We start from the raw sequence: 1,041,345 nt of genomic DNA, 5'->3' as shown, positions 1-1,041,345 counted from the left end.
CTTTATATAAAGATAGGACGCCAAGAAAAAAGGGTTTTCCTTTGCTTTTTTTTCAAGTATTGGACTTGAAGTGTTCCCTAACTTATTGGACTGATAGAATATCGACCAAAAACTCCGGCATTATCAAGACCGCCGAGCAACAATTTAAGACGGACCCCCGGTGCTGTATCCTCGCGAGGTTCTTGGAGAGAATTCAACATGGATCGATTTGTAAAATTTCTATCTTCCCCCACACCAACCTTGGAGCTCGCGTGTAGTTGTCCAAGGTTACCTCGTGCCACATTTACCCGTGCCGGGTATATGAAGATACTTAGAGTAACCAGTGCAGCATGTCGAGTCGACTATTCGAAACTCCCATTCGATTTGCATCTTCCTGCCTCAGCAGGCGTTTCGCAGCTTCCATTGTCAGAGACGTAATCGCCACCTGCTGATTTGCATCCATCGTCATTCGTGCACCTCGACCCATACTCTCCCGGAAGAACCAAGGTACGTATTCTCTTGGAAAGACTGTATAAATAAGTGGTGCAAATGAAATCGGAGCGATACGCCTGACAAATCGCATCGTCATCGCATGAATCGGGTGGGCCACCAGGGGCCGCAGCGCATCTTCCACCCACACAGCTCTTGTCGTAGCATTCTTCATTTCGAGAACTTTGTTCCTCATACACACGGTAGTGTGAACATTTTTGGCATCCTCACCGCAGAAAAGGTTACTGTCGCAAGGACTATCCTACGAACAATCTTGATTCTCTTGCCGGAAGCCTTCAATACAGGTACGCGATATCAGATCGCACCTATCCGTGAGACACTGATGGTTGTATGTACACGTTGCGTCTTCTTAAACCTAGCTCACACATTTGTCGGTGCTTTTATCTAGAACCAATTCTTTGGACATGCGGGATATATTACCCCGAGGAATTCAAAGGCGCATTGGCTTCCGATAGCAGGGGTTCGCGATCGTACGGGTAATACGGGTAACTTAGATGGCCTTGTGCTAGAATAGAAGAGGTTAAGAACAGAAGAGAATTTCCGAAGTGTAAAAAGCGCATATCGGCGTCTTCCAAAGGTTTGCCGTGGTATTGAGACCTGATAGAAAGCGCCGAAGGTTAAGAACCGAGATATTGCTTGTTGTGAAAAGAAAAGAGATAAAGGAGACTTGCATAGCTTTATATGCTTTCATAAATAAAGGTGATAACCACGGGGTAACATCAATTGAAAGATCAATCGACAGAATTTTATGAAAATTAGAAGCGAATATCTGTGTAGAGTAGTACAATGTCCAAGGTTTTGATATTTCAACATAGGCCCATCGACCTACTTGTCCCAATCTACACCGGGGTCAGTACTAAAGAGAAGATCTGGGTGTCGTGATTCAGGCCTCGACGCTCGATCAAACCATCCTACAGGAGCCACCGACTCCACTACGAAATCTTGCGATGTTATATGCTGATCTCCTCTGACCCACAGGGGGAAATATGACCCGACCAATAGGGCTGTATCTTTTCTTTTTAGGCGATACGAGGACCGAGCACTTGAGGTATTCATTCACAGAAGATCGCGCAAGTCCATAGCTATATAGAGCGGCTTTTACATACTAGCTTATTAGTAAGAAATGGCCAGGAGTCAGAACTGAAAAGTGGTCGCCGATCAATGAATCAAGTTTCCTGATCATATCGAGTTTTCTCGGCGAAGTGATACATAGACAGCAGTAAGGGAATACACATTGGGTTTGCGAAGATTCCAGTAAGCTCTCTCAAATATTCTCACAGTAGCCCTCACTTTTATCTTAATTGATATCTGCGGACTCTTCATCCGCAACCCGCCCTCGGCCACATTTAAATCTCATAATGACTGCTTGAACACAACGCTTTGCCCTCAGTATTACCCATTTATACGATTTGCCGACCAACAAAAATACGAACTTAGTTCGCGTGGTACAGACACCCAACATTACCTCTACATATCGGTCGGGAATAAGCTTCAATACCGCCGCCCAAGGAACACAAAATATTGCGAACCCGAGTGAGACACCCCATTGCCAACCTGAAAGCCTTGTCACGCCAAATGCTGTGCCACCGACAAAGATGATCAGTATCTGACCGCCAACCATAATTAGATTGATCACGAAGAACCATCTGTTTTTGTGTATACCCTCGAAGATGTTGAATTTGTTATCAAGCCGTCTACAGTTGAATTCGTTGAAGATCTGCATCCAAACGAAAGTGTTGAAAATAATCGTGTCTCGTTGCAGCATTTCAGCATGATTGGATCTATCAAAGTTGAATATCGAATGTCCAGCAAAGTAGAGCGCGAAGCAGATTGCAAGCTTATAGATCGATTGGCCCAGTATCATTTTCCACATTATAACTGTGAAAAGGGGGGCATTGCGGGGTGTTGGGGGGCGTTGGAGGATATCTGATGTCGGAGGATCGGTTGCTCTTGTTCAATTAGTTTCCAAAAATATCATACGAAGTTGGTACGAGCGTACAGAGCTAGCGCGGCGAAGGTGTCCATGATAAGATTCAGCCAGAGCAACTGAACGGCTTTGAATACGCTCTCATTTTTGCTGCTGTAAATCGCCGTTATCACTGTAAGGATGACTGCCGTAATGTTGACGGTAATTTGGAACTACTATGTCAATTTATAGCTTAAAATCAAATTGTTCCTGGAGGCCTACCTGTAAAAACCTGGCCACAGCATCATTCACAGCCCTTCCCCATGCAATCGCTGTCACGATAGACTTGAAGTTATCATCCAAAAGAACTATCGAGCTCGCCTCTTTAGCAACCTCAGTTCCACTTAACCCCATGGAAAATCCAACATCCGCGGCTTTCAATGCTGGCCCATCATTCGTCCCGTCCCCTGTCACAGCGACAATCCCTCCAAGGCGCTTGAGCTGTTTTACCAGGAGCTCCTTGTCATCCGGTGATGAGCGCGCAAGTACTTGTAATTTGGGAATAATCAAGGCTAGCTCATCCATTCCCAGCCTCCGTAGTTCGGGCCCCTCCATCGCGATCCCATCATCTGTCTTGATGCCGCATGATTTGGCGACTGCGAGCGCAGTATTTATGTTGTCGCCTGTGGTTTTTTTAGTAGGTTTACATGTTTGGCATCCACAAAACAGAGAGCAAAACAAACCTGTAACCATTTTGACCTGAACTCCGGCCGAATTGCATTTATGGATCGCTTCCGAAACCTCAGGTCTTAGTGGATCGTGGATCCCGAATGCTCCAATCCACGTCAGTCCCCTGAAGACCTCATCAAAGCTACATCGGCGATCATGGCTCGCCGCTGACCAATTTGTTAAATCCTTGTACGCAATTCCTATTGTCCGTAGTGAGGCTCGCGCATAATTGTCTATTCTTTCCGATATCAAGCGGCGGTCATTGGGTGACATCAGAACAGTAGCTAATGCCTCTTTCTCTGGACCTGGCGAGATCATATGAGAGGCAGCAGTGAGGAGAAACTCCGGTGCGCCCTTAACAAGAAATCGATATCCTGACTGTTGTGGTTGGCCATATATAACGGCCATTGTCTTGCGTGCTGAGTCGAAGGGATAGACTTGCACGATATGGCTAGTTGCTTGAATTTCAGAAAGGTCCATTCCAAGATCCCGATGTGCTAGCTGGAGAAGAGCAACTTCAGTCTTGTTGCCAATGAACTTCTTGTCGTTACCTTGTTGCTCTTCGAAGGCGGTTGTATTCAGTGCAAGGCTGTGGACTAGTATTTCTTTGAATGAAGACGAGAAATTGCTCAAGGTCTTTGATATCGAGACGGATGTATCAGTGTTCTCTAACGGCATCTTTCCAAATGTCTGGTTTGAGCCAAAGAGCCCCGCCACGACAGCCATCTTGTTCTGGGTAAGGGTTCCGGTTTTATCAGAACATATCACAGTTGCATTTCCCATTGTCTCACAGGCCCTTAATAGTCGAACAAGATTATTCTCTTTTAACATTCGGCCAGTGGCAAATGCCAATGCTAGTGTTACAGCAAGTGGTAGACCCTCTAGTCATTTATCAGTAAGATCATTCAAAAGGCACGGAGAGTATGGGGCATTACAGACCAGGGATCGCCACTACAATCACCGTGACAGCAACAATCAAGATATCCATGAAGTGCTGGCCTTTCATCGCCGGTGTCTCATCGTTCCCAGAGAGTTGCGCCAGGAAGCGAATAAATAAGACAGTGAATAACAACAGAGCCGATCTATTTCATGAGGGACACCGCTATTATCATATCATTCACCAACAGAGGAGAGGGGATGGGAGGAAATACCCGAGTCCAAACCACCCAATCCAGTTTGCCAACCGCGAAAGCTTCACTTGTAATGGCGTTGGATCTGTCTCGGTTCCTAATGAGACCATGATCCGGCCATATGATGAATGGGCCCCGACGCTTGTAACCAGATATTTCCCTAACCCCTCGAGAACCTTGGTACCTGATATAATGAAAGGGTCTAGGTCTTCTCTTGACCCAGCAGCATCCCAAGCTTTAAACCCAGTACACTTCTCGACGTGGTCGGACTCGCCGGTCGCAAGGGACTCATCGCATTTAATCTGATGACTCGTAATAACAACTCCATCGGCCGGAGCTGCATCACCCAGCTCGAGACAAACTACATCGCCAACAGTGAGGTCACTGATATTCATCTGAATCGTCCTCCCGGATCGAATGACCTTCACTTCGCGATCGAGTTGCTACAAAGTATCGTCAGCAACTCATATATCAACCTCGTATCGGAGATGAAGAGGATACGCACGCGTTTATTTAATCTCCCAAATTGCCTCTGCTTCTGCCAATCGTTCCCGGCAGTTACAGAAACAACAAGAAATATAGCGACGCAGACTGCCACACCCTCGATCCAGTCCACCTGAGATTGCCCAGACGCAGCCTCGTATATACCAAGGGAGAGCGAGACAATCGCAGCGATTGTAAGTAGGATAATGATTTTATCATTGTAAGCATCCCAGAGAAGTTTAACGAACGTCTTCTTCTTGGCTTCAGGGAGTGCATTCGTGCCAAAGACTCGGTGTCGATCCGCAAATAGAGTCGCCGTTCCGCTGGGTTCAACTGTCCTATTTGGACGTTGTAGTGATTTAGACGATGTTCCCGTTGTTCTGGAGTATGCAGCCTGTCTCGCCTCTTGTATTGTTGCATAGCGGGGCAGAACCGTTTCGTTCGCTGGTAATCCAGCAATGAGATCAGTCTGGAGTCCATATTCTAGACCATGCGGTCCACCCAAGGCAAAAAACACCTCAAGGGACTTTGGATTGAGTAATTTATTCAGCTGCCCGGGGGAGAACGCAAATTTGTTGTCGCGAACGTGGAAGTCCTCTTCAAAGTGGGGATCCGGGGCGAGAGCCTCAAGCCAAGCTTCCTTTTCGTCTTTTTCTGACATTGACACTGCGATGTGGCTTCATAAGGGAAGTTGCCAATATGCCTCCAACAGTTTGTCTCTGGCACAATAGGACTTTAATTATCAAGTAACTTGAATCCTACATTTACATCATCAAGTCGTTGTCATCAATATCGTGGCTGTGTTATAATCTAGAAACTTTAAGTTGTGCTTCACTTTAGGGGCGACCCATATTTCTAGGCAGTATTGGAGCTATTGACATTGATAGCAAGAAAGCTAGCATGTCACCAGGTGATCCCATATTGGTCGAGCAGTTGACTCTGACGACACGATCGTATAATTTATTGTCGGGTGGTGCATTGCCTCGCTCAACCAGGGGCCGAAGTTCCATGGTTCGGTTGACACCTTGAACTTAAGGCACGAAGGGTCTTTTTTGAAGCCATTATACAGCCCTGTAGATAATTCCAAAAACTCTGCGATCATATATTAAGATAAGGTCAGCCGGGGGATTTCGATATATGAAGCTGTGTAGTTTCATTTTTTTTAATTATGGTGAGTAGTAATAATATTGTTCCTTTGTTATACCTCAGCTCATAGGAGTCAAGAATGTACAATTCACCAGTACAGTTTATTGGCTTAATATCACGTGTATAATATTACTTTAGGGATTCCTAGAAGTACTACTTGGATGATCCCTGAGGCTTTTTTTTGGGCCTATAGGGACGATAGATCTTACTCTCTCGAAAATGACATAACGTTGAGTCCCAAAAAGATCTGAGTACGTGGTTGTAGAACAAACCGCAGATGTTTTGGGAGATCTACAAAATGGCCAGCATAGCAAAAGATTATCCTTACTCGAGGACTGTCAGTCGATCACATTTAATTAATAAATCTCTGAAATCTTGCTAATGTATTACGGAAAATGAGGAATGCTTCAAGGAGCTTGAATAATCTAGTATGAAGAAAATTGACCAATAGCACCATGACAATTGTTACTAGGCATATCTCGCTTGCAAAGAGGAACAACGCAGATTCAGGGGCGACCAACACTTTCCTAGTGAATAAAGATATTATCTGAAGGGTGGGAGGAGGAATATAAATGGCACAAGAACCAAGTATTCAAACGAGCGAGTCCTCGGGGTCAGGTTCGGTGAGCGGATCAGGTGATTCAAGAATATTCATTGGCGAGCGCAGCCGGCGTAGAGGTATACTCAATTCTACTCAGTGATCAAAATGCGGCAAAGGGTGAGCACGAGAATGGAAGGAGAATGCCAAGAGTTTGTCGGACGTAGGTAAATTTAGGTGTATCGAGGTTATGGATGGCGGACTTTGTCCGCCTCTTTCCCCGCTCTCTTATCAACTGCAATTCCGAGGTCTTTTGTTTATAAACGCCTATATAAAAACAACCACTTTAACCATGGCGAGTCTCGAAATATTTCGCACGACCTTGAAAAAGCCATTCTTGAGACCTCCACATTTAAAGGTCGCTGGGCCCGCGTTCCGACGCAGTCACATCAACCTCTTTTCGACTTCAAGATACCAAGCCATGCTGACCTCAGAACTGTCCGAAGCTGAGGTATCAGCATTAAGAGCCAACAAGCAACGTTTGTCTGAGGATTTGCATCATTCCTGCCAATGGGGATTTGGTATTCGATGGGGAGAGTACGTATATCGTCATCTCTGTAGAGACCCCTTATGAGAGCATAGACAATGGGAATTGACATTTCATTTTTTTGACAGGGGAGCGACTGACACTGGAATGCAGCGCCTCGCCTTATCGGACGAGGACAAGAGTGTCCGAGACTGGTTCATTCAGACGATGAAGAGCTTAAAATGTGAAGTGACTGTTGACGAGATGGGTAACATCTTCGCTGTTCGTCCAGGGAGGCGAAAGGATGTTCCCGCAACTTTTATTGGTAGCCATCTTGATACCCAACCCACCGGAGGACGATATGACGGCATTTTGGGTGTTTTGTCTGGAGTAGAAGCAATCAAGAGGATGGACGAGATGGGTCTAGAAACAGAGGGGGGTGTCGGCGTCGTAAATTGGACCAAGTATGAAGGAATTCCTCTCCTTTTTTTTGTACTATATTGGCTGATTATGACTGAACAGTGAAGAAGGCGCCCGGTTCCCCATAAGCATGGTATCCTCCGGCGTATGGGCTGAGTGTATCCCGCTATCCAAGGCCCATGGCCTCAAAGAGGTTCCAACGGTAGCATCACTTCCGACAGCTAGTTCGGCTCCAGAAACTATGCAGACCGCGTTGCAAAAGATTGGCTATTTGGGGAGTGTCCCTTGTTCGTACAAGTCATCTCCAATGGCAGCACATTTCGAGCTCCACATTGAACAAGGTCCTCATTTGATTTCAGCTGGCCAACGGGTTGGGGTAGTCACAGCTGTCCAGGCTTATCGCTGGTTCCGGATCAACATTATCGGACGGGATACACATACAGGAACAACAGCCTTCGAGCATCGAGCAGACGCATTGTATGCCTTTTCGTGTATGATGGTTAAAGCACGAGAAGTTGCGAAAGCTCGAGGATGTCTGGCCAGCGTGGGCATTATCGAAGTGAAGCCAGGTAGTGTGAATACTGTCCCTGGACAAGTCAGCTTCAGCTTGGACATCCGAGGTCCAGAGACGTCTCTAGTTGCTGAAGTAGAAAAAGAGCTCCGCAATGAATTTGACGCCATTGCTGCGGAAGAGGGCGCGGGTATTGGCAAACCGTGCCGTGTTGAGTGGACACTTGACTTTGACTCACCTGCTGTGAAGTTCCATGAGGACTGCATCGATTGTGTCCAAGAATCGGCCTACGCTGTGGTTGCAGATGCTCCGGTTACAGACACCAAGACATTAGTCCGACCTATCGTGAGCGGTGCTGGGCATGACAGCGTCTTCACTTCGAAGCGCGTTCCAACCAGTATGATTTTTGTGCCGTGCAAGGATGGCTTGAGCCACCACCCGGAGGAGTTCTGTTCGGCGGACGATTGCGCAACCGGTGCGTCCGTTATTCTGCAGGCGGTGGTGCGGTATGATCGGAAGAGATTCGCATAGGCTGTAGAGTGATATACATCAATGATGTCGATGTGCCTGAGTTGCATAGTACTAGAAAAATGAAATATAAAACCATCGCGTTGAACTACAATGGAGCTACGAGAAAAGGTCACAAATTGCACTGAGTCATGAGTTTGCCATTGAGCCTAGCTACATCATAAAGCCAGCGACATGATTTAAACTTTTTTGTTTTTCCCGTATCCCAAGTCTCAGTAACAAGGGGCGGTATGAAGATGTCCCAGATATCAGCCCCTTTCGGAGTCGCGTTTCCGGACACCTACTCGGGACCGAACAATGGTGACATCAGTCCCTAGGGAAGACCGAGCAATGGATGACAGGACACCAAGGCATCAAATCCCTTACTGGGGAGCGCCACGGCCACGGCCGAAGCCACCACGGAAGGAAGGAGCGAACTCGCCGGGGGCACTGCCCTCCTTGCCCTCCTGCTCGCGGCGGCGGTAGCCGCCCTCACGGGGAGCACGGGGACGGCGCTCACGGTCCTCACCGCCGAGCATGCCGCGGGGGGGGAGCGTGGGAGCGCTGCTGCTTGATGTGGGTGGCGGGGACAACCTCGGCGGGGAGGTGCAGCCACTCGCGCAGGTAGTCAAGACCCTCGGGGGTGAGGGTGTAGTAGTAGTACTGCCACGAGAAGCGGGTCTTGACGTAGCCGCGGGAGGTCAGGGACTGGCAAGCCTTGATGACCTATTTAGAAGAAAAACCGCATCCATTAGCCAAACACTCATGACAGTCGAGTCTCACTGGTTGGAGTCGCCTTACATAGAGGTTCTTGGTGTCGATGTCATTGTGCTTGGGAAGGTTGAAGTCCTTCTTGGCCACGAGCACACCCTCTAAAGGTCCAAGTCAGTCAAAGTGTCCAAAAGTGTTCGAATGGCGGCGAGCGCATCAATGAGAACCGCGCTTAGGCAGGCTTAAGCGTCGATGAGGTGCCGGTCACATACCGCGGAAGAGGTACTCGTGGATCTTCTTGCGGTCGTCCTTAGGGATAAGCCTACAGCATCATCAGTAACGTGATCGAATAGAACAAAGAGTCATAGCAGTAAATCTTACATTGTCGCGAGTTCCTGGTGCAATTCGTGGAATCGCTTTGACAAGGCCAGAGAAAGATGGGTGATTTAAGGATGGGAGGAAGAGTGGAGCTTCGCGGCGAGAAAAGTGCGATATTCCTTTTCGGGCCACTCGCTAGGGTTGATGCCCTAATCAAAGTTCTGGTACATACAAGTCACATGATCCATAGTCACATGGTACGTTTGACGCCGTGTGACTGAGTCATCATTACCTAGTCACATGACCCAATCATCGGCCCCATCGCCATCTTATCTTTGTGCTCGCCGTTCAGTAACAGTCTTGGTCAATCAACCTGCCAACACGTCATCCAAAATGTGTTCCCCGAACGTGAATGTCCTGCTCTCATCCTTCCCGGGTCTCGCACTGCCATCGACCCTTGCATTCTCGCTACCTTCCACATCCACTATTTCAGATCTGACGGACAAAGTCGCGACATATCTTCCATCGTCTCTCTCCCTCCAGCGCCTCATCCTCACCACAACCAACAACAAACAAGTCACACCCTCTACAGCTCCTCTCCGATCTCTCATTTCATACAACGATGAATCTTCCACCTCAGTCCTGTTGCCTCTACGCCTCTCGGTACCACTATGTGGAGGCAAAGGTGGTTTCGGATCCCAGCTTCGTGCTGCCGGTGGCCGAATGTCAAGCAAGCGAAAGCGCAACCAGGGTGATAACAATAGCTCAAGTCGCAATCTCGATGGCCGCCGTTTGCGCACGGTCCATGAAGCGAAGGCGCTCGCAGAATATCTTGCCGTCAAGCCGGAGATGGATAAAAAGGAGAAAGAGGAGCGCCGTCGCCGATGGCAAGCTGTAGTTGAGATGGCCGAGAAACGTCAGGACGAAATCAAGAATGGCGGCGGCAAGCAAAAAATCGACGGTCAGTGGATGGACGATAAAGAGGAAATGAATGAGAAGGCACGAGAGGCCGTTCTTGCTGCGATCAAGGATGGCGATTGGACGGATAGTCTCCGCGATGCGATTCTGGGAGGCTCGAGTACCAGCGCGAGTGAAGGCAGTGAGAACGCCTCTTCTTCTAGTTCCGATGAAGATGAAGATGATGAGGGTCAAGAGGCTGGAGCGTCTTCCAGTGCTGCCGGGCCTTCTGTGCCTGCACAAAAGCCTGCGCCCAGACGATTCATCGGTTTTGACGACGATGATGAATTTATGAGTGATTCAGAAGATGAGGAGGTTGAAGAGCCTGAAAGTAAAGGCAAGGGCAAAGCTCGTGCTTAAATAACAAAAATTGGGATTTTGATGGTTGATGACGGCGTTCATATCCCACGGAGTCTACTGGTGCATTCAATTCTCAGCGAGCGTTTCTTTTATTTTCAATAAGTTATTTCTACAATGGCCGCCTACTAGGTCTATGTCCTTTAATATCAATAACCTTACATATGCCAAGTCCGGCCTCAACCCTACTTTCTCGACATTCCAGTCAGTCTCTCTTCTGCATTGTCTTCTCAGGCATCGAAATATCATATCCTGCACCAAAAGGATATCATTTTTTCTAAGAATCGATCTCTTATATCACCCCATTCAGATAGGAGAATGTCACGTATTCTCGCCATGCAAGACTTGATCGAAAATTCATCACCACCAGCTGTGCCCATCTTAAAGCCATATTGGATTAAGGCCATCTAGATTACATGAGCTCCATTAAATATTCAGAGTTCGCTGGAAGTATCCCCACTGTATAAAGTAAATTTCAGTAAATTTCATTGCCCGAAGGATCTATACTCTATTTGAACACTTCTCATTATGTAGGCAGTAGTAGTATGGCCAAAATAGATAGGCGTTGTGGCCATCAACGATTTCAATGGCCAGCTGCACTGCTCCTTCCATCTTCTGGGTTATCCCCCCGGTCCGAGCTATTCAAGTGAGTGGGAACAGATGACCTAGATGATTCTGCCGGCCTTTCTTGAATCTCACTTTTTTTTCTTCACGCGCTGCGGCTGCTGCACGAGCAGCTAGCACCTTTTCATGAAAGCAGTCGAGGCAGCAGAGTAATGGCCACGCTTGCGGACCTCCGGACCATAATTATTGTATATGGAGCGGTTCAGAATGGCAGGAAGAGGAAAGAAGAGGAAATATAAGGATGAGAGTTCAAGAAAAGACTGTGAGTTAGCCATATTAATCGGTAATTTGATTTGGGGCCAGGGATCTGTAGCTTTTGCAGTCTGCGTAAATCCCTAAGTTGCGCGGCTGAAGGGTGAGTGGGTCTCGAAATTCCAAAAACAACCAGACATCCCGATCTACGATGTCGCGAGATCGACATATTGCACAAGTCGAAGAAGTTAGAGGTGGCAGGCATATCCTAATGCTGCACGACAAAGTCCTGGCCCGATGGGTCCATCTATGAGCGCTCAAAAGTACACAGTACAACTCTATCCTTCACACCGCTCGTCACTCGTACAATGCCCATTAGTATCCTCGGTTGCGCATGAGACACAGTCTATCAAGTCGGAGAAAGCATGTTCTGAAGGTGGAAGTATGCACGATGTTGGACCTGGGGATATATTAACAACAAGGGAAACTCGCGAAGACCCACTTTGACATTAGGCACAAGGTGTACGGCGGCGTAGAGGAACCAGCCACGCTATCGATAAGACGTCCAGCAAAAAAAAAGCCCCGAAACTCCGCAATCTACACGCCCAAATCATGTTGCCTCGCGCTCGGGGCGCATTGTCAAGGGCCCTGCGACTCAATGGGTTGCGGTCGCACCCGAAGTCTTGTCCACATGAGCTGGCATACACCCTGCATCCCCTGTTTAGCTTCACGCAATCACCCTGGCCCTCCGCCCTGAGGTATCCTGTACCAAGCTCGCGTCACCATTTCTCAACAACGCGTTTTCAAAGACAGCAATCGAAACCCGATAATCTAACAGATCTCCTGCCAATATGCTGTCCAGGGTGTGGTGCATTCTCACAGACGATCGAGCCTGATGAGCCTGGATACTATAGTACCAAGCGGAAAGAGACCCGAAAGCTTTTGGCCTCGAAGGATATGCTCGCATATACCACAGATCTAGCAGGCGCCGAGAATGTTAAGTCGAAAGCAAATGCCTCTGAGGGAGACGTGCACGATACAATTGAAGCTATCGAACCCCTGGAGCAAGCAGGAGCTCCTCGTCCGATTCAGAGTAGGTGGTCCAATATGCCTACCCAATCTAAAATGACATTCGCTAATTTGCTACAAAAGGTGGCGCCTTGCTAGATGATTCTACGGAGCCAAGTTGTCATGGTCTTCAGCCGCAGGCACGGGTTTCTCATGTCTGTGATCGATGTCATGACTTGATACACCACAACAGAGCAATCGCTGCTCCAAAGCCCTCGGTCCATTCGATCCGAGATTTTGTGAATGAGTCCCCCTATAAAGACAACCGTATATACCATATCCTAGATGCTGCCGATTTCCCCATGTCCCTCATCCCACGCATTCACTGGGCACTCTTCGCTCAAGAACAGCGTTCGAAAAACCGCCGAGCTGCGAACGAGAAATACTCCCGAGGAAGAAAGCTGCCTACGATAAGCTTCATCATCACGAGATCAGATCTACTGGCTGCTACAAAGGAGCAAGTAGATTCAAAGATGGAATACGTGCGTTCCGTTCTTCGGACGGCATTGGGCAAGGCTGGAAAAGACGTCCGCCTGGGAAATGTGCATATGATAAGTGCACACCGCGGCTGGTGGACCAAGCAACTTAAGGAAGAGATCAAGGATCATGGCGGTGGTATCTGGGTGGTTGGTAAGGCTAATGTAGGGAAAAGCAGCTTTATCGAGGCCTGTTTTCCCAAGGACTCCCGAAGGCTGGAGAACGTTGCCGAATGGATTGAGCAACGGTTGCAAAACAATGAACAGCAGACCCCCGTCTTTGACCCCGATAGTCTCCTTCCTCCGGCGCCTCGCGAAGATCAGTTCCCCATTCTTCCAGTCGTGTCATCGTTGCCAGGAACCACCGTCTCACCTATCCGCATTCCATTCGGTCGTGGAAAGGGAGAGATGATTGACTTGCCCGGCTTGGAACGGAGCGAACTCGAGGATTTTGTCTGTGATGAGCACAAACGTGATCTAATCATGACCAAGCGTATCAAGCCAAAGCGTTGTATCATCAAACCTGGCCAGTCTCTTCTTCTCGGCGGAGGCCTTGTCCGAATCACAGCCACCAACCCAACAGATACAATTCTAGCCGCATGCTTCATTCCCATCGAAACCCATGTGACAAAGACCGAAAAGGCGATTGAAATGCAAACCGAGCAGCGACCCTATCCTGGCACAATCCTCATGAGACAAGGAACCGGTTTCTCGATGGCCTCGGCGGGAAACTTTGACTTGGAATGGGATACCACAGCATCCAATCTCCCCGCTACTGTCGCAAAAGCTGTCAAGGACAAGGGTATTCCTATTCCCACACTGCCATACCGCGTAATGTCTGCAGACATTCTGATTGAGGGCTGTGGCTGGATTGAGATTAGCATTCAGATCCGCACGAAGCGTAACCCGAATGCTCACTCGCCACAGTTCCCCCAAGTTGAGGTGGTTTCACCCAATGGGAAATATGTTGGGATTAGACCACCGATTGAATGCTGGAATTTTATCGCAGAAAAGCTCAAGGCGGACAAGCGCAAGAGGCCGCGCTCAAGATTCCGTTATAGTTGAGCTCTTGCAGGAACGGCTGCTTGTTTGAAATATGGGAGTACTGTACAGTAAGGCACATAGCATAGCGATTGGCGTTCTAGTAGGGAACCATATATACGTAAATTAATCTCCATTTCTTTTTGCACCTGCCATATCCTGTGTCATCATCATGAAAATGTAAGCGCCTCCCAAATTCATCATGTGCTGGAGTCCCGACGGTCCCCGCAAGTGGGGAACCTCCACCCAGGCTGGCCCCCTGCCCTGGGAGAAACGTAGGTACCTTGCTTCTTCCCATCATAATCACACCATCTTTCAGAAGCAAGACACAATCACGTTAAAGGGTCGATGGGTCTTGCTTGAGCTTTTGCCTCAGTAGCTCAGTTTCTCATTCTTTTATCAATTTTCGAACTTACCAGTGGGAGGAACAAACAGGCCACTTCGGCTCTGGGGGTAGCGACACCGCTTCTTTGGAAAGGTAACCAGAGTTCAACAATTAAGGCACCTCACGGGGCTAGCCTCATTCACATAATGCTTTCTTCGAGAGGTCTCAAAAATGTCCAGGAGCTGGGACAGCCCTGGCGTTTTAGTCCTACGCCCGATTATGACCCAGAGACAAATCCCAGTGGACTCATCTCCTTTGGCATGGCGGAGAATGTATGTATAAATACGTCAAATGAATGGTCACGTCTTTCAACGCCTTTAACTCTTTAGTAGAGGCCAATGAGAGAATACATTGTCGACTACATCAATGAAAAGGTAGTGTTTCGATTCTATCATCTTTACAATATATATCTCAAGACGAGATCACGATCTGATATCAATGGCCAGGTTTCTTTCACTACAGACTCAGTCAGCTATCGATCCAGTGCAAAATCAAGTGGACGACTTCCCGCCGCGGCAACGGCTCATTTGAATAATATCCTCGCCCCATATGTCCCAATTCAGCCTGATCATGTCTTCATTGCTGATTCCCCAACTTCACTGGGTAATATGCTAGGGTACAATCTAGCGGAGCGCGGCGAGGGCATTCTCGTCAGTCGACCGGTATATGGCCGCTTCGAGCTTGACTACGGCGTTGAAGCAGGCGTCGAAATCATCTACGCCGATACTACGACCGAGGAGGCATTCACTCTCTGTTCAGTGATGAAGTATGAACAAGCCTTGGCTGCTGCTACGGAGAGAGGTGTAAAGATTCGAGCTGTGCTTCTTGTTAACCCGCACAACCCTGTTGGTCAGTCCATCGCATCCGTGTTACTGAGGCATGTGATGAGATAAGTGATTAAATGTTGAGTTTCTTTCCCTAGGCCGCTGTTATCCAAGAAAAACTCTGGAGGCAATCGCCCAATTCTGCAATAAACATAAGCTTCACCTCATCAGCGATGAAGTCTACGCTTCCTGTGTTTTTGATACTGTCGACCCAAGCGCCGTCCCATTTACGTCGATTCTTTCTTTGGATTTAGAGAAACTGATAGATATCGAGCTCGTTCATGTGCTTTACGGCTTTAGCAAGGTATGAACATATTTCCCAGAGGCAACATTTTATTGACATCAGTTCCTTGGTTAGGATTTTGCCTCTGGCGGTCTCCATCTTGGATTCCTAGTGACTCAGAACGAGAGGCTCCGTCAAGGCTGCAAGATGATCTTGTGGGTAGTCAATGGAAAGACACCAGTCTTGATCGATATCGACTAATAGCTGAACTATAGGAGACTTCATGGAGCCTCGCAAGCGGCTATCACTATTGGCACAACCATTCTAGAGGATCCAGCTTTCGTGTCAAGCTTTATAGCTAAGACAAGAAGAAGTTTGGCAACAGGATATCAGTTAGTCACATCTACTCTGGAGAAAGAGGGCATAAACTATGCCAAGGGCGGGTAAGTCAGCTAGTTCATATCTGGGGTTGGGATACCATATTGATCAATGTCTTAGAAATGCGGGATTCTTCATTTACATTGATCTATCGCCCTTTCTCCCCGCAAATGGTCTGTCAGTTCGAGAGCAGGAGTTTGCTCTAGCGCAGAAGCTTCTTGATGCAGGTGTTTTCTTCCATCCTGGCGAGGAACATTCGAAGGATGCTGGCTGGTTTCGCTTCGTATTTTCTCACGAGGAAGCTACTCTCGAGGAAGGACTGCGAAGGTGAGATGAGCCCTTCTTTGGTGTGTTGAATTGTGACTGACTCTAGCACTCCCTGAAATACAGACTGTTGAGCGTCTTGAAACCAACGCAGATATCTGGATAAGTATACATCTTTCGTCTTTGAAGCAATAGTTACCGGGCCTTCGATCTTTATCTTATGGAATTTTGATTGAATTCGAAAGGATTTCAGTGGTCACGCAAACCCGAATCTAGAACCGTAACAAATGCATTTATTTCTTTTCTCCTAGCATAGGCTCATAAAACATCACTCTTTAATTTGACAAATAGGAAACTTCCATCTTTGTATCCTAAAACACACCGGATGCAATTACTCGGCGACCTCGATGTTGGAGAACACAAAGGTAGGCTGGCCAGGGACAGCGTTCTCGGCGTTCAGACCCTCACGAACCTCGCCAGAACCAAGGACCTCACCGGTCTTACCACCCTCATTCACCGCGATAACCTCGACCTCCTTGTACCCGGAGATACGCTTCAGAGCAGAGACCATCTCCTGCAACACGGCAAACTCGTCGAAGGGCAACTTGCGGTCAAAGACGGTGTCTGGGGCCTCGCGGCTCTGGACCAGGCGGCGCTTGAGAGTTTGCACGAAGGGCATGGCCTTCTTCATTTCGCCAAGCTTGCCAACCTTGGCGTTGAGCTCCTTGTCATTGATGGTGACGGTCAGGGCGTCGAAGGCGTCACGGACCAGGTCGATGTACTTCTCCTGCCAGGAGGGATACTTCTTGGCGGCGAAAATGGTCAGCTTCTTGGCCTTGCGCGGGTCGAAGCTGACGCCCTTGCCCTTGGACTGGCGCTTGGCGAGCTGGGCCTCGGAGGACAGGATAGCTGAGGAGGTGCCACGGATGTAGTTCTGGGCGGCAGTGAGCTCAACCTTGGGCTCGGCGACCTCGGGGAACTTGGCGAAGTGGATAGACTCGGTCTAGTAGTGAGTTAGATTGAAAGCAATAAGAAGTATGGGCAATCGGGAGAAGCTGACCTTCTTCAGGATCTCGATCCACACGTACTCGGCCCAGTGGGGGGCGATGGGAGCGAGCATGAGAGCCTGCAACTCGATGTAACGCAGGACCATATCGCGGTGCATGCCAATGCCAGCGGCGGTGGCAGCCTCACGGTAGGTATCGCGAGCGGCAGTGAAGTCATACAGACCAGACTTCAGACCAAGCTTGAAGTCGGTGCTAGGGGAAATTGTTAGTGACGGGAGTGGATATCAATTATACAATGAAACTTACTCCTGGTAGTGCTTCTGGGTCTCACGAACAAGGCTGTTAAGGTCGTTCTCAAACAGCTTATCCTGGAAAGCATCGGCGGGACCAGTGCGCAGGGAAGCATCTTTGGAAACCTCCTCGACCCAGTCCTTCAGGGTGTGCAGACGCAGAATGTTGCTGTTGGCCACGCTCTCATCGAAGTTGGCATCCTCGATGCTGTCACCAGCATCGGCGAAAGCGATACGGGTGGCATCGGCACCAAACTTGTCGACAGAATCCTTCAGGGTGAGGAAGTTACCGGTACTCTTACTCATCTTCTCACCGTTCAGCAGCAGGTGGCCGTTGGCACGGACACCACGGGGCCAGTACTCTGGGGGGAAGAGAGCAATGTGGATGTACAGGAAGAAGGTCAGGTGGTTCTGGATCAGATCTTTACCAGATACACGAACATCCAGAGGGTACCAGTACTCGAACTCGCGGCGCATCTGGAACAGGTCATCCTTGCTGATGCCACTCTTGGAGACCAGCTCATCGCTGATCTCACGGCGAGTGAAGATGTAGTCCCAAACTTCATCGATCATCTGGTCGGGCTTGATTGCGAGGCGACCAGGGGTTTTGCCGTAACGGTCGCCATGCAGGAGGTGTGCAATGGTGTAGTAGGCCTGGTAGATAGTAGAATCACTCAGGGACTCGACCAGGAAATGCTTGTCCCAAGGCAGCTTGGAACCAAGGCCGTAGGTTCTGGCGCAAGCCCAGCGATTAAGCCAGGACAGGTTCTTCTCGAAACCGTGCTTGGTCTCCACGGCGTAGGTGTTCAGCTTGTTGACGACGTGGTCCAGGGTATCCTGCTGCCACTTGGCGTCATTCTCACCGTAGTTCAGGAACCACTGGCCGAGATATGCGACTACACAGTCGTCACCACTGCGAGAAACAACCTTACCCATGGGGTCGGCGAAGGGGAACGCATCTCCGCTCTGGTAGAGTGCCTGACGAATCTTATCTTTGACAGTGCTGACGGGCTCACCCTTGTATTCACCGACGAGCATAGTACCCTTGTAGAAGCCCTCGGAGTAGGCCAGCTCCTTGGCCTGGGCGAGCGGGGTGACATCCTTAGGAGAGTTGATCTTCAGCTGCTTAACGAGAGCAGGGGCAGTCAGGTTTCCGTAGGTCGGGGTTTCAATAACGGGATGGATCTCCTTTTCGGCCCACTCCTTCTTAATCCCATAATAGTCGGCCTTCTTGATCAGGTCCATCAGGGTAGCATAGTCATCAGGGCTGTCCGAGGGCACGGAGGTGACCACACCAGTACCCTTGGAGGCCGAGACGCCATCCATGGGCAGAATATAGACACCCTCGGTATGGAAGGACAGAGGGGCATTGACGAGAGTACCCACAAAGTCAGATCCGGGGGCCTCAAAAATGAGTGGCAGCTGGTCCTGGGTCTTAGGGAAGTTGTCACTAGAGAAGAAGTGACCCTGGAAAGCCATATTCCAGGCAGCACGCTTGGTAACAACAACGTACTCCTTCTCCTTCAGCTTGAACAGACCGTAGTTGATTTTAGGGCCAACAAAGCAGTTGGTCTGACCGTACATGGTCTCAGGACGAAGAGTTGCGGGAACGAAGTAAACCTTGGCATCGTCCTCAATCTTGCCCTTGACGAGCTCAGCCACAGCAGGAGACCACTCCTTCACCTGCAACTTCAGAGCAGTGTACTCCTGGGGACCAATGCCCTCGCCCTCAGTGCGGTCGTGGTCCATGCAAGGCTGGCCGTCCTTCGGCGAGTAGATGGTGTAGCGGCTACCGTACTGAATCTTGCCCAGCTCGTGAAGACGGTTCATCTGCCAACGCACAAAGGTATCGTAATAGGGGTTGGCATCGGTGGTGACAAACTGTCTGCGCCAGTCGATACGGGCACCCATACTATCGAGATCACGGATGGCGAGCGGGGGAAGTGGTGAAGCCAGTGGTTAGCATCGGCGAATTTGTGGATATCTTCAAGAGGTACACCAATTGCCAGCATGATCTGGAACTGGTACTTCATCTTCACGGTCTTGGCCGCGGCCTTGCTCTTCTTACCCGAGAACTTCTCAGCCTGGTCCTTGACCTCCGGCTTGGTCTCCTGGGTAGGCGCAGCAGGGGCGCTGGACTCCTCATCTTCCTTGTAACCCTCAAAGTTCTGGCCGAACATGTTCACCTCATCCCGGAGCTTATCAGCACAGGCCTTGATAGGCATACCAGTGCAGTGGAAACCGAGCGGGAACAAAGCCCGCTTGCCCTCCATGCGAGCGAATCCGGTCATGAACTCAACCTTGCTGGCAGTGAAACTGTGACCGGCATGCAAAGTACCGTTCATGTAGGGATAGGCCATCGTACCGAAGAACTTGGGGTGCTTCTCACGCATCTCCGAGGCGGACATGGAGCCCTGAGGGATCTCCTCGAAAGAGGGAGCGTCGACCTCGAAGACCTTGTCCTGCTTCCATTTCGCCTGGTATTTCTTCTCAATTGCAATGAGGGTATCACGTTTCTCGGTCTACAGAAAGAATGGCTGTGTTAGCAATCATCAACAAGAAGAGAAAAAAACTTCGGGGAACGGCCCGAAGGAGGAGGAGGGGTAAGTCCACATTTTCGAGTTTCAGGGTGTTTTTTGAGCTGTTGCTCGGGTCGAGCGCAGCAGCGGACGCAGCAGCGGCTGCCATGATTTTTTCAGCAGGATTGTCCCTGATTGCAAGAATCCTGAGGGGCAAGGAAACAAAGATCGCGGGGTTATATAAATTCGGATTGTGCCAGTGAGTCAAAGGCGGTAAACGATTTGGTGCCCGTAACTGGCTGTAATCTTTGGCACGTGCCTATGTTGTACAGCACTGACTGTGGTAGTGACTGCGTAGGTTGAGAAGTTAAATAGAGAGCTAGAAGATTGGCTCAGGGCTCTCATGAATGTATATTCTAAATGAGGCTCTGTTCCATACACTGAGTGGTGATGTGCCACAAAACCCGGAGAATCAGTAGATTTATCACGTGATACATTATCACGGAGCAACTTTCAAACCGCAACAGTTTCCGCAGTCAAATTTCCCCAGATCCACGACTCCGCGCCCCAAACTCCGTGTGAAGCCATTGAGGAAGCTGGCTCTCTTCAAAGATCAATTTTCTCATTTCTAGCGGCCTCAATTTACTACTCGCTGCAGGGCCAGCCCCTGTGCGACATAATCTGCCATCATGGTGAACCTGTTCAAGCGGATGCGCAAGCTGAAGACTGTAAGTTATCAGGGAAGAGGAATCGCCCTCCTCAATCCACCTCCAATTGATTCTATTAAGAACGCATGGCCGCTAACTCAAGCTTTTGTGTCTCTACAGAGGGTAAATTCTCCCATTGTTCCCCATTCCTCGTCTCTCCGAATCTTCCATCCCCAACATCAACTCCAAGCCCTTCAAACCTTACCCTAGAAAACTTCCGACACCTAAGCACCAACCAAACCCCCTTTGAACCTGCCACAGCATATTCTAACACCCTTGCCCAATTTCCAGATGCTCGACATCCGAGTCGGCACCGGCGCCGCCATCCTTCCCAGCGTGGTCTCGGCCTCGAAAGAATTCCCCGCCGTCACCCGGCTGCACCTCACATACGCACGCAAGATCTACGGCGGCCATCAAGGCGCGCGGCATTTCTGGCGGCACTGCCTCCCGCGCCTGAAGTACCACAACCCGGGGGTGCGGATGAGCGTTCAACAGACGGATGAGCAGGACGGGCCGGCCGCACTGACGATTTACTTCGCGGAGCGGGTGGCCGCGACAGCGACGGCGATCGCGGGTGCGAAGCAGATCACCGACAAGCACGCACCGGCGCCAGAGAGCGGCGAGAAGACCGCCGTCGTGAACATCAAAAACCTTAGTTACCAGGAGATCTGGAGCCGGGTGCAGGCGTCGACGGGTGCAGAGGAAGTCAAGGCGACGGCAGAGGAGCAGGAGGAGCTGAAGAAATTGGAGGAGATGAAGGTGAAGGCTGTGAAGGACCGGGAGCGTATACAGGCCATGCGGCAGGCCAAGAAGGACCAGGAGCGGATGCTGGCTCAAGCCCGGGGTGAAGTGGAGCAGCTGAAGTCGACATAAACGGCTGTGTCCACTGTTATTTTTGAGGAATTGGTGAAGTTGGATGGAGGTGGATGGACTGGCTGCCTTGTCTCCATCGGCCTGGCCTATTTGTTTCTGTCCTGCTTCGTTGCGGACGAGGACAGAGGGGTCACCTGTAGCATACTAGCATCATTTTGTGTTCTAACTTTTTTCTACCCTCGCGGTCATGTATTTCTTGGGAATATCATTTCTACAATCTTCGAGAAAAGTTCACGGGACTGGTTCGGGAAGCTTTCGATTGCAGCGCGCTCGCTTGCGGGTGGTATAGAGCTAAAGAGACACTCAACGGTAAGAAAGAAAGAGAAAAAAGAAACACCAATGTCGGACATGCTTTCATGAACGAAGAAAAAAAGAAAAGAGAAAATGCAGAACGTTATGAAGTCACAGATTGAACTAGTTCATGGAAACCACACGGAAAACCGAGATCCAGAACCAAGTATGGAAGAAGATTTGTGCAATATACATCATGAGAAGGAAAAGATAGCAGAACCAAGGGGACAAGTCGGCTCAGCATACCAACTGGTGTCCGTCGTATAGTAAAAAAAAAATACCGTCTGTCCAAATGGTCAAAAAGCGCTGACGCACACCTTTCATGCGTTCTCCGGATTATAGCTAGTTTCTCCTAGCATGCTGTGCCCAGTAGGAGCTGACGGGGTAGGTGTGGTTGGCCGCTGATGGGAAGACGTAGAGGGTTCGGCTAATGTGGATGGGCTGGCATTGACACGGCCCGCAGCTGCTGCCTGTAGTCGTTGATCCAAAGCCTTCAGCGCCAGAGCACGTCTCCGCTCTGCTTCCTCCCGCTTGCCGGAGCCTCTTGCGCCTCCTCCGCGTTGGCTAAGAAGAGTGGGCAATCCGGCCTCGCCTCTTGCCATCACTTGCTGGTTCCCAGATGCAATGTCGTCCTCGGAGAAGGGCTTCAAAATCCTGACTGTAACTAGGAGTGCATAGATCTGATCGGCGACAAAGGAGATAGGGGGTTGCATCACGTCGGGGAAAAGGCAGGCGAAGGCAAAGGTCTCGCTCGCATCGCCCTTGATGCCGAGGCCATTGGTCGAGGTGCCGGTAAGGTCGGGCTGCTGCTTGTAGAAGCGGAGGTATGTCCAGCTGGTCAGGAGCCCCAGCCAGGCCAAGACAGCGGCGGTATCGGTTCCAATCACAATGCCACTAAGCGTGTTGAGGAGCAAGAACAGAGCGGGGAAGTGTTTCACGCGCATCTTCACGAGACCCTTGAAGATGGCAACGGTGTGTTCAGGGACCAGTTGCTTAAAAGCGACTAGGAAAGAGGCTTGGATCGCTACGCCGCCGCATATTTGGGTCAGACTGGAGGACAAAGAATTAGAAGTCAGCTCACACCACCCGCCAATGGACAGGAACCCTCTCAGACCCGTCGCGAGGGGATCAAAAACTTACGCTCGACTGGAAGATCCCGTCACAGCTCCCCAGATCAGATAGATTGGGATAATGACGACATTGGGAATCAGGGCGACCGCAGCGACAAATTTGCTGAATTCACGGGACCCCCACGCGCGCTCGAGATACTTGCCGCCATAGAAGATGGTGGCCGCGTTCAGGAGAACGGTGAAGATGTTTTGCTCAACAAAGGTGGACGAGAGGAGAGTCCAGGGGTAGTAGTAGAAGAAGGACGGAACGAGAGTGAGGTAGGGCACAATCGGAGTGACTTGAATGCTGCCGGCGGAGGTGTCAAGTTGGCGCCATCTGGCAATGTTGTAGAGCAGGGAAAGGGCGAGCAGGCTGATGAGCACGGCGCGAGTAGCAGGGGGGATGTTGACGCGGACGGGCATTTTGGCTCGCGGCGTACGCGAGACCGCAGGCTTGTCGACCAGAAGCCTGGATGTTGGGGGAGAAGAGGGCTTCCTCGGGGGCGGAAGTGAAGGTCTTGGCTTTCCGCTTCTCCCAGGCGGAGTGTCGCTGCACAAGGCTGCGCACACGCAGAGTGGGCTACCGACCCGACAGTACCTCGGACGCTCTATTTTACTGTCTTTCTGCTATTGTTACATATCGCCTTTTTGTTTATTGGATCGGTAGCTAACCTAGTTATTTTGTGGTTGCTACCATGGCATACGGAGAGATGTTTGTTATTGCTGATCATTATTGACACTTATACAAATTGAGTGATAATGTACGTGTTTTGATAGGACAAGAATCTTGGTGGGTTTTTTTTGGTATCATGGGTTATCTTCATGGGTAAAATAAAGTCCGGATGAGACTCGATCGAAGACGTATACGAGATAATAAACGAGAGATATATATAGGCTCGCTGAGTTCTGGAACAGGGACTCGCCCCTGCCCAGGTTGGTACCGTTGAAGTGTGGTACAAATAGAATAAACTATGCATTTCGAGAATGATTGATCTATGAATGGTCACTGAAAATAACAGCCCAGTGACCTCTAACTTGACTCTCACTTGATTACGGCCTTCCCTAGATCTCTGCCTATGTGAATATCATCTGTGATGGGCGTGGGCCAGGGGCCTAGACAGAGTGCCGGTCGATGGGATCGGGGGATCGGGGAGATGGGAGAAACGGAAATAGAGGAGTTAGGCGCCTGGTCCCGACTTGGCCCAAGCGATCCACAAGAATTGTGGATTTTGCCGTTCTGCAGCAGCGTGTGGCTGGGGCTCGGGCGCGTACACAACACCCTCGGGAGCGGGAAGGGACAGCCGTAAAGTGGATGGGCTTATGCGGTTCCCTCAAATCTCGGAAACGACACATGAGGATGACGCTCGACACGACGGCGGGGAATACGACAATGAATTGTGCTGGGGGGGGGAGGGGGGAAGAGAGAGAGGGAGAGTCATGGCTGTGCGCTGTGGGCCATGACCAGATCTGGTGCTGCTGGAAGACGCCCCAACAGGGGAGTGGGGCGAGTCTGTCTTCCTGTGGCCCTCTTGTGACTTTGTGGATGATGTGCAGTCTCGAGTTTCCCCCCAATCAACGTGGGCGATCCACTCCGGCACTAAGGACGTTAGCTTTGGAGGAAAGGGGGAGGCCCCAGTGGTGGCCAGCCCTGGCAGAGGCTGAACAGGGGGCGCAAGCAAGAGAGGGTAATTCCGATGCGCGACCGGATGGGTGTCTGGATATTCTGATCCGAGTCACATTGATGCCTCCTCCGATGCAGTGATCCCAAGAGGATAGACTGTTGCGGGGTGGGACGCAGCAGGCCGAAATGAGCCCAGGATCGAATCTCAACCTCAGGCTCGTGACCGCTGACTAACCGCCATTTCTGGATCGCCCGAGAAACCAGGCATTAAGGCACCACGGCCGGGCCTGCCATCACCCTAGGCCCCGGTTGGCCCTGGTGGACTTTTGGACCTTTGGAGCTTTGGACTTTTGGCACTGTTTGTCATAATCAATTTGGCTAGCATGCCTGGCCACCGTAGTGCTACCCAGTCATCGTTCTTTTGGCGTGGAAGTTCCGGTGTCGAGGAGGACCAGCTGGGGATGTTCCTCTGAAGGCGCTTAAGTGGCTGGTGCGCTTAACGCTCGGCCTCGACGGGTTCATGGACTCGACACGCCGGCCTGGACCTCAGGACTTGACTTCCTGGACTCGCCAGCCATCGTAGCTGGCTCATGTTCTTGCACCACTCCAGGACCGCGATCCCATGGTTCCACGATCGATCTGACGAACCCCCCGGTCTCCCATCCTCTGCCAATTCCGATCCTGGTCGCCCGGGTGCTGCTGTCCTGGTGGTCGTGGATCTTCTCCCCCATTCGCGCTCTCCCCCAAACGAACCCCCAAACCCAAAATCCCCCTCCCCCCAAAAAAGGCCAAGCTCGCCGAAGCGCAAATCCCTGGCTCCAAACTTCCTGTCAACGACGCCTTCTCGACTCGCCTCCTTCTCGACTCCTTCTCGACTCCATCTCTTCTCTCCTTTCTCTCCCGCTCCCGCACCTGCTCTCCCCTTCTCATCTCGGACCTCTGACCTCTCGCCTCACTGGATCTCCACCCTCCAAAGCCCTCCAAACCCTTTCAACCCTTCCTTCAAACCCGTCAAACCCGCCAAACCCGAACCCGTCAAAACCCACCTGCACCTGCGACCTCTTGCTCCACCTTTCACCCACCATCTCGTTCGTCTCCTTCTCTCTTCCCTTTCCCCCCGGACATTCAATCCTGACGCATCGTCGGAGGATTGAAGATCCCTCTTTCCTTTTCATTTTTTTTTTGCTCTCGGCCTACTTCCCCCCCCCCTTCCGTTTGCTCCGTCGCCCGTCTCCCGTCTCCAATCTCCAGTGTCGAGTCTCGAATCGCCGGCGTCCCGCGATCTCGCCCGGCGCATCTTTCGTGTTCCTGAACCCCCAATCCTCCGTGCGCCACGAGCGTCCGACGGACTGGCCGACTTGCCGAAGTGCGGATTTGCACCCTTCACGGAAGCTTTCGCCCTTCCCTTCTGGCATGTCCGCTGCACCTTGAGTGGTCGCACATGCAGTCATGGCACAACCCGACCTTACTTCGCATCACGTCAACTACTTAATATGGCGGTTCGTCCTTCTTTCCCCCTTCCAGACTCCAGCTCCTCCGTCTCCCCCCCCCCCCCCCCCCTACCTGCCGCGCACGCGCCGTGTCGCCTCAAGCTAATCGTAGTTTTTTCCTTCCCCCCCTTCCAGATATCTTCAAGAATCAGGTAGGCAGCCACTGCTCGCAAAACCCCCCCCCCCAATCCTTGATTGTGGCCTGCTCTTTTTTCTTCTCCTTTCCTCTTTCGGTGTCTTCGACTTTTTTTTGAGACCAAAGAGGCCCCACTGCGGCGCCCCATCTCTAAGTGATTCGTGAGATCCTTTTCTAACCTCCCCCAAACAGGTCATGGCGACGCAGCCGTCTCACTGCAGCGCGCGTGGTACCCCGATCCGCAGAGCTTGCCCTTTGCGCGCCACATCAAAACCCACGCCCTGGTATCGCTCGTCCAGAAGGGACTGCAATATCATGAGCTCGAATCTTCTATTGACAAGGTATGTGTTTTTGCGCGCGCACGACTCGTGATCAGCATCACGTTGGCATCCGCCTCCCTTTTGGATCTGTCCATCTTTCCTAAGGCCCCGGGGATGACGGTCCCGGAAATCGTCCCGCAAATTTACTGGATGTCGACTCTAATCCTAATCTACAGGAGGGTAACCCGATCAACTTTACACCCTCGGAGTATTTTTTCGGCCCGGACCCCTTTGAAGTGAATGCCTTGAAAAATCAAGTGGAGGCAGACGCCGAGGAAGCGCCGGTGTCAGAGCCGGCGCGCGACCGGGTGACGAATGGACATCCGGCGGAGGTTGTTCCTGGAAAGAAGAGCCGCAAGCGCGAGGCCAATGGTGACGAGTCAATGGAGGTCGATGAGGCGGAGAGCAAAGGAGGCTCGCCGGCCCCAGATGTGGATGGCGACGGCGACGTGAGCATGGGCACGGCCGACGACGTGCCCCCGGAACCCACCGCGACAACCGGCAACAGCACCGGCGTCCAGATCCCCACCGCCAAGAGTGCCGATCTGGCGCCCGACACCGCCCTCGTCAAGGCCGATGGTCACGTGATGATCACCAGCTGGCGGCCTCGAGATCCCACCACGCTTGTGGTGGCAGGTGATATCTTCTGCAGCCTGTGGAAGCTATCACTGTCCTCCACGCCGGTACAGAAGACGTTCTTGGACCTCAAGGGTACCGGCGCGTATGTATCGTCGCTGGCGTGGGATGGCGCCGGCACCAAGTTGGCCGTGGCGACCACCCGGGATACCAAAGGCACGGTCACGATGTATAATTCTGATGGTAATGTAGTGGACCTGCTGCCCGATCTTCCTCGCGTGATCAATGGCCTCTATTGGGCGAAGGAGAGCCCACAGCTGGTCATTGTGGCCTCGGACGAGCAGACCACAGAACTCGCGCTATGGGATGATAGCCGACGCCCGGATGTGTACCCGCCACCCCAGGCGGTTGAGAACCCCATCTACGATCTCGCATGGTGTGGACGTAATCTGGTCTTCGCCTGTGGCGGTGGATCAGTGTATCAGTGCGAGGTGGACCAAAATATTCGCCTGACCAAAACCTATGCCTCTCCCGATCCCAATGCCACATGGACCTTCATCCGCGCTACCAGTGTCAACAACAATCCAGTTGCAGTAACAGCCAGCGACGTGAGCGCGACGATCTGGATTCCAACACACGACATGACGATTCAAGCCACCCAGCACGAAATCATCACAGCGATTGACATACGGGCTCCATCACCCACACAGGCGAAGAACTCGAACTCCATCACGATTTGCGCATACTCTGTGACCGGTACTGTGAAAGTGTGGCATGTGGATCTAGACTCTAAGCAACATACGCGTATCCATACCTTGAACTGCGGATCCGCCTCCTCTGCTCTCGTGGGTGGCTTTTCTCCTGACGGATATGCTCTCAGTGCCGTAAGTAAGGACCGGCTGTTCATCTGGAATGCTGAGAGGGGCGGGGAGCCGATGGCGACTTGGTCTGCGCCTAAATCCGAGCCGATAAAAGCGGAACCCGACCATCCGGCAAATGGACAGAATGGTCATGTTGCACCAAATCCCGAGCGGGCTCTTTCATGGGATCCGGATGGGAAAAAGCTGGCCTTTGGCTTTGGGAACCAGGTACGTCGGCACGCAGATGTAATGTATGATCTTCCATGCTAATCAACCCTTTCCAGATGGCAATCGTCAATTTGCAACGGTGACCAGCGAGCTGGCCCAGCCAGTCATTTTTTTTTTTTTTTGCAGAAGCTGGAGGAATATCAACCCCCCTACCCCTCCCTATGGACACACTCCTCTAATTCATCCCTACGCGATCTTCGAGTCGCTTCCACCTCCAGTCTAATGACTACATGGTTGTGTTTGAAATGATATATTCCATTTCCCCCGTCCTAGGCGGGGAGGGGGGTTGATTTAGGCTATTTTGCAAAGATTCCCGTTTAATTTTTCACACCTCCTGTGAAAAAAACTAAACATGCTGCCCCGGCACTTTCATACCGTGCCTCGAGGGCCTTTGTTTTCAGGACATACGTTAGGAGGGTGCCATAGCCCGGACTACATTTCGTCCAAAAAAAATCCCGCGGCTGATACGGGCATGTTTCATTTCTCTCCTCCGTTCTGTTATATTTCTCTATATATTTTCTCTGGACATACAGTTGACTTAGAAGATGCATTATGGCATTGCTTGGGACCAGGTTGGGGCACGGCGAACGATACGGACTCCTGGCGAGAGAGGTTTTTTGGTTTCCTTTCCTTTTGTTCTAACTCTGGGGGTTGGTGGTCTGTAGTTGGATCTTGATTCTTAATTTTCTCTTTTTTTAACCTCTTGTGAATCTTGGTTCTAAAAAATATGCATAATGAACTTGATCAACACTTTGTCTTTGAATTGTTGGAATGTTGTCAGAGTATTGAGGAATTCAAAACAGTCCAAGTGCTTACAGAGAGACTCAGGCTTTGCCTCTTCTTTTGTATTTCCTATTTACACCCTGGCTAGAAGCCGGAGAAATCGCTTGGAGCATTATTTTTCTAACCAGTCCCGTTTTCCTATGCTTGGGCTTGCTATCCTGACCTCGCCAACTGTTCTTGTCTTCGTTCCCTGCGGGTTTTCCGTGCCCGCGCTCGGACCTGGAAGCCCTCTTCCACATCTCTCCACCCACGCATCCATGCACTGAGACCTTCTAGCATCAATTCCCAATCTGTGTCAGCCGAGGTTTCATGCTCCTCTTCGCGCCTCCACCTCCGTCGAGATGTTTGGCGCGTCGTGTGTCGGGAAATTTGATTTATTTTCTGATTTTTGCAAACATTGTCTATCCAGTCATGCAGCCCGTGAACAGTTCCTTGAATTCCTTCCAGTTCAACAGCATCCTCGACCAAGTCTGCTTGTCTATATTGCGAAGAAAAAGATGTCAGCTCACCCTCACACAACTCGAAAGTATTCAGGCTTGAACTCACAGCTCGAGCATTTCGCCTTCTAGTTCAGCGACTGTTCGTGTTAACCCGCGACATTTCTCCTCGAAAAGATCCCGAATCTCAATGGATTCTTGGCGGCGTCGGTCTAACTCGCTATTCAATGCGGTCACCTCGCCCAAAAGTGTCGTGAGCTGAGCTAGGATTTGGTCATGGTTAAACCCGTCGTCGGGACCATGAGCTGATGATGTTGTCACAGTCGCATCCGATGCATCGGACGCAATTGACCTTGTATCGGAATTCCGCCGCCGATACTTTCCAATCTCTTGTGTCAGCTCCGGCCGCGGGTCGCGCAGCATGTTCTCTACCACGTCAAGATGCCGGTGAATAGTATCTTCTGTGTCGCGTTCCATATAAACAAGCCCAGGCGACGTCGCTGCGAACCGCGAAAGCTGTCGCAAGCGCTCCGGCAAGGATATCCGTGTTGATGTGGCCGGCGCGGTGAGACCAAGTCCATCTATGGCGGAACTGTTGACAAGCGGCTCCGCGGCCCAGATAGGCTCATCGGGTAGTGTCCCTCCATAGACTTCAAATGCAGACATGGAAATATATGTGCGTCAATGGCGATTTATGTCGTGTACTAACAGAAGAAGCCCTTCTTCACGGACCCAACAGGAAGAGTGTGCGCAGATCGCAAGGCGCAGAGAATCGTCGACTGGCGGAAGGGAAATGGCTGGAGTGGACCGCTATCGATAAGCGATGCACCCGATAACCGCTCCCCGCGCTAGTCCGCTTTGGGAGCCCAAATGCACTTGTGCTCTTTGCTTTGTCGCGGACTATTGACAATTCGGAAGCACACGATCGCCTTGTGCTCCGAAGGCTTATATCTCCTTCCTCTCCTTTTCTCCTTCCATTTCTCCTCGATATTAGCCGGTCTGGGTTGACAACTTCTTCACAGCGGAACCCGAAGTCCTAGGGCCCCACAGTTACTCGACTCATTTTCCCACCCGCCAAATCCCTTCGCCAACGCGGACAGAGACTCTACCTCGCTGCAGCCACTAAATAGGGACCCTAGCTGACAATGGCTCCTCCGGTAAGCACAATATTAAGCACAATATCCTCGGCGCAGCCATTGATCCAAATCTCTTCCGGTGAGTCTGCGTGCTAACATGCCTGGTCTCCGATGACTCAGATCGCCAATGTCCCGACGCTCGAGACGGCGCGAGAGGTTATCTCGCAGTCGAGGAACTCTCCATTCGCCCCGAACCTGCTGCCGGTGACAGCTTCAATCCCTGCCGATCTCCTGACGCCGACATTAGCGTACTTGAAGATTGCCGAGAGGTACGTGGTGAAATGGCTTCATGCGACAACCCCGCAGGGAGGTGGCGGGGGAGGAAATTCAAGGTTAGAGGACTAACTCAGGGGGTTGAATAGTTCGCGCATGTCATTTTTATACGAGAGTGCAGCAACTACCGAGACTATTGGACGGTACAGCTTCGTTGGCGCTGGTATGTGACCTCCGACGACCCTGGGCGAGGCATACGATACACTCTCTTACAAATCCACCTCTACAGACCCTAAAAAAGTTATCAAGACCGGCCCTGGCCATGGCCCCGCCGCTGACCCTCTCCCCATCCTCGAGGCCGAGCTTTCACAGTCCCGTGTCGCCTCTGTGCCCGGTCTTATCCTTCCGCCACTCACCGGTGGAGCTATCGGCTATGTAGGCTATGACTGCGTCCGATACTTCGAGCCGAAGACAGCCCGGGAGATGAAGGATGTGCTCGGCGTGCCAGAGTCCTTGTTCATGCTATTCGACACCATTGTTGCTTTCGACCATTTCTTCCAGACCGTCAAGGTCATCACCTACGTGCCGATCCCTGCCAATGACGCTGATATCGAGACTGAGTACCGCAAGGGCCAGGAGGTCCTCCAGAAAACCATCGACACGTTGCTTCAGGACCGCACACCTTTGCCCCCACAAGGGCCCATCATCCAGAACCAGGAGTACACCTCCAACATCGGCCAGGAGGGCTACGAAGGTCATGTCAACCGGCTGAAGGAGCACATCAAGAAGGGCGATATCTTCCAGACTGTGCCCTCCCAGCGACTCTCCCGGCCAACCTCTCTCCACCCCTTCAACCTCTTCCGCCACCTCCGCACCGTTAATCCCTCCCCATACCTTTTCTACATTGACTGCCAAGACTTCCAGCTCGTCGGCGCCAGCCCCGAGCTCCTCGTCAAGGAAGATCGCGGCCGCATTATCACCCACCCCATCGCCGGCACTGTCAAGCGCGGCAAGACCCCTGAGGAAGACACTGCGCTGGCCAACGAGCTGCGCAGCAGCCTCAAGGATCGTGCCGAGCATGTTATGCTGGTTGATCTGGCCCGTAACGACATTAATCGCGTTTGCGACCCGATGTCTACACAGGTCGACCGGCTGATGGTGGTCGAGAAGTTCTCGCACGTACAGCACCTGGTGTCGCAAGTATCAGGCGTGTTGCGGCCCGAAAAGACCCGCTTTGACGCCTTCCGCTCCATTTTCCCGGCTGGCACGGTGTCCGGTGCGCCCAAGGTGCGCGCTATGCAGCTCATCGCCGAGCTGGAGGGTGAGAAGCGCGGCGTCTATGCCGGCGCCGTTGGCTACTTCGGCTACAATAGTGCCAACGCGGACGGCTCGGCTGAGATGCCCGGGGCGATGGACACATGCATTGCGCTGCGGACGATGATGGTCAAAGAAGGGGTGGCGTACCTGCAGGCTGGTGGTGGTATTGTATTCGACTCGGATCCGTACGACGAGTATGTGGAAACGCTGAACAAGCTGGGCGCCAACATTGCGTGTATCCGTGGGGCGGAAGCGAAGTACCTGAGCATGGAGGCGAATGCTTCTATCTAAAACGCGAATAGCGTACCAGAACGAAGACAAGCCAAAAAAAAAGCGAGGGGAGAAAAACAATAACAATCTTTATTCAGCCCTACAAGCGGGGCTGGAGCCAATCTGATTCTGGGCATGTTCTTGCTATAGATATGTTCGGGTTTCGGTTTTCCACGCGGGCATTCTAGCGACTTCGGCGGGTTCAAGACTTCTATGATTCACGCATGCTTTTCTTTTCTGTTGTTAACCTGTCTCGGTGTTGTGTTGTCTTGTCTAGACCATCCAGTGTACAGCCTAGTCTAGTCAACTAGCATTTCCAGACTTCGATCTCTTTCTCTATCCAAGGAGTTCTTCTCTGAATACTGTAAACCGTATCGATCATTAGTGCTGCAAACCCTGTTGATACTCCTTTCTTACCACCCCAATTGCCGAGTAGTTTGAAACACAGCTATCACGAGTGGGTTGTGATGTTTATTGGTCTGGCTGTAGCACCCAACTATACAAAGTTTCTGTTTGAATAAAACTAATCCTCCTATCCCATATATTTTCTGTACCAAACAACCAAGCCGCGGGCAGTTGCAGGAAATAAAATCGGCACAGTAACCTACTACATGTCTGGTATAAGCTAAAATGGCCCCCACATGATAAACGCGTTTAGATAAGGAGACCCGGTTTCAGGGTTTGAAGACTGAACCCAACATAGAGAAAAGCACGGCTACACGATGAGCTGAAGTGCAAGGCTGAAAAGCAAGCTGAATATTAACCAGTCGCGGGTCGTGTATTTAAGGTCATCGACTCCCACGCAGGTACCCTTTATAGGGTTCACGAGGCGGAAAATAGCTGCTTGACCTGTCGAAAGCGTCGCAAGAAATGTGACGATGTTAAGCCTCGCTGTATTGGCTGCACTCGGAACAAATTACCCTGCCAATAGGCTGATGATGGCAACCCAGAAGATACCATAAGAAATAATGCTGTAAATGCAGGTCTCCCTGCTAAAGGAGATGGAGGATTGAATCCGGAGGCGTTCTTGGAAGTATTCAAGACAGCTTGCACACGACCCGCCGTACGTCAAAACCCAGCTCTCTCATTGGAAATATCGGAGATCCTCCACCACTATGTTGAACTCACGATTCCATCGGTTCAACCTCTGACGACCGAAGCTCTCCGGGGCGTATGGACAGAGGTTATCATGCCAGAATCTTAACGCTATGAATACATGTTCGGCACGGTCTATGGGTTTTCCGCATTTCATCTTGCCTACCTAGTCCCCTCAGATGCTGTCCGGTATGCAGGAATAGCCCATCGATATCATAAACGCACATTGAGGGTGTTCCACAGAGCTGTCACCATTATCACAAAAGAGAATGCATGCGCAGTTCTTTGCTTTGCATTCTTCCAGTTCATTATGAGCCTTGTCTCCCCATTTTCTTTCGGAGAACCCAGGCCCGAGGATGTACTTGACAGTATCCACGCATCTCTGCTCGCCGTGCAAGGGATTTATAGCGTTTCAGACGGTGCTCAGTCCACATATTGGAGAAAGTATAATCGTCTCTTGGCTTCGTATGGCGGAAAACTATCCCAAAATACTGCCCGAATCTACGACCATTATAGATCTGATCGATAATCTTGAGAGGGTGAATCAAGCATCTTTCTTCCCTCGACGCGAAAAGACCGTTTGTCTCAAAGGAATCAACCCTCTACGGACTTTCTTTTCCACCGTTACATTGAGCCCATTTGAATGGCAAGCCTTGTTCACCTGGCCCGCCGTACTTTTAGATGAATTTTTGGATCTGATTCGGGAACGACATCCGATCGCATTAATGACGCTTCTCCATTGGTTTCTACCGGCATGCTCAAAATCACACCAGCACTGGCTCTTGGGCAGATGGGAGTCCCCCTTACTGGCAGTGTTTTGCGGGCGATCGGTCCGATCTGGACCTTTGCTGTTGCTGACCTGCTATCGAAATAAGCAAAGTTGAGAATGAAAGACGTAACCTATTCGATCAGTGGTTCAAACGGCGACCTCGGAGCAGTGTCTCCAGGCTGCACCGGTGGATGAAAAAGATCTCGAAGTGCCCGAGGTACCAGTCTTCCTGGTACATCCGGACATCAAGAACTATATGAAGCAGATGAAAGACCCGAGCGAGGTGTGAACCTGAAGAAACCAATTATCGGCAACATAAAATTATATGTTCCAGTCAAGATTAGTTATGATAAATAGCGAGTAGCAATTTAGCACCGGAAAATCTCCCATTTGGGCGTAGTTGGTCCGCACAGAATTGGTTACATTCGCCCATGACACCTTACCATCCATCGCGACTCCGAACATGATTGGCCCCGCCAGTCTCCGCAACCCAAGGCCTCTGCAAGGGCCCTGCCGGGGTGTTCAAAACACGCACGGAAACTGGGTCTGGGGGCCGAAAAAAAGTGTTCACGACAATGGCTAGGACGGACCCTGCTATCCAAGCATTTCTGGAGCGCCTGAAGATCGACAGCGATAGACTGTATCGTCTCTCCCACCGCCTCTCGTTGACATATCGCGAGCTTGCGGCCAGTTCCTCGGAACAGTTCTTCCCCACTGCGACCACGCGACTGCCCACAGGATACGAAAAAGGCCGCTACTTGGCAGTCTATCTCGGTCTATATTATCTGCGAGTGGCATTTATTGATTTGCTGGGCGAAGAGCAGATCGGCAAGCATTCGCATGTCCGGCGCACGCTGGAGAAAGCATGGCCAATCGAGGATCGTTTGCGCCGAGACCAGGCCAACTCCCTGTTTGCATGGATTGGCGATTGCATCGCCGAAGTGATTCACGATGACCTGGCAAATTCCAAAGAAGATGCACCGACAGAATTAGCGATGGGCATATCGTTTTGTTTTCCTATTAAGTATCTGAATCCCCTCTGAGATCCCAATGCCGACCAAGCGGGACTAACCTCCTCGCAGACAAAAATTACTCAATGAGGCTATTTTAATGCCCACCGGCAAAGGCTTTGCCCTGGGTTCTTCTCTCAACCTTCACCAAGCCCTTCTCGATGGCTATGAATGCCACACCCGGCGCTCCGCGGACGACGAACCCGCCGGGATGCAGGTGAAACGGCAGAAGAAGTATTGCCTGCCGAAACTACGAATCACCGTCATGACTAACGATACCATTTCCACATTCGCCTCTTTGGCCTACTCAATCCGAGCGTTGCCCAATACTCGGGTCGTCATGGGCCTGATTGTCGGCGCTGGCTGCAACGCCGCCGTTCCTATGAAACTCGACGATCTCCAAGAGTCCAAAGTCCGTCACATCCGCGAGAAAGACCCAGATGCAGTAGAGACAGTCGTTTCGACCGAATGGACGCTACGAGGTGCCGCGGCACCCTTACAAGACCTCGATATTATGACAAAATGGGATACCCAGCTGGAAGCGCATTCCGATCGACCCGGATTCCAGCCATTTGAGTATATGGTTGGAGGTCGGTACATTGGCGAACTGGTCCGAATTATCTGCTATGACTGGTTTCATGGAACCAAGAAGGTCCCGCAAAGTTCATTACCGATAAAACTGGTCGAAGAATACAGTTTGACGACCGACTTTCTCTCACTGGTTGTGGCACCCAGCTACTCAGATGAGAAACTCGCAGAAGATCTCTCCAAAGAGCTCCCTGCTCCTTCACCCAGCGACTGGAAATGGAGTCCTGAGTATGCGGGCCAGCTTCGCTCCATTGCAGCCGCAGTGCAGGACCGATCGGCGGCCTTGATAGCTGCTGCCACAGTCGGACTTCTCTCCTGCAGCGGCGAGATTCATCTCCAGGATAAAGACGTTCCGAAATCCTCCACAAAGCAGGACTCGATTGAAACACAACAGAACTCAACGCAAGAATCCAAGCTCTTGGAATTTGGATCGTCAATACCTGGTTGGTTGAAGGGACCAGAGGAACTAGTTGTGGCGGTCTCCGGGGGTGTTATCCAACACTATCCACATTACAAGGAGACTGTTCAGCGATATATCGACCGCCTGGTCATCAGTGCTGGTCCCCAGAGTGAAGGCAAGAGCATTTTCATTCGGGAAGCGAGCGATGGCGGCATTATCGGCGTGGGGGTGCTAGCTGGCACAGTGGCTGGCCAGATTGATGGGATCATTGGCTCAACCTTTGAGGAGGAGCGCCAGTCGGACAGAAGCTCTTCGGGCGATTCCCCTGGTTTATAATTTAAAGTAAAGACCCTTCATGCATAAAGTTCGTATGGAGGTTCATTGAAAAAAAGTGCGGTCAATTAATCATGTTTATCTGACCACTATCTTTTTTTACAAAGTGAAGATACACAACCCCAGTCCTTTCTTCTTTTTCTAGCATCGCCTTACGACTACGACCATTATTACTGCCACTATTGCCGTCACTATCACCACTATCACCGAGTAGAATCGAGCACGCCCGAGCAGCCCGAGCCTGTGGTACTCCTAAGTAATTAACTTTGGACCAAGTTCGTAGCGATAATGACATGATCAAACTGATTCACAGCAGTTTCTTATTCGGCGATCTATCTCTCCCTTATACGTGCCGCAAATATACTGAAAATATGCATATCTAGAAATTTACAAATGAAATTATCAGTCAATAGTTGCTATATAGTCTTAATGGCAAAACGAGTCTCCACATCATGGCCCGGCTAGCTCAATTGGCCAGAGCGTGGCACTGTTAGTAAATCCGATTCCCGGAATTGCCACGGCCTTCACTAATGACGAGTAGTTTATCATCGAAATATAAATGCCAAGGCTGGCGGTTCGATCCCGCCGTCGGGCGCATCCAATTTTTTTTCTCCATGGCCAACAGTGACTGATCTAGTATTTATTGAATGAATGGTTTCCCCCCCTCTTATCGAGTTTGCCTTTTCTCTCTACCTTTTTTCACCCCTATATTGTAAAATTTTGTATATTTCATCGACAATAAGAGGTTTACTAGCTGCAGAACAAGATGGAGAGTCATAACATTGTCTCTAATTCTGTTCTGTAGGAAGCCCGTAATGGAACTTGGTCAACAGTTTTACTTGTCCTATCCTAATGACTCAATAAAATAGCCTGATTCGAGTGCAGATCTTCTAAATGGAAAGGAGTGTAATAGCGATCGATTTATTGAAAAACACGTCTAGAAGTAGCCCGAGGCCGCTATAACCCCAAGCACTTTCTAGCAGTAGATACTATTCAACATATATGAATAATATCATATGTATTACACGATAAGCTTGCTGAATTGAGTCTAGCTAGCGAAAGAGCAAGGCATTCGATATAGGCAATACGCAAGTCTAGTCTAAGAAATTAATCGAGACCAAAGGACATGACTGAAAACAGTTCATGAAATCTTCTGCTTTCTCTGCATATATAAAGAAAATTTATTGGAAGCACAGTCCAGGCAAAGAAAAAGGTCCATTCACTTTATCGTACAAACACCCTTTGATTAAACTCGCCTATTTTGATGACGGTGACTACATTTCGTCCAAAATACCAGCAGTAGACAGTAGAGTCACCATAATAGGAATTGACCAATGTACCGGAGCTTCATATCACCCAGCACCATCTAAGGGTCACTCTGGTCCTCATCGTATCATTAAATACAAGCTCAGGCCATGCCCTTTGGGGGTTCCATGCTCGAGCACGCCATAAGCTTCAAATATCTTGCAAGCTTCGACTATTTTTCTAGTTCTGCGAATTGGCTAATTCCCATTGGGCCGGAGTGTAGCATTTCGGGGTCCAGGCATGGATCTCATCGATATCTTCCTTCAAGATCTTGTTGACAGTTCGGTGTCGCTTGAGCAAGTTCATGCCTTCAAATTTTGTGCTCACGATTGTGGCCTGCCAAGCCTGTCCACAACCACCTATTTAAACCATGAATACAGTCAGTGAATGTGACAAGCAGACGGGTGTGGGGAGGGGGGCTCTAGTTCTTACCAGATAAATCCTGGAGATCAATATATGTCAGCCCTTGTTGCTCTGAGTCCAGCCCAGCATTCAGCTCAGCAATCAGCTTCGATCTTATCGAAGCCTCAGAGCCAAGCTTCATATCTCCAGCAGGTGCGCTGTTCATTGACGGTGCATCAGCCATAACAGTGTCGGCCATGGTTGGTGTCACAACGGAGAATGCGCGGGAAGTGATGGAGATGGGTGATGGCCGTGTCGGAAGAGGACGAGGACGGAGGAGATGGCGAGTGCCTCTGCTCAAGAAAGTGAGGGAGGAGGCGCGGGAGAACATTAAGCACAGTCGGAAGATCGCAATCGAACCTGACGGTGATATCGATGCCAAAGTCGGCGCATTACAAATTCGGGCGATGGGTGTGGCTAGTGCGCCGGGCACGTGAACTCGTGGCGTCGATAGCATCATCTAATCATCGTCCCGCCAAGTATTTACTTCTCTTCTCTTCTCAGCACGAATCCATGAATTTTCTACGCCTTGCTGTCCGTCGAAATTCTACAATGGCATCCGTAACCCCTTCATGTTCACCTTTTACTCGGGCTGTCGTCAGCTCAATGCGAAAGCTGTACGTTTTTTCGACAAGACGGCCCTGTGCAAATTCCACGGAGCTTGGATTGACCCGCCTGCAGATATCCAGAGGCATTGGCCGATAAGAGTTTTGATAATACTGGATGTTAGTATCTCAGTTCATTCCTTCGTTCTATTCTCTCATTGGTCTCAACTTCTCATTTACAAAGAGCGAGATCAGCTGAGCTAATCGTGGAACGTAGTGCTTCTTGAGGCGCCCTTCGAACCATCTCGGCGCCAGAAGAATTCAGTCCTGCTAGCAATTGACTTGACTACGGCGGTTGCTGATGAAGCTATCCGGCGCCAGGACTCTGTTGTTGTTGCCTACCGTAAGCTTTTACTCTTAAGTCCCTGCGATTGACATGGGTGCCCCTTTCGCTTTCAAGTGATTAGTGATTGGCTTTAGATTGCGTCATGTCTGCTACTTAAATCAACGTTTTGGTCTAACCATTCTTGTAGATCCTATCATTTTTCGCGGCTTGAAATCCATCACTCTTGGTGACACACAGCAGCGATCTTTACTCCGCCTGGCCCAGCATGGTATCAGCGTCTACTCGCCACACACCGCTGTTGATACCGTTCCTGGCGGAATGGCAGACTGGTTGTGTGATGTAGTTACTGGATCTTACCAGCAAGTTCTAGCTGAGCCCTCCTCAATCAAGGGATGTGCCTCGCGCTTGTACTCCGCACCTACCTACCCACAGTCGAAACTTGTTCCTACTACTCAATCAAATGGTGACCCTCAGCAAGTTCCTCACACACGGTCGACCATTCATCCGTCGCCCCCAAGCTCTATCCCTGAAGGATTTGAAGCTGCAGGAGCTGGCCGTCTGGTTACTTTTGAGGAGGCTCAGCCCCTGACGACGCTGATCGATCACATCGGCCGTGGCGTCGGTCTACCAGGTGGAATCCCAATTGCTCTCCCCCAGGGACAGTCAATTGACGATATTCGCATTCGCACAGTGGGAATGTGCCCTGGTTCAGGCTCTGGTGTGCTGCTCCGTGGCAGTGATGATATTCCTGATCTCCTATTCACTGGAGAAATGAGTCACCATGAAGCCCTCGCCGCTACGGAACGCGGATCAGTTGTCATCTCGCTTGCACACTCCAATTCGGAGCGAGGTTACCTGCGAGCAATCATGCAAAGCTTGCTCCAAAATGAAGTCTCACAGCAGTGGAAATCCGATCGGGATGCAGCTGTTAAAGCATTCCAAGACAATGCAAAGCAGGGCGGAGCTGCTCCTTCATCGTCTTGCGAGGAAATTTACAAGGATTCAACGGTGGAGGTCTCTGTTAGTGAGGCTGACCGTGATCCTTATGGAGTCATGATTTGGAAAGCTTGATACAAAACACTCTTAGATGAATTCTTCGTATCTAACTGGGTGGGTTGGCTATTCCATCTGGAACTGCGATTGATGCCATGTTATCCTTATTCCAGTCAAATTTGTTGAATAGAGAAGATAAGAGACTATCAATCAATCAACAGGAATAATATGGCTGTTGTATGCTTAGGTTGAAGAAAGGATTTAAACAAACACACCACGAAACTCATTCCAAGTGATGGTGAGATGCGGCAAAGTCCTATCTCTTCGTATGTGCAAAATACAATATAAAATGAATTTGGACGCGACTCCGGTAGGTAATTACTAGATCCACATGTGCTCCTTTTCTTTTTCTTTTTCTTTTCTTTCCAAAATGCGTGGCAGGCTATCAAGCAGACAATAGAGTCCATAAATGTATTTCATAACTGTGCTTGAAATTGTGGAATTCCTCCATGGTACCACATAGCTCAACTAACAATTTGGTCTAAAGTGGTCGCTCACTTCATCTAAATTTTTTTGGACATCAATCCGTTTAGAAAGATACTTGGTTGACAACGTTCTCCTCCGGGGCTTGGAAGATATAATAGTTCCTTGCTTCCCGGCAATTGGTTTCCATAGTAAGGGTCGCAAATTAAAGGTACTCCATCATAAGTGTCTACTAATAGCCCTCCAAATTGCAGTATAGAAGTGGGGCATTCGTGCTCTCATAACTTTGGCTTCGTATTCGTTCACCCGCTCCTCAAGATGCGGTAATTCTTGTATAATGTACATGATATCTTCAGTTTCTGTCCTCAGGCTCTCAAAATATTGATTTCATTTCAGCAAATTTATTTTAAGCCCTTTTTATGGAATGTGAAAGAATTCCGGTGAGAGCTTGATCAGATTGTTCCACCTACTTGAAAATGAGGTAGACAATAATTGTTGCCTCATGAACGCCACCAGTGGCAGCATAAAATTGCTGAGACAAGGAACAGTCACCTGATTGAGGCTTCAGCTCGAAGCGGGGCTGAGGCTGAGCATTCCTGAAAGAGTAGACGCATGCATGCCCAACACAACACCAAGACGTGATATTCCTTGGTTGACTGTGGAAACCAGAAATCTCAACGAACCTACAACTTTGGAATCTCCCGATGTGCATTTAAATACCTAGCGCTAAGACGGGCATTTATCAATATGGCACAAACTACCTTCACTGCGGAGCCAGAGTCCTTCGACGGCAGTCATGACACAGAGCATTCAAGCATCCAGATCCCTATAACCGCACAAATAGGGGGGCTGGAACCAGTGCAGCAGCAGCCATGGACTGAGGATATGTGGGCCAGCGGTATTCTGAAACGGTGAGACGATCCCTTGCAAAGAAGAAAGGCAACCATTAAACCACTTATAGAGACTGTATTCGGGACGCCACAACAAGACTCGACAAGCGTTTATTCGATTTCGTCGCCGTGGCTACCCCAGATGAGCGTGAGTTGCTCGACTACAGCCGTAGAAGAGTGCTAGATATTATTGAGATTGCGAAAAGCGAACATGAAAAGCACCTCGCCAATACGTCCTCCAGTATTACTCCTAGCCTTGCTGAGCGAGTTAAAAAAGGCTGGCAGGCAACCGCTGAGGTTGCATACGAGTACACTCAAATGCTTGATGTAATGGTGGGGCAAGCACCGGAGTATATTGCACTTGCCTACGGAGCCATCAAGATTTTGTTAGTTGTTCAGATCAACAACGAGGAACTCAAACGCAATGTCGAAGACTATATGGAGCAAATTTTGCTAAAATTCAAACTCGTCGACCACCTTACCTGTTATATCCCCGCGTCAAATATTGTTACCGGAGTTGCCCGAGCATATAGCCTCTTTTATCGCTTTTTAGCAAAAGCAGTCAAATACTATACCCAGAGTCGATTGAGTGCGTCAACTTTTCTACAAGATATGCTGCGCTGAATGGTAACAAGATTATTGCAGAAACTTACTTGAAAGCGTTCACCAAGCCGTGGAAGCGCTTCCAGGATCTTGTTGACAGTATTGAGCAGACACTCTCCAATATCAAAGATGCAGCCCAATACCACGGTCTTATTAAAAGCCATATGGGCATGGTGTTTGGCCAGAAGAACTTGGCTATTTCGCAAACTAACAGCATAAAACTTGAGCAGACGCTTGGACTGATACAGGATCTGCATTCGCAGATGCAGGCAATTTCAATCAGGTTCTCGAAAGAGAAGGACATCCGGCAAACAGCCGATGTCTTAATGCAACGTACTAAGGAAAAGCTCAACGAACCAACCGCTGAAATTACTGATTTACCTTCAGTTCCAGGTAAGGAAAGTGTAGTTGCTATGAATACACGATGCTAACATGGAACAGGAGTAGCTCCCGAAGTCACGTCTACGTCCAGCTCGTCGCCTCCCAACATACTCGATGACTTACACGGCACACTTTTCGCTGAGCTTCAACATTTCAACGACGATGCCGCCCGGAGGAAGCGTTCCATTGAGGAAATACCTGAAATGCGTGCTCAGCGCTCGGAAAACAGGAACTTCATGAAGTCTGAGAAAGCTTTGGCTTGGGCAGAGTCAAACAAGTCACAACTTCTCTGGGTTGACGGCAATAAAATTCTCAATAGAACGGAGTTCAATGCTTCGTTCGCATTTCCTTTGCTCCTCATTGGGGAAAGTAATCATGAATCGATCCTAATTCTCCGCCATTTTTGTGAAGGCAACTCCAATAGGTCTAACCAATACCTAGTGATGATGCAAGCTCTTCTCTTCGACTTGTTCATACAACATCCATTTGTTTATAAGAAAAAGAAAGAATATATCACCAGAGACCAGACTTGTAACACCAACAGCCTCTGGGATTTACTTCTAGCATGCCTTGACGAAATTCAAGCGCACTGTATCTTCATTGTCATTGGCAGCATCGATCATCTTACTGACACTAATACAATTGCCGAAGACGTGAGAGAGAGCGTTATAAGCCGATTCAAGGCTCTCATAAACGACAAAAACAGACTCGTCAAGATTCTCTTTTCTACGAGTCTCGCACAACCGTCTGAGGCAACAATTGAAGCCCTCTCCTCGCTTATAGGTTTCCGATCTTCGCAAAACCCAAAACGAACATTGTCACTAGATGCTATGCAGAATAACCTGCCGCTGATTTCTCATCAATTAATAGAGATCCAGGAGAAGAGTTGCAAAAGTGTCAAATTCACTGAAATACCAATGCTATATACCCCTGGGATCCTAATCTACGTCGGAGATGGGAATCAACGTCGAGCGTTTGTGGTATCTGAGCTAAGCGGGATGGACCCAAGGCCTTATGGTGCTTTTGGACCTCTGTGCATCCGTGCCTGGTCTGTTGATCACAATGGAGTATATTTCTGCAAGCAGTACCATGACTTTACAGTTCCTCAATTTCCTGGGCGGAGAGATATTGCACAGTTAAAGTATGTGCCTACTGGGTACTTACCTGATGAATCGGCACGACGCAAGGAAATAATGAAACGTGGACGTATATACTGGTCATTGGGCAGCCGTATGCATCACATGCAAGTGAAGGGAACGGTAACTTTTTCATTTCTTCCACCGTCAATAACATCTCAGGCTGATATAGCTAATTGATTTAGCGCCCAAGTCACGTCATTATTGACCAATGTCGCCGACCAATTGAACCTTCACAGCTAGAGCAATTTACCGAGCAATTTCTCTCATTATCCGAGACCAATTTGAAGCCTCGTTTCTTGATGCTGTGTCCCCCAGAAATATCCGTATATAGCCTCCAGGACATGAGGTGGAGTAAGTCAAAACATATGTCGCAGGAGGCAGGCACTAACGTCGTATTAGCAAAGACACATCTAGAGAGCATTTACCCTTTGGAACAAGCCCAAGATGCATTTGCAAATCTTGTAATTCCATCTGATCAGAAGGACATGTTACGGGCCTCCCTTGGCTCATTTAGTAAACAAATGAATCCCCTAGAAGTCTCAGAATTTGAGTCTCCGACAAATATAACCAGCCAAAATGGCCTCATTATCCTTCTACATGGTGCTCCTGGGACGGGAAAGTCCATGACTGCTCAGTGCCTAGCCGACATGGTGGGGCGACCATTATTGCCATTGAGTGCTGGAAGAATCGGGGCCACTGCTCTAGAGATCCAAGATAGCCTAACAGAGGCCTTTCAAATGGCGAACCAATGGGGCTGCATCGTTTTGATCGATGATGCAGACGTTTTTCTAGAACAAAGGGCATTATCGGATATGCAGAGGAATTCGGTCGTTGCAGGTACGTGCTAAGATGTTCTCTAATTAGCAAGAAACTAACCATATGATAGTTCTATTGCGAGCACTAGAATATTACGAAGGGAAGTTCAGCCGCTTAAATCTCTTCTTTTGTACGCGACTCATGGTCAATGCAGGTGTTCTCATCCTTACTACCAATAGAATCGGTACCCTCGACGAGGGGTTCAAATCACGAATCCAGCTTGCCCTTCACTTCGAGCCCCTTGACAGGTTACAGCGGAAGGCGATCTGGATAAACTCCTTCAAATATCTTAAGGACCTGAACATACAGCCTGTTGATTTTGAGGATTTAGATAACTACATTTACGAACTGGCAGATCAGCAAATGAACGGGCGGGAGATTCGCAATGCGATCAGGACCGCGCGGCAATTTGCTCAATTCAAAAGGGAAAAATTGAATTTTGCACATTTTCATCATGTCTTTCGGTTTACAGGCAACTTTGAAAAGTACATGAAGGAAATGAATGGGGGGTTTTCGGATGGTGAGCTGGCAAGGGATAGTATGCTCAGATGAGCACCCTGAAAACAGCATTCTTTATCAAGATCACTGTAATTCGATACCAATATTCAAATAGGGTAACATCGTAACTTTCGGGCAGTGAATCACCATTGATTGAGGAGGCTCCGAGGGGCTCAAAATGCGAGTGGCCAAGATAAAGGATGTGGAGGTTATATTCTAGGTTGGCTGTTGAAGTAGAACCTAAGGAATTCGAATAAAGTTCTGTAAAAAAAATACTATTTCAGGAGTTACTGACCTCAATTTTCTATTGATAATATCCAGACTGAGTCTTAGGATCTTTCTTGTCGATATATTTCATTTATTTGTATTTCATAATTGAGTTTCCCAAATGAACCGAGCTCCCACCAAAATAGAATAACCTGTGAATATTTTACCCTTTTCATTTACCTCTCCTTTGGTATGAGAATATATTCTTGTAGACATTTAGGCATAGGAATACCTTTCTAGGGATGAAGTAGCTCTGTTATGGGAACCGTTTGTTTCGCTACTGCGGCGATGAAGATCCCCAGGTTCATCATGTTAGTGTTGTGCCTGCCGATGGCATTGAATAGTCAGCCAGCCGGAATAGTTGACAGGTTCTGAAAATCTAGCAGCGTGTTTTGACCGAGAAAATATGCATCTATGCAGACTTGCAAATCCAAGGAACCAAATCAGAAAAAGCTCATATTAAAGCTTCCTGGCTGATACCGAGACTTTCCCTCCACATTCTACAATGACAATGAAAGAATGTCGCAACAGTCAACAAATATCGTTACTAGCTTCCTGCTCCAAAAGTCGGGCATTCTCTTTTTGCTGCGTTTTGGAAATTCCATCACGGCATCGGACTGCCCAGTATCATAAGTTCTAATGCCTGCTAGATAATGCTGCGTAAATACGAGAAAGACCTTTAATCTAGTGCTTTGAGAAGTTGCTTGGAATTATATTCGTTTCTTGCTCGTCGAGAAATTAGTGACACCAAGCTTGGACTCAAGGACGTTTCGTACATAAGAACAAATGATGAACTATAGACGGTTTCAATTAGAGTACATATGCAATATTTTGAGTCAAGATATTTCACTGTCTTTTGATTGAAAGGACCACTTCACACAACTGGTTAGATGTGAGGTACGGCAGACAGCCAATCAATGCCTTGGTATGATCCTTCTGGTAGAGCTCGTATAGAGATGAGGGAGAGGATTAAAATCCCCATTCGCGCCAGTGCATACAGAATCCAGAAACACCAGTATAAAAAGCTCTCGAATTGATTTCGAAGACTCATAGGATCAATGTATCCTTTCAATTTCTGCGAAAACGGCAGTAACCCCTTTGCAGCCAGCCATGATGCGGTTAGCGGCGCTTGGCATACAATAAAAACAGGCCAAGAAAATCCAAGTGACAGCAGCGATAACACTCTCCAGGATACTCTTTCGGCCGGGGTTGGAAATATAAAGTTCCATCTGTATTTTAATAATGGTCAGCGCGACTGTAAAACGTTTGCTGCGCAGATTGGGAATACTAAGTAAAGCAACATACGCCACAATATGGATGGCGCAAAATATCTGCACCGCAACCATCGCCCAAATTGTCAATCGAGTCTCTTCAGCATTTGACAATCGATCTAAAGTTCCATTGCTGCAAATCACGGACCATGGAATGTGCCTTCCTCTTATTTGCATTTCCCCTTCCGGCGGCACGGGGTTTTTTTTCTTTCTTTCGCCTGTTCGGTACCAACAATGTTTATCGGCATCCAGTATTTCGCGGACCTGGTGAGGCATACTCTCACTGTTTCTTGTATACGCGAGGTTGATCGTAATTGGAGTCTCCATATCTCTTGGTTTGGACCACCACAGTCCGTAAGTACACGCAGCACAGACGACATAAGCAATAGTTGAAATCTCAAGAGGAGAGATTGGTAGCTTATATGCTGCTCTAGCAAGGATATTCACGAGCGTCCATAAGCTTTGAAGTACGGTGATGAATTTCGCGAGCGCATCCGCTTTGGCACGGTCCTTAATCTCGTCCTTCGACAGATCTGAAGGTTGAATCAGTCCGGCTTCAATAAGAGGCGCAACATTCTTAGATCCAATATTATAAAACCAGTGGTCTTTTGTTCGTAGTCTGAATCCATCCATATGAATACAGAAGCCGTGCGCCATAGTCCAGGGCAGGCTTCTTTTGTTCGCATTCATCTCAGCTTCTGATATTTGCGCCTGTTCAATCTCCGTCTTTGGTATTCCAGTGTAATTACCTTCAGCCTCAAAGGCCTTGTTACATCGCTCTATAATTGCTCTGGCATAGTGAACATCTATAGCAGCAATGATTATCATCACCTCTGGAGCCAAAAGTGCCCCAAACCATGACAGGCCCTTCATAACGTAAGCAACGGCCGTTGTCATGTACTGATCACGACTATAAACATGGATGTGAAGAGCCGTCCAAGTGCAGGCAAAGATAGTAGAAAGACATGCCCATAAAATATCCCAGCTGGAGCGACTGTTATCATCAAATTGCCAACCCTCAAGGACTGGGTGAGATGAATGTTCAGCTAGGGATTTGACCGGAAAGAAAATAAGAAGCGACAGAAATTTAACCATTTCAAGATTCATGACGGGCATTCAATTCGTAAATGATTTGCAAATATATTGGATCAGGTCAGCATCATACTTGCTAAATTCGCTCCACAGGTTGGAATTCATTGCCATCAGGGGACGCGTGAGATTGTTTCCCATGAAGAAAAGGGTCTCAACCTAATCTAGTTTCGGACTAGTTCCAGCACTGAACATCTCGGCGGAACACGGTAGATCATGAAGGGCTAAAAGAACGAAGGATTAGGTCGAAAAGAGAGACTCTTTAATCTCAAATCCCAAGGGCGTAAGATATCTGACTCCAGCTATAGCCTTGTATGGGTGACCCGAGAGCCATCGTGAGGTCGATTTTCTAATACCCTTTCGAGCATTTATAGAGCTGCGATCTTACTGAAAAGGCAAACAAATTTCCTTTGTTTTCCCCTACGTATTTGCAACGCCGTATTTTTTCATAGATAGGAGTCTGATTTTGGGCTGAAATTGTAATTCTATCAAGACTTGAGCGATTTTTCGGAATGCCAAGAGTCTACTATTGCAGCTGATGTACTGTAGAAACGTGTTCAGAGTAGCTCAGGGGGCCTAACGAAGATCGCGTACAGTCAGGCTACAAAAGTCCTTTGTGGCCTCTCTGAACCCGTGTATTTCACCTTTACTGCTTCTTTCAAAAAACGCATAATTTAAACAGGGTATGGATAGTCAAAAGAGGGAATGAAATTATAGGAGTGAGAATAGCAGGATGGATATTAAGGGTACTTGGAGGGGATGTTGGCCGGTAGCCATAGATAAGGATCAGCAGGCCTGAGGCTAATTGAAGCAAGAGCCGTTATGAAATGTACCAACCAAGTCAGCAGTAGTCCAAATGCCGTATGTTAGACGGCCTTGCCTCTTAGTATGCTTTGCTGACAGATGATTCCGCCCCAACTAGTGTATTCAAGGAGTATTTAGGTTCCTTCTTCGTTTATCCATCATTCATTCATTATTAGCAATCCTCGTTAGCACAATTTCAGTTGTATCTCCATCTTAAACTTCGCATAGCTGGTATTTTTCAAACACATCTCCATTGAATGAACAAAGCTAAGTCTAAAGGCAAGAAATCCGATCATGTCAAAGAAATTGATCCCCTGCATTTTGGATGAACTGTCAACGCTGAACCCAGACAAACTATATGCCGAGGTACCAGTATCCCCCCGTGGATATGAACTTGGAACAAGAAACATCACATACAAAAATCTCGCCAATGCTGTTAATGGCCTTGCCAGGTGGCTCACATCAACTCTGGGCCCCGGCCAAAATTTTCAGACGATATCGTATATTGGTCCAAACGACCTTGGCCACAACATCGCTCTAATTGCCGCAGTCAAAGCTGGCTACAGGTTACTATTAACTTCTCCAAGATATGGCACTGTTGGACAGGTAAAATTGATGAAGCAAGTAAACTGCAATGATCTTTTGGTCTCGGCTGAAACTGAGTCAAAAATTCCGGGTGCTCTTTCAGCCGAGCATCAGAACCTGAGAAAATGGACGTTGCCCTCTCTAAATGAGCTCTTCGATACAGATCATCGTCGTTTTGAATACACCAAATCATACGAGGAGGCCAAAAGGATCCTTTGGTCGTCGTTCATACCTCAGGGACTTCGGGATTCCCTAAACCAATTGTCTGGACCCATGAATGGGCAGTGTCATTCGCTCAGCAGCGGTTCCTAAATCCCCAAGCAGGGTTTGAGTCTTTAGACTTGATGATGGCAGGCACTCGTATGCTGAGTCTCATGCCACCGTTTCATGCCGGACATTTATTCGTCAGCCTGCTGTATACCTTCTACTGCGAAAGCACCTGCATCTACCCACCTGCAGAAATGCCTCCAAGTGCGAAGACTGCTGTCCAAGTAGCCACCAACTCTCGAGTGGACACAATCTGGCTGACTCCTGCCCACGTCGATGAACTTGGCGATGATGATGAGATGATAAATTTACTAGCCGAGTCTAATGTTGAGACAGTATTCTGGGCAGGTGGCTCTATACTGCCTAGCTCCGGCGAAGCGATAGCAAAAAGGCTCAATATTTTCACTACTTGTGGTTCGACCGAGACAGGAATGTGGCCTTCTATTCGGCCTGCTGGGAAATGGAATCCTGATATTTGGCGTGCAATGTGCTTCAACCCCGAAGCCGGTATTCTCTTTCGGCATCAAACCGACGGACTATATGGTGCCGTGATGACAAGGAAATCCAACCCCGAAGAAACACAACCTGTATTCAGAGTTTTTGACACTCTCGATGAATTTGATACCAAGGATCTCTTCCAAAGGGTACCCGGAGCCACTTTGAGCGAATGTTGGGAGTACCATGGCCGAAGCGATGACCTCCAAGTATTTCAGACAGGATTTAAGTGGCATCCGGTCTTTTCAGAGCGTCGTCTCACTGCAGAAAACCGACAGTCAATTCAAGAAGCACTGCTGATTGTAACTGGATATCCAGAAGTGATTGCACTATTCGAGCCAACGGCGGATGTTCGTTCGCATTTTGAACACATACAAAAATCCATTGGCGAAGAAGCATTGAAGGCGGCACAAGGCAAAATTCTGGATAAGATTTGGCCTACTGTGGATGCCCTTAATCGATCGAATCCTGTTTACGCACAGATAGATCGGAAGCGTTGTTTGTTCACGAGCTTCGATCTGCCCATGACAAAAACAGCTAAAGGCAACGTGCAGCGACGTCAAACAGTTGAGAACTATTCAGAGCAGATCAAACGCGTTGTTTCAAGCACACATATTATACAAAATGCTTACTGAGGACACGATGAAGCTATACTGCTATATCTACCGCTACCTTCTTTACCTGTCAAATCATTCTAAGTCCAGGTTTCGAGGGCTTCAAAGGAGTTTGATTCCCTGAATCTCCCATCACCTTATTTATAATTCTGAGAAGAAGTTCTTCTCGTCGTCTTAAGTTGTTAAATATTTATAAAAATCCCTCGCACCAATGCGATTGCCGCAGATAATCTTGATAGTCTACCTCGGTACGAATGCTATATTGATCTACTGCAAATAAAACAGGTTACCTCTTGCCGTTAAAGATTATTTCTCAACCAGTCCTTTAGCGTTCTAAAAGACGTAACCAAAATTCAAGTTTCAAGATTCTTAGGCTTGAATCTCTGCATTTGGCATGACAGCAAATTATTTCCACCTCCAACAGTTAAACAGTCATCTGATATATGTCTACACACTACCACCTCAAAATAGCACTTCTCTTTTCGGATCTGCGGGCTTTTTATGTTGGGGAACCTGCCAAATTTGCAAGTGATTTGGCGGTATAAGAGTGACTTCCATGCGAGATGATTTTATGGACATGCATATATCGAACACACTTAATTGTTTACAAATTCGATCACTAGAGTAGAAGAAACTGTCTCTGTAGGCTTCAACAGTAAAGGTTACCGACAAGAATCGAACCCCGCGGACACTCCAGCGAGGGAAAGAATATTCATGATGAATATTGACCTAGGAAATTTCGAAAGATCCACACTACAGTATCTAGCAGTGAAACACAAATGTTGACGCGAAAAAAGATCTTAAGGCCAGTTGAAAAGTGAGAAGGATATCCTAAAGGCAAGAAGCAGACAAAAGAGAAGAGGAGCATCATCTTGAGAAAGAGAAGACAATCATAGATAGGGAAGGGGTGAACGACAAAGGAAGGGTCAGGGTCTGGGTGAAGGTCCAAGGGGCAAAGAAGAAAGAAGAAGGCGTAAGAACAAGAGCTGGACCTAGGAAGAAAGAAGGCAAGTATAGCGTGATGAAAGAAATCCCAAATATCGGGGCTTTGGCTTCGCAATGCAGCTGCGTTTAGTATCCATGTAGGTGATGAGCACATGGACGACGGGGATAGATTGAGTGAGGGAAGAGGAGCGAGGATAACGAAAACATCATGAACTCAAGCCAAGCCTCCGGGCAATGGAAAATCATCCAGCACCTGAACAAGGGTGAAGAGGAAGTGACGGAGAACCGTAACTACAGATCGATCAAGCTGCCGCCATGCTGCTGTGGCTGTTGCTGGCCACCCCAAGGGTTGCTGTTCGGCTGCTGCTGCACAAACCCTGTCTGTTGGGGCACGCCAGTGTACTGCTGACCGAAAAATGGGTTGTTTCCGGTCTGAGCGACGCGCAGACGTTCCAGGCCCTGACCAGCAGAGTTGACAAATGTGCCCGGTGCCGTGTGTTGCGCGGGGATTCGCAGGTCTCCAACGTTGCCGAAAGTATCCTGGCCCTCTCCCGATGCAAGGAGAGCATTCAGGCGAGCATGATGAGGGTCTGAAGGCTGCGGGGGAGTGCTCTTTGGTGGCTGTGGGGCCTGGAAATTGGCGATTGGGTTGGGCTGACTGGGCTGTTGGTTGAACTGGGATGTGTTCATCTGGCTATATTGGTTGTTGTTAAATTGGTTGGTAGCGCGATCTTCGGCCAGGGTGTTGAGGGATGGAGGTCCAGTCTTCGGGGGCGGGTTGGTGAACTGGGGCTGAGTGCGTTGAGCGAAGGGGTTGTTTGAGCCAGTTGGCATGGGCTTCAATGCATCCGCAGGCTGGTTAGCAGCCCAGGGGTTGTTGCTACCAGCGGACTGGTAGTTTTCCTGAGGCTGCTGTTGCTGCTGAGGTTGCTGTCCGAAGACATCCGGGGGTCCATATGGGTTGTTGGTGCTAAATGCGGTTTGCTGGGGTTGGAGAGTAGCCTGGGGCTGCAAAAAGTTGTTTTGAGGCTGTCCATAGGCACTCTGGTCAAAAACGCCGGGTTGCTGCTGCTGGAATCCATTTTGGTAAGGATTCATGCCTGTAGGCTGGCCTTGGAATCCAGTCGGCTGCGCATATTGGTTGTTCAAAAATCCAGTTGTCATGGGTTGCTGAACATTGATTGGGTTGCCAAACCAGTCCACGGCACCCTGCTGCTGGTATCCCTGGTTGTATCCAGTCGGTTGAACCTGTGCGGGGGTGTCGTCGAAGAGTGCGTGTGCGTTGTTTTCCTCCAACTCCCGCTTCCGTAGCTCTTCTTCTTCCCGGCTAAGCTTGATGGCTTTGGCCAGATCCTCATCTTCCTCATTGTTCGCATCCTTAGCCCGACGCCTGCGCTCCTCCTCGGCCTCGGCCTTGCTGGCTTCAATTGCTAGTCGGTATTCGGTATCGTCCTCATCGTCGTGACGCTTTCGACGTTCCCGGCGGGGCGGTTCGCTTCCAGATCCTCCATAGCCATCATCGAGGCCGTTCACACGAGTCTTCCAGAGCTTGCGATCCGATCGTTCGCTGCGCAATCGGTCCTCGTCCAGAACCAGTGCAGTGAGTTCTTTGGCCGCCACGCGCACTATCATACGTTATCAGCAACCGCTCGGCTGTCTATCTGAGAATAGCCACTCACCATTCTGTCCCACATCCCGGCCCTCTTCATCAACATATTGGAACTCGCGCAGGGTTTTGATAATGTAGACATTCTTGCGTGCCCATGTGACGACCAACTCCGATCCCTCATGCAGACAGTAGTCCAGTACCTTCAACGATTTAAGCACGTGGCGCCAGTTCTTGCCTTTATCGTTGAGACGCTTATCGATCATGTCCATGATCTCGTAGAACTCGTTCGGGCTATATGTGGATGTGGGATGTCAGGTCTCGATGCAACATTAGAGGAAACAGTCGGATTACTTCCTACCTCCCGAAAGTCATGGCCGCAATCTCGGACATGTCGGTGCCGGTTGGGCCCCAAGGATCATTGCTAGTAGCTACATGATGATGTCAGTCAGCCAAATGCTATCAGATTGCAGGTGCGTGACCATCGCATGGCCCTCATGACTGCTGACAGGATGCAAGGAGGCCATGGGCAAGGGGAGGACCAGGGTCAACGCCATTGTCGCGGGGAGGATTTGCCAAGATCCATGGTAGAAGGAGTATCACGCATACCATTTCGGACCTTGACCTGCACCGAGGAATATCCTTTTGTGACATTCTTGACACTCCGAACGACCTTCGACATGGTGCCGGATAAAGACGCGGAAGTCGCAGAAAGGGAGGAAAGGTAGTAGTCGCAGTCGCGAGGAGGAAACCGATCGGACGATTCGGTAGACTATAGCTGAGACGGTACTCCCAAGCTCTCACGGCCTGGCGTCTTGAGTCCGGATAGCGGCCCAAGGCGGTCGTGGCAGTAATACGTGCGGTGGTCGAGCCTCACCTGTGGCGCGATTGGAAAGACGAAGAGGCGGACCAGCCACTGAGAGGAAATGCAAAAGGATTGAGCACTAAGTTGAGCCTGCCGAGAAACTGGGTTGGGCCAGAAGGGGGGGTGGGAAGAAAGAGGGGACGATACAAAGGAAGAGAGGATAACAGTCCGCGAGAGTTGAGTTGGAGAGGGGAGAGACTGTGGCTGGAACGGGGGCACCGCCTTGGCAATGACGAAGCGGGAGCTGCGAGGCGCGCGGTTCGTTCAGGAGCGGTGGCCCGAGAGCCCAAACCCGGGTTCAATAGAGGTTAAGGACGCCTAAAAGCAGAAGCGATTGGATTTCTGTGGCCAAATCAATTATTTCCTGGTTCTCGATAACATATATAGGTTTTGATGCAGTTCGATACGTCTTAGGTAGAATCCCGGCCATCCGGGGATTACACCCCGGGAACCCTCATATGATTTCTACACCGGGTGTCAGAAATGACAGATTGCGATAGTTACCTAACTTAAACAAGTTAATCGAAATTGCCGAAAGCAAAGGCCGAAATGAACTGAGAAGGCTGAAAAAGATCTAGTTATAGTGACAATGGCTACATATATCGATCTAGCCTACACGACCGAGCAAGTGTCGTGAAGATTTTACAACTTGGCCCCGTGGCCGAACAGTGGATCTGCAGGGTTCAGTCTTCTGGAAGCCGTTGTCCTTTGTGGGCGGAGGACGTTTGGGTTTTTGCAACCGCCACAGTTGTGGCAAGGGCCGCGTCAGACTTAGGCACCCACCAATTCATTGATCTACAGTATTCTAGTCCGAGGAGGGGTTGGGGAAAAAAGAAAGTCCTAGTGGATGAATCCATGGATACATATATCTCTTGCTAGCATCATGTCGCAGACCATTATGGCATGAAATCATGGCCGTGTACAGGTATGAAATCAGAGCACTAATATATCTGGCTGCACCGCTCAACCAGGTGAACCGCGGCTATTTTAAGAGCTGCAGGCGACCCAGAATAGATGGATCATGGATCGATCACTATAACTATAAAACACCTATAACCCTTCCCTGTCTCTCTGCCTTACCCCTTTCTCTCTATTTGTATCTAGAATATTGTATTTTCTGGGGTATAAGATGCATAGTTTACATTTCTGCTATCTATGTCTAAGGTAACCCTCCTCAGATTGTCCAATTAATGGATTTAGGCGAGCACCTTCTCGGCAGCCGAGACTAATTCCTCTTGTTAGCAAGTACGAGATTTCCCCTAGAGCGCAGAATCCACTCACCGTTGACACCAGTGTTGTCGGGCTCCACAAATGCCTCCTTAACCTTGCCATTCTCAACCAGCAGGGCATAGCGCTTGCTCCGGTTGTTGCCAAAGATGGCAGCGCTGTCGAAGCTGAGGTCCAGGGCCTCGGTGAACTGGCCAGTCGGGTCACCCAGGAAGCGCACCTAAACGAAAAATTCCTCCCGTCAGCTTTCTCAATGATTCTCAATCCAGTAGACTACCAGAAGGTGATTACATACGCCACTCTTGCCATTAGGGTCCAATGAATCCGCCCAGGCCTTGGTCCTGTTATTGATATGTGGATTAGCAATTTGTCCCATTCGGCCTGCCGCCAATTCTGACCGCAACTCAATCGCGCCCGCGGGCGCGGAGGGTCTTGGCTTACACGAAGGGATCATTGACGGAGATGACGAAGACCTGACCAGCCTCCTTGAGCTTGGGGTGGCTGATGTAGCCCGGAACGTGGGTGCTAGAGCAGGCAGGGCCTAGGGAGATTAAACAGCTGCAGTTAGCAAGCGCGTCCGAGGTCGTTGGGTTTTGTGCTCTTGGTAATTGCGAGGAAGTTCGTACTAAAGGCGGCGGGAGTGCCAATGATGACACCCTTGCCCTTGATCTCCTTGGCAAGGTTAATCTTGTTGCCGGGAGAGTTCTCAACCAGGACATCCAGGTTGGGAATGGCATCGCCCTTCTGGACGAAGTTGCGCGGGGTGCTGTGGAAGGGTGCTACCCTCACGCGGGGGACATTGGTAGCGAATCGGCGAGCAGCGAACATGGTGCAGATCGAGCAATTGAATGTCCCAGTGTCAAAAGATGGAATTGAGCGAATGTAATGACTCGGGTGAGGGATAATTATGGTGGGAGGCAGGGGAAGGGAGGACGGGTAGAAAGAAGAAGTCAGTGTTGATGTTTTGCGCTGGAGCTACCGGGGGTATCGTGATTTCGTCATCGCCGTGGAAATTTGCGGGGCCGCCGTCCTCCCAGCCAAATGGAACACAAACAGAGTAGCGTTCCCCCAAGTACTAACCCCCAGATGTTCAAGATAGATTCCAGCTACTTACCACAATCAAGCATGCACAATTTCTGGATACGGCATCCGATTTGTGCAGTCCTAGAATCATTGCATTCAATTTGGCAAGCACTTCATGTTAGAAGCTCGTCTCAAGACTGGACCAAGACCCGATCAAATGCTTTTTTCATCTATCTGTAAATAGTCCTCTCTCACGCTCTCTCTCTCTTCCTCTCGTTAGTTTATAACCAATCATCTCAATTTTCTTCATCTCTCCGTCATCATCTGCAACGTCACTAAGCCACTGGTCGTACGGGACCGGTAGACCTTGTCATGGGTAGAGGAGAGTCCACTTGTAGCTTGGAAAAGAGGCTTCCCCTTGTGCTAGAGTTACATGCCCCCTCTCAGCTCGGGGAGCGAGAAGTCAGCGATTGAGTTTGCTTGTCGATAACAGAAATTGAGATGTCAGCCATGGACTGCTCCCCGAATCATGCGCTCTATGTAAATATGCAATAACGAAATAGGCCGAATCACAGGGTGCAAAAACTTCAGGATGATGGACTGCACAACTATGAGGCTTGACAAAGACTCTAGCTTCCAACAAGTTCCTTCACAGTAATGAATCCATGACCACAACGCTTCAGTGCCCCAGCTTCCCAAGCGTGGACTACTGTAGGTCGTAGGGTGAAGTCCCATGTTCCTCTCAAGGCTATTACAGCAGGCTGCCCTTCTCCATTAGCTATTGTATCTGAGCAGCATGTGCAATCCCTTTCACCCATCCCATATCTCCATTGCTCGAAGATTTGGCATTCTCATGGCTACTTCTGCCGTTGTCTGGAGCATGCTATGAATCTCGATGGGGCTCTCATCAGGCGTGAGGTGTTGCAAAATCAGCGCAAGTGAGATCAAGCTGGGTTACATCTAGGAAGGTCTGAAAACATGGAAGAAATAGCTGGTACCCGCAGTCATCGATGCTGAGAGGTGCTCAAGATTGAGACTGGCTATAGCGACCGCCCGGCTGATAGCAGGAGTCGGGATTCAAAAAACGGCAGGAAAGCTTGATCTGAGATGAAAATGGGTAACTGGGTAGATTGTCGGTGGTCAAAGACATGGCAATGAACACATACATGATAAAATAATAATGATTTTTTGCAACATCATTCACATTGATCTGCCCACTGCTGTCGAGTCTCATACCATTTCCTCCAAGGCTCAAAGTAAACTTTCAGGAGGTTTGGAAGACGAACAACGATTGGTACTCATACAGTCGATTTCCCTCGTCGACGGCTCTGGTGGCGTAGAAGAATTACTGTTACTACTGGGGCTAATGGCAGCTGCTGCCAACATGGTTTGCCTGTTTGTCATCATAAAACAAGCCCTGCATCCATGATGTCTATGATGAGATAATTGGAGATAAATTGAATCAGGGACCTAGTAAAAGCGGTAGTAAAGAGTAGGGAGTATCATCAGTCGAAGGTATTGAATAATAAGTTGTTGCAATTTATAGAGCAGTGTTCAGACTGAGCGGATCAGAGTGATCGAAAGAGCCGCTCCGAGTCGTGCTCAGATCTACAAAAAGCAAGAAGCGGCGCCCATTTGCGCACCAAAACGATAGAGCAGCGCCAAGAACTTGGATCGGATTTCCGGTAAGTAGTAACGTCTCTGCTTCATGACTCGGGTCTCATCCAATAATAACACCCTTCTAGTCCAAGTCCTGGCCTAACGGCTGAACCAACAAGAGCAACGCTCACTAATGCTACTAGTCTGGCACCGCAATGGCTCGAACAATGCAGGCTGCCCCCCCTCCATCTCGTGCGCACTGACATTACCGGCCAACGGATGCACCTCGTTCTACCAATGATGCTATCGCGTTGCAGCCCATCGAAAGGCAGTTTTGGCTGGTCTCGGAGTGATCAGACCAAACACATTTCTCCCAAGAGCAAGCATCTACCCACCCCGCCCCTCCCTTCGTTGTTAGCGACAAGCTAGACGAGCTAGACATCGTGTCTAGTCGGGTCTAGAGCCTTGCGACAAGACACGCAAAGCACCAGGGATATACATAAATACAATAGGGCTGGCAGAATGGAAATAGAAACAAGAGCCCTCTCCTTGCATTATTACATTATTGGATTATTCCGGATCTGGCTCAGGGACCGCAGCTGGATTTCTAGACCGAGACGATTTGAAACCCGGATGTTGTGAGCAGCGCGCGGGCAACAGATGGTCGACAGTAGACCATGATGCATCGGAGTACTCTAGTTGAGGTAAAGCATGCTGTTTAGCCTGCATGGTCTGCAGAACCCAGGAAAGTTAGTATGGGCTGTCCACTCGGTACCAACTTCGACTTCGCGTCTGCATACCGGAGGAGACCAGAGCCCCGAGGGAATGAGACATCCCGATGTCCGGACGGTACTCTTTCTTGGTGGACTGGAGCGTATGTAAACGGTGGATAAAACGGTGGAGATGGGGGGTTCAGTACCAGAGCGCAGTGTACTCGGATGTACCACGCCGTACCTGCGTAGTAACTTTGGTACTTGGCTCTACCGCCAACCCCGTCAAAGTCCACCCGTTCGGCTTCTTAGAATTCCCATTCTTTTTTTCTCAGACTTTCTCCCAACCCTCGTTCACGCGTGGACTGCCTTTCTTTTCTTTTTCTCCTCTGCGCCTTTCCTCCGGTGCTCTTGGGATCTTTCGGTTTGCATCGAATCCCCGCCATCCCGCCACCCCCGGCTCCAGCCTGCTGCTCGTTCGACCGGTCGCGACCCGTCTAGCCCAGCATGGACGGTGGCCAGACCTCTTCGAATCCCGCCCCCGCTGGGAACTCCAGCGATTTTGTGAGTCTCAAGATTATCTCCTCTAGACCCGTCAAGTGATGCTAACACCATGTTCAGGTGCGCAAGCTGTACAAGTGAGTCTGCTCGTCTCCTCGGGTCCAACGCATCTGGCCCTCTAACAATCGTCGCCAACACCTTCCCCTCTCCCCCTACCTGACCGCCAAACTGCCCGACCGCGACGCATATTGACTTTTACCGGATAGAATGCTGGAGGATCCCTCCTATGCCTCCATTGTACGCTGGGGAGACGAGGGGGATAGTTTTGTCGTCTTGGAGGTAATGCGACCCCTCGACCTGATTTTTTTTCCCCTTGCGATCGCTCACCACTGACTTGCTGCGGGAATCTAGTGCGAGAAGTTCACCAAGACCATCCTACCCAAACATTTCAAGCATAGCAACTTCGCCAGTTTCGTGCGCCAACTCAATAAGTATGATTTTCACAAGGTCCGACAGAACAACGAAGAGAGCGGCCAGTCGCCATATGGGCAAAATGTAGGTCTTCCCATTTTCTGTTCCATACTTCCCTCCTCCACAGGGCCGCCCCTGGTCTTTAGTCCTCCTCAGATGCATGTTTGGCCCTGGTTAATCCTCGATTGCTATAGGCCTGGGAGTTCAAGCACCCAGAATTTCGGGCGAACAGCAAGGAATCACTCGACAATATTCGCCGCAAAGCTCCTGCGCCCCGCAAGCCCACCCAAGCCACCGATGACTCCGTTCCAACCCAACAGATCGATTTACTCAATCAACAGATTGTTGCGCAACAGCAGCAGATTCAGCACCTCTCCGACCGCTATGCTCAGCTTACTGTGGACCACCAACTTATGCTGCAGGAGGTGATGAGGGTGCAGAAGACGGTATTGAATCATGAGAATGTGATCCACCAGGTGATGAACTACCTACTCTCCGTCGATCGTCAGCGAAGGGACAGCAAGGCTCTCTCCTTCCAGGGGCAGGCCGGTACCACCATGAGCCCCTCTCAAGTCGGGGCCGTGGATGATGAGCCCTCATCTCCCCTGCAGCAGGCCTCCAAGCTGTTGAATGACATGAATGCTGAGATCCAATTTAATCTTGCAGGCATGGATTCAGCCGCTGAGGCCCAAAAGGCTGGTGCGGTCCCTGGCGCGGTTCCTGGCACGGTGCCAGTGGCTGCAGCTGCGATGGATGCGGCCGCCCGAAATGGAGCAGCTCGTGCAGTGACCGCCGCACCCCCGAATCCAGCCCTTGTCTATCCTAAGATGGGCGGGGACTTGGAGCAAGTGGTTTATCCGGTTGGTGCCACTAATGGGATTGACCCAATGTATAGCGAACACGTCAATAACGTGCCGTATCCAATGCCAACAAAACAAGAGGTCGTCGAGCCTGCGGAGGCTCGGAGGCAGTATCCTGATAACCGGAAGAAGAGCACTAATGTCGACCCTGGTTGGGTACGTAGTCCACAGATTCTTTTGGTGGAAGACGACGCGACTTGCCGACAGATTGGCGGCAAGTTCTTATACTCTTTCTCTTGTGTGATTGATACTGCTGTATGTCTTGGCCCATGGCACATATTCCATCGATTTTGACTCACCACTAATCTGCTTTTTCCTAGTTTGATGGCTTGGAAGCTGTGAACAAAATGCAGGGCGGCTCAAAATACGATTTGATTCTGATGGACATCATTATGCCAAACTTGGACGGCGTGTCCGCCTGCCATCTCATCCGCCAATTCGACCGAACCCCCATCATCGCCATGACCTCCAATATTCGTAGCGACGACATTCAGCTCTATTTCCAACATGGTAAATTTGATTTCCGTCTTCTTATCTGATTCTAAGGCACTATATACTGATTTATTAAAGGGATGGATGATGTTCTGCCCAAACCTTTCACCCGGAAGAGCCTGCTCGACATGCTGGAGAAGCACTTGGTACACTTGAAGCCCATGCAACAAGGCATCGAGGCGGCGCCGCCTACCGTGGCGGCAGTGACCATGGCTGCCCAAACATCAGCCTCTCAATCGATCAAAGAAGACAGCTCACCCGGCCAATCCCCAGCCGGTTCTATGAACAACTGGCAATCACCGGGTCAATTCCAGGGCATGCCTCCAGTTCCACCGACCATGCCCGCGGTTCAAGGACAATATGTGGCCGCGGCCGCGGCTCCACCAGCTGCATATACGGTTGACCAGAATGGGGTTCAATTCCCGGCGCCACCCGCGGTTCCCGTTCCTTCCACGGGGGCTCCTGCGCGTCCACAACATCGACGGCAAATGTCTGAGATGTCCAGCGCCACTGAAAATCCGAATGTGAAACGGCAACGCATGTACCCCCAGCCGCCTCCGATGATGGCCGTACAGGCTGGGCGACCCGCCTAAACCCTTCTATCCCTCCTCACCTCATCCGACACCCCTCGCCTCTTCTCCGCCTGTCTATTACCTTACGATTCCCACTGTCTATAATGAAGTCCTCCAAATCGTATATTGCTCTTTTCCCTTCCCGCTTGTCTTTTTGCCTCAGTCGCGGTCTCCCTATTCCTCCTCCTCCTCCTCCTCCTCCTCTTCCTCCCCCCTTACAGGTCATGGCGTTGTTGTGGGTTTTCTTATTCTGGGTGGCGAATGCGATTGCAATTCTACGCGTCAGCTTTGATATATTCTGGGCTCTGATATATACTACTTGGTAAGGTTAGGTCACCTGAACGTTAAGGGAGTAGAGATTGTTTTCATTAAGTACATATATACCTTTTCACATATCTTTCCATCTTGCTCTCTCTTTCGCTCCCTCTCCTAGTGTTTGTTTGCCCCCAGAGATTTCACAATTCTCGTCCGGGACAAGCTGCGAGTTAGATCGGATTCAAAGTCGGTTCCACATAGTTTCCTTGGGATAGAATAGAGTGATTTTTCTTCCATGGCATGTAGGGGGGCTTGCGCAGGTGTACACATCATCATTATCAACAAATTCAATGGGCCCAGTGTTCGCTCGTGTGCCTTTTCCATATCTCACTCCACACACGAACCATCCCCACCGCGTCCACAATCTCAAAGCCGGGTCGGACGAACCCAAGATCTCAGGGCTATATTTGTCGACGCGTCTAGACCTCATTCCACGATTAACGCCCAAATAAAGGGAGTCTAGACGGGCCCAGGCCTTGCAAGGGGGCATGAGACGTTCTGGACCTTTTGCGGCTGCGGCACCTGTGGCTAGTGCGGCTGTGTCATGCGCCACCAGAATCATGTGACTCCGAGTGCGCTCTTGGCGGCAAGTGCAAACAGTGCAATGACTGCAAATGAGTCAACACAGTGGGAGTCACTCCGAGGCTTGGCGGGGTTTTTTGTGCCTTCCTTTGATAGTCGAGAGCGGTCTCTGAGAACCAGCGCGGGTTCCTTTGCAAATAGACCTGCGATTTAGCCTCGGTAGAGTCCCATTTGGTGATCCTTCGTGTTCCTCAGGTATGATGAGTCTTGTGACCCTCCTTCTAGCACTTCGACAATCTTCTATCAACCTGCCCGTTCGCCTTTTTCTCTCACACATGAGGTCACCCCGATTGACGCCTTCCAGGATCCGATAATTATGGGCGCCAAGCAAAAGGGCGGCTCTAAGCCGAAGAATACGGCAGAGGAGGTGGAGGAGACGTTACAAGCGGTTGTCCTTGCAGATACCTTCGAGACCAGATTCGAGCCCTTCACTCGGGACAAGCCTAGGGTAAGTCGAAAGTGCTCTACGGACGATGGATATAGCTACGAGGAATGAAGCTTTGTTTCATCAAGACTCCAGAACTGATTTTGATATTTCGGATAGTGTCTTTTACCGCTCGCTAATACCCCTCTCATCGAGTACACCCTTGAGTTCCTGGCCAATGCTGGCGTGGAGGAAGTGTTTCTGTACGGCGGAGCGCACTCGGATCAACTAGAGAAATATATCAAGTACGATCTCTTACCTCATGGCAAAGAATGAGCTAACCGGACGCATTCAGTGCTTCAAAATGGAGAGCCCCGTCCTCGCCGTTCACACAATTGACCTTCCTCAAGTCCACCTCTACCTCCGTCGGCGACGTGATGCGTGATCTCGACGGCAAGCACCTGATTACAGGCGACTTCATCGCCGTCACTGGCGATGTCATCAGCAACCTGCCCATCGAGGGTGCTTTGAACCAGCACCGCGCTCGCCGCGCGGCTGACAAGAACGCCATCATGACCATGGTCCTGCGCGAGGCAGGCCGCAACCACCGCACCAAATCCTCCTCCGTCTCCCCCGTCTTCGTCATCGACCCAACCAAGGACCGTTGCCTGCACTACGAAGAGATTGACCACCACTCCGACGAGCACCCGACCCGCTTGAACATCGATGCCGAAACCATCCTGTCGCACGGTGAGCTGGATATTCGGCAAGACCTGATCGACTGCAGCATCGATATCTGCACCCCGGATGTGTTGAGCTTGTGGTCCGACTCATTCGATTATCAGAGCCCCCGGAAAGATTATTTGTTCGGTGTTCTGAAGGACTACGATCTGAACGGCAAGACCATCCACACCCACATTATCAAAGAGGACTACGCTGCGCGCGTGCGCAATCTGAAGGCCTACGATGCCATCAGCAAGGACATTATCTCCCGCTGGACCTACCCCCTGTGCCCCGACACGAACCTGCTCCCTGGCCACACATACGACCTACGCAAGGGCAGCCTGTACCAAGAACAGGGTGTGACACTTGCCCGGTCGTGTGTCATCGGCCGGCGCACAGTCATCGGGAAGGGAACCAGCATCGGCGACCGGACCACTGTGAACAGCACTGTCCTGGGCCGCAACTGCAAAATTGGCAAGAATGTCAAGCTGGACGGCGCGTACATCTGGGATGGGGTGGTCATTGGGGATGGCACAGACGTCCGTGGCGCCATTATTGCGGACGGCGTAGTTGTGGGCAAGAACTGCACCATCGCAGCCGGTGCCCTCCTCTCGTACTCTGTTAAAATTGCCGACGGGGTGAGTGTTGAGAGCGGCAAGCGCATCACCCGATCGCGACCCGACGGCAGCGTGGGGACGAGCGACCCCGAGGTGGTCGGCGAGGGCGGCGAAGGCTATGAATTCATTCCGGGCGAGGACGAAGACGAGGACGAGGACGACGTGAGCGTGGCCTCGTCTGGGCTGGTATACCGTATGCCGGGGCTTTCGCTGTCCTCGGCGTCGATCTCGACGCTGTCCTCCGACGTGTCGGAGGGATCATGGCCGCGGTCTGGTCGAAGCAGTTTCTCCGACGGTGAGGAGCAGGACAACTTCCACCATGACGCGTCCGTCAGCGTGTTCGACAGTCTGCGCGAGGGCGTCAGCGCGGACGTGGTGCAGCTGGAGCTGGTCAGTCTGCGCATGACCGCCAACGCTTCAGATTTCCAGGTGCGGCGAGCCATCGTCTCGTCGTTCATGAAGTACGTCCAGCAGCTGATCGAGGGCGGCGCCGATGCCGGGAAGGCCGTTAAGGATGTTTTCACCAAGTACCGCGAGGTGGTCGACCGGACCCTGTATGACCGGGAGAAGGACGACAAGAAGGACCAGGTCGACTTGCTACTCCAGCTGCAGCAGGATCTCGTGCACCGCAGCCAGGGCGGTCGCATCCTGTTGTCCATCGCGACCACACTGTACCAGTTGGAGTTGGCAGAGGAGGAGGCCTACGAGCAGTGGTGGGCTGATGAACGATCTAGCAGCAGCGAGGAACTACGGGCAGTACGAACCGAGACCCGGAAGTTCATGGACTGGCTGGAGAGCGCCGAGTCGGAGGAGAGCAGTGACGAGGAGTCGGAGGAGGAGAGTGATGATGAGTAGATGTCTTTATTATTCTTTTAACCTGTCATATACCATGGCCCCGTCGGGAGTACGGGGGTGAGCCAAGAACTATATCCGAGCACTACATGCGATGACTCGATGCCGACACGGTTTCAGCGATTTGCCTTACGGGGGCCGGACCTGCCCGACCCTCATGTAATCACGCCCTGTGGAAACTAAGTTAGTGAACCTTTTGGCCGTAACTGGTGAGTAGTGCGGTCGTTCGACCACTAGTTCCACCGGCCAATAGCTTCATACCCCAATAGCTCGGATAGTTCAATAACCGAAGAGTCAAGGGTGACGCAGAGATTCCAGCCGTGAACGAGTTACGAGTTCCCATCCGCTATAGTTCGTGGTACGCCTCGCAACCCAGCAGTGTTCAATACTACATACACGACGGTACTAGTCACCAAATTAGTTCATAACCAACGAATTGCTTTTGCCTCGAGAAACAGGCTCCCCCGGCCCCTCGACTTCAGGGCTGAAAGGTTGAGACACTCCCTGCCAAGCCAGTCATCCCTCGGTGCCTCGTCTGGAGATTCTGTGGTTCCCTCTGTCATTCCAGATCGACTCGGCCCCGAGAACGTCCAGTATAGTGCCGTATACTCGAGCGTTGATTCTGGAGCGACACGGCGACACGGTACCGCTCGATCGCAGCCCCCTTCCCCACCCCCTCCGAACCACTCATCCGCAATTTTCCCAGTGACGTTGTGGCTCACGATCCCATCCCCCCCCCCTACCTCGTTTTCTCTTCCCCCCTCCCCCCATCTGAATTTCCCTCTGGTCTATCCTCGCCGGCTCCCTGCCGCCCCCGTGTTCACCACGCCTCCCTCCACGCGGAAGAGAAAGGCGGCCGAGGCGATTGCGGACGACGACCAGCCTCCCCCCAAAGCCAAAGCCGCCCCCCAGGCTGCCCACGCCCGGATCGCCACTGCCTCCGACGACCGGCTGCGCAATAAACCCTCCACCCTTCCTGTGGCCTCACAGGACGAACGAGGCAGCTCGACTAGTTCCGCCAGCCAGAAGAAGAGGGAGATCGCGACTCCCGCGACCACCGCGGGCAGCATGGACTCCGACGACGATTTCCTGAGTGATGTCTCCAGCCCGGACGACTTTCTCGACACTCAGGGAAGCGATGACGAGAGCTTAGGTGAAGGTAAGTTGGGCCAGGGAGTGCAAAAAATGCACTGCCCGGATGAGACTCCCCTTGCAACCAGGACGATGAACGCTGACTCGGCATCTCTTCGTTCCTTGCCAGACTTCGGAGACCTGGACGCCGGATTCTCCGACGATAAAGATCTCCTCAAGCAGAAACGAAAACCGTACGAAGTCGATTTTAAAATCCTAGACCCGCCCGACATCGAACGGGAGCAGAACGTGCAGATCGTCGAGGTCTCCGCGATCCTCGGGCTGCCGCCGGAGTCGGCTGCCATCCTGCTACGCTTTGGACGATGGAAGCAGGAGAAGCTCATCGAGGGCTATATGGAGCGCCCTGAGGCAACATTAGAAGATGCCGGACTAGGGACGAACTTCGAGGGCACCGCCAAGACGGAGACCATCAAGGGCTTCTCGTGTGAGATTTGCTGTGAGGACGGTGATGATCTCGAGACCTATGCGATGCGCTGTGGCCACCGATTCTGTGTCGACTGCTACCGCCATTACCTGGCGCAGAAGATCAAAGAAGAAGGCGAAGCGGCTCGTATTGAGTGCCCCGGTGATAACTGCCATCGTATTGTGGACTCGAAGTCGTTAGATCTCTTGGTGACGGACGACTTGAAGGATCGGTGAGTCACGCGACTAACGGTGTTCGAAATCAGTGATGGTGGATTATAAAGGCTAACATACTTTTTTCGACCATAGCTACCGAACACTCCTCATTCGGACGTATGTGGATGATAAGGATAATCTACGGTGGTGCCCGGCGCCCAACTGTGAGTATGCTGTCGATTGTGCTATCAAAGCTCGGGACCTCCGCCGGGTTGTGCCAACGGTGCGATGTGCTTGTAAGCATGAGTTCTGCTTTGGTTGCTCTCTGAACGACCACCAGCCCACTCCGTGTGCCCTGGTCAAGATGTGGTTGCAGAAGTGCGAGGACGACTCCGAAACTGCCAACTGGATTTCGGCGAATACCAAGGAGTGTTCTAAGTGTGGATCAACCATCGAAAAGAACGGCGGCTGCAACCATATGACCTGCCGCAAGTGCAAGCATGAGTTTTGCTGGATGTGCATGGGGCTTTGGTCAGAGCATGGCACCAGCTGGTACAACTGCAACCGGTATGAGGAGAAGTCCGGCTCGGACGCTCGTACCGCGCAAGCCAAGTCGCGCGCCTCGTTGGAGCGCTACCTTCATTATTATAACCGGTACGCGAATCACGAGCAGTCTGCCAAGCTGGATAAGGATTTGTACCTGAAGACCGAGAAGAAGATGAGTAGCCTGCAGTCGCAGTCTGGTCTCTCATGGATTGAGGTGCAATTTCTCGATACAGCCTCACAAGCCCTGCAGCAGTGTCGTCAGACACTCAAGTGGACGTATGCGTTTGCCTTCTATCTCGCCCGTAACAATCTCACCGAGATGTTCGAGGATAACCAGAAGGACCTGGAAATGGCGGTTGAGAGTCTCAGTGAGATGTTTGAAAAGCCGGTGCCTGAGCTAGCTGAGCTGAAGGTTGACATTTTGGATAAGACGGCCTACTGCAACAAGCGTCGGGTCATCCTGTTGAGCGATACCGCCGAGAATTTAAAGAATGGTGAGCAGTGCCCTGCGCGGGGAGTTGCAATGTGATTTCTTTCTAACAGTATCTTGAATAGGTGAATGGTCGTTTAATATTGAGTGGTGAAATGCATGTGGACTAGCCTTTTTCCCACTCTTGAAATCCTCCCTATAATCGACCGTCGATGTGACTTCCCACGATATGATGAACGAACTCCTTCCCTCCCTTTTCCCGACTTGTTTCTCTCCTATCCTCCTCCACCCCGCCGCCCCTCATACTTTGTCCTTTTTGGGATTTTTCAAGACCCAGCCGCCTCCGCAGTGGCCCCTGCACTGCTTGAAATGGCCTCATTGCTCCTCCTCTTGCTCTTCCCCTGACCCCCGAAATCACCTGCATACAATGTTTCAATTCCGAACTTCTCCCTCTTACTTTGCCCCTCTCTTTTTCTTTGATATGTTTGATCTTCTGGATTCTTCTCATGGTACCGGGAGGTTGCGGCGCAGAGGTGTTGAGATTACCATGGTCAGATAGCAGTGCACTATACGTTCATAGCCAGCCAGCGATTTGTTTCTCTTTCTTCTCGTGCATGATCTATATCTGGGGAGACAACAATAGAAATTCTCCTCTTAGCCCCGATCCTGGCTCGACTCCTTGCAGTCACGTAGTCCTCCACTCTTCTTCTTTCGTGCCTACTATATCCATGTAGCCGTAGACAGTAGATCATATCTAACTCGGGGAAGATGCAGACACTATTTATTTATACGGGATAAATTTCTGACGTCTCGTGGTGTTCCATTTCCCTTCTAGGAATCGCTGCTTTCTGACCACTTAGTAGAATCCACCTCGCTCTAGACCATGTTCCCGTGCCCTGAAAGGCCGAGGTAGTCATGTTGCAGTCTTTTGCAATGGCGTTGAAGTACTCCATTTAGGACAGCCTTGATCTGACTCAACCTCCCCACATGAAGTACTAGTTATTACGGATATTAGGGACGCGATTAAGACGTCAGCAATCCGTTAGGATCGACCATCGAGATATACGTGGGCCGCAGCAACAGAGGTAATTGCTGTAAGTACCCCATTCATTCAAGCCAATACCTGGGTTTCCTACATTTCAAACATGAATCATTCAATAATGATGATGGCCTAGAAATCAATATCGCCAAATAGAAGAGTAGCAGTTTACTTAAATGGCGCAACGGTGTAGAGTGTAGATCAAATAAAGTTGTCAGTGTCTTAAGGAGTTAAAATGGCAAGATGGATACGTTATAAGTAATACTTTGAGAAGATATACTATCATAGATTATTGAATTTATCCACATACCTCTGAAGGAAAAAGTGTTTGCTACTTCAATCATTGATGGATTCATCGAGAGTGATGATTGTGCCTAATTATGCTGTATCATTTCAAAATTGTTCACAAGATTTTTATCATGCAATATAAGTGACGGTAAAAGTGCCGCCTCGGGAAATTATCGGCTCCCGGAGCACAGAACAAGTTAATCCGCAGGTCCAAATCAACCACTAAGATCACTCCCATCACAATGTGTCTTACTCCTCCGTCCAACTGACTCTACCACTGCGGAACTGGCTCACTAGCCCGATGGGCAACAACCCTGGGTCGACTATATTGAACCCGCCAAATCGATCCACAATCTCCGGCCCATACAGCTGCGCCAGCCATTTCCAGTAGGACGACATCATCTCCCAATTCGACCGGATCCCAGATAGATTGAGCTGGCTCTGCAGCTGACCAAGACCCAAGGTAACGGGTCCAGAGACATCCTGGCGAATCTCCTCCTGCCGCGGCCGCTTCAAGAGTTGATCATAGACCCACACCAACTGGTGTTGGAAACCGTAGTTCACAGACCCCCGGTGACGGGTATATTCCTCGAATGACATGAAGTGGTCCGCATCTTCAGGGCGATAACGACGTTGGTATTCAAGGCTGTCTTTATCCTTTTCGTCGTATCGTCGCTTGAGGGCGGCGTATGCACTCTTCTCTGCTTCGAAGAAATCCTCGAGCAAGGAGTCGGGGTCGGACACGATCGAATCACGGAGGGCAACGAGATTGATGAATGGGCTAGATAGCTCTAGTCCTCCGAGATCGATCGGGAGGAAGAAGTATCCATCGGGGAGATTCTCCGTGCCAAAGCGTGATTGAATCTTGTCACGCAGGTAGGTAATCACGCTGCTGTCCCCTCTACCTCCTTCCGGACCCAAAGAGAATATCTTGCGTTGAATCCGCTCGTGCGTCTGTAACATCATGTCGACGTGTCGTTGACCGAAACAGTTCGCCGGCATCCCAAAGTTGTAAGTGAAGAACGTGGATGCGTAAGAGTTCCAAGCCTGTATCCACCCAAAAATGCTGCTTTGCTTGTCGTACAGCTGGCGCTGTAACTCCTTGATATGCTCGTCTACCATTTCTTGGTCGATCTCGAAATTGCCGGACTCGGCGTTGAGGTACAGCATTCCCCATCGAATTTTGCCCTTCGGTAGGACAGGGTGAAGGGTTGATTTCTGCTCCGTCTCTTTAGCGGTTATATGAGCACCGCCACTGGTGTCTGCGCTAATGGAAATGCCCATCGTCTCGTTGAAGCGCTGAATGGCCTTCCACGCGGTCACGCATGTTTCCTGGTCGCGGGACCAGAACCACATATCGTCGTTGACTCGCCAGAGTAGCTCGCCGTCGCATTCCTTATTAATCATCAAGTCGAGGCAGAAGAGTGTGGTCTCGCCAAATAGCTCACTCAATACATGCGACCCCGGGGTTCCTCGTCGGCGTGTTCGCGGCTCTGCATCGGGCTCATCCATAAACCTCAACGGCGCAGCGAGGAACTTCTCGAAAAAGCTCAGCCACTTCTCCGATACGCCGAGAAAGCTGAGGACTGCCAGAATTGTGGAGTGAGGCAGGCTCGGGTACAGGGATTGGTACTGAGCTCGGAAGCAAGTAATCTCCCCATAGAGCCGTTTGTTGATGATTGTGTCTGCGCTCAAGAGAAGTAAAAGGTTCTGTTTCGCCTGCGACTGGTTGGCGGGTGACTTCACGCTCGCGCCCCAGATATCATCGTAGGTGGCATCCGGGTCGTGAGAAGTGGCATCCTCGTCGTCGAACAGAGCAAACCCCATGTCCTCATCGGATTCTGCCATGTCCTCGTCTTCACCGGAATTGGCTGACTTGAGGAATCTCGCCACTCCCGCCGGTGATTGTACTCTGCGTGCGGACGGCTTTGATCGGGCTTTTTTGGCGTGACCCCAAGAGGAGGCCTCTTCTTCGCCTTCCTCATGCTTTCGGATTTGGAACTCGGTATCAAGCAGCTGCGAAACAAAATACGCCTTTCGATGAATGGATTCCTTGGTGATTTGCACATTGGGTTTATCACTGCATTTGTCGAGGAAGAACTCGCGACGCTTTTTATCGATAGCCGGGACCTGGGATCGCAGGGTTTTCCAGTAATGGCGCGTCTTTCGGAAGTCATGCAGGGCGCTTTTGAAAAATACGGACCACTTGACACCGAGGTAGTGCAAAAATATCGCCTGGATGAGGTCTTCATGCATGCGAATCTGGTATGTGCCATTCATCTGGCGTCTTTGCTCGACGTGGACAGCAGGTCCCCATGTCCACGCATGTAGGCCGGCCAGCCGCATGTTAAGCACGTCGGACAACTCAGTTAGGACGGTGTCATCCTTCTGGAACTCTCGCAAGGCCGCCCGTTGCTTGTCCGTCACCAGGTCGGAATTCAGCAGCCCATTGATCACCCATTTGAGAGTTCCAAACGTAATCTGTCCGAGGGAGAGTCTGTTTTCGAAGGCTGCAACTTTGTCCCGGAGGGCGCATAACGTCTTCTCCACGCTTCGTGCTTGGTCTGTCTCTCCCTCCTGCTCAGGGGGACCGATTCCAGAAAAGAGCTCTGTGAGGAAAGCAGTCATAGTCTCCGCTTTATGTCCAGCAGGAGTGAACACGACCTTCTCCCACGCCTGTCGACTTTCCATCTTGGCCGTACTCGCGAGCTTCTCAAAGTCATCCTGGGACGCCGTAAGGGGCTGTGAGCTTCGGTTTTTCTTGACCGACAACCACTCCATAGTGAGCTGTGCGAAGAGTGTCGCGTATTCGTATTTAAGCGTCTGGATGTCAAGATAGCGGAGTAGCGACTGATGCCAGCGCTCGGTCATATCTGGCGAAATTGCAGGATCATACTCGGCTTGTTTGAGGAATCGGTCGAGGTTGGTAAGGGCTATTTCGAGTTGTTGGTGATTGCTCGAACCTACCACCACGCGGCCGTCTTTGACGGTGATGTTGAAGCACGACTTGACTCCATCGGCGAGGGCACGTATCTTCGCGATCGGTGAGACTAGAGACTCCGCTGTTTGCAGGGCGGACGCTTTGCGCTCCAGGAATATCTGGCGCTTGAGGGAGAGCTCCTCGAGCTTTGCATCGGTGATGTGTTGCAGTGTTAGCGAGTACTCTGACGAAGCCATTTTGATGTTGGTCTCGATGTTTTGGAGAGAAAAGAAGGAGTGAATGTGAGATGGAGCAAGAAAGTGGTACCTGATAATTTAGTCCGGGTGGTGCCCTGCGGGGTGGGGATTATGGTTCTCCCTATGATGTGAGGCTCAGCGACGTATGGGACATTATTGGGTAACACCACTGTGACTCAACAACGATCGCGTGGGGGCCATTGACACTGTGCATTCGCTGATTGGTTTTTTGACTTAAAGACCCCTTCAGCTCCGCATCGAGTGGGTATAGTCCATCATAGTGTTGGCAATACTGCAAGCAGCAAGAAAGAGACGACCAAGAGCGTTCCAGGCACTTCAAACTGGCAATTTAAGATGGATTATGTAAAGCTATTGAGCGAAAAGATTAATTCCTATGTCTACGATGACACCGATGATGGAGGTACTGTAATAAGGGAGTGTGTATTCAACGGCTTTAATTGATTAGACTTGAGCCTTTTGCCTCATTCTAAGAATGTACGACAACCTATACGATATCTTGTTATAGAAGGATACAGTGGAGAAGCGGTATCGTCTGCAAGCTTAGGTCAGGCCTTGGCAATGGGTCTTAGGAAAGGAAGAGGCCATGTACGATACACAAAATGATGAAAGCTTGACCACAATGAGATTGGAAAGAACTAGCGTGAGCTTTAGAGGGCGATCTGAAATCAAGATCATCGCCTGAAATGTTTGCATCAGCCTTCATGAAAAAGCCGACAATCTAAATCGAAGAACAATCCACGACGAACAAGTGACGAGAAACGGGTAGCGATAAACGGCGAATCATCCTCTTTGACCAATCGATCACCAGCGGTTGGTCAACGAGGGGATGTAGAATCCGAAAACATAAGGTATAACAAACGGGCGTAAAGACTTAGTATCACGATTTCTATCAAGCAAATCTACAAGCCAGCACCTCGTAGGAGGTCTAGGATGTTATTATCTGTCTAATCTTTTGCCTATTTTCACGAAACGTTTGCTAATCTACGGCACATAGTAGATGAATAACTCAGGAAAATCTTATAGCGGTGTCGGGGGGTATATTTAGTCTTCTTTTGATCCGCATTATTGGCCATAATACTGGGGCTCCGCGGAACTCTATTAGTTCCCCACCGCTTCGGGAACGATCCGATTTACGACATCATTTGAAACCTTCCCCCTTTATCAAAAATGTCATTCTTTATGAAGGTTTCCTGTGACTGATTTCTCCTTCATGGAATGGTTTTCCCTCGAGAAGGATGATTCGGAAATGCTGCTGCCTAATTCAACACAATGTTAATTACATCATGTGTGTTTCCAATCTTGAGGACAAAAGTCTTCATTCTAGATAGCCTTGTAAGATCCTCAAGATTCAGTTGATGTGTGAATAATACAAAACCTTCTTCTTGATAATCGAGTCGCTATTCTAATTCTCCATTGATCACTCTACTAGTTTGTGGAAGCCATCTTCTCCATCTGACCTTCTGGGTCATTGTCAATTAGATCTCTACAATTGTTACTTTGACCTTGCGCTATTTTCTTACACTAGAGTAGATCTTCTTCTAATTTGTTACAGAACCTGTTCTTATTGGTCTTGATTCGATCTTGATTGTTAATCTTAGTATCACTTTATCTACTGCTGCTCAATTTGATTAATGTTATTCTTAGTACAAACGGCATGTTGCTTTTGTATGATGCCTTTCTCTAAGTATCGACGGCGTCGGCAATAATACTCGGCACTACGAGGTTGGCTTTTGCCCTTTAAGATTAGATCAGGAATATATATAGCCTTGAGAAGCGGTCTTTCTAAGTGGAGAGGAGAATAGTAGGGTATGAGAGGGAGAAATAATGTTAAGAGAAGGAACGAATAATAAAGGAAGCGGCAAAGGCCGAAGCCTAGAGAAAATATTGTATTGAAAGAGGTAACAAAATAGACTGCCTTTAGAGGAGGGGTGCAGTGAATAGAGCTACATTTGATAGGGGCAGCCCCTTAAATATTAAAGAGGATTTAAGTATGGCCTAGCGTATAATAGAAGGACCTTTTCCATTTTTTCGACTAGCGGCTATAATCGGATAAAAACAGATAGACATGACAACATACCTGACTACCTACCATAAGCATCCTGAGCATCCTAAGTGAAGAAAGAGCTGATCCCTGAGCAACCCTAAGCCACTATGAGTGCTCAGGGAGCAATTCATGATCACTCAGGGAGCACACGGAAATAGTCGGCGGAAATAAATCCTCAGTAACTAATATTGTGGTAAAACGAACTCTTAAAACAATGTCAAAATTAGCCGTTTTCGGCGTCGAATTTACCGTTACCTAGCATTGTGGTGTAAATACGTTTCCCACGTTCTCAGGATTGTAAAAATACTAATTTAGTATGTTTGACCGCCCATCATGTCTTGTGGGCCATTCAAAATCCCTTTTGTACCCTTTCACTATGCGAAGTCTAAGCCAGCCAGTCATCAAATTGAGGCCACGCTTGTTCACGTATCATTTTATGACGCCCGATGGAATGATGACCTCCTTATGACCACTTATCACCTCGTCCTAACATCTCCCATTCCTAATACACTGTCTGATAGATGGTGAAAGTCTGTCGTGAACAATCTCTGGAACCATTCATTTGACGGTGCACTTATGAGTTTAGTAATGCCAGCTCTCGTCGCCTCGCAATTTGCTTTTCCACCCCGACTTCACCTCTTATGAAAATATTTGTTATTGATCTAGACGGTATTCATGAGAGTCATATCGGCCCACCGGAGAGTGGTTTCTACTCCGGTTCTATCCCGGTTGTTAATCCGAATTAGTGCTCCCCATAGAAAGAAACAGCCACGGCTAACCTGTCTATAAAAATTTTTCCTTTCTTACCTCACTCTCCTTGCTGGTAAAGAGCCAGTCAGCTGCGACGAGGGGGGCCTCCAGACTATTGATATGATGGACAGCGGTTTACGTACAGGAAGGGATAAAGCGGCTGGATTTAGTCCGAGTTAATGCCCACTCCGGACCTCGGCAGGCCGAGCGGCAAAGTCGCGTGTTCAGGCTCAGCCCCCTCCACTTTAGGGGATGGGGGTGACGACAGGCTCGTATTCCACCACTTGGCTGACGAGCACATAGAGTTGGAAAGGGCTCTTTGCGTTTATGTCTTTGTTTTTTCTCGTGTTCTTTGTGTACGTGTGTAGGAGAGATGGGGCGATAAGAAGCAAAGCTAGTGGTGCATCGAGTACTACAAGAACTATTTGGGACTCGGCACTCCGGCCAGAGTATGGATGGGTCTAGGGATAAGTGTCGGGGATCAAATGGCGCCCGCCAACGTTCGCCAGCGGATCTTTTTAAACGATCTTCTCGAAGGGTGGAAAGGTTCGACGGGACTGCCAGTTTTTGCCAGTGGGCAATCCAGCAATTGACGCTCCACTCGACTCCAGGACGCCAATGCACACTAGTCCGATCGAAGAGGGGGTTGAATTAATTAATTCGTTTAGCCTGGGCCGGCTTATCAGATTGATAATTTGGTACCAAACCTGGTACCGCGAGAGTACCTGTATGGATGGGGCATAAAGCCTAATCGAGAAAGGTACCGCGACAGTATTTTGAGCGTACCGGGGCCCGGAGGCGTCCGCTTTAACCAGCCTGGCTGTGGCCCGGGGGTCTCAGGGAAGTACATGCCTAGCTCGGTTGCCCTTGGAGCAATGCAATTCCGCCGTGCCGGACCCAATCAAACAGAACGAACAGGCCCCGTTAGGTAAGCTCCGTCATCGGATCCTCGGGGTCGGGGCTCTGGGCGCTGGCTTCTGAGTAATCGGAGATACAGGCAACAAACCAGGCGTTGGTTCTCGGGGATCGAGATAGCGGAGATACGCAAAACAGAAGGCAAAGGGGGTATGAAGGTCGGTTATAACGGCCATAGCGATGTATGGGGTGTAGAGGTGTCGGGGTGTTGAAGCGAACAATTGCAGGTGTATAGAAGGCAGCGAGCGGATCTCGGGGGCAAGGGAGAGTGGAATCCGGCGACGGTCGGCCGTCAATAATTCGTGTTTTTTAGTGCCGAGGCGGGTTGGGTCCTGTTCCTCAACGCCAGCGATCTCCCTTTCTTTCTCCGGGTCCCCCGAAAAAAAAAAGGTTAGCTCCAGTGACAAAAAAAAGAAACCAACCCGCGGGATCTTCTTTTTGTTAGCGACCTCCCCTACTCTTCCCTTGTTCGGTGTGCTCGATCTGTTTTGGCCGGGCAAAGAAATCTTGTGCCTGCTTTTGCTCCACGGAGAACCCCGTTTACCTCATCCTTCTTCACGAGCACCCGCTTCCTCGCGACAACCACCTCGATCACGATCTCACACGATTCCTCCTTCCCAAAGACCTCCTCTCCACACCCGAATCCCTTCTCCCTGAATTGCGCTTGCAGCGCCTTGAGCTAGCAGAGCTCCATGGCGGCGACCGACCAGATCCCGGTTGAGGAATATGAGTACGTTCATGGTCCGCGGTGTGAACGGTGCCTCCGCGGGCAAGCCACCCCAATCATTTTATCCAGTCCAGTCGCCCCTTCGCTTGTCCTTCCATCATGAGCGATCCAGCGATTGAGCGATTGAGCTCTCCACGGGTGGTTCCATCGTGTTGAACTGGGGATTGGGGATGCTCCCCGACGGGATGAGGCTTCACGCTTTTTTTTCCCTGCAGCGGCTGTACCGCCCTCACCTCCTGAGATCACTCCAAGCTAATCGCATCTTATTTCTAGTTATGAAGCCCTCCCATCCAACTATGGCCTCGGCCGGAATATGCTTGCTGGTGCTTTTGCTGGTATCGCGGTATGGCGGTGGATGGACACCTAGACAGATGGATCTGGAGCTGATGGTCACATTTTAGGAGCACTCTGTGATGTATCCTGTGGACCTGCTCAAGGTATGTGGCCTTTGCTCTCTGAAGACATGACTATCCAACCAGTTGGGATGGACGCTGACCGGTTGCATTTTGGATGGTTCGCAGACTCGCATGCAAATCCTGAACCCCTCCACAGGCGGCCTTTACACTGGGTTGACCAATGCGGTCTCAACAATCTATCGGATCGAAGGCTGGCGGACACTTTGGAAAGGTGTTTCGAGCGTGATTGTCGGCGCTGGTGCGTTTTTTCTCGTTTCTTTTCTTTCTTTTTTTTTTTCGCAGACTTGGTGCACACTCGATTGGTCGCAGGGTGGCTGATGATTTTTTAGGTCCGGCACACGCGGTGTACTTCGGCACATATGAGATCGTGAAGGAGATGGCGGGTGGTAATGTGGATGATGGACACCATCCGTTGGCAGCTGGTAAGGCCTTGCTGGAGGAAGGATCAAGTGCTTTGAAGAGGTCGCGTGACTGACTGGGGAAAAAACAGCATTGAGCGGTGCCTCTGCCACTATTGCGAGCGACGCGCTGATGAACCCCTTTTGATGGTGAGTCGATCTGTTGCGAGGATTGGACCTAGTCCAGCGCTGATTTTGGACCAGTGATCAAGCAAAGGATGCAGGTCCACGGATCTGTCCACAAGTCTCTGATGCAATGCGCCAAAACTCTCTACCGCACCGAGGGACTCCAGGCCTTTTACGTCTCCTACCCAACCACCCTCTGCATGACCGTGCCCTTTACTGCCACCCAATTCGTTGCATATGAGTCCATCTCGAAGGTGATGAACCCATCTCAGGAATATGACCCGTTCACTCACTGTATGGCCGGTGGTCTTGCGGGTGCTTTTGCGGCCGGTATCACTACTCCTCTTGATGTTGTGAAGACCCTCCTTCAAACTCGTGGCCTTGCAGAGAGCGAGGAGATCCGCTCTGCCCGTGGTCTGTTCAATGCTGCCGCCATTATCAAGCGCCAGTTTGGTTGGTCTGGATTCCTTCGCGGCATGCGGCCTCGTATTATCTCCACTATGCCCAGCACAGCTATCTGTTGGTAGGTTTTCCACCTTTTTATCGCCTGCTTCGGCTATATTGGATCGTGTGAGAGTGTCTACTGACCCTTGGCTCCACCCATAGGACTTCGTACGAGATGGCCAAGGCCTACTTCAAGCAACTCCCTGAATAGAGCCTCTCGACGGCTTGTCACACCTGATCACCTCTTGCCGATTTAACCCACTGCCATCAATTCCGACCACTCTGTTCCGCCTTTTTTTTTGTTTCACACAACATGTTTTTGTGGACACCACATAATACTCTTGTTCTTTTTCTCCAATCTCTCTGATCTCTCGAGATGATATGAGCTTGTTCTAGGTCCATTTGCGAGGCTTTGATGACATGGGCAGTGCCCTCCAAAGCTTCTAATGTTGGCTGTTCATATTAGGGCTGGAGAAAGCCCAACTCGATCTTCTTGCATGTTTGGGGTCATTTCTTTTTCTTCATCCAAAAAAGCGATTCTGGCAATGTACAGTTTGAGGAACCAGGAATGGACTGAAATAGGCAGCTGGACACTGGCTGATGGATCGATCTCGATTCTTCACTTTTTCTCTTCTTTTCCGACGCTCTCCCGTCCGATGTGTGTTCTATCTCGTTACCGGCGTTGGAACGTGAAACCTCGGGTTTTGATTTATTATGCGGGCTGGGTTTCTCTTTGTTGCATCGATATACGTTTTTTATTGTTCGAGCTTCTTGCATGTACCGATAGACGTGCCATTACGAGGAATCTAGAAAGTGATATCCGAAAGCATACGGTCATTGGTGGCCTTCTTGACCATCTTCAAGTAGTATTTTAATCGCAGGTCTGGATTCGTAGTAGACCAGATCCCTCTCTTGGTCTCCTAATGCCCCTTTGTCCAACTAGGCGACGACTGAGACAATGTGTTAGAACGGAAGGCCGATATAGTCCGCATGCAGAAGTTGCCGAACCGACGACGTCACGCGAAAACTTCTCCCCTCACAAACGGCGGGAGATCATCGCTTCCAACTCTCCCCACCACAACCAAGCAGTGAAATGGGTGCGGGCCTGTGTTTTCCCAATGATGCGCCCACGGCCCGCGTCTTCTCTGCAGAAGACGTACGATGAATGCTATCTCGCGTGCTCGACTGCCGTCTACTTTGAGGGCCAGGTAGGTGTTCCGCCGGACGACCCCGATCACTCGAGTTCAAACCGCTCATGACATCAGAACAACGAAGAGGAAGCATTGAGGTCCTGGAGATCCGCCCTCGAGACCATTTATCATCACAATGCCCGCCGAGTACCGCCGAATTATACCCCGAAGTCCGAAACCGAGAAGGCGCTGCAGGATTCTATCCGGGCGCTTGAGGTCCAATGCCGCGAACGAGTCGACCTGCTCCAGGCCCTGCGTGACAGTCGGAAAGAGTCCGCTGAGGCTAATGGGACCAAAGAGCCTGCAACGCTAGTCAAGGGGAAATATGTGGCCGCCATGAACGCATCTGCCTCCTCGTCCAATAATCATCCCGGCTGGATCGGAGACGGTACTATCCCCGTCGTCGGCTACACGGATCTGTCGAAACCGGCTACCATCCCAGGTCGACCCCCAGCTTCCCCGATGGCGAGACATAATCTGGAGCCGTCCTCTCTGAACGATGAATTAGCTCCCCCTGGTCTGTCGCCGGCTGGGTCGCCTGCGCTGCGAGTCAATTCTAATTCCTCGGGCAAGACGAAATCCCGTGGTTCCAGTCCAGAACGTCGGAAAACGATGTTGACGACGCTGCGGAACACAGATGGGAAGAAGTCCGGGAAGAAATCCAAGATCAGCCCCAAGAAAAAGGAGAAGGAGTTGCGGCCGGCCGCCTCCAAGGCAGCAGGCCTCGCATGGGGCAATATTTATCGGTCTCCGTCAATCGAGAAGACGGCGAGCGAAGCGGCGCTGGCTTCGTCTCGGCATAGCGCTGCCAACGATCCCAGTCTCCGGCGTGATCCCGATCCAAGGACCAGCTCTGGAGATGAACCCTCTTCAGCGAGAAAGATCCGACCGAGAGTGGATTCGTCCGCGGACCGTATCCCGGCCACGAATTGGCGAGAGCCTCAGCCTTCTTCGCCAGTTCAGTCATCACATAGAACATCTGCACCACCCATCCCTCGTCCACCGCAGCCAGCATCAGAGAGTCGGAGGCCTCTCCCATCGGGGTCATTATCTATGCCAGATCCGAAAGACTTCGCCGCGCCCACCTCCTCACCTGGTCCTAAACCGTCTATCAAACCTAAGCCTGTGGGACTCCGGAATTCACTCCCGCCCCCTCCCCGTGTCACACAAGTGACCAAGTCAGAAGGAAGCTCCCGACCTACCACCCCCGGAAGGACCAAAAGGTGAATGCACCTACCAGCAAGTCCGCACCGCGGGCTTCTCAGATTAACCAGTCTTCCTACGGTTCGCCTTCGTCAGGCAGTGATGATATTCAGCGTGGGATCTATGGGATGTCGATTTCCGCCCCAAATGGCAGCAATTCCACTCGACGAAAGCCCACTCCACCCAAACGTCGGGAGACGCCCCCATCAAGCGACCAGGAATCTTGGGAGCAACACTCCTCAGAAGGTGAGGCAGAAGACGAGGATGAAGAGAACAACAATGATATTACGAAAATTCTCAGTAAGCTACCAAAGGGTGTAGACCTGCAATCAGCCCGACAAATCTTGAACGATATTGTGGTACGCGGCGATGAGGTACACTGGGACGACATCGCCGGCTTGGAGGGTGCCAAGAAAGCTCTCAAGGAAGCCGTCGTTTATCCTTTTCTTCGACCTGATTTGTTCTCTGGCCTTCGCGAACCTGCGCGTGGCATGCTTCTATTCGGCCCTCCAGGCACAGGAAAGACCATGCTCGCCCGTGCTGTAGCCACCGAGTCCAAATCCACCTTTTTCTCAGTGTCCTCATCCAGTTTGACGTCTAAATGGCACGGTGAGAGCGAAAAGCTTGTCCGCGCCTTATTCGGCCTTGCCAAAGTCCTGGCTCCCTCTATCATCTTTGTCGATGAAATCGATTCTTTACTCTCTGCGCGGTCTTCGGGCTCCGAGCACGAGGCTTCTCGTCGATCAAAGACGGAGTTCTTGATTCAATGGTCTGATCTCCAACGTGCCGCTGCTGGTCGCGAGCAGTCCGCCCGCGATAAGAAGGAGGGTGACGCGAGTCGGGTCCTTGTCCTTGCTGCCACCAACATGCCATGGGATATCGATGAGGCTGCGCGCCGTCGCTTTGTCCGGAGACAGTACATTCCGTTGCCTGAACACCATGTTCGTGAGCAGCAGCTGGCCAGACTGCTTAGCCATCAGCACCACGAACTCAGCGACGAGGACATCCAGGTTCTGGTTCATGTTACAGAAGGTAAGCCACCATCCTACATTCCTACTCGAAGTATTTCCCCTTGCTAAGCATTCCCTGCAGGTTTCTCTGGTTCCGATATTACAGCCCTCGCTAAAGATGCCGCCATGGGCCCGCTTCGCAACCTTGGCGAGGCCCTCCTCCACACCCCCATGGATCAAATCCGTGCAATAAAGTTCGAAGACTTTGAAGCCAGTCTCTACTCCATTCGACCCAGCGTCTCTCCAGACGGGTTACGGAAGTACGAAGAGTGGGCCCGCGAGTTTGGTGAGAGAGGCGGATAGGTAGCGTCAATGCTATCACTTCTTCCCTCCTCTCTACGACTTATCTCTTCCTGTTGAAATTTCGTCCTACAATACCGCACCCCAAGTTCAAATAAGAGAGGGCCATGGTTCTCGTACTGTCTTATGCTCTCTACTGTGTATAGGCGGGACCCGGCCGGTCCGATTCTGGTCCTGCCCCGCCCCGTACTATCCTACTATTTTTGATTATTTCCCCTCATTTTGCTCTCCTTTATCATTTCTTCGGCTCTTTCTAGGTGTTTGGGGAGGTACAAATCCTGTAGCGATCACTTGTGGGCGTCTTGATACCGGGACTTGGATTGTATTTAGGGGAGGCGGACTTTGGTGCATGGTATGCATTGGACGGTGTGGTCTACTTTCAGAGGGAGGCTTGGTGTTTTCTTTGTGTGGGATTATATGTGGCTGATGGTCACTGCTGTTGAGCTTTATATGATCTAGAAATGGACTTTTGTACAAAGGTTTTTATGAGTGTTAGTGCGTAACTACTTCATTGCTTTGAGGTGGAACACGTTCGAGTTGGCTTGGCATCTTTCTGTCCAACAAATGAAAAAGTTACAAGAAAATCGCTTGACAAAGAATACCCAGTATTGTCAAACATCTGTCGTCTATTGATCGCGAAAAAAAAAAATGGGGTTGCCTGTTGATAAATCAGGTCCTGTTGGCGTATATCGTTACTTGAAGTGGTCATATAGCACTAAAGTGAATTAAAATTCATCTGTCAGCAAGCTGGCGCATAGGAAGCGCGTCGGGCTCATAACCCGAAGGTACCAGGATCGAAACCTGGGTTTGCTATTTTTGCATCTTTTTTTTATGTTTCAGTATCTCTATTTCGTAATCTAGAATTTTATTGTGATTTTTCCATTACCTTGCTTAGTTAAGGCTCGCGCTGGCAAAATCGAAAATTTTAATCGCCGAATTTATTTTGATAAATTTTGATGTTACGAAACTTACTCCTCGTTGAGTCTTGTTGTTTGAATTGATGCTCATGTAACATTAATTTGAGGAAATTTGCATCTGTCAGCAAGCTGGCGCATAGGAAGCGCGTCGGGCTCATAACCCGAAGGTACCAGGATCGAAACCTGGGTTTGCTAATTTTTTTGGAATTCTTTTTCTCTCAATCTTTTTTTTAACATCCCTCTATCTCGTACCAAACTAAATCTTTATTATTAATTTGTGAGTAACTAGTTTGACTACTTAGTTGACCGCATGACCCGCGCTGGCGTAATTGAACCATTTCGACGGGGTTAGATTTGATTCTATCAAGCGGGATGGCTCCCAGGGCACCTTACTGACAGGCTTACAGGCTTCACTATCGGGCTGAAAAGCACTAGAAATAGCTTAGCATTCATAATCGCCTTTGGAAGATGCTATCTAGATACTTAGCTACCTACTACTGGTGATTAATTGCTTCTTTAGCTCCCTTGAAGCTTTGCGTGTCATATGCTACTTTGATAACTCGGAATAATCTTACTACACTTGTGACAGAGTCAGGAGATGTAAAGGTGATGCTATTGGTTCTGTCTAAGACTAGCTAAGAAGGAACTGCGGGTCACCTGACCCGGCTTGGAGGGTAACAACACTCATACTACTAAGTACTAGCAGTTCTCAGGTAATAATTTCATACCTAGCAAGCTCTTATATGAGCCAAGCTAGGTATAATTAGATAGCGCCGACCGAGTAATACTCATTGCATACGCTACAGTTTTGTCTTGGTTGCTATACCGCGGTGTAAAGCTCGCTGGTGGTCTAGCGGATACGCTGCACGGTCCAAAAATATAAGTGCCCTTAAGTGAGTCTGCGAAGAAGCATATTGTATCCTAATCATCTCGATATTAATGTCTATATCAGGTAGTTCGGTACATGGATCTCCTAAATGGAGCAGGCTATGCTTTGAAGGCTATATTACAAAACGCCGCGCTAATATTACACTGTTGGCTGCAGGGACTAATAATATACTAAAAAAAAAAATGACCCCATGGTACGGCTATTTTATTTTGATATTCACAAGTGAAATTATTCAAGAGTGCCACTGATCTTAAATACTAGCTCTATGTAGAAAGTGATGGTTGTTGATTGATCCCTGGAACTTTATTCATCCAGACTATTCACTCGGACTATTCACTCGGACTATTCACTCGGACTATTCACTCGGACTATTCACTCGGACCCTTAAATCTCTAGATCTTTTGGGAGTTAAGGGAATATGCCTAGACACGTGCTTCCTAGGTTAGGCCAAAAGACCATAATATCAACGCATGAGCGCATTTAAGGCCAAGGACCCAGATATAATGACGCACAGCAGGGTATTCCCCTATATGAAATTATTGTATGAGAAGGGCTTTGAATCTCCAGAATGTGTAGACTTCGCTTCCCCTATCAATTTCATGAATGACTAGATTCTCGTCAATTTGAAGAGGAGATGGGAAATGCCAAGATAGTAATAGCATAATTACTGGTAGTATATCGGAGGCACCGTGGGTGTTCAGAATCGAAAGGGATCCAGTAGGGCCGTACTTGATGATCGGCGAGGAGGGGCAATCGCCGTTCCATTCCCGTTGAACCGGCAGGATAGACGATTTCCTATAGTGATTTCGAGTGATCGCCTAAATAAAACATCTCTACCTAAGGCAAAGGTCCAAAATATTGATTTGAACTCCGTTCCCACTGATATTGGGGTGGTGGATAGTGAAAGTAGTCACTCCTTGGCTGAACAGAGACTCTGTCTCGAATTAAATATATCAAGATTGGGCAGCTTCCACATCATATATGATGACAAGATATATACCTCTCATAGCGACAAAGCGAGAGCACCTCCGTTTCTGCCCACATTGAACTAGTTTGAACAACTTAATCTAATTCAGGAATGCCGAGTCAGTCGGATACTGGCAGGTGGGAAGAAGCTGTAAGACGCTACCTGCCCTGAACCGTATGGCTTCTACCCGGGTCTATCACACTTTTCCTCTCGTTGGCAGATTTGAACGCAGTCATGGGAATTCTGGGCGGACTTAATAGGCCCTGTCTAATATAGAGAACAGTTCTTGACCATTCAAGCATATCTCAGCTATTAAATACAAAAGAATGAAATATATCGTGACCAAAATCTGTCATATAGCATAAATGGGAGAAATTTTCATCTGTCAGCAAGCTGGCGCATAGGAAGCGCGTCGGGCTCATAACCCGAAGGTACCAGGATCGAAACCTGGGTTTGCTATTTTTTTCTTTCTATTTTTTTCCAGATGACACTGAATCTCCCTCTGATTCGCGTTGGCTGAGTTTTTTTGTTCTGTAATTCATTTGCCACGTACTTAAGGCCTCTACTAGCATATTCGAACAATTTGGCTGAGGCAGATCTGATTCTGCAGCGGATAACTATCAGTGCTTACACCTACCCGCACCACTTCTTAAGCCTTTTTACTAGTAAATCTTCAGGTCATGGAAGATATATAAACCAAAGATATATTTCGGTCGTAGAGTTTATCGGCAAAATTTCCTAGACTATTTTCATTCTTATTAGCTATATTCCCTATATCAAAAGGATTGGTCTTCTATTATTAACTAGATTTTCAAACATTCGACAACCGATAACAGTACTAGCTCGATTCGTACTCGAACATCTGCAATCTGGGAGCTACCCAGATCGCTATCTATATATATACCACTAACGCTAGGATCACCTCGGCCGGTGATATAGCCGATGTGTTCTTTTTTCTTTTTTCTTTTTTGTTTTTGGAGGTTAGGTAATATCACGTGGGAAAGTGGCATGCGAGATAACACATTGTGATAGTAACTTAAGAAGATGAGTATGTACAAGAAAAGAGAATAAAGCGACTGTTAATTAGAAATCAAAACAACCTGACCCAGGAAATATATTCGCAGAGACACCACATATCTCAAATGCACGTGATTATTGGCAGAAGGGTCCTACCGAGCTTCTGCTAAAGCAGTGCGGTATTGGTATCACCAGGGCTAGTGCCTAGTGAAGAACTAGTGACGCATGCCCTAACAGGACTTTATCTTGTCTTGAAATTCAATAAAATGATCTTATACTGTTCACTGTGGATCTTAAACGGGATGGAGGTTGTGAAAGTGAGCAGTTGGTAGAAAAAATCAGGAATAGAATAGCATAGTTTCTCTGTACTTCCTAAATTTCCATACAATATAAGCTCTTGCGTTGGCTATTGGTTCTAACTATTGCATTTATATGACCTTTTCCTGCTGGCATATAGCTGACTTTCTTGGCACCACGCTAGTGGTGGCAGAATTTGATAAGCTCAGATCTCAGCTTGTCATATCTCCCGGGCATTGAACAAGGGAGTGTGTGTTTTCGATGTTAAATAGAGGAATGATTATGAGACCTGATGAAGCATTATTAGGATTGTTTTCGTCCAAGCAGCAAGCTGGCGCATAGGAAGCGCGTCGGGCTCATAACCCGAAGGTACCAGGATCGAAACCTGGGCTTGCTATTTTTTTCTTTTTTGCACTCCACTTCGCCAAGCCAAAGATTATCTATCTATTCAGATTTCTCAGTAATAGTAATTCCAGGTCCCTTTCAAAATTATGGCGTGCTATTATGTGTGGATCTTCTCAGCCCAGATAAATTACCCAAGTGGATCAGCGAGTGAACCTTCGGGGCAAACGCTTCATACAATCGATGATATATGACTTAGAATCAACTAGCATGGCTTATTTGAAACCTCAAACACACTCTACAGGCATGATTTGGCTCTGCATATATTAATATAACCAGTTTTGACCCTATTTAGCTTTACGAGGAGTTTCAACCTTCTTCGATAGGTGATGATGATGTGTGTATGATTGATGGCGTCTTATAGATTTAGCATATCCTGTTCCCTCCAAAATCAGAATTTATAATTTCGCTACAGATCAGCTGTATGTTCTATGTTTTGAAATGTCTAGAAGCAAGAAAAGAAAAGTGAAAAAAAAAAAAAAAACCTTTGAATATGCAAATTACAATATGTTCGAAAAGATTCTCTTGGTGGAGGGCCTAATGTTTGATTATTCATCGCTCTTTCTCGTCTTCATAACAACGCGATGGGCTGTGCTGTAGACTTGCTGATGTTCATTCCAAAAAGCTAGTGACTGTATTTTGATAAAGCTGTGAACACTGAAGTCAAAGTCAAGGAGCTATGGCCGGTCGGTTTGTTCATGAAGCTGCAAGGGAGTGTCGATAGTCGAAATGTCGATTGTTGGCCCCCCAAATAAGACCCAATGAAAGATAAGTCTTGCCGAAAAAGGAAAATGCGGCGGCATGCATGTCTAGCCTTAAGTCCCTCGAGTGTGTGACTCCGTTGGGCAGCGCCTCCTAGTCCTTGTTCGCCTTAAAATAAAACACCATAAGACATGATAGCTGATGCATTCTTCCTTCCAATGGCTATTCCATCACTTATTTACCCGGCCCAGAATATGCATCTTTTACCCCTTGTGTCCCTTGCCACTCTAGCCACCGTTGGCAGAGCCAGGACCTCCGGCTGTGGCAAGGATATCCCCTCTAAGTTCCCCAGCCCTGGCGAAAGCAAGATTCTGCATCTGCCAGGAACCGATCGCGAGTACAAGTTATTTATTCCCACTCACTATGACCAAAACAAGCCGACACCGGTATATTTTTCCTTTCACGGTGCCTCGCGAGATATGAACGAGGAGGAAGATCTGTCACAATTCTCGAACGCAGATTTCAACAAGGATGGCATTGCTGTCTATCCCAATAGCAGGAACGGCTACTGGCTGTCTCATCCTAAGGCCGACACTTCAAGACCGAATGACCTGGATTTCACCAACGATCTCCTCACCCATTTGGAAGAAGAGCTCTGCATAGATCCAAGCAAAATTTATTCCGCCGGCAAGTCTAACGGTGGTGGCTTCACCGGGGTAATTGCCTGCAATGCCACCGTCGGCGGCCGCTTCGCCGCTTTCGCTGCTGTTAGTGGTGCTTGGTACAACACTGACGGTATCCCTGGTGTTGGCCCTTGTGTGCCAGCCGAACGAGAAGAAGGATACCCGTTCCTCGAGTTCCATGGCACTACAGACACCACTGCACCCATTGATGGTAACGCCAAGAAGCCTCCTAAACTCCCTGTGATTGATATTCTCCAAGGTTGGGCTGAACGGAATGGTTGTAGAGCCAATGCCAAGTGGGCTCGAAATGCGACCATTTTCAAACAGCCACTCGTCAAGCACGTCACCTGGGATTGCGCCGGCAGGGTTGGTATCATACAGCACTATCGTGAAAGTGATAATGGTCATTGCTGGCCCTCTACGGTTCCCAACGATGACTACAAAAGGCTTTCCAAGCAGTGTAAACTGGGGAAATATGTCTTCAATGCAACTGAGTATATTTTTGACTTTTTCAGCAACTACCAATTGAGAAATTGAGGTATCTCACGAAGTTCCATAAAATTACTATAATGCTTTTAATTTTAAGAGGCGTACTATAAGTGATAGAGATGACGTCCCTTACCGAAAGCTTAAACATAACCGAAATATAGACATCCAAATAGAACCGTAATTAAAAAAGAGTTAATAATAACAATTGACAGGTATGGTAGCCCAGGATAATCTCTCATTGGGTCTGAAAACTATTCCGTGTTCTCTCTAAGCATTTTAGATATAGCGTAACAATAACGTAGACATGACGCCCAGCGGCCAACTCGTTCGATTTGACACCATATAAAACCGCGACTGGACAAGAAATTGACACTCGAACACAATTAATCATCCCCTAGATGCCAATCGACTGGAAATAATCATTTTTTAAATATTTGAATTTCGTTTCTTCTAAAATGTCGAAATCCGCCAAGCAACAAGCGGAAGCCCAGGGACAAGCTGATGTGTGGGATGAGGACGTCGATGAGGACCAATCTATGAGACCTGGTCCGCAATCCAGCTACCTGAATTCTTCTCAGAATGAGATTTGTTTGTCCTACAATCCCTCCCTACAACAGCTCCTTTCTGACCTGCTGTCTTAGCCGAATACGACATTGAGGGTATGGATCAGTCCAATATTCTGAAAGGCGATAAGTTGCGCCACGCGCAGCCACAGTCGGCCAACAGGTACAATGAGGGGCCGGATGAAGACGATCTGCCTGAAAGATAAACTTTGGACTACACTTTGCTGCCAATACTTGAGGGGACTCCTTCCTATCAGATAGTATCCAGAGCTTTCAATTTGACTTAAGATCAACCGAAGAAATAGTTGGACGGAGTTTACTTGGTTTCATGTACAGGGTCTAAGATATAGTATTCTAAGCAGGGCTGAGGTATACTTCAAGTTGCTCCCAAAAATACAGGTTGAAGTCCGACTTATAGTGTAATCAGCTCAACAAGACACGAATCTCCCCAGTGGTTCGAGGGAATAGCGAACGCAAGCTCCACTGCTCCTCTTTGCTGTCCCCTTCATCCCCATCCTTCGCACCAGTCTCTGGCCTTTGTGTCGATCTCCCACTTCGGCCACTAATAACACTACCACCGCTTGCTAGGCTAATCTGGGTCACGCCTCTTGCCTCGTCGGCGGCGATGATCATCCCCTCGACAAATTCAAAGTCTCGACAGAATGCTTCAACTGCATCCTCGGTAACACTTTGAACAAGGGATGCGCTCTGTACACGCTTCAAATTGTCGGTTGCGTCCATAAGAGCAGATGGAAGGAAATCATCCAGTTTCTGACTGGATGTGATCAGTGATTTGGGTTGAAAGGCGGGAAGAGTTGCCAAGTCTGCAAGCGAACGCTTTTGTTGTTCTGCAGTTTCAGCCTTTCCGTTCTCTGTTTCAGCTTCAGACCCATTCTCCTTGTTTGTCTTCGAGAATGGTTCCAAAGCATCCAGGAGAACCTCCAATCCGGAGCTTTCAAGCAAAAACTGGTGTTGGATATCAAGAAGATTTGTTTGAAGCGTAGACAAGGCCATGGATAGAGGAGCGTTGTGAGTGGCATTGGCGAAAGAGAACGGCACGACGGTGGCACGGGCTGCTAGGAGAATATTGGTTCTATATATAGCTTGCGCCGTGGTATCCTCGAGTTCATCTGAGGAGGATCGAGCCAGAGTCAAAAAGGGATCGAACGCGGCACGCATGACCGGAGTGAATGGATTGTCGCCATTCGAGTCACAACTTGGGTTCTCTGCTCCAACGGAGCCATCATAGGTTTTCATAAGTGATACCAAACCTTCCAAAGAATCCAGGAGGAACTCTGGAGGTGACAAATCTTCCGGTGGGGCAAGAGCCAGATGGTCACTTGAAAGCGTACTTGCTTGGTCACGCATCAAAGTCTCGAATTGGCCCAAAGTAAATTTTCCGAGGGTTTGCATCAGATCGACCAAGCTTGATTGTGAGCCCACCAGCTTAGTAAAAGTTGTGCGATAGAAAGAGAGGAGGTTAACCACTTTATAGCAGGTGATAGGATCATCATGCCCTTGGATTATCAGCTCTACTCTTTGTCGAAGCGATCGAGAAACGCCCGTAAGGTCACGGTTGACAAGGTCGCTGAGAGCCTTTCGGCCATCGAAAGCAACTTCTTCTTCCTCGTCAATTCGAGACCACGGCTCACTGTTAAGTCCAGCCTGGATTCCTCGTGCAAGTTCCTCGCCATCAGCAACGAATAGTGCCTCAAGAGCCTCTCTTTCTGATACAGTCGTTGAATGCACCCATGCAAGCATGTCGCCAATATATCGGAGCGGGTCATGAGCCGAAAATTCTATCGGTTTAACGGTACGATCGCCGCCAGTAGCGGCCCCGCTCGAGCCAGATATAGCATCTGTCAATGCATAATGGAATGCATCGGAGAGAACATAGTCGCGGGCCTCTGCGAAGAAATCCAAACAGCTGTGGAACAAACTTGGACGTTCCGCTAGCACCCGTAGAGCACGACGAATTGAACTGCTGATTCGGGGATCCTCGAGATTCAAGGACTGGAACTCCTTCTGAATCCACCGGTACAGTTTCTGGTATGCAGAGTTGAGGTTACGAGTGCATAGTTCCATGACCTCTAAGCCCAAGCGTTGGTTTTCGCCGCCAAGAAGATGTTCGCAGTCATGGTGCACTTGTTTGACGCGCGCGAGAATGTCGAAAAATCGCTCATTGATGGGTTCTTCGGCTGCAGTAAGAGACATCAAATCTTCCTCGGGCACAAGGAAATGTTTCGAGAATGCATCAAGTAGCCTTTGTTTTGTCTCCGTGTCTTTCTTTTGTGTCATCAATGCGGTAGCCTCCTCCAACACAGGCGTAGTATCTTGCTTCGCCTGGCCAATATGCCTGCGCATTTCATCGCATGTCTGGTTGAGGGTTGAAATCACGCTTCCGATCCTTTGGAGTTGCTGTTAAAAGCCATGAGATATTAGACAATTTGACCATTTCAATGTTCAAGCACATGCGAGGGATCTAACCTCCGCAACTTTTCCAAAGTCGCGCACGATCTCCGCATTGGAATCAACAACTTCCTTCTGTACATCCAAGCGCAGTTGCCTACGTGTTTCGGCAGTATTGTGAATGCCTCTTATACTCAGGGTTTCGAGAGCATCGCGGATATCGGAATCGGCATAGGATGCCGACAGCACGGAGGTCAGGCGATTGGATAGTGCGGTGGAGCGCTGTGATGCCGGAGGAGAGAGCGGCGAAGAGGCCGGCGACGAGCCATTGCTGGCAACGGCAGGGAAATAACTGGTCATGGTTGAGGGTTGATGTCCGTGTCGTCAAGTGGGGAGAAAGGACACGGAGCGCGGTAGACCGCCTTCGTATCTCTTATCGGCCGCAGAATAACCAGAACAACCACCCCAGCTCCAAGTATTACGATCTCCAATTTGCACACACAGAGATTTGCATAATGGATTCATTTGATGGCAGTCCATTGGTTTCTCCAACAAAGGCACGCCAAGCGGCCATTCAAGCCAAAGATTGGGCGTATGTGAACTCCTGGCTCACCCGACAATACGCGTCTAAACCAGTGCCCCAATTCGAACGCAACGAAGACACACTCCGTGCTCTCCTGACATTGGCAGCAGCCAATGACTCCGCCGATGAAGAAGTTACCTTACAGAACAATGCGCGCAAAGAATCCCTTCAAACCTACAAATTACAAAAGGAGGCCGAGAGAAACGATATACATGAACGGCAGAGAAACGAGATTCTGGATGAGTTAGAGATGTGCTTGGATGATAGAGGCAAGCACGATCTGAATGATCTCGCAAATTCCGCGGTCATTCTCGGCAACACCTTGGATCCAGAACCGGAAGGTCTCGGCCTGTCTATCGTGGAACTCACAGCTGAAGAGTTCGACATTCAAGATCAAGTGACAAAAGTGGACACGGTACATCGTTATTTGCAGCAGGAGCTTGCAAAGCTGCAAATAGACTTGGACAAATTGAAAACCGAGAAATCATTTGAGGCACCGGCCAACGCCCAAAGTTTGACCTCGGAGTGGGTGCGAGACACCAAAACGTTATCAACGAAGGTTGGGGAATACCGGGATCGTATTGCATCACTCGAGCGGAGTCAACCTCGTGGTCCCACAATTGACGAACTGATGGTCAAGGAGGAGGCTGTCATAAGACTACGCGAGACAGTCAAGTCTCTCGAGGCGCGCGTGAAGACTTTTCATGATCTACCCAAGGATATTGTCGGGGCCCGGGCAAAGTACAAGAGTCTAGAGCGAGAATTAGCACAGCTAACACAACAGCGGGATATGATGTTCGGCGACCTTGTTAACTGAAGTTGAGGTGCTAATTAAGATCATGATGTCTATACACGGTCTAATTCTACAAATCAAAAGTGCACATAACATTATGGTTGCCCCCATCAAGGAGTTGAAGGGTAGTAATAATATTGCATGATGGTTCGTAACTAAAGGACAAAAAGCAAATGGTATCGTCGACTCATCACTGAATCATGATAGCAACATAACTCCGAAAGGCAAGGTGAAGGCCTGGCTCTTCATTCGGTGAAAGCGACTTAGTTGTTCATTCCGAGAGCATTCTTAACCTTATCGCCACTATGTTAGGAAAAAAGTCAGCCGTGATCTTCTATTCTCTGCGGGAGGAGCTCAGGATAGCAAGCTGTGGGTGAGGGGGAGCTTGTTCTTACATGGAGTTGCTGGCACCGCCGTGAGCCTCATTGTCGTGAGTACGCTGAGTCTTGTCGAAAGCCTCCTGGGCACCACCCTTGCTGTCGTCGGACTGGAAGCCACGAGCAACACGGTCAGTGGTGTCAGTGACAGTCTCCTTGATCTTGTCCTGAGTGGACTTGGAGGAATCGGGAGTGATCTCCTCCTTAGCCTCTGTGAGGGAAGGGAGAAGGTTAGTATCAGCCATAACCTTTGTTGGTAGGATTGAGAATTACATACTGGTGGAGAAATCCTTGCGACCAGTGTCAGACATGTTGATGGTTGATTGAAGATTTGTTGGATGGAAATTTGTTGATCGAGAAGTTCTTTGTTTTGAATGTGGGAGAGGTTTGTATTGTAGAAGAAAACTGTGTAGAGCAAGAGAGGTTTAAATAGATACCTTTTTCACATGATGCCAAACTGAATGACGTCGTTTCCTCATTGTTTGCAGGTTTGCGAATGGCTTTACCCAAGTTTCACGGAAGCCGATGTCCAATTCTACAACCTTGGCCGAGCTCCAAACTACGGGACAACCTTGAATTGCGGCTGGTCGAACCGCGAATCAGCGTGGACCTCGACGTGACTTGCATGACGTTTGCTAGAATGTGAGGTCGTGGCGTTTCAGATGACGTCTGGATGACCAACGACGATCCGGCCGTGACTGTCACGTGACATACCAGCAACTTGATCCAGAGCTGAGTCATGAAATGAGGCCTGAGGCTTTAAAATGACGTATAGTCGACTCTATCCAGTATTAGAAAGCGGTCTAGAGGTGCAGAAACTCTCAAGAGTCACCGCCACCGTCGATTATGGGCTCATTGCTGCCCAGGTCTACCTAACTCACACTATGGTGGTTCATGCAGTCCTTCATGTACCTTCACGATATGGTCTGTGACATGTATCTTGATATTCTGCACTATCTGTTTCCTCCGATTCATATTTTATTCGTGTCTTCTCCAGTCTCCTCCCCCCTATCGCCTGTCTCGTCTCAACTCGTAACATAATCATCAATGCTCTCAACTGAGTCCACCGAGCGGGCCTCAAATTGGGACTTCTCCCCGGTGTTTGACCTGCTTAGGTCTCCTACCTATGAGGGGTCCTCATATCTCGCATCCACGTGTAACTCCGAACTACCGTCGTCTTCCGAAGAGAAATCCAGACATGTCAAACTTGCAGCCTGCAGCCCAGCCTTCAAGCCGAAACCTCAACGAAGCTACACTAGATTGGGAGATTTTGGTACTCTTTGGGATCTCCTCGGCCAAGAGCTGTCATCTACACAGTCTACAAAGGACACATTACCCGCTGAGGCTCCCAACACCAAACCGCATGATACCAAGCTGCCTCTTGGGCAATCTTCAGGGTTCACTATTCTCAAGCGACCTTCTCAAGATGAAACGGGAGAAGAGAAGCGTCAGCCCATACCCTCTACCTCTCGCACCAGCGCCATCTTTGCATCGGGAGATTCAAAACCGCAAATCTCCCAGACAACACTTAAAGAATGCTCCAACCCATCTTCATCTGCCAAAGTGATCACTCTTTTAAAACGAACCGCAGACACTTCATTACTTCATGGTGATCCTGCAATTACGTTACACCCACGATCGCCTCCAAGGCCTATTGGTGGCGTTAGTAGTTCTCCCATATACACTCCTAAAGCCAAAACCAAAGCTATTGCAAATGAAGCCAAGTCTACTTTGAAAGACGAACTTTTATTATCAGAATCAAGTGCAGGTGCAGAATCAGATTCGAGCGCTGTTATCTTTGACCAGCCCGTTAGCAAGAAGTCTGGTGTCCTGACGTTTGTTCCCGCGCAAGTTGGCACTCTTGACGCAAGGACAAATCATTGCGAGACCCCTTCTTCCTCATTTGACGAAAAGGATTCGACATTGACGTCGGATGCCTTCAAGAATGTCATTTCTACTTCAGCTGGCATTCGCGTCCTTCCTGCCACCTACTCGACGGCAACAGACCGCAGGATCGGGCTAATGACCCGTTTGCTCAAAGACTTTCCTGAGTATGCTCAGCTTGTGTCTCAAGTGGGACACTCTTCAAAATCCAACAAGAAGTGTGTCGAATCTCGCCCTATCCATGTTTTTGTCGACATGTCTAACGTGCGCATCGTTACATTCCCCTTTACCCTTTGGTCTAAGCTAACATGCGGTTAGATAATGGTGGGATTCCACGATTCGGTAAAAGTGTCGCGGAACATTCCTGTCACAACGCGGATTCGCCGTCTTCATATGTCCTTCTCGAATTTCTCCTTGATCATGGAACGTGGCCGTCCGGCCGCCAAGCGAGTCTTGGTCGGCTCCGACAGGTTACCCTCCATTGACGAAGCCGAAAAACTCGGCTACGAAGCTAATATCCTCGACCGTGTCCACAAAGTCAAGCACACGACACCACGTCCACCCAAGTTCAAGAAAGCTTCTGGCTTCGCCTCTCAAGCGGCGCTAGGACCTGAAATGGCCGGCGCCAGTGGAGAGCGATGGGTCGAACAGGGTGTGGACGAAATTTTGCACCTGAAGATCCTAGAAAGCTTGTTGGACACGGATGAGCCGGCGACGATTGTGCTGGCGACTGGCGACGCGGCGGAAGCTGAATACTCTGGTGGATTTATGCTCATGGTCGAACGCGCTCTACAGCGTGGCTGGGCTCTCGAGCTGGTGAGCTTCTCCCAGGTCACTAGCTATGCATACCGGAAGAAAGAGTTTCGGGCCAAATGGGGTCATCGCTTCCGGATGATCGAACTAGATTCTTACGTAGAGGAACTCTTTGATTGAATGATGTTCAGCTGTGATCCATGTGGATTGAGGTCCAATTTCGGCTTTGATATTTTTTGATGGTAGCACAGGTGCCTATTGGCCTACTTCATCTATTAATATATTGCTTAGACTGAAATAATCCCGAATGATCGGTTGCTGCTAGTTTTGAAGTCAATCGTAAATGAACTTGTCTGGGAATCGATTATTCCTTCGTAGCTGTTTAGTGATGCGGCTCCCGTGGAATCAACAGGCGGGTCGGCGCAACACGTCATTGGGTGGAGGACAACTTCCCGCAACTGCTGCCTCGCACGCACGCATATCAGCATAAATCAACTTAGGACCCTTCTGAAGAGTAACTTCTCTCGTTCTCTATTTCTGTTTCAACTGCTGTCACTGTCGGCTGTCTAGCCACAAGGTTGCGAAATCTGCGAATAGCCCAGAAAACATAAGCTCTTGTGCACCAACTTGACATCAAAATTCTATATTGGAGAGCTTGCACCGTCTTTTACGGCCCATTGGGACTTCGCCGACGTTACAAGCAGCGCAAAAACGGCGCAAGCCCTAGGACGCAATTTTACGTGTCTATCACGACTGGTCAATCCACTGACTGTCAATGGCGCAAGTTACAGAGCAGGAGTTTTTTGGCGGGGCGATCCGCGGGGTTGTGCCGCAAGGCTGGATTGATGCCAGGTGAGTTGAGCCTCAGTTTCAGCATCTAGATATCTTCCTACACTCCTCCGTCTATTGCATTTGATCTAATATACCAAATGTATACGCTCTCTTTAAACCACATGTTCCTTGAACTCCTATATTCCCGTGCATACCTTTATCAACGAGAAGGGAAAAAAATTTCCTGACCATGACGCTGACCTACGCAACAGCACTCTTCGTGAAATCCCAGACCACCAGGAACTCTTCCTATCGCCAGCTACGCTCTCGAATTTAATCATTGAAATCAATCAGCGCGTCTCCCAAGACAACGCCCTCGGTATCTTCGCCACCTACAGCCACCAGCACCCCACGCTTGCTGCTGGAGGCGGCAGCGCATCTAACGTCACATCCGAGACCGTTGATAAGGCTGCTGCGCTGTACCATCTCCATGATCTGTGCGACGAAGGCGATGCCATGCAGGTAGTCACCCCGCCGACGCGGGTCACGCTGACTCGTCTGAGCGATTCCGCATCGCCAGGCTCGCCAGTCACCGCGTACAAGGGCGTGGTAACATTCTCGTCTCCGTCGCGTCAACGGGGTGGTCATTTTCCTGGGTCATCTAATGGGATCCCGACCGCCGCGGCGGATTCAGCAGTCGCTGGTGCAACGGTCAACGGGACCTCCGGGCAAGCAATGTCGAAGATGACTTGTCATTATCTCCTGATGCGGTTGGAGGCGCAGGACACAGATTTGCTGGCTTTCTTCAATGTGCCGCATGAGGAGTTTGATAGGAGTGGAAACCCACGGGGGCTCTCAAGGGAGGAGGCTATTGCAGAGGAGACGATCGGTGGGTTGGCGAACCAATTGGAAATTCGGGACTGGGGGCTTTTTGTCTAAGCGTGAATCTTTGGAGAGCTCTGAGGCTGGATTTGTGATTGTGGTCAACATGTTGGATAAAAGTAAGGGTAGATGGCTGATCTGGCGGTATGTTGCGCTGCGAAGGGCGTTTGCTGAGCACGAGATGAATATAACTAGTTAAGTCTAATTAGGTAGTCAATTAAATCAATGAAATCGATGAAATAGTAGATTGAAATGGTATGTACAGAGATATTTGAGAATGGCAGTCGCTAGTATGAATATCTGCATGCGCAATCTGATGCAAAGAGTTGTAAAAAAAAAAATAAGGCTCAAGCGGGGACAACTAATCAAAAATCTGAAACAAAATCTTCAAACTCCCAAAATGCCGGCAAATAAACATCAAACAAAACTCAAATAAATCACAGGGTCAATTTCTCTAGATCGATCGACACCTCCTCCAACACTACCTTCGTGCCAGGAGTTGTGTTCTTCTTCGGCGACACATTCCGCGGCTTTGGCTTGATTTGCTCCAGAGTACCACGGCAAGTACTATTGCCGCAGCGGTGGTTAGAGGTGATACTCTTCGAGTGACGGCCATATTCCAGCCCGCATCCATTGCAGCTCCATACATATTTGTAATCGATCTTGTAGGTGTGCTTTGTTGTCACATGGAGTTGGCCGCCGTAAAGTGGATGGTCCTTCAATGCCTCCTCGCACTTTTTCCCCCATTGCTTGAAGCTAGCCCCATGAGGGTTATCATGGACATTAGAGACCATGTAGTTGGCAAGATGACAATACTCATGAGCTAAGGTGTTGATAAGTCGGTACTCATCAACAATGATACGCTCGGCGAGCTCAATAGTGGCATGGTGTCGAATTTTCCTCGGCCCTTCTGGCCGCCCATCAATGCTTCGTGACACCTGTCGTTCGCCTTTCCATTGGGCTCGTCCGGCAGTTTTCTGTAAGGTCTTGGACCAGACGATTTTCACACCTCCAGTAGGCTCAGCCAGCCGGGTGACTTGGCTTCCAGCTACCGCCTCATCTAACACACCAAGGAAGGTTAGGGCAAATTCAGCCTTCTTATTATCAAACGACAATCGACGGGCTTTGGCGGCTCTCTTTTTCTCTGCCTCCATTCTTTTCAACGCAGTTTTGCTGAGTGTCTTGGGCGTCTTATGGCGCACTTGCGACATGGGATCGGGCTCGCTGCTTGTGCCAGAATCGCGGCTACTGCCCTCGTTCTCGGAGTCATCAAAGTCCTGGAGAAGTTCAATCACAGTTCGTTTGGGTGACGTCTCCTTACGGGGGGAGTGCTCGTCAATCCAGTCAAAAGTGTCCCCCTGGCTCCAGAAGGCGTCGCTGCTCTCGCGATGGGGGGTTGGTGGAATGCGAATCTTCTTTTTCGTCGGAGATCGCAGACGGTTGCGCGATGGGCTGGCTGGGGGTGTCTTTAACTTCCGTTCCATTGGCTGTGGACCTGTAGGCAAATCTTCCAGGTCTATGGTAGAGCTAATTTTATTGTTAGCAAGGTGTTGACCAGCTATTAAAGGAAAGCACTGGGAGCTCATACCTTGTGGGGCTTGCACAAAATTGAGGGACTGGCTCACTAGTATTATCTAGATCCAATTTCCTCAATCTTGTAGGGACCTCAAAGTCATCCTGAAACAGGTGTTTAGGACTGTTTTTGGAGGATGGCAGTTTTACTGCGTCGGGAACTTTGGGATCCAGCTGAAGGGGAGTATTCCATGGTGCCTCAACTGAGGTCTTGCTTCCAACATCAAAACCAGGCCTTCTGCCTCTTAAAAGCCTCCTTCGCGTGCTTGGTGGCGGCGGAGGTGGTGTTGGTTCTTTTGCATGCTCGCCGTCTGTGTCAGAACCAGATGTCCCGTGGAAGCTGAGATCTTCATTGTCACTGACGATAAAGTCATCCAGTGAGTTAAAGCTATTGTCTCCACAACTGTCTTCTTGCTCGGATTCTAAACCCCGCTGGCTCAATGGGGTCCTAGCCCGTCGGTTTCTTGGAGTTCGCGGCATGTTTCGTCTCATTGTCGACCGTTGCGTGGTAGACGCCATGGTCGCTGCGTCCACTTCTGACCAATTGTCTGCAATATCGTTCTCCTTTTCATAGTCATCTGTTTCCACTTTGATACTGGGCCTTTGGCGCTGATGCGGTTGAAGGGGAAGTAGAAGCGAGTTTAGGTTCGTGGCTGTGAGAGCTCTGCTTCTATTCTGTTTCCTGGGAGAGCTAGATGTCTCTTGTTCCAGCTCAGCTTTTCCATTCTGAAGCGCAAAATCACCGTCGGCGAGAATATCGAAAACGGCACCTGACCCCCTGCTTTGTCTTTGTGACGAGCTTCTTGATTGTGTGCTTGGGCGATCTCTTAAAAATTCAGCACCGGTGCTGATCAATCTGACCTCTGAATTCTTCAGATGTGAATCAATTTGTTCTTTGAGGCCCTTCTTTCGTTGGGGGGCGTTGTTGGTCAACGGGTTGGCTGTGTTGATTCGTGCCATCGCTTTCGGGGTCCCCGGGAGGTTCGGGTCGGCAAGTGGTTCACCTGGAACACAGTAAAGTATGATGAAAGAAGATCTGTCAAAGAATTTTTGACTAGCAGAGCTTTTCTCTGGGCTTCGGATGTCCTTTGTCGGCCCTCTGCTCGTGACTGGTGGCTATGAGGCTTAGTGACAGGGTTCGACAGTGCATGAGTGACAGGCGGGGGGTGCTGTTGGAAGCCGTTGGCACGGCAACCATGATCTCTCTCACTTCACTTAATCATAACATCTATATATGAGAACGCACTACGTTTTCTTTAGCATGAATCCTCTACAATCACTTCAGCAGATGCTCTATAGCATTCTGTAAAATTTGGCTTAATTTCGGATAAGCTAGACTTGTAGTTTCTGCAACCCTATGGATGCTCAGAAGCTAGGCCTTCTAATGAGCCAAAATTGGAAGACTGAGATTGAGGCAACCAGTTTGGTTTTTGGAAAATTTTTCTTTAGACTGGGATGCTATTCCAGCTAATATTGAACATGAAAGGGGTAAATGTGGAAATAGACCTTTATATGTGAGCGGTCCCATGTGGCTATACTTTTGAGAAAAACAACGATGCGATGTATAATTGCGACCTAGGATGTAGCTAATTTACTCCTGCAAGATGTCAATACTAAAATTTAATCACATAAAGAAAGGCCAAGTTTAGGCTTATGAAGTTTTTTTATCAGTGATCAGTTCGTAAACTCCTTGTAGCTGTATCGGATGGATCTTTGGATTTCGTAATCTTAATCCTTTTGACTTCGCCTATGTTTTTTCTTGATAATTTTGATATAAATATTCCAATGTGCTAAAAATAGCTGTTATGGCAATCCAAAAAAATGAGTATCTTCGTTGTCGTCTATATCATCTATTTGTCTAATTTTTCACTATATTCCTAGAGTCTGTGAAATGGCATTACTGATTCTGGAGAAACTTCACAGCTAGCCGGGCTAAGAAAAGAGCACAAAATGGGTGCATAGTAAAAAAAAAAAGCACTTGCAAGGTCTTGCATTTTACAATAATTAATCATAACCCTTATGCATGTATTCTCCCTAGGTATAGTGGTCTGAACAGCGAACCTCTGCCACCCTTTTGTCTTATTTAAAACAAAACCTCAGTATATTGCTTAATTCAAGGAACCCATTTCCTTTTGCTGGAGACAAATCATCTTGCTTTGGCCCTAATCCAAGCCAAAGTTTGGTGAACGGGCTCTCTCTTAGGCGTAATAGCTGATTACACTGCATATAGACTGATGTGTATTCATTAGATGGCTGAGAAGCTGGACTCTATATGAGTTCAGTTTCATTGAACTCAGAATTACAAGAATATCGGAGCTCTAATACCGCATGTTGGATAAATTTAGAGACTTGAACGTTTATATTTACAGATTTCTCTCGGCTCGCAAGGCTGCCGTTCTCGGTCTTCTGATACGCTTTTCATCTTCATTGAATCTGTGGGGTTCAGTATTTTTTTAATAGCCTATATTAGCCTCAGTATGAATCTCTAGGAATATAGAGGGTTAAGATATCACTCATGTCACCCCCATCAAAGGAAAACTGGCAAAGACCGGTGTCCTCCAGCGGGCTCGGCTATCCGCCGTAGATTCACAGCTAAATCGGGGCTACTGTTATCCATGGCCCCAGCTCATAATTATTTATTTAAACCACTGAATTCTAGCCTGATGAGCAACTTGAAATAAACCATGGACAAGGTAAAGTTTGGGGCAGCAAATATACTTACCTCTTCCATGGAAACCAGAGATTCTCTCCGAAATCCTGCAAAGGTTTTCAACAACAATGTATAAAGAAATCGAACATCCATCTAAACAATCAAACCGTTGGCTTGAATTCTCCAATTAAGACTGCTAATGCCGCTAACTGAATCATTATAGCTCTACAAAAAAAACCCTAGATCGGGTTCAGGTCTGGCGAGTAAAGTAGTAGTAGATATAAGCTTAGTTCCGTTATCAGAACACTCTTGCTCAATTCACTCAGTGTCGTGAAAAAAATTAAATAAAACATGAGAGATTATTTGGACTCAGTGTATTACTATATGAAATCCTTGATCAAATTTTTAAGAAACGAGGCATTTGCAGAACTTCCTTGAAAGGCACGCGAAACTTAAGGTCATAGTTATTTACGCAACTATCAAGATGACGTGACTAGTCAATGAGATTTGCGCGGCTATTAATCGCTTTGCTTTTATCTCCTTCGCATTCTTTCCAATTTTGTAATTTGCACCGTGAACTTGTCTCCTAGTACATCATCTTTTGCTGGTATGTATAGCCTTCTCGGGGTATTCTGTGCCTCTTTTTAACCGCTTGTAAGTGCTGTCTATGCAAGGGAGAGAAACCTATCCTTAATAAAGGCTTTGCCCAACCCAACCCAACATACGTATAATCATGAATGGATCCACTGGTATCAAGTGTCTACGTAAGCGGTCAATTTTAGGCAGTGATTCTTACCAAGAACGGTTAGCCGCTAATGTGTCTCCAGCAAAAATATTATTAAGCGGCGTGATTGCCAGTTCTCATTGATTGCTACTAGATACCACTAACTCTTTTGGGAGCCCCTGTGGATAATTCCTGATCCGATATCCTTTAGCTTGCGACAAGCCAGAGAAGTCGGTGTTTATAACTTGGATTCAGAATAATCGGGAGGCTGGGCGAGCTGAAGGTCTTTTCTACAAATGGAATCATTTACTCTGTAGCTGTATTTAGTTTTATTCCATTCTCAAACTCAGTATCGACGAAGAGTCTATTTTGCAATATCTCATTCAATTTTTTTACCATTATAACCATTGCGGCCAAAATGCCGAGTTCTTCTAAATATGCAGCTGCAGTGCTAGCCGCACTCATTTCATTATCCTCTGCTCAATCACATACCAACTGCGATCCTATGGACAAGACTTGTCCAGCGGACGAGGGCTCAACGACTTCAACATTCAGTTACGACTTCACACAAAGCTCGGATCTCAGCCAGTGGAACACAACTTCTGGAACTGTGACCAGCAGTGAAAATGGTGCAGAGTTCACTATCAACGAGAAAGGCGATTCCCCAACCATTCAGACTGAATTCTATATCTTTTTTGGAGAAGTCACAGTCACCATGCAAGCTGCTCCTGGTACTGGCATTGTCAGTTCGGCGATTCTGGAGTCTGATGATCTTGATGAAGTTGACTGGGTGAGTTATTCCTAGTCAGACAAGCAGTCCAGTCTGCAATACTGATCATTCTTATAAAATTAGGAAATGCTAGGTGGCTACACAACCAAGATTCAAACGGATTATTATGGAAAGGGAGACAGTGGTGATTACGGTCGCTGGACCTGGGTGAATGTTTCAAATCCCCAGACCAACTTTTACACCTATAAATGGGTCTGGACTGAGGAACAGCTTACATGGTCTATTGACGGTACTGTCGTTCGCACCCTCAAATATGAAGACGCTGTCAACGGCACACGTTACCCACAAACCCCAATGACAGTTCGTCTTGGTATTTGGGCTGGTGGCGATTCTGATAATGCTGAAGGTACGATCGAGTGGGCTGGTGGTGAAACCGATTACTCAGATGGCCCATACACCATGTATGTCAAATCGGTCGATATTGTGAGCTATTACCCAGCCGAATCATACAACTACACGGATAAGTCAGGGTCAATGGACAGCATCGACATCATTGGTAGTGTTTCAGGGACCACATCTGTATCAAGCCCTAGCACATCATCTACCTCTTCAGCATCGTCACAGTCATCCGACTCGTTTATCACCTGGGCCTCAAGTGCTACCCCAACGGTCATCGCTCCGGCTGCCTCTTTGGGCTTTACTGGTAGCCTGGGCACCCTTTCCGTGATGATCATGGCCTTCATGATCATTTTGTCCTTCGTTTGAAGAGATATTTATTTTGAAGTATGCTGGGAGAGACATAGGTGCCAATGATGGATATTGATGGGTACCAAGCATGTACAGATAGCAAATGTTTTATAAAAAGATAGCCGAAGATAGAAGGGGACCCTACTGAACTAGGTAGTTCTGCGGCTCCTCGAAAGCATGACTTTAACGAATATGAAATGTATGAAATGTTGACATGAGCACTCGAGTTTTCAAGGTCTTTTCAAATTTCATGCCCATCAATAATATTCGACGTACGACCAGGAATCAATCGTCATCCCGAGATCTCGTCCCATGTTGAAAAAAGGCTTCCTAAAATGTGAGGGACTGAGCCAAGCTTAGTCCTATATTGTCAATAACTACATGGGGCCCGAGGGACAGAATAACCAGTAGACTTTTAATTCTTATCGGCAATAATGGATGTTCAGATAAAAGGTACCTGCTTTGAGAGTGGATGATTTTCTGGGGTTTCAATTAATAATCCATTGATTGATGTACTTTGCACAGCTGCTTACCAGTAGAATTCGATACATGGTATATATAAATATGTCACTACTTTCAGTGAATATGTATCAATACGTCAATACGGCAAGGATCACATAGCACCAGCATCGTATTTTCAACCCAGACATAGTATCTATTCCCTCTATTTCCCGAGAAGCAACACTATTATAAATACTATGATCTTGCTCAAGCCAGTAACATGAGGACCAGGAACGTCTCGAGTCTCTGTGCTGAGCTGAGCAGCCGAAGATTCATCTCACACGTCTTTGAATTATATCAAGCCATATAAAACTACGGATAAAGACAGAAAGGGTATTGATAGTTTCAATCATTTGAAGAAAACACCCGGGAAACTAAATATATATTTTCAGTGGTTTCGTTGTATGCCCGATGAGAATAACTCGACAATGTGCCTCTAGACCAAAACTAAACATTTAATGAATTCCTGCTATGTATTCAATACCTAGAACGACCCTTAAAGATGGGATCCCACAACTCGGATAGAAGAAGGAAATGTTTCGATTTGAGGTGCCACACGGAAGCTTTGGGATCAACCAAGGCACCAGGTCCGGGATCACATCGAAAATGAATCTGAAACTTACAGCATATAGCGGGACACCGAACGCGAGGATGGTGCATGGACCTGCAGCAGACCGCCAGCAGAGTCGCCAACAACGAAGATACCGGATCCAGTATGCCCGAGCCCGATTGCCATGCAGAACTCCGTGGAATGGAGGACCTTTCGAAATATGCCGATCCTTTCGCGAAGCTCTGCACTGAAGGAACCTTGGTTCCTAGATCTGCAAGCTCCATCCGGTCATGGACTGTTGACAACGGCGGATCTTTTCAGTCCATTCCTTTCCCATGTCGTGTCGGAGATCGACGTCCCCTTGCCTCCCGAAGCCGCAGAATAAGCACCAAGCCACCCGGGCGGGGGCTGGGCCGGGGAGGGAGGGGGGGGGTGGGCAGAGCGAGTCATGGAAATCGAGTCGGAAGAAAGACCGATTCCCTGGATATGTTGATGCGTACACATGATGTATAGCTTACAGGGTGAGATAATACGACAGCTGTTTATGATACCTCGACCAAGGATTATACTCCGTCGACTACGCTACATAGTCCCAACGTGGGCAGTCTCGCATGGGCAATAAGATTCAGAGTAATTCTTCTATTGCATATTAATTCAACAATGATGGTATACCGCACACAGAACATCATTGACAATGTGTTGCCTGGAATCCTTTTTCCGCGACTCCAGTCTTGTTGGTCCCACGATTGGCTCTTGATCACGTTGGTTCATGGCCCCTTCGGTGGAGAAAGGCGGCCCAGGCTGTGTATGTCTGTACATAGTATGTCCATTTTGGTGGCACTGCCCCCTGATGACTAAATCTGAATGTGCCAATGAGGACCAACTCCTGAGTATCAGATGCTGCAGTAGACTAGAACCAACTCTTCCTCCCAAGACCCATGCTAAAGAAAGAGACCCTCTCCCCCTGATTCAGGGGAAGGGAAGAAGCGGACCGGAGGGTGCCGTAATGCCGAACACGCCCAGTTGGCGCCATTGACGCCGGTGGCTCCTTAATTGCCATGACCTAGAAGAAATGGATGACTTCGCGAAGGATGATTCCAGCCACACCTAAGCCCAAAGAGGCCAAGAGGGATCTAAACATCGGGTATTGTAAGAGGAGCGGGTCAATACAATAAACTTGCAACACTAGAACCAGCCCTAGACCCTTCGAATGTCAAGTTATTTTTGGCCGGGTGATCAGCCAGAACCCCAGTCCCGATAGAAAATGGAGCCCGGCGAGACGACCCTGAGCGTGTGAAAAGGAGGATACTGACAGAGAGGAAGTTATAGTGTGGCCACGGATTAGTTGTCGTCTGGAATGACATGGAACAGGGGGAAGGCAAATTTGAGTGTTACGCGCCCCATGCAGTGGACGTATCGTTCCTGCGACCTGCAGCGGGCAAACGGGGGCTGCCTGCATGTCCAAGATTATGTGGTGCACTATAATTCCCTCCGGTCGCGCATCGGGCGTGTCTTGTCTAAATGGGGACTTCGTGAAGCGTCTTAACAAAATATGTCGTCTGTAATTAGGTCTGTGGTGTATCTCTGTCCGAGGACCAGAGTACCTAGAACTACCCTATATATTGTACTCGGTACAGTATCATGGCATGATCTCCTGATGGAGTGAGGATATACCGACAAGACCATTGGAGATAGAATTTGTGGCAGCCCTAAGCTTCTGGGGTGGCTGGTTGATGCATAGAGGATTCGCAGCGTATTGCGTATGCAGCCCCCCCCTCCCTCCGGCTGTCTTCTCGGCTGGACCGCGAGCCCCCAGTCGAGGCTCCGGATCAGAAAAATAAAAGCATTAGTGATCCACTTGAGTTGGTGAGAGAAAGAAAAAAAAGATGGGTCGGTAGTGGAGATTAGCTGCGACTCTTTCTGATACCGCATTACTGTACCTGGTGGGTTGGATACACCGTACGGGAGGTACCGTACATACAGCCGTGACTCGTCATCTGTTGGGTCAGAAGCCAGGTTGGTGTGCTGCATATCCAGAATCCAGATTTATAGCATCTGGGCATAGTCAGGTTTACGTGGAGATGTATTTGTGCAGGAAAAAATGATTGTTGAAATGATACTCGATAGTAGAAAATATTGGTTCTGCGAAGCGTGAGATATATATCGCAACCTCATTGGGTCTAATATGGCCTGTTGCACTACATAGAATATATATTAAGAAAGACTCTTATCACAGAAGCGGGACATATCCAACCGGCTTGCCAACCGAACAAGACATATATCCCATCTATATTATACAGATAGACTTTATTGATAGATATGACTAGAGTGAAGGATTTTTTATCATGACTTGTTCCCGGCTCACTACTCCGTACTCTGTCTGTCTTCTCTCCCCTGGAGGCAGATCCAAGAAAAAGGTGCCACAATGGTTTTCCACCGATAACCGGTTTTTGAGCGACGAGACCAAGGAGCGTGTAGTTGGTGGGGGGGTTAACTACATCCAGACCAGTGCAGGGCTATTAATGGCTATGCGCTGGTCTCAGTCCGGGATAGCGCAACGGTGGACGGAAAAAAAAGTCAAAAGCAGTACATTTCTGAAATGGTGTCGGACGCTAAGAATCGACTAAGGGTATTGAGTGTAATATTGCGGTGGCAAATTGAGTGTGTTAGCGTGGAAAATCCATGTCTGTCCACTAGTGAAGAGGAATGAACAGCCTCAAAAGCAATTTGAAGGACGATCATCATCCTAAGCGACTAAGAAAAGAAACAAGCCTAAAGTGTGGTAGGCAAATCGTAGGGGAGCAGTGTGTGCTCATCCCAGGGAAACCCGGTGGAAAGTGGTTCCTATCGCTTGCGCGCCATGGTTCGGTCGCGGTGGACGCGCCCGAGTCTTTGTCAACCAGTTCAACCGTATTGGGAATTCATTAAACCATGAGGGGCCTCATCGTTTGAACGATGAGATACTGTCGCCATCCCCCTCTGTCTCTCTGTTGGGAGGCGACGTGTTGGACAACGGGAAATACCGAATGGCGAGGCCCAGCCCCGTAGAAACGAGGAATGAAAAACAAGTACCGATGCAACGCCATCCCTGCATGCCGTGGGTGGTAACAACAACAAGGCACAGGCAAATCAGGGCCTCGCGGAAGCCCAGTTGCTGGTCCATCACAGGTATCCCCGATGAAAATACCCGCCCCGACCGCATAATTCGTTACCTGGAATACATGCTGGGCGACATGGTGGGGCATGTTTCAGGGGCCGTCGCAATTCCTTTGGAATCCGACGCTCATCGGGCATTGTCATTGGATGAAGTGCGCGGTGGAGAGACAGCTGCATTAGCGATGATTGGCCGATAGGAATCAGAGATGAGATTTGTCGATTTGTCGATTCGTAGGTACTGGTTGGACAACAACGGGTATTGGGAACGGGACCGAGCCGGGGCCAACGTGGAGAGTGTGTGCAGTGGAAGTTGTTCGTGGGAAGTTGAACAGGCCCCTGAACAGGGAAGGGGGAGTCACGACCCCCGTCCTGTCTCGTACGGCCTGTACGGCCTGTATGGGTTGTATTGTTTGTATGAGCTGTATCAATCCACAGTGTGTTCTGTCGACTGGGGAGCCCTCAGGTACCGGGTACTGTACGGACACTGTGTTTCTGCTCTGTACACGCGGTACTTGTGCAGCCACAGGGGCTACTCCGCTGGGCCACATACGTGTACACAGTACACGTCGGCCAGCCCATCCCTCTCTGTACGCTGATGACTGCTGTATGTGGATGACCGTAAATTAGCTCCAGCAATCCCCCCATCCCAAAATAACAGCACAGCCAATATTTTCCCTCCTTCCTCGCAATCTCCCTCCTCCTCTCAACGCCCCCCCCCTTCCCATTCCCTTCGCTTTCTTCTTCATCCATCCTTTCTTCGGTGACTCTCTTTTTTTGGACGGAAGGTCCGGAGTAGGAAGTGTTGCTACTGTTGCTCTCTGTTCGCGATTGCCGTGGGGATTCCCTGAACACCGACAGGTGATCCTGTTCGTTCGTTACACCTCCGATCGAGTTTGAGACTCGCGGATTCGGGATCTTCGTGTTAGCTCGGCTTCCCTTTTTCTTCGCCCTACGCCGTTACGGATTTCTACGCCATTCGTTCTTTGTCGATGCTGCCATAATTTCAATCCAACCACTCAACCCCTTTCAACTTCAATAGCTAATACTGTGACGGGTCGCGATTGAGGTAAGCACCTCCCTCCTGTCTTCCCACCCCCGACAACCCGGTTTCACTATCAGTTCCGTCGAAACGACAAATGCCGTGGAGGCTCTAGCCTCGCAGTGGACTGATTGGGCGTGCGTTTTCTTCCAGAGCTCGAATTCAGCGATCGATTGCGACTCTTTCGTCATGTCGGGCTACCAGCAAGGCCATTATGATGATGGCTACGGCCACCCGGCAGGTCATGGCGACTCCTACTATCAGGATGAGCACCAACAGGGGTACTATGACAACCAGGAATATGGCGATGGCTATTACGACCACGGCGGGTATGCACAAACTCCTGGAACTAGAAATCGTCGGGATACACCGCTGACAGTGAATCTTCAGGAACGCTCAAGGTCAACACTACGCCCAGGATGCCGGTGGTCATGGGTATGCCGATGGCGGATACTATGACGCCGGTCACCAGCAGGATGAGTACTACGCTGACCAGTACTATGATGCGGGCCAGGCCGGCTATGGCCGGGGACGACGTGGCCATGATTCCGAAGAGGATTCCGAGACCTTTAGCGATTTCACCATGAGGTCGGAAACGGCCCGTGCTGCTGATATGGACTATTATGGCCGCGGAGATGAGCGTTATAATAGCTACACCGACAGCCAGTATGGCCGTGGTGGCTATGGCTATCGCCCGCCCTCCTCCCAGGTCTCTTACGGTGGTAACCGGTCATCGGGTGCATCCACCCCGGTCTATGGTATGGACTATGGAAACGCGTTGCCGGCTGGCCAGCGTTCGCGGGAACCCTACCCTGCCTGGACCTCGGATGCCCAGATTCCACTATCCAAGGAGGAGCTAGAGGACATTTTCCTCGACCTGGTAAACAAGTTCGGTTTCCAGCGGGATAGCATGCGGAACATGTACGACCATATGATGACCCTGCTTGACTCGAGGGCGTCCCGTATGACTCCCAACCAGGCTTTGCTCTCCTTGCACGCTGACTACATTGGTGGCCACAATGCCAACTACCGCCGCTGGTACTTTGCGGCCCACCTTGACCTTGATGACGCAGTTGGATTTGCAAACATGAAGTTGGGCAAGGCGGATCGCAAGACCCGGAAGGCTCGCAAGGCTGCCAAGAAGGCTGCCCAGCAGAACCCCGAGAACGAGGAGGAGACTCTTGAGGCCCTGGAGGGTGACAACAGCCTGGAGGCTGCAGAATACCGATGGAAGTCTCGCATGAACCGCATGTCTCAGCATGATCGTGCGCGGCAAATCGCACTGTATCTGCTCATTTGGGGTGAAGCAAACCAGGTTCGCTTTTTGCCTGAGTGTATCTGTTTCATTTTCAAGTGCGCCGACGACTACTATGTCTCCCCCGAATGCCAAAATCGCACAGAGCCTGTTGAGGAATTCACTTACCTCAATGAAATCATCACCCCCTCTATCAGTTCTGCCGTGACCAAGGTTACGAGATCTCCGACGGCAAGTATGTCCGCCGCGAGCGTGACCACAACCAAATTATCGGTTATGACGACATGAACCAGCTCTTTTGGTACCCCGAAGGCATTGAGCGCATCAGCTTTGAGGATAAGACCCGGCTAGTAGATATTCCCCCTGCCCAGCGTTGGCCAAAGCTGAAGGATGTCCTGTGGAAGAAGGCGTTCTTCAAGACCTACAAAGAGACACGTTCTTGGTTCCACATGGTTACCAACTTCAACCGTATTTGGGTGATTCACTTGTGCTCTTTCTGGTTCTTCACTGCTTACAACGCCCCGACTCTGTATACTCCCAACTACCAGCAGCAATGGGACAACAAGCCCTCCACCGCCAAGTACTTGGCTGCTGTTGGTTTTGGTGGTGCACTTGCTGCCTTCATTCAAATCTTCGCGACCATTTGCGAGTGGTTGTATGTTCCACGTCGCTGGGCTGGTGCTCAGCATCTGCGCAAGCGTTTCTTCTTCCTTCTCGCCGTCTTCGTCGTCAACCTCGTTCCCGGTGTTATTATTTTCGGCTTTCTGTCTGACCTCGGAAGCGAGAGTGTTCAAAAGCCGGTTGGCCTTGCCCTTGGTATCGTTCACTTCGTCATTGCCCTTCTTACTGCCACATTCTTCGCAATTCAGCCTTTGGGTGCGCTGTTTGGTAGCTACATGAAGAAGAATGGTCGTCAGTATGTGGCCAGCCAGACTTTCACAGCAAGTTTCCCTCGTCTTCAGGGCAATGACATGTGGATGTCGTACGGCCTATGGGTTTGCGTTTTCGGTGCCAAGCTTGCAGAGTCTTACTTCTTCCTGACTCTGTCGTTCAAGGATCCTATCCGCATCTTGTCTCCCATGACAATCTACGAGTGCACTGGTGTTAAATACGTGGGCAACATTTTGTGCCACAAGCAACCTCAGATTCTCCTCGGTCTCATGTTTTTCATGGACTTGACGCTGTTCTTCCTTGACAGTTATCTGTGGTACATTATCTGCAACACCATCTTCTCGGTGGCCCGCTCGTTTTATCTTGGTGTCTCGATTTGGTCTCCGTGGAGAAACATCTTCTCCCGTCTTCCCAAGCGTATCTACTCCAAGGTCCTCGCAACCACCGACATGGAAATCAAGTACAAGCCTAAGGTCCTCATTTCTCAGGTGTGGAATGCCATCATCATTTCCATGTACCGTGAGCACCTGCTTGCCATCGACCATGTGCAGAAGCTCCTCTACCACCAGGTTCCCTCCGAGCAGGAAGGCAAGCGCACTTTACGTGCGCCTACTTTCTTCGTCTCACAAGAAGATCAGTCTTTCAAGACGGAGTTTTTCCCTGCTGGCAGCGAGGCTGAACGCCGTATCTCCTTCTTCGCCCAGTCTCTGTCCACTCCCATGCCTGAGCCTCTGCCGGTGGATAACATGCCCACTTTCAGTGTTCTGATTCCTCACTACGGTGAGAAGATTCTCCTGTCTCTTCGAGAAATCATTCGTGAGGACGAGCCCTACTCCCGTGTTACCCTGCTGGAATATCTGAAGCAACTCCACCCTCATGAGTGGGATTGTTTCGTCAAGGACACCAAGATTCTGGCGGACGAGACCTCTCAATTCAATGGCGAATATGGCGAGAAAGGAGAGAAGGATGCTGCCAAGAGCAAGATCGATGATCTTCCTTTCTACTGCATTGGTTTCAAGTCTGCTGCTCCCGAGTACACCCTCCGTACCCGTATCTGGGCTTCGCTTCGTTCCCAGACTCTTTACCGTACCGTCTCTGGCTTCATGAACTATAGTCGTGCCATCAAGCTTCTGTACCGTGTTGAGAACCCTGAAGTTGTTCAGATGTTTGGTGGAAACTCCGAAAAGCTCGAACGTGAGCTCGAACGCATGGCCCGCCGCAAGTTCCGTATTTGTGTCTCTATGCAGCGTTACGCGAAGTTCAACAAGGACGAGCGTGAGAACACTGAGTTCCTTCTCCGCGCCTACCCTGACCTCCAAATTGCGTATCTTGATGAGGAGGCCCCAGAGAACGAGGGTGATGAGCCTCGCCTATACTCTTCTTTGATTGACGGTCACTGTGAACTCCTGGAGAACGGCATGCGCAAGCCCAAGTTCCGCATTCAGCTGTCCGGTAACCCCATCCTCGGTGACGGAAAATCCGACAACCAGAACCACTCCATCATCTTCTACCGCGGTGAATACATTCAACTTATTGATGCCAACCAAGACAACTATCTCGAAGAGTGCTTGAAGATCCGCAGTGTATTGGCTGAGTTTGAAGAGCTGACCACTGACAATGTTTCGCCTTACACGCCTGGTATTCCCTCGCCTGAGTCCAATCCAGTTGCCATTCTCGGTGCCCGTGAATACATTTTCTCTGAGAACATTGGCATGCTCGGTGACGTTGCGGCCTCGAAGGAACAAACATTCGGTACTCTGTTCGCCCGTACTCTGGCTCAGATCGGCGGTAAGCTGCATTATGGTCACCCTGATTTCCTGAATGCTACCTTCATGACCACACGTGGTGGTGTGTCCAAGGCCCAGAAGGGTCTCCACCTGAACGAGGATATCTATGCCGGTATGAACGCTATTCTCCGAGGTGGTCGCATCAAGCACTGTGAATACTTCCAGTGTGGTAAGGGTCGTGATTTGGGTTTCGGTTCCATTTTGAACTTCACTACCAAGATTGGTACCGGTATGGGTGAGCAGATGCTTTCTCGTGAATACTATTACCTCGGTACCCAACTGCCTCTCGACCGCTTCTTGTCTTTCTACTACGCCCATCCCGGTTTCCACTTGAACAACATGTTCATTATGCTTTCTGTGCAGATGTTCATGATTGTGTTGATCAACTTGGGTGCTCTGAAGCACGAGACTATCATTTGTCGCTACAACTCTGACCTGCCCATCACGGATCCCCTCCTGCCAACCTACTGTGCTGATCTTCATCCAATCATTAACTGGGTCAACCGTTGTGTTATCTCGATTTTCATCGTGTTCTTCATCTCGTTGGTTCCCCTCGCCGTCCAGGAACTGACTGAGCGTGGTGTCTGGCGTATGGCCACCCGTCTGGCGAAGCACTTTGGTTCCTTCTCCTTCATGTTTGAGGTGTTCGTTTGCCAGATTTACGCCCACGCTGTGCACCAGAACCTGTCATTAGGTGGCGCCCGCTATATTGGTACTGGTCGTGGTTTCGCAACTGCCCGTATTCCCTTTGGTGTTCTGTATTCCCGTTTCGCCGCACCCTCGATCTATGCTGGTGCTCGTCTGCTTCTGATGCTGCTGTTCGCCACGAGTACTGTGTGGACTCCCGCTTTAATTTGGTTCTGGGTTTCCTTGCTTGCCCTGATCATCTCTCCCTTCCTCTTCAACCCCCACCAGTTCGCCTGGAATGACTTCTTCATTGACTACCGGGATTACCTCCGCTGGCTCTCGCGTGGTAACTCTCGGTCTCACGCCTCCTCTTGGATTGGATTCTGCCGTCTTTCTCGTACTCGCATCACTGGTTATAAGAAGAAGCTTCTCGGTGTTCCCTCAGAGAAGGGATCCGGAGATGTGCCCCGTGCTCGCATTACCAACATTTTCTTCAGTGAAATCGTCGCCCCTCTGGTTGTGGTCGCTGTGACTTTCATCCCGTACCTGTACATCAACTCTCGAACTATGTTCAGCAACGACGATAAGTATGCCGCGGACGCCATTGCGCGCATTGCCCTCGTCGCATTTGCACCGATTGGTATCAACGCTGGTGTCGCTGGTATGTTCTTCGGTATGGCTTGTTGTATGGGTCCTATCTTCAGCCTGTGCTGCAAGAAGTTCGGTGCAGTTCTGGCCGCCATCGCCCACGCCATTGCTGTTATTGTCCTCATTGTCTTCTTCGAGGTTCTGTTTGTCCTCGAGTCCTTCAACTGGGCTCGTACTGTGTCCGGCATGATTGCAATGATGGCTCTCCAGCGTTTTATCTACAAGCTCATCATCGCCTTGGCTCTGACTCGTGAATTCAAACATGATCAGTCCAACATCGCTTGGTGGACTGGAAAATGGTACAACATGGGCTGGCATTCGCTGTCCCAACCAGGTCGTGAGTTCCTTTGCAAGATCACCGAATTGGGATACTTCGCGGGCGACTTCGTTCTTGGCCACTTCATCCTCTTTTTCATGCTTCCTTTCCTCGCAGTTCCCTATGCCGACAAGTTCCACTCGGTTCTACTCTTCTGGCTCCGTCCCAGGTATGTGTTTTTGTTCTCCCCGTGACTTCTTTCGATACATTACTGACTTTGTCCTCTAGTCGTCAAATTCGTCCTCCGATCTACTCTCTCAAGCAGTCCAAGCTGCGCAAGAGACGTGTGATCCGTTTTGCCATTCTCTACTTCGTCATGCTCGTTCTTTTCATTGTACTGATCGCGGCACCGATCATCGTGCGCAACATGGATCTCGACGAGGGAATCCGGAAAACGCTCTACGATGCCATTGGTGTGAAGCAGGGCAACAGCATGTATCTTCTGCAACCCCTTGACCACGGCCTGAACGATACCAAGTCCTACTACACTGGTAGTCACTTGCCTCAAGGCTACTCAACTCATGCTGCTGTCACACCCACTGGCGGCTCATACAACTTCTTCCGTATGTTCTGAAGAGACTCAATCGACCCTGTATGAAAATGGCCTGTACAAAGCTTTTTGTTTGTTTCTTCTCTTTTCATCCCCATATTTCGTGTTTTTCTCCTTCAATTCGCTGCATTCTCTTGAAATCACTGGCGTACTTGTTGATCTTAATGGCTTGTGTGGAATGACTTGTATCTCGAGTGGTTCTCATCGCCCTGGTGGGTTTACCTTCGTTTACTACTCTCATAGCTTTTCTTCACCTTAAACACTCACGGAATACAATCTGCATTGCTTCATTATATAATAAGTGGACCTATTATCCTTTTCCATCCAACTCGTATCATTCCCTTTTCGAGGTGCTTGATCTGTAGACAAACCATTCACTGCTCTTGACTTGTCGCTCCTGGTCACAGTCACGTGGGAATCACGTGTCGGGGCCGTTTCACCTTGTCCGCGACCCCCCGAGGGTCTAATAAACCATTTCCTCGAATCTATCCTGCCAGTGGCCTTTCAATCCCTTCTGTTGCTGGAATTCCTCTGGTTGGTGTTCTTGCGCTACGAGCGCTCCTGATTATAAACGTCATGGATTTCCAGGAGACACAGCGTCTCCTGTCCGAGTACCTACACGAACTCGCGAACTTGTTTCATCGTGTCCCCGGATCCGCCATTTTTCTTCGCTACGTTAAATCGAGTTATCAGGATGATCCAATTCGGTCAGCTGTGGAGCTTTTTTTATTCTTGTTCGCCGTGCGCTACCTACTCGCCCCGAAATATTCGACGAAGCCCGGCGTCGTGCCCTTGTCCGAGGATGAGATCGATGACCTCGTGGATGAATGGACCCCTGAGCCTCTTGTTGCCAAGCCCAGTACTTTGGAAGAAATGGAAGTTGATAAAAGGACTGTGATCGTGGGGTAAGTCCATCTTCCTTTTTATACTTGGCTTTTATGCACACGGGGCTCTCTTTGTTTGCCAACCACCTTACTAAACGATCCTCGCGTGACACAGCCCTGTTGGTCCCAAATCCAAGCTCGCGAATGGCCGTACTGTCACAAACCTCGGCTCCTACAACTTCTATAACTTCAACACGAACGAAGCTCTCAAAGAAAAAGCCATTCAGACACTCCGGAACTATGGCGTTGGACCTTGTGGGCCTCGTGGTTTCTACGGCACCCAGGATGTCCATCTGAAGACTGAGGCCGATGTTGCTTCTTTCTTGGGAACGGCGGCTTGCATCATATACTCCCAGGCATTCTCGACTATCTCCAGTGTCATCCCGGCGTTCTCGAAGCGCGGAGACATTATTGTGGCCGATAAAGGCGTGAGCTTTGCTATCCGGAGGGGTATCCAAATTTCACGAAGTACTGTTCGGTGGTATGAGCACAATGATATGGAAGACCTGGAGCGGGTTCTCGCGAAGGTGACCAAGGAACAGGCGCGCAAGCCGTTGACTCGGAGATTTATCATCACCGAGGGTCTCTTTGAGTCCTATGGTGATATGGTGGACTTGCCCAAGATTGTGAGAACTACCCGGTTGCTGATGGTCTTGGAGCGACTGCGATACTAATTGATGGTGTAGATCGAGCTGCGCCTAAGATACAAATTTCGCCTGATTCTGGACGAGACATGGTCATTCGGTGTCCTTGGTCGCACTGGCCGCGGTATTACCGAGCACCAGAACGTTGACGCGGCTGAAGTTGACATGATTGTCGGGTCACTGGCTGGCCCACTTGTAGCAGGTGGTGGTTTCTGTGCTGGGTCTGAGGAGATCGTGCACCACCAACGTATCTCGGCTTCTGCATACACCTTCTCTGCTGCGCTTCCTGCTCTCCTTTCTACTACCGCTAGTGCTACGATAAACATCCTCCAGAACAGCCCTGAGACTGTGTCGCAGCTCCGAGAGTCTATTAAGGTTATGCGTGCTCAGCTGGATCCTCGCAGCGACTGGGTGTACTGCACCAGTGCTGTAGAGAACCCAGTACTCCTGCTGGTCATCAAGCCTGAAGTTGTGGCTTCGAAGAAACTCACCTACGTTGATCAACAATTCCTACTCCAGGATATTGTCGATGAGGTACGTATCGAATTCCGTCTCCCCTCAAATTCTCGTAGTTTGCTTACCCATGTTAATTCATCTAGTGCCTTGCCAACGGAGTCTTGATCACCCGTCTTAAGACTTTGGAGGATAACTTCCAGCCTAGTCAAGTTGTCCCTGCCGCACTCAAGGTTTGCGTTACGACCGGCTTGACCAAGAAAGAGCTCGAGAAAGCCGGCACCATCATCCGGCACGCCATCACAAAGGTGATGAGCAAGAAGAAATGAAGAACCAAAAGTTTCTTTTCAATGACTCCTCATGCTCAAATGACCCACACTTCTGGGATTTATCCCCACTCCACCACCTGGTTTCCTCTTCAACCCTCTACCCTACGCCCTAATGCCCTGACCCGACACTTCCTTCATTGTATTGCTAAGCTGCTTGTTGATATGCATCACTATTGCTACCTCGCTTTGTACAGCACTGCTCCCCATTGCTCCTATTATTTCTACCTTTTCGGGGACAGTATCATACTCTACCGGTGCATGGTCTAGATTGTTTAATACTATTTCTACTTTCGGTATAGCTTAGAGCTGTACTGAATTTCATTTCCCATACTTTCCTTTCACAAGTTTTATTCATGATTCATCACTGTTCTGAAATTTATTTAAGGGCTGTATTCTTCTATGGTTTGGAGGCGAGTCTTGATTCAAGAGGATTGAGACCTGGAACGTCCACTGATTCGGGCCTGGCAAGCTCCCTTGCCCCCTTCCAACTGGGCATAATGTGACATGCAACTAATGTTCTTCTATCGTACATTCTGCTTCGCTTACGTACCTTGGCGTTTGAGCTAACTTGAAGGGTACGAATCCCGGCGCAACAAGGCCGGAATGAACCTCGCATTCCATAGAGCCTATAGTCACCTTAGGAGCATTCCCCGCCAACTTTCGACAGGGATCTTGCCTCCTGGACTCCTTGACCGCGAGATCTTTTCGCAAGTTGATCCGCACAAATGAATACTCAGTGCCGACCTCTCAATATTCTTGGATTATGCTTCCAAGGGGCGAAACCGTGAAAGACCTGGGCCCTGATCTCATTCCCCATGTCACCCCACAGTGAATAGCTATGCCTGGATACCCCTTCATTTACCTACTATGGTGCCACGGCCTCTCATGGTGGCTCTGACCACGGGGATGAATATAATTCGGCTGATCTGCACCAGTGCCTGCTCCCTCGGTGTGCAGGGCGGAGTTTTGAGGTCTCTCCGAGTCGCGATTTACTAACCCTACTTTTTAGTTTCGAGGGTTTGGACGCGTTCACGCCCAGGGAGTCGATTTGCGATGAGGCGCCTTGCTCAGGCGCTCGTGGCCTTGTTTGTTGCATGCGGTGCTCACGCTGAGTTCCAGGGTGAGATACTTTTGATTGAGATGAATCAGACTTGCCAGACTGACTGCTTCGTAGGCCCTGACCATTGTCTCGGCGAGCTACATGACTCTTCCCAGGCGCGGTCTGTCGCAGAGGTTGTCGTCTGGGTGAATGAAGATGGAGACCTGCTTAGCACCGAAACTACCCACGCCACTGTGACACCGGCGCTGGTTGGCAATGTTAGTTGACAAAGTATCCTGTTCTATGGCCAAGGATGCCATTTTATGAGTGGTTGTTGATATAGCATATAAGTCCGCTACGACCATCCCCACTCACCTATCGAAATTGACCTCAGAATCGGCGATGTCTCTTGCTACTCCCATGCCTTCACAATCCGATTTACTAGAGGACAACACATCCCCGAACAAAAGTCCTTCCGCCGACAGATTACAGAAAAAACCGCAACCCAATGCTCATCATCCTCATCCAGATCAACCGCCACATCCTGACCATCATGAGGACCAGCAACGCCGATTTGGAATTTCATACTCGCCATATAACGCAGATAGAAGCTGCAAGACCCAAGCCGAAGTCAACAAAGACCTCGACAAGCTATCGGGGTATGCTTTTGTTCGAATCTACGGCACAGACTGCGATCAGACGAAGACTGTTGCCATCGCTGCCCGACAACACAAGATGCAGGTTTTTGCAGGAGTCTACGACCTAACAGATTTCCCTGCAAGCCTGAAGGCTTTCAATGAAGCGGCGACCCTCCCCGACGGAACAAAGGACTGGTCCGTGTTTCACACCATCGCCATTGGCAACGAGCTCGTCAATGGTGGTATCAGTTCGCCCGCGGAAGTGACTGGCGCTGTGAATCAAGCTCGAACTGCGTTGCGTGCACAGGGATATCGAGGACCCGTAGTCACCGTCGACACGTTTTCCGTCCTTCTCAAGCACCCAGAACTATGTCATGCATCAGATTACTGCGCTGCCAACTGCCACGCCTTTTTCGATGCCAATCAGCAGCCCCATGATGCAGGACCGTATGCACTTGAACAAGCCCACGCGGTCTCTCAAGTGGCAGGTGGGAAACGCACTATCATTACGGAATCTGGATGGCCGCACGCTGGCCAAGCGAATGGTGCTGCCGTTCCCTCGGAGGAGAACCAACGTGTTGCCATTGAGAGTATCCGGCGCAGTTTTGCGCATCGGGGGGACGATCTCGTGCTCTTTACTGCCTTTGATGACCTCTGGAAGCAGGACAATAGGTACACTTTCAGCGCTGAGCGATTCTGGGGTATCTACCAGCGATAAATTCACACTAGACACTCCAGGAAAGGTGAATCGGTCCTTCGGGGAGCGGGAGAAGAAGCGTGAGTTCGGTAGTGTACCACAATGTAGATATGGTTCTCTTTCAAGATACACGAATACAACGAGAAACTCGCATTCAGATGCAATAATACAAAAACAAAACACAATTTGCTTCATGTTTAATTAAGTTGCGATATTTCCAAAAAAAAAAAAAACGCTTTTGATGCAATGTGAAGAAAATTTATTATACAAGCGCACGCCAGCGCGCATCATTAAACGGGGTTTCTATTTTTACCGTCGAGCAGATGGAAGCTTCTGCTGACCTCGGGACTCTCGTGAACGGATCTGCAGTTTGTCCAGCCAACCGCCAGGACCAGAAAGCTCCTCAAATGCCTCTTTATTGGGTGCGAAATCCCAGAATGACTCTTTGCCCAGTTTGGACTGGCGCCGCGGATCGAGGTCCCGCTGGCGCCGGGTGGCAATTGATTGCAGTAGCTTTCGGGTTTTATAACTCGGAGTGAGACCGGTCACTTCCATTTCGCGAAGCAAAGAAACGACACCTGGAAGATCATTGCAGCCACGCCAGTAGAAATAGATCATCTCGTCATACAGAGCCCGTGATGATCCGAGAAATGCAGAGGTCTTTCCTTGTTCCTTGATCGTGGTTCGAAACTGGCCGATGAGCTGTGAGCTGGGAAAGTGCGTATTCAGCAAACGAAAAGCAACAAGCAGGGTCTTTGGGTAAAGGGTGGCAACCACTGGACCAATTGGCACTGTAGGTGGGACCCTGAGAGGCCCAGGTGAAGGAGTAGCGGTATCTGCCTTATTCCCTCCGGATTGACTTATGGAAAACTCCTCGCCAGACATGGTGATTGATGCCGACTGATCCAGATGCTTTAGTACTGAGAAAATGCGTTCCTTGCACACTTCCCACAGCCCTATATCACCTTTCCCTTCCTCAATTGCCTGGAACAGCGCAAACTCGATCTTTTCAGACTCTTTCTGGACAACAATGTCAATCGCTTCTTGTATAGAGATCTCTCGCTCGATGCTAGTGGCTGAAGCTGGCTCTGTGTAGCCGAGATCGCTTATACGAATTGTGACCTGGCCTGGAGAGTCATCTTCCTCATCAAACTCCTCAGGTATATCCGCGGAACTGTCCCATGCACCGGGTCTTTGATGTGATGCAAACTTGGGTTGCTTAGAAGTCTTCTTAGACTGTGCATCCTCAAGGATGGAACCAAAAATTGCAACCAACTCGCTTATATCATTCGGATCCCCCTCGTCCGATGAGCCGTGCGATTTCGCTGCCTTCGAATCTGCACTGCTGATTTCGTGGCTGATACCAAGTTGTCCCAATAGCTCTCCGAAAGCCTTTCGCTCCTGGCCAGTGACCTTGTTTATACGCCTTGACAAAGGTGGGCTTTTGTTCTCGGTTTTCAGAGGAGAAAGCGACGCAGCGCGATGCTGCAAATAGCTTCTCCGGGGTGACGAAGGGGGAGAATCGTTCAGACGGCTTGATGATCGACCTTCCTCGGATGAGTGACCCTGACTCGAATGATCGCTCTCATGCGAGTGGTCGCTCTCAGTTGCTTCAGTATCATTGGAGCCATTGTGTTGGCAGGTATAATGGTGATGGAAATGCGCCGGTAGCGCTCCGCGCAGTGAGTGGGATATCGGTGCAAGGGTGCGCGTTTGGTAGAGGAAAGGGGCCAAGGAACTGGAAGTCGCCGACAGAAAGAATGCGCGGGAAATATTGGTCGCCATTGCTCCCCGAGGCGTTGCGCCGGAACTGAAAGCAAAATGAGTTGACTCCGGCTCTTTTTCCATATGGCCCCACGTGACTTCGCGTTTTCATCGCACGCGTTCCTCGCGCAACTACTCAGAACTGAACAGCACTTGCGCTTGACATTCTTTTCCAATATTCTTTCCATCGACGAACTGTGACTGCAGGCGCCATGGATAGCCTTGAACAGCAGCGCTTGGCTAATATCGCCGAGCGCGATGCGCTCTTGAAGCAGATGTCGCTTGGAGTCCAATCGGCTAGTCTTTTCAACTCACCCAAGACTCCTGGCTCCAGTGCCACGAAGTCGAAGAAAAAGGCGGCTCCTAAGCGAATCAAGGAGGAAGAGGACTCGCCACTGCCTCGACGCCAGTCATCTCGTTTGAGAGGAATCGCGGCTGAGAGCGAAGTCGCAAAGCGCAAAGCCGAGGAACTGTACGAAGCTGCTAAAGAAGTTGAGCGAGCGAAGAAGCTGCGTCGCACAGACTCTTTTACTGCAAATGATATGTTTATCGCAGGCCAAAAAATTACTGATGAGGGCTTGATTGGTGTGGATGTGGTGAACAAGGGTGTGGCAGAGCCATATGTAAGAACTTTCGGCGACGACGAGATCCAGAAGACAACAGACAAGGACTTAAAGGCTCTGCGGGAGGAGATGAATGGCTTGAGTCTATGGGAAGAATGGGATCCTCAGAGTAAGAAGCCGATTTCAATTTCGAAACTCCTCATGGGCAAGAATTAACCGGGACCTGTAAAACCTAGGAATCAAGATTACCCCCGAGAGAGTGTACGCCATGACCTTCCATCCCTCCGAATCAAAGCCACTCATCTTTGCGGGTGATAAAATGGGACATCTTGGCGTTTTTGATGCCTCACAAAACAAGCCAGAAGTCGGTGAAGATGACGAGGAAGACGATCCAGACCCAGTTCTAACTACCCTCAAACCTCACACTCGCACGATTTCCGCTATGACTATTCATCCTTTGAACCCAACTCGCCTGTATACTGCAAGTTACGATAGCTCAATTCGTGAGTTGGATCTGGAGAAGACGAAATCGGTGGAAAAGTTCGCACCCAAATCGACCAAGATTGACGAAGCTTTGTCCGGTGTTGACATGGCGGCTGATGACCCGCATACATTGTACTGGACTACTTTGAACGGTGCCTTTGGTCGTTATGATATGCGCACTTCTCTGTCAGAGTCCACTGTTTCTCAATGGCAGCTTTCAGAGAAGAAAATCGGCGGATTTACACTGTGTCCGTCGCAGCCACATTACCTTGCTACTGCAAGCTTGGATCGTTTCATGCGTCTGTGGGATCTGCGGAAGCTCTCCTTTGACGACCCAGTGCCGGTTGCTGAACATGAGAGCCGCCTTTCTGTGTCACATGCAGCATTCAATGCTGCTGGCCATATCGCTACGTCTTCTTATGACGACACTTTGAAGATTTATGATGTTGGTGCCAAGGGCATGTCGTCCTGGAAACCAGGCCATAATCTATCGGATAAGGAGTTCCGACCTGATACTGTCGTTAGGCATAACTGCCAGACGGGCCGTTGGGTGACGATGTAAGTGGCTAGGACTTTGCCCGTCTTATTTCCATTTCAAATTACTTTGTTCTAACGATGGGGTTGTCTAGTCTTCGCCCGCAGTGGCAACTGAACCCTCAATCTCACATACAACGGTTCTGTATCGGAAACATGAACCGTTTTGTTGATATCTACAGTGCCTCTGGTGATCAGCTGGCCCAACTTGGCGGCGATGGCATTACTGCTGTTCCCGCCGTAGCCGTCTTCCATCGGAGCAAGAACTGGGTTGTAGGTGGAACAGCGAGTGGGAAAGTATGCCTCTGGTTGTAAATCCTGCGATTCTGCATTTCGGAATACGTTGTACGCATCAACCTGGATCGGCACCTGCGTTCTTTTGTGGACTGGCTTCATTGTCGTTAAGACCTCGGGTCCTGGCGTTTCAATGGAAGGGGAAACCTTCTGGTTTACAGTGGTGGTTAAGTAACACTTACTTGATTTTTGTTTGTAATGTACAGGACACACGTATGAATATGACATCTCTGAACGAGGTTGCTGAGTAGAATTTTTGATTTCAAATCATAGTGTACAGATCATGCTCATCGCATATGCCTCCAATGCCAACCATTCATATAGTTGTATTCGAGATCCCAGATTCTAGTAATAGCTTAGCATACTGCAAGTGGAGCCAAACCACAGGCCATGGCATCGGGGGCTGTCCGGTCTTGGTGTCGCCGGTATAAAAGAGGGACTTGAATCCGAATTCGATAGTCTGATCCTCTTTCATAACACTTGTCAACTCTAGAATGGCGTCCATTGGGCGCGTATCCCTTTTTGAGGGATGATCACCGCCTCGAATGACAATACGACCATCTGTCTTCTCCAGCACCTCGAATGAATCTGCCATTAGGGTCCCAGGCTCGTAGGTTGACGACATAAAATCCTCGCGAGTCCAAAGGTGTTTTTCATTGGAAGGATTCCGAGCTAGCGCATTCAAGAGAGTTCGTTGGAGAAAGAAGCCTGTAGATTCCCCAAATGAGACCAATGATTCTTTTTGCCTAACAATGAGATGACTAGGGAGTATTGATCTTACCCCAGTTACTCCATACGCCCGCACAAAACGCATCTGTCAGCTTGTCCGGTTGGTCTCGAAGTTCGGGGCGTATCTGGTTCAGCGGGACACGTCGGACGAAGAAGTCTTGAGTGAAGGGATTCCCATGAGGATTCCAGTTCTGCTCGCGGACAATTCTGAATATACGATCTGTTGGTTCGATTGGAACCAATTCATCTTTCCGTGTGTAAATAAAGAAGGAGCTCAGGCCAGCTGTGCCCCCGAGAGCAGCCACTTGGGCTGTTCGGGCGAGACGGTGAAGTATAGGACCCATAGCCGGAAGAATCTCTATGAGCATTATTAGCAAGAGGACGGAAAAATGTCCCGCCCAACCCAAGGGGCGCTACCTCCACGGTCACAGTAGGGTAGATGTTAACTGCGTTGTTTGATCGCGTCGGGTTAAACAATATAAGAGAGCCCCGATAATTTCAATACATCCAATGTCTAGAGGCCGCTCGAGATTTAAAGCAATGTGCAGATCCACCTAGATTGAAGCTATGCCAACTTGGTTCGGAGCCCTCGGTCTCGGTCTTTCGATTGCCTCCTTTCCGCGAACCTATCCGCTTACCAACCCAGTTCCCTCCACCTCCGAGTGGGGACCTGATACTTCAGATAGAATCGACTATATCGTAGAAAAGGCCAATCGAAGTATACTACAATACTCGAATCACTCTATAATTCACGTCGATAACGATATCGCGCCAGGATGAAGGGCTGAGATTTGACATAGGAGTTGGGTTTCATTTCTATTCAATTTGGCTCAAAAGACGTAAGATCCGACTCGAACCACTCCAGTGACGGCTGGCTATTAAACAAGTGCCACATAAGCTCATCAGCATGGAGTTGTGATGTACTGCCGAGAGGCTGTGTCTGCTGGGCATTCAATTCGACTGCAGGAGTCATATACGATTTTCCCATCTCAGGACCTGTGTCAGTCACAGTAATTGGTTCTAGCATTTCACCAGCTGTAATCGGGTACCACGGTGCAACGCTACTTTGCGGGCATAAATGCTGCTTAGCGTGAACCAAGGGCTCGCAAAGGTGCTGGAGGGAGTCCAGAAGTTTGAGCAACTTAACAATATAGGGACTGGCTGTGAATTGAGACAGGCTTTGCGTGATGTCTTGGATGAGGTTGTAGTCATCAATGTCTAGCTCACCGATGATGTTACAGAAGAGGACGAAAAAGGGACTTAGTGGATAGAGAAAGATTGTCCTTGGAAAATCAATCAAATTCGTTAGTGATACAAGGGTGAATCTTAAAGGAACCAGCTTACCATGTAAGAAATGTTGGGTACGGGTCCACAAAGCCCGGACTTTCCGTGAGATGGTTCAGCAGATATTGCAAGGCCTTCAAGGATTTTCGGGAATACGATACACACTCCCGATGCGTCAGGGGCGAAAACGCATATCTCAATCGTGATCGAAGAATGTCTACTAAAATAGCGAAATGACAAAATTCCATACCGATCCAGTCAGCACTGATCAAGTCAGGAGCAGCGCTTCGACTCTGTGTATTGATCCTGTTAGCGCAGAGAAGAGGACTGGGGGTTGTGTCGAAATCTACTTACAGATTGCAAATAAGAGTGTATTGCACTCATTCTGTCTTGCAGCTTTGAATGTCTGGACAGTAGTTCGCGAGTGTCTTTCAAATTTTTCAAGTTAAGAAGGTCGCCCTGCACCTGAGCTAGGTCTACAAGAATTCGAATTAATGGCATATGTGGCAGAGGTTTATCTTCTTCGCTGACGAGATCTCTTGGCGAAATATGAAGTTCGGGCAATGATAAAGGCCGATGGAGAAGGGAACTCAGCGTTCGATCAAGATAGAAGCACCAATATAAACAACTGTTGATCTCTTCATCGAAGTCTGAGTGTCGGTTCGGTGCTCGAATTTCATGGTAATTCAAGACTGTAATCAGGCGGGAGGCGTAAGAAGTATAAACCCAGGCTTGGCTCATATTACCTTGGTATTGCATCAAGAATGCCTATGCGATGTGAGGCTGTGTTAGCTTGTGTTATAGTGGTTAAAGAATCCTCCCCACCATAATGTACATACTGCAGATATTAAAGACTGGATAAAAGGAAGAGATGGGCTGTTTAGGAAATTGAGATTTCGAAGGGCGTGAAGTGCACAGGCTTCATATCTCCTCTTTGACTGAAGAAACTGTGCGTTCATCATCGGATCCCTATAGCCCCTGGGCATATGGTAGAGTCGAAAAATTGCCTTCACATAAACACAGATACAGTATTGGTAGAAGAGCTGATTCTGGTCTTTGCTTCTCAGAAAGAGTGAGACTATCATACGCAGAGTTTTCTCTGAAATATGGTCAGGCCATTGGATGTAATGGGGGCTTCCAGATGTTACAGTTGGCTCTGTATGATTTTTAGTGGAAAACTTCTATCAATTGATGAATACCACTGATTGTGTTCCTACCTCTCATGAGCATATAAAATAATTCCGGTGCTGGAGCGATAGATTCGATGATCTCTGAGCAATGATCTTGGGGGAAATCAACTGAGATATCATTCTCACTCAGATTCGACGCTTGTCCGTGTGTCATTGAGTTCACGAAATCTAATGCCGACTTCAGGATCGACTGTCGCTCCTGATTCATACGCTCGTTCCCATCAAGCTCGCTTTGTATGATGACCTTAGCATGTTCTGCATGGTGGGTAGACTCATCTGGCGTCACCACGGCGCAGCTACTATGAGGAGACATGGGAGTGTCATTTTGATAGACGACATTATCCAACTTTCTTCTCTTAGGAATATAATCCACATCCAATGAATGAGACCCGCTGGCTGGACTAGAAGTGGTGGTCGCGCTAGATAATGCAGTCAGTATGCTTCAACAAACCAATGAGGCTGATTTGGTAATATTTTTCATCTTACTCCTGTGTTTTAGAAATCGCTTTTTCCAATCTGACCAATCTTTCCCCGATTGTTGAGATGCTAGATATCTGGTCAACCGCGAATGTTGGGATCTCCTACTTTCTCTATACCTACACTGATGTCTTCTGCACGCGAGCCGGTCGCTCCGGCCGAGCACGGCGACACTCTACACCAGCATCGGCGCAATTCGAGCAATGCAGGCGTCTATCGCATCGCACCTTTCTGGAATGGCAAAGATCACACTAAGTATTATCAGCCTTTCTCTCATCTCAGCCATCGAAGGTCATGTGATCTGTAGCTTACAGCACGTAGAACATCGTCGCTCATCCTGTTTCCACTTCTCACATAATAATACAGGGTTTAAAAGAGGCCCGAGGACCTAGTAATTACGTGAATTGAACGTTCAGGAAGAATAGTCATAAGCATATAGCTTTTTGAAGTGACCGGAAGTAGCTTAGTCATGTCTTTCCTTTTTAGGTCGGGATTCCGAGAGAATGGGGAAGTTGGCAGGAGGATTCAGTTGAGCCCGACAGAATTGAGTGAGGCCTTCTTTGCTCACAAGCCGAGAAAGAAATATCTAGTAAAAAATCTAGTTATATATTGATAGACCAAGCTATTTGTGTATGAGACTTAGCTTTTTCTTGAACGTAATCTCAAAAATTAGTCCTAATGGTCTGCACGATATGACAGGAAGCCACACTATATGAGCCGAAGCTACTACAGCTTGACATTCAAATGCTACAGGAAGGAGAGGTCGGAATCAAATCACGTCAACATGGACACAAGTCCTTTCCGTCTATTCGGACAGCACGATCGTCAAAGTATATACACGCAGGCCAACCTCTCCGCGGATCCGCAGTTACACAGGCAGACAAACAGATTGCTCCAAAAAGCCAATTGAAAATCGGGATCTCAATCGCCCTCTGAGAAAGGGCCTTCTTAAATTTTGATGAAAAAAGACCACCCAAGACCATCTTATATGAATTTCTTTGTCTCTTTTTTTTTCTCACTTTTAGCGTCTCGTGTCCAATAGCAGAAACCATGAACTAGGTTGGATCGGTCGGGCATGTATAAGTGGAAGTGAGGAAGAACGGAGAGAAAAAGGGTTGAAGGTGAAAGGGGTGGCTGGAGAGTTCGAGATGAAACAGAATATAGAACCAAGGCCAAAAGAGGGGGAAGAAGGAAGGGTATCAACACCGTGACACATGCTGGGATGACATTGGGAACATGGACAGACCAGGAGGCACCGACAACCGAGCGGTTGTGAGCATAGAAGGAGAATGATGATAGAGACGGATAAAAAGGAAGTGAAGATAGAAAAGGGAAGCGTGGACTTCATGAACACATAGATAGGTGGAAGATACACGAGAGAAAGGAATAGGGCACAAGAGGTTGCCCATCAGAATTCATTCCTCAGGTCCTCATGTGAGTGATGCTGAGACTGATCTCGTTCCTTGTTCTTGCGGCGAGAGGGCGCGGGGACAAAGTCGAAGAAACGATATTTGCCGGAAGACTCCTTGGTGATGCTAGATCGACGGGCCTTGGCATTTTCTGAGTACTCAAGAGAGTAAGTAGATGAGTTTTTGGAGCTACCGGTGCTATCACGAGCATCAGACCACCGGGGAATCGAGAATGGCATACGGCTTTGGTCCCAGGTCGCCGATGACGAACTGGGTGGAGTATCATCCTCGTCGGGAGCACAATCAGTCGACCGGCGAGGCATAGCAGGCCGGGTTGTGAAGAAACCAACAGAACCGCGGTGACCGGGACTGGCTGCGACAGAGACATTGCTTGCGAATGTTCCATCCGGAGCTGGTGTGGTGGGCTTACTTGAGTTTTCGTCGTAAAAAGTCACGGCTCGCTCCATCGAGTCTACCAGCTCCTCCCATTTAATTTCGAGGTTACCACTTGGTCGCTCTGCTTGCTCGGCCTCGTCTAAGCATTCCTCGGTTCGTTGCTGAATTTGACGGGCCAGCTGGTGGAACTTGGACAGGAACGGATCCACATCCTCCAATTCCGATAGCCGATCAGGAACCACTTCCAGCCAGACACGAATCAAGTTTGCGAAGCAACGTGCAATATCGATCAGGAATGGAAGGCTCGGAAAACCTTCACGAGAAGTAGCGGGTAAACGCCCAAGGATTTGGAGAGGGGTGGTATACGAAGGTGTGATGATAGCAGCTGGGCGCTCTGCAGAGATGTTACAGATCTGGTCGACGAACTGTTTGAAATCGGCACGATTGCCGACCAAAAACTTGTTCATGGGCTCCATCCACGGCTCCTTGTTACCAAATGTGGTCATGTTAGCCAATCCTTGGAGAGCCTTGGCAATGAGAGTCAGAGTGCGTTGGGCACGAGGACGAGGATGATCTATAATCGGAGAATGAGGTTAGCATATTGATGACGGTACAGAAATATCAAGCACATATTACCTTTCAAGAGCCCGAACAGTTTGGGATTCAGAATGGCCGGACAAAAGAACCGCAGGAACAGGAAACCAGAGACACTGCTATAAGTCACAGAGCGCAAGAAGTCACCATAGCGATCTTCGGCGCAAGCCCGGACGTGTCGAAAGATGCGCCTCAATTCCGGAGGGCACCTTGCAGAGGACATTGCGATAGCCTTCCAAACCCCAGTTGTAAGCGTAATCAAGTTGCGCCAGTTTCGTTCGAGATCTTCGGTGCGAGGTACACGAGCCGGATCGACCTCACACTCTGGATCATTCTCATCGATATCCCGTAAGCGCTCCCCAATTGTCTCTTCGAGATACTCCTTGCCAAGTCGACGCATGTGAAGGTCAAGGGCTTTGGTGAGCAAAGAGTTTCCACGGAAGAGCAAATTGGCTTCAACAGTGGCAGTTCTCCCCATGTCTCTAACAAGAATTTCGCGATCTTGCCCGGAGTCACGAGAATCATTGGAATGAATTCGGGTTGTGTAGCGCAGACGATTTGCTGTCGACTCCTTGTGCACGCCGTCGATTTCATCTTCAACCAATGCAGAAATCCAATCTACCGTAGCTCCCGAGACCTGGTAGATGTTCAACAGCATTTCGGACAGCTGGGTTAACTCAGACGACATCACTTGAGCCATGTTGATCGTTAGGCCATTGGTGAATGAATGCAGAAGGTCGTGCATGGGTGCATATTCTTCGGACATCAAGACGACAGTTTCCTCCATACGAGCTCTCATGAACATCTCTCCAACCGCTTGGTCGTTATCGTCCAAAACCGGCCACCATTTCTCTGTATCTACTCCGGGCTCCAGTTCTTCGAGCCGGAGGTCTACCCTTCCGAAAATCGCGTCGTTGGTAGAGATTTCAATTTCATCCAGCATGTTCACCGCGTTCCCTTCCTGGCTGGATGAGTAGGTCCCATGTGCAATGAGTGTCCAATCCCTCTGTGTGGGGTTTAGCGTCTTGACTAGAATAGAGGCCTGGGATAGGACCGGGGGCAGGTCATTAAAGATAAAGTCTTCGCGCCAGAACGGGTTTGTAGTGCGGTATTTGACCGCAGTCTTGGCGCGAATTTCACCATCCAAGAGGACTTCGGTATAGTAATCACTGGCTTTGGGTGGGGAGGGAGCGGAAAAGCCGTGAGATCTGGACGGTTTGCGACTGCGTTGGGTTTCTTCTTCCTTGGGACGAAAAAGCTTCGCTTCTGTCACTCTCAAATTGAGAATCCTTTCAATTCGGAACATGTCCTGAAGGGCATGGTCGGGAGACTCGGCTTCCGGTGTCTTGTTCGGATCCTCAGGTTCGCGAGCGTCGACTTCGGGCCCATAGAGCTCTGGAATGGTGAATGCACGTAGAAGGACAAACCATACTTCAAAGAGAACACGGCTTTCCAGGGCAAGATATATAGGGCGCATCCCAGAATCAGGAACAGGGTGTGCAGTGTACTGTGGGAAGATAGCAATGCAAAACTCATCGTCCAAGACCGAGGAATCCAACTGCTGAATTGAACAGCGGGATAGTTGAGATAGCTGCACACATGCAACAAGGGTGACGTCGGACTCGGTATAGAGCTTAAAATAGCCATTCTCTTGTAACGTACAGCTCACTCGCTGCCAAGAGGATGACAAGGCGCGCGATTGTCGATATGTTGACACACGACGACCAGTCGCCGGGCGAGCCCCTGATGCAGAAGGCTTGTCCCAAAGAAGCATCTTTCCGACTTTGATAATAGCCGCATCTTTTTGTGCCGCACTCTCAGAGTTTCGCCGACGTTCGGGAATGCGTCGGTCTCCAATGACGACAGCCTGAGGTTTCGTCATCTTATTCTGCACGCCCTTCGGTCGAATAGGTTGCCAGCAGAGTAAAGCTGCGAGCCAGGAGTCGAAAGTCTCACTGACATGGGGTCGTAGTTGAATGCCAAGCCCGGCAGTAGAGGTGTGCACATTCAGGCAAGTCGTCTGTAAGTTGGGATCGAAGAGTGTTCGAATGCGACATCCTCGAAGGTCGGGAATCAACGTCTTTGCTAGTGCCGGCTCGCCTTTCGCCTGGTATATAAGACTGCCGGTTGCAACATTAATTGCGCAGTAGCCGGATGTCCAGGCACTCGATGACCAGGAGTTGTTCGTTGCAGTGCGAAAAGATAGGATTCCATGCATCCGTCCACATGTTGTTTTCATCAATTGTAGGATCTTGGCGGCGTCGGTATTCGACAAGGGCGAGGCGAAGGCTGCTTGGCTCTGTGCCACGGTGGCAGCCATGGAAGAGCTCTGCGATTTACTGAGTCGCTGTCGAGAGGCGCCCTGGCTGCCATAAGCAGGCGATTGAATGGACGGAAAACCGATCGAGCTGCCGGTTTCCTCGGCGACCTTGGCCTCCGCCATCTTGGCCTGCTGGGACGAGCTGGCTGCGTTGACTGATCCAATTCGTGCTCGGGTCTTGAAGGTATTCGATGGTCTGTCGTTTCGTTGTTCCTCCAGCGTCGTGGTGCGCGATCGTGTGCGCTGGGTCCTCCCTTCCGTGGGTGGTTCTTCCTCGTTGCGCTCGATGGTCCGCGATCGCATGGTGGTCCGTGGGGAGGGCGCGCTCGCACTGTTGCCGATCAAGTGATCCGCGTCGGGCCTGGAAGGATGGGACTCTGGTGTCACCGTTCGTATGCTTGTATCGCGAAAACTGTCTGGGTAGACCATGCCATGGCGATCTCTCGAGGAGGATTTCTTACTAGGACGCCGTTCCACGGGGCGGCTATAGATGGACTGGTGCATCGAGTTGCGTTTATTGCCATTGGGATTGTCGGACTCCATGTTGCCCGATAGTCCCTCTTTACCAGCCAACGAGGGCGTGATACAGAAGAGACCGGCTCGGGGAGAGAAAGGGTCACCACCCGACACGAAACTCCCTCCAAGGCAGTCGATCGAGGGGATTCCCCAAGTTGTGTATGTTGTTCAACTGCGCGTGAACAATTGAGTGTCGCTTTGGTCCAGAAATTGGCTAGAAGAACACATGGAGTCTTGGACGGAGAACCGGTTCTGAAGCGGACATTCGGGTCGAGGGGTGGGATGGGGTTACCGGGACAAAGGGAGGCGCGCGGGTCACCGTCGTTTGTCTGAGAGATGCAGCACCTAGTGGAGACAGTAAGCAATCGTCGCAGCCGGTCGCCTGCAACTAAATCCCTCTCGGTAGGGGGCAGTGGAAAGGAGAGCTCAGTGGTGGATCACGGAAACCTGGGGCAAAGGTCGTGACGGGCGGCGTGATATCATTATTATGGGGGAGAGGGGAGAGAAAGAAGAGAGAAGAGAGGAGGCGAACAGGAAGAAATTGGGGAGGGGAGGGGAGAAGAGCAGGTTGACGGGAGAAGCGAATGGCCCAGGAGGCTAGCAGAGGGGATTGCACACCTTCATCAGTCCCTTTTCAAATGGAGGGTTTGCGGGATGCCGGGAGGGCTGGGGGTTGTTTGAGGGGGGTTTGTGTGTGTGTGCGCGGTGTGCGTCGGCGTTTTGCAGGCCTCCTCGGCGAGAAGAGAACGGGCCACTTGAGAAACGGCCGAAAGAGAATCGTGTTCCAGGGAAGGATCGGGTCTCTGCTGTGGTGGTGGTAGGTGTGAAGCAGGAGGGGAGAGAAGTGGAGGAGGAGAAGAGGGAGGGGGAGGTGGATAACCAGCTTAGGTGAGTCTGTATAGCGGGAGAAATCAACCGCCCGCGACTCCCACCAATCTTTCGGAATCAACCTAGCAAAGAATACACGGGACAGGCACCGCGGTGGGCTGAGCGTGGATAATATAGTTTTGACGTTCGCTCCAGAAGAGATTGGTCGGGGCCTGCTTGTGGATAATGGTTGATTTCCATGACTCTATATATTTAATGCGTGCTCATAGATTATGTACAACAATCCTACTAGTTAAATATGCTCCGTATCATTATAAATCTAGAGTTCTGGTGATTGGGGCTCCCGGGAGCATAGCACCATCTATAGGATCCTCGCTGTCATGCGCTAGAGAGTGGCTGACAGGAGACTCTGACCAATGCATGTAGCTTGGACTGACCGCAATTCTCGGACGCGCACCCCCAATGGCGATGTGGTTGGATCAAGTCTGTCTGATGCGGTTCTCTTCCCCTGCTCGGCTCTCGTCCTCTCATACTCGCGTAATTGCCATCTCACCGGGCCCCAATCCTCCTCTTGTTCGCTCCATGATCAGGCGCGATCTCGCTCCTCCAAAGGATCCCCCTCAAATCTCCCCTCAATGGTGGGGATCCGAACACTTACAAATCTGCACCTGCACGGTACAAGGTTTCATGGAGGATTTCAGGGACCGACAGCCTCAGGTTCTTCCTCTCGCGCCGGTAGTTCGTAGTCTGTAGCCCGTAGCCGAGTACGGAGTAGACCGAGATTAGACACTGAAATGCCCTCTTGAGGCGTCGGCAAGTCTCAACGACACCTAATAAAATAAATGAAAAGTAACCCAATCAAAGCCCGAGGATAGCTACTTTGGTCCTCTCGAGCGCTCCTAATGATGAAATGGACCGTTCCACACCTCGGGCGAGTCTGGACTTTTCCTGCTTTTATACTTTGTTAATTTCTATTCCACATTTCCAAGCCACGAAAATACCAAATCCCGGAGTGGATGAGACGGTCACTGAGGTCGGAAGAACTAATGGCTGGCTAAGGCTGGCTCGGGGCTAGGGAGAGAACTATGTCGACGCTGGCTAAATGCTAAAGTGCTAAATTGCGTGGCTAGCGACTTCATGACGCTAGACGAGACAAGCGGCAACGATATCGGTCTGGAAACCTGAATCATGAGCCGATGCCCAAAGTGTGAAGGAAGCCGATCAGAAGCCCCTCCCCTGAAGCCCCAAATCATGGGACTTCAAAATGGACCACTCTGAAAGCCAGCAAACCAGCAAGCCGAAACATGTTTGGCCAAGATGGTGGTCTCCCGTCTTTCCCCAGTCAGGAGCCTCCCGGTGATCCGTACCCCCTGTTCCCTGTCCCCAGCCCCTGTCCCCCCATGCTTCTCTGCCCATCCGACGGCTGTCAAAAGTACTGTCAATGATGCGAGACGGATTCCACACCGTTCACACCCCCAGACTTCGGCCCCCTGGGAAGCGCTGGTGACAGGGGAGGGAGGGAAGACGCGATGGCGGCTGAGGGAGGAGAACACGGCATTGCAGAAAGACGGCAGGTACCGAGTACATTGTAAGGTGCAGGTGTGGCCCTATCAAAGCCCCGTCACCATTACTTCCCGAGGATAAACATGGGTCCTCATCGCCTTGGTCCTGATCGATCCGGTCGACCGTGACTCTTACTGGAAAAAAGGTCGATCGAGGGAAATCCCCGAAAGTGGAGCCGCTCGGGGCGCTGGAAAAGCTCTCATCCTAAGGATCAAGTTTCCGACTCCATCGGGTGGACGGTGGTCGTCCGAGTCATCTCATTTTTGAACACAACGGAACAGTCTGGCAAAGGAACCCGCCAGAGAGTTAAATTCAGTGGCAAGATACCACAGGCCATGCAGGGTACATCCTTCTGGGGTTTATCCGAGTCGAACGAGGTCGCCAAGGTATGCGGCGGAAAGAAGGGCGACGTTCTAGAAGTGCCTTGCCGCAGCTGGGGCTTCCGAAGGTACCAGGCAATCGGTTGGATATCTGAACCTCCTACCCTCATGGAGCGAGATAAGGTTTCTTCGGAAAACCGGAGACACGGAGCTGCCGTGAGAAATAGATCCAGGCCACCAAGCCAAGAAGATGGAGAGTACTGAGTACTCGGAGATTATTTTTTTTTTAAAAAAAAAATGCGTGATTGACTATGTCGACGACCCAATCGACCAAGAATCATGACGAAGTGGAGGCGCGCTTCACCTTGGCTTCATTTGGCTTCGTGGTCACGACCCCGCACGAACCCTCGATGACTCAGCTCCACATGACTCGTGTCGAAACAGGCAACGTCGCGGCCTATTGGCCTTAGTGCCTGTAATATCAGGCCACAAGGACCAGGCGGTCCTTATGTCATAATCGGCGGCTCTCTGGGGGCAGCGATCACGCTGAGCTCCATCAGGCTGCACGCTCTCACGCGGACATGATCAGATGCACTGGACCTGACCGTTTGCCCACTTTCTCATAAAGTTCCTCCAGGCCCGCTGCAAGCACCATCCTCTCCAACGGAGAGGTAAAGGGCGTCGTGGTACTCCATCGAGCTATATAGCGGGTCCCTCTTTCTCCGCGCTCCTTGTTGATGACAACAGCTAAACACGGTCAACCGCCCTTTGTCGTGGCGATGTCCCCTTAGAGTGCCCTGAAATATCAGCTTCAGTCTGATACAAGATGATGTCCTCCAATATTCTCTCCCGACTCCTGCCCCCTACAGATTCACCCTCGGTGTACGAAGCCATTCGTGAACACGATGCCACCTCCGATTCCTCCGACATTGAAGAGCGCGCGGGAATGATCCACGGGGAGCCTCTTCGGGATGAGTTCAGCGATGAAGAGCTGGAAGAGGCACTTGCAGATGCAGCACACAGCGAGGTTTCCAGCCCACATGCGGGCTTCCTGGGCCCCCAGTCATTGGGGAAGGCGGACGACCGTCAGGGTTCCCCATCCCAGGCTCGTCGCCGCAAATCGTCCAGACCACGGTGGATGGCGCAGGAATCCTCGCTGGGCTACGAACTGGACGATCGGGATGAGGATGTTCCTCTATCGTTGCTGGTGGAGGGACCCGACGATGAGGATCTGAAGTCCCGTCTTCCTCCCCCACCCCATAGAATGCCCAGTCGCTCCCGAACCCCGAGCCCGCAACCATCACCGCAACTTAGCCAGACTCGTTGGGAGGCGCGCCGGAATGCAACCCAATCCGAGACTGAGAATGGCAATCCGGTGGCACGGTGGTTCATCGCGCGACAACATCCGAGCTTACACAATTCCGACCCCAAGAAGAGAGCAATGTGGCGATGGGCGAACGTGGAGGATTTGGACAATTTCTTGAAAGATGTTTATACCTACTTCCTCGGGAATGGAATTTGGTCCATTTTGCTCACTCGAATATTGAATCTTCTGTACGGTCTCTCCGTTCATTCCCCAACTTCCCTCTCCCTCTCTCCTTGAAGATCTAGCCAGAATTGACCATATGTACAGAACCTCTGCCTTCGTCGTGGGATTCTCAACGTTTCTCACAAATTGCGTTGACTACCACAAAGTCCGAGATAGCAAGTCGCTTGACCAAATCCTCATTCCCCAATGCACATCCAAGATGTCCGGGTGGTCGACGGTCTTTCTTTGGTTATTCACGTTCTTTTGGATTGGCAAGCTCTTCGAATATCTGCTGGATATTCGCAGGCTTAAGCAATTACATGACTTTTATCACTACTTGCTAGGGGTTTCGGATGCGGAGGTTCAGACGATCTCGTGGCAAGAGGTGGTCAGCCGCCTGATGGCCCTACGCGATGCCAACCCAGTGACGGCGGACGCTGTCTCGGCAAAGCACCGCCGATATTTGGGCAGCCAGTCAAAGCAGCGGATGGATGCACACGATATCGCCAATCGTTTAATGCGCAAGGAAAACTACATGATCGCTCTGGTCAATAAAGACATCCTGGACCTGACTCTCCCAATCCCCTTTCTGCGAAATCGACAGTTATTTTCTTGGGCACTGGAATGGAATCTCAACCTGTGCATTATGGACTACGTGTTCAACGAGCAAGGTCAGCTTCGCACTCTATTCCTCAAGGATACACATCGGAGAGCCCTGAGTGATGGTCTCCGTCGACGTTTTGTCTTTGCTGGTATCATGAATATTTTTGTGGCTCCCTTCATTGTGGGATATTTCCTACTGCACTATTTTTTCCGGTATTTCAATGAGTTCAAGAAGAACCCGGCCCAGATCGGCTCCCGCCAATACACTCCGCTGGCGGAGTGGAAGTTCCGGGAATTCAATGAACTGTGGCATCTCTTTGACAAACGAGTCAATATGTCCTATCCATTTGCCAATCGTTATGTTGACCAATTTCCTAAGGACAAGACGGTTCAAGTCGCTCGCTTTGTTGCTTTCATCTCGGGTGCCTTGGCCTCTGTCCTTGCTCTGGCCTCGGTTATCGACCCGGAATTATTTCTTGGTTTTGAGATCACGCCTGACCGCACAGTTCTTTTTTATCTCGGCGTCTTTGGTACTGTCTGGGCTTTCGCCCGAGGTCTCGCGCCCGAAGAAATGGAAATCTTCGATCCGGAGTATGCTCTCCTGGAGCTGATTGATTTCACCCATTATTTTCCTGCAAGCTGGAAAGGCCGCCTGCATAGTGATGAGGTCCGGAAAGAGTTCACCGTTCTTTACCAGATGAAGATTGTGATCTTCTTGGAAGAGATCCTGAGCATGATCTTTACGCCGTTCGTGCTCTGGTTCAGTCTGCCCAAGTGCAGTGACCGACTCATCGACTTCTTCCGGGAGTTCACTGTCCATGTCGATGGCATGGGCTATCTCTGCTCGTTTGCGGTTTTCGACTTCAAGAAGGGAACCAATGTCATGTCTCAAGGCCGCCGGGATACCGGCCGTCATGACCTGCGGGCCGATTACTTCTCCACCAAAGATGGCAAGATGCTTGCTTCCTACTATGGTTTTCTAGACCACTACGGCACGAATCACCCACCCGCAGGGCGACGACCTTTCCACCCGCCCCCGAACTTGCCCACGCTCGGTTCCCCATCGGCGGCCGAGCTTGGCGCGCTCCCCGAACGACTGGAGCAATCGCATCGGCTCGGACCTGCCGGCGGGCCTTTCGGTCCGCAGTCTAACCTGGGCGCCTCTCGATTCCGACCCATGCCCCTGGGTGACCACCGTTCGCCCGTTCCCTCCATTCTCCTCGATCCGCATCACCAGCCATCTGCGTCTGGATTCCGACCCATCCCCCGAGGCTACGGTCTCTCGCAGCGTGCTCGTCTGGCACCGCCCCTGCAGGCTGCCAGCGACCCTCGCGAAGACGAGGAGCCACCATCTGAAGCCGTCCGAGACTCTGGACCACGACACTCTCGAACAGGCACATCGAGTGGCGGCGTCGGGACGGGCGAGAGCAGTCTTGGAGACTCTTGGCGGATGAATCCACTCGGACACGATGCCGAGGATTCCGACGGCCATGAGGGAGAAAACATCGATGCGATCGCTGGCGGGCCAGGCGTACTGGGTTTGATCCAGCAGTTCCAGAAAGCCAACACTGATGGCCGACGGACGACAATCGGAATCTAAGCCCTATACCTTTTACTCCTCCTTTTGCTCCCCCGAACTTGGGTAGTTGTATAGTTGTAACTGAGGATTGGGATTATCAGAGCTTGAGCGGAGGAGCATTCGGCAGCCGATTTATGCATGCTTAAGGACATGACGCACTTTTTTTTTCTTTCTTTTTATTAATGGTTATGGTTTATGGGCCTTTTGCATTATTCTTTGGCGTTAGCATAGCGAAACCGATAGAAGGGAAAACAATTTCCACATTTGTTTGTTGCCTGGTGGGACGCCTGGGGTTGATCCACCAGGCTTGCTACACGTGTAACTGTAACCCGCCTGCAGTGCTGCAGGGTCTGCGAAAAAGGGCACGAAGGGTCTTTAGGCTAAGGAACTGACCCGAGTGGCTTGCGCCCGCAGCGTTAGCGGTCGACTAGGTTTCCCTTGAGGTTCAGAAGACTCAGTCCTCCGGAAACACCAGGAGAATACAGGAGGACTACAAGAATACCAACGATCCGTAGACGCTAACGATGAGTTAGTCCTGTTGGCTCTACTTCCAATATTTTCTATTTTTTGCACCGGGCGATATTGCAGGGACTCTTCTTCGACATAGTTCCAATAGTGTCCTCTGGGCTGAGTACTGATTGCTGTGTCTGATCGGGAATGGTTGCTGTTCTCCCGTTCTCGCGTCTGTGGAACGTCCAGTGATAGGCCAATCCGCCGAACCCTTACTCCGTCGGACGGAGCACCGAGTACAGATCCCCCCTCCGCGATCCTTGGGGCTGAGGCCCGTCCTTGGGTGGTCCGAGAGCGAGCCGAGCGAGACCGCGGCGTCTCTTGGCTTGGGCGAGAAACCCACGGATGCCAGCCTGATGAATCATGACTTGCGGAGACTTGCGGAGACTTGCGAAGCTCGCGAGACAAAGAGACCCCCTGCCGAGCCTCTTATAGTGGGACTTGTAATCCAGGAGGCAGAGTAGATGTGATGGTCCCAGAGGAGATGCAAGGCTGACCCGGGCTCGGTTGCTGCTGGTTGCTGGTTGCTTGTTGCTGTGAGCTGTGAGAGCCTCCTGTTCATGGCCCCGGTGGGTATCGTCACGGCAGCCTTATTCCCGAGTCGTGCCCAAAGTCGTCAATAATAATATTATCAATTCATGCATGCTCCATAAACTAGCCCCCAACCGCCCTCAAAAAAAGAAACACGCGCCCCGAATCTGGGTCCTCACCAGGGGAGAAGTCCAGGAGAAGTGAACGTTGTTATTTCGGTCCCTGGACCCGCGACCCATCACATGTGGGACCTCCGCATTACCGGAGTCTCGTGACATCGAAACCCTCTTGGTCGGCCTTGGCCTCGCATTGTCGAAACTCAGACTTGATCTCCTCTCGTCGTCCGGAGTTTGCTACGAATCTGTTCTCTCCCTCGATCCCCAATTAGACCCCTCCCGACCCCTCGCCGAGAGGGAGGACGGTCCGCCATGTTTCGTGCCCGCCGATATCGCGTCCTGACCGTCTTCGCGGCGGTCTTTCTCCTGACCTTGCTGCATTTCTCCCGGTCGCGCGATTGGAGAGAGGCTGCAATCATCGAGCGCCCCGCAGAGGAACACTGGTCGGCCGATTCCAATGTACCGACTCAACAGAAGCCCCCGACGCCGGAGGGTAACCTGGAGTACGCGCCGCCCTCGGTGTACCAACCAGCCAAACCGGCGGCTGGATCGGGAACCTCTGGATCGGGAACCGCTTCTTCCTCCGAGAAGGTTGCTTCGCCCAAGGTTGATGCCCCGAAAACTGAGCCCTCAAAGGCCAATTCTCCCATCGCGCCAGAGTCCGATTCGAACGCAGACAAGCCAAACAAGGGAGCCGGCACGGGCTCGTCCAGCGATGCACCACTGACAATGCCCAGCGACACGGAGAAGACGGCGCCTTCCACCCCACAGACCGAGCTGTCTTTATCGGAGGAATACGACGCGTCCTACCCCCTCAATGAGGAGATCGATCACGGCGGCACTGGCCGCATGTCCGCTCAAGAGCACCCGGGCGGCGGTCCTCGGGCGTATTGGAAGAAAACCCCGGATCGATTCCCTGTGTCAGCTGCCCAATTGATCAAGTTGCCGAAGGAGCCAGCCAAGCAGATCCCTCGGATCCAGGCCAAGCCCAAGGATGAGTCGAGCGCCGACAAGCAGGAGCGGCTGCAGCAATTGAGCGCCATCAAGGCCGAGTTCAAGCATGCTTGGGACGGGTATAAGAAGGCAGCTATGGGCCACGACGAGGTCAAGCCGCTGACAGAAATGTTCGAGGACCCGTTCAATGGCTGGGGCGCCACGCTGGTGGACTCGCTGGACACACTCTGGATCATGGAAATGAAAGATGAGTTCGCCGAGGCAGTGGATGCGGTCAAAAAGATCGATTTCACGACGTCGCCCCGTGAGGATATTCCCATTTTTGAAACTGTTATCCGTTATTTGGGCGGTTTGTTGGGTGCGTATGATATCTCTGGTCAGAGATATTCGATTCTATTGGAGAAGGCCCAGGAGCTGGCTGAGATTCTTATCGGTGCCTTTGACACACCGAATCGTATGCCTGTCTTATATTACCGTTGGACCCCGTAAGTCTCCATCCCGCCCTGTCCAGCAGAGTTTCATTCTCGAGCTTTACTCGACGTCTGTGTACTAACATGCCTTTTCTCCCCTCCTTTTAGCGAACACACTGTTCGACCGCATCGGGCCTCAGCTAAAGCTGTACTGGCAGAGATTGGATCACTTTCTTTGGAGTTTACCCGGTTGGCCCAATTGACCAAGGAAGACAAGTACTATGATGCAATTGCACGCATCACCAATGAGCTTGAGAAGATTCAAGATAGCACAAACATCCCTGGCTTATGGCCCCTGCGAGTGAATGCACAGGGCTGCTCGAGGTATCACCCTACCCGCGAAGTTGGCACGCCTACCCAGGCAGTACTCGCTGGAAAACCTTCCCACAATGCCACCGAGGCTGCTAGCGCGACGACCACGACCTGGCCCCACAAGCGGTACGCTGCACCGACTGATTTGGAAAGCTATCTGCGCTTGATCGGCCGTGATGACGAGATTGATTTCGAGAGCGCCGAGGCCGAACCTGCTCCTTACTACCATGCCTCTACCCAGGATAAATCTTCAGCTGAAGGACAGGAACTTATTGCGGAAAAATGTGACGGAGGCCTGGAACTTCCTCTCTCGCTCCGGGATAATCGCTACGGCCTAGGAGGGCTGGCTGATTCCACCTATGAGTATCTACCGAAAGAGTATATGCTGCTGGGTGGCTTGAACGATCAGTACAAGAAGATGTACAAGAAAGCAATGGATGCAGCCCGGAGGACTCTCCTCTTCCAGCCGATGGTCAAGGGAAAGCATGACCTGCGGTTCATGGCAACGACTGGCTCCCTCGATCCTTCAAAGCCAGGCAACATTCCTTCCAGTAAGCTGGAGTACGAGGGCACCCACCTCACCTGCTTCCTTGGCGGCATGGTTGCCATGGGCGCGAAGGCCTTCAACATCGATGGTGACCTTGATCTCGCGACCAAGCTGACGGACGGCTGTGTGTGGGCATATGGAGCGACCAACACCGGCATCATGCCCGAGAAATTCCGCCTGTTGCCATGCAGCAAGGACACCTCTTGTGAATGGGACGAGAAGCTCTACCAAGCCGACGTGAAGCGCTATTCCCACGTTCGAGACAGCGAGGCCGAGGCCCGATTCCGCACAGGCGAGAGCGCTTATGGTCAGCGTGTGAGGCTGAATGCAGATAACAAACCACAAGGGTCTAGCGAGGATAGTATGGTCGTGCCTCTGCCCATGCCTGGATCCACGAACCCGCACGACTACGAGCCGGCGGTCTACAAGCGCGACAGCTTTGCGGTTGGACGCGCCGGTGCAGCCCCCAGCGCGACACCCCTGAGTAAGGTGGCCGATACAGAGACCATTGAGGACCGTGACAGCCCCCGCCCGCCATTCGTATCGCAGGCCGAGGGTAACGAGATCAACGACCGACTCCCGGCCGGCATGACCAGCATCTCAGCACCGGAGTACCTGCTCCGACCCGAAGCCATCGAGTCTGTCTTTATCATGTTCCGGGTGACCGGCGACGACGCCTGGCGGAAGAAGGGCTGGACAATGTTCCAGGCCATCGCGAAACATACACGCACCAACCTGGCGCACGCGGCTATTAAGGATGTCACGTCGCCCAAGCCATCGCAGAAGGATTCAATGGAGTCGTTCTGGACGGCCGAGACGCTGAAGTATTTCTACCTACTCTTCAGCGACCCAAGTGTTGTGGACCTGGACAAATATGTGCTGTAAGTGGATTCTAGACGCTGAAGATACTGGCATCGTGAGTGGTACTCGAGACAAGATACTGACTCTTTTATTTTATCTGCAGAAACACCGAAGCGCATCCTCTCCAGCGTCCGATTTCATGATAAGCCTTCCTTTCCCTCCTTTCTCTTTTCTTTTCTCTACTCTTTTTTTGGTGGTTTGTGTTTTTATTTACTTAGTTTTTGCGGATCTTTGTCCTGCATAGTGATACCAGCGGAAAATGTGCATATGTCCTTGTTAGTCTTTTTTATAAGATGAAATTCCTGATACTCAGACATCCCCTTGTAGCTTTGTAGTTAATCATAGCTGGAAGTAGGTTTCGTTGTATATTCTATGTGTCGTGGCTTGTTATGCTTGTTAGCATACCAAATAACTGGCAACTTGGAACCAGGCAACAGACAAGCCGACCGGGAGAGACTGGGCCACTTTTCTCCGCTTGAGGGTATGAAAGAGGTTTATCAATCTTGATCTAGATAATTCTAGGAAATATCTAATGAATTGGCATAAAGATTTTTAGAAAATTTTGTAAACTATAACCTACATCGAAGCCAATTTCAATCGTAATCACCAAACCAACCCCCCAGCTCAGACTATATTCCCATACACTTCCGCACTAGCCATCTGTCGCTCATGAAATAAAATAAAGAGGCTTAACTTTGAAAGAAATAGAAAGATGTATTTTTCATGACTATCTTGCAGGGACAGAGTACAGGGTATATCTGAGGGATTGCACAGCAGATCCACTCTACCAATCAGAGCCATTCCCCCCACAGCATTAAGACGAAAGTAGTTGGGGTAGGGTGGAAATGTCGATACAGAGGAAACAAATTTGATCAAGGTATTACAGGTTTATAGAATGATAAGTGTTGAAGTGGGGGAGTCACTGGGGAACTCAGGTTCCTTTTATCCTGATAAAAGTGGATCCTTGTGGTCAGGTTTGCGTATCTGGTCGGCGGACCTGTTGTCCACCTAATAAGTTCCCCACCTCCAAGACATTCCGCATCTCCAACCTCCCCCCGGCACAACAAGACGGGATGAGTGCTCTGACACGCCACCCCCGAAGACGCAGATCGAGCTCGGTGGGAAATGGAGCCCGAGGTCTCGGAGCCTGAGCAGTTCTGGACTGGTAAGTATTTTGTTCCCTCCGGTTCCTGAAGACCCCGGCTCGCGGGCACCAGCCACAAACCCGTGATGTCGACGATCCCTGCGAACGACCTCCATTAACACCAGTCAGAACTCCAAGCGATCCTCTCCAAGTCTTGCGATTCCGAAGACCGAATTGACGACGCCCTGCGAGAATATCTGGGCCTCACAACCCAGTACAAAGGTGACAACACCCAACGTCCTTCCAATCCCCCCCCCTCCCTACCACTGCCATTACGGAGAGGAGGGGTGGGGGGAACCTGCTCTGGAGAACCGTCTCTTGCCCGCGGGGCTTGCGTCCAGCTGAGACTGACAGGCTTTCTACCATGTGGCTCTGGGTGTAGATAGTTTCCTCCGCTCCGAATATGACATCTCGCGCTGCTCTTATAAACTCTTTGCCTCGAACATCTTCGCCGTACACGCGGACTACGTCCGGCGGCAGATTATCTACGGTCTTTTACAGGTAACTCTCAACCAACGCTGCGCTCCTCCGGTACCAGCGAACCGAAGCCTTTGCTGATCAGTTCCCGTTGCGTGTATCTGTAGGAAGATGACCCGAATACACTACATCTGATCGCTTCATTTCTTCTTTTTGACGGTCGGCAGAATGAAGCTGCCCTACATATGATGAACGAAGAGGGCGTCTTCGCGCGCCTTCTCGAGCTGATTCAAACGCTACGCAAGGAGGAAATGGATGACGGGGCTGGTCTCCACCGGTTATTGATGGATTTATTGTATGAGATGTCGAGGATTCAGCGGGTCAAAATCGAGGATTTGGGTATGTTGTGTGCCTGAGAAATCTAGGTACAATTGGCGAATTATGCTAATAAGCGGGTCTCTTCTGTTGGAATAGTGCTTGTGGATGACGAGTTCATTCGATGCCTCTTCGACATTATTGAAGATCTGTCTTACGATGTGACGGATCCCTACCACTATCCGGTAATTCGGGTTCTGGTATGTGTTTCTCTCACAGTCCTCATTGTGAGGCTAAAGCTGATCAATTCCACAGCTAGTTCTGAACGAGCAGTTCATGATCTCGGCTCATGATCCAGTGGATGAGGAGTCCTCATCTAGCCGGTTGACCAACAAGGTTATCAAGATCTTATCCATGTATGGAAGTTTGTATAAGACCTTTGGTGAGAATATTATTCTGTTAATCAACCGCGAAGGTATTTATTATCCACCCGCTCCAGCTGGAATCATATGAAGCTAAGAAACAACAGCCGAGACGTCGTTGCAGCTACTTACTCTGAAACTGCTGTATTTGATATTCACTACCCCCAGCACATACGAATATTTCTTCACAAATGATCTTCATGTGCTGGTAGATATCTTGATTCGAAACCTTCTGGACTTGCCTGAAGAGGCTTCTGCCCTACGGCACACTTATCTACGTGTCCTTTATCCATTGTTAGCACACACCCAGCTACAACAGCCGCCTCACTATAAGCGAGATGAGATCAGGAAGTTACTCAATATCCTCGTGCGGGGACAAGTATCTTACGGAAATGAAACCGAACAAGAGAAGATCCTCCATTTTGAGGATGTTGATGAGACTACGAGGCGACTTGTTGCGCGCTGTGCAACAGTGGACTGGCTTCGTAATGTCGAGCAGCCTCCCTCTGCGACTTCCGCGCAGGAGACACGGACTCAGATAGTCACCACTACGATTGACACTGTTCTTGACCAAGCCGCTCAGCGAGAATCACCTATAGACATTGAGCCAAATGATGTTACCCACACCCTTTTTGGTGCCAGCAGCGTTCCAGACTCCCCCGGTACCGCATCGCCAACCAGGATGGACTCAATTGACTCACGTGGCTCATCTGTGTCCCCAGAGTCTCGGCGCAAACTTAGTGCCGTCCATCGGCTAGGCATGAACCTCGATTCCGCAACCTCATCTTCGCTCAGCGTCCAAGCTGTCGCATCCCAACACGAAAAACCCGGTATCATCACTCCGAGCCGCAAAGATGGTCGTGCCGCGGCAGACCTCATCAGTGACGCATCCACCATCCGCCCTCCGAAGATCAAGCCTGAGCCCCCTAAATCTCGCCGTTGGCGCGGCCGGCGACAAGACTTCGACGATGAAGATCAGCAATCCCCCGGCACTAGCAGCGACCATAACACCATTCCCGAAGGTGTAGAAATCAACTCGAGATCTATTCACACAGCGCCACCCACACCAGCCCCATCATCCCTTGCAGGCCCAGAACCAGACTCTATCGACCGGCGCCACTCAACCACAACCTCTCAACTCGCACCCCCAGCGCCTAGTCATGCTCGGCGCTCGGTCTCGAATCCGCCGCCGGCCGTGCCTCCACCCCGACGTTCCGCCCAGAGTACTCCCTCATCCAGCCACCACCGACCCGCACCCACTGCGCCCGCTCCTGGAACAGGGGTTAGCAAGCATGGGCAAAAACCGCAGCCCCCGAAAACGCGGCGCTGGGGCCGTGGGAAGCCGCCGCAGTCGCAGCACGGGCAAACAGACTCTGTCGGAAGCGGGACCAGCAGCGGTAGCCAGCCGAAGGAGAATGAGGTTGAGGCCGAGGCTGTAGCGCTCAGCAGTGTACCTTATCCGACGATCGATACATCACAATGCCCAGATGAAGACGTAGGTGCGCAGCCTGATCCGTTCTCGCCGACATCGCCAACGTTGCTGGTTTCGCCGGCCGAGTCGCCGGACCCTGACGGGGCGGTCAAGACGCAGCCCTTGAGTGTGGAGGAGGCAGTGCAGAATGTATCCTTGCATTGAGAACCCGATCTTCATACTGCCGGCGATCTTTGAGGCGTAAGAATCATGGGTTGTGCTACGGGGTATTGTTTTTGTGCGAAGTGGAACCAAGGAGTGATATTTGACGGATTTAGTTACGCATAGCGTTGCGATTATCTTTATCTCTGAACATAGTGTCAGAAATCTATTTTCTGTACTCCCCCCAGTCGTCTTGTTTGAACCTTATACTCTAGAGTGAAGCCAATTCTAACGGATCAAGTTGCGTGCTGGCTTCTGATGGCAGGGGAAACCACCCCTGGGAGAACAGCCAGTCTTTATTGGGCATTATCCATGACGCTGGTTTACTAGGTTCGCAAGTGTCGAATGGCTGAAATAGTTGAACGCCCGGGTTGATCGGTTCCTTTTGATGGAGTAAGACTGAGTAGTCGTTCAGTGTTGCGAATCGAGTGTAGCTGAGATGGTGTAGGGTGGAAAGTACGTATATCTAACACCCGAGGTTGCCCGAGTGCTTAGGGGAGTCTTGCCAAGGGGTTTACTTTCTTTTTATCTGATTATTTCGAACCGTAAAGAATGGATTACACCGCAGAGGATAGAAAGGATATGTTGCTACTCAAGTAGGCGCCCTCATTATGAATGTCGATCATTAGTATAGCATTCCGTCAGGCAAGGCGTCTTCATTACAACCATGCACACTTCGTCAGCAAACAAAATAGTAGATTACATCAAAACGTAACGATTCGAGATGATCATGACTTTGGTCGGTAGAGCACCTTTTTTGAGAGGAGACGAGGCGTGTTGAAATCATGGCTCGGTAAAACAATGACATTGGATTCTCTCGCAAATTGTTTGATCATCTTCAAGATGTTCAATGCACGCATCGGGTTGTCATTGATACACCGTTTTGAAGCAAATATATTGTAGTAAGCTTCCCAAGCTAAAATATCTGGGTTCAATAATCACATGGTACTTAATAGTCATCTAGGAGTTATTCAAGTAGGCGGGTTATTTCTTTTCTAACGGCCGTCGATACGCAGTACATGCCGAGTTGGGAGCCCCACCCTAGGGCTAAAATTTTGATGCTCATTATGTACACGGTATTAATTCTAATTCCAAAAGCTGGGAGTTTATCATTAATTCTATGAATATGTAAATTGTTGAATACGACTTGGAGTTTTAGTTTTGATCTGCAACCCGGCCATTGCCCCAGTCAACTTACCATGAACTTACTACCTTTTGCGGTCTTTACGTCTAATAATCTCGAAGGTCTCTGTTCGGGATAAGTTTGTCATGGACTCCCCGTCCCAACGATTCTTCTTTCCACTTCCATGCCTCGTCACGATTGGCACCGTTACTAGTGCCGTTGAGAACGTTCACTACATACTGGCCGATTATGGGCAGGAACTTCCAGCAGTGAAACGAGCCTCCAGCTGCGAAGTACAGATTGGATAGCTGCGAGTGGGGGTGACGCGTGATAAGTGGGTGCTGATTTGGCGTGATTGCATCCCAGCAGAAGCGAAAATACTCTGCTTCACGACCGTCATCGAACAGTTGGGGTAAACGTCGTTTGAAATGACTTATACATTCTTTGCGTATAGATTCCGGGACATCATATTGATGAGTGGATGGAGGCACTGAGAGTGTATGCCCAGTGCTTGTTTGGATGGTGTTTTTAAAGGCGGTCGTGCTTGTGAATTTAAGCAAACCAGCAGCCGTGGGAGGCAAGACTTCACCTATATTGGTTTTTTATAGATTAGACCGGTTGAGAGCGTCACTAGGTCGTGAAAAGCCGACTCACCTTCTCCACCATACACGTAAACAGGCAGCAGATCATATAGCTCTCGTTCCTCTTGCGAGAGTTGAAAATGTGCAGAGCAGACCCCTGCGGCAGTGAGTTGATTTTCAATTCTGACACTTGTTGGCATCTGCAGATCATCTTCAACCGAAGCCATCAATTGGCTGGTCCACGCCCCAGTCGCCAGGAGTATCCTGCTCGCGGTGAAGCATTCGCCCGACGCAGTCTCGATTCCTGTGATTCCATGATCGCCCAACATAAGCCTTGTTGCCTCGCCAACCTGGTACTTGACTCCCATTTGAATTGTTGCTTCTGCCATGATCTTAAGGGCCTTTCCCGCATCGGCCCAGCCAGCAGACGGGTTGAAGTAATAAGAACCAAACAAACTGAGGTCTGCCTCTTTCAATACCTCCCTCCAGCTACGACGGACCTCGGCCTCGGTCATATCTTGCGTCCAGTCTGGATGCCCACAGTCTTGGAAATTCTTCCGGATACGCTGGGCGAGATCACTGTCACGCTCGTTCATCATGATCCAGCCAGTCTGGTGATAAACATCCGCATCCGTCCACAGCGGGTTGGTTTTCCAGGCCTCCATGGCCTCGAGTGCCAGATTCATATACAGCGGGCTTGAATAATCGCCCCGAATAATTTTATTGATATCGGTTGATGCAGCATTACCCGATGGTGGGGGGCGCGGTCTAAGATGGTGATGGTTGACGGGTTGGGTGATCGCTTAGCCAGATAATAGGCCGTGCTGATGCCAAACACTCCAGCGCCGACGATCAAAACCTCCGATTTCGTTGCCATGGAGAACTGGTGTAACATATAAGGGATTTGAATGTTTAATCTGACGGGGACGCTTGAATATCCCCAGGGTTGAGTACGATGGGAACGTTTGTTCCCCATTTCCGGCGTGAGAAAAGAGGAAACACCAATGAGTAAACCTGTTGGGTCAGGTGATTCAGTTTCTACTGGGCTGAGATGAGCAGATGAAAATTCCCAAAGCTCAGCGATCTTGTGAGTTCTAATAGTTTGCAAGGGCGAGCGTGATATTAATTGGCTCTGAGTCGGCTGTGAATAAATTGTAAAGATAAAATAAAAATAAAATAAAATAAAGGCAGGCTACATAGTTGTAGTGGGAAAAGGGCCTACGATGGGTGATCTCTGATTGGAAGATATATTTCATAGTACAGTCTTTCGAGATACTAGTTTCCCCTCTCCGATAGGGAGAAACATCCCTTTTACACTCGTTCGCTCAAACAGCATCTATGTAGTCTTTGGGAGGCTCTCCTCCATCGTGGTTTGTTGGCTTGTTTGTTGGCTTGTTTGTTGATCCATCTCTTGCCATTTCCCCTCATTCTTTCCCATGTGCACCTGCCTTCCTCCATCGCATTGAGGGTCCCGCACAACGCCCCATTTCACAAGTAATGAAGCTTCTCGCTCTGTTAAGGATAGAAGAGCCCCAAAAGGGGTCGAGAATAAATAAACTTGCATTTTGGGCACGCTCGGCACCCCGCGCTGAGAAATTGCTGTTGATATCCCATCTTGATCAGCCCCATGTTCTTGAGTTTGCCTTTTTAGAGTAACATTGATTATCGACCACAATACAATTGCATTCATGACCAACTCTGGGTTGGCCTATTCGTATCCCATCTGGATTAGCTTCTATACTGAACCCCCATCTGTTAGGGCTCATCGACCACTCGCTTCACTGAGTTCCTCTTGGGCCAGCCGAGAATTAAGCTCTTGGAGAGGGCCCACAGCCACCATGGTCGTAAACATGACCGTAAAGAGGATGGTAAAAATCTTCATATTTTGTCCAATTTTCAAGACGTAGGCGAATAATTAACCAGAGAACAGATGATTAGCTTTTTCAAAGAGCTGGGAGGAAGTACGTACTCTTTATACCTGGAGGCCTGCCACAGAGCCCATACTTTTAAGGTTATTTTCGGAACCCTTATCGACGATCATAGCTTGGTGGCATAGCTGAAACAGACAATAGCTTCTCATAACAGAATGCCGGTCACTCCTTGTACTTTGGCTTATGGATACTCGGAGGCCAACACCATCTCCATGGATCTTGCTTCAATGTTTACCAAAGCTTTGCGTTGGGGTGCGCCATACGCATAACGAGCAGGCACGTCGTGTGGGTTGACGAAAATATGTACTCTACAGAGCACTCGACTTAGGGCGGAGGTTAATGCTTGGTTAGTGGTCGACATAAAGATCGAGATGGTGATCAATATAGTAATCGATCCGATTGGAGCCTGTTTTCCAATGAATACTTTGACTATGGCAGAGATAGCAAGAGATAGAACATAGCGTTGATCACGAGAGCAAACCGACTCAAAATGAATTAGTCAAGTGGGGAAGCTCAAGGCAGCCTGGTCGGCCCGGGCAGGTCGAGACACGAGAGTAAAGGCGACAGGAGCATAGACAGAAAGAAATAACCAACAGAGAAGCAGTCTTAAGAGAGAATAAAATCCCGAGCATCCGCTTTAGATGTGAGCCTTTGTTCGACCATCCTTCTTCAGGGCAAGATGAATAGACCGCAATCAAACATTTTATGACTCCTTCAAGAGACGAGATACTTCCTTATACAGGGAAGAAATAGTGCACAAAAACAACAACCGCAGCACTTGATGGGAAAGAGATAGCTGAGATCACTTGTCTTTACGCGTCAGAGCTCAGGGACGTTTCAAGCCATCTTGATTTAGCGATAAGATTTGAAGTCCACGACAGGTGCAATCTACTTTCAAGATTGCAAAGTCTTTCATATACAGGCACTTTCCACGATTAATACAAAGACCACAATAATCCATCTGATAAGATTTGCTATCTTCCAAAATCCATCAGATGTACGGTATGCACAACATCCACCCCCTCTCAACCCACACTCTTCAACCACCACGTCAACTCCACCCCAAAGCTCTCTGGCTGATCATACATCACCAAGTGTCCAGCTCCCTCAATCAACACCATCTCCCGTGCTTGCACCTTCTCCTTCACCCTTGACGCTGTTTCCACTGGCAACCACTGGTCCTCAGCCCCCCAAATCACCATAACCGGCATCTTCTCCCCCACCTTCCCATACTGCTCCTCGACCTCTTCCACACTCCGCCGACTCGCCTGCACCATTTGTCTCAGAAATCCCATCCGCCCCTGATCATTCTGTATCCATGGCTTTTTCAACGCCTCCATAACCTCCGTTCCGATCTCCGCCCACGCTGCCTCCCGAATATACCCCTCCACAACGCCGGCAAACATAGGCCCCGGTAGCGCGCCAAACACACCCTCATGCGCCGCAATCAGCTTGAAAAGCGGTGTTTCAAACGGCCCTACCGCAACAACATCTACGAGACACAGACTCGCAAGCGCACATCCGTGCATCAGCACCGCCCGCAGCGCCAACAGCCCGCCGACATCGTGTGCAACTACGTGTGGCGCTGCGCCGCCCCATGCCCGGGCCCAGTGGGCGTACAGTGCAGCAAATACACGTGTCTGCTCGGCGAGGTCTGAGTCCAGTGCAGTTTCAGGCGTGATGCTGGTGTGCGGGAGGGGAGTGCCGGGCGGGCTGGTGCCGAAGCCGGGACAATCGAAGAGATGGATATGGAAATGGAGCGCGAGGGCGCGGGCGTGGGTGGCCCAGACGAAAGAGGACCATGGGGTGCCGTGAATGAAGATTAAAGGCGGGGAGGAGGGAGAGCCGAGAGTTGTATAGTGGACCTGATAGCTGTGTGTTGCGGTGGTGTGGGTGAAGGTTTGGGGGAGCGGGATGGAGGTGGTGAGGGGCATTGTTGGGCAGTGGTTTTGGTTATAGAAGGGATAAAGTCGTAGATGGGATAATTGAGTGATAGATCTTAAAAGAAAGCCTTAACAAAGATGAGAATATCTTGATAGAAGGAGGTGGAAGCGAGACGAGGGTTATGGCTTGATTTGATGAGTGCGAGTGCTTTCTTAAATATGCACAAGAGTATAGTTCCATCGGGGGCTATGATTGGACAGTTTGTGATCAACTTGATTGAGGTGGGGGCACTCCGGGTCGCCACCGCTTTGACGGAGGAGCCATGCTGAGCACCGCTGATGACGACAGTCTTTTGCACTAGCAGGAGGCATTGATTTCTGTGAATATGCTTGGACAGAATGAAGGCACAATACGACATCATTGAGGAGATCGGCAGACAATTAGCGAGGGTAAAAGGTGGAAGAGGAGGTGATCTAAGAGATACTAGGTAGGCCATAATCAAATAATAGCGCAATTTTCATAACCTATCAGAGCTTATAGACTCATGGAAGCAAAGCAAGAAGACTGGATTGATTGGAAACACTTAGATCAAACAAGGAAGAAGAACACTATCGAATAAAGGTGAAGGAAGCCTAATGAAAAATAAGCTATCACGCTAGTTCCAGAAACAACATCAATTTGTGGAAATTCAAACAAAAATGGACGAGCCGGTGCCAGTGCCAAATTACAGAGTAGATATTCATCGATATCTATCTATATTAGCCTTCTTCAATAAGCCTGACTCTTGGGTTAAGTACCTACTAGACTCCCTTGCCTAGCAACCGTCTGGAAAGAAGCTGTCCGAAATATCCTCACAATGCCAGCCATCATCGTCCGAAGATTCATCTGTGCACCAGATACTGACATTAATATCATAGCTATATATCATTAGCTTCAAAATGATCTCTATTAGCATAGTTTGTTCATCAATTACATACCAATCATTGTATCTACAGTATCTTCCCGGCAGTCGATGCTCGACGTAGTTGTTATCTTTAGTACTATACTTTTTCGCTTGCTGCTTCTTTGACCAATCATAATAGAAGGTATAGTTCTTATCATCGCACACTGAGCAGAAGCAGTCCAGTTAGCAAAATAGCCAAGTACTAAAACATTATATTTAGCATGGACGACATACTCCACTGGTCACCCTCCTTGGTCGCACCGAGCCATTTATTTTTCCCCTTGTTATCGCCGTGGCATACTTGAACACCATTGTCGACCAATGTGAGCGTGCCATATGCACCATCGACTTTATTTTCATAAATGCTGCCAGTCACCTTGAGGCATGCCAAAGCGGGAGACAGAAGGTTCATCGTGAGGATAACCGTAGCTAGAGATTTAGGACTGAAAGCGAGCATGGTAATGAGTAGAGAAGAAAAATCCTTCTAGCTGATATTGTTTGTTTAAGAGCTTTTGTGCTCGGCTGTTGTTTTCTTCATCTGGGAGCAGGAAGATGGCTCTTCTTATATGCATCGGGCCTCCCAGGCTTCTTACTGGAGATAATAAAAGAACAATATTATTAGTTGGATAATATGAGCCTCCTCACTAGTTCTAGAAGAAGATGTACGGCATTGGAAAGGATGCTTTCAGCCGCCACAGAATTAATTGACCGACATATACACAGAAGTGGTTTCGCGTCTACCTCGTCTTGCAAATAGTCACGAGCGATTTCAGCCGAAATACAGGTTAATTCACCAGCATATACATAGTAGTGGTTTCATATCTGCTCCACCAATAAAAGGAAATCAAGGCCAAAAGAAATCTCCTGTCATAAATTGATTAAATTGATAGGCAGGACGCTTGGCATAGTGATATTAATAGAGGGCGAATGGCTTGGAGTCTCCTCAATACACGTATTGCACTAATTTTCTGGTCGTAGCGTATCTGTTGATTGGTTTCTGTCAGGAATCTTCTAGATTTGGACAAGACTAGATATATCCAACAGTTGGTTGATCGCTTCCGCATCTGTTGGTTGGTCTGTTGGTTACTTGTCTCTTTCAGGCACTAAGTTCGACGGCTGGGCTTTATTAGCCACCGAGAAAGATCATTACTGTCTTGAACACATTTTTGGCATCAAGATTGAACTTATGTAGTTATCGCCATGTTTAAAGGGCCGGCCTGGTAGAGGGTTTGCTCATAATCAATGCCTCCATTGTGAGCTTCAAACAACCCAGAATCATCTACAAAGGCCTACAAGACAGGGAACAGCCATCCTAAAGAGCTGCGAATTCACGGTTTCTATGGCCTGGGGAACTTACACAGGAATTCAACAGACCCTAAAAACTTCACTTTGCTTCCTGGCCTTTGAGGATCCCACCTGTAATTACAAAGTACCATCACAACTTACAAAAGGAAAGAGAGAGAGAAAACAGAAGTACTTCGTAAGACGCTAACCAGTATTAAAAAATTGGGGGGATAGAAATACAAATGCCAGCTTCCCGGAACCAACTTCAGCGGCGCCGGGGCCCGGCAGAGGATGTGGAACAAAAATAGTTCGCTATCCAGCGAAGGATTCCTGTTCACAATAGAAATTCAGAACCGAAAATTTCTCTTGAAACAGTGGACTAGACGGAATTGGTAGCGCGCGCCAAATTGAAGGAGGTGCGGGGGGGGGATAAGGGACGAAGGATAGAGGGAGTAGGTGAAAATGTCACTTGCGTTCTGGAGGAGTTGACGCTGTGCGTTGGGTTCTTAGATTTTCAATCCCCAACTTCGTCCAGCTCCAACAGCTGTGCCACCCAGGAACCCAATCCACTCACTCACACCCTGCACCTTGGCCTTGACAACCTCTTTGTCCTCAAACCGCCGCGCCACGAATGTCTCCGTCTCCGCCAGGTCCGCGCTCGGGTCCCGCGTCATGACGACCTCCGCACTGGCATAGATGGCTGAGACCGCCAGCCGGCGCGAGTACCATGATGCATCAACCGCAGGGTCACCCGCCAGCGTTATAATATCATTCGCAAGGGCATGCAGCTCCGAGAGCGCGAGAGGGATATTGCCAAGAAGAGAAAGCTGTGCAAGCGCCTATGTCGGAGGATTTGTTATTCGGGGTGTATGATCATTTCCGGACTTGGTAAAGAAAGAGAGAGAGAGAGAGAGAGAAAAGGAATATGAGGAGTGGGGAAACTTACATCTTGCCACACGTGTTTGATATTCGCGTTCATCCGTAACCGCTGCATAACCAAAATGCGTACCTTGTCATCGACACTTAGGCTAGCGGCGTCGAGACCGCGCTCGGCCGCAACGCGCTGTAGCAGCGCACCCTCCTCAACTTGACCACGAAGTAAACCACGGCGACTGGCGAGCCAGAACAGGACGAGGTCGAATTCGCCGCGGGGAAGGAGGTGGACAGAGACATCGAGGAAGCCTGCATCGCGAGCGCCGGCAGCGAGGGCGGCCCGGGAGAAGCCGAGAGTTGGGAGATATGGCAGAGCAGCGGTTAGGATTGCCGTTTGACTATTGGTGTATGCGTGTGTTGGGGGCCGGGGGTGGAGGGTGGAGTGATAGCAACGTAATGGTTGATAGACGGGTTGTGTTGGCTGGTCTCGGCGGTGTTGCGGAAGGCGAACTTGAGTCCTGTGATGGAATTGGCGGGTTGAAAGGGAGCAGAAGGCGATTGAAGAGGGAGAAAATAAGGCCCTACGTGAGATGGGCAGGGCGAGAGATGCCATTGTTGGAGGGTGGTGGGTTGAAGCTCACTTTTTCGAGGCGGAGGTGGAGAGATTGGAAGTACGGAACTACGGAAATCTGGAAGGCCCACACTTGTCGGGCGGAGCGGGATCGGCACATGCGAACTACAAAGCACTGACATTTTCCATTCTCATTCTAAGCAGAGCAGATTGAAAGCACGCATGTTGGTGTGCGTAACATGATGGGAATAAGGGAATCATCGGCGAACGGAGAATCAGAAAAAGAAAGAGTGCGTGGTGAGAAGAAGAGAAGTGATAGAAGAGCATAGAAGCAACAAAACCAAAGAGCAGAGAAAGAAACAAGCCCCAGAACCCGAAGAAATAGCAGAACCGATTCTTTTATTTTACATGATCTGGTCCTGTGTAATGGCCGATGTGGGCTCGGTTTCTTCCATCATGTCACCGGTAGGAGCACCGCCGGCATTCAGGTACTTGACAAAAGTGATACCCAGGGGACGACCACCATACTGGTAGCCAGTGAACTTGGCTGTGAGACGTTAGCCAAAGGTCTTGGAAGGGAACAGAGAAAAAAAAAAACCAAAATACGGAGAAGTAACTGACCAATTGCAGTCTCAGCAGTGTCAGGGGTGTCGAACTCGACGACACCGGTTCCGCGGGAGCGGCCATTAGGTTCGTACTGGATCTCGGCCTTTTCAACCTTGCCAATGGTCGAGAACAAATCGATCAGATCCTCGTTACAGGTGGACCAGGGCAGCTATTGTCATATCAGCATCGACATAGTGACTTTGGACTCCCATTCCAGTGGCATATTACTTACGTTGCGCACATAGATTACAGCACTCTTCTCGCCGCCAGAGGTTGCGAAGTCGGTGAAGGCGTTCGGGGGAACCGAAGCCACAGGAGCAGGAGCTTGGTCGAAACCACCGGCGAAGCCGCCGGGAGCGCCCCCAAAGCCGCCACGGCCGTAGCCGCCGCCAAAGCCACCGCGACCCCCAAAGCCGCCGCGGCCACCAAAACCACCACGGCCGAGGCCACCGCCGTAGCCGCCGCGACCTCCGAAGCCAGGGCCAGAGCCAGCGAAGCGGTCCTCGCGAACTTCCAAGGGACGACCTTGCCACTCATATCCATTAAACTGAGCGATGGCGTTGCGTGCATCATCTGGAGATTCAAAGGCGACGATGCCGGAACCCTTAGGGCGACCGGTGGGATCAGTGTGCACATCAGCACGGATGACGCCGCCTTGCTGGGCTGAACACAATATTTCAAGTCAATTCACCAAGCGCTCGAAAAAAATGCAGGAAGGGAAAACAAAACCCCAAAAAAAAGAATAAGGGGATGAACTCAACCGTCTCCGGTCAGGTCATCATGCAGGTACTTACCGGCTTGGCGGAAAAGATCCTTCAAGTCTTGCCAACCAACGTTGAAAGGAAGCTAAAATGTGGTGTTATCTGTTAATATTCCACTGGCTCACACAAGGATACATCTAAGCATCATTAGGGGGTTGCAAGAGGGCTACAAACGTTCGACACATAAAGTTGACGACCACCACCGCCGCCGCCGCCGCCGCCAGCACCGCCGAACCCACCACCGAAGCCACCTCGGCCACCGCCGAAGTCGCCACGTGGAGGGCCACCGATGAAACGGGGCTCGGCCTCACGATCCTAAGAGAGTGTGGTATCTCGGTCAGCTGTGGGGGAAAGACCCAGGGAGAATTGGGGGGAAGGACTTGAAGCGGATTGACGTACCTCTCGAACATAGACAAGACGACCCATCAGGTTTTGGTTGCTAAGCGTGTTGACCGCATTTTGTGCTTGCTCCCTCGTGGCGTATTCCACAATCCTGTATACCCAAGGCACATTAGCGAAACATTCTCACATCAAGCATGCAATTCCAGATGGGAGAGAGATATGTGCTTACCCGCATCCCTACATTGTTCCGGACAGCCAGGCCCAGCCCGTCAACCCAACAGTCCATGCAAAGGGAAACCAAAAAAAAAACAAAGAAACCACGAGAAATCAGGGAGTAGAGTAAAGGAACCAGCCACTCTACGCATTGGCGCCCACCTTCGACATTCCATTCGGAAGAAGTAATACATCGGCAAAGAGAACCTCTCCAGCTGCAAAACGCAAGAAAAAAACAAGCCGGTTAGCCTGGACGTCGATCACGAAGAAATTGGAAAGGATTCGAGGGATCGGGGACGAGCATAGGCCAGATAAAAGTGCCACTCACCCTGTCGCATAAAATCTTTGAGATGATGCCACTTCACATCGTAGGACAGATTGCCCACATAGACCCGACGGTCTTGTTGGGACGAGTCGCGGACAGATTGCATCATGTTTTCTTTGGCGGCGAAACGATCCTCAGACGTTCTGCCCGGCGCGTAACTGCTGCGTCCACCGTAGGGGGAGCCCGACGGTCCAGCAGCACCAGAAGCACTCAATGGAGATCGAGAACGGCGATCGCTGCGACGGTAATCGTCACGGCTGCGAGAGCGACTGCGCGGTGAATAGGAGCGACGGCTACGTCGGGGACTGCGAGAAGAACGACGACGGGGTGAACGGGACCTCTCACGCTGTACGCGGTCAGAGTCGGGGAATCCGGCAGACATGGGTGGGCGAGGGTCGTAGGACATGGCGCGGGTGTTGTCTGAAATGTTGGAGGAAGAAAGAGAAAATGTGGGGTAGGGGGAATGGGAGGGGGAAAGAGAGGGAAGGAGAGAAGGGGCAATCGGGTGTCGCAAGGATGAGGAAGGTCGGGAGGGGTGGTCAAGAGAGGGTGATGAGAGACGAGGGACGGCCAGCGAGGACCGAGCAGCGCGCGCGAAGATCGGGGCGGAGGTTTCGGGGGGAGGGGATCAGTCAGGTGACCTGGGACCCGCTGGGGATCGAGGACCTTCCGGGGTGGCTTAAGGGCACTGCGTTTCGGGGATTGCGCACACGGCGCACAAAAGAGGGGGTGTTTTTGTTCGCGTTTGCCATTGAGAAGGGAATTGCCAGAAACGAAGGAAAGCCCAATTGCTGGAGTCTTCGCATCTACCCGGGCCAAGACGATGCGGCGCAAAGAGATGGATGGGCAGTTGTCCGCCCCCGCACTGACCATCAACGATAGCCACGACAGCGCAGAGCCCAGCGCATCACGATAGGGAATAACGGTCGCATAGGAAGAGCAGGGAGGAGTGGATGAAAACGAGCAAACTTACTTGATAGGGCCGATAGACGTCCGCTGTGAAGGGAGGGGACGTTAGTAGAGACAAGAGAATAAGGGGGAGGTTGTGGAGGGAAAGGGAAGAAGGGAAAGGAAGGGAGGAGGGGGAAGAAAGATGAAAGGATCAGGCGTCAAGTTGCGCGGCGGTGATTGGGTGAGGGGGGGAATTGGGGATTAGGGGGGGGAAAGTGATGGGCGACCTCAGAGAATGTACCAAGGAGTCACCATCTCAGTAAGCAGTGAGACCCGAGACATGCTCCCCCCGGGCACAGGCCATGTTATGCAGTAGACCGGCCGAACAGCTTAACAGCTCAGCAGCTTAGGAGCTTAGGAGCTTAGTAGACTGATAGCCTGGTAGCCTGATAGTCTGAGGGCTTGATGACTTGTGACTTCATGACTTGATAGCTTTTGATGGCTTGATAGCTTGATGGCTCGATAGCTCAATAGCTCAATAGCTCGATAGCTCGATAGCTTGATAGCTCCATCACTAAATAGCAGGGCCACCTTGCAAACATAGCAGAGCCAGAAGGGAGTCCGGGACATAGAAAGGATTGGAAAATTGGACCATCGGTGCATTGGACACGCAGCAGCTAAGACCAGAAGAGGACCAAGTCCAAGTGCCAGGTGCGAGCAGGTGCAGTAGGAGCAGCAGAACCCGGCCAGCTAGACCAGAGAGGGGGGTAAAAAATCGAACCTACCCATGATTTAGAACGGGGACGGACACAAGAATGAGGTGTGGTACAGAAGGTCGTGGAGAGGAGGAAAGTGGCGGAGAAAGGAAGAAGTGGTGGTTTGGGGTTGGGTTTGGTTTGGGGGTTTGGGGATTTCGTCGGATCGCGACGCTGCCAAACAGCTTTCCCTTTGGCCCCGTCTCCACCGCCTCGGGGACGCGTTCGGCTCTTTCCCCTTCTCTGGATATACTCCAATGGGGGTCACGGATAATACAGCAGGCCAACTCCAGTGAGACTCCTAATTTGGAGTACAAGATAGACCTCGAAAAACTTGACCAACCCTCAGCTGTACACTACTAGGATCTACTCCCCATACTAGGCGCAACTGAGGTAATCAAGTGATACAGGAGTATAGGACAAGAAAACATATATTCTATTATGTACATTACATCTCTACCCAGAACCCATTACATTTAAGGTCGATCTGCAATACAGCCAGACCCATCCATGTTAGGGGTTAGACCGAATCGAAATCCATCCGAATCCTGCTGTTAAGATATTCAGAGGAGATACTGAGGGAGGAAAAAAACAAATCAAATCAAGACTATCATCAAGATGAAAAAGAAAAAAAAGAAAAGAAAAAGAAGAGACTAATAACACATAGTCTGCACCTCCCGTCATCGAAGTCCCATGGATAAAATGCCGCCCTTGATGCGGTATCCTGCAGCATTCCCGGATCGCGCCCCTCGATCGTGTCACCGAACCCCCCCCCCCCCCCCCCACAAGGGCGAGACTCAGCCCAGGCCCCAGCCCGGCACCCTTATCAAAATGCCACGTCCCCCCGCCGCAGATCGCCGGGGGCCCGTCGACAAGCTTTCCACCCTCTCCCCTCCCCATGACATTCGAAAGAAGTCACTCGAGATGACCCCGATTTTTAGACTTTTTGAGACTGCATTTGATCACGGATTCCTGATCTCATGAGCCTTGTCAGCCTCATACAATATAGTCGCATTAGACTGCTTTCTGCCAATGCTGACCGAGGGTGACGGCTACGAACATTCAGACGTGTAAGGGCCAACTTCACGGAACTAAAGAGGGGGCGGCTCCAAGCTCGAAAGCTCGATATATCAAGACGTCCATTGCATAATTGACCAAACCAAGATCCAACACTGAGATCAGAACAACATCGTATTTCATTTCTTCACTCCAGAGACACAAACCAGGTACCGGCGGCGTACGTAACACACATGTAGGGAACCAAAAATACAGAGAAAAGGAAAAATGATAGGAAAAGGGACAAAAATGAAAAGATAATAGAGAGGAGGAGGAATGAAGAAAAACCCCAAAAAGTATATAACGAAAGCACGGGTGCTCAGCACCCAGGGAATCACAGGGAGAATCGAAAAGAAACCCGGTTGTGCGCCGCAAAACCCGGAACGAACGCCCGCGGCGGATCTAGCTGCCGCGCAGAGAAAAGGGGAAGGCGGGATTGAAATATGAAATGGGGAGTGGAGGAGGTATCCATCCGAACGAGAGGACCCGTACTCTTACAAAAACGCCTAGCAACAAGCTAGATCGTATTGTCGGGGGGAGAGAAATCTGGGAGTTGGAGAATGGCGGGTGAGAGATGATGGTGGTCATACATGTACAATGGACAAGACAGTCCAGGACAAAGAATAGGGAATTTGTAGTTGGGGGGAGGTGGGGGGGGAGGGAGGGATAGATAGAAAGACAAAAAAGGGGCCCAGCAAAAACAAAAGGCAATCAGAAGAAACGAATGGTTAATTGGGAAGAAGCAAATCAGGCCGCCACATTGGTGGGTGGGTACCGGCCGGGAATCTTCATGTCAATGGCCACGACGCTGTCCTGCTTCGGGCGGACAAGGTCGGCCCCAGATTTGGCGTGATCCCCAAGACCATCTTCCAGACCGTTAGTGGTGGGAATGGAGCTGGAGGCCACAGCTGCATTCTGACCCAGCTCGAGGCTCTCGTCGAGCGAGGTGGCTAGGGTGTTGTTGGTGTAGTCGGTGACGTTGGTGTTCGTGGGGGCCGTGGACACGCTTTCTCGACGGGCAACTTGCGGAGGCGCAGACGATTCTCGGCGGTTGCGGCCCTCGAGCACGCCGGACATGGCGACAACTGAGTTGTGGTCGCCATCGGATCGAACTTCCCGGTCATCCATATTGGCCGTCTCCGACAGCTGGCTCTTCTTTTGTTGCGCGACAATAGCGGCGGGGCTGATCCAATCGCCGTAGTAGCTGTCATGCCGACTCATCTGGGACCGGGAACGATCGGCAGAGCTGGCGTTCATGGCCTGTGGCGATCCATTGGCCGCGTCACCGCCATCATAGAACCGGGAGGCTCCAGTCGCCGCACCCGTGCCATCAGGAAGTGATCCTGCAGCCGCAATCATGTCACGCCCAGACGAACTGGCGCCGCTGGAGGGGGACAGGGGAGCTTGAAGGTGGCGGTCGATCTGAACATCACTCGGGAAGGCCCCGCCGGGCTGGCGGGTGGCTGAAGTGGGCCGCTCCTGGGCCAGAACCACGGACTCGGCGGAGTATGGAGTCTGGTCCGCCTCGTCGTCGTCCATGACTTCACTGTATGTGGACCGACCGCTCACACTCCGTACATGGCGGCGCACAAAGGCATTGCGAGCCTCACCCGTCTTGCTGATGAGACTCTCGATGTCCTCGTACCAAGATGTCATGGTTTCATGTGATTCGGCGCGGAAGACCCACGAGTGGCCGCGGTGCATAGCACCAGTCTGCCGACCCTTGAGCATGAATTTATGCGAGCTTGAATCCTCCTGGGAGTGGGAGCCAAGTTTCTGCTCCGGAAGGTATAGCGACATGACGGGCGTCTGCCATGCCACGCGATCGGCCGACTTGAACTCATGGAGGTGAGTCGGCGACAAGACGTACCAACCAGGCGTGTAGCTCTTGAGGTACTTGCTCTTGCGCTCCAGCATACCGGCACGAATTTCGGCCGCGGCCGGATGATCCTTGCCAGAGTAGGTGATGTTTTCAACGTTTCGTAGAGGAATCCGGGGATCGACCAGCTCATCGGTGCTGGAGACAAATGCATTCCACTCATGATCCTGGGGCATCGAAATGGGGCCAGCACGTAGCTTCTCCACGGTGTCGTATGCCTCGTCGGCTTCGCGCTTAAGAATACTGGCGTAGGCATTGTATGCCTTTTGGATCTCGCTGACCACAATCGATTCAAGTTCACGGCCTGAGTTCTCCAGATTCAGGTATGCCTGCGCCCTCAATATGTTAGCTGCTGCATCGGACCCTCAAGGCCGCTCATGCACGCGAGAAGAGGGAGGGGGAAACATGAAAGATTGGTGCAACGAACCCGATGTAAATAATTCTCCTCCTCAATCTGCTTCTCGACCTGTCGTTCCACATTGAGGCGCATCAGGAACGGATCTCCCTTGCCAGATGTTGCTGAGGGATCGGTATCCACCAGGCCAAGGGACTCGTGCAGGTTACGGACAGCCTTGCGCGTGCCGTCAATCTCCTTCTCAACCGTGTTCTTGAAATCTCCCGACAGGCTCTTGATCTCCTTCGTTTTCTTCTGCAGGTCGCTTCGGAGACCAGTCAATTGGCTGATGACTTCGATTTCGACCTCGACTGCCTTGTTGGCCTCGGTATATCCTTGGCGGTGGAAGTGCTGAAGGATCTCCGTCGCATCGGCCAGGCCACCTGACTGTAAGAAGGCCGGCGGAATCACCTGGTTGTTCATCACGTGGGAAGCGGATAAGAATAGTTTGGATCTTGTTTCGTAGGATTTCTGTACTTCCTTGAAGAACAGAATCAGGTCCTTTAAAATCTTGCGCCAGGCTGAGGGGCAGACAAGCCCGGTCAGCAAACAAAACTTTACGTATAGAGGAAATCAAATTAACAGACGGGGATCCTTACCTTGAAACCGATTTGCCAGCACCTCCGTCGGGTTCCCGGAGGTCGGGATCGGCGCCATAAAGGCACTGTTGACATCATCCACGCCCTCGGCATTGTACTTTTCCCGATCGCCCAAGCTTAGGCTTCGGACGCTACCAGCACGCAGGGAGCGACGGCTGCCATTGCGTCGCAAGCTTCCCTTCTTGCTCAGAGAGGCCTTTTTACGAAGGGTACTGGAGCGGGACGGTGTGGGCGAGCGGCCCTGGGACATGAGCGAGACGGAGCGCTGGATACCGGCGGCGGACCCGTCAAGCTGAAGGGAGCTGCGATGGCTGGCAGTTTCGAAGTCCTCTTTGAACCGGGTATTGTGGGAGATCTGAGGCTGATCGAGGGCGCCGTGACTGTAATGAAAGGCCGAGCCCGTGCCGGCGTAGGAACTCGGTCGCGAGGAGGTTCTCAAATTGCCGTATCCGCGATTAAGCACCCCCGGGTCGTTCGGGTGGGGGATCATGTAGCCGTCCTGCACGGGGGTCTGCGGCCGCGCGGCCATGGCCATGACTCCGGGAACGGGAGGGAAAAGAGGGGAGATTTGGTGGTGATGGTGGACGGCACGGCGATGGTCGACGGTCGGGAATATGCCGGAGGGATTCACAGCAAGGAGAGGGCTCCGGAGAGTTCAATGACAATGGGACTTGAGGAAGCAAAAAGAGAAGAGGAAAACACGAAGCAAGAGGGGCGATCAATGATGGCGCGGTCTCCGGTTACCCAGCGAACGGAGGCGCTGGGCTGGAACGGTTTGCGGGGGCGTCTTTCGAGACTTTAGGAGCGTCGGTTCACGAGGAGATCAGGTTGCCCCACACGACGGAACTATCGAGGAACCGCGCAAAAGGAGATCGAACGATGCGCTCGGGATAAAAGGGGGAGGGGGCTGATCGGGTGGCTTGGGAAATTCCAAACTCATGAATCAGAATCGGAATCTGAAGGATAAGAGAAAATCGGGAGACGGGAATTAAAGATTGATCTTGAAGAAGAGTGTTGTCGAGGTCAAGTTGGAGGTGAATGACGTCTACGATGCGATCGAGTGATGACGCTCAGCGTTCCTCCAACCAAGTTCAACCACCCAAGTACCAGGTACCACCGAAGACACTCAGGACCCCACGCCCACCAAGGGTATAGACTCCGTTGCGCCGTACCGAGTGACAAGCAACCACTCAAAGACTGCGTTCCCTTCGGGAGCCCCGGCACCGAAGAGAGGGGGAAAGGCACCTCAAAAGCTAATTTGCATGAATCACGATAGTTGACGTCGAGGACTCGGAGGTTTAGTCCGTCGCTGTGATTTGAGTGGGTTCAGGTTGAGCGGCTTGATCTTCTCATGCTGAAGATAGACTACGGATCCGATCGTCTTCCAAATGAAACCATTTTCTTCGAACCACTCAATCGCAGCCCAGGACTCCTGAAATAACCAAAAAGGGGCACAGGCAACTGCGGCAGAATCCTCCGAGGGGCAACTTGTCTGCCTAATAACGAACGTGGCTGACGACGGTGGCTCCGCCATGCCGCGGCGCGTTGGTCCTGCAGGCCTGCAGCCGAGAGGGGCCTCCTGAAGCGCGGGACCCCGAGCACTGGAGCCCGATGATGTCCTTGATTCAGCACCTGTGATCCACAAAGCCGATGTGGCTCAGCATCCAAAAAGAGGGCCATAAAAGGGGAGAGTTGGCACCCCCTCCCCGATTTGCCCCCTCTCCTGATCGATGATCAACCAGATGAACATGACGTCGGGACTGGGGCGGTGGACAAGAGGGGGGTGGGATAATGTTGAGCTCGTGGAAAAACGTCCTGCCCCCTTGCCGAGTACATCAGACATATGTATCCGATGACTCCGTTCATTTGGGCCATTTATGTAGAACGTGGTTCCCCCGCGGGTTTCCGATAGCGCCATGATGCACATCGTCGATCGACGTTTGGCGGCCCTGGAATATCCCAGGATAGGGGAGGATCATAACCCAGGCGTTTCAACATCCCGTCTTTTGTTTCTTTTTCTTTTGGTAGACCATAGTTTGCAGGCGACCGTTAAACTTGAGCAAGCTAAGAGACACGTGAGAAGTCCCAAAATTGTGACATAATTATTCATGATCCTGATGGGGCCTGATTCATGGCTGAGGTGAGGAAGCCAACGTCGGTCCTCGTCATTGCCGTCCATGGGAATCCAAATCGTGGAGTTGGAGGAGGAACTTGGCGAGGTGATCTCATTCCGAGGATTCCGGCAGGTCGCATGCAAGAGACACTTGCATCATAAATGCTATGTATCGGAGATTCTTGATGGGTTTACTCCATGAAGAGTGTATGAATGAACATGGAGCCGTGCGGACTGAGGGTTGGATATAGCCGCCCCGTCATTGGCCGCCGTGGACCAAGTTTCCCCTCCACGCGCATCTCGAACATCTTGGGCCACCACGTCTTATCAGACATATCAATCCCCGGCATTCCCATCAAGTGTTGTCGTAGAGCAGAGGGGTACGTGAACCCCGGGCAGCTCATGATAACTAGCTTTCATGCACGGCAATTGACCATATATCATTATTTTACTTGAGAGATTCCTTGTCCTAGAGTCACCCGCGGGGGATCCCAAATAGATCTACGTCACTCGGTGCTAACAGAAGAGAACTGATTTCGGATTGACGTGTCCGGCATGCTAGAGAGGCAACATGATGAAAAGGGGGTAATTTACACAACGCGACCAGGGAAATGAGGAAGGGTGGGATCAAGATATCGGAGGGACAACAGGACTGGCTTTTATGATGCAGAAACCGGGTATGTGGGAACTTCAATGCCATAGGCCTCCTTGATCCGCTCGCGGCGGCGTTCTGCGTAGTTAGGGCCGTAGATACCTGGAAACAATCACGATTAGCTTCAATCCGACGCTTCCATGCCCACTTCCCTCGTGGGGTCTCGGCGGGGGGTTGGTGGATGAACATACCACGTCCCTCACCCAATTCGGCAAAGGTCTGCTCGGCGGGGCTCTGGTAGTTGGTGCGCAGCTTTGTCCGACGCTCAAACTCATCTTCATCCTTGTTCTTGCTGTATCCGAACAGAGAGCCACCGGTGTATTCGAAAGCGGCCAGGGCGGTCGACAGGGCGACACCGTAGCCGAGCACGGCGGGAAGAGCACGGGCTAGGGACCAAGTTAGTATCTGGTTCTTTGCAACATCAATTGTAGTCAAAGCTGACCTCGCAGACCCAGAATGGCGCCGGAGAAGAAACCACCGATGGCGGTGTTCCAAGGGTCCTCCTTCTCGCGCAGGTTGGCCGACGCGGTTTTGGCGAATTCGTAGGTACCACCCATCGCAGCTACAAGATCAGTAGTATTAGTATCGATTGACCCATTATTTCTTTTAGAAATGGGTTCGTACCGAGAACAGTGATGGTGCTGCCGCTGCGCTGGAAGATGCCCAGCGGGCCAACATTCTGCCTCACCAAAGTGTTCTGGACAGCTGAGGCAAAAAGACCAATGCCACCAGTCATGGCAGTGGTCTTAATAGATGCCGAAATGGCATCCTTTGGGTGGTAGCTGTCGTCCTCAGCGTGGTGTGCCATGGTGGTCTGGGGGAGGGATGAGCTGCGGTGGACGGGTGGTTGAAACTCGGATTTTGGGATGCATTTTGCTACTGCTGACCGCCTTGGCCACCGCCTGGTCGGTTTGGGGTCGAACCATGGAGCTTCCACTTGGGACATCTGTAGATACAAAACTCATCAACACATCGTCCTTTTGTTAATACAAGATCTTTTAGCCTTTGTATGCTTGTGATAGGATTCAACTATTAGGTCTTTCACATTATTGCCCTAAATCCCTGGATCGGGCCTTACAGCATCAAATCCAAGCTTACCGCCCACTGCTGCCCATTGCGGTGGGCTCCCCGCTGTCTCTCCGCTAGCCAGTTCCCATCACGCCAGCGACTGTGGCGTCACAGAAGCACAAGTGTTCGGTTGGGTCTTATGGGCTATTAACATTTGTGGAGCACCCTGTCTGCCTTTATCTTCTTCTTTGTCGAGGAAAGGAGGGCTTTAAGGTGTGCGCTATCATAATAGGGCAACCACGGTCATGGTGCCTCCGCAGCGGCCGGGTGAGTGACAATGAAAGCAACATCTGCGATCAAACACTTATCATAGGGATAATCTGCTAATGTGGTCATTGTGCATCATAAATAGGCAAGACAGCGCCCCGTCTCGCAGAAGATATTCGGTTGTATGATCCCGCACATCCTCCAGGCACCGGTCTCAACCTACTTGCACAAGTGCCTCTTGTGTACCCAGAACCTCAAGACGAAGCGTATGGCTTTATATCACCAAATGCCTGCCGACATGAATATGTGATAAAAACAAACCAGACATTTCTGGCACAGGCGGAACACACGCGGAGACCCGGGACTTCCTCAAAGGTATCATGCATATGCTCGAAGTGCCGTTATCATCTGCAGGTTGTGGTCACGTACACAAATAGCGGGAATGCGTTTGCTATACCAAAGTCGGGACATATTCACCATCTAGTCTACAAATCAGGGAGACAACAGGGCGGTTCATCACCTGCGGAAGTGACAGAGAATGGCCAAGTCGCCGAGACGTATCATTACCAATGCTCACACCTCTCATGTTCCGCAATGGTCTCACTTCGCATCCTGTCCCCCCTTCTCAATCCTCAGCTTCTTGAAATATGCACAGACCCAAATCTCATTCGTGAGCGAGCAGAAGCAGCGATTGCAGATCAACCGGAGCGACTGGAGGGCATGGCCATTCCTATGCCCATCAATGTGCTTGATAACTTGCGTCTCTACCTCACTAACGCTCTTCATCATCCTGGACGTAGCAAAGCCATCGCAGCCACTAACAAGCGCTTCATGGTTTCGTTTGGAATGGAGGGCGAGCCTTGTAAAGATGCGTTAGAATTTTTGGGATTCACCTATGATAAGGTTTGTTATACCGGAATCCTTTTTGTTGCCAATCATATTGATCTCTGTTGCTGATTTTACCCATAGGAAACGGGTAGCTGGCAACCACCGCAACCAGACGCCCAGGACGATATTCCTTACCAAGATCCCCTAAGCATCTTTCTCGACGACGCAATTAATGAGCTTATCGTGTTGATACTCCAGCGGCCCGCATCGGAAAAAAGGGGAGTCCATTCCCCTGATCTTTCCAAGCAGGCAATGCATGATATTCTCTACGCCCTGGATGCACAAGATTGTGAGTCATTATCGCCCATCGGCAACAATGGCACAAGTACTTATTCATATACCAGATCCAAAGTCATCCCGGACCAGCGAGTTTTCCATGGCACCAGCTCCGTTTGTCTACCCACTTTGTTTGAACATGGTCCATGATACTAATTTTCTCAAACTTGATAGATTCTACGAAGATATTGGAGCCACAGAAGACATGAGTGCCTCATTGATAGTGGAAGCATATCAACGCCAAGTATCAGTAGACCCGGCGCGAGGAGCAAGGTATTTGCAATGTCTCAAGGCAATTGGTACTCTACGAGGCGGGGAGGACTGGGAGATCATTGACCAGGCGGCTCAAGTTGCATATTCAGAAGGGAAATACTCTGAAGATGATGTCGCGGAAGCATACAAATACTTTGGGCTTTGGCAGGATGACCCTAACATCACCGAGGACTCCATCATCGGAAAATTCTACGCTTTCTTAAGTTCAACCTCACAGGAGAAAGAAACAGAATCGCGCCAGCAGCTATGGCGGATTGGACATAGCCTGGGAAATGAGCGCATCAAGGCGGTTTCCGAGGATCGTGTATCCACCGCTGAGCAGGCTCAGGTCTTCCTTGGTGTTGAGGACAATACTCCGGACGATTTTATCATCACCATGTATACAGCAAAGGTGAATGACAACCCATCCTGCAAAGAAATGGCAAACCGAGCTGTCAGACTCATTGCAGAGTCACGAAACTCCACTGGACTCAGCCACTTTCTTGACACTGGTGAGACCATCGCTGGGGAAATGGATATTGCGGATGCGTATCGTCTGCTTCAGATCCCGGATCGAACCGCAGATGATGGTGCTATCATGGCTGCATACACGATCTGTATTGATGAAAATCCTGATCAGGCTGAGATCTACAATCGTGCATTGAGTATTATTGCCAAGGAAATGGAAAGTCCCATGCTTAGGAATATGGCGGGCATTTCATCTGAGCCTGATCGAGATTTGTCTGAATGGCCGGTTGGTCTACAGAACATCGGCAATACGTGCTACCTCAACAGCCTTCTGCAGTTCTACTTTTCTGTCCTCCCATTCCGCAATATGGTTCTCAACCTGGAGCGGTACCAAATGAACCTGGAAGATGGGAACAGCATCATGGAGAAGAAAGTTGGTTCCCGTAAGGTGGCTAGGAAAGAAGTCGAACGCTCACTTAAATGTAAGTCCAAGCAAGAAGTTCATATCTTACCGAATGATAGCTAACTGACTCATGTAGTCCTCGGTGAACTACGAGGGCTATTTCAAAACATGATAAGCTCATCTCAATCCTCGGTGACCCCCGGACAGGAGTTGGCGCGACTCACTTTGATCAGCCCAGGGAATGAAGCGGCGATTCGTCGTAGGTCGACCATTTCTAAGTCTCAAAGCCTCGGCGATATCAACGGAATGCCCATTCTTGGGCCTCTCGGACCACCTCAGCCCATCGTCGAAGAGCAGACTCAGCAAGAGCAGGCTATTTCAGACAAAGAGGTTGTCAACGACCTGAATTCCAGCGACTTGAGCAGTGAAGGCACTTTGGTGTCAGAAAATGATGTCAATGGTCCAACAGCAGCGCCCGCCGAGATCGAGGGGATTAATTCACGTTCTCCAACGAATGTTTCGGAATCAGATGGGGGACGCCAAGTCGGTGATACCACCATCTCCCCACCGAGACCCGAAGCCCCGAACCGCCCGCCACCGGTTCCCCCGCGGCCGTTATCAGATACCGACCGTCAAAGGCAGCTTATCGAGGAGGTGGAAATTGGCGCCCAGCAGGATGTCACAGAAGTCATCAATAACGTGCTCTTCCAGAGCCAGTGTGCCATTAAGCCACGAGGTATCGATAGTGACGGGGAACAACTTGACCAGATCAAAGAGTGAGAATTCTTTTTTTTTACTTTTGGATGAACTAGTTGATATACTAACTATGCCTCAGCTTGTTTTACGGTCGAACACGGTCATATATTTCCACTCAAGATGGCATCCGATCCAAAGAAGAGCGATGGTGTGACATCAAAGTCAATGTAGCGGGTGGCTCTCGCGACATCTATGCTGCGATCGATGGGGCCTTTGATGCTCAAAAGATCAGTGTCGAAAATGGTGAAGCAGAGCAATACGGCGCTATTACGCACCTGCCCCCAGTTCTTCAGATCCAAGTGCAGCGAGTTCAGTTTGACCCTGTGAAGAAAAGCTCTTTCAAGTCGACTCATCATCTGGATCTCCTGCAAACTATCTATTTGGACCGGTACATGGATACTAGGCAGTCAGATCTTGTTGATCGCCGGCGTCAGTGTTGGGAATGGAAGACAACTCTCAAGTCACTTGAATCTCGCCGTGAGGAGCTTCTACGAAAGCAGGTATGAGTAATTTGTTTGTCTGTCTAGCACTCAAACAAGTGAACTAACTTCATATAAAGGATGGTGACAACATTGACACTGCTCAATTGTTCCGTGATACCAAAACTGCTCTCGAGGATATTTCATCTATCGAAGATGACGATACTTTGGAGGTGAAACCGGAGCTGCTCAACGAACTGAATCAACTTTCAGAGATGGTTGATACCGAGCTCAAATGTAAGAATCTGTAGAACGGTCCTCCTGCTTTGTTTTGAAAATACTAACTAGTGATCACAGTCATCGACCAAGAGATCGAAAGTACGCAGAAGATGATCTCCAACCAATTTGTCGGCTTCCAGAAGCTGCCCTATCGGCTGTACGCCGTCTTCGTGCACCATGGATCCGTCTCATTCGGTCACTATTGGATTTACATCTATGATTTCCGAAAGGACATCTGGCGCAAGTATAATGATGAGTACGTGACTGAGGTTCAAAACCTCGACGAGATCTTCAAGAATACCGACACCCAGAATCCCCCCACCCCTTACTTCCTCGTCTATCTCCACGATGAAATCAAGGATCGCTTGGTCGATCCCGTCTGTCGTGACATCGTCGACCCCATGCCCGACATGAATACTATGTTCACGGAGGTCCCAACCGCCATGGATGTTGAGAACGCAGATACTATGGAGGATATGGAGGTTGATCCCCCATCCTACCAGGAGGCCGCCAGTCAAGGTGACACACCTGACATGATCATCCCTGCTGCAGACGAAAAGAAGGCCCATCTGGCCAACCTGCAAGATGATGCCACGTACTAGTAGTCCGTTGCTAAACCCGTGGCAAGCTCCTCGCCACAAGGGAAAGCTGATGCTTCCAGGATGAGGCACATATGCCAGTGAGGCCTGCTGAAAGTCCAATCGTTTCTCCGCCCATGTCTACAGCCTTTTTATTCTTTACATTTATGTCTTCTAGCCCATGTCTTTTTCGTCCCTGCATGAGTGAGAGCGCCATTTTTTGTCAGTGTACATAAACGGAAGAAATCATGAATGAAGGAAACTCTTAGAACGATACATCAGGACTTTTTCTTGGAATGGAGCCAGAGTAATCAATCTTGAATTCCGATAGAGAGCGGCATAGGCCACGGCTTGCACAGGAGCAGCTGTAAATGCATCATTAGACATAGATAGATGATTGAACAGCTGGGGTTAGGGCCGAAGGCACGAGCTAAGGTGCCCGGAGGCGAAATATCAAACTGGCCCATTGGGATTGAGTGAGCGAGTGTACTATATTAAGTCAACTGCATTCGCTGCATTATTTGCGATGTCAATCTAAGTAACCTCTTTTATCCAATAAAGTTTGACAGGAGTGTGGCTGATCACGAACGCGTTTGTTCCAGTTCATCAGGATCAATTGTTCCGGGTTCAGAGTGGCGTTTAGTGGCAGAAGGAACTGCCCTCTGACCCATGCAAGATACTCCCCCAGGGCTTTTCCCATGGATTGTCACTTCAAAGACACATGCTGATTGGCTTGTGTGGCCTGAGGCTTTAAAATGAGTCAGCTTTCCCGAGCGGCGGCCCGCGGATCGGGTATCGGATCGGGTGTGACTTCGGCTGCTACGCATTCCTCCAAGTCTTCCCGACGGGATTGGAGAAGTCGATTGAGCCTGCGAGGAGAGTGTAAATCGTATATATTGTAGATTTCAGTCAGTCGATTCCCCTAAAGTGCACCATCAGATTGTGATTGAACAGACTCTCCAATGTAATAACGGCCGTGGGGCTCCTGCGGGGAAATGTCCGGGGGAGGACCCAGAGCGAGAATATCCGGCTTCGATTCCGCCCCATTGCCGCCCCCGGAAGTATAAGACCAGCTCACTGCCGGCGTGACTTTTGCCTCCGCATTGCTGCTGCGCTCTTTGCTGGTTTTCTTTCCTTCCTTTCTATTTCTCATCTCTCATCCCGCAGGCAGTTTTCTTTCCACTCCCATAATCGCAGCAATCGCAGCAATTCATCATGCCTTCCCAAGTGGCGACGTGCCTCCGCATTGCGCGGCAATTCTCTGCTGATCCGGCCAAGGTTTGTTCACCAATGTCCTCCTCACATACTAGTATCGCCGAAAAATTGACTGAGATGGGATGGTGCAGCACCAACGCTTCCTCGCCCGTACCTTTTCCAGCAGCGTCCGCCGGGCAGCAATCAACAAGGTGTTCGCCTCCGCCGAGGAGGCCACTAAGGATATGAAGTCGAACTCGACCCTGCTGGCCGGTGGTTTCGGATTGTGTGGTGTGCCGGATACCCTGATCAATGCTGTGCGCGACAATACCTCCATCAACGGCCTGACAGTTGTTAGCAACAACGCCGGTGTCGACGGCTCTGGTTTGGGGCTACTCCTGCAGTCCAAGCAAATCAAGAAGATGATTGCCAGCTACGTTGGCGAGAACAAGACTTTCGAGCGCATGTACCTGACTGGTGAGATCGAACTCGAGCTTACTCCCCAAGGAACTCTAGCTGAGCGCTGTCGCTCCGGCGGCGCTGGTATTCCTGCATTCTACACCCCGGCGGCGTTTGGCACCGTCGTCCAGACTGGCGATCTGCCCCTCCGACACAACACCGACGGCACAGTGGCACTTTACAGCCAACCGCGCGATACTAAAGTGTTCGATGGCAAGAGCTATATTATGGAGGAGGCGATCAAGGGTGACTACGCCTTCGTCAAGGCCTGGAAGGCCGACAAGCTGGGTAACTGTCAGTTCCGCTATGCGGCGGCCAACTTCAACGGCGCTATGGGCCGCAACGCCAAGATGACTATCGTCGAGGCAGAGCACATCGTTGAGCCTGGTGAGATTGAGCCGGCGGCGATTCACCTCCCCGGCATCTACGTTAAGCGTGTGATCCAGAGCACCACGGAGAAGAAGATCGAGAAATTCACCTTCGCTAAGGAGGAGGGCGCAGACACATCTGCGCTGGGCAAGGGCGACACTGCCAACAAGCGCGAGCGTATCGTTCGCCGCGCTGCGAAAGAGTTCAAGAATGGCATGTATGCCAACCTGGGTATTGGCATGCCTATGCTTGCCCCCAACTTCGTTGATTCCTCTGTTGAGGTAACACTGCAATCGGAGAACGGCATTCTGGGCCTGGGCCCGTATCCCAAGAAAGGCGAAGAGGATCCAGATCTCATCAATGCGGGCAAGGAGACCGTGACTCTGAACCCTGGCGCATCCTGCTTTGGCAGCGACGAATCCTTCGGCATGATCCGCTCGGGCCGCATCGACCTGACCATCTTGGGTGCTATGCAGGTCAGCGCCAAGGGTGACTTGGCTAACTGGATGCTGCCCGGCAAGATCAAGGGCTTCGGCGGCGCCATGGATTTGGTGTCGAACCCATCCGCCACCAAGGTTGTCGTGACCATGGAGCACACTGACAAGAAGGGCAATCCCAAGATTGTCAAGCAGTGCGAGTTCCCCTTGACTGGCCCTGCCTGTGTCAGCCGTATCATCACTGACCTTTGCGTCTTCGACGTCGACTTCACCGACGGTCTAACTCTGATCGAGATCGCCGATGGGGTGACTGTTGAGGAGGTTAAGGCGAAGACTGAGGCTCCTTTCAAGGTCGCCGACGACCTGAAGCCTATGCTGTAAAATGCATTTCTTTTGGTCTTTTTTCTTTCTTTCTTCTTCTCCTTTCTTTTTCTGGATATCTTCATTGTGCTGCAGCGTGCATTCTGTTTTGAGTATTTTTATACCAGATTTTGAGTGTCTCTGGAGTTAGTCTTACACTAGAGTTGACTTGTATAGTCATCTCTATTTCTTATCTTAGAAATGTATTTTTGTCCCAAAAACAATAGTCACTTGTCGTATCTAGGTGCGGAGTAGTGATACAGTAAATTGAGTAAGAGCAGATTGAAAATATTGGTACAAATGCCATGCAATTCCGCGAACCCCCAAGTCAATCGATCCAAAATAACCCCATTTATACAAAGAATATTAAAGCAGAAATCTGATCATTGGAACCGAAGGATTCCACCTAATCTCTTCCGTAGTCGGCCAAACCAATCACGATTTGGCGCTTCCTCAAATTCGCGAATGACGTTGTCATAATGTTCTGGATTGCTTGCAGGGTACCGCAATTTGGAAGACATAGGATAACGGGTCGCAAAGCGATTTTCAAGCAACGCGGACAGCGCATTCACGGACGACTCGGAAATCTTGGGTGTGGAGGAGCTTGCGGGGGTTGACTCCGGCTGTGATGAACCATTTGCGCTCGGTTGCTGGCCAAGCTGGGATTGCAGATAGGTTTGGACCGATACGGAGGCAGGACGGACAGCATCAGACGGCCAGTGTTTGAGGATATGAGTAAGGCGGGTTTGCAAGGAGCGCGGGTTGAGGGCCTGCAGATATGGTGTTAGATGAGACCACTAGGATGAGAAGCCGAGAAGCCAGGTTGCGCTGAGAGAAAGAGGTGAGAGCAGCAATTAACAGGAACTTGGACATACCGGTGATCCGGACATGGTGGGCATGGAGACAAGACAAGCAAGCAGGTCGTGTTTGAAGAATCTCGCCCTCGGGCGACTTTACTGCCGCCTCCCGCAAGTTGCTCCGCCCTGCTTGGTCAGCTCTCGATCGACGAGTCCGGCCTGAGGCAGCCGCCACTCCCTGTTGCCTTCAATTCCCGACGCTTCCATCCTCCATCTTCTACCCTACAGCCTCGTCCTTTTTCCTTCTCTTTTGTCTACCGATACCTAAATTGTATTTCCTTTCTTTGCTATTGCTCTTCGTTTTTCACACTCGCTCAGCTCGTCATGAGCTCGCAGCGCTATCAACGGGTTCGTCATCCCCCTCCGCTGATCCAATTGCCCCAGCCGGACCGCAATCGACCCTCGACCCCGGATGTGGCTCAACCCATTCTGACCACCCTCTAGGTAAATGCCCATGATGAAGAAGATGGCCCGCATTCATACCCTTTAAATCCGCCCCGATCCGACCTCACTCCAACCTCTCCGCCTCCTTCCTTTCGTTCCCGCTCATCGTCGCCGTCATCACGGCGGCTGCTGCATGGCGATCCACTCCATAACGATGAAGACCAGACTCTTGCCGACGCCTTCGGTGATGAGGATGGATCGGATGAAGATGACGAACCTGATGATAGACAACGACTAATGCGCGCCAACCCGGATTTCGGATCGTCCGCAGATAGTCACACGACGGCGGCAGGGTCGTCATCATCAGCCCCCGCGCAGACAGGCAAGACACGGATCGGACTTCCACACCTGCACGACGACCGACCATTCTACCCAGCTTTACCACACCTGGGTCTGGGGGGAGCCGATCTGTCGCTCCATCAAACGACGGAGTCTTCGCCAATCTAGCCGCCAAGCCTGAACGCGGCGAGAAGAATGAGGACCTCCCTCCTGTAAGTTGATGACGCTGCTCTCGATGAAGTATTTTTTTTCTTGACAAGCTTGACTAATATGTTTGGTACTTCTCAATCTAGTCTTACGAAGAAGCCGCCGCCGATGCGACACCGCCATACTGGGAGACCACGATTGTGGCGCCTGGTATCTCGTCAGATGAAGTCTACGTCGATGGGCTGCCGGTCGGATCCATTTTCTCTTTCGTGTGGAATGCAATGATCTCGATGTCCTTCCAGCTGGTCGGCTTCCTGCTGACCTACCTGCTGCACACCACCCACGCCGCCAAGAATGGCAGCCGAGCAGGTCTCGGCCTTACTCTTGTTCAATACGGGTTCTATATGAAGGGAGGTAGTGATTCTTCGGGGGGCGAGGGAGGCAGTGACCAATATGTGCCACCGCCAGATCCCAATAGTCACAATTTCGATCCCAATAATGTCGCCGACACCACCGGGGGTGGTGATGGTGGCGCCATGTCGGGCATCACCACCAGCGAGTGGATTTCGTATATCCTTATGATTGTTGGATGGTTCATCTTGATCCGCGCCGTTAGCGACTTCCTCCGTGCCCGGCGCCATGAGCAGTTGGTCTTACAAAGCCCCGATCGCGGACTGGGTGTCCCCATCATTGCGGAAGGAGAACGGTCCGAGACTGTTGTCTAATTTTATTACTTGGATTTGGGTGAACTGGAACGGGATCTTGTCATTACGGCGTTAGAGGACCCTCTCTCGGAGTTTTTTTTTTTTTTTTTTTTTTTTTTTTCGTTTCCCTTTTTCTATATTCCATCTTTTTTTGTGATTGTATCGACACCCCATTTGCAGAGAATCCCTCTCTATCTTTTCTTTCCTTGTCGGAACTTTTCTGCATTCTTCGTTCTGCTTTATATTATAGCGTTGTAGCTATTCTGGAGATACCAAATGTTGAATACGCCACAGCCTTTTTTTTTATCTCTCCCTGGAGCCTGTCCAGGACACTGGTTGGTCTTTTGGCTGGGCGATCTGTAATACTTTGTACTATAGAAGTAACACAGCCGATCCTGGACGGAATTGGAATAGATTGCCAAACGCCTGCGCAAGCCGCCCACATACTGCGCCACGTTTGAAGGCGCGGGTCAGGCAGCCCTTTTAAAGTAGACTGATTACACTTCCCTTGCGTCTTTTGATTCAGGATGGGGGGAGAAATAAACAGGCTGCTATCAAGGGTTCAACTCTGACCCACGATCGACAAAAAACTAGTAAATTTCCCCATTCGCGCCAGCTGGAATACCAGCCAACACTTCCAGCGGATTGGATTGATACGGCCCGCCCACTGCCGAACGGACCCGCTGTTGTGTTTATTGCCTCCGAGCAAGAAAGCAGGTTGCTTTCGTCGAGCGCTTTTCTTCTTCTTTAAACCCTTCTCCCCTTCATTGACACTTTGAAAGGGGCCGGTACACCCCGGCCGTGCCATGTCTAGCGTCGCTGGAGCTCAACAAGGCCCCGTGGAGGCCCGCTCTTTATCGTCGATCACCGCCATCGCCTCGAATCCCCCCGCCTACCCGCGCAACCCAACCCACGAGAAGCTTGACCCGCTACAGCTGTATATTGTGAGGGTTCCTGGCAGTCAAGGTGCGTCGTCTTCCAGAATACCTTCACACTCTCTCGCGGTGTGCTGGGCCATGTTCATGCTGGTTTTTATCGGCTTGTCTGCAGAAAAGATAAGAGCTGGGGCTAACTGCGCCCTGCATGCGCTAAACCTCAGACATCTTCCTCTCCCCTCTCAAGCCACCCACCAAGTCAAGCATCTCGGCTGAGGCGATAAACGCCTCACTCTATTATCTCCATGTTGCGACGCCCGAGGATGATGCGCTACTACAAGAAGTCGAGCATGAGCGTGAGGAGGAAGCTCAACGGCGCAGAGAGGCCATGGAAGGCGACCCAGCGCAGCGAGAGTTTGCGCGGATGAACCATGTGCGCCGAAAGCCCGTTGGAGGAGTCGATCACCCGGTTCAGGATGCCGTTGCTGCTACGGCTACTACTGCGCCAGCAGCAGAGAATCTGGCCCCTTCTGTTTTGCCGCGCGGCCCAGTTCCGATGCCCCATGTTTCAGCAGAAAACATGTCTTTTGCAGGGACACCGGCGGCCATCGCAAATGCAGATCTTGATCAAGTGGTTGAACCAATTAAGACACCAACACGTCCGACGGTCAGCACTGGAATTCAAGGCCGACCTTTGCCTCCTCTGCCTCCCGACGAGGAGCCTCTTCATGCTCAACCAATTAGTGATGATCAGCCAAGAAAGTCTCATCGATGGAGTGCATTCGTTGATAACTTTCAGGGTCTCCAGGAACGGGGACTCGAAGCTTGGAAAGAGAAGTATGAGACCATGTCGACCGGGAGGCATAGTCTAGACTCCACCAGACCTCGACTACCCCCGCGGCCGGTGCAAGGCCGCACTGGTTCTCCGAACAGGAAATCTGGACAATCCCCCACTCGCCAGAAGAATATGCACCATTCGCCTCAGAACAACACAAGGTTTCACATTACATTGATCAGACGTGATCCCGCATCAGGCACACAGTGGAATGTGGCAACGATCTCAATACCGCGCATGAATCACAATACCGTTGATATTGAGATCTCGACACCCGGATATAACCGTTTTATTGGCTCCAATGAGCCGCTATCACTTGCTGATATAGCTGCAAATCTTCCCGCGGGGATGCGGCGACCAGGAGCACCATCCCTACCGCCGTCATTGGGGCATGTCCAATCGAACGAGCCACAGGTTTCCGAATCGCGCAAATTTCATCGGCAGCTCTGCGTATCAAGGAATTTTGAAGACCCAACACGAAGTGACCGAGGCCCTCCGGAGTTTGGCAACGGGCAAATTCCCGAAGGTTCAAAACTCAAGAGTGGCTATTACGTCTTTAATTCGCCTTGGAACGGGACATGCACTTTCTCCACAAGCGTCAACGGCCGCAGCCTGAAATGCAAGCATCTGATCTCAGGACCTGGCGGCATCGTACCCAGCAGTGACAACGATGGCAATCCCGCAGTCACTGTTGCTGAAATTCGGTTCAACACACCCTTCCAAGCCGCCAATCTCCATTTCCACGCCTCAAATCGCCAAAACCAACACCCTCATCACAACCCGTCTCTCGCGTCTTCCCCCAACAAGACATCTTTCCCTCGTCATATTCAGGATCCCACCAACGTCGAAACCTCCAAACGTAATTCTCTCTCCCAATTTCTGAACCCGAACACCTACGCGCGCCCACGTGCCCACTCCGGGCCCAATATGTCCTCCGACGCTCCCAACAACACCTCAAACATCGTCCGCCGAAACTCCCATCGTCTAGCCCGCTTCTCCCGGCAGAATCAATTTGCGCATCAGCACACCGATGCGCGGCGCAGCACCAGCACAAGCAGTGGTGGACCGGACTCGGACGAGGACCGGCTAGACTTTTCTCTAGCGCGAGAACTAGCCGGCGGTGGCATGCGAGGGAAGAGCGCTAAGCTGGGGAAGCTGGTTATCGAAGATGAGGGAATTAAGATGCTAGATTTGGTAGTAGCGGCTTGCATGGCCGTTTGGTGGCGGGGATATTATCATTGATATCCACCGGTATTCTATGTCCATAGCCTTGGCGTTCTTTATGAACTTTTTTTCCTTGTCTTGCTTTATTTGGGGATTTAGCTTGGTTGCATATTGCTTCGGCCGTTGATCATTTGTTTTATTACAGCTCGCTCTAGCATGATGTGGATATGACCAACTTCACTTGAGAAATTGGGATAAATGAAACCTGAAAACACCTATCTATCCACCCGCCCCGTCGGTATCTCGAATTCGGTGTCGGCCCTAGCAGACAAGTATGTTTTCATTCTCTCGAGGAAGTTAGAACAGCCTAGTCAAGAGAACATGAGCAAGTTACTCTCGGTATGGGTTGTAAGGACCTGTGAATGCCTATATCGGCTTATATTTTCTTGTTTCTGGGCTGGCACCCCGATACTCCCGTACCCTGTCCTATTACCACGGAAAACCTCGTCTCACGATTGCCTGAATGGGAATCGCCTGACTTTAGCTTTCGTACCTCGTGGCTTTCTCCCTCCCCGACCTTTCAACCTTATCACTGCGCTTTGGCTACAGGCCCCGCGGAGCCCCGCACCTTGGCCTTCAGCCTGATGCATCACTTCATATTCAGGACGACTGCTAAGAGGATACGAAGATCGAACATATTGAAGATAGCCCTCAACGATTAGACTTTTGCCACAACTCCAATAGTTTCAAAGCCAGCCCCTGTCTCAGGAACTTCCAATAGGACTTCCGCTCCTCAGGAGTGGTGACCATCCACCCGAGAGTCCAGCATGCCCCGACAGTGAAGCCTAAAGAGACTCTTTTCAAGAGAGAGTCGCCGCATACTGCAAGGACCAGAACAATGCTGGCGAGAATAGATCGCCAGAAATTTAGATTTGTGGTGGGCAGAGTTGGAGATTCGATTGTTAATGGCCTCGCAATATGCCACGTAAAGAAGAGTATGCTTGTTGTGACCGTAAAATTAACCAGTGCGATAGCAAAATCCGTAAGAAGATTGGAGGGAAGAAAGGGAGAGAATAGATTGTCGAGTGGTCCGAGTTGACGACATGTCACGATCGAAAGAGTAATTGCTAGAGCTCGTTGAAAATATATCAATTTTGAAGATTCTTGCGCCATGATGACGGGCCAAAGGCTTGTAGATTTAACAGTTGATTGACTGAGAGGCAAAATCAGAGAGATCAATGATACTGTAGCAAGAGAAGATATCTTGATGAAGGTCACCAACAGACTCTTTTAAACGAGAGTACGATGGCTGACAGCGCTCGTTTGGGGGCGGAATTGGGGGCGGTTCGGTGGTGGCTCATCATTTAAAGACACGGTTGGAAAGGCAGCCATTTTCGGGCCCCAGGAGCTGTCACTTTTCGACATCAATTTCACAGGCTCCCCTATTCTAGTAGTTAGATCAGAATCTTTGAATGAATTGATCTAGCCATTCAACGGCCTAAACTGCTGGGGCGAGATGTGACACAACATGGCCGCCCGTTCCTCCCAAGGTACCAGACCATTCTTACAAAGTACGACCCACACTCCATCTATACTCCTGGTATACACTCATGGACACGTGACCCATATTATTTGGGGCTGTTAGGCTGTAGGTTGTAGATATGAAGATACAGTTGGTTGCAAGATGCCCCTGCAGGTCCTTTACTTGGGCCCAACTGACACTCATCCCCTAAGGGTATAGGACAACGCGAGGAATATACACCGGTATGCGAGTCGCTTTATTCCAAGCATTTCAGTGTCAACCAAATCTTTCCAGTCCTTAGTTATGCTCTGCTCTCTGCTTTTTCAGCTCCCGGTCAGGGTTGGTAAAGAAATCGGCGAGTAACTAGTTACTATTTACAATGTATACCGGAGATGCTCTCTTGTCTGGAGCCACGTATCCAACTGGAGCGTCTTTACTCTTCCACGCCTCATCGGAAAAATACACCTTCCATAGACATTCCCAGCAAAGATCCATACTAGCTGAGAGAAACTGCGAAAAAAAAACGCTTGGTCTCCGACGCTGAAATCTCAGGATCTTCCACCAAGACCTGGTATCCAGTCATTTGTTTCCGGAATAGCGAATGTCCCCAAGACCATCCGAGACCAGAACAACGCACAAGTGTATTTTCCATTGCCGTGGACATACGATATCTCCTCCAATAGAGCTTGTGAAACCGGTGTCGCGTGAGTCTTTGCATGATTTGTCTTGACAACGCACCTAATAAGCGTCGGAGAAGTACTGTATGGCTGTCCATCGAAACTTCAAGAACAGCTCCTCAGGAGACGTGTGGCCGTCCTGAGCATGAGGGTCTTGGCCCGAACACGTTGTAAAAGATTCAGCTTTACGACGGCCGATATAACGGTCTTTAGCGGATCGAATTTCTTGAAACCCCAGAGACCAGAGGTCTGCATGTAAAAAGCAAAATGATCTAAAAGAAACCTATGAGGCATAAATATAAGAGATTGAGTTTGTAGGCTATCTCGTGTGATCACTTTAGCTTCAAAAGTCAGGTTATGATATATAAAACTACTCGCTAGAATAGTGAAGATATTCGTTTTTTCCAACGTCTTACTATATTAGAGCGTTAATCCACGCCCTTCCCCTACAATGAAATCCTTGACAAGTACAGAACAGGGCGAGATGGGGCGGCTGCTTGGCAGCGATTCGCCGTCTGAAGTTACGGGTTGAAACGCGGTCGCTTTTTGGCGCCCAAGGCTGTCATTTTCGGCTTCAGTCGCACAGGTCCCTATATTCTAGTTGTAGATCCAAGTAGAAGCGTGATCCAAAATCGCATTGGCCGAAGTATCTGGTTTGCTAACGATTTACTACTATTTTCGAGTCCCATAGCCGATTCAAAACCGAGTCTCCGTTTTTTAAGAAGGGTGGATCTGGCTATAGCTATCTATCTATCTGATCCCATAAAAAAGAATTTAGAAGGCAAAGCATATTCAAAATCATGAACAGCCCGGTAGCAAACGGCGAGGGCAGCCCAGATGCATGAATCCAAAAGAGACGAGACACGCAAAGAGGGATCAAACTGGAGAGCAGGACAGTGGGAGAACTGACAGAACGAAGAAGAAAACAGGGAACAAAAATCATGCAATCGTCCGGTCTTTCCCTCGGAGGTATCTCTTTGCTAATTCATTATGTCGACATGCAGGCAGTTGCAATGGGCAGATCCAGCCGAATCAGAACTAAACATGGTGTGGAAGGCAGGGGGTAAGAGGGGTTTAGGGAGAGGAAGGAGAAGAAGAAGAGCATTGCATACGAAAAGAATCTCCAGAAATCAAAGGTCCGCAAACGGGGAAGAGTTAGGTTGTGAGAGACAGCAGAAAATCAGTGATGTGCGTCCATGCCGCGCTGCAGCGAGGACTCCAGGTCATTCGGCAGCCCGCCGCCGACAGTCGCCTCCTGGGGCTTAGGCTCTTCCGTCTTCCAGGGGCCCTGTTGATTTTCGGGGATGGGGATATTGGTCTGCTGGGCCATCTGCTGCTGCTGGGTAGCGTGGGCCTGCGATTGTTGGCGGACAAGGGCGCGGAAGCGAATCACCTCGTCCAAGATCATCTTACGCATCTCTTGAACATCGTCAACGACCTCGAAATGGAAGTCGAAAGTGGTCGGGCAGGTCGGTTCATCAGAGGCATCGTGCCAGATGTGCAGATAAGGGTGCTCCAGGGCCTCCTCGACGGAAATACGGGCTGACGGGTCAAATGCCAGCATGCGATCCAGCAGATCCAACGCGTCGGGGTTGGCGTTGGGGAACAGCCGCTGGAAGGGAACCTTGGGCATGAACGGCAGGTTGCGCACATACTCCTGGGCGCGGGGTGACCCAATGCGGGCTAGGGTCTCCTCGTTCGGAGTACCCAGGTAGTGCAGAATCTGGTTCAGCTGGTCGACATAGTCACGGCCCTTGAAGAAGGGACGACCACCGAGCAGCTCGGCAAGAATACAGCCGACGGACCACACATCAACTATGGAGAAACAAGGGTGGACATGTTAGTCTTTGCTGGTCTTTGCTGTTGAAGAGAGTCTTGGCACCCAGCCAATCTCCGGCCGTCTATTACAAGAGAGGGGTTGTTGGGTTGGAACATACTAGCTTTAGTATAGCTCTGGAAGCTCAACATGATTTCGGGCGCGCGGTACCACCTGGTAGCCACATACTCCGTCATGTAACCGGCATTCTCCTCGGGGTCGATCGAGAACCCACGGGCCAGACCGAAGTCGCAAATCTTGAGCTCGCAGTCGGCGTTGACCAGCAAGTTGCCGGGCTTCAGATCACGGTGCAGCACGTTGGCTGAGTGGATGTACTTCAGACCGCACAGGATCTGGTAGATAAAGGACTGGAAATGCGCGTCGGTCAAGGGCTGGCCCGATCGGATAATCGCCGCCAGATCACACTCCATCAACTCTGCCACGGATGTTAGAAGCCAACCAACCACCACCGTATCCACTCCTCGCACGGAAAGGACAGCGACGTACCCTCATAGAGATAGGTTTCGTTGAAGTTATCCGGTCGGGGAATATCCATATCGTACAGGCAGGTAATCTAGATCGCGTCGCGGGTCAGTGGCGGGACGCAAGGCCGCTGGTGGGCGGGGGAGGGGTAGGGTACATTGCGATGGCCGCGGAAGTGCTGGAGCAGCTTGATCTCTCGTAGGGCGCGCTTGGCGAGAATCTTCTTGCTGAACACATTGGTGACCTTCTTCACGGCGACGCCTTCGCCGGTCTGGACGTTGGTTGCGGCGCTAAAGAAGAAAAAGCCATCAGGTTAGTTCCGCGCGATCAGTCCAGTCGATCAGGTCGATCCATCACCAGGGGGCAGCAGGCATCGCCTTCTCTTCATTCAGAATGAGAAAAACCTACCACACGATACCGTAGGCACCTTGACCCAGCTCCTTGGTGACATTGTACTGCTCATTCACGATGAAGTCCTGGTTGAAGACCTTGAAGACCTTGCGACCCTGCAGATCAGCCATGACGGGCGGGCTAGTTGGTCACAGGGACAAAGAAAGGGCCGGGAGGGGAGAAGGACAGGAGAAGAGAAAGGAGAGCAGAGGGTGAAGAGAGAGAAGGCACAGAACGAAGGCGAGGAAGAGGGCGATCTTCCACAATTGAGAAAAGGGGAAAGCGTCGAGTCGAGTGTGATGGGAAAGCAGAGCCCCGCAGTCCCCGCGGGTGATCGGAGCGTCGGTTCTAATGAGGCCACGCAACAAGCGCCAAACAGGGGTCAAGTCTCAAAGAAATTCACGAAATGTGCTAAATCCAAAATTCAAAAGAGAAACAATAGACAGAAGTGGGGAGGGACGGAGAAAGCGTGAGAGAAAGCAGACAAGTCTAGAAAAGATGAAAGAGGTCGACAAAGTAAGCTGGACGAGCTGAGCAGCTGAAAAAGATGAAACGACACTTGCAGAGCGTGACTGCGCGAGCTTGGGGATTGGGACGGGCCAAAGGGCGCTGGGCCAGCCACACCCAAGACCGCCCACAGAACCCCCAACGGGACCCAAACAAGCCCCAGGAACTCAAACAATCCGCCCAAGACCCGCAAAGGATCTCAAAGAGACCCCAAATGACCAACTCCGGCGCGTTGGCGGCTGAGTGGTTCAGTGGTTGTGGTGGAGCCACATGTCGATCCAGCGCCCAGCCCTATCGGAGCCCCGTCAGCCCGTCAGAAAGAAGGCTGCAGACGAAGCAAATGGGTGGACTTGTGCAAACATGCATTCACTAGAATATTGATTGATAGAGTGTATGTGTCGGTCAGCCTTGGTATATTCATCGCTATCTTTATCTCCATCCTTTCTCTCTCTCTCAACCCATGTACATTTACTTAAAGTGATGGAAGAAATGAACTCCTCCAATGCTCGCAGTCGTTTCTCCAGATTCAGATTTCCAAAAAGAAAAGAAACAATAGTAGAACAAGAAAGAAGAGGGAAATAAAAAGCTCTGGCTGATTCTGGCCAGGCCATCTGTTCAGTAAGGAGCTTACCGAAGTTGATCAACAGCTTCACCATTAGGGCTAATCTCTTCCTCAGAAGCAAGTGAGCTCCAATCACCCTATTCAGATGGGGAAGTACTTTGCATCGAGGATACCAACTATTACAGACAATAAACTACTCAATGAGCCAGACTACTGCCAGTCCCTTGGCAAGAGAATCAAAATGACGAGAAGAGATACGAGGCTATAAGGGCAACTATCCAGGTGACCCTGCGAAGGAATGCAGCAGCTTTTGACAAAACCACCAGCTGAGGACCACTGGGAAAACAAAGGACGGTACATGTCCTCGGTTGTATATAGGCATTATTCTATTGTTTTATTCATCCCTGAACGAATCTCGAAGCTCTCTATAGTTTCATATGCTCAAATAGAGAAAGTTCTCGCCATATGCAGTCACATTGCGATAAAGACGTCTTAAGCCATCTATGTCAGATGAGAAAGATTAGGTTCGATGCGTGTAGGCTCCAGACTTTGAAAGAGTGCATTCGATGGCGAATACTGTGATCCGAGCGAGGAAGAAACACAGGAAGGAATGCTGCACCAGCAGTTTCCTACACTACTTTTTTTGCTCACTCAAGTCTCGGCCAATCAGATCATGTAATCTGACTAGCCCTAATCTATCGTAACATCATTAAATGCAGTCAGTCTAAATAGGTTACATGGAGAGTTCGCTTGAAGGAGCTCGCGTTCCCTACCGAACCCAGGCCCCAATTCTTCTACTAAAATAGATATGGATAAGATGCGTTTAGTGAAATCCGTTGGATATCCGCATGTACTTCATTTCGCTTTTCTTTCATAAATCGGTGACACTTCATCTCATCTTGGTCATTTCACCCTTTACGCCCTTACAGAGCGTTCTCCAGTCGGCGCTCTTTACGGAGCGCCCTGAGCGATGCTCGGACCTCCTCAAGCGGCACCATCACACCCAGCTTTTGGCTGGCAGGATCATCACGGTTCCGGACATTCACGCTGCGGGCGTCCCGCTCGCTGGCACCCACGACAAAGATGAAATTAAATTGTGCCAGCTGACCAGTTCGGATCTTCTTTTGCATGGTATTGCCGCTAGTGTCAACTTCAACGTTCAGCTTGTCACCGCGCAGGATCTCCTGCAGCTCCAGGGCGTATTCATTCAGGTCGGGCATGACGGGCACGATCAAGATCTGGCGCGGGCTAATCCAGAAAGGCCATTTGCCACCAAAGTGCTCGATCAGAATACCCAGGAAACGCTCGAAGCTGCCAATGATGGCACGGTGAATGACAACCGGGCGGGCACGACCAGGACCCAGTTCCGCGGACTTGGTCTCCTCGCCCTCCTTGGTCTCCTTGGTCTCCTCGGCCTTTCCGGTCTTCTCGTGGCTCATGTACTCAAGATTGAAGTTGACTGGTGCTTGGTAGTCGAGTTGGATCTTCGCAGAGCATTAGTCGCGTGGTCATCAAAGAATAGGCCATCTATATACTTACGGTTGCAGTCTGCCATCGGCGCTTCAAGGAATCCGATAGGCTGATATCAATCTTCGGGCCATAAAAGGCACCATCACCCTCATCGATGGTCCAATCATTGCCCTTGAAATTGGTCAAGGCCTTCTTGAGCTGGTCCTCGGCGTAGTCCCAGGTCTCCAACTGTCCCATGTATTTCTCGGGTCGAGTGGAGAGCTTGAGTTCAAAAGTAAAGCCGAACAGGCCATAGATGGACTGCAAGAAATCGAACAGACCCTCGACTTCAGACATGATCTGATCCTGGGTGCAGAAAATATGGGTATCATCCTGCGTTGGTCTTGTCAGAAACCAGCTCATTCCAGCCACGTCTTGCGGCAGGGTTCGATGTTAGAGGGGCTCACCTGTTGGAATTTTCTCACACGAGTAAGTCCACTCAAGGCACCGGAGGCCTCGTTACGGTGCAGGACACCAAAGTCTGCAATGCGCATGGGCAGCTCGCGATAACTGCGCTCACGATGGCCGAACAGGATGAAGTGACCGGGGCAGTTCATTGGTTTGAGAGCCCACTGACGCTTCTCAACGTCCAGCTTGAACATGTCATCCGAATAGTGCTGCCAATGACCGGAGGTCTTCCAGAGGCTAACATCATACATGTTCGGGGTCTGAACCTCCTGGTAGCCTCGCTTGCGGTACTCAGTTCGTAGTAATTTTTGAACGGCATTGAAAATCTTGGTTCCATTGGGCAGTAGGAACGGAGATCCTGGAGAGACCTCCGAGAAATGGAATAATTGTTGTTCCTTTCCTAGCCGAAGATGAGAGCGCTTCTCAGCCTCTTCGAGGAATTTCAAGTGTTCAGCCATGGACTTCTTGTCAGGGAAAGCCACGCCTCGAATTCGTTGCAGAGAGTCGTTGGACTGGTCACCAAGGAAATATGCAGAGGAGTTCTAAGAGAGTCAGTACACCAATTGGGCTCCACTCCCGTTACATGAGTAGGTCGCTTGCTCACCTGGAGCAGTTTAAAAGCCTTGATCTTGCTAGTGTTTGTGATGTGCGGCCCACGGCAGAGGTCGACTAGGGTTCCGCACCGATACACAGTGCTCTTCTCGCCAGTAACCAGCTTCTCGATATAGTGCAATTTGTACTTGCTGTAGGAGAACATCTTTCTAAGGTTCTCCTTGGTCACCTCCAAGCGGTCGAAGTTCTGCTTCTCCTTGAAAACCTTTGCAGCCCTGCTCTCAAGCGACTTCCAGTCGGATTCGTGAACAACACCTCTATACATTGGATTCATTAGCGCTTGAACCATACCACAAGAGAATGTAACATACCCGCCAGGAATAGCCATGTCGTAGAAAAAACCTTGAGGGGTTGGGGGACCGTGGGACAGCAGACATCCATATTCGCATTCGCAGGCTTCACCAAGAGCGTGGGCACTAGAGTGCCAGAACACTTCCCGAGCCTCCGTGTTGGTGAAGGGCAGCAGGACAACAGCGCAGTCAGCCTCAAGGGGACGGCTCAGATCCCAGAGCTCTCCGTTGACCTTTGCGATAAAACAATTGGAGCTGATATCCTTGGGCACATCGCGCAAGAGAGAGCCTGGTGTAGTTTCGAAGGCCTTAGCGGGGACTGGGGAGGGGTTGCCGTCGCCGATGTCGAGGGTAACGTTGATCTCGGGGTGAGCACGGGTCTTGATATCCTCGAGGTGCTGTTGCCAGAGCTCCTCAAAGAGATTGTTGCGCTCGATCAACCAGTCGGGGAGGGGTTCGCTAGGAGGGGCCTTTTTGGCATCCTTCTGCGGGGCAGCGGCTTCAGGATTGCCCTGAGCTTCGGCGGCAGGACGGACAGGAAGGTCCTTGGGGGCTTCAGAAGCCATTATGAAGATCTCTGGGGCAGTGACAGAGAAATTGACCGAGGAGAAAAAAGAGGGGATCCAGATTGGATGAATCTACTCCGCGTCAGAAGGAAATTGACTCACAGTGAGGGACGGGCGGTAAGTCATGTGACAGCAAACTGCCCTGGCTAGCGACGCTTTACCGCATGAAGTTTCCACCACTCGAAAACTTCTTCGCCCAAGGTCAACCCCCAACCGCAACAACTTCAACATGTCTTTCCGTGGACGTGGTTCCGCTACCGGTGCAAACCGGGGTGGCTTCGGCAGCCGTGGTGGTATGCGCTCTCTTTACTCTGCGCGACGATGTGAGGAACGTACCGAAAGAAGCTAACGAAATTTTTTTTATCTAGGCCGCGGAGGCTTCCAGCCCTCTTTCGGTCCCCCGGCGCAGGTTTTCGGTATTTATCACTTGCATTGAGGATTTTGCGAATGCGATACTGATATTTTTCGGTAGAGATGGGAACTGTCATGCACGCCTGTGAGGGTGAGATGGTCTGCGAGTCGGTCAACCCGAAGATCCCCTACTTCAACGCCCCGATCTACCTGGAGAACAAGGTATGCCAAACGCCAATACTACCTTACATCAATCAACCGCACGGTACGCAGAGCTAATTGAAACAATAGACTCCTATTGGCAAGGTCGATGAGGTTTTGGGTCCAATCAACCAGGTCTACTTCACCATCAAGCCTCAGGACGGCATTGTCGCTACCTCGTTCAAGCAAGGCGATAAGGTTTACATCGGCGGAGACAAGCTCCTCCCCCTTGAGAAGTATGCTCTTTCTCTGTGTTCCATCGATGCGCAAATGGAAGCTAACAGATGGACTATAGGTTCCTTCCCAAGCCCAAGCCTGCCCCAGGTGCTGCCAAGCCCAAGCGTGCCGGTGGTGCCCGTGGTGGCCGCGGTGGTGCTCCCCGTGGCCGCGGTGGCTTCGGTGCTCGCGGCGGTGCTCCCCGTGGCCGTGGTGGCTTCGGTGGCCGCGGTGGTGGTGGTTTCGGTGGCCGTGGCGGCGGTGGTGGTCGCGGCGGATTCTCCCGTGGTGGTGGCCGTGGTGGCCCCCGCGGCGGCGGTGGCTTCCGTGGTAGCCGGTAAACATGTTACTGGCTGAACAAGTTTTCTTCTTACGGCGTTTGGGGGATTCGGGAGCTTTTTGCAGGAATACTTCTTCCTTTTCTTGTGTATCCTGACACAATTGCTGCTTCTCTGGCTGCAGAGACTGTAGAATATATCCAGTCACACAAAAATCATCTGATTCTCTTGTTCTATTTCGAAAGATTCCAAGCTCGTAGCTCCTTTAGATATCAAATGTTATGGGGGTTATTGGCCATCCCTCTTTGTAGCGGAATATCTGCATTTCCCGTGGCTTTTTCATGGTGGCTGGTGTCACGTGTGGCGCCAACTGCACCGCCTCCCGGGTTCTGCACTTAGCACTTTCGGGAATGACGTTGACCGCTCTGTGAATCTGTGCGTCCGTCAACACTCGAAAGCCGGATTGTCTGCCCTTCTGAATTCTACAGTCCCCCTCCCTCCCCCCTGCTGCAGTCGAACCTTTGTTTCGGCAATTTGAACTTCCCACCTGAATCTACTCTGAGCATGTCTCGCAGAACTTCGACCATGGCGTCGAGCAGTTCCAACAACGGCGTGCCACCCTCCGCCGACGGAGGTCAGTTGCGATCAACCCTGCATCCCTCGTGCTTGCACGATAGCTAACACATGCCAGGCCAAGAGAAGCAGAAAATGCTCCTTTCGTCTGAAAATGGCCATTTCAGCTTAGTGAAGTCGGTTGCCTCTCTTATATACCTGTTTCCTGTTGTTGCCTGGCACTTTTGAGCATCTTCTAACACTGTCACAGAGCTCTTCATCTCGCCGACCTGGTGACCGAACTGAACGGTAAGTCTCGCACCTGTCCAAGAAATGACTCTGCTATCCCAAAATGCTAATAATATTATCGCCAGGTTTCTGTGGAGGCAAGTTGATAATTTTCAATCATGTTGTTGGAAACTCCTTCTAACCGCCCAACAGTTATGTCGGTCTTCTCGTCCATGCGCTATTGTCTCTCGGATCCCTCTGATTACAGTGCCTTGTGGGCGGCTCTCGCGTTCATGCCATTCGGCCTATTCTTTGACTTCATGGATGGCAAGATCGCGCGCTGGCGCAAGAAGTCCTCGCTCATGGGACAGGAGCTGGACTCCCTCGCGGATCTGGTATGGCGTCTCTCATGTTTCCTTTTTTTTCTGCCCTCCAAACTCTAAATTCATGGAATTGCTGACTTTTTCGTGTGCTTATAAGATTTCCTTCGGTCTTGCCCCCGCCGCGGCCGCCTTCGCTCTCGGTGTTCGAACAACTCTCGACCACTTCTTCCTGGCCTTCTTCGTTCTCTGTGGCCTCACGCGTTTGGCTCGGTTCAATGTTACCGTGGCCGTTCTCCCGAAGGATAAGAGCGGCAAGTCGAAGTACTTCGAGGGCACCCCCATCCCCACCACTCTCGCTATCGCATCTTTCATGGCCTACTGGGTCTCTCAAGGCTGGACTCACGAGAACATTCCTTTTGGTCTCATTGCCGAGGGCACTGTCTTTGAGTTCCACCCTGTGGTGCTGATGTTTGTCTTGCATGGATGCTTGATGGTCAGCAAGACCATCCATATTCCCAAACCATGAAGTCGATGTCCTACAAAGAATCCAGGCAGGCGATTTACTCTTGGCCGTAATTGCCTGGACTTGTTCTCGTTTACTTGGGCGAGTGACTCTTAAAAAAAGACCGAGAGAAACCCTGGCTGTCTATAAACAAGCCCGGAGATGATCTCAATGTACTTAATTGAGGATGATACTTTTTTTACCTCTTCCAATGGGTTTCGGTTACATAGATGAGGAAACCCTTTGTGCCATGCTTTGATCACGATGTATGAGTATGGTATAATGCTTTGAACAGCTATGCTTAGTAGGTTACATGCTACCCGGTATTCCATTCATGGGAGATTTGAGCTTTGGTATAGATCAGAGAGAAATGAGATGCCTGAGACTCGGAATGTTTCTGAATGCAGCTTCCACAAGCGAACTATACTATCCACGGCTCTGCTTGGGATGGTCTGTAAACTCTATATACTACTCGGTATCCTAATCTTGTGTTGTAGACCAGTTAAATGCGGTTTCTCAATATCGTCATGCTGATCAGTACACTTCCCGTCTTGGAAATCTTTCGAATGAAGTTCAATTGTGCGAATTGTTCCTGTCCACCGTCATATAATTCTAGAATCGCTCGCCAATCTGTACCCTGATCTACCGATTAGATTCTGACAGGGTAAGCCACAAGAGTCCAAGTCGGTACACTCGTACTATCCTAACGAACAGGAATATGTCAACAGATAACAGCTTTGCCTTATAAAAACATGACAGAAATTACAACCGGTCTCTCCGCCCCCAGATGACTGGATCTGCAGGAACTGTGGTCGACACGGACCCGAGCCCGAGCCAGCCAGCAGGACCCGAATGGCAACACCGGCAGGCCCTAACTACAAATGCATCATGTGCGATCTTTTTCTAGGCTTCTGCGACCTGCGTGGCATCGCGTTCACGAACCCACGATGCTACTGCGGCCGACCCAACAGGCGACTGATGGCGGAGTCAACACACCAGGTCCCTCGAGGCGTCCATTATGTATGTATTCGAGGAGCGTGCGATTTCTACTCGGAAGATAGAAACATCGACGGAGACCAGATCTAGGTCCCAATCAAGCTAATTGATGCTTTCATATACATTTCATACATCTAAGGTAAGGGCTACGGGCTTGCGTTAAGGATCTGATTGCTTCTGAGTGGGCCAATGATAGGCCAGAAATTACGAAAGAAATCACCAGTATATATAGCTCCGTCCTTCTCGCGTTCGTGTTGCGCTAGAAAGTCTCGGTAGTTCCCGAAATAGCATGTCGCCAGAATGAACCAGATCAAGTATGCAAAGCCCCTGGTAATGATTCAATTGTTCTGTAGCCTTGGCCTGGAAAAGCATACAAATTAACCATTACAACTCTCTTCGACGTAATTAACAATACTGTAAAACAGCAAAAAACAACTTTGATGCAAATCCCTCCGTATTTTCGAGCCCTAATATCCAGAACAACTTTCGATAGCCAGGGACCGATCATTGCGGATACTATACAGCCTGGGAAAAAAAAAGAAAAGAAAAACTAGACAAGTTCTAGACCGCAACAGTCGCCCCAATCCGAGTTAGGGAAGGGCTCTTAATGGCTCGTCGAGCGCTCCGCCCGGAAAGTCCAGAATTTCCACGGAATCCGGACCTCGTTTCGATACCGAGACACGCGTGAAAAATTGCAGAACCGGCAGATCTCCCTCAGTCAATCTTTTAAACAACCACCTCTTAGTGGTATTCATGCGATGTGTTCAAATTTGTGTTCCAGCTTGCCGCAAGGGGGGTGGGGGAGGTGTTTGTTTCTTTTGGCAGGTGGGGACTTCATCTGGGCTAGCGGACGCCACTGCTCCATAAATAACGATGTGGGTGAGTCAAGACCAGATGGCGTCTCTGTGGACGGGTCTAGACAGGTGCTGTTTGGATTTTTGAGTGGGCTTGCTTGAATGCAGCTGGATGTCTAGCAAGACTCTAGGCATCCGGCATCGTCCGGGTTCTGGCTGGGGGCGTTGTTACGGGGCTGACGGGCCCCAGATAGTTCATCAACGGTAAATACATGGTCTGTTACTACGACATAGCAGAGATGACAGGGAAGGTAATGGGTGATATCGTTGATTGACATATAGCGAGATGAAGAGGAATTAAACAATTCGATGCCCAGGGGACCCTAGTGGAGTTCGATCTGTTTTTTGGGTGAGGGACGAGATTCAAGTTGATTGTGTGTGTACTTGAATGCTCCGTGGATAAAACAGAGATGATGCATTTCTTGAGGTCGATTAAGACATCTGTCATGGTGGATTGGGTCTTCGGTATTCAGATGTAGAACATTACGAAAGGAGAAAGTCGACGCTGTAAAAGCATGCTTGCAGAGTGTGGAGCAGGATGGTAGCGGAAAATGAAGCGAGATATATATTTCTGCTATTTTGGGCATCATTACAGTACAGCGCAAGCCAACGGGAAAAAGCCACATTACCGAGCTCCATATGGAAACCAAAGGGCTTTCAGTATGGAGTATTAGCCTTCATGACTGATTCATTCTTTCATCCATTCGTTCTATACCGCCCAGTGCCTATCACAACCGAGGAAGGTAGTATCATTTGAAACCGCCATTCGATGTAAAGCAGAAGAGACTCCCTTAAGCTAGGTGTGTGGAATACCCCCGACCACTATGGACAAGCCTTGTCCCTGGCGTGTGATAGTGACAAAAGAGTGCATGAACCAAGGTGAAACACCCTTCACAGTCTTGGATAGTATCAAAGTGAGATGCCTTGCGGCTTAGGATTTTTTTTGTTGTTGAAAATATCTACTTTCAATATACCAAGATCTATCTATACCTCCGGTCTCCCCGTCCGGTACTCTGTGCTCCGTACTCCGTACTCTGTATGATAATACTCCATCGCTTTGTGAGCAGTGCCTTGTCTCAGCGGGGCCTGCAGGGTCCAATGATGTCGGACCCAGTTGGATACGTGACGATACGCGGACAGACAGCTGGCTTTCCGTGGAAGCGGTCGGTCCACTCCGGGAGTGTCCGCTGGAGAGCCGTGGTAATAATACGCCAGGAAAACACCCAGGGGAAATTGGGGAGATTTTTTGCTGACAAAAAAAAGGGGGGTCTGGTTTGTGTGCGACATGGTTGGATACAGAGCATATGCGACCGAGCCTGTGGCTCCATGTCTCGCATACACCCTGAAGAGAGAGCACTCTCCGCGGCATATCGAAATTGATCGCGACCTAATTTACTACATGTAACTACTCCCATACCCCGTACGGTATCACATCCTCCAGACCCTTGCCAAGACCTAGTGTCCGACTAGCGTTCTGTCGCCGTTGAAACCCCCAGACACGGCAGGGAAATTGGTTCCCGGCTGCTACCGGGGATTCAATTATCTGAACGAAACCAGGGTCGGGTGGCGCAGATGAAACAGACTATACCTCAGCTCTCTCAACGCAAATTCTGCACTTCCACCGATGTAGATGCGATGGTGTGTCGCCCCCGGTGCCAACCGGTGGTCAAATCTGGGAGAACCGAGAGCGATCCTGGGGTGAAACAGGTCCAAGTTGTTGCGTATACTTAGAGGGAACCCAGATATATCCTATAGTTAGGTTTACAGTATAGTTTGCTTGCGCACACCCCCCTGGTCGACAGTGTATTTACCAACATGTTCGTCATGTACTCGCTGTTGGCCGTTGGGTCTTTTTGATCCCGCAAGAAAGATGGCAGTGAACAGGATGATCAGGCGCTTCGACAGCCACTGTGGATGACCCGGATGGATGGGGTGGGCGGCCAGTGGCCAGTGGGCTAGTGCATCATGCGCCCACGCCCTATTTTTCAATGTATGATGGTGTCATATGGACCCGAGGATGCGACCAACTGTGGCAATTTTGGGGGGGGGGGGTGCGTGCAGAGGAAGCCGATCGGTTGCCGTCAGAGCGGCTACGCTGGGAGATGGTCGTGGGTGACTGGGACCTGGGACCGTTTAGGGGGCCACCACCTTCGCTTGGGCTCCATTTGGGCCGTGTTCGCGGCCAAAATGGAAGGGGATCGACTGCCAGACAGTGTTGCGTTGGGTCTCTGGGGGGTTTCCTTGGGCCACCGAGCCGGGTGCCTGATTACCTCAGCGACCCGGACTGCTGGTTGGCTGCGCGGGTGAGATTTGCAGAATGAGAAACCCGCACAGAGTGGAGACGTACCGGACCCAGCGGTAAGTTTGAAGTACACCCCTGGTACGCGGGACAGGGTATGGTTCGTCGAGGTACCTCTTCAATAAACAAAACAGACACGAAGGAACAGACCCAACAGGAAACCAGCAGGGGCTTTATTATAGACTTCACCAGACCGACAAAGCCCTACGAGGGCTCTTCATGGTCGGCTAAATCCATCTTCGAGGACTCGCCATCGACAAACGATCAGGTCCTCCCCAGAACGAGAGACCCGGGTTCTACTCTTTGTATACCCTGCGCTGATTCGTGTGTATGCGTGTATATTCTTTGTATACTCGGCAATACCGTATACCGATACCTGTACCCCGGGCTTGAGAGGAACAGGACCCCTTGACCCTGAACGAGACTAGTGAAAACAGTAAGGGTCATTTCATCTCAGGGACGAGTCCAGCACGCCGCTTTCTAGCGTGGAACCCCCCCCCCCCCCCCCCATACTCTCCCCCATTTGGTCCTCTTCGATCATCCCGACGAACCCTCCTCCTTCTCCTCTTCTCTCCCACCACACATTCGTTTATCCCGACCACCCACTCAACCCTCGTTACTTGACTTTAACCTCGACCTCGACCACGCCCTTCGCCCTCAGGTTCTCAACTCGACTGACACCGGCTCGAGAACCACCCGCCCACCCTTCCTTCACCCCTAAACAAAATCAGCGTAGGGGCGCTGTTCTCGTCTCGCGTTTCACAGGGTCACATACCCTCGTCCACTCTCGCTCACCACCTGTTGACCACTTTTTTTTTTTTTTTTAACCACATCCCTTTCGTCGTGATCCCCGGCCGCTTCGGTTCAACTCGCTCCTGCTTCGATACCTCGTTCGTTCCCGATTTGGGTCGCGCTCAAACAGAACGACCACGCTGGTGCGCTGCCACGCGATCATCATCGCCGCTGCCGATGTGGAGCTTGTGAAATTCGACTCACGACTTTCTTCGGCTCATTTACTTTTCATTAGAAGTTCCCAAGGGTTACGCCGGTCGTTCCTGGTTCTTCATCTGCTCGAAAGCGCTTCCGACTGTGTCTGACGCGATATTTCCTTCCATCCGTTTCTCTTCCCTCTCCTGATTTCACCATGTACTTCACGACTGCAACGGCCCTGACCGTCTCGAGCCTGTTGCTCGCGGCTGGCTCAGCCACCGCCGAATCCTTCCAAGTGTTGGCTCCCCGCACGGCGAGTATGACCCTCGTAGGTTGCTATAGCAGCAAGGAGGGTCTCACCAATCAAACCTCCTACACCTTCCAAAGTTCAGGATGGTGCTTGGACCGCTGTGTTGGTTATAATGCCGCTGTCTTTGCATTGACTGGCGGATCGGATTGTCTGTGTGGCGAGGAACTCCCTCCATCGTCGGATAAGGTATCCTCGGGGAAATGCAGCACAGCCTGTGACGGCTGGCCTCAAGATATGTGTATGTTGCGATGCTGCGCATTAAATGCTTCTGTGACATGGGAATTTTTGACTGATTGATACATAGGTGGTGGTGATGGATTTTATTCAATTTACACAACCGGCTTGGTGTCCAAGGTCTCGACGGTCTCAGACTCGTCCTCGACCTCGAGTGATAATTCGACCTCAACCACGACTGATTCCACGGCCGCCTCTGTCTCGACTGGCGCCGGTGGTGAGACTATTGTGGTGACCGCTGCCAGTGACAACAAAGCGGAGAACGAGTCTCAAAAGACCAAATCTAGCCATAACACAGCCGCCATTGCCGCTGGTGTCGTGGTTGGCGTGGTTGGTGTGGCCGCTCTGGCAGGTGGTGCCTGGTTCTTCTATCGCTCTAAGAAGCAAAAGGCCGAATCTGGTTTCCGGGGTACGGCCGGTGGCTATGGCCGCGACTCGCAGCCTCCATCAATGTCAGATTCCCGATTTGATGGTGATTATATGGCACAGCGCCGCCAGAGCAATGGCAGTATTGATGATGATCACGACTTTTCCCGTCGCATTCTTCAGGTGAGTAGCTTTCCCGTTTCAGTTGGGGGACATGGATTTTAACTTTATGCTTAGGTTACCAACCCCGATCGTCGTTAAGTCGAACGATTATCATCCGTCCATTTACCCATCATCGGTTCTTGAATTATTCTATTCTCCCTTGACTTCGCGTCACCGACCATTTCCAACCCTCCTCGATCTCCTCCCTACTTTATGAGAGCCTTCTGTTCCTTGGTCATATTTTCCTCGGGTTATTTTTTTTATAGCGGAGTTATGATATCCGAAAGGCATATGGCTCGATCCTATTCGGTGTCCATATTTGGTGATCTTTTTTTTTTTCTCGTTCGGCCAGGCTTTGTGGGGCGTGCGTAGCCGTGAGGGTGCACAGTCGTTGGATTCAACTCAAATTGCCTATTTTCAGCCTGCGTGATTCGAATGATCTCATCTAGATCAACATTGCAGAGACCATCCGACTCATCACTCCTGGACAGCTAACGCCGAAACCGAATTGCCCCGAGCTATGTTGAACCCCCGTGTCTCGATACGCTGTCAATTTTATTCCGGCGGAAATTTCCTTATATCTGAAAAGGTGTTGTTTGATTTCGGCCCTCTCAATTCGATGCTCTGGCGCTCCACGAGCAGACCGTTCCCTCCTTTAAAAACATGACTCATTGTCTCATTTCATTTTTCTGTTTCCCTTCCCCTGTTCACCAACTTCATGCCTTGAGCCCCTCGTCCCGTGCGAGCGGTCCGGGGCCTTCAGTGCAACTAGAGCACAAGCACATATTTTGCTCTGCGCGGACCCTGAAGTGGGCGACTGTATGTAGGGAAAGTCACATTTAGCCTGTACCTAATGCGAGAATGGATATGCACATGCACATCGATACCAGATACCCTCCAAACCAGTTTACGTGTAGTCCGTAATAGGTCTTCGGCCTAAACTAAATGGAGCCGTTTCATAGAAACTTCATCCCCTTGAAAACTTGTCGACTGTAAAGAGTCCGGTTTATCCTCGTTGGAAATTATTTGCATTCATTTTAGTGAACATTCCATTGCTACTCAGTAGAAAGAACTTAGTCAGAGCAAGGCGCCTCATTACAAATGGACACCTGATGTACTATCGCCATTATTTGCTATTTCTTGAGCAATTTTGGGAGCAGGGCCAACCTTGAGTTTCAAGCGAAGTTCGTTGTTGCAAAACTGGGTGATGTATGTGACATCGGAATACCCACTGGCGGAACTGACTATTTATGTTTCCAACGAACTGGTCACATAATTCAGTAGATGGGATTGTATCAACTCCATCAAAGACGAGCTGTTGAAATCTCTTCATTCTAATTTCGATATGCATAGTTAGACATTCCCATTGATGGATCGATCAATTCAGGACAGATACCCTTCTGGATCTTTGATGAGTACATTCAGTTCATCCGTTCAACTTATAGAAGGATAGTATCGTTTGGTCTATACAATTGATCTCCAATGATAGCCGTAGCGAGTACATTAAGATGTGTCTGGGAGGAAACATATCTAGGAACTGTCACGTATGGTCCTATTAGGGTCCAGTTCTGGGTACTGAGGTCGACAATGTGCTGAGATAGTACCGCCCAATCTTTGTGATGTGTTAATTATAGAGTTTCGAAGCAGCATGTTGGGATGCAGTTAAATAAGTGCGTGACATAGTTCATTCTTAATATGTATCTGCATGTCGGCCCATTTACGATTTTCGAGGACTATAGTGTCAACTCTTTTACCGGATTCCGTTGCAACCTCGCACTGACTCTGAGGTGACATTTTTAACCCAGACCTCGGTCTGAAGTGCGACTTAATAGCTGATAAAAGGCCGTCTAAGTCCGGATAGGAGGACTGCCTGGGGTCGATCATTACCGGAAGGATGAAATTAGGCAAGCAATGAAGAGGCAAAGGCTTTCGAATCGCCATTCAATTCACTGTTTTTGCTCCTCATACTTTCAAAATATAGCTGAAGCCAGCCCCGTCACGCCATAAGGTCCAAGCAAATAGGAGGGCTAAAAAACCGAGGTTGGCCATGAAGACTTCAACTTCACAACGACTTTGCCATTGTCAAAAGTCCGTTCCAACTTGGGTATTTCCCCGCATTCAACGAATCGGCACTGATTCTCCCGGACGAGGCGGATGGTTCCGCAAAAAAGCTTGAATGGTCATGGTGCGCTAAATCTCAAAAGCCGGACAGAGACGCGTCAGTGCGCTAGTGGGGAAGTTCCAGCCTAGTAATGGGCAGTGTGGCCTCTCAACGTGAATGCCCCTGCATTTGGCCCTGGACATTGACTCCAGAGATGACCCTCTCATCTCCCGTGCAGAAAACGGTCCAGCAAACCAACAAATCAGATGGACTCACAAAAAGCAGCTACGAAGACCCAAAAGTCACATTGGAGGATGGAGAACTAAATCAGCGCTGATTCGAGTGCGTTTGAACCTGAGCAGCATGTCATCGCAGTTAGATTCTCGGGCAATTGCAACCTTTCAGCAATGTAACGATGCCCCTGCCGATCGACATAGGACATTTGGGGTACTATGTTTAGTATAAATCCATTCCCTGCTTCCTAAGTCGGTCAGGATGCCCCTTCTCATTCAGCCGTGGGCTTTCTGCTGAGACATTATCTTTTTGAAGATCTCCACTACAGCCAAGAAAAACCCATCGCTGATCAATATGGTTCGCAGTATCCCCCATACGCTGCTGACTCTAGCGGTGCTCGGTAGCGCGGCTGCTATGCCTTCGCGTCGATCCGATCAAACCTGCAACAAGGTCCAGTATGATTTTCCAAAGGGAACTGGAAAGAATGACCACCGTGCAGAATCTGTGAAGCAGGCGTATGCTCGTGAATGGAACCAGTATGCAAAATATGCGTTTCCTGACGATGACTTGCTGCCCATCACCCACGAAGGCACCAATGACTTATTTGGCTGGGGTGCGACTGTGGTCGACGGTATTGACACGGCCATTATCATGGGCTTGACCGATATTGTCGAGAAGCAGCTAAAGCACATTGCTTCTGTTGATTTCACGTAAGCCTGTTCATAGTTGTCTGCCGATGAACCAACCGAAACCGATTGCTAACTATACATAGCAAATCTGCTTACTTGGTCGACTTCTTTGACGTTAACATTCGCTATCTTGGCGGGCAAGTCATTCTTCTCTTTTCCCAAACATCAGGTGGCTATTTACCTGCTAACCATGAATAGACTATTGAGTGCGTATGATTTGATTAAGAGTGGCAAATTCCCAAATCCATACGATGATGATCTTGTCGAAGCGCTGCTCTCTCAAGCCAAATCTCTGGCTACAGCAATCAGCCCAGTATTTGACACAATTACTGGTCTCCCTGTGGCAAATCTCAACTTCTCGACTGGCGAATTGGTCCGAAGCACAACAACTGTCAACGGCACTACCTACAACAGTACCAATACAGCTCAAGCAGGAACTATGATCCTGGAGTACTACCGCCTGTCGGATCTGACAGGCGATGAATCGTTCCGTCAAAGTGTAATATACCCCGACTCGTTTTTGATATTTTATGCTCATGCATGACTATCATAGGCTCAAAAAGCCGAAAAGTACTTGATCAAGCCTAGTCCGGCACCCGCCTTCCCTGGTCTTGTCGGCACCGAGCTGAATACAGATACGGGAGAATTCATTACATTTGACGGCGGCTGGGAAGCGGGCGTTGATAGCTTCATTGAGGTGAGTATGAAGAGTGGTTTTATCATACCTCACAATGATTTCTGGCACGGCGGTTGACGATTTCTCAGTACTTGATCAAGACATACGTTTACGATCGTGGCGATTCCATGAGTCCAAACCTCCGGGATTTCTGGGTAACCACGGCCGAGTCCAGCATCCAGAATATTGCCTTGCACCCATATCACCGACCTGAACTGACCTTCCTGTCTCAGCTGGACACCGATGGCAACATTATGTGGTCAATGGATGACTATGTTTGTTCCCTCAATCTCCAGATATGCTGCTTTGAAGTAAAGTTAACAAATAATATTTAGGCATGCTTTGCCGGTGGCAATCTGCTTCTCGGAGGCAAATACCTCGACCGTCCCGATATCACAGAGCTGGGCATGCAGGTGACTGATAGCTGCCACTGGCTGTACAACACAACACTTACGAAGCTAGGTCCATCCAGTAAGCTCTTCCCTAGCCTCGGAAGCACTCACAAGAATCTAGAGCTTACAATACTAATCATTAATCATAGCTATCGCGTGGTACAACTCCAATAACCTCGCCTACAACAACGCCTACAACAAGAATGCAACCTACCGCGCCGAGGCCGCGAAAAACGGATACTTCATCGAGGACCCCTCTTACCGCTCATATCCCGAGCCTTTGGAGAGTGTTTTCTACGCATGGCGAATTACTGGAGATACTCGATGGCAAGACTATAACTGGGAGACTTTCCAGGCCCTCAACACGACCCGCTCGGCTTCGGTGCCCTATACTGAAATCTCAGATGTCAATGCGCCATATGGTGGCGAACTGGTCAACTATGTGTCTAGGTAAGCTCCTTCTCAATTTGAAATTATTGGGATGAACATAGGATACTAATTTACTTCCTTCAGCTTCTACTTCGCGGAGGTGCTCAAGTATCTCTATCTCACCTTCACCGAGCCAGATGTGGTCAGCCTGGATGACTTTGTATTCAACACTGAGTGTCACCCGATGACTATTAAAAATCCTTGCGGATCATCCTAGACCGGCTTGCTACATTGAGATAGTACAGATGCTAGTGTACAGGTTGAATTTGGTGTGTGTGTGTTTTGGGAGGGGGGATACGCAGACGTCTGTATAGGATCTTATTCTTCTATACAATGATCAAAGACTATATTTCAAGTGAGCAGATTCTCCATGTAAGACTTCAAACAATCATGTGCATGCTGTTACAGTATTCCAATCCTGGATGCCTTTGCAGTATTGGGCGTATCTGCGTTCGAAATATTGTTGCTATACGTTAGAACAATCATCCGATGTGAACAGCTGAGGCGAATATTGTTGTTGAAAGGATAGCCGCTCATTTTTTTTTGTCTTCGATCTCTGACAACCTCCATGATTCAATATGATCTTAGCTTAGTATCAATAGTCAATAGTGCACGGCTGTTTTGGAGATTGGTGCCCGTAGAGACATCCAGGCGTTCCGATTGGAATCCAATCTTCGCCGAATCATCTTCGCTCAAGAGAAATGATTTCAGAAAGGAATTTTGAAGAAGAAAATGGGTTTCATCGTGCCTTCGAAGACACACTCTACCCAGGCGAGCAACAGACACCCATGTCAAAGGACATCTTCGAACGAAACATTGAACAGTTATGAGATATGACAACCGTCTTTCGATTTTTGATCTTTGAGATATAGATATGACAGTAGCAACACGACAAGCTAGCAAAGACGTACTACAGCGAGTCTATAACTAACATGGAGCAAAATCTATATCTCCCACTATGAGGCATCATAGAACACAACACGGAGTAGTGAGTCAATCTCTAATGAGAGATCAGCTGTGAGAGCCGAAGTGACAGGGGTATCGTTTTTTACATTCACCTAATTCGGAAAACCGTCCGTTGCTCGTCTAGTTCACCGCACTTCCGCAGCCATTGGCTTCTCTCAACAAATCCGCGAGAGCACAGAACGGGTTGCTCGTCGAATCCTCGGGCCGCAAATTTCCACCACGCTGGGGTCTCCTTTGATCCCATGATATCAGTTATTGTATGCGACGATATGTAGCAAGTATCCCCCCTTTCCCATTCTCTCTTGACAGCATGAAGCCGCTGAGGTCATGGCCAGAATAACTGGATGAGACCTATCGATGATTTGCTCCGCGATCCCCTTCCTGGAAAAATAATTGCCACCCAAACCAACGGCGGGTAGACAAACACCGGACCCAACATCCAACATCGCGAAGTGGAGAACATGACACTTCAACAAAATAGGTAATCCTAGACCGGCGGAGATCTCGGTCCGAACACTCCTGGGGAGAGTGGGCAATCGCCGTGTTTGGAGCGAAGACTGGATCGTGCACATCGGCGACCGAGCCGCGTACAGTACGATCACCGTTGGAGGCATGTCCTCGAGCTCTCTAGCTGCTGTACCTGGATGCAAGACGATGAGCCGGGGACGGAGATAGCTCTCCTCATTCGGGCCTCTCTTTCTTTCTTTCTTTCTTTCTTTCTGTGTCCTCCGAAGCTTCATGTCGTTTGCGCTCAGCCCCTATCCACATCCACGCCATTTCCCCATAATCGGACAGTCGATCCCAAGGCCCCGGCGGGGCCACTTCCCGGCTCGAGACACGCAACCAAGCGACCCATGAAGTAGCCTATTGGTCCCGAGCCCCCTGTCACCATCACTCTACTTGGCCACGAAGGGACAAAAGCGGCGCTCACAGCTGGATCTTCTGTTCCGCGGAACGACTACATTCGGGGGACGCTATCCCAGGCAGGTCTGATTGCCACCACCAACCCACTGTAGACTGGACGGGGCCGTGATCTCGGTTGGAATTAAGGCGGCCTGCAGCAGGCGGGCTGCGCTATTCGGATTCGCGTGGAAGATATTCTACCTCAGCGGAAAAACCGCGAGCGAGAAATTGACGAGAAGATGCAGAGCTGCGTCGGCGACCCGACCAGTAGATACGCATAGGGACGGAAATTCTCCTACTGGATCTGAAACATGATCCAACGAGCTTGCAGGACACCGCCGCGAATCACCGTGTGTTCTCGAACCAACAGCGCCAACGGGCATGGCGCTGCCAACGCTGGATTCGAACCAGGGGCATGATGTCATTGTGCGGGTGGGGATCATCCAGTTAGAGGGTAAAGGCTTACAGATTGGGGGGAGAAAGGAGGGCATGAGGGGGACAAACCCACGTCCAGGCTTGAAAAGGAGGGGCAGCGCTTTCATGCATTGAATTGTGGCATTCTCTGGGGGGTGGAGGAGGGGGAGAACGAGGGCTGATTCGTGGGATAGAGGGACTTATCCACTGCCAACAGTGTTGGTTGTTAGGTTTGGTTGGTCTATCAGTCGATTGAATGAAGCCATGCAGATACACTGGACATGGGTATGACTGGTGTTGGCCGTGGTCAACAAGCTGACGAAAGTAGTTGACAAAGTTAACATTTCCCCCCTTCATTTTGCATGGCCTCGAGGTGAAAGCGAAAGAGAACACGAAAATCGAGTCAATTCTAGTTAATTAATGGTCGGCAACCAACACACTGTATGCAGCAGTCCACAGGACTCCGTACATAATTTCGGCTCGTTAGGTGCAGTAGAGCCTTCCATTTTCAGCGCGAATTATTTCCAGCCAATCTTGACGACTTGCAAACTTGAACATTATGGATCCTACTCCATCGACAGCGCAGGAAGACACCAGGCTGTCATTCTGACCGCTTTACAGCCCTATTGCGGGGGCTCGCATCGGTAATCACATCTAAATAATTGGTTGACTAGTTATTTAGCGAACTATACGTAGTCACCTAATAGTTACAGTACTCCGTAAGGAGTACTCCGGAGTTAAGTCCGAGTTGAGTATCCATAAGGCTCGCTCCCCGACCGAATGAAGAACGCTTGGTCGGGGCTGATCTACGCTCCATGCCATGTGGCTGATGGAGTCGCCTACCGGAGAACATGATTGGCATGCTAGCGAGAGACAGTCCTATCAAGGCTATGAATACCATCTCCCGATCAAGTTAGACGAACGAGGAGCCCCTTCCCCTCCCCCAATCTCTCCGAATGCCGATCCGCAAGTGGAGCGGTGCTGGAGCCGAGCCCTGGGTCGACAGTCGATCAAAGTCGGTTAAAATCAAGGACAGGCAATTGTGCGAGATTACGAGTGTTGGTGGAGAGGGCCAGATGGAGTCCGTTTTGTAGGGCTCTGTGGTCGAGTGGGCTGAAGAGCTGAAGGGCTGGAAGACCGTCGGGAGCGGATATCCAATAGATCCCCTAGATCCCACCTGCAATGCCGGCCACGTAGTCCGACTGAAATGAAGGTTCCTGACCACTGGAACCCGCCACGGACGACGGAGTCCATTCGTCCGTTCTGTCCGTTATAGAGACGGGCGATGTGCTCGGGCATCTTCGGGCCCGAATGGTCGCATCGCACCCATCTGCACTCCATACTCCCCCTGTGTACTCTATACTCCGTCGATACTCCATGCTCACAACCTTATCCAGATTCGGCATCCTCAGATTTGCTGACTTGCCTATTCAAGTTGATATTGGCGAACGGATTACCATCCCAGATGTTATCACCAACATCTACCCAACGTTGAAGATAAGCAGAGACCAAAAATAAGTCGAAACACTCGATCAACATTTGTGGCTGGATGGGCGTTCGATTCGGACTTCTTTTCTTCGCGTGCTCTCTCTCTCTCATCTCCTCTATACCTAATGCAGAAACCAGAACTCCCCACAAAAGCCAGCCAAGGGCAACTACTCCTTCACGGCCTAGCAAGAAATAGCCTCCACGCGGGGAGAAAAGTAAAAAAGAACAAGACAAGCCCCCAAGGGCATGCATGGAGATGCAGCATCCCCAAAGAAGAGAGTGCCCCGAAAGGGGAGGGGGGGGAAGGGGGGAAGGAAGACTATAATAAGACGAGAAATAAGAAGCAAAAAGCAAGCTCATGCGCCCTAAGCCCGCAAAAGCCGCACCGACAGTGCACCAAGTCCACGTGTAAGAGAGGTGAAACAAGCGGTCCAGGATCACAATCCTTGTCGCGCGTCCTACGGAGAACAGTTGCCCAGCCAGGGTCTTAGCCCGGCGTATCTGCAGTAGCGGGCGCCCCCTTCCCCTTCCGTTTTGGGCGCTGGTTGCACTGCATGCACTGCGGCCGAATGTGGTCAAATTAGCGGGATCATCTCACTCCTTTTCCCCTGGTTCGGGATCATGAGGCTTGGGCTACTGGTTGCTAATTTTACTTATCCTGGCTATGCTCGTGGTTCATTTGCGTCTTTTCGCCTAGCCCTCCTTCCCAGCGATGCATTCCGGATCCTTCGACCACATGGTTGTACAGGGATCTGCATTCTAAGGAGCCGTTGTGGCTCGAGGGAAATTAATGGCTCTTAGTCTACACACTACGTAGTGTGCGGCGTGTACTGATATTGGGAAGGGGCTGGGCGACCAGACGATAGTGCCGAGTATGAAGCATCGACAGGAGAAGACCACTGGAAAGAACTCGGCCGGCGGTCAATCCTTCGCCGAGACTTCTTTACGAGAAACCAGAAAATCAGGCACCCACTACAATCTACAATGCAACGTTGTTTGACTTTGTTGATAATATGGCCGTCGACGATGCGATAGTATTCGTCCCTTTCTATGCCCCTTGTCCCCTTGTACCCTGCCCTCCCCCCGGTCTCTATCTATATTGTCCCACTAAAAACCCCGGATTCAATGTTGGCATGTTAGCCCGGCGGCAAGTAAGAAATGATGGATTGAGTGCTCAAAGTAGAAACAGCCTTCCCCAACAGGGAATACGGGCGCTTGTGAGGCACGGCCATCGTCCCAAATTAGAAATCTATTCACAACTGCGGTACTCCGTAGATAGGTCAGAAATAGAACAAACAAACAACACCAACGCCCAACACTAACACACCGCGATAGGCTCGGACTCGATCGGATCGAAGGGACATCACTGGGGATCTGCGGCGGGGGGCGCGCGCTGGTGAACGAGAAAGGCTTCTCCCCAATCGCCTTCGCACATCCCCCGGTCACGATTGGCCCGCGCGTATTCTGTACATGGTCTAGGGCGATTCGGGGCGAGCAACACACTCAACGCAGACTCCCGAAGTCTGCCTTGCCATGCCGAACAGCCACATGGCCTGATTAGCAATCCCTGTCCACCATCTGAAATCTGAAACACCCCCTTCATGTATCCCCCCTCAATTCCAACTTGGAGCCAACGTTCGGAATCAAATGTATTATTACTCAGATCCGGCATATCCAGGCAAATTAAACTGGAATGGAGGCAACTGTTGCCCCCCTTCTCCCCCCCCCCCTCGAAGGGGGCCCGCCCGCCTTTCTTCCCCGCCTGGCGAGAGCTGGATCCGCGATCTGGCGTGCTGAAAAGCGAGGCGTGGGACGCCAGACCGATGTGCATCTGGATATCAGAAACTGGGAATGGTATCAGGGGGTTCTTAGTTCCCGATGAGGGATGTAGTACGGGGTGCATATGGTAGTTCTTGGTTCTGCAGTTGTAGTTCAATATTGCGGATGGGTGGCCTGGTCGGTGAAATGCCGACGGACTAGCTAGGTAAGCACTGCGAAGAATGGAAAGGGGGACAGCTGAGGAGGTTGTTTTGATGACTCCCCCTGCTACAGATGGACAAATCATAGATCACAGAAGAGAAATGAGCGAAGAGAGATTATGTTGGTGATGGGAAAAGTATGAATGATTGGATATACGCAGCTGCTCGAATGGCTGTTGGCTGCATGTTAGGTGATATATATTTTCGTGGTATACATGTCCCGGATATACATATAGTTCGGGACGTACATGTATTTTTGCCTGTACTCCATCCATAGCATTGTACAAGTCCCGGAGAATTCCTGCGACGAACCAGATGTGTTGGGGCCGATGCCATATCCGGGTAATATTCTGTCGATCGCCTAGTGAGAGCCATCCAGGACTAGGGGGAAATCCCGTGAGCAGCGGCGTATGTAGACTGACCGGGTCTTAGGGCTTCTCTGCAGGCTCCTGCAGTGAGGACCTAAAATCCCTCGGACCAGCGTCCAGCCCGCGTCCTTTCCCCCCAGCACTGACACCCGGCGACGATCATGTTCTCCCGATTGGCCACGGGGGTATGCAGATCGATCAGCCCCTTCCTGATGCTTGGCCCATGGGGCTCCCGGGCCTGTCCGAGCACGAAATGGACCGTCCCGTAGTGCGCACATCCAAGACTGGCGAGGCACTGTAGTGCCATGTGCCATGTTGGTGGGGTTCTCCCCGAAAATTGACGAGAGCCGAACCGACATCAAGGTGACCGTGGCAGGACAGTATGAGTAGCCCTCCACTGTACACGAGGGAACGAATCACGACTCCCCGGGATAACCTCATAACCGCCAGCCCCGCCCCGCTTTGGAAGTGGGGCTCGCAGGTTCGCACCTCTAACCCGATGCGGCATATGTACGGCCCCCAACAAGGATATCGAGTTAAGTGACCAGAAAAAACGGGTTAAGTCATGAGGCTGAGGCGCTTAACGGTCTTTTCTTGGTGACCCGGCCTTTGTAGCAATTTGATTACCCCTTTGGGCGATTCTGCTTCTGAGGCGAAATTCGACTATTTTGATTTCACTTCGAGTTTAGACTTTTATTTTTTTTTTAATCCGTTCTTTTCATTTCTATTTTCATTTCTATTTGCATTTCCACTTCCATTCCCTGTTTTTTTTGCGCTCTATCTTGATCCGGTTTGAGTCGGTGGTCCCCTAATTTCGGCCGGATGAGTATAGTCGAACCATGTCCAACGGTCCGGGCCTGGGAAGGGGGGGGGGCTCCGTCGACCCAACGAGCGACCGTCGCAGGCTGAATTAGAGTTACGAAGGATTAAAGGTTACAGTACAAGCCTAGGAGGCCATATTGCCGGTGCGTCCCGGCGCATTAGATGGCCGTTCAGGTGCAGCTGAAAGGATTAGCCCATGAGAGAAGCCGTTCTGCAGTCCCAATGAGCCAGGGTGCATCTAGCTGGTTGTGTGTCGAGTCGAGCTCGAGAAGTATGGATGGCGGATAGAGGACGGCTCTGCGGGTGTAGATTTGATTTGCTGGGGCGTAATATCTTGTGCCGGCTCGTCCAATCCAGAGCCTGGTGAACCTGTGAGAGTGGACACCCGGCTCGTCCTCCCCGACGCACCCACTAGACATCGCAGTACAATGGGGCCTCATCTGAGGGATTTCAGGATTTCACCCGCACATGAGCGTTGAGAGGTTTTTTTTTTTTTTTTCTCGCTCCAGGGGGCGGCTCGCATGGCCGGCTGAAAGGCAATGGATGAGAACAGGAAATGAAGATGCGATCCCAGATCGGGAAAATGTACAGCTACTGTTTTGGGAGAGCATTAGACTAACTAAAAAACCCGACAGTCGGGATGAGGCTGCCATAGTCTGAACAGCGCTACATTAAACAGGGGGGATACTGGGGAGAACTAGAGAAATTAGTGCACGAGATTCGCAGTAAGCAGTCGCCAAACAGTTCCCTTCTTGGCTCAGAAGAAGGATCATGGAGAGAAGCCGATAATCATCGCGGCCTCAGGGAGGGGCCGAAAGGGGAAGTGTCGATCGGGAATGAACGAGGGGAGAGGGGACAGCTGCATGGACGGGCCGTTCAGGCAAGACACAAGGTGCGATGGGGGTAGGTCAACACCAACATGATTTCCATATTTGTCGCTATCCACCGCCACAGGTACAGGAGGGGAGGAGCTGATGTAAGATGGCTATTGTTCTTTGCAGCCGTGAAGAAGTTTTGGCCCGTCGCTCTCCCGTGAATAAACACTCAGTCAGACCTAAGCCCTGGAGATGAGCTCCCTCTCCACCATGGAGCGATCCATCTCATCTCATCCATTGGTGTACCGAAAGCGAGCACTCCGTCCCGGTGGGAAAGAGGAGCGAGTGCGAGAAATGAAGGAATGGGCCATTCCACCGGGCTCAGGTGCGGCGGAAATTCTAGTACAGCTCGCGCTAGGATCCACCCAGGCTCTCCGACACCCAGCTCTGTCCAGGAGTAGACGCAAGACGGACAGTTCACCGATCGGCCGGGGGTGGACTCGTCGCAAGGGCGAGACCCCCGTCACCAAGTCACCCAAAGTTACCAGAGCCTCGTAGTGGAGTCGCTAGGTGGAATTGCGATGCGCGATTTGCCAGTGCTTGCGAGAGCCCGCTAAGCTCGTTGGGGATTAGAGTCATGGGCTCACACAGGAGAATTCGGAGTGTTGATCGCGTTTTCATTTACTTTTACCGACCCGTTGGAACCGAGTCTATCGCGCTGGAAAAGAGTCCAGAGGACTCCGTACGGAGAACGGAGAACGGATACGGAGAACGGAGTATATCCTCTCGTGATCGGGGGGCCATGGGTCGACCACCAATTTGCGAAAAAAAAAATAGCTATCGTAATAGTTGAATTGGACAATTGACTCATCGTGAGGTATTGATTCAGTTGCGTTTCCTATGCGATCATTCGACGACTATCTGCAAGGTCCGTAAGCGTCAGGCCTGTCATCAACTTAGGTGCTTAGTGGAGGTGGGGATGGGCTGTGCGCAGTTCAGCCAGACTGCCTTGCCCGTCTCCAAACGTGACCCCGTCGATGATGGAGAGGTGCAGTATTGACTGCCCTCCCTGTTTGGGACGATTAACCCGTCTCCCCGGAGATCGCCCGATAGGCCCTAAAAAAAGAACCAACATTGGATCGCGCATCATGACTCGCTGGCTCGGGTCGGATTCGGCCCTTGTGCAGAGCCACCAGGGGGGCTATGACTATGACCCACGGGATGGGCCACCAGTCTTCACCTTCATGGCCAAGGTCAGCACTTACGTTTCTTCAAGCCGGATAGGGCGACAACGGTTATCGAAGCGTCAGACTTGTCAGACAAGATATCTCCGACCACATGCGAAAGAGACGAATGATGGGGCGAGATGGAAGTCCCCCGAGAAGAGGGGCCCACTGGGTTCAAATGGGAGGAAGGTACGGCGTCGACCGCAAGCCTAACGACAAGAGGAGTCCATCGATGCACTATCAGCCACTCGACGAGAGCTCATTACCACCGATGGAGTCAAGGTCGCGACGAGGGGGGCAGTCGCATCGCGAGTTGTGAGTTACAACCCGAATCCGACCGCCCCCCTCCTCCCCCTACCGCCTGCTGCCGGCCTTTCTTACTATTCTCTATTGTCAACGGCCATACAAATTTCTTCTTCTTTGGACGGGATATGTCGATCGCCAGAGACAGCAGAGAAATGCACCATCCCTGGCTCGTAGGGATTCCAGGGACATACTACTGCTCCCCTTCTCGCCTGGGCATCGTCATGATCCGCACCCTGGTTCCTTTGCGAATCCGAAAAGGGGCAAAAGAACGAGCTTGAGTAACCCATTACCACGTGAGAGCCGGTGGCCTGGTAGGCGAAGGAACTGGCGCGAACCACTGCCCCCGGGGCAAGTAAGATTACCGTCGCAGGGGAACTAAACAAAATCTAGCGTCCTGGCGAGTCAGGGATTCATTAATTTACGCTGGAGCACCTGGGCTACAGGAGCGCCAGCTCGACACGCTAACCGAACTAGGGAGCAACTGGTTTCCCCAACTGGGAAAAGCAGGTTAAGTGCCGCTAAGCCTCGATGCAGGCTAGCTTGGGATCACAGAGTGGAGATTGGGAGCACGGTGATTTTTCCGGTCAATCACTCCTGCCACGCGAGATGGAGTGAGAGCTACTCCGGACGAAGCTAGTGGGTGCCAGAGTCGTACCAGCAACCAAGCCTAGCCCAGGGGGGTGGGAGGAGGGAGCAGAAATAGTAGGGCCGATCAAACAGCCTCACACCCCCTCCCACCCCCTTGCTCTGATCTAAACTGGGCATGGCTGTGTGCGGGAGGAAGAGGATCGCGTTCATGCTCCCGGCCGTGTCATCCCCAACTAGATGGGGCGATCATGCTGGGTTAATCAAACTGTTGGACTGATAGTGAACTAGCTTCCCGCTTACTCGGGACTCAATTTGGGGAGTGATAGCGCCGAAGGTGTTGGTCATGGATCCTACGTCGCGATATACTTAGAAGCTGGCGGGAGTATCGGCAGCAGGCTTGGCGCTTTTTTGGTGGCTCCATGTAGTTCAGATGAATGGAACGTGCAGGAATGCAGGAATGTAGAAATTCAGAATCCAAAAAAAGGAAAAATCTCAATTGCATGAACAGGAAGAATGCAAGAAATAAAAAGCAAAAAAAAACAGAACAACAATTTAGGCATTATTCAATGCTCACCCACCCCCCTTCTCCCCTGTTCGAGTAATAATATCTATATGGAGTGCAGTATTCGACATGGATGACCAAGTTTGGCCATGGCAGGGCAGCGTCTGATTTGCTCGTTCGTCTTGCTCCCTGTCAGCTCATCGACCGACAGCCCACAAAGCCTGCTAACATGGGACTAACAGATATGCTCTCATATGTCATTGAGTGTGATGTAGTCCAGAGGAGACGTAATCCATTGCCCATTGAATATTGCCCCTGCATAGGTGCAGCTTACATTCACAATGGCCCCCCCTCCCTTCTCTTGGCTTTTTTGGGTCCTCGCGTGGGCTTCCCGCGTGGTCGCGGCTGAGGCATATGGCATGCACGCTATTGTGCAACCTCGCTCACATTCCAGCGTAAAATCCTTCCAGAAAGCCTTGAGACGTGAATCACGCCTGGCGTTTCAGAATTGTTTCCAAATTTAACTCACCACCTCCTGGCCCGCCTCCTTGCCCATAAGCAAGGAGGATTGATCTGACTTTGCCCCTTCGGGCCGGATTGCCACGCGGGAGAGGGGCGATGATGATCCAGTGATAGTACTCATAGCTAAATGGAAGCTCACGAGGTCATGGGAGAATTGTATAGAGTCTATCAATGTTTGCCTTTGCCACGCGGGGGACGGGATGCGGAGGGCCCTTAGTCAGGGTCGGTGTCGGGCGCAAACGATGAACCGAGCGTCGACTTCCAGGGCCGATACGGGCTTCAGGGTTTGTGGCCGCATGGTGCAAAATACTCAGGGTGCAGATTCATCATGAAGAGTTCTATTTTCAGCACATCCTGTGAAGATGGATGGAGTACAAGATGGAGGATAGAGTGGTCCCAGTCTCCTCAAGGCTCAACCGCACTTAATTTCCCGACAAGGCATTTTGCTCGTTAGCGGTGATCCAGTTCCTAGTGACGTTAGAAAAACTCGGGGGGAGACTTGGGGGGGGGGAGGAGGGTGGGGAAGGGGGAACAGAGGGACAGCATCTATACTGGATCGGGACTGGACTATGATGGCTGGCAGTGTTCATTCACCCTATCTAGTAAAGGATCGGCATGCTGAAACAAACCGGTGAACTCCCTGTCCGGCAGGGCCTCCTATGTAAGGCGCATTTCACGGGACCCACTAGGCTGACCCAGTTGTTTTCACGGTCTCCCCAATTGCCAACTGCCCATGTTGATGAGAGCCCATGGGCTCGACTCGAACTTAGCGATCGGGGGATCCACCGCTCGGAAGATCCGAGGAGTTCCCACGGACGATATCAAATCCAGTTCTTTTACTGAGCCGTTCCATGGGTCGCGTGTGGAAGGCCAAGGATAGAGTTAGAATTCAGAAGTACAACGACCAGACCGAAAGTAGGGGCATTCTACGGAATGACAGAGGCCAAGAGAGACCAGGGTTCTGACGGCAGCGGTATGGGAGTATGAGGCCATCAGCCTCAGGGACACCAGGCATACAGGCATCGTTACACGGGCGGGTCCATGGCCGCGGGAGCCAATTATCATCGCCTCGGGGCGTCCAGTTGGCCTGATTTGGCTTCTAGTGCGATCCTGGAGGTCTCTTTGGGAAGCACAGAACATAGACAATGGGGCAGCCAGAGTAATACTCTAGAAGAACAAGTCACATACATGCACCCCTCTCTCTTCTTTTTACTTGTTTATCTCTGCATTGCTATTCCTTTTCCTCCTCTTTGTTCTCTGAATTCATACCCCGTCCATGCACTCTTGGGCGAATTCCCCACCGGGGCCGCACGGTGGGGCAAACCCGTTGTGTTCCGTGGGAGCTTGGACTCGCCTTTGAAAGCTCATGGTCCGGGATTTGGAAGAGAATCTGGAGTTCGGCCTCGATCGGGGATCGTAGAACCTCACAGCCCTTCTCCACCCATGACATGATGTTGATGTAGATGTTGGCTGCAATGACCGATAGCCCCCTTCCTGACCCTCCTCTTCATCTTCTTGCTTATGCTTTCTATCGAACATATACGCCCGAAAAGAAAAAAAAAAGAAAACATACGCCGCGAGACACATACGACACCATTGCCAGCGAACGAGACACCCACTGCATCCCGGCGCATCGGTAGCGAGACCCCCGGACCAGTCACGCCGTGCGCCGAACCAACACTTAGCTTACAATTTGCACCGTTCCGGATACTAAATACACTAAGCATTTAGTCCCAATTAGTCTCATTAGCCCTGACCACCACCTCTCTCCTCCTATCCTCTATCGTCCGTTCCTCCAAGGTCCGTCCCACCCTCGAGACTTGGTCGGGGGCATTGCTGGTTCCCCGTCTCCCTCCCTCCCCCCGCTGGCTAGACCCCCGGTTTGGCTGTGAAATGACTTTGTCCACGGATCGGCGTTTCTTGAGCCGTTGCGACGGGCCCCTCGTGGTCCAGTCTGCCTCATCAAAACTCCCTATTGTTATGAATAATACGCATAGTTCAGGCACGGAATCCGGAAATCCGTAGAAGGCAATTGACGAGTCATGAGCGACTCCGCAGCTACCAGAAAATTATAATATGAGAAATAATATAATAATTGATATAATACTAAACTACTAATACTACTACTCACTACCTATGGATACTTGATGCGATCGCATAGACACAAGAAAAGCTCAACCACCATCGCAGAACTAGTTCACTCTCTAGAGCTTGTCAGTGTTGGGGGTGGAAAACCATGGGGGCATTCCCCTGCACGCCTCAGCCGCACCAGGGCTCTTGGGAAGGGGGGAGGGGGGGCGGAGGGAGACTATACCCGTGCTGTAGTCCGCCTCGGGGCCGGACTAACCGCCTCTGACAACGTGGTAATTTTAGGACTGGGCTTATGCTTGATCATCCCGAGCGATCATCGCCTCCACGCCCGTGCTTGGACTTTTCCTGATCTAAGGTTGGGCGGGTAGAGGCTAATTATGGGTATTTTTGGAACCCCGCCAGACTTAACCGGGATTTTCTGCTTGGGATTTTGGGGTGTGATTTTCGTGATTTTGGTTTTATTTTCCCAGTTATTTTATTATTATTTTTTTTCTCGAATAAAATTAAAAAATCGAGAAAAAAGAGAAAATGAATTTCGTGATTTTCCATTTTCGATTTTCCCAGGCCCATTTGTCCACTCCCTTTGGGAAGTCTAATAATCCGCCGGGAGATCTGTAGGGACAGCCTTGCTAGTGCCATCGTGCCTCTATATCAGTCCACCCTCCTCCGCTCTTCTTCACCTCTTCTGCAGTTTCAGTTTCAGAATCCTTCCTCTCAACCGCTCGTCCAACCGGTCTTCCTCCTCATCAATTATACTTATAACATCCACTTCACATACTATATAACTTGTCTGATATTCCCCCCCTCTTCTCTTCCTCCACTCCACAAGGATGACCCGAGGATCCTCCACGGAGCGCAACATAACTTCCAACACATCTCTATATTCTAACCACCTCGTGCCCGTGTTCAATACTCCTGCGACCTCAGCCTCTCCTTCTCCTGAACCGCATTTTGCTCAATCATCCACCATGGTTGGCCGCAAGAGTACTATGAGCCGCAGTCCTCAGGCGGAGATCCCGCTCCCCATCACCTATACTCCCACCACACACCGCATCAGCAAGGCGAAGAAAGGCAAGCGCGTGCACGCCTGCGAGTTTCCCGGATGCAACAAGGTAAGATGCGCTCCTCGGCCTTGCGGCCTTGCGCGCAATGAACGCCTACTGACGAAGAATCACCATCTAGGTCTTCACTCGCGCCGAGCACCGGAGACGTCATGAATTGAACCACAACCCCGAAGCCTCCTATCGCTGCACCCAGACGGGTTGCAAGAAGGCTTTCCACCGACCTGATCTACTTGCGCGCCACATGGAGAGACAGTAAGTGAGATGCGACTTGCATTGCACCCTTTCCCCTCTCTCCCCCCTCACCACATGCTAATCATGGGAATAGCGAACTCGAGTCACAGCCGGATCACGCCCAATGGACGCCCCAAACCTCCCCACCCGTTGTTAACTCTGCTGTTATCCCGCGCTGCATGTCGATGGACGGCGGAAGCATGTTGGCTGCCGATGCGCAACAGTCACACTCCATGTCCATCGGCTCTCTCGTGGCTCCGGGCGTACATCCGGATTTGGCCAACGACTGCTCGTTGATGTGGAACGGCATGGATCTGCCTTTGCAGCCACGCGCATCTGCGAACCTCTTCCAAAACCACTTGCCTGAGACCGCCGACGACAGCCCTTTCTACTCTTCCCCCGCTGAGACCTGCCCCTCACCCTTGTCGGATGCCACCTACTCGCTGCCTCCTCACTCCAGCTCCTCCATCTCCTCTGCTTCCGTTTCCGTTATTGATCAATACCCCAAGAACATCCTGAAGAACGACATGACTTCCTCCCCGCTCCAGATGGCTTCGCCGCTTCGATGGGATGTCGACGCGGGAATGCCGCCAACGCACCTGGTCCCCATCTCATTGGAGGACAGCATGATCCAGCCGCCCGTGCAGTGCCACTACCCATCTCCCTCCTGGTCCAGCGCCGACTGCCTACCGTATGATGACCAGGTGCACTCGCTGGCCCACTTTCAGCCGCAGCCGATGACCTGGAAGCAGTGGACGATGTGAACAGGGGACAAGTGATTGGCCTCGATTAGGAGACGATCCACGAAACCGAAACCCGGGCACGCCTAAATGACTTTTTTGACTGTCTCCTCTCTGTCTCTGATGGGGTCGCGAAGCGGCATGGCCGCGACCTCCCCCACCGAGCACAACCCGCCCCTCCTACTTCTCCCGCGCGAGATCCCCGTCTGGGGCCTGGGCTCGCAACCACGCAACTATCCAACTCTCCACCCGAAACGAAAAAATAAAAATATGACAAAAAAAGACAACCGCACAACGCGAAGTACGGGTGGCGTCCCAGATACCCGCAACCTCCCCTTCGCACCCGGTGCCTCCTTGAGATGGCAGCAAGCACCATCGCGCCCCTGCCATGCGCAGGTCGGGGAACTCGGAGAACACCGGTCCCAAGCGTCGTGAGGCGCGACCGTGGAGCGACTGCAGTGGAGACGCTCCGCTTCCGGGCAGGGGGCTCCACCCAGCCCTCTAGACCAGGAAAGAAAAACACCCATTGCAAAGGGACCAGCTCCCGTTCATTGTTCTGATTTGGTTAAATTTGGGATTGGATTTGTACCTTAGAGGAGTGTGGTGAGGATATTAGATCTCTCTTGGTTTGGATTTGGGTTTTCATTTGCCTTTTCTGCGGGTGTTTGGGTTAACGGTGTTTTTTTTTTTTCGATGATTTGATGATTTCGATGCGTCTCCTGTGTTGTTGGATCTGGGTTTCTCTTTTTCTCGCTGCTGTATACCCCCTTCTCTCTATCTCTCTCACACTCGCTTGTCCCGCTCTCGATATACGAATACCCATTACCTTCGTTGTATATAAACTGGTTATTTAAAGTTATGCGTGAACATATTATATTCTCATCCTGATTTCCGGCTCTCTCTCTCTCTCTCTCTCTCTCTTTGGTCGTATCTGGTCCGTATTGCCTTTGTGCCTCGTGCTTCGCTTCCAACAACTAATTTACCTTTTTCGGAGCCTCCACCCTGTCGGCCCACCGCGACGGGGTTTACAGTTCTCACTTCTCTACGCGATGCCTTTGCCGACCCAGAGGTTGACGCACGACCCAGATCTCGCTGCCTATCGCGCTCCGGTCCGAGTGCCCGTCTGATAGGCGGTTCCCTCGCCTGTACGGCGAACCACGGTTCGGCTGATCGCCCATTTCCACGGTTGAGAGCTATAATTCCAAATCGTGGAGAACGGAGGACGGGAGAGCGGAGAAGGTCGCCCGTCATGGCGTTCGATGCCCTTCCGGGCTTTGCAACTCCCGGTCTGGTCTTGTGCAGCAATTGTGGACGCCTTCACCGAAAGCTAGTGACTTCCCGTGCTTCTCTGAGTATCCGCGTTTCCGCGGCACGAGCCGACTGTACTTTTCGCACCTTTTACTCGACCGAGCATAGAGTTCTCGCCGAGGGTCCCTCGTTTCCACTCAGCTCTCTCAGCTGTCCGCCCAGTAATCTCAATAGACTTCGAATTGAAGGTCGGGGCTTAGAGAGACCCTGGCGGGTTTTGCGGAACCCCCGAGGCTGCTCCGAGTCTCAACGAAAGCGCATTAGTCACCGCCAATCGAAGGAGCCGCAGACGCTCGACCGCGACCCCCCCTTGAGCCTCGACTCGCCCCTCGACGATCAGCACCGCGGAAATGGAGCCCCAAGCTTGTCTCGTTTATTTCCCGCTCCGTCGCAAACTCCGATTTTTCTGTGCCGTTCGTGCTAGCGACTCCCAAACCAAACGCGGGCTTAATTCCGAGTCCATCCACGCCAACTGGATCCCGGGATGCTCGATCAATCCACTGCGCTTCTTCCCCCTCCCCTGACCCCTCTCAAAGCGCACACAGCTCATAGCCTACAGCACACAGGATACAGCATGCAGGACGCAGCACGCAGGACATAAGATGGGTGCTCATTGCTGGCTGGGAACCTGGAGCCTCCGACGCCAGCACGAGACTCCGTCGCACCGACCGTCCCATGCGCACCCTATCAGACGTGCCGCCTAAATTAATTAAAATGAGCTCTCCGCAACTCCATGCAGAACTAACGCTCAAAGGAATGAAAATCACGAAAATCATCCCCTCTTCAACCCACGAACCGGTGAATCTCCTGCTTTCCCCCACGGACCCGTGGAGCCTCTTGCTCCCTTTCGTGCTCGTCTTGCCTGTCCGTCGGACGGACTTCGGTGGGTTCATGTTAGGCGACAAGATGCCCAAGATCGGAAGTTTCCCCGTTCTGCGCCAGCGGAGCTCCTCGTCGGCAGCTTGATTTGACTTATGGCTAGCTCGCAAATCATCTCCCTCCCCCCGTCTCTCTTCCTCCCCCCTGGTGTCCCGATCTATCCGGTCTGGCCAATCCGTGCTTGCCTTGAGTGTTGGTTGATGACGAGGGGGACTCATCGTTGCATATGGGACGTGCCCACCGGCCACAACTGTCCTTCCCACCCCTCGCTATGTACTGTCCTCCCGTACTGGAGGCTAAAAAGTACTACTGACACTAGCAAACGCAAATCACCCACGCTCTCTGTGTCATCAGCGACCGTTACCATGTCATCCACGTCAACCCAGACATAGAACCCACACGAGGCCTCGCCCACCGCTGCCCTCCCCCTTTCTTTTCCCACCTTTTTCCCCACCCAGCAATTCCTAGCGATCGTGCATATCCTTATCCTCGTCCTCGTCCTAGTCCCCGCCCTCTCATTGCCAATCCTAGATCCTGCCCCCCCCCCCCCCCCTCTCACCTCTGACTACACTCGGTAACGAGTCCCTAGAGAGGTATAGAGGCATCGCAACCATCCCGTGCACATCACCCCGAAAAAAATTTCAACCCGTGGAGATTCGGCTAAACGCGTCGGTGATAGGTGCCCGAGGCCCGGTCCGTGGGCTTTGCGCGGATCGCGAGGCCCCCCCCTCCCCCCCCCCCCCCCGGCTGGCCGGGTTTACGCCCCGTGTCGATCAGGGGCGTCATGGGCGTGATTCACTCACAGTACGTACCGAGTAAGCTGTAGGAGAACTAGACTCGGACTCTACTGTATTCAGGTGGCTCTTTGTGGATGTTTAGTTGCTTTTTTTCGGTTGTTCTTCATTTTCCTTTTTGGGGATTTTTTTTTTGCTTTCGGTCTCTCTTCTTATCTTGGACGGTAGGCGAAATTAGTCGTCATTTCGTAGTTTCGTCGTAAGCGTACCGGTCACTTGAGAAGTCGGGTGGTTCTCATCCCGTTGGGGCTCGAGTTCGGGCGTCGGGGCGTCTGCATCGTTAAGGGGGCTTCGGTTTTTCCCGCATAGGCGGGGAGGCGTTTGGCTTGGCGGGCCTTGGCGCTTGCGATCTTTAACGTATAGATGTATGTATACCTATGGGTGGGTGTTGACGATGGGCCGTGTAGATGGTGTTAAGAACGATATTCGATGCGTGTCTGGATCTGGAGGAAGGTTGGACTTCATAGTATTGCTGGTAATGTCTAAGAGGGGATTTGGAGTTTTTTTTTTTTTTTTTTTTTTTCCTGCACAATTACGGGTTTGAGCTAAGGAGACAAAATCATAGTCAGATTATGTTACTATACACAATAAACTACGTCTTGCTACTCCAAGAGTAAAAAACACCCACTGTTATTGAACGGTATACATTGTACAATTTCTGTCCTCCGTGAGCGGGGTGAACTGGCTAACTTGAAGATCCTCTGTGGATCATGTTTCGATTAGTCCAAATCAATTACCAAGAGCCATGTCCGTCAAGAGCTTCTTGTTGTTCTTGCTACTGGGAGACCGTTGGATTCAGCCTGTGTGTTTTTGGTTGTTTTGTTCCAAAAGGCTTTCACCCAAGTCATATTAAAAGCGATGACCACCAAGATTGCGGAAACAGGAATAGAAGTTCCAACTTCAGTAGAGCAGAGAGTGGGATAGTTAGCGACTCGCTCACTCCGCGGAAATCAAAAACCTTACATATGATGGGAAATATCCACCACCCTTGATATCTGAGGTTATCTCCATCGTGGGGAAAATCGGAAACGTCCAACGCAAACAAGCTGGTCAAGAAGGAGGCCGGGAGCTGTAGTCAAATAATCCAGGGTCAATAATGGTCCTTCTAGAGACGGAGATTTGAGACATGGTAAAGGCACTCACAAAGAGGATGGTCACGACTGTGAACACCATGATTGTGTCGCTTTGTTTTGCAGTTTCTTCGCTCTGCTGTCGGGCAGATTTTGCTTCGATGATATTGGCTTGCTTTTGTTTCAAGTCCAATAACGTATCAATGGACTTCTTAACGGACTCGGCCTCAATGATCATTTCCTCGATCTCGGCTTTGATATCAGCCGGCTTCTCGTAAGCCAAAAGAGCGTGTGTATTGCTTTCGGGACTAGCAGCCTGCTGCCAGACAACTTGTTGGTCCTCAACAAGGCTTTTCAGCATGCCGAGTTCGTCACAGATGTCCTTGGTTTCTTGAAGAAGCTCTGCCTCCGGAGCAATGTTACCATAAGGATTATCTGGTATGGACTGACTCTTGGGTTTTTGGCGTTTGAACCACTGCTTGATCTTTCCTAACTGCCCACGGACATTACCGGCGAGCGTTCTGATTTTCTTGCTTTCCTCAAAGCTAGTAGATGCCACCACATTCTCATCTTGTGTCGGTGAATTATTGTCCAGTGATCGCATAAATTCTTTGAACCGATTTGATTCCAGGTTACGCTTTCATCGTTTCAGCTTTGCTCAAGCACTTCTAACACAAAGATCCCACTTACCACATTCTGAATCGACTCTCGATATACATCTAGGGGCGATTTTCTGGTGTTGACAACTTTTATGTCCCTCTTATTGAAAAGACCGATGGCTGTGTTGAGAATCAAATCCAGCATATACTGAGTTGAAACTGATGAATTCTTTTCTTGCATCTGAAGAGCCGTCAAGACTCGTTGGAAGAAACTATTTTCAACTTCTGCTGGTTCTCTCGTTGTGCTGGTAATGATAGTCTCTGTTCAAAGAAGCAAGCATCAATCAGTGATGATCCTATAGACTAATGGACAGTCCGCAGCAAAACTTACTTCCGTCGACAATCCAAAGCCATAGCTGATTCACTATAAGAATCTGTCGGCTAATGGGCTCCTTGATAGACTCAACAGTAGGTTGCGAGGCTTGCGACGGCCTTTCTGATAGATGCTCCACTGGGGTAGTTGTCACAAGGGCCTCTTTCTTCTGAGATAGCAGTCCAAATCCCAGGGCTGGCTTTATTGGCGTATGTTTGTTTTGTGTCGATCTTCTGCGAAGTGTGCCTTGAGTTCTTTGTTTTTCTTCTTTCTCTAGCCTCTCAATATATTTCCACAGCGCTTGGTCAGAATCTCTGTCATCTGTCTTCTTGAGAGACGCGTATCCGTATTGATCGAGGGTCATGAAGCCATGGACAATTCTCCTTCTTCGACCATCTTGTACATTCGGCGTTGGCAATGGCTCTGCATCACTGTTGCCATTTTTATTTTCCGTCCATTTTCTCCAGAATATATAGGGCATCTAATGGAGATACCAGTGATTAGAAAAAATTGAAATAAGTTTGAGAGGGAACGCACATATAGAGCAACTCTTTCCTCAACTCCCGACTCTTGGTTTTGATTTGGAGCAGATGGCTCATTTCCTTTGCCCTGCTGGTCAGTCTCGGTCGTTACTTTCCTGACTTTATTGCCCGTGTAGGTTTGATCGCCGGGTTCCGCCGATGGTTCGTCACGCTGATTCGATTTTATCAGTGTCTGTTGAAAGGCGCCACAAAAAGTCTGAGTCCTCGTGTTCCAACCTACCAGGCATTGTGGTTTCATGTAAAACTTCTCTCCCCCGGCAAATAGCTCAGTCCAGCTTTTCTGTACGAAGCGAGCTAACGGCCGATGCTCTTTATTCGTGAGATCTTTTTCGATTGAAAGTCGGATCATGAGTTCCTAATGTGTCTCAGCATCGACTGCTAAAAGCGGAAGTAAAAGGGCAATACCTCTACCAAGCGCATCTATCATTACAGATATCTCAGTCAGCCACGGATCAATCACCAAGTGATCTAAGGAAGCTACCCACATTGTTTACGGGAAGATGAACCCATCTGAGATCCGGCAATTTCTGCTCATCCCGACCCTTTTTGACCTTTTTATTAGAATTTTCAGGGGAATCTTTGAGCTTCTCGTGGCCGTCTTCATCCGCCTTTGGAGCAGTGTCTGGTGGCTGGCTTTCCGTTTGGACTAAACAAAGTTCCTCTAGCTGCTTTTTGAGCGATGAGAAGTCACGGAACTGACTGTGGCTCATGATTTTGTTGGGTCCAGTTTCATATATGAGGTCAGATAGAAGACGATGTTTGAAGTGAAAAGTGACCTGATGTTCATCATGGTAGAGATCTAGCACCGTCCCCTCTGGGTAAGAATTCAGTTCCTGTTTTCCTGCCGGGGTTTGGAACATTTCACGGCGGAATTGAAATGTGGGCTGATGATGATCATCTCTCCGTGGCCGTCGCTCTGAAATTGGAGGAGGATCTGTAAGAAGAACATGAATAATATCTTTGGCGGATTTCATCTCCTTCGGCGAGGAAGGTGATAGCTTTAGGATATCCTTCCCCATCTTGAGGTCATTTTCGCTCCGATAGCCTCCATTAGAAAGAAGCCACCAAACCACAGTTGGAAGTTCGAGGTATACAGCCAACTTTAGAACATTATAGTCCTTCGTGCTCTTGCCAAACCAGTCATTTGTTGGGCAGGATTCTACCTTCCGTAAAAATTGCTCCAAATAGGTTTCTTCTCTAGGTTGCTCGAATTGAGCGGCTAACTCGAGGGCTCGCCTTGCTTCCGGTTTCAAGGGAAGCTCGAAGAACTTCGAGTCTGGTTTTTTGTTTATGCAGTCGGTCAATGTCTTCCACAGGAAAGCCTCAATATCCCGGTGGGTTCCAGTGCTCCCAGTAGCCGCAAGAGAGATCGGTGTGTCGCCGTGGTTGGTGACTTGAAGAATGGCATCTACAATGGTATCTATCATCATCGTAGTAGGTGCCATAGCCTGAGGTTCTTGAGGGGCCGGAATTGCAGGTCCAAACTCGTTATTGCTTTGCTCTGTCACGTCCATCTTGCTTAACCAGTCGATCAGGAATCGCACTAGATCAATGTGTTTATGTTTTGCTGCGAGATGTAAAGAGCTCATTCCGTTGTTATCTGTTTCTAGTTTTCGGACTTCTCGAGTATCATGCGCCAGGATCTGCTGCATGATGCTTGTATGTCCACCAAGTGCAGCGGCATGTGCCCAGGTAGCATTTTCGACCTTCAATTCAACCGGACCGGGCAAGTGCTCCACGCATAGCTCAATGATGCCACTTCTGCCATTCAAGGTTGCCCAAAATAAGACGGCATGCACGTTCTCCGGAATAGCAAAGGGTCCCCAATCATGAGCGTCCTTAGTAGGTTCAGCATCCGGGCTTGGACTCGTGTCTTCGACCGGATCCTTGGGCACACGATTTCTTAACGAGGCCATAATTTCACGTTCAACAAAATAGACCTCCGATTCGTTTGAAAAATGGATTTCATCCGTGTCGACTGACGTGGGCAAATAAACCTTTGTTCTCAGAAAGTCCAAGATGATCAGTAGATGACCTTGGGCCGCGGCATCACCCAACGCTGTATCCCCCCACTCATCCTGCGCTGCAAATGTTTTCCTCTGCTGCTCATACGGCTCTTGAGATAGCCTCTCGAGAAGAAGCTGCGTGATCTTCTCTTGGCCTGCGTATGCGGCGAGGTGTAAGATAGTCCTTTTGCTCTCCGTCAATGACCATAACGCGCCCCGATTGAGAAGACACTCGACCATCTCCACGTTCGGCGACCGGACCGCTGCGCTCAGTGCAGTTTCTCCATTGTCAGCTCTTGCCTCGATATTCGCAAAATTTGGCTCATCCAGCAGCATCTCTACAGCGCGCTGACTGTATTCGGCCGCAAGGACCAACGGGGTACGACCAATATTATCCTTAACCTCACAGAGCCCGGGCTCCTTCTCGAGAAGAAATTTCATTACTTCCATGCTGTCGCCATAGGCTGCAACATGCACTGCATTATGTCCGTTGACGTTTCGATAGCTGATATCCACCTCTCGATCCAGCAATTTCTGGACGATCGCCAGGCGGTCCTCCTGGGCTGCGGCGAAATAAGGACAGCATGTTTCCTGGATTGTCTCTGCGAAAACGTTCGCACCTCGATCGAGCAAGAGATCCACGATCTTTTCGCGCCCGAGTCCGGCGGCGAGCATTAAGGGTGTGACTCCCTCTTCGAAATAGTTATCGGGCGGGAATTGGTGCTTGAAGCGCGTCTCTAAGGCTCCTTCATTCTCTAGGAGCTTCTCGACCGCCTCCACATTATCGCCCTCTTCAATCGCCTGCTGTAATTCTTGCTTCCAACCGTCGGAAGGCTGGTCTTGCTCGGCGGCCGAGTCGAGGGCCTCGCTCGGCGGATCCGGTTGTGAGAGGGAGGCTGTGAGCCCATCAACGTGTGATTCAATGTAGGCGCCTGTTGGCAATGGAAATCTGCTATACCTCCGGGTTCTATTGGATCCATCGATAAAAGAATACTACCCTTTACATCCACGTTTCAACCATGCAGGAATCGGAAGTTGCTTGAGCAGGACGAGGGCAAATGCGGGGAGACCGTCCCTATTTACCCAGCCCAAGTGGAGCTGAGCGTCTCTTTACAAAGTGATAGGCATTGCATCGTGTGGGAAGGATTGGCGAGGCGAGGAATATGGCGCTGCAGCAGAGCTAAGGGTGACCAGGGGTTTATTGGTCCGAAAGCACTCTCGATCGTCCTGTGGACGCCCTCTCGTTCTCTAGTTTGAGAGTCCGGGTCAGCTTACGGCGTCAAATAGAACCAGGGGGGTTTGGTGCCCGAACCCCGCAGAGGTCGAAGGGGCTCCGGGGACGTATTTCGAATAGCGAGCAGCGCAGTATAGAGGGTCCGGGCGGTCTATCAGACTTGCTCTTGCGAGGTTCAGAATGTATAGATCGATCAATGGGTTCTGCGGAGCTTTCCAAATTTCTATAGTTACAGCAGTCCACCCGCTCCGGCCTGGTTCGCCGCCGCTTTGCTCTCCATGGCTCTTTTGACATTCGCTCAAGCCCAAAATCTTTTCAACACGCATGTCAAGATAGCCTGCGCCGGTAGTTCGCTGGCGCCTCGAGGGGTGTATCTATCGCCGGGCCTCAAATGGCCGAAGGATGTTTCCCCGCAGCGTTGGCGGAAATAGTGGTCCTTTTATTTTGTAAAGAAGATATTTCTCATTCTTGCTACGTATTTCCCATGGGATTTACGGACCAGAATATCGAGTTCAGTCCGACGCTGGCACCACTCAAGAGGTCCAGGCCACAAAACCACGGATCTACAAGGACTTAATCTGATCGAAAACCGGGAAGCGGCCCGGGCGAGGGGAAAGAGGCGGAACATGTCATCATCCAACAGCGAACAATAAGCGCCAGACTCTCCATTTCTCCTCCTGCACCTCCACGAACGTCCAAAGATTCGTGCATTCCTCCGAGTCCTGCAGTCCTGCAGTCCCAACATTCTCCAGGATCAGTCATCGTCCCCGACGACCCGACGAACGGAGCCCGCAAATCCCTCACCTGCACATCATCCCACTCGGAACCCGGCTGCCGTCCCCAGTCGCTCCCAGTCTTGCTGAACAGGCTAATTTCCTTGAAGGAACCCACCTGCTTCTATAAAGGGCTCTTTCCCCAGGAAAAATCAGGATCTGATCTTATCTGATGTGCTGATTCATCCGTATCCCCGAAATAGCCCTCCGATGGCAGCAGCAGCATGGTGGTGTTCGTCGACTTGGACCGTGATGCCTTCTCCGAGCATCACACCTCGTTCTCCCTGGAGAAACCGTTTCCCCCAAAGCTGATAGTCGCCCCGATCGTGTCAGCCGAATCCGCAGAACTCGCGCCCTCGCCCACCTCGTCCGACGACGAGCGCGATTCACAGCGTCCGGTGTCGCATGGGGAGAATCTTAACCGGAATGCGTTCTCCGCCGCTTTGAGCTGCTATCCGTACGTGGAGTCTTTCCCGAGCCCGCGCCCGCGTCCCCACTCCCGCAGCCCAAACTAACCTTCCTCCCCTTGGGGAACACCCTGTGCTCTCTAGTATCGTTAAGGAAATTGCCCGCGCCGTTGATCTCAATACCCTGCACGCCCTGTCGCGCACATGTCGCCAGTTTCATGTCAACCTAGCGCCATTCCGGCACCAGCTCGTGCGCGAGACGCTCCGCTGCGAGAATGAGTATATTGAGACCGTAGCCGAGATGCTCGACGGTGGCGCCGTCCTCCCGAATAGCGTCAAGTCGGTGCTACGCCTGCTCAGCCAGGGCAGCGCCGAGTCCGGTCGCATGACGCGGGGGAAAGTCGGCAAGTGCGCGCGTGACATGGTGGGCGAGTGTCGTCGCTGCAGCAAGATTGTGTGCAGGGTGAGCGCCCTGCCATCTGAAGAGTCTTACAGATTGGATCGGATGCTGGGAATCAGTGGCTGACTCTCTGTAGAATTGTACGATTAAACCGCCATCGCAGACAGCCATGAAGGCTCGCATCCGCCGCCTCTGTCGAACGTGCGGGACCGCCCCGCTCTCCTGCCACCTATCTGCCACCAGTGACCCCCGACACCCACCGGATCCTTGCCAGGAAGGTACGGTTGCTGCGGTAATAGCCCGCAGCACTGGCACCTGCCATTGCGACGATGCGGTGTGGCTTTGCCAACAGTGTGGGCAGACGCTGCGCAGCAACGACACCACCTACCGACGTGTGTGGGCCTGGCGCACTCGGTACAGCACTTATTTGGGCGGTGGCTTGGGCACTGGGATTGGCGAAGGTGCCCAGGGCGTGAAATGTGGGCGCGGTGAGGCGTGTCTGGCCGCCAAAGAGATCGAGCTCGAAGTCGACTGCGAAGCAGATGAAGGGTCTGGCAGTGATACCAGTAGCCCAGGCCACAGCCCTGCGAGCCACACATCCCACCACCACTATCACCACGAGCTGGTCTCGTCGGATAGTCATGACGACGAAGAGCCGGGGTATTTCCGACAGGAGGTCATCGGGTTAGGTGGATTGATGAAACACAAGTCCAAGAAGCGGGTGATGGTCGGTGCCTGCGTAGTTGAGTATGAAGATGAGCGCGAGACGGGCCGGTACCTTGTCCGCGAGGAGAGTGGATCACATCGGGCTTGGTGCGGATGGTGTTCAAGGGTCATTCCGGCGAAGAGTGAAATTGGTCATGGCTGAGCAGGCCATGGTATCCATTGCATTGCATTGTGGGCAACTCAACATATTGGTGCGAAAGCAACATTTGCCCTAACCGAGAAATACCATCCCAGTATTATATTCTTTTCTCAGCATGAGTTCCTGGGATTGGAGACCTGGACTGATTGGATCAGCTGCACTGTACATACCTCACTCCGAATAGTACTGCGCAAAGCGTAGTTTGAGGAATGAATTTGCATAGTATAATGGGTCTGATTCACCGAATTGCCAAGCAATTAAGGATCAAGGGATCATTAGGCAGTACGGAAGTTTAATTTTAAAGAAACACGCAGCATAATTACCTAATAACTACATACATCTCTCAATATCGTTGCCAAGCGAGGATTGGAAGTAGGAGTATTGTCATGGTCAATGGGCCGCACATTTCAAAAGAAATGGACCCGCCTAACTTGAAAGGAATACATTGAATAATAAATATCAAAAAAGCATTGGATATATATTCGAACAGTCTGAATGATAGAGTCCAGTCTTACCAAAGCAGAAAGGACGGGGTACTCCGGTAATGCATCAATCATGTCGCTCCTCCATGCAAAGTAACATCGTACATCTCTTAACACATATCTAATCTCAAAAATCCTCATCAATCATCACAACAAACCATAAAATATCCAAAGCACACAAGTTTGAAAACTAATGTCAGGGGTTCAGTAGACAGCAATGGATTTGAAAAATCCTTTGATCTTGGACTGCTCCGGGGGCGGGGATTCCTCGCGACGGCGTCGGCGATGAGATTGACCGTCTTTCTCTTTGCTACTCGGATGCTGGCGGCGAGAGCTCTCGGGCTTCTTCTCACGATCCCGAGGTTTGATAGCCTCCGGATCATCAGAGCTTCGTCGTCGAGATTTTCTTTCCTGCCGTGCCGCATCGTCTTCGCGCCGAGACCGAGTCTTTTCGGACCGTCCGCTGGATCGCTTTTCCTCATGCGAGGCCCGCTCCCGATTGCCACTGCTGTGGCTTTGGCTGGTTGAAGATCGACGCAGCTTTTCAGGTGCCGGAGCGGGCGACTTGACGCTGTTGACTCGGACAATGGGTCCATTGGCAGCGGGCCCACTGTTCATGTAGCGAAGGAATGCTCTCGGCTTTGCGGTCGAAGCCGACGATTGCTTCGAGGATGAAGAAGGTTTAGCCTTTTCTGCTTCAGATGACCGACGCTTAGGCTTCACTTCGACCAGATCAGTTCTTTCCGTTGTCTTGGAGGAGACACGGTCAGAGTGTTTCGATTGGTCGGACTTCACAGATGGTGGAATTCCACTGCGCTCCTTGTCCGCTGAAATCGCCTGCTTTTTGGCCTCGGCCTTTTTCTTCTCCTCGTGTTGCCTGCGAGCTTCTTCCAGGGCCTTGGCCCACCGATTAGTGAAGAGGTTACGCTCACTCTTCTGGCGCTTGAGCTGATCTTTCTTCTGTCCTTCTGATGACGTCTTCGAATTCCGGCGCTCACGTTCTCCTGGGTGCTTCTTTCGTCGACGGTAGTTGTGCCTGGCAGCCGAGTCCCCCACCGGCAATTCCTCAGGCTCCTCCGGTGCAAACTCTGCGACTGGGACCTCCTCCGGCGCAATATCCTCGATGTGAGGGGCAGCTTCTGCCGGGGTTTCAATAGGCGCAGGCTCGGGATCTGCAGCAGGCTCTTCTGCAGGGATCTCTCTGGATTGGTCCGGCTCAGGCACTGCCTCTTCATGGATGGGCTCGTCCACCGGAGCAGGCTCTTTGACTGAAGCGGTTTCCTCAACAGCGGCGGGCTCCTCCACCGGCGCGAGTTCATCAGCAGAAGCAGACTCCTCAACAGGGGCGGGTTCTTCGACCGGAGCAGGCTCCTCCACCGGGGCAGGCTCCTCCACTGGGGCAGGCTCCTCCACTGGGGCAGGCTCCTCCACCGGTGCGGGCGCTTCAATCGGGACGGGCTCCTCAACCGGGACGGGCTCCTCAACCGGGACGGGCTCCTCAACCGGGACGGGCTCCTCAACCGAGACGGGCTCCTCAACAGGGACGGGATCTTCAACAACTGGCTCTGCAGGGGCGGCTTCAGGTTCTGCGAGTGTCTCCTCGGGAGGAGGTGCTTCGGCCTCAACTGTGGCTGGCTCTTCAGGTTCAGGATCCGGCGCAGGTGCCTCGATCTCCCTAGGAGCTTCAACAGGCTCGGGAGCAGGCTCTTCGGGAGCAGCCGCCGGTGCGTCGTCAACGGCCGTTGGTTCTTCAACGGCAGCAGGCCCGGGAGTGGTCTCTTCTATTGCATCATCGGCAGCTTTGGGCTCTTCTGATGGTACAGTTTGTTCCATAGATTCCTCAGAGACATGCTCAGGAGCTTCTGGCTCGGCAGGCGCAGGCTCTTCAGCGGGGGATTTTGGAATAGGATCTGAAGGCGCCAGTTCCTGGGGAGCCGCAGGCACTTCATCTGCAGGTGCTGACGTATCCTCCACGGGCTCTGCAGCGACACCAGAAGGTTGCTGAACAACAGGTTCCTCGGCCTGAGCTGCTTCAACTGGAGATTCTTCCGCAGTGGCCTCCTCTGTAGGAGCTTCATCAACTGGTAGTTCCCTTGCAGAAGAGTCCTCGACACTCTCTGCTTCAACAGGAGTATCATCTGTAGGCGCTTCAACGGAGGCGGATTCTTCAGGTGCTGGTGGCTCCGGCGCAGGTTCCTCTGGAACAGCATGTTCTTCCGGTACAACTTCATCCACTACTTCCTCCACGGGCTTCTCGGCAGGAGTTTCCGTTGTTGCTTCGGGTGTTTCATCGACAGGAGCCGTATCTTCTACCGTGGCAGCCTCTACGGGGGCCTCGTTGGATACCTCTTCACTCTTGGGATCGTTCGCACCATCGATTTCAGGAGTAGAATCCTGAGCGAGCACTTCCTTGGACACTGTCTCAGCCGGAAGCTCTTGAGGATACTCTTCTGGAGGTGCTGTCTCGTTGGCATCGTCGACAGGAGTTGTCTCCTCGGGGTGTGCTTCTGGGGCAGGCTCTGCAGCTGGTTCCTCGGCCGGTTGTTCTGTTGCTAGCTCTGTAGTGACGTCTTCCGGGGCTGGCTCTTTCTTTTCTTCCTCCAAAGATGCCTCTTCCTGAGACTCCGGCTCTGGATCCGCAGCAGAACTATCCCCTGTCGATTTCTCTATCGCTGGCTCGACAGGCGGATCTGCTGTTGCGGTATCTGCTCCGGCATCTGGCGAGTCTTCTGGGACAGTCGGGTCTTCAGCTGAAGCATCTTCTGGGGGACTTTCAGATTCAACCGGGGCTTCCTCCTGTTCAGCAGGAGGCTGAGGGGGTCCATCTGTTGCTGCTGTGGCTGCATCCTCGATGGTTTCCTCTCGAGCGGGTGTATCATCCGAAGCAGACTTGCCGGCTTCAGTTTCGGGCTCGGGCGTTGACTCGATAGGAGCTGGCGCAGGTTCCGGCGCTTTTGCTGATTCAGCTGTCTTTTTCTTCTTCTTCTTTTCTTTCTTCTTGGTTTTCTTAGAAGACTTTCCCGCAGGCTCCTCCTCTTGCTTCTCTTTGGGGGCAGGAACCGGGTCTTCAGGGGGTTGCTCGGGCTCGGCAGGTGCTGGCTCCTCTGGTTGACCTTCAGCAGGCAATTCTTCAGATGCCCCCTCTGCAGGTGTGGAAGCTTCAGCTGCAGCGGATTCCTCAGACGGGGTTGCTGCATCGCCTGCATCCTCTGGCTTTTCAGCAAGAGGTGCTTCATCAGCCGCTGGTGCTTCGCCTTCAACGGCAGGCTCTTCGGCTTTACTTTCGGCTGGAGGGTTGTCGGCAGTTGCATCTTTCTTGCTGTCGTCATCTGCTTCGGCTAAAGCCTCTTCGGCCTGGGCGTCCTCGGCTGCTTGCTTTGCAGCTTCCTCTTTCTCGGATTCTACACCATCGTGTCCAGCCTCAGGGTCACATTCTGGAAAATCTTCGTCTGTATCGTTATGAGCTTCTCGGAGTAAAAGAAGTAAGCGATAATCTATAGGCGTTATCTTACCATTGTTTCCACCGTCATCGCCGCTCTTGGGTCCACTATCATCTGTGGCGGGGGCAGGGGTTTCATCGGCCTTTTCGGGCTCTGAACCTTCCGTAGGAGGCTCCTCAGGGGTTCCATCTGGAGCTGCTTCGCCCTCGGCGTTCGGCGCAGGCTCATCGGCAGTGACTGCCTCTTGGGCTTCTTCATTTGCAGCTTCACCTGAGGTTTCAGCGGCTTCAGCAGTTGACTCTGCTTCTGTAGGCGGTGCTGCCTCTGGGGTTTCTAGACCGCTCATGTGAGTAACTCCTGCACGGCAAGTGCCATGTTCATTATGACAATGTATCGTGTCATCATTGCCAATTTATTCACACTTACCTGCAACCTCTGGGCTTGCAGAGCTGTTGTCTGGAGGGTTCTCAGGCTCATCGGCCTTGGTTTCAGCAGGGGCTGGTTCCTTCTCTGGTTCGGCAGCACTGGGCTCCTTGGTGTCCTGGGGTTTATCCTCCGTCAGACCATTGGTTGTTGCAACGACAGGATAGCAAGAGAATGTCAAGTTGTTCCGATCAAAGGTCTGATACCGACGCTCGAACGATTGATATGTAAATTGAGGGAGCTGTGCATACTGGAACTCGGGTTTCTTCATCTTCGACACCTACAGCCACCGGCTCGAGGGCGGGATCGTCGGTAAAGTCCTTGGTATCGGGTTCTGACGTTGCAGCGCCGACGGGGAGACGGTTATTGTTATTGTTGTTGTTCTTATTCTTCTTCTTTTTACCCTTATTACCCATGTCCTTGAATCAATGACGAATCATATATCGAGGTGTGGGCAAGGCTGAGTGGCGTGTGATGCGTAGAAATGGAACAATGACAGGTTGACAAGATAATCTTAGGCGCTCGCTGCAAGGGAAGGGGGGGTCCTGGGGTCGCAAGGATAGGAGAAACAAGAGATGAGAAGTTTATGAAACGTGAGACCGAGCAAAGTACTGATGTAGTAGATGACCGAACAGGAAAGAAGTCTATGCTTGTTTCTCTGGTGACGGCAATTTGTATTGGACGGTCATTGCAAGGCAGCGTATAATCGTTCGTCCACAGTCCGGGTGGGTGGGATAACACTCCGCTGGATTCAATATTGGGCCCTGAACGTCATCATTGAACTGCCCGACGGCAGAGGGCCTGCCATTGGACCACGTCGCGTTGGTATCCATGCGGTGATGGCCAGCATGGGTGAGTTAGTAGGGACCGCTCCTCGATTAGGGCCGGGTGAGGGCAGCACAATCTCCACTTGCAGGTTGAGCTGCAGCAGCAGGCATCCCACGGCGGGATTGGATTGGGGATTGAAAGTCAACTGATCCAGATAGGAAAGGCATTGCTGCAGCTTCATGGAGTAAATGGGTCTGGTGAGTGGGGGTGGGTGCCACCTTTCAACTTTTTCTTCATTTTTCTCTGTTGTTTTGTGCTCATGATAATAACATACACACACCGCGTGGGGTGAACAACGGGCAGGAATTGAGTGGGTCAAGGGACCATCCGAATACTCTCTAAGAAGTCACTTCGAATTAAGGCTGCAGTGTTCTCCCTTCATGGAGAGAATTGCAAGGTGGCCGTCGAGCAAGGAAAAAAGTGATGCAGTCAAGACACATTTCTGCCCAACGCCCCCGGAAATGGCGGCAAATGGGATGCACGCCTGGCGTGGGTGGGGAGACGAAGGACACGACCGAGGGGACCCGACACTGGAGGGAAGGAACCTTCCAGGGGAATTCTTGAGCTAGTGAGTCAAAATACCGGCCAACTAATAGAGTGGATAGCATCGTTTGGTTGTCTGGTGGTTTGGTGGGCATCGCGACTCCACTCTCCGACACCGACACTTCAGTAGGCCGATCCACCCCTTCTCCGACTGCGAACTGCCTCAACTGCTTCAGGATGATCATTCTACCTACCGACGGCAAGGGCGTGCAGTTGAAATGGAGATGGACGATTCTCCTGCACCGCTGAAGCATCAGACGGGACTCGGAGACTGCATTGCAGCAGAAAGAAGAGGTGGTGGAACGTTGAAACAGGCTGGGCGAATCAGGTGACACATCATCGTGCGATCTTCGAACCAGTGCTCTCACACCACGTCCCCCTTGATGATCGGTTATCTGATTCAGAGACCATCGATTTTGGGCTGTGAATGCCGCTGCCCCTTATCGCACCTTAGCCGAGTCTGAAAGAAACGGTGCATGCATGGCTACCTGGTCGCGTCTCCAAAATTCTCGTGCCGGCACTACCCATAGGGTACCTTGTCTGTAAACTCCTTAAGGTACCCGAACAGTTGTACGCCGTATTCCTGGGATCCCTCGATTATGGTCCATAATTGGGTCAACTGACTACCCAACGCCCTGCAGCGGGCCGAGCATCCATGTCGGGTCTACTACTGGCGAATCGCAAGCGACCAAGTGCCCGGGGGTATAGCCGATGACACGCAGCCACTGGGATTTCGAGGATAGCTTCCAATTTGCAATATCGTATTCAAATATGCTTTAATGCACAGATTATTCTGAGTCTGGTGTCCTGGTTTGTTATTGAGACATATGACGTATGCAGAGTACTTGGTTGTCTTCAATTATATATATAGAAGCTGAAGGTTCCTTATACTGGCGATTAGAAGCAAACCCCTAGCTGCAAGTTCCCCGAACATGAGGTGGAAAAAAGGGAAGGAAAGACGCCTTGGTGTAATCTCAATTTTTAATTCTGATTATCACAGTAAAATGATATTACGAAAATTATATAGGTAGATCATCATGCTCATGCCAGGTTTTTATGTCAGGGAGTATGTAATATATTCCATGAAGTTGACTTTCATAGTACAATCATCGAGGAGTTTATGTATCAAGATCTTTGTCAATATTAAAATAGCAATTAAAAGGCGAGACCTGGCGAAATACAGCACTATCCTACCTGCTAGGTAGTAAGTACATTGCGATGGTCGCCATGATATCCTAGGTTCGAGCCATGAAGTTGATCTAACAAGTCAGTCCCCGGTCAATTGTCACAATGGACCAGGCCAACCAATCTGTGAAAGGAATCAAGATAAATCATGAAATTAGAGCGTAATTGCTCTATGTTAAGACAAAATAATACTCTAAATTGAATTTTTAGGCAGCGGCGTATGGAGGATAGAAACTTACATAAAGAGAAAGCAAACAAACTGGGGAGTAAATACATCAACCCAGATCTTCGGATAAGACACTTAAGTCCACCGTACTATACCTATGCAAGGCTTTCTAGGATCAATCATCCGATTCAATTGTTCCATCACCTCTAAAGCTTTGATTATATTCCATGCTCACCTTATCCATCTTATTTCACCTTTAGCAAAACAGGATTTTCCTAGGAGACTCATCCTGCATGTCTTGCAGTCTCCAAACAAACAAAGTCCCCTCACTACTGCACCTCATCACCTAAACTCGCACAATCTAACGCCGCAAATGACGAATCCATCTGAAACAACAACCAGTTCCCTCCGAACCTGCCCGGTGTAACAGCACAAAGAGGTCTCTGCTCCGTTTCCGATCGGCCGCAGAACCCACGCTACCGTGGTGCTATTAAGGGTGTTTTGAGGGACGAGGACTATGGCGTGATAGCCTGATTGGCTGCCTTATTTTTGAGGTGCGTTGGACCACGCATAAACCATACATTCCCCCACTTTGGGACTTGGGGGGATGTGGGGAAATTACAGGTTCGGCGCAGTGGTGCGGAGATTTGAGAGATTTGCTGTGCGTAGCGCGCCAGTTAGTATATTGAACTGGTTTTGAAAATCTGCGATGTTGGCAATGGATCGCATGCGAAGTGGTTTAGATATGAATTGAGGGATCGTTTACTAGGTCGTTAGGGGGGAAGACAAACCAAAGCAAAGAGAACCTATTCGCTCAAAACTATTCAGACAATGGCTAGACGATCTATATACCATACATGGATCATTTCAACATATAACTCCTTAGATTGTAAGAAAAAAAACATTATTTGACATTGAATATCATTAGCGGCAGTGTGTGCAATTCAAAATACCTCTTGACCTAGTAGGAGGACGATTTGAAAAAACTATGTACATCAAAGGAATGCGGCCACCTTGCTCAACAGGAACAACGGCAATAAAAAAGAATGCTGCAGACAGGATATCGATATGTAATGCCACCATGCGAATGCGAACGCCTATGTACCCAATGAACCGGAGAGGCGAACCTGGCAGTAGATAAAACATGCCAGATGAATACTCACACAGAAAAAAGTGGGACACGAGAATGCAAAAACGCCGAATATGAAATGCAGGCCCAGAAACAATTTTTTTCTTTTCTGTAAAAAGGATCATTGTAATTGCGCATCCATCTTTAGTCTCCAGCGAGGGCCAAATACTCTCATGCAGAAAATGACCGAGCTGCTTGCGAAACTGACTAGCCCAATGATGGTGAATAACCACCCATTGCCGATGCCATTGATAATCGGCGCGGTCACAAGAGATCCAACACATGAAAAGATATTTCGCATGAAGTTATTTAAAGCCACGCCCTCCGACGACTTTTTCGGCATAAATTCAGTGAGCATAGTGGTGACCATGCTAAAAATGAGCATTGATCCGATGCCAAAAAAGAAGTTGGCAATCATCTGGTGTCATTTACGTTAGCCTTCAACTTCAAATACGGACTTCACATTTCAGGAGGGAGTGAGCATACCGGGACAAGCCAGAAAACTCCCTTCTCCGCAGTCCAGCCATACCAGATGAGGGCAGCTGGATAGAGAAAAGCACCAAGCCAAGCGTTCTCTCGCATTCGATCCTCCGGGCGATAGATAAGCCGGCCTTTTTCATCATATCGGTTTGCTTTTTCGCCTCGCGTTGCATGATGCTATCCATCCACCGTCCACCAAAAAGACTGGCAACAACATACCCCACTGAATTCGGAATATAAAGCAAACCAATTATAATGGTGCTGAAGTTGTATGGAGGCTTGCCAAATGTATCTTCCACACTGACATTCAAGACATAGAGTGAACCAAAGGCGATGCTAGCGTAGTAAACACTCAGGAGCACCGGGATGAACCGCAAATAAAGCACGATTTTCAATGGGTCAATGAAAACAATCTTCAACGTCTTGAGAGTTCGGGTCGTGAATCCAACCACCTGTCGAGAGGACACTCTGCTGAGCGGTCGAGTGACTGGATTAAGTTCATCCTCAGACACATCGGGAAGAATAGGCTTCCGGACTGCAAGTGTCTCCGGTAGCGCAAGGAAGATGAAAATGACCGTAAGGGCACCGTACGCGGCCAAGAACCACATGGTACTTCTCCAACCCCAACGCTCTGCTAAAAGACCGCCGACAATAGGCGCGAATAGCGGACCACAAAGCGGACCCAGATAGAAAATGCCCATAGCACGTCCTCTTTCTCGGGAGTCCCAGAGGTCAGCAATCGTTCCAGCGCCGACTGCCTGAACAGAAGCCGAGGCACCGCCGCTTAGCATTCGCATTACAATAAGCATGGCGATCGAAGTGGATTTAGCGCAAAGGCAATTGAAGACGACAAAGAGGGCAAACGAAGCCAAATAAATCGTTCGCCGTCCCAATCGCTCACTGAATGACGACCACCATAAAGGAAATATGGACATACTCAGCATGTACAGAGCAATGGACAGGTTAGTAATAGTGGTAGTGGTGTGCAGTTCTTTGGCCACTTGGGAAAGGGAAGCTAGAAGAGCACTGCATTAGTATGATGTTTGATAGAACAAGGGAGGCTTTCGGTCTGCAACTCACGAAAGAAGATAGAGCTACCCATCGGCGCCGTAGCACCTGCAACAGCAACAATGAAGGTAATAAACCACTTCATCTTTCGAGGATAAGTTTTCGGGTCTTCGACTTCGGCGACCAGGGTCAATTGGCCGAACAATCCTCGGCGCTTCAGTCGAGGCACCGGGACAGCTGGGCCAAGCTCGGTGGTTGTTCGGTGTGGCAACGGCATGTGCTCATCTGGCTCATGCTTTTCTTCGCCCACTGGAGCGATGCTGGATGCATGAGATCGAGTCTCGTCGAGTGCCACATCTGCGGAGACTGTCTCTATCGAATGAACATGGCTGACGGCACTCGATATCGGTTGCGCCGATGTGGCAGGAGTGCCCTTCTCGACATCGTTGGACATGTTTGCAAGGTCGATTGGTCGGGGGGGGTGTAGAAATGGCACAATCAAGATTGAAATGTTGATCAAGGATATAAAGCGGCGGCGATTTCAATCACGCCAAAGAAGGAGGCGAGGAACGAGAGGTGTGGCCTTGGACATGGGATGGATAATCGCTGATTCCGAAGATCGATAATGGGACGAAACGCGGAAGCCTGTGAACAGCGCTGAAACGAAAGATCGGACTCTAATAGCGTGCCCAGGCTGGCGCATGAACGCTGTCAGGATATCAAACTGGATATCAATACGGAGTCCGGTAGTGATCGCAGCCAGTAGGACACCAGGACCATGCAGCAAAGGCTATAGTGACTGTGGGATGCTGAAAAACAGGCGACCAGAAACAAGATCGCGCTGGGTAGAGCGAAGAGATGCTCTTTCGTTCCCAAACAGGCAGGCGTCGAGCGCTTCGGAACGTGATGTATAGCACAGCAGGCGCGGGCTCGGCGCCAAAGAATCGGGCAAATGATCAGAACTTGCAGATTTGGGCCGACTACTGTTTCGATACGAAGAAGAAAACTATTGAGAAGCCGGGGAGAAGGTTGGGTGGAAGGAGTCGAGATCATCGAGGAATCCACTATGGTAAGGCTTGTTCTGCATTCGGACGAGCACCGACAAGCACCGACGGGCCCCGAATCCCCATATAATTTTCCTCCTCTTTTCTCCCAGGTGGATATTCTGACGAGCAAGAGGGGCCAAGTACGCGGGAAAAAATCCGTCGTTTGGGTCTGCTCCCCTCAACTCTCGAGGGCCGTCGTGGGTCTCATACTGTCGGAGAACCAGTTACGTTGCAGCATGAGCGTGCCGGTCTTCCGTCGGCAAAAGCCAAGGGCGGTTGATCCCGTCGAGGGGCGACCCCGGATCAAAACCAATATGACAGCCATAGAATAGAGAGGGATAAAGCGCAAGTCGATGGGGGAGGTGTTGGTCCACCTGGTAGACAGATCCATCGTTCTCTGTCTGGATGTCCTGACAGCCTGCGCGGCTCCGTGAAGCACCGAAAACGGCAAGCAACCCTAGGCAGAATGCCAAGCGGACACCCTTGGCCCTCGGCCTGATAACAAATAGAACTATCCAGAAAGAGTCAGCATAATCGAAGATATCCGGCATATTCAGCACGTATCTAGACATCATGACGCAGAGACAGATGCCTTGACCGATCGCCATTCCTGCTCAACGTCCAACAACCCACACCGCAAACTGTAGCCCAGCACCGGCCATAGCATCGGGAGCTGCAAGGAGGTGCTGAATAAGCTTACAATGAGATCAGAGATCAGGACGGAGGGAATAGAGTGAGCGCCCTCGTCCTCTCTATCTTTCGAGGTTCATCGCCGCGCATCTCGGATTCTCGATCTTTCTCGGTGAATCTTGAAGCGTCGAGCTCCCATCCGGTAGCCGACAATCTCTCCAATTCCCCGCATTCCCGCACTACAAACCATCCATCTTCTTTCCACCGCCAACCATGACCACTTCAGCCAACATCGAGGGCATGCAAGCTCACATGGCCCAGTACAAGGGCGACCGCTACGTCGATGGCTGGGCCTCGCTCTGGGACAAGGGTGATAACCTGCCCTGGGACCGCGGCTTCCCCAACCCGGCGTTGGAAGACGCCCTAGTCCAGCGCCGCGCCACCATCGGCGGGCCGATTGCCCAGGACGCACAGAACAAGTCCTACAGACGAAAGGCCCTGGTCCCAGGCTGCGGCCGAGGAGTGGATGTGCTCCTGCTCGCAAGCTTTGGGTATGATGCGTACGGTCTGGAATATAGCCCCGCCGCCGTGGAGGCCTGCAAGAAGGAGGAGTCGGAGAATCATAGCTGGTACCGAGTGCGTGATCAGACCATCGGCCAGGGAAAGGTCACTTTTGTGCAAGGTGACTTCTTTGATGATGCATGGCTAGAGAAAATCGGGGTGCCGTTGAACGGGTTTGATGTGATCTATGACTATACGGTAATATCCTCCAACCTGCCTCCAATAATCTACACGCCTCTTGACCATCTTTCCAAGTTGGCCCGTATCAATGGAATCAAGTGATTGGTCTATGGCCATTTTTGGCCAATTATTTCTCTTTGTTTTCCTCTGCAGCTATTCGAGTTGCTAACGACTGCTTAGTTCTTCTGTGCCCTGAATCCGGCTATGCGTCCCAAGTGGGCGCTTCGTCATACCCAACTCCTGGCCCCTTCTCCGGCCGGTAACCTGATCTGCCTGGAGTTTCCGCGCCACAAGGATCCTCTGGCTGCAGGACCGCCATATGCCTCTCCCTCGGAGGCTTATGTGGAGCATCTGAGCCACCCGGGAGAAGAGATTACTTACAATGATAAGGGCCTGGTCAAGCAAGACCCCCTGCGAGCACCCAGCAAAAATGGTCTGGAGCGGGTGGCATACTGGCAGCCTGAGCGAACGCATGAGGCGGGCCAGGGAAAGGATGGAGCGATCTTTGACAGAGTTTCTATTTGGCGTCGACGTAACTAGATCTGTGTCCAACACGTGCAGACGAGACGTGGCGGACAGGTATGAAAAACAAAATAAAGTGACACATTGAACAACGACCTTCCAGACCTGCGCGTGGTCGGATCTTGAGAATGTGTTTGTGGATACCGGCCCAAAGGGCCGAGTATGATGAGGCTCTAAGCAGAAGGCACAACAGCTGGAGAAAGTTCTTTTTTTCATAAATTGAGAGGCAACCTCACGGCTGCTTGAACAGAGCATTGTAATGCTCACCGAGCCCGTAAGAATGCCGGTAGTATGCGAGCCAGACGACACGCTTGCGCTGTTCCTCCTCCTCAAAGCTGTCCATGTCGCCACACTCAATTTTTTCCATGCGTCCATCACTTTGTACCACGTTGATGTCCACGCCGTAGGCCCGGGCAATCGCCTGGAGCTCCAGCTGGCCGCCCCATTCGGCCGTGAGCTTGATCTTCCGTGTATATACATCCAGCGGTTCCTCCATAAAGGCTTCAAAATCCTCCTTGTGCTCCACGATAAAGTCAGCTGTCACGGCACGGACAGCGCGGTATCCATCATGCTGTGGTGAGGCGACGGTGTCGATCCGTGATTGCGTGGTCGGCTGGAGCACGATTCGGCTTGGGTCCGGCCGCAAACCGACTCCGGAGTCGTCTAGTTGTTTGGCAATTGCAGAGTAGAGACAGTGACCATCCGGAGTCACTTCCACTTCTTTTAGCCCAAGTTTCTTGAAGACAGCGTTCATCACCTCCTGCTCATTCCCTCTGTAATTCGTTTGGTTGGCGGCCTCTTCGGCGGCGGCGGCGGAAGCGGCCTCTTGTTCAGCCGCACGACGGGCAAGGCGAGCCTTTTGGCGGTTCGGTTTCTTAGAACGGGGAGTTAATTCGCCTGAAACATTTGCTGGAGTCGATTCAGGGGCTTGCGGTATAGGTGTCGTGGCTGAATCGGTCTGGTCCTCATTCGATTCGCCATTAGCTGGCGTCTGATCCTCGAGGCTAAGATCTTCGAGAGCGGCAGCCGGGTCCGTAGACTCGCCGTTCAGCTCGGCAATCTCCAATTGCTGCTTTTCGGTGAGCTCACGCTGCATTCGTTCGCAATCATCGTTGACACCTTTGCGGGTCTTCTTTGTGGCGCCCTTTTTCTTCTGGGTGATGCGCCCTTGCAAGTCCTTTTGCTCCTTGCGATGCTTGGCCAGAAGCTCATCCATGGTGCGGAGGAAGACCCAAACCACGTTCTAAGGAAAACAAAAAACAATGACCCGAAGGAAATGCAAGTTTATGACGGAAAACAGACGGCCGGCCCGACAGTATCTATCCCGACCTCGAAATGTAGAGTCGCCCCGCGAAACCCTGATGGCGCTGCCCTAGTTACCGGCCCAATTAGGAATAGCTCCCTGCCCTCCGGATAAACCTGGGACCCGGCGAGCCTCGGCTCGCCCGCTCGGTCAGTTCGGGTATGTAGTAGTATTTGGGGTGTGCCGGGGAAGCTACGGGGTTAATAAGAGCAAGGGTCCACGCCTGCAATCTAGATCATCCTTCCAGAAGTCTATATTGGCAGCCATGGATTCCGAAAGTCTTTTCAATGTTAAGGTAGGAATCCACTTGGTCGCCCCAATTTGAAATTCCCAGTTAACTCATTCTTCCTACAGGGCAAGGTGGTGCTGGTCACCGGCGGAGCCAAAGGTATCGGTCGCATGATTTCGGAAGGCTATGTGACCAACGGTGCCACGGTTTATATCTCCTCTCGCGATGCAAAGGCGTGCGAGCAGGCTGTCAGCGAACTCAATGCGCTTGGCAAAGGCACGGCGCACGCGATCCCCGCCGACTTCTACAAGTACGACGACATCAAGAAACTGGCCGAGGAGCTTGGCAAGCGTGAAAGCAGTCAGTCATAACCAGTGCCAAGGGAGTGAAAAAAAAGCTTAGGGATGTGTTTAACTAACTCGATGGAAATCGCACTGCAGAGCTTCACGTCCTCGTCAACAACTCCGGTTCAAACTGGGGCGCTCCCTACGACGAGTATCCCACTCAGGCCTTCACCCGCGTCCTCACCTTGAATCTCCACCGTGTTTTTGATCTGACTCAGCTCGTCACTCCGCTCCTGGAAAAGGCGTCTGCTCCGAATGACCCGGCTCGCATCATCAACATTGGCAGCATTGACGGCCTCCGTGTTCCCTCGCTCGAGACCTTTGCCTACAGTTCCAGCAAGGCTGGCTTACACCACCTTAGCCGGGTGCTCGCCAACCACTTAGGCAGGCGCAATATCACGTAAGGCATCTATTGTGGTTGAGTTTAGGGGTTTGCAGCGACTAATCGATATGTATCTCACAGTTCGAACACCTTGGCCTGTGGTCCCTTCGAGAGCAAGATGATGGCGGCCACCCTGAAGTCTTTTGGCGAGGCTATCAAGGCTGGTGTTCCTCTGGGACGTATTGGCACTCCACAAGATGTCGCTGGCGCCTGTTTATTCCTCAGCAGTCGCGCGGGCGCTTTTATAAACGGCGCAACCATCACCGTGGATGGTGGCAGTGCGATTGCAGCTAAACTCTAAATGAAGGTGCGCTGGGTGTGCTGGCCTTCGATCAGGTAAACTGTGTGTCAATTATATTTTTGTAGAGATCTCTTTATCAAGCCAATCTGCTCCTTTTCTGCTCCTTTTCCCATCAAAAATAGCTGGTCAATTTCTGGATCTCGGCGCGGACATTGAACCTTCGACAGCGTGGAGAAAGCCCACCGCTCTTTCCCACTAAGGACTTTCGGATTCAAATTATCCCTGTGGTTTTTCATCGTAGATGCCATGCGAATATTCCGAGCTGTACGGGCCTGAGTTTCACAGTAGTTTCAGCCTCGCCAACAGAGTCGGGGGCGCCTGGCCCCATGAGAGTACTCGAGAGTAAACGCCCGCCGTTATCATTGTCTTATCGGAGGCAACCTGGAACGCAAGTGGAGCGGCGACATCATCGTTCGCATGCCGTCATTACCCAAAGATCATCCGGCCCTCGTCCACATCAGATTCAAACAGACTCTTTTCATACTTCATTAGACCCAAACACCTTGTTGAATACCCTGTTTCACTGCATTTAAGACTGTCTCGTTTCACGAGCCAGATCCCCCCCCCCTGTCCTTCCGCCGATCCTCAGATCCGATTCGATCAGATCAACCCATTTTGTACTCCATATCGGCTGTCCCCCTCGGAGCGTCGACTACTCGTCAGCTCGGATATCAGAGATTTGTGTCGTTGCACCATCTGGTGCTGTCACCCCCTATTAGACTCCAGGGAAGTCGGTGTGGACAGTCACACCGCCGCCTTACTTTTCGCACAGGTCAAAGTTTCGATTGCGCCTCCCTTTCCCCCCTCGCCTGCCACAGACCATGAGCTCGTCAAATGGAGAGCACCAGCGGGCTCCCTCCCTCGATCCCTTCTCTCACCCGGATATCTACTATGGTGAGGAAGACTCCCTGGCAAGAATCCGTGACCGCAGACGTGCCTTTTCAACGGTAAGCAGCCACACTGCTCGTGCGGGAACCCCGCGGATCGATCGACCACCCTACTCACTTTCTGCGGGTAAACAGAGCTTGAAAGAATATAGTCGCGAAAACATACACGAATTCCTGACCCTGCCATCAAGGCGAGGCAGTCACGGTACTATTCCCCCTGAACTTGGATTATCTATGTAAAGCTATCTAACAATGTGCGCCAGATGAGTCGACGGCACATCCCCGCAAGTTCCTTATTGAAGTGGACGACACTCTCGAGGCCCTGCTAAGACAGGAAGACACCGACAAGAACATGCAGATCACGATCGAGGATGTTGGACCCAAAGTAAGTTTGGTCACAAGCAAACCCGAAAGCACCAAACGCTAACGGCGATAGGTACTCTCGGTCGGAACGGCGGCATCGTCTGGATATAACCGAGTCGATGTGCGCGGTACCTATATGCTTTCAAATCTGCTGCAAGAACTTACGATTGCAAAAGATTATGGTCGTAAGCACGTCATTCTCGACGAAGCTCGTCTGAGCGAAAACCCTGTCGCCCGGCTCAACCGTCTCATTAAGAACTCGTTTTGGAAAGCACTCACAAGACGAATCGATGGCTCCAATATTGAAGTGGCCGGCCGGGATCCTAAGGATTGGACCGCGGATCCCCGACCTCGCATCTATATTCCACCCGGAGCTCCCGAGCAATTTGAATACTACACCAGGATCGCCAAGGAGCATCCGGAGCTTCGCCTGGATGTGCAACTGCTGGAAGCGAACATTACTCCCGACTATGTCATGTCGCTTGTTGACAAGCCTGGACTGCTGGCCTTGGCAATGGAGACAAAGCTTGATGAGGCCACCATGAAGGAAGAGTTCTACGGTGTGCCGTTTGTCGTGCCCGGAGGTCGGTTTAACGAGCTTTACGGTTGGGATAGCTATATGGAGTCGCTGGGTCTGCTTGTGAGTGACCGGGTTGACCTTGCCAAGGGCATGGTCGTCAACTTCTGCTTCTGCATCAAGCACTATGGGAAGATCCTCAACGCCAATCGCTCCTACTATCTCACTCGGTCTCAACCGCCATTCCTGACAGACATGGCTCTGCGCGTCTACGAGCGGATCAAGAACGAACCAGACTCCAAGGAGTTCCTGCGAAACGCTGTTCTCGCCGCGATCAAGGAGTATCATAGCGTCTGGGTTTCGGAGCCTCGCCTTGACCCCGTAACGGGCCTCTCGAGATATCGGCCCGAGGGCTGGGGCGTCCCTCCCGAGACGGAGCCGACTCACTTCACGCACATCCTCATGCCGTACGCCGAGAAGCACGGCATGACATTCGAGCAATTCGTGCGGGCCTACAACACCCGGACAGTCGTCGAGCCAGAGCTCGACGAGTACTTCTTGCATGACCGAGCCGTACGCGAGTCCGGCCACGACACCAGCTACCGACTTGAGCATGTCTGCGCGAACCTCGCCACAGTCGATCTCAACTCCCTCCTCTACAAGTACGAGGTGGACATCGCGCGCATCATCCGCATCCACTTCAACGACCGACTTGAGATCCCAGAGGAGTTCCGCACTCCTGCCACACAGAATATCGAGACCGAGTCTTCCTCCGTGTGGGACCGACGCGCGCGCAAGCGCAAGCAGCGCATGGACCAGTACCTCTGGGACGCGGAGAAGGGCATGTTCTTCGACTACGACACAGCCAAGCACGAGCGCACAGACTATGAGACCGCCACCACCTTCTGGGCGATGTGGGCTGGGCTCGCATCGCCCGCGCAGGCTGCCGAGATGGTGTCCAAGGCGCTGCCGCGGTTCGAAAACTTCGGCGGCCTGGTCTCGGGCACGGAGGAGTCGCGTGGTGCGGTGAGTTTGGAGCGCCCGAATCGGCAGTGGGATTACCCCTACGGCTGGGCGCCGCAGCAGATGCTCGCGTGGACAGCATTTCTGCGGTACGGTTACCAAGAGGAGGCGGAGCGGCTGGCATACAAGTGGCTGTACATGATCACGAAAGCCTTTGTTGATTTCAACGGTGTAGTGGTCGAGAAGTATGATGTCACGCGACCGATTGATCCGCACCGCGTCGATGCCGAGTACGGTAACCAGGGAACTGATTTCAAGGGCGCGCCGCGTGAAGGGTAAGTTTGCATGTTGTCATTGCTGTTGCAGAAGAATCGTGTGCTAATTTTGGACTTTCTGTAGATTTGGCTGGGTGAATGCCAGTTACGTCTACGGACTGGAGATCCTGAACGCGCATATGAGGCGTGCGTTGGGGGCTATCACGCCTTATGACACCTACCGAAAGGCTGTTGATGCCCAGAATGCGTATTAGTTGGATTTATGCAATGTACATCCTCGTTTCTGTATGTACTGGATAGAGATCGCCGACAAGAAGGAAGAGGAAGAAGACGAAGAAGAGAAAAAAGTAGAAACGGGCATTATGGGCTGGACCAGTTTTGAGTTCTTTTGGGAGGCTATTTGGCAAAGCACCTGTGGTGTACACTGTCGTAAAGAGGGTATCCGGTTGTTCTCGACTCCCCGGTTGGATGTCAAAGCACTGGTCCTGGTCTACAAGTAGGTCATGGGCCGTCCAATTATTATTTTGTTAGTCTAGCTTCGGGACGATTCAATTTGACTCCTTTCGATTTGGAAATGCACTCCGTTCCGAATCCAGATAGATCAGACCCGCATACTCCCCGCATCCAAGTTTTCTTGGGAGTCTGCCCAAAACCCCTCAGGAACGGCTGAGTCCCAGCGAAAATAACTCGGCACCGTTCGGCATGCTGACGCATATTCCGGCCAGCGTCCGAAAGGGGCCAGGGGATCCCGAATTATGTGCGACACCATCTTCGGACCTCCGCAATGTAGTCGGGGCCCCGAAGCTTCCAAGTCGACAATTACGCGGGTGCGGGAGCTGTTGGCACCCTGGATTACCCGAGGTTATTCTCGTGAGCGGCGATGCAAGCGCTGAAATACGTCAGGGGTACACAGTACAGCTTTTTCTTTTCAGGAATCTTGCAGTTGGTTGCGGGCGTTTTGGATCTTCGTTTTTTTTTTTTTTTTTTTTCATAGTGTGTAGGCAGTTTCAGATATAGATCTCAGGGTTGACGTTGACGTCTACATTTGTGGTTACTGCACAGATAACCTTAAGCACATCTCGGCGTCGGCATCCTATGGGAATCGCCGAGAGTGAAGCTCACAGCAGATGGGTGAGTAATCCTCTTCTGTCCAGAGCATACGGAGTCTTACTCGAACTAAGAGGGGGGTCACTTGGCAGGTTCTTGTCTGCCAGGGTTGTGTTACGGTGGGTTTGATACTGGACATTTTGAGCCGAGGTCCAACTAATATGGTTTAGTTTGAGTCATTTCAGTGCTCTTCGGGTCGATTGGCTAAACATCAACTACATGCGTGGGTAGGCTGCGCAAAGGCGTCAGTGCTTCCGATTTGACTTCGTGTGATTTCAAGAACCGTTTCAGGACATCCAGGATTGAAGTATTGTGCCGTTCAGGGGGGACCTGCAAAGAGAGGCTGGGGCATTGGTGGAGTGGAGATCAATGAGAGTTCTGATTCGAGTCCATCCAACGACGTGCAAAGTCAGACGGAGAAACGAAAGTCGCAGGGCCCGGGGCAAAACGTTCTCCCAATGTGATCGAACGCTAAATGTTGGACACACTCGGGTTCTTACGTTCAGACCAACCTTGAACGATGCGCGGTGGAGATGTGCTGAATACCGGGGCAGAACACGACTGTATGGATGACTCAGACTTGCCACTGCCGCCCCCCATCGCTTCCAGTGCTCTGTCTACCTCTACAGCGCAGCAAGGGAAAGGGGGAGAAAGAGAGAGAGACCGATAGCGGACATTAAATTGAATCGATCACACGACCTGAAGAACGACTATCGCGTCTTCTGGGGCACATTTGCTTATCCTGAAGGGCCGGGTTCAACCGCATGTGAAAGTAGCTTTTTGGGGTCTTGTCTGTATTGTCACGTAACCGATGCATGTGTCCCACGACGTCATCTTGCCGTCCCAATCCCGACTCTTTCGCATCCTTCAATACGCGCATTCTCGACGAAATAGAAGGTCAAATGAGCAGGAATAACGTCTTGAATATGCTCCGATGAGATGCCGATAGAAAACAACCCTATGTTCTGCAGTGGGAAGCGTGCGAGGGGGGGGACCGAAAGGGCGATGGGAAGTTCGACGAGCGCCGAGCCTAGTCGTCCATTAGACCGAGGATCTCCAGAGCCTGGATCCTCTCTTCCGAACCACCGCACCCGCCTTCCGCCTTTCGGAGCATCGTCCCTGAACATTGGTCGAGCTGATGCGTTTCTGTACGGGATTGCCTAGGCTTCCAGGGTTTGGGGCACTCAGCCTATGACCCGGTGAGCCGAGCGTTTACCGACCGCTGGATTGTGACGCATTCGCAAAAGGAATAAGTACCCCGGGTTTTCCTTCTGGCTTGTGATTGAAACTTTTGATTATTATTTCATATCCTGTGCTTGTGCTTTTTGGGCGACACTCTCCTCTCTCCTCTCTTTTCATACTCCCTGTTCGAGTACTCTTGTCTATTTGTCTCTCGTCAGGAAACGTGCAGTGAACTGCCTCGACGCTACGTGCCCTGTGCTCGTGTGAATATATATTACTTTTTTTTTGGTTCAACCATACTTACCTGTCCCTCTTGTATTCTATATACCCCCAATTGCATCATGGGCCTACACGAGGATGAAGACCGCCAGTATGCGGAGGAGGTTCAGGCCGTGAAGAACTGGTGGAAGGATTCACGGTGGCGCTTCACCAAGCGCCCGTTCACGGCTGAGCAGATCGTTGCGAAGCGTGGCAACCTCAAAATCGAGTACCCGTCGGCCGTCCAGGCCAAGAAGCTTTGGGGTACCCTAGAGAACAATTGGCAGGTATGTACAGACCGCGAGCGGGGATGTATACCCATGATGGTAAATACGATCTACGCATATCATATACTCACTCCAGATGGTATAGACCAAGCAGGCTAGCTACACCTACGGCTGTCTCGAGCCCACCATGATCACCCAGATGTGCAAGTTCCTGGACACCATCTATGTTTCGGGCTGGCAGAGTTCCTCTACTGCGTCGTCGACCGACGAGCCCTCTCCCGATCTTGCAGACTATCCGATGGTACGTTGAATCCACTTTGAAATACGGAGATACCGAATTGTCGCAACTGGAGGAGGTGGATGCTGACCACCAACCATTGCAGGACACGGTGCCTCGGAAGGTCAACCAGCTGTTCATGGCCCAGCTGTTCCACGACCGGAAACAACGTGAGGAGCGTCTCACCACCCCTAAGGACCAACGCTCCAAGGTTGCCAATGTCGACTACTTGCGGCCCATTATCGCGGATGCCGACACTGGCCATGGCGGCCTGACTGCCGTGATGAAGCTGACCAAGCTGTTTGTGGAGCGCGGTGCCGCGGGTATTCACATCGAAGACCAGGCTCCTGGGACCAAGAAGTGCGGCCACATGGCCGGCAAGGTGCTGGTTCCGATTAGCGAGCACATCAACCGCCTGGTGGCCATTCGTGCCCAGGCCGATATCATGGGCACGGATCTCTTGGCCATTGCCCGTACTGACTCCGAGGCTGCTACCCTCATCACGTCCACCATCGACCACCGCGACCATGCCTTCATTGTTGGCGCAACTAACCCCAACCTCCAGTCTTTGAACGATCTCATGGTCGCCGCCGAGCAGGCCGGTAAAAACGGTGCGGATCTCCAGGCCATTGAGGACCAGTGGACCGCTCAGGCTGGCCTGAAGCTATTCAACGATGCTGTGATCGACTCGATCAACTCGGGCGTCCACGCTGACAAGAAGGGCCTTGCGGAGCAGTACCTCAAGGCCGTCAAGGGCAAGAGCAATAGCGAGGCCCGCGCCATTGCCAAGGGCATTACCGGGGTTGACATCTACTGGAACTGGGATGCGCCCCGCACCCGCGAGGGCTACTACCGCTACCAGGGTGGCACCCAGTGCGCCGTCAACCGCGCTGTGGCTTATGCTCCCTTCGCCGACCTTATCTGGATGGAGAGCAAGCTGCCTGACTACAAGCAGGCCAAGGAGTTTGCCGACGGCGTGCACGCCGTGTGGCCCGAGCAGAAGTAAGCCATTGAATCCCCTGTCCTCTCCTTCTTCCTTATCCCACGGTCGCTAATCTATTTTTCTCTCTCCAGGCTCGCCTACAATCTGTCTCCCTCGTTCAACTGGAAGAAGGCCATGCCCCGTGATGAGCAGGAGACCTACATCAAGCGTCTGGGTCAGCTGGGTTACTGCTGGCAGTTCATCACGCTGGCCGGTCTGCACACGACCGCGCTCATCTCGCACCAATTTGCCAAGGCGTACTCGCAGAGCGGCATGCGCGCCTACGGCGAGCTGGTCCAGGAGCCTGAGATGGAGCAGGGTGTCGACGTTGTCACCCACCAGAAGTGGAGCGGTGCTAACTACGTTGACAACCTGCTGAAGATGGTGTCGGGCGGCGTGAGCAGCACGGCAGCCATGGGCAAGGGCGTCACGGAGGATCAGTTCAAATAGAGAGCGTTTTGAATGACACGCTGATGGGCCTATGGGCTGACGGATTTCCCGGAACGGGTTGTATATCTGTTGGGATCATGGCGGTGATTTTCTCATTTTCTTGGCATATTTCTCTCTTTCCTCTTTTTGACCTGATTCCCGTCGGTGGAGCCTCCTGATGTGGAGGTGCGCCGAGTGTTCTTTGCATTTGTTGGAAAAACTTGCGCATAATCGATTTTTTTCTTCTGGCTTGAACCATTGTCTCTGGTATAATTTCTCTGGTGCGCCCGCGGCAAGTCATCGACGCGCGGGGCTTCGCATAGACAGTAGACGGACTTTATGAGTAGCACGATCAGCATCCAGACGTTTTCCTGTTGCACAGCGTCCGGAGTCCAAAATAAGGAGCAACGGCGCCAATCAAGTGGGGCCGTGTGAAGCCGCGGCTGAAGAAGCTCGGGTGCAGATGCTAGCGTCGGTCGGACAGTCAAAACCTCATGCAAATAATGAACCCTGTCGTGACAAACATTCAAGGTTGAAGAGGACGAAGTCCAACATCCCATGCCAGGAGCGAGGACTGTTACAGATTGCCAATCTCCGCTCCAAAAAAACACTCTGTGGTGCCATTCTTGGTATTCGGAGGGGCAGTGGGAAAGGAGTAAATGTATTGCAGAAAGGAGGATCGACACTTCCATGTGGTTTTCGGGCTAATCCAAGGGGCCGAGCGGGGGAGACCCGGAGGTCGGAGCCCACCTCACTACTTTTAAGGGTGCTCCCCCCATCCTCTCTGCCTGACGTCAAGCTTAGTTCTATTATCCGAACTATTCAACTCCCATCTCTTTTCAACATGGGCGTTCAACTCCCCGACCTGCAGTTTACCTCGCTCGAGGACATTCCAGCCCGCGTGTCCACCTTGAAGAAGACGTTCCTGGAGCATAAGACCCGCGACGTCGAGTTCCGCCTCGTCCAGCTTCGTAAGCTCTACTGGGCGTGAGTTGAGCCCCGTGCTTCCCCTCCACTGAGACCCGATTATCGAAATACGACAAGAAATGAGGACTCTAACGTTCTATCTAGGATCAAAGACCATGAGGAGGAAATCGTGGAGGCCTGCGCCCAGGACCTGGGCAAGCCGCGATTCGAGACCGAGGTCGCGGAGAGCGGATGGATGCTGAACGATATTGTGTTCACGACCCGCAACTTGCACAAATGGGTCAAGGACGAGAAAGCCCCCGATATTGAACTCTCGTACAAGTTTATGAGTCCCAAGATCAGAAAGGACCCGCTCGGCTGTGTGCTAGTTATCGGGTACGGACTGCCCAATTCCAAGGAAGCAAGAACGCAGAAGCTAAACCCTCCCTCCTCTGATATAGTGCTTTTAACTTTCCTTTCCAGCTGACGATGGGCCCTGTCATCGGTGCCATCGCGGCGGGTAACACTGTTGTCATCAAGCCTAGCGAGAATGCGCCTCGTAGTGCTGCCGTGATGCAGAAGATCGTCGAGGCCTCCCTCGACCCCTCTTGCTACACCATGATCCAGGGTGGCGTGTCTGAGACACAAGCCTTGCTGGCCGAACGCTGGGACAAGATCTTCTTCACTGGTGGTGCCAATGTCGGCCGCATTATTGCTAAGGCTGCCGCGCCGCACCTGACCCCAGTCGTCCTCGAGCTGGGCGGTATTAACCCGGCCATTGTCACCAAGAACGCGGACCCGCGCTTGGTTGCACGCCGCATGCTCTGGGGCAAGACTTTGAATGCCGGCCAGGTCTGCACCTCTCAGAACTACCTGCTTGTCGACAAGTCGCTGGTGACCAAGGTCGTGGAGGAATTCAAGAAGGCCTACCAGGAATTTTTCCCCAAGGGCGCGAAGGCGTCGCCCGATTACTCACGTATCGTTAACGAGGGCCACTTCCAGCGCCTCAAGTCTATGCTAGACAACTCGAAGGGCAAGATTCTGCTTGGTGGCACCATGGATGAGAAGGAGCTCTTCATTGAGCCTACTGTTATTCAAGTGGACTCCGTGGAGGACTCGCTGTGTGTAGAAGAGAGCTTCGGCCCCTTCATCACTATCCTGCCGGTTGAGGATCTGGATGAGGCTATCAACCTGGCCAATGGTGTCCAGAGCACTCCATTGGGACTGTACCCCTTCGGCTCCAAGGCTGATATTAACAAAAGTAAGTTTCGATCTGCCTTTTCGCCGGACTCTACGCCCAACGCTCTATTCTAACGCTATTGAAACAGTTCTCTCCTCGACCCGTTCTGGTGGCGTCTCTTGCAACGACGCTGCCCTACACATCCCCACCTTGCCTTTCGGCGGTGTCGGCGAGTCCGGCAACGGCGCCTACCGGGGCCGTTCCAGCTTCGATGTCTGGGTGCACCGTCGCCCCATCACCAGCAGCCCCAGCTGGCTGGAGTCGATTCTCGCCATTCGCTACCCACCATACGCTGGAAAGCTGAGCAAGTTCAAGGCTGCCAGCGCGCTGATTCCAGACTTCGACCGCAGCGGCCGCAAGGTGACCTTTGGCTGGTTGCGTTACATCTTGACCCTCGGCGGAGGAAGCGCTAAGGCTGGCGCTGGCCGCGCCGCCATTGTTGCTGCCAGTAAGTGAAAAACAAGCTTTCTCTTCGCTTTCTATCTCTTTAACAATCTATATCCCCCCTATTGTATCCCCTTTCTATTTCAGTCTGCTTCTTTCTTTTCTTCTGTCATTTCCCCCCTTTTTCAATTTTTAATCCGTCGATCATCTCACCTATCGCCCTCTCCATCAGCCAAAGGAGACGATAAATAAACCCCCCCCAAGGCCAATTTTTGGCCAACATCCCCCTCTTCTCTTTTCGATGCGTCCGAAGGCCCTCGTCCGTTGATGCCTATTACCCATTCTATATACCCCCTTTGAAAACACTAGCTTGGTCTTGTGTGCTTTCCTTTTTCTTGCTCAGACAACAACGGCCTCCATAATTGGCCTTTGGACTGGACCACCGCATCTGTTCTTGTTACCCACTCCTTTTTATCTATTGATGATATACCATTCCCTTTTTCTTCTTCTGATGTCCATGTATCTTCGTTTTCGTCATCGTTCTTCCCCTTCTCCTTCCCCTCCACTTTTCCCATCGCCAAAGATTGCGTACAACTTCTTAAGTGGCTTAATTTCAATGAATTTACCTCTTGTCTGATCGCCGTGCGCCGGGTATCTACCCAGCATCACGCTACGCTGCTCGTCTCAGATTGCCCACATAATGAAGAGGAAGAAAAACAGAAGTTCTCTCTAACCTGGTTTGTAGTTGCCTACTTCGTGCTGCAAGTCCTCGAGCGGCGCACGTCTAAATTGTGAAAGCAAGGAACGGGAAAGGCACAGTGGCATGGAGTATGACAGAAAGGGTTCAAATAGGGGGCTTTTGTTTCCTTTTGAGGAAACAGAAAATATGGGGCGTTTTAGCCTTTTTTTTGTGTGTTTTGGATGTGTAACTACAATAGGATAGCTAGCTTGGAACATGTATTCTCTCCGTTTAGGCCCGTTGACGGAGCCTGTATTAGGATACGATCTTCCGGTTGCCCCATTTATGGGCTGTGCTTTTGCTTGTTTCTTTCACGTGGGGTGTCTTAAATGTCGGTCTACTCAACCGGGTCTAGCCAATCGAGGCAGAGATTACCCTTCCCTTCCAGGCCTCCCATCCAGGCCTCCCTTCCCATCAAGTATGCGCTTCTCTTGGCCGAGGCTTGAGGCCTGATCGTCGCCCCTCCCCCTGTCGATCAGATAGCCATGTTCGCGCAGGTGAACGCGGGTGTGGTGGGGCCCGAGTAGTCGGCAATGATCGCCTCAACGGCAGCGTACAGGCCTGGCCCGAGGATGAACAGGCCACACACCATGATGAATACATTGACGAGGGTCATGGTGGTGGCCTTGACGCCGGAGAACAGGCTGCCGCGATTGAGCTGCCAGTACGCGATGGCGAAGTAGATGAAGCCGAAGAAGGAATCGAAGGCAGCGCTGAGCAACGACAGGAAGTCGCCCATACTGGGCACGACCTCGGAGAAGACGAAGGCCAGCAGCCAGATGCCGGTCATGATGATGGCCCAGACGCCCCAGCCGATGACGGTGTTGCTGTGGGCGTGTCGCGAGCTGCCCATAGTGCGGCTATAGATGAACTTGGCGGTGACGTTGGCGTAGATCACGCCGATGATCAGCGTCGGCACGATCACGAAGCCGAAGGAAGCCTTTTTGTATGCGACGACGCCGAGACTACCGAAGGCCGGGGCTGTGGAGTACTGGCCCAGGTAGCGGAACCCGATGGCGGGTGGCACGATGAACAGAATTGCTGAGATTGCAGCAAGCACGGCCAGGGCCTTGGGGAAGTCCTGGGGCCGCTCCATCTCGGCGATGAAGGTGGGGAAGAGGATTTGCGGGACCCAGAGAAAGGTGATGTTGAGGACAGCATTCATGCATGCCACCCAGGTTGTGCCAGGCAGAGGGAATGCGTAGGTTTTCACAGGTCCGTCAGTTGGATAGTCGCCATTGTAGCCGTACAGCGGGGCCGTCTCGATACCGGCAAAGACGAGGAAGAGCAGAATGGCAATTCCCATACAAGCGGCTGGGCAAGAGTATATCTTGTCAGTATATACATGAAGGGGGAAAGAGAGAGAGGGAGATTTATTTGCTTTAGGGTTATCGGGACGTTGGCACTCACAGGAAAACATGGACATGAAGCTGACATGCCGTAGGGTTCGCGGCGCCGACATCACAATGCCCATAATGGTCGCGATAACCGAGAACACAGCCGTGCACAAAGTGTGACCGGACAGAGTATTGAGCACCTTGGCCCCCGTCAAGACGTGGAAGCCAATAAGCAGGATGTTGTTGGCAAGCAGCATGAACGCGGAGAAGACATAGGCGGCTCGACTTTGACCGAATACATAGTACCCAAAGTCACCTGCGCATGAATTCATATATTAGCGTCCCGAGGATTCCCATGTTGCTCGACATCGGCCTCCGATTGCTCCACTCACAAATATCCTTGATCTGCGGGTGCTTCATGATGAATTTGTGCATGGTGATGGAGGTAATCCAGAACAGCACGCCCGCGAGAACCATCGTGATGATACCGGGCACCCATCCCAAAACCCTGTCCCCATCGACGATTAGTTTTTGTTTTGGATTCTCGTCGGCGTAAGGCGGGTGCTCTTTCAGCGAGCTGGTCACTCACGAGAGCGACCACGACTGGGCCATGATGGCTAAGCAGACCTGGTCTCCGGCCAAGAGACAGGCAGTTTTTTGCCAGGACATCGTCCGAAGCTTGATTTCGTGCTCATGGTCTACCGGGCACATCCGAAAACACAAGAAAAACATCAGCAACATGCGACATGCCGGGATGGGAATTGCGATTTGTATACCTTCGGCCACCAAGGCGTTGATAGTGTCGAAAGAACTGGAAACGTCCACCTCTGTCCCGAGCACGTAGCCCGGTTGGTTCTTCTCATCAAAGTCTTTTACTTTTGACATGTTGAAGAAGTATGGAGGCGAGACGGGGACGGGGGTGTAAGAGAGAAGGTCGGGAAGGACAGCCTGCGGCGCGTCATTTTAAAGACCGGGGATTACAGAAGAATGACAGGCCGCGCCCTCAGATCGCGCTGAGGTCGATCTGGAGTGTATGCCAGTCGCATGGCGGTGCCGTATACTGTAAGGGTGTTGGGATGGCGTGATAATTAAGAGAATCGCGAATGTCGCGATTGGGCGCCGGTCCTGATCTCTTATCGGCCGCTCCGCTGGCCTGGCCGGCGTCACGGGCGCCTGGCGAATGAGGAGGGCGGGGCCGAGTGGGCCGCGGTCAAATCAATGAAGCTGGTGCGAATTTGTGCAATTACGGCCGAGGGATGCGCACAGCCTGACCAGTCGAAAGCTTAACCCCTTTGATGCCAGAGAAGCCGCTCGCTGTCACGATAGAGCCCCCTCTTCCGTGAGGTTCATGGCTATGAAGTTTGCGTGTATCGTGAGAGTGCTGACTACCTAGCACTATAACCCTAAGTGGGCACCCGGGTTGCTTCCTAGATTCCGCCTGGAGATCACACAGTATGTATACTAACAGGCAGCCAAGGAAGGATCCGAGCCATGTGGGCAATTGGGGCCTTGGCAGAGCGCGAATGACGAGTGAATGTGGCTCCCAGAGATGCTCGACCCTTTCTCAATCTCTAGGAACAGGACAGCCAAGACCAGGGAGTAGAGAGCCTGTCCATGGCTTTCCTAATGGGATGAAACGCTGATGCATAGATCCTTTTGTCACTGACCTGAGAGAACCTTCCAGCCACGAGACATTGACAGGAGGCCCATTGTCCTTGCTTCTTGACTGCATAGAGTAAGGTTCCCTAGGGTCCAAGTCCTTTCCTAGAACATTCGTGTCACTACTACCACAGCATGCTCTTCCCACACGTGATGGTTTCCATGCCAGATATGCAGCAAAACACACCTTGAGGATGGAGAAGAGGATTTTGTTGGTGGCGCTCCCAGTCCAGTCGCAAGGGTCCATGCACCGAAGTCCAAGTCCGCGATGCTGACGTGATGGGACCTCCCACGTGGGATAAGCTTAGAAGCCGCGCGCTGCACCGTGAGTCAACCTTGTACGATTACTTTGAATATGTACATGGATCCGTTGTGCAGAGCACTGGATGGAAGCATCCTTCCATAATACAGATCAATATATACTCGTGAATATAGCCATCGCTCTCCAAAAATGGCCCTTACGATAAAAAAGCTCACATATCTCATGGAACTGTATATCATTCATTATTTATGCCACCATATCGTGGTTCTGGCACCACACCGGGAAACAAAATCCTAGCATGCTCCATATTTCACACCATAAATTCGCTTGCAAGGAGTTGACCCGCTGGTCAACAGCGGCGTTCTACACCGCGTCTGCTGACACAAAGGTATTTTACTCCCTTATAGGGCTTGACGCTCTCACCCAGCCCCCGACTGCGGCGTTGGTCGATGTTCAGGCTGTCGACCTTGATGCCGGAGGGCAGCCAACCTTTGACGGAGAAGGAGATGGAAGCGGAATTGGGCATCAGGTTAGCGTTGGCTTGGGCTTTGGTTCGGCGAGGGGTCGGGCGGGGAGTGGACGAGGGCGTGAAGAAGGCGGGGAGTTGAGATGTGGAGGCAGGGTGGGTCGGAGGCTGAGGAGTCTGGGGTTTGGAATGATGGGGGGAGGGTGTCTTGGCTTTGACCGGTTCCTCGGCGAGGCCTTCAGCAGAGCCATCGCCCGTTTCTTCGGTCAAGGCGGCGGAGCGAGAGGATTTCTTGGTGGACTTCTTCTTTTTCTTCTTGCGCTTCGAGGGGTCTCGGGTCTTCCTTGGAGCACTAGCATCCAGGTCATTGTAGGAAGTCGGAGCTTCATAGTAGCCCTGTAGAAGATTGGCGTTGGCGTCTTCATCGGCATCTTCTATACTGTCCTCAAAATCGTCATCAACCGCAGGGTAGCCTGCAACACTGCAGCGCAACGTGGCAGTCCCGGAGACCGTACCCGCGTCGCGGTTGGTTGGAACGCGCCATTCAAGAAGACCAGTGCTGTGGGTGAATTGAGCGTCACCGCGACTGGCCTGCATGTCTGTGATGTGCCGCACGAATTTGGAGATTGGAACACTCACAACAACCTCTTCCAGTACCGGCCCGGACGAGTTCCCGCTCCCGCCGCCGAGGAAAGAAGGTGTTGAGGTACCGGATCCCCCCTTGAGCCGGCTGGCCGTGACGAGGAAGATTGTCCTGGGAAATTCGTATTGAGTGTCAAACGAACCTCAAAATCAGAGCCATTTGGTCCAAGTGATTTGCGAATATCCACTATCGCCGGGAGAAAGAGCTTTTCCATGTGACTTGGAGGCTGGTCCAAGCTGGGATCAATCGGGAGGAGATCCACCTCGTATCCAGCAAGAATAAAACGGCCATCGGGAGGCACAAAACTAAGATCTCCTGGTCGTTCTCGCCATCGTGCAAGGCGGACACAAGGATGAAATACTGGAAGTTCAATTTTGCGTGCAAGCGATTGCTGGCCACCCGGTGCTGATAATGACAGGAGTAAGTCGGGCACACCAGAGATCTTAGCGGTGAATGCGATAGTCCCCGAAACTAATGCAGATAATAGTCTCCCTGAAGGCGCCATTGTCACAGATAGAGATTCAATGATGTCAACGTATAGCTCGTTCGATGTGTGCCGTACCCCGGGTCGACGCCAGGGAATAGCGGGACCCTGGGCGGCGCTGGCTGCTGCCAGCGACTGCTTCAGAGGATTTGCGGAGGCGAGGCTTGGAGAAGAACTTCTGTCAAGTTTGTGCACAATGTTAGATAGAAGCTTGGATGCCAAAATCGCTGGTACTGGTCCTTACCCGGGCACGCTTATTCCGCCTAGTAACTTCCCCATCCACCCCGGTACCTCGACGACCTCCTGCAAAGCATTGGGCTCGGTATTGCATACGATCCCAGCATCGCACATCTGATGCAATATTTGAGCGACAACATCATAATTGGCTTGGATTTTGGTCGAGAGCAGCGGGGCGCCAGTAAAGTCTTCCAGAACATCGACCACGCGATGGAGAAACTCCAGCACTAAGAGGGGTTCTGTGTCCACTTCGGTCACAGCCAAAAACAACAGGTTTGATTGTATAATCGAGAACACTGTCACAGGTGGGTTTGTACTTGGGAGGTACAGTAATGAGGGGCGCGGGGCTGCATGAGCGAGGTAGAGGGGCAGGATGGCGGCGGCCGACGGTGGCCGGGATCGGTAAACATGTTCGACGAGAGGGGCGCTAGAGGGAACTCATCAGTATTTATCAGGAACCGGAGCAGCAGGGGAGATACTTGTTCTCGTCATATACGTAAACGGCATCGATCTCGCCGCTCATGATGGTAGTTGTCTAGGGCAGAAAGCCTCGGGGGTTGTATAGCTCGATATGGAGCTGTGGGCATTCTGCCGCATATCCCCGCTTTTGATTACTTTTCGCCGAAACGCGCGACCTCTTTCCCCGAGATGTGGTTATAGTAGATTGGACCAGCCCCTCAGACGAAGATCCGATACTTTCCTCGATTTCAAAACCCCTCGATAGTTTGTTGTTACACTCAACATGGCGCCGCCTTCCGACATTCAGCAAAAAGATGCTAAGCAGGCATTGGCCGAAGATGGGTACGACGATTGCACAGCTTGCAGAGTGACCGGTGGGTGTTGAAAGCCTCAAAGCTTCCCGTGTGATCCATTTTAGGGAAATTGCTGATCAGTCGCAAAATAGGTGCTGCTGCATTCATTGGTCTCGGTGTCTATAGCTATCATACGGGCATGAGCAACCTCCGCAAACAAGAGGCGGCAATTATGCAGAGCTCGACCAAGTACAAAATGGGCTCTCGCCGAATGGGAATCGCAACTATTTCATTGAGCCTGATTGGCTTGGGCATCTGGCGAGGATTTAATTGATCTAAGATTCATGCGAATTTGGGGAACTATCGCAGTTGACTGCTCAGTATCTGCAGAGCATGAGAATAATAAGACAACCGCTCGATCGAGGTTCTCTGCTACCAACAAAGGGGATTGTACGATATAGAGAGGCTTTTTGGGGAGTTTGTATCATATTGATTTATTGCATCATCACGATTTAATGATAGCTGCCACACTGGGTATCACCACAACATGAGTCCTCTATATGCTGTATGACAGGTATACGAAACAGAGGGGAAGGGAAAACATGATTGAAAGCGGGAAAGGAGAAAGAGAAAAGAAAAACCCAAAGTAGAAGCCAAATAAAATGCAGCAAAGCCATATGCAAGAGTTCACCTTCCCCAGTATGCACCCGAAAAAAAGCACCCCAAGATCTGTCCAGCTGCTGCGTGACAATCAGAATGAAATATTCGTCACATCGTCAACTTCATGTAGCCTAGGGGCGATAGCCTAGGTGAAGCGGCCTCGCTTGCCTCCTCCAAATAAGTCCCTTCCATTAGCCATGCCTGATAGGTCGAAGAAATCTGGAAATGTGAGTTTCCTCTTTGAGCCCAGGCTGGCTGAGGGCTCTCGTGTGGCAGAACGAGCATTGGGCCGGCTGTGGTTGTTGTGACGAAGTTGGGATCGGGGGTTTCGGGGCATTAAAGAAACGCTAACAGGAGATGCGCCATCTTGGGATGTCGGGGCGGAATGGTCAGACGATTGCATGTCCATATCAAGCTCCTGGCACTGAGGGAAATTTGGCCCTGCGGTGAAGGTGAACACTGTCGGGGCTCCAAAAGAGGTCTCTTGGGACTGTGGCGTGGGTGTGGTTGTCTCTGATCGACTTGGAGGGGGAATGGAGGTCGGGACGGAGGTAGGCGGCTGTCGCGGGGTTGATTCGGAGGGCGGAGCTTCTTTGCTCGTTGTTGCAGGCGTAGCACTGCGATCCCGCTTGTCGGAGTCCACTCGTTCGTCATCATCGCTGGCTTGGGAGGCGGTTCCGTCACACTTCTCCGTCGCCCACTGTCGCACTTTCCACCCCTCGCCATCACCCAAACCTAGGTTCTCACGGTCGAGAAAATGGAGCAGGTCTTCGATCGCCTCCTGGTAGCCAGCGGATTTTGCCTGAGCTTGCTCACAGACGGCATTCTTGTAGAGGTTGGTGACGGACAAAGCAGCAGCTTTGAATGATTGGAGGAGTTGTTCCGGCGGCTGCGGGCGAGGGGTCGAACTTGGCAACGAGGTATTCAAAGATCTCATGGAATCCATGGTGGCGAAGAAGGATAGAATAGATTGAGTAGCGAGGTGGAAATCGGGAGGGGGTGAGCTGTCGTAGTCACGGCGTAGTCAGAGGTACCAGGACCGTGCGTGCAAGGCGACCAGGCGATCTTGGAGTATGGAAGTCAACCAGAAGAAAATTGTCGAGTATAATCCAGAGGGGACTGGGGCCCTTTAATCAAGAAGAGCGTTCAAAAGGAAAACCAATGGCTTCCCAACTCCTGTAGTCGCCAAGGAGACGGAGATGTAGTCAGAGGGCCGGAGGGGAACTAACAAGCACCACTGCAGATGATCTTCTGCGCTTTTTGCACTGACCCGGTAACGTGACCCCACATCTAAGGAGAAACCTTTTCCCATGCTGAGTCAGCCCCGTGTGTGCTGAGTCCCAGGGCCAATCAGCGCGTCCGGCCCGCCGCGCTCTCCCATGATTCTTCGGCGCGCCTGGCGTTTCTCTTGCGCTTCACTATCCTGTTCAACTGCCTCCCCAGCGACAGGCATCCGATTTCTTTATTTTTCCCTCTATTTTTCAGAGAATCATCTTAGGAGTCAATTCTCTGCTGTTGGCTGCCTGTCAAAGTTTTCTCTCATTCTTGACTTCCTTCGAGCTACGCGCCTCAACCCCGGCAGAAGCGTGCTTGTGCCTACCTTGATCTAACGCCTGCGCTCTGCGCTCCAAACCCGACGATGGCACCAGCACCCATTGCCTCGCCGTCTCAGGCAGATACTCCCATGACTGACGTAGGCGACGACACAATTCCCTCGATTCCCGTGGATGCTCCACAGGTACGTGATGAGCGTTGTCTATTCCTGCCAGGTCCCGCATTTATTACCTTCATGTGGCAACTGAGACTATCACCAACAAAAGATTTTGAGGATGATCGCTGATTCTCTGTTTCCATCCAGAGCTATCAAGACACTCCGGACTATACGGTATCCATAAGCTATCTACATGATATTTAGTGTTAATGAGGGAGAGATTCTGACATTTCTGGTTCGCAGGATTCGGACACCAATCCCAATACCACTGCCAGCAGCGTCGCAGGCGACTTTGCAACAGCAGATGGGCGTCGTCGCCGGTCAGAAGCTACTCAACTGAGAAAAAGCATTCTTGGCAAGAAGCATGGACGTTTGGACGAGTCCAAGGTAAGTTCTACAAGTGAAGCCAGCTACTCTCTTTTTCAGCAGTTCAGTGCTGTTAACCTAGCAATTGCCGAGTAGGAAGATGATTCCATTCGCCGATTTCGATACCTACTTGGCTTGACCGACCTATTTCGCCACTTTATTGAAACCAACCCCAACCCGCGCATTAAGGAAATCATGGCCGAGATCGATCGACAGAATGCCGAGAGTGAGAACAGGGCCCGCAAGGGATCTGCCCGCTCTGGCGGTGCCGGTGGTGACCGACGTCGCAGGACTGAACAGGAAGAAGATGCTGAGCTCCTGAGAGATGAGAAGCGGGGCGGCGACACAACGACAGTCTTTCGGGAGTCACCCGCCTTCGTCCACGGCCAGCTGCGTGATTATCAGATTGCCGGTCTGAACTGGCTAGTTTCTCTTCATGAGAATGGTATTTCCGGTATCCTCGCGGATGAGATGGGTTTAGGCAAGACTCTCCAGACAATTTCTTTTTTGGGCTATCTACGCTTCATTTGCGACATTCCTGGGCCTCATCTGGTTGCGGTGCCGAAATCTACTCTTGATAACTGGAAGCGCGAGTTTGCGAAGTGGATTCCCGACGTTGACGTTCTTGTCCTCCAAGGTGACAAGGATGAGCGACAGCGCTTGATTAACGAACGTCTTGCTGATGAGAACTTTGATGTTTGCATTACTAGCTATGAGATGATCCTTCGCGAGAAGTCTCATCTGAAGAAATTGCCCTGGGAGTATATCATTATTGATGAGGCCCATCGAATTAAGAACGAGGAGTCCTCGCTGTCACAAATTATTCGCCTTTTCAACTCTCGCAACCGATTGCTGATTACGGGTACCCCTCTGCAAAACAACCTGCATGAGCTATGGGCCCTACTCAATTTCCTGCTCCCTGATGTATTTGGAGACTCCGATGCTTTCGATCAGTGGTTTTCCAACCAAGAGTCCGATCAAGATACAGTGGTGCAGCAGCTCCATCGCGTTCTTAGGCCGTTTTTGCTTCGGCGTGTTAAGAGTGATGTCGAAAAGAGCTTGCTTCCAAAACAGGAGATGAACCTCTACGTGCCTATGGCGGAGATGCAGGTGAAGTGGTATCAGAAGATTTTGGAGAAGGATATTGATGCTGTGAATGGTGCAGCTGGCAAGCGTGAATCGAAGACTCGTCTGTTGAACATTGTCATGCAGCTGCGAAAGTGCTGTAATCATCCTTACCTGTTCGAGGGCGCCGAGCCTGGCCCCCCCCTACACGACTGATGAGCACCTTGTTTTCAACTCCGGAAAGATGTCAATTCTAGACAAGCTGTTGAAGCGAATGCAGGCTGACGGTAGTCGTGTCCTGATTTTCTCTCAAATGAGTCGTGTGTTGGATATTTTGGAAGACTACTGCGTGTTCCGTGATTATAAGTACTGCCGTATTGATGGTACTACAGCCCACGAGGATCGCATTGCTGCCATTGATGACTACAACAAGCCCGGCTCAGAAAAGTTCATTTTCCTTCTCACCACTCGCGCAGGTGGTCTGGGTATCAACCTGACAACTGCCGACATTGTGGTGCTCTTTGACAGTGACTGGAACCCCCAGGCTGATCTACAGGCCATGGACCGTGCGCATCGTATTGGACAGACGAAGCAGGTGAAGGTGTTCCGGTTCGTCACGGAGAATGCTATTGAAGAAAAGGTTCTCGAGCGTGCTGCCCAAAAGCTTCGCCTGGACCAGCTGGTCATCCAGCAAGGTCGCGCTCAACAGCAATCTGGCAAGGCCGCTTCCAAGGACGAACTGCTCGGCATGATCCAGCACGGTGCTGCCAACGTCTTCAGCACCAAGAGTTCTTCTGCCAGCGCCAATGATATCACGGACGATGATTTTGATTCTATCTTGCGGAAGGGAGAGGAGCGAACGGCCGAGCTGAACAAGAAGTACGAGAAACTTGGTATCGATGACCTTCAGAAATTCAGCTCGGAGAGTGCGTATGAATGGAACGGCCAGGATTTCACCGAGCGCAAGAAGGACATCGGTATGGCCTGGATTAACCCAGCCAAACGTGAGCGCAAGGAGCAATTCTATTCCATCGATAAGTACTATCGCCAGGCTTTGGCCACTGGTGGTCGCACTGCGGACACCAAGCCCAAGGTGCCTCGTCCACCGAAGCAGATTGCTATTCACGACTGGCAATTCTTCCCTGTTGAATTGCAGGAACTGCAAGACAAGGAGACTGCTTACTTCCAACGAGAAACCGGTTACAAGGTTCCTCTCGCCGAAGGTGAAGAGGAATCGCTCAGTGAGCGCGAAGCAAACCGGGACCTTGCGCAACAAGAGATCGACAGCGCCCAGCCCCTGACTGAAGAAGACAAGGCTGCGAAAGACCGCATGTCCAACGAAGGTTTCCCGACCTGGAATCGTCGTGATTTCCAGCAATTCGTCAACGGTTCTGCCAAGTTCGGACGCACCGACTATGTTGGCATCGCCACCGAGGTTGACAGCAAAGAGCCAGACGAGATCGAGGAGTATGCCGAGGTGTTCTGGAAGCGATACACTGAGATTGAAGAGTATCCGAAGTATCTACGGGTGATCGATCAAGGTGAAGAGAAACTGCGCAAGTTGAACCACCAACGCAAGATGCTGCGCAAGAAGATGGAGATGTACCGAGTGCCTCTACAGCAGCTCAAGATCAACTACACTGTGTCTACCACCAACAAGAAGGTCTACACCGAGGAGGAGGACCGGTTCCTGCTTGTCATGCTGGATAAGTATGGAGTTGAGGGCGAAGGCTTGTACGAAAAGATTCGGGATGAAGTCCGCGAATCACCTCTCTTCCGATTTGATTGGTTTTTCCTCAGCAGGACCCCTGTCGAGATCAGTCGGCGCTGCACGACCCTGCTGAACACTGTGGCGAAGGAGTTTGAGCCCGACAGCAAGACCAATGGCGAGGGTAAAGGTCGGGGTCGAGACCGGGACGAGGAAGAGGAGAACGATGACGCGGCACCTGCAAAGAAGAAGGCTAAGAATGGCGCCACAGTAAGTCTCGCCCTGTCAGACGATCGCAGGCGATCATACTAACTCCATTTTGCAGGCCAAGCAGGCTAAGCCAGCTAAGCCAGCCAAGGGCGGCAAGAACACCTCGGCAGTGAACTCGCGGGCGGCCAGCCTCTCCAACGCCCCCAAAGCGAAGAGCCGAAAGCGATGAAGCACTCCTGGCTGTTCTGGTATAATTCTGTTCTATTAGGAGAGGGTAGTTTGCGTTCTGGTTTTTGGGGGGATCGGCGTTTAGATGATTTCCTGTGTCATGCCAACTTGAGATAGAAATTAATCCAAGGCTTATCTTGCGCCTCCTAGTTAACCACTGACGAGGAATCCCACTTCAGGACTAGTTAGCACACTTCGTACTTTAGTGGTGTGACCCCTCCCTCTTAGTAACGCCCCTCGACTAGTGAGCTACCGTAACTTACCCTCCCTGCACCCCTGCAGCGGCATATGCCGCCCCGCCTGAAACTGGGCGATCCAATATGAACATCCGGATACGACGTCGATCGTCACTGGACTACACTAGACTTGGCGCTAACAGGCTAACAGGGCTTGTCACCAGCCCATGACGAAAGACAACATTCTGTGATGCCAGACAACTGACCCAACTGGACCAACTGACTAGCAGGAACCACCGCAATCCACTCAAGATAAAACGCGATGGGTCTCCGGTGCAAGCCCCCGCATCATCGCCAATCGGCCCCATCTTCTCCCGTATAGAGTCCCATAGAAGATAAAAGGATCGACCATGTCCATTCTGAAATTCCTCAAGTTAAAACTCGGTCGCAAAGCTCCCACCACCATGACTACCACGAAGATCAAACTCGTTTCCAACCCCCGCTACCAGAAGTCGGGCACCAAGTCGTACGTGCATATGATGCGCAAGTATGGCTTCCATCCGACCAAGGAAGGGCCCTATTTCATTGCCACTACGATGCAGCAGACAGGCCGTCAGTACACGGACAAGCCAGTCGGCGGCCGCGTGCATGCCCGCCAGGTGCTACAGAAGAAGAGTGTCGATAGTGACCAAGTTGGAGAGGTCGGTGCCGACGATGTCCAGAATGATTCGATGTATCTAGCAGAGGTGGGAATTGGCACTCCAGCCCAGAACTTGAATCTGGATTTTGACACCGGCTCTGCGGATCTTTGGGTAAGAATCTTGTGTTTATGTCTGTTCCTCGCTGCGGCTAGAATCGTGTTCTGATTGAGAGATATGTTCTATCTAGGTCTGGTCCACTAAGTTGCCCTCTGCGACCCTGTCTCAAGGAAAGGACCATACGATCTTCGACTCGAGCAAGTCGAGTTCTTTCTCAAACAAGAGTGGAGAAACGTGGAAGATTTCCTATGGTGATGGCTCTTCGGCGTCCGGTACCGTGGGAACTGACAATGTCAACATCGGAGGCGTGGTGGTGAAGAACCAAGCCATCGAGTTGGCGGACAAAATGTCTGCGCAGTTTACAAGTGGCGCAGGTGATGGACTGCTGGGTCTTGCCTTTGGTAACATCAACACGGTCCAACCAACGGCAGTAAAGACCCCCGTTGAGAACATGATCTCCCAGTCCGATATTCCCAAGTCGGCCGAGCTGTTCACCGCGAAGCTAGGTTCGTGGCGCGACGCTGATGAGCCGGACAAGGGGGAGTCATTCTATACCTTTGGCTTTATTGACCAGGACACGGTGAAGGACTCGGGCGAAGACATTTACTACACTCCCGTCGACAATAGCCAGGGCTTCTGGATGTTTGACTCCACCTCGGCGACTGTGAATGGCAAGTCCATTTCTCGCTCTGGGAACACAGCCATTGCCGATACAGGCACTACTCTCGCCCTCGTAGACGACAGTACTTGCAAGGCGATCTACGACGCAATCGACGGAGCATACTACGACAATGACAGCCAGGGCTATATCTACCCCGAAAACACCACAGCCGACAAGCTCCCCGTGGTGTCTTTTGCTGTTGGTGATAAGCAGTTTGTCATTCAGAAAGAGGATCTGGGCTTTGCACAAGCAAAGTCTGGATATATTTATGGTGGAATTCAGAGCCGAGGCTCCATGACTATGGATATCTTGGGTGATACCTTTTTGAAGGGTGTCTATGCAGTAAGTGATCTATGCTCCCCTTAAATACTGGCGGTAGTTGACTTATTATCGTAATAGGTCTTCGATGTCGGAAATATGCGTTTTGGTGCGGTGCAGCGCAAGGAGCTTCACCAGAACCTTTCGACACCTTCGGAGTAGACTTGTAATGCCCTGATCCTTTACATAGGAATACTGCGTCGTATTAGCTCTGTCAGGTTGTATTTAATGAGAGAAATTTTCTATACCGTCTATTCTTTGTCATCAAATTTTATAGCGACTACCGTAGGTCATGACATGTCAATGACTACTTTTTGAGAGGCTCCGCCATAACCGGCTTCAACCGCGTCATTCAACTTAACTATCTCAAAGGTTGTCTCATCTAGGGATTTCAAAAGCCCTTGGTCGACCCAGTTATGCATGGATCTCAGATACCCGGCAGTCTCTTCTAGTGTGCGAGCAACAGAATTGCACCCAAGGAGCGAAATCTCCTTGCGATAAGCCTGAAACACATCAAAAGTCAATTCTTTGCTAGCACATTCTCTAGGAGCGGTGATCCAAGCGTAACGGCCCTTGACAGCCAGTTCCTCGAGTGATTCAGACATCAGGCTCAAATCGCCTACTGTGTCGATGACAACATCGACCCCTTTTCCGCCAGTCAATGCTGAAATTTGTTGCTTCAGCGAAGCATGAGAGCCCAGCATGACATCCGGTTTGCCTCCTCGAGCAGCGGTAAGGACTTGCTTACATCCAATCGCCCTCGCCATCTGTGTCACGGCGGAGCCGACAGCCCCATTGGCGCCGAGAACGAGTACCGTATTTTCTTCCTTCACCTGAGCGCGCTGCAGGCAGATGAGCGCAGTTGTGAATGGAACACCGACAACAGCAGCCTGAATGGCTGAAAGAGCAACTGGTTTCTCAACGAGCGCAGACTGTGGGATCAGACAGTACTGGGCATGCGTGCCATCCAGATCAAAACCGAGGCTTGAACCGCTAGTCCCGTAGACCTCTTTTCCAATCCATGATCTCGTCTCCTTTGAGTCCCCTTCAATATCAATAACGGTTCCAGAGTAATCACGGCCTGGAATGCGAGGAAATGTGGTGTATGGGAAAAGGCCTTGTGCGTTGAGTCTGTCGGACGGTTGGATGGAGGTATAGTGGATTCGAACGAGGGCATGCCCAGGCTGTAGCTGGGGTATTGGTAGAGTTGTCGTCGACATTTTCGGGGCCTCACTCGTCGACTCACGAGTCAATTGCACGGCCTTCATCATGTTTGGTTTCATCTTGGTGGATTTTTGCGCGCCGAGTGCTGTTTTGGTTTTAAGGTGGTGATCGGGATACCGGATGCTTTCTTTCCCTGCGGCTGGTTCTGGCTTTTTAAATCACGATTAGGCGTAATGGATTCATTATCAGATCTGACCAAATTTTTGTTTCCCCCTAAACGACTTTCCATTCCCGCACATCCTTTGTGCGATCATACTATCGGGATAGCAAGACTCCGTGGGCATCCGGGCCGCGCGGAACATGCGGGTGGTGCGGAGATCGGTTCTGAGTTTATCAATCAGATGGCCGAGAACAACGACGACCCGCGATCTTCAGGCCGATCGACTAGTGTCGTAAGTCGCAATTTGCTGTTTACGTATCTGGTCGCCTTTGTCTTTGCGTAAAAATGTGTGCTCTGGTTCTCTGTTTTTTGTTCGCAACTCCTGGGCATCCATCACAAGCAATCCGGGGGGAAAGTTATCAACCATGAGCCAGTATACAGGTGAGCAAGTCAAGATTATTCTATTCTGTTATTATATTTGATCACGGGCTAAGAAATATGTGACAAGAACACTCGGAATGTGTCAGCGCTGCCAATGATATGGAGTGCGAGCATAACACCATATATCCGTCCTCGCCTATTGGCGACCTCGAAACGAAACAAGAGACAGCCCCGGATTTTGGACCACAGAAATCCCCGTTTCATGAATATGCCTTCATTTTTGTGGTCTGTTCTGCCCAGCTCATGACCCAAGCTGGTCTTTCGCTTTCCATTGCTCCGTTAAAGATAATTAGCGCCAGTTTCAATAGCACTCCGAAGGACCTGACATGGGCATCCGCCGCGTACAGCTTGACAGTCGGGACGTTCATTTTTGTTTCTGGAAGACTGGGTGATGTCTATGGCCATCGACTATTCTTTATTATTGGCTTCGTATGGTTCGGTGTCTGGTCCCTCCTGGGTGGCTTTGCCGTATGGTCGAACTCAATATTCTTTGACTGTTGCCGAGCCTTCCAGGGAGTTGGCCCTGCTTTTCTTCTTCCAAATGCTGTGGCAATTCTCGGAAGATCCTATCCACCTGGATTCCGGAAGGAAATAGTCTTCTGCCTCTTCGGAGCTGTAGCTCCAGGGGGCTTCACCATTGGTGCTACCTTTTCATCCTTGCTTGCCGAGCGATTGTGGTGGCCCTGGGGATTCTGGATCTTTGGCATCGCCTGTTTCATTTTCGCAATTCTGGGGTCCATGGTTATACCATATATTCCACAAGAAAGGCCTCGAAGTGATCTTTCGACCTTTGCGAGGCTAGATGGGTTTGGTGCTCTCACGAGTGTCAGCGGCTTGGTATTGATCAACTTCGCTTGGAACCAAGCCGCGGTTGTTGGATGGGAGGTTCCATACACATATGTTCTGCTGATTGTGGGAATTCTGATCATGATTTTGTTCCTGTTTATTGAGCGCAGCGCAGCTTACCCTTTGCTCCCAAGTTCTGTGTTCAAAGGCGAAGCTGGATGGGTGCTTGGCTGCATTGCCGCCGGGTGGTCAAGTTTCGGTGTCTTGGTATTTTATTACTATGAGATTTTAGGGAATCTGGAGGGCGATAGTGGCCTCCTTGTGACTGCCAAATGGGCCGGGGCATCTTTATCTGGAGCTTGTGCTGCTGTGATAACTGGCCTACTTCTTGGTCGGATCCCAGCAAGCATCATCATGTTCATTGCAATGCTGGCATTCTCTGCCGGTCAGGCATTGCTCGCATCAATGCCTATTGGACAGACATACTGGGCCAATGCTTTCGTAATTATGCTCGTCACACCCTGGGGAATGTAAGTAAGCCCGGCACCGAAGCATAGATGCTGGACTACTAAACTTCTGATAGGGACATGTCGTTCCCCTCCGGTATTCTGATATTAAGTAATGCCATGCCACAGAAAGATCAAGGTGTTGCTGGCTCACTCGTGAACACTGTCTTGAACTATTCGATCTCAATGGGGCTTGGTTTTGCCGGCATCGTTGAAAGATACGTAAATGACAACCAGAAAGATGTTCTCAAGGGGTACCGTGGGGCCACATATATGGGCGTTGGCTTAGCTGGACTAGGAACCATTATTGCAACCTGTTTCATGATTGTGACTTGGCGGGAGTCTCGGAGAGGGGCTTAAATATTTGCAATAGAATTACATTATAGTCATTAATAGAATGCACCGCCCTTTTAGGGTCACAAGGGAAGCTGAAACTCCATAGCCCATAGCGACTCAAAGTCAAGAGGGAGCTGCGGCGCAAATGATGGACTTAATGAAGCACCATCCTGTGAGATGTGAGGCTCTATTTCACCAGGTGCAGTAACTGGTGGAACAGGCCCAACTATCTGTTCAAGATAATGCACACCCTTTCTTTTTTTATCCAATGAGGCCCGGACTAGTTGCCGTGCAGTTGAGAGAGCCTCCTTGGCTAGGTGGGAGTTCAAGCGATCAACGATCAGCTCTAACGTATCCATTGCCTCCACAAGCTTTTCACAAGTGGAGACTGTATCCAAGACAAGTAAAGCACAAGTAAATTGAAAAACTGTGCCGATCACATTCCACCATGGCTGGTGTTGACTTGCTAATCGCCGTGCGGCCGGAAGTGCATGCATCCCAGCCGAAACCACGCGGTCCTTCTGCTCATGCCGAATATTGATATCCATGACACGCAAATGACGATAGATACCCAATGCAAGATCTGCTCGTAGCAAGATGAGGAAATCGTGATCAACGTTTATATCAGTGATTGCTTCCAGAGCAGAGATGAGCTCATCCGCAATAAATGATACATCCGCACCGGGTACCAGGTTTATAGGCACGCATGCGACGAGGGAACACAGTTGTGGCGTCAAGTCCGACCCTCCAGTTATATGTTCAATGACTTCGAGGTTTTGACGACCCGTAGCCATAGTAGATCTGCCATATTCGAATGCAATGAGAACATGAAGGCAGTGGGCTACCTGTGCTGTTCGAGTCACCGTGTTTGGTACTGCCGGAGTTGGCACAACATTGCCTGTCGTTTGCATTACATGTTCTGCGGCATGATGAAGACCAATTGCCTCAACAAGATGCATTATTGTGCAACTGGATAGCCAAGTCACATGGGGCCGTCCAGTGCAACGAATGTATATTGTCCTTAAAATCCATGCCGCAATTTGTTCAAGTGAAGGGTAACGGCTGATGGCACAATCCTCAAGAATCTCCTTTGCATGGAGGGTCAACCACATTTCCATTTCTTGGTCCAAATCGCCATTAAATAAAGAAGCTAAAGCCAGAACGCCACTGACCATGGCCTCAAAGACCATATCGTGTGGCTGACCATGCCAATGCTCTTCACATTGCGTGTAAAGGAGATGAATGTCAAGGAATCCAAAAATTGGATGAAGCATAGCCGTGTATACTTCTATAAGACTCCTGGCTGTATTCCATGGGACTTTATCAACGAGTTTCCGTGAAACTGCACAGGGTGGTTCCTTCCGGATGCCCGCGTGGTATGCAAACGAGTGTAGTCGTGGAAGCTTTGTCGCCTGCACTTCAAGCCCTACATAGAGAGGGAAAGCGACTGAAGAGTATCTTCCCACATATCGAGCCTTTGACGGCTCAACAACACCAGGGAGAATCGTTGAGTTTGTGCTTGGCTTTGAGATTCCTTGCGATGGAGTCACGCGGGCCATTTTTGTAGCGGACTGCGATGGAGACCCTTCAGAGGACAAGGCACGTTTACTAGATACCTTTGAGGGGCCATTTTCGTATTCGCATTCATAGTCATACCCTTGGCATACATTGCAGGGCAGTTTCCCATCGCATTTCCTCTTGCGTTGACGACAGGGGAGGCATGCTTGCCTTGAGCGTTGTCGGACAGGGCCAGGCGCGGTCAGGTCAGCAGCCTGATGAAATCCACGAGGAAGACCCGATTGCATGGTATCCTAGTCAACGAAGTCTTTTGCTGTTTTTCCAGAAGGAGAGACTTGGAATGAGTGTTCCCCGGGAGGTTCGTAGTATTTTTGGCCTGAGGTTTCCATTCAAGCCTTGCAGCCTGAGGTGTCGAAAGGAGTTCCACGCATCTACAAAGTAGACACACAATCATGTCTGCGATTTATTAACCTTTATCTGCTGTGTTGTCCGCTGTACTCTGGGTAACTTGTGGAAATCTTTCAATGAAACAATATATCATTCGCCTTCTGAAATAGGAGAGTGGACATCCTTGAGGCTATTAATGACAAGTTTGAATGTCGACATTTCTCAGGAGATAAATCCACAAGGCTATGCTCGTGCATGGTTTTCAAGGCTTTCAAGTCCTCCAAAACGTAAAATATGACAATTCGAGACTTTGTTCGAGAGTCATAGGTATTTGTCTTTGCCAGCCATCTTAAGAAATTTGCCGGGGATATCTGGGTTTATAACATAGCCCTTGCTCGATGCAGCAGACCTAGAACCAGCATTTGATACACCATATCATAAATCCATCCACTTGATCACCGGTTTGATGACTTTCCCGGTGCGTAAATCGTCTAATGCTCGGTCCAACGAGGTTAAATCATAGACCTCGACTAATTTGTCAACCGGGAATTTGCCTTGTTTATACCAATCGATCAACTGCGGAAGTAACTAAATGAGAACCTAGTCAGATGCACTGTCAACACAAAACGAAGATAAAAGCTCACAGTGGATGGGTTTGAAGACCCTTCAATGGCACCAACGATGCGCTTGCAGTTAATCATGAACTCCAACGGATTGATGCTTAGGGAGGCATCCGCAGGGGCGACACCCACAATCGCCAAAGTTCCTTCGTGGCCTAATGCAGCTATCGAGGATTGAAGCAGCGAAGCTACACCAGTAGTGTCAAGTATATGATCGACACCATCCGGGAATATCTCTCGCAATCCCTGTTCGAGATTGGGGACAGTCTTCGTATTCAACGTGTACGAAGCACCAAGAGACTTGGCTAGCGTAAGTTTTGCATCAACAATGTCCACAGCGATAACATTTTCAACGCCTTGAGCACGAGCTGCCATCATTGCGGCAAACCCGACAGCTCCCATGCCCAACACTGCGAAACTAGTAGACAATTTAGGCTTCAAAATATTGAGAACAGTGCCAGCTCCAGTCAGATACCCGCAGCCGAGTGGAGCCAAGGAGGCCATGTCTGCTTCCGTGACGCCCAAAGAAGACGGGCTCTTCACGATAGATGTCTCAGAAATAATTGCAAGTTTACTCATCGATGATTGTCCGAAAAACTGCCCTCGCACAGGCTGCCCTCCAGTCGATGAGATGGGCGAGTCCTTGGCAGATATGCCGCGTACGCCGCCGAAGTTGATCTCTGTGAATCGACGACAGAATCCATTGCGCCCTTCCTTGCATGACCTGCAACTATTGCAGGTTGTGAAACTGAGGAAAACTAGGTCACCCTCAGCCAAAGTCTTGTCCTTGACCCCCTTCCCAATACGACGAACAATGCCTGCGCCTTCATGCCCTAATACAGCTGGATAGTCGCCGACGGGGATAGCTCCATTTTGAACAACGATATCCTAGAGATCATTGGATCAGTCCGGAACGAAGAGCCATCAGATAGTAGCCTGTTGGTCAATGCGGAGGATATTCCTGAGTAGAAAAATAGGGTTGGAAGACCTACTGTGTGGCACAGGCCAGTATACTTCATCTCCACTAATACTTCATTATCGCGAACTTCATCCAATACAACATCTTGAAGGACAAATGAAGCCCCTGGAGAATCCACAACAAAAGCTTTGGTGGAAATTTGTTTTGATGGAAGCATGTTGAGCTCTTTGGGGGAGAGAGTTGATTTGGCGCTTTTGTACTATATGCGTATTTCACAATCCTTCGAACCAAGCTGGATGCATAAGTTAAAGATCGCAGACAGATCGGCTTTCATATGGCACTGATCGCCTTTTATGGACTGAAATTGAGACGATCTCCGCTCTCTCCTTTCACCGGGGAAGGAAGGGCCTGGAGCCGTGTTGCGGGTCCCTTTCCCCGCAGACCCGATCAATTAACGAGATTCCCCATGCACTGCCGACTTCGGTAACGAGAGTCGGTACTCGAGCGAATGCAAGCTTTGGTGCCGCAGCGAGATTCCATTTAAATCCCTGGCGCACAGAAGTGAACTTATCGACAACATAGGATGTGGCTTCCTTTTTTTGAGACTCACATTAGACTTATACTAGAAGCTTCAAGTTCAATGTCGACGAAATAATTTTGTATTATATCAAATGTGGGGACAGCAGAATTGAGATTGACAAGAAAATGAAAGTGATGTTACATTGGAGCTGAACAACATAGATAGGAAATGAGTAATGTACAAAGAGGTATCATGCAATTCCCAGGAACAGAAAGAATAGGATATACAGATATATATATATTACAGTGGTGTCTACCACATCTTCGATTTGCCCTTCGCTGGAGAGGACATGGCGAGAGGAGTACGCAAAAACATCTCCATCAGTAGTGCTGCCGCTACGCTCACGTTCAGGCTGTCGATGCGTGCAGGGTCAGATTCCACCCCTAGATGTGCACTGTGGCGAGCACCGGGGATGCTGACGATCGCATCTGCCTGTGATTTGATGTGGGAGCTCAGACCAGATCCCTCACTGCCCATCATCAGCACACTTGGTGCCTGCAGGGTGGGAATTCTCATGGCGCCCGATTCACTATCGTTTGAGTGCCGGTCAAGATAGTTGGCAACAATACCGGGCGCATCGGCAGCATAAAACCGCCATCCGTTATCCTTGGATCGCTGGATGAATTCAACTTCGTTTTTGACCTGAAACAGAGCCATGTTCTCCGCGGCTCCGGCAGATGCTTTAATCGTGACAGGCGACAGAGGAGCGGAATTGCGACCCGCAAAGATAATGGCGTCAACCCCAAGGTAGTATGCAGAACGAATAATTGCACCAAGGTTACCAGGATCCACAACTCCGTCCAGAAGCAGGGTCACAGGGTACCGGTGGGACGGCTGTCCCGGCGAGGGAGCGGATGGATGAAGTATTGGGATTTTATCATTCGTACCGTTGACTGCAGCTTCCTCACGCGACTGCGCGGCCAGCTCAACCCGGAAATGGCTCTCCGTCATGTTCAGAACAGACTGAAGGGCACGAACAGGCAGCTTAGGCAAGGGCGACGCCTCCAAAATGCATCCATTGTGCGGCCGGCCGGCACTCATCTTGTCCAAGAGTCGATCCCAGCCAGCGAACGCTAGCTTGATTCCAATATTTTTCGACAGCGCTAGTTTTCGAAGAGTCACCTTAGCAGCGCCAAGTTCTTCTCCGGCATTTTGATAGAGATACAGCTTGTACAGCTGACGACGACTGCAACGCAGCGCAGCTTCCACGGCACTCGTACCGTAGATGAACTCGGATGCAGGGCTGGTGTAGGGAACTGAGTCGGGGACTTTGACATTCGCTTTCACTCGTTCTGGCATACTTTCTGTGGCTCGATGAATGCGAGACTTTGTTTCAGGATACTTGGATTTCCCCAACGGCTGTGATCCGGTTTTTGTGTTCCATGTTCCTTGTCGCGTCTCTTGATTCCATCTTGACTGATCGCGACCTTGTGGCTGACGACTTCGAGTCCGGAAATTCCCCGTCCGGATGAATTCATCTTTATCGTACTCAAAAGTCGTGGGTCGTGTGGTTCTCTTCGCATTGCCGCTATCTGGAAACCTTTTGGAGTCTGTCCTTCGTAACCTTCGGCGGCCGTCCTCAACGGCGGAGGGTCTGGCCCGCGAGGATTCTGCACCCGGGGATCTGCGAATGCCACGTCCAATAGCTGAGTTTAGGGATGCATGTCGAATCGTTGAATAGCCCAGTGGCTGGTAAGACTGTCGCAAATGCCATGTCTGCCAACCAAGGCTTGATCTGGAGAGGTACCAGCTCATCTTGTGGTTTCGGGGCAGATGGCTAGCTGTTCTCTGAGCGTTCGCAGAAAATACCCAGATAAGGCCGGAACAATGTATATCCAGCACTGCTATCTTATCGATAAGCAAGTAGATATTGATAGGCTTTATCGGTCACCCTCCGAAGACGCGCTCCGCGTCACTCACCAACCTTTCTTCTACCTTTCTTCCTCACTTCTCTTACTTACAGCAAACAGCCCGCAAATTGCTGCAGCAGATATCTGAATTCTGATAATTTCCATCTTGATCTTCTTTCATCTTCCGACATCTCCTAGTATCACTGATCTCTTGATACTGATCTAGTCTAACCGTCAGTCTCAACTTGGTAAACGGTTGGGTGCACGGCTTGCGAAAGCCGGTGCAAACCGGCTGTTTAATACATTCAGACCTGCGCCGCAATGTCTCATTATGGGAATGATGGGCTGTCGGGGTCTGATGATCCCAATGCCATGGTTTCCCAGCCATTGAGGGAATTTGAGAATTCCAATCCTCAGGAAGCGCTCTCTAGCCCCCCGTGGTCTGAATACAAGCCCCGACCAACCCTAAGACCAGTCATCTTCGATATCAACCACCCGTCTTCGTTTGAAATCATTGTCCCGAAAGTGAAAAATCCAACCGATTACGAATATCTTCCAGGCCACTTTGCAGTAAACCGCATCTTGCGTCGAATCATGGATAATCCGGACAAGCCTTCATACACCGTTCTTCTCAAAAGTGGAGAGCGTGAAACTGTGAGATATTGCGAAGCCTGTTGACTTCATGTTCCTATCTGATGGTTTTTGGTTTGTCTCCAGATGTCGTCAGATCGCCTGATGCGCCTCGAGAATAGCACACAAGCTCTGGATGAGTTCAATCCAGTATCAGACTCGGACGATGATCTCCTCATAGTCGGCAGACAGCCTAGCTCGCACCGTTTTTCACTTGGTGGCGATGGAGTCGGATCTGATTACGAAATCCAGTTTTCAGGACGCCGAAGCATACGACCGCGGCGTGCCGCTACATCTGGCATATACTCATCCTTTTACACAATCAAGAATGGCGAAGATGAGAGCGACGATGGAGAGAATCTTAGTTCGGCCGATGAACTCAATCAGCGTCACCCCCATAAAAGACGCAAACCGAGACAAGGACCCAGAAGAAGGACCCAGAAGATTCCGACCGATGATGACTATTCAGAGCCACCCAGAGGACAGCGCATATCCACTCGTGAAAAGAAAAGTCTTCGGAAGAATTTGCGCGAGCGATTGGAAGATGATCTTTCCGAGGCCGAGAGCGATGTTCCAAGACAACAGAAATATGCAGGGGCAAGAGAAGTTTTCCGAGAGATTTCGCGTGACGACGAGTTCAGACAACGACATTTTGCATCTTGCTCTAGTTGCAACTTCTACGAGGATGATCCGGAGAGAGGACTGCTTGTCTTTTGCCAGGGTTGTAGTTCCTCGTATCATCAGGCCTGTCTTGGACCTCGAAGCAGCCGCGATCACCTTGTGACAAAAATCGACGATGGAGATTTCATTCTTCAATGCAAACGGTGCCTTGGCATTGCTCATGCGAAGCACGATGTGGCTCCTCACCTGGGTTGCTGTGCAATCTGCAAAGAGGAAGGTCCGATGTCTCAGCCCCTGCGCGAGCGCCTCTCTTCTAAGGAAGAGCAACAGCAGCGTATTGAAAATGGTGGGACAGATCCTGTCACTTCCGTGGACATGGCCCGCATCAACAATCTTGACAGCATCCTATTTAGATGCACTAGTTGTCAACGAGCATTTCACATCGACCACCTCCCCGAGGCAGAGGGCCAAGACCCTGTGGATGTGTTTGAAAAATATGCTGTTCATTGGCAGTGCCAAGACTGCTCTCGTGCATTGACTGAAATTGAAGAACTTGTTGCGTGGCGACCTAGAAACTCGGATCTGAAAGGCTCTACGATTCCACCCGCCGAGGTTATCCCAGAGACTGACAAAGAATATCTCATCAAATGGAAGACAAAGTCCTACTTTCGCTGCATTTGGATGCCTGGAGACTGGGTCTGGGGTGTCTGCAAAGCTGCCATGCTTCGAGCGTTCTACGCGTCCACGAAGGCCAAAAAGCCTATTTGGACCACAGAGGAAGCGATTCCCGAAGATAACTTGCGAGTTGACATTGTTTTTAGCGTTCGCGGCTCCGAGGATGCAGAGAACTTTGAAAATGATGAAGATTTGGAGGGAATTGAAGAGGCTTACGTCAAATACAAAGGCTTGAACTATGAGGATTCTGTTTGGGAAACCCCCCAGATCCAAGTGAGACTGCTCGATGGGAAGATTTCAAACTCGCTTATGATGACTGGGTGTATCGGAATGCAATAGAACCTCCAGATCGGAAAACACTCAAGAATCAGCTCGATGCTATTCGGACTCTTGACTTCGAGCGCGACTTGGCCTTGGATATGCAGCCTGAACTTGTGACAGGCGGTGATCTCATGGAATATCAACTAAATGGCGTGAGCTGGCTGCATTACATGTTTGTGAGACAGCAAAACGCTATTTTAGCGGATGACATGGGCCTTGGCAAGACTATCCAAGTCATAGCTCTTTTCGCCACCCTCATTCAAAAGCATCACTGCTGGCCGTTCTTGGTTGTTGCTCCAAATCCAACGGTCCCAAACTGGCGACGAGAGATCAAGAAGTGGGCGCCGGCAATCCGAGTAGTCACCTATTACGGTACTGCTTTTGCACGCAACATGGCTAAGGAATACGAAATGTTCCCTGAGGGCACTACCAAGCTCCGCTGTCATGTTGTCATTGCTTCTTACGAAAGCATGGTTGACGAGGAGGCTAAGCGAGTACTGTCGAGAATCCGCTGGGGAGGCTTGGTTGTCGATGAGGGTCAGCGTCTGAAGAATGATCGATCACAACTCTATGAACGCCTCTGTCAAATGAAATTTGACTTCAAAGTCCTCCTGACAGGAACACCTCTCCAAAACAACATTCGAGAGCTGTTCAATTTGATTCAGTTCCTCGATCCGGAAAAGGATGCTGACCAACTGGAGCAGCAGTATGGAACCTTGACAACGGATAATATCAAGTCTCTTCACGAAATGATCCGCCCTTTCTTTTTACGCCGTACCAAGGCTGAGGTCTTGCCGTTCTTGCCCCCCATGGTTCAAATAATCATCCCAGTTTCAATGTCTGTCGTGCAAAAGAAATTGTACAAATCGATACTGGGAAAGAATCCTCAATTGATCGAAGCAATCTGCAAAAGACAGACAGGCCAGCTCAAGAAAACAGAAAGACACAACTTAAACAACATTTTGATACAACTTCGGAAATGCTTGTGTCATCCATACATTTACAACAAGAACATTGAGGAGCAAACGCATGATCACCAGTTAGCTTTCCAACAGTTGGTGGATGCATCTGAGAAGTTGCGACTGCTACAGCTAATGCTACCTAAACTTTGCGAGCGTGGACATAGAGTTTTAATCTTCAGTCAATTTTTGGAGAATCTCGACATCGTTGAAGATTTTCTCAGTGGCATCGGTCTCGAATACTGCCGCCTTGATGGGAGGTTGACCTCTCGACAGAAACAACACCAGATTGATGAGTTCAACAAGCCCGATTCCCCATTCTTTGTTTTCTTGCTATCGACTCGATCTGGCGGTGTGGGTATCAATCTTGCGAGTGCCGACACTGTCATCATTATGGACCCAGACTTTAATCCCAAACAAGACATGCAAGCACTGTCTCGGGCCCATCGTATCGGTCAGCAGAACGTCGTCCTTGTTTTCCACTTGACAACAAAGGGCTCGGTCGAAGAAAAGATAATGGAGAAAGGCAAAAGAAAGCTTGCTCTCGATCACGTGCTTATTGAGCGTATGGAACATGATGAAGATGAGGAAGACTTGGAATCCATTCTTCGTCACGGTGCTCAAGCTTTATTTGACGACGATGATTCTGCCGACGTGCATTACGACTCCGAATCCATCGATAAACTTTTGGATCGTAGCCAGGTGGAAAAGAAAGAGCAAATTGAGCCGCAGACATCAGGCCCTTCCGACGGCCAGCCGAGGTTCAGCTTCGCGCGCGTGTGGCAGACCGAACGGGGCACTCTAGAGGAGGTCACCGAATCTGAAGAAGCTACCGTCGACATCACTTTCTGGGAGAAAATATTGCGAGAGCGTCAACGCGATGCCGAAGAAGAAGCCTACCGGAATGCCGAGGGCCTCGGTCGTGGAAAGAGAAAACGAGCCACGGTCAACTACCAAACGATCAGAGAAGATGATGATGTTATGGATCTCGATGCCCCCGAAACATCACCAGTCAAGGCGCGAAACACAGGCGACAGTGATGCCGAATTCCAAGACTATGAGGGCGTAGATGACATGGATTCCGTAGTGGGAGACGCAACTATGGGTGCGATAACTATTTCTCAGGCAGAATCAAAGATACAACCCTTCCAGCGTGCCATCATTCCACCTCTCGAGCTCCCCTTGACGTTGGACGGTACAACAGATCTCCCTCAGTGCATCGCTTGTGGCCAACATCATATCCTTGGCTCCTGTCCCCTCAAGCAAGCAGGTGCTGAACACTGTCCTCTTTGTGGCTTGGCACATTTTGGAAAGCACCGCTCTTGTCCCCACCTCCAGTCTGAAGATCAAGTTCGGCGTATGCTTGAAGCATTGGGGAAAAGTACAGAAAACCCGAAGCTTGTCAAATTGGCGAGAAAGTATATCAAAGGAATACTTGGTCACCTCAACTCACGAGACCGCAAAATCACCGGACAAATGCCCACAACTCAAGTTTCACCAGGATTGCTGCAGGATTCTGCTCTTCCGGCATCTTCTACTCCCGTTCATCAGCGCAGAGGAGACCAAAGTGAGCCCTCCTACCAGAATCCATCTCTTTCGTGGCAATAAAAATCTTCAAAAACCAATCACATTGCTGTCCCTTGCTTTTCTCTCAGCTATATCAATCATATCACATCTTATACTGGTTTTACTCATTGACATGGCTTGAAGTTGTGGGCCTTCTGTCGTCATCACGGCGAGGATGGGCAGCCAGGGGGGCATAGAATGGGCATCGTATTGCATATGGACGTGGTTTGTCATTTCCGAGCCGTTCTACAACTACAAGTTAAAGGTTTACAAATTCAGTGCCGTGCATCCTGCCTTTCTCATAATGATTTATGCATGATACCCCGGACTACACACCAATACAATACCAATTGATTTTGTTTATTCTGCTATCTTATTCATGTAAAGCATGCTGGTATGAATTCACCTTAACGCCGTCATCGGGAAGATGCATGTCTGTAAATAAAAAGATGTTCTAGAAAAAAAACTTATCGAAATATCGTGGCTGGCGATTGCAGCCAACCGGCAAGGTGCATAGCCAACCGGTGAATATCCGGCCAACTGATGTGAAATCTTCATAATGAAGTAGTTCTTGTCTACTCGCCTATCCTAAGGTATTTCAGCATTAACTCTTTCTGAGCTCGATACCCGATGATACACTTCATCTCTATCATCGATGCCTCTCTTATACGGTTTCCTTTGGCTACACAGATTCGGGTTCTATGGTCTAGCCTTTCTTCATCTAAGAAAGTGATCTTCCAAAAGAACCCCTTTCTCTAATATCGGTGACTACTAGGTAGACCACGGCCTTTTTTTGTCTTCAATCACAATCTAGCAAGCTGCAGCTGACAAAAAAAATACTTCATCGTTTGCCTATTTATCATCTAGAAAATCAAAGGAAAATAGCGGATCATGCGTAAGCGTAGGCATTCGTCTAGAAAGCAGCACAGAGAAAGGCAGCGCTCTTCCGTGACCCGCTAAACCAACCGGCGCAATTGCTATCCTTCAATATCACAAAAAGTGAGGTCGCGGTTTCAACCTCCATCTTTTCATCTCCTCGCCTTCTTTTCTTCACTTCTCAATTCCACCCTTCTTCTCCTATCCTTTGGAACCTTTCCAACCTTCGAACCTCTTCCTTTTCATCCTCTAATTTGAACCTTCTCCCCCTCTACTATTCGATCACTTCCTTTACATTATTTCTCAGCTTCAAAATCGATATTTGTACCTGAGTTGACTTCATGATGAGCTCTCAGGCACGTCCCTCTTTCTTCTGCACGCGTCCCAATGGAGTCCTCACCCCTCTAGTTGCGGTAGATGACCTTCCTTCTCACATCATCATCCGTGGAGTCTCCCGTACTCTCACTGCCGGTGATACTCAAGGCATGACTAGTTGTGGTGTTGCAGCACCTCGTTCCGAGCCATGGACTATTGACGGAACTGTTCCTCCCGTTCAAGGTGTTGCGAACGAGGATGACCTTGCTGAATTGCAGGCTGTGTTGCTGAAGATCATGGCAGATGACAATATTGCCTCTCATCTTCGCCTATCCATCAAGGACATCCTGTACCGGGGCTTGAACTCTTCCTGGGCTATTGAGGGGCCCACTGTCAACCCTATGACGGCAATTCAGTCGAATATCCCTGGCTACTATGGAAATAATGGCAGCCACAAACATGTAAACCTTATGCTTTTCAAAATATATCATGAAAGAGACGACTGACTCTCATTTGCAGCAGGCTTATAACAGCAAGAAGGAGTATTGCTCTTATTGGATTCGTCATGGCGAATGTGACTACCAGCAGCAGGGTATGTGATTTCACTCAGAGATCTGATACAATGACTACTGTGCTAAAAAAAATAAATACGGACTGTAGGCTGTCTCTACAAGCATGAGATGCCAACCGACCCTGCGATGCTCGAGAAGCTTGGTCTCCGTGATATTCCTCGTTGGTACCGCGAGAAGTTCAATGTGGCCAGCCTGCTGCAGCCCACTTTTGGAACTTCACGTACTCAGCTTCAACTGCCTCCTCCCGTTGAACAGTCTGCTCTTAAGGCCATCCAGTATCCTGTTTCAACCAACACTGCCATTGCCACTAACAGCAACAATCACAACCCTCATGCCCACCGCAACAATCGCTACAAGTCTCCTCGTGGTGCTGGCTTTGGTGCGGGTAAACCCCGTCGCAACTCGAGCTGGAATAGAAATGGACAGCGCAGTACCCTGGCTCAGACTGTCACCACAAACAGCAACGAAACTCCCGAGACTTCCACAGCATCCCCTTCTGCCAGCGAGAATTCTTTTTCCATGTCAGAGGGTGTGAAGCTTGATATCATGTCAGTCAACTACCGTGACGATGCTCCCATCTCTGCCCCCGGCGCTCAGACTTCCGGCACCTGTGGTCACAACCCTATCCAAATTGGTACATCGCAGCATATTCTGGACAAGGATGGTATGGCCCATGAGACTACCATGGCTGATCGGCTTCTGAACCTGACTCTCAAAGACTTCAGCTGTGCCATGGACAAGACCGCGGAGAAGAGTACCTTCCGTACCAAGTCCCGTCGACTCTTTGACTTTGGATCCGATGGTGGAGTGAAGCTTCCTCGAGAGGAGAAGAATGCCTCTGCCTTTGATCTGGTCAATGGGAATCTTAGCAGTGGCTCCCACCATCTCAAGCCAACCATGCCTAGCTCTACTGCCAACAAGGATACTGCCGTCATCCCCCCGGTTGTGAACTCGGCTATCCGCGAGCTTGTAGAGACAAGCGACCCAATTCGTCGTGATGAGGTCCTTCTCAACTGGGGCCCCATTGGCGAGCCTGTTCAGCGTCCGACTTGCGGTATCTTCAGCGAGTCTTGGATCCACCCCGATATGCATTACCCTCTTGAGCCTGTTGAGCGTCCCCAATCTGTTCAGACCAGCATCCATGATGATGCTCACTTCAACTCAAAATCCGATGCCCGTTAGAGGACATCATACTCCCTTGCGATCCTTCCTGGTGTTGCCATCTTTGACCATATTGTGCGAACTCCAGCTAGAGCTAACTTGATCTTCTCTTGATCTACGCCATTTATGTTTTGCTCTACTGGGATATCATTTACTTCCCTATTTCAATATCGCCAGATTGCCAGATAAATTTATGTGTGTTATGATATACCGAGTTATCTGGCAATTGAACTACCACGGCAATCCTTCTCGCTCAAAAGTGTTTCCGATGTGCGACGCCATCCAACGAAGACCAAGGATTTGTGCAGAACAAGGAGATGTTTGAGAGAGTAGATACGGCAGTGGTGTGATGATAATCCAACGATGACGAATTTCGTTCCTGGGGGACGGGTGCCGGTTTCATTCGTGCGGCCAGCCCTGTATTCCCTTTGCTTTTCTTTGCTCCCCCAATTTTACCCCTTTGCTTTTTGTTTTTGATCACAACTGTTCTGCATGCTCTTCTGGCAGAAGGGATTTTGTGTAACTTTCGAGGAAACGAAATATCCGCCTTGCAAGGGCCCGCATAGTCGTGAATGTGCCGAAAGATAACCTACTTGACTTGTGTCTGCGAAGGCCTTTGGAACCCTTCTCCAAGGGATTCAAAGGCTGGAACAAGATCACTGTCTTTTCAGATAGCCGCATTTGCAGGACATGCCATATTATTATTACTCATAATCTATTATTACCGTCAATGCTGCCAGTTCTGGCATTTACTCTGTAATGTTGAATATATAGACCTCGTAAGCACCCACGCATTGGAAACCGCATGGTGTTGATTGGCCGCTGTGGACTTCATGATCTTGCAAGCATTATGTGCAACAGTACAGGAAGTATAGATACCAAATCCTTCAAGGAAACAAGAAATGCCCTTTAAAATCACCCTTGAATGGTAGCGAGACACTGATGAATTGAAATGAAATGGTTATTGTACATCAAGAAAAAAAGAAGCCGATTAGACCTCCCACAAAATGCGCCCGCGCCTCGCAAATGTTTGATTACAGTTGCCCAACACATCAGAGAAAAAGATCATGCAAAGCATACTTATCTATACATTGCCAACCCAAGCCTCTCACCGACGCACCGGCTTTGACGGCTTCTTGGATGACCGTGCACCAACCTTCACAGCAACACGCTCCCGTTCCTCTGCAGCGCGCGCCTTGAGGGCCGGGTTAAGCTCGGGAAGAACTTCAATCGCCTCGGAGACAATCCGGTTACCATTGATAATAGCCTCTCTCGCCTCTTCGGCATTCAGTCGTTCGGCACGCCGGGCGGCTAGCTGTTTCCGGCGCTCTTCGGTCATTTTCCATGACTCCGGGAATTGGGGACGGAATTTGGGCTTGTGGTGACGGAGATCGAGTGGAAGGTCCGCGAAGGAGTCGCCACTTTTAGCCTCTTGAACAAGAGTGCTGACAACATCGGCAAGATATCGCTTATTCTGTGCACGGGAGGGGAATTGATCCGTGGACATCTTGACGACGTCGGTCTGGGGGTTGTAACGGGGACCGACCAGCTTTAGAAAAGTCTGGCGCTGGGTTTCGGTAAGATATTTTGGTGTCAAATCGCGAGATGCAAGCTCCACGACAACCTTGGGTTCAGCCGGGTGGCGTTCACCCATGTAGGTAGTATAGCGGAAGCGGAGGATGTGGTTTTCTGGAGGGAGAGTAAACGGTTGCGCGAGTTCTGATTTACGCTAGGTTAGCAAAATTAGGCTTCCAATAGAAAGCTAGATCTTTGGCTGCCTTACTGCTCAGCATTGGCATATCCCATGCTGTGATACGCGCGTATTCTCTCATCTCGCGATGCAATTCCATCTCGGCATGGGCCATGGAAGTGATCTCGTCATCATTAATTTCTTCATCGCCGTCTTCGACTTGCGCCAGCTCGTCGCCATCATCCTCGGCCCAGAATCCAAGATTCTTAGCCCGGAGGTCTTCGAAACGAATGTCAGATTCCTTGTCGATCTGATTGACCTTCCGCTCAAGCTCCGCGAAAGCCTCCGATCGCTTCCCAATGTCATTGAAATCGGCGACAATCCGGCGATTCTCAGCATCAAAGGCTGCACGATCTTCAGGCGACATCAAATCGTACATAGATCGTTCCTCTTTGGTGAGAAGGTCCGGCGAGTACTCGGGCATCGACGGGTAATCTTCCGCTTTCAATTCCTTCGGGGGAGGAGGAACTACCGGGTCTTCATTCACGAATCTGAACGGGGAGGCGGAGAAAGACCGAGCAGGCGTAAAGCTCGAGGCCCTTTGGGCCCATAAACGGGCCGGGCGAGTCAATGACCGGGCGACACAAGCCATTGTTGAGGGCGTGCTGGACAGATAGGTTGCGGAACACCTTTTTCGATGTTTTCCACTCCCAGAGTCCGATACACGCTAAACCTAATTTGGGATCACACGTGATGTGTCGTCTGGCCGGTCCGCGCCTTCGAGATGGCAGTCCATCACCATTCATCGGCTTTTTAATTTTCTTTCGAACATCTCCTATTCCTTTGAACCTCTAAGGAGGTCCCGCGCCGATAATGAAACTTTGTTTTGTTACCGTGGGAGCCACTGCTTCATTTGAGAAGCTCGTTCAGGAAGTGCTCCACGATCCGTTCTTGGCGGAGCTCAAGAAGTACAAATTCACTCATCTGATCGTTCAGTATGGCAAAAATGGCCAGTCGATCTTCGATAAATTCACTTCAGAGCACCTACCAGGAACTAACAGCCTGCTGGGTATGGATGTTGCCGGGTTTGATTTCAAACCTGACTTGACCACATACTTCCAAATGGCGCAGAAGAACCCTTCGAAGTCGCAAGAGCTTGGGCTGATCATCAGCCATGCCGGTAAGATCTCACATCTCCAACCTGTAAGAAAACTTTCAATTGACTTTCAGTAGGTACCGGTTCCATCTTGGCTGCTCTTCGAGCTGGCTTGCCTCTGATTGTTGTCCCGAACCCCGATCTTGCAGACAATCATCAAGAGGAGCTTGCCCTTGAATTAGCAAACTATGGATATGCAGTCAAGGGATCGCTTGAGTGAGCATATAAACTGTGTTTTGATGTGTTTCAAAATATATATCTGACTACTATGATAGGAATATACCCAGCACTGTTAGCCTGGCAGAGATCCGCCGAGAACAAGCCCCGTACTATCTAGATACAGATGAACGCAACTTGGGTGCCCCGTTGTCTGACCAGCTATCATACCTAGATTGAAATCCAGGATGCTTCCCCGAGAAAGTGCTCGAATACCCGGCCAGGTAATGAATCTTAGGGTAGGATTCTCTGAAATTACTTCATTCTGACTTTTTGTAGGAGAGCAGAGCTGATGCGATTTATTCGATAGGCTACTCAGTGCATATTGCTTGGTAATGAGGCCCGACATTTCCTGATGTCTTTACTTCCAGCTATGTGCACCATTGGACAAAAGCGAGGCACATAACACAAATACCCTAGGGTGCCACTGGCACACCTACATGACCAATTACATCCATAACCTTGTCTGTTAATAGTGATTCCCCTCTTTTTCTCAAAAGACCACCATAGCAATGCTTCCATATAATGGCATCACTACTTTGCCCTATGGGAACAGGCTGTATAGAAAACTGATTTCTGCTAGCGGGTAGCTTTTTAGTAGTAGAACTGAGAAGTATCTAGAAAAGACAGAATTATTGCTGCGTACAGAAGGGTCTGAACTTGTCTGCTCTTGCGAAAGCATATTATTATTGAACTTCAGGCTCCAACAGTGCTTGTGCACAATCATTTCTGTTTTTTTAATTCGGTTTCTATGACCATTTTACAGCCTTGTAGGAATGAGCAAGACTCATCTCTTTTGACCCTTCGTGATTTTTGTATGTTGGGGAGATCAAGACCATCAGGGCCGAGTACTTTCTTTGTGGAAGTGGATGTGCCTCCGCCGGGAACCACCATTGGCCCAAGCTTCTTGTTGACAACTCCCCGTCGCGCAGCCGCAAAAACCTCCACTCCTAACGCCTGCGTGAGGTGAACCCTGCACCATCATCTGAGACAGTTCAAGCTCTCCTGTCTTTGTCGCCATTCCTGATATCCCGAGTCACCAATTCCTAGGCCGTGGGGCCGTTTCAAACACCTTGCGCCTAAACTTCCGACTCCCGTCCTCCGAGACCTCCTTGTTCATTCACGCAATCCCCCGCAATGGCTGAAGCTACCCTTCACAACGTGCCAATTGTCATCGACAATGGCAGTGGGACCATTCGTGCTGGATTCGCAGGCGAAGAAATCCCATCATGTTATTTCCCCTCGTTCGTCGGTCGTCCCAAACATCCCCGGGTGATGGCCGGCGGTCTCGAGGGTGACTCGTTCATCGGTGCTCGCGCCCAAGAACTCCGGGGGCTGTTAAAAATCCGCTATCCCCTTGAGCATGGTATTGTCACAAATTGGGATGATATGGAATCCATCTGGCACTATGTCTACGAAAACGAGCTCAAAACCCTCCCTGAGGAGCACCCCGTATTGCTCACCGAACCACCGCTGAACCCTCGCGCCAACCGCGACATGGCCGCGCAGATAATGTTTGAGGCATTCAATGTGCCGGCATTGTATGCGTCCATCCAGGCTGTTTTGTCTCTCTACGCGTCCGGACGCACCACGGGTGTGGTCCTAGACTCCGGAGACGGTGTATCGCACGCTGTGCCCGTCTTTGAGGGTTTCGCTATTCCCAACAGTATTCGCAGGATCGATGTGGCTGGACGAGATGTGACAGAACAAATGCAGTTGCTCCTACGGAAATCTGGCCATGTGCTGCATACTAGTGCCGAGAAAGAAGTGGTGCGGATGATCAAAGAGAAGGTCTGCTACGTGTCCTTAGACCCAAAGCGCGAGGAGAAGGAGTGGATGAACAACTATCACAAATCGGAAGCCAAAGCAGTCGATTACACCCTGCCAGATGGCCACAAGATCAAGGTGAGTTTTGCTCGTGCGACACAAGCGTAATCTATAACCTCTGGCTTGACGTTCGTCTAATTACTTGCTATATAGATCGGTCAAGAACGCTACCGCGCGCCCGAAATCCTTTTCGATCCTGAACTCATCGGTCTGGAATACCCTGGTGTGCACCAGATCGTCCAGGACGCCATAACACGCACAGACCTCGACCTGCGAAAATCGTTATACCTCAACATAGTGCTCTCCGGTGGCTCAACCCTGTGCAAGAACTTCCCAGATCGTCTGATGCGTGAGATCAAGCGATTGGCTGTTGAGGATATGAAGATTCGGATCTCTGCACCGGCGGAGCGCAAGTATACCACCTGGATCGGTGGTAGCATTCTTGCTGGTCTGAGCACCTTCAGAAAGGTATGTGAAATATTGAAACATATCCATCGAATTCGTCCGGAGCTAACATTTTATCCAAGATGTGGGTGAGCGCCGACGAATGGCATGAGGATCCAGAGATCATCTTCAAGAAATTTGCCTAAAGGACTGATATTTCCGACTGGTGACAAGGCCTGTGGCAATATCTGAACCTTTTTTATTAGCCCCCTCTCAACAACGATCTCCCAATGCACACATACACTTTATCACAACTTTGCCTCCAATACAACTGCAAGGTTGCCGCCACTTGAAAATCAACATTCCTCATCCTCCGATGAGAAAGGGAAAAACGCACTCAGACCAGATTATCAACTGTGCCAAATAACCATTCTGTGTTGGCTACAATACTACAAACCAAAGCGATCTGTGATTACTTTGAAACATATTCAATCCAAGTACGCATCTCTGCGGCTTTTGATACCCCCTTTCCCATTGTGTCTTTCTATCTCCTTGGTCCATACCTTGCTTATGTGACATGCTATGTTTAGCTCCTGGCTAGCATGCTCCATGCTTTGTGCAAATACAATTTTTCTTCTTTTCATCTTGACTCGGAATTTGCTGCTGGCACAGGATTGTATACAGGCGGTGCTACATACTATGAGGCGATATTTCATCTTAAATGAATTTTTAGATATTTTCAGCTCCCTTTACCTAGATCGAGATTCTGGTAACCATAATTGAGGGAAGAGTATGACGTCTTGACTGGCTTTGGGTCACGCTTTCCCCGTAAGCTTTGACAACGCTAAGCCTCGGCTGGTTTGGATGCGGGGACGGGGATGCTGTAACCAACGGAGAAACACGAAATGCAAACGCCGTCGTATTTCCATGAATTTGCTGGTCAATTGCTCTTATGATCAACCATTGGATTCATGCCTGAAAAGCAGAAACAGCCCGATCGGGCGAGGATTGTATGCATGCACTGCCATGCTCGGAAAGTACTTGTCACCACTCGCTCAAGGCGGCTCGGGGGAAACAGGGGCTGACCATGAAACAGGTACGGTGCGACCTCGGAGATCAAACAAGTGAAGTCTGCAGCAATTGCAAACGGCGCCGGCAAGTTTGTCGGTCAGTCTCCAATGTCTCGCTAGCAGACTTCTTCGATTACTGATTGTTTTCACAGGCGACGCGGTCGCCGATCTTATGGGACCAGAAGTCACAGTTTATTCCCAGGACACTTTGAACCTTCTCTTTTACCTTCAAATGACGACCATAATGCTAGGTCAAAAGACCATGGACAACTGCACTCACCTGAGTCTTGGAATCAGGATTTGCAGGATGTGTACCAGGCCACCAAAATATCATGCGAGCCTCAGGCCTTTGTTGGCGAGGAATCATTCATGACTCCATTAACCAGTATGCAAGTCAATTTCGTGCCAGAAACAGTCGTGCCAGAAGGAGTTGGCACCTTGCGGAGCCAGCTCTCTCGGGATATTCTGCACGCTGCGAATGCCACATTATTACCACCGAAGGCTCAAATCCAGGCTTTTGCCGACTCCTACTTCCAGCACCTTTACCACCGTGCTCCAATTGTGGACCACGAGGACCTAGCTGTGGAAGAACCTTCTATCTTGTTAACACAGGTCATTTGCCTGATTGGCTCTCTTCTGCGGCACCCGGGGATTCAATCCACCGTAGAAGAAAGTGAACAGTATTATAACAAGGTGAAGGCCTTGCTATATACTAATTACGAGAGAGATCCGAGATTAGTTCTCAAGGCTCTCTGTCTTCTCGGGTTTAGGAACATAACACCACCGAAGGTGATCAGTTTGGACTGCTCCTGGCATTGGATTGGAATGGCAGCGCGTCTAGCTTACCAAATAGGTCTTCATCGCGAATCTACCTATTCGCAACTAAAGAATCCGGGAAATGCCCGAAGGATCATGTGGTTTTTGTTTGTGAGTTTCTACTTGAAGATTATCAGTCATCTTGGCTAAGTATATGTTTTCAGGTTGAAGACAAACTACAAACAGCTTGCTTCGGACGGCCTTCTATACTTGAAGGCGCCGGGTTTGACGTACAACTACCCACCCTTGAGGATTTCAGGTGCACAAATCTCCAGGCCGAGATCTTTATTGAGTACACTAAGCTCAACATTATACTGGGCGGAATGGTGGACCTTGATAGTCGAAAAAGTGAGGTATTACAGGAAGAGGTTAGTAATGTGAAAATGTCCAAACCTAGTAATGGCGATCTCTCATTCCCATTTTTCTAGTCCCTATCCATCCTGCGATCATTACAGCAATGGATCAGCAACATCCCCCCACGACTTCGATTATACGGTGGCCTTGATCGCAGCCCATTTAAAAGAGATGTCTACGAAATGCATATTAACTATTTTGTCTGCTTAATTGTGTTTTTTCGCATGTTCGGTCACTCGCTTCCAACACTTACAACATCAACCGCATCACTAGTAGCGGCGTCCTGTATCACTCGCCTTTATGAAGAAATACTATACCGCGATGAAGTCAACTACCTCATGCCAATTAACAATTGGTTCTTGATGGTAGGCTGCGCACCACAAATTCAACACAATGCAGCTTGCCAGGGCAAAGATCAGCTTTGTGGAGAGGAGCTTTCTATTTTAAAGACTTCTTTGAGACATATGCGACTTAAATGGCCTCCAGCGGGTGTTTTGCTAGACATCATAGATCGCATATGCAACAACGCTGCAGAAACCTCTCCATCTTCAACCGACGTGATAGAGGGCTTAGAGAATCCGCATTTCGCAAAAGAGCCTACCTATCACCTGCCACACTCCGACCTATTGAATGCTTTATTTCCTTTCCCGGGGTCATTCAGCCCGCGATTATCCCTGATCCAAGAGACCAATGATTCAAGTGATCAGACGGTCCTGGAAAGAATGGCAGAACTGGACGACTTGAACTGGATTTTCGATGAATATCATCTTGGATATCTTGATCCCCGCTCATTTGATAAGAATTCTTAGGAGGCTTACTTGAAGAATCAATCCCACTGGAAAACTGTATAATTTACATCATCTTTATCTAAAACGACTGTTCCGCTCGTCGGGGACACTCTTCCGTCTATTTACAAAAGATAAGGCCTACAACCAGTTTCATAGATGGCTGTTGTATCTAGATTTCGAACCCCACGGAAAGAATTGCAATAGCCTCTGGAATGTCTCCGCATCCCCATGAACAGCCTTGCCTTCTGGTGTCATCTCTCCAATGAGTATTTGACGGAGTTCCTCTTTGGTCACATCCAGGCGCAGTATAGCCTTCTCCGATGCTGGGATCTGAGCAGAGAGCACTCGGTAGGTCAACGCTCCGTTGCTGAGAATAAGTCTCCATGTCTCATTCAAATCTTTGACCCGGATATCGATGACCAGGAATTCGTCAGCTGCCCGTGGACCATCAATCTGTACCGAAAGTGCTGAAAGCCATTGTTCCACACTCAGCAATGAATCTAGCTTAGGCTTAGTCATCTTCGATGAGCCTGTATTTTGATTTTGGTTGATTTTCATGTCTTGCGCTCCAGTGAGGTAAAAGTTGCGCCATGTTCCATTTAATGATCCTTGTCCCAATTTAGTGAAAACAAAACCAAGCAGAGTACGAGCCCCATTATGAGTTGACTCCGCTGCAACCGCATGGCCCAACAGTGTAGCAGCGAAGCGCAGATCGCCATTGGAGGCATAATTCTCTGCTAGCTTGACAGCTCTGTCTACCCCACCCATGCAGTCAATATACCGTTTTGCTTCTTCGGTAGGAGGATGCTTCCACAGATTGACCGGGTTTCCATCAAACCAAGTCATATACCGCTGGTAAATGGCTTTGATGTTATGGCTGAGCGAGCCATAGTACCCTTGCAAATGCCAGGCATTATCAAGCGCTGATGGCAACTTCAGGACCTCGGCGATCTCAATTCCATTCAAGCCTTCATTCATCAGGCGCACCGTTTGGTCGTGCATAAAGGCATACATGTCACGTTGCTCGGTGAGAATCCTGATGATACCCTTCTGGCCCCAGGTTGGCCAGTGGTGACCCGCGAAGAGAACCGATGCTTTCTCGCCAAAGAGCGCAATGCTTTCATCCAGGTGGCGAGACCAGGCCTTTGCGTCACGAACCAATGCACCGCGCAGTGTGATGATGTTATGCATGCAATGGGTAGCACACTCGGAGATATAAAGGGCCTCGCTATCCGGAAAATAGAAGTTGAATTCTGATGGAGCTTCGGTTCCATTCACCATTTGGAAGATAATCCGAATACCATCCACACATTTCTCCTCGCCTGTTTTTGAGACTAGAACATTCGGCGGGACAAGTGACGTGGTACCTTGAGATGTCGCCAATCCCAAGCCGCATCCAACCTGTCCCTCGGCGCTCTTGGGAAGACTCGTTCCATACATGTATCTGGCCCGGCGTCGCATAGCCGGCCCGACATAGATATTTTCACTCGTAGCCTCTTCCATGAAGCCCTCTGGAGCGATTATCGGAACAGAATTCTCCGTGCCCTCAGGCAAGATGCCGCTTGCGCCGCCGAAGTGGTCCACGTGAGAATGGGAATAGATTAGGCCAACCAGAGGCCGATCACCGCGATGCTTCTTGTAAAGTGAGAAAGCTGCAGCCGCACACTCGCAAGATACTAAAGGGTCGATTATGATAACGCCTGTACGCCCCTCAACGATCGTCATGTTTGAGATGTCGAAGCCCCGCACTTGATAAATTCCCTTGGAGACTTCGAAAAGACCATGATGAGCAGTGAGTTGCCCCTGGCGCCAAAGTTTTGGATTCACGGTGTCAGGGCAGTCATGAGAGAGGAATGCGTAGTCTGTGAGGCTCCAGATCGTGCGACCGGCCGTATTCTGAATGATGCATGGCTCGATGGTGCCTAGGAATCCCCGGGCCGCGTTGTCAAAATCGGTCATAATGGCAGAGATAGATATCAAAGACGTATAAAATACTTTCTAGCTGAATCAACAAGGATAGCCACTCTTAAATGTGAAAGGTTTGCCGAGATAAGGTAGCTGTCTCGGCGTGATCTCGGTCCATATACCGAATGTACCGAAGTGGGCTCGGCATCCCCGCGTTTACCCCAGATTTTAAATTGTATAGATTTGCGCCGTAAAATGAGGGACACCCACCCCTTCAGTTTTGCTGGAAGAATCAATCCAGTCACAATGGATCTCAAGAAAATTCCAGAGCACATCGAGATGTCAAGTCGGTCTGATGAAAACTCGAACAATACTCAGCTCGGCTTCACACCGCGCCAACAGCGGCATATTGTTCATAAAATTGATCGAAGGCTTATTACGGGCCTTGGGTTATTGTTTGGTGTCAGTTTGATGGACCGTACTAACCTTGGAAATGCCTCAATTGCTGGGTATGGCTTCAGCATCTCTAATCAAACCACAGATCGGTATTGACACCCTTCAGGATGCAGAAAGATCTCAGTTTGGAAATGGGATCACGATATGTTTGTCTTCCTTAGCCACTCATATCTCAATAATTGTACTAATATTGCCAGTCTCTTGTTGTTCTGATCTTCTTTGTGCCATATGTTCTCTTCCAACTCCCGAGTTCGATCATTGTCCAGAAACTAGGTCCTCGGAAGTTCCTTGCGGGCATTACTTTTTTCTGGGGTATTGTGATGATGGTAGGCACCACCCATTTTGGATCTTTTGTTGCTGTTTATTTGTGCACATTGATTCTAACATGAGTAGTGTTTTGGTTTTGTTCGTGATTGGAAAGTCATGCTGGGGCTCCGCGTCATCCTGGGAACGTTTGAAGCAGGTCTATTCCCAGGAGCAGTCTACTTACTGTCTCTATGGTATCCTCGCTGTAAGCAAACATTAATTGCTGGGTAGTGAGCTCCATTACTGATGAGATCAGATGATGTACACAAACGCTATTCTTCCTTCTACCTCATAAGTACCGTTGGCGCCTCGCTCTCTGGGGTGCTTGCTTATGGCTTTATGCAGATGGATGGCCTTGGAGGGCTCAACGCTTGGGAATGGATTTTCGTCATGGAGGGTCTTCTCACTTGCGTGCTCGCCATTATTGGCTATGTACTGATCATCAGCTTTCCGCAAGATGCGCATAATGCGCATAACTTTTTATCTCGGCGAGAAATTGATTTTGTCCTGCAACGAATCAATCAAGACCGACATGACGTGGAAGATGAGCCGTTCAGTGCATCGGCATTCCTAAAGCCTGCTCTTGAATGGAAAGTTTGGGGGTTTGCCCTTATTTTCCTGTAAGTCTTCTTTCTGGCAGCTTTTAGAAACCCGAACAGCTCACTTTTGGCATGCAGATGTAGCACAGTGATTGCCTACTCCCTAGCGTTTTTCCTACCGATTATCCTCTCCTACAGGCTAGGCTTCAGTGTTGGGGTATCCCAAGTTCTCAGCACTCCACCATACTTTTTTGCTGGTATAGTTATGTACCTGGAAGGCTGGCTGGGTGATAAATGGCGGTGCCGCAGCCCTTTTATTATCTATAACGCGCTGCAGACAATTGTTGGCCTTTGCCTCCTAGAATGGGTAAACTCATCCGGCGTGCAATACTTCGCTATCTTCCTTGTGACAGCTGGGTGCAATGCAACGGTGCCTGCTGTCTTGTCATGGCAGGCCAACAACATCCGCGGCCAGTGGAAGCGGGCATTCTGTAGTGCGAGCATGATCACGTCTGGCGGAACCGGGGGCATTGTTGGAGCATTGGTCTTTCGATCTCAGGATGCACCGCAGTATTTTCCAGGGATTGTCGCGTCAATTGCGTATGTATTGCCTAATAAATCTTCTTTCTAACTCCATGGCTGATTCTAGTTCGTGCTACGATCCAGGTGCAATGTGGTGATCCTGATTGTGACAGGAGTTCTTACGGTATTCATGCACTACGAAAATCGGAAGGCGAAGCGTGGAATGGTCAAAATTGAGGGTCTGGTAGATTTCTATTACACTCTGTGATTTATATTCAAGCATTTGAGTCGTAGGCAGCAATAAGAATTTTGATCAATGCATCGACGTTCATAGAACACTCGACTAATATTCTATTCCACAAATCGAAAGACTGGATTGATCAGCGGCAGATTCCAGCCACGCCTTAAAACAGGCTTTATGAAAAACCCATACCACCAATTCAGTATAGTATTCCCCTAAACCTGTTCAAAATGTAGCGAGGGATCCAGCCAACTCGATTAGCGCTTGCACAGTCGAGATCCTGAGTCAGAGCGAGTGGCGGGTTCGAGAACGGCTGTCATCGCCTATTTTCGGTTACCCACGCTGTGACTCCACAGTACAACCTAAGAACGGATGGCGACGTTGCCATTGCCACAATTCCTGATTTTCAGTGCACAATTCACATAATCCAGGTCAACGGTGTTTTTTTTTTTTAAAAAAAAAAAAGTTACAGATCTACTAGGTAAAGAGAAATAAGGTTTTGGAGTGATTAAGAACAGCCTCAGGCGGCGTGCATTTCATTGTTAGGCCCAAGACTAGGAAGTAGTAGCCATGGCGCGGAGGGGGGAATCTGTTAAGCAGGAAACAAACAATAAAAGAGATAATACGAGACACAAAGAAATGCGGCAGAAGTTAAAATCCGCATATGGTAATCAAGGGAAAAAAAATACACGGGACTCCGTTGGACAATGCGACATCTTCAGAAACAGTGAAGTATGCTCCAAATGGCGCAATCCTCAGAATGCGACTGTGTCCGCATCGAAGCAATGACCAGATCAAGTGTCCGAAGCCAGAATCTGACGTGATGCAGGCTTAAAGTGGTCTAACCGATAAAGGTAAACCCCAAGTAACAAAGGAAACGCCGAAAGCTCCATAGAGGAATCTCTCAAGTTGAAGGGTGTCAAGGCATGCAAACAAGTAGGCGAAATGACGTCGCGGGGACGGGGGTATTCGGGTGAAACAGGTCGCTAGAACAGACAACCAGTCGAGACAGGCTGTTGAAAAGAATCGAATCCATCGACGGTCTTTGTTGAAAGACTGTCAATATCGTCCCCGAGATCTCTCTTTGGAAGTGACCGCGATATTAGAAAGCGAGATAATAAGAATCAGTTAAAGATGAAAGCCGAGAGGCGCAAAGCAAGAACTTTTTTTGGTGGTTGGTCGTTAAAGTCGTCATATCATGAAATAACCGATGGCGTCTATGCGGTGCCCTTGAGCTTTCCCCAGCCCTTCTCGAGGCCTCGGCGGGCCATGTCGCGAGCACGATCAGCCACCGAGCCGGAGCTGCTGGCAGTGTTGGTGCTGGTCGAGGAGTACTTGCGGCTGAGGCTCAGGCTGCAGTTGCTAGAGTCGTCACGGAAGATCATGTTGCCAGCGCCACCACGACCGACGTGGTAGACGGGAGCGGCACGACGGAGATCACGCTCGAGTTCCTCATCGAAGCTGAAAATTGCGCGTTCACTGCTGCTGTGGACGTTGCCGGCACCGCCACGGCCGGAGGTGAATGTCGATGGAGCGCGCGAGTCTAGGCGAGTCAAAGAAGCCGGGCCGGTGGCAGTACGCGAGTCGGTGGTCTTAGTATTCTTGAGGCTGATGACATTCCCACATCCTCCACGACCAGTGTAGACAGCTGCGCGGGTGGTGTGAGGCACCGAAGGGTGCGGCTCGATGACGCGGTAATTTGAAGACGGCATGATTATGGCTGTGGTTGATTCAAGAGTGATTGCAGAGTTTGAGATGCAGATGTTGTAGTTGTAGTTGTAGTTGTAAGCCGCAGCGCAACTATAAAGATGTCCAGGCCATGTGCGATGAAAGTGAGAAGCAAGAAGTAATCTTTTTAAAAAATGAAAATTTCTTTCAATTATGGAGTCGTTCCATGATGGCGGGGGGCCAACTTTTATAGATGGTTGATATTATTACTTGGGAGGGGCCATGGAGTCATTGAACCTGGTGGCCAGGCACGACATCCACGGGTCACACGGTGCAAAAGCTGGTGGGTCGTTGGTTTGCTGTGGGGTTTTTTTCGATTTTTTTTTCTTTCTCTTTTTTCATTTTTTTCCATGATTTTTCAGCTTGTCCACTTGGCGTCATGGGGCTTAAACCAGCGAGGGCCCGACCTATTTTCAGTGGCCAGGGGTGAGTCAGCATCCACTTGGGTGCTCCAGCAACACCCTAGACATCACGTGTTGCCTATGTGAGTGGCTTGCTGGGACCTTCCGTTTCCACCACTACTCCAACTAGCCACTCCACTTCTCCACCCACGGGCTCTCGCTGCTTTTACTCATTGCGACAGTGCAAAAGGTGTTGGACTGGCTGGACACGGACGGTATGATCATCTGACTCCGCGCAAGACCAATCAAGATCGCTCACACGTAACAGAAATTGGGTGGGCCGCCAATGAGCATTCACAGCGCCTAAAAACAGGGATGGCCAGCGGGTTTGGTGGGTGCTGGGAGTTTCCATTACCCCCAGGAAACCCTCAAAAAAACCTCGCACATCGTGCCCAGACTCTTTGAACACGCCGACTTACCGTTCACCGCATCCATCGTGGCCTCGTGGCTCAATGGACTTTTTCTGGTTGCTCACGTCAGGTGTGTTGAACACATTGCAATGGTCCACACAGGTCGTCCAAACAGCGGTGCTGATGAGAGCATGAGTTGTCAAATCAAGATCCCTAGTATGTACAGAGTATATTCGGATCTACTATGCATACACCAGAAGAAATATTGTATAAAGTATGGAGTGCATGGCTATGTACATGTACAGGTACCTCTTGAACGCCCACGGTGCCGCTCGGTATGTCGCCATAGACGGTAGCGCCCTACCCCGTATGACTACCATGACTGGTTGAGAATGCCACCGGCCATATTGCATCATCCCGGCCCAGCCGCGCGCTGTCTGTTACTTACTCATCCGGAGAAACCTGTCTCGCATTGACAATTTGAGAACATACCAGTCCTCGCTGTCGTGCTACAACACAAGCAACAAGGCATACTCATTTGGCCTGCAGGGTTCGCATCGTGAGGACCTGTGAGCACGCCAAACCCTTCATGCGCACACCATTCCACACAGCGATAGGCCAGCATGTCCTTCGCGCCGCGCCTCCATTTCGACCGTATTATTTCCGGTATACTACTCCTCCACCCGTCCTTACCTAAGTGGGCCAAAATGGATTTCAGGGGAGGGGTCGCCGATCTGGAAACGCACAATGACTCCATCGTCTGTGCAGACCAGCAAATCTGCGGGATAATTTCTCCCATGCGCGCAGGATCTGAGAACTGACTCCCCTCGCACCATTCGGTCGGCCCGGTCTAGGGCCAGCACTAGTTCACGCCGGTACCTGAGGCCTGGAAGATCATCCGCCTCAATAATTCACGCAGCCCCAATGTACTCCGTAGACCACACCCACCATGAACCTTACGGCGTTGAGGGAGGCAATGCCCAGAATGCCGAGCATCCCTTTACTCCTCTATTTCTGAGACTAGCCGTGACTACCGAATTGCCACACCACAGTCAGGATCTGGTCGGCATCATGCCCCCTGAAAGAAAAACCTGGATACCCGAAAATGGCATGGTGTTCCCCAGATCAAAGAGCCCAGTGGACAAAATTAAACCAAGTGGACAAGCATGACGAAACCGCCCTAAAAATTTGTGGCTCAAGGAAAAAATCTGCCGCTCATGGGACCTGGGAAACTTGAGTGGCCGACAGATCCGAGCCCGGCGCCACCCACAAATCAGGAGCCTACACGGCGCAACGTTCCTCTTTGGGTCATTTCTTCCCCAGATTTTCCTGTTCCCCAGACTCCGACAGGCGCTTTGCTTTGTCTTTTGGACTTGAGACTTGCTCTGCTAGGACTTCCCTGCGCAGCTCTCTCGGGCACGTCGCGATCACGCTATCTACGCAGGGGCCTGAATATGCACTGGTGCAAGGACCCCGTGATTGACACCACAGCCCCAAGAGGCGAGTTCGCGCGGGCCGCTTGGCCTCTCTTCCAATGTGAACCTCGGGAACCCCCGCGGCAACATGTCTTGCCCACACACATTCAGCCCAAGGAAATCATTCCGCCCCCTGAATGAACACATGGTCGGGCAGGAATGACCTCTCACGAGTCATGTGTCCAGTTTCAATCACTGTTGGAAAAAATGTTGGCGCCATCGGGGGTTCGAGGCCCAGGGATTCAGGACTTCGCATTCGAGAGTTTGAGCTACCTCGAATTCTTTCTGGCGCTAAGATGCGAAGACATTCCTGGCGCTCCTGTAGAAGCCCATAGAACCATTCTTCTCCCATCTTTCAACCATATTCATCAAGGGAATACGAATAACTCGCATGGACAATCCCCAATGCGGAATTAATTCACTCCAGTATACACCATCAGGGTATATTCTCCGAGTTCCCCTCATTCCATATACCACCGAAAAAGACAACCAGGGTACTCCGCACGCCATTCGGAGTACTCGGCGTATGCAGTACAGTACAAAGTAGTACAGGACAAGATGTCATGGAATCACGCTCGCCATCCCTTTCGAACGTTTCTCAAATCTCAGCCCCCCGCATGCATATGCCAGTGGAGCCAACCCAGGAGCCAAGAGAAGTCTCCAACATGGTATTATCTAATAGCGAGGAAAGATGACACATGATTATTCCCAGCCGGCGGTCTCGACCCCCAACCCATACTACCTTGCATCCGCCAACCAGTCATAGAACCTGGATGACGCAAGAAGCGCTCTTGATCGAGCTTTAGGCTGCGAGATCCCTTCTAGGCCGGACTTGCAAGCGGTTGCACGCCCACCGGGCCGGATTGCGCGAGTGCGCGATTTTGTGATGGCGAGCGTGCTGCCCTATCGCGTTTTCCGAGCATAACACAGGTACGAGGTATACGCCTGCGCTGCAGGTGCTGTCAATTGTGCGACGTTACGCATGTCTTTTGGGGGCTGGAGCTTAGCTCCGCGGGACTGCCAACCTGTCGGATCTTGTGCGAGTGTGTCGTTGATTGTTGGGAACGCGGCGACCAGGGTAGGCCACCAAGGTCAAATTGAGACATTTTGGATATAATCTCTTCGGCTTTGCGCACTTTTCCAAGCGTTGTTTGCATCCAATTGAATGTTGACAAATCAATTGGACCTGTAATTGCATAATTCATTGTTTTCTAACACTAGAGCAACCTTGAATAATCCTTTGGGGCTTACAAGTCCTTCTGTGCGTCGAAAATGGGTGACATGGGATCCATGACATGAAATTCTGGTCTCGACGTGGCGTTCTTGCTCAGTGGTGCTTAACTGCTCTCATTTTATCCGACACAATCTTCTATGTAACCATGTCACTCTTCATCACAATGTCACAATAAAGTCCTCATGAAACAAACCCATTGGGAGTGAATGGGTCAAGATTCCTGTCTTGTCATCTTAGTTGAGAGTGGTGATCTGGCTGAATTGCACACCTTACTTCCCAACACGGCTCGGGAGAAGCTGCTTTCATCTAAGCTAAGTATAGCTCCTGGTATCCTTATGACTTGGGCCCTGTTGGTACTCTCAGTCTTTCTTTGTTCGGCCTTGTCTCGCTCGAATTTCCGTCTCTGCACCGCCTCGACGACCTGTTACTTCCTCTCTTCTCGACTTTATATTCTTGCCAGCTCAAGGGAGCTACATATTCTGTGACACTAGTCTTTGCGGCTCTTTGCCCAGGGCTGCTGCAACACCGTCATGGGATTCTGCTCTCTAGTTTTCGGATGCAAGACTACGAGCTTCAAGGCCCGCTACGAACTGATCCCTAGCTGTGGTCCAGTTTGGTCATTCCAGAGCTGGATACATGCTGGTCTTGGCGCCGATAGCACGATGATAGGATGGAGACAATCATATTTTCACTAGCCTTTGCAGATCAAAGGCCACTGGAACGATGATGAAAATGAACTATAAGAGAAAACAGAAGATTCATCCTTCAACCCTCTTAACCAGTACAATACGCTGCGCTCGAATTCATGTAACAGTAATGCAACGGAGAGTCCATGGGCTCGGGAACAAGAACGTAAAGAACGTCCTTGTCTATTACCACGGTCTTTCTTTTGAGTTTTACTTTTCACGATGATCAAATGAGAATCTCATGATATTAATACAGGTAATTTGTCATTCGTACACCCCCGGTGCACATCGACTGCCGGTAAGACACACAGCAGTTACTCGAGTACAATGCCTCAGATTTCGCCGTGTTCATTTTGCAGCACTCCATCCTTGAATTGGAAAATTGTCCGGTTCAGCCGCAGCAGGCAGTAGAAGCACCCCGATATATCATCATGGACACAGGTCAGTCTCCGTCGAACATGCTCATCGGCGACGACCTCTGCCGCTGGCAACCTAGCACTGGCAGTACTTATCCATTTGTCGTATCCACATCCAACAATCGGCCCATTATATCTGCCTTCTCCGCTAGCAGGCGGCTTTTCATTCGGAGCGTGGGCAAGTGTCAGCACAGACAGAAAATCTTTGAAAGAAATCAAGTATGAATATGTGGTTTTGCCAGAATTGGGATTAGCAAATTGGCATATTGAGCATATAGTTGGTACACCGGATAACTGGAGTGAATCAGCTCGGGCTTCCGTAGAGTGGTGGGCGGACGCAAGGACCGAGCAATTATTGCTCATAGCTGGCAAGGATGAACTCTTACTCTCGTCGATAGAGTCGCTTGCTATTAAGATAAAGGTCAGCTCCGTGCGAGTATGCCCCCAGTTTCGTCTAATTGCATCTCGCTAGCTCCACCCTTAGGACTTATATCCCAATATAACATACTTAGCTGGCATTGATGATCCCCCTGTTGCACCAATCTACGTAGCTAGCGGTGCGAAGTAAACCCAAACGAGCTTGATGCTTCGGCAATGGTTGAAGACACCTCTGCAAGGCCTGCATAGAGGTCCGATACCACTAGAAGGAAATATTCATAGGTTGGAGTCCAGTCTTCTCCTTTCTAGTCAGACTTTTTTCCAGTTGGCCTATATTTGTCACCTGTGGGTCATACTTCCCCGGCTTCTATATAAATATAGAAGCTATACGTTGAATAATAGACAGTAGCTTCAAAAGTTTTTCCGCCTTTGCGCGGTACAATAGAAAGAATAGATCGGGAAACAACTATTACCATGTAACGCTCACAAGGGTACTGCTAACAATCATTTACCTTGATAAAAGTCGCCGACTGGAAGTACCCGCAAATACACCGGCTCTAAAGTAGAACACCAAAACGGGCGTGATAAGCCCAAATTCTGCACCGCCACACCGCCTTCGCAACCCTCGCCATTGAAGCTGGGAGACGACATCATTATCAAACATCCTCACTTTCCACTCGATTCACTGAAGTAGGGTCTGTCGCAGTAGTCCTTGCTGGTACTGCGATACCTGTGAAAGCGAAAATCTCTGTCGATTTTCCAGTCCGCCTCCGCTGAGCCTCTCCTATCCCGAACCGGAATTTTCGTCTCCCGCGCAACTGCAGCCAAGTGCTTGCAGCAGCTGGCAAGATGCCGAAATATAAGTCGTCTCTACTTCAATTTACCCGTGACCTTATGTGCTGACATTCTGTGAACTCTTTTGTAGGTTACTAGCCCGATCCTTATCCTATTCGTTTCGAGTCCTTTCAACGGCAACTCGAGTCTTGACCCGGACGCGGCGAAGCGATAACGCGATTCTCCTTGATATCGACCATTACCTATGATAAAAAATCATGGGATTTACTCTGAGAAGCTCCTATCTGACTTTTTGCCCGATGGATAGGTGACTACTGCGATGTCTACTTGACGCATGACTCAATGAGCGTGCGCAAAGCGCATAATTCCGGCCGCAACCACCTCCGAAACGTGGTGGAATATTATCAGCGTATGTCGGACCTTGAACACATACGATAGAACAGTTTGACCGCCGCCGAGCATAGCTAATTTATCTCAACCCAGAAATCGGTCAAGAAAAGGCCCAGTCGGTTATCGACTCCATCACCTCCTCCTACGCCGCCGAGGGCCAACCTCTCCCAAATCCCGCAATGGTGCCACCAGGCGCATTCCCTCCTCCATTCGGCTTCCCTGGTACATTTACTTTCCTTCACAGCTATTCGGACTTGAATAAAAAGCTAATATCCTTTATCACAGGCCGGCCAGGCCAAGTGCCACCACCGCCCTTCGGCATCCCCCTCCCGGAGCTCCAGGTGCTCCTCCTCGTACGTGTATTCCGGATAAGCTCAAACCAATATCCCCTAGCTTTTTTGCTAATCCCCGGCCTTTGAACAGTCCCCGGTGGCCGTGGTCTCCCTTTCCCACCACCCTTCCCGACAAACGCCTCCGGCACCCCTCCCCAGGGCGGCTTCCCCCCTCCCCTCCCTAACATGCCCCCCGGCGCTGGAAATCTGCCCCCTCCCCCGGCCGGCTTCCCAGCGAACTTCCCCATACCCCCGCCCGGTGCCATGGGCGGCTTTCCCCCTGGTGCTTCAAATTCGCCCATTCCCACCGGCCCCCGAGGCTCAGAGGGGTACGCACCGCCGCCTGGTAGCGGACCCCCTCCCGGTATGAACGAGAAGTGGTGAACTTTCTTTTCTCTTTTCATCTTTTGTTTCAGTGGACGGCGGTGCCTTATGCCCGCATTTCCCCTTTTCTTTTCTTTTGTCGCCTCAGATCGAGCCAAGGTCTCGTCCCCGGTTATGCTCACGTTGCGTCTTCAGGGAACTTGCGCGTCAATGCCGATTCGGCGAAAGAGCACTGGTCAGAGCAGGAGAGGGAGTGAGTGGGCTGAAGTTGAAAAAAAGCCCTCGTCCTCTGGGGTTGCCATTTCTTTTCCGCTGGTGTTGTATAATAGCGTCTTTTGATTTTCCGATCTTTGATGCCAGATAGGACTGGGTGGAAGAGAGCTGTCCTGGTCCATTGGGCTCCAGGCTGTTTTCTCGGACACTGCTAGCCGCGGGTACTTTCACCTAGTCACCGGCATCATGGAATGGCTCCACGAATAAAATCCGGCGTTAGGACATTGGACAAAGTTCAGGTAGTCGTTGAAGCAGATTATTGTAGAAGCAGCGAGCTATTGGACTAATAGGGGATGGATGCAGTGGAATCCAAAGCAAAGGTGGAAGGCAAGGACGTCTCGTCTTTTAGAAACTAGGACTACTTTCTCCAGTACATTGCGTAGTGTACATTCACACGCAGAACCCAGGGCTAACCAACCAGGGAATGGAAAAAGAGAGCAAAAACAAAGTTGTATATTCCGAAGCCCACGAGAAACCCAAGGCCCGATCTCCATAACCAAAAAATGCATCAGAACGCCGGGTTGTAGCAAGAGACGAAACAAGACGAAAAGGAAAAAAAGGGGTGTCAAGAGAATACAGGTCGACCGCGAAGGTGAATAAACCCCTCCTATTGGGAGGAAGAGAAGTGGTTTTGAAAAAGAAAGGAGAAGAAGGGTAATGAGGGAGGGAGAGGGAAAGTAAAGAAACGTGAAAAAAAGGTAGTGAAAAAAAGTGTATAATCGCACCTACCGACTACATGTCGAGGGTGGATTGAAGAAGAGAAAAAGTAACAAGGAGAATGGTGTAGTTTCAGGAGAGCCACGAAATGGGCAGCGATAAAAAGCGCACTTAGCACAGAGATTCAAAAAGGCAAAAAGATACCAGACCCAAAGGGACGGCGAATGGAGAAGAATCATACACCATCGCTATCCCACGCTAAAAATCACATATCTTCATCTCAGTTGGAAAATAAAATCAGGAGGAAACCAATGCGGCCATTGCCTAATGGTCATAACCAGCTCCTCGTTGCCATGGGCTTGAGTTATTTTGGGCGCGGTAGTTGGTTGCCAAGGCGGATGCGCCAACGGGGGCGTTGTCATAGTTCCGCAGCGACGGCGAAGCAGATCGACTGATATTATCGTATCCTGGAGGGGGGGCCACGGTTGGCGGAGGCATTGCTGGGGAAGAGAGGTACTGATGGGTCGACAGGCGAGGGCGGCCCACGAGCCATATTGTGAGGAGCATTGGCTGCATCCAAATTGTTGTGGTGGTGGCCAAGCGTGGCACCATTTCCACTAGAGATAGAAGCCGAGTCATCATCGAACGGGTTCTGGTGATATTGGCCTGACTTGACATCACCGCGGGCAGTGGCACCAAGCGCATCCAGCTCGGTAGTAAGCTGAGTTTGCGACTTGATGAAAGAGCCACGGTCATCGCGCATCGGTTGATAGCGGGTATCCGGATTCTTCGAAAATATGGCGTAACCAGAGGCAATCAGGACAAGAATGAGCAGAACAGTCGCGAAAACAGCATTGTACACGAAAAAGACCACGCCCATGACACCAATCATCATGCCTGGCGGGTTGAAGACATCAGAAAATACGAGGAGGAAAATGACGTTGAGGAAGTTGACCACAGCAATCGAGATGTTGTAGATATTGGTCTTCTTGTCCATCCACGGACGCAGCACACAGACACCGACCAACATAGCAGCCTCCAGGATAACCAGGGCCACGGTCTGAACGACAGGGGCTTCCTGGCTAAGACCGATGAACATACCCTTGATGAGAACGTAGACCAGATAAGGCACCACAAAGTAGTATGCGGTAGCTCGGTACTGGACATAGAGGAAGCCCCATTTGTTCAGGCAGGACGGATCGGAATAAAGGATGTAAGCCGGATTCTTGTGCATGGTAACCGAACGCTTGGCCAAGCGAATGACCTTCTGGGCGGCCCAGCCCAACGCGACAAGGAGAGACAGGATCATGGCCACGGCGAGAACGACCTCCGCGGCCGAGTCACGCCGGGTGAATTCCCACAGGCAAAGGACACACATTTGGGGGAAACCGATCAGAGTCAGTCGGAACAGAATGCCGCGAGTGACGACTTTCCATCCGTTACGGAAGTCTTGAAACTTGTCACTCTTCATCTTGCCATGCTTCACTAGTAACTCGCAGATGCCCTTGAAGGAGGCGACGATGATGATAACGATGCAGACGAAAACGACGAAGAAAATGAGACCTGTCAAAAAAATGTTGGTCTCTTCAATGTTGGCCTTGAAGCCAACACGGTTGATACCTCGGACGACCTCGAGCTGCTGGGTGGAGGATGCACGTTTCGAGAGAGCGGACATCCCTCGCCGCATGAGCGAAACTGCCGGGTCGACCACATCACGCTTACGGCGTCTCAGCACTTCGACCGAAGTGTCACTCAGCTCGGACAAGACCGTCGAAGGCGTACCGCCTGTCGCACGTTGATACCAAGTGCAGATCGTTTGCAAAAAGCCAACATGGATGATACCCATACTCCACTGGAAGTTCTGGGTCCACGCTTCAACAATTGGCGGCATATGAACTGAGGTCATGCCAATTATGGCCTGCGATTGCATGAAGCCGAAGAGTGAGAGAGCATTTGCTGCCACGTGAGCAGCGGTATTGGAGTGACCCAAGCCGGAGGTAATGGCAGAGGCTGCAAGACCCAAGCCGGAGATGATGGCAGTCGTCCATGCAACACCTAACTGGTAAACCGTCTTACCGTTGGAAAGCGATGCCTCCACACAGGCAATCTTCTCGCCCGTGCTTTTCGTCTTGATGACGATCTGGACATTCGCATCGAGATCGGGGACGGTGTAGGCGATACCTGGGACCTGATCGGACGTGCCGTCGGGGAGAGAGAGCGAAACAGGGCCCAGGTCAATGGGACCGGGGGACATCGGACACATGCCCATGCCCGAAATTGAGCAAGGGTCGATGGTGCTCGAGTAAGCCTTGTAGCCATAAGCCGTCAGAGTCATCTCCGCCTCGACCTTGCCGGAGATGTATGAAACACCATCGAAGCTGATGGTGAGCGTGTTGTTTCCAGGGTAGAAAATGACGTTGAAGTAGGTGGCTGTGAAATTGCTACTCTCCATACAAACGTTGAGCGCATTGGATTCGAGGTACCTGACGGCGGATGCCAGCGGTGCCAGGAAGGCGACGAATAGGGTGAGAAGTGGTATCAACCTCATGATGGCGGATTGGCGATCGCAATGGAAAGAAGATCGGTCAATCCCAGGAAGAAGTCAAATGAGAGGAAGAACGAGGAGTCGAATGATCGGAGGGGTCGGAGATGACGGCGGATGTCAGAGCGGTTCTCCCGAGTACCACGTTGCCAGCGCCGCCGGATGCGGAAAGTCTCGCAGCGCGGCCGAGTGGTCGGCGGAGATAGTGGAGTCCGCGTAGAATTCCAAGAGGACGCAAAAGCGATCCGTAGTGAGCAATCCGTTTGTTCGGATTGGGGAGATTCGTGATGCAGGAACGAGGGCTTTTGGGGGGGGGGGAGGGGGGCCGTGGCTTTCTTCACAGCGTCATTGGAGATTTGGTGGCCGAACGGATCAACTGTCGGGGGTGAAGACGAGCGAGCGGCTATGCGAGCGAGATAGGCGTTTGAGAACAAATTGGATTTGAATGAGAGTCGGTGGACAGACGAGTCCTAAAGCGAGTGAGAAAAGGCGACGAAGCAAATTGCTGCCAGAGTTGAAGAGCTAGGTCCGGGGGGGGAGCGGGAGTTCGAAGTGAAGTAGTGGAAGTGGACGGGGTCGCGCAGGTCGAAGAGAGGAAGATAATGGGTTGGTCAGAGGACGGAAAGCGATGTCCGTTGGGGGAGCGAGCGGAAAGGCGACACACACAGTATGGCCAAGAGGATGAAGAAGAGAGAGGATTCCCAGGTACAAAGGGAGGTGAGGATGGAGGAGGGAGCGATTTGCCTCTCCGTCACACGGACTTACCGTCTTACGTTCGTACGGTGTCTCAGGGACTGGCGGGTCAAGAATGTGGGAATGTGGTATGGTACCAAATACAGAGCGCAACCTATTTTGGTTTCGGGAAAGAGGGAGCCACTGGACGGACAGACGGCGGAGGGGGTATGGTATGGTATGGACGGGTCGCTGCCCTTGCCCAGCCCAGGCCCCCTGCACGGAACCACGGTCATTTCGGTAATTTTGGTTCGGCCATGGTTTTTGGGCGCTGGAGCCGGTCCCTGTGGCATTTCCATCTTTAGAAAATACTATACTAACAAGACTTCTCGTCCTGTCCCCGGCCAGTCATCTGCCCCAGACAGCACATGAACATCGCACATGCACAGCAGGTGCTCCGGCCCTGTCGAGCTTGACCTCTCTACACACATTCTGATATCTCCCTGATGTTGAACGACTGAACCACATCCTTCTCTGCACGCGCGTCCTCTCGGGAGAGGTTCTGGGCCCCGGAAGCGGTGGATGGATCGTGGCGGGTTCCAGCGGGTCCTTCTGGGCACCTCTGGGCACAACCTCTGGGCGCTGGACTTCCAGAGATGGGATTATCTCATCACCCGTACCACAGGTCCAGTTGCCTCCCCAGCTGTGGGGAGCGTCACCACGCCCAGTGACTGGGCTACGAAGGCTGGCATAGTGGAGGGACTGCACATCGTTACCTCCAGGAAGCAGTCTGCCAATACTGTTCCCGGGGAAAGTTTCTGAATGGCCGTGCGAGGTGCCCTGGTGTGCACATCATCTCGTCATTTGCTGTGGTACATCCAATGGGGTATTGAGTGCAGCGCCGTGAGAGGGGCGATCCATTCGAGATTGGTCCTCTGTATTGTAAGCAGGAAATGGGTTGTATCTTGTCTGCCTGGCTGCATCAGGGACAGACAGCCTGAACAACCTCTTTCCTTTAAGGGGGAGGGGGCGCGTATAGTCGTAAACCCCCGTACCCCTGAGTCGAGCAAGGGGGGCTGACGACCTCTCGGACTCGATAGAGGAGTACTGGGCCGATACAAGGCTATGCTATTCTGAGCCTGTTCGTTTCCGATGTATCATCCATGTAGTTTTCCCACTGCCTGCATCTAATGCCCAGCTTTAGAGCGAGCTGGTATTTCATATGTATTTAATATCAATGGTATACCACCAAGGTATGTACTGTACCTTCGGCGCTTCGGGCGCCCAACCCAGGAATCCAAAGAGGACCCTTGCCCGATGCCATCAATGCGGAGAAATCGGGACTACTCTGTATCATCGGATCACAGCGAAAGGCTGATTTCTCCTACATCATTCTGCTACAAGCAATAAATCCAATTATTTAGGGCCATTTTTGAAGAATTCTGCTGGCTAGAGGGCTCGAAGCCACCAGCAAACGAGCACTGATCTACGGTCGCAAGTTTAATCTCTCGGTGCTTTAGCGTTTGCACAGCCTCCCTTGGTGCCCGCCCAGAACGGTGGAGTAGTTTTGGCTCAATGAGCATTCTTACCGTTCGTTTTGTGACGATTTTGAATCAGCACACCATGTTTCAGATATCTGAGAGAATCTCTGACAGGATCTTCATCCACGTGCACTGACAGCTAGTATACATATTGATTTGACTATGATCGCCTCTTCTGTCACACTTGGTGTAAAGAGATGCGTTTACTCCATCCTCTGTACTCGGTAAATGGTAATTATCAAATTCATGTTATCCAACCAACACATAAGCATCATGTCTTAGATCTACAACTCCCAACATTAGTATTGACCAATATAGGGCGGCTTTTATACTTTGCTGTTAGTGCTTAGAAAGTAGTTGATCCTGCCTGAAAATACCGTGCGTACCAGTATCCTGGCCATCCGTGAACACCGGGAAGCGGTTGATCGGTTGATCAATGAGTGATCATCATGTTGGAGTGCGCGTCATGACTTGCCTGTGCCGTCCAGGCTCTAGTTTCTGTCGCACGCCATCAATACCATCAATGGGTGCCAAAGGATACCTCCATTTTCGAATCATAAATTGTTGTCTCAAGTAGACATCGAATCCAGCGTCTTCCCGCGAATCCTGATCAGTACAGTGGTCTCTGAACCCGGACTGTCACTGTGCGGGATCCATGGGTGGCCGTGCACTATTTTTGGATCAGGGTTTTTTGGGTTGCGTGGCTTACTTCCGCTGACTGGCGGGGGTTTCGTTCACGCTCCAAGAAGTGGCCCGGCTTTAAATTGTGCGTTCGCGGTCCTCGGCTCTGATTCGCTTGAAGTGAAACTTGCTCTAAAATTTCTGCTCTGCAAGCTCCTCCCCGTTAGATGATTGGCTGTAGAGTGAAAGAAAACTGCATCAGGAGCCGCTACCGCCCGAGATCTATGTATGTATGCCAGCGTCTCTTCTCTTGCTCCCTGTTATGAATGATTATAGGCCCATGTGGGCTGTTTACCGCCAGGGTGGACCAGAATTGCCCAATGTCTTGCGTGTCTCACCTAGCTCACCTGTCGTCGTAGCTCACCGACGGGTGAGCTATTGTGGGCTATTGGCTATGCTGTCAGGAGGCTGCAGGAAGGTTGGAACTATTCGGCTACACTTACTCTGTCTCCATCGGCATAGTCCAAAGGGCCAGTAGCTAATTAACATCATGATCCTATGGTCTCTGGAAATTCAAGATACTACTTCCAAGTCAGTCAGCGTGTATTCAAGTTTGGTACCTGTTCGTCAGCTCACTTGAAGGGATACCGATACCCTCTCTCCCTCTGTCCAGTCCCAGTATGCACTGAAGCAGACTTAAGTCCTTGGCCTGAGACGGGTTGCTGTTGTGGACACAAAAGGGACGTGCAATGGTTCTCCAAGGCATGACGCTGCACCTATCTCCATCCGGAACTGAATTGACCCGGACTGCAGCGTCTAGGAGGCATTGTCGTTATTTTCTAAGCAGCTTTTTTGTATTCTTGAGATACTCATTACATAGAGTCCACGTATGTAGGTCAACAGACAAGAAGCTTGTGAGACGCATTGACCAAAATCAGGGGGGGGGAGCAGTTGAGTGGCTGATAATTCAACCTCAACCCCACTGCTGACGAATTTTTGGCGAGCTACTGTACGATTTTCTCGAAAAAAAAAACATATTATAGATCCGGAGCGTTCTGAATTCAATGGCAGTGGCCGTGTTGAAATCTGAGGGTGAGAGAGGCCCGGCCGAGCCTTTTGTTGAATGCCTGAATAAAATGGCGATAAAATGGACCACCCGTCCTATCAACACGTGACTGTGGAGATTCTGCCGATTTTCACCGTCCAGAAAAAAAAAGTAGCAGGCCGATTTTCCGCCGCGATAACCTCGTCGATCAAAACACCGTCGATCGATTCCTACACCGCTGGATTTCTCACCGGCTCCTTTGCATCTCTTCTGCTTGAACCACTGATTATCTCTTGTGAGATCAAGCAGCACGATGCCCGGCCCCGTGGACACCGCAAAGTCCATCACGAAGAAGCGGAAGAGGAAGCACGGCGCCCGCTCCACCGGAGATAATGACGAGGCTCCCAAGCCCGTCGAGGCTAAGTCGAGCCCAGCTGTGAAGGCAAAGAAGGCCGTTCCTTCACCCAAGCCTTCGGCTGAAAAGTCGAACAAGAAGCGCAAGGTCAGCCCTACGCCCAGCGACGACGAGGAAAGCGACGACGAGGATATTGAAGAGATTGAGGACAAGGAGGAAAGTGACAATGAGGGCAGCGATGAGGAGACTGAATCCGTCAATGGCGAGGGCGCGGATCTGCCTACCCTGGATGAAGTCCGTCTGCCTCAGACTGAGGGTGTGCTGCAGAAGTTTACCGAGTTGAACCTGTCGGAGAAGACCATGAAGGGTATCCAGGATATGGGCTTTGAGACAATGACCGAAATCCAGCAACGCACCATTCCCCCGCTGCTGGCCGGACGTGATGTTTTGGGTGCTGCGAAGACCGGCTCCGGCAAGACGCTGTCCTTCCTGATCCCCGCCGTCGAGATGCTCAGCGCCTTGCGCTTCAAGCCGAGAAACGGCACCGGTGTCCTGGTGGTCTCTCCCACCCGTGAATTGGCTCTGCAGATTTTCGGTGTCGCTCGTGAACTGATGGCGCACCACTCCCAGACTTATGGTATTGTCATTGGTGGTGCCAACCGCCGCGCCGAGGCCGACAAGCTGGCAAAGGGTGTCAACTTGCTCATTGCGACTCCCGGACGTCTGCTCGATCACCTTCAAAACACCCAAGGTTTTGTGTTCAAGAACCTGAAGACCCTCGTCATCGACGAGGCCGATCGAATTCTCGAAGTCGGTTTCGAGGATGAGATGCGCCAGATCGTGAAGATCCTGCCCTCTGAGGAGCGCCAGACCATGCTCTTCTCTGCTACCCAGACCACCAAAGTCGAGGATTTGGCTCGGATATCGCTGCGCGCCGGTCCGCTCTACATCAACGTGGATCACCGCAAGGAGCACAGCACCGTGGAGGGTCTGGAACAAGGCTATGTAATCTGTGAGGCCGACAAGCGCTTCCTACTCCTGTTTTCGTTCCTCAAGCGCAACCTGAAGAAGAAGATCATTGTCTTTTTCTCCAGTTGCAACTGCGTGAAGTACCATGCTGAGCTGTTGAACTACATCGACCTGCCCGTTCTGGAATTGCACGGCAAGCAAAAGCAGCAGAAGCGCACCAACACCTTCTTCGAGTTCTGCAATGCCAAGCAGGGCACTCTGATCTGTACCGATGTTGCTGCCCGTGGTCTTGATGTATGTCTTGAGCCTCTCTTTTGTTTCAATCACCCTAGGGGTTTTTTTTTCTTTTCCAGCTGACAATCTGTGTTCCAGATCCCCGCTGTCGACTGGATTATCCAGTTCGACCCTCCAGATGACCCCCGTGATTATATTCACCGTGTCGGCCGTACTGCCCGTGGTGCCAACAGCAAGGGCCGCAGTCTGATGTTCCTGCAGCCGTCTGAGGTTGGCTTCCTGAAGCATCTCAAGGAGGCGCGTGTCCCCGTCGTCGAGTTCGAGTTCCCCTCCTCGAAGATCGTCAACGTGCAGTCTCAGTTGGAGAAGCTTATTGCCCAGAACTACTATCTCAACAAGGTAAGCACATTACCCTTACCCCCTCACTTTTTCTTCTCTTCCCATTCTCTTTCTCTTTCCCCTTCCTGTCCCTTTCCATTTCCGATCGGCTCTCAGCACGCATGGCTAACTCCATTACCCACACAGTCCGCCAAGGATGGCTACCGGTCATACCTGCAGGCGTACGCCTCGCACTCGCTCCGCTCCGTCTTCGACGTGCATAAGCTTGACCTCGTCAAGGTGGCCAAGGGCTTCGGCTTCTCTGCCCCGCCGCGCATCGACATCCAGCTTGGTGCCAGCATGGGCCGGGACAAGAAGCAGGAGCAGCAAGGCCGCCGGACATATGGCAGCCAGCCCAAGGGGGGCAAAGGCCTGAAGTTCAAGCGGAAGTACGACGACTAGCCGAAGTGCGAGTTCAGTGTTCTGGGAAAATGTATGAACGTTCAAGAAGTGGAGTTTCCACTCCCCTCTTCTCCCCATGACGGAGAGAGGGGGTAAAAGTGTCTGTCGAATGGTCTGCATCTTCATGTTGGGGATTTACCGGCGTTTTTATGAGTGTAGATATACATATATTATTACTATTTTCTTCTGTTCTTTTTGTGCTTTTTTGTGGACCCCGTTCGCTTCTTATCATTCGCTTTTCCTGCATCGCGTATGCTCCGTAGCTTTGTACTAGGAGTTGGAGATGCAATCAACTCTTGACTGCTAGGAGATGAGCTAGCTCCTTCAAAGTCCTATCCGATTCTCCCTGGATTGAATACATATGTGGTATCTGCTTGCGAATGTCTGATAGGTGTGGCAGTCTGGAGTGTTGTGTTCGAGTTGCCTCCCATCGGGCAACCCTTCCATGCCGTCGACGCCGTACTCTGGAATGTACGCCTCCCAAACCTTCTTGCCATGTGGAACAAACGTTCCGAGTATCCGGCTTGGTCCCCATTCCACCACGTGGGAAGGACCGAACGTTGTCAACAAGCTGTGAAGCAAGGCATATTCCAAACATTCAGCGAGTATATATATTTCAACAATGCTTAAGATTCACGGTTTAACCGTTGCATACGAGCTTCTGTATTCCCCCCGGGAAATCTTTACTACAACCAAAATAAAAGGCAGAGAAGGGGGTAAGGGCAGCTCATAGGTCAAAATAGCCTACTGGTAGAAGTAGATACGATCATCGATTCCCAATGCTCTTGGATCACGTTTGTTGCCAGACAGGGATGAAGCAAGGAATTAATAGCAGCGACAGGAGGAAGCGACGAGAACCCAGCATCTGTCGAGACATAACTATACAGAGTATGCGCAGAAGCAGGCCCGATAGGAATCCCGTTGGGCGTGACTTGCATGATGGCGTGCAGGTCGTCAAAGATAGAACGAGGCCTGCTGTAGGATATACACAGAAATCGAAACAGGCAATTATGTCTCAACGCCCTGGCAGACTCGTCCGAGTATGAGTATGTAAGAATGTGTAGGCGGATCCTTTTCCTTAGGGGGAGGAGAGGGCAATTCCTGCAGATCCCTGTACAGCAATTCTATCGGTCAAGTTGTATGTACCCGCCACCTCTTTATCTTCAAGGGACATGTTGGCTGGAGGGATCGATCTGCGCCATGGGTTACCGTTGCCTGCGCCTAGTGGCCCCTTTTTCTGTCTGACCTCTTGTCCCCGATGCTTTTGATTTCGTCTTCAGGCTGTTCCCGTCAGCATTGTTGCCGTGAGGTCTGTAGGGCACATGTGGCCAGGGTGATGAGATGGATGCGTTGGCAGCTTCGCGGGCCAATGACGGGGTTTCCATTGGGAACACCAGGGGTGGTGGGGCGGGGATTGGGCCGGGCTCCGTTTGTCGTCGGGGCGACCGTGTGCTGGTTGAACCGGTTTGCGCCTCGGGCCCGCGGAAGGCCACAGGTCCGTGTGGTGGTCTTGTGTGACGGGGGGCTGAAAGGCGCCGAGAATCGATAGGTCCAATCGAAGGAATCGCCCTTGAAGACAGCGAGGCAGCGAGATGAGGGCTGGGCCTATAGGGGATCTTCTACCCTACATCTCTATTTTTCTATCTCTCTCTCCCTCTGTCTATAAGTTTGTTTCCATCGAGTGGGGGGATTTTAAGTTATAGCTTGGTTCAAGAACGACGGTGTCAACTGGCCAAAACGATCGAACGGCACCGGCGGATCCCCGGATCCGCCTGCAACCATGGATTCGTTTGTTTACATCCAGGAGAAATCTGACCTTTGCGCCTCAACCTGTATTGTTTTATAGGTATTGAGCATAGCGAGACTTTCTAAATAAACGAATGATCTTATTCATTTGTCTGCAAGGTACCGAGCAATCAGAAGAGTCATGGGAAATAACTATCGAGCGGACAAGGTACATATGTTCTCTGTAGTATATACTCCAGACATCATGGTGAGATAAAACATGTTCTCCGAGACCAAAACCAGTTCCCTTGGCTCTCTCGATGCTTCATTTCCGTCTAGAAGAACGAGTTCAATAATCATAGAAGCAATGTAGTTCTTGCTGTGTGGGCTTGAGGGAGCTGTCGAACCTGTAGAATCTGTAAACGCCCGGCGTCAAGCCTGCGCTTTCCCAGCCATCTTTTTTCGTGGGAGGCTGGGCTCGCCTTCCAGATTGTCTCGACTCTTTATTCTTGTACTCTCCTCTCGACTCTTCGTTCTCTCTTCTCTGCTCCAGATGAATACCCCATTCATGCTGGGGAATTCCAATTGAGGTTCCTCGCCCTTGCCCTCCGCCCTCTTTCATGTGAGGGGATCAGCAGAGAAGCTTGTGCACCCCAACCTTCGCACCTTTTCTCGGTCCACATAGCAATTGCTTTTTCCCTCCTCATCTTCACTCCCGGGTGATTGCGCTGGTACGCTTCAAACTTCATCCCTCAAACCACCTTCTTCCTCCTTGCATATTCTCTCCCTCTCTGCCTCTCTCCACTCGTCCGATCTCCGGCATTCCTACCCTCCACACCTCTTCTTCCCCCCTCCCCCCACTAGCAGCCACCAGCACTACCACCGCTACTTCCTAATACCCGACCACCATCATCATCGCCCGATCGCCAACAAAGACATCACCCGATTACAATCCTCTGTCCCCTGGCCCCTTTCTCTTCTTGTTTCCCTTGACTCTCCGCAACGTTCACCGGGTATCCATCCTCTCACCTGGAGTATGCGATTGTCGGGCTGAGAACGAGAATCCTGAAGGCCCAACCCATAGTCCCCTCCCTCCCCGTCTCCACCAGACCACCACTTGCCACCACGGCTACCATCATGGGGGTCGACACCCGCAGACCCGTCCTTCCCGCTCCCACAGAATCCATCATCGATGCCACGGGCAGCACAACGGGCACTGATCTGGCAACTGACGTTTCTCGCCGCACAGACAAGACGTCGTACTCGATCCCTGACGACGGCAGGCCCATTACTCTTTCTACCCGGCGCCCGCGGGACCGGGACGACAAACTGTCGCACTCACATCGGGACTCCCAGACCTCCCTCCTGATCGAATATTTCGAGGGCGGGAAGGATTCTGGCGGCGTCGTATCCCGACCCAGCGTGCGAGTTCGGGTGACCCCGTCCGGAGCCCGCAAATCCAAGGACAAGGATCGAATCCAGATCACCGAATCGGGCAGCGGCCGGAAACCGTCTTACACCCGGCGCATCTCTCTCACCTCGCCCAGCTCCAAGCGGAAACAGGTGCTTGATTCCGTGGATGACCAGAGCGCCACAGACAGTAATTCGGTTGAGGACGACGGTCAACATTCGTCCCGCGCTCCACCGGTCGAAATTGAATTTGTGAACCGAGATCAAGGAAGTGAACTCTCCGCGGTGTCCCGCGACACCGGCTACATGCCTGCCTCATCTGATATCTCGTCCATGCCGGCAGACAGCATGCTCGATGCTACATCCTCCGCAGGCCCCCGGCGCAAACGCAGCCAGAGCCTCGAGCGCGATTCCATCCGGGAAGACAAAAACTTGCTAAAGACACCGTCCCGACAACGCAGTCGCAGCCTCAGCAAGGAGCGCATTGCGCATCGAGTTGCGGAAAAGCTCAGCGGGTCCCCTCAAGAGGCCTCGAGTGGCAAGTCTAAAAGTAAAAGCAAGAGCAAGAGCAAGAGCAGGAGTGCCGGTAAGGATTACTTGGATGCGGAACAAAAGCCGTCCCGTCGCAAGCGGCACGAAGAGGACATTATCCCGAGCCCGGAGTCAAGTCTATTGAGCACCTCTGCCGTGTCTTCCAACCGCAAGTCGGGCGACCAGTACTCTATCCGTTCCGGCGCTTCCAAGTCATCGATCAACAACCCGAAGCTACTAGAAACCGTGGAAGATGCCATTCGGCGGCTCATCCTCCCCGAGCTCAAGGAGCTCAAGAAGGATCAAAAGGTCATGCACAACAAATCTAAGTTCGAGCGGGATATGACATCTTACTCGTCCACCACCAGTTCTCGAGATGAATTGGGCCGACGACTGTCAAAACACGCAAGTGCGCCTGATGTAATGAAGCCCATGGTAGTATTGAACAAGGATAGCAGAGATGAAGGCATCATACTGGCAGGTGAGCCTGCATCGCGGGCCAAGGAAACCAAGGAGCGCAAATCTAGCAAAGGCAGCGAAACCTCCGATGCCGCCTGGGTGAAATGGGGCCGACCAGAAGAAACCGAGCAAGACAAACTTCGCCGGCAGAAGAGCAAGGGTCTCCGCGACGCACATGCCGCTGGACGAGTAGGCTCAGCCTTGACGGCAGCATCTCTCAAACATCACGACTCTCAGTCTAGTCTTGGAGAAAGAGACCAAGACAAGAAAATCGAAGGATACAATGACACCGAGCTTGTTTTCCAAAGGCACAATGTTCCACCGATGCCGATGCGCAGCGAGCTAGACTCCGAATTGACTAGAGACTCTCTGCTCTCTGAACGGACGGAGAGTCCTGATCCATACAAGATCTCCCACGGTGCCGTTACTCGAGGATCACCTCGGCAGCTCGTTTCGCCCACCTCTCGCACTCCGACACGCACTCCCCTGGACTCAAGATACGAACTTGGTATGCGTCATGGCAACCAATCTCAGCGCGATCTTTCGATGCATAGTACCTCCGACCGCGATCTGCGTGGTAAGAGCCAATCTCCTGGAGGCGACCAAGTCGACTGGACTATCGCGGCCGCAGCCGCGGCCAACTTACTCGACGCGGCTCATCCAGGCCACCAGTCCGTTCACGAAGACCAATACGAAACCACAGGCCGAGCCCTCAGTCCTATTCAGAGCGTAGCAAGTGACCAGACTGAAACCCATGATGGCCAATTACGCTCAAAGTCCCAGGCTGCTGGAGGGCAGCGCGATTTGGAGGGCCGCTTATCGATTGGTTCTCTTTCTTCTGCGCCCAGCACCAACCTTGCTCGTTCTACCCGCAACGATGGAGTCAGTCCCCATAGCCGAAGTGGGACTTTTCATGACGAAGGTGGCCCTGAACTTGGGTACGAGCACTCGCGGCGCGCTTCCGAAGAAGATATCTATGGACAAGATGAGGAGTCGAGGCGTTCTGTGGCCTATGATGATAGCGAGGTTGATTTTATGGATAAAGTCAAGCAAGGTCAGCACGTGGCCACCGGAGTCGCTGCCAACCCTCAGTTCGTTCATCCAATGGGTGTTGAATCTGCAGTTGCCTCACTGATGGACCCGTCCGTGCTGGAGTCCCAGTCAACCCACTCTGGCAACCGTTCGCAGACCGAGTTTGAGCGCGCGGGCAGCCGAAGCCCCGAGAAATCCGCCAGCCGTGGTAGCCCCCTGAAGCAAGTTCAAAAGGCCTCCAGTATCGATGAGACATCATTCCCACGCCGAATGGGGGTCACATCGCCCCCACAGAGTGTTACACAGTCCATCGAAGATCTTGAAGAAGCGGGCTTGGTCGCTGCCGCTGCTCGCGGAATTCAGAGTAGTCCTCTTGCTGACGAAGAGCGAAGCCAAGAGTCCGAGTCAGAGATCAATACCAACCCGTCCATCATCCAAGGCCCAATTGGCGGCGTCGCTCAGGCATCTCAAAGCCACTGGGGCGGCCAAGTCCCATACTATGATGCATCCGTGGGCCAACCAGGCGGAGCACAGGATCTGGGCTCTGAGCAGCAGCGGGGTCTTGATGCAGAGTACTACGAGACTGCCCGGAACATTTTTGGCGGCGATGATTATTTCGTTGATCAGCGTGCCGGTCAGCTCTTCGGTACACCCCCGGTGCAAAGGATGAAGGCTATGTTTCAGCCGCGAACCCTATGTCTCCGAGCATTGGCACTCCCAAGCAAGGCACCCGAGGCCTCGGAGGCATGGATGCTGCTGGTATGGGTGCTTTCGACAGCCCTACTGAGGCAGATGACCCATTCACCGCTGGGCACCAACGACACTTCAGCGGCTATTCCCATGGCGTTAGCTCTCCTCTTTACGACAGTGCCACTGGTCGTGGTATCGAAAGAATCCAGTCCAAGGACATTGTCGCTCTGATGGATCACGTAAGTCAAAAGGCCCCTTTGTATATCCCCTGCAATAACTTAGCTGACATCTGACAATAGCTTACCGTGCGTGATGCTCAACGGAATGCCCGAGATACTGAAATCCTGGTCACTTTGGTCCGAAGTGCTGCTGAAATGCGCACCTCTTTCGAGGAGATGAAAAAGTTCATTGCGCAGCAAGATGAGATGCTCATGGATTCTAGCGACAAGCAGCATGAGCGAACCCACAAGGCTCTTGGTGGCCCTCGACCCTTGCCCCCCAGTGGCTCGCGAAGCCGCCAATTGAACATGGAAGATGACGAGGACCTACAGTCCAAGCGAAAGAACATTTTCAAACGTGCGCTTAAGGGTCTCAGTTTGAAATCGGGTAACGATCTCTCGAAGATTGAAGGCATGCTGGAGCAACTGCTTGAGGAGGTTGAGGCTCTGCGAACGGGCCAGGACCTTCCTGCTGTTCGACGTGCGAGCGTTGACCCCAATGGCTACGAGACTGCCGACCTGAATGGTGCTCCGTTAGGTAGTCGCTCTCCATACGCGAGCAGTCCTCGGCCTGCTACCGCTGATCAGCGCGTCAGCACTGTCCCGGAAGAGGACGAGGAAGATGATTTGGAAATTGATGAGCATGACCCATATGCCACTGCACATCTCCCTGTGCAAGAACCCGCTGTTCGACATGAACGTGCTGGATCATTGCCTCTCTCTACTCCACCACGAAAGGCGGTTGCTTCCGGAGCTCGCAGCACGGAGACCACCCCCAAGGCATCGGAGAAGGCCCGAAAGCACAAATCCAGCAGCTCCTCAATTTTCCCGAAGATCTCTCGCTGGTCCAAGACTACTGCTTCCTCCATGGGCGACAACATCCGCAACAGCATCCAGCCTGGTCGCAAGGAACGCCCGTACTCGGGTGAAATATCTCGTTCTGGCTCCGAGGAGGCCTACAAAGCCGACTACTATGATCTTGATCCCCAGGGTGACGACCGCATTCGATCAAACTATACTTTAGACGAAACGCAGCAGCAAGAGAACCGCCCACCCTCTCCACTGGTCCCCTCCCAGGTCTCCGAAGCGCCCAAGTACCGCGCTCACCGAGGTAGCCTTGATCTACAACACCCGCAGCCTCGACAGGGTCCCACAGGGCGATATCAGAATCAGCTGGAATCGCAGGCGCAAACGTATGCCACCCCTGTATCCCCAGCATCGGAGCACTGGTCCAACCCAAGCCAGTCTGCGGTCAACCCCAACCAAAACCGCTTCAGTGGTAACAGCCGCCTCTCCCCGATCTCCGACGCTGGCTACTCGGAGACCAGCTCTCGCGCTGCAGGACCGCCGCGTCCCCCAAAGATCAAAGATGACGGACCTTTGGTGCCCGAGAGACCCCCCAAGGTCCCTGAAGAGGAGGACCAGAAATATGGCGACCGCGTCGCCTCACGCGTAAGTTTCTCCCCTTACGCAGCTGTGTTCAAGCTTGATACACGAGCCACATTTTTCTGTCATTTTACCACCGTTCTAACCGCCTCTATTTTCATTTCTAGAGTTCTGCGATCCGCTCTCCGCCAACGCGCAAACCCACGGGCCCACGGCCGCTAACATCCAGTGGCACATACAGCCCCAGCAACATCAAAAAAACCCGCTACCGAGGCAGTCCGATGCAGATCGACTATGACGACGACTATTGAGATAGCATTGTAATACCCCCACGGGTTGTATTTCTTTCTAGCGAGCTTTTCCATCGCTTATTTGTTTCCTGTTCCATTTTCATCTCTTATTATCCTGTGACGAATTGTGTTTTTGTTTTTTTTTCTTCGGCGTTCGCGCCTCCTTACGACCGTGACGCCCGTGCCCTCAATCATCTCATCATCTATGCCTCTTCTCATCATGATCATGATCGTCCAATTTTCTCAGTCATCCCCACTTCATCTCTGAGCAATATTGTGATCTTTGTTTCTTGTTTATCCCTTTTATCCCTCCCGCTTCCTTCAGCATTTCTTGTTCATACGCATCGAGATGGGTGGGGCCAAGCCAGCCTCCTTATGCCATGTTGATTCAACTCCCGTCTGTCGCTTTTTCCTGTCCCTTTCATTTGGGCTCTCTCTTCCTCTCTTCCTCACTCTACCTTGCATCAGGTGCAGTGCTAGTCTCTCTTCTTGTAGCTCCTTTTTCTCCACTGGTTTCTTTGCTCGTGGCGGTGGGTTGTAGATACTAGTGTGAACTTGGGGGAACGAACTGGGGCGTCTGGGACCGCGCGCTTCTGTTGGCTTCTCTCCCGCCCCTCCCTCTTCTTTCCCCAAAATGGCAGGGTATGCGTTCGGTCAATAATGAAGATGGCTTTTTTTTGTCTAGGAGTTCCAACGAACCCTGTCTGTCTCTCATGATGTGGGATAAAATTCGTACGTGATAGATCTGAGGTAGAGGAGAAGGAGAATGCAGTAGTAGAAGGGAACACTCGGGCCTAACTGTAGTCGGCGGTGACTCGGATTAGGGCTACTGGTCTCAGCAGCGGCGCCTGCTCGCTGCGGCTTGGAAGGGTCTGCGGAAAACGTCCATTATGCGAGCGAGAGACAGACAGACAAGGATAAGTATAGAAAGGTTGCCTCCCCCTCCTCCTCTTTCCCTTTTTCTCGGCAATCCATCTGGGACAACAAACACATCACGACAAACATTGTGAACCTCAGCCTCTTTTAGCCACTATTCTCTCTCCGTCACACATCCTGTTCACAACAACAACAACAACAACAAAAACACCCGTCGTTCATAAAGAATAGGAGAATCAACCTCGCCTTCCTCTCACCCAAAAGATGGCGTTTCATCGTCTTTCCCCAAACTCCCCAATATCAACCCTAATAATCCGAGAACGGCCTTACAGAAGTCGTCCCCCGCTCTCGAAAGGCATACTCCGCCGTCGCCAACGAACTAAACTCCATCCCCTCGCTAACTGGAAATTTGCCAGGGTAACTCTCCGTCGAGCGGCATTTGGCGCCACGGGCAGCGTCGAGATTCAGAGACGTCGAATCGTCCGTGTAGTGCGACGAGGCGGACAGCACGCCGGGCTCACTGGGCCCGTCAAATGACACAGCCGGCGACTTCTGGCAGGGGCGTGGGGAGTCGGGAACTGGTGGCGCGGGGCGAGTCTGAACAATCTCGACAACTTGCTGCTCGTTGCGGCGTTTGGTGACGTGCTGCGTGACTTGCTCAGCCAGGAGCAGGGCTGGCTCAAGGGGTGGGGAGATGCGCGGCCGCGGGGAGTTTGCCGGGTTGCTCTTTTTCACGGTGTCGTAGAGGGCGGAGGCTGAGGGGGTGCATTTCGAAGCAAGATCGGGCCCAGTGCCAGGGCCTGGACCTGGCGAAGAGGGCGCCGGAGGACCCGTGGCATGCGATTTGTTCTCATGGGTGTGTGGCGTGGGTGGCGGGGGACTCGGGGGGTAGCATTGGGGCAGCGGAGGCAGATCGACGATGCGCGGAGGCGCGCTGCGGATGCTGTCTAGGCAAGCATGGGAGCCACGTAGAGCGGTGGTGAGACGCTGGCCAAGCGGATCTTCATGATGGAGGAGGGTGGAGGGCATGGGCGAGCGGTAGATTGCCGGGGGTACGATGCCGAGGAGGATGTCGACGGCGATGCGCTCGGCTTGCTCGATGGCCAGGCGGAAGGGCGGGAAATCGTAGCGCGAGGGCCAGAAGGGGCGCAGCACAAAGGAAATGAGGTAGAGGAACTGCAGGTAGAAGAGAACGGCGGCGAGGGAGATTGTGGTGAGGAGGGAAATAGGGAGGACGGCGTACGAGTGTGGAGAGCGCTTGTGGACGAGCACCGGCATGGTGAGGATGCATTGAAGGTGAGCGGATGGAAGAGGAACATCCTGAAGAGGGTTTCAAATCAAGTGTAAGACGAGCCTTTGAGGTGGTAAATAGCGAGCCAGATGGGTAAGAATGGGATAGTCGGCAAGTGCAGTGGTTGAAGAGATTGGAAGGAGCAACGAGGGCACGTGGATGGAACTGGAAGAGCTCCAAGTTGGATCCGGGATCAGTTGCCGACTGCCAGGAATCCTTGATTCTTCTTCACAGCTCAGTCCTCCCCAGACGAAACCAGCTTTGATTGTCCATCCCCTGATCCTTGTTGGGTGTAGTTGGCAGCTGGCAAGTTAGGGCTTCGATCCCAAAAGTGGAGCCCGCCGATCCATGGGAAACATGGCAAATCCCCCGGTCCTCGGCATCTCCGCAACCTCAACTCCTCATCTTCGATGACTCGCCTGGCATTCCGTGCCACCCGCCCTGCCATCATGTCTGCCATCTCAGATTGTCACCATCTTCGTCCACGGCGCTTTGCTCCGCTTGATCCAGCTCGGGCGTCCGACGCACCGTCCTTGAAGGGCATCATATTTGACGTGGATGGTACTCTATGGTAAGAATTGGTCCAAGCTTCGATCGACGTGTCTTCTCCCATCGGCATTCAAGCCGGTCTTTCATTCCTTGACTTTAGGTTTGGGGGTTGCGAATGTCAAGAACAATCAAGGTTGTCCCGACCTCGGATTTCCCGGTCTTCGACTGAAGCATGCTCGGAAAACTACAGTTTCAAATACGTTACTAACGTTATTCAAGTCTACCACAACATCATATGTTCTCTGAAATGAGGCAAGTTCAAAGCAATTGCGGTACCGGGGTCCCTTGTGCGCCAGCATAGAAGGCATTCCGGTCACTGTTCCACAGGCAAAATACCTTGAGATGATAATCACGATCTAACTCCTGAACTCAGAGAAGCTCTGGGCATTGACCGCTCCGTCGATATCCTCCACCATATTCGCGACCTTCCCACACCGGAGGAGCGTGCGGTGGCCGTCTCCAAAGTGCAAGCCGTGGAACAGCGCGCAATGCTGGATCAACAACCCCAACCTGGCCTATCCCAATTAATGAACTATATACAGTCTCGCAAACTTCCCCGTGCGCTCTGCACCCGAAATTTTGAGTAAGTGTCGTTTTCTTGTGCTAGAGCGACCCTCTACGACAGTGTAAGCCATCGGCTGACCCTATTTCAGGGCACCCGTGCAATATCTCCTCCAGAACCATCTTCCCAGCCACATTTTTCTCCCTATCATTACCCGCGACACGCCCAATGTGGTCCCCAAGCCCGACCCGGCTGGGATCCTGCACATTGCGCGCGAGTGGGGGTTGACGAACAGGGCGGAGAGCCTGATCATGGTACGTCCTCCCGCGAGCGTCGAGTACCGAGTCTCGGTCGAATCAGACTGATTTTTTCCCCTCAATCAGGTTGGCGATAGCATCGACGATATGACCGCCGGGCACACAGCAGGTGCGGCAACGGTCTTGCTCCTGAACGAGCGCAACAGCCACCTCAAGGAACACGCCCATACGGACCTCTGCATCAGCCGCCTCGATGAACTAGTCGATATTCTGGAGCAGGGGTTTGTCGGCTACCGCAGAAATGACGATAATGGGGAGTGAATGCTAGAAATGCTACCATTCTAGATCCAGGGAAGTAATATTGATGCCAGACTGATCTGTCAGAACGTGATTGGTGTTTGATAGATTGGGTAGGCACTTGTACAAGAAGAATCCGGTCCTTCCAATGCTGAACACATCTACCCACACCTCCAATGACTCCCAATCACAGACAATAAAAATAAATGTACAGGTGAATTGAATTTCGTAAATGTGGCTTTGTTCATCATCCTCCCCGAGGCTTTCCTCCACGCCCGCCCCGACCACGAGCCCCTCTCCCTCTACCACCACCGCCGCCTCTTGGTGGTGGACCACGCGGTTTGGATGGGGGGTTGCCTCGGGGCTTATCGGGGGGTTTAGGCACAAGGACAGCGCCGCTACCAAAGCGAATGGCCCCGCGTCCTCGACCATGCGGCGGGGAGGCCGTCGGCCTCCGTGGGCTCTGCGAGACATCGCATCATCGCTTTCCGACGACGAGACTTGAACGGGTGCTCCGCGACGGCCTCTGCCGCGCGAAGATTTCGGGGGTAGATTTGGCGCGGATGGACCTTTCGGGGGGCCATTTGCAATGTTCAGGTTAGTGATGGTAGAGGGATCGATGTCTTTAAGGGTAAACGATGATGATTTGAGGGGTTGGCGGAGAGACGGACAGTCGCCGATCAGATGTTTGGTACTCGTGCAGTGGGCACAGGAGATGGAGACGGAGATGGCTTGAGTCGTGGGTTCTCGCATAGGGAACTTCCACTGGTGGTCACATTGAGACTCTACGTGGGCCGAGGAGCCGCACAGATCGCACGGAACTTCGGCTGGAGAGCTTTTCAAGGGGGACGAGCACTGTGATTCATCATGGCCACGTTCGCGGCAGCGTTGGCATCTGCGCCAGGAGGGACAGCATATGCTTGAGTGTTTGTTCCACGCTTCGCAATGCACGCACTTGAAAGCCATTAGTATGATTTCTCATTATGACACTTCTGTATGGTCGAAATGTTTTCGGGGCAGAGAAGATGTGATATACATACCTCCTTGGTCGGACACACTTCAGCCATGTGTCCCTGACGAAGGCATTCAGTGCAGCCCACTGGGAGTTGGAGATCAATATCGTTGACATCCCGGTCCCAGTACACAAATTTAGCCTGAATATCCATATCTTCCTTCATCAAGTCCATCAGTGTAACGGGTGCAGTGGGGTATTTTTGAGAGAAGTTCCGGAACGCATCTTCTTTAGTTTCCGTTGTTGTCGCTCCTGAATTGAGCAGAGGGGCAGCGTTGTCATGAGGCTGCCCGTCTGTATGACCATTTATTTGCTTTCCATCGAGGAAAACAGACTCTGGGTCATAGTCATCTACTCCGTCTTCTGTCTTTGTCCCGATGTTGAGCAGAATGGAGTCATCAGCTTCCGAGCCCAGGGAGTCTGAATCTTCAGAGTCGCTCCGCGAATCTACCTCGCCTTCTTCCACGTCCTCGTCCGTCCCTTCAGATGAGACAGAAGCACTGCGACTGCGCCAGTATGTCCCATTGACTGTTTTGAATTTCTTCGCCGCGTTGCCGTTCGCAACAATCCCATTAGCTTTCAATTCGGCGACCTTTGGTTGATCTCGGGCCTCGACCGGAGCCACAGTCTCAGCCTTTCGTTTCCCCAATGAGGTGCGCACAACATTTTTTCTTGTCTGGTTCCAACTAATAGCGGGCGCTGTGCTGCCCACATGGGGGTTGGCAGGGGCGGGTTCATCGTGTGCATCCGAGTCATCGGAGTCGCTGTCTGAGTTGGAGCTCGATCCGGAGCTGGAAGTTTCGTCTAGATCCTCTAACGAGTCTTGACCGAGTGTGTTGAGTGCGGCCCCATTAGCGCTGAACGATGCTCCGCGAGGAACAAAATCGGACACTTCGCGATCTGCGCGAGAATTGCCCCGGCGCCGCTTTTTCACAGGCCGAGAGTTGCCCTTGTCGTGTGCAGGCTGGGCAGAGGGGGTGCGTCTGCCAGAGCGCTGAACGCCGACCGAGGCCGTTCGCGAATCAGCCTCGTCCCCAGAATCCGACATGACGAGGTGTTTGGGGCGTATGGAAGATGGGAGTTACCGGGAAGTTCGCGTGGTTGGAGGCAGCAGGCTCGTCGCATGGAAATTTTACGGCCGACCCTACAGACCACTTGTGCAGTATTGTTCAGTGGTCGATGTTAAAGGGGTGCATATCAGAGGGCTTGCCTGTTCTGCAATTTCTTCTGTTTGCTTGTTTATGGTGAACAATAAGAGAAATTGACATAGTCAAATCCTAGGCATTCAAAGTTTTAAATTTATTGTTTAGTGCTGTATCAGGTGCCTCGTTTGGAAAAGACATCTCCGTGTGTCCATCCAGGTAACCTGGTAGAAACCATGCCATATCGAGGATACTATATATAAGTCATATACAGCAGGCCATGAAAACGAGGGCTCGCAGCTTGTCCACGGTCCACCAATAAATCTCCCGGTCGAATTAGCCGACAATGGTGCCATGTCGAGAGCGAATACCCTCCCGTGTTGTGTAGAGCGTGGTTTGAGTCCGTGCTGGTCGGAGCTTGGCTGCACGTGTCTGGCCAATTCCCATTCTCGAGACCTTCAGCTTCTTCCCTCCTCATCTGCGAAGGCATCTACGCGATTTACCCTCCAATCACTGAAAACCGAGTCTCTCAACGTTCCGAGGAACCAAGAAATACTCCGTGCGCAGCGAAAAACGAGACTGCCCCGTGACCCCCGAAAACCGATCCGCCCGACTCCAGTTCTGGGCCGTGTGCCACTTCCATCCCCACGCTCCTTTTTCCCCCATCATCAAACCAGATTCCTCTCTTCACACTGGCGTCCGATACCTCCAAGTCCTCCCTGTTGGTCCCCCGCGCCATCTCCTTTTCCCCCGAGATGGATGGACCGCAGCGGTTATCACCCAATACCCAGAAGCAGGGCCGCCGGCGGCGGTCCAGCAGCATCATCTACCAGGAGCCCGCCGAATCCATCGAGCATACTAGTGACCAAGCTGCACTGCCCAACCTGAATGCCAACTGGGTCAACGCTAAAGGTGAGTTGAGCTTGAATCCCAGCCCTCCCCCTCCCCCCAACGTCCCGACCGAACCGATTTGGACACCGTGGACACGTCCCCAACTCGCAGAACCCCAAGACAAGGCTGACAGGAATGTTGTCGCGCGAACAGGAGCCTGGACCATCCATTTCGTCCTCATTGCTGCCCTGAAGATTCTCTTTGACATTATCCCTGGTGTCTCGCAGGAGACCTCATGGACACTCACCAACATCAGCTACATGTTCGGCTCTTTCCTCATGTTCCATTGGGTGCGGGGCATCCCGTTCGAGTTCAACGCCGGTGCCTACGATAACCTCAACATGTGGGAGCAGATCGATAATGGCGACCAGTACACCCCGACCAAAAAGTTCCTACTCTGTGTGCCCATTGTGCTCTTCCTCCTCAGCACTCACTATACCCACTACGACTTGACCTACTTTACCATCAACTTTTTGGCCACTCTGGCGGTCGTCATCCCAAAGCTTCCTTTCGTACGTTTCCCATTGATAGTTCTTTCTTAATTGTGGTTACCGGCTAACTCCCTGCTTCCACAGTCGCATCGGTTGCGAATAGGTCTCTTTTCCGATTTGCCAGAGGACTCATAGTGTTTCCTTTCTGTTTCATTCCTCTCCATTTCCTTTGCTACATTGGCGTCTTCCGGCCTGCGAGCTTGCTCCCTGTTCCTTTCGTCTCCTCTCTCTTCGCCTCGACTTTTCTTCCATTCTCCATAAAGAAGCTACTGCATTGCGTTGATTCACGGTGTTTTGAATCCGTCGTTGGCTATTGCAAATTTCCCCCTTTTTTTCTTCCCTTGGCAAATATGAAGAGCAACACGACAAAGCAATTTGGCTGTGGAAGCCTCAGCCTGTCAGTCCAGTCCCTAGGGGTGTCTAGAGTTCCCCTGTTTTAGAACCCTGCATTTCTTATTCTGCACACTTGTGGTCTCAGTCGTGTCTTATACCAAAATCTTCTTAAAGCTTCCAATTGCATGTAATACTTCCATTAAGTACAGTAGCCCAAAATTAAAACTGGGGCTTACTGATTGCCTAGGTATGCAAGTCATTAAACTAGCCTTTCTTCTTGGCGTGCCCCATGCGGGGTATTGCATCATGGTGTGCAGTGACCAGATTCACACGTTCATTGTCTCAGACTTCTTGAATAATGTTGTTTATCCGTGAGACGGGACATATATTTTTGGCGTATACAGACCTAGCTTCGTATACACATGATGCTTGGTCTAGGCGAGGATATACTAAATCTCCATGGTGAAAACATATTGCAATACTGCGGGCAATTCCTCCTTGCTTCGTACTGTTGTTAAATTATCACAACATTTTTGATAGTAAGCATTTGTTTGACACTTCTGAAGCTATGAAAATATAAAAATAAGAATTGCAGTCAAAATAGACATAAAACAGCAAGTCAAAAACAGCAACACTTGAACCTACGATAAGAGCCTGCAGCTTGTACACCAACGGCCCAACGATGTATACAAAATAAAGCCGCAAACATCACATTCTCCGAGAGAAAGTATGAATACCAATTTTTCATTTCCAACTCCTTCCTTTTTCCATTCAATTCTCCACTGCCATCTGAGCCCACCTGTCATGGCCTTTTATCTACAACCTCATCATATAGAGTCCATATGACACCTCCAGCGGCCCGATACCGCCATCTGACATAATCCTTATCGATAAGTGCGCGTCTCGCGAACCGGACCAACGCGATGTCTTCTCAACAACTTGAGGCCATGAGTCCCTCGGGTGACAGGGTGTATCTTACACCTGACGCATTGCCATTTGAACTGGTTGAACAAACCGGTATTTTTTTCGAGGAGAAGCTGTGTTCGTTGCCACACCGCATCGTACATGAACCACTCTCGGCTGACTTTCCCCAATTACAGACACACCGGCCTTGAATCTCTTATTCAACACGCTTGCCTCCGGGACCTATGCCTCAGATAAAGCTATAATTCCGCGGCCGCAGCACCTTGCCCTCGCGGCAACTTTTCTCGTTCACCCGTCGACGACGACGCGCGCAAAATTGTCCGAAGAAAAAGAGGCGCCTCATCTTGCTCTTCGACTACTGCGACTTCTCAGTGCCTTGGTCAGTCCTAGGAGTGCAAACCTAAACCAAGCTTTTGGCTTCACACACTCTCAATTTTCGCGCTCAGGGAGAAGGTACCGAGCAAACGAGAATGATCAGAGAAATGAATTACGCTTCGATGAGACTCGGCTTCGGAGCTTCGAGCTGGCTCAGGAAGCGTCCGTTTGGTCTCGCGCAGAAGATTTCTGGCATGCGGCTGGGTGGGCGTTTAATTGCTCCGTATTACATCCCGAGCGCTGGCAATATTGGCAGACCTGGCTGGATTTTATATGCGAAATGCTAGAAGACGATTGGTCGGAACGGAAAAAGGAGTACGATAGATTACAGGACCAAAAGAAAAATTGTCCAAAGAGCCCCTCATCTGTCGGAAAGGTGACTAGAAAGGACAGAACATCTCGGACACAAGAAGGTGATCTGGATTTGCTCCGGGAGAGCTTGATCTTTCAGTATGTCTGCGCAGGTGAAGGGTCTGGCAAAAACCGCCGAATCATCAGAGCCATTTTTGCAGATGGCAGTACGGCCGCGGTCAATGAGTTTCGCGAGGTATTTCACAACGAACTCAAGCTACCCAAATCTAGCCATCGGCGCGAAATAGCCAAGAAAAGAGACCGCGAGGAAGTTAATATTGACCAAGAAGAATACGGTGACTATCTGACCCAAGATGAAACAGACGAGGATGACAGCACTAGTATGAACACAAACAAGCCACAGTCTCGTGCTGCCACGCCTCTTCCCGATACCGGGAAACTGAGACGCTCTAAGCGCACACGGAGAGGCACGCGGAACGCATCGGATGCAACTCCTACAGACCCGGTGAAAGAGAATGAGCATGCAAGCAATACATCTCTCACACATCACAGCGGCAGTGTTTCGCTGATGGGCGGTCTGGATTCTCTCAGCCTGCGCACGCGCCTCCTGAGTATTCTGTCCAAAGTATCTGAGGTGTTTCCAGAAGACTTTACACCCGTGGCCGAGCTCTATCACTTCTTTATCGAGAAGATTCGCCACTTGCCATTGCCAATATTCCAAGCTTTTGTCAATCCCCATGTGCTCCCGCACTTCTCAGATATAGAACAGATGACTCTTTGCGAACTTTTGCTGTTGAACATGATTGAAAGCTCTGCTCCACCCTCCGAAGAAGAATTTTTCACCCAGTCCAAGCTGGAAAATTGTTTTCTTCCTTTCGCTGCAGCTACAGCCAGTGTTGCCGACAATGCCAAGGTATCTATTCTCCTCGAGTCACTTCTCATGTTACTGGCGGACAGTGAGGAGAAACTAGACATGAGGCCCTCATTGAGAACAGCCGTTGAAAATGGCATCGTCAAACGGGCTGATAAGGCGCAAGAGGAAATGCGGCGAAGCCAGGCCAGTCGGGTCAAGGAGTCTCTTGAGTGGTGCTGGCTGCTTGAAAGTGGGGAGAGGTTGATGTACCTGTTGGATCTCCTAGGACCGCGAGGCCATCAAATGGCTGAATGAAGTTGATCTATTACTTTACGATACTAATGATGGCAATGATCCTAATAATGACATAATTTGAGTTATTCCTTCATACCACAGTATATGATGTCCGAGAATACAACTTAGGACATGCTATTCAACGGGCAAGTATATAAACGAGTCTATCCTCATAAGCGGTCCGCATTTTGAGAGTAGGCTACGATTCTAAATCTATTTTTGATTTATCAGTTCTCCCTATTTCTCAGGTAAATATCTATCGACCACACCGCAAAGTGGGTTGTTTTTCAGTCAAACCTGCCGCGTAGGCCATCAAGGCAGCACCCACACCAGATCCATCCTTCGTGAGACTGATCCTGATTCTTTTCTCACCAGCACCTCCGATCTCAGGAATTTCCCTCACAGCACCACGCATGTCAGTCTCGAACATTGGATAAAACTCTATGAGTGACCCGTCAGCTCCAATATCGATTATCTCTTCCGACAGTGGCATGTCTCTGAGAGCAGATGTGTGTTTTGGTAGCATCGACGATAGACCCTTGCAGACAAATTTCACAAAGTCAAAGATATGCCGGGCAAGAGGAGGTGCACAATGGTAGAAGTCTTTGAATCTAAACGACAAAAAGGGGATTGCTCGCCGAAAGGGTCGGTTTTCGATTTCACTCGAAGATATTTTGAGTCGCCCACTTTGTATAATGATGGCTGATAATGATGCACCAGCTAAGCGAGCTGCACGTCTGGTAATGGACCTTGCTATTAATTGGATGGCAGCTACATCTTCTGCACTGACATTCTCAACTGATAGAGCTTTTTGAAGGACCTGAGCCTTGCTGTCACTGTCGTAAGGTTCTGTGGTGACCAGCTGAGAAAGAAGCGAACTATTGATTCCGTTGTGTTGACAAACTTCAGACACTTCATGGAGTGTCATGCTGAAAAGATTCTCTTGAAACAGTTGTAGAATTGATAAGCGGAGCAACTCTCCAAGATATAGTCCAGATACCCTCTTCTCTAGCATTTGTGATCCGGGGTCTCCAGACTCTGCATCGAGTTTGTCATCAAAAGGCGTTCGAGGTAACACCTCCATTTTGTCATCAAATGAGCCCCATTCACTATTGATCACCATAATACCCTGGGCATCGGTCACATTCTCCCCAAGCCTTCGCACATTGGATAGCTTCTCCACGTAGGCGGCATTTGTCCCGGTCCCGAAAATGACCGCGCCTAATGTCGATATCTTCTGACCCGAGCTGTATGATCTTGTCAAGAGCGTACCAACGCTGTCATTTGCAAGAACGACCACCCGGACTGCCAAGCCCAATCTATCAATGGCTTCTTGAAGCAAAACGCAAGGATCGCAGCCTATCGCATCTGGTATATCCCAGCCCTTGTCCCAGCGTATCAGACGGCCACTGTTTAGGGAAATCTGCTCGCAGGTAAAACTGAATGTAAACCCAAGCTTGTGAGGCAATTGGCTGTCGGGATCGGAAGATGTATCGAGGAACTCCGCAATCTTCTGCGCAATGAAATCGAACAGGGGCAGATAGCTATCATTGACCATGATGTTGCGCGGAACCCTGTGCTTAGATTGCGAAACGGAGAAAGTCGAATCACCATGCAGGTTGGCCATGCATATTCTGCAGTTGCTTCCACCAAGATCAACAGCCAGGAACTGGCCCTTCTCGGATCCGGTCGGTATACTTCTCAGATAGGCAGGCAGCTGCCAGGGGCGGTCATTTTCAAGGCCATCCTCTGCGATGAATCAGTATGTTTTTGCATTGCAATTCTTGACTTTATTTGCTTACTTATCTGGTCAACAAAGTGCTTCGTTATTCGTCGCACACAGTTCGGGCTGAGGTCGAAGTCTCGAGCAATTGCCTCTGCTCGAGTTATCAATCTCGATCCAGGCTCTTTCGACTTTGCCATTGTAAGCCAAGATGAGGAAGTAAAGGTATCGAGAACGTTGAAAACATATCCATGATGATACACCGAATTATTAGAGTTTCATCAATAAACGCTCTCGCCTCAACTATGTGGGGCATCCAGGCTCGATGTTACAGGATTTATGATCACGATGTTCATGGCGATGGCCGGATTGCCGGTGATGGCCAGCCACTTCCGGCAATTAACCTAAGGAAGACAAGGCCCGGCCTCCTTTCCGACTTTGAGTTTAGGCTTGCGATACATATGACCCGCTACATCCCGGTGAAAGTTCACTTTGCCGGTTTCCCCGGCGCCCCACTATAGAGAGGGACTATGTATTGAACCAGCGCGCTATACGGCAAACCTGCGAATGCAGGCAGGATGAGATGCATCAGCGAACAAACCAACAAACCACACCACACCATGATGAAAGGAAGTCTCTCAGAGAGGAAACAGATGCTGCTTCAACAAAGTAAAAGTTGATTCTCTCCCTATCGGAGATGCGAAGCTATATCCTGTGAAATATATCCTCCAATCAGAGATCACCCCTCGTCTGCCATTTCCACACTACAGTATGGATGTGGAGAGGGGTGCCGAAGGGTTGCCCGGGGTTGGCGGTATTTCATTCAACCGTAGATGTGATGGAATTCATAATTGATCCACTTCATTGATCCAAAGTTAATTTTCTGATTTTGACAGTTTCAAAAGTATTGCTTCTTCCTCTACAATTATTCCGGCTCTATTGTGATATAAGTCGCTGCAAGGTATCGACGAGGCTATTCTTCCGACAGCAATCGTCTAAAATCGTGACATCTTTGCAAAATAGTATGGTTTATAGAGATAGATTCGGATAATACCAAACTATCAGCACAGAGGATTATACATAAAGTCGAGCACAATCAATTTGACAAACAACCTGGCACTCTGGAGTTGCATGAAATTGCGCTCTAACCAATCCTCGAGAGGTTGTATCCCGTAAACAGATTCTAGAAAATTTAGAAATAATTTGACATGTAGAGAAATGTATCTATATGGGACGCCCCTGTGAAATCAAATACCAATCAAGCTGGTGAGAATGGCATAGTCACAGATCGCAAACTTAATGGCTTTAACGGTCCAATGCGTGATGACATGCTGTCTGGAGTAAGCTCTCCATCCTCGGGCTCTTTCCAAGCTCCAGTGCCAGAGGTGGCCAGACTAAGCGCCGGCGGACTCTCGTTGCTCAGTCCTTTCTGGAGGATAGTCCGTTCCACCCCGGCAAAATACTGTAGATACCGTCAATTTAGGTCTCATGATAGGGAGTCCGGCCAAATATACTTACTCTGACGGTTTTGACTTTTAAGTCTAAAGTGGCGTCCTCATCGACGACAACCATGCTAGATGGGTGAAGCTGCAGGGAAGAAAGAGTGCACATATGAGAGACACCACCCTCAACCGCCTGCTGAATTGCCAGCGCTTTCGAGCTCCCGGTTGCTATTATTACCACCTCCCTGGCGTCCATGATAGTCTGCACGCCAACAGTGAGCGCCATGCGTGGCACTGAGTCAAGATCGCCACCGAAGAAGCGTGCATTGGCAAGAATTGTCTCATATGTGAGGGATTTGACTCTAGTCCGACTGACCAGACTAGATCCAGGCTCATTGAACGCAATGTGTCCGTCGCTACCCACACCACCCAGAAAGAGCTCAATTCCACCAAGAGCTTTGATTTTGGCTTCATACGCAAGGCACTCACTTGTTAGACTGGCAGCGTTGCCATCCAGAATGTTAACATTATTCACATCAATGTCGATGTGACGAAAGAAGTTGTTGTACATGAACGAGTGGTAAGATTCAGGATGGTCTCGTGGGAGGCCAACATACTCATCCATGTTGAACGTCACAACATGTTGGAATGAAACATCACCCTGACTATGTGCGGCAATCAAAGCCCGGTATATAGGAAGTGGACTACTTCCTGTCGGTAATCCTAGCACAAATGGCCGTTCTGCACTTGGTTTGAAGCCATTGATTCGTTCCATAAGAGGTGAGCGTCATGGTCAGTCGCCTTCGGGCACTTCCACTTACTAACAATATACGTGGCGATAAACTGTGCCACCTGCTCCGGACGTTCTCGAATTATCAAGCGCATATCTATGGATTGATTAGAGGAGCTGGAAACGACAACTGGGATTTGAGTGAATGCAAAGTCGACCTCGAAGGGGGTTTTGTCTTGCGTGAGAATTATTTGGAAAGCGGAGACTATGTTCTAGGATTTAATTACTCCAGCAGTTTGGATAACCAAGGTGCTGCAATAGTCTCAAAAGTGGAGAAACATTTTAATGAAGGCCTGGATTTCCATTCTTCATCATTGGGAAGTCTATAATTTCCTAGATTGAGAAACTCCGGTGATATCGGCGAGTCCGGCGAAGTCGGGGAAACCGGTGAACGGCATGCCACGTATAAGATCAGAGCGAACAAGTGCCGAGCCGCCTCAACGGCGGACCGGAAAAAGTTTTCTAGAAGTTGATTGACACCGGAGTAGTTGGGTGACGGATCTCATAGTTGCCCATATGACTAACCGCAGGTTATGCGGGAACATCGAGTCGAGGTTCTCAGGGAGATGTCGTCCTATCTGAACATTAAAAATAATCTGAAGAAGTGATAAAATAAGATACTATGAAACTAAGCCATTTGGAAATATCAAATAAAATCATATCGAAGTATTCATTCAACAATATTCAGTCTTTGCCCAGAGACCTATCAAATGCAAAAAAAAATAACTAAGCCTCCTTAGCATTGGCAATCTTCTCTTTATACTGCTTGCTTCCGAGGAACCACCACACTAAAATGAGAATAGGCAAACCACCCACCACAACACAAGTGTAGTTCATATTCTCGACTGTAAGGGGCATAGAGTAAGGGAAGCTGAAGAATACGATGGCAAAGACAAGCCAACCCAAGGCCACGCCATTGATAACCCAGCCCCACTTGCCCATGTGGAAGGCGCCTTTGTGCATGTTGCGTCGGCCAGTTCCCATATTCGTCAAGATTGGCATCAAGTAAGCAACATTGTTGATTGTGACAGCAGCGCCAAGCATGCTATTGAAGGCTGTGCTGCTCCCAAGATACAGACAGCCCAACACTGCAACGGCGGCAGCAACAAGCAGCTGCGCATTGAAGGGAATTCCAAACCGCTTGCTTACCTTCCCCCATACTTTGGAGAACGGCATGGCATCGTCACGCGCAAAGGCCCACAGGACCCGCGAAGTAGAAAGTTGGGATGAGATGACACATGGTCCAAGGGCAACAAATAAAATGAAGGTGAGGCCAAATGCACCACCGGCTGATTGTGTCGCCTGACGGAACAATTCGGCCAGGGGCAAGCCAGTGCTGGTAGTTGACAAGGCAGCATAATCCTGGACGCTGAACATGAGACCTATTAAATAGGTGACGCCGGTGACAAACGCGATGGACAAAGTGATGGCAATCGCTAGAGGTGCATTTCGAGAAGGCTGTCCACGTCAGTTCCAGGTACATGCAAAAAGAAAAACTTGGTAACACACATTTGGCATCTCCTCCGTAATATGAGTTACGCCGTCGAGTCCCCCCAGACTGTAGAGTGGGTTCACAAGGCCAGTAATAAAGCAGATACCGTTGCTACTCCAGCCGGTATTGTTGATCCAAGTTCTGAAGACAAATTCACTGTTCTGATGGGTCGGGGCACATGCAACAACAGTAATAAGAACAACCAGCCATCCAATTTGCAAGTAAAAAAGAGAGAATTTGTTTAACGCTGGAATGATCTTGTTCCCGAAAAGGACCACAGCAGCGGTGAGAGCATTCAGAATCTGGTAGATGACAAAGGTCTCCCAGGTTTTAATTGCGATGGTAGGATGGTAAAGGGCATAAAGTGCTTGGACTGTTTTTGATTAGATAGAACATACATAGGACATGCGTTTAGATAGGGAGTATAAGAGTATGATATACGCACCGACTTGAGCGAAAATTAGATTTGTCGATGCAGTGGTGAATATCCCTAAGACAATAACGTTAGTTGTGCCATCCAGTCGCAAACAAAAAGCTGATTTTGCTACTCACAACCACAGACAGTCAACCAGCCAGTCAAAAAACTCAAGAAAGCACTGTGTCTTTTTGGAGCCACGGCGGCGATCCAGTGATACATGCCACCCTCCGTTGGATAACTCGAAACGAACTCAGCCAGCGAGGCACCCAAGAAGGATTGCATGATAGTAACAAGAATGAAGCCATAAATAATTGCACCGGGTCCGCCTGCGTTAATTTCGGTCACAATGCCCAGTCCGAGGCCTGTCCAAGAGATTGTTGTCGTGGATGCTAGACCGATCAGTGATAAAATACTGAAATGGCGTTTCAATTCCTGAGTATGGCCTATTCATCATTAGCACACCAGCATATTCCGATAAAGAAGCAACGACATACCCATCTGAGCCAGACGTAGCTCATCGGCGTTCATGGGTGGCCCATCCTTGGCCTCGAACACCGAGTCCTCCGCGATGGTTTCGCCCATTTTTGCTATTTAGGTGCGTATCGAATAGGTTGCTGTTGGATTGAACGGAAGAGGTTGTGCTGCCGAGTTCCACCCAATTGTGGCTCGGGCCATGTATTATTATATCGATCGAGTTCATCAACACATGCAATCACTTGACCTCTACCAGCCCCACAGTTGCGGGAAAATTCGCGGAGTCGAACAGTGGTGGAAAGAGTTGAAAGCAGCCTTATCGGTCCCTGGTTCGGCGTGAATTGGCACGATAACCGCTAGTCAACCGCTAGTCAACCGGTAAACGGTCGGCTCATAGTACATGATAGCAAACCCCGGTTTCCCCGGTCATTTCGCCGGAGCGGAGGCTATGCCGGTGCCGGCATACCAATTGAATTTTGGCTTTTCTATATTCCGTAAAATCGAGCGGAGTCATGGAATGTGGGGAAACCAGTCCCGACATTATGCCGATATCATGATATCCCAATAGCTGCCCTGGCTATAAAGCCTCAGTGAATGCAATATTTTGTGGTCGTGTGCCTTCCGCATAGTACGTCAAGATGCGGTTTGTCAATTGGTCTCGAATTGTTAGCCTCAGCCTGCTGAGTACCAGCTTGGCCTCTGCAACTGAGTTGAGCAAGGCGTCGCAGGCTCTCTTCGATCAGTCCATGTCCCTTCTTGATGATATTTATGACCCCGCTGCATCCTATTTGCACTACTTTTATTATCCTTTGGCCGCAGGTTCACACGAGACGCGATCAACCGTTTGGTATTCTGTTGGACTCCTCCAACGCAACCAGGGAGATGATCTCGAGGAAGCTGTGAAGATCCTCAAGAATGTCATTGCGGGCCAGGAGAAGAATACCTCCGCGCAATGGTATGGTGACTATACAGTATATCCAGAGCAACCAACGGTTGGAAGCCCTGCGTACGCCCCCGACGTAAGTGACACTATCTTCCAAATACCCTGAGCGGCATTCTGAAGAAAGAGATAGATCTATAACACTTGGGACCCCAACTGGAGAGGCTTCATTGGGACCGCATTGATTGTCATCTATGAGGAGTTTGGCAAAATTTTGCCTGCAGATGTGAAAGAGCTGGTCATTGAGAGCCTGTACAACAATACAATCGGAGACAGCTATCGCGTTGGCGGCGTCGATGGCGATAACTTATACCCGGCCTATTCCAATGCCTGGTTGATGCGGACTGTGGTGACTTCATGGACTGGCCACTACTTGAAGAATGCCAATATGACAGCTGCGGGAGACAATGATGCCCATGAATTTCTCGAGCTTTTTGATCGCAACCACACTTTATCCGAGTTTAACGGCCCAACCTACGCCGGTGTTTCGCTCTATGCTCTGACTATTGCAGCCAAGTATCTTTCATCGACCACTTCTGTTATTGGGAAGAATGCAGAGAGGGTGATCCAGGATATCTGGGGCTATGAGTCCCAGCTATGGAACCCCAAAATGAGAAATTTTGCCGGTCCATGGGACCGTTCGTACGGCTACGATATGAACAAGTATGTTGGTATCATGTCTCTTTGGGTCTGGTCGCTTGTCGGAAAGGAGTACGTGTGGCATTCAACTTCTCCAATCTGGACTATGGCCCATGCAGACGATTTTGAGATCTCGCCCCTTGTCGCCGTTCTTGCAAATTTCCACAAGAGCCTCGTGCCGAAGTCCTCTCTTGAGAGACTGACCTCTTTCTCCGGCGAGCACACCTATAGTGGACATGCTTACGCTCCTCCAGCGGACTACGAGCCTCGCAATATCACAACATGGCTGTCTGCCGACCTGACAATCGGAACAGATTCCTTCAACCAGAGTGTTGTGGGTGGCTATTCAGAGGACTCGTCGTCCTTCTCCCCTTCAGTCGTGCAGTGGATTCGCTCTGATAAATCAATTGGCTATTTCAACCTATACCCGACTGAAACGGCATTGAAGGCGGAGGTGAGCCCATATGCACTCAACCTGACATATCCTCTGGGAAATTCCACCAGCACATTCACATTTGTCCTTGCCTCCAATCCACTCGGGTCGAAGCGTGATATGTCTGGACTCAGTGATGTCGATGGTCTACAGATTGAGGTAGTCGGTGGAACTGTCAACCCAGTCCCGGAAATTTCTTTCTGTGGACTAGTTGGCGGAACTTGTGATATTATCCAGTAAGTTTGATGGTGTTCTTTTTGGACAAGGGAACTTTGCTAACAACCCCAGTAACTTCGAGTTTTGGAATATAACCTTTGTCATGGACGAAAACAGCTCTGATATTCCGAGCATTCAGTTTGAATTCACTCTCAATTAAGTAAAAATAAATCATCGAATTTAGCTAAGGCCACGTATAATGAAAATGCAGAGAATAAGATACCTAAGATCTAATGATATGCCTTTGGGAAATATGTTCATGAAGAGAATATCAGATAATATTGAGAAATGGTAAAGTAGTTATAGTTCTTCCAAAGGTTGAAAACCAAGTCGCTCCTTGATCGTTGTACGGCCCTATTCGCCGCATTTCTCTTCCAGCCCAACGAATCAAGAGACATAGTAATGGTTTTCATGGAACAGAAACTATATCTCATGTAATGTGATGTACAGTTATTCAAGTTCTCGGAATTGGCGTGACCCCCACACACTTGATCACTGTTTTTCAAAGCACCCGTCAAGCCTTAGTACAAATCCATAACCGAGCAGGCTGCCTAAATTGAATTGAGAAATACGAGTGTATATAATACCAAATTCGATTGCTTCAACCACAGGGTTGCTGCTAGCATTCAGTACAAAGATAAAAGTAGACTGTAAAAGTAGAACTCGCATCAAATATAGGATATGGCTGGTAGGATCCATCGTATCCCAGAAACAATCCACCAATCAACCGAGTCGCCGACGCAAAGGGAACGCAAGGAGAGCTTATGAAATGGAGAAGAAGACAGACAAGGCGGGGGTACAGAGAAAGATATCCTAGAATCCTCTAGGTGGGCTAGGTGAGAATAGCAGTAGTTGACTACGGAGGTGGCCGAGGACCAATAATTTGGCGTCTAGCACCTCCAATGCCGAGTCCTGGACCACCACGGTTTTGGTTGTCACCACCCAAGTAACCATACTGGTGAACATCCCAGGACTGACCCGGTCCTGAGCCAAGTGAGGGATCGCGAACGCCTCGCTCGGCGGCAGCCTGCGTTTGCTTTTGGTTATCTTCCCACTCGCGCTGGCGTTCACGTTCACGCTCCATCTCACGCTCCAAAAGTGACTTTGATGCCCAACCACCCGCACGAGTTTTCTGTTGCGAAGCCACACGGCGCTCATTCTCGGCGTCAATCTCGCCAGTTGAGGTATAATCTTGGGTTCGATGAGCTGATGGAACAGGAGCGACAGGGGCTGGGTTTGAAGAAAGGAACCGGTCAGCGCGGCTCTCTCGGCTGCGGTTGGCAGTGTATGCTACTGGATCGGGAAGAGGCCGGGGAGCTGCAGGGAGATCCCTGGGTGGAAGTGTCGGTTGTGACGCTGAAACAGGTTCAGGAAGTGGGCGAGGGGGTAGAGATGGTGTTGGCTCTTCTGTGGCGGTCTCGGCTTCCTCCTGGGCAGCTGGCATTTCTTGGTTCTTCTGCCATTCTCCACGGAGCATCCTGCGCTCCTGCTCCAGAGAGGACAGGTCGTAGCTCGGCTTGGGAGGGACAGGTATCGGACGTTGGCGGCTGTGGCTGCGAGGCTGAGACTCATTGCCGCTTTTTTGATCCGGGATGCTCTGTCTCTCTGTCTGATACTGGCGTTCCCGCTCTTTGGCTAGCTCAAGCTCTCGCTCTAACTCCTTAATGCGACGACTCTCCGGTGTCTCATCAACGGTTCCAGCTCCACTCGCAGCAGGGATGTTCTGGCTGGACTGGTATTGGCTGAGAAACTGCCCATTGAGGCGAGCATCATTGACACCCTGTCGACGTTGCCGCTCCTTTTCGAGGCGTTCCTCTGCTTCATTCTCCTCAGCCATACGGCGCTGCTCCTCTTCTTCCCACTGACGCTTCTCTGCATCCCATCGCTTTCTCTCCTCTTCCAGTTCCCGAAGCTCTTTCTCCCTGAGGCGATTCGTCTCTTCTTCCCATCGTCGCGCTTCTTCGGCCCTAGCCTGGGCCTCCAACTCCTCTTGTTCACGCTGGCGAGCCCTTTCAATCTCCTCTCTCTCCTCATTCTCCTTGCGAATTCTGTCTTCCTCTTCACGTCTGCGTTTCTCTTTCTCTGCAAGGCTGGGGACTGCAGGACCTGGGGTTGTAATCTGCCGCCGCGCACCAAATGCAATGCCCTGGTTGCCTTGACTAGCTCCACCCATATAGCCGTACTGGTGAATATTCCACGCGGGTGCGGCTGAAGACCCATCCGGTTTCTTGTTCCAGGAGCCCAGAGAGCCTGATGGTTTCGAAGGGCTCCCTGGTCGCCCTGGACCAGAAGGGACCGCATCGCTAGCGTTGCTGGACGCCCGTCCGTTCCGGGGAGTAAAAGTGCCAGGACTAGAAGAGCCTGTGGCATTCGGGCTCACCATCCCACGCTTGCTCTGAGGGCCAACTGTTCGGGGGAATGTGGTGGGCGCAAGAGCATTCGCACGCCGACTGAATGCTGCGAGACATTGGAGCACTTGGGCCGGGTCTTTCGATTCATATAGATCGACGGTCAGAAAGACGTCATGTGGAGGCAGATTCAGGGGCGCCATCTGGCATGCACGGAGGAAATGGGAGATGTTCTCCATCTGTACAAATGGCATCGCAGATGGCTTATACTTGACGCCTGGTGACACAGCCAGATTGACCAGTCTTGTAGACAAGGGGGTTAGTCGAGACTCCAATTTTTATCTACAGCATGAACTCCGCGCAGTCAAGACTCACTTGCATAGGGCGACTCCATCTTTAAGCCCTTCAATAAGATCACTCGACGGTAGTTTCTCCCGTAGCACCTCCTCGATCCAGTCGCGCACCTCGGCGGCTGCCTGCGGGGTATAGCGGGACAGGCGCATATTGCGCAAGTCTTTATCCAAAGAAGTCACGGAAGCCATGGTTGGTTCAGATCATCAATTCAGAATTCGTCGAGAGGATGTTAGGCTTCTGGGCTGGTAGTGTGTGCTTTGCCCCGGGTTGGGTCGGTATCCCTTTGAGGATGTGCCTGATCGGCCCCAACGGTATGGAGTCGAGTCGGGTATCGGAAAAGCAAGTAGTCAAGGGTAATTCAAAAGGCTAGACACGGATTCACCGTGACCAGAAAGCACCAAAAAGTCCCGCGAACCCCGAGAGAGGAAGGTTCAGAGTGAAAGGTGGAAGAGAAGGCGGACTGGAATGCCCGGGGCTGTTTCTTTCGGGTGCGCCGATGACGTTCCTGACGTTCTAGCGCTTTGCCCGCGAACCACTTTTTCTCCACGAACCTCCGCCTCAACTCTGCCTCGCGCGCCCGCACAGCGAAAATGGTCAACAGCCTGTGGTTCAAGTGGAAGAGCCTTCGGCTCCCCTGGCGACGATCGATTCTTGCTGGTTCGTCCTTAATCTTTATTCTCGCTGGCGCTTTCTGCGGTTGGGGGTTCGTCGATCTTGCTGACCATTGAATCACTCCTCAGGCCAGGATCTTACTGGAAACACCTTCTGGCTATTTAAAGACGCGAATACCAGCAGGTATCGACGAATGGTCAAGCCCGACCCCAAAATGCACCACAGCGATCTACAAGTTTCACGTTAGTTATGTTCCCTGTTTGGAGGAGTGGCGTTGGCAACTGCTTCCGGCAGCGCCTCCATCTCAAAAGGATTAGAGATGAAGAAGTTGCTAACTCTCACCGGGCGAATGTACAGCGCAATGGCATCAGTGGCTTCGATATGTCCGTGAAGATCCACCGAGCATCGAGGAACAGCAGCAGGACCTCATCCGCCAAGCACAGATTAAACAACTTGCCCGACTAGCTGATGAACGGTGGGCTAGCAAACCATCCTTCCTCGATAAACCCAAGACGCAACCGCCACTTCCCACCACCGAGACCAGTGATGCTTCTATCAATACTACCTCGCATCCTCCCGCAGACTCCTCGACACCCGCACCGCCCTCTCAGTCCAACCCCGTCTCTGCCGAGCAAACGTCCAAGAAAGAAAAGGATCCGTGGGCAAATGCGAACAGTGGAAATCCAGGAGACAGCTGGCAACCAGATTCATGGACTCCTACCTCTCACCGATGAACGACGATACCCCTCGAAACCAAAAATTGTACTGGGCGTGGTGGGCGAGGTATGAGCCATAAATAAGAAAGCCTTTCTGACTTGTCTTGGTCATACTTGAAACGGCAGCAAAGAGCGGTTAGCCGTCTCAGTCCTGTGGGCCAATAGACGAAATCCTGTCGCGGCCACGGTTGCATGTTGTCTATCTGTTGAAGTCTCGACTTGAACGACATGCGATACGTATCGATTAAAGTTTCCGGAACTGATTGCCCCCCCAAAAAACATGCCTGGAGCCGCTACTCCGTCACATGTTTCCAGAGCCATGTCCAAGACCAGACCTCCCTGTATTATATCCAATGTATTCCATACGACTTTGTCTTCATGCTTCTATTCTAACCTCGAGCAGTATTCTTACTTCTCTGATGTCTTACATGACAATCTTACTGAAACATCAGTTGACTCTATTTGGGTTGCACTAAGGCTCTTTTTGGTATTTTCGTGTTAATATCTTTGACTAATCGATGCATCACAATCGACAAGCAAACATATGGGCTCAAAATAATACTCTCTCCATCTCCACCCTTTTTTCTGGAGTTTCATCACTGTTTCCTTGATTTTTTTGGCGGTTTGACAGATGAACGTGTATCCTGCATGCAATAATGGTGTCTTCATCTTCTTGAAAGTATTGACAACCTCAAAATCAATCCAAATTCAGATGACCCATTTCCATCAAGCTAAAAACAAGGTCGGGCCCTAGCATGCCAAGATAAAAGCGAAAATTTGCAGATGAATAAAGTGATGAGCATGTGAAAAAAGGATCACAAAAGGACAGAGCTTCGGAGTGATATTGTCATAGTCTGTGAGCACGGCAATGGCATGATTGATTTCAAATGTAAACCATGTTCTCGGAAACATTGGGGGACAAACGGGAAACAATATCATCCGGCCCCGGCGCATCCTGGACATTCTGGATATATTGCTTCTCGAAGTAGTAGGCCCGGACATACTTCCGCGCGCGATCCGCAAATCGGTCAGCAAGGAAGGCAGGTGTGCTGTAGCTGATGGAGCGAGTGCAGCGGCCCATCATGTAACAGATGCTATGGGTTAGCTCCTGGAGGCTATCGACGGCGGCGGCACCATCTCGAGCGGTAGCACCGAAGATCTCGTCGTGGATCACAATGTAGTGGGCCGGTCTTGCTGAGCCCTGAAGTGGACTTTGTGCCTGGAGATAGAAGTCCCAATAGATGGGGCGAGTGACACCGCGGTCCACAACCGTTCCATTGATGGGATTTGAAGTCCGATCACAGTCCTGTTGGGCTGTGGGGAAGAATCGCACATTATGGCGTTTGCCACAGACCAGGATAGTGACCCGGGGCGGCTCATTCTTGTAGATGGCCTGGATGGCATCTCTCACCCCTTTCATTTCTTCTGTCAGGACCATCTGGTACTGACCCTCACTGACACCATCACGGTAGATAAGGATGTTCTGCGGCAGCTCCTTGTTGTCCTTCTTCCATCGCTGCAGACGGGCCAGCAGCATCTCTTTCAGGAACTGGACATTCTCCATCCGACGTTGCTGGATCTTTACCTGACCAGGCCATTGTCCAAGGCGACCGTCCACGCTGGCAACAATAGAGGCGATGCTGGGGAATGTGTCTGGATCCGTTGGAGATGGGTGCGTCACATCAAGGCCAACGACAATCGTCTTTCCCGATGACAGCAATGTAGGAGGAGTTTCGAGCACCTGGTTCACACCACCCATGCGGAGATTGATCTTCAAGGAATTGTTGGCCATGTATTGGTCATTTCCAGGAATAAACTTGGAGGCAAGACAACAGTGGTTCAAGATGCCAGCCTTCGTATCGCCAACCCATTTCACGAATTCAAAAACCCGATCCGCACCGTTCGGAAGCAGCACCAGCACCAGCTCAACGCGAAGTTCTTTCATTTTATCGAACATCATGCCAATCTGTGCTGGTTGTTTGGTCTCATTTTGGTTCAGGTCAACGTTGTGGACTGGGAGTATTGGAATAGACATATTAATGCCCAAGTCCTTCGATTTGGCATAAAAGCTCTTCAGTGCATTTTCCACATTTCCTGGAGGATTGATAGGTCTTCCGTCCCTGTCAACTCGGCGAATCAAGACTCCAGTCCACCTGTTGATAGTAGCAGCTGAGCAGAAGCGCTTGTTAATCAAGTTCCATGCACCGAATCGTGGGACCTCCTTTTTCGATCCATATTTCAGACTAGGGGCATTCAGGATGCGTCCGGGAACAACAGTCATCTTTGGGTTAATGTGGATGCCGAGTTTATCCGTGTCTTGCCTGTTGACTCCAATGATATCCAGTCCGTCTTGTGTAATGGACGTATAGTTCTCTGGGGGTCGTCGACAGCTGAACTTGATTATATTCCGACGCTGGGCAGTACCAAGTTCGCCATGGTAGATTTGGCCAGGTAAGATGGTGCAGACATCCAAAGGAAGGTAGGTCGGCCGTTCCGTATTACCGACATTCATCACAGGCTTGTCGCCATATCGCAGCGTCATTTTGTACTCTATGAAAGATTAGCAGAATAAGCGCGGACTTCTTTTTGATAGAGAAAAAGTAAAAGGGTATTGACCTTGTTTGAAGTAGTTGGTGACGCTGATGTAGCGACCCTTTGCCTGTGGCTTGTCCCGATCGTACATATAGAACTCAACGTTATCTGCACAGGATCCAACACGAGGAACACGAGGAGGGTGTTCCCCTCTTCTTCCATCACGAGGAGTTGCCAGGCCCCAGACGACCTTGACACGAGGCTCTTTGCCATCCTTTGTCTCGTGCTTTAAATGGGAGAGCTCGACCCGGATACCTTTGACATACTTGTTGAACATATGACGGTCCTGGCCAAAGACCTTTTCAAATTCATTGACTAGGAATGCCAACGGCCCGGGGCGGTAGAAGGCACCGTGGTTAACATTGACGTTGAGTAAGATGCGACCTGCGGACAAGCGCACACTACCGAAGAAGCCACGGATGCAGTCGAGTCCACCCTCAAGGTACATAGACTGACAACGCTGATCAATCCTGAAGAACTTGTTTCCGCCTTTGCCAATGGTGACTATGCCCGGATCATGGTACGGCGACCTCCCCATCAAGATGTTCAGTGCACGGATAGAGATAGCTTCATCGGGAATCTGGCTTTTCATCGTTGCATCCCGAAGCCCGGTCAAGACCTGATTATGATCAATTATACCATGGAAATTGAAGCTGACTTGATAATTCTTCTTTTCGCCGTTGCCATTCATGTCGACAGAAATTGGCAAGGGTCGTGTATCCTTGATTTCGGCACAGGTAACGAGCTCGCTAACACCATCAGTAGCGGCTTTGACTGCAATAACCTTTTCTTCTTCAAGCAGCTTTTTGAAGATATCTTTGAGATGGCGTTTCGGTTCTGGTTCCGGCTTGATTCCGATGCGATAAGAGTAAAACCGGACATTTTTATCGAAAGCCATCTCGAAGAAGTTGGTACGCAGAATGATCGGGCGTCCCTTGGTGCCATAGCCCGGACGTCGAGCCAATTGACCCTTGGAGGCACAGATGTCCTTGCCTTTACGAATGCATTCTTCCTCGAAGTTCTGGACTCTTGAGTCTGGTTGAGGAGCGCCTTCGAGCATGAGACTATATTCAAATATGTCAACATCATGTTCTGGGGAAAAGAGAAGGACAGGAGAAATTTACCTTGGTCCGGCTGAAGAAGATGGGTGACTGCCACCACCACCGCGTCCACCGCCGCCACGGCCAGTTTGTCCACCTCCTTGGCCGCCGCCACCGCCACGGGGACGACCACCTTGGCTGCCTTGACCTTGAGGAGGGCCGCCTCGTCCGCGTTGTCCACCCTGGGACCGAGATCGATCGGGCAAGTCGCCCCGAAGACCACCCGAGGATCTGTGAGACATTTTGTCTTCAATCGGATCTGGGCTGTAAAGAACAGAGGATGTGATGGAATTGAGGTGTTTCGAAGGAAAGAGGAGGCAATTGGAGGGGGTCGAAGGAGGAGAAGCGGGAAGAGTGCGATGATGGGTTGAGAGAATCTGCACAAGTTCCGGGCTCTACGGAGCCCAGCGTGAGATCCCGAGAAAGAGGGGAGTCGGAGAGAAAATATATGAGGATAGAGATGGAAGAGACAGGGTTAAGGGGTTTGAGGTTCTGAGTGCAGATGTGAAGGTGTTTGTCTGTAGGGCTTGTCAGCAATTGAAGATCTGAACAGTAGCAGAGGATAATGACTGGAGATTTGAGGGAAGAGAACAATATGTTCTCGATCCGGGACAATAGAGTTAGAGAATAAAATGGTTCAGGAAGGAAATGAGTGATGGGTAGAAAAGAACAAATCAGTAGAAATAATATTGAAAAGTTAGGGGTGATGGGACGAGAAAAGGCAGGTAGATAGTATGAGGGCTGGACTAAGAGAAGGGGTGAATAAAGTGCAGGAGATACAGATCATGGGGTAGAGAATTTCACAACATTGATGGGGAAGTCACCAGAAGTAAGGGAATCAGCAAGTATAAATGCAGTTCCGAACAAGGGAAGAATTTCGTAGGCACAGTGAATGAAAGCGGCAAAAGAGATTTGGATATCAAAGGATTGTAACGGAATAGAAGATGCGATATATGGTCATCTCCAACATCAGAGAAGACGGCGGACTTACCTTGATTAGGCCCAAGACAGCCGCACAGCGAGAGTATGTGTATGTGTATGTGAATGTGTGAGGGAATGGATGTGAAGAAGAGCGAAGAAAGGAGAGGAAAGGGAGGCTGTTTCAAGATAGGATCAAAATAGAAGAGTTATCAGATGTTCGACCAGAAAGATTGAGCATCAGCGGGTGTGGCTAAAGGAGGTGAAAGTAGAGGTCAGCTACTCACCAAGTATATATCAAGGTCTAGGGCTGTCAAATATGTTTCAAATATCGATGCAAAGTGATAAGGCTGGTTTCTATTGAGAAGGAAGAAAATCGAGGCTGAGAAAATTCGGATGATATGAGATATTGACAAATGTGTCTAGACATTATATAGAATGATTCTAACATTTTTGGAGTATTGACTTGAAGTCAAAGCTGGGGAGATCAAAGCCAAAATGAAAATGAAGGATCAAACACCGAAGCAACCAGAGCAGATATTCCCATGATATAAAAAAAGTCAAAAACACCGGCTTGAACGTTCAAAGATATCAAAAAAAGGCAAAATAATCAATTAATAGAGAGAAGAGCTCTGCATCAACATAGAACAGCTTCTAAGGCCTCGACGTCACCACCGGCATTGCGTACGGCGAGAAGGGCTGCCTCACTCAATTTTCGGCGTCGATCCCGAGCCTCCTGCTCCCGGCGGGCCTTTGTCTTGGAGCTACCAGAGGGAGCGACACCAGTGAGAATCTTTTGGCTGTCATTGGCAGTGAAATTCACAAACGACACACTGACAGACTTGTTTGAGCCACGTGGGCTAGTGGAGCTCTTTGCCGGCTTGGGGCCAGTCATGCTCTGGCCAGAAAGCTTGCGACTGTGAGTGCGGCGGTGAGTCCCCTTGGCAATACCGTTTCGTGTATCCTTTGGTGAAGTGCCAGCCTTGGGGGACAGTGAGGGGGAGCGAGAGGTGTTGTGGAGGTGAGGAGCAGTGAAGGGCGCGACGAACTTCTGGTTGTTCGTGGAGAGCATGTTGGAGGAGAGAGAGGAGTCGCCAGACATATCAAATGAGGGATCCAGTTGGATCATCAATCCGCCATGCATCATATCCTGGCTTCCGACGCTCTGCATGGAGCGCTGAGGGGCAGGGGAGTTGACCATTGTTTGGTAGTTGGTCTGTTGTTGGGCGACCCGCGAAGGCATGGGTGACCACCATTGAGCATCATGACCTTGAAGATCTGGGGTGAAGGAGAGAGAGGTGCACAGAGCATCTGATTGCCATGAAGAAATGGATTGAGGATCAGAGGAGTGTGAAGAGGAGAAGATGTCATCTGCAGATGGGGGGCTGGAGTTGGTCAAAGCCGACGAGCTGGGATGACTCATGTATTGCTGCTGGTTTCGAGCCAGTGCAGTAGCAGAAGGAGATGGCATGGAGACTGCAGGGGACTGGTGGAAAAGGCGTGCATCATATTGAGGAGGCATCTCTGCCGAATCTCGGGGGTGGTTCAGAGCGGTGGTGTCTGCGGACATGCTTTCATGTTGGATAAGAACGTCTGAGGGCGGGGGAGACAAAGGGAGACGATCATCGGAGCTAGCGAGAGTAAAGTTCTGGATTCTTTGGGCCCAGGCCTCCGGATACGCCATTCTTCCTTTGTGGATAGAAGAGCGCATCAAGCTAGGGGAGGAGCTTTGCTTGCGCAGAAGCGCACGGCGCTCATGCGGATCCCGATGGCGAATAGACTTGGGAGTAACGAGAGCACTTTTGTTCGCTTTGCGCTGAGGGGTAGCCGGGGGAGTAGACGGGGAAGCGGAGGGATGACCGGAGGACAGAGTTTGGGTGATAGTAGGGCGGGAAGAGACCTCGAAGTTATTCAAACCGCGGTCTGAAATAGCAGAGGGGTGGACGGTGTCTTGAAAAGCAACCTGCTCGCTGACGGAGCTGTCCTGCAGGGACCAGTCTTTGGTCCAGGGTTGCGGTGATTGATGATGGCGTTTGGAGGTGGAGACAGTGGGGGAGAGATCGCCACAGTCACTGGATAGGGAGTCCAGCGGGAAGAGCTGGTCGAAGTCGGTGGAGAACGAGGTGTCCTTGCCATCGGCACCCGAAGAATCCATGTTGACGTATTGGTTGAACAAGTCATTGAACGAATGATCGAACGGTTGGGCGAACATCTTGGCTATTGGGTTTCCGTTTGCGGCCACAAACAAGCGGGAGAGCGGAGACTGAGCAATGATTGGGGGATCCGAAAATCCAGAATCGCGAACCACGGACCGCGGCAGAGGTATAGGGTCAGACGGTTCGTTTGAAAAGATGAATAAGATTAGGGCTGAAGGAGATCGGAGATCAATGTAGATCTGCCGGGATGCAAGGCGCAAGGCAAAAGTGCAAACGAGGGCACGGCAGGTTTGGCTGGTTTGATAGCGATTGAAAGCGATTGGAATCCGGGGAACAAAGAGACCCGAGCGAAAGAATGCAAAGGATGCAAAAAGCGAGGGAGTTTGCAATCGATTTGCGACGGAACGACCGTTGGGATATTGGATCGTTTGATAAGAGTTTGTCAATCAACCAAAACAGTGCTGAGCATGCAAAGAAAGCAAAGCAAACAAACAGATGGAAGCAACTATTTGAATGTCCTCGTCCAGCACCAGCCTCGCACTTTTTGCATACATTCCAATGAACCCTCCCAGAGGTGTCAGGAATGTTCTCTGAGGAACCCGGTTGGCTGTCTTGCGGCTCCACGGACCTTCAAAGGACTGCGCTGAACGACAAAGACCAATCATCGAGCCAGGAAGTATAATTGAGCTGCCAGATCTTTCCCTCTCGGGCGCCCACCGTTCCCCAGCGTGGATGTCGATCCGGATAGCCACCTCCGAGAATGCAACCTTCCCGTGCCAAACCCCAAAGCAGCGGCAGACTTTGAATAAGTCGCTGTGGCGGGGGAAGTGGAGAGCCGGTCGGTAGGCATGTCAAATGAACACCTTCCATCTCGATCGACATAGCTCACATGAGAGCCATACGACCTTGAATTGGAGGCCCGGCGAAGATCCTGGGTCGGAACGCTCGCCGAGCCGTCAAGAGGAGGAACCAGCGCCATGAACTAGCCGGCTGAACCACCATTCATCACCCAGCGTCGGGTCTCCCCTCCAGTTCCCCTCTCCGAACCAGTGTATGCGTCATGACCGTAGTTGATCTAATAATCAGCCGCTCAAACAAGGTTGATTAGCGGTACGGTAGGATCTGCGACCACTTGGCGTTCGTACTTTTGTTCTTTCTCCCCGTCCGATCCTTATGGCATTGCGATTCGTGGAAAGTGACCGTTAATACTTTGTCCAATGCCAGGACGTAGAGAACGACTGGAATGTGGGTCAGCATGGTTGAAGGCTGGGAAGAATGTCACAACCCCCCTAACAATGCATCGAGGAGACTGCAGGAGAGAAAATGTCCTATTATTGGACTCCCCAGGTCGCTGAAGTAAGTATAGCGTGTAAATAAAGGCCCGAGGTGCAGACGATCGGCGGCCCCCGTCGCGCCGTTGGACCTTCTCGAACGCGAGACCGTGTTCTAAATTTATCCATCTAGTCAAAGAGATCACTGGCGTATTGTCGGCGATTCTTCTTGAAGCCACATTCAAAAACATCAAAGCCTCAAAGGATGGAAAAGATTGGAAAGGTGAGTGTGGTCTTGCCGAAGAGAGCTCTTCCCAAGCGCAGTCAAGCATGTTGGGAATCCTATAGCCAACTCCCTGTCCAGGGGTAGATTGGCCGTATGGATGAGACTGTTCCCCGGGTATTCTTTATTTGTCAAGGCACCGTTCGCCATTTCCGGTCATCTTAAATTGACGAGTCCGTGATTCACCGAGGCCCTGGGGGTTGAATATGTCGTCGTTGAGGCTTAGATGCGGGCTGGCGCCTGCGCCTTGTCCCGCCAAAGAACGGGCAAAATAGCGTGAATGAAATAAGTCAAAGGGCCATACGCCCCTCTGACTCCTGTAGATGCCCTTTTTGGATGGATTAGGTGTCGGTGTTCTCGGAGACACTTCCATGTATCGAAAGCGTAGAAAGACAGGGGGGTTTCCAGCACAACGAGTTGGAACCAGTTACAGGACAGATTACTCTGCTACTGCGCATATAGAGCTGCAGCACAAAGGGGGAGACCAAGAACAACAACAGGCTCCAGACAGAATAATGAATGAGCTGTTGTCCGTACTGCGTGAGTGTCAGATAGGCTCCGAGAGCAAGTCACGCCGAATTGAAAAAAGCATGGTGTGGCTATTGCCAATGAATTTTGTAAGGCGGGACCCTGAGTCGGGGGCCTCACATCTTTAGCCCGGGTTTTGATGCCTGATGGGCTTAGGATTAGGCTTTTGGGTAGAGGCCTTCATGGTTTTGGAAAGACCAATGTGTCTGGGGCTTTCGAGACTATTATCGGATAGATTCTAAACACTGGTCGTCCTGCCCAGTTGGTTGGCAGCGCTTAGGGCTGTCGGCAACCAGCTTAGTCAGGAATGACGGTGCCACCGATGGAGTCCTTTCTGGCTTCGCCTTCGCCCTCGCCTTTCGCCCTTCGCCCTTCGTCCTGTGACCCCATATTTATTTTCACCTGCACCCCTCTTTTCCTCTCTGTTGACCCCTATTTGAACTGTATCCCACCTTCCTCGTCTTGCCTCCGACTCGTCGCTGTCTGGTTGCCGACGACGCCGACATCCGACGTGGAGGCAGCCTGGTGACTCAACTCGGCAATTCCCTCTGAACCGCCCGTGACCCCGCGGAACGTGGGTGTTCATATCCTCGGATCGTCGCAACTCCTCTTCTCCCTTCGACCTTCCTCTCATCACCACACTTGACCAACAACCCGACCGTTAGTTCACTGGCGACCTCCTGAACTTGCCCCTTTTCGCACTCGGGCATTCCACTGCCGTTTTCATCGCGTCGCGAGAATACCACGCACACGCCGACGCCTCCTTTCTCGCCTCGCTCTCATCTCTCAACTCTCACTCGATCCCGCCTAGGCACTTATCGCCTCCCCGCATACTCTCTCCTGATAACCGTTTTGTTTTCTTGCGACGGTGCCCGTGATTTGACTGACGACGAGACTCTTTTGAACGACCCTCTCTGGATTCAACCTGCAGAAAAGGATCTCACACAACCTGAATGATAACCAACAACGTCCAATATATACTCATCATGTACTGCCTGAACCTTCTTGTCGGGGCCATCCCCGTCGACTTCCCTTAAGCGATCACACGATTCCCGTGTGCCTCACCATGGACTTCTTTCCGTGCCTTGGAGGCTTTTGTCGCCACTCCAACCTGATTATCTTGATCTTCAACTGAACAACCACAAAACCCCATCTCCCACCACGAAACTTGGCCCCTGCCAAGCTCGACAATTGTCAGAAATATTCGTGGTACTCCAATATCTGTTATTCAAACTTTGAAATCCTTGGCTCTGATGGAGCCCGTGGAGAACCCGATGCCAGTCATGGCCAGCCATGCCACCCATCGAGAATCGTGGGATTCTCTTTCTTCCACCTTCGCCAACCTCGAGGTTTCCTTCTCGCAAGACAGCTGCTACGGCTCCGACGAAGTCTCCGTCTCTTCCAACAATCCAGCCCCGCTCCCATCTAGTATCGACACCTGTACTACCAAACACGAGAGTTCATCCTTGCATCCCATCTTGAAATCGATCCTGAAAAACTCAAACGCCGATTACCACCACGACACTGAATCTGAATCCGGTTACGGATCGGACGATATTGAGTTTGACTATGATGCCTTCTCCGACGAGGACGATGACGACGACCTGTCTGATTTCTCTGTCTGGGAAGACACTCCAGAAAATGTCCCCGAGACGCGAGAGGATCGTACCGATACTTTCGACGACTCATTTATCGGCTTCGAGCCCTCAGTCCAGTTTGATCCCATCGTCCAATTTATCGACACTCCTGATCACTCTGAAGCAGAGGACGAGCCCGAGAGAGCTGAAATGACGTGTCACGAGATGATGCTGCTGTCACTTCAGTCCGGTGGTTCGCCCGCCTCTTCGATTCAATCCGATGTGGATGACATTTCGGACGATGAGGGTGACCACCATCACAAAGAATTTATCCGAAACTGCACCACTTACCCTGAGGATTTTACTCATGACGCAGTGGATGTGGACCGTCAACTCTTTGTCGCGTACATGAATGGCATTCACGGAATTGCTGATGCCAAATACAAAACTTATCTCCACGCCCAAGCCGACAACATCAGAATGGGCCACGAAATTGAGTCCATGCATCCGGATGATGCACCTTGCATGTACCTCGACCTGATCCAATCCCACGTCATCGGGGTGTTCCGGAATCTCCTCTGCGTGGATGAACTGAACGAGTTGATCGGGCTGCGTAAGGAAGAGATGACCGTCGCACAGGCTGAGACCAACTCTGCTGTCCTGAATCAGAATCATCACCATATTCTGCTCGATAAGGTGGAGCACCTTCTCCTTGACCGTCTCACCAATGGACGCGTTGACATGTATCCCGACGAGCTGAGTTTCTTTGCCGGTGGCGTTGTGCATGCCCTCGGCACACAGGACCTTCCTGCGCCGACCTAGACTCTCACTGCTCTGGGAATCTTGGCACAAAAACTATAGAAATCAAGCTACGACGTTACGATTATGAGAAAAAATTAACTGGGTACTTTCGGATTCGCCATGACACTGGCGATGGGGGTTTACTACTTGCTATTACCCCGACGGTTCACAACAACCGGGAAAAAAACTGAAAAATCAGGCAATCGGGCTCCAAACAGCCCTGCCGGCGGCAATGAAGCCTGCCTAAGCCTGGGAGGCTTCTGGTCATGTATCTTGCCTAGCTAGCATTTGATATTCCAATGGATTGTTTCAAACTTCAAACTTCTTGTCTTCCGGCTTTCGTTTGGCCAAAGTAATCCATTGTAGCCCATCTCCTCCACCGATCCATCCAGTGCGACCATCAAACGCCATATGCCTGGACTACGGCGTCTCATCTCCGTCTCGCTCCACCTGCAGTATGCGGAACACACTAACTCGACTAGGAATCCCCCTGTCCCGACAACCTGCGTACCTTCTAGAAGCAGGGAACCCGTTGAATGACATGGCCCTACCTCTCACCAGACATGTCCACGCTTACCGATGGGCGATGAAAAAAGGCCCTCGTGCCCGAGGTCTAGAATCTACGCCCACGGGGGCCCCAAGGGGCCCCGGCCTCAAGCCTAAACGGGGAAGCGACAGCCACGACGTGTTTCAGGATTCACACCCTCTTTTTCTCCCGCTTCCTTCTCGACGGCACGGACACTAGTCCTTCCAATACGCTACTCTGACACTTCCGTATAGAGCCTATTGCATCCGCGTCTCGTTTCCCGTCCGTACTTTCTTCGTACAAAGCGTGTGGAGTCCTTGCCACGCGGAATGATGGCCCGTCTCCGGGGGGTGCCCTCATCCCAGGCTCCGTCGACCAGGACGGCACTAGCAGACCGTTAGCCGTCGGAGAATTCATGCATGGTTTCCTTCCTGATGCGGCAGGGATGTGTGCTTAGTGGACATGGATGAGAGGTAAGCCCTGACCTATGTTTTGCTGAGCTAGGCTGCGTGGTTTGATATGTGTCCAGGTCTCGGGGTTTCGGCTGGACTTTGCTCGTGTCGGATCCTGATATGATCTCCTCTTACATGACTCTGATCCGTAGTTGTAGTGTCATAGTTCATCCATCCTACGCGACCAACCTCGTGATAGTCTGGTGGTATCTCTAGACAGTGTGGAAGAGGATCTACAAAGGTTCGGAATACAAGGAGCGGGAACAAGCGGAGAACAGTTCATCCAGCCTATCACCCATTGGATGGATAGTTCAACAGCGACGGTCTTTATCGCTGGAGAAAGGAGGGGAAGGAGGAGAACTGTCATGGAGAATATGTCCAATAGCCCGGTGGGGAGTGGAGTTCTGCACGAAGATTGGCAACCCTCAACTCCATCGCATTGCCCGTAGTGGCGCACGGCTGCACACTGTTGCCACAAGTGAATTATGCGAATTCTATGTATTGCTCGGAGTCCGTCTGTATACTGTATAGACTCTCGCGCCATCGACGCCCCGGCACTCCAGGGCCTTCGGAGGACAGCGGCACACGGGCACAGCCAAGTCCCGCGCCTGCGTTGCGCATGCAGGGCTTCCGCCGTGTAACTCCCGGTGCTCGTTTTAGTTTTGTTGGCCGAACACGCAGGACAGGTTGACAAGTCATGTCGGACAAGTTCGACCAGGAGAACTGGTATTCCATCGCCGTTGACCGTGTCGATCGCAACGGCCAGGCGCACAGACAGAAGCGAAAATGCAAAAGTCATAAGTCCTCAGCCGTTCGCGCGCGATGCGGTGTAGACTGCGCCCGCAAGACGAGCCTTCTCGCTTGTCCAGTCGGAGCCGTCGGTTCTGGTCGTTTGCGAGCTTCGAGGTTTCTCTATGCGCCTGTGCTAGCACCGAAGTATATCAATCATCACCAGTGCTGGCTCCATGCGGACTTGGACAGTATTGAAGGATCACCGGATGGAGCATTTCATGTCTGTCCTCCCCGCCCTTAGCCTAAACGTAGCCTGGACTGCCCCTCCCAGGGGAAGTCTGGGAAGTCTGGGAAGCGCCGTCTTGGCTTTTACGTCGTGTGGAGCACCCCTGGCAAGAATCAGAGAGGATAAGTGACAAGCCGGACCGGAGTGGACCCCATAATCCACACGCTATCACGACCTAGAGGGATCCTTATTTCCCTGGCCCCCCTCGGTACGGAGTCGTCACGCTTCGGAGAAGACAATACAGAGTATTAGCACCCTAAACAGGGTCATGGGCGGGGCATCCCAGTGCAGACTTCAATAGAGCCGGGGGTTGGGAAGGCGATCGTCGAAATAGGAAGGACTCGACAATAAGCGGCGACCAAACGCGCTGTGAGGTATAGGGTCTCTATTTTGAAGCGCCGAACGGAGCATGAAATGGATCGACTTTCGGCATGCGAGGACCTGGATGCAACGAGATTATTGCGCGGGCGACTACTGTCCTGGCTGCGCCGCATCCTTGTCTTTCACGAGAGATTTCGCTCCCATACTGCGTCCCTTTAGACTTTCGCATCTGCTAGTGCCCTATAAGCTTACGTGCTGCATGCCTTTGGGAGGGGTCGTGCAGGGGCACCGCTGGGATGGGGCATTGTAGACAAATTCCGGGGACCAATAGGCCGCGCGCCAGGACAATAGAATGTATGCACTGTGATGGAATATGATATATCGCAACCGAAGTCGTGCGACGCTCAGTCGGGGCCCTCATATCACAGCAGCACCGCACATCCGAAGGTCATGCCCGGGGGAGGGGTGATTTGGATTTTCGCTGAGATGTGAGGAGTCTCCATTGGTCTGGACCGGGTCTGCAGCGGCGACGACAATGGGAGTCCAAAAGCAAAAAAAAAAAAAAAAAAACGACGGGCGATCTCGGTGTGATACTAGTTGCAGGCGGACTCGCAGGTGAGAAAAAGAAATAGAGCTTTCCCCGGGAGTTTCAACGTACAGAGTACATGAATACATGATCATCGGACGTGATACGTACGAAAACGGGATGGAGAGCACAAGACGCACCTGCACGAGGCCTTCAAGGCAACCTGTCTCGAGTCCTCGAGGCCAAGCACACGACGGAGCAGGGTGAGAATGCTCCAAGTGCGACTTATTCTCCATTATTAGCTGGCATTTGCCTTATTCTCAGGGGCAACGCCTGATTGACCGCTCATTATAGTTTCGGAGCAGAGGCGGGTTCCACTTGCGATGTCAGGGAGAACATCATTGTTTGACCGGGTTGATAGAAGTGTGGAGTAAATGCAGTACAAGACTTCTTACAGGTGTTACACAGAAAATGATGGGATTGGAATGCATTATCTCGCAGGTCGGGGGTCCTCTCCACGAGCTTGACTTGATATGGATGATTACAGTCAAGGAGGCACTCTCCACCCGCTCTATGCACGGGTATTTTGTTTGCATCTGTACGTCCTCGGACGGCCAAGAAAGATGACATAGTCGGAAGGCTCACTTTCCCCCAAGCATTTGTGGATGGAGCCCACCCAGACCAGCCTCCGTTTTGGGACCTCTGGGACCTTCGGTTCTCCCGAAATTCTACCTGCCGTGGGGCGTGGGGAGTTGATTCGGCCCATAGTTATGCTCTGGGGTGTGCGGCCTTGGAACATGCACGCTGTCGTGATTGGAGGCTCCGACAGACGCGATCGTGAGCGATCGTTGGTGCAGGAGGGAACACCGTCAGGTACCTGCGGAGTACAATACCTCCCGTGCACCACTCAGATATAGCCATCCTGCTGGACCAGGATTGGGTCTCAAGCCAGGTACCACGGATGATTCGTCACATGGGGACAAGTCCGAGCCGTCATTTGGCCGAAGTCGCTTGGGAAGGAGCAGGTGGTGCGCCAACAAGCACCAAAGCATTGTTCAGTGCCTAGCTGGCTGGGGTATCCAACGAATTCTCAATTAGTGCCTAGTATCACTGTCACGGCAGGAGGTGTCGGATGAGAGACCAGAAATTGAGGCTCCTAAAAGAATGCTCATTGCGGACCATCCGACCGACCGCGTGCTTCATCCGCACATTCTTGCGCCTTGACCGACGGGGAGGAACAGAACCATTGTCGACCGCCCCCAGGAATGCATCTGATTGGGGGCCAACGGGGCGGGCGCGCCACCGGTTCTAATCGGCGCCTTTGCCTCGTGGGTAACCCCGTCGGGGGTTCCATGGAACGAGGGGCGAGAGCTGAGGAACGTGGTGCGGCCGACTCGTGCAGTGGGACGGCAAATGGTCTCTGACCTACGGATCGGACCAGGGGCAACACGAAGGAAACCGTGACGCTCGTGAGCCTAAGAAAGATAACCCTTCATCATGGAAAACCTGTCCACTGATGTGCCCTGGGGAGCCAGAGACTCCACCACCGGGCACCGAGAGCCAGAGTTAAGAATCAATGGCGTGGACAGGGGATGCCGCCCTGGGGCGAGTAGAAGGCATGGAAGCCACGATCGAAGGGGGCGCGGAACCGAGAGCAGCAAATGCCCCCGAATTCAAATCATTGAAATCAATCTGAAATGGCCCAGGGGGGTGGAGACGGGGGTGGTTTCAGTGGCAGATGGGCTGGGTTGGGAACAGAAAACCAATAATGCCTCCTGAATGGGCAAGGCGCGAAAGACTAACCGTCGTGCGGGCTCCGCCTGGGCTCCAGATCCGTGGCGTGGCGGATGCTTGGTGAAGGGCTGATTGGCCATTCCAATCACCGCGTGGAGGCCGGTGGGGTCCGGTAGCGCACTCTCGGGGCCCGTCGATCGTAGCCGGCGGGTTTGCTGTTTTTTTGTACCCCTGGTTTCTTCATCGCGATAGGACCAGCATGTCTGGTTGCACCCTAGGAGGGCGGGGGACACTGGATGGAGATGCTCGGGATCAGGGACGATGGTGTGATGGTGTGATGGGGTGATGGGGTGAGGTTGAAGTTGGGAAAATGAGAGACCATGAGGAATGACGAGCACAAAACGAGGTCGGGCACCTCGTGCGCTGCACTCCGCCAAATTCCAATTGGGATGCGCTTTGAAACCTTTCCTATTCATCATGCAGGAAAAACCAAGCACAATCATTTGTCAGGACGCCGCGGTAGGAACGACGGACACGAGATGGAGGAGATCGACAGTATGCAATGTAATTACAAAAAAGTCCAGACAATAATCATCAATGCGAAATAGAGTCCCCGACTCCATAAATTATTCGTCGTCCACCCCCCAAAGCCGCTCGAAGGGGCTCCACCCGTCTCGGAGGATCGTGAAGATAATTCAATCAGCACCTCCTGACCCTCCTGACCCTCCTGACTCTCTTTCTTCCCTTCTCCAACCCCTCACCCCTTCGACACCCCGGGGTAATTCTACAGTATTATGAGCAACGGCTGGATGGCATAAGCACTGGTCCATACGGGTAAGTGGGAGTTTCTCTCTTGCTTTTGCTTTTGCCATTTTTTTTGAACCCGCGATTCGGACAGCCGGAGTGACGTTGTCTGGCCTGCATGGACTGTCGTACAAGCAGCCTCTCTCCCTGACTCTACCTCCTTCACACGTATGATTTTGCTACGCCGACGGGGAAATTGCGCGGGTGAAGGAGGAAGAAACAGAGCCGGACGAAACAGGCCCCCAATACTCGCATGCCAATGTCAGCTTCCACGACAGGAGAATGTGTCAGGCTGACCTTACGCCGTGGGAGTACAGGATGATTTAGAGATTTGATTCCGACCCAGTCCCGCTTCTCACCTTTGTCTGATCGAGGGTGCACCCCAGAGCCCCCGAACCGGCAAGGCTCGCTGGTAGCAACTGAACAAACCCCAAAGACCGAGGTAGGAGGTCAAACGAGAGAAGACAAGCGGACAAAGCCCCCTCCCTCCGACCCCCGAGGACCTCCCTTCAAAGAGACACCAGGGGACCAGGGTCCCCGTGACGCCCGCCCATCATGCAATCATACAAAGGATCCGATTTCCTGGACGCCGGGACCTTGTCCCGCTCGCGCAGCACCAGTCTCTCGAGCACCAGTCTCTTGAGCGACTCGCAAAACCCCCGAGTCAATCTCATGTCGCCGCCGTCGGTTCGCCCGCCGCCAGGCTTCATCTCTTCTTCCGCTGCCTCCGAGATCATCACCTCCGACCAAGAATTCAACGCCGCCGACTTCGTCGCCGAGAATGAAGAGACAGGCGCTGGCGCAAATGCGCTCGTGACGCCTGCTGCGCTCTCACTCCTCAATGGCTTCCTTGACAATCTGTTATTTAATATCCTAGCCGCCTCTAAATCCACCCAACTCGCTTGTATCCGACCGGCCTTGGCGGACGTGCTGAAGCCTCGCCTCGCCTCGGAGGTCGTCGCAACCGCCGACGAGGAATTGAGCGAGTACATGGGGGGAGCCGAGGATGAGCAGACCGAGTTTCGCGGTGGCCAGGAGCCAGGTGGGGATTTCGATTTGATTCGTTCCTGGAAATTGACCCGGCTCCGCTGTATGGTCTATACGCGGTTGGGTGATATGGAGGAGGAAGATGAGGACGAATACATAGCCCAGGAGGGTCTGGGCGAGAGCGACGGTGCACCACGCAGGTTCTCCAGTCATGTAGACAACATCACGCCCGCAGCAGCGATTTTCCTGACCTCGATTATTGAACACATTGGCGAACGTGCTCTCGTCATCGCCGGCGAAACCGCACGCTCCCGCTTATCCGCGAAGCTAAATGACGGCCAGCAAGATGATGCCGAATCGGATGAGGATCGCAAACGGATTGACCGACTAGTAGTGGAGGATCTTGATATGGAAAAGCTAGCCCTCAATGCGACCCTCGGGCGGCTGTGGCGCACGTGGAGAAAACGCAGACGCAACACGACTCTCTCGCGAACTCTATCGCGGGAATCTTTCCGCCGCCGTGGCTTCTCTCTGGCGAATAGCCGCAAGAGCAGCATCGCGACTATCGAAGAGCCCGTTACCCCCCAGGACCCTCTGCCTGAAGAACTCCCCGTTCAGGTGGACCCGACCACTGTGCCTTTGCCTATGACCGATTATGATGTGCAGGAAATCGAGGTGCCCGGGTTTTCGCCCGAGTTGGAGGGCGAAGTCCAGACGATGGAGGCTATTGTAGCCCTCAAGGTGCGACCGCGCAGCTTGATGGTGTTTTCTTCACCATCCCTCGTACCCAGGTCCCCCGGTTCGAGCAACGGATCCCCGGTAAGCGCCGGAGCCATTGACAACAAGACCCTTGGCCATGCTCGCTCGAGATCTTTGCCAAATTCGCCGGCTAGATCATCGCGTGAGGTGCAGCAGCAACAAGCAGCACCCGCCACAGCCGATCAACCTTCCCCGAGTGGCTCGGAGAAGAAACAGCTGGAAACCATGTACGAAGATGACGAATCCGCGGAATTTGTGGATGCTGCTGAGTCTGCCCCTAGCGTTGAGGTCATCACGTCGCACGAAGGTAGCGAACAGCCTGTGGTGGAATCTGCAGAGAAGGAAAGAATATCTGTTGTGCAGGAGGAAGAAGAGCAGTCGGGTCCATCCGTTGGGGAAACTGTGTTATCCTTGCGGTCCAGTCTCGATGAAGAAGACGGAGCAAGTGATCGGTCGCATAGTCCTTGCGTATCGGTCGCCTCCATGGCTGATCAGCCCTCCAAGGATCCTGAAGTGATCGAAGGGCGAGGGATGTGTGAGAAGCCCAAATTGACATCGACCATTCAAAGACCCAAACGGAAGTCCAGTAGGGACCCTGCAGTGTTTAATGCAAAGCCGATCATTGCAGCAACTAGTGAGCCCGACATGCAGCCTGTCGTGGAGAAGCCGCCAGCCACGCAAGGGGCTGCATCCACGCCCGCACAACCCGCCGCCACAATCGAAGCTATCGAGTCTCTTCGCGGCGATGATGATGTTACTGATGGCGACCTGAATAAATCGACCATGTCTTCAACGCCTGCATCTGCCCCTTCTACTGATGTGGTGATGCCCGAGAATTCTCAACAACCCATCGTTGACGCATCGGCCGTACAGCAACCAACTGTCGAAGATCCTCCAGTAGACAAAGAAGTTATCGAATCGCCTACAGTCCAAGAGCCGGTCATTCAAGAACCTGCAGTACAGGAAACGACTACTCAGGAACTTCCAGCTCAGGAGCCAGTCGTCCCAGAGCCTAAAGTACAGGAGCTTGCCGTCCAAGAGCCCACAGTAGCGCCAGACTCTCCTCGCCCAGCATCGGCAACAGATAGCGAGCACTCGCACCGGTCTCGCCGTCACAGACCGAGCCCGTTGGTAGTTACACCCAACAATCGCAGCTCTGCAGGAGTCGAGCGAGCAGCCGTTCAGCGCATGCCTGCACGCCCAACAAATTCGGTCGCGTCTACAGTGCCAATCAAATCCCGCCGGTCTGAGAGCTTCGGTAGTGCTCGCGACAAGCGTCCAGTCACCGCTGGGTCTACTACATCGCAGGTGTCCAGCAAACTGAAAGGTCTCATGACTCGCCCACAGGCTGAGTCCCCTACACTTCGGCTGCGCAGTTCATCCGACACAAGCCGGGCGTCTGGCAGTGCTGATTCCTTGGAAAACGACACCACGGACCTGGACAAGTTGATCAATAGTGACGAGACTATTCATTTCACATTGACGCCGCGCAGTGTGAGAGAGATGACTTTCCCCGATTTGCCTCGCCCAATTCCTCGCTCCGATACGGCCAACACCTCGGATCTTGCTGAGTTTATCAAGAATACTGGTCCGCCCGGAGACGAACGCCGTGAACGAACGTCTATGTCTTCTTTGAAGCCCACTGGTGAAGCGAGCCCCATTAGCAAGTCAATTGAATCACCCAAGCACATTCCCATCTCTTCGCGAATGACCATATCGCCATCAAGGTCGTCGATTGGTGCTCAGGCGCGGGATGCTCGCTCAACAGCTGGCTCGACCCGTGAGTTGGCCGACTTTATGAAGTCAACTGGCCCTAATGGCGTGCCTGTCCATCAACCTAATTCTCCTTCTGAGTCGACACGGCCGCCTCGTCCTCCATCAAGCTTCTCCACCCGCACCAACAATACAACTCGTTCGAACCCCAACCGCCCGCGCCTACAGGCTCGTTCCGCTGAAACCAAGGGCTCTCAAACCTCGGAATTAATTGATTTCATCCGCGAAGGGCCACCGCAGCCTGGTGCGCATCGTATCCCTCGCACTGTGGCGCCATTCCGCAACACCATTGATTCGGACGATCTTCAATTTGATACTATTCAACACGAGAAGAGTCATACTACCCAAAGCTCGCTGGCCAGCACTCGCGATGGGTCTACGCCAAACAAGTCGCTGACTTCCCTTGGCTCTCGGACTGGCCTATTAGATTCATCAGCTCGCCAGCCCAAGGCTACGCCGTCTTCTAGTACAAAAATGCAGGACGGCCCTCAGCCCGTCCGAAAGCAGTGTCGGGTTCCGGATCCATATGCCATTGACGACGATGACGATGATCTGCTCGAGGAACTCATCAACGCCAAGCCTCAGCGCGAGGAAGAAAGTTTGATTGACTTCTTACGGAGTGCTCCTCCACCAGATTTTGAACAGACCCCTCAACCATCAAGTGCCAGAGTGATTCCTTCGTCTGGCATGAAATCCCGACTCATCCGTAGCTCCACTGCCGACAAGTCCCCTTCATCCAAGATGTCAATCAGTTCCCTTCGCTCTCAGAGCACCCTCAACACACAATCAAATTACTCCTACAAGGTCGGCATGGAGCGCAATCCAGGCACTATCCCATCTGCCACACACCGGCAAACCGATACCAGCGCGCTGGCTGAGTTTCTCCGCAACACTGGTCCCCCAGAGGCACCAGTAACCCGTGCAGCCCCCAGCCCGAAGGTGAAAGAAAGTACCTTCTCGCGCTTCTTTGTGCGCCGGAAGAAGGTCGAGGCCTAAGCTCATGCCTTTCCCGACTCTTCTTTTGTCTCTCCCAATTACTCCTACCTCTGTTCTATACTTTGAGCGTTTTCAAGCCCATCTAACGATCCACATCTATCATGTCCATCGTTCCAATCTTCTCGTCTTTTCTCGTCCTTCTATTTCGTCTTTCTGTTTTCCATTCTCCCATGAATGTTTCTTTTTATAGAGCTTTGATGCCCTGCACTTTTTGTTTCCAGTGTTTACTTGGTGGCTACGGCCCGGTGGCTCTCTATTTTCTTACCTCATCCCGTTCTTGATGTGCACTGCTTTCTCTCGACGTTTCCTTCTGTGGATGTGATACTCTCTACTGGACTGAACGACTAATCTGGACCTCTCCTTTTTCTTCTCTCTTTTTTTTACGCATGGGTTTGACTTGGATGTCCTTGGATTTCTTTTGTGAATTTTGCGAGATACCATGTTTTCAAGTTTGTGCTAGTATCTAAAATCCTCGACGATCGGGAATCAATTCTTTCTCAACTGTATCGATTTGTTAAAATATGTATTGCGAGTGTAGTTAATTCAATGTCAGCCCTCATTATGGACATTTAAGATATTTTCCATATAGCATTGAACTCCTCGTAATGGATCATGCCCTTTATCTTGGTTGCGGTAGATGCTAGTCCTAAATAGGTATTTTGATGCCTTAAGGCATAAATTGTTGATCCCGCCGAGTCCCCTTACCAGGTGGCATCAACAGCTCTCCTGTTTACCAACTGCACCAGTCCCCCTACACCATGGGCTCCTCTCCATTCACCATGAGGTCTATCCTTGCAGTCTTTCTGCTCGTGGTGCAGCTCGCGTCTGCTCTGAAATTCGACCTAGCTGCCACCTCGGGCAAGAACGAGCGATGCATTCGCAACTTCGTGTCCAAGGACCAGCTGGTCGTGGTGACTGCCATTGTCAGCGGCCAGAAGGGTGATGGCCAAAAGGTCAACATGCATGTAAGCATTCTGCTTTCTGGAGAATAATAGACCTCAATGCAGCGGTGTTCTGCGTCGCCTGAGGCGTTGGTCTGGTCGATGTGTGAACATGCGATGGACTGACGTTTTATCTCTTTGGAATTACAGATCAAGGACTCCATGGGCAACGACCATGGTCGACCAAAGGATATTGTTGGCGAGGTTCGTCAGGCGTTCACTTCGACTGCGGACACCGCGTTCGATGTCTGCATCGAAAACCAGCTTTCTGGTCGTAGTAAGTTCCCCAGCTACCGGCCAACACCCTCTTTCAATTATCGGTCGCCATCTCCTAGGCCTCTTATTGACCCCATTGATCAATAGGCTCCTCGTCAAACCCCTCCCGTGAGATCGAATTGGATGTTGAGATAGGCGCCGATGCTCGCGACTGGTCTAGCATCCAGGTTCAGGAAAAGCTTAAGCCCGTCGAGACCGACCTCCGCCGCATCGAGGAGATGGTTGCTGATATCGTGACTGAGATGGAGTACCTGCGTGCACGAGAGCAGCGCCTGCGCGACACTAACGAGAGCACCAACGAGCGCGTGAAGTGGTTTGCATTCGGCACGATGGGCATGCTGATGGGGCTGGGAGCGTGGCAGGTTGTCTACCTGCGGGCTTACTTCCGCTCCAAGCATCTGATCTAGAATGGATATGATATGCTTCGTTAACTTGAGACAGTGGTTGCATGCATTTTGGACGGTTTTCTTTTTTCCCTGTTGTCTCTTATTTTCCTATTCCAGCTCTCTTGGATCTCAGCAGCGCTGCATGGGGAGTTAGCTGTGCTGTTTTGGATGTGCCCTCCTGTCTTACAGTTTGCTGTCCCAATACTGATGACCTCAATGATATAAAATACATGCCCCAGAGGTTTTAATTTTTCCAATAGTTGGTCATACTTAGTGGGCTGGATATGCAATTCAAGCCGGTGTTCCGAAGACTAGTTACTTAAAGCACAACATAACTTACTGGAGAAGGTCCAGTCATTGACAGGAGAGAATCATAAATCCAGTACATATTCTCGGAATTGATTTAGACCGAAACACAGACCATTCTCTTCAACTTTCATTCCGTGCCAATAACGACCCGAAGCCGCTGTGTAATTGTCGATGGCTCAGCCCCCCAGCCCTGTCCGGGTGTAGGTCCACTGGATCTTCGGACCCGCAAACAATGCAAACATCGGGAATTGCAGGCCCCGGCCGGCCCGCGGCAGCGTACCTTTTTCGGGTCGATACTCCAGATGATGTCAAGTCGACATTACTTTGCACGTTAATCAAGACTACACCATCCGGTGACCCAGGATTTGAGCACCAAGTTTCCAGTGAACAGAGTCATCACAATGTCTGCTCCACAGCTCATCCGGTGCTGCCTCCGGCCGACGCGGCAATCTTTCAGCGTCTCGGCAATCTCGCGCTCGTTCGGCACGACGCCCCTGCGCTTCAAGGTCCCGGAGGGCGCATACCCCGGGAAAATCGAGCATTTCACCGGCGGTCGGCAGGAGCAGGAGGGCGCACAGAAGCCCGAGCTGGAGGTGGGAGAGATGGAGGGCATTAAATTCAAAGTTGAGCCTTTGAAGAGAGTCGGAGAGGATGCTACGACAATGAGAGCGCGCCTACTTTGTTCGTCCCTCCGTCTAACCATCGCAACTTGCCTCGATGCAACGCATTTCCGGTTCCTCCGAAGCTAACAATGACCATTACAATAGACCAGAGTCGCAAGCGCGGAATCCTCGAGTCCGACCTCCTTCTGTCAACCTTTGCCGACGTCTATCTGGGAACTATGACCCATGAGCAGTTGCAGGAGTACGACCGTTTCCTGGACGAGAATGACTGGGACATTTACTACTGGGCCACGCAAGACCCGCCAACTGAAGTTGACCAGACCGCAGCTCCCAAGGAGGATACTGTGACAGAGACCTGGAAGAACACCGGCGCGAAGAGTGGCGAGTGGGCACAAACTATCGGTGCATTCAGGGCTGCATACAGGCCGGTACCGACGCGGTGGAATGACTCTGAGGTGCTGCGTTTGCTGAGAGAGCATGTTCGCGATAAGAGCGCGACCGGCTTTGAGTCGGCAAAGAACAAGAGGACTGGCGGTGGAGGACTGGGTCGCATGCCGAATGTGCAGGTCTTCAACTAGAATATCTGGTTTGGATATCCTTGCTGTGTTAGTCTTCGTTTGTACTATATGAGGTGATTGGTCATTGTTGATGGTGATGTTATTATTGTACTGTAAGGATGGCAATGAAATAGACATGCCCAAGTCCCATGCATAGATTAATCTCAAGTTCTAGTGTAGATCAATCAACAGATCAATCAACAGGAAAGAGATGCGCAAGCATGATTGAGGTGTAAAGCCAACTTCCTGGATAATATTCGGTCTGATGATTCTGATGATGAGGATATTTTCAAATCGGATTACCGAGCCAATTTTCCACTTAGTCCATTTTATTTTTGCGGTCATTATAGACATTCATAGACCCTGTTGCTTGACCCGGAAGTATACAAACTTGGACTCCGCCGCCCCGTCACATGACCTTCGCTTATGGTTAGGGCACGGCGGAACCACACAAGGCGACAGCCAACCGGGTTAGGGCTTTGGCGGGCACGCAGCGAGTCTCCTTCCTCTGCGATTTTATCTCCCCAGCGTCAACGACCTACTCCGCCCATCCTCTCTCCTTCATCGTCTCACTCCCATCATGGCTGAGCAGCTGGTTCTTCGCGGCACCCTTGAGGGCCACAATGGCTGGGTTACCTGCCTGGCGACCTCCCTGGAGAAGTAAGGCCAACGCCTCCGAATTTTCGCAATGATATCTATTCTGACTTTTGTTGCCGCCTTTAGCCCCAACATGCTGCTGTCGGGCTCTCGCGACAAGACCCTGATCATCTGGAACCTCACCCGCGATGAGCAGGCTTACGGCTACCCCAAGCGCAGCCTGGAGGGCCACTCCCACATCGTCTCTGACTGTGTATGTCATCACCACTTTAACCCCCCTCCTTTTGAGCGCACCAGCAGACAAGGAAGGATTCCATTCGACAGAGGAAGGACAATGGTTTCCGAGATCTGGACTCTGGAATTTGCGACGAATTCGGAAAATATGCGACAATGGAAGCCTTTTCGCTGACCAATGGTCTTTGGATGTTATAGGTGATCTCCTCCGACGGTGCTTACGCTCTGTCCTCCTCCTGGGACAAGTCCCTCCGCCTGTGGGAGCTGTCTTCCGGCAACACCACCCGCACCTTCGTCGGCCACAACAACGATGTCCTCTCCGTCTCGTTCTCCGCCGACAACCGCCAGATCGTCTCCGGCTCCCGTGACCGCACCATCAAGCTGTGGAACACCCTGGGCGACTGCAAGTACACCATCACCGACAAGGGCCACACCGAGTGGGTTTCCTGCGTGCGCTTCAGCCCCAACCCCCAGAACCCCGTCATTGTCTCCGCTGGCTGGGACAAGCTCGTCAAGGTACGCCCCTTTTTCCTATCGATTTTTCGAAACCCCCCGCAGCTTTCCCACCTTGTTCCCACATGATGTTTGCATATTTTACGTATTTGCTACTTCAGAGCCCTCCACGGCTATGAGACAATCTTCACCAATTGCCTGATGGAAAATTCAATACCCTTTGTGGTATTGATTTGAGGAGGACAAGGAAAAAAATTTTCCAATTGACTTCACACATCGAGTTGAAATCAAGTTCCAGTTGGCGCTGACAATTTCTTCACGATATAGGTTTGGGAGCTCGCTTCCTGCCGCCTGCAGACCGACCACATCGGTCACACCGGCTACATCAACACCGTCACCATCTCCCCCGATGGATCCCTCTGCGCCTCCGGTGGCAAGGATGGTACCACCATGCTCTGGGACCTGAACGAGTCCAAGCACCTCTACTCTCTCCACGCCGGTGATGAGATCCACGCCCTTGTCTTCTCCCCCAACCGCTACTGGCTGTGCGCTGCCACCAGCAGCTCCATCACCATCTTCGACCTCGAGAAGAAGAGCAAGGTTGATGAGCTCAAGCCCGAGTACGTTGAGAAGGGCAAGAAGAGCCGTGAGCCCGAGTGTGTCTCTCTGGCCTGGTCTGCCGATGGCCAGACTCTGTTCGCTGGTTACACCGACAACAAGATCCGTGCCTGGGGTGTTATGTCGCGGGCATAGATGAGTGTTGTTGATGTGTGAGCGTATGCGGTGGAGGAAGGAGGCCTCTTTTTGATCTTATCGCCACGGGAATCAAAAAAAAGTTCAAAACCAGAACAAGAAGGGCATTGGTTTGGTTTGGGATGTATGAGCCACGAGCAACGAAGCACTTTCGTGACCGGAGGGGATTCCCCGATCCGAGAGGTTTTCTGTCATGCCTAGCTTACTCGATTCGCCATTAAAATCGAATGTCTGGAATCTTGTGAAGGCATGTGATGTTCTAATACCACACAAGGCATCAAAACTGTTTCCTTTTTTTTGTTAAATTCACCCTCGTTGTTTCGCGTAATTTGGGTGTCATCCAATGTAGAGGCCGGCCGTACGTACAATGTAGATTGGTTTATGTGGAGGACGTACGTTGACGCTTTCTTCATTCATAGATCATCCTTTGACCCTCGGTATGCATGATAGAGATATCTACACAATTGGCTATTCTTTCAACCCCTGGTTTTGCCAGTATCAGCAACCCTGTTTATTGGATGGACTTTCCGAAATGTTTATTTCCTTGTATATAAAAGTTGATTCTCTAAAATCATAATGTACATCATGTGCACAAACCCGTGCACAAAAAGCAGACTTATTTCCTAAGTCTCTTCAAAGCCGCGTCGGCCATCGAGACCCCATCTTCGTAGCCAAGTCCCTTCGCCAGTGATTTGGCCTCGGTATATCTTTGCAAAGCCACGTCAGGTTTATTCTGTAGCTCTGCAATCTCACCCAGGTTATAGGTGGCTGCAACGCATGTTATGTCGCACTCGTCGTCACGCACAGGCGGTTGGATGCGAGCTGCGACATCAAGAGACTTCTGCGCCCACTGCCGTGCAGCCTCGACGGTCTGCTCACGAGAGATTGGCTGCTTCTCCTGTGGTCGAGCTTTAACTGGCGACTGCACCTGGCCAGCCATAGTGCTGGCAACACTGTTCAGCAGCACAACCTGCTTGCAGGACGGCGAATCCCCTTCGACCCCACGAATCATATCCAGTGCCCGGAGATACAGAGGCATAGCAAGCTCGTGACGCTCTTTCGCGCTATAGGTGTCTGCGAGCTCCGCCAGCGCAGTGGCAATCTCAGTCATATTCAACCATGAGTTGTCAGACCCATCGCCTGTAGCCGCACTTCCTACGGAGAGACCCAGCTTCTGCCGGCGGTGCATCTCCTTCAGGCAAAGCTCTACGGCAGCAACCTGCGCCGCCTCTGCCTTCTTCTCGTCCTGAATATACTCGCTCGAGTACAGCTCGCCGAGCTTCATCTCCATGCCAACAACTTTCTTCAGCGTCCGATCACGCTGGCGCGCCTCAAACTCCTGCATCTCCTTCATCTCCTTCTCCGCATCCTGGAGCGCGCCCTCGTCAATCTGCACATTCTCCGGCGCAATCTTGGCCTGTGCAAGGACCTTCTCTGTCTTTGACTTGTCAACCGGGGCAGACTCCGATTCTCGACCTTCCTCGACCCAGCTCAGCGCCTCATTCTTTGTTCGCTCCAGCACCTCGATCGCGGGCTTCACCAGCCCGGCCTTTTCCAGCATCATAGCCACTTGCAACTTGATTCCTAGAACCTCGTCTGAAAACGGGTGCATACCCATCTCCACAGCGATCCGCAACGCCTCTTTGTAAGCCTTCAACGCCTTGGGTGGATTGAGGTCAATCTCGGTGTAGTACACTGCCGTGCGCAGAGAGTCCGCCACCGGCTGCGGGAACTTGTGATATTGTGGCTGGACACGAGTGACTTCCACATACGAGATATATGCGAAGATAGCAAGACCGCCGACGACTGAGAAGATGGCCAGCGGCAGGAGAACCGGGTTCTTGCGGAAGATGCCCTTGGAGGCTTCGCGGTATTTCAGGCGCACTTTCTGGGCGATGGTAAGGTATCTGGGGTGAGGAAGATGCGAGTGCGAAAACCGAGTGGCATTGTTATATCTCGGGCGTAGGATTGGTTGTGTGGTGTTGTTGCATATTGATCGGGTCAAGGAACTGCGCTGTGCGGTTGTGAATTTTGAGGCATAGACGCTTGCGCCTCGCGATGTTGCGCGGAACATTGAGAAGTTACGTTGCTGATTCAACTTCAGGTAGTTTATTTTATTATGCAATTTCTGACAGCAGTCCCTCAATTGAGGTGTGGGAGCAATGTCTGCAGCGGAGGGGGTTCAAAGTTGAGATGGGATGGGAATGGGATGAAGCCCGCACTCCGTTTTTCTCTTGGCCCAAGCTTTCCGTCTCCGCCAAATGACGTCGACCTTCTTCTGCTACCTAGCGATGCTTCAACAAGGTCACTATTTTCAACATAACCAGTATGTGAAATTCAAAATAGCCACAGTATTCCACCAATACAGTTCATAATGTGTGGGCGCTATGCTCTGGGCGTGGTAGGTTCCACCTTTGGCTTCCTTGGCTACATTTTGTACTGACGAGCCCCAGCGCATGGCGTATATCCGCCAGCAGTTTCAAGACAGAGGCATGCAAGTGGACGAAGCACCAGAAGACGATGAAGTTCGGGAGACATACAACTTTCCCCCAGGAAGTTTCGGTGCTGTCTATCGAGCCGACGTCCCTGATCATGATCATTCTGGCTCGGCACAAGAAACCGAACAGGAAAACCGAAACCACGGACAGAAAACCCAGCAGAAAACAAATGAAGGGCAATTAAATGATAATTCTGATATCATTGGCCCAACTTACAAGCTTCAGAGCATGAAATGGGGACTGGTTCCCTTCTGGACTAAGCGACAGCCAGACTATGGCTCTATGATGCGTACGATAAATTGTCGAGATGATTCCCTGGCCGATGACCGTGGTATGTGGACAACCATGAAAAAGCGCAAGCGATGCATTGTTATCTGCCAAGGCTTTTATGAATGGCAGAAGAAAGGACCAGGAGGGAAGGAGAAAGTACCTCATTTCGTCCGGCGGAAAGACGGTGATTTGATGTGCTTTGCCGGGCTATGGGATTGTGTCAAATACGAAGGTGAGTGACAAACCGGTCTTTTTGCCTTCTTCGTAGCGCGATTAACTTAACATGGGATTTGTGCATAGATGCTGAAGAGAAGCTCTACACATACACGGTCATCACAACCTCCTCGAGCTCATCTCTGAGCTTCCTACATGACCGAATGCCTGTTATCATGGATTATGGAAGCAAGGAGATGATGACATGGCTGGATCCTAATCGAAAAACCTGGTCAAAAGAACTGCAGGCTATCCTTCAGCCTTATGAAGGCGAGCTTGACTGCTACCCGGTCTCGAAGGAGGTTGGCAAAGTGGGAAATAATTCACCCGACTTTATCATTCCTGTCAACAGCAAAGAGAACAAGAATAACATCGCCAACTTCTTCTCCAACGCGAAAGCAAATGAGAAGATCACAGCCTCCGCGCCCGTAAAGAAGGAATCTGGGTCTCAAGGGACCAAGATTGAGCATAAGGGTGAGAAAAGTATGGCTGATCATGGCATAAAGCGAGAATACTCTCCAGAAAGCGTGACAGTTGCGGAAGAAGTCAAAAAGCAAAAGGCATATCAACCTTCGGTCACGCCTTCGCCTCAAAAATCCAAGATGCGCAGTTCGCTCCGCAATACCCCCCTGAAGAAACCGAAAGGGGCGAAGCCATCCGATGGATCAAAACGAATAACAAGTTTTTTTACTAAAAAATAAGTGAGAATTAATGGTCTATTTAAATCTATTTAAATCAAGTTATGATTCAACGGCTCTTGGGGGTTTTGGTTTTCTTGTAGGTAGAGTCCAACATCTATATATATTTGGCTCTGCGACGGCCCAAACACTTAGTTTAGACTACCCATAGATATCACCGGCCTCAATTTTAACTACGATGTCACCTTTTTGATAAATCCATGGCTAATTGACGAGCACGTTATGACTAAGGTATATATGTTTTGGATGTGAATACACTATTATACATGAGAGGATATGATGGACTTTAATATCAACCCTGCTTTTCGAGTTCTCGGAGTCTTTTTACAAGTTTGTCTCTGAGAAATGGACTCAAACCCAATCTAAATCTCATGTCAGTAAAACCAAGATACAAGCCGTGGGATATTCAATTCCGCAAGAACATACATTCCATTCCGAGTAACCAGTCTGTATGTGCCTGTTTCAAAATTAGGTCTACTTTGATCACAGAATTACACAACGGCGTAGGCAAAGAGATCTTACCACTGGGAGAATAACGTCCATCGCCCCCGACAAATTGACCATTTCCGTCAACTTCGAGGCTTCCAAATATGTCTTCCGGCCTGCTCATCATCAGTTGTGCTTCCAATATAGCATAGACCGAGGGCCATACCAAGCAATTCTTCCAAAGTCAGGAGGCCGCCTGTTATCTGAGATATGAATCCAGCCACCTCTACCAGCGGATCCAACACCACCTTGACCACTAGCTCCACTAATGTCGGTACGACGTTTCTTCCCCCGCTGCTGAGCGGTCATCAGGACACCGCCCGAGTAAAGATTCGCCCCAGATGTGGAGATCATGACCTGTGCCTGGGATTGTGCCTCTGGGTCTTCATGTGCATGCTTGGCAAAGACATCCTGGAGAATATCGAGGAACTTGGCGTTCTCCGTGAGCGAGTCTGGAGTTGGCGGCAGTTTGCTGGAAACACCAATGGCGAGATTGGGGTTTACTGGCTCCGAGGGAAGAAGTGAGAGAATATGCGATCCACTTATCCCATGATTAGGGAATACATACTGTCACAAAATGAGCATGAGATTGGATTGTACTGGTACTGTTCACAGGTATCACATACTATGTGAGGGTTTCCCTCTAGTGTGGAGACAGGACGGATCTGGGTCCATCTGGGAATAGCTAGAGCCCGTTGACCAATTGATCTGGTTGCAAACATTGTTAATTTTTCCTCGGAAAATCGCAAAATTACGCCCAGGTTGATTGTGAAGTCAAACTCCTGCAGCTCCAATCGAAGCAACATTCTGTCATCGTGCAGATCAAGGCGGCCGCGAAGGCGGTGAGGAGCAACCACCCTCGGTCAAGATCACGTGTGGTCCTTTGTTGTCGAACTGCACTTAAAAGGCAGCTTTGCGCCTGTCGATTGCAAGTGTCGGCGACGGTGTGTTTGAATGAGGAGACGATCGATTTGTTATGAATCTCGATCAGCGCATCTAATTGACAGTCCTTGCATAGAGTTCCCGCCGGGCCCGCCGAGATATCACATCCATCGACACATCCCAAGGCACCAAAGGTCAACAGCATATTTCGATTCTTACGACCCAAGTCACTGGGGACGTTCAAGACTAAGAACCTATTCATGACTTCTGCTTCTCTGACTTCTTGAAATTCTTTCTGAGCCATGGCGACACCATCGGCCAAACCAGGCACAACGCCAACCCATCTCACTTCTCCGCACCCATCCTCTGCGGCTCTGTCGCGTTCTATTACCCACAAATCGCCGTCAATGAAGACGCCAACGGCCTCAGGACCTGGTCATACAAACCAAATTAGCGCTTCCTCACACCAGTATGCTACGCCTCTCGCCGTAACGGGAGTGGTCGACGACCCTGTCAATTTCAGCTCTCCATCCGCACTCCTCGCACTTGGTGGATACGCCGCTATTAGCCCCTCCCCCGCGGTCCATGACGGCTTAGTTGGACCGGGCATGAACGAGAATGTCATTCAGAACCTGGGGATACAGGGCCTGAAGCTTGGGGTTGGACGGGACGGCGACGAGGAACAAAAACACAGAATCGAGCAAGTCATTCATTGCTTGCGCTCGCGTGTTGCTGGAAGAGGTGTATCTCGGGAGGGAGTCGAACGGCTTAGCCGGCTGGAGGGCTTCGAGTCTATCTGGCAAGATAACGACATCAATATTGCTGGTAACTTTGTCGACCTCGAGATCGAATTCCATGCCGGATACCATGCCGTCAAAGATGTCAGCTTACGATACGCGACGCCAGAGTATACGGAAGGCGAGCGACGAGAAGAGGCTACTGCAGTCCTGAAACGGAACCTGGTTCAGTCGCCGGAAGATGCCGAGCACGGAAAATGGATTCCCTTGAAAGCGTTCCATGAGAACTTGCACTGGCTTGCTAAACTGGACAAGCTTAGTCAAGAGGTGAATTGTTTCGAAGCATTGGAGGGCCTCGAAGAAAACCTCAAACGTATTTGGATGGAAGAAGGCAAAAATGGGAAACATGGTGGTGAATACGAGCATCTTTGTTCCGGCATCATTGGTCGTCCCAGCATGCACAAGGGCGCTCGTATCGGACTGGGATTGGAATACTGGGTTGAAAGGGCCAAGGTTCTCGATGCTAAACAGGAGACCAAATTAACCCACGCGATGGCAATCGATAGACCACAAGGCGAAGATGAGAATGGTGCAGACAGCCAACAAAAGACATGGACCGTCATGATTGAGTGTGAAGAAGGTTACCCGTCTCTCCGAATTTCAAAAGAATGGGTGGGAAGTGAGGTTTTCTCAGCTGATCACAACGGCCAAACCATATCTTCGAACGCAGTGGAATCTATCAACTGGTTGGAGCCCCCTCAAACTATGCGACTATCTCATGGTAACCACCCCGACCCCATGGCTCTCGACTCTAGCATGCTAGAGTCGTCACCTCCTAATCGGAGATTCGTGGCCAAGATTGATCCCCCACTGGACGTTCCCATTTTGGCAGCCTCTGAGATCTACCGACTCCTTGGAATGCAGCTACCCCAGGAGTTTAAGATGCTCACATATGATGGGTTGCTGGTCTCCGATGGATCATATTCTGCACTAGAATCTTCGCCACAGCCTAGTCGTAGGAAACGCAGGGTGTCCGTGAGCGCGTTTGATGTGACTGGCACACCCTGCACAAGCCACCACAACTACACTTTCCAGGCCTTCGAGTCCGTTGCAGGTCGTACTATTCGTGACATCCCCTTCTCCCACCCGCGACAGCTAGCTGACATCATCCCGGTAAGCATATTCCATTTGCTGATTTCACAATAAGTACTAATCGGCATTAGGTTTTACGCCAATATGCGTTGTTGACAAGCTTGATTCGAACTATCTTCCATTTCTCTACAGATCCCAAGGCCAATGGCGAGAAAGAACGTAAGCAGGAGTCTTTGAAAGACACCTCTTTGGTTCCTACAGACCAAGAACCATGGGATTTTACCGGCAAAGACGGCATCATGATTCTCAGCAATGACGACCCCAATGAAGAAAAGCTGAACCTCCTCCTTCACAATGGCCTCCCTAGCCCCCTTTCGGCCGGGTCTTCGAAGCATGGGATCTCCTTTTTGTCTGACGACAATGGCCAGAGCCCGATGTTCATGGATGAGGTCAAAGTGGACGTGACACTACGTACCCAGCTCGGACAGGCACCAGCTCTGATGCTACTCATTACGGATCCTGGCGAAAGCGGAACCGCAGGAAATTTTGTGCGTGATCCAGTGCAGATCTCAATCTGTTTCGAGATCGGCTTGAACGGCCGGATTTCTGTGGTCGACTCGACCGGGCTCATGAGGGAGGAATGCGGTGATGGCGCAGACCTGCAGATGCAAGGGACAGATAGCTCCAATCCGAAGCTGCAGGATATCCACAAGAAGGTCGCCCGGACCCTTGAGATCTCGCAGGACCTGGGGATCCTGGTGGAGTGGGTCCTGCGCTGGCAGCGGCAGCGGGCCGGCAGCGGGTGAGGCTGATCAGCCGGGGATTTATGAGACTCAAGGGTGTCTAATCCCGGATACTTCACTCGTGCTTCCCCAGAGGATGTTCTGTTCGAGCCATCTATGGCGTTGAATTCAGACACATTGCATTGGCCGTTGAGATTTGCTATCAATGACTGCCGATTCAGACCGGCGCTATTGCTATCGCGTCATTCTGGCTCGCCATCAACAATGCACGCAAACCTCAGCGCAGAGACTAAAACAAGTGCCAACCGATTTCTGTAGGCCCGAAAACGATTTGTTTCTTCTCGGTTGTCGCGAGATTTATAGTCATGACAACTACGAGGCATGTGTCCAAGAGACCGCTGATGTGACGGGTTAGCAACTGGCTGGCATCAGATCATCATCGTCTGTGCCGATCCTACCCTCCTCCCCTCCTCCCCTCGAAAGTCTTCTGCGATGACAGTTTGTATCTCTGCTCCTACGATTTCGCTTCGGGCACAGAGTCACAGGTGCCAGATATATCTGAGCCATTTCTAGAAGCTATGAATAAATGGTAGCTATAGCGGGCCCACGGCCGCCTATTGCAGGCTCTACTCCATACTCTACCCCAGGACAATCCTATTTCTCATGACGTATGATCAAACTCTCCGATCGTCTCCTCGGATTAAACTATCCAATTACTCTATAGATCTTCCCAAATAGTAAAGGCCATACTTGCCCCCGAGGTGAACGGGCATCATACCCGCATCATCGCTCAGCCTGTCGGTCAGATAAACCTTCACGTGAGTGCGGGGGAGAGGGGAACCAGCACTGTGACGGATTTTCCTGCTGACTCAGAAATTATGGCGTTTTACAATTACGGGACAGGTTGACATGTGACCTGAGCGCTTTTGTATTTCTGGCTTTCAACCAGTCAGATTGATTTCCGCCTTAGCATCCATCCAGACTGCAATATTACTATTTGATTCGTTCTCCAAGTACCACGACCCACTGAGCAGAATCTGTATTCTGCTGTATGTATTGCAGAGTGACAATACCTCTTGACCTACAGACCGGTCTGTAGGTCACATTTTGGTGACCGACGCAGGGGGTTTGGCTGAGCCAGGATCGATTTTCTCGGGCCTCTTGCTCACCTCGTCAGAGTACAGTCGGTTCCCCGACGATTCGGGGGTAGAACCGCGATAAACTGTACTGTCTGAAGGAGGTTGAAGGGCGTATGTCATCGAGTTCGGCCACTCTCAGAAGCATTGGAGCATATCAAAGTGTCGATAACGTCAAAACTACATCACCAACTAAATCCAGCCAATCTGTTCCACAAGGAAAGCTGTCATCCCATCAGGCATCGCACTTGAAAATCGAATCGTCGGTGTCTGCGCGGAAGAGACAAAGGATCTCATCAGTCTCGAGAAGCCAGTCATCGCCGAGCCTCCGGCAGTCCACCGCGAATCAGGGCCGTGATTCAGTGCTGAACGCACGGAAGGCGCCTGTTTTGGGCCAGAGAGGTAGAGCGAACACTGTTGCGGACCAGGTTGTTAAGAAATTCGCGCCAGATTCCACCCTTACGGGTCAGGATCGATTTTCCTGCAAGAATTCCGCGAAAAAGAGTGGTTCGAAGAACGTGAAAGAAAATATCCCGTTTCAACAACCTTCTACATCTTCTCTTCCTACAACTCCATCAAATTTCACTCATTCATCGCCAACTGAATCGTTATCTGGTTTTCAAAAGCCAATTCACCTTGCTATTATGTCGTCGTCAAGTGCACCAACGTTTTCGGGAGAAGTGGGAGAGTCTTTCGAACTCTACGAAACGGATTGCACTATGCATTGGATGGGCAGGGGGCTGAATGCTGAGGAATTGAATCTGGCCCGTGCCACATCTTTGCGAACCGGCCTACGGGGAATCGCACGACGATTTGCAGCGACACTGCCAATTGAAGTTCAGAAAGATTTTGTCAAATTGTCCCAAGAAATGAACCGCCAATTTCCATGGGTCCAGGTGCAGCAAGACCGATTGGCGCCAATAAGAAAATTAGCATCATTGAAGCAGGGAACTCGATCATTTCGGGAGTATGTTGATGAAGCATACAGGTTGCGAGCTGAGGTACCAGTTGAAGACGGCGAGCGGCTGGCCTTGTCTTGGGTTGAGGGGTTAAACAACCAAAATGTTTTGATGATTATGCGCAGCTTCATACAAGATAGGGGCGCAAGCCATCGATTTTCCCTTGACGAAATGGTTACTAAAGCCAGATCACTCCTGCATGAGGGGATTCCTGAGCAACCCGACCAGGAAACGGATACGGAAAAGATTACGAGGGCGCTCATGAGAATTGCTGATGGCTTCGACAAAGGTGCACGCATTAGCGTGACATCGACTCCGCCAACGCAGAGAACAGCACGCGACCGTACTATGGACCAGGATCGGCGCGATGGAGCACCGACTGGTAGCCGCCAAGCTCTGCCGGGACCAGAGCGCAATCTAATCTGTTTCCGCTGTGGCAAGGAAGGCCATCGGTCATCGGCATGCACACAGACACCGTTACCTCTTGAAGAGCAAAACCGAATTCGGAACGCGGCATGGGGTCGTCAAAATCCGACTCGGGAACAGCGGATGAGGGATCCTCCATTGTCCCAAACGCTGGGAGGAGAGCGTGTCACTGAAATCCCTACAGCAGCCGCAGCTTTAGAGCCTGAAGATGGTCCGCAAGGACATTACATCAGTTATTTTTCTACTGATCTTCCGCTGTCAACAGAAACTGGGCAATCAGATACCTATCCCCCTATGAATACTGTCGGAATTGACGAGTGGGGAGGCGCTACTCAAAGTGTTTACACTGTGGAAATGACAGACGAAATGCGGGCGGTTCGAAGCCAAATGGACCAGCTTTATGCAGCGGGACACAAGAGAATGCGGGGCGAAGATGACCCGGCACCAAATGAATCAGACAGAGACAGGGGAGCGCAGCCTGGACCGTCGATGTTTCGACGAAAAGCTAGACCCACGGATGAAGACGACCAGCCTCATGGACTGATCCAAGGCCTGATTGGACCCCGTATAAATGTGAAAGATCTGGTCAATCAAGTCAAGGTGACATTGTCTTTTGCTCAGCTCTGCGATGTCTCTCCGTATGTTCGTGAAAGAGTGGTGGAAAGCCTTCAACCCTGGGAAGCTGAGCATGGCGGACATTCCTCCAAGGGAAAAGAACCTATGGTTACGGTCCCGATTAATGCTGTAGGCGGAGCTATGATGCCGACTCGCATTCTACAGAGAGTGGCTTCAACAGACGTGCATTTGCCAGTCGAAGAAAAGAAGCTTAAGACTGAGAACCTTGATATGCGAGCCTCCCGGCTATTCTTTGCGCAGGCTGTCATTCTGGCCCGCTGCGAGGATAGCAAGCTCAGGATGAGCAAATTGAAATCATGTCTGATTGATGGAGGCGCTTCAGCAAACCTCATTTCAAGCAAAGTCGTTAAGACCTTGGGAGTCTCACAGATCCCGGTCCATAACGGTGCAATCGAAATGGCTGATGGGAGTATTTCCCATATCCACGCACTGGTATGGGTACAGGTGGCAGTGGCAGGAGCTCATCGAGTTGTTATGGCCCTGGTTGCACCAGGAGATACAAACTATCACATGATCCTTGGACGGCGATGGATGCAAGGTGTGGGAATGGTTGGCACCTATCTCGATGGTCGCTACAGTCTGATCAATGATGATGGAATCCGAACCGAGGTGTTACGGTCCAGGGATGTTCGCCCAGACATGGCACAGAAGAAGGAAATGCCGAAACCCATTTGGACAAAAGTCGACCCCGTGGAAGATCCCGAAGAAATGAACAGTGCAGTAAAGATGAGAGGCTCTCATACCGGCAGACCACAATCCTGTGCCGTCAGAACGGATGAGGATGAATACTTATTCAAGGGAATGGACTTTGATACTGATGAGGATGGAAGCAATTTCATCGGTACAGTCTCCCCCATTTCGGATGAGACTCTATCTGCAGAGTCACAAGAAGGGATGTCGGGAAACTGAGGAAGAAGGCTCCGGGACCCCCAGTCCCAACGGGAGCAAAAGGAGATGGCAAGCTGGGGGGAACATGCGACTCGATGATGAACCAACAATATTATCTCGAGGAAAAAGAAAACTCAGTATCAGGATATCCGTGTGACAAGCCGCGAAGGCGAGATCACCCATCATTATCTCCAAGATTAATATCACCGACAATGCAGACGTCATCATTATACAACCTCTTTCTGACATTCGATAATAACCCATATTTACGGACCAAGTTGACCGCCACTATCCATAAAGGTGGAGAGGATATTGTTGAGAAAGAAGTCCAAGATCATGGACTATTGGGATTCCCGACTGAAGACCGGCCGAGGAATCATATGCGGGCAATTTCTCCTGACTACATTGCTGCACGAAAATGGCTTGAAGGGAATCGGCAGTTAGTAGGGAATTTGCTGACTGAAGAAATGGAAGAGTGGGGACTTGCGGTCCGGGTTCTCTATACCTGGAGGGACCTGTTCGTCACTGATGTGCGAGATATGCCACCAACAAACTTTGTGGTCCACAGAATTCCGACTTATCCTGAAACTGTCCCGCGACCCCCTCGTCTGTATCGATACACACCTGAGGAGATAGCATGGCAGCATGAAAACCTTCCTAAGTTGGCCGAAGCAGGCATTATTGAGCGGTGCACGTCATCATGGTCATGCAAAACCAAGTTTGTGAGGAAGAGTGACTATGTCATAGGATCTCGGCCAAGTCTAAGGATGGTCCACCAATATATTCAACTCAACCAAGCAACTGTGAAGTTCAACTACCCAATGAAAAGAATTGAACCCATCATCAATATGGCAGGATTGCGGAAGTGGAAGGTCTTTTTCAAGGCAGATGCGGCCAATGGATACTGGGCGGTGCCTCTTGCCAGGGAGCATGCCTATAAGACTGCTTTCAATTGCATGTACGGTCAATACTGTTATTTGAGAATGGGTCAAGGTTTGACTGGGGCACCGGGCACATATGCGAGACTCAAAGATATTGTGACTGGGCCAATTCCCGAACCTGGATCTGAACCACGGCTGGAAGATGGGGACGATGGATTTGCTTCGTTTCAAGATGATGATCTGGGTGCATCGACGTCCTTACGGGCCATGATCAATTTTCTGCACCAGCGATATTTTCCTCGACTTGCCTGGGCGAAATTGACATTGAATCCGCGCAAGACGGCATTTTTCGTTGACCGGACCAAGATTCTTGGCCATGAGTGTTCAATTACTGGAATTCGACCATCTGCGGATAAAATTGCGGCAATTGCGAACTGGACCAGGCCCGTAAACGAGCCCGAGTTGATGCGGTTTATTTATGTGCTTCCATTCCTTCGCACATACATCCCCGGCCGTACGGACCTTGTTCGGATTCTGAAGAGTGCAGTCATATCTGTGGGAAAGGGTCAAAACCGGAGAGTGATTGACTTCCAATGGGGCAGAGACCAAGAGCGGGCATTTCAGCGTATCAAGTACCATATTGCTCGAGTGAAACTCACGGGAGGCGATCCAACGATCCAATATCACCTTGCCACGGATGCATCAGGACAAGGCTTGGGCGGCGTGTTGTTCCAAATCGCTGACGTTCCTGTCGGAACCCGAGCATCGCGGGAGACATCTTCAAAGGAACAGACAGTCATGTATATGTCCTACGCTCTTACAGATCCAGAGACTCGTTATCATACGACAGAGAAAGAAGCCCTGGCAGTCCTCAAGTGCTTGGAAGAATGTCGGTGGTTAGTTCAAGGAGTTGAGCATCCGGTGATCTTGTACACCGATCATTTGGCGCTGAAAACCGTGTTTGGATCTACTTCAGATGCGACTGGCCGAGTGGCGAGGTGGCTTATGAGAATCCAGGAGTATGACCTGGATATTCAGCATGTCAAGGGATCAACCCAAGTGGTAGCGGATGGTTTGTCTCGGCTGCCAACCTGGAGAGCACCCGATACTGGAGATGAGGACCCATTTTCCTTACCAGCTCTGACCCTCAGAATGCGACCGGAGAATTCCCTGGAGCTTCAGTGGAAAGCCTTCCCTGTCCTGCAAGAGATGGATCGTGGCCTCTTCCGCAGATATGAGGAAGATGAATGGTGGGGAGAAGTTGTGGACAAACTCCTGCGAGGGGATACGGACCAGGTTGCAAAATATCATCTTGTTTGTCTCGATGGCGTGGGCATCCTTATGTACCATGAGCGTCGAGGCCAATATGCGCGTTGTGTTCAAAAGTGGGAACTCCGAAATGTTTTACAAGAACTACATGATATCTGTGGGCATTTTGCAACCCGAATCACACTGGGCCGAGCTGTGGGCAAATATTTTTGGCCGACGAGGTATGAGGATATTCGAGCTTACTGCCGGAGTTGTCACAGTTGCCAACTCATTGGCCCGAACCTTCCGGCAGAACGACCCCATGCAATCGCAATATCGGAACCCATGCAATTATTCTTCATCGATTACCTAGGACCGTTCACACCAGTCTCAGACAATGGTTTCAAATATATTCTCATCGGAGGGGAATACATGAGTCGGTACACGATCGCAATGCCAACGATGGAAGCCAAAGCAATAACGACATGGCACTTCATGTGTGATCATGTGGCAAGTTTCTTGGGGTGGCCAGCAATCATTTATTCCGACAATGGTGACCATTTTACTGGATTTCAATTTGCGGGCCAGCTTGGGCAGTTTGGGGTGAAGCATATCCCTGCACCGGTCCGGGCTCCATGGAGTGTCGGAATGGCTGAGCGTCTCGTCAAGATGATGCTGAATATCATGAGGGCAGAATCAGCTGGAGATGTCCAAATCATCAGGAAATGGGATGAGTTTGTGGGACAAGCTGCTCAGGCTATCAACACAAGGAAATCCGGCGTTTATGGGTACAGTCCCGCTGAGATACTGCTCGGGTTCAATCCGCATTGTTTTGGACAACGTCATACAGAGAACGATTTGTTGCGTCAAGCCCTAGAGTCGGACATTACGGAACGGGGTGACCCTGTTCCACAGGACCTCCATCAAGCAATGGATATTCATTCTGAGACCCTCCATGCTACCCGAGCGAAGATCAAGAAAATGCTCGAACAGCGCCATGAGAAGGGTCAGGAAGAGGGCAATAGACGATATTTCCGGGTTGACGACTTGGTTCTCTTGCGTCGGGTGATGCTCGACCAAATCAAGGGTCGCAAGCTCGAAATCCGATGGGATGGGCCATACCGTGTTGCAAGAGTCCTCGGGGGCCAACGATCCGTCATCTTGAATGATGTGACCACGGACTTGCGAATAGGGAAATATCATATTGACCATTTGAAACTCTTCGTGCCAAGGACGGAAAATGTCCAGAGAGAAGCACAGGAGCTAGCGGAATGGACAAGCCATCATAGGCGATTCTGCCAGGAAGCTCTCGACCGTGAGCTGGCTCGCCGCTGATAAGCTGGGCCATTGACTTGCCACTTATGTGCTTCAGCAATATTCTGCGAACAAATTTCATGTTTACCCTTTCTCGTGTTTACCTTCACGATTACTGAAACCATCCTTTCAATTATATCCTTATGACATTTCACTTCCCACTGTGACATTTCTTCCCTTTGCAACTCCCTGAATCAGGTCTTATTGACGAAAGTCTCAGGCGCAGCTGCCAGCTCGTCGTATCTCTCAGATTTTCGACTTGCAGTGAGCGAGCCGTTGATTACATCTTGACCACTTCCTTCTTCACACAAGTGACAGTATCAATCCTGTTTCCTTTCACTTCACGATTACAACTACACATCACCTCACAACGTGATATTTCACTGATAATGGATTCTGCAAAAGATACCTCGACATCTCCGACCATAGAGGGGGAAAACAGGTTCTCTTCAAACTCAGAAGTGAGAGAATCGACCTTCGACTGTGAGGAAGTTGATACTCGGCCAGTCATGATAAATTATGACCAGATCCTGGATACCTGGTTCCATTCGACGCTGAAGGCTTTCATTGTCACAGATTTGAATCTTCCATGGGAAAGCCACAACAGCATGAAGGCAGCGGGATGGCAAATGATGGACGGCGAAGACCATTATATGATCATGACGTGTCTGAATCCTGAGCGGGAACCTGGAACAGCAGATATACATAAGGCTTCTGAGAGATTCGGGTCGCATGCGTTACAAAATCTCCTTACCCTCCGGAGCAACGTCTTCTCCCCGAATGTACCCCCTACCGAGTGTCTGCAAAAGCCGGGGCAGGTGGATGGTGTGGCGGAAAAGATACCCGACTATGCGAAGAATACTCAAAGTAGTGGGGGCATGGAAGTCCCTGCCGACAAAACTCCAAAGGAGAATGCTACTCCCGAGACATCAACAGTCGAAAAGATTGCTGCATCGCCTGCAAAGAAAGGAGGGTATAAGCGAATGGAGGGGAAAGGCGAGAATGATCTACCTGAAAACTTGAGAAATCTGTCCCCCCCGGGGAAAAGAGGGCTCAAATTAACAGACAAGCAAATCCTTGAGTTGATCCCATTCACTGCTCGAATCCGAAAACAGTTCTCACAGCATTGGACACAGGAAGGCTATCTGAAGAAGGCATACCAGCCCCTACTGAACTCAACTAGGATGCAGGATGGTAATGAAGTGCCAATGTTCCCTCCAATCATACAAAAGTCCAACTGCCGGAATTGGGAGGTGACCAAGGAAATCGCGACAAGGGAGCACCTGTTCAATAAGAGAGGGGAAATTCGGAAGAGACAGCCGAAGTCAAGGAAGGACAGCCATGATGCCGAAGGCAAATTCACTAAATGTGCGAAAGAGCAAGGCCAAAGCTCTGAGAAAGGCAAATTGGACTCGGTTATTTCGATCCTGGATGAGATGAAGTCAATGCGAGCCACGTCCGGCTCGAAGTTGAAGAAAGGTGCTCAATTGATCAGTGAAATGACGGATGTGGCGAAACAGCGTATCCAAGATCAGGAAGCGTTCGTCAAAATGAATCGCGACCGGACCGCAAAAATGGAGCGCATCAGATCTCGGAGGGATGTTGCTGTCAACCTGTACCATAGGACCTTGGAAGATCTCAACAAAATGCGAGAGACTGCGGGGCAGGATAAAGTGCCTCCAGAAGAATTGTCCGAAGACACCGATACAGATGCTGTCCGCAAGCCCAGGAAGAAGAAACCGAGAGTGACAGCTCCATCTGCAGAAGGATCGTCGACGAGTGCGAAAGACAAGGGGAGACTGTCCACAACCTTACCAGCTGGGGGAGAGAGGAAGCTGAAGATGCCGAATAATGAGAAGGACGCGAACATAGGCCAGATTGACGGAGGATCCTGAGGGAATGGGAAAGACTCGAGGAGGTTAGGGAAAAAGAAGGGAATCAGGAATTGCGGACCAAGTTCAGCGGAATTGCATTCGTATTATTATATTATCTTTTTCATCCTACAGGTGGAGAAACATGAGGATGTTTCTCATCGGGCCTTTTCTGCTGGCATCATTTGAAGCCTCAAATACCCTTCGAAAAGGCAGCGCGGTTCGGGACCCCACCTGTGACGGATTTTCCTGCTGACTCAGAAATTATGGCGTTTTACAATTACGGGACAGGTTGACATGTGACCTGAGCGCTTTTGTATTTCTGGCTTTCAACCAGTCAGATTGATTTCCGCCTTAGCATCCATCCAGACTGCAATATTACTATTTGATTCGTTCTCCAAGTACCACGACCCACTGAGCAGAATCTGTATTCTGCTGTATGTATTGCAGAGTGACAATACCTCTTGACCTACAGACCGGTCTGTAGGTCACAGCACCTGCGCCGTTACGTCGTGCCCTTGTCACTGTCCCAGAAGAGCAGGATTGCAGGCTCATCGATCCGTGAATACCAGCGTCGGGTTGTATAGGTATATACCCTGATCGGAAGTATACGATACGAGCCCATTCCTAGCGCCACGTACCCGCCCAGGCGATTTAAAAAGAAAAGAAGAAAAAAAAAAAAGCGAAAAAGCACACCCGCCGTCCGAGGAAAACAAGGCAAAAAAGAAACAGAAAACAGAAGCAACGGGACGCAGGAGACTCCGCGCGATTTCTCGCCCTCAGTAGCCCTAGCGGCCCAGACGACAGAGCCCAATTTACGAACTGGGTGAGGACGAGGCACTATCAGGATCCAGTCGCGGACCTGGTTGAAGCTATTGAAAGAGGCAGACCCGATATGACATAATGAACGCGTTCCTGTTGAATAACCTGGTTTCATTCGTTGGGTTATCGTAGGGAACGCGCCGCCCCTCTTTTTTTACTTCCCAGATTCCTGAAGGAGGGGCAAGAGGGGCTTTGTGGAGCGGTGTTGGTTGTCGAGGAAATGCCTCGTATACAGACACATTGACAGCCTCCTGGATATGCGATTGGTATTACTATTATTCCCGCTTGCAGGGGTCCGGCGACTGGTAGAGGAGTAATCGCGCCCAAGATGGAGTCATGATGGAGTATCTATGGAGTCTCTGGCTGATCCGAGCCCTAGAACCCATGTAGTAATGACCAGAACTATCACCCGGTCACAGAAGCCTCAGTCAGCGGCGTGTGTCAGCCGGGCTGGTGGCCAATGAGGATCGATCGATAAGCCAGTCGATCTTCGTTGAATAATGGCAATTCGACTGCTTCTGGTTTGATCGGACCGTCAAGCGAGAGAGACTTGGGGAGGATTTTGTTTCGATGCTGTGGCGTGCAGCCGTACAAAGCTAGACAACCCCCCTTTCAACGAATCAGTTGGACTAACTCTGCTGTATGGCGGACTGTGGTTTTTGTTCGATATGATCCAGCCCTGCTATACAAGCCCGTTTCAGCTGCCTGGTGCAGTTTCCTCCTGAAACCGATGACTAACAGCCCCGCCCTTCGCCGCCCCGAGTAATGCTGTCTCAGTGGCTGCTATTCTTATCCACGCAGAAAATAGCCACCGCGCGTCACGCCGGTGTGACTGTCGGAGAAACAGGCTGTTGCCGAGAGGCGTTGAGGTTTCGGTTCGCCTGCAGTGGTTGTACGAGGCCGAGTCACGAGGTTGCGAACCGCTATGCTATGTTTATACTATTCTAAACGACAGACTTTAGAAACAGATGGCGTACTAGTTTTGAATACCGACGCAGTCCCTGGTTTTGATGTGCTCGTTAGGGCTGGGAAGATCCCGAGTCTTAGGGCATGACTTGGTACTTGGTCCATCAGCCACGTCCAGTTCCTAAAACCCCCGACCTTTCTTTTTCGCGGGCACCTTGACGATTTGCTCGAGAAAAGCCGGGGAAGGATCTCTCGTTCGCCACTTTTTGGTCGGAGAGCCGAATTCCTGGAGAATCCCTGTTCCCCGGAGTCTTTCCTCGCATCGACCTTTTCGTGATGGTGATATTTTCCCCAGCATAGAAAAACAGGCCTCTTCCCCTCCCCCCTTCCCCCCTATCAGAAAAAAAAAAGAGAAATAAAAAACACACACCCGGACCCTAAACCCTAGAATGTTACTCGTTTCAGCGGCCGCGGCCACGGTGCGCGTTACATAGCCGAGTCCAAACGAGAAACGAGGCCAAAACCTACGATTACGGGCAAGGACACAGGAAAAGGGAAAACCCATGGCCGGTGTCGGGGGCGGTTCCAGCGGGTTGACTGGGGCTCGGCGGGCCTGATTGGTGTCTCGGCGGAGGTTTCGAGAACGTTTTGCCACGCTCCACCCGCGTCGGCCTGTGACTGATCGATCGCGGTCCCGGCGGTGGCTGGGGGACCCCCTTTCGTCTCCAGTTCGGGCCCTCGTGTATCGTTACACCTTGGCATTACCATACATGTATACCGGTCAGGCCGAGGCGCGGTGATTACAAGGGTTTGATACATGTCCTAGGACCGAGTCTAGTCTACAGTATCTCTATCAGTTAATCGTAGTCGTGGACTGGCGAACTATACCCACGAGGGGATTCGATAGAAACCTGTTCGTTACTATGAATAGCTATCTACGAGCACTCGTGACCATGACCATGAGAGGATACTAGTTACGATAAAGGCAGTCAGATTGCCTGGGTCCCTAATGTACCCATGCTATCTACACCATTTTGGTGCTCTCCGCTTGGTGTTATATACCCCTCCTTACTACTTTAGGAATCGAATCGGGACACCATGGAGGATGCAGGTACGAGGTACATAGAGCCGAGCCCACTCTTAGGACCCCTCGCACCGATGTGGACGAAATGCCTCACTGCCGATAAGGCCAGGCCACCCTGGCGAGAGATATCCTATCAGCCGTGCAGGGTGACCACGCGGCAAAAGCGCCGCGGAGGGAAGGAAAACACGCTGATAACGAATTGCGCCATGGCTTGTCGACAGGGGACACGATGGTGGGGGGCAGGGTGGTCCAGGTACTGGGAGTTGTCAGGTGTGCGATCGCATTTATTGTCCGAGGGGAGATAGGGTTTCCAATGGAGGAAAGTCGGTCAAGAGTCAGGAGTACAGGGGACGAGACGCGCGGGAACCTCGACAAAAAAAAATCATGCGTGGGAGAAGATGAGTATGGTTTATTTTAATTTTTGATTTTTGATATACTCCGGTAGAAAAAAAATAGAATAAAACAACAATAATAATGAAAGACAGAGAGAAAGGAGAATTGATCATCTGCAGATCTAGAACAGTCGATACAGTGGACGGGATTGTGGATTACTATAGACTATAGACTCCGTGCTCCTTACAGAATGGCGCTGTCAGTAATCTATCTTTTCTCCCTGGCCATGCAGCTGATATGCGCGTCGAGACTAGGGGGAATCCTAAGCGGTTGGTAAGAAGGATTAGCAATGCATTTGGGCAGACTATCTCGACAGGGCCGCGGACGCGGACACGATACAGACGGCGCAGGCAGAGATTATCCAGAATATCCGTTCGACGAAGGAGAGGGCGTCGGCCCGCGGACAGCGATCCCTTTCAGATGTCACAATGTCCTTTATTCCGGTCTCCGCCGTCGGGTAGAACGCCGCCCCCCGGACTTTGCCCGCTCTGGGCTAATCGATCCTCGATAACCACGATAGCGAACGTGGGGTTTGGGGCGAAGGGGGGTGGGGGAAGGATAGGATGGTAAACTAGATCGACTGAAGGAGGTCGAAGCGTTGAAGTTCGCATCCAATTGATATGTGTTAATTTGAAGGTGTTATCGGCCCAACGGGAGCAGTGGGATTGATCATATTACTGGGCCCTATGACATGGGCTGAACGGTGATTGGGCCCAACCGCTACGGCTATCACAAAAAAAGCAAGCCAGCATGGACGGAGAATCAACAGTCGAGGAGTCGAGGGCGGGTGGCGGTCGACGAGGTCCCCGTTCGACAGTCTACGGTATTGAAATTGTACGAGAGGGAAACGTAGCGGTACGAGAATTCCGATATCCAGGAGCATGTCGAGATTGAGTTCCCCCCCCCCCCCCCGAGACGGAGGATCACGGCGGCGAGGGCGGAAATGCTGAGGCGGATCGGGAAGACCCCACGAAAGATTCAGAATGCGACGGCCGAGGCGAGACGGGGGGTGATCCAATGGGATTGGGCGAGCATGGGACACTGGCCAGGAGCGACCTAGACCCAATCCCAAGCCCAGCTCGAGTCAGACTGCAGTCGACGAGTGTACGATCAGTCGGGGCAAGGATTGTCAGGAGTAGCGTGAGATCTCGGCGACAACCGGCGTCGGCCATTGTATGATGCGACGATGATGACACGGGGAGTGGGCAAGTTGCTGAGGTGGCGAGGACGACATCTCGGCTGGTGGACGAGACCCGCGCTTGTCTCGCGTTGGTCGGGAGGTCTATAAAGTATAAAAAATTGGTATATAGAGCCCGGTCAAGGAAAGAGGATTGGGGGATGACCGATTGGGGGATGAATGGAAGGGGATGGGGGGGTATGCGTGATCAATTGTTCGATTGTTTCAATATGAGAGATATAAATTTCGAGCAGGGAAAAAAAGCAATGAAGAATCTGAATTCCAGAATTACTAGAATTACTGTAGTAGGAACATCAAAGTGGAGAAGCCCTCCAAAAAAAAAGAATAAGGAAAGGGAAAAAGAATGATGTGCTTTGAGCGATTTTTCGTTTCCCCGGTTTCGGGACGGAAAGAATGTGGCCGGGCAAGTCGATCTGTCAGGGTTGTGGAGGGAAAAGCAGGACTCGATACAGTGCGAACACTGACTACGAGGCTCCCGAGTGCAGTGAATATTGAGAGTACAGCAAGTACAGTAAAGACAGTGAATAACAGCGATGACAGTGCGTGTATGGGGATGGTATCTGGCTTGCTGGGGTGACGGTAATACAGTGACGGAGAGGCTGTGGAGTGGCGGATCCGCGCCTTCCCTTATTCTGCCCTTGCGAGCCCACTTTTGGGCAGTTCGGGGCCTCCTGGGCCTGTTGGTTGGCCCTGCCTCCCCTCCCAAAAAGGCGCAAAAGGCCCAAAGACCCAAAGACCCAGCAAGACCCCCTCCCCAAAACCAAAAAAAAACCAAAAAAACCAAACCCAGAAAAATCCAAAAAAGAAAAATTCCCCTTCCAAAAAAGACTCATTTTCTGCCCGTGACTCGCTCGTGACTAAATTTAAATCTTTATCTTCCTCTCTTCCCCCCCCCCACCTTCAAAAACTCACCCTCCTCCCCTCTCTTGGGATTTCCCATCCATTCTGTGCTTTCCTTTCCTTCGGGAATCTGCTTCATTGTTTACTCTCTTCTTTCACTCTTGTCAAACTCCTTCAGCTTGCCTGCAAGCCGATTCCTGTTTTTAAACCACACATCCCCATAATCACTCATTATGGTACGTTACTGCTCTCTCTCTCCAGACCCGGGTGACTCATGCCGGCCCGGGCAACCACCAAATCCCACATTGCTAACCACTCTGCTTGCTACAGGCTGCCGATTCAACTGTCGTCTCCAACACGGAGAATGTGCGTTTGATTCTCGATGCTTTGGATTTCCACAATGGCCCTTGAGCCAGAGAGGAAATACACATACTGACTTGCCATGGGGGTGGACAGCTCATGAAGTACATGTCTCTGGACCAGCGCGGTCGCGTGCAGGCCGAGTACGTCTGGATTGATGCCGTTGGTGGCACTCGTTCCAAGACCAAGGTATGCCACTGCTCTCTCTTTCTCATACATTCGCTCCCCCTCTTTCCTCGATCTCGTGTGGTGTCTCTCCGTTCTCCGGTGGGCGGCGGGAAAGCGGGAAAGCGTCGCCTTCTCTCCCGCGTGGTGGTTGGCGCGCCTGCTTATCTTTGATCCCACATCGATAAGCCCTGCGCACGGGGAATTTTCCCCCCTCCACACGATCGGAGGCGCTAAAAACACGCGGCCTGCAACCATCCGTGTCACGTGAGGAGGGGCTCGCCTTCCCGCCGTTGGACCGTGTTGGGCTTGTTGAGTGGAGAGTGGGGGGTACGAAACCTTTGAAACACGATCACTAACACCTTTTGTCCGTTGGTCATAGACTCTCTCGAAGCCCGTCAAGTCGGTTGATGAGCTTCCCGAATGGAACTTCGATGGCTCAAGTACTGGCCAAGCCCCCGGTGACAACTCCGATGTCTACCTCCGCCCCGTCGCGATCTTCCCCGACCCCTTCCGCCAGGGTGACAACATCCTCGTTCTCTGCGAAACCTGGGATTCCGATGGAAGCCCCAACAAGTTCAACTTCCGTCACGATGCCGCCCGCCTGATGGAGACCCACGCCAAGGAGGACTTCTGGTTCGGTCTCGAGCAGGAGTACACTCTTCTCGGCACTGACGGCTGGCCCTACGGCTGGCCCCGTGGTGGTTTCCCCGGTGCCCAGGGTCCTTACTACTGCGGTGTCGGTTCCGGCAAGGTCTACTGCCGTGACATCGTCGAGGCTCACTACCGCGCCTGCTTGTATGCTGGTATCAACATCTCCGGTATCAACGCCGAGGTCATGCCCTCCCAGTGGGAGTACCAGGTTGGCCCCTGCCCCGGTATTGACAGTAAGTTTTCCTCCCGCGTCGCTCCCAAACAGAGCCCCTTGTTACGCGTCCCATGGACTCCATACCGTGGATTTTGAGCCCTAACGTTTTTCCCTGTACAGTGGGTGACCACCTCTGGATGTCTCGCTTCATCCTTCACCGCGTCGCTGAAGAGTTCGGCGTTCGCATTTCCTTCGAGCCCAAGCCCATCAAGGGTGATTGGAACGGTGCCGGTCTTCACTCCAACGTCTCCACTGCCGCCACTCGTGCCGATGGTGGTATGAAGGTCATTGAGGCCGCCATGAAGAAGTTCGAGGCCCGCCACGTCGAGCACATCGCCGTCTATGGTGAAGGTAACGAGGAGCGTCTTACTGGCCGCCACGAGACCGGTAACATCGAGAAGTTCTCATATGGTGTCGCCGACCGTGGTGGCTCTGTCCGTATTCCTCGCCAGGTCGCCAAGGATGGCAAGGGTTACTTCGAGGACCGCCGCCCTGCGTCCAACGCTGATCCTTACCAGATCACTGGTATCATCGTTGAGACTATGTGCGGTGGCCTTTAAATACACCAAAAATTTAAGGAACTCATTTGGTCTTAGCGCTCCGATACCCTCCGGCATCAACGGGGAGTTCGGACCATGAGAGCGGCCTTGACTGCGTGAGGGAGTCCCTTCAATAGATTCTCCTTAATCCGTCTGTACCTGTGTGCTTCTTCTGCCCTTCCTTCCTACTCTTTCGCCTGTTGCTGTTCTCTCTACCGACGAACCGGAACTTTTTATCTATCTCATACTCTCCGGCGCCAGGGTCCGCCTCGTGCGTTCTTTTACTTCCCTCGTTGCACATCGCCGATTCTCCAGTTTTGTCTCTTTCTTGAATCAATATTCCCACCAACCGGGTTATGTGTGACGTACAATAGCATAGAATTATTACATGGATGGTCAACCAACCCATCATTTGAGCATCGCACTCCTATCTCTCGGTCCTCCTTACTTCTTTTTTTGGCCTCTGCTTTTGAATTTTCAAAAATATTGTTTCCGCCGCCTAAATTGTCGCTTGATTTAAGGTTTTGTGGCATTATCTTCATTCGGCGCTCATGTTTTATGTACTGCGCAATAATCATAATCATCACATCGTACACTTGGATTTTTATCATTATGTACCCTGTATATTTTGCCTGGATATGATATTGTAGCTTGCTGTCAGAGTACAATTACAAGAAAATTAGGACTATCGTAGCGCCATCGCCAGTTTAAAGTTGACCACAGACCTCGAACAGACACTCCTATGATTGCAACTGAAGCACCTGCTTTCACAGACTACCTAGCGCTGCCAATCAATCTGTTCATTGATTGATTTCCCTCCTGATCCAGAGCAATCTCGGTAAAGCAGAAACCATTGCCGAGTACCTCACCCCACCCCCATCGGTGGAACTCCAGGTCCCACTTCCCCCGCGAATTCTCCAGGAACACGAAGGTCCGTGTAGATTTAGAGCAGAAACACCAATTTCATGTTTAAGTGAAAGAGGTAGTCAGTTTTATCGAGTCTCGAATCCTCTGTCAGCTGATCTCTCTTCTTCCAATGCCGCAGCCGCAGCTATCAGCCAGACCAAGGAGCCTCATCCGGAGCTGCGAGTTCTGTCGCTCGAGGAAAGTTCGATGTGATGGCAAGAAGCCAACATGTCAGACGTGCTTGAATCACAAAAAAAGCTGTGTCTATAAAAGCGCAGTACCAAGCCCTAGGTGAGGAGGTATCCCGCATACACTGATCCGGACCTACGTTCTGATGTTGTGTTACACGAATCGCATAGTTAACATGATAACGTACTAGACCAACCAAAGCAGCAGTCAATGCCCTTCAAAACGAGAATAGAAAGCTTCTTGCTCTGATCCGGCAATTGAAAAATGCTGCCACTGCCGATGACCTATGGATAGCGCTTCATTCGGCCAGCGGGCCAGGTCAGAACCAGGAACCATGTGCTGCACTCAGTCCTCCAACGTCTAGTTGCACCTCCCCTCATGCTCAAAACAGGTATCCAATCAAGGAAGATACATCTGAGTTTGTTCAAGTCGTTCCTGACCCGCCGATCCTCGACACGTCGCCCTATTTCTCCGTTGACGAGTCGGGGAACCTCAACAGCTTTGGTCCATCTTCGGCATGGCAAATGATCACAGACTCACCTACGGCGCCTCAGAACACCAAGAAAGCGAACATTCAAAATACCTTGGTCGCAAACGCAGCCCTGACCCGGCAATCTGAGTATCGAATGGCTTCCCTTGCCGATCTAGACGGCGTGCCGATCGACCTCGCAAACCATCTTCTCGATCTCCACTGGAATCGACAGCATCACACTTTTCTTTTAACTTATCGACCCGAGATAACTAGAGGGATCCTAGAAAACGGTGAATTTGGATCAAAATTCCTCTTGAACAGCATCTTCGCATGTGCCAGCAAATTCTCAACAAGACCTGAAGTCCGTGAGTCCGGCCCTCGCTTTTTCCGCCGCTGCGAAGAGATTATGAGCACCGAAAACCTCCTTTTGCATCCAAGCCTCCCCACCATTGTGGGCCTGCTACTACTTGGATCGACATTCGTAGCTCGAGGAGTGACCACAAAGGGTTGGCTCCTTACCGGGTATGCGTTGCGGATGGTCTACGACCTCGGGCTTCACATTGACCGCAAAGGCGCAGAAAACGACATCATTGAATCTGAAGTTCGTAAGCGCATATTCTGGGGTGCTTTTGTGTGCGATAAGCTCCAGAGCCTGTACCTGGGCAGACCATTTGCCATTAAGCTGCGGGATGCACATGTCTCGCTGGAGCTGAATGATATCATGGAGGAGCACGAGCTTTGGACCCCGTACGACGACCAAAAGGCGGAATCAGCAGGGGATACTATGCGGTTTCCGACATACTCTGTGTCATGCTTTCAACGGTTGTGCCTTCTTTCCAAAATCATGACCCGTATCATCGATGAGTTTTATGTGGTTGGAGCTACGGTTTTAAGTGCCCAGTCCAGTCTCCGCAGTATCGACGACCTCCTTCGACAGTGGGAGATAAATCTGCCTGAGGGGCTGCGACTCGGCCCAGAGCGTGATGCGTCGCCTACATTCCGACATGCCCCTAACGTCCTATGTTTACACATTATCCACAATGCATTAATCATTCTTCTCCATCGTCCGCTGGTTGCAGACGGCCACTTGAGATCTGCTTCGCCTCCCGCTGTGTCTTGGAAGCGCTGCTCAGAAGCTGCGGAGAGGATCACTCTGATTGTCTCCTCGTACCGTTGCCTGTATACCCTGAGAGGAGCGCCATATCTCATCAGCTACGGCCTTTATGTAGCGTGTACTATTCATGTGCGAAATAACGGGGCAACTACCAATGAAATTGCCAGTGAAAACAAAAGCATTCTGGAGCGCAGTGTTCGATGGCTCGAGGAGCTTGCGGTTCCCAATCCGGCGGTTTCGAGGACGGTCTGCATCATTCGCAAATTGATGGAAGCGCGCGGCGTACGTCTGGAGCCAGAAGCTGAGCCTATTGGTATTATCTCAGGAGAAGAAACATCGTGCATCACCGAAAGTAATCGAGAGAACGAGTTTAATTGTGATGGAGTGGTAGCGGGGATGAACTCTTGGAATGACCCACAATTTTTGGTCAATGAGTGGGATGAATCCTTCTCTGATGATCTTTTATACGGGTTCATGGATCAGCAGGTTCCCTTTGATGACCCGATACCTGAGTTTGACATTGGTTCCTTGGGTCAGATTTAGAGATACTAGTGTATATTGAATTAAGCTCAATTTGATTATTTTTTGGGCGCTCTGGGATTTACCCATTCTCATTGCTATACGTTCAACTATAGCCGAACCCCTGGCATTGGAGGAAAACCCGACGCTATTTCTTTACGACGTTTACTCCGACCGCCAGCACTCCTCCTCATGCGAAAATTCCTTCTCCGATGGCATGGAACGAGCTAGAACCGGTCTTGTCAGCGCATGCGAGCATATTTTTGAAGAGATCAAAGAAAGTGGCATCGGACGAGAGGGCTCAATATCTGGAACTAAGGATTGCATTAATGTGAGAACCATCACTGTGGGGATATGAGAGAGCTTCGACTGTTTCCATTTGGATTTTTCATATTGTTTCTGAATTTCATCTGTAGTACTACCATTGAGAATTATCAATTATGACGCAAATTCCTGTCCTAACTGGTATAAGAATATTCGAAAATTTCACAGGATCTCACGGCCAAAGGCCATGTTTCTGCCACTTATTATCGGTCGCATCATAGACATATTGGAGTCTTTTATGAAGCCGACTAGCATCTCCTTGCCAGAACTCGACAGCCTCAGGGGTAACAGCATATACTTTCCACTTTTTCGCACCCAGAGACGGATCTTTTGAAAAGTGAGCCTCAGTCTCCACAACACTTTGTCTCAAAGTCTCCTGATTCAAAAGGATTTCGCTCTGTCTTGAGGCCATTGCGCTGATCTTTGATGCAAGGGGGCGGCTGTTGTAGTCCTGAACACACTCCGCTTCAGGAAGTTCAATAGCTTTCCCACGTAAACGCACTTGTCGAGCAAGTTGGGGCCAATAGAAAGTCAGCGCAGCATGGCTATTTGCTGCAAGCTGTTTTCCTTTAGGGCTGTCAGCTTTTATCGCAAAATGCCAGCCGCGAGCATCGACATTCTTCAGAATAAGAACGCGGGCATCTGGCCAGCCCTGATCGTCAACCGTTGAAACAGTCATGGCGTGGGGCTCTCTGACTCCAGCTTCAAGCGCTTCATCGAACCACAGCTTAAACGCATCGTGTGGGTTTCCGGGGAAAGTCTCAAAGTTGACTTCTGGAAATGGACCCTCTAACACTTTAGTGCTGCGTAACTTCACTCTGAATGAATTATCGTCAGTCATCTTTGGAGTGAAGCCTTATTATTAATATTTAATTAGTCCATAGATGTTTAGACCCCGAGTCAGAAGTAAATAGAAGGAGACTCACTGGAATTCGGTAAGATAAAGATATTCAGCTTATGGTGTGATGTACAGAAAGATGTTCGAGAAGATGCGGATATGCCAGGTATTTCAATGTTTTTTAATTCCATACCCATGACCTCAGGTACCTGGATACCGGTTTCGGCACTTGTTCAAGCGCCTTATGCTTTGCTGGTCTTCGATGTGACTGGCATCCCCCCGACCTCGGAAGAAGCTGCTAGCATAGGATTAGATTGGATCGATATAAATTAGATACAAGATTAACTATGAATCATTTTGTTTCATATATTACAGATTACAATAGTAAGATTGTCCTTCAAAATTTATAATTATGAAGCTGCAACATAGAAGTATTGGATCGGTACAGTATCTTACAATGACTCACCCATTAAGCCCACCCCAGAAAAAGGGTTGAAATGAGGTACGATTTGTGAGGTCTCAACATTGGTTTGTGTAATAATTGAGCTTCGGTGTGCCAATAAATCGGTGAACAGAACGGGCAAATATCCTCAGATTTCGCTATGGCTAGACACCCAGATGGAAGCGCCCCATCGGAAGCTGGTGTTCCGCACACTCCAGCAGAACGCGAAAGATTTGCAAAGACGGTTCTTCTGCGTAGAATGGGTGACGTGAATGTGATCGCACATGCTGCAGTCTACACGGCCAGTGATGAGACCAGTTTTGTCATTGGCATTAATGTCCCTACCGGGAACGGACGATTGACAATGTAAATTCACAATAGACTCAAAGATGACAAATTTAGTCTCAGCAGCCAACCGGCACTACGTATGATATTCTCCAATTAAACTTTACGTGAAAATTATAATATTAAATTACCGGGTAGAGTGAACATAGCTCAAATCGTGTGCATCATATTTTGTTTGGACCAAGATAAAATAATTTACCGATTTCCTCAAATGGTATATGAAGTGCAAGTGAATATAGGGAACCAGTCCATGAAAGAAATAGCGGATTTTTAGCACATAATGTTAAGAAAGAAGATACAGGACGCCTTATTCCCCTCAAGCCAAAAGATAACAGGCTATGAATCTGGATGACTTTTCAAATGATCAGTGTTATCCATCTCAATCAATTGCACAAAACTTGTGTTCGGGCCGATATCAGCACTCCGAATTTTCTTCTGACTGCTAGACTGCCCCATACTGCTGGTCCCTTTTGTTGAACCAAATATCGTTGGGAAGAGGCGACTGAGCAGGGACCGCATGGCTGGCATGCATAGGCAAAAAACTCCAACATCTACTTCAACCACGGACCAATAGCCGCCTGCGGCATTATCCCCTATCGCGAGTGTCACTATTAGTTATCTGGAAAATAGAAAAATAAATGAAGAGCGGACATACATGTTGGATTCGTGCTAGTGGCGAAGATTTTGAGCATTATAGTGCGATAGATGCTGACACCCGTGATTCTATAAAAACAACAAAAGATTAGTTCCCAGCGTCTTTAGAATTCTCGAACCACAAAAAAGAGGAAAAGGGGCAAGCTCACAAAAAGCCCACAGAAAACATGAGTACGACCTGAAGCTTTGTAGTAATTGAAGCCTGGAGCTTCAGTACCTTAGGGATTGGCATAGTAATAACCCAGGCGTCTAGGATGATGTTCACTATGGCGGCAGAAACCACCAAAGGATTAGTCGCCACGCAGCTTCCTTCATGTTCACCATCCCAGCCATTCCAGTTGTAGCTAACGGGCGAGCATTGAAACGCAAAGGCGAATAAGTATGCTATGTAGTAGCAAGCTGTCACCACGCCGGAAACCTTGATGACCCGGCGCATCCGATCGGAGGGAAAAATGCGGAGGTAGAAGAGAAGGAAGCAGATTTTTGTGAGACAAACGCAAGTGATATAGAGGAGCTCTTGGATGTAGAAAAGCTATCCATGGGGGTTAGATTGTAGTCATGGGTAGATGCTAGGCATTCTTACATAGAGAATTCGAGTGATTTGGCTGAACTCTAGGGTCCACATATCCTTTCCTAGGCCGGCCTTTCCAACTGAAGCGATTGTTAATGGGTGTCTCGCAGAGAGACGAATTGATGCCACTTACGCAGGATTGAGCCAGAGTTAACCGGCACCATGCAACACTGAGAAACTTAGTAACAATCTTTTAATAAAAGATGTTTTAACTTACTCCGAGAAGGATAGTCATTATATCATCCAATCCGATCTCCAGTTTCATAACCACAAGGCGGGTGTATATCCTCAAACCAACAAACAGCACAACGCATAGGCCAACTGCTGGTATTATGATACTCAGGGACGTATGGTCTCTAATTGGGACTCCACATGTTGTATCAGTGACATTAACCGCAGCTATGAAATCAGTTAGAATTCAAAATGCAAATTGATATAGGAGATTCTCACGCACTGAGGCTCTCTTTGATGGTGCAGTTTGCGGAAACGCAGCTAGTTAACTCATCATTAAGTTCAACATTTGTACAGATACATGTTTGGTTTGTGGAGGCGCAGGCCGAATTGGGAAGGAGGTCTTCAAGGCATAGTAGCTGAAAATGTCATCAGGATTATATGGCACCGAGAGACGATCCGGAATCTTACAGCGCATGATGGGAGAGACTGTGTCTCAGCACATGTCAACTCAGCAAACAGGGAGATAGCACAGGTTAAGAATGTTGCTCCAACTCGAAACAATCGCATCCTGCCTGCGGCTGTGAAGAAACGATGCTGGGAATCGATTCAACCGAACAACGCACAAACTGTTTCATGAAGTTTGAAGGAAAAGGGTTCCTAGATACTGTCCCGTGGGATCCACGGGGCTTAAGAATCAAGCTATGTAATGACAGTATCTTCATGTGATAGGTCCATAATTTTTGAAGAAAAGATCTTCTTCTTCATTGGATTTGCGCTGTAAAAAGGAATTAAACCCCCAAAACGTCGCTTTGCGGATAAAGTTCAGCGAAGGATTTGTTAATATTATTAGCTCCCATAGCCCGAAGGTCGCTACCGGTGGCAAAGAACGTTCAAACAGAAAATACGTATGGCGCCAAATTAAGAACGTGTTATTGGTGGGATGTGGTAGCGTATCTTTAGTTGTCACATTCGGCCCCCCAGTATCCCGGGCCCGCCTTGAATGTGGTGGTAAGCCGTTAGCCTATCGTCCCGTGCCGCCTCCCTATCGGGGCCCAATTTCTGTTCTTCCATATCATCAAACTTGACAAGCGAATGATTTACATAGCCAGTTCCAAGTGCCCTTTGTACATCCACTGTCTGCACTCTCATTAAAATCGTGAAGCGATAGAGCAAAGCAAGACGATCCTTCCGTCCATCCAGATTTTCTACTCCGTACTGCGTGGGTCCTTCACCCCCTGCAAATCACACCACACTTTCTAGTTTCTACTAGTCGACTCGGGCTACAGTAGGGGGCCGGTAATGTAATTTTGATATTCTTTAGGATTGAACCCGAAAATTAAAAGAACGGGTCACTCGCACAACAAAGCGATTCCTTACGATTCATATAATCCTATAGAACCTCTCATCCGACCTCTACTTCTGATAAAGAAACCTTGTTTGGACAGGTTTCCTTGGACCCACGCCAACGACAATCATAACCTTGTCAGGGGTTTGCCCCTGTCACAATGCCTGCATGTTTGACTTGCAATAACGATATGGTTACTAGCTTCTTGCTATTATGCATCTACTCCGTAGCTCATACGTAGACTACCACACTGTTGGGCCATGGGTTTCGACTCCCTTCAAGCCCACGTGTATTGTATTCTCCCTGTCGAACCCCCCCCCCCCCCCCCAAAATATTTGATACTCGCCATTCCCTCCTACTATTGCTCTGAATACTCCGTCATTGCTACTGCATGATTCGGGTGGCTAATCGAAGATGGCCCAGGCCGCTTTAGATGGTGTTCGACTGTGCAGTGGAATGGCACTATATAATAGGTCAAAGTTCTTATGTCTTAGCTATATGTTCTCAATTGGATTGAAATTCGATGGATACGGAGGCCAGTCCATCACGATACAATTCTAATAGGGGACTCTAATAACAGCACGAACAATACGGACGGTGGGTCCAGTTACAGTAGCAGGGGTCTTCCATGTAACCTGAGTGTATCGTACATACAGAGTCATGACCACGAAGTCTTATCGGCAAAGCGAAGGCCATTTGAGAAGCCGCTTGGCATGGATCTTTTTAGGGGCTCTTGGCTACTTAAATGAGTTCATTAGATCTCATCCAACCTTTACCACTGTTCTGTTCAGCAACGGCCAAAAAATCCCCTTAGCCATTCTAACTTTCCACGCTATGGCTGTTTACAGGTCACCAGTAATTCCAATTCATGATGTGACAGACTTGTCCGTCTCACAGTTCATGACACAGTACAATCCAGACGAGGTTCAGGCATCCAAGATCGTCCATACTGAGACCTTTTCCGAAGACACCATCACGTATGGCTCTCTCCGCGATCAAGCCGGCCGTGCTGCATGGGGCTTGCAGAAAAAGTTGGGTCTTCAGCCAGGAGATACATTACTAGCATTGGTCAACAACTCCGTAAGTGGCTTACTTCACAATGCCCCTGATTTCTAGTCTAATTAAAATAAAGAATGCTTTTGTTCTCCTCGCACATGCGACGTGGTGGGCAGGTGCCATTTTCGCGTGAGTACAGCACTCTGGAGAGTCGGGAAAAGCCGCTGATCATCCCTGTAGACCTTTGAATACGGCGGCAACTCGCGATGATATCTCGCATATTCTCAAGATCACCAAGCCAACGCATGTTGCTACTATTGAAGAGAAGCTTGGCACAGTCCAGGATGCTTTGGCTTCCCTGCCAATGACGAACACCAAGATTTTGACTGTTCGTTGCAAGAAGGAGAATCTGCCACAGGTCTGTAGCACTCTTTCTCGGAAATGTGCTTATTTGAGCGCTCATGATCCTATAGTTCCCGGACGATATTATCGGTAGACGACCTACAGAGAGCATCAAGCCCTATGACCTTCAGGGTCGAAGCTCTAAAGATGTTCCTAGCACCATTTGCTTTTCCTCTGGAACAACTGGAAAGATGAAAGGTGTCCAACTCTCTCATTACAACCTAATCACGAACACCATAACAATGCGTGTCTCCATGCCAACCAGGGTTAACTCAAATGTCCGTGAGGTCTTTTTTGCTCCTTGTAGGTTACTCTCCTTGTGAAGTAGGCTAAATTAACCCCCTAACGTGTCTTAACATCAGATTGCCATATATACGGCCTAACTATAGCGGTGGTCTCTGGAATGTGGGCTGGAGCCCAGTACACCGCGCTTCCAGCTTTTGACTTGGAAACGTTCTGTCAAAAGTCGAGCGAAATGAAGGTTACAGACCTGCATATTGTTCCTCCAGTGGCGCTTCTACTCGCCACATCACCCGTTGCTCAGAAGTATGATCTGGCTTCTTTGGAGAGAATTGTCATTTCAGCCGCCCCATTGAAGGTACTTTCACTGACAGCCCTGTTCTTGCCATTTGCGTAACATGATGCTAATATTTCCCCCAGAAAGCAGTGCAGCTTCTACTCAAGAAGCGACTTCCACATACCAGCATCTGCCAAGGTGAACACCATCTACCTCCAAAGCAAGGGTATTTTGCTAATATTAGAACAAAAGGATATGGACTCACTGAGTGTACTGGAGGAGTTATACATCAGATAGATGAAGAGGAGCATGCTTTCGGATGCGTTGGAAAGCTCTTCGCAGGGGTGTATGTGCCATTGACCGCTTCTAAATATGATTTTCAATTGCTAACATCAGGAAAGTGAGGCCCGCCTAGTCGACCCGAAAACAAATAAGGACGTTTCTCTGGGCAAAGAGGGCGAACTATGGATCCGTGGCCCAATAAACATGATGTACGAATAAGCCTTACCTGTTCAAACCGTCCCATCCAGATTATTGACCGTTAGTGCAGGGGCTATGTCGGTGACAGTGAAGCAACGCAAAAGACCTTTTCAGAGGGGTGGATCAGAACAGGAGATATTCTGAAGATGGACGAAAACCAGAACTTCTGGGTTACTGATCGTCTCAAGGAGGTATGATTGGCTTCTCTCACAGCTTGAAATAGGGTTTACATGGCATTTAACTAATTGTTGCAAATTAGATGATCAAGTACAAGGGGTGGGTTGAAGATCTCCCCTCCCAACTGTCCGAAAGCCATGCTAACCGCTTCCGCACCTCTTCAGGTTCCAAATTGCCCCCTCCGAGCTTGAGGATATGCTCCTGCGTCATCCAGATGTGATTGACGCCGCAGTATGTGCGGTCTATGACGATAGCCAAGCGACCGAGGTTCCCCCTCGCCTATGTAAGTCTCTCACCGGCGACGGCGGAGCTATCGGGTTCTGAAAAACAGAATGTCCTCGATGCGATCAGGGCTTGGATGGACAACCAGCTGGCAGGCTACAAAAAGCTCAGAGGAGGTGTCTTCCATCTGCAGAGTCTGCCCAAAACACCGACTGGTAAGATTCTGAGGAGGCTTTTGCCTGCAAAGTTGAATGAGCTGCGGGAGGCGAAGCTTTAGGTGTTTGAGGGAGGGGTTGGGCACTATTACGTAGCCTGTCATCAACCGTGATCTAGTGTATTCTATATTTCGAGATTAGAAATAGAAAAGACTCCAACAATGAGATTGCTGGATCTGTCGTTATGACCGTCCGCGAAAATTGGTAATCAGAGACCTCGAACTTCAGGATTTACGAAAGAGACCGTGGGCTAGAGGAGTGGGGGTGAGCACGCATCTTACAGATAGGCGATGCTAGATCGGCGATCCAGTCGCTGTGCTTAATAAAGAGATTGAGACCATGAGGATGGCTCTAGCTATCCCACTAAGAATCATCTCGGCCTGGGTGTATACGTATACTGCGTATACTCCATCCAGACTTGCCGAGCCCTAACCCGCGGGCAACATGGGCACTGGAGCCAATCGGCCGAGCCGATCCCGAGACTGATATGTCACCACGTCGACAAGGCATCCTTCGCCCGCACGCAAGGGCCAGCATCCCGCCCAAGCTCGCCTGCTTAGCATGTTTATCCTACTACCACTCTTATCAAGGCGCTAGCATGCCTCGATGCCAGCGTTCGGAGGCGGAAACACCCGTGAAATCGTGAGGTGATGCGCGGACTGCCTTACGTCAGCTTGGGCGAGGCCCTGTCACGTGAGGGGTGCTTAGAAAGCGAGGGGCCTCGACGCGGGCAAATGATTAATTTGATGGGTTTTGGTTTTGCGGAAGGACGCAGAAACAGTTCTGATCTCATCATCCAGACCCCACCAGCCCACCCCTCCGATTAAAAACCAAAAAGCGGTTCCCTTCTTTTAATCTCCTTCTTCCTCGAAATACCTTCAAGCTGTTTTCCTCCACGTTTCGCCGTTTACCGTCCGCTCTCCGATCCCTCGGATTCACTGCCGCCGCAGCCTCAACTCTTCATCAACAAGCCCCCCATCCGCTTCGGTCCTCTCACAGCCCCTATCGACGCCCTCGCGCGTCAATTGCACAAACACCGCCAGAATGGTGCACTCCAAAGTTGTTAGTATGTGAACCCACGAAGATTGCGGCCTGTATGCGGAGCCCGAAGCATGTACTAACAGGAATTTCTTCTCAGTTATCGGCTCCGGCCCCGGCGCCCACACTGCCGCCATCTACCTCTCGCGTGCTGAACTCCAGCCCGTCTTGTACGAGGGCATGCTCGCCAATGGCACTGCTGCCGGTGGCCAGCTTACTACTACTACCGATGTCGAGAACTTCCCCGGTTTCCCCGGCGGCGTGGGTGGCGCCGAGCTGATGGAGAACATGCGCAAACAGTCTGAGCGTTTCGGCACCGAGATCATCACCGAGACCATCTCGAAGCTGGACCTGTCTCAGCGGCCCTTCAAGATGTGGACTGAGTGGAACGACGCCGAGGGTAGCGCGCCTGCTCGCACCGCCGATGCCGTTATCATCGCCACCGGTGCCAACGCCCGCCGCCTGGACCTGCCCGGCGAGGAAAAGTACTGGCAAAATGGAATCAGCGCCTGCGCTGTCTGTGATGGTGCTGTGCCCATTTTCCGCAACAAGCCTCTGTACGTGATTGGTGGTGGTGACTCTGCCGCCGAAGAGGCCATGTTCCTGGCCAAGTACGGTAGCAATGTCACCGTTCTTGTTCGCCGTGATGTTCTGCGTGCTTCCAAGGTTATGGCCGATCGCCTGCTTGCTCACCCCAAGTGCAATGTTCGCTTCAACACCGTCGCCACTGAGGTCATTGGCGAGAACAAGCCTAATGGCCTGATGACCCACCTCCGTGTCAAGAACACTATCAGCGGCGAGGAGGAGATTGTTGATGCCAACGGTCTGTTCTACGCTGTTGGCCACGATCCTGCCAATGCTCTTGTTAAGGGACAGGTCAACCTTGATGAGGATGGCTATATCATCACGAAGCCTGGCACCAGCTACACTAGCGTTGAGGGTGTCTTCGCCTGCGGTGATGTTCAGGACAAGCGCTATCGCCAGGCTATTACCAGCGCCGGTATGTTTCCATACTTTTCCTGCATTTTTCTTATAACTTTATCTTACTGACCGACACTATAGGCTCTGGCTGCATGGCTGCCCTGGATGCTGAGAAGTTCATTGCTGAGGGACCCGCCGAGACCAACGGCGAGGCAAAGTCCAATGCTCAGCTGTAAACACCCTATCCCCTCATCCATATCTCCCCCTGCCTCGCTATCTTCCTCTCCCTTAACGATTTTGATCCCTTTCGGCGTGTATTGTTTGGATTTGCTCTTAAACATGTCCATTTCTAGACCTGTCTGTCCTGCGACCCAATTTCCATCTCAATTCCCCGTGCATATTCTCCTTTCCTCTCATGGTTGACGGATTTCCTTACCTATTACCTATTCATTTCCTTTTTTTTCTTTTTTGTCTGGGATCACCTGGTTCGTTGCTCCTTCTGGTCAGTCGACCGCGTTCGGTTGCTTGAGATTGATCATTGCCGATAGAGATAGAAATAGATGACATTCTCATACCAGCCTGGTCCTTACGGGTCTGGCCTTTTGTATCATCTTGGGTTTAATAGACAATACACTAGGTTGTCACTTAGTTCGCTCCACTTCTTTTTCTTTTTCGAATTGCTCTCACAGACAAGTTCTATGAATAGTCCATCGGTATGGTGGATGATGGAAGCCATTCCTAGACTCATGGGTTGTAAACCAGGTTCGATATCTAAGGAACAGCCGACCGTTTTGGTGCGAGTCCGAAGTTGAACCCTTGGAGAAGGATCCATAACCACAGACGATGGAAAGTAGGTCTCTACATCTACCTGAAAATATGGTGATGATAAAATGCATAGAGATGTGTCAAATGAAACGCTCACCTGCGTTTCATCCTTCTAGTTTGCATGATGGGCATCTAAGGACACCTCCACGCTATAAAACACATAAGCGACCATTCAGGCCGTAGACGCCTCCTCCGGCGTCTTCCACCCCTCGTAGGGGTTCTCCGCGCACCACCGGTCCTTCACCTCAAACGACCGCCGATTCCACTCGTTCGCCGCTATCTGGAATGCGCCGAACGCCACCTCATGCTGCTGGCGAGTGTTGTCGACTCTATCGATGTACGGCTGCTTCTCAGCCTGGGCGGCATTGCGCCACATGAGGCCGAGGGCGGCGCGCACATCGTCACGGGAGGCCTTAGCGTTCGGATTATTCGTCGCAACCCTTCGAGCGTTGTCACACTGCTCCTTGCACGTATTCCAGAAGTCCTTCTGGTATAACAGGAACGGGTTACGCCCCACCTTAGGCGGGCAGGTAGGGGTTGGGCCGAGCTCGGCGTAGATCGCCGCCCACATGGCCTGGTCGTAGGTGGCGCGGCGCTGCTTCTCGCCAATATTGGGGTCTCGTGAAGATGAGGTCGGCGCTGCGCGCTTCGGCGCACTACTGCTCGTGCTGGCGGGAGTTGCGGTCAAGCTGGTGCTTGGCTTCTCCGGTACGAGGGGCACCGGGATCTCGATCGGGCCGATGACATCCTCGATGATCTCCGAGGCGGCTCGGAGACCGGACAGGTAGGCACCGTGGACGGTGGCAGGATGGGTTCCGCAAGTTGCTTCGCCTGCAAAATGCAGGTTGCCCACCTTTCGTGCCATAAGATCGTAGTCTTCGGGCAGTGCGCCTGCCGCGACGTAAGAGTAGCTGCCACGGGTGAACGGGTCCGAGGCCCAGCGAGTGACGATTGTCTCGAGGGGATCAGGAACGGCGGCATGTTTGAAAACGTTACGGAGTTGCGAAAGGACTTCAGCGATGATTTCCGCGTCTGGCATGATCTCTGTCTGGTGTGCAGCGTCGCCTGCCATGAGAGCGACGAGAGTTGGCAGGCCCGTCGTCTTGATGCAGTTCCAAAATAGGTAGAATCTGCCACGGTTGGTGGCGTAGTCTTTCTGGTCCATGCTCTCGAATGAGGTAGGCTCGCGAAGGAGGCCGAACATATCACGTTCGGTGTCCCAGAATGGCGCATCGAATACCAGGACAACTTTGTTCATTACGCCAAAGCCTAGTCGCTCAATGGCACCCTGCTTCCAGTCTGGAAGAGGAGGAGAAAACTGAATGGTCTGATGTTTCAGTGTGCCGAGAGAGCCAGTGAATACCACATGGTCCGCCGTGAATGTATCTCCATCTGCGCATTGTACAACCGCTTTCTTGTTCTCAGATCCCGTCGCGTCGTAAGTAATATTGTGTACGATTTTATTGGTCCGGACATCCAGCTTGGTGGGTAGCGAATACAACCCGTAGGGCAACTGCTGGTAGCCTCCAATCACTGATGAATGTTCTCCATCAAATTCGTTTCCATAATCCATATCCCATCCCGACAGACTTAGCTTATCGATATTGGAGGCGTTGGCGTACTCAAGATTCGCAAGGTGCCAGTTCAATAGTCGCATATCCTTCGGTGTCAGAGGCAGCATGGCTTCATACTGCTTAATTCCTTCGTCCATCACGGCACCTAGGGTTTGTGCCTTAGAGGCGCTGACGATCGGGTCCAAATCAAGTGTGTCATGTGCTGAAAAACCAGGGTTCAGCTTCCATCCCATTGCCTGAGCAGCCAAAGCTGCAGGATATTCTTTTGAAGGACCCTCAAGTTCCATTACTGTGTTGTTGGTCGGTTTAATGTCCGCCGTTTTATGCCCTACTCCGTGCCGGCGACGAACTCGCTTTGTAGGAACCAGGAGATCAGTTGTGCCTGCTGCACGTGCATCTTCCCATTGTCGAACTGTGAGGCCATCATCTGACGTTGATTCTTTTCCATTGTCGATCCGGTCTTGGTCACCCTCGGCGGTCGTCTTGACAGTTTTCTGATGGCGATAAAGTCCAGTTCGCTCCAGAACATCATTGTGAAGTTTGTTAGCCATTGCATCTTGCAATTCGTGGACAGGGGAACCGTCGACGTCATAAATAGTAGAAATATCGCGAAGGAAGTGGTAATGAAGGGCCAATTGGCCGCGAACAATGGCGTCCAGAGGATTCCCATAATCAAATCCAACAATGATCTGCGCACCCATCTCCACCTTCGGAACGAGGCCCTTGGGTAACATCCGAGATTTGAGACTCTGCAATGGGTGCGAATAAACTCGTCCACCAATTCTTTGACGGCCCTCAATAACGATGACTCGTGGGGCAGTATCCGAATCGCGGTAGTGGCGAAAGAGCCCTTCAAGCTGCCGCGCACAGCCCAGGCCTCCAACACCGGCTCCTACAACCAAGATCACAGGTCCTTCCTTCCGGCGACCTCGTCGTGGAGGCACAAACGGCATGGGGACCTCAACACAGCCGAAATTGATGTATCCGCTGCGCGCAAGCCAGTCAAAAGCGAAAGAAGCCAGATTCATCCAGCGATAGTCCTTGGCACACCCGAGAGCTTCTTCTCTAGTGACACCGACCATGGGGTTGCGCGTCCAAAGACGTAAAATGCCGTTTCGGATGTTCAAGTACAGAGTAACATGCAAATGACAAAGATGATCTTGTAAAGCTTCTTGTTCTTTTTCGTGTAGAGCATATGGGTTGAGACGCGATGACCATGCAGCAGCTACACACTGCTGGCCATACACGGCAGGCTTCAACTTGGGTGGAATGGATGAACGAGGCCGGCATTTAGATAAATCAATCTTTTTGCTCTCCAACACACTCACACCTGTAGATGAAGACGACATAGGTAAGGACTGTGCAGGAGTAGTCGGTGGAGTTGATGACTTTCCTGCCTCGAAGGAAGTGAAAGAGGTAGATGTAACCGAGTCGTTGGAGGTGCTGATGCTCCCTCCCAGGTATGGCTCCCTCTGAAGCCCCTGAAGGGCCTGAATATCATTTGAAACCGTGATCTGTGAATTGAATGGACGAACGCCAGGTTTGTGAGAATCTTGCACGGCCATGGTGGGGAACGGTTGAAAGGCATCTTGAGTAGGAGGAGTCGAAGTTCGGACTTTCTTCAAAGGGGGCTCCGACTCATCGGATTGAGCGGAAGCCATATTTTCTTGTTCATCAGCAGGTGAAAAAGTAGTGACAGTAGGATTTGATATAAGCGGATTGGGGAATGGAAGTTCGCTGGGAGGGAATCCAGCAAGGGTGGGAAGTTTCATAGACGGCGTGGCATGCATGGTCAAGGGAAGTAAAGGCCTCGAAATGAGATTGTCAATCTGAAATTCCAAAGGCGAGGAAAAACAGAGAGCCTCCCCATCTAGTTCTCTGCGATAGCTCTTTTCGATGAAGCTTTAGGTTCTCCCAGTGTTGTATCAAATCATCAGCCACGATTATCGAACGGCAAGAGTCCGACCCATGTTTACTGCAGGGAAGATTTGCATCGTTTCAAATAGCATTACCGGAGTACTCAAAGGATTGACGGAATCAAATACTCTGCATCATGGTTAGATGCAATGTATATGGAGTGGTTCATATCTGAGTTTTCTTTTCTGCCGGGAAGTGTAGATGTGGCGCTGGAGTAACCGGGGCCATCGGGGGACAAGGGGACCACCACATACATTTGCGTCTCCCCCACAAACTCATGGCGATCTGCAAACGGACCGGCATCAATCGAGATACAATTGGGAGTCCGTTGGTTCATGAGCGAAGGGGAAGTTCAAGAAGCAAGTCGCCGTTGGTCCCGTTGTGCCTTGATTCCTCGGTGCGGGGCGTATTTCTCAGTCCGCCTATGGCACTCGACTACGACATGGCCCGCGAGACGTTTTTATAGTATCGCAAGTATCGCAAGTATAGCACCTCGAAACAACTACAAACGAGCCAGCGAGCCGGGAGCCATTCGTAATTCCCATGCATAGGATTACGGCAATCCAGCTAGATTCGACAAGAGAGCACCAAAGAATTGTATTTGCACGAAAATAACCAGTATTGCAACAACCGAAACCCCCTTCCATAGGTAAGTATCATTATCTATTCATCCCACTCGACCGAGAACCGCTCGAAAAGCTCCTTTCCAAGGTTTCCTTCAGGTCGGCCGTGCGATGTGGCTGTGGAGCCCATAGGCCTCATCCGCATCACCCGGGAAGTCATCCGAGTCATTATCCGTGAAATCATCATGGTAGGACCGGCGGTTGGTTTTCTTCCAATGACCTGAAGGGTCGCTGTCACTCTCGTCCGCTAGATCAAGATCGACTTGATCGTCATCAAATCCAATGCGCTCTTCTTCATCGCGAGCAAGTATTCGGGCCGCTTCGTTGGCATCATCATCATCAGAGAACCTGCCGTGGGGCCGGTGGGCGGCATGGTCGCCCTCGAGGGATTCTCGAATTTCAGCGCGCTCTTTGGCTTCAAGTTCTTTCGCACGAGCCAAAGTCCTGTGGAAATGGGAACAGGACTAGATCAGCAACTTGAATCGAGATATATACGCCCACAAATGTGACATAGAAGAAATTGCGAGACTTGGGGGAGGGGGTGGTTTCAGAGAACGAACCTGTTGTAAATATAGTAACCAGTGAAAGCTCCCACACCAATTGTCACAATAATACTAATGATGTTCACGGCCTTGGAGCCGGCACTCATCTGTTCGCCCTTCTCGGAAAGAAGACGAATACGACTGCCGATAAAGGCCGGGACTAGCAACTTCGGGCAGATAATGGCCGTGGCTAATCCATACATCAAGGGTTGCACCGTAGGAAAGGTAGACACGGCGCCATTGCAGATGGAGTAAGGTAAGGGACACAGACGGATCATGCATAGAAGCTTCAGACCATCATACTTCAATGTCAGTGATAGCGCCGCAAACCGCTTGTCGTGTTCCATCAGGCGCTTCACAAATTTGGATAGTACGGTACGTGAAACATAGAACGAGGCGGTCGATCCGAGGACGGTCGCAGTGGTATAGAGAATCCATCTATGAAAGATCGAGGGTCAGCTCAGGCGCATTTCTCCATCTTATTCTCCAAGAACGCGATGCTTGTAGTCGATTCGGAATGGAGTCCACTTACCCCTTCCACCATCCAAATATGAAGCCTGCCACCGTGCCAAAAGTCGACCACCCCACCAACGGCGGGAATGAGACAAAAAAGACACAGAGCCACAGGACAAATGCGGCCAACGGGGAGCGCTCCCATCTTTCAGCGACTGGGCCCAACCAGATGAATATCTTGCCCGTCAAAACCATGAAGCCAATGCCCAATGCCCCTACCAACAGTGATGCGGCATAGAAGCCGATTTTCTGCCATAATGTCATCCCTTCCCATCGTTCCCGGACCTTGCTGTATAGTTCTTTGGTGCGCTTCACCGTGCGTTCGCGGAACCCGCTTGCCTGTTCATCCGACCAGCGCGTCGAGGAGTCCCGGCAGCCCGACCGACTCCAGGGCAGTTGGTTCTCGCTGCCCGGCGATGGTGGATCGGGCTCCGACGGCGACGTCGAGAGCGCCAGTGCCCGCGCTGTGGACTCGTAGTCCGCAGGCATGGTGGGCGAGAGCGCGGTGTTGGGCAACAGGGATCAGATCGGATCTGGGGGAAGCTTGGAAACGACGATCGGCGGGTTGCGGAGGCGGGAACCAGAACGCAATGGGTCGGGGATGCTTCAGGGTCCGTGACAGAGGTGAATTGCGACGAAGAAATGACGAAAGGTGAGCGGACAACGTGGTGCGACCCTGGTAAACGGGTCTTCCCAATCTCACATGGGGGCGGAGTCCAAAAGAAAAGCCAAGGCAGATGTCTCGGCCATTTGGTATTTGCCCCCCCTCAAAAGCGGATCCGTCGGAGGTTTCGGAGCGGTGTTGATGCTGGTTTCGATCTACATGGGACCCTGATTGTATGGCTGGACCCCTGTGCGCCCGGTGGAAACTTTATAGAAGCTTTAAAAAAGTATCAACCATGCTTTGGGTGATTGCGGAGGCGTAATGGAGGTGATAGGCACGAGAGCGTTTGCCCTATATTCCGGTTGAAAAACTATGTGGTTTGGTGATGCTCGGTCGCACTGGTTTCCTCATAGCAATAAAGTGCATTTGCCCCCTTTTCATAAATCAAGGTCACCGGAAGGAGAAGCAACTAGCCCTAGGGTTTCATTTTATGATTCCCATTCATCTTGCAAATTGAATTTTTCCTGTTGGGCGTTCAATTGCTGGTGATATCTGGAAAGAAGAACGGAGCCTGGAAGCAGCGGTCGGAGGCATTTTAGGGCTCAGGGACGTGAAACTATAACCACCATTGAACGCTCTGAAAACACAACAAATCATCGACAGGATTGTCAAGAGTCCTAGGATCATCATACTGAACTATGACTGACAGTCAGACAAGTGAGGCCCGACCCCCAATAGAAGAGGGGACCGGGTACATGGAGTGGTACATGGCGCTAAGGCACAAGGAACGGAGGAGGGAGAACCGCCCGAACGGCCTGTTCTCCGTCCACCAAACTAAAGTCCGGAATCCTCAGGCCGCCGTAGCCCATCCCATGGATTCCACTCGTCCTCCTTTCTCCGCCCCCTCCTTTGTTTTCATCCCACCAATTTGACTCGCACCGCTATTTGAACTTCTTGTTGCTTTGCGCTGCGATGTAATCGCTGTCCTTTGCGCGACACGTGGTCTTCTTGAATAGTGACTCGCACCCCTTTTACCAGCCTGACAGCTGCCTATTCACCCCTCCGACACATCTTGCTTATCAGGAGGCATGGATCGCGGCCTCTGACGCCCGATCTATATCGCTCATTGTGATTGTCTCTCATACTTTCCGCATACCCACCCTCTCGGATTGACTCGCCGACTCCGATTGACTATTGACGCTCACGATCCGATCTTACTCCCTTCCCCCCCCCCCCCCCCCCCCCCCCCGTGAGCACATTCAACAACTATTCGCATACATCCCACCATGGTCTCCGAAGAACTGCTTGAGAAATGTCTGGAGATCCTCCAGGACCAGGCGCTGGATGAAGAGGAGCAGGTCGAGAAAGTCGAGGATTTCTTGCGCGCAAACTCCTCATTGTCCGGCTCATCGCTGGAGAACGCGGTCCTGGACATCCTGTGGCGGCATCGCAATCGAACACTGCCCGACTCCTCCCCTCCTCCAGCTCGACATACCGTCATTCGTCGGTCCTCCCCTGCTCCGTGGCAGGTGGCACGCGCTTCAACACCGCTATCGCCTCAACAAACCCTCGGAAGCAGTCCCGGGGGTTCCTCATGGGTGCAGAACTCGCGCGGGGCATTCGTACGACCTCCGCTTTCCTCCACCGCGTCCCCGTTTACCTCTCCACGGCCATCCCCCCGTCTGGCCCTGGCCCAGCCGATTCCACATTCCCCAAATTTAAATGCATATGAATTCTCCGATCAAACCAGCCAGATTTCTGATTTCTACGGCGATCTGGGCGGCGATACCAACGTTGACTGGCTGGTCGGCGATGATGCGAACAGCACCACGTCCTCCATCGGCCCTGCAGGGCTGAGTGCGACAGCAGCGGAGTTTGTGCCGGACATGAGCCCGCATGATATCCTGCGCACCGTTTTGGGCGACAAACGATCGAATGATGAGATTGAAGCAGCGCTGGAAGCCAATAGCTATGACCTGGGAGCCACCATCGCTGCTCTCTCTCAGGATTCAGATGCAGATGCGATATTAAAGCAAGCGGAGGATAATCGGGTGCTGGTGGGTAAATCCATGGCGATGGAACAGGTCCGTCCTGTGACACCCTTGGGGAATGGGCGCAGTCCTGTGGTTTGCAAGTATTGGCTATCTACTGGGCAATGTCTTCGTGCAGACTGTCGATTTAGTCATGATTTAACGAGTCATGTTTGCAAGTAAGTGGGCCCGCAGGAGGTTTCTCCCTCTCGATGTTATAGGGCGTGGTACTAACAGATTGGGGTCAGGTACTGGGTTATGGGCAACTGCCTGGCAGGTGATGGTTGTCCGTTTTCACACGATCCATCGGCCCTAATATCGAATCTCAGTGTCTCCGGAAGTAGCAGAGCAGCATCGCCTGCCCCCGGCTCTCCGTTCCAAGTTGAGAGTGGTTCGGAGGCATTTCCTCCCCTGTCATCGGGAGGAATGGTAGACCAGTGGATCAACCAGCATGGAGGCCGGTACCGTGGTCTTCATCCCGGTCCCCAGGGGAAACAGACTCCTCCTGGGCTTCTTCCAACCATGGACAGACGCAATGGCAGTTTGACACACCTCGGACGTCCAAATTCACGTCCAACTAGCCGCCACCAGAACCGAGAGCTGAACCCGGCTGCGCTGTCTGTAGATGACCCCGATGCGTTCCCAACACTTGCTGCCGTCAGCGCAAAGACTGCTGGCAAGAAACACCATGGGAAACGAGGCGTCCACGGCCGTGACGCTGTCAAGGAGAACATTCCATCATCTCTGGCTGATGTCGTTCGCATGTCGCCGTCGCCTGCCCTCCCTCGGGGCAAGACTGCAACCAAAAGCACCAAGGACACCAAGGGTCGGGAAAATAGCGCGGCGGCTTTGGCAATTCCAGCTCCACAAAACATCCCTTGGCTTGAGACTGGCGCTCGCGCAAACCAGCAGTACATCAAATATCGCACAGAAGCAATTCGTCACGGGACTGTGCGCAACAAGTTCTTGCAAAGGTTGGTGATTCTACTCAATTCTTACGAAACTCAGTCCCATGAGATGGCGAGAAACAAATATTCAGGATCACTTCGCTAATATTCTTGATTTAGTGCTGCCCAAGCATGGAACCGAAGCGATGCCCGAGCTGCAAAAGCTCTTTCTCTTCGCGGACAGGCGGAGAATGATGCCATGCGCCGCTGCCACCGAGAAGCCGCACGCCAACTTTATGAAGAACGCAATCAACATCTCGTCCAGGCAGGCCTGGACGAGTCATCCGAAGAACTTTACGTTGATCTACACGGCCTCCACCCCGAAGAAGCAATTGAATATCTAGAGGGAATCCTCCTAAAGCATGCTCGAGAGGGCATCCGGGTTCTCTATGCTATCACAGGCACCGGCCACCACTCCAAGAATGGGAAAGATAAAATCGGCAAAGCCGTAAAGGCGTGGCTAAATGAATGGCGATATCTGTTTCGGGAGTTCAGTGTGCCCGGCGAGCGAGGGGGTTATGTTGGAGGCATTCTGGGCATCGACCCTACTAGCTATGACAAGTCTATTGCCAGAAGCTTGGTGGAAAGCGAGGTTTCTGTGGCAGATGGAGGACAACCGAACTTGACGATGGGTAAGATCCAGCTGCTTAAGCGCGAGGATTTGACCACGGCATAAATGACTTGATGTGGCATGATACCCAGCCATTTGCATTCTATGAAGAGCCTCTTTCAATACCCGAAATACTGATATTTTACTTTCTGATTATCAATTTGCGCCAGAAGTCTTACTCCAGACCTGTCATTAAAGGGGGTTTCAGATTATTCTGAGGTCTTTTCTTATAAAGGCGAGCTGTATTTACAGTCTTTGACCCTAGAAGGTGTTCCAAATTCCATTGACCTCGAATATTAATAATAATAAACCTTGGTCTATAATTCAGATACACGAGAATCCAGAATCCTTGCTTACCTTTAGTTTCCTTGTAGACAGATGACGGAAACAACGGGCAAGCCAGAAGAGCAATATACCTACATATAGATCTCAGGGAATATTTACTGACGCATATACCAAGACATCTAAAGCTCGATATTTAGAATCGTTCTATTCTTTAATAGACATGTACACCATAGTGTAGCCTCACTAGATTACTTAGACCCTCTTTGGTCGACTATGCTGAATTTGCTTTTCTTGTACCTGATTAAAAGTGGAGCTTCTTGTTATCATTACGCCTCTCATTTCCATACTTTTGAGCCATTGCGGGCCAAGGGACTCCACTATTCTGCCATCCCCGACCGCCTCAAGGGCCGCGTTGTTAACGTGGACACAGGCAACATTCGGAACCACATCAGTTCTCAGCTAAACCAGGATAGCTGGGACTTTGCTGGTCAACTGGGCTTCTTCAGATATCAGAGCCATTGGTTCTTTCTTGTCAATCATGGATCAACCACAACAGCAAGGTGACCTGAACTGGCGCCTTAGCGCCCATCCGATCACGCTACTTGTCTTCTTGGGAATCCGCATTGGTTTGTGAACTCTCGCCTTATATTCATTGTTGAGAGATCTCCGGTCTGACATATCTGATATAAAGGTGCTTTGCTGATGTATCTCTTCGGGCTCCTTTTCATTGACAACTTGTAAGAAAGAGATCCTCCCCATCAGAAAGATGTATTCTTTATGGCGCTTTGAGCTTCACCCCGCTAACACGCGTGCCTAGTATCCTTGTGTTCATCCTGACCCTTCTTCTTCTCTCTGCGGACTTTTATTATCTTAAGAACATTGCTGGGCGGCGTCTTGTGGGCCTACGGTGGTGGAACGAAGTCAATACTGCTTCCGGCGACTCACACTGGGTCTTCGAATCCTCTGACCCCAATGTTCGCACCATCGCTGCCACCGACAAGCGCTTCTTCTGGCTGAGCCTGTATCTGGCACCCGCTTTGTGGGTGGGACTGGCTATTCTAGCTATTGTGCGACTGGTCAGCGTCATCTGGCTCAGTCTGGTTGGTGAGTGCTACCTATGCCCGCATCGCGGGAAGCCTGCTTGATGAGACTTGAAGACTTACTTATTGTATGCAGCTATTGCGCTTATTCTCACAATTACAAACACTGTTGCTTTCTCTCGATGTGACAAGTTCAGCCAGGCAACCACATTCGCCAACCGGGCCCTTGGTGGCGGAATTGTGAACAATCTTGCAGGTGGCCTGCTGGGCAGGTTCTTCCGGTAATTGAGGCAATAATGCACTATGGTATTCCCAATATGGGCTGGCTAAGATGATGTGGTGGCTTGGCTCTCGTGATGTGTATTTGTCTCTACTGTGTTTCTATAAGTCAATTATATTTACATTGCATGATTCGTAACGCGCAGTATGCCTTCCTGAGGGTAGTTTGTTGATAATTACAGGTGAAGAGCTCAAACATGAGGGTGTGAAGTTTTTCCTATTTGAGAAACCACTGACACCTCATCTCACCTCCCTTCTTGTTGACCTCATGTCCTCTCTTGTTTTCTTTTCCACCTTCACCATCTTGGTTTCTCCCTTCCACAACTCCTTCCCTTCCCATCCAACAGCTTCAAGCTATCAGACGAGGAAAATTGTCAAGCACCTGGTGAGTATCTGCCTATCCATTGACACCCTGATCACAAAAGATGAGGTTGAGAGATGACATCTTTTTGCCATCTTCGATCAATTATTTACGCCATCTATTTTGCTTCTCCACTGATTCACCCCTGCTCACAGCGGAATCCTGCGTCGCCTGCGCCCTGAAAAACTTATTACATGTGATTTTGGCACGACGACTAACCGTGGTACCTAAAGGTTGACCATCCAACGCATGATGTCCTCTGTGTGGGCAAGATCCTCGGAGGGGAACATCGAGTGGGAGAGCGAAAAACGTCCAGGCTTTGAGGAAGATGGTAGCAATCGTTGGATGAAAAAGTCTCAAGGAACGTCTCTCTCTCTTTCATGATCCGTGACCTAGGAAGACGATTGACGTTACTTTATCTAATGTTCAATAGGCTCTAAGCAAGAAAATGACAGTCCCGATCCCTTCTCTCCTCGAGAGTCTGAGCCTAAATGTGCTGTTTCCTGCCGCATGTAAGTCTCATATGTGTACTTGAAACATCTTTTGCCGACGACTGATGGAAGAAAAGCTGCGGTGACCCGGGGCACTTTGCTCGAAATTGCCCGAGTTCCAGTTCCGGGGGCGGTTGCTTCAACTGCGGTGAAGAGGGGCAAGTTCCCTTGAACCCATATATTCATGAACCGAAGAGAATCACAGAACGGTCAACACTGACTTCAGAGTGCAACAGGCATAATAAGGCCGAATGCCCCAATCCTCGCAAAGGCATGGGGGCATGCTTTAACTGCGGTGAAGAAGGGTGAGTTATCGTGAATAACTAATATACTCCGAACTGAACCCTGGAACATGATAGACATTCAAAGGTTGATTGCCCTAATCCCCGAAAGACCATGGGAGCATGCTTCAATTGTGGTGAAGAAGGGTACGTTACAATTTGCGAATATAATTGACACCACGAAGATGAAGTTTAACATCTTGTTACAGGCATTCAAAAGCGGACTGCACCAAGCCTCGTGTCTTCAAAGGAATTTGCCGTATCTGCTCGCAGGAGGGTCACCCTGCGTCGGCCTGTCCAGAGAGGCCTCCGGACATTTGCAAGAATTGTAAAGGCGAAGGTCTAGATCCTCCTACCATCTGCAACCTGATAGACTATAAGGAAAGGCAATGCTGACTTTGTGAATTAATAGGTCACATCGCACGGGACTGCAAGGCCAACCGCAAATTCGACCTCAACCACGTTGCTGACCGACTGCCTGATGAAGCTTGGGCAATGATGAAGGCTGCCAGCGAGGAGAAAGACCTTGTCGAGTTCCGAACGGTAAGATACAATCATATACCTCGATTTAGAAAATTATACTAAGAGTAGTGTCAATAGTCTTTGCAGGTGTACTCCAAGGCCGTCCCAGATGCGACTTATGCCGATATTGAGAAGAAAATGCGTAAAGACAAATTCAAAATCTTCCTCATTGGTCTAGTAGGTCACAACTATTTTTGAATTTATAGAATTAGAGAACTAACTCGAGTGATTTATCTACCTACAGGAAAAGGAGCCCGAAGACATCATGAGTTTGATTGACCTGCAGGGTCGACTGGACCGTGAATTCTTTGTGGGGGTCTTTTTTCTGACAAACCTATGCGTGCCAACCTTGACGACCGGTGGCCTCGTGATGCCGAGGACAACCTTGAACGACTAGGAAACGCAGGACTCCCATACGACCGCGGTATTATCAAGTGCCGAAACTGTGGCGGTAAAGTGGACACTGGATCCCTGCTAGCATGATGAGATACTTACCTTCAATTAGAAATGGGGCACAGTGCGCGTGGATGTAAGCAAGAAAAGACCGAAACAGAGAAGATTGAAATCAAGTGTACCAACTGTGGCGGTCTTGGCCACCGTGTTCGTGACTGCAAGGAACAACGTCGAAGCAAGTATGGATGTCGCAACTGCGGTTCTGAGGACCATGACGCCAAGGAGTGCCCAAAGCCACGCGACGCAGCTAATGTTGAGTGTCGTCGATGCAATGAAAGTATGATTCAAACTCCATGCCCCTGCCTTATGGAAAAATGTCACACTAACTATATGCAAGCCGGCCACTTTGCCAAGGACTGCCCTCAAGCATCTGAGCGTCCTGATCGAGGCCCTCGAACCTGCCGTAACTGTGGGTGAGTGCTTTAAACCATCAAGGACTGTATGAGCAGATGAATGGCGTTGTGGCTAACTACCGGAAAATTGCAGATCTGAAGATCATATTGCTCGCGACTGTGACATGCCGCGTGATCCGTCCACCATGACTTGCCGTAACTGCGATCAGAGTAAGCACCGTATTATTCCCAAGACCAAGGGACTGGTTTTCGACATTATATATCAAATAAATGATAACATTGTTACTGTTTTCAGCTGGACATGGTGCACGAGATTGTCCTCTGCCGAAGGACTGGTCCAGGGTCAAATGCAACAGATGTGGAGAGAGTACGTTATTGGTATATAGGAGCTGATATCGAAGATGAGCTAATAATCCTACAGTGGGTCACACTGTTCGCCGATGCCCCCAGCCCGAGGAAAATGAAGTCGAAAGTGTCAGTGGCCTTGACACTCGTGGCCCCGAGGGTCGCTGGAAGCCCGACGGTGAACGCAGTCCTCGATCGACTACTGCTATAGTCACCGAGGATGACCCCTGGGAGAGCGCTCAATCAATGCCTGCCAAAGAGCCGAGCATGGTGGAGGAAAAAGGGGATGAATACGGTGCTGGGGGAGAGGATGATATCGCGTACACACTCAAAGTCCAGTCTCTGCGGGATCGACTGGCAAATGTGGACTGGTGAACACCCATCCCCAAAGTCACTGGGGTGAGCTTTGATCTGGGTAAGGAGGGGGAATTGTACCGAAATTTTCTTCTCGGCTCTGCGTAACTTGAGGGTGGTCGGACGTTGACCGTGTTCGGGATGCTTAACAAGTGCCCTGCAGATGGATGGTGCCCGATGGGTGGTATACAGCAGTGCGGGATCGGTTCGGCAAGATTCATCTCGTGAGCAGATTGGCTCTCTCTAGCCTACTTTTTTTCTTACTACGGATATTCTTGCTTGCTGGAATTGAAAATGCTGCGCGCTCCAGATGACGAGGAGACTTGATCTGATGGCCATATTTCTTATCCCTTAATCTCCATCCAATCGAGTTTCACATTTCTGGCATCGCACCTTTCACGCTATCCATTAATTGGCTACTGAGAGTTACGCCAAGTCGAAACATAGATCCATATTCTCGGCCACGATGCCCTTAGTGTCAGAATACCAAGCAGATGAGCAGCAGACGGGGCCGGTTGCATTCGTGCATGGGCTAGAGGCATCAAGTGATGACGGCATTGTGCCGGATGAACCGCGTCCTGCACAGACCTTTCGGGCCCTCACAACCAGGGAAGACAATGCGCACCTCCCCGACTCACCAGCCTTCAGTTCCTGACCGGTATCCCTAGACTCGGCCTTGCCAGACCCTGGGCCCTCTCGGCGCTGCCGATCCAGCCGCATTGGGATCTCGATACGCCGGCAGATTGATTAACCTTTCGGTGTGCGCGTTCGACCGGTTCTCTTGACTATGAGGGCAGGGATTCCCAGCGTCGAATTGAGCGCAATGATCTCATCCCACACGAGCCTGCTTGACGGTCTGATCGTCTTTCGACCATCCACAGGCAAGAAATAGGAATGGCGAGCTGGACGATACAACGGGGCACTGTGCATTGCCCAAGTGTTCTGAGGCCGGGGCTGTAATACGCGGTTCTGACGATGTTACGGGCGTATTTTGGGCCGTTCGCTGAATCCGGAGCCCCAGCGAGATTTCTCCAGTTTCTAGGCGAGTGGGGTGTCTGTAGGCTATGGCCTCGAAAGAAGCTAGTGGTCGTGAGGAGTAGATGATGTCTCGTCCGAGTCGACTTTTAGAAGTATCATCTTGGGGCAGTTTTACGTCCTACACCCGACAATCGGTCCTCCATGTGTCTAGATATTTTCCGCGGCTACTTTCCGGGCAACAATTCGAAAAGCGAGGTGCTCCGAAGCAGCCCATTGAATGCATTGTTTGAGAGACGGGAAAGGCTTTTTTAAGCTTTTGGTGGTCAATGGTGGCGTTCAACGTGACTCGTGCAGGAACCAGATGGGCGGGAGACGAAAAGTAGTACGGAGTATAGAGTACACCAGGGCCCGACGCAAGCCAGACCCCAAATTTTTTCAGTGGTGCTCTATTTCTCAGGCATGGAACCGTGGGTGATGAATCAGAAATGGCCTTCGATCCAGCAGCATTCATTACGAGTGTCAATCCAACCACTCTCCACCAAGATCATGGCAGACCGGGATCCACGTTGGCGAAACGGGTTCTCCCGATCGGGCAGCCACTTTCGCGGGACGCCATTTTCGACGAGAGAGCAAAGGAGATCGAGAGGTGTTGAGTGGGATCCCACCTGAACGGTTGTTTCATTAACCACTGCATCAAAAGTACTCGGTAGTCTATGCAATATAGGTGCAACGTACTCGGCCTCTGTCTGTTCTACCGACCTGAAAGGCTGGAGTGCCGAAACAGGTATCCCGCTCACATGGGGTCCCCGGTATTTCGGCCCCAACCGAGCCGGGGTATCGCTGCCTGCGCGAGGAGGGCTGCATGCTATGCATACATCGCATGGGATTCGATCTCTCGGCGGCTCTCGAGGAAACAACCTCGAAAGAGCTCGCATCCATTCGAAGTTTCTCTATGGAGCATAGTTCAGAACCAATTGTCCTAATTTTAGTGCAATGGTGCTTACTTTGGAGTTGAAATAGCTACTGGGAAATTCCAAGATGATGTCATAGTGTTCGTTACCGTCGTGCGATCGTCCATTGCTTCCCAGAGGCCAGAGACCGGTTTTCGGCTCATCACTAGTGGATAGACGGTCTCAAACAGCCAAGCTATACAGAACAAGGACAGAGTAGTTCTTGCCCATTGATGGCGCGTAGAGTCGCCGAGGAAGGCAAGTACTTCCCTGCTAAGCAATGAATTCTGCCTGTTATCTGGAACTGGGTATTGGCGCGGGAGACGCAGCATCCGAAAGCCGAGTCCATTTCCATTAGCAAATTGTCGGAAAATGAAAATCGCCCGAGAACAAGGTCTTCCTTGAGACTCCAACCAAGGCCACTGAAGAATCGCGGCACGGACAGGATGCCATTTGAGACCTGATGAAATGCTGTTTGAGATGACGGAATAGACCATCCGGGCCCTGGACAGGATTGGAAGCCGATGCCGTGGCTGGTCGAGCGTCCCCGCTCGCCGATCCCGATCACATCTTGGATGCCGTCCAGATATCGGGATCAACGACACCGTTTTCCCTTACACTCCAGGCCGAGTAAAATGTAGAGCAAAAGAAGTACAGCAATATTAAGAGCGCATCCTCTGGCGGTCGATCACATCGAAATTAGTGCAGTCTCCCAGTCTCTGAGCATTCCGGGGAGGGTCCCTCCACCAGAGATGCCACCACACCACACACAGTTCATGGGAGGAGAAGGCCTGGAGACTGTCAACTACCTCTTAGTTCGATACTAGACCGTTGGTGATTCCCAATACTCCGCAAAGCTAGCAGCATTACCATTCACGTCATCGATCGGTCCGAGGTATTTCCTGAAAGCAGCCGACTCCGACCGTAGCATACCGCGTACGGTAAGCCGTACGAGAATACGGCGACGATACTGGGACGACTCTAGCGATTTCCCGACTGCTCGGCTCTCCTGTTCTACTCCGTCCCCGCTGGGACTGTACTGGTTTCTCAGTGGAACCCAATGCCAAAACAAGGAGAGCAAGAGAATCATACTGGACGATGATTTGCCGGTCACCCCTCAAGCGGAGCTGAGCACGTTAGGTTTGGTATATTGACTCGACTTGCTGGGCCCTGGTCCTGTCTAGCTCGTCGGGATAGATGCTTAGAAGGCTAGGATACTTGGGTGGGGATGCAGCATCTCACACTCCTATTGCCCGATCCGGCGACATGGAGGCATCACCAATGCGACCTTTTTACTGGTTTCTCTTTCAGGACGAGGCCCCGTCGTTTTCGATGCCCACTTGAGCCCTCCAATCCCTGACCCTGCAGGTGGAGGAGCCCACACGCTGGCGCTGTGATATCGGGCCTTTTTAAAACCCCAGGATCCTTCCCCGGACAGAACCTTTGAGGGACCCTTTTTTTTTTTTTACACAGCCACCATTTTTCTTCTCCTTTTCCGTCAATTGGGTTGGACGTGCTCGTGGACTTGACTCGCGCCCCGCCTCCCTTCGTGCTGTTGTTGTCGCCCACATTTCTACAGGCGTATCTCTATGATCAGTCTGACCTGTCTCAAGGATTATCTGCACCCTAACTAAAAGTTGAGGACACAACATATCGCCATCATGAAGCCGTATTTTGGCTTGAGGGGCACATCCCTGAACATCATGATCAGTATCATTGCTGGTCTGGATTTTCTGTAAGTTCAACCTTCCTTCTGCCCCATACACCATATTCAATTAAATTGACTAACTCTCCTTTCTCTATAGACTATTCGGCTATGACCAGTATGCTCAATATCACAGGCTTGGCAATAATTGGCCCAATAGATACTAACTAGTCCATAGGGGCGTCATGGGTGGTCTATTGACATTGAACTCATTCGTCACAACGTTTCCACAGATCGATACTACCAAGGCCGGCGAAATGGGCCTCACCCAGGCCCAGCGGACTACTCGGTCATCCGTGCAAGGTATCACTACAGCCTCATACAACCTGGGCTGCTTTTTTGGTGCCATCTTTTGCATCTGGATTGGAAATTGGCTTGGCCGTCGGAAGACCATCTTTACAGGCTCCATTATCATGGTCATTGGCGCAACGCTGCAGGCCTGCTCTTACTCACTCCCACATCTTATTGTTGGCCGCATCGTGACTGGCCTTGGAAACGGCATGAATACTTCTACTGTCCGTAAGTGATCGACTACCATCAATCGGAACATAAATCCTTTTTCATCCCTTCAACTATCCCTCTAATTACTTTTTTTTCTAGCAACATGGCAATCCGAGTGCAGCAAATCTCATCACCGGGGCCAGCTGGTTATGCTGGAGGGAGCTTTGATTGCCGGTGGTATTACCATCAGCTACTGGATCGACCTTGGATTCTCCTTCCTTGATCCTAGCTCGGTGGCTTGGCGATTCCCGATCGCTTTCCAGAACTTTTTTGCACTCATTATTCTGTTTTTTGTACTTCCTCTGCCTGAATCTCCTCGTTGGCTGATTCTCAAGGGTCGCGAAGAAGAATCAATGGTGGTCTTATCGGCTATCTTGGATCTACCAGAAAATGACCGATATGTCCACTCTGAGTTCGCCGCCATTAAGGATGCCGTGCTCGCTGATCAGTCGGTCAGCTTCCGTGACCTTTTCACAATGGATGAGAACCGTCACTTCCACCGTGTTGTCCTCGCCTACGTCAATCAAATGTTCCAACAGATTTCGGGCATCAATTTGATTACGTACTACGCTGCCACGATATACGAAAAGTCCATTGGTATGGACGGTCTGATGTCCCGTATTCTGGCTGCGTGCAACGGAACCGAGTATTTCCTCGCGTCTTTGATCCCCATTTTTATCATCGAGAAGGTTGGTCGCCGACCCCTGATGTTAATTGGTGCCGCCGGAATGTCCATCTCGATGGTGGTTCTTGCTGTCACTACTAGCTTTGTGGGTCAAACCAAGCCTGGTATTGCCGCTGCGGTTTTTCTGTTTGTCTTCAACACCTTCTTTGCTTGGGGCTGGCTTGGTATGACTTGGTTGTATCCGGCTGAGATTGTAAGATTCTGATACCATATTCTATTTCTGATGTCCTTTGCCTTAACTAACAAATCACAGGTTCCCTTACGCATTCGTGCTCCCGCCAATGCTCTTGCCACCTCCGGAAACTGGATCTTTAATTTCTTGGTGGTAATGATTACCCCTGTTGCATTCGACTCAATTGGCTATAAGACGTACATTATTTTCGCTGTGATGTGAGTCTCTTCCACTGGCTTTTTTTCTCTTTCATCAATCTAACAGAACCCTAGAAATGCTTTCATCTTCCCAGTCGTCTACTTTTTCTACCCAGAGACCGCCTACCGATCTCTAGAAGAAATGGACACAATCTTCAACAAGACTACCAGTGTTTTCAATGTCGTCTCCGTCGCCCGCAACGAGCCTCACCGCTATGGCAAGAACGGCGAGCTCCTCATCAACTACCAGGACACCGAAGAACATCTCCGTCGCTCCAGCTATGTCTCCGACAAGCAAATTAAAACTCAGTTTACCTCAGGCTCTGACCTGGAGAGCGGCAAGGGCGGCACACACGTTGAAAACCCCCACAGCAGCGTGTCTGACAGCAACTAGGCATTATTTCTGGCCTGCTTGTAAAGTCTCCAAAAACATGCTTTTATGCTCTTCCACGTTATTGCTCGAGATATTTTTCCTGCGCAAAGGACTACCGATTGAATGTCTTACGAAACTTCCATCTTTTGTCATCGCCCGTCCTTGCCTTTCTGACCTTGTGGAGCTGGAACAAACCCCAAAGGCTCATCATGCGAGGACGGATTCTATCGATTGGCTTTTTGCTTTTTGTTGGGGGAACTTATTGGCTCTGCGTGATGTCTTTTATACTATACCCATACCCTTGTGTGCATGATGGTATCTTCTTTATACACAGCGATGATTACATTCTGCAAGGCGCAGAGGCTTGAGTGCGTCTGTGAATTGTAACTGTGATCAACTATACACGACCTGTATGAAGTTGATGGAGAAAATGTACGAGAGAATTAAATTAAACGTTTTCAAAGATTTTATTTTTGCCTCAAGTTATAGATCAAATTACGTCAAGGATGGAAACGGTGATATTAGATTTCGTGGTAAATTTAGATCCTCAACTCTGGGAGATCAATCATATACTTCTCATCCAGATAGTAAACAAACGACATGGACAAGACCAAGGAGTACTGGCGACAGTATTATAATCCGAAAGCCAGACCACCAAACACACCTGCCAGGGCAGCTCCCATCAAGACCATGTGCCAATCAGCCGATAGTCCACTCGCGGAACCAGGCACGCCGCCACCTTCATTGGACGAAGAGCCTCCGCTAGAGCCTCCGCTAGTGGGGGCAGCAGTTGCCACTGCAATTGTGACAGGCTCAGAAGAGCTCTTCAGCGAGGTTGCAGAGGCAGGAATATAGTCGGAATAGAAAGAGATACTGTATGAAAATGAAGAGCTGGCATCGGCACTATCGGTCACATAGGCAGACCAAATAGTGGTAGTTGTAGTGCGTGTCGAAGTCACTGTCTTAACAGTATAGGGAGAATAGGAGGTCCAGAAGTAGAACCAGTAAGTCCTGGCGACGAGTCAGAAAAACGTATGCAATGGAACTTTCATGTGCAGGAATCTTACCAGTAGTAAGTCGTATAGTAATAATCGTAATCGGCATAGGTATACGAGTATGTCGCAGTGACACTCGCAGTCTCCGTCTCGCTTAGAGTGAGGGTACTACCCAAGCTTCCGCTATCACTTTCGCCAGAGCATCCCGACGAAGGACAACACACTTTCTCGCCATTGTAGATACGACAATGCTTGCCTGCTCGGCAGTAGTACCCCCCATTGCAACACTCGCCACCGACGGGGAGCAGTATCCTGCGTTCCCGCAGCAATTCCATCCTGAAGGACATGTTCCTACCGTGCAACAGGTATCGCCAGGGTCAGCACAGTACCCATTCCCGCAGCAGCTGGTGCCCGTTTGACAACAACGAGACGTGTCATAGGCACATTCACTGTATCCAACATCGCATTCCCAGACCCTGCGCTCAAGCCCAAAGAGGTCGCGAGAATCAAGGGTGCCGGTGTTGGCGAGAACCATGGATGCGTTCCATAGTTGTTGAGGCTCGTCTTGGAAAACCTCACCGGCAGCCAGGGTAGCAAATAAGGCGAGTAGGGACACGCCCACTTTCTTAGCGCCGATAACCATCGCAAGGAGTTGTGTACTCAGCAATGAATCGGGGGAATGATATAAGGTGTTTCTCGAATATTTGATACGAATCTATTCCCATGAAAGCTAAAAGGAGGCGGCAAAAAAAAGAGGTCCTGGCTCCTGAGCAGGGCAATAGCTTAAATAGATGCTCGATGGGACCCTGCGGCTCCGGGATATTGTAAGATGGACCAGTAAAGCAGCGAATTGGCGCATGCAAACTGGACCTGGGCGTGACCTGAAGGGGAATATGGCTGTGGCTGTCGAGCTTGCTGGCGAATACGAGCCTCGGATGCTTGGCAGACCCTCGAGCCGCTTTTGCCCTGCATGATGTCGGGGCCGAATGCCGGTGACTAGGAGCAGAAGATAGAATATGGACCTCGAGAATACGTTGAAGTAGAACTTCAGATTGAAACCCGCAAGGACTCCATTGGGTTATGATCTGTATATAAACATGACTTTAGGACCCACGGTCGATCAACCGAAACGATTCCCGGATTGCGGCAAAGATGGGCAATTCATTCTGAATACGAGGTGAGAGTCTGAGCGATTCCCACAACAGAATAGTTCAAGATATAGTGTCTGAAAAAGTCCTGAGCGGTTTTCCAATAAGGCTTTTTTTCTTCAGATTTCAAAGAAATTTCGTGGGGCGTGCATCTGCAATCTGCCTTGCTGACCTTTACCAGTAGGAAGCTGGGTTGTTGTTAAGATGCAGTTCCACTCCATAAAGATAAGATGTGATGAGCTCACATATTTCACTAGCGTAGTGGGACACCCTACCACATACTATCTTTTCAAGGAACTATTTTTCTATCAAAACATTGGATTTATTGAGAAGCTATTGAACAGGCAGTGATTGATGTGATACCCTATATTACCACTCCTACAACACCGAAAAACACGCTATGTATGCTCAACGCTCCCCAAAATAATGATCAGATGAGGGAAGCTGAACAACCACTATAATCCCCGATCAGTCTTGTTTATTAGAGATGCCAATCGATCAATTATCAACTTTTATAAGAAATGAGAACGAAGCAGATACATAACGGAAGCAGGTAAGGAAGCAGTGGATGAAAGCGTAAAGGATATCACAACCATCAGATCCGAGACAGAATCGAGATATAGCACTGGAAATAAACGAGAAAGCACGGCAGGAAAGGGATCTTTTTTTTTGTAAATAGTGTTTGGTTGCGTCTATAGATAACTAGGGATATGGGAGAAATTGCAAATTAGTGTGGGGCGCAACCCCCTGGGAGAGTTTGGAGGGCGGTGTAAGGCACGAATGGGGCAAGACATTAAGGTTACTTGCTGAATGACATAAGCCAACCTATTCAAGCGTATGGAAACTCCAAAATCCAGTTCAAAGTAAATATCACGTGATACCACCGACACCGGCGGTTGAAGAAGGGAAGAAGCAAAGGAGGGATAGATCGGTGTGATCGGAATGAATCATTATTCCCCTATCAGCATACTGACAGGCGCTTGTGTGAATTGTTCCTGAAATTTTGTCAAATAGAATTATTCTGCGATTCGCTTAGAGTGCCGTATCCTCCCCGATCGAGTTTAACAAAGGTCATTGATAAGATGAGGAATGTAGCACCGTTTGAAGATTATTGTGACTTCAAGTTGAATAAATGCAAACATCCCTTGGTCTAGACAACAGGGCTCTATTTTTGTTGAAAATAAGCATGCGACGGCTGATTTTGCTAAATTACAATTTACACACGGTCATGTTCTTCATGGCAGCTCCACGAGATTCGTTTGTACCATGCCGCATTCTGACAGCGGTACCTCTGTAAGGGGATGGCCTCATCGGTAAGAGCTATTCCGAGCCCCATCAATCGAATGCCGACACTATGCGAAAGTCGCCAATGGGCAATAGTGGCCAAGAGCCATGAGTCAGAAGGGAATTTGGTTATCCTCGGTGAGCGATGTTTACCTGTTGGGGAGGCTTTTCCGTACGGCGCGGAGTGCCGAGGGTCGGAGGGATTTTCCCACCGAGAGACTTGCGACGCGCTCAACCTCAACAAGCTCAACATCTGCTGAGCTTCTTTTTGATTTCTTCAAGCGTTTTGGTCAAGTCATCGACACTTCATGTGAAAATCTTAATTTGTCTTTTTTTTTTGTTTGTTCTAACTAATTGCTCACCGGTATCTGACTCCGTCTTTGCACTGCCAAGAACACCCCTCGTCGCTTTATCAGATCTGAAAACGGGTGTTCTCCGCCTTCATTCTTTTTTTCTCCGCTCGGAGAACCTTGTCACAAGCGCGACAGCACACGGAGCGGACCGGGATTGAGTGACGGGATAAACATTATTTAAGGTAGGTTGATGCGATGGGTCCCTTTTTTTCTCGTTTTTCTCTTTTTAAGCTCCTCGCAACGGAGTTCTAGACCTCGCTCACGCTTGAATGATTTATTTCGCTCGGGAAATGCGACTTATGATATGACAAGACTACCCGCTGATCATATTACAGTTGCCTGGATCAAAATATCTCTTTTTTCTTTCCCGGGGCTTGCTGCTCATGGTCGTGATCGTTTGATTCTGCTCTTTCAGGCAAGAATACTCGACGGGTGATCCGTACGCCCGAGGGAAAAGGCCGGCAAAAGAAATAACAGCTTTCGACCGTCAGAAATGTCGACCGAACCCGGGCAGTCTGCACTTGGTGGCACTAAGGAACCTGCTTCCGATGATGTATACGAACAACCACAAGCTCCATCGGAGCTGACCAACACAGATGATCTTGAGCCTGGCGAGTTCAATGTGGAGAACATTGAAAGAATTTACAGGTATGCTAGATTGAAATCACATTTACAATTCAACTGGTCTTCATAGAAAGTGAAAGTGAAACTAACCACTTTCTCCTAGAAAACTTGACTGGCGCATTATTCCCGCATTTTGGGTCCTGTACTTCATGTGCTCGGCCATTCGATCAAACATCGGCTTGGCGCAGACCATGAACGAGGATTCGGGACACGACCTTGCCAGTGTTCTACATCTAAATAATCACCAGATTTCGACTGGTCTGGCTCTTTTCTATGTTTGCTATGTCGTCTTTGATTTGCCGTCCAACCTCGTCATGACCCGCCTGAGTCCGCATGTGTGGATGAGTCGTATTGTGATTAGTGTCGGTCTTATCGGGACATGTCTGACAGCAATGAAAGCCGCCTGGAGCTTTTAGTAAGTTCTCTAGAATACTCGTTCTTCTACGGACATCATACTCATATGTCTAGTCTTCTTCGTCTATTGCTTGGTATTGTCGAAGCCGGCCTGTGGCCTGGCATGACCTATTATCTCACCCTTTTCTACCCGCCTTCTCGCATCGGCAAGCGTATTGGACAGTACTTTACCGCAGCACAAGTATCGGCAGCTGTTGTTGGTCTCGTCTCCGCTGGATTCCAGAAGATGGACGGTATGCGAGGCTACGTCGGATTCCAGTGGATGTTTCTGGTATATGGTGTCCTTACCATTGCTCTCGGCTTCGCCCAGTTATGGTGGCTGCCAGACCGACCTGTGGCTCCTGGCGAGTCTGCTCCTGAACGCCATCGGCTTCTCCGTTGGCTGCCAGAAAGCCCCCCTGCGTTGGTTGGTAGGGATGCGGTCATCCACTATCATGATATGAAACGTGTCTACCACAACTCGAAGTGGAACATGCGGGATCTTCTGCATGTATTCATGGATTGGCGACTGTGGCCCTTGCTGATCATGTATTTCGGAGTTGTGGGTGTGGGGATTGGTGTGCAGCTGTACGCCAACTTGATTATCCAAGCCATCAACCCGTCCTTGAGTAGCATTGACGTGAGCCTGCTGACTGCTCCTATTTGGATTGTATGTGCTCCTGGTACTTCTTTTGAGTCCCAAAGAATTTTATGCTAACTTGTGATTTTAGATGGATCTCATCGCTATTCTTCTGGTCACACCGTTTTCCGATCGTTTCCACCGCCACCGCGCCCTTTTCTTCTCCATTCCCGTTCTTCTGCAGATCCTAGGCTTGCTTTTGACTAGCTACGCTGGCACCGACGCGAACCCCTGGCCCCGTTATGGTGGCCTTCTCATTGTAGGGTTCGGTCTTGGTCCTACTGTACCCATCACCATGACGTGGACTGCAGAGATCTTCCAGCCACGCCACGGCGAGGTCGGTGTGGCTGCTGCTTCCGCTGTGGTTTCGGGATGGGGCAATCTTGGTAGCATTCTGACAACGTATGCCTTGTACTCTGGATGGAAGAGCGATTACGATGCCCCTGGACGGCAGAAGTACCGCAAGAGTAATCTGGTGATGGTGGGTATCCTGATTGCTAGTATCCTCTCCGCGGTGTTGATGGAAATTCTTCTTCGGTTTGTGGATGGCCGATACCGCCATACTGAGGAAGAGATGGAAAATGAGGTGATTGATGGGGCCGCTCGCCGAGAGGTCCAGCAGCGAGGACTTCATGGCTTGGGCTCTGGTATGACGCGGTGGTTCAGACGTGACATGGCGAGCAAGGCTGGTCATGTGTGAAAAATAGAAGAACAATCTAGACCAAGATCCACAATAATTGCTATAATACCTTCCCTTGGAAGCATTTTGGACCATCAAATTCAGATCATACTCAAATCACCTTCGGGATTCTATCTTGGTGGCTCACTCTTGCTGACTCAGGGGTCCTCATCCACAGTCTTGCGGCTGAAATTACGCTTCTCCCGGCGAACGCAACAGGGACATTAATTGTACAATGTGAATATAGATAGATTGGATCCCGATCTTTCTTGAAGTCTCCACGCGTCCTGGTCTTCTCGTAGCAGCCATAGTCGTGTACACAGCAGCCGTCTCGCGCTTTGCATATTTTCTTGTGGTTTTCACAGGATATCTTGGGATCATTCGCTCCTCCCATCGAATCCAGGAGCCTGGAGGCCGTTCTAGATGTAAATCCTTCACTTGTTTCCAATTTGCATGGATCTTTGATGGGATTTCATCTAGTTCTTTCTCGATCGTCTGTAGACTTTCGGCTTCCTGAGAGAGAAAATGTTTCTGTCTTTTGTTTATGGAGTACTTCGAATTCGTCGGCTAGATGAAGTTGTCGCTGTACCAGAACATTGGCTTCTTTGACAAGATCTCACTTTTTCGTTAGATCAACAAGCTGCTTTTTCCTAGACTCTTCCGATGTCACGAATTTGCCTAAGCTAACTGTCAAGGCGAGCATTCTTAGCCGCTCGGTTCGTTGCAAATATGCCTCGAGTCTTTCGAGAACGTCGATTCCTCCATCAGCTAGCTCAAGAAAAATCAAGCCGAAGATACCATATAAGAGAAAGTGAATTATTCCCAGAAAAAAAAAGTCACGCAGACCAGGAGAAAACACAGAATACCCAGGGTCTGGAATGTCCAGGCAAGTACTTGTGGTAGACTATCGGGCACATTTTTGAATGCCATTTCGGAATATTAAGCGACAAGAAGTGAATTTGTGAGATTCCTTTGAGAGTGTACTATTGGCTTGGCGTCATACAGACCATTTATAAACTAAGCGGTAGAGAACGCCATGAACATCCAAAAAAAAAAAAAAAAAAAAAACTCTAATCGTCAAGGTTCATGCAGGCAATGCTCATCTTCTTGGTATTTTCTGAGGACGAGCCATAGCCGACAGCTTGAGAAAGGTCCCAATCCATACTCACGTAAGGCCAGCAGATACGACCATCACCCATAGTAACCATATCACCCGCAACATAAACATCGGTGCTGTTGATTGCACTCCCAACCTTTTTACCCGCGGAGTTCACTTCTTGGAAAAACGAGCCAGCAAATTGGCCACGGCATCCCATGGCGATAAAGTCACAGGTTGGGTTCGAAATTTCTTCCCAAGAGATAAGCGCCGAACTGTTACCGAAAGTCGCCGCATGCGCATTAGAACAGTCGTTCAATCCCTCCGTGATCCAATTCATCTGACTATCCCCATCTTCAGTGCCAACTTTAGACGTGGCCTGGGATCCCACTTTGGTGTACTTGTTGGAGAATAGGGAAATGGCAACATTCCGACCGTTGGTCCGGTTATTGACATGAGTGTAACCACTTCCCATCCATGTATTTTCCGTCACATCCATAGCTCCACGAGATACCCAGGCAAAGATATATCGGCTGGTCTCAGCAAAGCGTGCCAATGCACTATAGCTACCCGACATACCACCCATGGGCTCTCCAGAAGCCCCGTTCGTAGTATTCTCGTTCGATATCTTCACACCATCATTGGACATACCTTGGGTTTTGGTATTCAGCCAGATGGCACCTTGATCTTCAGCACAAATGCTGGCGAATGGGGCTTCATTGGCAGCCTCAAACGCAATACCAGTGTTGTGACTGCAACCCCAGGAGCTTGATGCACCCTCAATGGTCTTGAGGTTCCCGTCAGTTGTCACATACTCGATACTGTCCCCATAGTGGCCCGATGCGTCTCCAGAATAATCGGTAATAACAATATAAGCACCATACAAGCCGGCGCTTTCGGAATAAACAAGATCACCGTTAATATCAGGAGAAGCCGAAAGTCCTTCGGAGGCGTGCACTCCTGGTCCACCAAGCCAAGTCTTCCATGTTTGCTTGCCCTCAGTATAGCGATACAAGACCGCGACGGGGGTATCGCTGGGCGGTGCGTTGGTAGTGCCCGATGGCATCGCTTCGTTGGTCAAGAGAGCAAACCCATCATTGTGAGCCACAAGGCCGCCAGCTGTATCGTGCTATTAGACACTACTTTTCGCCGAATTGAGGAAATGAATACATACCCTCCTTTCCACCCTCCACTGTCACCGAGGTACCTGTGGCTTTGAAAGTGGTCGGGTCCAGCTCCTGAACATGGACATCTGTCTCGCTAGCATCCAGATATGCGATATACGCAGACTTGCCATCTGGAGACAAAGCAAAAGGGGTACGGCGATGGTGAGGATAGCCAGTCCAATAGGCCGCTTTCACGGGGTTAAATGAATGATCGAGCGCCAGCACATCGACATGGGTCTTGAGTTTGGACTTAGTGAGAGCAGCAGAGGCGCCCAGCGCCGCTGAAAGGAGAAAAATACCCCCGCGCATTCTGGAATAACTCTATAGCGACTTGTCACGATCTTGATTTCCTGCGATGCCTTGGGATGTAATCTTTATAGAACCGCGCCCATATGGATCTTAGCTAAATGGGCCCCGAAGTGTAACAACATGACTGAGATTCGGACAATGGCCGTGTCATCCATCTACTGCCAAGAATCCTCTAATGTCGATGTCCTACTGCCCTTGTCTCATAGTTAGTTAAACACGGTCGGTGCTGACAGAAAGAGTGCATCACCCGGGACTAGTGAAACACTGTTTCAACTTTATTTATCCGGAACTTGACACTTCTCCACCATCCAATTTCCTCTTTTCAGAACCACACGAATAAACCCATCGTAAGTCATTCGTAAAATTAGCGCTGACAGTACTCTGTCTTGCACTAGAAAAGCCATGATGACGTTTCTGCATAGACCCATTGAGTTTCTTAGCTAAAACAAAGCAACATCTAGACCGCGAATGGTCCATCGCATGTCTCTGTGCGAGATAATTTTAATGATTTATCAATTTTGTCTCATCATAGATTGTGGATATAGTTGGCTAAATGTTTCTATCACTCTGTGGTCCTTTAGGCTATAATACGTATATGTTGGAAGAATGAACTCTCATTGTCTAAATGCTGTGGCAGTTTGTCTACCCTTGCCAGATCCTCTGCTAGAGACTTTTGTTCCGCCTGTATCTTTTCTGACACTATTCATATAATTACTTTAGGATAGAAAACCATATTTGCAAAATTAAGACAAAGCTTTATTATGAACAATAAACACGAATCTGGAACATACATATGATCTTAAAAAGAGAGAGCTGTGCAAGACTCTTGTAGACACCAAATATTTATTTCTGTTTATCAGCTCTTCGTTTCGCAGATTGATGGCTTTGGGTATTTTGAATCTGCTGGTCGTTGGGTGCTAAGTCTTGATTTCTTCCTTCAATTTCCCGGCGGTGGATGGTCCTCATATGATCATTGAATTTATCCTTGCGCCCAATAAGTCTCTCACAACATGGACATGGGATATCTGATGGGATATGAGTGGATTTAATATGTCGTCACAACGATTATTTCGTCGAGAAAGTTCCAGTATAGGCACAGCTCGACCATTGACATCGGTAAGTTGGGTAGTCCTGGCTAGGAACAATGAGGTGATGGCATGTTTGTCCTTGGTTCGCCATCAACTGTAGATGTGGAATATAGTGTAGATTCCAGTGAGAAGATCAAAATTTGCGATATTTCTTGTGGCGTTGAGCATTCCGCAGTACGATATCTCTTGGACATTTCTACCATGTCACTCAAAACATCGACAGCCGGGACTATAATTGCAGTTCGAGATTCTATTCCGCATGCAACGATATGACCATATATCATTCCTGTTTTTGAGTCTTTAACCAAAGAGCCCGAATCGCCTACTTGAAGCCGACTTTGAAACTCAGCAGTAAAAGCATTGATGTACTTCGTCGCATTTGGAAGCCGAATAGGTAGGCACCGGCTGGATAATATGCCCCCGAGAAATTTTCCTGCGCCTGTTGTTGTGACGACGTCGGATAATCTCGAATCAAGAGCAGCAACGCTCTCAAGAGAAAACACTGGAAGATTTGGGAGTGAGTCATTGGCTGAATCAATCTCTATCAAACGGTAGTCTAACGATTCCGATTTAAATAATGTTGGGAATTTTGAGTGTGAGGCATGAATCAACGAAGCAAGCCCTTGAGTGACAATCATGGGACTACCGGTTTCAAGTGTCAAATCTTCGCTATCTTCCTTTTTGATTGGGGTGAGACAATCGGATGGGGCTTCTGATGCTGAGCCACTTTGGCTCAAGTTCCAATCTCGGGTGTAGCTGCTCGACTCCGGTGTCAAGCTATACCGGCTAGTAACATCAACCACCTGAGAATCTGAAGGAACTTCATCAAAGTCACTGAATCCCTCAAAATTGAAGTCACTCTCATCTGGCGCATGCTCCACTTGTGGTGTTGATTCTGCCACAATATAGTCTTGAGGATAAGAGATATGTGCTGGTGCGAGATAGTAACGCCGTCCTGAAAGTACGACGATAGCTCCAATTGTAGCCGTGCGAGGGGTTTGAGGTCTTGTTGACGATAATTGCAGAACTATTTTCAATGCCTGGCATGGCTTCATTGTTCGCCGGTCAGAGATGATATTCTCGGATAAATAGGCGCGCTGGTCATGGCTAATATTGTGGGATACATAGCAGCCAGCCTCTCCCCGTGGGTAGTATGTCTCGGTCGTGTTGAAGTCAAAAGGACTATAGGTTTGCCAAGCAAATGAAGGCATGGGCCTGATAGAAGAAAATGACGATGCAGTTCCAGTTCCACTGTTGAATGTTGATCCAACAGGGTGTGGCGAAAACATGGTAAACCTGATCCTTGATATGGGGAGGATAATCCCAGTCGCCAAGGCAGATCCCGCGAGGGAGCTGGTCGAGGATGCCGGATTGTTTGATTGCAGCGAGGGCAATTTTGCGAGACTCGGGGCGGGTGCATGAAAACATAATATGGGGTACGGCAGTCGCGGATGTTGGGCCGATCATGAATATGTCAAACATGACGAAGCTTGCGCTTGGAACTCGGTCTCCGGATTCATCAAGTAGAGTCATAATTTGGGGCCTTATATCATCGAATATTTGCCTGACGGGGCCCTCGGCCTCCCAGCAGTGGAAACTGCCTCTCATACCTCGGTGTTCTCCCAACGAGTCTTCCGGATTGGGCCAATATGACTTCGGTTTATGGAAGTACTGTAAGGCATTACGAAAGCGCGAGGAGCTCATGCCGGCTGTAGAAAAGGTTATCGTGGGTTATGCTTATTCTGTGTTCAGTCCATGGCATTGTAAAATAGATGAAGTCAATAGAAATTGAAAAAATAGGCTCATGTCTTGGGTTCGTCTTAAGTTGCCGCTGCTGCATAGCCACAACTTGAACAACGCATCATGTGGCTTTGCTGTCATTATATGCAGCCACTCCTGTTCGTTGTCACACCAACTCAAGGAACACATATTAAGATGTGGCCCCGACCTGGTCTCCGCGTAGCATTCAAGTAGCACAAAAGAAAAGTGGAAGATGCCCCTTATACAAAGTCTACAGTAATCCCTTGATACCGTGTCCCTCGATGTATCCTTTCTTGAGTCCCCTGTTCCCCCGTTGCGTCAAGAAAAGATAATCTCTCATCTTTGGGGTAAGACTCGCAAAGACTACAAACACATAAATCGGCCTTTCCGTCTATATTTCCAATACTACACTGAGCAAAGCAGAATTGCATTCCTATCCCATGGAAAACGTCTCGTCATCCGAACACATGAGCATATTATTGAAGTAGCTGCGCGTATTCAACACGGGGATTCACGCTCGGATATTCAGGAGTTTGTTCAGCGACGTAAATGGACCAGCGACGCCACATCGGAAAATGCCACTCGTGCGTCGATAGACTTGGTCGTTCGCCTTGTTTATATGATCGATATTGGCGTCTTCGAGAACGGCTACTCAGGGAGAGAAATGCTAGAATGGACCCATGGTCCCCTGCAAGATCCTCTGCGGGACACATTTCCCTAGGCTCTATCTCCTCAAACCGACAGTATTAAACTAGACGAAAAGTTTAATATATGCGAGATGACCCGAATTACAGGGTTGAGGATATGTAGCCCCTAGGTTTTAATACTCGATGAATCTCTCTTATTGCATCAGAGTTTGCAAACCTGATAATATAGGCTTGTTTAGCAGAAAGGCTTTTATGTCGCGTAGCTATACGGTTCATACCAATGAAACGCCTATCACATGGATGATTGTTAGAGCTTATGCTGCCCCAAGTTTATGATCAAGTATCAATACTACACTACAAGGCCTGAATTTAAATGATGATGAATAGAGAGCTGAAGCTTACCTGTGCAGCTACCACGGCGTCAACACTATTATTTTCCAGCGGAATCCGCTCAGCCACAGCATCAATGGCGTGAAAGTTCTTAAGGTGTCTGCCAGCCAAGAACTTCCTCATTTCCGGATGTGGCTCAATTGCGTAGATCTCGTGTTTTCGTCCCATGTCAGCCAGTAGCTGGGTGAACTTGCCTGTCCCAGCACCAAGTTCTAAAATCTGGAGATTCGGCTGATTAGAAACATACATGTGAGCCATGAGAAACTCCGCCGCTTCTATTCCATAGGATGGTCGATACCTATCGTATGTGCGAGGGTCGGAGAACCCGTTTTGTGCCAGTAAAGAATACTCCTGAATCTGCATGGGAGGTGACATCTTGGATAGGTCAAACGCGTAATTTTAACACAGCTTTTTACACCATATAATGCGTTGTAAAGCTCCATACGTAAACATATATACATAACGTTTCAAAAGTCTGTTCCGATCCCCACTTTCACCACCCCAACATCAAAATATATATCTGTTACACTACACACCACACCACCATCTTTCTAGATATATAGTTCTAGTAAAAAGTTTTAAATTCGGGTAGGGTTAGACTCGCTTAGCAACCACTAATATTTTGTATAATAACCCTTAACCCTCCGCACAGCTTCTAGTCTTCTTCCCATCCCTAAAATCAACCTATCTATCTTCCTCTATTCTAATGCCTCCCAAGCTTCTATAATACATCTTCTAAAATAGCGCTAATCCTCCTCAGACTTTCCCATATCTATAAGCTCAGGATGCAACTCAAAAAGCTTCAGTTTTAACCATCTCCAAACAGGTTCTATCGGGTTTAAATCAGGTGAGTGCGGAGGCTAATCTTCTACCCAAATTCCATGTCTTTCAAACCACTCTTATGTCAGCTTTGCAATATAAATCCTAGCATTATCTTGTTGGAATATAATCCCCGGCCTATATATAGGTAGAAGACCTTCTTCTAACGCTTCTAGATAGGATTTTGTTGTATAACCTCGCTTCCGACCGTTAGATTCCTCTCGTTCCATTATAACAAGCTTCGATCGACTACCAAGCCAGATAGCACCCCAAACCATCTGTGAAATATCTTTAACATGAACCTGCTTGTTAATAAGATCACGCCTATAGGCCTCAGAAGCAAATCTCCAGCACCATTTAGGCCCAGAATTCGACGTTCTTTGAACAGAACACTCATCTGAAAATATCCATTTTTCAACCCTTGAAGTATTAGTTATCTTCCGCTATTTTAACACAAAATATCGTCGTTTTAAAGCAGTCTGAAGCCCTAAAGGAATCTTCTTTTTTGATAAACGTTTAGCAAGTCGGAATTAGCGAAGAACTCGACAAATTGTTGACCGAGAAGGATGACTAGGTAAGCAGGCTGATAGCTGTTTATAGGTCCAAAAAGGATGCCGGCGAGCTTGCAAATATAGGAAGGTGCAATCACGCCTACTAAGCTTCCTAGGCCTACCTGAACGAGGCGCTGAATCGAAGGTGTAGTCGTTTTGGTAGCGTTTAAAGATGTTATATATAGTCTTGACCGAGCACCTAAAATCCTGTGCTAGCTGAGCACGTGAAATATCACCCTTTCTAATAGCATATACAATAGCTTGACGTTGAGCAGGGGTTAACTCACCATTTTTCTTGCGATTACCACCAAAATCGGGGTGCCTAGATGCCATCTAGGTGGTTGTAGAAGGAAAGAAAAATTATATGTGGGTGGTTGGTGTGGTGATGGAAAGTGGGGATCGGAACAGACTTTTGAAACACTACTGTATATTTGCACGTATTCCCGTGTCTCTGCAGACCAGAAGAGGGGTAGTGAGGACTGGAGACCTCATCTTAGCAGGCGACTGCTTCGAGATCATTTCCAGCCTCCACCAGCTCAATTTGAGGCCCGAAGGATTGAACGGAGTTACGGCATCGACCAGGTGCGGAGCCTCCGGTATGCGAGCGCATGGGGCTCGATGGTTGCGCATGGACTCTGAGTCATGCCAGCCTCTGCAGACATCTCTGGGGATGGACGAAGCTTGATTGGCGGATGCATCGCCAGGGGACAAGGGTCCAGCGAAGACTCAATGTACGGTATGAGCAATCGCTCACTCTTACTGTGTGCAGTGTGCTGCCTCGCTGCGCCTCGCTGAACTTGGGCACATCAATCACACATCTCCAAGCAAGAGGGACTTCGTAACGAGCCTCGCCATTTGGGTGCCGGGGCCAAAAGAAAAATGTATTAAAACGATCGGCAGAAGCCAGCGGACAGGAAGAAGCTCCTGGATGTTTGGATCTGGATCTGGGTACACTAGAGAACCATCCCGTCCAGATGGCGGAACCCGGGGCGACCGTGATCAGTTTCCTGTCATTTGTCCAAGCAGTGGCGAAGGTGTCTTCCCTGTACGAGAAGTTCCATGATGCACCTAGCGAAATCGAGCAGTTACGTGTCCAACTGGCGGCTTTCAAACAAACTCCGGACACCGTCCAGTCGATCAGACTGACCACCGCAGAAGCGGACTTCGAACGGACGCTAGCATTTCTGTTGAAATCAACAACACTCCATTATGATGCGGATTGAGTGGAGAAGATTGTAGCGAACCTGACCCAGAGCCCCTCAACGGGTCGTTTAAAATTGGATCTTTTCGGATGAATATTATATGCCATGAAATACCGATCTTAATCCGAAATAGTATTAGCGAGTCCTATTTGAAACCTACAATTTAGACTAGGTACAATATATAGTTTACAGTCAAGATTCATTTCAGAAAGTTTGGATTGTACGTTTAGCTTAATAGAAGATCGTAATTATTTATTGGGGAACGTGATAACCGAATATATTAAAATAGACAGTAACAATTAGGATACACTCCGAATTCCTATTAATCGGCACTAAAAAGGTCTATTGCTAATCCCTCAATCAGAATAATACTTAGTAAAATAAATTAAGAATTTGTATAGCAAAAACTATTGAAGAGTAGTAAACATACGGTATTGAGGTATTAGATTCACCTGTACACTTATTAGGTTTCAATCTTATTGAGCCTATACAGCATTAGCTAAAATCAAGATTCTTAAAGTATACACAGAGCTTATTAACATAGGAAAGTCTGAGGAAGATTAGCAGAATTTCAAACGATATATCACGGATACTTAGTCGGCGTTGGAACGAACTTTTGGACAGGTAGTCTATGTGCTGTTGTTGGCGTTGGCTATCTCCAATTACGATTATTTTTCCAATCATAAAGACTTCATTATGGCTCTTGTCAATCAACACATTTTATGGTATATTGCACTGAAATATGGCCGACTGGAAACAATAAACATTGAATTATCCGCAACGGGGGTAAAACGGTAATATGTAAAAGATCAAACTGATCTCGTTGAAACGAAACAATATCATAGACATCATAAAAGAAAGTCTCTCAAAAATAGAAACACCAGCATAAATCGTCATAATGTACATCAAATCATGCCAAACCACTTTTTCCGTGGTCGACTGGGATCAGGCTCCTCGTCTTCCTCTGGGGACGAACCAGCCAGGGCTTCTGGAGGCAATCGCTGGGGAACTTCCCTTCCGAGTCCTCTTCGCTTCCGGAATATCCTTCGTACTGTGGGTGGGTGGCAGCAGCATTGGCGCGGGTATTGTTAATTGTGTCATGGTCTTCGTAATCGTCCTCTTCCTCATCGTCTTCTGCCTCCTCTTCGTTGTTGTTTCTCTTGCGACGCGGCATGTTCAGCCACTTCCGCCAGCCTTTGACGATTGGTGTCGGTTGGGGGTCATAATCAGTTCCTTCGTGGCGGAGTGCTGGTACAAGCAGCTTATATGGCACGGTAATGCCAGACGGATCTTGAGAGCTTATCTCAAGGTTCAAGGTGATAGCCAGGCCACCTTCCAGATTGACAAAGGCGCCCACACCATCGTTTCCGTGTTTGGCTGCTTTCTTAGAAGCTTTTAAGCTGAGATTTGTGGGTCGTCGATGAAACTGGCCTGGTCGAGGCTCTTCTTGTGGGGATCCAGGGAAATAACTATCTCCACCTTCGTTGGGACGGGGGAAGGGGACGTCGACACTGGCTCGTCTGTCCTGGCTTCCGGCTCCCTCCTGTCCAAAGCTCATCGTTCGTGTAGGTGGACCTGCCTTTCTGATCGATAAGCGTCGGAGAAGACCCTGGGGTTTCTCGCCACCTCCCTTGTCACCGTGTCCCAGTGACAAAGTCCGCTGGAGCTTTCCGGGACGAGGCTCGGGGGTTGGAGTCATTTCTGACTCCGGGGTTCCAGGCGGGGTCGATCCTGGAAGATATTCTCGGATGGAACACCAATTGCGTCTGGGGAGTAGACGCTTATTATTTCGGGGCTTACCATCCACATCTTGTGTAAAGATAGGGATGATATCCTCATCTGTGTTTGAGTCCATATGATGGACTGTGTTGCGCTTGTTGAGCATATCCGCCAGTAGATTTGCTTCGGGCATATTTGCGATGCCTGAGGAAATGATGTTCGGCATATATCGGTAATCTCGATCTTTGGCAACATCCAGTTTGGGATTTGAGTAGAACTGTCCTATTGCGGCTAGGCTCACATCACCACTGCGGAAGTCAGTGATCAGTCAAATTTCTTTCAGAAGAACCAGTGGAATTTCTTACCTTAATATTGTGACCCTCACAGACTTCTCTGCTGCCAGGTCCTGTAGATCCTCGACCAACCACGTGCGCTCCGATTTGAGATGCTTTCCAGCCCAGTGGTCATCGAAAACTTCAATTTTACCACCGGACCGGTTTACAAGTCCACCAAGCATGCCAGCTTTGCCTAACGACTTGCGGCTGTTCATGTAATTCTTGAGCACGGCCTGATACATCGTTAGCTCCGAATTCAAAACGGTATTTTGCAGAAAACATACCACTCGAGGATAGGCGATTGGCACGCTCGAAAGCACAATCAAATGCTTGGTTTCACCCTTTATGATCTCACGGTGGCATCGGTCCCAGATGGTATCACACGTATCTGCATTCAGGACCTCATGACTCTAAAAAAGACGTCAGTGGATCTTAGATCAGTGGGACATAGGATAAGCAACTCATACCTGTCGTTCAGTTCGGCAATCCAGACCTAAGAATACGATATCGCCACCAAGAGACATAAATAGATTACGACTTCTCTCTTCAATGTAGGGACCGGGGTGAGCACCGAACAGCCAGCTGGGCTCTTCTACCTCGGTCTCCTCCGGAACACTGTGGTGCTGGAATAAGAGATAATACTTAAACGCAATCTTGCCCAAGCCGGAGATAACAGCGCTCTTCATGAATTCTTCATGATAAGAGCCAAACCCTTCGAAAATCTCGTGATCATTCCAAATATTGATCATTGGAATCTGGGAGTTGGCGAGGGAGTAAAGACCTTGAGAGAACCAGGATGCATAGCGCTCCAGATAAAACTTTTCCAGCTCGGCGCGGAATTCAGCCGTCAGTGGAGCGCCATATCTCTCCGCGGCATTCTTGATCTTCATCCACTCCTGGAAGAAGGGCGAGTCTGTGATGACTGAATCATTAAAGATCTGGTCACCTCCGCCGATCATCACATGGAACGGTCGAGTCTGGTGCTCATTAAGAACATCACGCCAGAGTGGATCAGGCCCGCAGAGATGGTCAGGGTTGACAGAAGGACCAAATCCATTACCGCTGTGGAACATGATATTCATAGGCTGGTGAATGGCGGGCACCCAGAAGCCCAGGGCAGGGCCTTGGTTAATGCGGTAGGCAATGCGTTGTTGCGTTGCACTGAGCTCGATCTCCAAGTTGAATCTCCAGAATGTTACATCCCTCGCGGCATCAGCATAAAGACGAACTCCAGCAACATCTCGAAGCAGTCCCGCCGTTTCACCATCAATGGGATGGATCCTGTTCGACGGAATAGGTTGCTTAGCCCCTCCTGGGCTGTAGTCAATTATACTGGGTGACAGCTCATAAATGCCATCGTCATTCTCCACGGACGAGAGATCAACCTGCTCCTCGAGGTGATCAACTGGTTTGACATACAGTGGCCGTCCATCCCGGCCGACTTTCATAAGGCCAGCTGTTGGATCAACATATTCAGGAGCTAGTTCTCCATTCTCACCACTGACCTCGACTGGCGGAGGGGGTAGGAGATCCATGGGCTGGGAAAATAATCTTAAAGTTGGGGGTGTCTCATAAGAAGAACGAGTGTCTTTCGTGACAATCATGATAGAGCCACGCCAAAATTCCTTTTCAATGGGCCCGTGGGGTCCGTCAGTTTTGAGCTTCTTAATGCCTGTGTATCTGAGCAATGGACCACATCTCAGGAATAGTCGTGGCTGAAAATTCTTGTGCTTGGTTACGCCTGAGGAGTGTTAGATACACTGTTTAATTGTCACATCAATTCTGTCTAGAATTATCTTACCTGTGAGTTTTTGAGCTGGGGTTTGGTAATCTTTGGGGAGAGCCCTGCTTTTTCTGCGATCCTTGACATCGCCTGCCTCCCACCAGGCTTTGCTTCGATTGATGTCCATATGCTGGAAGTCGAAATCGGTCGACTCTAGCCGTGCTGCGGGCGCATTCCTCCATTCGAAAACCGGGGGAGGTGTTGGTGGGGGCACATCGAATGAAACGGTTTGTCGCGGCTTCTGTTTTGCAAGCGGCCCCGATGCAATGGCTCGTGCAGCAGGAGGGGTTTCTATCCTCTCCTCGCTCACAACAGCCGCCTCAGGTTGCATTGGGTTTGGATGTGTTTGCTGGGACATCGAGCGAGTGTGCATGACTTTTTCCGCGATCGGTCCCCGCCTTGTTGTCGGGCCACTCACCGTGACTGATCTTTGAGGGACAGTGCCCATCTTCACAGATGGGGGAATAAAGCTTCCTGCCTGTGCATGCCCGTGGGGTCGAGCAACTGGATACGGAGGATTCATCGAGGCAGCTCTATTTTGCCGGATCGCAGCGTTTACGAGGGGTTGTGATGCTGGGGGGGCTCTCGATTCGTATCTTCAAGGACCATATCCTGCTGCTTCGGATTTCTGGCCGCTGTGGCGCCGGATTGATCCTCTGTGTGTGTACTCTGCTTCGATCTGGGCCTCGATGCGGTGTTTGCTGCGGCGGCAGCCGCCGCAGTTGCGGCAGCGAATTCGGCTTTCTCTTTCTCGGCTTTCTGTCGCGCCAGGCGCTCGCGGAGTCGCATTTCTGCCTCTTGTACTCTCGCACGTTTCTCCTCTTTGCTAATTCCATTCAAGGCTACTTCAAGTTTCTGTAGTGGCGAGCGGTCAGACGCCCAATCCCGCCGAGAATGAGAGTCGCTCACTGAGCGGATGGTATTGGATCGAGTCGGGGGGGGATGATGGCACACTTGGGGCCGTGGGAGCCTCCGAGTATGGCATTGGCTCCTCATTCTCCTGTGCGGTCGCCTCTAGGCCAGTGGGATAATCCATTGACGGAAGGCCACGAGGCGTCGTGGATTCTTCAGGCAGCCCTGGCGGAGCCAGTGGTGCTGGCTTGCGGGTGGTATGATTTAGATTCGCAGCCGCTCTCGCGGAAAACGATCGCACAGGCGCGCCAGAAGCCCTCGGGCCTGAGGTGGCCTTGGGCGCGAATTGTGGGTGAGGGTCGTCGGCGGTATGGAGCTCGGGTGCTTCGTTTTCTCCGTACTTTTCAATGCTTGGTGCGGTTTGGTTGTGATCGCGGGTTCCGGAAGCTTTCCGAGCTCCCTTGACACTTTTTGAATTGGAATTCCCATTTGCGAGATCAGGAGATCTGCGCGTTGCGATTGCTGCCATTGTATGTTGTGGAGGCGCTCTCTCGTGCGGTTCAGGTTCTGGGAGTTTGCGACAATAGAGAACAAAGGACGGACGGCCCGACCTTTTGCGAGGCGCGATTGATTCCGGATGAGACGACTCTGATGGACGAACTATTCTCACCAAGACATTGTTCGAGACCAGGATCGAAATGGCACGCGGAGTCAAATTGGACGGACGAGAATGTTGTGAATCAAGTCAACCGCCCAACACTGATGCCAGACGTAGGCTCACCACATTATCAAGCCTCGAGTCCGGTTCAGCTTCCCTGTCAGGTACTTTCGAGCGGGGCGTTGGCGGGGACCAGGAAGTACGTTGTACGAAATCCTCCGGCGAGATCCCAGCGAAAAGGCTCGAGAATAATGGATACACAGAAATCTTCCCAGATGGGACGGGTGAGGAATGGGAGAATGAGGAATGGAAGAAGAGGGGGAAATCTGGGAAATCTGGGAAAAGAAGCTCCTGGGCCGGTGATTGCGCAGGCTTCTCTAGTATACATCGCAGTATTTGGGGTGGCTGGGCTCCCCAGCCTTCGAGGGCGGGGCGCCTTTATTTATTGGCCCGCAAGGACTACGACGCCCGAAGGCTCTGAGTTGTCGGCGCAAAAAAAAAAAAAAAAATTCCTCGTTGTCCATTTCATTCGATTCTTCTTCAGGCCCATTGATGCATTTTTCTTTATTGTTTGGCGAAGTGGTGCCTTAATACCCTGTCGGGTAGAGAGGTCAACTCATTCACTGGTGCCATGGTTTGGTCCAAGTGGAGCGGCTCAGTGAATTTAAAGTTGATGGAGCAGAGACAAGGACGTCAAGAATAAGAACATTAAAAAAAATAATAAAAAATAACCGATGTCATCAAGAGGGGTGGACCGGTCGGTCTCAGTTGGGAGGAAACGACCGTAAGAAGGAAATAAAGGATGCACGACGGGAAGTATAGGAGACGCATCAAACAATATTGGCGTTTGGCACTTGGGAGACCAAGAAGCATATATGCAAGGATTCGAGAACTAAGGTGCCGCCCTTGTCGGCGGTAGGAGGTACCAGATACTTGCGGGACCCTATTGATTGCCCAGGCCGGGCAGGTCACAGATACCGGTCAAGTATTCTCATATTCTTGTATACCCGGATTCTCGGGTTTCGTCTGGACTTTATTCGATGGACGAAATTGGAGATAGATGAGAGAAATACAACGACTTGCCGCATCTTCATAGTCGATGTATATACGTAGACAAGGCCTCTTCACGCTCAATCGCACTCCGGCCAAGAGGACTACCTGGCGCATTTCTGGAGATGCCTAATCTGCAACACGTCAGCGTTGGCAACTTCGATACAGGGCAAAGTACGGCCCAGTACGGTCAGATACACGGCGGTTCCCTACGTTGTCGCTGCAGACGCCAGGTACCCTCCATACCCTCCATACCTCCATACACGCCATACATTACTCCATCCGTCCTCCCAACACTCCGCTTCGTCTCCCGCCGTTAGGAGGACCCGTGGTCTTAGGCAAAGAAACCTCGTCATTGGGGGAGAATCATCGTTCCTCGAGCCGCCCTGGTACTTGAGCCCACCTGAATCCCGTGCAAGCAGCTCCCCTTGGTCCCTTAGGGCTCGCCGACGATCCTCCTATTCTGCGAACTCTCCTCGCCACTCCCCTTTCTCAGCCGATGCACGCATTCTCGTCCTCACTACCACCACCACCACCTACTCCTCCCCTTTTCTCCATTGCCCCGTCCTCTCCTCCTTCCTTGACTTCCCGGTTCATGGCAGCTGCGCTTCCGACCGTCCACCTCGATTCCTGAAAGAGCAAGTGCTGGAACTGTTCTCGACTCGCCGACCCATCCCAACTCGACCCCGTCATGCGTGTCGCCGACGGCATTGCCGTCGCCCTTGGCCTCGCGGGCGCGGCCTCTGCATCTCTCCATCCGCGTTCTCACGCCTCGCGCGACTATTTCGCCGTCCATCTCGACGACGCCACGCCGCCCGCCCACATTGCTCGACTGTTCGATGCTCGACACGAAGGCCAGATCGGAGAGCTTACAGGCCATCACACTTTTTCCGTGCCGCGCCATCTAGGCCCCCGTTTCAAAGATCGCCTGGAGGAGGCCAAAACGAAGCGGAATCTCCGTCGGCGATCAGGAGATGGCGCCGCATTCCAAAGCGAGGATCCTTTAGATGGCATCCTCTGGGCACAGAAGCTTGCTCCGCCAAGGCAGCGGTTGCAAAAGCGAGCGCCTCCGCCGTCTGAACATGTCGCACCAAGAATCGCAAGGAACTCGGATATGCAGGTCTCGGAGGAACAACAGAACGAGATTATGTCCACCTTAGGCATTACTGATCCGATATTCAAAGAACAATGGCATCTGTATAATGTCTTGCAACCCGGTCACGATCTCAACGTCACCGGCATCTGGCTAGAGGGTATCACAGGCAAGGGCGTTGCGACGGCAGTGGTCGATGATGGACTGGACATGGACAGCAATGACCTGAAGCCTAACTATTTTGCGGAAGGTTCCTGGGATTTCAATGAACATAGTCCTGAGCCGCGCCCCTTGCTCTTCGATGACCGGCACGGTACCCGTTGCTCAGGAGAGATCGCAGCAGCCAGGAATGACGTTTGTGGTGTGGGCGTAGCATATGACAGCAAAGTGTCCGGAATTCGCATCCTGTCCAAACCAATCGACGATGTCGATGAGGCAGCGGCCATCAACTTCGCTTTCCAGGACAACGACATCTACTCATGCTCCTGGGGACCCCCAGACGATGGCGCCACCATGGATGCCCCAGGACTTTTGATCAAACGTGCAATGGTCAATGGTGTTCAGCAAGGACGCGGTGGGAAGGGATCGGTGTTTGTATTTGCTGCCGGAAATGGTGCCTTATTCGGCGATAACTGCAATTTCGACGGATACACCAACAGTATCTATAGCGTAACCGTCGGTGCTATTGATCGGCAGGGACATCACCCAACATACTCGGAGTCTTGCTCGGCGCAGCTGGTGGTCGCATATAGCAGTGGATCCGGCGATGCTATCCACACCACTGATGTGGGCACAGACAAGTGCTACTCGCAGCACGGTGGCACCTCGGCGGCCGGTCCGCTTGCTGCCGGCTCCATTGCACTTGCTCTCAGCGCTCGACCGGAGCTAACATGGCGCGATATTCAGTATTTGATGGTGGAAACTGCGATTCCCGTGGATGAAAACGACGGGAGCTGGCAGAATCTCCCCTCGGGAAAGAAGTTCAGCCACACCTGGGGATTTGGAAAGGTTGACACCTACACGTTTGTCCAGAAGGCCCGAAACTGGGATCTGGTAAAGCCTCAGGCGTGGTTCCACTCTCCCTGGTTGAGAGTACACAAGGAAATTCCCCAGGGCAAACAGGGCCTGCTGAGTCGGTTCATTGTGACCTCTGAACATGTAAATGGCGCGAATTTGGCTCAGCTGGAACATGTGACTGTTACCATGAACGTGAACCACACTCGCCGTGGTGATCTCAGCGTCGAATTGCGCAGCCCGAAAGGCATTGTCAGTCATCTGAGTGTTGCCCGCGACAGCGACAACGAAAATTCCGGTTACGTGGACTGGACCTTCATGTCCGTTGCTCACTGGTATGTATCTGTGATCATTCGTCGGCTTGGATTTGTTAGCTAATTCTAATGTTAGGGGCGAGTCGCCTCTGGGAGAGTGGACCGTCATTGTCAAGGACACCGAGGTCAACGAGTTCTCAGGCGATTTCGTTGACTGGCGACTCAACCTCTGGGGTGAAGCTGTCGATGGTGCCAAACAAGCGCTCCACCCGTTGCCAGAAGAAAATGACGACGACCACCCTTATGAGGACGCGCATGTCGCGACTACTACTATCGCGGCTGCGCCATCCAAAACCGCTACTCCTACCAACCCTGACGATCATCACGATCGCCCTGTAAATGAAAAGCCCGGCGCGTCAACCGAGACAGGGCTCCCAATTGAGGAATTGGAGTCTACAAACACCACTGCCAGTAGCACTCCTTCGCCTTCCTCAACTTCGGGAAGTTCTCTGTCTAACTATCTACCCTCGTTTGGCGCGTCAAAGCGCACTCAGATTTGGATTTATGCATCTCTGGCCATGATCATTGTATTCTTCATCGGCCTGGGCGTCTACTTCCAGCTCCAGCGACTCAAGCGTCGCCGCACCAACCCCAACGATGACTACGAGTTTGAGATGATTGAGGATGAAGATGAAATGCGCCCCATGACTGGTGGCACTGGTCGGACTCAGCGTCGTGGTGGGGAGTTATATAATGCTTTCGCTGGGGAAAGTGATGAGGAAATCTTCAGTGACGATGATGAGCCCTACCGGGATCGTCTCGCTAACATCCAAGAGAAGGATGATGAAGATGATTCGCCGGATAGTCATCTTCTCTCTAAATAGCAGTGATGATGTGAAGTATCTTGGTGGATGTTTTGATCTTTTCTTGTTGTCCTTTCTTTCATTGCATTGGGTGCGGTCTCTAGCATTTTGCTATACTGGGGCTATTGTATCTATTTATGAGCATCATTTTGTGTACGATTAATAGATTGGATAGTGATCCCACCACCATCACATGGATTATTTCTATGTATACACGTACTTAAGCCAAATACTTCCAAGCTAAAATATCATCACCATATTATCGTTGCATGAAGTTGAGGAGGTTGATATAAAGGTGTATTATACTCTCCTATACCACATTTTGAAGTTTTCAATTGTCACATTACCTGGCCCAGGTTTATAAAATGGGAATGATTCTGCCCTTTCCGTGGACTTATTCCTCTCCAATTGTACCGATTCGTCAATAGCCAGTCGTTCTCAGAAGAAATCTACGTGTTTCAAGTCGAAGCACCTTCACAATATACCGCGTGGACAGAAATATGGGTGATTTGTAGAATTATAAAATCTCGGATAAAAACACTAGTGAATTATGTTCCACGTCTGCTTTGAGAGCCGAAAGCAATGACAAGACCAGATAAAACGCGGCGCCGGCGATAAACAGGCGATGACGACGTTGCCGCTTCGGGGTCTCCGCCTTTGGGAACAACGATCATCTGAATCCCAGCTTCCCAGCTCAGCTCCACCCGCCTCCACTCCTCACTTCGCATTCCCACCTCTCGCCTGTGCCTATATCCTTTGACTTTCTGACTACTTTCATTCAAACATCTGCAGTCCAAATATCCACCGACCCTTTCGCCGGGTGATCACGGGCGACCGACATCCTGCTTCCCCGCGATGGATCAACACGACGACTTTGACAGCGTCTCCTGGAAGCATGATCCAGACAGCGATGTCTCCCGACCTACAACGTCGGGCACAGACGCAGAGGAAGCGCAAAGGTATGACCAGGATACCAATGGCAAGCGAAGGATGAGCTCCGCACACGACGAACCCCAGGCCGGCTCGCTGGCCGATGCTGTGGACCTGGCTGGTATTGGTGACGGTGTGCTGGAGTGCCGTGTCGACAAGCCACTAAAAGAGGGCGACGGCACGAAAGATGCGTATATCTCTTATTTGGTTTCCACACATGTATGTCCATTCTTTCCCTCGGATTGCGCAAGAGAAAGCCCTGGCTTGCCGCTGCCGCTGCCTACGCCCACCTCGGCTTCCTCGATAGCTCTCCCAAACGGCCTTCATCGCTAACGCAGCAATGCCCTAGACCGATTTCAAATCTTTTCAGAAGCCCGATTTCTACGTCAGGCGGCGATTTACCGATTTCTATTTTCTGTACAAGACGCTCTATCGCGAATACCCAGCATGCGCTGTGCCGCCGCTGCCTGATAAGCACAAGATGGAGTACGTGCGAGGAGACCGGTTTGGGCCGGAATTCACATCACGGCGTGCATGGTCGCTGCACCGATTCCTCAAACGTCTCACCTTACACCCGGTGCTCCGACGAGCTCCGCTGCTCATCATCTTCCTCGAATCGCCAGAGTGGAATGCGCATATGCGGTTGCACTCGACCCGTACCTCAACGAATGCTACCTCGGATAATGCATCGACCGGAATTTTTGATAACTTCACCGATACATTTGTTAATGCTTTCACCAAGGTGCACAAGCCCGATAAACGCTTTATCGAGGTGAAGGAGAAGGCGGATAAGCTAGACGAGGACCTTTCGCATGTGGAGAAGATCGTGGCGCGGGTTGCGCGGCGTGAGTCTGATCTGGAGACAGACTATACCGAGCTCGCGACCCAGTTCCGCAAATTGGTTCCTCTTGAACAGGCGGTTGAGATGCCATTGCAAGTGTTCGCAGCCTCGGTGGAGGAGACGGCGCGCGGGATGCATGGCTTGAAGGACCACACCGATCAAAATTACTTGGGCTCACTGCGCGATATGGAGGCGTACATCTTGTCCCTCAAATCTCTCTTGAGGACCCGCGAACAGAAGCAGCTCGACTTCGAGGCCCTGGTGGACTACCGTAACAAAGCCGTCGCTGAGCGCGACTCTCTCGCCGCCAACCCGGCCGCTTACTATGCATCCAACCCACTCACTTCCTCCCCGGCATCTTTCATCCGCTCTAAAATGGAAGATATGCGCGGCGTTGACCACGAGCAGTCGCGTCGCGAACGTGTACGCAAGCTTGAACTTCGTATTGACGAACTCACCCGCGAGGTCGAGTCCGCCAAAACCACTTCAGAAATGTTTGATGAGGAAGTCGTCCGTGAAGTAGCTGATTTCGAGCGCATTAAGGCTGTCGAGTTTCGTGATTCCCTTGGCTCCCTTGCCGAGTCTCACATCGAGTTCTACCAAGGTGTGCTCTCTACTTGGGAACGGTTCATTGCGGAAATGGAAGGCGATTCTGACATTGGTCTCGAAGCTGATCCAACAGCTTACGGGGCCAAGTAATAATAAACTTACAAATTGGAATGGGAATTTTCATATCTACAAACCACGAACAGATTCGGTATCCGTATAGCTGCTCATGATTTATTTCCTTAGCTAGTTTGTTCCTGTCATACCATACCCTCAATCCCATAACTATCTGTCCATACCTCGACATATGATTTTCCATCGTACGATGTATAACCCCCTAATCTTTAATGTGGTCATTACCTGCTCGGGTCCCGGTCGCGGGGGGGCCTGTGACAACTGTTTGTGCTGTTTGCACGTGATATGTCTTTCTTGATCGTCCGACTTCCCACTCCAACGCAACACCAAGAAACAATGCGTCCAATTGCAAGAACCGCTCTGCGGCCGTACATCTGTCCAACATGTCGGCATGGTATTGGTGCTAGTCGACGGCGATTCGGCACCAAGACCGACCAAACCCCCGACATCTACGATGTTGTCTGCGTTGGGGGTGGCCCGGCCGGTCTAGGGCTTCTGGCCGCGCTTCGTACGTGAAACAGGGTCTCGAATAGTCGAGGTTTTGAACTAATGCTGATTTTCGACTGCTTCAGGAGCTTCGCCTATTACATCCAAACTCAAGGTTGCTCTCGTCGAAAGCCAGGACCTCAGCAAAGCCCGCACCTGGAACATGGATTCGACCCAGTTCTCCAACCGCGTGAGCAGCCTTACGCCGTCGTCCGTTGCGTTTCTCCAGAAAATTGGTGCTTGGGAGCATTTAGATACCGGCAGAGTGCAGGATTACCAAGAGATGCAGGTGTGGGATGGCGAGACCGGGTCGCGCATATCGTTTGACTGGTCGAGTGAGACGTCAGCGTTTGAAGATATGCGCACTGTCGCTACGATGACAGAGAATTCAAACCTAGTTCGCGCCCTACTTAGACGAATTGCGGCGTCTGGAGAAGAAAATTTGAAGCTTTTTTCTAATACAACAGTCGCCTCTATCGAGAATGGATCTGATCTTCAGACCGAGGGACCTGATCTATCCGCATGGCCCGTTCTCTCCGTCAGGCCGACAGGTCCGGGGGCAGAGACACAATCACCCTCTCGCATTGCTGCGAGATTGCTGGTCGGTGCGGACGGCATCAACAGCCCCGTGCGCTCATTTGCCGACATCACCACCCAAGGCTGGGACTATAACCGGCACGGCATAGTCGCGACACTCGCCCTCGGTAGCCCCGAAAACTCCCCCTTCCCTACCACCATACGCACCGCATACCAGCGGTTCCTGCCCTCACTCGGCGGTCCCATCGCTCTACTCCCGCTCCCAAATAACCACGCCACGCTGGTCTGGTCAACGACGCCCGATCACGCTGCATATCTCAAGTCTCTTCCCGCCTCTGCGTTCCTTGCCATGGTCAACGCCGCCTTCCGGCTGTCCATGACCGACCTCACATATATGATGGGCATGCCGCCGCCCTCTTCCACCCCAAGCCCCCATGAGGATGAGCTCTCCTGGCGCCTGCAACACACCCCTCTCCCGGCACACATGCCCCCCATGGCGACGGGCGTCCAATCCGGCACAGTAGCCTCTTTCCCGCTCCGGTTCCGCCACGCAGCGCAGTATATCTCCCCGCGCGTCGCGCTCGTCGGCGACGCCGCGCACGTCATCCACCCACTAGCCGGCCAGGGCCTGAATCTTGGCCTGGCGGACGTGGCCGCGCTCGCTCGCACCGTCGAGTACGCCGTGTCCCACGGCATGGACATCGGTGATCTCCTGACACTGGAGCGCTACTCGTGCGAGCGGTACCTAGCTAACGCCAAGATCGGCGGCGCGTGCGACCTCCTGCACAAGATGTACACGATCCCCGGGCAGGGGCCGGTGACGTGGGCCCGCAGTCTGGGCCTGGACGTGATTGACAAGCTGCCGTTCGTGAAGTCGTTCCTGATGAAGAACGCTGAGGGATATTAGGTTGTTTGGCGCGAGTGTTACTCTGCCAATCGTTCTTGTACCGCTATATTGTATATCTAGTTTCCTTTGTACCCTTTCGAATAGCATTGGACGTTGATTCGGATATTTGTTGCTGGAGAGTTTATCTAGTGTCTAGAACCAGGACAGAATTACGTCCAGTGTCAGGTTTTCCTTAAGATGTCTAAGACCGAGTAAGTATTTCAAGAGCCCAATTAATAGCGTGAGGGAAAGGCGAAAGCATGTTGTGTATTGGGTATTGAAGTGTCGCTAGTTATAAGTATAGACGGCATTCAACAATAGACGACGACGCGACCCACAAGCACATTTGATCTTCTGATCGTAAAAGAACAGCAGATTCCCTTAGACCCGGGCACATGCAACAAAGAAAAGGCCGGTGAAATCTATCTTTGAAAAGGAGAAATAGGACTGAAGATGCAGAGGAATTGGGGGGGGAGAGGATAGGAAGGGAGTAAAATGCTAATGAAAAAAAAACACGGCCAGATGAAGTTGGGAGGATAAAAATAGAGAAATGTGGGTAAAACACGTAATGTCAAACATGGATATTTGAACGCCTAATTCTTCACTTTTTCGCAATGCTGGGAGAGCTTTCTAAACTTGCACACCCTGCAGCTGCTGTGCCAGGGTGACGACAGAACCGCCATGTTTCCGCTCTAGACGGGCCTTGAGCTCCGGGATAAGGTTGGCCAGGTCGACCTCAACACCTTCCTTCTCGGGGTGGTCTTTGTCGAGGCCCATCTCCTTGATCCTAACTTTGCCATTGGCAAGCTCCTCTTCGCCGATGATGACACCGAAGGGAATGCCACCGTCCTCGGCAGCCTTGAATTGCTGCATGGGCTTGGGCTTCGTCTTGTAAGAGAACTCAGTCTGGGGAGAAATTAGTCAACATGGATATCCGGAAGATGGAGAGGAATATGACTCGTGATTACCTTAATGCCTGCACTCCACAACTTCTGGCAGATCTCCATGCGCTCCTTGAGCATACCGGTAAAACCCTTGCCACCGAAAGCCATAACAAGGACGTCAACCTCACTGCTACGGAGACCCTTGAGGTTCTGGTCACGCTCGAGGCGCGCCTTTGTGATAGAGAAAATACGGTCAACACCGAACGAGATACCGACGCAAGGAATCTGAGCCTTGGGCAGGAACATGCCCACCAGGTTGTCATAACGGCCACCGGCAGCGACACTGCCAACACCAAGGGTGGGGTCGTTTGATCGGTCGTCATCCTCCGAGATCTTCTTATCTTTCTTGCCAGACTTCTGCAGCTTCTGAGCCTCGGGCGAGTCAGACTGCACAGCGGGGGCAGAGCCCTCGGTGACGACCTCGTAGATCACGCCAGTATAGTAGTCCAGACCACGAGCCAGAGACATATCGAAAGAGACCTTACCCAGCACATCAAAAGCCTCGAGATAGTCCATCAGCAATGACATGTCTTCCAGACCAGCCTTGGCCGACTCGTTGGCCATGAGCCGCTCATCCGCCTTCAACTTGGTGAGCAACTCACGGCCACCCTTGTTCATCACATAGGTCTCGATCATATCAGCCGCGGCACCATCCAGGCCCTTGTCGGTAACCATTTCCTTGCGCACATCTGCCCAAGACATCTTGTCGAGTTTATCAACAGCGCTAGAAATGGGGCGAATCAAGTTCTCCGGTACACCACAGACCTGGAACACGCCATCCAGGATCTTGCGGTGGTTGATCTTAATTGTATAGCGGCCACCCCAGCCCAGTTCGTCGAACACCTCGCTGACAATGCGCATGACCTCGGCGTCGGGCACCATTGGGTCGAAGGTACCGGCGATATCGAAGTCACACTGGTAGAACTCACGCATGCGGCCCTTGCTGACAGCAGGCTGGTCACGACGGTACACCTTGGCAATGTGGTAGCGCTTGATGCTGCGAACGTCGGCGTTCATGGCAAGCCAACGCGCAAAGGGAACGGTCAAGTCATAACGCAGCGAGCAGATCTCACCACCCTGGTCTTGCAGGTCGTAAATGAGCTTAGAGTCCTCGCCATACTTGCCAGCAAGGATCTCACGGAGCTCAAAGACGGGGGTATCGAGGGCAGTGCCGCCGTGGCGTTTGAAAACGTCGGCGATGGTCGAAAAGATGCGGTCTCGGAGGAGGGCGTCGGAGCCGCACCAGTCTTTGGTGCCCTTAGGGGTCTTGAGGTTGAAGGATGAACCCTTGTCCTTAGGCATTGTGGCGATTTGGGAGGAACGACGGCAGGCTGAAGAAAAGAAACGAGAGCGGCGGGGGAGGGTTGGGTGGTGGGGGATGGTGGGGGCACGGAGATAATTTTGATTCGAGGCGGACCGATTGTTTTGGGCTGCTGGCAGATGAGTCACAAGAATTGGGGAAACCGGAGGAACAGGGTCTGCAATTGCTCGTTGAACAGAGCGCAATGATGCACGAAGGGACGTCATAAAAGCGACGCGATCATGGGCGATAAATTTGGTTTCCAAAATCGGTCGTTGATCGGGCCTTCTGTCTGTTTTGAGGTTATTTTTCCGGCGGTTTTTCCGGCCAAGCGAAGTATACACCGTCCGTGACTGTGAATCCTTCACGGGAGATGAGCGGTCCACTGGAATTGGGAGAAATTCTGGCCCTGCGATCATGTATCTTCTGTGTCTCTCTCTCATTTTGAAAGGCAATTGAGAAAGCCCAAGCTTATGAGATAGTCGTCAGTCAAGTAGCAGAGGTCGAGGATACGAACAACCTATATTCAAGGACAACGTCACAAAGAGGCTTAGATTGAGCCATTAGAAAAGCTGAGATCACGATTTCATAATTCATGAATATAGAAGGTATCATATTATGGGCTCTGCGCCCAGGGCCAGGACAAGAAATTTCCTAAGGCTCGGCCATATCCCAGCTGGGCCTCAATCTGACCCGGACGATTTATGTCTAGCTGTTGCTCATAGCCAATCCCCTAAAGCGCTTGGCTACAGGGCCCTGCTTCCTAAACATTAGAGCTTCTGTGTCTCGAGAAGGATTTTGACCCAGTAATTTATGTGTAACGATTTGGATTTAGATCACAGATAACGATAAGGTGAGCTGATAGATACCATAAAACAAAGCGATGGAGGAGTTGAGATAAACGTGACATTTATTCGGTTAATCGATAGGGTTCACGTCTCTATTGATACTGATCTTGTGGAGTTTCAGTGTAGGGAGCAGGAAAGGAAAGACCTACAGTCAACCAAGCCACGAAGATTGCCGGAATCATCATCTCTTCTCATGATCATGAACTATGAGAAGTCGCCGCCATGTATATCCTGTAGCCAATGAATTCTATATTTTACAAATTCTTATGTGTAATCCAAATCTCAGATGATGGACATCTATGGGAAATAGGCTCACTCAAGCTAGTGACGTGGAAAGTGACAGAAAGCCACGGCAGAGCTTGCAGAAGAGAGGGGTATCAAATCCCGTACGATCGTAGAGCAGACTGAATTCATAGTGACAAGGAGCCCGTATTTGCTGCAGGTCGAGTAGATTAAGAGGGAGTCTTCCCGCGAATCAGAAAGCCAAGTCGCCGAATGGCGCAAACAAGAGCGGCCGAGAAAGGCAAATCCCAGCACCGCCGCCAATCAGAGCTGCCAAGCCCAGGGTAAATTCGACCTGAACACAAATTCATCTGATATGTACAGCTGAAGCAGCTCGAGTCGATGCCCATTCCTCCCCCAGAAGGCCGATTGCTTGGCGACATACCTCTACCCTCCCTCAAAAGATTAGGTGGCGGGGTGTGTTCGCCTTTCAGAGGATTTCCTTCAATCTGGTATGGCATCTAGATATATATCTACAGAGACGTCACGACGCAAAGGCTGGTGTCAAACTGCTGGAAAAAGTTCACGATCGCAACTCAGTCGTCCATTGCCACATTAGTGGGCTGGTTGGGTAGTTAACTACAAGTTATGTGGGATGGCACAAAAGAGAGTCGCCTCGTGTACTCCGTAGCCACCGAGACAAGGATCCCCAGCTCTAATTGGCCTTCTCCCCACGGACGATTGGTATCATCGGTTAACTCTTTCGGGGGATGCCAAGCTCAGCTAGAGACCCGGAACCAGAGTGTGGGAGCTGTGGTGCTTTCTGTGGTCTTTGAGTGGCCTCCCCATTGATTCGCGTGCCCGATGTGAGTTATGCGGGAAATATCTCCATCGCTCAAGATGCCACAAGGTATTGCATCACCTGGGCAGTGCTTCTCACCTCTCCACTTACCAAATGATGTATGTATACATATTCTCTGGGGCGCTGCTTGGCTACTGTCACATCTGCGTTCGGGCGCCGTGGCTAGAGCCTTGTCTCGTCTGCAGCTCGATTGGACTTCGAGGTAGGATCTGACGCTGTTCGCTCGAGACCCTTCCCCCTCCTCCTCCTAGAGGATGATCAGACCCCGATGTGAGGGTAGGGATGGGAATGAGGAACGCGGAAGAAGAATGGGCTCGGCCCTCGATCGTCCCCCGTATTGACGCCTTCAAAATTCCCAGGGTAAAATGGAGACATGGGGGTGGCGCGGTACAAGCGAATCGCCTATAACTCTGTACTCTGGACTCCAAAACCTATAGTCTGCTCTGTCTGTGTAGCCTTCAGCTTTCGCGTCGAGCCCTCACCTTGCTTAGTCTTGCCTAGCGCGCCCTGGGCCCCCGCAAGGGAGGTCGATTTCTTATCAACACCGTAGTGGACCACCGTATCCTTCCCCCGAGGACCGTCCCAGTGTCCGCTCGGGAGAGGGGGCCGGTCGCTGGTCGCCGCTTTCTGGCATAGCTCAGCTCGGTTGGGGCCACGCGGCCATTGAGAGGGAATCCCCAGTCAATCTACCTTTCTCCTTGCAGGGTCGTCTGATTCTCGGTCACAGTCTGCTTTTTGGCCCCCAGTGCTTGTCTGAGTCTGCTGGTGGTGTGTCCAGGGTGTGGGTGGTACACATCGTCGGGCGCAGTCCAGGAGGGAGTAAGGCAAGGCACTCGGATTACGAAGGGGAGGAATTGAGGGCTCCACCGCCACCCACTTCCCCACGGCGACGACGATCATTGGCCGTTATGGCACACCATGCGAGGGGCGGACACATGGCCCGTGAGCGCCCGCGGGCGGCAACCAATGACGACGCGGGGGGTTGGGAGGGGGAGGCTTCCAGAGTTCTTGGGGGGAGGGGGTGCCGGTCAGAGAGGTTTCCTGTGGGGAGGGGGCAAAGAACAGGGCCCGGCAAAGAATCTGAGGATGACCGAGTCCAGCTTTTCGTGATGCCTTTTGGGGTCGGAGCCTGTGCTCCGGAGGGTGGATGAAGCTGGAGGTGAATGAAAGCGAGAGACGATTGAAGATGGGACGATGACATAACCGGCCCATCTGGGACTCGGGGTTTTCCATGCTTCCATTGTTTCCATTCTTCCCCCTCTCTCCACTTTGTCTCGCCGAACGATCCGGGCCACGATGAGCAGGATTCTGGATTCCGGACCCTCCCAGTCTTCTGGGTCTTCCAAGTTTATTTTTCGAGCGCAAGTCGGTTACGAGGTTCTGAATGTGCAGAGAGCAGAGAGAGCAGAGAGAGCAGAGAGCAAAGTGCAGCAGAGAAATCGGCGATTGGCCGAGTACCTGCCTTAAAGACTCCACGTGGCTCGAGCGTGTCGCGGCACTTTTGGGACTGCGTTAGCGCCTGGACGGAGCGGATTTAGCGGAGCGATTCACGCGTGGGCGGGACTCGGGCCTGGAGAGAGCGTCAGGGAGCAGACCGGATGATATACATCCTGCTTCAGTAGTCTGACTCCCGTCATCCGCCTCGTCGTCCTACTGGACCCCGACGCCATGCAAGGTCCAGAGTGGAACTCGACCTCGGACTTGAATAGGCCGCAGAAAGTCAAATCCCATGCACCGGGTTGTTTCTGGACGTTTCCACTGCAGGCAAACATCGGCCACGGTGATTGGGGCAGACGGTCTCCATGTATACTGGACTCGCCTTTGCCCTCGTTTGCCCTCTCGTTTGCCCTCGTACCCATCTGGACCCAGAGGTTCGACATCCGTCAACATCGATGTCAGAATCGATGGAACAGGTCGATGCAGCAGTCGACCGGCGAATCCTGACGGCCGTCGAGATTGGCGATATAGCGGCCGGGCTCGATTCGTTGCTATTCATCTCTATAGATCCCTTGCCAGACGTTTGATGATCTTCACGATCTTTGCGGTCCATACGCAGAGCCGAGAAGGACCCGGTGGATCAGGTCCGTAATTTATCCAGAGCTGGCCCAGCCGTCTCCAGCGTCCTATCTCATCCTCCCCACTGGCCCTACCCTTCATCCGACTGACGGAGTAGATCCGTCCCGGACAGACCCAGAACGAGTAAACAATGCCGGTCAGCACCATCCAGGCAATTCGACGTCCGGTTTAACGAGGAGGAGCCGGGACCTCGAGCGGCGACATGGAGAAGACCGTCAGATAGTCCGACGGAGCGGATATAACAACGCTGAGAAGTAACAAAGCCACAAAGTAATAGAGCAACCACGTAGTCAAGCAACAACGCCGTAGCGCAACAAGGCAATCCAGCGCCCAAGTAGACCAAACCAGCATCGAAAAGCAATCTCACATTCTCGCAATCCAGGGGACCCAGGGAATCCAGGCATCCTCGCCCTCGTTCAACGGGGCCTGGTTGCTGCTGGTGCCTCCGCCACCCCAATTTCCAATTCCTGGGGACTCGCTGGATGACTCGTTCCACTCTTCTCCCCCTCCGACGTCCCTCCCCTCCTTCTCCTCCCTCGATCTTCTCTTTCTTCCCCTCTCGGATCCCTCCAACCGGTGAATTCTGCGTTTCAGCTGCTCTCTATAGCGGATCAGCCCCGGCGTTGGACACTTTTTTTGGCTTTGGGTTCCTGCTTTCTGGGATTGGACTTTGGGCTTCTGGACGCTTCCCGTGGCTTTTTCCCCGGACCGCTCTCCGCGAACTCAACGTTCCTGATCGCTTTTTCCCCAATCATTTACCCCAACCCAACCGCCGCAGCCCTTTTTCGTCTTGACCTCGACGGCAACGGAGGCCTGCCTTTCAACCTTCTCGTCTCAACCCTTCTGCCCTTGTCTTCGCTCATGTTCCCGCCTGTCTGCGACCGGTAATCCCGTTCCTCGCCTCTCCATGCAGCCGAGCGCGACCGACGAGGACACGCACCGATCATGAAGGGCTTATTCCACCCTCGCCGGCACAATGGGGTAAGCGCCTCGATTCCCACGAGCACCTCCTTCCCTGCCCGGTGGCACAGCAGCCGGCCTCCCATGTCTCCTCCCGTGCTCGTGAGACCATTCGGGTTGGGCCCGCCACTGACTGCTCCCTCGTACAGGCTCCCACCACCCCTTCGCCCGCGCCGCCCGTCAAGAAGGATCCGCAGACACCACAGATCTCCTCCCTGGAGAAAAGACTACAGGACATGGGCGCTATCCGAGGCGATGGCAGTGACAAATTCTTTGGCATGGAAAATGTGAGCGGCTCTTTCCCCGAGCCCCGGACTAATCTCCCTCTCGCCCGCGCGCGCATGCGCTCCCTCCCTCTCTTTCTCTCTCTTCTCCCGCTCTCTCTTACGCTACCATAAATCATGCTAACCTCGGGTTCCCGGCGCTCTAGTATGGAAACACCTGTTACTGCAACTCCATCCTCCAGTGTCTGTACTACTCTGTGCCCTTTCGGGAAGCGGTGATCAATTATCCCCAGCGTACGCCCGTCGAGAGCCTCGAAGCGGCCCTCGCCAAGAACCTTCGCTTCCAAAATCCCAATGCGCATCTGGAGGCCGAGGCGCAGGCAGCCAAGCAGAAGGCAGCCGCCTCGGCCCCATCAGCGCGCCAGGCCGGCGTTCCTCCCAATCAGCCCCAGAAGCCCGAGGACAAGGACTCGCCCGAGTACAAGAAGAAGGTTGCCTTACAAACGCTACCGATCCTCGAAACTAAGAACAATGCGGGCAGCTATGGCATGTCGGAATCTCTCTTCACCTCCCTAAAGGACATCTTTGAGTCGCTAGTCGGCAGCCAGACCCGGATTGGAGTAATTCGGCCACAGCAGTTCTTGGATGTGCTACGACGCGAACACGAAATGTTCCGCACCGCAATGCACCAGGATGCGCACGAGTTTCTGAATTTACTGCTCAACGAAGTAGTCTCGAATGTCGAGGCTGAAGCGACAAAGCAGTCCTTCTCGGAGAAAACGCTGCCACCAGCGCCCTCAGATAGCGCGGACTCGCTAGGCATGTTGACCAATAGTACAGGCTCAAAATCGCCGAACACGACGAGATGGGTGCACGAACTCTTTGAGGGGACCTTGACGTCGGAAACCAAATGCTTGACGTGCGAGAAGGTCTCCCAGCGTGACGAGGTGTTTTTGGACCTTTCGGTCGATCTTGAGCAGCATTCATCCGTTACCTCTTGTCTTCGTAAATTCTCCGCCGAGGAGATGCTTTGTGAACGGAACAAATTTCACTGTGACAACTGCGGTGGTCTGCAAGAGGCAGAAAAGCGAATGAAGATCAAACGGCTGCCTCGAGTATTGGCTTTGCATCTGAAGCGCTTCAAATACACAGAAGACCTGCAGCGACTCCAGAAGCTCTTTCATCGGGTTGTGTACCCATACCACCTGCGTCTCTTCAACACGACCGACGATGCCGAGGATCCCGATCGCCTGTACGAGTTGTATGCAGTGGTTGTTCACATCGGTGGAGGACCATACCATGGTCACTACGTTGCGATCATCAAGACTGAGGACCGTGGCTGGCTACTCTTCGATGACGAGCTGGTGGAACCAGTCGACAAGAACTATGTTAAGAACTTCTTCGGTGATCGACCCGGTCTTGCCTGTGCATATGTTCTTTTCTACCAGGAGACCACTCTCGAGGCTGTTATGCGTGAGCAGGCTCAAGAGGACCAAGCATCTAGCGCGGCGGCTGAAGCCGGCGAAGCGCCCAAATCAAACGGTTATCCGTTGTCTCCCGGCCTGATGCATGTGCACAGTGCCGGTCAAGTGCCTCCGGATGATCCCAATCGTTTTGTTCCGATCAGTCGAACTTCCACCGCCCCTCCGATGCCCACTCATCCCGAGGCCCCCGAACTCGATACATCATCCCAGTCGTCTCATCAGCCCGTCCAGCCTCCTCAAACGCCGCTTCCACCGATTCCCGACGAGCAACCCTTGCCCCTGAGCCCGAAGAAGAGCGATGTTCAGCTGAAGAAAGAGAAGGCTCGCGAGGAGAAAGAGCTTCGAGCTGCAGAAAAAGAGCGAGAAAAGAATGAAAAGAAGCGCCGCAAGGAACTTGAGCTACAGCATCAATTGGACGCCAAGCGCGAAGCAGAGGAGCTGCGCCGGGCCATTGAAGCCAGCAAAGCCGATGCCGATCTTGGCCCCGAGAATGGATCGCCAAGGAAGTCGTCTAGCCTGAACTTCCTGCGACGGAGCAGTCGCAGTCTGAGCCACCGTCTGAGCAAGGACAAGGAGCCTCGAGTCTCGACCTCCGACCTTGTGCCTACGCCAGTTCCTGAGGCACCAGCCAAGGAGGCCGCCCCAGCTGTCCAACCACCCGCTCGATCGCCGACTTCGCCAGCGCTAGTTCAATCAGTGACCCCACAGGCGCCTCCACAGGAAAAAGATATATCGGCCCCGACCATTTCCAATCCCAAGATGGCTTCACGGGTGCCGGCACCCCCGCCAATCCCCAAGGATCAAAAGAACGACAAAGCAGGCCACACACACCGCTGGAGGTCCCTCAGCTTCAAAAAGGCAACATAATATCCAGACTATTTGTGCCTGTGAGCATAATCATTCTTGGCTTGCATCTCTGCCAGTTTTGTTCGTCGAGTTTCGCCGAAGCTACTATACCGCCCTCCTCTTTAACCTGATGCCCTCTTAACCCTTCCCCTCCACCATCATGCACATACAAGCGCAATTTGCTTCCTGCACATAGCTTTTCGCGGATGTATCATCACTTTCCCCCTAACGATTTGTGCCCTCGCTCTTTCCATTCTCCTGCAACGGATGTTTCAGAACCTAAATCTTTATCAAGACTTGGGGACTACGGCACCCTTTGCATATCTTGTCTTTCTAGACTGTTGGATTTTTCGACCGGCTTCTCCGATGCGTTGCTTTCACTCATCTCGCTTCTGCTGCTGCGTTTCCATCGTTGCTGATTTCTGTAACACGTATGGCGGCATGATACCTTCGCTGACGGGTTGCGTCCACCCGGCCTAGCACGAAAAGAGGCGTTCACATTTTGTCTTATTTTTTTTTTAACTTTTCTATATCCTGTTGGGGATTTGCAAACGCTGGCGAGCATGGGATTTGGATGTTAACCGGCGTTCCTCTCTTCTCCCTGTGCTTTTTTTTGGCTTCTTCGAGCTGTGAGCGAATCTTTTTGAACTTTGATGCATGCTTGTATTTACCTATGACTTCTCTTTTTTTTTACACATTCAACTTATGCCTCTCAAATGGCCGAGTCGCTTATGATAAGTTCCTTCTTGTTCGCTGTGCTTTCTTTCATTGTATATTCCCACCCTAGGGTTCAGTAGACCTCAGCAAATAATGGAGAAGTCAATGAGTTTGGGCAATAATACCTGACCAATCCTTTTAATATAGATGATCATTGTTTCGAGCCTGTTAGATTATCGGTATATACAAGAGGAGCTGACTTGAAAGAGTAAGCTCAGAAGAAAAGATGAAGAAAAGGCAAGCATAGGCTCAACCTCAGCAAGTCCAGTCCCTGCCAGAAAAGCATTCGACCAACGACTCATTTCCAACAAATAAACAAAACTCCCAGCATTAATAAAGCCGTCTGCTTGCAGTCCCCTGTTTCTAGTATGTTGTGTTGCTCGTGCATGTCATGCCGTGTTCGTAATATGGTTGAGAAGGGACAGTAGCTCGTGCCTGGACTGGATCGCTCAAATAACGAGAAAGCGCCATCCCACGAGTTGGCGGAGGAAGATCTTTTTTTTTTTGCGAGACCGGTCTGTGTCGCCCAAGGCGCGTGGGGAAGAAGCTCGGCAAATAATTCAAAGGGTGCAGTGTATCAACCGAGGATGAGCTCGTAGACGATGATGACGGTGTTGATCACGATGAGCGGTACTGTGCGGGCACGGGTGCGTGTTAGCAGGAGGGTCGATAGGTTGGGTATCGGAGCTACGTTTTGGCCAGAAAGCAGCATCGAAGAGGCTTTCAATACCAGGAGCGAGCTCTGCGGGGATATGGAGCGAGGCAGGAAAGAGGGAAAGGCCACATACTTCGCATCACTGTCCGCACACTGGCAATCAAGTTGACCGACTTCGCCTTTACGCTGGTACTATCGTATGATGCGCCGAAGCCTGGCTCAGCTTGTGTGCGGCCCCATCCAACTGCAATGAATTGAGAGACGTTAGATTCAATGTAATATGAGGGGACGAGGTATGGGTTGAGCTGCGATTGCCCAAGGCCGAGGAAAGAAGCGAGGGGGAGGCACGAACTGCGAGCGAGAAAGCGGTCCTCGGAGAGGACAGCGATGGCGTTGATGATGAGAATTACAACTAGACAACGGATCAGTCTTGTGATAGACAAGATAAGGCTTAGTATCACTCACCGTAGACAAGCTTTCCAAGGCCGAAGAGCAGCATTGTTGCGCGCGGGTGATGTGGTGGGTAGTTGCGGGCGAGGTTGGGGATAAGGCGAGGTGCGGCGGAAGCGCCAGATCTCCGGATCAACAACCAAACCACCTGCACGGCCTGCCGATGCATTCGCCATGAGATGTGGTCAGTCCACACCACGTTTAAATGAAGTCCTTAGCTAACTTCAGTTCTAGCTTGGGTATTGCTTGCTGTGCTTCTTGCGGCGCTAATTCTATTGCACCTCTTCGTCGCGCCGTATACAAAGGTCGAGGAGTCTTTCCATGTCCAGGCCATCCATGACATCCTAGCCCACGGCTTTCCGTTCGGCGACATCGACCGCCACAATTATGATCATTTCGAATTTCCAGGTGCCGTGCCTCGGACTGCAGTTGGTGCAGCAGTGCTCGCACAACTGTCGCCGAAACTGACTACGCTGTCGCTATCGGGTGTGCATCGTCAGATCTTAGGTAAGTACTAGCCGTGGCTTTACATAGCATCTATGTAAAGCTAAAGCTAACCCTCAATTCAAGCTCGCGCTATGCTGGGCCTGTATAATGCATTTGCGCTGGGCTTCTTTGCCCGCGGCCTCTGGTCGAGCTTCGGCCAGTCAGTTGCTGTTTGGTATCTCATTCTCCAAAGCAGCCAGTTCCATCTGATATACTATGCTTCACGGCCGCTATCAAACATGTTCGCTTTTGGAATGACGACGATTGCAATGCGGTACCTTTTGCCCGATACTATAACAGTCTCACCTCAGAGAAACGGCACAAGATCAGGCAAGGTATCACTGGTGCTCCTCACAGTCGCAGGCGTGGTCTTCCGCGCCGAGCTAGCCCTCCTCGTCGCCTGTATCGCGTTGTCTCTACTCCTCGTACGCCGCAGCCACTTTATCGACGTTACAATTGCCGGCCTAATCGGCCTCAGCAGTGGCCTGATCATCACCACGACCATCGACTCTATCTTCTGGAAAGCGTATGTCTGGCCCGAGCTGAATGCTTTTCTCTTCAACGTCGTCGAGGGCCAGTCTTCTGCCTGGGGCACCGAACCTTTCTACTTCTACTTCATCAATGCGCTACCACGCCTTCTGCTCAACCCACTCACCTACCTCCTCGCCATTCCCGTCGCGCTCTACCACCCAGCCCTCCGCCGCCCCATCCTCCCGCTGCTCGCGCCGTGCATGGCCTTTGTCACCCTGTACAGCGCCCAGCCTCACAAAGAATGGCGGTTCATCATCTATATCATTCCAATTTTGACAGCCACTGCTGCCCTTGGCGCCAGCTACCTTTGGACTCGTCGGGACCGGTCTATATTCACACGGATCGCATCCCGCCTCCTCGTCCTCTCCACCCTTGCCTCATTCTTCCTCTCTAACCTCGTCCTACTCCCAGCATCAGCTTCCAACTACCCCGGTGCGCATGCCCTAAATGCGCTACACGGGCACCACGCGCAATTGTCGTCCGCTGGGGCGTCCGTCTACCTTGGTAACCTAGCCTGTCAGACCGGCGTGACACGGTTCCTGCAGAACCCCTCCGCACAAGGATGGCGCTACGACAAGACCGAAGACCAGACGACCAAGGCTATGGGCCCCTTCTGGGACCAGTTCGACTACGTGGTCGTTGAGGCGTCGGCGGAGCCAGGCTTTCGGGACAGTGACGAGATGAGCCTGCAGACCGCGCTCCCGGGTTCGCGTTGGGAGACGGCTGAGATCGTGGATGGATTTGCGGGGATTTCGGTGGTAAGGCCTGGCGATGTTGCGAGCGGAGGTGCCGAACGGTGGATCTTGTCGCGAGTGGCTGGCGAGCATGCGGTGGCGCTGTACGAGCAGCTTCGAGACATGGCGCGCAAGGCGGTTCTGCGTGGGTGGTGGGTTGAAGTGAAGACGAGGCCGCGGATCAAGGTGCTCAAGCGTGTCCGGGAGGCGAAAGCTTGATAGTATCATGATCGAGAGAGCGGTGTTATATTATATAGAGAGCCTAGCTGGCATTTTTATAGGGTACTTTTTGGTGATTATTCCAACTATCACAATGTACACTTCTAGCCATGGGGTACGGCTATGGAGTTATCCACTTCGATTGGATGAGCGTATCAACATGCCCGTAAAGGTCGAAGAAAGAAAAGAAAAGCCCATATCGACTCCAATAACCAACGCACCAGGCACTCGGGTTAAAGGAAGTACATGCAACGGGGTATTAAGAATCGATGATAGATTCTTGGCTAATAAACAAAGAAGCAGGGATAGATATTTCACAGTCCACCCGGCGGCCCGTCCAGACGAGCCATGCGAGACTCCAGGTCGCGCACCCAGGGCTCAACGGTCTCGACGTTCGACCGCAGGACCGCCTCACTCTGTTGCATTTTCTCCTCTACAGCGACCAGGCCTTCGCGCCACTGCTCAATTTCAGAATACATCTCGGCGTGTCGTTTTTCCAGTTCGTTGAGCGATTCTGCGGCGTGCGCAGCGCCCGCATGGCAAGCGCGCAACGAGCGGAGCCGCTCGAGTACGCTCGGTAGCAAGGGGTGTAAGGACTGGATGGTCGGGAGAGTGGCATAGAGGGCTTGGATTTTGGCGACTTGCTCGTCATCCGCAGCGGCAGAGGCCTCGGTTGTCGGGGCGGCGTCAGCGTCAGAGCTAGTAGTCGTGATGCGAGCGGCTTGAGCCGCTTTGGCGGCATCGTTTGCGCGTTTGCGGGCGGATGCGAGCGCTTCGGCATCGGTCGTCAGCTTTCGCACGCGCGTAGAAAGAGCCTCAAGGTGTGGAGTGGTCATGCCAGGCAAGACAGAGGGATTTTCGGATGCTGGGTTCGCGCCGACAAGCAGACCCGTAAGGGCGGAGAGGCGCGAGGTTAGTTGTTCCAGCGAGGGGAGGACTGGCTGCAGGGCGGGCTCGCTAATGCCATCGCCCACGAACGGGTTCGAGGAAGTGGAGATGCCCATGGAGGCTTCAAGGAGAGCTAAGCGGCTCTCGAACGCCGCTGCATGAGAAAGGATTCCTGCGGCTGGATCAGCAGCTTGGGGTGGCACAGGAGTTCTTGCAGCTGTTGTCGAGCTCTCTGCTGGCAGTTGTTCCTTTTCTGGAGCTCCCTTGTTCTTTGTAGGAATAGTCTGCAAGTCGAGCTTTTGAGACAGTGTGGCAGCAGCCGAGTATGGTGACGGCTGAACTCCTCGTGAGGAGGCATGCAAATTATCAAGCGCACGGCTCAACTCTGCCACACCATCGCCTAGAGCCTTATTTTCTGCTTTTTCGCTGCCATCAGCAGTTCCGGATTGGCCACCTTCACCACCCTCGATAGTTACGCCTGCTGACTGGTTCGCCATCTCGATTTTTAGATCCTCAACTTCTCGCCGCAGACGTGCCAGCCGCCGTTCAAGCGACTCGTCTTCGCTATCGCTCAGGTCACCGACCTCCTCGGTGCCATCGTCGCGTCTTCGGCGGTGGCGCCGACTTTTGTCTTTACTGCGATATGCCTGGCGCTTCGCCGAGATGCTGTCGGAGAAGTTAACGTCGCGGGCGTCGACCGCAGCACCTAGGAAGTGCCGACGTGCTTGGTCGGCATTGACGCCTTCGCGATCAATGTCGGAGTGGTGGCCGGCATCATCATGATCGGAATCCGTACGGATGGTGGCCGTCTATACCACGCGCAATTGTCAATACACCGCCCTGCAACTCTTTGTCATGGCGTGTGAACTCACGGGGACTGTTGAAGCTTCGTCGGTCAGGTCAGGGGTTTCGTAAATATCTGGGGCGGGATCCTGGACTCCTGTTAGTACCACACATCTTCAAAGGTGATTATTGACTGACCAAGTCCGGGAGACCGGCGTATTTCTTGTTGAATGCCATGCTGTTGTCGTGGGGGGTGGCAGACCGTCAACAATGGAACACTTCGGGGATCTATACTACTGAAGGTGGAAGGTCTTTTACGCCTCAGGCATACAGGCATCCAGGGACGACATCATAGGTTCGCTGAATCAGCATGCACGTGTCAGCCTCGGGAGAAGAGCACATGCGCGAGGGCAACCAAGGAAGGTATATAGGGAGACGACCAGCCGGTGCCTTCGTAATATCTGCTACATTCTCCTCTGTTTCTTTCAGAGTTTCCTGTTGACCTCAATTACATTTGAAATAAACCCAATCGCACTTGTTGCGCTCGATCTATCAGCTTGACCTCTTTCCCCCACCACCCCGCATTCCTATAGCTCTCACTCCTAAGATGGCCGCCCCTTCCGATATCACAGTCAAGAACCTGAACGGGCAGTGGACCATGGTTCGTGTCTCAGAAGAGGACAGATGCAAACCAGCTACCACTGAATGCCACGGCTAACTCATCCCTACGTAACAGGACACTACCCTGTCCGACCCCACTGACCCCATTCTCGCCTTGGTATGAACTCAATTTCCCCATGTTTCACAAGCCTGCGTTAGCATACATCCAAGCTATGATCAGGCCTCGGAAGGACAACCCGTAACAGAATCCGCTAACAACGCCCATAGCAAGGAATGAGCTGGTTCCTCCGTAAAGCCCTGCCCTACGCCACCGTTACTCTGCACGTGAACGAGTACGCAGACTCTGAGGACTCCACAGTGTACCACATTGATGTGGACCAGGTCATCACCGGTGGAATCAACGGCAGCAAAGAGGCGCGCAAGCTTGATTGGCAAGAGCGCGATCACGTCGACAACATCTTTGGCACCCTGCACGGCAAGTCACGGTTCTTCCGCGGCGCCAAGGGCGACGATGGCAAGGTGCGCCCCGCGTTGGACATCCAATCGAATGTCGGCGTGGCGGATTCCGATGCCAGGATCAAGAAGTTCCTGCGCGGCGAGGTTTCTATCGATGGGTCTGCGTCGGAGGGCTTCCTGATCGATGATGAGGGTGCCGAGTTTGGTGAGGGTGAAGGTCTGTTCGTGCAGAGCTTTGTTGTAAACGATAATAACGGCTGGACCGCTGAGCAGGTATGTGGTGGAACTTGATTCGATACCTTATGCTGAGCGCAGTACTAATTTTCTTTTCTTTCCCTTTACAGGTTTGGGGCTTCGAGATTATCGAGGGAGAGCGTCGCCACACCCGTCGCGTTGCTGTCATCAAGGGTACACAAGTCGAGCTGGCTCGTCTGGTCTACGTTTTCCAGGCTCGGAAGGCTGAGTAAAAGAGAATAAGAGGCATTGCGATGAGGAATGGATGTCGCTGGGCTTCGAGAGACCCTTCACACACGTGTTGCTCCACAATTCAATAGACTGTAGAACAACTCGATCTTTTGCTGGTTAGGATATCCTGGTATTGAGTTTAGAGCATGTCATAGCCTGTATACCAACCAAGTAGGCCAAACAAGTAGAATGATGCATGTTCTGGAGACGTATAAAGTGTAGAATGGGGTTCACACCATCGATATATATTTATGTCCCTGAGCCACACAATCAATCCCTTCCTAAACACGTCAAAAAGCCGCTATAAGAAACACAGACAGGTATATGCTTGGAACCAAATGACCCCCTGTGCCCCAGTGGGATCTCGTGACGCTTTTGTGTGGCGATTTGGGTGGTGGGCACTAAAGTCTGTTGCGTGGCTGGTTCGCCAGCACCGCTGGGTCTCTGGCACCTTGGGGCCGATCTTTAGAGGGGACGGCGTCTGTTGAGGAGCCTGCCTGCTGTACATTCCGAGGTTCAAGTCCTGGGTTGTGGGGCTAATTTTTTTATGCATGTTGCGTATAGTTGTTCATCGTGGTGACTTGCAGGTTGGCTCACGCTGGGTACCCTTTATGTATCTGCGGCCCAGATGAAGCTATTCGGAGTCCGTACCGGATACATAGCGCCAGTGAGGTCGACAGCCCGGGTTCGGTTCCCCTCCGGAGAGAAAAAGGATACTTTTGGGTAGAATATTTTATTTTTCTTTCATTTTTGGTGTTCTCTATGAAAATTAGATCAAAAAAACAGTCGAGGCCACAAGACTATAAACAAGCTCCTAGCATTCTGGGAGACGTTTCATTGCAACATAAAGGCGCGCCGACAAGGGGCAAATTTTGAGGGGGCCAACATGGGGGTAAAAGAAATGTACATAATCATGATTGGGAAGTTAAAGGAACCAGAAATTCCTAATGGTATGATTCATAGCGCTTGAAGATAGCGCTTTAAGAGTGAGTGGGCATGACCACGGTCGCCTTGGTGCTGATCGCATCTTCGGCCTTCCAGAAGCTAGTCACAGTCTTCTGCTGGGTGTAGAACTGCAAACCAGGCTTGCCGTAGAAGGTGTTGGCACCACCGCCAGCAATACTCTTCTTATTGCCAGTGAAGGAGAACATGGGAAGCGGGACGGGGATGGGCACATTGATACCCAGCTGGCCAGCCTCGATGTCCTTCTGGAAGCGGGAGGCAGTTGAGCCCGAGCGGGTGAAAATGGCAGCGCCGTTGCCATACTCGTTGGCGTTGATCAGGTTGATGGCATCGTCCAAAGTCTCAACGTTCAGGCAGACGAGAACGGGGCCGAAAATCTCCTCTTTGTAGCACTTCATGTCGGGGGTCACATTGGTGATGATAGTAGGGCCGACCTGGACGAGGAGTGTTAGGTTAGAGGTAACATTGAAACAGGGAGAAGGTGCAGCGATGAGCTTACAAAGTTGCCGTTGGGGTACTTCTCAGGCTTGTATCCACGGCCATCCAGCAGGATAGTGGCACCCTCAGCCTCAGCACTGGCGATGAGATCCTCGATGCGCTTCTTGCTCTCGGGGCTAATGACAGGACCGAGATCCGCACCCTCCTCGAAGCCACCGTTGACGTTAAGAGCCTTGGCACGCTCCGCAATCTCAGGCAGCCATTCCTTAGTCTCGCCGACCATCACAGCGGTGCTCAGAGCCATACAGCGCTGACCAGCAGCACCAAAGGCAGCACCGACAATGGCGTTCAGAGTTTGGTTCTTGTTGCAATCGGGCAGAACGGCAGCGTGGTTCTTAGCACCCAGGTTGGCCTGAACACGCTTGCCATTGGCCGAGCCCCGGGTATAGATGTACTCGCCAGCGCGGTTGCTACCGACAAAGCTGATCGCCTTAATGGCAGGTTCATCAAGGATGAAGTCCACAGTGCGGGCGGCGCCGTGTACAATGTTGATAACACCGGGAGGGAAGCCGGCCTCCTTGGCGAGTTCGGCCAGGATCATAGCGGCACCAGGATCGCGCTCGGAGGGCTTCATAACCAAGCAGTTACCGGTGACAGTGGCAATAGGAATGCACCAAAGAGGAATCATGGCGGGGAAGTCTGAATGACAATTAGCATCTCGGTAAACAGGTTCGAGAATAGACCATGATCCAACATACTAAAGGGACAGATAGCGGCCACAACACCCAGAGGCTCACGGTAGCTCCGGGTCTCCATATCCTTAGCCACTTCCAGAACCTCACCGGGCATCTGAGTGGTGATGCCACAGGCGGTCTCCGCGACTTGGAGACCACGAAGTACGTCACCGCGGGCATCAGCAAAGGTCTTACCCTGCTCAAGGGTAATGGAGGCAGCCAGGCGGTCCCAGTTCTCCCGGATCAGGTTAGTGAACTTGAAGAGGATCTGTTGCTTCGCGATGATGCTGGTAGCCCGCCACGCAGGGAAGGCCTTCTCGGCCGACTTGACGGCCGCCTGGAGCTCCTCATCGGTACTCTGGGGCACCCGAGTCACCAAGTTGTTGGTGGCTGGGTCATGAAGATCGATCCATGTAGTGGCTTTGGAAGTCACAAATTCGTTATCAATGAAGTTGGTCGTATCAATTGGGTTCGCAATAGGCTCGTGGTCTGTCGCGATGGTAGCGGCGGAGGTGGTGGCGGGGACACACTGCTTGGCAGTTGCATGCAAGCGGCGAGCTGCCGAAAGAGTCGCGGGAGTGGACACTGCCCTCTGAGAAGGCAGACAAGCAATTGGAGTGGCGGTACTCAGCGCCCGAACACCAGCAGCTCTGGCGACCACAGGCGTGCGGGGAGGGCAGCGGAGGGCGGGGAAAGTAGTGGCCAAGGACCGACGGGCGGCCATGATGAAGTGAAGGAAAGAAACGGGGTAGACAACAGGAAAGGGTCAGAAGAGAGAAAAAGAGGATGAGAGAAGACGCAAATCGAGGGCAGGAAGACGTGGCGAGAAGAGGTATAAGAAGGTTGCCTTCGTGGTTACACGGCGGTTCTAACCCCAGGCCCGAGGTAAACCGCCCTGCCCTACCGCCCTGGATCGGTTTCCCCAGAAAGTCGCAGATAAGCTCCGCTCGGCGGTGCCAGCCAATCGCTGTGCTCAGAGATCACCAGGAATCGCCGAAGCTGGCCGCAATCTGGCGGAGCTCACGTCAAGGTCGGTTGAGGTGGACTTTAGATTTGAGGGAGGAGACTCGGTGCATCTACTCTGTCCTACCGCGCTGTCTCTCTTGGGCAGGGCTTTCCATTCGGAGCCTGGCGAATTAGCCAGGGCCAATGCAGTTTTCAGCGATTGAACATGGCGGCCCAGGGGTGTACCCAGCACGGAAAGGGAAAGCCAAGTGGTAGGCACTACAATCGGCAGGCCATTCCGAGGAAAAGTCCGCCGCATCAGCACGAGTGGTCCTCTCCTTCCCTATAGGCCAACGCTCTGAATGGAGCCCCGACATCGGTTTAACCAGAAGAAGCTTCGACATGCCCAATAAGGAAAATAAATGAGCAGGAGTATACCAGGCTCTCCATTTTGAAGTGGATCTCAGACTACCTAGAGAAATACTACTACTACACATGTAAACAGCCCAAAACAAGGAAAATACAGGCAAATAGGGAATCAACGCGGAGGAGAAAATATGCGGCCAGAATTGTTTGGATTTATGAGGGAAGCCCTTCCTCCCTTTTGTCCGTCCATTGAGTTCTTTTACTCCGCAGAGGAACGGGTGGTGCGCTTGGTGGCACCGCCCTTGCCAGTGTCGGCGGAGGAGCTGACGGCGGCGCCAGTCTTCTCCTTGGCACCACCAGCAGCCTGCTTGCCCTTCTTCTCCGCGGGTGCTGGGCTGCTGGCACCAATGGCACCGACAATAATCAGGATCGAGGTGAGCACGATGACCAACAGACCACCGGCAACCTCGGGAGCGCTCTTGACGGCGTTCACAGGGTCCTCCTTGGCCAGGTTAATGAAGAAGTCGATCTTCTGGCGGACGAAAGTAACGGGGTCCTCCTTGAAGGTGACGGTGGTACCGGGCTCAGGCTTCTCGGGCTTGGGCTTGGTGGCCTCTTCCTCAGCCTCCTCGATGGGGAACTTGACATCGAATGTTTCCTTGCGGAGCTGCTCGGCATCCTCGACGGAGTGGCCGATATAGATGTTGTCGAACAGGATGTCGCTTTGCATGGTCCAGATCTCGAAACCAATCTGTACGCATCGTTAGCATTGATCTCACGGGCAAATCGGTCGAGCGGTACAGGTACTCACAGCGCCCATGGGCTCCAGGTTGGAGGGGGTCTTGTCCTCGAAGTAGTTGGGGTTGGCAATCTTGCGTGGGGCCCAGGGACCCTTGTAGGCAGGGTTGTCGATCATAGGAGCGGACCACTTGCCCTTGTACTCGGGGTTCTTCATCATGGGGCGAGTCCACTCGCCACAGCCAGAGACATCCGCGCACTTGGGGTTGGGAACGGTGGGAGGAATCCAGTCACCATCCTCCTCGTCATCCCAGTCCTCGGGCTTCTCGGCCTCCGGGTCGGGGATGCTGGTGGCCTCCTCCTCCAGCCAGTCCTCGGGCTTCTCAGCCTCTTCATCCAGGATCTCATAGGGGGCCTCCTCATCCCAGTCCTCGGGCTTGGTGGCCTCGGGATCGGCAATCTTGACCTCATCAACCCAGTCGGTGGGCTTCTTGTCCTTGGGGTCGTCAATCTCCTTCTCGGGGTTGACGGGAGGGTTGAAGTCCTCCAGAAGGCTGCCCTCCTTGACAGTCTCACCATTGATCAGGATCTGGAAGGTCTGGTCGGGCTTGACAATGAGAGTGTAGAGGGAGGTGACCTTGTTGGTACGGGCGACGGGGGGAGTCTTGAGGTGCTTCTCCTCGTACTCGCCGGTCTTGGGGTTCTTGTGACGGAAGATGAAGTGAACCTGGAAGCAAAAGCATTGTCAATTGTCTGTGCAAGGGAGAGAGAGTCCAACACATTCGGGAGAGGGCAAGCATACCTTGTTGGTGGCACCGCACTTGTCGGGGCCAAACATGATCACATAGGGAGTGCCGTTAGAGAACTCCTCCTGGTGGAGCTTCTTGTTCTCCTGAAGGAGCTTCAGGTAGGCGCCACCGCAGACCAGAGAGTTCTGCGGCTTGACTTCATACTGGACCACCAGGGTCTTCCCTTTGTTGTCAATCTTCTTGGGGAACTTGGCGGAGATGGCGTGGTGAGCAGCAGGGTTCTTGACGACGAGACCCTTGTCACCCTCGATAGCCTTGAAGACGCTGGGCTCCTCAACGGCCCATTCACCAACGTACGCCCAGTCCTCTTCGGACTTGGGGTCATCCTTCTTCGCGTGGGAAGGCTTCCAGCGCGACTCCCAGTCATCGGTGAATTGCTCCAGGAAGGGGGCCTTAAGAGCAGTTGGCTAGAAGGAGGTTAGAAGGATTTCAAGAGACGCGATCGAGAACCGGTTCGGGGAGGGGAGGGGAAACTCGTACCGTGAAGGTGGGCTTTTCAATGGCGGCAGCAGCATCAGGAGCAGCTTCCGCTTCCTCGGCATGGGCATAACCCATGAGGGTGGCCGAGGAGACCAGAGCCGTAAAGGCGGCGTTGAAACGCATGGTGAGCAAGAATGACCGGAAGGAAGGGAAGCGCACAGCACCGGGGAAGGGGAGGGGGGAAAGTTGGAGAGGAGACAGCGGTTGTTATATAGAGCGCGACCGAAGAAGGTCCAGGTGGCCTCTTCCCTGGCAGCTCCTAATTGGGACTAGTCCGGGGAGCTGCCGTCCCCTTCGATCCCCTTCGATGGAAGTATACGAATCGCAGTTATGTCCGACTCAACATCTGAGTCTCAAACGGGGGAAATGATGGATACGACAGAAATAGGTTTCATGGAGCAGAGAAAAAAAAGTCATACGCTCGACCAATAGACATTGGGGCTTGTTCTTTTTTTCCATCGTGTGTTGCCGTAGGATAAATCACAGGTAATCCCGTTGTTGCGTAGTAATAAGGCGCGGAGCTGCAGAGTCCACCCCGCCCGGAAAGATTTATTGGATTGCGCCCGTTACACCGGCGCAGCTCCCATCCCCCGATCAACCCACTTGGCTGACGTTTATTGGACTCAAAGTAAGTGCAAACTGGTCGCCGACTTTCCGCGGTTTCAATCTGGCCCTTGCGCCTGGCTCCGAAAAGAAGTCCCTGCTTCTATCCAGTGCTCCGATGCTGACTCCAGCCCCTCAGCCCACCATGGCCTCCTCCGCTACCGAGCAGGCCGTTGCGACAACCTCCAACAATGACCACTTAGTGCAGTCGTCCGACCCGGAGCACCCGGCGAATCTCATTCCAGCACTGTGCCGCAACTTCTATAACTGGGGATGGGTCACCGGCACGGGCGGAGGTGTAAGTCGAACCTCTCCGGCAACTCCTCGCTAACAGCGTACAGACGCGCATGCTCTATATCATCCGACTGACATTGACTAGACCTCCATCCGACATGGTGATCACATTTTCATTGCTCCTTCTGGCGTTCAGAAGGAGCTCATGAAGTCCGAGAACATTTTCGTGCTACAATGGCCGACCAAGAAGTATCCCGCCGAGGAGCGCAATTATATCCGCAGGCCTCTTAAGCTTAACCCATCCGCATGCACGCCGCTGTTTCTCACAGCCTTTGAGCATGGCGCTGGCTGCTGTATCCACACCCACTCGCAATGGGCCGTTCTGGTGACGCTCTTGGTGGAGCGGGAGAAGGGACCCGACGCCTGCTTCGAGATTAGCACCATTGAGCAGATCAAGGGCATTCCCCGCGGCAAGGGCAAGGGCATGCACGATTATTATGATACTTTGCGCATTCCCATCATTGAGAATACCGCGTTCGAGGAGGATCTGACCAGTGGCCTGGAAGCGGCTATGAACAAGTACCCCGACACCTATGCGGTGCTTGTTCGGAGACACGGAATGTAAGAGAGAGCCTGCAATCATCTGATCGCCACGATTGATTTCAACCCGCTAATTCTCATGCTGCAGTTACGTCTGGGGCGACAACGTTGCCAAGGCAAAGACCCAATGCGAGAGTTTGGATTACCTCTTTAAGCTGGCCGTCGAGATGCACAAGCTGGGCCTCCCATGGGTCAAATAAACCCGAGCACCGGTATTGCATGCAAATAAATTTTGCAGGGACAGGCATTGGGAATGCGAATATAGCTGTTGACCAACCCTATAGAGCTCCGAACCGAGACGATGTGACGTATGAATGTTGTTTGACTGCCTCACTGTAGTCAATTTTATGAAGTAGAAGAACATCCCAAAAAATGTAGCAAAGATATGTGGAGCAAATCTCAGCACATTTCACTCGCCAGGTAATGTAGATCTTAAGTCGCGAGGTTTGGAAGAACAGCAAAAGAAGAGCTCGGGAGCTTTTAGACCGTCGGGGTTTAACCTGTAGTTAGTTGGGCGAGGTCCCGTGAGTGACTAAGAGAGCGCGGATCATCCTCCACCTCAACCGCAAGCCTGCCAGCTGCCAGCTCCCACCTTCCAAGTCTCCCTGCCTCCTCCCAGTGTTTGGATTGAACCTACATTGATGCATCATATTTGATCCGAATTTCTTGATACCACCTCCTGCCATCTCTCAGCTGCGCCCGACCGACAACAATGGATCTCGATACTGGAGACTCCCCGTGGGGCGGTAGGCACTCACGATACCACAGCTCTTCAAATTGCGATCTAATGTAGGATACAGATGAACCCTCCCAGTCCACGACTAGCCATGCCCCATCGAAGCAGGACGCCTCGGACAATGGTATCTATACCCCTTGGACGCCTTCGACCTCCATTGACCCCTCACTAACGGCTCCGTTTCCCTCCTTGCAGCCCCCGCCGCCCAGGTGGTGCCATCAGCAGGTAGCCCTGAGGTTCGTACGCCCGGAAGACGAGGCCCGCGAGGAAACCGCAAGATAAGTGCACAAGCGACACGTTTGGAAGCCGTCGACAATACCGTCGATCCGCTTGGCCCGCTAGGAGAAGCCACCCCCGATATAGGTGCCACGCCAAATGACGAGGCGCCCGCTCCTCCTCAAAAAGAGTCTCTCGCCGCACGTGGTCCTCAGCCGGCTCCAGCTTTCTCGCAAATACCTGGCGGAACTGGCTTCGCCGACTCGGTCAACTTGGAGGAGGATGGTGCAGGGTTCCGCGGCCCCCCGCCTGTCCAGCCCGCCGTGGAGGCTGAGGGGCCGAGGCGACAGTCGCAACCTAGTATGACTGTAGAGCAAGCCGCGAAACCAACATTTGAGATCATTGTCGGAGATCCGCATAAAGTCGGCGATCTGACGAGTAGTCACATCGTTTACCAAGTTCGAACAAAGGTACTGTCCGCTCTCATAACGTGATCTCGCAATCAGCGGACAGCAAATTAATGACATATGTGAATAGACGACCTCCAAAGCCTACCGCCAACCTGAGTTTACTGTCAGCCGCCGATACCGTGACTTCTTGTGGCTTTACAACTCCTTGCACAATAACAACCCGGGCGTAGTCGTGGCGCCTCCTCCCGAGAAGCAGGCCGTGGGTCGCTTTGACACGAATTTCGTCGAATCACGAAGAGCTGCTCTTGAACGAATGTTGAATAAGATCGCGGGCCACCCAATTCTCCAACATGATGCTGATCTGAAGATATTCCTTGAAAGCGAAGCGTTCAATGTTGATGTTAAGAATAAGGAGAATCGGGAGCCTGACCTCGGCCAAAGCAAGGGTATGTTGAGCTCATTTGGTATTTCTGTAGGAGGCGGAGGCAAGTTTGTGGAGCATGACGATGTAAGTTCAAGGAAATTGTCTCATAGACCTCTTCAACCAAATTTACTGACTCTTTGGGTTTCTAATAGTGGTTCCACGACCGCAAGATTTACCTGGACGCATTAGAGAATCAACTCAAGGCGCTAATGAAATCCATGGACACCGTGGTGGCTCAACGGAAAGGTCTTTCCGATGCTGCAGGAGACTTTTCAAGCTCACTGCATGCTCTTGCTGCCGTTGAGCTGTCTCCGGCTCTGGCGTCGCCGCTGGACAGCCTCTCAGGGCTACAATTACGAATTAAAGAACTTTATGAACGCCAAGCCCAACAAGATGTCCTGACACTAGGAATCACCATTGATGAATATATTCGCTTGATTGGCAGTGTGAAGACAGCTTTTTCTCAACGACAGAAGGCTTTCCATACATGGCATGCCGCAGAATCGGATCTCCAGAAACGCAAGAACACACAAGAGAAGCTGCTGAGGCAGGGCAAGACCCAGCAAGACCGACTGAACCAAGTCAATGCTGATGTTGCTGATGCCGAGCGCAAGGTTCACCAGACCAGACTGCTCTTTGATGACATGGGTCGCTTGATGCGCAATGAGCTACAGCGGTTCGAGAAGGAGAAGGTGGAGGACTTTAAGTCTGGAGTGGAAACTTTCCTTGAAAGTGCAGTTGAGGCTCAAAAAGAGGTAAGCGGGATGAACACAATTCGTGATACCATGACGAAATTTTTGCTTACAATAATCGTAGCTCATCGAGCTCTGGGAAACCTTCCTTCTGGAGCTAGACTCCGAAGAGAATGCTGTGTCATACTATGCCTCCGAACCAGCTACCGGTGGGACTGGTGGCGCCCCTCCCGGACCGAACGAGTCTGTCCCTGCCACTGAAGATGAAGCATGATAACGTCGGCCCTAAATCTCGGATTCTCTAATGTACCAACTCGACCCAGAACCTGCCAAATTGGCACACGACCTAGCCCCTCCCTTTGTATTTTCTAGGTCATCCTTCTACCCGACTCCATATCTATGTATTGCCATGGGCTAGGACACGATGACTGCCCTCAGCTCAATTCTTCTCCTTCCATTTGTGATCCAGAATTTCCGTTCAAATACCACTTTTCGCATGCTGTAGCCGATATTATCACAGAAAATCAAATGGTTATGAACAATTGTGTGTTTCTAGATGTCTCGAAAACCGCTCTTCTGCGCTTCTAGACTTAAACTGTTATAATAATTAAAGCTCGAAGAATGAGGGAGGCAGCATGTTGGCGGATGGAATCAGTCCTAAGTTGCTTGTCAATCCCATATATACCGTCCGTAAGTAGTAAACACTCTTAAATCTCCCCTATCTTGACTAATATAAAGGGCGTCTATAATACACCGTCCATGATAGTGTGAAGTGTCGGCAAATTTTGGGGACACCGTGCATATGATAGATCTAGGCATCGAGGTCCAGTAGAAAATTCTCGATAATGGCGTGGCATACCCAGCAATTAAAGGACGTATCGGCTGACGACCGGTTAATGATGAATAATTTTCGGTTCCAGGGGCATTCAAACGTACAATCTCAGGTTCTCCCTATCTGTCAAATCCATTTGACTATTGTCTACAACCCGAGTCACCAAGCTCCCATCCGAATCGAGGGTTTCGACAATCCCATTGCTTGTGACTGGTTTGGCGGCTTCGAGTTGATCACGGCGTTTATTCTCGCGGCTCAGATAAATGCGCAGAATTATGATGACTATTGAAGGAAGAATTGCAGCAACCTTGTGAGGTAGGTGTCAGTTAAATTTTGTGGGCCATGAGAGATCCAAACCTACCACCAGCAGAATAATCCATGTTGGTCGGTATCGAGGCTTTATTACTTGATCAATACTGGCCCTATCATGGAATGTGAATCACTAACCTTCCACTGCGGTCGGAAAAGCTGGGGCGAGATGATGTTCCCCAAGCCGTATCCAATATGATACAGGGCAATGACGGTGGTCTTCTTGGTATGTCCTGCTGACGCGTTGGCCGCCCAGATCATCACCACAGCATAGGGGATTCCAGTTGTAGAGCGAATCCAGATTCCGCTGATGAGACCCCATCGATTCGACCATGGCAGCGCTATTTAATATTGTTAATATGTAAATTTGCTCGCCGTAAATGTGCAGCGACCAACCTAATAAAAGAATACTAGACAAAGCGCCAGGGATGTACGCGACAAGAGATATCCAAGCTCGAGAGTTCTGACTCTTCTTAGCGCCCATAATCTTCGAAGGTCTTTTTTCAGAACCAACATACCTCAGTGTAGTATAGTGCAATTGCCGCCGCGGCAAGAGAGAAGAATGACACGATGCCAGTAACCGTGCCAAGTAAGGTCGTTTGCAGGACCGAGAACCCGAACGAGTTGATGATCAAAGAATACTGGTTTGTAATTCCGTTGGCCATTTCCTGGGACCAGGCGTGAAGAAAGAAGAGCCATGTTTTGGGATCCTTGAGCGCTTCAATAAATCTGATAGATTCAAAAGATCAGAAATGAAGAAATCGGGATGAACGAGAATTGTCTCACTGGTATTTCTTAAACAACTTCTGTTCTATGCCAGAGTTGTTCTCTTTGATTCGAAGGATGGCTTTCGCTCGTTCCTCATAAGTCAAAAAATTGGCGTGAAGAGGGCTGTCAGGGAAAAACAGAAAGACGAAAACTCCGAAGATGATTGTAAGCGTGCCAGTGATCACTGTCTAGGACGTTAGTAATACTCGATCAGGATGACCACCAACAAGAAGGAGAGATCAACACACCCATGAACCATTTCCAGGGGGCAAAGTTCCCAGTCTCGATCCACAGGACGCCGTATGACAAAAGACCTGAGGTGATAGGGCTCGCATTCCCAATAGACCACATAATAGGCATCATCACAGCTTGTTCACCATATGTGAAGAACATTGACATGGAAAGCAGAAAAGCGGGAACTATAGATGCTTCCGCTAGTCCCAGGAAGAATCGAACGACAAAAAGGAGAGGCAAAATTGTTGCATGGAACATGCAAAATGGTGATGCCGCCCCTGATAATCTATTAGCTGGCTGCTATTTTCATGGATGCAAGACCCCCAAAGAAAGAAAACCTCAGTGCTCAATATGCTATGTGGTCTTGCAAAAACAGCCGAGGACAATCTTCGGGATCAACGAGGTTGCAAATCTTACCAGATGATCAAATTTCCGGCCAACCATTTCGCAACAGGAAATCTCTGCAAAGCCCAGTTCTGGGGCCACTCTGCTAACAAGTAGCCGAAATAGAAGATCGAAGACAACCAGTTGTATTGGTTTGAATTTAGATGCGCATCATCCATAATCCCAAGAATCGCAGAGCTCCCCAGCTGCGTATATGTTGTTATACACGAGATCCACGAGAGCTATAAATTTGATGGAAAGAGGAAAATAACAATACGTACGGTTTGCTTGTCCACATACATCAAATGGTATCCGATGCAGAGGAATGGGAGGATTCGCCATAAGCATTTCTTTCGGATCTGTCTTGCTTCTTCGGGAGTCGGATCGGCGACTTGGATCTTCGAGAACAACTTGAAGCTTTCATCTGCAAACTCATCCCGCAACTTAGGCGCATGGTCGAGATCAGTCACCTTCGGTCCTTCTTCCTTGGCTTGGACGGTCGCCGCAATCTCCGGTTTGAGGGACTGTGAAACCATGGTCCCTGGTCCCTGCAACTATATGAGGGCACGATTCTCTGCCACAACCACTGTAAAAGCCTTTGCATCCCCCCATCGGTGGGGCTTTTGTTTGATACTTATCATTCTCAGAATAGTTCCCAGCGCTATCGTTTTGCCATGGGTCCCGATTGCGCAATATCGATATGTCCCCTCGCCTTTGATCGCATTGCCGGATTTCAACCCCGTCGGTACTTCCGAGATCAGGTATACATTCCTCTTGCCATCAAGCGAATCACCTTAACGGAAAGCTCGTGGACGATGGCTCGTTCAACTGCCGAACCTGGACTCCAAAGTTGACAATCCACGTCAGTCGGTGCCACAAGCACGCCTGAAGTCGCCATCGCGGGGTCCAATCAAATCTGCACGGCTGACGTGCTTGTCGCAGATGGTCGCGATACGGTTGTACACCCTTGTCTATCCTTGTTCAATTCGGCCATCGTCCGATCTACAAAAGCCACCTGGATCTCAGCCTGAATGCTGGTTCTTAATCGCAGCCTTGCTCAGACGTAGATCTCACGATATTGCAACAACACGATAAATACGATGGCAGAGGATAAGCCGCTCAGAATTCTGATCGCGGGGGCTGGGATTGCGGGACTTGCGACAGCAATCTCTCTCGCGCGTATCTCATCAATTTCGAAGCTGGATATACAGCTATATGAGCAAGCTCCCGAGCTCAACGAGATCGGAGCCAGTATTGCGCTGAGTCCAAATGTAAACTTCCAAGGGCCCCCCCTAGGGAATTATCCCGACCTCTTTTGTCGAAAGATACTAATTGAACCAGGGAATGCGCACTCTCGAGAAGCTTGGGGTAAATAGTGCTCTGACCGAGGAGGTCGGTTATAGAGGGCCGAGTGGAATTCCCCAAATCTTCAGGTGACTCGAGACTCTCAATATTTTGATAGCAGATCACTAGACTAATTAGCCTGACAGGCATTGGAAAACAAACCAAGTCATCTCAGTCGACACCCATACGGATGTGCCTAATCCTCGTCATCATACTACTCGCTTTCATCGGGGCCATTTGCACGCGGCATTGTTAGACCATGTGTCTCGAGAATCCATTCACTTAGGAAAACGAGTTTCACGAGCAGAGGGCAAGGAAGATGGAGTGTCCCTTTATTTTGAAGATGGAAGCAGCGCACACGGTGATGTGTTGATTGGGGCAGATGGAATCCGCTCGGTATGTCCAGATCTACTTCCGTTGCTTTGGTGCTAGTGCTGAAATTTTATGCTTCACGTAGCCTGTGAGACAGTCATTCATTCCAGACTACAAACTACGATTCACTGGCAAAGTATTCATGCGGGCAACTTTTGACGCTTCATTGGTCGAGGGCAAAATTCCGAACTTACCTGTGGATTCAATGCATTGGGTATGCCATGATCATGCTCCATAGCTATGTCGACTCATGCTAATTTGACCGGTAGTGGGGCCCGCGAGACAACTTTTTTGCATCTCGGCTTGGTAAGTGCGAAACACGCTTATGCATGAGTGAAATTGGTGTATACTAAGCCTATTATGTATAGGCAAGAGGCAATACACTACCGTCGGTGCTTATGATGACCCCCGCACAGCTGGAGAACTGGAGAGAACAATTGCATGGGACCAGCAAGGGAGTGTCGAATTCTTGAGAGAGAGATATAAGGTAGGCATTATTCATTGAGCTCCTGGCCTTTTTTTTCCCGCATACCGCTAACCAGTCTGATTCGTTTTGATAGAACTGGAACCCCACGGTTAGAGCTCTCACAGAGCTCACCCCTTCAACCAATCTCTATCCCAACTTTGCCGGCGATGCTCTGCCAACTTGGGTCTTCGGTTCCCGGGTGACGCTTATTGGCGATGCGGCGCATGCCCACGGCGGTGCTTTTGCTGCCGGAGGCTCCTTGGCACTCGATGACTCCCTTGCTCTTGGTCTCGCTTTCAAACACGTCTTTCAACAATCTTCTGCGGCTCCTTGTTCGTCTGAAGATATTCGCGAGGCATTGGGGTTGTATAGTAGGACAAGACAGCCGCACACGGCTCGTTTATTACGCATCGTACATAACCAGATCGAAAACAGAAAGTCCGTCCCAACGACTGAGGAGGAAGAGGATTTTGACCTGGTTGCTAGGATGAAGAATCGTCCAAACACCGAGTGGCTATCAGAGCATGATGTTGAAACTGCTTTTGCTGCTGTGTTGGAGCAATATCAGTCGGAAGAAAGAATTGAGCTAAGTGAATCCTTGAATAAAGTCAACGATCAAAGCCAAATAAATGGGGTACTCCAGCTCCGGCGGAGTAAAATTTAGATACGGTAGTATTCTGTGAAAAACACCAATTAATTTAAATGAATATTTCAATATCTGCATGCGTAAACATTTTCCCACGGATAGTGGCATTGTGGTGATCCTCGCGGCATTCATTTTTCTAAGACTTCGAGCTATAGAGCTGAAAAGACTGCACTGGGAGTAAAGTCTGGAAGGATGAATGTTTTGGCAGCAAATTTAATCAAATAAGAGTAATACCCTTGGTGATTCTGTCGAACCATATTTAAATTACATCCTATTGCAAATTGCAAGCACAGTCATACTTTCTGGGATGGGTCCGAATGTCCGCGCTGGATGGCGTTGATGTTGGCTATATACAACTCCCGGGCCCGTTTGGAGATGCTTTTAAGCTCCCTGTCCCCAGACTCTGATGGAGGGGCATACATGCACCCAAGAAAGGAGAACGTAAGCATGCATGAGAGAACTTATGGTCCTGGACAGAAGGGATTGAGAGATGACCATGTGGAAAGGACATACCGCTACGAAGTTTACGACGGTAAATAGAAAAAAAATGAAGGACATGCATGCATGCGCGGTAGTTCACAAATGATATATGTGTATATTGTACAGGATGAATGAAACAAAAGAGCCTAACTCCCATCCAGAATCCGGGAATAATCGAATCCTCCTTTCTTGAACTAGTCACACAACGCCACTCCTATTTCTTCTTCTTCGAAGGGGCCGTGCTCTGTTCCTGGCTGAAAGAGCTGATGAGATCCAGCAGATTATCTTCCTCCTCCTGATCAGCCAGCGCCTGGGCTTTGGCTGCTTCCTCTTCGGCCTTCTTAGTCGCAGCGTCCTGTGGTTCGGTGGCTGAAGCGGCCTCCGCTGGAGCATTGGCATCCCAGCTGCGACCGAAGCGCGCACGGAAAGCCGCGAGTCGACCGGCCTCATCTTCTTCAACATTCATCAGTTTGCTGCTGGAAGGGTTCCAAAGCAGCGAATTGCGCGTGTCACGTGTAGATCGGTAGACGGGAGCCGGGGAAGTAGTGCGGTGAGTGAAGGCGCTGCCGTCAGAGAGAGTGATGAGTTGAGTGAAGGTGTATGGGCGCTTCGGGCGACGGAGAAGGGTAGCATGACGGCATTGGGAGCAGACGAAGGTTATGGCATTGGGTTGAGAGCCTGGTACTCGGGACGGAAGGATGGTTGAGGTTGAGCTCGATATCGTGGCCGCGGTACGGCGAAGAGTGGTATGCATTGACATTATGCCGGATTTTGCGCAGAACGCTGTGTTTAGACCAGGTACTGGAGCAAATATGGCCCCAATTGAATTGCTGGGCGTATTGAACGGTGGATTGCGGAGGACAGAGTTGGGTTGATGCTATAACACCATGCGGCAATCCGACGCAGAGAAATTATCTCGAATATCTCGATTATGTAAGCAACCGGGGATTTTCACGGCCTCCGATAGCTGAGGTCTCGCAAATAGTCTTCAAAGCTTTGCATCTCGCCATGAAAGAAGACAACTTTGAGCATTTATCCGTCGTGCAATACCTCTCGCCTGCTCTTTAAATACTGAGCGCTGGCTTCACCTCGTTCCGACCGGCGGGATGAAGCTATTAGTCCCGCGCCTCGCGGTTCGACGAAGCATAGGAGGTACGTTCTGAGCTGATTCTGTAGCGCAGTCACATGGTTCTAACTATCTGAAGAGCCAATACACTCGAATGTACGACCATTTTCCATCCCAACTTTCCTCCACCGAATCCCCGCCATACCGTGTCACCAGCACCCCGCTCAGTGGTGCACACGACGAGATATCAGCAGTGCTGCACCCCAGACCTCAACAGATGGACAAAACAACTCTTTGACGTCAACAAAGCCCTCCTCTCAAACCCAACCTGAATCTTCAATATCCGAACATGTCCGCCTACTTATGCGCCGGGTTCCCTATCCTGTTGCAATCATCACGGCCACCGATCCTGCCGGTCCTCCGGATACAACGTCCTTCCGAGGCATGACCGTTTCTTCCTTCAACACCGTCACACTTACCCCACGCCCGGTAATCTCCTTCAATGTGCGCCGGCCCTCAGAAACACTGAACGCGCTCCTTGCGTCTGGTCGATTTCTAGTCCATTTGCTCGCACCAGGGCCCGCGACAGCAACTCTAGCCCGAGACTTCTCCAAAGGAAATACCACACTCGCAACGATATTGAGCGGGCATGGAGAATTTCAATTCGAGGCTTTGAATCCCAAAAAGGCCTCCAGCCAGGATACCACAGCGCCCCTTCCTCTCTTGAGACGGAGAGGCGCCGAGTCGTGCTTGCCAGACTCGAATAACGCTGAATCCGTGGATTTCCCGTTCGTTTTCGAGTGTGAACTTCACCCGCAGAAAATTGATGTGCAGGACCACTCAATTGTACTGGGTACGGTTGTAGGTGCTATTCAGGGTTCGGTTGACTCGCTCTCGAACCAGGATTGTACCCGCGAAGATTCCGAGAAGCATTTGCCTGACCGACTGTGCCTGGCGTATGCTAACGCCCGGTTCTGGAAGATGGGAAGTGAGCTTTGAAATGCCCAAGTCTGCATTCTTGCTGAAAAATACCCGGTGAAGATGGCCCTTGGTATGGATTAAGGTGTGGCCCTGTACATATACGATTGACACAACGTCCCCATTCGATTTCCTGTATATATAGATAGACCTTCAAATAGATCACAAGGCTATAATGAGATCACCTACCTGTTCTGTACTTTATTAGCAGGCTTCAATGATACCAACTACAATAGAGCTACAAGACAGCTATTAAAATGCAAATGCATGAACCGAGATAGTATAGAACAAGCTTTTTGTCTCTAAGCACAGAACTGCGATTCATCTCACTTCAACCCGATCTATCCAAATTTGTTATCTTGCCGCGAGAGAAGATTCGCTTCGTGTGGCCAAACGATTCCAAGACCATCACGGGACGATTCGGCAAGAGAAGACAATTGGACTGGATATGGATAGGACAAAGAATGCGAAGAATGACCCCACCGAACGGATCGGAAAATACAAGCACAAAAATCTCAGGCAAGCCATCTCAAGACACCAAAAAATGGAGGCATTCGTAGTAGTCTGGTGGGAGCGAAATATCAGCCTTGGGAGCAGTTTAATCGCGTGCCGACTTTGGACTGCCGCTGCCACTTCGACTGCCACCACTCCCACTGCCTGCTCCACTGCCTCGACTCGCGGCTCGTTGAAAAGGACTCAAAATAGGACGGCCACCGTGGTACAAGAAACCGTTCCCATCTGAAACGGGCCGCTGCTGCTTGTCGTTGAGCAACTCGGAGAAGTCAAAGTGGAGAGGAGGCAGACGGTTAGACTCGAAGAACTCCGAGCCGTACTGACTACTGTGAGCTGAGAGGTTGGAAAGTGAACGATCCCGATGATTGATGTCCGATCCAAAATATGATCCAGTATTATTTCCCAGCGGGGACGTGGGAAATTGAGGCATGAAGGGGCCATCTTGCACCGGGCTAGTTGGATGAGACGACGAAGCGTGAACGGGCGATGAGGAAGTTTGCAGAGGACTAGACTTCGGGGGAAACTAAGTCCTAGCAACGCGCGGCCGCTAGGAGCGGAAGTTGTTATAGTCTCCAGCATAGGATTGGTGCCTGGCAAGTTTCCCTCCGGGGTCAAGGGACCAGAATCCAGAAGCATCTGTTGCTGTTGCTGCTGAATGGATTGCTCGATCGCAGAGGCCTGCTGCCAAAGTTGACTGGTCCGCAGCTGGAAGTCCTGCACAGACTGACTGATGCTCCCAAACTGTTCATGGAAGTTGGCTTCCATCTTGGCATGGTCCTGCTCTCGAGCAAATTGTTCAGCTGCGCGTCGCTCTCGTTCATTTAGTCCTTGAGCATTGGCCGAGATGATGCGCTCATACTGCTCATTGACCCGCGTACGGCGACTCTGAAGACGTTCGCGCTTTTGAACAACCATATTCAAGTCCTGCTCCAATGTCGACACCTGCTGAGCTGCTGCAAGCCGTGCTTCGGAAAGCTCTTCCTTGGTAGCATTAAAAAGTTCAAGTTCACGGTCGAAATCAGCTTTGTGTGCAGACCATTGTTCCATCTCCTCTTCCGGTACGTTCTCCATGCTGTCTAGTTGGACCTCTAAGACCGCAGTGGCTTCCTCTGTCTGCCGAATATTACGCTCCAGTTGCAGCGAACGCTGTTTTTGTCTATTTTCGTCCGTCCCACTTTGGAGCCGATGATTAAAATTGTCCAGTTCCTTTCGGATCTTTGAAATGAGAAGTTTATGGTCGTTCTTCGTTTTCTTCAAACGAGAGCGTTTCTCGTTCAATTTTGCCTCAGCATTGATGATGGAGTTCTTCAGCGTGGTCGTGGGAGATGAAGGACGATAAGGCGGCTGAGGGGGCGTTGGTACCGCGGAAACGGCTACTGGATCAATTAGTATTATAGCAATGGGACCGTTGATTTCGAAATGGGACCAACCTTGCTCGGTATCAGCAGTTGCAGGAGTCTTGACACTCATAGCACATATTTCCTCGTCGGTATCGCTGCGGATAAAGGAACAGGTATAGGCACAATTCGGAGCAAGTCCGGAAATCTCACCCCTCCACTGTACTATACTGGGTCCTTTCGAAGAATCCGAAACCCTACAAATTGTCGCAGTTGCCCAAAGAGCGCCATTCACACAAACATAGAATGGTTCCGTATCTTCGTCCAACCGGCCAGCTTCGCATGAGCTCGGCGACATAGCATCGTCGGCAAGATCACCGGCGGCAAATTTGATCGTGGAGCTGTCCACATCGGTAATCCATACCAATCCATCGTCAAGAGAAACCCCTTGCAAATCATCTTCGCTCATTGTCAATCCGCGTGCCGTTTTTGACAACACACGTGAGTGTTCGTATTCACGCATAACTGTAACTTTTGTACTGGCGAGGGCGGCCCAAAATGGCTGACGGCTACGGACTTGATTGGCCTGTCTTCTTCGTTTCTTAGCTGAAGTTAATCGGTCTTTGCTGTCCTTGACAAATTGACCATCCGGCCCCACGAGAGAAGACGAAAGGCTAGCGGCAGACTCGAGGGCCGAATCGGCCTGACCCTGCGAGCCAGCCGATGCCTCCGTATCTCCGCGCTTCCCGCTCCGCTGTGGAGTTGGAGACCGATTCCTGGCCATCGAGCGTCTCGCCATTGCAGTTCCGGCCTGTGCTAATATATGGACGGCGAGTAGGCTCCTCAGCCAACTCGGGGACGTTTGAGACTCGGTTCGTCGGAACTCGGCGGGTAGAAGATTCGAATACTGCGAGAAAAGATCAGGGCTAATGAGTTTGGCAGATACAAGATGCCCCATCACAAATTCTTGTATGCCCTTGCTGCGAACAATATGAAGAAGCAGAACAATTCCGACGCACAAGGCATTGACCCCACCGTTCTTTCCGGAGCCTCCGCCGCCCAGTGTGATGGCGACTTGGACGTGAGCGAGATCGATTGCGAAGTTCTGGGCCCATGTCCACATGAAGAGGCCCCAGAAAAGAAGGCAGAACCCGTCCATGGCAATCATGGTCCCCAGGGAAGGCGTGCCGGCGGGTCCCTGGAAAATATCGAAATTCGACGACAGAGAGCCTGCGGCGGCACCGCTCGGGGGCATGAATGTCAAGGACGCGAAGAGGAATTGAACGAGGGTAAGGACCATTGGTGGAAGCTGTAGCAGAAAAATCAAGATGGCGATGGTGTCATACATTGGACACGACTTGAGTATGGTGGACGCAAGTTGAAGTGGATTGATCGAGGAATTGGAGCCGGATCGTTTCGCGCTGCCATTGCGAGAGGCCGAGCCTACCATGCCGCCGTTATGCGGCGTGGTGCCGTTGGCCTGCCCACACGCCATTTCCACACCCTTGCTGTGCCCATTCACCAGACCACGCACATTGCCGTCCACCTTCGACCCATCCCCCGCCTGACCCGCGACCACCGGAGAAGTGACCGCGGAGTCACTATTTGAACGAGACGAGGATAGGTCGAAGGGAGCAGCGGCGCCCGAGCCGGGGGCGTTGCCGTTGCCGGGCGAGCCGTTGAGGTGGCCACTCGATTTCTGCTTGGTCACTTTCTTGCCGGGACCGATGAGGCCATTCTCGTGCCGATTGTTCTGATTCTTCCGACCCGCAGCGGATGAGCGTGGCATGGACGAGGTTCGCCCGAAACCCAGGTCCGAGTCAGCTTGGCGGGATGAGGCCAAGGACTGGGACCAGGCTGGAAGGAGCGGGAGGGAGGGGGAGGAGGGGGGATTGAAGGAAAGAGAAGAACTTCCCCTAGAAGCCGATCCAGGCAGAATGGTTGATGAGGGGAGAAGGAGGGGGGTTGAGAGGGGAGGAAAGGAAAGAGAAAAAAGAAGGTAATACGAGAAGGGGAAGAAGGAAAAGTCACGGCCTTGTACAGTATTGAAGAGGTTTAGGTTGAAGAGACTGGCCTCAAGAAGAACCCGACCGGCGTCACGTACGGTCACCGTACCGCCGGCGTCGATCATCCTGGCTCGGGCAGGCGGTCCCGGCCGCCCGGTGGTATGTTCGGTACCGTATGTACATACGGTACCTTCAAGTCCCTGATGTATGGAGCGAAAACTACGATCTATACTCTTCCTCTATTCACACTGCCACGATCGACTCTCGGAATTTGATAGTAGAGGTAATCAATTGCTTTAATCGAGAAATTAATGGCCATCCATAGTCGATATCTGGATATGATAGGGGGCCGAGTCTATCCCTCACGAGCGATTCGACCTGGATTCTGTCGGGACTCAACCCGTCCCCTGCTGGCTGCAACTACTTCGGATAGCTACACATCGTCCAATCCTCAACGAGGGCAGAAACGGCCCTAAACACAGCTTGCAGCTTCGTCTCTCTTCCCGTTAGCCGGAACTATAATGTCGGCTTTTCAGCATATCGAAGTTCGTCCCGCTCCTGCACAAACCGCTCATCTCACGTACGGGCGACCGGTTTCAGAGGTCTTATGGTGGCTCGCCCGTTTTTCCAGCGCCTATCTCTATGCATACACCCCTGTCTGAACTTTGTGGGCGTGCCGACATGTATTCAAAACACGTAGTATGCTGCTTTTATCGTCAGCCTTCGGAGGCATTATTTGTCGTATCTTTGGGGCTGATCCCGGTGACGATGCTCACCCCGAATAAGTTCATGACAGCACATTTATCAACGCCATCCCCAAGTCGACATTGGTAAATTTCTCTATCAGACCAACTTGCGGACGATCAACCGTCCTCTGGGCCGCCTGCTGCGGGGTTATCCTGCTACTAGACCTGGGGCATGCATGGCCGACACGAGTCCTTCGCCTGGGGGGAAAAGCCTATTCATTGGGGGGTTTTGGCTCATTAATGAGCGCAACTGCAGAAGACGCAAACATGCGGCCCGATGGGTGGCCCTAGCAGGAATAAGGCTCGCACGAATCCCGTCGCCCTTTCGACCAGAGAAGAATCATCCTATAGTGCCCAGAAGGCGCTCGCTGAGTCTTCTTCTTCACATGCTCGGCTATCTCGCGCCCTGTAGAGGCTCCGCTCCAGCAATGACCAACGTGCGATCCACCCTCCAGTGCACGCCTCGGTAGATCATGGAAAGTGATGTCCATCGCTCTCCAAATCGAAGCTCAGGAGACGGAATCTCATTTTATGGAGAGGGTGCATCCACACCTGCCCGATATGCGACCTCTCGATTCCTCGACCTATCGCCGACTGCTTGACCCCTCCCAAAGCCAGGATTTCCGAAGTTCTTGGCATCTGAAGGTTTCGCTCGTAGATCTGACACTAATCCGGTAAGGATCTACGCCCGCGGCCGGCTTCGTGATGGCTTGACCTCTCAAGCCTTTGCATACGGGTGACAGACCCCAGCAGACTCTGCTTTTCCCTGGACGATCCTCCAAGACGATCAATCTGGGAGTCATGGGAACCAACCGCGACAATCCGGTATCTTTCGCAACTCACCTCTTTTGACTCCTTTTTTCCCCTGGCTTGTGGGATAGAGTTCAATTCCGAATAAGTGGCCGGAGTTTTGCTTGGGTCCGATAAACGGTTGAGCAAGGTTAAGGCGCCGATCTATTTCGCTCGTCCTACTCGTTCCGGGCCCTATGTGACCCTCTTCCCGACTATATTCGGTAAGGTCTCCGAAAAATGAGGTTCTGGACGGTGCCTTTGGAGGGCCCACACATCCAGGTTTTCTGTACTGTATTGGAGAGGAAAATGAAACTGTGATACACATTGATACTCCATGCAAGAGAACTTGTGAGAAATAATGTCATAGGAGGAGAAACTTCTGCAGGGTAGTCTTTTGGCCACATTCCAATGCATGGGCATTAAACGCTTCTGTTATGGAAAGCGGCCGCTCTTGGCGGTGAGATGAGACGAAGAAGAGACTTCTCTCCTCGCGTCCCTTCTACATGGGTGCTAGGCTTCACCGGCTTCTCAATGTTTTTTGACATAGGGGTACGTGTTCTGCATCATCTGACTGACAAGATGGTTCAATGGTGGTGGCAAAAACACCAGTTGAAGATTTGGTCAAAATTTACTGGTACGGTGGGTCTTTCTTCTATTTTAAGCCAACGAAGGATATGGTGCATCCAACAGGGAGACATCCGTCAGTACGCACATAGACTACGTAGAAGGGAGAATCGTAGAGCTATATAAATTACGCATTTAGGCTCAAGAATAGGATATATAGTTCACAAAGACGACTTGATCAACACCACTCGAAGATTGGGTCTGTTTTTGTGCCCCGAGGTAGTCAAGTCGTTGCCTGAGTACTAGATATGCTGATAGTATTATCCCTCACATTATATCAACACCTGACATTACCAGAGCTCATGATTTCTTGAAAGGTGATCAAATTTAAGGCATAGGTCTTAGGAATAGAAGAAGTCGAGGGTATCATGAGTCCCAATTTGAAGACGCAATGAATTAGGTAAGCAGGAGAAGTAAGTTAACTAACTTGCGAGCAATCACTAGTAGCACTAAGGAGTAGTATTTGTAATAATAGTAGCTAGCATTTGCCCAAGAGAGACGCTCCAGCGATACAACTCACAATTCTCTATTACATTATTATCGCACATATACCCGGCATCTGTGTACATGATGTATGTAGATAAGGTTAGCAGTAATTTATAAGCCAATAGGAAGCCACCGAAGTTGTGCTGCCGAAGTGGCTTGAAACTTTTACTCATTTGAGTTTCGAGACAAGCCACATCCGTTTATCTTGGTATTCGCCATTCCAGCAACCCCTGTTGCCATGTCGCTCATTGAATAACCTAAATCATTCGGTCTTGGCACTTTCCCAGTATCTGATATGGTGGAAATGGATTCCACATGTCTTCACTCTCTGGCTACTACAAACATTCCAAGTAGTAGGGGGGAAGCACGAGGTTCTGAATGCGGTGTAGTCAATAGTAATCACCTTGCGAAATAAAAATTATCGCTCAAATCTGCTCGATGTGGTCTGCAAAGTTTCCAATCCCGGTGCTGCACGAAATGACGATCTCGGATATTACCAAAAGGTCACTACGTAATGACTGTTCTCTGAAATAGATATTTACCCGTAATTCGAACTGAGAGATGGGTTCTAATTTGGACAAAAAATGCGGAGTCGCCATACAAGCACGAGTGTCATCTGTGTGGGATTAGAATACAAACCCACTGACATTCTTCTCCTTTTCTAATCTCCATGCCCTCTCAATAAGGTGATTAACTTTTCCAGAATCTGTGAAACCACCATATTTCGCGAGCGATCGCGTCTTTTTCTCGATCTCATCCCTGACATGTGGATTAACTACTAGCTCAGGGAGACTTGGAGATACATGTCGGAGTACATACCTCGTCAAGGAGAATTCTGGATCTCCTTTGGCATATTCCACAGATTCAGTAAAAGTCTGACCAGACTTGCAAGAAACAATGACAGTTCCCTGCCACTTCTGAGGAAATGCATTGTCAATTACTGGATCTAACTCCATTTTCACACGTTGTTGGAAATCACGCAACGAAGGGTCCTTCAAATCCTCTTCAGTGAAATCGGTAATCATTGCCTGTCCCTTTTTCGCAGCTATAGCGAGAACAAAGCCCATTGAGAACTTGCTCTGGTGGACCGTCTCCCCTCGTCCCGTCAATCCAAGGACGTTGATAGCTGCCTGATAAGTACGGGCGACCACCGACTCGATATCATCGAAAGCAACATGATTCTTCTTCATGAGACTTAGCAGCGCGTCAACACTCGGGTGAGTATGTCTGCAAGAGGCATGCCATTTGAAGCTAGAACGAAGAACCTCATATTCCGTCCCAAGATTTTGGTCGATCGCTTCCGGATAAGTATCCCCGGGAACTAAGGCAACACCCATTGCCCTTGGTCCTTCCAGAATGTCCCGGGTGCCGAGAAGCCCATCGCGGGCAGTGTAGGCGGCGAATATTCCGTCAAAGCATGCCTTACCTGTATGAACCTGTTTGGAATGAGTGGCATCCATCAGGAATTGCCAAAGACCTGCTGCTTGCGTTCCAGCGGTTCCAATTGCAGATAGAGTCTGATCGGCATCTAGTTTCAAAAGATGAGCAGTAGCGGCAGCGACCCCAATAACTCCGCCTGTTGCAGTAGAATGGAAACGCTATATACAATACGTCAATTTTGAATTCAATTCTGAACTGATACTCTTTCGAACAACATACCTCGTAGTGGCTCTTTCCCAAATATTCTCCCACTCGACAACCGACTTCATAGCCGACGACGCAAGCGACAATGAATTCTTCACCACTGGCATCTACATCTTGAGCTACAGCAAGTGCAGCCGGGAAGATAACGGTGGCCAAGAATACAGTCAGCATCGGAGATTCAGATAACATATTCATGTCTTAGGCTTGTGCCTCTCTTTTAGGGGCGTTCAGGGGCGCTCACGGGATGCATTATGCTGCGATTGTGGAGATCATCTTGCTCAACCACATGAGACGAAGCACCGTTAACCAAACTAGCAAATGCTGGACTAGTGGTGAATTTCAAGGACCCGTCGACGAGCTCGCTCTTCCCATTGGAAGGCCCCATCTGGACTGCAAATTTCGAAATAGCAGACACGGCCGGATGATGGCGACCGGCAATGGTACAACCTAGCCAATCCACGAAAAAAATCCTTCGTCTTTTCGACTACATCTTGGGGAAGATCTCGAAATTGGACGTTTGCAGCCCAACTAGCTAGGCGCTCCGTTCGAGTTTGCCCCTGTGGGATAGTTTGTTGTGCCATATTCAGATTTTTGACTGTCTTTCGATGTAACCTATGCCTGGTGGTCGATTTTATAAGGATGTGGTACGTGTTCTTAAAATGGGAGGGGCATCACAGGGGTTTGTCGATTACCCCATCCAAAGGCCTCCCACCTTCCGAGTCAAAATGCCGAATAGGCGACTCTAGTGGGGCATAAAGGCTGGGCCTTGAACCAAAGTCCTCCAAATTGGGGGAGGCAGCAAGCCTGACAGCCATGCCACATAACCGATCCAATGAGACGGTGTGGGGTAGCCAGAATGTGGAGTCATCCAGAAGGGGCTCAAAAGGAGGTCAGAGAAAGACTATTCTAGTCCCACAATGTGAAATATAATAAACATGAAGAAATGACGTTGATCACAATATCTTGATCCATTTTGCTTCCAAAGAGACAGTTCATCTATATATAGCAGAGTGGCGCCCCGGTAGAATGATCGAATGAGTGCATGGCCCGGGACCTTCAAAATACATGCAAAACAGCTTATTAGACATTGAAGCGTAAATGAGAAACTGACATTGATCAACTGAGCCAGGAAAAAAACTGAGGAAGGTTTTTCGGGGTATAGAGCGAAGCAAAATTGCCGTCATCGGGCTCATCAAGGACAAAAAGGATTAAACACCACCACGTAAATGCCTATTTTGTCCTAGCACCGAGACATTCAAGCATAAACGTATAGCGTCAAATATGCGTAAGGCTAACTTCCCTGGTACGAAGTGATGTCTAGCGACGACGGGCAATAATGGAGGTGGCAATTGCACCAAGGCAGACAAGACATGTAATGAACATAAATGCACAGTCGGTTTGGGCACGAACACAGCGACTGTGTACAACATATTTGTCGAAACAATGTTTGCCGTCATCATCGGTATAGCAGCCACCACTAATCAAAGGGTTGTCCCAAGTGTTTCCATCGGTGGATGTGTCATTGCAGTTGGTACCACGAAGTGCCACGGCGTAAACCTAAGAGCATTATGAGAATCTCCATAGCAAAACGAGAGTTCGATAGTAACGTACGATTCCGCCAATCAACAGAGCAGCACTTGTTACGCCATCGACGACGATGGAGACCATTTCACCGAGCCCGCTGAATATGAGGGCGACAAATCCGATTATACCTGCAATGATTCCGAGGGCTCCAGTAAAGGCGGCATAGCTAGTTTGGGATGGAACTTTGCCATAGTATTGGTTCCTCGCTAAGTTGATAGAAAGCCCCAAAACGACGCCACTGAATACCATCTAGGATGTGGTGATTCATTAATTTGAGCTCTGACTCCATCAAAATGGGAGGGGATCTTACCTGGAAGAATCGCACGATTCTGTTGATTATCTGCATTTTGAAGGACTTGGCTTATAGAAATTGCTTGCAGGTAGAGTGTTATGGAAGAAGTGGGAAAAACAGAGCAAGCGGCTCTCTTATTAATGAGAAGAAATCCACTGAATATTATTCATAAGAAGTAACTCTGTAATTGAGCTGGCAAGGCAGACGCAGATCTGTTTCTCAGGCTGTGTTGCATGCATTGGATGCCCAGGTGGGGATCAGGGGCCAAAAGTCGGCGCTAAATTGCCAGGTGAGAAACTTCATTCGTTGATCGGACTGCGGTGAAGAATCCTACCCAATTGATTCGACTTTCCCAACGGAATCCTGCATTATTTAGTCGGATAAAAAAGTTTTCAGGGTGTCCGGGGCGCCATTCATCCACAAACGAGCCGCATCCTGAGAAGATCTTAATACACAGGAGGTACACTAACATTTGCCCACAAGTACGGTATATCGAGATATGTCTTACTATTAAAATGAAGGCTTCTATAGAGCCTCTCAAAATGCGACAACCATAAATGTTACTGCCACTTTGTTCTACACAGAAGAAGAGGCTCTTGAAACAGGGTTTTAAGGTAGATAGATGTAGATTGTGGGGCTGGGTCCGACACAGCCCTGCATAGCCCGGCTCCAGGATTAAACCCCTCTGGTAGACCCCTTCTCTGTTTCAAGTGCGGAGTGGTAGCATTATCATCAAGAGAGACTCTCAAATCTGGGTTGCTTAACGAAATTTAGAAAAACAAGATAGTCGGAAACCCCGTCATGTTCGTTCTGTCACAGGTCATACCTCACGATCTTGTACTTTGACTGAGTCCTACTGAAAATGTTGCCGGATCTTCACAGAGATTATTTTTTGAAAGCGTAGCTATTGTGTTCATGATAAAATGCATCTCGCTGGGCTAAATTAAGCTGATACTAAATAGTTTTCTTGGTTTTAGAGCCTTCAAGCACGATGAAAAAGGGCATGATATTGAAATTATCTATTAGCGCTTGAGACTGCCAGGATCGTGCATAAACAGGCGAGCGGCTGAGTAATGGTTTGCGGAGATATTATATCAACACGGGCTAAATATTGAACTGGTGTCAGGGACGCTCGCTGTCCCTGTGGAAGAGAAAAAGAGAACACCTAGGGATATTTATCGAAGAGAAAGGCTGTCTGGGTTGCTATAGACAGCAGGGTAACCTTATATATCTCTTTCTATTATGCCGCCAGTTCCCACCCGAGGTCATTTTCCCACTACAATATATATATATATATATATGCCCTTGCACTATACTATATCTTTATTACCCTAACAGTGGAACCAAACAAATTGATTCTCTATTTTCAATATGCATTAGGAGTCGCTATGTTCAAATTATGCCTCAAATAATAGTCCAGTCACATTATTCATGCGCTGCATCTATTCAATATCTACCTAGTATATCGACAGGCTGAGAAGCCAATATGAGAGTATATTTCCTCAAGCTGAACCTGTATCTTCAACAGCATCCACACGGTCCCAACTCTTAACTTCTAGAGCCCGTACCCGATTTTCAATGTCCAAAATCCGGTTTTGCCACTCATTCTTAGCATTTTCTTGTAGTTCCCAAATCGTTCTGAATTGGTCAAGAATGAAAGGTGGCAGTTCTGGGGTTTTCCGATTCTTCTTATAGTCATACGTGACAATATCTTCATAGCAACGAGCTGCGGGGCGTTGGCGGGCTTCTGAGAGGATCATCACCTGCAATTGAAATGCAGATTGCGAAGATAGAAATGATGATGGATCTGGGACAAGTCTTTGATATACTGTGATCTTGTCTGGTGATACCATGGGCTACCATGATTGATTAGCTTGACCAGTTCAGGTTTGTCGGCGATCCATTCATAGACCTACAAATTTATAGTCGACCTTGATGCTTCGTAGGATGAGCCCAATCCCAGTATTATTGAGCAAATTGAGCCATTCCTTCTTATTAGCCGGGTCAATGTGAATGCCAATATTGCGCGTCCAGTTCACTCGAGCTGTTTCGGCGTATCGCACGTAGGTGACGTTATTGACGTGACCTGCTCCACTAGTATTAGAACAAAATCAAATCTCCCAATAAATGAAGTCACAAGATTTGAAGAAAAGAATTCATACCCTGTCCTTGATGGTTAAAATGCTTTGCCCTGTAATATTGCCAAGAGGCTTGTCTAGATTTTGGAATGGACTGGAGAGACTTACCATGATATCCTAATTACCCATCAAGATCACAACCTCCGTGTCAGTAAAGCTTCTTCGTATCCTGCAAGACATAAGCAAACGCAGATTGGGTCCATACCTGCTCTCCCCACACTACATTATGTTGAAACAAGCTTCGCCTCTTCTCATCGGTTAGGAACCCCTCGCTGCCTGCGAGCAATTCACGCCAGTCCTTCGCCAATTGCTGCAGAATCTTCCCTGCTTCATCAATCTGGTCCGACTTCATACCGAACATCAGGCATTTGCCAATCCGTCGCTTCATCATTGTGAGCCATCGCGGATCGATCGTATGGGGTCGTGCCGGCGAGTTGTCCGAAGCTGACGGACGGGCATTCTGCACAAGGGCGGTCGAGGAGAGGAAACGAGAGGTGCAGCAGGAGGAGGAAATTATGCCTGGCAGCGGTCGTCGTAGAGCCGTTCGGGAAATCATGGTGACTGGTTGTCTTGAGGAGAGAAAGAAGTTGAAACCACCGCGGACCACAGGCGCATCCCCCGAAGCCGAAGCTTGGGCCTTCGAGCTCGGCTTCGGGAACGACCCCGCGAGTAGCCGTGACGTGCTTGCAAGATGCACCAACACTTGCACGTGCCTATTTACCTACAGCTCCTCCAAAAGCGATGTCAGCTCTAGGGGCTGCAATGGATTCCAAAGAGCTTTGAGATGCTGAGTATAAAGTGATCTAAAAAATTCTAGGCGGAAATAGCTGTTGCCGGCGCAGGCTCACAGCTGATAAACACGACCGCCCGAGATCTCCGCACTGCCCGACGTCACCGATAACCACCGAGCTTTCTCCAACCACTCTCCAACCCTGCCCCAACCTTTTCAACGCTTCGATTTACCTTTGCTCGCGCCTTTCAGCTCCAGGGGGCGACTGATGGGCCGACCATGGTCAACGCTGAGTTGCGCAGGCAGGTCATCAATATCTACAAAGGTAAGATTATGCAGATTTACCCACCCAGGGAACTGCACAGCATACCCTGCGAAGCCATCCGCTACCACCCTTTCCACCGCCAGTACTGATAGAAAGAATCCAAAAAGAGCTACTATTTCTAGGGCGGGACTACCCCCAGGGCTACAAATTCTTCCGGGACAGGCTTCATCGCGCATTCGCCAGCCAAGCCCACCTTACCGATGAAGAGCAGATCCGCCAGGGGATCGCCCGGGCTGAGTTCGTGAAGAAAGGTGAGCAGAGTCAAAGAACCCTGGGCCTACAGCTTGCAAGAGCCTTCTGGCCGGCTAACTCGGAATCTTTTCAGAAGTCGAAGCGCTGTAAGATCAATGTCTCCTCCCTGCGCGGGCCCAAGTTTCTGTGCCCATAATGACCTACCCCCAAGCCCCATATTACATTTTCTTCGAAAAGACTAGTGCGCCGAGGGGCAGTATTCGTCGAAGTCATCCTGTCATTTTTCTATATATATATAGTATTTTGTCCATCGGTCTCATGTGCAGCTGGGGACTAGACCCAGTTTCTTCGCCGATTCACACATCTTGTTGATCATACATCAATCATAGCATCATGCGCGCGCAACAGTTCCCTGCCTTCTTGACCACAGGGATTCCCCTTGACATGAATGAACACTAACAGGTTAACAGGTACTACCTGAAGAGGTACCGGACGCTCAAACAGCGCTATGAAAATCCTTGAAGCTCACGCCGCAGCGGACCTCAAAATCTCTCCAGGTGAAAAATGGCCAGCAACGAATGCATCCGGGGACGCCGGGTAGAAAAGGGAAAGGGTGGATGGGGGGGGAAGAAATATGAAAAATAAAGGATAAATAGTAATAAGATATCACGAAGTTGGGGGTATCACCAATATGAAGCGCACTCAATGATCATTGTTCCTTTTTTGCGCTCTCCAAACGAACACCAGAATTGACTCATGGGATCAGGGGAAGGAGGGAAGGAGGGAGGCAAAAGCTCATCTCTTTTGGCCCCACCACGCACTCACTTCGAGGCATTCGCCACTGGCGAGGCCGCCCTTTTGGAATAGATCCGTGGTCATAGCCGCCCACCACCGGTCCCATTCATCGCGACCCTTCCCACTGGCCTCCATGAGCATGGGCTCCATGCCCTCAATCATTTGGACTACGGTCAGCAAGGCCGTTCGTCGGATAGAGAGCTGTTCGGTACTCAATGCCTTGCGAGGCTGGCCCTTGGAATCTTTGCCTTGGCCCTCTCGCTCCCACCGCAACTCGCCGAGGGGGATTGCGATGCGGCGACTGTCCACATTCTCCAACAGATCCACTTCCGAGTTGAAGGACAGGCCAATAGTGGCGCACGGTAAAGCGGTGAGCTTGCGCTGGTCGAACGACTTCTCCACCCAGGAGTTGTAGTCCACTAGGTACTTGTTCTGCGGCTGGGTGAACGGCGTCGCCGAGGTAAACGTATAGGTGGCGGTGGAGTCGGCGACCTCCTGGTCCTTCAGGGAGGCTTTCCGGGCCGGCGCCGGGTTCGGCAGCAGCGAGCGGAAGACCCAGTCGGAGTCCCAGACCTCGAGAACGCCGCCGGATTTGAGCACGCGCAGGGGTTCGCTCAGGCCTGAGGCCTGCTGCGCGGGACTGGATGGGCACATGCCCGCGTCTTTGATGAAGACCAGGTCGAAATAATCGTCCGGGAAAGGGAGACGGGGCTTTCGGAGATCATGTCGTTTGAATTGCCAGTTCATGCCCTGCTTGCGCAAGTCCGGCACGAGCGAGACGAAGTCGATCCCGACAAAGGCAACGTTCGGCTGCCCGCGCCGCGTCCAGTACTCGTGACACAGGCCGGACCACAGGCCGGACCCGCAGGCGATCTCCAGGACGCGTTTGGGCGGGCGATTGGCGAGGTGGGGATTGCAAAATGGGCCGCCGAAGACGCGCAGCAGCATCATTGTGCGCAGGCTTTGGCGGTGGATCTCGGGGAGGTCGCATGGGAGAGGGTAGATGTTGTCGGGGTCACGGAGATATGTGCGATCGCCGCGTCGCACGAGGGGGTAGTTGGAATAGTCCGTCAAGGATCCGAGGGATGAGGAGGAGGTCGCCGCGAAGGTCGAGCTGAGCTTAGAGTGAATGTCGGAGTTGGAGGCCGTGGCGGCCGCAAACGAAGCCGTGCCTGCGGACATCATATTCATTGCCTGCTCAGGCGCATCGGTCCCCTGGTGTTATATCGAGTCTCAATGGGGGGGACTGCGGGTCGGTCGCATGCTCGCGCAATTGGAGCTGGTTCATGAGCAGCGAGACATGCTTGTCATGAATAGTAGCGAAGTCGAGAATCCAGGAATCGTATGCAGCGATATTCAGCAAGAGAGTATCCAGTCCGAACGGTGTATCAAATATAACACGAAGAAACGAAGAGAGAGAGAGAGAGAGAGAGAGAGAGAAGTGGACGAGTAGAATACCCGGAGGGATCCAAGCGGGTTCGGAAAATATGGTTTTTAAGTGTAGGTTTGGTCGCAGCGAATTGCAGAGATTTCGGTCTCTTCGATGTTCGAGTATAGCCCACAATTTAACGGTTAACTTAAATCATTCCTGTTTTGAATAGAAGAACCGAGCCCGCTCAATCGATCAGGCGAAGAAGAAAAAAAAAAGGGCCTCTGAGAGAAAGAGGAGGGGGAAGAAAGAAAAGCGTACAGCAAGGCCGCGGCCTGGTCCCGGCGACCCCTGGATCGAAGTGGCATTGAACGGGGCTCCACTCAAGTCCAGACAAGCTAGTTCACGTAACCAAAGTACCGAAGGTACGGATGCTTCCTGAATACCGGCTTATAACTATTATTATTTAATCCCATTTAGTGGCGAAATTGGCTCCTTCGAGGTGCCCGACTCGGCTGCGTTGGGGTTAGGGACCGCCGCGCCCAATGGCAAGCATCGCCAGTGTTTCGGCTAACTGTTTAACGAGATGCTCGACTGAAAAACTCTTCTGCCGTTGGGCACACGAGTCGGCCCTGTCTGAGATTTCAATCCTTCCGATTTGCCCCCCTGTCCTTACCAGTTCAAGCGGGCCGTTTAGTTGTACAGCACCGGCGAAAAGAAAATACCCGAGTACAGCAGGGAGTCCTCCCGTAGTAGTTTATTCATCCCTGGATGTGGAGTATATGAAGTATATACTCCAATTAGATCTTCCTCGATCGTCAACGCTGGAATATCCGTCCGCGGTGTATTAAGAGGTCCCGAGTCAACAGTTCTCCGGGAGATGAAACAAGCTGGTTAGAATGATTTATCAAATGATTGGTAGAGTCATCGGTACAAAGCTCATAGTCTCAGACTCTATGCCTGACTCTTGACATCATGAGTCGACTCGGTGCCACGGACGCTGGTCCCAAGTTTTCCGGACGAGTCCCCGGAAAGGGTAAAAGGCTGGGGCGCCCCGCCGCGAACTATAACCAACTGCACTCCGTACGCCGTGCCCTGTACTCCGTATGCACCAGGATGAAAATGTCTATCTGCTATCTCTGGACCATCACCTCTATAGGAATGATGGTCGAGTCGTCATACAGAGCCGGGGGGAAAAAGAAAAGTCGATCATGCATATTTTAGTGTCTTCTTTTCTTTTTCTGTTGGCCCCGGCCCCTCCAGGAGGGGCCGGGCGCAACGGACCTCAAATCCTTGTCGCAGGGGTCTCTGGTCGGGGCGTGCGTAGTTCACACGTGCTCTCTATCATGCGTCTCTACTCTGTATTAGAGTATAAAACCAGTTATCATTTAAATCACTGTCTGGCCTTATTGGATGTGGACTGGTGAAGAAATAAAAATACCAGCCTTCGGTATCAGCGGTTCCTTCCGGTGTTCTCGGGGTACCCGGGCTCCAGCAGAGAGACGCATCCGCCTGGAAAAAGTACATGAGGACAAAGTGAAACCCGAGATTCGGCAATGAGATTCAATGAAACTGAGTTCGGTCCTGTGCATTTGAATATTCTGAATGTATATCCATTCTCATTTCCGATCTTTCGTTCCATCGCCTTTCGTACACCGTGAACCGTGGGTAGGTGTCCATATGTTCAGGACTTCGGATGGAACTGTACGGCGTAGCGCCCATCTGTATCCAACGGCGTACGACTGAATACACGAGCATCGGAGATCCCTACCATGTTCAACCCACCCACCATGCATCTTGATCCCCGAATATCCCCATTCTCAGGTACCTGGGCCCTAGCGAGCGATAGCTGAGACTTAGCGTCCGTCTGACACTGCCCCTCGTTCCCCTTTCCCCCTGTTTTTTGGTGTCTCTGTGCCTTGAATTGACGGCCAGTTATCTTCTGCCCCTCGGACGCTAGGGGCACGGCACAGTCTGTACTCCCCATCCAGTCGCTTGGTACCTGCAGACCCAAAATGCACTGCCGATCGACACCATAGCGTTCTGCCACGTACTTTAGTGGAGAGGCGACCCGGCATCTGACACTTTCATCCGGGAGGGCACATCTGTATGGTTTCTAGGAACGCTCTCGACTCGTCAATTTCTTTGCCTCGAGCTCTCAGACCTCGTTTCAGGCAGACGATGTGCATTGCCTGTACTTTTCGGAGGGGTAAGAGCAACAGCTAACGGACGCCGATGATATCGCGACCATTGCGGTCGCCGGCCTATACGGAGGCAATCCGACATGTCCACGACGTCCACGGTGCCATTTGTCATCAGGCGAGGAGGCAATTCCCCCGGAGTGGAGCTCGAGACATGATTGACCGGCGCATTCGGGTGCACATGCGCCTTCCAGTGCCTAAAATTGAGTTGGAGTAAGAACCAATAGTCCCGGGAAGTAGCTTTTGTTTATGCTTCAGCGGATACAAGTTAGTGATCCGCCCTCATCACAGGATTGGACGGACTGCAGCGATTGCCACCGGGGGCGGCTAGTGTCTGGCTCAGATGACCGTTGGCTTTTAATCATTGTCCAAAGGCTGAAATTTGAGGCCGACAGGAGTGGAATGACATGCGTATACTTCCTGGCAATACCTCGAATAGAAGGCCGGGGTAATCATGTCTCTGGATGCTGACCAACACACCATTCATTCATCCATTTATTCATTCATTCATTTACAACTGTCCGATTTTGTCGAACCCATACATATCAACTGAATTGATTGTTTTCGACTGGTGTCGGCTCCTTGGCGCCCTCCCAATTCGGTTAGCGATAGGAGCCAAGAGCAACTATGGACCAGTTTGGCCGCGGAGCCCTTTTGAAAGGAGGCCATTGGCGGCATCACATGATGAGTACCCCTCCTCACTAAGGGGGGCGGGGGAGAGAGATGAAGGCAATCTATGAGATGAGAAGCCGGAGACCGCGGAGCCCTGGCAGGACCGAACATGGCGAATCTAGAGAAAGAACCAATCGCATTCCCCGATCCGGGCCCAGATTCAGAGTCGGGCCGGATCGTGACAGGGGGTTCATATGACACGCTGATCAAGATTTGGGACCCAGCTACGGGACAATGCCTACGGACTCTTGATGAACACAGCAAATGGGTCCGATCCGTGACCTGGTCGCCCGATGGCCACCGGTTTGCATCGTCGTCGGATGACAAGTCCGTGAAGATCTGGGATCTTGCAACAGGCCAGTGTCTAGCAACCCTCCTCGGCCATGATGATGTCGTCTGGCGAGTGGCCTGGTCGCATGACAGCAGCCGCCTCGCATCATCTTCACTGGACAAGATCAAGATCTGGGACCCAGCGACGGGACGGTGCATATCAAACCTTGACGGCGGCGGCATTTGCGTTTACTCTATAGAGTGGTCGCGCGACAGCCACCAGCTGGCGACGGCGTTAGATGATAACCTCAAGATCTGGGATCTAGCCACGGAACGGTGCGTATTGACGCTGAACAACTTGGGCAGTTTCATCTACTCGGTGGCCTGGTCTGGTGATGGCAGCCGACTCGCATCCGGATCATCCGACCACGCCATCAAGATCTGGGATCCGGTAACCGGCCAGTGCCTGTCAACATTCAATGGTCACGAGAGTACTGTCTATGCATTGGCTTGGTCGCCGCAGAATCCCAAGGTCAAGAGCAGACTCGCCTCGGGATCCTATGACAAGTCCGTCAAGATCTGGGATCCAGCGACTGGCCAATGTATATTGACGCTCAACGGCCATACCGAATGGATCCGGGCTGTGGCCTGGTCGCGCGATGGCAGTCGGCTCGCATCTGCGGGAGATGACAAGTCGGTGAAAATTTGGGATCTATCAACGGGCGAATGTATATCCACGCTCAAGGGTCACACCAGTGGCATCTGGTCAATGAAGTGGTCGGCCTGGAACGCTGTCTAGCTGTGGAAGTAGCCTTGGATCCCCCCAACATGCGGCTCGACTGCATAAAAAACTAGATGTTTATTTTGGTTGAGAAGACTCTAGGTCGTTGGAGCTTGTATCTAGATTCAAGCCTCACGGTGCATCTGCTTTTCTGTATTCTACTTGTCTCGTACAGTTGTACAAAGACGGCCAAACGCCAAACCTCTGGGTTGACATCTCCCACGTAGCTATGATTGGTTCACCTAGGTTCACCCATGAGACAACTCAGGTGGTTATGGCCGTGGACAATAGGAGAATGAGTCATTCAGTTCCTCTTTTGGCTGGCTGTGACCTGGTTCTCCTCTTCTGAACCCCGTCAATCTGTCCTTTTCGCGTGTCGGCCTTGTCTCGGGCTCATACAGTCCTCAAACCCAGCGAAACATGAATGACAAGACAGTTGGGCTCTAAAGAATCATGCCTTATTGGGGGGTAGTAGATTGAAACAATAGCGTGTTTCCCTTAATTTTGATATTGAATCAGAAGCTTCGATCTATTCCAGTCTTTGTAAATTAATGTCGGGTTGGAGCACGAACGAGCCTCATCACCCGCTGACCAGGGCGGCGACGGGCGCTAAAGTAAGCAGTTTATGGGCTCCAGCTAAGCGCTCGGGCATCAGCCACTCTCCTCAACCGAAACCGTGGCAAATATAAAAACGCGGTTCCAGTACATGAAGAGTCAGTAATTGTAGACAAGGCTACCGCGACTTTGAAACCATACTAGTCATCGATAGTGCCAGAAGGACGGGAAGGCCACTTAAGACACACAAAGAAGGTGGAAGCTGCAAAGGGACGAGTCTTGGCATGAATCACATCCGGTTGGGCTATATCACGTGAGAGTAACTCCCGCCTTCGATGCAAACCACCCATCAAGACTGTCATCTCGATCCCAGCCGTCCTCTATCAACCCACGCAAAGACAATCGTGCGATCCGCCCCGGCTTACTACCCTGACCCTCTGGGAGCCTCTCTCTAATCTGATCTCCTCGCGACTAGCTAGATTGCACCTGCCGCGAGTGCTCGTGACGCCTCCGCCCGCCCTCCGCCCTTCAGGTATCGCTCGATCCCAACCGGACTACGGGCTGTGAACCCTCTTAACCCCACCCCCCACCCGCGCAAGGTCACTTGAAGTCGTCGAACCCCCAATCGCGCTCTTCCAGTCGGGGTGGTTCAGCTTCAGGACTCTCTATGTGGAAGAAGAGAAGAGACCGTGTCCTATCCTCTACCGCTCCTCTCCCCTCCTCTTCCGTCCCGAAGCTCCTGCCACTCGCCCGCCCCCCGGTCGTCCACCAGGGAAGCAAGCCACGGTCTCGTCTGCCCCGTTAGATGGCAGATGGTACCTACAGGTTCCAGCAGCCTGGGGCCGGGCAGTTCTACTTCCAAACACAACCACAGCAACCTTCACACCAACGACACACCGTTCAAAACGGGACCAATTCTCCGGGTCGACTGAAATTCAACCACGACACCCCCTCCCCTTCTCGTTCGCCCCCCGCAAACCAATCAGCCTCCCTCAATCCGTTCACCATGTATGGCCAGGGCCATCAGGGACAACATGTCATGATGAATGGCGGTCAGGCCCATCAGCGGTTTGGCATGCAGATCCCCAAATTCCAATCGGCTGCGCAAAACCATCACCCTCATCATGCTCAGCAACCACACCCCCACACGCATCACACCCAAACCACCCATAGCCTCGCTCATCAGCACAACTTCTCCGGTGGCGCCCTTGCCACAACCACCCCTCACTTCACCTCCACCCATCTCCAGAATGGAGCCTCTACCGCAGTCGACGATGATATGGACGAATCAATGAACGAGCATTGGCAGCAGCAGCTTCAGCTTGCGGCGGAGTCAAGGCAAGCCAATTCTCCACACTACTATGCCCGGATCATGGCACAGCAGTCCAAGGGAATCCAGATCCTGCCTAGCAAGACTGAAGCGTCAGAGCAAGGCGCTGAAGGTCGAAATGGTACAGTCACTGGCAAATCCGCTTCCCGTCAAGGCTGGAATGCACTTGATTTTGGCGGCCAAGGGCTCCGTGCCATGGCCTTTTCATTGTTTAACTACGTCTTCCTAGAGAAGCTCTACCTCAATCACAACAAACTGAAAGCGCTCCCCCCAGCAATTGGCCAGCTCCGGAAGTTGACTCATCTTGATCTTTCCGGAAACGACCTCACGGAGCTCCCTGAAGAAATCGGTATGCTGTCCAATCTTAAGAAGCTTTACCTTTTCGACAACAACATTCGCAACCTCCCTTATGAGATGGGATACTTGTATCGGCTGGATACACTAGGCATTGAGGGCAACCCCCTCAATGATGTCCTCAAGTCCCAGATCATGAAGGATGGAACCAAGGCCTTGATCAAATATCTCAAGGAAGAGATGCCAGGTGAGTTGACAATTTATTACTCACAAAAATCACCATGCAAGAAAAACCAGACTGATCACCTGAATATAGTCCACCTGCCTCCCCCTGATCGAGACTGGGTAATCCTCGACGAGACTGCGAGCTCAGGCAATAGTCCTACTGAGAAGATCACCGTTCTTTCTTACAATACTCTTTGCGACTCCTCTGCCACCCAGTCGCACTACGGTTATGCTCCCTCTCGCATTCTTTCTTGGGAGTTCCGCCGCGAACTTATCCTTAATGAATTACGATCTCATAGCTCGGACATTGTCTGTCTCCAGGAGGTTGACCAGGGAAGCTACAACAACTTCTTCCGGGAACAGCTGGCCTACAACAATTACAAGGGCGTTTACTGGCCCCGTGGGCGTGCAATGGGCATGCAGGAGGAAGATGCGAAGTCCGTCGACGGCTGCGCTATTTTCTACAAAGGAAGCAAGTATATTCTGCTCGACAAACAGCTGATCAATTTCGGTCAGACTGCTGTTCGTCGACCGGACGCCAAGGGCCAGGATGATATTTACAATCGCTTGTGGCAGAAGGATCACATTGCAGTCGTAGTCTTCCTAGAGAACCGTCAGACCGGTGCACGCTTCATGGTCGTGAACGCTCATCTCTACTGGGATCCGGCCTTCAAAGACGTCAAGCTTATCCAGACAGCTATTCTGATGGAAGAGATAACAAAGCTCTCTGATGGCTATGCCAAGTGGCCCGCCTGCACTGACAAGACCGCGTTCCGCTTTTCTGAGGCAGAAAGTGGCTCTGAAAATGCACCGGTCACGGAACCTGCGCCGTCCATGGAATACGCGAGCGGTGACCAGATTCCTCTCCTTATGTGTGGTGACTTCAACTCCTCGCCCGGTTCGGCGGCATACAACCTCATCGCCAACGGCCGGTTGGCTGAGGAGCACCCAGACCTGGAGAAGCGTCTGTATGGCAACCTCAGCCGCGTCGGTATGACGCATCCCTTCAAGTTGAAGTCGGCCTACGGCGCCATTGGAGAACTTTCGTTCACCAATTACACGCCTGATTTCAAAGATATTTTGGATTACGTGTGGTTCTCGTCTAATACGCTGCATGTGTCCGCACTCCTCGGAGAGGTGGACAAGGAGTATCTTCGGCGGGTACCTGGGTTCCCCAATTTTCATTTTCCTAGTGATCATGTCGCATTGTTCGCGGAGTTTACCGTTAAGGGGAAAAAGGGTAAGGTTGTGGAGGCAGATTTTGGGCCTCAACGGCACTGATGAACCGGAGCATTTCGAAATCTTCGAGACAGGTGTTTGTGTAGTCGGGTTCTTTTTATGCAGCTTTTTTTCTTCATGTTTGTTATCTCGGAATCTTTTTGGGGGTGGTGGGTAACTTAGCCCGCTCTCTGTTTGTCTTATGCTTCTTTTCTCCCTTATTCTCTTTCTCTGTTGTCGTTTTCTCTCTCACTCCGTGATTATGAATTGTTTTTCTTTTCTCTCTTCCGTCTCCTTTCTCCTATATGTTTTGTTGTCTTGCTTATCCCTGTCCTCTTCTCCTTATACTCTCTTGCTACCACGTTTCGTCGAACTGGCTCCCGCCTCAGTGGGCTGTTGGAAGTAGTCAACGACGTAGCGGTCTCGCTGTTCATGTTTCCCCCCCTCCTCCTTGTCATCGCGTGCTTTCCTTTCCTCTCTTTTCTTTTATCCGCTACACGTCATGTTGGGGGTTTCCTGATATCTCTCGGCTTCATCTCACCTAATCTCTAACGTCATCTGTGACGGCTTCACGACGCTTAGGGCGGGTTGGTGTTCAGGTGGAACAGGTGGCCGAAGGGCTTTCTGGTGAGGTTGCTCTTTGTGGTTTTGCCTGGCGAAGGGAGTTCTTTTTCTGATCCATGTACTTGTTCTGCCATGCCTCAGATCTACTTGAGAAATAAAGCGTGGCTTTCTTGAAACTAGCTTTTCGATTTCCGTAGAGATTTTCGTATCTTGGATTCCTGTTTGCCTCCATTGCAGGTACTACAGTGCGTTGTGCGTAGCGCTATAATTCGAAAATGCCTTGGTATGGGAGAAGTGAGTGCTGAAATATGGTGCCTCTGCTCCCCAGACTGTAGCATACAAAGTCTTGGTCTCCTCTTATGAATACCTTCTAGGCATTGCCTAGGATCACAGGGGATAATAATGAATTATGATAGATGAAAGACAAGATATACTTTTCAGATGCGTTCTGGCTCTGGACCTAGTCATGTCGTTCTTCGCTGTTCCGTAACAGCTTGTGAGTACTCAAGGGCTAGTCATAATACCCAGTACCTTAAATAAGAAGCTCTAGAAACGTAGGTAGCAGAGGATCGGGTTTAATCAATACCTAGGCAATTGGCCTTCAACACGTCGAATACCTCATTTGTGGCCAAGCAGTTAATAGACACTGCAGTCATGTCATAAAATACCCTGTCAGACTTGATCATTAATGCTCGGGTGATTTAGCCCGTCGCTTGGGGTCAAATTCAAGAGACTGAGCAAGCATGGGAGGTAAATAGAGCAAAGAAGCACTCGGCATACGTAGGCGACACGGAGAGGTACGAGGAAGGCTCTAGATTTATACTGTATGATCTGACTATCGTATACATTAGATATTTCTAATGCCAAGTGGCATGTTTTTATACTTCAATACGGCAACAGACATAATTTATCCCAGTGAAACCGGATTATGGTATCATTTCTGAAGCAGAAACTGAGATGTCGTGTTCCTGCAACACTAATGGCTGAATTTTAACATAATGCCTTCTCGGTGCGCTGAAACCTTCTCAGTATGTGGACCTTCCAGGGTAAATTTCTACTGTTTGGGGATTGTGTTGTGGAGGCCCTAGCAGCTTATACCACAGCCACGTAACGACCAGAATAATTGCAGTGCTAATATTTTGTCAATTTGGAGATTTTTGAGATAGAGGACAAAAAACAGAGAAGAAAACAAATATATTTTATAAAGCAGCTGTTAAAATAGCAAATAAAAAAGAAATTCTGATGGGGCGAACCGGGATTGAACCGGTGACCTCAGCATCTTCAGTGCTGCGCTCTCCCAACTGAGCTATCACCCCGTTGTATATTAGAGACTCTTTTTTTGCCTAGATCAACTTGACTAGAAAGTCCTTCGTAAAATCAAACAGGTGTTGTCTTCGCACATCCATTCGGTAGTCGAGCCTAGGGCACTCTTATTACCTTTGTCCGGAACAGTCGAGCTTAGTAGGTGAATGGGTTCATATAAGATGATCTGCGGGTTAAATATGATTTGGGTTCTGTGTGTGAATATATATATTATATATATATTTATTGGACTCAGAAACACCAGCCCTTGGATATTACGAAATCAAAAATATACATCCCGTCCAAAACCAAAGAAAATCAAACCTGATACAGGACCCATATAAGTAAAATAAATGGTCATTATGCCTACATCCACTGGTGCTCTCAACCCGTGGCTGTTGTTCATCGCTTCACACCTGCGCCACATCACATGTCAAATGTCCCCATGTAAGCAACACTCCATACTCAAACACGAACTTGCTTCCCTGTGAAACCTCAGTGTAGTCACCTCCCCTTGCCCCCTTTATTGCCATTTACCATGTCGGTTGAAGAAGGTACACACAAGCTCCCCGATGGGCTTGAAGCCTACACCAAGACCTGGAAGGTACAGTCAACCCTCTCCCTAGCTACAGGATAAGAGGGATGCTAGAACAACCGCAATACAGTCAGATGGACAGCCGCGCGCTATAATCGCATTTATTCACGGCTTCAGCGATCACTGTAAGTTTCCATAGGGGTAACAGGGTATTTCGCACACGAAGACAAATTTCATTAACAAGATGGCAGGTAATGCCTATTATGAGCTATTTCCAACCCTCGCATCATCTGGTATTGAGATCAGAGCTTTTGACCAGCGGTATATATAATCCATCTATATCCCCAAAGTATCTGCAAGACCCAGAGCTAACACATTCGGCTTTGGACAAATCCAGGGGCTGGGGACGTACCTTCAAAACGCCTAAGGAACGCGGCAATACCGGCGGTACAGACGTCGTGCTTGCAGACATTCACTCGTTCCTGCTCAGCATTGTCCCCCATGCAGCAGCCTCAAACACACCACTCTTCCTAATGGGCCACAGCATGGGCGGCGGCGAGGTTCTCAACTATGTCCTGCACCCTGATTCGCCGTACTACCAGGCCTCGCCGCGGCCCAAACTGGCTGGTCTTCTGGCCTACTCACCGCTGGTCGCACTGCATCCCTCGACACGCCCGTTCAGGATCACCGTGGCCGCAGGCCGACTGACGGCGCGGCTCTTCCCACGGATGCAGCGAGCGTCGCCGATCGACCCGACGATTGTCTCGCGGGATCCGCAGGTGGCCACGGACTACGTGAATGACGAGTTGAGCCACGACATCGGGACGTTTGGGGGACTGGCAGGGATGTTGGATCGAGGGCTGTGGCTGGAGAAACTTAGTCAGGGGGACGTGAAGGGCATGGAGCTTTTGCCCATGTGGTTCGCGCATGGCGATGCGGATCAGGTTACCAGCTGGGACGCAACGAAGCGGTTGGCTGGGTTGCTTGGGTCGAAGGGCGACGTAGTCTTTTGCTCATACGACGGAGGCTATCATAGACTGAGTGCGGATCTGAAAGAGACTACGGATAAGTTCGTGAAGGATCTACTGGACTGGATCCTCGCTAGATCTCCTTTGGATGGAAACAAGGCAAAGCTGTGAGATATCTAAGCGTGGTATGTAGATAAATCTCAAAAGGTATATACTATCGAGCCGTGTGAATGCCAGTAATGGCGAATTTTTCTATGGTACATGATTAAATTTGAGTTTTGTCTAACCATAATGCTGTGCCGATCATGCAAATTATACAAAGATATAGTACAGATGAGGAGACGGGGATCTTGGGCTGTACAAACGAGCAGATCACCGCCCGGGAGAATCTTCGATGCGTCGCCAGATTCCAACGAAACCACCGCCCATGGTACGTATACCAACCTTGGGTCGACAAACCATAACCGGTTCTTCTTCCTTGGCCACCTCCGCTGGAGTAGGGGAGTTTTCTATGTTTTCGGTAGCTTCCGGGAAGGCTTCATCTGATTCAGCAGCCGGTCCAGCTTCATCAGCATCAGAAGGCGCCCACGAAGAAGGATCAGCCCCAGACTTCTTAAATGCGAGTCGGACATCCCAGTGCCGACCACTGGTAATTCCAAGACCAAGCTCAACGACTCGTTCTTGGACAAACGGCAGTCGCTGCTTGCGAATCAATTGCACGCAATCGCCAATCTGAGTGATGCTGGGCATGAAGACAACGAGATAGCCATCCCGTTTCAAGATGGGGGCAACATGTGGGATCCTAAGATGCGCTGAAGGCATATCCAGAATGGCGTGAGATAGGAAAGGTTCGGGGGAGCTCTGGCCGGTCAGCGAAGAGAGCAAATCAGTCTTCGTTCGTTGCTTAATTTGTTCCGCGGCCCAACTCTCGACGGGACCGACATAGAAGTCAACATCGCCCGCGTAAATTCCACGGCGAAAGCCGCGCACATTACGTTCCGCTAGCGCGGAGAATTTTGACGAGACGTCCACCGTATGTACCACGGCTCCGCGCTGTGCGCGCCAAGCATCCCATTCCTGCTGCTCCTTGTCATGACCTGTCGCCGTTTCTTCCTTTGTGTCTTTTTCCCCTGGTCTGCTCGCTCGATTCTCGAGGTATTGGATCTGTGATCGCGATGGACGGGGTGGAGGAGTGGTGTTTGCGGCATGAATAGCGCGTGCCAGATGCAGCGTCAAGGAACCGTGTCCGGTCCCAGACTCGAGGATTTCTAGCGGGGATGGTGATTCACCCGCAGCTGGTGGGTTGACATGGATATCGAGGAGAGAAACGATCAAATTGCCGTCATGCGAGTATATCTACCGGGTGTCAGTAGCTGTTGCAATACCGACAATCGCGAACTTGCACCGGATTGCGCATACGGGAGTCACCAGGCGGGGTGTCAAGGAAACATATTCCTCCAGAGTAGGGAGACTCAGTCGAACATCCGGGCCTGTTAAGACGTCAATTCATGCTGCAGCGCAAGAGTCCATGGCGTGATCAAGCCTGCCTTTGTGTGCCTGGACGGTGTCCCATATCCGGCTCCCAATGATCCGATCATGTTGGACGTGTCCTCGGCGGAGATAAGTCTTGTCACCGCACTTCAATGGCTTTGTCAATTGCGGCTGCTTCTGATGAATCACGACTTGATCCCCCTCTGCATATCTTTGTCAACCCTGACTGTGGCGTCCGAAGCCCGCGGCGCGTACCTTGGAAGATAGAGAAATCGGTGTTGATCGATCGTGGGCGGAGAAGGGAAGAGGAGGGGGAGGACGGGGTTGAGGACCACCCCAGAACTCGCCGCAAAGAATGCAGCAGACGAGCCATCGCAACAACTCGGGCGAGAGAACCGGAAGAAGAAAAGGGCTCTTGAAAAAACGCAGAACCCACTTGGCTGGCCCTGTGGACCCACTTGACAATCTTTCCCCCGGGTTCCCCTCGCCGCTCACCGGGGAACCCCTCGATCCTGGCTTCACGATTTTTTGATCCTCTGCGTTGGCTCGCGATTCTTCTTACCCTTACACTCACGACCGCCACCTACTCTCATAACGACCGCTACTACATTTCTCTTCTGCCAAGATGGGATCTACCGTGCTTCCGTATATGGAGACCAAGCCTAAGCTGATCTTTTTCACCGACTTTGACGGCACCATCACCGTCGATGACAGTGAGTAGTTGGAAACCCCTCCTTTTCCCTTCGTCAAGTAGCAGACCTCCCTCAATGCTAACGGTGGTGACAGGTAATGACTTTATGGTGCGTGCTTCTAGATATTTTGTCTGTCCCATCCTTCGCAGGCTAACGGTCGCAGATTGACAATCTCGGATTCGGCCGTGAGGAGCGCCGCAAGTTGAATGACCAAGTCCTCAACGAGACTCTTGGCTTCCGGTAAGAGACGATCTGTGGAATGGCTTGCTGGGGGTTACTTCATTTCTAACTGTGCTGCTTTCTGTTCGCCAGTGACGCCTTCCGCGCAATGCTTGAGAGCATCAAGACCCCGTACGACGAATGCATCGAGACTTTGAAGAAGAACATGAAGCTGGACCCCTACTTTGTGGAGTTCTACAACTGGGCCCGGGACAACAATGTGCCCATCGTCATTCTGTCCTCCGGTATGCGCCCAATCATTAGCGCCCTGCTCGAGAAGTTCCTTGGCCATACTCCGGGTAGCCATCTTCACATCGTCTGCAACGAGGTCATCCCGCGGGATGGCAAGGATATCAACAGCGAGGGAGGCTGGCAGATCAAGTATCACGATGATAGGTTTGTATTCCGATATTCTTTGACTGATGTTCACTTTGCGCTCTTGATCCCCCTCATGCTCATACTTGTTTCTTTTTTCCAGCCACTTCGGCCATGATAAGTCCCTCGAGATCAAGCCCTACGCTGCCTTGCCCGATAGCGAACGCCCAATTCTCCTCTATGCCGGTGACGGTGTGTCCGACCTGTCGGCTGCCGCAGAGACCAACCTTTTGTTTGCGAAGAAGGGTAAAGGTAAGTCCCGGAATCCCTGCACCAGCATCGACGCGGTTCGATCGGTAACTGATGCAATTCCAGATTTGGTGACTTTCTGCGAGCGCCGAGGAATGCCTTACACCACCTTCGAGGACTGGTCCACCATCTTCTCGACCACTCAAGATATTCTTGCTGGCAAGGTGTCGCCCAGCGACGTGGCTGTCAAGGTGAAGAGCGTTTAAAGTGAATCAACAAATAGACCTAGAACGGGAGTTTTTGTTGGAGGAATATTTGGCCATAGTGTTGATGATTTTGATTTTTTTTTGGAGTATTTAGACACCCCGGGGTACCTGTACTGTAGCCCTCAATAGAGATGAATCCATATGACAACCAAAGCGGAGAAGACTTCAGGAGTTAAAAAGTGACCGCCTTCCGCCAGGGTCCACCCCTCGCCTTGGTTCTCCTCTCCAAAACAATCATTCCCTCTCTACCCATCTTTTGCTTTATGGCTTCATGGCCCCGCTGACTTGAACGTGTCGGTCGGATCGTGGCCTATTGAAAATCTCCTTTCCTTGTGGGTGGCACAATGCGAGTGTGCGCATCTCTACTCTTCTCGAAGTTATTGCCAGGGTGATATCAGCTTCATCATGGCTCGCCGGCTCGTATGCTTCCTGTCCTCCGACTTCTACCAATCCTAGAAACCCCAGACTAATCAAGCTCATCTTTAGGTCCGAACGGGCGTTCAGCTCGGGCTGTTCGTAACCTTCGTGCTTCTTGTCGTTGTTTTCCTCGATAATCGCTTCCGTGTCCTCCCTGCGTCGATCCATGGCCACCTTCCCATGCACTATTCCGGCTTTGTGATCACGGATGTCACCATTACACAATGTTCTTCAATAAATCCCTTCTCGAACTGCAGGCTGGACCCGGATGCCTGGGCGCGCATCGACAAGGATCTCTACCTGCGTTCGGGCTGGACCTCGAGTGCCTATATCCAGTTTCAGCGGAAGAAGGAAGAAGATCTGGGCCCAGATGACAAAGTCGTCATCGATCTTAAAATCAGCCGTCTGACCCCCGAGTCAGACTACACTGGCAAAGGAGAAGTCCAGGCGTGGGAGCCACGGCCGGGGGGTATCTGGTTGAAGCGGACGGCCGCGCGCCACGCCAGCGACTCCGAGAAAGCAGTGACATATGTTGATGTTCTTTTTGGTGCTGATGCTGTGGACCCTCGCCCTAATTGGGAAGTCAAGGATACCCCGTTGCTGTTGGATGGATGGACGGAGAAACTAGAGACTCGTCTCAGTATTCGGCGTGGAAACCCAACTAAGAGCAAGAAACCCATCCCTCGAATCAATGAAAACGGAAAGTTCAAGGTTATGCAACTAGCGGATCTCCACCTGAGCACTGGGTTGGGTGACTGCCGAGACCCTGTCCCCGCCGAGTCGGTGCCTGGACAGAAGTGCGAAGCCGACCCCCGGACATTGGAGTTCGTGGAGCGGCTTCTTGATGAAGAAAAGCCCGATATGGTTGTCTTGACCGGCGACCAGATTAATGGAGAAACTTCTCCTGATGCCCAAAGTGCTCTGTTCAAGTCCGTGCAACTTTTAGTTGACCGCAAAATTCCGTACGCTGCCATCTTTGGCAATCATGACGACGAGGGCGATCTCAACCGAGCCCAGCTCATGGCCATGTACGAAGACCTTCCTTACTCTCTTTCAACCGCAGGCCCCGAAGACATTGACGGTGTCGGCAACTATATTGTCGAAGTTCTTGACCGGGGCAAGAGTACACACTCCGCCCTTACTTTCTACCTACTTGATACACACGCCTATTCCCCTGATGAACGCCAATTTAGAGGCTATGACTGGATCAAACCGAGTCAGATTCGTTGGTTTAAGAACACCGCTCAGAGTTTAAAGAGAAAACACCAGGAATATTCCCATATTCATATGAACATGGCGTTTATTCACATCCCATTACCCGAGTACCGGACCTCCGGCAAGTACTGGAAGGGCGAGTGGTCTGAAGCCCCGACGGCGCCTGGATTCAACTCAGGCTTCAAGGACACCCTAGAAGAAGAGGGTGTCCTCTTTGTCAGTTGCGGACAGTAAGTACTAACGCCTACAGAGACCCACTCCATTTTTTCGGACATGTGCTAACCTCTGGCAGTGACCATGTCAATGACTACTGCATGCTTGAACAAGATTCAAACGATAAGCCATCCCTCTGGATGTGCTACGGTGGTGGTGTCGGCCTCGGCGGCTACGGTGGCTATAATGATTATGTCCGACGAGTTCGCTTCTTCGACTTCGACATGGGGCCCGGTCGTGTTACAACATACAAACGTCTAGAATGGGGTCAAACGGAAGCCAAGATCGATGAGATGATGATTGTCGACGGTGGTGCTGTCGCCGGCCCGAAAGACTCGTCCTAATGGGGCTGCCTTCTCTATTTATCACTTTCTCCTCCGCCTCTCTTACATTTCTCCGACTGTGAGCATTTCTGCTCCTCTCATACTGTCGTTTACGCTCTTGGCGACTCCATTTCCTTTCTTCTATTTTGTACATATACTTGCCGCTTTTCCTGTCCCCTTGCCCGCAAAAGGTCGGCGTCCGTAGGATCTCCATCTCTTACTGAATACTTCACAATTTTCTTCTCTACCGCGATTTACCCCTTCCAAAGTGATGTATATCTCAAACAACGTATTGACTGACTCCAGCATTCAATTCGTAAAAGATACAGCGTTTGGTAAACTTTTAATATATTAAAGTCATACCTGTACCTCTCATCACCACCATTTCTCAAAGAAGACTCTCTCCTCTCCCCCCTCTCCAAGGTTACCTTTTAGCAACTCCACCATTTCATCCGTCATTTTCGGAGGCCCACAAACATAAGCTACTGCGTTCTGTGGATCGAGTTTACCATCCCTTCCCGCAACCGCCGAGTGGAGATCTTGTCTACTAATTCTCCGAGGATGGATGACGAGGTCTGCGGGGATGTCAGACGAAGTGAGATGATTCGAGGCCAAATTCGTTAAAAATAGATCTACAGAGATCCGCAGACGGTGTGATTGGGATTGGGAGCGAATGATTTGACGAAGCCTGGCGAGGAACAGGACCTGGTCCAGAACAGCATCCAGCGAGGACTCATGCTCCTGGGGCACCCGACTGGAGTAGAGAAAATGAATGTCCAAAGGCTGAGGTGGTTGACTTTGGTTATTGAGATGGGAAAGAATGGAGATAAGAGGGCTTGAACTGCGTTAGCCGTTATACGTATTTTACGCCACCTTCCGTCTGATTGGATCTAGCAATAAAAACACTTACTTGATCCCAACACCACCAGCAATGAGAATCACGTTCTTTACACTGTGTAAGTCAACTCCAGTTGGGGGCCAAACAAAGCTTCCGCCAACACGGATGTTGAGTTCCCTGCCGAGAATCTGCTCTTTCGGCCGCCACAGCCATGCTGCGGACGGGTTGTTTGGGGATTCTTGGACAGCTAGCTCAACAAAAGGTGCTCGTCCTTGCCACGCAATGGATGAGCCGGCCTCCTCACCTGCCAGGGTCTCTGTAGGTGATATAGGCAGTGATAGGGGCTGGGCATCTGCAGGGGTGGAGGTTATAGTAAATCCCCCAGCCTGGGTGATGGAGGGAATATGAACGTCCAGCCACTGGCCAGGAAGGAATGAAAACGGTTGTTGCTTGTCATTCTATCCGATCATCAGCGACGTTAATTTTCTTTTGCCCTCGAATAATGGGAGATATATGATGGTGACGGCTCATTGGCTGTTGGGCTTGCCCAAGTGTATATCAAGCAGAACTATACATAATGCTGACTCGGGGTAGACACTCGATTGGATAATAATCTCCCCGACATAGTGGAAAAATGGGAATGTATATCAGAGAAAACGGGGGACATACATGGCTCTCCTGAGTAGGTATCGCGAATTGTAACAATCGGACCGAAGAATTGACTTGTTCTACATGCGTCAGGCGCACCGGATAAAGTCTGTTTTGCCGAGGTTCCGCTGCCGTGCGCAACTCATGCGGGATTGAGTCTTCGCGCTGGGAACTCATAATGTCACGCAATGTTGCTGGGTTACTTCCTTGGATAATATTGGTCCGTATACACGGTCGCCAGGGCGAGGGCCCCCGGTGGGAAGCGCGGATCGCTGGATTGGCTGACGCAGTTGTCGAAAGCCCCTCATTCGATATTGGGGGCGAATCGGGACAGTGGATATAGAAGAATAGAGAACTGAAGCTTATAAAGAAAGCGTCGTCTTGAAGAAATCCTGTTGTTGGAACGACCCTCGTTGACACCCGCGACGTTGGGCGGTGTTGGCTGGGCACATGACTTGTTCGTTGCACTTCATGACCTCCTCGAGTGGCCCATGTTCCTCTCTCATTTATTTTTCGCCTCGAGGCATAATGCAATCAATCTAATTTTACGGTCTACTTTTTTGGGTTATGGACAAGATGAAGAACTATCATCCATGTCCGGCGCATATGTATGCACTGAACAATGTGATGTGCTTCGTACCAAATGCGGACAGCGAGCGATATCACTGGGGCCCACGACTCGACGTCCTCCACCACGGCGTTTCGTCAAACACGCTCGCACTAGTTATGCAACCCGAAGAACCGAGTCTCTCGTGGTAGAGGTTCTCTGTGATGCAAAGCCCTCCACCGTGCAGATCTGCCCGCCCATCACACTTGCTAGTGTGTGACGACCGGCGGGAAGCACGGGTCCTAGCCATGCTATTGGTGGGACAGCCCTGGTCTGGTTTACTCGCTGGCGCTTTGCCGCCCCAAAGTATTGGACAGATGCACACCCGGGAAACCGCCCAGGCCTCACAGTCTTCCGGGAATGCTTTTTGATTCGTGCCCCGCTCTGCAGGTGCGCAATGGGGCAAGTGAATGTGTCGGCGGACCGGGAGGTCTTGAAGCCCATATCTAACGACTTGCCCTCCGGATTTGCCCAGGCTCGGGCTTCTCTTGTTTCTTTTACTCTCCGAAGCTTCAGTCCTTGGGTTGGTCACTACCTGCGATAGACTGGATATGTCACAGCCAGCAGGTCTGGCCTAATCGCATTCTACTACCTCATTACCACATTAATATTTATCGCTGTCGCTTCCACGACTGAACTGCCAACACCAAGCCCGCAAAACAATACGCATTCTGGATTAATTGACCGGGAGCTGTCCACCGCAAAAATGCCGTTCATCTTCCCGAGAAAACACCGCCATTATAAGGTCACACAATACCTGATGATTGCTGAGCTGCCGATTACGATCGTCATCTTGACACTGACGGGCATTGCATCGCATGACCTATACCGGACCTTGTTATGGCAGGATGGAGCAGACAACGGTTTCAACAGTTCACCTGACGAGGAGCTCTATGCTGCAGCCAACTATCGGCCCTATACGTCTCCCTTGGTTTGGTCATCATTGTAAGACTCGCTCAAAAAATGGGACTAGGTGGATCGGCGCTGACTCTTTTACAGTATGACCAACTACAACCTAGTCTTGGGAGTTCTTAGCACATTCTTCCTAATCGTCAAGTATCCTCTTCATGCCATGCAGCTGTTCTTTCCTCCAGTAGCAACGTTCATCCAAGGCTCTCTCATTGCGCTCTATATCGTATCGGCACGTTACCAGGCTGGCCCTGACATGTCCGATCCCAAGCACCCCCAGCCTGGACCGCCATGGTACATTACGAAGAATTGCAATGTGGCGGCAAAAAAGTCAAACATTGGATACTGTCAGCAGGCAAAATCGCTCTTTGCTGTCACCATCATCCTTATGTATGAGAAGGCTTTCCTTGCCAGACTTGTCAATTCAAGATGCTAATATTCTTCTGCAGAGTTCTTTATGCCGTGCAGTTCGGGTTTGTCCTACACTCCTGCTTCATCACGGACGAGGAACGCAACCAGGTTCTTGAGGAGAGAGAAGAGAAGCGCGTCGAAAAGGAGTTTGAGGCTGAGATCATGAAGTCACCTAGCATGATCCCTTTGACTCCCGCCTTCTACGGCCAAGACCATCCCATGCTACCCCGGACTCCTGGGTACCCACCCTTGGCTTCTGCTGGGCCGGTGACAAATGGAGGCAATCTTTTTGCGCCTCATTCTGCACGGATACCGGCCTTCAATCGACTGGGAAGTAGCATGGGTAGCAGCAGTCCCTCATCAGATCTCCCGCTACGCAACAACAATAACAACCACCATGATCTGCCAACACCTCCAATTCCATCACAGCCACAGACTCCAGAAACTCAGTATGGACAAGGATCGCCAATGTACTTCCCTCCACCGCCTAAGAAGCCATCAAAGAAGTAAATTTAGCGTTTTGGGTATCGCATTTCTTGACAAGTTTTCCATGATACCATCCACTTTCTACAATTGTTGCTCTCTTTTTAAGGAATGGCGTTGGTCTCATTCTGCTTAAATGTTCCCTGAACACTCTGATTACTCGTGAAACGTGAAGTTTCCCATCTTGCAAGCTCGTCTCTTTGTGATCCGCGGAACCTTTCAATGGAAATTCATTTCCAGTCCATAATTCGGCAGTTGTTATTCAATGCCGCACAATTGAAAGCTCTCAATAAATAAGTATGGAAAAAGTAAGACGAATTGATTCAGTAAATACCTGATATCGAGCTCTCACAAAATGGGTTCAAACCCCGAAAAACACATATTATGTACTATGAAAAAGTGCCAAGTGATTGAAGACATGGTCATAAATTCGTGAATCATGCTAAAATTCAAGCATATAGCAAATGAGAAGTCAGAACCAGATACGTTGGTGCTGTTTGAATGGACAGGCATCATATTCACCCATTGGTTCTCGAAGGGCAGGACGTGATAAATGAGGCGGAGGGTGTATTGAGAACGACTTTAAGATCCAATAAAAAAAAGAGAGATAAGGAATGATTCCAATCGAGGAGCCTGCCGCTTTGAGAACCAATGAGAGAAACAAAAGGACTAAGTAGACTCCTGGCGTTTCTTCTCCTTTTTGGACCAGCGCACTGAGTGGATTGATCACATTAGCTAGACTCTTGCAGAAAAGGGGACAAACATACAGCCACAGGCATTACACAATGTCTTCGGGCCACCAGGGCCTTTTCTCCACTCAGGAGAATCCGCTGTGCCACAGTCACCACAAACATGCTGCGCCTTAAGCCTCTTGCGGCGATCTCCTTCTTGAACATTCCGGGCTTGATCGGCTGCCGTAGTGATGTCAATATCACAATGGATCAGTCGACCCTGGGGCAGACCTGTGCTGAGGCCCTGCGATCTTTCACCGTCACCATAGTAGAGACCAGTCATAACCTCGATCCCATCGATGTGGGAGAGTCCCTCAGCACGAGGGTGATTGTCAGAGTAGTAATCCCCTGATGGGCCTGAATCGGAATCGTCTGAATTTGGTGCCACAGTGTCTGTAGAGTCCTGATCGCTCAGTGATCCCTGTCCGCCGCTTTCAAAAGATTTTTCTTGGTCGGCCTTGCTGTATGGTGGTTTGGCTGAGCTTGCTTCTTCATCTTCTTCCTGCTTGAGCCTGGCAATTTGCTGCATCAAACGTGCGTTCTCAATTTTGTGTTCTAAGAAAGAGTCGAGAAGCAGAGAGTTCTTCGTCGGGAACGGGCGACATATGAGGAAAAATCCAATGCAGCGATCCTGGCTCGTTGTATTCTGTTCCTGGGATTGGGTTTGGCTTGCGATGTGGGGGTGCCCGAAAGCTTCGACGAGACCATACGTGCTGTTGGTCTTTTGCAATCGCATATGGGTTCGGAATGGCTTGTTCATTGCAACCGAATCGTCCATGTCTCGTAGAAAAATAAGCTTGTCGTCTTCGTGGATATGATCGGTGAAGAGGCTTCCCTCAAGTTGCTTGGGAATGCGACCGGTGATCCACTTTGCCGATGGTGATGCATAGGTGATCTGGCCCTGGGCGTTGAGTAAGAGAAACAGGTCTTTCATCTCCTCCAATACCCGTTGCGTCCAACCTGGATCATTTTGTGCCGGTTTATATCCACCTTCTTGCTGACCTTGCGATCCTTGCTGCCCTAATTGCCCATAAGGACCCACCACATGTTGCTGTTGCTGTTGTTGCTCCGACGCTGGGTAGCCTTGCCCTTCATCATTCGAGTTACTCCGGGATGGTGGAGGCAACTGCACCCTCTCCTGAGGGGGGTTGGTGAGCCGTAGCCATGATATTGAAGAGAGTCTGACAGATGCAGGAGATTGGAAAGAGGCAGTAAGCGGCGAGATGGGGTCAGCGAGGCGGAGCGCATTCAAACTCTCAAAAGTCCCTCCACATGCACTAGCGCATTATTTTGGAGAGCGGGATGCGATAGATACGCTCGGTACAAGAGTTGATGATGTAATTCAACGAGCACTACCAAGCCGGCGGATAGACCAGAAATCTGCCCTTGAAACTGGTGGAACTTCAACCTAATGGGCCTGACCGCATAGACAGCGTGTTCGGCAAGGAAAGAGAAAGAGGTAGGAAATCACATCCGGTCCTCTTCGTGGTTGACAGTCGCTCGCCGATCTTGTGGGGCACCGGCTTACTTATCGGTCATTTACGGACACGTGACTTCCTGTCGCACCGACGCGTGATGGAGAAGGTCGATACATCACAAGTTACAAGCGATCTGAGCCCCCGCCACAGCTGTATTCAGTGACAAAAGAACTCATATTTAAGCGTGGATAAGACCAAGAACAACTTATTGCAGGCCAAGAATATCTGAAGGGCCGACGTTGGCCTGTACCGCAAAGATGTAAGTGCGGAGCAAGCTCCGCTTTACATGGTTATGCTGCTAACAGTTCGATGATAGGTGTAAGTTTTTGCAACACAGAAGCTGGTGAGGCTTGATCTAATCGAGATACAATCGAGAATAGCAACGATCGATAAACTCTCTATTCTGGGGTGAGGATTCGCACCGGGCTGGCTTACGCGACTCGTGCCATCCTGCTTTTCCGGGCCTATGCTAACCTGTGAGTTTCCTTCCCAGAGTCCGTTCGTTCGACAACATGCGCAGCGAGACAATACAGTTCCACACACCTCTGACTCTGATTGTTGGATATAATGGCTCAGGAAAGACGGTATGCTCTCTATAGTCGGAAGCGTACGAGGCAATAGCTCTGCAAGCTGACAGGGCCTAGACCATCATCGAATGTCTCAAGTATGCCACCACGGGCGATCTCCCTCCGAACAGCAAAGGTGGTGCTTTCATTCATGATCCTAAGCTATGTGGTGAGAAGGAAGTCCTCGCCCAGGTGAAGCTTTCGTTCAATGGCACCTCGGGCGCCAAGATGGTAGCCACGCGCAGTCTCCAGCTTACCGTTAAGAAAACTACGCGGCAACAAAAGACTTTAGAGGCACAGCTTGTCATGGTGAAAAATGGCGAACGTGCGTCGATCTCATCCCGTGTTGCGGAACTAGACCAGATCATGCCTCAATATTTAGGTGTTTCCAAGGCCGTCTTGGACTGTGTTATCTTCTGTCACCAGGATGAGAGCCTTTGGCCAATGAGTGAACCTTCTGTATTGAAGAAAAAGTTTGACGAGATCTTTGAAGCAATGAAGTACACCAAGGCCATCGACAATATCAAAGCGCTACGTAAAAAGCAAAATGAAGAGCTAGCCAAATTCAAGATCATGGAGCAACATGCCAAAGAAGATAAAGACAAGGCTGATCGTGCTGAGAAGCGATCCATCAAGCTGCAGGATGAGATCGAGGTGCTACGAGGAGAGACTCAGCAGATGTCGAAAGAGCTGCGGCGTATAAATGACCTGGCCGACAAGGCCTGGAAAGAATCTGAAAGCTATTCTCAAGTTCTCGGGGCCCTTGAAGGAAAGCGAATTGAGGCGAAGAGCGTTCAAACCACAATTGATAACTTAAAACAGCACCTTGTTGAGTTGGACGACTCGGATGAATGGCTTCAGTCAAATTTGGAGCAATTTGAGACGAAGCAAATTGAGTACCAGCAACAAGAAGAAGCCCAAAAAGAAAACTATATGGAACTCAAAGAGCACATCGAGAGTGCCCGACACAGGCTGGGTTTGAAACAAGCCGAGAGCGGAAAACATGAGAACGACAAAGCAAACTTTGAGCGACAAGTTGAAAGACGCCAGAACATGATCATTGAGGTTGCCCGTGGCAACAATATCCGTGGAGTTGATGACAATCTCGACCAAGAAGGAATCAATGCGTTCATGCAGAAATTACGGCGCCATCTGCGAGAAAAAACCAATCCCTGGATCGTGTGAAACGTGAGGCTCAGCAGGAGCTCCGGGAGGTTCAAGAAGCTTTGAATGAGATTGGGCAGCGGAAGTCTGCCCTTCAAGAGAGCAAAAGCGCCGCAAAGAGGCGCATCGCTTCGAATGACAAAGAAGCTGCAGTGTACCAAGGAAAGCTGAACGAGATTGACATCGACGAGGCAGTTCAAGCCGGATTGGAAGCCAAAATCGATGACATTAGCTCCAGCCTAGAAACCTCTAAAGAGCGAGGCAAGACTGCCTCCTGGGACCAAGAGATTCAAAATATCAATTCTCAGATCCAACATCTGGAGGATGAGAACACAAGATTGAATTCTGAATTGATTGACTCTACCAAAAAGGCTGGTGATTTAGCTCGCTTGGATCATCTCAAAAAGGAGGCCAAGGACAGAGAACGAGGTCTACAGACAATGAAGGGTGCACATGGAGACCGTCTTGCGAAGGTTGTTGGCCCAGATTGGCAGCCTCAAACGCTGGAAAAGGACTTTCAGCATGCTGTTGATATTGAATCAAAGAAGGTTGTCGACGCAGAGCGTGACCGCGATGCAGTGAGCCGAGAGGTAGAGCAAGTCGAGTTCAAGCTGAAGAATGCGAAGAAGCATCTGAAGTTGAGACGCAAGGACCTTGATGATTGCGTGAATGAGATCCATGAAGCGGTCGGTGACGAGCCTTCCGAATACCCCATCATTCTTAAGGACCGCCAAGCTGCATTTGAGCTTGCCCGGAAGGATGCTGACCAGTATGCTGGTATGGGCGAGTATCTTAACAAGTGTCTTGATGCAGCAAAACGAACCAAGCTCTGCCGGACGTGTCAAAGATCTTTCAAGAACGAATCGGAACTTCAGACATTCACCAAAAAGCTCGAGGCCCTGGTCAAAAAGGCTGGCTGGGATGCTGAGGATGAGATCCTAAAGAACATGGAGCAAGACCTTGAAATTGCTCGTGCAGCCAGTGGGTTCTATGACCAGTGGATCCGCCTCTCAGAGACAGATATCCCCGAGTTAGAGCGGGAAGAGCAAGAATGTGAAGCGCAGAGGGATCAGCTTCTAGATAAACTTGAGGCACATGACCGACTGGTAAGCGAGAAATCAGAGTACAAGAGAGATGTTGAAGGTCTTGCAAAGACGGTCAATACGATTGCAAGGTACGATGCCGATATTAAGAACATTGCTTCACAATTGCAGGAGCTCTCTGCAAAGCAACAGGATTCTTCCATGGGCCGTACGCTGGAGGATATCCAAGAAGAAATTTCGACAATCAACGAAAAATCCCGAGAGCTGAAGAAAACTTTGGCGAAGTTAATCAATGAGAAAGATCAGAACCGAAGCGAGATGAACAAGCTTGAGCTTCAACTGAGAGACGTGAGGGACAACCTCAGCAATGCCAAATTCCAGCTGGAAAAGAAAGCCGACCTGCTTGTCCGGCTGGAAGAATACAAAAGGCTCAATGCTCAACAGCGTGAAGCAATCGAAAAAGCTGATAGTGATATTGAAAACCTCTCGCCTGAACTGCTTCAGGCTCAAGCTCGCTACGATGACATTAGTCAACGAGCTGACGCACGGGAGCGAGACCTACAGCATGAGATCAACCGTCTCTCGGAGTGCATTCATCAGCTTGATCTTGCAAACGACGATATCAACTCTTACAATGAACGAGGAGGGCCCAGTCAGCTCGACAGGAGTAGAAAAGAACTCGCTGAGATCGAAGGCGAAATCACCAAGCTTGAATCCGAGCAAGGCGAGATCACAAGACAAATCAATAAAATATCTGCTCAGTTGAAAGACAGCGAGAATACGAAGCGGCAGTACTCAGATAACTTGACATATCGTCAAGCCACCCGATCTCTAGATAAGGTCTTGGAGGAAGTTAGGCAGCTCGAGGCGCAGAACGCCGAGGTTGATCGCAGCCGCTTCCAACGAGAGTCCGAGCGTTTGACTCGTGAACATAACGCCCTCGCTGCCAAGCAAGCCAGCAAAATGGGCGAAATGAAATCCAAGGACGATCAGCTGATGCAGCTCCTAGCAGACTGGAACACAGACTACAAGGATGCCGCATCGAAATACAAAGAAAGCCATATTAAAGTGGAGACTACTAAAGCCGCGGTCGATGACCTCGCTAGGTATGGCGGCGCTCTTGATAAGGCTATTATGCGCTATCATAGCTTAAAGATGGAAGAAATCAACTCCATCATTGGCGAGCTCTGGCAAAAGACCTACCGAGGAACAGATGTCGACACTATTTTGATTCGGTCTGACAATGAGAACGCCAAGGGTAACCGCTCCTACAACTACCGAGTCTGTATGGTCAAGCAGGGCGCAGAAATGGACATGCGAGGTCGCTGCAGTGCTGGCCAGAAGGTACTCGCTAGTATTATTATCCGTCTGGCTTTGGCGGAGTGCTTCGGTGTTAATTGTGGTCTCATCGCCCTCGATGAACCCACCACGAACCTGGACCGTGACAATATCCGCTCTCTGGCAGAGTCATTACACGATATTATACGTACCCGCCAACAACAGTCAAACTTCCAGCTGATTGTTATCACCCACGATGAGGAATTCTTGCGGCACATGCAGTGCGGTGACTTCAGTGACTACTATTACCGCGTTTCGCGAAATGAGAGGCAAAAGTCAATCATTGAAAGGCAGTCTATTGCTGAGGTGTGTTTCTGAATAGGCTTCCTTTTTAAACTATACTCATGCATATCTAGGTCATGTAATATCCGTTCACGAACCCTCTCGTATCGTCGAGGTCTGGTCACAAGCACAGGTAAAATTTGTTGAGAAGCTTTATCATACCCATTTTTAAGCGTCAGGAGGAAAATTATTCCAAATATTCCGAACATAATTTTATTTATTCCTTTTGCTTCCACGCACGATGAGAGTACATTTCGAATACTTTTAATCCAATTATTGCGTAGGTCAAGAACATTTAGATAGTTCAAAGTGTGTAAAACTGTAGCTAGGCTATTGATCATCTCGCTCTATATCTATCTCAGCATCCTCGTCATCAAGGAGTGGCACGAAGCGAAATTCGACAAAATGCTTTGGAACATCACGCCCCTTGACACCAGCACCTATAGACCTACCAGAAGGGCTTGGGTCATCCAGGTAAATCATGAACTGCAAGCTCAGCGCACCCTGCCTATCACCTCGAATACTGACTTTATTGGCGACCGCCATAGCACGAGCAGCCTTTCGAATGAGTGCAAAGCTATAATTCTGTCTGATGCGCTCGCCCATAGACGGTGGTGGCGAAATCTGGAATGTTTCTGTAACAGTGGGAGCCAGTTTCGCTCTTGTTGCACGTGCTCGTGATGTCCCATCATCAGTTAGGACTTTGCGCATCTGCGATGGGCCTCCTTGGGTGGAACCACCAACAATTTCATTATGTTGGTCAATGGAAAATTCCACAGTTGATTCACTGAAAGGACCACCGGCGCCAGTTAGAGCAAAGTATGGCTCACGGTTGGCGCAAGCTGACATCTTGAGAATGGTTGGATTGGAAGAATCCAGCTCGCCAATTGCATTATGTAGCCAAGCAGAGCCCATAATCAATTTCATAATAATAGCATCGCGCTGCAATGGTATGTCTTGTTCATCATCTTCACGCTCGTAGGTCACTAACTCGCAAGTTGTCTTTACACCAGCTTCTGTGATGGCGATACTGAGCGGAGCACCGTGCTGAAAATATTGAATAGTACAGGAGCGGTCCATGAGTAAGGCGGGGGCATTAAATGCACTCGAGGCCGGATTGGTTTGGGGGAGATTGCTTTCTCGGGATCCACTGGGTTCATTCAGGTCGTTGATGCCGAAGATTTTCAATGTCTCAAGCAGCGCAGAGAGCGAGATGACGAATTGCGGATCCGCTTGCTCATCCAAAGAATCATCATTTCCATTGGACTCTTCCGTAGGATTGTGATTATTGGTTGGCTTGTTGAAGGTATAGCTGGTAAACAGAGATTTGTCCAGGAATGCTAGTCCAGAGATGACGCGGCCTTCTTCAGCGGAGAATCGAAGGCCCTCAGGGGAAATCCGAACTGTTGCTCTAGGGACAAATCCAATACAGGAGAGCAGAGTATAGAGGTGGTGGGCATTATTCGAGACACCGGTGAAGAGTGGCTCCATGGTGATGTGAGGTGAGACCTGCTATCCTGTACTTTGGGGGAGGGGGGGCACAAAGATGATATGATCAGGTATGAAAAATTTTTCACAAAGGTGTGATAATTTGGAAGCGTCTAGCAAGACAGTCCCCTTTAAATTCCCTGCTTATGGTACATGGAAGGGGTAGTCTGTGGGTATCGATACGCGTTAAACATAAACTCCGGCAGCGCAGATAGTGAAAACAGCGCCAAAACTATGTATGATAGCATAATTTAGTAGGATTTCAAGTATTGCAATGAAGGCGCATCTACTCACCCAAACAGTAATGAAGCTGGGACACCCAGAGACGCGACACTCAGAAAAGACCGGTCTGTTGATGATTGTGAGAAGCTGTTATTTGGCATCGTCCCTAGAAGTCAACTTACTCAGGCCAAAAAGTCCAGTGAAGATAATTGCTGTCATAGAGAAGGTTAGATAGATATACTTCGTTTGAAGTGATGGTGAGCTATCCTTACCGAGAAGCAGTAAGTTGAAGCCGACAGTAAACTGGCTGTCCTTAGAAACGATAGGTGAGAAAGGTGTTGCGGAGGCTGCCTCCCAGGCTTTGTTCAAAGACATGAGTAATTGATCTGTGTGCAGAGGATTCGATATCAAGAGGTGATCGGTCATCAACAGGAGAGTTGTAGACCGTGGGAGGTATAGATGCGTCGATCTGGCCGATACGGGAGACAGACCTGCCGCCATACACCGCTTTCTGTTCTGGTCTGAAAGACTGGGGAGCGTCATCTCATGCAACGCGCAGTCACGGTGTTACCTCAACCATCCACCATGGCCGCTGGATCCCCCAAGAGTAAGTTGTTTGATATACTATGGTGACTATCAGACATTTGCTGGCGGTAACTAATATTATATAGGTGCCAAGAGGAAGGCCTCAGAGGAGGCAGCTTCCCCGGACTCTCAGCACCAAGCCAGTAAGAAAGCACGCACCGATTCACCAGAGAAAGAGGTTTGTCACCCAGAAACCCTGTAACAAATCATTCTAATCCTTGACCAGGAAGAGAGTCCATTGCGCAAGCCACCACTGCGTATTGTTCCATTCCCGGAGAAAGTGAGTCCCTTTCACCCCCACTCCCTCGCCTTGCTTGAGTTCAACATGGACTGACTCGACCGATAAGCCTGCTGTCCTAGAAGAGCGTCGAGGAGATATTGAGTTCCGTGTGGTCAACAATGATGGATCGCATGATAGCTTCATCGTGCTTACAGGCCTGAAGTGCATCTTCCAGAAGCAACTGCCGAAGATGCCGAAGGACTACATTGCCCGACTCGTCTACGATCGTTCACACTTGTCAATTGCCATCGTCAAGCATCCTCTTGAGGTTGTTGGGTGCGTAAATTGAGCATTGACATATCATGATTGCGATGAACACTGACAGCGTCCTCTAGCGGAATCACTTACCGGCCCTTTAATAGCCGCAAGTTCGCGGAGATCGTCTTCTGCGCGATTTCCTCTGACCAGCAGGTCAAAGGGTATGGTGCTCACTTGATGTCTCACTTGAAGGTATGGTGAACTCCCTAGACCTTGATGTTTGCCGCTAAATCCCTCTCAATAGGACTACGTGAAAGCCACCTCCCCGATTATGCATTTCTTGACGTATGCGGATAACTATGCCATCGGATACTTCAAGAAGCAAGGATTTACTAAGGAGATTACCCTTGACAAGTCAATCTGGATGGGATACATCAAGGATTACGAAGGAGGTACGATCATGCAGTGCACCATGCTTCCCAAGATTCGGTATCTTGAAATGGGGCGGATGCTCTTGAAGCAGAAGGAAGCCGTGCAAGCAAAGATTCGTGCATTCAGTCGGTCGCATATTATCCATCCAGCCCCCAAGGAATGGAAGAACGGAGTATGCAAGATCGATCCTCTTTTGATTGCAGGAATCAAGGAATCCGGATGGTCACCTGATATGGATGAACTGGCCCGCCAGCCTCGCCATGGTCCAAACTACAACCAACTGCTCCACCTATTGAATGATATGCAGAATCATAGTGCCGCCTGGCCGTTCACTCAACCGGTGAACCGTGATGAAGTGCCGGATTATTATGAAGTGATCCTGGAGCCAATGGATCTGTCTACCATGGAAGAGAAGCACGAGAAGGACATGTACCCGACCCCACAAGATTTTATCAAGGATGCGATGTTGATTTTCGACAACTGCCGACGATACAACAACGAGAACACCCCCTACGCCAAGAGCGCCAACAAACTCGAGAAGTTTATGTGGCAACAGATTCGGAATATCCCCGAGTGGTCGGTGAGTTTAGTGTCTTCAGATCGACCTATTGATTGTTCTTTTGGCTAATTGAACTGTTTCAGCATCTTTCTGATGGACATTGAGAATTCACTACTATCATGCAAATCTGGCTTTTTACATGGAACGGCGTTTGGGAGGCACTTGGATTTACCAATACCCTGTGGATAAGTTTAGCGGAGCAGGAGGATTTGCCTTGTAAGGACACATGAATTAATGTCATTTTCAATCGCACCAGTGCCGATCAAACCGTTTCGGAGTAAGGTGAAGAATCTGTGTATATGGTCGTAATATGGAGGATGGCGGAAGATGATGCAATATCGGCGGCTAGAAAATGGGGCCGTGACGGGTGGAATGTTACATAAGCCGTGTTGTTTCAGCCCGACGCCAAGACAAGAGGCTGGTCGACGAAAGTACGGAGTCCTCTTTGCTGACTCTTCGTCCCTCTTGCCGCTGAGCTTGGTCTCATTCGTTTGACATTCAATTGATGAGCTGTTCGTGTTTTGCCTTCGCCTAATTACAGCTGCTGCGGAGCGGCTTTGGGCTGATTTTTGATCTGTTGCCGCGGCGCCAGGGGTTTCTGTTTCTCCTATCCCGGCAACCCTATTATTGCGTGTCCTGCGACGACATCCTCAATTCTCTTCACAAACCCCTCCCTCAAGCACCCCACAGGGTGCTCTTCGTTCTTTTAGGGTCTTGTTTACTGTTTCTTGGCTTGTTGAAGTTTTGAGTTGATCTTGCTCGAGCAAACGCGACTTTACACGCTCTCTACCCCCTTTTAGCGCCCCTCATTATTTCCACTTCGACTTCCAAACCCGGTGCTGGATTTTTCACCTCGAACAACTCCTATCAACGCTACCAAAATGGCTTCGCCGGACTCATTCCTCGATGTTGAGGAACGGAATCGCCTCCCAACGCTCTTCGAGGTCTTGAGCCGTCGCACCCTGGCCCCTGTTGATCTCTTCTCTTTCTACATCTACATGCGCGATCAACAGCGCTCCGTGGATTATTTGGATTTTTGGTAAGCCAAACATATTTGCAAATATCTCTAAATGGCATAGTATATCTAATTTTTACTCCGAAACCTTTCAGGCTCGATGTCTCGCAACACATGTCGCTGTGCCGTCACTATGTCCGGGAGCTTCGCCGTTCCGTCCTTGTCGCAACCCCCGACATTGAGAGAGCCGATAGTAAGCGGTCGTCCGCCATGTTGGAGAACCTGGAGAACTTGGGTGATATCCCACTGGTGGAGGCTGGGCCTTCACGTTCGCACAACGAAAAGGACCGCGATGCCGACCACCGCCTATCTGCCTTCCTACGCTCCGAGGGCCACACCTCTTCCCACTCGCCGCAGAACAGTATCGGCTCTCAGCAGTCTGCCGCTCAACGGACTCCTTCCAATGACCCTCGTCCCAGCTCTGGCACTCGCAATGGCGATTCCAATTCACCTGGCCACACTGTTGCTCGAAATGATATCCGTGCTAGCGCCGAGAAGATTCTATATACCTATCTACTCCCTGGCGCCGAGCGCGAGATCATTCTCCCGGAAACAATGGTCTCCACAATCATTAATTTGATCGAAGACGATGGTCGTGACGACCCCGAGGTGTTTGACCCCGCGAAGGACTACGTTTTCCAGGCCATGGAGCGAGACGCATTCCCAGGTTTCTTGCAGGCCAAGGCTCTCGGTAACCTTGTGCCGCTCAGTATCCTGGCCCGTCTTGCGTTTGCGTTGATCAGTTTCGGGGGTGGTTTCTGGGGTGCCTTCTATGTGGTCCTGCGCAACAAGCCTCGTGATGTTCGTTGCTGGGTCATCCTTCCCTTCGCGATTGCGTCTTATTTCATCATCTCCTATCAGTACAAGATTGACCCTGTCATGGCGTTCCTTGGATACAGCGAATACACATTTATGACTTGGGCGCCAATCCGGGAACCATATGTTCGCAAGTTGTTGAACAAGCGTGCTGTGGTCACTGCTTTGATCTCGTTCTTGACTGCCGCTGCATTGAGTATCTTGTTCATTTTTGTGCCAGGCACGATGCTGTGAGAAAACCCCCCATCCCTTTGGTCCCACGTGTTGTGTGCGACTCGAAGCGAAACGATGATGTGAGATGGCCACCGTCATCGCCCCCAGAAAAACCTGCCCTCGTACCACTTGTCGGAGGTAATTCTAGCCCGGCGTTCGGATTTTTTCCTGTTCTGATATGCTTCTGCGAAGCACTAATCTTTGGATTTGCCCTGCTCCTGGAGACTCGCTTGTCACCCGTAATTTTTGCCGGATTCATCTTGTCTCGAGAGTGTTGGGGCCTCTCCATCTTAACCCCTTCCTGATTTCCCTTCCACCCGCTAATTCTCTCGGCGGTCCCGCAATTCAATCTCCTTGTCGTGTCCATATTTGCCCATTGTCCACTTATTTCCGTGTCTTTTTTTTTTCATTTGTTCCCTTCTCTCAATACCCCTTCCGATTTTGGTCACTTGTATTGTACTTATGTTTTAAATGAGTCTGGCCATTAGGGCATTACGAATGCGACCTATTTAGGTGATTTTACTATCCTTGATGCAGTATGTTAGGTTCAATTAGCCAAAAGTAACTAGTAACTCTACATCCCACGGCTCTGCCTCCACAACGGCATCTGAACTAACCGACACAAGTGTGAGGGATTGCATCCATATGGAAATATATAATTCCAAGGCTCTGGCGTCTGGCCATAGTATTTCGTACTGGAAATATTGCCTATACATGTTGTATAAGGCTAATCAGGATCGGTACATCTAGACAGCCACCTAAATCGATATGAGCAGATATGCGTCTTGACTATCCGCGATAGAAATTGGCGAAAAAAACATGTAATAAGCTCGCATCATTGATTCATAAAGGGACATAAATTTCCCGAGTTGTCTTTCATGGACGTATGCTAAGCGAGGTTAAGCAACTTGATCATTGACGGTCATCAATTCGCATCGCTTAGAGCCCCATCAAGTCTTGCGCCCCAGTATCCGCTTTGAATGTCTGCTACTGCTCCCCCGCGATGACCCCGCGCCTTCATCGATGTCCATGCGCGAGCCAGACTCCCCGTTGTCCCCGGACGCGAACCCGTCATCGACGTCAATGTCGTCCGCCTCGCGCTTGTTACCACCCATCCCTAGCCCCAGCCGTCCTCCCAGTCGCCGCCCGACACCGGCAGCCTTACCGGCTCGTCCATTGCCGGCGCCCGCGGTACTATCAAGCCCCACTGCACTCTGGCGGCGCTTTGTGGCTTCCTCCAAAAGCCGCTCATGCTCCTGTTCTTTCGCGTGCCGCTTCGCAGCGTTGGTCTTGACGAGCACGACTTCGGCCTCGAGGTCCGCGATGACGGCGCCACACCGGGCCTCCCACTCTGTGAGGAGGGCGATCATCTTCGGAAGGGACTGCGGTTGCACATCGCGGAGAGGGGCGACGGAACTGACGTCTACGGTTGGTGGGATGGAGGCGGGGGACAAGCGCGCGGAGATAAGATTGGCATAGATGGCGGCCGTCACGAGGGATTCGAGCTCGGCGGTAGTGGAGAGAGAGAGGGCGTCCATAAGGCTTTGATATGTGAGGGGTTTTGTGGTTGAGGCGAGGGAGAGGAGGGAGAGAAGACGGAGTTTTTGGGATTGCTCGCTGCTCAGTTTGGGCAGGTTAGGGGTGGCTGTTTCGAACGTCCCGCGGGATTCTGTTAGCATCGGCCCGTCGCGATAGTCAAAATGGGAAGAGGGACTGACCTTGATAATCCTGCCATGTACCCCAAGCAAAGATCTCCAGCAGCTTCAGGTAGGCTTGGTACTCTGCGGGGGTATCGGGGGCCGCTAGGGCTTGGATGGTCGGCGTCTCGAGCAACTCGGCGAAGACGTATGTTTGGGGGCTGCTGGTCGCATTTGTGACGATATTGGCGACGAAGCGCGGGGAAGTTGCGCTGTTGGATGTGGCGAGGGCAATGAAGGGCTGTAGAGCCTCCAGGGCCCGGGAGTGTGTTTGGTCCATGAAATGCGGTCAATCGTAGGGGAAGTTGATAATTAGATCAGGTGGTGGGGGCCCAATGGAGGTATGAAATCAAAGCAATCGAGGCCCACTTAGGGGACGAAGGACAAAGAGGACAGTGTGAGGAAAGGAGAATGCGGATCCTGTCGCTCTGTTTACTGTCTGCCCCTCAGCTCCGAAGGCTCGGAGTATCTAAAGGACAACGTATGAAAGATGAAGTATCCCGTGTGGAGTAGCACAACAGCTTCCAGGTTCCGAGTGCGCGGAGGTGAGGTTGTTTATCTTGCCGGAGCTCCGGTTTGCATTCTACACAAACCATGCAAACAAGAGACCCGCTTATCGATAGCCCCGCTTAGTTATCAGCCCATCAGCTTATCTAATCCGATGGTTGAAGTTAGGTTTCCCTGGCGTGAGGATTAACTAGAGGAAGTCAATGGGTGATACATCCAAGACACAGTGAATGGCACCACTACCGACCATGTTCTATACAGGTCATATTCAGCAGACTCACAACAATCATAGTAATCAAATTAATCAGGGAATTCTTCCCTGAATAAAGTACTGGAACTCGTAGGATAGACATTCTATCCGTGTCATCTTGATTAAGTCTTTTGGGGCCGCGTGTCTTGGCAGGCTCCAGAAGACCACCTATACGGAGTATGGGGAGTATCTATACTCTTGGTCTTGATGATATGCCCGAGACCCGGCGACCGGTTGATCCTCCCATGAGCTCGTATTCAATGCAAGGTCCTGTGGTTCTGCGAAGATAAGCACTGCTTCGCGTTGCACACGGCATCATCCCGCGGCCTTGGATCCAACAGATCCAACAACCTCATACACTCTCGTCCACCTGAAACGACGGCCACGCTGACAGGTCCGTCCCCCCCAACCAATGTTTCAGCGTCGCCTGAGAAATCCACTTTTGACAGCCCTGGATAGCCCCGGACAGCCGCTGATGATGGAAGGGCGCGCAGGTTGGTATTGGCATTCTGCCTGAAGCCTGGATCCGTCCGGCCGCGATCTTTGAACTGCGCGGGCCGCATTCCTCAGCGTGGCGCCGATCCACTGCACATCCCACTGCGTAATCACATCCACGTCCACCACATCCACTCATCCACCTTTTTTGCTAGTTCGAGTTTACAGTCACTTGATTCTTGGTCAGCCACCAAAGAAGGGGTTCCTGGCTGCCGTGACGTGGCCCGAGTCTCCCCTTCTTTCCTTTCTTCTTCTTTTCTTTTTTACGCTTTCCCCGTCTCTTCCGCTACTGTTCGCCTGTATTGGGGAATGATCTGACCGGCCGCGGTCGATCCGAGAGCATCCGTCCTGCATCACGCTATCGCCCTCGTCTCTCCCCTCATCGGGTCGCACGCCCTCCTGGAAATCCAACCTCATGAGATAGTACGCCCTTTCGCTCGTCCATATCTTCGCCATGTCTGCAGAACCGTGCGGCGCGGCCGATTCCATCGCTCCCGTCGATCGACTGCCCGCCATGGCGACCACAACCTTGAAGGTCGACGGGATGACTTGTGGAGCGTGTACATCTGCGGTGGAGGGCGCATTTAAGGGAATAGCGGGCGCGGGCGAGGTCTCCGTGAGCTTGATCATGGGCCGAGCCGCCGTGCAACATGATCCCGCTATTATACCGCCAGCGAAGATCGCAGAGATGATTGAAGACTGTGGGTTTGATGCCGCAGTCCTATCGACAGAGGAACATATCAAGACAACAGACCCCAACGTCCCAAATGACTCGGCAACCCGGCTATCATCAACCACCCTCGCGATCGAAGGCATGACATGCGGCGCGTGTACGTCGGCGGTGGAAAGTGGTCTGAAAGATGTGGAGGGAGTGGACTCTGTCAATGTCTCCTTGCTCTCCGAGCGCGCTGTAGTCGAACATGACGCTACTAAGATCACGCCGGAACAGATCGCAGAGATCGTCGAGGATAGAGGGTTTGGCGCACGGGTAATAGAAACCAAGTCGTCATGCGTGGGTCTGGAGGAGTCCTCAAAGCTCGCGGACTTGACGGAGAACAAATTCGGGCACAGGGTGACCACCGTTGCGGTTGGAGGGATGACTTGCGGCGCTTGTACATCCAGCGTCCAGAATGCCTTTGCCAATGTCGAAGGTCTGATTCATTTCAATATTAGTCTACTCGCTGAGCGCGCGGTTATTGTGCATGATCCGTCCATTCTTTCTCCCGAGAAAATCGCCACAATTGTCGAGGATGCAGGCTTCGATGCATCGATCGTATCATCGGAACTGCAGGAGCCGCTGTCCAGGAAAACTCAACAAATCAAATTGAGCATCCACGGCCTGCGAGATGCCACATCTGCGTCGGCCTTGGAGGAAGATCTTCTTAGCCGATCAGGGGTCAATTCAGCATCAATACTTCTCGCAACTTCCCAATTGCTCATTGCCTTTGACACATCCGTGATCGGGATTCGATCTATATTTGACATCATCGAGGCTGCCGGTTACAACGCTTTGATCGCGGACTCGGACGATACCAATGCACAGCTGGAATCCTTGGCCAAAACAAAAGAGATTCAGGAATGGCGCCGCGCATTCATTACTTCCACATCCTTTGCAGTACCAGTCTTTTTTATCAACATGATCCTGCCAATGTATCTGCGAGCGCTCGATTTTGGTAAATTGGAACTACTGCCCGGTCTTTATCTTGGAGACGTGGTCTGCCTTGTTCTAACAATCCCTGTACAATTTGGCATCGGTAGGCGGTTCTACGCTACCAGTTATAAGTCACTCAAGCATCGATCCCCGACCATGGACGTACTCGTCATGTTGGGAACCTCAGCGGCCTTCTTCTATAGTTGCTTTACTATGCTCATGGCAATGTTTAGCGATGCTCATAAGCGCCCAAGCACTGTTTTCGATACCAGCACTATGCTGATTACCTTCATCACACTCGGCCGATGGCTAGAGAACCGGGCAAAGGGACAGACCTCTGCGGCGTTGTCCCGTCTTATGTCTCTGGCTCCGCCGATGACCACAATCTACGAAGATCCCATTGCGGCTGAGAAGTTGGCTGATGGGTGGACCGCCCAAGGTACTTCGAGCTCGTCCGAGCCGGCCCTTTCAGACGATGCATCTGTGAATCAGAAAATTATCCCCACCGAGTTGATCCAAGTTGGCGACATCGTAATTCTTCGTCCCGGGGATAAGGTCTCCGCCGATGGTGTGGTGATTCGGGGCGAAAGTTATGTTGACGAGAGTATGATTACCGGGGAGGCTTTACCCATTCACAAGAAGAAAGGCAGCCACGTCATCGCCGGCACTGTCAATGGCACTAGCTCAATCGATTTCAAGGTTATTCGGGCTGGTAAGGACACGCAATTGAGCCAGATCGTGAAGCTTGTTCAGGATGCACAGACCAGCCGTGCACCCATCCAGCGCATGGCGGACATTGTCGCCGGCTACTTTGTTCCGGCCATCATCGGCCTTGGCTTGATCACCTTCTTTGGCTGGATGTTCCTCAGCCATGTCTTGTCGAATCCGCCTAAGATTTTTCAATCCGAGGATGGGGGTGGCCGAGTCATGGTCTGTCTTAAACTTTGTATTTCTGTCATTGTTTTTGCATGCCCTTGTGCCTTGGGTCTTAGTACACCGACTGCCGTCATGGTGGGCACTGGTGTCGGTGCTGAGCATGGCATCCTCGTTAAGGGAGGGGCCGTTCTTGAAGCTGCCACCAAAGTCAGCCATGTTGTGTTCGATAAGACCGGCACACTTACAACCGGTCGGATGAGCGTGGCCCAGGCTCGAATTGAACCCCATTGGACTGCCAACGACTGGCGACGTCAGCTATGGTGGTTGATCGTTGGTCTTGCAGAAATGGGTAGCGAACACCCTATCGGTCGAGCTATCTTGTCGGAAGCGAAAACACAATCTGGTCACCCGGGCGAAGATGGGTTGCCAGGGAGTATCGGAGACTTCGATGCATGCGTCGGTCAGGGTATCTCTGCCACCGTTGAACCTACGTCGAGCGCCGAGCGTGTCCGCTACCAGGTCCTCCTGGGCAACGCAGCGTTTCTACGGTCCAGAGATGTATCCATGCCTGCCTCTGCTGAGTCCGATTCGGAAGGCGAAGACTCGGAATTGGAAACCCCAAAGCCCTCCGACACTTCGTCAGGCATCACACGGATCCACGTCGCAATTGATAGCCGCTACTCTGGAACTCTCTCCCTCCGCGACAGCGTCAAGGAGTCTGCCGTCGCCGCAATTGCAGCCTTACACCGCATGGGCATCTCCACCTCAATGGTCACCGGTGACACATCCTCCACAGCGCTCTCCATCGCCTCGGCTGTCGGTATACCCGCCGCCTCAGTACACGCCTCCGCTTCCCCGTCCGACAAACGCGCTATCATCTCCTCACTCCAGCTGAACGGCGAGCGTGTCGCAATGGTTGGTGATGGTATCAATGACTCCCCCGCCCTGGCCACCGCATCCGTTGGAATTGCACTCGCATCTGGAACAGACGTGGCCATGGAGGCCGCGGACATCGTCTTGATGCGCCCAGATGACCTCTTGTCTGTGCCTGCCAGTCTCTCCCTCTCGCGCTCCGTCTTCTCCCGCATCAAGTTGAACCTGGTGTGGGCTTGCCTGTACAATGTCATCGGCCTTCCTTTCGCCATGGGTCTCTTTCTCCCCTTCACGGGCTTTATGCTGCCACCCATGGCTGCAGGCGCCGCCATGGCCGCATCCAGCGTCTCTGTCGTCGTCAGTAGTCTCCTCCTGAAGTTCTGGCGTCGCCCGTCCTGGATGAATACCGAACGACTGGAGAAGGAGCTTGGCTCCGGCGCCATCCCTGTCAACGGTGGCCGGCACCATTCACGTCAAGCCAGCTGGTGGACGCCAGCCACCATGCTTTCGTCCGACCACCCGCGCTCTCTGCGTCGGTGGGCAAAAGACACTGTTTCTGCGCTGTGGTCCCTGGCAACTGGGAAACAGCAAACGATCCGGGAGGACGAGGGGTATGTCCCGTTGCAGACTGTTGAGCCACCTGTCTAATCCTGGTTGTGAGGGCTACCTTTGTCTGGAGTTATTTGCTAGGGGCTCTGGCTTGTTTCATTCTCGGCGTTCCTGGTTTGATTTAGATGTTCGATACCTCCTTTTGTACAGATATATTTTTATGAATCGATATTGACCTTCTTTTCCCTATCCTCGTGCGTGAGGGCTCTGAGCTTCCGAGCTTCTCTAATGCACCACTCCTCACGTAGCTGTGCTTTCCAGGTATAATTGGTGTCTGTGGTTGACTACTTTACCTGGCTGGAGTCAATCTATCAGAAGTCCTATCATGTCAACTTCGAATCCAAGAGTTCCGGAAATCCAACTTCAATCAATAGGATATATGAATCTGCTCAAAGAACCGTGGTGAACTACACTAGTGGTGAACTATGGCATACTCGTGTAACAACTCGATACGGCGATATCAATTCAGATCAATTACTATATGATCATCATAACAAGTAGTCTTGCAGGTCATAAATCATGATGCCAGAGTGTTGGCAAATAGCAGGCAAAAGAAAGATGCTATCGCAAACAATGTCCATCTTTTTACTCGGCCTTCGTAGCTGGCGTGGAATCACCAGCAGACTCGGACCTCCCCTCGCCCGTCTGGGGCGCAGCTGCTGTCGTGTCTTCAACGTTGATTTCCTCCTTGGGTTTGCTGTCGTCAAGAATAATATCACCATCCTGATCAGCAGAGTGAGTTTCGTCATTAGGCTGCGGCGCATCGGTGCTAGAAGATCCCGTCGTGCCATCTTTAGCACCCTGCTCATCCAGCTTCACCTCTAGGTCCTTTCCGTCTTGCAATCCTAGGTCCTCGACACCCACGACTGGCGGACCACGGGCATGGGGAACCTCGTCCGATGTGTCCGTCGGAGGAGAAGAAGAGCCAGCTTCCGCCTCCTGCCCTTCCATGGCCAAAGTGGCACCCGTGTCTATGCCTTGCTCCTGCGAGGGCGCAACTTCTGCTGAAAATTAGATGTCGGCTCCAAAACTACCTCTTAAATATTCAAGAGAGAACTGCGAAAAGACAAAGATAACATACCCTCTTGCAATGCACCTCCACTTTCGCTTTCAAACGAGACATTCGTTAACCAGGGAATCGGCGTGAGAAGGGCGCCGCCCAGAGACTCATCACTCCCCAGGCCGGACGAGTAGTCTGGTGTCAGATACGTTCCAGCACTATTGGTGGGGTGCATGAGACCATTTGGCTGAGTGCCAGTGGTTGCAGGACTATTGAACGGAAAAATATCAGCACCACTAGTAACAGATACAACACGATCCACGGCACGCAGGTAGGCAGGGAGTGTTCTGTAGTGTGCGGTCGGCCGAAGGATAAGCTCAGCGAGTCTCTGGATTGTGTGAGGCGGTTTTCTGACGAAAAGAGTTTGGATTGCAGAGCGAATGGAGTTTAGAAGGAGCACAAGAGGAGGCGGAAGCGTGTCGCTAGTTTGTTGAGACGAGGGCTGGGGCTGCGATTCCGGAACGCGTTCGCTTGATGTTGACGAGCCTATTGTCGACTGTTGATGAGAAGGGGTTTGAGGGCCTCCAGGGGCGGCATTCTCTTTATTGCTACTTTCTGGCAGAGCCATACTGGCCTCGGAGGGCTGGAGGAACGGTTGAGCGTCATAAGCTCTGGGAGACGCCTTGGGCATCGGGAACACGTTGTAGACATTCTGGAGGGAAACAGTCAGAAACACCACGATGGAGTTCACCTTATTATAACCTACATGTTCCAGGCGTTCCAATAGTGGCGCGACCATGCCGGTCCATTTCTCTCTAGGTCACTATCAGCCTCGAGTGATCCAGGGTAATAACTTTGCTGGTCCAGCTTCACACATACAGGTCCATCGAACCGCCATTGGCGACTGCCTCTAGGGCTTCTTCATCTAGATGTTCATATATAGTTAGATGCGCTCTTTAACAGCATCATGGGAAACGCACCTAGCGACATCGTTGAGGTGTTGCAAGCTGTAGATGCCGATGATCAACTTGTGAACTGGGGCGGTGATGGCACGTGCTGATGATTGGGCGGGCACACAGCTTATCGATAGCATCATGTGACTCTCCGCGAATTTTCGGCGGCGGGGCAGCGAATGACTCTTTTCCGGTACTTTTCTATAATCCACACCATTAAAGTGAATATTGCCCCTCAATCGCAATGTGGAACGCACCTAAGGTGGGAATCCTCGGCGGCGGCCAGCTCGGTCGCATGCTTGTCGAGTCCGCCAACCGATTGAATATCCAAGTCAACGTTCTGGACGCCGAGAACTCTCCAGCGAAGCAAATCAGCTTTCACGATGGCCATGTGACGGGATCCTTCAAAGAGCGTGAAGCTGTGCGCCAATTGGCCAAGACTTGCGATGTCATTACTGCCGAGATCGAGCATGTTGATACCTATGCCCTTGAGGAGATCGCTTCCGAGGTTCGGATTGAGCCCAGCTGGCAGGCGATCCGAACAATCCAGAACAAATTCAACCAGAAGGAACATCTGCGGAAGTACGGAATTCCCATGGCGGATCACCGTGAATTGACTCAGAACACACCCGAGGAATTGGCGGCGGTGGGCGAACAATTGGGCTACCCCATGATGCTCAAGTCGAAGACCATGGCATATGATGGACGAGGTGGGTTTCGCACGACACACAACAAGTCTGCAACAGATTTCCTGACATCATATTCTAGGCAACTTCCGTGTGAACTCAAAAGCAGACATCCCCGAGGCTCTTGAGGCCCTCAAGGATCGCCCGTTGTATGCGGAGAAGTGGGCCTATTTCAAGACAGTACGATATTTCCCTTCCCCACGCGCTATCCCCATGAATGAGACATCTGACAATCCTCCTATATAGGAACTCGCCGTTATGGTTATCAAGACCAAGGATGAAGTCCTGTCATACCCTACCGTTGAGACTGTGCAGGAGGACTCAATATGCAAGCTGGTCTACGCACCAGCTCGGAACGTGTCAGACAAGATCAACCAGGAGGCACAGGCTCTTGCTCGCAAGGCCGTTTCTGCATTTGAGGGCAAGGGTGCCTTCGGTGTGGAGATGTTCCTGCTCGAGGATGACAGCCTTATGCTCTGCGAGATTGCCAGCCGAATCCACAACTCCGGCCACTACACCATTGAAGGCTGCGCGCTGTCACAATTCGATAGCCACATGCGCGCAATTCTGGACCTCCCCATCCCGGCCAAGAGCCTGGAAATTCGCCAGCCTTCCATCATGCTCAACATCATTGGCGGCGCCAGCCCCGACACCCACCTTGAGGCTGCAGAGGCTGCCCTCTCTATCCCCAACGCGGCAATTCACCTGTATAGCAAGGGCGCTGCCAAGCCCGGCCGCAAGATGGGCCATGTTACCGTGACGGCCGCGACCATGCACGAAGCCGAGACCATGATCCAGCCGCTGATTGACGTCGTCGATAATATCCGTGCCCAGCGCACCGACATCAAGACCAAGGCGCAGCCTTCCGGCCCATCCAAGCCCGCACCTCAGGTGGCCGTTGTGATGGGTTCAGACAGCGACCTCAAGACTCTGGTTCCCGGCCTCAAGCTGCTGCAAAACTACTTCGGCATCGAACCCGCGGTGGAAATCACCTCTGCACACCGTACACCGAACTATATGGCCGAGTACTCGGCCGAGGCCGCCTCGCGCGGCATCAAGGTGATCATCGCGGCTGCCGGCGGTGCCGCGCATCTTCCGGGCATGGCGGCCGCCCACACAGCCTTGCCCGTCATCGGTGTCCCTGTCAAGGGCAGCTCGCTCGACGGAGTCGACAGCCTGTACAGCATTGTCCAAATGCCCCGCGGTAAGCCACCCTTCTTCCCTGCCATCCCCACGCTGCACACATGTCCAACGGAAACTAACACATTATCGCATAGGTGTCCCCGTCGCCACTGTCGGCATCAACAACAGCATCAATGCCGCTCTTCTAGCCGCTCGCATCCTGGGCTCGTTCGACCCGGCCATCCAGCGCAAGGTGGAGACCTACGCGGAGGAAGCGCGGGCTGAGAACATGGAGAAGAAGGGCACCAAGCTGCGCGAACTGGGCTGGGAGAAGTACTTTGAGCAGATGTAGAAGGACTGTGTTTGAACACGATTTAACGGAAACCAGAGCTAAAAAATACCATCAAAGAAAAAGGCGAGTAAACAAATCTTGCTCGACTTAGAAAATCTTTCGATTCTCCGGGTCTTGGTGGGCTAGGCCATTTCTGACCCGTTGATACAGCGGAAGGCATGTTACTATCAGATACTAGACGACAATGAATGACATTTTACTGAAACAATCATTTTTCTAAATCAACCAGAGATTGAGTGTATACTTACGATGTATATCTATATCACTTTCTGTGGAGAGCTCTAGTTTCGCAGAACAACGGTGGCATTATGTATTAGGCTACCGACTGAACAAGAAGCCATACTCATACACGAAACAGGAAGGAGAAAACGCATCAGAAAGTGCAAAAGGGGGAAATCATAGCGTAGTCACACAAACGAGAAAAGCAATTGCGAAAGGCATCAAAAAACTAGGACATTCAGGGTGATCCAGGACTCGTACGGGCTTTTCCGGAAATGCCGTCAAACATTGTATCGTTCCTGGCAGGCTGTTCCTGCTGCAAATTTTCTAGACAACGGAGGTTGAGCCATTGGTGACGTGTGTAGTGCCATTTGTGCCGGCCTTGACACCATTGCTCAGGTCATTGGTCTTGTCATTGACGAAGGCCTGGTCGACTTCATCCGAAAAGCCGCGAGACGGGTAGCCATCTGCCTTGGTTGTGCCATTGGTTGCAGCAGCAGCGGCAACACCGGCCGCACCAGCGCCGGCCGTGGTACCAGCAGCTCCGTCCTCGGCGGTAGTGTGTGCCTTGCGGGTGATAGTACCGGAGGCGGGGATGTTAGTGGATTCGGCAGCGTCGCCGATGCTGAAGATGGGCGACTCCCACTTCTGGCCCTTGGTGGCCAGGTCAGCGTACTCGGTGGCCTTGTTGGAAATGCCACCAGGCAGCTTGACATCCGGGAAGATAGAGTCGTGCAGGGTCATGACAGTCTGGACCTTGGTGTCTCGCTTGACAGCATTCTCGGCAGCCTTAGCTTTGGCCTGGGTGCGGGCACGAACGGCATCGGCGTATCGGGAGAAGATGCTGGGAGCGTTCTCTGGGTCTTCACGAGCGGCCTCCTGGGCACGGACGGCCTCAGTATGGATCTCGTTCGCAAATGCATCAGCGTTCTTGAAGGCCTCGCGGATCTGCGCCTCGACGACCTTCTCCAGGGCCGGACGGACCACACGGAAAAGCATGGGCTTGAAAGTAGCAAAGAGAACCTTATGCTTCGACTTCTTCAACTTAATATCCATGTTCTTAATGTTCACAGACACCTTGTCAAGCTTGACGAAGTGCTGCTTGTCACCATTTTTGACAGTAGAAGCAGCAACCTTGAAGCTGAAGCCATCACCACCAAGGAAGATGTCCATTACACCCGTGTCGGTGATTGAGGGGAAGCCTTGCTTCTTCTTGATGTAGTAGCTCACATCACGAAGATCGGCCTGAATGCCGGACATAGCAATCATGATTTTGTTGTCCCGCTTGTTGGTAACCTTCTTGCGACCCCAGCGGAAGTAGTTATCGCTACCGAACTCGACAACATTGGGCATCAGGTTGTCACTCTCAATAGTGAGGTTCTCGACCACAACGTCGACCATGGGATCAGACACCTCAATACGAGGGATGGGAATGTAGCGAACATTTTCGACAATACCGGGGATAATGATGTCCCGGATGTCTTTAAGCAGGTGCTTCTTGAAAACAACCTTGCCACCCGCATCACGGCCCAGGTCTTGGAACAGCTTCTGCACCGACTCGGCAAGAGCCTTGTTCAGTGGGTCCTTGTCAAACTGCTCCGCAAGGAACTTGGTCTCGTCCACGATGCGGTCGGTGTGGGTCCGGTAGCGCTCCCGGAGCAAGTAGCGACCCTTGTCATAGAGCTCGTTCCACTGACGGTTGGAGTCTTCTTCCATGATGAAGCCCTGCTCACGCAGGCACTTGCGGATGTAAACATCGATATTCTTGAACCAGCCACGCAGCTCGGGGTCGCTGTCTGCATCACGGTAAATGTTGTTCAGCGACTCGAAGAAATCGGACAGGGAGGTGTTGTTGGCAAAGCGCTCGATAAGGGTACGCAGGTTGTGCTCAACAGCCTTCACAGCATCAGTGGAACGAATATCGCTAACAGCAGTGCCACTCTGTGCGGAAGCAGTCTTGGTGTGACCGGCATACTTCTCCGCCATGGACAGCAAGGTCTCGACGGCTTGCTGGTCTACACAACGTTGTCAGCATTTAGGGCTTTATCTAGATATTGAGTTTCAACAGAGATCTTACAATCGGCGTGGCCCTGGATCTCAATGACCATCTTCTTAAGGCGCCAAATGGCCTGCTCGCGGCGCTCCTTGGGGATCTTCTCAGATAGATACTCCCGAGTCTGTTTGGCATACTTCTTGCGGCGGCTCATCTCTGAGGGGGTTACGGAGGCATTGTCACCAGTCTCGGCGGTCTCCGCAGTCTCAGCGATCGAAGGGGAGGCGACGCTGTCCTTGTCCTGGAATGAAAATTAGTATATCGTGCGTTTCGTTTAATCCAAGGCATCCATTTGACATACGCCCTTCTTCTTGAAACGCTTCTTCATATCCTCTTTGGAGATGTTGGGCTTCTCGTGCCAGGTGTTTTCTTCGGCAGGCTCATCAATATGAGCGAGCTGCTCCTCGGACGGACGAACTTGGTTTGCGACCTTCTGAGAAGCATCGGCGGCGATGTCACGGAGAAGGATCATCGCATCACTCACTAGGAATTGTTAGGACGAAGCTGATACTTTACCAGAGTCAAATTTCCAACTCACAGATCTTGCGGAATTCCCCATTGGTGATCAGCAGAGTGCCCAGGGTCTTGAGGCCATCCACAGCTTTGTTGGCATCCTGCTTGCCAGCTTCCTTGGTGACCGGCATATCAGGCGCCTTGGCACCACCGGCAGTGATCTGCTGGGCCTGCCAGATGAACTCTTGCAACAGCTCACCCTCGTTCTTGGACAGGAGCATCAATTTCGCCTGTTCAATGACATTGCGCACGTCCTTCACCAGGACCTTGCCTTCGCTGGAGAGCCCATCCGGGGGCGAGGAGAGCGCCTTGGAGTTCAGAGCACTGTTCAAGGCGACATCACACTGTTTGTTCTGCGAGACGGTAAGAGGCTCGGTTAGTATATGGAGAAAGGTCGTCGCCTATTTGGTCCGATGTGGCATTGCGATTGCGACTAACCGAAGGGAGTTTACTATTCTTGAATGCTATTGTAGAGAGATAAATGAGTGGCAGGTCCAATAGAAGTATCCTCCCTGGGCAGGCATCAGCATTGACGTACCATGATAGATCCCAAACAGCTGGAGCTTCTGGTTGATATCCTGTTTGTTTTTGTTCTCAGTAACCTTCCACATCATTGAAGCCGAATTTCAATCCGAGTGCATTATCCCACATACCTTCTCCTTCTGTTTGGTATCGGTGGGCACATTCACAGCTTTGGAAGACATGATGGTGGCCGTGATGATCGTTGAAAGGATCGGGCACCAGGGAAAGATGTCAAGGTGATATTACTGGGAGCCCCGGAGTGTTAGCAAATGGATCCCTTGTCGACTCCGCCTGGGGGTTTGCAAGCCGAACAAACAGGAAGGGCGGGTCCTTCTCGGTATTCCAGGCATGGCAGCAATGGGGATATACTCACAAGGTATTTTGGGGGGGTGGGGGTGTGTGTGTAGGATATTAGCAATTACTCCGTTGTATGTTAGGTGCTCCTTGGATGGGAGGATGGTAAACAAGGGGTGGGTATCACTGGAATGAAGGGAAGTAAAAGCAAAGTATGTGACGAAGGGAGTGGGAGAGGGAGAGAGGAAGAAGAGCGGAGGCAAGAAAAAGGAAGCAGGTCGTAAAGCAGGGATGACGACTATTAAACCATTCGAGCGTCAGATCAACCGGCCACCACAGCGTATCCCTACTGGAACAAGAAAAGAGCGGCTGCTAGCCGCACCAGCACCAGCAGCCTAGTTTAACCTCTCGAACCAGCGAACCCGTACGTGAGGGTACGATGAGGTACCCCAGTACCTCCCGGGGCTAGCAGGGGCCCCTACTGGACCCAAGTACCATTCGACTCTGGGGTACTTCGCATTACCGAAACAAACGGGGAGCTCCTTCCCCGTGAATTTTGCCAGCTTGACGCAACCACCGCCTTGACGTCATCTTGTCGTCTCGCGCACGGAACTCCGATTCCCCCAATTGCGCTTCTTCATCCGACTGATTTGCCTCGCCGTCTCGACCCAGGTTCAATTGGGATCTCGACTGGCAGTGGCTGGGCCATTGGGCTCCTTGGTATTCTCTTTTCCCTGGTCTCGTCCTTCGGCTGGAGGAGGCCGCTGCCCAGATGGGCCCCGTCCATAAGGCTGCTAGGTTTTCCAGGCTCCTGGATCCTCCAGATCGAGTCGAGCTCAACACTAGTGGCTGCGGGCCCCTCCGCGTTAAACTGCATCGAGCGCCTTGATCTGCAAGACTTAGCTGGAGCACCGCTTGCGCTTGGCACACCCGCGCGCTCTCCATGGCCCACGCCAGCAAGATTTGTGGGTCGTCGACCCCAAAGGAGGACTAGAGAGAGGGGGCGTTCCATGACCTAGTTTTTTTTTTTTTTTTTTCGCTCTCCCAAACTCTGTGCCTTGAAACCAGGATGTTGCTCCTCCGCATCAGCTTGACGTCAATCGGAAGAGGTTTCGTCGATGACATGGCACCACTCAGGATCCGAATGGCAATTCCAAATGCTGCATCTCCTGCATGGCAACCGAACGCAGGCGGATTTGCCTTCACCTCCCAGTCCCCTCCACCAGACTATTGATTGACTACCGGGGGCTTTTCTTGTTTTCTCGGGCTCCGACTAATCAACACCAAGTGACTTTTCTCGAGCCACTTCGTACTCGCTTTGTTCTACACAGCCACTTGCAAACGGAGGTGGGGACCTTCAAGAAATCACAAAAAGGAGGAAAACATACCCAGCCCGTCCCACGTCCCCAATACGTTGTGGCTTTGGGGCTGTGCAACTGCAGCGCGGCATCGAGCCACCCCGTCCCATCGGAGCTCACATTGACTCCTTCTGGAACAGGCCAAGCGCTGCTGCTCTCGTGACAAATCTTGCGCGAGTGCCTCTAAGATTCCCATGTGGTTGTCGGGTATGTTGCAGAAAGCTTCTCGAGTCGATCCACAGTGGAGTAGACCCGGACTATGCTCACTCGATTATCTAGTTCAATTATCTAGTTCCATTCTCTGAAGGGTAATTTAATACAATTAGAGAAGAAAGAAAGGGGAAGAACCGATCCCTCAAATCCCGCAGAGGCTCCGTGACTATTGTACGTCAATAGAGTACTCCGTGTGTACATAGTCTTCCCGTAAGTCTTCTCGCAGGCGGGTCTCTCACACATCCGTCGTACTCCACCGGACGGTGAAAACTGGAGACATGTAAGAACTACGATCGCAACTCGCGGCATGCAAAGAAAACCCGGTGCCCCAATGATTGCAAGCGTGTTGAGGCACCACACAACGCCATGCAAGAAGCTGGCTTCGAGGCCGCCTGCTCCGTCGATCTCTCGACCTTCGTCGCACCAGCCCTGCACAAACCCCGCCATCCTGCCTCCTCGTATGACCCTCCGTATCTCGAGGCTCGTCCGCCTTTCCTCGTTGCTTTTCCCATTCATGTGCCTCTCGCATCCTCCCTAGTTCCCGCGTCCATGTATGCTTCTATGTATGCGTCGTCCAATATCGTCTCGCATCCTGCACGACCCTGTCCTCCCACCCGCCCTCGACCAGCGGCCCGAGCACCTCGACTGGACTCTGTCCCGCGTCGAAAACCGCTCGGCATGGCAAATCGAGCGTCAGGTTCTCCGGGTTGCCCGCGCCGATGAGAGCCTGCAGCGTCTTCTCGGACGCCAGGTACACCAAGCGGCCGATATGCGCCCAGTAGAGCGCGCCCGCGCACATGGCGCACGGCTCCCAGGTCGAGACCATCGTGCACTGGGCCAGATAGTCCCAGGCGTAGTTGTCGGCGGCATTGCGGGCAAGCTCGGCCTCAGCGTGGCGGACGTGTGACAGCGACAGCGACGACATCAGCGGGGTCTCATTGTCTGGGGCGAGCAGGAGGGCGGCGAAGGGCCGCTTGGCGTGGAGGTCTTGGGCGGATTGTTGGAGGGCGAGGCAGCGGGCAGCGGCTTGGTCGAGCTGCGCGGGCGTCAATGGGACGAGCGACATTGTTGGACAGATGGGTGTGGCCCTGGTTGAGACTCGGGGATAGTGGGTTCGCGAGATCGGTGGGAGAGCGGGCTACCTGGAGTTAGTGGCGAGGCAATATGGTTTCCTGACTTATTTGTTGGGTTGTGTTTTTTTTTTCTCAGCGCCGATGCGCACGGCGGCATCCGACGAGAGGAGGAGCGGGGGAGTTGGATCCCCTCTTCCGATGAAGATCCACGGTCTGATGCAGGTCATGTATTGATAGGGCTCTATGTACAGGGGTATTGACGGTATGTAAAGTAACCCAGATTGCCCAACTAGAAAGCAACAGAGAAAAACAAACGAAAAAAAAAAGATATTATGTACAGTCGTTCTATCATGGGATCTCGTTACTCGGGCTAGTCGTGGCCGAAAGGCTTGACCGCGGATCGTCGGGCTGCTTGGACCCGTGCAAGCGGTGGTGAAGTTGGTACTCCGGGGTATCACACATGCGAGCCTGGCTGTCGCTATCCGCAGGATATTGGTTCGGGTGGAAGGAGAGATCGACGAAATCGGACAGGTCGGTGGGCGCGGAGTTGCTGCCGCTCGCCTCCGCAAAGATGACCAACTTGCCGAGGATGGCGTATTCAAGCTTGAGCTTGACGCTGTAGACAAAGGCCTTGAGGGTGACGTGAATATCGAAGAGGCCGGAATACTGGACGCCGATGATGGCTGCATCCATCAGGATCATGGCCAGATTGACGACTAGCAGCTGGACTAGAGTGCCGCGGTAGTGGCCGCGCGGGCGGAGATTCAGGAGACGCACAGCTTCCCAGGAATAGATGGCGGATAGCACGGCCTCTTGCAGGGAGAAGGCGATAAGCTGGATGCGTTCGAAGATATTGAAGGCCGGAGTGAAGCGGGCCGATTGATTGGAGTGGGAGCCGAGTTCGAGCACAGCGGCGGGGATGTGGAAGAGAATGGCGTCGACGATGATCATGGCGAGGGTCCAGCGAAGGACGCTTTGGCTGTGCACGACGAGATGGAGTCGGGACCAGAGCACGAGGGACTGCCCGGTCACCATGCCCACCCAGGCGATCAGCTCCATCGCGACGGGGAAGAGGTTATCATAGATGTCGTAGATGATGAGGAGGTATCCAAGGCCGAAGGGGATGATGCTGAAGGAGGCGATGAGCAGACACCAGAAGTAGCAGCCGCCATAGCGCTTGAAGGTCGCGAAGCAAAGAACGATCAACTCCAGGGCATTGTACCAGGCGATGCCGATGAGGCAGGCCACGGCGGTATGCTCTGCAAACTGATTGACGGCCCGTTCGGCAAGGCCGAATCCGCTGCCAGAGACATTGGCGCTCGTCATACGGGCATGTTCTCCGTCGAATTGAGGAAGGTGGTCGAGAGTCCCCAAGCGAGGAACAGAGGAGGAGGAGGAAGAGAAGAGTGAGGTTACGAGAGAAGCATATGAGAAGCGGATGGCTTTGACGGGAGTCAAATTGGTCAACCGACACTAGAGCGATCAATTAAGCTGAATTATCGGGGTCCGATACCTGACCAGGCGATTAGAGGACCCCTAGGGAGGAAAGGAGAGGAGAGAGAAAATCTATAGCATGTTGCTAGAAGTGCGGAGAAAGATATGAGGCGAAAAATAGGTACAGGAGGTGGCGGAAAGATAGTAACCGACCCCGTCCAATGTCTCGAGTACAATTGGGCCAGACGGCAGTTTCGGTGGAGTCTGGAGATGGCGTAAGCCTGCAGAGCACGCGACCATTGGTTGAGTCGATGGGAAGTAGTTCGGACGGGCAAAACGCTAATTGCAAGTCCCCGATAACGGCACCGCTAAAAGGGGAGGAAAGGAGGAAAGGGGGGGAAATGAGAGATAAGCGCCGTGGCCCATGGGTCTAAGGCTTGGCTTGGTCGATAAGCGCTACAGAATGCAGTCTTCGACTCCCATCATGCCGTTTTGATGGAGGCCCGATCCTCCTGTGACTCCCCAATAGCAGCCATTGTTCGAGCCGATAGCGCCAGATCCCCTTCTGTACGCCACCTACTATATGTGATTGGGGCTCGGTAATTCTCAGTGGGAAACTTCTACAATGGGATCTTGGCCAGTGCGCTCGGAGATAAGACCAATGACGGCTGCTTCCACGTTACTAACCCTGTTACTAATGGAGTGTTCTTGGGTCTCGGCCAACCACAATGAGCACCAACACCCAACACCACCAAACCAGCAAACAACCAAATCAGGTCCAGGCGAGGATAGAGTTTCCTCATCCGTCATACCCAAACATTGGTCATTCAATTTCAAAGCATTTAGCACCAAGTCGGTCAGATATCAAGTTTAATGAAACCCTAATTGCCAACGATCGCCATGTCTGACCTTTGGTTCCCCGGCTTCTGGAACTATGAGCGGGGGGAATCTCACTGGCACAACGACCCACTGCAACAACGGTCAAGGGGTGGTAAAAAGCACCGCAAGAAAACCTGCTAAAATAATTTTTAGATATCTTGAACTTGAATCATAAAATATTCATCGAACTGTAACAGAACGAGTCACGATGGAAACTGCGCGGCAGGGACTAAGGGAACAGCTCATGTATAGGATCCAGAGTGATTGTAGTACTGAAAGATATTACAATCACGAGAAGAAGATTTATACGACTGAAGGCAACAATCATGAGTATGTCCTATTGGGTGTTAGGACCGAATTATATTAATGATAGGATCTAAGCTCATGACGTACCAGGAGGAACTAGGAACTGGCCATATCAGGAAACTTATATAAATATATTCAGCTCTTCGCATTTAATATCTTGTTATAGGTTAGAGCTATCATTCAACAGATTATTAATTTAGTAAAGGAATATACGACTAATAAGAAGAAAGAGCCAGGGGTTATTAGCAATCACTTCGTCAACTGACTTGCCGCTCTCAACTCATAAATGTCTTCGATCCTCTCGATAGATCTGAGCCTATATAAGGGCAAGGGGATCAATCAACGATACGATTGCGATATATAAACTGTTGGAGTTGGCCTAGGTACGTATCTGACATATCTCATACGTCAACGACATATAAGTAGCAGTGTGCAACACATGTCTTCTACATGAACCTAATGTTAACAACACCTTTGTTCGCCAACGACCCTAGGCCTGCAGCTCTACATCAACTGTGTATTTCGATAATATTGTTGAAAAATAGAGAACTGTATAACCATAAGACAAACTCTACACTCGTCGTCCCATCTATCCCAGACATATGTCCATCATATTTAGTGTTGTATCCACTCTATCCTGATAACAACGATCTCTCCTATCGGTTAGATAGTTGATATGTGTCGCCCTCACTAGCCTCCGTGTGGCAGGCGCTCCGTCTAAGGAAGGGTCGAAGCAAAGGCAGACAGGCTTCACATGATTAGGGAAGTTAGATCATGAGAGGAGAGATTGGGGGAAGAACTACCTGAAACAATGCCAATATTTGTCTCTACTGCAGTCCATGTGGAGGTCCGATGAAAACCCACGTTACATCCACCGATGGCGTCTTGTATGCTTCCAACAGCCAATACTGCGCCTATTAGCACGGCAGAAGAAACAAATGGCGATGAAAAAAAGTGTTACATACGATCCTCCCATTGCGAAAGCTCCAGATAGCGCGAGCTTATGAACAGTGTTTCGTTGAATTCTCCACACATAAGGCAGGGGTAGAATCAACAAAGCCCAGTCTGTGATGACGTTTGGAACTGTGTTGCCTATGAAAAAGGAGTTGATGTTTACACCGCAGTGGGCTGTAATAAAATAATCCCAGAGCCCCCGAAGAGGTATGCATTGAAAGACGGTCGATGGTATCTGCATGGTATTATAAGCTTAAAGATTCATCGCTGTGGTAATAGGTAATGAAGCGGCCTTGCACATACCACACCAAGCCCCCAGGCCGTGATGAGGGATGCCAGGATATATATTGGTATGCGGATATTAGAGGTGCCGAAGATACGCCAGAAGAATAGTAATATGGAGTACTTGGTGCAACAGAGAGATAGCGTTTACAATATTTCGCAGACAAAGAGATTGATATAGAAGTGCGAGACGCCCGATATTCCCCAGCGATAGATATGAGTGCCGACGCCTCTTGGATCCAGGTAATCATATCAACCAAGTTTTCTGTGGCTAAAGCCTGGTATAAAAGCAGTCAGAAAAGGAAACCTTGCAAGCTAAAGAGGTACTCAGAGCTATTCGGAGATCAATGGAATTCTATATCAAGAAAAGTACAGATAACATAGTCATCCCACCATAATTTGACCTTAGAAATATTCAACCGACAGTACAAGCGCAGAGCAACAGCAACTATTGCTAGCCTGTAAGTGACTGAGCACGTTGCTCTCAACTGTGTTTGATGGGAGGCATTAAGATTGATACCGGCCGGCGGAGTCAGATCCATACTGGAAGGAATCGAGGGGAGAGGGGCTGAGCTATCAGGACATTCACTGCAAAAGAACAAAAGGATTAAGAGACGGAGGGCTCCTGGATTAATATACTCCAAAATCTCGTCTTTCCACCCTTGAATTCACAATTGTACCTGTGGTTGGTGTTCCTGGCTTCGACCCCAACTCGCATCCCGATCGCCAAGGGTTGATTCGGAGCGATCGGGGCGATGCTAATTAAAATAAAACACGTCAACCCCTGCAGGATGGAAATGGAAATTTCTGAGTTGCTCGTTAGCGCTAGAAGGAATCCATCTCTTTGTGAATGGATCGAATTGGAACTACGCATTATATTCGGGCGAGATCCGTTCTTCGGCCGGCTTGCCGGCTTCCCTTTTAGCACACCCCTCATTGGAAACATAAATATCAGCGAACTTCAAACCATGACTACCATCCTTTTTGTTCCTGGAGCTTGGATCACCAAGGCTTTCTATGAGCCATTCCTCAAAGCGCTCACGGTTGTCGGCTTCGATGTTCGCTACGCAGACTATGTCTCTTTAGACCCCAAGGATCCGACCCTAACTGACTGCCAAGCTGACACCGAGGCTATTACTGCTATGCTTCGTCCGCTCGTAGAGGATGAAGGGAAAGATGTATTGCTCTTCCTGCACTCCTACGCTGGCATGCCCGGCGCGGCAGCGGCCACTGGGCTAGCCAAGTCGCAGCGGACTCAGGAAGGCAAAGTTGGCGGTGTCGTTGGATTGCTTTCCCTAGGAGCCTTCATCGTGCCCGAAGGACTCAGTTGTGCTGGTCTCCAGGGCGGAAATATACCCCCTTGGATTTTACTCGACCAGGTCAGTGTTCCTATGTTTGGCGGCTATCAAATATGGACGACATTGCTCTTCAATTTTGCTGACCCATGAACAGCCGTCAGCGAATCTCAATGTAGCTGATGACCCGATCAACAATTTTGCTGCCGATGTCGACCCAGCGATGGCCAAGTCTCTGACCGCAAATCTCAAGCCACATGCGACTTTGCCTTTCATATCGCCCCAGCCCCATCCGGCCTGGGCGGATGAGGCGCTTCGGGGACGGTTGGCATTCATTGTTACCACGGAAGATCGTGCCGTGCCAAAGGAGGCACAATTCGGGATGATGGCGGCCACGCAGCAGTCATGGATTGTCAAGGAGCTGGCATCCAGTCACTGTGGTCTGTTCTTGAATCGGATCGACGAGACAGTGGCATTGACCCAGGAGATACTTGGTCAGATTTTGTAAATTAAACGTGGATTTCATCTCGCAGAAAGCAAAGGCTATATGCTTGGCCGAGGCTACAGCGCGGCTAGTTGCCTGAATCTTCAATTTTTTCTTCCGAAAGAATCCCTTCAATTCAATATTCACCCTTCGATCCCTATTCCCTCAAACCCAGTCATTGCGGACGTTGGTACAGGAACCGCGATATGGCTTCTTGACGTCGCCCGTGAACTTCCCACTGCAACCCTCCATGGCTGGGACACTGATCTGTCCAATACCCCGCCAATTCAATGGATACCCAGACGACTCACTCTCAACCAGTGGAATATCTTTGCCCCCGTACCAGAGCATTAACCTGGCAAATTTGACATCGTTCACCTCCGCCTTCACATTCTTGTGGTGCAGAACAGTAACCCGGTTCCCATCATCCAAAAAGTAGCCCGCCTACTCAAAGCTGGTGGGTACATCCAGTGGGATGATCTCAACTACCCAGACACCCATGTGAAAAAGGCTGACCCTACGCTGAAAACGCCCGCGTTCGACCGTCTGCGCCATTCGTCTACTCGAATGGTCGCCATGAGTGGGTGTTGAATTTGCCCGCACTGCTAGAGCAGAGTGGGTTTGCCGAGCCTCGATTAGATCATTTCCAGGACCGCATGGAGCTTGCTACGGCAAACGCAGAGCAACGTTTGGCGACTTTGGATGAGATTTCACTGTCCCTGGAGAAAAAAGATATGGCCGATGATGCGAAGAATGTCCGACAACTGTTAACACATGTTTCGATGGAGGCAGTGCATGGCGTGGCTTTGTCGATGCCACGAATTGTGGTTATCGCACAAAAACTATAATATTCAGTTGACGTACTCTTTGCGATAATTTGTCACCCATGACATGTAGTAGTTCAGTTGAGCTGACGCCTTCATCGCTGGCCAGCTAGAAGTGCGAAATCATGACAACCCACAGGCCAAAAATCGAAAGAAGCTTCAAATAACTTTTATTTGGTAAAAGCCTTTTTCTTGTTAGATATTTTGCCAATTAAAGGTTCTGCAGCCATTACTTCATACCACTCGTAGCTTGAAGCGATACCGTCTGATACTATTATATGGGCGAGATGGCAACGATAGCTGTAACTGCCACGGACGCACAGAGATCCTCCCCTGACAGAAGACCAACAGTAATCCACGTTACCCAGTAGTCCACTTCGATGTATGAGGATATTGCAAAAAGGGCTGGCTGGTGCTTAATTCTACCCAGAAACATGGCACAGAGGACTGATATGCCAGAGGATGTATCCGCGCTGTCCGCTAGTTCGTGCTCAGTGCCAAACGGGGCGAAAGATTGGCGATAACCAAGATCAATGCCGATGTCAAAGATCTGAACCGGCGAATTGACAATTTTGAAAAGACAATCAACACTTTATCAATAACTTTGTCATTGTCCACCTCTGCGACGACTTCTCGACTTCCAAGCTGGAGACTGGCAGCGCCGCATGGTCGAGACTGACACCGAATATCCTTAAACAAGCGACAATCGACAAAAGGAAAAACATGACTCTAGCAGGAAGGGCTATTCTCGTGATCGTGGCGGTAAAGCATGCTTGATGGCGTGAGGTTTTGGGCCAGGTTCCGTTTATACGGGAAATGTCGTGGGGAGTCATGTTAAAAATATATCTTGGTGAACTCGTGGAAAATATCCACTGAAACCGAAGGACTAGAATGAAAGGCATTGGAAATTAGTAACTTTGCTAGCGATTCCGGTTCAAAATAGAGGTAGACAACTGATCATTGTTTCCCAGAAAACCTTTTAGGCCCCTCAGTTTTGCTGGGGTCTTAGAGAACCCATCATCTCCGTATTGAGTTGAGCCTTGGACAATCAATATAAGGCCGACATGTATAGAGAGGGTGTTATAATCCGTGGCTACTCGAATTGAACCCCTGGCCTGTTGCAAACTTTCCTGTTGCAAACATTGAGAGCAAAATGAACGGCCTTTCTTTCGCGGAAACTGGAGTCATCTAACGATCGCGACTTGTGCGGGAATTCCCGACTTCCTACTATGATTATACGGCCCCGACCAGCGTTTACTTCGGGCAGCCAGTGCTTGAACCCATTTTTGTTAGAACCATTCAGGTATGTCCTAAAACTTGCAATAACGGCAAAAAATACCCTTCGTAGTGCTTGCGTGATTCGAATACCAGTGAATAGACTTTCCTCTCCTGAAGTCTCAGAGTGAAATGAGCATTCTGGTAATCGCTGCTTTACGGCCCAGTGCCCACCTGGCGTCAAACCCCTCTTCTTCCCGTGTCAATGCAACTAGACACGGGGATGGCTTAGCTGGTCAGAGAACAGACTAAGGCTTTTTACTAGCGTTGGACCAGGATAAAGTTTCAGGCAAATGTTTTAATTCAGTTGGAAATGTGTTGGGTCGATAGAGAATATGGAAATCAGGACGTTTTGTGGCCAAAGAAGAACTGTTCTCCAGGCTAGATGATAAATTGACTGTGGGCAAGACAGGGCGTCATGAAGCTTCAGTCTTTCCTGACACAGTCCGTTCTTGAAGCCAGCGATATTGTGCAATATGGCGCTGGCTGGCTCCATATTATGGGACTACTTCTCCGTACAAAGATTCCACACATGACAGGTGCCAGGGCTTCATATTACTCTCGTAGAGCCATGAGAGAAAGGTAATCGTTGAACATCCACGCCAATTTCCTTATACCAATGATAGGATATTATTTTATCCGGATAATTGTTAACACGACTCAAAGAAATGTAGGACCCACAGGTACTTTTTTGAGTTTTCAAAAGCCGAACTCGAATGACTAGCGCTCAGCCTCACTCACCATCAATTCACGGAGACGCCGCCACCGACCCGCATCTCTGGGTCATAGTTGGATCTAGTGAGAAGGGGCTCCATCATAGCCGCTGACCAGAATATCAGCCGTTCCGGGGGCAAAAAGCAAAACTTCAGGGTCTTGGATTACTCGACAAAGACCTGACATGTGAAGCCCGCCCATCTCCGCGCGTAATCACGCAGAGGTGCTACGGTCCGATCTCAATCGGCCCGCAGTTCATTATCCACGGGCAGGAGAAAGTGTCTTGGATCGGCCGGATGAGTCGGGAGAGGCATCTTGACCGGAAGAAAGAGTGAGTTTCCTGCCCAGAAAATGAAACACTGATATACTTCGTAGTGCGGCGGTGCCCGGAAATGATTCCCCAAGACAGATGAGCTTGACCCAAGCCCTTGACCACGAATAACTTTATTGGATAGCAATGAGCTGGGTCTCCTCTTCTTTTCCACTTACTATGACCCAATGAAATTACTGTCCCATTACTGCCCCGACAGTCAAGGATAGAGAACATGTATGACTAGTGATTTATTATTGACAAGTTTACGTTAAAGTTGGTCCAGAGAGACAATAAATGCCTGGCATGGGCAGATTGCCTCATCCAGGAACCAGCGATCAAAGCCAGACACAGGGCTATTGTTTACGAGATCCACTTTAGTTTTCTCGGGCTGGGCGGACGTACAGAACACAGGTTCGTTCCTGACCCAAAGAAAAGCTATGAACTCCGTCGATAGTACTCCGTAAAATCTGCGAAAATGAGTGAAAAAGTGGATCGACCCGTGATTAGGATCGAATACGGAGTACAGAGTACAGACTACGGAGTAGGCGGGAGCCATTCAGACGCGGTTATCGGAAATGAGCCCAGCTGAGCAGGACGAAGGGGGCCTGAAAGTCAATCGAAGAACCCGTGCCCTCATTGCGGGCGCCTTTTCGCACGGATGATGTCGTTCTCCATCCGTCGAAGAGGTCTGGATATTCGGAGTGGGGCTAAGATTGGGATTGTCGGGCTAGTTCATTGAGAAATCGATTTAGCGGCTACGGGGAATTTCCGGAGTGTCCCCGGGGGTCGTGAACCGCGCGAAAAGGCATGGAATCTTCCATGCACGTGGACTGTGTCCGTGAAGGCAAGATGCATCGATGGTCAGAGAAAACGTTTGGAGGTTATACGACCCTGCATTATGGCTTGCCGGGTATCCTTCCCCGTACCTCTAGAGGGTGGATGTCTGCTAAGACTATTGAACGATAATGTCAACCAATCAAAACTCTGTTTATAGTGTACCATCACCGCCAGCCATGATGCAGGTGGCTTCCCCCGAAGCTTCGGGCAAATGAGCCATAGGACTGCCGGGCAGGTGGCCTTCGGGGGCATCTATGGTGCTGCAAGTGGGAGTGGGCGAAATACGATCTGGAAAACAAGATCAAATAATGATTAGGGGAAAGGAGGAAGTTTGGTTAGATACTTAGCCCACCAAGGCGAATGGGGTTATCGTGCTGACCATTTCCGAGACAACCTCAGGGATTCGCCACGGATTTTCAGGGCCTTCTGGGGCAAGTACGGAGTACAGGGACTTTTTCTAGGCGCTGTGGGTGTTGGGAGGTCCCTGAATGCTGAGCTGGGGTGGGCCGCGGTGGAGTCACGAGGGCCCACGTGTGCGCCCATTGGTGCGGACGCGGTTCCCCTGGCTCTTTTCGGCGTGTTGGCATCAACCTTAACCACTCAACCACCGTCTCTTGCTCGGCATTTCATTGCCCCCAGTGGACGCCACCAAGCGACGATCTCTTCATGTCCCTCCCTGACTTCTTGTCTCAGAACTTTGAAAATATAGTACACCGAATACTTGATGATGACGCCTATCGATTGTACATCCCGATGTATCCCGCTAATGAGGCCTGTGAAAACCAACAGAGGAGCCCGGTTGCTCCCCACCTCGCAGCCAATTATCACAAAGTCATACCCGACAATTGACTCAAAATTGTGTTATTTATTTATTGCCGGACGGGCGGAGCTCCCACGATGGCGCCGCGAGTCTGGCCCAAGCTCGAGATCGGCGGCACCATCGACTGCTGGGACGGAGATATTCGGCGGTGCTAGGCCCATATAAGCTCGCGCTAGCCAGCCATACCGCACGATCGAATGATGATAAACCTTAAACAACATCCACCTTGAGGATATATCTGCAGATCATAATTTGCATGCTTGCATCGCCTTCAGTATGGAGCGGGCATCCGATGATCTCTAGCTCGATGATCCCAAAGCAGTGATGCGTGCCATCCGACGATGCAGTGATTAGGTTTCGATGATTTTCCGCCGATACTATTCTTTACTGAGATTCATGGTGGCAGGGCTGGTATCGCAGTTCCCGTTTATACCCACATATGCCCATCCCATGAGGAATGCAGATTCCAGGAAGAGATAGCACCATATCCCTTCTGCCTATCCCTATCTGTCATGAGAGCTTTTCATGGAAAGACCCTGGGCCTAGAGAGCCCACAAAGACTCCATTCTGGGCATTCCAGGACCCTCCCAGCAAACCGGATTAGGCTTGACACGCTGGAGTTCCACTCGTAGCTTCAAAAAAGTGAGAAGCCGACTAGCCGTAATATTACTTGTTCGACTCCCTTGATACGGAGCCGACCCGCCGGGGCAGATTGGCAGATGGGTCTATTGGTCAGCACTTGCTAGATGTTGCAATATGGAGAGACAAAAGTCAGTCATCAGGGAAAGTTGGATGATGGTGAGAAGGGTGCTTGGCCTCAGTATAAAGCCAGTACCAGCTGCACTCCGTAAACCTTCTTCTTTCCACACCTCAGTCATTCCCTCACTACTCCCTTGGATCATTCCGACTCCAGTCATTCTTTTAAAATATCCAACATCTTGATACCATCACAATGAAGGTTTCCTTTGCTACTCTCCTCACCATCGCGGCTTACGCCTCCGCCGCCCCCGCTGGCCTGCCTGTCCTGTCCAACCTGTCCGGCCTGTCCGGTCTCTCTGGTCTGACTGACCTGACCAGCATCCTGGGTCTTGATGGCATTTCCAACACCCTCAACCTGGGTGACATCACCAAGGAGCTCGACCTGAGCAACCTGCCCGTTGTCTCCAAGCTGGCTGACCTCACTTCCCTGCTGAACCTGGGCTCCTCCTCCACCGGCAAGAGCGGCAACACCCCCATTGCCCAGAACGGCCACCTTGTCCAGAACCTGGGCCCCGAGCTCAACAATGTTCTGACCATCACCGGCCCCAACGTCCAGACCCTGCTCCTCGAGCTGTCCCCTGAGGTCACTGCCCTCGTCTCTGGTCTGGGCCTCCCTGGTCTTGGTGTCCCTCTCGGCTCCATCGTTGCCTCTGCTTCCTCCCTAGGTGACCTTGTCACTGGCCTCGGCCCTCACGTTGACGGCCTTGTCACTGTTGTTGGCGCTGATGTCGGTGCCCTCCTGGTTTCCCTCTCCCCCGAGGTCGCTGGCCTCGTTTCCGGCCTTGGTCTCCCCACCGTGGGTGTCCCGGTCGGCACTATCGTTGCTACTCTCGGTACCTCCCTCAAGCGCGACAACGTCCCCGCCGCCGGTGAGATCGTCCAGGACCTTGCCCCCGAGGTCAAGAACATCCTGACTGTCACTGGCCCCAACGCCAAGCAGCTCCTGATCAAGCTTTCTCCTGAGGTTGCCGCTCTCGTTGACGGCCTCGGTCTGACCTCCATCGGTGGCTCCGTTGGCTCCGTTATCAAGACTGCTGGCAACGTTGGCGACCTCCTCACCGACATCTCCACCCCCGTTGAGCAGCTCCTGATCGTCACTGGCGATGACTCCTCCAAGCTCCTGATCCAGCTTTCTCCTGAGGTCGCCGCTCTTGTCACTGGTCTCGGCCTCCCCTCTGTCGGTGTCCCCGTCGGTGCCGTTGTTGCCACCCTTGGCAAGAACCTGTAATTTAGATAAGCAACCTTTTTTTCTGCTTGTCTAAATCAGGAGGCCTTCGTTTACGCAGCAATGGATAGCGTTTGGGAGCCTTGTGTGAATACCCCCCACAACAATTCTTGTGCATATATTGGGTTTATTGTATGAATTTCTAATGACAGAAGTGACTGTCTTCCTGTCTTCCACAATTACTTTTTTTTCCCCGTTCAGTCAATGACATTACATATTTAATGCTAGAGATCTCATGCTCTACAGCATCACTTGAATACTCATCTATTTGTACATTATTCGATGATCACATGTAACCGATATTAAGTCCACTGCCTTATTGACATCAACGAAGTTTATGCTATAAAGTAGGTAATCCATTAGGTTGGTTGATTCGCCTCGCTTTGTGCTAATGTGGTGTGCCCACCACTGATCGTGCCGCGCCTTTCCAGCCTTGTTTCTAATGCAATATGCAGCATCGGTAGCCAATAGACTGGATAAATCTGAACAATCCCGCGACCGAGCTGCAGCGTGACGTCTCGCACAAATGAATAAAAAACCCCGCCTATGTGCATGCTATTTAAGGACCTTGACTACTCATCGGTCCTACCGCACAACACTGTATATGTCCCCTGTGTAGCTCTAGGGCCCACGAAACATACGAATCATACAAATTCACATACGGATCGAATATTCTCCCCTCCCAAAGCCTATATATCAGAATGGCAGCCTCCGCAAACGTGATTGTATTTGGTGCAGCTGGCGATATTGGCTCTGCGACGGCCCTGGCGGCCTACCAACAAGGGGCAAAAGTGACTCTGGCCATGCGCGATACCTCAAAAACTATCCCGAGACTCAAAGGCATTGTTGCGGAGCGAGTCCAGGCGGACCTTACAAAGCCTGAGACCATCGACACCGCCGTTCGACAGAGTGGGGCCAAAGCTGCCTTTATCTATGCTTGCACAGGAAACTCCGAAAGTAATGGTCTGTATGATAGCATCATGGCGCTAAAGGAAGCGGGAATCGAGTCCGTTGTGCTGCTGAGCAGCTACACAGTGGGTGATAGCCCGCAAAATCGAACACCAGATGAATACGCCGCGTGGTTTCCTGCGCAAGTTGAGATCTCGCTGGAAAAGGTGTTTGGCAAAGATCACTATGCAGCTGTCCGACCGGCCTACTTTGCTAGCAATATTCTCTGGCTGAGAGAGGGCATCCTGATGGGAGAAGTGCACCATCCCAATCCTGGTGGGGAACACGATTGGATCGCGCCGGAGGACATTGGTCAAGTGTGCGGGATGATCCTGTCTCATGGCATCAAGGAGAACCCTGTTCTGATGTTGGGAGCCGAGCCAATGACATTCCAGGACGCCATCGCCGTTGTCTCGAGGGTCCTGGGCAAAGATGTCAAGGTGACCCAAATTTCTCGAGAGAGCGCGTTGGAGAATATGAAAGTTGGGGCTGAAGAGATCTTTGCGAACTGGTATATCAAGTACATAACGGACGACGCAGGGTATGAGTTCCGACACCCGGCCGCGGCGAAAGCTGCAGGGACTGTGTTGAAATATACTGGCAAGAATCCACGGTCGTTCCAACAATGGATGGAGGAAAACAAGACGAAATTTTAGGTTTGCATATACCAGCTCATTGTCATATTTCTACTGAAGGGCCCACGTCAGCAGCATTGCCTCCCAGAGAAAGAAATCTTGGGGTTTCCTGAAGTATACTTGGCTGGCGCTCACCGGAAGCCTTGATTCTACTTGACAAAAAGTTCTACACATCATGAAATGGAGCAAGTTTTCTTCAATAATTGAGCAATAATCAATACATCTAGATTCGAAATCCATGCTAGATTTTACGCCGAAGAATCACTGTGGAAACCCTAAGTTGAAACACCCTTTGTTGAATGCAGTAGTATACACACAAGGGCGATTTCCCCAATTCTACCAAGTATGATTCTTAAAAGGATAAATATACAAGCCGAGTAGCACAGCAGAGGACAGACAGATCTTTTTTATAAATGATCACTAATTGAAATCAACGGTGACAGCAATGCAGTGCACCATAGATAAAAAACACATATTGATCATGTTTGGACAGCCAAAGTCTAAGCTTTCCTTCAACAGACTGTTCGAATAGGACACTTCGTCAGTATGGGTAGGACCGAAGATTTGTCGCTTCTTGGAAACACAGGTGCTAAGCAGATGTATCGCTTCAGAATGCCGACCGGTAGATGCCAAAGTGAGCGCCAGGTTCGTCGTGATCTTTAGTGCGTCTTGATGGTCGGCACGAGCTTCATCATCTTGCGAGTCTCCATAAACTGAATGCCGAGCTGCTCTGCCTCCTGCCACTGTTCTGCCTCTCGATAGATTACTGCTTAAGTTAATTGCTATCAAGCGTTTCGTCGTTCTCGCTCCCAGTAATCTTCAACCGGCACTCTCTTGACCTTGATACCATTTCCCTTGCTTCCATGATATGCAAAATGTCTCCGGAATACCACGCGCCTCTCAAAAGCCCAGTAGCCCACTGTTGTTCGGATTTTTGGGATTTAGGTCCCTGTAATAACGCTGATTTGACTTGTGGAAAAAGGGACTAAAAGACTTCCCACTTTGCGAATTTACCAGTCGGAAGTTCGGAGTAAAAATTGTGTATGGATTGCCTCTTCCATTTCTCGAGTTAGCCATGAATTCTCCAGCCTTGTGTGTATCGTGAGCTGTACTAGCCGATGTATTGCGACAATCGTAGTGTTCTTCCAGATCAAAATCATTAGATGGTTGCGTAGTATGGTAATATCATAGTTGAATATCTCATCGACGGCAAGTTCAGATGAGGTATCTCCTCCATCCTCACAGGATCTACCTTGGTCCCTTCTCAGGTATGACTTGTTATCTTCCTGGCTCTCTTAAGCTTGAAGAATGTTTCCTTTTCTTTCAGAAGCTCAACAATTCTTCCAGAAGCTTCACAATATCGTGCAATAGGTAAGATCACCACCGCATTGCATCGAGATTTTCCAAACTATTAGTGATAAACTTTTTCATAGATGATATCCAAAAAGACTTTCTACAGTAGCTTTGAGCTGTGAATTCCTATTTACAAAATTATTGGATGAAAATCAAGATACTAAATGATCAATAGGGCCATGAGAAGAATTACATTCCCGCGGAAAAATGTCGACAAATACAACCCCCTCCTCCGGGCGCGTCTTCCAAAAAAGTCATTTAGATGCTTAGAAGCCTTACCCCATCAAATTCAGAGATACACGGGAGTCACTATATGAGCAGATCATAGCCACATCGGGGCATGCAAAGCGGAAGGTCCCATGGGTTTTTCTGGGTGATATTGATAGGCACAGAAATTCCTTCTTTATCGCGTAGAGGATTAAAAATATTTCTACGGTGATTATGGGTTGGTCTGTAAAGGGCTATGATTGGAAAAAACCCAACCATCCTGCTAACTCGAGCTTCAGGTTGACAGGTCATATAACTAAGAATAGTATGGAACGGAGCGTTTTTTTGCTAAATAGACGAAGAGCGCCAATAGCCTCCCACTTCATGCCCAACCCATGCCGCATATAACTGCCGGTATCTCGGTAATTTCCCGATCTCTATACCGTTGAGGAAGTCTTCCTCTTTAAGCCTCATCGGAGTTTGCCAATGAGCCCTGGGACCAGTCCGACGGGTCGGATGCCTTGCAGATCTCCCGGCTAAAACACGTGGCGGCAGTCCAGGTGCAAGATGATAGCTCATGCGTAAGATCGTAGCTTGAGCAGTATTCGAAAATGAATAGGAAGTATTCAAGGGAATCAGGTGCTTACTTCCTCTGCTTATCAGAACCGCGTGGCCATGCAGCCTGCTGCCAGCTGGATCGGGGACCAAAAAGGCATACTCCACCTACCATTTATAGACATTCGACGCGAAGCTGCATAAAAACATCTCCTATGGATTCCAATTAAACGCGATTGGGAACGGGGGTGCAGAATCGAGGCCCACTTAGACATGGTCTCTCGGTCCGTATCAGCCAAGTAACCGTGCGCCCGAATCTGTCTGATAATAACCAAAGCTCGTATTCATGCAAAGTAACGTCGGATTACGAGAAATGGCAAGTTTTTTATTGCTTATTGTTAATGCTTTTGGCCCCATCAAGAACAGGTGTTCTCCATTTTCTTGTTTCGATCAGTCGATTCATTCGATCCCAGATCGAGATTGCATCGTTCCTGAATTTTCCATGCTCCTTTCCCCCCTTGGCGACTGTCCGCTTTCCTGCCAGGTACGTTTCCACCAGGGATAAAATTTCCGTTGCCATAGTTCTATTAATTTAATGCGAATTACATCCGGTGAGGTGAGCAAACTATTTGCTCCCTCTTAATTCTCCACTTTCTCAAAACCGACGATAACTACATCCGCTCCCAATCTCGGTTTCTATTTCTGAGCTTCCGTATTCTGGAATGACAGTTGTGCTCAACACTGGCCTGCCTAGAATTGGATGACGAACCCGCCCCCAACCCCCCAGTGGGGCCCCATTTTCAACAGGTTATACTTTCAGCTTGGTCTGCCGATATTGCGGTCAGCCGGAAGGCCATTCGCGCCCCGTTCGGTGCTTTTTCCTAGCACAGACTCTGTGGCTATGGTGGATGATTCTGCTCCTACGGCATACACAGCCGGTGGAACACGATGGCACGCGTAAATTCCTAATCACTGACTGAGTCAAGTAGCTCCCCGATCCAAAGGTCATGTATATAAGGTCTCAGGGACATCTCGGTGCCCGGTAAACAATCGTGTCGAGTAACCCCGGTCGACCCACCGTTCTGGCACTCCTGCAAGGTTGATCGCCAAGACAAACATCGCAATGAAGGCTTCCATGCTGTCTTTATGGTGTTACTTTGGGCTCCTCTGGACTCTCGCAGCGAGTGCCAGTATCCCCCGATACTTCGAGAAACACTTGACCACCCGTCGTCACTTGACTAGTGCACAGGTCCAAGAAGAACTCGGCACCCTTGTCTCCAAAACAGCCACCATCTTCGGGCCGAATGATAGTCGTTTCCCCAATATTACTTCTAGATGGCAGGACACTTTTAAGCCACACATTCAAGTCGTCATCGAACCTGGAACCGAATCCGATGTTGCAACAATCGTAAGATCTACGACAAGCTATCTCTCCAAAAAGATCAATTCTTTGTACTGACTGTGATTCCTAAGGTCAAATACTGCAATGAGAATAGTATAGAATTTCTGGCCCTCAATGGTGGTCACGGCCTGGCAGCAAGTCTTCGTTCATTCAATGGTATTCAAGTAAGTATGTGGCAGCTCAACAGCATCACCATCCAACCTAGTGGGAAGTCAGCCTGGTTCGGAGGCGGCACCATTGTGGGTCCAGTCATCGAATATCTTTGGGACAAGGGCTATGTCACCACCACTGGCGGGTGTGAGTGCGTTGGGATGCTAGGCGCCGGTCTTGGGGGTGGTCACGGTCGATTTGAAGGCTTGTACGGCTTGATTACCGACAACATCCTGCAGCTTAACGTTGTATTGGGCGATGGGTCTCGCATTCGTGTCAACTCAACGAGCCACAGTGATCTTCTCTGGGGCATGAAAGGAGCCGGTCACAATTTTGGCATCGTGACGAGTTACGAGATGAATATCTATCCCCGGGGTCCCGAGACCTGGCACTACCACAACTACGTCTGGCGTGGCGAACATTTGGAGCGTGTTTTCAATGCTCTCAATCAGTTTCATGGCGACGGCACGACTCCCGTCAATATGGCCTTTGAAGTCGGAAGTTTCACCATGAACACCACTATAAGCAGCGATGAACCTGTTCTCTTTTGGACTTTTACCTATCGCGGTGATGCCGAGGAGGCAGAGAAACTTCTCGCTCCCTTCAACGCTATAGAGTCAGTCTTCGATGTAGTTGGTGACGTGCCTTACCCGAAGATTGCCGCTGCGCAGGGCACCGGCATGTACGACCCCATCTGTGAGCATGGAAAGTTGCACGCGACATCGACAGCATTTCTGCGGGTCTACAACCTGACGGCCGAGCGCCTCATCTATGAGGGCTTCAAAAAGCGCGCGGTCCAAGACGCAGAGCTCGCAGCCGGCGCGACCATCATGCACGAGGGCTACGCGACGGAGGGAGTCGAGGCCGTGCCGTCTGCGAGCACAGCCTACCCCTTTCGCGCGTACCGGCACCTAATGCTCTTCGACACCGTCACGGCGCAAGGTGATACTGCCCGCGAGAAAGCAGCCTGGGCCTGGGCCGCCGAGGTTCGCGACCAGTGGAACGCCGGCCAGCCGGACCTCCCCGTCAACGCCTATGTCAACTATGCTATGGGCTTGGAGACCCTGGAGCAGCGGTACGGCCATGAGAAATGGCGACTTGACAGGTTGCGGGGCCTCAAGGCTCGGTATGACCCCCAGAATCGCTTCCGCTTCTATAACCCCATCGTTATTAAATAAAGTCGGAAAAAGCGTGACCTATTCTATTCTTCTTAAAACGGGACGGCAGTTTCAGTCCTGTGGCATACGGTTGTGATCATAGATTATCAAATCTCAATTTACTATATTATTAGCTACCAATCAGCCGGCTAGTCAGCGACGATGCCAAGAACCTGAAAACATGTTCTTCAAACTAGAAGATTGGCTTTCAACGACTAGAGACCCAAGTTAGTTCCTGAGTCTTACAGGATAGTCCATGTGTCTTATTAAGGGAAGCAGTTCGGTGCAACTTCGCCGTATCCGTTACAGAGTACTTGAGTCTAGTCCTGACTCTGCTGTCAATTATCGCGGATTCCGAGGTAGGGTGTCCATTCCAGGTCTCATGCGGAGGTTGCGCGGCTCTTCGTCTAATTTAGTTTTCGGGGGTGTCCGAATCTGCAGCTACGTATGCTGGAGAATTGCGTTCATGTGGCCCAACATGTCAAGAAGGAAGACTGCATAATACGGGCGAGACCCACATATCTCCATGTGCGTCAGGATATTACAGGGATACTCGATTTGCTACGTGTTTTGTATGGTATCCCGGGTATACTCGGAACCTAGCGCCGTAACACGCTAGACAGCGAGGTAGGGGATATTCGACATTCCCCCGCCCACACACTTAAGATAGTTCGGTCACCCAATACATCACTATATTGAGCATCTCGTTCCATTGGATCCTAGCTTTCCTAGCCGATACCGTATCCTACTATATTGACACAACATCCTAGCACTGCCACGACTGTATCAGCAGAAGGCGAATACGACGAATACCAATATTGTATTACATTTACAGAGCGCGCAGAGTGCGGCTCGGCGGAGTATCAACCTTCTGCTGATCAGCGTAACTGTGCTTGTCGCTGTTTGTCTTATCTCCACGTGTCCAACCTGCATATACGGATGTGGCAGAGCACTGCAGGTCAAATTTCGCTTTGAAGAAGTATCGCCTAGTACCCGTATATCAAATCCCCATTATCGCAATCCCGGTTGCACCCGCCCGGGATTAGCGACCCTCTAGAAGGGCGGGTGGGGGGCAGAACAAGTGTTCATAGTTTTGCATTAGTATTGGGGAACTTTTCAATGTAAGGACCTAGTTTCGTGACGATTAATGTCTTCTAGCATGGCGGGTGGCCTTGCTTTCATGCATGAAGCAACCAAGCATCTCAGCTCCGGGCCGCCGTGGTAGGCGATATTGTTTTACAAATAGGTTGGCCATCTGGCCTACCAAAATCATCTCCTCGTTTCTATGCAGGTAAGACGGGACAAGGCCCGGAAGGCAACTTGAAATCTTAGGATAGCCTGCCAAGCTAATGCTGTATGCCCCTCCATGCATGTATCCCCTCGTCTGTTGCGCTCGGAAATACCCCACCAAGAAAATGTCTATGAACTAGTCTTTAGCCGATAAAGATGTTATAATAGAGATAAACGCCATGATAGCTCTGGTCTTAAGGCTTCACTCCTACCACGAGAGCCCTTTTCCCTTCTGATTCTCCCGCCATTGGCTCTCCTGGGCATTTCATATACTACCACTTGTCTTTTTCATTAGCGACCTGAAAATCCCCGAATCTTCCCATTTCTCATAGCCCGGAAGGTCTCTCTGACTCTGCCGCCATGGAAGCAGTCAAAGGGTACAACAAGCCAACCCATGGCGTATTTCGTTTCATTCCAGACGCATGGGTTCCCTACGCCGAACTCATGCGTCTCGATCGCCAGTCCGGCTTCTGGGCTTTCTATTGGCACTACCTGATAGGACTTGGGTTTGCCATCAACATCCCCCCATTCTCCAGTGACCTTGACTTAAAAGACATTGTGCACCTCGCCGCGCACTTGGGGCTATGGACTACCGTCTTCCGTGGCATCACCTGCACATGGAACGACAATCTAGATCAGGACTTCGATCGGCAGGTCGCTCGCTGCCGAGTGCGCCCCATACCACGAGGCGCTGTCTCGACAATGCAGGCGCATTTCTTTACCGCAGTACAGATTGCCGTTGGAGCCTGCATCTTGTATCCATTCGGCGAGTCGACGCTGGTCCACGCCGCCGTAGATGGCATCCTCCTCTTCATCTATCCCTTCCTGAAGCGCTGCACAAACTACCCCCAAGTTGAGCTGGGATTCGGACTGTCTTATGCGATATTTTTAGTGACTGCAATGGTCGGAAAGGATCCGCTGGCACCTCTGTTGGACTCCTCGTTGGATTTCTCGGCTCGCGTGTCCAAGGTTGTTGAAGCGCCGCTGGCCCAGTCAGCGGCATGCCTATACGTTGCTGGTATCATCTGGACTGTCATTTTTGACACCATTTACGCTCACCAGGATTATCTTGATGACCTGAAAGCTGGCGTGAAAGGACTCGCCGTACGCCTCGGAAGAAAAGGAACGAAGCCAGCCTGCTACATAGCGACTGCCGTTCAGGTCTACTTCCTCGTGTTGGCTGGCCAATTGGCAGATTTCGGCATGTCATACTACGCTATATCATGCGGTGGAACGGCGCTCCTGTTGGCAAGGATGATCTGGGTTGTTGATTTGGAAGATGGCGATAGCTGCGCTTGGGCGTTCGGGCCTGGAAGCGGCTACGTCGGCACCGCTATCTCCGTTGGGTTTTTGGCCGACTTTCTTGCAAAGAAGTACGGATTCTGACCGATTTTGTCAGGTCAAGTAGTTGATTGTGGGGCTTGAATTAAAGAGAGGTAGGAAGTATGAAGCAAAAAATTTGACATCTGCTTCAATCGATTGATTGAGAAGGGAGAGAGAACGTAAAGGCGTTCTGACAAAGCTGGAATCATTACCAATTCGGTTGAAATGAGATACAAAATACAGAGGATGACCAATACACCATATTAAGTACTTGGAATCTTTTTTATTTAGACAAAGGAGGAGGTATTTGTTTACCTCGACTCCCTAGTGGCCTGGATTGGCCTCCCAAGTCTAGATATCACCAATGAACGAGACATTATACTGGAGGCAATATGAAGATACCAATTATATAAATACAAATCAATAAGCATGCGGGTGACAGATACTTGAATGAATCCTAACACCATCCGCGGAGCATGGAGATATACAATCTGTAAACATACGAGGAAAACCGTTCTTCTCCGTTGAGAAAATTGCGATTTCTCTACAGGAAGACCAATGCGCTTCTATGCGCTTCTGCTTTCCTTGTAAGGATGGTTTATTGAATGCCTTGCAAATAGAAAATAGGAACAGATTACCACCATTGTGTTTCAGTATCAGCAAATCAGTCAAAGCTAGCGCTGACCCTACCTCTTCTCTTTTGTGCCCCTATATTCATGAAAGCCCCGGACTCCAAATATGTGGTATCATAGCCGATACGGATAGTAGACCGCGATGGATCAAGCCAGTCATTCTCATCTTCAAGGGCCGTTTGAATCCACTCCGGGTCCGACGCAAGATTTTTCATGCTCTCCAAGTCATAAACCCAATACTCCAATGCGACATCGCAGTCATTCACCTTCCAACCCGGCCACACTTGATCCACCTCAGCCTGGAAGGCGGCACCGACTTTGGTATCTGTCTTTTGCTAACCATCCCATGATGTCAGTAAGCCCTTCTGGTCAAGATAGTTGAATTCTCATCACTTACTACTGCATATTTCAAGATATTATGCTTCTTCATGATAGGTACCGCCCGGGGCAGATATTGGTTAGTGAACCAATGCATAAAAGCTTCCTCAGATACGCCATCTTTGCGGTGATGCTCCACTGTATACTTGATAGCACCGCCCGTGGCTTTTCTTGGAGAATCAGAGGTCATGCCGTGCAGGGTCATTTTGACTGTATTTGATTTGAAAAGTAAGCCTTCTTTCTCACCCGACTGTAGTTATGTGCGGTGATCGAGCGGGAGCATGGAATTGTAATCACAGATTAAGCAGTGGACAGGGCGAGCTGACGGGAACAGAGACGACAGTGGACCAAGAAAGAGCGCGATTAATTTGTTGGGAAAGCTCCTTTTCTAAAAGGTGCAGAGGCAGGCAAGTTGCATATAGCCACACTGATAGCTGTCAGCTGAGATGCAGCTTACATTTTTTTGGGGTCCATAGAATCAAAATGGACATGGCACTGCGCCTCACAAAGCCGCAGTCTGAGACGTTCCACTGTTACAGAGGGGAGGGGGAGGGTGGGGGACTTTTTCGTGTTTATTGTTGCATAGGTTATCGGGACAAAGACATAGTACGAATGATGGCTTGTTTCCGATCATCCTAATTAGGTGTGCTGTTCGAGGTACGGGTCCTCGTTGTATGTACCGTAACAGTACGGAAATACGGTACACCTTGTACACGAGTTCCATCAAAGCCCCACTTTCCGGATCCCCAGATCATTTACTCCCGCCCCTCCCGCCCACCGTGATAGTGGACACTCCTGTCTCAATTCTTGGTCGAGCAGCCAGTTCACACTTGTGTGGTTACTGGTTGTCTGACGATTCATTCCATCCAATGTCTGAGAAGTCTACCTGAGGCCATTGTACTCCACACGCTGCATGTCTGAGGTCAAGGCAGATTGGAGGCAACTTCCCAGATAGGCATGTCTGTATACGTGCAAGCTTGCATGAAACGCAAATGCCGAGCCTCGTAGCCGATTACCATGAATCCGACCAAGTTCCAATTTTACTCAATTTTCATGTGATTCTGCGGCCGGTATTCCTTTAGTAATCATCTGACATATGATCATCGGATAGTCGTCGCTTGCGCATCTCTTGTGTATAGGCTGTTGATTGTACCAACTGATCTTTCTACCAACCCATGTCGGCTTCTTCTTCAAGTTGCCTCCCTCATTGACAACTCATCAAAATCCCAAACACTAAACTTGAAACCCCCAATATTTGACGACTTTCCTCAAAATGACCATTTACGCGATCACCGGGGTGTTCAGTTCATCTCGCAACTTGGCAACAAGAAAGCGACTATAGATTTGGTGTCACTGGGCAGCTAACTTGTTCCTGATTTGCCTTTCTTTTTTGCTACTAGGCTTTAATTTCTGTGATTTCAGAAGTTCCAGTATATTTCAAATGCCCTCTGTTTCCCCAGAATGAGATCACATCAGTAATTCACAACTCAGACTCTTCGTAGTAGTCCGGCTCTATTAAACGCGAAATTGGTGATGTATGTCGAGCACATGGATCTGCGTACACTTAACAAGATATAAAGGTCATTATGTTGGTCACCCTCGTACTGTGGCATGGTACTATGCCTCATGAGCGCAGCTCCCCGAGGCGTGATCCATCTATTGTATGCGATGTCGTCGAGATGAAAATGTGAGAGTCACACTGTCGCAATTTCAAACCATCAGCTTATCGAAGTATGGATAATTACCCCTGTCGAAGTGCAGCACCCAGCAGCAAAAGCAGTTACCACTGTCTGAGTCATCATGAAAGCGGGGCGGGTGTCCTAAGTAGACGCAGGCGCGATCCCACAGATACTAATGTATACATAGAGCAATGTCTTAAACTGAAGGATGATTCCGAGTCATTCGAGACTGTGATCAGCGGCGAGATTTACCTCCGAATACGGCTGTCGTCGAGCGTCGTGGCTCAGGCCTCCTTGGACCGTACGCCTCAGCCGCGTCATCAGGAGATCAAGTTATCTCCGTACGCCAGTCCCGCGGATCGTCCAGGAACACGAGCTCATACAGAGTTTGCCTTCCGAAGCCAGATTCTGAGTCTGTTTCTTGGGCGTCTTGGCAATCTAACCCAGAACAGAATATGCCCGACATGGAGAGGGGTAACAGGAGCTGGAAACTTGAGCCCCTCACCTGCAAGATAAGGGAGAAAGCAGACGGTGGTAGGGGTTACCTAATCGTCAACAAATCAGCAGGACCCATCATGTTTTAAAAAGAGCCCTTTTTGAGGAAACGACGTTGCACTACATGATACGAGACCGCCATGTGTGTATGCGGATATACTTCAAGTTTATTTGCTCATATGTCCATACGTAAATCATCAAGCTGAGAACACCAGGCCTCAACCACCAAGTCTTCTAATGGCCTATCCAATTGACCACAGCATCCTACAAAAGATCTTCTGTATTCCTCTTGATGCTTTCCTCCAAACTCGTCCATCCGTCCTGGCCCATGGCCCGCAATAGAGCCTCGGCTCGTTGGCGTGGCACAATCTCGCTCAAATCCTTCTCAGCCCGAAAGTCGGCGGGAAAGCTGCGGCTCGGATAGAGCTTACGAAGAATGGCCAGAACACCGTCCGCATTCACCGGCTCGGCGAAGGCAAAAACACGCTCAGAGTGGACATCGGGGTGAATGGCGGCGGCAACATGGAGCAAGGCGGTATCTTGCACATCAATAAAGTACTCTGAGAACCAGATCGGTGGCTGTTAGTCTCTCTTTCTTCTTTAGTGATTTACAAACGTGGGGACCTACGTGGTGTAATGCCGCCCAGAAAGTTGTGATTTCCCTTGAAGAGCTCGGAAACGAATGCGGAGGTGGAGGGGTGACCTTGGTTGGCGACATCGAGGCTTGCGCCGAAATTGATATTGGGCAGAACGGCGTTCAGAGTAAAACCGGGCTTTTTCTCATCCATGAATTTCCAAGCTTCTCTTTCCGACAAAGTCTTACTGGCAGCATAAACAGGCAACGCGCGCTCCGGCTCATAGGGTGGGTCGGCATATGCCGCCTCCACAGCTTCGTCGTTCCATGTATCGGCGGTCACCTTTACATGGTTGTTAGGCTCGGGGATCAGGACGGCATTGGAAGAAGACGTGAGGACGAAGCGCTTTACGCTTGGCTCCTGAGCGGCTGCCTCCAGCGCATTGATAGTTCCTGCGATGGTTCCAGGGATCACGTTGTGAGGATTTGGGTCCAGGGAAAATATCGTTGCTGAATGGACAACTACCGAGACACCCTTGACAGCTTCGATAAAAGCACCTGAGGCCCCCATATCCGCCACAGCTACCAACTCGAAATTACCTGAACCATACTTTTGGTTGAATAGCGTAGAAACCCAAGCATTCTTTTCAAGGCTACGGGTAGTCCCTCGTACCTTATAGCCGAACTTTAGAAATTGGTCTGCGATGTTGGATGCAATAAAGCCATTAACCCCTGTAATGAGCACCGTTGAGCCTTGGGGAACGGCATATTGTTCGATTGAAAGTGACATGATGTTGATTAGTGGTAGGGTAACATGTAAGTGAAGCGCAGATAAAGGAGATGCAAATGCAAGAAGTAGGAGGTAGATTAGTTAAATATAAGTAGTGGTTGTACCTGAGCATTCAGGGAGGGGAGTGTACCCCGCTCCCGTGGGCCCCGAAGGAAATGGAAATAAGTACTCATCTGCAGTGCGCAATTTTGCTTGAGTCACACAGAGTACACAGAGTCTGTCTGTCCTTTGGATTCTCTGTCCTATACTTCCGCCATGCAGGCTGCCATCCCTGGTATTTCTACTCGTTTCTTTTGAATCATCGTCTGTCTACCTCACCATACGCAATATGAATAGCAACTCGCGAAATAGACTAATTTGTCGCGTCTATCTCCGATATGCAGGACGGTGCATTAGCCTGCCTTTGGGACCTTTGCCCCCATCCAAGTCGGAGAGACGCCATGGGATTAGATATTAGTAGATCAGAGTTCATAGGTACTTGAGCACACAAAGTCCTATTTCGAGTACAGGCATTGAAACCTCCTAATGGTCACATTACATCTTGTAGTCCTGCATAGAAATGAAAATATTCGACACGCGTCCTAAGGTCCCAATCTATAATTTGATCGTGGGCATTATTTTTCACGTAGAAATTACACCTGGAACACTTATAACCCATAGTTTCTGGGAAGGGATGGGGTCCTACTCGGTATGACCCATCCCAGGATGCTTCAATTCGACATCATTTATGAAGACTATGTTCATGACAACTGACTGAATGCTTCATGAATTTCTGGTGTATTCGGGGTACGACTTCTCATACCTGGAAACCGCGAAGGGTTAGCGAGTTCAAGGATCCATAAAAAGGTTGACGTCAGAGAATCATGTAGTTGACTGGATTCTTACCCTAACACACTCTCTGCAAACCAGGCAAGCCCACGGTGCACTGGAATAAGCAACCACACCGGCATCCAGTTCAGGAATGGAGGGCACAAGAGGGAGGATGCGTGCTCAGTGAACAGAATGATCTGAAGAACGGATGGCTTCAGGCCAGCCTTGAGGCAATCATCCACATAACCCGAAAGGTTGCGGAGGAAGTTAACATCAAGGATATGATCATCGTTCTGACATGGATCCAACCATACGGAGAAGACGAGAGTTTCCGTGCCTGATTTATGAGACCAGAATCGATGGCTGGAAGGCCAGAAGGCTTTTAGTCAGTCAAAGTAACCTTTGAAGTAATGACGTGGGATATTCTGTCTGCCCGGTTATGACTTACCGCGTGCCAGCAGGGATGTGGAATACTCCATCGTCCTTGGTGACAGAATATTCCACCCCGTTCTTGACTGCACCCAGTACGCCCTGATCAACTTTGAAGTATTCGTCCTGTAAGCGATGTATATGTCTGCCACCCCAATTAATCAGAATCTTTCCATCGAAATGATAATCTGATCCTTCTGACTTACAGTGGGGGCCCAGTGAGTCCAGCACGGACGAGTGCGTTTTCTATGTAATGCGTCTCTCTGACATACCAACTCCCGTCTGGTCTCTCAAGAGGCTCATACAGGGCTGCATCACCAAGATGTTTAAACGACGATTGGGAATTGTTGCTGGTGCGCCGCTCCGGTCGCCGCGAGAGCCATTGTTGCCACGCCCACACCATTCTGAAAATAATCAAAAAATGGATGACAACACAATAGCTGCTAAGACTACAAGCTATCTATATGGTGAAGATATTTCTTAGTGCCCAGTTCTTTCCGTATGAGACCTGGGTGATAAACGAAATTTTAGGACGATACTGGATTCATCTAACCCGCTTTTTACGAGCTCGTACCTACTGTATCCACCGGATGCACCAGGGGTATTGCCCCAAAACTGCCTAGCCGTCTGACTTGCATATGCCGCTCAAATTGTCTTTGAGAACAAGGCCGCCAAGAGCTGATATTCTCACGGAATGTGTATCCTTCAATGACTGAATCTCCCTCATGAATGTTGAGTAGAGTGGGGCGGTCTTTTCAACCAATAGATAAGCACGGATCCAAGACGATTCAGACAGCGCTGGCACGTACCACGGGTTGGCATACGCAGAGATCTAGATCTAACCAATTGCTGTTAGCATAGGAAGGTCCCCGAATCACTAGAGCTTATTTATCCATAATAAGCGAAATCAGCTGCCAAGGGAATAATACTTGCCATACAATGCCACTTGGATCTTACTTGCATAATCCAGCAAAAGTACCCACATACACCCGTCTACCCGTCCGCCCGTTCCGTCCCACCTGTCTCCTGTCGAATCTTTGTGGCGGCAGTGCAATAACTGTAGAAAGAACTATTGGAAACACTAGACGATAGCGGCAATCGGTCCCTTTGGCTCAAAACCCACTATCTAATCGTGCCATCATTTTATTACCTTCAATCTTCTGTTTAGCATTGAAATCTGATTTCCGATCGAATGCTTCAACGCTAGGGCCCTGAGCAAATTCCTTCTTGGCTTACAGCCTGCATTTTCTTAACCTCCAATTTAGAGCAGACAACACTCAAAACCACTTTTATCGGACTTTGTTTGAATCCGAGGGTCACTGTACAATATGATTACCTTTCTTGGTTGATGCTAATACACTGGGATTTCTCAAGTCTTCGTCGATCTAAATCCACTGCCTTCGATCAGAACACACGGCCTACTTCCAACAAACTCAACCGAAAATCTACATGTTTTATATCAAATATATATTGATGAGTAGTAGCTGGCATACGTTCGATAATGGTCGTTTTGAGAGCGAGTTTTGTTGATTTAGTACGTTCCGATTACTTACAGGATCCTTTGGCGCCCCAAGAGCTTTAGCGCGGGGATGAAGACTGTAGAAATTTCACCCTGAGATTAGGCAAAGCTAGGCCGAAGCGAAATTACATCTATATCCAGCTCAGCAGTATAAGGTCGCGAGGCTCCGTTGCCCTCCGTCCATGCGATGAATTAAACAGTACGAGACCATGCAGTACTGTACTGTACAGTACCATTGATACACCAGCTGGGGAAATGGCCAACGACAGGGGATCTCTAATTGGAGGATATCTTTCCTAGGAGAGCTTTGCATCTCCAATAGGGAGAGAATCAAGTTTTAAACATCTTTCGCTGAAGCAGCATCTGTTTTCTCTTTGAGAGGCTTCCCTCCATCGTGGTGTGGTGTGGTTTGTTGGCTTGTTTGTTGATCCATCTCATCCTGCCTGCATTCGCAGGCTTGCCGTAGAGCGCCCTGGCTCAGTACGTATTATGCAGAGGACGGTGAATGCACTATACGGCCATATATTTCACAAATATTCCAAGTAATATATATTACATTTCTAGGTAGTGTTAAAGTACCCAATTTTAGACCACAACCTCACGATATCTTTATACTGAATGATTGGACGATCATGCTTTGGAACATGTTGAAATTGACAGTATAATAATACATAATTACGCTAGACTTTTGTATTATAGATTGTTGGATCATACTATGAGCTCGGCAAGAATAATAGATTATTTTCTTGGTTGCTTAAAGGAAACCCTTAGTTCAAGTTTTTTTGGAACATTCTTAACCGTCTACTGTCAGATTCGCAGTCGCGTAATAATACGAATGGATCCTGAAACGTTTCACATAATTTTGGAATGACTTGACCTTTTTTTAATAATAATAATAAAAAAAAGACATTTGATCCCTGCTAGAAAATAGGTCTATCTAAGGTTATTAAAAAATACAAACTGGCATAATAAACTTCTTCAACAATTTCTAGCCGCTAATAAGCGAATTAAAGAATGCCAATGCTATCCGAGGCAAACCGGGCCGAACGCCTCGTGTTGCCTGAGCACGGGCAATTTAAACCGAAGACGATTAGTCGAAAATTCTCCTAACAAAACCTAGTTCTTGAATGATCTTCCCGTTTTGACTTGGCATAGTTTTCGCTTGGGTTAGAGAATACACTAGATCTAAGACATAAGTACTTGAGCGAAGTGGACGGAAAATTATAGCCAATAAAATTTATCTCCTATTAACCAGTATACTCAGGGATTTCCTATGCAATTATGCAAGATAACGCGTCATCGTGTAACGTGAAGCTGACAAGGAGGAAATTCGAACTGAAGGTGATAGAGGGATTCCACTAATAGAATAGCGCCATTTCTTACAAAAGATTGTGAAGAATCCTTGTAAAGAGGCCTGGGATCTAATGAATGGGGAGGCCTTGTGAGATCTCATTCGCGCGATACCATAGCAAATTTCATATATAACGCCGGCTAAGGGAGGCCTTATTACAGGGGGTGTGATAAAATCCTAGTAATTGTGCTGTAGGACCGCCCCAATACTCAACATCGCAATGGGTGGTGGGGCGGGCCTACCTACAGCACTATTACTGATTTTCAGTTATTTTATTTGCTTGACTTTAATTGGTCAAGGCCATATGATACTGCATCAAGTATTTAGTCGAAGGAACGGCGTGCTGATTGCTTGCTGCATTATATAATACTGGTTTGATTACTGTAATTTGTACTAAAGGATGCTAGTGGTGGTGCCCAGAAATGAACACTGCAGATACTGCAGTCTGCTTCCTTCCTATTTGCCAGCCAACCACTTCTCTAGGAAGCTCCATCACATAAAAGTTCCAACAGCCACCTTCCACTGAAGGCGTCAGTGGCAAAGGAGGCGTATTTAGCAGAAATAATAGCCTGCTTGCAGAATGGAGCAGAGCGGACAAGATGGCCTAAGATTCCACCCATAGTCCCACTGACGTGCTTTCGAAGACCAGCCAGTATTAAGGCCAAGCTTTTGATCAGCGTAAGCTCGTATTATTCGATGTAACCGCGGAATGCCTAAAAAGGTGAGCGTTTAGATATAATATCGATGTGACAGGCTTAAGGATTTCCGTCTACCTTACACTGCTGATATATGTTCTGGATATCCAGGTCCTACTGATCAGTATGGCTGGTATGCAAGAAAACCAAATGGTAACATGTCAAGGTAGGTAGAGAACCTAGAAGAAAACAAGAAGATTCCCTAACCTGGCCAGGTCGTGCCATCAGCTGCGACCGCGTCAGGTCGGCAAAAGCCTGCACGAGCTGTTCTCGATTGAATCGAAAGTGCCAGGGGTATGGTCTCAGATTGTCCTGGCCCCGTCCAAACGATCGCCGGCGTGCTGTTGTCTGCAAGTCGGGTCCGCCGTCCCCATTGCCTGCCATGGCGGGCCAGATTTCCGATGCACGATTTGTCCACACGTCGCATTGGGATATTGAGTTGCATCACAGCTTGACAAGCCCCGTTCCGGTGCGCAATCTATCTTTGCTGGGCGTTCCAACCTTCTGGAACCCATCTCAGCTGGAGAGTCTTGATCGAGACCTGTTAGAGTACTGTAGGTTGTACAAATTTAGCATAGCTACTTGCTCAATTGATCAGGGGATGGTGTGCTAACAACTCGATGCACTCCCCCTGTAGTTTGCTGTGTAGCGTCCACATCCCTTGCTACCTTTGGTCATGACACTGCGGCCCTCAGAAACATCCTGGTTCAAATTGCACTGCAGGGGGAAACGGCCACATCTTCGGCAGTGCTCCAGGCGCTGCTAGCGTTTTCTTCGTTACATCGCTACGGCTTACAATCCCAGGCCCTGGAACTGAAAACCGCTGCACTGGGAAGCTTGGCAAAAGGATCGGCAGCACAAAATCTAAGCGCGACAGCGACCATGCAGCATACCGCCACGGGGATGTTGCTTTGTTCTTTTGAGGTCCATCAGTCGTCTTGCGCCTCAGGCCAATGGACTTTTTATCTAGGTGGAGTCAAGACGGTTCTCAATGCGTCCCCTAGCAAAACACTACTTCAGATTGGTAGAGATGCGGCTGTTTTACTGGATTGGGTGCACTACCACGATGTTCTCGCTCGCTTTTCCCTGCTATATTGGAAAAGAGAAAGGACCTCAGAGCTCCCGTATATCAAATATGTATGTGCTACAGGATATTCCCCCTGCCCACAAGTTGATGAAAGACGAGGATTATATCGCTGCAGGAAGTTTTGGTTTGACCTTTGAGCATTTCAGGCATCCGATTTGCCAACACCCATTTTCTCCATTCTGGATCTGCTGTCCCAAGTATGTGACACCATATCTAGCGGCACAATTTCGCCAGAAGCCGGCGGCGATTTGGATGATTTCAGGGGGTTTCTAGAGGTTCTGGACTGGAGAATCAGGAACCTACCAATACCCGAAGTCCCAGACGATGATTTACATGTTTCAGATGATACGACGTTGGTAATGAAACTATATCAGCTCGCTATACTGTTGTTTCTCAGTCGAAGCTTCGAAGGCCTGATCGACCAACCAATCAGGACTCGACAGCATATTGACAAAGCCTTCGCTATCCTCTTCCGACTGAGATACTGTAAACAGCAATTTCCCATTCATGTCATTGGCTGCGAGGCGCGAACAGATGAGCAACGGGCCGTTGTCCTGGACGTTATCTCCCGGACGGAGAAGATGAGCTCGTCAAGATCCTTGAACTATTGTAAGAGAATATTGCAAGCTGTCTGGGCCCAGGATGACCTTGCAAGTGGGAATAACGTTAGCTATCGCCATAAGTTGACATCCGTAATGAGTCATTGTCTGATCATTCCTAGCTTTGTATAGCTAGTCACATTGTATAGTATATAGACCTCCATACACCGGACCCCTCCCGGGGATAGAAAGAGAACAAATGTCAAATTTGAATCACTGCCCTGTGTTTGAATTTGAGTACAAGATTACGATGTACTGCTGAGTAGTTTATGATTTAGGATAGTCTGCAGAACCCTAGTAATGGGATAAGTGGGGTAAACTTCGATGAAATCAAAGGTGCGCCGAGTTACTCGTTCGCTCGTTATGTTTGAGATATGCTTACCAAGCCAAGGTATCACTCTGCATGGGCTTACATATTCGGTTAGCAGTTCGGCAACCGGGCTAGACCGGATGAATACGAAATAGTAAAACCGTGTTCCTATTTTGATTCGGATACCATGGCTGCAGATGGTCAGACATTAGCGTTGAAATTTAAAAACCCCCAGCACCCCGTAACATTTCCAAGATCCCCAGGGAATAATAATAGAAACCACCAGCATCATTTCCAACATGGCGAGCACTTGTAATTCACGACCCGTGTTTACTATTCTCATTGTGGGCTGCGGTCTTAGTGGACTGGCATCTGCACTGGCTCTTGCTCAGGCCGGTCATCGTGTGACGGTCTTTGAGCGTAGTGTTAAACTACAAGAAGTAACTTCAGGGCTTCCATTAACCAAAATATGAGATTATCTAACATAGCCTAACAGATTGGTGCTGGAATCCAGTTATCACCCAATGCGACGCGTCTGCTTCAACATTGGGGCGTCTTCGAGGAGGTCCTCAAGTATGGTGACCGACCAGAGGCCGGCACGTTTCGCTCCTACCGAGGCGATGTTCTCTCACAATCCCCCCTGTATGTCATCCAAATCTGGTTAGCGAGGCCCCCTACATTGTGATTCATCGTGCCGATCTCCTGAGGGCCTTGTTATCGGGGACCGGGAAGCATGGGATAGAGATCAAACTAGGCAGCGAAGTCAAAGATATCAACTTTAACAAGCCCTCACTACGCCTCTCGACTGGCGAAGTCTACGAAGCAGATCTGATCCTTGGTGCTGACGGAGAGAGATCCCGCTGCAGAGGTGGCCTATTGGGTCGTGAGGATCCTCCTTACAGTCCCGGAGATGTCGTATACCGAGTCTCGGTCCCTATGAAAGACATAACGCCAGAGCATCTGGCTTGGGACCTCAAAAGAAGATCTAGTGTCAATTTCTGGATGGGACGGGGCGGACATGTGGTCTCGTATCTCATCCAGCACGATATGCTGAACATAGTCCTGATTTACGCTGAAGGTGGAAGCGGCAAAGTGATGTATGGTCCGCAAAGAGCTGATATTGAAGAGTTCAGAAGCAAGATTTTGGGCTGGGACCCGGTGCTCCATGAGCTTATCAACGTGGAAGGGTCTGTTTGCACGAAATGGACGTTATTCCAGATTCATGAGCCCATCAATTGGTGCCATGACAGTGGACGCTTCGTACTCATTGGTGATGCCGCCCACGCCATATTGCCATGCCTGTGAGTGACGAATGATAAGAATCTCAGTATATGGTTTGAAACCGGCTAACCCTTGCTCAGAGCCCAAGGTGCTGCACAAGCCTTTGAAGATGCAGGTGTCTTAGGAGGAATCTTCAGCCAATCAGTGCGACACGACCAAATTCCCGATGCTCTTCGGGTATTCGAGGAAGTTCGAAAACCACGGGCTTCGGATGTCCGACATCACACCTTGAAGCAAAAGGCCATGTTTGCCCTTTCTGATGGTCCGGAGCAGGAGGAACGCGACGCAAGGCTCCGTGCGGGTGAAGACTTTGCGCTTTTTGAGTGGCTCTGGAGTTACAATGCTGCTGAGATGGGTCGAGATGCGTGGAGTCGGGCTTTAACCGAGACTCGCGCAAATAAAATCAAAGCCCGCAACTAAGATCTAAGAAACAGGAGAATTGGGTCTTCTCCCCCCCCGCAGTTCCTCCATTTTTGACATTGATATATTTGAGGATTTTGTGAGTTATCGTGGATTTAATGAATAGAGTATACCTCGTACAAAAAAAAATTGGCCGTAGATAATGCTTTGAGTTCTCTATGAGCACGATAGACTGACACGCTGTCTATAGCGCTTGTTTTGGGTTTACTTTCTACTCCCTCTTTTGAATCCATCATGTCTACGAAGGTGAGAATTTTGCGTCTTCTGTTTCTCCTGGGTGGCGACGCCTGTTATGGAATACCTGGAAGGCAATTGGCCTCAAACATAAAACATGGACCCTCTCGCCTCGTATTCGTCGGCGCACGACATCATTCCGACATGGCTGGGTGGCGCCAAGCCGTCTCTTGGCGAAAGTCTTGGACGGCCGATAGAACCTGAGAACCCGAGCATTCGATTTGTGACATGTAAGATGGCATCTCTTGGCCTCTCGTGTGGCTTTCCTCACGGAGGTTCCAGCAGCAATTGAGAATCTCATCAGCGGAACGGCCCGCTGCCGTGGACAAAAGTACTGCGGTCAAGGGACGGTATCAGTACCGCACTATAGGATGACCCATGACTACAATCAAGTTTGTCCTGCAATTCTATGGTACGAAGCCACCGCTCTATGTTGAGAAGTGTGCAGAAGTCTTTTCTAGGAAATCAATTCATATTTCTATAGTCCTTCTATATACAAATTCTGTGAATCCCTCGCACTTCGCGTTTCGATACCCTCCCCATATCAACATGATGATAGAAGGCTGTTGTATCCCCCGTGTAATCTGTCAAATAAAAACAGGAACATTCTAGTTATGATTTCCATTCGTGGTTCGCTGCGCCTCCACCTCTTGGAAGCTCTCCAGGACGACATCGTACAAACGTCCCGACCTGATGGACTCGTAGACCCGTGTGTTGTATAGTCCCATGCTCGGGGTGACACCGTCGGGCCTCGCGGCCTCCGTGGAAGCCAGATGCGCCTCGCCCAGAAATGGGATGCCGAGGTCGTGTCTAATGAAGCTGTACATGCGCTGCGAGGCCTGGCCAATGTATGGAATTGCATTAGGCGGAACGTCGCCGTTCCGACCCTCAATCTCAATGGTGCGGAGATCGAGGGCCTGGCACACGGCCAGAAGGTGCGCTGAGACAAGTTGGGAGAGCACATCCACAGCCTCGAGCGTATAGCGGGCCGACACGAGCGCCATGGAGTTCAGGGCCTGGTTGCCCATCTCGGCTGTCTGGACATGCGACCCGACGGGGTTGGCCAGGAAGCCCAGCTCCGAGGTAAGGGCGGCAACAACGACATCAAGCCCCTTGAACAGGAAAGAGTCGTTGGCGTTGTCGGAGCACAGGTTGGGCGGCAAGCCCCAGCTGGTAGCCGGGTTGATCATCTCAGTACACTGGGTGAAGAGCATGCGGCCGATACTCTGGAGACCTTGGCGCAGCTTCTCGGCCGCCGACGTGACAGCGCGCGCCTGGAAGTTGCCACCATGAAGCACGCGACCTGTCTCTGTGTCAATAAGCGGGTTGTCCGTCACGGAATTGAGCTCGATTGTCAGCTGGTCGTAAGCCAAACCAAAGTCCTCCAGCACGGGGCCGATCCATTGGCTTGCGGTGCGCAGCGAGTATCGATCTTGTCGTAGTGTCGCCACGTCCCGGCTGTCGTGCCTGTTCAGCAGCCGTGATCCGGCCAAGAACGCCTTGATATTCTGAGCGCTGTCGATCTGCCCAGGGTGCGGCCGCACCCGGGCAATGAAGGGCTCGAAGCTCTCATCGCTCCCCCGTAGCGCCTCCACGCTCATAGCAGTCAGCACCTGCGACAGCGCTGCGAGTTGGATGGACTCGTGTGCTGCGAGAGCTGCTACACCGGCTGACACGGCTGTGCCGTTCACGATAGCGAGACCCTCCTTGGCGTGTAGACTGATGGGCTCGATGCCGGCTTCCACCAAGGCGATGTCAGCTCGGGTCACTTTTCTACCGCCCTCGACGTCTCGTGGACCGCTGAAAGCTGTAGCAGATGTCTTTCCTTGCATCAGGGCACCGATCCACGCGAGAGCGCTAAGATCTCCAGACGCCGAGATGCTGCCACGGACGGGGATGCGCGGCACAATGTCCTGGTTCAGGAGATTTACCAGCGAGTCCGCGATGTCGACCCGGATGCCTGACGCACCGCCGGCTAGGGAGTTCAAGCGGATAAGCATGGACGCCCTGGCCCATGACTCCGGCATGCAGGTAGCAGCAAGAGGATCATTGAGGGGAAGTGAATTTCGCACCAAGTGGCGTGGTTGTTTTGCTTGTCCATTCAACTTTCCATTGGTGGAAGGGATCGCACCGTTGGCTTTGCTGGAGACTCCATTGCTTGGGTCGGAATGTCCATTGGTTTGAGTTGCATGTCCATTGGTTTGGGTTGAATGCCCATTTGTCTGAGTGGAATGCCCATTGCTGTTCGGGGACAGCTCCTGCTTGCCATCCGCGACGATGCCGCACGTCAGATGGCTGATCAGGCTTTGTTGAACCCTCTCCACATCATTGGACCTTGCATCGGCACTGCCACCGAATCCTGTATTGACGCCGTAGATGACTTCACCCTGGGCAATCTTGTCCGGGATAATTTTGCTGCACGCTTCGATGGCATCGATGGATGCCGCAGTGAGCTCCACATTTGCGAGGTGTCGCGAGACTGCCACCACATCGGCGATAGTTAGATCACCTCCGCTCACAGCCAATGTTGACTGGGCCGATGAAGAAGGATCGCGCCACTGCGACAGGACTAAATCCGTGAACATGCGGGCTGGAGGGGCCATTTTGATCCAGGGGGCGCACAGTGAGAAACTGAGGAAGAAAGAGATCTAGACAAGAGAAGCTGCTGGTCAGAGAGCGGTGCTACTTATAAACAAGGCCTCAAGTGGCCGAAGCAGTGCTTGCATTCCTATCAAAGTCCGTGAGCATATACCCTGGCGACTGAGGCGGCTGGGTTAAGGTTGATACGACATCGCATGCTCCGGCAAGCAAGCGCTGCGACGAGTTACACGAGATCCTCAAGGCGTCCCCATTGGATACCCACTTACTATCACGACACAGGGGTTTCCTGTAGGCTTCATTCCTGAAACATTTGCAGAAACCTCGTCCGAACGCTATACGAGATGCTTGGCACGAACATCGCACGGTAGTACTGGAACGGGTAATGTCATTACCTATACCGTATGACGCAGGTGAGACGAAACATGTAGCACAGGGCAAGTATGATCCCCGGGCTCGCATCTTCTCGGAGCCTGTTAGGACTTTCCGGTATGCACAAGCACATGGAGATAAGGTCTCCACCAGAAAAGGGAAGTCGTCCAAAATCGGGATGTGCCCCTCTGTGCTCCGTCCGCCGTGCCCTAGAATGGTTGGGGGGATAATAAGAATGCGCGGCATTCTCGACATCCTGATACTTCCCTCCGATCTCCCTTGGCATGCCACATGCATATTTTTGCCTGGTTCATGTCAATTTTTACATGAGCTATCGGAGGTCTCCGTACAATTTGAGATTGATTGGTTTCGGCCATTTCGATGATAGTCTGACCCACCGATTGCCTGCATGCGCTCATTCAAACCGCCAGCCCCCGCGCTACTCCGAGCTGAGCATCTTAGTTGCCCCGCAGTGTGAGTTCGGCCTCACTTGCATAATATGAGCATAATCATCTAGACTCTTGCAGAAGCTCCCACAAGCGGAATAGTACAATAGTACGCAGTAAGCTCTGGCACTGACTAAGGTAGTAAGCGTCTTGCTAACCGAGGACCCTCTCCAACTGCAGCGTTATCGGGTACGAATGGCATTGAGGGTATTTCTTTCTTCCTCACGGTCTTGAAAACAGCATCAGAACTTGACCTCCCCCTGCCACCTGGTCTCTTTGCCGTTGGCTGTCAGCATGTATCTTATCCAAAGCGCGTACTCCCTGTATTTGGGTCTCTTGCTCTTGCTCTGCGGCAGCGGTGCAGCACTCGTCCACTTCTTGAAACCTACCGACTTGAAACAATCGCCTGGAAAAAAGAGATGGGCAATGCCGCCAGGGCCACCGGGTGTCCCAGTCCTGGGAAATTTGCGACAGATGATGCACGCCCGCCGTGGGGCCCTTTCATTCAATCAATGGGTGAGTCTCAAGCTGGTCCAACCTGAGAAGGTGCCTTGATCTAAACCTCCGGCCGGCAGTTGACCTCGTTGATACCGTACGGTGAAATGGTGACGTTGCACATGGGATCCAAAACGTGGGTGGTGCTCAACTCCGACCGTGTCGTCTCGGAAATCATAGCCAAGCGAGGGAAGATCACCAACGAGAGACCCCATATGCCCGTTGCCAGTGACCTTGTGAGCAATGGAAAGCGTACAGTGATACGACAAGAAGAGGAGTGGCGAGAAGGACGCCGTGTGATGCATCAATTGCTCAGCGGCTCCAACCTCAAGGTGTATGCCGGCATGCAGGAGCTCGAGAGTGTGGATATGCTACGCCGATATCTTCGCGAGCCCAACCTTTGGTTTGCGCACAACTTTCGCTATGCTACCTCCGTGCTTTACCGAATTGTGATGGGCTATCCCTTGAACAAGACCAGAGCAGAGCTTGATGACTATCAGAGAGTGACGATCGAGTTCGTCACAACCATCAACCGCAGCTACGTGGATTTCTTCCCGTCAATCAGCAAGCTTCCCCATATCCTACAGCCCTGGCGTCGTTTCTGGGCTCAGATGGGTTCGTTTCACCGCCGTGTTTTCCAGGACTGGTGGACGCCTATCAAAGCTGCGGTAACCAACGGCTCAGCGCCGCCCTCCTTCGTCCGCGACGTTCTTCTTCATCCTGATATGAGGTTCTCGGGAGATGATGAAGAGGCCATGTACCTGGCTACGTCGGTCATGGCAGCCGGCGGTGACAACACACGCATGACGATCAACGTGTTCATCATGGCCATGGTCACCCGCCCTGAAGCGCAGGCCCGCGCACGCGAGGAAGTCGACCGAGTGTGCACGGATGGAGAAGCGCTCAGGCTCCCCCGGATGTCGGATCTATCATCCATGCCCTACGTGGCCGCTATGATCAAAGAGGTTCTACGCTGGCGTCCAACGGTCCCTGTTGTTCCCCCTCACCAACTCACCGAGGACCTGGAGTTCGATGGATATTTTATCCCTGCCGGCACCAATTTCCTCATCAACTCGATCGGGCTGTCGAGTGAATTTGACAATGCCCATGAATTCCAACCCGAGAGGTGGATTGACGCTTCAGGAGCTGAAAAGATACCCAACTTCTGGGGATTTGGAGGCGGTCGTCGGATCTGCGTCGGATGGAAAGTCGCCGAGCAAGCTTTATTCATTGCATTTGCCCGGTTGCTTTATTGCTTTGAATTGACTCCGGTTCGTTCCTGTTCTACCTTATATTCTTTTTTTTCTTGCTCAGAGCAATGTGTCGCTAATATATGAGACGTCTAGAATGGACCTATCGATGACAAGAGACTCAACCACCAGGGCCTTAACGAGCCATTCCCTGTGAAGGCGACTGTTCGCAGCGCCGCGCACGCATCGCTCATTGAGGGGGAAGCGTCTAAGTATGAAGCATCATTCTCCACATTCGGGGCTAAGTGAGTCCCTTTCAGCGGGTCTCGACAATGTATATCGGAGGGTCTAGGGAAAACAGAAGACGGGAGACTTGAAGAACGTTGTTGGGATTGGCAGTCGGGATGCCACAAACGAGAGCCTCAAGAAGCACATGATCACATAATTCTTTCATCGCACATGATGTCACTGTTCCCAGATACGTGCTTCCAGGCAGGACATATAGCTGAAATGCTCCGAGGAATGATTCTGAAAATAGATAGCTGTGGTGAAGACCACGATAACCGTGCCCTGAGGGCTTCAAAAAAATATCGCTGCTTGCTATAAAAGTCAGTCGCAGACTGCGGATTATTGCTAGGACCTCAATGTATGGCGTGAGCACTCTCAGTCTGATCTTGATGAATACCTTCGAGCGCCATTTTGATTCCAAAATTCGCCGAATACTACGCTTGGGCCGGATGAGGAAGAGCTGGCCAAACGGCTTCTCTTCGGGTCCATAATGAAGCACGAGTTGGATGGGTCGAGAAGACAGTCAAATCAGACATATGGTCGCAAAGACTGCCAGAAGGCATTCGAGATAGCAAGGGGAATTGGAAGCGGACAATATATCTCCACGTAACTTAGGTCGGCGCAGCATATCAACGGAGAGAGTATCCCCCACATCTGTCAAGCCATGCATAGCCCTTCAATAGTTACGAACTGGGCGATCGGTTATACCTGGCTGATTCACTGCCAGATCACTTAAAACAGGATCGTTGTTCCGGTGGAAAGCACAAAAACCCCAGGGTAATGTTTTATGCATCTTTTCCAGGCTCCATATCTCTAGGACAATCAGAAATAGACTGGTGGCAGAGATCATCTCATTGACGCAATTATTGGCTCTTAGCTCGTGCAAAGTGGTCGCATTGAAGATTGAGTTGGACTTCTTGGTAATTAGGATGGCCATTTGACAGGTGACAAGCTGACCTGAAGAAAAATAGAGTCCCATGGAAATAATTCACGAGGTTCTTTTTGAACACAACGTTATACATTGACTCGAAGTGTCGGGGGAGGTCATGATTCCCGTATTGGGGTGCGTAATCGTAGCGGGTTTCCGATGTCGTCTGATGGATCAAACAATTAGAGAGAAGAGACCGAAGATTCGCAAGAGCAACCAGAAATAAATAATGGTTATAATCAGCATCAGGTAGGACACCAAGATGTAGAAAGCGGGTGAGCCGGATAGGATATTGGAAGTTTAAGATTGAGAGTACTTACTACAGGACCGGCAATATCGGTGTTGACCGTGTTGCTGGCTTCATTGCACATATCGCTGAAGTACCAATAGTACCAGTTTTGCAGACCATACACCTGGAAATCGAGACTGATCGAGCCATCATTGAATCCCACACAGACACTCACTTCAGAGTTAGGTATTTCACAGTAATCATGTAGACGTGTCTGGACTACTGTCGTATTACTGCTGCCTGTAGTGTTATATAAATGATGGAAGCAGGTGCCCAAGTTGTCGAAAGTTTCGATAAGAAACTTGAGATCTTCATATGAGGTAGCGAAAGTACCGCTCACCATCGCGGCCCGTATCGGTTTCTAAAAATGAGTTGTGCCCCAGCAGTATCAGAGACCGGAAATGGTATGCTGCACATAGGAGACTTGCCGAGGTCGGAAAATGGACGGATGCAAGAAATCTGTGTGGCTAATGAGCGCTGATCCAGGAACATCCAGTTGCTGTTCTATAAAAACCTATTAGAGGCTAGGAAGAATGAGGAACGGATACTACAATTACTTTCCAACAACCCTTTTCGCGAATGATTCTCGGCTGGGAAGGGTGGATATCAATCATGATTACGGAGCCCTGGGAAGCCACGTCTTCACCACGCCCATTGAGATATCCATTAAGTTTATAAATCAGTATATATGGCAAGAGAATGGGCCCTCTTGCGCCGAGCGCGAGGAGTTTTGTTGGTAGGTTGGGGGCAGTAAAGAATTACAGCGCTTTCAGCCCCATTAGTACTGGATGTGGACCATTGTAGATACGTAGATATAAACAAAGATTGCCAGGCTGCTTCTGGGGAATATACATTGAGAGAAGCCAGAGCCATGATCAAAATATGCTGATTTTAAGTAAGATGGAGGAATACTCGATCTAAGAAGACAAAAAAAGACCATACAGAGACGAAGACGATGGCAACAAACGATTTGAATACACAATCCTTAAGTCAAATTATCCCTCACAAGTTCAAAATCATCTCAATTGATATCCCGAATACCCAGGGCCGGCCAGCGGTGTCTGGGGGTACGCGTTCTGATTGGAAATATAGCCCCCAGAATAGTCTCTCAGTATTTTGCTCAGAGCAGTAGAATCTCGATCAAAATCTTCCAAAGGCTTCTGCAGATCCCACTTCCTGGTGCAGTAGCTCAGCAGCTCACGCACGTACGTGAGACACCTAATTGCGCGAGGTCGGCAGTTGATCCGATCCTCTTCCGCCAGTATTGGGGGATCCGGGGTTCCTGCTGGAACGACAGGGGGAGGCGGAACTGTGGAGCCCAACAGAAGGTCGAGATTTTCGGAGAGAACATCAACAAAACGACGCCCCACCTGGTGAACACGTTGGATATCTATAAAGGTGAGAAATGGCAGCACACTAGGATTCTCCAGCACTTGGTGAACCTGGCTAATGAAGTCCATGCATCGATCAAAAAGAAGGGCTTTGTTATAATCACAGAGGATAGGATATCGGTTGGATGGAGAAAGAAGTATAATGATGGTGTAAAGGAGCTCGAGTCGGTAGAGGAGTGAAAAGTGATTTGGAGCGTCCTTGGGGCATTCGTGAAACCATTGCCGGGCTTGAAGGCAGAGGGTCCAGATTTGAATAAGAGGCTGGGGGGATGGCTCGCGGTCGCTGTAATACATGTCTTGATAACCGACAGAAAGAATCTGACGGATCTTGATTATATGCAGAGCAGGGCCCGGGTTTCGCAAGAAGATATGACTTTGGTCGGCGGCTGACAATCCAGTGGCCGTGGTGGTTGTTGGAAGGGCGACATTGACGGAGGCATCGGAGAAGGAGAAAGTTCTTTGGAGAGATACACTCATTCCGCTAAAGAAGGGTTAGCAATGAAGATCATTGGAATCGACTCGTTGTGAACATACCGATCGAGGCAATACAGACAATGGAAGATCCGGCGACGGAGGTCAAGCCTATCTGGATTGGACAGCACCTCTGTGGGGGGATCCTGATGAAGACCCAGGTCGATTGCCACTCTCACGGCCATTCCAACCAGATACCAACTTCTAAAGTGGCCCGGGTCAACAAGAGCATATTGCGCGAGGAGCAGGATGGCTTGGATACACGTGAGGGAACCCGGCCGAAGGACATCTTCGGCGTACGTCCGTGCTTCCGATACCAGAACCAGGGCCTTTTGATGACTTTTGTCATTATTCTGATAGGAAACGGATGCCGAGGCGATAGCAAGAACCATTCGGACCATCCAGTGGTCAAAAGGTTTTGCGAAGCGACCATTAAATTGGTAAACAGCGTCTACCGAGGTCCAAAAGCTAGTTTCGACAAAGAAAGGCAATTGTACGAACACATTGTCGAAATAATACTGTAGCAAGGGTGTGGCCTCATGGCGTGGAGGTAGCGTATGAGTCGATGGTGGCGAAGGATATCCCACCGTAGCAATGGCGAGGAGGAGGTTGGCAAATGTAGTCTTGGAAGTAATGCCTTGGAAGTCTCGCGAGGTTGCATTGACAGAGAGAAATCCGAAATCGCCGACCAAGTCGTCGATATCCGATACTTCACGGTGATGGGCGGAGCCTACAGGGCCATCCGATGAGGTAGACGTGATGGACATCTCACGCGCCACGCCATTACTCTCCACGGGCAAGGAGTTTTGCCGACGGCGAAGCTCGCCGATTTTCTTTTCGAGTTTTTCGCAGTAGCCCTCCAGAGAGGCGACATAGCTTCGCTCTTTACCTTTCGCAAACTCATCACTGGCCCCAGAGCAACTACTCGCCTTGCCCACCTTCTCGCACGCGGTGCAGGCGGGGAGCTTGCCATCACACTTGATTTTCGCGGTGCGACACCGAGAGCAGGCGGCGACAGGGCGGCTGACTTTCAAGAGGGGATTTTCGAGGAAGGTGGTGGCCGAAGCAGGCATGCTGGTTGCTCATGGTCCACCAGCACGGTGAGACGGACGAGTACTTTGTCTGCGTCGGAGAGAGGGACCAACTGTTAGCGGGGACTTCGAGTCAGTGAGTAGGTGGAGGCGTCCAACACCTGTTGGCTTGCGACTGGGCCCAATGATCACCCCGCCAGATCGCCGTGCATTTGCATTGGGCGGGACATCCTGGTTGTCGGCAGGACAAAGGACTAAGACGAAAGCGAGGGGGGATGGAGTTGCTCACATGATGAGGTGAGGTAATTTCAACCGCGCCAACCTTGAAATCACGTTGACTTACGAAGCCCACTTCTAACGGTCGACAGATCTACTGCTTCAGCCTCTCATAGCCAACAGAAAAGAACCTGCATGTGCTGAAGTGTCCCTCGCGACTGTCATTTGCGACGCGGCAATCAAACACCCAGAAAGCAGAGAAGTACGAAGTCAATTTACTTGGAGCTTCGATCCCACCGATACAGACAGACCGACCAGAAGGATTCTGGAGAATGAGCAAAGCACAGTAACCAAGTGACCAAGTGACCTCGCAGACAACGAAGCACTGTCGAAGCAGCAGGAGAAAGGGAAAACCCCATGGGTCACTGAGATCGTGGAACCGCACGGACACGCGAATCAGCGATCACCGCTTGGCGTCAAATCACTACCGGGCAGCCCAAGCAACAAGTAGCCCATCAGTCCACCAGTCCACCGGTCAATCCCCCGTCGCGCCGCATTGCGCCCTCTTCGAGACCCGAGAATCCACCGAATCCACCGAAATCACATCAAAATCACATCACAGTCTGAATCAGATTCCAAACCAACACACCAGCCCCAGACGGCCTTCTCAGGATTCCAGACTTGAAACAGATCAGGGGGTCCCAGACTTGATTTGACTTGTGCTAAGACTTGCCCTCGTATGTACAAATCCAGACCTCTTGTGTATTGTTCCTGTGCTTGTGCTTGTGCTTGTGCTTGTGCTTGTGCTTTTGCCTCGTCGGATTCCATCGAATTCGCGCCCAATTCAAATCAAACCAACACCACTCCGACCGCATTCCTTGTTCTCTTTCGTCCGTTCTCCAATCCCCTTCCTTCGTCTTCCCATCTGCACTCTGCCGCCTGCAGTGTCTGAGTCTCCCAACATAACAGTTTCATCTCTCTTATTCTTTGCCTCGCCACAATCCTATTCGCCTAATCCTCTTTCCTTTCAGCTGGCCTCGGCCTTGGCTCAGCGTATCTACCGTGGTTCTCAGCCCGATTAGACCACTAGACCGCTTGACCCCTCCACCACTTTCTTTCTTCCCCCACTCCACTCTGCGCGAGGGTGTGCTTCCGTCGCTTCCAAACTCCCCCAGTCCCCTCTCTCCGTCGATCCAGATCTGGACCGAGGCCGCCCCTCCCCTCACACCATCTGTTCTCACACTTCCTTTCCTGGTCGTGCAGTACGCGGTACCGGCATGACTTCCCTCTGATAGGATCCTTTCGCATCCTGCCACACTATCCACACCCCTTGCTGGCCTCTCTTTTTTTTTTGTCGTAACTCCCCCTTGGTGACCATCGAAACCCTTGCGGCTCCTCCCACACGCCCGCACTGTTCCCTCCCCCAAGTCTCGCGACAAGACCATGTCGATAGCGCCAAGGGCATTTGGTGGACCGATTGAAATTGCTTTGGATGGCATCATTGCGCAACGTCTGCGCATGTGACTTGCCTCCTATCTCTGACCTCGCTCCAGGCTCGGGGGTCTCCAACGAGCCATGACCCAGAGCGCCCAACCCTCCTTGGGGCAACCTTCGCCGGACTCGTCTTTCTTTGAGCTTCCGGACGGTCGCATTGCGCACACTCTGACCGCCTGCACAAGATGTCGACAGGTATGGTGCCAAAGTCAACAAAACTCCTCCCTCATCGTATCTTGCGGCACCCTGGATTCGTTCTCCTATCCTGAGCCGTGATTTTTCAAATTCGAGGTTGATTATGCTAACTGTCAGTCGGTCCATGTATAGCGGAAATCCAGATGCGACCCCGGTATCCCACGATGTGCGCCCTGCGAACGAAGTAATGCGAGATGTGTCTACTATGATTCAACTCGAGACACAACCATTCCGCGGACCTATATCGTGTCCCTTCGAGAAAAAGCTCGTACTCTTGAAAAGGAGCTTGCCAAGGCCGAAAATGAAATAAAACACACGGCAGATGCGGAGTTGATGGTGCGGGGCGCTGGACGTATCCGCTTCAAGGACAACGATGAACCCCGGTATCTTGGACCCTCGAGCGGCATCGCCATGACTCGACTGGTCATGGAGATTGCCAAGCAGAATACAGATTCCAAAAGTATTAAAGATGTCGTCCCAGAATTGACCGCGCAAGAAATCAAAGCGGCATTCACGCAGGAAGATACCAAGCCAACCTCGAAGATATACCCAATGATCAGCTCGATTCCACAGGAGACCTTACCCCCACAAAATTTGACAAACAAATTGATTGATCTGTTCGTGGCAAAAGGTACTTGAGAGGATATTGATTAATTTAGTGGCCGTGACTGACTTTGCGTTCGACCAGCCCAAGCGCTTCTTCCAATTGTGCATGAACCGAGTTTTCGACAAGAAGCCGAGGAAGTTTTTAACGGCTCTACTGACCCATGTCACAACTTTCAACTGCGAATGGTCATCGCTATCAGCATGCAGAAATTGAGCCCTGACTATGCTGGCCTAGCAGACAGTTACTATCTTGCCGCTTTACCTTTCTTGGAGCCTACGTTGAAAAATATGGACCTAAGAGCTCTGCAGTGCCTCGTAATGATTGCGCAGTATTCGACCTTGACACCAACGAGGACAGCTGCGTACTGGGTTGTAGGTACGGCTGCGAAACTTTGCCAGGAGTTAGGATTGCACGAAGAGGCGACTGTCACCATATCACCCTGTGGTCAATCTCTGAATCCATTGGAGATTGATATGCGTCGAAGATTATTTTGGATTGTCGCATCCATGGAATTTGGTTTGTCGCATAGCTTGGGTCGTACCAGCTCTTATAGTGTGTCACAGGACAACGTCAACGTCAAATTCTTTGAGCTGGTGGATGATCGCTATATCACAGCGAAGGCGATTGACCCAGATGCAAAACCCGTCCTCGGGAAATGTATCGCGGTGCATTTCTTCAAAATGCGTCTCCTTCAATTAGAAGTCCGACGTGCGCTCTACTTGAATCGGCGTGAGACCCCGACTCATGACCAGGATCCGTGGTTTTCCCAAATGTTGGCCAAGATCGACCACTGGATGGTGACTTGTCCCAAGAACGACGACGGTAGTGGCTTGAATGTGAAATGGTTTGTTCCCGAAAATTTGTCCTTATTTCCTGATGGTAATTAACATCATTACGTGAAGGTTCCAAGGCAGAAGAAATACAATTGTCATTCTGATGTACCGACCATCGCCTCAAATACCTGAACCGTCTGTTTACGCCGCAAAGATCTGCTATGAAGCAGCGACTTTCAATATTGCCATGCATCGCGAGCAGACCATCACAGGATCGGTTGATTTGACCTGGATCTTCACTCAATCTCTTTTCATGGTCTTCAACACGACATTGTGGACCCTTTCCTATCCCGAAATTCGCAAAGAACATCCCATCGAGGAAGTCCAGGGATACTTGGACATGGCTTTGGAAGTGATTGAATTCGCAGCTGAACGGTGGCCTGGTGTTCAATCGGCTTTACTCCTTTATAAACGCCTTGTTTCGGCCTGCTTGAAGGCATACAGTACTGAAGAATCATTCGTGGTGCACTCACCCTCAAATCATCCCACTCCCACCTCATCTCAAGGCGTGACGACGCCTCCCGCGATGTCCAGTCCTTCGAGTACCACGACTTTCTACTCGCATCACTATCGTGGCAACCCCTCGGTCAGCGATAATGCATCGGCAGGGACTTATTCACGCGGCCACTCCGTCGATCCAAATATTCCTTTCACTCAACCTTCCCAGGAATTTACGCCTCCGGCCTTTGTTCCGAAGTCTTTAGAATCTACAGGACTTTCTCCCGCGGCTCCAGTATATGGTATACAACAACAGCAAAATCAAGGGCCCTCTATTTCAAGCGCAGCCTCTCAGTACACGTCACAGGCCTATTGCGTGCCAACTTCCCTATATCCTGATGTTTCTATCGACCCTAATACACCCTACAATGCCATTCCTTCTGTCGTCCCTGGCCTTCAAGGCTGGGATCCTCATTTCTCACTTGCATCGACCACTGCCAGTCACTTGGCGTACATCGATGCCACTGTTGATCCGATGCAGTGGACATCTTCTATCGGAGACCAATACTCTCAGTACTTCAATGAACCATTCCCTGTGCCACCGTGGCGAGAACGTACACTCAGCCAGCAGGAGCAGATCGAACTCATGGCATCACTTGAACACGATATACCTGACGTGTCTGCACAACTAGTTCATGAATCTAATGCCTTTTATCAGTCGTAAGTCAGCAATACGGCGGTCTGACTAAACCAGTCTTGTTTCCATGAATCAGCCCTTGGCCTCACTGGGGAACTGGTGATGCAAGTCTTATATAGCATAGCGATTGGGCGAAACATCTTTGCTTGTTTGGTTTCTTCTGTTCTCTTGGACCGCCTAGTCTCTTAGGCTTATACCTCTTCATACGCATGTCTTGTCGCCGATACGGTTACCTTTTTGCGGGGAACCAGCTTTCTTGTAGATATAAACCAGTACTTATAAACGATTTGAAGCGAGTTCCTTCCGCTTTGTTTCAAGCTAAGAGCCCATCATATGGCAACCGAGTGCTCTCTATTGTGTATTCGATTTTTTGATCAGACCGAGTTGATGAAAATGGATCTGAAAGTATATTGATCAGATTAAATTTCAATAATATTCAAGAAGAATGCGAGAAGGGTTTGGAATTGCCGTTTTAATGAGCTCTCCGGTACCCCGGGGTCTTTGAATGTGCCGGCGAATGCCGTTCTTTCATGCAGCGGGTTGCATCGCCGAAACAGCTGAGGCCGAGACCCACGTCACGTGACCGGTCCCGTTTTGCCTCCATCTCAGCGCCGTCAACTAGCATCTCGATCATCCACCACCCCCTCCTCCGCCATCTCATCAACCACCCGGTCTTTCTCGCCTGAAAGGGTCTCTCATTTGTCTTCTGGAATGCATATGATCTAGGTAGGCCGTTGAACGACCTGCTCGCCCATCTGAGCGACCGTCGACCGTTCGGCTCGGATCCCCCTCTGCACACACCCAACGCTCGTGTCGAAAGCCTTCGAATCGGACTCAGCTTAAGGTGGAACCAAGAATCTTCCGGTGCTGCAATCTCTGCGCTCCAGTGCTCATCCCCTCGGGAATTCCTATGTCGGATCGCGCCCCTTCAACTCTCTTTGCAACAGGACCTCCTTCGCCATCTTCACCCACTGACGGGTCCCTTAAAGAGAACTCCCGGCCGCTTATCTCTTCGGACCATATTCCCCAGACTCCGACATCGCCTCCGTTGATGTCGGTCAGTGATCAAAACCATGTCTCCAACTTTACATCCTCCCAAACATCACCGAATCAGGCGACGATCCAACGATCGACTACTTCCTCTCCTCCCTCATCCACACCCATGTCAACTCAGGTTTCTCAGCAGCCTACAATGAGTACGACAAACTCATTTCCCACCCCCGCAAGTAGTGTAAGTGGGCATGCGAACGCGATCTCGGTGGAGGACTCTGAGCGCAAATCTTTCACTACGGGAATGCAGGACACAGTAACGTCCACGAGGGATGCTCCCAACCACCAAATTATAGACGACAGACGACAGGAACACAATCAGCAGCACTCATCGACAAGAACAGGGATTCGCGATTTCGCTCTAAGTCGAGTGACGGCTATGGACGCCATGGACGTGGACAAGGAACCTGTCTCAGATGTTGACAGTCGGAATCTCGGCTTAGAATCTCTTCAGAAGGAATTCACATCGGCTTTCCATCTGTGCAAAAGCTGTAAGAAATCCCTGGCTTCAATGCTGGCTACTTATGTTCCAGCAGTGAAGTTATTGCATTCATCTTTTACACATGGGAACCAAACTTGTTAACACAGTGCTATTACAGCGCCGATTGCAACTGGTCCTGACCCATCATTGGATCTGATATCTCTCTATGGACTCGGCCCGATAGCACAGTCGGTAGCAAGAATTCACCCAATAACTGGCGAGAAGATCAATCGGCTACGCAAGTCTTACGAGGGAAAATTGAAGGGCTTGGGATTAGCAGGTCGAAACAAGCCCGTGAAACAAGAACCAGGCGCCCCTGGTAGTCTCCGGCATCTAATCATGTGGCCTGAGGAGGAATGGCAGAACCAGAAAGTTTTCGGCAAACAGATCAAAGTTCCAGATATCGATTCCGCCCTGCAGAATCTTCAGGGCAGAGCTATGCAGCTTGAGCCTGGTACTGTTCCCAATAACGATTTCTGGGAGGATATTCTTGGCCATGAAAAGCCAGCCAAAACCCAAGGCCCGGGCGATTCCAGCAAGAAATCTGCCCTGCCCCCTGCTGGGCGTCCCACTGCCCAGGCACCTCTCGCCGCACAAGGAGCCCAGGAACCCGAACGGGCTCGGCCCAGCCGTGGCCGCAAACGACACTACGATGATAATAGCTTTGTCGGATATGGCGAAGGCTACGCAGATGACGATGATGAGACTGGATTCTATTCCAATGGCGAGGGATCCGGAAAGAAGAAACGGAAGAAGGTATGTGTCGAGCGATCTCACGAATATATCACCAAGTGATATGCCAAATTAACATGTCGTTAACACAGGACCATGTTTCCAAGGTATCTACCCCGCTCTCCGAAAGAAGCGGAAGCTACGGAGTTGGCATGTTTGGCATTGGTGCTCGATGAGATAGGTCCCTGGTGATCTACCCTTGCCCCCAAAAAGCTGTTTTCTGTTTTCGATCTTGTTCTCCAAGGCTATGAGGCGTTGGCGTTGGGGTTCATTAGCATGCCCCTCGCGCAACAAGACTCATATGCCTTGTCTTGTTTCATGATCCTTTTTTTTTCTCAGTACATGTTGCATCACGGTGCTGGATATACCCGGCTTCATCTATTGGACGGCGTTCAGGCGGGATGGGAAATTACGTATTCCCCAATGTGGATACGACTTGATTGCGTTTTTCTCCCCGCGCGGTTTGTTTTCTTGCAGTGTTGTTCTATATTGCTTGTGTTGCTCTCGATATTTTCATTACTGTAATGGCTGGCTTCTTTCTCTTTCTGCTAAGGATTTTCGACGCTTGAATCTTGTCAGTTGCTGTCTTCTCTGCACAAGTTTGAACTCCCGCCCAGGTTCCGGCGGGCACTGTGCATGTCTTTATTTTTGTTTGTTTTTTTACCGTTTCCTTTACTTTTTTTTCATGGGAGGTTGGCTAGATGAGCCTATGTGATGCCCTCGCCTTCCATGTTTTTTGATACTCACTTTTCGAACCGGCATTCGAGTCGTCTTATCGGATGATGCGGCTCGTTACTGGTCAAGAATTTAGGGAATTGAATAGATGAAAATGTGCAAACTGACCTCTTATGCTAGAGTAGATTGATGTATGCTATAGCTAATAAAAAGAGCCCAGTCAGGAATAAAGCACCATTCAGCCTGTAGGCCGGTAAGGCTTTATGGCTCGACCATGTCTCTAGGTCATGACCCGAAGTATGTCTCTCGCTAGGGGTTATCATAGGTCCAACCTGTAGGGTCCAAAACACATGTACAGAATACAAACATATGTAATAAACAGTTTTGAGGTCAGTTCGCTGTCTACTCATTTCAAGCTCTTGATGAGAATTATAACGAAAATCAAGGAAGTCATGTTTGCCCACTGAGTCATTGACCGACTTCTTTACGCCAGTGATTGGTCACAGGGCGTCGGTAGACGGTAGTGCACAGGATGCGTGTACAAAATACTGTTGGAAGGCAATATGAGATGCCTTTCAAGTTGGACCAAGGTAATATCCCCTGTTTTCAATGGGGCATCTCCGTTTGCTCCATGCTCTCTGGCCCATAGAGTCCGTATAGAGTCTATTCTGTCAGCCCAGCCCAACGCCTCATGAACTCGTGTGGCGCTGAAAATAAGTCCACCTCAGCAACCATCGGTAACCCCGATCCCAATGGCTTATTTGCAGGTATACGTGTCTTAGCTAGGTTTTTTATTCGTTGCGTTGTTCTGGTGCGCCATGGCTGGCATCTAAGCATTTGGCGAACGAGTAAACGAACCGACGGACCAGCGAGAAACGAACTACCGGGATCTGTGCCATTCGGCAATCTGGAGACTGGAATCTAGAATCCTTTGAAATTTGGAACTTAGAAAATTTCTCTTTCTCCCGGAGATATTTCGCATCCGGGGACTGAACTGGACTTAAATGCCGAGCTTCACAGCATGACAGAGCAAGCGATGCCCGTTCTGGCCAATCACGATAAGCTCTGCCGGCCTTCGCGTCGCAACTTGGGACCTCCTCAGTTGCGGAATGCTGGAAGTGCCCGATTGGCTCCCTGTGCTCGGTCTTGAACGCCCGATTATCGCTGGGCCTAAACGGCCCGACCAGTGAGGCTCTGACCGGGGGGAACAGCGTGCGGGAGCAGCTTTGTTCCCTGCCTTGATTTCTTGGGAGTTCTTTTTCTGTTGTTCACTGCGGATAGAGAGGCCAGACGGCAAGGCTGGCGTGGTAAACCGCCCCCACGGACCTAAGCTCCCAAAAAGGCACTGAGTCCGAACTGCGATGTGAAGGATCGTAAGGCATAATCCTCATGTATGAACAAGCGCTGTGATGACGAAAGATAGTGCCGAGTGGCTGTTGGGAACCTGAAGCGCCACATTTACCAGGGTCGGCGGAGGCATTTTCCTTCTCCTAGAGACCTCTCCAGATCTCTATGGACCCTGATAAACCCAATTTTGAGTAATGCCTCTACAATATGAGGCCCCATGGAACATCGGAATAGCGAGGGATGAGGTACAGTCAGGATCATTTCTACGAGACAAGGCCCCCCGGTCTCTTCTAAATATTTATACAAAGAACCCAAGAACCTGTAGTGATGATCCGGGGGGAGATTCCCAGAAATAGCAAATCGGGACACTCTTTCGAGTGTAAACGTGAACCGGGCAAGCGTCGATTTCCAGGTAACACTATTGCGGTTATCAGACGTAGGGTACCTCTTCTATCTTCTCTGTACCACCCAGCCTCTAGATCCATCAATTTTAGACCCAATCTAGAGAAACCAGGATCCTTCAGCTGGCATCCTTAGCCCCCAGCCTGAGAAAAGGCGAAACTAGTCTTTTGGATTCTATTTTTATCTCCGCGCAACTAAATTGCTCCTTTTGCATACCGCACCCCAGCACGCCAACACGCTGGAGATGCCCCACGCTGAATTGCCCCCTATGCCCCCAAGGAAGAAGCCTCGGCGCTGACGTGAATTGGCAGGGCTGGCTGCCACTAGTTGGCCCGAGATACGCACGATCGTCGATCTGTGGTCCCTCCGTTGTCCTGGTTTTGAAAAAAAAAAAAAAAAAAAAAAAAGAAAGTACACAACATAGCTTGTTTCTTTTTTTGTTTCTTCCTACTTTCCATTTGTTGGGCTCACAAGCTTCGCGAGCTGAATGGAGATCATCTAGCTCTATTTCCTGCATTTCTAGACAAGTGCATCGAAGTCAATTTGGAACTTTGCTTGGGGTATGCCATATCAGAAGATCTACGAAGGTGGACTCGGGGGCTATGCCGAGAGGCCCGTCGATGGATCCGTGATACGGCAGACCGGCGCGCCCACTGAGTTGATCGGCTGCTCCGAACATGGGCATGGACCAACATTTGATTTACCTAATTGGGAATGTGACGCGAGTTGTGGATAGCTGGACATGGACAGGCAAGATGTTGGCGTTTGATCAATATTCTGGCTGCCGTGAGATGCATAGATGGGAGGATACTTAAGGCCTGCCAGGGTCTCACACTTTCGTTATCCTCTTAAACTTATCGCCTCCTTCGTTGCTACTCCCTTTTACCCCTGATCTGTGTTCGTGTCGGGTGTTTGTCTCTGGGGTTGAAGTCGACATGTCAGATATGGTCAATGAGAAACAGCCTGCAGAGGATCAACAGCCGGAGTGGAAGCCAACTTGGCAGCTCAAATGTATATTTGCAGTCCTTGGGCTGCTCAATTTTGTTGCAGCCCTAGATGCAACTTCTATCTCAGTATCTCTGCCGGTATGGGTGTCTCGCTTCTCATTCTTTATTCAAACCCCTTCGTATCCACTCGCTTCTTACTGATCAACCTTAACTAGACCATCTCCAATGACCTCGGCGGAACTGCTACCGAAGCCTTCTGGGCCGGCACCTCGTTTCTGGTGGCTTCCTGCTTATTCCAACCAATTTTCAGTCTCGCCTCCGATATTTTTGGCCGAAAAAGTATCCTTCTGACTGCCGTTACCTCTTTCACGCTCGGATCTATTCTTGCCGCTGTCGCCCAAGGGTTTGGCCTGTTGCTTGTGGGCCGGTGCATCCAGGGTGTTGGGGGAGGTGGTATTATGGCACTGACTGAGGTGCTCATTGCAGACTTGATTCCGCTCCGAGAGCGAGGCAAGTGGTTTAGCATACGCTCGGGAACCTGGGCACTCGGTACAGTGATTGGACCTCTCATCGGAGGTGGCTTTACCCAGTCTTCTGCATCCTGGCGATGGATCTTTTGGATCAATCTGCCCTTCTGTGGATTGGGATTGGTGTTGATCCCGATCTTTCTAAAACTAGACAGGAAGCCAGCTCCGCTACTAGAGAGTCTAAAGTGCGTCGACTATATCGGCTCGATTCTCTTTGTCGCCTCGTTGTCGTCATTCCTCATCCCTCTGACATGGGGTGGAATTATGTACGAATGGGACTCCTGGCACACACTCGTGCCACTTATACTGGGACTAGTAGGACTGGCTGGCTTTGTACTATACGAGAAGGATTTTGCGCAGCAGCCTCTTGTGCCCATCGTTATTTTCAACAACCGGACCATATTGGCTAGCTACATAGGGACCTTCCTTCACGGCATTATCTTGTGGGCCCTCGTCTACTATCTACCCCTTTATTATGAAGGTGCTCTGGGATATAGTCCCGTTATTGCTGGTGTGGCCGTGTTTCCCGAGACCTTTACTGTCGCCCCAATATCAGTAATCACCGGCATCATCTCAGCCAAAATGGGTGGCTACCGCTGGGCTCTGTGGGCCGGATGGCCAATGTCCTCTTTGGGTCTAGGGCTTCTCTGTCTCTTGAAATCGACGACAAGCATCCCTCAGTGGATCTTCATCAATTTGACAGCAGGTATTGGTCTGGGCATGCTTTATCCGGCAGTTATGCTCGCCGTGCAAGCCGCAGCGGACCCCGCATATTTGACGATGTCGGTCACCATGTCGCCTTTCTTCCGTGTGCTCGGCCAGGCTGTTGGTGTCGCGATCGGTGGCGTGGTCTTTCAAAATCGGATCAAGCATGAATTCGGCGCCCATCCTGAGCTCGGCGAGACGGCTATTTTTTACGCGCAGGACGCGTCTAGCCTGGTGGAGTATATCAAGACTCTTCCCAATGGAAGTGCGGAGCGTACTTTGATCGAACAATTATATGCCAAGTCTCTGGTGATTGTTTGGGCTGTAATGTGCGGAATAACGGGATTGGGACTCGTGACGGCTCTGTTGACCAAGGGATATACCTTGAATCAAACCTTTACTTCTAAGCAGGGACTAAAACCATCGGCTTCTGATGTTGAAGCTCATCAACAGAGCCCATACCAATCGTCAGACTCCGAGTGCACATTGCGAAACGAGGATTTTGAGTTTCAATTGAAACAATAGTTTTCTTTTCTCGAGGGCGGTGAATTTGCGAGCTTTGCAAGACTTATGGGGTCGAGGGGACTCACGATGTTATGACTTTTCTGAATCGGAGTTCTTTGGTATTCTCTGGATAATCATATATTTGACTTATTTTATATTTCTGAAAAGATAACTCCATCCGTTTTACTGATTCTTCGATTATCCCAGCATGACCAGACTTCTGCGATGCAGCCTTAGCCTCAAATGATGAAATATGTGACCCAAACATGTTCTAGATACAGGGATTAATTCGCATGATACCCGTTTTCCAGCAATACCTCACATATGATTTTCGTAGCTCTCTGATGTCCGCATCTAGAGATACCTCATTAATGCTCTAATCGATGAGTCAAGGCCCCATAGATCAAACAATGACCTCTACGCTACTCATGGGTTTCATTTAAACGTTCGAGTGGCGACAAAGTTTAGCTCGAAAACATGGAATGATTTTTGAGCTTCATCCTGAAACTTTTCAAAAGAATTGAATTTATGAGGTAGTTGGCAGGTGATACGAAGCGCTGGAATCAAAAAAAAGAAACTTGGACGGAACAGCACCAGTAATTCCGAAAGTAGTGTACGATATGCCGAATATTAAGAGGAATTGTACAGTCTATATAATTATGGAAGCATATAACGAAATAAAAATTATGGGCGTGGGAGAAAAAAGGGGAATAAGAGGAATGAGAAAGGGAAAGCCAAATAATATACTATAATTAGCTCTCGGGTTTGATGAGCCTAGTCCTGTGATCTCATGTAGTTTTCGTGGAACCACGAAGGAGTTGTTTGTACCCAAGGGCTAAGTACCTGAGAAGAGACTAATAATAGTAGACGCTCGGTATAATGATATTGTATCAATGCAGACTAGTTACGGGGTATTATTTAAATTAATATCAGTGAAAGTACTGCTCCTCTCCTTACAATAGTTCATGGGAGTGAGGCTCATGCCGTGGTATTGAAGGAGGCGTGCTTCCATTCAGCTCTTGTGGAAGAGGTGCGACATCACCACTTAATTCCTGCGAGTGATGTGTGGTGCCACTGCTTAGCTCGGGGGGTGAGGTAAATAACTCCTGTGGCGAACGCTGAACGATCCCCCCAGGAGTATATAAAGCGTTGACTTTCAATTCCTGCTGCTCCTGCCGCCGCCGACGACGTTGAATCAAGAACCAAGACCCAACGAATATTAGCGCAAATCCTCCCACGCCACATCCAACTCCAATGCCAGCCTTGGCTCCCGTTGAAAGTCCAGATGATGATTGAGTAGAGGACGCGGCACCATTTGGCGTAGATGATCCAGATGATGAGCTAGATGATGAGCTAGATGATGTCGCAGATGAAGATAAAGGAGTCCAGTAGGACTCCCAACTTTCTTCCCAGGAATTACTCGTACTCGAAATTGCTGTTTGTGATTCTGAAACGGAGGTGATTTCTGAAGTTGCGTTCAGTCCAGGACCAGGAGCTTGGGATAAGTACCAATTCCCATCACCATCCGCGTTTCCATAGTTTTCGAGAACAAAAGCCGCCTGAAGGAATGCACGCCCAAGGAAATAGGATTCAGTGGTAGGAAAGCAGGGAAAGTATGGTGTGCTATCTTCCACAAGGGGCGCCTCCAGGGTGAGATTCAGTAATCGAAAGGGAACCTTGATCGCGATAGTTTCGTCATCTGCTGAATTTTTCTGGAAAGTGAATGAGAGGTAGGCAGGAGACGTCACAATGGTTTGAAATTGATCATTTTGCTCCCAAAGATAAAGGCCAAGACTGTCATTGAATTGCACGGGTAGGTTTGCCGCAATGGCGTCGCAGGTGCTTCCTGGGAGATAGAGATAGGGGCGCGTCGGGTCGACTTCTAAGGTGACGGGGGCACTTATACTGGAATTGGACTCGGCAAGGAGCCCTGACTTTTCCGTGAAACTCCATGGAGATCCACCCGTGGCCACTCCCAGCCCGATATCTTGTAGGCCAATTACCAAATTCCCCCCAGGATGACTGCTGTCGAACGAAGTAAATGGCTGCGCCGATATATCTCCCATAATTCGATTTTGGTCGTAGCCTCCCAGCATCAGCGAACCAGGAATTCCAAGAGCTGCTGACCCGATGTGCATTGCCCACGAATAAGACGGAATTTTTGAGTCATCAGAACCAGATGCATACAAGTAATCGGCTATGAACATCATTGTTTTGCCATCCCAGATATGGGTTGGGGCGGGTGCACCCATTGATAAAATTCCAACGGAATCTGGATAGTTGTAACCGTTCGGGTATGTCTGATAAAACTCTTTCACACCAGTAATGCTAACATTTGGAACATTCGTCCCTCCGCCTAGTTTGAGTGTCTCATAGAAAACGCCCTTGTCAGCGTATCCATCCACTGAAGCGTGCATGGCTCCCCAAGACGGGTCTGTGATATAGTCCGATACAGTCACTGATTTTCCGTAGTTGAACAGCCCGGCCGTTTCCGCGAAACATGTCGATGATACTAGTTTGGTCGTGTTGTCGCAGAGTGTCGATAGGAGGATTGTGGATGACCACTGCCCACCGGGATAGAGAGCCACTTCTTGCTCTGGTGATCCCACTCCCACTGAAATGGCCTGCCATGGTCCATCGGGGCCAAAAGTCTTATTTGACCAAGTCATTGTATATGGCGAAGTCGAAGTCGCATCGATACCGCCGGGTAGGCAAAGGACCCAATGCCACCATAAGAGGGACATTGGAAATCTTGCGAACCGCATTTTGTGTGTTATACGGGTCGTGCTCCATATATCGGTTTCAAGTAAACGTCGGGACTTGCCGAACAAACCTGTCGGGGATCATGCTAGTGATTCAAGTGAGCTTGATTCAAGTAAGCCGATAGGTGACTGAGAAGCAAGCCGTTGCTCTATCCGCAGAGAAACTTTTGAGGAAGGCCGGACCGCGAGGCTTGAAAAAGGGACTCTTGCGCAATAAATCGCATGAACGTGCTCTTGAGTTGTCCTGTGCTCTCCTGCGGCCTCCCAAGTGGCGTAGATCTCCATTAAACAGGCAAAAGGGGGTAAAGTGGGACATGGGGCCAAAAATTAGTCAAGTACGCTAAGGCGGTTCATGCAAAGATGATGTTATGTATTGCCTCGTTTTGATTGAAGGCGAAGGTAAAATTCGGCGCTTATATCTCCGCGTGGCATTCATTCATCCTTTAGTTCAATTTGGTATCCAATACATGGGCCTTTTTCCGTAGATAATTCCTGAATAGGCTTGACTTGGTGGTGCTATGGCCACTCTGCTTGTTCCTTGATGGTTTCCGCTACCTCGCTGACTAGCGTGTTACGGCGCTGGGCTCCGAGTGTACGGGATACCATACAAAACAAGCAGGGAATCAAGTACTGTACCTCCTCTCCATAGATTGCCACCTCATATCTCGGATTCATAATTCAGCGCATCCTCTCAACTCAAGATTATTATTTTGTACGTACCATGAAGGTAAAGCCTGTACTGGCTATACAACTAAATCTACCAAGTTGATCCATTTGTCATTGCTGAAACTGACAGTGTCCTTTTGCGCATCTGATACATGCAGGGTTTCGTCGCCAAGCGGGGGCATATTGGTTTCTGATTCGCTCGCCTAAGCATCGTTGACTCCTTGGCGGCATAGCATCTACGCGCCCGAAAAACCGCTTCTGCTGCAAGGTACGCGCCGGTCTACGCCACGAGAACGATGAGCAGGAATTATTGCCTATTACATGAATCTTGGCAGCTTCCCTGAAACCTCAATTTCCGAGGCCTGCGCAAGCGAGCAAGTTTAGTCTGGCTCGCTGAATGTGTGTGTGTATACAAGTTCCGATGGGACAATTCGTACATCCAAGCTAGCTGAGCGAAAGAGCTTTCTCCAATTTTCTTTTCCAAACATCGGTACCATCGCACCGGTACACCGTTTGATTCCACGGGCAGACGGATAGATCTGACAGACTCTCATCACGGCGGCAAGCCCTCTAGTCGACATCGCCAATAACACTCAGAGTAGGAATTCAGAGATCTCCGTCGCCATTTCAACAACCCGGATAAATGTAGATAGTTCAAAGAGAAAAAGTTATTGTCACATCCGGTCAGATTCCTCGTTTATCAGTCTTCGGCTCAGATCAATCATTTTCAATCTCTTCGATTTTTCTCATATGTAGCTCCGCCCGACGTGGCACGCCCCGCAATTGGGCTCTTGTTTGGTTTGACCTTTCTTCATGTTCAAATAATGTGGGTGCTACGATTTCAATCAGACCTCAGAGGAGACTATACGACCATTAGAGAATGCAGAATAAGAATTAAACGCCGAGGCAAAAATAGTTTCCTTGGCACGTTTTGGTCCTTCTCTTTGAGTGTGATTTCAGGGGGCCTACGCGCCAGTGGTTCGGCTTCCCCAGCAGCTTGGCACCAGGTCTCAAAATACAATCCACTCAATTGAACTGGTCAAGACGGAGCATCTAGGCAGAACTATAGCTACATAGATAATTCACTCCAAGTTCAAGCAATATCTAATATCACTTTCACTTAATGGTTTTCGCGCGTGTGCTTCACTCCTGCTGGTCCCGAACGAAACCGATGAAAGTTCCTCTTTAGCTCTGCTCCCTACAAGACACCACAGCCTGGCGATCTCCAAAAAACGCTCGAGACCACCGAAGGGAACAGTAAAATCAATGATAATTCATCCACAAATAAAATTGCGACATATCCTTTTCGCTCATCGCTTCATGTATCTTCACGTTAGATGCATTGGTTGATTGATAGACAATTTATCCCATAATCTAGGAGGAAGTCTGTGAATGAAGCATACGCAAGCTCCAGACATGCCTGCGACAAAAACAGTCTTGCCATGGTAGTAGCAGTTACATGTAGGAGATCTTCGTTTGTCAAGATGAAATTCTACCAGTACAATCGTTGTGGGTAGAAATTGAGTTTGCTCTTGACACGAGTTTAAGTTCGCAATGCTTGAATAGCTGCTTCATGCCTCTCCGCAATACCTTCCTGGATAACTCTCTCCATTTCTTCGCCCCAGAACGAAGCGTAGGACACCGCACTGGGAAAACGGCCCTTCACAAATGGATCAGCTCCTTCTTTGAGGAGCCACTTGACACGCTCCATCGCTCCGGCCATTACTGCGTAGACAAGCGCATATTGAGGCTTCATATGCCGTGTTTCAATCTTGTAGTTCACATCAGCCCCATACTCCACTAAAAGGCGCATCACAGGAATTCGATCCGTGTCAAACTCCTTGCTTGGCTCTACCCGGCCGGTATGAGGATTTGCTCCCGGGGGACATACTCCAGCAGCGAAGTGCAAAGGTGCTCCATTTTGAATCCTTGCGCCGGCATTCAAAAGCATCTGCACGCTTTCGAAACTATGATGCGCCGCAGCGAACTCGAGAGCATTGCAAGATTCAGTGTCAGAGCTACCATGCCGGTCACGAAAGTCTTTCTGTGTGCCTAGATTGGGATTCGCGCCGTGTTCCAGAAACCATGACAGTAAGGGCAAGTTCCCAAGTACCCTTGGAAGGAGTACAGCACCGTAGTATCCCGGGGTATTCGGAGTCCAGCCGTGAGCAGCAAGGAGCTCGAAAAGGGCAATGCGCTGGTGGAGTGGTGCCTTGAGAATAATTTCTGGGGTTTGTCGGACGATAGGTGCACCATTTTCAAGAAGATAGCGAGCAGCGTCGACGTTTCCGACTCGAAGAGCGATTAGCAGACCTCGGTGAAGGAAAGCCGGTGTCCGACTTTGCGAGGACACGATTTCCTCGATTGCAGATACGACACCCCTTTGGCAAACAGAGTCAAATGTCAAAAAGGATGGGGGCTCGGGCAATATATGGTCCAAATCCTCTGCCTCGAGTATAGGTATATCATCATAGTGGGAGCCCATTGCCATGGAACACGACTGGGCACTTTGACTCGCGGCAGCAGCTTCCCGTTGCTGCCTCGCCCTCATCACCATTTGTTGTTGACGTGCTTTCATCATCAAGTCCCTCCGAATTTGCTCTTGCGATGGCATGTTGTGTAGTTGGTTGAGTTCCTGTCAACAGGTACCAGATCTAACTTTTATTGCTGGGTCTACACGATATCACAACCGGCCTGTGATGGGTAATGCGAAGTGAGCAATGAAGGAAAATGTGCTGCGATTAACAAACGGGTCCATAGCCTCCGAGTGGTCTCCCGATTGGGAAAGAGAGAAAGCTATCTACATTTGGTGGGACAGTGACAGCGACATGGAACCCAAGGCTGAAAGGAGGCTTAGTAAGTGCATGTCAGGCTGATTACAAAGCATACGGGCTTAAAATCATGGGAAACTAGTTGTTCCTCAGGCTGTTGGGACTGATGGCCCCAAGGAATATTGGTTGATTGGTTAAGAAGAGGAAGGCTGAAGCTATCGTGCTTTATTTAAAGCATCCAGCGTTGAGAGGAAAGGCTCAATTGTCATGTCTCTACCCTACACGCCCTTGGGGGAGTGAAAGTGAACATTTGAAAATAAAATATAGAAGAGCTAGCTAAGTAACTAAATATTAGTCTAGGAAGATCATTGACTACGATAATAATTCAAGATCGCTCATGAAAGAACGAAGTACATCGGCGGATTGAGGAGGTGCCTCTAGTTCTGGTCAGCACCCGACTTGAACTTTTGGGGTTCCAGCAACCACTCGGTCGGGCGAACTAGTATATCTCCATGATTCAGGCAATTGAGGGGTCTGTGAATATCTCGAGACCGAGCTGACTACAGCAGATGCTTAGAGAAATCTCCGTCCTGCCGCCTCGATACCTTGTGATGAGCCTCTTGATACTTCGCAAACCCTCTCTTGTGGGCGCCAATCAGCGCCCACCTGTTACTATCCTCCCCGCCCGCACGGGCAGTGCGTATCGACGGGCCTACTTTCCCCTCCACACGACCACTTCCACTTCGATAGTTCTATTCTTGACAATCTATAACTCAAAATACCAAGGCAACACCCTCAATCCCCCCTTGACTTGTCTCGGTCAATTCTCCCGGGCCGCAACACCCACCCCCAATGTCCAAATACGAACGGGCACTCGCCCTTATCGACGCCGCGCACAGCGACGACCCCACCACCACCGGCGAACCCCCGGCCCCCTACGAACTGCACTACGCCCAAAAAATGACGAGCTACCTGGAAAAGCTCGATCCCTCCGCCCCAGACCTTCTCCGCCTCGCAATCCGCGCCCAGCACCTGCGCCGCTGGGAAGTCCCGCGCGCCTCGTACCCGCAGACCAAAATAGGGTACCACAGCTGGCGCGCAGGGCTGCAGCGGCGGCAGGCGGAGCTGGTCGAGCAAATGTGTGTGGAGGCCGGGTACAGTGCGGCGGAGGCAGGGCGGGTCGGCGCGTTGGTGCGCAAGGCAGATTTGAAGAGCGGGGATCCGGATACGCAGACGCTTGAGGATGTGGCGTGCTTGGTGTTCCTGGATGACCAGTTTGATCGGTTCGAGACGCAGCTGGCGGATGAGGAGAAGATGGTGGATATTTTGCGGAAGACGTGGGGGAAGATGTCGGAGCGTGGGCGTGAAGAGGCGTTGAAGATTGGGTTGTCGGCGAAAGGGGGAGAATTGGTGCAGCGGGCGTTGGGCGGGTGAGAGACCTTGTTTCGTTCGATTATTGGTTTGGAATATTGTTGGAAGATGGTGGCATAGGATACGCGAAGAGCTTTTTTTTTTGTCGGGGTATATGGGATATCCATTTATGGGAATGAATTTACGATGGTTTCGATATGAGATTTGGTCTCAGACTTGCGAAGGTTCGTCATTAAAACAAATGTGTTGAGATGGTCTCTCGAGATGATCTATCTCCATGATATCTGATTTAAACAAGAGAAGAAAAAAATGAGAAAAGAAACGCCCGCTGATGTGAGTTCCGCAGAACAGGCCGTCGTGAGAATCATTAAGAGTAGAGAAAGAAAATTGGAAACAAACACCATCAAAACTCCAACCCATATGCATACCTCTTTTTTATTGGCCTGGAGGAATCTCCTCCACATGCATGAAATCCATTGGAACAGGCACTCAAGCATTGCCGGTATCAATCAACCGGACCAGCGCGATGGCCGCACCGGCCGCGGCGCCGCCAACGAAGCACATCTGGACGCCGCCCCAGATCGCAGCCACGATATTCGCGCGGCCCGCCCAGCCGCGCACCACACAAGTTTTGAGATATCCAAATACAAACAGGGTCACCGCCATCACCCCGACACTCCAGTACAACGCCAGTAGAACCTGGGATGCGATGAAGTAGGGAATCAGCGGGATGAATCCACCGACAAAGTAGCCCAGCGCAAGAGTGATAGCACTGATCCAGGCCTGATTGCAGTCCGGAGCAGACTCGCGATGGTGGAAGGCCAGCAGAAACTCCAGCAGCCGCTCCTGCGAGGCATGCAGATCCCGTGTGATATCTTCGATTGCCGCGCTGGACAGACCATACGGGGCAAAGGTTTCCCGGACCATGACGCGAGTTTCTTGCGGGTCGCTCTCAATGAGCGCTTGGGTTTCGCGGACGGTAGCTTCATAAGATTCACTGGGACAGTTTAGCAGGTGGCTTCACCATGGGGACCAACAGGCCTTGATATGGAAGGAGGAGACTTACGCTTCGCTCTTGGCCCCGACGTACCCGCCCAGGCCCATGGAGATAGCACCGGCCGCGAGCTCGGCCAGACCACCCAGCACGACAACCTTGGTATTGCCGAGCGCGGAGAGGCCGGCGCTTAGAGCGAATGGCACGGTGAGGCCATCGGAGAGACCGAGAATAGCATCGGAGATGATGCGCGGGTTGATACGAGACCGGCTGCTACTGCTGCTACTGGTGGATCCGTCATGGCTATCAATGCGGCCAAAAGTATCATACGAGCGTTGCGACTCTAGGTCCTGGTCGGAGTCGCCACGGATGGTGTCGTCGTCGTCGATGCGGGCGAGAAGAGGCTTGCCTAGATCGGAACCGCGTTAGTCTTGGTGCGGCCAGAACGAGATCTCATTTGATAGATCACGAGTTTGGCGACAAGGGGCAATATTGCACTCACTCTGTACGTGTTTGGATTCCCGATTGGGGAACAACTTCTGTTTGAGGAAGAGCAGTGCCATGATGAACACGAGGGGAGTTTCTCAGTGTCGCTATTTCAGGTTCGTGTTCTGACGAGGCCGGCTTGGTTCGCAATGTGGACGTCTTATATTCGTCGTCCGCGGCAATATCAGGTTCGGAGATATCACTCTGGAGATGTCGGAGACAAGCTCACAGCTACCGGAAACGCAGGAAGAGCTTCTCCGACACGCGATGGATTGTGGCAAAGCAGTTGGCTGACGTCAGGCCCGATACAGGATCAACAGGACCAGGCAGAGAGGGAACGACAAAATGAGGAAAATGAGGCAAAGACTAGAAGGCCAAGATGGATACCACAAAAGCAGTAATCTCGATTGCTCTCTGAAACCCGTGAAACAACTTGAACGCCGGGATTGGCAGTGCTGACAGGTCGATCAATGGATCTTTGGAGGTGCCGTGCAACGATGTCTGAGAGAGAGAAACGTCCAAGAGCCCAATGTCCACTTAAAGCTTCCTCCACGGCGTCTGCCCCTTTTAACTTGCCCCCTCCAACACACCGGTCCTCACCAGTGCCAACAGTTTTAGCAGGTCTCCATTTGGCCCATCGAGCGGAGACCAGTAACCAGCAGAACCGCCCGTTCGAGATGCATTCATCGGGGCCTCAGATCCAATCATAAGCCCGCCAAATGTCAGCAGATGACGCCTGGGGGGCCATCACAGGCATTGATGACCACCATTGGACCGAAATGGGCGCAATAAAGTGCAGCATGCAAATGCAAATGCAGCGGCTGCGATTGGATGGAACGGAATTGCTGACCATTCACTCGGTTGTGAGTGGTGCATCTGGGCGATCGACGCGGGATCCGCTGCTGGTCCCGCTTCTGGTTCCCTTCGATGAGTCGCGAACTGACCTTTAGGCCGCGGGTGATTGGGCCGTCGGAGCAACATCAAGAAAAAAAATGTTGGACTTGGCGTTACGGACTCGGTGTTCATTTCCTCTTTCCCGCTTCTAAGGACAGAGAGGCGAGGAGTCCCAACTCCGTAACTGCTGTCGCGGACTTGCAGGCTCGGTTTTAGTGGAGTACGACATACGCCGTGACTCCGGGCTCGCTGGAATGGGAATTGCCCAAGCTGGGGCTTAGCAGCTTCACAGGCCAGTGAGAACAAAGATATATGAGAACTCGGTCTATAGAGTTGAACCTCTCTATATGTATGAGATAGACGAGACTGAAGAAGTACCGGTCGGCAAACCCTCCATCGGGTTCTAGGCTTCTATACTCCCGAAACTGTTGGATTATCTCCGAAAAAGAAGAAATTATGAAACGTCTCACTGCAAGTATGCTCGGGAAATAACAATCCCCCACTTTGTTGTTCTCTCTTTTTTTTTGGCTTCTTCCGTTGGGACTGCAGAGAACAAAAAGGAGTCTGTTGCGAGCCAAGAGCGAGGAAAACAAGATTCTAGATGGGTCGCAGTGGAGCTTGATCCAGCTAAAAATTTGGACTGTGGGGACGACAGACGGTAGTACAGCAGTAGTCTACTTCTTGGAAGAAATAATATTCATAATCTGGCCAAATACACGACAGCGCTTCTTGGGTAAAAGTCCAGATGTAACTGGGCGCGGCCGCGCTAAGGATCTTGTGAGAGATTTTATATTTATATTCTTCCCAACAAGAATTACCTCAATTCAAAATAGAGAATGTTCCCCCATGTTCAAATTAAATTCCGGATCGCCGTCGCGCTCCAGCTATGTAAGCTCAGTAGGTAGTTACAATGTATACCAATAAACCCAAAAGGCAGGATAAACAGCAGACCTCCACCCTTGTTTACAAGGCCAGTGCCATTCCCAAAAGACCCATCGCACCGGCCATACCCATCGCCATACCTCCTGTCGCAGCAGGTGCACCACCAGTCGACGTTGACGTCCCTGTCGACGAGCCGCTTGCACTTGGGATTGACGAACTGGCAGTCGAACTGGCGTCACCACCACTCTTGGACGACGTGCTCGACCCGGAGGCGGTCGCCGTGGCCTCCGCCGATTTTGCGCTCTCTTCAATCGCCGTGATGTAGGCCTTGAGGTTGGGGTCGAGGGTCTTCACGAACTCTTTGGAGGTCGCGTACACGGCTATGACTGAGTCCAGCGCCTCAGTGTTGGTCTTCAGCTCCTCTTGAACGGAGGAGGGCAGAGCCTCGACGAATTCCTTCTGGATGCGGGCCGGCACGGAGGTGATCTCACCCGAGGCCGAGGTGATAGAGTGGTCAGCCTTGGTGCCAGTCGTGACTTCATGCTGGTTGCTTTCACTAATAATAGTGGCCTCGTCAGAGGTTGCGTTCGGCGCTGGGGCCGCGATGGCCAGCGTAGAGAGGAAGAGAACGGTCAGGGTCTTGAGTTGCATGGTGAGCGCTACCGGTAGGTTGTACTTGAGAGAGTAATGGATAGAAGGGTAAATCGTGTGATTTTTCAGTATTCAAGTATCAGGATGTTGGCAGGCTGCTCTGTTGAGGGCTGGTTGCTTAATTGTGACAAGCATCGTACCGGGGCCACAATTCGCCTTAAGTACTCTGTAGAGCGTGGATGACTGGGGGAACCCTCGGCGGCAAGATTCAGGGTTCTCAAGCAAAGCGACCAACGTCTAAAATTATCGTCCTACGATGAGCTCCGTTGGTCTCTCAGCCGTTTGTGATATGCAGATCGAAAGGGTCCAACGCAGGGTTTCCGGGGCTAAACCAATGACATCCTGTTGGCCCCCAGTTGCAGATCTGTCAGGGTCCCATATCACACCAGGCTGTGCTGTCGCAGATTTGGGGGGAGTTGGGGGCCTTGGAGCTGTAAATCAATCAATGCGCCACGGGGGTATCGCGAATTGAGGAAGAAGCGCTGTCCATCAAACCATGATGCTGCAGGGGCCTCCCCGGGAGGCAGGGTAGTCAAGTTCAGGCGCCACTGTCGTAAATGTTGCAAATACTTTGAGTGATCGAAGCAATGGTCATGAGCACGGAGACTGGCGATAGGTATCCAGTCTACATATGATTGAAACGATCATTTTAATACAAGATCGAAGATATAGCATGGATCTGAAAGGTCGAAGCCTCGAGGAACAGGGCCTGAGTGGAAACTGGACGAGCCGCAGTGGGTCCGCAACTCCGCCGCAAAACCAGGCCCCCACGACGTCATGCCGCGCTTAGCTACAGTCACATTCACAGCTCCTATGTCTCGTTGTTGTGGCTGTTACACTCCAAAGACCAAAGGCACGAGATGGCACGATGCACAGCGAGGATCCTACAGCTGCAGAAATGTTGGGAGAAAAAAAGTGTATGTTGTAGTAAAAAGAGGTATCAAAAGAGGTATCAAAAGAGGTATCAAAAGAGGTATCTGTGTTCTCATCTATAGATTCATCGCCCTTCAGCGCGCTCAACCAACTGATCTTCCAGCCCCATCGGCTCCCATGTGTCCTTGGCCTTCTTATTTTGTACCCACACAATATCCCCTTGGAGGAATACCACCACTCCGCCTTTGCCAGTGGCACTGGCAGTGATACGGAACAAGGGCAGTCCATTTTTCGGGTGGGCCTCACGCAACGGCAGGATAATAAGTCCCTGTTCGGCACACCATTCCTCCACAACGTCTTTGAAAGCAACCTCCTCCATGGCCTTTGGTTTAGGGGCTGGGGCCGCAGCTGAGACGGTCGCTGCAGCTGCAGCTGCAGCCGCAGCCACGCTTTCTTCTTTGGTAGGAAGCACAGGGCGGTCATGAGGAGTGGGGCGTGCGAGCTCGGCGGCTGCACGATCGCCAAGTTCAAGGGCTTGGTCCATGGTGTGCATGCCCTTGTTCCACTCATCTTGTACCATAACCAGCTCATTGATCTCGGCTGGGATTTGAGTCTGCCACCAGGAAAACCACGCGCCGACTTCTTCGTAGTTTGGATCGTTGGTGAGCCAGATATATAAAATCTCATGCCACTTCGGAAAGAAGTCAGACACTAGGAGGAGGCCCATCACCTTGGGTTGGAAGAACTCCTTCCAACGGAAGACATCCTCCAGGGCGGTCAAATCCTGGTCCTGGGGATTTACCGCAAAGTCTTCCCGGAGATGACGGGCAAGGCGTGGTAGAAGATGGTTGCGCAAGCATACATCAAATTCAGTTCCCAAAGCATCCCGCCAAAGCTCGATACCATTGATCAAACCACGGTGCAAACTCCAGGAGTCAAGCACCACACGAAATTTCCTCTTCGCATCGGACATGAGGCCTGTGGGCTGGGTTGGGTTGGTGTGACGGTCGCCCAGGTATTGTAGCCATGTGAATAGCCACCACGGGAACTTTCCATCGTGCTGTGAGGGATTTCGACGGCTGCTCCGAGGTTTCCATTCTTTTAATGCCCCACTTAACTTTGGGACGACCAGTTGGTCAAGAACATTGGCAAATACAAACCCAGGCACAATCGACTTCCAAGCGATAACCAGAGCAGTCGCCGCATTCGGATCGTAGACATCCCAATCGTTCAAAAGTGCCGACCGCACGCGTGGTAACCAAAGAGTGTATATCATCGTTTCATAAGGTGACGTCGATTGCCGCTGTCGACCCTCTTCATTCTCGGTCCGGCGAGACAAAAGAGGTTGGAGTCGAGCGAGGTTGGAAACGAGGAAATGGGGGTCCTGAAGAGGTTCCCATTCCTCCATGGCTTGTCGAAACAGTGGGTGGATGGCAGCAACAGCTGCCTCTGCAATCCGATATTCATCCATCACATCCCGATATTTGGTTTCCATGGCCTCGAACTTTTCGGTCATCTCGTTGAATTTGGAAGCAACGCTTTCGTCGTGTTCGAAGATATCCAGCTCCTCCACGGCGGCGATCAGTCCGGTGAGATGGCTGACACGGGCTTGGTACGCATCCAGCTCATCCACTACCTGGGCCTCCTCAACCTCGATGAATTTCTTCCGCTCAGTCAACCCCTTCCATTCGTCCGCGAAGGCTTCCAAATCAGTTCGAGCACGTCGAGCGATTTTCATCGCTTCCCCCTCGCCCTGACCGACAAATTCCTGCTGGGTCATCAAACCGGCCGTGGACGTCAACACCCGTTGTTCCTTCCCTGTGGCGTCGACGAGCGACTTCAGAACGTTTGGTACTTCGAGGCCCTCCATATCGTCCTCCATCTCGCGTGCGGTTCGGAACTTGGGCTTGGCGCGCGCAACCGGAGTACCTGTTCCACTGCGACTCTCTGTCTTGCGTTCATCCTTCTTCTTACGCCGACGGCGTTTTTCTTCATCTGAGCTGTCCTCCACAGATTCACCACGTTGCGTGGCCGCTCGTTTTTCTTCCTCGCGAGTCTGCTTGCTCTTCTCCCGAACAGCTCCCAGGCCTGCGCCCTGTGGTCGCAGCTGTGCAGAGATCGGGTTGACAATACCCTGGCCACTGGAACCCAGGCCTTGTCCCTCCACGTAGCCCATCTTCGCCATCATGCGCGCGGCGAACGAATTGCCCCCCGAGCCCTTTCCTCCTCCACGAGAGGCTCCAGCACCTCGGGGCGCTGCTGTCGTCGTTGCGCTCGCCATATTATTCCATGGATTGCGAGCTGCATTGCCCAATCCACTCATCGCGGGAGGTGACTCGGAGCGCTCACGGGCTCTACCGAAGCCTCGAAAGCCGGTGGTCGGGCGCGCATCGTCTTCGGAGGAGCTCATATCGTCGACCTTACGCTTCTGGCCAGCATATGACGAAGGTGACTCCATGGTGCTTAGATAGCCACCATAAAAGAAGTCCCTGTCAAAGACAATTCTCTTTGTAGCTCGAACAGTTTTAAGGTTGCGGCGGGCAAAGACTCTCGAGCTCGGTGAAGTTCCCGTGTGGAGTCAGCGCCAGTCACGTGGATCCGAAAACAAGATGACGTTAAGCTCGGTTACTTCATACCTCGAGTTCCGATCCTTTCCCTCTTTTCTTTCACTCAATAGAAGGGATTCTTCTTTTCAACATACCCCTAACTCAATCATTCCATTCGCAAATCTCTACAATGGCTGCCCTCCTCTCCAACTCCGCCCGTGTCGCTCTGCGCTCGGGAGCTTCGGCTACTTCCAAGGCCGGAGCTGCGGGCTTGACTTTCACCCGCGGCAAGGCTACTCTGCCTGACCTGGCTTGTAAGTTGGGTTCCTCCAATGCATTTGATACTCTGGTGATGCATTCTGGGCGCCATTTAAACCTGCTAATCTTGAATCGTAGACGACTATGGCGCCCTTGAGCCTTCCATCTCTGGTCAGATCATGGAGCTCCACCACAAGATGCATCACAACACCTATGTTACCAACTATAACAATGCTATCGAGCAGCTGCAGGAGGCTCAGGCGAAGAACGACATCGCCGCACAGATTGCCCTCAAGCCCGCCATCAACTTCAATGGTGGTGGTCACCTGAACCACACTCTCTTTTGGGAGAACCTGGCCCCCAAGAACTCTGGTGGTGGTGAGGCCCCATCTGGCGCTCTGGCCCAGGCCATCGACAGCACCTACGGCAGCCTTGGTGAATTCCAAAACAAGATGAACACTGCCCTCGCCGGTATTCAGGGCAGCGGCTGGGCCTGGCTTGTCAAGGACAAGCAGACCGGCCAGATTGGCATTCGCACCTACGCTGTAAGTGATTTGTCTTGATTCTCAAATTAGATATCAGTTGCTAAACCTTTAATCAGAACCAGGACCCTGTTGTTGGTCAGTTCCAGCCCCTTCTGGGCATTGACGCCTGGGAGCATGCCTTCTAGTAAGTCCAACGAATATCGGCGGTAAAATTGCACATTCACTAACAAGCCCAACAGCCTGCAATACCAGAACCGCAAGGTTGAGTACTTCAAGGCCATCTGGGATGTCATCAACTGGAAGGCGGTTGAGAAGCGTTTCTCGTAAATGCGTCTTGTATAGCGACTTCTTTCAAATCTGCCCCTTAAATCTGTATTGTAGCATGCGCCTAGCAACTCCAATCTGGACGCTTTTTGGTTACTTCATCGTGCTCAGCCTCGTAGCTCTAGGTGCATCCTCCCACATAGGTAGTCCTCTCAGCCTGTAGTTGTTCAACTGCAAAACGGTCGATCGGAAGACGAATCCAATATAGAATATACACTCCAGGCCTGTGCAGCCATATATGAATCCTATCCTTGAAAAGACCCAAGCGCTTTATTGGAACATCATATCATAATAGAAATTGAAGAAGTCGATTCCTAGTAACCAAAATTCAGGACTTTAGATTGCCTATCACGTGAAAGCAACTGCCAAAAAGCGCTTTCAGGGCCACTCGTTAGTCCCAGCCTTGCAACTGCGGGCCGAACCAGCGTACCAGCTTGGCCCCCATTTTACATCGCAGTATAGGCTCTATAAATGTTGATGAGTGGTCGGCCCCGATTTTTCCGATTGATGTTAAATCTAGGGGGCCTTGGATAAATACCGGTCAACCCCCGCGATCTTCTATTGTTCCTTCTCCTCAGACCAGATCCAGCCTCTAAATCAGCCGCAAAACTTATCGAAAGCGAGAGCACTCTAACGTTTATTGTCAGATTCTCACCTTCAACACGGGAAATGGCGACGGGACGCTCATCTCTCAAAGGTCAAGCTGCCATCGTAACTGGTGGTGGCTCCGGTATCAACCTCGCCTTCTCACAACTTCTGGTTGAATTTGGTTGCAATGTACTTATTGCTGATCTCGGCCTTCGCCCTGAAGCACATGAATGGATCAAAGCTACAGAGAACTCCGGCAATGCGAATCTAGGCCGCCCCTTTTTCCTGAAAACTGATGTGACTGACTGGTCCCAATTGGAGCGTACGTTTACTGAGTGCATTGCACGATTTGGACAGAGTCCCACGATTGTCGTGCCTGGTGCAGGGATCTTCGATCTTTCGACGAAGTCCTTCTGGGATGACTGCGATACAGACAGTCGGTACAAGGTACTGGATGTCAATCTGACGCATCCAATCAAGATGACTCGTCTGGCTATACGGCATATGCTTGATGCGAAGAACAATACTGGCCATGCTGGAGTTTATGGCACCATTATTCACGTTTCGAGCATCACGGCGCAGCTTGCGAGTATGATTACGCCGCTCTACGCAGCGAGCAAGCATGGCATCAGCAGTTTTGTCCGTAGCATGGCACCTCTTCAGGAGGCTGCCGGCATTCGAGTGGTCGGCGTTGCTCCTGGGTAAGTGATACCATAGATATTGGGATTCTGAACACCAAGTTTGGCACTTCATATCGGCTGACTTGGCACCATTCTCATCACAGCACGGTCGCAACTCCTTTGATGACGGAGCATGCTGCAACTGCGAGCCTCCTGAATCTGAAACGGGATTTTTTACTCCCCCCGGAAGAGCTCGCTCGGGCAATGATGGCTCTTGTCCTTGACATAAAACGTTACAAGGCCGGTACCATCCTTGAAGTGTGTGACATTGAGGGAAGATGGCGGGAGGTCTCGCTGCTAAACGATCCAGGACCTCAAGGGCCCGCAAGCAACATAACTGGAAGTAAACGGGCAGTGGTAAACGATATCTGGAAAATTTTGGGCCTTAGAACAGGGGCAAAAATATGATATGTATTTTTTCGCATCTAGTGGTTGCCAAGATGGGAGAGAACATATGGATTGGTATTGGGTATAATTGATCAGGGGCCCCTTTTATTAACGGAATGATCGCATGACTTCGATAGCATATGCATCAACCGAGCCATTAAAGCTACGCGAGACTGTCGACCGCTCCCTTTGATCTTCTGCTTGGAGGATTTCAGGTCATTAGGCGGGCCTACTAGTGGGCATCTCAATTTATCCTTATACTCTCGCGAGATGGATCCAGGGAATTTTGCCTCTACTCCGTATGCCAAACCACCGTTAGGCCTGGGACTTCTACAGCTGTCCCGAAACAAGACAGCGGGCGAAGCAAACCCGGCAGATCGAGTTTGGAATTCAACAAGATGACAATGTTCGAAGCAAATGCGGACACCTTTGCGCCATTTCCCCAAGTGATCGTAGAGATAAATGTTGCGCTAAATCGGTGTTCATTTCGGATTGAGAAAAGGATCCATTTAGGGAAGCCCCCTTCAACTCGAAATTGAGCTCGAGTTGTGAGGCGCAGCTAGATCCAGTAGATTCAATTGATCGATATTTCTGAGACTTGATGAGCGAAAGGGATCCCAGGCAACGGAGCCTATATCTTTATGCCTTGGGGCCGTCCCGTACGTTGCCTATGCTGGGCTTCTCTTGGCCCCCACGCAGGGACAAGATGCATTTAAAGGAGGCTTGCGGCCAAGCTTTCTCACGCTTGTTCCCCAGTCGCGTGGCCCGATGCTGCTGAAAGGATCAGCATATGCTGCAGCCCTATCATATTCGTGTGCGGTAAGGAAGTACTACCAGCAAGATCATGCCGGGGAAGCCTTGGCAGTCGGGAGGGTGTGGTACGTGTAGAAGGCGCAGGGTCAAGGTCAGGGAGTCGGCACAAGTCAACCTGAATCATTCTAGGCTGACATTCACTGGTTCTAGTGCGATGAAACAAAGCCAAGCTGTGCGCGATGCACTAAGTTGCGGATTAAATGCCTCGGGTATAGAGATGAGGGACGCCTTTTCTTTCACCAGACAATCGAGCAATGGCAGGAGAAATCCAAGAAGTCGGCGTCTAGGTCGCGATCCCGTCACCATGCACACCAGCTAGTGGTTCCGACACATGTACAGAATGGCCCAGCCTTGCGTGTCCAGATTTTCTCTTCTTTTCTCAATATCTACTTCCCCGTCGATGTTCGAGAAGTAAGCGGACCAGATTCCTGGCACTTCATGCTAACGGGACTGGGCATGCTTCCAAAGAAGGCGGAGATAATGGATATGGCTCTTTCGGCGATGGCAAGTGTCTATCTAGGCAAAACAACTGGCGATAATACTCTGTTTCACCATGGGATTGGACTCTATAATAGATCCATACGGCTCTTTTCAAGGATGATCGATCGAAGAGACTTTTGCGACGACCTGATATACACTGCCCTTGTGTTTCAAGAACTAGAGGTCAGTAGCATCTCCTCAAGATATTCCGTTCCACGCATGAAGTTGACAGCCAAACAAAAAGTGTTTCTATTGTCCCCATGGCCTGCAAACATGGATTGCTCATGTGATAGGCACGAATGCGCTTATCAGACAGTACAAGGAATATTGCCCCCCACCCACAAATCCTGTCATGAAGGCAATCGTCAATAAATACCATAAGCTTCGCACGGTATGTCAATCATCATCCGGTAACCTCATCATGTTCAGCTTGCCGTATTGACGCTTGAAAGCTTTTCACCATGGGCATATCCGGTGACGAATACAAGTATGTCTTGGATTCAGAAAGTGATGCAGACACCCCGATCGATGAGCTTGCTCGAATTTATGCAAATGCTGCCGTCCTTAATGATACATTCAATAATATCGATTCATCCGACTATGATGCTTGTCAGAACTTGCTACATGATTGTCTCGCGCACAGAGAGCAAACGTTGGCTTGGTATGGAAGTAGATTAGGCGTCAAGGCAGGACCTTTCGAGTGTGAAAAAGGAGACATTCTTTGTACAGGGCTGCCATCAACAGATGAACTATTTGGACCCCCTTATCGGTTTCTTTCGCTTGATATCGCGAGAGCTCATTTTGTCTTTTGGAGTGCGATGTTGACCATTCAGCCATTTATCTATCATGTCAAAGCTATGATTCGAGCTCAAACAGACATGGGGTCTCCAATTGAGCCATCCCAGGATGACGACTATCTTATCGCGGGATGGTTTGCCGACCAAGTAGTTCGGACTATGCCGTTTTGCGTACAGGATAAGTACAAGTTATCTGGAGCTCATATCCTTATCTTCCTTACGGGTCAAATAGCCAAGATATACAACGACCTTGGCTACGCTAGGAAAATGGCCTGGTGTCTGGAAGCATATGGACTTTTAGCGAATCTCGGTTTCAACGCCGGAAACCATTTGAAGGAATTGGTGTGGGAACAGTGGGGAAATGCACATAAATCTGATCTGAATACCTCGGTGAAAGAAGAATCCAGGAGAAGTGTCAGGGGTCATGGTGTACCTGCATTGCAGATAGCGCAATGCAGTCTAGATTTGCAGAGTCTGAAGACGCTAGCTATTCCGGATATTATCTTCTTGCCAGCTCCGGAGCCAACGTCACTTGATATTCCAGAAATCACAGGACCTTGTCAATAGCGGACCAGAGACAATTCATTTGAGAACACTCGGAGTCTTCTTCATATGCCAATATATATTGTTAAGATCCTGGACCTGAGATGCTCAAAGTATTTCGGTCTCGTTCCAAACATCTCATTACGTGGTCAATATACGTACTATGTGTAGTTACTGAAGCGATTCAAGCGCAGCACTGAGGTACAATCGAGAGTAATCGACTAACAAACGGGGCCAATCAACGATTCCACACCTTGCTTACTGAATCTACCTACTTGCTTGAGGAGGGTCCTTCGTATATGTTTGACTCTTAATTTTCATTTCTGGATCACTTCTGATCTTTTCAAAATCACAATTTCTCCGTGATATATATGCTAACCTTAAAGACTCCCAAGAGCCTATTAGGCGTTCTCGGCTCATCGATAAATATCATTGAATTGGATATGTCAAGCAGTGTTTGATCGACAGTTACTATCACCAAGATTGTAACAGCGATCTGGTTGATTATGTGGTGACAGAATGAGGCTCATGGAGCATTCTGATATTGTAGCAAAGCATTACAGTGCCACCATCCGCAGATTACCGGCAATCACGACGGGAAGGGCGACTAGCCTGGCCAGCCGGGCCGATGCGGGCCGTCACGTATGGTAAGCGCGTCACCGATCCCAACCCGACTACTGTTAGCTTCATCCTTGACCGTCTGGCCACTCTCTCCACCATTTGATTATTTTAGTCTATCTCCTAATTCCTCCTTCTCCGATTCACCTGTGTACTTTGAATCTACTTTCCAGTCCAGCTCTATTTCTCCATTCATAATGTCCGCCGAAAGCCCCGGCCAGAAACCAGGCCTCCGGTCCTTCTTCTCCAATGCTCTACGACCCAAGAAATCGCGCCAAACCCTACGGAAGGGCAGTCGCTCCACGACCGACCTGCGGCTAGCTATACGTTCCAGCGTCGACGAGGCCCCACCCCCAATGCCTGACATTGCGCCGCTACAAGCACACCGGATCAAGTACAAGGAAGTCCATGCGAACCTAGACTCGCAATTGGGCGAGCGCCGCGATTACACGACCATGATCCACACGCTAGGCGTGCTCGAGCCCGAGGACAGCTACGGACCGGCCCAAATTGAAGGTGAATTTCGGGAGCCCGGGGAAGGCGATATCGCAAAGCTATCACCGACGCTGTGGGCGCGCATCGTGGAATACCTGGACCCCGCGGAGGCGGCGAGCCTTGCAATAGCTAGCATTACTCTGTACCGCCGGCTGGGCCCGGGGTTCTTCCGCGCGCTGGAGATGCCCGAGAACTATGAACACAAGATCCAGTTTCTGGTAGGGCTGGACCGCTCGCTGCCGCATCACCTCTTGTGCTTTCCGTGCGGCCGGTTCCATCGGCGCACGCAAGAAGGCCAGGAACGCATGCGACCCGCGCACGTCCTCAACCCGCTCTTCAACTGCCCCAACGCGCAGAACTCGCTCAATCCTCCTCCGCGCCACCGCATTACGCACGGGCGCACGATGCCCTTTTCGTTCGTGCAGCTGACGATGCGCGCGCACCGGTTCGGCCGCGGCTATGGCGTCCCCGCCGAGGATCTGGGCCGTCGGTGGCAGCGGGATGGGTGGTCGCACAGTTCACGATTCTATATCAACGAGGGCCGGCTGCTGATGCGGGTCACAAGCCAGACATTTGCGACCCCCGCGCTGTCACCGTCGCAGCAGCGGATGCTACTCTATTCGCGCGAGGACTATTGGCCGTTCTTCTCGGCGTGCGCGCATTGGCGGGACGGTGAGCTCATGACGGCGTGTAAATGCGCGCTAGACCACATTCCCGCCCCGCGCTCCACGGGCGGCCTCCAGCCGCTTGAGCACAAGGTCAAGGACAGGTGGCAGGGGCGGACATTTGATCCGAATGCGCTGACGACGCTGTGCGGCTTCTGCCGACCCATGCGCCGCTGCCCCGAGTGTCCATCGGAGTACTTGATTGAAGTCAAGCTCTCGGAGGACCGGAGTGACCAGCGCGGAACGGTGTTCAAGCAGGCGATCGTCGTAACCCGCTGGACGGATCTGGGCGACGGCACGGTGCCGAGTCATCTAGAATGGGCCGCAATCAATGGCAAACGCGATGACTACGACTCTTTTAAGCACTATGAGAAGCGCGGCATTGCGAGTATCTTCGAGGCTGCTTTTACGGCGGACACTTTGCCGGGCCAGAGAGTCATTTCAATGAATCCGAAGCATAATAAGAAAGGCGAGGACGGTAATGATTGGTATTAGGGCTCTCCTCTTCTCTGGGTAGAGAAAGAACCACCATTTGCTTACTATGTATTTTATACTTCTTGTGCGATTTGGGATGCGGAGTCTACTTCTCTTTTTTATTGCTAAATAGATAGGATCGGAGTTAATTTTGGAAAGGGTTCGGGCTAGGTGCCAAAAACAGAAGGAAAATTGGCTTATAAGGCTTTTATTGGATATCATGCAGGCATGAAGGAGTCTCCAAGCAAATTGCAAAATTTTGAATGAAACTCAAACCTGTCTGAATTGGAAGCAGTTCAATTATTCAATTAGTCAAATCGGAAACAATATTCAAAGAAAACAAAAAAATGAATCAAAGACATTCTAACAAATAAGTAGTCACATTTTTTGCTCCTCAATAACTAGTTAGGCTTTTTCATTGGAAACACGTAATCCTAGTTACCATCTCATAACCTGGGGGGTGGGGGGTTATTTGGAAAGATCAAAATACTGCAATAGTACGAGAAATCTGGTCCTCCTTGGTCTCTGAATAGTAAATTTTCACTAGTGCGGCTTGCATTCATATTTGTGTTGGCAAATGTTACAGTGGCCATGCCGGCAACATAGAGACGCTCTTTCAAAGCCTAGATGACTAATGCAAATAGATCACGCGACACAACCAAAAACGTCATAGAAATATGGTTCAGCGATCAAGAGTATTCGTATTCAGATGCAGTGCTCAACGCATGTTTGGAAAAAAATCTTTGATAAAAATAGGGCTAATATCTCAGAATGCAGCCAGAAGGCAATCCACCACGTTCCGAAGTACGATTCTCCCCTACCCTGGAAGCAACGGTGCTGACACTATTTCTGCAGCTGTTGTCTGAAAGTGAGAAACGTCACTTCAGTAAGTACGGAAAGCTGCCGTGTGGAGGCTTACTTGGTCACAAATCCAAGGTATTTTGAATATACTCTATCACAATATGTGCTCAATAACAGCCTGAAGGAACGGACGTACTTTGACTCTGGCGATTTCGCTCTTTCCGCCGCTGATCGCGTGACCGACAACGGCGCTTTTCAAACAGGAAAAGCGCATCCACAGCGGGACAGCATTTCGCATCCTTATGCCCCTATCCCAGCTGCTAGTAATGTCGACCAGGATGCCATTGAAGACTTGTATAAGAAGACTGCGAGTCCTGAGAAGAGTCCTCTCCTCCAGCATTCCAATATTGAAGATGCAAAACCCCCAATTAGTGAAGGTCAGGATAATTCTGTCTCTCAGAATGATTGAAACCAGGTTATCGCATGAAATTGGAATAAAGCAACACGTTATTCGGCAGGACAGCATGAACAGCACAACATTCCGTGGGTATCATATGCCCTCTATTGTTAAGTGAAGGCTGCTCATGAAATTTTTCTGGATTTACAAAAAAGCATTTTAAACGTGCGGTCTATGTACTTTACCCTTGGTGTTAGGGTTTGAGAGTCAATCAAAGAGTGTGTTGACCGATTTTCGAAGCCGTGTACAGAAAGTCAACCCGTGTGTTAAGAAAATGACTGCTTGAATCGGTCCGAATGATGGAAAGATCCATTGTCCATACCTTTGGTTCCGGCCATCTCCCACACTGCTTAAAAGCTGTAAAAAAAATCGACGAGGGCAGCGTCGATTGGCATTTTGGAAATACGAGGCAAGATGATACCCTTTAGAGAATACGCCGGCAGTATTTGATAGTGTTTGTTGGCTACCATGAAATTTAGATATTTGGGCCATCCAGTCCACCTATACACCACCTGTTTGTCACACCGGGATTCATCAACAAAACCCAGATTATACGAAAGAAACTTGAATGTTTAGGCTGGTACAAATATCGAGTTGAGGGGTTCAAGTGATTGTATGTTTATTCTGAGAAGCTGACTATGTCTTTGTGAGGATCAGGCTACTTAACATGCCAAGGGCTACGATTTCACGAATACACAATATCTGTTCTAGAGCTTGAGCAGCATCTAAGAAGCCTTCCTTACATTTCAGAAGCATATATCCTCCCAGTCAAGGACCATGAATCCGTTGGACTGGCGGCCGCTCTAATTTGACTTCGGAAGCAATGTACGCTTGAATAGTCCTGTGGCAGTATTACTCTTCAGAAAATACGTGAAGACCTTATAGCGAATGGCATGGTCTCATACAAATTACCTACACTGCTACGGATTATGCAGGATAATGAAAAAATCCCTCAGACTGCCTTTGACAAAGTGAGAAAGAAGGAACGTCTCCAGAAAATACTTCAGCAGATCTGATTACTTGCCAGATCGATATTCCGCGAATGGTGTTGAGAACTGTGGTAACAAGCTCGACACATCCAATTCGGCACGCTTGTTTGATTGGGGTGACCTATAGCGCAATACGTTTTATCTCAGTCGTATAATGATATATTCGTTTCTCATGAACTAGACAAGTAAAGACAACTCTTAAAGGTTCAAAATACGTGCCAGGGCATATGAGGAGCAACTTACCGCTGGGACCGACAGATAGCACCCTTTATTTGCAGTACGCATTCTTGTGCTAAGCTGCGGCGCCGAAGCGCGCGAGAGCCAGCGTGTGGGATCTAGATTAGCCTGCCATGTGAATAGGGTCCGGAATAGAATCTCCATTTTTCCTGATATAGAAGGCAATAACGGTCGCCAATGTAAAGTACATGATAGTCCCGTCTACTGAGCCAGCAGAGACGGGGCAGTTTGCAAGAGAATTGATTTTCAAAAACACCGCCCAGACGTAGCTGCGTAACAAATGAAAGACTTTTTCCAACAAGCCAATGGCACATTGGAAAGATCGGTAGGGACAGACGATTAGTTAGAATTCTTTTTCAAGTCGACAACGACCTCGGAGATGCCATCCTAGTCTCTTTTCGTAGTCAGAGTATAGGTCAATACGGGGCGGCGCGGTATACATTGGCGTAAAATGCAAGGATGGTGGAAGGGGTATCATAAAGTACATGAGACGGGGGTGCTGGGTATATCGGGGCAAAGACTTGGAGGCTCTCGTATCTCTGGTTTTCGGGTTATCGAATAATTATAGCCGACGAGATCGGCGACCCATGTATCTGGGGCGCCGACCGTGATCCTCAGAATGCATTGTTGTCTGAGAGCGAGGTCGGACAACAGAGGCATCCATGATCGAGTCTGGGGTTGCTGAACGAGGGGCAGGATCGTCTTGTGCCAGATGCGATGGAGCGCGAGGTTCCTGCTCGTTAAATTTGTCTGGAAAAGCAGGAGTTGCGGGCTCGGAGCGCTTTCCGCTTACACCCTTCATCCACCCAAAGATGCCAAACGAGCTGCGACGTTTGTGGTTTTCCATGCTGTGGGATGTCGTAGGTCGTCCGGAGATAGTCGCAGCACCGTTTTCTAGAGATGCGAGCTTTTCTCGTGTCTCCACGAGGGACTGATTGGAAGGTCTCGAGGTGAAGTTATCATCGAAAGCAACTTTGGTGATAGGCAAGCTAGACGAATAGAGGTCGGTGGAAGGAACTATTATTTGGGACACGGGGCGTCGCCGAGCACCACCCGCATTACGGGTTTTCGGTATTATGGGAGACGGGGCACCGTCATCTTCCTCGTCTGCAAAGTCATTGGCGATGGGTGAAGATTGGGGGCTTTGGCCAGTATTAGAACGTTTGAAGAACGCTGGTCGGAAACTGAAGCGTCGACGCGGCTCCGGTTCAGGTTCATTCTGGACTTGAGGTGAAATAGGTACTTCAGCAAATGGCTGTTCCAGAATGTCAAGGATATTCATATCCAGGGTTGGGATCCCCGGGCCGTCAGGCTCAGTTATATTGGAAATAACGCTATGATCGTCATGAAAGGCGGCTTGACTGATGACATTTCGCGGCAGGTCAGGGTGTTTGCGGGAGCGAGGAGCTTGTTTTGCAGCTGCAACCCAATCGGTCGGCGTTAAAGGCGGCGAGGGTGTATTCCATCTGTCAACAAGGTCCGGTTCTGGTGTCATAACCTTGGTAGGAGTATGACCGCGATTGATAGTCAGAGGGGCGGCTTTATCACCGCCATCTTGGTGACAAAGATCAGTGAAGGATTTGACAGCCGGGTTATTGGGACTTCCAGGGCCGAGCAATTCGCTGGCCTTAGAGGCCACATGATTAAAGGAGTTGAAAGGCAAGAAGGTCGGGGAGCCATCATTTGTAGCCCCGAGGCGAGGGGTATCGCTGCAGTTTGTCTGCATACTATCTGAGACTTCGCTGCCATTGAAGCTGCGTTTGGTAATGAGATCACCGGCAGAGCGATGGCGGTCAATGGGTGGTCCTGCGAACCATGCTTCTCGTTCTACCTTGGGACTCTTTTGGGCTGCAATACTACCGTTTGACCCGTTGTTGACTGGGGCACATGCGGTACTCATTGTATCTGGGGTTGGAGGGAGTCGGGCGCCCCCAAAAAGCCCAGCGTCGAGACGTGGACGACCACGAGGCTTGCTTGAATACAGATCGCCGATAAAGGCGGGTACACTGCCCTTCGACGCATCAGACATTGCCCGGTTCTGTCGTCGTCGGATGATGGTCTGGGACATATCCGGCCCCGATTGCATCCAACGACCTATTTGGTCCTCCTTCTCGTCCCGTTCTGCTGGATTATAGCTATCCAAGCTGCCTGTGGTGGACGATGCTTTACGTACTGGAATATCCAGTTTATCAAATTCATGGAATCGTGACGGTGTGTCGAATGGGTTGAGCTCACTGCACTCGCTAAGTACACTGAGTCTAGGCGAGCCAGCTTCCGTCATGTTCATGGTATGGAAACTTTCGGATTTGGTGAGCTCACTCATACCGGTGCATGAGTGATTGATATCTGGAGCATAAAGACTGCGCAGAGTGGCAGTGCTGTGATTGTCGGTTCGTAAGAATGAGGGAGCCTTAGTGATCTGATGCAATTCAGAGGATCTCTGTTGGATTGAACGAGTCTTTGTAGCGGATCCTCGTTTGGACGAAGACCTCTCGGGAATTTGGATGGCAGTCTGAGCCTTCGGGGTCGTAGCTTGCGGACCATCAAGTACCAGCCGGTTCATGGACATCTGAGATGTTCGTCCCCCAGACTCTAGCTCCTCGATCTTTGCTTCCAGCTGGCAGATTAACTGGACAGCCTCAGTGACTGCCACATTACGCTTGTCGAGCTCTGTTTGAAGCTGCGCATTCGCCTCCCTCAAGCTGCAATTCTCTTTTTCGGCGGCTCGGAGTTCCTCCACTTCCTCTTCTAGTCGGTGCATCTGTTGCAGCTCCTCCTCCATCTCCTGCATGCGCGCCAATTTCTTCTCCAACGTGCTCATTTGCTGCGTGCGGTGGAAGATCTCCAATTTCAAGTCGAAATTCAACTTGTTCATTTTTGAAACGTACTGCTGAGCGGTTAGGTTTTGTGCCTATTTCGTGGTTCTACCGAGGCGGACCCACCTGATCCATCTCTCGCATACCCATCTCCTTCGGTTGCCGCAGCCCTGCGGCGAACACATCGTTGATTTTCCGGGGATTTTCCGACTCGGTTCCTTCATGTCCTCGCGGGCCTTCGGGTGTTCGCGGTGCGCTATCGACCCAATCATCTGATATAATTCCTCGAGAACCACGGTGGGCACGCTGCTCTTTTAAGAGATCCTGCAATAAAGTAGAAGCAGGGTTCACCAAAGTTGGAGTCCCGTTTTCTGGTGTTTCTGGCCACATGATTAAATGTTAGTGCTGTTCGCTCCCCGCTGGGTCTGAAAAAGATTCAGAACACAACTCGATAGGAGTCAAAAACATACTGGAGTGTTGAGGTGTCCGCGCCTCAACATGGACGGGAGACTGGTCTCTCAGCCATGAGACTTCATGGCTCAAACGCGGCGGGGTATACATATTGTCTCTGCCCTTAACACGGGACAGCGATGGGTGTTTTGGACGCTCCGATTGATCTGTGCGACAGCTCGATGAGAAGACGATTAGTTATTGATATGGGATATATTGAAGGCCGACCTTCCTCAGACCGAAAACAACTATCTGTCAATGGGGAGGGGATGTCCACATACGGCTCGAACGACGTTGGGAAGAAACCCTGCGGGCAGCGGAAAGTGTCTCTGTATGATATATGGGGTCTGGGAGGGGTGGAGAGGCGCTCGATGGCGCATGCTGCATGGCCGAGCTGCGCCTTTGAGTTTTCTTATCCATCATAGCGGTATCCATTGACAACTAATGCACATAGTTGATGCAATGGCAATCCCCCGGCAGTGCGACGTGCAGCTGCTTCCTGAGCAATCAGATGAGCATGCAGCAACCAGATCCAGCCGGGGACCCCACTTGCATCGGAGGGTTGTTTCGCGGAGTTGCACGGCGGGGGTCGACAATTGGGTGTTCGCACGACACTAAGGAATAGTAATCGAGGGGCGCGGGGGACGGTTTACCACGACGCGAGGGAGGCGAGAGGGAGAAAGGCAAATGCGCGCGAGGGAGCTTGATCGAACCTGTGGTGGGGACGATCGAAGGTTTTGGGGCCGCTAGTTGCCCAAGCGGCCGGGCAGTGATTCCTAGGGAAATTAAAACGACCCAGGCCCCAACCGGCCCCTCTGGTGTTTCCAAGCAAACGGTGCTGTGTGAGACCACTGTGGTTCTCTGTGGCGATCGCAGGCATTGAACGATGGCTTTCAAAAGCGAGTCCAGGGCGCGCCGTCTCAGAATGGCGATGCGAGGAGAAGAAACCCCTAAAGGGGATTGTGACGAGTCAATAGATCCACAGGTCTGCGATGCCCATGCGATCCTCTCGGGGAGAGGTAATGGAGGGAAAGGGGATGTGTCAGAAAAACAAAACGGAGCAAAAAGAAAGCCTTGATTCCCCGCACGAAGGACAGGAAGTCCTTGTTATGTATTGGTGGCCAAGTGGGAGACGAGTGGAATGGAGGAATGGAGGAATGGAAGAAGGAATGGAAGATAAGATCAGACGATGTTGACGAGTTCATGATCACCTGCGCCTTCACGTCCTACTTGATACTACCAGTGACACCTCTACATACTTCAGAACCAGCTACTCCGTACTCCTGTGTTTCTTGTCCGTTTGACTCTCGTCTTCTCCGCCAGCCTTCAACTTTTTTGCCTCTTTTTGCCTCCAATCGTTCCAATGGCGTCGCCCCGCGCGACGCTCGCTTTCGATAGGCCGAAACGGATGACGATCGACTGTGCCGTGGCTGTTCCTGACATCAACCATCACCAATCGGAAGCCGCCCGTGGAGCAAGACCGTCTCAGCTGGCCCTTACTCGGGACTCACTCTCTCATTGCTCAAATTGACTGGGTTCGCTGAGTGGGAGTAGGGACTTTCGTGGGCACCTTTTTCGAGATGAAACATTCAAATCACTCCCTGTCTCCCTGTGGTTTCTTATCGTCAAGGACTTTGGGGATCCACGGAGACCAGCGTGTTTCTCTCTTTTTGTTTCACTATGTATGGAGTGCATCCATCCATTTGTTCAATGTCCGTATACTTCGACGGGTCGCACCACTCAATTTATGCGAGAAATTGATCCATCACTTTTGACTGTTCCAGGTTGTTCATTTTGTTTTCTTACCCGTCGACTTCGGACACCACGATAGGTCGACCCATTTTATACTTCTCCGTGATATTCCAAGGCTCCGGTTTGGTTCATCCCGAGTCTCAACCATGGGCCGGTTGGATCGGTTGGTTTACCAGTTCCCCACTGCCACGAACCAAAAAAAGCAACCTTGCCATGGCTCCCTTAGCCCCTTTTTGATACATAACATGGTGACGTGCGAACGATTATGTGGAACTAGCGAGACCAAGCAAGATAGTGTCATCTTGACCACTTAGCGACCGATGGAACATCTGGGCTGCATAAATGACACTAGCAGCGGTCGGGAACGCAACTGCGGGAGTGCGCACTTTCCATGCGGAGGCTAGGCTGCTGCCCGGACCCTCTGCCACCAGGCTGCCAACGAAGATGTGGTGAAACTGGTGTCAACGGTTCGTTCTCCACGCCACGATCGGAACGGGTCAAATGAGATCTATCCTACGGACACAAGACACAGATGCCCCCGGGAATTGACGGTTCCTTGTGGGAAGTGCTAGCCACTTGCCACAAGGACTGAACCTATTGATAACTTTTTCGGCGTCAAGGATTATTTTATCTCGCAAATTTTTGAGTTCTCAATAGGAAAGTAATTTGGCAATTATATTCAGGTCAAAATAGAACGGCAAGGAAGCGGGAAATATAGGAAGTAGTAAGGCTAATCGAAACATATACAGTGATCATAATGATAGGACCCAGGTTCCTCCTGGATATCTCATGGATGCTGACTGTTACATGGAAATCCATGAGGGAATTTTTCTCCTTGGCGGAGCTTGTCTTTAGCACCCATTCTATATTCTATATTTCCTGGTCTCCTGTGTCAGGTCCAATCAACACCCACGCCCTGTAGGATCAATCGAAACGGTGCGACGAGCTGATAATATTAATCAAAAATACTACATGTCATTCGTAACTCTCATTTCTTGTGTATAAAAAGATACCGGGTGAGGTACCAGAATTACGCATTTTGCCCTCACGGTCACAGCTCAAAGAGACGAGCACAGCTCAGCCCCCAAGTTTTCAAAGCCTTTCCGCTGGACACATTTGACAACTTCCGGTATGATTTGTGGTGAGCTGATAGAGCAGACCCAAGTCGATCATTTTTTCTTCGCTTCTCCGGCCCAAATGCGCATATCCTTCGCCCGATCATGGGCCGCTCGGAACACTACCAATGATCAGTAAGACATCTCCCAGATATCAGACAAAGCGACTAGCGCATACATTGACGTTCTGTCTCCTCCAGTCCCCGAAGAAAATCCACACCATCTCCAACAGCACCTCTCGGATTGTGTGCGTGGTCAGAAATCTCGGCTGCCCGCTTCTTGAAGGTCTAGTCATGAGTGTCAGCCAAATGGCCCTCTCGAATAATCAATAGCCAAGCCATACATCACTTAACACGTCCACCATCTCCTCTTCTTCAAACAACTCCAGGATCCGCTCGCTCAATGTGTAGAAATGTGGCGCCAATGCACGCAAGTCGACAGTGCGGGGATCCGCTTTCAGCGCATTCATCACCCGCTCGGACAGGGCATCGGGCATGTCGAGCGTCACCAGGCGGGACGTCCCCAATCGGGCACTGTGTCCAACAACCATGTCAGAGAGTACAGTTCTAGCCGCGCTGCTGCATCAAATTCGAGAATCGCAGGGAATCTAGATCGCTTACCCTATAGAAAGCATTTCACCTAGCCATAATGGCAAATCGATGCGGGTTCCCGCTTTGATCTGGACCTGGTAAGTACTGGGACATATCAAATGCCGGTATAGGTTCATGCACTTCGTCACCCGGGTTACCTTCCAGAATCCCTAGACCAGGGACTTCCAGCTCAAATGTACACGGCAGTTTCTAGTGTTAGAGTACGTTAGTCGTCCCGGCGCCCGAGAAACTCCACATAGAAAGCGAAAATACCTGTGCATCTGTCAAAATAGAGTCAATATCATAGTAAGACATATTGGCACATCGACTGAATCGCGATCCCCGCGCGGGCCGGTGTTGCGGAGTGTTGGCGGAACGATTTCTCGAGGCGCGTGTGTTGACGCGTAGTCACGTGATTTTACTTGAACTACTTTCCTCGTTTGGATACGTCTATTATCTCTATTATCTCCACGTGATAGCAAACGGACAACTAGACGGTCCAAAACTTGAAAGTTGAAAAGCATTTCCGTCCATATTGGCATTCTTGGTCTGTTTTTACAAGCGAGTTATTTAGCACCTCTCGAAATAATCACCCAAGTCTGCTCATTTAACTTCTCAGATCATGAGAGACTGGTGATTCCATCCCGGAAGTGGCAGTGTCTCGCCATGGAACAAATTCACGCCACTCCATGAATCATTTTTATGTATACTCCCCAGCCTGTCCGTTACTCTCTGGTGACCTCTATTGTCTCAATGCCTAGTATAAGTCTCCTAGTTTAACACATATGAATAATCACGTGCTGTTAGATATCCATATACCCGTTCTGATGACTAGCTCTGGTATGGATGTGCATGAGGATAATGGTGATATCAATTTCTCAAAGCCTTTTGACCGAGAACGAGTGATATTTCCAGATGATTGTCCTTTTGATCAAGTCAAAAACCCCTGCGTTGAAAGATTTTTTCTTCAAAGTCTAGCGGTGAGACTAGAAAAATCTGCTAGAGATATATAGGTATATATTTTTATTACCTTCCAATGCAAGCCAAAAAAAAGAAAAGAAAAAAACCTACTATTTCCTTACTACTCACTCTATCCACCTTCCAGTCCTGCTGATAGTATCCTAGAGCTCTATAGACAGGTGAATTGCATAAGATAGTGTCTAGTTTGATGAATGTAGATACATTTCACCCAAGGCAAAGCTAATAGATGATACCAGGCCTAGGATTTAATCATCCCAAGCCATACTGGTCTTGGAAAGGAAGTTGTGTCATCGTCATGTATTTTCTCAAGTTCAAGCTGTAGTCTGAAAAGTGACCCACCCTCAACAGAGCGACACAAACAATACATACTACCTCGGAAAAAAGATCATATCTTCTTAACCAGGGCTTAATTGCCTCTTGTCTCATCTTGCAGGACTAAAATGTCGGTGGCACTAAGCGAACAGATTAAAAAGCTTATAATTGTCCGTTATCAGCCCACTGTCAAGCAGACACGGGAATGTTTGGGGGGAAATTCCGATAGCGCCAGCTAAAGGGGCAAATCCCCCGTCGGGGCCAATTCTTCAGGGAATGGATTGCCCTTTAGTGTTCAGACTAATGCAAATCCCGGCCAAGCGACCGGTTATCCCGGAGAATCTGAGAAGCTAACGCTCTGACTTCGCTCTCACCTTGTCCCCCTATCCCCTGACGATCCAATCACTATTAAAAAATCATCGACACGCATGCAGGAGAGTGACGTTATGGGCTGTTATGAGCTTATTGTGCTCCGCTTCGGTTCGAAACGGTCAATCACTGCTTAATAGAGAGAAACGTGCCATGGCACAATGATGCTTCATCTCGGCAGCCCTGTTCCTTAGTGTCAAGTGGCGGAGAAATTATTTCGCTCGGACACGACGTTAAGAGCAGCATTGCTGGAAGGATAGAGCCGAAGCTTGGTTTAAAAGGGCTGCTTTGATGTTCTTGCTTTCTGAGACGATCACCACCTAGTCAACACATTTAATACGGACAGGCGACCGGCACAACATGTTCGTTCTTCGGTGGATATATCTCGCGGGCCTTTTAGGTCTTGCTTTTGCCTCTCCGCGCAAATCGCTCGCGAAAAGAACAACCGTCAGCGAGCTTTTGACGGATATTGAGGATGCTGTTACCTGTACAGCATGCGAAGTAGGTCACTTATTGTCAATGTATCTCCTTGATGTTTTCTGATTAACAAATGTATAAAAAATACAGGCTCTGCTAGTTGTTCTCCAAGCCTTGGCTCATCTGGGCAATGATGACTTTGTTGATGTGATCACCGAAGTCTGCATCTTGGCCGGGGTGAGTAGCTCCATGACAATGGCTAGACAACATTTCTGAGAGTCTACTTATAGGTTGAAGACAATGATGTCTGCGAGGGTGCGATTGCCCTTGAAGGACCAATCCTTGCTCATGACTTGCGCAACATGGATATTCCATCCACGACCGCAACTCTCTTCTGCACTACCGTATTTGGACTCTGTGACTACCCAGATGTCACAGAGTACACCGTAGACTTCCCAACCTCAAAGCCGTCTAACGCCTCTCGCCCGTCATCTAGTGGAAAAACCCCGATCCAGGTTGTTCACATCAGTGATATCCATGTCGACCTCTCATACGAGACAGGTGCCAGGTAGGCCTATCCTTCTGAAGGGAATACAGTATTTGCCAAGCAATGTTAATGACGTATATTAGCTACAATTGTACCAAGAATATCTGCTGCCGCCCATACACGGCGGCTGATGCGCCTGGTAACACTAGCTACCCAGCAGGCGAATACGGAAATCACAATTGTGACTCGCCTCTGACTCTGGAAGAGAGTATGTATGAAGCAATTCAAAGTTTTGTGCCTGAAGCCTCCTTCACTATCTTCACGGGCGACGTTGTCGAGGGAGCCGTATGGCTGGTCAATGAGACCGAGGTAACAAATGACCTGAATGACGCTTATGAAACGCGTATGCCTTCATACCTCGATCTTGTATATGGAGTCATTGGAAATCATGACACCGCACCGGTTAATTCATTCCCGCCCGCCGCGATCGATACGACCATTTCCAGCCAGTGGGCCTATGATACCCTTTCTTCCGACTGGGCACAATGGATTGGGTCGACAGCGGCGACGACTGCCGACGATTATGGCGCCTACTCTGTCAAGTATCCCGGTGGTAACCTTCGCATCATCTCCTTTAACACCAATTTCTACTATAAGGAGAACTTTTGGCTCTATGAGAAGACCATGGAGTCTGATCCTAGCGGACAGCTGGCATGGCTTGTAACCGAGCTCGATGCCGCAGAGACCGCAGGTGAACGTGTATGGCTGCTAGGCCACATGCCTATGGGTGCTAGCGATGCCCTCCATGATGGATCCAACTACTTCAACCAGATCATTCAGCGCTACGATGCGACCATCGCTGCTGTTTTCTATGGTCACACCCACAAGGACGAGTTTGAGATCGCGTACTCCAACTACAGTAACCCGTCTGCCAACACAGCAACGATGATGTCCTATATTGCGCCGGCCCTCACTCCCACGTCCGGCAACCCGACATTCCGAGTCTACTCAGTCGATCCGGTGACTTTCGGCGTGCTGGACTTTACCGTTTACTTCACCAACATGTCTAGCTCCACCTACCAGACCAAGCCCACGTGGGAGAAGTACTACTCTGCAAAGGAAACCTACGGTGCTCTTCTAAGCCCGGCTGTAACTGACAGTGCGGCGGAGCTCACACCGGCTTTTTGGCACAACGTCACCACCCTTTTCGAGAGCGACGACTCTGTCTTCCAGGACTACATTGCTCGTAAAAGCCGGGGATGGGATGTTTCTTCTTGCACGGACGACTGTAAAACCGAGGAGATCTGCCAGCTACGTGCTGCTGAGTCCCAATACAACTGCGTGACCATTTCCCCGGGCATCAACTTTAAGAAGATGAAGCGCTCCTCGAGCAGCGCTACAAAGGAGGAAAGTGCATGTGGTGAATCTGTCATTGGGGCCATGTTTTCCAACTTCGAAGATAGCGTGTCCGCCCTGAAGACCTCGGCACAGTCCAAGCTGGGCACCAGTTTTTTGAACACCACCCTAAACACCACCATGACGTAAGTCCTCGACAACTAGTTGGCTAGATAGATTGAAGTTTAGATGAACTTGAATGGACAAGCTTGCTAGCTTTTTGAAAATGCACACTAAGTCGATCCTCTGGATAAGACCGAAAGGAGGGCATGAAGCACGTTCCATAGACCGTATGAGGCCATTGGCCCGCGGTTCACCCTTAATCGCATTAGGGTCGGACTAGCGCCGCCATTGGGCCCAGATGAAGAACACAGGCGAGCTTCTGAGCCACGTAGAACAATTTTCCGCGCCACACTAGAACTCATCTCGGTTAAATATCGCCGACTGCTCGCAAATTGACACGTGGGCCGGCAATAGGCCTGTGGACTTTACGAAACCTCCTGTTGACGCTAGTTGCGGCTACCTGTCGACTAACGCAGGTCCCGGGGCAGCCGGTGTCTGGACCGGTGATGTTCGGAGAATGAGTACGGAGTATATAGCGTCCGTGGATCGCCAGAGATTTAGCAATGAGAGAAGCAGGTTGAACCATTCTTTCTCTTCTTCTTTGGCTTAATCTAAGGGATCGGATCTGTTCAAGATGCCCTCCTTTGCCAATACAGCGGTTTCTTCCCTGTTGTTCGCTGTGGCCGCGGACTGTACCAAGGTCCTGGCTCCGGCGAACGATATTTTGTTTCCATCGAGCAGTTCGGCTCAGAACCCTTTGCAATACGCGGGAGGAAATTCCCCATATTTTGCTGGGCCCAATGTCAATGGCGTGGAGAACACTGTGCCTGACAAGTGCACGGTCCAACAGGCTGCATATGTGGTGAGACACGGTAGCAGGTGAGGATAGATTAATTGACGTTTCGGGATTGATAGCATATTAATTGAGTTCAAGATTTCCGGACACTGGCTCTTATAACTCGTGGGTCGGCATTCAGGAAAAGGTAGGCTGCCTTTTGATCCTTGTACAGTCCATGTGTATAGATCTGATGGTTATGCTGTTGTGTAGATCCAAATTGCGGTCGAAGGCAAGGGCTTTGATGCCCGAGGATCGATGTCTTTCATCTCGGATTGGAGCCCTGTCCTGACCAATCCGACTTTACAAATTGCTCAGGAGTCTATGACTGGCTGGAAGGAGGTGCGTCATTCATTCATGCAAAATATGTCGGTCCATGTGTGCTCATGATTATACACCAGGCCAGCGATCTCGGATACCAACTCCGTGCCAGATGTAAGGACATTCGAGACCAATCCTTCGATATCTGATATCGACTGACGTCTACTGACTGCGCTTTACTAGATCCCGATTTCTATGAAGACGGAAATCCATTCTATGTCTGGGCCAACCAGTATAAGTACCCTATCAACGAGTCCCGCGTGGTTCAGACTGCGCGTGCCTTTGTGAATGGCTATCTCTACGAGTATGCCGATACGTACGGTACGGTGGTCAGCGTCAACTCCACTGGCTCGGTCAACGCCATTGGCAACTCACTGGGACCTTCTGACACCTGCCCAACCTTTTCTTCTACTTCCAGTGGAGGGAGTAATGTTACGGACTGTAAGTCGATGCGATCTCGGTTATACTTATATAGCGGCCTCAATCAACTGACTTTCCCCTCCTTCGCCCAGTCGATGCCACTTGGACCCCCAAGGCCCTAAAGCGTATCAACTCGCTCGTCAGCGGTAACCTGACCTTCAGCGAGACGGACATCCTGTTCTTCCCCTACCTGTGCGGGTACGAGAGCCAGATCACTGGCCGTCTCAGTCCTTGGTGTGGCGTGTTTACCGACGAGGAGCTGCGCAACTATGCCTATTCCCAGGACCTGAGCTACTACTACACCGTTGGACCTGGCTCCGATGGCCCCGCCTCTAAGCTCTTCCTACCTTTCCTGGAGAGCCTCCTGACGCTTCTGAGTAAGGGGCCCGGTCAGACGGGGACGGCGGCCGATGGCGGCAGCTTCACCGTACCTGACCTGATCATGGCGTTCCTTAACGACAACCAGATCGCCGAGATGACTGCGGCAATGGGAATCTTTGACAACGAGGCTGCGTTGCCGGACACTCGCATCCCAGCCAATCACCTGTACAATATTGCACACTTCATCACCATGCGCGGTACGGTTGCCTTCGAGGCGCTCAACTGTGAGGTTGGGTCAGGTCGGCACACGGCCAACGAGACCTACATCCGCGTGCTGTTCAACGATGCGGTCTACCCCATTGCCAACTGTCACAGCGGCCCAGGCAAGAGCTGCCTGCTGTCGGATTATCTGGCGCTGATCCAGAAGAAGAGCAAGGCGGCGGGCAACTGGATCGATTATTGCAATGTGACCGAGACCGGGCATCCGACCACGGTTGCCGGCGCTAGCTTCTTCAGCGACCTGTCGTTGGACTTCCTGACTTTTGTCAAGCCCTGATTGGACTTGTAATCTGCTTATCCGGCAATTGCTTTTTGCGCCGACCGCGCGCTGACCTTCTTTCCTACTCGACTTGAGCCCCCTTTTGTGTGCGGAAGATGTTGGTCGTTATGGCCTTGTAAATTCACTATTTACTGTACAATCGTTTTTATATAATTTCTTATTTTACTTATTCTTTCTTTTTCTTCATCATCTCCTTTCCATTCCGTTGAATATGTTATCTTCAACTAAGCGTGAGCGGTTGCGTGTGGCGTGTTGATGCATCACGATAGGTGACGAGATCACATTCTGATTGGAACGGCTGGCCGCTGCCAAGCAAGTTATCCTGACAGGCGCATCTCTTTTAAAGAGGCCCCAACGTGGTGGATGCATGGATGGAGTACAGGCGACTAGAACATAATAGAGGCCGCAGGTCAGTCTGTGTATATCCGCACTTGTGTCTCGCCTGCTATTATGTGGGTGTACTATATGCTATTTATATACCGGACAGCAGCTGGGAAGACAACGATTTCAATTTGTAACCCTAGCGGAAGCAAGCAGGCCAGTCCTTGAGCTGAAAATAGATTGAGACCACGATGCAATATTTGCCCCCTTTCCGATTATTGAACCGCAGTGGCGTAAAAGATCGGGTGTTGGGCGCTGCATTGGCCCGGACTAGCAGAGGCACAAAAGCAACGAACAAGGCAAATGGCGCCGGCCAGTCGAGTCGCGCGTGTGCCCTGTTCCTTGTCCCTCGTTCTCCGTTCCTCGTTCCTCGTTCTGCCGTCAACCACACCTCCACTCTCCACTCTCTACTCTCCACCTCTCAGTTTCCACTCTGGAGGGTCTCAGACCGGACCAGTCAAACCAGGCCAACCGGGCCGACCTGGTTCGAGACACTGCGCTAGTGGGCCCATCGCCTTGTTTTTTGCCTGTCGAACATGACGGCGCATTCCAGGGTCTGCGCCGGGAGTACGTCCAAGACATCGCCCAACACCTAGAAAATTCGCCCTGGGGTCACACAGATGAAACATCTTCTCCTGGCTTCGGGCTTCTGGCTTCTTGTCCCTGAATTTGAATCACCCCCCCGGGCGCTCCACTTCCCCCCAACCGCCAAACCTCCACCTGGACCTTTCCCCTTCTCTTGGACTTGACCAGCACACGACACTGATTTCCCCCACCTTTGGCTAGGAAGAAAACCACACCATCCTTGGTCCCGTTTCGAGCCCGACCGGGTCGGGAGGTCGGTGATAGCGGAGGACAAACAGACAAAAGGGAAACAAACAAACTAAGCGAAGATCGTGACAAGAAACGCCGAGATCATGGCATACAACGCCGTTGCGCAGGTGGACGAGGTCGCCTCCGGTTCTGACTCCGACGATTCGCGCAACACCTCGCCGGTTCAGGGCCATGCCTCCTTTCAGCAACTACGAGATGCCGATCACTTGGCACGAAGTGATCTCGAAGCCGCCAGGACAGAGAATAACCAAGGTCTTGGGCCTTTGGGTTCGATGATCCGATCCATGACTGGCACCAGCTACGATGTAGTCGAGGCCGATGACTATGTCGATCCCTCCCCCGAAGAGCAAGCCAGTAGTCTCCGCCGCATTCCTTCGCCCAACATAGCTGTCGCGCGACAGTGCTCGCATTCTGGCCCCAATCACCCCTTGCACAGCGCTTCCCCCGACATCCCCATCCCTCTCAACCATCCAACTCCAGACCTACAATCGCGACAAGGTGCCTACATTGGAAATGTAGAGCGCTTGGAACAGAGTGCGGAACAGCTGAGCTTGAGTTCAGCAGACATTGGTAGTGAGATTCGCAAGATGGATCAGGAGCAGAAGCGACGTTCCTGCAGCTCGGCGTCTAACTCGGTCGTCCTGCGGAATGGTGCATTCTCACCGGCAACCATCGCATCTCACGGATCTACCTTTTCCACCCGTCAGCGCTCGGTCTCTGGAGCATCGCGTCTCGCACAGGTTGCCGAGCCCGATCACGATGAAGACAGTCGCTACTTGGATCACCTCCCCGCCCCGTTGCCCATTCTTCCCGCCCCACAACCCACGATCTACAATCCTCAACCTGACGACGGCCTCTATTACCATCCATATGATGGTCCAGAGCAAGCACAAATCGCCGCACATGAGCTAGAGCGCCCGAATTCTGCTGCCTCAGGCGATACCTACCAACAGGCGCGAACCTTGTTCACCGACTTCGATGGTGTCCATTTCGCACCGTTGGACTTCACAGAGCCAGGGCGCCAACTATCCCTGAGCCAACCACCCCTTGCCAGCAAGCCGGAATCGTACAAGGCGCCACCGGCCGGTGAGCAGATGGTTTACTACCCTGCGCCAGTTCCCCGCATGCTTAATCTCCCTCCGAAACTCTCGCGCAAGCCAATCGCAGACCGCGAGAAACGTCGTACCCAACTCTTGACCAACATTGTGGCAGAGGATAGAAAATCCGCACCCTGGCTAGCTGGATCGGACCAGGACAAGCAGAAGGACCACAAGGAGAAGCGGCAGTCCAAGATTCCAGCCCAATTGCGCGCGAGTCTCTTCTTCGATAAACCGAGCACCACTCTTGAGGTTGACGTCAAGCACGACTCCGCCGTTGCAACACTTGATAGTATCCTCGACGCTTCGGCGAACGCGCCTGTGTCGGCCTTTACAGATCATCCCTACGCTGGTCACGTCGGTTCTTACGTGTTCCATCAATCGAAGCGCAAGACGCTTCACAAGGATTCCTTACGGCAGAAACACGAGCGCAATTCCAATATCCCCATGGGCCAGCAACATAGTACCATCAGAGATGATGATGATGAAGGTTCGGTCAGTTCCCGTGACAGATCGCAGCGAGAGGACGATGAGCATAGTCACGAGCGGTCAAGTGACAGCGAGGAGACCGATGGCGATGAGCATTCGCTAGAAAGTGAGGATGAGGACGACGAATATGTTGATTACATGGGGCCACCGAATACACTCCTGGCAGAGCTGGAGTTGCGGAAGCAAGAATTGAAGCAGCGGCGTCGGACGGTTCTCCCATCAGCCGCCGAAGCGCAAGGCTTGCAAACCACCCTATTGGAGATGGATGCTATGGCCCAGAAGCAAAGCGAGAAAAGGCGACGACGACCGGTCACGTTGGCGTGGGATGGCCGTGATAACGGGGACGACGATGATGTTCCTCTGGCGATGCTATATCCTGAGCAGAGCAATAAAGATGACGACGGGCGTCCATTGGGCTTAATGGCGAGGCAACAATTAGAAGAAAATGAGCCTCTGAGTACCCGTCGCGCCAGGCTGCGCGGTGAACCAATCCCCGAAAAGCGCCCCGTCACGGTGTATGCCAACGACATCCCACAGCCTGCCGATCCAGAAGCCGAGAGTGGGGATGAAGGGGAGACACTGGCGGAGCGGATGCGCCGCCTACGAGGTCAGAATCCGGCCGAAAGTGATTTCACCAGCGATCTCTTAGCCGAATTCGACAATCGAGCAGGGAACACACCCAAACAAGCTCAGGCCGCACCTGCTCCCCAGCTTGTTACTAATGACGACGAGACTCTCGCCCAGCGGCGCCTTCGTCTACAGAAAGAGAATGGCGTCCAGGGACATACTACAAGGAATCCGCGCATGCGGCAAAGTATGGCAGCTCTCCCGCAGTCTCGACCTGCCTATATCGCCCGACAGTCGTCTTACGATGCATTTCGACCACCCACCCTGATGCAGTCGCATCAAAACCGCATGTCTATGCAATCATTTCCAATCAGCATGGGCTACCAGGGCCAAGCAGGCTATCCTTTGGGTCAGCAGTACAGCACTGGGATGCAAAGCCCTGCTGCCTACGCCTATAATAACATGATGACAGGCGTGCCTGGGGGTATGGGATATCCTATGCCGGGCTGTGGGCCAAATATGACCCGGCAGCCGGCTGAACCACCGCAGCACGATGTGATTGATCGCTGGAGACAGAGCATTCGCTGAGGTTCTCTTTTTCTATCCTTTAACTATTTCTTTCTTTCCCTCACACTGTCTTTTTTTCATCTTTCTCATCGTCATAGCGTTGTCGTTTGGGCGTCTTATATTTTGGACTCTATGGCTTTCTTTCCTTCGTGAGGGTCTTGCCTTTGATAGGTATTCTTGTAGAATAGTCGCACTGATTTTGTATGATGTATAAAGACAAAGAATCTAGCGTCTCCTGCTCCTGTCCCAGAACTTACAATGTATCTTTCCGTTTCACTAGATGTACGTCAGCTCTGGAGTCTCAATATTGCCCTCTGCATGTCGAATACTATGGCCGGGTGGCAATTAGCTGTAGTTGACATAGGTGTATAGAATCAATAGACTAAGCTTCTTATATAGAAGGGTGGTCATGCAACCTGAAGTCTTCATTCAGCTCGAAATTTCCGAGAGGAAATACATTTGCTAGAAGACCTGCCCAGGATTCTCCAACTCGTTGACTGAATCATGCAAAGATTAACAGACAATTCCCCGAAATTGCAAGTTCTGTAATCTAGATTTCCTTCCCCCCTTTTACTCACAATTGGCCATGTGAGCGTAAAGATGGTGAGATCTGCATGTTTACGAGGGATGGCGAATGGGTAAATATAGATCGGGCCCAGGCACGTCACAGTGGAACACGAGGGACAAGCTGGGGGTGTAACCCAAACTAACCCAAACCTTGGATCCATGGGAGCCGCTGCCGATTACGTTTCCTATCGCCGGCGCTTCCATTTTATCTTTACTCCTTTTTCTCGACTTCACTTCAATTCTTACATCTTATCTCCTTTTCTCGCGCTCGAGCTCTTCGTTTGTGGCTCTGTGGGAGAAGAAAGAAAAGAAGGTGACTCGAAAAAAAAAATCCTCAACGGTTCCGACCGGGCAGGTCTTCTGCGCGCCCCACTGGATCTCGTCTGGTATGTGAGGCCGGATGGTCAACTCTCCCGACCTCGAAAGCCTGCCTGCCGCAAAACAGACCGTGATGGAGTCTCGCGTTCCCTGAACAATCACACCGGCCTTACCCTGCACCCCGTGTGGCCACTGGAGCAGCAGTCAGCATGCCTCCATCCACGGTTTTCTCGTATTGGCGTCGAGACCACCGGCGCTCGACCGCGCCCGCGTCCTTGCTTGCCCCGACTCTAGCACCGAAGGGCGCTGCAGAAAGCCCGATCAACACTCCTCCCCAGTTGCCAGAGATTCCTGATACTCCGACTCTCACCTCGCCATTCGAGGACGGCCCTCCCTCCCTCGATGCCCCGCCGTGGATTGATTCGCCCGTGGAACAAGATGCCTCGAAGCTGAGCTACAATACTACATCAATCCCGCTGTCCTCCTCCGCAAGCCTTGCTGCTCCCTCTCCGTTGGCCGAAAGAGACAGTCGCCCCCACTCGAGTCCTGAAGAACACAACCCTGAATTGGTCTTCACATCGCAACCCAATACCTCCCAGCTGTCCGTCTCTGGCCTCCGGCCTGACCAGGGCGATGGCGATTTAAATTCAAAGCCGACATCACCGTTTCGACTTTCATTTGGAAAGGGGCTGCGGAATCTGCAGGCACCTTCCAATGATCTGCAGAAGCGGTCGCCGACAGCAGGATCTGGACAAAGTCATTTTCGACTGAGGAGCTCACCAGAGGATTCACCGGCGGATAGGGTCAATCTTTCGCAGAGAGACTTTAAGACAGATGGGGGATAGTTCGCCGCGCAGGCGATCGCGATGTCTCCATGGAACATACTCACCACAAGTCGGGCAAAGCAATGCTTCATCTCTTGAATCCGATGTCCCTTCTCGCCCGCAGACGGTCCTCTCAGATGAGCAACTCTCGTACCGATGAAGTGAAGATCAGCGCGCCGAGTCTGATACCTGCTATCCCCGATGACTATGACCCACGGATTCGGGGGAGCATTGTACATGATTTTTCAGCTCCCCGACCCCGTCGTATTGTGTCGGGCAACACGACTGCCCTGCCCGACCCGAGCACCTATAATGCACAGGAACCACAACTATACACATCCAGTCAAAGCGCAGCGAACCGATGGAATGACCAAACCAAGCGATACAGCGATCACTCGCCTGTCTTTAAGGAACATTTTGAGGACGACCAACATGCATTGCAGGTAGAGAATAAGGGATACCTGCAGTCCACCTTGTTAACGAACCCGACTCAGCATGGATACGGGAATTCTGTACCGGCTTTTGCAAGAAAATTGCCTGCTAGCTTACCCTCCCAAAGTACGGAGGCTGTTGAGCCCGCTGTGACTTTGCCAACGGATCTACTGGTGGAGTTACCAGGGGATACTCCATCAACGGAATCAACAAACAAGATGCCATCAACTTCACCCGCAACAGAATTTCCGTTAGACCAGCAAGGTCAAGATACCATACCCTATGTATCGCATCAGAGCTCCGGTCTGCCTAGACATCTAAAGAGTAATGCTTCACGCTTTAGCTTCGACATGGGCGGTGTGGAGTCCTCTGCACAAGAGAAACTCCTTGAAGAGAAACACAAGGCCAAAGAGGCCCAACGTAAGTTGGAAGATGGCTATTTCGATGATTTCGATGATGAATTCGACCATGACCTCTTGGATGACGGGGATGGCTTGGAAGAGAAGATTCCTGGCGTCAATGTTGATGCAGACGAGGATGATTTCTTGGTGTCGGAGCTTTCGCACAATATGAATGGTGTCAAGTCTTGGGCTGTCCCTGGATTATCGCCCGTCGTTGCAAGCCCAATTATACCTGCACCGCTTGAACCCCCAAACAAAGTGATTGGTTCCGGGAGTGTTCCAATTGCGGATGAAGCAGACATGACTCTCCAGCAAGAACAATCTTTGCTAAGGGATGAGGCCATAGTCGCTGAACAACATGCTCATGCGCACTTACCGCTTGCTATAGATACCGATTCTTCACAAGCGCATCGCCAGACACATGGTATGCACGCACAAAGTCTACCGGTTCTCGATGATGAAGACGATCTGTATTTTGATGATGGAGAATTTGGAGACCTTAGCATCGACGACCAGGATGGAGGGTTCGACGAGTCTGTCTTTGACGACGAGACCAGCCACCTATACCAAAGAAAGTCAGTCAGCAAGCAACCTGCTGCTCAGCCTTCTCATGACACCGTGTCCGATGGAGATGCTTTAGAACAGGAGGTAATGCTTGAAGAAGCCACCAGTCAAGGCCTGAAGCATATGCCCAGTATTGCCAGTGAATACCGAGTAATGCCTGCGCCTGTCAAACGTGGTCCGCTCGGCGAGCCAATACCAAATATGGGCCCTGCACGAGCCCATGGCGGAGTGCTCACAGAGCAAAACCTGGAGGTATTACACAATGCACTCGCCTTCGCTGCGAATGAAGCTGCTGGCCAAGGCCGCTTCGAGCGTACATTCAGCACCAGCAATCGGTCTCATACCCAGGAAAGTATCTCCCAGGCTTCAAACACGGGGGATTCGCAACCCGGCCTGGTGTCTGACGATAGCCGGCTGAGCCAGGCCGCAGAGACCTGGGGCTTCGACGATGTTTTTGATGACCATATCTATGATGATAATGACGATACGTTCTACGATGATGCAATTGTCGCTGCGGCCAACGCGGAGGCATTGGAGAATGACGACGAAGGCTTCTACGGCCAGGAATTTGGGTTCTACGCGCAAGCACATGGGACCTGCAGCTCTGAGCTCACGAACGGGGGCTACTTTGGTCCTCGTGGTGTCGAAGGCATCACGCGCAGCCATAGTAGCCGTGGCAAGTTTCAGGAACCTAGCCTGACCCCGATCACGGAGCGCAGCGAATGGAGCACCCGCAACTCGGTCATCTCGTTAAAGGCACACGGTGCAACCCATTCCAATCCATCCCTGGCCAGCCCAGGGCTGGCACAGTTGGTTGATATGGGAAACCTGGATGACGAGATGACCTTGAGCGCGCTCATGAAACTGCGTCGCGGAGCATGGGGCGGCAGCAACGGTAGCCTGCGAAGCAGTGCCGGTAGCCCGCCGCCCCATACTCTGCCGTCCTCGAACCGCGGCAGTTTTACTGGTGTCTCAGAGGCAAGCCCAGACACCAGGCCCTCTGCGGACGAAGGCCTGGCGGGTATCGGGTATATGTACCCCGCGGACGAAGGGATCCATGGATATACCGCTTCGCCGCTTCAGAGCAATTTGGGGTCCGCAGGCGATCTCCCGTTGAGCGGAATGGACGGGCCGAGTTGCGCAGACGACGAGGACGAAGTGCCGACCACCGGAACATACCCGCAAGACGGCAACGTCTTGTAAAAACAATGTCACCAACCATCCCCCTTTTTTTCTTCACCTTTCCCCCTGGACATAATTGATCTCTACCTATATCTCCGGTCTTTTCATCCACATTATTGCTGACCTGACCGCCTTCTACATCACGATTTTATGAATTTTCGAGAGCAGTTTTGTTTGGACTACATAATTTTTCCTTCCTGGACCGGGCCGGTAGTTTGCTTCCACCTATCAATGGGCTATTTTTTGGCCTGCCATGGGTCTTGGCGACCTTCAACCTCATGACCCATTGCAGCATTTGCATCGCATTTGTGTTTAATACTGCAAGGAGAGACTGGTGCCAGGTGGCCCTGCATCTAGGATTCCATGTATATAGAGCGAAGTAGTATGCCGTCATTACAATCCATGGTTGTCCGATTGGGCCGAAATCACCCGCGAAACGCCGAAATGCTTAGCCGGTGGTGGAGGAGGTGGAGGAGGTGTGGCGCGGTCGGACGCTGGCTGCACACTCCCGGGACTCTCGGGGGACCCGGGGGCCCCGGCCAGCGCCTGCTAGTGGGCGATGTGCCGGGTCTCTTACCTAAAGGCCGAGCCAGGCAGGCACTGGTACTGGCCATCGGCTATGGTTCGGGCTGACTCAGCGCACCAGCCTCATTCCAGCCCTGCTGGCTCCGTCACTGCCGTTCAGCTCATCCTGCTTCTTCTTTTTGCACTCCACTCTTCTTTTTCCATCCCCTTATTCTTGATCAGCAGAGTTTCTGCTCTCTGATGAGTTCCGTTTCTATACAGGTGTTACGGCAATCGTAGTCGACACCTGTTTTTCGCACGCGATTTTTTTCACATCTGTATGTCTACACCCTTTCGTCCTCGGTACGATCGGCATCAGAGACAGCCTGGCCACTCGAAACACAGGGGGACTAACGTGTACATGGACAGCGTTTTTTTTTTGGTGATATCGCCAATTCTAGACTCCCTTTTCTCTGATTGAGAGCGCTATCCCGACTCTTTCCCCCTTCTTACTCGTGAACCACATCGGATCCTTTCCTTCGATCGTCGGAAAAATCCCGCAATGTTCAGGAACACCGCCTTGAAGGCCACCCACAGCGGTATGCTGCGCGGTGCGACCTCTTCGACGTGCCGTCGGTCCTTCCACCTGGCCTCCACTGCTCGGAGTGCCTCGAAGAACTCGACATTCGGCCTGACTGCGCGCCGTCCTCTTGCCGTCGTCGACCGTGCTCTCAACGGCACCCGACTCTATGCCTCGTCGGCAGAGGGTAACGCTCCTGGAGTGGTAAGCAACACAAACTAGCCTCTTGAAACCGCTTTTTTTTGCGATCCAATGATGATACGCGATGAGCGACATCACCTACTCAATCCATATCGGCCATTCGGACTAACCACAACGGCGCGACTTTTTGTGCTTCCCTCGTGACTTTAGGACCCCAACGATTCTTTCCTCCAGGGCAGCACTGCCAACTATATTGATGAGATGTACATGGCATGGAAGCAGGATCCCGCCAGCGTCCACATTTCCTGGCAGACCTACTTCAAGAACATGGAGGAGGGCAAGATGCCTATCTCCCAGGCCTTCACTCCTCCCCCGACCATTGTTCCCACCCCTACCGGTGGTGTTCCCCAAGATATGCCCGGCACTGGCCTCGCAGCCGGCACGGACGTTACAAATCACTTGAAGGTCCAGCTTCTGGTCCGCGCTTACCAGGCCCGTGGTCACCACAAGGCTAAGATTGACCCCCTGGGCATTCGTGGCGAGGCCGAGGCTTTCGGCTACAACAAGCCCAAGGAGCTCGAGCTCGACCACTACGGTTTCACTGATCGTGATCTGGACCAGGAGTTCGCCCTGGGTCCTGGTATCCTGCCCCGTTTCCTGACCGAGACCCGCAAGAAGATGACCCTGCGCGAGATTATTGCCGCCTGCGAGAAGATCTACTGTGGCTCCTACGGCGTTGAGTATATTCACATCCCGGACCGCAAGCCTTGCGAGTGGATCCGTGATCGCTTTGAGATCCCCGAGCCCTACAAGTACTCCGTTGATGATAAGCGTCGTATCCTCGACCGTCTCATCTGGTCGTCCAGCTTCGAGTCCTTCTTGGCCACCAAGTTCCCCAACGACAAGCGTTTCGGTCTGGAGGGTTGCGAAACCCTCGTGCCTGGTATGAAGGCCCTGATCGATCGCAGCGTCGACTATGGCATCAAAGACATCGTCATTGGCATGCCTCACCGTGGTCGTCTCAACGTTCTCTCCAACGTCGTCCGCAAGCCTAACGAGTCTATCTTCTCCGAGTTTGCCGGTTCTACCGAGCCTTCCGATGAGGGTTCTGGTGATGTCAAGTACCACCTGGGTATGAACTTCGAGCGCCCTACCCCCTCGGGCAAGCGTGTCCAGCTTTCTCTGGTCGCCAACCCGTCCCACTTGGAGGCCGAGGACCCTGTCGTCCTGGGTAAGACCCGTGCCATCCAGCACTACAACAAGGATGAGACCCACTTCGACAGTGCTATGGGTGTCCTGCTCCACGGTGATGCCGCTTTCGCTGGCCAGGGTATTGTCTACGAGACCATGGGTTTCCACTCCCTGCCCGCCTACTCCACCGGTGGTACCATCCACATTGTTGTGAACAACCAGATCGGTTTCACCACTGATCCTCGTTACTCTCGTTCCACCCCTTACTGCTCGGACATTGCCAAGTCCATCGACGCCCCTGTGTTCCACGTCAATGCCGATGACGTTGAGGCCGTGAACTACGTTTGCCAGGTCGCCGCCGACTGGCGTGCCGAGTTCAAGACCGATGTTGTTATCGACATCGTCTGCTACCGTAAGCAGGGTCACAACGAGACTGATCAGCCCTCGTTCACCCAGCCTCTGATGTACAAGCGCATTGCCTCCCAGAAGGCTCAGCTCGACACCTACATCGAGAAGCTCATCAACGAAGGCACCTTCACCAAGGCGGACATTGACGAGCACAAGAAATGGGTTTGGGGCATGCTGAATGACAGCTTCGACCGCAGCAAGGACTACCAGCCCACCGGCAAGGAGTGGCTGACCTCCGCCTGGAACAACTTCAAGACTCCTAAGGAGCTGGCCACCGAGGTCCTTCCTCACCTGTCCACCTCTGTTGGCTCCAACATGCTGAAGCACATTGCCGATAAGGTCAGCGGTGCTCCCGAGGGCTTCACTCTCCACCGCAACCTCAAGCGTATTCTCGCCAACCGCAAGAAGACCGTTGATGAGGGGAAGAACATCGATTGGGCTACCGCCGAGGCTCTTGCTTTCGGTTCGCTCGTCGATGAGGGTTACCACGTCCGTGTTTCCGGTCAGGACGTTGAGCGTGGTACCTTCTCTCAGCGTCACGCTGTCCTGCACGACCAGGAGAATGAGGCTACCTACACTCCTCTGCAGAACATTAGCGACAAGCAGGGTAGCTTCGTCATCTCCAACTCCTCTCTGAGCGAGTTCGGTGCTCTTGGCTTCGAGTACGGTTACTCTCTGACCTCCCCCGAGGCTCTCGTCATGTGGGAGGCTCAGTTTGGTGACTTCGCCAACAACGCTCAGTGTATCATTGATCAGTTCATTGCTTCTGGTGAATCCAAGTGGCTGCAGCGTTCCGGTCTGGTTGTTTCTCTACCCCACGGCTACGACGGCCAGGGTCCCGAGCACTCTTCCGGCCGCATGGAGCGTTGGTTGCAGCTTTGCAACGAGGAGCCTCGCGTCTTCCCCTCGGCTGACAAGCTTGACCGCCAGCACCAGGACTGCAACATGCAGATCGCTTACATGACCGAGCCCTCCAACCTGTTCCACATTCTCCGTCGCCAGATGCGCCGCCAGTTCCGCAAGCGTATGTTGAATATCTCCGAATGCTTTACTTTCTCTTTGATATAGTGTGATACTAATTCTCCTGGCCCCTATAGCTCTGATCATCTTCTTCTCCAAGTCGTTGCTGCGTCACCCCATCGCCCGCTCCGATATTGAGGCCTTCACCGATGACTCTCACTTCCAGTGGATCATCCGTGACCCTGCCCACGGCACTACCATCGATGCCCCCGAGAAGATTGAGCGTGTCATTCTCTGCTCTGGCCAGGTCTACGCTGCCCTTGTCAAGCACCGTGAGGCTCATGGTATCCGCAACACTGCCATTACCCGTGTTGAGCAGCTGCACCCCTTCCCCTGGGCTCAGCTGAAGGAGAACTTGGATAGCTACCCCAACGCCAAGAACATCGTCTGGTGCCAGGAGGAGCCCCTGAACGCCGGTGCCTGGTCCTATGCCCAGCCCCGTATCGAGACCCTGCTCAACTCCACCGAGCATCACAACCGTCGCCACGTCCTGTACGCCGGCCGTGCTGGCAGTGCTTCCGTCGCCACCGGTCTTAAGGCCGTCCACCTCAAGGAGGAGCAGGAGTTCCTGGAGGATGCTTTCTCCATTCACCAGGAGCGTCTCAAGGGCGAGTAAATGTCTCATGCCTGAGTCTGAATCCTTTCTCATCTCCCTGGAACGGGAGTCGGAGGACCATACACGGCATTTGTTAATTTGATCGGGGGTGTTGTTATTTCCTATGTCCATTGGTTCTCCTGGAAGCTAGCGTCCGATTTTCTTTCCCTTTGTACCACCCTTTTTTTCTTTTTGTTTGCATGAGTTCTCTTGTGTTCTTGACGTGTGGTGTATACGACCTGTCTTTGCTGTGCGCTCGGACCCGGAACCGTTTATACCTAGAATCCATGTTTATGTAAAATACAAGTTTATTTAAAGTTGCATTGTTAAATTTCAAGGATGTGGGAAGCTCAAGACTCCAGTTTCCATATCGCTGTAGACTGTAGATTATTCTGTTAACTACTTCCCATCGTTGACCGCAGGTCTTTGTGATATGGTGCCTGAGCATGACGTCAGGCTTGAATTACTTGACTAAGCGTCTTCATGCCCGACATATCAGGCAGAAACTCACCTGATCCGCTGCTCTTCTCCGCACGCAAACTTGCCGATTGCTGCTTCTCCCACGCCAACTCTCATCATTGCTGTACATGCCGTCGCAGAAGCTGGAAAGTTGCAGAACATCCCCCTCTTCCCGCTGTTTCTTCTAGGTTTGGCCCTTTTCTATCGAATCGGGCCAGGTGCTCCCAGAATCCTCTTCAAAGACGGTGCATTGCAATCTCACATCGTCCTTTGCACACCATGTCCTCTGTGCAATCGTCCGTTCTAAATCCCCAGAGCCAGGGGATCCGTCAATCAGCCCGGCAGACACGCACAAATCCTTCGCGAACGTCCAAGACCATCGGCCGCTCCTCCTTCGGCTTCGGTCGAGGCTCAACAGCCGAGATTCCCCCAACACCCCCTGTTCCTCATGGGTTCTACCCGGCGCTCACGCATTTCACGGACGCGATTACGGCGCTTCCGCGCGAGTTCCGCAGACACAACTCTTTGCTGAAGGAGGTGGATGCGAAGGCATGGGCGCTCGAGGAGAATTTGCTCCAGCTCTTGAAGTATTCTTCTGAGTCGCAGCCCGTACCTCACCCGCCTCACCCGGCGCCCATCGTTGGCGGTGTGGTGCGTGAAGATGTCTTGCCCAAAGTTAGTTTGATCGGACGGCTTGAATTGCTAATCTAGCCATGATAACTGTATGCTAATCGCTTTTTTTTCCCCCTCCAGGACCTTCCCCAGTCTCCCGAGTCGGCCGAGAGCAAAAACCGCCGTCTCCTCTTTGATCGTGTACGACAGAGCCTTTCTGATCTCATGATGACCGCCGACGAGAAGAATCATGTAATTTCCAACGCAAATGAGGAGCTGGATCGCCAAATTGTCCGGCTGGATACTGTGTTTCCGTACATTGCGGGTGAGATTAGCGAAGAGGCTCGGCTCGGTAGTCTGTCGCACTGGGCCTACTCCAATAAAAACGCAGCGGCGAAGGCAGCAACTAATGAGCGACCGCGTCGGGAAGCTGTATCTCAGCGACACGATCTCACACACGCGCTACAAGAAGCTGAGGCTGCCAGCCGTAGCGAGGCGCGGCGCGAAGCCGTTCTGGCACGGAAACAGCGTCGCACCAACGTTGATGCCGACTACGAGGATACGAGAGGTGCTCGCAAGACTACTACCGGTAAATCTCGTGGTGATAACGCGGCGGCAGACCAAGGCGCTGCACCCAAGCGCCGGAAGGTGGTAGACAGGTCTGCTGCTGTGGACATGGGCGCGCCAATGGAGCGCTCTGCAAGTGGCACTGGAAGTCAGCGTGCTTCAAACAAGGACGGGGCGGAGAAGAAGCGATCTCGCGCTCCAAACCCCAATGCGGCGGCTGCCCGCAAGAAGTATGTTCCCTGTTCCGGACTCGATATTGTTGACTCGACTAATCTGTTTCTTCCCACCAGAACTACCGCCGCCTCTAATGCGGGCTCCCCCATCCTAGCTCCCTCCCCTCTTGTTGGAACCTTCAATACCCAGCGCGGCGCTGCTAGTCCTGGACCCAACCCGGCTCGTCCACAGTCTTCTCGAGCCCAGCAGAACGCCGGCCAGACAGGCAATTCCCGACAGCGGCCCTCATCCTCGGCCTCCAACCGCGTTAACCAGTCCAACCCAAGTACATTTTCCCCACAACTGCGCTTTTCACGTTTAAATTTGCTAACATGACTTACTTCACTTAGCTAAACCCTCCGACCCTCGCTCCAACTCCCGTGACGGCCTTGTCAAAAACGAAGTCGCCATCCCAGACCCGACCCGCGACCCAGACGGCGATGCCAATGGCCGCATTTCCGTCCCCGCCGGAACCAAGCGCGAAGACACGAACCGGCCCGCCGATGTCCCCGAAACCGAGAGTGCGGCCAAAGGACGGAACTCGAAGACCTCTACCCCCGTGTTGGCGACTTTCGCCGAACCCACACAGCCGCGCGCACGACCGACGCGCAGCACTGACCCAGCACCCAAGCGCACCGCCAAGAAACCTCTTGTGCAGGCTGCGATCCCGTCCGACGAGGAATCCATCCACGAGGGCGACGATGAGGATGAGGAGGGCGAGCCACGATACTGTTACTGCAACGAGATCAGTTTTGGCGAGATGGTGGCGTGCGACAACGACGCTTGTCCTCGCGAGTGGTTCCACCTGTCGTGCGTGGGCTTGACCAAGCCGCCAGGAAAGAATGGTAAGTTTCGAATAATCCGTTTCTGCATCTGCGCTACTCCGGGTGGTTGCTAATAAATATTCCGCAGTCAAATGGTATTGCAACGAGTGTAAGCAGAACATGCGGCCTGGCCGCAATGGTCGATAATGGCATAGTTGGGGGAGGATCTTTGAATGAAGTGCAGAATGATAGACATGAGCGGCGTTCTTTGTGTGCATGATTTATAGCCTCTGAGCTTTATATATGCTTTTTTTTGGGATTTCATTGCGTGTTTGTCCCAATTTCTATACCTAGGCTGGTCATGGTCACTATGCCACGAAGGAGGCAGTACGTGTCATAGCAATCCATTCGCAACTCGATCATGAGTGCTACATGCTCTGTCCGCCCTTTTCCATGATATCAAGTTCAGACCAGAGACACGGCAGTGTTCTGAGAGTAAATCCCGAGATAAGTCCATGTAGTCTAGTCTACACTGCAGGCTTATCACGATTAAATGCACGGGGGTATTTGAATTAAATTCTCCCAATTCCAGCCCGCAGCACCAAGAAACCCACGCAAAAGAAAGACAATAATCACGCGTCCCCAAACGGGGCGCATCACCAAGCACCCCTCAACCTCTCCACAAAGCCACTCCCTTCTCCCCCACTGCCATCATTCCCACTCCTCCGCAATCGCTGCGCGCCTTCTGCGCCCTCTGCCCCAGACGCCGACGCCGCAGCCTCGCCCTCCAACCTGCGCCGCAGGTCTTCGTACCGCTCGCGCTCGCGGTCTGCCGCTCCACCCGCCCCCGCACCACTACCACCGCGCCGCTCGCGCTCACCAACCGCCCACGCAGGCACGCGGAACCCCGTGCTGGCGGGCGACAAACCGGGCAGCAGTTCCGCGCGCCAGGCGATGCCGACAATCCAGCCGACAGCGGCGGGGAGCAGCGTGGTCGGGAACTGGGAGAGGGCGAGCTGCGCGGCGATGATGTAGGTGGTTGATTTGTCGGAGAGCAGGAGGGACAGGCTCGGAGGCGCGGGTTTCGGCGCTGGGTGAGGAGTGTCAGGGCTTGTGGGCGTGGTGGTGGTAGTGGTCGTCGTCGTCGTCGTCGTGGCGGGGGCACGGGAGGTGGTTGTTGTGCCGATGCGGTAGCTGAAGATTGGGGGGATGACGGCGTGGTATTGGGCCAGTAGAGCGAAGACGGTGGCTGTTGGGCCAGAGGGGAGGTAATTGAAGGTGTTGAGGGAGAGGGGGCGTACAAGCAGGGCGAGGAGGAGCGGGGGAAGGAGGGTTGTGTAGGGGGAGGGTGGTGAGGAGGAAGGTCTGCGGGGGAAGGTTAGCGAGTGCACCTGTTTCATTTGCAAAGATGTGGTGGTTCTATGCGATTGTAGACTGGCTTGAGGGGACATGGAGGGACATACAGCCATCTTGCGCTTGCCCCATGCGCGCTCAATCACGCGTAGATGGTATACAAGCATTGCAGCGAAAAGGGCCTCCGTGGAGTTTGAGAAGCCGGCGACCTGCCAGACGAGGGCGCGCCAGAATTGAGCGTAAGGCCAAAAGTGCGGAGATACATAGATTGCGGCGAGATGCTTAATGTCCAAAATGGACAGGGCGATTGAGGCGGTGATCGTGTAGATGAGAAGAGATTTGGTGAGCGGGGTGTTGGTGAGCCCCGACGTAAGCATGGTTGGCGGCGGGGATATTTTATTTCTTTCCTTTTTTCTCGCGGATTAGTACGGGCACATGAATAAATTGCTCATCCGGCCGGCTCGAGAGTGAATTGATTCGACTGGGTAGATGAGGGTTGAGTGAAGTGGCGGGGGGTGGAGAGATGGAGGGTTGAGAGGTGTTGAAGTTCGACGGGAGGCCAGATTGGCAGGGCGAGTCCGGGGAACCTCGGCATGCCGAGCCTGACCTCCCACATCTTTCACTACTCCGAACTTTTAATAGCACCGCCTAGCATCCACAACCTATGTATAATGGAGACCTGAAGCATCTCTCTCGATTGTTAGTGTGATCTTCAAAGCTACAGATCCTATAGACGAATCCAAGACAAGATGCACGAAACTCAAGATGCTATTGTGATAGTATACAATTCAGCTATGCCCAACTAAACGCCAAAGGCCAAAAAAAATAGAATAAAAAATCAAGCCTTCCCGGCCTTTTGTGTTTTATAAAAGGAAATTTGTTTCCTCATCTCCACGTCTATACGGCCAGAGCAGCAGCCTCTCTAGTCTCCGCCTCCAAGGCCGTTTTATATTGGTCTAGCGCGAGCCGCAACGCATGCAACGTCGGGCCCAGCAGTTGCGTGACCACTTTCTCGCCACCCTCGATGGTGCTCAGGTTTAACTTGTACTTGCGCCCCGTGCGCTCATAGGCGTCACGGGCTTGCTGCTTGAGCCGGTCGACTTCGACCTGACGCTCGGCTTCGGCATCATTCGCGACAGCGTTGATCCGGTCGATAGCGCGCTGCAGGGACTCGGATAATGACTGGACTTCGCCAGCACGTTCGGGGTTGCCGGAGAGGTAGGCTTGCCAGAATTGGTGCAGAAATTCGGTTGACGTGGCGTGGGTGAGCGTAAGCCGGTCGTACAGGCTGGCTGAGAGACCCTGCGTTTCGGACCCGGTGCCGTCGTTCATTTGATCTCGTTGCTCGCGCACTGCGCCAAGAATTTGGGCAAATGCATCGTGCAGGGCAGCGGATGATCCAACTGGCCGGCGGCTGGCGGGTGCGTCCTCCATTTCTTCGTCTTCGTCATCGGCGGGGTCCACGAGCTTTTGCAGGGGTACAGAGCCGCCGAGCGGAAGGCTTTCGGTTATTTCCGTTTGAAGAGCGTGAAGAATCTGACTCGGGTCTTGCTGTGCAAATGCCCGGTTCTGCTCGTCATCCTGCGTCTGAGAGAAGAATCGGTCCTGGTCCCGAATGTTGAGAGCGATACGACACTGCTCCTCGTCGCCACGGAGATCTCGTAATTGCAGCTTCTGCCAGGCTTCCTCATCCATACCGATGGGGGCAGTTACGTCGCCATCAGCCGGCGCAACATTAGCCATAATCTTCTCACTCAAGTTATTCAACGTGCGAATGATCGGCACCTTATCCACACCAGATGGCCGCATGTCCAGATCTGGCCGGTTTCCACGGCGCTGGCTGTTATGGCCTTCATTTCCAGCAAGGTCCAAAAAGTGAGGAACATTAGCCTCGCGACTTTCCTCTGTATTTTCCTCCCGCAAATATTTATCCAAAATGGCATCGGTGGCATCTGCTTCGGAGATTCGCTCGCCACGCAGCTTTTTGAACAAACGACTCTGGAAAAACCGTGACCAGAACTGCTGCTCGCTTAGCTTGGGCACGTTCTCATCATATACCCGCTTGACCAACGGGTGCTGCGAAAAGATCAGCTGGATCTGCTCCTTGCTAATATTCAGCCTAGTCACATTATCTTCCACGCGTGGCTTCAGCGACGAGAGAACATTATATGAGCCGCGGGTCTGGGCCCGCTCGATTGCGTGCGCGCGCAGCAAATGCAGCCGCGTCGACCAGAACTGCGACATGAACTGCGCCGCCGTCAATGTCTCCGGCTTGGTATGGAGCGAGTCCATGAACATCCGCTGCAGCGTGGAATCAGCTTTCAGCAACGACTGCTGCAACTCGACGTCCCCTTTTAGCCGGTTATCGTCGTCCCACGGATTCTTCGACGACGCTCCAGAAGAGACGGCATTCGCAATGGCCATGGCAGCAGACATGCCTCCTCCACTCCCGCTTGGAGTCGGGGTTGCGACAGGCGTACCATTTTTCAGCGCATTGACCCGGGCACTAAGGACTTCTTTGATGGCATCGGCCTGGGCGCGGGCACCCGTCGCGGCGGTGAATAGGAACACATATGCATCCGGCGAGGTATTAGGCGAGACGTTCGAAGCGACTGCAAAGATTTTGAGCATCACTTTCGCACTCGTAGCGGGGGTCTGTTGTAGATCTGGGGCGATGGTATGTGATTAGACGGGCCTAGCCCAAAAAAAATATAGAAGATTGGAGAAGAGCAGCATGGGAGAATTCGTTGCATACTTGTAATGCTGGCCACGGTGATTGTGAGACCGGCAGCGCCAGCGGCAGCTGGCGTCCAGGTAAGCGTTTGCTCGTCATCGCTTACGGTCAAGGTGCCGTCTTTCTTCTTGTACGAGGCTGCGCCGCTCGGAGGTGCCATCGTCGCGTGTCTCGGCAGCTTCCACTGTCCTGGGCGGCGACAATGAAACCACCCATCGGGATAAGCAGATCCCCGGGGGTAAAGACTGTGAACGGCGAACGTCCGGGGGGCGTCAAGAGTTTGGTAGTTGAACTGCGGAGGAGGTGAACAGCTCAGAGCTGCGGCTCTTCTGATCATGATCACGTGATCAATCATATGGAAGACCATACCCTAACTTTGGGAAAAAGCACAGATTAAGAGTTGATGACTGGATGCTGCGAGCCATCACAGTGCTTTATACAAATAAGAAAAAATCTATGAAAAATCTACTAGAGAAATCCACAAGTTAAATATGTTTATCAAAATAATTGTGTATGAGGAGAGATGCGACAACGCCAAGTTATACACGGAACGCCAGACGACAAATACATGAGCAAGCATAAAAGCATAAGGCCGGACAGGAAGAACGCTGGAGAGATCCTTGAAATGCTATGCAAAACCAGAGAACAGACGCAAACCGAAACCACGAACCCGAAGAGCTAGGAGAGCCAGAATGCCGAAATTCGTAAATCATGTTGCGCGCCGCCATGCATAGACCGGATATCATGATTTGCAAATATCATCGTCAAAAAGAAGTTAAAAGAAACCCGCCCCAAAAAAAACAGATGTGCACAAAAAAAAAAAAGTGAAAAAAAGCGACTGATCGAATCAAGGGTATTGGCACCACCAGCAAAGAACAGAACAGTAAGAAAAGCGAGATATCGCCAGCATGCTTTTTTTGGTCATCAAGCAACGCGTTGAAAGGCAAAGCATGGGAAAGAAAAGCGGAGCGCTCGGATCATTTCTTGAACATGTAGTGGCCGTAGATGCCGCCGACATCGCCCACCGCCATGGGGATCTTACGCATGCCCCACCAACGTGCGCCCATCTTCCAAGAACGCGAACCGTCGTCAATGGGCTCGTTAGGCATGTAGGCCGGATCGCGAACGTACCAGCCGCGGCGACCAAGATCCCGCACAGTCCAACCCACCGAGACGCGTTGAGTCTTGCTACGCTCCCGCAGGGGCGTGATAATCTTGTCGCTGAACTCAATGACCTGCAGCGGGTAGCTCTGCTCCGACAGCACAAGGCACGAGCTGGTGTTAAAGATGGCGCCGATGGTCATCTGTGGCACCTTGGCCAGATCGAGGTAGCACAGGGTGCTGGGAGCCGCATTCCCGTCGGCCGCAGCCTCGCGGGATGGAGTGAAGAACGAGTTCACGTCTTTAACAGATAAATCGGCAGAGCTAAGGCCGAGTTCCTCCAAATGCTTGGTCAGAGGGACTAACAGGGGAACGTGGTCGGAAGTAATCTTGGCACCGCCGAGGTTCAGAGAACGAAGGGTGCTTGGCAGCTTGGGTAGCAGGGCGGTCACATCATCTTCCTCCAAAAGGCGGAATCGGGTCGGATCAGTCAAGAGGTTCAGATACACCAGCGAGTCGCGCACAGCCGGGTGGGTGGTCAAAAACTCCACCAGGGCGGAGCTGCGAAGACGGGTGCACCGGGACAAGCTCAGGTGGGTGATGCGGGCGGTCTCGGGGATGGCGAAAAGCGCTGAGTCGTTCACCTGGGTGTGAGTAAGATCCAGGTGGGTCAGGTTGGTCAGCCGCGAGAGGAGCAAGTCGAAGATCGGAGCCGGAATTGTGCTGCATTCATGTAGCGACAGCCGTTTCATGTTCGGCAGGCTCATGGGAAGGGCCGGGCCTGCAGTCAAAGCCTCGGTGAAGACCTGGGAGAAAGACTGAGTCGAACAGCCGCAAAAGTCCACAGCGCGCAAGTTTGGCAGGCCCATGAAAAGTTTCCGAACCACATCCACACTCAGATCGCCCTCCAGGTGTTCCTGCAGCAGACATTCCTTCAGGTTGGGCAAGAGGTCCAAACACTGTAACAAGGTTCGCGAGGTCAAGTTCTGAATCTCGGCGTTCATCTGCTTGGTACGACCCAGGCCGACGGAGGTGAAGTGAGAAAAGTCCAGGCGGCGCACCAACGTGCCCAGGGCCGGGTACTGGGACATATGGTTGAGGGCCTTGGAGAAGATGATGGAATGCGGGAAGGTCATATTCCTGTACAACACACTCAATGTCGCCGCGTGCAACGTGTGCGAGGCCAACAGGCATGAGACCAAGTCGACATTGCGAGGGGTATATCCATTGGGCGGCAGATCCAGTGCCAGGTTGGAAATGATTTGGTCTATCGTCGCAAAAATCAGTCTTGTTCTGCTGGTCCCACCCCCCTGATGCTACTTCATCTTCTTCTCCTTTGTCTTGGGGACTTACCGAGAACTTCCGGGGGAGCTTCTCGAGAGGCGAGGTGCCCGGGGTTGGTCGTGCCTGTTCCACGACGGCAGGGGCCTTGGGCGGGACGAGTTCTCTGCCCGAGTCAGTAGTCTCCCAGGCCCACCCTTTGGCCTGCATGCTGCCGAGCATGCGCAGGTCCCCATAGCTGCGGCTCAGGCTCTTGCCCCCAGACGGATTTGCTTCCACCCCAGGAAGCCTCCACATGGGCAGCAGAAGTCGGGGGCCTGCTGCATCTCCGGGATGTCCAGCTTGCGGGATTCTTTGGCCGATGGAGAGGGCACGTGTTGAGTGTCCACAAAAGATTGCGCAATGCCTAGAGCGCGAGAGGCATAAAGAAACCACGGTCAGTCTTCTCTTTCCGGGAAATGGTTTGGTAAATCACCTCTTTGCCCGCCAACGTAGTTTCACATACCGTCGACGTCTTCTTTGATAGAGCCGAACGATGGGCGGCGGCTGCTGGTGGAGCGGGATCCGTCCGGTGTATCACACGATGAAGGTGACGAGGCGCGCGAGTGAGAATCCTCGCAGCACCCGGTGTTGAAGCGCGGCAGAATGGGTTTCTGGTGCGTAGGGGAAGTGGCCGGGGGAGAGGTTGGGATGGTGAGGGAGGCCATGGTGGGAATGAGGGTCTCTATAAAGAGGCCCAGTTGGTGTGTCTCGTTTGGGACGATGTGTAGTCTTGCAGGCACAGGTACTTTTTTTTTTTACTCCGTAGGGTACTCCGTCGTAGTGTAGTAGTGGACGGACTAGTCGGGAGGTACCCGTTCGGAGTCGTGGTAAGTGGACACGAAAAAAAAACCTGTGTGGAATTTAGACGAGTAAGACGCAGCTTCCCCGGATTCCTGGCAAAAAAGAGTTTCCCGGTCAAGCGACCAGGGCCGCGTCAAGGAGCGTTAGGGCGAGTAGTGTCGTGGATGGAGGCGTTAGGGCTTGGGGCCAAGGGAACGGGGTCAACGGAGGGGAAAAAAAGAGGAGAAAAAGGACAAAGACCCGGTGAAGGCTGGGATGAGGAAGGAAAGAATCGAATAATGGAAATACTGGGAGGGGCGGCGGGGACCACAGAAATAAAAAAAGCGAGCAAGCTGTTAGTCACGGAAAAGGGCGAACCGGCGTAGGACGAGTTGGAGGCCGAGAGACGGTCCACCGATCGGATTCGGGCTAGGCCAAAGCGGTCGTGATGGAGGATCCAAGCGGATGTGCACGATGTCGCGGGAATGTGCAAGAGCAGGAGTCCGGGAGTCCAAGAGTCCAAGAGTCCGAGAGTCAAGAGGGTAAGTACGAGAGAGAGAGAGGGAGGTTGTGAAGAGCAAGCCGGTCTTAGAAGTAGTCCAAAGTACCGCAGAGTTACTCCGTCCACGAGTCAAGCCCAGTGACCATCGGAGAATAGGGAACCGATGACTCGATGGCGAAAATCCTTTTAACGGTGGCGGAGATCGCCTCGGCCGACTAATCAGATCGCGCCCAAACGCTGGGGGACCAGCCCCAATGCCCGCCGTCCCCCCTGCAGAATGCGATTGGCTTTATTCGGCTTCCCTTTTTTTCTTTGGGTCTTTTAAGTCTCTGGGTCTATTTTGAGTTTGGGGAAAGCAAGTCATGCCCTCTCAAGCAGCTATCATAATCTATAATTACTTTTCCTGGGCTCCTTGCTAGGCGAAACACCACAACAGGTCGATCTGGTGGCTTGAGACCATTGACGGTGCTGGTTCGTGCCAGTGTGGCTACGCGGAGCTCTCCTGGTCGCAGGAGTCCGTACCTCGCCCGCGGTACCTCCGAGCTCCTGTGATCCCTGTCGCTGGAATCGGCGGGTTTATGCATGCGGCCAGCACATGGCGTCATCGACCATCGCATTGTTTTCTTCACGGATCAGGGGCAAGAGAGAGCAGGAGCAGTCGTCGTACCTGCTCCGTTTATAGGTCCAGGGCCCCCATCGCTAGAGAATGCTATAGGTTCCAAAACTGTCCTAAAATAGGGAGGTCGAGGCGGAGGCATATACCAGCGACTTTTAAGGCTGCGGCCCTGGAGGGCGGAGTACACTCCACCCTCCCCCAGCCGCAGCAGTAATACATAGCCGCTTCTGGGACGAGAATGCCTGATCTGAATGAGAGAAAAAAAATAATATATTTTTATCTCTAAATTTTCTCGAGTTCTGCCGTACGATGTCAGTAAATAATCATCTATTTCACTATTGGGAAACAAGACCAGATGGGGACTCGGGGGCTCGTGCCCGCACATTCTATGACCTAACGAGAAAGCGGCCGACTGGACACCACGTTGCGCGGCCTCCAACAACCCCGCCAACCCGTGAACCCGCGACGGCGTCTATTCAGCACCCTCGGCGCTGCGCCGGGAGCCGCCTGGGCGAACGCCCAGAACAAGACAGCACCCGGAGGACCATGCACACGGGCCAACCGGCACCGCCCAAGGCTCACCCAACCCCGAACCAGGGCGTCCGGTCCCCCCAGTCACTCTGTCACCCTGTCATCCTGTCGTCCTGTTGTCAGGCTCGACAACGCCATGTGACTTGGCTCCTCCTTCTCCTCCTCCTCCTGCCACCTCCTTCCCCTCCTTGAACCTCCGCGCTGGGATGCTCGGACATAACGTGGTTCCTGTACCCCAGACCACGGGCGTTCTCGTTAGGTAACCGCTACGACCATCCCTGCGCCATTCGCCAATGCGGCCGATCATGCGGGGACCCAGCCGATCCCATTACCTAATAGGAATCACCTGACCCCCGCCTCCCGTGCTCGTTCCTTGGATTCCTGGGATTCCAGCAACGGGATTCGATGATTTGCTTGAGCATCGAGTCTGGTCTAGCATCCCATCCCAAGCACTTGTTGGTGCTGCCGCTGCCGCTGCCGATGCTGATGACACCCGTGCTTGTTTCTTCGAAAACCTAATTCCTCATCAAACACGATTCGGGGCCAATTGGTCTCTCCTCTGCCGCATTGGTCTCCGGAGCTTTCGACGATGCTCCCACGATGGCACCGTATTGAGGGGGGGGGAAAGGCAAGGAAGAAAGGCGGGGCTGGCAATGATAATAATGAAGTGGGTATTGTCTTTCCCTCACACCGACATTATACCCACAACTTCGTCCTGATGGATGAACTGTCCGATGCGCTGGCACTTCGACATATCCCAGGGATCCCCTCCGAGCCCGGAGAAACAGAGTCACAGCGGTCCCAGCATGTTTACTTGCTTGATACAGTAAAGTGCACTATGCCCCATCCCTTCTTGGTTTATGATGAGAAGAGGTGGAATTTCTCGGCGCACATACTAGCTTGGCAGCCCTGCATTCTTAGTCCCCCAAGGTTGACGGTCCTGCTATCGCGAGATGGACCAGCACTGCATCCTCCGACCGTCGGCATGGGTAGATGTGCTACGCGGCCGACAGGATTGGCAAAGGCTTACTTCCTTCCAACCCGGTCCAGTCGGCGACACAAAGTCGCGTTCACCAGGCCTGATGACGTTATGAATTATGCCATCGAGGACTGGTCATAAGCCCGAGCAATCCGTTTCTCCTCGGAGTGTCTCTCGTAGCGTCGCAGGGTCAAAGGACACCGCCCGACGGGAAACTCATCACGCAACGCCGTGCCAAGCTCTCCACGGCATGAAATTGGGGACCTTCGATGAGCTCAGCCCCAAACTCTGCTCCTGACGAAGACACGAACAACAAGCCAAGCCTGGAAACAAGGCGCGGATCATGTTGATCGACGTCTCCTTGCTCTGCCAAATCAATAGCGACGATGCTCGATGGTGGATGCCCAGCATGACTTGCACTTTCCTTGGTCTCGTACACCCCAGCTACTCCGTAGACAAGACAATAGTTTGCATACTGGTGCAGATGCCGGCGTCGGTACTGGAGCCTTGGCTGCGGCGATTCTCCACCCGTGTTTTGATGATCACGAGACCCTCATTGGGGCCGGGGGCAATTAAGAATGACCCCATCGGCGGCCCGGCCATGGAGCAAAATCCGCAAGTTTGGTCCACTTGGGAAGGAATCCAGTCATCGATAGTCGGGGTATGGTTTGGGCCCTGGGTTGCATGATTCTCCGTCCCCTATTTTGAGTTGCACCATCCAACGTCCGCTAGATGAGGTGGGGAAATACCACTAAGGGAACGATCTAGTCCGCAATCGACTGGAATTTGAGGCTATGGCTGATTATATTGGCTTCGCTGCAATCACTTGACATAGACCATATACAGGTCTAGGCTCAAATATACGGAGTCGACTCTCTTAGATCGGCAACTACACAAAGAACCCGTATCCAGTCTGCCGGGATTATCTTTGCCACCCCCTCGAGGTGGAGACTTCCAGCCATAGTGGAGTATATTCTACCTGATTACTCCATAGTTGCTTCATGGCTATCTCAAATAGTGTAGGTTAATAGAAGGGTGCAATTGTGATCTGAAAGTCATTTTCTCCTCTCTGTGGAGATATTGTTCTAATCTAAAAGTCCCATTTTGGGAATGCACACCATATTCATTTCGTCCATCACATAGCTAGCTTCTAGTCAGGTTGGTAGGTTCTAGGACTGTAGTAGAGGCCAGAGTCACATGAAAGCTTAATCTTATATTCTCTCGGAGCATAAAGAGAAAAGTGGCCAAAGAAACAATATTGGGGAATTGGGTGAACGCTCAAAGCGTGGTGAGGCACGCGTTACATTCATTCCCAACTTTACCTCAAGCTCAAACATCTGAATCCTGACATTTTCTCGATAACAGTAGAGTTATCTTTTAGATGGGAGAACAGGAAGAAAAGAGGGAAATATAAGAAAATGTTCATGTACAAGGCAATTATATCTCTTTGCCTCACGGAATGGTAATGTGTACTTGTGGATGGAGATCATATAAAATAACAAAGATCTAGTTTACAAATGCGATATGCCATTCAGTTAGAACACCATCGCGCAATATACAAGCTTCTAGCAAGTTCTCAATCTCATGTCCTTCGTAGCCATAGCCACCGCTAGCTTCTCACTACATCGACGAGGAAGGCGATTGTAGATCGAGAATCAACGTCAAGACAATGCTGGATCGGCTCAAACTTGGAAGGAAACAATGTCGTAATCACTAATTGGTAGTAACTCGCGAATCTCCACAGACGCTTATCAGGGTAGAAATGACTGATCTTGGACTGTGACTGACCCGCGATAGCAAAGATGGTGTATGATCATTTACCGAGCCAACCGTAAGCCTGAAAGGCATCATTCACCGAGGCTCAAGGCCAAGGCCGCAAATTATCCCGCCGTAAGAACCAGAACTCGATGATGGCAAAAGATTGGTGGAGGAGACTTCTAGATAAATAAATAAACAAAGGTCGCGCTCAGCCAGCAGTGAAAGGTTTTATACTGGCTCTAAAACTTGACGATCATTTTGTCATGGACAGAGAAGCAAATCTACCCCAGTACTAACACGAGTGTCCTATCTGATAATTGTTTGAGAGATACAGGCAACTAGTTGATAACTGCAGCAAACTTTCCATTCGCAGAGGAGGGCAAACTGCGGGACATTCAGTGTTCTGTATTTCCCAAGAAAGATAAAGTCGAATTCTAGAGTATTCGGGAACCACGCCTCCATTCTTTCAAGGATCCGCTGGCAGAACCAAGTTAGTTTGAGACTCAATAAACCTGATAGATGTATATTTTGAGCCTCCTGTCTGATCTGATATTTTGAATGACGACTAACATATCGGATACTTACCAGAAAACAATAAATGTATATAGCAGGACACCGTGATCATTTATCGCTCGTGCGGGCAGTCTATAGGTTCCAGTTTCTCCCATCTCTCAAAAGATAGCCACCCCTTTCGACACCTGGAGGATGATATCTAATGAATGGATGTTCTCAATCGAGATGATCATCATGTAATTGTCGTATCATGTAGCTTTGGGGACAGCTGTATCAAGAATGGTTTTGTTACCATGTCTCAAAGAACCTCTCCATGAAATACTTACTCCCGTAAAACAAAAACCCGTGGATGAAGAAAGGAAAAAAACTCAACATCATCTTTTCAAAAATTACCACTGAAAATTTCAATTCATTTTTGTTTTACCCCTTTCGAGCTGTTGAGCTGTCTGAGAAGTAGTGGATCCTCTTCCTAAACCTTGAGTCACAACGTTTCCAAATCATCCATCAACACCTACACCAACTCCAAATCTACAAGTTGATGCCGGCATGTAGTCCGCAAGACATTCTACTAAAAGTCACTCAATGCACCCCGTATTCCATGCCACATGGCATCTAGACCCTCCGAGCCTATCCCAGGGCTTGAAAGCGGGAGTAGCAAACCTAAGACCTGAGACCATGTTTCTGGTAAAAAAGCAAAGAATATCAAATAAAAGCCAAAAATGCCCCTCAAATGAGTACACATCCCCATTCACCACTAGCATTATCACTGCAGCTACCCGGGACCGCGGGAAACATGGCATCTAGAGACGAGCCGGCTAAGATATTTCGCTACCCGCGCTCAGACGGCAAGGGATAAATCCAAGACCCCTACTGCAGGGATGTGGTTCTATTTTAGCTTTGACTAGGGGCGGAGCGGGAAATGATGTGTGAGAGGTTCTGGGCGCTAGAAGTTTCGAAATTGCTTCTGTCGCCAGTGGCGTTGCATTAGGGCGGGTTCTAGATCGCCGGATCGGGACGTGTAATTGCAGGACTGTTTCACTGGTTTAGGAAGAGGGAAAAATCAGAAAGAATAGGCGGTAAGTTAGATTGATTCCTATCAATATCTATTACACAATATGTAGAATCTATCACGACGACTCATTTCAGTGACCCGAAAATTTACAGATTCGATCATAGATCTAGTGACTAGTATACTTCGCTTTTCCACTATGATCTTCCCCACCCACGATCTAATAACGTTTCCATATTTTGGTACTTTTCAAGTAGAGATTTTCCAATTTTCTGTCTTGAGTGCTTACAATTTCCATTGAGCGGCCCTTATTGTCGGACTCCTCCAAACTATCCATCGCCACGATAGCTACTTCACCCTTTAAATTTGCTGGGGAATTTGCTAGACATTTTGCTAAGAAGGGCCTGTCACAGTTTAATGCTTATTCAGCTCGAAGCAAAAACAGAGGCGACCTTCACATTGAAGGGGTACTGATAGTAGAAAGAGTTTTTGTTCAAAAATGAAGAAAAGAAATGGTATTGATATATGCAACGGTGGCCATTCCCGCCGCTTAAAAGAGATGGAGCGCAAGGCCGTATATTCTCATAATCAAATCAGAGCATAAAACGGGAAGGAAAAGAAGATAATCAAGAATCCAGTCTAGATGAAGGGAGGATATAAATAGAAAAAAAATTGAAAGCATGAGTCTGCTTTCAAGTCGTGGGTCATGGGTCCAAACCGACGACATGGATATCATAGAAAGTCCTTGTAAAGCTCTAAGAAGCCCCAAGGAGCCCCAAAATTCAACCAGGAAACCAAGGGGGCACATGCAAAAAAAATATGACAAAAAGTCCAAAACAGGTCTAGTAGTCGAGCCAAAAAAAGGGAAACTGATGACCAAATCACCATAAAAAAACGCCAGGGAAAATGACCTTTCCAAAGGTTCCAGCGATCACGACTTTGGTAGGTTCGGCAAGGGGGCTGCCTTCTTCACCAAGTTTTGTAATCGAGGCTTATAAATTCGTGATCGCGTTGTGTTTTTGTGTGGTGGCTGAAAAGTGGAAGGCAATGACAATGGCCTTACTTGTTTACTCAACAGCCGAGAGACCCTCACCGTGAGTGACAGGGTTGACCTTGGGGTTCCACTTGAGCTTGAAGTCCTGACCCAGCTCCTTGCGGACGGCAGCCTTGACAGCCTCGAGGACATTGTCGAATACACCGAAGTTGGCGGGGTTGTTGGGGTCGTTCTCGCCCTCCTTGCCCTGGAAGACACCAGTGCGGACCAGGCAGGTATTCCAGCCATACATGTTACCGCCAATGATGTCGGACTGGGGGTTGTCACCGACCATGTAGACGTTCTCAGGCAGACGGTTCTCGTTGTGGATCTGTTCCATCCAGGACTTGAGAACCTCATCGGCGTAGGTGTAGGTGGCACGCTCAGGCTTGCCATAAACGACACGCTCCAGATCAACGCCAGTGAGGGCCTTGTACTGAGCTTCGATGGAGATACGGAAGGCACCCTGGGTCAGACGGGGAGGGCCCTTGTGATCGGTGGGGAAGACAAGGTCACCCTGGGAGAAGTAGATGGGGATGCGGCTGGCGACAGGGTCCTTGGCGCGAGTGAGGAGCTTGCCGTCCTCAGCAAGAAGAAGATCCATGATCAGCTGCATATCAGTGGCGTAGTCACGGGAGTCGGCAAAGACAAGGACGGCGTCAAACTTCATCTTGGAGAAGTCGCGGGGCTTAGCGTCCGCGCGGTCCTTCTCCGAAAAGCAGCGCCAGGGTGAGACGGTGGGATCCCAAGCCAGGACATCCTTGGGGTGAACGACGTTCTTGAAGCCGTAGCTCTCGGCAACCTCACGGACCTTGTAATCCTCACCACCGCACACGAGAACGGTCTCGTAGTACTCTGCCAGGGCCTGCATGGGAGTGTGCGACTGGATGAATTGGTCGGTGGAGATGGGGCACTCCAGAATCTCCGAGAGCTGCTCGCAACGGGCGACCTCAGTCTTACCACCGCCGTTGGTGAGGAGGATGTAGGGGATCTTGATGCCCAGCTCGTTGTCGCCGTTAAGCATCTTCAGGGCCTCAATGGCTTCCGGGATGGGCTCATTGCCGTGTGCCAGCACACCGTCAATGTCAAAGGCAAACGCCATGTTCTTCGCGGTGGCGACCTTCTCCTTGGACATGTCCTGAACCTGAGAGGCCAGGATGTCGCGAGAGACGGAGGTAGCACCAGGGCGGCGAGCCGAAGACAGGCGGGAGTGACGAGGAGAGCGCGGGATGGGCAGCGAAGTGCCAAAGGAGTTGCGGGAACCGCGGCGGTCCTTCATCGAGGGGGACAAGCTCAGGTTGTGCATGAATTGCGCAGCATCGCTGATGGAGCTGCGAGTGGCGGGGATCTCAATGGTATTGCCGCCCTCCGAGGGGATGGCGAGGCCGCTGCCCGCGCGGGTGTCGCGAGGGTTAGCATCAGCAGGGCGAGCAGAGTCGACGCCCAGATCAGCGTCTTCGAAGCGAGGCATAATGACGGTTGTGGGGAAGAAAGGGGTGGGAGAAAAGATAAGAGACTGAGGGGATGTAGTAGATATCGGGATCGTCAAGGAATCACCGGTGGAGGGACAACCAGGACCCAGAAAAGACGAAAGAGATAGGAGGGAAAGGAATGAACAGTCAAGAGGAGAGGAAGAATCCCAAGAGGTATTTGTGTCGTTTCAAAAGAAAATGAAACGGAGGATGCGAGGATAACGCGTATATATAGACAGTTGAGGACCCTATCTCATCCCAAGGTTCTCCCAATTGGCGCCACCAACACCCTCAAACTACAAAAAAAAAGAATAATAAATAAATACGACCATTTCATGATTACGAGGAGGGGGGTTCCACTTGGTCGGGTCTCATCATTCCTAGGAATTATCGTCATCGTTTGGCAACAGAATCCCTCCTCTTATTGCGGCTGGGTGGAGCGTATGGTTCGAAGAAGGTGTGGTGCCTTCCGCGTACACGGTACCTGAGTCACTGTGCGCAAACGCCACGTTTCGTCGGGTACCCAGTACTTTCACGCGCTCCCGTACTACCCAGGGGCCTTTCCGTCTGCTGGTTCTCCGGCCGACTCAATAGGCGGGCTGTGATTGGCTATGATTGGCCGGGCCAGGGCTGGGCCGGTGTGAAGCAGCGCTGCACGCCGAGTGGACAGGAGAAGGGCCTTGTCGGTCTGCAGCGGCCGGTCATTGGCAGGCGCTATCAGTTCGCCCGTGGAACCGGCATGAGATCGATGGAGCCGATGACGATCGGGCGGGTCAAACGCTCCGCGACGTTTCGGTCGTGACGTCATCGCAGGTTCTCGGGCTGAGTTCTGCAAATCTGGGCCCGGCTGCCCCTTTCGGCCTAATCTTACCACGACCGCACTTTTGAAAATTACGGGCGGTTCGCCGCCGTACACCCTATAATACAGGCACCCCTGTCCGCATGCGAACTATACCGAACGCAAGTCCCTTGTCAAGGAGTACAGAGCCTTTCAAATGCGGTTTGCACGGCTCTCCAGGGGCATCGCCGGATTTTGTCTTGACTCGACGCCTCGCCCAGAGCATGCCAAAGTATACTACAGAACCGGCCATGTTCCCCTTGAATCTCACTGGAAGCGACAGTCGTAGAATGCTGCGATGAAGATTAAGTGGTCAAATACCCAGGGTCGCAGCTCGACAATTTTTTAAATCCCGCATTAATTCCCTCCTTCAAATCTCTCATCATCATCACAAGTATCATCACGCTCATCATCACTCCTGAACTCCTGTTCGAACCCGATTTCGATCGTGGTTTTTGATTGTTACCCAAGTGACCCGCCCATTATTACTGCCCGTGCTCCGTACCCAGTTTACCCATTACCCATCACCCGTTACCCCATTACCTGCAGCTCGACCCCTCCAACCACCCCTCCACCCCACTTGCCTGCCATCAACATCGTCATCGTCTGCCCAAACCTTTAACCACCCCACTAGACTTACTTTCCTCCTCTTCCTTTCTGATCGCGAGCTATTCTATCTCTCAACCAATTGATCATCACAATCATGTCGAACGGAAAGACTTTCACATTGAGCAACGGGGTCAAGATCCCTGGCGTCGGTTTTGGCACCTTCGCCAGCGAAGGCTCCAAGGGTGAGACCTACGCTGCTGTTACCTGTGCCCTCCGCGCTGGATACCGTCACCTCGACTGTGCCTGGTTCTATCTCAATGAGGACGAGGTCGGTGAGGGTATCCGCGATTTTCTCAAGGAGAATACCTCGGTCAAGCGAGAGGACATCTTCGTGACCACCAAGGTCTGGAACCACCTGCACCGCTACGACGATGTCCTCTGGTCGGTGGACGACTCTCTCAAGCGTCTGGGGCTGGACTACGTGGATCTGTATCTCGTGCACTGGCCGATTGCCGCCGAAAAGGACGAGCAGCGCAACCCCAAGATTGGCCCGGATGGGAAGGTAAGCACGCGCCCCCTCGATTGTCAACCCTCACATCAAGCAACTAGCTAACGCGCTTGGTTTTGAATAGTATGTCATCCTTAAGGATCTGACCGAGAACCACGAGGAAACCTGGCGTGCCATGGAGAAGCTGTACGCAGACGGCAAGGCTAAGGCCATCGGTGTGTCCAACTGGACCATCCCTCAGCTGCAGCAGATGGAGAAGTTCGCCAAGGTCCAGCCGCACGTCAACCAGATTGAGGTGCACCCCTTCCTGCCCAACGAGGAGCTGGTCCAGTACTGCTTCTCCAAGAACATCCTGCCCGAGGCCTACTCGCCCCTGGGCTCCCAGAACCAGGTCCCCACCACTGGCGAGCGGGTCAGCGAGAACAAGACCCTGAACGAGATTGCCGAGAAGGGCGGCAACACCCTGGCCCAGGTGCTGATTGCCTGGGGTCTGCGTCGTGGATATGTTGTGCTCCCTAAGAGCTCGAACCCCAAGCGGATCGAGTCCAACTTCAAGAGCATTGAACTCAGCGATGCCGACTTCGAGGCAGTCAACAAGGTTGCGGAGGGCCGTCACTTCCGCTTTGTCAACATGAAGGACACCTTTGGCTACGATGTCTGGCCCGAGGAGACCGCCAAGAACCTGTCTGCGTGAATGGTGAACCAAAAGTTAGACATGAAGGAGTCCTAGATGAGAAAGATACCCGTACTCGGGGAAAGTTAGTCCCTCGGTCCCTTGGGCGGACGCAGAATGTGTTATGAATCCCAGAATCAACTTAGAGAGTTGGATATACGATTAAATCCAAGCGAGACCAATTATCTACCCACAAATTTCCTATAATAATGACTTCTATGTAGACATCAAGTCTTCCATAATCACCTGTACACGCTCGCATGGCTTCTTCAATCCGTTCTCTCGGTACTCGAAGCCTACAGAGAGTTTCCTTCTCTCCATCTCTCATCCCACGCCAGCTCCCACCACGTCTCGTCCTTCCCCCGCCCGGATCCACGCCCATCAATAGCGCCCTCCCGAAGTCCCATAAATGAGACCTTGGGAAAACACCGATCAAAGAACTCAAAAAACACCAATACCAGCCCGTTTGCAAAAAACTAAAGCACCCAACCCCCAACCCCCTAGCCTTGTATTGATCCTGTATTCCGCACCACCAGGGATGCAATACCGCACAGGGGCCGCGCGAGGAACACACCAATCGGAGCTACGAACCTCCCACCTTATCCCATCGCCATCCATGCCCTGTCCCTCGCCTCCAACTCAAGCTTTTGGCCACCTTTTTGATTAGAGAAAAAGAGGAAAAAAGTGATGAAAACTCTTTAAAAAATTTTTAATATGGCCAGGGTATGTGCGGGAAAGTAGTCCTTGCTCTGATCGATGGGCGTCTAGATCATTTTCGGCGTGCACGCCGTGGCGCGGGTGGCGGTAATTAAACTACTATATTGTTATAACCCATTCGTTCAATATAGGCACAACATGATGAGTACAGTAGACTACATCGATACATACCATACTCTATTAGAATCTGATATGCATTCCGTGAAGCTAGCAAGGGGAAAATCCACCCCTCCTCCTCCTTCCCCCTCCATCCCCCACCCGAAGCTACAAGAGTCTTGATCCCATGTCAATCATTGATCCCTCGGCATCGTTGCCAAAAACATACGCCTACAATGCCCTCATCGCTGCATACCTTCCAAGGCGCCCCATGCCGCTGTAATTGCCGGTACGTGCCTGGTATCGGACCCAGGAGCACTCTGCTCCGACATCTGCAGCGACGATGTCATCCCGCGTGTGGCTCGGAGCCCCTGCGCCACTTGTTACAGGGCACGACAACCCCACATACCGAGCCTAGCGCTCGGCGGTGCGGCCTATATGGAATACAGAGGACGGAGGATGGACGACCGTCTAGCGATCCGGGGGGGGGGGGGTCGAAGCGCCGGGAAAAGTCGGGCGCGTTCGGTGGGCAGATCCGGGGATTCGTCGTGCATCACCGAGATGCCGAATGAGGCATGGTTCTTTCTGAGGGCGGGCCGAAAAGGTTGCACTTGGAGAGTTTGTGTTTTTGCTAAGGTTGGTTGGTTGGTTGGAGTGGGGGAGGGGAAGGAGGATACAATGGGAGTGTTCATTTCTCGAGGCATTTGGATTTGGGAATGGCGGATGATGGTTGGATGAGGGAGATTGGCATGTGGCTCGGGCTGGTGGTAGCCGGTACTTGGCTGGTGGCTGTTTCAGCCGCGTCGGGGCCGAGTACTCGGTACCTGTATTCAGGTGTATATGCATGTCTGATCGCGTATGCAACCCGTACTCTGTGCAATTTCGCTGCGCTGCTTGGGGAAGAGGAGGGGAGGGTTGGTGGAGTGGTCTTGGGCGATTGGCTCGGGGATGCCAGTGCACACAATGTCTCGTCTAGTGTGTATACTGTACGCCGGAGATCCGGGAGTCCTGCATCTCCAACCAGTGACGTTTGTTTCTCTGCTACACGACCCAAGTCGGGCGTAGTCTGCCTACTCCTGGGGCTCCACTTCTTGTCCTGGTTCGGGTAACGTGCAGCCACTCCGTTGGTGGCCGCCTGGAGTCCCCACGTCGAGCGAATGGTCTGTGGTGACGGAGATTACTGACTCGTTGGCCTATCTCTGGTGGCATGAAAATGCCTCAAAAGCTAGAGGCCTCGGGGGTTAGAAGAGTGGATCGTTGGACCATGGGCTCTTAGGGAAATATCTTTAGATATCCGCTCATGAGAGTTTTCCCGGCGTTGCTTCGGTTTGGGTTGGGAGTATCTTCCGGATTGCGCATTGTATAGGCCGAGTGTTGGTGGTTGGGAGATGATCGGACGGCTCAACCGAGAACCCAGGGCGGAATATGTTGTGCAGGGGTCAGTATAAGGACGTCTGGGCTACCGAGAGCACGCAGTACATTGATTATGAGATGGGTAACTAGGTAATATCTTGAGCTTAGGTAGGATGTAACTTGCTGACATGTCGATATTCTGGATGTTTGCCCATTGCCATGACTCTACGGAGCATGCGTCTGAGATAATACGGCTAATGCAAGAACACTAGCCCCCAAGTAATTTCTGTTTAAGACGAGTGATGATACACTGTGAACCAGTCACTACATAGTCGTATTACTCGGGATCACCTTCTCTAGTTAGACCGAAAACATTCGATTCTACCAATATGAATTCGGGATCACACCCTCCGACAGGATGAGAATCAGTCCAGACCAGAGTTAAGAAAAAAAAAACAAAGTCCAGCACAGGCTTGAAGATCAGTCTGACCCTGATGCGCCAGAGCGGCCAGACCACGCCGCATGGACGATCAGATAGGCCGATGTGAAGATTGGGGCGCACCAGCTAACGGCACAGACGTCATCCCGCAGGTGGCTCCCGGAGTGCAGTTGCCAACTGCAGCTGTGGCTGCAGCTCTCGGGACCCTATGTGATCAACAAAATCCACTTGGACTTCGAAACATCTTAATTTCAGGGTTGAGGAAATAACCCAACACCGACCCAACTAATGCAGGAACTAAAACAGAAGCAGTGGCAATCCCATGAGTGGTATCTTTGCAAACAAAAAAGAGAACAAGCACAAAACAAGTGGGAAAGAAAGGCACATGATAATCAAAAGTGAACTCCAGATTTCAATGAAGGAAGAAACCAGATGCGAGGTGGACAATGCGCTGATGAGATAAAAATGAGAGTCAATGCGTGATCTTGGGCTGTAGTGGGAGCAGGGTCAACACGACTACCCCATGGACAGAACTATATTACCACCCTCACAAACAATCATGTCCGAGCTCGAACGCGTCGAGGCATCGGAGTGCACCCCGCGCTAGCCTCCAGCATACTCTTTCGCTTGGTATTCTCTGAGTTGGCTCCACTCCGCGTAGGGATTCCACTGACAAAGCTTTGATCGGAAGTGCCGTTCACCTTGGCCGCAGGAGCTGGAAGCAAAGACGCACTGGGGGACTTGGGGATCAGCTTGCGGCGCGCCTTAGTGGGCGTCAAAGGTGCTGCAGCCGAGACAGCCACAGCGGGGGCCGATGCAGCGGGAGGCTTGCTGATGCGGCCACTGCCTGTCTTGACAGGTGTGCCGGAGATCATCGTCGAGTCGGCTAGGCGCCGTACCCGTCGTGATCGTGGGGTTGCACTAGCAGGTGCGAGCATCGGTGCGGTCGGGCCACCCTCGAGCTCGCTGCTAGCTGTGTCGCGATTGGTTTTCTGCTGTGCTAGGCTGCGGCTGCTGCGGGTACTGGATGCGGTTTTCTTCTCCGGACGCTTGCTCTCGGGGCATGAGCGCGAAGAGCCTTCGCCGACGTCATGCGTGCTGCTCTCACCCTGCTCTGCTGTTGCTGCGTCGTCAGAGGACAGAAGGATATCGTCTTCATACTCCACAAGGCGCTCCTCATTCCAAGAAACCTGCTTGCGTGATCGATGGGTGCGGGAGACTTTGCTATCGGCTGCGGCGGACTCGTTATGCTGTTGCTGAGCAATAGCTTGCAGGGTGTATTTGGGCATCATCGCGTCTCCCCGGTTATGCTTGGTGTTCCGCTTCGTAACTAAGGCTAGCTCTTGGGCCTCGGTCCGCTGCAGGAAAACAAACTCTGTACCTTTGGCCCGACGCAGGGAGATCATATTGCGCGCCGGGGGAGCATTGGGTGCGGGAGCTTTCACGCGGGAGCTTCGTCGACATACAGGGCTGGCAGGTGCGGGTTCCTCCACATCTTCTGCTGTCAACTTCGTAATGATGCCGTCACATGAATCATCGTTGGGAATACCATCACCCTTGGAAGGTGAGACCTGGATTTTAATTGGCGAAGGCGAATTGGCGTCCAAATCCTCAAGAGCCCGACGTGATCGTGGTGTTAAGCACTCGGTATCTGGAGACTCCTCCGAGCCGGATGATTTCTCTGCACCGTCCGTATCTTGCGACGTGATCAAGGCAGCCTTGGCCGCACGCTTGGCCTTTGCCTTGGACAAGAAGTCGCTGAGCAATTCAGCATCCTCGCCGTCTAACGAGCTTCGCAGCGCTGATCGCACTAAAGTTCCCTCTTGGGCCTGGGTTAGGCTTCGCACAACCTTTGAGGGAGTTGCCATCGCGCCGTTGCTATTGCTATCCTGAGTCACGTTGTCGATCGTTGTGTCTGCCAATCTTGAATATTGATTCTCCATAGTCTTTGCGTCAGCGGCCGGTGAATCCAGGCTTGCGGCATGCAAGCCATCATGGAACACTGGGGTTCGAGATGGGCTTCGCAACTTCTTGAGGAGCACAGGTGACGCCGTCATTGAAAGATCTCCCTCTGCACCAAGGTCATGGTGGATGTGAATGTCGCCCTCGCTGATTGGCCCTGTTCTCTTGTTTTGCAAATTTTCATCGTAGACATTAAATAGTGCGTCGGGCATTTTGCCTGCAGTTGGCTGTCAGCGACGGAAATGCCCTAAAATTATAGTGAACCTGACGCGGTCCGGGAGCTCGATACTCACGTCGTTTCCAGGAAATCTCCGACTCCCACTTGGTCTCGAGAAAGGAATTCTCTGGGCGATGAGATTGAGGTCTCGTGCGGTCCTCAAGCTCATCGGATTCAATACGCAGGCGTTTCACGCCACGCGCATGCGATGCATCTCCCGAGGCGTTCACGGCCGTCTGCCACGCGTTGTTATCCAGCGCGGTTGATGATTCTAGAGATTGCATGTTGGAGAATGAGGTTTGGAACCGCTTCCACAACTTTTTCGACTTGATACCACCCTTGAAGGGCGTGGATGGTTTGCGCTCCCACAGTCGGGGTAATGCCTTCAGGGCTTTGATCGGTGTGAAACTAAACGAGCTCTCGTCAGGAGCAGGATTGACCGTGTCACTGAAGAGATGAAATGCGCGAGCGCGCTCTAAATTAGCAAGCGATGATAATGGTTGAAGGAGCTCGCAAATCCCGATCACAGGTATGAATTCTGGTCACCAAATGGAGCGGGATCGCAGAATCAACAAGGAGAAACCACCCCCTGAGCCCGGGAAAAGTATGCAACGAGACCAAAAAAAATGGACAGGGACACCGGTCAAAGGAAGAAAGATTCATGGAAGAAGATGTGACCCACCATGTTTGCGCCTGCGACAAGGCAGGGTCGGTGTCCATTGTTGGTGTTGCGCGTGTGGAATGTGTCAAAAGTGCACTGGAATCTGCGCAATGGGATTTCTGCGGGAGGGAAGGCGTCGAAGAAGTAATTGGCGAGAATAGTAACAAATCCAGCCCTCAAAAATTGCAGGCAAAGGAGATCTGTTGGTAATTCATATAGCGATGTAAGTAATGCCGTGGGGGAGGTTAGAGTTGTGCTGAAGCCGTCAGTTTTGCTTGGGTTGGGGGCGCTTGGGCGGTTGCACGTCAGTTGCCCTGCCAACCAGCGCATGGCCTTGTCAACGCTCGGGCGATCCTGAGCCACGATTGGCTGGCTCAAGATGCATGCGGGCGTGTCGGCGAGGCCACACGAGGGAAAAATCTACTTGAGAGGGTTGAAATTTCTAGTCAGAAGCCCGACATTCAATGTGAGGATCTGAATCGGAACTCTCCAAACCGACACGTGATGTCAAAGGTCAATAACCAAAACCTTAATTTAGTAGAAGAGTAGACTTGTAATGATTGCCTAGTATTGATAAATATATCGAAAGTTGGCTAGCCTGTAGCGAGGTTGCTAATAGTCAGACTCAGAGAGGAGTAGAAAGATTAGCTTAGAAAACCAGATTAGAGCCGTCAACAATACGTAATTTCGGATCACGGCACCAACTTGAATGACGTCTAAATGTTTCTCAGACCCATTTAAATGAGGTTTAATCGCTATCACATGATGCCCGACAGACAATTCAGAGTCGGAGCTGCGACATACCGAGTTCCATGAGAATTAGATTGCCTCCTATTTTCAGGAACCCTTTTTTGCCATATTTTCCAATCTTTGAAAGTATCATCTATCCTTCTAATTCTATGACTATGTCTATTGATCCCAGGTATGTCAGGATATCATTTCCATCTGATTCATTCAAGGAAGTTGCTTATTGTGATAGAAATACGAGAAGTTTCACTTTTGAGTTCACGTTTCCACGCAAGAGCAGAGAAGGGCTTATTTATCGTGGTAACTTTTACCGACGAGGGGGAATAGTCAAATTGTTTCTTGCCGAATATGCCGTACGTGAACTCGTACAGCGCGAAGAAATGATAGAACTCAGAATCAGAGGATTACAAAAGGCTGCAGATATTGAATGTGATGTTGATCAGCTGCATGAGGCAACTCAAGAGCTTGAAATCATTCGAAGAAAGCTTCCCCGGGAAGAATATATGTTATACCGGGCGGAATCTATGATGTGCTCCACTCTGAAACTTGGATATGATCTTCTTAGACAGGATACTACATGGTTCATGCGCAAGGAACTGGTTCAGGATTGTTTGAATCGTCTTGGATGCTGTAGCCGAGGCTGCGGTTGCTGCAAACAAAGATCCTTGTCAAAAAGACAGAAAGGCAGGGGTCATTGCACCACAGAATGTTGGTGCTGCGCAAATTATCGAGGTTTTGAGCTCCCTGAAGATGAGAAGCAAGATATCAGGAGCGACCTAGAAGAAAGACTGCAAGCAGAGAATATGTCATATATTTTATTGCTCGGAAACACCTTTTTCTCCCCGCTGAGATCGCAACTTAGACGATATATGTGGCAGTGGATATTTGCGCGAGGTATTAAAAGCTGATTTGGTGACGGAGATATCTTTTGGACGAGGAGTTGGTATCTTGCTTAAAATTACTAGTACGTCCGATCTCGCTCTATATTCAAAGGGCTTTGAATAAATACTTACCTACCATTCAGGTATTATGATAATATGACAGTTCTAGTCTATTTCACTAATTTATAAAGTATCATGATTGCTTGACAATGATGCAGCATGAAGAATTGTTATTTGAAGGGTGTCATTGCATAGCACACAAAAAAAACTCAAGCGCCAAATCTATTTTTGGTATATCTCATGGACTATCGTACCTAGCGAGCTAGGGCACTCTATGGCAAACCTGGCATACAGGTAGGATAAGATGGATCAACGAACAAGCTAACAAACCACGCAGAATGTTGGCACTGCGCAAAGTTCCCAGGTTTTGAGCTCCCAAAAATGAGAAGCAAAAAAATAAAATAAGAAGCAACTGAAGGAGGTACTAGAAGATGAATATTGTTCACACATTTTATTGTTTGGAAGTTGGATTTTCTCTCCGTTGAAAAAGCAAAGGGGTCCATTTTGGTGGCACAGGACGTCTAAGTGAGGTATCAAACGTTGATATACGGGACGAAAATGTGTTGAAAACTAGTAATAGATATTTTGTCTTCATTGCTAGCCCGCATTGTCAATCTGTTTAAGACCTCTCTCGATCTCGCTTTATAATCTATAAAATTTTGACCCAATCTTTACCGGTTATTAGGGGTATTATTGTGACATGATAATTCCAGTCCCATTTTATTAATTTCTCTTTCCAATAATAATTGCTTTGCAATGACGATGTATTTGTTACCGCGAGAGAAACCTTACATACCTCAGCTTCTCTGCTGAGATTGATATGAATTATATGTGCAACTCGCCGGGCGTGAGTTCAAATTTCTGGGAGGTATGAACCCTGGCATATGGACAGCTCAGATGCAGCCTTGATATTTGCTTGAGGAATCATATTTGATGAAGTTCACAAAGAACATGGGATAGCTTTTCACTCATTTATCTCTGTAAACAGGTCATACGAAATGTCGGGATCTACACTTGAGGATTGGACATAGACGATGAAAATCTAAGCCACCCGAAGACGTCTAAAGGATTTGATACAAACAAACCGCGGAATAAGAAGAAACAAAATGAAATAAACATAGAATGGGTCTATGACCCGAGGGTATAAGGAAACAAAAAACAAAACAAAACAAACACAACACAACACAACGGCATCTACACCGCATGCCTGGGCATCGGAATCCGCACAACAACGAAAAAACAAAAGAAAATCCTCCTCTTGCTAGTGCCACGGCCGGTGGTGGTATAAACAGACAAAAACCGCAAACAATCAGTATACATAATCCCACCACGACCGTGACACCACATCCTTCCCTTTCCTTCACTTCATCCCAGCGAGTAGCGAGCCTACCGTCTTGCCTATACCAGAATGAGAGTCTGGCGGCCGGCTTGGCAAGGCGGGCAAGAGGCAACCGGGCGGCACGACGATGAAATCAACCCCGCAATCGGGGGCATCAGCGGCTCCGGGGGCCGAGGAGGTCGACGAATGCTCCAAAGTGGAGCCATCAACCAGCACACGGAGTCGAGGGCGGGGGAGGGGGAGGGCAGGCGGGAGTTCCTTTACGCCCTCATCGGAGGGCGACTCCCGCCTGTTTTTGCCCTTATTGGAGGGCCCAGCGTCGTCGACGGAGATCCCAGCTGTATGCACAGGAATCGGTCAGCATTTCCAGATTCAGCAAAGCCTACAATGCTCAAGAATACATGCTCTTACTGTTATCGGGGGTTTCCCCATTGTCGGGGGCTTTCCCTTTCTTCTGGGCGTCCTTGGAGCCCGAGGAGGAGGAGGAGGAGGAGGAGGAGGAGGAGGAGGAGGAGGTGGTGGTGGTGGCGGAGGAGCGCGGCTGGGAGGCTATATTTCATTTGATCAGCGCATATCCAACACAGTATTCCAAAGAAAAGATCATCTTACCGGAGTCGGATTTTTTAAAGGGCCAACAGGCCCGGGCCTTCTCGGCCATCTTCTTCTTCCTCTCGGCCCTCTTGGCGGCCGCACGCTCCTCCAGATACTCCATGTTGAGTATCTCCTGGGGGTGGCCGCGGCGCTCCCCGCGGCTACATGGTTCGTTTAATTAGTCTAAAAGTCACGAAAAATCGCCAGAGCTACAAGCCAGAAGGAACACCATACCGCACCCGCCAGCACCGGTACACCACCAGTATCACCACCACAAGCAAAACCCCAGGCACCAACCACGGATAGTGGGCGTTGGCAGCCTCGGCGGCAGCAGAGGACACGGCGACGGAGGGCGAAGGAGGCGAGGGAGGGGGGGGGGGAAGCTGGCGCGGGCGAGCAGTGGGAGGGGGGCCATCTTGGATGTGAAAGGGGCCATTTTTGATGGAAACAGTCTACATGGGAGCTGATTTTCCATCTATATAGCTACGACTGAGCTGCTGCCGTTTTTCAGATCACGCCCGTAACTTTGCTTAGCTTTACTATGTGTACTGCGATGTTTGATCCTGCTTTACATGCAGGTTGATCCGCCGCACCTTGGTCAATTTGAGAAAAATATTTCATCTCCATCGAAAAAGTAGTGAAAGACCCAGCAAAATTTCCATGTCTCTCATGAATATTACCAGTAGAAATCAGGAATCTGCATTAGGATGTCTGCATCAAACAACGAAATGGTAATAATCGAACCATGGGAGTCAATAGATTAGCGACATCTTGGAAGGCTGACCAATCAGCGACCAGGAACTTCGAATATAGATTGTGTTTGACCAATAGAATTTTAGAAAATGTAGTTGATTGTCGACATCATTTGAAATTTTACCTCCCATTCAGATAAGTTTTCCTAGCTCTGATCTTCATCTTGCTTTGAGGATCACAAAATTATTAAATGTGAGAGTGATTATGATTGATATTCAGTCAGATGGAGGGTTCGGCTTGGCTGGTCGCTCTTGACTAGTCTGCTCGACTCGGATCATGTAGCAAGGCAGGTGCGTGGAACGATTTTTGTCACACGAAACCCACAGTCTCCAAGCAACCAGGAGATTGAACAAGTTGACGAGATGAAATAGAAGGCCCGAATTACCGAGGCTTATGGTCTGATCAAAGAATAGACGCGAGCCGAACCAGGCGTTCCCAGCAAAGTCCCCAATGTATGTGGATATCAAGCATGTGATAGAAATTGATGCTATGATTGGTCAAATGATCGAATTTCTCCAGGTTAACTACAATTTTGCCGATGACCCATCTCTCGTACCATAAATATACAGATCTGCATTGAAATAGAATAAACAAGAAAGGCGTTACTGAAACTTGAATATTAATTTACAAAGATCCGGCTGCTAGGATATAACCACCATCCACTGCAATTGTCTGTCCGCTTAGGTATTGATTAGTAGCTGCAAAAAGCACGACGCTCGCCATTTCTTCATCTTTGCCCGGCCTTCCTGCAGGAATCTTCTGCTCGTAATTCTCCTTTGGAATGAAGCTTTTCTGGTTCTTATCGCTCTCGCCTGCTGTCATTTCACTCGGAAACACTCCGGGCGCAATATTATTGACGCGAATCCGTAAATTTGATGTCATGGTTTCGTGTGCTAGCATTTTGGTCAAATGGATTGCGGCAGCCTTGGAAGCGTTATATGCGAAATGGTGCTGGGAGACCTTTATAATGCCCGAGATCGAAGTGATGTTTATCACAGTGCTAGTCCAACCGTGCTCCTTTTCGGAGCCCTTCTCAAGCAGCGGAAGAAAAGCCGATGTCATGAAATAAAGCTGCGAGACATTTGTGCGGAAAGTTTTGTCCCAGTCACCAAAATCACGCGATGGATGTTCGAATAGAGATTGGCGTAACTTTTCGGGACTCTGACACTCGGTGTCTTGATGACCAGTGGAGATTCCAGCATTGTTGATCAAGATAGAGAGGAATTTCTCGCGGGAGCTGACTTCTTGAACCAACTTATCGATCGAGTCTTTATCGGTTACATCGGCAGTAATAGGTATTAGCTGACCAGGGATATTTTGATTGTAGAGCTCGCTGACTCTCTCAAGCTTTTCCTGTGTTCGACCTGTGATATACACCTTTGCGCCATTCACGGCTAATGCCTGGGCTGCCATAAGGCCAATACCCGATCCTCCCCCGGTGATGAGTGCCACTACATGTATTAGCTGTGGTTCTGATATTTTGAGAAGGTACTAGTATATATACCTTTATTTTTGACATTGAACAGGTTATGTAGCTGAAATTTATCGTTGCTTTCTTTCCCTTCCATCGTGACTTTTGTTCGGAAAATCAAACGTTGGATTCTTTTTTCGAATACAAGCTAGATACCGGGTGAAACTAGAATGCGTCTTATTCAAAAAGACACCGATGAAGATACCTCAGAAAAAGGTAGTCTGGGCAGTATCTATCAGTGACGAACAGAAGGATTGGGATGGGCATCCTGTGAAATTTATTTATTCACTCTGCCTTAATCCAAACGATTACCAAATGAAAGCAAGTATAAATCAGGTTTTTCTCGCGTGTGGTTCAATTCTCATTTTTTCCGCTTTGAGAAACTATATCAGAATGACGTCGACTGTACCAAAGTTACCCGCCTCAGTATCATAAGAGTGGTTACAGTATTATATTTGAAGATTTACTGTGCTTGAAATTGCCATGCAATAAATTTCAACGGCTAAAGGGATTAAGATAGTATTACTCGCAAGATCATATTATTTGAAGGTGTTTCCAAGAATGATGTCGAGTCATCCAATGAGGACAACACCCACCTGTCAGCGCCCTCGGGTTACATAATGAGTGATAACGTATTTCACTAGCAGTGTCTCCGCCCACCCACACCGCTTCGCGTTGTGGGTGTGCCACACACAGATGCATAACCACACACAGATGCATAATCTTTCCTATTTCCCCTATCTACTACTGCATCCCACTAGTATCTATATAGAAACCCTGCCTGTTCTGACGTGCTTCCTCTGCTCTATCTAACGATGCCTGGCTTTCCTGTGTAGGTTCTGGTGGTGGTGATGTTCCATATGTTTTCTTCCACTGCTTCCTCACCCGCTTCCGCTCTATATCCGCTTCCTTCTCCTTTCTTTTAGCAATAGAACGATTTGCATCTCTAATAGAGAGGACCCCTGTTTTGCTAAGCGGCGTTTTAACCTGGCGCTTGGTGATTGGGCGCTGTAGTGGTTGTTGAGCTTCCCTAATCTTGCGAATAGTATCATTCGCTAGATTTAGGTTCTCTATAGCAATCTTGTTATGATGAAACACACGATCAAGATTACGTTGCTGCCTTGGTGTAAGATCCTCTTGATATCTAGCAATCTTCCTTTGATTCTTTTCTAGATCCTGTATAGATCTAGGCGGCGATTGGTCGATACTAGAAGAAGATATAGGTGGTAGTGAAGGTGTTGTATGAAGCGTTGAATGAAGCGGTTGTAGATCTGGCGCTATAAGATCTTGACACTCTTGGATAGGAAGGCTATTAATAACCTTGCTACTATCGACTGGATATATCCCACGATCTTTGAACGATTCACGAATGATTCGCTGGCTAAACGCTCTATTCCGAATATCACCGATTATTCGAAGGAACTCGGATCTCCCGATAGGGCTTCCACCCCAAAACGCGTGATCGTTATTCGCTAAGCGGAAGTGTTACTTATAGCTTAGAAACGGCTTACCGTCAAGCGGCTAGCAAAGATGTGTAGTATGTGGTAGGAATCCTATTGGTAGGATATCGTTCTTTTCGCAAAGGTGTAGAAATTCGAATGTAAGATGCGAGCCGTGACCGTCGAATATTAGGATACGTTTTTCACCTAATTTCGTACGGTCGCATGTTGATTCTATAAAGAATCGAAGCCATTGAACTGCTATATCGTCGGTTATCCAACCGTTAGGCGATGTAGTGATAGTAGTTCTTGGTGGTAGGTCGTCTGTTTGATTAAACCAAGATTCTATAAAGATCCCGTTGCCTTTGAAAATAAACCAAGGCTCCATCTGCTACCCGTCGGCAGCGATACACTCGATAGACGTGATATTTTCGCCTTGGTCTGGCTGAGGAAGATCTACTACCTTCCTACTAGTAGTAGTAGTAGTAGTAGTAGTAGTAGTAGTAGTAGTAGTAGTAGTAGTAGTAGTAGATATAACGTTTCTAGATCTTCCTTCGCCTGGTTGAAAGCCGCATTCATCAAAGTTATAGACTAAGCGTGGTGGTGTAGTCTTCTTGATCGTTTGGGCTAGTAGATCGTACCAATGCTGTAGTGCCGCTGGATCCTCTGCTAGAATTCGCTTCGACTCCTTCGTATACTGCTTAGTAGGCCCTAATTGAAGATGTTTAGGAAGCCTATTAATAAAGCGATACGCCCACATCTTGCTAATCGGCGGCTTGCCGACGCGTTGGCATACACGATTCGCCCACGCTTCTAGTATCCTAGGAGTGATAGGCATATAGCAATCGTTCATATATTGAATCCAGCGAATCAAGGCTTCTTCTTGATAGGGTTCTAGGGCCTGTTTAGCATTGCGTTTAGCTGTATTAGGCCCTGTTCCCTTTTTAACACGGCGATAGAGAGTGCTTTGATTAACGCCAAATTCACGTGCTAAACGCGCGATATTCGGCTTCTCCTCTCGTGATGCAGCTAGGCAGGCCTCAGCCATACGAGATTCATCAAATTTAGGCATATTTAGATAGTGGTGTTGGATAGAGAAGCAAAAAATAGGGTGATAGGAAAGATTATGCATCTGTGTGTGGTTATGCATCTGTGTGTGGTTATGCATCTGTGTGTGGCACACCCACAACGCGAAGCGGTGTGGGTGGGCGGAGACACTGCTAGTGAGTTGCCACCACTAGTGAGTTGCCACCCTTACCACCTACTACTTTTTGAAAACACTATTTTTCCACCATAACGCCATATATTTAATTCAACTATTTGCTAGGGCACTGAGTAATCTTATGCCCTATATTCCCACATCCGGAACACCGAAACACACGCTTGGTAGTAGGCTCAGCGCCTATAGTAGGCTGCTGAGCAAGCTCTGTAGCATCGTTTTGAATAGCTTCAACGCTTGCTGGCAACGTTGAATCTAGAGATATAGATTCGCCGACCGTAGGATCTTGCTGCCTAGATATCTGGCGATTAGACCGTGTGCGTTTTTGACGCTTCTTCTCGTTGAATCTATATAGTTGCCGAATCTCTTCCGCTTGCAAAACAGTGTTATGAAACGCTAGTTCAGCACCTTTAACTAATTGATCTAGCGCTCTCTCTGTAGGGCTTCCTGGCGACTGTGAGCGCCTATATAGTAGAGCTTTGATAGATGATGCTTGCTTGCTAAGCTGCTTAACCGTATGTGGCGTAGTAGGCACGAAAGCGCTACTCCTACTACTAGGCCTACTAGTAGTAGGAGGTGTAGGTGTTCGAAGCGATATATTAAGCTTTGATAGGACTCGGTCGGCATCTAGCGGAACTAGGCCGGCGCTGGCGAAGCTTGATTGTATAGTGCTAGGTAGGAAGGCTTCCTAGCGTGCTAGTGTATAGGATTCTAGGAAGTCGAGCTTATCGATATGGTTATATCCTAGGCAAGCTTGGGCCTCGATTAAGCGACCGTATAAGCGCTTTAGGATAGCAAAACATCCTATATCTAGCGGCTGTAGAAGATGTGACGAATGCGGCGGCATACAGAGTGGTATAACGTTATTTTGCTAGCAGATTTGGTCGAATTGTGGTGTTAGATGGCTTCCATGACCGTCTAATATTAACAAGCGATATTTGCCTTGCGTACGACTAGTAGTTGCTGGAATAAAGAGCTTTTCTAGCCAGCGTAGGCCTATATCATCGGTAGTCTAACCGTTCGGTGATACTTCGATTCGCTAGTCTTTCGGTAGGTTATCAAACCAGCTAGCAATATAAACCTTCCCTTTAAATACTATATACGGCGGAAGCGAGTAGCCGGTTGCCGATATAGATTCAATTGCTGTAACCCACTCCCGATTTCTAGGTTGTAATAGAGCTTTCCGACCGTATAGATCCTTCCGTGTAACGATTCTAGTAGTAGATATCAAGCCTATTGCAAAGCCTATTTTATCAAAGTTATAGATATCGTTAGGAAGGATCCCGTTTTCATTGATCGTACGCTCTACTAGCCTAAACCACGCGCGTAGGCTAGTAGGGTCTTCGTTTTGCGCACGTTGATAGTCGTAGCGTCTAGAGAATCGTGTATAAAGCTCTGGTCGACGTTTAATATAGCGTGCTACCCAGTTAACACCTATATTAGGAGGTAGGAGAGGAGGGAAGATATCACTACGCGCTACTAGTAGAAGATTTGCCATATCTCTAATATGCGAAGGCCTAGGGGAAGCACCACGCGTATCTAGAGATAGGATCCACTGGCAAAGCGAATCCTCTTCTTCTTGTGTCAGTTTAAGACGTGGTGATCGTGTATCCTCGCGATTAGGCATTCCATGAAGCCTATTGCGTAGCGTTGATCGACACACGCTATATAGCGACGCTGCTTGGGATACAGAGCTTACTGAGCTATTTTGAATAGCTTTGATAGCAAGTAGTATCCTTCCCTCCCTACCTGGCGATTTTGAGCGTTTTTCAGAACGTTTTGGTGGCATGGTGTGTGATGGAAGATAGTAGGTGACGCGTGGGAACGCGAAATTTGATGGAGTGGCAACTCACTAGTGGTGGCAACTCACTAGTGAAATACGTTATTCAACCGTAGTCAGTTAATCAATTTCTTTTCACAACGAGCCAATAAATATCCAACTTCAAGGCATCTTTCTTCCGGAACATCAGCATCAAGCCACAGTGAAGTGTGAATCTTCAAATCTAAAATCGGCACCGGGCCAAGGTTTTCTGCACAATAGCGGAGCTGGAATCGAAAGCAAAAATAAAACATCGCTGATTGGCTTGAAGTAAGTACTAAACAAATCCAGCTAGGCCAATCAGAATATTTGGAAAAGAAGCATAAACGAATCTCAGGAAGAAGCAACGTGCAGAGAAAAATGCGTGCAGTTGATGATGGATCTATCTGCGATCTACATATATGACGAAATAGGCTCTAAACTAGCTGATCTGGGGGCTCCAAAACCATATTAGTATATTGGAAAGCTGTCATCAGTAGGCCGAATCCATGAGGACCGAACCCGAATATAAACGGAGATACTCGGGTCTTGCAGGCTGGCACTCTTACTGAAGCTCAGTATCATGGTCAAATAGAAAGGATGTAATCTAACTTTCTAACTATCTAACATATTGGCTGAGGACACCGGTCAGTTGACTCACCCAGCGGCCCCGGAAATCAGGATATACAGGCTCAAGGTGTTACCCTCCAAGCCAGGTCCCCTGACCCCAGGCACCTTCTTAGCTAGTTCAGAGCATAAACGATATGATCATCTTCACATCTCCTGACTCTGTCACAAAAGGGTTGAAATTTTCGGGGTCTTTCCCCGGTAGGACTCTCGGAGAAGTCCATAATGAAGAATGAAATGGATGAGAGAACTCTTTCCACAGGGTCTGGGGAAGCGACTTGACTCCCAAGAGTATGATATCATTACATACCCCTGGTGCCTGCTTTTCTAGAAATGCTGTTATCGGGAAAATTTTCAGAATCAACGCGCTGCTGGAAATCTATCTGATATGTTCTAATGTAATGAGCATCTACCATTGGATCTACTAGTAATTCCGATAAATTTTAAGGCAGTCGGCTTCTAGATTTAACAATTTCCGAAAATCTTCTTGGACCCAGGAAACCTTAGAGCCCCCACCACTTGAATGGTGAGGATCAATGTGGCGCGGACTATATAGAAGCCTCGAACTATTAGTCCACATGAATGAATAGGCAGTCAAAAATAGACTGTTTGGTAGCTAACGCCTGGTCCGGTATAGAGGGATACAGTCTGATTAACTGTGGCGACTGAAACTTGGGGCCTCTTTGTGTGGCTCTTGGGGTCCTGAGCTGATCAATATTGACCACGTGGTGTCTGAATGACCGACCACTTGCTCGGCCTGCAAAACTTCAATTCATCACCTGACTTTGATGCACCGACCTCCCTGTACGTGTCTCAAGGTAGGCGAAGGAGCCAGTGGGGACGTGTGCCTTGGCCATGACTCACTTCCTTTTGTTCTTCGGGCACTCAATGAATCGTCTCACCGCTCCAATTCTTGACGCCTTTGGATGAAAACCATTAAGCATGAGGAGACACGAAACCTGGACATGAATCAATCTTGTACCACTGGTGGCTTACTATGTCCTCACTCACTCAATGATAGATACTAGTTGACTAGAATCACTAGCTCCAATTCAAAAAGATACGTCTAGCAAAAGAAGAGGACACAAACAAAGATTAATCGATTCAGACTTTGGTGAAATTGTGAGATCAATTGTGCCCCCTTACGCCTCCTGTGGGCCTTGGGCCCACGCTACGTTGGGGCGGTAAACAGTAGGCAAGGTTAGACTAGGTGATTGATTGTATTAATGACGATAGGTACCGAGGTAGTACTCCCGCTATACTATTTCCAATGAAAAATAAACATGGATGTCGGCACCATGGTATTCCGAACAGCCCTCTCGGCACGTTCTCCGTACGACGCTTCCAGAACGACGGCAGGAAATAGGGTGATGTGGACGTCGGACGTGCCGGAATGCGGGGGAACTATTCGGTCCCCGCGTCGGCGCTCCCTCGATGGGGTCATTGGATAATAATGCCGCAAAAGTCGCACGCATCATGGGGCCCTGACTTCATTTGCCCCTGTGCGTTTCTGAATATAGCAACCGTTGAATAAGAGAAACGTAAAAAGCTGGCTGGGCCCCTGGTCACTTGACCCGGTTGCGTGCCCATTACCTAAGATTACCTAAGGATTCGGTTGTCGTCGGGGACACACTTACCCGATCCGGTCTCGCGTTGCCGTTTGGGATCGCCCCCGAGGTCTAGATCCCCACAGCTTTACGTGATGGCACCACGATCGCCAACCATTTCCCAGCGATCACCATGGAACCAACGGATCACATGGATTGTATGGGTTTTTGCCCAGACCTGCTCAGGGTTACTCAACAATTTTCCACGCATCCAGACATTCAGACGGTGGAGAAAAAAAACGCATAGGGGAATGGTTCCTATAGCGTCATCATGATCTGCCGCCCCCGCAAAAACCTTTAAAATGCCAGAGATTTCCCCGGATTTGAAGGTTCAACAGTCACTCAGGCTATTTTACCTCGATAACTTGCGCTACTTCTTCAAGTACCTTATATTTATTTGCCTTTGCTCAATTCCGATGTAAGTCATTAATCAAAGATGTTCAAGACTCCCGAGCCGAGCAGTCGTTGACAAGAAGGCCTTAGTTGCAGTTACGGAATCACATCTCGCCCATCATGGTGACTATCGAAACTTCAGAAGCTCCCGCTCCAGGCTGGAAATGCCCACAATGTGGACTCCCTGGGGTGCGTTTATCGAATGAGACTACCGACCGAGCGTACTACAAATGCGTTCCATGCAATCGCTCCCTGGGATTTTGCCCTTGCACCACACCCGGCGCCCGAACAACCTCAACATGCCCGTGTGGCGAAAACAGTGATGCCGAATCACCCGGCCTCGAGGAGGTGCCGCGAGGTGTCTCTATGCTTGCTACGAAGAAGCAATCGTTCAACCCACACAACCCGAACCCCGGATTTGATGAGGATTGGGAGTCAAATTGCAGCCCGGGCTTCATGGTTTCAAGATTCAAGGCTGTGGGCATGGAATTGCTTCCGAGTGCGTGAAAGTGATGCATTTTCTATTTTTCTTTTCCTTTTTGTTCATGTACCACCAGCGAGCTTTGTTTCATTTATCAAGACCTCATACTCGATTGTTGCCTGTCGAGGCGACGCTGACATTCTTTGAGTCAAAAAAGTTCATAAACATTAATTATATGCGTCAATCGTGACCTTGGGCAATCGATGAACACCATTCTCCATCAGCGTTATTTGCATAGCCGACTGTATCGGTTATCTATCGATCTAGTCAAGGGCTTTGGTCATTCGGAGTTAAGCATCTCGCTAGAAAGCGTATTTTAGCTTGCTCCATAATTAAAAATGTTATTTCATGGAATCATTTGAAAGTTGGAATATTACTAGTTGTCTGCGTGATTTACTTTACTTTCACTGTAGCTATCCATTAGCTAGGTATCGTAGTCCATGGTATGGAGGCCAGAGAAACCAGTCAACCATTTGCCAACAGAAGCGAAATAATCGCTGCATTATGAAAGTAGAGCTATATCACTCGCTTATTCAATCTCAAAATTATTTTCATCACTGAATTGTCACCCTAGGCATTCAACGCCGTCCTTTTTTCAAAACGCCCACTATAAACGTTCTCATAGTGAGTCGCACGTGAGCTTCAGATCAAAGGAAGGGCGAAGGTTGTCGAAGATAAAGCGCAATTGGCTTCTTCACCTTGTCAAGAAATTGGCCGCTTAAACTTTCAATAGAAGCCATTATGATGAATCTCAATTGAACAGAGCACAATAGAAGAATATGAATAAGGAGAATGAAGCGTTGAGAAATTCTCTAGCTTCTCCAGAGGGATGCATAATATGGCGCGTGGTGCTGTTGAGCGTTATAAAAGTGTTGATGGAGCTTGAGAGTCAGATATGAAAAATTGTTTGCACCCGAAGATTTCGAACATGATCGATAACCCCTTTTGAAGTACCAGACACCACTTTTACTGAGAAGCTTCGCAGAATTTACAGTCGGAATTAGGTGGGGGGATCATGCGCGGCAAGGATCGGGATTAGGAGAACACATGCACAGGATCGGAAATATCTACTTCAAGACTCATCCCCCGACTGTCCCTTAGCCTAACCCATTGGAATAAATCGTGGAAGAGAATTCAAGGAAAAAAATCAAGTATTTTTCTCTTCCTAATTCTCTTCATACTCCATACTTTTCCATACTTCTGAAATGGGCTGGCCCATGTGCAATTTGACCGAAGAAAATGAGGCTAGTGCGCGCCACAAACTTATCTCACACTTATATCTTACGGCTCTGTGCAGTTGTGGAAACTGCCCTCTGGGATCGCCGATTGGGCAGGAGTCGCGCGGATTATGGTCAGGGAACGCAACGTCTATAGAACTTCCAAAGATGTTCAAGGAGCGTTGATGGCCGAAGAATTGTCATTCTGTGTGACTCTCGCAGTCCGAGGACACGTTTGTGACAGTATAGCATATAGGCCGTTCATTCCCAACTGGCTTTACTGAAGACAAGCTTTCAAGTCGTTCTGTGCCAAGAGAGGCAACTTCGAGAATGGGTTGTTGCGACATATACGGAAAGCTATCTCTAGTAGGAAAATGAAATCGACACTCATATAAATATATCTTTGAGCATACAGTGCTCATTCCGTTTGCACAAAACGTGCGCGGAGAAGCCGCCGTATTCTGCGATCGACGCTCGGAGACTCGGAGATGCCTAATATGTCAAAGGGTCATTGACCTTAGTCATCAGTGAGTGGCGACATTGTCTCCGAATATCTTTCCGTCATCTCCGATCCACCTCAAGGGCTCCATTCGTTAATCGAGATATCTCCCCCACTGCCAGATATTTCCGAACATATTCATTCTCCATTTCTTGCCCGGCCCCCAATGGAGGACACTAGCTGTGAAGACCTTCCAAACGCCGAGGCTAACGGATCCGCCCCCACTCCCACTCCAGCCAAATCAACCTTCACCACATGGAACAGCAAGTCAACATCAGCTCGGGTTCACAACCGGCGACCCCGGCAGCCCATCAACTGTGCCCCATGTCGGCAATCAAAATTGAAATGTGACCGGCAGCAGCCTTGCGCATCCTGTAGGCGACGGGGCTACATCGATATCTGCACATATCTGGGCAGACAACGCAACACCCAACACAACACCCAACGTAGGATCCAACACAACCCCCCAGAGTCCACAGACTATGATTCCATCGCAAGATCGTCACCGGCCAGGCAAGGCTCAGTGCAAACATTGCCCCCAGATTCATCACCACAAAATTTTCAGCAGTTTATTCCCAATATCCCCCAACCTATCTCCAGTTCCCACGTGCCACAGCAACAGAATGACACCCACACACAATGGGATGCTCTCCTTCAACGTCCAATTGATAAAATGAGCCAGGCGGAAATAAATCAGGATCACCCTTTTACTCGCCCTGGAAACTTCTGCTTTCCATTTTCTTTCGGCTCCACCATTTCTCAAGAAGAACTGCTAGCCATGCTGCCGCCAGCAAACTGTTGCGACTACCTAATCACGGAGTACTTCGTGCGTTTGTCACCACTTTTTCACATTCTTCATGGTCCAACATTCCAAAAAGAGTATAATGCCTTCCGGACTAGTCCTTCGCAAGTTGATCTTTCTTGGTTAGCTTTATTATTCGCCATCTGTTCAGCAACCATAAATACAATGGAACCGGACGACGGCATTCATGGTGAAATCTTAAGCAGCATACTTGGGACTCTCAATGTTAGCAAACTAGCTTACCATTACCGAACTGCTGCTATGATATGTCTTTCACAAGGCCATTTCTTGATACGACATAGTCTAAGTACCCTGGAAGCGCTTCTCCTGCTGATATACACAATAAGTAATAATGAAGGAGCCGAGCATGCTTGGACTTTACTTGGTGAGTATTTACTTGTTTCTTCCTGAAGAAAGTATCAATTTACAAAATCATCAGGTATTGCTCTAAACATCGGTATCGCATTACGATGTAACATCGAAGAAGATGTTCAACGACTTGACTGTACAACCACACAAAGGCGGCGAAGATGCTGGGCTGGGATCTTACTCCTTCACACCTACCAAGCCACTTTTTTTCGGGATATTGATATGTCGTCTTTGCTAAATCTTGATGCCGTTATGCCAGCCGACGTCAATGATAACGATATCAAAACTGATGCCATCTTAGCTCCTTCAAGTCAGCCAACAGAGATGTCTCTGATGAGATTTAAGATCCAGATGTTCCAGCTGTCGACCAAGATTTGCCGTCATCTAGCAAGTCACTCGAAAGAAGACGAAGCTACACTCAGTATATTTGACAGTCAGGTTGCAGGGGAGCAAAGGCAATGGGATGCTGTATATCTTTTGGATGGATCTCCAAATCTCCTAGATTCATCAAGCTACGCACATTGGTGCATTTTACAACTCTACGCCCATCAGCTATATTTGCTTCTCCATCGCCCTTTCTGCAAACCATGCAGCTCACACTTTCGCTCGGCTTCCAGAGTAAAGTGTATCGTCTCTGGTAGAGCTCTGCTTGATGTCCACCGTCAGTTCTGTGAACTGCCACGTTTACGGCACTATCGATGGCTAGTATCGGGATTGACAAGCTTTTATGCCATTCACGGAGCCATGGCATTAGCATCTTGTCTCCTAGACGAGCCAGAGGACGTTGACCTTTCCCGCTATCGTGTCGATTTTGACTCTGCGGTTCATCGCATCGATAAACTCCGGGGTGAAAGCCCAGTTTGTGCTCAAGCATATCCTATTCTCAACCATCTCCAGTGAGCTTGGACCTCCCTATGATGATTGTCTATATAGTTTGGTTTACTGAATACTTTTTCGAAGATCAATGCTCTCGTCCCAGCAAAATCAGCCTGTACCAGCACCGGACGCTTTAGATTTTGGAGCCACTTTTGATACTTGGATCGATGGTGTGCAGTGGCTCAATCCAGAGTCTATCGACTGGGTAAGTAAATTATCTCACGTTAGTTACCATGCCTTCTAATACAGTTTGACAGAAATTTTGGGATACTTTTCTCAATGTCGATCTGGCTTCGTAGGGAGTTAAAGCGAGATTTCTCGCTCAAAGCATTTTCAATTAATTCGTGTGCTCGCATGCTGTGCAATATTCTAATAATATCTCACCTATTCTAGTCTCCGGACAATTGATATAATATTCAAGTATTCTCCGTAGGCTTCCTGTCTTCATAGTCTTCCGTATATTCTCGTAGCACTCATTACAGGCTGGATAAATTATGACGTGGGTATATCGGCACAGCCCATGAGGTGTTGTGAATCTGTCTATTGATTTGCTGGCGTTGAACAAGACAGAACCGAAGCACTGTCGTCATGAGGTCACTTTCGACAAGAGACAACTACCCGCTCTTAGCACGCCTTTTTCTCAGTTTTTTGACCGGCAAGGGGAAGAATTCTGATATTTCGCCGCAGCAGTTCGCGGAGCCAAAGAGTGGGCAAGGGCTGGAGTGTCAGCCACGTGAAGTGACACCCAGCTTTGTAACAACTCTTTCTCTGATGATTCTGGCCCCAGAGGTATAATGTGACTAATCTGCTGATTTCCAGTCCTATTCTAGATGGAAGAATTGCCAGTACCAAATATACTCGTGCCAATGATGGTCCTCGGTCTAAATGTTCCGGTACAACATAAGAAACTGAACCGGTAGGCCATACAGCGATTCTCAATGTGCATCTCGGAATAGGAAAAACATATTAAAAAATGGTGGATACAATTGATTTGTAGATCAGCGTGTCAAAGCAAATAAAGACAACCTTTCAATCTGGAGGCTAGGGAAAGTTCGATCTTAAAATTTGACATAAAAGAATAAAAATGAATAAGACAGAAGAAGCCAGCTTCAAGTAAGATTTCCAGCTCGAAACAGGTTGAAGGCTCTCCAGTGCAGATTCCTGTGCATCTCCAATATATTCAGGAAACGCAATTTTCTGCCCATTATCTAGTCACATGAACATTTTAATAGCACGAGAAATACCTTCAGAATTCTCGTAGATGTGCCAATGGCCAGTGTGGCGAAGAACCTCTAGTTGGGACTTGGGCAGTTTCTCATGAAAATCAATTACGACATTGACAGGCGATGTCTTATCCTCGTCGCCAGTAATGAAGAGGATTGGCATGTTCAGCTTTTCAACCGACAATGGCGACGTTATGCCTGCGAGTGCTGTGCAAGCTTTTGCGTAACCTTCTGGGTTTGTGGCAAGAAGAGACGACCGAACAGCAGCGTAAGCGACAGAATGGTAAATTTTGCTCGCGCTGGATGTTCCCGCTTTACTCACGGCATCAACAGTTCCCGAAGCCATCATGCCTTTATCTCTGACAGCCTGGGCACGGTTGGCCATTCCGACCTTTGCAGCCTCAGGAAGCGGGCAGGGTGGAGGTCCCATCAAAATCATCCTCTCAATCTTAGAAGGAGATTCGATTGCATAGGCCATCGCAATTAAACATCCCAGAGAGTGAGCAAACAAGGTTACAGAGGATGCCCCGGTCATATTGATAATACTCCCCAAGTCTTTAGTGAGACTGTCAAGTGTCACAACCGAGGAAATATTGGTTGGTGACAATCCGTGACCTTCGAGATCATAAACGTAGCTTGTATAGCGTTCCTCAAACCCTGGAGCTTTGATGATAGGAGTAAAATATTCAGTCGATGCCCCAAGACCATGTACAAAAACAGCGGTATCGGACCCGGTACCAGCCTTGCGAAGGTGGATTAGCTTCCCATCGAGCAGGGTCAGTCCAGCTCCACCGGCTGTGTTGTCTAGGTTGATAGTGGCAAGGTGAGACTCCAGTTGAATGCGTTTCGCAACCTCATTCTCAGCCTTCGGACCCGCAATGACGTTCGTAAGACAGCCCAGCCCAGTTACAGACACTTCCACTGAGTACCAAGCAAAGTATTAACTCCATTCTCATAAAGTAGCAAACAAAAAGAGTATGCTAACCTTTGTCGCCTGATTTCAGGAAACTGGCAGGATTCTGGCCGAAGCCAACGCCAGCAGGGGTTCCAGTGGCGATAATATCACCGGGTCTGATTGTCTGAGCTTCAGACACGGTTTTTACCAAATTCGCTATTGAGAAAATGAGATCATCCGTGGTTGCATCTTGTCGCTTCTCGCCATTGACAAACGTCTGAACTCGCAGTTTATTCGGAAGTGCACTTGCTGGAACTGCGATGGGTCCCTGGTCAAATGAATGAGTTTCCCTAACTCCCTTTATTCAATCGAATCATGCTTACCATTGGACAAAACGTATCAGGAGATTTCCCCAAATAGAATTGCTTGTGGTCTCTCTGCTTCTCACGGGCGGTCACATCTGCATGTGGACATTAGGAACTCGACATTTATTGTTATTTCGAAGATTTTCTGCTCACCATTTATAATTGTGTAGCCCCAGACATAGTTGTGTGCATCCTTTTCTTGAATCTGAAATCCCGGCTTACCGATAATTACACCAATTTCCCCTTCGTAGTCTAGGGTGCTTGGAAATCCGTGATGCGGGTAAATCGCGACACCACACGGCACAATACTTGTGGATCGCTTTGTGAATATAACTGGATGTGTGGCTATTGAGATCGTCAGTCTTTTCTGTCTTTCAGATTGCAAACTTATCAGATATTCTTACGTTGATCTGTTTTGTCGCTCGAGTCGTAGCCACTGCGATTGAACTCAACGGCATGGTCAACATAGTTTTTACCAACAGCCAGGATGTCGCGGTCGTCAATTGGAGCTTGAATGTCAACGCTTTTTAGGTGGAAGCTATCGCCATATGCAGCCACTGCATTGTCCAGTTCAATAATCTGGTACAAAGATGTGATAGGAGCACCAGAAAGCATGACCAGCGGTGTCACCATTGAAGAATCCAAATCCAAATGGCCTACGGGGGCTCCGGCCTCGTTCATCCAGGTATGTGATGTAATTGCTGTATTGAATTTTAGGCTGCGTGATTGGTGGCTGGGAAAGAGATCCGTCCTTTGAAAGGACCAAGTCTCTTGGTGAGGCTTTATGGATTCGACCGTTGATCATAATCATATCTAGCTTCGAGTGATCTTGGAGAATAGTGACATTTTCCAGAGGGTTCCCATCGACAATAATCATATCGGCGTAATAACCAGGTTGAACTTTGCCGAGCTCGTGCTCCTGCATGAATAGTTTCGCCACGCCAGCGGTAGCAGCAATAATCGCTTCCATGGGGGTGAAATCAAGCAACTTGACAAAATGCTCCAGGTCTCTAGCGTATGTGCCGTGAGGTGTCCAACCAAACCCGTAATCGCCGCCACTGTAAAATTAGCTGGAGTTCGCGAATGATTAGTCTGTCTTACATACGGCAAAACAGTGATTCCTCTTTGATGCATTTCTTTCATCGCGTTTATTGCAATTTCAAGCTCCATTTTGTATCCGGCTTGCTCGGCATCGTCGAATGAGTAACCAAAAGGTCCAGCTTCGAAGGTTGTAGCATAAAGCCAGTTCAGAGCCGGCGCAACAACGTGACGGTGCTTGTTCTTTTCAAGCTCATCCATTGTGGCTTCATCAATGTAACTTGCGTGGTAAATGACATCCACGCCATATTTCACGCACTGGGCCACAGCATCCCGTGCTCTGGCATGAGAACACACTCGTAGACCTAACCTATGTGCTTCGTCAACACAAGCTTGAGTTTCGGCCTCGTCGAGAAAGCTGTCCTGGGCGGCCCTAGCTTCAAGGATCTAGACTCAGGTCAGTCAATAACGCCGGAAGCACAATGTGTGCTATTTACCTCTTCTCCTGACATGCTTAGTTTGATCTGGTCTACCCCGAGATCCGCATGGTGACGAATGACCTCTCTCATCTCCAAAGGCCCTGAATAATATCAGTATCATGTTTCAACAGTCTGTGGTACTCGATCAAAGAAGCGAAATACACACCATCTGCGTAAGCAGTAATTCCTGGAGTGAGCTCACCCCCTCTTCTGGCAATCTCCTTTCCATTGGCAAGGTAGCGCGGACCGGGAATGCTGCCCTCATTGATCGCATCGCGGATAACACAGTCCAGTCTATCCTTTGCAGAAGCCGCACCATAACACCTAATTCCTCCTCGGTTAGATACGCTGAACTTGTTGTATGGGCCTAAAAGCAAAAGCCTCACATTGTATAACCAGAGTCGAGGTATGTCATTGCAGACCGAGCAGTGGTGATTGTATGTTCTTCTATATTGATCTCTCCAAGGTTGTCTAAATAATTCGGTGCAAAGTCAGAAAAGTGAGCTTGTTTGGGCTCAATTTTCTTTCAACTTACCTAAAGCCGATCCATTCCAGGTCAAATGGGTGTGAGCGTCACCTAAGCCAGACATGATAGTACGGCCATTGCCTTGAATAACGACAACTCCCGTCTCTTGTCGAAGCTTCTCAATGTCTGGCACTACTCCAACATACTGAATGCGCTCCCCTAGACACTTCTTAATTCGGGTTCAAAAAAAAAAAAAAAAAGATTTTTTACTCACCTTGTATATATAAATCACCGGTATAGGGCTTGGCGCCTGTGGAGTCCAGGCTAATATTGTTAGCATTATTTGAGGGTCAAAGAGATGATTCCGTCGAGTCGATACCCACATTTGTACATTCAGAATCAAGACCTTGGAATTGTCGGACGTTGCTAGAAGAATCAATAACGTCACACATATTGATAGATATTAGAAGCAAGGCTTTACCAGTCATACGATGAGCACGAGGCTGCAACGCAGGGTCAAACTGCACGTCCTCGTGGGGCGCTAACTTTCGTGTTGGCAGTGGGCTTCCCCAGTCAGCCATAGTCCTGGCAGATCGTTTGGGAGTTGTGGCCCCATTGGTTTGAATCTGATAAGGCAATACAGATTGGGCTATCCTGGATACCATATTGGCCACCGAGATAAATTAGTTGAAATTGATGGTTTTGAATAAAGATTCACAAAAACGACCGTCACTGAGATCAGTTTTGATGTTGAAATTATAACAAAGGGAATATGTGCGGAATCTGGCCCATATTTATACCCTTTACCATTGAACACAGCAAATGAGAGTCAAAACAGAGATCATCCTTTACTGATACTGGCTCTCCAGGTTTTCTCCGCAGTGCGGTGCTACCTTCTCCAGGTCTTGAGTGGCATTCATCGGACCATGCGAGGAAATAGTAATTCCGGATGTAGATCTCCGGATCAAAGAATCTTACGTAGGTTCCCCGTGGGGTAGTCGACGATACCACCTGTTTTGATTTGGAAATAACTATTGTCGCACATGACTGGTACCTTTGCCCCAAACGCCGCCATCTCCGAGATATCGGAGATGACCTCACCACGAAGCTAGAGATAGAAGTGATAGTCTTACGGTGAGCCCACACTTGCATATTTTGGTCCATTTGAATGAATAATATAACTGGTAGACATTTTCCAACGACGATACACCCCGATCAAATCTTTTGCCTGTACATTTCAAGGAAATCATGGATTTTTTCAGTCTACGACAAACCCCAAGTTTCGGTCTTACGTCTCCTCTAAAACACACTGTGATGCCTGACACATCTCACATCGAGAATACAACAATCACAGCAAAGAATTATCGGAGCAAAAATGACGCTTGTAATGTTAAAAAGCGGGATCCCGATGAACAACACAAAAAGAGTCGTCATCATTTTCATTCTCCATTCCAACGGCGTCATGCCGACCAGCACTTTCACGTACACAAAGACCAACAAATTCAATCCGTATCAAGCAACCTGCCATTATTTTCTGCTGATGAAGTTGGAAAGGCAGATGGAAGGGACGGCTCCCCAATATGTAAGGATTCTCGGCTCTTACCTGGCGAGGTAGCCTCGACCTGTCAAGGTGTTGACAAGTACAGGGATCGTAATTGATGATATCATTTACGATGTGACAAATTTCGCTAATGAGCATCCGGGAGGTGCAATGCCATTGAAAAACTTGGCAGGCATGTCATGTTCATGTACGTGATTTCATTTTATAATTTAAGAATATTATAGCAAGACTGACTAAATCGTAGGGCAGTTTCACAAGATACACAGCAAAAAGACTCTTGAAAATTTTGGATCAAGCTTAAGAATTGGACGAACAACCGGTGTACCTAACCCACATAAGGAGCCGAGATCTGGACTGCTCCGGCAACTTTGGCAATCTCATCACTTCTGATTTGTACTGTTTGAGACATGCACTTAAACACAATTTGATCTTGATCTATTTTTTCCATTACAAGATGCCGTATAAAGCTACTCTGGATATGTATATAGTTGTGCAATTCAGCAGCGACTCGATAGCAACTCATGTGCGATGAAAACCGCGGTACCGTATCAAAACGTCCAGATATGCCAATTTGTTTTAATAACAAAAAGGAAACCGACTCTTACGTGCTGGAATTAGAAACCTTCCACCTATTTTGTTAAATATACTCGAAATTCAGAAGTGAAGACCAATATTTTAGGTAGGGCTTGGCTGAGAGGCCTGAAACGTCATGTGCCCTGGCATAAGCCCCCGCAATCCGGAGGTACGCGGACATGAGCGGGGGAAGCACCAGCGGGGAAGCACGCCCCGCCCGGAGAAACCCAACCCCGCATAATCTCGGAGATGAGAAAATAACTCACTGTGAAAATCGAGTTGGAAGTACCATTTCCGTAAGAAGACATTCATCATCTCCGTGTCGGATTCCAAAGTCTTATCGGCGATCCATGTTGCCCAAATCGTGAGGCAAATACATATTTAATTTACTTAAAGCTCTGCGAATCCCCCTGTGCAACCTATCTTTACATCAGGAATTGTATCACAAGAATTCTTCAAACATGTCGGCTCCATTGACAAACTACGTTACTTACCTGGACCCCGAGCTTCATGTGCCTCGAGTTGGCCATCTCAAGTGGGATGATGAGACCATTCAACCTCTCGCATTTTTTTCTGGGGCACCGCTTGAGAGCTTGTATCAAATCATCGTAGCGGGTCACCACTCCACGAAACCGATCGGAGACCCGATCGCACTTCATTCGGTGCAATTACGACCTCCCTTCGCTGGCCGAGATATTCTTGCAGTTGGCAAGAATTATGCCGAACATGCAATTGAGTTTAACAAGTCCGGATATGACAATTCCGACAAGGCTGATCAGCCAAGTCACCCTGTGTTTTTCACAAAGCGTGCAACCTCCATCGTGGCGCATGGGGCTCCCATTGTTCACCATCCATCTTTCACCAAGACCCTAGACTATGAGGGTGAGATCGGTGTGATTATTGGAAAGGGCGGTCTTGGCATCAAGAAAGAAAATGCTTTGGATCATGTGTGGGGGTACACAATCATCAATGATGTGACAGCTAGAGAGCGTCAACGCGATCACAAGCAGTTTTTCATTGGAAAATCCGGTGATTCATTTTGCCCAATGGTAAGAAATTTGGACTATTCAATTAAAGTTCTTTCAAAACATTTACTCATTATATATTTCTTTCAGGGCCCGGTCGCCGTTCCCGCACACGATCTGCCTGGTATACTTCAGGTACAAACCTTTGTCAATGGTCAGGAGCGACAGAGAGCCACAACAAAAGACTTCATCTTTTCAATCCCCACTTTGATCGAGACACTTTCAGTTGGCATCACTCTTCAGCCAGGAGATGTCATTGCAACCGGAACTGTAAGACCCCACCCGTACTACCAAAGCAAGTAAGGCTTCTAACACGATACAAAGCCTGCCGGAGTGGGTTTTAGTCAGGACCCACCAGTATGGCTCCAGCCAGGTGACGAAGTCAAGGTATCTGTTACTGGTTTAGGGTCATTGATCAATACAGTATGCAAACCAAGCCCGTATGACTCCCTTGCACCTATACCAGATCACTTAAATATAGCGGATAACAATTTATCGAAAACCATCACTGGAGAGTGCCTCACTGTCATAAATGGGAAACGCCTTTTCTACAAGAAACAGGGCACTGGAAACAAGCCAATTGTCTTTATACATGGTCTCGGAAGTTCCAGCGAATTTTTCACGCCCTTAATCAATGCCCTCGACTTGAACACGTCGCATCGGTTGTATCTCATAGACCTCGAGGGCCATGGACTCTCACCTACTTCGCCACTGTCTAATATTACGATTGAATCTCTCGCGAACGACTTAAACGGCATCTTTGAGAAAGAAGATCTTTCATTCGCTTCTCAAGTCACGGTGGTCGCACATTCGATGGGATGCCTTGTCGCTCTCGACTTTGCAATCAAACACCCGGAGAAAGCCAAGAAGATCGTTCTTCTTGGCCCACCCCCGAATCCGTTGACCGCTCTTGCTGTGGACACATTCACCAAGCGTGCATCTCTTGTTAGAAGAAAGGGAATGCTTGCGGTTGCTGATACAGTCGCTACCGCAGGTACCTCACAGCGTACGAAAGTCTCACTTGGCTTCACAACTGTGAGACTTTCCCTGCTTGGAACTGAGCCCGAATCATATGCCAAGGCTTGCACTGCTCTCGCTGAGTGCAAAGCATTGCCAATTCAGTGTATCCAGGCGAAAACCTTGATAGTTACTGGCAACGAAGACAAGGTTAGCCCGCCTGCACTGTGTGCTTCTTATGCGGAACGTATTCCCCATTCATTGCCCCCTGTCGTCTTAGACAAAGTCGGCCACTGGCATATATTCGAAGACTTCCATGGAGTGGCCAATGCAATCAGTGATTTCCTGTGAGTTTTGTTGTCTCGCCAATCGTGTTCAATTCAAGGGTTCCGAGCTCTACAGGTGGAAACAGAGATACCGAGGGCGCTCTGAGGGGCGCACTGAGACATTTGTTGCTTGTATATGAAACCTGTCTGTGTTTAAAAAATGTCGACTCTCACCGGCTTGAACACGGTGCTTTGTCTATAACTACATTCCATTATGTGAAGATTGAATCAATTGTATATATAATTTCAAGGCTTTTCCCTAAGGCCATCCTCTTGTTGCATTGGGGAGAACGAGACGCCACCAATCGACCTCGTCATCTCCGGAAGCCATCTCCGACAGACATCTCCGAAAGTATCTCCGAAGGGCGACTGTGAACGAGGTCGGAGATATTATGGAACTCGGAGTTACTGACTCGTCAATGATTCCATCAAACATGTCAAACCAAATTCTATATTTCTTTGTACGAAGCCAACTCTTCGAAATCTCCGTATTCAATAGAAGCCTCCCCAGGTGGGTCCTCCAAGGAAAACCTTACTTGGAGACTTGATGGGTCGATCCGGTGGCTCCACCATTCCAAAATCGGTATTGAACATTTCACTGGGGGCGTTTGGGGTCTCTTGAATGGCAAAGGCTATAATTTAGGGGTGAAGAAAATCAAATTTATTTATCTATCCTCGTTCGCCATCTCCAAATTTTCCAGCTTTCGAAATATCCCCTCCTTTTCCTCCCAATTTGTTAACTCATAGCCTGTCCTATCATGACAGCTGGAGATATGACAACACAGTCTGATTCACCTTATCCAGATTGCGTGAAGAAGCGTGTAAGTAGGGCTTGCGACCGCTGTCGCCTGAAGAAGTCAAAAGTACGTCGGAAAGAGTAGGTGATGATTAGTGTATTGAGACAAACTAACTGAACAAAGTGCAATGGAGTCATCCCTTGTTCCCGTTGTCGTGCTGACAACACTATCTGCGTATTTGGCAAGCAGAAGCAAAAAGCCTTCGATAAAGTATACCCGAATGGGTAAGCAAGACACACATGCAAAACCACCATGAACTCCGCTGATCACCCACGTCTCCATGCTTCAGATATGTTGAAATACTCGAGCAACAACAAGCCTGGCTCGTTCAGGGTCTCCAGGAGCTCTACCACCGTACTGCAAAGGCTGAAGGTGGGCTTAGGGCCCAATTAAAGCCAGATTCGCAGGGTCACTGGCTTATACAGGATTTGCTTGTTCATTTAGGTATCTTCGATCTATCAAAGGCCGAGTATTTCGAAGAGAGCCCAGATATCCTTCAGCGTCGCCTCTGGAACGACAATTTGCAACCCCAAGTCTCTGAGACAAGCTCCGCGAGCGTCCTTTCTCCGGTTTTTAGTCCACTTTCGTCCCACAGTTGCTCCTCCATCTGCAGCGAGAGAAGTTGTCCAGTTCAACAAAATCTCAACCCCGTAACCAACATCGCCTCGAGAGATAACAGTGATGGGAATGTGCACCGTGAAGCCCAAGATCGCATGTGCATGCAAGGTGTTTCCAATTCGGTGAACGTACAAAGTGTCCCCCAGCGATTATCTGCTAGAAATGACCTTTGGCTGTCCGATGAGATGGATCTCAGCTTGATAGACCAAATTCCTCCGTCAACGCTCGTTTGGCCCCCTATGTCAATGGAACTTCCGCAGTCAAGCGAGTACGACCAAGTTTTCAAGCATTTCGTCAATCCGGATTTTATGGATGGCTCTTTCGACCGAGACTGTCTGACCTGGCCGGAGTTCTGTTTGTAGAGACCTGAATATAATAACGACCGCTATACGATTAAATGTGCTTCGCAATTGCCTTTTATTTCACTTGCATCTGTCTTTCCCCTTTTTTTGCTCTGTTAATTTCTCTGATCACCCGCTTCTCAATTTCATTTTATCGACGCTGTTTTAACCACCTACGTGAGGAATGTACATCCTCAACCAACCAACGTGACGTCCTTACTTGACCGTATCCCATGTACGATTTGCCATTCATAGATACTCCCAAAGCATGATCAATGTCTACAATCATTCCATATCCAAGCATGGCACCTTCACTATCAACAAGCGTTTTGAAAACAAGATTTTCGCAAATGTTTAAATCACGTGCATGTCCGATAAGCCTTATAGGTATTATAGTGGCGGGAAATATCGTACAGGAAGACCCAGAGTCAGCTGACAAAAACAGAGGCCTTTGAAACAAACAATTTGGCTTGTCAAGAAAAAGATCTGCCACATACTGAATATGGCAAATGGGGAGCTTGATATGAACCTCTATCGGTATGTGTTGCAAGGGTAACAGAAAGTGGTGGCGTGTGGATGATGTTCTCCGAAGATGTCTCCGATCCGGAGATAAGCCTTGACTGCATTCACTGGCACTCGAAAATTGGGAATACTGCTGGACGAAATTGAGAAATTTGAAAAGCAGATCAGATTTCTGCGCCCAAGGTCCCTTTTCATCGGCCAGTGCAATAAAACAAAACGCCTTATTTTACAAGTTGAGATAGCGGACAAGTTTCCCCCGGGCGTCTCTGCGTTCGACTCGTTGCCATATTTACCCTTTCCGGTATTGTGGTCTCCGAGGGCCCGATTCCTAAGCCCGATAATGAAAGCCGGGGATTCTCGGCCTCCGTCAAGTATCCGAGACAAACTCATTTATCATCATTATTTTGCCAGAAGTATATCCGATATTTCATCTGACTTTTGTGAGGTGAAGCTTATTCAAGATTATCAACTACATTATCCATCCCACTCACCTTTAATGACATCGGCGCGGGACATCCAAAGAGAGCCCATTGGCGCTGGAAGTGTGGTCGGAAAATCATGCGGAGTACAACGACTGGTTGAGGAATCTGCTAGCTGTGGCCCTTGCCAGTACGAAGCATTGAAATGCAACCGAGAAGATCCCTGCTTTTCCTGCATTAACGGGGGCTGTACTGAGTCCTGCGCATATCGTCAGAAAGTCTCCAGCCACGCATCTTCCTCTCTGGGTCTATCATCTGGAAAACACGATCGGGAGCCCGTTAGTCCTCAGTCGCAATGCATCGATATAGCCTGGGGCCAATCTGCACCGAGTGCTGCTTTAGAATATGGTTTCTTTTCCCATTCAAGCTGGGAATCGATCCTCCACCGGCCGGTCGAACCAAGAAATCACGGCAAGCAGGATATCTCTATTCAAGGGGCTAAATGCCCGCCATTCAATTTTAGCATAGGACCACAGCTCTCCATGCAAACATTTCTTGACATGCTACCCCCAACTCATTGCTGTGGTTACTTGGTGACACTATATTTTGGACGCTTGTCGCCATTATTCCACATTCTACACGGTCCTACCTTTCAGACACAGTTCTACGAATTTCTGAAAGCTCCTGCTCGGGCTGATCTCTCGTGGCTCGCCCTTCTTTTCGCTATTTGTTCGATCGCTACACATACTTTAGAGGAGGATGACCCGATAGTCACAGAATTGTGGCGAGAAGCTCCTCCGACCCAAAGCAACAGAGTTGCCGACCTCGCTTCTCGTTTCAGGGCAGCGGCTATGGTTTGTCTCTCTCAAGATAACTTCCTTTTTCAGCACCGTATTAGTACACTGGAAGCATTGCTTGTATTGATATACACTATCAACCATTATGAAGGGGTCGAGCGGGGTTGGACTTTGCTAGGTGAGATTTCGCCGATAGGCAAATGAACTGGACTTTTATTTAACCAGTGATCATAGGCATTGCTTGCAATATTGGTATTGCATTGAAATGCAATGTAATAGAGGAATCAGCTGGTTTCAAAGCAGGTCTCAACAGCATTGATATAGAGCGAAGACGTCGCTGTTGGGCCGGAATACTCATGCTGCATACATACCAGGCGATGTCCTGTCGTGATGTGGACATGTCTTTTCTCCTCAATTTGCCTGCCAAAATGCCTGCCGATGTGAACGATTGCGATATTTCGGAAACGATAATACGACCGCCTTCCACTCAACCTACTCAAATGTCAGTTATGATGTTCAAAATTAGACTCTTTCGTCTTTCAAGTCGAATTTTTGGCAGAATAGCCGGCGAATTAGACGAGGCTACATTGGTTGCCCTAGACGAGGAAGTCGCAGCGGAGCAGGAGCAGTGGCGCTCTGTATTTCTGTCGGATGGATTGCCAAGCGTGCTGGATAGGTCAAGCTACGCATACTGGTGCATTCTTCAACTTCATGCTCATCAGCTCTATTTAATTCTCCACAGGCCCTTCTGTCACAACCGAAATTCCCTACAATCTCGCCCAGACTCTGTCACAAGATGCTTAGAGTCCGGGGCAGCCCTATTGGATCTTCATGAACAGTTTATGGAGCTACCTCGGCTTCGCCAATACCGCTGGTATGTATTCGGTATGACTAGCCTGGCCGCAGTGCATGGTGCCATGGCTTTAGCCTCTTCTTTACTCGAAGGGGTGAATATCGAGCATGACGCAAAGAAGTATCACTTAATGTTGGACGCGGCGGTCTTGAGAATTCAGACACTTCAGGACCGAAGTCCAATATGTTTCAAATCAATGCCTATCCTTCTTCATTCATTGTGAGTCACGTCCCTACTGCTTTTTTAAAACTTTCATTCAGCTCACGAGTCGGCTTTCCTAGGTCAAGGTTATCGCAGAGCTGCACCCAGTTGAAAGAGATCGAAGACCACGAATTTGGAACCATTTTCGATAATTGGGTTGATAGAGTTCATTGGCTCAATCCCGAGCCGGCTGACTGGGTAAGCTGCATCCATGCGATGCCCATTCCTAAACTTGTACTAACGGGAATCACATCAGGAATTCTGGAATAACATATTAAATACCTCAAAAAATTAGAGCGCTTAATGATGTCGAAAATTATAGTAGCCCTATGTGTAGTACGTAATGCTGGAAAACCTCTATTATAAATATTCCTTTGTCCCTGTTATTTCAAGGGTTTTTCTCTGTCTAAAGCTTTCGTGATACGTGAGGCTAGCCTTCCGGCAGAAAAGATGGAATTTTTCTATGTTGCCCGCATGCTTTCAAATGCGGAACACGGAACTTAGTTAACTGCTATTCCAATGCCAACAAGTATGCGCTGAGGGAGGGGTCGATTATTTGAGTTTCCAGTAACTGACTGCGGGATCAAAGCAGTATTACAACGCAATTCATTACAAACCAAAAACGACCTGTTGCTCAAGAAAGCCAGATTTGCCATTATTGAACATCGATAGAAGCTGAGTAAGGTTCCTTTTTCTCCTTTCATTTCAGCCCCCTTCGGTGAACGGAATGGCAGAGTAGAAAATATTCAGTCCGAGGGAGGTACGTCAACCTTGTCCGACAAACTGAATTACAAGATGGTTCTTCATTCAAATTCCGTTCATATCTTGTCTCAGTTTAACTGCAGTATATATTCAGTGGCTAGAAAAGAAATGAGCAATCTATATTGGTAACAGAGAGGCGCTGAAAGCTAGAGAAGATCTATCTAACAATATGACGGAGGACAAGGATCAGATTATCCAGCATATTTCGTTTAGCCAACAAAACGAACCGAATTCTTTTAAAAAAAGTAAAGCAAAGATCAGAAAGTGAGTGAGCAAGAAAAGACAAAACGGGAATAGGGGACAAAAAGATGGCAGAAGGATGGCAAAAGCCTCACATCTTTCAAGGAATTATCGTCGAACATTTTTCAGAGCTAATGTCACGACTAGGGAAAAGTATGTCTCTTTGAGTGTCGGACGAGACCTTCTCGGGAGCTCCTTGAATCATTTCCGTAGCTTCACACGATAAAGCCATGTGAAAAACCAGATGCCAAGCATGTTAGCAAGGCACCATCCCAAAAGGACAGCCCAGTCTCTCCATCGGTCCTTCTGGTAATAATCCAGTGTGGCTGCATAATCATCACCATAGCTGAATTTGCAGTAGCCACAGGAGCTCGTGGCGTTAGGGTTTGTGAGGTAGCCGGGGTCTTGTGACAGAAAACTTGCCGCATACTCGTAACAAGTGGAGTTGGCGGGTGGATTGAAGATCGTGAGATCTGACTCCTTGCAATGAGCTTGAACCCCGTGGAGCACATTAGAAACCGTACCTCCAAGGAAATACCACAGGGGATCCACCCAGAAGATCCAGTATCGATAAAATGTGTTCATGGCGCTGTGAGGAACCAGCGTCCCGGAAAATACCGTCAACGCTACCCAGAAAAGAGAATTCGCGTACCCAGCAAGAGTTGGGTTAGGGAAAATTGCCGCCATGAGATGGCAGAAGCTCGTCGCGAAGAGAGATAGGATCAAAAACATAAAGTAGACATAGCCCGCGATGCTGGTAATATTGGGATATCCAACAGTCCAGTAAATGCAGAAGTAGACCATAGTATAGCCCAATACTTGCCATGGAATCTCAAAAAGTGTTATAGCGGCAAGCAAAGCTTTGTAGTCATATATCCCGTTGCGTTCACGCGCTTCAAATACTGCCCATTTGCCAAACCAAACGTTTTGGATATCGGCTGCTGTAGCGGGAATAATCCAAATGATGATGAGCAGAGCCAACATATAATTTTGTAGTCCTTGTATATCGGGGCCGGCATCGAAGTATGAAAACGCGATGAACAGCTCGCAAAAGATACACTTGAACAGTTTGCTGAAGTTGTAGGGCCCATTCCTCCAGACAACAATCCATTGTCGCTTAGTTAATTCCAGGATTTGATCCCACAAAGGAAGTGCGTATCTTGCGTTTTTCGTTCGTGAGTGCGATTCGTCGTCGGGATGAAGATGGGATTCAGATTCCAACATGGCAATCTTGTGTTTGAGGTTGGAACATTCTTCAGATTCATTCCAAATCTGAGGCCAATCTCGGGCGGATTGCTCCTTGTTCGTGACGGTTGAAATAATGAACTCTGCAGGGTTCTCAGAGGCCCCCATGACGGCTCCGTTCCGTGCGAAATAATCTATCGCGTACTTGGACTCTGGTCCAGTCTCACCAAAATACACAGTTCGGCCTCCGGGTGCCAAAAGAAGCACATGATCGAACATTTGGAATAGGATTGCTGATGGCTGATGAATTGTGCAGACAATTGGAACGCCTTGTTCCGCAATTTTTTTCAAGAAGGAAACAATTGAGAATGCGGCTTGGCTGTCGAGGCCCGAAGTTGGCTAAAATATAATTAAATCAGTCTCTGAGAAGATATGGAGAGTATAGCCAAGAAAATCAATGCGGCATGGAAAAGAAATCAAAGTACAACGTACCTCATCCAGAAATAGTAGAGCGGACGGCTTAGCAGCTAGTTCGACTCCGATTGTGACACGCTTGCGCTATCATAAGGATCTTCGTCTTAGTTTAAATATGATTTCGTACTTGACAGATTGATAACTTACCTCCTCGACATTTAGGCCACCGTCACCCGGCTCTCCAATGAGTGCATCGGCAATAGGCTCAAGTTCCAGAAGAGAAATAATATTTTCCACGTATTCGAGCTTTTCCGAGGTCGGGACTTCCTTGGGCTGGCGAAGCTTGGCAGAGAATTCGAGAGCCTCGCGGACTGTAGACAATGGCTCATGGACATCCTGCTGCATACAGAAACCGCATGACCGGGAAAATGCGCCTCCAAGTGGCTTACCACCCGGAAGCATTTCGCCTTCAACGCGTCCAGTTGACTTTCTTTGCGAGATAGTGTCCAGCAAGGTCGTTTTTCCGGCTCCAGATGCACCCATCAACGCTGTAAGCTGTCCAGGTTTAACATAGCCACTGACGCTATTCAGAGGCTGTTTCTCATTTCCATCAACCTGAACGTAGTATGACACGTCTTTAAATGAAAAGGCGCGCTGGATGGTAGTTTCTTCGAAATCCTTTTTCTGAGAGGGCTGTTCTATTCCACCCTCTTCAGCTCTTGTGACAGAAGAACTCGACGAAATGGGTTCTAATGGTTCGGTGCGGGCTGCATTATGCTCCAGATCATCTTTTGGTTTCTCGGACACCGAAGCACTAATATCGACAACAGCACTGCGCTTGAAGACCGGGCCCCCGGTTGAACCACTTTCGTCAGTCATAATTGTCAGACCAATTGCCGTGAGTACGACATATAGAAACCACATCACGACGATAATTCCCCAGTTTCGCCAGAGGTGCGACCGGGAGAAGTCGTAGATGAGACCGAGGTAAGTGGAGCCAGAGACTGTGTTGGAACCTGGCGTGCTGCCAGTCAATGAGCACCCTTGATACCGGATATCATCATATCCAGGGCCGTTGGGGACCATTTGGTCGGCGGTGCAGTGTAGGGTGATGTCGGCAAATTCATTCCCCATAAGAGCCTCCAATGCCCACGGGGATGGAGAGATTCTTCTGATCCACGACCCCCATCTGTGCATGGTCGGTACTGGAGGGCCGTACCCAGCGTACGTGAGACAGATTGGCATGGCCGTTCCAGCCATGAAGAACGCAATATTGAGGGATGGGGCCCAGGCTCCAAGCATGCGAAAGAGACTCGAGACCGCTGAGTAGTGGGTAAACAACACAAGTTCAAAGATCCAAAAGTCCGAGGCGGTTTTGTGCAAACCTAACATGAAATAATAGCAGCACGAGAAGACAAGAGATTGGAAGACTGCGACCGGTATGTCGGCAATAGTCTGTGCGATAACAAAGGCCACAGGGTGGATGATGCCGAGTTTGTGTTGTTTCACCAGAATGGAACGTGCGTTAATCGTCGAGGAAACCTCAGCCAATGCATTGAGGAAAAAGTAGATGAGCGAGAAGAAGATCGCACCGCCCTTTTCGAACGAGCCGGTGGCTGTTTTTGGCGCCATGAAATAAGCAGAACCGTTAATGACGGCATTGACGGCATTCAAGAAAAGAACAATGTAGAGATCTCGCTGGTTCTTCCACAACAGTTGGTAGTAGCGCCTTACAGCTACCAGGCTCTGGCTCCAGATCGGCATCGGCTGGAGCGAGCCCTGAAAGATAGCGGTAGATTGCACTCGATGGACTTCGTCTTGAAATGCGACTAGATTTGACGTATCGGCGATCGCTTCATGGCGATAGGTGCGTATGTCTGTCTGGAGCTATTCATAATACGGGCTGTTGCGGAACGCATCCGCGAACTGGTCCGGGGTGCTTGGGACTGGTCCTTGATGGTCGTGACGGACCACCCGTTCTGAAGGCGCGGTGACTGCAGTCAGGAAGTCGGGAGTGGTCTGTCTCTCCCACATATGAAAGCCAAGGTTGATGAAATGGGTCTTCGCATCCTCAGATCGGCCAGAAAAGATCATCTTGCCTTCGTACATCACCAACACCCGGTCAAAGCATTGGCTGTACATGGATTCCGATGCCTGATACAAGGTCACAATGTTGGCCATGCGAGTCTGGGTCGAAATCTCCTTTAGCAAACGCAGGAATTGCAAAGCGGACGAACTGTCCAGGCCGCGGATAGGGTTGTCCCAGCAGGCGACGGCCGGGTTGGTGGCCATCACCTCCGCCAACGACACTCGCTTTCGCTCTCCACCCGAACGAAACTCCACGGACGAACGAATTTCCCACAATAGTGTCCTTGGTGTGCATCATCCCCAGGCTTCCGAGAAGGCGGTCTGTCATTTCGTTGGAGAAGGCTGCATCCGCCTGGTCAACTTGCTTTACTAGTTTGCGAAATCGAAGGGCAAAGTCCAGGGTGTGCTTGACTGGGAGGCTCGGGTAATGTATGTCGTCTTCGGCGTTATAGATCACCTCCGATCCGTACTTTCGGGCCATGGTGGCGGCCGGTATCGAGGAGTATGATACATCACCATCAACCTGGGCGTAGGATGCCCTTTCATTGGCGATGATTTTGAGTGTCGTCGAGCAACCGGAGCCCGGTTGGCCCAGCACTAGGAGCGTCTCTCCTGGAAAGACCACGCCGGAGACGTCGTGGATAATGGTCTTCGTCGAGAGCCTATTTCCTGCGAACCGACGGACTAGTTCCACTGGCAGATTGAGAACACCCTCGAAAATGGCAGGCAAGTCAAGGACTTTCCGGATCCCTCCTCCCTTTCCGTGCGCGGTGATGTTCTCGAAAACAACCCCTAGGCCGCGGCTTTGGGAGCGATACACTGGTAGATTCTCAACACCCATCCTGGCATTCAATACCTGAATGGAATAATCCAGGGATTCGGGACAAAATGAGCCCAACGCCGGTTCAGACTGAATCTGGGATCCTGAGCGTGGAAATCACTTCAGGGTATTATTTATTCGGAATTGAATGAACAATGAACGAAGCGAATTGCAGATTGCTCTTTATAAAGCCCACACCCTCCTATCGTCGGTGGTGTCAAACTATGTATATCTATGGGAAGTGGATCTCCGACGACCTGTGGATCGCAGATGCGTAGTGGAGCATTTTGACCAAAGTAAGTCGCGCCTCTTTCCGTGATCCGAATTTTCCGATCAAGTAGCATCTTCAGAGGTGCAGCTGGGCGCCGGTCGCACTAATAAATTTCCTATAACAGTAACTCCGATGGACCCACCTTGGCCTTCTTAACATCTCCGGTGGCGGTCGGAGACATTGTGAACCGCAAGGAGAGCAGGTCCAGGTCCATGTCGACGGAACTCCCCCCAGATAAGGAACCCCTTTTTATCTTACAGATCCTTAGATATATGCCAACCTCTGTTTTCTTCTTTTCTTCCAGCAGCTTCGATGGAAGAGTAAGAGCCATCGAGCATCATGCATTTTCCACGGAGATTCAGGGCTTATTCCATCACATCCAAATATAGAGAGACCCCAAGTGGCGTGAAGCACCTCACGTTCGTCTCATTTTTCTACTTATATTTGCTTCTGAGTACTACGTTCGTAGAGCTTATTAGAATGCGAAGGAATAGCTTTATATTTCATGGAACTAAGACCATTGAGCTCTGACTTATTATCAAATTTAGCAAAGCATGGCATGACGTGAGGCATCTTGAGAGCCAACGAGAAACTAACGCAATTTTCAATCCTTTCCAAACCAAGTCTTATGTCCCTGTCAACAAGTTATGATGAAATTCGTGGCTACAGAAGAAATACAACAGATTGCAGTACTTACTAGTGCCATTCGGCATAGACTGTAGGTGCAAGCTGAAGTCCCAGTTAGTAAAACATCTCAGCATGAATGTAGAGATACACCCACCGGCAGTAAGAGTGTAGGTTGAGATCAGATAGGGCCACATCAGCCAGCCACTTCTCTCAGTCTGTTATTTAGAAATTGACTATGAGTAACTGGTCTCTTTCGCAAGGGAACAAGCAGCTCGATAATAATGCCCAGATACGAACCTTCCACCACATACGCTTGCCATCATTTGTCTGGAAGAGTTTCTGATAGAATGGGACTTTATTATCCCGATAGACAAATCGGTATCTGTGGAATCGATATTATTCACTGCTTCTGGAGGCAGTAGAAGGAGAGCCGGCTATGAGCTTACCGAGAAAGTTGAGGAAGCGTCCGGGTAAACATGATAGCTCTTTAGATTCCGATGGTTAAAGGGGAAATAAAGGATTAGAAAGCAGATTCCGAGCCTCGAACTCTCCGTTCCAGCCCATTAAATGTCTATCGGAGAAAAGCCAGCTGCAGGAGTCTGGCCAATGCCTAAGTCCGAGGTCTCCGATACCTACGGAAATATCTCCGGCAAGATATTGAGTTTAACCTATTTCTAGCGTGTGGACTTTTTGGGTCTTTGAAAAGGAATAACAATTTTAATCTTCAATTGAATAATTCCATAGTGTTTGTACCCATGTCGAGTCGAGTCGGTCCTAAACTATCAGGTCCGCCAGGGAGCAAGTCTCCAGCAAGAACGCACGATGTTCTCATTTTGGGCGGCTCCTACAGTGGCATGTCAGCACTTTTAACCTTATTAAGTCTTAAAGATGGCCAAAAGATCCCTTTGGCATCCTACGGTGATTTCTCGCATCTGAAGGAAGCACCTCTAATTGCCACTGTCAAAATCACTCTACTTGACAAAAGAGACGGTTTCTGTAGGTTGCATCCTCTCGAACTCAGGTCCAACTGTTTTATGTTAGTATCCGCTAATCGGTGCGGAAATTTAGTTCATACTGTCGGTCTACCCTTGGCCAGCATTTCTGCTGAGCACGCCAACCAAATGTGGATACGATATTCCGAATTTTCCAGCTTGAAAAGACAGGATGTTAGAATTGTTCAGGGTACCGCGTTGGACATTGATACAGACAGCCGGGAAGTGCTCTATATGAACCAGGAGGGGAAGCAGCAAGCGTTGAACTTTGACTACCTTATACTCGCCACCGGTATTTGTCGCCAATGGCCAGTTGCCTCGGGGGCGACCGAGAAAAGTGCATTTCTTGAAGGCGTATCGAAATATACCGAAGACATACGCGCTGCTCAAGATCAGGGGGTGGCGGTTATAGGAGGTGGTAGGTTTTCCTTTGGTGGCTCGGCCGCTCTAGTAGACTTGACTTACAACATTCGTGGTCCCATTGACAGGTGCTGTGGGAGTTGAATTCTCAGGCAAAATCAAGGCGCTTTACCCAGAAGCTCAAGTGACTCTTATTCATTCAGGAAATACGCTCCTCTCCAAAGAAGCTCTTCCACGAGAATTCAAAAGTCGTGTGTTAGAATTGCTTCAGCTGCAAGGTGTTGATATTTTACTTGGTGAGCGTGCAACAGTGACTACTGCCGAAGACAAGGGACTCCTTGTCAAGCTTAATTCTGGTAGCTGCATGTCCGTGGGATTTGTCATCTGGGCTGCGCTAAAAAGAAGCCCCTCGACGCAATTTTTGCCCAGATCTCTTCTCAACGACGACGGGAGCATTAAAATTGATCCTCAGTGAGTTCATGTCCAAATTCCAAAGTCCCCTTTCTTCCTGTCCCTCGAGCTGATTTCGGCCCAATATGTGTCTTAGGCAAAGAGTATTAGGCAGCCCCAGCCTTTTTAATCGTATATTCGCTGCAGGTGATGTCACAGAAAGGCAGGAAATTAAATTGGCTGGTAGTGCTATGGTTATGGGAACCATTGCCGGTGCCAATGCTTATTCAGTGATTGTAGCGGAAGAGCAAGAGACGAATGAACCAACAATGTCAAGCTGTGCTAGTTGTTATCTTCAGCCGAGAATGGCTCTGGCTGTGGGTGAGAATATTGTCTGTTATGGGGCGGAGGAAGTCCTATTTATGACGGGGAAGAGCTCGCGGAAACATGTTTCGGACGCGATCTGGGCTGGCAAAGTAAGTTCTACTGGTAAGAGATTTTCCCGGGCCATGATTTGCTAACTATCCCCGTGGTCCAACTTAAAAGAAGTTTTAAATTCTCTCGGTTTGTTTGAGTCCGGTGGTCGAAAGCAGCCCTTGTCGAGTTAAATATGCACATATTCTTAGCAATGTTGGAATAGACGGACAAACTATATCCATTCATAGAACCCAAACGAACGATGTCAAAACAGGTCCAGCTTCAATAGGTGATGCGCAACCCAGTAAAGATTTCATGGGGTCTCGGGTGTATATTATCAATGTCAAAAGTCTCAAACAGTCAACTCAGCCATAAAGTATGAAGGTTGCAGTGCGAGCTCAATCTTTCCAAGCTGCTCAAGCTTCACTGAGCAGTAGTTATTTACGCTGCCAGTGAGCCTTGGTGATGTAATCACATTTGTGGATAATAAGACCCTGGGATGTCATAAGAAATCGTGAATAAGCGAGGTCAAGTAAATAAGTACAACTCTAAATTGTCTTACGTCTCATTAAATGTCTTCACTTCAACCTTAGATTCTTAACGATTCCTAACAATTAAATCGTTTATTGGGACTAACATTAATATCAGGTTGGATATAGATAAATGTATAGGTCCTAGAGAACTAAAAGAAAATATTCTATTTTTGATATCAAAATCAACTTTTTGCTTATTATAAAGAATATTATATACATAGGGGTTCAAAAGTATTTCCCGATCCCACTTCTACCCTAACATTAAATATACGTATAACGACTATATAGTCAGTGAAATATAGGGAGTAGCTACTAATCAAGCACCTTGAATATCTCAAACATAAGGAGCATTAAAAATTTCCAAGCACTTAACCTGGATGGTATCAGTAATAAGTCGTGAACTCAACGCCTAATAAACAGGAAAGACATATAAGAATACTTATCTACTACCAGATATTTAATTATTCGTATCGAGTCTAAATATTATTACTTAATGCTATCATCGATAATATTTACGGATCAATATGAGCATACACCCCGAACCTGCAAGAAGTTTTAGTGGTCACTTCGGTTCCTATTGTCTATCTAATTTGGCGCTCTCAGGCGGACAAGATCCTCGATCTACTCTATAAATCTGAGTCCGTAGAAGGTCTCAACGATTCGGCAACGGTATGACTGCGAGTTATAGATCGTTGGAGCAGACACTTAATACGTATGGGACCTCTATTTCCCTAAGCCGGTTAACAGTCCTTACTATATACATTTTCTGTAATATCTAGGTGCTAGAGTCTTGAAGAGCATTATTGAGGCTCTAATTAGCTGCAAAGAAGGATACTCAACACTAAGTAACCAGATAATATAAGCTTCGGTCATATATAGAGCTGATAGGATAGTACTTAGTATTAGAAGTCTTTTTTACTTTGAACATAAATTTATACTTATATTACGTATATTATCATATTTTCCTAAGTACCTTATTATCTCCTAGGAATTGATGAGACATATGCTCTCTCTTTCTCTTATTCTTTGTTCCTTTGTTACTCATTCTATTCAATGTACTATTCTTTGTTCGTCTCTAATATTTGGTTCCCCTCGTAGAATATAAAAGCTTGTTCTTCTCCCACTACAATTTTCTATTGTCCATCTTTTCGCCCTACTCACCAAAGGACACAAGAATTCTCAAACCCAAACTAATTCGAGTGACCCTTGCATCAATATTTTCCCCTTCGTCACAATGGCTGATCAGACTGAGCTGTGGTTCGAAGCCGACGATGTCGATGTTAAGCCGTATGAAGAAAACCTCGGCTCAGAGTATTTACCATTTGTTCCATGGGCTATTTCCGTTCTATGGCAAATTTCCGAATGTCTTGAGGACAAGGACACTCGCAGCTCCCGCACGATGCCCCGAACCCTGATCAAGTGGAGTAACCGGATAACACAATTCGCAGAGCTCAATCAGAACTCGCTCCATGGAGACTTCTTGCGCGTGGCAACGTTACTATGTGAAATTTCTGAGCGTCTTCTCCGGGCAAAAGGCTTTGTTCAGGATGTAGTTCTTGGTCTGTACAATGTCCATACAGCTCTACGCTCCCTTCTGCGGAAAGTCATTAATACGTTCTACCGAGTAACATACTCTAGCAAGGGGTTTAAAATGATTGTCACCTCTCTAAGCACTTCTTTTCGCTCCTGTGTAGGAGAAGTCTCCGAGAAGAGCAAAGCCTATATTGACGTATCTTCCCATGTTACCGTAATCGGCTTTCTAGTGGTTATGAAGTTCTTCGAGACCCTCTTCCGGCTTGGAAATATTAAGAGACTTCCCCGCGAGATTTCCCTTTTTTTGGAGACCACTTTGCTGATCGTTTACTTCCTAATGGCATTTACTAGGGATCTTATTCACGGTTACTGATCGGGCTGAGCTTTACTCTTCTTCCTCCAACAATCTCCAGCAATGAAAATTGAGTCATCTCCAAAGGACTTCGTTCTCCAATCAGACTCAGTCTTCAATAGGTACAGAGAATTTCGAATTTAGTTTGACCCTACACTCTTTAAACTTAATTCCCGGAAATTAAATCCTAAATTTGCGAGTCCTAATTGGATACTATTTTAAGCACTTCAGGGTAGACCGCTTTCCAAAATAGTTATTATATTTTATAATATGTATCTCTTACAACGGGGAATGTATTTTAAGCGAAACCGTTATACACGCCCTCTAGTACCCTCTGTACCCCTCTCCTCCCTCTCGTAGTAATCTGCAACTTCCTGCACGAAGACTTCCCGCTTCCCGGTATTAGTCAAGACGATATAGCCCCGAGACTGTCACCTTCAAAGCTTATTCTTATCCGTGATATGATAGAGGATGAATCCTTCACTATATCTGAAATAGCCGAATAGGCTGAATGCAGCAAGCAGACTATTATTAGCATCCGTAATAACTTGCGGTAATTTAGAAGCATTTACGCACCTTAGACTCGAGTAGGCCGGAAGCGAATCCTAACGCCCCTAATACTTAATGCGCTGTTAGGTAATAACTACTTGTACAGGGTAGAAAGCCTGTCGACTAGGTAGGAGGATAAACGTCAAGTAAGGAAAGCAAAACACTGTTTCTTGCTATCATGGATCTCTCCATAATCCTCAATTTATGTACAAGCTTCAACACTTTCCCACATGACCAAAGCAAAGACGATGGATCACATTACAACATACGGTCTGACGTGGCCCCTATGTAACAGAGGTAAGCAAAGGCTACAGGGAAGAGGGGTTCACGAATCCCTAATAGAAGGGCACCGAACCCTCAGGGCCTTGTAGGTCATGCATCTATGTAGGGGAGAAGTGGGGCTGTTATGACGAAGCCTGACCGATAAGGTGTCGAACTGACACCTGAGGCGTTGAGTTAGGAATAGCTTTATGTTGCAATATTATATGACAGCTAGTATCTTTTATACAACACGTTATATATTCGTTTTTTACCTATATATTAGCCTTATTAGTACTTTTATTTCTTATATCTTTCTTATACTAAGACTTTCACTAAAATTAGTATAGTCTAAGGCAAAATAGTTATAATATAGAAAGAGATTAATTTTAGGAAAAAGATAGATAAAAGGATACAATCTTTTCTTTTCTACCCGTCCTAGGTTTTTTGGTTAATAATCTTAGCGTGATAGTAGTAAATAGCGGATATTCTATTAGTGCGTGTCGGTCTGTAATTCGCCCCGCTAATATTTTATAATCCGCGTTTTATAGAAGCAATCACAAACGCGTTCAATAATTATTGTTCTAGCAGCTTCTAGGTAATATTAAAGATATTAATTAGGAGTGACGGGGCTCGAATATACAGGTACCTAGTAGGCGTTTCACTACATAGGGTATTTCATGTCACCGGGATCGGAGTTACCTTTTCTTGATATACTCTTGGTAGTTTGCGGAATTTACCGTAATATCAATTTCCAGTATTAGGCAGACCATATTTCCCAAAACGCCTTGTCCGGACAGACAATAGTTAGCTCCTCAGGCCGTACCCGACTTTAATCTAGATAGTGCGCATTTCTTCTTGTTACAGTAATCTTGAATTCGATTTCCGAGAGGACAGTGCTATTATCCTCAACATATTGTACATACACCCCTAAGCGTTTCCTCCGATAGCGAAAAATCGGAAATAAAACCGCCGGTATCCCTCAGTCCTACATATACCAATCCCAAGCAAGTGCTGCACTAGCCACTATTGCCATCGAGGTTTCAAAAGCTGCAACCTGAACCCAGTTTCCACCGGCTCGATACATCACAAATGCAGCCACGAGCCGAGAGGGCACGGAAGAAGCCATAATGAGAGTGTCCCGCTGGTAGGTTGATATCAGATAGTATGTCCCCAAAGCAAGAGAGGTAAGGCTGTGAAATTGATGCCTTTAGCGATAGACGCCTGATGAGGAATGAGCATTGGATACCTACCCGATACATTGAACCGCGCCGTTGGGAGTTCCTTTGAGCGAAGAGCCAGGGAAGTTGGCTGCGGAGGATGGATAGAGGATGGTGTAGGCGGCATTTCCCAGAAGAAAAGCACCTTGGGCGGCAAATACAGCGCTCGACACGCCACCCATATGGAGACCGATGTTTTGTAGGGGCATTGTTTCTAGTATCGTTCGCGTGAAAGGGAGACAGTGTCAGGAGGGTAATCTATTTTCGAAAAATGGTGGTGACTTCTCCTGACCAAATTCGGGTTAGCGCGATCGGAAGGGGCGCTGGAAAAGAAAGCCTCAGTGTCCGAGGGGTAATCTGTTTTCGAATTCTACTAACAGTCTACACCACAGCACCCAATTGACAATGACTCATCATGTTCGCCAAGAAAACGCCGTAACGCATGAAACAACTCGTCCAGTCTAAAGTATCTCATATATAGGAATCGCTTTCTTGACTTGCTCAGCCCACTTTCCGATATCTTCGACAAAACGTCGAGCGATGCCTATTTTGATCCCCTTCTCAATGAAAAAATTTTGGATCTTGGTCCCTGTAGACCTGCTCAAGGTCGAGACCATTGTCGAGCATCACATCACATACTTGCCGAAATGCCGATTTGAGTGTGTCGTTTTCAACATTCGACATCTGCCACTCACCGTACTCCTTCACAGCTACGTCTCTATAGCCAGGAATCTCTAATAGACTGATGGCCGTCGGTTCAACCACTGCCTTGGGAGCCGAGACATCTAGAACTTCGGCAGTAGATTGAGAGGGCAAGACATTGATGATATTGCAGGGATATGGTGGCCTAGTCCTAGCGACATGACCTTCTTTACGCTTGTCTTTCCCTTGTCTCTCTTGTCTCTCTTGTTCTTCCCTGTACAATTCGTCACGTACCGCTTCTGGCACGTCTTTATGACCCTCTAGAACCCCGCCTTTCTCGACATGCGTGATTAGGCGTTTTATGTGATAAGATTTAAGTGGATAGTGTTTTTCCCTATAGGGTCCACCTAACAATGAGGTCTATTTAGACATATCGATGAGTCGTATCGCACTAGATTATATACGCTGCGCTAGATTAGCTTCTCGCCTGAAGCATATTCCTCCGTATCAAGCTGAGCGTCCCGCTTACCGAGTATTCTTTGCGTAACGGAGGATTTCCCTCTTTTTTCTCCTTTTCGGCCGGTAGACTGAGAAAACTGATGATCGTCTACGTAGTTAAAACTGATCTTCAGCGTAAGTTCCTTACCCTTAGATAAAAGATCTGACTTTGTCAGAAGATGTTTCTCGATAGCAGACTAAGTAATTTCGGTGTCGTTGAATCGTTTCGTTAGTTTGCGTTTAGTGCGATCGCTTATTGATACAACGATTATAGTATTATCGGGTCTCACCCTACGGTAGCGGGCAGTTTTTCGTCGAAGCGCTTTCTCGAGCTTTTTCTCTAATAATAGCTGCTAGAACGCACTAGGAGACAAGACGATATCTTTCTCGGTGTCTATTAATACTTCCCGATTATTAATTGTTACTCGCTACTCTATACGGTAGTAGATATAGGCTAGCGGGTCCTTATTATAGACCCTTCCCTCTTCCTACTCCTATAACGGAAGGAATCGGAGAGAACACGGGCTACGTTTACTCTTAGGGTCAACGCTATTCTCACGTATAGAGGATAGGGATAGGCTTAAGGTAGACGGTGCAGCGTAAGGGCTGATATAGTACCTAGGGGTTAGCGCGTAATCCGAGTTATTCTCCTACGTTTCACGTTTAATAGACTAGGATATATAATCGATATATAGGCTTATTCTAAAGTAATTAGGATCCTTAGAACGTCTATATTAGCTTACGGGATAAGCTATATTAGAGTCGAGAGTAGTAAAGTATACGCGAATAAGACGCGCTGTAGATAACAAGATCTACGGAGAAAAAGTAAATATCCTTCCCTACTAGGATTAGCTCTATATAGCGGAAGCATAGCCTTCTATATAATAACCGGCGGGTATACAGCGATACACGAAAGGCTGCGCTATATGCGGGAAGAATAAGGGGAAGTAGCAACCCGGGGCGTGCGGGAAGGCGGAAAGTAGATAGACGATCTTGCTAGATCGCTAGATCTACTAAGAGGTTCTACGAGATTCTACGTACTATTACAAGATTATTACAATAGGTTATAGTATATAGTATAGCTATTACCTCCGCTTCCTGCCTAACTAATAGAGCAGTGACCCTAAATAGGCCTAGCGTATCCCGGATTTATTTTCCGGGAATCAAGTCTAAAGAGTGTGGATTCAAACTGATTTCGAAATTCTCTGTACGTTGCCGATGTGATACTGGCCCCCAATCAGTTTTTTAGTTGACAATTTATCCTTTTCTATCTGGACCTTGAGTTATTTATTCTCGTGTAGATATTTGATTGTGTAGTCTCCACGTAGAGCTATGTGTAGATTCCTAATACGTATGTAAGTATTTTGATTACGAGTGCTAGATTTGTAGAACTATATAGAGATTCTAAAGACTAGGTAAGTCGCTTTGTTCTGCACATTCTTCCCTTATTTTGATAAATAAAGAGACATACCGAATAAGCCTCGCTTTTGTTCTTTTACTAAATCGCTTGGAAATGCATACTGAATTTTTCATTTATGAAAGAAAAGGAGAAAATAGCCTGAAATAACAGGGACCCGGTTTAGGTTGGGATTTGTTTCTTCTCATAAGGTAGCAGAATATGAGTATCGTAAGGCGATCAGCTCAATCAAGCAAGCGCTGCAGAATAGAAACACTAACAAAATAGTGCTTACTCTTCGCTAGTGCTCTATGGGCGTATTAAGGCAGCAAAGAACCTATTTAGATATTATCTGTAGAAGAGCATAGTAGTGAAATATGTGGCCATATACTAGATGCTGAAGTCCCTCATGGTTATTATTTCGTTACTTGAAAAGATAGCCCCCCTCCCTGAAATGAGAGGACCAATAGGGATAACCTTCAGATTTTCTCGACAGGGCGTGCATCGATCTTTTCAGAGTCCTGACCGAGTGCCCCCATTCGATCCATGAAAGCAATTAACCCCACGTCCCGTTGGGCTTCGTACAATAATCGCGCGTCCCGCTCGCTAGTATGACTGTTGAAGACGCGATCCATTTCTTCCAATGATGCGTTTTTAGTCTCTGGCAAGAAGTACCACACCCAGCCAATTCCAGCGAGCAAAAAACCAGCGAAGAAAATATATGTGCCCCATTCTAGCGTCTCAAACATAGGCGGTACAAAAAATGCGATGGCGAAATTATTTACCCAATTACTGGACGCGCCAATCGACGCACCTTTTGCCCGAATTGAGAGTGGAAAGATTTCCGAGACCAAGGTCCATGAAACTGGGCCCCATGTGGCCCCAAAAGCGCCAATATATAGCCAAATGAGTGCTAGTTGAAAGTTGTAAGCTATTTGTGGTGCGTATTCAGTCGAAAGGCATGACACTCACCAACTGCACTCCAGCCTGCAGCCACGTGCCCAGGCCAGTCATGCTGAAATTTGGCCACAATGACACCCACAATTAACATGCTAGAGAACATCACAAATGATCCGATAAGAAGCATAGGCTTTCGGCCAAACTTATCAATTGAGAGCTATCGATAGTAAGTAGGGGTTTAACTCGATATAGTAAGGATTAAACATACCATTCCCGGTATAGTACTTATAAAGAATACCACACCGGTAACACCAGTAGCCAAAAGGGCGATGGTCCCACTTGTTAGTCCAAGGCTTTTGAAGACACTAGATGCATAGTAGATGACTAATTTGTTAGCTTAGATCTCCTTTGCCTTTGTCAATTTGACGTACTTGAATCAATTCCACTCCACTGCTGAAAGAACATCACTAGCCATGCAGTGCATACCCGTTTGAAATTATCCTTTGACCGAAAGCAATTGGCATACTGTGCAAATTGATTCAAGATCACATTATTGCGCTTTTCAGCGAGGTTTTGGAAGCTTTGTGCAAATTCACGCTCTTCGAAAAGTGCTTCTGCCTTGATTTCGAGGTATTCAATCTGGACCAAGTCGTCTTCAACTTCCAGTTTTCTCAACCAGGCCAACGTCTTCTGTGCTTCCGTATCGCTGCCTTGCTTAACCAGCCACCTTGGTGAAAATGGCATAAACCAAACTCCACAGGCCAAAGCAGCAGCAGGAATACCCTGTATGATAGATGGCAGTCGCCAAGCCAGCCTCGACTGTGACTCACCCGTGCCACCGATATAATTACTGCCGTAGCCAACCCAGAATGAAAGCATAATGCCAAGGATTGTAGCAAATTGATAAAATGACACCAGCAGTCCACGCATGGCTGGGGCAGCAAGTTCGGCATTGTATAGGGGTCCAACTCCGCTAAACAACCCTACGCCAAGGCCAGTGAAGAATCGCCCAGCATATAGAAGAGCGGAGTTACCTGGTGTGGCTCCTATATATAGGTAGCTCCCCAAGATTACCCAGCAGCACGCAGTGAACATGGTGTATTTACGCGAGATGATTTCGCCGAGTACACCGGCTGAGAGGGAGCCCACGATCCCTCCCACCTGTAAAATCGATGTTAACCATCCTGTTGCAGTAGATGATGCTACAACTGCAGGAAAGTCTTCCATGAAGCGAGTCATAACAAGCGATTGACCGAGAACGCCTTGTTGATAGCCATATTCAAACCCTCCTAACCTATAGACTTCTGGTCAGTTTTCTCCTTGAAATGATTTTTGAGTGTTTTTTGGCAAATTATATAGGGAAGATACTGACGACGCAAAGAATGCAATAACTAGAACTTTTGGATTATCCAAGACAGATTTCAGTGTAGACCTTTCTATTAATTGAGTGCGGGGCGGCACACAATCAAACCGCTGTGACTCCATATCCAATGAAAATTTCAGGAATCTTGCCTGTGGTAAACAAGGTCTAATTGCTTAATCTCTATGAGTGGATATTGACTTTTATATTTATTTTCTTTCATTCGACTTCACTGCGGCAGAGTGAGATTGCTGAGAAGTTAGTAATTTACCCCGACCTTTAGTTTTTCCCCGTACTCCAGATACCCCGCATTTAGAACAGAATCTCTGCATCAGGAAGCCATAACCACAAGAAGAACGGAACAATTTAGTACTAATATCAGTAGCTCTCTTAAAGTTCCACACCGAGTACTTGTTAGCCACAAATCCACAATAGATAGTTCGTTCAAGCATCTTGAGCGATCAAATAGTTCATGCCTAGCATTAGCCTTAGCACCGCTGAAATGACATTTTTCAGGCGGGATGGGGTAAACAGTGACGGCATGTGGTGCCTCCGACTTCCATTCTCGAGTTCACTCTGAGGATCTCAGGGTAATTGGCAAGTAATTCAATTCATCGGCCAGTCATCGACACTAGCGAGCCGTCAGCTGCACTAAAAATGCATCCCATGTGCATTTGTCGAGTTACATTAAAGCCCCTGAAGAGAATTGAACCCCTAGCGCCAATCTTGGCACGGTAGGCAATCGGAGGCACCAACTTCCAATTCTGTAATCACTCTAACTGAAAGAGGGCACAGCAAATCGTCCAGCTCCAGGACATTCTGGATGCAGACCTTGTGCCTTTTTACAATTTTCGATAAAATTATATCTGTGTATGCAATCTATCACGCGTATAGAATGTAATTCTCTGAATTTTATCTATGATCTCGCTCTGGGTCTGATATGATTGGTCTGCCTTTTCTGAGATGTAGCTCCAAATGGATTTTCGCTCCAACTTCTTACCGAGCAGCCTTGGAGATGTTCGATTGAGTAGAAGATTCAAGTATTCTGCAAGAGATAGCTCTTAGAGTGTTTCCACTCCATGAAAATGTTCGTGAATAGGATCGTCTGACCCGCAATCAAGTTCTTCTATGGGGCTTTTGGCACGCTTCCAGGGAAGGGAAAATTAACCACCGGAGATAAAATAATTCCATGACTAGCGCATATCCTACCGCTAGTTGTTTCTCCCCGAAATCCCCGCAAAGTCCAGGGACTACCCCGCATTCAAGAATACCACCTTCAACGCATGTTTTTATGGCTCCCTGAAAGTGATTGGTTGGAACTTTGAATATGAACTCAGAGGACTCAGTATGAACTTTTGCCGGTTCATTCAAATTTATATTACCTTCATCATGCATATGGTTTTGGCAATGTAGTATATAATGGGCTCAGCATGCTAGTCTGCGCGAATGGTTTTTTTTAACATGCATGGCTTCCTCACTTCTATCACTCCAGTCAAAGAACAAATTGTGAAATCACAATATGAAGGCCTCCATCCACCATGTCTTTACAATTTTCATAATTGCTATATCTATCTTCATTCGTGAAGCATGTGCCACCGATAGGTCAAAAATGTTCCGCACAGTCGTCACGACAGATATGGAACAGGACGACTTGGCTTCGCTGATTAGATATCTACTTTACACGAATGAGCTCGATACACAGGGAATTATCTACAGTTCCAGTCGTTATCATTGGGCTGGCGATGGAAATGGCACGAGATTCTTCCTCCCTAACCGAAGTTATACTACACCACAATGGACATATCGCTGGACTGGAACGCGAACTATCCAGGATAAAGTTCTAAAAGAATACGCAGAAGTTTACCCGAACCTGATCAATCATGATCCATTCTACCCAACACCGGATGAACTCCTCTCCTTAGTAAAGGTCGGGAACATTGATTTTGAAGGGGAAATGGGTCATGATACAGATGGTTCCGATCTAATCCGGTCGCTTCTGCTGGATGATGACTCTCGACCACTCTACTTGCAGGCTTGGGGTGGCACCAACACCATTGCCCGTGCGCTGAAGTCTATCGAAGAGAAATATTCAGGCTCAAAGCAGTGGAAGCAAATAGAAAACAAGATCTCTCGCAAGGCCATCATTTTGGCCAGCGGGTTCCAAGATGAGACTTATGCCAACTACATTTCTCTTAAATGGCCACGGATCCGTGTTGAACAACTCGAAACTGGGTACCAGACTTGGGGATACAACTTTGACAAGGGCGATGGAAATGTTCGTGGTCTACCTGATGATAATTTATACTTCGCTGGAGACTGGATCAAAGCAAACATTGAGACAGGACCATACGGGAAACTCTACCGTTCCTGGCTGGATGGTCAATCTATGCCAGGTGACCCGATGGATGTTTTTGGCAATTTGTCAAAAGCAAATTCTTCAGACCAGGTATTCTCACCTCTAGGCCCATACGACTTCTTGTCTGAAGGAGATAATGTCGTTTTCAACCCGCTCTTAACGACCGGTATTGAAAATCCAGCTAATCCAAATCTGGGTGGATGGGGTGGTCGGGCTGAGAAAAACAGCTCTTCGCCAAATTTGTGGCTTATGGTTGACAGTGAGAAAGCCCAAAACGGAACAGAAATTTCAGGGTATACAACAAACCGCTGGATCGCTGCTGTTCAGAATGACTTTGCAGCTCGGATGCAGTGGACACTGACACCAGACTATACTCAAGCTAATCACCCACCTTCGGTGAAGATTTTGAACGGAACCACTGTAAAGTGTTCTCCAGGAGACACATTGACGCTATCTAGCGCTGTCACTGATCCAGATCAAAATAAGGTGACGATATCTTGGTGGCAATTCTTTGAAGAAGGCTCTTATCCAGGTAGTGTGACTGTGACCAAGTTGAGCGACAACAACGCGAACATAATAATACCCGCTGATGCAAAGCCTGGCCAAAATATCTCTATTATTCTGCAAGGAACGGATGATGGGAGTTTCCCGCTGACTCGCTATGGTCGCATTTTTGTTCAAGTCATATAATTAAGAGTTCTATGATCACAATTTATTAGACTCGCCTTCATTGTATCGTGTCTATTGGATTAAGCTGCGTGGACTATATCACTCTGGCAAAGATCCCTTGTATGTCCTAGCCCTTAATTTTTGTACGGTCCTTAATAAGTGGGACAGAAGTTGAAGAAGAAAATGTCTAAGTATAAGCCCTCTGTGCTTCGTGATTCAGATTTTTATCTGGGATATATTCTAGTCAAGACTGAAAGATCGTCGGCGTACTCGGTTGGAATGTGTCATCTTTTGTCCTATTGGATATGGATCTACGTATTTCAACCACTTTCAAAAGGAAAGATATAAAGCAGAAGACTTTGATCTGGGAATGCTCAGGTCCATATGGCGAGTGAATAACCTATTTTTCAACCACAACCATCTGGACCTCGCTATTTGGTGGAATATTCAGAATTTTTATGTGAGTCCACCCATCCTGGTGGAATGCAAACCTGTGAAACTGGGAGTAATCTTTGAAAAAATGGGCTTTGGAATCCTGGGGGCAACGGCAAAGAAGTTGACAGAAACGCGGCCGGACGATTTTGCCGGCTCCGTTAGCCTTTACGAGGGATGAATGTTACCGCATCCTGTCAAAATAATGAAGCGAGTATCTAAAATTTGGAGAGTGTATGTACACCATGTGGAGCTCACTCACGATAACGCTGAAGGCATCCTGATCATGCAGGGGTAGTCCTCGGCAGAACAATACTTGCTCTTGCATCTGCCAAGGCCCCTGCCTAATCAGTTCAAGTTGAAGGCGGGGGATTTTCTCCCGATTCTATATATTCTTGTCAACTGGTTGAAACGCTCGTCTGCGTGATCCTCAGTGAGAGCGCGCTCATGAGCTTCGGTCTTTCCCTGCTTGTAACCTTATTGAAACATGAGGGTTAGCATCAACATCATGCTTGTCGCCATCGTCTCTGCCTTTCTATCAACTCTCTGTCAACAAACCATGGGCCGCTTATTTCCCATTAGTATCAATCCTATCTCGAATTATTTCTATCGACGACCAGGGATAGGCAACGTACCAGACGACTGGGCCTCATGCTCCAGGTTCCCTCCTCTATCGACAACTGAACGGACCGAGTTTGACCGCGGAGGATGCATGGTCTACGGCTACCCCTCCACTGGCGGGGTTCTTGCCAAAGAGGCTAACCTTCATGATATGCTCTTCTTATCACTCCGCCGCTCTCATGAATCACAGCGTTCACCCAATGCCGACGAAGAAGACAGGTTCTGTAACGTCATGCGACGGACTGGTGCTACATGGTGGTCAAGTAAAGAGGATAGGCTGGAGGCTCTGATGGGCGCGAGGGAGATGACGGAGGAAGAAGAAAGGGAGGTGGTGTTTGGTTGGCCAACGGATGGCGTGGGTGTGTGGGTGTTGCGATTTGAGAGTGCCAGGCAACTTCCGAGAGATTTTGGGAAGATCAGTTTCGCGATGAATATGGAGGAGAAGATACAGATAATGAGAGAGTATGGCGCCACGTTTGTTGAAGATTCCACGCAGGTGGACGAACTTCGTGAGGCCTGTGTTTAAATAGGATTTGAGGCCTACCGCGGCTGCTTTAGTCGGCTCTGGCGGTCGTGCCGATAACGCGCCAGTTCTCCGGCGTCGACTCCACAGCGCGGAGTACGGAATGAACTATCCTGAAGAGGGGTATCGCCTAAACATCCGAAAGCCAGTTCACCGCATTGAAACCACCCCAATACCACTGCCTGTGAATCAGGAAGTAACAATTAATTATAACCGATGGATTCCGTTCACACTGCCCAGCTCCAAACTTTGGAACCCGAGAAGCATCTTCGAGCTTTGCTAGACACCGCCATCAAAGACTATGAGACATGCCATCCGACGTCGCAGACCTTGCACCAAAGTGCTACTGACGTCTTGCCTGGTGGTAATACTCGCTCGGTTCTTCACACCGATCCGTTTCCCATTTGCATGGAACGAGGCGAAGGTAATAAGCTGATCGATGTTGACGGCCGAGAGTATGTTTTCACACAAGCCAGGCTTGAGATGTCAGCTTTCTGGTTCTGAAACTCTTTCGTTATTTTTCTCTAGGTATCTCGATCTGATTGGCGAAATGACTGCCGGGGTTTGTGGCCACTCGAATCCAATCATTCAAGAGGCTATCATTTCCACGGTCTCCCAGACAGGTCTCAATCTCGGTGCAACAACTGTGACTGAAGCTCAATTTGCGAAGAAAGTTCGCGACAGATTTCCGTCAATGGAGAGTCTCCGTTTCTGTAATTCGGGCACCGAAGCTAATCTGTATGCGCTCAGTATTGTGCGTCGTGTGACCGGGTTATCCAAGATTATTGTGTTCAGCGGCGCATATCATGGCGGCGTCCTGACATTCGTTCATGGAGTAGCTAAAAATAACGTCAACCAAGATGATTGGATCATAGGGAAATACAACGATGTTGAAAGTGTGCGAGAATTAATAGCGAGGAATAAGGGGAAAGCCGCCGCGGTGCTCGTGGAAGGCATGCAAGGTGCAGGAGGCTGTATACCTGGAACTTCTGCGTTTCTACATGCCATCCAGATTGCATCCAGAGAAAATGGCATGTTATTCATCTTGGATGAAGTCATGACCTCTCGACTGGCCCCAGGCGGCATTCAATCCAGGTTGCTCAGCCCCTACGACGGGACGCCCCTCAAGCCTGACTTGACAACCTTGGGCAAATACTTAGCAGGCGGGATGACGATCGGAGCTTTTGGTGGGCGCAAAGACTTCTTGGCGGTCTATGATCCTCGACCGGCTCCCGAGTCGCAAACATCAGCGCATCATGTCCCGCCAATCAGTCACTCTGGCACGTTCAACAACAACACTTTAGCCATGAATGTCGGTCTGGCTGCTATAACTTCAGTCTATACACCAGATGTTTGCACGCAACTCAACACATTAGGCGACTGGCTCCGGCAGAGTCTCTTTGATATATTTCGAGGCACTCGAATGGCAATCACCGGGGTCGGAGCAGTGTGTAACATTCATCTTACTGCTCATCCAGACCAGGAGATTCTATGTGTTGAAGATTTGGAAACCGAAACGTCCGAAACCGACACAGTACTGAGAGATATTTTCTGGTTCTATGCAATCCAGAGGGGATTTTGGCTGGCTCGGCGTGGTATGTTAGCATTGATTGTAGGGACTACAAAGGCCGAGCTTCAGGGATTCCTAGACATGGCAGATAGCTTTGTACGAAAATTTCAGGACTTCCTCGTGTAAGATCAGCCTTTGGACACTTCTCACTTATCCAATACATCACCCATTACTTGATTTTGTTTTTTGGAGGCAGGTCTGCTCCAGTTCGTACAAAATTGTTTTCTAGTGGCAGATGTACGGCTTTCTTGATCATCAATCCTCTAAGCCTTCAAGTGACAGTAACTGTAAGTTTGTTGCCTGGAGCCGTTCATCGTTTGCAAGGCGACTAGATATGGTGACATGTCCCGCTTTCGCCCCCATCGGGCAATCGGGCACGGGACGCCTGGTATGTTGCCTCACAAAGACATCTCGCTAGCATCATGAGGGGAACAACTCCCATCGCTCCTTCATCCAACTTTTTTCTATCCTTATCGACGAGATACAGAACATCGTACCTTCTCTTCCTCTCCTGCAAATATGGTGTGCGTATCTGCGGATGACAAAGTCCCCTGGTTCACTTATATTTTGTGGTCTATATGGACTTTCATTAGCAACTTCTTTGGAACGGTCTGGGCTATAACCAGCGGCTTCTTTGGGGTGGTTTGGTTTAGCATACGAGAACTGTTCTTTGCTTTTTTTACCATCATTCTTCCTGCTGTCGTCGCCATTGGTCTAATTATCTTGGTCCTCATTCTCGCAGTGGGTGTTTTTATTTCTCTTGCCAACCGGCTAGGCTGGATGAAACCCGAATCTTGGCCCTCGAAGAACGGAAATGAGAAGAAAATCTACCAGCCAACGCACTCAAAGGAAATTGGTCAAGATGCAGTCCTGGTCAACAGATCAGATGACAAACAACGGATCGAGATCGAAATCGAGTTTCTTGAAGAGTTATTGCGCGCAAAGCGAGAAAGGTTAGAAACAATGCCTTAGTGACGTCGACACCGACATTCTCTGCATCAAGCACGAGGCAGATTTGATGCCGTCCTTCGAGCGTGGTATTGAATCTTAGCAGCAACCATGTTTTCTTCCAGGTCGGTAAAGATATAGAAGAATACTGGTAGTGACGAAAGGTACGGGCGCGAGTGGTTCTCGGAGTGTTCTAATTCGCCTCGACATATACTATTATATCTGTATCTATGAAAGGGGAAGAAACGGCATGAACATCACATCCAACTGGAACGCGTCTTGGGTTGGGCATAATCATTCATGTGGAATAGTGAAATACAAGGGGCAACATTGGCCCATCAGCGGGGTTTAAAGTCTAAGCGCGATTGCATAAAGTGTTTTCTATCCTGATGTCCAATCCTAAACTAAACGAATGGGTCAGCGGATGCATTCATTCTGCACTTAGAGAGCCCCTCCCACCAGTACGCAACCGAAGAAAAGCAATAGATGTACCAAGTCATATCTCATAAATCGTATCCTCTACCGCTGTTAATAAGCAAGTGCTATTAGAGGGTCCCTTCTCCCCACGTTCACAGCAGTTTTTGCTCCAAGTCACGCTCGTCGAACGGGTCACCGAACTCATCTATACATTACCGAGTCAGTCAAGCCTGCCAATAGTCCATGAATTCCAATCGACTGTACCTAGATTGAAGTCCTTGTCGATCACATGCTCCATTGCCCGCTGGAACTCGTCCTGGGAACGCTTGCTCTTCCAGGCGGCGATGGGCGGTTCCCCACCCTTTCCGGAGAGTTGGCTTGGATCTGCCTCACTGACTGGTTTGAAGTCACCTGCCTTGGAGATTTCCGGTAAATGCTGGGGCTGGGAGCCGGGAGGTGAGAGTTCGGACGGTGCAGCGGCCGCTGCGGAAACTTGGAGGTTGCGAGTCGGGGTGCGAGTGCCGGGTCCGGCACCATCGGAATCGGTATGAAGAGAGCCAACAGAAGAGGCCATCTCGGAATCTCCGTCGGGGTCTCGGGAGTCTGTCGAGTCGTGTGTGAGTTGGGGGGGGGTTGGCAAGGGACAAAGGGAGAGACTCGTCGAACGCGGATTGCGGGGAGGAGAGCTTTCGAAATGCGCCCGTTTGGGTAGATTGGGAACACGGTGCAAAGCGAGGAGAGACTCAACGAGACATTGGAGGGCACTACAACTTACCATGTGCCATGCTGGCAGTAGATGCTCGAAGCAGGACGGACAGAGCAGCTGCGTCGATTGGCTCTCGATGAACCAACGGGGTGGAGCTGAGGAAGCGGAGATCGAAGCGGCCTCGGGGGCGGTGGCCGCTGGGCCCTGCAAACAACTGCGAATTTTCTTCCCTCACTCGCATCCGTCTTGATACATTCTCTGCACATATCGTGTCTTGTTGGTCATCGCGTCCATTGCGTCCAAATTCGCTTGTATCGCCTCCAGTTGACCATCCATTTCGTCCATTTGTCTCTCTGTGGACCATGACTGCAATGCCTGAAGTCCCCGACGCATGGGAAGACGACGACTGGGAGTCCCAAGCTGATGTAGGTCGGATTATGAACGATCGACGGTGCGGGCATTAGGCTGAAGACCGCACTGGCGATGGCCTTTTTTTTCTTGGAAATCCTGGAATGACGTACTGATAGACTGGGATATACAGAAGCTAGCGACTCAGCCTACCCCACCGCCCGAGAAGAAGGTCTCGTCGAAGGTCACCAAAGCACAGCGCAGGGCTCAACAGGCCGAATTCAACCGACAACTATGGGCTGAAGCGTATGTCACCTACGAAGAAAGCTCAAATTGGACGTCATTTCTGACAATTTTGCCTGTAGTGAAACCCCGCAGACATTCCACTTTCTTGAATCGCGCTCCGACGTACCTCTTAAACAAGACATCAAGCCAACAGTCACCCTCCTCAGCCGCAGACCTCAGACCGCAACTCGACAGTCTTCATCTCGCGGGGTGGACTCGGCGGCAGCTGGGTTGGGAGAACTTGGTCTACACGATGACGGCGACTCGGACGAGGACTCGAACAAGCGGTCTGAACCGACTCCTGAAGAACGTCAAGCGATAGCACTCAGGAATCTGGAGGAAAAGCAGCGCAAGTACGAAGAGGTGAGGGTAAGACTGTTTGGAAGCCCGTCAGGGACCACGTCTGGCAATTCATCGCCGGGCAGTACCACTCCTCCTCGGCATCACCAGTCCGGGGAGGGGAGAGGGAAAGGAAAAGGCCGCGGCGGTCAACGCGCCGAGTACCAAAAGAGAGAGTCCTCCTCTGCGTCGAACAAGTCACGGCATCTCTACGATCCATCTCCGGTGAGATCCAATGGTCCCTCACCACAAAGACGGGAGCGTCCGACAGGAGACTGGACGGAGGCAGACAAACAATTTGCTCCACAGCAACCGACTCGAAGCCCTAGGGGGCCCGATGCGAGTGGTAGGGGCGGTTTTAGATTCGGCAATAGAGGTGCCCGAGGAGGCTAAGGTACATGGTGCCAACGCTTTTACTATTATGACTATGGGTTCAGTCCCTCGGGTCAATGTGGGTATGCTTTTCCACAAGATCCCAGGACCCATGAAATCCGCCAAAATACACCCGTCGAGCAACCCAGAATATCTGTCAAGTTATCATGGATCAAGGGAGTGCCCGTCCCGAATTGATTGCATTCGCAAGCTGGGATGTATTTGGCCGGTTCTCTACCATCAGGAATGACCAATATTAGCAAAGTCTTTGAACCCGGTGAACGAGAGGCACTCACGAGCATATCTTTCATAACTGTCGATATAGAGTTGATCTGTGCTGGTCGTTGCTCGCACATGCTCATGTGCGTCGATGGCATTCACCCAAGACGCAAATCTGCTCCCCTCCTCAGCATCCGGCCAGCCTCGATAAGGCTTCAGTACCCTACGAAGCCGAATGACCCAAGGGGCCGCCTGGACATCTACGATCGACAACTCTGACCCCAAGAAGAAGGGACCGTGCGGATGCGCCGCGGCGATGAGGAGATCGAAAGCATTTCGAAGCTCTTGCGCATTGGCTATTTGCTTCTCCTGGCTCTGCTCCTGAAGAACTCGATAGAAGCATGGCACAATATGCCGATTAATCTAAACTTCAGTCAGCAACGGGCCTTGGACAAATGGAGAAGCTAGCTGACATGGTCTCCCCAAAGTCGGCAGTGGGCACGCAGCTTTGGATCCTCTGGAAGAAGTGCTACGCCTTGCTTCAAGTCCTCGAGCTGGATTCAGGTTGTGTTAGCTCACGAAGGATCAAAGAACGACAATGGACTTTTGCCAGGCTCCATACATATTCAAGAAGCACGGTGCTTTCATAACATCCCCAATCATCGTGGCGCAAGGCGGGAACCAGCCCCCGTGGGTTCACCTCAAGTAATGAAGCAGGCTTTTTGTACGGGTCTACTTCAATATACTGATACGGGATGCCTTTCATCTCCAGCGCTATCCACACCCGTTGTACAAATGGGCTTGACATAGATGACGATCAAATTAGCATATAGAAAACGTTCATAAACATCCAATTCATGGGCATACACTCACCAGAAGCAACTTCCATATAACTTGAGGTTAGAATCAGCTGAATGCCGGGCTACAGTAGCAAAGGCTACACCTGTCGCCTTAGTATGATATGTCTTTTGCTGTGAAGTGTCGGCCATATTGTGGTACTGTGCGAATGCGTCAGAATTTCTGGATGAGGTAGAAATCGGCTGACAAAAAACAAGTTAAAATGAAAAAAATGGATTTCAGATGTCCATCCGCTGATCAACGAGAGACGATAATTCTTGGAGTTTGGGAAAGGGGGTTTCGAAGTGACGTAGCAAAGCAGCTGCGGGGAGATTCCACCCCACTCCAAGATCTTGCTTGCATGAGACAAGCATTGGAAACATACCGGATTCTTTTTCCTTTCCTTATCTTCTTTTAAAAGATATCGCTGTACACTGTTCTTCTTCACGCGATCGCTTTCTTCAAGCGTATGGCGATGGCCTTCAGTGATGTCATTCTTTCCATTGACACTATTCCCATTCACTCGTTGAATTGTGAAATATCTTCCCCCGTTTGCTCCGGGATGGCCCTCCGGCAGATTAGAAGGAGGTGTAAGTACTCCAAACCCATGATCACCTTGGAGTGGAAACAATGTTTGGACCCCAGGCAATAGCTCAGCTGTCGGCAAAGGCTCGAATTCCCCAGTTCCTTCTAAGGACTCAGCAGTTGGGAAATATTCCGTAATCTTGATCTTAACATCACAGAGATCCCGTTCTCTTACGGTCCGTTTACGTTTCTTCTTGTTCGGATCGTTGGATTTGGGTGTCCCGGGTGGTCGACCTTTCAGTCGGCAGTCCCAGTAGTGGGAAACGAATGGCCGGCGTTTATATCGTTGTGTCGAGCGATGGGAATAAACGTTGTCCACGTGAGGGAAATAGATCTGGAATCTACCAAATGAAACCTGTTAGTGCACAATCGCATTCTCATTCCGGGCTGCTTCTGACCACGGTCCGTGGAATCAAGCATCAAAAGCACACAATAATGAAGCTAGAACGGCCGACATACTGTTCCTCGCTCAATGTGATCATTTCATCCACATTAAACAGCTTGTTTCTCCAAAGATCCAAATCAGGCGGTTCAGGAACCAGCTTCATGCCTTCCAATTGCCCAGCAAAGCCCGAGGCATCCGGGGCATTTGATGCGAGTGCAGCATAATCATGATGTGTAAAGGCTGTATAGGGTGTTTGTAAGGAATCCAGGCCGCTGCCCGGTGCTTGAGAGGTGCTATCTCCTAAAACGATCGGGTTCGCAATTTGCGAGGTTTGTTGCAGTTGCGACGGGTGGGCTTGTGGGGAATTTTGGAGCTGCGGAACATGCTGCAGTTGGCGGGCATGTTGAAGGTGTGAATCGTGACGAAGCTGTTGTTGCGCATCATGTTGTAGCTGTGAAGAGTGATGAAGTTGTGGCGCATGCGGAGGGTGCGATGACGGTGGGTCACTCCCGGTTGGACGAAAGCTTGTCGCGAAGGGGTTGGCTGGGTTGAAAGGGCCGAGGTCAGTGTTCAGACCAGAGGAAGAATCAAGAATCCCGATGGTCGACACCAAGGGACGGCTGGAGGCAGGGCGTTGGAGGTGCGAATCCATTGTGGAGGCCCTCGCTGCTTTTGGCGCGGAGAAAGAGAGAGCGCGGCGGAGGCGCGGAAAGTTGCGCGGGGTCCATGGTCAGCAGCCCAAACATCTAAACACCAGCGCCCACAAAATCGGTATGCCTGTGTCAAAGACACCTGTAACCCACAATCTGGAATTTAGGACGAGGGGCAATACCAATTCTATATTGTTCAAAACAGATTTTATTTACTAATATACTATTTTTTACAACCTGGTCATCTATCTCGAGTAAACAGTGTCTCTTTGGCCCGACTCCAAATCATCGCAAGGTGGCAAGTGAGACTCATGAAGATTGTCAGAAAATTAAATATGTTTCTTTCCATGCTTTTTAGCAGCCTCTGAGTTTTTAAAGGGAAATCCAGTAGTCCTTCTGTCAGCGCCAGTTCGTCGACTGATTTTGCCGTTGTCATTGGCAAACAACAAACACCACAGCCCAATGCATGCAAGGAGAGAGCCTCCAGCGACTGCAATGGCAAAAGCAGTTTGTCCTCGGGTGACATAACACGTATACGCATATATAGCGGACGTGGCATGGAATACCGAGGTTATCATTAGCGTCGGCAACGCATAGGGTGCCTTCGGATCAGAGTCTTCGGTTGATATGGGCTCCGAAATGGAGGATGTCAGTGGGATTGAGCCGGTCAAAATAACAGTCAAAACTGCAATGGTGAGAAGAGCGAAGCCTAAGCATCGGGAAAGGTAAACCTCAATAGCTATGAGACCATTCAATAAGCAGTTAGTGACATATCATTCGCGTGATTTCGATTTGAATAGAAATTGCCAAAGGCCACGTACGGGAGGCGGGTCGCGTCTCATCCAACAGCATAGCCACTATCACCCCCGGGCTGAGAATTAGAGGCAAGCTTTGTAATGAAAGCCATCCGGCTGTCGAATAGGTGTAGGTTTGAAAGACCTTGGTGCGTATATCAGTATTCCATATCCGAGAGCAGATCTTGGCGCCGAGACGAGTCCCCGTGAACGACAAGGCCGAGCAGTTGTTGGTAGTGTCGGTACTTACATCCATAATTTCTTGATCATACAGCACAGATTTCCAGTTGCGTCAAGTCTAGGAAGCTGTCGTTCGGAGTCAACTTGTGGTTGTCAAGGCAAAGTGAAGCTTACAGCCTAGAAGCTCCGTACCTCTGGACTCATGATCTGACGTCATTTCATTTGCTTTGTTTGCAGCAGAGCTTGTCACGGGTTTCTATGAGAATTGTAATAGACAAAAAAAGGTGTTCAAAAGTATAGGTGCAGGCTACTTCAAGAAAGAACAGGTATGATCAGTCGCCATTTATAGACAGGTTGAATATTTTCATTGAATTCTCCAATGTAAATTTTAAAACTTGGGAACCATTAACCATCAACACCTCAACCCCTAAAAAGCCCCAAAGATGAACAAAACTCCTCAAATGAAACCTCATAATGCCTATCGCCAAGGACTAGTTCATTTGGCTTGCTCGCAGGTACCTTGCGAAACTGTTGTCAGCATCAGAGGGCGGATTTTGCGAGCCCGACAGTGCCTCTTTATATCTCTGGGAGAGACCTTCATCATCACCTGCATCGGGGCCCTCATAGTCGTCATCAGAGTCATCTTCACCGTCAGCCAATCCTCGCTTGATGATTTCATCCTCCTCTTCATCCTCTGCCTCGCTGACAGTCTCAGGACCCGGCTCAGGGCCCTTGCGCTCTCTCCGACCAGAGCCAGAGACACTCATATCCTTCATCAGCTTGCCGAGCTCTAGTTCCCGCTGGGCAGATTTGTTCTCTTCCCGTTCCTGCTTCTTGCGCTCCAATTCAGGTTTGTAGTCCCGCTCGAACTCCTGACGCTTTGTTTCAACGGCCTCAAAAAACTCTTCAACGCCATCGCCGGTCATAGAGCTCACGCCGACGACACTCAGGTGACGATAGAATTCTTCCAACATTAAGCTCATGCTGTTCAGCAGGGATCCCATATATCCACTGCCAGCCCCGAATCCGCCAGCACCACCCTCACCTCCGAAGGCACCAGATTCCTGCTCTTCTTGGAGGGCCTGCTGGAACTTATCGAAATCGGTCATCCATTCCTTGGCAAACTCGGCATCCTTGACATCAGTCTTATTGAAAACCAGGATCATTGGGAGTTTTGTCTTGTAGAGAATACTGCACGCGTACAGCATGTTGCTCATGAAAGTGCTAGTGGAACTGGCCCGCGGGGTATCGATGATATAAGCAATAACGGTGGGAAAAGACGACGCGAGGGTCTCCAGTAGGATACTGCCAGATGCACTCCAGACGAAGACTTCGATCTGACCTGGTGTATCGACCAAGATGTGCTCGATAGGTTTCGCATTAGGTTGCTCGGGGTTCGGCGCCGTACGCTTTTCCAGGAGGGAAATGATTTGGTCGACCTTGGTGGCGAACAGATTGAGGGATGTCAGGATACCGCCGTTCGGTCCCAGGTTATATTGCTTCATCACTTCCTTGTAGTTGATCGAATCGCGGATATCAATGTTGCTGTCGAAGGGGACCGAATGCACTGCGGGGTCAAGGTTCATCACATAGGGCACGGTCTTCTTGGAATGCAAGTATGAGTTGATTCTTTGCATAAAGGTCGTCTTTCCAGAGCCTGGAGTATAAACAGCGTCAGTAACCAGAACGCGAGGCCAAGCGACTTAGATTGATTAAACCTACCTGCCATGCCCACGCAGACGACGGAAACCGCCGGGGACGCCATGGTGAACAGGAGTGTCCTTAGAGATGATGTACAAGAGAAGAGAGGAAATGTAAATAGTGAATAGTATAATGGATATTGAGTCGGCGAACTCACTACCAGAGATTGCAAGCGTGTGGTTGAGGGGAGCTCTTTTTTTTTCTCGGAAATTCTTTAGTCGCGGGGAACCCGAAGATCTGCGCCTGGACCGCCCGGCGCGCCAAACGTCATTCCGGTCCAGCTTTTTGCCCTTCGCCATTCTAGAACAATCACATCCCAGGCAGAGCACGATGACCCTGGAAGATTTCGAGAAGTCATTGGTGGAGGACCAGGGGCGCCGACGCGAGAAGAGCGACAAAGACCGACGCCGTGGAGACCGCGACCGCGACCGCAGCAAAGACCGTTCCAGACACCACCATCGCTCCAATCACCACCACCGGCGACATTCGTCAAGATCGCGAGACCGCGAAAGCAGACGAGATCGGGGGTCTAGACACCATGATGATGACGGTCACCGGCACAAACGTTCTCGCCATTCGATCGACCACGGAGACGGTCGCGAACATTCGCGTAAACGTCGGCACAGAGAGTCCAGCCAGGAGAAGGATGAAATGTCGACGAGCAAGCCAGATATCCAAGAGGAATCCAGTCGCTTAAAGCGTGATTCTTGGATGGAGGCACCTTCCGCTCTGGACATTGAATACGTTCACCGACCCGATCCTAAGCAGACAGAGGAAGCCAACAAGCCCACGATGCTCCAGGCAGATTTCGAACTCAAGATCCACGAGAAGGAACTCAATAGCCATCTACGGGATCTAAAAGAAGGAAAGGTCCTTGATGAAATCGAGGAAGAGCCATCTCAGCATGAGGTAGACTATACTTTTGGAGACTCCGGCTCTCAATGGCGGATGACCAAGCTGAAGGGCGTTCACAGAGAGGCAGAGGACAGTGGTCGACCTGTTGAAGAGGTCGCAATCGAGCGTTTCGGGGACCTGCGCTCTTTTGATGACGCTCGGGAAGAGGAAATCGAGTTGGATCGGCGCAAGATGTACGGCGAGTCTTATGTAGGCAAAGAGAAGCCGAGCGGAGAGTTGTTCCAGGAGAGGAAGCTAAAGGAAGAAGTTAGCCGGGGCCCCCATGAGCATATTCGTGATCCAGCCGAAGAGCTGAAGACTGAAGTTCAAGGGAAAAGGATGGAAGTCGAGCCTCCCTCCAATACAACCCAGCATCTGGACCAGACTGCGTTGAACCGCCTCAAAGCTCAAATGATGAAAGCTAAATTGAGAGGCGCCCCTAACGCAGCTGAGCTTGAGGAGAATTACAACACTTCACTTGCGGCATTCTCTAACCGCAAAGAGTCTGATGTTGTGGTGCTTGGCGTGAAGGAGAACCGTCTGCTTGCCGGCTCGAGAAATGAAGTCAAGCCTGTTGATACAAAGCGAGGGCGTGAAAGAGGCCAAATGCAAGACAACGAAGACATGACCATTGAAGACATGGTTCGCGAGGAACGCAAGACTCGGGGTCAACTGGGTGGGGAAGGGCAGCGATTAGCAGAGCGCATCGCCCGTGATGGGAAGTTTGAGGTAAGCTCATTCAATTCTCTCATAGGATCGAGTCCATCTAACACTATCCTAGAATGATCTGGAGTACATGGACGATCAAGCTTCCAAACTGGCCAAACGAGTGCACAGATCTGAAATCGACATCAAGAACGCTACTATAAACGACTTCCGCAAGATGAACCGCATCCTCGACAACTGTCAGCTCTGCCATCACGAAGATACAAACACTCCGCCAATTGCGCCCGTCGTGTCTCTCGCTACCAGAGTCTATCTGACTCTTCCCACTGAGCCTGAAATCAGCGAGGGGAGTACCACTATTGTGCCCATCCAGCATCGCAACAACCTCCTGGAATGTGATGACGATGAATGGGAAGAAATTCGTAATTTCATGAAGAGTTTAACCCGCATGTATCATGATCAAGGCCGAGATGTTATATTTTACGAGAATGCGGCCCATCCACAGCGCAAGCGTCATGCGTCTATGGAGGTGGTTCCATTGCCCTATAGTCTTGGAGAAACATCGCCTGCGTTCTTTAAAGAGGCGATTCTCAGCGCCGAATCAGAATGGTCTCAGCACAAGAAACTGATCGATACCCTTGCCAAGGCCAAGCAGGGAATGGGGCGATCAGCATTTCGCCGAACTTTAGTCAAGGAAATGCCCTATTTCCACGTGTGGTTTGAGCTCGATGGTGGTTTGGGTCATATCGTTGAAGACGAGAACCGTTGGCCTCGTGGGGACCTATTTGCACGAGAGGTCCTCGGAGGTATGCTTGACGTTGCCCCAGATGTGATCAAGCGACAAGGCCGTTGGCACAGGGGCGGTGATCGCAGAGTTGAAGGCTTTAGGAAGCGCTGGAGAAAATTTGATTGGACTCGTGTCTTAGTCGAAGGTTAATGGTTATAACTACAAGTAGCCGGAAAGCTCAAGTTACTTACTCTAATTACAAGGAAATGAATGACCGCAATCAAGCATACCTAAAGTACACGTATCTTTCTGGGCACTTTATCTGGAAGTCTAAAAAACACCTGAACTCCAATTAAACGCTCAATTATTCCAACGCTACGCTTTCGCATAGTCTATTCCTTCTGCCTTCTAATTAATTCCAGCCCCTTCTGTAAAGTCACTTATTCCACCATTTAAAAGGGTTAATTGGATAGTTCGGAATGCGCACGAGAATAAAATGCACCAAATATAAACCATTGAATGTTCTCTCTAGCGTTCATTGTCAAGTGGAATAGCAACACATATATTACACTTGAAGATCGCTTCTACTCGTAAGAATTTTCATTTAAATTATCAATCTGATTACCAATCCTCCCTACCATCTAATCAGTAGGTGAGATGAAACCTAGGGGTATCAAAGCTCATTGATAATATATGTGATGGATGGATCCACGACGACTATTCTCATTCGTAAGAACCACCCGAGATGGCGGCATTTCCAAGCGGGGAACTCGCCGAGATAAACCCAAGTTTTGCGTGGGGGCACGTTTTGTCATCGGCAGATACCCGATAGACGATTTATGACTCTAACGGCTCCCATGGTGTCTTCTACTCTTCTTTGAAATCTTCCATTCTTGATATATGAATGCTTTGATTTGCATTCTTACCTATAGCCCGACTAAAATTTGCGAATCGGCTCACCCTTGCTCTCAGACGTTGTCGGTGGACTCCCTTTATTCTTATCAGTAAGTGGCACGCCTTCCATTGACATCTTCTGGGTTCCTTCAACGGGCAGATAATAGTTGCGCCTTTGCCCAAACCTGTTTCAATGTTTAGACTGGAAATATTGGCGTAAATAATTGTCAATCAGATCTGACCCAACGGTCTTTTTTTGGCAGACGTTTCTTATATCACTTCTCATTATGGGGTCCCACGGTGCTAGGCCCAAACTTTTGCTTCTTGGAAAGATTGGACAGTATGTGAACATGACCAGTTGGTGTGGAAATTTACAAAGTTGATAACAAGGAAATAGCGCGCAAGACTCTTAAAATGCACTGAGTGAATTAGGCGACCTGGTCACATCAACCGCAACTAACCGCGCCGAATTCCTGCAAGAATGTCGTGATGGCAAACTCGATGGCGTTGTTGCGACCTATCGTACTTTCCATTCCGCGAGTCTCACGGGCTTAGTGGATGAAGAACTTGTCAATGCTTTACCGAAGTCACTGAGATACATTGCTCATTGTGGTATGTGTGAATATCGGGAGCCCTATGACCTATAGCAAGCTGACTCGGCTATTCATGGCATAGGAGCTGGCTATGACCAGATTGATGTCCATGCCTGCAGCGCAAGAAACCCTCCGATTCTTGTCTCAAACGTTCCTACCGCAGTAGATGATGCCACTGCTGACGTGAATATGTTTCTGATCATCGGTGCATTGCGTAATTTCAACAGTGGTATGCACTTTTTACGTCAGGGTAAATGGCGGGGTCAGCCATCAACTCCCCTTGGTCATGATCCCGAGGGTAAGGTTTTGGGAATTCTGGGGATGGGTGGCATTGGCCGTAACTTGAAGAAAAAGGCCGAGGCCTTTGGGATGAAGGTCATCTATCATAACCGCCGCCCATTGACTGAAGAGCTTTCAGGAGGTGCTCAGTATGTCACATTTGACGAACTGCTATCCACTAGCGATGTGCTCAGTTTAAATCTTCCATTGAATGTAAGATGGATCGATACGGATTTTGGATCCCCCCCAGAGGGTTTCGTTCATGCTGACTGAATCAAGAAACACACTCGTCACATTATCGGCAAGGCTGAATTTGCCAAGATGAAGGATGGTGTGGTTGTAGTGAACACTGCCCGCGGTGCTGTGATGGACGAGGCTGCCCTTGTCGAGGCCTTGGATAGCGGCAAGGTGTTATCGGCTGGCCTTGATGTCTTCGAGGAAGAGCCAAAGATTCACCCTGGTCTCCTGAGAAACCCTAATGTGATGCTTGTTCCTCATATGGGAACTTGGACAATTGAAGTAAGTCCTATGATGCGGTCCCAAAGCAGATCGGGGCGACACTGACAATTCTCCAGACTATAACTGCTATGGAGGAATGGGCCATTGAGAATGTTCGCGTCGCTCTAAAGACAGGAAAACTCAAGAGCCCCGTTGCAGAACAAGCTGAGATGTCGTAATATGTAGCCATATGGAGAAGAGCCTTTGGTGCTTCGATTGGTATAGACCGTCTCAGGTTAATTCTGGAGTGGAGGCCCTGTATCAAGATTTTCTTTTGAACAGATTGCAATGAACCGTATTTAGAAAATAGCAAAATCTTCCGCAAGACGTCTAGCTACTAGTTACGATTGGGTTGCCATGCGAAGTTGAGAACTTGAAGTGGCTTGAGGTAGCCCCAAGTCCCATAAACGGTATTTCTGTTTTGGGACTAGTTCGATCGCGGCGGAGCTTCGAATCTTATCGTCCGGGGTGGCCCTGTGATAACTTCAACTTGACCAGTCACTACAAAGATGGCAGAATATTGGAAATCAGCAGTGGGTACTCTTTCATTTCTTTCCCGGTGTCTAGCTCTAACTTAGAAATTGTGCTATAGCCCCGATTTTGGTGCAAACAATGCAAGATCTTCATTCGCGACACACCCTTTGAAAAGACCCAGCACGAAGCGAGTCCCAAGCACCAAGGCAGCCTCAAGCGCTTCTTAAGAGAGATCCACAAAAACAATGAGATCAAACAGAAGGAGACCCTGCGAGCGAAAAATGAAGTCGAGCGTTTGCGACAAGCTATCGGAGGTGGCCCCGCTCCGTCGAAGCCCGAGGGCAAATCTGGGAAGCCAGAGGCTGCACCAGCGCCCGGACCTGCCCAGCGGTTCGTAGGTGCGGAGGAAAGGAAGAAACAAATGGCCCAGTTGGCAGAGCTAGGTGTAGCCATCCCCGAAGAGTATCGAGCGGACATGGCGTTGGCTGGAGAATGGCAAACGCTCTCAGAGACCAACGTCGATTCCCAGGAAGGATTGGAAGGCGCAGCAAAATCCATTGGAATCCGCAAACGTAAACACAATGGCGAGGAGGAGGAAGAGGGGGTCAGCGGGAATCCATCCGAGCGACTTGTGAGTAAAGGGTGGGGTTCAAGGATGAAGATATACCCTGGTGCAGAGGATGACGATGAAGATTTGGACGCTCTCCTCGCATCGACGAAGGATCTAAAGAAAAATAAGACCCCGGCACCAGATTCCGAGTCTAATGACCGGTATTCCACCGAAGAGCATAAGCCCGAGCTTCCATCAGCCTTGAAAGAGGAAGAGAGTGTTATTTCGAATACGCACGAGACCACTGACAAGGCTCGCACTAAGGTGGAAGACACTGCTTCAACGTCCCAACTCGATTTCAAAGAACTAGCCGATGAGACACCTGGCCCGGTTTTCAAAAAACGCAAGGCTAAAGTCATGAGGAAATAGTGGCTTGTTGGGCCAAGCGATATTTCTCGACGCATATTTACCATCACTGGATAAAGAACAATTCGGTCAATGCCCAGGACTACCGAAGTTATGTTCTTACCAAGACTCCCAACCAAACGCCAAACTGAAGGTTGCGACTTGAAGTCCCGGCAGCTTCATTGCGATTGTAAGACTATTAGGCTTTTTTGGAGATGAAAATGCCCAGTTCTAGTTCAAAAGGTGCCGGACAATTTCTGCCCTCAAAGTCAAATTGTTCTCCTCATAGAACATTCATCGGCACGACCCGTTTACCATTTGTTGTTTGTACTGGAGCCGAAGCAGTCAAACCCGCAGTATAGCCGGGCGGATCGTCCTGAAGTTCGACGACGAAGGCGTTGTGTCGAATCGAAAACCAATCGATGACCGATAGGCTTTGAGCACCGATGCAGATATTATGGGGTGTGGCCACAACTTCCATAGATTATAAGGCTGGCAATATGGATTAGCTGTAGACTTGTCTCCAAACACTTTCCTGTAGCCTGTACCTAGGCAGGGAAAAGACAGAAATAAAATAAAATTAACGAATATATCAGTTGTTGTTTATCTATCTATCTTCAAGCATTCAGATTATTGTTATAGGTAGAGTTGTTTATAGTTCGAGTCTATGGGAGGGCGCGGTGCTGGGGTATAGAATTGCCACTCCAATTTTTTTTTCGGCGTCGGGGCGGAGACTTGGATCGCCGGAAAGGAAAGCTCCTTTAGTTCGTGCCAACTTCGCGCATCTCTTTCGAGCGACCACCGAACACAAACCCGCCGAGTGCCCCAGCAACTCACGTCTGTTTCTTTCTTCTATTGCATTATAGCATCTATACCCGGTGAGTTACTTCAAATGGATGCAATCGCGATGTCTCCCCAGCCTAGTTAGCCCACCGAATCCTCTCGAGGCGCACTTCTCTCCAGCCCGCGCAACAGCCCAGGCTCTCCTTCCCAAGACCGCCGCGACTGAAATCTCGCGAAAAAAAAAATGCGTTTACCCTCTGTTACATCGCGAAATGTGACACTGGCCCGCTGGATGGCCGTGGGTGGGGAGGAGAAGTCTTCGGGCCCTCAGCGAACAAAATGCGATCAGCTTCCCCTCGGTCGGCGCGCATGACATTGGAGAAGGTGGCATATTTATATGCCATTGCTCTCTACATATGGATATTCTGCACACGTTGCTATATGCCCCAAACTTTGCCTGGTGGCGGTTGGTCGTTGACCGGCCTGGATTGGACGTATCTCAATCTGCCGCCCGACACGACACGAACAGAGACGAAGTGCCTTGGGAAGAACCTCCATCACGGCACTCTGTGTCTTATGACATGTTCTGATATCGCTTTTCCTCGCCTTAAAGCACTCCTGCGCAGACATTTTGAAGCGACTGGCATCTTGTTATTGTACATGAAAACTTTGGCTAACGTATCGCAATCTTCACAGGCTATAGGGAATAAATGATTTATATGTCCCAATCCGATCGATCTGTTGTTGTGCCTCTGCTCGGCGACAAATTGCACGAACTTTGACCTTAACCCCGGCGTGATTATCGTCCATTTGTTTCCACTTAGAAAGGCCTAAACCTTAGCATCGACCGAAAAGCAGCGCATCGCCTTGAGGGCCGGGCGATCAGACATGGCAGAACCGACAGACCCGAGCTCTGGCGACCCAGCCAACTCATCGTTGGAATTGAGTACGCCCGCTCCAACGACTGATCAGCCATCTACACAGATCGAGCCTTCACCAGAACAATTCAAACAGTCCCAGCCAGAATCCAATCAAACCACTGCTCCTGTATCTGAGTCCCACGCGGCGACAGCGCCCTCAACCAATGATACAAACCAGCCCGGCAACAGCAACAATGGCAATGACAACAGCCACCAGAAAGAGATCAGTCCACCTGCACCTGATCTTGAGGATCCTGCTTCTTCGATTGTATCTTCACTACCGGCGATGGATACTACAATTCCAGCGATGGATACCTCTCACTCTTTTGGAGACACGGGATTACATTCATTTGACACCTCTCTCCATTCCTTGGGCTCTTCTACTGCCCCAGACTTGTCCCTTCCAGCGATTGATACCACTTTGCCTACACTGGACTCCGCACTTCCAGCTATAGGGACTGACATTCCCACAATGGACCATCCATTCGGGGATGACAGCCATTTCGGCACCCACGATTCCCACTCCCCATCTGTGGACCCGACAGATGTAGCAAGCAACATGGGCCAACATGGATCTCTGAATGGTTCGACACATTACCAGACGTCGCCCAATGGTACCTATCAGTACTCACAGAATCATTCGCCTCCACAGCACCTGGACGGACAACAAGCGCCACAGGGACCGTCTCAACATCAGTTTCAATCGCAGCCTCAACAAAATTACCAACAACAGAATTCGGACGTGTACCATAACCCAGGCGGATTCTCGGCGGTGAATTCAAATTCCGGTAACAATGGCCAGGGACAACCCGGACAAATGCCGCAAGCGCCCATTGGATCCCCGATGCCTCCTATGGCGTCTATGGGCCAGTACATGACCGGGTATCCCTCCAATGTGCCGCCTTCCGGCATGAATTCCAACCCGCAGATGCGATACCCCCACCCCGGTGATCCTAATAAGATTCTTTCGGGTGGTCGCCACAAAAAAGAAGTCAAGCGTCGGACAAAAACCGGTTGCTTGACTTGTCGCAAACGTAGAATTAAGGTACGTTGTTCGTTAGTGAGTTTTACATGTTGCGCGTCCGCGGGAGCGCGGGCCTCGCTTGTGCCCGCAGACCCCGCCATCGTTTATTTTGTCTCCCGCTTAACCCACGACCTTCCTTTCCGGGGCTTCTCTCTTGACCAATGACTGACTGCGCAAAAGTGTGACGAAGGACATCCGGTCTGCAGAAATTGTGTCAAGAGCAAGCGCGAGTGCTTAGGCTACGACCCGGTCTTTCGCCCTCAAGCAACCACCCCGTCGGCGATCCAACCGGCGCCGAATCCTCCTCCGTCGCTTGTTGTCAATCCCCAGGGACCCCCAGTTCCATCTGCGCCTTCTTACCCTTCTGCACCTCCTGGGTATATGCCGGCTTCCTCGCAACCTTTTGCACCATCTCTGCACTCCGAATCCCCCAGCAACTCGACTGACCAACCTGATCACGGAGTTGGCCTTGAACAATCCCTTGGGCCTAACAATCATATCGCTGCCCCTCCCAACATGCAGGAATCCAATGAACCTCGGCCCCAGAGCTCGGAGCCTACATACAAAGGTACGTGTGTCAGAAAGTGATGCAAAATCAACTTCTTCAGGAATTCTTTTACATTTTGGGTTCCCACTTGAAATGCGCAGTCGCTAACAGTGAACCTTCCCGATAGCCAAAAATCTTCATGTCAATGACCTCGTTGCGCTAAGGGGCATCGCTCCTCCACCTCCCCACCCCATCGGGACCCTCCCTCCGGGCCGCCTCGAAGAGATTCAAGCTGTGTTTCTTGCCACGTACGCCCCTGCAATTGATAAATTGTTGGAAGTCCGCTGGTATTCGGATAAAGCACTCTCAATCTTGATGGCAGATGCTCAGCTCATGGCAGACTATTCTGCCCTGATCAATGCGTTCAACGAGTGGAATCTGAGTGATGGGAATACGGTTGCGCGCTTGGAGAGTTTTGAGGCCTCCTTGATTTGGCGGAGCATGACTCTGTGTCGCCAGGTTCCCAATTCAGAGAATGGGCAGTATGGGCAAGATTGGAACTTGCTGGCGGCGTCTGCACGTCTCAATGCGATCGAGGCTCTCTTGACCTGGAACTACCTGGATCAGAACACATTGTCACGAGCTCTTGGCATGGATGCCTCCAACCCACCCAACCCTCCAGATCAGTTCGTGCAACGGCAATTGGACTTCTGGAGCGAGCTCGGAGAGTTCCTTACTCTTCACGACAATGAAGCCAGCTCAGCTAAGCAGATCGACGACACACTTAGCCGTTGTCGTCAACTACTCGATACGTATGAAAACCGGGACATCATCTATTCCATCGCCATTGCACGACACCTTGGGCAACGATGGGCCGACTTTCCCAACAGTCTGCCCAAGGTCGGATACACCACTGAGAAGGAAGCCGGTACCAAGCTTTTTGTTGCGCAGAAGTTTATAGAAGAAGAAGCTGAGGGCAAGGGTACTACCCAGGTCTATAAGCGAATCTGCTGCATGGCAGTCCGTTCATGGTGGGTTGCCCGCGAGTAATCGGCCTTCTTGAATGAGCCCTGGCCTGGAATCGCTTCGGCACCCTTTCTCTTCTCTCATTCTTTTTCTCTTTCTCTCGCACCTCTTTCTGAGAACGGCCATCTTTACATTCAGGCCTGCGAACATGAAGAAGTTGTTCGCATTGATTTTAAAAAGCATCATGGTTCAGGCGTTGCCTTTTGGATGAGTTGACTTCGGCACTTGCTTTTGGTTTGATTTTCTTCTTCCATCGTGGCTCGGGGGACTGTGCAGCGAGTGAGCACTGCAACACGGCGTTTCTTGGCCTTTCCTTTCCCCGGACCAATTCCTGTCTGCATATCTCCCTTCTTTCTCTCGCGGGAGTTCCATACCCTGTGGCGATCTATATTCTAGATCAGCTCACCTTGATCAGTTGATATTTGAAAATAAAAAGACAACTTAGTAAATTTCAAAACCCTTTTCATCCATCTAGGAACAAACTCAAGAAGAGTTTTTCATTATGCAATATATCGTAAGCATTATCATCCGCTTCAGTCTATATACAGGCACTATACAATAGGCACCTCAATCCTGATTTTCATCTCGCCACTAGTTCCCTGAAATAAGAAGCCTATATCTCGCGTTGACTCCACCAGCTCAACTTCCCTCCTCACGAACCGGCTCATGCCCCCCGATGGTGTTGGAGCTGGTGCTTGAACTTCATCGTCACTGTCTTCGCTCCAATCGCCGGCGGCCGCGTCCCCGGTTGACTTTTCAATGGGATCCCACTCATCAGTTTCCCAGAAAAGACTGAAACCATACGGAGGAAGGTCGAATAGTCGAGAAACGAGAGCTTTCACCTGATACGCGTCGAAAGACGTCGGGATTTCCTTTGTACAGAATTGCGAGTCCGAGAGCCGGAATACCATCTTGACCACCCGCGCCGCAACGGATCGGGGATGGATCAGTCTTCTGCCGGAGCCATCGTCCTCTACAGCCCTGGTAACTGTGGGTTCTCCGTATAGTTCACACAGTTCGCTGTAGCGGGGGTGGGTGGCGAGAACACCAGCTTCTTCTGCTTCGGAGGTGGCAGTGAGCTCTTTGCCGATGAGAGAGAGGTAGTACATTTCAGCATTTGAGCGATCCTGTGGCGATATTGTGCTGAAATTAAGAGTGCAGAGAGATGGGGGGAAACGGGATAGAGTGAGCATGAATCCCTCGTCCACTGTCATGGGCTTGGAGGCGCTCATTGTTGATGTGGCAGCTGCGATGGCAGGAGGAAGAGGAGGCTGATCGTATAGAGGATTGCTCGAGATGCGAAGAGTCGTAATACCTGGGAAAAGAGTCGGAAGACTATTAAGGAATGTCCATGATGAGATATCGTTTCGTGAGAGATCAACAGAGTAGACAGATGCCGGGAATTGGAAGTCTAGGGTTGGGGATTTCGGATCGTCCGTGATAGTGCTGATGTTATTTCCTCGCAAGGAGATGTGTTCGAGAGTTGGAATCCCTGCAAGATGACGAATGGAAGACAGAGATGTGATGTTATTGTGTTCAAGGGTCAGGGATGTGATGGCGCTGGCAAGGGGGCGAGGTATCGTGCCGAGTTGGTTGCCAGACGCTATGAGAGACGCGAGTGTAGGAAAGCGAGATGCCAATTCAGCAATCTATGCATCAATTGATTAGCACTGAAAAAAATTTTGGACTTGAATTTTCTGCCTACCTCATTCCAGCTAAGAAGGGTTTCTTCCAAATGTAAATCGGTGATGCCGTCAAAGACCAACCCATCTTCCAGAGGATGGAAACGATTTCCACTGTTTCTAAATCAGCACCAATTCGGACGGCAGATTTCATAAAAAGAAGGATCCAGAGATTTACGTACTTCACTTTCAACTTTTTAAGCCTTTTCAGCTGGTTGCAGATCTCCCAAACGTTGCGCCAACTATTCAATAGACTGCGGCTGAGATCCAACTCGATGATCCTGGGACATGTAGTTGCAATATTTTGAGCAGACTTGCGAACTTGATCTTCAGGTTGCTCGTACGATGGAAGTACGCCCGCAATACGTAGTCCATCTAGGAGAACGATGCGCAATTCCTGCAGCTCTGCAAGTTGCCTGCGAATCTTATCAAAGCCGACCTCCTCAACGACCTTGCCGCTGATCTCAATGGCCCTTTGGGTGGGCGTTTCAGCTGGCTTAGATGTCCATACAAGCTGCGACTCGTATTCCGAGGCATATTTTTCTCGCAAGCCTTCCACGAAGCTGCGCGGCGGTTCTGATGGCCTGGAGGGGCGTACGAAAGACCCCGCCGTGGGGTGATTGCTTTTGCCTGTCAACTGTGTAAGTGACTGGTCTATGATGGATTGAGCGGAACTCAATTGGTTTCAGTAATGCAGACATTCAAAATATCGCACGCCCTTGTGCTCTCCTGAGTGTTTTCCTCTGGTCGGATCGTCCCATTCAATGCCCAGCCAGGTGCCGCTTGTGCCTTCAACAGCGCCCACATAGCGAATGGTACAAAGCTGACCGTCGAAGGACCGACGCTGACCTACTAACGAGACAGCCATCTTCCAGGGCGAGTTAAGGGCCCTATATGGCACTTGATGAGGTGATATCTGATATCTTGCATTACGTTGTGTACCTTGGATACAGCGACTTCCGCGGTGCTTATGTAACCCCGACTTCTTTACCTTTCAGGATCAGAAACCTCCTATGCCGGCTTGTCATCTGCACCTTTCGGATTGACTGCCATAAGATGGATTTCCAGGTACGTTTTATACTATTTTATCGGACAAGTCCCTTGGATGTGCTCAATACAAGATGCTAATTTCTTCCAGAACCGAGCAGGCTCCAAGTTCGGCGGCGGCGGTGTCGCCTCCCAATCCGCAACCAATGCAGACCGTCGCGAACGTCTTCGCAAGCTCGCGTTGGAAACAATTGACCTCGATAAAGATCCATACTTCTTCAAGAACCATGTCGGCAGCTTCGAGTGCCGCCTCTGTCTCACAGTCCACCAAAATGATGGCTCCTACCTCGCTCACACCCAGGGCCGCAAGCACCAGACCAACCTCGCCCGCCGCGCCGCCCGCGAGCAGCGCGAGAACAAAAATCAGGACCCGGCCTCTCTCCCGGGGGCTATGGGCGTGCAGGTCAAGAAGCAGACTATCAAGATTGGCCGGCCGGGATACAAAATCACCAAGATTCGGGACCCCTTGACGCGACAGACCGGCCTCCTCTTCCAGCTACAGTTTCAGGAGATCACACCAGGCGTGATGCCGCGCGTGCGTTTCATGTCGGCGTATGAGCAGAAGGTTGAAGACCCGGATAAGAACTTCCAGTACCTGATTGTTGCGGCGGAGCCGTATCAGAGCTGCGCGTTCAAGCTCCAGGCCAAGGAGATTGATCGCCGGGATGGTAGATATTGGACCTGGTTTGATGAAGACAGCAAGGAGTTTTGGTTGCAAATTATGTTCAAGACTGAGCGTGAGGAGCGATTCAGTGGTGTGCCTGGATTGGCGCCCCTACGGACGTGATCGGTCTTATACTCAGTTTCATTGTGGTGTGACCAGTTTCTTTTCTTTCTTTCTTAATCAACGATAAAAGACGACGGCTGTGTCTTTGGTGGGACAGGAGCACTGGCGTTTGGAAATTTTCTTTCATGTCTATACTCTTCATACGAACCTCGAGCGATAGCATTGCTTAAATTAAGGCCTTGGCGATTTGTACTCTCGCAACAACTGCTTTTTACTCCTAAAATAGCGCTTTGAATACCCTCCTTCCCCCGACTTGGATGCTCTAGCAGGTAGTAGTATGTTATCAGATCGATATTCTAGGATTTACCGGATTCATCGTGGTCTAAGCTCATGTATATCATAGGGGAGGATCTTTTTGCTTTCTGAAATAGACTATGAGATGCAAATCACGTGAAATGCAACGAAATATCTGGTCCTCTACAAAACCGCCCATTCTCCGGTGGACAATAGGAGATGCGTATCACAAGTACTGCCCAAAAGGGCTTTAGACATCGACAACAAAAACCAAAAGACGGCGCTCGGGGTCATGATTCGGAAAGCATCGCGCTGATATGCTGAATAATGATTCGTGGGGAAGAGATGAAACATTCCATGCTTCGGCCAGGGAAGGATCTATGAAAAAGATGTGGATGCAAGCCCCGCCTGCTTCTCAACTCATCCGATGCATAGAAGCCACCAGTGACGAATTCTCAAAAAGAAATTGTGACCGAGATTAACTTCCCTGGAAAGCATTAAAGGCCTTGTAGGTATAACCGATGAAAGGCAGACTCATCTCGGCTTCCTGAGACTCCGGCATAGCCCGGGCCTGAGCACGGTGGATGGCACTGGTATCTTCCTGAGGAATCTCATCGATAGGGAAGTATGAGACATCGATGTTGGAGCTCAGTCTCGGCTCGAATGGGGCACGGATATTCCGCAATTGCTCCCACACCACGCCACGGAAGAAGGGGTGGTTCTTGATCTGAGTTGCACCACCATGTTGGCCGCCTTCGCTGCCGATACGGTGCTCGGGGTCGCACAAGAAGCTAATGATTTCAGTCAGCATTCTACATTTTCACTATTCCTAGTCTCAACGAAATGAAAGAACTTACCTTCGAATCAATGACTCTGACTCACGAGAGAGGACCAGCTCATCCGGGAAATAAAGGCATTCACGCCAGTTCACGATCTTGCGGTAGGTGTCGGTGGTATCTTCGGCGCAAAATGGCGGCCAACCAACCAGACACTCGAACATAATGGCACCAACAGACCACCAATCACACAGGTATGTGTAACCTTGACCATTGAAGATTTCAGGTGCGATATAGTCGGGTGTACCAACGGTGGAGTACGCCATGGCACGACGAGACTTTCGCCAGGTGTTGATTTGACCACGGTTTGAGACTGTCAAGTTGATGGCATCATTGAAGTAGCCCGAGTTGCGATTTCGGTCCTTTGATGTTGAATTCTTGAGAAGGTTCTGGTAATAGGCGTTGTCGTGGGTCTTCTTGCCACCAGTAGACAGACCGAAATCAGTGAGCTTAACATGACCACCACGGTCGAGAAGAATATTGTCCGGTTTGATATCACTAGTGGTTATTTGTTAGCGTTGAGGGTCCTTGGGTTGAAGCTATAATCCCACAGTTGGGTCTCAGGAAACCGGTCGGATCCCCGAGGCTGAGAGTTACGTACCGATGAAGGAAGCCAAGTTTGTGGACGGCCTCAATAGCCATGACCACTTCGGCCATATAGAAGCGAGTGATGTCCTCGGAGAAAATTTCGTACTTGATGAGCATGGTCATCAAATCACCACCAGGTAAGAACTCCATGAGCAGGTAGAGGTAAGCGGAGTCCTGGAAAGAGGCATGCAGCTTCACCAGCCATGGGTTGTCCTTGGAGTCAGCCAAGATATCACGCTCGGCCCGAACGTGTGCCAACTGATCCTTCTTGAACATCTCGGTCTTGATCAAAGACTTGAGAGCATAGATCTTGCCATCGGTCTTGCGTTGCACCAGTTTGACCTCACCAAACGCACCCTTGCCAATGATTTTAATGGTCTGGAAGTTCTGCGGGGTCTCCTTGGTCCGAAGGAATCGGAGGAAGTCTGACTCCTTCTTTGAGATCGATTCAGCTTCCTGGCGCTTGTTGTCCGCGGCAACGTTGGAGTCTCGAAGCGTCTTATCAAGGTCGACGGAACTATCAGATACCAAGGATTAGTTTCCAGGTCAAGTGGAGGCAGGCTATACTTTGACTTCGTCGTGGAGGGCACGAAAGAATAGTACTTAGTACTTACCGCATGTTGCGATCTCTGGCGCGCTCAATGTTCTCATGGAAGAACACCGTAACCAGCTCCTTTGCGGCCTTGCCCCGCTTGTGCACATTTTCTGAGTATCGATCCGGGAAGCGCTGCAGTTCCTCGTTCTCCGCTGGGGGTCGAGGGCTGCGAGGCACTGGGGGGGCCAGATGCGCCGCCTGGGCCTGACCCTGAGCAGGAGAGCCCCCGGCCGTGCGAGGGCGTTGGCCGGGGGAGTTCGTACGACCGAAGAAGCCCCCACGGTTGGCGTTGAGGTCTTGGTTGGAGAACTGCTGGATCAAACCGTTGGTTCCGTCGTTGGCGTAGCCCATGCGAGTCTGATATGCTGGCTGGGGCGATTGCAGGGCCTGCTGCTGCGCGTATTGTTGCTGTTGCTGCTGTTGCTGTTGCTGCTGCTGAGCATACTGGGCTTGCTGGGTATACGGACTGGCCACGAAGTAGCCCGGGGCATAGGCAGGGTTAGAGGGATCAACGTATTCCTGGGCCCCCTGAGTCTGGTAGATGGGTTGGGGGAATGCGGAGGGGGTGGTGGGATAGGCACGGCTGTTGGCCGCGTTGTAGTTGCGGTCATTGTACCCGTAATTCATATTCATGCGGTTGTTATTGTTGTTGGGATCCATCTTGACGGTGGCCCCGACTCCCTGGCGATCGAGGGAGAAATTGAACGGTGGATGGGGAGGATGGAGAAGAGAAAGTGGATGGGAAAGGAGAAGGCGGGGAGATGTGAAAGGAGCGGTGGCTGCTGCTCAGGAGGCCATCCGCCCCTTGTGTTTCTTATTCAAACTTGCCCCTGGTTCTCTTGTCCGGCGCGGGGAAGTCCGTCTACTGGTCGACTACAATGGCTGAAACAGCCAGGCTTGGGCTCTTTCTACAAAACTATACGGACGAAAAAATCGTGGTTGGAGGGGTATATTTCGGGCCAGCAGTTGATCTGGCTCAGGACCATATTTGCTGTCTTCTAGCCCCGTTGTAATGGTGCACAATACCAACCTCTCAACCGTCATCAAATCAAGGAAGTTGAGAAATAGAGTACAGACGCCGACTGGGCGAGCTGAAAGGTTCCGGGGTAGCGCATTCCAGTTGGGTTGTCAACACGATCAAGAATTTTAGCGCAACGAGCAGGGTCTCGGGGGGCTTTGACACCAATGCGGTCCGATTGAATTCTCCTTTTCACCGTCAAAATTGGGGATCAGTCGGACGATGACTTTTACCTTGTGTTAGAAAAACAAATAGACAGGGTAGAATAGACATGATCTATATTCTTTGTAGCTCCACAATCTGAAATTCTCTAGGGCTTCGCTGGCGACGGAGCAGGATTTAGTTTGACGGCCACTCAGTATATAGCGCACGTGACACGGGGATCTTCCGGCCCGACTTTTTTTCTGGGATTCGCCGCCTGTTCGCCGCTGCTATTGCTGTATTGAAACCCTCACTCACAATGGCGGACAGTTCCAGCTCGAGTGCCCCGGCTGCGGCCACAGGAGGCACCGGCAAGCCCCAGGCGGCTCCCAGACCACCCAACCCGGTGTTCAAAATGATGGGTATGGACTCCATTCCACTCGTCTGGTCCCTTCGGACACTCCCTCGGAGGTCCTGTCCAGGAGATACTAATGTAATACAATGACCCAGGCATGCCGAATATCCGCTTCAAACTGCCATCCCGGAATTGGATGATCTTCTTCACCATCACGGGTTCCTTTGCCGGCGCGCTGATCTACGACCGTCGGGAAAAGCGCCGCGCGCAAAAGAAATGGTGTGAGCTCGTGGCTCATCTTGCTGATGAGCCACTGGCGGTGGAGCAGATGCGTCGCAAGTTGACGGTCTATCTGGCTGCTCCTCCTGGTGATGGGTTACGTGTCGCTCGCGACCACTTCAAGGAATACGTCAAGCCTATCTTGACCGCCGCGGCCTTGGACTATACGGTGATTGAGGGTCGACGGGAAGGTGATGTGAGAGTAGGAACCGCTGAGAGCATTCGAAAATTGCGGCGAAAGGCAGGCGAGTCGAGCGCAACCGTCGAGGAGCCCACGGTGGACAGCGCAGTGGCTGAGATGCGTGAGCGTATCGGCATTCATGACGAGCCGGGTCCCAAGGGTGACATCGTGATCGGCCGGCATACTTGGAAAGAGTATATTCGAGGTCTGCATGAGGGCTGGCTGGGTCCTTTGGATCCTCCTACTCCATCTCCTGGGCCATCTTCTGAGCCATCTCCTGCACCCGAAGCTGCTACCCCCGAGACATCTAAACCTCAGGTAGAGATTACGGCTGCAGAGTCGTTGGAAGAGACCATGAAAGACGTTGCAGCTGGTGATCAACCGTCAGAGGAGCAGGCCAGCACAGAGAAGACGCCTGAAGATGAGAAAAAAAGGAAGAAGAGAAGCCCGCAAAGCCTTCCGGTCCTAAGGACGCCTATATTTATCCCGCCGAATATCCATCCGCCAACCTTCCTCGCTCTATTCCCCAGTCTTTCGACAGCTCCGTTCCCATCGAATTTCCCCACCTTCTTGGATTTTTGAACACTCCAATCCGCATTTACCGCTATCTCAATCAACGACATGTCGCCGAGAACGTTGGCCGTGAAGTTGCAGGCCTCGTTCTTGCCTCCAGCTCCCGGTCCTACCGCAACGAATCCTTCAGTCAAGACTCCGAGCTGAGCGGAGTCACCGTCGACCTGACTCCATCCTCCGACGACGGCTCGTTCACCGACGTTGCCCGCGGTAACCTCGAGCAACAGACCATTCTGGAGAACGCAGAGAAAGAGTGGCACAAGTCCGTGTACAAACGCGACGATGAGGACAAAGAACGCGAGTGGCTAGACGACGTGATCCTGGACCCGCGGATTGCTTCTCGCATGCAACTTTCCATTCTCTCGCCCGAGGATGAGGCCCGCGCCCAGCGCATCGGGGAAGAAAATGAATATATTCTCGGCAGGGAGCGGCCCGTGCCTGTCGCTTTCTGGCAGCGCATGTGGATCAAATATGGCTATGGCGAGGATGAGGAGACACTGAAGAAGAAGCCGATCCTCGGCAACATTGATAGCGAGGACAGTTCTTGAGTGCTGAAATTGTGTGCAGCGTGTGTATCATAATAGATGGGCTATGAGAGTTCTTTTTTCTTTTCTCCCCTTGCACCAGGATGGCATTGAGGCTGTCATTTTTTGTTTATTTTGCATATCCAACCACCTCCCTCCTCGGCTTGTATATTAGTTTTAGAGGCGTCTGTTTTATTATTCATCGTGAGAGAGCATAGACGATGCGTGCAATATAACCCCTTTTCACCTTGTTTCTCCATGCAAGATTGTATAAGTTCATGCTGTGTAGGATTCTATGACTTTCAAGCTACAGTAGAATCTTGGACAAAAATACTTGTACATTCACTTTCTTCTGTATAGGTTTTTCTGGTTGAAACTGACTCGTGTCAAGAATATAGTCACCCATCAAGTTGTCTATTTTCTGTCCCAAAATTTCTTCCTCAGAAGTATTCGTCACCAGCTTTTTGGTCAGTGGGAAATTTGATGTAGGCCTCAACCAATGCAGTTATGACCATCAAAGTCCACTTGGCTTGTCTGGGAGCGTGATGGATGGAGAGCCCAGGGCTTGTAGTTTGTAATTGCTTCGAAAGCTCAGTTCAGCTGGAAAACGGAAGATTCGGGCCACTTCTTATTCGCCTTCTGGACGTAGGCGGTCTTGTCACAGCTGAACTTGTTGAACAACTCGAAAGCGGCGGCAGCTTCGTCAATGGTAATGCTGGAAGAGTCAAGGGTGGCAAGCAATTCTTTCTCGCACTGCGGCTTGGAGTCCGGCTTCAGGAGTTGGCGGGCAGACAAGGCAGCGTGCACATGAGTAGCACTGGCCTTGTTGGCCGAAAGGTAAGACTCATTCCACTCCTCCAGGTTCTGAGATTTAGGAAGAAGTTTCTCGAATTCGGCATTGACAACCTCGGCGGTTTGAGCCGGGAGGGGCTCAGACAGGTTATCAAGAGCCTTGCGGAATCGCAAAAGCTGGAGGTGAAGAGTAGGGTTAGAGGGGTCTATAGCATGTGCTGCCGACAGACTCTTGAGAGCAAGCAAGTGCTTTTCTATGATGTGGATGCACATTAGCCCTATGCAAAATGAGGACATTCAGCTGCCGAAAACTTACCTTTACGAATATAAACCTCGAAACCGAGGCATTGGGCCTCGATGTTCTGGGCACTGAGATCGAGGAGGGGTGTCAAGAACTTCATGACGTCCTTGAGAGGCTCCTTGGTCTGAACAAGAGTATTGCCAAGGGGATCCGCGTCCTCTTTCTTGACCTCTCCATCAGCGCCCTTGGCGTTGGCAGCAGCAGCCTTCCGGGCTTCGCGCTTGTCGGCCTCGATCTTTTCCAGACGCTGTTGCTCCTTCTTGGCCTTCTTGAGGGCCTTCTTGCGCTCTGCATCATCTTGACCATCAGCACCGTTCACCTCAGTGATAGGGCCATGAGCCAGGTCGGGCTGGTCATTGAGAAGCAGGTATGCCTGGACGGCAGAGAGGGCCATCCGCGAGTAGAAGGGGTGGTCACGAAGACGGTCCTCCCAGCGGACCATATCGACATACGCGCGGATCATACCCTTCCTAAGGGAGAAGCTATGGAAGTCGAATTGGTCCTCCTGCCAGGTGTCAAAGATGGTGTTGACAGCGTGAAAACGCTTAAGCGCCAGGCCCAGCTTCTTCTGACGCAGATAGGATTCGCCATCCTCGGTCAGATACCACACACACTGCATCTCATGCAGATCACCCAAAGCTCCGCCGACAGTCTCGTTGCGTGTGAACTTGCTCATGTTGTCCAACGCCTTGTCATTCTCGTCGTTGCGGAGCTGATACTTCGCGGCCTTGGTGTTAATGTACCGATCCTTCTCGTCCAGAAGACGGGCCTTCTCCATCTCCTCCGCCGCCTTCACAGAGTTTCCGTAGTGCTTCCAGATACGGGCCTTGGTCATCTGGTACTCCACAGCCTTGGGGAAAGCTCAATAGCCTTGTCTACCATTTCCATGGCCTTGGTGAGGTTACGGCTGAGGTGATAGTTGTAATGCTGAGCAAGGAAATAGTAAGATGAAGCTAGGAACTCATCCTTGCCCTCAGCAGAGCCATTTTGCTGGGAGGTGGACTTGCCGGAGATATAGCCCTCCACCAACGCTTGGACGGTATCACGCTTGGCAGGGTTGGAGTAAAGGAGCTTGATGTTGGCAAATAGAGACGGAACACCCTTTTTGAGCATACGCTGCATATAGGCATCGACGGCCTGCTTGAAATCTTCCCCTTCAAGGAAATCGAGAGGAATGCGACGAGCTGCATCACCTCGGGGGTTCTTCTCCACCCACTCATCGTACAATGCCTTTAGAGCTTTCTGGTCATTCTCCGGGATACCCTTGGCCTGGATCAAGCCATTGTAGTAAATAGAATTCTCAGGGTTGCGCTCCAAAAGGGCAGTGTAGGCCGCCTCGGCCTCGGCTTTGCGGCCAAGTCGCAGGAGGTAATCCGCCTTCATTTCCATGACTGCGAGAACATCTGTACACCGGTAACCGACCTTCTCGAGGTGCTCCAGAGCCCGCTCGATATTTCCAGTCTCTGCAATGATTGTGTTCTTATACAAGCAAGCCTCAGAGTGTTCCATATCCGCCACGGGTGGAGTTCCCTTCAAAGTATCCTCAAATGTTGTTAAAACCTTCTCGGCTTCCTCCAAATCTCCTGACAAATGGTGAGCGATCGCCAAAGCTGTCCAATTTTGGCGAAATCCTGGCCGGGCTTGCAGCATCGCGCTTCGGCTCTGGATGTATCCTTGGAAGTCCCGCATCTGTATTTGAAGGAGTGCAAGGTCGCGCTGAATAGGCTGGGATTCAGGTTCGAGGCGAAGGGCGAAGCGGTAAGCTTTGATCGCCTCCTCGTAGTTCTTCTCCTGTCGGTATAGTAATCCGTACACGTGCCAGCAGATGTGCGACTTCATGTCGTTCCGCAAGGCTTCCTTGGCCAACACAAAAGCCTCCTCCAACTGGCCCATATTGCTCATGATAAGAGCCTTCATCGCCTGTGTATCGCCATGATTAGGGTTCTTACGAAGAACCTGCTCTGCCGTTTTGATGCCTGCGCGATGAAAAGGGTATTAGCTAAGCGCCGAGCGAATGACAGGAGGAGCAGGTAAACCTTTCTTGTATTGCTTAAGCTCAAAGTTGCGAACCACTTGACGGAACAAGGCCTGGTCCTTGGAGCTCAATGGTTGCGGCATGATGGGCGGTGCTGGGGGAAAGATTGACTTGTGCGAAGGAGGAATCGATGTGTGCGGGGAGCGACTTCTCCGAGTCCGACCTTGGCAGAACGACTGGGCCGATAAGATAGTCGATCCTGCGATTCTGCTACTCCAACAGCGACAATGACCCAACAAATGTGATAGAAGGATTCCAACTCTTTCCGACCATACTGTTGGTATCCGGGCGCTTGAATTCGAGAAGCCTGGAAATCAATGTGACCGCCCAAAACCTGGCGCTTGGTGTAACCAGGACGAGGCTGTCGAGGAAACTTTTGCCCTACGCCGCACTGAGGGATATCTCCACATGCCTGGGCTTTCCTGCATCGTGACTTCTAATCTGCCAGAGTCCTTTTGGTTACGGAAAGTCGAAACAATATAGTCATATCGTACAATTCATCAAGCTGACGCCACCTATAAATATGCAGTAATGTACATTTGGGAACAACACAAGTCCAGTATAGAGAGGGTAAAAGGTCGAGAGAATGCTATTCACAACCAGGCTACACACGCATACGCATGTGCATACATGCGCTATGATCTGTCCACCCCGACGAGTCTTCACGGTCGATGACTCTTCCGCCAATTGTCGAGGGCCTCTTCCCAAGACACTGAAGAGCCCCCACATCTTTCACTCACCAAGCCCCATGTTCGCATCCGAATGATTTCCTCCACTGTGCGCTGGTTCCGAATGAGGTTTGCTAGCGATTCAGTTCGTGCCTCTCGAGGGAAAAATCGAGCTGAGTATGGATCTAGTCTCTCATTGACAACGCGCTCGCGGTCCCGTGCGGATTCTGTTTCTCGAAGGATCAAATCGGGGTCTTCAGGATCTGGACTGGTCGCCACGCCGGCACAGTAATTCAGAACATCCGATCGAGTCTGCCATGATGAAAAGAGCACGTTATCCTTAAAGCCCTGACAAGCCGCAGAATCGATCGTTTTCTGAGTCCCAGAATCCGTTTGCCGGGCCGCAGTAGAGGATGGATCAAAGCCCGCACGAGCAGGAGTCACCAAGGCATTTAAATTCTGCGCAATCGAGTCATCTATTGTAGACCGAGACAAGCGAAGGAAGTCTAAAGTCAATGCTGGGGTTAGATTGAACAAACAGTGTAGACTCGGCTTGCCAACTGACCTCGGAGTAGTTTTTCATCGAAGCAGAACTGAGGTGTCAGCACAGGGGCCTCTGTGGTTGAGGATAGTGACATTTTTGTGCTGTACCCCCCCCTCAGAACCTCGATTCGTTTTGCTAGCCCAGAACCACTCCAGCTTGGACGGAAATCGAATGAGTGGTGGCAAGGGCGGAAAGGGAAGTAAGGAAAATATGGGCTAAGCCTCTAATGCTTCGGATTGAATAGGCTATGCACCACAAGAGCTTGTTGAGCTAGCTTCCCAGTGAAAGCAGTGTTTAGAGAATTCAACGCCTTGATGAAGTTGTAGCTCTTGCATCTTCGCAGCCTCTCAGCGCAAATGATGTCTTAATCAGGACTAGCTCGTTAGCTGATTAATTATCGATAATGGCATCATGTGATCTCGTGTCGCGCGTTAAGATGGGGCGTGTTGAAGCTGAATGCTAGCTCCCTTGAATGTTACTTATACATACAGGCATCCAAACCTCATTTTCTATACTTTCATCGCTAAATTTGTGAATATCAGAACGCAATGCCCGAGCTTGCAGAAGTTGCGCGCATTGTGCATTTTATTCGGCAGCACTTGGTTGGGAAGACCCTCTCGAAGGTACAAGCGCAACACGATGATATCGTTTATGGGAAAGTTGGCACAACAGCTGCAGAATTTCAAAAAGCTATGCAAGGGAAGAAAATAGTAGGAGCTGGTCAGCAAGGAAAATATTTTTGGATCACAATGTCATCACCACCGCACGCAGTCATGCATTTTGGCATGGCGGGCTGGTTGAAAATCAAGGATGCCGACACATATTACTACCGATCTGACAAGCCTGCCGACAAGGAGTGGCCACCCAAGTACTGGAAGTTCCTGCTGGAGACGAGCGATGACCCAGCAACAGAGGCTGCATTCGTGGACCCTCGCCGACTCAGCCGTATACGATTAGTCGATTGCCCGGCTCACGAAATCCGGAAATACACGCCTCTGAAGGAAAACGGCCCGGACCCTGTTGCAGACAAGGACATTGTCACGGAGACATGGTTGATGGACAAGTTGAAGAGCAGAAAGGTGCCTATTAAGGCCCTTTTGCTGGATCAGGCCAATATCAGTGGAATTGGGAATTGGATGGGGTAAGATATGATTTTGGTCTTTTTTCTAAACCTCGCCTATCTGTGGTTCTAACACGTACCCTAGTGACGAGATTTTATATCATGCAAAAATCCACCCTGAACAGTATAGCAACACTCTGAATAATGACCAAATAAAGGAACTCAACACCTCTATTCATTATGTTTGTTCTACAGCCCTCGAAGTACTGGCGGACTCGGAAAAATTCCCAGAGCACTGGCTTTTCAAACATCGATGGGGAAAGGGAAAGAAGAACCAACCAGCAGCTCTGCCAAATGGAGACAAAATCACATTCCTCACAGTTGGCGGCCGTACAAGCGCTGTTGTTCCAGCAGTCCAGAAGAAAACCGGAGCTGTTGCGAAAGAAATTGACGAAGAAGCCTCTGACATCAAGTCCGCCTCGAAGAGAAAGCGTGTTGTGAAGCAGGAAAGTGATACGGAGGACGAAATTTCGGAGCCGAAAAGCCGTTCGCAAAAGAAGACCGCCGGTAGAAATGTGAAAAAGGAGGGAGCCGAATCGAAACCAAGTACAGAGTCGCTCGGAAGGCGTCGCTCTACCCGGTCACGGAACTGAGGCTCTGTAGGTAAGGTATTATGAAATATCTTGATTTCCACACTAAGTATAGTATCCTGCAAGTTCCCTTTGGTCAGACATCTTCTGGATAGTATTGAGCATCTATTGAATGGTGATGAATATATTTTCTTTAACAAAAAACTAACGACAACCTCTGTCGGATAAGCTCTGGCCACTCTTCCTTCCCTTATGGGGTTATAAATAAAACAGATCCTGAAGTAGATGCTGTATAACTATAGACCGCTCCTAATGCACTATGCCGAGAAAAATGACTTTATAAACTAAGTTCTTCCTACGGGACCACAAGAGCAATGCTATCCATCATTATATATTGTGCGAGGTGGTAAAAGGTTCGAAATAGCTTGAATTTCTACTACTGAGACGCATATAGAATGGAAATACAGTCTCTTCTGAGTGAATTTTTTTCACATCCTAATAAGGTGTAATTCAGGGCCAAAACGTTGAAAATCCTTGCCATCCTTATTGTCTAATACGGCGCATACAATCATTTCGAACCACCCTTAGAATTCGTTGTTTCGGAGTACCTTTGACCGGCATTTGGATACTTCTCCCGGTGGGTGGTGGAATACTCACACCCCAGAGCGCCGAGAATAAGTCTTCGATGGTGATTCATAATTCATAGCCGCTAAACGTAGAATGATGCTCATGTTGTCCTCCATGAGAGTTCGCTCTTTTGAATCACGGTAGAATGTTCGATTTGGCGTTAAGCCTAGGCGGCTCGTTGCTGCTAAGCTGATGGCACTGACTACAGGAAAACGCCCAGGGGCCGCCGTAAATAATCGTTGGCTTCATTTTCACTGAATATGGCGACCTGTAGGGGAGTAGATCATTCAAGAGACCCCAATGGATCTAATCACTGGGAGAGTTGACGACAGAGTACTGTGATGGTAGAGCTGCTCTTCTTGGGTTATGGTGCGCATCACTCCAGCCTCCTTAGTGTACTCATTGGCGAAATTGAGGATGCAGATCGGTTTGTCTGGAATCCTTGCGTCGCTGGGACTCCCGATAATGTCTTCACTAAAATAAAGTGCCAGGGAAGTATCCGAAATCTTCTTATTCAGAGCCGTGACCGGTGTTGTGGGCGAATGGGAAAAGAGGCTTGACATCCTTGGGCTTATAAGGATATACTTTTTCGAGCGGCTCATCTCGCAATACGTATTAAATGCCCAGGAGGGACACAAAAGGTTCTCTGTACGCTTTGACTCGTGCTGCTGTAGACTTTCAACATTCATCCCCCGTGTTGGGAATCTTCGAGTTGCGCCGAGTGCCGACCGCCGAAGCCATTATGGGAGTTGGATCGAGTGGATCTGGATGACGCTCTTGTTGAAGGCATCAATATTTGAGTTTAGAATTTTAGTCTTCATATAGAGGTGTGCCACCGAACTCAGGATGATGAAGTATGTTACTGTGTGATCGTGGAATCTATGTCGTTCGGCCACGAATACGTCGTCTGTGTCTTCCGGGTGAAGGGATTAATTAAGCACTTTTCAGGCCGACTCAACGTAATGTCAGATGTACTCTCCTCCTTAACTTGCAGCCCCTCTAAGTGTCCAAAGAGACCCAATTGGACATGGGACTGAAAGAAAATGCGGCCGAGAGAGGGCGAACTCAAAAAGATGCTGTAGTTCCACACCAGCCAATCATGGTGTCCGGCCGTGACTGCAGGCGGTCAAAGCTTATCGGAGCGATATCGCCACAGATGACAAAGCGCGCGACGCTCGTTGGTTCAAGTCCTCGTTCTTCTTTATTTCAGGAAGTCTTGCAGGTGTTGTAGGTTTCCTCCAGACCTATATCGAGAGGACTTTATCTTGCCATACCCTCGGTAATCAAGGACAAAGGCGTCTCAATACCATACTGAGCCCTTTCTATAGTGCGGGGTTCCTCTCGCCCAACGCGGCATCCCGCCACCATGAGTGCGATTCTGTCGGCAGACGATCTGAATGATTTCATTTCTCCAGGCGTCGCGTGCATCAAGCCTGTAGAGAACCTTCCGCAAAAGAGCTCAAAAGATCAGGAGGTCAGTATTCCCGGGATACATTTTTACTGGCCCTTATGAGCCTTTTTGACTGACTTCGAATATTTGGTAGAACTCATACGAAGTAACAACAGAAGATAAAGTTCAGCCAGAGACTCTCCCTCCGGCGCAAATTTCTTTGACAGATTGCCTTGCCTGTTCCGGCTGTGTCACCTCGGCTGAAGCGGTGCTGATATCCTTGCAATCTCACGCAGAGGTCCTGAACACCCTCGACGCCCATCCGGGAATTCCTTTTGTACAAGGACAGCATGGAACAGCACTCGGAAACATAGCCACCGATGGAGAGGGAAAGATTTTTGTCGCCAGCGTAAGCCCGCAAGTCAGAGCTGGCCTGGCTGCCACCTATGGGATCTCGGAAAAAGAGGCGGGATACATGATCGATCATTTCCTACGTGGGCCCCAAGGATTACGAGCAGGTGGAAAACATGGCAATGGCTTTACATGGGTTGTGGATACGAATGCCGCACGAGATGCCGTTTTGGTCCTCACTGCAGATGAGGTTTCCGAATCTATCACTGACCCGGGCTCGGTTGCCAGTGATTCGGAATTCGCTCTTCCCAAACGGCCGATTCTGTCATCTGCTTGTCCCGGGTGGATCTGCTATGCTGAAAAGACCCATCCATTTGTTCTCCCGCACTTGTCACGCTTGAAGTCTCCACAGGCGTTGTCTGGGACCTTCCTGAAAACAGTTTTGAGCAAGTCTCTCGGTGTTCCACCATCTAGCATCTGGCATCTGGCAATCATGCCATGTTTCGATAAGAAGCTGGAAGCCAGTCGTGAAGAGCTGACAGATGTGTCCTGGCAACTTCCTGGTAACCAAAGTAGCTTGGAACCGCATCAGCCAGTGCGGGATGTGGATTGTGTGATAACCACCCGCGAGCTACTCTCCCTGGCATCATCCCGAGGGATTTCATTGCCCAGTCTGCCACTGCAACCGCTTCCTTCCGATTCCACACTGCCATTCCCTGAAAAAGTACTTGACTTTTTCACATCCTCTCGGCATCCCTTCGCCGATCAATCCATTGAAACAGGTACATCTGGCGGGTATTTAAACCATGTTCTCAAGACCTTCGAAGCCCGGAACCCCGGAAGCAAGCTTGTGACAAACCGCGGGCGCAATGCGGATGTGGTCGAGTATATACTGATGTCTTCCGATAACCAGACCATATTGAAAGCGGCTAGGTACTATGGTTTTCGGAACATTCAGAATCTCGTCCGTAAATTAAAGCCCGCTCGAGCATCCAAGATGCCGGGAGCAAAGCCCATTGCTGCAGGGAGACGCCAGCCAATGTCCCGCAATACTGCCTCTAGCGGCTCATCGGGTTCTGACTATGCCTATGTGGAGGTCATGGCTTGTCCCGGTGGTTGCACCAACGGTGGCGGGCAAATTCGTGTCGAGGACGCCAGAGAGGCTACTGGATCTATGCTTGCAGCAGAGACTCCAAATGCTGATGCTGCGTCTAAGCCATCCCCTCACGAGCAGCGTGCTTGGCTTGCCCGTGTAGACGAGGCTTACTATTCGATGGACTCAGATACAGAGCTTGAATCGAATCAGCTTCAGACCGTCTCGCCCATAGATAAGGAAGCGCACATTCATGAGAAACTGCTTCACTGGTCGCAATTTATGGGTATTCCACTCTCCAAGTTGGTATATACAACCTATCGCAAAGTGGAAAGCGACGTGGGTAAAGAACAGCCCCAGAATAATGACACTCAACGAGTGGCTGAGCTTGCTGGGAAAATTGGTGGGGGGTGGTGAAACACTCACTTTCTGTGTTTATGTTCAATTGATCTACTGCATAGCGCCAGGATGCGCTTCCATCATTACATATCATCCGGGGATATACCAGTGGTTTGACTTTATGATCATTATTAACGGCGTTTTTGCTTTTGCTGTGTTGGATTTGAAAACTTGGATTTTTTCAGTCATCTCCTATAGATTTATCAAAGAATAGAATCAATCCTTTGGCAATAGTCAATCAACCTCAACAGTAGAGGGTTGAGTACTACGTACATGACAAACTTTTCTTCTCGAATACTCCATTGCCGCCTTTGGGGCTTTACAGCCTGAGGCATTAAGTTGACTCATCCACAGTCGATCTTCAAGTATTAGTCAGCGTCAGCCTCTCGCGGCAGAAAAAGAATCTCGCCGACTTGCGTATGATCCCCCATTTTCCATCGCCGACCCCTGCCTTTTTGTCGCATCGCACATTCGCAGAACGATCATCACGCCCGAGCTTTCGAGTTAAAAACCAGTTATTACCACAACCATGTCTCGTGAAGCTTACCAGGTCCCCATGGGTGGACAGAGCGGTTTCGGCGGCAATGAGGGCGGCTTCAGCTCCATGGCTATTGACAGCCCCTCGATCGCCTACCTCTGTGGCGAGTGCTCAGCTCGTGTGCCATTGAAGCGCGGCGACCAGATTCGGTGCAAGGACTGCGGACACCGCGTACTATACAAGGAGCGGACCAAGCGGTAAGACTGATCTGTTTTTCTCCCAATGTCTCTTTGATGACCACTCAGGCTGACTTTCTCTCTCGCTTGGGATAGCATGGTGCAATTTGAGGCTCGTTAAAATGTTTACCTCCTCGCATGTGAAATGAAATGTTCGGGCCTCTCGGAAAAAGCCTTGGACGGTGGGGGAGTTCGAAGGAAATGGACTCGAGTTATCTATTATCCTTTTTTTATTTTTCTTTTGTGAATATGCATCAAAAGGCGCTTTGGAGTTGCAAATATATCAACTAGCTTTCATGGAATACATGAGACTACAATTCTTATGGCTGAGCACAAATGGCTGCTGCAAAATGAAAGTTAGGCCCCGTATTTGCCAGTGTACATTTCCATTGCATTATCTTCTACCCTTTTTTTCTTGGATATCCCCTCCTTGTTAAACAACCGAAATGTGAAATATTTTCAACGAAATTCAAGTCCAGATCCTGGAGCCTCCACAGGGTACATGAGAAAAAAGAAGCATCCTGAGTTATCACAATTCAAAAATAGAACATAACATGACATCAAGCAAAGAGGTAGACTACCCCAAGGACTCGCGAGATGAACATATCGCAAACCCCGAAAAGCGATCAAGGATTAGGCTGATGAAAGCTTGTTGGTGACCGCAATGAAGCTCTCGAAACACTTCAGAGCTTGACCGCTCTCAATCGCCCAGCGAGCTCGGCGCAGGCCTTCCTTCCAGCGGCCACCACCGGGGCCACGCTCAGTGATCACCTTGCCGTCATCACCATGCCCCATGTCACTGGTATCGGCATCACAGATACCAGATGTGACTAGGAGAGCACCCACGTTCATCAAGACAAATTCCAGGATGGGATCATCCCGGGGCAATTCATTTCGAAGGATGCTCATGAGCTTAGCCGCATTGTCTTTTGGCATTTTGCGACCATAGACTTCAGTGAGAGGGTGGACAGGGAGGCCAAAGTCTGAGGGGTGAAGCTGGAAAGTATCAATTTTGACCAGTGTCTTGGGGTTCTCTCGCTCATCACAGGAGCATTCCTCATCATCATCATCAGATGGCTTGTAGTCCGGGTTGGGGTATTCTGAGATTCTCCAGCAGTTGGTTGGCCCAGCACAGCTGATCTCATCCATGTCTTCCTCACCACAGACGACAAGGGCTTTTTTGGCGCCGGCCTGCTTGAGAGCTTCAACGAAGACAGGACCAAGGCTCTGGTAGGCAACACCTACAACTCGGGCTTCAATAGCCCACTCAATGGGGTTGGCAAGAGGTCCCATAAGGTTGAAGATTGTTCGGAGACCTAGTCCACGACGGACAGGGTTGGCATACATCATTCCAGGGTGAAAGTTGGGGGCGAACAGGAAAGCATAGTTTGTCTCCTCGTAGACCTTGCTAATGTTGCTGGCATTGACGGCGGAGATGTTAGGGGGGATAGGCTGGACGGCATTGAGGACGTCGGCAGATCCGGAGAAAGAAGTTTGAGCACGGTTGCCATGCTTGGCTGTCATCAAAAGGGGAGAGGCAATGATGGAGGACGTTGTAGAGACATTGAAAGTCGAATGTGAATCTCCACCAGTCCCGACGATGTCACACTGGTAGAATTGAACACGTCAGCAAAGGGGAGAGAGCTTCAGAAGAATTGTATGAGACTTACCAAGCCTCCCTGGTAGGAGCCTTCACGTCTACCGCGAGCTTTGACAACCTTTCTCAGCTCGGTCTTCTCAATCTGGCAAGCAGCCTCTCGCATGCGGTTGGAGCATTTCGCAATCACATCCGCCTGTCTGTCCTTTCCTGTGGAATGAAGGAGGGTCAACAGAGCTGCAGTCTGAATATCTGACAACCGATCTTCGAAAATCAGAGCAAAAGCCGAAGCTATATCATCGGCAGAAACTCTGATTTCCGCTGTAGCGGGGTATGCCAGGCGTTGGAGCAGCGGCGAGATGGAGACAACCTCCGGCTTTTCGTGCTTGGGAGAAGCCATGATGGTGAAAGGAAAGTCAACTGTGACTCTTCTTCCGGGTGATGAATGCCAATTGTTACACAAATAAGCGAAGCGATACAAAAAAGCAAAAGAAATAGTTCCAGCCGTGACTCAATGTCCCTCATGCCGCCGCATCCATGTCCGGCAGAATATGTGACCGCCTCAATTCACGCCTTTCCTGTTTAGGGTTCAAAAAATATCACCCGTCAACCTGCCTTTGCATCCCCGGGGTCTTGTTGATCCATTTCACCCGCGCCTCACACACAATTTTCACAATGCCACCGAGGGTACCAATTTTGTCGCTTCGACGACAGGCTCTCCGGTGCCACAATGAGCTACGAATTGCCTCCCGGGCAGCCAGCACGGCTGCTGCTGCTTCTCCAGCAATCACCCCAGCTGCATCCATTGAGCAGATGACACACTCAAAAGCGCCGATTTCAAAGACTTCTCTTATTCAGCCACCGTCACACCGCAACCCGGAATATCGTCGGTCACAGCTCCTGCGTCAATATACCTCCCTTCTCCGTACCTCTCCTCTCATGGTGATCTTCCAGCACAACAACCTCAAATCCATGGAATGGGCCTCAATTCGACGAGAGTTGAACAAGGCTTTACAAAAGGTTGACCAGAAGATTGCAGCTGAAGGGCGAACTGCCCCGGAGCTGGCTCCCCATATTAAGCTTCAGACAATCCAAACCAGCATTTTCGAGGTTGCCGTGCGAATCGTCGAATACTTCCGGCCAACTGCGGCCTCCGGAAAGCCCCCAAGCGCCGTCGACCCTGTCACACAGACCTCTGCTGAATTGCCCCTGCACTCTGGATCCAAGGATGACCCATTCCTGAGCCATGATTTGTCTCGAGCTGCGCACGCAGCGGTGAAGCACCTGAAGGGCCGACACGAGCTCGCTGATATCCTAGTTGGACCCATCGCTGTTCTCTCCATTCCCGCCGTTTCCCCCGAACATATGAAGGCCGCCCTTTCAATCCTCACCCCTAAGGAGGCTGGCTTCCCTGCGCCTACGCGTAAAGGCAACCCCGACTACCACGACCCCATTGTCCAAACCGGCCTGCAGAAGATTAACCTTCTCGCGGCACGCGTGGATGGCGAGGTGTTTGATATCGATCAGACCAAGTGGGTTGGAAGCATCGAAGGTGGCATGGATGGCCTTCGCTCCCAGCTTGTCATGGCTTTGCAGAGCATGGGATCCAGCGTCACTAGCACCTTGGAAGGCGCTGGAAAGAGCTTGTATTTTACTATGGAGAGCCGGAGGAGCGTTCTGGAGGAAGAGCAGAAGCCCCAGGGCGACAAGGGCGAATCATCCTAAGTTTGCCGATGCCATTTTCATTCTTGTATAATAGGTCATACTGTTGGTCGTTCATCCTAGAGGATCTTAGCTTTTGTTTTTGCCTAAAATGGCTGTATACTGTGCGAGAAATACACCCCGGTGAAGTGATTCTAACCCGAAATTGGGGATGAATAAGTCTTTCAGAATTCAAAAACAAGACTATGTAGGTGTTAGAGCCTAGATACTGTCACATAAACGACCAATCCGTCCAACAATGTTTTGGACTAATTCTGTCTCAACTGCAGCTTGGCGTTCATGCCAACAATGCAGCGCACAAGATCCCAATCCCCATCCAAACCAACCCAGTCAGTCACCAGAATACCGGTTGAGCAATCGCCATCGTCATTTTTCTGCCGTCGGCAAATATAGTCAACGATGGCAGGGTTTACCTTGGCTGCAATTTTCTCAGGCCAGGTATTGGTTTTCCAGAAATTGCTTGCGCTGAGGAAGTTGATAAAGAAGGGATATTGCCGAGCCTCCTGTGGTCCGGGTAGCACGCCAAACGGATACCGAGCTTTACTCGCACGGTCAATTTGCTCCTTGACGAACTGGATCTTCTTCTCAATGTTGGTTGTTTCCTGAACCTCGTAGAAGTCCTGGATGCATAGCTGGCCACTGGGGCAAGTGGCATTGGGGGTATTATCCGCCCATGCAGCAGCATCGATGCCCCAGCCGTTACCACCATGTTCTTTCTTCAGGTCGTCGGGAAGGTTGAACCGGCGTATGAGGACTACTTTACCCCGAGCCTCACCCAGGGTGGGAGTCTTGGGCCGTACCCACCAGCGGCTGTCGGGACGGGCGTAGTGACGGGACAAGATGTGAGCGAGCTGCTCATCCTTGGCATTACCGGGGCCTTCGCGCTTGAGCGAGATGATTAGGGTCTCGGATGGATTGTGCTCAAGGAAATCGTTGACTTCCTTCATAAGATCGCGGAAATATTTATTGCCCGTGAGCGAGATGGGGAAGACACTGTGGACAAGGATCAATTCATCCTTGTTTGGGTCGTCGGGGTACTGAGGTTGGACTCGGATGTCGAAGAACCGCACTCCATTCCTCAGCTGTTCGCGAGGACTGACGGCCTGACAGCGAACCGACGGCGGCGCGATGAGGCATGTGGGCGAGTTATGCGTGCCGGGGATGGACAGGGCCGAGAGCAGGGTGCCATCGCGCAATTCACCCATCCAGGAATTGAGGTTCGCCGACGAGAAGATCGCGAGATGCGACTCGGGCGTCACATAGATGCCTGTGAGGCGGTGTTTGGGGTGCTCAGACTCGCAATTCATGGTCGCCGACTCAGTGGTCGGCACAGGAGTTTGGATCGAGTGCCGTTCGCCCTCAACCTCAAAGGTGAGTCGCATACGTTCCTTGTCAGAGTGGATAAACGCCTTTCGTTCAGTTTTCTTCGTCGTGAAAGGTTCAATATGAATATCCACGCCTTTCTGCTCGTCGAAGGGACGAGAGTCCGGAAGAATGGCCTTGACTGGCTCCGTGGCACGAGTGGTATTGGTGAGAACTCGAGTGAAGTTCATGGCCAGTGTGGCGATATCATCACCCCTTTTCTCCTTCGGTGCCTCGAAGCGCTCTATGCGCTTGAGGATGATAGGAGTGCTGGTGTTGTTGCGGATGGTGAGATGCTCGGCAACCATGGTGGATGGCGAGGGGGAGGAACCAGATGCTCCAAGTCTCGACAGGTGCTCAGCTAAGGATCAATGAAGACTCAATGGGAGATCTAGAGCTTGATAGACACGAAGTTGAAGAGCTGAGAGGTCCTGGGTCTTACCCCTCCACTGGATCTGCGGGCGATCGCCTATCGTGGAGCTCCCTCTCTTGGCGATCGAAGCTGATTCGAAGCTCACAGCAACCGAGGACGCTGAGATCCCAAGTTTCCCCATCGCCCCGTGTCAGGCACCAGCAATCCTGATTCGTACAGCAGTATTCTCCATCTTGTGGGACACATTGTAGTTGACTGGTGTGGATATTGGGGTATATATATATATATGCAGCTATATAAACCGGACAATATTTAGCATGTGGAGCTTGCCTGTCTGGGCTGCTGCAACGCTTTGATAGACACCATTGACGATATTTCTGGTTTGTTTTCTATCGCCATGAGGATTCTTGAGCCATACCGCAATAGTACCAGGCAGTAAAGGGGGCGCACTTCATGTATTGAACCGGGCCAGCTGCTAAACAGTGGGGACCCTCATTGAGCAGAGCCGGTTCGACTTTCCCACTTGAGGCCCAGTGTCGGCTAAACTGGTTGAACTCAATTCCTGGCTTCTGGACATGGTTTATAAACTAAAGTTGTCACAAATTAATCCGACCAAATGGATTTTGATTTAACTCAGTTAAGCATAACTAAGCCTCTTCGTTCATGAACAAGTTCTCTCCCCGCGACAAGAAATTAACTGCGACTCAAGTTGCCAAAGCCCAGGGTACTCATCGTGATTCGTCCAGACACATTGCATACATTGCGTGAATCAAGTGATAGTCACGATGGCCATCGCTCTTCCCTCTCTCCGCTGGGGAATCATTGGAACCGGGTTGATTTCTTCCCGGTTTGTGGCGGACCTTGTGATGGATCGGAAGGACAAACAGGCAAACCACATTATTCAAGCGATCGGCTCATCCTCCGTCACCAAGGGTCGAGACTTTGCGCATACTCATGCGCCCGGAACGGAGCCTACAGTCTACGGAAGCTACCAAGAACTATACGATGACCCTGAGGTTGAGATTGTCTACATTGGCACACCTCATGCGTTCCACAAGCAGAACTGCCTCGATGCTATTCATGCAGGGAAACATGTATTGTGCGAGAAGGCATTTGCGCTCAATGAGTCGGACGCTAAGGAAGTCTTCTTCGAGGCGGAGAAAAAGAACGTGTTTGTCATGGAAGCCATGTGGACTCGTTTTGTTCCCTTGGTCCGGACTTTGCAGAACCTACTGCATCACGAGAAGCGCATTGGGGATGTGCAGCGCGTGTTCTGCGACTTCTCAATGGTGATGAATCTTCAATCGCTACCGCTCACATCCCGGCTGCGAAATCCGGCCCTTGGTGCTGGAAGCTTGCTTGATATTGGTATTTACAGCGTGACATGGGTTCTCCTGGCCCTCGAAACTGAAGCCGGTCTGGATCGCCCGCGAATTGCTGCATCCCAGGACGTGCAAGATGGGATCGACCTTGCCACTTCTGCGATTATAAGCTATCCAGATGGAAGACAAGGGATTGCTACATGTTCGACAATGACCAAGACCCCCGCTTCTTTCTGTCGAATCGAGGGCAATAAAGGGACCATCACAGTGGAGGGGACTGCCGCGTCTGCTCCAGCCTCATTTACGCTTCAGTTATTGAACCAGGAACCCGAAAGATTCGAGTTCCAAGAAGCCGGCCGAGGATTCTACTGGGAAGCGGATGCGGTGGCCGTTGACATAGCGGCTGGAAGGAAAGAGAATGGGATTATGCCGTGGGCGGAAACATTACGTGTGATGGGCTTGTTGGATCAGATCAGGCATCAAGGACAGATGAAGGAGTTGGAACATTGAGCATTGAGATCTTAAAATTGAATCAGACCAAAAAGAGGGGTTTCCACCCCAATTCCCACTGTCCAGACCTCACTCCGAGTGCAAGGAACGGAATTCGAAATCCGCCCCCGCTCGCAATTCAATTCCAGGGAAACCTCAACAAGGCATATAAAGAACACAATTTATAACAGAACTGCGTAGTGAAGCCTTTACTCAACCGAATCATACTTTCATTCATCGCATCATGATCACAAACAATCTGGCTATAGGAAGCTTGTCGTTGGGACAACACCCTTCTCACTCTCTGGACCACAAAATCCATGTCGCGGCCCAGGCTGGCTACAAAGGAATTGAGGTCGTATTCTCGGATCTGGAGAGATATTCCGAAGCACATAAATTGCCATTGATGAAAGGCGCCGAGAGCATCAAGGAAATTTGCGACAGGGTTAACATTTCAATTCTCTCTTTGGCACCTTTCGAGAATTACGAGGGTGACAGATCTGCGCTGAGTGGCAGACTGCAAAAGGCATCTCGATGGATAAACATCGCGAGAATTCTCAAAGCACCCTACTTACAAGTCCCGGCTCATTACGGGGCCGATGCCATTGGCGATATTGATACAATTGTGTCTGAATTACAGCAGCTAGCAGATCTGGGAAGCTCGGATAAGCCGATCGTCTCAATTGCATACGAGCCTATGTCATGGTCAACCCACCACTCAACATGGGAATCATCGTTGCGCCTAGCGGATGCGGTTGATCGGCCAAATTTCGGTTTATGCCTCGATACGTTCCATATCATCACCAAGATCTGGGCGGATCCTTTCGCGTTATCGGGTAAATATCCCAACGCAGACAAGATACTGGACGAGTCCTTATCTCGCTTCGTACATCAATGCCCGCTCGATCGAATCTTCTTCGTCCAACTCTCTGATGGTGAAAGGTTTGACCCGCCTTTCTCAAAGAAACATGCATGGTATCTAGAAGGCGAAGCACCACAATTTACATGGTCTAAGCACGCACGCCCGTTCCCATATGAAGCCCATTTGGGAGCATACATGCCAGTGGCGGAAGTTGCAAGAGCTTGGATTGTTCAGAAAGGATATAAAGGTTGGGTTTCGATGGAGATATTTGACCGACGCATGCGAAGTAAGGATAGCCGACTGGAGCAGGCAGCATCGCGAGGCATTGAGTCGTGGAGAAGACTTCAGAATGAGCTTGATGTTCCGAAAACGAAGCTCTAGATCGGAGAATTCAAGCGAAGTTGCGGAATGACGCTAACTTTTTCTGATAAGGCAAAAGTCGCAGCACCTTAATTTGAAATGGCCATAGCTGAAGTCAATTGAACAGTTTTAGATGAAGAATGTCCGATCGCTTTTGTTCATCCACCAGTTCAAAAAAGCCAATCAAACAGATTGGACGTAAAAAGCAGCTAAGAAGGGATGGTGTCTATGCTTGTAGTCAACAACCAGTCAATTTCTTCAGCTTCTGACTCAATCCCGTGGGTGCCTTGTTTTTCAATCTGCACTTGAGGGCCGACTTCATCCACAGAGTCATCAGTTTCCAAAGACATTGGCCGATTTCCTATTCGCGATCTTTTAGAACCAGGTGAAGATGGCTGGAATTCGCCGAGGGAGCCTGGAACGGTGCGTTTTGTAGCGCGATAGGCACGAAAACGCGTCTCCCATAGGCCTTGCATGCGAAGCAGGAACGCTTGTGCTCTCTTTGCACTCTCCCACGAAAGCCCAAATTCTTCCAAAGCTCGGAAACATGCATTCAAATGTGCGGCTATCTCATCGGCACAACCGAATTGTTGTTTAAGGATTGTTGCAAAGATGAGTATGAGAGCCGCTGAACATGTTATGGCAACTGCCTGAACGTTCATACGTCGAAATGTGTAGCGAATTTCGTAAAGGCGAAGAAGTTTAGCTATGGCGATGGCAGATTCAATACACATCTCGCGGGCGTGGCCGTAGCCGGGGCCCTGTGCAGGCTGGGGCTGAATGGAGTGTTTGGACATCCATGGTCGATGGGCGTGGATGATGGATTGGTGATAGTGCATACTGAATTTTTGATGTCAGTGGCTAAGCAGATTGAGCTTGAAAGAAAGTCCCACATACTGAAGCAGTAAAACATGAGGCAGGACAGGGGTTACATGGTCGTCCAAGTCCACTTGCAGAATTGCTGGAAGATCAAGCTTCCACTGCAATAGTTTTCCTGTAGTCTCTTCATTTAATTTTTGAAGGGCATGCTTTGAGATCTTCGATGATCCGTATCTAGTTCTGAGATTAGTACCGGTCTTCCCATTCGCAGAGCCATACATACAGCACGTGGCCTAGTGGCGTCATGATTTCACAGAGAGTAATGCGATATCTGCTCAAGGTCATAATTGGACTGGTTATATGTATGCTGTTGGTGGATGTGATCGGATAGGGAAGCCCATATGAAATCCAGTCATGGCTATTGTTTGAGTCTGCATCATTCCTAGGCTTGTCAACAGTGACATCTTCCATGTTGATACGAAATGGTCGGCCAAGTAAAAAGCCCCAATGACTAATTGATGCAGTTAATTAGTTAAATGGTCAGCAAGGGCCACGTATTTAGATATGACTATCTTACTGGTCAAGGGTATAGGCGCCCCAGAAAACCATTCTTCGCAGCTCGGCTTCATCTGTACTGATTGATCCCTTTGCCACATAAGTGGACATGTCAATGTGTAATCCAAGATCGAAGGCCAGTCTCATGGCCATCCCTAAATTCCAAGTGTGAGCAGTGTATGCGACCCATCTAGCTTTTGAGGATATCTCTTACCACTATAGAGCCATCCCCGAGCGTCACGTTTACATCCAATGTCATGACCACTTAGAACCACCATTGCTTGAACAGTAGCCAAACAAGGAGAGTCAAGTTCAATATCAAGTAAGGTCTTTGCCCGATCTGCAAAGAAGTCTGACAAAGACTTTGGATATGTGATAAAATTGGGGTGGTACCGAGGTTCGAAAGCAGCGCCAAGACAGCACCTGAAACAAAGTCAGCTTCCAAAAATTCAACTTCGCAATAATCGTGGTACTGACATGGCATTGGTTAAAGCTTCAGAGTAGTATGGTGTCTCTTCCATATGGTCATGCCACTTTTGTTTGGCGACATTGTACATACCCCTATCCACAACATCAAACAAAGGGTTGTGCCATGTAAAATAGAGATTGAGCAGATGTTCTTCTAGCTCTTCTGGAACACTTTTTCCTAGGCCCAGGCGATACAGATAATCTTCGCCGTCTTTCCGAATAGTACGATGGACGGTGAGGTTATCTGGAGTGGGCATTCGAAGCAGATTAAAATGAGAAGTGGGACCGTAGTATCGAACTTGCCCATCCGAACCAATTTGGAGGCTTCCCATTCGATCTGATAATCGATGTACAATGTCTTCCATGTCATCGCTACTTTTCAGACTCTCCTGCGAATCATGAACAATGACTTGATTGTCATGATCATGTTTGTATTCTTGTCTGGGGGCGAGTTTTTGTGAGAAATGGTTATTCTGCTGTTGGTGACGAGATTCTGTGAAACTATCATTCAGGCCTGTATCAAGTGGTATGCCGTGAACACTTTCTGGTCGGTCGCCAACATCGAGAATCTCATCTTCATGGAGTGGCTGTGAAGAGATGTCAACCGACGCTTCAAGGTCCAGATCTTGAATTATATCGCTATGAAGGAGTTGAGCACTGTCATCAAATATCGAAGGTTCTACCAATAGCCCCATGTTTGCGTCAAGCTCCGTCAGATCGATCTTAGTCGCAGTTGTGTCCGCGCGATTGAGCAAGGAAAGTGGGTCGCCTGGGACACCGGTATCTGGAAGTGGCCGATCCTTTGTCCCGATGCATTCTAGTGCCTTTGTAATATGACCAAGCCCAAGGGTGTCGAGTGCGCTTTTCAAGGCTACTTCATTCTCGTCAAGCATAGGTGGGGGCGATAATCCGCTGTCAGTAATGTATTGGACTACTTCATTGAGTCGATTGACAAGCAGGTCGACCACAAATCGGAGAGACACTCTTGGTGATGTTAGTAGAGTATTAAAATGATCAGATTGCTTATTGCCAAGTTGCATCAAGCCAATATAAATGGCAGAGGAAACGTAGAGGCGCCAATCTCAACATACTTGCGTTTATCCGAGCCAATTCTATAACGACATTCTTTCATTTTATTGTAGCAACTTGAGCAAGACGGCTGGTTGCCATCGCACTATATTCATTTTATGTCAGTCTGTCTCCGTGGGAGCTCGGGAATCGGTTTCCGACCTTCACTTTGCTTTCCCTGCAGGCATCGCAGGCAGTTGTGACGTATTTTCGCCTCGATACATTTGTGTTTAAAGCCATGTATGAGATATAAGATTAAGTTTGGATTTAACCAAGATGATGAGACTTAGGAAAGTGAAGCGAGAGCTAAGTGGCATGCTGGTAGAATAAAACTTGGATGTCGGATCTTGCAGCTTGTGGGTCCATGCGGGGTGATGAAGCCAATAAGGTGAAGTAAAAAGGATATGGGAATCCCAATGATAAGTGTTTCGAGGTACCGATGAACACAATTTTCTGAAGGATTTCGCATTGTGAGTATTTTTTGAGTCAATCTAGTGTATTTCACAGAGTCTAAGGAGCTTTTGATTCACTACCCATCACTTGCACATGGGGCACGTAGCTTTCTATAGGCGTTGACTAGTTGGAAGAGCGAAGCCGAAGGGAATCAACGGTGATTTTGAAACATGAAAGAAAGAGAGAATCAAGTAGAAAGGGAAAGTAAATGGCTAAAAAATGATTTCTTTTTCAAGGCAAGACACCATCTTACAAAGGCACCCGAGTCCGCAAGGCTCCCAGGTTCCAGTGGCTCTCGAGGATGCGCTGCTAGACTTGCCGTTGTGCCGGTTTCCTGATTTCCGGATCTCGTTTGATACTCTCCTCAGTTTTCCCATTCTAGGGCATTTTCTACGTTGTACAGCGGCTAATGCAAAAATGTCCAAAACTCCATCAAAACATCCTGATGATTTCAGACCAAGCCTTGCACGCAAACGGCCGAGGACGTGGGGCATGAATTTGCCCATGTCATTCGGGCGCGCGCAATTGTGCGTCAAGAATGAACTCATCGGCCATGTTTATACTACGTATCTTGTTCATAAACCCCTGAATGATCATCTTGTTCCTCGGGCTTTTCCCTGGGAAAAATTTGTCTTGAAGTTTGTGCTGACTCAATCCAATATTCAGTCATTTCATGGACACCGTGGATCATGGTTCGCTTCCCGCGAGCTTTGTTGTTGCTCGCAGCATTCAAAATTAAAAAGATACATATGTCTCCGCATCGGAGTGGAGAATTGCTCATGCCCTACAGACCTTGCAATTCTGAGGAACTGAAGCCTTAGGCCTGCAGCGAAGTGCTGAGGTACTAAAGGGTTCAAACGAGCAGTATTTGCTAGAACAAACGTCTTTTTGCTTCTAACATCAGGCAATGGTTTCCCCACGCCGATAATCCATCTTTAAATATTCCCTCAAGAAATCACTGTTATGGATTCGAAGTGTTTCTAGTTGTAATTTGTTTCTTTCAAGAGCGGGGGAGAGTCGAGGAGAAAGAGATTTCCCCATGCCAGCATCCGTCCCTGGTAACTAATATCATAAATACATGATCCTCCAACATCTTTCTTAATCAGGTACTGAATCCTTTCCCCGCTGAGAGGAAGTCAAAGAGACGAGAAGATCTACGGGGCTCTACCGCTTTACTCCGATTACGCACATACCCCAGCCAACAGCAGGAAGCCATCCTCTCAGTTTCCCCACATCCGCTAAGTTGGAGAAGTAACCTTGACCGGATTCAATCGCCTTATCTATTACCCCCACGCATAATGTGGGATAGTAAGGTTGCAGTGCTACCCACGGTAAAGAAGTATCTTATTCATTGAGTTGTCCTTACATGTTAATACCTTGTTTGATATATATTCAAGAGCGTTCTGCTGCGTGAATATTTGAGAAAGCGATAGATCTAGCGCTATTCGAACCCCTATTGACCATGACACGCCCTGCTGCAGAACCTCATGGTACTAACACCATCACAGCTGATCTGAACATTCCAAGAACAGAGAATTATGACGAGGAAGGTGCCAAAAGCCCCAGTGGATCTGGGGCACCCGAACTTGCAGAAACAAGAGAATTGAGGTTTGTCGCGACAAAGATGGCTTCTCTGGTTCATGTACTCACTTTGTAACATACAGAAAAGGCCTTAAGCAGCGACATATACAGATGATCGCGTTATGTGGAACTATCGGAACAGGCCTTTTCCTTGGGTCAGGACGAGCATTAGCAAATGCTGGCCCGGCTGGAATATTCATGGGATACTCTTTGATGGGTATACTCATCTCTGGCGTGACTTTATCCATTGGAGAATTGAGTGCACTTGTCCCTCTCAGTGGAGGTGTCATTAGGCCAGCAGCCTATTTTGTGGACCCTGCGTTCTCTTTCGCACAAGGTTGGAATGTAACTTATCAGTACCTGATCTCAATTCCAGCAGAAATTTCTGCCGCGTCTGTGATTGTACAGTTTTGGATTACGGTTAACAACGCTATATGGGTAACAGTCTTCAGCGTAATTCTCTTCGCCAGTAACATATTCCTTGTTCGGATATATGGGGAAGTTGAATTCATTCTAGCCATCTTGAAGCTTTCTCTCATCATTGGGATGAATATCATGGTACTAATCAAAATCTTACAAGTCATAGACGTATCACTCACTCGCTCTACAGGGCCTTGTTATCACCACGGGTGGCGGTCCAGACCATACATCCATCGGTTTCCGATACTGGCATGATCCTGGTCCATTTGTGCAATATCTCAGGGTGCCTGGCGCTTTGGGTCGCTTCATGGGATTCTGGACAGTTTTCACAAATGCAGCATATGCATACTCATCAATTGAAACTATATCCATGGCCGCCGCAGAAACGTATGCGCCCCGCAGAAGCATACCTAGAGCTGCTAAAAGAGTGTTCATCCGTGTGGCTCTTTTTTATGGTATTCTCCATCGCGCTTCTAATCTCAGTATTGCGACTTGCTGCTCATTCTTCTTTTAGTGATCACCATTTTCATGATTACTCTGCTGGTCCCTTCAAATGATCCCATGTTATTAAGAAGCAGCGGCACTGCAGCCCAATCACCATTCCTCATTGCAGCAGATCGAGCTGGAATCAAAGTCGTTCCTCACATCATCAATGCAATTGTATTATCTAGTGCATGGAGCTCAGGAAACTCAAGTATGCTGATTTTCTATTATTCGACGGATGACAGTTTTCTAACATTAGAAAGCTCTATTGAGCGGATCTAGAATTCTATACGGTCTTGCTCGTGAAAATCAAGCTCCGCGCTTCCTAGCACGAACTAACAGATGGGGCGTGCCGTATATGGGAGTTATAGCCATTGGCATATGGATGGCACTTGGATACATGTCTCTAAGCTCAACGGCAGCGACTGTCTTCACATGGCTACAGGATCTTGTGGCTTGTGCCCAGATCGTGGGTTGGCTAGTTATTTGCGTAACATATTTGCGCTTTTACTATGCAATTAAAAAACAAGGCATCCCCCGTAGTAGATTACCATGGGCTGCACCACTCCAACCATATGCCGCATGGATGACACTTTCCTCACTCTTGATTATTCTGATCACAGGTGGCTATACAACCTTTATTCATGGCCAGTAAGTCCCCTGTTACGCCGAAGTTTTATTCTCAAAGAATAATTCGCTAAACCAGTTATCAGTTGGTCTACCGAAACTTTCATATCCGCATACCTTGATATTGGAATTTTCGCAGCTCTTTACTTTGGGTACAAGATCTGGTATCGAACCAAAATTGTCTCTCTCGAAGAATCACCTGTTGCTCGGTTTGTGGAGATTGCAGAAAATGATCCAGATCCACCTGAACTCCCGCGGTCAAGATGGTCAAAACTTAACATTTTGTGGAGCTGAATTTGAAAGGCACCAGAATCCTGCATTCATTTCTCATAGACCCCAGTCAGTACCGATGCAGCACCATTTAAAAAGCCATGCTGATTTTCACACGAGACATCCACTAAAATGTGCTCTACTCTTGTCTCAGAGGCCTCGCGCCTAACCCTCTCCTTTATTTGTTCATTATGGCCCCCTCTTCTCTAGAGAATCCAAGCTCGATGTTCTTGTGACTACTCCTCTTCTTTTTGAATACCTTCAAAATTTCCTCCAAGGTAGGTACGACCTTTTTTTCATGAGTGAAGAAGTATCCAAAAACGAGGATGATTGCGTGCAATGCCTGCTTCAGAGACTCCACTTTCTAACGCATATATGATCGCTACCGTGCCGATCAGATAGATTAGCACTTTGAAGCCATCTTGAATCAATTAAGTCTTCGTATCTTCAACTTCTCACTATTTAGAGGAATTGATTTATTGGTACTATTTTTGATGGACAAATGTTGTGAGACTTTGTTTATATCAGCATGTAGTCCCTTCCTCTTTTCAAGGATTAAAGTTAAATTCTCGTAAATAGGGTTTACTTCCAATCATGCTAGAGCAAATTTATTTCTGAAATTTGCTCGTGCTAGCCAACTATTGAGGAAGCTCAACAAGCCCATGAATTCAATTCAGAGGTCGCTTACTCTTACTCTGCTTGGGAAGAGTCCCACCAATCCCCCACCCCACGAAGAGACCGAGCAAAGTTCCACACAATTCTCCCACGCGTCATGTTTACGAAGCTCACTTATCAAGGATTCCACTCTGAGAGGATGAAAGATAGGACCCGTCAGGAGGCAAAATACTTGTTTCATCTATTGGCCTCGGAGCCCATTGATGGTCGCTGAGTGGTGATACGTGGCTGGTACTGCGGACGCTAGGCATCTAGCGGCTGCTTAGCTGCAGCATAAGCTACATCATTGATTTGATAACCATAATGATCCATATTATGTATGCACGTGGACCATTCGAGCAATCTCCTTTGCGAATCGCCAAAATGACCTGTAGAAAACCTGGATTGTGGTCCATGACGCCAGGCTACATTCCAAGCTACTTAAAGTGGTGCATCAGAGTGACCATGTGTGCTTCTTCACCATCTCATCTTTTCACTTGATCCTTCCATATCCGTCTCCTCATAATGACGATCTCTCATTATGGTGTATGGGCGTGCCAGCCCACGCGCTACACTGCTCAGACCGAGAAACAGGACTCGAAGTCTCCCCACATTTACCTCTACTTTACCGATGGCAGCTCTTCCAGCAAAAAGCTCGAAGCTGCCATCAATGTCAAATCTACCGACAAGGATACACGTCTCGTGTTCTGGTTAAAGCGCAATTTCAGTCACCCTATCACTGAGCAGCTTTCCAGCCTCAGTCAAGGATTCCATTTAGCACAGTCGAGCAGCACTCAAAGCTCATCGAATGAGAAGGATGAATATCATGGGAAGAGCCGTAATCGCCATCGCCACTACCGTCGGCAGGAATCAACCTTCCAAGGCATTGACTATATTCGCACCAAAGATCTATTGGATATCAAGTCGGGTCAGGTTCTCCCACACGATATCCCTGGTCCAAATAACGATATCCTGGATGAATTGGACCCCATTCTGACCAGCGCCATCAACGAGAAGGCGACAGCTTATATTTTTGGATCGTCATATGGGTCTGGAATCCATGATATTCACATGAACCAAGGCAGCCTGCCGAGTTATGATAACGGTATCTATGAGGATGGGGGACTGCTATTTCAGTTTGATGATGGCCACTGGGAGGCTGTCTTCCTGGCTTTTGCCTCACAGAAAATTCCTACGAACGACGAAGGTGAAGCTGAGTCAAACAGTGAGTCTCTGGCTGATATTCTGGGGAAATGATTGTACATATCACAGGACAGTCTAGTGAACAGTGAAAAATCGTTCAAAGTTTGTGAGACAATGTACAGCCTCAACTCCAGAGTTATTCATTTAGCAAACCCCACGCCGTATGCATATCATTGAGCCATGACAAATCATTGATATCAAAGTCAAATTCAGCTAGATCAAGTCCCTTGAGATCAGCCGTTGGTGGTGCCAGATCGTCCGTAAGGCTTAGATTCCGAGAAGCTTGCAATCTAAGAATACTCGAGTCACCTGTATCACTGCTAGGCAGAGGTGTTGCAAGGATTTCGTCGTTATTCTCCAATGTGCTGCTACTTTCGCATGTCCTCCCCGAAATTTCAGCATCTCTGGGGGCAACTTCAAGCATCTTTGATGACAGAATATGTAATGCAGTCACACAGCGTCGTGCCGAAGGACCAAATCTCTCATGCATTTTCAATAGAGACATAGCCTTTCTCCATGATTGCGCAAGGACAGTGATGTCAAATACTTCCGGTTGCAGACGAGCTGTAATAAGGATGGTTGCCGCAGTGTATAAATAATACACTCTGTACCACCAAGCAGGAAGGAGGCCCACTGTCCCATCAAATGTTTGATATTCATCCAGAAGAGCGATAATATTCTCAGCCGTAGTCACACAAAATGTAGCACTCTGCTCGACTATACGATTTTCGAGAGTATCATTGCTAGTTTTCACTTGTCCAGGAGGCGATGAGGACAGGTAAAAGCGCGAAAAAACTGGTCTTAGAAGTAAAATTCTGGCATGAAAGAATCTGATGAATGAGATTTTATATCTTAGCTCCCACTTCCGAATCATAAATTTGACAGTAATTAGAAACATATACGTACCTCACTCGAAGTATTATCAGTTGTCGGCGAACAACCTCATCAACTGTGCTACTCAATTTACCCCACTGTAGGTGATCAGGTAGATTGAGCTCCCATTTGCTTAATGATCTATCTAGTTGGATAACCACGTCTAAATCATCAGCATGTTCATTCTGGCGTTCTTTGCTTGGTTTGCCTCGGTAGAATGCAAGAACAACCCGATGTATAATCTCATATAGTCTCACAGATTCTATGAAAAATGAGATATGATCGGATTTAATTTCAGCCGCAGTGTCCTGCCTTTTATTCATTTCGATTGGTGAAGCAATGGGAAGGGGCACATTTGTTGCATCGTACTGAGAGATCATCGCAGGGCGGCCGTGTGTCACTGAGACCATCCTGGGTTATCGTGTTAGCCAGCACATCTAAAAGTACGGTACGTTTACTCATACCGGTCCATAAGCACACAGCCATACCAAACCCTCCGCTTGAGCTCACGCTGATGATTATCTGAAAAGCCCCAAGATGTCTGTGGTAAATGGAGACCTATGCTCTGGGCATTTCTGATTGCAGAGCCAACAACCATCCATGTTTGTTGAGAATTGTTCGTACTTTGCAGATACTGGCTAGTCAACAGCAAGTTCTGCACCAATTCAAGTGATCCCAACTCCCAGAGGTTGGTTGAAAGGAGAGCCTGGGCTCTTTGAAAAAAGGATTTGCTACAACTTTCTCTCTCAGTCTCGGTAATGGATTCGAGCAGTTGCGTTGAAAGTGCAAATATTACATTCAAAGTCGACAAAAAAAGACGCTCATTTTGCATAACTCTTTGCTCCACGAATACTGAATTATAGTCGTATTCCCACTGGTTCTTATCGATGAATGGATAGAGCGGATCGACATAGAGCCAATATAGTTTCACCAATTCGTCTGCCTGTCTGCGAAGAGGAAGAACATAGGAAGTCGCTGGTGCCTGATCCAACCCAGTATTGTGGGATACTTGATCGTTTATAGGTGGAGGTATAGCTGTATTGCCATCTCCTTGTTTTGGAGTATCAGACTGACATAATCGGCTGTCGATTGCTCTCTTGATTTGCGCTGTAAATGAGCCGGCACTACTGCTGCCAAAATATTCATGAGTGCTGGAACCTTCGCCAACGATTGCCATCATTGAATCAATGGCAGTAGAGCTAGAACAATACCCCGATACCCGGCTGCGACCTTGTGGTTGATTGTTGGAACCCTGATTGGATATTCCCGCAATGGTAATAGGTGATTCTGACGTACTTTTGGGGTGCTGAACAGGCTGTCTTGGAGAGTTACATACACTCTCCTTTCTATATTCGAGACTTGTATTGGGGCTGGCAAAGGGCACGAATGATTGAGATGGATTTGTATGCAATTTTCTGCGGCGTTGTACGGCTGTGGTGTTATCAATATATTGACATGTATCTCTTAGGCTAAGTTTTCTTGAGCAGTAGCCACAGGCTATAATTGATTTAGCATTCGTTTGCCAAGGTACAATTTGATAGTATCCTGTTTGTGCTAACCAAACTGGGATAATGTTAAGATAGGAGGGAGACTTACTGGGACGAACTCCATCACATCGGACCTTCTTCGCCCGACAGGTCTCGCAAGCGACATCAATTTTCAATCTTTTTCGTTGGGGGTATCGTGAAGATAAATTATCTCTCAACTTTGAATCCATAGACAGCTAGTATCGTCTTTTTACGACGATGAAGGCCACTAGAACTGCTTGAGAACCACTAGGTTCCGAAGTATGATGTCCTTCTCACTAGTGCTCAGTCAATGTCCAAATTTAGTTTTCCGGGAGAATAAGTAGAGTAGAATTCGATTCCGAGTCCGGTATGATACACGCAAGTAATTGTATCAGTGAAAGTAAATCACGACTACAGAGGAAGGGAACACTCTCGGAACCCTGTCATCCCGGAATACGCTCCGGACGACGGACGCGTTCCGAGGTTCCCCACAATCAATATCCGAAACTCCCGTTCAATCATTGGCTCTTCTTGCGCATGCTTTCCCATTGCCGGGTTCCGTTTACCGCTGACATCCATTGTGGCCGACTCTTGACAAAGATTTCATTCTCTGGGCGGAGATTGAGTCTAAGTTCGGTCAGTTGATTCGGAAACGATCGGTGGCGAGGTTCCAGACATACTTTTGGCTGAGAAGCGCTGTCCGGATTAAATAAAACTTCCCCCGAGCAGATGAGGGAATAGTCCAAACAGGACAGCCACAGGTGCGGCAAAAAGCCTTTTCCTTCGAGTCTCCGCTGGATGTATCATTGAGGATATATGTTCCCATCGCGGCTGTATTTGCCGACACTCTCACGTCCGCTGTTGGGAATTTGGCAATCTAGACTCGTATGAGATCTTGGCTCTGTCACTCTCGCTGGTTGACATACAATCTGATTCATTGCTCCTGCACCTTTGCTACAGTGCTCACAAAAGCATGATAACACAGCCAAGGGTTCCGAAGTGATTGTCAGGCGAATTGCACCGCATAGGCATGCTCCGGTATATGGTGCAGACATTGTGTTCACAAAGCTGGGAAATTTGTGTTGCAACTTTGATTCAAACAGTAGGGCTGCTAGCTTTATATCCATCTTTACATGGTATCTCGTAATAAACGGAGGCCATACCTTCTAGACTCTAGCTCCGATTGTTTCGGATTCGGACCTTTGACTCGTTCCGGCAGTAGGCACAATGATTCAGCTTCATTGTTCCTTCCGATTCATACCATCTGCTCTTCTGGAATTTCAAGGAAGATTGGGGAGCTCTAGGGAAGATTCAAAGCTAAATTGTTTTACTTTGACTTCATAATTGGATATTGCAAAGTAGCCACAGGTGTTGGGGTATCTTCAGAAAATTTTTGTATTCTCGAATGCCATTGTTTCAAGTCTATCTCTGGTTCTTGCATACGATATTATTCAGTTCTCGAATACAATCTTGTTTTTAACAGATCCTAAGCCGCTGATCTGTACTTCCACCACATCGCCATCATGGAGATACTTTGGTTCCTTCATGCCCATGGCCACACCTGATGGGGTTCCCGTCAAGATGACTGTCCCTGCCTGCAAAGTTGTGCCCTGGCTACAGAAACTCACAATATCTTCAACTCCGAACAAAAGGTCCCCGGTGCTAGTGTTCTGTCTCTCTTCCCCGTTGACCAGAGTTCGCAATGTAAGGTCTGACGCATTCCCAACAATCGAAGGCGACACTAACATAGGACTTAAAGGAGCAAATTTGTCAAATCCTTTACTGAAGCACCATTGTGGAACACCGCCGGCTTTCTTGGGGTCGCGCTGCCAGCCCCTGGCGGAGACGTCATTGGCAGCAAGATAGCCCGCAATATAAGATAGTGCAGCCTCCTTAGGAATATCTTTTCCAGTTTTTCCAATCACAATAGCCTACCATGAATATGTTAGTTTAGTGGCAGCTCCAAAGAACTCTTATCCAATAATGGTCGGCCACTTACCAACTCGCCTTCGTAATCCAGTGTTCCGTCTTGGGCAATCTTGGTGATAGGGATATCTTCAACATATCCAGCCACTGATGTTGAGGGCTTGATAAACACAGAAGGAAATGGCGGTGGAGTGCGACCACCTTCTCTAACTAGAAATGGAGTTAGAGACACCGTTTTCAAGGGCCCACGTCTCAAAAACATACTGTGTTTAATGTAATTTAAACCAATACAGCGGATGATCGGCACATCATCTGGTCGGAGAATATCCAACAAGGCATGCACATGGATTTTTCCACCTGGAACCAGATTTGAGATAGGGTTGGAACCTCTCAACTCAACTGCATAGAGATCACCTCCAGCAATTCGCTCGGTAAATTCTTTATCGGACGAAACAATAGGCTCACCGAAAGTTTCCCGGCCATTGTCGTCAGAAAATCGAATTAGTCTTGTCCACGATTTGAGTGCCATATTGCTTTGATTGCTTTTGAGCATTATCGAAAAAGAAATCGAGGCAGGGTGCGAGCCTTCAAGTATGTCCATAGTCTCGGAACGGCTACTGTTCAGCAAATCATAGCAGGATCCGGTCGGAACGAACGCCCCCACATTGAGCCGGATCGCATACACGTCTCCCGATACTTGAGTGTTGCCTCCATGATACATATTATAAATCCAATCCAGTCTTGTCTAGATTTCTGAAAATAGTATTCAAGAGTTGAATTCTGAAAAATCCCTGCATAGGAAGCGTTACACATATTCAGAGCAGAGTGCAGTGGATATCATATCACGGTTTCAACCGAATCAGATCAACAGTTGGACAGAATGGATAGGTTTCTTTCTGAATTGCCAATTCATCATCTAGAGCCATTATGGTCTCAGATGGACGACATGGTGCCAATCACTCCTAATCCAAAATCCAAAGCCCATCTCTGGAAATATGCAGACGCATTGCCTCATCTACAAAAAGCCAGCCAACTGGTACCAGAAGAGCAGGCAGAGCGGAGGGTCCTTATGCTTGTAAACCCCAACATGAGTGAGTCCAATCCACTGTTCCCAAGAGAAACAGGAAGTGACTGATGAAAACAAGGTCCACCATACACCACAGACACAATCTACGGGGGTCTTCAGATAGTGAATCCTGGTGAGACTGCACCGGCCCATCGACATATTGCCTTTGCCGCTCGGTTCATTATCGATGGCGAGGGATTCACCGCCGTTGAAGGCAAAAGAATGCCCCTAAAGCGTGGTGATGTGATTGTTACCCCGACGTGGCACTGGCATGATCATGGCAATGAATCGAAAGAGCCAGTTATCTGGCTTGACATGTTAAACTTGCCTCTCTTTCGATATGCGCCAGTTAACTTTGCTGAAGATTATATTGCTCCACGATATCCGAGCAAGTAAGTCCTGACCTGCTTTCCAAGTCAACTTGGTCCATGCAAAAGCCGGAAGAAGCTAAAATGCGTCAGATTATGCGACCCATGTGAGTGGTGTATTCCTTGGGATGTTGCTGAAAGTGCACTCGAAAGTTCAGATTTGCCTCATGCGGTGTACTCTTATCTGCAACCCAATGGCCAACCACTTTCTACCACGCTTGGCATTCAGGCGGAACGGCTGAATGCCGGTGCTATATCAGAGTCTCGTGATAGCAGCTCATATGTCTATCATTGCTATGAAGGCCATGGTCGTACTGAAATTGAGTCCCCTAGAGGTGAAAAGTCTGCATTCAACTGGGGTCCAAGAGATACATTTGCCGTGCCAGCCTGGTCGAAGCTAAAGCATATCAATGTGTCCGAGACAGAGAAGGCCTATTTGGTTGCGGTGCATGATGGCCCATTCCTGAATCTACTGGCTCTAAGAAAATCTTGAAACCGAGTCATAGAAAATATGGTAAGACAAGGAAAGATTGATTCTTGATACATTACTTTTTTTGGTGCGACTTTGGCTATACTCGTACTAGGCACATACCAAGATAGCTTCAATAATATGCACAAGCACAAAATCGTCAGGTATCATGCATAGATATCGCCTGTTTAAAATCAAAGTAGCTTTGGAGAAGGGAAGAAATAACCAGTCTCATAGATTTCCCCGCTATGATCGCATCTCCGCAGATGCGGGGAGATCACGTGGTTATCGTCGGTTACCGTCGGCGACGGCAACCCCATAGATAAACGCCATGCGCCAGGCCATCTACTGCAATGCCCCTCGAAATCGACTATCTCACCTCCTCTCCTCCTTCGAGGTGATAAAACATGAGTATCTTGCGCAGTGGGAGAACGATTCCCCGCTTCTTGCGGCCCTGTCGACCCCAGAGCCGACCCCAGAGTCTTCTCCGCACTCAATGTTCCGTACCGCCCGTCCTGAACCGCGCATTCCATGCCGGCGCTTCATTGTTGGGAACCAAGTCACAAATTCTCAAGGACGTTGGCGAAGGTGAGTTTTTCCGATCATGTTAATAGTTTCCTTTGCTCTCCGTCTATGAATAAAACTTGTTGGATTAACGAGATCCAGGAATCACCGAGGTCCAGATCATTCAGTGGTACGTGGAGGAAGGGGCCCATATCGAGGAGTGGAAGCCCCTGTGTCAGTATCAGTCTGACAAAGCTGTTGACGATGTCAGTTTCCCTCGATGTTATTCCAGTCTGTGCACACGAAAGTACTTACTGGAACTCAGATCACATCTCGTTACGAAGGCGTCATCAAGAAACTACATTTCGAAGCAGATGATACGGTTCCTACTGGCAGGGTTTGTTCTATGGATCAAGTCTGAGCTGTTCAAATAACTGACAAAGGTCTAAAGGCCCTCTGCGACATTGAAGTGGACGATGGAAAATATCCAGATGATCACCCGCCGCCTGTATCTGCGCCAGCCGAACCTGCGCCAACTCCCAATGCGGTACCTGCTACAACTGCGGCTGAATCATCTCACCTCGAATATCAATCATCTGAAGAACCCACAGATATCCCCAAGTCCAAGCATGCATCCTTAGCAACACCAGCTGTTCGAGGACTTTTGAAGACCCATAATATAAATATTCTTGACGTCAACGGAACGGGCAAGGACGGGCGCGTTCTCAAGGAAGATGTGCTCAGGTTTGTGGAGACAGTAGGCTCCGCGGCCGCACTTCCCTCCTCCTCCTCACCTCCCTCATCCACTACACCGGACACCCGGCAAATGGAAATGGTGACGGATCTCACCCGTATTCAAGCCGCGATGTTCAAGACAATGACCAAATCCCTGAACACTCCCCATCTGCTATATGCCGACGAACTAAACGTCGGCGACATCACCTCCATCCGGAAGAAGCTTGCCAACGATGCCCGTGACCCGAAGAAGGTCACATCCCTACCTTTTATTGTCAAAGCCGTGTCCCTGGCTCTGAACGACTTCCCCCTACTCAACGCCCGAGTCGATACTAGCGACCCCAACAAGCCCAAACTCATAATGCGAGCCAAACACAACATCGGCATTGCTATGGATACACCCAATGGCCTGATCGTGCCCAACATCAAAGATGTAGCCAGTCGATCTATTTTCGATATCGCCTCTGAGATCTCGCGACTCAGCGCGCTTGGAAAGAGCGGGAAATTAGGGCCAGCTGATTTGAATGGCACTACTATTACTGTTTCCAATATTGGGAACATCGGCGGAACGTATGTTGCGCCAGTGATTGTCCCAACCGAGGTGGCTATTTTGGGCGTTGGGCGGACGAGGACGATACCTATCTTCGATGATGAAGGTCGGGTAACGCGGGGCGAGATGGTGAATTTTAGCTGGAGTGCGGACCACCGTGTAATCGACGGGGCGACCATGGCACGTATGGGCAATCGAGTGAAGGAATTGATCGAGGCACCTGAGCTGATGCTCTTGAATCTGAGGTAGACAGAACAAAAATAAAGTACCCTAGAGAATGTGTATTATTTCTATGCGTTGGGTTTCCAGAGTGAAATTCGTTGCATCGTATTCAAATATCATTAGATTAGCCCGCAGGTAAGTGAGCAATCAGTCGTTTAAGCTTATTAGGACTGCCACTTGAGAGTGAAAGGATTACAGTCATTTAACTTCGAAGTCGTCATGTGGGGTCTTCGATAATAAGTATTATAAAGTCAAGATGTATTGGAAACTTATTCCATTGAACACATAGACATATCCTATGTATTTCCCCTGAGCGCTGGGGGGTATCAAAAGGTGTGCCCGGCTAAGAGCGTATAAACGCGCCACGGAAACTATGCAAGGCAAATGATAGCAACGCCAGTCAAAAACAAACAAGAAACAAGAAGGAGCTCAAGGGGTGCTGATTCCCACCGAAACCGGTTAATTCCACGGTATGCTCATAAAACTCCAGGGACACCAGAGGAAGAGAATTCCTTCCCATGCAAAAGATTGAGAGGTGTCTTTATTGGTACTCGGACAGCTTCGCAGTAACAGCATCAATTACTTCATGCTGGACCTGCTCCTGCGAACCCTCGACATTGATGGTAATAGCATCCCATTCGCCTTTGGGCTCCTCAAGCGCCTGAAGCTGGGAGCGTACCATATCACTCTTCATGTAATGGGCCTGTCGCTGGCTGACACGCTGCATGAGCACCTCTTCACTGAGCTTAAGATACACAAAGTGGATCTGGACTGAAGAAGAACCGTAGGCAGCCACGCGCATCACATCGCGGTATTTCTGCTTCAGAGCAGAGCAAGCGACGACGACGCCGGCGGGAGGGTGATAATTGTTGGATGCGGAGGGAGATAGAGCGTCGGTTGCGGCTTTCCGCAAGGAAATCAGCCAGTCCCATCGATCTTCGTCAGTCAGGGGGATGCCGTTGCCCATTTTGTCTTTGTTGGATTTTGGATGATACTGTATCGAGTAGCCGCGTGTTAGCGCCATGACCGTACAAGAGGGTATGAGATCTGTCGCTGCAGACCCTCACCAGGTATTCAAACATACATCGTCGCCTTCTAGGAATGGTACATCCAGCGCTCTGCGCAAGCCCTGGCCCACTGTACTCTTTCCACAACCAGCGGGGCCTGTCACAATCCAGATGTGCTGAACAGGTGTAGACTCATTTGGATGTCTATTATTTTTTGCAGAGGGGGAGGAAGCCCCGTTGGGCTCGAGGTCGGACATGATCTGCGACTTGCTCAAGGAGACAGCGGATGGATCTACGACAGCAGAGGTGATCGGAGGCTGAGACCGTTCCCCGGCGTGGAGCATGGTGCTGAGGGTATCAAAAATGCGATTCGAGATTCTATTGACGGTAATTCACTCTTCCGAAACTGGAGGAGCAGATGATTCCAGGGTAAGAGGCTCCGGATTGAATCGATGGCAATATGACGCTGCGATGATACGCGGGACAGCGGTGGAGAAGGTCCAGGGAGGGTTTGTGGATAAAAAGATCTCCTGGGAATGTAAGAGACAGCGACACTGGAGCGTGCAAGGAAGCTGGTCAATGTGGGGGGAGTATTCAAGAGGAAAGCGAGAAAAGAAGGCGCGTAACGGGGTAAGGAGCGTTTCCTACTTTTTAAGCATGACGGTGGGTCACGGAGAATGAGGAAGAAACCAGAAGCCGAGTGGGGGAATGCAGGTCGACTGGGGGGTGGCAACCCTGATTGGCCCTTGCATCGAGGTCCTCATTACCCGAGTGGAGGACGAGTGGGAGGAGTGGGATGCAGTCTCCAGGCCGTCGGGAGATCGATCGACGACCAGCCGGACCTTTCGGAACCCACGATTGATCTCTGATTGCTCTCTGCTCCCAAACAGCGTGTTGGCTGGCCATTGGGCAGGCAAACTAGGGGCATTGCAAGGACTCCGTTGGTCACAGCTGGTCTTTCACGACGACATCTGCACCCCAGACACGCGGTTCCGTATGATGTCACTGTATGAAACGGTAACACTGCGTAAACAACCCCCACGCTAACACGACACCGCCGCCTTGGAAACCGAAAATAGGGTGCATACTGTCCCAGGCGCGCACAACTTGTGCTGAATTGCTCAAAATCCTGAGCTAACACAGGCAGGGCCATGATGAGCAACTCCAACTGTGCTAGAATTGAAGCTGACGGCAGACCGGAACTGAAAGTGAACTTCCCCGCTGCAGTTTGATCACGAATTTCCTTCGTACCCGGCCCTGCAAATAAGCGGTGTGATACGTCACAACTCCTGGTTTCGATCTATACAATCCAAGTCACAGAGAACATGAAGACCGCATCAGCATGTCTTGTCCAACCAGGTGCCGAAAAGGGTAAACAACTCCTGGAGGCCGAGCATGAGAGATTTACTGCGCCAGACGGGGGAGATGAGCCAATAGAGAGCCACCAGGGGGGACAGAACCCGATATCGCGGTACCTTTGCTTCAAAGCTCCGTGGAGGTCAATATTATTCCGTGGGGCTCAAAAGTTGTACTGCCCTTCTGTTGGAATCCGTGGGATTAGACCGACTCTGGAAAAGTGGTGTGATTAATTGACAGCCCACTATGATGTTGAAATCAACAATCTGCCAAAAGATTTTGTTCTGTAATTTCTATGAAATTTGACCCAAAATACAGGATTTTGAGTAGCCTAAGTGAAGAGAATGAAGAAGAAATGCCATGAAAAGCTCAACATGTACTCTGTACTTTCCTTTAACATAGTTTGTGGTGGAGACCTCGGATCCAAAATGTATAGAGAACCTCTGAAGTCCAAATACAATCCCGATACAAGGCCCGATAATTCTGTCCAAATTGATCAGAATCAGGATTTTGAATTGAGCAGACCAGAAGAATATCCAGGTCTGAATAGTATATCTCAAATCTCAATGATAAATGTGAGGAGGTTTGTGAGCCTCGTTCGGCCCGTGACGAAGTTCGGCCGCTGCCTGCGGGGGATTACATAATCAACTAGGCCACGTTCTGGATCGTTGAGCTCGCTCGACTCCAAACACCTTCCGCGCTAGACACAATGGCTTCTCTGTTCTTCTCCACTCCGGTCGATATCGACGTCGTTCTTGAAGACCTCGATGAGCGCCAGACCGTCGATGTCAAGCTCGACAAAGGTCGTCGGGAGCGGGTTCCCCTTTACATGGACGGGGAATCCGTCAAGGGCGCCGTGACGATTAGGCCCAAGGATGGCAAGCGGTTGGAGCACACGGGAATCAAAGTCCAATTCATCGGCACTATTGGTGCGTGTGCAGCTCCCGGTCTACCAAGCATGAATCCGAGAAGCTAACAACAACGGCATCCAGAAATGTTCTACGATCGAGGCAACCACTACGAATTTCTATCGCTGGTACAAGAGCTCGCGGCCCCGGGCGAGCTGCTTCACCCGCAGACCTTCCCCTTCAATTTCAAGAATGTCGAAAAGCAATACGAGTCATACAATGGGATCAATGTGAAGCTGCGCTACTTCGTGCGCGTCACCGTCTCTCGCCGGATGGCCGACGTCATCCGCGAGAAGGATCTTTGGGTGTACTCGTACCGCATGCCGCCGGAGACGAACAGCCCGATCAAGATGGATGTTGGGATCGAAGACTGCCTGCATATTGAATTCGAGTACTCCAAGTCTAAGTATCACCTCAAGGATGTGATTGTTGGCCGCATCTACTTCTTACTCGTGCGACTGAAAATCAAACATATGGAGCTATCCATTATTCGACGGGAGACAACTGGTTCCCCTCCCAATCAATATAATGAGAGCGAGACTTTGGTGCGCTTCGAGGTGTGTATCTGTATCAGTCCCCTGCGTCCGTTCACAAGCGGGTCCGCATGTGCATCGAATTTGGCATGTGGCTTTATAGCTAACTCGAGCTTCAGATAATGGATGGATCACCTTCTCGGGGTATGTCAATGAGAAATCTCTCTGTTGTATCGTTAAATTACGGCTTGGATATCGAGTCCAAGAACACGCTTTCGACTTTCGCGGATGCTGACATTTCACAGGTGAAACGATCCCAATCCGTCTCTTCCTGGGCGGATTCGACCTGACTCCTACATTCCGCGATGTTAATAAGAAGTATTCCACACGATACTACCTCAGCCTGGTGCTGATTGATGAAGGTGTGTAGCTGATTCCGTTGCCATTTTTCCTTCTTTCCCTTTCCCCGCATCCGTCCACGGTGGAGAGGGCGATAATTTCATGATGCACATTTCGAACCATCGTCGGAGTGTTACAAGATGCGGTCAGGTGATATCATTTTACCAATAACCGTCGGCTATTGAGTCACTCGGCCGGGCCGACTGGAAATCTCATGCCGTGTGGCGGTTTTCGGTTGAGCCGATCTGCCCCCACGCTAACCGGTCTTGGTATCTCGCGTGGCGCCTCCACCGGGAAATAGGCCATCTGTTGTCCTCCTTGAGTGTTCTTGCCTGCTGACAATGTTCTTGTAGACGCTCGTCGTTACTTCAAGCAATCCGAGATTGCGCTCTACCGACAAGCACCGGAGATTGCCGCGACGCCACAGATCGCTCATCAACAGCAAATCCAGCAGCAGGTCCTCCAGCAGCAACAGCAACAGGCTCTGCCTCCAGGATCAGCGACCGCTGGTCCAGGGCGGGAAATCACGTCGACGGCTCGTCAGCAGAATAATGTCTCAGCACCCGCGCCGGCCCCGGTGCCTGCAGCAACTGCATGAGCTCATATAGTCGAGCATACCGTAATTCTGAGTCTCTTGGCATAGAGTGGACGTGAAGGGACTCACTCTGGCCTGTCTTGCTTTCCTCCTATACCCACGTCATTATTGATTACATGGATTCTCTCTATCTCCCATATTCTGCTTTCACTTCGTTCCTTCTGCCCGGTCATTGGCTCCTCTTGTCACGGCCATGTCACCATTCCACTCTGTAGTCTACTGTTCTCGTTCTTACATACTATCCCCAAGCCCTGTCGTCAGGTTGCACATTTCGCATACACAAATAAACTTGCTTCCAGAGTAGGACGGAGCATATGTTCGAGTAATGCTACAGCCTTCATGGATTCGTGATGGTTTATATGCCTGGGTCTCGTTCGATTACTTTATAAGAGCTTAGGACTGCTTCTAAAAACATGAAACAAATCCATTATCGGGGTTACTGTTATTCCACAAAGTTAATTAGGTTCCAGGCTGACATTGATAATCAGCTTTCCTTCGACCCCTTCGTGGTGTCGTGCAACCATGTCGTTGAAACGTGACCAGGCAAATATTTTGGAGACATAATTGACTCATGGTTGTTCGCAAAAGCGAGTATTTCGCCTTCGGGTGCATTGCTTTCGACCAAACTACCAATGATCGAAATTTGGCGAAAGACGATATCTTGCGTGCAGAAGGTAAACCCGCTACCAGGAAGCGACACCACCACACATATGCTCCAGTTTCTCAGCAACTCGATCCCATTATCAAATACGGCTTGTAATTCCGGGAGAATGATTGTGCTGTAGACCCTGAACCCTTTCCCTCAAGGAAAGTAAGGGCTTGTAAGGGCGATTAGAAAAAAAAATAGAGAGACTATTCAAAGCATGTGAGGTTCATGAGACGATGGGCTCAGACCTTCGTCTCGTCTTATAACTAGCTGACTATTGAGTTTGAGGCTAATTACATGCTGACATCTGCAATTCTACTCAATAAGCTGGAGCCTGAGTGCCGAGCACCGCCCAAACGGGCGAATTCGAAAGCTTATCTCTAAAAACCTTGTCTCTAAAATGTTATGTTGAACACTTGAACACCGGTTATCATTCGGGGGTGGTGTTCAATGAGTGGTAGAAAGAGATGTCAGGAACAGATGAAATTGTGATGTCAAAGCTGTGCGTGGACGAATAATTATCTTCAACTCAATACGATCCGACTACTATAACATTCGCAACCTTCCAATTATTGCCAAGGTACCTTCTTTCTCGCGACAAATGTCTATAGGATGAGGGTTAGATACATAGAAAAAATACATTGCTTTGCGTTCAAGCATCTTGTCATTCACCATAAGTTTTGAACTCGGCTCTTCCGGAATCTAAGTCATCTGATCAGTCGAAATGTGTAATTTCCTGTAACACTTTCCCGAGTGCCTGGAGAACTTGTCCGTCATCCCGCTCTCTGCCAGCAACCTGGACCGCCTTGATGATGAGCGGGTAGAGCCACTCGAGATGTTTGCGATTATGTGAAGCATTTCCATCCTTGGTCACCGTAACAGATACCGTCTTGATAGCCGGTGGATCGGGAATAGCAGATGGCTCACTCTGCAACTGAACCATATGGAATAAAAGGTGAAGCAGGGCCTTGCGTGCGGGGGGTGGGCTGAGGCATTTGTCCACGAAGAGGCTGGTCGGCGATATAGCCCTTGAGTGAGATGGCACAGCGCAAAAGGAGGTATGGGGAAATGGAGCGAGCGAGCAAGGTCCGTGGACATGACTCGGGAGTATCAGACCCTGGTGCTTTGGCAAGGTCGAATAAAGTATCCATGAGAGCATATGCCATGTTTGGGCGCAAAGTTGGTGGTGGATCAAAAGTGCGCCCGGAACGGATTCTGTAGAAGTCCTGTAGAGGAGCTTTTTCAATTGGTTCGGTAGGGAGATCGAAACGCTGGGGAGGATAGATGAAAGAAGAATTGAATAGAGCACAAGCAAAGTCACGACGAACGGTGTGTGGGATGGCAGGTGCCCCAAGCGATGGAAGGATGATTGTTTTCAACCGTGTGAATCCGGAAATGTCGAAGGCTTCATCAGTAACAATTCGTGCATTAGTTAGCTGTTGGGTTTGAAACCCTCGTGCAGAGATAATTCCATGAGTAATATCCACAACACGCAGCCAAAATTGTTCAATCTTTGGCTTATTGGTATCGCTATACTGCCTTTCCACATATGGAACAGATACATTCAGGACATTTAAAGCCGCAGTTGTAGCCTTCTGCCATAGAAATGGTTCGCGATCTTTTCCATGCCACATATACTTCTGCGTAATCAGCGTACTGAGCCGCTTAAGTGTGGTTTCGAGTGCCCCATTCTCGAAGAGATCATGTTTGATACCGAGTTCCACGATATACCAACTGATGAGATCGATTGCTTTTTTCGAAAAGGCAACAAATGTAGGTTTTCTTGAGTCACTACCCGGAGTCCACTTCGATAACGCGGAATCAGAGAAGTCTGCGAGGCAGATGAGAATATTGGCCTGAGACTCTTCTTTCTCCGAGCAAAGGGTTTTAATGCAGTCGATAACCAATTCTTGAACGGCGGATGGGCGGTCAGTATCTGGAGAGTATGGTGGAGAGACTGAATTCCATATAAGTAGGCGTAGATGATGAAGAACCTTCTCAACATTTTCCGTGCCCAAATGGTCCTTGTAGAGGCGGTAAATCTGCTTGAAACTATGCATATAGGCAAGGGCTGCTTCTTGATTTGGCTGATCGGAGTCAAGAAGCTTCTCATCAGCTGCAGGGTGGCCATTCAACCATAGGTTCCATGCACATTGGCAAGCTTCTTTGCTGAAATTACTGGATGACTGAACTCGGTCCAAAATTGTAGAAATACTAGTGAAGGTGGCTTCACTGAATTCCAAAAGCTGCATGTCCACCAATTTCTGCAAGTACTTCAGTAAGCGGGCCCAGGACTCATCAAATTGCTCATCTTGCAGAATAGCATCGAAGAAAACTGTTATCAAGTTCGAAATCCCTCCTATCATCACAACTGTGGTTTCCGTCCAAGATTTGAGATCATCTTTAGTATTGCTCTGCTTCTTTTTGGAAGATGGGAGCTTGCTCTCGATATTTTCCAGCATCAGGAACAGGACTCTGTTCAAGCACAGTCTCCATGCCTTCGGAGATAGCTGTTGTCCATACGCATCGAAAATTCTCAGAAGAGTATGGATGGCGCTGTTACGGATCTCAAACCTTGAGTCCGTTGTTATGTCAACAATCCGAAGCAAAAGCAGAAGCCAAAGAGAATTTCTTGAAACAGAAGAATTCTTGTCACGGGCAAGATTTCCTAGCTCTTCTTCGCTGACAGAAGCATCGACATGGCTCTCAATTGAGAACTTCTCAATCTGACCTTGCAAAAAATCGGACAAGTTCCAGAAAAAAGATGTTGTGGTCAGCGAAATATTAAAGTCTTGAGTTTGAGAAGCAAAGCTGGAGAAAGCATTCACGAGATTCAAAAGACAGTTTGCAGGAAGCAGAGAGATGAAGTCAGACGCCACAAGATGGAGGGACTTGTATGCAGCTCGTACTAGACGAGGCCCACCTGGGAGAGCTGACTTTCTGCGTTCGGTTGTGTTGGTCAATTGGTATTCTTGTTCTGCCTTGTCAACACCCTGGAAAACACCAGATAGCAAATCAAATATGAGGCTCCATGCATCGGAAAATGTTTCTGCGTACTGTTCAAGAATATTCTTGAGAGTTTCCAAGCTTTGCTCGTGGATCTCGATTATCGTGATCGGCAATGACTTGGACGAAATTGTTTCCGTTGAATAAAGTGAAGCCATCTGATCCTGAATTGTTTGTAAATTCCTAGTCTGAAGTTTGTTCCGTATCTCTTCATCATCATTATCTCTTGGCTTCATTGTCAAAAATACCAGCGCATTTAAAAACCCATTAGCCTGCAGGCGGAGGCTTGGGCTTATCACAGCATTGGAAGACGTTGCAATGAGGCTTCTTGTCAAAAGCTGCCATGCTGCAATGTTTTCTTCATCCAGTAATGAGAGTCTATCAAGATTTGCCCTGGCTAGCTCATTGACCTTCTCCAGGACAAACTTAAGTTCTTCATCCTGCATTCTTGACTTGCCAACCGTATGGGAGACCCGGCGAGCGTTTTGGTGTAAGCGTCCTGACTTTCGTGAGGACTGCGGAGAGCGTGGTGCTTCAGAAACTCCTTGTTTTGTTACATTTGTGATTTCCTGCTCCGTAAATGCGGAAAGATTCAATAGTGCAAGCAACATCTCCTTGAAAGAAGCACTTGGGTAGTCACTGGTGCTCTCGAACATCTTAGTGGAAGCAGTTTGTACTGCAATTACTTCCGTTCCAAGATTGGCAGTTGGTACATCATTTCCGGAAACAATAGGATCCGTAGCGCCACTGGCAGATTTAAGCATAGTGCTAGAAGACATGCCAATCACTAGTCCTGTGTATTGAAGAGTCTCAAGGAGAATGGACCAGGCCGGCTGATCTAATGTGGGTCCCAATGCGATGCCAAGATTGAGCAGAGCTCGCAGGCAAAGAAGGTTCCTTGTGCTTAGGGACACAGGATGGGCCTCAAACCCAGATGAACCAGCAGGATCTGAGATTAATGTATTCGATCGAGGCAAATCGGTACTTTTGCGGTTCTTGGGGGAAGTTTCAGTGGACTGAGCACTAGCGCCGGTCGGAGTACCAGGGCTAAGCATCTGATTACCACCTGTATTCGCAGGCATGGCAGCCTTTCCGAGAGTTGTCAAAAAGGCATCACGAGGCACGGACAATCGGAGAAGACCCGCTACATGAGCCAGTTTCTGAAATGCTCTGACAAGATTGTGGTAGTATTCGTCATCTAAAGACGCATGTAAGAACGTGGAACAGGCCGCAAGAACGGCAGGCCAGCAGTGCTCAATGATTCCAGCGCAGGTTATGATGGCAGAATAGTGAATATGGGTTCGCAGCTCCAAAGGATTGATTGGGACTGGTGATGTCTTGGGAGGCGAGGGTGATTGCACTCTCAATCTATCTGATGCTGGAAGATCCTGAGATGACCTGGCTGAATCTGGCCCTTGGTCCGGGCTCATTAATCTGCTCTTCCTCTTCTGCTTCAGATCCGGTACTGTAAGCGGAATGATGAATTTCGCGAGACCTTCGGCAAAGCTGCTGATACAATTCAGAACAAGACTATAGATGTAGGTATCCGGTGGGAGTGGTGGGTCCATTTTGTCGAGCAGCTCTATGTATGGTGTCCGCACCACACTCCATTGGCTGCTGATACCAGGAACCTTTGTTTCTGCCGGTGGACCTGTGGATCCAATCACACCTGCAACACCACCAGTCTCCAGGGCAATCTGGTCTTCGGTTGCGGATCGAGAATGCTCCGCACGTAGAGGTATTGTTGACTGTGCGCCAACGCCAATCAATGCGGGCTTTTCCGATGCTAGACGAACAAGCGAAGCCATATGGTCACGGAGGACATTTTGTCGACCATTCTCTCCGTCGTATAAGGAATATATTAGTCGAATGACTCCCTGCTCGGAATAAAGTCCTCGGAAGACTTCCATGCACAACACCCGTTTCCAAGGCGCTGTTCCATCCGGCTCGAGTAAATGATTGAGCAGACCAAATGCCATTTCACACTCTGCGGTCAAGAGAGACATGTGGCGTTTCAAAAGAATAAGTAAAATTCGAGCGACTCGAACAGTTTGAGAGAACGCATGTCTCTCAGATAGGTATCGGATAACCAGAGGCATCAACCGAACTCGCAATACTTGTGAAAGCTCAGGGTGTCCAACAAATAGACGACCACTGCTGGTTATAATGCTCTCAATAAGTTCTAGGACAAAGGCTGGAGAGAGAGTCTTTGTGCGTAAAAACTGAAGTTGTTCGCCATCAATGAGACGACAAAGATCATCAAGAACCTGGAGAGCATCATAGGCAAATTGCGCAACTTCTACCGGTTGGCCATCAACTTTGATGGTTGTAAAGGATTTGGACTCGCTAGGTAGCTCTGTAATTCAAGTATCAGTCAAAACGTGTTATATCATAGGAGACATGGGACATTAATGACTAACTATCCTCGCTTGCCACCCGCTCAAAGGTTGAGACTACTAATTGTTGAAGGGTAGCTGCTGCTGTACTGCTCACAGCGATTGTCTTGCTCGCTTGCAGAGTAGCACATAATTCCAATGTGTTTGCAAGAAGATCTCCCTTAAGATCATTGGAGTAAAATTGCAAAAGGGAAGGTAGCGATTGCAGGATCTTGAGTTGAATATCAAGACCTTGAACGATATTAGCACAGCAACCCCTTTTTGGTTGGTAAATAGTGTTGTGTCGCTACATACTCAGATTCGTTGTCTCTCTCAGGCCTGCAAGAACATCTTTCAGTCGATGAGAAGGTAATGACTGTGACGCAATTAACCTTTGCAAACAAATTACTCCAATGCCGGCAAGCTTAGCATGTCGAGTATGGCAGGCTATGATGAAAGGCTCGACAAAAGTCGGCTTGCGAACAAGGTCTATTTAATTAATTAGCCATTTCATCAATTGGTTGTAAAAAATTGAAACAAACCTGCCGATATCTGAGCCTCAGATGTTGAAGGCAACGCCTTCAGCTCATTGAGCGACTGCTCGGCGGCCTGCATCTTCTAGTCAGCAACGAAGCATTCGAGCGTTCCCAAGGTCGACCAACATTTCGTAAGTCCGAATTCTTTCGTCGGGATTCCTGAATAAGATTTGCAAGTTCGGTTTGCAAGAATTGGGAGGACATTTCCAACGTGAAACGGTTGCCTTCACCGCATTGCCGACGGCGCTATCTCCAGTGCCAAAGGGCCGCGTGTCAACAGCCGGGAAACCCTGTCTCGTACAGATGGGCTAGCAGGTTCTGTGCACAAGCAAAGAGCTGCAGCACTTCAGGTCATGTAATATACAGATACACGGATCACGGCAGTGGTGCTTGTCCTCCGAGACCAGCGAATCAATGTCACGGTCAACAATCCCCGGCGTGGCATCTCCAACTGCCAAGACCCGATAAGACCCATATCGCACGTGACTCGTCATTGATCCAGCGCCCGCGAGCGGCAGGAAAGTGCCCCTCCCACTAGTCTTGACGAACTCCCCCACCTTTCCAGACGTACTGTTTTCACTCAAACGGGCTTCATTCAGCTTACCGGTGATCGATATGGGGGCCAAAGTTCCGCGAAACTTCCGGCTGTTGGAGGAGTTGGAGAAGGGAGAGAAGGGACTGGGTGCCGGTGCGGCCACTTGCTTCCATATCACCATGTCATAAGCGCTAATCATCCGGTTTTCATTACTGCAGAGGCATGTTCTTATGGCCTTGATGATGGAGAGGACATGATGATGAGTAACTGGAACGGCACGATCCTCGGCCCCCCTCATGTCTGTCTGCCCTCGACCTCTTATTCGACTGTCGTGTGAGCATGGCTAAAGCTAACGGATTCTACACTGATAGAGCGTGCATGAGAACCGTATATATAGCGTTAAGATCCATTGCGGTCCCGAATATCCCGATAGCCCCCCGACCATCCAGTTCATCTCTCGCGTCAACATTCCCTGCGTCGATCAGCAAACAGGAAAGGTAGGGACTTAATTTATACAGATGATATAGTGCAGAACAAAGCAAAGATGGTTGACTGGTTTCTGATAGGTGGATCCAACGAAGCTCCCCTGTCTGGCCCAGTGGAAGCGGGATTACAACATGGAGATAATTTTGATTGAGTTGAGGAGGTTAGACACAACGCCACCATTGCCATCAAATGATTTTTGCTGACCTGATACCTGTTCTAGATACATGGCCTTGCCCCAGCACAAGAAGATGCAGCAGCCTCCCGAGGGTGAGACTTTCTGAAACGTACAATTCATCCATAGGCCTCAGATGGTATCCGGAGTACTGTGGTCGTTATGTTTTGAGGTTTCTTTGCTTTCCCTCTTTCCTGCGATGATTCTATTAGAGCGTGTATAGTCTTTGCATGAAAGCATCGGCGTGGTTTCTTTGTGAAGCCCAATCTTATCTTATTTCAGTCTCATCGGTTTCATTCTGCTGCTCCCTTTTGACATTATGATGAGATCTTAGGCTAGCTATGTAGGTTAATAAAAAAGATCAAAGATGAAACTAAAATCATGCCAATCTTACAAGATTTAACTTACGGGGAATTACCCATTGAGATTCAGATTCGGCCGTATTCTATAACTCTATTCTATACTCAGTCAAGTAAATATTGCAGCAATCTCTGAGACAAAACACACCCCTTTTTAGTTTCCTTGTTCGAGGGTCACTGATCATACTTTACGCTCAACTCCGAGATGCTTCTGAGGTCCTTTTCTTCAAGCTTCAAATTGGTAAATGACAGGATGTATGTTATCACGTGACCGACTCGCAGATCGGCTGGTGACGGCAACCAAATTGATCAGGAACCTCGAATCCGCCATGTCGCAACAGATACGGTTTTCTAAACAGAATCGCTTCTTGAGCTATATTTGCCCTGATCGATTCGAATGACTTGAAGCCGAATCATCTCCCTTTAACGGTAGCTCTGCGGAATGCATAAAGTTGTGGTGCCAAAACACTCTGGAATCCATCGCTTTGCTTGTACGTCAATTCGGGTATTTTGCGAGCGCTCCCATGAGGCTGACATTTTGACTTCTTCAGGCCTATCTCTTTACCGAGCCCTTCTTCGACAATGCGTTCCCTCCATTCGCAACACGCCGTGGCGCACCGAGACTGAGATCCTCATCAAACAGCGATTCCGAAGATACAATGCACTACAAAGCCCTACTCAAATAACCAATGCTTTGAAAGGAGGGTATGAGGTAATTTGCAAGCATTCTCGTGGATTTCAGCCGGTGCTGATCCTGTGCTTCTCTCCAATTGCAGGCCCTAGACTTACTCGACTCTGCATCCAAAGGCCATCAGCAAGACGCCGATCAACTCAGGGCCATTCTTGCGAAAGCTAAATCTTTGAAAGAAGAACGCGCAGCTCGAGAAAGGGACATAGCCCTGTCAATTCCTCAAAGACCAATCTCGCCACGGCAAATGTGCAAGAGAGAGTCAGTCCGCTTTCAACTAGAGACATCGCGTCGACACCCTGATGCTCAATCGGTATTGCTTCGTCCTCGGCAATTTGTAAATGGGAAACGCAAGACACCAGTACTGGTCAATGCACGTGGAGTTCCTTTTCTGCGCTTCAAAAAGCCGCAGCCCAGGAACTTGAGCGGTGTTCTAAGAACCATGTTGGAAAAACGCTGGCACCGGATTGTTGTCCGCGAGAGATTGTCGGCCGACCTCCTTTTCGCTCAGGATGAAGACGCCTGGGACCACATCACGGGCGTTACGGAAGACAATTCATGGTCAGAAGAAGTCAAATCTTCTTTGGACAATGTGTGTGCAAAAATCCGACAGACTGACCAACAGAATCGGAGCTTGGCAGAGCGCATGTGGCAAGTTGTTCTTGACGAGCGAGCGCTGGCTAACAAAGAAGAGAAGGAGCGAAAGGAGCAGCAATCAAGCCTAGACCCAACAGTTGCAGGCCAACATTAAGTTGATCCTCGCGGTTTGGCCCCCCTTGGCCGCAAAGACGTGTCCTGATACCTGTATAGTAATATTTCTTGAATGATACCCCTGGAGTTTCTGCTTCGAAGTTTAAAGTGCAATCAGAGGGGAATTAAGTTCCCACAAAATGATCAACCTGTGATATATCAATAACTCTGTCTGCCCACAGGGCAGATGAGAAAGAAAGAGGTAATAGAATTCATTTAAACAGCCTCATGAGAAATATTTGACAATGGTCTTGTCAGACCGGAAATCATATTTTGGATATAAACAAAGGCTTTTTTTATGCCCTGGTAAACTGAGTCGCTGGAATTGGAAATGTGTACACCTCCGTTATGATTCAAGTCAGGAAATATCACCATCGGGGGCGGTGATCAGGTATGATGGCTTGTAAGAACATAGGGAAAATCATCTTATGCGGCAACCTTAAGCTTCTCAACAGCAGGCATTGCATCCTCACCCTCCTCGTCATCATCGCCTTTGCCGGCCAAACCTCGCTCCCACAGCTGTCGACCAGTGAGTTTCTTCTCTTCTTTGGCGGTCTTCTTCTTCTTGTCCTCCGCCTCTTTCTCCTCAATCTGTCGCTGCTCCTCCTCCTGAATCTCTTTTTGAAATTGTGATAGCCATGCCTCAAATGTCTCTCGGTTGACGGGTGTGCCTTGGAATTTGCGGTTCTCTTCCTCTTCGGCCTTGCGAGCCACCTGTGCCTTCTTCTCCTCCTCGGCCTTTACACGCTCCGACATCAGATTCTCCCCGGCTTCCTTGAGTGCGCTCACGAGCGAAAATACCATTGCCATCCCCAGGTTCTCTTCGATGGTCGACTCGAGAGCGCTGAGGAGGACATCGTCATCTTGTGGGAGTTCGAGCAAAGGATGCTTCGGAGCGTTGGGAGGGGCGGAGATTTGGAGTTCAGGGGCAACATCAGGGTAAGTTTCCGGATATGAGACTTCCAGAAAGATCACAGGTTGCTCTTCTGGTTCAGAGCTACCGTCCGGGGGATCGAGGGGGATCGAGATCTTGTACGAGGTTTCGGATATGTCTAATAGCGGAGGTCAGTGTCGACGGCCGCGCAATTCCCCAGAGCATAAGGCCTTCCGCAGGCATGGATATAGAACTCACCTATAATCTCATCTGGAAAAATCGAGTCAAGAACCTCGCGCTCTTCAATTTGATCCTCGCGGCCCATTGTGTCTGGTCCGGCCGCGGAATGGAGGGGTATCGCGAGAAGTGGCGGATCAGGTGCGATGGAAAGGTTCGAGGTCGAGCAGGAAAGCGGAGAGGTGGAAAACGGAACACAGCAGCCAAAGGCCGTAAGTAATCTAATTAATCAAGAAAAAATTGTCGCATTGCTCTAATCGCATGGCCTCCAACCGTGGTGAGTGCCAACCCGCTTCGGTCCCACATGCAAACCCATCAAACAGCTTCAAAATTTGGGCTGGCGGGGAGCTTCGATTGCGTTTTTACTCTGAACCACCAACACTTGCATGTTAATTATTGTTCTTGTCCTGTCTATAACGCACTAGTTGTGATTGCTCATTGTCTCTCTATAAACCTGCCATGGGAAAACCCAGACCACGCCAGAAAAAGTCCAAATCTCGCGCAAAGTCCGTCCTCGGCCCTGGTGGCTCGGTCTCGAAGTCCAAAATGTCCCAAGACCCTTCCACCCTCCTCGATCAAGCGACAATCCTCCTTCAAACAGGTCGCGCTGATGAGGCACTGCCGACTGCCCAACAAGCGTTGGATCTCGCAGCTGAAAATGCCTCCGTCCAACTACAAGCGGTGAACCTACTCGGAGAAATCAACGTCGAGCTAGGTGACATTGATACTGCCCGGGGATGCTTCCTTCATGCCGTTGAACTAGATCCGAATGGCTCAATACCGGATTCGGAGGGCGGCGGTGCCGAGAAGTTCCTTTGGCTTGCTCAATTGAGTGAGCAGGGCGGAAATGACAGTGTGAAGTGGTTTGAGAAGGGTGTTTCGTCCCTTCGACAGACCCTGCAATCATTGCAAGGGAAAACAGGCAAGGAGGATCTAGCCACCATTGAAGAGAAGAAGTCCAAGTTGTCGAATGCACTGTGTGCTGTTGCCGAGATCTATATGACCGATCTTTCGTAAGTTTCATAACTCTCGATGTTTGGCATGGTTGAATTGCTAGCTAACATTGGAAATCAAAAATAGCTGGGAAGACGAGGCCGAGACGCGTTGTGAAGCACTTATCACTGAGGCTCTGGCGGCCACGCCTGAAGCGCCCGAGGTCCTGCAGACGTTTGCATCTATCCGGATATCACAGCTGAAGACTAAGGAGGCTCAGGATGCGTTGAAGCGAAGCATTGTTCTGTGGAAGGACTTGGCCCCCGAGGATCCGAAAGTCCCGGAATTTGCCGTGCGAATCAGTCTTGCACGACTCTTGATGGAAGTCACGCTGGAATTTGAGGCCCTGGAAGTCCTCGAGCGTCTGATCCTTGAGGATGACCAAAGTGTGGAGGCGTGGTATCTCGGTGGCTGGTGTCTCTATCTGCTGGCGGAAAAACAAGAAGCCCCCAAGGATATTACGGCCGACGAAGCTGAAACACCGCGTCACGCCTCCCTGGTCGCAAGTCGCGAATGGCTCAATCAAAGCTTGAAACTTTACGATTTACTGGAATATGAAGATGAGCGACTCCGTGACCACGCTCTGGAATTGGTTCAGGGAATGAACCAGGAAATCGGGGAGGACATGGATGATGATAGCGAAGCTGAGGGCGACGGCGACGAGGACTGGGATGAGGAAATTGAGGCAGACTCTGACGATGACCACGAAATGGCCGATTCATAGACAAAAGTGACGAAATCCTGCGCGCATGTATAGTTTTTTTGTTTGATACCATGAAACAAGGATCTCCTTTTTGATTTCTTTAGTGCTGCAGTACGCGTTCTCGATCCGTTCCTCCATCCTTCGTCTTCGCCACTAAACCGCGTCGGCGCCGGATTAACCCATTCCGAGCGAGGCAGATGCCAAATTTTTGTTGCTGTCTTCAGTACGAAGAAAAGTTGAGGCTGTCAAAACTCCTACAGGATGGACTTGGTACCAGCGCCGAGCGGGGAGACCCCGGTGAAGTCTCCTGTAGTCGAAGTGGAGGCCGTGGACATTGCGGGCCAGGTCAACGCGGAGACCGTCGCGCTGGAAGAAGCCTCGTCTGAGTATGAAACAGACAGCGATGATTCAGAGGGCTGGGACACTCTGTCTCATAGCGAGGACACCATCCAACTTCTGCGCGATGAACAGCTACGAGATGGGCTTGGTGTGTTACTTCCCCTGACAGCTGGATATCCAACTCCCCCCCTTTACCCCGGACATCCCCGCGATCGGAATCCACAGCGCTCTAACTGACATTTTTCGCGCAACAGTCCCCGGCGCCTGTACCCTAGATGAAGCCGTCGCGTTTCGAAAGCGTCTTCACACGATCGGCAAGGCAGCCTTTGTGGAAGAGACCGTTGCGCGGGAGACCGTGACCGCGAAGAAGCTGTGTACGGCATTTGGAATCATGCCACCGGCTTTTCTAGAGGGAGCACCAGATGAAGCGTTTCATCCCCTGCTTGCCATTGCGATATCACGAGAGTTCTCTCGGCGACCCAAACTTCCTCAATATAACTCGATTGAAGATGCGGTCCGATTGCTGCAGGAGGCCAAAAACATCATCGTATTGACTGGCGCCGGCGTACGTCTCCCCCCAAATCTCCGGGGAAATTTTTCTAATGGTCTTTTTAGATCTCCACTAGCCTTGGTATACCCGATTTTCGTTCGAAGGATACCGGCCTGTATTCCAAGTTGGAGCATCTGGGTTTGAGCGATCCTCAGGAGGTCTTTGATATTCAGGTCTTCCAGGAAGATCCCAGCATCTTCTTTTCGATCGCTAAGGATATTCTCCCTACCGAGAAGAAGTTTTCCCCTACCCATGGATTCATCAAGCTACTTCAGGACAAGGGAAAGCTGTTGACCAACTATACTCAAAATATTGACAACATTGAGGCAAATGCGGGGGTCCTACCGGAGAAGATCGTACAGTGCCATGGATCCTTCGCAACTGCCACCTGTGTCAAATGCAATTTCAAAGTCCCTGGTGACGCGATTTTTCGCGAAATCAAAGAAGGAATCATTCCCGAGTGCACCGTCTGTCGCGAAGCAATCGCACAGGAGGCACTCAAACCGCAAGGTCTCAAACGGAAGAGAAGCTCAAATGGACAACACAAAGACCGCAAGGGGTTCGAAGATAGCTCGGACGAAGATGACTACGAGATCCCGACTCCCGGTGTGATGAAAGTCAGTCTCATACTAGGTTCAAGTTCCTAGAATAAGCCACTGCCTACCCCTGAATTCTATGCTAACTTAATTTGTGTAGCCTGACATCACATTCTTCGGTGAAGATTTGCCCGATGAATTTGGTCAACGGTTGGTTCATCATGATCGAGAACTGGCCGACTTGGTCATCGTCATTGGCACATCCCTCAAGGTAGCCCCCGTTGCAGAAGTGCCGGGGATTTTACCTCGGAATGTCCCTCAGATTTACATCTCACGGACTGTATGTTGCTCCCAACGCCTCCAGAATGACATAACCTCGACCCCAGCTGACTCTTCTCTCTAGCCCGTATCACACACCGATTTTGATATTGATCTTTTGGGCGATAGCGACGTGGTAGTATCGGAGCTCTGCCGTCGGGCCGGGTGGGATTTGCAACATCATATGATACCCGCAGATGAGAAGGTTGAGATTACTCCCGTAGAGGGATATGAGTCACGACATGTGTTTAAGGCGGTTGGCGCATAGCAGTGGAGTTTCAGGATCGGAATTCTGTGTGAAGGATGGCGTAACTTTGTAGCTTCATCCTACTGGCTGAACGGGTTGTTTTCTCGGTAATTACTTGATTCCTGGTCTAAAGCAGTATTTTCCTAGATTTGATTTTTGATTCTTTTTGGTCATGATATTATTGCAAATCTGAGACAACTTCCAGAATACTGTTGAGGCTTCTGTGTACCTGTAACTAATAAACAAATGCATAACGAAAACTAATCATAAGAGTATGTCGAGTTTCTCCAGCATGTGGGACCTACTGCCACCAGACCCTGAAGCAAAATATATATTTCAATCGAACGCGAACAAATTACACCATATACAGAGAAAATCTGCCTGTTCATCTAGATCAGAGAGTGTACACCAAAAATTTCATGGTAGATGGAATCATGAATAGCCTGTAGTCTTCAATTCAAGCATTATGCAGTAATGGCGGGCAGCTGTTGCTGGGATCGGGGACCCAAAGATTGAATCTCAAGGGGGAAAAAAAAAATTAACACCCGCGACACCCCCACCAACCATCGTCGATCAGCACATTCCGCAGTTCTTTCTTCAACGAAGATTCAAAAAAAGCTTACAGAACCCTATTGGGATCTGCTCAATATGGAATATCTGGTTCGCCTGGCTCAATGCCATGAGACTTTCCGTGTGCCGGAGTTGCAGGCTGTGGCTCAACTTTTGGGGATCGACCTTGAGATTGTTTCCTACCATGAATATGTATGGCTCCTCTCTTAAACCTCCTGTTACGTGTCCGTGTAAATTCAAAACCCGTTTTCTTGAAATTTGATTCCTTGAACGATATAGCATCCTTCTGCATTGCTACCGGCCTCGAATTTGCCCGAAACCCACTAACAGAAACCTACCAGACACCCCACTGCGTGATCAAGGTAAAAGATGAAGCCGCAGCTAGTGCCTTGATTTCGCGTACTATCCTGAGCAGAGACATCATGGAGATTTGGGGTCAGGGTGCAACCTATGAAGAACTACATGCCGATGTCAAGCGGCGCTGTGAGCACCGCTGGCCCGAATACCGTGATGTCTCTTTCTCATTTGCAATCGATGGATTCTGTGGCAAGCGCAGCCACGAGAAGAAGGTAGAGATCATCCAGTCGTTTGCATACTTAGACCTTCAAGGCGAAATTCGGATGAAGAACCCAGACACGCAGTTCTGTGTGATTGAAGAATACGTTTCACGTCCGGAACAAATCGCTCTCGGAACAGAGCAGTCATCCGAACCACGAAAGATTTTTATGGGACGTTTAATTGCGCAAAGCGCTCGGAAAATCATCGATAGATATGATCTCAAGAAGCGGAAGTACATTAGCACTACATCCATGGATGCAGAGCTGAGTCTAGTCACGGCAAACATGGCGCTGGCAGCTCCCGGCAAAGTGTTCTACGATCCTTTCGTTGGAACTGGAAGTTTCTTGGTGGCCGCCTCACATTTTGGCGCCTCGACCATGGGCTCAGACATCGATCCCCGGAGCTTCCGTGGAAAAGATAAACTGCCTCAGGAAGACATGGCTCTTGTGAAGAATTTCAAGCAATACAACATCGCAGACAACTTTCTAGATGCCTTCAGTTCCGATCTAACCAATACGCCCTTACGGAACTGCGAGTTCCTTGATGGCATTGTTTGCGACCCCCCTACGGTGTGCGCGAGGGTCTTCGGGTTTTGGGAACTCGCGATGGTGTAGTTAAAGAGCCAGTCATGATCGACGGAGTGTGGGCGCACTTGTATGTTATCCATTTTTTTTTCACGCTCTGGACACGGACCATTCTCTTATGCAGTGGTCTCATCTCTAACTTCTTTCCGCAGTCGCGAAGGCTACGTCCCTCCCAAACGACCATATGGCTTTGAGGCCCTGCAGAGAGACGTCCTCGATTTTGCCGCTCGCACTCTCGTTCCACATGGCCGCCTGGCGATGTGGATGCCGACAGGTAGTGACGAGGACGTTCATTTCCCTGTGCCCATGCATCCGAATTTAGAAGTGGTCAATGTTTCAGTCCAGCCCTTTAGCAACTGTGAGTAATCCACATTCTTGACTAAATGAAATTGGCCTGTACTAATGCCAAATTCGCCAAATCCTGAAGGGTCTCGACGGCTGATAACTTATCGTCGTCTTCCCGAAGGAGAAATATCTGATACCACACATGGACGAGCCAAAACCGACGCTCTAGGTACACAAGCAGATGAACTCAATGCTTTTCGGCAAAAGGTATGTGTTTGAATAACAAAATCAAACGAAAGGGCCGTACCTAATAATCCACACCAGTATTTTAATAGGAATGCTCCGGAGCGGGAACGCTCCTCACTCGGCGCAGATTAGGCAAATTAACTCCGAGGAAAACGCCACCAAGCACCGGCCACTTTTAAAAGTGGATTTGGGCACCAGCTTGCATGGCAGGGGGTCGATTATTAACTTGATGCATGCAATTATACCGTCTCAAATGAATGAGACGACAGCGAGGAAATGTCTTATATCACAATCTACCCTTCCTTGTTGTATGGCTAAGAATCACCCCTTCCTCGTCCTGGACACGCCTAACCTCCCGTGCAAGCTCAGCTCGCATGGCACGAGCTAATATCTCACCCTCGTCATCATCTAGTTCATGCCGTTGTCCACGACCGAACATGGCGAAGCTCGGTTTATGAGCGAAGTCTGATGGACGAGGAATGATATGAAAATGCACATGAGGGACCACCTGTGCAGCTCGAACGCCTGTTATTCTCTGTTAGAGACATCGTTGCCTACCAAAAATGAAAGAAAGAGACTGCAGGACAGTTGATTGCATGATGCTTAGTTGTACATAGGTAGAGGTTACATACCATTGTTCTGGACAACATTCCAGTGTCTGTCAGGGTCGTCACCGAAGATGGTCTTCGTGACAACCCTCGAGATGATCGGAAGCCACTTGCCAATCTAATGGAGTCTTAACAATACTGTATAATTTTCAAGTGGCAGGCGCCCAGCTAAGGTCTCCATGAATCCACAAGGGTCAAAATAGACATACCTCCTGTCCAGCTTGAACCCCCATATCGCCCAGCGTTTCATAGTGCTGTCGCGGTGCTACAAGAACATGGCCATTAGTTAGAGGCATGATGTCTAAGAAGGCTAGAACATGCTCAGTTGCAAGAAGGAGATGAGCCGTTCTTTCGGAAGCCGATTCCGAATGGCTGGGACTGTGTTTGGGGTCATTGAAGGGGGCTGGTGGGTTTGTGGCTGCAATCTCGCAGAACGGGCATGATGGAGAGGGCGAAGACATGACTGAACGGTAAAGAGTAGTGAAGGCTGCAATGCAAAGGGTTTATAGCCGAAGGTGGTTCGTTGCTGCAAGAACGATGTACATCGAGGGCTGCTTGCAGTAGTAATGTGTTGGGACTAGTCGACGGCCCCGGTTTGTTGCTACAGAACAACAGAGCGAATCAAGCTTCAGCCCCAACAATAACCCTGTGCCGAGAATGGAAGCGAGTTGATGCGTCGGATATTGGTCGTCAGGTCTTCTTCCAAATACACCCAGAAATCTTCGACGTCTGGTCGGCGAAGCACGGCCGCGAGCGGGACACGCCAACCTCGGCTAAAACGCCCCAGACGAGGGCGTGCCATCTCCAATGAGCTACGAGCCAAAAGACGACCAAATCCTGGAGGCAAAAATTATTCTGCTCATCTGACCGAGAAGAGAATAGGAAAGACGCCTATGTACACCTCAAAATTAAAAAATAAAAGCCAGAAAGCAAAGTAAAAGATCAGAATTGCAACCAGTAGTCACGCCGAGCACCCGGCACAAGCCAACTATTCTAACAAAACCCCAAGCCAGAACCACGATGACACTCAATACCCCCGCCAGACCAGCTCCTTGAAACAGCCATATCCATGCCAAAGAGGCGAAAGATATCGTCTCTGCCAACCTGGGCCTTCGAGCCGACAAAAGAGAAGACAAGAAACCCCCAAAGAAACACCAACCCGGTTTTTATCCACCAACCCGCAGCAGTACTACCGAAACAGATCAGTAGAGCGGCCACAAGGATCGTTGACATTGTAAGAAGACTCCAAACGAAGCGAAGATAAATCCACAGTGCAATAAGGTAAGATTCCGATCTGAAGAATGAGAAGAAACAAAAAAAGAAGTAAGATAAAAAAAGTCCGACGCCGTCACACGAACGCGAATGAGAATCGAAGAAGGTATCAGGGTACGCAGAGACAAGGCACCCCATGCACAAGAGAAACAATAACAGTACACCACGTGAAAGCCGAAGTCGAAACAAAACCGCATGGCTGAGCGCCGAACACCCCCGTCACAGAAGACAAATGCCGAAGCGCACAAATTCAATCAAGTCATCGTTAAGAATATGCAAAAAGGTATTCGATACCAGCACAATGAAATGCCAACATATGGAGGAATTCGAGTTTCCCTGGTCGGTGTCTCGAGGGCCTTGGGATCGTCATGAAGGACAACAACGGAGCCGACTCAGGGCTAGCATAACATCGTAAATGGCATCATTACTGTTCGCTGTCCTTGATGTAAGTGTACGGCTCCGAGAGAGAGCTGTCGATGTACATGCTGTGGTACTTCTTGGCCCACTGGCGTGTCAAGATGGAGGCTAGATGCACGCGTTAGAAGGGTTCAAGGAGAAACAGGGAATAAGGGAAGGGATTAGCATTACCTTTCAAGAACTTCTTGCTAGCGTATTTCTTGAAGAAGGCCTCGTGAGAGACAGGACGGTGGAGATAGTCGATCATTAAGCGGAAGACCGGGTCGATCTCCTTCTCCGTGTACCCAGCATAGTGGGCAAGAGTGGCATCCCAGGATCCGCGCTCAAGAATGAGGCGTGCCAGATACATGGCAGCGGCGGCGATGTGGCTCTGGGGAAAGCCCATAAATCGATGGTCGAGCAAGCTAATCTCCATAAGATACTTTCCGAGAGTCCGGGTTTGAATGTCATAGTTGTCGGCCTTGGAAATGCGTCGAAGGAAGTTCATCGGGTTGGGGAAGCTCATGTTGTATTCAAGAGTCGCAAGGACGTGACGTTCCGCATCCAAGATCTCCTTGTCGGAGAATGTCTCATCGGCGACATGGCTAAAGTTGGCAACGTGGGGGGACAGAACTTCCTCATACTTGGAGGCGATGAACATGGCGGTCACTCCAACGAGCTGCAAGCGGTCCAGGGCGACGACCTCCGCAGAGAGGAAACGGTCGATGATGTTGACGGCAAGGAACAGGGTTTCTGGGAGGAGGCGGAAACGGGTGTGAACTTCGATCAACCAATCAACCAAGATACCTCGCATCTTCCACTCCAAATCTGGCTGGTGCTCAATGTATTCAGGGTTGGGCATGGTGGTCATCTCCAGATCCTTCAGATAGTCGAAGATCTCCACCACGTATTCCGCGGCCATCAATGGGTCGTCGAGGTCCTCGGTATCCAGGTCCAAATACTCAGGCAGCGCCTCCTCCGGGATTTTCTTGACCCCATCCTTCACGTCATCGACTGGCACGGCCTTCTTGTTGTTGTCGACCTTCTTTCGTGGGGGCTCTTCAGTTTGTTGCTCATCCTTGCCAGTCTTGGTGGAGGGCCGCTTCATGCTGGCCGGGCGCTTAATCTCAGGCTTCTCGTTAAGCTTCCTGGTGTTGCTAGCGACAGTACCAACGGCAGTCCGTGATGAGTTGGTACGGCTGAGCTTCTGGACTCCCCCAGTCTGGACCGTTGCCTTCGAGGTCAGGCCGGCCTTGCCAGCGACGGTCTTCTTTCCATCCTTGATCTCAGTGGCATCGACCTTATTGACATTGCTCACATCTCCCAGGGCAGCACGGCGACGTGGAACGCCACTGGCAGTTGTCGTTGTTCGCTTCGTCTGCAACGGCTTCTTGGCCCCATCAACAGCACCGTCGGTGGTCAGAGCGGCGGCCTTGGCCCGCGTCACACGCGTCGAAAGGCCGTTCTCGTCGTTCTCATTCATGATACCTCGGGTGCGGAGGCTACGGGCCTAAGATGAAGTTAGTCTTTTGATTGCCAATGGAGATCAGACACGCGTCGAGGACGGTTGTGCCAGAACGAGACATGTCCCGCACCGCATCTACTCGAGCTGTCAAGGTCTGGGATAGCTTACCGGAGGCATCGTGGGAGACTAAAGAGAGGACGAAGGGAGAAGGGGACGCGACGAGAGAATAAGAAAGGGCGAGGAATATAATTCTCGTCCTGTTCGCGGGCCATCAAGTCAGCATTCCACTCGACATAACCCCAGTGGGGAACCCAAATACCAGAGCAACCAAGGTCGATGTGCACGTACCACGCGTGAAAATGCGTTGATTCTGATGACTACAGACCTGTCTCAAGGCAAGAAAGGCAGCTCAGATGTTAGAAGATGGGATGAGTCGTGAGTCACGACGCATAAAACAGGATGGTGATATCGAGAGGGTTCGCGAAGACTCTGCTGCCCAAGCTTGAAAAACGCGCGAGAATGCGGGATTGAAGGGCACAGAGGTATTCGAATTTCACGTGGAATCCGTCCAAGAGGATTGGCCCGGGATAAAGGGGAGTTGGGAGGGGAGGAAGGGTATCTTGAAATGGAATGATGATGATGATGAGGGAAAAGGAAGAAGTCGAGAGGGTCAAGCGATGTTTGGCCCTACTGTGCTAGCGTGGAAAACCGGTCAAACCTGAATGACGCCCCACACAGCGAGTCGCGACGGGTCTCTTCCACTTTCGCTTCTTGTCAATGAAACAAATTAGAGATGCGGCAATGGAAAGGAAACTGAAGATAACACAGGCGAAGAGTAGAGAGAGAGGATTCCTTTGTACCGGTTCAGATCGAAGGTAGATCCAGAAATGCAGGGACACGGTGGTTGGGCTGGGTGGCAGGGGCGGTATTGGTAGTATCGGTAACGGTGGATACGCGAGGGCGTCGAAACGTGAGGCGTGTGGGAAAACAACACAGTTGCCCGGCAACCAAATCACGGGATCAAAGGGTTGGTCGGAAACCGAGCCACATTTTGTGGCGGTGACCACAGCCCGACACAGTGTGGCAGATGCAGATACATCACGTGACACAAATCGGGCGACAGAACCAGCGAGGTCTAAGGCGGTGAGAACAACTGTCACGTGAGCACATCCCAGAACTTTTTGCCCTGCAGGGACAGCAAGGTCCAGTCTCGCGTCACGGAGTTGAGTTGTAAGTGCATTGGGCTTGCAATTGGGGAAATTCCACAAGAACCACCGTTGGTGCAACGACTCCAACTTTCCTTGTCTTTGTATCATTATCCGATAACCATGCTTCAACCCCGAATGGCCCTTTGGGGCCTTCGGCTTCCCTTCAGGTGTTTACCGGCCACACCAGTTCGTCAATTTGCAACAGGGATCAATGGAATCGAAACATCCTCCGAAAAGCTTTCTGCCCCGCTGTCTGACTTCAGTGCTTCCTTCGCCCCTCCGCCGACCCGAGATGAATCGGGGGTAAAACTCCGCACATATACTCCTCGCACCCCCGGTGTCCGACACTTGCGGCGGCCCATCAACGACCACTTGTGGAAAGGCCGTCCGGTCCATCGATTGACATTTCCTAAACGTGGTCATGCTAAGGGTGGCCGTAACAATAGCGGTCGAGTCACAGTTCGCCATCACGGTGGTGGTCACAAGCGTCGGATACGGACGGTGGACTTTCTGCGGGCTGCTCCCGGACCTCATCTGGTGGAGCGCATTGAGTATGACCCCGGTCGCAGCGCGCACATCGCGCTGGTCCGTAGCAAAGAGACCACCAATCTGAGCTATATTCTGGCCGCGGATGGCATGCGCGCTGGCGATGTGGTGCAGAGTTATATGTCGGGTATCCCGGAGGACCTGTGGAAGAGCATGGGTGGTACCGTCGATCCCGGTGTGTTGGCGGCCAGGACTGCCTGGAGAGGCAACTGCTTGCCGCTACATATGATTCCCGTCGGAACTCCAATCTTCAACGTTGGTCTCCGTGCCGGAAAGGGTGCCCAGCTCTGCCGTAGCGCCGGAACATATGCCACGGTAGTTGCCAAGGGTAGCGACTCTCGGCAGCAGGAACTCGAGACCGATCAACCTGAAGAGGAAAAGAAGCCTCTGTCGTTTCTTGAGCGTCGAAAGCAGGAGCATCTCGCTCAGCATATCACTGTGCGCCTGTCCAGTGGTGAGACTCGTCTCCTCCACAAGGATTGTTGTGCCACTGTGGGCGTTGCCAGCAACCCCAACTATCATTACACTCAACTGGGCAAGGCCGGTCGCTCGCGTTGGCTCAATATTCGTCCCACAGTTCGTGGGTTAGCTATGAACGCGATGGACCACCCACACGGTGGTGGTCGTGGCAAGTCCAAGGGTAACGTTGACCCGAAGAGCCCTTGGGGTATTCCGGTAAGTCATCCGTCATCAAGCACATATTTCCAGAATCCTGTTCTAATCAATCGTGTTCTTTCTTCTTTTGCGGACAGACCAAATCCGGCTACAAGACCCGACCCAAGTGGAAGATCAACAAGGCCGTTGTGCACCCAAGACCTCGTAACCAAGGCAAACGCCGTCGTGGTTACAACTAAAGGATTCCTTTTCCGCCTTTCTCACTCGGGATACTGAGAGTCACTCGGATTATTGTCCTCTCTACAACTCCTCTGCATCACTCTCCAGACTACGAGCTTTCCCCATCCCATGCCTTGCCTCCAACCACACCCGGGGCGACTGTACGATATTTTCCTTCCTGATTTCTTGCATCTCAGTGTAACTTTCTCCCAATGTCTACTATCACTGGGTATATTCGTTTCTATTATCAGTGGGACCTTGGGTGATGCCGTGTATTTATTAGCCTGAAAAATCCAAGATCATTTGTATAAAAAATGTGAACCAATAGGTCTACTTTATCCCCATTATATTTCTCATCCTACGTCGAGTATGGCTTAGAGAAGTCCTTTATGGCCCATTCCATCACTTGTCCACGTTAGAGACATCGCATCCTGTCTAATTGCCCAGGGATGTATTTGTCTTCGGAGGCGATCGACACCCGGAGCCCTGTCGATCTGCCAAGCCCGCCAGGCAACGCTGTGGTGCGTATACCCCCCCCCCCAAATGCTAAAATCTAGGGTCAGCACCTACACGGGCGATGGGAGATGAAGTGCCTCCACAATAGTTGCGCGTGGAAGGTAGTCGAACCCAAATTAAGGGGGAATAAGTTGATAACAGAGAGAGAAGGTCGGGGCCGAGAATCAGAGCTCAGCCCTCTTCTGATACGAGGTGCCGCCGTCATCCTCACATTTTGTCTTTTGCTCCTTCTTATCCCCGCAGACCCTCACGCCATCTGATAAGAACAACTTGTTGCGCTTGACTTGTGAACAATTCATGTCTCCTACGTCCTTCACGCCGCCCTGAAGTCCCTGGTCTTCATAAGTGTCGCCAAGCCTAGAGTCGTTATCGGTTCTGATTACGAATTACGTCTTTCTCTCTGCGCCCGGCGACCGCGCCCGCTATGGAAAACCTCCCACCCTCGGGATTCGCACAGGATGCTTCGCAGTACTCCATGCTGCCATCATCTCTATCAGAATCATCTCGCACGGAAAACAGCAACCCCGCCCAAAATGCCGATGCGAGCGATAGTCACTTTGTTCCTCGCCCGAAGCGCATCGCATGCGTTGTCTGCCGGCGGAGGAAGCTGAGATGCGATGGAAACCGGCCAAGCTGCGGAACATGCTCGCGCTTGAGTCATGATTGCGCTTATGATGAAGTGCGCAAGAAGAGTGGACCGAAGCGTGGGTATGTGAAGCAGCTGGAAGCGCGACTAGGTATGTATCCTGGGAGAGGGTTTTCTACCAGGGTGGTGAAGATTGTCACTAATCATCGCCGCGCCATCAGCTCAAGTCGAGACACTTCTCAAAGGTCAAGAATCCGATAATGCACAACGAACATCCCCGCCTCAGCCGCCGGAAAATGCGTTCACAGGATCCATGCACGATGACTCCCTGCTGTCTTTGCACGACATCTCTTCCCTGGGGAACGACATCAGCGCCTCAGTGCCTGCAACTTCAAATGGACTTGGTACGTCGCAGCTGGGCCATCCTGTGTTCGAGGGAGTTTCAGGCATCCCCAGCGACCCGCAGTGGGATTTGATCAGCCTGGGCTTGGAAGAGCCTCTACCAGCCCAGGATGTGATAGAGGAACTGTAGGTGAGCCGCTATCTACCCTACTATCCTATTACTGACGTTTTTGGTTTGCAGAGACAACATATTCTTTGAAAAGATCTGCCCGATGCTGCCAATAATCCATCGCCCCCGATACTATTCCGCTCTGAACCTCGCCCCTCACATGCGGCCTCCCATATGTCTACGATACATGATGTGGTCCCATGCTGCTTCCGTTACCGACAAATACTTCTTTCTACACCACCACTTCTATCAGCGATCCCGCAAATACGCTGAGATGGACGAGATGAAAGGATTCGGAGAGGGGGTGGTCAGCCTGGCACATTGCCAGACTTGGATCCTCATTGGTACCTATGAATTTCGCATGATTTACTTCCCGCGGGCTTGGTTGAGCGTTGGTAAAGCGACCAGGCTGGCGCTAATGATGGGGCTGCATCGATTGGACGGTGCCGGTCTAGATGTCAAGCAGTCTATACTTCCACCCAAAGATTGGACTGAGCGAGAAGAACGTCGGCGCGTTTTCTGGATGGCATTCTGCACGGACCGCTATGCGAGCATTGGGACTGGCTGGCCAATGGTCATTGATGAGAATGATGTTGGTTTTTCTATCCACACCCTTGTATGACTCTCAGGATGCTAATTGTTGACAATAAACAGGTAATGACAAATCTCCCAGCCTCCGAAGAGTCATTCTTGAAGAGCAAGCCACAGCGTACGCTTCGTCTATCTGATATTATTGCAGGCGAAGGAGTGTCTACGTTGTCTCCATTTGCATGCGTTTGCGTTCTGTCGAACCTATTTGGTCGGAATCTCGTCCACATCCACCGACCACACCCAAATGATAACGATAATGACCTTAATGGCGAGTTCTGGAAACGGCATCGAAGCCATGATAATATACTCCTTCATATTGCGCTTTCTTTGCCTGACCACCTGCGACTTCCGAGCGGGATGGATGATGTCAATGTTATCTTTGCCAACATGAGCATTCATACCTCGACCATTTGTCTCCACCAAGCCGCAATATTCAAGGCTGAAAAGAACAAGATGCCAAACCAAATTATCATCGAGAGTAAACGGCGATGTCTCGTGGCAGCAAACCAGATCTCAAGTATCATGAAAATGGTTAGCCATATGGATCTGTCAATCGTATGTCTGAGTCCATCGTGCTATCATCATTACTCAAACTAACTGCTGGCAGTTGAATCCTTTCATGTCATTTTGCCTCTACATCTCAGCACGGGTGTTTGTACAGTACCTTAAATCTCGACCTGATGACTCCACGGTCTATTCCTCGTTACAATTTGTTGTCTCGGCTTTGAATGCTATGAAATCCAAGAATCCTCTGACGGAATCTTTCCTCGTTCAGCTAGACGTCGATCTTGAAGGAACTGGGATACATGCGCTTTCTAGCTCAAAGAGCGGCACTAGTCATGTTATGCAGGCGATGGTAAGTCTTCCCTATCATTTCAGATTATCAGAAGACTCGAGGACACTCATTCCAAAACAGCAAACATATTGTGCTGAAAAAATGGAGTGCACTCCCTTGTACACTGTTCGTGAAAATCAATCTGCAGACTCGAATAATGAGGCTCCTCGAAACAACACGAATATGAGAGGCTCTGGAGGTCATGCACAATCCAGTATGACCGCATCACTTCCCCGCCGACAGAAGAGTTCTACGACTTTAGACCTTGAAAGTGGAGCTGGTGGTAATGGATCGCAATATCTCTTTCCCCACGGAATACGATCGGGGAATGGAAACTCAGACCCAATTGGTCAGGGCATCACTGATGTCGATATGGAGTTTTCACCAGATTTTGGCCTTGGAGACAGGAATCCACCCTCTGATCACCCAACACCATCAACTTTGAACTCGTCTTCTAATACGTCCTACTCGATTTCTGGGACAGACAACCCTTCTCCGGATAAGAAGCCAAAAACAAGCTCTGCATACCCATCCCAGAGCTCTGCCACATCTTTTGACAAGGTCCATTCAGCCCATATTTCCCCTGCAACGGCCGAGTCGTCGCAAGTTCCCGATATGAGCTCATTATCTGGACAAGTATATGCGACCAGCACCGCTAGTCCCCTGGGAGCCACCGCGGCGGCAAATGCATTCGCTTTACCTGCTGGATGGGATCTGCCCACACCTAATTCTGGCAATCCCACCAGCATTGATTTTAACAATCTGAATGTTGAATCCTTGAGCGATGCTCAATGGGCACAAATTCTAAATAACGGAGTTAGTAATGGCTGGGAGAATTGGCGCCCATCGTGAAGCCCACCTGAGTGAACTTGCATCTATAATCCATATTACTTGAAGGATCTTATTACAACGATCTTCATTGCGGGATCGCTCATCAAAGGGCCTTTTCTCTTACACGAGTGGCATCAATTTACTCTCCTCTCCAACTTGTTGACACATACAACACTATGAAGTGAATGCTCTCTTCGGATGACCTCCGTGTGTCATCACATCCAGAACCGGTCCACATTGGTCCTAATAGCTGGCGGTCAAGAGGAAACTTACCTAACCCTCACACCAGGTTCCCTTGCGAGCTCCAAAAGGTCTGCTCTCTCGTTGTGCTCATGAATATTATACCCGAAAGTCAAATCTTCTTGATTTGTGGCGTTCGAGGTCTTTGCAACGATTTAATGATGGAACACAAATAACTTTGATATAATTCAGCTCTCCTCTCTGGTCTGATAATTGATCATCTCTTTTCAAGGAAAAACTGTGTGATATGGCAGTCCTTACGATAATACAATGCAGACAAAACAAGAACTATTACTGTGCTTCTGTGGCGTGTCCTTAGGAACGAAATAGTAGTAAACTATTGAGAATACGCCTGATGTGCTACCTGGGCCCTCTTGCAGATCTTTGACCAGTACGAGGAGAATCGCAGAGACACAAAAAATTTAGAGACCACCGCCCGCAGCGCCAACAATCTTCAATCCTCCTGAATTGCTATTTCCAGGCCCATCATTCGTAGTTGAGTATGCCAGCCAATACCTTGACGGGTGCCATGCAACAGCCGGGACGCCAGCATTAGCACCAGTAGTCGGCACAGTGTAGACGCTCTCACCAGTATCGGCGTGAAAGATCTCGATCCCATTCCCACCGCAGCCAAGCTCATCACAAGCACCGCATATGAAGCGCCCATCAAAGCTCCAGCTAACTCCACGAACACCACCACCATTTTCGCTAGAAAGAGTACGCCGGCATATCCAATCAGTGGTATCCCATAAAGAGATAAGCGCGTCACTGCCTCCCACGGCTAGATAGCGGCCTGTAGGCGCAAGAGCGATAGCCATACATGCTGATGTGTGCGCGTGTAGGGTGTGGAGTATGTCGAAGGAAGGGTAAGAAATAATCTTGACGGTACCTTCGCCGGTTGTTGCGAAGAGGTGGAGATCAGGGGAGGAAGGAGAGGCGATGTGGTGGGAGAAGGTTGTGGCATTGGTTTGGATAGGTTGAGGATGCGGCGTAAGGGCTGAGTAGGTTGAAGCGCCAGGCTTTGAGGGGAAAGAGAATGAAGAGGACCCATGGCTTGTGCTTTGGTTGGCTATGATAGTCGGATTTGAAGGCGATTGAACAGAAATTGGGATCAAGGTGTCATCCTAGCAGTAGCAAGAGAGGGTTAGACGATTCTAAGATGGTCGCCAGATGGAGGCAGCAAGAGAACCGACTTACCTTCCTACCAACAACCATAGTACTGCCATCGGCAGACCATGAGAGTGTAAACGCTTCTCCGCCCACATCGAGTCGGCTCACACATGTCTTGGAGCGCACATCCCAGAAGCGTACTGTGCCATCGGTGGAGCAGCTGGCCAACTCGGCATCTCGTACAGGGTTGAAGAGGACTTTCTCAATGCCCGCGGTGTGCCCGCGCAGTTCGGTCGAGTATCGGACAGCAGGACGCTCGGGGTTCCAGATTCGTAATGTACGGTCAGCAGAACCTGTTGCGATTAGCTGGCCGGCAGGATTCCATGCTAGAGTTCGGATACTGTTGGCTCGGAGAGGTCATGTCAGTGCTTGAACGGGGCATAGGAAGGGAAAAAAACTGACGTATGCGATCCTGGCCCTTTCGTGGCTGGGTCATGGTAGTGTTGGGTCTTGACACCCCCAAAGACAATGCCGAAGTGTTCCTTAGCTAGGAGATCTCGGCGCAGCGCAGGCGCCATTTTTGGTATCTCCTGCTGCTCTGGCTGCTGCTGCTATTACTGCTGTTGCTTCTCTAGCAATGGGCAGGAAGTATCAAGCAGATCTGCATTCAAGGTAACAAATGACCCAATTGGCGGAGGCGTGTGGGGTTCTGCGGTCTTCAGTTCAGAGACCCTCAAGTTTCGTCGCGGTGCAGTTGGGATCCATCGCTTTGCGGCGGGAGGCGCGATTGCTGCCTCAGGCGACAAACGTGCTGTCATTGAAGGAGGCGTGGGAAAAGGGACGTGGAAAGACGGAGCACTAAAACTCCTGAGAAAGACTTGCTGTGCGCGTGGAGAGAGGAATGAATGTTCTTTAGTGGCACTCTATTCATCTGGTACAGGCCTGCCTATACTGGTGACTCGTTATCATAACGTTGTCAAGGAGGCTTTCCAGGATGCCGATTTCCCTGGTTTTACTAGACTACCTGGCGATATCATATCGATACTTCCAAATATTTTACTTTATGCTTCATCGTGCTGTTGATTAGCTTTAACGGCTTATTGGATCTAGAAAGGGCTTGCTTCCAAAGGGAGACTTAAGTAGTGGTCTCATATAAGCATCACCATGTCCGATGAGCATACGACCACCTGACGAAATAAATAAGATAGTCTAATTGCTAACCACAGCCGATATAATGAATCTTCAATTCAGTCAAATTTTCCAACACCCTTTCCTTGCGAAGCCGGTGCTATTTCACTTCGGTAGTGAAGCATATTCCTAGAACGTCTATGGTTACCTTAGGATGTGTAACAAACACATTGCAATTTTGACCACATAGAACAATTTTACGCCGTGTATCAGATTAAGACCAATCCGTGCTCAACTTCTTAATTCCCGTAGTAAAAACATCATTAATTCCAAAAATGGAGTCGTGGGTGTGATGCTGAGATCATTGCGGTATCGATAAGAGAAGCTTAATCGAACCTCGAAATCTCCGCCTCCACAGCGCTGCTATCGACAAAATTCTTGCCCGGCAAGTCCGTTTCCCCGACTTAGACAACCATCTTCACTCCAGCGATCAAGAAAAGCGTGCCTTTGATCATTCAAAAGGGCTGCAACATGTTTGACATCACTGACGACGCGTCCAAACGCGAAAAATGCTATACCACAGTCGCTCGTCTGCCTGCTTTTGTCGACCCGAAGCAGATTCCCAGCAAGAAACCTCCTTTCTCTACCATCCTGAACCACCCATTTGTGCATACTGTAAGGCTTTTCACAGCATTAATCAAGGCTCAAAAAATTAATCACTCAGCAGGTCGAACTTATCTTGCCTCAAAATGTTTATGAAAGCATATCCGCGTCATTGGATGCCAAGCTAGAAAAACCGCAGTATGCACGGGTTTTCATGTCACCTTTCGAATTACTCGAACCAGAATTCTTTAACACATACATTAAGACCGGTACAGTCTCTAGTCCCACCAATATTGATGTATTGGTGTAAGGTTTACCAATTTGAATACATCAATACTTCGTTTTGGCCGATCCAAAAAAAAAAAACCCTTCTAATTCCACCTAGGCAATATTCTCATGATTTCGGAAGGCAAAGCTGGGTCAGACAATGTTTTTACACTAAACAATGGTTAGCAGCTCTCAACAAACTCTTGTCGCAAGTTGCCCCTAATCAACACATTATATTAATTTCTGTTCTTGAATAGGAACTATCAAAATCGAATTAGGGAAGGAAGTCTTCGAGCGCACAGGGCTTCCTGGAAAACCAATCCGTAGCGGAGGCAGGAAGCATGGAAAAGAGAGATACTGTATGTGCGATCCACTCCACTAGCATACCGGAGATTGACGAAATCCAGTGGTTGAGTTGAATTTACGACTGCCGTCAATGTTACATGGCAAGAAAGGATTTGACAAAATTGTGTCTGCGTTCAAGAATGTCCTCGACTCGTCCTTGGCCTGGCTGTTCTGCGACCTAGAGCCGACAGTCGGCCAAACCCATGGTTTGTCTCTTCCGCTCTAGGGAAAGAACCCGAAGTTAATTGTCAATAGATACCAGGCCGATCCAAAAGCTTCATCCGCAAGTTGTGGAGCTTGAACAGCTGGAAACGAACCTCGGCACAGTTCTCACTCCACTGCTGGGTGGCCTGCTATCCAACAGTATGTCAGAGGAGGACATGCAAGAAAGATGTGGGGCTCTCTCCGAATGGGTAGCTATGGTCCAGCTGGGGTCCCCTCGGGTGTCTGCTGCCGATCATGTTGACCCATACCTGAGTCGCTACAGCGTCCCAGAGTCCGACGAGACATGCCCCATTGATCTTGTCAGCCTAAAATGGCATGGTTTAATTTCTTCAAAGTGGATAATCCAGCTTTTCTCCGCTTTACTGTAAGTCTGCGACCTCCTCAAACCTTGGCTGCAAAGTGTGAGTGGAGCCTGACCTTGTCTGCCCTAAATGGGCAGCGGCTCTAGGCTTCATACTTCAAAGTTCAGCCCTAAATCGGCTTGGTTCATTTTGTCTGCCTCTGCTCTGGGAAGGCAAGCTATAGAGGGAAAAGACGGTTTTATGATTGCATCTGCTCCAAATATATGCTCCTCTGTCATGGCTGATCAGAAGGATACCGATGCTAAAGGACCCGAGTATCGTCATGCCATCTGCTGGGAGTTTGTTGGGGCAACTGCTATGGAGAATTGAAGGAATGGAAGCCTCAAGATCCAAAATCATTTAAGTGGCCGTGGCGCCTCGCCGTCATCTCGCCGCCGGCTCTGTTAAGGTCGTCGGCGCTCCTCCAAGTTGACAGCATCTTTTCATCATGAACGCTGTCATGAAAGACTCTTTCCATGAGCTCTACCCCCCAGCATTTCCCCCCCTTCTCCACTACCACTTTCTCTATCAAACTCCCTTTCGCTAGAAGCCTCGCTTTTCATATTGCTCTCTTTAATCCTCGTATCGCATATTCACCATCATCACATCTCTCTTTTTCTCCTCTCTCTCTCTCTCTCTCTCGTGTGCGCGCGTGTGTGCTCTCGACCACTCTTTTTTTAACCTTATCATCTGGCTTTCTACATACATATACCAAAGTTGAGAGGCACGATGAACACCACTCTTTCCATTATTTCCATAGAGCGAACTGAAGCTTCTATAAATCAGCTCAATCTACCATTCGACGATGATGAATCGGCCGCGCTCTTCCGCGCGTTCACCAACCAGGATTGGGAAGGGCTTGGACCAAACTCTGGGCTGCACAACAATAACACTTCAGATGAGGCAGGTACGATAAAGCTTTTAAATGACGTGGACCGCACTCTTTCTCCACTACCGTTCATTACTCTCGACATATCAGATCATGAGATAAGCATGCACACCAATACCAACAGTGATGGCTCCAGATCGACTACCGAACTACCTGAGTCTACGACGGACACTGACTCGGTTATTGAGAGGAGCCAAGCAAAGTCATCCACGCCGCCCACGCCGAAAGTTCCAACGCCGCCCTCCACACCAGGCCCTCCATGTCTTGGAGTCCCGTCTGCCGCCAGCCCGTCGATTTCTTATTCAAGGCCTATGCATGGCTGTCTGGAACAAAGCTCCTACCTGACCACAGGCTTCCAAGCTCCAGGACTTGCCCAAATTTTTGGATTCCCTGTACCGGCACCAATGCATAATGTTACGGAGTATCCTGGACAGCCGCCAATATTTCATCCACTGGTCTACCCGCCACCGCCTCCAAACTATCACTTAATGGAGTATTACGGCCAGTTTTCACCTTATAATCAAATCATGTATCCCCCTGTTGGGTTCCCACCAGTACAGTTCTATCCAACTATTCCACCTGCAGTTTCTCCACCTCGGGTACCCACACAACCTTGTCGACCTGCGCCTCCAAAGAGAACATTTGAATTCATTGACCCAACTGTACCTGCGGACTTTGTCGCCAACCCAAATAATCACGGTCGATGGCAGTACGACCAAAATGGCAACAGACATTACCTGAATGCACCAAAGAATAAGAAACCGCGTGTTCGCGCAGAGTGATTATGATGAAGTACATGAGATACCTCGACTTGCTCACTAATTGTATTCAAAATTGTATTTTGTTACTGAATGTGTTTTCTGTCATTTTCTTTTTCACTAAAACGGACCAGCCTGGTTTTATGCATGTTTTGGGGAGTCACAGGATTGTGTTTTGGGCTTTTATTTGCTATCCCAGTCTATCTGGGCAGTGTTTGATGAGTTATCACCTTGCACTTTGTTCAGTCTATTTATATTCTTTGTATCAATAAACAACAACCTATTATGATCAAGAAGATTCCACAGAGTTTAAAATCGTCTGTTTTAGACTGCCAAGAGACTTTTACTCAAAAAATCAAAATTTATTATCACCGCAGTAGCTCTAGTGTTTAGTTGCAGAACCCCTTTGTACGACAACGCCTAAACAAGACTTATATTGATCCATCCTGAGAAAGTCCCCACTACCGAGGGAGTATCTCCTAATCTTTCTCTTGATTTTCGTCTCCTCTCATTTGATCATAGTGTTCCAACAGGTCATGTAGTATTCAGGGTCATATTGAAGCATACAGAACAGGAATCATTCAAACATCAAGCTTGCCTACTAGATCCTTGCGTACAGCATTAGTTCCAACCCATATAGATCGAGTTCCACGCCCTAGGACCCAAGATCGATCCGTAGGTCTCCAGAAACTGAGCTGTCGCTCTGTTATGAAAAAGCTGACAGTTTTCGTGGCCCCTGCGAGAACTTCAACATCTTCAAAGCCAACCAAAGTTGAGACCGCAAATTGAACTCCTGGGTATTTGGAGCTTGAATTCTCTGGGGGGCCAAGGTAAAGCTGGGGAATATCAACTCCATTACGGGAGCCAGTGTTCTTGATTTCGATCGATATTTTGAATCCACCACTAGGTGCTTTCTCGATGGCAAGATTCTTATATTTGAACGTGGTATATGATAAGCCATAGCCAAAAGGAAAGAGGACGTTAGTTTGCGTGCTTAAATACCACCTATAAGCAGAGTTGATGCCTTCGGAGAAGATGGCTGTGCCACTTTCTGTCGCCATCCTTTCTGGATACTTTGGGTTTCTAGTAACTGTGTCATTGACTGACTGCGGATATGTGATTGTGAGTTTTCCCTGAGGATTGCAGTCCCCGAAAAGGAGCGACGCGGTGGCACGACCCCCTTCCTGCCCGGGGTATCCCATCCAGAGGACTGACGAAACTTGCTCAAGCCATGGCATGAGAACCGGATCAGCGTTATTGAGCACAACTACTGTCCTGGGATTCACCGTGGCAACTCGTGAAATGAGTTCATTAAAACCGTGTATCAGTTCCATTCCCACGTCGGAGGGGCTATTGGTGTGTGCGAAGACTATGGGGACTTCCACATCCGACGCAATCTTCTCAGCCGCTTGAAAATTTTGTTCTCGTTGGGATGGAGTCACCCAATTTAGACGGACTTCTACAGGGTCATCGAAGACGTTCGTAACGCTCACAGTGATATTGTGGAGGCCAGCGCTTAGATAAACATCTGTGCCGACTTCATCCCACCCGTCTTTGGAGGCAAGAGGAGAACTCCAAGGGCGAGCTCCTCCATCTCCAAGGAGTCGAAACCCGTCAAACACGGTTCCGTTGACAGTGAGGACCTCGACAGCCCATACACTCAAGTAGTCTGAATCATTGAGTCTGCCGCCGGCGCGGGAAAACCGACGTTGCAAAGACAAACGATAATATCCGTCTTCATTTGCCTTCAGGAAGCCAGCCCAGGAATAGGAGCTATTCCCTGGCAACGCTGAACTTCCAGAAAAATTGATATCTGGATCAAGGGATGTTTCTCCCTCCGAGTTTGTTCGAAGCATTCCAGGGGTTCCATCTTCCTGTTGCAAAGAACTTGCAGGGATGAGAGTCCCGTGGACGTCAACCCCAATTGCTGTTTGGATATGGTCGTTACCAGTAAGCTCTTGAATAGCATTCAAGGCACTCTTTAGCCGTGAGGGTATCCCATATGCCCTCTCGGCAAATCCTGCTCCATGATTATACTGAAAAGCGGCCGGCCCGATGACTGCGAACTTAGAAAGACTCTTGGAGAGGGGTAGTAGGTCGCCCTTATTCTTCAGCAGAATGCCAGATCGACAAGCAATGTCATAAGCGACTGCTGCTGAGTGTTCAACCACCTTTGCCGGTAGTGGATTGGGAATCAAATCCAGTGCTGTCAGGTTCTGCCCAATAAGCCCAAACCGATCATATGTGGAGAGAATGTGATACAGCGCACGATCCAAGTACCCCTCAGAAAGATTCCCATGGACATAAATATCGTTGTATAGAGGTGTGGTATAGTAGGTTCTCGAACCCATTTCCCAGTCCAGGCTTGCCTTGATACTTGGGGCTGTCGAGTGCGTTGCGCCCCAGTCACTCATGACGATTCCCGTGAAATTGAAATCCCCGCGCACAGTACGGTTAAGTAGCTCTTCATACTGACAGGCGGGTATGCCATTGACCTGGGAGTATGAGCACATCATAGTAGCAACTCCAGCATAGACCAAGACCTCATGGGGCTGCCAGTAAATCTCATGAAGTACCTGGAGATCCACTTGGGAATTTGTGTCTCCAGAACTTGCACCACTGCTAGAGGGGCCGATCTGCTTGGTATTGGCCATTATTCCTTCTGCCTGAATGCCTTGGACACCCTGCGCGCCTAGTTGCGCATTCAAGTAGGCATCTTCCGAATAGCTCTGCCAAGAACTGCCTGTAAAAGGATCTCGGAGGAGATTGACGCGTGGAGCCAAGGCCACTCCTGTATGACAATCAGTTTCATATTTACTCTATATGAAATATTTTCAGGAGTCAAAAAGCTCTTACCTGCTTTCAAAAGCCTCGCTTCTAACCCAGTGACATGGCCGGCGGCCTTCGCCATTGACCTAGACCAGGTAGCAGCAACGTTTATTTGGCTAGGAATTGCAGTGGCATCTTGAACTCCATTGATTCCCCTGTTCTAGATTAGCAGTGAATATGAGTCAACTGAGCTTTATTTCGTTCTTACGCCTCTCCATCAGCCAGCTGAAGTGCTGGGATCCCCAGCCTCTGTATTCCTGGGACATATCCAGCATAATTCTCGCTTCCAGCATAGTTCGCACCATGAACAAGAGATATCTTCTCTTGGGGTGTTAGAGCTGTAATCAAAGCATCGATCTTAGTTCTGTGGGCTTCTACACTGGCTAAAAACACCAGACTAGAAATCAGGCGGAAGGAGTTGGCTGAGCGCATGGCGTTCCGGCAAAAGGAAAGAACAAACACTACTGGATGGATTTTTTTCGCAAGAGACAAACGAGCAAGATTCTGGATATATATTCGTCTAAGATTCCCCGCAATGACGCTCAGACGCTTTGGAATGGTCTCCTCTACACAAGAGTCTCTGCTTTCCCCACGAGGGAACACCGGCAAGGTGGACGGCATTTTAGAATACTTCGCTACAACACGCTAGAGATGCGTACACTAGTCCAAGGTCCCACCTCTGCCTCATCCATTTGTGGGGAATTGCGGAGAAAAAGAGCGGGGGTGGTATGCATGGCCCAGAGAGGAAATGATAGCTCTTTAGGCCGTTTGGAGCCTGGCCGTGGCTGACCAAGTAATAAACAGTGATTAACGCCGAGGAATAAGCCCCCGTACCACCAAGTTCTTGGGAAGTCTGTTCCTGCAATAAAAGTCGGTTGGCATATCCAGTAACCTATCTCAAAGCCGAACAATATACTGCAGGTGCCCCCAATGCGTGAACATCAAGCAAAGGTTGAGACGCCGAAAAAAACAATAACGGATTGGATTTAAGACTGCATTTATTAAATCTTCCTTGTTGCATGAGGGGATTTGATGTAAATCAACCAGAGGTGATGCGATACCCAGATCTTATTCAGATAACTATGACCTGGGTGGGATTTGCCCAATTGCAAGCCACAAAAACATTTATTAGACAAAATGAGACCACCGAAACCCTGACGACAAATACCTAAATGCGATCCACGCTATGTGCAAATCAAAATGAGCCTAACGAATGAATAGTAAAAACAAACACAGCCAGGTTCTCTCATCATGAAATATCATTCACTAGGTCCCGAATGATGGGCCTATTGCCGACAACGGTTTCACCATTGAATATCTTCGCACCTATTTTGGCAGGTTTGCGAAGACTAGAAGTTTGCCGAGAGCCCAAAGGGCTAAGTGGCTCTCGGGGAAGTGGACTTTGCTTGGTCGAGGGGCTCGTTTTCTTCTTTCGTGAGCCAGGTGTTCGAGCCGTATTTGGAGATTGGTATGGCATTTGGGTTGGATTCAAGGTTGCTGATTGGAAGACATGGCTTTCGGCTGCATCGACAGGCAGATCGTAGACCCAGCCTTTACCTTCAACCAGACGGACATATTTGCACAAGAGTTCATTACCATCGCGGAGTGTTGATTTGCTACCGAGGACAAGGAGCTTGGTGCGAGCGCGAGTGAAAGCGACGTTGACACGACGCCAATCTCGAAGGAGCTCTCCAACATGGTTGTCGGAGTTACTGCGCACACAACTCAGAATGATGACTTCCTTGTCACGTCCCTGAAATTTATCGGTCGTATGCATTTCAAGATCCGGTGCATAGCAACGAAGGCTTTGACGCAGCAAAGATAGTTGGCTGCGGTAGAATGTTATGACTCCGATATTACGAACTGGAATACCGGAAGCAATAAAAGCTTCAACCAATTGAGAACAGAGGACGGTCTCTATATGGTTCACGATACGCTGGCCTTGGGCTGTCTCGAGAGATGCTGATCCCAGAGGGTCAGTGTTGACAAGAAGGGTTTTGGCAGTGGGATTGAGAAGGTCATTCAGCCAACAATGTCCATGATCGGGACCATGACACATCTCTTTTTGTTCAGGGTCATGTTCATCAATGTGGAATTTCTTGAGAGCATGGATATTCGGTATCTCAAGTGTGCTTGTGGCAACTTCAGGGGTACCACATTTAAGGCGACCAGAGTAGATCAAATTGTTGGAAAGAAGCATGATGTCCTCGCACATGCGATATTGGTGTTCCAGATTGACTACAGAGTCGGGCTGAGCATCGGAAAGTAGCTTGAATAGACTGACGTCTAGACCTCCTTCCTGTGCGGCTTTATTCTGCACTAGAGGCGGGAGTTGATAATGATCACCAACGAGGATGAAAGTGCTTGCCATACGAATTGGTCCCAAACAGACTGGAAGTGTGATCTGTGAAGCCTCGTCGACAATACAATAGTCGAAGATACGCTGATTGAAAATATTGTGATTCACACCCAGACACGTCGTTGCAACGACTTGCGGTTTCTCATATGAGTCCTTTAGTTCTTCAATAGTCTTCTTTGGAATCGCTGCGAGGTCAGCGAACTCCTGTACTTCCGAATGAATTTTGGTTGTAGCACCAATGCGCAGGATGCGGATATTATCATCGCGGATCTTGAGAAGAATGTTGTCCACGGCAGTGTGCGTATAGGAAGTTAGCAGTACGCTTTTCCCTTGAGCAACTAAGGCTCGAATAATGTGGGCAATGGTCGTTGTTTTGCCGGTTCCGGGCATTCCCAGAATTAGGGCATAATCCTTGGCACTCATGACTTTCTCAATAGCTTGCTTCTGGTCGATATTGAGAGAGTCGATATCAGAGATTGGGTATGCTGAGGACGTTGATCTGAAGACAGGTGCTTGGCATTGGATGATCAGTCGTCTCAAATGCCTCGCCTGGAACAAATCATTGTCCATCATGCAAATGAGATTGTTTCGTACGATAGCCATGCCGTTACTGAATTCATCCTTGTCGATTCGATACACTGGTTCTTCATTGTCTTCAAGGCAGGTGGCATTCCCATGGCCAATTTCCATAATACCCTTGAATGATTGATTTGTAACTGCGTTGAAGCCGGATGTTTTGGCTCTTGCATTGTGCAATTTTCGGTCAACGGCTACTGTGATGTGTGATGTGCTCACATGAGTGACATAGCCATTAGAAAGAGCAAAATGGCCTTTCTCATCTGAAACAACAACGGGTTCTCCAACAGAGATTTGTGACTCTGCAAAGGAGAAGCCTGGAGAAGCTTGTTTCTTATGAAAAGTGTATCGAAAACGGTTGATCTTGGAACCGTTCTCCTCCTCATGAGCAGATCTCGGGTCGATCACAACATCCCCAAAGCAACGACCGAGAGCCTCCCGCTCGCTACTCAAAAGCGTCCAAAGCTCTCGTCGGAACTTGACCAAGTTCCCTTCTTCTTTGGTGAGGAGCTCATCCCATTTGCGGAAGAATTGCTGATCGCCTTGGTTGAGATGACGGGTAAACTTGACGAAGTCGTCACCAAGCCCGCTTGTCTCCCCATCGCCGTCTTCTGATAACTTGTGATAGAGAAGACATGGGGTCTTCGCATAACACTTGTTGCATCTTTGTGGCTTTTTCAGCATTGGTGGAAGGCGCATTCGCTCGCGAATGAACTCTGCTAGACGGTTCCGAACTTGGATCATTTGAACTAGCTCGTGCCGTATACCGCGAATACTTAGGGTCTTGGAGAGCTCAAGATAGTACAAAAGTCCAAAAGTGACATTAATATCTGTAAATTCCAATGTTAGCGACTAACGACGATCAAATAGAGAATATAAAGACATAGGTTACCATAACGATCAGAGAGCAAGAGGGTGTAGAGAGCAGTCTGCGCTCTATGGCTCTGGTTCGTATCCCTCTTACCCGTTTTCAACTCGAGCGGTATAACGAGGTTTTTTAATCCGTCTTTGTCCCGGCAGCTAACTTGTACCGTGGCATCAATGTTTCCCTTGAGGCCAAACATGGGCGACCATACATGCTCTTCAACTTCAAGTAACTTATTGATGCTCAGATTGAGTTTGGTGCTGTTGCGGTCCTCAACCAGGGAGTTTGCCTGTTGATACGATTAGATAGATGCTTGCCCAAATTGTCGGGAATCCACGTACCTGGGGTTTGGTGTGAAGAAACACTTCTGCCCAAGCTTGAACAGTCGGTATTTTACCCATTACTGTCTCAACAGCTTCGGGTATACTCATGTTAATTGAATATAACTCTTCTACATGTTTCTTCATAACATTTTCAACCAGTAATCTCAATGAGTCAAGATCCCATCGGTTGGCCTTCAAGGCCTCCTGGAAGATTTCATGAAAGAAGACACCGAATGCCTGTGGTCTTTCAAGCTGACCAAATGCTTTGACACGATCCTGAAGTATAGCTCGCCGTTGGCAATCAACCGAGTCAGCTACAACAGTTGCAGATATCAAGTGGTCCGGATGCAGAATTATCATATTGTGAGCATTATCCACAACACATTGACCAGAGGAGTTGAAGTCCCCAACAAGATGAATGAATGAGTCTTTGCTGCAGGGAGTGTCAAACCACGACTCTCGTAGGATGATAGCTTTCCGGGAGCGCGTTCTCTCGTCTTCGACCGATAGGACCTATGACCTTGTTAGGGGTTGCAAATGGAACTAAGGCTTGCATAGAAAATACCTGTTCGGGCTGAGAACGTCCCCTCGACGTGACATACATGTTTTCCGCAGAATCCATAATCTGGTAACGCTTGATAGCTTGCCGACCATTAATGTTCTATTGTTTGACTCTCTTAGCAGATACCTAGGAGTGAGTCCTCTAAGAGTGACCAACGTGAGATGCATCTTCACCAGTCTGTTTCATGGTCTGCTCAATAGCATCCAGATCAAAATCATCATCAAACTCATCCTCAGAGACATCAACCTCTTGTGCTAAGGGTAAACCGGTAGATATATTCACTCCACCAGCAGCGGGAGCCGTTCCTAATTTCTTCTCGGTTTGTTGTCCTGCAGCGATGAGTTTAGATGAGACGATCTTGTTGGGCTTTCCATCGCATTCCGCAAGAAATTCCTCCAAGTTATCATCGAAATCCCCATACTCGTCTTCCAAGTCTTCGGATTCTTCGTTTTTGGTTTCGTTATTCATAATTTCGTAGACTGTATACAGTTTATTATCCCCCACTAATGATTTCTCCGGCTGACTAGGTTGTAGCTTCTCTGCAGCAACCTTGGACCAGCCAGAAGATCCAAGAGATTCAAATTCGGTTTGATTGCCAGTGGGGGCAGTAAAAGGGTCCGCAGAAGCGTCGACCAAATCCATGAAATCCTGGTCTAGATCGTCATCTCCGAACTCGGATGATGAATCTTCCACCGGAGCACCTAGAGTAGCTCCAGCATTGACATTGGAATAATTTTGGGCAAGGTCAACGGGATATGGGCCTTTTCTGTCCATTGTTGGGGACGAAGACCGGCACCTTTGCGCATCCATACGTTGTCGCAAAGGGGAGGAACCGGGATGGCCCATTTCGGCCTGTGGGGCTGGCTGTAGACTCTTTTCAATTCTGTCAAGGATGAGGTTGATCCTAGATGACTTCTTTCCCGAGTCTAAGACATTACTGTTTGTGCGCGAGAAGATACCTCGACCAGAGCCAGGGTCCTGCCTGCTGACACGCCTTCTCTTCGCCCTTGATGTGGGCCATTCGGCAGCACAACTTATTGACCGCCTCAAACCAGATGAATCCCGACTTGTTTTTCCGGAGACTGGTGTTTGAGGCGACGAAGACAGAAGGTTTGCGAGACGAGTAGGCGGAAGTTCTTCTGACCCATCAACCATGTTTTTGTCCACATAGTTGTTCCACAACTCAGCGGCCAAGTCATGCTGGGGGGTTTTAAATAGTGCTTGGATAGACTGCAGGTCGAATGGTTCTTTCTGGGCTTTCTTTGAGTTTCCATTCGAGGGAGAACCTGCAGACGATGAACTATGGCGACGCTTCCGTCGACGATGGCCGGGGGTCTGGGATGAGCTGTCGGGATTCGAGCTAACTGGAACATGTTGCCATATAACATGATCAACTGGTGTGACCTCCGGACCTGGTGCGGGGTCAAATGCGTCTTCAGCATTGCTGATCAAGTCAGCAAGAGGTATACGATTTCCCGGAGTCTGCGGGCATTCTTTGACTAGTTTAGGATCCTCCGCAGGGGCCTTGACAGGGACCTTTTGGGGCAGAGGATTGGCCTTGTCGGAAGATGTGGGCATTGATTCCACCACGCCATTTAGCCACGAGCTTTGGTTCTCCTTATTCCGATGAACCACGTTCGTCCCATCCTTCGACGCGGTGTTTTCAGGAGCCAGAATTTCGTCTTGGTAGCGGAAAGCGTTTAATTTGGTGCGCGAGTGGGAAGAGACAGGGTATGAGTTGGTGTTTGTTGCCATGATCTCGGCCAGACTTTGTCCAAGAGCTCTCTTCTCAAAACGGGTAATAATACATTCTCGAACTTGCGATCGCAATGTCAGTCCTGGAACGCGCAATTGGGAAAGCTGGAGCTCAACATACCGAATGCAGGCAGCTGTTCATCGAAGGACACGGCCAAGGAATATGGGGGAGGTAGAATGTAATTGTAGAGCGCAGCTCTGTTGGCAGTTCGCGAATAGTATTATTGAACGATGGGGTTGCGACGATAAGACGCGTCGCGTTAGCTGACTTACAGTTACGTGTAGGGCGCCGAGTGTTTCTGCCTGATTTATCGGGGAATAATGTTGCCTTGTTAATTAGGCATAAAAAGCGGCCAGGGAAAATCGCCCAAAGGGGACTAGCGCAGTGACTGGTCAGCTCCCCATCGGCCTTTTGCGGCTTCAACATCAACCGCCGACTAACCCCTCTCCTCTCCATTCCACCAAGCGGTGTCATACCAATTGCGACTGTTGCTGCCACATTGGCAAGGCGACTCTTAGTTGGCCTTGTCCTTGATCCCACAATCGCCTAAGTCACTAGACTTCGTCCGACATCACTTGAGTTCATTAAGCTCCCGTCAAGATGGTTGCCCGACCCTTGTCGCATCTCCTCCGCTCGCGCTGCCTGCTGCGCACGCCTCAGAACGTCCAGGCCTTTTCGACTCGAAGCAATCTCCGCGCTGCTGACCATGGCAACCACTACGACCCCCCGACTGGCTGGCTGTTCGGCGTCAAGCCCGGCCAGAAGTACGTGAAGGAAGGCTGGGAGGGCATCTGGTACTACGGCTTCATTGGAAGTCTGCTGGTTGCTGGTGTCGCATATGTTTTCAAGCCTGATACCTCGTATGTGTCTTTTACACCCCCCTAGTTATTTTCCAGATTCGCACTCCCACAGGACTCCCTGGAACTGGCACCCTTGACGAAGAAGGGATAACCGTTCTGAATCGATTACTAACTTTCTTCGAAAGTATACAAACCTGGGCTCTTGAGGAGGCTCGTCGGAGATTGGAAGCCGAGGGCATCCTGGAGGACCCTGACAAGGTCAAGAAGTAGACGGATCGGTTTTTGCACCTAATCTGTACACTGTACATAGAGAGATCGGAAAAGGATATTTCGGTTGATGCCTGTATTGCCTACAATGGCAGATATGATGTTCCGATCCTTTGGTTAGATGGGTTTTCGCATGTCCTTTCATTTCCATTTTCGTCCACCAACCTGTTGTACTACTTTATATTCGGTTGAACTCACTTTCCTATCACATCAATACAGGTGAAATAAAACAAAATAGTATCTATCATATCCAATCCTAGTATTTCTATCCAGAAAATCTTAGTACATCAGCCAAGTTTGTGTCTTTTCTAGCCTCTATGGACACTCACATGTGCTTAGAAGCGATTCCATTCTCACATAACCCTAAACTTCTAGGTAGATATCAGTTCGCCTGAGCAGGGGCATCTCTCTCCGGATCTTCGAAACGAGATCGAGATCGATGTCTGCAGTTGCAATCTCGGGTTCCTGATATTCGTCACCTAATTTCGCAACCACTTCGCCCCACGGGTTGATAATCATAGAATGCCCATAACTCCGCCTCTTCTCATTATGGGGACCTGCCTGAGCAGCTGCTATAACATATGACTGTGTCTCAATAGCCCTTGCTCGAAGTAAAGATTCCCAATGAGCTTTACCAGTCGGTACAGTAAATGCCGATGGATAAGTTATGACCTCGGCATTCTGACGCCTCAAGGCCAAGCTAATCTCCGGGAAACGCAGCTACATTGGGGAAGAAATTAGTAAAAACTGATGTGGGTGGGTGTTCGCCTTAACCCTGGCCAAATGCCTAGCAAGTTAAAGGGCAGCTTGATGTAAATTATGGCTTACATCAAAGCAGATGGCTAAACCAACACGTCCCACAGGCGTCTCAAAGGGCGGCAGAATGCGTGGTCCAGGTTCAACGTTGCTGCAAAAATACTCCGTATTAGCCTAGAGAACTTGACTATGAAGAACAATGACATACGCGCTCTCTTTTAGCATAGGGCCTCCCTGTATATCGACATCGAAGAGGTGGACCTTCTGATAATTCTGGGTAATGATTCCCTTGTCGTCAATCCAGACCAATGAATTCTTGAGTCGATATTCAGAAGCAATTTCGTGTATGCCGACATTTATGTGAATTTTTTCAAGCTTGGCTTGTTGCTGCAGGGCTAGAATAAAGTCACCACATTCCCCTGATTTGGCTAGAGAAAATGACTCTTCTGCCGAGGAAGCAATATAGTCCGAGGCCTCGGGCAAGAATAGGACCTGATTTATTAGCAACAAAAAGCATTGCGGGTGTGCTGGAAAGCATCTATACACATTTACCTTAGCACCTGCCGCTGCGGCTTTCCGGATCAATGTCTGACATTGGGCTAGATTGGAAGTTATGTTCGCTGTCGAGCAAAGTTGTCCCACGGCCTGTCTCAGACGTAAACAATCAGCGGTGATGAATAATGATATGCAATTACAATCAATGAGCGTACTGCAAGAACCATTGTTACTGGATATCAGCGATAGTCAATTTTGTATTTTTTTTTCTCAAAAATTGTCTTCTCGCAGACTGGTGATCCTTAAAAGGTCTTGATGCGCCGGGAATTGGGGGGAAGGCCGATAGGTGATTACTCAGCTATCGCAATGCGATAGCCTCATCCGCAAAGATTCATTCTCGACTACCACACTTTGACCACCAGCGGCTCCGGAGTGATCAAGGATTACTGCCTGGCAAAGATTTATTGTCACAATGAAGAGCTTAAGAAGAGAATTCTCTTCAAACCCGCAGGCTGCCAATGTAACTAGCAAAGTCTTTGTGAGGTCTACGAAGAGCGGCAAGGTGCAAAAGATTGTTCGTGAGCTCTATCTGAGACAAGATATTCCTTGCTCCTCGAAGCTCTGCACGATATGCCCTTCAGTTGCCCCCGCTGATGCCAATGGAAACAGTATGAGATCTTTTGCATTTTTGTGGATTGAGAGCTTTGGGCTAATTCAAGAGATAGTTGCACCCTTTGTCCTCTCCGATCGTCCCGCCGGCACGAAGACATTCCCTCGCGGCCATTACCTCGTCCCTGACACAAATGCGCTATTGAATGGAATGGATCTTTTTGAGCACACTGGCGCATTCTACGATGTGATCATCCTCCAGACTGTCCTCGAAGAACTGCGTAACCAATCGCTGCCTCTCTACAACCGACTTCTCTCTCTTATCAAGACCGATGAGAAACGTTTCTATCTTTTTTTCAACGAGTTCCGTATGGAGACACATGTGCGCCGGGGTCCCGAAGAATCGATCAACGACCGCAATGATCGCGCCGTACGCATGGTTGCGAAATGGTACGGCGAGCATCTTCGGGCCTCATCCAAGAAGGGCAAGAAGGAGAAATCGGTCCCTGCCATTGTCGTCATTACCGATGACAAGGACAACATTAAAAAATCCAAAGAAGAGGGCGTGACAGCCTTGTCTTTGTCGGACTACATCGGCAGCCTGGAAGACTCGGCGAAGCTTTTGGACATGATCAGTGAAGCGAGGGAGGCACGGGATGCCAAAGGCTCGGCTCGTGGCGAGCTATTCTACCCCGAGTATTATTCTATGTCCAAACTCATGACCGGTTTGCGTGCTGGCAACTTTCATCAAGGAGTGTTTAACGTTTCGCCCTACAATTACCTAGAGGGCTCCATCAAGGTCCCGGCTTTTGACAAGCCACTGCTCATCTTAGGACGTGACAACAGCAACCGTTCCATTGCAGGTGACGTTGTGGTTATCGAAGTTCTACCACAGGATCAGTGGAAGTCCCCATCCACGAAGATCGTCGATGAGGAAGCCGTCACTCGGAATGACAACCCCGAGAGTGAAGAGAGTGAAGCTATTGTTACAGACAAAGAACGCAAAGCTCTTCAAGAAGAGGTGAAGAAGGCTCACGGCAAAAACTCAGAAGGAAAACCACAGCCAACCGCTAAGGTAGTTGGCATTATTAAGCGCAACTGGCGACAATACGTGGGACATGTGGACTCGAATTCGACTGGTTCGCAAGCTGCTTCGGGGAGGCGGCAAGAAACTGTCTTTGTTTTGCCCATGGAAAAGAGAGTTCCAAAGATCAAGGTCCGAACTCGCCAGGCCGCTGATCTGCTTGGCCAGCGCATACTTGTCACTATCGATTCGTGGGAACGGGACTCGCGCTATCCCACCGGTCATTTCATTCGATCTCTGGGGGAACTTGAAACCAAAGGAGCCGAAACGGAGGCTCTTCTTCTGGAGTATGATGTGCAGTACAAGCCTTTCCCCAAGTCTGTCCTAGATTGCTTGCCATCGGAGGGTCATGATTGGAAGGTTCCTGCTTCCAAGGAGCACAGGGGCTGGAATGGCCGCCGGGATCTACGCGATCTACTCGTTTGCAGTATCGATCCCCCAGGCTGTCAGGATATTGACGATGCACTTCACGCACGTCCTCTGCCGAATGGCAACTTTGAAGTCGGTGTGCACATTGCTGATGTATCGCACTTTGTAAAGCCCAATAACGCCATGGATCTCGAGGCAAGTGTCCGCGGTACAACGGTGTACTTGGTCGATAAACGTATCGATATGCTTCCACACCTCCTGGGAACAGATCTTTGTTCTCTTAAGCCATACGTGGAACGTTACGCCTTTTCTGTTCTTTGGGAAGTAACCCCCGAGGCCGAGATTGTGTCTTCTGACTTCACCAAGTCAGTCATTCGCTCGCGTGAAGCGTTCAGTTATGAACAGGCCCAAATTCGTATCGACGATGCTTCGCAAAACGATGAATTGACGGAAAGTATGCGGAATCTATTGCGTTTCTCCAAGATTCTCCGACAAAAGCGTTATGATGCGGGTGCCTTGAATCTTGCCTCGCCCGAAGTTCGCATCGAAACCGATAGCGATGAAGTTGGCGATCCCTTAACTGATGTCAAGACCAAGGCCATGCTTGACACAAACAGCCTGGTCGAAGAATTCATGCTTCTCGCCAACATAACCGTTGCCACCAAAGTCTACAACTCTTTCTCTCAGACAGCGCTACTCCGACGACACGCTACTCCCCCGCCGCAAAATTTCGAGGACCTGATCAACCAGCTAGCCAAGAAACGCAACATGGAGCTTGATGTTTCTAGTTCGGGTGCCCTCGCTAGCTCACTGGACCGCTGCGTCGACCCTGAGAATCCGTTTTTCAATACCCTTGTCCGTATTTTGGCCACTCGTTGCATGACTTCAGCCGAATACTTTTGCGCCGGTGCTCATGCCGAGTCCGAGTTTCGCCACTATGGCCTGGCTTCGCCTATTTACACCCACTTCACATCTCCCATTCGACGATATGCCGATCTACTCGTCCACCGGCAGCTAGCCTCCGCCATCGGCTACGAAGGCGAGGATGGCCATGCTGTTATCGAAGGTGTCAGCACGCGTGGTAGACTGGAGGATATTTGCCGCAACATTAACTACCGTCACCGTAATGCCCAATTTGCCGGTCGTGCCAGTATCGAATATTACGTCGGTCAAGCCCTCAAGGCTCGCGGTGAGAAGTTGTCTGTGGGCGGCACTGACACGGGTATTGATGAGGAGGGTTACGTTATGCGTGTCTTCGAAAATGGAGTTGTGGTCTTTGTGCCCCGTTTCGGTATCGAGGGCGTCGTGCGCCTCGAGGATTTTGTCCTCCCAGGTGAATCTGGTGCGACCTCTGTCTCCGAGAGACGTGAGTTGGCTGTTCATCGCACTACCGACTTTGATAGCGAAGAGTATACCCTTCGCGTGGAAGAGAAGGGTCACTCTGAAAAGGAGCGTGGAGTGACTGTTGAATTATTCCAGAAAGTCCGTGTGAATGTCAGCTCAGTCAAGGAGGAAGGCCGCGGGGCTGGCAAAAGGAGAGTCAGGATCTTGATCACTGGCTAATAATGCCCAGGCAAGCTAAAAACAATCATTTGGTCATAGACAAAGGAACGGCGTTTAATGAAGTCATTTTTAACAAGAAAAATTTGTTTAAAGTGATGTGTGTTGGGTGCTATCTATGTAAATTTTCACATGAACTCTTTGATATGTTCCGATCAGACAATCAAGACATGTATCCATGTATATGTACAGATCATCTGAGGATGGCTAGACGCGTTTTAATGTGATCATTCGCCGAGCAAGGCTCCATGGCGCCCAGAGCTGCAGATCAATTGCACCCTCGGCAGAGACCGTAGACGCAGTTGTAGGTGGACAACCTTGTCTTTCTTTCCCAGAAGTAAAGTCATTGTTTGTCAACGGGACTTCACGAGCAGCAGATTCCCGCCCCTGCTGCGCCCGCTCCAATTCGCCAACTTTCCATCCACGAACAAGCCAGAGACACAGAGAGGCACCAATATATGCAAAACCCGTAAAAATTTGAACGTGGAGATAGGAGGTACCACCGCTAGGGGTATTTCGGCGAAGCTCTAATGCGATTGCCTCGGAGACGGTACAAGGCGCAACAAGAGCCAGCCAGGTAATGCTGAGGCCCGAAGGCAGATCTCTTAGGCCAATGATCTCAGCGAGCACTGGAGAGACAGTGGCCCAGTAAGTTCCGGCAACGGTTCCAACCAGCACGGCAAAGAAACAGACCACGCCCATACTATCAGCAAAGACCCAGATCACAAGACAAAATAGTCCACACATAAAAGTGAGGAAGGTCGCTATATTGATGCGGCCGAGTCGGTCACTGAACATCCCTACAAACGGACGACCAAGTCCCTGTCCCAGATTGAGCAATGCGGAGACAATGCTCCCTTGGTGGGAGGTGAGGCCCACAGAGAGTGCAAAATTGGCAACGCTGAACAACAGTGCCACATATCCAAGCATACTGAATATACCCCATCCTAGAAAGAGGAGAAATTCCGGCCGGCGGAGAAGGGGGGAAGTGAAAGGCAGTTAGCCGGCTCCCGACCAGCTTGTTGCGGTCTCGAAGAAGGTTGCCGCACACTAGATTAACGATGCAGGAAATTATACCGAGAATCCGGAATGCCCAACCAAGGCCCCAGCGCGGAATGATGGCTCCCACCGCGAGCGAGTAGATTAAACCACCGAGTCCAGAACCCGCTGCGGTGATGCTCATCGCAAAGCTCCGGCGTTTCAGGAACCACTGTGGCGCGATTCCGACACTGCCAACGAACAGAAAGCCCATTCCCCAACCAAAGCAGACGCCTTGACTGAGGAAAATGTGCCATTTCTGAGAGGCGAACGAGGATCCAATGAGAGAGAGGGTCTCGAAAAACACGCCGAGATTTACCACGAAGCGGGTCCCATATAGCTGGATCAGGTATGTGGCTAGCGGAGCCACGAGCAGAGCACATGAAATACTCAAGCCACCAGTGAAAGCGTATGCGAGGACAGACGTATTGGGGAAGACATTGTGTGACAAATAGTAGCTGAGGAAGACGCCGTAACTCTGGATATCGAGTCATGTTAGCTATATCCGCCAAACGCGGGGTCTATAAACCAGGAGCACTGACACTGTTGATTCCCCAGGTATGCGCGTTGATCCAGAAGACACAGGCGACGCAGACCCAGCCATACCCACCATCTGGAGGGACGTCTCGTTGATATTTTTCATCGCGGTCGACTTGAGCCTCCATTTGGAGTTGCGGGGGTTCGTGCTCGCGTTGTGAGCTGGCTAGAGAGTCGCGATGCTCATCTTGATGCGACTGGATGACATCGACTGGCACATTGTCGGCCATATCCACACTTGATCGAAAGGAGAAGAAACTTTTCCGTTGGTGAGGTTTTGTCTGTGACGATGCTTGAAAACCGGATCTGAACCCCAGATTTCCGTTTTCGTCCCGACATGGAGGCCGAACAAATCAATGAAGCGTTAAAAGAAGCGAAATTCAGAAATCACGAAAGGAATTCGATCTTAGTCTAGCTTTTCTTTACTAGTCCATAATGGGGAGGCGATAGGACCGGACTTGGTGCCGAGATCTATGGTCCCGCTATGCGAGAGCGAGGTGTCATGTCCGGGGAATCTCATGGAGGCATCTCCACAGCCGTTCGGAGATTGTAATCCAATCACGGAGCTCTGTGGCATTCTCAGATCGCGACGGGGAGAGTAGGGTCCCTTCACAGCCCACGAAGAGCATTGGGGACAGTTGGGGCAGTTTGGGGTATCAGTGGCTCCCTGCTCCCGGACCGGGGTGGAGTGGGGTCTTGAGGTGCCGAAGACCCGGTGCGGAGACATTTTGCACTCCACAGGAAGCTTGCAGGTCTGACTCATGATCAGGGAAGGCGGTCTGCAGCTCATCGCTGGCAAACGTGATTGGTAACAGTTGGGTATCAAGACTTGAAAGATGTTGACCCAAGACGAGTGAGTACTTGACTCTCGGATATATATTTGCTGCATTCGCTGCAGGACATAGTCGTCTGCACCTGATTGCACGTGTTCCCACGTGAGGGTGCCAATACACCACGTGACATTGAACACACGTGACAAGGACGTGCCAAGAGCCCTAAGCCCTATCCGAACTAGGAAAATTATCTGATAGCGTTGCCCTGGAGCTGTTTGTTTTGGGCTCCGCAATTGGGGGAAGATCGCGATTACGGCCCGCCTTGGATGACCCCAGCTCTTTTAGTTCCATAACTCAGGTGATCCTGACGTCGCCTTGACTTCCTCCCTTGCTACATTGCTGCTACATTGCTGTCAGATTAGAGTAGCAACCATGATGCACAAACATACCAAGCCCATCGGCCAGCGCAAGGTCTCACCTCCGGGTCCCAGCTATATGTCCAATGATCAAGTCGGTATGTCGGACTCATTTCCCCATCGGCCCATGATTCGGACCCGGCCTGGCATAACCTCAAGTGCCTTTGGCGCATCGGAGAGAACTAGCCTCAATACGTGGACACAGATGGAGGAATGCTAACGCGATCATGGCATCCACAGCCAGCTACTTGAAAGACCTTCGGACAAATCGTCCGTCTCGTCCAACAGGCTCCCGACCGTACCCTGGCAGGCCAGCGGAGTCGACTAGCAATCTACAGGACGAGATCCCTCCCCGTGCAGCTTCCGCATTCTCAATGTACCGACCGTCCGAAAGTTCTCCAGATGGTGGGCCTCGCTGCGACAGCGCGATGTCTCACCGTCGCACAAACTCCTACGCGCCCCATAGTGGCCCAACAGGACGACCCCTAGCACAGGAACCTCGATCGGTCTCTGTGCGGAAGAATGAGTTTCCTTCTCAAATGTTCTCACGTCCTGTGGCCGCATCTCCTGTTCCCTCCTACAAAGAAAGTAAACAGCGACACCAAGAGAAAGAAGAGGTGCGCGAGATACGTGATGCGCTTCAAGGCATGAACCTTGATGAAGATATTCGGCTTCATCAAGCTGCTCAAGATGAAGCTACCGAATTGGTCTGGATGCACCAGAATCCCGGCATGCCCTACAAGAATCCATATGCCCCCTATCGAAACCCCGACGTGGCTGGGGAAGACCCATCCATCCGAAGTCAATCCGTCAAGAGCTTTGGGTCCGGATCCTATTCGATCAAACATCGCCATTCAGTCACCTCCAGTGGCTCTTCGAGCGGCCCATCAAGCCCCGAGTTTGTGGATGCCAATCTGAATTCGACCGCTCGGAGACGGTCATCACTTGCTAGTAACCTGAAGAAGAACCTAAAGGTCAATTTTGCTCTACCCCCTGAAGAAAGCACTCCAGGTGACGCCCCGATTACGATCCCCAAGCCCCGTAAAGTCAGCGGAGACTCTTCCAAGGGCGTTTTTAGGAATCCTGATGACCATATCTACGAGGAACCGGAAGTCGCCGAACCACGCCCCGACTTCTCCAGATCGGACTCCTCAGCATTGAGGAACAAGCCTCGCAATGCTCTTCCACGTCTTGGTAAACCGCTGCCCTGGCTTCGAGATCGAAACACCAATGGATCTGTTCGAGATAAAATCTCCCAGTTCGACATTCACAAAAACCCTCCTACCCAGTCTCGCAACCCAGCATATACAAAAAACGAGCCCCTGCCCCCTTCGCCTCCATCCGCCAATGAAGAGCCAGTCCCCACAAAGGATGGCATAGAAATCCGCAGTGACGATATCCGAGCAGCCACGAGCAAAAAACTCAAAGACCGAAGCGAAAACCTGCCTATGCCGTCAGCTGTCAGTGATCGCATGGGACGACCGATCGTGAGCTTTGACCCCAAATGGCAACCAAGTGATGCACCAAAACTGGGCCGGCAGCCGTCAAATAGTCAGGATCTAGCGCCTGTAGCACCTCCTCCCACTCCTCCGGTCCCTAGTATTGAGGTTGTTCCCAGTATTGAAGTTGTTCCGAGTATTGAGATATCGCCGTCAGACCCCCCGCCAATCCCTGTCATCAGTGTTCCAAACATCAAGGCGCCTACTATCTCGGAAATGAATGATCCTTCTCAGAGATCAACCCAATCCACAAGGCCAATGCCGCCCAGCACCCACAATCGACAGGCTCTGCCTAGAAGACAAGGGTCAGAGCCTCAAGATAGATGGCGCACATCCTATTCGCGAGCTGGTGTTCCGACAGCACGCTGTGAATCTTGCTCTTTGTCTATTTCGGGGAAGATTGTGACTGCTGGGGGATGCCGATTTCACCCGGAATGTTTTGTCTGCTTCCACTGCCAGACAGCTCTGGAGTGTGTAGCCTTTTATGAAGAACCACAGGCCAGCCGTGCTGAAAGGCTTTCCAACGACTCTGATGAGGAGGCCCGTGTCCCTCGGTTCTACTGTCACTTGGATTTCCATGAGATGTTCAGCCCCCGCTGCAAGAGTTGCAAAACTCCAATCGAGGGCGAGGTTGTAGTCGCATGCGGCGCAGAATGGCATGTTGGACATTTCTTCTGCGCCGAATGTGGTGATGTAAGTGTGGCCCTGCTTTCGATTATACTGCTCTATCACGCCACTAACACACTATTCCCCGGACAGCCTTTCAATTCCCAAACCCCATTCGTCGAGAAGGATGGTTTCGCATGGTGTCTTCGATGCCATTCTCGCCGGACTGCTCCCCGCTGCCTCGGATGCAAGCAGCATGTCTTGGATGACGTTGTTATAACTGCCATTGGCGGGCAATGGCACGAGCGCTGTTTTGTCTGCCACGAGTGTGGTGACGACTTCGGGTCAGAAGGCCGCTTCTTCGTCCGAGAGGGCGAACCTAAGCGCACAGCCAAAGGTCGCATAATTGGCGGCCCCGTCCAGCTGGCTGTTTGTGAGCGATGCGAGGGTATTCGTCTCAAGGCACCGGGGATGTGCTGAGACCTCTCTACATCTGCATACAAAACCAGATCCTCTTCAAACTCTTTAATGATGTACTGCATGATGACTTACTGATTCTGATTTTCGGTTTACGATTGTGCATTGTTCGGTTCTACATTTTGGTTAGATTTTATCTTCTCTTGCAGGGTTTCTTGTTCAATTAGCAAGCGCATGTTTTCAGATTGTTAGCGTTGCTTATGAACTTTGTTGGCAATGCACACATGCATCATAAAGAATATAAAGATTATTCGGGGACAAACGCCTATACACCCAGAGATCTTTTTTTAAAAGAACACGTAGAGGCAAAAAAGATCGCAAGAATCCGCTCCTGGTCCTTAAGCAGGCCATTCTGGATCCGCCCTGCGTCGGAACACGGCCACGTACTTGTTCCCGTTGTTCCGCGTAACTTTCTTCGACTCTTCAGTCTCAAACTTCATCACCTGGACACAAGGATCGGATTCCAGCTCCTCGTCGGAGACCCGCTCCCAAAGATCTTTGATACTACCCAAAGAAGTATTCTCCTCCTCTTGGTACTGGAAATGCCGCAGAACCCAATGGTGGTATTCTTCAACATCGGTGATGGTATACAACAGACCTCCGGGCCGTAAGACGTAAGCATATTCGGTATTCAGAGACTCCGAGATAATTCGGGCTTTGTGCTTGCGTGCCTTGAAGTGCGGGTCAGGGAAACAGACGAAGATCTTGGAGAGCTGATGGTGGCCGAAAAAGTTGGGGAGGAATTTCATCGTGTTGGCGCGGATGCCGGAGATGTTTTCATAATTTCCCGGAACAATAGTTGTCGTCGAGCCAACCTCCTCGTCCTCTTCAGCTGGTGCGGGCGCCGAGGCGTCTGAGGTGGCCTGGCTTGTGTTGGTTGACGCCGCGATCGCTTTAAGGTTTTGCTGTTGCAGGCGCAGAGCCTGGATGCGCGAGCGGACATAGTCGAGCACTGAGATACGGATTTCCATACCTGAAACGGGGCAGTCAGCATTATTGGCTATTTAAATTAGAAATTCAAGTTGAGTTCAAGGCATTGAACCTACCAACCATCAAGGTGTCCGGCAGCAAAGGCGCCAATCCAACAAGTAACCCTCCGAATCCACACCCAATGTCCACTATCTCAACATCCTTAGTCAATTGCCGCGAGCCACCGAGGTTTATCTTCGAAGGATCGGCATTCACAAATGCAGGATAATGCGACGCCCAGTCCATATGTGCAGGGCTCAAGGGACTATATTCCAGCTCGATTAGCATTCATTGTTTCTTGCATCCGGCAAAACAAGCTGCGCGCAGGTCCAATTCCTCCACAATATATACTTAAGGGTACCAGATAGAGATATCAAGCACTTACTAGTCCAGCTTGTGGTCAGAGAAGGGATTTGCGTGCGCGCGCTGCCGGAAGAATCTCTTCTGCGGCATCTTGACGGTCACAGGTTCGCCTTCATTCGTTTGATTCTGCTCCTGGATCTGACGGCGGTATTCTTCGCGCTTTTGGTGCTTAGTCAAAGATGTGGCCATTGTGCTATTCGAGTACGAGACAGCAAACGGCGCTGTTGGACGAGAAAAATTGCCTTGAGGTCAAGATGTTGGGGTTCGTTGGAGGTGGAATAAAATTGCGCGGAACCCCCACTCCGATCCGCCCGGAGCTCTGCTTATCGGCGATAGCCAAGAACTAACCTCTTAACGTCCGCCCGACTCCTTTCTGCTTTGCTCGACATCGTTTGGAGACGTCGCATATTCATCCCATCTTCTGAAAGCGTACACATACATTATGACAACCGCTGTATCAACCGCTCTGGGCCCTTTCCCGTTCCCTCCGACCTATAATTTTCCACCTTTCTTCACCCCGCAACCAAACAGCACCACACGACACTCGCAGCTTGAGAAATGGTCCTCGCTGATTCAAGCCTGGTGTCGCCATCACCGAACCTACCGTCTTTCTCTCATTGAGGCCGTTGATACTCCGCTTTTTCACAACGCTACCCTGCGAAAGCGTCTCGATCTCCGCGAGGCGCGCGTCGTGGTTGATTGGATGGCCAAGAGCGAGGAGGAAGGAGGGGGGTGGTCGGCGCGCAGAGTGGATTGAAGTCCCAGCTAGTGGAAGCCAAGGCCCAAAGAGCATGGCTTGGATCTGGTGGCGAAGGCCGGAGGAATGGGCGGATGTGCTGACAGATTGGGTTGACAGTACAGGACAACGGGGTGTCGTTTTGACAGTCTATGAGCTTTTGCAAGGGGAGGCAACCGTATCCCAAGGTAAGGCTCATTAAATCTCTAGAAATTGGGATGCTTTTTCTGGAAATCATACTGACTGTGTTTAGAATTCCATGGGATGGATACTGAGGCCATGATGAAGAGCCTCAATGTCCTAGTCAAGCGGGGCAAGGCCCAAGTCTTCGGCAACGAGGGCGAAGAGGGTGTCAAGTTCTTTTAAAGGACAAATCTTTATGATGGTTCTATTGGGATGAATCATGGCTATTCGTTACAAAACAAAACGCTCAAATATTCTTCACGTGCGCGTGCGCAGACCAACCCTGACTGCCGACAATCCCTAACATTTACAATAAGCCCGGTGAAGGTGGTTTCAAGTTCGATCTCAAAGGCGACAACTCAACCCGTTTTCGGGTCTCTACTCATCTGCATCCGTGATCATATTCTCGTTCAACTCATATTCCTCCGCGGCTCGCAGCTCCTGAGACATCGCCATGTCAAGCAACCAGTCCACCCGAACAATATGAGGAGTCCGCTTGACATCTCCAGCCACCTGACGGAAGCGAGGCCAAAGCCGAGCATGTTTGGGTTCAACACTGCTGAGAAGAAACACCTCATTGCGGCTAGATTGAGCATCCTCCACCTCACTATCCTCCTCGTCACTCTCCTCACGCCGAGAATGGTTGGCCAATGCAAGACGACCACGAAAGAGTAAGCATTCTCCACCGTTGGCCTCAACAATAGATTTGAATGCCTCAAATCCTCCACGGATATCTTCAACGCAGTAGACACGGAATCCACGCAGGAGCATATTATTGTTCATCTTTGCTCTTTCCGAGGATTTCGCAAGAGAAAACTTGAATTTCGATTCTGCTGCCTTGTCCACCAACGGGAAGTCTTTGGGATCCAGAAGCTCATCTTGCTTGAGGCAACTTGTGATGAAATCGGTGCTTACAATTGTTGGAGCATATGCAAGTGCGTTGACGAACTTCGGTGTGCGCAAAATAGATGGTGCTGCCAGGTGTGTGCACCGGCGAGCATCTTGGACTACCATGATGCCAAGTTCTCGAAGATGTCGCTATAAACATGTGAGCGGGCAGTTCTCGTTGTCGGTATTATAGCAACTAATAGATAGCTTTGACGAACCTTATCTGCATCTTCTTTCTTTTCATGGCCCTTGCCCACCCACTTCTGGTAGCCAGTAATGATTAGGCGTATCGAAATTGGTGGTCGAGATTTCTTTTGCCGTTTGGTTTCAGCGGCCTGATCGCTATCACTTTCATCTTGAGGCTCAGCTGAACGACGCTTCCTGGGATTCTCCAGCGTGACTCGGTCCTCGTCGGATACTCTTCTGCCTCCATAAATGACTCCACCGACTCGTTTCTTCTCCTTTTCGTAAAGAGCGATGTCGGGAGCGATTTCATGTAAACGAGCAGTCGCCGCGTCCTTTGACTTACGGCTGCTAGTTGAAGATGGGGTGTCATTCTCCTTATTGTCGGGAATCATGCGGGATCGGACAGGAGTTTGTATCTTCTTGTTATTCGAGAGTCGATCAGAGATCTTATTGTTCGCCTGCGGGGTGCCGTGGGTGGCCTCATCAGCATTGTCACTCCCCTTGCGAGGCTTTCGAGCCGGAGGTTGCATTGACGTCGTGTTCTGATCCTTCGTTTGCATAGCGCGTTGTGGGCTTGAAGACTTGGAGTCATCCTGAGAGAAAAAGTTTTGCTCCAGGACGTCACGGTCCAGCATTTTCTGGCCAGCAACATCGCCTAGGTTCGTGCGGGGAGGGAAATGGTTGTAGCGTGGGTCGGAGACCGACTTTTGTCGCCATGCGGCGTAGCTATCTTCTAGCCATAAGTGGTTAACAACATGGAGACCCCATTCTCGGGCAGCACTGCATTTTTCACTGGTTCCATGGGCAGTGATCAGGTGTGTGTTTTCCTGCTTTAAGGTTTTTGTGCATTCAGCACCTGCTGCAGCAATCAGATTCTCAAGATAGATTCTGGCTTCGCCCACATAATTGGATAAGCTGATTTTGAGGCCTTCAAATCCTGGAATGGGTGTGCGAGAAACGGGGTAATGAAGTAGCCTGCTCAATGGCCGGGTCCATGAGTTGAACGTCATCAAATGGTAGAGCCAAGCAAGATTTCCAACTACTTTATCCAGCCGTGACGCTGTTCGATAGACAAAGCCCTCTCTGAAACGACACACCAACCAGTCGGCATCCTCAATCTTGGAAGTCACAGTAGCACCGCCTTGCTCAAGCACGGCTTCGATTGATTCCAGGAGATGCGAACCAATACCCAAATCTGGAGAGAGCATAATGATTTTCCTATTAAAAACGTTCGGCTGGTCTGCCGGTGGAATAGGCATTACGGACGGCTCCGGGGTGGATGCGCCTGCCAAATTCTTGTTTTCATTACGTTGAATCGGGACATCGGGACCAGCACGCAGGATTTCGGGATCAGGAAGCATATATGGACGCTCATCGATGCGCTGGCCGATTTTAAGGCAATCGTCGAACCTAGACTGTGTCAACCGCGAGTGTAGCAGAGATCTGCTTCAGAGTGAAACCATACCAGTGTGGGAGGACGATTTTCACACGTAGCCTTTTAGCCTGCACAAGGCGGGCCTTATCCGACTCCATTGTCAGATCCACAAGATGCGTAACCATGCCCGTTATCCGAGGGCTGTACAAACCGCCCTTAGCCAGCACCCCGCCAATAATGGCATCTTTATCCCCCTCTGGTATGTCGCCACAAGTCACAACCACGTCACTCAGCACAAGACGCGGATCGGGGCTGTGTTGGCGCGGATTGGCCATCTTCCGTTTCTCAAGTGAATTGTGTACCCATGATGGCTTCACTACAGGTACCAAGGCCTTGCAGGCAAGGTCGTAAGTAGGGAAGTCGATACTGCTTGAGACAATATGGGTACATTCAATCGTGTCGCTTTTCTCGGGACCGGTCTGGTGGATAGAAGGTTCACCGCCGTATTCTCCGATCAGGGTTGCAAGCTATGGCATCGCATGTTTAGTCAACTTGTTCAGTTGCTTAGTTGTGCAACTCGTCGGAGTAAAACATACCTGCTCTGCAGAATCAAGGGGGATATCTTTCGAGCACACGATACAGATGCGACACTGATCAAAGAGTTTAATCTCCTCATCCGCCATGGTAGCCATGCAGGGGGGTCTTGCGGCTGTCGTTGTGGTTATGAGGAACTACTTCTTGACGCGCCGCGCGTGAAACTCGACGCCTGGTCACGTGATATTTCAGAGCACAATGAAAAGGCGTCACTGCCGTAGTGCTCCTTTGATTGTTGATGAGTTGAAAAATCGAGATTTAAACATGCCATGAACAGGAATAATCAGGCATAGTTCTCTTATACGTAGAGAAATTGGCCGAAAATTAGGTCAAAAACCTACTCTGAAGATCATGCTATCTATATGAAATAATTTGACTAGATATTGAAAAACTCGCGAAGAAGCTGCTTTTGCCGATTAACTCACTAAGGCTTGAACCTACTTACTAGCAAACAAAGCATAAGCGGGCTGGGAAAATATGCATTCCATTGGAAAATAGGACTCAAAAAAATTGTATCTCACAAAGGAAACTCTTGAGGAATTTCTTCATTGTACAATATAAAGAATGCAGAAACGATGTCTTTGTAATCCACAGGCCCGAAACAATCAGAAATAGATATAAGGTTTCCTATATTTCAGCTTTACCTGCAAAGCTAGCTAGCTCAACGGAATTTCGCAAATATCCATTCAACTTATACGCTGACAAGACCAAGAGCATAATAGGGTTTGCCCCTCTGATTGCCATCATGGCCTCCAGTAGGACTATTCTCAGGATGACTGTCCAGGATTTTGAAGAAATTCGAAAAGATTTCGTGCATAAATATATTATGTGGATTCAAGATGAACCGTCTTTAACACCCGAGCAGATGGCAGAAGTTTTGGAGTACATGGCCGATGACTTTCTGCACTTTCGACTGCTGGTAACTAGCGAGACCAGCCTCTGCTTCCCAAAGAAGTGCCATGCCATCCGAGGCATCATTCTTGAGCTGTGCCAGGAGCTCCAGGTACATCGCAGAGTCACCATAGCGATCAGGCATATTATGATCATCCTCAAGAGAGCTATCGGATCTCTCTCGCTTAATGGGTATAGTTTGAAGGACAGATATGCCATGGATATGGCTAGAGAGTCGGCAGAGGCTGGTCCCGCATGGGAGCTCCATGGCCTGCCTAGAACAAAAAGTACCGACGAATTGCAGGTTCGTCTTTGGACAATTTCTCTCAACCTCGGAGTTGCCCTTTCGAACTGCGGGTGTCTCCAGTGCCTGATTGTGTACCCCGATCCAGAGCTGTATTTTTTAACACCTGCATGGCGGCGGGTAGAAGCAGGCAGTGGATAGTTCATGGTTGTCTTTTTTTTCAACTTCGTACTCAGGGGTATTTGGCTACACATGAGTGACGGTTTTTTTCAACTACAAGCCGTCTGTTTCTGCAGTCTATTGTCACTATTCAACTCCAAAAATATAACGTTTACTTCCATTCCAGGTTCCAGTACAGTTGAAATCTTGTGCAATAATAATTATCCAGTACATGTAGAAGAAAGCAATGCAGTGAATACACCTGTCATAAGAATTCCACCCATAGTAAACTTCGTCAAATGTGATTTTGACATGCAATTCAATAGCTATGGGATCATTAGGTCTTGAAAAAGGATGATCTTCGAATATCTTTTCTAAAGACTTTGCATAATGGCTCCTATTCACCCTTGAAATCACAGAAACCAAGCCGATTCCCCAGGACAACGCTTCTCAGCCACTCTATGCACCGGACGTAAATTTGGCGGTTCAAGTCACTTGGCTTGATATCGTATTGTTCCTCCCACTGAGTCCCAAAAAACGAGGTAAAATCTAATGAAATTCTTATTCCGGACACCGGGAAAAGCAAGGCACGGAAAAGAGAAACCACATCATCACCAGTCCATGTAATATATCGATGCTCTTCTCCCACATCTTGGTAGTACGAATCACTTAAAACCAAGTATATTATTCGAGAAGCTCTAGGACAAGCTGGGAGTATGGCACGTTGGTGGCGGCCGTAAAGCTGTCCAACCAACGATTATTCAATTCCATTTCTATTTTTTCTGTTTCCAGAATCTCCAGCCAGATAGTAGCATAAAACCGCATCCATGATTTGATCTCGATCGGGTAGCCCATCTTGATTTGAGAGCCATCGTGATATGTTGACTTTTTCAACGATGTTTATAGAGTCACGATAGATCCATTTCTCGTACACAAGAGATTAGCACTGGTAACCTGGAGTTTTGCCTCTGGCTGAAGAACGGATGCTGTTCGGCCCATGCTATCATGATTGCTGAGATTAGAATGTTTGATAAAGCACCGGTCTCATGCTGCAAGAAAAGACACGGAAATAAGAACCTAGCTGGATTTGGATGTTATGAGGAGTAGCCTCGATCCTCAAGCTGGAGCTTTCCACCCAATTTCTACTGGTGAAGAAGCATGTCCTTCTGGTTTTCGATTCCAGTCTCATCGCATATGAGGCTAGGAGATCACCTTGAACTACCCTGGGGGCTTGCCATCGGTCGCTGATAGCATGGGTTTTCGTTCCTCTCACGGCGTGTTGTTATAGCTCATTCAGACAAGCGGAAGCAGACCCTGCTCAGTGCGTCATGGTTGGAAGACAAAGAATCACGTTATTGACTCAGAGATTGTAGATGATACTGTCAGCGTGTGAATCATTCACTGCAAGTAATAATCCATTCGGAAACTTAGCAAACGACTAATTCCGAGCCAGTCTGATTGGGTGGGGCTATGGGGGCCGGCAGTTGTGATCGCGGAGATGCCACTCGGCGCGACCGAAAGGACCGAGGCTCATCGTCCCACGGCCAAAACCCCGGATTGCTCCTCTGCTTATATTCCCTCGTCTTCTTTTGCTCCACGGTCGACGATCAACGGTCCACCACCATGTCACCCTCTCCGTTTCGCATCGTCGAGCATGTGGTGCCTTGCCAGCACCTGCGCGAGTATCCGGCCGCGACGGCCAATGACCAGGAACAGCCGTTGCACCTCGCCGTGAAGCAGTATATTCCTCTCGACAACCCTCACCCGCGGCCGGGCGATGTGACGATCCTAGCAGCGCACGCAAATGGCTTCCCCAAGGTATGTCGCATTTTGAGACTTCTTGATTGCATACGGCACCAATTTTCAAACGAATAACAATAATTGAATGCTAATTTATCCACAATAGGAACTGTATGAGCCTCTGTGGGAAGAAATCCATGCGCGATCTCAGGCGAACGGTTTCCGTATTCGCAGTATATGGATGGCTGATGTTGCTCAGGAGGGAGAGAGCAGCGTGATCAATGAAGATTCCCTCGGCAATGACCGTACGCGATTTCCCGCTCCAATGCTCATCAGTCTCTCTCATTGCTGACAGTGCCACAGCAAGCTGGTTTGACCACCCACGAGACCTCCTCCATCTGGTGAACGTCAAGCGGGCTGAAATGCCCCGACCTATTATCGGTGTTGGCCACAGTATGGGCGGCGCACATCTGTGAGTGACCGAGACCGTTGCAGCCCTTATTAGGCTACCAGACTGATGATCGGACCCTGTAGTACCCAACTGAGCTTGATGCACCCCCGATTGTTACACACTTTGGTGCTACTCGACCCTGTGATCCAACGGCAGACGACCCAACTAGATAGCCTAACCCTGTTGAACGAACAAAAGGCTGTCATCGCGAAGACAACCCAACTCTCCACCCACCGCCGCGATCTATGGCCTTCCCGCCAAGCTGCTGCTGATGGCTTCAAGCGCAGCCCCTTCTACCAAACATGGGACCCGCGCGTGCTAGACCGCTGGGTCCAGTATGGGCTGCGCGACCTCCCAACCGCAATTCACCCCCTCGACGAAAAGACTGTCACTGATAAGAAGAATCCCCCGGTCACTCTCCGCACCCCGCTCCATCAAGAAGTCTTTACTTTCTCACGGCCAAACTACAACCACGTCCCGGGGAGCCATCAGCCCGTTAACCGTGTAACGCACCCCGATCTCGACGCAAGTCACCCACACTCGTATCCTTTCTACCGGCCCGAGCCGGCACGGATATTTTCCCAACTCCCATTTCTGCGCCCGAGCGTGCTATATATCTTCGGTGGCAAGTCTGATATGTGTACGCCTGACATGATGGCAGATAAACTGCAAAACACCGGCATCGGGCTCGGGGGCAGCGGCGGTGTCACTGCCGGCCGTGTGCGTGATGTCTATCTCAAGGACTTTGGTCATCTGCTCGCCCAGGAAGCAGTCAATGAGTGTGCTGATGCAGCGGTCTGCTGGCTGGGGCCAGAGCTACGTCGTTGGCGCGACGAGGAAGAGAGCTTCCGCACGGCATGGAGCAAGAAATCCAAGATTGAGAAAATGACTGTGGATGCGCAATGGCTAAATAATGTTCCCGCACCGGCACGCCGGCCCAAGAACGGCGAGAAGAAGAGTGGCGAGTCCAAACTGTGAGCGGCACATCGGACTCTTGTACATAGATTAGCATCCTCGCTCTGTTACACTTGGCTCTCTTAGATGGCCACTTGGACCTCCGGTTATTCTCGGCGTTAAGCAACAGGCAAATGGCATCTGAAACACTATCTTCCTGTCATATACAGTTTTCTACGAAGCCATATCTATTTTTATACAGCATTTCATTCATTCTATTCCCTATCTGATCCTAGCGGTGTGGTAACATAGAACAGAGCAACTGACCAGAAAGAAGGAAGAGAGGAGAATAATAATCAATAAGAAACCAGCAGCAGCCAATGAAACAGCCCCGACTCCTATCTATAGCAACAACCTTGCGCCAGATGTCTCCCATGCACAATGCAAATTGAGGCATGCACAGGGGGAGATATATCTATGGTCAGCCGGTTTTCTGTTGTCGGGAACAAAGCTTGTTTGACGATGTCGAAGGGTACACAGCCCAACGCACCCCGAGTCGGCGTAGAGCCAAAGTCAAAGTCAAAGTCAAAAAGATAAAATAAAAACATGACTCAAGTCCAAAAAAGGTGAGGGATAGCATCTAATGAATTTTCGAAGGTCACATTCAATGGGGGCTGTTGTCAGCTGAGGGGAACTGTAACCGCCCAATGCGGGCGAAAAATGACCCGATCTGTTGACGTTCAGGTGGACTTCTTGTCTCGGGCAACCTCATTATTAGAGGTGGGTGTGGTACGAATCACCTCTGGAATCTGCCAGAAATGCGCCCACCGCAAATGGTAGTCATCCTGTCGGCCGTTCAGGCAATGTCGCAACCAGATGCCCCAAATAATATACAAGTATGCACCGATGCCAGTCATGATATGCCTGAGGAATGGGTGTTAGAAAGCGGATCAAAAGCGAGTTTCAAAGCAAAAAAAAGGCAGATAACCAAAGGAAATAGAAGGGAGCCAAAATGTAAATTTGAGAAATAAAAAGCTCGAGACGTACCACCAACCATGGCCCTCGAGGAAAATCCCCCACGGCAATCCCACCTTCCGGCGCAACTGGCGAATCTGCGAACAGAACTGGTTGTCTAGGTTCCAGATGAAGAACCCACCGAGAAACATGCTAAGACCGTATCCAACCATGAACCACATGGTCTTGAGGGTTTTCATGTCGCGCACGTTCTCGTAGTGCTGGCGCTCCTTCGACGGAACCGGTAGGCCCTTCTTCTGGCGTTCCAAGCGGTCTTCTTCGCGGGAGTGGCGCCATTTGGGACGCAGAGTCGTTTCCATAGTATGCATACTGCGCAGCACGACAACTGTGGTCAAGACTGCGTAGGCATTCTGGTGGAAAACCGGGTCTTGCAAGTAGTGGTAGTATAGCGTAATGAAGACTGCCAACGAGGCGAGTGAAATGGCAAGGACCAAGCGTATGCCTGTCGGGCGGGAATAGGAGAAGGACGCGTAGCACATCAGGCAGGTGGTGTAAATCATGGAGAGCTCATCGATTAACTGCATTGGGTCTGGGAACGCGAATCCAACGGTCAGCTTGGAGTCTTGCATTATGTTTGTAGACGGATCTTCAGAGTCGAGCGCATGGAAGGTGTAGTGGTTTGTATGCGAAGTTGAGTCATAACAAGCTATAGGCCACTTACATTTGAGGGTTGAATGGAAGAGAAAACTGCCTGTGCCCACAACGAGGTAGCCCAAGAGGGCAACGAGGAAGATCTGATCATGTTGGTTGCGCCGGCAGCTGATGATCCCTTTGATGCCCAGCCACATAAACAGGAGATTCGTCAAAGCATTCACGATCTCTGCAGAGTATACAGTGGCATAATAATCCTATATTAACAGGTCAGCCAAGTTGGGTCAGTGAGAGCTTGGTGCCTACCCCGCCAGAGTAAAGGATCACGACGGGATGGATGGCCAACAGAGTGACAGCATACCTCCTCGCACCAGTTGAGTGTCGACGTGACGGGACTCCAGAATCCAGCCTTGGAAGGCGGATACGGAAAATGAGGTAGAGGCCACCGCATGTTTGGAGCAGTGAAGGAGAGAGAAAGCACAATGGAAGGTGACGTCGATTACAGGCGCACCTTAATTGGGGCCCGGTGATTGGCCCCCAGTTGGGTCCGCGAGATGCCGGGCTGCATTCGGATGTTTGGCTGCGGTATTTTACCGTCGTAAGCGGCCTGGCAAGGGGTCGATCTGGTACGTGGGTATTTCAAGGAAAGTATCCGACCGAGCGGCCAGCTGGTCATAGCATGGCTGGGTTCATTTTCGTGGATTGTGAACGAGTCCGACGAGACTGGGGAAATGACGTATTTGGAAGGGTATTGTTTGGTTATCAATATACTACGGTCCAGCCTTCGTTCTTACCCATTTTTAAAAGTCAACAAGTGCTCCACATTGAGATTTAACGACTTGATCTAAATCATAGTTCTAATATAGTAGCACAATATCTGTCAAGTCCTCAGAAACTCCAATGGGGATGACTTTCTTCGCAGCGGGTTCAAGTGGAGCTTTCCGCTTTGATGGACGCTTTGATGGACGCTTTGTTCACTTAGAAGGCGCGAACTGCGCTTTCAGCTCCACCATACAACTTAATTCGACACTCAGGGCGCTATTGGTTTTGTATAGTAACTTTCGATATTTTCCGGGAATTTCTGAGTGATCAGCCACCGCGTCTTTGGGCATCTTGAACAAATCACGTGATGTTCCCGATGCGATGCGGCTGAAGGCTCCCCTTATCACTACAATCGCCTTATCGATACCGAGGCCCCAGTTCTCAAGGCGAATCGCTCCGATGACTTCACCAAAACCCTGTCACCGTTCCGGTCCCGACCTCAAGGGCCCTCCCACGCTTTCTCCAGACTTGCTAGGCTGAGCAGGCAACTGGAATTATCTCTCCTGGAATGCCGATCAGTTCATTCCAACATCAATTCTGACTCGTACCGGCCCGCGCGATTTTTATCCCAGTTTTTGATCTTGCATGCAGGGCGAAAAAGAAGGGGAAAAGAAGCAACAGCTCCTCTAAACGCTTACCAGCCCAAATCCAATGAGATTCAAGCCAGAATTGATTCTATACTACACAAATCACGTACCTTCCAGAAGCCTCGAGCCTCGGGCTAATCCGGTAGAACCGGCACCGGCTCCATGTCGAACAACGGCGCCTACGTGGTGCCCCAGGTAAAGAAGACCGGTACCTCCACATGTACGTCGCTGCACCTATCCTCAATAGCATGAAGCTGTCTCGAAATTTCCCGAGCTAATAACTTCTTGATTTGGTAGCATCAAAAACAGTCTTCCACTTTGCTGCGGGCCTTTGCTCTGGGTTGACCTCGTCCATCCTCCTCCAACCCGCTGACCTACTAAAAACTCGCGTCCAGCAGTCTGGCCAGGCTGGCGCTCTCCTACCAACCCTCAAAGCAATCCTATCCTCTCCAAATCCAATCCGCGGCCTATGGCGCGGCACCCTCCCTTCAGCCCTGCGGACCGGCTTCGGGTCTGCCCTCTACTTCACCAGTCTCAATGCTCTCCGCCAGACAATCGCCCAAGCTAATGCTCCTCTCGTCCTCGCCAACACTACCACTTCCAAGTCTTCCTCCGCTCTCCCAAAACTCTCCAACACAGCCAACCTTGCTACAGGAGCTGTCGCTCGCGTCGCCGCAGGCTTTGTGATGATGCCCGTCACCGTGCTCAAAGTCCGCTATGAGTCCGATTACTACGCCTACCGCAGCCTTTGGGGTGCCGGCCGCGATATTGTGCGCACTGAAGGCTTCCGCGGACTGTTTGCTGGGTTTGGCGCCACTGCGGCCCGTGATGCCCCCTACGCCGGCCTCTACGTGCTGCTCTATGAGCAGCTGAAGCGTCGTTTTGCCCTAGTAACCGCCCAGCGCACCAATGCCGACGGCACCCCCCAGGCTGGCATATCATCCTCATCCATCAATTTCGTCTCCGGCGCGTCCGCGGCTGGCCTCGCGACAGCGATCACGAATCCCTTCGATGCCGTCAAGACTCGCCTTCAGCTCATGCCTCAAAAGTACGGCAACATGATGCGTGCAGTGCGGTTGATGGTCCACGAGGACGGCATGCGCAGCCTCTTCGGCGGTCTGGGCCTACGCATGGCTCGGAAAGCGCTCAGCTCCGCGCTGGCGTGGACGGTGTACGAAGAACTTATTCTGCGTGCGGAAAAGCGGTGGGCGGCAAATCACCAGATAAATTTATAGACTGTCTGCTTTCATTATTTTTTGATCCACCTCGGGACTCAGAGAGCCCTGCTCTTCCCTTTTAATGTATTATTAGCTCAAGTATCTCCAAATCTCCGAATCTCCACTTGCGGGTCCTGTCTCCCTGCAGCTGCATCTCATGCCCTTGCATTCCGCCCCTGGGCTTGATAGGAATCTTCTTTTCTTAGTGGTGCTTAAAGTTGATAGATGCATGCTGCAATTATGCGGGGCGTTTTATCTCAATTCAGACTTCATCTGCGAGTTTGCGTTCTGCGCCATTCTTCGAGGCTGTCTTGTTTGAACATCTACAGCTTTCACTACGATCAATCTAGAACAGAACAAGATAATCAAAACAACATACCGACATACATTTGGGTGGACAAAATAACAGCGTGAGTCTGGTTACATAGAAGAGATCGGCATTTGAACCATTGGCATCGCGAAAGTATCCAAAAAAACGAAGGGAGAGGGTAAGAAGTCGTCAACTCATTGTCTCGTTACTGTAGCACCTGAAAGGAACAACCAGCTCCAAGAATCTCAAGTCATATGGCATAAGAAGCAGTTTCAACAGAAACAGTTCAACCGGGGGTCATGATAAAGAGGTAACAAAAAAAAACAAGCAAGATCGTCAAAATGAAACTAACAAAAAGATGGGCTGAAATGCCCCCCCACCCCCAAAAAAGAAAAGACAGGGGAAAAAAAGGAATCAACAATCTTGGCCCAAGATCAGTCGGCGAGGAGCTGTAAGGAGGGGTATGATGGTTGGTTGTGACGACCAGGAGCATTTATGCCCAGATGCGCAGCCGTCGGCTTGGGCTCTTCTTTCGCACCAGGTAAATCTTATCCTTGTCGTGGTCATTGACACGGAGTTCGGTGGTCGAGCTGGAGGTCTGCGCGATCAGCTTCTGGCTATCCTTTGACTCGCGCAGACGGCGAGTGTGATCGAAGAGCTCCTCCTGCAGGTCTTCACTGATCCAACGCTTGATGACGAGATAGTTGTGGTCATGCTGAAAAGAAAGAAAGAGCTAAATTAGTGTCTGACATGGACCATTAAGGTGATATCGGACTTCCGAGTTTGGGTGGAGAAGAGAGGGTCAGACTTACCGCGTCCCAGTCCCAAGGTAGACCATAATAAACCAAAGTTGCGGGAAGAAGGTGTTTGCGGTGGACCTGGTTGTAGTTTGGATGGTCAGTGGCCACCTTTGGTGGAATGAAAATAAAAGTATAGAAAGATGAGCTCCGTACCTTAATCCAAGCGGTCTTCTCGGTCTCATAGTATTCTTCCTTCTCTTTGATAATCTCCTTCTCTTTAATTATTTTCTTCTCCTCTTTCTTCTTCTTGTTGAGCTTCTCCTCAATCTCCTCCTCGGTCAACCCAAACTCCGTGCGAAGGCGGTCCTTGAACTCCTTGTCCCTCTTCTCCGCTTCATCCTTCTGCTTCTGCTTGATACGCTCCTGCTCAATCTTCCACTCCTCAACCGCAGCCGCTTTCAACAAGGCCTCTTTTTTTCTCTTCTCCTCCGCCTCTCGCGCCTTGCGCGCCTCTTCATCCTTGATTTCCTTTATGAGCTTCTGTCGCTCTTCATTCTCTTCCTGTTCTTTAGCAATCAGCCGGAGCTTCTCATCCCGCAGCCTTGCCTTCATCTCCTCCTTTTCCGCCGCCTCTTTTTCCGCCTCCTCAAAGCGCTGTAGCTTCAAGCGGCGCTCCGCCTTGGCCCGCTCCTCCGCCTCACGGGCCTTGTGATCATAATCATCAAGCCGGCGCAGCCGCGCCTTAAGTTCGTCCTCCATCCACTCGTCCTCCTCGCGCAGTATGCGTATTTCCCGAGGATCGCGCGGCTCAGGCTTCTCGCGGTGCCTCTCCAGCTGACGTCTCAGGCTTTTGATCTCCTGCTGCTGGCGCAGCATCTCCTGCTCATGTCGCATCATCTCCATGTCCTGGCGGACGTCGCTACGCTCGAGCAATTTCTGGTTCAGGGCGAGCTCATAGTCGCGATGGATGGGGGAGGCCTCGCGGGAGACGCCACTGACAGCGCGGCGACGCGAAGAGTGGCGGACCTCCTCTTCCTCATCGGACACATCGTAAACCTTCTGCTGCACCCGCCGCGGCTTGTTGGTGTTGCTGCTGGCGTTGCTGGTACGCTGGGCCTGCTCGTTGACGATCATGACGGCGGGGCCCTCCCGCTCGCGGGGGCGTCGGCCGCCGGTCGAGAGGGACCGAAGCTGGCGGGTGCTCTGCTGCACCGGTGCCAGGAAAACCTCACGGGGCTGGCGGTGGCGGGAGACGGATCGCTGGCGCAGGTGGGCGCGGGTGCCGCGTCGACCCTGGACGGAGAAGTCGGTCTCGGAGAAGTCCGACTCCTCCTCCGAGTCGAAGATAATCTGCTGGGGCATGATGGGTCGGACTATGGGTGGGTTGTTCTTGAGAAGCGCAATGTGTAGCGTTGTATTTGTATAGTTGAAGAAGTGGATAGAAAAGCTAAGGCCCTGACTGAACAGCGGTAAGGGCCTGAGCGAGGAGAATCTCTGCTCAGTCTGCACGTGCGATATAAACGAGATAGACTGGCGAATGTGGAGAGAATGAGAGAGGAAGGGGGGAAGTATGTAAAGAGACGTGGGTGAAGTGGGTTGCGGGGGGAGGGGAAGGGGAAGTGTAGAGTGGAAAAATGGACGGTGAGAAACTGGCGGGACGACGAAAATCAGGTGGAATCAGGTGAAGTCAGGTGCAGTCAGGTGCCAGAGGTACCGACGAGTCCAGTTTCGAGGGGCCGAAAAAAAAAGAGATTGTGCGAGCGTTGGTGAAATACGAGTTGGCTCCAACCGGAGCGGGGGAGGGGCTGGGCTGCTCGAGGGTTGGAACGGGACGAGGACGAGAACACGGAGAGAAAAGAAACAGAAAATGCTGGCAAATCCGAGGGGACCCCCGCCTATTTCAAACGCTCTGCTGGGGACAAGACAAGGTCGGGCTTTTCAGCCTCAGCAATCAAGCGTGGTTTCAGGTTCATATATACTCCGTCTCGAGGATGAGGGAGGACTTGGCGTTGCTTGCTATAACCAACGTGATATGCCCGACCTTAACTCTATCGCTCGACTCTACTGAACTCGTCTGGACTCGTCTGGACTCTATTCCACGATCCTGGACAGGCGGACGCTGCCCCCGTTGGCTCGTTGCTTGACTTTGCCCTCACTCGTTCTGACAAGGTTGCCGGGCATCGCATCATCACCACCAGCCACCGCTGCAGGACGAGGGTCCACTTTTGGGAGTCCAACACTCCCCTTCTCACAGTCCGAACGGGCCTGGGGCGTGACAAGACTTACAGCGCTTCGCCCCACTGTGCGCGCGAGCTGCTTGAGTCTCCATTCAATCCTGTCACTGCGAATTGTCGCATTCAGCGAGTGCGGCGTGCTGTCTCCCCGAAACAAACGGTCGCACCGTCGCTGCATCGTTCGCCCCCGCTGATCCACACTCGGGGCGCTTCCAGCAGAGAAGCACATTGCCAGCGCCTCTTGAAACCATTCCTCTCAATCGATGGGTCTGTCTTTCTCTGCCAGTCTTTTCGGATCCCGCTCTCTTGTTATTTTTAGCGCCCCTCTCACGGAACTAGCTTAGGTATTGGGTAATTGGGTATTGGGTGTAGGTCATGGTATTGTGGCTGCCCCTCTCCCAGGGCTTAATGAACCAGCAATCGGGTAGCACCAATCGCTGTCCAAGGAGAATTGGGCAGGAGACATCAACTCCATCTCTCCGATTTCCGAGTCCTGCATACCTCGATATCGCTATCAATCAGTCACGGGCAACCAAGGGACGCGGTCGGGTGTTCCCGCTGACTGACCCAAGGGACACGCGTGATGGCGGCACCTGTGCGGTCCTGCTGCTCATTTGCCGTCTTGGAGAGGGTAGAAAGTCTACAAAAAGGACTGAACCACCCATCTACCACTATACTGATTCCACTGGTCCTGTCAGGGCTGGCCTTTGTAGCCTATCCGCCTTCCCCTGCTGGCAATGATGTGATGCTGTGATCGTAAAAGGCCCGAAGTACAGAGTTCCGTCGCATAATCGGGAAGGCTCATTGAACGTTCCCAACCTGATACACTCGGCCCAATTGACCTCCCTCGATTCCCTTTCAAATGCCCCTTCATAAGCCACTTCGACTCCTCCAAAGGCCTCTCTGGTCGCCCGATATGGACCACATTCAGCCCTCCCAGTCCGACCTGCATCAGATCCTCCTGCAGATCAACCACACGCCCTGCACGCCAAGTGCCGCCGCATAAGCCCGTCACCAGTTTCCCCCTCCATCTCTCACCCTGAAAGGATCTTTTCCCTCCATACCTGGACAATCCCCAGTCAAACACGTTTTACAAAGTCCCCGTGGCCGAGAGGCATCGAGCCAGACCCGTCGCGGACGCCGAGCAAGGACGCCACGGATTGGCGTCCCGGGATCTTGCCTGTTCCCACCGGTCGCTCCCATACGTCATTTTTAATCTCGCCCGCGCTGGCCGGGGTCCAGTGTCAGCTGCAGAGACGTTCGCCAGCCAGAGGCCCGAGGATGACGCCAATGGCGCCGGCGTGTCTCCATGCCACAACCTGTTTTCTCCTTTTCATTTCTTTTCATTTGCTGGAGGTGGATCGGGGCAAGGCTGGCGTGTTGCGGTGTGGGCGGACGTCTAGATGCGATGAGCGGGGCTGCGGGCGTCTGCTATCGGTCATCTTGACTCGGCTGAGAGGAAAGACCAGTTGGCTCGTTTTTGGGATTAATTGTACTCCGTAGCGTAGCTGGGGACTGGGCCTAGACTTGGACCTGATGAGTCGAAGGGGTCTTGTCTGGCTCCCGTCGTCCCTGGTGCCGACTGTGTAGGCTTGGTCTCTCTAATGAAGAGCTGTCGCTGTCGGTGGTGGATCGAAGTGAACACAAGGCCTTGAATGGCTACCGTTCAACGAGACGTCCCACCTCGGTTTTGAGCCTGAGATACCTTGGCTCTCTGTCACGAGTCATCACGTCTTCTGGCCATCGACGCATTCCAGGCTGCCCGATAAGCCCTTATCCGCCCCGCCATCTCTGACAGCCCGAGGCCATTAAATTAAAGAACATTTTAAGCATAATTCAGGCCCCAGCACTTTTGGGAAGCTGATCAAATGCACATCAAGATCGGGTGCCTCAGTGGTGGGATCTTCCACCCATAGTCAAGATCTCATTTATCATGTATACTATCGCTTCTGCAGAACAAACTCCTGGGTATCCAAGTCGCCGGTACATATGCTGCTTATCCCGCAGGGAACAGACAAGTATCGTGCTCTTTCATAAAACAAACAAACAGGAGAAAAGGACCAGGCTATCCTTCTTTGAAGAACTATCTCTCCTGAGCTTCGCTGCCTTCCCGCTCTTCTCATTCGGACTTCAGAACCCATTGGTACAGGCCAGACTCACTGGATCGCAATGCACTCGCAGACTGATCTCTCGGGCATCTGGTGATATTTTGCAGGTGCCAGGGCAGACCAGGGAGCTAGCACAATGAACTCGAATCCTCATCTCCTTGGTGACTTGTCCGAGAATGGCAAGCGCCATAATCGGAATGGTATCTTCCACAACACAGGTCTATATTCCAATCGTCTCGTATCAACGCCTTCACGCCCTGCCCCCAGACTTCAGGATCTGCTCCAGGTTCTCCCGGCTGTTCTTGTGGGTAGTCTCATGGTAGTGCAGCTTCTTCTCGAGGTTGGCGATTTCGGAGGTGGCCTCGTCGCTTTCACGGGTGAGGCGCTTGTTGACGGTGTCGATCGGGACATTGACGAACCTGGAATCGAGACAACGGGGGTCAGATGGCATAAGGTATACAATAGGAGATAAAGAACGAAAGAAAAAGAACAAAGTCAATGGCGGCCAGGATGGGCTCTGCCACGCCTGGGAATAATCACTCACATCTTGCCGACGCCTTCATAAACCCTCGTCTCAGAGGGTAAGTCCGACAGCTCCTTCGAGGTTAGCTGCAGCATGCGGATATCACGTTGTTTGGTGGTCATCTGGGCCTTGGTGATGCCGATCTGTTGCTGCGAGGCAAGGGCGCGGGTCTCGATTTCTTGCAGAAGCTAGAATGTCGCATTGTTAGTCTTTTTTTTCTTTCTTTCTTTTTGAACATTGACAAGACACATCTCAATGTGTGTAATTATGCTCAATTGATATTGCACGTCATTATTCCGGGGACATGATTGCTTACTTTCTGCAGAGCCTCGTTGGGGATGGACATTTTTGGCGGAAAGAGGGGTTCGCGATGTAGCTTTCAAGTTTCGAAGTGGGAGGGGAGCCGCTCGATATGGGAGAAGCCAGTCGGTACAACAACCTTCGTTGTTATTTTTGTCTTGAGAACAACAGGAAGCAAATCTCCGCGATAGACTTGTTGTCGATAATAAAGCTGGACTTTGCTGTTAATCACGAGGTCGAAAGCGGCTTGGTGGGCCAGAGACGGTGGGTGGCCAGAAAGCGGTGAACAGGCCCAAGAGACAAATACTAGTTGAACGAACCGGGGCCACTCACAGGAAGACCACAATAATATTATGTATGGTCTGTTTATCCATCTAGCATAAGCCGAATCTACAATAATTCTCCTTCCCATTGGAATTCAGGCCATTTATCAGGAACAGTCTCTGATGAACATCCAGTCTCAGCCCGGGCCCAAATCATTCAGAAGCACCGGCGCTCCAAGGGTTCGAGACATCCCTCAACACACAGCAAAGAAGTATACTGAGAAACGCTTAATCCGAAAAAAATAAATTAAAACATCATCGATGTATTAAGTCATCGTAAAATATCATACACATATCAAAAGGATTTCTTCGTCCATTAACGTCTCAACGGTAACAACGGGTTTTTCCGAATGACCTCTACCAACTTTTAGAAAGTGGTACCCTTGTTCTGCTTCTTGTCCACACGGTAGTGCTTCCACATCAAAATTGACGGAATAGTCAAGGCGAGAATGCAAGTCGACGCAATAGCACCGTACTTCTGCGAGTAGCCCCATGCGAAGTCAATAGCGTCACGCGTTGCTGTTCCAGGTGCATACTCTAGCTGAGAAGAATAACCGCCCAGGTAGATGGTCTCCCACTCGGATTTGGTACTCTCTGGCAGAGCCTGACGAAGGCCCTGGGGGAATGTATTGGTATAGATGGCTGCAGAAATCGCAGATCCAATGGCGCCGCCGATGCTGGAGAAAAGGCTGATAGTGGAGAGAATGATAGGGATATCGTCCCGTCCGGAAGCGCACATGCCGGCCATTTGTTCACCGATGACGAGCATACCACCCGCGAAAGCAATGAAGATCTGGCACATGATAACATATCCGAGATCCTCAGTTTGTCCTCGGAAGTGAATCATCAGACCAGAGCCCAAGATCATCAGGGGAGCGGCAAAACAAAGACAAGCGTATTTGTACTCCTTTGTCCATCGGACCCAAAGGCCAAAGATAGGGGACCAGAAGCAAGAACCGATCGTGTAAGTAGCGGTCACATAACCGGTGTTCTTGACATCAAGGTTGTAAACTACCATGATAAAGTAATAGAAGTAGCTGTCCCAAAGGTAGAATCCGAAATTCAGAATCGCAGCAAGTACACAGGCGCCGATGATAGTACGATCGCGAAGGAGGTTATAGGGAATGAAGTGAGTGCGGGCAAACCACTTCTCCCAAGCAGCGAAAACGAAGAACAGACAGAATCCTACGACCACCTGGGCGATGAAAGTAGCAGTATGGTACTCAGTTCGTCCATAAGTGGCCATGCTGAAGGGCAGCAGGAAGAGAATGAAGGCGGCCATTAGGATCAAAGAGCCAATCACTGTCAAGAAAAATTAGTCAGAGTGACTCAAAACGCAGCAAAAATGAGCTCGACGTACCATCGAATTCATGGATATAGTGAAGGATCGACTGCATGACACTCCGACCACTGGGTTGCCGAGAGAAGACGCCCATCTTCTTAGCCTTGTTCTCATAGAACTTGAACACAAAAATCAACGGCATGAAAACAAAGGGTTGAATGATGCAAAAGGCGCCATAGGCCCACCGCCAGCCGGAGGTGTTGATGAAAGACTGCGCCGCTAGGGAACCAGTGAAGGCGGTACAGATGTATGGGGTAGTCGAGAAAGCAAAAGCAAAGGCTCGGTTACGCATGCCAGAGGTATCGGCGATGAAGATCTCCAAGATCAGATAAATGGCATCGAAGCCAACCCAGTAAAGGACATAGCCAGCCGCATACGAGTTGGGCCCGGTGCAGGCGGCAAGAATGATCATGCCAAGCAGGTATACGATCAAGAAGACGAAAAGGCCCTCAGCACGACCCCACAGGCCAAGAATCTTGCCAATAGGCAATTTGAGAACACCTCCAATGATGGTGGCCAGAATGTTAGCAGTCGTCACCTGGGGGGCCAACTGAAATTTGCTGTAGGCATAGTAGAGAACATTGGACCCGATGTATTCATGAAGTGACAACATGAAATAACAGACCCAGATCCTTCAAAGTGTAAAGGTGCAGGTTAGCGAAACGACACTTGGACACCTTGTCTTTCCGATATTTGTGGACTCACCAAGCATAAGTCGCCCAAACCGCCTTCTTACTCCAAACGATCGTGACAGCCTCGGCCTTCTGCACACCGATTTGGGCGTCCTTGGTAGTGACATCTGGGTTGAACTCGGCTTCTTTCTCGGCACGGGCCAACTCATCGTTATCGGAGTTGTGGGCATGGGAGTCTTCGATGGGACCAAGGTCTTCCACAACATCCGGGGTCTTGCGCCCCCTCAGTCGATCAACGATAATACCCATAGTGTTTTCTATGTATTTTCTATCCACCCAAGGAAAGGGCGAAGGAAAATTTTCTATGAAAACGGTGACGAGAGAGAGAAAAAAAAACACGGAAGGAACAGGTGAGATCCTGCGGCTCTCACGGTTCATATAGGATTCATTTTTCAATAGCCTAGCTCCTGTCCCTGGTCCGTGGTTGTCGCCCCATGTGGAAAATTTCATCAATAACGGGGCGTTCCCTACTATCTGATCGGCTTTGGAGCTAGACCCTCCGGTGAGACCGGGCCTGGGCATTAAGAACCCTGGATTTGGACCAAAGAAGGCGACGGATCAGATAACTCCCACGCGCGTGGCCTATCCGAGACCCCGAATGGCTGGCTCCACCCCCCACCAGCCGAGTGCACACACAGCCGACCATTCAGCATCGGCTCTTGCAATTGCCATTGTCCAGTCGACTCCACCTGGGCGCACAAACAAGGGAAAGCGGGAGATTGATACCCTTGAATTGCTCCGACAGCCCAGCGGTTATTGGTGGGCGACTCCAGTTCGAGTCAAAATTCTCAAAGCCCATGCCGGAAATGCAACAGTCGGCGACGCCGCTCGTGCATGGTCTCATGCCATCCGGACCCGGGAACAAGCCACAATCAGGCATTTGCTCTGGGTTTCGTGGTCGTTCCTAACTCCACTTCTGAGAAAATCCCCGTCTGCATATTCCTATCCAGTAAATAGCCAATCCTCCCATCGGGTTCTCCGATCCCACCACTTCCCCAAGCTGCAAGGACGCGTCACAACGGGCAAGGCTTGAAAAAAAAAAAGCGGTGCTTGGCGTCTGGAGGCTAAGTCGAAGGAAAGTAAACGGATTTTCGGCCCAATAAGTCGCGTGTTCTCGCTCTTCGAATGGTGTGGGTCAAGATTTTTTGGTCCCAATCAGACCCTTGGGGCTTATACTTCTCACGACATTCCATTTTTCGAAGGCGCAGAATTAGCAACCTTGAAACAAAATGAAGCGGCATTGGACGGTATGCATTTAAATCTAAAGGTAACTATAAAATGCAACACATACATGCATGTACTTCGTATAGACTTGATCACGAGAACACCCAAAGCTTAGCGAAGCTTCGATGCACGCATTGCATGGCGGGGCTCTTGGCAGTAGGCTTCAGCCAAGATAGCCAAGAGACCATATTCGCAATTGGAAAAATATCCATTCTTCTTCAAATCATCATGTGGCAAGTTCTAACAGACGTTAATAGAATATTGATTGATTGATTCTTCAAATCAATCTATTCATGAATTCAATATCACTTTAAATTAAGACAACTATGAAAGCTATTCTTCAAATAAGCGTCAGAAGATGACTCAAATCATCCATCTCTTCACACATGCATAAACACATATGTGCACCATCGTTCATGGTGCTGCTTCACACCAGGACATAGAAAACACGTCAATTGCGACACAAATATAGTCATATTGCATCGCTCTAGCTTCCTAAAGGAGAGATCAGAAGAAAAGAAATTCCTTGTTAGATTATTCTTAGTCTAGTCACTTGAAAATATGAAAGCTCAGCGCTTAAGCAAGAGCCGCATTGCAAGTATTGCTGATATAAGAAGAAGAAAAGAGTATCGTTGATATTCCCCAGAGGAAGGAATTGAAAACGGCCTGGCTGTGAGTCGGTTGTTCTAACGACAATGCGTGATCGAGTATCAGGACTTTTCTGAGATGAAGTGGTTAAGCGATGCTATCTCTGGGGGTAATAGCAAGACTACTTATCTTAACTTCATGGTCTGATGCAAGTCCAAGTGCAAGATAGGAAAATTTGGAGATCTGAGGGCACGGTGCCTGTCTTTAGGACATGGAGAGAACTAAAAGGTTTCAAAGGCTCTGGTTGGGCAAAGACCGATTATTTATGACTAAGAAAGCTTACTTCAACCAATGAATCTTCTAGAAATTCAGATAATTCACAATTCTTCTTTGGAAAACCTAATCTCATCCTCCAAGAGGAGAAAAGTTCCAGTTGAAAGGATCAGAAGCTGTCTTGATAGGAGTTCTTAGCACTACGTCTATGATCGGAAAGAATTGGGATACTACCGGGAAAGAGAGTACAGAGTATTCAAATTGAGTGTGCATTAAGAGTCGACAAATAACCTCCCACCGTTCATCATGATTGGAAAATCTAGAACAAACCAAACACCAAGAACCCCTATCGTAACCCTTCAAGAGAGAAAAGGCATTTGAAAAACTCCCCGCGCGGATCAGAGTCAAAAAAGAGACAAAGGCAAAGACAAATATCCACCGGGCGTAAATCACGAATAAAGCATTCATCTCGAAAGAAGACATAAGAACTAAGACAGAAGAGAAGAAAAGTAGCGGAAAGAATGTAGAAAAGGAGTAAAAAGCCTCAATCCGACTAGTGCGCCATTAACCCGAGCCGCATACCCAAAACTCCAGTCCATGTCCATCTTAGGCTGCGCTTTACAAGGCCTAGAGGCTTGGTACACTCTCAGCCCGGCGCTCATCCAGGAGGCGTTGAGATGAGATGTAAGCCAGCCTATTAAAAAGGGGATGGGAACCCAGTCCGCTGTTGTGTCATGTCTCATTTATGGTCGTTGCTCAACCGCCTTGGGGCGCTTATAAGCCCGACGCATGGTGCTCGAACCATTGGTCCAAATCAACACTGGCGCCTTCAAAAGGCATGAGATCGTGAAACTTGGCATCATATGAGGGGTCATGATGCATATAAGGGGCGTATGCAGACATTGCTCCTGGAGGAGGGGCTGGACTGGGTGTCTGTGATGGCGCCGCTGTTGTAAGAAAAGTTTCTTCACCCCAATGTGGAACTACCTGGGGGACAGTGCCCTGATACAGAGTTGCCCCAGATATGTTTTGAATACCACCATAGTCTTTCTGGTACGTCATCAGTTGCGGGTCCACATTGGAATTCTCCATTTGATGCATGGGGAGTGGAGCCATTTCCTGAGGCTGGAGCAAATCACGGTGCACGAGGCCAGGGATACCGGCTATTCCATCTGAACTGTGGGACAAAGGATGCTGAAGCATTGGACTGGCTTCTCGATAGAGCATGCCTCCCATTTGGGACCCAATGGTGTGAAGGCCACCAGCTTCCATAGGGAGACCATGAGGGGTATAAACACCGGAGGGCCACGGTGGGCTCATGAAGCCATTTGAGACCAAGCGAGGCTCTGGTGTTTGGTGTGGAGTTGAGCCTCGGCTGCTGCGCGCGTAGACGTATCTATGGCTGGGAGTGTGCTGGTGAGGGTGGATCAAGGATGAAGCCAGAGGATACTCCCCTTCCTCAAAGTCAAGTGGAGTAGCTGGATCTGTGACAGGGCCTGGTGCAGTAGATGCCGGTGGAGTCATCTCACTCTGTCGTGTTGTGGCAGGGCCCTTGCAAGGACGAAACTTATAGTCCGGGTGGCTGAGCTCATGCATCTCGCGATCAGTTTTGGCGAGATCCTCATAGATCGCTCTAATAGATGGTGGCTCCAGGTTCCAGCTGGCACCAGTGATCTTGGAGACATCCTGGTGGTTCTCGCCTTTCAGATACTCCATCGCACAACTGGTATAGGCAGACCGGTAGAAAATGAAGGCGTTCATGGGTCGAGAGATCTTGCCTTTCTCCTGTGCCTCCCGGAGTCTCTCTTCTTTGGATCGATGAGCCCAGGCCGTCAAATCTTTGGGTGGCACCTTCCCTCCCTTTGTCAGCACACTCAACGGCTGAGTGATATTGATCTCCTTCCGTGGAGACTTCTTTTTGGCCTTGGGTTTCCTCACCCGCGAGGAGTTGCTGGCCTTGGTCTTCAGGGCCTTGGTGGTCGGTATGTGGAAGCGTGGCGGAGACCCTGGTTGTGAAGACACAGATGGCGAAGAATGCTCCTCTTTGACTAGCAGGATATTATCGTCTGTTATTGCCGGTGGGGTATGATCTTGCAGATCAGACAGTGGCATCTATTCCCGGTTTGATTAGTCGCCAGTCGAGCATCTTTCATTGCCCGTGATCGAGAGTCGGAGCATTACTTACCGGACAAGAAGTGGGCATCGAAGAGGAATAATCGCCGGTGCGAGAGTAGTAAGATGAATGGGTACCCGTATAAAGCTTTAAAGAAATGAGCATCCACTGGGGCTGGGTCAATAGATTTGGAGCCGAGGGGCTGTACTTACCACTGGCTGGGTCTGAGGTGGAGTTCTGAGATCGTCGGGCAGCTCTCCCGACTCAGGCGCAGTGCTCAAGATGGCATACGCGGGCACAGGGGGGTAAATGTCTTCAATTTGAGGTGTCGGAGAGAAGATATCACCCTCTGTCGAAGTCGGTGGTGAAGGAGGCGGACCGCCAACCAGAGCAACAGATGCCATGATGATGCTGGCGGTGGAACTGTCTGAAGGGGAGTCTCTTACGGCCCAAGATGACTGACAACGTTGAAAAGCAGACCGGCTTGAGACAATCTTCCAAGATCGCTAACGTGGCGATAGAATGAGATTATCAGAAGGGGGAAAAGTTCAGCAGGAGACCAGAAAAGACAGGATGAAAAGAGCACTAGAAAAGGTTCTTGGACTGTTGCAATCAAGCTCTTTGTCGGGCCAGAATTGACATTTGGCATTGGAAAACGGTGTGGGAGGGGAGAATAGCAGCTGTACGATCTCAGACAGTGTACTGGATAGCAAGCCTGAGACAACACATGCACTGACACCGGGTAGTTGTAGAAGGATGAAAGGGGATGTAAGCAATTGTCAGAGACAGAAGAAGATCCCAGGTTGAGCAAAAGGAGAGAGAGACGGAAAGTGAACAGTGAAAGGCCAAAGGTGAAGGGGGCAAGGTGAAAGGTGAAAGGTGAAGTTTGAAAGGAGCAAACTGCGTGATAAAGGGTTCTAGTTCGATGGCCGAGCAGGAGTCCACATGGAATTCTTCCCCGGGCGGGTCCCTTGAATAAATAAGAAAGCAAGACCAGGTTTCTGCAAGATCGCGGATATGGAGGCAAGATGATGGAAGCGGCAATTATCGAAATTCTGGTCTGGTTTTATCATAGAATTTCTGGATATTCTGCTTGCTTGTTGCTGGGATTGGGAATCCACGATTTTGGGCCTTGGGCATGTGCGGCAGTTCGCGTTGGGGGTTGCAGACGCCCGCCGAACCAGCGTCTGAAACGGAATCAAGAAGCACAATACGTGGATCGCACTGCCCGTTAGCCCCATTCGGGCTATTTGCGATTTTTTGAATTCGATTTTATTTGGTTTTATTTGGTTTTATTTGAATTTCTGGCGGGTTTTATTTGAATTTTGTGGATTTTATTTTACGGCCCGGCTTTGACGCCATGCCTATGGGGTATTAGTCCTTCCACCCCGCCCATACTCGTGCCCGTTTGCACAGGCGTCTTTGTTGCCAAAGCCACCCTCACTCTCACCCAATTGGTCGAGGAGTCTCTATTTTCATTCGTTCTTTGACGGTGAATGTTGCGTCGATGGGCGGGGATATATTTTTCTTGAATCGGGTTTTCGATTTCTTTTATTTTTATTTTTTTTTTTGGCATTTCAATTTTTCGTGCTGTTTTCAATTTAGGGTTCTTTTGAACATCTATCCTTCTTTCTCTACTTCCCAGGGGGCACAGTATGGTGTGGTAGTCTATTCCATGAACCCCAAGGGTACGCTTTGTGCCATTTATGGGAACATAGGATAGAGTAGTTCCAAAATAGCCATCGAATTCCTCTAAAGTGACAAAAACACAGAATATGAGGGGACTGCGAATGGCAAAAAGAATTTGCGAAGGGGATGGGGAGGGACATCATGTAGGTGCAGGGGATATGGAGATCCATCGAATATCCAGAGCTTGTGCTCTGGGCCATTCGAAACCCTAGCATCTCTGGAGGGGGGGAGGCTCTCACTCCCCTAGGCCATGGCTGTGTGGGAGCTTCCCAACACTCGTTCCACAGCAGCCGGGGATGCAATAGGACCGGTAGGAATACCAAGGTGAAGGATCCGGGTCCGGACAAGCGCCAAATGTCCACTAGAGCTAGCCAGGGTTTGTTGGGCCAGGGTATCCGGACATAAGGCGGAGATATTCCCCAGGAGGAGAGACTGGGGGGAAAAAGTATGGAAAGTACGGGAAAGTATAGGATTTGCGCTGGGAAAAGCAATGATGGATGATATTAACACACCAAGCGAAGTAAGTCTACTAGTTGAGGACACCTCAAATCGTCAATCCATTCTCGTGGCTTTCCTATATTTTGTCCCTTACTTCTACATACTGTGATCGATAGTATGGCCGTTGGAGCACGTTGAGAGACCCATCCTAGGGATGTTTAGATCACAATATTAGCGCCAGAATCGGTGGGGCTAAAAAGCATGCAAGACATGGTAACGGGCGTCATGTACTGAAAAACTATAGACTTCTCATTCACGGAGAAATGAGCCACCCGCCAAGAAGATCTTGTCTAGTTACCAGTTACAGTAGGAGTCTCTCTAGTCCGGAGTCAACTTTGATCTGACGCTTGTCCCAAAGTCGAAAGGTGCCCGCCGACGATTCTGTGGAACCAGAGCCCTGAGCGTGGCTGCCATCTGAGCATGAACGAAGATGCCAGGAGGGAATGCGCATCTGGCCTCGACGTGACATCTGATGACCACATCCCACCAAGAACCATGGATGGGACGACATGGTTGATGAGGGAAACGGGAGAGAGAGGAAGGGAAGATCCAGACGAGGTATGTTCAAGACGCTAAGAATCGCCCTCTCGAGGAATAGTCTCGTTCCACCATGAACTGGGCTCCTACTGGCGAGAACTCGGGGAGCGCCACGATACGTCTCCCCTAGGCCCGTCTAGCTCGGCTGCGCAGGCGGAGTGGAGAACGATCCTCCTGATCGACGGTGTTGAATCATGAACCTGACAGGCCGCGGCGAGACTCCACAGAGATTCGGCTCAGGCCGGCGAGTGATCCTGTCTCTTCTCCCAGTCCGCCACCATCTGGAGCGACGCCACTGGATCATGATTGGTGTTTCCGGAGACGGGCTCGTATTTCCGGGTTGCCTGTAATGAACGACTCTCTGGACTACACTGCAACAGGGATGGTTGCCAAGGCTCCCACGCCAGTCAGTGGTCTCTCGTTGGGGGTTGCGATGCGATCGATTCTCCGTGGAGATCAACGGGGCACCAATCACAGCCGTCACGTGTTGGCTCTCCGGTGGATCGACGAGCCAAAATCCAGAGCCCTAACCTGTTTCCTGTCACGCTGCACGATACGTCAACTTTAAATGTGTAAATGCAATAATTTGCATGATTCCATACTAGACGGGGTCTACAGGCGCCACGATCATACACTATGAGCCTATGCCTATCAGTCAAATTATGGCGGAGCTGGACAGAAAGGGAATTAAAGTGGAGCAATTCCGTTTTCTGTCTCATAGTGCAGGAGGTTCGGCGTCAGATGGCGACTGTGTCTGGAAATCCACAATTTTAGAGAGCATATGCACACCGCTTGGATCGAGTCTCGAGCAAGGCACCCAGACCAGCATCTCTTCTCTTTGATGGCTGCTTGAGCCAATGGGGTGAGCCAATGCAGGGCTCGACGGCCATGTTCGAGGCTGATCTGCTCCCCGAATGCTCACGCAGGAACCCAGGGCCACGTTTTTCTCTTTCTTAGAAGCCGTAACGCCATGTGGGCTTTTTCTTTATTGATCCTGGAGCTTGTTGATAGGCCCACGAGGGGGATGGGGCTCAGTCCTCGCGGAGTATCCTTGTTCTTCTTTTCATATTCTACCCTTTTCGAGCATCATATCGGCATAGACTGCTCAGACTTGGTACGTGGTTCCGCGTCCCGTGCCTTACTATGGCGTGAATGAACACAAATATAGAGCGAGTTGTTCCATCTTTGCCTCCTAAAAACCCAGATACGGAAAGAGCCAGTGAAATTCCATCGGGGAGATTACAGATGGGGCTCAGACCTTCAGAACCACAGTTTTGACATACCAAACCATGCCGTGTGTGACTCTGAATTGACATTCAATGGATCCCCAGGGGGCCATTACACAGGGATCTTCCGCTAGAGAAGCAGGCTTATCTACGCCTTCTAGAAGTCCTCACTTGGGGTCAACGCGAGGGACATAAAGAAAAAGAGACCCGGCCACCGAGCCGCGATTTATCCCTGTCTTTTCAGTCTGCTGACCTCCGTATGGTTCAACCAGACTTTCGCCTCACTGACTGCCAGGCTAGCGTTTCAGTAAAACCTTCTGGGTAACCTATTTTGGCAAATATTCTAAAGATATCCAGAGTCCTATCTCCAAAGTATTCTGGTGTGCTTCAAATATTGTTATTATTGTTATTTATAGTGATTTTCGATAGATTTAGACGATGCTTTGAAAGATCGACAGACCAGGTGGGCACAGCCGAAGCCATAGTGGGTAGAAACGGACAGCACTGAGGGACTGAGCGCAGTGAACGCACCGTACTCGTCGGCGAGAGAGCTGAATCCACCCAGAACCCACCTGGTTGACCTGATGATCCCTGTCTCGCCATGCCGACCCTCACTTTCGCCACGAACCTGAAGGGAAAGGAGAAGGCAACCCAGCTATCGGTCATCATTGTCAGTGACCGACGCATCAAGATCAAAATTTCCAAGTGAAAAAGAAAACCCTTCATCAGGAAACAGTCTGGGGTCGAAAGAGATCTGGATCCGTGCGTCGATCAGTGGATTCGGTCACTGGTTAGGGTTGGCTACTCCCCCTCTTCATACCAAATTTTGTATTGCCCCCAGGAGTATTTGGAATTATCTCACCCTATGGCTGGGGCTTGGACCCCAGGGCGAACCCTATCTCCAGAGTCATCTAGTTCTTTAACCTTCTAGCCTTCTAGCCTTCTAGCCTTCCAGCCTTCCAGCCGGCAACCTTCCACGTTCCTCATTCCACGTTTTGTAATCTATCATGGCCGGGCAAGATCGGCCGGCTGAGGAAGGAGTCGGTAGTGAATCAAAGATTATGGGGAGAAAGTCCAAAAGCTTCATTCTATAATGTGAAGAGATCTCGCCAAGCCACTTTCCCAATTCATCTTCCCTGCTCACCTCGCAAATTGCAACCACAATGGGAATATGAGCGCCATCGCGATCAACCCCCTTCTCCTCTGACCGCTCCTCTGGACAATTCCCGCCCCCTCGGCATCCACGAGGACCAAGACGAAGACCGGACTATACATGGATCAGATGAACTACCCGGTCTTTACGGCCTAATCGAGCCGCTAGATTCATGATTATTCAGATTATTCAACAGTATTCTCCACAAGCCAACTCGCACTAACGCGAATCCCTCCGAATGGTCGAAAATTAGTCGCTGGAGCACAATTCTGAAGTGCGGGCTGTAGATAGTAACCCTCCTAGCACCTCACGGTCCTTATCATTGGCCAATATACGGAACCTGTCCTGCGAGTGGGCACAGCTCGTGCTTACAAAATGCCATTAGCGCGTATGTTACTTCTTCTCTGGTTAATCGAATTTCTGTCTCGTCCCCTCCTGTGCACCTTGCCCGTTCTAGTCTGGTCGCCGTTGGGGCCTGATGCTCCTTCGGTCACTCACTGAGGACGCAAGGTGGTTCCTGGGCCATTGATGGGCTTTTTTCGCTGGCGTCGATCTCTATCTTGCGCCATTTCGGTGCTACGTCGGGTGGAGTCCCCCTCCCAATGTAGAAAAGGGCGGGGGGAGGGAAAGAGTGGACACGGTCCGAACTTAGAGACCACCGTTGCCCAGATGCGGCCGTCCATAATTATAAGCATGACTCTTGTTCCCCGAGTCCCCGACACAGGCCCCGTCCTTACATACATTCATTCCACGTGGTGGTGTTGTGCCTAGCCACGCTTCAGTGCACCAGAGACTGTCCGGGGTTGCGTTGACTGCCATTATGTTCTTATACCCTAGGAAGCCTGTGCCTTGTGCTTGATCTAAACCACAGGTTCAATAAACTTGATGCTGCGTTGGTCGCGAATGCTTCGCAAGGGGTGGGAGAGTGGGAGAGGGCTAAATCTGTTTGGATATGTATCTACCTCTTGTCTCCTTTTTGGTTTGCAGCGACCTATTTTTGTGAGGAGTAGGACATGATGGGTCAAGTTGATTACGCATCCAATACCGCCGGAGTCGAGTATCCTAGCGTGGACACGGGAGAAAAGGCCATTCTGACATACGAAAAGGATCCAAGGGATACAAAACCCGAACAAGACCCGAGCCAATTACACTAGTCAATACGACAGCCTGGTCCATTCCTTGCTCTGGCTTCTTTCACAGCCTGTCCAGTGGCGTCCTTCAGGTGTCTCCGCGCTAACCCTACAATCATGTGGTTTCTCCCCAGGCCATTCAAAATCCATATTTTGATCATTCATCTCTTCTTCAAATCTTCTTCGACAGAATTGCATGCGAGACTTAAAATTGGCACAGTCATTGCTTCGAGGCCCCGCAGGGTTGGCGTACAGTATAGTTTTTTTTCTTCCCCCGGCTTGGTCTTTGCGGATCGCTACTTCATCTCGATAATTTAACAAGCTGAATGTTTCTTTCCCTGTTCTCCGTTGACCACTTTGAGTATTGTGAAGTAATTCAGAGTCATAACGTCGTCACATCCAGCGGGAAGCCGCCACGTTCGAGTACGTTTGTCGACCTCCGAGCTGCACCGAACGGCACAGGAGATCGCGCCAGGCGAGCGTAACAGACGGGAGAGATCCACTAGACCCATGCATGAGAATGAATTGTGCCGCTACCAAGCTATACAATCTAGAGTCGCTAGGTGCCGACCACACCCGTCTCGAGGAATCAACCTTGAAATTCAGCCAAAAAAAATGAACAAAGCAATCCATCGCTCACTCAGACCGGGTAGTTATTTCTTTTGCTCGGCCCTGGCTTGCGCTGGATGGGCAAGACTACCAGTTTAGCATGGAAATCTGAGACATATTATGACATGTTTATTTCTATATGGGAATACATTTCTAGTATTACATACAGCAGATGGAATCCATTTTCATCACATAGCATGCAAGCGGCTTGTTGTCCCTGCAGCGATCCGGAAAGAGGAAGAGCAGAGAGGCCTGTGAATGCAATTGTCTAACTGATTCCAGTCAAACTCCAATAGTCGACCGCAGCTACCCGTTGACAAATACTTCACGCCCCATCGTTATTAATCTGAACCCGCCTCTTCCTTCGCTCCCTCCGTTCCCCACATAGTCACTGGTTCTGATAGACCTGTCCAGACTAGATCGTTTTCTAGCGCGACCAGGCGGGAAGAGAAAAAAAACAAGGTTCATTCCATGGCATCACCGGCACAGACTCCTGACAAATGCGTCGTAGGGCAAGGGATTGTTCCATGGTTCGATGCCTGGCCGGTGACCCCGCGAGTGGTCGGGCCAGCCCCGGCCGGCTCCACATCTATAGAAATGAGCTGCATGAGTGGAGCGTGCGGAAGGGGGAAAAGGAAAGGAGCTATGATCGTGATCGTCCATCGTGATCGCTCCAAGTCCTCAACGCTCACAAACTATATGTCCTTGAACACGGGGTCGCCGGAGATAGGCTAGTTGTAAAAATTGCAGGAGAAGGGGAGACGGGAGGCAGGAGACGAGGACGGAGTAGGGTTACTAGAAGAAAAGCCGCAACCTCCTGTTCTTCCCCCTACTCCACAGCATTTTTACATCGACACGGGGATTCAGGGAATACGGAGAGCTTCGGCAGAGATCATGCGATACAATTGATACGATTAGTATTTTTGAAGGATTGGGTCGGCGGCTAGAGATAAGGTGGGGAAACCTTGACGCTACCCTTTTCCCCCCTCAAATGCCTGGACCTGGGATGGCCCAGACTCCATGTCCTTAACTTTAGGATGTTAAAGCAGCCGCGGAGATCGAATTACTAATTATGTCGCCAGTAATTGAAGCCCCAATCCATGGTTCGGGCATCGTGGCCGCTCGACCTGCTGCCTTTCGAGGAGGCGTATGTCTAGTCTGTTTCCTGGAAGATTCCACAGGCCGGGGAACTCGGAATCATCGGTCTACTCGTGGGATCAGGAAGAGAGTAAAAATAACTTTATTTACGCACTTAGGTATGGCTAGTGGCATGGTAGTGTTACGCCGTTATTTAGGGGGTTCGAATGCTGCGTCAGAGCCGCGATCCACTTATTACAGAGCACGAAGGGGGTAGTTGGACCGAAAGTGGACATCGATGGGTCCGGAGGGCGCGAAGACATGACTCGGAGAAGGTCCACGATCTGCGGCCCATGGGGGCCGCGATCGACTGCGCACGGTTTAGATGTCGGTGCGAGACATACCGAACTCCGATCGATATGGTTATCGGAGGAAGGGATTTTTCAATCTGTCAATCTGCTGTGCTTGAGGGGCGCACCCTATGTGGGGGCTGACAGGAGATGACAGGAGATGACAGGAGATGACAGGAAGTGACAGGTCAATTCGCCGGCGATGTAGCAATCAAGAGGAGCAAAAGAAAAAAACAATACGAGTACATGATCGACCTAAGGGGTTGTAGCTCAGACTAACTGAGATGAAGATCGCGCGCGCCTGTCAGCTAGTGCCATCGCTTACGAAAACTGTGTCAGGGTTAGGGACTTAGTGGGCTTAGTGGGTGGAAAAGGTACATTGACCTTCTTGTTTTGATTAATAAAGATTATAAATATGCGAGGCGGATCATTTTAGGGGTAATCAAGTAATTTCTCCCCTTCCCTGTGCCGTCTCTGCTGAATCGTTATTTCTAGGCCGTTACTTGCCGTCCTATACTCGGTACTAGTGTCTACCCCAGCGTGGGTTCTGTGATTCTGAACGGACGGTACTTTTGTTTGCATTGCGCCGTCTGTGATAGGGATGACTGCGTGCAGATGCCATGATTGTAGCGGCTATTGCATCGGCTTTGTTCTTCCGGTCCTCCATTGAGAACTGGACCGCAATTGCAGATTGATCGATCAATTTGAATATCGATTAGTATACAATAGTTTTGTTGTATTGGTAGGCCCACTGGCCTATATCCATAGCAAACTTTGATACATCACATCTGAACATCGGCAATCAGCTTGATTAGAACAAGTGCCTGTATATCACACTGTAACTTATGCATCTTCCCTTTACATAGGATTCCGGGCTGCGTGTCGTAAAGTATGTGAAAGACCACAGTGATACTGCAAGACCACCTGCAGCTCTACCATGCAATGTATACGAATCTTCTCATGAAAACCTCACCATGATCTGTACATTTAGCATCAGTGAAATTGAAGCACAAAACTGACTCGGATTTAAAAATCAATTGGAATATCTATTAGAATACACATGGTTCCAGCCCACCATCGGTAAAGCAAAATGGAAACAACACCCTCTGTGACCATCTGAGAAAAAACGCCCAACATCCCACCCATTTTAATGCAACATTTGATCAAACATAAGAGGAAAATTTAAAACCCGACTAGACCACCATCTGGATTCCCAGGAGACTCACAACCTCTCTAGGCGAAGAGAAAATCTCAAAGCTCTGGTACAGAAGCACCCGTTCAACTCAACCATGGCCAATGTTGATATGCATAACAAAGACCGAAACTGTTTTTCTTCTTTTCATTAGAGAACTCCTCCAAATGGATAAGAAAAGAAAAATTTCTCATTCATACCCAATCGGAATTTTTTTTCAATTTGTCCAGCTCCACAGAAAGGAAGGTGAAGTGATTTGAAGGGTAACAACTCATACTTGCCACCATTCATTGCCATTTTAAGGCCTTGTACATGAGCAAATGTTTGAAGGAGCATCATCGTAGAATGTCCAAATTGTTCATCGTGAACAATATCATCTTTGTTTCAAATCGGGAGTCGTAATTGTGCTTCAAAGAGTAGTCACTTTTGAAGCGTTGCCTTGGTTCACTGTCGAGGCGCATGTCCACCATGTTGTGGTGAGGTAATTGGTTCAGGATGCTGCGCATGTGCAGCAGGACCTAATGGAGGAATTCGATTCATTGAAGGCGAGGACATGAGAGCCGGTTGACCATTGGCAGGGTAGCCATGGCTATGGTGCAGTCTAGAGACATTCTCACGCTGGCGGCGCTCTTCTTGCTCGGGTGTCATACACTTGACAGGTGGGGGAATTGGGGCGTCCGGAGAGCTACGGCCCATGAGTTTAGGGCTCGGCTCCAGCTTGCGGATTGGAGGAAGCACCGGAGCACCTGCCATGCCTCCAGAAGTCATAGGACGAGGTGACTGCTTGGTGGGGCTAATTCCGGACATGCCGATGCCGTGCGAGCTTTGGGGAGGCGAAGAATGGTTACCATTTGGCGTGGCAGCGGAAGAGAACGACGGGTAGTTTCTAGACATGGCAGGCGTGCCTCCATGGCCAGATTGAGGCCGTGGGGTGGCATAGCTGTCAAATGAAGACCACGGACTAGGACCATTGGCCGGAGCAGTCGATGGAACACCAGCAAGAGGACCGACATCGTGATTTCCCTGCGTAGGAGACATAGATGGTTGAGTCTGGATTGTACCATATCCCGAGTGAGAAGAAGAAGGCCGTGCGGAATGGAAAGATCCAATGGGTGGTAGCTGGGGTCCTGGCTGCATTGGCGGCAGGGTGTGCTGGCCTTGGCCGGGCCCAGATCCGAGTCTGGGGGCTTGCTGGTTCAATGCCGATTGCATCGGGCCTCCGATGGGCTTGGATGGAGAAAATGGAGCTCGGGAAGGGCTAGAAGAAGTGTGTGGAGAGTGGGAAACGGGGTGAGGAAAACGCTGGGGAGATGTAGGAACATAAAACTGGCTTTGCCCTGAATGTGGTTGATTATGATGGGCAGTGAGCGAAGGTAGAGCGGGTTGAGTGGGTTGAGATCCAGGCTGGCTTGGAAGAGGCCCATTCTGAATCTTGGATAAGGCATTGTGAGTATGCTTGATAGGAGATGAAGGGGCAAGTCCATGATCTTCCATCTTGGGACGTGACCCAGCGGTTGGAGCAGATTGGGGCGATGCGCTGACTCGGAACTTGAGCGGTGGAATCTTGGGACGATTGGCCTCCTCCGCCTTTCGTTTACAGTCCTTGCAGACGAAATGGAAGTCATCCTTCTCAGCCTCCTCTTTAGAGATACCAAGGCAGTTACTGTGCTGCCAGACATTGCACTTCTCACATGCAACACTGTGACTTCCATCATCCTACCTGATTGTTAGACGGAAACGTACGTTTATCTCTGGTGAGAAATTCAGGATGAGCTTACCAAATTCTCCCCATGTACACCACAGCCAGAGCAATCAAAAGTCCATTGATCCTCCTGGATGAGCTCTGCCATCTTCTTCTGTGATTTCTCTAGTTCAGATTTGAGATTCCGTGCAGAGACTCTGCCCTCTCCACGCTCAAGCTTCTCCTGTTCGGCACTGATGCGCTCAAGCTCAGCCTCATGAAGGAGACGCTTGTGTTCGCGGTCTTTGATGCGCTGTTCACGCGTCATCATGCGCGACCTGCGCTCATTCTCCATCTGGTGTTGTCGTGCTTGTTCCTTGCGAGCTTCAGCCAGATCAAGCTCTCGCTTTCGGGCAGTTTCAGCAGCCTCACGATCAACGCGCTCTTTTTCTTCCTTGGCGGCAATTCGACTGGATCTCTTAGCGCCAGCGAGCATTTGTAGCTGAACAAGTTCCTTTTCGCGCTTAATGCGCTTACGTTGTTGTGCCTCTTCGGCTTTTTCCAACAGAGGCAAGATATGTTCTTCAATCTGGCCACGCAAGTACTTATCATCATCATCCTTGCTCTTACGGATAGTGTCGAGGAATGCATGATATTCCGGGAGTGTAACCGCAACACATTCCCAGGTGAGCTCAGAAGAAGACCCATCCGCTGCCCCGTTATTATTTTCTTCGTCGGATCCGTCTTCTGCGATCATTGCCGACACTCGCCTCGACGCCCGAGATCCTCGCGAAGCACGGCTCTTGGGTTTCTTCTTAGGGCGCTGAGGGGCAGGAATAGGAGGGTCGGTGCGGCGATAGAGACGGTTGTCATCCAGAACATAATAGGAGCAACCTTCATGATCATAACCAAACTCGTCGACGCGCTATTGAGATCAGTAACTTGTTTGCCAGAGGTTTCAAGTTCCCTTAACGTACCCACTGCAACTGCTCATTCTCTTTCTTCTCTGGCATCTTCTCACGAATACGATCCGTGTTCCAGAATGTCCACACAGTCAATTGATGAAGGACGCGCAGCTTGAGAAAGACATCAAATTCCAGGAATTTCAGGGGGGTTTCATCATATCCGAAAGGGTTGGTGATGTGAGGCGCCTTCGCATTGTATTGACGCCGGGTATATTCATCGAAGTTGTCGAACCTGCATTTTGCTGTCAGTCATGGCTCCCCAGCTCACAAACAAGGTATTTATTCACATACGTGAGACCACGGTGCGATGAGATCCACTTCAACAGACATAGGCCAATCTCCAAAAGTTTGTACGAAGGTTCAGGCTTAAGGCATTCATCCTCTAGGTCCTATTATTGGGAGAAGCGAGGGTCAGCATGGAATGCAATGAAAGGGGCAAAATGCAAAGCTGGCTTCATCCTATCCATCTATGCCGTACAGTGCGCGACATGCACAGCACCCTCCAGGACCCAGAAAGTCAAGAGAACATACCTCGATTCCAAAGTCCTCATCGATCTTCATGACATGTCCAAAGATATGGATGTACTGCATCAGGCTGGCGAACTCCCAGCAGTTTCGAATTCGCTGTAACATCCCAGGCTCCTCTGATGGCTGCTGCTCGGGAACAGCGACCGCCTCTGAGCGGCTGCGCTTTCGCGGTCCCATCGCGGCGGCGGGACGAGGCCGTGATGGCCGAAACTCGTCAATGGGGGCTCGGTGAAGTGGGGATATGCAATGAGTGGTAAATTCACAGTGCCACAGAAGCGGATCTGTGAGAAAACCAGCTTTTGACGCGAAACCAAGGCAGAAGACTAAGGATGGGTAGTTTTGCTCTTTTTTCCCAGTGTCGAGAGGCGACGGAGATGAACTCAGCGAAGGCGCGTCGAACGGGAGTCACGTGAGTGCCGCGTTTGTGACGAGGAGGCCGAGCAGTGACGGAATAAACTTGAGGACCCAGTCGAAGTGCAAGGCGACGTTTAATGGTCTAACAATAGGCAAGTTGATACAAGTAGGGGCTAAGGGGAACATAATTGGAGAAGAAGGTGATGTTGGCCATTTTGGCGGATTGAGAAGCGCCTAAAGGCCACGGGTCAGCCAACGTAATGACAAGGGATGTCTTTGGAGGGCTAACGTATATAGATGCTAGATGACACGGAAAAAAACAAATTGCAATGGAGTCCAGTACATTCATGGGCGTACATGTACATGATAGAAATGGCATATGAGAACCAGAAAGAAGTAAGGCAAAACAACTGGACCGTGGTATCTCTGGCTCAAAGGTCTATCTCATAGAAGCAATAGCAGATCGTCAAAGACGAGAGAAATGCAAACGACAGCGCCAACCAGAAACCCACGCCACCCGACTGCAAGCGCCACGGAAAAGAAAGACGAGAGATAGAGGCAGAGATGGAAACATGTTGCGGGAAGGATGAGCGAGATGCAAAGAATAGAGGGTAGAGAAGGAGTAAAAAATAAAAATAAAAGGACATAGGAATACATTAGTCCCCCTCCCATCGACACGAAAAATTCACCAAAGCCCGAAATCATCCCAGAGAAAATCAAGTACAGAAAACAACCAGAACGAAGGGCAAGGCAGACGATGAACCCAATTACCGTCGATGGAGGACGAGAGTTATATCGGGTCCATCAGCTGCTTTGCCCACAACTTTTGCGCCTTTGTGACCGATACTCGCCTGAAACCTGTCCCATGCATATCGTAAGATGGTTAACAAAAAAGAGGATATCCCGCGATGAAAAGAAGATGCGTTTTCATATGTTACATGGCCGCCGGGACGCCATCGGACACGTTGTCCGACAGGTTGATCAAGAGCTGGGCCAAGCAGCGCTTGGTGGCAGCATCATCACGGAGAACGGAAGAGAACGTGGCATCGCGAAGCGGTTCAGGTAGACATTGTCGCAGAGCCTCCCGGGCTCGACTATTGTCGCTGAGTCTATCTCGATGGTTAACAAGGCAGATGGCAGCATAGTACTAAAGTGAGGATGGCCTTACCTAAGGAAGCAACGAACAACGTGCTTCAGAAGCCGCACAGTCTGTTGCTCTACCAGCTGGGTGACCATATTGCTCAGGACCGTGCCCACCGCGTAGAAACGCTCGTATGTCGCGCAAATGTACGCCAAACCAATGTCGTCGAGAAGTATTTTCTGGACGATGAAAATGGCAACAGTTTTACTTAACTCCGATCCAGTCTCCATGATGCGAAGGCAGAGAGGAATGATCTCGGTGGTGAGAAGGAAGTTGATGACATCCGAGGAGTCATTCTTCACCAGGGCTCCAATAACGCCCAGCGACGTAAGCCGGAGATATTCGAATGGACGGGATTTCGAGGTGGTATTCAAAAATGGGTAGAGGAACAGAGGAATGTGTGCTAGCATCCGCAGTGAAAGTGTTAGTCCTCATTTTCACGGACTTTTGGGAGCTTTGGTGAGCGATTTTACCATTTAAGAAGAGGGTCCGAGTCTCATTGTGGGATGCGACACACTGCAGAAGCGCCAGCGCATTGCAGACTCGGTTGGAGGCGGCGGCGGTCAACTGAGAAGGGTTGAGAAGAGGATAAACCGAAATGATTTCCTGGAGAAGAGCCGTCATGACACCTGCAAGTTGCCGATGAGTTAGTCTCGGTCGCAAGGGTCGCCCCCCACGATGCGACGGGGATCATACCGAATGAATGCCAAATCACCAACGCCAGCTCGGGAACTTGTTCTCGTTTTTTGCTGAGCTCCATGAGCGCTGCCTCGCGGCGAGCGGGGTCCAGGAGTTCCGCAACCCAAATGAATACCTTGCGATTCTCCTCGCTGACGCCGCCATCCATGACGGAGACCGCATTGGCAAGGCCCTCTCCGCCCAGCCCACCAACTCCTCCAGTACCCGGCGCAGGATTTGCAGCGCCATTACCACTCATAGCAAGGCGCCCATAATGTTGCTGCTGCGCCGCAGCAGCAGCAGCCTGGGCATGCTGCTGAGCGACCAGGGACACATGCTGCTGTTGGTGCTGAGGGTGAGGCTGGGCTTGATGCTGTTGTTGCTGCTGCTGTTGCTGATGTTGCAGCCACGATGGATCAGCCTGGGGGTACTGATGCTGGTGCGAAAAGACGTGTTGGCTCTGCGCTTGGAGCATGGCGAGGGTGGTGAGTCGTTCGGGGAACTCGTAATACTCCGAGGGTCGGGGGTGTGGATTCTAGACAAAGCGACGTGGTGAAAGTGCCGGGTAGGAATAGAAATGTTAAAAAATGGGTCAGCAGGCTGAAATCAAGATGAGGGTCATTGATGAATTGGCGCTGAAGACCCAGGAGGAGGAAAGAGAGCGTTGCCTGAAGAACGGAAGAGAGAGAGGGAGAAGAGAGAAGTTCGGGTCGGAAGGCGGGGAGAGAAGGCCCGGCGAGTGTCCACACTAAGGCTTTGTGTGTGTGCGCCCTGTCACACTCTCCCGCCTCGCTCTTAGCTGCTCACGATCGGCTGGGGTTCATCTTGCACCCGTCTTGGCCGGGACTTGACGGCTCCGTGTCTTTATTCAGTGAAGACATCTGAACCCCAAAACAGGTCCCCTTGAGGCTCCATGCAGATGATGCCGGGGGGCCATCCTTGCGAACGGGGTACATTGTACCTGCAAGACCAGCCCCAATCACGGCTTTCTGCTTTGTGCAACTATACTATAGCTATCATGTTGATATTGCACTAATAGTTCATTTTTCTAAATTCCTGCTGACTTGATTACTCATGGTAAGTAACCAAAAAGACTCCGTCTGTTCCAACGATCTGCCCTGAACAAATGTATTCTGTACATTCGCCTCTCCCAGCACGAACAGATTTCGGTCTTTACAGTCCAAATGATCTTTTTTAAGGAATCAAATGGAAATTCTCGTAATCAATCTCAATGTTTTTCCAGATGTGCTAATTGATAAAATTCGTGATCATTCATTCATCGTTGTTAAGATACTTTATATATTTGCTCATCCCAGGTAAGGTGTATGTCAACCCCACATGTTTTTTTCATATGAAGAGAGCGAGCAGTGGTTCCTATGTCAAAAACCATAAGCTCCCAAAATGAACAGGGAGAATGGGCCAGAGGAGTATATCAAGAAATGCATTGGGGTATCAAATAAAACAACGCTAGAACGCGAACACAGTCGATGCTGAACCATCCCCAAAGCACAATAGAGTTCTTATAACTTTTGTCCTGGATAAAAATTCTGCTCCACCATAGCAGGGAGCCCATTCATATTCTATCCAAGCAGCCCAAACTGGACATCCCCAGGGGCCATCGTATATTCAAGTGCCAGTGTGGCTTCGGGTGTCAACGTCGAAGGGCAGGGTAGCTCTAAGCTGTCTGAAGCGTTTCGAACGCTTGCAAGATCGACGTTGAGTTCCCGAAACATTTTTTCGAGCTCAGGATATCGCTCCATCGCCACTCTGAGGTATTCAAGATTTAGTTCACTACTTCTTTCCTTGAGAGTAGTACCGAATCGATCCGCTAGCCAGCAAAGGTCCTCGGCATCATGGGATTTTGAGCGGGTAGCGGCAGCACGAAGCTTGCCCTTGAATAGATGAAAGGGGTCGAAGAAACACGAAATGCCTTTTCCAAACTGTTGTCCGCTTAGAATATGTTCGCCGGTCTTTATACACTTCATGGTATGCTGGGAGCCTATAGAGTAGTCAGTATTCGTGGTGAGTAGGGCGATGAAGGGAAAGGTGACTGACCAGGAAACCTTTCACAAAAGATCTCCACGAGAACTGGATACCTATCTTCGGGAGGGTTGCCACACCAGAAAAATGCAACGTAGTCCTGGCGGCATTGTGGGATGAGAACGAATCCGTCTTTCTTATCCATCATAGAGATAATTTGTTCCTTGGATGCAGATGCGAGGCAATCGATATCTTTGCTTTCACGAGTACCACCGAGAACGCCAATAGCATAACCGCCAAAAATACCAAAAGATACCTTATTCCGTCTCAGCACCCTATGGAGGCTGATAGCGGCGTCATTCAGTCTTTCTTGGATCATGATTCAGGGTCAAATGATGTTGAGGTTGTAGAGGCCAACGGGTGCTTTGATCATGTCAGTGAATACTCGGGATACATTTGTTCTGGAAGGCTGCTTATAGAGTACCAGTAGCTCCTTTTGTATATGGTTTCACGATAGCCTCATGCAAGTGCAGGAATCACACGCGCATCATTTACACATGGACATCGCCCCCCGGCGTGGCTATGACTCCTGGGGGTACTCAACGAAACCTCCGAACAAGCCCAACAAAACCACATCGTGAGTGCCGTAAGGGGAAACCGCCTTAGCTTCAGTCAATCAGCAGTTTTTTATTCTGATGGAGCCCTACTAGTCGGGTACAGGCTATGCAGGGGCTTCGTCCTCCGGGAGGCGAAGAGAGAGATATCACTGCTGAGCCTCATCAGGCAAAAAGGAGTGGTACCAAAGGGGCTAGTGGGAGTCAAGACCTGGATGACGTCGAGCCCATCAGATATCACTCAAGGCTCATTTGGGATACTGCTTTTCCGATAAGCCACTTAGAGCCAATCATCACATCAACAGCTCAGCAGCCTCGATATAATGTCGCCATATAATGTAGCAGCATGGCCCTCCACAGAGGCATACGTGGCAATCTCGCTCCTCGTTGTTGTCAAGAATAGATCGGAACGGCGACTTCGCCTCCTAAGCGTTAAGCGCCAGTAGGAGCAAGCAGGGCCTAAGGCGAGTTGTTGGTGCACGGAAAAAGTATAATTAGTTGTCACGCAGACCACTTGCCAAGGAAAAATCGGCTTATAAAACTATGATCTATACCATTCGTGAAACCCCTTCCTCCTTTACCCCCACTGTAGATCTCTTTCACCTTGAAACGGGCTGTATAGCTGAATTTGCCCTACGATATCCCATATCATCCCTATATTTCCACAGATGTATGTGTGAGTGAATTTCTAGGCTGATTGAATATTCGGCTGGAGTCATCACGGGCAAACGGAGGTTGACATGGCGATTTACATGGTACGGCTAGCCTGAGAATATGTCATCTGCAGTATTCCATATGGAAAATGGGTTAAGACGCCAGTATGGCTGACAGCATAATGTCTACCTATCCACCATGTTTCGGATGAAGTCCACCATGGCCGCCTGTTTGATCCTGAACATCCTGACTCTATTATAGAACAAGTCTGCTTTCCTTTATAGATGAGATCATTCAACAATTTTTCTGATAAGTGCTACACTTTCTGTAAACTAATAAATGTGCTCAACCGGGCTTTCTTGTGAAATGACTCCCATATCGTACTAGCATGCAGATGATATTTCATACTGGGAGACTGCTAGGTCGGTTTGTAGAGTAGGCTATGGGACAGGCTATGGGAATCATCTAGAAGGATGCGGACTATAGGCTTCCGGAATTTTCTCACAGCAGGCGACTGTGACTCAACCCCAGCCTTGCAACCCTCCAACACTCGGGAACACACTTGATCAGCCCCGGCGTTTCATGTTCTTGTTTCAGACATGGTCACATGACCCGCTCCGATGTTGGCTCTGTAGGCTGATCAACCTCACATCTCATATGTTCTTAGTTGACTTTTGCAAAGTAAATTGTGGCTGGTAGTTCCAAAGAAAAAGGATAGGACTACGGCTGATCAAAAAGCCAAAGAGGAATAAAAAGAATGTGGGAAATTGTGCACGCAGCCCGCATGAGGTCGACGGTCCCGGGTCTCGTCTTCGGAAATATCAGCGCATTACACAACCGACAAATGCTTCAAGACAACCATATCAGCAACATCCTCTCTCTGACGAGCACTTGATATGCATCATGAAGCTCTGCCACAAGGCACGCAGGTGCCCCCGAACATAGTCACAAACTGATTCGGTGTGTAGACTCAGGGTGACCTGTGTATAATCATCGATCAAATGACATCTTAATAATCGTCATTAGTGTCCTTAACCCCAGAAAACGAAATGAACAAGGCATAAAACCAGGCGGTCTTGGTCCTGTACAGTCTTGGAATCCTACGCCCACGTGCTGTTATCATTGCCTACCTGATGCGTAAACTCTGGATGCTACGCGCGAACGTACTGAAATACGTTTAAACTAAAAAAACCGCACGCCAAGCTCAAATGCTACCAACCAACTTGATGTGAACATAGGATTTGAGTATCATATATGAGAACATGAAGATAGAACTGTGCCAAAAGCCCCCTCAATACTGATTTCTAGAAAACTGCGCTGCACTTTTGAAAAACAAGGGTCGCACTGAAGGAATAAGTCACCTGTAATACATAATCTCTAAGCTTAGCAGAAGAGGCTTCTTCTGCAAACTGTACCCGTTGAAGTAATTATTATGGGGAATGATCTAATGCAACGTCGCTGTTCTTGATAGTGTCTTGTCTCGCGAATCCAAAGTCATTGTAGTTGTCATTTCCCCATGCAGATTCCTATTTTCATATCGCATATTTACATTTCTCATACCATGCATTCCCTCGGTTATGCCGGGTACAGGATATAAATTCCAAATCCAAAACATCCTCAAATCCATATCAACATCAAAAGGAAAAGCAAAATCATTTCACAATGAAAATAGCAGAAAAAACAATAAGGGTTAGTCGTAATTGTACATGAGTCATATTAACATAATGGCGCCATCAAATGCATAAGTAGATCGTTCGAGTCGTTGAAGAGAAATGCAGGTATGACTGATACAGTCTCAAGAGTTCACAAATTCAAATACGATTCAAGGCTTGACCCGCCCATCACCGTCGTGAACTCCTGCGAGATCGTCGGGATCGTCGTGTGTCTCGAGTCCGCCCGCCAGAGCTTTCAGTGCCTATTTGAAAAAAAAAGTTAATCCTCATCCTGCTCATTCATGATACTTGAAAATGACTGCGTGAACTTACTCTGTGTGTAGTCTGAATAGTAATAGGAACTTGGGTAGGTGTAGTCGGTTCTGTCGTCCTCGTGTTCTCGGTCTCTGTGCCGCTTCAATCCCAGGCAGAGAGCCAATGCTCCCAAGATGATTGCAGCCGTTCCCCAGCCGCTCCACTTTGATTTCTTTTCGCTGAGTTCACTGTCTGTCGCAGCTGGTCTAGATGGCTTGGCGCCGAACCATGTTCGGCCACCTGAAGGACGGGGGCGACGGCCTGAGGAGTGGGTCGAAATGCGCTCTTCAACATAAGTTGTCTCCTTTCTGCGACGGCTGCGGAGACCCAGAGCTGCGAGGAGGGCATCCAGGGCCCCCTTGAAGCAGATACAGCCACAGATGAGCAATAGCAAGATGATGCCCGCGATTGTGCCGATGACAATTCCTGCGATTGCACCGCCGCTCAGACCTCCGCTGCTGGTGGCCTTGACTCCGATCAAGTCTGCACCATCTGTTCCCACGGGTGCGATAAAGGCTTCGGTGGTGGTGGCAGCAGCGGTCTCAGTCACTGTGCTGGCGCCACTGCTAGTTCCTCGCACTCCTGCAGAAGCCGTACCCGTCGCCTCGCCAGTCACCGCGGCAGAGGAGCTCTCAGCCACACACTCGCCATCCTGGCACTCTTCTGCGGCGTCACAACACGTCGTTCCACACGATGTTTCGCCGAGGTCAACCCTACACGTTCCTGTAGATGTCGCTGCGACGCTCGTAACCTGGGTGCTCCATACAGAAGTAATGGTGGACTTGTCGACCTCTGTCACAACAATGGTGGTTGTATAATACTCCCATGTGCCGCTGGTGCTGTCTACACAGATCGCTTCGTCGGCATCATTAGTACCGCAACTCTGGGATGCTGAGCAGCACAGCTGGTTGCTCCAGCCGCAAGTCTTTGCGCATCGTTTTTCAAGCGCATTTTGTTCCAGTTCTTCCACCGCTACTGGGGATGCGGTGGCGATTGGGATCAAGGTCAAGAGTAGAGTCAGCGTCGCGAGTCTCGCGGGAACGACAAAGAAGCGCATCGCTGATGAAGAGCGTCGCCACGCTCGTAGGGCTCGAGGCAATGTTCGGCGAAGGCTTCGGAGAATGTTCTTGAGCTCGTGGAAGATCGGAGTGGTTGTTGCTGACTGAGAATGCTCGGCCTCGATCAAGTACTTTCGAGGTGGGGTTGGTGGTATGTATACAGTCGGGGGAGGATCCGCGAGGGAATCACCACAACGAACAAAACCCGTACAAAGAATGTTGGAATTGGGAGATCACCCCAAGAACGATGGAATGGAGAAGATACAGAAGAGGGACGAGAAAGAAAAGAGGGGAGAAAGTCATGAAGGTGTGAGGTGTTGGCCTGGACCAAGTGCCTTTTTTTTCCCAGCCTCCGCGCATCGTCAACCCAACCACCCGATTTCCCTGCCAATCGCGGGTGTCCCTCCGCCACGGCGATCCCGTCTTTGTTTTGTTTAGTGCTTTGGGGAGGGAGGCTGGGTTTCAGGTACTCGGTAGAAGTGAACTTTGAGTGGCTCCTTCTTTGACTCTATTTATCCTGTTGATCCTAACAGGCCAATTCGTCACCGCATATGCACTCTGCCAGATGTCAGCGATCGAAGTCCCCGCCGGCAGCGATCAACGGTCGGATCGCCTGCGACCACCAGTCGGACAAAGGCAAATTTCTAGGTATGATAATTGATGATTCATATTAATTAGATTTAGATTTAGGTACGGAGCACAGTACTATCCACTCTGTCGACTCAAGACATTCACCGCTGATCTGACTCACCATAAAGTACTCTGTACGCAACCCGATTTCCAAGAAGTCACTGCTTGACAGCCCAACTACGGGGGCAGCATCCAATAATAACAATGGCCGCCCAAAATCCACCCGGTCTACATCCTGAGGGTTCCGAGCTGCCGGGCGCTTTCCCAACAGTTGTACATATCTACGGAGTTCAGAATGACAATGTCTATGTCGAACAGTAGAGAGACAGGGGTGCGAAGAGATGCAAAATCATTGAAGGTTCAGTAATCAGATCATTTCATAACAGATGTCACGGTATGGGCATATGCAGACTCCGTGGGGGCTCATTGGATCCAAAATGGAAAATAAATGGACAGTGAAGAATATACAACATCGAAGCATTCAATAGCAAAAGGGAATATGGGACAAAAGCAATATCCAGGCCGCCAAAAGTCCTGACCATCGACCTATCTCAGGCAAATCCAGTTCATATCACATCAACACATCACACAAAGAGACCCGCAACCCCCACTGCCAGTCCGAAGACTAGGTCGTGGAGAGATGAGGTTCGTCCCGACAGGGCGCCATTCCCACTGGCGCTATTCGAGGACTCGGAGTCCACCGTTGCGCAGTAACTCAACCGAAGACCGTGACAGGCCTCGGCGCTCAGACTCGAGCAGATGGACGTGGCCTGCGATGTTGCGGTGACGGCTTCCACCGTGACGCCGCCTGCGGCCCCGCCATTTACCGTTACCCCGTAGCGGCCCATGAGGGCGGCCGTACATTGCGTATATTCAGACTGGCACAGCGAGTAGTAGGAAGAGCAGGTGGCGGCATTGGAAAATGTCGTCGGCACATAAATAAACGGATAGGCCCCGCTCACCGTTGAGCCGGTGATGGTGGCCGTGGTGGATTCGGAGTCTGTGGTGGTCGCCGTCGCACCCTGGGGGAATTGGAAACTGCTACCAGTCTCGCTCGTCGAGCCAGTCGAAGTCCCCGTCAAACTGCCCGTGCAGCTGGCGCCCGTAGGACAGCAGGCGATATTGTTGGCGGAGTCGCGCGAGCAGTTTGTGCCTTGTGTACAGCAGACGTCCGAGTGACCGAGCTTCGTGCACGCGTTGTATCCGGAGGGACAGTTGTTGTCCGCTCGTTTCAGTAATTGAAGAACCTCGAAGGCTCGCTTGCCAGCGGCATTGTGCGCTGGCGAGAAGGGTGCGGTCTCTATCGAGGCGACTGGTGAGGAGAGGAATGCGGCCCCGATCCCGATCCACCAAGAAGCCCGCATTCTTGTGGTCTGGGGAGCGGCTGTATCGAATGCGACCGAGAGATTTCGTGCGATTGATGCTGGTATTGAGTTGTATTGAGTTCTTGTGTGCTTCAACTGTGCTCAAATGCTCATGGTTCAGGGTGGAAGAGCTGGTTCACTGCAGCTGAGCGGATTGACACTCAGAGTGCTTCAAGGCGGGCTCGGGGATGTGTCAACAAACTACCTAAACTAGTAACGTCAGCATCAGCCGGGGGGCGGTCCGGCGGAAGAACGAAGCACATTGTCCGCGGGATTGAGCCATCTCAAGGTCTGGATAGGACTCACAGATCTAGGATTCTGCAGGTTCGCGAACTCTGGTGTGAAATTGATCCGGGACCCGGGGGTGGATGGGGATGATGTAGTCCAGACTTGCCAAATCTCCACCGGGAATCCCTGCCACAGCAACGAGTCGCACGCTGCCCAACCCGCTTCCCGCAAAGGTCGGGGGTTCTGGGCACCCAGAACTGGCAGATTAGAGCTGGTAGAAAATTCCTTCTCTGCTGTCTCTCGGCGTATTGGAAGTCGGAAGAGTCAAAATAGACAGACAACTCTCTACCGTACAAGTGTGGGGGACTATGAGAGGTAAACACTATTCATCCTAATAACTTCGCTGTATTTTGGGGTAGATTGTATGCCTCTTTTTTATCAATCAATTAGGCAGTCTGAATTAGCCTTGTCCTCCCATGCAGAAAAACACCGCATCCTTCTAAGGCTTGCGGATTGGCGATCTCCTAAGACCTCACACATAGAGTAAGGAAGAAACGAGGGCTCAGCTGCAGGACATTGAACTTTACCGTCATCTGCGGTGACATTTTCGCTTTCAAACCCAGCGATCTCACTGACACCGCCCGGATTGACTCTACTTATACCGAAACATCCGGTCTCTAGATGGAACGTCTTCACGATGGACTCCATGCCCTCGCAGATCAAGATCCCGGTCGTGGACTTTGCCCAGTGGAACTCCGATGATCTCAGTCGCCAGCGGGTAGCGCAAGATATTGTCGCCGCGTGCAAGAAAGTGGGGTTCGTGTACATCGTCAATCATTCTCTCCCCGACTCACTGCTAGAGGAAGCTTTCCGTTGGTCTCAAATCTTCTTCGAGCTCCCACAAGAAGAGAAACTCAAGGCTCCACATCCTGAAGGATGGGCCATCCACCGAGGCTATTCCTGGCCCGGCCTGGAAAAGGTATCCCAGGCCATGAGCGCAGAGCACGACCAGGAACAAGCCCGACAGTTGAGGGAGATTCCCGATATCAAGGTGAGCTTGGTTGGCTCGGTCCAATGGCTATATAGAACGCTGGTCCTTCGCTGTTGCCCTGGCGGACCGAGCTGACCGCGAACAGGAGAGTTTTGACATCGGCAGCGAAGACAATGCTTCACAGCCAAATCAATGGATTCCCGAGGATTCACTGCCCGGGTTCCGCTCGTTCATGACCCGATTCTACTGGGAGGGATATCGTATCGGAAGTGAGCTCTTGCGAGCTCTAGCTGTTGGACTGGGGCTGAACGATGAGGATCATCTGCTGCAGAAACACTCCGGTCATAATAATCAGCTGCGTCTATTACATTATCCACCTGTACCAGCGGCGGAATTGGAAGAAAAGCGCGCTGCCCGTTGTCCGGCGCACACAGACTGGAGCTCAATCACCTTGCTCTTCCAAGACGACTGCGGTGGTCTGGAAGTCGAAGATGTGACGAGCCCTGGCCACTTTGTGGCTGCAACTCCCGTCAAGAACGCAATTGTAATGAATGTGGGAGATCTTCTCCAGAGGTGGAGCAATGGTTTGTGCTAAATCTGCCCTGGTGTTCATTCGTTTGATATTCACATCCAACTCCTTTAGATCAGTTGAGATCAACAAGTCATCGGGTTACTTTGCCGCCGTTGTCAGACCGGTTTGAGGGAGAACAGCGAATGACCCGTAGACGGTTTTCAATTCCCTATTTCCTGTCCCCCGATCCCGACTCCATGATCGCGTGTATTCCATCTTGCATGGGACCTGACGAACCCGCCAAGTACGAGCCGATCACGCAAGCCGAGTACAACCAAATGCGTGCTTCTATGCAATACTGAGCAATGTTTTTTTTTCTCTCAAACCCATTTTATTTTTATTTTTATTTTTTGATTCTGGAGTCAGTCATCTCCATGAAATGCCTATTTTATTACTCTGACCTGTCTGTCATCTGCGAATTTCCAAATTGGACATCATGAACACATCTGTTGCCGATATTGACTAGCGCTTTTGCATAATCAAATCAAGAATTATTTCCCACTTTCAACTTGATAAAGACTAATTCTTCTTGGCTGTAATTGCAAAATTCCGTGGAGCATTTCATCAGCATCGATTATGATGACATTCACCCTAGAAGCGTTATGAGACTCTCTGTATGGAAATGGAACGTTTCACGGGCCTCCAGCCTTTTTTTCTTGGAGTCAAGTCGTTTCTAGGCGCGATTTAGATATCGTCCGAGGGCCCTATCGATTTGATACCTGTCGGCTGACACTGTACATGAGCCTGCTATATTTTCACTGTCGAATTGCTATTCTGGATTGAAGAATGGCACGGACGCAAGTTGTACAACCCTCGCCCCGCGTTGGCGGTGTAGCAGAGAGAAACGCGTGAAAGCCGCAGTTATGTCACCGATTAGGGTTAGTGTCTACTGCGAACAGCAGGCGGTCAGATAGAATGGTCCTGATCTGCCTCCATCACAGGCGCGTCCCGCCATGATTGCACGTCAATTCAGGTCGCGTAGTCACAATGTACGGCGAACTCGGCAACAAACTGGTAAGTGGAATTCTCTCAGAAAAGCACCAAGAACTTTCGAGGCTGCAGTCTCAATATCTTGCAGCGCCCTCGCTAACCGCCAATTTGCAAGCGGAACAGGTCCAGCACGCGAAACGCACGCAATCCCTCGCCCATCTTCCCCCATACCAAACCGAGATTGTCCGCGCGGTGACCCGTGAGGTGCGTGATCTGGATCGCGACGTTGCCCGCCTCCTTGACCCCTTCGAGGGCTCTTTCAACCCCTCGGCCGACCCGGCCACGGCCTGTGCCCTGCTAGTGGACCACCTGTGTATGCGGCGCAACAAACGTTGCCTGCTGGCGTATCATCGTGTACGGACGGAGAAACTGGAGGAGCTGTGCTGGACCGGCGTCGATGTTCTCGAGCAGCAACAGCCGACCGAGGCGTCCGAGGACCGGGGACAATCTCAGAGCGGCCACAGTTCGCTCAGCCCCGAGGAAGAAGAGTATTTCCGGCAGTATGGCGACATGCTGGCGGCATACAAGGGACAATGGACGGACATTGACCTGACGGGGACCTTGGAGCCGCCCAAGGATCTTTTTATCGACGTGCGCGTGTTGAAGGATGCGGGGGAGATCCAGACTGAATACGGGTACGTGATGGTCCTCCGTTTTGGAGATGGGGAGATGCTTTTACACGGGGCAGATTGCACGGCAGCTGCTAATTGACGGTCTACGCAGTGTGATCAACCTGACCAAGAACAGCCAGCTATATGTCCGACAAGGCGATGTCGAGCGATTGATCGCACAAGGCTTCCTCGAGCGATTGAGCTGATTCGAAAAGAGAGAAGGGAGGGGGACGGAGGAGGGCCATACAGGGATTGGGCCATCCCAAGCCTGTCCAACGAAGGAGGAGTTCTGTACTTTGAGATACCCCGCCATGCATCTGATGGCTCATGTGAATGCCGAAATTTTGTTTGCCAATACCGCCATTGTGCATCACGATGTGATTGTCATCCCTTCCTCAGACTCAAGTTCACAAACCGCTGGCCAGAATCCATCCATCGTATCCCGCTGGCGTCGGGACAGACGTCGCCATGACGTGCGGCTGCAGTCGACATGATCCCCTCTCTGATGGATGCATCTGGCCAGGTATCGTGGTTTGCCGATGATAATATGTTGTAAAGCTTTCGTGTAAGAATTGGGTTTGAAGCTCCCCAGACGGTCTTAGTTTAAACCCTAGCAGCTGCACAGGCGGCGAAAGGGCTGCATCGGCGCAGGATAGAACAGGAAACGACCACGCGCAGATAGGATTGGTGGCGATCGTGCGTCCGTCGTCGGAGCTTAGCGGTACTGCGAGGACTGCGAGTCCTGGGGGCGGTGGAATATCATGCAGGTGGTAATTAGGGGGAAACAAATTGGGGCCGTTTAGATTAGGGAGACAGCGGGAGGGGGCAATGCTAACCGGGCCGATGTCGAGGCCCGCTTCGCAAGGTCCCTTTAGGCGTTGTCGCCCAAGGACGCTGTATAGCTCGTTGGATGGCCATGCCCGGTAGATCGGTCACCCCTCCAGGTTCCCCTCAGTAGATCCCGACTGCCGAATCCTGTATCATGCACAATTCCTGGACTACGGAATAACCCCTCAGCATCCCTCATCTCGTGCTCGTATGTTTCTGGCATAATTGGTCGGAAGTCCACCAGATTTCATCCATCCAAGCCCGTTTTCGCCGCCTATCGGACGCTATCCGCAAGCGGTTTAGCCGGCGATAAACCAACGTGACGGACGATAAGACGACGCTTTAGTAACCGGCCGGTAGTCAACCAGACTTTCGCCGATGATTCAATTCTCGTTGCTAATGTCGCCTGGCCTTGATAAGCTTGTGCACTGTGAATCGCCTATATATCGTTTTCCCAGTCGCATCTGTCTCTGGCTCCCGATGCCTTTCGTTCGCCCCGTTGCGTCATCCGCCGTTTTCCCCCAACGCCGCTGCATGCGCTAGTGGAGCCGGGAATCTTCCGGATTTCGTGGATCGGATTTACTCTCATTGCGTGACCTTTTGGGCCATGGGTGTGCTACAGCCTCGTGGGCGGCGTGACTCGCGCGCTTCGGTCCTGTCACATCGCAATTGGGGCTTCGACCGCGAACTCGATGTTGCGATCGCTCCGGACTCACTGGTGGAACACGCCAATGCAAATCTAGGCAGCTCGCCTGGTGCCGGCATGGAGGCGTCGAGCTATAATGGATCTAGCCTCAGGACTCCTAGTCGATCATTCTTCCATCGCTCATTCAATACACCGACAGGTGGGTACTACACTAACCCCCAAGGCTAAAGCAGCCAAGAAGTCAAACATAGAAAAAAGAAAAAAAAAGGGTTAATTCCTGGGCGGAGCGATTTACTGACCACTCGCATTGCTCCACAGACACAGCACACTATGCATCTGACGGCCTGCGGGAACAGACAGCGGAGCTGGCAACTTACGGCCTGTCCCTCAATAAGAAACCCTCGCGTGGAAGGACAAGCTTGCCTGTCTGTCTAGACATCTTTCAAAGCAAGCATTCCCCCGGAATCTCGCACGATGGTAGCGCGAGCTCCTATCCGACACTGGAGGAGGATTCGTTAGGGTCGGATGCTGTCCTCCTCGATCCTGCCTCTGCATCAGCTTCTTCGGCCTTGACCGCAATGATTCGCCAGCCTTCCCCAGAACCTGTCGACGACGATGCTTTAGAAGATACCTCTTTCCCCCCACTGCCGACAATCCAGGATGAACCCGAGCCACAAGACACGGAGAGAACGTCGCTATTATCCAAGACTTGTTCTAAGTCCCCTCATAAATATGGGACAGTAGGAGATATCGAGAATCAGGCTCTACCTACCCGCAGACCTGCCAATGTCATCACCGAGGGGGTTTCCAACCTGGAGAAGTATTCTCGCATCCTTGTCAACCCAAAATCATGGGACAGGCGAGCGATATGGGAAGAGGGAGTGGTCTACCCTGCCTCTCTACTTCCAGCGGTGCTCCTCGGACTTTTGCTTAACATTCTCGATGCCCTGTCCTACGGCATGATTCTATTTCCTCTCGGCGAGCCGTTGTTCGCCCATCTTGGCTCAGACGGAATCTCGATGTTCTACGTTAGCACGATCATCTCCCAGGTGGTCTTCTCCTGTGGCGGCTCGATCTTCAAGGGTGGCATCGGAAGTGAGATGATTGAAGTAGTCCCATTCTTTCACCAAATGGCCTTCGCCATCATGAACCGAGTGGGCAAGGATAACCCACAATCAGTCATCGCCACCACCATTCTGGCGTTCTCCGTCAGCTCGGTTCTGACAGGCCTGGTGTTCTTCCTAATGGGCGCGTGTGGACTGGGCTCGCTGATTGGGTTCTTCCCTCGCCATATCCTTATTGGCTGCATTGGTGGCGTGGGATATTTTCTCTTGCAAACAGGGGTCGAGGTTTCTGCCCGGCTACCTGGCTCACTTGAATATAACATCGCAACTCTACAAAAGCTTTTCCAACTTGACACGTTTCCGTTGTGGATTGTTCCGCTCTTCCTTGCGATTGGTCTTCTTGTTTTGAAGCGTTTTCTTCGGTCAAACTTCCTTGTCGGCGGATACTTTATTGGCGTGGCAGTTGTGTTTTACATTGTCATCTTGAGTGCTCGTGTTTCTATGGATAACTTGCATCACAAGGGATGGGTCTTTGACGCACCCTCGTCGAACAATCCCTGGTATCATTTTTACACTCTCTATGGTAAGCAAATCATCCAGGTCATAATTTGGACACCACCGTTTTTAACATATTGACAGATCTTTCTGAGGTCAACTGGACGGCCTTTGCCGATACAATCCCGGCTATGTTTGCCTTGACCTTCTTCGGTGTACTTCACGTGCCTATCAATGTACCAGCTCTGGGTATCTCCACCGGAGAAGACAACCTTAATGTCGACCGAGAGCTCATGGCGCACGGCGTGACTAATGCCGTTTCTGGATTTGCTGGCAGTATTCAAGTAGGCGCCTCTTATCGCCATTTGTCTCCTAACACTGAACTGACATGGAAACAGAACTACCTTGTATATACAAACAGTCTACTGTTCATTTCCAGCGGTGGTGACTCCCGGTTAGCTGGTCTCATGCTGGCTGTTGCAACAGCTGGAGTCCTTGTCATTGGCCCCGTCATTATTGGGTTCATTCCAGTCATGGTCGTCGGTGCCTTGATATTCTTGCTCGGCATTGAGCTCTTACAAGAAGCACTAGTTGATACCTGGGGAAAGCTCACGCGGCTTGAATATCTTACTGTTTGTTTCCCCCCGTTCTTACCCTGGCCTGAAAATAATCTAACAGCTGTAGGTTGTCATCATCGTGGTCACCATGGGCGCATGGGACTTCGTGGTGGGTATCTTGGTTGGAATCATACTAGCATGTGTGAACTTTGTGGTTCAAACATCTCGCAAATCAGCAATTCGCGCGACCTTTTCCGGAGAAATCGCAGGATCGACGGTTCGCAGGCCTCCGATTCAGCAACAGTTCCTGCACGAAGCTGGCCAGCAGACTCTCATCATGAAACTTGGTGGCTACTTATTCTTCGGCACAATTGTCAATGTGGAGAATACCATGCGAGGCTTGATAGAAGAGGACGCCTTCAACCAGCAGCCCATCCGATTTTTAATTTTGGATTTCTCCAGGGTTTACGGGTTGGACTTCTCGGCTGCCGAGGCCTTTACTCGAATCAATCGTATCCTGCGCAAGCGCAACGTGCAGACCACGATTTCTGGCCTAAATATCGATGGAGATGTCGGTAAGAGCCTCCAGAACGTCGGCCTCTTCGAACCCGAGTCCGGCGTACCGATTTTCGAAGACCTCAACTCAGCCCTTGAATTCTGCGAGAACGATTACCTCAAGATCTTCTATAGTCGCCAAGAAGCCCTCCTCCGCAAACCTATCGAAGCCACTTCGAACTCCTCCACCACCAACACCCTTCATGTCCCCCTTCCAGTCCCCCAGGTTCCGAATGCCAGCCTCTCCGAGACTATCGTCAGCTCTCCACGTGGGCAATACCTCCAGCGGGTTGCAACAACCACAATCCGGGAGCACGAGCAAGAGACCGCTATGATGGCCGCACCGGCCTGGTCCTCCATGCGCCAGCCCCTCCCCCTCCTCCTGCAGACATTCCAAGGCCTCTCAAGCCAGAACGAAGACTTCTGGTTCCCCGTCTGTGCCTACTTTTCGCGCGAGTCCTATCCGGCCGGGACCGTGCTATACCATGAAGGCGACGTTCCTCGTGCCTTCTACCTTCTGGAGTCAGGCATGCTCCGCGCTGAGTACGATCTTCCGCAGGGCCGGTATTTCGAGCTTGTCGTTGCCGGCCGGCCGTGCGGCGAGCTACCGTTCTTCAGCGACACACGTCGCACGGCAACAGTCAAGACGGAACACGATTGCGTGGCCTGGTGCCTGAGTGATGATCGGTGGAAGGCGCTGCAAGAAGCAGAGCCGCGTATTGCACGGGAGCTCCTGACTGTTAGCTTGAAGCTAACGACGGAGCGGATGGATAGTATTACTTCGTGAGTCACCGTCCACTATAGTTTAGTTTTATTTTTTGATTTGTTATTTCGAGAAACTAATGTTGGGCACGCTTATAGGTACGTTTTGACGATGGCGGCTTAGTTGCCCTTTGCATTGTATTCTTCATGTTGCTTTTTTTGGGGGGGGAGCTTTTGATCCTTGCATCCAAACCTGTGCGGTTGTTTGAGCGAATCTTTTGATCTTGCTATGTCTGTATCTATTTTTTCTGGTTTGGTCTCTACCTAGCGCTGCATATTTCTCGCTATAGTGCTGAAGAATCTACCCGATTACGTGTATCGGAAGCCTCTCTACACAGAGGTCGACGATACGAGAGCCACTTTGAGCCCAGAACCAAAGAAAAAACGACAAATGCTCGTTTGAATGCCACATCAAAGGTGGCAGGAACGTCCCTATGCGTCGCTGAAGTAGCCAATGTATTCAATATGCAAATATGATTCTTCGAAAGAGCCCGTTCGATCGCTTTCCTCCTGGGGGGATCGCTTAAAGGAGTTGATGGCAAGAAAACAAAGAAAAAGAAAGGGGATCATAGGTCCACACTGCGTGCTAGTTATGATTGATACCCGAGTCTACATGGCCTTGGTGAAGAGGAACCTCTATATACTATTCTGAACTGAGAGCGAGACATGCATCGACGGCTAGACCAACTCTATAGAAAAATAAAATTAGTATATAGTGTGACAGCAAATGACAAGAAAGTATCCATGAGTGAACTTACCTCCCCTCCTTTATCTTGACCACGTCATCAATAACATCGCGGTCCAGATTCGGGAACATGTTTGAAAGGGTTTCAACAACATTATCGTGCTCGGCACTTTGAATCCGCCGTGCTTCTGCATCCTCGGCGCTAGCTTGACGAGCAGCTGCGTCTTGGGCGTCGAGCACGCGGCTTAATTTTTGCTGAGCAACACCTGGGTCATTGGCTGGGCGCTCGTCGCTAGAGCGGCGACCCTCACTACTGGCACGAGGTGGTTGATAGACGTTCGGAGTAAGACGGGGCGGGGCAATGCCTGGTTGTGGCGTGGCGGCTGGTTGAAGCGGGCGTTCTTGTGCGACAGAGGGTCCTGAATCTGACTCGTCGGAAAAGATACGGCCGATGGTTGAGAGAGGCTTTTGGATAGTGCGCAGAAGTCCTGCAACAGGGGCGGAGGTATCATCATCACTAGACTGTGAAGTTTCCCTGCGACTTGACCCAGCTGAAGGCTGTTGGGACGGGGCCCGAGAGGCAGTAGTGGGTTGGGCTGCGGGCTTCTCCGCTAGAGACTCGGATTCACGGTTTTGTTCAGCAATGGCAGAAACCGCCGCCTCAACATTGCGCTCAAATTCTTCGTCGCTCACAGTAAGGCTAGTACGGTCTAGTGTCTCAATGAATTGAATAGCACCAGACTACAGAAAGTTAGCCATCTGAATAATTCCCCACAAGATCGGGACAGAATGTACCAATGAAGACAGGTAGTACCCTGCCTCGCCACCAAGCTTTTCTTGGTTCCGAAATCGCAAGATATACTGAATATTGGAAACGAGGTGGTCCGGGTTTGCATGTAATACAACATAGATCAGAAGGGGCACAAAGGCATCAGCGGAGGTGTCGGCCTTTTTGGAATTCTTCAGAAGGCCGAATATCACTTTGCAACAATTCAAGATACAAATGACTTTATCTCGAGGTGCTCGGTAGCCATTGATTTTCAAGATCTCTGCATTTCCAGTTAGGCACTAGGAAGAAAGGCACTGCTTCGTAGATCTCATACCTTGTTGCGCCAAATTCAAGAAACGACGCCCACTGCCACTTACGGGAGGAATATCTAGATGCTCCTCGCTGACCCAGCTGTAGATGCGAATCTTCTGTGCAAGGATATCATCTCGTTCAATGTCCTCCTGGTGTTGGCCCCGCCGCCATGGGCCGTGGAGCCTCTCGATCTCCCTCCGCCGGCTGCGGCTAGCACTTCTGGGGATGGTTGGGGGTGCGGGGATGGCAGGCGCAAAGGTCTGAGAGTACAGACGGTTCATAACCAGCTTCTCCATCCCTTCCTTGGCGTTATCAAACTCGCTATCAGATACATCGCGCCAAACCTCGCACATGGCCATTTTATTCGTGATGAAAGCGAGAAAGTCGCTAATGATCTTGACCTGCTCGTGAACCATCCACTGCCGCTTTCCAAACTCGGTTAGAAATGAGCGCAGAAATTTGGCCACGGGGTCGGCTGTTCGGTGTCGCAACTGCTCAAGGAACCGGTGGAAATCGAACGGTTGACTAGGCTCGGGTTCAGGTGGAGGCGGAATCGTTGACGCTGATGACTGTCGGGTCAAGACCAGCTCGTCGGCGACAGGAGATTTGTGGTGTTGCGAGGGAGATGAAGGGGCTTGTCCAGATGCGGGTGATTGCATATGATCCAAGCTGGACTTGCGCGGTGGAAAGTAATTCTGACCACTTCGGAACTGCTCAGCTAGCTCCAGGCGGGGTGACATGATCTCCTGCTGGTCGGTGGTCCGTGCCGGGTCCTGAAACTGACCCATGATGCTCTGAATCTCTGGTTGGGAGTCATTATCTTCTCGCGGTCCGTCTTGGTGCGCAGCTCGTTTAGACTCGGGGTCGCTATCGCTGGGGACGTCTGGCAGCTCTTTCTCGGAGTTTGGGACGGAAGGCTCGCTGGCTGGTGCGCTTCCGGGTATTGTTGAACTCGGGTTTAAATATGTTTCATCTTTCTCTGGCGGCGGAGGTGGAGTTGGAGTGTTCGTAGAAATCGTGAGCCCCGAGTTCGAAATGTTCTTGCCGGAGACTGACAGCGCTTCCAGTTGCCCCGCGAGCGGGTCCGAGTCCTGCTGGGATGCAGCCGATACTGGCGCCTGACCGGCCATGATAGAGTCTTCAGGGGTATCAGTTGAGGCATCTGAAAAGTGCGACTCTGGACTTGTATCCGCCATCATCTCTGCTTGAGGTAATCCCTCTTTCGAGGGGTCATGCTGTATTTCGGAGAGCTCGGTTGGGGGCGCTGGGATGTCGGGCTCCTCAAGGACAGGTTGATCGTCCCTCTTCCCGGGAGCCGAAGAGGGCGAGGCTTCTGTGGCCGACATATGCTATACTCAGCATGCAGGCCACGAAAATAAGTTCAGGGGTGTCACAGCGAGTCACGTTGGGGACTCTTGAGGCTCGCATGTTGACGCGCGGATCATTGGTTCAGCCGAGGCCCGCTCCAGCACAGCGCTGCTTTCGTTGATGGTGAAATCATAGAAAAGGATGAGAAGCAACCAGTCATAGGAGAAGAACGTTGCATATTATTTGGATATGTTATCAAGTCTGAAGTATTCTGTTCAATGCATGATCTACTGTGCTTGAGCTACCAGAGACCGCGGGCAACTACTACTGCTAGTTTGCACATGAATACTGCAACAGTACTATATAGAGCTGACTAATATTTCATGCCTCAGGCAATAGTGGCATAAAAACATCCAACTCAAAATGAATCCCAGATCCAATCCCACGTCGATTGCCATCCCCTATCCCTACCATGTGTGGGATTTTTTTTCTTTGTCGACAATAGCTACGCTACCAAGCCAGGAAACAAGAACTCTACTTCAGAAACGAGGTCCAGACAGCTGTCAGACACACACAATCCTCATTGAGGCTCAGGCACATGATGGCGCGTCTACTCCCTTGACTCACCATCTCACTTTCATATCTACAGTTTTGTCTCTGCGAGGTGATCATACTTACTCACAACCACTTGTAGACTCTGCGACTCGCTCTGTGCTTTGTTGGAATGGCGAAGCCTGGAAGATCGCCGGCGAGCGAGTCTCCGGCAATGATACAGAGCGCATTTTTCATCTATTTCTGAATGCAGTCAATGAATATAGCCAAGATGCAATAGAGAGAATGGCACGAGCTGTAGCCAGTATCTCGGGTCCATTTGCTTTTGTTTTCTATGATGCTCTCAATGCCCGGCTTTTTTTCAGCAGAGACTGCCTGGGCAGGAGATCTCTTCTATGGGGAGTGCAGAAAGATCAAAGCCTGAAAATTTGCAGCTTATGTGATGGAGACTCTTCCTCGAATTTTGAAGAAGTTGGTTTTGACGGGGTTTATATGATTGACCTTCGTTTGTATCAAACCTCTGCATCTTCCAACCAGCCGTATCAGATTGAGACATTACCTTGGAGCTCCGAAGCTTCACCGCCAACCCGTCATATCGTGAGTGAAATATTGTAAACGCAAGCTTCAAATTGTGTGACTGACTCCAATATAGAAAAATCCAATTCCCCCAATGAACATGGCTGTTCCAGCAGAACAGCCTCCTTCACTTGGATTGGAAACACCGTTTGTGAAAGAACTACAGTCCAGGCTTCTCCACTCCCTTGGACTCAGAGTTGAGAATGTCCCCGAACCACCTGGCTTCATTCGAGGCCAGAGCGCTAAAATCGCGGTTCTCTTCTCAGGTGGACTAGATTGCACTCTCCTTGCTCGACTCTGCCATGACATCCTCCCCATCGATGAACCCATTGACTTACTCAATGTTGCCTTTGAAAACCCCCCGAGTTACAGCTGCGGCTGCAAACTCCAAGAATCGAAACTCATCCTCTCCCTTGCCATTACCATCCACCTCCGTCTACGAAGCATGCCCAGACCGAATGACCGGCCGCTCAGCATATGCAGAGCTCCAAAAGACCTGTTCAGGTCGTACATGGCGCTTTGTGGCCATTGACATCCCATATTCTGAGACACTCGCCCACCGAGATCTCGTAAAGCGCCTGATGAGACCACATAACACTGAAATGGATCTGTCCATCGCATGCGCTCTGTACTTTGCCTCTCGCGGCCAAGGCACAGTCCACACATCCACATCTTCAAACACCCCACCAACTCCCTACACAACCTCTGCCCGTGTTCTCCTCTCTGGGCTTGGTGCGGACGAGCTTTTCGCCGGCTATGGCCGACATGGCGTGGCCTTCAACCGGGACGGCTTTCGCGGCCTGGTATCTGAAATTCATCTCGACGTGAGCCGGCTCGGCCAACGAAATCTCGGCCGCGATGACCGCGTGCTCTCCCACTGGGGCCGAGAGACTCGCTTTCCTTACCTGGACGAGGATTTCGTTGGCTGGGTGCTCCGCGCCCCGGTCTGGGAGAAGTGCGGTTTCGGGCTTGCCTCGTTCGCGGAGAGTGAGACTGGAGAAGCACAATCACTCCCGAACATTGACGCAGAGAAAATGTCACTCCGGCTTGTTGCGCTTCGGCTGGGCTTGGAAAGCGTTGCGCGCGAAAAGAAGAGGGCTATTCAGTTCGGTGCTCGAACAGCGAAAATGGAGAAGGGGCGGACAAAGGGAACTGATGCATTGAGCTAATTATGATACCCATATTATTTTTCTCTTTCCGTTCCATCTAGGCTTCCAGTCGCCACGCGCTTCTCTTATCGAGCCCGCGTTCTTGAACTGCAGACACTCAGTACTCATTGTCCACGGTCCAGCGATGATGACAAAACTATGGAAACAGATACTTCCGAAACCACACCCCCACCACTCCTCTTTGAGGAAGTTCGAGTCCTTATTCTCCCCATTACCTTTGAGCTCCCATCCATCAAGACAGAGGTATCTTTGGGTAGACGCCTCGCCTATCTTCATTTTCTCATTCTCCTCAAAGCAACAGCAGTCCCTTGGGCGGCACGTAGCCAGGGGAGAGTGTTAAATTGACTGTGAATGCTGTCTTACCAAGCTACCAAGGTCCCAAGGATGAGGTAGAAGATCGGGGAGAGGAAGGACTTTGTGGAGGGCTGTCGGTTGATGAGGGGTATAAAGGCAAGTCTGAGCTGAATACTGTGGACAGCCCTCATTTCTGCTAAGCTGAAGCCCCTCACTGGGGTCTAAACTGGGAGCTTTTTTCAACATCAAGCCAAGGTCTCATATCTTTCGTAAAGTAGGGCTAGGGAGGCGAACCGAGTATATATACAAATGCAGGAGAGCAGTTGAAGGAGTTGAGAGAGTTGAAGATATCAAAAGGGGAGTAAAAGGAGTGGTAAGAGACGAAATAAGAACATCAGGCGAGAGTAAAAGAGTAAAATAGAGAGCATACACACTTGCCTTACCATGTTTGTCGGCATCATGACGTTTCCTACGTGAGAATGTAGGCAATTAGGGGGGGTCGAATATTTCACTAGAATCACTAACCCTATGGACACTGAAATTCTTTACTCTCGAGATCAAAGGAAAGAAAGCATTTGATCCACTATCAGTAGATGAGGTATAATAATGTTGAGTCTTACACTATTCCCCACCCCCGCATTACTTCCAAAAGCGCCTCCGTAACTCCGAGATATGAGAACATTCAGTTATAGTCCTGGCCTACACCACAACTCCTCATCGCCCATCGGCCCTGTCCACATCGGCTCCACCCCCATCGGCCCTAGTCATAGACATTTATAATTAGGAGACAACGAGCATGTTCAATACTGATGACCAGGGAACTTACGTCCGAACTGAGATAGACCTTTGTCATATTGCTCGATTCATCATGTTTACCCCTGTACTATTCGTCTTCAGTTTCTTTACCTGCTTATGCCGTCATGTTGGAGCTACCTTTGAACACAATCCCGTGGAAGGCATCATCACCAACCATGTCAAAAGCTTCGATTGCCCCACAGCTACACGCACTCAACTGAGCCAACATGAACTACAGGCAGCAATGAACAGATTTGCTTACCTTTTCTATGTGAAGAAAGATGTTGAGGCAGCTTTTAACCAATACGTTGCAACTAATTATGTCCAACACAATCCGGATATACTTGACGGTAGAGATGCGGCAATTGATGGTCTGAAACCATTGTTCAGTGCGAAAGAAAACACATTCAAGGTGGGCACTACCTTGAGACAAACCGTCTACCAGCTCTACTTATATTTCACACAGATTGCAAGAGTAATGGTAGGCCCGGAATACTCGACGATTCATATCAAGTCAATGACTGAAGGCCAGCCATCCTATAATGTTTTTGATGTCTACAAAACCATTGGGTCCTGTATTGTCGAACATTGGGACTGTTTGGAAGAGATCGTGAATAGTACAGTTTCAGATCATCCATATTTTTGATATGACCGTTTTTCCCTGCTGAACTTGACATATTTTGCTCTAAGCTGTGGGTTGTTCGAGCGGCAGTAGTTTACTACTTAAAGAGTCGGAATGGCTCCCTCTATGTTTTCCATATTCGTGGGCCAAAGAAACACTATTGCCACTTTTCATCTCTTACATTTCTGTGCAAACTTTTCTTTTCCCTTCCATATCCACTCGGCCCGAATGTGATGTATGCAGAGGATGGATCGTGTTGCTGGGGAGTCTCAGGTCTCTCCCACTTTGATTTGTATGGCTTATCTCATCGGAGAAATCCACTTTTCTACTGGGTAGGTGCAAAGATATCTGAAACACGAGGGTTGCCTGGGTCATGGCTAGAAACATGAAGAATATGTCACATCTCGAGTTGCGTACCTACCCTCGGGGTAGCCTAATTCATGCTGACGCAAGATTTCTGGCGCCCAGCGTGAGGTCCACTTTCATGTCAGCAACTATCTACATTTCCGATTTTTTCGTCACTGGGTCAATAAATCTTGAATCTGAGTCCACTTTGATTGGTCATTCATTATCTACACATATGAGAGTCTTATGGGCGCGGATGAAGAAGCTCGGATGACCAACTTGATAGAGGAATCAGGATAGCCGCGCTGACGAGAGGGAACTGTATAGAAATAAGAAAAGGATTCGCATCGCCCCTAGCTACGCCTGCAACGCGATCCAATTCATAAAACCTGGCTGAAGTTTCAATGGACCAGCCTCGATGGATGACCATGTCAACGATGTCCTGTTCGGGCATCGAGTGTCTGCATAATGAGAGAAGCATTCAAATAATTTATCTTCGAGAAGGTTTTTTTCTGGAATGCTTAAATATTTGCTCAATCTTGAACTTAGCATGAGACATGAGATACCCATGCTAGTGGGACAAACGAAAGTTTGACAAATTTTATCTTCATCTCAAAACGACAACGGAGTCAATATAGAGCAGGAATAAGGTACGACCATTACGTTCTTTACTGAGGTAGAAGACTCCGAGCCTAGGACGATGGGCAAAAGAGAGGTGCAATAGCAAGAAGAGATCAAATTATTATAACTGAAACTGCAGAAAGCAAGAGCCACGAGTCAATCCCAATAGGGAGACGATCAGAACCGGCCATAACATCAGAGAAAGGAATATAAAGTCAGAAGCATGATGAAAAGCCAGAGACAAGGAAAAAACATGACGTCTCAAGACATTGTTAAAACTTTTTGGTAGATGTACTGTAAAGACACATCTAGGCGAGACGTTCGGGTTGAAAATGGCTTGACCCATTCCCCCGCGTCCATTACACTGTGACCAGTGTCAACTGTGAGAAAGCAAAGCATTCAACGAGAAAAATCGGAACATATCAGGCGTAAACCAGGACGGTGACAAAATATATGATCACTGGAAATTCTGCTGAGCTTCAAGCTGAGCCTCCAGATTGGCAATGCGCTCGTCGCGTTCGGCCAGCTGCCTCATCAACTCAGCAATGCGCTGCTCAGCGTTGGCCTGGCGCTCAAGTTTCTTGGCACGGGACTTCCGGGCTGCCTCAGTGTTGCGAGCACGCTTGGCAGCGACGGGGTCACTGGGGTCGAACTCGACAGGCGAGAGCTCCTTGCGGTTGCGAGAGATACCTGCAACACTGGAAGGCTTCGCGCTGCCAGTGGCGGAGATTGGCGAGGACTTGGCAGCAGCGGCCCGTCGGGAAACAGGAGACAGTGGCATGGCCGGCTGTGACATCTCCTGCTTCTTTTGAGGCTGCTGGGTCTCTGCGAGGGCAGCAGTGACATCAAAGGAAGCATCAAAAGCGTTGGAGGTAGACGCATCATGGAAAAGAGGCGACCAGACCTCCTGGCCCATATAGTCCACGTCAGTGAAGAGCGGGGACGGATTTTGGCTGAATGTGGCAGGCGAGTCATAGGGAGGAGTGCTCAGGTCGGTGAAAGTGCCGGACGGGGGCACTGAAGCGTCAAACATCAGGTCTTTTGGCGAGATGGTGCCAGCAGGAGCGACCGGAGAGAATGCACCATCAACCTCAGAGCCGAGCGGTAGCTGGCCGAGGTCGATAGGAGAGCCCATACCGGTGGTGAGACCAGCAGAGGGGAGACCAAACAGGTCGGCGTCGTTGTCTGGATGGGCTGTGTGAGCGGCGTCGTCGGGATGGACTATGCGAGGGGAGGCCAAAATACCTTGGAAATTGGGAGTCGACATGTTGCGGCGGTAGGCCAACATATTTTGCTTTCTTTTCTCAAATGCGTTGAACTGGGGAATAGTAAGGCGGTGGGGCGAATTGATAGGCACCGACGCTGCGTGTGGCAGTGGGGAGCGCGTATGATTTGGATGAGACCAGTAGGAAGGAGACCGGGTAAGCTTGGTCACTCTGGGGTCCTGAGAAGAGCCAGAGAACTGCTGCTGGAGATGGCGTTGCAACTGCAGGCTGAAGGAGTGTCGTCGAGGATTGTTCTGCGCCAAAAAGGGCTGAAGCGCGGACGGTCTAGGGGCAGTACTCGAGGGTGCTGGCGCACGCAAGTCTCTGGGTCGAGGCTGCGGACGAGAGGCGGGTGGGTTGGGGTAGAGTACGAAGTCCTCTAGCGCACTGTTGTTGTTGCTGTTGTTGCTGTTGTTGCTGTTGTTCAAACTGGAAGCCAAGGGCTGTGGAGGCGGGGGCGTGGGAAGCCATGATTGCTGGAAGTGATCCGTGGTGAACGACGTAAAGTCGATCGGGGAAATAGTGATCTGGGGAGAACTTGAGCTAGCGGGGAGGCTGCTGAAGTTCAGAGGTCCTGGAACAGGAGACTCTGAGGAAGGGTGTTGAGGGGAGAAAAAAGACGTGGTTCCCGAGGGAGTAATGGTGTCGTTCTCAGTGGAGAAAGACGAGGGCTTTCGCGACGAGGAGCTTAGATAGCACCCATTTTGGATCGGCAGAGATTCAAAATGTGGTTCAGATAATGGCAGAATGGTGTTGATGCGATGAGTTATAGAAATATGTAATGTGTGAAAGTGGAAAGGGAGATGGAAGGGAAGGGAAAAGCAGGCATCGAGGTTGGGGGGACTCAGGCACGTTTTAAGGGAGGGCGGTCGTTTTCTGTGTGTGCGGGTGGGCCGCGCAGTCTGCCCGACGACCAATCAGGGTGGCGTTGCTAGATGGGGCTTAGTCGACGCGGTGGGTCACGGGGTGTGACTCATAGCCCAGTGGAGGCAGTTTTAGAATCGCTGATTGGTCTGATGGGTCCGACCGGCCTGGCGCAGGCGGTGGGTCCCGCGAGGGCCAGGGTACAGGAGGGGTACTTCTCTTGTTGGCCGGCCGTTGGTGTTTGAATGTGCGAACTCAGCCGCATGACGGTTCTCATCAAGTACCTCGCCTGTACCCATTCCCCGCTGCGTCTCCAATTGCCCAATAATGGCACTCTCTCAATCATCTCCTGCGGCACGTCCTAGGCATCCGCACGATCCGCAACACTTGACGGCGTGCTAATTCTCGGGCTCTGTTCGAGACGCAATCGCATATGACATACCTGTTTCTCGTTCTTATTGTGGGTAGACTCCGTCAATGTCCCCCCTTTGCATCGTTCCAGGCTCCCAAGAATGAAACCCCCGAATGCAGGACTCCAGACACGAAGCATTACTAATCACTGCTAGGACAAGTTCTGAACCGTGCATCCCGGCCAATCAGGTTACATCGCTCTCGTACTCGGGGAATCCCATCCATTCACCGTTGTCGCTGGCACGAAACGCATCCAAGCCATGGAGGAGGCTGAGCACTCATCTCTTGTCTCATCCATCTCCCTCACCATCGATTCCCGTCCACTCTGATACAGCTGCGGAAAATATTCTATATAGGCAATCATCGTACGTCCAGAATGCATAATCTCTACGCACTAGACTCCATCAGTTCCCCGGCCACCCGAGCACCCCGGGGTCCCCCGAGAAGACATCCAAACGCAAACCAACCCGGGTACCTCTCAATGATACCCGGTTAAACGGGGAATGATGCGCCCCCTCCGAGCAGCCTAGGGTCCCACCGATCCTTTCCTAATTATCTCCCCGCGGCGGGCGGTGCCCGCCCACTGGCCAGTCCAGCGTTGGAAAATGCCACTCGACTGGTCCGTGTGGCCCCTTCACTACCTCCTTTCATCCTAGCCTCACCGAAGGGCGTGAAAATTGACTTTACCTGATCAGCCTTCCAAGGGCGCACAAGATGGCTCTGATAGACATTTTTCTGCTCGGAGTTAATGCATTGTAACAGTTGTCGTCGCGCCCTGGAGGTCGAGTGCGTGATTGAACACCGATCGCGACATTATCACTCACAACGGCCCAACCCCAAAAATCCCCTTTATAGGCGTCCTATATTGCGCTCCTATGTCTTTCCCCTCCAAGATATTATTTCGGCAATCCCCCGGTGAATTTGGTGGATCGAGAACAAGCCGAAAATAAAAATTAAAAAACGAAACACAGAACTGCCCAATTTTGTGAACTAGATTCCTTGGCGGCGCCCGGGCTCTGACACTATCGTCCGCCGGACCACAAAAACCGGCCCCGCGTCACGGGCCACGGCTGCTTTTACTTGCTAATGTTTCATGTGTCGACGAGCGGTGGATTTCACGAATTTGTTTTCAGGGTTCTGCTAGCGATGACTTGTGCGAATACGTGGAAATTAAACGAGACCTCCCAAATAGACCAAGGCCAGAACTTGGGTAACGTAGGCACTAGAATTGAAGCCTGCGGCCGGCCACCTACAGCCGAGCCAGATCAGTCAGGCGGTGCTTGTCGCCGAACCTAAGCCGATCGAGGCAGCTGGAAGACGTGGACATGATGCAAGAGAGGGCGGATGACCAACAGACCTCGACGAATAGATGAAACGAGGAGTTGTCTTTGGACTGGTCCAAGTCCAAAGTCTTGAGCTCACTTTGGCGTCGTGGAACGAGAACGCAGTTCAGTGGGCGCTGTTGCCCGAATCTTCAGGCCCCTAACCGATGAGAGCCGCACTGGGCAACCAATGCATTGGAATGGAGCCCTGGATGGCTTGCATGATAAGTCTGCAGCGGGCGAGGTGAGGGTGTCCACCATCGACCCATCGCTATATTCCACTGCCGATATATCAAAATCTATGCGTAAAAGATCACCGGGTATACAGCATGGTCACGAGATATCTACAGCCGCATAAGGCTTGAATTTCCTACCTTACGCGGTGTATGTACAAAGTGGGAGCCGAGAGCAATATGAACATAGTAAAAGCGAAACTGAGAAGATTCTATTAATTATTACCTATCGCAGTATGGGCCACATCCACGAAGCATCCGACGTAAAGAAGAAACAGCGCGAGACGGGAACAAACGGTAGACAACAGTAGGTGATTGAGTGCCACAGGGTGAAACAGAAGAACGGACAACGGGATCCAGGAACCGATCTACAGCAAATGAAAGGTTTCTTATCGATATTTCCACTCTTCCATTTACACCATCTGAACACAATCCCCACTTTCCTCGAAGGATGATCGAATCGGAAAAGCAAAGCGCACGAAAGAAGAGTGGTATCAATCTAGGAAGGCGACACACCACGTAACGCATGAGCGCGTCGCGAATCGAATCTCGGTTGCGGCACGCAATGTCATAAAGGAGTGAACGGCCGTCAGGATTCTCGACGGCGCCGAGAGTAATTATTGAGGGATTTTTTTTCGGAGCATGGCGATTAAAGAAAAAAAAGGTCAAAGAGAGAAAACAAAGCATCGACAGCGGGTATCTCATTGGCACCCTTCAGATCACACAAAGTCCAAACTTCAAATTAGACGATGATTGACCGAGAGGGCGACAGTGGCGAGGCAAAGCAAACAAGCAAAATAAAACTGCAGGCGACATGGTATAAATTCCGTATTTGCAATCCTTCAGTCGCTTCGTCCTTGAGGGAGAAGTACCAAGGCGATCTGGAGGTTCTGGGGCAGATAACAAGTGGAACTTGTCCCATTATCACTCATCCTCCATGCAGCGCGAAAATGTCGCTTAAGCCGCAGCCTGAACAGGGGTTGAGGTAGCCACGTTAACGTTCTTGGCCTCCTCGGTGGTGGTTTCGGCGGGCTTAGCAACCTCCTCGACAGGGGCGGGAGTCTCCTCGGCAGCGGTCTCAGTGGCGGCAACCTCCTCAGCCTTGTCGGCCTTGGCCTCAGTCTCAGCAGCGGTAACCTCGTCCTTGTCGAGCTTCACAGCCTTGCTGGGCTTGCGGAACAGACCACCAAGCTTGCTAGACTTGGCCTTAGACTCACCATCGGTGGCCTCGTTATCGGAGGTCTCGGTCTTCTTCTCCTTCTTGCCGAAGTTACCGAAGAAAGAGGTGCGGCGCTTGTCCTTAGGGGTAGTGGCAGCCTCAGCAGCAGGGGTCTCCTTGACCTCCTCAGTCTTAGCAGCGTCGCCCTCGGCGGGAGCAGTGACAGCCTCGGGCTCAATGGGCTTCACATTGGCCTCCTCGACGGGGTTCTCAAGCTGAGGAGCGGTGGCAGCAACGGCGTTTTCCTCAGCAGGGGCGGTGGCCTCCTTCTCGGACTTCTCCTGGGAGGGGCTGGTGACCTTCTGGAAGAGAGTGCCGAAGATAGAGGCGCGCTTGGCCTTCTTCTCTTCCTTCTTCTCCTCCTTGGGTTCCTCCTCCTTCTTGTCCTCTACCTTGTCAGCAGTGTCAACGGGAGCGACAGCGGCGGCTGAAATTTCGTTAGTCATTGAGTAAAGTTTCTATATTGTCAGCATCAACATACCCTCGGTGGTCTCAACGGCGGCAGGGGCGGCAGCCTCCTCAGCAGCGGGCTCAGCAGCGACAGCGGTCTCAGCGGCGGGCTCGTCGGCCTTAGCCTCCTCAGTGGGCTCGTCCTTCTTCTCCTCGGCCTTCTTCTCCTCCGCGGCCTCCTTCTTGCCCAGAAGAGAGCCGAAGATGCTGGCGCGCTTGCGGGACTGGGAGCGAGACTTGGCGGTCTCCTTCTTCTCCTCCTTGGGCTCAGCCTCCTCAGCCTTGTCCTCCTGGGCGGGAGTCTCCTCCTTGGCCTCAGGCTTCTTGACAGCAGCAATAACGGCAGCTGGCTTGGTCAGCTTCTCGAGCTCAGCCTTGTAGCCCTCGCTGCCAATGATGGTCTCCTTCTCAGCCTTGGCCTCGGTGGACTTGGCCTCCAGAGCAGCAACCCAGCTGTCACGCTCAGCGCCGGTGGTGGCCTGGAAGGTGAACTTCTGGCCGCCAACCTTGAAGATGAACTCATTGGCAGCCTCCTTGGTGATATCAGAGACCTCAGCCTACAATGAAGAGTCAGTTCGTGCTCCTTCGTTTCTTCCCAATTCGACTATATTTCCAACTATCCACATACCAGGTTGAAGATACCGGCCGGGGTGGCCTTGTCCTCGGCGCGCTTGGTGAAAAACAGGAGACCCTTGCCGGTCTGGCTGGCCCAGGCGGCGATGGGGTTGGCAACGGCGGGCTTCTCTTCCTTGTGGAAGGCAGTCAGCTGCTTGGCCTCAACAGCCTCATCCTGGAAGTAGAAGAAACGCTTGGCGAAGCGGAAGCCCCTGTTTGGCACAAGTATCGTTAGCGGCGCGCAAATTTTTGAGTTCTGCTGTTCGCGATCTAGTGTCGCGATGCGCATGGTGACTGCTTACTTGACAAGACCGGGGGCCTTGTAGCCGAGAGTGCCCTCGCTGGCGGGCTCGACTTCCTTTGCCTCCTCCTTGGCGGGCTCAGCAGCTTCCGCGGGCTTGTCCTCAGTGGCGGCAGCAGTCTCCTCAGCGGGAGTGTCCTTGGTCTCCTCCTTAGGAGCCTCAACAGCGGCCTCGGTGGCAGCAGGAACCTCAGCGGGAGTCTCCGCGACGGGAGCGGCCGCGGGGGTCTCCTCAACAGGCTTCTGAACGTCAGACATGATTAAAGTTATTAGACCGGAACGGTTGGGGTATCGATAAAGAAGCAGAGCTTCGAAGAGAAAAGCAGGTTGGTTGGGGGTATCTGGGTATCTTGAAAGCAAAGAAATAAGAGCTACAAAAGAGCTCGGGTATCACGAACGTAGGAAAAAAGGGGGGGGTATTTTGCTTTGGGAGGGGGAAAGGAAAGAAAGAAAGAGGGAGGGAGAAAGGGAGGGAAGGGGAAAAAAAAGAGAGCGGCATGGGGGGGGGGGAGCAGGGAAGGGAAGCGCTTGTTGACGGCGCTCGGCGCTCGTTTAGGAAAGGAGCTGCAGGGAGCCCAGAACTTTGGGCGATTTAGGTCTTTCGGGATCTTTGAGGGGAGTGGGGGGGGGGGCTTAGGTAATTGGCCTTCAGGGGGGTCGTCAGGCCAGCCGGCCAACAGCAGCCCTGATCTATACAAACAATCCAAGGTGAAACCGTTGGAAGGTCCCCTCCAACTACCAGTCACGGTTGGTGCGTACGTTCGTATGATGCCAACACTATCACCGCCGGATCGCCATTGCGCGCTGATTGGAGAAGCCTGGCAAAAAGACCAATATCAGGACCTCATGGTCTCATAGTACCGAACGAAACCCGACTGGCCCATCATGAAACTGAAAAAAAAAAAAAAAAAAAAAAAAAAAAATCTTAGCAAATAATCTCAAGTCTCTCCAAATCTTTCCAATATTTAGAAATTATCCAAATTCTATTTTCTATTCTTCCAAATTCAAAACCAAATGAACCCTAACCCACTCAAAAATGGAGCCCAAATGCTCAAACAGAAACGACCAGGCGAACACCATTCCAGGCAATAACAGACAACCATCCCATCACACCACCTCCTGAAAGCTCTGAGGATCGGCCATGCAGCGGGCAATCAACGGGCGTCCCCCTAATTTAGTGTAGATGCAATGACCCCATCCGACCGACACTAATGAGCTCCCGCGCTAACGCCCCCCCTCAACCGAGAATCCTCGTCCCTAATTGACCCGTGCAGCTCGGGTTTCCGTCCCATCGCAAATTAGCGGCCTTTCACTTCGTAATTGGGGCCCTTTTTGGTGCCTCTTCTCAGTGGTTCTCACTTGTCGTTGGTTGGCACACGCGACCAGTCTCTTTGGATATTTGCGCTGCGCAAGATGTCTCTATAGTTCCTTCATAGTATCACATCATACCATGCACCTGATTATAGTATTCTTAGAAGGCTGATCATATAGCGAGCAAGTTTACAGTAGTCGAGATGTTCTCCACGATCAGTCTCCATGGATGAATGAGGATGATTGCCGTCTGGGCTGCCCGTTAAATTGGGCGGTTACACAATTAAGGGGGCCGTATCGGTGTATACCAACTTTACTCGGCACATACCACATCTTCGTATTCTCGAGCCTCTGGGAACACATCCGGTCATGAACTCCGTCTTCGTCTTCCGCAGGGTCAAGCGCGACGGTTCGATAGCGTTGATCCTACGATCCCCTTCCTGTGAAAGGATGGACCAGTCGCCGAGAACCAAAGGGGAGGGGGGGTGAGACGAAAAAATGGTCAGAATGTGCGGCCCCCTCCCTGCCAGATCCCCGTCCTGTAGAGTTAAATTCATGAAACAATGACATGAGATTATCCTATCTGCATGATCATGGATGCATGGATGAGGGGATCCCGGTTACGGCACCGTGATCCGGTCAAGGTTTGAGAGCGAATTCGCTCGCCGATCCACGCCCGACGACAGACTCCACGGTATCTGAGTGGCCGACCCGATTTCCCGTGTACGATGCTCATCCCATGACAGCTGCCTCACATTCATGCTTGCTAAGGAGTGGCGTGCGAACCCTCGTGGCCAACCAGCGTCCTGTTGCGCAACCCCTCCCTCGCGCTGGGTCATCTCCGGCCTGCCGTGCCCTATCGCCGGCGTATCATCGTGCAGCGCCGTTGACCGACCACGATATCAACCAGGATCCCATGATCTGCCCCGCGAAAGACCAAGACCATTGTTTGGGTCGCTGGCGTCATTCACGGGAAATCGGGGGCAGTTATACTTCATGTACATGATATGTATTACGTGTGTCACGTTGCCTACCTCGAACAGGCCCTCGCCCCAGGTAAGTATAGGGGGCACAGACATGTTGAGGATCAGTGAAGACCTCATTTGTCGCTATATATCCAATACGATGGCGGAGGCCGTCGATATAGATTGTTAACTTTCAAATACCTTCCGTGGGTCACTCCTGGGAAATGCCGTACAATCACCCTCCACCAGCCCACGCCGGAAAAGGCCCTTAATTAACCCTCTTTCCTTCCTATTCTTTTCTCTTCTCTCCATAAACGTCCTTGTTCTCTAAAATTTTCGCGGCGATGTTCTTTCTAGATGTTCGCTCGGACTAAGGCTCTCAAGTACGGTTGTGCTCCACTTGGTGGTCCCGTGTCTTAAGCCATCCACCATCGGTGGCTGGCCAGCCCTACCCCCTATACGTTACCAAGCCAACAGTTTCTGCATCGGCTGGATGGTCTTGTGTTTCTGGCCCCGAATCACATACATACCAGCCAGTCCACTCATGAACTCCCATGCACGAAGAGCAGGATTCAAGAATCGCTGTGACTCAGAACGGTATCATCTATCAACGATGATCAGGAGAGTCCCGCTCCCGCTAGATTGCGACCACGGAACATTTCCAGTAATGATAGCCCACACGGGGAGCTCCACTGGGTACTAACCACCAATTGCAGCTGCGGGCAGCCCCTTTTCTACCCGTCGGGGGGCCATCCATTTGCCTATCCTGCCAAACCTGCTCTCTTGGTGTCGAAGACGCTGGTTCTTGCCGTTTACAAGAGTTCTAGTCTTGCTCTGCATTTTCAAGGTGTCTCTGATGAGTGGACAGTGTCGCCGTCGATCCTGCTATGCGGACGTAAATGTTTGTGTAGCCGGTTTTTTCTTCTTCTTTTGAGCCTAAAATCCTGCAAGTACCACACGCCTACGACAAGGAGAAAAGGAAGAGTGGAAGTGAGGAGACCGCTTCTTAGTCCAATACGCGCAATATGTATCCCTGATCCAGAATTTTCGTCCACCAGAATCCCTCGCAACAAAAGTGCGGCGCATCGAGTATCGTGTACGGAGTACTCCGTATAGATCGAAAAGGGAATACAAGAAATAAAACGGAAACGCTGATGATTCCACTCCCTCACCCCGAAGGTGACATATTCCGAAGAAAATGGAGCCTTGCCAAGCGCTGACGAGCACGGTGATTAAACAAAAACAGGCCTCTTGTTGATAATGCGGTGTGCAAAAAACTTTCCTGGTCCATCTAAGCTCGCCCCCGAAGCGCTCCGTTGATTCTAGCGTCTACTAGCCCGAGCATCGAGCCTCTCGGGTACCATGGCACCCTTTGATGAGGATGCGCACCCTCTTGTTCCGTGCGACGATGGATTCGCCTGGCCACAAGCCAACCAGCACAAAACAAAAACAATCTACTTTGTTTGGAAACTGGCGAATTCTGGCCTTGGTCGCACAGACCGGACTTTTTCCGAGGCCACAGGAATGGCATGACAATATGTGCAGGACCACACAAAGAAGCATCGCAACACCCAGAAAAATTGGACATGCTAAATGAACGTCCCAATTCCAATTCCAGTTCAACTGGAGTCGCCGGCTCGGGCCACTGTCACGCACTACCCTTCCAGGGCCAATATACAGAGTTGCTGCCCATCCGTGGAATAGGGGCGAGGAACGGATCCACACAAGCTCGTAACTACTGGAGACATCCACTTTTTTTTTTTTTTTCCGCTGGGATACAGGGCCACTTGCACATAGTTCCACCGTCCTGGCGAACAAGGAGATTCTCCAATAATTTGAAAATCCTGGACGAGCCCCCCTCAGCCTACCCAATCCTTCCACGCGGATGGACTTGGGATCGACCGATCTATGGATTCTGGAATGCAAGGTACACGAGCACTCTTGGTGACAGGTCACCCTTTTTTGAGTTGGCTCCGGGTAGAGATGGTCACATGATAGTCATGTGATAACTGAGTCTGCTGCGGTGGCATGACTCGCTTCGTCATCGGTCATGTGATGATCCGCTGCTCGCTTAGGACTAGCGCCGCGAGCGTGGGCTATAAAGGAGGCGCCCCCTCTGCCCCCTTCCTCTTCTTTTTCTTTTCTTCTTCATACTTACCTTGTTTGGGTGGCTGCGATCATGAAGGCGGTCCACCACAGATTGGTCCCTGCATTGCACAGCGCGGCGGAACAGTTTGTTCAACGGCCTTCGGGTCATTGACAGGCGTATTCTTTGGCACCCTCCACTCTGTGGACCTTTCTTTTCATCAAGCCTTGGGTCAGTGACCTGAGTTTGGAGAAGAGTATGCCAAGATACAATCGGTCTTGTAGATAGTAGTAAATAAATAGAGTTGCGGCTATGGAAAATTGTCTGCACCTCACCAAGTTCACGACGACCAGGATCCACATTTGTTTTGGTTAACAAAGGCGTGGGAGCAGCAGCCGCCCGGCGGTTCATTAGTGATATTGCCCGCTGGGTGAAGCGAAACAGATACGAATGGAATTGAGGACTAATAATAATACTTTTCAGGCGTTATATAGTCATTCGAGAGCAGCTCTCTCTCACCGGCATGGCTGTGTTATTCTCGAATCGATGTCAATCTTTTTTTCGCAATCTTTCGTTCCATTTTCATTACAAATTTGACAGTGCCCGACTCTCTTCAAGCGCCGGTGGTCCCGAACCTCTCATCCATTCGGAGTGCAATACCTGCTGTGCTGTTGATCTTTCGTTCGGCCGGAATACTAGCATCGATCGAAGCATCGTCTTGAGAGCCGCCCTCTCTTTCCCTGTCACAGTCTCTAGGCCCGCCTCAGCCCGAGTTTCCTGTATGCAGTAGCCAACTCTCTCGTCCCAGTTCCGGCACATGCCATCTGATCCCTAGATGCGTCTGGTTTCCCATTCACCTCTCCTTCCTAGTTGAGCCATTTCAACCGTCTGTTCCAGGCTTTCCACCATTCAGGAGGTAAGATTCCAATAACCTCGACTTGCCCTGCGGTGATGCGGTCTACAGGAGAACAAAAAGCCTCAAACAAAGGCTGCTGTCCAAAAATATCCCAGATAGTACAGGCAAGTGTCCAAATGTCGGAGGCAAGGAAGGGGCTTATCAGAGAACCTGGCCCCCGGTGGCTGGAGGAGAGGAAGGGTCTTTGGGGAGAATCTGGGGGTTCTTGTGAGGATTGAAAGATGTTCTCCAAAGTCGCTAATGATGATCCTCTCCTCCCCAGGCGCCCTGAGGAGACTTAAGCTTGAGCCTTTCAGTTAATTCCTTCGATGCCAAATCACTCAAATATTTAGACCAACGATTCCCAAACCTGTGCTGTTTTGTAGGGGAGGTTTAGATTCTTAATTATAAAACGGCTACATAGTACCATTTATGTCATTTGTTGCAGAAGAATCATAGTCTACTGTGCCTTATTTCATCTATATCATGGATTCAGTCAGCCCCACTGAGGTTGTGCGATTGATCTAGACAACTGTTTACTTTCCCTCAAACAATCATCTAAATCTGAGCTCTCTGTTTATGATTAGGCGAGAGGGTCCTACTAACATATGCCCAAAACTCCTGAATCATTGATTAATTTGACATGTGCTGGACTTCCGTATTTCATTGTACACCAAATTTGATCGAAGATTCTGTCAAGGAATAACGATTTCAAACGTTGCCTTCGGGGTGGAGAGTAGATCAAGTAGTCCGTTCCAACAAGAGCGATCTCCCTGCTCTTCGCCGAAAGTTCCTAATGCCTGTCTAGCCGACAAGGACTGAACCAATTGGTCATATGTAAGTGTGCATGAGAAATCGGCCGAATCCAGCGCAGATGACTTCGACGAGCCTTTTCCAGTGCGGTGTATCAACGCCCCGTTACTAACTAGTAACCGGCAGTGTTCGTCTCGATCGGTCACATAAAGATCGATGATGAAATCTCTTGTTTGCGCTCGAGTGCCATCCAGCCGAACAGCAACCGAAGCCAAGAGATGGTGAAGTGACAAAGCCTCAGTCAGCCCGGCCTGACCGGACAGTACGTTGTCTTTTGGCTTCACACCACGTAGCTCCCTTGCGCCTGAAATATAAAAATTTCGCCAAGGGCCATTCTCACATCCATAACCCAAAGTTTCGTACGTAGATGCGAGTAAAGATTTGGCATTTGTGTTCTCAGGATCGGCGAACACAGCATGGTTGAGAAGCGATGCAGCGAATCGTAAATCCCCTTTGTCAGAAAATTCCCTCGCTTTCTGGAGCACTGCTTCCATGCCGCCCATACAATACACATATCGTTTCGCCGCTTCGACTGGCGGGTGCTCCCATAGATGAGACGGATTTCCATCGAACCATGTCATATAACGCTGATAAATGGCTTTGACGTTGTGGCTCACAGAGCCATAAAATCCCTGCGTGTGCCAAGAATCTCGCAATCGATCGGGGAGCTCCAACTGCTCGGCAATTTCAATACCCGTTAAGCCATCATTCATTAAGCGCAACGTCTGGTCATGCAAAAATGCGTAAAGGTCACGCTGCTGCGTAAGATAGTTCAACAGAGTTTTTTGGCCCCATGTGGGCCAATGATGAGAAGCAAAAACGACATCTGAAGTTCCAGCGAAGAGAACAATCGTTTCGTCCAAATATGAAGACCATGCAAGAGCATCCCTGACGGCGGCGCCTCGGAGAGTGGCAATATTGTGAAGACATTGAGTCGCATTTTCCGCGACGCACAAGGTTCGCCGTTGCGGGAGATGAAAGTTCATTTCCGCGGGCGCCTCTGTTCCAGGAGTGACTTGAAAGACGAACTCTACTCCGTCAATCACCTCTACTTGGCCGGTATGCGTTATATCGACCGATGGAGGTAATAAGGTCACCGTTCCCGCAGAAACTGTTGCTCCCAGACCGCAGCTAATTTGACCTGACGGTCCTTTTGGTAATTGGTCACCGTACATATACGCAGCCCTGCGAGCCATAGCGTTTCCAGCATAAATATTCTCAGAGACAGCATGTTCAAGAAAGCCATACGGTGCCAATATAGGTACGGTGCAATCTTTATTCGATTCGAAGACTCCCTTCGCACCTCCAAAATGGTCAGCGTGTGAGTGTGTATAGATCATGCCCATCACAGATTTCTTGGCACGATTCTCATAATACAAGTTGAGTGCTGCTCGTGCACATTCAGCGGAAGTGAGGGGGTCCACCACGATGATTCCACTATCACCTTCAATGATAGTCATATTTGAAAGGTCAAAACCGCGGACCTGATATACACCGCTAGTGACCTTGAATAAGCCTTGCTTGCTTACAAGTTGTGCCTGTCGCCATAGCTTCGGATTAGCTGTCTCCGGACAATGCGAGTTGATCAAGAAATCATATGCATCGTTATTCCAAATAACATGACCATCTTCATCTTTGATTACGCAAGGGTCAAGCTTTGCGATAAAGCCACGATCTGCATCTTGAATAGACATCGATTGAGAATCCAACAATTGTTTGGAGTAAGTAGTTTTGAAAGTGCTGGCCGAGATACCTGTCGCCACATATGGTATGTGGGCATCTTAAAAACAAAGGATAGAACTGAGGCCCTCTAGCCGCGAAGCCTATGACGATTACATCGATGGATTAAAATCTTGGCTTGACGACATAAAGAGAAGGGTTTCGACGCAGTGAGACCAGCAGTTCCTCAAGCGGAAGGTAAAGACCTTCCGCGTTAACGCCAATTTCCCCGCATGCGTACCGTACATTCCTGAAATGACATCAGTACAAATGTAAGTGACATAAAGCTCATAATGGTTCGCTACCTTTGCATTAGCTGGATAGCGAGTCTTTTCCTGCCGTGTATTATATAGACAGTCGAACTTCACTACAAGGCTTCGATGTGCCTTGCCGTTTTTTAACGGGTTGAGTAGTTGCTTGTGCGGTGCTCGGAGAGAGGCAATAAATATAGACCCAATGGCACAAAATGCAGTGACTACACAAAAGTCCTGACGCCGTTCTGCTACCGCCTTCCTGAAGTAGCCCTCCCCCGCAATATACCCGGTGTTGGGTTAGTGGAGGCCTGACTGGCAGAACGCCGTCTGCGGGTCCCATGGAAAGCATACCTAAAAATTTAGGTCGTCGCCCACGGAGTCGGAGAAATTTAATTCCGTCTTTCTGAGTTCGCTTAACATTATAACTAGTGAACTAGGGCGCTCTATAGCAAGCCTGGCAAGCATGCTGGATGACGTGGGTCAATGAACAGACCAACCAACAATCATACATCACGATTGAGGAGAGCTTCCCAAAAGAAACAGAAGCTGTTCCAGCGAAAGATGTGTTGAAGGTTTTTTCCCTATCGGAGATGTGAAGCTATATCCTGTATAGACTATATACTAGGAAGGATATCCTCCACTCAAAGATCATCTATCGTCGGCCATTTCCCCACTACAATAGTCTTAGTAGATATCTAACACCACGATCTGATTAAATCTACAAGCAAAATAATATTATATTAGTGTTTATACTACCGTATTTGTCGTATCTTCTGCAACCACTCGATATAGGATATTTTACTATATGAAAGCGTTTATACGGTCGCCTAATCGAAACGCAAGCTCGCCTAGGATTCAATCATATCGATAAGCTCGATTTTTAAAAACTACGCTCTAGCACGCCAGGAAGCCTTCCTACCTAGCACGATTCAATCAAGCTTTACCAGCGCAGGCCTATTTCCCGCTTAATGCTAAGCGAGTCCTATCAAAGCTTAATATATCGCCTCGAACACTAACACTACTAGTAAGCAGGCTGTTATGCGACAACCAAGTGTATAATACCTGACGTCATTCGGGCTGACTTCGGATACGAATTGTATTCATAACGTATACGAAGTATTTTCTCTTTGTTGAGATTCCTCGTCCTTAGCCTCTCTCAAGACACCAAGTCCTTTGCTTGAAAGATTCTAAAATGTAACAAAAAGGTATCATGCGCATATTTCGGCTTTCGTGAAGCCATAAACTATAACGAAGAATACAACTAGAGCCACCGGAATACCTCACAGAAAAACAGTAAGTCTGGGCTGTCGAATGTATTGTTATTTACAAGAGCAGCGAGTGCTCTGTTAGTAAAGGCTTGCGAAAGTAATTGGATTTGAGTATTGACGAGGACACTCGGTCACTCTTTTTCTCTGTTCATTGCATGCGGTTACATATCAGAGCGTAATAAAGGTGTCTCTGTCTGACCTCACCCCCAGCGCCCAGTGTCTTTGAAATTCCTCGATTAAGGTGATAATTTGCGCATCCAGAAATTTCCAAAAATGAGAATGAAGATACTCTTTATTCCTTCACAACCACCGCCTACGAGAAGGTTCTTGTTGCAGCTCTTCGATGTCACTGACGGAACAATTGGCAATTTGAAGGTGCACCAGGCGAGTTTGTCTGCAGCGTGAGACTAAGTCTCTATTACCTCCCAGAGATCCCCCTTTGACCAATTATATAAACTACGAATGTACTCCACCTACAGAAGGCCTAGGGCAACCTTCACCCTGAATTAATTTACTTCTTCCCTTACATCAAGAACGCCTGATTATGCATCAAGTTTCAAAAAGGTCCGTTTTATGCAGTCTACTTGAAAATATTCATCTCATATAAGGATAGAAGGGACTAAACTATACAATCTGCAAAAATCCCGTGCGAATCTACAGTGGAGAGGCATATCGTAACCCCTGAGATGGAGTCTCTGCCTTTTGAATTCTTCGGGGTTAATCAAAATCTGTGAGATTTCCACTGCAACATCCCCTGCCTTATATCTAACCAATTACTATGAATTCCACCCTCTGGAGCTTGGACCATTGGAGGTACAATACCGCCAACTTCTGAGCGGGTTTTGCCCATGGTGCAGAGATCGACACTAGGAGAACGGTGATACTGATAGATTAATTTGACGTGCAACAAAACTTGTTGCCTTGCTAATGTGCTGATTTTGGTAAACTCCGGGGTCCTTGTATATCCTACCCTGGGGTAGAAATAGTGGGGATTGCCCCAATAGTACCTGATGGCAACAACAGTATTTACCAACAACAATCTGAACGACTCATCAATCAGAGATCCTTATGTTCATAATTGGATCTTTCAATCATTATAAAGCACGGTATAAGAGGCGCCAGCCTTCGATTTTCCGTGATATTTATTGCCGGGTTCGAGAAGTAGAAAAGCGCTGACATGGAGGGATGAAGGGCGGCTCCTGCCTAATACAATATTTATCATTCGATCGCTGCCACATATCTTTCAAGCGTTCCGAGCTGAGACTGATGCGACTCTCACAACCCAGTGCGAGGCGAGTGACCTGGTGAACTGACCTCCTTCCCGCCAGCCCCCACCCAGCGCAAAGTCCCTATGAAGCCCGAGGAGGTTCAATTTCGGTAAGCACTGTGGCGTCTTTTTGTCGACCAAGGAATATCATGTCATACTGCGAGGTGCTAGAATTAATCCACCAGAAACCTAGCGTCATTTCGGGGGGAAATACTTCTACCACAAACCGTGATCAGCTAACGTCAGCTTCCTGGGATGAGGATCAAGAATCACTCGGGAATTTAAGTGTGCTCAAGGGGTATCGCCGATTTCAAAGCGGTCATTTATCGCAATAACCAGCAAGAAAATATGAAGCCCAAGATAGAGCGCCTATTGATTGCCAGAAAGTCTCATGAATGTATGACTCGAAACAGAGTTCTTTAGTCTTCAGGCAGCCTAGCGGTAGGGTCTTAGTTAGCTAACTCATTATCTTATGATGGCGAAGGCACTAGGCAGGTCGGAGCTGACTTCATTGAAGGTTAGACCCTGAGCGATGCAGTCAGATACTAGTATATTGAAACATAAATCAAGTTTGAGGCCAGATATTAGAACATATTCTGAACTCAAAAAGTTACCGCACCAAGAAGCACGTTTCTGTGAAATCAAAAGCAGAACCAAACCTAAGCTTTGACCCTAGTCGGCCTGTACTATTAAAACGGCCCCGGGTCTTTGCACAACGAATCGTTAGCCGCCCTGTTTTACTAGCCGTTTGATCGAAAATTCGTTCCCACGCGTAGCAGGGGATTTGGATGCAGTACGATTGAATGACGAGCAATGAGAGATTCTGTAATCTCCTAGGCTTTGTAACATGTCGCGCGCCAAATAATTGCGCCAGGAAATGCACACAAGTGACAACTTTTTAAGGCGTATTACAGGCAATGGTAGAACCTAAAATTTTTTATTTTATTTTAAAACAGTTTCCACAGAAATATTGATATTCTTATGCGAACTTACTGTTTCGTGTAGCCAGAGCACGAAACAAAGCTATAAGTTTGCCCTTCCGAATTGCGCAATATAGAAATTTTACTTCAATATCTACCGTTATTCAAAATCCGAGAAGCCCTGAAGATAAGAGTCACTACTCCTCTCTGAATTTCAAATCGCAGTCTGCGCACCTACTGATCTAAGTATCATCCGTACAAATGTAAGTTCATTCCACGAGAAAAAGAGGGCTTAAAGAGTTGACCGTCGGTACCAGAAAGCCACGAGATGCAGAAAGCACAAAAGCGCCGTCGCCAAGTCAGTGGAAGGGAATGCTGGGAAGAAATTCGCAAACCCGAGCGCGGGACACGGCAAGACGGCTTTCCCAAAAGTCAAGCGGAACAAGAACGGCTGGGGGTTCGATGGGACTATGATGGGGAGATTACCGAAGGGGATGATCTTTATCATAAATTTCAGATGCAACCAAAAGCTGAGAAAGTTCCCTCTTCAATCAAGAGGTGGAGAGAGAGCAATGGTGGAACACATGCTGTCATGGCCACTGCCCTGGTTAAGAAAGATGGTTCTAAGGAAGATGCATAGAAGAGCTTAAGTGAAGCGGCAGATTCAACGAAGAGCTGAAGGTTCGTGTTCAAAATTTTTTGGCTGAGCGCTCTGCGTCATTGATTAAGTTTTTGTTCTATCTTTATCTCATGTGTAGGAAGACCAAGCTTCCCTTCCTTCGTATTACCTGATCAATAACATCCCTAGGACACTAGCGCGTGATCGAACAGATGTGGGAATATATAACACCGGGCTTATCCGTTCTCACCCCATTGGTTTCTTATTCTATTCGACCATGCTTAAGATATCAAGCATTCGATATTTTCCATCTTTCCCAAGTTCCAGCCCGCCCCTTACAGGACGAGCTCGTCCTATGTACGTAGCCTCTCAACAATTCAAAAAATGCCTGAGCCTAGCGAGCTATTCGAATACACGACTAGGCGGTGGATGTATAACGTATTGGAACCTGCTCCAATTTTGAAAATAGTTGGCTAATTGACATACCTAGATACAATGATGCGCTGAGACATCGCGAGAGAAAGCGTATTTTCGATATCCCTGGGCTAAAGCGGCTTGCCGCCCTAGCAGTAAATCAGCGAGAGATTGACATCACCGGCTTTGAGAAGCTTGCCGAGGGAGGCCTCAATCGGACTTTCATGATCACAATGCGAAACGGTTTTCGATTCGTTGCGCGAGTTCCCTACCCAGTTGTCGAACCAAAATCTCTAGTGGTCGCGAGCGAGGTAGCTATAATGGGGTTTCTTCGTGCGAATAGCATCCCGGTCCCAAAAATCTACGGTTATTCCGTCTGTTCTGATAATGCTGCCGGGGTCGAGTACCTCTTCATAGAACTAGTTGAAGGGAGAAACTTGGATGATATCTGGTATACTTTAGCTGAACAGGAGAGAAACAAACTAGTAACGAAACTCGTCTAGTTAGAATCTCGTCTGTTCGCTTTAAGGCTTCCGGCAAGTGGAAGTCTGTACTATGATAACGATTTACCGAATTATTACTCTCGAGTTATAGTTCTAAATCCTGACTCGATTCGCCGCATCTATATTAGCCCTGATACTTCGCTTAGGTTGTAGCACGGGAGAAGGCTAGGGCTACTAGTTGAACGTGGACTATGTAAGTACCTTTCAATTCAAATTCTCGGATTACCGAAAATTTTTGGTTTCTTATTATACAAAGATAGAGATTCCTTGGCCGTTTCGAAGACCGGTGCGACAAAAGAGATCGTATATCTCGAAAGATATAGCCGAGCTCTCCAGCCATTTCAACGTCTTCGCCGAGAAGTCTATAGATATCAAGCTTAGTCGCATTTCGAATATATCGCGTTACTTCAAAATACCTCAAGGTTGCGCCTTACCTTATTCCTTATGATTATGATGCTCTTCATCGACCGATTATACGATATCCCGACCTTCAACCGAACAATATATTTGTAACGGATGATCTAGAGACCACAGGCTTTATAGATTGGCAGCATACCACTATTCTCCTATTATTTCTTCAGTGTGGTATTCCTCAAAGTCTCTAAAACTATAGGGATAAGGTCTCAGAATCACTCTATATTCCTTTTTTGCTAGTGAACTATAATGACCTAGATAAGACAGAAAAACTCCAACAAGCAGAATCTTTTCGTCGACGTCAGCTTCACTATCAATATGTCAAATTAACTACCGACACGAACACTAAATATTATAATGCCTTGACTTATAATTTCAGCACTATAAGACGACGGCTTTTTCATCATGCTTAGGGCCTATAGGAGGGCGATAATGTGACGTTGAAAGCTGATTTGGTTACCCTATTTCGAAATTGGGTCAAAGTCACAGGTTACACGAATGCAGCTTGTCCTATATCTTTCTCAGATTACGAGTTGAGCGAATGCATAAGGCTAAAAAACGCACAATCTGAAGCTGATAAACAACTTCACGCTTGCCAGGAAGCTATTGGAGTTGGGAATGAGGGTTGGGTGCCTACTGCACTCTATAATGAAGCAAGTCGATGTGCGAAGAAGCTGAAAGCAGACGCAATCGATGCAGCTGAAACAGAGGAGGAAAGGTCCAGCATCCAAGAAAATTGGATTTTTGACGACTTTTGTGAGGAAGATTACATGTAAAAGCATCACGAGTCATGTGGGGTCGGTCTCTTTCAAATCCATTGAATTTTAGGGATTTCATTCATTACTTACATGTTATAAAGCCCATTTGCAAGGTCGATCCCGTACGGGACTGAACGACAAGCAATGAAGAGCCTCTGTCGTCGCCTAGTCCTTGTTACATGTCGCGAGCGCGAACGTAATTGGCGCAAGCAAGGAAATCCCTTAGTCACGACTTTCTAAGGCGTATTGCAGCCAATAGTAAAAGCTGGAAAAAGTCTGTTTTTCAAATTTAAATAGTACTCCCATAAAATTATTCTTCTTTGTTGTGAGACTTCATTATGCTAGCGCCTTGGTAATTGCATGGTTTCCCCATCGCCACAGGCTTGTGCTAGGCCACAGGTCAACGGTCGGGGGCCTCGTGTCACCACAAGTTAGGACGGCGGTATTAGCTTCGAGGGGTAATGCTTTTGCTTCTTCAATACTGCCTGACATGAATTCATCCTAGCACCTGCAAAAGAAGAGCGCTTACGGTTTTAGCATCTCCTTCAATTATGGCAATACAAGGATATGCCTCGTGCGTTATTCCTCCAGCTTTCAATGCAACTTCAGTAGAGTGCAACATTAACAACGCACTTTCGTGAGTTTTATCGTTACTGGATCCAATGGGGTACATTGCGTTTGAGAGGCATAGAAAGCCAACTTTCCATCAACGTCTTTAGGATAGGACGCACACAAGGGCGGGTTGAAGACCGGTCTCTTCAATCAATCGACCAGGGTCGGTCGAGGGTAAAGTTTAACATTGACGCTGGTCTTGGAATCCATCCTAGTAGCTCGATACAATAATCACCACTGTGTTAGTCCTATGACGTGGTGGTAAGTCCCAGATTTGGTTGGCTTCTTTGGATTTTAAATTTTGTTGACTTGTTGCCATGAGGAAACTAGAGGTTCGGACCCCTAATTTGACCGTCGTGATGTCAGGTGACCTTGGCCAAGTTTTGCTTCGCTGCGCCATTGCTCCCATGCACCCCTATATGTCGCTTCCTCTTTCCACTAGTTAAGCCTAAACCTTTTAATCACATATCTTCCGACCATTCACTTGTATCACCTGTGAGTACAGCGGAACCGGAAAAGGAGTGACATTGAAAGGAAAGCAGCCCCATGGCTCGACCGAGGAAGACAAAGGTCCGTCGCTACCAGCGCCTTGTTCTAGATTTTATATCTCATCAAAAAAATCTATATAGATCGAAAATCTGGCTCGCATCCGTAACAACCAGCGAAGATGTCGAGAGCGCAGGCGAGGATACATTGCAGAGCTCGAGCGGAAAGTCAAATACTATGAAAATGAGAGGGTTCAAAGCAGTACAAGCCTTCAAACGAAAGCACAAGAGCTTCTCTGCGAGAACGAATTTCTGAAAACATTACTTGAAACATCAAGCATCAATATGGATCGCCAAGACCAAAGTCTCACAGACAGGTTAGAAAGTCATTATACGGATTGGGAAGGGGTTTCGACACTAGCACAAACTCCTTGGCTCATCAATGTTGAGTCTGGAGAATGTCAGGGGGAGGTAAGTGGGTATTTTACATTGCTCGCCTCTTGTCTACATCTTGATCCTCTACCGGAAGATAATACCGAGCTTTCTAACTGCAACTACAGTCTCTTGATAGAGAAGCGTCACATACATTCGGCAATATTGCCAATCAACATCTGCTGCTTGACCAGTTAAACGGTACTGAGCTGAACCGAGTCTTTGCACCTGGACAAGAATTCTTTGGCTCTGCTGCACGTATATACGACGCGAGAATCAATGTACCCACATATTTTTCGACCATGTCCTCGCTTTATGCTCCTTTAAATACAGCAGAAAGTGAGACAATGATCTGCGATAAATTTCAGCCAGTATCGTCTCTGACACTCTGGCCCGTGTTAACAGACGAGATGGCAAGAGAGGATAGATCTATGCTCTGTTCTGTAGCTTACAACCTGATCTTGCATTTCAACAAGAGACAATACGATGACTTGGAGATCGAAAATAAGCTTCGTTGCGGCTTCAGACTAGGCCGTACAATGTCGGAAGGCTGTAGGGTTGATCTTGGGGTTCTCTTTGGGGTTCTTGCGGAAATTTCTCATTAATACATGTATGTTGAAACCACTTAATTTCGTATCATATTCACCGGACGAAGTTACTACAAATCCCCTATTACGCGAATAACTGGGTTTCCCTGTCGTTTTTCTCGCCTGCCATTATAGCATACGGAAAGTCTATATTGGACCCGATGAGAAACAAAGTGATAACATATGTAGCATAAATATATATTTCCTCAACTCGCTCAACTCAAAGCTACCTAATTCCCAGCGTTACACCGGCTATGTTGAATAGTTCTATCTGAATGAGACCAGAATACTTGTGCGCACTGAAACCCAAATTACGGAATGTTCAGTCATGGGTCTCAGGCTTCACGGCAAAGATCTTGAAAGAGCCTTTTATAATATATCCATGCGGAGAATCATTAGTGATGCGTCGATATAGGGTACCTTTGCGGATACACTCACCAGTCCAGAAGTTGAAATCCACGTCTGGCGGGCTGTTTTCTCCCCCAGTGTCACTGTTGTTCATCCGATTGCAGCATGAGCTCGAAGGGCCCAGTCCATTGGCTTCCTCCCTCTTCCACGTTTCCTTGTAAATATTGAGATCGAAATTAGTATCCAGAATCACTGCGCCTATTAGCTAAATATCAGTACAGAATCGAATGAGGAAGGCCCCAAATGATACAGTATGAATACCTTGGAACCCTGCTTCTTTCAAGTATCTTTCATAATCGACAACCTGGCTAGTACCGGCTATACAGCCAACATATAAGGAGAGATCCTTCTTGATCTTTATCGGAAGCTCTCGTTTTGCCAGGATGTCGCTGATAGCAACCCTACCTCCCGGCTTCAGTAGACGGAACATCTCCTGAAAGACCAGAGGCTTTTCGTTCTCCGGCACTAGATTTACCACACAATTACTGATAATGCAATCAGCGGTGGACGAAGGTATCGGTATAGAAGTAATAAATGCTTCGATGAACGACACGTTGGAGGCACCCGCCTTCCTTGCATTTCGACGTGCTAATTCCAGCATCTCCTGCTATATCTCAATAACAAGTGAAGTCAGGAGGGAGGGATCCACGTACCTTGGTCATATCAATGCCGATGGCCTTTCCATTCACTCCAACCTTCTTTGCGGCTAACAAAACGTCAATGCCCCCGCCACTACCCAAATCGATTACGACCTCGTTCTGTATATGGGTATCAGAATTAACGCTCAGGAGCGACCGGTGACAATACGTACCAAGGCTATATTGGCTGTTGCTAATGGATTCCCACAGCTGACACCTAAATTCGAGTATTCTGGAACAGAACACAGATCTTCTAGATTATACCCGAACGCGCTTGCGACTTTGCGTTCATGATCTCCCGACGTACGAGGGTCGTCGATCTGATTCGCAACTCCAGCGTAGCGGACTTGCACACAACGATAAGTGTCCGCTGAGTTCATTGTTGTAATGTTCTCATTCAAAAGCTGGATATAAAGGGGCTTATCAGTCAAATAGAGACATAAATGATATTTTTCTTATGTCCATGATGGGAAGGTATCAAGCCCAAATATATACTACACAGGTTACCAGGGACCTGTTTAGTGATGTCAAGTCTAAAACGTGGTTGATGTGGGACGGGCGCTTCACAGTCCCCACCGATTGGCCGATTTCTGCTACTTGGCATGTCACCGCTTGGCAATGGCATGTCACTGCCGAGGCCATTCGTCATAGATCACTCAAGTCCCCAACCCAATGCTAGGAGCAACGACGTTTGGATGGTATCCACGTAGATAATGAGCGAGGAAGAGTCAGTCAACTGATATATCCTAAACCAATCAAAGGGACGTTACCCCAAGATGGAATGTTAGTACCTGGGGACTGATAAACGCTTCTAAGTTCAACATCGGCGCAGCTTCGACTTATTTGTCGCAAGGTATGCAGATGGAAGGAGCGTTAACACGTCTCCTGGACTGTTCAAAGTAGCGTTCACCCTTATCACCCTGAAATTTGGTGTAGCTCATATCAAAGTATGGTGAACACTGATTATCAATTGTGTTATCCACAGTACATGTGTGCCTCTTGGTTCCAGATTCTTCAAAGTTGATTCATGCGAACAAGGTAGCATCAATTATAAGTAGACCAGAACAATCTCAAAAGTCTAATTAAATTGTGGGCTGGTAATTCCTTCTAAACTCTTCGTTTTAGTCTTTCCAGCCAACTCGTTTAGCTATGAATTTGACAACATAGACAAGGCCCAGCAGTACCGGAACCTCAATCAATGGCCCGACGGTGGAGGCAAGCGCTTGGTTGCTGTTAGCACCAAATGTTGCGACAGCCACGGCAATGGCAAGCTCGAAATTATTGCTGGCAGCGGTGAAACTTTGAGTGGCAGCTAACTTGTAACCGAATTCAAGCTTATAAGTCACTAGAAGGGTCACAAAGAAAACAATGATAAAGTAAACAATAAGCGGAGCGGCAACTCGGACGACTGATACAATTTGATGAACCACCTGCCGGCCCTGGGATGCAAATAACACCAGGATCGTAAAGAGGAGCCCAAGAAGCGACCATGGGGAAGCCCACTTTAGAAAAACCTGGTTGTACCAACGTGGGCTAGTGATCTTCCGAAGAGTAATGCGGGTAACAATTGCAGCCCCAAGCGGAATACCAAGGAAAACAGCCACGCTTTTTGCAGCAGTAGAGTAGGACAGTATAACTTGGCTTCCAGAGTGACTAATTACCTGAATGAAGAAAATAGCCAACGGAGCGAAGAGCACCATTTGCAGTAGTGAGTTAACCGCAACAAGGATGGCGCAGTATTCATTATCGCCTCCAGCAAGACCGGTCCATATAAGAACCTATTAGCAGTAATAATAGATTAGTCCAGTTCAGGGATATTGTAGCGAAAGGGTAATAATGTACCATAGCAATACATCTAGCCAATCCAACTAAAATCAGACCTTCTCGAAGCTCTGGTTCATCCGGTAGGAATGCCCATGCTAGTGCGAGCTAGAGAAATATAAAGTTAGCAAGATTCACCGCGGCGAGTCTAAGAATCTCACCATCAAGAAAGGCGCAATAATCCAATTAACAAAAATGCTAAATGCAATCTGTATCCAGATACCACGTTCTTGGAAGACGTAGTGTAAAGATTCATATCGCACTTTGCAAAGAATAGGATACATCATAACCAAAAGACCGACAGCTTGCAATATTTAGTTAGAGACAGTTTTATTAAAGATTTCTGAAGTGCATACCAATCGGAATAGACACCCCGACAAACTGTCCTTTCTGAAGGGCAGGTCCCATATTCTCCACAAAATTTCCCAGTATAATTCCGATTGCCATAGCAAGAAAGATCCACACAGCCAAAAAGCGATCTAGCCAGCCAAGGCTTTTAAAGGCTGATTGCTTGGCTGTAGATTCCTCGGCTTCGTTTGTACTTTGTTTTTCAACATCCTTGGTCGTAGGATTTGTGAACTGATTATTCAATGTTGTGTTGTGAGATTGCAGTTCGGCCTGCAAGAGCAGATTTTCCTGAGGAATTCTGATAGCCATCTTACGCATCAGTAGATTGAATGCGTGGGATGCTTCGCCTGCGTATGACCTTTGTCGGGAAATTCAATAGTATGAATGTGATTATTTGGAAATTTGCACCAGCTGAGCGAAGTAGGTCCTTAATTATTCAGAACCTAGAGTTCGTCTTAAAAAGAGCTTCTACGGCTAGTTCTGATATTCATTGACGATTCGTGGTAGCCAATCATACCGAGTGGATGAGAGTCTGCTGGTGTTGACCAATCATGATCGGAGAGTGTCATCGCGGCAATGCTCTAGGCAAGTGATTTGTCAGTGATGGAAATGCTGTATTCTCCCTCAGATCGACCAATGATATTGTCGGGGTGACATACCGGTTGCTATCCAGGAGTAGGCACAGAGAGATGGCCATGCAACGTAGTTTCATTGACAAATTCTTATGTGGCTCGTAATACAGTCAAGTCAGCAGATGTTAGCGCAGAATTTCTTTTTCTAGTAGCGAATGTTTAAGATCATTTTTAACTGACTAGACGGTAGTTTTGAATACGGCAATAGTAGCTATCTGAATGTGGTTTCGACATATGCTGCGACTTTGGATGACATTGGTCAAACGATAGTGAGCTGTGGGACAATCTACTGCATGAAAGAATGTTCTGGAATGACGAGTCATTAGTTATCTCTCTTCTCCAGCTAACACCTGGTGTATAAATTCTAGGAACAGCCACTTTGTTCCTCTTGCTTGTACACAAATTGAGGTATCACCATATTGCTTCTTCTTCCATGTGGATTTATACCTTGAATGTACCTACTATTCAAACTTGCCAATTCTGCTATCGCGAAAATTTCACCCCGCATCTTCACCTACCTACTCGCCAGGACTACTCAGCGCATTACTTGAAAGGCATGCCCATTATGACCAACAAGCCCAGTGTCTTATTTGTCTGCGTTCATAACGCTGGACGCTCGCAGATGGCCGCCGGCTTCCTTTATCATCTCGCAGGTGACACCATTGAAGTTCGCTCCGCCGGATCGGCTCCAGCCGACTCTATCAATCCCGCTGTCATAGAAGCCATGCGTGAAGAAGGAATCGATATCAGCTGCCAAAAACCCAAGATCCTAACTGCCGACGCAGTGCAAGCCAGTGATGTTGTCATTACTATGGGATGTGGGGACGTTTGCCCCTTCTATCCTGGTAAACGCTATCTCGACTGGCAACTTGAAGACCCCGCCGGGCAAGGCTTAGAAGCTGTACGGGCTATTCGTCACGAGATACGTTGTCTTGTTGAGAAACTTATATTTGAACTACCAGTCTCATAGTTCAACAATTTGAAGAGGCTTAAACAAAACTCGAGTCATGTGTTGATATTGCAATCCTCAGCACGTGTTGAGGATGGTGAATGGCCGCGTGGCTAGCATTTCCGTTGTTCTGTACTGCGTATGAATATCCTGAAGGCTGTGATATCACACTCGTGCATGACCTTTTGCTTCGCAACTCATCAAGTCGAGCCAACAAATTTCCATACTACCGAAGTTCTTGGATACGGTCAGATTCTACTTTAGCAATATCTTACTTTATCTAAGTTATTATACTATCTCGGCTGGCAAGAGCCATGTTGTTCTGGAACTGAGCTATGGACAGCCGTACATGCGACGAAGAAATCTCGGGTGGGAACACACTCGAGGCATAAACACGAGATGCATGTTCTTGGCAGAGGAAATCAAGCTCTTGGGTGATAACGAAAGAAGAGCTGCGAGACTGTGTAATGCTTTGTGCACGCAGTATTGGTCGGGTCGAGAAGAACGGCCATGCCGCGGCGATGGAGCCGATTATTGGAATGAAATAACCAATGGGTCAAAAGAAGTTCTAAATAAGTCACCAAACTCAGTGGATACTGGGAAATTTCGGGACATTCTAGGCCTGCAATCGAAGCACGGAGTCACGCCAGGCCGAGCAGGAAAGAGATTTCCACAGCTGGGACAAAACGAATGAGACGCCTGACAATCCCTGCAACAGATGGCTGAAGAGCTGGCAGGAAGCTGGACACAACAGCCAAGACAAAGCCGTGTTTCGAGAGGAGCGGGCAAACGTGCAGATACATGCAGGCAAAATCCTAAAACCCTAAAACCTTAAAAGTCAAGAGAAGGCCGGACTAAAAGGCAGAGAAAGATTGCCTAGTTTTGCAGACGCGCACGCACGTCTACGTTGATTAGTTCCCTTTCTCTCAATACGCTCGTTTCAGGGCTCCTGTTCCAAGCTTGTATCATCTTTGATATTTCTTCAGTGAATTATTTTTACTATCATACAGAATACATTTTCTTTGTTTAAAGAAATTGCATATATATTATATGCGTTTGTAAGATAACAAGGCGTAGAAGGGATAAAAGGGATAAAAGGGGTAAAAGGGGTGGAAGGGGTGAAATTATATACGCGCGTAGGCTTACTAGGTCTTCATTTTAGGCACGTTGATAAGCATAGGCGTTAGAGAATCGTTTATCTAGCTCTAATCGACGCTTAATATAGCGTATAACCTAGTCAATACCTATAGTAGGTGGTAGGAGAGGAGGGAAGATATTACCACGCGTTGCTAGTAGTGGATTCGCTATACTAGCAATTGCTGTAGGCCTGGGGGAAGCACAACGCGTATCAAGCGATAGGGGCTACTGGCAAAGCAAATCCCCTTCTCGTCGTGTAAGCTTATTCGAAAATGACTGCTTCTCCTGCTGATTTTGTATGCCCTTCCCACGATCACGAAGTGTGCTCCCTGGCACACGATATATCCCTGCTGCTTTGCGTATCGATAGGGATGGTAGGATCCTAATAGCAATCAAAGATATTCAAAAACGGTCTTCTGATTCTATCCGTATGATTGCAGCGCGTCATAATATATGAATCGTGTTTCTAAAAAATAGTAGGTGATAGGGTGGGCGGAATGTTAGTGAAATACGTTACTAATCATGTCAAATCTTCGGCCAATAATGCAATCCTACTGAACCAGGGCGCTCTACGGCAAGCCTGCGAATGCAGGCAGGATGAGATGATCAGCGAACCGGCCAACAAACCACACCACACCACGATGGAAGAGAACCTCTCAGAGAGGAAACAAATGCTGCTTCAGCGAAAGATGTGTAAAAGTTAATTATCTCCCTATCGGAGATGCGAAGCTGTGTCCTATAAAGACCGTGTACTAGAAAAAATATCCTCCAATCAGAGATCATACCTCATGTGTCATTTCCCCACTACACGACGTAGCGTAAAATACACCTTGCGGGCCCTCGGAGGACAATTGACCTATTGGCTACTTTGATATGACTAGTCCAATCATGTTTTACTGGTGACATACTTTTCTACGCACTCTATCTGCAAAAGCTTCAAGTTTCGGCTGTCGGTTTTCGTTCTCGTTTACCTTCATCACATATTAACTACCATATGTTTCGACATTCTATACGAATATTGCCTCCGAAAATTACGCCGGCAATCTCCTTGAGATCCTTTTTGCTGCGGCAGGTCCATCCAAAAACAATGCATTCCGCTGTCCATCAACAAGTTTCAGATATCCGCGGAACAGAGGCCCTTTATCGATCCTTAGCATTGCCTCTAATTGAAGACGATCCAGATATTCGACAGAAGTACCGACCGTTCATTCTTAAAGGCAATGTGTCTGAGGACTGGGTCAACAACTTAGAGCTGGCCACGGCTCTAGACATGGCCGAGCATGACCTACGGAATACGAATAAGAGGCTGAGAGTTCTGGTGCTTTATGGCAGTCTTCGAAGAAGGTCATATTCACGTCTCGTGGCGTTTGAAGCCTCTCGTATCCTGTTCCGACTAGGCTGTGATGTACGCGTCTTTGACCCTGAAGGCCTTCCAGTGAAGAACGACAGCGATGCAAGCCACCCGAAAGTACAGGAACTCCGAGAGCTCAGCAATTGGAGCGATGGTCATATTTGGGTCTCGCCTGAACAGCACGGCAACCTAGTGAGTTGTCTCTCTACAACAATCATTCTAGTCAATACTCGGCCCAATAATTAATCACTTGGTTTGCCACAATTATAGACCGCGGTTTTCAAAAACCAGATTGATTGGATTCCTTTGACCACAGGGAGCGTTCGTCCCACACAGGGCCGAACGCTAGCAATTGCCCAGGTTTGTGGTGGATCCCAATCATTCAATGCCGTTAACTCCCTGCGGATTCTTGGTCGATGGATGCGCATGTTTACTATCCCGAACCAATCCTCGATTCCCAGAGCATATACACAGTTTCCGGACGAAGGTCAGCCAGAAGACCAACGACTCATGCCTAGTGGAAACCGAGATCGCCTGGTGGATTGCATGGAGGAATTTGTCAAATATACAATTCTGATGCGTCCTCATATCGGGCTCTTTGGTGATCGCTTTAGCGAACGAGAAGACAAGCGATTAAAGGAGGCGAAGCTAGATGCCGCTATATGAAGCTGGATACATGTATTACTGCATATTGTGTCGGAAAATGGAAAGTGAGGAAGGATGCTTTCTGCATAAGAATTTTCTGTTCTTCAGGGGTCGATTGGTTATATTGTACAGTACAAATTGGTGGCTCGGAGGAAACATAGACTAGTAATGAGAAGAGAACCGAAGATGATGCATGGTTTTATCCGTTGAAGCTGACCGCTGTTGAGGGACCGTTGAGTAGTGAGATCTTTTGTGGTCGTGCTTGACCTTCTCTATCATTTTGAAACAATATTAAACCTAAAAGTAGTCTGATAGACGGATTGCCGCTGGGATGCAGATCCGATGATAATTGAGCATCCCTCTAGTCAACCTGTACTTTTATTTGCGATTATTAGCCATCATTTCCGCCTTCCTCATTGGGTAAGCTTCATCTGCATCCGGTTTGGGTTAAAGCTCATCGTTCAATTGTCTTCTTTACCGTTCCCGAATTGGCCATACCCTCTCATCGTTTCGGGGCCAATGCGCGCACCGCCTGCGTCATCCAATTTTGAAACATGGAACCTGTCACATCATACTCAGGGTGTCGTACGATTAGGGTTTGAATGAGTGGCTGTATTTTTCCCGACATGGAAGGCAATAACGGTCGCCCCTGTACCCTGCTCGATGCTGTTCTATTTGTTCATTCTAGGTCGGCAGTGATTTCAAATTCTAGAAGAGAATAAAGGATGAGTCTCAGCTCTGTCATAACCTCTACTGACTGTATAATATATATCCCACAGAGATGGAGAGCCAGACACATTTCACTGCTCGCATTGTGATTTTGAAGATAGCGTACTCACTATATTCAACTCACAGGATGGGTCAACAACAGTATTTCACCCCTCTTGCTCTTTTATCAATACATACAGTATTAAACCCATACCCGTTGCGTTTTATCTCATTAGCTGATAACCAATACTCGGTGCAGCCTCCCAGAAGCGATCATCATATTGTTTAGTAAATTTTATAGGCTAATCCTACCATACAGGCCTCTTGACATTGATATCGGAGGCAGCGATACAATGTGGAACCCATGGACGCATCTGGCCCCCGCAATGCTGTAACTCCTTTAAGCTCATCCGCACACGTGAGCGGCTCCCACCCGACATCCGATCTCGCGCGTGAGTGTCTTCCACGGTATCCGGCTGGAGGGCCAATCATGGTCAATCCCTTTCTCGATTATCGTGGACTGGCTGGATGAACCCATGCCAAAAAAGGAAACCTCATCCATTGCCCCCCAGATGCTTTCCGGGTCTAAGCTTAAGGCAACGAGTTGCACCACAAGCCGAACCTTCCAAGGCGGGATGCTTTACAGCTACAGTGCTGGTATCGATGCTTAAAAAAAGAACAGAAAATATCACGACTGATATACTGCAATGCTGGAAAGATTGATACTTCATGGATGGGGGATAAAGGTCTCGCAGCAGCCCCGCTATACCCATTTTGGGCAATAGGACCCTGTATCCGTCGCCGGTGTACTTCTTCCCGTTCACCTTCCGAGCCGGTGCGGGGTGTGATTGGAATCTGCTCCTCTAATCGAATTGCAATCCTATATCATCAAGATACGCCTCCTGTGGGGGCAAAGCTCTCCTCCCCCGCAGGAGGGGCAGCTCGAGTAACCGACGCTCCATCACCATCGTCCTACATAAAGCGAGATCACCCGCAGCGTCGTCCAGCGAGTCAACTCGGGTGCCTTTACAATGCCGCATACCCAACGTGTCGTTATCATTGGTGCCGGCATTGTCGGCACCAACCTTGCGGATGAGCTGGTCTCACGCGGATGGATCAATATCACCGTCGTCGAGCAAGGCCCGTTGTACATGCCCGGTGGCTCGACGTCACACGCCCCGGGTCTCGTGTTCCAGACCACCCCCTCAAAAACGATGACCAACTTTGCCCGTTACACGATTGAAAAGCTACAATCCATTGAGAAGGATGGTCAAAACTGCTTCAACCAGGTGGGTGGCCTGGAGGTGGCGACGACCCCGGCACGGCTGGAAGAGCTGAAGCGCAAGCATGGATACACTTCGTCGTGGGGAATTGATGCTCGTCTTGTGACCGCTGAGGAGTGTCTCAAGCTCTATCCTCATCTGAACAAGGATATGGTCCTTGGAGGTCTTCATATTCCTAGTGACGGCCTTGCGCTCGCCGCCCGTGCAACGCAGTTGCTGATCGAGCGCACCCGCAAGGCTGGCGTCAAATACCTGGAATCAACGCCTGTCACCGGCATTGAGCGTGCCAATGGTCGAGTGACTGGTGTGACAACCCCCAGTGGCACGATCCCGGCAGACATTATTGTCTCTTGTGCGGGATTCTGGGGCGTGGAGATCGGTGCTATGGTTGGCGTGCCGGTTCCTTTACTCCCGCTCGCACATCAATATGCCAAAACAACGGCTGTACCCTCACTTGTTGGCCGAGAAATTAACAACAATATCAATGGAATGAATGCAACTCTCCCTATCCTTCGACACCAGGATCAGGACCTTTACTACCGTGAACATGGTGACCAATACGGCATTGGTTACTATGGCCATCGGCCAATGCCTGTCAAGGCCTCCTCATTAGGTCTGACTGCGAAGCAGGTCGACGAGAAGAACATGCCGTCTCGCCTCGAGTTTACCAAAGAGGACTTTGACCCTGCCTGGAAGGAAACTCAACAGCTTCTGCCCATGCTGAAGGGAACTGAGATTGCGGACGGATTTAATGGGATCTTTTCATTTACTCCCGATGGAGGCCCCATAGTTGGCCAAGCCCCTCACTTGGACGGTTTTTGGGTGGCTGAAGCTGTATGGGTTACCCACTCTGCTGGCGTGGCCCGCGCTGTTGCTGAAGTTCTCACCACTGGCCGTTCACAAATAGACATTTCCGAGTGTGAGCTGTCTCGTTTTGAGGAAGTCCAGCTGAACCGCTCCTATGTCGATGAAACTTCCGCGCAGAACTTCGTTGAGATCTATGATATATTGCACCCACTTCAGCCCCGAGAATCACCACGACAACTCCGAACCAGTCCGTTCTACTCCCGCCAAAAGGAGCTAGGGGCTTTTTTCTTGAGCTGGGCGGCTGGGAACGTCCATTCTGGTACGAGGCGAATCAGGACCTGCTCAATTACCTGCCACCAAAGTGGAAGCCCTTTGAGCGAGACGCATGGTCAGCACGATTCTATTCTCCCATCATTGCAGCTGAAGCTTGGAAGACACGTAATGCCGTGGCCATGTTTGATATGACCTCTTTCCACAGATTTGAAGTATCTGGACCCGGAGCAGTTGATCTACTCCAACGACTGTGCACTGGGGACGTTAATACAAAGCCTGGGACTATCACTTACGCCCTACTTCTGAATGACCAAGGAGGTATTCGCAGCGACATCTTTGTCTCGCGACTCGAAGAAAACATCTTTCAGATTGGCGCCAACAGTGCCACAGATCTGGCCTATCTTGCCCGCGAAGCCCGCCATCAAGGACAATGGGTACAAGTGCGGGAGATTACTGGCAGCACCTGTTGCATGGGTCTTTGGGGGCCCCGTGCGAGAGATGTCATCAGCGACATCACTACCGATGATTTCTCCAATAAGGGGCTTCCTTATTTCAGCGTGAAACAAGCAATCATCAATGGTATTCCGGTGACTGCATTCCGGAAGTCCTATGTTGGTGAGCTGGGCTGGGAGATACAGACAACAGCTGAATACGGCCAGCGGTTATGGGATACTATATTTCAGGCTGGCAAGATCCACGGGCTGATCGCCGCCGGCCGGGGGCATTCAATGCTCTACGACTGGAGAAGGGATACCGAACGTACGGAGCTGATATGAATACCGAGCACAATCCATACGAAGCTGGCGTGGCAAGTGCCGTACGGGCAAGCAAGTGGGAGGATTACGTCGGGAAAACTGCACTTGAGCGTCTCGTCGACTCCAAGAAGAAGCCTGTGCGGCGTCTGCGCTGTCTCACGGTTGATGACGGTCGCTCTATGATTCTGGGCAAAGAGCCTGTTTTCGTCAATGGAAAGGCTGCTGGATACATAACCAGTGCTGCATTCGGTTACACCGTTAGAAAACCAATCGCCTATGCCTGGCTCCCCGGGACTGTTAGTGAAGGCACTGGCGTTGAGATCGAATACTTCGGACGTCGGGTCAAGGCCACCGTCACGGCCGAACCACTGTATGATCCAGAGAACAAGCGACTGCTTGCCGATGGGCTGTTTGTCGATCCAGAGCTTCAGCATCCTCTCAAGTCTCGCCTGTAACGGGCGTGGCAGCTTGGTAATAAAATTCAGGGCATAGAGTCGATAATGGTTTAATGTGGAACGATTTGGCTTTTATGTTGATTGAATGCGAACTGGATACTTTTTTTCCTGCATGATTATTAGCGAGATGAACGAGGAATAGAATCTTGACCCATCTATTTTGTGAATATGTATAGAAATCCATCGCCAGGGATGGAGCTTCGAGGGAGACCCACTCGGCGCTGTGTTGATAATGACGTCTGACTCAAAAAGCTCTCGCCACGCATGTGGCGGCACCAGCTCCAGGCACACCACACCTTCCATTCCTCCACAACCGCAGCTCTTCATCGATTTAATCATCAACTTGATTACCGGAGGAGATATCATTCTACATAAACTACCACGATCTTGCTCTTCCTATCCGACTCTCTCTCCCTTTACCGCGACCATGCCGATTCCCGTTCCAGACTTCGTGGATCAAGAATCCCATCCCTCCAACACAACTGGCTCCGCCGGACAAGCCTCTTTGGATACCGTCGCCTCTGCAAGTGGTAGCAGCAGCGGTCGCCATCTCGGCACTGGTTCGGGTGGAACTGTCAGTGCGCCGGGCTACTCGGCCTCACAGGAAGGCGATCAGCCGCTGAACAAGGAGGAGGCAGATCGTTTGTACGAGGAGCGCATGGAGGAGGAGTATGCGAAGCGGGAAGGAGGCGCATAAATCGGGAGCGATTGGCGCGGGTATTCTTCTCTTTCCACTGCTTTTTTGCTGCTCTCTGCTCTGCTCTTCCCTCTCTTCTCCTGCTTCCCTGCCCGATGCGACTGGTTTCCGCGCATCTTTACGTGTGACGATTGTATATTAGTCCTCATGTCCAGGCTTCCACCCAGAATGCCATCAAGTCATGACGAATAAAAACATTTTCTTTATCTTATTATTGTCGCGCTTCAATCTCTATAGAGCTTTTCATATCGGGACAGCCGAAGCGGGGGATGCCGATGCGGCCTGAGTCAACCACGGACCCGAGGATGCGACGCTAAGCCCGGCTGGCCGAGTCCAAACCAGGTTGACCGTTCAGTGAGCCAAAACCGTGACTCATTCTAGACCTAGTTTCTTAAAAGAATCTCCTCTGCTCGAGACAAGACTAGGAAGACTCAGTCGCCAACCAACATTGCCGAGACAGTGCCAGTCCCGACATGATCAGTGGCCGCCACTCCCCGCTGGCACCACAATGACCGCGATGAAAACCGATTCCCAGGCCACGAAAGCCTCCTTGTACCCCGAGCAAATCATTCAAGTGATTATACCGGAAACGATAGAGCCAATCCATACCGAAAACCTCTATCTACGCCGCCTGGAGCTGACAGATGCCCCGGCCCTGTTTGAATTTCGACGGCGACAGGATGTGGCAGACTGGCTGTAAGATTTGTCTCTCAATCGAATGCATCATGGTCATATTTTTTTTTTTTTTTTTTAAAAAAGGCACTGACCAAGGCCACTAGCTGGCCCAAAATTCCCCACAAACATATCTCCGAAACAGAAGATGTTATCGCCAAGAAGATATTTAAGACTCCCGATGCATCAGGTGTCACTGGCCGACAGTTTTCTTTTGCTGTCATCGAAGCAAATGACCCCTCTCGAAGGGTAATCGGTGCAGTGACCATCAATTCTCTTGTGCCAGCTCCCTCAATAGGATATGGCATTCATCCTGATTTCTGGGGTAGAGGGTACGTGAGCGAAGCAGTGGGTGGGGTCATTGATGCTTGGTGGAAACTTCCGAGGAAGGACTTTCATGCGTTGGAATCGTCCAGTGAGACGGAGAAGCTATTTGCTGCATGTAATAGGGCAAATATAGGAAGTGTGAAGGTCTTGGAAAAGAATGGGTTCCTGATACAGAGGGAGATACCACTGGAGGATGATATGGTTGCATTATACGCCCTGGAAAGACCGCAAAGGTAATAAAACTAGTAAAAGGGGCAATGGCCTCCATTTATTAATGATTTTTCTAATGGTTTATGGGTATATTGTCATCAGACCTATCTTGTCCATAAAATGTCGATTGCATATATACGTTCCCTGCCTGTACTTGAATTTTACAAATACATGTTAAATTCTGTCATCTTTTTTCTTCATCTTTTTTTAGGTCAATTCCTGGGTAACGGAAGACCATTCCACGACACTACCAATCCGAATACGACTTAGTAGTCAACCCAAAGCCGTATCACGTGACCTTAAACCTCAGGGGCGTATGGATAACGTGATATCACGTGAACAGCGGCCAGCTAGCCCGAGCCAGGAGCTCCCGCTAAGCATGCCGAACCGCCGCCGGACGTCCCATCTGTGTCCCTTCTCTGTTCCTACAGAGCCTTATTTCGACCTAAGCTCATCATCTGTATATTCATCGGTGGAGAGGTGCAGCCCTGTGAGGCCCCCTAACCACCATGACTCCACCGGACACCTTCTTCCGCTCGTCGGAGATGAGCCTGACCCAGCTCTATATCGCCAACGAGATCGGAAGAGAGGTTGTGAGTGCCCTCGGTGAACTCGGACAGGTGCAGTTCAGAGATGTAAGTCCAACAACAGATTTTGTCATCAAGACCGTATCGGTATTGGTAACAGGCCGCTAACCTGCATCGTGCTGTCTTTAGCTGAACCCGGATACCAATGCTTTCCAACGAACCTTTACAAAAGAAATCCGCCGCCTCGACAATGTGGAAAGACAGCTCCGTATGTATACCCAATCGGAAATGTCGAAGGATCATTGCAGTGGGATAATGGACCATGGCTAAGTCTTGGTGTTTAATTGTTAGGTTACTTCCACGCTCAGATGGAGAAAGCATCCATTCCCATGAGACCTTCGTCTGATTTCTCGGATACCCTGGCCGCCCCCTTGGCTTCGGAGATCGATGAGCTGGCTGAACGCAGCGAGAGTCTTGAGCAGCGCATCTCTTCCCTGAACGACAGCTACGAGACCCTGAAGAAGCGAGAAGTCGAACTTACTGAGTGGAGATGGGTTCTTCGAGAGACCGGTGGATTTTTTGACCGTGTAAGTAGCATTGGTCTGAACGTACAGGATGAAAACGGACAGAGGCTGATATTTTGCAATAGGCTCATACTCACACCGAAGACATCCGTCAATCCTTCGACAACGACGAAGCGCCTCTCCTTCGTGACGTTGAGCACCATGCTCCTCAGGGTGCGAACGGTGATACCCAAGGCCAGCAGAGCTTTTCGGAAATGAACATTGGCTTCGTTGCCGGCGTCATTCCACGTGATCGAATTGGAGCATTTGAGCGTATCCTCTGGAGAACTCTGCGCGGCAACCTTTACATGAACCAGTCGGAGATCCCCGAGGCCATCATCGACCCAACCAACAACGACGAAGTCCACAAGAATGTATTCGTCATTTTCGCCCATGGCAAGAATATTCTTGCCAAGATTAGAAAAATCTCCGAGTCACTGGGTGCTTCTCTCTATGGCGTGGACGAGAACAGTGAGCTCAGACGGGATCAGATTCACGAGGTCAACACCCGGCTGGGCGATGTGGGCAATGTGCTTCGGAATACGAAGAGCACCCTCGATGCAGAGCTGTCTCAAATTGCTCGGTCTCTCGCCGCTTGGATGATCATTGTCAAGAAGGAGAAGGCTGTCTATGACACTCTCAACAGGTTCTCCTACGATCAGGCACGCAAGACTTTGATTGCCGAGGCATGGTGCCCTACCAATTCTCTTGCTCTGATCAAGTCGACTCTTCAAGATGTGAATGACCGTGCCGGCCTCTCTGTTCCCACCATTGTCAATCAGATCCGAACCAACAAGACCCCCCAACTTACGTTAGAACCAACCGATTTACCGAAGCTTTCCAAACCATTATCAACGCGTATGGTATCCCTAAATATGGGGAGGCCAACCCAGCAATCTATACTTGCGTCACTTTCACCTTCCTCTTCGCTGTTATGTTTGGTATGAGAATTTCCCACTCGACTTCCCAACAAAATGCGAATTATGAATGTATTCTGACTCGATATTTGAACAAACAGGAGATCTTGGTCATGGTATGCATTGGGCTCTGTACCCTCAAGCTTAATGAAAACTAATGTTTTATCAGGATTCATCATGTTCTGCGCGGCTTCCGCTTTAATTTTCTGGGAGAAGAAGCTCCAGCGAGTTAAACTCGATGAGATCTCTTCTATGGCCTTCTACGGCCGTTACGTGATGATCATGATGGGCTTATTCGCCATGTTTACTGGTTTCATTTACAATGATATCTTCTCCAAACCGATGACTTTCTTCTCTAGTCAATGGCAGTGGCCGGAGGATATCAAGGCTGGCCAGGCGGTCGAGGCAACGTTGAAAGACGGTTACCGCTTTCCGATCGGTCTGGACTGGAATTGGCACGAGGCTGAGAACTCTTTGCTGTTCACGAACAGCTTGAAGATGAAAATGAGTATCTTGCTAGGCTGGTCTCACGTATGTATCGGAACTCTACTCATTCTCTACCTGGTTCATTCTAGGTCCATGCGAGAATGAGAATGTCGTCCTTTAAATGACATCTGAGCTAATCAATTATATAGATGACCTTTGCCCTGTGCTTCCAGTATGTCAACGCACGGCATTTCAAGTCCAAGGTCGATCTCTGGGGTAATTTCATCCCTGGCATGATTTTCTTCCAATCCATTTTCGGGTATTAATTCTTCTCTGACAAATTTCTACAACTTGAGATTCTAACAATTTCCTAGATATTTGGTCGGCTGTATTCTGTACAAGTGGTCGGTAGACTGGAGTACTCGCGCTGATGCCCCTCCTTCTCTCCTGAACATGCTCATTTTCATGTTCTTGAGCCCAGGTATATAGCCCTGTTCCCATGATGACTCGCATTTGCTAACAAACCTTCCCTGAATTTAGGCAAGGTGACGGAAAAGCTCTACCCGGGCCAAGCCACAGTCCAAGTGTTACTACTACTCCTTGCAGTTGCCCAGGTTCCCATCATGCTCTTCCTCAAGCCAGTCTGGCTTCGTCGGGAGCACAACCGTGCCCGTGCTCTGGGGTACCGTGGACTTGGCGAGCAGTCCCGTGTCAGTGCCCTGGAGGATGATGGCGATATGGACGGTGGACTTGGCAGAGGTCGTGACAGCTTGGCAAGTGATGGTGAGGGTGTCGCCATGATTGCTCAAGACATCAACGAAGCCGAAGAACATGAGGAATTTGACTTCGCTGATGTCATGATCCATCAAGTGATCCACACGATCGAGTTCTGTCTTAACTCTATTTCGCACACCGCATCTTATCTCCGGTCAGTATTCCCTGGTTTGACGCTTCATTTGCATTGGAATTCGCGTAATGTTCGATTTTTATTAATCTGATTACGTATAGATTGTGGGCCTTGTCTTTAGCTCACCAGCAATTGTCCATTGTTCTCTGGAAGATGACTATTGGGAAGGGCTTTGACCAGACCAGTCCGACTGCTCGCGTAATTATGATTGTCATCACATTCTATATGTGGTTCTTCCTTAGCTGCGCCGTTTTAGTGGCGATGGAGGGAGTGTCAGCCAGTAAGTTTGCATGCACCTATCTATTTCGGACCGTCACTAACTCGTAAAAGTGTTGCATGCTCTTCGTCTGCACTGGGTCGAAGCCATGAGCAAGCATTTCATCGGCGAGGGTATTGCATTCATCCCGTTCAGCTTCAAGACCCTTCTGGAAGAGGATCCAGTCGATTAGAACCCGAGCTTGTGGTCCTCTTGCATTTCTAGTATTCTTTTCTATTCTCTCTCAAATTTTGCTCGGGCATTCCCGCGGGACTCTATTCGTTCTCTCTGGGCTTTTCTTGTGTCATGTACTATTCAAAGATCTAGAAATACATACATTCTCAAAACGGTGCTGTCTGGCCTGAGGGCCGAAGAACTTGGTCAATGGACCGCTGCGGACTGCTTTACTCCGATGCTCTGATGTTCGTAGGCAATTTCCCTGGATTTAATTCAGGATTGAGACCATACTGAATCTTTTTTTTTCAATATTCAATTACATTGATATACCTGTTTTAGAAAAGTCTGAAGCCTTAGTTACTCTAGATATCCTTTATACCACACCTAGTTTCGTCTGGTAAACACTTTTGACTCTTGAGAAGATCTCCTCGATAGGAATCAAATAAGGCGAACAAAGTAGAAGGTCCTGAGAGGTCGAATTAAACGATGATTTACTAGCAGACTAGGTTTGAGATCTCCCACGGTTAGAAGCGGCACGTTTACTCCAATGACGCCTTGAGCGCCATCAAGATATACGGACTTATTAGACTTGATTAGAGCCTCCATTTTCAAAGAAACATTGAGCTTGTTAAATCGTATCGAGGTGCACATGAATATAGTTTGAAGTTTTTTTTTTCATTATTATATTTAAGAATCATTTTCATGCCCGTCATCACGGCATGCAGAAATATCGCAAAGACGCTGGAAGTAACGGCGACTTGACCCCAGACATCATCACTCGAAGTGGCCCTTGAACATACAAAAAGGGGCAACAGCCCAGCACAGCCTAGTAGACCAAGGAGGAAGATATAGGAGGGAAAAGAATCATGAGAATAAAAGAGGAATCAGAGGGAAAAAAGAGGTAAACGAAGCTGGGCTGTACGTAACGCGGTAGTCCACGAGATGTTGGAGGGGTGGGGGAATTTTATTTCAGTCCAAGGAACCGAGTGATCAAAATCTAGGGGAAAGGGGTAGAGCAAGTAGGGCGCAGTGCCTTTATTGCTTGCTCTTGTGCTTGTTGTAGATGTCGATAACCTTCTGAACCTCGCCCTTAGAGCCGAGGAAGACACCGCTGCGGTCGTGGATGTGCTCGGGCCGGACCTCCATGAGGCGCTCCATGCGCGAGTTGACCGCGAGACCGCCAGCGTTCTCGAAGACCATCGCCATGGGGGCGCACTCGTACAAAATGCGAAGCTTGCCCTTGGGGCTCTTCTTGTCGGCGGGGTAGGCGAAGATGCCACCGTAGAGCAAAGTCCGGTAGGCGTCAGCGACCATGCTGCCGATGTATCGGGCGCTGTAGGGCTTGCCGCCCTCAGCGGGGTACTTGAGGCTGTGGAAGTACTCGTTGCACCAGTCCTCCCAGTACATGCTATTACCCTCGTTGACGGAGTAGATGGCGCGGGTCTCGGGCAGCCTCATATTAGGATGGGTGAGGATGAACTCGCCCAGCGAGTTCTCGAGGGTGAAGCCGTTGACGCCACCGCCACGCATGGTGATGACCAGCTGAGCGGAGGCACCATACATGGTGAAGCCGGAGGCGACCAGGCTAGTGCCAGGGTGGAGGAGATCTTCCGGGCCGACCGTCTTGTTGGGGCCCAGGACCTCATCGGGCAGCTGGAAGATGCCGAAGATGGTGCCGACGGAAACACCGGCGTCTAGGTTGGAAGAGCCGTCAATGGGATCACAGACGACGGCGTAGCGAGCGTTGGGGTGTTCGTCGAACTTGATCACTTCCTCCTCCTCCTCGGAGACAATGATGCGGCATTTGCCCGAGCCGCGCATGGCGGAGATGAAGATGTCATTGCCGATCACGTCCAGCTTCTTCTGGTCGTCACCGGTGGTGTTGGAAGAGCCGGCCAGACCGGTCAGGTTGATCAAGGAGGCGCGACGGATGTAGTAGGCGATCGACTTGAAGGAAAATTGGAGGGCGTGGCACAGCAGAGTGAAGTCACCCGAGGCATCGGGATATTTGGTCTGCTCCTCGGTAAAGAACCGCGAGAGGGTCACAATATCGGTATTGATATTCTCCTGGCCAACCGGAGGAGCGCCGTTACCGTTTCCTGCCATATTGTCTAATTTTTAAATTTGAGGAAGGGTCGATGGATTTGATGGAAGATGATGTGGTGGTGGTGTTGGTGGCGGCGGTTAAGTTCACTCGGAGGGAGATCGGGAAGGGATAGCTCCAGTCTCGGCTTCAATTGAAGGCAGTTTGATTGGGAAGGGCAACAGCGAAGGGCCGAAATTTAAGAGCAAGCCAAATGGTACAGCAAGGCAGTGGCAAGCATGAACAAGGCAGTGGAGCAGAGAATCCAAAGAGTCACGTCAGGGGGGGGAAAGGCAAACCGGCGCAACTTTTGTACCCTGACGCAAGTCCCCGCCGCGGGGGAGCAACCGGACTTGCCTTGGGTTTTCGTCATGGTTCCCCGCGTGACCACCTCCGGTTTTCTCCTCGGCCCCGATTTTGCCCGTGGGTCAAGACTATCTGTTGGGTTGGTTTCTAAAAAAAAGACCACCGAAAGATCAGACCAAGCAGATCAGCCTCTAGAGGATGGGGGACCCCATCCGGCTCCATCGACTAGTTGGCAGCGCTTAAAAACATTTGGACGATCGAAGATTCGCGGCACTGGAAGACCAGCGGACTGGCGGATTCGACAACTGGACGACTCGACGACTCGACGACTCGGGCGCAGACAACCCGAGGAATGCAGCCTCCGTCCGATCCCTTCCTGTGCCGACCCGGGTCGGGCCGGAAGAAAGAAACCCCGGCTCGAGCCCAGGCCTCGTGACCCTCGAGTATGGAGCATCCAGCGTGGAGCCGGTTGGAGCAGGTTGGAGTATGTGAGTATGTGCGACAGTCGTCGTTGACTCGGGAGCTCCCTATCTTGGAGTCTCCCTCACGGCAGATGCCTTTTTGCCTCGATTTTCGGCTGCCAAAAACCCTAGCTCGGAGCTGGCTTCGAGGCCGGGAACCAACACTCTCCATCTCGCAGCTGATCCATATCACACGCTATGTCGGGAAAGCATCAAAAAAGACAATAGAAGGGTCTCCAAGAATTGGGCATCTCTTCAATTGCATTCGCTGTACATAGATTCGACTTCAATTCGACATGGATTCGATCCACGGGACTTAGACAGAATCAGAAGCGGCCGTCTCGGTGCTAGGACATATTATCCTCCGTTCCCTTCCAGTCGATGGGTCCGCCTCCCCGGTCGCGGCTTTGTGGATATCGCAAGAGCTGCCCAGTGGAGAAGGGGTCTCTGGAGTGTCTTCTTTTGAAGGGCTTGAGGTTCAACTTTACTCCGGGTAAGATTTCGACTTCTGATTCGTGCATGAGCAGCGGAGTGACCATCTCCAGCCCTGTACTCTAGCCTCTCCTCTTCAGTGTATACTTCCACAAGTTCCAAAGCTGGGCGACCACCGAGCTTATCGGCAGCAACCCTTCCGCCTGCTCGGCCTTTGCCCCCGAACCGTTCCCCCGCCCTGGAGAATGCGAGCCCGTGCACCGTGACAAGAGTCAACAAACGCGCAACTGCCGACTCGGCAATCTCGCCATTCACCGTACGCCGGCAAGCGAGCTCACTGGTCAGCACGATCGCTTGTCAACGCACAAGGAAGAGCAAGACGATCAGGTTCAGCCAATCAGTAGCGAAAGGGGGGCAGCTTGCCCAATGCACCATTGATTTGACCGGTGGCGTGCTCCGATGGACGGGCCCTAAATGGACTAGACGGGCGACACCAAACCAATGATCAAAGTTGAAGCCGCACACTTATAAGCATGGAATCACCCCCGAAATACCATCGGTCTCAGGAACAGGCACCCAATTGACCATCCATCACCATGTCTGCCGTGGCTGAAAAGTCTCCTCAGATGGTGGAGGCCGCGGAGACCCCCGTCGCGATCTCCAAGGAGGAGGGATTTCCTTCTCGGCTCCCGACCTCGGAGCCTGTCCGTCAGAGATGGTACGAGTGGTATGCGCCGACCGATACCCCGGCCGAGCGGCGGCTGATTCTCAAGCTGGATGGATTGATCATGGTATTCGTCTTTCTGGCCTACTGGGCCAAAGTGCTGGACTCCTCTGCCACGAGTACGGCCTATGTGAGCGGCATGAAGGAAGACTTGAAGCTATATGGCAACCAGCTTAACTACTTGAACACGGTGTATAACGTGGGCTTCATCACCATGCAAATCCCATTGACGCTACTGGTTCGTGACAGGAGGATCCCCGCAAAGATTGAGAGGCCGTGGACCAAGATGCTAACTTCCGTCGTAGATGACTCGCTGCCCCGTCAACTATTTCCTCCCCGCGGCAGATCTTATCTGGGGAGTCTTCACCCTCGCGCAGTATAAAGCAAGCAATGTGACGCAGCTCTATGCGTTGCGTTTCTTCGTCGGCGCTCTCGGTGGCTTTTTCTTCCCCGCCGTTCAATGGTATCTGGGCAGCTGGTACAAACGGTCGGAACTCTCGCGTCGAGGTGCCATCTTTTTCATTGCGAGTCAGGTGGGCAGCATGAGCTCCTCATATATCCAAGCCGGTGCCTATTCCGGTTTGAACGGTCGGTACGGGATTGAGGGATGGAGATGGCTGTATATCATTTGTAAGGGGAAATATGATATCCGTCCATGAGGCTCCCAAAAGTCACTAACTTCCAATCAGGCTTTGCTTGCACAATTCCCATCGCCTTTCTGGGTCTCTGCGTTCTTCCCAGCACCCCCCGACAAGTGCAACTCTCGATTCTTGACTGCCGACGAGATCCGCCTGGCTCAGGAGCGCATGGCATCCGAGAACCGCGAGGCTCGTAAGCCTTTCACTCTCCCCATTATTCTTCAAATATTGAAGGGCTGGAGATTCTGGGTCTTGGTTGCATTTGCTTTCTTCTTCTCCCAAGCCGATGGCGTATACTCCAACAGTGGTCTTTCTCTCTGGCTCAAGGCTGAAGGGTATTCGGTTGAGAGCATCAATACCATCAACACTGTCTCTCCAGCAGTCACAGTCGTTGCTTCAGTGATCTGTGCCGTGCTCTCAGATGCATATAATCTGAAGGCTAGTCTGATTGCAGTCACCGCATTCTTGAATATCTTTGCATGCGTGGTCCTTGCCATCTGGAATGTTCCCGTCGGGCTCAAGTTCTTCGCATTCTTCCTCTCCGGCACAGCCGACGGTATTGCGGCGATCATTTATGCATGGGCCAACGAGATTTGCGCACATAGCTCCGAGGAGCGTGCTGTCGTGATCAGCGCTATGAACACCATCGGTAACACTTTTGGAGCTTGGCTTCCTCTCTTGTGAGTTCCCTTCATCGACGCTCGAATTCCATGCCTTTGACTGACAAACTATCCCTCTGCAGTATGTGGAAGACCGTCGACGCACCACGGTATTTGATTGGGTACAACTGGACTATAGCTCTAGATGTGTGCATGTTGATCATGTTGTTTGTGCTACAGCATTTCTGGACCCGAGAACAAAAACTGGCTCGTTCCTAAATTTCGATGACTAGGGGAAAAAAAGTAAACCATGATACAAGGATGAATATGTACGACAGAATCTCAATTTAGTCAATGCTACCCTGGTTGGTATAATTCAGAAATATTGAGATTCTTCGACACCTAATTTGACTGAGAAATTGGCTTCTCAATCTAAAGCACACCAGCCACTTCAAGGTTTTGAGATAGCTGCTCCTCCGCTCTGCTGTCTTCAGTCGGACGTGTAATGAAATCCTGGCCGGTGTAGGCGTAGAAGAACTGGAAGAGGACAGATCCCAGGGTGACAAAGCTGGTACCAGTGAGCTTGATACAGCGCGTTCTTTTAAGAAAACTAGAACTTACAATGCAATGAAGCTGAAAGCCTCCGCTGCATATTGCCTGCTGCAGACAATCTCGCCATTCCATCGGTTTACTCGGCAGCTGAATCGGTTGAAGTCAAGCGCCAGGAAAATGAATGCCGTGAGCCATCTACCAGAAGACTGATCAGTTTCGGACAGAACGCAAAGATTTTAGCTGGGAAATGCTTACAGGTAGGAAAGTGCCATGTCAGTGAAGTATATAGGCAAAATCTGCCATCGACGACGTCTCCCGATGCAGCTAATTCCGGTGGACACAGCAAAAGCAACCAACGTCAACGTTGCCTGGGCATATTAGCTAGATTCATATTTTGAATTTCTATTTCCCAATTTCAATTTTGTGGATAATACTCACAACCACCAGGGAAAAAATGACTGTGACGGTTTTGGTCTCTCTGACTGCCCATGCTGTGATGCCAAGGACAACGATTGCACTGATGCATTGGAGAACGTGGGCAACCAAGGTGAGGACACCTAGAGGATGACTCCAATAATTTGCCATTTTTCCAAATAATTTGGTAAGTACTGAAAGATCCAGGGGACTAATTGCAACGATAGTATTGCCGGAGGCATTGGGCTTTAAGTACCTGACAGGATTTGGCTTGGCGGACTGGAGTCGAATGGTGATGACCTCACCACATTGCAGATTGGGACATACCAGGAACATTAGTCATACGGCTCTTTCGGGAGACGTTCAAGCAGGATATTCCATAGACTACATCCTGGAAATATCCCGTGTTAGTTTGAGCGACTTAATATATTTGGAAGATAGTTCCTGAGCCCCATTCACGCCGCCACCACGTTCTTTGGATCGGATGGTGAAAACACAACTACACAGGATACTGTATCTAATCATCGAAACCTAAAAAATTTGACATACTTTTTCCCGTAAATGACAGTAGTCGTCCTGTGTTTATGCAAGTTTGATTTTAATTTTGTAAGCTCCCTCTCCACTCTTGAACATGAAAGAGTGAGGATGGAAGAAGTGGGGGAGTGGAAAATTATCCAGAAGCGGCAATAAGGTTGAGATAATCGGAATTTACAGTCATATATAAGCACCATCTATCATGGCAGACAGCCTTGAATTTAATCATGACGCACAAAATGGAAGCATAATATTTCTCTCCTTTTCCAGAGATGGATCTTCGCTCTTGTGTGATGGCCTATAGTCGTCCATGAGCCTGGGTATAAGTTATGCACTCAACTATTCATTATGTACTATTCAATACCTATTATACCTTGTCTAGAATTTAATATCTACCCCTTTCGAATATTGAGATTCTTGATATGTCAAAATTGCAGTAATCGACCGGAGGATCTGGAAAGTCGCTAGGGAGCATGATCTACTTCTATTGATGGCTAGCGATGCGTAGTCTGTTCGAAAAAAAACCTTTGTATAGGCACGGGTATGCCTAGTCATCCCGCAGCAGTAGGATCGTATCTAATTTAAGATTGACAGTAATTTTTCCCAATACTGCACTTTCTTCATATTCTCGACAGCTCGTCGCGTTCGACTGTTTTTTCGGATATCATCTGAATGAAACCCCACAGCGTCGTGGCCCATTGGCCAAAGCGCACCGGTCCAGGTATTCCGAATTTCTGTGGCGCCCGTCATGAGCCTCCGGGGCCGGGGGATGGGTCTGGGTCAACAGACATCGAATTTAGCGATCGTCAAGCCCTAACCGGGACTCACAGATGTTGTAGTTCAGAGGTATTAATTGTGTTATTATTCAGAGGGAAAGATGAGACTATATACGTAGATAAAACGACAAGAACAAGCTGATTAAAACTCAGCTTGGTTCTTCGCATAGATATCTCGGGATTAATCCCGATGATTCGGCTTGGTTCATGATGTGCATCAGCCTCATATCACAACACTGTGGAAAGCAAACGGGAGATAAATGTGATGGGACCAGTCACCCATGAATCCGCCAATCGAACCTCGCCCCTGCCCGGGAATCGCCCCAGTAATGAGCTAGGGCGACCTTTAGGCTGCGGGGCGGGTCGGGGCGAAGTAACGAGTGGGCTGTTTAACGAGTCCGAGGCTCTCGTTGGAGTAGAGAGTTGCATGTCCACCGCGAACTCCATAGTCCTCCAATTTCTTCGCACCAGCCACTTTCAAGTTGATTCCCCCTTTCGACTGTCTTTTCCGTCCTTACTTTCCTTACTGTCCTTACTCTTTTTCCCTGGACGTGGCCTCCACGCCAAGATGTTCAGCTGGCGCGTATTGCTGTCGGTCACCCTAATTTTGGCGGCAGCTCGAGCACAGACCCCCTTTGCTCTTACATGGTCTAACAAGACGTACGGCCCAGACGGCCCATGGACTGCGGTATCTGTCACGGTTGGGACCCCAGGACAGTCAATCGATCTTTACCCCGGCGCCAGCTGGTACAGTTCCATCCTGGTCTCTTCCCTCTGCAACAACTACACCCTTTCACTGCTCTGCTACGCGGACGAGGCGGGCGTTTACGATTTTGAGCAGAGCAGCTCTGACGGCAATGTTACTGACCCGGAATGGGCATACGCGAATACCTTCCCCATGGGTGGGTACCTCGAGACCAATAGCTTCTATGACACCGTCGGTCTAAGCAATGGTGTCTCCGTCCCCAATGTCTCGCTGAGTGGTGTTTTCGAGGGTTCTCAGACATATCCAGATGGCACCAGCTACCCACTTGAAGTGGGCTACCTGTCCATGGGTGCACCCGCCCTCTATGAGAAGGAAGACGGTGACCGGATGATGTATATTCCCAGCTGGCTGTATACCTCCGGAGGTTCGAACCAAACCCCGTCTTACTCGTACACCATGCACCTTGGGTCTGCAGCAAATCCCCAGATCCCTGGTTCTTTGCTTCTAGGGGGATATGATGAGGCCCGCGTACTGGGCAACGTCACCACGCAGTCTTTCCAGTCTGGAAGTAGCCGATTCATTATTGGACTCCAAGACATCGGCCTCGGCGTAGCCTCCGGAAGCTCACCGTGGGCTGACTTCGACAGCAAGTCCGGGCTTCTCGCCCAGTCCAACGATAGTATCATCCCTCCGGTCTCGGCCGATATTGACCCGACAAAACCCTACTTCTATTTCCCTCAAAGTACCTGCGATGCGATTGCGGCCAATCTTCCCGTTTATTTCCAGAAAAAGTACGGCCTGTACTTCTGGAACACCACAGATCCCATGTACAACAAACTGATAACATCACCTGCCTATCTGAGCTTCACCTTCCTCCAGGACTCATCTGATACTGATACTCTTACCATCCGCGTCCCGTTCGCCCTCCTCAACCTCACCCTCGAAGCTCCGCTCATAGCCAACCCAACACCCTACTTCCCCTGCATAACTTCCACCGGCACCATCGTCACGGGCTATAAATTTGGTCGCGCCTTCCTGCAAGCTGCCTTTCTGGGCGTCAATTATGGTACAGGATCAGGCTCGGCTGCAGCCACTTGGTTTCTCGCACAAGCACCCGGGCCATCCCTCCCAGACTCTTCCATTAGTAGTATAAATGTTACCGACACTACTATTGACTCTATGTCCTCAGTTGAGTGGGCAGATACTTGGGCCTCCTACTGGACCCCTCTTTCTAGCAGTTCATCGCAGTCCACATCATCTGCTTCATCGAAGTCCTTAGGCGACAATGGTCTTTCCGCAGGAGAAATTGCCGGTATCAGCGTCGGCAGTGTTGTTGGGGGCCTTCTTATTTTTGGACTAGCTTTCTTCATCTTTCGAAGTCGCCTTAATAATTCTAAGGGCAAAGAAGGGGGAAAAGAAGGGGACCAAACCTCAGACGAGAGCATTTCCTATGGGCGGCGGCAATTAGGACCGCAGATGTTGTCTGATGACATGGAGGCAATTCAAAAGGGGGAACATCATGTTGTAGAGTTGACCGGCACGACACGCCCGGTGCATGAGGTACCGACCTGATATTATACCGATCGGCAGAGGCCCGTTGAAGGTAATGAAACTCTGAGTACTCTAAATAAAAGCTGCGAAAATGCGGGTTATCGCCCTGATAATGAACAACCCATGAAACTCCAGGGTACCAGAACAGTCTAAAAGTTGAACTAAATCAAAACTCTGTTTTACATAATTGATAATTAATTTTTACGCTCCCCCTCAATGATTTCGCTCCCTAGAGCGCAATAATTCTGTTAGCTTCGAATCGCGGCCGCTTTCATTTATCGTGTGCGCAGTCTCTGTCGAGCTGGCCGGGCGCATAGAGATGCTTGCAGTACTAGGATCTGGGCCCGGAGTCAGGCTATTTCTTCCACTCCTTCACTCGCCGCTCCCCGCGCTCGCTGAACGAATCCCCAACAAGGTCCATATGCGACGAATTCCTGCCCTCCCTCCGGAAAATGCGTGTACGCCTTGGGAATAGACGACTGGTTTGAAATGGTGGATATCCGCATCCTACGATCCAGGATCCGAAGAGAGTTCGCGGTATTGAACGACTGCGAAGCGAAATGGACTGACAAATTGGATTTCAAAACGGGGTACCAGACGATGAGCAGGTAGCATAACGACCAAGAATGTATTGATCAAATGGAAGTGTTTGGGAACTGCATCCGTAGTTAAATGCATGAAAAAATAATGAAGCTTGATGGAGATCGAGCACTAGATGTCACCAGTCGGCGATGATTTACCGAGTACACCAGTGACCAAATAATGCAGCCGGCCACACGTCCTGACTGATCGAACTCAGGGATATTATCCGGATACTCGCGTCTCTGAACGCGTAGACCGTCCAGGCCGAACGTAGCAGCTCAAAATACGAGTAGGAGCTTGCAATCACACGTAGTTGCTATTCTAGATACTATAGTGGGGAAGTAGCGTATAGGTATAAACTAGCGGTGTGACAGGAGATATGATATATAGGGCCTACCCCGCTGTTTCTAGCAACTCAGACATCCATTTCTTTTCTGAATTATCCCTAGGTGTCCTCTCTTTCTCTTCCACAAACCCTAGAGGCGGGCCTGGTTAGCAGACAGCGACTGTCTCTGTTCCCAGTTCAATACGAAGCGACTTAGAAGAAACCGTGAGGGTAGCCGAATTGCTCTGAGGTTAGGTAGAAGCTCGGCGTAGTAATATCTGTTGGACATACAGTGCTAGTAGATCACGTGCCACGTACAGCATTAAAGTAGGTATTATATGACACCGCAAAGATCGATGTACATAGCTTACGAAGGAGTGGAGACCGAAGAGCCTTAGTCAAGGTTGGGTTTGGATTGTTGGTATCTCAAGCTGGCCTGGGTGATAGTCATAGCGCACATAGGGCAGGGCATGATTCGGGACGGTTGCCCATTTGGCAATTCGAAGCACAAAAGCCGCCCGGCAAAAAGAAACGAGTGTATATAAAGAGCACAAGTCGTGTACAATGACAAAATCTCATATCGCAGAACCCCTCTCTAGGTTGAATGCTATCGTGGGATACTTGATGAGATAGAAAGGGGGCTTAGATCTGAAGTGTGTTTTCAATACCAAGCCGATGTTGAGCAAACGGCCAAGCAAATACGGAGTAATCAGCATATCGAGTGATCTACAAAGTCAAGCGGGGGTGTTCTTGGCGGTCACTCTGATCAGAGCATCGGGATATCTACGTGATTAAATCTACTAATACTGCCCAGTCATGTAGATGTCTAGATTTTTCAAGCATAAGATACTAGGACAAGTCAACTTCTCAAATTTCATGAATCCACCTTTTACAGCAGAGCTATTTTGTATCTTCACTTCCTCTCCGCAGTGCTGCAGCCATTTCTTAATTTCGCAAGTGGCGTTGCCGCTCGAGGCGCGTGACAGCACCTTGTCAAAACAGTCCACAAAGCTTGTAGATCGCGAGGAGAGCACCATGACGTAGTATCAGCACCTTTGCCTGTTGAACAATTTTTTTAGTTCTTCTTTTCTTATCCTTGCTCTGCACTCATCCTTCTGCGTTTACTCGTTCATCGAACGGGGCTTGATTTCGGGGGCTGGCTTGTCTCCTCGCTGCACAAATTTCCATAAATCACACTTTGTTCGCCATGTCAGACGACGGAAATTCTAACCCAGTGAATATTCCACCTCCAGTCGTTGTATCTGATAATAGCGGTCCTACTCCTGTGCCAGCCAATGTTCACCATCATGATGATAGGAGCGACCCAACACCATTTTTTCCCACCTCAAAGGAGCGGGACTTTTTCGAAAGACCCTCACGACGACCGAGCTTCATCGAGAATGTGGCGGACTCGCGAGAGGCACAGTTTACTACGCAGGATATCAGTGAGCTCGAGCGATACTTTGTATGTAGAGCACGCAAAAAAAAACTGCTTGATCAAGGCAAGATGCTCATATGACAAAGGATAAGCTGACAAGAGTTATACTTAGCACGGGCCCCGAAACATGAATCGACATTCGAAATGGCCACTTGTCATGCGAATTCAAGGAAGCGTATTACCTCAAATGATCATACCTCTTTTCATTGTTGGAGGTTGGGCCACTCTCATCACCTGCATGTCTCAATATTATCATAACCGTAAGTCTTTCCTGTGGTGAAAACATAGCCCAGGCTTTTTAAATGCACCTTATGACGCAAAATAGTTGGTATTAATAATATCCTGCTTACCGTGTTGGGGTTTGTGGTGGGTTTGTCTTTATCATTTCGTGGATCAACTGCGTACGAAAGGCAAGGATCTCAACATAACAAGGAGAATAATCACAAGTTCCCTCACAGACTGACTCTAATCAAGATGGGCAGATGGTCGCAAATACTGGGCTGCGCTCGTCCAGACCTCTCGCAATATGGCTCGAATTATCTGGGTGCATATCGGTGAACGAGAAGGAGAGGACGGCAAAGTGGATATGCTTAGAAAGCTGTATGTGCACTCCTTCTGACCAAAATATGATACCTCACTACAATTTTGGAAGATCCGCTATGAATCTTATTCTCGCATTTGCTGTCGCACTGAAACACAAGCTTCGCTTTGAGCCCGACGTTGCGTACAATGACCTAGCGGGCCTCGTTGGTCATCTCGACACATTTGCCCTTTACGCCCATGACAGCAACTCCATGCATCCTCCATCAAAAACCCCATGGAAGTCTACGGGAGAATACTTACGCTTGCCGTTTGCTCGTTCAAATCCGCGTAAGCTCATTAAGCGATCCAAGAAACCACTGGGCCATCTTCCCGTCGAGATTCTCATGCATATATCGGCGTATATCGATTGTTGTGTGAGGAATGGCACGCTATCTTATGCTCAATATCAGGGCCAAGCGAGTAAGAATAGAACATCCAAAAGCTATACATTTCTGACCAAGGTATTTAGTGACGATGGTCTCATCGCTGAATGAGATCTTAACTGGGACGGAACGAGTACTTGATACTCCTCTGCCTGCTGCATACAGTATTGCAATTGCCCAAATATCTTGGATCTATGTCATGCTACTTCCATTTCAACTTTATAAATTTTTGGGTTGGACAACTATTCCTGCATCTATCGGTAAGCAAGTGAACGCCACACAAAATTTTGAGAAAGCAACATGGCTAATCGTGCCTTTTCGATAGTTGCCGCATACATTATCATCGGTCTATTTACCATCGGTAGCGAGATCGAGAACCCCTTCGGTCAAGATGTCAACGACCTTCCACTCACCTCATATTGTCGACAGATTGCCAAGGAGCTTGACATAATCACAGCGAGCCCTCCTCCGAATGTGGACCACTTCATGACCCGCCCGGAGAACTTAGTCCTTTTCCCGCTCAGCCAGGAGGGCTACCCAGCTTGGGAGGAACGAAGCAAGGAGGATATTCGCGCCGCTCTTCGGGCCAAGATCGTTGCAAACTCAGGCCACAACCCTGCTGTGGATGATTCGAATACGTCTACTATGGGCATGAGTTTCTCTATAAGAAGTACTACAGAGTCCGTTTGACCTACTGTGAAGATGAGCATGCAGACACATCCACTCAATCGACATAGATGTGATACACGAGGTTTAAAATCGGTCTGGAATTTGAGTTTTTTAATGTGAGAATCATGAAGGCTCTACCTGACCACTGCTAATTCCAAATAATCTAGTTTTGCGTCCCGGTTGCATACAGTGCGCAAGAGCAGGTACTGTTGGGGTACTAATATAATTAAACAATTCAACTGATAGTAGCAAACATCAAAATAATCTCAGTTTTCATGAGATAAGGTTGAATTTTGCATTTTGTTCAAGGACAATATGATAACATTTTCGCCATATTAACGTTAGCATTGAAGGACTTCTTAAAAAGTTGCCATGAAGATATTAGATTTTTTTGTGATCTGAGAGAAGCTAAAAAAAGTTTCTACTGTCTTAGAATACATATGCGCTAGTTTTTTGCTGTGAAGAGACTAACGGAGATCGTGATTGGAATGATAGAATATTGGATAAGTGAGGAGAAAGAACTATAGGACTGCAGGATGAAAAAATATAGGACCAGGGCTGCCTCACATGGCAGAAAGCTACGAGAGGCAGCTGTCTGCACCTCATGACGCTTTTGGTATTATATGTTAGCCCTCTGGTGAACGTTTGTCTTCATTATCTCATATCGAAGACGAGCAATCACAATGGGATAACCACCCGTTTTCGCACACCAGTATATAATGTATCGTGACGAGTCTTAGCCACAGACAAAGATCAGAAAGTATTTTGCTATATTCATTATCTTCACGAATTTACCTTCCTCAATTGGACGGTAAAATGTTCATCTGCTCACACAAAATGCCATCTTCTGAAAAGATTCTGGGTTTGGGGGAAGGTGGCCTCATAAAGACTTCTCACTTCGAAGTAGCCGGTTCAGGGATATCTCAAACATGCGCAGCGTTGCCACACCAAGTGTGCGGACGCCCAGGCAATTCAGTCTTCCACGATAGAACATAATTTTTGCAATCGATTCGAGCTTGAGATGAAGGAAGTTCGTGATCAGTGATTGAAAGGGGGAGAGGTATAGCTCAAGTGCAAATTAGAGAGTAAAATCCGGCGTCGATGTGAAATGAATACAAATGAGCACCAGAATTTGATGTGCCTCGGTTTTCCGATAGCCATTATATCTATGAAGAGGATTGATGACACTGGTGGTCGAGTAGCGTAAATTGATCAATTTTATACCAAGCGCTAAGCAAACACCTCTACCGGTCAACACTCCGCGACGAAAAATCAAAAATCTTTCTGCTCGATGGTGGGGTCTTTATATGATATCATATAGCTCGAACCGACTATGTTGTCATTGCTGATTCTTCGAGTACTCCTCTAGTTTTATTAATGTTTTTGGGTTGATTTTTCTTTCCGCAGTCTCTTCTGTCTCCATGTAATTCCATATCGTGTCATGAGCCACAAAATGGGTGACGCAGCAATTGATATAAGTGCTAGTGTGGTGTACGCCCAACCCCAGCCCATAGCAATTTTCATGGGGTTGATGACAGCAGATGCGGCGGCTCCTAGTTCACAGCGCATCAAATTATTGGCCGCAGTTGCTGCGGCTGACTGACCTGGCCATATATCAACCATCAAAGCGTTCAAAACTTGTGAAGTTGCATTAAGTGACCATCCGCTGATGAATAAAAGAATGACAGGGGCTGCCAAGTTGACCCTTCGGCCCATGACCCAGCCAAAACATATCATCACAGCCGTGCTCAGATAGTACATGGGTATAGCGATCTGCAACCTTGCTTTTTCGATGTTGAAGTTGCTGATATCTTGTCTTCTGTTTCTCACGACGGGTATTCCGGCTCCTTTGGCGTGCCGGCGATAATTCCAGTCAACGATTCGACCGGTTAAAAAGGCAGAAACAACCCCTCCTGCGCCAATAGGCAGATACATCAACGCAGTTTGGATATTGTTGAAATGATATACTTCATGGAAAGTTGTGGTGGCTCCGGTCATGACGGCATAGAAGCCGGCGTACATTAATCCAGTTGTCAAGAGAATTGCACCAGTTTCTAAGTCCGTTGCAACTTTCAAGGTTGGAAGAGGTGAAGGGAAACGTAAAGCATGATTCTTCCTTGTTTTGACAATGTCTTCTGGGGATGCGATCTCACCTCTTTCTTTGCGCTTTCGATGGCGAATAATGTCAGTGATCGACATATTGATCAAGGGCGGCGGTACAGATCCGTCATCAACTACCTTGCGGCATGTTTCGGGCAGGAACAGGAGAAGGCACAGAAAGAAAACCCCAGAGAGAATTAGTAGGAACCAGAAAATCCAATGCCAGTCGAGAAACTGGCTGATCAAGCCGCCAATAACTGGTGATAACGAAGGGCCCAGCATGCTGCCCAAGGAGGCAAAAGCAATGTAAGATCCCCGTTCGGAAGAAGTTATCATGTCTCCGACCAGACCATTTGCTAGTGCCACTGTTCCACTACTTCCTGCGCTTTGGAGACACCTGAGAACCATGAGAGCGGCATAGCTATTCTGGAGTCCAAGGCCTAGATTCGCGGCAATGTAAATGGTGAAGCAGATGATATATGCTGGTCTCCTGCCAGCAGTGTCCGAGAAGCCTGCAATGAGCATCGGTGCGATTCCTTGCATGATCTGGCAGCATGAAAAGAAGCCATATGTTAGCTCGAGCTCCAGGGTTTAATCACCGGGCAGCTTACCAGATAAGTAGTGACCGTGAGGTTCACTTTTGATGTTGTCACATTCAAGGCATCTGCGACAGTGTTCAGAGCTGGGAAATAGATGCTTGAAGACAATGGGGAGAAGAAAGCCGCTAAGGATCCAACTGCCACGATGGCTCGTTTCTGGTTGACAGTGAATACCGAGAAGTCACGGTGATCAGTACCCGAGCTCAGGTCAACTTTGCGCAATTGGGGATTGTCGCTATTCTGAGCAGTTTCAGGGTTCTGGCTGCTCATTTTTCAAATGGAAGGAAATTCATAGGACAAGGCAACTTTCCCAATAGGTGATGTGGACGGCGAATATTTTGGAGGCCTTCGGGCTTTAAATAGTAGTTATATTGACAGTTGAAGTTGCCGGTAGCGGACCCTTCTTTCGAGTGGAAAAAGCTATCTCGAATGCACGGAGAAGAAACCTTTGTGCATTTACAATAAAATTGTGCGATTAAACAGCAGTCACTCAGCCTAGAAATAGAATTAGTCAGGGGTATAACCTAACTATGACTCCAGCAATAAATAGAGATTGCTCAATCTTGTCTAAGATGCCGGTGCCGGGATCCACCGGGATGCATACTCTGAATCCAGTTTTTTCCCTATTAAAAAATGTTTTGGTGACTATTCGGAAATTCACCTGAAGCTATTCAATTTTTTCCCTATATGTAGTCGATACAACTTGCACTCTTTAATCACTGCGCTCGATCTATATGCCAGTGTCCCGCTGCAAAGCGAATCTCAAATACTTGCACCATGTTCATCGCCTTTAGTTCGCGAAATGGAAAACCCTTCGAAAACAAATAGAATGGAAATTCTTGTCATATTCATATCATTTGTCCTCAACTTCTCAAAGTTTGGGCCAAGCAGGAAGCTTATTCGGAAAAATCATATTGAGCTCTCTTTAGACATGATGCCGTTAACGGCTTGTTATTCAGCAAAGATGGGCCCGGCATCGGATTGCAATCGTTTTCTTGGAGTATAAATAACATCTGCCGCACAGAACTTTGGGGTTCATTCAACAACGACATAATCCTTCAGGTTCCCTAACCCCTTTGAGACCTCTCAAATGACAGCACTTGCACCTATGTTCGATTCAAAAAATCAGGCTACGCCTGGTTACTATGGTCCCTCTCAAACAGCTCTACTGCTATTAGACTTCCACTCCTTGTTCGTTCAACATGTCGGTGGACTAAAAGCCCCCGTAGCCCTTGGTGTCGCTGCTGAAATGCGAGCATGGGCAAGAACAAAGGGTATTCGGGTCATTCATTGTCTAATCGACATTCATGCCACTCCTTTCGCAACCTGCAAGGATGCTCCACGATTTGTGGAGATCGCCAAAACAATGCAATCAGGTGGAGGAGAAGAATCTACCGAGCTGCTTACAGACAAGGGCAATGATGTCACGTTCACTCGAAGACCCGGTTACGTGTCTGCGCTCAAATCTCCAGGCCTGAACGAATTTCTGCAGAGCAATGGGATCAAGTCCTTAATACTTACCGGGCTGAGCACATCTGGATGCGTGACGAGAACTGCTCTTGCGGCCAATGATGCAGAATACGTTGTTTCGATCCTCTCCGACGGCTGTGCAGACCGAGAGCAAGAAATCCATGATCTTCTCATCGAGAAGATGTTGAATAATCGGGGATTTGTTGCATCCTCAAGTGAATTTCGGAAAGGGTATGAAAGCTGTCTCAAGTAAACGGCCCTAGATATCAGGAAAACATGCGTGGACAGCAGGGCTTGCAGAATGCCAGGTTAATGTTGAGAACACTCATATCGTTACATACTATATGTTTATTACATAGAGGGCTTTCGCATGGACCAATTGAGCACCATTGTATACAGTCATGTTCCGAGAGCTTTGTGTAAATGTTGGAGTGGAGGTCAAATTATGAGCTAAGCGTTCATGCCAGGTCTTTACAAAAAGAGCATTCCAACGGGGCTTTCTAACTAATCTTCAGCCATAGATACATGAGCGGTAGGTTTCTATTGTTTTTAGCCCCTGGAAAAGTTTTGTCAACAGCGACTGCTGTTCATGATGACTCTGCCTCCAGCTTGAGCCGGGGACGCGATCTGACTCTGACTTTGACCTCCTCCAATACCGCTTACCTAAGGCAGATTGCCAGGGAACCCATTACATAATTTTGACACCTCAGGTTAGAGCTCTATGCCTAACATAGGTTAGACCGAATTCGGGAGGACATGTAGTTCCGTTCCGGAACGGCGGACCTTAAAAAATCAAAAAATTCATCTTTGTTTCCTCTTTCCTCCCACAGTGCAGCTCATCTGCTTTCTGGCATTGAATGTTTTTGACCAGGATGTCGGCTGTCTGCATTTGCCTCGGATGATCAGATCATTCTACATCACCCGTTTGACTAACAGTCGCTTCTGACAGCGAGGCATTTTTCGGTAAGCGATGGTTCGATGGATATTTCTGCACACCTCATGGACTCCCAACATGATGATACACAATAACCAAAATTCAAACTAGAGTCTTTGACCCACTCGGGGAATGAAAACTCTGTTATTTGCACGTCAGGCTGATCTTGTCACGCTTGCTTGGAATTTTACCCACTAGCTCGTTGGATGTGACTTGGAAGCTAACTGTGCTTCTGCTAGGACTAACTTGGTCATACTTTGGCCAGCGACATGTCGCTTTGTAAATGGTGAGTTCATGGTCTTTTTACCTTCCTGGCTTTTCTCCAACCCTCTTGCATGATGATCATTTCGTATTATATACGCTGGAAATTACCGTCCAAGGTCTTCGGATCTCTGACGACAACTAATGGCTTGACTGATTGCTACCCTATCTCTTCATCTTTTTACTGGACTCATATTTTCTGGACCATATGCTAATTGTTGAGAAGACAGCTACTCAAAGCTCTCGGCACTTGCGGTGGTAAGCCAACGGCCCGATGACCTCACCTCGAACCCCTCCCATCACGAAGATGAAATGGCACTGGGCTCCGACGGTTGTTTTGACAACATCCGGTCATGACGGATACGCCCTTTTGCGGCAGGCCTAGAAAACCTCGCCCACTGAGAGATGCCTGATGATACTCGTTGAATCACCGATCGCTTCCGTGACGAGACGCTAATCATCTTGAGTAGTAGTCTATGATGTTCGAGATCAACGCATTTGTAGTCAAGTTTTAGGTATGCCTACCGTTTCATCTTGTACATTTCCCAACCATCTTTCGTGATGATCTCCTAGATGACGAGTCTTATTCGAGTTATCGATGCAGACAACATCCTTTTAATACCATTCATGCTTTTCTGACATTTTCCCTGACGCACAACTCATTTGCTTAAATATCAGACAACTGATGCTAATATTTCTCAAGGCAACTCTTGTGGACCAATTGATTTTTATCTTGATCACCCTTGGCTTCGGTCCTCTTCACTGCTTAGGTGTATGTCACACCTTTATCCCCTCCCCCCAACGTTGCTTTTGTGATGAAACGACACAAAAAGACAAGCATATGTCCAAGTCAGCTTCAGCTGGCGAAGACGATAACAGTCATGACTGACCAACCCCTGTCACCTCATTGGTGCCTGCCATGACCCTGTCAGTCCTCGATACTGATGGATCTTCCAGAACAGGGGTCAACGATCGGAGTCGATCCATTAATGTGCTTATCCTTGAACTACTAACGTGAGTTGCTCTTTTCCTGCTTTCGCCCCCTATTCATTTCGTCTTGCCTCGTTTCCTTTCTACATGATGATTCACTATAACATTATCACGACGGTCAACATAAGGATTTTTAATTGATGACCACCGCCTGTGACAGGGCATGTAATCTGACACCCATTTCTGTTCCACTTTAATCGTGTTACCGGTCGCTTGTTTGGTGCACCTGACGCTAACCTCGACCAGTGAATTAGGATTCTGTCTCTTGACATGTCCCGTCGCCCGTCGCGGGTCGCTCGAGCCGAGTGGGAGACGCCGGTCAAGCCTTCGAGGCTTTTAGTGTGCAGTAGTTAGAAGTCAGAATGATTAGAAATGCATCCTCTTTTATGCCCGAAACCTTAGGCTTCCTAAATCGTGCCCTTTTTGTACGAACTAATCTTCCTTACTTGCTCCCGTCCCGTGGAAGCCAACTCTTCCTGTGCTACGACACTGGCTCCATCCCGAGTTTCCTTGAACCCCCTCTCCCTGCCGCATCCCTGCAGCACCATTTGACCCATTTGTCCCCTGGAGATGAAAGTCCCCTATGTTTGTGTGACGGCGACGCTAATTCGCGGAGGTCAGGGTCCGTGTGAGGCGGGAACTACGGTGCTGGGCCTCTCAGCGACGACGATAAGCGCCGGGCTCGGGACCGTGTGTGACGAGCACCTCTAACCTGCATATCCCATGCCCCGCCTTCAGCGAGATTGAGAGCCTTCATCGGCCGTGGTCCGCTTCGACGATCGTCTGGCTGTTCCAAATTTAGGTGTCCCCTCTCTCCTCGTGATGTGGGTATTGCGCCAGTCGCCTGCGCTCGCACTAATTGGCCCTATCGTCGACAGCTGATTCCATTCTGTCCCTGTCCTCTGCGCAACACCAGAAACGAACAGTCGATTTCCAGTCTTTGGAGCTGCTGGCTGTACGAAGAGACCAATCGCCTCCCCTTTCGTGTCCCGGCAGTCGCGATCTTTTCCTATTTCTCTGTTGTGTGGAGACAGACCATGGCTTGGGCTCAGGCTGTCTCCTAGTGACAGCGAAAGTCAGTATGAATAAGTACGGACCTCTGCTTGAGCCCCATATTTTCTTTGTCTTTCCTCTTCATCGGCCTTGTAAAAGAGGAGACATTCCATGACCTTCGTGGCTTTCGTGCAATGCTGATTGCTACCTCTTTCTAGCTGGCAGGCCTCCACACATGTAGGCGACGAGCAGCCGTCGTCTTCTCAATACCCCGGCTGGCCCGTGTCTGCCAATCTTCATAGCCAAACCTCGCCGAATCCCAGTCGTGGAGAGCGTGCAGCGCGGCCAACATTGTTGACGACGGCATTGAGTGGCTCGCAGTTATATCACGCCTCGACTCCTCTGTCCACCACGTCCCTGTCTAGTCCGTTTACCTTGACACAGGCACAATCTCCAGCGGTTTCAACTCCTGTACAAGACATATCCTCATCTTCAATGGCGTTAAGGCATCATGCTGCCTATACCATCCCCTACAACCCACAGGACTGGGGCCCGGTGGGTGGCCCTGCCGCTCAGGCTGCGTATCCTCAATCAAACAATGTACATCGTGTAATTCACCAGCAAAGGGCCCATGCAGGTCGGTCGCTCCCAACGCAAATTAGACCCCAACCAACTTGGTTATGATTAATTATATGATCCTAGACGCATCACTGTCTCCGCCGCCTCCGCCATACTCGCCCCCGCATAATCAGACCCGAGCACCCCAGGATGCCTATGCCCAAGCGGGTCCAAATAATGGAGCCGCCCCTCCTCCGCCGGCGTCTCATCAATCATACAGATCAGGCGAGTTTGAAAATCCCGTGGACTATCAGAGACAGCCAGTCCATCGACCCCGCCCGCTCTCAATGGTATATGGTAACGAGACCGAACTATATCGGCAGTCGTTGCCCCCTCCCCCTCCACCACAAGGGAACCTGGGATCAAGGTCGGTTTCTCAACAACGAAACGACAACTATCAGAATATTGCCTATAGGTCCCCTTTGACCCCATCTCAATCACGAACTTCAACATCGGGATATGACCAATCCGTTTCTTCTCCAGGTCCGTTGAACCATTTGCCAGGGCCAGCCAGTGGCCTCTATGATGCTCAATTGAGGCCTCCTGCGTCTCGGAGAGCCGCCTCTGCTGGGGCTGTCCCTAGCAGTGCAGGATCCTCAAGAGCGCCAGCTTTGTCGAGAGGGCCATCCCCATCGACCAATGGCTGGGGGCTTGGTATGTCTCTTCCGCCGCCACCCCCAGGGCCACCTCCCACAAATAGAGCTGTGAGCGTAAGCGGTTCTTCTGAGTCATCTTCGGCCAGAACACCCCAGGCTCAAGGCTCAAATCGTCCGAGAGCCCGGCCTCCACCATTAATGGGGACGGGACTGGGCAGTATTCCGCCAACACCGGCCGGCTGGGTGGACGAAGAATACATAAATCACCGTCCCGATGTGCAACAGGAATCGCCTCCTGTTGATACTGTCAGCATCGTGCAGAGTCCCGTGCAAAGCCCAGATCCAATCAGCAGTCCAAATCCAAATCAACAATCACAACAGTCTCAAAGGACGCCCAGTAGCGGTGGCAATGGTCTTTTCCGCAGCTCGGCTGTTCGAGATTCCAGTGCTAAAGGTATCCGCGAAAGACGAATCGAGCGACGAAATCGTCAAAGTCAAGTCCTCGATGATACAAACGCGGGCACCCCAATCAGTTCAAACCCTTGGGCAGATGCCTTGGAGCAAATTGTGCCGTCAGATCTTGTTTTCCCAGAGACCACAGATAGTCCAGACCATACTCGCCAAGCTTCCTCGCGATATACTCCTCGAAGCACCCGAAGTATTGGCTCCGACGGCCCATTTCCAACCTCTCGATCTCGAGCCTCTTCTACGGGCCTTTTCTCCGATCAGTCCCCATCTTTACACACGCCGAAAGTTGGACAAAGCCCTGCACCTCCACTTACTTCATTTGCACACACGCCCCCATTCTCTCCAAATGGAGAGTCGTCGTCTTCATACCCAAAAGTAGTGTCCCAAGCGGTGCCACCAAAGGCCCTGCCCACTCCGCCCCTCAATTCGGCCACAGAGTCCCAGCCACGTTCGCGTGCCCCATCTCGCGGTTCGGAGGACCGGCCTATCTCTCATATACTGCATATACCCAACGATACCGTAACAATGATGAGGCCATTGTCACCGCGTCGTCTGCCTCCTCTTCAAACAGGCCAGCAGACCTCATCAGAGCCGGCAGTAAAGCAGGATACTTTATTTGTTCAAAATTCTATTGAACGGTATAAAATATTTATTGAACAAGAAGCCAATGCAGCAGACGAGGCTGAGGCTCTAAAGTTGTTTACTGAGTTCATAATATCAGAGTCCCAAATTCGGCGTCGACGATATGAAAGTGTATTTGACGCTGGCTCTTTTGATTCAGGAAATGTGCTCAAACGACTTTTTGAAATTCCCTCAGATGATCAGTCTTCAAGAAGCATTCGGCCGAACCCGACTTTGCAAATACCCTCCACCAGACCCAGCCGGCCTGAGTCTGCATGGTGGAACAATTATCAACCTTGCCTATCCCCCATTGCCAGTCTCGGTATGAGCAATGATGAAATGAGCTCCAGAGGCCGCGCACCCAGCCGCTGGTGGGAATCCAAAACAGGATCCAGCAGTGATGGAGCTGGACGGAAGGTACAACGATCGAAACGAGAGTCCAAGTACATGGGTCTGCCCAGAGAGGCCATGCAGTGGGATCAAGACCCACAACAAACGCCATCGAAGCTGGATGATATCGCCTCTAATTACACTGATCACCGCGCTTCATACGGCCCTGACGAATATCCAGCAGAGAAAGTTGGCTGGCATGAAAATTCTACGAACACTGCTGCATCTGGCGCTGGCTCGGCTTACTCCAGCGCGGCAAACGGTAATCAGATCATGCAACCACCTACCATCCAGAAACTTGACATTTCGCGTCTGGTGACGCTACCTCCACCGTATCCGCGCCACTATCCCGCAGTGAATAACAGTCACCCGGACCTAGTCACCTATAGAACCATTGTCCGGTCGATTACTGACCTTACGGAAATCAAAGCTACTCGAGAGCGATACCAGGCGGACATCGAAAAAATGACCCAAGACCATCAAAATCAAGTTCGTGAAGGACGTCGGCATTTCAAGTCTAACATTCAAAGTCAGATTCAAGAAGGGAGCCTTACTTTTGCTGAAGCCGCCGAAGCCGAAGCTGCAATGATGGTGGATGATAATAAGCGTGAAAGAGAACTGGTCAAGCGGCAATTAGACGAATACCAAGATAGCTTGCTGCGGCCTATTCATGCTATATTGTCGGATCGAATTGCTAAAGCAACAACCTGCATTGATGAACTGAGCAGCCGACTGTTTGATGACGCACAGCATGAGACGCCAGATCAAACTCAGGAACAGGGTGACGAGAAGCCTGAGCTCTTGGAGAAGTTGACTCAATTGAAATGGTTGTTCGAGGCACGAGAGCAACTCCACCGGGAAACCTTTGATCTCATCAGCGGCCGCGACGAAAAATACAAAGTAGTTGCCTTATTGCCGTATCAGCAAAGCAAGAACGATGAAAAGCTTCGCGAAACGCAAGCCTTCTTTTCCAAGGACGCTTTGGACCGACGAGTCCAGTATGAGACTTCTGCTCTTGCTCGTCTTGAATCATTTTTAGACGTTATCGAGCAAAATGTTGTTCGAGGAGTGGAGGTGCAGCTTTCTGCATTCTGGGACATCGCCCCCTCCCTCCTCACATTGGTGCAGCAAGTTCCCGAAAACCTGCAAGGCTTCCAAGTTCAGATCCCTGTGAGCGAGTATGAAGAGAATCCTAGTTATCATTCGCATCCCTTGCAGTATCTCTACTCACTGGTCTCTCATGCCGAGAGGTCCAGTTACCAATATATCGAGTCGCAGACGAACCTTCTCTGTCTACTCCATGAGGTCCGCTCTGCCTTGATGCGAGCCAACCGCAATCTTGCAGAGGCAGATAGGATTTGGCGAGGCGAGCCCGAGGAGTACGTGCGCCGGGATATGCAAACTGCGCGCGCAGATGAGGAGTTGGCCCTGACTACGGACTTAAAAGACAAGGTGACGACCGTTGAGGGACAGTGGGCCGAGGCTCTTGGAAGTCAAATTGAAGGGCTTCGAAGTCGGATCAAGGATCAGCTTTTGGCTGAGGATGGATGGGAAGAAATGGAACAGTTGGAGCAGGAGTAGACTCAAAAGGAGAAGACCTGGCTAGGGTAGATTGTGTTGATGTGTTAATTTCCTTGATGAGACTTGTGATATCCCCATTCGTTCGCTGTAGATCGGGCTTGCACAGTATATAATCTTTATTTTTTGGATATCCGACAATTATATCGCTTCATGTTCATCTTTTGCTCAGTGTTCCTTTTTCTATACTCTATGCTGTAGTCGGTTAATCCCAAACCCAGAGTCTCCACTACCCACCGCGTCACGTGAAGTCCCTTCTAGAGTCTTCCGTCCGATTCACTCAAATATCGACACTCTTCCCTCATCCTCTCCTTTCCCTTTCCAACTACTTTTCATTCTCCTGTCCGGTGCTTATTCTGGACTACTTCGTGAAATTGTAAGTGTGACCCTGATTTTTCCCCCGTTCCCTGCACCCCCATTGGAAATTCCCTTCACCTCTACCCTTCTACCCCGACCCTCCCACCTGTCCGGCCCGGGAGCCCTCACACCTGCCCAAATGATGAGAATACAGCTGGCACCAGTCCGATCGACGATGGATACGTCTGTCCTCGAACTGCTGATTAGTATACCGTCCGACAATACGCTAGTCGTGACCTGAAATTTTTTGGCATTGCATACTGCAAATCTTTTCACCACTACACACATGTTACGAGGCAATCGTTGCTAACTCGTCTCAATTGAATTGAAGAATCTAGACTCGCTTAACAAGAAGCTCTTGAGAAGACTCGGCCGTGCCGCACCTCTTCCAGAAGAACAGGAGAACTGAAGGAGGAGAACCCATCCCCATCGGCCTCGCGCAATCATCCCACAATCAAATTTTCCTTTTTTTTCCACATAGTCCACCAACTCCATCATGGTTCTCCACAACCCCAACAACTGGCACTGGGTGAACAAGGACGCCTCTGGCTGGGCCAAGGAGTACCTGCAGCAGAACCTGAGTGTCATCAGTGCCGAGGAAGGGGGCGTGTCCGCCAAAGTAGACAAGGTGTTGTCCATGGATGGCGACGTAGACGTCAGTCAGCGCAAGGGCAAGGTCATCACCTTGTTCGATGTCAAGCTGTCGCTAGAGTATTCAGGTTTGTAGACTTGTTATTCCAAGAAAGAAATGAGACTTGGCAGCTGAGACTGTTCAATAGGTAAGGCCCAGGACGAGGAGGTCAGTGGTTCCATCTCCATTCCCGAGGTGGCCCACGATACCGAGGAAGATGAGTACGTCGTACGTTCCCTTATAAAAATCCCATTTTCCGACGATTGTCCGGCAATCCTCTCGAAGGCCCTTTCCCACTAACGCGGAATCTTTTTGCGTCTTGTTAGTTTGAGATTGAGAACTATGCCGATGCCGCCTCCAAGGCTCCCGTAAAGGACCTCGTTCGCTCCAAGATTATCCCTCAGCTCCGCAAGGCATTGAACAAGCTCACTGATGCCCTGATCGCTGAGCACGCCAAGGACCTCCAGCACGCTCCAGGTGTCAACCCGTCCGCTGGCTTCACCCCGGCGACTGTCCACCCGCAAAGCAACAAGTCCGCTGCTCCCGCCGCCCCGACCACCACCTCTACCACCGGCAAGGTTGCCATCAACACCACCACCGTGACCGCGTCGGATGAATTCCGTACCACCGCCGAGGAGCTCTACAACACTTTCACTGACCCGCAGCGCATTGCTGCCTTCACCCGTGGGGCTCCTCGTCAATTCGAGGGCGCCCAGCCCAGCGGCAAGTTCGCCATCTTCGACGGCAACGTCACCGGCGAGTACGTCAAGCTCGACGCTCATAAGCAGATTGTTCAGAAGTGGCGCCTTGCCCAGTGGCCCGAGGGCCACTTCAGCACTCTCGAGATCAACCTCGACCAGAACGACGTTGATGGTGTCACCCAGCTCCGCGTGGAATGGTCCGGTGTGCCCATCGGCCAGGAGGACGTGACCAAGCAGAATTGGGAGCTGTACTACGTCCGCAGCATCAAGCAGACTTTCGGGTACGTAAACCCCCTTGACTCTTTCGCGTACTTTGACCAATGCGGGTCCTTTTTTTCTTCCAGATCCAATTCTTCCCATTCAATTTTGCGAAAATCCTTGCTGACGTTGCTCGTTCTCTTCTTCGCTATAGGTTTGGCACTATTCTCTGATCGATTCCCTGACTTCTTTACGGCCGCAGGATACACCTAGAAAAAAAAGAATCTGTATCTTCTGCGTTCCATTCTTTCCGCCTTGCAGCACACAATACAAAAGAGAAGAAACAAGAGTACACACAATAGAGCACGCCCTACCTTCCGGTGACATACATAAGTTACTAAATCAACTTTTTGCTCTCAGAAATGAGGGGGTTGAGTCTCTTGGTATGGGGTGTACGCCCATAGAAGATGCAGAAGAGTCGTTCGCCTTCATCTAATATCTGTCTCTTGGACTTTTTAAACTTTGGTGTCTGCCAGGTCCTTTTTCTGTTTCACCCTGATCTAGACTCAGTCTTAGTTCTGGACAGGAGATCCCAATGATGCTATGATAGAGGAAAGTGATATGTTCATGATAATGAAGTGAAGAATGTATTGATGTGTTCATCTTCTTGTGTCCCTGTAGCCTCGCCATCGTATCTTTTTGTGCTGTTCATTCACCCCGGCCAACCTGAAGTCCAATTTTCGAATTATCTCAGAACAAAACTGCACCCAAGTGCATGTAGTGGTGAGTCTCACAATTACTTGGAGACGCAAACTGCTTCGACGTTATTCCCGTCCAAGTCAAATATAAATGCCGAATAATAAGGTTGGCGGCTCATTTCCTTTCGAATTCCTGGGCCTCCATTATCCCGCCCTCCATGTTGCCTGTCGAGGCAATAAGCATCTGAGAGCCTATCAAAGGGAAGATGTATCGTCGGGGCCAATGACTTACAGTGCAAGACGATAGAATTCATCCACAGCTTCGGGAGCTAACCAGCATCGTTTAGGGCTCTTTTCTTCTCCATAGACGCACTTGGGATTACTTACTGGGGGCATCGAATGCGATATGGGTTGGCAAAGGCTCTTTATCTTCAGGTAGAGTCTGCAGCCAGAAATAGGGATAATCACTGCCATACCCGACAAGTTGGTCGTTCTTCACACGGATCATCTCTCTATATCCCAGTGGCTGAAGAATAGTGCGGTAAAAGGCCTGCAAGCTCTGGGATTTGGCCGCAGAAGCCCATACAAAGACGTGATTGATAGTCATTTTTGTCCTGAACTTGAGAGATGATTCAATATCTTGCTCGCAACTGGGAAGTATGTCGAATGGCCGCCGGCGGGGTTTTATGCTTGTTTCTTATCGATAAGCAACTCGGAACCCCGAGTTCCTGCGGCGCCTGAACAGCTCGACATTCTTCTATATCATTGGCACCCCGGATCGAGAATGGAGCAAACATACTTCGATGGCAGGCAGTGTCCGTCCTGCTCCGCCTGTTTCAGTCATCGTAAATTATTCGAAACGTTGGTCGGAGGCAAGGTGTTGACGGCATAGTAGGGTCGTCTCTTGTCCGCCACTTGAGAAATAACTGCAACCAATCTCAACAGCAGACACCGCGTCGCAAAGCTTGCCATCAATGTGCTGCAAACAAAACCAGGTGTAATCTGAAGCGTCCCAGTTGCTCTCGATGTTATTTGCGTAATATATCCTGCAGCTATCCCACGTTAGGGACAACGCCGTCGTCGGGAATGGAGGACGGGGATGCATGTGTCGACACCCAGACTCATACAAACCAACTCGACTCAAATGGGACTTTGATAACGCAGCTACAAGAACCACAGCCAACTCTGGACACCAACATTTTTGAATCGCTATTTTCTATTCCAACTAGCTTGGACCTCGCTGTATATTCTCCCCAACTCGCAGAGCCCGTCGAGGGCCTCCTGGGGCATTACCATGCAGACTATCCAAGCTCCCCAGAATTGATTCAACCCAGATCACATCCACCTCAACACCATAACTCTGAGATTTCGAGTCCACTCGCGAATCACAGCATGGACCTCATCTTCCGAGTTCTACGGACCTGGCCAAAAATGCTGGCCGAAGAATTCCAAGTCCCGCCTCTATTCCACCCAAGTCAGATCATACCAACGAAAAAGCTGCCGCAACCATTGGCGAACTGTATAACCCTAGCCAAGACATGGCATGGGCAGTGCGCCGGCTCAGAAGAACTGGTCCGCAAGACGATCATGCGGGAACTAGACAGCATTGTCGATCAAGTGAGTCACTACCTCCTCTTACTTTCAACCCCAATTGATAACTGGATCCCGAAATAGCCCGAGCAACTCGATGGTGTAGATCTCGTCGCTGTATTACAGGCTATAGTCATATACGCAATCATCCTTATCTCCCCGACAGCGAATTCCGAAGGCCCGCGCGCAGACCATAGCGAAGTCTTTCGCCAGATCGAGCGGCTAGTCTACCACGTCGTCCGCACTGGGCTTTTCCTCCCAGAAGAAAAGGATCAGGCGAGACTCAGCTGGGCTGCATGGATACACATCACATCCAAGCGCCGTGCAGTACTTGCTTTGTATCTTCTACATTGGGCGTACTCCGTTCTCTACCGAGTGCCCTGCTTTGATTGTAGGGACCTAGGGTTCATGCCAGCGCCAACAGCGAAGGTTCTTTGGCAGGCGCCGACAGAACAGGAATGGAAGAAAAGCTATCTTCAGTGGTTGGCGAGGTGGAATGGTCAGTTGTATCTGCAAGGGGAGATTGGTAATATTCGGCCGGGTCCTGTCATGGATGCCAGAGCGGAACGATGGCTGCAAGAGGCTGATGAGTTTGGATTTATTTTTATATCTATCGGTATGTGTTATCCTTGGTCAAATTTTCTTTGATGTGAGAGAGCTGATAGGTTGGAAGTGAATGCGACAGACTTTGATCCCCCGGCGCTCAAAGTCTTAGCGCATTAAGAGGATACTTTCGCAAAACTACCTTTACACTCCTTTGGTGGTCCATAGAATAGCTACTGTCTTTAAAGTTGAAGAGATTTTGTTATGGGTTCAACCAAAATCAATGACACGTTCCATCATGTTCTATATCATTCAATTTACTTTTTATTCTACTTTGCGTAGACAGTCTGCGATCATACTTACAGAGTGCGCTCCTCCATCTCAATACCATACTCCTCCTTCAGGGTCTTGATGAGAGGAGCACAGATATCAATGGTCATAGGAGCCAGGACACCAGTCTGGGTGATGGTGCCGTCGAGGACCTGCTTGACAGCAACACCGCACGGCACACCGACCAGCTTGGCCATGGCGCTGTAGCCGGTAGGGTTGCCGTACTCGCACAGGGTGGAGGTGCGGGTCTCCTTGGAGCCGTCCTTGTTCTCGATCTCGAACTTGTGCTGGAGCATGACCATGTCGCGCTCTCCAGCGCCGTACTGCATCTTCTGCTCGAGGGTGGCGCACAGGGTGTCAAGGGGGTTGCCACGGGGGATGATCTGCTCATCAGAGAAGAGACCGATCCAGCGCAGACCGGCGAGCAGACGGTCGCGCTCGTCGTTATTGGGGAAGTTGGTCTTGCTCTGCACGGCCCAGGCAAGGTCCTTGTCGGACGAGGACGTCGCACCCAGAACCTGGCGGGTGGCCTCCTTCCAGGAAATGGCGCTGTCGAAGACGGGGTTGGGCTCATCCTTCAGGAAGCCAATGTCGACCAAAACCTTGATCATCTCGGGGAAACCCTGGAAACGCAGGGTGCCTCGGAGGACAGTCTGGGCCTCGGGAATACCATAGCGCTCACGGAAGGGAGTGGAGTCACGGTTAGGGTAGCCAACGAAAGCGAAACCAGGGTAGATGAAGATGGGCTTGGCAGTGCTCATAAGATCGGGGCCAGCGATATCAACAATCTTGCCGGCATCATAGATCTTGGCGGCGTTGCGGAGGGCAAGCAGCACACCACGGCTAGACCAGGAGAACTTATAGCCCAGAGGGTTGTTGGAGCACTCGGGGGCAGGGAGACCACCGCAGTAAGAGATGAAACCGGTGACCTTGCCGCCAGCAGCGTGAACATCGTTAATCATCTTAACGGCGTACAGGTGGTCGATACCGGGGTCGAGACCGATCTCGTTCATGACAGTAATGCCAGCCTTCTTGCACTCCTCATCCAACTCCATCATGGCGGGTGAGACATAGCTGGTAGTCACGACATTTGTCTTGGTACGGATGGCAGACTTGATGACAGTTGCGTGGAACTATCGAGATAGGTGTTAGGAAAAAGACATTTCCTATGGGAGTGATCTGGCGCTTCTTGTCACGAAGGAGAAGGACTTACGGTGTATGGGATGAGAGAGATACCAACGTCGGCCTGGAAAAGGCAAGAGAAATTAGTGATTGGCTTTCAGATGAAAGAGGCGCACATGGGGAAGTGCGGACAAACCTCGGACATGGCCTTGTCGAGAGCGGCATCATCGGAAACATCAAGAGCAATTGCCTTGGTGTTCTCAATTCCAGAGCAGAGAGCCTCGGCGCTCTTCAAGGTACGGCAGGCTATTTGTTGTAACACCCCCCTATCAGCAACATGGCCCTCCTTGAACCGAAACTGTATCTCCTCATTGGTCTGGCGGGGTAGCTCGGGGCAGGGTCCAGGATGGACGTTGGATGGGTGTTCTGGGATTCAATGGCACGTACCGACAGTGACCTGAACACCGGCCTTGCTCAGAACATCAACGGTGGGCTTGGCGACTAGAGAAAAAGCATTGATTAGCCACTGGCAATCTTCATGTGTCTTTTTTCCTTCGAAAGGGATGGCCATGACGGGATTGCGGGGCGGCCACTCGATAGATGTGCCGATTTCAGGCAAAAGAGAACGTACCGAAGCCCGAGCCGAGGAGAAGAACCTTGGAACCAGCAACTTGCTTGACCATTTTGAACTCAATTGCAATATCAAAAGTTGGGGATGGAATGGAGAAGAGCAGAGGTCTACTTCCACTTCCCCGTGTGCGTTGAGTCACCCGTCACGTGGCCGGTATCGGCGCGGGGGTTTATTAAGCAGGTGGGCAGCTGCCCTAGTACTATTGGGGTCTCCGATAGATAGCATAGAAGTACGGACAGGAGAAAAGTCATGGAGACAGAGGATATGTATGAAATATGTAGAGCATAGATAAGTATAGACATCAGTCGGTAATGCTGCTAATGCTGTTGGTATATTAGAAAACAGAATGATCAGTTGGGGGTGTCGCCCCAAACTCCCAAACTCCGCTGGATGCTGAAAAAAAAATAAAGAAAAGAATCAAAGGTAAAAGAAAGGACAAAATATGACGGGAATGATAAACCTCTATACGGCTTTGAGCTTGCTCTGCCGCAGGACCATAGAATCCATGTCCTCTTCGCTGGATTCGGGACTGTCACCCGCGAAGTTCCCCTCGCCTTCAGGGTTCTGGCGAGACTTGGAAATACGTCGTTGCCAGCCAAGGAGAACAGGAATGAAACTCCATAGATCGAATTCTGGCCAAAGTACATCCAAGAACACAATTTCGGTATTCTCGTGACACTGCCAAAGCATGAAATCACTCAAACGCTCGACGCCAGAGGTTCGCACCAAGATATCCAGAGGCGGATTACCTTTGGTCAACATGTGGTCGGAAAGAGTCTGGCGGGAGATAGTTTCAGGCGACATGTAAACTGGGTCTCCACCATTTGTTGCTGTACTTTGGGCAGCACCCTTTAAGGGATGATGCCCATCGTGCTGGCCAAGGTGGAGAGTCGTCGATGACGAGAATGAAGAACCAGACTCATACACCTTGTTTGAATGATCATTTCGCAAGATCGATTCATCCTCTTGCGTCGAAGACTCCGCCGAGGTCGACTCCGAGTCGCTGTGGGTTTCATTTGTCTTGGATCCGAGGGTTTGGGTCCGAATATTATGCGCAATGTGAGATTCGGAGAAGGGGGTTCGGGCCGCACCATTTGCGGGATGGGCGGGTCGGAGAGGTTTGCTATAGTCCTCGACGGTATCGCGAATGGAGGTGGTAATCTCATCGCGAGAGGTATACGGGAAGCAGATGTTCAGGACGCGATCACCGTTGCGGCTAGTCATGTCGACTGCCTTGTTCACAGCCGCGAGCACGTCGGGTTTGAGTAGATCGAGTCGACCCAGGACGCGCACTTTCGCTCCATACCTATCTAGCAGGTCCCCGTGCTGTGCCATTTGCGACAACTTCACCTTGGCCATATCCATCAGCGCGTCGACCTCGAATTTAGACCGTTTGAAATTCTCGATGCTGAACGCGTAAATGGTGACCACTTTCACACCGCTCTTGTAGCAGACTTCTAGGATCTACATCAAAAAGTCAGTTCCGAGACAATTAGACCAGCTCCGTGAGGTGCTGCGGATAGCAGCAAGCTTGGCCGGACGAGCCGGATAGACAAGGCATACCCTGGCAAGTGCTTCGAATCCCAGATTATGACCCTCTACCGTCTCGATTCCATGCGACCGTGCGAATCGTCGGTTTCCGTCCATCACGAAGGCAACATGTTGGGGGACCGGGCCCTGGCGAAGTGCGCCGATGAGCAGCTCTTTGAGATTCGTGATGGCAAACTCGATCGGCGGCGAAGCGAGGAACCAATTCCGGAGGCGCGACAAATGCATTGAGCTCGCCATGGTGAAATCCACGCAGCGCGAAGCTCATGCAAAGGAAGATGCGAGTTTAGAGAAGGGAGTGGCGAGGGTAAAAGAAGGTCGAAAGTGCGCGGGCAGGGAAGGAGAGGGTTTGGGTTGGACTGGCTGGGGCGACAAGGCCGGTTCGTAGACGGGCGACGTGGTCAGTTATGCGGACTTGGACCGCTTCTTCTAGCAAGTGCAAAACCTCAACGGAATTCTGACGGTAGTGAATGGGAACAAGGTCGAAATAGGAAAAAGAAAGGGTCAAGGAATAGAGGCGATGCTGCCAGGCTACACTATTCTCATGCAACTCGCGTTTTTGCTTTTAATTTTACTCCGGACGCCGAGTAACGGGTGAGTGGCGAGGCTGCGGGCAAGCGTCCGTGGCCGCCAACTTCCAACTACGCAACGGCCTCGACAATTGGCTGGAGGCCCCGCCGGCACCGAGATAGGCCATCAGGAATTATGGCGATAGGACGAGCTCTTTTTGCCTTTCGGTTTCACGTTCACCAAAATGCCGCTTGCCTCGGCGTTGTGTCTACCAAGCTCCGGGTTCAATTCTGGGGTAAACTCAAGGGATCCATGGCGGGTCAAAACAAGGGAAAACACATGGGATATCTTGCATCGGGGTTATATAAAAGCAGCAAATAGATACAAAAGCCCTCGACACGCCGGCCACGTCGGGCGGTCCGTCCTTATCATAGCAGGTCATAGATCCTTCCGCGACTCGTCGCCCGCACTGGATGGTGTTCCCGGGCCCGAGCTGGCCATATCCCAACTACCATCTTCACTGCGGCGACGTCTTCGTTCACCACGTTCTCGCATGGCATCCCGAATGCGGGAACTGACATCTTCGAGCGGATCCTTCTGGGTGGTGAGAGGGCTCAACGGCTTGAGCCCGTGACGCGAACCCGGACGAGGGCCCGTCGAGCTGCTACGACTGTGATCCCGGCTAGGAGGTCGGGTCGAGAAGAAGCCAATGTTGGCCAGGTTGTGGAACGATTCATTTCGAGGAAGGGGCTCTGCAGAAGTCGAGCCTTCGCCCAAATCGCGAGCCCGAGCCCGTTTGATCTCCTGCGTTTCGCCTTCAGCAGCGCCTTCGCCATGACCAACCTCTCGGAACGGGTCAGTAACAATCCGGGCTGCGTCAAAGTCGGGGAACAGCTCGGGTCCCATGGTGTTTATGGCATCGGTTACTTGCTGCGCAAGCATCGCACGCTTCTCTCGAAGTTTCACCAATGAGTTGGCGGAGGACGGATTCAAGGAAAGAACCAACGGCCGGAGTGACTTGACGATGTCCATACCCACCTCGCCGATGCGGAGAGCCGCAAATGTAATGGTAGGGAACAACACGACGCCAATCATCACAATCGTCCAGAGTGGCACCCAGTCCGGAACGTAGCCTTGAATTCGATTCCGATACGTCCAGTAGGTGAACGTCGCTGTGTAAGAGGCATAAACGGCAGGGGCAAATGCAAGGGCGATAAGAAGCTTCCAAGTGGCCATCACATCGCGACCCTGGAGCTTGACGGATGAGGCAGCCAACGCCTCTTTGGACTTTTTGATCGACAAATATTTCGTCGCGACAAAAACAGGCGTAAAGAGAAGGAGTCCAGGCAAGGTTCCAATAGTGAGAAGGGCGAGCTTTCCCAATCGGTAAATCAACGTAGCAATTACTTGCAAAATAGAAAATTTGGCATAGGCCACTTGGTGGTCTCGGATGCCCAGGATTCGTAGTTGTTTGTTGTAACTCACAATCGAGTTCCGAAGATTCACGATTCGTGGATCGTCCTTGAAATGCGCATATCCTTTCACAAGCCGACGGTTGAGCTCCACGACCATCGGAAGCGGGAGTTTCTTGCCTTTGGTGTTGTACAGGCGACGGGCAGCTTGGATGACCTATGATTTGTTAGACCATGGCTGGGAAAAAGAGACAGAGGAAGTATCAAGCGGCCTTACCATGAGTGTCTCATAGTCGGGGCTGGTAACCGTGACGGCCACCAGGCTTTGGTAGATAATGTCCAGTAGGGCACCAACGGATTCACGCCGTTCGCCTTGCTTGAATTGTTCCACCAACTCCTTCGGGACTTCAATCGGATTACCAAATTCGATCACGGCACGGGAACGGAATTTATGGGCATGGAAGTAGTTCATGCCACACGGCACAATCTTCAAACCACAGTCCGGATTGTCCGCCAAGGTACCAAGGGCCATCAAAGCCACACCAGCTAAAAGTAGTAAAAAAAGCCAAGAGGTCAGCCAGAATCAAATAGAAAAAGAGAAAGATAGATCGCCCTGTATATTACCTACCTTTGAGAGGAAGGAGGGAAGGCCGGTCATGACTACCGCCCTCCGGAAAGATGCCGACGCAGCCACCAGTATTCAATCTTGCGAAAACCGCCTCGTAGACTGCAGTTTGGTCCACATGTGGCGCGACCTTGAACTTGGTGCCCTTGAATTCTGAATCCTGGTCCGCTGCATCGCCCGTGAATTTGCCTTCCTCATCGATGTCCTTTCTTCCCGTCAGCTGGGACAAAGCATCTCGGTGTTTGAAGGGTTTCTTGAGAACCAGCTCCTCCGGGCCGCGAATTTCCGCAATGGCCGTACTGTGTGAGGTTCCATTGATTGTTGGAAGAGCGATCGTCCCCTCCGGCTCGAAGCTTGGCCCCTCAAAATTGGTCCCCACGCCGCGCAGCAGGGTAGGCTCGTTGACAGGGTCGGGCAGATACACAGTCCCCGTGCCCGGCTTCAAGTTGTCCATGGCACGCGCCACGGGCAATGTTCCAATGCCCCTTGCCAGTAAACCGATGAACTTGCGACGGAAGGACTTCTCCGCGATGAGCCATGAGATGCGACGGTGGGCTTCGCTCCGGATCACGCGCATGAGAACGAGGGAATCGACAAACTGTGCGGGGAGACGCGGGTTAGCACTAGGTCGTGGATGGGGGTTGGCCGACCACTTTACCTGGTTCGCATGTGGCGCAGCCACGATAATGATCGGTCCTCGTCGAGGAATCTTCCAGGAGCCCCGCGGGTGCACCTCGCGGAAGAAGAGATCAATCAACACCGAGAACGTCCAGAGGACAAGATCATACAACCACCCGATGAGGGGTGGGATGTACGGCGCTTTCTTCGCCATGGTGCGCGATTGAAGCCTGGGATCGATGGTCGCAGAGGCTCCAGTCGGCGCGTGTGGTGAGGGAAGATTAACGTCGCAGAGTTGACATGAAGCGTTGCGGCCCGTTCAGAATAATAGCCGCGAGAGCTTTGACCCTAGTGGATCCGACGTTGGCCCAGCTTGCTTTTTTTTCCTTTCCCCACAAAACAAAATCTTGGAGGTTGGAGGAGCAGTTGTACACAGAAAATCCTTGGGATGAGAAAGATTGAAGGATTATGGAAAGGCCAAGTACTGAAGAGAAGATGCCAAAGCAGAGAATACAAAGGAGGGGGGTCGGAGTCGAGTGAGTCGAGGTCAAATCCGGAAAGTTTGAAGACCGCTTTAGCGCGCTTTCGCCGGACGCTTCTAGAACCCTAGCTAGAGACGCCGTTTGGACATTTTCGGCTGCTTCATTGGAAGGTGATAGTGTGTGAAGCTCCGTGCGAGTATCCCAACAACTGTTGCTTTGGGCGAGGCCCCTATTCACCAATATGGTCACCGATGGGGTTGGGGAGCCTAGTGCAAGGTCCTGCTCACGGAGACAAATCGTATATAGAGCTTACCAGGCATTCCTCTCGTCCAATTTAAAAGTGTCGAGATCAGACCTGATCTAGGCAACTACCCAGTATGTATAGAGAGAGATATCCAAGTCACCAGTGAGCATCATCGCCTCAGGGATGTCCCTTGACATAAAGCCAACCAGAATAAATAGGAAGAGACGGAGAATACCAAAAGTATAAAAAAAGAGTTGCAAAAGACAGCAAAACGCCGGCAATAGGTCTAAGGTCCCTGTGTATTCACCTGCACCTTGTGTTGTAGGTCTTTCGGACTGAAAATGGTAGATACAGATGGATTGTATACTATCCCCAAGCCGCAAACATACATTGCTACTCTTTCCTTCCGACCGAGGTATCGACTCCTAAAATCTTTGAGGTTCTTCTTCTCCACGGCTTTTGAAAGCATTGCCCAACAGATCTTACCTCCAGGGCCTGCAGAACTCTGTTGGGGAGGGGAAGATCGCCCTTGGTTTGGTCTCTCGCTTGGATGCATGGGCGGGGATCCTGGGGGCGATACGGGGCCAGACCTGCCCAGATGGCCGGGACCAAAGCTCTTTGCGTCTGGGACTTTTTTTTAAAATTTTATTTTTTGACGAGGCCATGTGGAATTGCTATGACGACGCAAATGATTCGGTCTCAGGCCTCAAACGGCCAAACGGAGTGGATAAACGGGCAACCCCTGGAACCCGGCCAGGCCCAAGTCGCTGTAAAGTTGTTAACTCTGCAGGTCTTCCCCGCTTGCCCCGCAACTTCGATCTTTCTTCCCTTCCGAATCCTTGACCACGAAGCCTGGGTTTCAGACCCTGAGCCCTTGGGCCCTGACTTCCCTGATCTCTGACCCCAGACCTTGTTCGATCGATCCCGATACTGGCATCTCTTTGTCCGACCTTGTAATAGGTCCCACCCCCGGCCCGGATCTGTTGGCTACAGCTTGATGACGGTCAGATCTCACCATGTCTATCAAGTACGTGTTCTGTCCCTTCAGAGAGCGAGGATCTAGGGGAAACGACTTCGAGAGGTCGGTTCAATAGACTGACCGTCCCCGTCGGTAGCTGGGTGATGCTTCATGACCAGGAGGGCTTCGTGCGCCTTCCCAACGAACGCCTCATCTACTCATCACCTCCCCGCACTAGCCTCGCTCTGACGCCGCCACCATCATACAAGGGCCAAGAAGCTTTATCGGTCCAGAGCAGCGCAGGCTGTATTCATCTCACCAACCAACGGGTATGGTCCGTTTTCTTTTCCAGCGCCGGGGTTTCGCTAACAGTGTCGCAGATTGTCTATCTCCCCGCCCAATCATCCAAGGACTTCCAATCCTTTTCCTCCCCTCTACTCAATGTCCACGATTCCCACGTTTCCGCTCCGTTCTTTGGTCCCAACGTATGGACCGCCCTGGTACAACCCGTGTCGGGAGGGGGTATCTCCCCATCCCTGCCTGCCGTGCAAGTCAAAGTCACCTTCAAAGAGGGCGGCGCATTTGATTTCCATACAAATTTCGAGCGTATCAAGGAACGTTTGGAACAGGCCGTGGAAGTCATGAGCGACGGAGCACGAGGCACGCGAGGCGTGGACCTCTCGGCCGTGCATCTCGAGGAGCTACCTGCATACGAGGCGCATGGGAATACCAGTCAACCTCTTCCCCCCAGCAACGCACCGGTACCACCAACACATAACCGACGAGTCTCCGAGGCTGGTCCCGAGCCAGTGGAGCCTCCGCCATGCTATGAAGAGGTCCAGTCCCAGAGCGTAGCTCAAGAACTGGAAGCCAGATTACGACGGGCCAGCTGAATGGCATGAATGGTCTGAATGAGAAGAAGCGGCGGATGGAAGCCGGAATACTTTGAGAGCCGTTTCAGATAGCTTTTTAGTTCCGAGGTTGGGAGCCAGAGGAAACCGATGACATGTATATTATGAACTTCCTACTTTGTTAGTTACCTAAAGCGGTTATCCCCCGAGACTTACCATAGAGAGGCCGCATCGGAACTGCGCAAGCCGCGCCTCAACTCATTCTGGGATTTCTGTAGCATGCAAAACAATATCCAGACATTCAGCAACCCTTTCAGTGGCAATTTCACCCTTCTATCTCTATTTCTAGCTGTGCTTGGGGCCGTCCTGGCCTCTTCGTCGCAGCCGTCAGGATGCCGTTGCGGTCGCCCGACCGACTGGCCAATCACGTGCGGCACAATTGAGCACTCAGCGGCCGGGGCGTCCCGATTTTCCAGTCCGAGCTTGGAAAACCACATCTTCGACTCAACCGCAACCCCTACCTTCAAACCCCAATCCACCCCACATTTCCAACGACCTCCGGTCATTGCTCCCAATTGACAGTCGCAATGGGTCTCGCCGACTTTTTCACTGACGTTGTCTCCTCCCTGGGCTTCACCGAGGCCCAGGCTGAGGCTCCCGCCGCCGACGTTGAGACCACCACCCCCCAGGACGCCGAGCCTGCCGAGAAGACTGAGGAGACCGCTGAGGAGACCACTGAGACCGAGTCTGCCGAGGACACCCCTGAGGAGTCCTCTGAGGAGGCTTCTGAGGAAGAGGAGACCGCCGAGGAGGAGGAAGAGGAGGAGGAGGAGGAAGAAGAGGAGGAGGAGCCTGAAGACATCAAGCCTAAGCTTGAGGAGGGTAAGTTGATTCTCGCGTCATTGTAATTTCAACATGCCCTTGCCTTGCCCTTGCCATATTCAAGATATTCCAACGTTCGGCTTGAAATGGATGAGTGGTTTCGCAACAAACCGCCCCCGATTCGTGAGATCCACGCCCGCGTCATACAGAGTCCAATGGCATCGGAAACGTCTTCAATTATCCAGTTTCTCAATCCCATATGAGTGACTAACTTTTTATTCATCCAGAGTGTGCCCACTCCGCCCAGTGCGCCCCCTACAAGCACCACTTTGACGAGTGCGTCGAGCGTGTCACCCGCCAGGAGGAGGATGAGGACTACAAGGGTGCCAAGGAGGACTGCGTTGAGGAGTGTAAGTTATTACCACTGGGATGCAATCAACCGCCTCTCTACTCCAATGATTAGTCTTGTTCAAGCAACTAATTCAACAATCATTTAGTCTTCCACCTCACTCACTGTGCCACTGCCTGCGCTGCCCCCAAGCTCTGGCGTGAGCTCAAGTAAACGGATTCTTCTCTCCTGGACTCTCTTTGGTGCGCTTGTCTCCGCGTGCTTACATCGGCGCCTCAAATTTTCTTCGATATAAGCCACTGCGAAGGCTTGCACACCTCGAGAACATGGATTCCGTTTTATTGACGACTGTTCGACTCCCCTCCCTCTCAAACCCACAACAGTCTGCCGTCCTACGTCCTTGATTTTGAAAACGCAGCCGGGGAGCCTCAAAGAGCTCGATTCTCCCATTCTGGCTACTCATTGGCTTTGGGGCTTGTTCCCCTCCTGTGTTTACATATGGTGTTTTCAAGGCAGGGAGTTGAGGAAGTGAAGGAAAGAATAATAGACCTGCCTCTCTCTTGCCTTGCATGTACAGATAGCTGGTCTTCCGCCTATTCGAACTGTGCTTTTATTGTTAGTCTTTTTTTTCAAGACGAATCTCATCTGTTGAATATGGAGATTTGGGGTTTGCAATCCCGGTATCGTGCTCGCTTTCTTCTTAAGTGGGTTTGAATCGTAAATAAATCTTGAATTATAAGATAGCCACTCAAATGGTTCCAAAGGAATTGTTTACCCTTCTAGATTACATGTTAAGTCATTGCATTTGTCAAGCATTATCGAAACAAAGAGCAAATTCAGGGCTACCATTAATACGAGAACAGTACACTCCCTTGCTGCGTCGGATGAAAAGTAGTTCCGGAACAAAATACATTGCCTTATTGAATTATGCGCCTCCGAATTCCCAAATCAACTAGTCAGAATACTTTCAGGCGGCAGCCAGCCAGCCACAATCCCGTCTGACTGGCTCCTCAAAAATTCTCTTCTCCTCCATCAACCCGATCACAATATTTATACCGTCATTATGATGATCAAAAATTGGTCGGAGATTCCAGCAGAAGAAACCATATACCGCACTTGAAGGGGAAAAAAAATTTCAAGAAAAACTGGCGCTAACATGCATGACAGGAACAACAGGAGGGGGTATAAACAAAGTCGATGACCAAGGGAGGAGGGGGCAACAGAATCAAGTCCCCCTACTTATGCTGGATGTCGAAAAAAGAAGAAATAAAAAAGACATAATGAAACCGTCTACCAGCGGCAGAATTGCACGAATGTACGATGATTTAGACGACACACGAGAGGTCCACAGATGTGAGATGCGGCTGTCTAGAAGTTGATACAGACTGCCGGGACTTGGCGATGCGGAAATTGTCTCACACCCCGGCGCCAGCCATCTTAATCGGATTCTCCATGATGATTTTTGAAGGCACCTGCGAGATATCGTCGTTAGGGACGGTGTCGGGATGCGCTGGCAGACTGGTGCCCGGGGTATCCAGTTCGACGCCGCGGTCAACCTCCAGGCGGCGGCGCTTGACCGTCCTCCCGAACAAACCGATGGACAACGGGAATGGAGCTGCGACGGCAGTAAGGACGGCAGAGAAGATGAGCGCGTTGCGCATGTTAGAGGGTGGGCTGGCGGTTGGGCCGGCCTTGAGCGTGTCTTGGATAAGGATGAAGCAGGCGCCGAGCAGCTGACCGCCTGTCCAGCAGATGGTGCTACCAATCTCTGGTGAGAACGGATACGTTATTTCGACGAGGTACTCCAGGACAATGGGTAGGAGGGCGAAAGAGGAGGCGCCCGTGAGCGCCATGACGACGTACGTCGGGGCGATGCCAGCCGAGCTGGCAGGGGCGAAGATCAGCCCGATGTACGAGGCGACGACGATGGGGACTATGACGCGGATCGAGCCCAGGTAATGCTTCCATCGGTCGGTGATCGGCGACGTTACGGCGGCAACAACCAGACCGACGACAATGAGGATGGCGCCGGCGATACCGGCATCAGTCTCGGAAAAATTGTATGGGCTAAGGATCTGGTTGAGCAGCGACGAGACGCTGTTGAAAAACCCCACATAGACGGCGAATGGGATCAAAATCAGCCAGAATTCGAGTGTGCCCAGCAATTGCTTCGTGGCTGGGATGAGCGGGGTGCGGGGGATCGAGGACGAGGCGCTGGCGGGTGTGGGGGGCGCCGCGGGGAGGAAGAAGGATGGGAGTGCAGCGACGGACGACTAAAGGACATCGCCATGAAATCTTTCGCATCAGCATTTCTGACATTTCTCATTCCCACTGCGGACCCGAAGGAACCGTGGCCGAGGAGGCAGGGACCAAGACGGGACTAAGAAAAGAGAGAGGTTACTCACAATGATGGAGATATACAGGACCATATTGGGAATATCGGACGGCTTGGTGGCCCACTCCGCGTCCACCAACTGCCCCAGGGCTGCTCCCAGCGGGTTGGCCAAACTGGCCAGGGCTGTTGCACTGGTGCGACCCTTATCGGAGAACCACAAGTCGCTATAGCGTGTCGGCGTGCACAAGCAGAAGGGCTGCCCAAGACCGATCAGGATCTGGCCGAACATGGCGAGCCCGAAGATACCACCGTTGGCCTTCGTCCCAGCATAGCGCAACCAATTTCCGACAAGCAGGAGGGCCGCAGTGGTGACGATGGCAGGCTTGGGACCACCTCTGTTGAGTGTCCAGATAGTAAATCTATGGCCGCACGAAGAGTCAGCCAGGTGAAGCGTGCATGGTTTCACTTTTGATAAATTCGAGAGTGTCGCTTGCTGCGATATATCGACTTCTATGGCATGGTACTTACGGGCTGGCCACGCAAAAGGCGAACATGTACCCTGTGCTCATCCAATTGATGGCGCTTTCGGAGACTTGGAAGTACTCCGCGGAGGTGGTGGAGATGGATGAGAAGGTCAACCACTGGTTCGGTCAGTAGGAACGCATGACAGATTGTAGGTATGAGAGTAACAGGCGGGAGTTGACACATACATCCCAACTGACAACAATGTTCAAGAGCACGAGCTGGGCGAGACCCCAGAAACGTCGCTTGTAGACCTTGTATGCAGGTCGCATGACAGACGCCTCGTCCGTCTTGGCCGCCATCAAGACGTCCAGCCGCTACCCTGCTCGTAAACTGCAAATCGCAAGTCGCAAATCGCGAATATAGCGGGCGAAGATTATCGAATAATGAGTCGTGAACAACTGAAGACCGACTCGGAGGGAGAGGAATGGAAAAAACCGCGGGAAAGAGGAGGAGGGAGAGAGATACAAGATAGACCGTGAGGGGAGGGTGGAGCCCCGTTGACAAGGTCCAGAAGTTAAAAGCCAAAAGCCCGTGCAGTTCAATCTATTTTAACCTCCTTTCATGCTGTTCGAGCGGACCTTGGTTGAACTCCGTCCCCAAACCAGCGGGGAAGTCCATCCGCAGCGTAGGATTTCCCGAGGCTCAACGGCCTTCGATGCAACCCTATTGACTGCTCCTCAACCGGAGAGCTCCTAACCTCCCCAACCCGAGACTATAAAGAGACGAGCTTCTCTTGCATCGCTTCATTCTCGCCGACTCCTCGGCCGTGGCATGTGCTCCGGCCTCGCTTAGCCCGTGTACGGGGTCGGATTATTTGGTGGCGTATCGGGGCGGGTGGTGATTCGTGTACACATTTCTTTTGGGCTCTTAGTCTTTCACTCGTCGAAAGTCGCTAGTCTTTGTTTTATCTTTTATCTCTGTCGTTGGCGTCTTTCTCATCGTTCCGAGGGAGGGTTGGGATTGAGATCCTGCCTTTCTACGTCATCGCTGATCCGGCCGAGGATGGAAGTATACGGAGAATGCCAGATGCGGAGAACTACGAAGGACAGTGACTTACCCGAGCCCAAAATTAAAAGCATAGCAGGCGAGTCAGGCAGACAGAAATATATGACATGTCCAAGGGCCCTCGACTCATTCGAGATATTCAATCCAATTTAGTGCGATCTATCTCTTTCAGTCCTCACTAAAATGGCTCGCTAATGCTCCGATGATCGTCCGGCGCATACTGGATAGATCGGAATATGTACGCCGTAGCCGCAAACGCATTTTAAGTTTCTGATTCATGATTTTATTGAGATTCCATTGAGTGATTCGTTCCAGTTCGAGTCTTTCTGGCCGATTCGTCTGGTCAACCGGATCCAATACTGGCCCCCATGATATCAGATCGTCGGGGAACACGGGATGCACTTCAAATCTGGTGTGGCTGACTTCCTCAGCCTCCGCGCCGATCAACTTTCTTCTTCTCCTTTTCTCCCCGCCACTCTTTTTTTGCGTTTCCCCCTCGTCCTCCCTTTCAGCCTCCGTCATTATCGGGCTTGCCTCTCCTTTCTATTAGACCGAATCTACGACGTCCGTCCATTTCCCCTGAACCGCCCTTTGTGCGCATGATGTGTGGCGGCTGTGCCTGAACTGCCATCTGAGAATCCCATACCTCAAATCGAATCCACCCTCCGGGATAGAGAGGCATTCTTCACCCCTCACACACACACACACACACACAGAGAGAGAGAGAAGAAGAAAAGAAAGCGTCCACCATGAGCCATAGTGTCCGGTCCAGCCAATCGTCCTACGGTGACCCCCGCTACCTGTCCGCCGCGACAGTGTCCGACGTTCATGCACCCTTAGCCAAAAGCCTCGTCGACGGATATCGCGATGCGGTCAATCCCCAATATGAAGACCGGTCGCAGTACAATCCGGTAAGGGAGGAATCTAAATAGAGACAACCCATGGATCGAGGATCGGGAGCGAGAAAGGGGAGAACGCCGACGCAACCATGGATTGTGCTAACCATGTCTGTATGGGACGCAGTTAAACCCAGCTCACCCGCGAAGCTCAGCCCTCCTGAACACCAGCGACCCCGTCATGATGTACCTGTTGACCGAGACCGCTATGGGCGACAGCACCAACTTCCCGATCCTCTCGTTCGAGGAGGTCGAGGACCTCAAGAAGGAGCGCAGCCTCCTGACTACCCGCGTCGAAGGTACTAAGCGGAAACTTGCGCTGGAGACAAAACTCCGCGACGCTGCCCAATCCATCGGCCGTCTCTACAGCCCACCGAGTCCCCGGAATAGCAACGAGTACGGCGCCAATGGAACCGCCAAGTCACATCGCCGAAGCCGCAGCATCTTCGGTCGCAGTGGCAATGGCACCACCGAGGTCCTCGACAAAAGCGACTCGGAGTTGGCTATGAGCCAGCGGAAATGTGAGGACTTGGCGCAGGAACTGTGGAAGCTTGAACGCAGGGCTCAGCAAATCAACCAGCGACTCCTTGAACACACCGCCGGAGTCTTGCAGATGACCCATAAGGGCTTGAGGAAGGCCCCGCGAAACCCGAATGAATCGAGCGGCTTGGATGATGGCCACGACTTTGACGACCGCAGCCTCTACCGCACAACGGAACATCTCGATAACTATGGCATGCACGGGAAGATAGAGATGAATGGCCCCCCCGCGGCAGTGGACGCCGAATCCCAGAAGAGACTGGAGGATCTGAGTGAGCGCATGTGCAACATGATGATCCAGGCTCATCCGGACGAATTCGTTGATCCACCACCACAACCCGGCGGGCCTGCCTCGACCATCGGGGCTCACATCGCCTATCTAGAGAGTGGCCTCCAGTCCCTCTCGGCGCTCAAGAGGGTGGTGGACACCAGTGCTAATCCTGCTCCCGCCGCAGAAGACGAAGGCGCGGCAAAACAGCAACTGACCTATGTCAACAACCAAGTTCAGAGCATTGTGGACCGCTTCGGCTTAACGCGATCCCCAACCCTCCCCCCGCCTCCTACCGCCTCCGATGGAGAAGGCCTCGAAGAGCAAATCGCCTATCTCCAAGCTGGTGTGGACGGCTTGGCCAGCCGCGTGGATGGATTGCTCGAGCAGAAGAGCATCCTCACCACTCAAATCCAGCAACAACGTGAATTGAACTCCAAATCAGATGCCGAGCGTGATGCCCACATTGCCGATCTCACTGAACAACTGGCCCATGCGCGCAGGGATCTCGACGTCTCTGAACGGGAGGCCAAAGCCTCTCGGGATGAACTGGCGGTGTTGACTGAGCAACTGGAGGCCATGCGCCATGATGATTCGTCACAAGAGGAAGCCAAGGCCGCCTTGATCCAGACAGAGGGTGAGGTCGCTCGTTTGCAGAGTGTCATCGAATCTTTGCATGAAGAGGCCGATGTGCGCGCAGAGGAAGTCCGGGAAGCGCATGACCGTGCTGAGCATGCAGAGCTAGAGATCAAGGCAGCTCTTGAGCGCACTGCACAGATAGAGCTAGAGATCCTGGCGGCTCATGAGCGTGCGGAACATGCCGAAGCAGATACTCGAGCCGCCCATGAACGCGCAGCGCAGGCAGAGTTTGAAATTCAAGCGGCTCATGACCGCGCAGAACATGCAGAGTCTGAGATCAATGCCGTCCGCGATCGCGTGGAGCAAGAAGTTCAAGAGGCCCGGGGCCGTTCAGAACAGGAACTGGCCCAGCTCGAGGCCAATATCCAGCAGGTTCGCTACGAATCTGACGAGCGGGTGAAGGAAGCTCTCGACCAGCGTGCCCAGGCCGAGGAAAATTCAACTCGCCTGCAGAATGAAATGACCGAGTTGGAGGGCGAAGTCGTGCGCATCACTACCGAGCTTACTATGGTCAAAGCAGAACTCGATGGTGCCTACGGTACCCGAGCTCAGCGGGCCGCTGAGGTCGCCGCAAACCCGGAGATTCAGAAGGAGATTGATAATCTGAACACACGCAATATTGAGTTGACTGAGGAGCTCGCAGCGCTGAAGAGCCAGCAAGGTGGTGGCGGTGCTCAGCAACGGGCCGACACTCTCGAGAGGGAACTCCGGGAGACCATTGACGACTATGAGGCTATGACGAAGGCCAGCATTGAGTTTGAGAAGGAGCGTGAGCGGTTCGAAGGTGTGATTGATAGCATGCGCGATCGCTGCGAGCAACTGGAGCAGCAGCTCAGCGAAGAACGTATCAACTGGATGAACCTCAACAGCCCGGGATCTGTGGGCCGCGACGGTACATCGGAAACCACGTCCACCATGGTGCTCAAAAACGAATTCAAGAAGATGATGCGCGACACTCGCAACGAAAACATGAAGATCCTCAGGGTCAGTCCTTTATCGTTCCCGGTCACATGAATGCAAACTAACATTATAACAATTTTAGGCCGAGCAAGAGGAGCGTCGCAGGATCGAGGGATTGTTACGAGCCCTAAGAAAGGAGCATGCCCAAGTCACCGGAAAACCCATGCCCAGTCCCGTGGGTACGCCCTTATGATGATGACATTATTTATTGTTTCTCGGATTCGCTTGCATTTTGATGGACTTGTACATATAGCCTACTTGTGTTGTATATTAATTGCATGAGGGCACTCTCGCGGCAAGCGCGATGATGCTGTTTCCTCGAAGCCGCAAATACTTTTGAGCATGGCAAAATGCTTCGTTCAATGGCCACATCTTACTCCTTACGAACATACACACTCACTCTCCGTCTTGCTGTCTCCTCACTATTGTTCTCACTTATGTTTCAACGACAAAACCGAGGGGCAGGCGACGCCCGGCCGGCTCAGCCATTCAAGCGCAGATTTGCCTCCCAATCACCTTCGTGCGACAATCCTGATTCGGAATCCGTGTATAGTGACGAAAGAGAGATTTTCAATGCGATCGTTGTACCCTCCGCGAGCAGAGACTCTCGCGGATATGAGACAGCCTACCAGATGGGTCCTATCATGGAAGAGGGCCTCGCTGCAAACATTGCTATGTTCATTCCTACTAAATCCGCCGACGGCAGCCCTTCGCCAACGACACATCGACGAGGAAAGAGAGAAGGTCGAAAATTAGACACGGTCTGGTGGCGGAGCCATATTCTGTCTGACCAGTCGTCGGACCGCCCACGGCAGGTGTCATCAAGTCCTCTGAATGAGACTGCATATACAGCAGATACTTCGCAGCCGCAACATCGCAAGGCTACTTCACTTGATGCCCTTGATGGTAACAGCTCTCCATTAACCTGGCCGGGAAAGCCGGGGCCAGCAGTGCTACCTAATCAGCCCCGATATCCACCACCAGAAAGGATGCCCACGCCTCCAGGGCTTCCCTCATTCAACACCCCAGAGGCTGTATACTGTTCAGCTCAATTCCTTTCCGGGCGGAGCCCTGGACAGCCCTCATCAACGCGCTTCTATCAGCGGCACGCTGCTGCTAACGGCGAGCGGCCCACCTCATATGGTGACACTTTCCGGCGATTCCTTGGATTATCGTCATCGCCTGATCCCCGAGTCTCCACAGTTGGTATTGGACGAGCTGATGATGGGACTATAGTTCAGGGCCGGTTCCCATATCGGCAAAGTGGACACAATATGAACCCAGCTCGGCAGCTACAGGATCATCCATTCCATGGCAGCAACCTTCCAACTGCAGACACCGTACCTGAGGATGTTTCTGAAGCCGCAAGCTCCAAAGACAGCGGCTTTCAGCTGCGACGCCGCGCTCGAAATTATGTCCCTCCGAGTATCGGACGGCTCTGGCCCTTTCCAGACGGACATCTATCGTCGACGCCGAACGAGGCTCCCCCAACCCGTCCACGCGCCCCAGCTAGGGCCTGTTCTTTCTTGGGCATGCCGCGAAGCTCAACTCGTCAAGGAGAGTTCACCGGCGGTAGTAATTCGAGACCAGAGCAACTTTCCAGTCACGTCACGAGCACAAGAGGAAACCACGAGCCCTCCCATCATTCACAACTTCAAGCCGTCCAAGCCATTGATGACGAGTCCGTCGATGACCTCCCAAGCCAAGGCATTCACTCACTCTCCGACATACTTGCTTGGTTGCCCGTGCAGATGTATGTCTGCTGTCTCACAAGCTCTTGCCCTTTCCATTCTATTTCCGAGGACCCAGATTCCCTGGAAGCAGTCACCTCTAGAGACACGTATATCACGGCCCCCAGCCGGCCTTTGAGTTCAGACTCTCAGACAGCATCTAGCTGGACAGATCCCAGTCATTCTGGGCAATCCCAACTCTCGTCATGGCTGGACGCCATTCTCAGTCGGATCTCATCGTATACCTCCTCCCAATGGTCCAGTTCCGTCAGCCAGCAGAATACATGATGCAGAGATGGCTTTATTTGCCAAGGGCGGTCTGCTTCGCAGTGTCATGGGTTGGGACTAGGCACTGTTTATTATTACGCATTTTAAATTTCTGTATGAACCCGGGCGGGGAGGCGTGGTTGCTAGGCCGCGTGCGGATGGCTGCTGTATAAAGAAAAAAACCCTATCTAAAATCCTCCCTTTCGCCTCCCGGAGGGTGGGAGGCGGAAACCCTGTCAAAATCAACATCCGTGTCCATTCCTTCTAAAAAAACAAGTGTTCTATGACCTCACACCTGTCGCTAGAGCATAGATGAGAAACGGTCAGGATAGACTACTAGTAGATGCACTCTCAGTAAAAGAAAATAAGCGACTTAGAAAAGCCGATAGTATTTGCTTATGTGAACGCTATGCCGGGATGCGAAGAGAACGCCTTGGAGAAAAGGAAAGCAAACGCCGCCAGACTCTCTGCTAATGAGTGCACGAAGAGCAGGAGAGGGAGGAATGAAGCCAGGCCAACAGACAGAATCAGAATTACTGGAGTGCGGGGGTGTTCATATTCGTCTGTGATGCAAGGAGAAAAGTGCCAGGGAAAAGGTATGTTAACAAGTATGGGAGGAAGAAACGGGGGGGGGGATTGAGGGCATGGAGAAGGAAGAAGATAAAAGATGCGGATATGGTAAATAGAGGAGAGGGAGGGAAGCTGAATATTAGAGTAACATGCAAGCCGGTCAAGTCATTGGGCAGAGGTTCTGCGCCAGGTTCGTCAAAAGGCATCGGGAGGAAAGATTCGCGCCCAGCGCGGTGAAAACCGAGATTAAAAAGGCCTGGTTATTGTAGAAAGTGGAATCGGGCAAGGAATAATAGCAATGAAGGACGGAAGGCACATGTTTCATAGGCCTTGGAAGAACGGGCAGGCTTCAAGAATCTCCTCATCCTCGCAAGCAAAGTCCCACCCTACAATGCGGGGGTCAACGCTGGCGCAGACAATTTTGCGGGAGTCGAATTGGAGTTTGAAGACTCGTGAGGTTGGTGGTGTTGGTTGCAATGCCCGATTTCCATGGCGTGGGTGGCCGTGGACATGATGGTGGTGGTGCGCAGCCGCAGCGGCAGCGGCAGCAGCGACTTGGTTTGGATTCACAGCGGGTGCTGTGGGGGGGTTGGTGCTGCAGTTCCAACTTGGGTGGGAACAGCTGGTTGGTTGGAGGCCGCGCCATCTTGTTGCGTCAGGATAGGAGGAGCGTTGGTAGTATTCATCGGGGGTGTGGGTGTTGGTGTTTCGTCCCCGGCATCGTTATCTTGAGCTTCCTCTACGAGTTGTGCTGGCGGGGCCACAGGCGCCGCATGTCCTGTTGTTGCATTATTAGCCGCGTGTAATTGCTGAGCCTGAGCTAGGATTGCAGCTCTCGCGGCATCGCTGAGATTTCCACGAGAAGAATTGGCAACGGCATCAGCTTGACGCAACCGGTGCCCAATTGACCACGCCCCGTCACGGTCCTTGTGCCATATCAAGAGTGACTCGTCATAGGAGCCGGAGACAATCCGACCCCAAGAACTCCCACCGCCACCTGGGGGGATCTTGGCTCCAAGCGCTGGAATATCGCGAGGATCCCGAGAGCCGGCCGTGTTCGAATAATAGCCAGCACGTCGCAGAGCCCGAGGGCCAAGGCCAACCGGATGACCATCTTTCTGGGCTCGGAAAAATTCATTTTCAACCTCCAGCGCCTCCATCCGCAAAGCCTCGTCGGCACCAGGGGGGTCGCCAAACCCAGCCTGTACCGTTCGAACCAGATTATTATGCCCACGGAGACAAGCGACTTCGGCTCCCGAGGCATGATCATAGATTCGGACAGTGTTATCGTTGCTGCCACTGATGATTCGGCGACTATCAAATTGAACGCAAGCAATGCCCTTCTCATGGCCCATCAATGTTTTCAGACAGGTGCCGTTTCGAATATTCCAGACCTTGATCATCCGGTCACCAGAGGCGGTCACAATCTCGTCACCATGGAGTTCCATTGCATTGACTGCAGCCCCATGTCCTTCGACAGTCATAAGAAGGGAGTAGGCCTTCAGGGACTTGATATGGCGATTGGCGATAGTAGCATCCACTAGATTAGGAGCCATGTCATTTAGATCGATGATATATGATGGGTAAGAGGCTCCGCCGCCTTTGCAAATACGAGGATACTCCTCGTCACTTGGTAAAAGATCGCGGCGGTTCCACACTTTCACTGTTCGGTCCTTAGAACATGTTACCAGATACCGATGGTCAAATTTGAGGTTCAACACGGAGTCGGCATGCGCATTATTGATTTGATGAAGTTTCTGCCCCGTCGAGAATTTCCACATAATCACGGCTTTGTCACTGCTGCCGGAGATGATAACATCTTCTTCAGGGCTTGGATCGAATTGAAGACAGAGGACTGATCTAAGATGTCCAACTAATGGACGGTGCCACAACCGCTTGGTCTCCAGATCCCAAACTCGTACTGTTCTGTCCCGGCTGCCGCTGACCAACCACTTCCCTTGGAATTGAATTGCATAGACACATTCTTGATGACCTTCCTCGGGATGAGATGGATGGGGCAACTGAAAATTGGTGAATCGGGCATGATGCCAATTGGCCTCAAGGCGCCGGCGTTGTTTGTAGAGATGGAGCCAGTTGAGTTTCACTGACCCCTTCGGATGATGTAAGAGTAGAGAAGATTTGACGGGGGGCTGAAGGGAAGAGTGAGCTTGTCTAATGTAGCGGGTTGTCGCTAGTGCTGTTCCGTTTGACGAACAGGGTGCGCCGCGATCACGATCACTTGCGTCGGCCATATGGTGATCACCTTCATGATCCGCCTCCAGTCTGACCTCCTGCGTCTCTGGACCACTAGCACCACGTGAATCATACCAGGTCGGGGGCACGCGCTTCTTATGTTTTGGCTCTCCAAGATCGGGTTCGGAATGTCGTGAGCGTGCTCGGCGGGTTTGCGGAGACATTGCTTCGGAATGCTCTTGCTCGAAATTCCGAATGGCGCGGATATCCACGCGCCAGCCCTCATTGATGTATAGCACGCGCCAGAGACCGGAATCCAAAATTCGGCTTCGCCATGAGCGTGATGCGAGTGACGCTGTGAGCAGCATACGCGGTTCCAAATATGAAAATATCTCGAATGTCAATTCGGGTGGTAGTTTCAAGACGGGATCCATGTGGAGCAGGGGGTTGAGTCGGTCAACTAGGCCGGCAAGGGTCGAGGTTGAGAGAGATCGTAGTAGGTTGTAAGCAAAGTCTGTAGGATTTTCAAGTTAGGCAAGCGAGCACGGGGCGCCGAGGCCAATAGAGGTCCGAGGGAGGGGGGTTGGGGTTGGTAATATAACACGGTCTGGGAAAGACTCAAGAAAAAAAAAAAAAAAGCACTGGGAGAGATTCCCTTACCAGCCCTGTCAGCCTCACTTTGCGCCAGCACCCAGTCTGGAAGAATCATGGCATTATCAGACCCCAGGTCCTTGTCGGACTGACTGCGAGTGTCATCCGAGTAGCCTTCATCTAACTTGAAAGAAGGCGACAGCGATGAAGTGGTATAGGCAGGAAATGCCGTTGCCTGCAGCCGCAGAGGCGGGCGCGAATGGGACCCAGGGACCTGTTCGCCCTCCATCGAGACACCCTGCGTATAGATGATAAATCACTGAGGCGTTCCCGCGAGCTGATGGAGGGTTGAAGAGGCTGCGGTGTGGATCGGAGGGCTTTGCGGAGCGCCCACAAGGAGAGTCCTAGGATGCGAGTGCAATATGCCGAGGCGATTCTCAGGGAGGGTTGGTAGGATTCAGAGTTGGAGTGCAACGAGGGATAATCCCTCTGGTGTCGACAAGAGGTAGGACGGATGATGGGGTTCGCAGGCTCAGGCTGCATGTCACGTCACGTTTGGCGGCAGGATCCACTTGGAAGTTGATAGGTCGGGCGGAGAGTAGTCAATAGTTCCCCGGGTGGTCAGTCAACACATCAGATTGGATTGATAGATAGGTCTAGACCGGCGGGAGGTAAGACGGGAGATGCGAAGATCGAGACACATATAATCTAGCAAGCTCTGTTTTGACGATCAGGGGAGTTAAGATGAGCATAATTAAACTGGCATGAAAATGTCCCAAACAATGTAGGGCGCTGGAATGACTCGAGTCGGGATCACGTGATTTTATGGGCTGGTGAAGTAGTCGTTTTAATGGGCGATCGAGGGTTGTACAGACGATTCTGACGGGGAGATCAAGAGGATGCAAGATTTGGTCAAGGTCAATCAGAAGACCGATGATATCTTCAAGAGGGGCTATGTTTCCTTGTTCCGAGCCATAGTCTCTTATTGCTTGACCGCTAGGTACCGAGGCATTGGACACCACCTAGTATCGTGCAAGCGGAACTAGCGATGGTACCCAACGCAAAGACATTTTTAGTTCGTTATTATTGGGAAGGCCCAACACGATCCAAAGACCGCTCGTAATGAAGCTGTATATCCTTCGTATTTGTGGAATAGTATGTGAAGAAGATATTTCTCTCTCTGTCAAATTGGCATATACCATGAATGTATGCCTGCATTTTTTATGTTGAACGGTATTGCTTGTATATATAGTTGAACGGTCAATTGTTCTCCCGCCTCGAGTCTCTCCACCCAACCTTCTCTGTCCTTTGCTGATACCTATCGTGACTTTTCTAAAGCTCCGCCCTGTCACATTCTCTTCTCTTGCGCCCCAGAACATGTATAGTCAGGCCTAATCGACCTCGAAGCCGCGTCTCAGGTAGATGGAGCCGGACTCGTGCCCCTCCCCACATCCCACCGCCCGATGGAACACGCGCTAAACCACAAAGGGTAACTGAACAGCCCTCTCCTTCGGCTCACCCTCTCCTTTCTTCCTCCGCCTCCATCATCCCTTTTTCTCATCTTGCTCGACCTTCCATCTGTCGCGAGTATCAGCTCGTCTCTCTTCTCCCCGGCAGTTGACTCTTCCCAGTCCCTCGCCCCTTCGCTCGGACGCCCGGTCGCACACCCAGTCCTAGTGACGGGCTCAGTCCTTCCCGACCAACCTAAGGGGGTCCGAACCGCTCTTGCTTGTGTGTTTCGGCACGTCTGCCCGGCCGCAGCGTCTTCTTGTCCGATCACTCGTGTCCCCCATAGACTGGGTTACGTTAGCTACCGGTGTCGACGATTCTTCACAGCTCTATTTGCCTTCGGAGGAAAGGTGGCGGCGCGATTTTGATACTCCGCGCTGTTGAATATATATTATATACACCCTTCCTCGTGTCTCGAGCTTCAAGAGGGAAAGACCTCCCGCAAGCATATACTTCATTCCGCAACTGGTTGCGACCAGACCAGAGGTAACAACCGTCGCGCCCGCAGGTTTTCGATTGCGATCGGACTTCGCTCCAGGTCCGTGTAGGCCTGCCGTTCATTCAATCAACTTTGTCGCGGGGAATCTCATGATCGACTCCCTACTGCCTCGATTGTTGCGCCCTGCGATCATATTTACTCCGATACTCCCTTCGGGTCTGCTGTGCGGATTTGAACTGAGCCCGGCTGGCCTGACTCATAATTTCGGTCGAGGCACACGAAAATGATCGACTCCGCCATGATGAGCGGCATACCGGTCGCCGAGGATAATATTATCAACCGGCGGGGTGGTGAGTCGATTTATCAAAGCTGTGTCAACCTGAAGCGCCGACTTTCCGAAGTCCCCAGCTTCGAACCTTATATGCAGGAGATGGATGAAGAGGATCGGGTGCGGGGCAACACCGATCCGGTCTCGTCGTTGTGGAGCTGTCTGCGAAACGGTTATCCGCTGCTAAGCATTTATAATGCCTCAGAACCCGAGGAGGAGTTGATCGTTGACCCCGTCAAAGTCCCAGAAGCCAAGCGTCCGAAAGCTGCAACCTTCAAGTTTCTGCAGGCATGTCTGCAAGAACTCGCTTTTCCTCAGCAAGACTGTTTCCTGATCACAGATCTGTATGGTGAAAGCACGACGGGCTTCATTAAAGTGATCAAGATGGTCAATCGCGTGGTGGATATTTTGGAGATGCAAGGACATCTGAAGCGTCCATCTGAAGTCACAAACGCCCCGCCTGGTGCCCAGGGAGCGGTGAAGCTCACCAAGCGTGAGCACATCTTGAAAGAGCTTTTGGAAACCGAGCGCGATTATGTTCATCATTTGCAAAATCTTCAGGCCCTGAAGAAAGAGTTAGAGGAGACTGGTGCTCTGACAGGTGATGCGAGCCATCAAATTTTCCTGAATCTCAACAACCTGCTAGATTTTGCTCAAAGATTCCTGATTCGGATGGAACAACACTATGCCTTACCTGAAGAGATGCAAAACTGGGGCAATCTCTTCGCCTCGCACGAGGAACCCTTCCGACAGTACGAACCATTTATTGCCAACCAGATGCGCTGCGATGAGGTGTGTTTGCAGGAATGGGATAAGATCAGGGTTGCTCCGCGCCACGTGGATCTCCAACAAATGGTTGCTCAACCTAAAACATTGAATGGATTCTTTGTCAAACCTTTCCAACGATTGACTCGATACCCTTTGATGCTGTCGGTAAGCTATATCACGAAATCTATAGTAGCACATACCCGAGCCTTTATTTAACCATTGTCCACTTTCTGTTTCCAGGAATTGCGCAAGCAACTCGAAGATCCCCAGCTCCAAGCCGATATCACTCATGCGATTGATACTATCCAGAATGTACTTGACTCGGCGAACGAGGCGATTCATAAAGAGCACCTGGCTGCGGCTGTGGTGGACTTGTCCGAACGAGTAGATGACTGGAAATCGCTGAAGATGGAATCCTTTGGAGAGCTACTTCGCTTTGGCACCTTCGCAGTGGTCAAGGGAGACAGTGGCAAGGACAATGAGAGAGAGGTATGTATCAGCATTACTTGAGTATTCTGTCTCCCTCTATTTCTCTGCGAGGAGTCTTGAAGATGTACCATCCGCTGACATGGCTCAATTTTAGTACCACATCTACCTCTTTGAGCGCATTCTGCTGTGCTGCAAAGACATCAACCCAAACAAACAGAAAACCAAGCTCATAATGAATAAGGACAAGCCGGCTGTCACAGCGAAAGGGAAGCCTCGTCTTCAGCTGAAGGGTCGGATCTATATGGCAAATGTCACGGATATTGTTCGTCTTCAGAAGCCTGGTATGTCTTTTCCGATACCATTGGAAGTTGTAAAGTTGCCGTTCTGATGATACCACCTACAGGCTTTTATCGCATTCAAATTTTCTGGAAGGGAGACCCTGGGGTAGTCGACAACTTTATTATTCGGTACCAGAACGAGGACACCATGCGGAGTTGGTACCAAGAAATTGATACCCAACGTACGATTCAAGCAGAGCGACGCACTCTTCGACATACCGGCACTTCGGATAGCGAATTCACCTACATGGAGGGTATGGCCAACATACCCAATCCATACCAGCAAGAGTACGATGTCGATGATCCTGCCAGAGATAGTAATGGAAACTACTACTCAGAATTCCCTATGAGCCGGAACGCGTCCAGCACCAGCCTGCGGACCCGCTCCGCCACTGGGGGTAGCACTGGATCTGTTCCTCACGCCAACGGCCGCCCACGCTTCGCTGTTGGTGACCCGGCCCTCTCAGTTCATACCCAATTCCCTGGTGCGGCTATGTCTCCTGGTGACCGGAATATGAATTCGTACTTTTCACCAACAGAAACTCCTTCAACGAGGTCCAGCTCCCAATCTGGCTTTTCCTTCGGACGCCAAAATACGAATTCTACCACAGCATCAAGTGTTTGGAATGAAGAATCGAACCGCTATACTGCTCCCGCACTGTCCCGCGGGACTTCAAGAGATGGAAGTACCCCAACGGGATACTTCCCCCGCAGCCCAACGGTCGAGGTGCCCAGAGACCGTCTCTTCCTCCCCTCACTGGATCCCAAGCACCTTCGTCTAATGGCACCGCTCAACGAATGCGTTCGGCCAGTAGTCCTGACATTCACCATCATAATAATGCCCCACCTGATTCTCGGCGTTATATGGGAGTGCATACGATGCAGACCGTGGATAATGTTCCCGTGCCGCCAATCCCCGCACATATGGCCAACATGAAGGCACCCGTCAACCGCAGTCAGAACAACTCTCCTACCAACAGCCAGCTTCCCATCCGCTCCCAACCCCATCACGTTCATCCCACTCATTTCACCGAGCCCGAGTACAATGACAATCGCACCTCAGGTCAGGTCTCTGATCAAGCGACGTCTCCTCTGACCCATGAGCCCGAGGGAGATCCATTCATGCCGACTCAACTCAAGGCGAAGGTCAACTTCGACGACAACTACGTCACTCTCGTGATTGCAACCAACATTTTGTTCCGTTCGTTGACCGACCGTGTGGATGCTAAATTGGCCCGGTTTACCAACCGGTCTATTGGCAACAAGACCGTTCGTCTTCGGTATCGTGACGAAGACGGCGATTTTGTTACAATCGACAGCGATGAGGCCGTCCAGCTGGCTTTCATGGAGTGGCGTGAGCAAAATCGAGATGCGCTTGCCAAGGGCGCGGTTGGTGAGATCCAGCTCTATTGCCAGGTAGTTGATTAGATGAGAGCAGGAGAATTTCTTTTTACTGCCCTTTCTCGCCCATACATGTCTTCTCTCTCCTCGTGCCTTGTGAATCATATCTGCTCCACCTTGTCTCTTCCATTGGCGAGGCTCTATTAGACTGGTCTTTTGCCATCCCCGTTCTGCATCTTTCTCGCATTGTTTTTGCGCCTCTCCCACCCTATTTTGCCATCCCAACTGGATTGGTTTGGGTCTGCTGGACAATCGCTTCTGGGAAAGGGTGTTTCTGTTCCCCCTTTTGTCTTTGTTATTACCCTTCACCCTGGCCATATCATGTGGTTCTCATATCGCTGGGGTCATGGCGTCCTTACGAGGGCATATGCATACCAAGACTGATCGCGGCAGGAACGGCGTCGCGGGAGGCACGAAGAGTCTTTTTTTTTTTTTTTTTTTTTGCGAACATCCTTCCCCTTGAACCTTTCTCCTCATCATTTCATCATCTTCATTCCCCCTTTCCCACTTCCCCCCTCTTCCCCACGTCCCGTTCTCCTCCTCGGGTTTCCTTTCTGTGATGGAAGCGAGTGACGACTGCTATCTATTGACCATATTCTTCGAATGTCCACGAACGTATGAAGCACCTTACACATGATGTATGCATACTTGATTGTTTGGATTGCGTATTTTGAGGAAGCCTGCATGCGGACAGGGTTCCGGCGCCTTTGGAAATCTACCATATTATGTTTCCCCTCCATTTCTCATTCTTCCATTTCCTCTCTCGATCACCGTATCTCTGAATATCCCCGTCTCTCTTTGCTTCTCCTTGCCACTGTGACCTGGGGGCTATTTTTTCGCCGATCGGGATGCCGGGGTCTCGGGACATTCGGGTCGCGCCTTGGGGTCTTGGCAGGGCCGAAAATAGAAGTATAGAAACTAAAGTATAGCAAGTGAAACTATAGATGTATACACGTTGACCTGACTTTGCCCGACCCTTAAGAGCCTCTGGTGCTCGTTGAACCAGGCATTTGGATCCTTCGTCGATCTTTCGTTTCTGATTCTCGATGTAAGCTCTCTGATTGACGTTGCCCCGCGACAAACCAAAGCATCGTTCACCGTAGCGGTGAAGAGCTTGGAGGTCGCCGCAATGGTGAACAGATGCCGACAAGGGCGGGAGGATCGAAAACCGGCCTTGCCCAGTGCCCGAAGAGGTACCGAGATCCAGTCGTTGCCTAAGTTGCCCACGTTGCCGCGTTGTCCGTCTCGGTGGTTTGGTCGAATCGTGGCCCGTGGATTTTATTGGAAAGATACTTCCAGGCGGCCCCTCTCTTCTCCTCCCTTGCTCACCATTTGCTCACCGTATTTTGACCTTGTCCCTCACATTTTCTGCCTTGGACAATTTGAACTGATTCTACCCAGGGAAGATTGATTGATCTCCAGTTTATCAGTTTATCTCGTTGATCTTGCATACTCACCTAAGCGCCAAGCATGTCATTTTCCGGCCGCCGCGTCAGTATCTTGCGCCCCTCCAGCGAACGCCGCTTCTCCATCGGCAAGGGGCTCTCCGACAACGGTTCGTAATGAGATTCTCTCTCTCTCTCTTTCCTTCTCTCGCCCCAACCAGAATTCCCCTGCCCTCCAGGCGGCTTCCGGACTAACGGCCCGACCTTCCTGCAGAGCTACGATCGGAGACTCATCGCCAGTTCCGGACCGCCCACGAAGGCCACCGACCCCACGCCGGCCTTGACGCCTCTCGTGCTTCGACCGGTGTTGTCTGGTGTACCGAGCGAGCCACCGAGCATGGCTACGCCGAAGACCCCTCTGCCTGGGCCAATCTAGGCCAGGGTGCCCCCGAGGCTGACGATGAGATTGAGGGGAGCTTCCCCCGTCCAACGTCGATCCCCATCACGTCCGCGGCGCGGGAATACGGCCCGACCGCCGGTATCAAGCCCCTACGTGCGGCCGTCGCGCGTCTGTACAACGAGCACTATCGCCAAGGGAAGGAGAGCCAGTATACCTGGGAGAATGTCTGCATCGTCCCCGGTGGACGTGCCGGTCTGATTCGAATCGCGGCTATCCTGGGCAACTCGTACCTGTCTTTCCCCATCCCCGATTACTCCGCGTACTCGGAGATGCTCACGCTGTTCAAGAACGTAAGTGTCCCAAGCTGTCTCTCCTGAGCGGGAGGCCCTTCTGCGGTCTGCCAGGGAGATAACAAGTCCTGGATGGAAATCTGGCGTCGCTAACCGTGCCCGTCCTCCGGCGCACCATGTAGATTGCTCCCATCCCCATTCCGCTCTCCCAGGAAGACCACTATCACATCTCCCCCAACAAGATCGCCGAGGAAATTGCGCGTGGCACCCAGGTGCTGCTGACCTCGAACCCTCGCAACCCCACCGGTCACTTCGTGCAGCATGAGGAGCTGGCTGAGATCCAGGATATTTGCCGGGACCGCGCCACCCTGATTCTGGACGAGTTCTACGGCGGCTACAACTACACCACTGACTGCGACGGCAGCACCATTAGCGGTGCGGCGCACGTCGTCGACGTCAACCAAGATGGTGCGTTCCGCGCTCGTCCTTCCCCTAAAAGCCCTCTTCCCCCGACCCCCTCTGCAAAATGCTGGGCACCACTTACTAACTCTCCCCGCCTTGTCCAGACGTGCTTTTGATCGACGGCCTGACCAAGCGCTTCCGCCTGCCGGGCTGGCGTATCGCCTGGGTCGTCGGACCGAAAGAGTTCGTCGACGCGCTGGGCTCCGCCGGCTCTTATCTCGATGGCGGTGCGAATGTGCCGTTCCAAGAAGCCGCGATCCCGATGCTGGAGCCGTCGCTGGTGCGCTCGGAGATGAAGGCGCTGCAGGTACACTTCCGCGAGAAGCGTGACTTCGTGCTGCAGCGTCTGGCGGAGATCGGGTTCCGCGTGCAGGACGTGCCGCAGGCCACCTTCTACATCTGGTTGGACCTGACCAGCCTGGACCCGCCGCTGCCAGCGGAGGCCAACATCTCGGACGGGCTGAACTTCTTCAACGCGCTGCTGACCGAGAAGGTCATTGTTGTGCCGGGCATCTTCTTCGACTTGAACCCGGCCAAGCGCCGAGATCTGTTCGATAGCCCGTGCCACCACTTCGTACGTCTGAGTTATGGACCGAAGATGGACGTGCTGAAGATGGGACTGGATGGTATCGAGCGGGTGATCAAGCGGGCGCGCGAGATGGGACAAAAGAAGTGGGAGGATGAGGTTGCTATTCAGGATGATTAGACCTCTGGAACGAGTGACGATTTTCCATCGTGATGATAGTGATGACGTGGGAGTTCTGTGAATTCTTCTTTTTGTTGATATGTATCGAGAGCTGGACCTTGCGGGTCTTGAATTTGGCTGTGCTTGATGAAGTCCTTTTGTTTTCGCAGTTCAATGAGGCACCACGTATTCGATGAACATTTTTATCGATGCTTTTCGAGGACTGTATCAGTCCGGAGTAGTAAGTAGCACGAGAACCGAAGGATAACATAGAACTCCTGCTGTAATGGTTCACATGGAGACTGTTCGGGTGCCTTTTCAAGTAAGATTTACTTTGAGTCTGTTCTGACTTGTAGTTAGCTTGGATATCGGGCTCGCATGGCCATCCCTTTTCTGGATGAATACTGTAGATGATTTAAAGAGGGCAAGTTTGTGGCATATAGAGGTATATAGGTAGAGAAGTATATAGAGAGAACCCCGGGTTGAGGTAGGGCCAGGACAGAGATCTCGGGGGGCCTCATTGTGTGAGAATCATATGATACACGATGCATTGTGGACATTTTCTGTTAAGACGAAAGCTGCTCTATACTTTGGATATTTTCTGTACATCCTTGTCCCTGGTACATTGCCCGCCCTGCTCTTCTCACACGCTCCCGCGTCCGCTTCCATCAGTGCATGTTCCGACTGCATATTCTCCGGACAAATCAACAGAAAAATCCAATCCAATGAAATGGAAATCATTCAAAAAAAAGGAACAAACTTGAAGTCCATTCCCGTCTCACCCCGAAAGAACCCGTCTCGCACAGGTTGCTGTCTCAATCTCTCACCATCCCATTTCCCAATCTATCTCTTACAAGCCCCCCTGTATCTCGAACCCCAGCTTTTGAGCTTTGATGAAATTACAGGCTCCATACCACGGAAGACCTCGCAATACCATACCAAATTCCGGTCTGTATAGTCTGTATAGTCTGTATAGTCTGTATAGTCTGTATAGTCTGTATAGTCTGTATAGTCTGTATGCCCCTCTTCTCTCTCTCTCCTCTGCCGGTAAGTATCATGCCCCACGCCAAATCACCGAATGAATCCCCATGGATCCTTCGTCTCTCCCACGCTATCAGGTCGCCGAAATCGACCCCGGGAGATTGGCAGCTAACGCGCAACAGGCAAAACTTCCACTCGAACGGCCGGCCAATCACGCCCCAACCAGTCATGAATTCGTCTAGATTTACCGAAACTGGTTTAGGTTTCCCCAGGTGGGCCCTTTAGCTCGGGACGCGCCAAGTGGGTTGGCGACGGTACGCGAAAACTCACGTAGGTTCACCCCCCCCCCCCCCTGTCTCCGCCAGAACCAGACCCAAATGACCCAACCCAGCAGTATCGCGCGCCAACGGTGCTCCTCCCAAAGAGGACAAAAACGGGGCTCAGCGGTCCTTCTCTTGCCTAGAAGGGTAATTGGTCGATGGTCCTTGCGTGGAGGAGAAATGGAGCCCAGGCGGAGTTGGTTGAGACTAGCTCGACTAGCTGACTAGCTGACTAGTTGGATCATGGACGACGGGGATTGGCTCTGGCATATTGGGATCGAGTGTTGAACCATCTCATTACCATGGAATTTCTCCTTTCCTGTTCTCTTGGCTCCTCCCCCCTCCTCGTCTTCTCACCTACCTGAGACCAATCTGTGGACGCTTCTGCCGAGCGATCGATCGGACAACCCCAATGTCCGCGTGGTGCCCCACCTTTTCGGCGTCCTCAACAGTTGAGGAGGCCGGTCGACTGGGACGCGTAGCGGTCCTTTCGTCCCTTGATTGATGGCTTGGGATGCCGGTGCTGTTGCTTTGTTGCTTTTTTGAAGCGGAGCATGGGAGGAGGAGGAAGAAAAGAAGAAGAAGAAGAGGAGGAGGAGGAGGAGGAGGAGGAGGAGGAGGAGGATGCTAGTAGTGGCCAGCAGCATCACTATCTCACACTTGATTCAGGTGTACGGAGGATGAAGTCGAGCTACGTAGAGTCCCAGGTTACTATCCACAACTGAGTGTACAGTGTACCACAGAGAGTATCTCAGACTCCTTATCTAGTATGTAGTATGTATCGACGACCCAGAAGAGTGACAGATTGTCCGGGGTGCGAGTCGTATGTTGGTGTCGCTGACGAGGGACATTCATCGGTTTCAGTGATAATCATCCAGTCAACTCTCTCTAGAACCAATCACAAAAACCACAATTATGCTAACGATGGAAAAGAGCGGTTTGCCATGTGGGAGACAGGAGGAGAGGCCTGTTCATGGAACGGTTCAGATGATCAGAGCCAGAGCCGCAACCCGGGAAGTATACGGGACCCCTCAAACTCTCCGAGTCGATCTCTGGTTCTTTTTATTTTTATTTTTTATTCCCCCCCCCCCCCACTTCTGCCTATTTCTTCCTTCCTCATTTTATGATTCAATTCGATTTGAAATTTCTTGATGATAAATCGATTGATAGTGTTTTTCCTGACTACGTTGGCTTTTTCATTCGTCCTGGCACGACCGGCTTCTCTGGCTGGCCCGAGACTGGTTGAAGAGGGTCTGCGTTGCCGAGAGAGTTTGGCTTCGGGCTGAGCCGCGAGACACCAGCGCAACCTCCGTCGGCTCGGCACCAATCGGCGTTGATCGCTCGTATTGAGACCTGGCCTGCCTCTTCCGGCAACGATGTGACGCCCACTGCTGTATGACCAGGTTTGGGAGATTCGATTTTCCTGAGATTGCTGCACAAAGTGCCACCATTTGCCCTGTGGAGACGTCTCTGAACATCTGAGGACGGAGAGACGCGTCCAAGGGGAATCCCAGGGACAGCTATTCCGCCGATCAGGCCGAGCCAGAGATTCTGGGCGGAGTCTTCATTTCAGTATGGACTCCTGGGACCTCTGGGACTTACTGGACTTCTTGGATACGGGCATACCCGTAACTCCGTACTCCGTACTCCGTACTGCGTACTGCGTACTCTGTACGTGGGCGTCCTGTGCAGCCACCGTAATCCGCCTGTCCAACTGGCCCCATCCCACAAAAGCTTGTTTCCAGCCTTCGGGGGGTGTGCGCCGACCGCCGACCAGATCAGGACTATGACAGATGTCGCAGACGCCAGCATATGTTGTACCACTTCATTTTCCACTCTTTCTCTCAGGCTGGTACTTTTGGGAACTCTGCACTGCGGAACTCTGGGGGCAAGAGGCAAGATGCGGCCCTCTCCCCTTTACCTCTCCTCTCCGCTTCAATTTACAGTTTCCAAGTGCTCTTCCTCTCTCCCCTCTCTCCTCTGAAACTCGATGCTCCACCGAGATCTTCTTGCTAGGGGGTGAAACTCAGCGAGTGGATTCGCTTCTCTCTGTCATTCCGGATCAGGCGGAGACAACGTTCCTCTGGCCCCCTGGGGTTCTTGCGCATTCTGGTGTGGTTGGGTGACTCCGTGGATCGAGGTTGTATTCAATTTTCCGGTAGTCGGGACGATACCCGTCGCCCGATCTCAAATAGAGCGGAGGAGGTCAGGAGGGGGATATCGATCGGAAAAGCAGGTCGGGAGGGGGGTATGTTGGGATGGCGGACATCGTCGTGGCCAGGCAGAGCTGTAGTCGACTCGCGCTGTGCTTGGGGTTCTGACCCAATGAAGATCCCCGTAGCGTGGATCCAGGGACAATGACATTCAGCAATCTTCATCATTCCCAGGAACCGGGAATGGCGGCCGACCCGCACTTTGGCCCGTGACCCATTACCCGTTACTCATATTACTCATTACCAGCGGGCGCCCGTCCTGTGAGTACCGTACTGAGAGGATACGGGGATACCGGTGGATACCTGTATCGTGCCATACCAGTCGGGCAATACGGTACTCCGTACGGGAGTATCAAGTACCAGGTACGGCGCAACGAGACGACTGCGCACCCCCTAAATCCAGCAATCCAGCATCCAGACTCGTTCCCTCTCCATTTGAAAACTCTCTGACCCGCAATCCGCCTAATGATCCTTTTTTTTTTTTTTCCCCTTGTTGAACGTGCTGACCAAATTCTGGTCCTGTCTCCTGTCTGCTTCCTTCTACCCCGTGTCCCGTCACCCGTCTCCTGTCGTTCTAGCTCTCCGTTGACGGCGGCCCAAGCTCCTTCGGGAATCGCAAGCTTGGGATTGGTCCATGCTCCATAACGAGGAGATGGAGCTTGAACGGGCTGTTTGAGCATGCATCCTTTTCCGAGGTCCATCATTCGACAGATCGTCGATGCGTCCGCGGTTCCCTTTTCCTCTTTCTCTGCTTCTCATCTTGCTTCTCGCTCTCGCTTTTCTGATCTGCCCTCCCTTACGTACGAGGCCTCCTGCTCCTCCGTTCGCTCCTCCGGGGCTCTCGGAGCTTTCTGGCCTAGTGCCATGCGTGCTGCATATCGGTACCATGCAAAGCTTCTAAATCAGCGGAGGGGAAGGAGACGGAAGGGGGGACAACCTGCTGTGTGACGACAAGCTGCCTTGGATCCTGGACGAGGCAAAGCAAACCCAAACTGCTCGCTCAACCTCTTGGCCTATGCATGGTAGCCTGTTC

The 1,041,345-nt window shown here is 50.3% G+C and overlaps 381 protein-coding genes across 381 annotated transcripts; 212 read left to right on the top strand and 169 right to left on the bottom strand.

The window, feature by feature from the left end:
• Nucleotides 1-1,922: 1,922 nt before the first annotated feature.
• pmcC (putative calcium transporting ATPase (Pmc1)) lies at nt 1,923-5,398 on the bottom strand (the record flags this gene model as incomplete). The annotated part of the gene is made up of 8 exons (XM_057079697.1): nt 1,923-1,956; nt 2,019-2,438; nt 2,489-2,628; nt 2,678-3,078; nt 3,139-4,005; nt 4,064-4,206; nt 4,276-4,697; nt 4,760-5,398. 8 exons carry the CDS (start codon nt 5,396-5,398, stop codon nt 1,923-1,925), a joined length of 3,066 nt encoding a protein of 1,021 aa, XP_056932367.1.
• A 1,375-nt stretch (nt 5,399-6,773) lies between these two features.
• Nucleotides 6,774-8,409, top strand: N7462_007978 (M20 family metallo-hydrolase; the record flags this gene model as incomplete). The annotated part of the gene is made up of 3 exons (XM_057079696.1): nt 6,774-7,018; nt 7,097-7,411; nt 7,470-8,409. The coding sequence occupies 3 exons, from the start codon at nt 6,774-6,776 to the stop codon at nt 8,407-8,409; spliced, it is 1,500 nt and encodes a 499-aa protein (XP_056932366.1).
• Nucleotides 8,410-8,910: 501 nt separating this feature from the next.
• Nucleotides 8,911-9,662, bottom strand: N7462_007977 (40S ribosomal protein eS10; the record flags this gene model as incomplete). The annotated part of the gene is made up of 5 exons (XM_057079695.1): nt 8,911-9,111; nt 9,187-9,257; nt 9,369-9,418; nt 9,478-9,512; nt 9,654-9,662. The coding sequence occupies 5 exons, from the start codon at nt 9,660-9,662 to the stop codon at nt 8,911-8,913; spliced, it is 366 nt and encodes a 121-aa protein (XP_056932365.1).
• A 145-nt stretch (nt 9,663-9,807) lies between these two features.
• N7462_007976 (telomere maintenance SDE2 family protein) lies at nt 9,808-10,731 on the top strand (the record flags this gene model as incomplete). The annotated part of the gene is made up of 1 exon (XM_057079694.1): nt 9,808-10,731. One exon carries the CDS (start codon nt 9,808-9,810, stop codon nt 10,729-10,731), a length of 924 nt encoding a protein of 307 aa, XP_056932364.1.
• Nucleotides 10,732-12,156: 1,425 nt separating this feature from the next.
• Nucleotides 12,157-14,153, top strand: N7462_007975 (uncharacterized protein; the record flags this gene model as incomplete). The annotated part of the gene is made up of 2 exons (XM_057079693.1): nt 12,157-12,637; nt 12,697-14,153. The coding sequence occupies 2 exons, from the start codon at nt 12,157-12,159 to the stop codon at nt 14,151-14,153; spliced, it is 1,938 nt and encodes a 645-aa protein (XP_056932363.1).
• Nucleotides 14,154-14,648: 495 nt separating this feature from the next.
• On the top strand, nt 14,649-16,270 carry N7462_007974 (uncharacterized protein; the record flags this gene model as incomplete). The annotated part of the gene is made up of 6 exons (XM_057079692.1): nt 14,649-14,786; nt 14,847-15,363; nt 15,437-15,642; nt 15,697-15,776; nt 15,837-16,004; nt 16,060-16,270. Coding segments are annotated over 6 exons (1,320 nt in total), but the record flags the coding sequence as incomplete, so codon positions are not given.
• Nucleotides 16,271-16,594: 324 nt separating this feature from the next.
• N7462_007973 (leucine--tRNA ligase CDC60) lies at nt 16,595-20,188 on the bottom strand (the record flags this gene model as incomplete). Its single annotated transcript, XM_057079691.1, has 5 exons — nt 16,595-17,206; nt 17,264-17,462; nt 17,517-19,381; nt 19,426-20,022; nt 20,084-20,188. 5 exons carry the CDS (start codon nt 20,186-20,188, stop codon nt 16,595-16,597), a joined length of 3,378 nt encoding a protein of 1,125 aa, XP_056932361.1.
• A 520-nt stretch (nt 20,189-20,708) lies between these two features.
• On the top strand, nt 20,709-21,599 carry N7462_007972 (mitochondrial 54S ribosomal protein mL61; the record flags this gene model as incomplete). The annotated part of the gene is made up of 2 exons (XM_057079690.1): nt 20,709-20,747; nt 21,018-21,599. 2 exons carry the CDS (start codon nt 20,709-20,711, stop codon nt 21,597-21,599), a joined length of 621 nt encoding a protein of 206 aa, XP_056932360.1.
• Nucleotides 21,600-22,210: 611 nt separating this feature from the next.
• Nucleotides 22,211-23,422, bottom strand: N7462_007971 (rhomboid family protein; the record flags this gene model as incomplete). Its single annotated transcript, XM_057079689.1, has 2 exons — nt 22,211-22,940; nt 23,031-23,422. 2 exons carry the CDS (start codon nt 23,420-23,422, stop codon nt 22,211-22,213), a joined length of 1,122 nt encoding a protein of 373 aa, XP_056932359.1.
• Nucleotides 23,423-26,113: 2,691 nt separating this feature from the next.
• N7462_007970 (WD40 repeat domain-containing protein) lies at nt 26,114-28,272 on the top strand (the record flags this gene model as incomplete). Its single annotated transcript, XM_057079688.1, has 3 exons — nt 26,114-26,123; nt 26,439-26,686; nt 26,746-28,272. The coding sequence occupies 3 exons, from the start codon at nt 26,114-26,116 to the stop codon at nt 28,270-28,272; spliced, it is 1,785 nt and encodes a 594-aa protein (XP_056932358.1).
• An 894-nt stretch (nt 28,273-29,166) lies between these two features.
• Nucleotides 29,167-30,116, bottom strand: N7462_007969 (uncharacterized protein; the record flags this gene model as incomplete). The annotated part of the gene is made up of 2 exons (XM_057079687.1): nt 29,167-29,491; nt 29,560-30,116. 2 exons carry the CDS (start codon nt 30,114-30,116, stop codon nt 29,167-29,169), a joined length of 882 nt encoding a protein of 293 aa, XP_056932357.1.
• Nucleotides 30,117-30,595: 479 nt separating this feature from the next.
• trpE (anthranilate synthase TRP2) lies at nt 30,596-32,407 on the top strand (the record flags this gene model as incomplete). Its single annotated transcript, XM_057079686.1, has 4 exons — nt 30,596-30,607; nt 30,707-30,855; nt 30,949-31,022; nt 31,089-32,407. 4 exons carry the CDS (start codon nt 30,596-30,598, stop codon nt 32,405-32,407), a joined length of 1,554 nt encoding a protein of 517 aa, XP_056932356.1.
• Nucleotides 32,408-34,825: 2,418 nt separating this feature from the next.
• N7462_007967 (hexokinase family protein) lies at nt 34,826-36,584 on the top strand (the record flags this gene model as incomplete). Its single annotated transcript, XM_057079685.1, has 2 exons — nt 34,826-35,274; nt 35,333-36,584. The coding sequence occupies 2 exons, from the start codon at nt 34,826-34,828 to the stop codon at nt 36,582-36,584; spliced, it is 1,701 nt and encodes a 566-aa protein (XP_056932355.1).
• A 1,482-nt stretch (nt 36,585-38,066) lies between these two features.
• On the bottom strand, nt 38,067-38,487 carry N7462_007966 (BolA family protein; the record flags this gene model as incomplete). The annotated part of the gene is made up of 2 exons (XM_057079684.1): nt 38,067-38,245; nt 38,319-38,487. The coding sequence occupies 2 exons, from the start codon at nt 38,485-38,487 to the stop codon at nt 38,067-38,069; spliced, it is 348 nt and encodes a 115-aa protein (XP_056932354.1).
• Nucleotides 38,486-40,250, top strand: N7462_007965 (Nif3-like dinuclear metal center hexameric protein; the record flags this gene model as incomplete). The annotated part of the gene is made up of 3 exons (XM_057079683.1): nt 38,486-38,708; nt 39,111-39,236; nt 39,367-40,250. 3 exons carry the CDS (start codon nt 38,486-38,488, stop codon nt 40,248-40,250), a joined length of 1,233 nt encoding a protein of 410 aa, XP_056932353.1.
• Nucleotides 40,251-41,402: 1,152 nt separating this feature from the next.
• N7462_007964 (ATP-binding protein) lies at nt 41,403-45,036 on the top strand (the record flags this gene model as incomplete). The annotated part of the gene is made up of 8 exons (XM_057079682.1): nt 41,403-41,566; nt 41,617-42,134; nt 42,191-42,541; nt 42,590-42,898; nt 42,971-43,788; nt 43,851-44,019; nt 44,068-44,505; nt 44,555-45,036. The coding sequence occupies 8 exons, from the start codon at nt 41,403-41,405 to the stop codon at nt 45,034-45,036; spliced, it is 3,249 nt and encodes a 1,082-aa protein (XP_056932352.1).
• A 1,268-nt stretch (nt 45,037-46,304) lies between these two features.
• Nucleotides 46,305-47,627, bottom strand: N7462_007963 (uncharacterized protein; the record flags this gene model as incomplete). The annotated part of the gene is made up of 1 exon (XM_057079681.1): nt 46,305-47,627. One exon carries the CDS (start codon nt 47,625-47,627, stop codon nt 46,305-46,307), a length of 1,323 nt encoding a protein of 440 aa, XP_056932351.1.
• A 1,080-nt stretch (nt 47,628-48,707) lies between these two features.
• Nucleotides 48,708-49,310, top strand: N7462_007962 (NRPS-like enzyme; the record flags this gene model as incomplete). Its single annotated transcript, XM_057079680.1, has 1 exon — nt 48,708-49,310. The coding sequence occupies one exon, from the start codon at nt 48,708-48,710 to the stop codon at nt 49,308-49,310; it is 603 nt and encodes a 200-aa protein (XP_056932350.1).
• A 35-nt stretch (nt 49,311-49,345) lies between these two features.
• On the top strand, nt 49,346-50,395 carry N7462_007961 (NRPS-like enzyme; the record flags this gene model as incomplete). Its single annotated transcript, XM_057079679.1, has 1 exon — nt 49,346-50,395. One exon carries the CDS (start codon nt 49,346-49,348, stop codon nt 50,393-50,395), a length of 1,050 nt encoding a protein of 349 aa, XP_056932349.1.
• A 1,215-nt stretch (nt 50,396-51,610) lies between these two features.
• Nucleotides 51,611-53,607, bottom strand: N7462_007960 (epsin; the record flags this gene model as incomplete). Its single annotated transcript, XM_057079678.1, has 4 exons — nt 51,611-52,944; nt 52,999-53,219; nt 53,287-53,356; nt 53,535-53,607. The coding sequence occupies 4 exons, from the start codon at nt 53,605-53,607 to the stop codon at nt 51,611-51,613; spliced, it is 1,698 nt and encodes a 565-aa protein (XP_056932348.1).
• Nucleotides 53,608-54,986: 1,379 nt separating this feature from the next.
• Nucleotides 54,987-55,845, bottom strand: N7462_007959 (peroxiredoxin family protein; the record flags this gene model as incomplete). Its single annotated transcript, XM_057079677.1, has 5 exons — nt 54,987-55,015; nt 55,072-55,237; nt 55,313-55,358; nt 55,459-55,558; nt 55,644-55,845. 5 exons carry the CDS (start codon nt 55,843-55,845, stop codon nt 54,987-54,989), a joined length of 543 nt encoding a protein of 180 aa, XP_056932347.1.
• Nucleotides 55,846-58,856: 3,011 nt separating this feature from the next.
• On the top strand, nt 58,857-61,266 carry skn7 (uncharacterized protein; the record flags this gene model as incomplete). Its single annotated transcript, XM_057079676.1, has 7 exons — nt 58,857-58,913; nt 58,971-58,987; nt 59,117-59,189; nt 59,262-59,405; nt 59,516-60,436; nt 60,502-60,691; nt 60,752-61,266. 7 exons carry the CDS (start codon nt 58,857-58,859, stop codon nt 61,264-61,266), a joined length of 1,917 nt encoding a protein of 638 aa, XP_056932346.1.
• Nucleotides 61,267-62,458: 1,192 nt separating this feature from the next.
• On the top strand, nt 62,459-64,701 carry N7462_007957 (translation initiation factor eIF2B catalytic subunit epsilon; the record flags this gene model as incomplete). Its single annotated transcript, XM_057079675.1, has 3 exons — nt 62,459-62,590; nt 62,687-62,769; nt 62,862-64,701. 3 exons carry the CDS (start codon nt 62,459-62,461, stop codon nt 64,699-64,701), a joined length of 2,055 nt encoding a protein of 684 aa, XP_056932345.1.
• A 34-nt stretch (nt 64,702-64,735) lies between these two features.
• On the top strand, nt 64,736-67,483 carry N7462_007956 (uncharacterized protein; the record flags this gene model as incomplete). The annotated part of the gene is made up of 4 exons (XM_057079674.1): nt 64,736-64,758; nt 64,887-64,907; nt 65,211-66,485; nt 66,562-67,483. 4 exons carry the CDS (start codon nt 64,736-64,738, stop codon nt 67,481-67,483), a joined length of 2,241 nt encoding a protein of 746 aa, XP_056932344.1.
• Nucleotides 67,484-68,960: 1,477 nt separating this feature from the next.
• N7462_007955 (uncharacterized protein) lies at nt 68,961-71,888 on the bottom strand (the record flags this gene model as incomplete). The annotated part of the gene is made up of 1 exon (XM_057079673.1): nt 68,961-71,888. The coding sequence occupies one exon, from the start codon at nt 71,886-71,888 to the stop codon at nt 68,961-68,963; it is 2,928 nt and encodes a 975-aa protein (XP_056932343.1).
• A 4,422-nt stretch (nt 71,889-76,310) lies between these two features.
• On the top strand, nt 76,311-77,940 carry mrsA (putative mitochondrial carrier protein; the record flags this gene model as incomplete). The annotated part of the gene is made up of 7 exons (XM_057079672.1): nt 76,311-76,348; nt 76,619-76,688; nt 76,747-76,782; nt 76,825-76,999; nt 77,091-77,183; nt 77,364-77,808; nt 77,892-77,940. 7 exons carry the CDS (start codon nt 76,311-76,313, stop codon nt 77,938-77,940), a joined length of 906 nt encoding a protein of 301 aa, XP_056932342.1.
• Nucleotides 77,941-78,850: 910 nt separating this feature from the next.
• On the top strand, nt 78,851-81,435 carry N7462_007953 (uncharacterized protein; the record flags this gene model as incomplete). The annotated part of the gene is made up of 4 exons (XM_057079671.1): nt 78,851-78,937; nt 78,995-80,097; nt 80,160-81,154; nt 81,215-81,435. 4 exons carry the CDS (start codon nt 78,851-78,853, stop codon nt 81,433-81,435), a joined length of 2,406 nt encoding a protein of 801 aa, XP_056932341.1.
• Nucleotides 81,436-86,814: 5,379 nt separating this feature from the next.
• On the top strand, nt 86,815-87,843 carry N7462_007952 (CE1 family esterase; the record flags this gene model as incomplete). Its single annotated transcript, XM_057079670.1, has 1 exon — nt 86,815-87,843. The coding sequence occupies one exon, from the start codon at nt 86,815-86,817 to the stop codon at nt 87,841-87,843; it is 1,029 nt and encodes a 342-aa protein (XP_056932340.1).
• A 407-nt stretch (nt 87,844-88,250) lies between these two features.
• N7462_007951 (uncharacterized protein) lies at nt 88,251-88,564 on the top strand (the record flags this gene model as incomplete). The annotated part of the gene is made up of 2 exons (XM_057079669.1): nt 88,251-88,383; nt 88,437-88,564. The coding sequence occupies 2 exons, from the start codon at nt 88,251-88,253 to the stop codon at nt 88,562-88,564; spliced, it is 261 nt and encodes an 86-aa protein (XP_056932339.1).
• Nucleotides 88,565-88,781: 217 nt separating this feature from the next.
• Nucleotides 88,782-91,127, bottom strand: cog6 (Golgi transport complex subunit COG6; the record flags this gene model as incomplete). The annotated part of the gene is made up of 2 exons (XM_057079668.1): nt 88,782-90,776; nt 90,846-91,127. 2 exons carry the CDS (start codon nt 91,125-91,127, stop codon nt 88,782-88,784), a joined length of 2,277 nt encoding a protein of 758 aa, XP_056932338.1.
• Nucleotides 91,128-91,282: 155 nt separating this feature from the next.
• N7462_007949 (uncharacterized protein) lies at nt 91,283-92,167 on the top strand (the record flags this gene model as incomplete). Its single annotated transcript, XM_057079667.1, has 1 exon — nt 91,283-92,167. The coding sequence occupies one exon, from the start codon at nt 91,283-91,285 to the stop codon at nt 92,165-92,167; it is 885 nt and encodes a 294-aa protein (XP_056932337.1).
• A 239-nt stretch (nt 92,168-92,406) lies between these two features.
• Nucleotides 92,407-92,831, bottom strand: N7462_007948 (heat shock 9/12 family protein; the record flags this gene model as incomplete). The annotated part of the gene is made up of 3 exons (XM_057079666.1): nt 92,407-92,446; nt 92,539-92,731; nt 92,798-92,831. 3 exons carry the CDS (start codon nt 92,829-92,831, stop codon nt 92,407-92,409), a joined length of 267 nt encoding a protein of 88 aa, XP_056932336.1.
• A 736-nt stretch (nt 92,832-93,567) lies between these two features.
• On the top strand, nt 93,568-95,337 carry N7462_007947 (NYN domain-containing protein; the record flags this gene model as incomplete). The annotated part of the gene is made up of 2 exons (XM_057079665.1): nt 93,568-94,668; nt 94,723-95,337. 2 exons carry the CDS (start codon nt 93,568-93,570, stop codon nt 95,335-95,337), a joined length of 1,716 nt encoding a protein of 571 aa, XP_056932335.1.
• Nucleotides 95,338-95,932: 595 nt separating this feature from the next.
• mog1 (Ran GTPase-binding protein MOG1) lies at nt 95,933-96,867 on the top strand (the record flags this gene model as incomplete). The annotated part of the gene is made up of 2 exons (XM_057079664.1): nt 95,933-96,009; nt 96,201-96,867. The coding sequence occupies 2 exons, from the start codon at nt 95,933-95,935 to the stop codon at nt 96,865-96,867; spliced, it is 744 nt and encodes a 247-aa protein (XP_056932334.1).
• A 380-nt stretch (nt 96,868-97,247) lies between these two features.
• On the bottom strand, nt 97,248-99,342 carry N7462_007945 (uncharacterized protein; the record flags this gene model as incomplete). Its single annotated transcript, XM_057079663.1, has 2 exons — nt 97,248-98,337; nt 98,399-99,342. 2 exons carry the CDS (start codon nt 99,340-99,342, stop codon nt 97,248-97,250), a joined length of 2,034 nt encoding a protein of 677 aa, XP_056932333.1.
• Nucleotides 99,343-102,174: 2,832 nt separating this feature from the next.
• On the top strand, nt 102,175-103,251 carry N7462_007944 (glycoside hydrolase family 16 protein; the record flags this gene model as incomplete). The annotated part of the gene is made up of 2 exons (XM_057079662.1): nt 102,175-102,546; nt 102,610-103,251. 2 exons carry the CDS (start codon nt 102,175-102,177, stop codon nt 103,249-103,251), a joined length of 1,014 nt encoding a protein of 337 aa, XP_056932332.1.
• A 5,417-nt stretch (nt 103,252-108,668) lies between these two features.
• N7462_007943 (1-3-beta-glucan synthase component FKS1) lies at nt 108,669-114,577 on the top strand (the record flags this gene model as incomplete). Its single annotated transcript, XM_057079661.1, has 4 exons — nt 108,669-108,808; nt 108,870-109,884; nt 109,932-114,172; nt 114,232-114,577. The coding sequence occupies 4 exons, from the start codon at nt 108,669-108,671 to the stop codon at nt 114,575-114,577; spliced, it is 5,742 nt and encodes a 1,913-aa protein (XP_056932331.1).
• A 552-nt stretch (nt 114,578-115,129) lies between these two features.
• On the top strand, nt 115,130-116,863 carry lcbA (serine C-palmitoyltransferase subunit lcbA; the record flags this gene model as incomplete). Its single annotated transcript, XM_057079660.1, has 4 exons — nt 115,130-115,458; nt 115,553-116,063; nt 116,124-116,615; nt 116,681-116,863. The coding sequence occupies 4 exons, from the start codon at nt 115,130-115,132 to the stop codon at nt 116,861-116,863; spliced, it is 1,515 nt and encodes a 504-aa protein (XP_056932330.1).
• Nucleotides 116,864-117,916: 1,053 nt separating this feature from the next.
• On the top strand, nt 117,917-119,258 carry scw4 (putative cell wall glucanase (Scw4); the record flags this gene model as incomplete). Its single annotated transcript, XM_057079659.1, has 3 exons — nt 117,917-117,983; nt 118,038-118,180; nt 118,254-119,258. The coding sequence occupies 3 exons, from the start codon at nt 117,917-117,919 to the stop codon at nt 119,256-119,258; spliced, it is 1,215 nt and encodes a 404-aa protein (XP_056932329.1).
• A 288-nt stretch (nt 119,259-119,546) lies between these two features.
• N7462_007940 (uncharacterized protein) lies at nt 119,547-121,022 on the bottom strand (the record flags this gene model as incomplete). Its single annotated transcript, XM_057079658.1, has 1 exon — nt 119,547-121,022. One exon carries the CDS (start codon nt 121,020-121,022, stop codon nt 119,547-119,549), a length of 1,476 nt encoding a protein of 491 aa, XP_056932328.1.
• A 191-nt stretch (nt 121,023-121,213) lies between these two features.
• N7462_007939 (WD domain protein) lies at nt 121,214-122,896 on the top strand (the record flags this gene model as incomplete). Its single annotated transcript, XM_057079657.1, has 3 exons — nt 121,214-121,733; nt 121,801-122,605; nt 122,677-122,896. The coding sequence occupies 3 exons, from the start codon at nt 121,214-121,216 to the stop codon at nt 122,894-122,896; spliced, it is 1,545 nt and encodes a 514-aa protein (XP_056932327.1).
• A 295-nt stretch (nt 122,897-123,191) lies between these two features.
• N7462_007938 (uncharacterized protein) lies at nt 123,192-123,960 on the bottom strand (the record flags this gene model as incomplete). Its single annotated transcript, XM_057079656.1, has 2 exons — nt 123,192-123,583; nt 123,657-123,960. Coding segments are annotated over 2 exons (696 nt in total), but the record flags the coding sequence as incomplete, so codon positions are not given.
• Nucleotides 123,961-124,424: 464 nt separating this feature from the next.
• Nucleotides 124,425-126,496, bottom strand: N7462_007937 (fungal specific transcription factor domain-containing protein; the record flags this gene model as incomplete). Its single annotated transcript, XM_057079655.1, has 5 exons — nt 124,425-124,887; nt 124,949-125,181; nt 125,243-125,656; nt 125,728-126,044; nt 126,106-126,496. Coding segments are annotated over 5 exons (1,818 nt in total), but the record flags the coding sequence as incomplete, so codon positions are not given.
• A 1,467-nt stretch (nt 126,497-127,963) lies between these two features.
• On the bottom strand, nt 127,964-131,817 carry N7462_007936 (GTPase-activating protein BUD2; the record flags this gene model as incomplete). Its single annotated transcript, XM_057079654.1, has 2 exons — nt 127,964-128,934; nt 128,997-131,817. 2 exons carry the CDS (start codon nt 131,815-131,817, stop codon nt 127,964-127,966), a joined length of 3,792 nt encoding a protein of 1,263 aa, XP_056932324.1.
• Nucleotides 131,818-135,327: 3,510 nt separating this feature from the next.
• Nucleotides 135,328-138,232, top strand: atgI (autophagy protein ATG9; the record flags this gene model as incomplete). Its single annotated transcript, XM_057079653.1, has 2 exons — nt 135,328-136,055; nt 136,135-138,232. 2 exons carry the CDS (start codon nt 135,328-135,330, stop codon nt 138,230-138,232), a joined length of 2,826 nt encoding a protein of 941 aa, XP_056932323.1.
• A 1,448-nt stretch (nt 138,233-139,680) lies between these two features.
• On the top strand, nt 139,681-142,655 carry N7462_007934 (class I alpha-mannosidase 1A; the record flags this gene model as incomplete). The annotated part of the gene is made up of 3 exons (XM_057079652.1): nt 139,681-140,807; nt 140,901-142,532; nt 142,616-142,655. 3 exons carry the CDS (start codon nt 139,681-139,683, stop codon nt 142,653-142,655), a joined length of 2,799 nt encoding a protein of 932 aa, XP_056932322.1.
• A 982-nt stretch (nt 142,656-143,637) lies between these two features.
• N7462_007933 (DUF2013 domain-containing protein) lies at nt 143,638-146,446 on the top strand (the record flags this gene model as incomplete). Its single annotated transcript, XM_057079651.1, has 7 exons — nt 143,638-143,677; nt 143,786-143,943; nt 144,011-144,187; nt 144,241-144,472; nt 144,548-144,648; nt 144,704-144,863; nt 144,918-146,446. 7 exons carry the CDS (start codon nt 143,638-143,640, stop codon nt 146,444-146,446), a joined length of 2,397 nt encoding a protein of 798 aa, XP_056932321.1.
• Nucleotides 146,447-147,673: 1,227 nt separating this feature from the next.
• On the bottom strand, nt 147,674-148,812 carry N7462_007932 (NAD(P)/FAD-dependent oxidoreductase; the record flags this gene model as incomplete). The annotated part of the gene is made up of 2 exons (XM_057079650.1): nt 147,674-148,155; nt 148,221-148,812. The coding sequence occupies 2 exons, from the start codon at nt 148,810-148,812 to the stop codon at nt 147,674-147,676; spliced, it is 1,074 nt and encodes a 357-aa protein (XP_056932320.1).
• A 2,291-nt stretch (nt 148,813-151,103) lies between these two features.
• N7462_007931 (alpha/beta fold hydrolase) lies at nt 151,104-152,012 on the bottom strand (the record flags this gene model as incomplete). The annotated part of the gene is made up of 1 exon (XM_057079649.1): nt 151,104-152,012. The coding sequence occupies one exon, from the start codon at nt 152,010-152,012 to the stop codon at nt 151,104-151,106; it is 909 nt and encodes a 302-aa protein (XP_056932319.1).
• A 764-nt stretch (nt 152,013-152,776) lies between these two features.
• On the bottom strand, nt 152,777-153,362 carry N7462_007930 (uncharacterized protein; the record flags this gene model as incomplete). The annotated part of the gene is made up of 3 exons (XM_057079648.1): nt 152,777-152,879; nt 152,940-153,069; nt 153,140-153,362. The coding sequence occupies 3 exons, from the start codon at nt 153,360-153,362 to the stop codon at nt 152,777-152,779; spliced, it is 456 nt and encodes a 151-aa protein (XP_056932318.1).
• A 1,333-nt stretch (nt 153,363-154,695) lies between these two features.
• On the bottom strand, nt 154,696-155,675 carry N7462_007929 (uncharacterized protein; the record flags this gene model as incomplete). The annotated part of the gene is made up of 2 exons (XM_057079647.1): nt 154,696-155,028; nt 155,136-155,675. 2 exons carry the CDS (start codon nt 155,673-155,675, stop codon nt 154,696-154,698), a joined length of 873 nt encoding a protein of 290 aa, XP_056932317.1.
• Nucleotides 155,676-156,037: 362 nt separating this feature from the next.
• N7462_007928 (RNA-binding protein) lies at nt 156,038-157,426 on the bottom strand (the record flags this gene model as incomplete). The annotated part of the gene is made up of 6 exons (XM_057079646.1): nt 156,038-156,180; nt 156,255-156,408; nt 156,472-156,902; nt 157,034-157,085; nt 157,175-157,315; nt 157,400-157,426. The coding sequence occupies 6 exons, from the start codon at nt 157,424-157,426 to the stop codon at nt 156,038-156,040; spliced, it is 948 nt and encodes a 315-aa protein (XP_056932316.1).
• A 273-nt stretch (nt 157,427-157,699) lies between these two features.
• On the bottom strand, nt 157,700-158,286 carry N7462_007927 (RNA-binding protein; the record flags this gene model as incomplete). Its single annotated transcript, XM_057079645.1, has 2 exons — nt 157,700-157,770; nt 157,884-158,286. The coding sequence occupies 2 exons, from the start codon at nt 158,284-158,286 to the stop codon at nt 157,700-157,702; spliced, it is 474 nt and encodes a 157-aa protein (XP_056932315.1).
• Nucleotides 158,287-161,329: 3,043 nt separating this feature from the next.
• On the bottom strand, nt 161,330-163,989 carry N7462_007926 (SLM1 family PH domain-containing protein; the record flags this gene model as incomplete). Its single annotated transcript, XM_057079644.1, has 3 exons — nt 161,330-162,790; nt 162,889-163,376; nt 163,455-163,989. The coding sequence occupies 3 exons, from the start codon at nt 163,987-163,989 to the stop codon at nt 161,330-161,332; spliced, it is 2,484 nt and encodes an 827-aa protein (XP_056932314.1).
• A 2,237-nt stretch (nt 163,990-166,226) lies between these two features.
• Nucleotides 166,227-167,027, bottom strand: N7462_007925 (Tim17/Tim22/Tim23/Pmp24 family protein; the record flags this gene model as incomplete). Its single annotated transcript, XM_057079643.1, has 4 exons — nt 166,227-166,321; nt 166,411-166,605; nt 166,662-166,781; nt 166,844-167,027. The coding sequence occupies 4 exons, from the start codon at nt 167,025-167,027 to the stop codon at nt 166,227-166,229; spliced, it is 594 nt and encodes a 197-aa protein (XP_056932313.1).
• A 1,061-nt stretch (nt 167,028-168,088) lies between these two features.
• N7462_007924 (ubiquitin-specific protease UBP2) lies at nt 168,089-171,837 on the top strand (the record flags this gene model as incomplete). The annotated part of the gene is made up of 7 exons (XM_057079642.1): nt 168,089-168,397; nt 168,464-168,671; nt 168,727-169,860; nt 169,918-170,557; nt 170,617-171,037; nt 171,097-171,253; nt 171,314-171,837. 7 exons carry the CDS (start codon nt 168,089-168,091, stop codon nt 171,835-171,837), a joined length of 3,393 nt encoding a protein of 1,130 aa, XP_056932312.1.
• A 1,191-nt stretch (nt 171,838-173,028) lies between these two features.
• N7462_007923 (3-oxoacid CoA-transferase) lies at nt 173,029-174,653 on the top strand (the record flags this gene model as incomplete). The annotated part of the gene is made up of 2 exons (XM_057079641.1): nt 173,029-173,091; nt 173,160-174,653. 2 exons carry the CDS (start codon nt 173,029-173,031, stop codon nt 174,651-174,653), a joined length of 1,557 nt encoding a protein of 518 aa, XP_056932311.1.
• Nucleotides 174,654-175,015: 362 nt separating this feature from the next.
• Nucleotides 175,016-175,522, bottom strand: N7462_007922 (ubiquinol-cytochrome c reductase complex assembly factor 2; the record flags this gene model as incomplete). The annotated part of the gene is made up of 2 exons (XM_057079640.1): nt 175,016-175,402; nt 175,508-175,522. 2 exons carry the CDS (start codon nt 175,520-175,522, stop codon nt 175,016-175,018), a joined length of 402 nt encoding a protein of 133 aa, XP_056932310.1.
• Nucleotides 175,523-175,954: 432 nt separating this feature from the next.
• N7462_007921 (metal homeostatis BSD2 family protein) lies at nt 175,955-177,084 on the top strand (the record flags this gene model as incomplete). The annotated part of the gene is made up of 3 exons (XM_057079639.1): nt 175,955-176,229; nt 176,256-176,424; nt 176,506-177,084. Coding segments are annotated over 3 exons (1,023 nt in total), but the record flags the coding sequence as incomplete, so codon positions are not given.
• Nucleotides 177,085-177,869: 785 nt separating this feature from the next.
• N7462_007920 (uncharacterized protein) lies at nt 177,870-180,015 on the top strand (the record flags this gene model as incomplete). The annotated part of the gene is made up of 2 exons (XM_057079638.1): nt 177,870-178,029; nt 178,163-180,015. 2 exons carry the CDS (start codon nt 177,870-177,872, stop codon nt 180,013-180,015), a joined length of 2,013 nt encoding a protein of 670 aa, XP_056932308.1.
• Nucleotides 180,016-183,316: 3,301 nt separating this feature from the next.
• mpkA (mitogen-activated serine/threonine-protein kinase SLT2) lies at nt 183,317-184,956 on the bottom strand (the record flags this gene model as incomplete). Its single annotated transcript, XM_057079637.1, has 5 exons — nt 183,317-183,951; nt 184,074-184,388; nt 184,460-184,526; nt 184,593-184,725; nt 184,844-184,956. The coding sequence occupies 5 exons, from the start codon at nt 184,954-184,956 to the stop codon at nt 183,317-183,319; spliced, it is 1,263 nt and encodes a 420-aa protein (XP_056932307.1).
• Nucleotides 184,957-186,817: 1,861 nt separating this feature from the next.
• On the bottom strand, nt 186,818-189,279 carry N7462_007918 (threonine--tRNA ligase THS1; the record flags this gene model as incomplete). The annotated part of the gene is made up of 5 exons (XM_057079636.1): nt 186,818-187,378; nt 187,434-187,736; nt 187,811-188,353; nt 188,416-188,680; nt 188,735-189,279. 5 exons carry the CDS (start codon nt 189,277-189,279, stop codon nt 186,818-186,820), a joined length of 2,217 nt encoding a protein of 738 aa, XP_056932306.1.
• A 474-nt stretch (nt 189,280-189,753) lies between these two features.
• On the top strand, nt 189,754-190,388 carry N7462_007917 (H/ACA ribonucleoprotein complex subunit GAR1/NAF1; the record flags this gene model as incomplete). The annotated part of the gene is made up of 3 exons (XM_057079635.1): nt 189,754-189,852; nt 189,922-190,029; nt 190,140-190,388. 3 exons carry the CDS (start codon nt 189,754-189,756, stop codon nt 190,386-190,388), a joined length of 456 nt encoding a protein of 151 aa, XP_056932305.1.
• A 501-nt stretch (nt 190,389-190,889) lies between these two features.
• On the top strand, nt 190,890-191,954 carry N7462_007916 (CDP-diacylglycerol-serine O-phosphatidyltransferase; the record flags this gene model as incomplete). Its single annotated transcript, XM_057079634.1, has 5 exons — nt 190,890-190,959; nt 191,017-191,074; nt 191,149-191,186; nt 191,319-191,500; nt 191,586-191,954. The coding sequence occupies 5 exons, from the start codon at nt 190,890-190,892 to the stop codon at nt 191,952-191,954; spliced, it is 717 nt and encodes a 238-aa protein (XP_056932304.1).
• Nucleotides 191,955-197,223: 5,269 nt separating this feature from the next.
• Nucleotides 197,224-198,180, top strand: N7462_007915 (uncharacterized protein; the record flags this gene model as incomplete). Its single annotated transcript, XM_057079633.1, has 3 exons — nt 197,224-197,557; nt 197,624-198,102; nt 198,157-198,180. 3 exons carry the CDS (start codon nt 197,224-197,226, stop codon nt 198,178-198,180), a joined length of 837 nt encoding a protein of 278 aa, XP_056932303.1.
• Nucleotides 198,181-200,770: 2,590 nt separating this feature from the next.
• Nucleotides 200,771-202,819, top strand: N7462_007914 (glycoside hydrolase family 47 protein; the record flags this gene model as incomplete). The annotated part of the gene is made up of 7 exons (XM_057079632.1): nt 200,771-201,126; nt 201,304-201,604; nt 201,659-201,802; nt 201,871-202,056; nt 202,117-202,252; nt 202,323-202,623; nt 202,687-202,819. The coding sequence occupies 7 exons, from the start codon at nt 200,771-200,773 to the stop codon at nt 202,817-202,819; spliced, it is 1,557 nt and encodes a 518-aa protein (XP_056932302.1).
• A 7,808-nt stretch (nt 202,820-210,627) lies between these two features.
• On the top strand, nt 210,628-210,915 carry N7462_007913 (uncharacterized protein; the record flags this gene model as incomplete). The annotated part of the gene is made up of 1 exon (XM_057079631.1): nt 210,628-210,915. One exon carries the CDS (start codon nt 210,628-210,630, stop codon nt 210,913-210,915), a length of 288 nt encoding a protein of 95 aa, XP_056932301.1.
• A 3,817-nt stretch (nt 210,916-214,732) lies between these two features.
• On the bottom strand, nt 214,733-214,951 carry N7462_007912 (uncharacterized protein; the record flags this gene model as incomplete). The annotated part of the gene is made up of 1 exon (XM_057079630.1): nt 214,733-214,951. The coding sequence occupies one exon, from the start codon at nt 214,949-214,951 to the stop codon at nt 214,733-214,735; it is 219 nt and encodes a 72-aa protein (XP_056932300.1).
• Nucleotides 214,952-216,422: 1,471 nt separating this feature from the next.
• N7462_007911 (uncharacterized protein) lies at nt 216,423-217,651 on the top strand (the record flags this gene model as incomplete). The annotated part of the gene is made up of 3 exons (XM_057079629.1): nt 216,423-216,704; nt 216,775-216,908; nt 216,982-217,651. 3 exons carry the CDS (start codon nt 216,423-216,425, stop codon nt 217,649-217,651), a joined length of 1,086 nt encoding a protein of 361 aa, XP_056932299.1.
• Nucleotides 217,652-221,658: 4,007 nt separating this feature from the next.
• On the bottom strand, nt 221,659-226,758 carry N7462_007910 (ankyrin repeat domain-containing protein; the record flags this gene model as incomplete). Its single annotated transcript, XM_057079628.1, has 8 exons — nt 221,659-222,315; nt 222,369-222,598; nt 222,669-223,131; nt 223,188-223,343; nt 223,413-223,547; nt 223,678-226,130; nt 226,203-226,273; nt 226,511-226,758. 8 exons carry the CDS (start codon nt 226,756-226,758, stop codon nt 221,659-221,661), a joined length of 4,413 nt encoding a protein of 1,470 aa, XP_056932298.1.
• Nucleotides 226,759-227,429: 671 nt separating this feature from the next.
• N7462_007909 (uncharacterized protein) lies at nt 227,430-228,880 on the top strand (the record flags this gene model as incomplete). Its single annotated transcript, XM_057079627.1, has 3 exons — nt 227,430-227,662; nt 227,757-228,075; nt 228,149-228,880. 3 exons carry the CDS (start codon nt 227,430-227,432, stop codon nt 228,878-228,880), a joined length of 1,284 nt encoding a protein of 427 aa, XP_056932297.1.
• A 683-nt stretch (nt 228,881-229,563) lies between these two features.
• N7462_007908 (uncharacterized protein) lies at nt 229,564-233,145 on the bottom strand (the record flags this gene model as incomplete). Its single annotated transcript, XM_057079626.1, has 1 exon — nt 229,564-233,145. The coding sequence occupies one exon, from the start codon at nt 233,143-233,145 to the stop codon at nt 229,564-229,566; it is 3,582 nt and encodes a 1,193-aa protein (XP_056932296.1).
• A 66-nt stretch (nt 233,146-233,211) lies between these two features.
• On the bottom strand, nt 233,212-233,493 carry N7462_007907 (uncharacterized protein; the record flags this gene model as incomplete). Its single annotated transcript, XM_057079625.1, has 1 exon — nt 233,212-233,493. One exon carries the CDS (start codon nt 233,491-233,493, stop codon nt 233,212-233,214), a length of 282 nt encoding a protein of 93 aa, XP_056932295.1.
• Nucleotides 233,494-237,194: 3,701 nt separating this feature from the next.
• N7462_007906 (MFS transporter) lies at nt 237,195-239,015 on the bottom strand (the record flags this gene model as incomplete). Its single annotated transcript, XM_057079624.1, has 3 exons — nt 237,195-237,491; nt 237,532-238,568; nt 238,634-239,015. The coding sequence occupies 3 exons, from the start codon at nt 239,013-239,015 to the stop codon at nt 237,195-237,197; spliced, it is 1,716 nt and encodes a 571-aa protein (XP_056932294.1).
• Nucleotides 239,016-240,510: 1,495 nt separating this feature from the next.
• Nucleotides 240,511-241,518, top strand: N7462_007905 (putative thiol methyltransferase; the record flags this gene model as incomplete). The annotated part of the gene is made up of 2 exons (XM_057079623.1): nt 240,511-240,996; nt 241,159-241,518. 2 exons carry the CDS (start codon nt 240,511-240,513, stop codon nt 241,516-241,518), a joined length of 846 nt encoding a protein of 281 aa, XP_056932293.1.
• Nucleotides 241,519-241,732: 214 nt separating this feature from the next.
• Nucleotides 241,733-242,716, bottom strand: N7462_007904 (deubiquitinase OTU2; the record flags this gene model as incomplete). Its single annotated transcript, XM_057079622.1, has 1 exon — nt 241,733-242,716. One exon carries the CDS (start codon nt 242,714-242,716, stop codon nt 241,733-241,735), a length of 984 nt encoding a protein of 327 aa, XP_056932292.1.
• A 352-nt stretch (nt 242,717-243,068) lies between these two features.
• Nucleotides 243,069-244,059, top strand: N7462_007903 (short chain dehydrogenase/reductase family; the record flags this gene model as incomplete). The annotated part of the gene is made up of 4 exons (XM_057079621.1): nt 243,069-243,098; nt 243,158-243,392; nt 243,473-243,776; nt 243,840-244,059. 4 exons carry the CDS (start codon nt 243,069-243,071, stop codon nt 244,057-244,059), a joined length of 789 nt encoding a protein of 262 aa, XP_056932291.1.
• Nucleotides 244,060-244,880: 821 nt separating this feature from the next.
• Nucleotides 244,881-247,318, top strand: N7462_007902 (alpha,alpha-trehalase; the record flags this gene model as incomplete). The annotated part of the gene is made up of 4 exons (XM_057079620.1): nt 244,881-245,073; nt 245,210-245,331; nt 245,383-247,124; nt 247,189-247,318. 4 exons carry the CDS (start codon nt 244,881-244,883, stop codon nt 247,316-247,318), a joined length of 2,187 nt encoding a protein of 728 aa, XP_056932290.1.
• Nucleotides 247,319-247,351: 33 nt separating this feature from the next.
• N7462_007901 (uncharacterized protein) lies at nt 247,352-247,564 on the top strand (the record flags this gene model as incomplete). Its single annotated transcript, XM_057079619.1, has 1 exon — nt 247,352-247,564. One exon carries the CDS (start codon nt 247,352-247,354, stop codon nt 247,562-247,564), a length of 213 nt encoding a protein of 70 aa, XP_056932289.1.
• Nucleotides 247,565-249,001: 1,437 nt separating this feature from the next.
• N7462_007900 (uncharacterized protein) lies at nt 249,002-249,298 on the bottom strand (the record flags this gene model as incomplete). Its single annotated transcript, XM_057079618.1, has 1 exon — nt 249,002-249,298. The coding sequence occupies one exon, from the start codon at nt 249,296-249,298 to the stop codon at nt 249,002-249,004; it is 297 nt and encodes a 98-aa protein (XP_056932288.1).
• A 396-nt stretch (nt 249,299-249,694) lies between these two features.
• Nucleotides 249,695-251,547, top strand: N7462_007899 (isocitrate lyase 1; the record flags this gene model as incomplete). Its single annotated transcript, XM_057079617.1, has 4 exons — nt 249,695-249,898; nt 249,984-250,139; nt 250,222-251,117; nt 251,190-251,547. 4 exons carry the CDS (start codon nt 249,695-249,697, stop codon nt 251,545-251,547), a joined length of 1,614 nt encoding a protein of 537 aa, XP_056932287.1.
• Nucleotides 251,548-252,370: 823 nt separating this feature from the next.
• N7462_007898 (hexadecenal dehydrogenase) lies at nt 252,371-254,128 on the top strand (the record flags this gene model as incomplete). The annotated part of the gene is made up of 4 exons (XM_057079616.1): nt 252,371-252,513; nt 252,598-252,828; nt 252,894-253,693; nt 253,761-254,128. The coding sequence occupies 4 exons, from the start codon at nt 252,371-252,373 to the stop codon at nt 254,126-254,128; spliced, it is 1,542 nt and encodes a 513-aa protein (XP_056932286.1).
• Nucleotides 254,129-255,270: 1,142 nt separating this feature from the next.
• N7462_007897 (uncharacterized protein) lies at nt 255,271-257,080 on the bottom strand (the record flags this gene model as incomplete). The annotated part of the gene is made up of 4 exons (XM_057079615.1): nt 255,271-256,109; nt 256,206-256,448; nt 256,525-256,640; nt 256,722-257,080. Coding segments are annotated over 4 exons (1,557 nt in total), but the record flags the coding sequence as incomplete, so codon positions are not given.
• A 1,322-nt stretch (nt 257,081-258,402) lies between these two features.
• Nucleotides 258,403-259,116, bottom strand: N7462_007896 (putative AP-3 adaptor complex subunit mu; the record flags this gene model as incomplete). The annotated part of the gene is made up of 1 exon (XM_057079614.1): nt 258,403-259,116. One exon carries the CDS (start codon nt 259,114-259,116, stop codon nt 258,403-258,405), a length of 714 nt encoding a protein of 237 aa, XP_056932284.1.
• Nucleotides 259,117-260,625: 1,509 nt separating this feature from the next.
• N7462_007895 (uncharacterized protein) lies at nt 260,626-260,969 on the top strand (the record flags this gene model as incomplete). Its single annotated transcript, XM_057079613.1, has 2 exons — nt 260,626-260,716; nt 260,788-260,969. The coding sequence occupies 2 exons, from the start codon at nt 260,626-260,628 to the stop codon at nt 260,967-260,969; spliced, it is 273 nt and encodes a 90-aa protein (XP_056932283.1).
• A 471-nt stretch (nt 260,970-261,440) lies between these two features.
• On the bottom strand, nt 261,441-262,241 carry N7462_007894 (uncharacterized protein; the record flags this gene model as incomplete). The annotated part of the gene is made up of 1 exon (XM_057079612.1): nt 261,441-262,241. The coding sequence occupies one exon, from the start codon at nt 262,239-262,241 to the stop codon at nt 261,441-261,443; it is 801 nt and encodes a 266-aa protein (XP_056932282.1).
• Nucleotides 262,242-262,934: 693 nt separating this feature from the next.
• N7462_007893 (ISWI chromatin-remodeling complex ATPase ISW2) lies at nt 262,935-264,653 on the top strand (the record flags this gene model as incomplete). Its single annotated transcript, XM_057079611.1, has 4 exons — nt 262,935-263,033; nt 263,154-263,180; nt 263,250-263,393; nt 263,469-264,653. 4 exons carry the CDS (start codon nt 262,935-262,937, stop codon nt 264,651-264,653), a joined length of 1,455 nt encoding a protein of 484 aa, XP_056932281.1.
• Nucleotides 264,654-264,681: 28 nt separating this feature from the next.
• Nucleotides 264,682-266,584, top strand: N7462_007892 (ISWI chromatin-remodeling complex ATPase ISW2; the record flags this gene model as incomplete). The annotated part of the gene is made up of 2 exons (XM_057079610.1): nt 264,682-266,415; nt 266,471-266,584. 2 exons carry the CDS (start codon nt 264,682-264,684, stop codon nt 266,582-266,584), a joined length of 1,848 nt encoding a protein of 615 aa, XP_056932280.1.
• Nucleotides 266,585-267,169: 585 nt separating this feature from the next.
• N7462_007891 (pepsin-like aspartic protease) lies at nt 267,170-268,658 on the top strand (the record flags this gene model as incomplete). The annotated part of the gene is made up of 3 exons (XM_057079609.1): nt 267,170-267,571; nt 267,648-268,520; nt 268,578-268,658. 3 exons carry the CDS (start codon nt 267,170-267,172, stop codon nt 268,656-268,658), a joined length of 1,356 nt encoding a protein of 451 aa, XP_056932279.1.
• A 128-nt stretch (nt 268,659-268,786) lies between these two features.
• N7462_007890 (quinone oxidoreductase family protein) lies at nt 268,787-269,767 on the bottom strand (the record flags this gene model as incomplete). The annotated part of the gene is made up of 1 exon (XM_057079608.1): nt 268,787-269,767. One exon carries the CDS (start codon nt 269,765-269,767, stop codon nt 268,787-268,789), a length of 981 nt encoding a protein of 326 aa, XP_056932278.1.
• A 478-nt stretch (nt 269,768-270,245) lies between these two features.
• On the top strand, nt 270,246-271,913 carry N7462_007889 (MFS transporter; the record flags this gene model as incomplete). The annotated part of the gene is made up of 3 exons (XM_057079607.1): nt 270,246-270,261; nt 270,329-271,577; nt 271,631-271,913. 3 exons carry the CDS (start codon nt 270,246-270,248, stop codon nt 271,911-271,913), a joined length of 1,548 nt encoding a protein of 515 aa, XP_056932277.1.
• A 56-nt stretch (nt 271,914-271,969) lies between these two features.
• On the bottom strand, nt 271,970-273,694 carry N7462_007888 (putative C6 transcription factor; the record flags this gene model as incomplete). The annotated part of the gene is made up of 1 exon (XM_057079606.1): nt 271,970-273,694. The coding sequence occupies one exon, from the start codon at nt 273,692-273,694 to the stop codon at nt 271,970-271,972; it is 1,725 nt and encodes a 574-aa protein (XP_056932276.1).
• A 535-nt stretch (nt 273,695-274,229) lies between these two features.
• Nucleotides 274,230-275,550, bottom strand: N7462_007887 (NAD(P)-dependent alcohol dehydrogenase; the record flags this gene model as incomplete). The annotated part of the gene is made up of 3 exons (XM_057079605.1): nt 274,230-274,382; nt 274,439-275,302; nt 275,407-275,550. 3 exons carry the CDS (start codon nt 275,548-275,550, stop codon nt 274,230-274,232), a joined length of 1,161 nt encoding a protein of 386 aa, XP_056932275.1.
• A 615-nt stretch (nt 275,551-276,165) lies between these two features.
• On the bottom strand, nt 276,166-277,668 carry N7462_007886 (RNA methyltransferase, TrmH family; the record flags this gene model as incomplete). The annotated part of the gene is made up of 1 exon (XM_057079604.1): nt 276,166-277,668. One exon carries the CDS (start codon nt 277,666-277,668, stop codon nt 276,166-276,168), a length of 1,503 nt encoding a protein of 500 aa, XP_056932274.1.
• A 416-nt stretch (nt 277,669-278,084) lies between these two features.
• On the top strand, nt 278,085-282,577 carry N7462_007885 (uncharacterized protein; the record flags this gene model as incomplete). The annotated part of the gene is made up of 3 exons (XM_057079603.1): nt 278,085-278,417; nt 278,481-279,962; nt 280,061-282,577. The coding sequence occupies 3 exons, from the start codon at nt 278,085-278,087 to the stop codon at nt 282,575-282,577; spliced, it is 4,332 nt and encodes a 1,443-aa protein (XP_056932273.1).
• Nucleotides 282,578-283,755: 1,178 nt separating this feature from the next.
• Nucleotides 283,756-285,480, top strand: N7462_007884 (uncharacterized protein; the record flags this gene model as incomplete). The annotated part of the gene is made up of 3 exons (XM_057079602.1): nt 283,756-284,187; nt 284,246-284,318; nt 284,387-285,480. The coding sequence occupies 3 exons, from the start codon at nt 283,756-283,758 to the stop codon at nt 285,478-285,480; spliced, it is 1,599 nt and encodes a 532-aa protein (XP_056932272.1).
• A 1,087-nt stretch (nt 285,481-286,567) lies between these two features.
• Nucleotides 286,568-287,801, bottom strand: N7462_007883 (mitochondrial 37S ribosomal protein mS35; the record flags this gene model as incomplete). The annotated part of the gene is made up of 2 exons (XM_057079601.1): nt 286,568-287,178; nt 287,243-287,801. 2 exons carry the CDS (start codon nt 287,799-287,801, stop codon nt 286,568-286,570), a joined length of 1,170 nt encoding a protein of 389 aa, XP_056932271.1.
• Nucleotides 287,802-288,022: 221 nt separating this feature from the next.
• Nucleotides 288,023-288,701, top strand: alg13 (N-acetylglucosaminyldiphosphodolichol N-acetylglucosaminyltransferase catalytic subunit ALG13; the record flags this gene model as incomplete). The annotated part of the gene is made up of 3 exons (XM_057079600.1): nt 288,023-288,329; nt 288,383-288,521; nt 288,581-288,701. 3 exons carry the CDS (start codon nt 288,023-288,025, stop codon nt 288,699-288,701), a joined length of 567 nt encoding a protein of 188 aa, XP_056932270.1.
• A 957-nt stretch (nt 288,702-289,658) lies between these two features.
• On the top strand, nt 289,659-290,938 carry N7462_007881 (actin-related protein ArpA; the record flags this gene model as incomplete). The annotated part of the gene is made up of 3 exons (XM_057079599.1): nt 289,659-290,426; nt 290,502-290,816; nt 290,876-290,938. The coding sequence occupies 3 exons, from the start codon at nt 289,659-289,661 to the stop codon at nt 290,936-290,938; spliced, it is 1,146 nt and encodes a 381-aa protein (XP_056932269.1).
• A 1,251-nt stretch (nt 290,939-292,189) lies between these two features.
• Nucleotides 292,190-292,768, top strand: N7462_007880 (fungal specific transcription factor domain-containing protein; the record flags this gene model as incomplete). The annotated part of the gene is made up of 1 exon (XM_057079598.1): nt 292,190-292,768. One exon carries the CDS (start codon nt 292,190-292,192, stop codon nt 292,766-292,768), a length of 579 nt encoding a protein of 192 aa, XP_056932268.1.
• Nucleotides 292,769-293,910: 1,142 nt separating this feature from the next.
• On the bottom strand, nt 293,911-295,719 carry N7462_007879 (alkyl/aryl-sulfatase; the record flags this gene model as incomplete). Its single annotated transcript, XM_057079597.1, has 1 exon — nt 293,911-295,719. The coding sequence occupies one exon, from the start codon at nt 295,717-295,719 to the stop codon at nt 293,911-293,913; it is 1,809 nt and encodes a 602-aa protein (XP_056932267.1).
• A 252-nt stretch (nt 295,720-295,971) lies between these two features.
• On the top strand, nt 295,972-297,756 carry N7462_007878 (phthalate transporter; the record flags this gene model as incomplete). The annotated part of the gene is made up of 7 exons (XM_057079596.1): nt 295,972-296,174; nt 296,228-296,267; nt 296,319-296,447; nt 296,515-296,632; nt 296,684-297,047; nt 297,105-297,566; nt 297,633-297,756. 7 exons carry the CDS (start codon nt 295,972-295,974, stop codon nt 297,754-297,756), a joined length of 1,440 nt encoding a protein of 479 aa, XP_056932266.1.
• A 1,190-nt stretch (nt 297,757-298,946) lies between these two features.
• N7462_007877 (DUF3602 domain-containing protein) lies at nt 298,947-299,441 on the bottom strand (the record flags this gene model as incomplete). Its single annotated transcript, XM_057079595.1, has 1 exon — nt 298,947-299,441. One exon carries the CDS (start codon nt 299,439-299,441, stop codon nt 298,947-298,949), a length of 495 nt encoding a protein of 164 aa, XP_056932265.1.
• Nucleotides 299,442-303,733: 4,292 nt separating this feature from the next.
• N7462_007876 (alpha/beta hydrolase fold protein) lies at nt 303,734-304,587 on the top strand (the record flags this gene model as incomplete). Its single annotated transcript, XM_057079594.1, is given in 5 exon segments — nt 303,734-303,784; nt 303,860-303,901; nt 303,918-304,193; nt 304,240-304,455; nt 304,504-304,587. 5 exon segments carry the CDS (start codon nt 303,734-303,736, stop codon nt 304,585-304,587), a joined length of 669 nt encoding a protein of 222 aa, XP_056932264.1.
• A 947-nt stretch (nt 304,588-305,534) lies between these two features.
• N7462_007875 (uncharacterized protein) lies at nt 305,535-306,001 on the top strand (the record flags this gene model as incomplete). The annotated part of the gene is made up of 3 exons (XM_057079593.1): nt 305,535-305,601; nt 305,676-305,804; nt 305,868-306,001. The coding sequence occupies 3 exons, from the start codon at nt 305,535-305,537 to the stop codon at nt 305,999-306,001; spliced, it is 330 nt and encodes a 109-aa protein (XP_056932263.1).
• A 99-nt stretch (nt 306,002-306,100) lies between these two features.
• N7462_007874 (uncharacterized protein) lies at nt 306,101-306,489 on the top strand (the record flags this gene model as incomplete). The annotated part of the gene is made up of 2 exons (XM_057079592.1): nt 306,101-306,278; nt 306,434-306,489. Coding segments are annotated over 2 exons (234 nt in total), but the record flags the coding sequence as incomplete, so codon positions are not given.
• A 1,136-nt stretch (nt 306,490-307,625) lies between these two features.
• Nucleotides 307,626-309,716, bottom strand: N7462_007873 (transient receptor potential ion channel family protein; the record flags this gene model as incomplete). Its single annotated transcript, XM_057079591.1, has 1 exon — nt 307,626-309,716. One exon carries the CDS (start codon nt 309,714-309,716, stop codon nt 307,626-307,628), a length of 2,091 nt encoding a protein of 696 aa, XP_056932261.1.
• A 4,186-nt stretch (nt 309,717-313,902) lies between these two features.
• On the top strand, nt 313,903-315,927 carry has1 (ATP-dependent RNA helicase HAS1; the record flags this gene model as incomplete). Its single annotated transcript, XM_057079590.1, has 3 exons — nt 313,903-315,207; nt 315,286-315,546; nt 315,673-315,927. The coding sequence occupies 3 exons, from the start codon at nt 313,903-313,905 to the stop codon at nt 315,925-315,927; spliced, it is 1,821 nt and encodes a 606-aa protein (XP_056932260.1).
• Nucleotides 315,928-318,789: 2,862 nt separating this feature from the next.
• N7462_007871 (uncharacterized protein) lies at nt 318,790-323,689 on the top strand (the record flags this gene model as incomplete). Its single annotated transcript, XM_057079589.1, has 4 exons — nt 318,790-321,718; nt 321,769-322,013; nt 322,074-323,444; nt 323,546-323,689. 4 exons carry the CDS (start codon nt 318,790-318,792, stop codon nt 323,687-323,689), a joined length of 4,689 nt encoding a protein of 1,562 aa, XP_056932259.1.
• A 1,161-nt stretch (nt 323,690-324,850) lies between these two features.
• N7462_007870 (uncharacterized protein) lies at nt 324,851-325,822 on the bottom strand (the record flags this gene model as incomplete). Its single annotated transcript, XM_057079588.1, has 1 exon — nt 324,851-325,822. The coding sequence occupies one exon, from the start codon at nt 325,820-325,822 to the stop codon at nt 324,851-324,853; it is 972 nt and encodes a 323-aa protein (XP_056932258.1).
• Nucleotides 325,823-326,245: 423 nt separating this feature from the next.
• Nucleotides 326,246-327,464, top strand: N7462_007869 (putative haloacid dehalogenase-like hydrolase; the record flags this gene model as incomplete). The annotated part of the gene is made up of 5 exons (XM_057079587.1): nt 326,246-326,406; nt 326,604-326,671; nt 326,727-326,967; nt 327,038-327,200; nt 327,270-327,464. The coding sequence occupies 5 exons, from the start codon at nt 326,246-326,248 to the stop codon at nt 327,462-327,464; spliced, it is 828 nt and encodes a 275-aa protein (XP_056932257.1).
• A 12-nt stretch (nt 327,465-327,476) lies between these two features.
• On the bottom strand, nt 327,477-329,500 carry N7462_007868 (zinc knuckle domain protein; the record flags this gene model as incomplete). Its single annotated transcript, XM_057079586.1, has 2 exons — nt 327,477-328,394; nt 328,481-329,500. 2 exons carry the CDS (start codon nt 329,498-329,500, stop codon nt 327,477-327,479), a joined length of 1,938 nt encoding a protein of 645 aa, XP_056932256.1.
• Nucleotides 329,501-330,349: 849 nt separating this feature from the next.
• N7462_007867 (ORMDL family protein) lies at nt 330,350-331,111 on the top strand (the record flags this gene model as incomplete). Its single annotated transcript, XM_057079585.1, has 2 exons — nt 330,350-330,997; nt 331,061-331,111. 2 exons carry the CDS (start codon nt 330,350-330,352, stop codon nt 331,109-331,111), a joined length of 699 nt encoding a protein of 232 aa, XP_056932255.1.
• A 1,121-nt stretch (nt 331,112-332,232) lies between these two features.
• Nucleotides 332,233-334,088, top strand: N7462_007866 (uncharacterized protein; the record flags this gene model as incomplete). Its single annotated transcript, XM_057079584.1, has 2 exons — nt 332,233-332,350; nt 332,410-334,088. The coding sequence occupies 2 exons, from the start codon at nt 332,233-332,235 to the stop codon at nt 334,086-334,088; spliced, it is 1,797 nt and encodes a 598-aa protein (XP_056932254.1).
• A 235-nt stretch (nt 334,089-334,323) lies between these two features.
• N7462_007865 (putative glucokinase) lies at nt 334,324-335,990 on the bottom strand (the record flags this gene model as incomplete). Its single annotated transcript, XM_057079583.1, has 2 exons — nt 334,324-335,816; nt 335,870-335,990. The coding sequence occupies 2 exons, from the start codon at nt 335,988-335,990 to the stop codon at nt 334,324-334,326; spliced, it is 1,614 nt and encodes a 537-aa protein (XP_056932253.1).
• A 1,058-nt stretch (nt 335,991-337,048) lies between these two features.
• Nucleotides 337,049-338,117, bottom strand: N7462_007864 (glucosamine-6-phosphate deaminase; the record flags this gene model as incomplete). Its single annotated transcript, XM_057079582.1, has 3 exons — nt 337,049-337,252; nt 337,309-337,973; nt 338,054-338,117. 3 exons carry the CDS (start codon nt 338,115-338,117, stop codon nt 337,049-337,051), a joined length of 933 nt encoding a protein of 310 aa, XP_056932252.1.
• Nucleotides 338,118-338,748: 631 nt separating this feature from the next.
• Nucleotides 338,749-340,514, bottom strand: N7462_007863 (uncharacterized protein; the record flags this gene model as incomplete). The annotated part of the gene is made up of 5 exons (XM_057079581.1): nt 338,749-339,480; nt 339,532-339,887; nt 339,960-340,004; nt 340,067-340,375; nt 340,427-340,514. The coding sequence occupies 5 exons, from the start codon at nt 340,512-340,514 to the stop codon at nt 338,749-338,751; spliced, it is 1,530 nt and encodes a 509-aa protein (XP_056932251.1).
• A 530-nt stretch (nt 340,515-341,044) lies between these two features.
• On the top strand, nt 341,045-342,794 carry N7462_007862 (uncharacterized protein; the record flags this gene model as incomplete). The annotated part of the gene is made up of 3 exons (XM_057079580.1): nt 341,045-341,425; nt 341,480-342,654; nt 342,707-342,794. 3 exons carry the CDS (start codon nt 341,045-341,047, stop codon nt 342,792-342,794), a joined length of 1,644 nt encoding a protein of 547 aa, XP_056932250.1.
• Nucleotides 342,795-343,490: 696 nt separating this feature from the next.
• N7462_007861 (calponin homology domain protein) lies at nt 343,491-345,524 on the bottom strand (the record flags this gene model as incomplete). Its single annotated transcript, XM_057079579.1, has 2 exons — nt 343,491-345,285; nt 345,358-345,524. The coding sequence occupies 2 exons, from the start codon at nt 345,522-345,524 to the stop codon at nt 343,491-343,493; spliced, it is 1,962 nt and encodes a 653-aa protein (XP_056932249.1).
• Nucleotides 345,525-345,926: 402 nt separating this feature from the next.
• On the top strand, nt 345,927-346,682 carry N7462_007860 (uncharacterized protein; the record flags this gene model as incomplete). Its single annotated transcript, XM_057079578.1, has 3 exons — nt 345,927-345,993; nt 346,077-346,190; nt 346,306-346,682. The coding sequence occupies 3 exons, from the start codon at nt 345,927-345,929 to the stop codon at nt 346,680-346,682; spliced, it is 558 nt and encodes a 185-aa protein (XP_056932248.1).
• An 865-nt stretch (nt 346,683-347,547) lies between these two features.
• Nucleotides 347,548-350,316, bottom strand: N7462_007859 (argonaute/piwi family protein; the record flags this gene model as incomplete). The annotated part of the gene is made up of 2 exons (XM_057079577.1): nt 347,548-349,214; nt 349,281-350,316. 2 exons carry the CDS (start codon nt 350,314-350,316, stop codon nt 347,548-347,550), a joined length of 2,703 nt encoding a protein of 900 aa, XP_056932247.1.
• Nucleotides 350,317-351,911: 1,595 nt separating this feature from the next.
• On the bottom strand, nt 351,912-353,486 carry wetA (developmental regulatory protein WetA; the record flags this gene model as incomplete). The annotated part of the gene is made up of 1 exon (XM_057079576.1): nt 351,912-353,486. The coding sequence occupies one exon, from the start codon at nt 353,484-353,486 to the stop codon at nt 351,912-351,914; it is 1,575 nt and encodes a 524-aa protein (XP_056932246.1).
• A 3,279-nt stretch (nt 353,487-356,765) lies between these two features.
• On the top strand, nt 356,766-357,911 carry N7462_007857 (uncharacterized protein; the record flags this gene model as incomplete). The annotated part of the gene is made up of 1 exon (XM_057079575.1): nt 356,766-357,911. One exon carries the CDS (start codon nt 356,766-356,768, stop codon nt 357,909-357,911), a length of 1,146 nt encoding a protein of 381 aa, XP_056932245.1.
• A 1,654-nt stretch (nt 357,912-359,565) lies between these two features.
• On the top strand, nt 359,566-360,012 carry N7462_007856 (uncharacterized protein; the record flags this gene model as incomplete). Its single annotated transcript, XM_057079574.1, has 2 exons — nt 359,566-359,880; nt 359,902-360,012. The coding sequence occupies 2 exons, from the start codon at nt 359,566-359,568 to the stop codon at nt 360,010-360,012; spliced, it is 426 nt and encodes a 141-aa protein (XP_056932244.1).
• Nucleotides 360,013-363,826: 3,814 nt separating this feature from the next.
• Nucleotides 363,827-367,786, top strand: N7462_007855 (uncharacterized protein; the record flags this gene model as incomplete). Its single annotated transcript, XM_057079573.1, has 1 exon — nt 363,827-367,786. The coding sequence occupies one exon, from the start codon at nt 363,827-363,829 to the stop codon at nt 367,784-367,786; it is 3,960 nt and encodes a 1,319-aa protein (XP_056932243.1).
• A 758-nt stretch (nt 367,787-368,544) lies between these two features.
• Nucleotides 368,545-369,410, top strand: N7462_007854 (p24 family protein; the record flags this gene model as incomplete). The annotated part of the gene is made up of 3 exons (XM_057079572.1): nt 368,545-368,751; nt 368,878-369,004; nt 369,091-369,410. 3 exons carry the CDS (start codon nt 368,545-368,547, stop codon nt 369,408-369,410), a joined length of 654 nt encoding a protein of 217 aa, XP_056932242.1.
• A 689-nt stretch (nt 369,411-370,099) lies between these two features.
• Nucleotides 370,100-370,899, top strand: N7462_007853 (succinate dehydrogenase assembly factor 2; the record flags this gene model as incomplete). Its single annotated transcript, XM_057079571.1, has 2 exons — nt 370,100-370,379; nt 370,466-370,899. The coding sequence occupies 2 exons, from the start codon at nt 370,100-370,102 to the stop codon at nt 370,897-370,899; spliced, it is 714 nt and encodes a 237-aa protein (XP_056932241.1).
• A 559-nt stretch (nt 370,900-371,458) lies between these two features.
• On the top strand, nt 371,459-372,915 carry cpcB (40S ribosomal protein RACK1; the record flags this gene model as incomplete). The annotated part of the gene is made up of 4 exons (XM_057079570.1): nt 371,459-371,538; nt 371,602-371,728; nt 371,908-372,225; nt 372,490-372,915. The coding sequence occupies 4 exons, from the start codon at nt 371,459-371,461 to the stop codon at nt 372,913-372,915; spliced, it is 951 nt and encodes a 316-aa protein (XP_056932240.1).
• A 616-nt stretch (nt 372,916-373,531) lies between these two features.
• Nucleotides 373,532-374,989, bottom strand: N7462_007851 (TPR domain protein; the record flags this gene model as incomplete). Its single annotated transcript, XM_057079569.1, has 1 exon — nt 373,532-374,989. One exon carries the CDS (start codon nt 374,987-374,989, stop codon nt 373,532-373,534), a length of 1,458 nt encoding a protein of 485 aa, XP_056932239.1.
• A 300-nt stretch (nt 374,990-375,289) lies between these two features.
• On the top strand, nt 375,290-376,597 carry N7462_007850 (SOS response-associated peptidase; the record flags this gene model as incomplete). The annotated part of the gene is made up of 3 exons (XM_057079568.1): nt 375,290-375,316; nt 375,369-375,915; nt 375,984-376,597. The coding sequence occupies 3 exons, from the start codon at nt 375,290-375,292 to the stop codon at nt 376,595-376,597; spliced, it is 1,188 nt and encodes a 395-aa protein (XP_056932238.1).
• A 289-nt stretch (nt 376,598-376,886) lies between these two features.
• Nucleotides 376,887-377,886, bottom strand: N7462_007849 (uncharacterized protein; the record flags this gene model as incomplete). The annotated part of the gene is made up of 4 exons (XM_057079567.1): nt 376,887-376,956; nt 377,017-377,196; nt 377,247-377,647; nt 377,707-377,886. 4 exons carry the CDS (start codon nt 377,884-377,886, stop codon nt 376,887-376,889), a joined length of 831 nt encoding a protein of 276 aa, XP_056932237.1.
• A 378-nt stretch (nt 377,887-378,264) lies between these two features.
• On the top strand, nt 378,265-380,597 carry N7462_007848 (RNA polymerase II mediator complex middle subunit MED1; the record flags this gene model as incomplete). Its single annotated transcript, XM_057079566.1, has 2 exons — nt 378,265-379,872; nt 379,923-380,597. 2 exons carry the CDS (start codon nt 378,265-378,267, stop codon nt 380,595-380,597), a joined length of 2,283 nt encoding a protein of 760 aa, XP_056932236.1.
• Nucleotides 380,598-382,389: 1,792 nt separating this feature from the next.
• Nucleotides 382,390-384,600, top strand: N7462_007847 (retropepsin-like aspartic protease; the record flags this gene model as incomplete). The annotated part of the gene is made up of 1 exon (XM_057079565.1): nt 382,390-384,600. The coding sequence occupies one exon, from the start codon at nt 382,390-382,392 to the stop codon at nt 384,598-384,600; it is 2,211 nt and encodes a 736-aa protein (XP_056932235.1).
• A 1,127-nt stretch (nt 384,601-385,727) lies between these two features.
• N7462_007846 (uncharacterized protein) lies at nt 385,728-388,043 on the top strand (the record flags this gene model as incomplete). The annotated part of the gene is made up of 1 exon (XM_057079564.1): nt 385,728-388,043. The coding sequence occupies one exon, from the start codon at nt 385,728-385,730 to the stop codon at nt 388,041-388,043; it is 2,316 nt and encodes a 771-aa protein (XP_056932234.1).
• A 368-nt stretch (nt 388,044-388,411) lies between these two features.
• Nucleotides 388,412-389,917, top strand: N7462_007845 (uncharacterized protein; the record flags this gene model as incomplete). Its single annotated transcript, XM_057079563.1, has 1 exon — nt 388,412-389,917. One exon carries the CDS (start codon nt 388,412-388,414, stop codon nt 389,915-389,917), a length of 1,506 nt encoding a protein of 501 aa, XP_056932233.1.
• A 3,931-nt stretch (nt 389,918-393,848) lies between these two features.
• Nucleotides 393,849-394,277, top strand: N7462_007844 (uncharacterized protein; the record flags this gene model as incomplete). The annotated part of the gene is made up of 2 exons (XM_057079562.1): nt 393,849-393,953; nt 394,014-394,277. The coding sequence occupies 2 exons, from the start codon at nt 393,849-393,851 to the stop codon at nt 394,275-394,277; spliced, it is 369 nt and encodes a 122-aa protein (XP_056932232.1).
• A 1,092-nt stretch (nt 394,278-395,369) lies between these two features.
• Nucleotides 395,370-397,089, top strand: glnA (glutamate--ammonia ligase; the record flags this gene model as incomplete). The annotated part of the gene is made up of 5 exons (XM_057079561.1): nt 395,370-395,372; nt 395,467-395,502; nt 395,593-395,685; nt 396,044-396,548; nt 396,650-397,089. The coding sequence occupies 5 exons, from the start codon at nt 395,370-395,372 to the stop codon at nt 397,087-397,089; spliced, it is 1,077 nt and encodes a 358-aa protein (XP_056932231.1).
• Nucleotides 397,090-398,687: 1,598 nt separating this feature from the next.
• Nucleotides 398,688-400,292, top strand: N7462_007842 (fungal specific transcription factor domain-containing protein; the record flags this gene model as incomplete). The annotated part of the gene is made up of 1 exon (XM_057079560.1): nt 398,688-400,292. The coding sequence occupies one exon, from the start codon at nt 398,688-398,690 to the stop codon at nt 400,290-400,292; it is 1,605 nt and encodes a 534-aa protein (XP_056932230.1).
• Nucleotides 400,293-400,764: 472 nt separating this feature from the next.
• On the bottom strand, nt 400,765-401,433 carry N7462_007841 (pyridoxine/pyridoxamine 5'-phosphate oxidase; the record flags this gene model as incomplete). Its single annotated transcript, XM_057079559.1, has 1 exon — nt 400,765-401,433. One exon carries the CDS (start codon nt 401,431-401,433, stop codon nt 400,765-400,767), a length of 669 nt encoding a protein of 222 aa, XP_056932229.1.
• Nucleotides 401,434-402,032: 599 nt separating this feature from the next.
• Nucleotides 402,033-402,242, top strand: N7462_007840 (uncharacterized protein; the record flags this gene model as incomplete). Its single annotated transcript, XM_057079558.1, has 1 exon — nt 402,033-402,242. One exon carries the CDS (start codon nt 402,033-402,035, stop codon nt 402,240-402,242), a length of 210 nt encoding a protein of 69 aa, XP_056932228.1.
• Nucleotides 402,243-402,659: 417 nt separating this feature from the next.
• Nucleotides 402,660-404,183, bottom strand: N7462_007839 (CFEM domain-containing protein; the record flags this gene model as incomplete). The annotated part of the gene is made up of 9 exons (XM_057079557.1): nt 402,660-402,738; nt 402,786-402,810; nt 402,873-402,940; nt 403,021-403,403; nt 403,455-403,522; nt 403,576-403,612; nt 403,660-403,841; nt 403,897-404,032; nt 404,085-404,183. The coding sequence occupies 9 exons, from the start codon at nt 404,181-404,183 to the stop codon at nt 402,660-402,662; spliced, it is 1,077 nt and encodes a 358-aa protein (XP_056932227.1).
• Nucleotides 404,184-405,861: 1,678 nt separating this feature from the next.
• Nucleotides 405,862-408,032, top strand: N7462_007838 (amp dependent CoA ligase; the record flags this gene model as incomplete). The annotated part of the gene is made up of 11 exons (XM_057079556.1): nt 405,862-406,041; nt 406,094-406,146; nt 406,198-406,375; nt 406,431-406,662; nt 406,749-406,957; nt 407,020-407,222; nt 407,278-407,367; nt 407,427-407,547; nt 407,616-407,632; nt 407,698-407,764; nt 407,865-408,032. The coding sequence occupies 11 exons, from the start codon at nt 405,862-405,864 to the stop codon at nt 408,030-408,032; spliced, it is 1,518 nt and encodes a 505-aa protein (XP_056932226.1).
• A 982-nt stretch (nt 408,033-409,014) lies between these two features.
• trr1 (thioredoxin-disulfide reductase TRR1) lies at nt 409,015-410,165 on the top strand (the record flags this gene model as incomplete). Its single annotated transcript, XM_057079555.1, has 3 exons — nt 409,015-409,036; nt 409,109-410,008; nt 410,071-410,165. The coding sequence occupies 3 exons, from the start codon at nt 409,015-409,017 to the stop codon at nt 410,163-410,165; spliced, it is 1,017 nt and encodes a 338-aa protein (XP_056932225.1).
• A 761-nt stretch (nt 410,166-410,926) lies between these two features.
• On the bottom strand, nt 410,927-414,118 carry aof2 (putative lysine-specific histone demethylase Aof2; the record flags this gene model as incomplete). Its single annotated transcript, XM_057079554.1, has 1 exon — nt 410,927-414,118. One exon carries the CDS (start codon nt 414,116-414,118, stop codon nt 410,927-410,929), a length of 3,192 nt encoding a protein of 1,063 aa, XP_056932224.1.
• An 845-nt stretch (nt 414,119-414,963) lies between these two features.
• Nucleotides 414,964-416,412, bottom strand: N7462_007835 (TVP38/TMEM64 family protein; the record flags this gene model as incomplete). Its single annotated transcript, XM_057079553.1, has 3 exons — nt 414,964-415,312; nt 415,429-415,848; nt 415,943-416,412. 3 exons carry the CDS (start codon nt 416,410-416,412, stop codon nt 414,964-414,966), a joined length of 1,239 nt encoding a protein of 412 aa, XP_056932223.1.
• Nucleotides 416,413-417,813: 1,401 nt separating this feature from the next.
• Nucleotides 417,814-420,180, top strand: N7462_007834 (CCCH zinc finger and SMR domain protein; the record flags this gene model as incomplete). Its single annotated transcript, XM_057079552.1, has 3 exons — nt 417,814-418,736; nt 418,806-419,531; nt 419,625-420,180. 3 exons carry the CDS (start codon nt 417,814-417,816, stop codon nt 420,178-420,180), a joined length of 2,205 nt encoding a protein of 734 aa, XP_056932222.1.
• A 757-nt stretch (nt 420,181-420,937) lies between these two features.
• On the top strand, nt 420,938-421,724 carry N7462_007833 (DUF846 domain-containing protein; the record flags this gene model as incomplete). Its single annotated transcript, XM_057079551.1, has 4 exons — nt 420,938-421,025; nt 421,091-421,136; nt 421,217-421,503; nt 421,576-421,724. The coding sequence occupies 4 exons, from the start codon at nt 420,938-420,940 to the stop codon at nt 421,722-421,724; spliced, it is 570 nt and encodes a 189-aa protein (XP_056932221.1).
• Nucleotides 421,725-422,570: 846 nt separating this feature from the next.
• On the top strand, nt 422,571-424,899 carry N7462_007832 (uncharacterized protein; the record flags this gene model as incomplete). The annotated part of the gene is made up of 12 exons (XM_057079550.1): nt 422,571-422,591; nt 422,643-422,875; nt 422,930-422,998; nt 423,061-423,179; nt 423,264-423,394; nt 423,452-423,550; nt 423,618-423,672; nt 423,879-424,103; nt 424,164-424,239; nt 424,313-424,424; nt 424,475-424,653; nt 424,713-424,899. 12 exons carry the CDS (start codon nt 422,571-422,573, stop codon nt 424,897-424,899), a joined length of 1,506 nt encoding a protein of 501 aa, XP_056932220.1.
• A 445-nt stretch (nt 424,900-425,344) lies between these two features.
• Nucleotides 425,345-425,533, top strand: N7462_007831 (uncharacterized protein; the record flags this gene model as incomplete). The annotated part of the gene is made up of 1 exon (XM_057079549.1): nt 425,345-425,533. One exon carries the CDS (start codon nt 425,345-425,347, stop codon nt 425,531-425,533), a length of 189 nt encoding a protein of 62 aa, XP_056932219.1.
• Nucleotides 425,534-428,467: 2,934 nt separating this feature from the next.
• On the top strand, nt 428,468-430,460 carry N7462_007830 (sugar porter family MFS transporter; the record flags this gene model as incomplete). The annotated part of the gene is made up of 6 exons (XM_057079548.1): nt 428,468-428,541; nt 428,612-428,629; nt 428,690-429,030; nt 429,112-429,890; nt 429,951-430,087; nt 430,142-430,460. 6 exons carry the CDS (start codon nt 428,468-428,470, stop codon nt 430,458-430,460), a joined length of 1,668 nt encoding a protein of 555 aa, XP_056932218.1.
• Nucleotides 430,461-431,071: 611 nt separating this feature from the next.
• On the bottom strand, nt 431,072-432,077 carry N7462_007829 (uncharacterized protein; the record flags this gene model as incomplete). Its single annotated transcript, XM_057079547.1, has 3 exons — nt 431,072-431,450; nt 431,507-431,770; nt 431,824-432,077. The coding sequence occupies 3 exons, from the start codon at nt 432,075-432,077 to the stop codon at nt 431,072-431,074; spliced, it is 897 nt and encodes a 298-aa protein (XP_056932217.1).
• A 2,635-nt stretch (nt 432,078-434,712) lies between these two features.
• Nucleotides 434,713-436,576, top strand: N7462_007828 (putative MFS transporter; the record flags this gene model as incomplete). Its single annotated transcript, XM_057079546.1, has 4 exons — nt 434,713-434,867; nt 434,947-435,258; nt 435,312-435,906; nt 435,968-436,576. The coding sequence occupies 4 exons, from the start codon at nt 434,713-434,715 to the stop codon at nt 436,574-436,576; spliced, it is 1,671 nt and encodes a 556-aa protein (XP_056932216.1).
• A 1,049-nt stretch (nt 436,577-437,625) lies between these two features.
• Nucleotides 437,626-439,126, bottom strand: N7462_007827 (uncharacterized protein; the record flags this gene model as incomplete). Its single annotated transcript, XM_057079545.1, has 2 exons — nt 437,626-438,770; nt 438,826-439,126. 2 exons carry the CDS (start codon nt 439,124-439,126, stop codon nt 437,626-437,628), a joined length of 1,446 nt encoding a protein of 481 aa, XP_056932215.1.
• A 2,270-nt stretch (nt 439,127-441,396) lies between these two features.
• On the bottom strand, nt 441,397-441,747 carry N7462_007826 (uncharacterized protein; the record flags this gene model as incomplete). The annotated part of the gene is made up of 1 exon (XM_057079544.1): nt 441,397-441,747. One exon carries the CDS (start codon nt 441,745-441,747, stop codon nt 441,397-441,399), a length of 351 nt encoding a protein of 116 aa, XP_056932214.1.
• A 1,244-nt stretch (nt 441,748-442,991) lies between these two features.
• On the bottom strand, nt 442,992-443,387 carry N7462_007825 (class I SAM-dependent methyltransferase; the record flags this gene model as incomplete). Its single annotated transcript, XM_057079543.1, has 1 exon — nt 442,992-443,387. One exon carries the CDS (start codon nt 443,385-443,387, stop codon nt 442,992-442,994), a length of 396 nt encoding a protein of 131 aa, XP_056932213.1.
• A 3,107-nt stretch (nt 443,388-446,494) lies between these two features.
• On the bottom strand, nt 446,495-449,779 carry N7462_007824 (uncharacterized protein; the record flags this gene model as incomplete). The annotated part of the gene is made up of 5 exons (XM_057079542.1): nt 446,495-447,611; nt 447,669-447,871; nt 447,923-448,048; nt 448,106-449,379; nt 449,440-449,779. 5 exons carry the CDS (start codon nt 449,777-449,779, stop codon nt 446,495-446,497), a joined length of 3,060 nt encoding a protein of 1,019 aa, XP_056932212.1.
• Nucleotides 449,780-449,976: 197 nt separating this feature from the next.
• N7462_007823 (uncharacterized protein) lies at nt 449,977-450,802 on the bottom strand (the record flags this gene model as incomplete). The annotated part of the gene is made up of 2 exons (XM_057079541.1): nt 449,977-450,329; nt 450,376-450,802. 2 exons carry the CDS (start codon nt 450,800-450,802, stop codon nt 449,977-449,979), a joined length of 780 nt encoding a protein of 259 aa, XP_056932211.1.
• A 1,870-nt stretch (nt 450,803-452,672) lies between these two features.
• On the top strand, nt 452,673-455,226 carry kexB (kexin kexB; the record flags this gene model as incomplete). The annotated part of the gene is made up of 2 exons (XM_057079540.1): nt 452,673-454,423; nt 454,479-455,226. 2 exons carry the CDS (start codon nt 452,673-452,675, stop codon nt 455,224-455,226), a joined length of 2,499 nt encoding a protein of 832 aa, XP_056932210.1.
• An 834-nt stretch (nt 455,227-456,060) lies between these two features.
• Nucleotides 456,061-457,675, top strand: N7462_007821 (sorting nexin-4; the record flags this gene model as incomplete). Its single annotated transcript, XM_057079539.1, has 2 exons — nt 456,061-456,354; nt 456,485-457,675. 2 exons carry the CDS (start codon nt 456,061-456,063, stop codon nt 457,673-457,675), a joined length of 1,485 nt encoding a protein of 494 aa, XP_056932209.1.
• Nucleotides 457,676-457,993: 318 nt separating this feature from the next.
• On the top strand, nt 457,994-459,587 carry N7462_007820 (putative ubiquinone biosynthesis monooxgenase (Coq6); the record flags this gene model as incomplete). The annotated part of the gene is made up of 2 exons (XM_057079538.1): nt 457,994-458,165; nt 458,230-459,587. The coding sequence occupies 2 exons, from the start codon at nt 457,994-457,996 to the stop codon at nt 459,585-459,587; spliced, it is 1,530 nt and encodes a 509-aa protein (XP_056932208.1).
• A 609-nt stretch (nt 459,588-460,196) lies between these two features.
• Nucleotides 460,197-462,037, bottom strand: N7462_007819 (histidine--tRNA ligase; the record flags this gene model as incomplete). Its single annotated transcript, XM_057079537.1, has 2 exons — nt 460,197-460,472; nt 460,535-462,037. The coding sequence occupies 2 exons, from the start codon at nt 462,035-462,037 to the stop codon at nt 460,197-460,199; spliced, it is 1,779 nt and encodes a 592-aa protein (XP_056932207.1).
• A 5,142-nt stretch (nt 462,038-467,179) lies between these two features.
• creB (uncharacterized protein) lies at nt 467,180-469,353 on the top strand (the record flags this gene model as incomplete). The annotated part of the gene is made up of 2 exons (XM_057079536.1): nt 467,180-467,207; nt 467,276-469,353. The coding sequence occupies 2 exons, from the start codon at nt 467,180-467,182 to the stop codon at nt 469,351-469,353; spliced, it is 2,106 nt and encodes a 701-aa protein (XP_056932206.1).
• A 1,273-nt stretch (nt 469,354-470,626) lies between these two features.
• On the bottom strand, nt 470,627-471,203 carry N7462_007817 (YOS1 family protein; the record flags this gene model as incomplete). Its single annotated transcript, XM_057079535.1, has 3 exons — nt 470,627-470,682; nt 470,838-471,116; nt 471,170-471,203. 3 exons carry the CDS (start codon nt 471,201-471,203, stop codon nt 470,627-470,629), a joined length of 369 nt encoding a protein of 122 aa, XP_056932205.1.
• A 125-nt stretch (nt 471,204-471,328) lies between these two features.
• On the top strand, nt 471,329-473,124 carry N7462_007816 (dolichyl-P-Man:Man(7)GlcNAc(2)-PP-dolichol alpha-1,6-mannosyltransferase; the record flags this gene model as incomplete). The annotated part of the gene is made up of 3 exons (XM_057079534.1): nt 471,329-471,338; nt 471,389-471,661; nt 471,725-473,124. 3 exons carry the CDS (start codon nt 471,329-471,331, stop codon nt 473,122-473,124), a joined length of 1,683 nt encoding a protein of 560 aa, XP_056932204.1.
• A 314-nt stretch (nt 473,125-473,438) lies between these two features.
• N7462_007815 (uncharacterized protein) lies at nt 473,439-475,032 on the bottom strand (the record flags this gene model as incomplete). Its single annotated transcript, XM_057079533.1, has 3 exons — nt 473,439-474,821; nt 474,885-474,944; nt 474,994-475,032. 3 exons carry the CDS (start codon nt 475,030-475,032, stop codon nt 473,439-473,441), a joined length of 1,482 nt encoding a protein of 493 aa, XP_056932203.1.
• Nucleotides 475,033-475,402: 370 nt separating this feature from the next.
• N7462_007814 (uncharacterized protein) lies at nt 475,403-476,339 on the top strand (the record flags this gene model as incomplete). Its single annotated transcript, XM_057079532.1, has 4 exons — nt 475,403-475,456; nt 475,532-475,573; nt 475,684-476,145; nt 476,217-476,339. 4 exons carry the CDS (start codon nt 475,403-475,405, stop codon nt 476,337-476,339), a joined length of 681 nt encoding a protein of 226 aa, XP_056932202.1.
• Nucleotides 476,340-477,317: 978 nt separating this feature from the next.
• On the bottom strand, nt 477,318-479,196 carry N7462_007813 (CoA-acylating methylmalonate-semialdehyde dehydrogenase; the record flags this gene model as incomplete). Its single annotated transcript, XM_057079531.1, has 3 exons — nt 477,318-477,734; nt 477,800-478,437; nt 478,497-479,196. 3 exons carry the CDS (start codon nt 479,194-479,196, stop codon nt 477,318-477,320), a joined length of 1,755 nt encoding a protein of 584 aa, XP_056932201.1.
• An 846-nt stretch (nt 479,197-480,042) lies between these two features.
• clxA (calnexin) lies at nt 480,043-481,933 on the bottom strand (the record flags this gene model as incomplete). The annotated part of the gene is made up of 4 exons (XM_057079530.1): nt 480,043-480,534; nt 480,595-481,248; nt 481,324-481,737; nt 481,811-481,933. The coding sequence occupies 4 exons, from the start codon at nt 481,931-481,933 to the stop codon at nt 480,043-480,045; spliced, it is 1,683 nt and encodes a 560-aa protein (XP_056932200.1).
• Nucleotides 481,934-482,558: 625 nt separating this feature from the next.
• On the top strand, nt 482,559-483,447 carry mde1 (methylthioribulose 1-phosphate dehydratase MDE1; the record flags this gene model as incomplete). Its single annotated transcript, XM_057079529.1, has 3 exons — nt 482,559-482,711; nt 482,793-483,268; nt 483,336-483,447. The coding sequence occupies 3 exons, from the start codon at nt 482,559-482,561 to the stop codon at nt 483,445-483,447; spliced, it is 741 nt and encodes a 246-aa protein (XP_056932199.1).
• Nucleotides 483,448-483,959: 512 nt separating this feature from the next.
• N7462_007810 (sorting nexin 1) lies at nt 483,960-485,999 on the top strand (the record flags this gene model as incomplete). Its single annotated transcript, XM_057079528.1, has 6 exons — nt 483,960-483,993; nt 484,048-484,107; nt 484,179-484,669; nt 484,737-485,117; nt 485,186-485,788; nt 485,850-485,999. The coding sequence occupies 6 exons, from the start codon at nt 483,960-483,962 to the stop codon at nt 485,997-485,999; spliced, it is 1,719 nt and encodes a 572-aa protein (XP_056932198.1).
• A 592-nt stretch (nt 486,000-486,591) lies between these two features.
• N7462_007809 (uncharacterized protein) lies at nt 486,592-488,033 on the bottom strand (the record flags this gene model as incomplete). The annotated part of the gene is made up of 8 exons (XM_057079527.1): nt 486,592-486,607; nt 486,662-486,864; nt 486,919-486,954; nt 487,005-487,207; nt 487,263-487,329; nt 487,385-487,595; nt 487,653-487,818; nt 487,883-488,033. The coding sequence occupies 8 exons, from the start codon at nt 488,031-488,033 to the stop codon at nt 486,592-486,594; spliced, it is 1,053 nt and encodes a 350-aa protein (XP_056932197.1).
• A 248-nt stretch (nt 488,034-488,281) lies between these two features.
• N7462_007808 (uncharacterized protein) lies at nt 488,282-488,788 on the bottom strand (the record flags this gene model as incomplete). The annotated part of the gene is made up of 2 exons (XM_057079526.1): nt 488,282-488,494; nt 488,534-488,788. 2 exons carry the CDS (start codon nt 488,786-488,788, stop codon nt 488,282-488,284), a joined length of 468 nt encoding a protein of 155 aa, XP_056932196.1.
• Nucleotides 488,789-489,352: 564 nt separating this feature from the next.
• Nucleotides 489,353-491,098, top strand: N7462_007807 (uncharacterized protein; the record flags this gene model as incomplete). Its single annotated transcript, XM_057079525.1, has 7 exons — nt 489,353-489,523; nt 489,594-489,685; nt 489,743-489,992; nt 490,054-490,182; nt 490,238-490,274; nt 490,337-490,455; nt 490,529-491,098. The coding sequence occupies 7 exons, from the start codon at nt 489,353-489,355 to the stop codon at nt 491,096-491,098; spliced, it is 1,368 nt and encodes a 455-aa protein (XP_056932195.1).
• Nucleotides 491,099-491,774: 676 nt separating this feature from the next.
• N7462_007806 (mitochondrial 54S ribosomal protein bL31m) lies at nt 491,775-492,320 on the bottom strand (the record flags this gene model as incomplete). Its single annotated transcript, XM_057079524.1, has 1 exon — nt 491,775-492,320. The coding sequence occupies one exon, from the start codon at nt 492,318-492,320 to the stop codon at nt 491,775-491,777; it is 546 nt and encodes a 181-aa protein (XP_056932194.1).
• Nucleotides 492,321-492,666: 346 nt separating this feature from the next.
• On the top strand, nt 492,667-493,625 carry N7462_007805 (flavin reductase family protein; the record flags this gene model as incomplete). Its single annotated transcript, XM_057079523.1, has 2 exons — nt 492,667-492,712; nt 492,766-493,625. The coding sequence occupies 2 exons, from the start codon at nt 492,667-492,669 to the stop codon at nt 493,623-493,625; spliced, it is 906 nt and encodes a 301-aa protein (XP_056932193.1).
• A 577-nt stretch (nt 493,626-494,202) lies between these two features.
• On the bottom strand, nt 494,203-497,243 carry N7462_007804 (uncharacterized protein; the record flags this gene model as incomplete). The annotated part of the gene is made up of 3 exons (XM_057079522.1): nt 494,203-494,440; nt 494,566-495,490; nt 495,548-497,243. The coding sequence occupies 3 exons, from the start codon at nt 497,241-497,243 to the stop codon at nt 494,203-494,205; spliced, it is 2,859 nt and encodes a 952-aa protein (XP_056932192.1).
• Nucleotides 497,244-500,734: 3,491 nt separating this feature from the next.
• On the bottom strand, nt 500,735-501,923 carry N7462_007803 (MmgE/PrpD family protein; the record flags this gene model as incomplete). The annotated part of the gene is made up of 3 exons (XM_057079521.1): nt 500,735-500,867; nt 500,928-501,706; nt 501,768-501,923. The coding sequence occupies 3 exons, from the start codon at nt 501,921-501,923 to the stop codon at nt 500,735-500,737; spliced, it is 1,068 nt and encodes a 355-aa protein (XP_056932191.1).
• Nucleotides 501,924-503,069: 1,146 nt separating this feature from the next.
• Nucleotides 503,070-503,682, bottom strand: N7462_007802 (MARVEL domain-containing protein; the record flags this gene model as incomplete). Its single annotated transcript, XM_057079520.1, has 3 exons — nt 503,070-503,309; nt 503,364-503,585; nt 503,647-503,682. 3 exons carry the CDS (start codon nt 503,680-503,682, stop codon nt 503,070-503,072), a joined length of 498 nt encoding a protein of 165 aa, XP_056932190.1.
• A 1,448-nt stretch (nt 503,683-505,130) lies between these two features.
• On the bottom strand, nt 505,131-506,322 carry N7462_007801 (thioesterase family protein; the record flags this gene model as incomplete). The annotated part of the gene is made up of 5 exons (XM_057079519.1): nt 505,131-505,484; nt 505,545-505,714; nt 505,791-505,812; nt 505,875-505,883; nt 505,972-506,322. 5 exons carry the CDS (start codon nt 506,320-506,322, stop codon nt 505,131-505,133), a joined length of 906 nt encoding a protein of 301 aa, XP_056932189.1.
• Nucleotides 506,323-506,775: 453 nt separating this feature from the next.
• Nucleotides 506,776-507,163, top strand: N7462_007800 (electron transfer flavoprotein regulatory factor 1; the record flags this gene model as incomplete). The annotated part of the gene is made up of 3 exons (XM_057079518.1): nt 506,776-506,821; nt 506,929-507,072; nt 507,147-507,163. The coding sequence occupies 3 exons, from the start codon at nt 506,776-506,778 to the stop codon at nt 507,161-507,163; spliced, it is 207 nt and encodes a 68-aa protein (XP_056932188.1).
• A 645-nt stretch (nt 507,164-507,808) lies between these two features.
• On the bottom strand, nt 507,809-508,990 carry N7462_007799 (class I SAM-dependent methyltransferase; the record flags this gene model as incomplete). Its single annotated transcript, XM_057079517.1, has 1 exon — nt 507,809-508,990. One exon carries the CDS (start codon nt 508,988-508,990, stop codon nt 507,809-507,811), a length of 1,182 nt encoding a protein of 393 aa, XP_056932187.1.
• Nucleotides 508,991-512,159: 3,169 nt separating this feature from the next.
• N7462_007798 (WD40 repeat domain-containing protein) lies at nt 512,160-513,119 on the top strand (the record flags this gene model as incomplete). The annotated part of the gene is made up of 1 exon (XM_057079516.1): nt 512,160-513,119. One exon carries the CDS (start codon nt 512,160-512,162, stop codon nt 513,117-513,119), a length of 960 nt encoding a protein of 319 aa, XP_056932186.1.
• A 1,342-nt stretch (nt 513,120-514,461) lies between these two features.
• Nucleotides 514,462-516,786, top strand: N7462_007797 (CCR4-Not complex 3'-5'-exoribonuclease subunit Ccr4; the record flags this gene model as incomplete). The annotated part of the gene is made up of 2 exons (XM_057079515.1): nt 514,462-515,527; nt 515,597-516,786. The coding sequence occupies 2 exons, from the start codon at nt 514,462-514,464 to the stop codon at nt 516,784-516,786; spliced, it is 2,256 nt and encodes a 751-aa protein (XP_056932185.1).
• A 2,233-nt stretch (nt 516,787-519,019) lies between these two features.
• On the top strand, nt 519,020-520,263 carry N7462_007796 (acylglycerol lipase; the record flags this gene model as incomplete). The annotated part of the gene is made up of 5 exons (XM_057079514.1): nt 519,020-519,036; nt 519,094-519,193; nt 519,255-519,309; nt 519,376-519,445; nt 519,522-520,263. The coding sequence occupies 5 exons, from the start codon at nt 519,020-519,022 to the stop codon at nt 520,261-520,263; spliced, it is 984 nt and encodes a 327-aa protein (XP_056932184.1).
• A 201-nt stretch (nt 520,264-520,464) lies between these two features.
• On the bottom strand, nt 520,465-521,956 carry N7462_007795 (tRNA (adenine-N(1)-)-methyltransferase; the record flags this gene model as incomplete). Its single annotated transcript, XM_057079513.1, has 3 exons — nt 520,465-521,448; nt 521,512-521,582; nt 521,839-521,956. 3 exons carry the CDS (start codon nt 521,954-521,956, stop codon nt 520,465-520,467), a joined length of 1,173 nt encoding a protein of 390 aa, XP_056932183.1.
• Nucleotides 521,957-522,208: 252 nt separating this feature from the next.
• N7462_007794 (putative Phosphoserine phosphatase) lies at nt 522,209-523,324 on the top strand (the record flags this gene model as incomplete). The annotated part of the gene is made up of 6 exons (XM_057079512.1): nt 522,209-522,296; nt 522,370-522,383; nt 522,439-522,515; nt 522,588-522,890; nt 522,973-523,121; nt 523,185-523,324. The coding sequence occupies 6 exons, from the start codon at nt 522,209-522,211 to the stop codon at nt 523,322-523,324; spliced, it is 771 nt and encodes a 256-aa protein (XP_056932182.1).
• A 405-nt stretch (nt 523,325-523,729) lies between these two features.
• Nucleotides 523,730-525,513, top strand: N7462_007793 (metallophosphoesterase family protein; the record flags this gene model as incomplete). Its single annotated transcript, XM_057079511.1, has 3 exons — nt 523,730-523,744; nt 523,811-525,186; nt 525,249-525,513. The coding sequence occupies 3 exons, from the start codon at nt 523,730-523,732 to the stop codon at nt 525,511-525,513; spliced, it is 1,656 nt and encodes a 551-aa protein (XP_056932181.1).
• A 354-nt stretch (nt 525,514-525,867) lies between these two features.
• Nucleotides 525,868-527,155, bottom strand: N7462_007792 (FAD-dependent oxidoreductase; the record flags this gene model as incomplete). The annotated part of the gene is made up of 3 exons (XM_057079510.1): nt 525,868-526,327; nt 526,403-526,788; nt 527,000-527,155. The coding sequence occupies 3 exons, from the start codon at nt 527,153-527,155 to the stop codon at nt 525,868-525,870; spliced, it is 1,002 nt and encodes a 333-aa protein (XP_056932180.1).
• Nucleotides 527,156-528,291: 1,136 nt separating this feature from the next.
• On the top strand, nt 528,292-529,415 carry N7462_007791 (uncharacterized protein; the record flags this gene model as incomplete). Its single annotated transcript, XM_057079509.1, has 3 exons — nt 528,292-528,530; nt 528,585-528,884; nt 528,944-529,415. The coding sequence occupies 3 exons, from the start codon at nt 528,292-528,294 to the stop codon at nt 529,413-529,415; spliced, it is 1,011 nt and encodes a 336-aa protein (XP_056932179.1).
• Nucleotides 529,416-530,057: 642 nt separating this feature from the next.
• N7462_007790 (GATA transcription factor LreB) lies at nt 530,058-531,658 on the bottom strand (the record flags this gene model as incomplete). Its single annotated transcript, XM_057079508.1, has 3 exons — nt 530,058-530,101; nt 530,156-531,396; nt 531,648-531,658. 3 exons carry the CDS (start codon nt 531,656-531,658, stop codon nt 530,058-530,060), a joined length of 1,296 nt encoding a protein of 431 aa, XP_056932178.1.
• A 451-nt stretch (nt 531,659-532,109) lies between these two features.
• Nucleotides 532,110-536,073, top strand: N7462_007789 (MRX complex DNA-binding subunit; the record flags this gene model as incomplete). The annotated part of the gene is given in 4 exon segments (XM_057079507.1): nt 532,110-532,181; nt 532,242-533,342; nt 533,357-536,014; nt 536,065-536,073. 4 exon segments carry the CDS (start codon nt 532,110-532,112, stop codon nt 536,071-536,073), a joined length of 3,840 nt encoding a protein of 1,279 aa, XP_056932177.1.
• Nucleotides 536,074-536,320: 247 nt separating this feature from the next.
• N7462_007788 (putative DNA repair protein Rad1) lies at nt 536,321-537,481 on the bottom strand (the record flags this gene model as incomplete). Its single annotated transcript, XM_057079506.1, has 1 exon — nt 536,321-537,481. The coding sequence occupies one exon, from the start codon at nt 537,479-537,481 to the stop codon at nt 536,321-536,323; it is 1,161 nt and encodes a 386-aa protein (XP_056932176.1).
• A 183-nt stretch (nt 537,482-537,664) lies between these two features.
• On the bottom strand, nt 537,665-538,075 carry N7462_007787 (OST5 family protein; the record flags this gene model as incomplete). Its single annotated transcript, XM_057079505.1, has 3 exons — nt 537,665-537,710; nt 537,773-537,827; nt 537,883-538,075. The coding sequence occupies 3 exons, from the start codon at nt 538,073-538,075 to the stop codon at nt 537,665-537,667; spliced, it is 294 nt and encodes a 97-aa protein (XP_056932175.1).
• A 210-nt stretch (nt 538,076-538,285) lies between these two features.
• Nucleotides 538,286-539,858, top strand: gcnE (histone acetyltransferase GCN5; the record flags this gene model as incomplete). Its single annotated transcript, XM_057079504.1, has 7 exons — nt 538,286-538,307; nt 538,372-538,463; nt 538,512-538,565; nt 538,633-538,841; nt 538,901-539,015; nt 539,068-539,775; nt 539,838-539,858. The coding sequence occupies 7 exons, from the start codon at nt 538,286-538,288 to the stop codon at nt 539,856-539,858; spliced, it is 1,221 nt and encodes a 406-aa protein (XP_056932174.1).
• Nucleotides 539,859-540,635: 777 nt separating this feature from the next.
• rgsB (uncharacterized protein) lies at nt 540,636-541,819 on the top strand (the record flags this gene model as incomplete). Its single annotated transcript, XM_057079503.1, has 2 exons — nt 540,636-540,793; nt 540,865-541,819. 2 exons carry the CDS (start codon nt 540,636-540,638, stop codon nt 541,817-541,819), a joined length of 1,113 nt encoding a protein of 370 aa, XP_056932173.1.
• Nucleotides 541,820-542,748: 929 nt separating this feature from the next.
• On the bottom strand, nt 542,749-543,775 carry N7462_007784 (COP9 signalosome complex subunit 7; the record flags this gene model as incomplete). Its single annotated transcript, XM_057079502.1, has 2 exons — nt 542,749-543,467; nt 543,517-543,775. The coding sequence occupies 2 exons, from the start codon at nt 543,773-543,775 to the stop codon at nt 542,749-542,751; spliced, it is 978 nt and encodes a 325-aa protein (XP_056932172.1).
• Nucleotides 543,776-545,201: 1,426 nt separating this feature from the next.
• ctpA (Cu(2+)-transporting P-type ATPase CCC2) lies at nt 545,202-548,795 on the top strand (the record flags this gene model as incomplete). Its single annotated transcript, XM_057079501.1, has 1 exon — nt 545,202-548,795. One exon carries the CDS (start codon nt 545,202-545,204, stop codon nt 548,793-548,795), a length of 3,594 nt encoding a protein of 1,197 aa, XP_056932171.1.
• Nucleotides 548,796-549,341: 546 nt separating this feature from the next.
• On the bottom strand, nt 549,342-550,555 carry N7462_007782 (uncharacterized protein; the record flags this gene model as incomplete). The annotated part of the gene is made up of 2 exons (XM_057079500.1): nt 549,342-549,754; nt 549,838-550,555. 2 exons carry the CDS (start codon nt 550,553-550,555, stop codon nt 549,342-549,344), a joined length of 1,131 nt encoding a protein of 376 aa, XP_056932170.1.
• Nucleotides 550,556-550,953: 398 nt separating this feature from the next.
• On the top strand, nt 550,954-552,869 carry N7462_007781 (phosphoribosylaminoimidazole carboxylase ADE2; the record flags this gene model as incomplete). The annotated part of the gene is made up of 4 exons (XM_057079499.1): nt 550,954-551,419; nt 551,478-551,575; nt 551,642-552,599; nt 552,673-552,869. The coding sequence occupies 4 exons, from the start codon at nt 550,954-550,956 to the stop codon at nt 552,867-552,869; spliced, it is 1,719 nt and encodes a 572-aa protein (XP_056932169.1).
• Nucleotides 552,870-553,415: 546 nt separating this feature from the next.
• N7462_007780 (uncharacterized protein) lies at nt 553,416-556,358 on the bottom strand (the record flags this gene model as incomplete). Its single annotated transcript, XM_057079498.1, has 7 exons — nt 553,416-555,103; nt 555,166-555,382; nt 555,443-555,624; nt 555,680-556,055; nt 556,093-556,118; nt 556,193-556,256; nt 556,308-556,358. The coding sequence occupies 7 exons, from the start codon at nt 556,356-556,358 to the stop codon at nt 553,416-553,418; spliced, it is 2,604 nt and encodes an 867-aa protein (XP_056932168.1).
• Nucleotides 556,359-558,600: 2,242 nt separating this feature from the next.
• On the bottom strand, nt 558,601-559,107 carry N7462_007779 (nucleoside deaminase; the record flags this gene model as incomplete). Its single annotated transcript, XM_057079497.1, has 1 exon — nt 558,601-559,107. The coding sequence occupies one exon, from the start codon at nt 559,105-559,107 to the stop codon at nt 558,601-558,603; it is 507 nt and encodes a 168-aa protein (XP_056932167.1).
• A 355-nt stretch (nt 559,108-559,462) lies between these two features.
• On the bottom strand, nt 559,463-560,440 carry N7462_007778 (uncharacterized protein; the record flags this gene model as incomplete). Its single annotated transcript, XM_057079496.1, has 1 exon — nt 559,463-560,440. The coding sequence occupies one exon, from the start codon at nt 560,438-560,440 to the stop codon at nt 559,463-559,465; it is 978 nt and encodes a 325-aa protein (XP_056932166.1).
• Nucleotides 560,441-563,937: 3,497 nt separating this feature from the next.
• N7462_007777 (alpha/beta hydrolase) lies at nt 563,938-564,772 on the top strand (the record flags this gene model as incomplete). Its single annotated transcript, XM_057079495.1, has 2 exons — nt 563,938-564,348; nt 564,422-564,772. 2 exons carry the CDS (start codon nt 563,938-563,940, stop codon nt 564,770-564,772), a joined length of 762 nt encoding a protein of 253 aa, XP_056932165.1.
• Nucleotides 564,773-564,913: 141 nt separating this feature from the next.
• On the bottom strand, nt 564,914-565,249 carry N7462_007776 (uncharacterized protein; the record flags this gene model as incomplete). The annotated part of the gene is made up of 2 exons (XM_057079494.1): nt 564,914-565,192; nt 565,214-565,249. The coding sequence occupies 2 exons, from the start codon at nt 565,247-565,249 to the stop codon at nt 564,914-564,916; spliced, it is 315 nt and encodes a 104-aa protein (XP_056932164.1).
• A 5,234-nt stretch (nt 565,250-570,483) lies between these two features.
• Nucleotides 570,484-571,518, top strand: N7462_007775 (uncharacterized protein; the record flags this gene model as incomplete). Its single annotated transcript, XM_057079493.1, has 1 exon — nt 570,484-571,518. One exon carries the CDS (start codon nt 570,484-570,486, stop codon nt 571,516-571,518), a length of 1,035 nt encoding a protein of 344 aa, XP_056932163.1.
• Nucleotides 571,519-572,216: 698 nt separating this feature from the next.
• Nucleotides 572,217-573,119, top strand: N7462_007774 (NmrA-like family protein; the record flags this gene model as incomplete). Its single annotated transcript, XM_057079492.1, has 1 exon — nt 572,217-573,119. The coding sequence occupies one exon, from the start codon at nt 572,217-572,219 to the stop codon at nt 573,117-573,119; it is 903 nt and encodes a 300-aa protein (XP_056932162.1).
• A 3,217-nt stretch (nt 573,120-576,336) lies between these two features.
• Nucleotides 576,337-577,943, top strand: N7462_007773 (FAD-binding oxidoreductase; the record flags this gene model as incomplete). The annotated part of the gene is made up of 2 exons (XM_057079491.1): nt 576,337-576,621; nt 576,687-577,943. 2 exons carry the CDS (start codon nt 576,337-576,339, stop codon nt 577,941-577,943), a joined length of 1,542 nt encoding a protein of 513 aa, XP_056932161.1.
• Nucleotides 577,944-579,572: 1,629 nt separating this feature from the next.
• On the top strand, nt 579,573-580,598 carry N7462_007772 (4-hydroxybenzoate octaprenyltransferase; the record flags this gene model as incomplete). The annotated part of the gene is made up of 1 exon (XM_057079490.1): nt 579,573-580,598. One exon carries the CDS (start codon nt 579,573-579,575, stop codon nt 580,596-580,598), a length of 1,026 nt encoding a protein of 341 aa, XP_056932160.1.
• Nucleotides 580,599-581,199: 601 nt separating this feature from the next.
• N7462_007771 (EthD domain-containing protein) lies at nt 581,200-581,750 on the bottom strand (the record flags this gene model as incomplete). The annotated part of the gene is made up of 2 exons (XM_057079489.1): nt 581,200-581,502; nt 581,565-581,750. The coding sequence occupies 2 exons, from the start codon at nt 581,748-581,750 to the stop codon at nt 581,200-581,202; spliced, it is 489 nt and encodes a 162-aa protein (XP_056932159.1).
• Nucleotides 581,751-583,983: 2,233 nt separating this feature from the next.
• N7462_007770 (uncharacterized protein) lies at nt 583,984-585,083 on the bottom strand (the record flags this gene model as incomplete). The annotated part of the gene is made up of 2 exons (XM_057079488.1): nt 583,984-584,279; nt 584,348-585,083. 2 exons carry the CDS (start codon nt 585,081-585,083, stop codon nt 583,984-583,986), a joined length of 1,032 nt encoding a protein of 343 aa, XP_056932158.1.
• A 762-nt stretch (nt 585,084-585,845) lies between these two features.
• On the bottom strand, nt 585,846-586,725 carry N7462_007769 (cupin domain-containing protein; the record flags this gene model as incomplete). The annotated part of the gene is made up of 4 exons (XM_057079487.1): nt 585,846-585,885; nt 585,969-586,256; nt 586,342-586,510; nt 586,599-586,725. 4 exons carry the CDS (start codon nt 586,723-586,725, stop codon nt 585,846-585,848), a joined length of 624 nt encoding a protein of 207 aa, XP_056932157.1.
• A 3,544-nt stretch (nt 586,726-590,269) lies between these two features.
• Nucleotides 590,270-590,810, top strand: N7462_007768 (uncharacterized protein; the record flags this gene model as incomplete). The annotated part of the gene is made up of 2 exons (XM_057079486.1): nt 590,270-590,441; nt 590,611-590,810. 2 exons carry the CDS (start codon nt 590,270-590,272, stop codon nt 590,808-590,810), a joined length of 372 nt encoding a protein of 123 aa, XP_056932156.1.
• A 1,372-nt stretch (nt 590,811-592,182) lies between these two features.
• Nucleotides 592,183-593,584, top strand: N7462_007767 (FAD-dependent oxidoreductase; the record flags this gene model as incomplete). The annotated part of the gene is made up of 4 exons (XM_057079485.1): nt 592,183-592,323; nt 592,380-592,525; nt 592,642-593,184; nt 593,245-593,584. 4 exons carry the CDS (start codon nt 592,183-592,185, stop codon nt 593,582-593,584), a joined length of 1,170 nt encoding a protein of 389 aa, XP_056932155.1.
• Nucleotides 593,585-593,915: 331 nt separating this feature from the next.
• N7462_007766 (uncharacterized protein) lies at nt 593,916-594,193 on the top strand (the record flags this gene model as incomplete). Its single annotated transcript, XM_057079484.1, has 2 exons — nt 593,916-594,048; nt 594,123-594,193. The coding sequence occupies 2 exons, from the start codon at nt 593,916-593,918 to the stop codon at nt 594,191-594,193; spliced, it is 204 nt and encodes a 67-aa protein (XP_056932154.1).
• A 233-nt stretch (nt 594,194-594,426) lies between these two features.
• N7462_007765 (aromatic amino acid ammonia-lyase) lies at nt 594,427-596,421 on the bottom strand (the record flags this gene model as incomplete). The annotated part of the gene is made up of 1 exon (XM_057079483.1): nt 594,427-596,421. The coding sequence occupies one exon, from the start codon at nt 596,419-596,421 to the stop codon at nt 594,427-594,429; it is 1,995 nt and encodes a 664-aa protein (XP_056932153.1).
• Nucleotides 596,422-597,528: 1,107 nt separating this feature from the next.
• Nucleotides 597,529-599,228, top strand: N7462_007764 (cytochrome P450; the record flags this gene model as incomplete). Its single annotated transcript, XM_057079482.1, has 3 exons — nt 597,529-597,750; nt 597,810-599,000; nt 599,076-599,228. The coding sequence occupies 3 exons, from the start codon at nt 597,529-597,531 to the stop codon at nt 599,226-599,228; spliced, it is 1,566 nt and encodes a 521-aa protein (XP_056932152.1).
• An 842-nt stretch (nt 599,229-600,070) lies between these two features.
• Nucleotides 600,071-600,767, bottom strand: N7462_007763 (uncharacterized protein; the record flags this gene model as incomplete). Its single annotated transcript, XM_057079481.1, has 2 exons — nt 600,071-600,301; nt 600,456-600,767. 2 exons carry the CDS (start codon nt 600,765-600,767, stop codon nt 600,071-600,073), a joined length of 543 nt encoding a protein of 180 aa, XP_056932151.1.
• A 673-nt stretch (nt 600,768-601,440) lies between these two features.
• Nucleotides 601,441-603,359, bottom strand: N7462_007762 (Zn(II)2Cys6 transcription factor; the record flags this gene model as incomplete). The annotated part of the gene is made up of 2 exons (XM_057079480.1): nt 601,441-602,296; nt 602,350-603,359. The coding sequence occupies 2 exons, from the start codon at nt 603,357-603,359 to the stop codon at nt 601,441-601,443; spliced, it is 1,866 nt and encodes a 621-aa protein (XP_056932150.1).
• Nucleotides 603,360-605,108: 1,749 nt separating this feature from the next.
• N7462_007761 (uncharacterized protein) lies at nt 605,109-607,824 on the top strand (the record flags this gene model as incomplete). The annotated part of the gene is made up of 4 exons (XM_057079479.1): nt 605,109-605,222; nt 605,355-605,853; nt 605,911-606,673; nt 606,732-607,824. The coding sequence occupies 4 exons, from the start codon at nt 605,109-605,111 to the stop codon at nt 607,822-607,824; spliced, it is 2,469 nt and encodes an 822-aa protein (XP_056932149.1).
• Nucleotides 607,825-608,707: 883 nt separating this feature from the next.
• Nucleotides 608,708-610,236, top strand: N7462_007760 (uncharacterized protein; the record flags this gene model as incomplete). Its single annotated transcript, XM_057079478.1, has 3 exons — nt 608,708-609,338; nt 609,447-610,084; nt 610,153-610,236. 3 exons carry the CDS (start codon nt 608,708-608,710, stop codon nt 610,234-610,236), a joined length of 1,353 nt encoding a protein of 450 aa, XP_056932148.1.
• Nucleotides 610,237-613,419: 3,183 nt separating this feature from the next.
• Nucleotides 613,420-615,188, top strand: N7462_007759 (MDR family MFS transporter; the record flags this gene model as incomplete). Its single annotated transcript, XM_057079477.1, has 2 exons — nt 613,420-613,569; nt 613,647-615,188. The coding sequence occupies 2 exons, from the start codon at nt 613,420-613,422 to the stop codon at nt 615,186-615,188; spliced, it is 1,692 nt and encodes a 563-aa protein (XP_056932147.1).
• A 932-nt stretch (nt 615,189-616,120) lies between these two features.
• N7462_007758 (uncharacterized protein) lies at nt 616,121-617,932 on the bottom strand (the record flags this gene model as incomplete). The annotated part of the gene is made up of 1 exon (XM_057079476.1): nt 616,121-617,932. The coding sequence occupies one exon, from the start codon at nt 617,930-617,932 to the stop codon at nt 616,121-616,123; it is 1,812 nt and encodes a 603-aa protein (XP_056932146.1).
• Nucleotides 617,933-620,138: 2,206 nt separating this feature from the next.
• On the bottom strand, nt 620,139-621,209 carry N7462_007757 (ankyrin repeat domain-containing protein; the record flags this gene model as incomplete). Its single annotated transcript, XM_057079475.1, has 1 exon — nt 620,139-621,209. The coding sequence occupies one exon, from the start codon at nt 621,207-621,209 to the stop codon at nt 620,139-620,141; it is 1,071 nt and encodes a 356-aa protein (XP_056932145.1).
• A 1,009-nt stretch (nt 621,210-622,218) lies between these two features.
• N7462_007756 (DUF4202 domain-containing protein) lies at nt 622,219-622,800 on the top strand (the record flags this gene model as incomplete). The annotated part of the gene is made up of 1 exon (XM_057079474.1): nt 622,219-622,800. One exon carries the CDS (start codon nt 622,219-622,221, stop codon nt 622,798-622,800), a length of 582 nt encoding a protein of 193 aa, XP_056932144.1.
• Nucleotides 622,801-623,226: 426 nt separating this feature from the next.
• On the bottom strand, nt 623,227-624,294 carry N7462_007755 (VIT1/CCC1 transporter family protein; the record flags this gene model as incomplete). The annotated part of the gene is made up of 3 exons (XM_057079473.1): nt 623,227-623,734; nt 623,804-624,140; nt 624,234-624,294. 3 exons carry the CDS (start codon nt 624,292-624,294, stop codon nt 623,227-623,229), a joined length of 906 nt encoding a protein of 301 aa, XP_056932143.1.
• A 642-nt stretch (nt 624,295-624,936) lies between these two features.
• N7462_007754 (uncharacterized protein) lies at nt 624,937-625,167 on the top strand (the record flags this gene model as incomplete). The annotated part of the gene is made up of 1 exon (XM_057079472.1): nt 624,937-625,167. One exon carries the CDS (start codon nt 624,937-624,939, stop codon nt 625,165-625,167), a length of 231 nt encoding a protein of 76 aa, XP_056932142.1.
• A 907-nt stretch (nt 625,168-626,074) lies between these two features.
• On the bottom strand, nt 626,075-626,644 carry N7462_007753 (uncharacterized protein; the record flags this gene model as incomplete). Its single annotated transcript, XM_057079471.1, has 1 exon — nt 626,075-626,644. One exon carries the CDS (start codon nt 626,642-626,644, stop codon nt 626,075-626,077), a length of 570 nt encoding a protein of 189 aa, XP_056932141.1.
• Nucleotides 626,645-627,641: 997 nt separating this feature from the next.
• On the bottom strand, nt 627,642-629,975 carry N7462_007752 (putative G-patch domain protein (TFIP11); the record flags this gene model as incomplete). The annotated part of the gene is made up of 1 exon (XM_057079470.1): nt 627,642-629,975. One exon carries the CDS (start codon nt 629,973-629,975, stop codon nt 627,642-627,644), a length of 2,334 nt encoding a protein of 777 aa, XP_056932140.1.
• A 278-nt stretch (nt 629,976-630,253) lies between these two features.
• Nucleotides 630,254-631,133, top strand: sod2 (superoxide dismutase sodB; the record flags this gene model as incomplete). The annotated part of the gene is made up of 4 exons (XM_057079469.1): nt 630,254-630,377; nt 630,460-630,866; nt 630,923-630,990; nt 631,046-631,133. The coding sequence occupies 4 exons, from the start codon at nt 630,254-630,256 to the stop codon at nt 631,131-631,133; spliced, it is 687 nt and encodes a 228-aa protein (XP_056932139.1).
• A 666-nt stretch (nt 631,134-631,799) lies between these two features.
• Nucleotides 631,800-632,806, top strand: N7462_007750 (uncharacterized protein; the record flags this gene model as incomplete). Its single annotated transcript, XM_057079468.1, has 2 exons — nt 631,800-632,419; nt 632,503-632,806. The coding sequence occupies 2 exons, from the start codon at nt 631,800-631,802 to the stop codon at nt 632,804-632,806; spliced, it is 924 nt and encodes a 307-aa protein (XP_056932138.1).
• Nucleotides 632,807-634,430: 1,624 nt separating this feature from the next.
• N7462_007749 (uncharacterized protein) lies at nt 634,431-635,442 on the top strand (the record flags this gene model as incomplete). Its single annotated transcript, XM_057079467.1, has 2 exons — nt 634,431-634,469; nt 634,531-635,442. 2 exons carry the CDS (start codon nt 634,431-634,433, stop codon nt 635,440-635,442), a joined length of 951 nt encoding a protein of 316 aa, XP_056932137.1.
• Nucleotides 635,443-636,233: 791 nt separating this feature from the next.
• N7462_007748 (uncharacterized protein) lies at nt 636,234-637,691 on the top strand (the record flags this gene model as incomplete). Its single annotated transcript, XM_057079466.1, has 1 exon — nt 636,234-637,691. One exon carries the CDS (start codon nt 636,234-636,236, stop codon nt 637,689-637,691), a length of 1,458 nt encoding a protein of 485 aa, XP_056932136.1.
• Nucleotides 637,692-638,441: 750 nt separating this feature from the next.
• Nucleotides 638,442-638,940, top strand: N7462_007747 (uncharacterized protein; the record flags this gene model as incomplete). Its single annotated transcript, XM_057079465.1, has 2 exons — nt 638,442-638,560; nt 638,607-638,940. The coding sequence occupies 2 exons, from the start codon at nt 638,442-638,444 to the stop codon at nt 638,938-638,940; spliced, it is 453 nt and encodes a 150-aa protein (XP_056932135.1).
• A 1,776-nt stretch (nt 638,941-640,716) lies between these two features.
• Nucleotides 640,717-643,531, bottom strand: N7462_007746 (uncharacterized protein; the record flags this gene model as incomplete). The annotated part of the gene is made up of 3 exons (XM_057079464.1): nt 640,717-643,041; nt 643,097-643,350; nt 643,441-643,531. 3 exons carry the CDS (start codon nt 643,529-643,531, stop codon nt 640,717-640,719), a joined length of 2,670 nt encoding a protein of 889 aa, XP_056932134.1.
• A 2,810-nt stretch (nt 643,532-646,341) lies between these two features.
• Nucleotides 646,342-646,837, bottom strand: psf3 (DNA replication protein PSF3; the record flags this gene model as incomplete). Its single annotated transcript, XM_057079463.1, has 3 exons — nt 646,342-646,409; nt 646,466-646,574; nt 646,631-646,837. 3 exons carry the CDS (start codon nt 646,835-646,837, stop codon nt 646,342-646,344), a joined length of 384 nt encoding a protein of 127 aa, XP_056932133.1.
• A 2,062-nt stretch (nt 646,838-648,899) lies between these two features.
• N7462_007744 (sphingomyelin phosphodiesterase) lies at nt 648,900-650,982 on the top strand (the record flags this gene model as incomplete). The annotated part of the gene is made up of 4 exons (XM_057079462.1): nt 648,900-649,040; nt 649,107-649,193; nt 649,247-649,524; nt 649,587-650,982. Coding segments are annotated over 4 exons (1,902 nt in total), but the record flags the coding sequence as incomplete, so codon positions are not given.
• Nucleotides 650,983-651,535: 553 nt separating this feature from the next.
• Nucleotides 651,536-653,354, top strand: N7462_007743 (phosphoglycerate mutase-like protein; the record flags this gene model as incomplete). The annotated part of the gene is made up of 6 exons (XM_057079461.1): nt 651,536-651,780; nt 651,836-651,884; nt 651,950-652,078; nt 652,138-652,171; nt 652,241-652,498; nt 652,570-653,354. 6 exons carry the CDS (start codon nt 651,536-651,538, stop codon nt 653,352-653,354), a joined length of 1,500 nt encoding a protein of 499 aa, XP_056932131.1.
• Nucleotides 653,355-654,655: 1,301 nt separating this feature from the next.
• Nucleotides 654,656-657,313, top strand: N7462_007742 (uncharacterized protein; the record flags this gene model as incomplete). The annotated part of the gene is made up of 1 exon (XM_057079460.1): nt 654,656-657,313. One exon carries the CDS (start codon nt 654,656-654,658, stop codon nt 657,311-657,313), a length of 2,658 nt encoding a protein of 885 aa, XP_056932130.1.
• A 1,073-nt stretch (nt 657,314-658,386) lies between these two features.
• N7462_007741 (uncharacterized protein) lies at nt 658,387-659,022 on the top strand (the record flags this gene model as incomplete). The annotated part of the gene is made up of 1 exon (XM_057079459.1): nt 658,387-659,022. One exon carries the CDS (start codon nt 658,387-658,389, stop codon nt 659,020-659,022), a length of 636 nt encoding a protein of 211 aa, XP_056932129.1.
• Nucleotides 659,023-659,051: 29 nt separating this feature from the next.
• N7462_007740 (uncharacterized protein) lies at nt 659,052-661,601 on the top strand (the record flags this gene model as incomplete). Its single annotated transcript, XM_057079458.1, has 1 exon — nt 659,052-661,601. The coding sequence occupies one exon, from the start codon at nt 659,052-659,054 to the stop codon at nt 661,599-661,601; it is 2,550 nt and encodes an 849-aa protein (XP_056932128.1).
• Nucleotides 661,602-662,646: 1,045 nt separating this feature from the next.
• On the top strand, nt 662,647-666,040 carry kgd1 (alpha-ketoglutarate dehydrogenase KGD1; the record flags this gene model as incomplete). Its single annotated transcript, XM_057079457.1, has 3 exons — nt 662,647-662,868; nt 663,016-665,428; nt 665,502-666,040. The coding sequence occupies 3 exons, from the start codon at nt 662,647-662,649 to the stop codon at nt 666,038-666,040; spliced, it is 3,174 nt and encodes a 1,057-aa protein (XP_056932127.1).
• A 717-nt stretch (nt 666,041-666,757) lies between these two features.
• Nucleotides 666,758-668,841, top strand: N7462_007738 (putative PHD finger domain protein (Ing1); the record flags this gene model as incomplete). The annotated part of the gene is made up of 4 exons (XM_057079456.1): nt 666,758-667,153; nt 667,232-668,156; nt 668,221-668,715; nt 668,783-668,841. 4 exons carry the CDS (start codon nt 666,758-666,760, stop codon nt 668,839-668,841), a joined length of 1,875 nt encoding a protein of 624 aa, XP_056932126.1.
• Nucleotides 668,842-669,290: 449 nt separating this feature from the next.
• Nucleotides 669,291-670,364, bottom strand: dscB (the record flags this gene model as incomplete). The annotated part of the gene is made up of 1 exon (XM_057079455.1): nt 669,291-670,364. The coding sequence occupies one exon, from the start codon at nt 670,362-670,364 to the stop codon at nt 669,291-669,293; it is 1,074 nt and encodes a 357-aa protein (XP_056932125.1).
• Nucleotides 670,365-670,884: 520 nt separating this feature from the next.
• Nucleotides 670,885-672,881, bottom strand: N7462_007736 (TFIIH subunit TFB1 family protein; the record flags this gene model as incomplete). Its single annotated transcript, XM_057079454.1, has 2 exons — nt 670,885-672,653; nt 672,743-672,881. 2 exons carry the CDS (start codon nt 672,879-672,881, stop codon nt 670,885-670,887), a joined length of 1,908 nt encoding a protein of 635 aa, XP_056932124.1.
• An 817-nt stretch (nt 672,882-673,698) lies between these two features.
• Nucleotides 673,699-675,810, bottom strand: N7462_007735 (Leucine Rich Repeat domain protein; the record flags this gene model as incomplete). Its single annotated transcript, XM_057079453.1, has 4 exons — nt 673,699-675,089; nt 675,176-675,269; nt 675,361-675,509; nt 675,609-675,810. The coding sequence occupies 4 exons, from the start codon at nt 675,808-675,810 to the stop codon at nt 673,699-673,701; spliced, it is 1,836 nt and encodes a 611-aa protein (XP_056932123.1).
• A 2,933-nt stretch (nt 675,811-678,743) lies between these two features.
• On the bottom strand, nt 678,744-679,156 carry N7462_007734 (uncharacterized protein; the record flags this gene model as incomplete). The annotated part of the gene is made up of 2 exons (XM_057079452.1): nt 678,744-679,000; nt 679,030-679,156. 2 exons carry the CDS (start codon nt 679,154-679,156, stop codon nt 678,744-678,746), a joined length of 384 nt encoding a protein of 127 aa, XP_056932122.1.
• A 3,744-nt stretch (nt 679,157-682,900) lies between these two features.
• Nucleotides 682,901-684,337, bottom strand: N7462_007733 (phosphatidyl synthase; the record flags this gene model as incomplete). Its single annotated transcript, XM_057079451.1, has 1 exon — nt 682,901-684,337. The coding sequence occupies one exon, from the start codon at nt 684,335-684,337 to the stop codon at nt 682,901-682,903; it is 1,437 nt and encodes a 478-aa protein (XP_056932121.1).
• A 548-nt stretch (nt 684,338-684,885) lies between these two features.
• Nucleotides 684,886-685,146, bottom strand: N7462_007732 (uncharacterized protein; the record flags this gene model as incomplete). The annotated part of the gene is made up of 1 exon (XM_057079450.1): nt 684,886-685,146. One exon carries the CDS (start codon nt 685,144-685,146, stop codon nt 684,886-684,888), a length of 261 nt encoding a protein of 86 aa, XP_056932120.1.
• Nucleotides 685,147-685,879: 733 nt separating this feature from the next.
• On the top strand, nt 685,880-686,927 carry gldB (putative glycerol dehydrogenase (GldB); the record flags this gene model as incomplete). Its single annotated transcript, XM_057079449.1, has 2 exons — nt 685,880-686,287; nt 686,358-686,927. The coding sequence occupies 2 exons, from the start codon at nt 685,880-685,882 to the stop codon at nt 686,925-686,927; spliced, it is 978 nt and encodes a 325-aa protein (XP_056932119.1).
• Nucleotides 686,928-690,068: 3,141 nt separating this feature from the next.
• N7462_007730 (uncharacterized protein) lies at nt 690,069-692,410 on the bottom strand (the record flags this gene model as incomplete). Its single annotated transcript, XM_057079448.1, has 3 exons — nt 690,069-691,690; nt 691,767-692,137; nt 692,373-692,410. The coding sequence occupies 3 exons, from the start codon at nt 692,408-692,410 to the stop codon at nt 690,069-690,071; spliced, it is 2,031 nt and encodes a 676-aa protein (XP_056932118.1).
• Nucleotides 692,411-695,399: 2,989 nt separating this feature from the next.
• On the bottom strand, nt 695,400-696,405 carry N7462_007729 (uncharacterized protein; the record flags this gene model as incomplete). Its single annotated transcript, XM_057079447.1, has 4 exons — nt 695,400-695,716; nt 695,790-695,927; nt 695,988-696,130; nt 696,263-696,405. 4 exons carry the CDS (start codon nt 696,403-696,405, stop codon nt 695,400-695,402), a joined length of 741 nt encoding a protein of 246 aa, XP_056932117.1.
• A 941-nt stretch (nt 696,406-697,346) lies between these two features.
• On the bottom strand, nt 697,347-698,290 carry N7462_007728 (SDR family NAD(P)-dependent oxidoreductase; the record flags this gene model as incomplete). The annotated part of the gene is made up of 2 exons (XM_057079446.1): nt 697,347-698,173; nt 698,227-698,290. The coding sequence occupies 2 exons, from the start codon at nt 698,288-698,290 to the stop codon at nt 697,347-697,349; spliced, it is 891 nt and encodes a 296-aa protein (XP_056932116.1).
• Nucleotides 698,291-705,396: 7,106 nt separating this feature from the next.
• N7462_007727 (uncharacterized protein) lies at nt 705,397-705,783 on the top strand (the record flags this gene model as incomplete). The annotated part of the gene is made up of 1 exon (XM_057079445.1): nt 705,397-705,783. The coding sequence occupies one exon, from the start codon at nt 705,397-705,399 to the stop codon at nt 705,781-705,783; it is 387 nt and encodes a 128-aa protein (XP_056932115.1).
• A 3,113-nt stretch (nt 705,784-708,896) lies between these two features.
• N7462_007726 (fungal specific transcription factor domain-containing protein) lies at nt 708,897-709,544 on the top strand (the record flags this gene model as incomplete). Its single annotated transcript, XM_057079444.1, has 1 exon — nt 708,897-709,544. One exon carries the CDS (start codon nt 708,897-708,899, stop codon nt 709,542-709,544), a length of 648 nt encoding a protein of 215 aa, XP_056932114.1.
• A 1,188-nt stretch (nt 709,545-710,732) lies between these two features.
• Nucleotides 710,733-714,567, bottom strand: N7462_007725 (fumarylacetoacetate hydrolase; the record flags this gene model as incomplete). Its single annotated transcript, XM_057079443.1, has 13 exons — nt 710,733-711,664; nt 711,729-711,966; nt 712,022-712,098; nt 712,157-712,348; nt 712,408-712,560; nt 712,664-713,061; nt 713,109-713,488; nt 713,539-713,621; nt 713,687-713,887; nt 714,056-714,205; nt 714,261-714,310; nt 714,370-714,412; nt 714,468-714,567. The coding sequence occupies 13 exons, from the start codon at nt 714,565-714,567 to the stop codon at nt 710,733-710,735; spliced, it is 2,997 nt and encodes a 998-aa protein (XP_056932113.1).
• Nucleotides 714,568-716,581: 2,014 nt separating this feature from the next.
• N7462_007724 (bifunctional fumarylacetoacetate hydrolase/alpha/beta hydrolase family protein) lies at nt 716,582-718,453 on the top strand (the record flags this gene model as incomplete). Its single annotated transcript, XM_057079442.1, has 3 exons — nt 716,582-717,169; nt 717,236-717,415; nt 717,470-718,453. 3 exons carry the CDS (start codon nt 716,582-716,584, stop codon nt 718,451-718,453), a joined length of 1,752 nt encoding a protein of 583 aa, XP_056932112.1.
• A 733-nt stretch (nt 718,454-719,186) lies between these two features.
• On the top strand, nt 719,187-720,205 carry N7462_007723 (Zn(II)2Cys6 transcription factor domain-containing protein; the record flags this gene model as incomplete). The annotated part of the gene is made up of 3 exons (XM_057079441.1): nt 719,187-719,295; nt 719,359-719,449; nt 719,515-720,205. The coding sequence occupies 3 exons, from the start codon at nt 719,187-719,189 to the stop codon at nt 720,203-720,205; spliced, it is 891 nt and encodes a 296-aa protein (XP_056932111.1).
• Nucleotides 720,206-721,202: 997 nt separating this feature from the next.
• On the top strand, nt 721,203-723,174 carry N7462_007722 (fungal specific transcription factor domain-containing protein; the record flags this gene model as incomplete). The annotated part of the gene is made up of 3 exons (XM_057079440.1): nt 721,203-722,100; nt 722,148-722,994; nt 723,036-723,174. Coding segments are annotated over 3 exons (1,884 nt in total), but the record flags the coding sequence as incomplete, so codon positions are not given.
• Nucleotides 723,175-724,179: 1,005 nt separating this feature from the next.
• Nucleotides 724,180-728,506, bottom strand: N7462_007721 (uncharacterized protein; the record flags this gene model as incomplete). The annotated part of the gene is made up of 5 exons (XM_057079439.1): nt 724,180-725,562; nt 725,656-725,721; nt 725,785-727,458; nt 727,549-727,764; nt 727,811-728,506. 5 exons carry the CDS (start codon nt 728,504-728,506, stop codon nt 724,180-724,182), a joined length of 4,035 nt encoding a protein of 1,344 aa, XP_056932109.1.
• Nucleotides 728,507-729,360: 854 nt separating this feature from the next.
• N7462_007720 (uncharacterized protein) lies at nt 729,361-729,861 on the bottom strand (the record flags this gene model as incomplete). The annotated part of the gene is made up of 4 exons (XM_057079438.1): nt 729,361-729,390; nt 729,534-729,590; nt 729,681-729,765; nt 729,830-729,861. The coding sequence occupies 4 exons, from the start codon at nt 729,859-729,861 to the stop codon at nt 729,361-729,363; spliced, it is 204 nt and encodes a 67-aa protein (XP_056932108.1).
• Nucleotides 729,862-730,138: 277 nt separating this feature from the next.
• On the top strand, nt 730,139-731,210 carry N7462_007719 (uncharacterized protein; the record flags this gene model as incomplete). The annotated part of the gene is made up of 2 exons (XM_057079437.1): nt 730,139-730,793; nt 730,864-731,210. The coding sequence occupies 2 exons, from the start codon at nt 730,139-730,141 to the stop codon at nt 731,208-731,210; spliced, it is 1,002 nt and encodes a 333-aa protein (XP_056932107.1).
• Nucleotides 731,211-733,309: 2,099 nt separating this feature from the next.
• Nucleotides 733,310-733,981, top strand: N7462_007718 (uncharacterized protein; the record flags this gene model as incomplete). The annotated part of the gene is made up of 1 exon (XM_057079436.1): nt 733,310-733,981. The coding sequence occupies one exon, from the start codon at nt 733,310-733,312 to the stop codon at nt 733,979-733,981; it is 672 nt and encodes a 223-aa protein (XP_056932106.1).
• A 1,774-nt stretch (nt 733,982-735,755) lies between these two features.
• N7462_007717 (uncharacterized protein) lies at nt 735,756-736,196 on the bottom strand (the record flags this gene model as incomplete). Its single annotated transcript, XM_057079435.1, has 2 exons — nt 735,756-735,960; nt 736,021-736,196. The coding sequence occupies 2 exons, from the start codon at nt 736,194-736,196 to the stop codon at nt 735,756-735,758; spliced, it is 381 nt and encodes a 126-aa protein (XP_056932105.1).
• Nucleotides 736,197-739,304: 3,108 nt separating this feature from the next.
• Nucleotides 739,305-740,908, bottom strand: N7462_007716 (uncharacterized protein; the record flags this gene model as incomplete). Its single annotated transcript, XM_057079434.1, has 5 exons — nt 739,305-739,436; nt 739,500-739,640; nt 739,692-739,788; nt 739,887-740,717; nt 740,796-740,908. 5 exons carry the CDS (start codon nt 740,906-740,908, stop codon nt 739,305-739,307), a joined length of 1,314 nt encoding a protein of 437 aa, XP_056932104.1.
• A 1,394-nt stretch (nt 740,909-742,302) lies between these two features.
• On the top strand, nt 742,303-743,829 carry N7462_007715 (DUF1593 domain-containing protein; the record flags this gene model as incomplete). The annotated part of the gene is made up of 1 exon (XM_057079433.1): nt 742,303-743,829. The coding sequence occupies one exon, from the start codon at nt 742,303-742,305 to the stop codon at nt 743,827-743,829; it is 1,527 nt and encodes a 508-aa protein (XP_056932103.1).
• Nucleotides 743,830-744,727: 898 nt separating this feature from the next.
• Nucleotides 744,728-745,387, top strand: N7462_007714 (transcription factor; the record flags this gene model as incomplete). The annotated part of the gene is made up of 1 exon (XM_057079432.1): nt 744,728-745,387. One exon carries the CDS (start codon nt 744,728-744,730, stop codon nt 745,385-745,387), a length of 660 nt encoding a protein of 219 aa, XP_056932102.1.
• A 547-nt stretch (nt 745,388-745,934) lies between these two features.
• On the top strand, nt 745,935-747,080 carry N7462_007713 (uncharacterized protein; the record flags this gene model as incomplete). The annotated part of the gene is made up of 1 exon (XM_057079431.1): nt 745,935-747,080. The coding sequence occupies one exon, from the start codon at nt 745,935-745,937 to the stop codon at nt 747,078-747,080; it is 1,146 nt and encodes a 381-aa protein (XP_056932101.1).
• A 1,391-nt stretch (nt 747,081-748,471) lies between these two features.
• On the bottom strand, nt 748,472-748,893 carry N7462_007712 (uncharacterized protein; the record flags this gene model as incomplete). The annotated part of the gene is made up of 2 exons (XM_057079430.1): nt 748,472-748,524; nt 748,584-748,893. The coding sequence occupies 2 exons, from the start codon at nt 748,891-748,893 to the stop codon at nt 748,472-748,474; spliced, it is 363 nt and encodes a 120-aa protein (XP_056932100.1).
• A 494-nt stretch (nt 748,894-749,387) lies between these two features.
• N7462_007711 (uncharacterized protein) lies at nt 749,388-750,390 on the top strand (the record flags this gene model as incomplete). The annotated part of the gene is made up of 3 exons (XM_057079429.1): nt 749,388-749,450; nt 749,567-749,679; nt 749,739-750,390. 3 exons carry the CDS (start codon nt 749,388-749,390, stop codon nt 750,388-750,390), a joined length of 828 nt encoding a protein of 275 aa, XP_056932099.1.
• A 219-nt stretch (nt 750,391-750,609) lies between these two features.
• On the bottom strand, nt 750,610-753,047 carry N7462_007710 (glutathione S-transferase family protein; the record flags this gene model as incomplete). Its single annotated transcript, XM_057079428.1, has 6 exons — nt 750,610-751,011; nt 751,062-751,142; nt 751,211-751,388; nt 751,462-751,628; nt 751,811-752,351; nt 752,470-753,047. 6 exons carry the CDS (start codon nt 753,045-753,047, stop codon nt 750,610-750,612), a joined length of 1,947 nt encoding a protein of 648 aa, XP_056932098.1.
• Nucleotides 753,048-753,374: 327 nt separating this feature from the next.
• Nucleotides 753,375-754,095, bottom strand: N7462_007709 (uncharacterized protein; the record flags this gene model as incomplete). The annotated part of the gene is made up of 2 exons (XM_057079427.1): nt 753,375-753,784; nt 753,867-754,095. The coding sequence occupies 2 exons, from the start codon at nt 754,093-754,095 to the stop codon at nt 753,375-753,377; spliced, it is 639 nt and encodes a 212-aa protein (XP_056932097.1).
• A 415-nt stretch (nt 754,096-754,510) lies between these two features.
• On the bottom strand, nt 754,511-755,784 carry N7462_007708 (putative ATP binding protein; the record flags this gene model as incomplete). Its single annotated transcript, XM_057079426.1, has 2 exons — nt 754,511-755,676; nt 755,742-755,784. 2 exons carry the CDS (start codon nt 755,782-755,784, stop codon nt 754,511-754,513), a joined length of 1,209 nt encoding a protein of 402 aa, XP_056932096.1.
• A 266-nt stretch (nt 755,785-756,050) lies between these two features.
• Nucleotides 756,051-758,217, top strand: N7462_007707 (putative cell cycle control protein (Cwf19); the record flags this gene model as incomplete). Its single annotated transcript, XM_057079425.1, has 2 exons — nt 756,051-757,343; nt 757,396-758,217. 2 exons carry the CDS (start codon nt 756,051-756,053, stop codon nt 758,215-758,217), a joined length of 2,115 nt encoding a protein of 704 aa, XP_056932095.1.
• A 971-nt stretch (nt 758,218-759,188) lies between these two features.
• On the top strand, nt 759,189-760,450 carry N7462_007706 (D-mandelate dehydrogenase-like dehydrogenase; the record flags this gene model as incomplete). The annotated part of the gene is made up of 5 exons (XM_057079424.1): nt 759,189-759,258; nt 759,334-759,513; nt 759,577-759,986; nt 760,053-760,292; nt 760,349-760,450. The coding sequence occupies 5 exons, from the start codon at nt 759,189-759,191 to the stop codon at nt 760,448-760,450; spliced, it is 1,002 nt and encodes a 333-aa protein (XP_056932094.1).
• Nucleotides 760,451-760,780: 330 nt separating this feature from the next.
• On the top strand, nt 760,781-761,724 carry N7462_007705 (putative formin binding protein; the record flags this gene model as incomplete). The annotated part of the gene is made up of 2 exons (XM_057079423.1): nt 760,781-760,804; nt 760,864-761,724. The coding sequence occupies 2 exons, from the start codon at nt 760,781-760,783 to the stop codon at nt 761,722-761,724; spliced, it is 885 nt and encodes a 294-aa protein (XP_056932093.1).
• A 1,647-nt stretch (nt 761,725-763,371) lies between these two features.
• N7462_007704 (putative C6 finger domain protein) lies at nt 763,372-765,964 on the top strand (the record flags this gene model as incomplete). The annotated part of the gene is made up of 3 exons (XM_057079422.1): nt 763,372-764,448; nt 764,608-764,995; nt 765,102-765,964. The coding sequence occupies 3 exons, from the start codon at nt 763,372-763,374 to the stop codon at nt 765,962-765,964; spliced, it is 2,328 nt and encodes a 775-aa protein (XP_056932092.1).
• Nucleotides 765,965-766,491: 527 nt separating this feature from the next.
• On the bottom strand, nt 766,492-768,490 carry N7462_007703 (uncharacterized protein; the record flags this gene model as incomplete). Its single annotated transcript, XM_057079421.1, has 4 exons — nt 766,492-767,589; nt 767,646-767,736; nt 767,805-768,276; nt 768,322-768,490. The coding sequence occupies 4 exons, from the start codon at nt 768,488-768,490 to the stop codon at nt 766,492-766,494; spliced, it is 1,830 nt and encodes a 609-aa protein (XP_056932091.1).
• Nucleotides 768,491-768,678: 188 nt separating this feature from the next.
• Nucleotides 768,679-769,456, top strand: N7462_007702 (spliceosome assembly protein PRP11; the record flags this gene model as incomplete). The annotated part of the gene is made up of 2 exons (XM_057079420.1): nt 768,679-768,690; nt 768,761-769,456. The coding sequence occupies 2 exons, from the start codon at nt 768,679-768,681 to the stop codon at nt 769,454-769,456; spliced, it is 708 nt and encodes a 235-aa protein (XP_056932090.1).
• A 712-nt stretch (nt 769,457-770,168) lies between these two features.
• On the bottom strand, nt 770,169-772,369 carry N7462_007701 (serine/threonine protein kinase CBK1; the record flags this gene model as incomplete). The annotated part of the gene is made up of 4 exons (XM_057079419.1): nt 770,169-770,481; nt 770,548-771,024; nt 771,128-771,631; nt 771,729-772,369. 4 exons carry the CDS (start codon nt 772,367-772,369, stop codon nt 770,169-770,171), a joined length of 1,935 nt encoding a protein of 644 aa, XP_056932089.1.
• Nucleotides 772,370-773,187: 818 nt separating this feature from the next.
• On the top strand, nt 773,188-774,804 carry N7462_007700 (Tim22-complex subunit TIM54; the record flags this gene model as incomplete). The annotated part of the gene is made up of 3 exons (XM_057079418.1): nt 773,188-773,290; nt 773,379-774,145; nt 774,214-774,804. The coding sequence occupies 3 exons, from the start codon at nt 773,188-773,190 to the stop codon at nt 774,802-774,804; spliced, it is 1,461 nt and encodes a 486-aa protein (XP_056932088.1).
• A 567-nt stretch (nt 774,805-775,371) lies between these two features.
• On the bottom strand, nt 775,372-777,991 carry N7462_007699 (peptide alpha-N-acetyltransferase complex A subunit NAT1; the record flags this gene model as incomplete). The annotated part of the gene is made up of 4 exons (XM_057079417.1): nt 775,372-775,826; nt 775,889-776,723; nt 776,753-777,849; nt 777,910-777,991. The coding sequence occupies 4 exons, from the start codon at nt 777,989-777,991 to the stop codon at nt 775,372-775,374; spliced, it is 2,469 nt and encodes an 822-aa protein (XP_056932087.1).
• A 579-nt stretch (nt 777,992-778,570) lies between these two features.
• Nucleotides 778,571-779,214, bottom strand: N7462_007698 (MIX23 family protein; the record flags this gene model as incomplete). The annotated part of the gene is made up of 2 exons (XM_057079416.1): nt 778,571-779,094; nt 779,142-779,214. 2 exons carry the CDS (start codon nt 779,212-779,214, stop codon nt 778,571-778,573), a joined length of 597 nt encoding a protein of 198 aa, XP_056932086.1.
• A 454-nt stretch (nt 779,215-779,668) lies between these two features.
• N7462_007697 (putative formamidopyrimidine-DNA glycosylase) lies at nt 779,669-780,833 on the top strand (the record flags this gene model as incomplete). The annotated part of the gene is made up of 2 exons (XM_057079415.1): nt 779,669-780,261; nt 780,326-780,833. 2 exons carry the CDS (start codon nt 779,669-779,671, stop codon nt 780,831-780,833), a joined length of 1,101 nt encoding a protein of 366 aa, XP_056932085.1.
• Nucleotides 780,834-782,763: 1,930 nt separating this feature from the next.
• Nucleotides 782,764-784,648, top strand: nar1 (iron-sulfur cluster assembly protein NAR1; the record flags this gene model as incomplete). Its single annotated transcript, XM_057079414.1, has 2 exons — nt 782,764-782,871; nt 782,942-784,648. The coding sequence occupies 2 exons, from the start codon at nt 782,764-782,766 to the stop codon at nt 784,646-784,648; spliced, it is 1,815 nt and encodes a 604-aa protein (XP_056932084.1).
• Nucleotides 784,649-785,159: 511 nt separating this feature from the next.
• On the top strand, nt 785,160-785,465 carry N7462_007695 (Rpo12/RPC10 RNA polymerase subunit family protein; the record flags this gene model as incomplete). Its single annotated transcript, XM_057079413.1, has 2 exons — nt 785,160-785,365; nt 785,414-785,465. 2 exons carry the CDS (start codon nt 785,160-785,162, stop codon nt 785,463-785,465), a joined length of 258 nt encoding a protein of 85 aa, XP_056932083.1.
• A 512-nt stretch (nt 785,466-785,977) lies between these two features.
• Nucleotides 785,978-787,341, bottom strand: N7462_007694 (anthranilate phosphoribosyltransferase; the record flags this gene model as incomplete). The annotated part of the gene is made up of 2 exons (XM_057079412.1): nt 785,978-786,952; nt 787,015-787,341. The coding sequence occupies 2 exons, from the start codon at nt 787,339-787,341 to the stop codon at nt 785,978-785,980; spliced, it is 1,302 nt and encodes a 433-aa protein (XP_056932082.1).
• A 275-nt stretch (nt 787,342-787,616) lies between these two features.
• On the top strand, nt 787,617-788,666 carry N7462_007693 (mitochondrial 54S ribosomal protein uL10m; the record flags this gene model as incomplete). The annotated part of the gene is made up of 1 exon (XM_057079411.1): nt 787,617-788,666. The coding sequence occupies one exon, from the start codon at nt 787,617-787,619 to the stop codon at nt 788,664-788,666; it is 1,050 nt and encodes a 349-aa protein (XP_056932081.1).
• A 245-nt stretch (nt 788,667-788,911) lies between these two features.
• Nucleotides 788,912-790,333, bottom strand: N7462_007692 (phosphatidylinositol-specific phospholipase C; the record flags this gene model as incomplete). Its single annotated transcript, XM_057079410.1, has 1 exon — nt 788,912-790,333. One exon carries the CDS (start codon nt 790,331-790,333, stop codon nt 788,912-788,914), a length of 1,422 nt encoding a protein of 473 aa, XP_056932080.1.
• An 850-nt stretch (nt 790,334-791,183) lies between these two features.
• Nucleotides 791,184-792,230, top strand: N7462_007691 (Gfo/Idh/MocA family protein; the record flags this gene model as incomplete). The annotated part of the gene is made up of 1 exon (XM_057079409.1): nt 791,184-792,230. One exon carries the CDS (start codon nt 791,184-791,186, stop codon nt 792,228-792,230), a length of 1,047 nt encoding a protein of 348 aa, XP_056932079.1.
• Nucleotides 792,231-792,453: 223 nt separating this feature from the next.
• Nucleotides 792,454-793,452, top strand: N7462_007690 (sugar phosphate isomerase/epimerase family protein; the record flags this gene model as incomplete). Its single annotated transcript, XM_057079408.1, has 1 exon — nt 792,454-793,452. The coding sequence occupies one exon, from the start codon at nt 792,454-792,456 to the stop codon at nt 793,450-793,452; it is 999 nt and encodes a 332-aa protein (XP_056932078.1).
• A 188-nt stretch (nt 793,453-793,640) lies between these two features.
• On the bottom strand, nt 793,641-796,405 carry N7462_007689 (fungal specific transcription factor domain-containing protein; the record flags this gene model as incomplete). The annotated part of the gene is made up of 7 exons (XM_057079407.1): nt 793,641-794,271; nt 794,329-794,484; nt 794,534-794,761; nt 794,828-794,960; nt 795,020-795,228; nt 795,283-796,257; nt 796,365-796,405. 7 exons carry the CDS (start codon nt 796,403-796,405, stop codon nt 793,641-793,643), a joined length of 2,373 nt encoding a protein of 790 aa, XP_056932077.1.
• A 1,851-nt stretch (nt 796,406-798,256) lies between these two features.
• Nucleotides 798,257-800,199, top strand: N7462_007688 (amino acid permease; the record flags this gene model as incomplete). Its single annotated transcript, XM_057079406.1, has 6 exons — nt 798,257-798,402; nt 798,459-798,933; nt 798,986-799,250; nt 799,310-799,489; nt 799,542-799,929; nt 799,992-800,199. The coding sequence occupies 6 exons, from the start codon at nt 798,257-798,259 to the stop codon at nt 800,197-800,199; spliced, it is 1,662 nt and encodes a 553-aa protein (XP_056932076.1).
• Nucleotides 800,200-801,354: 1,155 nt separating this feature from the next.
• Nucleotides 801,355-802,086, top strand: N7462_007687 (YukJ family protein; the record flags this gene model as incomplete). The annotated part of the gene is made up of 1 exon (XM_057079405.1): nt 801,355-802,086. The coding sequence occupies one exon, from the start codon at nt 801,355-801,357 to the stop codon at nt 802,084-802,086; it is 732 nt and encodes a 243-aa protein (XP_056932075.1).
• Nucleotides 802,087-802,168: 82 nt separating this feature from the next.
• On the bottom strand, nt 802,169-804,082 carry N7462_007686 (fungal specific transcription factor domain-containing protein; the record flags this gene model as incomplete). The annotated part of the gene is made up of 3 exons (XM_057079404.1): nt 802,169-802,862; nt 802,939-803,316; nt 803,370-804,082. The coding sequence occupies 3 exons, from the start codon at nt 804,080-804,082 to the stop codon at nt 802,169-802,171; spliced, it is 1,785 nt and encodes a 594-aa protein (XP_056932074.1).
• A 1,782-nt stretch (nt 804,083-805,864) lies between these two features.
• Nucleotides 805,865-806,868, bottom strand: N7462_007685 (fumarylacetoacetate hydrolase family protein; the record flags this gene model as incomplete). Its single annotated transcript, XM_057079403.1, has 3 exons — nt 805,865-806,344; nt 806,413-806,549; nt 806,604-806,868. The coding sequence occupies 3 exons, from the start codon at nt 806,866-806,868 to the stop codon at nt 805,865-805,867; spliced, it is 882 nt and encodes a 293-aa protein (XP_056932073.1).
• Nucleotides 806,869-807,276: 408 nt separating this feature from the next.
• Nucleotides 807,277-810,280, top strand: N7462_007684 (uncharacterized protein; the record flags this gene model as incomplete). The annotated part of the gene is made up of 7 exons (XM_057079402.1): nt 807,277-807,430; nt 807,485-807,797; nt 807,867-808,218; nt 808,710-808,830; nt 808,909-809,012; nt 809,072-809,143; nt 809,198-810,280. 7 exons carry the CDS (start codon nt 807,277-807,279, stop codon nt 810,278-810,280), a joined length of 2,199 nt encoding a protein of 732 aa, XP_056932072.1.
• A 514-nt stretch (nt 810,281-810,794) lies between these two features.
• Nucleotides 810,795-811,604, bottom strand: N7462_007683 (gluconokinase; the record flags this gene model as incomplete). Its single annotated transcript, XM_057079401.1, has 2 exons — nt 810,795-811,247; nt 811,338-811,604. The coding sequence occupies 2 exons, from the start codon at nt 811,602-811,604 to the stop codon at nt 810,795-810,797; spliced, it is 720 nt and encodes a 239-aa protein (XP_056932071.1).
• A 1,721-nt stretch (nt 811,605-813,325) lies between these two features.
• Nucleotides 813,326-814,994, top strand: N7462_007682 (vacuolar protein sorting-associated protein 26; the record flags this gene model as incomplete). Its single annotated transcript, XM_057079400.1, has 5 exons — nt 813,326-813,545; nt 813,609-814,081; nt 814,177-814,201; nt 814,303-814,419; nt 814,750-814,994. 5 exons carry the CDS (start codon nt 813,326-813,328, stop codon nt 814,992-814,994), a joined length of 1,080 nt encoding a protein of 359 aa, XP_056932070.1.
• A 1,566-nt stretch (nt 814,995-816,560) lies between these two features.
• On the bottom strand, nt 816,561-821,758 carry N7462_007681 (uncharacterized protein; the record flags this gene model as incomplete). The annotated part of the gene is made up of 5 exons (XM_057079399.1): nt 816,561-820,999; nt 821,064-821,270; nt 821,334-821,507; nt 821,561-821,627; nt 821,681-821,758. The coding sequence occupies 5 exons, from the start codon at nt 821,756-821,758 to the stop codon at nt 816,561-816,563; spliced, it is 4,965 nt and encodes a 1,654-aa protein (XP_056932069.1).
• Nucleotides 821,759-822,169: 411 nt separating this feature from the next.
• Nucleotides 822,170-822,856, top strand: N7462_007680 (E2 ubiquitin-conjugating protein MMS2; the record flags this gene model as incomplete). Its single annotated transcript, XM_057079398.1, has 5 exons — nt 822,170-822,242; nt 822,308-822,422; nt 822,487-822,586; nt 822,656-822,735; nt 822,796-822,856. The coding sequence occupies 5 exons, from the start codon at nt 822,170-822,172 to the stop codon at nt 822,854-822,856; spliced, it is 429 nt and encodes a 142-aa protein (XP_056932068.1).
• A 692-nt stretch (nt 822,857-823,548) lies between these two features.
• N7462_007679 (LYR motif-containing protein) lies at nt 823,549-824,545 on the top strand (the record flags this gene model as incomplete). Its single annotated transcript, XM_057079397.1, has 2 exons — nt 823,549-823,818; nt 823,883-824,545. 2 exons carry the CDS (start codon nt 823,549-823,551, stop codon nt 824,543-824,545), a joined length of 933 nt encoding a protein of 310 aa, XP_056932067.1.
• A 425-nt stretch (nt 824,546-824,970) lies between these two features.
• Nucleotides 824,971-825,743, bottom strand: N7462_007678 (RWD domain-containing protein; the record flags this gene model as incomplete). Its single annotated transcript, XM_057079396.1, has 2 exons — nt 824,971-825,596; nt 825,677-825,743. 2 exons carry the CDS (start codon nt 825,741-825,743, stop codon nt 824,971-824,973), a joined length of 693 nt encoding a protein of 230 aa, XP_056932066.1.
• Nucleotides 825,744-826,114: 371 nt separating this feature from the next.
• On the top strand, nt 826,115-827,372 carry N7462_007677 (ACL4 family protein; the record flags this gene model as incomplete). The annotated part of the gene is made up of 2 exons (XM_057079395.1): nt 826,115-826,668; nt 826,736-827,372. 2 exons carry the CDS (start codon nt 826,115-826,117, stop codon nt 827,370-827,372), a joined length of 1,191 nt encoding a protein of 396 aa, XP_056932065.1.
• Nucleotides 827,373-827,612: 240 nt separating this feature from the next.
• N7462_007676 (putative histone deacetylase SIR2) lies at nt 827,613-829,362 on the top strand (the record flags this gene model as incomplete). The annotated part of the gene is given in 5 exon segments (XM_057079394.1): nt 827,613-827,840; nt 827,860-828,255; nt 828,306-828,857; nt 828,937-829,116; nt 829,180-829,362. 5 exon segments carry the CDS (start codon nt 827,613-827,615, stop codon nt 829,360-829,362), a joined length of 1,539 nt encoding a protein of 512 aa, XP_056932064.1.
• A 627-nt stretch (nt 829,363-829,989) lies between these two features.
• On the top strand, nt 829,990-831,617 carry N7462_007675 (tRNA (guanine-N2-)-methyltransferase; the record flags this gene model as incomplete). Its single annotated transcript, XM_057079393.1, has 4 exons — nt 829,990-830,103; nt 830,253-831,079; nt 831,206-831,411; nt 831,481-831,617. The coding sequence occupies 4 exons, from the start codon at nt 829,990-829,992 to the stop codon at nt 831,615-831,617; spliced, it is 1,284 nt and encodes a 427-aa protein (XP_056932063.1).
• Nucleotides 831,618-831,870: 253 nt separating this feature from the next.
• N7462_007674 (HIT family protein) lies at nt 831,871-832,653 on the bottom strand (the record flags this gene model as incomplete). The annotated part of the gene is made up of 3 exons (XM_057079392.1): nt 831,871-832,109; nt 832,217-832,310; nt 832,402-832,653. 3 exons carry the CDS (start codon nt 832,651-832,653, stop codon nt 831,871-831,873), a joined length of 585 nt encoding a protein of 194 aa, XP_056932062.1.
• A 1,235-nt stretch (nt 832,654-833,888) lies between these two features.
• On the bottom strand, nt 833,889-835,502 carry N7462_007673 (B-type cyclin nimE; the record flags this gene model as incomplete). The annotated part of the gene is made up of 3 exons (XM_057079391.1): nt 833,889-833,989; nt 834,053-835,370; nt 835,494-835,502. 3 exons carry the CDS (start codon nt 835,500-835,502, stop codon nt 833,889-833,891), a joined length of 1,428 nt encoding a protein of 475 aa, XP_056932061.1.
• A 1,151-nt stretch (nt 835,503-836,653) lies between these two features.
• N7462_007672 (mitochondrial 54S ribosomal protein uL2m) lies at nt 836,654-837,933 on the top strand (the record flags this gene model as incomplete). The annotated part of the gene is made up of 2 exons (XM_057079390.1): nt 836,654-837,754; nt 837,832-837,933. The coding sequence occupies 2 exons, from the start codon at nt 836,654-836,656 to the stop codon at nt 837,931-837,933; spliced, it is 1,203 nt and encodes a 400-aa protein (XP_056932060.1).
• A 920-nt stretch (nt 837,934-838,853) lies between these two features.
• Nucleotides 838,854-841,804, top strand: N7462_007671 (putative C6 transcription factor Prf; the record flags this gene model as incomplete). The annotated part of the gene is made up of 6 exons (XM_057079389.1): nt 838,854-839,166; nt 839,237-839,543; nt 839,599-840,118; nt 840,181-840,672; nt 840,725-840,973; nt 841,034-841,804. 6 exons carry the CDS (start codon nt 838,854-838,856, stop codon nt 841,802-841,804), a joined length of 2,652 nt encoding a protein of 883 aa, XP_056932059.1.
• Nucleotides 841,805-842,445: 641 nt separating this feature from the next.
• Nucleotides 842,446-843,711, bottom strand: N7462_007670 (uncharacterized protein; the record flags this gene model as incomplete). The annotated part of the gene is made up of 3 exons (XM_057079388.1): nt 842,446-843,147; nt 843,221-843,533; nt 843,596-843,711. The coding sequence occupies 3 exons, from the start codon at nt 843,709-843,711 to the stop codon at nt 842,446-842,448; spliced, it is 1,131 nt and encodes a 376-aa protein (XP_056932058.1).
• A 1,081-nt stretch (nt 843,712-844,792) lies between these two features.
• N7462_007669 (ribonuclease P protein subunit p40) lies at nt 844,793-846,372 on the top strand (the record flags this gene model as incomplete). Its single annotated transcript, XM_057079387.1, has 7 exons — nt 844,793-844,936; nt 844,989-845,133; nt 845,250-845,312; nt 845,389-845,490; nt 845,539-845,682; nt 845,732-846,065; nt 846,141-846,372. 7 exons carry the CDS (start codon nt 844,793-844,795, stop codon nt 846,370-846,372), a joined length of 1,164 nt encoding a protein of 387 aa, XP_056932057.1.
• Nucleotides 846,373-846,771: 399 nt separating this feature from the next.
• N7462_007668 (uncharacterized protein) lies at nt 846,772-847,713 on the top strand (the record flags this gene model as incomplete). Its single annotated transcript, XM_057079386.1, has 1 exon — nt 846,772-847,713. One exon carries the CDS (start codon nt 846,772-846,774, stop codon nt 847,711-847,713), a length of 942 nt encoding a protein of 313 aa, XP_056932056.1.
• Nucleotides 847,714-848,270: 557 nt separating this feature from the next.
• On the bottom strand, nt 848,271-850,950 carry N7462_007667 (beta-glucosidase; the record flags this gene model as incomplete). Its single annotated transcript, XM_057079385.1, has 3 exons — nt 848,271-850,480; nt 850,546-850,673; nt 850,727-850,950. 3 exons carry the CDS (start codon nt 850,948-850,950, stop codon nt 848,271-848,273), a joined length of 2,562 nt encoding a protein of 853 aa, XP_056932055.1.
• Nucleotides 850,951-851,767: 817 nt separating this feature from the next.
• Nucleotides 851,768-856,958, bottom strand: N7462_007666 (bifunctional ATP-dependent DNA helicase/ssDNA endodeoxyribonuclease DNA2; the record flags this gene model as incomplete). The annotated part of the gene is made up of 5 exons (XM_057079384.1): nt 851,768-854,283; nt 854,346-854,607; nt 854,660-855,154; nt 855,207-855,302; nt 855,360-856,958. 5 exons carry the CDS (start codon nt 856,956-856,958, stop codon nt 851,768-851,770), a joined length of 4,968 nt encoding a protein of 1,655 aa, XP_056932054.1.
• A 601-nt stretch (nt 856,959-857,559) lies between these two features.
• N7462_007665 (uncharacterized protein) lies at nt 857,560-858,029 on the top strand (the record flags this gene model as incomplete). Its single annotated transcript, XM_057079383.1, has 2 exons — nt 857,560-857,819; nt 857,945-858,029. 2 exons carry the CDS (start codon nt 857,560-857,562, stop codon nt 858,027-858,029), a joined length of 345 nt encoding a protein of 114 aa, XP_056932053.1.
• Nucleotides 858,030-858,389: 360 nt separating this feature from the next.
• On the bottom strand, nt 858,390-859,504 carry N7462_007664 (carbon-nitrogen hydrolase family protein; the record flags this gene model as incomplete). Its single annotated transcript, XM_057079382.1, has 5 exons — nt 858,390-858,746; nt 858,855-858,933; nt 858,991-859,274; nt 859,335-859,427; nt 859,493-859,504. 5 exons carry the CDS (start codon nt 859,502-859,504, stop codon nt 858,390-858,392), a joined length of 825 nt encoding a protein of 274 aa, XP_056932052.1.
• Nucleotides 859,505-859,749: 245 nt separating this feature from the next.
• N7462_007663 (exosome catalytic subunit DIS3) lies at nt 859,750-862,902 on the top strand (the record flags this gene model as incomplete). Its single annotated transcript, XM_057079381.1, has 1 exon — nt 859,750-862,902. One exon carries the CDS (start codon nt 859,750-859,752, stop codon nt 862,900-862,902), a length of 3,153 nt encoding a protein of 1,050 aa, XP_056932051.1.
• A 204-nt stretch (nt 862,903-863,106) lies between these two features.
• Nucleotides 863,107-864,704, bottom strand: N7462_007662 (uncharacterized protein; the record flags this gene model as incomplete). Its single annotated transcript, XM_057079380.1, has 3 exons — nt 863,107-863,800; nt 863,841-864,415; nt 864,480-864,704. The coding sequence occupies 3 exons, from the start codon at nt 864,702-864,704 to the stop codon at nt 863,107-863,109; spliced, it is 1,494 nt and encodes a 497-aa protein (XP_056932050.1).
• A 176-nt stretch (nt 864,705-864,880) lies between these two features.
• N7462_007661 (uncharacterized protein) lies at nt 864,881-865,201 on the bottom strand (the record flags this gene model as incomplete). The annotated part of the gene is made up of 1 exon (XM_057079379.1): nt 864,881-865,201. The coding sequence occupies one exon, from the start codon at nt 865,199-865,201 to the stop codon at nt 864,881-864,883; it is 321 nt and encodes a 106-aa protein (XP_056932049.1).
• Nucleotides 865,202-865,679: 478 nt separating this feature from the next.
• On the top strand, nt 865,680-868,248 carry N7462_007660 (LIM domain protein; the record flags this gene model as incomplete). The annotated part of the gene is made up of 3 exons (XM_057079378.1): nt 865,680-865,761; nt 865,904-867,855; nt 867,922-868,248. The coding sequence occupies 3 exons, from the start codon at nt 865,680-865,682 to the stop codon at nt 868,246-868,248; spliced, it is 2,361 nt and encodes a 786-aa protein (XP_056932048.1).
• A 335-nt stretch (nt 868,249-868,583) lies between these two features.
• trm8 (tRNA (guanine46-N7)-methyltransferase) lies at nt 868,584-869,766 on the bottom strand (the record flags this gene model as incomplete). The annotated part of the gene is made up of 3 exons (XM_057079377.1): nt 868,584-869,218; nt 869,292-869,479; nt 869,600-869,766. 3 exons carry the CDS (start codon nt 869,764-869,766, stop codon nt 868,584-868,586), a joined length of 990 nt encoding a protein of 329 aa, XP_056932047.1.
• A 253-nt stretch (nt 869,767-870,019) lies between these two features.
• On the top strand, nt 870,020-870,679 carry N7462_007658 (ESCRT-II subunit protein VPS25; the record flags this gene model as incomplete). Its single annotated transcript, XM_057079376.1, has 3 exons — nt 870,020-870,312; nt 870,392-870,501; nt 870,567-870,679. The coding sequence occupies 3 exons, from the start codon at nt 870,020-870,022 to the stop codon at nt 870,677-870,679; spliced, it is 516 nt and encodes a 171-aa protein (XP_056932046.1).
• Nucleotides 870,680-870,874: 195 nt separating this feature from the next.
• N7462_007657 (BRCT domain-containing protein) lies at nt 870,875-873,637 on the bottom strand (the record flags this gene model as incomplete). The annotated part of the gene is made up of 4 exons (XM_057079375.1): nt 870,875-871,534; nt 871,603-872,980; nt 873,036-873,472; nt 873,542-873,637. The coding sequence occupies 4 exons, from the start codon at nt 873,635-873,637 to the stop codon at nt 870,875-870,877; spliced, it is 2,571 nt and encodes an 856-aa protein (XP_056932045.1).
• Nucleotides 873,638-874,284: 647 nt separating this feature from the next.
• On the top strand, nt 874,285-874,875 carry N7462_007656 (uncharacterized protein; the record flags this gene model as incomplete). Its single annotated transcript, XM_057079374.1, has 1 exon — nt 874,285-874,875. The coding sequence occupies one exon, from the start codon at nt 874,285-874,287 to the stop codon at nt 874,873-874,875; it is 591 nt and encodes a 196-aa protein (XP_056932044.1).
• Nucleotides 874,876-876,456: 1,581 nt separating this feature from the next.
• Nucleotides 876,457-878,002, top strand: N7462_007655 (putative toxin biosynthesis protein; the record flags this gene model as incomplete). The annotated part of the gene is made up of 4 exons (XM_057079373.1): nt 876,457-876,651; nt 876,740-876,878; nt 876,937-877,045; nt 877,108-878,002. 4 exons carry the CDS (start codon nt 876,457-876,459, stop codon nt 878,000-878,002), a joined length of 1,338 nt encoding a protein of 445 aa, XP_056932043.1.
• A 656-nt stretch (nt 878,003-878,658) lies between these two features.
• On the bottom strand, nt 878,659-879,995 carry N7462_007654 (ceramidase; the record flags this gene model as incomplete). Its single annotated transcript, XM_057079372.1, has 3 exons — nt 878,659-878,842; nt 878,966-879,801; nt 879,906-879,995. 3 exons carry the CDS (start codon nt 879,993-879,995, stop codon nt 878,659-878,661), a joined length of 1,110 nt encoding a protein of 369 aa, XP_056932042.1.
• Nucleotides 879,996-881,115: 1,120 nt separating this feature from the next.
• N7462_007653 (putative mitochondrial carrier protein) lies at nt 881,116-882,188 on the top strand (the record flags this gene model as incomplete). The annotated part of the gene is made up of 2 exons (XM_057079371.1): nt 881,116-881,173; nt 881,251-882,188. 2 exons carry the CDS (start codon nt 881,116-881,118, stop codon nt 882,186-882,188), a joined length of 996 nt encoding a protein of 331 aa, XP_056932041.1.
• Nucleotides 882,189-882,973: 785 nt separating this feature from the next.
• Nucleotides 882,974-884,582, bottom strand: N7462_007652 (uncharacterized protein; the record flags this gene model as incomplete). The annotated part of the gene is made up of 2 exons (XM_057079370.1): nt 882,974-883,195; nt 883,293-884,582. 2 exons carry the CDS (start codon nt 884,580-884,582, stop codon nt 882,974-882,976), a joined length of 1,512 nt encoding a protein of 503 aa, XP_056932040.1.
• Nucleotides 884,583-885,311: 729 nt separating this feature from the next.
• Nucleotides 885,312-885,632, bottom strand: N7462_007651 (uncharacterized protein; the record flags this gene model as incomplete). Its single annotated transcript, XM_057079369.1, has 1 exon — nt 885,312-885,632. One exon carries the CDS (start codon nt 885,630-885,632, stop codon nt 885,312-885,314), a length of 321 nt encoding a protein of 106 aa, XP_056932039.1.
• A 2,180-nt stretch (nt 885,633-887,812) lies between these two features.
• Nucleotides 887,813-888,431, bottom strand: N7462_007650 (putative prefoldin subunit 1; the record flags this gene model as incomplete). The annotated part of the gene is made up of 3 exons (XM_057079368.1): nt 887,813-887,981; nt 888,107-888,273; nt 888,402-888,431. 3 exons carry the CDS (start codon nt 888,429-888,431, stop codon nt 887,813-887,815), a joined length of 366 nt encoding a protein of 121 aa, XP_056932038.1.
• A 644-nt stretch (nt 888,432-889,075) lies between these two features.
• Nucleotides 889,076-890,991, bottom strand: N7462_007649 (uncharacterized protein; the record flags this gene model as incomplete). Its single annotated transcript, XM_057079367.1, has 3 exons — nt 889,076-890,010; nt 890,069-890,682; nt 890,756-890,991. 3 exons carry the CDS (start codon nt 890,989-890,991, stop codon nt 889,076-889,078), a joined length of 1,785 nt encoding a protein of 594 aa, XP_056932037.1.
• A 349-nt stretch (nt 890,992-891,340) lies between these two features.
• Nucleotides 891,341-891,775, top strand: N7462_007648 (uncharacterized protein; the record flags this gene model as incomplete). Its single annotated transcript, XM_057079366.1, has 1 exon — nt 891,341-891,775. The coding sequence occupies one exon, from the start codon at nt 891,341-891,343 to the stop codon at nt 891,773-891,775; it is 435 nt and encodes a 144-aa protein (XP_056932036.1).
• Nucleotides 891,776-893,601: 1,826 nt separating this feature from the next.
• N7462_007647 (HMG-box domain-containing protein) lies at nt 893,602-895,344 on the bottom strand (the record flags this gene model as incomplete). Its single annotated transcript, XM_057079365.1, has 3 exons — nt 893,602-894,939; nt 895,013-895,087; nt 895,153-895,344. The coding sequence occupies 3 exons, from the start codon at nt 895,342-895,344 to the stop codon at nt 893,602-893,604; spliced, it is 1,605 nt and encodes a 534-aa protein (XP_056932035.1).
• A 9,501-nt stretch (nt 895,345-904,845) lies between these two features.
• N7462_007646 (putative PHD finger domain protein) lies at nt 904,846-907,752 on the bottom strand (the record flags this gene model as incomplete). Its single annotated transcript, XM_057079364.1, has 5 exons — nt 904,846-906,117; nt 906,180-907,007; nt 907,060-907,279; nt 907,339-907,436; nt 907,579-907,752. 5 exons carry the CDS (start codon nt 907,750-907,752, stop codon nt 904,846-904,848), a joined length of 2,592 nt encoding a protein of 863 aa, XP_056932034.1.
• Nucleotides 907,753-908,863: 1,111 nt separating this feature from the next.
• N7462_007645 (Rcd1-like cell differentiation family protein) lies at nt 908,864-910,223 on the bottom strand (the record flags this gene model as incomplete). Its single annotated transcript, XM_057079363.1, has 4 exons — nt 908,864-909,038; nt 909,098-909,473; nt 909,544-909,699; nt 909,767-910,223. The coding sequence occupies 4 exons, from the start codon at nt 910,221-910,223 to the stop codon at nt 908,864-908,866; spliced, it is 1,164 nt and encodes a 387-aa protein (XP_056932033.1).
• A 1,105-nt stretch (nt 910,224-911,328) lies between these two features.
• N7462_007644 (uncharacterized protein) lies at nt 911,329-912,107 on the bottom strand (the record flags this gene model as incomplete). Its single annotated transcript, XM_057079362.1, has 2 exons — nt 911,329-911,747; nt 911,804-912,107. 2 exons carry the CDS (start codon nt 912,105-912,107, stop codon nt 911,329-911,331), a joined length of 723 nt encoding a protein of 240 aa, XP_056932032.1.
• Nucleotides 912,108-914,928: 2,821 nt separating this feature from the next.
• On the bottom strand, nt 914,929-916,020 carry N7462_007643 (uncharacterized protein; the record flags this gene model as incomplete). Its single annotated transcript, XM_057079361.1, has 1 exon — nt 914,929-916,020. The coding sequence occupies one exon, from the start codon at nt 916,018-916,020 to the stop codon at nt 914,929-914,931; it is 1,092 nt and encodes a 363-aa protein (XP_056932031.1).
• Nucleotides 916,021-917,235: 1,215 nt separating this feature from the next.
• On the bottom strand, nt 917,236-918,015 carry N7462_007642 (uncharacterized protein; the record flags this gene model as incomplete). Its single annotated transcript, XM_057079360.1, has 1 exon — nt 917,236-918,015. One exon carries the CDS (start codon nt 918,013-918,015, stop codon nt 917,236-917,238), a length of 780 nt encoding a protein of 259 aa, XP_056932030.1.
• A 925-nt stretch (nt 918,016-918,940) lies between these two features.
• On the top strand, nt 918,941-920,107 carry N7462_007641 (isopenicillin N synthase family dioxygenase; the record flags this gene model as incomplete). The annotated part of the gene is made up of 3 exons (XM_057079359.1): nt 918,941-919,294; nt 919,380-919,818; nt 919,878-920,107. 3 exons carry the CDS (start codon nt 918,941-918,943, stop codon nt 920,105-920,107), a joined length of 1,023 nt encoding a protein of 340 aa, XP_056932029.1.
• A 685-nt stretch (nt 920,108-920,792) lies between these two features.
• On the top strand, nt 920,793-921,612 carry N7462_007640 (DNA replication protein PSF1; the record flags this gene model as incomplete). Its single annotated transcript, XM_057079358.1, has 2 exons — nt 920,793-921,430; nt 921,519-921,612. 2 exons carry the CDS (start codon nt 920,793-920,795, stop codon nt 921,610-921,612), a joined length of 732 nt encoding a protein of 243 aa, XP_056932028.1.
• Nucleotides 921,613-921,717: 105 nt separating this feature from the next.
• On the top strand, nt 921,718-921,900 carry N7462_007639 (uncharacterized protein; the record flags this gene model as incomplete). The annotated part of the gene is made up of 1 exon (XM_057079357.1): nt 921,718-921,900. One exon carries the CDS (start codon nt 921,718-921,720, stop codon nt 921,898-921,900), a length of 183 nt encoding a protein of 60 aa, XP_056932027.1.
• Nucleotides 921,901-922,841: 941 nt separating this feature from the next.
• N7462_007638 (sulfate transporter family protein) lies at nt 922,842-926,437 on the top strand (the record flags this gene model as incomplete). Its single annotated transcript, XM_057079356.1, has 6 exons — nt 922,842-923,079; nt 923,199-924,527; nt 924,584-924,783; nt 924,838-925,071; nt 925,124-926,334; nt 926,413-926,437. The coding sequence occupies 6 exons, from the start codon at nt 922,842-922,844 to the stop codon at nt 926,435-926,437; spliced, it is 3,237 nt and encodes a 1,078-aa protein (XP_056932026.1).
• Nucleotides 926,438-926,956: 519 nt separating this feature from the next.
• On the bottom strand, nt 926,957-929,425 carry N7462_007637 (guanine nucleotide exchange factor VPS9; the record flags this gene model as incomplete). Its single annotated transcript, XM_057079355.1, has 4 exons — nt 926,957-927,002; nt 927,072-927,739; nt 927,794-928,047; nt 928,102-929,425. The coding sequence occupies 4 exons, from the start codon at nt 929,423-929,425 to the stop codon at nt 926,957-926,959; spliced, it is 2,292 nt and encodes a 763-aa protein (XP_056932025.1).
• A 1,190-nt stretch (nt 929,426-930,615) lies between these two features.
• Nucleotides 930,616-931,684, top strand: N7462_007636 (asparagine synthase C-terminal domain-containing protein; the record flags this gene model as incomplete). Its single annotated transcript, XM_057079354.1, has 2 exons — nt 930,616-930,781; nt 930,882-931,684. The coding sequence occupies 2 exons, from the start codon at nt 930,616-930,618 to the stop codon at nt 931,682-931,684; spliced, it is 969 nt and encodes a 322-aa protein (XP_056932024.1).
• A 1,162-nt stretch (nt 931,685-932,846) lies between these two features.
• On the top strand, nt 932,847-933,419 carry N7462_007635 (nuclear transport factor 2 family protein; the record flags this gene model as incomplete). Its single annotated transcript, XM_057079353.1, has 1 exon — nt 932,847-933,419. The coding sequence occupies one exon, from the start codon at nt 932,847-932,849 to the stop codon at nt 933,417-933,419; it is 573 nt and encodes a 190-aa protein (XP_056932023.1).
• A 1,399-nt stretch (nt 933,420-934,818) lies between these two features.
• On the bottom strand, nt 934,819-936,329 carry cpcA (amino acid starvation-responsive transcription factor GCN4; the record flags this gene model as incomplete). Its single annotated transcript, XM_057079352.1, has 2 exons — nt 934,819-936,215; nt 936,326-936,329. 2 exons carry the CDS (start codon nt 936,327-936,329, stop codon nt 934,819-934,821), a joined length of 1,401 nt encoding a protein of 466 aa, XP_056932022.1.
• Nucleotides 936,330-939,413: 3,084 nt separating this feature from the next.
• On the bottom strand, nt 939,414-941,299 carry N7462_007633 (uncharacterized protein; the record flags this gene model as incomplete). The annotated part of the gene is made up of 4 exons (XM_057079351.1): nt 939,414-940,102; nt 940,157-940,682; nt 940,754-940,952; nt 941,043-941,299. The coding sequence occupies 4 exons, from the start codon at nt 941,297-941,299 to the stop codon at nt 939,414-939,416; spliced, it is 1,671 nt and encodes a 556-aa protein (XP_056932021.1).
• A 5,694-nt stretch (nt 941,300-946,993) lies between these two features.
• Nucleotides 946,994-948,805, bottom strand: N7462_007632 (alkyl/aryl-sulfatase; the record flags this gene model as incomplete). The annotated part of the gene is made up of 1 exon (XM_057079350.1): nt 946,994-948,805. The coding sequence occupies one exon, from the start codon at nt 948,803-948,805 to the stop codon at nt 946,994-946,996; it is 1,812 nt and encodes a 603-aa protein (XP_056932020.1).
• Nucleotides 948,806-952,867: 4,062 nt separating this feature from the next.
• On the top strand, nt 952,868-953,179 carry N7462_007631 (uncharacterized protein; the record flags this gene model as incomplete). The annotated part of the gene is made up of 1 exon (XM_057079349.1): nt 952,868-953,179. The coding sequence occupies one exon, from the start codon at nt 952,868-952,870 to the stop codon at nt 953,177-953,179; it is 312 nt and encodes a 103-aa protein (XP_056932019.1).
• Nucleotides 953,180-953,542: 363 nt separating this feature from the next.
• Nucleotides 953,543-954,075, top strand: N7462_007630 (uncharacterized protein; the record flags this gene model as incomplete). Its single annotated transcript, XM_057079348.1, has 2 exons — nt 953,543-953,589; nt 953,649-954,075. 2 exons carry the CDS (start codon nt 953,543-953,545, stop codon nt 954,073-954,075), a joined length of 474 nt encoding a protein of 157 aa, XP_056932018.1.
• A 3,610-nt stretch (nt 954,076-957,685) lies between these two features.
• On the bottom strand, nt 957,686-958,789 carry N7462_007629 (UbiE/COQ5 family methyltransferase; the record flags this gene model as incomplete). The annotated part of the gene is made up of 4 exons (XM_057079347.1): nt 957,686-957,963; nt 958,033-958,378; nt 958,425-958,529; nt 958,583-958,789. The coding sequence occupies 4 exons, from the start codon at nt 958,787-958,789 to the stop codon at nt 957,686-957,688; spliced, it is 936 nt and encodes a 311-aa protein (XP_056932017.1).
• A 741-nt stretch (nt 958,790-959,530) lies between these two features.
• N7462_007628 (arsenic resistance protein) lies at nt 959,531-960,887 on the bottom strand (the record flags this gene model as incomplete). The annotated part of the gene is made up of 4 exons (XM_057079346.1): nt 959,531-960,187; nt 960,252-960,338; nt 960,392-960,534; nt 960,587-960,887. The coding sequence occupies 4 exons, from the start codon at nt 960,885-960,887 to the stop codon at nt 959,531-959,533; spliced, it is 1,188 nt and encodes a 395-aa protein (XP_056932016.1).
• An 888-nt stretch (nt 960,888-961,775) lies between these two features.
• On the top strand, nt 961,776-962,180 carry N7462_007627 (arsenate reductase ArsC; the record flags this gene model as incomplete). The annotated part of the gene is made up of 1 exon (XM_057079345.1): nt 961,776-962,180. One exon carries the CDS (start codon nt 961,776-961,778, stop codon nt 962,178-962,180), a length of 405 nt encoding a protein of 134 aa, XP_056932015.1.
• A 2,203-nt stretch (nt 962,181-964,383) lies between these two features.
• Nucleotides 964,384-965,313, top strand: N7462_007626 (uncharacterized protein; the record flags this gene model as incomplete). The annotated part of the gene is made up of 2 exons (XM_057079344.1): nt 964,384-964,839; nt 964,918-965,313. The coding sequence occupies 2 exons, from the start codon at nt 964,384-964,386 to the stop codon at nt 965,311-965,313; spliced, it is 852 nt and encodes a 283-aa protein (XP_056932014.1).
• Nucleotides 965,314-967,031: 1,718 nt separating this feature from the next.
• Nucleotides 967,032-969,573, top strand: N7462_007625 (Dimethylglycine oxidase; the record flags this gene model as incomplete). Its single annotated transcript, XM_057079343.1, has 3 exons — nt 967,032-968,273; nt 968,384-968,978; nt 969,047-969,573. The coding sequence occupies 3 exons, from the start codon at nt 967,032-967,034 to the stop codon at nt 969,571-969,573; spliced, it is 2,364 nt and encodes a 787-aa protein (XP_056932013.1).
• Nucleotides 969,574-970,000: 427 nt separating this feature from the next.
• N7462_007624 (uncharacterized protein) lies at nt 970,001-970,270 on the top strand (the record flags this gene model as incomplete). The annotated part of the gene is made up of 1 exon (XM_057079342.1): nt 970,001-970,270. The coding sequence occupies one exon, from the start codon at nt 970,001-970,003 to the stop codon at nt 970,268-970,270; it is 270 nt and encodes an 89-aa protein (XP_056932012.1).
• A 508-nt stretch (nt 970,271-970,778) lies between these two features.
• Nucleotides 970,779-971,506, top strand: N7462_007623 (GNAT family N-acetyltransferase; the record flags this gene model as incomplete). Its single annotated transcript, XM_057079341.1, has 2 exons — nt 970,779-970,966; nt 971,050-971,506. The coding sequence occupies 2 exons, from the start codon at nt 970,779-970,781 to the stop codon at nt 971,504-971,506; spliced, it is 645 nt and encodes a 214-aa protein (XP_056932011.1).
• A 482-nt stretch (nt 971,507-971,988) lies between these two features.
• Nucleotides 971,989-975,268, top strand: N7462_007622 (H(+)-transporting V0 sector ATPase subunit a; the record flags this gene model as incomplete). The annotated part of the gene is made up of 11 exons (XM_057079340.1): nt 971,989-972,114; nt 972,196-972,274; nt 972,358-972,593; nt 972,656-973,427; nt 973,588-973,602; nt 973,656-974,017; nt 974,122-974,231; nt 974,287-974,393; nt 974,453-974,840; nt 974,921-975,099; nt 975,150-975,268. The coding sequence occupies 11 exons, from the start codon at nt 971,989-971,991 to the stop codon at nt 975,266-975,268; spliced, it is 2,493 nt and encodes an 830-aa protein (XP_056932010.1).
• A 1,019-nt stretch (nt 975,269-976,287) lies between these two features.
• Nucleotides 976,288-977,358, bottom strand: fbp1 (fructose 1,6-bisphosphate 1-phosphatase; the record flags this gene model as incomplete). Its single annotated transcript, XM_057079339.1, has 1 exon — nt 976,288-977,358. One exon carries the CDS (start codon nt 977,356-977,358, stop codon nt 976,288-976,290), a length of 1,071 nt encoding a protein of 356 aa, XP_056932009.1.
• Nucleotides 977,359-977,574: 216 nt separating this feature from the next.
• N7462_007620 (uncharacterized protein) lies at nt 977,575-978,972 on the top strand (the record flags this gene model as incomplete). Its single annotated transcript, XM_057079338.1, has 4 exons — nt 977,575-977,780; nt 977,905-978,125; nt 978,427-978,595; nt 978,675-978,972. The coding sequence occupies 4 exons, from the start codon at nt 977,575-977,577 to the stop codon at nt 978,970-978,972; spliced, it is 894 nt and encodes a 297-aa protein (XP_056932008.1).
• Nucleotides 978,973-979,130: 158 nt separating this feature from the next.
• On the top strand, nt 979,131-980,774 carry N7462_007619 (uncharacterized protein; the record flags this gene model as incomplete). The annotated part of the gene is made up of 4 exons (XM_057079337.1): nt 979,131-979,496; nt 979,564-979,888; nt 980,000-980,576; nt 980,639-980,774. The coding sequence occupies 4 exons, from the start codon at nt 979,131-979,133 to the stop codon at nt 980,772-980,774; spliced, it is 1,404 nt and encodes a 467-aa protein (XP_056932007.1).
• A 153-nt stretch (nt 980,775-980,927) lies between these two features.
• Nucleotides 980,928-981,632, bottom strand: N7462_007618 (MARVEL domain-containing protein; the record flags this gene model as incomplete). The annotated part of the gene is made up of 4 exons (XM_057079336.1): nt 980,928-981,063; nt 981,117-981,242; nt 981,303-981,415; nt 981,486-981,632. The coding sequence occupies 4 exons, from the start codon at nt 981,630-981,632 to the stop codon at nt 980,928-980,930; spliced, it is 522 nt and encodes a 173-aa protein (XP_056932006.1).
• Nucleotides 981,633-983,339: 1,707 nt separating this feature from the next.
• Nucleotides 983,340-985,049, top strand: N7462_007617 (uncharacterized protein; the record flags this gene model as incomplete). Its single annotated transcript, XM_057079335.1, has 1 exon — nt 983,340-985,049. One exon carries the CDS (start codon nt 983,340-983,342, stop codon nt 985,047-985,049), a length of 1,710 nt encoding a protein of 569 aa, XP_056932005.1.
• Nucleotides 985,050-987,142: 2,093 nt separating this feature from the next.
• Nucleotides 987,143-989,028, top strand: N7462_007616 (uncharacterized protein; the record flags this gene model as incomplete). The annotated part of the gene is made up of 7 exons (XM_057079334.1): nt 987,143-987,400; nt 987,486-987,633; nt 987,699-987,743; nt 987,856-987,973; nt 988,026-988,375; nt 988,425-988,598; nt 988,664-989,028. 7 exons carry the CDS (start codon nt 987,143-987,145, stop codon nt 989,026-989,028), a joined length of 1,458 nt encoding a protein of 485 aa, XP_056932004.1.
• A 1,353-nt stretch (nt 989,029-990,381) lies between these two features.
• On the bottom strand, nt 990,382-991,976 carry N7462_007615 (MFS transporter; the record flags this gene model as incomplete). The annotated part of the gene is made up of 2 exons (XM_057079333.1): nt 990,382-991,653; nt 991,719-991,976. The coding sequence occupies 2 exons, from the start codon at nt 991,974-991,976 to the stop codon at nt 990,382-990,384; spliced, it is 1,530 nt and encodes a 509-aa protein (XP_056932003.1).
• An 838-nt stretch (nt 991,977-992,814) lies between these two features.
• N7462_007614 (cysteine hydrolase family protein) lies at nt 992,815-993,429 on the top strand (the record flags this gene model as incomplete). The annotated part of the gene is made up of 1 exon (XM_057079332.1): nt 992,815-993,429. One exon carries the CDS (start codon nt 992,815-992,817, stop codon nt 993,427-993,429), a length of 615 nt encoding a protein of 204 aa, XP_056932002.1.
• Nucleotides 993,430-996,442: 3,013 nt separating this feature from the next.
• On the top strand, nt 996,443-1,000,628 carry N7462_007613 (uncharacterized protein; the record flags this gene model as incomplete). The annotated part of the gene is made up of 3 exons (XM_057079331.1): nt 996,443-996,450; nt 996,573-996,991; nt 997,057-1,000,628. The coding sequence occupies 3 exons, from the start codon at nt 996,443-996,445 to the stop codon at nt 1,000,626-1,000,628; spliced, it is 3,999 nt and encodes a 1,332-aa protein (XP_056932001.1).
• Nucleotides 1,000,629-1,001,478: 850 nt separating this feature from the next.
• N7462_007612 (AHA1 family protein) lies at nt 1,001,479-1,002,745 on the top strand (the record flags this gene model as incomplete). The annotated part of the gene is made up of 4 exons (XM_057079330.1): nt 1,001,479-1,001,701; nt 1,001,762-1,001,841; nt 1,001,940-1,002,595; nt 1,002,727-1,002,745. 4 exons carry the CDS (start codon nt 1,001,479-1,001,481, stop codon nt 1,002,743-1,002,745), a joined length of 978 nt encoding a protein of 325 aa, XP_056932000.1.
• Nucleotides 1,002,746-1,003,308: 563 nt separating this feature from the next.
• N7462_007611 (VOC family protein) lies at nt 1,003,309-1,003,817 on the bottom strand (the record flags this gene model as incomplete). Its single annotated transcript, XM_057079329.1, has 3 exons — nt 1,003,309-1,003,435; nt 1,003,503-1,003,539; nt 1,003,598-1,003,817. 3 exons carry the CDS (start codon nt 1,003,815-1,003,817, stop codon nt 1,003,309-1,003,311), a joined length of 384 nt encoding a protein of 127 aa, XP_056931999.1.
• Nucleotides 1,003,818-1,004,602: 785 nt separating this feature from the next.
• N7462_007610 (uncharacterized protein) lies at nt 1,004,603-1,005,523 on the top strand (the record flags this gene model as incomplete). The annotated part of the gene is made up of 3 exons (XM_057079328.1): nt 1,004,603-1,004,827; nt 1,004,885-1,005,416; nt 1,005,474-1,005,523. 3 exons carry the CDS (start codon nt 1,004,603-1,004,605, stop codon nt 1,005,521-1,005,523), a joined length of 807 nt encoding a protein of 268 aa, XP_056931998.1.
• A 179-nt stretch (nt 1,005,524-1,005,702) lies between these two features.
• lys9 (saccharopine dehydrogenase (NADP+, L-glutamate-forming)) lies at nt 1,005,703-1,007,478 on the bottom strand (the record flags this gene model as incomplete). The annotated part of the gene is made up of 5 exons (XM_057079327.1): nt 1,005,703-1,006,806; nt 1,006,887-1,006,919; nt 1,006,992-1,007,101; nt 1,007,243-1,007,296; nt 1,007,427-1,007,478. 5 exons carry the CDS (start codon nt 1,007,476-1,007,478, stop codon nt 1,005,703-1,005,705), a joined length of 1,353 nt encoding a protein of 450 aa, XP_056931997.1.
• Nucleotides 1,007,479-1,007,888: 410 nt separating this feature from the next.
• Nucleotides 1,007,889-1,009,214, bottom strand: N7462_007608 (undecaprenyl diphosphate synthase family protein; the record flags this gene model as incomplete). Its single annotated transcript, XM_057079326.1, has 2 exons — nt 1,007,889-1,008,890; nt 1,008,990-1,009,214. The coding sequence occupies 2 exons, from the start codon at nt 1,009,212-1,009,214 to the stop codon at nt 1,007,889-1,007,891; spliced, it is 1,227 nt and encodes a 408-aa protein (XP_056931996.1).
• Nucleotides 1,009,215-1,009,922: 708 nt separating this feature from the next.
• N7462_007607 (putative glycerol-3-phosphate acyltransferase Sct1) lies at nt 1,009,923-1,012,353 on the bottom strand (the record flags this gene model as incomplete). The annotated part of the gene is made up of 3 exons (XM_057079325.1): nt 1,009,923-1,011,113; nt 1,011,174-1,011,442; nt 1,011,525-1,012,353. 3 exons carry the CDS (start codon nt 1,012,351-1,012,353, stop codon nt 1,009,923-1,009,925), a joined length of 2,289 nt encoding a protein of 762 aa, XP_056931995.1.
• A 1,528-nt stretch (nt 1,012,354-1,013,881) lies between these two features.
• N7462_007606 (GRAM domain-containing protein) lies at nt 1,013,882-1,014,716 on the top strand (the record flags this gene model as incomplete). The annotated part of the gene is made up of 3 exons (XM_057079324.1): nt 1,013,882-1,013,892; nt 1,013,981-1,014,152; nt 1,014,204-1,014,716. 3 exons carry the CDS (start codon nt 1,013,882-1,013,884, stop codon nt 1,014,714-1,014,716), a joined length of 696 nt encoding a protein of 231 aa, XP_056931994.1.
• A 545-nt stretch (nt 1,014,717-1,015,261) lies between these two features.
• On the top strand, nt 1,015,262-1,016,058 carry N7462_007605 (cytochrome b-c1 complex subunit 6 family protein; the record flags this gene model as incomplete). Its single annotated transcript, XM_057079323.1, has 3 exons — nt 1,015,262-1,015,556; nt 1,015,784-1,015,906; nt 1,015,994-1,016,058. 3 exons carry the CDS (start codon nt 1,015,262-1,015,264, stop codon nt 1,016,056-1,016,058), a joined length of 483 nt encoding a protein of 160 aa, XP_056931993.1.
• A 1,202-nt stretch (nt 1,016,059-1,017,260) lies between these two features.
• On the bottom strand, nt 1,017,261-1,019,004 carry N7462_007604 (putative cell surface receptor/MFS transporter (FLVCR); the record flags this gene model as incomplete). The annotated part of the gene is made up of 4 exons (XM_057079322.1): nt 1,017,261-1,018,118; nt 1,018,251-1,018,599; nt 1,018,709-1,018,821; nt 1,018,891-1,019,004. 4 exons carry the CDS (start codon nt 1,019,002-1,019,004, stop codon nt 1,017,261-1,017,263), a joined length of 1,434 nt encoding a protein of 477 aa, XP_056931992.1.
• A 1,455-nt stretch (nt 1,019,005-1,020,459) lies between these two features.
• On the top strand, nt 1,020,460-1,023,067 carry N7462_007603 (involucrin repeat protein; the record flags this gene model as incomplete). The annotated part of the gene is made up of 2 exons (XM_057079321.1): nt 1,020,460-1,020,621; nt 1,020,734-1,023,067. The coding sequence occupies 2 exons, from the start codon at nt 1,020,460-1,020,462 to the stop codon at nt 1,023,065-1,023,067; spliced, it is 2,496 nt and encodes an 831-aa protein (XP_056931991.1).
• A 296-nt stretch (nt 1,023,068-1,023,363) lies between these two features.
• On the top strand, nt 1,023,364-1,025,031 carry N7462_007602 (uncharacterized protein; the record flags this gene model as incomplete). The annotated part of the gene is made up of 1 exon (XM_057079320.1): nt 1,023,364-1,025,031. One exon carries the CDS (start codon nt 1,023,364-1,023,366, stop codon nt 1,025,029-1,025,031), a length of 1,668 nt encoding a protein of 555 aa, XP_056931990.1.
• A 1,115-nt stretch (nt 1,025,032-1,026,146) lies between these two features.
• On the bottom strand, nt 1,026,147-1,028,653 carry N7462_007601 (F-box and WD domain protein; the record flags this gene model as incomplete). Its single annotated transcript, XM_057079319.1, has 2 exons — nt 1,026,147-1,028,287; nt 1,028,434-1,028,653. The coding sequence occupies 2 exons, from the start codon at nt 1,028,651-1,028,653 to the stop codon at nt 1,026,147-1,026,149; spliced, it is 2,361 nt and encodes a 786-aa protein (XP_056931989.1).
• A 1,942-nt stretch (nt 1,028,654-1,030,595) lies between these two features.
• Nucleotides 1,030,596-1,033,603, top strand: N7462_007600 (Rho family guanine nucleotide exchange factor CDC24; the record flags this gene model as incomplete). The annotated part of the gene is made up of 5 exons (XM_057079318.1): nt 1,030,596-1,031,573; nt 1,031,649-1,031,897; nt 1,031,992-1,032,178; nt 1,032,241-1,032,697; nt 1,032,808-1,033,603. 5 exons carry the CDS (start codon nt 1,030,596-1,030,598, stop codon nt 1,033,601-1,033,603), a joined length of 2,667 nt encoding a protein of 888 aa, XP_056931988.1.
• A 1,443-nt stretch (nt 1,033,604-1,035,046) lies between these two features.
• N7462_007599 (pyridoxal phosphate-dependent aminotransferase) lies at nt 1,035,047-1,036,819 on the top strand (the record flags this gene model as incomplete). Its single annotated transcript, XM_057079317.1, has 4 exons — nt 1,035,047-1,035,131; nt 1,035,236-1,035,711; nt 1,035,834-1,036,119; nt 1,036,218-1,036,819. The coding sequence occupies 4 exons, from the start codon at nt 1,035,047-1,035,049 to the stop codon at nt 1,036,817-1,036,819; spliced, it is 1,449 nt and encodes a 482-aa protein (XP_056931987.1).
• Between the last annotated feature and the right edge of the window lie 4,526 nt (nt 1,036,820-1,041,345).

The sequence above is a fragment of the Penicillium macrosclerotiorum genome, assembly GCF_028827735.1.
Source record: "Penicillium macrosclerotiorum strain IBT 26536 chromosome Unknown utg000007l_segment0_segment0, whole genome shotgun sequence".
Classification (NCBI taxonomy): domain Eukaryota; kingdom Fungi; phylum Ascomycota; class Eurotiomycetes; order Eurotiales; family Aspergillaceae; genus Penicillium; species Penicillium macrosclerotiorum.
The sequence above is the reverse complement of the archived record's forward strand: the minus strand, read 5'-3'. Positions and strand labels throughout refer to the sequence as shown.